This window comes from Vulpes vulpes, chromosome 15, assembly GCF_048418805.1.
Source record: "Vulpes vulpes isolate BD-2025 chromosome 15, VulVul3, whole genome shotgun sequence".
Lineage (NCBI taxonomy): Eukaryota > Metazoa > Chordata > Mammalia > Carnivora > Canidae > Vulpes > Vulpes vulpes.
Genome location: NC_132794.1, coordinates 88735052 through 89888484, shown reverse-complemented (window position 1 = coordinate 89888484; position 1153433 = coordinate 88735052). Strand labels below are relative to the sequence as shown.

At 40.1% G+C, this 1153433-nt stretch overlaps 8 protein-coding genes, 2 long non-coding RNA genes, 1 other non-coding gene and 3 pseudogenes across 81 annotated transcripts in view; 7 read left to right on the top strand and 7 right to left on the bottom strand.

Moving 5' to 3' along the window:
- Window positions 1-850: 850 nt before the first annotated feature.
- Window positions 851-1765, bottom strand: LOC112917678 (armadillo repeat-containing protein 10 pseudogene; annotated as a pseudogene).
- Window positions 1766-13780: 12015 nt separating this feature from the next.
- Window positions 13781-17137, bottom strand: NKX2-3 (NK2 homeobox 3). Its single transcript, XM_072738145.1, has 2 exons — window positions 16613-17137; window positions 13781-15081 (listed from the first exon to the last, which is right to left on the bottom strand). The coding sequence occupies exons 1-2, from the start codon at window positions 16968-16970 to the stop codon at window positions 14348-14350; spliced, it is 1092 nt and encodes a 363-aa protein (XP_072594246.1). The 5' UTR covers window positions 16971-17137; the 3' UTR covers window positions 13781-14347.
- An 87913-nt stretch (window positions 17138-105050) lies between these two features.
- On the top strand, window positions 105051-129874 carry GOT1 (glutamic-oxaloacetic transaminase 1). Its single transcript, XM_072739740.1, has 9 exons — window positions 105051-105322; window positions 113928-114109; window positions 121903-122026; window positions 122497-122609; window positions 122845-122949; window positions 124878-125028; window positions 125118-125283; window positions 126025-126167; window positions 129302-129874. The coding sequence occupies exons 1-9, from the start codon at window positions 105205-105207 to the stop codon at window positions 129439-129441; spliced, it is 1242 nt and encodes a 413-aa protein (XP_072595841.1). The 5' UTR covers window positions 105051-105204; the 3' UTR covers window positions 129442-129874.
- On the bottom strand, window positions 113954-127578 carry LOC140595709 (uncharacterized). The gene is made up of 2 exons (XR_011997531.1): window positions 127389-127578; window positions 113954-114312 (listed from the first exon to the last, which is right to left on the bottom strand). It is a non-coding gene; the product is annotated as an uncharacterized lncRNA (long non-coding RNA).
- Window positions 129875-133434: 3560 nt separating the features above from the next.
- CNNM1 (cyclin and CBS domain divalent metal cation transport mediator 1) lies at window positions 133435-192355 on the bottom strand. 4 transcript variants are annotated; one of them, XM_025991771.2, is made up of 12 exons: window positions 190397-192355; window positions 167333-167476; window positions 164220-164360; window positions 161779-161948; window positions 160982-161081; window positions 160550-160597; window positions 157395-157457; window positions 148989-149152; window positions 138731-138914; window positions 138430-138579; window positions 136930-137031; window positions 133435-135914 (listed from the first exon to the last, which is right to left on the bottom strand). In XM_025991771.2, the coding sequence occupies exons 1-12, from the start codon at window positions 191958-191960 to the stop codon at window positions 135835-135837; spliced, it is 2910 nt and encodes a 969-aa protein (XP_025847556.1). In that variant the 5' UTR covers window positions 191961-192355; the 3' UTR covers window positions 133435-135834. The 4 variants fall into 4 exon arrangements, with proteins under 4 accessions (XP_025847556.1, XP_025847572.1, XP_025847562.1 ...); XM_025991787.2 differs by lacking the exon at window positions 138430-138579; XM_025991777.2 differs by lacking the exon at window positions 157395-157457.
- Window positions 192356-264091: 71736 nt separating this feature from the next.
- On the bottom strand, window positions 264092-270483 carry LOC112914682 (uncharacterized). The gene is made up of 3 exons (XR_003233915.2): window positions 270214-270483; window positions 267157-267286; window positions 264092-266828 (listed from the first exon to the last, which is right to left on the bottom strand). It is a non-coding gene; the product is annotated as an uncharacterized lncRNA (long non-coding RNA).
- HPSE2 (heparanase 2 (inactive)) lies at window positions 267207-902911 on the top strand. 4 transcript variants are annotated; one of them, XR_011997530.1, is made up of 13 exons: window positions 267237-267740; window positions 270774-270931; window positions 331068-331229; window positions 652001-652174; window positions 661100-661271; window positions 678550-678597; window positions 746789-746882; window positions 764187-764293; window positions 769519-769633; window positions 869838-869983; window positions 877442-877588; window positions 897430-898849; window positions 900510-901328. XR_011997530.1 is itself a non-coding variant. In XM_025991733.2 (12 exons), the coding sequence occupies exons 1-12, from the start codon at window positions 267451-267453 to the stop codon at window positions 897593-897595; spliced, it is 1779 nt and encodes a 592-aa protein (XP_025847518.1). In that variant the 5' UTR covers window positions 267207-267450; the 3' UTR covers window positions 897596-902911. The 4 variants fall into 4 exon arrangements, 3 of the variants coding, with proteins under 3 accessions (XP_025847518.1, XP_072595840.1, XP_072595839.1); XM_025991733.2 differs by having other exon boundaries at window positions 267207-267740; window positions 897430-902911; XM_072739738.1 differs by lacking the exon at window positions 267237-267740 and adding an exon at window positions 269379-270209 and having other exon boundaries at window positions 897430-902911.
- LOC112914675 (large ribosomal subunit protein eL6 pseudogene) lies at window positions 384078-385012 on the top strand (annotated as a pseudogene).
- LOC112917003 (ATP synthase subunit O, mitochondrial-like) lies at window positions 633025-633803 on the top strand (annotated as a pseudogene).
- On the bottom strand, window positions 750966-751067 carry LOC112918430 (U6 spliceosomal RNA). The gene has a single exon (XR_003234687.1). It is a non-coding gene; the product is annotated as a U6 spliceosomal RNA (small nuclear RNA).
- Window positions 902912-910814: 7903 nt separating the features above from the next.
- On the top strand, window positions 910815-935312 carry HPS1 (HPS1 biogenesis of lysosomal organelles complex 3 subunit 1). Of its 14 annotated transcripts, XR_011997529.1 has the most exons (23): window positions 911199-911335; window positions 911529-911627; window positions 912221-912332; window positions 913720-913825; window positions 914142-914258; window positions 918714-918851; window positions 919061-919203; window positions 919548-919656; window positions 921968-922128; window positions 922569-922671; window positions 923226-923324; window positions 923432-923501; window positions 925586-925641; window positions 926702-926964; window positions 927060-927239; window positions 928278-928339; window positions 928813-928947; window positions 929048-929113; window positions 930163-930307; window positions 932392-932505; window positions 933059-933193; window positions 934078-934160; window positions 934601-935312. XR_011997529.1 is itself a non-coding variant. In XM_072739732.1 (21 exons), exons 4-21 carry the CDS (start codon window positions 914142-914144, stop codon window positions 934761-934763), a joined length of 2112 nt encoding a protein of 703 aa, XP_072595833.1. In that variant the 5' UTR covers window positions 910815-910885; window positions 911529-911627; window positions 912221-912332; the 3' UTR covers window positions 934764-935312. The 14 variants fall into 14 exon arrangements, 9 of the variants coding, with proteins under 9 accessions (XP_072595833.1, XP_072595835.1, XP_072595836.1 ...); XR_011997528.1 differs by lacking the exon at window positions 933059-933193; XM_072739732.1 differs by lacking the exons at window positions 911199-911335; window positions 913720-913825; window positions 933059-933193 and adding an exon at window positions 910815-910885 and having other exon boundaries at window positions 926797-926964.
- A 2080-nt stretch (window positions 935313-937392) lies between these two features.
- On the top strand, window positions 937393-964782 carry PYROXD2 (pyridine nucleotide-disulphide oxidoreductase domain 2). Of its 3 annotated transcripts, XM_025991672.2 has the most exons (16): window positions 937393-937602; window positions 941758-941777; window positions 944355-944448; window positions 944533-944606; window positions 949924-950079; window positions 952298-952451; window positions 954243-954304; window positions 954403-954500; window positions 956538-956679; window positions 957110-957244; window positions 958535-958607; window positions 958821-958977; window positions 961124-961278; window positions 961982-962088; window positions 963604-963724; window positions 964493-964782. In XM_025991672.2, exons 1-16 carry the CDS (start codon window positions 937476-937478, stop codon window positions 964561-964563), a joined length of 1746 nt encoding a protein of 581 aa, XP_025847457.2. In that variant the 5' UTR covers window positions 937393-937475; the 3' UTR covers window positions 964564-964782. The 3 variants fall into 3 exon arrangements, with proteins under 3 accessions (XP_025847457.2, XP_072595838.1, XP_025847464.2); XM_072739737.1 differs by lacking the exon at window positions 937393-937602 and having other exon boundaries at window positions 944289-944448; XM_025991679.2 differs by lacking the exon at window positions 937393-937602 and having other exon boundaries at window positions 944244-944448.
- A 76287-nt stretch (window positions 964783-1041069) lies between these two features.
- The window catches only part of R3HCC1L (R3H domain and coiled-coil containing 1 like), a 130863-nt gene continuing 18499 nt past the window's right edge, over window positions 1041070-1153433 (bottom strand). For 9 of the 50 annotated variants that reach the window (XM_072739708.1, XM_072739710.1, XM_072739721.1 and 6 more), the window contains 8 exons: window positions 1150721-1150766; window positions 1141705-1142279; window positions 1115913-1117726; window positions 1103034-1103209; window positions 1097937-1098007; window positions 1096945-1097040; window positions 1096313-1096453; window positions 1086029-1086817 (listed from right to left, as the gene is read on the bottom strand). In XM_072739708.1, the coding sequence (XP_072595809.1) occupies window positions 1086750-1086817; window positions 1096313-1096453; window positions 1096945-1097040; window positions 1097937-1098007; window positions 1103034-1103209; window positions 1115913-1117712 (2352 nt within the window). In that variant the 5' untranslated portion in view covers window positions 1117713-1117726; window positions 1141705-1142279; window positions 1150721-1150766 and the 3' untranslated portion in view covers window positions 1086029-1086749. Of the gene's footprint in view, window positions 1043409-1086028; window positions 1086818-1096312; window positions 1096454-1096944; window positions 1097041-1097936; window positions 1098008-1103033; window positions 1103210-1115912; window positions 1117727-1127313; window positions 1127446-1141704; window positions 1142280-1149559; window positions 1149647-1150720; window positions 1150767-1153433 lie in introns of those variants that run through there. The other 41 variants (XM_072739693.1, XM_072739722.1, XM_072739717.1 and 38 more) reach the window with 13 other exon arrangements.
- Window positions 1063042-1083048, top strand: LOXL4 (lysyl oxidase like 4). The gene is made up of 15 exons (XM_025991665.2): window positions 1063042-1063186; window positions 1067651-1067965; window positions 1068499-1068677; window positions 1069531-1069736; window positions 1070970-1071008; window positions 1071136-1071355; window positions 1072180-1072363; window positions 1072525-1072679; window positions 1073433-1073600; window positions 1074681-1074843; window positions 1077129-1077372; window positions 1078502-1078617; window positions 1079304-1079440; window positions 1079767-1079878; window positions 1082001-1083048. Exons 2-15 carry the CDS (start codon window positions 1067686-1067688, stop codon window positions 1082069-1082071), a joined length of 2274 nt encoding a protein of 757 aa, XP_025847450.1. The 5' UTR covers window positions 1063042-1063186; window positions 1067651-1067685; the 3' UTR covers window positions 1082072-1083048.

The following is a 1153433-nucleotide window of genomic DNA, read 5'->3' as shown; positions in this document are numbered from 1 at the left end:
GCACCTGGCAAAGCCATGTCCACTTGGAGGAAGCAGTGGCTTTTTCTTTTTTTTTTTTAACTTGTATTTTCCTTTTTATTTAAAAAATTATAAAATTCATGCTGATAGCTAAAAAATTCAAATGGTAGAAGGTGTACATAGGAAAGCCCCTTCCTCAGTCCCACTCCCAGGAATCAATCTCTCTGGATATAAGCATAGTTTTCATTAAAAAAAAAAATCCACATTTCAAGCATGCCATAACACATGAGCACATTCAGACTCCTTATTTAGGATGAGAGAACTGATTTAACCAGTTGCCTATGGTGGAGTCACATGCTGCATCTTCAAAGGCTGGCCTATGGAATGGGAGTAGTGAGGGCGAGGAGACAGTTTCATGGACTCAGAATAAACTCTCATGATGAGAAGTTGTGGACAGGGATGAGTTAGAGACTTACCCTTGTGGGCAAGTGAGACTTTTGGAAGCAGTATGGCTGGGCTGGCCTGCTGGCCTCAAAGACTCTGGAACCTCTCCCTGCCACAAGCATCAGGGCCTTTAGGCTGTGGCCCTGCAGCAACCAGCCAGTCATGCATGAAGGCAGGTGACAGCACAGCACTTCAAAGGATGCAAGGTTAGCTAACATGTAAATAAGGCAACTGTCATGTCACATTGAGGAAATAATTGAAGTAAACTCGGCAAACAGCAAAATGAAAAGAAAGAGTGTTAGAAAAAGCTCTTCAGTTCATCTGGTATCAATCAAATGGTTCAAAACTGGTTCAAAATAAGCCACAAGATCATGGCAGGTTCTAGCTGGGTTGATGATGAATGTGATATTTACTGTTTAAGATTCGGCAGCTGGAAGATTAAAACTAGTCAGAACCTGGGTATGACTGTTATCTTTTCCTTCACATCTGCATCATGGTGTTTGGCTGAAGCCCTCATTTGCTGGGCACATTATTTTCCATATAACAGGAAAAACAGGGAACCTTTAGGGAAAGTAGGCTGAACAGCTAAAGAACCTTTTTCGAGACAGTTGTTTATATTTTGAGATAGCGTCAGGACTTTCGAAGAAGAATCTCCTTTGCCACGTGGTGGTCATAAAGGGAAAGGAATGAGGAATCCATTTGGGAACCAAGTAGTACCTCTGTCATGGCTGGATTTTCAGACAAATTTACAGGGAGTTTCAAAACTTGAACCATGGTACTTCCATCCCCTGTAAGTAACAGGTCTGTGATGTAATCAGTAAGCATGTGCTGGTGGTTGTTAGTCACGGTCATGTTTGTTAACAGTCTCAGCCCAGCCAGCTGCACTGCAGAGTCCAGGGGACCAGAGAGGGGACGTCCTTACAGACTTGATTGATGTAAACCTTTATCTTGACTTGATTTTCAAGATTCACACTCAGGTTATTCAATGCATTTGAAGCTTTCTCTTCAATGCTGTGGTTGGGATTGTTGATTTTGCTTTCAATGATTGGAATACCACCCAATTCACATATAATGACTTGGTTAGCTGAAAAGCCTGCATTGTTACCCAGAGTGACCAAAGCTCTTTAAATAATTACAGAATCATCAGTTGACTCAAGCAGGTAGAGGATTTCTGGAGCTGGTCAACATTTAGGACATCATCATATGAACCATTGGTTAAGTCTTCTACAGAGTGTGAGGGGCGCAGCCGAAGCCCGTGGGTGCCTCACCATCAGCCCCGCATCAGCTTGTAAATGCAGTAGCAGGCACTGGCCCGGAGGACCAGGCCCTTGGCCACCCAGCCCACGTCCTGGGCACCGCCCATGCTGCAGCTGGCCCGAAGGCCTGGCCCGGGAGCAAGTGGATCCCACCACTACCCCAGCGCAGGCCCCGCAGTGGCTTTTTCTAATTGGCCCAAAAGCCCCAGTGGTCCTGTGTGATCCAGAATCCATCCAGGGCAAGTTTGTCATTTATCTGAAGAAATGCTGAGAGACTGTGAGTGCCTCTAGAGGCTGGATCTGCACACGGGTTCCAGGACTCCCAAGACGTCTGTAGGAGAAGAGGGGATCACCTCAAACCTCAACCCCATTTTACATTTGCTCTCTGGTTTGACCCTCATCACATATCCCTGTGGGGTTGATAAGGCACGTGTTCCCCATTGCCAGATGGGGCGTTGTTGCTCAGAAAGATTGGGACCTACTCAAGAGCACACAAGATAAGTACATTTGGGAAATATTTGGGAACTTAGCACACCAGGCATAGGGGTGTCAATGAACAAAGAACTGTGGACACTAAGAATAGACATCAATTATATAGTCTCTGAGTCAGCTGCTGTTGCTGACTCTCTGAAGAGGAATTTGGGGCTCATGCCAAGTCCTTCTCAATCTAATTTTGGCCACTATCAAACATGGGTGGGTCCTTCTTAAAGGACTAGTAGAAGTGGAGGACCCAGAGAATCCAGCTCCTTCCTTAGGCCAGGGAAGACTTATGCACCTCTGAAGTCTGACTCCAGAAGCCTTGGGTCCCTAGCCCACACCAGAGGGTGCTGAAAGGGGTCCTCAGAGTGCCTGAGAGGGTTGTGCATCTCCCTATGACCACTAGAGGGCACAGGCAGGGCACTGCTTCCTGGGGTCCAGAGACCTTGACACATTAGTGTTCAGATCAATGACAGAGCCAGGGTATGGAAGCAGTTCTTAGATGAGAGGCCTTACCAAGGCAGCTATGGAGAAAGAAGTGGGTACCCAAGTGAAACAGCCAACAGTTGGTCATTGTGTCTCAAAGAGTTTTCTGGAGAAGGCAAACAGATCAGTTCAATCCCCTGCTCTGATACTAGCTGAGTAACCTTAAGCAAGTTGTTTTTACATCACTGAACCTCACTCTACTCATCTGTAAAATGGATCTACCATGACTTGAAGTTGCAGAGGTGCTATGAGCCTTCTAGGCTGTCTAGTACACTGCCTGATATTTTACGCAGCTGGCCCATGGTTTATTATTATAAAGATTGCACTATGTATCTAGATTCATGGAAATTCTGAAAGGGTATATGAGCCCCAGAGAGAGGCCCTGAAGAGATTCTGAACTGTAACTTCCTGGTGGATGTTGGGTTCCTCCCAAATAGCCACATGTTATTAAACTGTGTGTTCTCCCAACCTCGGAGGTACTTTTTGTTTACATTCCCAAGAGACACTGTTGTACAGCATTAAACACAAATTGAGTGTGTGCAGAGTGCCGACCTGGGAGAAGGGATGTGGGAAAGGAAACTTGCCAGAGAGGAATAAGGGCTAGGGTTAGGTGTGGGGACTGAACATTGAAAAGAGGGAGTGAGGGAAATACAGTGGGGAAACACTGGCCACTAAGAAGAGGGGTGATCTGGGGACACTGTCAATCATCCTCTTCTCTGGGATCATTTTCTTATCCTTAAAATGGGTTGCTTGGGCTGATATCCTTCTAGCTCTGACATTGTCTCATGTCACATGGGAAATCAGGAAGAGTATCCCAAAGGAATTGGGAATATAGGACAACACCAGCATCTGCTCCAAGTCATATGTCCAGTTCATTGTTTTGTCAAATGTGTATCAAACATCCAGCATGTTCTGGGCATTGCATTAAGGCACTGAAAAAAAGAGAACTGAACAGACAAGTGTTCCTCATCCTTGAAGCCAATCATCTAGTGAACAATGTAAGTGCCTCTCCTTTCACACACCATGATGAGAGGGCATGGAGGAGTTGTTAAGGATTAAACAGGAGGAGGAAGAGACAATACTCTGAGTTTGACTTTTATTTATCAAATCCCTCAAGCTTCTGCTGACTATTTGCTGAACCTGTGTCCAATATCAAACAGGTAGCAAAATTTGCCAATGTCTATGACATTACTATTCTTTTTTTAAAAAAAGATTTTATCTATTTATTCACGAGAGACACACACACACAGAGAGAGAGAGAGAGAGAGAGAGAGAGAGAGGCAGAGACACAGGCAGAGAGAGAAGCAGGCTCCATGCAGAGAGCCTGACATGGGACTTGATCCTGGGTCTCCAGGATCACGCCCTGGGCTGAAGGCAGCACTAAACCACTGAGCCACCCAGGCTGCCCCGACATTACTATTCTTAAGAATAATAAACTTATGATACCCTTAATACTTTTCTGGGCATTTTCTCCTAATTGCATATATATTTATTTATTTCATTTATATTAATCTCTGTAGGCAATACCAAGAAAGCATAGAATATGATCCTTATCCTCAGGGAGCTTACGGTATAATTGAGGATAGAGATAATGAGACAATAAATAAAACTACTTGGATCAAAAACTAAGTTTTGCAGTGGAGGCCATTTAGTCTTTGTCAAGAGACTGGGATGTGTGATCATTGTGAGCCATGGTCGATAGAAAAGCCTTCATAGTCAGGAGACTGTGAACTTGGAGTTGAGAAGGTGAGATGCTCAGAGGGTCCCTGATAATAAGCACAGCAGATAAACGAGTCAGGGTGAGGGACTGTAAGAAGATTGTGTAGATCACTTATGAATAATAAGAAATTTGGTTTTAGGCACGGTAATAAGGGTTCACCAGTGGTCTTGAGAGTCCATTTGATGCTACACACAACGAGGAGCCATAGCACAGTTGAGAAAACATAGGTTACCTTTAAGAAGCATTTGAAGAAAAAGTATCTGGTGCTGGTGTTAGGATGAGTGTTATCAGCAATCTGCCCAAGCTAAGTTGACAAATTAGGAGGCCATTAGAGTATTTAGGCTGTAGAATCAGACTTTGATTTGAACTCTGGAGTGTGTCACTTGCAAGTCCTTGGGCAAGGTGTTTATATTCTCAAGTTTTGATTTCTGGCCCATAACATAGAGATGACAGTGTTTACTTTTCAGGATGGTTCCTGTATTAAGTGGGTCAGGATATGCAGAGCCCAGTGCCTGAAATGTATTGGGTTCCCCCACTCCTTCTGCTCTAAGTGAAGAGAATTTCTCTTGGGAAGGGAAGAGAACAAGGAAAGATGCTTCTGCCGTTGGCAGAAGCTGAGATGTGAGCAGTGTGGGGGAGTGATGATGAACTTGAGACGACAATGGTATAGGTACAAGTAGAATTATCCCCCAGGCATTTGAAAATAGAACATCAGAGGAAGACCAAGCTAAAGCTGTAGATTAAGGGCTCATTAGTATAAAAGTGATAGTTGACACTGTGTGAGTGGACAAGATTTAGGACAGCAAGAGTATAGAAGAGACCTGGAAGTTTCCACTAAGTGGGACTGGAGAGGGAAGAGGATTAATACAGAGTGTCAAAACCACAATAAGACTTTCCAGGAAAAAAGTCACTATTGAAGAGAGGTAATAAAGCACAACCCTGAGAAGAAGGGGAAAAGTCGTCTGATTTCAAAGAATGAGTCTCAGATAATTAAGGGGGAATGGCAGGACTTGAATGCCTAAAGAGCCTGGAAAAGGGAAGCAGGTATCAGGGGAAACAGTTGAATTAGCTGACCACAGAGGTAACTTCCAACTAAGCATCAACACTCACTACTTGGGAGGCAAGTATCATGCAGGCTGAAGGAAAGGGAAGGGAAGTAGCTGGTGAAGACACATATTCAAAAATCTGACCCCAAATGGGGAGGAAAGCTATTTAAGGAAGGGCACTAGGGTTAAGAGAAGATAATATGGCAAGATTGTGACATGTTTCAGGGTGAAAAGAAGGCAGAGATTACTGACTGAATTGTAGGGTGAGTGGAACTTCAGAACTCAAAATGTGCAGCACTGTTTCTAGAAGTAGGGAAGAAAATATACCAAGGGTTTAAGGGGTAGTGTTACTTTAGAGAGAATGGAAATCTCCCCTGAAGACTAAGGAATAAAAACTTAAGTTAAGGAAAATGAGATCCATGAGGAAAGCCTCCCAGTGGGCCTCAGCCTTCTCTGAAGGGTACAAGAAGATGAAGACAGAAGTATTCAAAGGCTGAAGAGGAGAGGACTACCTGTGAGGAATATACCAGATCATCCCAAGCACAGAATAAATGCATGAGCTAGAGAACATCCACTGAAAAATAGCCAGGAAGCAAAAAACAGTCAAAGAAACTGAGGCTATTTCACCCAGAGAAGCGTTGGAGTCAATGGCTGACTTCAAATATTTGAAGAACTGACATATAGAAGGAGTAGACATCTGTGGGAACAGGGGGAGCAGCTGAAAGGGGAGCCTGGTGGCTCAGTCTGTTAAGGGTTTGACTGGATACCAGTTCAACTCTTGATCTCAGGTCGTAAAAAAAAAAAAAAAAAAAAAAAAGGAGCAGTTGATGGAAGTCACAGGAGGAAGATTTCACTTGGATATAAGGCAGAGCTTTCTCACCCTTAGGGAGTGGAGGGGTGAGTGGTTCTCCCATGGGTGGTGTCCAGGAGACGTGCCCAGTTACTTGCCCAGGATGCTGCACATAGGATTCAGCATCAGAAAATAGTTATACTCCAGCAATTTCTAAGACTCTTCCCACTAGCACAGCTGAAATCTATGCTGGATCTACAGGTATGTAACAAATTTAAAGAATTTTGTTCTTGGCTGAAAGGGACCTTGAAGGTCATCTAATCTAATAACCCATTTGAGTCTTGAACCCCTTCTCTAAGAGGCTCACCAAATGATCAGGGACTGTAAAACCCACCCAATCTAAGCCTGAATCCACCAGTAGCCACCGGGAGGACTGGGTTTCTATTTACTTCTCATCTGGATAGAGAACTTACCTGCTGACCTCCCAGAGAACTTGAGATGTCAAGATGGTCCAGGTGAAACTTTCATGAGCCCCCTTCTCAATAAATGAGGAAATATGTGCAAAATGTTGATGAATCTTAAATATGATTTTGAGTTGCTCTTGTTTATTACTTGAGAACCCAAGCTTACAAAGCAAATGCTGTGCTATTACTCATATTTTAAAAGGATCCTTCATACAAAATAATTCATATTGTGATAGTTTTAGGCAACAAATTCTAAGGATGAACTTAAAATGTACTCAATCTTTCTCTCTTCTCTCAAGCAAAAGGCTCTTTGCACACAGCTTTTCAAGAACTTGCGTGTCACACAGTGAGTTTCGCTGTTGTTACAACATAACAAACCATTCCTCTGCTTATCTAGCCACACACAAGTGGTTAATGATCAGTTTGATTCTGTCCAAGGGGAGTCTTCACAGAGGACATCTAATTTGATCCAGAATTCCAAGATCTGCTCCAGCCAGGGCTCTGTTTACCCAGGGAAGGGAGATTTTTTAAAGTCAGAACAGTTCTCAGGGCCACAGGTGTTAAGTCCTATAAGGGTTACTACTATTTACTAGCTGTGTGCCCAAGAAGAGAGTGGTTCAGTGTCTCAAAGCATCAGTATCTGCATGTGTAAACAAGGAATACATAACTCACATGACTATTCTGAGGATTAGAAAGAATTTCTACAAAGTCTCACCCACCCACACCCACACCCACATCCTGACACATAGTAAATCATCCTCTGCTACTAGGGCTTACTTTGCTTCTCAGCAAACCAGAGAGGTAGCACACCCAGAGACTGTTACTGCCATTTTGTAGAAGGCAGAGCCAGGTTGCAAACTAAAACTGAGTCAGCACAAAATCTGGCTTCTCTCCCATGGCTATAGCCTGCCAGGCAATCTCATCATCTCCTCTAGTGGGATAGTCCAATATATAACATTAAAGGAAGAGGGGCACTGATTTTAAGAAGGCATAATGTAACAAGAGATATGAGAAACATATCACCTCCAAACATACGGCCCCTTCATAATGCCCTGTGAACCCAGGTCCAATTTCTAGGGGAGAAGGCCAATTGGGTGGAAGGCCTGACGCAGGGGTGGAGTGGTATAAAGGATAAAATTAAGACCCTATAACCCCCCAAGAACCCCTGCAACCATCATCATCACTTTTACTATGGTTAAGTGACAATTTTCACAATTGTACTTAAAAGTGAACAGAAGCCTCTTTTTAAGAACACATTCAGTAGAATGGCTAAAATTTAAAAAATGAAATGAAAATATTAAGAGTTGAGAGCATGTGGTGTTACTGCTGGTGGGAGTGAAAATAGATGTGCCGACTTGAGACAATTGCTCAGTACAATCTGGAAGCTGGTGTTCATTCCCTCTGACATAGTGACTGCACTCCTAGGTGTATACTGAATGGAAACATTTACTACAGTCCTCAAAAGACATATTAGAACTGTGCTGCCCAGCACACGTGGCTCTTTATATTTAAATTAATTACAATTTAGGAAAATTAAAAATCCAATTCCTCAGCCAACCACATTTCAAGTGCTCAAGAGCCAAAAGGGACCAGTAGCTACCTCACTGGCCAGCACAGATCGAGACCATTTCCATCACTGCAGAAAGTTCTGCGGGATGCTGTTCGAGAATGTCTGTGGCAGCACTGCTCACAGCAGCCAAACACTAGAAACCACCCAAACGCCCATCAGCAGCAGCGCGATAAATCATATGTGGCAGATTCGTACCATGTAATACTCTAAAGTAATGAGAGTGAACCTGCTGCAAGTGCTCTCCGCAAGATCAATAAAACTCACAAACGAAAGAAGCCAGGCACGTACGGGTACCCGCTACAGGATTCTGTGTATATAACGCTCCAAAGCAGGCAAAACTAATTTATGTGGTTCGAGGCCACGATCGTGGTTACCCTTGGCGGCAGGACAGTGAGGACACGGGACGCTGTGGGGACTTGGGGGCGGCTGCTGGTAATGTTCTGTCTTCAGCTGGGGGGGAGTTGGCCTCACAGCAGCGCTGGCCTTCTGAGGATCCAGACGGGGTACCCCGACGTCTTTTCTGCATGTCTTTCACATTTCCACACATTCCCTAGACGCCCCGTCAGAAAACCTTGCTGTTACCAATGCTCCCTGCAGTCTAGGCTGAGAAAACGCGCGACCTTCCAGAAAAGCAACTGTGGTTCTGGGGTCAGCGCCCCGGCCCGCAGAGGCGTCCCCGACCCCGCTCCCCCAGGCCCGCTGGGCCGCCACCCGCTCCCCGGCGCGTCCTACCTGGGCGCCCAGGCTGCGTCGCAGGACCGGGGGCCTCCGCGGCGGGCGGCCAGGCTCTCCCGGGGCTCGCGGGGGCGCTCCCGCGCCAGGCCGGTCGGGAGGCCTGCGCTGCCCCCGCGGGTCCGCGGACCCTCGCCCGCCGCGGCCCCCCGGGGCTCCGGCCCTTGGTCCGGGAGGAGGCGCCCCGGGAGTCGGCTCCGGGGCCCAGGAGCGTGAAGGCCGGAGGAGGAGGCTGCCAGGGCGGCGCGGAGCCGACCAGCCCCCGGCACGCGCCCTCCTCCGGGAGCGGCCCGCCCACCCGGCCCCACCCCCACCTCCACCCCCACCCCCACCCCGCGGGGGCGCGCGCCCCGGGGAAGCCCTGGCGGGAGCGGCTGGCTTTCCCCTCCCGACCCTTCTCTTCCACGCGGCGGCAAGCTCCGGGGGCCGCCGCTCCGCCCGCAACCTCCTTTCACCTTCCCCCTCGTTGAATTCCCGAGGCCCAGCCCAGGTCCCGGACTCCGCGAAGCCCTCCGAGCCCCGTCGGCCCCGCCGGGCTCCGCCTGCCGGTGGGGACGCGCGCCCGCGGCGGTGGGGTGGCGGGTCCTCGGGCCCTGGGAGTGCCGCGAAGACCGGGCGGCCCTGGGCTTCTCCGCAGGCGCCGCAGCTAGCGCCGGCCTGGCCGACACCGGCGGTGCAATGCCGGGCGCATACCAGACACTGCGCTAAGCCGCCTTTACAAGGATCACATCGTTTAATTTTCACAACCAAGGTGCTTGCTACATAAGAACTTACGTATATAAACACTCATTTAATTGCACACTTCTTATTTGTCCATTTTGCTTAGGTAAAAGAAAAAAGCCTATGAGAGAAGTGGTATACCCATTTTATAGAGGAGGAAACTGAGGTTCCAGGAGCTTCCAACTTAAAGTCTCTACCACTGGTTGTGCTGGTACTGAGATTAGAATGAAGGAAGCCTGAACGCCAGAACCTAGCCTCTTAACCCTCCTCAAGATTAGGCTCTGCAGGAAAAAACTGCTGGCCTTAATCTATTCCACCTCTCTCACCAGTAGTGTCTACCCACTTCACGAGCCCCGCATGGTACCAGTCACTGGGTAGGGGGGATTATCATGCATTCAGAGAAGTAAGGAGAATTTGAGCTAGAAGTGACTTGTGAAATCATAGGGTCTATCCTCTGCTTTAGAGCTCAGAAACCAGCACACACAAGGATGACTTACTTCACCTACTCAAAGTCTCATGGATCATTAGGAGGCATTTTACTCTTCCTCATGGCTTACAAAACTATTCAGTGAAGCAGCAATTTGGGCCTGGGGGGTGGGGTGTGTCTTTTCCCCTGCAGAGGGAGCTCAAAGAGAGGTAACTGTGCTGGTTAAGAGTTTTCACCCTTGATGGCCAGCAACTAGCAGTAAGGAAATCCTTTAGCCCTGAGATGGGAGCTATTTATACCCAGAGACTGCAAGCTCTGGGGAAGAGTAGTGAGCCATGAGGGAGCTGGTTCAGTCTGGCTTTAAGTATCTCAAGACACGCAAACTGTGTGGAAGCCAATCCCTAGAACCAGCTCTGTTTCCTCTACCATGGTCACACGCCTCTGTTTGAAATAGAAGAGGATGCAGAGTGGAGGAAGATTAATGTGGGCCAGGAGGAAACCTGGCCAAGGAAGGTGGGGATCTGGTCTTGGGAGCATCGACAGGCCATGGCCCACAGGACACAGACTAGGAGTTGCTTGCTTGGGAAAATCCCCAAGCAGAGCAAGTGTTTCTGGTCGCAGAGTCTTGGGTTCCTAGAGCACTGTGATGAAATCCAGCATTGGAAGTGAGCACTCCTGGAGTGCAGGGCAGCCTCCAGATCACCTACCATATCCCTCAGCTACAGAATGTGGGAAAGGTGGAAGTGAGTCCCGGTTCCAGGTCCTCAATTTATCATACACACCTCAGCTCTTCACCCCCTCCCAGCCTGAGTCCTCACTCTTGTCCCTATCTCTGTGTCCCTCCCATCCCCTAATCTTTGTGTCTTGGTATCAGGTCATTGCCAAATTCTCAACCTCCTTTCCTATGTTTTGAGCTGTAGGGTGAGGGGTAATAATCTCTTGCAGGAAGCTGTGTCCCTAGGCAACATCGCAGGGTACCAAAGACAGGACTTTTCTCTGTGATCTGCTTGGGTTGTGCATCTTCTGCAGGCCATTTCAGGTGCCTTGGCTCTACCCAGGTAGGCTAAGAGTCTAGTTTAGCATATCCCTTGAAGCCAGCACCCAATGTCGCAGCTCACCACTGGGGCCACTGCATGTGCTGAGGAGGGCAGCACTTATGGACTCTGGCCCCATGATCTCCTATTTACTGTGCTAATTGCCCCAGAGGAAAAAGATGTCAACCTGGTCCCCCATGACCTCACTAGGACCTCATGAGGAGGGAGAGAAACAAATAAATCTTTGCATGACACTATGTTGTGATATTGGAAAGTACCTAAGACTCTGGTGGCATATATGAGGGAGTGATTACCTCCACTTGGGTGGTTCAGGAAAGAAGCCTGGCTTTGAAGGGGGAGTAAGAGTTCACCAGAAAAATGGGGGGTGGAAGGGCATTCCATATCATGGGAAAGGCAAGTGAAGAGGCATGGGGTTGCAACAGCAAAGCCCTGTTTGGACTGGCTTCCCTTTTGTGATTCTGGTATCAACTTAAATGTAATCTCCTCAACGCGGCTTTCTCTGACCACCTACTCCAAAAGAACACTCCATTCAGCATTTGGTTCTATTTCCTTTTTAGAATTTATCTATAGTTTTTACATTTACTTGATTGTTGTCTAACTCCCTCCCCCCATGTACATTCCTTAAAACAAACTCCAGAAGCCTGTAGACAATTTTTTAAAAACCATTCCCAGCATCCAGAACAGTGCAAGTGAACATATATTAGCAGGTGCTCCGTAAAGGATGGATGGATGAATGGATGGATGGATGGATGGATGGGATGAATGGTTCAATCAGTGGTTCAAGGCTGCCGGCGGTGAGAAACGTGTTAGGAAGCGAGCACTCCCTCCCCAGCCCTTAGCCTAAGTAACTCTTGGGAATATAATAGCTTCAGAAGATGGCTCGCTGGGAAAGGGACTTGGGGCGTCAGAGCGGTGTTAGGGGTGGTAGGAGGAGTTGTTCCAGCTCCCGGGAGGCTCAGGAGAGGAAGGAACGGGCGGCAAGGAGCTGAGGGACCGGCAATCTGGTGCACTGTAACTCTTCGCTGGACTCTGGGTTTTTCTGCCTCGGAAGAGGCGAGGGGAGGGAGGGTCTTCGCCCCTAGGCGCCGCCTCTCCAGCCTCCCGCTAGGCCCTTTAGGACCCGTCCAAGGCTCCTCCTGGGCGGTCAGCGGGTTTTGGAGGATTCCCTCGCCTGCCTCCCTCCTTTCCTCTCCTTTTTCCCTCCTCCTCCTCCTCCTCCTCCTCCTCCTCCTCCTCCTCCTCCTCCTCCTCCTCCTCCTCCTCCTCCTCCTCAGGGTCTCTGCAGATCCCAGCCCGGCGGCCCCGCGGCAGCCTAGCGGCCCCCGCCCCCTCCTGTACGGGCGAAATTGCTAAACTTGTAGCAATAATGACCCTGCATTCAGGCCGCCGACTCCCGCTGAACGTCTCCGCGCCGCGGCTGGCCGGCCTAATCAGCGCGCCCCTCCCTGCTGCCCGCCCAGCCCCCGTCTCCCCTTGCCGCTCCCTCCCCCAGCGCACAAAAAGTGGGGAACAAAACCCCCGCGCATTTCTCCGTCCCTCTGTCGAGCAGACTGCTACACAAAGCCCCCGCTCTGGGAAGCAATGGGGAGCTGGGGGGGACGTCAATCCCGACGCGCTGGGGTTTTTGTTCGCGCAGGGGACTTCGCCTTCCTACCACACCTTTTGTTCGGGACTCCAATAAAAAGCCATTCTTTCCGCACCTTCCCGGCCCGGAGCCGTCTTTCAGCGAGGCCCGGCCCCACAATGGCGCGGCGCTCTGAGGCCTCCCCATTCACCCGCCTTGGCACGCTCACAATCGGCCGTGTGGCAGCACAGGCCTCGCACAGGCATTCTCCGCAAGTGACAAGGAGCCGCATAAAGCCGCGGCCGCCGGGGGAGAAGGGAGGGCGGCCGAGGGGGAGAATTCGGCCGCGGCGGGGCGCAGCGCCCCTGGGCGCGCAGGAGGCCCCGGCGGCCGCCGCTCAAGGCGCCTCCTTCGCCGCCCACGGCCGCGCCGGGGGGCGAGGTTTCCTTTTCCCGGGCGGCCTTCGAGGTGGGCCGGGGTCCAAGCCTGGGTCTAACGCTGGCACAAGCACTCGCCCAGGCATCTGCGTAGAACCTGTGGGGATTACGAAGCCGGGGACCTCACAAGGCCCACAGTCTCCGACCTGTTCTCCCGCAAGAGTAAAGAGAAATTAATGAACAAAACCCAAGAGGACGCCAGACTTTGCAGCCCCGGGGCCAGCTCAGGAGAGGCCCGGCCTGCGAACGCGCAGGGAAGGCTGCTTTCCCTCTTATACACCTTTTCCTTCCCTACAGGCCCTGTTTAAAGGATCCTGCTCCATTTGGGGTGGGGGTGGGGGAAACAAAGTCTGTAGCCAACGGTTGGGAAATATTGCACCTTGTTTATTGACTCCTGTAGTGTATGGCAGCGGGTGTGTACACGGCGTGTGGATACGGTTATAGATATATTATATGTGCTGAATACAGAATATGAAACAGAAAGGAAACCCGGTTAACACCTCCAGTGGGCCACCAGCTCCCAGATTCGTTCCGCTCCCCAGCCCCGTGTTTGGTCTTGCTTCGCTGGGGTCCCCCCCTGGGGTCCCCCCCCCCCCCCGCCCCCGCAGAGCTCTACTCCCTGACAATCCGGAGACCCAGGCCAGGTGTCTGCTGCGGAGGGCAGGCGGTAGGGAAAAAGGAAACTCGACTGTGGCGTGGCGCTCTGGGCCGCCAAAGGGGCAGAGGGGTCGGCAGGGCTTGGGGGTTTCTCCAGCCACGACGCCCAGTTTTCTCTCCTTCATGCTTTTCTTTCTTTCCTTTTTCTTTTGTCCTTGGATCTTCTGTCGACATTTCGAGGAGGCCGCGGGAAGGCCGAGGGGAAAGCCGGCCTTCTTGCTCTGGGAGAACCAAGAACCAAGCGGCAGCCCGAGTCCCAGCCTCTCGCACTGTCTTCGGGGCCAGGGTGCTCCCCGGCACTCAGCCTCAGAGGCAGTCCCCGCGACCGACCCCGGGCTACCTCCTCGCCCCTCAGCCCCCTTCCCCAGGCTCCGCGTGAGCTGCGCTCCGGGCCCCCCGGGGAGAGAGACCTGTGGGTTTTGTTCGTTTGTTTTTGCTTGTTTGTTTTTGCTTGTTTTTAACGAGAGGGCCTGGCCCTGGGATCCAGCCTTTCTCGCGCTTCAGTCCCGCGGTGCCAGGTTGCAGTGGGGCGCCCGCCGCGTCCCTACCAGGCCCGGATGCCCTGCAAGGTGCCCTGCGCGCACGCAGCCCCGGCCGCGGGGCCCTGGTGCAGCGGCTGTGCGCCGCCGCCGCCGCCGAAGCCGCCCAGGTTGCTCACGTTCACAAAGGGGCCGCCTCCGGCCGCGCTGCAGGCGGGCTGCATGGCCGCGGCCGCCGCTGAGGCCCCGCCGCCCCCGCCGCCGCCGCCGCCTGCCGGGTACGCACAGCCGTAGCTGCCGCTGTAGGCCGCGGCGGCGGCGGCGGCCGCGGCGGCGGCGGCGGCGGCCGAGTTCCCGTAGCCGTAGGCGGGGAAGCCGTTGTAGGAGTAGGCGCCCGCACCCACGCTGTAGGGCGCCCCGTAGGCTTGCGCGCCCGGCGTGACGCACGGCTTGCCGTCCCGCACCAGCACCGGCACCGCCACGCGGCGCGGCGGCGGCGGGGGCGCGTGTGCGCCCAGCTCCAGGGACTTGTCCTGCCGCTGCCTCTTGCACTTGTACCTGCGATTCTGGAACCAGATCTTGACCTGCGTGGACGTGAGCTTCAGGCTGCTGGCGAGGTGCTCGCGCTCGGGCGCCGACAGGTACCGCTGCTGCTTGAACCTGCGCTCCAGCTCGAAGACTTGGGCTTGCGAGAAGAGGACCCGGGGCTTCCGGCGGCTTCGCGGCTTAGGCCTCTCACTCTCCTCCGCCGCCTTGCAGTCTGCGGCCGCCTCCAGGGGCTTCTTCAGCTGGCAGCTTTCTGCGGAAGAAGCACAACAGCGTCCCTTAGCAGTTCCTATCCCCAGAGCACCGTGGCCCTTTTGGTGGCAGCGCGCAGCATGCGGTAGCGAATGCCTAGACTTTCTGGAAAGTTGGTGGGTCCTGGCGCCATGAGACCCTGCGACAGCCCGAGCACCCTCCGAACGCCCTTAGCGGGCAGAAGCACGGTCGGTGGGGAGGGGTAGTTAGTGCGGGTTTATTTAGAATGCGAACATCTGTGACAGATTTCTCTATGAACCTGCGGCTCGGCGTGCTAATGAGTTTTCAGGATGAAAGTCTGCAACTACATAATAACTAGAGTATTTGCAAACTCATTTGCCTACCACTCTGTTACGGATAGCTGAAGGTGTGAAGCGTATTGCTGTCTGGGGGGCCCGTGCGTAAGTTGCGTGGAAAAAAAATCCTTCTGTTGGAGATGCTTGAGTGTGACCCACACACCACCACCACCACCCCACCCCCGCATTGCCTAGGAACTTTTTTTTTTTTTTCTTTTAAAAGACAACATGTCTCCAGCTAAATGTCTGCGTGACGATGTCTATACTACCTTAAAGCGAAAAAGAAACTTGATTGACTGATTTAGACCGTTTCATGACGATTTTAGGCCCGGGGAAATGTCAGGAGTATAGGCCTTAGCTGCTGCCACATCAAACCTCCTCTTGGGAGAGAGATTCTTTGGCTCTTCTCTCACTCTTCTCTCAGAAACAAACACTTCCCTGGGGGCTTTATTCAGTTATCCGATTTCCCTACCCAATTCACCTCCCATCCGTTGTGAGCCGCTGGGATCTAGGACTAGGTTCGGCGCGTTTTTCAATCGGCCTGCAGTCCCACAGCCTGGGACACAAAGCATAACATTATGAATTTTCAAAAAGAAAAAAAAAGGGGGGGCCAGCACCTCAGGGGTGTTGATGCCTTGCAGGCCCGTAATGGACTGTGTTCCCAAGCACTCTCCGGCCATCCCCTCCCTCTCTGCCGGGTGCTGTGCGGGTGCCAGGACCCTGAACTTGAAGCAGAGAAGTGAGGAAACCACCCAGCAGGTCTCTACCAAAGTTCCTGCGCCCTGCCAACTCAACCTGCTTGGATCATCTTTTTGGAGAAGAGGGGACGGCTGTCCCAGCCTCAAAGACCTCATCTCACGCTAGGGGGGAACAGGAAGAGATTTGAGCTCTTGTCTCTCTAGCTCTCGGGAAGAACAAAAATGCTGTGAGTTGTCAGGATCCAGCCCCTGAACCCGCGTTGCTTATCAGCGTCAGGGCAGCAGTGACTACCTTCCCTTCCCTTGGGGGCTTGCATTGACTCTCCCCTCCTGGGAGGAGTAGTTGTCCTTCTCCCTCCGCCCCGGCTCCCTCGCAGGCACCTGTGCTTTGCGGAGCTGTCATTGACCAGGGTGAGGCATGACCCCAGCCAAAGGTTAAAGGGGCGGGAAGCAGTGTTGGCCCGGTTTGTGGGCTGTTTGCGGGCGCTCCGCCATTGCTCCAGATGTGCGGGTGCGTGTTCTTTCCCCCTCTACTCACTTTGGCTCCGGTCCCTCACGACCTCGGGCTCCTCTTCATGTTCCTTAGGCCCGCTACACGAGTCTCGCAGGACTGTGTGGACATAGCTCTGGGGACAGAGCCCCGAACCCCCGTGGCCGTCGGCTGTGGCTAGTGAGTTCAAATAGGACAGTTTCTCTCCCTCTTCCTCCTCGTCCTCCTCTCCTCCGTCAGAAAATTGCGTGCCCTCGGCGGCGGCCAGCATGCACGGCGCCGAGTGAAAGTGGTGCTCCAAGTCCGCCTGCAAGTGCGCGCCGTGGAAGTGCTGCTGCTGCTGCTCCAGATTCAAAATGTCTTTGACTGAGAAAGGGGTGGAGGTGACCGGGCTTGGTAACATCATCAGGGCCACTTAATTGTCCAGTCCAAATACTCAATAAATCCCGGCGGGGGCGGGGAAGCAGCGCTGCGGCTCCAGCTCTCCTGGACTCTGCCGCTGCTGCCGAGTCGGGCTTTTGACAGACGCGGTCCGGCTCCAGTCTAAATCGCCTCCATTGGCCCGGACCTGGGGGTCTGGGTTTTGTTACAGCCACTGCAGGGACTGGGGCCGGGGCTGCGAAGCCTGTGTCCGGGGGTCGTGCGTCACGTCGGGGGCGGGGCTCTCGCCTCGGCCTCCCTCCCCATTGGTTCTGGCTCATGCGGACCACGCCCCCCGCATCCGCGGAGTTGGGGTGCTGTGGCGCTACCAGAAATAAAGGACTCGTGTAGAGTCGCGAAGCCCAAGTCGTTGTGGGTGAGGCTGCACTGCCCTGGGTGCCCGAACTACCGATTCCCGTCCCGCCTGGCCCTACCTTTCCGGCCAGGGCCAGTTCTGGGAGGCCTCTTGTCCGCGAGCCAGCTGCCAGGAGCGTGGCTTTTCCAGCTGCTGCAGGGCAAGAAAACTTCCTGGCCTGTAAATACCGGCCTCTGGATTCCCAAGAAGATGGAATGTTTTGTGTACCTATGGATGCGCAACGTGTCTGTTCCCGACTTGTTGACTTTGCTCAAGCTGTGCCTTCCACTTGGAACGTCTTTCCTGCCCTTGTCTCCACGAGTGGAGAGCTCTTCTCCAAGGCTCTGCTCAAATACCACCTCCTCCAAGGAAGCGCTCCCTGATTATCTAGCCGGAAGTCATCTCTCCTGCATCTAAACTTGCAGCGCTTGTTAGTAAAGGACATTCGTGTCACTTAGCACTTCCCACCTAGCACTAGATACTGCTGGCCTGGTCGCCTGGGGGTAAACTGTGAGCCCCCCCACCCCCGGGGAGGGCAGGGTCCCGGTTGCATTTGTCCTTGTAGTTCTTGCAGCTGATGCACTAAGCAGGTAGGTGAGAGGCAGGAGGACAGAGTTGTTACTGAACTTGGTGACAGTTCTTGGTTCGAATCCTGAGCTAGTCGTTGTGTGAGCATTTCTAAGCCTCAGTTTCTTTGTCTACAAAAAGAATACTTCTTCAGGGGTTATTGCCAGGGATAAATGACAACATATGCCGGGAGCTTAGTGCAGGGTCCCACACATCTTAAAATGCTCAGGACACCTCAACTACCATTATTCTGCACCAGAGATCAAGCAGCGCTTGTTGACTGCATTGATGACGGCGTGGCCCGAGCGCTGCACACATTGGGTGGCCTCGTAGGGTCTAGAGAGCAGTATCTGTCAGGAGGGAGGTGACCCAGCCAGAGAGGTCTTTTTTCCTGCATATTGAAACCGGGGGCTAGGTCTCTACCCTCGGAGGTGTCTTTCTAATTTCTCCAACCTATACGCCTTCTGGCGCCCTCGTGCGGCCCCGGGTGTTTTCTGGACGAATCTGAGGGGTTCCCTGAGGTCCTGGAAATTCCACGCTGGTGGGGATCATCTTGCGCACAATAGGCATTCGCCGGCCGCCACGCCTCACCCAGTCAGGAGCAGGGAGCAGCGGTCGCTACTGTGAGGCCCACAGAAAGACCCAGGCGCAGCACTGGCCCTGAAAAATACAGAGGCCGGTTCCAGCCTAACCTGGGCGCCAAGCATCCGCCCCTGGCCGCCCCAAGCAATTTTTGGCGGCCAAGATGGTGGAGCAGGGAGAGACCGGCCTCAGCTGGAAGGGGCGGGTGGGAGGTGCAGGGACTGTGGACGACGCCCCCGGGCGGGCGAGGCACAGCGGGGATGGACTGTGGGGCCACAGGGGAGAGCAGCCCTTCGGGCCCCGCGACTTTAGGAGTTGTGGGTACCCAAAGGCAAGGAAAGAAGGGCGGGAGGGGAGAGAGGCGGGGCTGTTCAGGAGGGAGCGGAAATGGTGCGGGGAGTCAGCCCCTGAGGCCGCCCGGGGAGCTGGGATGCGGCGCGGGCCACGTGCACCCGGGAGTACTTAGGGTGGCGGCGACCGGCGGGTGGTGGGGGAGACCCTCTGTGGGCAGGGCCCTGCGCTGGTACACCCATTCTTCAGCCGCGGGGGCGCCCGGTGCCTGTCTTCTCGGAATTGAGACTCTTGACGTCCCAGGCGGGGCCGACGTCTCCCAAACCAGGCCAGGGGCTGCAGAGAGAAGAATGCGCCGGGTGTTGCTGCGGATCGCGACCCCTCGGGCGCAAAAGATCCGGAGAGAGGTGGGGGTGAGTGCGCGGCGCTGTGGGGTGGGGGTCCTAGTGGATGTGCGTCGCGTTGGCAGGCGAGCCTAAAAGAAGGAAGCTGAGCTCCAGCCCCACTCCACCCCATCCCCCCTGAGCTAACCATCTCGGGCGAAAGTTTCTGGTTCCCATTTTCCCCCACCTCTTTGGGTGGTGGTTTTTGTTTGTCTGTTGTTGTTTTGAGTGATTTTAAGAGGGGAAAGGAAAAAAAGGGAAAAAAGCAAAAGCTACCAAATATCTTTCTTTCCCCAGTTTCCAACCCAAGTTTGCATTTCTCTTTGCTACATTCTCTTGCTTCTCCGCAGCACGTCGTTCTTAGGCCTTCCCTAAGTTGGTCTCTAAGAAAGCCCATCTTAGACCCGTGGCCAGGGGCCCTGGGAACATGCCCACACAGGCACCGCTGCTGCTGCCGGGAGTCCACCAGGTTGCCTCCTCACTGAGCTCGAAGAAGGCTGTCTCCTCCTTACTCGCAGGTCCGCGGTCCGCTCTCCACCAAACCCACTGACACCACTATCCCGCCAGGTACCCTTGTACCAGGCAGGCCTCAGTGGATCTCCCCTGCAGCTTCTGACTGGGTCGCTCCTCGACAGGCCCCCCAGGGACATCGTTCAGGCCGGAGGGGCTGGAGGCGGTGAAGATCCAGAGCGTGGGCCCCACAGGGGCCTAGCTGCCCTGTACCCCCCTTCTCTTCTTATCCCTAACCCTGCGCAGGGCCCATCTAGCCGGCAGGAGACTTCTACCTAGAGCTGATCTTGGCCTCGCGACGGGAGCTGGGGCTTAGGACGTCCCCCGCTGCCTTCTTCCTGGTGGTTCAGGCTCCCTTTGGTCAGTCTGGTTCCCCTGCAGCCGAGCTTCCTACCGAGGATCCCCACCAGGTCAATTCCATCCGGGCAGCCTGCCGTTCCCGCGCCCGCAGCCTGGACGGCGGGCCGCGAGCTTGTGTGCCGCCCGCTGCGCGCCGGTGTCCGGGGGGACAATGAATGCCCGGGCGGTAGTTGCACTACGGCAGCCAGCCGGGTCTCGGGAGGCACTTATCAGAATGCGGAATCTGGTTCCAACGCGTGTATCCAGTTACGATCGCGTTCTGCGGCATTTGCATTCTCTTGCCTGAAAAAAGGATCTTTGAAATCCTGGAGTTGTGCTCGACTAATAGGTTTTCGTTCCAGTCAGTTTACCTAATTACTGTCAGATAAAGTAAATATCGCTGCAACCAAGGAAGCGTTTGATGTTATTTTAATCGAGTGTATCTGCCTACATTTTTAGGCTTTTGTCACATTACACATTTATGCAAATCCCCCTTCTCCCATATATGATCAAAGATCATAGTAAAATGATGGCAGATTCTATGAGGGGGGAAATGCTGTATAGATGCATAAGTGATATTTGTAAAATTATACCTTTTTTTGGAAAAAGCCGCGAGCTAACCATTACAATAAATATATTATCAAATAAAAATGTGATGATTCTTTGAAAACTATAGTGTTCCCATAAGTTACTATTCTTTATACAAAAGTTGCTTAATTAATATACATAGAAATACAGGCAGATACCAGTCATTTTAGTTATATGTCCCACTGCTTATGTTTTTACCTTCCAACTATTCAAATAACCATTTAATTTATGTAACCACAGTCACAAAGAAGTCGGAAATTATCATTGCTTCTAATCTAAATGTAGCACCACAGTCAGAGTAATTGTCTATTAAAGTATGAGAAATAATCCTGTGATGAACAGAGCTAGGCAAAACTATAGAACATTACAGGTAAATTTTTTTTTCACTAATGTTTAATTTTTTACTGCTCTTCTAGAAATTTCATTTTCAATGACATCTTACCAAAAAAAAAAAAAAAAAAGACATTTCTTCTTTGGCAGTAGCATCAAATAAGTTCTTGTTATTTCATTGTTGTTGATAGTATATGTTTTGGTTTAATTTTTAGTTGAAGGATATTGGAAAGCTCTCTGAATTTTTGAGCAATCTAGAGGCAATAGTATTTTGTGGAAGGGTAAACAATTTTTCTACTTTTAAAGAAATGTCAATTAGGTAGGTCAGTCCCAGAAGCATTAAAATCATCTAATTCCTTGAGAGGAAATTTTTTCCAAGCTTTGGTAATTTTGTAAGAGAGATTTTAAATTGGAGTTTTGAGCATTTTAGCTTTTTAAAAAATTATTTTGCATGTGTTTTTATTTTGCACCACTTCCCTTCCCTGGGAGAAAATCAGTCCAAGTTCAATAATGCAAATAGTTCTTTGTAAATTACAGGCTCTTTCTTACTGAGGAAGTGAGTTTCGATTTCTTAAGGAGAGGATCTTCTACATCTATGTTATGTGTATCTGCCCCACTCCAAAAAATTTTACGATAATATTAAACACAATGTAAAAGCACGGCTTTTGTCAATAAAACCAGCTCTATTCTGCTGATAAAACACACAAGAAAGCCTAACTTTGTCGAATGAAAATTCAATATTTTTTTAAAAAAAAGAGTACCTACATACAGATATTTATTTGTGCTATTTGCGCATGCTATTTGGGAGTGCAACGAACAGTTTTAACTTGGGGATTAAATTGGAATTCTAGATGCATTCCTTAACTTTTATTTATTTATTTTTTGAGTGAGTTTAACTTCCTGTAGTAAAGTTTCAATGTCTATAGACCTTTTAAAATATAATCTGACTTCAGAGGAGCTGCTGCAGTCTTTGGCAGATTAATTCTTTAAACCAGAGCGCCTGCTTGCTCTGTGAGGATCTCTGAGCAGTAAGGGTGGAAGGGTGGGGGAATGTAGTTATCACCTTCCAAGAAGCAGAGATTCTTGGTAACTCTTTCTAGCATGATCTTCCCAACCCTGTTAGCTCTCAACCACCAGCTTCTGGACCCTGGCTTCCTAGGACATAGAAATCTCTGCCCAAATCTCACGGTGGGGGTGGGGGTGGGTCACTAAGAGTGAATCACTTGAAATCGTTTGAGAACGAAAAAGAAAAAGACGTTCTCATTTGGGAAAAAAATTTTTTTTGCCATCTTCTTGTTGCTTAAGAAAAGTCTTATCCCACCCTCACTGCATCCAGCCCGGAGGTCCTGGTCTTTGGTCCTCACTGGGAAGAGCGATTCCCAAGATCTAGGGGTAACCTTTGCTCCGTCAGTGGGCGTCAGGGTCTGCTGGCCTAGTCGCCCCCTTGCTCTTGGTTTCTTGAAGCCCTGGGCATACCCAACAATTCCCACTGCTCTGGCGACAGTTCCAGCTTGTCAGACTCTGCAGGATGTTTCGGGGGTGGCAGACGGGTGCTGGCCTTGCTCGGAACCGGCCTAGGACCCGACCTGGAAAGGACCAGGGCCCAGGGGCCCGCGGCGCTCCAGGGCGCACAGCCGCAGGGACGGAAGGCACGACTTGCCGAGTCGCCGGAGGAGCCGGGCCCAGGTCCACAACTCTGGGCCTCGGGGTTTCACAGCCTTGCCCCATACAGACGCCGGTGTGTCAGGTCTGAGGCCAGGAGTTGAAGGCGCGGCATCTAGGCTGCGGGGGCTGTAAGTGTGCCAGGCCTCACCCCGCCATCCCAGCGTGGGCGCCGCATGGGGAGCCCGAGCACTTTGTCCACGCGGGTCCGGGCGGGAGGGAGTGCTGGGCTTTCTCCCGGGCGCGCTGCTCTCCGGATGCGGACCAGGAGCCCAGACCTTAGTGAGGAACCCCCCTGGGAGATGCTGCTGGGCCTTGCCTTCATCCTCAGACGTGCCTGTAGGTTCCCCTCTTGACGTCCCCACACTTCTGCCCACGGGAGAGAAATACCTTCTTACCTCTGGCTGCTGTGGCACACCGGAGACCGAGACCCCATGAGTCTGGGAGCCTGGGAGCCCAGAACTTCCGCAGTCTGCACCTTACCTCTTGCAGCCAACCCCTTTCCCCTTTGGACTCCTTCCTCTGGCACTAGGCCCAACACTTCTCTACTCCTTCCCTTCCTCACCCCCCCTTTCTCACCCCCCCATTCTCCCTCACCTCCTCCTCCTCCTGTCCCCAGCCCTCTTTCCCTCCTCTCCACTCCTCCTTGCCTTTTCCACTCTTATTTTTTCACTCTCTTCCTTTCCCCCATCTTATCTCATCACACCCCCACCACCCTGACCCCCTGGGAAGCTCTCCTGCATTTTTGTCCCTGGCCCCTGCAGGAGTTTCGTGTGTGCACCAGGTGGCTGCATAGGATTGGGTCAGACTAGTTGTGCATGGTCTCTCTCCTGAGCCCCAGACTTCCCTCTGCTGCAGTTCTACTCCTGGCTTGCTCACTGGCACTCTACCTCAGGGGCTGCTCCTAAAGATGCCCAAGCACTTTTGGATTTGTGATAGAGACACTCCTCTGCACCCTGCTTCCGCCTGGAGGACCCCTCCCACCCTCCAGCCCCACAACCCTGAGAAACCTCAAATGAGGGCCCTGATGGGTTTGTGGGGCTCCAGGTGGCAGGCTTGGCCATCCTCCCTGTGGAAATCCCCGCTCCAGGCAGATCCTGCGGGGCCTCCGTTTCCTACTATTGTGGCAGTCTGGAGAGGATCACAGCCGAGCTGAAGGCAACAGTAAGGCCTGGGCCACAGGCGTCCCTTGAGAGCACAGATCAGGGCTCCCAGATCAGGACCGGCCTCCTCCCTCACTACACAGGAGCGCTATCCAACTGAACTGATCTTTCCTTCTGTTTCTTTCTTGCCAGTCCTACATTAGATTAGGGGTCTTGAGATCATCTCAGCTGGGAAATGTTTCAGGGATTGTAGTAAAATGCAGGGGCCTGGGCACCTGGGTGGCTCAGTAGTTGAGCTCTGCCTTTGGCCTAGGTTGTGATCCTGGGGTCCTGGGATGGAGTCCTGCATCAGGATCCCCAAGGGGAGCCTGCTTCTTCCCTCTGCCTATGTCTCTGCCTCTCTTTCTGTCCCTCATGATAAATAAAATCTTTAAAAAATGCAGGGACCTAATCTAGGAGAAGAGAGTGGGGTCCTGTCTCCCACTAGCCAGCAGCGGCAGGGATTGAGCACTCTGTAACTATTCTCAGCCCACCTATAATCTCTTAGCCTCTTCCTACTTACTGGGTATGGGGCCACTGAGGACATTAAGTCGTCAGCCTCTGAATAGGAGACAGGGTTTATCTAGGGCCTTCCCCCCTGTAAGTCAGGCTCCCCAGTTGCATAGTGGCCACCCCTACCCTTTTCCATCCCATCTACAACCATGTTTCTGAGTTGTACACTCTGATAAATATGAGTTTCCAACAGATGGACACAGACCTGACATATATTTCTATGGACTTCTCTTTCTCTTTGGATGAAAAAGGTGCTTTCCTGTGTGAACACATCAGTGCATGCACATGTGGATAGGCATGGGAAAGAAGGCTCTCGGGACTGTGTCCATAAATGTAGACTCCATGTTAGGGCTCTTCTCTTTCAGACAGTGTGGTCAAAATGGATGGGGCTGGGCCAACACTCATTCTGAAATCTTCTCCCTTCTTTTTTTCCCACAATAATATGATTGCTGGTAGTGGCATGAGGTTTGGAGAGAAATGTTTATATGGTCCAAGAATAAAACTAGCTTCCATGACTATGAGATGCACTATTTCTATACAGGCAATTTGTGGGATCATTACAATTACACTTGTACACAGTGGTCCCATAGGGACCACTGCATTCAGAGAAGAGGGAATAGGTTTTATTACTAGAGTTGTAATGACTCTGGGTGTTCTTGAAAGTAATAAAACCACACTGAAGTCATTCTGTAATTTAGACTTTTAAAAACTTTACATGCTCCTCCCTCATTAGTATAGGATGCATGCAAACCCTACAAGCATGCATGTGTAGACGTGGTACCTATGACACCCTCTTCTGCAAGGAGGTCCCACGGAGTGAAGGAGGCTGGGTTTGGGGTGGGCCATAGGGGGAGATGTGGCTTTCTCTAAATCATGATCACACCTTCGATGTCTGTCTTGGGCCAAAGCAGTGACCCTGGAGTCCATCAGAAGGGGTTTGGAGCCCCGTCCTATCACTTTTTTGTCTTGTAACCTTGAACCAGTCCCTCAACCTTGCTAAGCAGACATATTCTCACCTACAAAAGGAGATAATAATGGTTTGGACTTTATAGGCCTGCAGTAGGATTAAAGAAATGATGGAAGGAAAGCACTGATGGAGCTCTAAGCACAGAGAGACATGTAGTAAATGTGAATGGGGACACACTGGGTGGTTGTTAAGCTCAAGGAGGGAGGCTCTGAACCTCTCCTCCACTGAGCAGAGATCAGGGAGCTGGATTCCTCACTGCTCCTTTTTCTTACTTGGGGGTGGGGAACATTATTAAACTATCAATCAAATTGTGTGTGTGTGTGTGTGTGTATAGGTTTTTTTTTGTTCCCAAACAAGAAGAATCCGTTTTCTTAATCATTGGAGTTTTAGGATATACTCTTGGAACCAATTGCCTCCTCTTGGCCACCCCCCACCCACTCCCCACCCTCTGGAGCTGTAGCAAACAAATCCCACACCCAGATTGAGCTTCCCGCTCCCACAAATGCATCATTTTTAGCAGCGGTAAACAAATCCCCAAAGACTCATGTCATTGTTATCATGTTTAGATAAAGATCTGGCCAATTGGTGTCCACACTGGAATGTAAATAAATCAGCTGCTCTGGACCTACCCCAGCGGGGGGTGGGTGGGGGTGGGCATGCCTCTCCCACCGGGGCTCAACCCAGTACCCTGCGTTCCTCCTTCTCGCCTTTCCCTTCTGGGATGGGAGAACATCTGGCCTTCAAAATCACTTGGTTTCTAATCTTTTCGCTCTGTCCCAGATCTGCTGTGTGACTTCAGGCAAGTCCTTTATCCTCTGTAATGATTACTACACCTCTCAGGATTGGGAGGGAGCAGCAGGAACTATAGAATAATACTGTTCTAACAGTAACAGCAATAATCCTCTCGTAAGCAATGGTCATACAGATAACATCGGCTACCATTCAGGGCTTTCCTACAAGCACACAGTAAGGCTCAGTGATTAAGAGCCTCTCCACTCACCAACTCGCACATAAGCTGTCAGACTGTGGGCTAGCTGCCTTGGTGGGGCGGGGAGAGTCATGGGTATGACGATGGGAGATGGGTACCAGGCCTGTTGTAAACTCTTCTGAGTGTCCATCCTGGTTATTGTTTCTGCTTCTGGCAACAGGTCTTATCTACAGCCCTGTTAATGTAACTCTTACATACAGTAGGAAACTGAGGCTCTCGAGAGGTAAGGTCGCTAACTTGCCCAAGCTTAAGTTCCTTGCCTTTCACACTGAGCTCTCTCTCTTTGCTCCTCTCCCTTCCCTGGGCAGCCCCAGCACTAACTACCAGGCTGTGCACCAGGTAGGGACTGCTTGCCCCGGCACTGTTCTATCTGCTTTTGTGAATTCCTGCTGGGTACTGGACAGCCCACCCCGCCACAAATCTTCCTATAAGGCCTAGGCAGTAGTCCACAGCCCCCAGGCCCTGGGACTGAATGGAAGCTCCCTTGAAGATAAGCTTGCCTTGGTGGTGGGCTGAACTGCATGGAACCTCCTTTCCTCTTCCCCCTATCAGCACCCCCTCAGAGCTGCTTCCTTTCTCCTCATTTCTGTCTTATTTTTTGCTTTCTCTTCAAAAAGAAGAGGAGCTGCCAGCCCTCTGCTCTGCCTTCTGAGGCACCTGCCATGAAGGTTATATTAATCATGATAATAAACCTCCTGCTGATGAACAAAGTGTTTCACATTTGTGATCTCTTCCTTATTGTTACAAGATCCCTATGGGACAGATACTACTGCTTCTTCCCCTCATTTTAGAGCCAAATTGAGGTTCAAAAAAATGAAATGACTTGCCCAAGGTCACAGAGCAGGTAAGAGGTGGATGCAAGACTTACAGGCCTGTGGGCCAGATGTCATTACAAGATGTCAAGGCTTGGGTGGGCTGGAGAGAATGCCCTACTCCAGCCCAACTCCAGGAACCTTGACTTGACGGCAGCCTGGCCTGTAGCAGAACGTCTGCTTGAGCTGACTCGGTAGCCTGGAGGCCCCAGTCTGGGAGCAGCTTTTTGGGCCTGGCCCCCAGGCATCCTTGCTCTCAGAGCTCAGTATGCAGCTGCAACACCAACACCCAGAGCTCCACCACCAACCCTCTGGGAGCCCTTTGAGCCGCCAACTCCCGGGCTCCCAGAACAGGCCACCGTGCTTTCCCAGGCGTCTCCCCTCCTTCTCTGTCCCGACATCTCAGGCCAGTCTACCCACGCCCTCCGCAGAAGTAGCAACTTCCCACTGGAAAATCACAGCAGGCGGGTGGCGCCAGGGACGCTGGAGCCAGGCACGTAGGAATCTGAGCAAGTGCCTGCCTTTGGGGTGTGCAAAGGGATGCTGCCTGGAGAAGAGCGGTGGGTTCGAATCCTGTCTCCACTCAGTCTCTGGGCGGAGTCCTTAGTGCCAAGCCGGGCTTTCCCAACTTGTAGAACTGGGAATACTAGACGTACCTACCTCCTAGGCCGCTCCGGGGGTTAGAGGAGATGACCTCTGTGAAGCACTTAGTGCGGTGCCCGGCTCAGTAAATGCTCGGTTATTATTATTGCCCCTGGGGCTAGTGGAGGCTGACTTTTCCCGTTCCTGGGTTCCTGGGTGTGAGCTCTGTGTCCCTGAGCACACCGAGGCCGCAGATGGGGCCCGGTCGCGCCCGGGGGCCGTGGCTGGACACTTAGGGGCGCGAATTTTTGGAGAAGAGCCCGGCCAGCCGCCCGCGCTGTGCTTTGGGCCGGGCGCAGGCCGCAGTGGGAACGAGCCCAGCGCCTCTGCGCTCCGGGCCTCGGGCTGTGCTTCTGTCCCGAGCCGCGTGCGTGTCGAGGCCTGTGCGTGTCAGGAGCCGGGTGGCCGGTGACGCGCCTGCGGGGACCTCACCTGCGCTGGATTTAGATTTCGGCGGGGACAAGGACCTCCGGTTTACCTGACAGATGCGCGGTGTCCGCGCTGTGTACACAAACCCGGGCGAGACGGAGTCCCGGGTGCTCGGCCGCCTGCTCATCGAACAATTTTGGCTATTAATGGTTATTTTATTTATATCGTTAGAATTGTCCCCCCCGGGTCTGTTTACACCAGCGTCTGGCCGTCCTGGCCGCAGTGTTTGGACAGCGGATTACACTAATGGATGGCGAGCCGGGAGGGGGGCAGAAGGCGGCTGGAAGCCGGCTCGGGCGCCCGCGGGGTGGGCCGCGGGGAAGAGGGAAGAGGAGCAGGCCCCTGCGGGGCTCGGCCTCTGACCCGAGGAGGGAAGGAAACGTGTCTGCTCGCGATAGGAAGCTTCGGCCTCCGGTGGGGTGGGGGCTGGAGGTGCCTGCTCCCGGGGTGTGTGGGCAGGAGGGGGAGCCTCCCTGCAGGCCGCTGCGAACCTCGAGGCCGTCCCGCTCGGGCGCACACTCACAAGTAAACAGGAGCCGGAGCTACCGGGACGGCGGCCGCTTTGATTCCCCCCGTCGGTGGCGGCCAGTTTAGGGCTTTGGCCTCCAAATCCGGATTATGGCTGAGCCCCGGGCGCCTGGCGGCCGGCGGGGTTGAGCTGCTTTCAAAGGGGGCCGCCCCACAAGCGCGCAGCTCCCCCAGCTGGGGAGGCCCGGCCGCTCGGGACCCTCGGTGCGCCCCCGCAGGCCCCGAGCGCGCCGCGGCCGAGCCAGGCCCGCGCCCCCCGCCCCCGCCCCCGCCCGCGCCCGCGCCCGCGCCGCCCGGAGGCCGCCTCCGACAGCCGCAAGGGGCAAGCTCGCTGGCGCCCGGGGCCAGGGAAGGTCTTGGAGATCCGTGGGCCCTTGGCTTGCCAAGACCTGGCTTCAGCCCGAATTCCTGGCTTTAGAGCCAAACGTCTTTGCTCCAGGAAGGGGGTTGATGCCTACAATGAGCTGACATTTAAGCTAGCATCTACTAGGTGCTGGACACCATGCTAAGCCTTTGTGTCCTCCCCCACAATGCCAGGAACTACCATCCCTCCCGTTTTACAGAGGAGGAGACGCGAGCTTTAGGTAATTTGGGCCCGGTCTCACAGCCAGTGTGGGAGCTGGAACCCTACCATGCAGGACAGCTGCAGAACTAGTGGGATAGTTAACATTTTGGGGTTGGAGCACCTGTTTGGGACCCGATGTAAGCTACGGACCCTCTCCTCCAAAGAGTGAGTGCTCAAGGGCACAAACAAGTCCTCTGTCAACAATTCCGGGGGCTTCTCGGAACTCCCTAGGCTCACCCATGGACATTTAATAACTTCGACTGTAATTGCAGGTTATACAAATTGCACTTAATGTAATTTCTTAATTCTGAACGTAGACTAGGAAGTTAGTACTTTTTATGTCCGTTTTATAACTGAAGACTCCCGGAGTTCAGAGAAGTGAAGTCATTTGCTCAGGATCACACAGCTGGGAAACGTGGAGCTGACCTCTCAGGTCTTTGGACCCTATAGAGTGTTGGGGTGCCCCACTTCTCCAGTCCTGAAGTTCTCCTTTTCCTTCCCTCTTGGCTCTCACGTTCTCTCCTCCGCAGGGGAGACGTGCGGCCAGCCCTTTGGAGGATCTGGCTTTTCTTGGGGGCCTCTGCAAGGCACTCTGCTGGCGGGGCGCAGCGCCAGGACCCGGTTGCCCTGTGCTCTGTGGGCCGCGCTGCCAGGACGCGCGCTCCGGTAAACGGTTTATCTAAAGAGAACTTCTGTTTCTCGTTCGCTGTCGGGAGTTGCCCTGCAGCCAGCAATGAAAAATGCTCCTTTTCCCGAGACTCTGGCGCTGGTGATTTATGTGGGAACCGTCCTCACCCGCGAGGCCTGGGCTGCTCAGCCGGGTCCAGGGGGTGGAGGGTGAGAGCCCGCCTGGAAGAGAAGCCGGTGCCTCGCCCCTCGCCGCTCCCGCTGCACGGCGCCCCCCTTCACCTCTACCTCCAGGACATTTTACAGCCGCTCCCCCAGGGAGCTGAGCGCTTTATCGTAGTAAAGTAAACACCATTATCCCAGGTCCATTAACACGGAGATTTTGGCGTTGTAAATAGACTGCGAGAGGGAGAGGAGGAGCCCCAGCAAACTCCCTTGTAAAACGGTGACGGTTCTCCAAGATTTATGGCCACTGATTGGCCTCCCAACCTTCTAAGAAATCCCAGTCTTGACCAGAGCCAGAAGGTAGGGCATTCCCCCAACCTAGAAATCCCGCCCCGGTGTTAGGACTTCAAGGGTAGGGAGTCCCCAGGACGGGTCTAGTTCAGTCATTAATTTTCTTCAAGTTACAAACCGGGGAATGCTGATTCCTTTCGGGCTGTGGATGCACAGATAAACCCCGCAGGTGCCCAGGAGCTCTCAGAGACCTACCAATGTAGATGGTGCCGGGGGCCAGAATGCTTGTATTTCAGGCTCCTTTCTCATTTGTAAACTTGGCTGTGCTTTCAGCAGCTACTTAGGAGTTTATAAAGCACAGGAGAATTATAACTGGTGGGCGCTCCCCAAACACCCTGTGACCTAGGGCACTCATTTTGCCAGCTTGTATGGTCTAGTTTTTGCTTCTCTTCCCAAAAGGAAATACCCTCCTTATTTATTCTCAGGCCAGCCTATATATGAAATCAAGTCAGGATGATGATGCTGGTACACAGCACAGTAGACAGTCCCCGTTCTCTGCCTGAGTCTCTCTTTCTGATGAGTATCTAGTGACCTGATCTAGGAAGTTTCTGCTCATCTAGAGTGTGGTTTTCTTCCCTCAACTCAGTATTTATACTGACAAAACAGAGGATTTTGAGGTAGGATAGGTGGCTCAGATTAATTGAGAAAACAAAGGGATGAACAAATTCTCCAGGCCAAGGGAAGCTGCAGCAGAACCCAGACTCTACTAACCTTTGTCAAGGTCACTTTCAGGACATAGTCCATGCCAGGAAACAGCTCCTTCTTTAGCCCTGAAAATTCAGTATTTCCGGTGAGATCCTCCACCTGGCTAATGAGTCGGCTTTTGGGAAGCGACAATAGAGAAAAAGCAGGGAGCAGAAGGGTGACAGAAATTATTTTGGTCCTTTAGTGTAACTGGATCTATCTAAAGCAGGGTCTTTTAGTAATTTTTGTTTTCTGGACCAAGGACCCCATTGACAACTTTGACAAAAGTTGGTCTGGTGAAGAGGTCCTCCTCTCAGAATAATTTTAAATGCTTAAAATAAAATATACACAATGATGTTAGAATATAGTTACCAAAATCTTTTTTAAGATTTGTTTATTTATTTACTTAAGAGAGAGAGAGACAGAGAGAGAGAGAGAGAGAAAGCATGGGGGGAAGGCCAGAGGAAAGAGAGAATCTGAAGCAGACTCCATACTGAGCATGGATCCCATTGAGGGCTCCATCACACCATCCTGAGATCATGACCCCAGCCAAAACCAAGAGTTGGATGTTTCAACAGACCACACCACCTAAGTGCTCCACTTATAAAAAAAAAATTTTTTTTTAAGATTTTATTTATTTCAGAAAAAGAGAGAGCACAAGCAGGTGGGCAGAGACACAGAGAGAAGCAGACTCCCTCCAGAGCAGGGAGCCTGGTGCAGGGCTCAATCCCAGGACCCTGAGATCATGACCTGAACTGAAGGCAGACGCTTAACCACCTGAGCCACCCAGGCTCCCCTGTCAAAATATTTTTTAAATAGTGATATAGTAATATATGTGCTTCTTTATTATTTGATTAAATAATAGAAGCTAGTGGCAGGTCTAATAACACCCATAATTCAAAATAGTGATGAATATAAGTGGAATTCAAGGTATCTGAAGCAACAGTGATGTGCTATGACAATATGAAGGACTTCTGTTGGTGACAAAGTCACAGGTTCTACTAATACTATTGAGTTTATTGCCTACATTCAAAAATAAAATGCTAAATTACAGTCAGTTGGAACTAATAAAAAATAAAGATGTACTTTTCCCCCTTCAGGTTCATGGATCCCCTGAATTCTCCTGTCCCTTGGGAATCCATAAGCTGCCAGGTTAAGAGCCACTAGTCTAAAGTTTAGACCACTTCATCTCAAGAAGTGGTCTTTGGGTCACCTGCAACAGAATCTTCTAGGGGTGCTAGAAAATTCTGGAGACCCTTCCGAGGTTTGGGCAAACCCAGAAAAGTGCATTTTAAACTTAATCATCACAAGGTTATTTTCTTGTGGAGTTTGAGAATTGCTGCACCAGGACTTCACTGATCAACATCAGCACTTTGCTTGGCTGCTTGGATAATGAAAGGAAGCAAGATCCGTGGGAAAGCTGAGGATGGGGCGGAAAAGTGGAGATACTGGGCAGAAGGTCTACCATGGAGACTACTTTGAGGTGGCACACATGAACTTGGTGGCCCCAGCAAGCTGGGGGTAGGAGAACACCAGAGAAAGAAGCTGGAGGAGAACATTTTTGTGAAGGGTTCCAACATGCTGGCAGAGGCTCTGGAAAAACTTTGGATATTAACAAGTCCCCATCTCCACCTTGATCCCATATTTTACATATCAGAATAGAAACTTGCCAAAAACCACATTTCTAGTGGCTAAGGTAGGTCCATAGTCCACTATACTGAAATGCCAAGTTTAGTCCTCACACTTGCTGGTGGTTAGTTCAGAGCATAACTCACGGTCAGTGGCAAGCCACAACCCCGTGGCACTATACTACATAAACTTCTCCATCAGCTCTCTGCATTAGCTTTTTTTTTTTTTTTTTTTTCATTCAGTTCTCCTGGTTCTGAGCTCCTTTACAGAATCTTACTATGTTGGCATTTTTGGAGCTTTCATTTATTCACTTACTCAATGAATGCTATGGACCAGGCCTGATCCTAGATACTATAAAAGATACACAAATGAGTAAAGAGATGATCACTACCCTTTATTCTTTTTTTCCCTTTATTCTTTTTAAGATTTTATTTATTTATTCATAAAACACACACACACACATACACACACACACATATAGAGGCAGAGACACAGGCAGAGGGAGAAGCAGGCTCCATGCAGGGAGCCCGAGTGGGACTCCATCCCGGGTCTCCAGGATCATGCCCTGGGCTGAAGGCAGCACTAAACTGCTGAGCCACCTGGGCTGCCCCGATCACTACCCTTTAAAGATTTTCACAGACACCTGCTTTTATCACCACCAATTTTAAATAACCCTGATAAGCATCAAACTTCTTTTGATCCAGGTCTGATCTGATGTTTTTGCAATCACCAGAGGCCGAAGAGGTTTTATTGGAAAGGAAGAAGAGCTTGCAGCATAATGATTAGTTGAGGACCTGTCTTTTCTATTGTAAAAGGTGACTAGTTAGACCATGAGATTTGATGAGCACCGTTATAATGTCATAGTGTTGAACAAAGTGGGGCTTGTTCCAAATGTAAGAAATGTGCAAGATATATCCACCATGACACTTCAAGATAGTTATGACATTGCTGGCTCCAGATCAAGCAAGTGATTATAATAGCGCAAGAGTAAACACAACTCTAAAGAGAAAAACGAACCAATTTTCACCAGATGTGAGCTTCAACTTTAGCATTACCATTTGCCTCATTCTGTGTTTTCACACATGCCTTCATCAGAGTCTCACATCACACTCTCATAGACAGCAGTGGGTCTGTGTGCAGAATTTAGAGTTTAATAAAAACAGGGAAGAGTGGAAAGGGAACAGGATCTAGAGTCAGAAGATTTGGGTTCAGTTCTGTTTCTGTCACTTAGGAACTTTCTGATTTGTGCAAATAAGTTGAGTTTGAGTTTTCTTTGGTAAAATGAGTGGAGTAATGCCTATTTCATTAACTTGTTGGAAGCAGTAAGATAATGTATAATAACGGTGCTTTGTAAACTGTAAGCCACTATGCAACGTGAATAGTTTATTACATGCTTTTGAAGCCAAATGGACCTGTCTTCCAAGCCTGGCATATACCATTTACTTGTCATTTGTAGAAGTTCTTTAACTTTGCAAGCTCACTGTCCCCATCCATAAAATGAGACTAATAATATCTATTTCTCTTAATCATTGTCTAAGATTTAAGTGAGATCATTGTGTGTGGAAGAGTATCTATCAGGGGCACCTCACTGGCTCATGGTGGATCATGTGACTCTTGATCTTGGAGTTGTTGAGTCTGAGCCCCATGTTGGGTGTAGAGATTACTTAAAAGTAAAATATTTTTAAGAAGAGTGTCCAGGGCAGCCCGGGTGGCTCAGCAGTTTAGCTCTGCCTTCAGCCCAGGACGTGATCCTGGAGACCCGAGATCGAGTCCCACGTCGGGCTCCCTGCATGGAGCCTGCTTCTCCCTCTGCCTGTGTCTCTGCCTCTCTCTCTCTCTCTCTCTCTCTCTCTGTCTGTCTCTCTCTCTGTCCCTCATGAATAAATAAATTAAAAGAATAAATTAGGGAATCAAGCAAGAAATGTTTATTGAGTTACTACTGTGTACCAAACACTGTTCTAGATGTTGGAGATTCTGCAATAGGTAAGACAGGATTTCTGTCATCAGTCCCTTTAGCCAGTGCAGAGAGTGACACCTAGAGTTGCTGTTTCTTTACTGATTTTCTTTTTGAGATGAATGGACTTGAGAATCTGAAGGTTGAAGTGCAGGGAAGTTGTTGTACGGGCTCCCCGCAGGGAGCCTGCTTCTCCCTCTGTCTATGTCTTTGCCTCTCTCTGTGTGTCTCTCATGAATACATAAATAAAATCTTAAAAAAAAAAAAAAAGAAGTTGTTGTAGTGACTGTCCCTGGGAAGGTGGTCTCTGAGGAATTCAAGGATATACAAAGGACCGGAGAATCAAGCATAGTCACACACACTAGTCAATAAGGACACAATTAATAGAGGGAGAAAGAGGAAGAAAGAGAGAGGGCAGGGGAAAAATAGAATGTTTTCTACTGCTTCTGTAACAAATTACCACAAACAATGATTTAAAACAGCATAAAAGTATTATTTTACAGTTCTATGGATTAAAAATTTGACATGGGTCTCACTGGGCTAAAAGTAGTGTTAGGCTTCCTAGAGGCTCTAGGGGAGAATCTATTTCCTTGCCTTTTCCAGCTTCTAGAGGCCACCCTCATTTCTTGGCTAATAGCTCCCTTCCTCTATTTTCAAAGCCAGCAATGACAGGTTATGGCCTTGTCAGCTGCCACCTCACTGGTTCTCTCTCTGACCCTTCTTCCGAAGTCAGGTCTCACTTTGACCACACTTGGCAAGATTTCTCTTCTACTAAGGATTCATGTGATTAGGTTGAGTTCATCTGGATAATCCAGGATAAAGTCCCCGTATCAAGGTCTGTATCCTTAATCACAGTGCAAATTTGCCATGTAAGGTAATGCATTCATAGATTCCAGGGATTAGGGTGAGGGCATCTTTAGAGACCATTGCTTTGCCTGCAAGACAGAGAGAGAGAGAGAGAGAGAGAGAGAGAGAGAGAACAGAGGGGAGAGGAGAGAAGAGTGGAGAGAGGAGAGAAAGAGGGGGACAAGAAATGTTTATCTAGTGTCTTTCCCAGAAAAATGAGACTTCCATTCCACTAGCTTAACAATTAAGAATACATCAAAAAGTCAAGAAATGGGGCAGCCCAGGTGGCTCAGCGGTTTAGCGCCGCCTTCAGCCCAGGGTGTGATCCTGAAGACCCAGAATCGAGTCCCGAGTCGGGCTTCCTGCATGGAGCCTGCTTCTCCCCTCCCTGTGTCTCTACCTCTCTCTCTCTCTGTATCTCCATGAATAAATAAAATCTTAAAAAAAAAAGTCAAGAAATAACGAGTGTTGGTGAGGATGTAGAGAAAAAGGAACCCTTGTGCACTATTGGTGAGAATGTAAATTGGTAGGGCCACTGTGGAAAATATTATGGAGGTTCCTCAAAAAATAAAAAATAGAGATATTATATGATCCAATAATTCCACTATTGAGTATGTACGCCAGGAAAACAAAACACTAATTCGAACAGATATGTACACCCCTATGTTTATTGCAGCATTATTTACAATAGCCAAGATATGGAAGCAACCCAACTGTCCATCAGTGGACAAATAAATTTAAAAAGATGTGGTGCACACACACACACACACACACACTCTCATACACAGGAACATTGTGTAGTCATACAAAAGGATGAGATCCTGTTATTTGCAACAACACGGATGGACCTAGAGAGTATTATGTCAAGTGAAATAAGTCAGACCAAGAAAGAAATGCCACATGATTTCAATTATTTATGGAATATAAAAAACAAAACAAACAAATAAATACTGAGAACAAACAGGTGATTGCCAGAAGGGAAGAGAGGGGAGAATGGACAGAATGAGTGAGGAGGAGTGGGAGATACAAGTTTCCAGGTATGAAATGAATAAGTCATGGAAATAAAAGGCTTAGCAAAAGGTGTATGGCCAATGATACTGTAATAGTGTATGGTAACATTTGTTCTGAGCATAGCTTAACGCAGAGAGAAGATGAATCAGTATGTTGTACAATTAAAACTAATATAGCATCGTGTGTCAATTCTACTCAAACTAAACACAATTTTTTAAAGAAATAAGAATGGAGCTAAAGTTCAGCATTTTTTTAGGAAATCATATTTTACTTTTTGCTACACATTCAGCAGCTGTAGACATAACATGTCATACTGAAAGCACAAGCCATGTCTTCTGCTCTCTCTTCTCATTCAGGAGCATCGTGCTACATGTTGGCTAGCCTTCAGTGTGCAGAAAATCAACTCCTTGTTAACTATACTCTGTCTGTGTCATATTCCCAGGTTTCCATCTGATGCAAGATGAGCCCCAGGCAAAGCTGCAGGAGAGCGGATGTTTGTCTTTGGTGCCACGCTTGTCTTTACCCCTAACCAGGCTCCTCTGCTTAAAGGCACATACAGAACTGGGGTGCCTGGATGGCACAGGCGACTGAGTGTCCGACTCTTGGTTTCCACTCAGGTTAGGATCTCAGGGTTGTGATCTCAAGATCTCCACGCTCAGTGGAATCTACTTGGGTTTCTCTCTACCTCTCCCTCTGCCTCTCCCCTGTTCTCTCTCTCATTCTGTCTAAGATAGATAGATAAATAAATAAATAAATCTTTAAAAAGCACACACACAACTGTCTGCGGATTCCCCCCTCCCCTTTTAAGGTATATATAGGGAAAAGGGCTGGAGAAGAGTACTCCAAAACAATAGTATTTGTAAGGTGTTAAAATTATGGATTTCCTTCTCATATCTCTTTTGAAAAAGCCATTATCTACCATTTTTTGGTGTCTATTGATATAAATGTATATTCACAAGTGTCAGCTGTTGGATGGAGAACTCATTTTGCAATATGGAAGTGAGAGTTGTAGATCAGGATTTAGATATTATAATACTTTTATTTCTGAAGAGACAGTTTTGCCTAAAAGAAAGGAGTATGGGAAGCAGGTAGGTCTGCATTAGAGTCCTAATTCTTCCATGTAGAACCTAATTGATCCTGCACAAGTGACTCTGTTTCTTCAGGTGTAAAATGAGGAAACTAAATAGCTTTTATCTCATGATGTTTCTGTGAAAATTAAATCACAAATGTATACAAACCATTTAGACTGCTGTCTGGCACATACTAGGCCTTCAATAAACATGAATTGTTATCTTTAGAGCTTGAAACATTCCTTAATCCAGCCCTCAAAGCAAATATCAAATCTAATATTAGAGACAGCAAGGGTGGTCATGTTCCCAATTTCTGAATGTGGCAATTATGGGTAAACAGAATGTGTTTCCATCTGAGAACCTTCAATTTGGGTGAAAGCCCATAAGTGACTTAATTATATAGACAAACACTATTGGTAATGCAGCATATTAAAGAATAAAAAAGTAGTCTTTCAAATTTATTCACTTGTTATTTATGGAGTACTCAGTATTTTCCAGGCCCTCTGGAGACAGGTCTCTGTCCCAAGAATTTATAGTGTATAAGGGGAGAAAAGAAATGAACACAAATGGCTATAAAAAGGGGCAGTAGAGATAACAAGTAGCCTGGAAGGTTAAAGAAGGTGGTTTCTTCGGAGAGTGGTGAGGCTTCCTGGAGGAGACAGATTTGAGTGGGGAACTATAGAAGGATATGTTTTGATAAGGTGCTTGGGTGGTGGGAAGACAGTCTGGATTATCCTGCGAGCATTTTCAGGGTACAAGCTTTCAGGGAACAAGCTTCCACTAGCACAAAGATTCAGAGCATGTGATTCTCGAGAGCTATGGTTTCTGAAACAAGGAAGAGTTTCAATATACAATCGATTACAATGATCCCTAAAATGATAAATATGCAAAGCATTTAAAAACATAAGATGCTTATCTTATACAGCCTCTCAGAAAAGGTATGTTTAAAAAATGTATGCACAATAGGAGCTCAATGAAATGCAAAGAAAAATGATGATAGGAAATACATATAAAGGTTAATATCATTTGTTGAATCTAGGTGTTGGGATTATGAATTTTCCCCCTTTTATACAGTTATTTGTATGTGTATGTATGTGTGTGTGTGTGTGTGTGTACTAAGTACCTAGAAAGGACAGTGTAAAACACGTATGTTGTTTAATAACCACAGTAATATAAACACTTATGAGCTTACCATCTTGTTACAAACAAACAAACAATTATTGGTACTTAAAAATCTCCTATGTTCTCTTGCCCAATTGCTTGCCATCCTTTTCCTCTAGATAGTGTTAACTATTTCCTTAGGCTTTTTCAACCTATGTATGTGTCCCTCAACATGATATTACTTAATCTGGAGAAAAAACTGAGTGTCAAACAAATTCAGCTGTGTGAGAAAAAGACAATGTTGCCACTATTATAAAGCCTCCAAGAGGGAGGGTGAACAGTGTCTGGGTCATAATCCTATAGCTTTCTTAAGAGTTTACCTGAACCACCTGGGAGAACTCAATGGACAAAATCATCAACAAGCCCTGAAGTCCAAGGGCTCTGGAACCAGGGAATCTAAAGGCTGTGTATGGGATAGAGAGAGGATGTCCAGTAGATAAACATGCTCTATATGTTTTGCTTCTAAGCACCTAAAGTCTCTCCCTAATGCTCTGGATTATAGAAAACTTCCACGAGGTGAAACGAATGTCTTCAGTTGGCCCCTATAACTAGCATGAAAGAGAGAAGTGGAATTTGATCCACATATGGCCAGTGCACAATCTGGACCATGCTTACCTGGGCACTCTGTCCTCAGATTAAAAAGATGATATAATGGCAGAGAAAATCCTGGTAATGACAGTGCTAAGAATGCCTGGTCCTTGGAACTTTTTTTTTTTTAAGATTTTATTTATTTATTCATGAGAGAGACAGAGAAAGAGAGAGGCAGAGACATAGGCAAAGGAAGAAGCAGACTCCCTGCAGGGAGCCTAATGTGGGACTCTATCCCAGGACTTCAGGATCATGACCTGAGCCAAAAGCAGACACTCAACCACTGAGCCACCCTAGGTATCCCTGGTCCTTGGATCTTAATGCTCCAGCCTGAACTGGCTGTTTCCTTCAATGGGAGAAAGCTGTTCTCTTGGGACCTCCATCACTGTCTTAGGAATCCTATTCACCACTCTCCTAGGTTGGTTTACTGGTTTCCTGTATCCCATGTTCTCTTCATGGTTTGTAGGAGTACTATAGTACTATTTCCAAGAGTTTTTTGAAAGAAGAAGGGTACAGGGAAGGAAGTTAACAAGTTCAGACCTTGAATATCTAAAAATGACTTTTACATTTATATTTGATTGATTGTTCATCTGAATCTAGAATTCTTCTTGGGAGATAAAGTTTTTTGTTTTTTGTTTTTTTTTTCAGAATTTGGAAAACAATCCTTCATCGTCTTCTAGCTTTCTTGTTAGTGTTGAGAAGTTCTATTCCTCCCTAATTACTTGGATTTTCTCTCTGGAACCTTGTAGAAACATTTCTGTTCACCCAATCTTATAAAATTTCACAATAACCACAATAACGTGGCTAATGTGGGTCTATCTTCACCCATTGTGTTAAGCAGTTGGTAGATCCTTCGAGTATATCAATTCATGTCCTTTGGTTTTGGAAATTTTCTTGGATTGTTTTAGTGATTATTATCCTTTCCAGGGTTTCTTTGTTTTTGTTTTTGTTTTGTTTTTTGCTTGTTTGTTTTTGCTATTTTTTATTATTTCTATATTGGATCTTTCAGACTAATCCTCTATTTAATTCTTCTTTTCATTCGTCTTTTTAATCTCTGACTTTTTCTCAACTTTTAAAGAGATTTTCTTTATGGTATTCTCCAGCTTAATAGCTTGCCTTTTCAGAGTTTTTATGTTTTTTGAATTTTTATGTTTTTAATTCTCAAGAGCTCCTTTTAAGTTTGTCCTCTAAATATTCTTTGTTGAAACACACATTCGTTCATGTTTCGTGTTTGCAATCTCTTCTCATTTCTCTGAAATTAATATTGATAATTTTGTTTTGTTGTGTTTTCTTCTGTCTGAATAACTGCTGTTTCTACAAAGTTACATATTTTATGCTTTGGGGTTTTTGTTTGTTTGGTTTATTTATTTATTTATTTATTTATTTATTTATTTATTTATTTATTTTTGTCTTTGCATTATACAACAATGACTTTCCTCAGATGTCTGGTCATACTTGAGTGGTGATGATTAAGAATGGGCACCTAAAATGCTGATTGGAGCTTTTGAGAGCAGGAGTGTAATTTTGGACATTGAGCTTCATTGTATGGTGATTGGGGTGAGCTGTTTGTTGCAGAGCCCCCATATCAGAATCTTGAGGTAGTTCCTCCTGGTCTTATCAATTTCTCACAGAGGAATTTTCCAGTCTCCTGCCTGATGCTTCCCATTCTGAGATTTTGAAGATTCTGTGGTATAAATTGAATTGGTTCTCAGCTTCTCCCACTGCTAGCTTGGGATTCAGTTTTCTTGACTCTGTCATCTGTTCCTACTCTCCCAATGGGAGGTGAAATACTAAAAGACAAACAAACAAAGGTAGTCCTATAGTGTGAGGTTAAATTCTGGATACTCACATCCAATTTTTATTTCAGGAAGGGGTCGGATGTGTATAAGAAGATGCAAAAAAAAAAAATCAAATCAAATTGTCTACGTCCTAGATGTTCAGCTAACTCTTTAATCACCTAAGGGTAATGAAGGGAATCTTGGCTTCTCACAACAGCAGAATGTCAAAAATGGAAGTCACTTTGGAACTGATTCAAGCCTGACATGTGACAAGCCAGTCACCTATATTTGCTCCAGAAAGCATTCTCTAAGCTGTGTTTGCCTGACCTAATGAACAGCTAGCTAAGATCCTTGAACATACATCTTCAGGGGGAAAAGAGGGTTCCCAGAAGTCTGGATCTTGAAGGATTCTGAGGTTATCAGTGCACCAAACAAACTGTACACAAGTTGCCTCATTAGGTTTTGCCCCTTGTGATAAAGTTCTGAACATTTGGGAAGGGCTTGGTCTTGGAGTTGCAGATGACAGCATGGTTACAAGAAAAAATGATGGAGGAACACCTCACTTCCCACTGCCTCACAGGGGCTATTAAAAGCTAGAACCCCAATTTTCAAACCCATCATTAAAACCCAAGCTGTGGTTCAGTGAAACGCTGGGATACCTGCACCCCAATGTTTATAGCAGCCATGTCCACAATAGCCAAACTGTGGAAGGAGCCTCGGTGTCCATCGAAAGATGAATGGATAAAGAAGATGTGGTTTATGTATACAATGGAATATTACTCAGCCATTAGAAACGACAAATGCCCACCATTTGCTTCGACATGGATGGAACTGGAGGGTATTGTGCTTAGTGAAATAAGTCAGTCAGAGAAGGACAAACATTATATGGTCTCATTCATTTGGGAAATATAAAAAATGGTGAAAGGGAATAAAGGGGAAAGGAGAGAAAATGAGTGGAAAATATCAGTGAGGGAGACAGAACATGAGAGACTCCTAACTCTGGGAAATGAACAAGGGGTGGTGGAAAGGGAGGTGGGGGGGGTTGGGGTGACTGGGTGAGGGGCACTGAAGGGGGCACTTGATGGGATGAGCACTGGGTGTTATGCTATATGTTGGCAAATTGAACTCCAATAAAAAGAAATTTAAAAAAATAAAAATAAATAAAAAAACAGAAAAAAAAACCCCCAAGCTGTGCTGTGCAATTCAGAACAGAGTATTGTTATTCTAAGTAGCCTCAATTTGTAGAGTCATAGTAAAAAATAGGAATCGGAGGCTTTTAAAATTATCTTTGATGTCATTCTGGTTGTTCTTTCTTTTATAATTTCCCTCACCTGGTAATGTGCTGACTTGGTGCCACATCCTCTCTTTTTTTGTTTCATTGCATTTTGTATTTAACTGTATTTACTAATTTAAGTGGGTATTAAATTCATGTTTTTCAAATTTCAAGATGTAGGAGTCTCTTATTTATATGTATAAATTTATATACATATATACACACATATACCAAAAACACAGATACACACACATATATAAATAATTATGTGATGTTATGCTATCTACCTATATGATTGAATTATAGGGCTTTGCTAAGGCAAAATGTAAACCCAAGTAAGCTCTTTGTCCAGCACCTTTGTCCTTCTAGGGACCCAACAAAACCATTCACACAAAGTTGATACAAACTTAAAAAAAAAAAACAAGTATTGTAGAGCATGTAAGTTTTTAATTTTTTTCTTTTTCAAGCTATTACAAAGCTGTATTCATCAAGATAGTATGGTCTTGGCACAAAAACAGACACATAGATCAATGGAACAGAAAGAGAATCCAGAAATGGACCCACAACTAAATGGTCAATTAATCTCTGACAAAGCAAGAAAGAATATCCAGTAGGAAAAAAGACAGTCTCTTCAACAAATGATGTTGGGAAAACTGGACAGCAACATGCAGAAGAATGAAACTGGACCAATTCCTTACACCATACACAAAAATAAATTCAAAATGGATGAAAGACCTAAATGTGAGACAGGAAACCATCAGAATCCTAGAGAAGAACACAGGCAGAAATCTTGTTGACCTCGGCTATAGCAACTTCTTACTAGACATGTCATTGGAAGCAAGGGAAACAAAAGCAAAAATGAACTATAGGGACTCCATCAAGATAAAAAGCTCCTGCAGTGAAGCAAACAATCACCAAAAGTAAAAGACAGCCTACAGAATGGGAGAAGATTCTTGCAAATGACATATCTGATGAAGGCCTAGTATCCAAAATCTATAAAGAACTTATCAAACTCAACACCCAAAAAACAAATAACCCAGTTAAGAAATGGGCAGAAAACATGAATAGACATTTTTCCAAAGAGGACATCCAGATGGCTAACAGACACATGAAAATATTCTCAGCACCACTCATCATCAGAGAAATAAAAATCAAAACCATGATGAGATTACCACCTCACACTTGTCGGAATGGCTAAAATTAACAACATAAGAAACAACAGGTGTTGGCAAGAATACAGAGAAAGGGGAACCCTTGTACGCTGTTGGTGGGAATGCAAACTGGTGTAGCCACTCTGGAGAACAGTTTGGAGGTTCCTCAAAAAGTTAAAAATAGAACTACCTGACAATCTAGCAATTGCACTACTAGGTATTTACCCAAAAGATACAAAAATACAGATTTGAAGGAGTACATGCACCCCAATGTTTATAGAAGCATTATCAACAATAGCCAAACTATGGAGAGAGCCCAAATGTCCTCAACTGATGAATGGATAAAGAAGACATGATATATTATTTGTATTACTCAGCCATAAAAAAACCCGAAATCTTGCCATTTGCAATAATGTGGATGGAGCTAGAGTATATTGTGCTAAGTGAAATAAGTCAGTCAGAGAAAGACAAATACCATATGATCTCACTCATATATTGAATTTAAGAAAGAAAACAGATAGACATTTGAGAAGTGGGAAAAGAAAAAAAAGGAGAGGGAAACAAGCCATTAGAGAGTCTTAATGATAGAGAACAAACTGAGGGTTGATGGTGGGAGGTGGGTGGGGGATGTGCTAGGTAGGTGATGGGTATTAAAGAGGGCACTTGATGTGATGAGCACTGGGTGTTATATGTAAGTGAGAAATCACTGGATTCTACTCCAGAAAGCAATATGTACTGTATGTTAACTAAAATTTAAATTAGAAAATTTTTTTCTTATAGCAACATTAGCTGTAAGGTAGCTAGGGAAGACATTAATATCTTCATTTCACAGACCAGAAAACCCAGGTTCCATGAAGTAAGAACTTGCTATAGGCTACACACTAATGAGCAGGAATTCTAACTAATCTTCTTACTTCAAAACCAAAAGACCTTCCTCCCAGGAGTTTTGTATCTAAAAAAGGACCACAGGAGGGAGTGATGCTTTATGTACAGTAATGGGTTGGTGGTGTGGGATTCTAGGCTTTGGAAGAAGATATTTTGGAAAGATCCCCCTTTCCAAAGACTATCTCTGCCTGCTCCATCTGGAGTGGGAGGCAAATGGATGAGGGTCTTTCTTAGGGGAAGAAGCAGTTTGGGGAGATTTTGCAAAGGGACAACTAAGTGAATTTGGAAATTTGCTGGATGCTGGGGAAGAAGAGGAATCAGAGAAGATGGTAAGGCTTGAGCTTGGATGAAAGGAAGAACTTGTGCTTGGAGCTGGTTTTGGAGAAAGGATGACAGTACCCATTGACTCTGACACATAGCATTTGGAAAACATCTAGATAAAGGTGTTGAGCGATCATTTGGAGATTCAGGGTTGCATCTCAGAAAAGGAAACTTTAAGCTGTAGAGTTAGGAGTCACTGAAGTAGAGGAAACAGCAGGTAGAGGCCTTGGCAGGAGATGGATGGAGACAATGGAGAGTGGAGTGGGTCAAGAATGAAGTCATATATAGTAAAGAGGAGAAGGAGGGAAAGAGAAAACCAAGAACGAATGAAGAAGACAGAGAAAAAGCATCCGAGAAGAGAATAGGAGGATGGTGTAATGTCATCAAAGTCTGATGAAGAGTCCCATTAAGGAAGGCAGGGCTTATCAACAGACGAAAGGTCACAAGACAGTCAAGGAGGATGAGAACTGAGAAAGAGCCATTGGATGTGTTGAGAGCTGAGAGTGTGTTATTGAATTGAGTAGTTTAGGAAAAGGAAACAGCAGTTTGAAGGGTTGTGAATGGGATGAAGTATGGATAAAATAAACATATATCGTTCTATCACCTTATGCTCCTTTGAGAGTGTAAGGGGTCACTGACTCCAAACAGGACAAAGTAACGGATCACTCCTTTCTGAATCCCTGCACCTCCAAGTCCTAGCTTCTGTTCTCCTGCAAGTACATATTATATTCAAATCTGCTGTTGTTCATTTAACCCACCTTCTTCCTAAACAAAAATACTGGCAAGAGGTTATAAAATGAGACTCCCCTCCACCACCATGTGTCCTACCTACATAGCTAGTGTGCTTCAAAATATTCATATTGCCATAGTTCTGGTAATAATGAGAGAGAGAGAGAGAGAGAGAGAGAGAGAGAGAGAGAGAGAGAGTAGGGGAGAGGAAAGGACAGGGAGAGGGGAGGGAGAGAGGATAAAGAAAAGAGAGGAGAGAGGAGAGAGAATGTCTGTATGTTTACATTAGGTATAACATGCATACAGGAAAGGCACAAATCTGAAGTGGGCAGCTTAATGAATTTTTATGCGCTACGTGCCTGGGTAGCCACTATCTGCATGCAAATACAGAACATTTTCAGAACTCTAGAAGATGGCCTGGATGCCCTTGGCTGTGAATGAGGAGAACTGGTCCAATGCCAGAGGGGAAACCATGGTAAGGAGAAGTCCTGACTTCAATGTTTAACTGCCCTGAAAAGCAGGATAGCATAATGTCGGAAATGTGGACATTGCGCTACTACCTGGTTTGAATCTCAGCTCCATGACTTAGCTCTGTGAGCTTTGGCAACTTACTCAACATTTCTGAGCCCTAATTTTCTCATCTGTAAAATGAGACAATAACGGTACCTATTTGCCAGGATGGTGGTGATAACTGAATGAGGTACTAAGTGTCTGGCACTTGGTAACCACTCAATAAATGTAAGCTCTTTTGAAGCCATTGGTGGGAATTCCAGGTGCACCGCCAGAGCCAATGGAGCAAATATTTGGGGGAGTGGTGGTCATGTTGACCCCTCAAATCCCCCACTTAGCCATTTCTACCTTGCTTACAAGCAGTAGTTCTTTTCCCTAGATCTCCCCAGCCTCTCCATAAAGTCTCTGTTCTATCCTATCCCTGGGCACTGCACACTCAGCTGAGGGAGTAGAGACGCCAAGCCTAGCTCTGGTGGTGACTTTATCAAGAATTTTCCATCAGACCCTCTGGGTCATCGGAAAGGCTTGCTCCCTGTGTGCCGGCTAGTCAGCTTCCAGAGAATTCCTCAGCAGGCTGGAACTAGGGTGTGTGTGACCCTCAGCTGCTCCCAGGGCTTTCCCCTTCCTTCTCCCCACCCTGGTTTCACCTCTGGAATTAGACCAGTTCTCCACAATCGCGGCCAGGGTGACAGCAAAGTGTGATGGATGAACAAGGAGCTGTGGAGTGGCAGGGTGCTTGGTCAGGAACCCAAGGCTGTGTTTATGAGAAGGAAGAGGCTGTTTCCTGGAGCAAGCATAATGCAGCTCTAAAAAAGGCAGGGGAAATACATCATGCGAGGGAGCGTAACCCTGGGAGGGCCGCTGGGAATGCGAGTACCAGAGAAGCCCTGGCAGGTCAAGGTGCCTCTGACAAGGCCTTTTTTATAGGCCATTTGCGTGAGGGTTTTCTGCTGTTCCCTACAGAGCTGACAGCCACTCAAGGTCTCAGTGGGGAGGTTGGAAGCTAATCTTAGCTGTCATTTTCCAGACCTTCTCCACTGGCCCTGCTGATACATTTAAAAAAGAAATAACAAACTCTATTGTTTTTTTTTTTTAACTCCAAAAATGACAATTTTGACCGTTGGCTCTCACAGCGCTACAAATAGATTAGGAGTATCAGCTCCTTTCCCTCTTTCCAAACCCAGGGCAAAAGAAAGTTTGGCTGGATACCCCTGATGGTCAAGAGCGGTATGAGAATGAGTTTTCTCCTAAGAGTGCTAATATCTCTGTTTATCTCTATGGATTCATATCCCTCTGATTTCCCTGAAGATCCTGCTAGGCTATAAAAGAGACTCAGGATAAAATGAGCACTCTGTATTAATTTCTGTAGCTATGGTAACAAACTACACATTTAGTGGCTTTAAATAACAGAAATTTAGTCTCTTACATTTCTGGAAACCAGAAGTCTGACCTGAGTTTTATGGGGCTAAGACCAAGATTCTGGTAGGACTGGTGCCTTCTGGAAGCTTCCATGGGGGTGGTAATCCAGGCCTCATCTCTTCCAGCTCTGGTGCTTGCAGGCAATCCTTGGCTTGCAGCCCCATCCTTCATCCTCAAAGCCAGCAGTGTAGCATCTTCTCTCTCTGCATCTGCTTGCCTCTGCTTCTGTGGTCAAATCTCCCTCTGCCTCCTTTCTTTTTTCCCTTCATTTTTTTTATTGTGGTAAGATATACATAATATAATTTGCCATCTTAACCATTTTAAGCCATACAGTTCAGTGGTATGAAATACATTTATAATGTTGTGCACCTATCACCACCATCCATCTCTGTATCTCTTTTCATTTCATAAAACTGAAACTCTATACTGATTAAACACTGATTCCTCATTCCCCACTTCTTCCAGCCCCTGGCAACCACCATTCTTTCTCTCTGTATGCATTTGACTACTTTAAGTATCTTATATAAGTGGAATCATACAGTATTTATCTTTCTATGCCTGGCTCATTTCACTTAGCATAATGTCCTCAAGTTTTATCTATGTTATACTGTGTGTCAAAACTTCCTTCCTTTTGGGGCACCTGGGTGGCTCAGTCAGTTAAGCATTCGCCTTCAGCTCAGGTCATGATCCCAGGGTCCTGGAATCGAGCCCCACATGGGGCTCCTTGCTCAGCGGAGAGTCTAATTCTCCCTCTGCCTCTGCGCCTCCCCCTGCTCATGTTCTCTCTCTCTAATAAATAAACAAAATCTTAAAAAAACATACCCAATATTTCCTTCCTTTTAAGGCTGAATGATATTCCATTGTATGTATAGACCACATTTTGTTTATCCATTCGTCTGTTGATGGACACTTGGGTAGCTTCCATGTTTTAGCTATTGTGAATAATGCTGCTATGAATATGGGTATACAGATATCTTTTTGAGACTCTGCTTTCAATTCTTTTGAGTATATACCCAGAAGTGGAACTGCCAGATCATATGGTAATTGTATTTTTATTTGTTTAAGGAACAATCATGCTGTTTTCTGCAGTAGCTATACCATTTTACATTCTCACCAGAAGTGTACAAGAGATTCAATTTTTCCACATCCTTTACCAACAGTTGTTTCTTTCCATTGTTTCGATAGTAGTCATGCTAATGGGTGTGAGTGTGGTGGTATCTCACTGTAGGAGTTTTGATTTGATTTCCCTAATGATGAATCTTATTGAGCAAGGTGCTTATGGGCCATTTAAGTATCTTCTTTGGAAAAATGTCTATTCGGGTCATTTCTTCATTTTTGAATTGGGTTCTTTTTTTAAAAAAAGATTTTATTTATTCAGAGAGAGAGGCAGAGACACAGGCAGAGGGAGAAGCAGGCACCATACAGATAGCCTGATGTGGGACTCCATCCAGGGTCTCCAGGATCATGCCCTGGGCTGCAGGTGGCGCTAAACCGCTGCGCCACTGGGGCTGCCCTTGAATTGGGTTCTTATGGGATACTTGTGATTACACTGAGGACCCACCTTGATAATCCAGAATAATCTCCACATTTCAAGGTCCTGCAAAGTCTCTTTTGTCATATAAGGTAACATTCACAGGTTTCAGAGATTAGGACCTGGATATTTTTGATGGCCATAATTCAGCCTATCACAACTTGTAATAGCCATAGGAATTTATTGAGCATTTACTGTATGCTAAGTACTCTGTTAGCTGTCTTAATGGAGGTACCCTTCTAATTCTTCAACTCTATAAAGTAGGCACTGCTCCCAGTTTGCAGATGATAATAGCTAAGGCTCATTGAATTCTTAGTATATGTCAAGCTTTCTTGGCTTTGGCTATACTAACTCTTTGAACTCTCACAGCAACATATGAAGTAGGTACTGCTATTATTTCCATCTTAGAGATGGGGGAAACTGAGGGATAGATAGGTTAAGTAATTTGCCCAAGATCTTCTAGTAAGAAGCAAAACTGGAATGTGAACCTAAGTAAATAGATGCTAAACCTTCTGCCAATTCACTTTTGTCCTTTATACTTCCTAGCACAGTTTCTTTGACTATCACTGTCTTTATTCCATTGACAAGGTGAAAGTGGTACTGTGATCTGAGAGTCATTTTGTAAGTCAACTGGCCAAATATCAGGTTTTTCTCATTGCTTGAGTATATTCCCTTGCATTCAGTATTGCCCTTATACCCCCTTTGAAACTAAACATTCTTACAGGAGTAACATATTGAGTCATTAAAATCTTTGTGTGACTAGGTCTAATGGGTAGTTTTTATAGTAGAAAGAGAAGCATGAACTTAGAATGCAGAAGAGAAAGTTAGGATACCAGGGTTAAAAATCACGGAGTGGATGAAGGAGTGGGGAATAAAATAATCCAGTTTCTGCTCTCAGAGAAAGAGGTCCTGGTGAGGAGGGAAAGAGGGAGAGAGAGAGAGAGGCATGACAGGTGAGAACTGGAGTGTTTTAAAGCTCACTTACAAGGCAACTAGGCTTTAAGTGTGGAGATGAGTAAACAGCCAGCACTGGAACAGGTGCTTTCCTGGGAAGCAAGGTGGAGAGAAGAGGTGTTAACTCAGTCGATCATATTGTTCAGCCTAATAAAGCCCAACCCGAATCTATCACTACAACTTAGTGCTTCCAAAAAGTGTTCATTCCATTCCTACTATATACAGGGCTTTTCAAAGAGTTGCCATTCAGAGGCTCCTGCCATCATAAGTATAGTCATGAAGTGACACTTGGTTTGCAAACTGACAACCCAGAAGCCTAATTCTGGAAACAATATTTTTGACAGCAAAACATTTAAAAAGTGAATTAGATTTTTTTTAAGTTTGAGCATGACCCTGTCCAGGTCACCACACTTACTTCTTTCATTCTGTGTTGGCGTAGTCATAGTCCTCACCCACTTCAGCCTGTATAAATCCAGCCTCTGAAGGCATTTGAGTTTGTAGCCTTTGGGATGAGGCCTTTTGCCATGTGACACAGGCTACCAAACTTTTAGAATGAAGGCTGTGAAGCCAAGGAAAACTATGCTTACAACCATCTTAACTCTGGAAAGTCTCACACTTGACCTTTCAGCCTCATTTGTCCACTAAGTGTACCCCATTAGAAGATCCGTATCTCATGAGTTTTACTACTACAAATTATAGGGTCAGATCTTTCCCCATTTTGTCCTCTACTTTTGGCTCTCCTGGGAGACTGGAGGCCACTTCTCCCTTTGAGTATGTGGGAAGTATTCGTCTCAGTGGCTTTTGATGGGTGGGCAAGATTAATCTTTAGTCTACATGTACCTGAGTTTTGTGGCAAAGAGGTAGTTTGGGCCAAGACTGGGGTTCAATTGCTATTGGGGGCTGGCAGGAGTTAAGGCACCAACACTGTATCAGATGATTCTGTCTGAAGTGGTAGGATATCAGAGCTAGAAAAGACCTTAGATTTTTCATTCATTCAATAAATATTTATCAAGTGCTAGTATTTTGCTTGGTGCTGGGGTCACCACAATGAAAGACAAAGTCCCTGCCTTCACGAAATTTACATCTAATAATAGCTGTTCAGAAATCATGTCTATAGTCTGATGCCTTAATTATACAGATGAGGAAACCAGGATTAGAGTAGACACATGAATTGCCTAAAGTTATGTTGCTCCTTTTTTTTTATTGTACTGATTTCATTACTTTTACTAAGCCATTTTATCTTTCTCACACTCAGTGCAAAGAAATAGAACAATATAAAGAAAAATATGTCCTCATTATTATTTATAATATAAAGTGGCTGCTTCATTCTCTAGGTCTGGCACATTATATAAGAGGGAGGACTTCATGGTGTAAGTGGACCAAAGTACCATTTTGATTCTGACTCACTGAATAGAAACCTCAAGCATATTTGGTGACTGGACTAAGTCCATGGGAGCTGTGAGGTACCGAACCATTTCTCTGGTATTCTCAGATCTCACTAAATTAAGGAAAGACTCTATACAAGAAAAGATAACAATCAAACTGTCTATAAATTATACTTACTTAGAGCTCTATCTTAAGCATAAGGTGGGGAAAGGGGACCATTCTTGAGTACATGGATACAAGTATCGTTGTGGTCTAAATATTGCTGTATTGATATTGTGCTTGTTATAATGAAAATAAGTGTACATCAAAACCACTGCCAAATGAAGAAACGTCCACAACTCCCGGCTATGAAACTCACCACCAAAAGTAAATGATTGAATTGAACCGCCTGGTGGGTGTTACCATAACAGATGATATTTTTATTTATTTTTTTAAGGCTTTATTTATTCATGAGAGAGAGAGAGAGAGAGAGAGAGAGAGGCAGAGATATAGGCAGAAGGAGAAGCAGGTTCCATGCAGGGCGCCTGACGTGGGACTCCATCCTGGGTCTCCAGGATCACGCCCTGGGCTGAAGGTGGCGCTAAACCACTGAGGCACCAGGCTGCCCTACTTTGATTTTTTGAAAGCCCAAGTTTGCTTCCTTGGTCTGTTGCAAGGTCAAAAGTAGATAAGAAACCAAGTCTCAAAGCATGCTCGGGGGCATTATCATCAGCCACTCCAATAATAGCAGGCACTCCATCTCTATCTGACACAACGACAGATGGAGCCCTTCTACACTTGGTAATTTTTTATACAGGAATCACTTTAGGTCATTCACCATAATGAACTTTCTCCTGCAGGATAAATCTCCACTCCGGGCTTTCTGGGCTTCCATGTTCTCAGAGCTGTAAACTCAGGGATGGCTTCAAATTCAGTCTTCAGTTATGTGGCTTGTTAGTGACAAAATCAGGACTGAATATAAGGTTTGACACTGATTACCAGGTGTTTTCTACTTCACCTCCTTCCTCCTTCTACATCCTTCTAAATGGATTTCATCTGCCTTCATGTTCCAGAAAGCTGCATCTCAAACCATCCTACTCCTGAAGTTGGTCTTATTGAGGTCCCCTGAGCTTATCAGTTGATTCTCCTATCTTAAAAGACCAGCAATTTGTCCCATATTTATAGAACAGCTTTTCCCTCCTTTATTGCCAGATTATGTTCCTTTTCCCTTTAGGTTACATTCAAAGACTTTACCATCTACAACAATCATTGTGTTTTTATGAGAACCAACAGAAAGGACCTGAGCTGCTGGGATCCGTTCCCAATGAATTCATGGCATAATGGTATTAAAAACAAAACAAAATAAACAAATTTTAACTATCTCATGGAAAAATCAACTTCATTTTTTTGTTCTCCCCATGTTTGTAGAGAACAGAAATTGAATTCTATGTCTATCACAGTCTAATCCTCCTGTCCCCTGGGATATTTGACAGAATATTTCCCTGGGGTCTTGAATAAGTTTTTCAACCTGATGTGTCCCTGAATATGAATGTTTATGTGCTTGTAACTGGTAGCCTTGTCTTTTATATCAACTTGGAATCCCCTCCAAACTCCTAGAAGTGAGAGGTTATCTTCATTTTTACAATAGTATGAGTATTTACAATGGTCTCTGTGTTGTTTGATAAATACCTGTGAACTATTTGTTTCCTTCCGTTTTTCTAACTTCAAGTTGTAACTGCAGTTTAATTTGATTTAAAAGGATTGTTAAACATGCTTCATGCCCAAAGCTCCCCCGTGAAACCACAACAGGACTGGTAAAACCATCCCAGAGGGGTCTGTGCAATAATTAGTTCACTAAAGTTACTAAGTCTTCTCTAGCCTTACCTCAGCTGCCTCTGGGTGATGAACATACTCTTTGGGGGAGTGATACAAATAGGGCTTAATCCTAATACCTTATATTTGCTGGGCACTTGATGCATTTCATGGAACTTTCACAGGTACTATCCTCCTAACCAGCCTGGGGGACAGACATCATGACATCATCCTCTTTTTATTGCTCAGAGAGAACATGAGATTTGCCTAAGGTCATATGGTGAATGAACAAAGTTGGAACAAGGACCAATAGGTATGGACAATTAACAAGACAAAGACAGAAAAGAAAACCTGTAGAGTCATGATAAAAGCATTCATCAGATAAATGGATGAGGAAAGCAGCTACAATTTATTGAACACCTACTATGTGCCAGGCATTACAAAACATGTTTTATATATATTACCACATCCAAGGTCATAGAAAATGTGGGGTCATAGATTGTGTGGGGGAATGAAGAGTATGTTTATTATCCCAGGATGAGTGATATGCTCAATGTACTCAAGTACTAAAGGAAATCCATTCACCATCCCTTTTTTATAAAAATATCCCAGAAGGTAGGGGCGACGCAGCCCCAGTCATTCCTCAGCCTCAGCCTCGGCCTCAGCCTCAGCCTCAGCCTCTACTTCCTTCTTAGCTTCCACCCCTTGTTTTTCTCCCTTTTCACTTCAACTTCATTTATTTTCAGTCACAAACTCATTTTCAGTCTTAACTTCATCTTCTCCTCATGGTCAGGGAGAATCAGTCTCAATGAATAGAAGTTGATGAGAAGGAATTTCATGTTTCCTGAGTAGCCCCACCTAATCTCCAACTTGCCAGCACGATTTCTGACAAGCCACCTTTCTCACGCTAGTCTGTAGGTAACTGTTCTCAAATATTTCTATTGAGTAAGCTTGTGTATTGTTTTCTCCATTAATTTGTAAGCTCCCTCAGGATAGGAATTATGGCTACTCTTTGCTCTCTAGACTAAAAGGATAGCATAGTTATTTTTCCATTGTGGGAAGTTAATAAATGTATGCTCCTGGTGATGATGTGATTGTACTTACATTGGGTACATGGAGTTTCTTCATGGATTGTTTTCATTTGCTTTTTGTATTGGACCCAAAAGTTCATCACTCTTTCTTATTTTCTTTATACGTTATCACTATTACCATTAGATTTTACTAAATGTCTTCATTTATTCATCCAACAAATACTTATTTGCTAGGTAACAGGAATAAAAAAAAGCAAGACAATCTCAGACTTCAAGTCCTGAGGCATCAACTAATAAACAATATGGCCAAATTTAGTTTTATAGTTGGCATCTCTGCATTTCTCCAGCATTCAACCAGGCTCCTCTAGCTATTTCCTTTCATGAGGAAAAAGCTTAGGTTAAAGCTGAGGATAAAAGGGGCTCCCCAAAAGTAGTAAATAGTAAGATGCCAAAGAAACGTTAGGAACAATTGTACCAAATGAGAGAGAGAGATCTTTTCATAATTAATTATCTTTAGTCTGTAAGGAGATTTATTTACTACCCTGAGATACCCCATCTACAAATAGTTGCAAGATGCCCATGGTCAGGGAATATGATAGACTGGAATTCTGGGATTCTAGCCAGATTGAATCTTGGTGAAGGACAGTGTAAGATCACGTGCTGATGTAATACTGGAGTAGGTCAGCATATGAGAGAAAAGAGAAGTACAGGTTTCCCTTTTCTAGAACTTTCTAATTAGGAAGATACATTGTTGTATCTTTTAGAAGATGTCCCACTTGATAAACATTATTCTGTTTCTGAGAGCATAAAAAATTTCCCCCCATATAGCATCCACTAATGTAACTGTTTGGTTATATTATCATTGTCATAGTTTTAACTATCCAACATAGTTCACTATGGTGGTTTTGCAGTATAGACCAGAGCAACAAATATTTCAGAATATTGGAATATTGGATATATTCTGGGGGATATGCAGGTAAGAAGTTGGTGAGCATCCTTCATCTTGTTTCTTTCCTCTCTCCTATCTCTTTGTTTTTCTAGATCCTTCATAATCAGAGGCTCCCTTATCTCCGTTAACTTATTTTCCATATGGTTCCTCAATCAAAACCCCTCTCACAGGTTAAGTCAAGTTTCCTTACTTTCATCCCTCCCCCACAGGATACAAATCCCTCCCTCAGTTCCCCTAGGGAGGAATGCCTTTTCTGCTTCCCAATCCTTTCCTTCCTCCAAGGTCCACTTTAGACCAATGTCCTCCATCAAAGTCCTCCCTGACAGCTCCTGCCCAGTTCCCTCTTCCTTCTCTGACCTCCTCATACACAATGGCAAGGGATAATAATAGCCCAGTGGTTGACAAAGTACTGTACTCACTTGTGATTTTCACAAGCCCCTGAGGTTGGTAAGGAGAATTCTCTTGACCCCTTAGAAGAATGAACGATCCCAAGACCATGTTGCAAGTGGCAAAACTGGGATGTCAGCTCAGGTTCTGGAAGTCCAAGTTTTTTTCCACTAAATCTTTTGTCTTTCTCTCACAGTGTTAAGCATCAACGGTACCTATTCAGAGCTGAGAAAAATTAGGCACTCTATAACTATTTGTAGATTGTTCTATTGATCTTGTCAAATCTTCATCTTTCTTCCTATAGTCCACCTGCCCCTGACCCAAAGTGACTGTTTCCATTTTTCATGAACCACGAGTCTACAAAGAACCAAAGGTGGAAGTTCTCTCCCCACACTTCATCTGTGATGGAAGCTATATCTGGGTAGTGGCGCTGGGGTCTCTTCCTCAGAGATGCCATTTGGGAGGGGCCTGGTGTCTCTGAAGAGCTACAGGTGGGGGGATATCTCTAAAGCATGGCAGAGTAAGGACATGATTTCACTTGTTTGTATGAGATTTTTTTTTTTGAACCTAAGAAAAGAGGTCTTTAAAAAATACTAGCAGAGAAAATCTCTCTCCTTTGGCTGAGTGACATTTCATGCCTGTTCATATCATTATGTCAGTCTTTGAAAAATGAAGAGCTAAAGCAGTCTCTTTCCTCACTAGACAAAAGGAAGAGCTGGGTGTTACCCTGGTGGGAGAGCCAAATGTGTTGAGTGAGGCATTAGGATTGAGGCTGAGTCACTGGCATCAGGAGGGTGGGGGTGGTGGACAGAGCCTTCTCCTGAGCTTTTAAAGCCAACAATTGTGCTTAGGGACATAGTTAAACACACCAATTTTTTGCAACCAGTGCTAGCATTGTCAGCATCTGGGACATGGCTCAGGAAAAACCTTCAGCTGTCTTTAGTTCTTTCAAAATGGACTTTTTCCAGATCATGTGGGCTAGTGTTTTAGTTTTTAATAGCTTAAAAAATAGCAATATAGGGGGTGCCTGGGTGGTGAAGTCACTTGAACATCTGACTCTTGGTTTTAGCTCAGGTAGTGATCGCAGCGTTGTGAGACTGAGCCCCGCTTTGGGCCCTGTGTTCAGCATGGAATCTGCTTGAGATGCTCTCTCCCTCTCCTTCTGCCCCTCCTACTCATGCTCTCTCTCTCTCAAACATAAATAAACAAACAAACAAATAAATAAATCTTTAAAAAAATAGTACTACAGGACTCACAATTTGTTGCAAAATGGTACTAAGAATTCCTGTGTACCCTTCACCCAGCTTCTACCAATGGTAATATCTTACTTAACCATAGTTGTTGGTTTTTTTTTAAAGATTTTATTTATTTATTCATGAGAGACCCAGAGAGCGAGAGAGACAGAGACACAGGCAGAGGGAGGAACAGGCTCCATGCAGGGAGCCCAACGTGGGTCTTGATCCCGGGACTCTAAGATTACGCCCTAGGCCAAAGGCAAGCGCTAAAGCACTGAGCCACCCAGGCATCCCAGCCATAGTTGTTTTTGATGTAGCATCTAAGAACAAATGATTTATTATTATTTATGAGCTCTGTTGGTGGTTTTCATGTGGGGTTCTTTCAGTTGCTATCAGCTGGCAGCTGAGGCTAGAGCCATGTGAAAATTTCTTATGTGAAGCTGGTAAGGCATCTCTTTCTATACATGGCTACTCCAAGTGAGTGGATAGTTCCAGCTTTTTAGCAATCTCAGGTAATCGGATTTTTATGGGGTATCTGGCTAGCTCCAGAACAACTGTTCCAGGAGGTCTGGGTGGAAGTTACAAGGCTTCTCAAGATGTGGTCTTGAAAGTCCCAGAACATCACTTCCCAGAATATCATTCTATTCATCAAGCAAATCACTCAGGCCAGCCAGATTCAAGGAAAGAGGGATTAGATTCCACATTACATCAGAAATACCAAAAATCAACAGCTATCTTTAGTCTTTAACTGCAGAGCAGTTGTGGTCCTCAAGTGGACAAGCATGCTAAGGAAGAACTTATTAGAAGTGTTATTTATGTCACTGGAAGGATAAATCCTTATGTCTGAGAGTATTCATCCTGTCATAGTATCTACAGCACCAGTAGGTAGTATATGCTCAACAAATGTTGTCTGATGAAGCAATCGAATCACCTTCTAAACCCATATATAGGAAGTAGAAAAAAATAGAGAAGTGGTGAATTTCTCTGTGGACTTCTGGGTAAACCTTGGAATTGACCTTGTCCTGGTATAGCTTCCATTCTCCAAATAAACTGGAATCCATCAGACATTTTTTGCTATATTTGTGTCTTTTACAAAGTGATCTGCCTGGACTAGTTAAGGCACTTTGCTAGGTCTGTGTGCGATGACTTAGGCTTGGCTCCTGCTCTCAGGAATGTTGATAACAAGTCCTCCCTACCTTTCTGTCGAGGGTCTTATTTTCCAGCCTAGGTGTTAAACACCACTGGAAAAATGGAAAGGCCCTGGTTGGCAAGGGGAAATGTTTAGGGGGTAGAACTGCCACAGTTGTTGTGATGGTTCGACAAGGTTATAGTGGTTATTTCGTGAAGGAGTTAGCAGGTTGCATCTGGGTGGCAGCCCTTATGTGACCCTTCTGGTTCTCTCTTAGAGAATAAGAATGGGGATTGGCAAATTGGATCTTGACTTTTTCCCTAAAATATTTACCCTCTTCTATACCTGGATGTCAAATTATCTGGAGGACAACTCTTTGAGTATGCATAGTCTGGGTGGAAAGAAATCTTCACCAAGGGGTGGGGAACACTCAGCTAAGGGTGGGGAAGTCCTTTAGGTAGGAGCACAATGGGCTTTAAACGGAAGCTGGTGAGGGAGGTGAGAGCTAAGAATGAACCCATGGATTGCTTGAATTGAGGAAAAGGCGCAAACTGAGCAGCTCAACTGGTTTGTGTTTTGAACATGCTTCCTGTGATCATCTTCCTCAGATTAAAGATGATTATAGTTCCAGTGAAGGAAATTCAGTGAAAAGGAAATTAGTTGGGAACCTAAAATGGGTGTGTCTGACAACAGCAGAAGACGTGAATGAAAGAGCTCCACCTGGTGGTAGCAGAAAAGAAAAACGGAGGTGTATCAGGGCAGTGGTCTTGGGGTCTTGAACAAGAGAGGAGGGTTCTTCTCCAGAGACCCTCTCATAAAGAGTGGCAGAATGGTGGAGCTTGGGGTTGATACAATGGGCTGGTAGAGAATTGTATATGTCTGATTGAATGACGAATTATTGTTATTAAGTTATTAAGTGCAAGGGGAAGGCTGCCCTCATGATGGGGGTGGAGGGAGAAGCCCTTAGACAAATGCCAAGGGTTGGACTATGAGAAGTCCCTCAGCGTGGTGTTGCCAGTTATCTGAGTGTTCCATGCTCTTTGAGACCTCCATACCTTTGCCCATGCTGCTCTTTCTGCCTGGAGTATCTCCCTTCTTCTTGGGCCTGCATTGATACGAGGTTTTAAGATTCAGTGGATGCTTCAAGCCCTTAGAAGGACGTCTTATGATCATTCATAATTTGGATTAAGGACCCCATTTCTATGTCCTACATGATTTGGGGTTGCCATTGGACATGAGCACCATGAAATTGAGATTGTGTCTGTCTTACTTATAGTAACATTCCTGGTGCCTAAGATTTATAAACTCTCAATAAATATCTATTTACTTAATGAAATATCTCTGTTGTAGCAGTTATCATATGTATGGAAAATGTATGTAGGCTTGTCTGACTCTCTTGCCAGAATATGAGCTTTCTGAAAGCAGGGACCTTGGCTTACTCATCTTTGTTTCCCAAGCTCATTAGCACAGAGTATGGGAAATAGATGATGGCTTATCAAAAAAAAATTGGAAGATGACTTATCAATATTTGTTGAATGAATATTAGAGGGGGAGGGGGGCAATCTGAGAGTACACATGAGGCTAGCCTGTGATTCTAAGCTCTGGTGCACATAAGATCACCAGAACTTTAAAAATACTGATGCCTACACCCCACACCAGACTAATTAAAACAGTCTCTTGGAGTGGATCCCAGGCATTGGTATCTTTTTTTTTTGACAGATTTTATTTCTTTATTTGAGATTGAGATTGCACAAGGAGGGTGAGTGGCAAAAAAGGGGGAAAATAGGCTCCCCTTAGGAACAGGGAGCCCAAGGTGGGGCTCAAACCCAGGACCCTGGGATCATGACCTGAGCCAAAGACAGATGCTTAACCAACTGAGCTACCCAGGCACCCATGTATTTTTTTAAATCTCCATAGGTGAATTTAATGTTGGAAACTTCTGGGCTAGGCTCTAAAGGAGTGTAGGAATCTAGGGCAATCAAGAGACATTCCAGAACAGAGTCCCTTTCTGCTGGAGAGGGAAGGGCTTCAGTTTCCTTGCAAAACTGTGTAAGTACTAGAGCAGAAGATTCCATATTAATACTCAATGGATTTCCTTTGAGAGAAGAACCGAGGTATCCAAGTGTGCTTTGCTTTTAAGAAGTTAGGATGTTTCTAAGAATGATCAATTCCCGGTACCAGCAGAATCAGTACCACCTGGAAGCTTATTAGAACTTCAGAATCTCAAGCCCCAACACTCCAGAACCTACCAAATGAGAATCTGGTAGTTCCCCCAGGTGATTCATATATTCATTGAAGTTTGAAAAAACATTGTTCTGAAGTAGTTTTTCTCAACGTGGGTATACTAGCATTATCTGGGATGAGAGGTTGTGGTTCTCAAACTTTAGTTTGCATCAGAATTACCTGTCTGGTTTCTGATCACAGACTGTTGGGACAATTCACAGTCCAAAGGAAAACTGGTGAACCCATTAACCACCTCATTCAGTAGGTCTGGGGTGGGGTAGGAGAACTTGCATTTCTAACAAGTTCCCCACTGATGCTGATGCTGCTGGTTCAGAGACCATACTTTTTGGTAATTCACCAAATAAGACCATTATAACCATTAATGTAAAAATCTCTGCAGATGTATGTTTTCATTTCTTTTAGGTAAATACTTCGGAGTGGAATTGCTACATCATGTGAATTCTATGTGCCATTTTTAAGAAACTGCCAAACTGTTTTCTGTTGTGGTTGGGCCATTTCACATTCCCACCAACAGTGGATGAGAGTTCTAGTTCCTTCACATCTTCACCAACCCTTGGTATGGTCTATATTTTTAAAAGATTATTTATTTATTTATTTATTTATTTATTTATTTATTTATTTATTTATTCATAAGATACACACAGAGAGAGGCAGAGACAGAGGCAGAGGGAGAAGCAGGCTCCCCATGGGGCGCCTGATGTAGGATTCGATCCCAGGACCCCAGGATCATGCCCTAAGCTGAAGGCAGATGCTCAACCACTGAGCCGCCCAGGAGTCCAGGTCTGTACTTTTCAGCCATTCTAACAGGTACACGGTGCTATTTTGTGATTTTAATTTGTATTTCCTTAATAGACATGAAGTTTGGCATCTTTTCATGAGCTTATTTGCCATCCATATGAACTCTTTGGTGAAGTATTCAAATCTTTTGCCATTTTCTTATTGGGTGGCTTAATTGCTTATTAATGAGGTTTTTCTTATTAAATTTGAGAGTTCTTTATTCTGGATATAAGTCCTTTATCACATATGTAATTAATAAATATTTCATTTCAATCATCCATAGTTTGCCTTTTCATTTTCTTAGCAGAGTTTTTCAAAGAGCAGTTTTAAATTCTGATGAAATCCTATCCATCATCTATCTGTCTATCTATCTATCTATCTATCTATCTATCTATCTATCTATCTATCTATCCATCTATTTAGAGGGAAGGGGGGAGAGAAGGAGGAAGAGGGAGAAAGAGACAATCTTAATCAGGCTCCACACCCAGCATGGGGCTTGATCTCTTGACCCTGATATCCTGACCTGAGTCAAAATCAAGAGTCAGGCTACTGACTGAGCCTCCCAGGTGACCTATTATCTCTCTCTCTATTATCTATAAAATATTTTATTTATTTATTTGAGACAGAGAGTGCACAAGTGGGCAGAGGAGCAGAGTGGGAAGGAGAGGAACAGGTAAAGAACCTTAAGGAGACTCTGTGCTGAGTGTCTAGCTGACCCTGAGATTGCAACCTGAGCTGAAACCGAGAGTTGGACACTTAACCAACTGAGCCATCCAGATGCCTCTATCAATTTATTTTATTTATTCATTTTTTAAAGATTTCATTTATTTATTCATGAGATACACAGAGAGGCAGAGTCATAGGCAGAGGGAGAAGCAGACTCCTCACAGGGAGCCCAATGTGGGACTCGATCATGGACCTGGGATCACACCCTGAGCCAAAGGCAGGCGCTCAACTGCTGAGCCACCCGGGTGTCCCTCAATTTATTTTTTAATGGCATGTGTTTTTGGGGTTGTGTCTAAGAACTCTTCACCTAACCCAGGGTCACAAATACTTTCTCCTATGTTTTCTTCTAGAAATGTTATGATTTTAGGTCTTGAGTTTAAATCTATAATTCATTTAAAAAAAGATTTTATTTATTTATTTGTGAGAGAAAGAACATGAGCAGGGTGAGGGGCAGAGGCAGCTCCTTGCTGAGCAGGGAGCCCTACAGGGTTCTATTCCAGCCTGACCTGAGATGAGCCAAAGGCAGATCCTTAACCAACTCTAAGCCACTTAGGTGCCCCTATAATTCATTTTTTTAATATATGGATATCTAATTTTTTCATGATCATATGTTGAAAAGACAATCTACTGAATTGCCTTCCACCTTTGTTGAAAATCAGTTATCTAAATGTGTGGTCTTTTCTGGACTCTATTCTGTTTCGTTGATCTAATTGTTTTACTCTCATTGTCTAATTACTGTAGCTTTATATCAAATAATGTTAGTCGTCCTACTTTTGTTCTTTTTTAAGTTTTTTTGACAATGGTAGGTCCTTTGTAATGCCACATGAATTTTCTTAAAAAGATTTTATTTTTTTATTCATGAGAGACACACAGAGAGAGGCAGAGACACAGGTAGAGGGAGAAGCAAGCTCCCCGTAGGGAGCCCGATGTGGGACTTGATCCCAGGACTCGGGATCATGCCCTGAGCTGAAGGCAGATGCTCAACTGCTGAGCCACCCAGGAGTCCCTGCCACATGAATTTTAGAAGCAACTTTTCAAATTCAGTTTTCATTTTCTTTCAGTTAAAAATATTTTCTAATATCCGTTTTGATTCCTCCTTTGATTCATGGGTTATTTAGAAGTTGTCATTTAATTTCCAAATACTTGGGGATTTTCCAGAGATCTTTTGGGTTTTATTTATATCATAATTCATGTGGTCAGAGAATATACTTTGTATAATTTGAGTTCTTTTAAATTTATTTAGACTGGTTTGTGGCTAAGTGTATGATTTATTTTGGTGAATGCTCTATTTACACATGACAAGAATGTGGATTCTGCTGCTGTTGGATGGAATGTTCTACAAATGTCAATTAGGTCAAGTTGATTGATAATGTTTAACTCTTCTCTATCCTGATCTTCTACTTTTGATAGAATTGATAAAATCAATTGTGAGAAAAGGGTACTTAAATATCAAACTGGAATTATGGATTTGTTCATTTCTTCCTACAGTTCTATCAGTTTTTGCTTCATATGTTTTGAAGCTCTGTTATTAGGTATATTGATCTTTAGGATTATTATATTTTGATGACTTGATGCTTTTATCCCTGGTAATGTTCTTTACTCTGAAATCTATCCTATCTTAAATTAACATAACGACCCCAGGTTTCTTTTGCTAAGTGTAGTGTGCTGTAACTTTCCCTATCTTTTTATTTTTAACCTATTTGTGGTTTTAGATTTGAAGTGCACTTCTTTTTTTTTTTTGAAGTGCACTTCTTATAAAGCATCTAATTGAATCTTGCTTTTTAAAAATGTAATCCAATCCAATCAATACTCTTAATTGAGGTATTTAGACCATGTAAATTTTTTTAGACCATGTACATTTTTTTTTTAAATTAAAACCTGCTACTTGTTTAACACACTTTAACCTTTTGCCACTGACCACCCTCACTCTGCCCTGAGGATAAAGCCATTTTACCCCCAGTCTCTTCATTCCCACTGTCTTCTTTTTTTTTTTTTTTTTAAGATTTTATTTATTTATTCATTATAGACATAGAGAGAGAGAGGCAGAGACACAGGCAGAGGGAGAAGCAGGCTCCATGCAGGGAGCCTGACGTGGGACTCGATCCCGGGTCTCCAGCATCACACCCTGGGCCAAAGGCAGGCGCCAAACCGCTGAGCCACCCAGGAATCCCTAGACCATGTACATTTAATGTTATTATTTATGTGACTAGGTTTAAGTCTGCCATCTTTCTATGTGTTTTCTACTTATTCCAGCTATTCTTATACACCTTACTCTTTTTCCACCTTCTTTGGGATTAAGCAAATTTTTAAATGACTCCATTTTGCCTTTGTTCTCTCATTCCTTATAACTCTGTTTTATTTTAGCATTTGCTTTAGGGTTTATATTATACATCTCTACTATATCACAATGTACCTTTAAATGATATTATACCACTTCATGAATAGTATAAGATCCTTACAGGAGTATACTTTTATTTCTCACCACCTAACCTTTGTACTATTGTTGCCACACATTTTACTGTTATTTACTGTCATTATTTTTGTTTAGACATTCAATTAGCTTTCAAAAAACTTAAAAAATAGAGAATTCATGTATTTAACCACGTAGTTACCATTTTCAGCTTTCTTTATTACATTGTTTAGATCTGTATTTCCATCTGTTCTCATTTTTCTTTTTTTCCCTCACTTTTCCTCTGTCTTAAGGACTTTCTTTAATAATTCACTTGTATTGATCTACTGATGATGAATTCTTTCAGTCTTTATTTTGTAAGAATATTTTCAACAGATACAAAATTCTTGGTTGACAGTATTTTTTAATACTTTAATGATGTTGCCCCATTGTCCCCTTATTTACATTATTTCTAAAAAGAAATCTTCTGTCAACTTATCTTTGTTCCTCTGCACAGCAGTGTCTTTTTTTTTTCTTTCTCTAGCTTCTTTCAATATATTCTCTTCATCATTGCTTTTGAGCAATTTGTTTATTTTGTGCCTTGGTATAATTTTTCATGTGTCTTGTGCTAAGAGTTCACTGATCTTCTTCAATCTATGGGGTTTCCTAATGTTCAGAAAAATTTGTTGTCATTATTTACTAAACATGTTTTCATTCCTTCTCTCCCTCCTTTCCTCAGATAATTCTGATGACATATATTTTAAACTGCTTGAAATTGTGGCAGAGGTCACTGATACTCCATTTTTTAAATTGCCATATTTTTTCTTTTTAAAAAAATTTTTAAATTTAAGTTCAATTTAGGGAGTGTCTGGCTGGCTCAGTCAGTTGAATGTCTCCTTTGGCTTGGGCCATGATCCCAGGGTCCTGGTACTGAGGCCTGCATCAGGCTCCCTGTTCAGTGGAGAGCCTGCTTCTCCCTCTCCCTCTGCCTTTACCACTCCCATCATGCTCACTCTCTCTCTCTCTCTCTCTCTCCCCTCTTCTGCTCTATCTCAAATAAATACAATCTTTTAAAAAATTAGATTTAGTTAACATACAGTGTATTATTAGTTTCAGGTGTTATATGCAACTGATGAATTTAGTAATTTAGGATTACTAATTTCTAAATTAGTAATTTTAGTAATTAGTAAATCTTAGTAATTTAGTAAATTTTAGTAATTTAGAATTTAGAATTTAGTGATTCATCAGTTGCATGTAACACCCAGTCCTCATTACATCAAGTGCCCTCCTTAATGCTCATTACCCAATTACCCCATCTCTCTACCCACCATCCCTCCAGCTTGTTTCCTATAGTTAAGTCGTTTATAGTTTGTCTCCCTCTCTGTTTTTATCTATTTTTCCTTCCCTTCCCCTATGTTCATCTGTTTTGTTCCTTAAATTCCACATATGAATGAAATCATATAGTATTTGTCTTTCTCTGACTGAATTATTTCACTTAGCATAATACTCTCTAGTTCCATCCATGTCATTGCAAATGGCAAGATTTCATTATTTTTGATGAATAATATATATCTATATCTATATGTATCACATCTTCTTTATTCATTCATCTGTCAATGACATCTGGGCTCTTTCCATATTTTGGCTCTTGTGGACATTGCTGCTATAAACATTGGGATGCATGTGCCCATTCAAATCATTATGTTTGTATCCTTTGGATCAATGCCTAGTAGTACAATTGCTGGATGATAGGGTAGTTCTATTTTTAACTCTTTGAGGAATCTCTGTACTGTTTTCCATATTACCATATTTTCTTTCTTTTTTATTTTGGATAGTTCTATTGCTCTATTTTTGTGGTCCCTAATCTTTACCCCATGTCTAACATGCTATTAATCTGATTGAATGTCTTTTTTCATCTCACACATTGCCATTTTCATGTCTAAAATGTGATTTGAATCTTTTTCTTTTCAAAATGTATGTTCCTCCTACAACTCAACAACAACAACAAAAAACAAACAACCCAATCAAAAAGTGGTCAAAGGACTTACATAAACATTTCTCCAGAGATGATGATATACAAATAGCCAAAAAGCATATGAAAATGCCCAACATCACTAATCATTGTGAGTTAAAACCACAATGAGACATCACCTCACATTCATTAGATTAGTTATTATAAAAAAGCAACAACAGAAAATAGTTGTTGGTAAAGATCTGTTGAAATTGGAATCCTCATGCACTGTTGGTGGGGATGTAAAATGATGTAGCTGCTATGGAAAATAGTGAGGCAGTTCTTTAAAAAATTAAAAATAGAATTAGCTTAGGATACAGCAATTGCATTTCTGGGTATATATTTAAAAGAATTGAAAGCAGGATCTCAAAGAGATATTTGCACACTCATGTTCATGGCAGCACTATTCATAATAGCCATGAGGGGGAAGAAACCCAAATGTCTATCTATGGATGAATGGATAAACAAAATGTAGTATATATGTAAGTGGAATATTATTCAACTTTAAAAAGGAAGGAAATTCTGACACATGCGACAACTACAACATGGATGAAACTTTTAGACATTATGCTCAGTAAAATAAATCACAAAAAGACAAATACTGTCTGATTCCACTTTTATGAGGTATCTTGAGTAGCCAGGTTTAAAGAAACATAAAGTAGAATGGTGGCTGCCAGGAACAGGAGGGAGGAAGAAATGGGGAATTGTTGTTTAATCAGCATAGAGTGTTAGTTTTGCAAGACAAAACCCCAAAGGGGTTCTGGATATTGATTCTAAAACAATGTGAATGTGTTTAACACTACTGAACTGGATCCTTAGAAATCATTAACATGGTAAATTTTATGTTATGCATTTTTGCCACAATAAAAAAATCCACAGCAAAACACAAAATAGATTATAGAGCAAAAAGATAATACACGAGGTCTATTAACATAATGTCAAAATATTTTTGGGAAAAGTAAAATATTGTTCATCCCTGTAGTCTATTTTGAAAACACGTTCTTTTTAAGCATATTAGAAATAAAACAAATGGTATTTGTTTCCTTAAAGAAATAGATCTTTCATGTCTTAATTTTTGAAATGTGTGTAACACAGCTCCAACTGTTTTAATGTCCTTCTCTGCTCAATCTAACATCTGTATCTGTCTTGTACCAGTTCCAATTGGCTGTCTCGTCTCCTCACTGTGGATTGTACTTTCTTTTGCTCTTTTGCTCTTTTGCATGGCTAGGAATTTTTTTATTGGGTTCTAGGCATTTGGATTTTATTTTTTTGGGAGCTGAATATTTCTGTATACCTATAAATATTCTGGAGCTTTGTTCTAGGATTTGGTTAAATCATCTGGAATAGTTTAATCCTTTGGGTATTGTTTTTAAGATTTGTTAGTCAGTACTGGAGTAGTGTTCAGGCTAGGACTAATTAGTCCTTACTACTGAGGCAATACCCTTCTGGATACTCTATGCCTCCCACCCTCAACTTTCCATCCCACCCCCCATGAATCTTGAGGTTTTCAAGTACAGTTGATGAGGAAAGACACAGTTCCCAGCCCTATGGGAGCACCAGTCAATTACCCCTAATCTTTTTGGATGGTTCTTCTCTGACCTCAAATAATTTCCTTCATGTATGTGCTGATTGGTTCTCAGCTGAATACCCAAGTGGGAACCCTCTGCAAACCTCCAGAACTTCTCTCTCCGTGTCGTTCTCTCCTTTCTTATATTCTGTGCTAGCTGCCTTGGTCTCCTCAGGCTCTCAGCTTTGTATTCTCAAGTCACTGAGTTTGCCTGGCTCTGCCTGGGCTCTCCCTCTCTGCACCATGACCTGGAAACTCAAGGCAGTAAGCTGGGGCAATTGTAGTGCTTACTTCATTTGTTTCACATCTGGCAGGGATCACTATTTTTTGCTTAATACCTGGTACCTTTCAAACTGTGTTTCAGATGTTTTGTCAACTTTTTGGGTTCAGATGGGAGAAACCAGTTCTGATTATCTTGGCCAGAATTTGAAGTCTGCATTTAAGTTTTTTTTTTTTTAAGATTTTATTTATTTATTTATTTATTTATTTGAGACACAGAGAGAGGCAGAGGCATAGGCAGAGGGAGAAGCAGGCTTCCCATAGGGAGCCCAATGCGGGACTAGATCCCTCGACTGGGAACATGCCCTGAGCCAAAGGCAGACGTTCAATCGCTGAGCCACCCAGGCATCCTTGCATTTGAGTTTTAAAGCATGCTTCTCTCCTAAAATTTCTTTATATGTTTAAAAGAATTAAAAAGAATTGATTTATGTATTTCTCAACCAAAACTACAGTTTTCTTCACCTGAAAACTATTCCTGACCAAGTGAATTGCCCTTTACTTTTATTGCAACCCCACTGCTCACTCCAAGATGTTAGACTAGAGCTGCCTCTGAATATAAACCAAGCTGCATTAAATCACTGTGTGTGTACTTCACGATGACTGGCAAAACACAACTGTAGTTCTAGGTACAGCCACTTGAACTAGAGCAGCAGCATTAAATCTTTGCCTCACTCAAGTCTGGCCATTCTGTGGTTTGCTTTACAGCTGACACGTCAAAGACATTATGAAGAAGAAGATGAAACTTAAAGGTAAGATTTATAAACACACGCTCCCTGCTCTTAGATTAAGTGTCCCTAAAGACTTCAACCTAAAGTGGATCTCTGTAAGTCAGACTCCTGCACATGCACACGCTGATGTCTTCTATTTGGATACCAGTGGGAATTGCTAAGTAACTATGTAAATCTGACGATAGTGAAGCACAAGCACTTATTTGACAGTGTTGAATGGGGGGAGGTGCAAAATTTGGAGGAGCAAATGAAAACTGCCTGTAGACATAGAGGAATGACAAGGACATTTCAGGCATGTACTGAAGTATGAAAGTGTAAGTGCACTATGGAAGTAAGGCAGATACTCTGGGGCCTGGATTCAAGTCCTAGCTGAGACGATGATAGTTGCATAAACTTGGGAAAGTCACTATCCTTCCTGTCTTAACTCACGCAGTACTGCTTTGCAGGGTTGTTATAAGAATTAAAATTATCTGTGCAAAGGACTTAGAAGAGTGTCTGCACATAATGAGCTCAATATAACATTAGTTATTGATATCATTATTGTTATTATTATTGTTTTGAGAATTGCATATGCCAGAGCAGGAAGGATTGTGGACTACAGAGCGTTAAGAGGGAAGGTCTCCTTGAGACAGTGGAAGATGAGCTGGGCTTTGAAGCAAAGAAAGAACTTAAAACAATGGAAAATGGGCAATGATTCTGGGTGTAGGAAAGAGAAGGTGCTGAAACCAAAGTCAAAAAAAAGTTTGCGATACGAGGAAGTCAGGTTGGTGTGTACAGTGTTGCTGGCAGTAGAGAGTGGTAAGCCTGGAAGGGAGAAGATCACCAGGTTTGGCAACTGTTTAGATGTGGCAAATGAGGAGGAAGGGGTGTTGTGTTGACCCCAGATAGAAGCTGAACATCCCTGTGACCCAGTCTCAGAGCAACAATGAACTGAAGAAATTCTAGCAAACAGATCTATTTTAAAACTAATTAAGAGTTTTGCTTGCCTTTCTCCCAGAAAATTAAGAGGCATACAATTCATAAGCTTTGGGAACAATTCTGAAGCATTGCTTTCTTCTTCTCAAAAATTCCTACATTTCATTAGCTTAGCCCTGGAGCGTCTCATTCTCTCACCCCTCACCTTCCATTTCTCCTGACCTGAAACTCTCAGTAGAGTCAGCCCCAGAGCCCCTGTCCTTTGTTCTCCTTTCCTCCTGGCTTGTCTCTGTGTATCCACTCTCCCAATTTTGAATCATGAGGCCTATGGGCCATCCTGAGAAAGGCAGGACCCCCCTTCCAGGGCCAGCTTTGCAAAGCCATCAAAGAATACTCTGGCACATCAGGCCACAGGGGCAGAGGAGAAGCCTTAGGGGGCTCTCTCATAGCCTTGTGAGCCCAGAGGGAAGGTAAACCTCTAGAAGAAAATTGAGGTGGGGGCCATCCTGTTTTCTGGTGCCGGAGGTGGAGAGGCCTGACTTTTAGCACAGCCCCCTCCTCAGGGCTTCCAGCAGCACCCTCAGTGCTGTTTATGAACTGGCGTCGACGTCTGGGGCTGTGGTGGTGAGCCTGCCAGAGCTGATGAGGACATAGCATTTGTGGGAATTCTGTGACTCCAGAAGGCAAAAGGTCAGTTTCTTTTCATTGACAGTGTTCTCGCTGCCCGAGGGTTTATCTCCGGGAATCTTGACTGGTTTCCAGGGTCAGGCTTCACCTCCATTGTTATCTGGAAACACAGGAACAGCGCTTTTGTCTGGCCAGACTGGGTTACACATTGGACCCCATTCCACACGGCTCTGTAACCATACCCCCCCCCCCCCCCCAGAGTACAGTTCTATACTCTTCCAAAACAGCTGCAAGAGGATTTTTTAAAATACTCAAATGTGCTCGTGTTCCTCTCAGGCACATACATTCGTACTTGGTTTATACTGCCCTCTGTATTTCCTTTTGTCTCTAGGCACCACAGAATTACCCACGAATGTGATCCAACATTGGAATCCAACTCTGGAGCTTGAGGACATGCCTGAAATCCCCTGCAAACACTTGTCTCTCACCCCTCCTCACACATAGAAAGGATGTACACATATGACCCCTGAACGCACACATGACTCCACCAGCCCACAGCCACACTAAAAGTGGGTTCGAGTTACATGGATACTTGCTTACACCTCAGCTTGCACACTCCCATCTGGAGGTCTGTGTACACAGGGCCCGTTCATTCCCAGCAAGAGTCAGCATCTATGCTCACAGCTACATCAAAAACACATCTGTGGGTTCCTAGAAACAAATGGCAAACAGAGAAGGAAAACAGGGCAACTAAGAGAATGGCCCTGATCCTTCCTCTTCTGTCCTGAAGCAGAGCAACCAGGATCTTCTGGGCTAATGTGGTGTGCTGGGCTGCAGTGTAGACTCTTACAACAGGCCCTGATCTGACTCCAAGGCTAAAAGCAGCAATCTCCTTCCCAGCCATGTCTGCTGGGTGCCTCCAGCTGTCCCAGGCAATTCTCCCTAAATGCAAACTATTAGCATTTCCTGTTAAAACATTTCTAATAAATAAATGAATACATCATCTTCCTAACGCAAGGCAGGTCTGAAAGCTAGTAGGAGCTCCTCTGAGCTAAGGACGGACATGGACCACCCAGCACCAGCCCACTGGCTCAGGGCCAATGCTGCTTTTGTTTGAATTCCTGTATGAGTAACTGCTCTAGCTGACGCCAGCCAAACTCAGTGAAATATTATTTTTAATATTAAATAAATAGATGGTGGGATGTGTTGATCTTTTTTTTTCCCAGTAAATTGCAGCATCACCACATAGAAGCCTGCTCTTGTATCCAGATCTCCTCAGATAGCAGAGGGAAGGTTGACATTGTCTTAGACCTTCCTTATGGAGCACTTTACCCCCAGGAGACAGAAAAGGCCCAGTTGGTGTTGACAGGAACCTATTTGGAGTCAGCTGGGATTTCAAATCATAGCAAAGCGTGTATAGGATCACTAACTAGTTTCATTCATTTTTCTAACTTACTGTTTCCTTCTAATAAACAAAAAGCATATGCTTTTTTATATAAAAATCAGAAAGCACAGATCAACAAGAAGCTGCTGAAATCCCACTATCCATTAAGAGATAATTACTGCTAAATTTTGGTGAATATCCTTTCCAGCTTTTACATATTTATATGTACATATCCCACTCATGAATGCTGATTTTACAAAAATGGGTTCACACTGCATATATATGTGTGTATCTATATTTTTTATGTGGAATTAATTTGGGGCATCTATTTTATACTCCCCTACAACTCTACTTGTAAGGGATACGTCATGCCCACCATTTGAATATGCCACAGTATGCTCAACCAGACTCCTGCTGTCAGATGTTAGGCTTACTTCCAAGTTTGTAAGATTACAAACAACACTCCAATAAACAAATCCGTGTAGCTAAATCTTTGCTTACATCCTTAATTATTTTCTTAGGATAGAGTCCCTAAAGTAGCATTTTGAGACTTTGGCTACATATTATCAAATTGCCCTCTGAAATGATTATACCAACTTACAGTGCGACCAGCAGGAAATCAAAACCTTATCTTGCTTGTTACTGCTGCCTATTATCCTTTAAAAACCATTTCTGACAATTGTTAGGCAAAAAACAAAAATGAATCAACTTCAACATTTAACATGAGAGCTGAGCTGTATGGAACTTCACGTCTAGGTGGTGGGTGGTGGTGAGTGACAGCAACATTGGGCAGTGAGGGAGACAGACAGGAAAGGACACCCTGGTTGTGATGGCCTTAAGGCTCTGACGGGTGAGAGGACTCTTTGACATCAGGCAAGGCTGGATGAGCTCAGTTCTCTGAAGCCTCAGGGTGAGTCAAGAAAAGAGGCTTGGGCAGCCGGGTGGCTCAGCAGTTTAGCACCTGCCTTCAGTCCAGGTGTGATCCTGGAGACCCGGGATTGGGTCCCATGTCGGGCTACCTGCATGGAGCCTGCTTCTCCCTCTGCCTGTGTCTCTGCCTCTCTCTCTCTCTCTCTCTCTGTGTCTCTCATGAATAAATAAAATCTTAAAAAAAAGAAAAGAAAAGAGGCTCAATACCATGGGAAGATTCCCAAATTGTATTCTCAGTGAAATTCATTTATTTGGAGGAAAAAGAGACCAGGGTCAAGGAGGCAAACCTCCTTGAAGAGCGGTATGAACCTGGTTAGACCAGTTTCTTCACAGCAGGATTTCTCCTTCAAAATGCTACTGAGGGGGATCCCTGTGTGGCGCAGCGTTTTGGCGCCTGCCTTTGGCCCAGGGCGCGATCCTGGAGACCCGGGATCGAATCCCACATCAGGCTCCCGGTGCATGGAGCCTGCTTCTCCCTCTGCCTATGTCTCTGCCTCTCTCTCTCTCTGTATGACTATCATAAATAAAAAATTAAAAAAAAAAAACAAAAACAAAAAACAAAATGCTACTGAGGGATGCTGAAGCTCCAAGGTATAGTGGTATGCAGTGGTTTCTGAGCTTACTTAAGCACAGATCCAGCCCCACTTCTCATCTTTCTTATTTTCCCCAGTACATCTCATGGATCTAGCTAGCCTTTGGTGGAAAACATTCTTTAGGAGCCACAGTCTGATGCCATAAGTGGAAAAGAGTTTTCACAGAAAGGGCAGAGAATGGGCTATAGGACAGTAAAGAAGGGATGGGGGAAGAGGAAAAGAAGAGGACAAGAGAGCAGGAGAATGGAAGGAAAATTAGAAAAAAGAGACAGAAGAGAAACATAAAGGGGAAAGGAAATGAGAACAGAATGCAAAGTGAAAAGGGAAAAATTTAAGAGAATGAGGAAAAGAGAGTGGAGCAGGGAAATACCAATAGAGAGGCCCCTTATTACTGGAACCACCTTACTCCTGCTTTTAGGAGACACCCAGGAGCCTGTAATCTCCTCCATGCTCAAGTCCCCTAAAGGCCACCCCAGCCCCACTTGTGTCACTCTCTATGGCAGATTTTCTCTGACATTGTTACCTGTCTTGTAGGCCCTTGCTCAATGGTTAGTACTTAAAATGTCAGAATTCAGTAGCAAGGGAAACTCAGAATATAGAAATAAATGGTGGGCCCTAAGGAAACCTACGAAAAATAAAACATAGAATAAGAAAATCCAAAAATACTTAATGACTACATCTTTTATTGATGTCATGTAGCTTCTTGTAGCACAATAGGACATGACCAAAACTAAACAAACATCCTCTACTCAGCCAGGAAGTCTAGTTGCCTAAAGAAATTGACAGCTTTTAAATGCCATCTGGGCCTTTCACCCAAGAGGGCCTGCTTTCAAGCAAACTGAAAGGACCAAAGTGGTAAAATAAATTCCTAAAAGCTTAAATGCAGTGCATGTACACAGTGTTGAACCCTTTAGAATTTCCCAACAAAAAGACATTTAATCATTTAATGAAAGCTATTTGCTATTAAAAAAAGAAACTCAAGTAACACCTACTAAGATAGAAGTAGGTATTCTGAAATAAACTCATGGAGTCATCTAAATCTGAAACCCCTAGAATTCTCAGCAATATGGAGTAGAATTTGAAGCAGTTACATTAAGATTGATGTCAGATTTCATTAGAACAGTGATTCCTAACCTCTTAATCACTAAGACCTTTTTTTTTTTTTTTTTTTTTTTTAAGCATTACTCCCTGCAATCACTCATCTTAGGCCTTTGCTGTCTTCATGTCCACAATTACTCATCGGTTCAATGCTGGACTGTCAGGTTGACCAATGATATTCCCGAAATTTCTGTGATTTTTATAAATTTAAGTCACAGTGACTAGTGTGATACACCTTGGGTCCATGAATTTGGGTACTATTCTATCCAAAAGAAAAGAAACTTGACATTTAGTTAAGCTAGTCAGCCCCCTCAGAGATGAGGAGTTAGCCCTCCATACTATTAAAAAATAAGACGTAAGTCATTTTTACTGATTTTATCAATGCCCCAGGGATCCAAGACCCCCAGGATGAAAACCCCCACATTTGAGATTTTTCTGGGAATCTTCCAACTTTTAATATTTGCTGTCTATTTAAGAATTGACTCATCTTAAACCTGTAAACCAAGGGTGGCCAGTGACAGCACATGTGCTGCTGTCCTCACTTTCTGTACTTGTGGCAGGCATCCCTAATCAATCACTACAATGTTTCCCATTGAGTGGCTTTTTTGTTTTTTACTTCTTAATACAGTTTTTTAAGCAACCAATGAATCAGAGCTGGTGTTGAAGGTAACAGACCCAATTCAAGGGGCTTAAACAATAAAATGTATTTGTTGGCCCAGATAACTGGAAGGAAATTAGGGTAAACCTCAGGATTAGGTGAGCCAGAGCCTGAGCCATGTCATCAAGGACTTTGATGTCCATAGTGTTGCCTTCATACTAAGACTCCTTATTCTCTCAATGTGGGATGTTTGAGATTTTGTGCTTCCAGGTTCACCTATGTGAGCATGTCTCATTAGCTGGAATTGTGGCATGGACCAATCACTGTGGCTAGTGTGAAGGACTTTACTGATTCACTTAAACCAATATTCATTCCAAGAGCTAAGGTAGATTCAGCCCTTCCAAATTCCACAGCTGCTTCATAATCTGAGAAGGAAAGAAGAAAAGATGGGAGATGACTATGGGTGCCCACTATCATTTCCACTTGAAAATTATCCACTTTAGGGAAGCCTGGGTGGTTTAGTGGTTGAGCATCTGCCTTCGGTTCAGGTCATGATCCCAGAATCCTGGGATCAAGTCCCGCATCAGGCTCCCCCCAGACTCCCCTGCTTCTCCCTCTGCTTATGTTTCTGCCTCTCTCTGTATATCTCTCATGAATAAATAAATAAAATCTTTTAAAATTCCCCACAACTATACACTTTAAACTGTTGGCTATGGCTGGTACATGGCAAGTTCTAAGTAAATATGATCTATTTAACTGACCATCTACCTGTTAATTACGAGCTAGAATGTACATGCTGGGAAGGGGTAATAATGAGACGGATCCTACAGGAAGCATAAAGGGAAATGTTATGAATATAAGGTCAACACCCCTCTGGACTCTTTTGTTGTGGCGACACACAGGAATTCAAGAAAGGGACAGACGTCTCTGGTTCCCAGAACTGCATTTGGGGTTTCACTGGGTCCATACTTCATCTGCATCCACTCCTTCCTCCAGGTCTGGGAAGAGCCATCTTCATTTTTCTTCCATACTCAAATTGGCATTGTATCATGCCAGCCTGGTAGGATCTGAGTTTTTAGTTTATTTATATCACTTTACAAATGATTTTTAGAATATACATAAACTATATATATATATATATATAGTTTAAGAGTTGGGAGCCCATTATACTAAGTGAAATAAGCCAGTCACAAAAGTACACATACTGTATGATTCCACCTATGAGGTAGCTGGTATGGTCAAATTCACAGAGTTGGAGAATAGTGAGATGGGTGCCAATGGCTGGGGGAGGACAGAAGGGGAATTAGTGTTTAATGGAGACAGAGTTTTAGTTTGGCAAGATGAAGAGTTTGGGAGATGGGCAGTGGCAATGGATACACGACAATGGGAAGGTACTTACCCACAATTGAACTGTATGCTTAAAAATGGTTAAGATGGAAAGTGTTATATGTATTTGACCACAGTTTAATAAAAAAAGAGTCACACGTGGGCTTTCCTTTCTTTAACCTTATTTTCACCATCATTCTTTAAAAGCCTTTTCTATTTCCATTACCAACATCTTACTTGAATGGCCAGCAAGATGGTTTCCCACCTCAGGCATCTGGACTGTTCTTTTATGGTTAAATTTAGAGTTTCTATTGAGGTACTCTAGAATTTTTTCTAGATTTACAATTTTTTTTCCTAAAATGTGCCTTTCCATTTTTCTCCTCTCCAACAACAGAGTTCTTTTGCAACTTTTTTTGTAGCTGTTAATTTCTGCCTAACCACATTTTGCATAGGATTCAGCAAAAACCAAATTCTACCACTTATTGGGGCTGTAGCCTGAATGTTGCATTTTTCCCTAGTCTCTCACTCAGGGATCACTTCCTCTGCTAGGCCCATTATGAACATAATTTCACAGGGTTGCCCAGCTCCCCTGAGAGGTGATACATCAACACCATTATACACAGGGGCACTCAGAGAGCTTAGGTGACTTAATCAAATCTTACAGGTGGTGTCTTTGGCTCCAAAGCTCTGGAATACCTTTCTTTTTTCTTCTTTTCTTTTCTTTCTTTTTTCTTTCTTTCTTTCTTTCTTTCTTTCTTTTTCTTTTTTTTTTTTTTTAAAGATTTTACTTATTTATTATGAGAAATACAGAGAGAGGAAGAGCCTGATGCAGGACTCAGTCCCAGGACCCCAGGATCATGACTTGAGCCAAAGACAGACGCTCAACCACTGAGGTATCCAGGTGCCCCTGGAATGTCTTTTTTTTCTATACTATACTTCCTGCAACCTGTCTTTTCCTTCTACTCCAAGACATTAGATATCTCTATTTCTCACCCTTGGAATACTGTCTTCACCCCAGTTCTCCAGCAGCCACCACCACACCTAACCCAAAAGATACTTCGATCCCCTCCTTGAGCCAGCCTGGGTAGACACACAAATCCCCTTCCTTGAGCAGAAACAAGGAGAGCACATTTACTGTGAATGTAAGATGAAACCAAACCAAATTGCAAGCAGGAAAGACAAAAGCATCAGCATAGATGTACTGACAAAAGGGGGACCTTTCTCATAATGTAACTGAGTCCTTCCAGAGTGGCTGGGGGTGGATCTGACCATAGTTCCATTCCCCATCTGCACTCCCAGATCTCCTCAAGGGGAAGGAAGTTGAATTCCCACTCCTTCATCTCTCCTGGGCCAACGGTGGGTCTGGGGGCCAAACAGACCATTGCTACCACAGCCAGAACCTTCACATCTATTTAACATTAAAGTGACATGATACCTGGAACCCACTGCCTTCTTCTAGGGGGGCGGTGGTGGCAAAGGAAACCAACATATTGAGTGCTGGTGTGAGAGGAGCATGTAGTATGAGGGCATGCCCACAGACAGGGAGTTGTAAGGAAGAGTTAAGAGTGTGTTCAGATTCCCGTGGTGTCCACCACTAGTGGTGAGACCTCAGGTTGGGCAAATCATTCATGTCCCATTTTCCTCTCACATTGGGTTTTGGGGAAGATTGAAGAAGTAAATGCACACAGCCCTCAATCACATCCCCAAATGTTCACTATTACCAATGACCCTGTGCACCAGGTGTCAGGGCTCCAGCTATACTGATGAAGCAGTTTAAAACACAGGTCTTCTGTGGTCAAGATCCACATTCTTTCCATTTCCCTATTGCAGTGGCCCTCATATGAGTACCTGTCCTTGTACTGTCTTGTACCATTACCAAGCTGCACATTTGTGGAGGCCATAACAGCCCTAAGTAAACAACTGTTTGAATTGAATGCATGAATGCCCATGTTAGTGAAAGGAGAGGAAATGATCTGAATTTTAGAGACAGAAAAAGCATTTATACCAAAAGCTAATAGATTAATTCATTTAGACAGTCAGTTGGTTAATATTTACTGAGTATTTATAGGATGCCTGGCCCTATTCATATAGGTTGTACAATTTTGGATGCCCGGAGGAAGTGGGGAAGGCAGGGAGGGGGGAATAGGAGGAATGAGGAGGTTGATCTAAAAAAAATAAAGTTTGAATTATAATACTTAATATTACTTTATTGTTTTCAGACGAGTGTAATCCTCAAACTGGGCTAAAAAAGTATTGGTTGAGAAGTAAAAACTAATAATGTGACTTATAATAACCATATTAATAGCTTTTATATGAAAACATTTCTGTCCTCTTCTATTCCCAAATCCTGGTTGCACGAATGCTTTGCAGATAATCTCTCAACTGGTGATTTCAAATTCAAAATTAGCATACAGCCCAGGAGAAGGTTTTTATTGGACTGTTGCTCTGGGCAGAAATGACTTGTAAAGAAGATACCATGCCTTGGACTGGTGGACAAGATTCTCTAGAGCAGGACTTCACGTCTTGAAGGAGCTTTACACCTCTTGATTCAGTCATTCATTTAATTTATGAAAAAGACAAGCAACAAGTAGAAGCCGCAAAGGTCAGAGGCATGTGCAGTGTTAAGGATAATACCACCACTACTGGGAAGGCTTGATGTAGTTAGGATTGTGAATGGATCGGTAGAGGGGGGGAAGAGAGAAGGGGAGCCTGGGCCAAGGATCCCTCAGTGTGGGCATCTGCAGGTTCAGACAAGTAAGAGAACAGACAGGTTAAAGCAGGTTGGATCACAGGTGACACAGTAAGAAAGGGCTCCCGGGAGTGGCTCTCAAGCATGAATCCTCGAAATGAGTGTTGAAATAGGCGTGAGATGAATCCGAGGACCTCAATCCTCTTGCAGTCAATCTTGAGTCACTAAATGGATTCTGGTTGATGCAGAAAGGGGACTCTCCAAATCAGTCTAGTAAAGTGCCTCCAAGCATATTCAAATCCCAGTCAGTCACAGGTTGAATGATCTTGGCGAGTCATTTGATCTTTAGGTTTCCACTTCCTCATCCATAGAGTGGGGATAACAGCAGCACCTGCCTCACTGGGATGTTCTGAGGATTAAATACCGTGATGGCTGTCACATGCTCAGTCTTGTACCCAGTACCTTGGTGCTCAATAACCAGGTGGTGATGATCACTATTGGGCTACCATTTCAAGTTTGTGAGCCTCTCAAAGGCAGGGTCTATGGTTTTACCTTAAAGTACTCCATTAAATTACTTAGTTCATCATTGTTATTGTTGTTAATAAAATAACAGCAGTTTGGAAACATGGCTTCTGCCTCTAGGGGTGACTAATACCTGATAACAAGCAACCTCTCTGGAATAAACTCTTCCAGGTTTTTCCACCAGAGAAAAAGAGCTGAGCAACAGCAATACAGCTAAGCTGTCATGTGAGTTGTCACTGCCCCCAGGCTTATCATCACTTTATTCCCTGAGCCCCAGATGCCAATAAAGAAGACAGCATTGATAGAAAGAAGAAAGAAATACAAGAACAAAAATAGAGAATTTTGAAAGGCATTACAGGTTCTTCAGATCAACCACCCTACAGTCAGCAAGGAGTGGTAACTGATGTCAAGAAGGGAACAGGAGTGGGGCACCTGGGTGGCTCAGCAGTTGAGCATCTGCCTTTGGCTCAGGTGAGCATCTGCCTTTGGCTCAGGTCGTGATCCCAGGATCCCAGGATCGAGTCCCACATCAAGTTCCCTGTGAGGAGTCTGCTCCTCCCTCTGCCTATGTCTCTACCTCTCTCTGTGTGTCTCTCATGAATGAATAAAATTAAAAAAAAAAAAAAAAGAAGGGAACAGGAGAGAGGTGAAATGAGGGAGGAAGAGAGCCCTCCAGAGAGAGGTGGAGTAAAGGCACTAAGGTGGTTCCACAGAAGCTTTGCCTCTTGGTACCATATCGACAATGGATTGATGTTGTGTTGGGTACGCTGAGATCCCTGGGGAGTAGACAGGCCATCTCTTCTCCCAATCCTAAGGTTTCTGGCTGAGAATCTCTTGCAAAGACAGTGATCATCTCCTTTGGATATTCTCACCAGATAACCTAGGTAAAATTACAATAGACTTCTTTATTTCTTTTTACTCTAATCACTTTCTCCTGCTTGGATTTCTTAGTACTTGATGCATATTACCATCTTTCTTTGCAATCCTTTTCCTTTTGAAATGTCTCTCTCCATCTCTTTTATTTTGAGTACAAACTTAAAAAAAAAAGTCCCTTCACTTCCTTACTTTCTCCCCCTCTGCCTCTCCAACTCTCTATCTCCTGCCCTTTTGCCCTTCTGTTCTGGTTATTTATTTCCTTTTCTGTCTTACTAGCCATTCATCTTGCTCTAATGCCACATAGGAGTTTTCATTCATCTTCAGCCCAGGACAACTCCATCTCTTCATAGAGAAGAAGAGCTATGAAAAATCCAGAGCTCTGGGTTCTGGCCCTTCTCTTACTGTGTGGCTCTGTTATTCCCTTAGTGCTTTCAGTTTTCAGTCTCAGCATTGACAAGAGAGAACACACTAGGATTTTGTTCAGTACTGTGTTCCACGAATCACATTTCAGCTAAGGGTTTAGAAGATGCAACTTCACTGTTTAAGATGCAAGATGTGCCAGGCCAATGTTATACCACTGATATTATGCTCTTATGGGATGAGGTGTTGTGGTTGAAACTCAGCCTCAGCTACTTTATAGCCCACAGGCATTGGGACACTTTGTAATTCTTGGTCGACTTTACTTTGGAATTATGGGGACTTCTGCAGAAAGTTCTTCAAAGTCAATGTGGTCCACCCTGTTGCCTAATATCTGCATCCCTGAATCCACGGAAGGGGTCCCTCACTACTTTCCAAGATAGCCTGATTTCCTTTCATGGCCAAGTAAGAAAGCTGAATTTTCAAAGAAAACGTTCTCATGTTTGGTCATGGTGGTGGTTTGCTTAGTAAACTATCCCTCCATGAGTGACAGTTATTCTTAATTTTCAGTAGCCACAGGTCATTCCCTTTCCATCGAGTTCTTTGCAAGAGAAAGGGCTTTCCAGTGTTATCAGAACACTGGATTATTTGTCTTTTTGAAATTTACCGATGTAGAGATAAAAATGTATTTGTAGTGGGTGGATTCACCCTCATTAGCCTCATCACTGGGCATAATAATAACAGCAGCTAGCACTTCTATAGACTTGCTACGTGCCAGGCATTATTCTAAGCATTTTGTATACATTAAATCAAGAAAATATGATTTCTCTAAATAACTTTTCCATTTGCTTTCCTAAAGGGGTCTAGAATATAATGCCACATCAACGAGAGAAGGAATCTACATGCCATCCTGTCTAAGCCCCAACTTTGCAGATAAATACCAGAGAGGGTAGGTGCCTTGCCTTAGGTCACACAGCTACGAGTAGTAGACGGGGATCTCAAATGTCTTAATAACAACAATCTCACCATTCAGAACCAGGATCAAGTAAGGTATTTTAGGAACCTGAGATGCTTTTGTTGAAAGACTCTGCCTCATTTTGCTCTCCATGTGGCTAGCACTCTGCCATAAGGTGCCAAAATCGCCTTTTTATTTTTCCTGCCTTCTTATCTTTTAAAATAAGCCTTTCTTTGAATTCCCTTCCAGCACTTGTATCATCTCATTTCCCAGTCTACTTAAAAACTTTTCTAATGTAGCCAAGTGAGTTTCTCCCCGAGTGAGAGTGAGATTTCTGGCTTGGGAACAAAACGGTCGTTTCAACCTCACTTCCATTGACTCTTACCAGAACAACTGACAAACAGAGTTCACTTGACCTGTTCAAGATCTGCTGGATCTTTTTCCTTTTGTGGCTTGTGCTGAAGGATACAAGAAGCAGTGGGAGAGTGGGTGTTAGGGAGAGGAGGCCTTTGGGTAGAAAAGGAAATGGATAGTGTCTCAGCTTGCTGCATGTTGAACAGAACACCTCTCAGGCAGGAGAGAAATAAGAGGATCCCTGGCTGTTTGCTTCCAGAGAAATCCATCTAGATTTTGCTTCTGGGATAGTCGAGGACCACAATATGGAAACTCCTGCCCAGTTCTGGTTGTGAACATTTCTTCCCAAGAACCTCTGTCTATGTCCAATCCACATTTGGAACCAGGTCTGGCAGCATTCATTGAGAGGAAAGATCTTGTCCTCTCAGGACACAGGAATATTCTATGTCAGCAGCTGCTTTTTTTTTTTTTTTCAGTGTGTTTGGTGCACCAATGTGTGGGCTACATAGAATATTTTAAGATAATATTTGCCTTCAAATAATGACAGCATGGGCATGGGCAGATGACCCAAATTTAACTTATAACTCCTGCTAAGGCTATTCCCAAATTATTTCATTGTACAGAATTATTGTTCAGAATGTTTATTGGGTTTGAGCTTCTTTTGTTTTTAATATAGATATAGTTGTATTTGTTGGGAAAATATACTGAAGAGAGACTGGTTGATTTTTTGTTAGGTTTTGGGCAAAAGTGTGTTTTCCTTAATTATCTGAACTTTTCTCCACTTCCTAACTAGAAATATGGGGTTTGTATTGATATGTGGGTCACATATGCCTGGGGCTGAATCTTCATTGTATCACTTCCAATTGTGGAAGCTTGTGTATGTGATTTAACTCTCTAGGTTTCCACTTCCTTCCATGCAATAGCACTTCTCTCACAAGCCAATGTGAATTTCAAATAAGATATTTGAAAAGCACATGGAATAGTTTTCATAGTGCTGAGTATATAGACATCCAGGAAATGTTAGTTTCCTTCTATCTACCTGTGTGTGTGTGTGTGTGTGTGTGTGTGTGTGTGTGCTTGGAGTGAAAAGGAGGAACTAACTTAATGAATATAAATTGGAGGGCCATTCTAGAAATAAATGATCTGTTAATAATCAAACTAACAAAAGAATAAAACACAAAACAGAAAGGAACAGAGGTGAGAAATAGAAAAACATTTAGAAAAATGCCATCAACAGGTATTGACTAAGCAGCTGCTATTTATATGTTCAGGTCCTCTACCAGGTGACCAACATGTGGGGCTCAAGGATACTTATTGTCTTCAAAGAGCATACACTAGTTTGAGGAGACAAGATTTATTCATTTGTAAAATAGATAATGAAAATGCAAAAAAAAAAAAAAAAAGAAAAGAAAATGCAAAGTAGTTGTTCTTCTTGGGAGTTGAGAGGAGAGAGGAATCTCTGTGTTTATGGTATCTTTGGAGGCCAGAGAGTTCAGTGGTGCTGAGGGTGAGAGATGAGGGCAGTTGAGAAAGCCTTGATATGAACAGCCATTTGAGTCTGATGACAAAGGCTTGGGAATGGCTTTACTAGGCGAGACTGTTGAGTTGTTGTTGCTGTTTTGTTTTGTTTTGTTTTAAATAGAAGTGATGAAAAATGATCTTGATATTCTTTGTAACAACAGAAAATCCCAAAACAAGCCTAAATGGGCCCGAGTAGTCTCTCTCCATTTACGCTAAGGGAGAGGGGGTGGGTGGACAAGCTGAAGCCATCCAGTGCATACTCCTGGTTTCCTTATTCGGCCTCAGAGACACCCATATCCTTTGTTGAGTTACTTATCCGGATCCTCCTTAAGCTCCCTTTCTTTCTTTTCCCAGCAGATCCCGGGAGAGATGCCCTTTCAACCCTGCATCTCTGCTAAATGCCTTTTGGATCCCAGCAGTGGAGCCCATTGGATGGTTGGACTATCTCAGAGACTTACTGAGGCCTATTAGGGTTGGCAAAAAGAATTCTAGCCAAATCTTCCAGGTTAGAAGAGAAATGACAGCTGCCCCCAATGGGATTCCCATGCTGGAGCACAGCAACCATCCTACAAAGGGTTAATACTCCCCCTCCCTCCCCTGCCCCCCAACTTGCTGCCAGAGATCAGCTAATCTGATAATTACAGCAACAAACACAGTTTAGACAAACAAGACCTGACCCTGAGGGTTTGGAATGAAAACATTTACTCTCTCCCTCCCCAGAGAGACGGTGCCTGGAGCATACACATAGAGACACTGGGAAAATACCCGTGTGCTGGAGCAGCAGGGTGAAAACATCTGTGTTCCTGAGCTGCTTGAGGAGATAGCGTTAATGGGAAGGGCGGGTAGGGTGGGGGAGGCAGAGGAATGGGCAATGGTGCGGTCGAAGGGTGTGCATGCCGGCAGCAGATGGAACATGTACCCATAACTGGAGATGTGAGCCAGGGGTAATTGATTTTACAGCAGAGGCGGAGTATAGGAGGGGTACATAAGAGACTCAGTGCTGCAGAATTCCAGGGAAAAACCTGACAGTGGCTAAGTGGGGAGAAACATCCTACAACACAAAGTGGGGCTGTCCTGAGAACTAAAGGGGAAAGGGATTCAAAGTAGCCCGTGATTCTAAGGGAAGTTGACATCAGCCCATCAGGGAGTGAGGGGCTCACCCTCTCACCCCCTCCCAGTTTGGCTTCCAAAGGGAACAACATGCCCCTTCCCCTTCTTGCCTGCCTCAAAACTCATCAAGCTACTTTTCCCCCTTTTACTTCTAAAATGCTGATTCTTAGAAAAAACCTTTCTGGGATGTTTAAGGTGGAGAGTCTGACTTGGCTTGCTTTAATCTGGAGCTCCAGCAGTTACTCCTTTCCCAAATCCACCCTCACCCTCCACCCTTCTGTGCCATGTACCTTCAGTCCTTGGGCCACACATCATTTCTTTCTTATACTTGGCTGATGGCCTGTCAGCTGGTGAACAACAGCCCCTGCCCCTTAGAGCTCTTGAAATGATCTCTAGGCCTCCAGATCCTTGGGGGATTGCAGATCACATATATGGATTACATCCAGCTAAAAGGAATAACTGTGATTGATGATAGGATCAGGTTTAAAATGAATTCCATAAGGTGAAAGATAGCCTAAAATCAATAAGATAGGATATGTCAGGAATGTGAAGCACTGCATTTAGGTTCAATAATCAATTGTGCAAGTATGAGATGGAGAGACCTACAAAACAACAGCTTATGTAAAAAAGAACAATAAAAATACATATTTTGGTCAGCAAGTGGTTCAATATGAGGTGACGAACCTATCTGCTTAAAAGGTAAATATAATCATTGTAGGTATTTTTTTCTTTTCTTTTTTTTAATCGTTGTAGGTATTAATAGAAGTATTGTAATCACATTAACATTTTACTGTATTCTTAACAAGGACTGAACAAATCTTTTTGTTTTTAAGTATAACTATTGGCTGATTAAGCACAGTGCAAAACAATCTTGGTTTGCTTGTGCTTTATTTATTTTTTTTAGAAGATTTTATTTATTTATTCATGAGAGACACACAGAAAGAGAGAGTGAAAGAGAGGCAGAGACACAGGCAGGGGGAGAAGCAGGCTCCATGCAGGGAGCCCGACATGGGACTCAATCCCAGGTCTCCAGGATCACTCCCTGGGCTGAAGGTGGCGCTAAACCGCTGAGCCACCCAGGCTACCCTTTGTGCTATAATTTGATTTCAGGTTCATGTCCCCTATTGCAATCTATACAGTCTTCTTTGGTGGTTGTCAATGGCTCCCATACTCTGTTCAGCTACCCTGTTCACTCGCCCCGTGGTTTGAATCTCACACAGACTCACTCAGTTGCCCCTCTGCTGGTCTGTTGGAGAGTCCCTCACTCCTTAAGGAGACACATTTCTTTCCAAATAGGCCAGTCTTCTCAGAGTTCCTCACACACCCCATGGTCATTTTTGCTCATTCATTCATTTGTTCTTGTAATCCATCAGCCATCCATGATGTGCCAGGCACTGTTGCAGGAAGCGGGGACTCAATATGAATAAGGCATGATCCTTGCCATCATCAAGCTAATGTTCTCATGTGGGTCGGCAAATCCTAAACAAAAGAGAAAAAAAGGTCAGATTAAACAAAAAGGTTAAACCAAGGACTTGAAAAGCCTTCCACCTTCTGCCTAGACTTCTCTGAATGTCACCTCCTGCCTCCTAGCCCAAGAGAGCTCAAGCACTCTCCCCTTGAAGGCAGAGAACTCTTCCCTGAACTTCTGGTACCCAGAGGTACCCATAATTGACACTCAACTGCTCTCTAATTGTTTCCCCAGCTAATTTGGCCTCCCAACAGACTGTAGGAGACATGAGCTCTTTGAAGTTATCGGATATACTTCCACTTTAGATGTATTCAGTCTATCTCTGTCCAGGGTGCTCTTTGAAAGGAAATGAAAAACGCAGTTCAAACATACGGAGGTTTAAGTCGATTCCCAGATAACAAGAGAACTCCTTCTGGTGGCTACAAAATCCTCTAGAACAAGAATGTAAAGTTAGGACAATAGTTTGTTTATTTGCTGAGCCTACCTCCTCCAAAGAGTCCTAGGCCCTGTAAGGAGATCTTTAAAGCAACAAACAAACATAGCTTACATGGAGTTGTAGTCTGATTAGAGGGAGCAGCAGAGGAGAGCATCCAGCAAGCCCAGAAAGCGAGAAAACACAATGACAAACAATGCCAAACTCAGAAAGGTGTTCAGTCCAAAGTTGAGGCCAAACAATATTCTTCTGGGGCCCTCATGCTCTATAGAATAAAAGCAAGGCCCACAAACTGCCAAGAAACAATACAGATGGCCACTAATGGAGGATTGGTTAAAGAACTACTGGAACCTTCATGTGGTGGGTGGGTCTGTGGAGAGAGTCAAGTCTGTACAGCTACATACCTTGACATGAGGAGATGGCCACTACTACTTGTTTTAAGGAGCAAGTCTCAGAACAATGCAGATAATGTGATCCTTTTCGTATATTGATATGTGTGTAGAAGAATGCACATAGAGATATATAAAATAAATTAACAATGGTATTTCTGGGAATGTGGTTATAGGCAATGGGGTGGAAGAGACAGGCAGGCAGGAGAATTTAAGAATCTATTTTCTTTCTTTTTTTTAAAGATTTTATTTATTCATGAGAGAGAGAGAGAAGAGACAGAGACACAGGCAGAGAGAGAAGCAGGCTCCATGCAGGAAGCCTAACGCAGGACTTGATCCTGGGACTCTAGGAGCACACCCTGAGCTGAGGGCAGGTGCCCAACCGCTGAACCACCCAGGCATCCCTAAGAATCTATTTTCACTTCATGGCTTCTGAAAGCAATGTCTATTGTATATTCTGCACTTAATTATATGTATATTTTTATTATGAGCATTTGTTGCTTTAATAAAGTAATAAACAGTTAATTAACAGCCAGAGTTTTCTTTAATCTGTCTTTTGGAGAAGACACAGATGTGGTAGGGAAAGAGATTATTGGTAATGTTTGGTTTGTGCCTTGGAGAATTATGGATGCTTGAGTGGTTCCTGGATTTGTACAGGTGCCCTGGTGCCACGTGGGAGGGCCTCTGAGGAGAAATCCTAAGCATTTCCCCAGGGGCCATACATGGCTACCCCCTAGGAAACACTCTAAGGTAGAAGAAAGCATATCCAAGCCAAAGATATGGTGGGGCACACAAGAGAATAGGAGGCAGTTAGAAGCCACTTCATGAATTTGCTTCCTTAATGCAATTCAAGGATCCAGTGAACCAATTTCTTGACAAGTTTTTTGGGGGGGAGGGGTTTGTATAAATAAGCTACTGGAAAAATATGTATAAATAAATCTTTTATATCAACCATAATTTTAGGTAGTAAGGAGAAACAATATTTAGGAGATGGAGAGGTCAAGAATGTGGCTTTAGAAAGATAGAGACTTTTTAAAAAAATTTTTAAAAGATTTTTATTTATTTACTCATAGAGACAGAGAGAGAGAGAGAGAGGCAGAGACACAGGCAGAGGGAGAAGCAGGCTCCATGCAGGGAGCCCGACATGGGACTCGATCCAGGGTCTCCAGGATCACGTCCCCGGCTGCAGGTGGTGCCAAACCGCTGCCACCGGGGCTGCCCAGATAGAGACATTTTGAATTCTGAGTTTGCCACTTAACTAGCTTTGTGATTTGGGGTATACTGAGTCACCTCTCATTGTTTTCCTCTTACATCTCCTAAGTCTCTTCTGGGGGCTCCGCCTCCCCTTTCCAGCCCTAGAATGTTGGTGGTCCAAAGGCCGCTGTCTTCTCCCTTCCTTGGGTGATATTATCTCCCTGTGAGATGCTAGTCAATGGATGAAGCCAAATCTTTCCCCTCAGCTACATGCTGTCACTGATACTTTTTCATGGATCCCCATTTCCCACATACTAACATCCTTTAACATGCTTTGTGTGGCACTACAAAATCTGGCTCTAGTTTCTCTCTCCAATCTCACTGTTCACACATTGCTCACATCCCTCCCTGCTCCAATTGTACCAAGCATTTTTACTTCCTTGACTCACTGTATTATGTGCTTTCTTAACACTGGGCTTTTACAAATACTCTCCTCAGTCCTGACTCTCTCCTTCTCTTTTCTTGGCCAATTCATACTTATCCTTTAGATTTTCACTCACACCTCACTTTTTGTGAGAAACTTTGCTTACTCCTCCAGGTCTAGGCTGTGTGTCTTCTCACCCAGTCCAGTGATTTCCTAGTACCCTGATGCTTACACTGCACTGAATAACTTGTTTACACATTTGGATTGTTCAACAGATCATGAGGACCACAAAAACAAGAGCCATATTTGCCTTATTTGTCACTGTCTACTTAGAACATAATCCCCGATAGTGGCACTTAATAGCCTTGTGATGGATATCAGTTGACTAAAGCACTATTATGATTAACATGAGCAAGCTGATAAAATGGTTAAGAATTGGCCTCTGGATTTAAATATAGCTCTACTGCTTCACAGCTGTGCCAGTAAATTACTTTGGTTGTGCCTCAGTTTCCTTATCTGTTACTCCATCTAAAATGCTTAGGTGAAATGATAGACTAAATGGAATAATCTTTTTCATTACAAAGCAAATGCTCAATAAATGTTCGTCATTTTAACATTTCAGTTTTTATTTACTCATTTAAGTAATCTCTACACCTAACATGGGGCTTGAACTAATGACCTTGAGATCAAAGGTTGCAGGTTCTTCTGACTGAGCCAGCTAGGCACCCTGTTATTTTAACATTTAAAAAAATGCTTAGAGCGGTACCTGGCACATAATAAGAACTTAATAAGTATTAGCATTATCACTATATTTTTGTAATTATAAAAATAATCTCTAATTAGTTGTAAAAGTTTAGATTTTTAAGTATAGATTTTCTTAAAGCCACAACATGTTGGTACTTAGCAAGTCTGATAGTCTGGTAGCTATTTTCCTCTAGGAAAGTATTTGAACACTTGAGTGGAAAATTATTAGGGACATTAAGAGAGCAAGGAAGGAGAACCAATTGTGTTCAGTGTTAATAATGTTTTAGATTTCCGGGCACATGGGTGACTTAGTTGGTTAGGCGGCCAACTCTTGGGTTGGTTCAGGTCATGTTCTCAGGTTTCTGGGACCAAGCCCTGCATTGGGCTCTGCACTCAGCAGGGAGTCTGCTTTGGGATTCTCTCTTCCTCCACCCCAGATCCCCTTTCTCTCTAAAATGAATAAGTATGGGCAGCTCAGCCCAGGTGGCTCAGCGGTTTAGCGTCGCCTTCGGCCCAGGGTGTGATCCTGGAGACCCAGGATTGAGTCTCACGTCAGGCTCCCTGCATGGAGCCTGCTTCTCCCCCTGCCTGTGTCTCTGCCTCTCTCTATGTGTGTTTCTCATGAATAAATAAAATCTTTTTTTTAAATAAAATGAATAAATACATCTTGAAAAATGTTTTAAATTTCAATTTTTGTAGTATAGTGGTTATTTTATGATGCTTTTGTTCTAGATGATGGTTCTAGAAACTTTGATGTGAATCTGTATCAACTGGTAGCTTGTTAAACTACCAATCAACCAGCTATATACCAGGGGTGGTTGGGATGGGGTCTGGGTCCATAGACTTTAACCAAGCTGCCCTGGTAATTCTGATGCATACTGAAGTTTAAGAGCCTGTGATCTAATAAAAATCAATTGGTTAAAATCAACCACTATGATCATGTGGCAGCAAGGGGCCCAACAAGTCTTTGTTGGGAGTTGCTTTCTACTGGGGCTCTGAATGATGGGGCTCTGGGAGATGCTTCTTTGCTGGGAGTGGCCTCTGGGGACTATGGTTACCAGAAGGAAAATCCTAGAGACAGCTGGCTCCACTTCCAATGGAAACAGCTGCTGAGAAGCTGCTCCAGGCTTTTTGGCCAAGGGGGAGAGGAGCTCCCGCCAAGAGGTGTGCCAGAAGCACCATTAAGAGGTCTGGCTGGGGGGATCCCTGGATGGCTCTGGGGTTTGGTGCCTGCCGTGGGCCCAGGGTGTGGCCCTGGAGTCTCAGGATTGAATCCCATGTTGGGCTCCCTGCATGGAGCCTGCTTCTCCCTCTGCCTGTGTCTCTGCCTCTCTCTCTCTCTCTCTTTCTCTCTCTCTCTGTGTGTGTGTGTCTCATGAATAATAAAATAAAAAAAAAAAGAGCTCTGGCTGGAGGTGGCTGGCACAGGTAGTAGCAGGTAGCAGCAGTGCTTCTTCAAGGGAGGCTCCAGGATTACCTGCTTCCAGAATTACTTAGAGAGTTTGTAAAACGCAAATTCCTTAGACCTATTCCAGACCTTTTGTGTTAGGATATGCATTTTAAATATACTTCACAGATTTTTCTGAAGCATGTTAGAGTCAGCCACTGACAGAAGGTTGGAGAGACTTTGAGATACCAGTGTGTTCACTCTCCGCCGTCTGGAGCAGAGCAGCATTTCATTTCATCATACATCCCTTCCTGGTAATTTGGCAAAGTTGGAGGCCCAGACATTCTGCTGGGAATTCCAGATGGACTTCTTAGATTTCAGATGGTCACCAGCCATCAAAGACCAAGTGGAGGGTATAACCTGGAAAAAACTTTTGTAAATCAAAGCATAACTTCCTTGGAGTTATGAGGTGTTACACACGTTTCTGAGGACTAGAGTGGACATTTGGTTTCCAGGAGCTGTCTGGTCATAATGATTTTCTTTCGAGAGAAATCTCAGTTGTGGTGGGTGGGTGTTGTCCAGATCCCTCCTGTAAGTCCCCTCCAAGGGCAGCAGGGCTGTCTTGGCACACTTGGCTCAGATGAGGGAAATGTTTTGTAGGTGACATCTGCTCTCCTTATTTGTCCAACACAGACAGATGAGCAGGGACTTGGTTGCCACAGGGGATATTACTGTCTTACTTTTCCCATCAAACTCTGTCAGGCTTTGTAACTTGAAGAAATTAAAGGGGGCTTGGGAGAGAGACAGTTTCTAACAAGCTGTCAGCAGGGCCCCACGATGGGCTGGAAGCCTTGTTCTTTGTCAGTCTGCTTCTTGGTTGACTTTATTCCAATGCTATTAGGGTAAAAATCCTTCAGTTTCTTTCAGAGAAAGAGAAGTGGCCTGGGGCTGAGAGAGACAGATTCGTAAGTAATTTCTCTCATTATACACTTCTAGTGCTTACTCACCATTTCAAAGAGAAAGAGCTATCACAGCTGACTTGGAGAATTTTTCCCCAGACAGGATGCACTCCCTTATCCTACAGCTTAATCAGCCTGCTTTCCCCAATTATCTAAAATGGAAGAGACCTGACCCTCAGCAAGGCTGAGCTGTAGGTGGCCTTCTGTCCTTAGTGATTTGTAGGGCTGGACAAGGGGGAATTTACAAAGTGCTAATATAGAGATCCTTCTAGGGATCCCTGGGTGGCGCAGGGGTTTGGCGCCTGCCTTTGGCCCAGGGCGCGATCCTGGAGACCCAGGATCGAATCCCACATCGGGCTCCCGGTGCATGGAGCCTGCTTCTCCCTCTGCCTGTGTCTCTGCCTCTCTCTCTCTCTCTGTGACTATCATAAATAAATAAAAATTAAAAAAAAATATTTAGAGATCCTTCTAGAAGTAGGATCTGCTTGCATGGGTGAGTTATCCAAGGAACTAGAGCAGTTGTTAGAGTCAGTGCCAAGTATAACATTGGATGGGATGGTGTCTAGAGAAGTCAGAACACCATAATTCCAGTAATCCCAGAGCTGAGAAGTGACAGGTTGAATAACAAAAATGCTTGTTACCCCAGCGGTTTTTGTGTTGTGTAGGTATTATAGATTTATTTTGTTTTTGTCAGCCATATTTATTATAAAATTATGCATTCAAGATTATAATATTAAAATAATAATTAGCTTAAATAGTCTATTATCCAAGATTACAGATGGTATGACAGCTCCTGGAATGTATTTTGACTACTTACACAAGTAGTGCATGGATACATTCTTGTTGTAAAATATTTAGAAGTTTATACAGTGAAAAGTCCCTTACTCACCCATTCTTCTTTCCAGAGGTAACCACTGTCAACAGTTTGGTTACTATCCTTCAGTGATCTTTCTAAACATTTACATACCAATGTATGTATATATGCACACTTGTCTTTTCAAATGAATGAGATCATTTGTCACATATTGTTAGGTAACTTTTAAAATTTTAATAATATATATCTTGGAGATATTCTCATGGCAGTAGATATGTCTTCCTCATTCACTTTAACATTAGCACAGTATAGCATTATATGGACATGGCCTGCTTATGTGATCATTCACTAACTGGAGGACATTAACATTGTTTCCCATGTTTGCTTTTACACATAAGGCTGCAAGGAGCTTCTGCACATACGTCTTTGTACACATACTCTTGTAGAATGAATTCCTAGAAATAGAATTGCAGTTGCAATTTCTGTATTTGCTTATTACACCATAGGTCTAACTCTCCTCATTTCTTATTTATTTCCATCAATTATTTTTAACCCTAGCGGTACATTAGATTTACCTGGGGAATTTTTAAAAAGTGCATATGCCCAAGCTGTGCCACAGACCCACTGAATCAGAATAGTCTTTGGGAGTAGGGCTCAGGCTTTGGATTTTCAGAAAAAAAAATCTGAAAATTCTCATGTGCAGCGAGGATTGAAACAATCATTGATCTATACATTAAACAAAATAAAACAGAATTCTAGGGTATTTTAATATAGTACAACCAATTATTATAGGAACAGAGTCGGTCAAATGGTCAGGAGTAATCTTTGTTTCCTCTGAAAACAGGCTTAGTAAATCAAGTTGTTTAGGTGAAAATAAATGATGTTAAAATTTTTAAAATATTTTATTTATTTATTCATGAGAGACACAGAGGTAGAGACATAGGCAGAGGGAGAAGCAGGTTCCCCGTGAGGAGCCTGATGTGGGACTCATCCCAGGATCCCAGGATCATGACCTGAGCCAAAGGCAGCTGGTAAACCGCTGAGCCACCCAAGTGCCCCAATAATGTTAAATCTGATGTTTAATAGTTACATAGCATTTTTGTTTCTTGAAAATACCTTTTGCTATTGTTTTGAAATCACAGGGCATCTTTAATTCAAAGCTATGAGCAAGGTGGGCTGGGCAGGAATGACCTTGTCCATTTTACATTCCTAGAAGCTGATAGAAGTAAAATGATGCTTCTCAATTTTAATGTGCTTAGAAAAAATCTAGGGACCTTCTTGATATGCAGATTCTGACTAAGTAGGCCTGGGATGGGGCCAGAGATTTTGCATTTCTAACAAGCACTTACATGACATTGATGCCACTGGTCTGAGGACCACACTCTGATCAATAAACACCTAGGTAAAGGGTAATGAGCTAAATACAATGGAGAATCCAATCCAAAAACAGACATAGGGTATCATCAAAATGATGAAGACTTGGGGCGCCTGGGTGGCTCAGTCAGTAAAGTGCCTTCAGCTCAGGTCATGATCTCAAGGTCCTGGGATAGAGCCCTGGATCAGGCTTCCTGCTCAATAGGTAGTCTGCTTCTCCCTCTCCCTCTCCTCCCACTTGTACGCACTCTCTGTCTGTCTCTCAAATAAATAAATAAATAAAATATCTAAAAGAAATGATAAATACTTGGTAAAACAAAGAAAAGGGTTAGGACACTTGGGTGGCTCAGCGGTTGAGCATCTGCCTTCGGCTCAGGGCGTGATCCCCATGTCCCCGGATGGAGTCCCACATTGGTCACCATGTGAGGAGCCTGCTTCTCCCTCTGCCTATGTTTCTGCCTCTCTCTGTGTTTCTCATGAATAAATAAATAAAATCTTAAAAAAAAAAAAAGACAAAGAAAAGAATGAAAGGAGAAGGGAATACAGGGTGGAGAAGGATGGAAGGCAACAAAGCCTGTCTTCTACATCAGCTAAACCAGGATGCCCTCATCCTAGAACCCCATGCTCTAAACAGGGGCACATTCATGAGTCATTTAATAAAAACAATTCAGTCTTTAAGTAAAAAAAAAAAGTGCATCTTACTAATAGAAATTAGATTTTTTAAAATGATGTTTTGGTATTTTTATCTTTTGGAACAAAAGAGTTAGAAGCAATAATAAAATAATAAAGGTATTATTATTTTTAAAATATTTTATTTATTCATGAGAGACACAGAGAGGGAGAGGCAGAGACACAGGCAGAGGGAAAAGCAGGCTCCCCACAGGGAGCCCAAGGTGGGACTCGAACCCAGGACTCCAGGATCATGCCCTGAGCCTAACGCAGATGCTCAACCACTGAGCCACCCAGAGGTTCCAATAAAAGTATTATTTTTAATGGGCTGTTTTCTCTTTAATATATTGGCTGCCAAAATGGATTCCAGAAATTGAAGATTAATATGTACAAGCTGTAGGATCTAAGAGGTGCGCCTCGGGCAGGAATTAGAAGAGGAATGCTATCTATGCTAGAGGGAACATTCTGAGAGAGAAAGAACTGGCTTCATTTAGATTCATTCCCCCTCTTATATATTCAGGTGCCTTTTCCATGAAGGTATGTAGCACTAACCATGGCTACAATGTTCATAATTTCATTTATGCGGCTTTTTTGTTATCTGTCTTTCCCATCAGATTAGAGTAACCATGAGGATGAGGACTTTTTTGTTCACCATGTTAGCCTTAATACCTAGTGCAGTGCCTGGTAGATAGTAAATGGTCAATAAATATTAATTGAATGAATTGAATAAATGAATTAATAAATCACAAAAAAAGAAACAGTGGTATGATGGTACGAGATGAAATTAAATTAGGTTAAAACTAAAACAAAGGAACAAAAAGCCCTCAAAGTCTACAAAGCCTAGCTCCAGGAGAAGGATTCCAAATTGGAAAAATTGGAGATCTAATGAGTTAATTACGCAGATGATTAAAACTCACACCACCTGGGGCACCTTGGTGGCTCAGTTGGTTAAGTGTCTGACTCTTGGTTTCAGCTCAGGTCATGATCTTAGGGTTGTGAGATCAAGCCCCATGTCGGGGTCAGTGCTCAGCATGGAGTCTGCCTGAGTTTCTCACTCTCTAAAATAAATAAATAAAATCTTAAAAAAAAAACCAAACTTATACTACCTTACCCCTTCCAGCAATTTTAATCTTATTATGTAATTTTCTCTGTAAACTCTTATGCCTCTTCCATTTATATGAAAATTCTATGACATCAGAAAGCAAATATAGTGACTTCATCACAGGAACAAGGATAAACCAGGGTCTTTTCAAACATAATTCATGAACTAATAATACGTTGTAAATGTTATAAAAATATGCTCTACTTCAAAGGGAAGTTGTAGGATTAACTTTCAGGTATGATTTAATATAAAATCCAAGCTCTCTAGATTATTTTTTTAAAAACAATCTTATTTATTTATTCATGAGAGACACACACAGAGAGAGGCAGAGACACAGGCAGAGGGAGAAGCAGGCTCCATGCAGGGAGCCCAATGCAGGACTCTATCCTGGACATGGGGATCACGCCCTGAGCCGAGGGCAGATGCTCAACCACTGAGCCACCCAGGCATCCCTAAGCTTTCTAGATTCAAAGCACAATATAATTTCCAAAAACAGTAACATCTCATTCATTCTCTCATTGGATAAATTTTTACCACATGACTGGCAATGTGGCGCAATGGAGCAGGGATCCTGAAGAAAGACTGGCTATGTTCATGTCCCCACCATTGTCCAGCCATGCTCAGTTGCTTTCTGCTTCAATTGCCTCATCTGTTAAATGGGATAAGGTTAGCTACTTCAGCTTATCGTAATCTGAATGAGTTAGTGTTTATAAAGCACTTAGAACAGTATCTGGCATATAGTAAGCACTATAGACATGATTTTAAATAAACAAATTCCTATTATGTGCCAGGCAGGTATTAAGCACCAACAGGCCTCCAGGAGAGTGGTGAACTAGTATCTACTAACCACTTGTTATGTATCAAGCACTAATCTTTAGGTAGTTTTGCTTCAAGGCTTAGGACAACCCTGATAGAAGTATCATTCTCATTCATTCAGCCAATATTTATTGTCTACTAGAAGTCAGAAACTGTTTAATTTAGGTCCTGGGATACAGAATCTGGGATTTATATTTAAAAAAATCACTATTTTGTTAACAAGTGATTTTTAATAGCTCTCTCAATTTCCAGATTAATTCTAAACCATAGCATACCACTTTATTAAAGGTAGTTTCTCCTAACTTCTGAAGTTTTAGTGGCTATTATCTGTAATGCTTTGGAGAACTATTTTTCTTCCTCTTCTACTTAATTATCATTGTTAGAAACTATCTTAATTTTGTATTCTTGTGAAATCTCTTTCAAATGTGTTATTTTTCAATAAAACTTGATTTTTTTCATTATAAAATGACACATTTGTTGGAAAGTATGTCATTCTTTACTATTTTTTTATATGAAAGCTATGCTGCAATGCACAGCCATATACTTCTGTCCCTACCGGTCTTGTCAAACTTGTATAAACTTCATTAGGATAGATTCCTAGAGGAGAAATTGCTTGGTAAAATGATATGTCCATTTTAATTTTGACTGATAGTGCCAAAATGCACTCTAAAAAACATTTCCTCATTCAACACTCTCACCTAAAGTGCATGAAAGTGCCTTTTCTTCTGCACTCTCAACACCATTTACCAATATTTTTAATTTTTATCAGTCTGATGGACAAAAATGGATGGATTGGTGTGGTTTCAATTTAATAATGATGATTTTGGCAATGTTTATTCACCATTTGTATTTATTCTTTCTTCATTGATTTTTTATATTATTAATTCATTTTTATATCAATACAATGAAGCTCTGAGCTTCATTCACATATAACAGATGTGATATGCGTTATAAGCATGCCCCAAATACTTTCCAAGTCATCATATTTCTGTTTATGCTGTCTATAACCATACAAAGTCAATTTTTTTCTTTATGGCTACTGAGATGGTGTCATGATTGGGATAGTCTCTTCTATTATTTTGCTTGTAGTTTAAAATGTTTAAATCTTAAATCCACCTAGAGTTTGTTTTTGTTTTTACTTGGTGTAAAAGAGAAAAGCAAATTTTTTATCTTAAATGAATTTGACATGATAATTGACAGTCACTTTAGATGAAGCTCTATGCTTGAAAAGATGAAGTTTCTAAAACCATATATTGAGAGTTCAATACTATCATGTTGTCCTGAGAGAGTCCTAGAAGCACATCGATCTATTGGCTAAGCAGGATGTTTTTGAAGGACAGTTCCCCTCTATACTCTAGTCCTCCTCATACCAGCTAAATAAAAGTGCTACTGTGATACTATGAACAATTTAAAATAATACTGTATTTTCAGTAGTTAACAAAAGTCAGATACTCTAAAAATCAAATAATTGGCAAGTATTTTAATTTTAATGTAATAGTTTCCTTCATATAAATGTTTAATTATATGTCAGATATAAATGACTCGTGAACACATTCTATAGAGGCATTTTATAGAGGCACTCCCTTTCTGGCATATGTTCCCAAGTATATAGAAAATGACTAATCTGTGGGTTAGAGAGATGAGGGCAGAACCTCCATGAAGGCAAGAAGGATTTAAAAGAGTGGAAGTCTTTTGATAACCGTGTTCCACACATCTCTAGCCACAGAGGGACTGTCTTATATATTTTCCCAATTAGTAATGAAGCACTTTGGATACCATGGGATGTGGAAGATAGTTATTAAGAATAACTAAGTTGAAATAGAAATAACTAAGATGAAAAAGTTCAAGAGATCTGTGGCTTGACAGTGTGCATATCATTAACACTACTATGTATACACTTTAAAATGTTAAGATTTAACATAAATTTTATGTTATGTGGGTTTTTTTAACCACGATTAAATAAAAAGAGTTAATTCTGCATTGTAGTTTTTGTTTTAATCAAGCAACACATATTGGAGTCCCTATTATGTATCAAATATATTCTCATAGAGATTACAAGGAAGTATAGCTGATGGTTTCAGTTCTCAAGGAACTAATGAGCCATCGAGTTAGAGGATAAAGCTAAGTAGCCATGAAAAGGAACCATCTCTGGTAATATAATGATACCATATGAGGAGAAAAGACAGTTATTTTTAGAAAATGCAGGAATCCCTTTGGGCCACAGTGATAGAAATATTTGTTAGCTACTTAAATGGCTTTCAATGCACTTTAATATATAGTTTCTAAATTGACCCTTTTACTAGATCTAGGAGGCATTATCTCTGTTTAACAGATGAGGAAACAGGCTCAGAGGTTGTAATTTTTCCAAGTTCACACAGAGAGCTGGGAACTAGACACTGTCTTCCAGCTCTTACTCCTGGTAGAATTTATTTAAATTGGCATTGAAGATTTGCTGCCAAAAAGGTTTTGAGGGTTAGAGCAGAACCCAAATGTGCTAGGGATATGATGGTTATGTATTTGCTAAAATTAAAATTATTCTCTCCTGTCATCCTGCCAAGGAGCATCAAGTAGCTTTTAGCACAAAATAACATTATTTTTTTCTTGCTACTTACTGGATAGAGAAACTCAAATCATAGTACAATAAAATGAGGACTAGCATACAAGCCTTCAGTCTCAATGCTATACATACATAGTCCATTAGCCAATGGCAGTCTCATGAAATACTCCATGATGGTAACATCATGTCTGACATCATTCTTTAAGGTCATAATACAAGGGGTATAATTGAGATAGGTCTGATCTGATCCAGGTCTGACAGAGAGGAAAGCTAACACAGACAGCAGAATAAAGTCAGTGAATTAGGATTTAAAACTAGTTATCAGGGCTAAGACCATATGAGTTATACACATTTTTAAAACCACATCCTGCTAGTTCAGTAGATTGACTTCTCCCCAGAAAGTGCAGAATTAGGTCTGTTCTTACAGTAACGCTATCTGATTGCCCAGGGTCAAGCTACTGTTTTGTTTATCTTTGCTAGACAGAACCCATATCCTGAGCATATTCTGTGTTTTTCACCATTTACTTCAAAGCAATACAGGCTCTGACGTTCTTTCTACCTAATCACCTAAACAATAAGAAAAAGACTCTAATTTCCCCCCCTCTAAAGCATTAGGTAAGAGTAAACACACAGACACTGCGGTCAAGAGTGTCTTTTATTTTCCTTCTTATGAGCGCTATTTTGTAAAAGAAGGGCAGTACTGCCCTCTACTGCTGGATGTTGAAATTTAGCAATACACTTCTATATCCTCACTAGCCGTGTGAAATAGATCAGGACAATGTATTGCATTGCTTCACAATATCCCTGTAGGAGCTGTTTAAAAGAAATTTGCTCTTGGCAAACCCATTGAATTTGTTTCCTTCAGTATCTCTTCATCTATCTTCATCTTCCATCAAAGCATGGGGCGTTAGGACACGACCCAAGATAAGGACAGCTTGTGCGCGGTGGTGGAGAAAAGCTTAAGACCATGCTTGAGAAGTAAGAGGCTGTATTTGTGATGCGTTTGGGGAGAAACGGGGCAAGGAGAGCAACTTGTCTTATGACTTAAGGGCTGCAGCCTTCCCATTCTTCTGTTATTTGTAGAGTTTTCATTTGCTTTTCGCTAAAGCTATTCATTTCGTGTTTTTTTTTTTTTTTTTTTTTTTGACAGGAGACAGCAGTGTCACCTTGAAATGTTGAGAGGAGTGGAATCACTCCCGTGTTTCTAAATAGTTTCTACTCTTCAGTAAGAGATAATATAGAAAAACAAGGAGTTATTATTAACATTGTTATATTTTAATTAAATATTTTTTTAAAGATTTATTTATTTATTTATTCATAGAGACAGAGAGAGAGGCAGAGACACAGGCAGAGGGAGAGGCAGGCTCCATGCAGAGAGCCCGACGTGGGACTTGATCCAGGGTCTCCAGGATCACACCCTGGGCTGCAGGCGGCGCTAAACCGCTGCGCCACCAGGGCTGCCCTTAATTAAATATTAAATATGTTGTCTTGTTACCTCTAAATTGCTTTGAGATTTTACATATCTCTACAAGGACTTTTTGGAGGACTCTAAACATCTAAGAACTTGTGTTCTCTGCTTTCTTTTCTATCTTTAAAAAATTTCAGAATAGGGACACCTGGTGGCTCCGTGGTTGAGCATCTGCCTTCAGCTCAGATTGTGATCCTGGGTCCTGGGATCAAGTCCTACAACAGGCTCCCCTCAAGGAGCCTGCTTCTTCCTGTGCCTATATCTCTGCTTCTCTGTGTGTCTCTCATGAATAAATATATAACATCTTTAAAAAATTTCAGAGTACATGCCTGTCAGAGGCCAGGGCAGAGAGATTTCAAAGCTAACCTATTACCCTATAGCTACCCAGGGACCAAAGTGTAATCTTAATAATAATAATAATAATAATAATAATAATAATAACAAATAGCAATACTTTCTACAACTGTGTTAAAGGTGTGTGTGTGTGAACACTAAGCAAAAATCTTTTTGTCCAATTTACACTCAGCCATGTTAAGTAGCTTACTCCAAGTTTCAAGATTAGTAAGAGGCAAAACTAGAATTTTATTGTAGGTGCAAAGCCTATGTATTGTTTTATTAGGCAGCTCCTCATTCAATGAATAAATAAATCTAAAGGTCAGGTGCTAGTAAACAACATCTGTGATGATGATGATGAAGATGGTGACTGCGAACATATTGAGTACTTACTAAGTGTCTTGTACAATTCAAAGTGTTTTACATTAAAGCATTTAATCCTGGGGCCACTAGGTGGCTCAGTAGGTTGAGTGTCCTACTCTTGATTTTGGCTCAGGTCATGATCCAGGGTTGTGAGATTGGGCTCTGCACTTGGTGGGGAGGCTGCTTCTCTTCTCTCTCCCCACTCTCCTGCTCACATGCTCTGTCTCTCAAGTAAATAAATAAATATTAAAAAAAATAAATACATCATTTAATCCTCACAGCAACTCCATAAGGTAAAACTATATTATCCTCACATTACAGATGAGGTAAAGAAACTGAGGCATACAGAGGAAACTAGTTTCAGGGGCCATGCTTTTAATCATAAGCTATATTGTTTCTGAAGTACAAAAACTATAAAGCACAACAATTTCTTTTTTAAGATTTTATTTATTTTTAATTATTATTATTTTTTAATAATAATGTGGGGCTTGAGATCAAGACCTTAAGCTCAAGACCTGAGTTGAGACCAAGAGTCAGATGCTTAACCTACTGAGCCACACAAGGTACCTCTTTAAAGATTTTATTTTTAAGTAACCTCTGCATCTAATGTGGGGCTTCAACTCAAAACCCCAAGATCGAGAGTCACATGCTCCACTAACTAAGCCAGCCAGGTGCACCAGTACAACAATTTCTTTTTTTTTTTAACTGTTTTTTCTTTTTTTAAGATTTTATTTATTTATTCATGAGAGACACACAGAGAGAGAGAGGCAGAGACACAGGCAGAGGGAGAAGCAGGCTCCATGCAGGGAGCCCGACGTGGGACTCGATCCTGGGTCTCCAGAATCACGCCCGGAGCTGAAGGCGGCATCAAACCGTTGAGCCACAGGAACTGCCCAGTACAACAATTTCTAATGGTGCCCTGGAACTTAATTATGTTAATCAAGGAGATAAGACAATCAGTAGTTGTCATCCTATTGCTATCTCTGTTATAAGAAGGTCTCAGCAGCTTAAAAAAAGTTCTGCTCATGTGGGTGCCTGGCTCCTGTCTGCTTCAGGCCTCACTGGACATACCCTTTTATGAATTAGTAAACAATAGACCCTCACTTGGTCCAATCCATGTGTGCAGGTGGAGAAAGGAAGGAAAGAAGGGACAGAAGAGAAGTAAAAGGAGATGCTGGTTCCACTAAGGCATGCCCAGGAAACAAGCCAGTTAATTGGAAGAAAGAGGTTGATAAGCAATTATTTTCCTCAGCAAGAGTAAACTCAATACAGCAAGAGAACAGCACTGCCTTAGGGGCTCTATGCTTATGTTACTGCCCACTATTTAGCCACACAGTGATTCTTGAACAGGTCTCCTCTTGCAGCTTTGGTTTTTAAAGAAATACTTGATTAGCACTCAAGTCAGCTTTTGAATAATATTCTACCTTTAGTGACAACATACACCTAAATGTAACTCTTCTAAAGCACTTTGCACATGACTTTGTACTTGAGGGCAAAGTGTGAAAAACTCCTCCCTCCCCCGACTTGTTCCTAAGTTTAGACCTGCTAAACTTAGGGGTGTCAGAGGGCAAAATTGAGTACAATCAGCAGGTTTGGATTTGCTTAGAGGTCCCTGCAGTGACTGTGGCTGACCTGGCCTGCTTCTTATGCTACGTGGCAGTGCCACTGAGCCCTGAAGGCTTCAGATTCCCAGCAGAGTATATTCTAGAGGCATTCATTCCAGATGAAGCTTTAGCTGTGTAGGTTCCCAGTTTCTCCCTCCCAATTCTTTTGAAGAAAAAAGGGAAAGAAAAAAGCCAAAAGGGAGATGGCGAGGAAGATGCTATGACAGTCACAGCAAAGTCATGCAGCAAGAATACTAGTCCTTCTTTCTTTTGACTCTATTGCCCTCTCCCCGCACACTCACTTTACCTGGCTGCCTATTTGTCTGGGCAATGCTAGCCTCTAAAGAGTCTTTTGCTTGTTCTATCCATTCAACAGGGAGTCAGTGTTGCTCAATTCTAAGTCAAAGTGTTAAAATTAGCAATGGCCTGGGAAGCATTTTGTTTATTTCAAGACTGGCATTTTGTGTAGAGGAGTAGCCTACAGGTCTCAAGACAGAAGGAACAAGAACCGAATAATACCAAGGAAAAAGTCTGAGACTTGGATCCCATGTCATATGTAGTTAGTTCCCTTCTCCACTACACCCAGTTAACTGTTTGCCCTTTCTTTCTTTCTTCTTTCTTTCTTTTTCTTTCTTTCTTCTTTCTTCTTTTTTCTTTCTTTTCTTTCTTTCTTTCTTTCTTTCTTTCTTTCTTTCTTTCTTTCTTTCTTCTTTCTTTTCTTTTCTTTCTTTCTTTCTTTCTTTCTTTCTTCCTTTCTTTCTTTCTTTTTAAGATTTTATTTATTTATGAAAAACAGAGAGAGGCAGAGACATAGGAGAGGGAGAAGCAGGATCCTAATGGGGAGCCCCATGCAGGACTCTATCCAGGCCCCTGGGGATCACAACCTGAGCCGAAGGCAGATGCTCAACCACTGAGCCACCCAGGAGTCCCTGTTTGCCCCTTTCTAAAATTTAGAATGGATATTGTGAAGTTATGAGGGAAAACTGCATATGTCACTTTCTTTGCCACTGTCAGCTTGACTTGGTTATGGAGCTGCTTAGATTGTCAATAAATATTTATTTGGACTTAGAGCTAAGTTGATAATGTTTAGGTAACCATGGGTTGTTTTTCCCCAAGGCAATGACGTAAGAAATGACCATGATATTGTTGGCCAATGCTGCGAAGATCATCCTTTTCAAACTCTGGAAAGGCTGGGCCGAAGAACAACCCTCTCAGCAGTTGCCCTTTGCCTCTGCTTTTGGAATCATGAAAAGTTCATTGTCATTTCACCTTCAGTGCTGAACTTGCAATCTTAGAGGAAAGCATTGTTAATGAAACACTGTGGGCAATTAGCTTTAAAAGCAGAGACAAAACTTCTGGGGAAAAAAAAAGCAGGCAATACAAAGATTGGCAGGTGTTGCACAAAGTTTCTTTGGCTTGTGTTCATTACTTTGAGTGGAAAATACGTTTTGAGATTTGTCATATTATCCAATAAACAGAGGCTGAGGTACTGTTTTCTCCTGAAACACCAAGAGAATGGATTGGTCCTTCCAGCATTTAATGAATACTTACTTACCAAGTGCAAAAAACTGGGGTTTACTTATGTAGGGTAAGGTATCTGGCCAAAAGAAGGTTACCTACCATCTACAAGGGGTGTGCAGATGTGCAGTGACAACAACGGCTGACATTTAGGGCCTGCTTACTATATGCGGCTAAAGGCTTTATATGTATTAACTCATATAATCCCCACAATAGCCCTAAGAAAACACTATTATCTCCACTTTACGGAGCAGGAACAGAGAGGTTGAGTCACTTGCCTAAACCTGCCTAAGTGAGTAAATGACAGAGCCAGAATCTAAACCTAGGTGGTCTGGCTGCAGAGCTGGGTTCTTAATCAGGGCATTTTCTGAGATGCTGATATTGCCCACAAGGTACAGCAGCACAGGACGGATTTTGACCCACTCCGGCCAAAAGCGGGCATTTATTTACTGTGCGTCTTGAAGGTCACCGGGTGGGCAGGAGGGCTGGGGAGGAGGCAGTCTGGGTACCAGCCAGCTGACGACCGCACGATCCGTGGAGTGCCCGCGAGGGAGGAAAGCTGGAGGGGGACGCGGTGCCCGGGTCCTGGAGGTGCTGGAGGTGCTGGAGGGCGCGGCTGCTTCTAAGGGGAGCGAAAATGTCACAGTCCAAGGGCGGCAGAAGGGAATTCCAGGCCACTCCCCCACTTTCAGCGGGGTGCCCCCGGCAGGCAGGCGGCAGGCAGGCGGCAGGCAGGCGGCAGGCAGGCGGCAGGCAGGCGGCCCACCCACGCCGCCTCCGGCGGAACCGCCGGCCGGGCCGGTCCAGGTCTCCCGCCGGGCCCGGGCCGCGGCCCCGCAGCCGACCTTCAGGCCGAGGACACCGGGGCTCTGGCCGCCAGCCCGGGGCAGGACGGCGCCCCCGCTCGCCGGGCCGCGGAAGGTCGAGGGGGCCGCCCCGCGCCGCCCCGCGCCGCGCCGCTCGGCTCCGGCCTCGGCCATAGGAGGCCGCTCTGCCACTCAGGCTGGCCCGGGCCGCGTCGCGGCCGGCCGGCCCGGCATTGGTTGCATCACACAGGCCTCCGATAAGATCCTCCGCGTGGATTGGCCAGCGGCATCCCCGCCCCGGGCCGTCTGCGTCAGAAGCTCGCGATTGGTGGGCCGCGTTGCCAGGGCCGGACGCAGCGAGGCCATTGGAGGCCGCGGGCCCGCCCCCCGGCGCGGTGAAGGTGAGAGTCTCCTCCAGCGCCGCGGCCGCGGGGACCGAGCGGCTCCAGACGCCGAGGGGGCCGGCCGCCCGAGCGCTCCGGCCATGGCGCCTCCGTCCGTGTTCGCCGAGGTGCCGCAGGCCCAGCCGGTGCTGGTCTTCAAGCTCACTGCCGACTTCCGGGAGGATCCGGACCCGCGCAAGGTCAACCTGGGAGTGGGAGGTAAAGATGCCGCGAGCCGGAGCAGCCGGGGGCGTGGGCGGACCCCACCCGGGCCGCGGGGGCCGGGGGCGAGGCCGAGGCCCGGCTTGGCGCCGGCTGGAGAGGGGAGCTCCGGGGAGGAGGCGACATTCACGAGCCTTTTTTCTGCTTGCCCATTTTACAGATGGGCACGTGGAGTCTGGATAAAAGGAGGCAAGGTGTGGAGTCCAGGGTCCACACACAGTACAGGGTTAACAGCCAGGACATAAACGCAGTTTTTCCAGTTCCCCATCCCGTGTTCTTCATACTACACCCTTTCGCCTGTTAATAAATGGGGAGGCCAGAGATCATAAGGAGAGGGGGGAAACCAGGAATGCTGGGAGCCTTGGCGTCCAGGTTGCTGGGGAGTGGGTGAAGGAGAACTCTAAGCTCAGGGAGCTCTGGTCTGGGTTAGTAAATATTTGATTGACTACCAGGTATCAATCAGTCCTTTACTAAGCCCTGTGGGGTAAAGACCAAGGCTTGTTTCGTCTCAAGGATTTTAAGATCAAGGTGTGATATAATAGAAATCTAAAATGCTCCTGAGACAGGCTAATACTGCCTGGGAGGATCTGGGAATCATATTCTGGCCCTCACAGCTGGGGCAGGAATGGGTAGAGATGGTTGGTGGGAAAGAGTGGAAAGGAAGTAAAGTTCACTTTTCACACATTCTTGTCTTCAGTTCTTGCTTGTATTTCTTGGACAGCTCAGAACATGGGCCTCAGTTTCCCCTTTTAGACTGGAGTGCCTCCACAAAGGTTCTAACCTTTGGTGAATTTGTTATTTCTGTCACCGTCCTGTGAACGTTTGAAGCCTCACAGTCAACCACAAAGACTAGCCAGGTTGAAGAAAATGAGTACAATGATGGTCTGTGCTAAGGAACAGATTTAGAGTAAAAAGATTAGAAATTTTGGAAAGAGACAATCGAACTATTTTGTAGTAGAGGGTGGTGAGAAGGAGGTTCAGAATCAGGCATCTAACAGTGGCTGTACATAGGACCTGTTGAAAATAAGTCTTCAGGGGCGCCTGGGTGGCTCAATGGGTTGGGTGTCTGCCTTCTGCTCAGGTTATAATTGCATGGCACTGGGACAGAGCGCCACGTCCACATCTGGCTCCCTGCTCAGTGGGGAGCCTGCTTCTCCCTCTCCCTCTGCTCACTCCCCACCCCATGCTCTCTTTTTCTCAAATAAATAAATAAAATCTAAAAAAAAAAGAAGCCTTCCCTAGGGAAGGAGTATGGGAGAGGGGTGAGAAAAAAAAGCCATTAAAAAGTATGTTTTGGTGAAACTAGGTAATGGCTAGGTGGGCATCCATTATATTATTCTTGTGACTTTTGTATATATTTGAAATTTTCCATAATAAAACATTTTTTAAAAAGTAAATACTACAAGTTTCACCCATGGAGAGTAAGTGATGTTTTTAACAGGCACATGAGTGGGAGAAGTATTGAAAGGTTGCCTTGAGTTGAATTGGAATTGGACACCATTCAACCTCTTAATTTAAATCCAATTTAAGTTTAAAATCCAATTTAAAACCCCCAAGTATTTATTTAGGGCCAGATATATATGTGTTGATGTTGACTTAACTACATCTTTTAAAAATGTTCAATTTTTTTTGGACTCAATTACCATTAAGTTATCTTACAGGGTTTTTGTGAGAATCAAACACATTTAAAGTACTCAGAATAGTATCTGGCAAATAAGTAGGGGTTATGTAAGAGTTGTTTGGGCATTTCTGTTACTATTATTGTTGCTTTTGGCATTTCTTTGGGTAGGTTGCTTAGAAGATGTTGAGTAAAACTTTTCAGCCTAAGAGCTGCAGAATGAAATCATTTCTGACATTGGTTCAGAAATAAACTGTCCGTGCAGAGAAAATGTGCCCTGCCAGCCCAGGCCAGAAGTGTAGTTTGCAGTTCGGGTGGTCACCTCACCTGAGACGGTGCCTTTTCCCAGGAACCTGTTTCCCAGGAACCCAGGAACTTCACCTCCTTCTTATGAACAAATGATTTATGCATTTAATCTTATTTGATGCTTATAACAACTCTGGAGGGTTGTTTCCGACAGAAGGAAGGCTGAAGCCCAGATAGATGAAGCAGATTGTCCCAGATCACATGGCTATTGGTGATGGAACTGTCCTCTATTTTGGGTCCTTCAGATGGTCCAGAGGCTGCCAGTGCACCCTGGTGGGAAGGACCAGGAGATCTGGGTACAGGCCAGCCCTGCAGCCCAGCAGCCCAGCAGCATGACCTTGGGAGGGCTATTTAACATCCTGGAACTCAGTCTGTTAAATGAGGAGCAGGGATGGGATGATGTCTCTCTAAAATTCTACTCGGAGGTTCACTAGCACATTACATGTAGGATAATGTAATCAACATCGGTTGGCTGAGGATTAAATGAATAATTATGTGTGAAATGTGAGATATAAGTGAAAAGTGTGGTATGAATATTTTTCTTTTTGTGATCTCTTTTGTGGATGATGGCAGGTGCTCGGATAAGCATCTGATTAGAGTAGAATAAGAGGTCTCCTTCCAGCTTCTGTATGGCGTAGCTCTAGTCGTACACATCCCCAAGGATTGGCGTAGCACTAGTCGTACACATCCCCAAGGATATCCTTTGTGAAGGAAATGTAATTAATCATCGACTTTGAGGAAGATACTTTTTTTCTCCCCATGTTAAGATAAAGCCCGGTGGAGATTATCCAGCTCAAGTTCTAGTGATGTTGGACATGTTTAAAATAAGCTGCAACTATTTATAATTTCACTACCTCATTCCTTCTTGTTGATAGTTTCTCCCAAGATATTCTTGCTGTGACCATTTCCATAATTTCTTATAGTTAAGCAAAGCAGAGCATCACATTTAAGTATGACGTGCTCTGAGCTGACCATTTTAGTGCTTCTCAGTTTGAGACAAGTCGCTTCAAGGAGGGGTGGTGGGGGGAGACATGGGGCCAGCCTCAGTACAGCATGAAGCAAGACATTTCTTCATAGACTCCAGTCTGTTCACATAAACTGAGCTTTCTTTTGTTCCAGATAAACTGCTCTTGTTTTAATATTTGTTGCGGTTTTAATATGGATTTCTAGCACTTTCCCATAAAATTGTTGGATGTATGGGCTGTATCAGGTGTTGCTGAATACTCCCAGCCCCTCTTCCCAGGACTCTAGTTAGAAAAGGGTCTTAAGAGCATGCCTGGGGCAACCTGGGTGGCTCAGCGGTTTAGCACCGCCTTCGGCCCACAGCCTGATCCGGGAGACCCAGGATCGAGTGCCACGTTGGGCTCCCTGCATGGGTCCTGCTTCTTCCTCTGCCTGTGTCTCTGCCTCGATCTCTCTCTGTGTCTCTCATGAATAAATAAATAAAATCTTAAAAAAAAAAAAAAAGTCATGCCTGTGTGCAGGGGCTCTTGGGTGGTGTGGATGAGGGAAGTGATGTTCTTTATCCTTGCTGCCACTACCTTAATCAAGACTTCATTCCACCTCTGTTCCCCTTTCCAGTTTATGTTTCATCATGTCACTCAGATGATCCTGTTAAAACGTACAGCTGTCCACATCGCCCTCTTGTTTAAATGTTTTCAGTGGTTTCCCCATTGAGACTACATCCTTTAAAAAGGATATCCTCCAAGATTCTTTGAGTCACTCCTTGCTATTGCTCCACAGATCCTATGTCTGAGCCATGAAAATGCAGATCCTCAAAAATTTCCTTTCTCCAAGCCTCTTGGGCCTTGCACAGGTGTTCCCTCAGTCTGGTGAAGGGAAGCAAAAGATACCACCCCAAAATATGCCCTAAGTTTTTAAGAAACTGCAAATACAGAGGCACCTGGATGGCTCAGTCAGTTGAGCATCTGCCTTCGGCTCAGGTCATGGTCGAGGGGTCCCTGCTCAGTGGGGAGGCTGCTTCTCTCTCCTGCTCCCCCTGCTTGTGCTTGGCTTTCTCTGTCAGATAAAAAAATAAAATCTTTTAAAAAACCCAAACTTCAAATACAGTTGAAGCTCTGAAAACCAAGTTGAGGTTACCGTTTTGTAAGAAACATTTACATTTATAGGGGAAATACCCATTAGTAGGAGTGTCTCTCGCATATGACTCTTAAGTCTCTAGGAACTTATCAGTGGAGAGGCTGGGCTTAAGTCTGCAGAATGTCACCTCCCAGAACTGACTCCCCACCCCCAACATCTTTTATCTTTAGCTGGAGGCGACAGTCAAGGTGATGGCTTTGGCCATTTTGGGGAGTTACTCAGTTTTTCTGGGTCTCTCCCATGTATGCAGGCAGTACAGGTTGTTAAATTTTTGTTTTTCTCCTTTTAACCTGTTCTGTCAATTTAATTATTTGACCGGCCAAACAACCTAGAAGGAGAACTCCCTTCTATGCTGGAATGCCCTTTCCTTGACTACCTTTAAAACTCTTACTGATTGTTCATCCTTCATTCTCTGTAAAATCTTCCCTGACTCATTACAAGAGAATTAAGAATTAAGAATATATTCTATGTTTCCTCCAGGGCAGACAGTATCTTATTTTATCTTACCCATTTCTGTGTAGCTACTTGTAGCCAGAGTCTGGTTCTTGGTTCAGTAAGTCCTTGTTAAATGAATGAGTGAATAAAAGCATGAATGAGAAACTCCTGAGTCTGACAAACAGGAATAAAAATCCCCTGGCAGAGCAGGAATCATAGTTGTTACTGCTGTTTGACCTCATTGCTCTAATTACCCAAGAGCCATCTGCTGTTCTGCTTCATTAGGGCAGTTAAACCAGGCATCAGGGATAAATCTGGAACTGAACCTGGGAGAAACTGGACGGTGAAGGAGGGCGGGGAAGCATAAGTTGGCCAATTTCTCTTTTGTCACAGTATGTACACAATGCCTCCTTGAGTCTAGTCATATTCCAGGATTTTTTTAGAGTAGAACAGAACATACAGTATAGGTAAAGAACAGTGGTACTATGGCTTTATCTTTCCTATTTTATTTATAATACATGGTTTACAAATGACATCTTATTATAAATATAATACATATGGAATGATTATGTAATATACATAACCTCCAAATACAGATGTAAAGCATAATAGAACTGGCTTTTCTATGAACACCGACATTGTACATCTAAATAGGATCTCTTCTGTGTGGTATAGTCAAAGATGTGTTTGCTCTTGCTACAAGTACCATTTCTGAAAATCAAATTTACTTCCAAAGGACAAAGATTTAGCACCATAAAGGTTATTCCAAATAATGAGACATCATGTCTAAAAATAATTCCAAAAGAAGAATTCCAAGAATATTATGAACAATGGTAGCATTGTGATCATAGATTTCATTCAGAGATAACTCTCAAAAATGGTTATGTTGCTATCTCTTTAAAAAAAAACCAGACCGGGGTCCCCTGGTGGCTCAGTTAATTAAACATCTACCTTTGGCTCAGGTCATGATCCAGAGGTCCTGGGGTCCTGGGATGGAGCCTCACATCGAGCTCCCTGTTCAGTGGTATGTCTGCCTCTCCCTGTCCCACTGTCCATCTTCCTGCTCGTGCACTTTCTCTCTTTTGCAAGCTCAAGTAAATAAGTAAAATCTTAAAAAACAAACAAAAACGGACCAAATCTCACCTGATAAAATAGGCTTTTGACTTGTTTGTAGGGAATCTGGTAGGCCAAGGTGTAGCATGTCAGTGTTGTAACAGTATTGTGAGTTATAGCCACCTACTCAGACTATGGTTGGTTAGTGGCTGTGTCAGTCTGGAGCTCTGTCCTCATTCTTATTACTAGTTTGATAATGCTTATCAGATTTGCAGATGACACATTCCTAGAGGGCAGAGTTAGTTGACAGAAGAAAGACCGCAAATCAAAATGATCTTATAAAATTTGGTTGTATACTTTTGACTGTAATTTTACATCTAGAAACTTTTTTCTAAGGGAACACTCAATGAATATGTGTAAAGACATAAGAATATCACAGTGTTTATATAATCAAATAATTGAAGGCAACACGAATAGTTAATAAGTTATGCCTGGAAAGGAATGTTGTCTAGTCACTAAAATTGTATTGTAAATGGATCATGAGCCTGAGTGGCTCAGTCAGCCTTCAACTCTTGATCTCAGCTCAGCACTTGATCTCAGGGTCATGAGTTCAAATTCCGTGTTGGGCTCCACGCTGGGCATGGAGCCTACTTAAATAAACAAACAAGTATGTAAGTAAATAAGAAAAATGCCCATTGCATTCATAATAAGAGAAATGTGAATTAAAACTACCCTGAGGTACCATTTGCATCCTCATACAAAAATTTACTCTGGATGAGGCTGTGGGAAGCAGACACTTGTACGTGGATGGTAGGAATGTTAACTGATAAAATCCCTATGGAGGCCAATTTGGATATACCTGTCAAAACTACAAATACACATACTTCTTAGCCAACTCTTCATTTTCAACCCTGCATCCTATGGATATAGTTACCTGTAAGATGACATGAATTAGGTTGTTCATTGAAATATTTTTTTGTAATAGCTAAAGACTGGAAACAACTCAAATGTCCATTAACAAGGGACTGGCAAAACAGTTACAATTTATGGTACATTCATCAGTTATTCAACTGTTAAAAAAAAAAAAAAAAAGAATGAAAAAGGGCACCTGGGTGGTTAAGCGTGCAACTCTTGATTTCAGCTTAGGTCATGATCTGATCTCAGGGTTGAGGGCTCCCTGCTCAGCCTACCATCTGCTTGAGATTCTCTCTCCCTCTGCCTCTGCTCCTCCCCAACTTGTACTCACTCACACATGCTCTCTCTCTCAAAATCTTAAAAAAAAAAAAAGAAAGTTACTCCATGCACAGATTAAAAAAAAAGATCTTTAAATAGAAAAGCAAGGAACAAAACATTGTATAGTATGCTACATGTTACCTTTTATGTAAAAAGGAGGACATAGGGCCTATATTTGCTTGTGTATGCATACGGAAATTATGGAAGGTTACAAAAGAAAATAAGAACAGCTGTTATTTATTGGAGGGTGGGATTTGGAGGGTGGGATTTGGAGGATTAGGATGGGGGGCGACATGTGAATATATCACCTAGTAGAAGAATAATTAATGACAACGAAAAATGCTCATTTTTTAAAAAGATTTATTTATTTATTTATTCATGAGAGGGAGAAGCAGAGGGAGAAGTAGGCTCCTTCTCCCAGGGAGCCAAATGCGGGACTCGATCCCTGATCCCGGAATCATGCCCTGAGGTAAAGGCAGACGCTCAACCACTGAGCCACCCAGGTGTCCCAAATGCTCATATTTAAGAGGAAAAAAAAATGTTGAAAATTTTATATACAATATGATGCATATTTTATAGAAGAACATACTCATGTAAAATAAAGCTTAGAAGGTTGTACACCAAAATGTTGATACTCTATCTCTGAGGCCTGGGATTATAATGTTTGTAACATTATAATTTATTAAATAAATAAATAAATAATAATAATTAAATAATTTATTATTTGTTCATAATGTTTATCATTTGCTTTCTGGGCTTTTAAAATTTTTCTACAGTCAACATATATTGTTCAGTAAACAATTTCAATCATCCTAAAAAGTGTTTTTTTTTTTTTTTTTAAGTCAAGGATTAATGTTGGGTTGAAATCAACAAGATAAAACAATCAGAATTACTCTTAAATTTTCAGTTTCAAAATCACTTGCAAAAGTGTGGGCCTGTTGGAGACCTAAATATTTCAGCAGAGTCAGATGACCCCTGTCAGGAATCTGCTCAAATGGTGCAAGCCACAGCAGCTGCCCTATAAAGCTATAATCCTAAGATAATCATATAGTATTAGACGGAGAAAATATCAGTGATAGGATAACTGGACTAAAAATACTTTAAGCATATAGGTGGCTTAGAAATTTGCTGTAGGCAAGACTAAATATTATGAAATGGATTACATTTAGATCAATAAAAGTGTGAAATATGAGGTAGGAGGAACAGTCAAGATGGTCAGCAGTGGTAGAGAGGAGACAAAGATGTGTGCAGATATTGGATAGGTTGTTGGGTGATTGTGTAACTATTTGCTGGAACCTTCAGCCATGGAGCCTTTGCTCGCCATTTGTCCCATTTCTGTTCTTATAGGACAAGGGGAGGAGGTCATCCTCCTCTCCACATTTTATGTTTGAAGGTCCTTAGCACTGTGAAGTAGCCCCTAGCACTCTTCTGGAAATTCCTTGGGGAGATGCAGAAGGAGGAAAACGAGGGTCCATGGCAAAACAGACCTCAGTGTGCCCCTACTATCAACATAGCAACTGGAAGGGGTTTCTCAGTGTGCAGAGCACTTTGACATGCACTCTTTTCGCCAATCAGGCTCCATGATGTCCCAGTTTTACTTCAGTGTTCTGTCTTATAGAGGTCACATACGTCAAAGCTCCAGTATCCATAAGGGTCGGAATGACATCTGTCCTGCCTGCGCCACACTTAGCCCGGTGCTTGGTTCCGAAGCAGGCAGGCAGTCTTTGACGGAGCTTTGCTTTCACTTCCCTTGCTCTTCTGTCCGATTGGAGGTAGAATGCGCCCCAGCCCCAGTGCCAACTCTTCCTCCAGTGAAGCCTGCCTCCTCCTCTTACATGACTCTCTGCTGTGTTCCAGCTTATCGCACAGACGATTGCCAGCCCTGGGTTTTGCCAGTTGTGAGGAAGGTGGAGCAGAAGATTGCCAATGACAATAGCCTAAACCACGAGTACCTGCCGATCCTTGGCCTAGCGGAGTTCCGGACCTGTGCTTCCCGCCTTGCCCTTGGGGATGACAGCCCAGCTCTCCAGGAGAAGCGGGTGAGTTTTGGGTAAGGATGCACAGTTGACCCTTGAACAATGTGGTGATTAGGGGTGTTGACCCCATGCTCAGCCGAAAATCCTTGTACCACTTTTGACTCCCGGAGAACTTAACTGCCGGTAATCTACTGGAAGCCTCATGAATAACATAAACAGTCAGTTAACACCTACTTTGTATGTTGCATGTAGTCTATATTGTATTCCTACAAAAAAGTAAGAGAAAAGAAAATGTTACTAAGAAAATCATAAGGAAGAGAAAATACATTTACAGTACTATACTGTATTAAAAAAAAATTCAGGTATATGTGGACCTGTGCACTTCAAACCTGTGTCATTCAAGGGTTGGCTGTATTTTCTTTAGAAACTGCAAAGGTAAAAAAAGATTTAAATCTTAATTTGGTTTAAAGTATTAGGTGTTACGTCTGTTGAACTGTCCACGAATAGGGGTTTTAAGTAGTGTGATCTTAGGATCTGATAGTGTACATTATGTGGCCATACACCAAGCATGGCTTCTTTGATTGTTCTGTTTTATGCAATAGGTGATCAGGTTGTGACTGCTGGGTCTGAAGTAGTCAGTGGAAATGCCAAGCCAAGGGAATTTTATGGAATGATCAAGAGGTCAGGGTATGGACCCAGATCTGCTCCTTCTTTGACCAGGGGCAAGTCATTTATCCTGACATCTCATCTACATGTTAGGAAAGAACCAGTTTGTGGTTCATGATCCCACAGGGAACAGTTGCATAGGGGAACATTTAAGGGGCCTCTGAAACTCTTGGAAAAAAAAAAAAAAGTTTGGTTTTCTTTTTTTTTTTTTTTTAAAGAGAGAGTGTGCACATAAGCAAGGTAGAGAGGGGCAGAGGGAGAGAGAGAATCCCAGGCAAGCTTCATGCCCAGCACAGAGCCCAGCACAGAGCATTGAGCCAGGGCTTAATCTCACAACCCTGTGATCATGACCTGAGCCAAAATCAAGAGTCGGATGCTTAACTGACTGGCCACTTAGGCACCCCCATCCCTGAAATTTTATGCTGAATTCTGTGTGTATGTGTATTTCTGGGGAGAAAGTTTATAGCTTTTATTTATTTTATTTTATTTATTTTATTTTATATTTTATTTTATTTTTATTTTATTTTATTTTATTTTATTATTTTATTTTATTTTTTATTTTATTTTATTTTAGGATTTTTAAGTAATCTCTACACTCATTGTGGGGCTGAAACTCAGAACCCTGAGGTCAGGAATGGCATCCTCCCCTGACTGAGCCAGCCAGGTGCCCTGCTCTTACAGGATTTTCGGGAGTCTGTGGCCCCAGAAGCTCAGGAGCCACTAGTCTAGATGCTCTGTGAAGTCCTGCCAGTTCTAGCATTCTTTAATTCTCCTAGCCTTGATCTTAGTTTCTCCCATTTAAGTGCTTCCTGGTATGTATTCTACGTAAACGAGAGACATGTGGAAAAACACATCTGGAAGCAGATACAGTGAGATGAAGGGCATATGTGGCAGGAATGGTTTTGTAGACCTTTTCAGTGTTGTAAGGATTCAGAGGACAGGGGTGGTCGTAGGGGTAGAACTGGGACATGAGCTGAACCTTGGGGAACGAGGCCAGGACTCTGTTCCCAATTCTGGCTATATATTAGTGCCACCTGGGGGTTCTACACACATACAGATGGGTGGACCCCAGTCTAGACCAGTTCAGTCAGAATCTTGGAGGTACCACCCTTACCTGCCCCTTCACTCCCAGTGCTCCCCTCTTCCCCTGTAGGTCCCTTCCCTGCGAGGGCATGATTTCAAAAGCTCAGTTGCCTGGGTGGCTCAGTTGGTTAAGTACCTGCCTTCTGCTCAGGTCATGTTCTTGGGGCCGGGATCGAACCCTGCATCATAGAGAGTCTGCTTCTCCTCCCTCTGCTCTCCCCATTGCTCATGCTCTCACTCTCTTTCTCTCTCGCATATTCTCTTGTCTCTCTCAAATAAATAAATAAAATCTTAAAAAATAAAATAAAAGCTCCCCTGTTGACTCCAAAGTCCTGCCAGCACTGGGAACCACAAAGTACAGTGGAAGGAAAAAGGAGGGGCATTTGTTTGGAGTAGTGGGAATGCAGGGACAGGAGGCAGGTGGGTCTAGGTTGAAGAGACATCTACCTGACTGGAGCTGGGAGCATGTCCAGCCTGATTTTGGCACCCTGACTAGGGGAAACCACCTGACGGCTTGAGCAGGAGAGTTACCCAGTTCAAGTGTTTGAAGAAGATAAAGCTGGCTGCAGGAGCAGGATGGAGATGGGCTTATTAAGCTTTTGCGATAGTCCTGTTAGGTGTTGTTCAATTGAAGCCAGCCGCCCTTGCTGCTCTTTTGGGCTTGTGCTGTAGTGCAAGCCTCATGTGTGGAAGGGACCGCATCTTGGAGCCATCTGGTTTATTCCCCACAGGCTGTTTCCCAGATGCCTCGATAAGCAGGCATTTGGCAGGGAGTGAAATGAGGGGCACATACGCACCATCTTTTATATCAGGAGGCAGGGAGGCTCTGGGTGAAGGTTCTGGAACTTGGGTCAGTGATTAGGCAAGTCATGAACCAGTTTTGCTGGCTGGCATCGGGACACTGAGGAGAGTCCCGATGAGTTTGAGCGTGGAGGACTTTAGCAGCTAGGGTTCTCTTGTGGGATGCCATGGATAGATTAGATGGAATTCTGTTGTTGAGAAAGAAAAACCATTTCTGTGTTGGGGACCTTCTTCCTCTGAAACTGTGCATTTCTTCTACACTTAACAACCGTCCTGGGCAGGTACTTGTCCCTTTTCCTGGTGCTCCCATTTTGATCATTTCATTCTGAAGGCTTGTGGGACCTGACCTTCCCTCCTAGCCTACTTTGTTCTCTGTTGTATTTTTGATCAGAGAACAGGTTTAGGTGGCAGTCTGTAAATATTTGAAGGCTTTTTTTTTTTTTTTTTTTCCCAGGATGGCAGGGGATGGTTTAGGATGCTCTCTTGGCATCTGTATCTCCCTAGGTCCTGGCTGGTTCTGAGCTCAGAGTCTTTTCTTTTTCCCTGGATGTCCTCACCATCCCCAAGCTGCTGTCTTAGTTCAGCCCACCATCCTCTTATTTGGATTCTTGTGATAACCTCCTGTTTCTAGTCTCCTCCCCATTCTATTAGATTTTCACAGTGCAGGGGCACCTGGGTGCTCAGTCAGGTGTTTGCCTTTGGCTCAGGTCATGATCTCAAGGTCTTGGGATCGAGCCCCCCATTGAGCTCTCTGCTCAGGAAGGAATGGGCTTCTCCCTCTCCCTCTGCTCCTTCCTACTGTTTTTTGTTCTCTCCCTCTCTCCTTCTCTTGCTCTCAAGTAAAAAAAAAAAGAAAAAGAAAAAAAGATTCTGCACAGTGCAGGTAGGATGATCTTCTGTAGCAAAAAAAAAAAAAAAAAAAAAAAAAAAAAAAAAAAAATTTGCTGATAATCATGTCACCTGCTCCCGACCTCACACACAAACACACAGTAGCCCCTCCATAATCTACAGGGCAAATCTAGACTTTGAACTGGACATGTGGTATATTTTGTAGCCAGCCTTCATCCTTTTCTAGTGACTCACAGCCTGCACTACCATTCCAGGAGCCTCTAAGTCCTGCGGGGCCTGACCAAGGGTCACTTCCATGATGAATCCTTAAGAGCCGAGTTTTCACAGGACTTAGTTCACAGTTTAGGAATAACCATACTAATGTGCTTACAATGTTGTATAATTTTGTAAGTCTGTGTCTCACACTTCCCTCAGGGCAGAGATTATGGCTTACTTATTTATCTCGTACATAATTAGTACATACTATGTCCTAGCCTGGCATTTCAGAGATTCTCAGATGTTTGAATTCACTCATTCAGTCAACAGGTGAGTGCTTACCGCTAACAGTAAGCACTGTTTTGGGGAAGCTAGAGCACAGTGGTGACTAAAAGACCCAAAATCTGCCCTGGCTTACAGATTTGTGTGGAGAAGCCAACTGCAAATGTCATAGATAAGAATATGACAGAGTATGTTAAAAGAATATAAATGTTGTTAGAAGAGGTGCATTAAGGGTGCTGAGGGTGGGAGTTGGGGTAGATGTGGTTTTCACAAGAGTGGTCATGATAGAAATAGAAATGACATTTCAACCAAAACTTTTAAAAAAGAATTATTTGAGAGAGAGAGAGCAAGGGCAGGGGCAAAGGTAGAAGGGGGAGAGAGTCTGAAGCAGACTCTGCGCTGAGTGTGGAGCCCAATGCGGGGCTTGATCTCACGACCCTGAGATCATGACCTAAGCTGAACCACGTCAGATGCTTAACCAACTGTGTCACCCAGGCGCCCCTCAGCCAAAACTTGAAGGAGATGAGGCATCAATGAATGAATGGACCAGAAAACAATTAGTAATCTTGTCTTCCCATAGATTTTTCTTCTCAAGATTTAACATTACCAGGTCCATCAACCATTTTGAGGAGCCCTGTTTTCTATACTTAACACTGCCGCTTACTGCTTTCTATTTTTAGACCTTAGGATCCAGACCATATGTCCAGGTTTCATCTTCTGCATTGTAATGCAGCTTTGGAAATTCCTGAGCTGCCGTTGGTAGGAGGACTTGTGGGTCATGTGATGCCATCCCAGTTCCTCACTTTGACTCTTGCCTCTCTGAGAGCCTCAGGGCTTTTGCTGTGGCTCATCCTTTCAACACCATCATCTTCTTCATCTGGTTTGCCCATGTTAGCACCCTGTGCCAGACACTGAACTGGTAGGGGTGCCCAGGTTTATGTGCCATGGCCTTGGCTATAAGCAGCTTCTGATCAGCTCTCCTGTTTCTTACCGTGAAGTCATCACATCAGTAAACTCTGATCTCAGACAAGTGTTCTTGAGTCCGGCAGGGATTTCTTCAGGCCATGTGGCTAAATTGAGAAAATAGATTCCCAACTGGCATCATTCACTCCATATGTTACTGGATTTTTCTTGTCCTGGACACCCCCAGTTTAGCCACCCAGGGCCAGTTGCCTGGCTCCTTTTGAACTTTACACTTGTTTTCTTCATTCCAAATGCAGGGCTTCCTTGGGCTTTAGAGCAGTTTGCCAAAATTCAATTCACAGAATGACCAAATTGATACATTATTGATTCATCCCAAATTTTTCTCTTTTAATTGCTGATACAGTTGTGTTTCGCTGAAGCCATCCAGTGTTCAATATATTTTTAGGTATTGATAATTTCTTGAGAATTCAATGTTAAGTGTCATATATCATATATATACATCATGAATGTTAAGGATCAGTTAATGTTACTGAAGTAGGTTTATTTCTTCTAAACATGTTTGCAATCCAATCTAGTCTACTGACCTTCTGACTCCTTTTAGTTAATGAATTTGTGTTTTAAAGTGGGAGAGAAATAAAAGATTATACCTGGGAATGTTTTCACTGATGTCCACATACACCTGTACATACCCATGCTAATTTAAAACCAGATTCAAGGAGAGTCTTGCTTATTTATATAGAAGCATCAACATTCCAGACTTGCTTAGGTGTTTGAAATGTGAAATAATGGATAAAGTTGACATTCAACTTCGCTGGTGACAAATCTATGAAAAAAAAATGTGCATTTAACATCACCTTGGTAGTGATTTGTATGAGGAATCCAGATAGATGACATGTGAAGGCAAGACCTTGAAAGTAATGAGAGGGGCCTGGTGCTCAGTGGGGGTCACTGTGAAGGACAGAGATGGTCAGCCTACCATGCGCTGACCGTTCTCAGCCAGTCCACTGTCCTGGCTCTCCTACAGTGCATGACTGTGCACAGCTCCTTCCCCCGAATGTCCACTTTGCTTCTGTTTCACATTTCAGACAGTATTCCTTTACAGATGCTCAGACCTCTGAATACAAACAGAACACTGGGGAGAAATAACAAATGGTGACAATTGGTATCACTGCCTTGTTCCTGGCTTAAGGAGGATGTCAGTGATTCACAGTTCATCATGAAGCTGATTTATTTGTCATGGCTGAATGAATTTTTCCTGTTATTTTCAAGAAGTATCCATTATCTCCTGTCGTACTAAGCATCAAAATCAGGAATGGCTCTGCTTTTAATCTGTTATGAAGATCATTTGGGTTTTCTCTACCTAGCAGCATGACATACTTTATTTTTTTAAGTTGGCTCCACGCATAGTATGGATCCCAGTGTAGGGCTTGAACTCATGACCCTGAGATCAAGGCCTGAGCGGAAATCTAGAGTCAGATGCTTAAATGACTGAGCCACCCAGGCGACCCAGCAGTACACACTTTATGTTACGTTTCTTTACAATCTTGAATTTGTGGGCTGTCACTTGAGCAATGGGATGTGCTTTTTTTAGTGTGCTGTTGGATTCATGCTGTTCATAAATGTTTGTTTGGAAAGTATCAATATTCATGAATGAGCTCAGTCTCCCTTTTCTCCATTTTTTTCCTCTTTGTTATCTTTCAGCTTCTGTGTTTTGTTAGTTTTAAAAAAAAAATTTAGAAGCTTTTCTTCTTTGTCTAGGAAGGGTTTTTTTTTTAACCTTTTTTATTGTGGACAAATTTCAAATATTTACAAAAATAGATAATGCAGTGTGATGAACAGATCCACGTGTCTATCACCTAGCTTCAACAATCACCCTCTGCCTTCATGCCAAAGGTGAATTATTTTACAGCAAATCCCAGACATCTAAATATATTTTAAAAATTATTTTAAAAATTTGCAAATAATGCATGAATACATTCTCCTTATTTAAAAAAAAAAATAGCTTCTAGAGTAGGACCACTATTCCCCCATCCTAGACCTCTCTTCGAGGTTGTCCCTGTTGTCAGATTGGTGTGCCCTTCCTTTTATAAAGAAAAGCCTATCTAAAGATAGACTTTCTCAGATGATCTTTTTCTTTCTTCCTCCTTTAGACGTATTGAGCAGTATTTGACATTTCTCTACGGAAAGGGTCATACCAAAGCCTACTAAGAATTATGAGAGGGCAGACTTGAAGGTGTGTAGGCCGAACAGCGTAACAGGGCAGGTGACTAGATTTCAAGCAAGAACGCCTCCTGGATTCATTTCCAGCTCTGCTGCCCACAGCTTTTCTGCCACTCGTAGCCTTTAACTTTTCTCAGACCACTTTGAATTGATTTCCTTGCGTGTGAGTTGGGGATCTAGGACTTACTTTATAGAGTTGTGTAAGGATCAAATGTGTATGAAGATCTTTTGTAAATGGGAAGACCAAGACTCTGTCTTTGCCCACGTGAGGCCATTTTGAGATGCAAGGAAGTTACGGAAAGTAATTCTCACACATCACCTTTGTTGGAACATATTTCTCCGGGTTAATAAGCCAGCTTTGTAGCGATGGGTATAGCATTGCAGATTGAGGTCACTGGCAAGCTAGAGACATTATTTCATAGGCTTCTGCTGGGAGGAATTTTGATCTTGGGATGGGTGCTGAAGGGGTGAGTTTGCCTTCCAGGTGGGCACAGTCTAATGTGGCCTGGGTATGTCCTCAACCTGTGTTCAGTAGGGAAATTCCCCTCAAGAGTCAGACTGTCAGACTTCCCAGGTGGAAGACCTGGCCTTAGTGCTCAGAGGCTGGTTACTGAGCAAAGTGCTTTACTTCTTATAGGCTCAGTTTCCTCATTCGTAAGCATGGACGAATAATAGTATCTCTGTCATGTGGTTGTGAGCTTTTGATAAGATAATACGTTTAAAGGGCATAGCACAGAGCAGGCACAGAGTAAGTGCTTGTTGTTACCATAGTTTTCCTAATAATCATCTGACTTCACCATTATCGACCAGTGACCCTGCTGCTGCTTCTCTTCCAGGTTGGAGGTGTGCAGTCTTTGGGGGGAACAGGTGCACTTCGAATCGGAGCTGAGTTCTTAGCACGATGGTACAATGGAACGAACAATAAGGACACGCCTGTCTATGTGTCCTCACCAACCTGGGGTGAGTCCTTCAGCTGTGGCAAGAGAAGAAACAGAGGAGCTGCAGGAATTAACCTCACTACTGTCACTGCTTATGCAGAAAATGTAACTCAGCGCTGGATCAACTGATACTTGGGGATGGTTTGAGCAGTGGGTGATGGCAGTACATGAGTAATCCGATGCTCCAGTTCAGATTAGGAATACTTGTTTTTAAGACTCCTGGTGGACTTGGGTTTTAGCGTATGTTGAAACTTCCCCAAGGAGGCATAAAATGTAGATACAGAGAGCCTCACCGGGGTAGAATGTAAGTGTAGCGTGACTGACTGGTTGAACTTGTTCTTGGGCGTTGCAATCTTCTAAGTTTTCACCCCTTGCCTTGATGTTGCCCATTGAATGCTGAGCCTGTGAGGGCCCTGGAGGCTGATGTGTGTCCTTTCCAGTTATGCCTCTGTGTTTGTCAAAGCGTTTAACTTTTTACTCCTCTGCTTACAGAGAATCATAATGGTGTGTTTTCCGCTGCTGGGTTTAAAGACATCCGGTCCTATCGCTATTGGGATGAAGCGAAAAGAGGACTTGATCTCCAGGGTTTCCTGAATGATCTGGAGGTGGGCGATTAGATAAAAAGTAAACAGAGCTCCATGATGTCAGGAGGAGCAGGGGCAGGTCTCTGGATCAGTTGATCAGGGAGAGTCTGAAACATTCCTACTCAAACCAAAATAGTGGTTTCTGAGTTAGCATGTAAGGAAGAAACACACTGCCCCTTGCCTAGTGTGTCACTGACTCTGACCCCCCCCAATATTCCTGCACACGTTGGGGCTGACATCACTTCCTTCCCTTCAGAATGCCCCCGAGTTCTCCATCTTTGTCCTCCATGCTTGTGCACACAACCCAACTGGGACTGACCCAACTCCGGAGCAGTGGAAGCAGATCGCCTCTGTCATGAAGGTAACTGCTCTTTCAGAGTATCTCTTGAAACATTAGCATGTATTACTGTTTTGTGTATTCAAATGCAATACCTGTTTATGGAAGAGTTTGGAAAAAGGAGAAAAGCCCAAAGAAGAAGATAAGTATGGGCCAAAAGCTACTGTTAATATATATATATTTTTTACTATTTTTGTAGATAGAGTACTGGGCCTTTCTTTTCTTTTGCTTTATTTATTTATTTATTTATTTATTTATTTATTTATTTATTTATTTATTTATTTATTTATTGGAGTTACATATGTAAATATTTTTCTTTCACAAAGATGGCATCATTTTATCTATACTGTTTTATAAGATCCTTTGTCTTTCATTTGAACTTTACACGCCATTTAAAGCTCCGTAGCACAGTTCTCATGCATGGCTATGTCACATTAGCTATTGATTAAATCAGTTGATGGACATTTAGACCTCAGGTTTCTTGTTCTTCTAAACAAATAGGTATAAGACTCCTTTTTATTATTTCTTGGGGATAACTTTCTAGATTGGAATTTCTAGCTCACATTTTATATTCTTCATTAATGTGTTTGAAGAATACTCACTGAGAAACTGTTATGTGCCAGGCACTGGGTGGGGGGTGGGTACAAGAGTAAACACAGTAGAGATGGTCCCTGCCCTCGGAGAGCATATGACCTGTCTGGGAAGACAGCCAAGTACTGTGGCTGTGCTGATGGGGTTATGTGAAGGCACGTGCCCAGACTTTGGGGAGAGAGAGAGAGAGAGAGTGTGTGAGTGTGTGTGTGCGCGCATGCGCGCGTGCGTGTGGGTGTGCACGCAAGCATGTTGGGAGGGCAGTGATGGCAGAAGAAGCCATGTTGAAACTTGAAGGATGAGGACAGGTGGGGGCTGGCAGGGAAGGAATGTTCCCTACAGAGGAAAGTGTGAGATCAAAGCCCAGGGCAGAAGTCATGGCCCATTTAAGGAACTGGAAGTAATTCTCAGTACAGACTAGAGTTCTAACGGGTTGTGAGTGACTTAGAGGTAAATGAGGGCCAGATCCTGTACTGAGGCATTGGACTTTATTTGGAGGCAGTGGGGGGAGCCACTGAAATACTTTGATGTCATGCCATGTCATGATCACAGGTATGCTGTCTTCAGACTACATAAACAGGGAGTGGATCAAAGGGAGGCAAGATTAGACAGCCAAGAGAACAGTTAGGACTGTGACATAGCCATGCATGGGAACTGTTGCCACAATCCGAATGGGAGCTGACGGGAATCTGAATGCAGTCTGTGGCAGGGGCAGACCTGAAAGGACTCTCAAGCTCCCAGGACATGGGGTGATAGGAACTGGGATGTGGTTGGATGTAGTTGGATGTGAGGGAGGAGCTGCCAGGGTAGGAGTAGAGGATGCACCCTGGCCTCTGGCTTGGACAGTCGGGGGCTCAGAAGTGGTGTCTTCTGGGAGGACGAGCCCAGTAGAAGGGGCAAGCTCGATTGTGGGAAGTTCTTTGAGTTGGTCAGAGGGGTGAGAATAGGGACTTGGCAGTCTCCTTTGTCTCGAGTGCTCAGTAGATGAGGCCCAAGGCTGTTGGGGAGCCCTGGGTGGACCAAGCTGATCAAGCTTATCACGAATTCAGAGGAAAGAATCCACCGACCTAGGACGCTACCTCCATGCCTCACAAATAAGTCTGGTTGGCAAAATGACATCGTGACACTCTAGGACAATAAACTTAAAAAAATAAAGTTTACTGAAATTATTAGATTTGTTGGTTGGCATTTAGTTGAACAGAAAGAAACAGATATAAAGCGGTGGTTGAATGCAAAAAGGGAGAGCTGGGAGAAATAGGTAGTTAGAAATCCTGTGCAGGCACCAGCTGGGAAAGGAAGGCTGGTGTCTGAGGTTGGTGTCAGAAGGATTTCCTGCCCTGACTCGCTTTCCTTCCTTGCAGCGCCGGTTTCTGTTCCCCTTCTTTGACTCAGCCTATCAGGGCTTTGCATCTGGAGACCTCGAGAAGGACGCCTGGGCTGTTCGCTATTTTGTGTCTGAAGGATTTGAGCTCTTCTGTGCTCAGTCCTTCTCCAAGAACTTTGGACTCTACAGTGAGTGCCTTCCCAGGTTCCAGCCCTGCCTTCCCCGCCCGCCCTGCGCCCCGTCAGCACCCTGAGCGGACTCTCATCCCTTCCTTTAGATGAGCGTGTGGGCAATCTGACCGTGGTTGCCAAAGATCCCGATAGCATCCTGCGGGTCCTTTCCCAGATGGAGAAGATTGTTCGAATTACTTGGTCCAACCCCCCTGCTCAGGGAGCGCGGATTGTGGCCTCTACCCTCTCTAACCCTGAGCTCTTTAAGGAATGGTAAGGGGTTCAAAGCCTGATGGGTGAGGTGTGGGGATGTAGAACAGTAGTTGTCCTATTACATTTAACTGCCTGTTCCTTTCATTTTGGCAGAGGCAGGACAAAATGACTTTAAACTGTTTGAGTCTCAGGTACTTCTGTAAAATGAAGCCAGCACCTACTCACATGAGTGTAACACAACACATGTGAGTAACATAGCACTGGGCACAGAGGAGGAAGCACTCAACGAACGGGCAGTTCTCCCCAACTCACCTACTACCTAGGCTTCCTCCCCTAAAAGTTGGGAAACAGGAAGGAATTCGTGATAGAATACAATATCCAAATGCAAGTCAGTGCGACAGTCTGGGGACTTCATTCGTATTCAATTTGCATATATTTTGCCCTATTTTGAAACAATAATTTTTATAGCTAAATCTACAGGCTACTTAATTAGGGCTGATAAAATACATGATCCTGTCTGGGTCAGTACCTAGGTGAATTATGGGTTAAAATCTGAGTGGTGTTACAGCCGGGAGATCCAAGACAAGTATTAAACTCCATCAGAAGCTCACTTACTTCCTTGGGCCTGGTAAGTGCCTCTCCGGTCTGCTCATCCACCCCATCCAGGCATCCACACATACCATAGCAGTGTCTAGTCTCGCTTTCAGCATGTAGATTAAATTCCATTTTTTTAAACCTACATGTTCTGTGAGTCATCTATCTGCCCTATCTGGATTGACATTTATATTGCTGTCCACTTAGGACAGGTAACGTGAAGACAATGGCTGACCGGATTCTGACCATGAGATCTAAACTTAGGGAACGCTTAGAAGCCCTCAAGACTCCTGGAACCTGGAACCACATCACGGAGCAAATTGGAATGTTCAGCTTCACCGGGTTGAACCGTAAGTGTCTCCCAACCACCTTGAATGCTGTTGGACACAGTCCTTCTCTCTGTGTTCTTGGGTTCCTTTAGCTGTCACCTCTTTAGTCAGCCATAACTTTGGGCCAGAACAAGTTAGGTTTTCTTACTGAAAACCTACTGACCCATCACTAGGATATTTTCATTTTTATGGGTCAGGAAATAATAGGATTTATAGCTTGGATCCTTGCTTTAGGCAAGGTCTCTTATCAATACTCAGGTACCTTTTGGCTTTTCCTTAATCCTAAGTATAATTATTATACCTGATTATTTAGGGACCTAATTTCTTAATAGGTCTTTCCTAGTCTCCAAGCATTGCCCTCAAAAAAAAGAGGTGATGAAATTATCTCTCCATTTCATAAATAGGAACTTAGATTGATAGTTGGAATTGAGAGCCAATTCAAAGTCTAGTGGGCAGTGTGTGATCTTGGTCAGCCGTCAGTCAGTAGGGCATATCAGTGACCCATTGTCCTTCTCACGATTGAAGATTCATTTATTTGATAAGTAGTTCCCGAGTACCTACTGGCCAAACCACAGGTCACATGGTGCAGATGTGACCACTTGACTGTGTGTGGAGCTTGTGTCTGAATGGCTCTGAGGACAGTTTTGTGCCTGACTTGGGTGAGTAAATGGAACACCAGAGGTGCTGGGAAGCATTGTAAACCAGGGTCATTAGGGCACCAGTGTGAAATGAGCTCAGAAAAAGCAGAAGGAAATATAAACAAGATAAGTGGTAGAGATTGTATATGGTAGACCCCTAGAAATACTTTGGGGTAAAATGAGGCTTCCCAAAAAGTGAAGGGATAGGATAGTTCAGTTGGCCATAGGTGTCCTCATGATTCTGAAATAGGGCATTAGTTCACTTAAGTAAAATCATATTTTGCAATTTTTAAAATATTAAGTGTAATAGAAATGATATTTAGTAGTAATATTCTGAAAGTTTACAAGATGGGGATTATCATCCCACAAAATATCCATATTATCCCACTCTTCAGAGTAGGAAATTAGTTTTAATATGAATTTAAAAATGGTGAGAACACACCTGTGCTTATAACATGTAAGTTCTATTTTTAGCACCTGGCACTATTTACCCTTTTTAAAAACATTTGTTTTTGTTTTTTTTTTTCCCTCCCAACATTTTATTAGGAAAAAATTTTAAAACAGAACAGGTGGAGGAATTGTACAGTGAGGCCCATATACTCACCACCCACCACCTTGGTTCTGCAGTGCTCCCTTTATGACATTTTATCCATCAGAACAGGGATTTGCAGCCTGTCGTCCATGTCATATTCTAGATCTGCGAAGCCCCTGAAATGATATTTGAAAAATTGTGTATGTGTGTATTGGCCTTTTCTAGGGAAAGAATCCATAGGTTTAGCTTCTCAGCTGTGATGCTCCCCTTACAAAAGTAGTTAAGTTTCATTTTTATTAAAACAAAAAACAAGGTTGGGGTGCCTGGCTAGCTTAGTGGTGGAGCATGCGACTCTTGATCTCAAGGTTGTGAGTTCGAGCTCCACACTGGGTGTAGAGATTACTTAATAATAAAATCTTAAAAACAAACAAAAACAGGGTTTGGAGCCCTGGAATCACAGCATCTGCCAGGGAGGCATAGGCTTTACAAACAGTGGTGTGCCTGTGGCTCTGATGGTGTCTCCTTGCAGGACTGTAATTCGTCTCCTTGCAGGACTGTAATTCACACAGTTCCAGCTGGTCAAGGTAACTTCCGAAGGTTGCTTTGTTTTGTTTGGAGGGATCCCTGGTAGCACTGAGTATGGGGTCCAGATTTTCCACTTGCATACATAGACTTGGGAGTTACATGCCTGCCTTAAAATCCCAGACCCACCACTGACTAGCTACATGATGTTGGGAAGGTCTTTTAGCTTCCCTCTACACCCTCTGTGCAATGGGAAAGATAAGGTTATTATCAAGATAAATTGAGTTAATATAAAGTACTTAGAACACAGCCTGGCACACAGTGTTTGCTCCTCTAGTTATTATGATTTTATTACCTTCTGAGTTTGGGCTGCTGTAACAAGGTACCATGGGCGAGGTGACTTAAACAACAATCATTTCCTTCTCAGGGTTCTGAAGACTGGGCAGTCTGAGATCAGGGTGCCAGCATGGTCACTTCTGGGGCAGGGGCTCTCTTGTAGCTTGCAGTTGGCTGCTTTCTTGCTGTGTCCTCAGATATTGGTTGTAAGGGAAAGAGAGAGAGAGGGACCACATGCACACACATACCATCTCTCTAGTCACTTATAAGGGCACTCTTGCCAACACAGGGGCTCTACTCTCAGGGTGTCCTCCAGACGTCATCACCTGCCAGAGGCCCCAGTTCTTCCTACCATCACATTAGAGGTTAGGGTTTCAACATAGGAATTTTGGAGGGACACAAACATTTAGTGGCAATTCATGATAATTACCCATTCCTGCTAATCAAGGGTGCTAATTATTCAGGCAGAAATCAAATAAAATTTTCTCATGGCTTTGTAATACACCAAAGATCTCTAGAGATGGTGGCATGAGGGAAGTATAGGCAGTCCCTTCCTATTCATGCGAAGCCCAGCTGCATGTGTGTAAGTGAGGGACCTGAGAATTGCTGGGTCACAGGGACCTTGGCAGTTTTTCAGCCTTTGGTTCAGGCACACAGCATTACTTCTAGCACGGGGCCTTCTACAATGAGCTGAGAAGAGGAAGCGTCAGTGGGAGTTTGCTGCTGTGTGCTCAGGGATAAGCAAATACAGGTTAAGGGGGGCGAGATAAAGGAAGCACTTCAAACCAGTTTTTCATATCAGTAGAATGTTCGTAAGTTTGAGGGTTGTTTTAATAGGGTGTCCTGGTGAATGTAACATGCAAGCTTCAGTTGAGAGGTAGTCCCAATTCAAATTCCCATTAGGAGGAGTCATGTTAAACTTCCTGGGGATTAGAAAGTTAGCTAAGTGGTTTCCAGAATCATTTGAGCATACTTCCCTATATTTTCTAATTGGACAAAATAGCTCCTTTTATTTTGCTTCTCTGTTGGGGGAAAGAAGGAACATGGCAATTGTCATGGAATCTCTGAACCTCCATCGCTGAGAGGATTCCTGCTACTCTCATTATATCGCTTTTGGTTTTCAACAGCCAAGCAGGTTGAATATCTGGTCAACGAAAAGCACATCTATCTGCTGCCAAGTGGCCGGATCAACATGTGTGGCTTGACCACTAAAAATCTAGAGTACGTGGCCACCTCCATCCATGAGGCTGTCACCAAGATCCAGTGAAGAAATACCACCCGAACCAGCACCACCAAAGCGGCCCTCTGTCATGTGTGTTCCCTGCCTGCACAAGCCTCGCTGTGTGTATCACGGAAAGAGACTACGGAGGACTAGAACGCTGCTCTGGTGAGGTGGCCTCTGTTCAAGCTGGCCCCCTATAAGAAGAACATCCCTCGTGAAGAAACGGGGGCCGGGGATCAGAGCCCCTTAGGAGGCCAGAGCAAATTAAGGTTTTTATTTAAGAATAAAAAGGACTTTGATCATGAGACCTAGATATCTTGCTCCCTCACTAGAAGCCGGAATGCTGCCTCTCTTGCTCATGTGCTTTTGTGTATTGCTTGACTCTGCACAAAATCTTGCCCCAAAGATCAAGTTGTCTGAAGAGCCAACTGTGATTGTGAGTGTTGGCTGTGTCATTAAAACTTGTCATCTCTACCCAGACTGTCTCCTGCTCTTTCTATGTGGTTGTGTACCTAGCCCTATGCTTTAGTTCTCTAGGGCAACCAAGGTAAGAAATAGATTTACATTTCTCTCTCTCTCTCTCTCTCTCTCTCTCTCTCTCTCTCACTCTTACCCATACACACACATAACTGAAACACAAGTTTAACACATTATTTACCCTTGCTGTGAGCAGTGTGTTCTGATATTTTCTATCCTTTTGTGTTCTGTTTCACTAAAGAAATGAAAGTTGATTGAGACCCATGGAATTGATTTTGAGATCCACTAATGGGTTGTAACCCATAGTTTAAAATGGATGCTCTAGGGCAGCCCAGGTGGCTCAGCGGTTAGCGCCGCCTTCAGTCCAGGGCATGATCCTGGAGACCTGGGATCGAGTCCCGTGTTGGGCTCCCTCCATGGAGCCTGCTTCTCCCTCTGCCTGTGTGTCTGCCTCTCTCTGTGTGTCTCTCATGAGTAAATAAAATTTAAAAAAATAAAAAAATAAAATGGATGCTCTAGAGGGATTTGCTAGTTGCTAAAGAAAAAGCTGAACTGTCTTGAAATATGCCTCCCTTCAGAGAACTCACTCACCCAACTCTGTTAGTTTTGTGGGCTTGTCCTTCAGTGGCCAGCTATCTTCTTCAGTACTTGAGAAACTGTACTTCATGGATTCATGGAAGGGTTGGCATCACTTGGAGTGATTCTAGAACATAGCCCCTCCCATTGTAGGCAGAGGACCTCCTGGTCTCTTGAAACAAGGAGAGCCACTTAAATACAGATCACCTTTTCCAGAGAGTCTGACTCTCCAAATGATAGTTTTGCAGTCTTTGAGTCTTACTTAAAACAAGAAGGCTACTACTTGGAGAGTTTTTAAATAATGAAAGATAACTCTTATTATAACAGGATCTGCTCCTTTCTGGGATGCCTTTGAGTGATTCTAAAATCCTGCAGTCCTGGGGGATGTTTGGGGTCTTATCAGCCCTACTTTGTCTCCCCCAGTACAATAGTATTTTGTACTGTCCTTGACTCCTGCTTTTCTTTCTTTTCTCTTTTCTTTCTTTCAAGATTTTATTTATTCATGGTAGACACACAGAGAGAGGTGCAGAGACACTGGCAGAGGGAGGAGCAGGCTCTCTGTGGGGAGCTCAATACAGGACTCAGTTCCAGGACCCCAAGATCACGACCTGAGCCAAAGGAAGATGCTCAACCACTGAGCCATCCAGGCACCCCTGACTCCAGCTTTTCAATGGGGTGGGGTGGGAAATGGATTCTTCCAGTACTTTGTGAAGCATCTCATTCCACTGGAGGAGCACCCTAATTATTATTCTTTTTTAAATATTTTTTTTACTTATTCATGAGAGAGAGAGAGAGAGAGGCAGGCTCCATGCAGGGATCCTGACGTGGGACTCGATTCCGGGTCTCCAGGATCAGGTCTTGGGCTGAAGGCGGCGCTCAACCGCTGAGCCACCTGGGCTGCCCCAGGTGTACCTTAATGTAAAGGTCTTAAAAGACCTTTACGTTATCCAGAATTTGATCTCCACCTGTCCTGCTCCCTGGTCTCCTCCTCCTGTCTTTGAAACCATGGGCATCAAATCCAGTGGCACTCAGGATTGACCTTTCAAATAGTTGGAAGTAGCAGTTTTCCTTATTTTTGCTTTTCCATGAAACTCCTACCCCCATTCTTTATTGTTTCTGCATGGAATCCGGTTTCCAGATGTCCTTAGGATCTGCATGGATCGCGGGTAGTCATTCAGAGAACACAGTGTGTGATTGGATCTAGCAGGTGTCAACGGATTTGAAAAGATGACCTGACACTCATCTCATGACCTCCCGACCTATTTTCCTTTTCATCAGTATTTGTTCTTCCTATTGAAAGATGCTGGCTATTAATGAAGACACAGAACCAGGGTCAGTGATCCTACCTGCAGTCACTCTAATGTCATCTTCTCTAAACACAGCTTTAAGCCAGGAATTCTCAATGGGGTGACAGTACCTCCCAGTGGGTGAAAGAAGTCTAAGATAGTAAAATGATGTGTGGCCCTCCAAAGTGCACGCCTACCCTATAAATTCTCAGTTCTCAGTATTTCATTTTTCTCATTAGGGAAAATTTAATTTTTCTCTTGAGGGAAGAAGACAGGATTAAAAACCAAAAAAGGTTAAAAACAGATCTTTAAGCCAGAATGCCCCCACCAAAGTGCTAAAATAATTTTTTCGTGTTTAAAACAAAAAAGCCCTGCGATGCCTGGGTGGCGCAGTGGTTGAACGTCTGCCTTTGGCTCAGGTTGTGATCCTGGGGCACTGGGTTCGAGTGTCACATCAGGCTCCCTGCAGGGAGCCTACTCCCTCTGCCTATGTCTTTGCCTCTCTCTCTCTCTCTCTCTCTCATGAGTAAATAAAATCTTAAAAAAAAAAAAAGCCCCAATCACTGGGAATTGGGCCCTCCTCTCCTGACATAGGCTGGCGTTCCCCACACTGTTCTGGTTTCCCCCGTGTGAAGAAAGGGTTTTGTGTTAGGTTTGGTAAAAGCTGGGCTTAGGGAATCCCATAGATTTCTTGACTGTAGCTGGCTTCTTGGGGCCTCTCAGGCATGTGCGCACTATGTGAATTTCAGAGGTAGGACTGTTTTCTACACGTTTTGTCTCAGGAGCAGGGGTGCTGCCATCTGCCACTTCCTGGCTGTGACCTTGAGCAAGCCACTTAATGACGCAGAGCCTGTTTCATAAACTAAAACCTTCATAGTGTGGTTTGGGACAGAAATGAGCAAATGTATATATACTTAGTACAACACTTGGCACATTAAAGCCTTCACCAAAACAGCTGTTCCTGTCATTTATAGTCATTGCTAGGAAGGGTAACAGACTCTCTCTGGAGGCTCCTGGGAAGAATCTTTAGTTGTCCATAGGCCACTAATGGACCTTGATCTTGGTGCTGGTTTGAAATTTATAGTAGGTGTCAAATCCCAACCTTCCTTCCACAAAGACGTCAAATGCCCAAACACACCTTACCTGTTTAGCTGTTGCCTCCCTCCGACACCGGTTGGCTTAAAATTGACCAATATATCTGGCCCACTCCCCTATGACTTTTCCCAGCCTTTGGAAACCACCAGAGTTGTACCACTTTGGTTCCTCTCCAAAGGGTCTGCAGAAGTGAGCCAGTGCGTCCAGCACATCATCTCGGGGGCTGGTCTGGAGCTGTCCCCCCAGACTCTGAACTTGGAAGGTGCCCAGCCCAGTGCCTTGCCCGGGCCTTGCCCAGGGCTCAACGAATGCCAGAACTTCTCATCACCGACGGAGTACTTGTCCTCATTCACATTCTGGCTTCTCATTTTGGTTTTAGTTTTCCTTGCTGGCATCCACTGCTGCAAAAACTTACCCATCTGGCGCCCAGAGAACACTAGTGCTCCCCTGTAACCTGAACTGTGGACTCCCACCTGGCCTCAAGAGCCTCGCCTCCTTAGGGAGGTGGGCCTCCGCTGAGACAATTCTGCATGTGCTCCACTCAACCTGTGTCTCTAATGTGAAGCCACTTTAGAACTGAGCTATTCCACGGGCAAGAAAAACATTCCAGGAAAAGCATTTTCATTTTATTTAAAAATTATTTACAATTTATTAATCTTCATAAATGCTTTATTTCAAAATCTTTGTTTTTAATTTTTTTTTTTTTAACCTGAAGAAAATATTAAGAGAACAGAGCAGGGACTAGTGAGGAGAGTGGTGACAGGCTCCTTTGGGATTTGGCAAAGGGATGGATGTAATGCAATAGCAGTAGCCTGAGCCCCGTGGCCTGAGGGTAATGAAAGGAAGACTAGCCAGGCTGGCCCCCTTGGGCCAGTGGCCAGTTGGGCAAGAAGACTCATATGACAGTGCTTGCTTGAAACTCACTGTTGGCTGATTATGGTCTCAGGTGCCCAGCACGGAGGGCTGACACTTTGCCTCTTCCTATTAGGCAGGATAGGTTTTGTGGGTGGGTGGCAGCTGTGGGGTCACCTAGGGGGTCATGCACCGCTGAGCCTCAGGCAGAGCCAGGCAAGGGGATAACTGATAATCATACACTGCTGGAAAGGGCATCTCCAGCTGGAAAGTCTTTCCTTCCACCTGCTGTGGCCCTCCAGTCTGCAACACCTGCTCTGGTTTGGTGGTGAAGAGAGGACAAAGTTACTGGGGGTATGGCAACAATACCCTGGGGTGTGCCAAGGATTTCTGAAGACTTCCACTTCTTGGCATGTGCCAACTTTCTCCATTTAATAAACATGAGAGAAGATGGCTTGTCTCTAAAAGTCTCTTGAATGGCCCCTTACTCACTTCACTCTGCATTGCAGAACCTTTGGGCTGACAGTTCCACTAGTTAAAATTTGTGGTTTTTAACCCTTGTGGATCTGAGACCTTTGAGAATCTCATGAAAGCTTTAGCCCTCTGGACAACACTCATTAGAACACACACACTAAGTTCTGACGGTATTAGGGGTTTCACAGACCCTCTGAAGTCCAATAATGGACCTTCTGGGGTGACTGACCCCCAAATTAAGAACCCCTGAGTTAAAGGTTCCTTTGGGTAAGCATTTTCTTTTGAGATGCAAATAACCCAGAGGAATTGTCAGTCTTCCCTTCTTCCCTTGTGGTTACGGACTGAATGCGCGTGAGGGTGTGAGAGTAATGGTTTTGGGGGAGGGCGCGGTAAGCTTGGATAGTAAATCCCACGGAAAGGTTTGGGAATGGTTTGGAGATTAAGTAGCAGAATGAGATTACTGGATCCCTGATAGAGGGAACTCAAGATATGGGAGATGGAAAGGGAGACAGGTGTCTCAAAGACAACCTTCACTTACTCCCACATTTACCCAAAGGTTGGTTGGCTGTATGGTTAGTGATCTCGATTTTATTCTCCAAGGACGTATGTGGAGTCATTCTGCCATCTGGTGGTCATACTTTGGATTGCATCTGCTGTAACATCCAGGTGAAAAAACATCTAGTTAAATTCTTGGAATAAACTACACTTAGCTGACCTGCTGGGGGAAGAAGGAGTAAGGAATGGGGTGGAGTGGAGGAAAGGGATGAAAAAGAAGAGCAGCTCTTCAATGTTCCTGTGTAATGCACACTGAAGTCCCACGAAAGCTTGCATCCTTCTTGGCTGACCTGGGCACTCTTTGGTTTGTCATGGCTATACTTGCTTTAACAGCTTAGAATTTCTCTACCTAAGTTTTTGTTTGTTTGCTTTGATTTCAACTTAAAACCTGAAGTTCCATCTCTAGCTCCCAATTGGGTCTCTGCTCTCTGCTTCTCCTCTTCCAGAGCAGATATACTGATGGATCGAGAATTGCTGATCGGGAGCCAAAAAAGATGTGTCCCTGGGAAAAAACGGTGACTTGGAGGTTCCATCTCGTGGTCTTTCCATTCCAGCCGAGACACACTTCCCTGGCTGCTAGAACCCTTATCTAACAGGAAACCGGTCACCAACAGTTTTCTGTTCTGTAACATCACATGCCAACACAGCTGAGTCCCACTGCTTTCAAGTCCTGGAGGAATTCTCAGTGCATCTCCTGACCTAACCTTCATACCTGCTACTCCAGCTGCCTATGTGCCTGTCTGCCAGTAGCACCTTCTGAGCTAAGCTAAGCATGAAATATGGCATCAGGGGATCCCAAAGAACAAAAAGGAAGTCAGGGGTCCCAGAGTGGCATTGTCATCTTGGGGTCATTTCTTCTCCAGTCCTAGACTGTACTGTGGAAAAGACCATTCTAGCATGTTCCACTGGAAGCACCTCTATCCATGGTGGCCACAGCAGGGATCTGAGTCAAACTGGAGGCAAAAAGGGAAAATCTGCCAAACTGACAGCTAGGGGTGAAGAGGTGGTAAGGAAAGCAGAATGCTCTGTCACCTGTGGGAGGCCTCGGGAGACGCAGAAGATGGGAGGGTGGGTTCTCCCTCGAAGCTGAATCTCACATACCCAGCAAACACTGTCTGCCCTGTCATGTGATCAGAGGCATTAGATTGGAGTTCTCCTCAGAGGCTCTCTCTCCATCAGATGACCTCTTCCTTTTTCCACCACCTGGAAAACAATTTGTAAGGATCAATCTCTGGCCGGGAGGACATTCCTTGATCCATTCTCTCTTGGTGGCCCAACTTCTCTTCAAAATAGAAGCAGAAATGTAAACAAAGCCCTGATAGTTTGGCAGGACTGCATCACATCCTGGCGCAGATATCAGCATATTTACATCTTGAAGGATTAGGACAACACCTTCTACCTGAGATGACATCTCTAAAAACCTAGACCAGTGTCAGTGGAATGGAGATTTCCCCAAATGATTGAGTAAAGCCCATGTAATACCTCAGGATCATGTTTGTCCATCCCCTGAAGGCCCTGGCCCACCTCACTGCCAGACACCTGAGAGAGGACTGATCTCACAGCCTCTGATGATCTGTGAGTCAGGGTTTCAGTGGGTGTAGCTGGGAGGCATGCTCACGGGTCTACACTCTTAGCTTGGAAACGACCTTCCTTCTGCATTAGGGCAGGTGGGGGTAATCACATAATTGTCTTTAAGGATGGAAGGGCAATCTGTTCCCAGCTCTGCTGATTTTAGGAAGGAGTATTTTTTACCTTGTCCTTTTTGCTATCAACTTCCTTCCATGAACGGTATTACTTTCTTTTCTACTAGGCCTCCTGGACACAAATTCTTTTTTTTAAAGGACCAGACAGTAAATCTTACAGGTTTTGCAGGCCATCTGGTCCCTGTTGCAACTGCTCACTGCTGCCATTGTGGCTATAAATCACAATGGGTCTAGGATCCAGTAAGTCTTTCTTTATAAAAACAGACAGAAGAGGGAGGTCAGGATTTGGCCATGGCCGTGGTTTGCAGACTCCTGTCCTAGACAACCACCAACTAAACGGGACACATCCCCCCATTATCAAGGGCACAGTACTGGCCTGAGCCCTGTTATGGATTTTCACAGTTGTACCTCATTAGGGTCCCACAAGGAGTCAACGGTTCTCCTTCCAGGAGTAATATCCTAACATGCTTTTTCTAGGTGGTGGGAGGCTTTCATCTGGGTGAAGAGCTACTTACTTAAAGTTCTCAGCAGCTTCTTGCCCACAGTTTCCTCAAAGTCGCTACTGCAGGGGCTGGTCTCTGTGTCGAGGTTGATATTACAACATTCGCTATCTGATGCTGAGAGAAAGGACAGAAGAAAGAACTCAAGAACTCTTCCCACCCTACAGACCTAGGGGTCTAGAAAGGGTGATTCTGACTGATATTCCTCAGTAGGTGAAAGTTCAAAGCCAGAGCCAAGTTATGACCGCAGTGGCAGCCATAACAGGGATGGGTGCCTAGGGAACTGTGGGCTCTCATTAGTTGGCAAGGGGCATCTTAGTGTCACAAAAAGAACGAAGAGGTCAGGAGTGAGAATCCAACTATCCAAACATTACTTGGCAGGAGAGAGATGAAGAGGTCAAGATGTTCTCTGATCAGTATCTTTGCCAGACAAAAAGCACCTTTGAGGACACTGACATGGGGATGTCTCCTTCCAGTACTTGCTAGATCAATACTAGATCAGACAAGTCCCTTCTCTGGGCTTCAGAGTCCTCATGCAAGGTACCCTGTGTCACACAAGGAGGATGGACTAGATGAACTCCAAAGACTATCTTCAACATTCTTATTCCTTTGATACAATTTCTTGCTTCATGCTTTAGCTACCAAACTCAGTGTGTGAGGGAGAAAAAAAACACCAGTTCTAAATTCAGGTCCTGGAAAGCTGACTATGTATGACTCAGATATTGAGTTAGCCACAAATTCAAATGTTGTCTTACTGACCACAAAAAATTGATGAACACCTATTAGGTCATTGCTCTGGCCTTGAGGGGTGTCAGACCATGGACTGAAGCAGGTCTAGGATGTCAGGTGGGGTAACTGCTGCCTTGTAGGGTGCATAGGCACTGCTGAAGGCTCGGAGAAGTATATCTTAGTGAGGAAAGTGCGGGAGGATCTCAGGATTGGTGGGACACGGGGAGCTTAGAGCAATACCACTGCCAGGATGGAAGTGTTGAAAGTCTCAGAGGGAGGTGATACGACCTCGGGGCTCAGGACAAGTCCTACAGATCACCTCTAGCCCAAAAGAAGGGAAGAGCCCTGCCAGTAAGAATGATGGCTGACTTCAGTGTTCTAATCTGTAAGGTAGGTCTAATGACAACTACCTCATATTCACAGAGCTGCGATGTGCCCTCTATATGTGCTATCTCATTTATGCCCAAAGCTTCTTTATGACCTAGCCAATGGGATTTGTATCTCTTAACCTATTAAGGAAACAGAATCTTAGATGAATGTAACTTGCTAAAAATTGCATAGCTCCTAAATGAAGGAGCCAGGACCCGAATTCAGGTGGAAACTGGCTCCTAACACCTCCTGACACGTTGTCCTCCTGGGAGAGTGGATTGTCGGGCCTGATGAGGGGCTGGTGCTCAGTAAGTGTGAGGAAGTGGTAAATAGTACAGGGAGGTTGGGGTCCCTCGTCCTGCTTTCCCTGGGCCATGCCAGTGCCTGATGGTGAGGACCCCGATTTCCCTCCCTGACCTGCTGTGGTGGGAACGGCTGCAGAAGACAGCGAGAGCTGCTGTGTGCTCTGCTCCTCGAGGTCCGTCATTTCCTCCTGGGTGAAGGCCATCTCCTCCATCCTCAGGTACACCACCTCGCTGGGGCTTCTCAGCCCATCTGAGCGGCTGCCTGGGGAGGACGGCAGGTGTGTGACTGATCTGCTCTGGAGAAAGCCTGAGACTCTGGCTGGCATAGGATGGCAGCTCTGGGCAGGGGTGAGGGAGGAAGGCGGGGCTGCCTTCACCCTGTGGCAGCCCACCCACCCACCCAACTGACTTACACGGCAGGCTGTTCCTGTTGCTGAGGAGGGCGATGGCAGGGTCATCCTTGGGGGTCTGGGGTGTACCCCGGGTCGTGGGGGCTTTGGTGGAGTCTCCATCAGCGAAGGCCTCCATGTCAGGGGACTGGGGTGAGCTGTCCATGTGGCAGGCAGTGAGTGCATTCTGGTACTGCTGCCGTGTGATCTAGAAAGAAGAGGCAGAGGCAGGAGGAAGCTCAGGAGGGCTGGGCAGAGCTCTCTCTGGATGCGGTCAGCTTCTCTGAGCTCAGAAGCAGCTCTACTAGGGTGTGCTGGAACCCCCGACCTCTGTGGTCTAGGATCCATGAGCTGGGTGCTTTCCCAAGCTGTACCAGCCTAGCAGTTGAGGGACAACGAGTCCCCATTCTCATTTTTATTGGCTCTGGATTCTTCAGTGCACCTGGAGGAGCCAGACTCGAGAGAGGATGGAGGGTACCTTCAGTTAGCAGGGTAGCTGGCCACAGAGAAGTTCTAAACGCAGCTACTATTGCCAAGGGCCCTCTTCCCAAGGGTGAGTTGGTGGGGACTGTGGGGAGGGAAGTTCTGCTCCTGGTCCTTCTGTCAGGAAGCTGGAAGCTGAGGCCTGAGAACATTGCTGATTTGATTTGGCCCATGGCTGGATGTGGGCTCCTACTCCTATGTGGGAAAATTCTAGAGCAGAGGTCTCCCAGTCGTCTCCTCAGATCATGGGAGTCTTACTCATGATTTTCCTGATATCTCAAGCCTCACTCACAAGGAAAAATATCTGGAGAGTCAGGCTTAGCAGACCAGAAGGGAGCTTCTAGAACTCCAGGTAGGAAAAGTAGGGATCAAGTATCTTTTCTGGAATATAGAAAGGTTTATCTGTCATCCCTGTTCTCTGTCTGCCTGATACCCTTGTTTTCAGTAAAAGTGGCCTGGTTTTGGCACTGTCCAGTATAGAAACATGATACAATTAATCATTAAAAGGCATTGGGTGAAAAGTTACAATGGCACACAGTGCTACATCCTTCCCAAGGACCATGGCCCCTACAATGTTTTCCTTCCTTCTTTCTTGCATTTAGTTAGACAAATAGCAAAACTACAAACTGCTCATATTCCTTCTTTCTTTAGGGCAGGTATCACATGTGGGAACAGGAAGGCTGTGTGGCTGGAAAAGAGGGGATGGTTACGTGTTTCACGTTGGAACAGAGGCGGCTTGAAGCTGATCTGGTATCTGGCAAGGGCTCTTTTGACAGTGGCCCCTCGACAACTGAGGATTCCTCAGCACCTGCTTTCCAGACCCTCCTTTCCTGGATGGCTGGGATGTGCCCCATGCCTGGCCTCCCTGGGAGCTGTCGATGATGGCTGAACCCAAGGCCTGGCGTCAAGCCTAGTCTGCTCAGTACTCACACTGGGTTGACTCACCATCACCTGTGGCTCATCCCACACTGCATTCCTCACACACCAGTGTTCCTCCTTTCAGTATGGGCTATTGCTCTGGACATTTTTTATTGAGTAGATGAGTTAATTTTTCCTGCTTTATTATCCTCTGATGTTCTTCCTACATTTTCTAGACCATATGGTCCTCCATTTACTCCAAAATGTTTTACAATTATTTAGTACTCACCCTGAATGTTAGGTCACAATCTTCATCAAAATACCTAACCTTAACAACCATTCAGGCAATGAATGTTTCCTCTTCGTAAACAGAAATCTTCTATCTTCCCTCAAGATGGGAACTCATTATTTTGTTGGACATTATCAATCCTTTCTTTTCTGACAGACTTTGAGATATCTTGTATGAGGATCAAGCAAATTCTAAGCACAACTAATCTAATCACAAACACCTATTAAGAATGCATGTCATTTTGCAATCCTTATGGGACACATGCATGCAGAGATCCCAAGCTTCTTGATAGTTTAAAACCGTGATTCTCAAACTCAGCATCAGAATCACCTGGAGGGCTTGTTAAGACAAGATTGCTATGCCCCACTCTCAAGTTTCTAATTCATTAGATCTGAAGTGGGCCCTGGAAGTTTGCATTTCTAACAAGTTCCCAGGTGATGCTGATGCTGCTGGTTTGGAGACCACACTCTGAGAATCACTGACTTAAGACGTAGTTAAAAATCAAACACAGTTAGGGGCACCTGGGTGGCTCAGTGGTTGAACATCTGCCTTGGGCTCAGGTCATGATCCCGGGGTCCTGGGATTGAGTCCTGCATCAGGCTCCCCACAGGGAAACTGCTTCTCCTTCTGCTTATGTCTGCCTCTCTCTCTTTTCTGTGTCTCTCATGAATAAATAAATAAAATCTTTAAAAAGAAAAATCAAACACAGTTCTCAGGTTTTTGTTTTTTTCCCCTTTTTTAAAGGATTCAAATGGATTAAGCAGCAAAGCATTAACTGGCATGGATACTTTTCAGGTCAAAATGATATGTTCTGTGCTTTATGGCGTGCAGCAATGGGGGTCTCCACTTAGCATCCGTCTAAAGTCTTCAATAGATTCAATGTTACTGTCGACCTTTGCAGCCCCTTTTTTGGGAAGTGAGAAGTCAGGTTCAGAAATTTCCCCAGGAGATCTCAACTCTAGAGCCTACCCTCAGTCTTAAGTCTTATCCTGAGTCAGTCACACAAAACATCAGGCATGTATTAGAGATCTCACAACCAGCCCAGTCTGTGATGCAGCCCAAGCTGATGGTTCAGGGACTTGAGTGCTTCAGAGAAAGGATCAAAGTGACATTCTAATTATTCATGCCTCCTGGGATGGTGCTTCTCAACCTTGGCAGCACATTAGAATCACTTGGGAAGCTTTAAAATATCCTGAGACTCAGGCAACACCCTTAAGCAATTATATCCAAATCTCTGAAAGTGGGGCACAGACATCAGGATTATTTGAAGCTCCCTAGGTGATCCAGAGTACACCACGGGTGAGAGGCACAGCTCTGGATTCTTCGAAGTGCCCCCTGTAATCAATTAGTATTTTTGCTCCCCCTTGATAATTGCCTTCACTGATGTTCAACTTTCATACTGGACCCCCAGCCTGGGGAGAGGGCTGAAATAAGAAACCTCCATATGAAGAACATAAACTCTGGCAAAACTACAGATGAAACCAATATTATTATTTTTTTCTGAATGCCTTCCATAGTCCCACAGAAATCTGTTTGATAAATCCTTCAAGAAATTACTGCCAGGAAAAAGCTCCTTTCTCTAGATAAATGATGTACTTCCTCACACCGGATGAGAATACAAATATCCCACTATATTTGCCCTCTTTGTTTTTATGTCCAGAAAGCTCACAGATAAATTTATTATTTACTTACAGTAACAAACTCATGCCTGTTAACTTTTTCACTGCATTTGTTTACAATTTCTTTTTAGTTTCTTATTTAAAATATCATTGGGTTAATTTTGGGAGGGAAATCATATATATTACTGGAAGTGCTATAACTATCCTAAAAAGATAGGACTGATACTAGGATTTCAGATGTTGGTGGAAGCCCTAGTGCTAGTGTCATCTGTAAGAGCTTGCTTTTGCAGGTAGAGGTTAGGAAATGATGATGGAATCTTCCATCCATAGAGCAGATGATGGCTTACAGAGCACTGGGATATGTGTTATCTCCTTTGCTGTTCATAATGACTGTGTGGGGTACATATGAGAGCCCTTGCGATCCGCACCTTACAAATTAGAAAACAAGGTCCTGAAATGTTGAGGGATTGTCTAAAGTTTGACAGTAAGCTTTCAGAATCTTAGCCAGTGCACTGTCTCCTAAGGTGTGCCCGGGAAAGTGCTATTCACTCTTTGGAGCCTGGAAGATGGAAGGGAAAGTGAGATGGTGGAACTCCGAGTTCCCATAGGAGAAACTCCAGAGTCTAATAATGGTACCCCTGCAGCCTGGATATTTTGGTTTAAAGGCCTTTATCTTGCTCTCCAGGGACAACTGATCTTAGCCTGGGCTCTGTACACTGTGAATGGATGTACCTGGTTGCACTGGGCTGTCTTTCACAATCCTTTAGGGGAGGTGCCCCAATAACTGCTTTGTATCTTGGGGTCTATAGGCATCTGATGATTGAAAAAGAGCTGGCACATGGCCTGAACTAGTGTTACCATCAAACCCAATTATCTAACATACCCACAGTGTTCCAGAAGGCAAAGGTTTCTTTGGAGTCTTGCAGGTTCTCCTGGCTTAAAGGATGGAGAATTTTCTTAATGCTACTTGATAAGCTCAACAAAGCACTTGACATTACTCTTTTTGGGTTAACTACTTAGTTTAGATTTGGCTTGTAGATTAGTGTCAGTTTTGCCACTTTCAAGCTGGGCAACCTTGGCCAAATCATTAACCTCTCTGAGATAATGAGAGAACATGAATTAACTTGTCATCCAACTGTTAGAAATGACTGTTTAAAACACATTCACACCCCATCTCTCACAAGTTAACTTTATAATGGGCATATACTTCAAAGAAAGGGGTCAAACCTACCATCTCATTATGTCTAAACTGTGGATGGCACATCATGAGGTGGGGCAGGAGAAGAGGTCCCTCTGCCTGAGAGTAAGAGTAGAGGTGCTGCCAAAGAACTAGGTCTTAGGAAAGTAAATCCTTAACTAGGAAAATAAAGCAAAAGTAGGGGAAGGAAGGAGAATCCAAGTGGGGACAATGAGAAAAGGAAGCTGGAGAGAGGAGACATGGTGAGTGAGAGAAGACATGAGGGAGGGGGAAGGAAAGGGGTGTGTGCTGGTTTGTGAAATGGCTTCAGGGGTTCAGGGCTCTGATCACTGGTACATTGACTATGGTCCCCAAACCAGAAGCCTCTTGGGAGTGTTGTGAAGTGCTGTTATTTAGTTTATTTTTGGAAAGGTTCTGTCCAGGCGGCATGCACAGTGAACTGTGCCATTCTCTCTTTGTTCTTAAGAAAAAGTGATATCATTCTCCAGTAAGCTGGAATGAAGGATCCAGGAATTCCAAGACTCTTTAAGCATTGTTCTAGAGTAAGACAACGAGTGGGAAATAAAGTATTCTTTCTGATATTCCTTCCTTATGAGGTACTGAGTTCCCTATTATGGAGGCATTCATACAGACACTAGGCAACCTCTAGTCAATGGTGTTAGAGGGAAGATTCAGATGGCCACAGCCAGGACTCAACAGAAGTGGGCAAAAGCATGGCTTTGTGTGGGGGGGTGGGGAGAGGTTACCCCATTCAGGGGTGAGGGCAGAGGTTGGGGAAGAACCTATACTGTCGGGTGGATGGTTGTGTAAAAGGAAAGGTACCATCCGCTGGTTGCTCTCTCTCTGTTTCACAGTCTTGCTTTCATAATGCTTCTTCTTTTTAAATTTAAAAAAGAAAAACAATCAACTACCACTATGTCCATGTGTCACCTTCAAAGAAATTGTTGACAAGGCATCACTCTAGAAAATGTGTTCAGGAAACAACCTCTCCCCAGCTGCATTTCTAGATTTACGTGTTACTTTTTTTCTCTTTCAGTTTTTTTTAAGCATTACTTAAATTCAAGCATTACTTTTTGTCAGTTTGCTCCCCCTGTTCAACTGTCCAAGAACTTCTTCCTATCTACAACAGTACTGTCCAATAGAAATATGAGTCCCATATGTAATTGAAAATTCTTTAGTAGTCACATTAAAAATAAGTAAAAACAAATAGGTGAAACTAATTTTAATAATATGTTTCATCTAACCCAACATATCCAAAAAAATTCATTTCAACATGGAATCAACATAAAATTATTAATGGGGAATTGTACATTCTTTTTTTTTATTAAGTCCTTGAAACCCAACATGTGTTTTACATGTATAGCGCATCAATTTGGATCAGCCACATCTGGTGTGCTTGGGGGCCACTGGTGGCTACTGGTTACCATGTGGACGGCAAAGGTCTAGCAGACAAACCTGAAGCTCCCTGCCCAGTTTTGGTAATGTGGCCTTGCATGGCCAGTGGTACTCCTACTGCCTGCACAGAAGCACGGGGCCAGTTCAGCTTCTTCACTTCCACTTGAATGCACTGTGCCTACTTGCCTTCCACACGCCTATTCATCGATGTCTCTCCTCCTAGTCTTTCCTAATTCTTAAAGGTCTCGTACATTCACCAGCAATATCATCCTTAAAGTAAGTGCCACACAGATTCATCAATTAGATACTACCCTGCATAGGTCACTACAGCTTCACCTACATTTCTTCTCCCTAACTAGCTTTTACTCTCCTCATATGGCAGAAGTTATGTTTTACATTTCTTTAGAGTAGACCGTGGGGTCTAGAACCATTATTAATGCTTAATAAATGTTTACCGACTGCTTCACTGAGGGAATCAAACCACTGCTCCAAAGACAGTTTTTATTCTCTCTTTATTACCATAGATACAACCATTTCTTAGCAATAGCTTGAGCTCAAGCTGTCTTACACGGTGACCAGTTAGGAACTCAAGCATCCTCTAAATTACGAAGAAAATGGAGATCTGTTTATCTTGAACCAGAAGTAAGTGTACTATTCTGGACATTTTGCTTTAGTGGCCAACACGTCCAGCAGCTAGCCTTTGGCCAGTGTGCTGTCTCCTATCTTATGATGTTCTTCCCTCAAAGCACCACCCTGCAATTTAGGGCTTCTGCCACCAGATGGTGATTGATGGGGCATCTTGGTCACGGTTACACAATCCAGACTCTAAGACATCTGCTGAATGGTCTGAGTTTAATAAAGACATTTACAAAATACATTCTTAGAAAATTCATAAGGATGCTTTGATACCTTCACTCATAATTCACTATGATTAATCACAGCTTTAATATCTCTCCCAGATAATCACTAGACACACCTTTCTATCTAATTTTGTAGCTTATCTTGGAGTCAGATTACTCCTGAACTTAATAAACACTGGAACTTCAGTCTGTTAGGCATGAAAAAACCCTTGCAAAAATCTTCCTGCAGCTGGTCACAGGGGCTTGGGCTGTGAGAACACCGCCCTTGCACAGTTTTCTCTTTAACTCCTCAAAAGCTCTCCCTCTGTTAAAAAGGCAGTGGGGGGTGGGTGGGCAGGTGGACCAGAGGAGTAAAAGGGCAGCCCAAACAATGGCCCTCACAAGTCTGTTACATTAGCAGAAAGGGATTTTTTTTTTTCCAGAAAGGGATTTTTAACTTTTGTCTAAGGCATCATCTTAATGTATATTAAAAAACAAATGGAAGAGAAAACCAGCACCAAAATGAAACACATGCTTGCATTCAAGCAAGAGCGTGAACCCCTAAAGTTTCCTTCTACAGAACTGTTAGAATTGAAGTTTTTAAGAGACAGGGTCACAATTTGAAGGAGTTTCTGAATAATACTTTCATTGGTTTCTAGCCTCCCCTCGACTTCTAACATTTAGTCTTCTCAATGTCAAAATGTCAAGGTGGGTAAAAGGACCATGTTCTGTAATGCTCGGCTGCCCGGGTCACAGCAAGGTCCTCTGTCTTGACCAAAGGATGACTGACCCCTGTGGCTGAGCTGACCCCGGGTTTGGGGTTCTTAACTCGCCTTCCATCTCACGTCGGGAAAGACACTTCCATTTTACATTCCTCATTAGCTGTGAATGTCCCTTCATTAGGTTCTGGCATGGATGTCTAGGAGCTCATCTGTGAGTTTTAAGAAGATCCTTATAAACTTCATGCTAGGTGTTCATCTTAACACATTCCTCTTTGAGGAACTGCCCAGTCCATCCCCTGAAAGTGCTCTCTAATGTATGCACACCTAAAGATGTTCCAGAAAACTCTGGGCTCACTGTGGTTGCTCATTAAATAGGATGCCACCCCAAAATCTCATTCACTTTCCTCCCCACCAGCAAGCCAAATCCTCATATTGATTTTCTAAATTTATTATATAAATAATGTTAGAGACTGAACGTTTGTGTCCTCCTAAGATTCATATGCTGAAATCCTACTCCTCAATGTACTGATGTGTGGAGGTGGGGCCTTTGGAAGTAGTTGGGCTGTGAGGGTGGAGCCCTCACAGATGGAATAAGTGTCCTGATAAGAAGAGAGCTTGCTTCCCTGTCCGCCTCTTCCCACCACGTGAAGATACAAGAAGATGGTTATTTGCAAACTAGAACGAGGGATCTCACTGGATCTACTGGTTCCTGGGACTTAGACTTCCAGCCTCCAGAACTGTTGAGAAATAAGTGTTTGCTGCTTAAGTCGCCCCGACTGCTTAGTTCAGCAGCCTGAACTAAGACAAATAAGAAAATCTGAGAAATAAACTTAACAAAAATTCCCAGTGCACGTACAGTAGAGTCCAAGTGGCTTCCGTCAGCCCGCATATGGCAGGCAACACTGCTGCTGACCCTCCACTGTCACTTCCCACCAGCCTTTGTCTTTGCACACCGTGTGCCAGCACTCAGGTCTGTGAACCACTAAGCTCTTTCTCACCTTTGTGCTCTCAAATGTTCTCTCCACCTCCCCTTTCAGGTCCCAGCAAAAATGTCATTTTCTTAGCCTGCTCTGATAACCATTTCTAAAGCAAGCAGCCCCCTTGCCAAGTCTGCCCAATCACTGTCTATCCCACCACCCTGTTTGTTTCCTTGGTAGCCTTTACCACTACCAGAAATTAAGTTCTTTACGATGTGGTTACTTGTTTATCCTCTCTGTCCCCCTCCTAGCATGGAAGCTCTAGAAAGACAGGAGCTTATGGTCTTGTTCTTCAGAGTATCTTGTCAATGTCCAGGCAATGCCAAGCACAGTGTAGGCATTCAGTCAATATTTGTCGAACCCTGTGCTCATACTGTGACTTTCGAGTTCTTTTCCCACAATCACAAGACCAGTACTACAAACCCAATAATAGCTGTCAGAGTAGATCTTCTCTGATCCCACTTTTTCCTACCCCCACTTCTGAGGAAGGCCTGCAACAAGAGGGCTTCAGGGCTGGAAGCAAGGAGGGGAATCATGGGCTTCAGTTTTCCTTAGGCTCTACTTGATTGTCACATAGGATTTGTGAAGTGTTTCCAGTCATATATACCCATGACTATTTGAGGGTTCATTCCCAAAGTCACTTCTCCCTGGGGCTCCTTCAACTCGGATTTCCTACAACTCTCCCTAGAGCCCAGGGATTTGAGGGCTTGGGCTCTGGGGACAGAGAGACCCAACTCCGAAGCTTGGCTCTGCCACTCACCAGCCCTGTGACCTTAGATGTAAGCTCCAATGTCTTCATCTCTAAAATGGGGATGGAAGTAGAACCTACCTCACTGGGTGGTGGTAGACTTAGTGGATCATTCAGGCAAAGGAGCTATAAAGCACATGCACAGAGTACCCCACAAACAGTTAGTACCCCACCTCACAGTCCAGGCTCAGCCCCTCCCTCTGGTAACTTTCCATCTTTACAGTTTCAGCTCAGAGTGTCTGCAGAGTTCTGGAACACAGAAAGCCAGCCAGCACACACTGCTCTCCAATTATTAGAGGTTGTGTTCTGGACAGAAGATGACCTCCTCCCACCTTTGTGATTAATATAGCTCTCATAATTCAGCCCACAACTGGGGCAAGATTTATCAAGTGAATTCATTGGGTGGTTTGTTGGACTTGGATAAATGGGGGCTCACTCCTGATCTTTGGCCCAAGCATGTAACAGTTTGCAGAATGCTAGCAAACAAAACAAAATAAAACCTATCAAAGCAAGAGAAAGGAGGCCATTCTAGAGGGTTTCTATGCAACCCCAATCCCAATTCCAATGAGGAATATGAAGAAACAGCTCCCCTCCTAACTACAAGGGAATGAGCATTGCTGCTTCTCTCTGCTGCATGTGCGAAGTGACGCTCCCCTGAGCTCCACACAGCCCAGGGACGGCTAAGGGTAGAACTGTTACATAAAGGGTTTTCAGTTAACATGCATGCCAAATTGCGTTTTAGACTTGAAACAGTAAGGTGTAAAAATATACTATCATACTTAAAATCATAGCATGGTTTCTTCTATACATTTGGTTTATTAATCACCTGCAAATTAATCTTGAAAAGACAAGGAACTTGGTGCCAATGGCAGGGGATCCAAAGCAAACAGTTCTGCTGGCAACTTGTCTCAGGCAAACTAATTCCCTATTGCTTTGTGCCTCAGTTTCCTCACACAAGAAACAGGGATCAGGAGATCCTAAAAGAATGACAAATAATGAGCAGGAATCAAGCTAACTGAAAATAGGGCCCTTCTAAAGCCAGGGAACAATGACCACGCAGCATTATCTTGGAGCACTGGGCATGGGGAGGCACACCCTGTCCTGCCTCCCCAGCTGGCTGGCCGGCGAGGGGATGGCCCTCCTGGGGGAGTTACCTTCACAAACTGCACATCACTGAGGATGTGCACCGAGTAGTCAGGAGTGTAGAGGTTGTTGCTGCTGCTGCACAGCTGGGTGTTGCTCCCCCCAAAGTCATTGCGCTCGCGGTTTGGAGACTCGGAGCGGTTCAGCCCGCTGCAGCGAGAAGGGGACCGGTTTACTGCAGATGGTGGGGGAGAGGCAAGGGAGAAAAGGCAAGGAAAGGTGGATAGGGAGAACAAAAAGGGGAATGGAAAGAGAGATCGGGGGGGGGGGGGGGCGGGGGGGGAAGAAAGAAAGGTGTCGTTTACTGAGGGCCTGCAGGACTTCTGGGCAGCAGTGGAACCGGGCCCTCACCCTTCCTGTCAGAAGGTGCCCAGCTGCCCAGCTGCTCAGTTGGGGGCAGGAACTCAAGGCTCTGCTGTGCTCAGGCTCCTCCTGCTCCCCACAACCTCTCCCAGGGAGGAGCTGGGCAGAGGTGGTCCACAGCCTTTCTCACTTCTGGTCCTTGGGTCAAGTGCAGAAGATGAGGACCATGCTGTGAGTGCGGTTAGCTACTCCAGAGCATGAGATCCTCTACCAGGATATAAACTCCCTTCACAAGCCTTATTTTGGAAAGGTGAAGGCCTTGGGTCTGACAGCACATATATCAGTCCTTGCCATGGTGAGGCATTTTAGTGGGAGTAGCTCAGGTCTGCCCTAAGTTTGGCAGGACCCTGGATAGGCGGTAGCCCACAAACATATGGGTACCTATTTGGAATAACCCACATGCCTTCTGTCAAAGGCATCCTACATGTTCAAAGTCAGTGGTTTTTTTTTGTTTGTTTGTTTGTTTTGGTTTGGTTTTCAAGAAACACTTCTAGGGAAAGTTCAATTAAGACCCATGTCACTTGGTTTCAAAACAGATATGTGAACTACCTTCCTTGAATCAATACAACAGAGGTTCTTTTTTTTTTTTGTATATATATATATATATATATATATATATATATTTTTTTTTTTTTTTTTATTGGAGTTTGACCTGTCAACATATAGTATAACACCCAGTGCTCATCAAGTGTCCCCTTCAGTGCCTGTCACCCAGTCACCCCATCCCCCTGCCCACTTCCCCTTCCACTACCCCTTGTTCGTTTACAAGAAAGGTTCTTTCTTTCTTTCTTTCTTTCTTTCTTTCTTTCTTTCTTTCTTTCTTTCTTTTTTTTTTTGTATATTTTTTTTATTGGAGTTCGATTTGCAAGAAAGGCTCTTAAAGTGACTCTAACATCATCTCAACCACAGAATAAACCTGAGGGAGAGACCATCAAGCCCCTTCCACTCCTCTGCTTCCCAACTAATGTCAGTCCGCATTTCTTCCCCAAAATGGGAAGGGCGTGTGCTGTCAGCCTCTCATAACACAGACTTAGTTCAGGGGCTTGAATACGGAGTCTGGTTCCTCAGAGATTCTGCTCCTTGTTCTTTAGAGGTAGAACCTCGGGAATTTAGTCTTGTCTCCTGAGATAATGGTGCCATCAATCAAGATAACTGATTAGCATGTATTTGGAGCAAATCCTGGAGGTTGATGGTCTGTTTAGCTGCAAGCTGTTATTGGAAACCAGGCAGTGGAAAGGGTAAAATAACAATAGGCTGAATCATTTTTCTCATTAGAACCATAACAATCGCTGCCTTGATAGGATTATAGAATTAAGGATTCTTTTTTTTTTAATAAATTAATTTTTATTGGTGTTCAATTTACCAACATACAGAAAAACACCCAGTGCTCATCCCGTCAAGTGTCCCCCTCAGTTTCCAGTGTTCCCTTCTCAGTAAGTGCATATGCTCCATTACTTAAGCCAGAAACCTGGAGGGGCGCACCCCTGACTCCTGCCACTCCCCCAGCTCACACCAGGCTGTCTCACCTCCACTTCCCAACTAATAAGCCGGTCGCCTCTATCTCTGACCCCACTCAAGTCCCAATTACCTGGACCCCGGTCCTGTGTCCCCTCTGATAATCTTACGATCTGTTCTCACCTCAGCTGCCAGAATCACATTTTTAAAAGCACAAATCAGCTTCCTTTGATTTAGTCTGAATAAAATTGAAACTCCTTGTTTTTGTCCCTGAAAACCCCCCCATGACTTGACTCCTGCTTTCCTGTCTGGTCTCATCCTGGGGACTCTCTTCCCCTCTCTTTTTCGCTCTGCTGCCCTCAATCATGCAAGTGTTCCCCAACTAACTCAGAAATAGTATTTCTCTTGCCCACACTTATCTGCTTGAGTCTCAGTCATTAGGTCTCAGCTGAAATCCACCTCCTCTGAAGACTATGGCTGTCCTAAGATTTCCCTGTGTTCTCCTATCACTGTCCCTTGTTCATTCCTTCCAAGTATTTTTCACAAGTTTTAATTCATTATGTGTTTGAACTTATGTCTATTCAACTCAATGCTAAATTCCATGAGGGCGGAGGCCTTATCTTTCCTGGTCATTGTGGTACACCCAGTACCTAGCATTGTGCCTGGCCTAGAGTAGGTGCTCAGGAAAAATGTATAGAATGATTGGATCAACACCTAAGGGATTCTTAAAGAGCTTTAATTTAAGATCTAAATTTTGTGGGGTGCCTGGGTGGCTCAGTCAGTGAAGTATCTGCCTTAAGCTTGGGTCATGGTCTCAGGGTTCTGGAATCGGGCCCCACATCAGGCTCTCTGCTCAGTGGAAAGTCTGCTTTTCCCTCTCCCTCTGATACCCCCTTCCCCACCACTGCTCATGCTCTCTCTCACTCTCAAGTAAATAAAATCTTAAAAAAAAAAAGAATCTAAATTTTGTTTAAAAAAAAGATTTCAGAGCTCTCAAATCATCCTGGATAGGAAATCCTTTCCTTTGCAATTTAAAATCATTCTGGGGAAGTTGACTTCTCCAAGAAGCTAGGGACAGGTAAAAGGACACTTCAGAACTGCAGCTGGAGAGAGTCAGAGAGTGTGCAATGAGAATCAAGGGCACCAGGAGGCCTCAGGCTTTGGGCCAGTAACCAGCAGGACACCAGCGCTTTAATAAAAGCATGTGAAACGGGATCCTGGGGTCAGGTCTCCTTGGCCCTACTTATCCCCTGGGTGATGGAGGGCCAGAACCTCTTCCACAGTGACCAGGGGCCAAGGAGGACAGTGATGGCACCGTGGACAAGAGTGAAGCACCCAGGTAATTGTAAATGGCAGTAGTACTGGGTAGGAAAATAAACATTTCATTTCTGGTTCTGGTCCCTTGAAAATAAACTGATGAGTTCTGCTTTGGCTAGATCCTTTGTGGTCTTCTGCAGGTGGTGGCTGCTAAGTTAGTCAATGGTGCTTCCTTGGGGTAATTGCTGTGGAAAAGGAAGGCAGGTAGTCCTGCAGGAGGGTGACTTCTTTGTTGTGTGAGTGGAGTCTGGAAAATCAGATCCTAACCTGGTGTGTCTTAGCCTCTACTCAGTTTGGAACAAGAGGAGAGAGTGTGAGCAGGGCCTGAGAAATAACCATATCTCCTTGACAACCCTCCACTTTGCCTGGTGGGACACATGCTTCACACACCTGATATGTGCTGTTCCATATCATCATCCCTTATGTCACAATTCTAGGCACATTTCAGGAGAATGGCAGGGAAACAGGCCTATCTTACCTACTAGACCACTCCCATCCATAGAAGGCTCTGCCTGAATCACTTCCACACTCTGTTGAAAATGAGGCCACAAGTGCACCCCTGTTCCTCCCAGAGCTCTCATCCTCAGTGGCACTCAGGACAGGCATGCCACTCTGCTGTCACTCACAGGGACCACATGTCAAATGCAAGCGACATCACTGTTGTGCTAGGAGGAGAAGCAGGTTTTGTTTCGTTTTGTAAAGTAAGAACAATGCTATTGAAAATCCCAAAGGATTTCCAACACCAAAAGATACAACTGTCTTATAAAGGTCGGGCCTATAAAAGCAATTTTTAAAAGGAAAAAAACCCTCACTTCATGACAAAGAAATCCCAGCTCATCTGAGTGTTGTGTAAGATCAATGTTTTCATGTCCCAGAGCCTGACATTCCTCAATAGGTAGGATGCTGATGACTTGGCATTTTGGTAATTGTGCACATACACTCAGAGGTTTCTGAGCAGGGAAATGGAAATGCTTTTAATAAAAAAAAAAGAGAGAAGAAATCAGTAACAGACGAGTGTCCCAGCAGCATGGCAAACTAGTTCAAGTTGCATAATTCCCCTTGGCATTTCCTAAGAGCAGAGGCCCAGTCTGGGGAAGTAAAGTGAAGAGGAAAATCCTAAACTATAGTCAAAGAGGTCTAAGAGGGACAGATCAAACAGTGATCAAACTGACCACAGAATCCCTCAGCAGGAGGTAGGCCAAGCAGCCAACATATCCCTTGCCTACTCTTGCTTACATCACACCCTCAAGCTGGCCCTGGACGTTGGCTGGTGGGGAGCAGGGTTTTCTGCTCCAGATCCCAAGCTCTGTGGAGAAGCATGATAGACTCCATTCCTGCAGCCTTTGCATGGTCATTCTGCAAGAGATATCTGTCCTACGGCAAGTTGGAGTTACTGAGATTGGGTGGAGAAGACCCTGGGGTAAAATCGGACATGGGATGGAGGAGGAGGTTGAAGAGGATTTTACACTGTAACTGGGGCTGAATGGAATATCCTCTGCCCTGATAGGTGGAGCCCCATGAACCTATACAAAGCTCTGGGATACTTGCCTCACTCATGACACCTATATCTAGAGCAAAACCCATGATATAGAAGAATGCCCCACTTCCCTTTTTAGTCTGGGGATTTGAAGGGAAAGAAGGGGTCAGTGGCTGTCTGTTTCTATCTTTTGGAGCATCAGTGAGAGACAAGGAGGAATAGCCCTTTTTGGTCTTGGTCCCTAAGCCATGGGCCATCTGTGTTCTCCAAACTAGATGGGGAGCTTAACTGGATAGGCCTACAAGAGTACAGACTAGGATTATTAAAATTCATCATTCTGGGGTAATATTCAACATCAGACAACCAAATGCCAAAAGCTCTCTGTCAAAGCTACAATGTGAACTCTGCAAATCAGCCCAAGTGAGGAGCCCAGATGAACTCGCTCACATTACATGGAACTTTAATGGTTCCCAAATGTTTACGACACAAAAGCCAACCCAAAGGAATATTGCCACTTACCACATTTTACAAAGTAAAAGGATTATTTTTAGAGACTCCGTGTATATTCTGGGAGGAAACGGTCCCCATCGATCTCAAAGCACATTACAGATGTCAATTGAACACTGAAAAAGAATCACTGCTCCTGACCCCTCTCCTGCCTCTGTGCTTTTGTGGATTTGGAAAGATTATCACGGAGAACTCGGAAATCATGTCCACTGGGAAAAGAAAAAAGGAATGAATCTGGGGAGAGGGAATGATAACTGCAATGGAGCTGTGTACTCTCAGTGGGTTGATCAGAAGTCTATTTTTTAAACGAAAGCACCTGCAAGGCTGGCTAATTACATCATTCTCTGCTCTGGAATCAATGCACAAAAGCACTCGGCTCTCCTTATTTCAAACTAAAGTTTCATATAGAAGGAAACTGCCTATGGAGAATGGTGGCAATATTTGGTGCAAGGACTGCTGGCCTCAATCCACTGTAAGCACCAGAATTCATTAGCAGGACAGCTTTCAAAATGCTAGTAAGTCACAGTCCTCTAGAGGGCACAAAAGGCCCATGTTCAGAGGGATAGCCAGGTCCAAGACAATAGAAGCAGGACCTGAGTCTTAGATCCAATACATCACCCAGTGCTCAGCAAGACAAGTGTACTCCTTAATCCCCATCACCTATTTTACCAATCCCCCCTCCCCTCCCCTTTGCTAACCATCAGTTTGAGTCTGTTTCTTGGTTTGTCTTTCCTTTTCTTTCGCTCATTTGTTTTGTTTCTAAAATGCCACATATCACTATATTGTATACCTGAAACTAATATAACACTGTATGTCAACTCTACTGGAATTTAAAACAACAAAAAACAATTTTGCAGTAGATGTGATATATACATATCAATTTATCCCATACATACAAACTTACATGATGTTATATGTCAATTATGTCTCAATAAAGCTGGAAACTTTTTTTTTTTTTTTTGAGGATGGTTAACACACAGTGTTACACTGGTTTCAGGTGTACAGCTTAGTGATTTGACAAGTTTACACATTATGCTGTGTCCACCACAAGTATAGCTCCATCTGTCCCATTATATCCCTATCACAGTATCACTGACTGTATTCCTTATGCTCTGCTTTGTATTCCTGTGACTTATTCATTTTAATTGGAAACTTTTTGTTAAAAATAAAAAAAGAATTAAAAAATTTAAAAAAATAAATGTAACATTAAAAAGAGAGAGAGAGAGATTAGGATTCCAATCCTCATCCTACTACCTTCTCCCTGTGATACTAATGGATGGCTTGATGTTTTTGGAGCATGTTTCCTTTACCTATTGTTTTCAAATGATAATTCTTTGGAGGGTTGTGGGGATCAAATAAAATGACTGGGCTCTTTTTAAACTTAAAGGCTCTATTAATTTCCAGGATTTCTTTTTTCCTCTGTGTAAGGTGGGGACAAGACATAATATATGCAAATAATTGTATTTGGATCATAAATTAAGTATGGGGCCAGACAAAAGGAGAGCAGATGAAAGAAGGTGGGAGGAAAGAGTCAAAGGAGAAGCAAGGCATTCACACCTTTCCTTTTTTCCTGCTGTGCTCCTCACTGCTCTACTCTGTAGAGGTAAACCAAGGGTCAGAAGAAGCTGGCCTTGCTCTCAGCTTTGTGGCTCACCTATTGGGTTGGACACCCACTCATGGAAAACGAGGGGAAGGTGAAAAGAGCTCTCAGGAGCAGGTGCTACCAACCAGGGTAGGATCAGAAGTGGCAGCACCTCCTGAGGGGGCGTGGAGTGCGTCACACAGCAGGAACAAGTCTCCTTCATTTTGGTCTCATAAGGGGTTACTATCAAGTTTTTCATGATAAATATCAATGAACTAAAATTAACCTTCCTTTAATTGGAAAGTTACAAAGAACTGGCTTGTCTGGTTAACTGAGGGTAATTTAAAAGGAAAATATACCCCTTCTTTGATCCTTTTGGTTGAATATCTTTTTAAAAATGTAAACCTTCTCTTTTGACTGAAGCCTTATAGCATACTCTTCATTCACCAAGACTCCCTGTGTGTGAAGGATCCTGAAGGTCCATGATGTGGTCATTTCTCATTTTGCCCACAGGCAGGAGTAGACCAGTTAGCTGATAGAAGGCACCAGGTTGGCATCCCACATCGACCATGCTGGTCTGTCGACATCATGAAGGCGTGAGCTCTCACAAAGCGAGAAAAATGTTATTTCTTGGTAGAAAATCATCATTAAATAAGAGAAAACTTTGGTGAAATTTGAGAAGATGATTAACTTGTCTTTTACAGATAAACATGGGATCCAGATGGTTTTTGATGGGAAAAATGTGATTTGGGAGAAAGCAGGAATCAATATAAATACTGCTCAAGTTGCAAACTTGGGGGTTTGAGGTCTCAGGACATAACCTTTATGAAAGTTGACGGTCTACTGTAGAGATAGCAAAACGTAACTGGATTCTTGATGGCTGAGGTTGTGGTGGGGCCTCAGAGTCCTACACTGGGACAAGGAGACAGATGTGGTGGGTGCAGGAAATTGGACTGTATTTTCACATTCTGACTTCAAGGCAATTTAACAAATAAATTCTTGGTTCGGTCATTACTTGTTTCATGAGCCTAAGAGAGCAACCTCTAGAGATGAAAACAATACAAACACTTCATTGATTATTTAGATTTATTACATTGTCCTCCATCCTCGAGTTACCATGTAGTTCTATGAAGAGCTGCCTGACCCAGTTAAAAAGAAACCCAGCAACTTTTATTTAATTAACAACAGAGGTTAAACCTAATGGAACACTGTCTTGAAATTTTTACACATTTTCTTTGTATGAGTAAAGCCAGAGAGAATATGGTCCCCAGGGTGTAACATTATGAGGAAGATGAGGATGGGTTAGTGGTCAGCTAAAGATAGAGGCCACATAGAATGAATGGTGGAGAGAAAATAGGTAGCAATAAAGAATAGTAGTCCATTGTTTCTATTTCTCTCCTGCTGCACTCCTCAGCCCTCCATTCTGAAGGGAGACAAATGATGAGGAAGAACCACACCATCCTTCACCCCATCATTTCTCCCTGTACATCCACAGAGACATCCCCAGGAGCTAAATTCCCAAGTGACACCATTGAACCAGCAATGCCTGGGCAGTTTGCGCAAATGAGTGTTTTCCATGTGGTGTGCTGTATACCTCCATCCTGGAGCACCTGCTGGAGGAGGCTAGTTCTTTCACAGGACAGTGACAGAAACCAAAGGCCTCTTGCAAACCCCGTTGGATCTACAGAGACCCGAGAAACACCCACGCATGTTTACCTGGGGAGCCTGCCAGGGAGTCCCCTCTGCTGAAGGCGAAGGTACGAGACACAGAGACGGGCACTAGAGAAGAGTCAAGGGCCAGGGATTTGTGAGTCGCAAAAGGTAAGATAAACATAAAAGGAGAAAGACAAAGAGCAAAGTGTGTGAGTCAGTCTGTTCTTGAATCTTCAAAATGTTACATTTCTCCGCAAAAAGGGAATCTTGCCTCTGAAAACAGGGAAACTGCCTACCCTCTCACAGAATCGCTCTCCAGAAACAGGAACATAAAATAGTCTTTGCTCAAAGTCTTCTGAAAAGATGCACAGTAATCTTAGAGGGCATTAGACCTGCTGATGACAAGAACGGGCAGGCTCCCTGGGAGGTAGGGGGTCGCGTGGACGCGGCATTCTCTCTGAGCCAGCAAAGATGCTGGGAGTCCAGCAAGGCCTCCCCTCGCCACCGGGCTCTCCCAACCTCCACGCACATCTGACTGCCTGCGGGATGGCTGGAAGCAGAGTGCGTGCTCCTGCGGTGGCGGGGGGTGGGGGTGGGGGGCCCTGAGGAAGCTGGACCCTGCTTCAGACTCCTCGGTGCTCCGGAGGAACGGTGCATTGCTAGATCAAAGGCTGTTTCCGTCTGGGAATCTGTCTTCCTCTCTCTCATCTAATTATCCTGGGAGCCCCTTCCTTAGGGACTAAATGAAGTCGGTCTGAGGTGACAGCACACTGAAACTGGCAACTTCTGTAGTCTTAGCCGCTGCACCAGGTGATTTTACTGAAATCACCCATACACTCAGGGGATTTGCAGAGCTTTGTTCCTACCTGATAATCATCTGGTCTGACACCAGATGTCAAAGAATATTGGAATGGACTCCTAATGTTGTGAGACATACCGGAATAAGAAACCCCAGTCTCAAGAAGCATCCTAGAGCTTCCTGGGCTGCAAATTAAATGTATACTCCAAACAGGTAGGAGGTGGTCTCTCCCTGCCTGCCTAGCCCTGTGCACATCTGTTTTTCCTACCCTGAGCTCAAGCCTGGTTCCTTCAGAGTTCCGGGCTCATCGTAATCTGCTTGGGTTCCCTGGCAACCAGATCCAAGAGAGAGAAGACTGATAACCTCAAATTTGACTCTGAGGCTAGGCTGCAGGGCCAGTGTTCTGGCAAACCTGCCATCTCATTTATCTCCCTCGAAGGCTAATAAGGCTACAGGCTGGCTTCGAGGACAGTGGTAGTTTGCTAGATCAAGACTCTACAAAAATGTACTGCCTTAAGCTCTCCTTTGACTGCAGGCTGACTTTCTCAGCCAGTGAGTTATGCTGGGTGGCTGGACCCTGGGCTGAGGGCACACCTGGCACAAGTGCAGGGTGTGGCAGCCTTGGCAGATATTTCACACTGTCCTCCACTAAGTGGGGGGGGGGGCTTATAGGGTACAATGGAAAATGTCTCCATACCCTACTACTGGCTAATTCGACTTCTTTCTCCTTCTGAAGATTTATAGAGATGCTTAAAAGTGAGGGGGCAGGGAAGAGCTTAATGATCCTTTTTAGTTAACCAGTTTTGAAGGAGAGATCAGTATTGCAAATTTACTCCTGTCTCACTGATAAGATTAAAGGAGAAATGTATAGAAAGAATGAGAGACAGGAAGGAAGCAGGGACAGAAACCAGGTAACGTGTTCCACAACTCTTAAAATAATTTTTTTTAAAGAAAAAAGGTCATCCATATCAGGTGGGCTGGGGAACCTCACTTGGCTCCTTGTTCCCACATCTTTTGGGCTTCTGAAAGAGCCAGAACAGGGCCCCATGTCTAGGTAACATTTAGAATCCTAGGAATTACTTCACTTTGAGTAATCCCTAATGTGATGGATGGAAATCTCCTTTAGAGAACCAAGATTTCCCTGGTCCTGTAGCCCATCCCTCACCCATTCCACAGTTCTTGTTCTAAGATGGTGATGCTTTCTTCATCAACCTTGTTTGAGATTTGTTGGCTTATGTTAGTGTAATAATGTACCAGGGCTTTTCTTTTCCATTTCTTCAGCTCATGCTGGGCCACACCTTGGGTGGGAAAGGTACTTCAACTTCATTTCAGCCTTCTTCTGGGCTAGGATATGAATTACACTGCAAACTCTTCCAATATTTCCACAGAGAAATTGCATTCCAGAACGTGATGGGTCTCAAATCTGTATTTGAGATTGTGTGAACCAGCCAGGACACTGGAATGCATCTGGGTAGTCATCAACTTGCTTGGTAATTTGGAGCAAGTCAATTCTTTAGTTTCTCTCTGTTAAAATGGTATCTACCTTTCATGTGCCAGGGATCATGATATCACAGCTTTGGGATCCTCTGATAAATCCCAATATAAAGCACTATGCAAAATCCTTTTTATGATGAGAGAAAACACCCCATTTGGCATTAAAATAGCCACCATTGTAAACACTAACAGCTGAAAGCAATGCAAAATTCAGACTCATGAATCAAAAAGAAATCTAGAGAAATCATTCTTTCTGGATCACACTTATATTCCAATAAATGCCATGCCTTCTAAACACAAGTATAATAACTCCACACAGGAAACAGCGAGAAGGTAGAGCACAGAAGGGACAGAACAAACCAGCCATCAGCCCTGTGGCAGCCCTTACCATCAGCATGCACAGCCACCTGGCAGCCGCTCTCCACTAGCTAAGATGTGGTGGCGAGGAAAGAGAAGCAGGTAAGCACTGTATTGCACCAGCCTGGGACTTGTGTCCTAAGACCTTGCAGTCATTTCCTCCTGATACCGTAATGACATACCAGGGTTTTCAAGTAAAGGCCAGTGAGTGAATTATATCATAGCAGAGAAGGAACGGCTGAACCAGAGCACACCAATCACCTGCCTGCATTCCCCGGCAGGTGACAATTTTAAATGGTGCCCCTCCCCTCACAACTTCCCTCCCTGTCATTCATCACTTGCCCATGAGCAGAGAAGCAGGAGAAAACATTCCAAACACAGAAACTAAGCACCTGCGGTCTGTGGGTACCTGGCAGGAGGCAGTGTTCCAGGCAGAGCATTACAAAGAGGCTGCCAACATTTGTGTTAGCCCCAGCCCAGGCTCAAAGTGCTCGGTCCAGGTCCCCAGAGTGGGCTGAGGCAGGACCACGATGGGGGCAGATGAGGGAGGGGTTTGAGAGATACATACGAAAGACAGAGGATCCAGCCAGACTTCCAACCTTCCGCACATCATTATCTAAGGAAAGAAGGATATGATGCGTTTCAGAGGCAGTTCAGAAAACACACCTTCTTAGGGGAATGCCTTTCATCCACCCCACCTCCCGCACCAACCCTGCAAAAACCAGGCAATCAATGTAAGTGTAAAAAGCAAAATAAACTTGTCTTTTCATATGGAAAAGTACCACCACCCACTCCTAACACTTGATAATGTTATAGTCTACCATGTACTTCTGTAAACAAACTCTCTGTATATGAAATGACTCTTACACTCATTTTACAGAGGAGGAAACTAAAGTCTAGGAAGTTAAATGGCTTGTACAGAGTCCCTAAGAGGAGTCAGGACTTGAACCCATATAACCCATTGCTTCCCCAAAAAGCTCTGGCTTGGGAACTGGAGTACCTGAGCAAGCAGTGGTCATGATGGCTGGGACCCCATAGTAGGTGAAGGCTCCATTCTCGAAGCGAAGGCCTTCCTTCCCAACCTCCACTTCCACTTTACCCTGGAGAAAGAAGGAAGTGTACTAAGGGTGTGCATGAGTCCTTCCAGTTCTCCTATTGACTACAACCCTAAAGTCTTCTGTCTGGATAACAGGTGGGCTGATGTTCTTATCACAGGGAAATGTGAAGTCTGTCTAGATCCATTTCAAAAATAGCACCTCCAACTTCAGTAGCCCTTTGTAGTAAATTAATTGCTTAGTTCATCAAAGAGCATCCAGTCCTGACTAATCAATTTGCTTCGTGATGGCCCTTCCATAACGAATGTCCCAGCACCAGCTAGTGTCAGGCTCCCTGCATGGGACCTGCTTCTCCCGCCTGTGTCTCTGCTTCTCTCTCTGTGTGTGTCTCTCATGAATAAATAAATAAAATCTTAAAGAAAAAAAAAAACCAGTGGGGCAGTGCACAAGGCCGGGGGCTAGCTAAACCCCTCTACTGGAGAAGTGCCCACCCTACTCCATCATCAACACTGCTGACTGGCCAGACTAACTGCCATCAAGATTCCACCACTCTTGGGACACTAGCCAGTCACAACAGACCCCTATGGTGAGTCATGGACAAATGCCCACCCCAACTGGCCTTGCCGCAAGGTAGCAGGCTGAGTCTTAGAACCTTGCACCAAGAAGGCACAGCCATTCCTCTCCAACCAGCCTGGATATGCCCTCATCTTGCCCTCAGAGGGTCCCTAACTTTCCCACTCACCTGCAGAAGCAGCACAAAGTAGTCCACAGGGCGGTTACGCTGGTAGAGGTAGTGTTCTGGGGCTTTCTTGTTCTTCTCATCAAACTTTAGTTCCTGGATCACATTCGGATGTTTCAAGAGCCGGAGCAGGATCTTCTCTGAGAGGTACAGAGATTTAAAGGGCTCCACTTCTAGAGGAGATAGGGAGGCAGGAAGAATCAGCAGCTGGAGGAGTCAGGATAGGCACGACCAGGCTATGTGTCTACAGCCACCTCCATTCATGCTCCTGGGCACCAAGCTGGCAGGGCTCTTGTGATTCTCTTAGGGAGAGAGAGGGGGGTCTTATACCCAAGTGTGCATCTCAGCTTTTCCCCATGGCCTCTGGGGATGTATGTCCCTATGCTGGCACACTGGAGAAAACAGATCACCGTTTTGGAAATGTCAGTTTTGCTATTCATTTTCTTCTTGATTTTATTTAAAGTTGTGCATAAACTTAAATAAAAAGGCAATTTTGCTAGTTGCAATAACATGGATGAACCTGGAGGACATCATGCTAAACGAAATTAGCCAGTCACATAAGGACAAATATGTCTGATGCCACTTTTTTTTAAAAAAAGATTTTATTTATTTATTCATGAGAGACAGAGAGAGAGAGGCAGAGACACAGGCAGAGGAGAAGCAGGCTCCATGGAGGAAGCACTGATGTGGGACTTGATCTTGGGACTCCAGGATCATGCCCTGAGCCAAAGGCAGAGGCTCAACCGCTGAGCCACCCACGCATCCCTCTGACACCATTTATATGATGAATCTAAAATAGTCAAATGTGGGGCACCTGGGTGGCTCAGAGTTGGTGGGCATCCAAATCTTGATTTTGGCTCAGATGGTGAGATCAAGCTCACTTTTGGGCTCTGTGCTGCGCCTGGAGCCTACTTAAGATTCTCTCTCTCTCTCTCTCTCCCACTGCCCCTCCCCTCACCTTATGCATATGCATGCTCTCTCAAAAATGTTTTTAAAAAATGTAATAAAACAAAATAAAATAGTCAAACTCATAGAAGCAGAAAGCACTCTGGTTGGCCAGGGTGAGTGGGAGGGGCGCATGGGAAAGATACTGGTCACAGGGTGCAAAGTTTCAGTTATGGAGGATGAATAAATCCTAGAGATCTTCTAGCTTAGTGCCTGTAATTAGGAATACTGTATTGTATACTTAAAATTTTGCTGAGAGAGATTTTATGTTAACATAGAACAAATAATAATAAATAATAAATAAATAAGGTGGGAGGAAACTCTTGGAGGTGATGGATATGTTCATGACACAGACTGCGGTAGTAGTTTCACAGGTGTATACTTAGCTCCAAACTCCTCAAGTTGTATACATTAATAACGTACCGCTTTGTGTATGTCAATCTTACCTCAATAAAGAGGTTTAAGGAGAAAAAGAGTAATGGTAAAAAGAGCACAGATAAGTAATCCATATGAATAACAAAAGCTTTAATACTATAATCAAATGAAATATGGAGAATTTAATCTGATTTGTTAGTATGACATGTATCTGTTGAATGAAAAGAAATTCCAAGTTAATACAGAGTTAATTACTTAAGGGATATGTTCTCAAAAATGTGAAGCCTTGCTGCATCACATTTTTATATTAACAGATATTATTTTATGTTATGTTATGAACAGATGCAGCTGTTTTGCTGTGACAGGCAGCCAGTAGTTAAAAGAAATCTGTAATTAGGACTAGAAAACATGTTGAAAACTACTTTCATGAAGCTCCAATTTAAAGTTTTCTGTTTTTTAGCACCTGGAACAGTACTAGGACTCCTAACACACCCAAGAAACCCATGTTGGATTAACTGATAATTGAACTTAGTCATGGGTGTGATTATCCTAAGTCAGCACCTTCATTAGGCCTGGATGAGAAGGATGGAAAGTTCAAAGACAAATACTATCTTCTTTATAAGAAGAAGTTTGTATTTGGAGCCTCATTTTTTTTTCTTCTAAAGATTACAAGTTTCACAATCAACTTATGTATTTTAAGAACTTGTAAGTCATAAGCCTATGTGGTCCTGGGAAGGTCCTGGGCCTCGGGCCTCGTCGCCCTCCTCAGCAAATCCTCAGGGGCACCTCAGCTCCAACAGGATGGAGCTCGGCCTCAGGCTCCTGCCAGGAAGCAAGGGGAGGAAGGCAAAAAGAGCAGCAGTGGTTTCTTTAGCTCCCTTCTTGAGAAGAAGAGAGAAAAAGCAGAGTTGAGGTGTACTTCCACCCTAGAAGATCAGGGCTGGGGCTGAAAATGATGATATGTGGCATTCTGCGGCCCAACCTACGGCACTCCCTCCCCTGGAACAGAGGTTCTGTGTCTGCTGTGCATGGGAATTAGGTTGTGAGGTGCTATAGATGTAACTGGTGCACGGGTTTCACCTTCTAGATCCTAAGGAGGGGATGTGGGGGTGGGGCGGTCATACCTGTGGCCATGAAGCGGTGTGTGGCCAGCAGGAGCTGCGGGGAGATCTTCACCCTCATCTCTGAGTCGGAGAGCTTAAACAGGGAGAAGTCGTGCCGCTTCCTCTCCCGGTGCGGGACCCTCTGCTTTTTCCGGTTGTCTGCTGTAGGGGCACAGGGGACAGATGGGGGCCATCTCAGAATCAGTTTTCCCACAGTCACATGGGACAGACAGATCCTTTGGGATCTCATGAGTGTCTGCAATGTATCAATTGTAAGTGACCTCACAGCTTCTCTTTCCCAGGGAGAAGGGTGCTGATAAGGGACAGACAGCAGGACATGCCTCCAGGTCTCAGTATCATGTACACGGAGGTGGTGTGGACTGGAATAGGGGAAAGGCTGGTCTGGTGCCTCCAAGGCTGGGGTTCCAGTGCCGGTTCCCCTCCTTACCAGCTGTGCAAAGTCTCTAAGCCTCGGTGTGTCTGTTTTCATCTACACAGTGAGGTTCCTAAGCAGCGATAATGCTTCTCCTCATCCTGTGCAGTTAGTATGAGACTCCGAGCAGGTTTGGCAGAGCCCAGCAAGTTTCTGCCTCTTGTCCTGTCCCCAGAGCTGGGCTCACCAGGTCTCTCTCTTCCTGCTGATTTAAACTCCGTGCTGAGCAGTACCCGGGGCATGTCACCCAAGGGATGTAGATGGTCGTCTCCTCTTCTCACTCACAATTCTCCTGCTTCAACCCTAGCCTCTTCCCAGGTAGAGAACAGGGAAAAATCAAGGGAAGAAGAAAGGGGAAGGAATGGGAACAGCCCTACAACTTACAAAGCTGGGTTCTCAGGCAAAGCCTTAGAGGGACTTTAGATGGCCTGTGATACTAATAGGGAAAATCTGCTTTTTCCAATTAAATTTTTTTCTCTCTTCTTTTTTTAAGCTTATCTTCAAGAAATATTTTCTTAGGAGTAGGGGGAATGGTCACATATTTTTTTGCTTTCCCTTAGTTTTGAGTAAAATTTTGAAGTGTCTCGCCTATTTCACAGTGCTAAGGAGAGCAGGGAGAACGATTTGGGTTTTCTCCAGACTTGGCCTGGAGACAGCCAGGGCTGCAGGGAACTTGTAGTGCAAGCCGAGCAGACGCAGTGGACATTAAATGGAATGAAGCCCAGGGACAAGGAACCAGGGCCCTAGAATCTGGCTCCCCGGTATTCTCCTCCTTTTGGAGCTCACTTCAGCCCCATTTTCTAGAAGTTTGGATTTCCTTCTAGAAGACAGAAAGTGCTCTTCTACCGTGCTGTCCTGTGGGCCTATCTTGGACTCACGGCTGCTGCTTTAACTTTCCTTTTGCTCCGATAGCAACAGTGGCAAGATGCAGACCTGGCTGTCCCGTGGGTCAGGGTCAAATGAGAAGAAACACAGTATTCCTGGTTCCGTGGCCTTCTCACAGCTCTTAAAGAATCCTGCCAGAAGCTTATTTATAAGGGCAGGAAAACCCTAACCTTCTCTAACTTTAGAAAGAGGATTACTCAGCAAGAAAGCAGCAAATAGATGTATCAGATCAATTCTTCTACTCTCACTGGTGAGCAATCTTCTGCTTTAATAGGACATGTTTGCTTAAATATCTCCTCTCCCTCCTCCAACAGAATGCCACTTAACATTTCACCATTGGAGAATCATTCCTCATCTCCCTCTTCATTTCTATTATTTTAAGAGTAAGTATTTGGAACATCAAGGTTGTTAAAACAAATGCTGGAGGAAGAGCATACTCATTTAGATTACCATCACTACTATCAGCCACTAACACTTTAGTGTGAATGCCTTCCCTAATAGATCTACTGAGATACTCGGGAATTCTAAATCAAGAGTGGTGGGCAGAGGAGCACCTGGGTGGCTCAGTCGGTTAAGCGTCTGCCTTCAGCTCAGGTTGTGATCTCAGGGTCCTGGGACTGAGGCCCACATTAGGTTCCCTGCTCAGTAGGGAGTCTGCTTCTCACTCTCCCTCTGCCCCTTCCCACCACTCATGCTCTCTCTCTCTAATAAATAAATAAAATCTTAAAAAAAAAAAAAAGAGTGGTGAGTAGAGGTGAAGGGAGAAGGGAATGGGGGAGGTAGAGGTTAACCCCTATTTGAAGAAGTTGGGTCTGGCTAGGGTATCACAGCAAAATCACTCTGACACTGTGACACTCTTACTTGTGTTTTGTCTGGGCCTGACCCATCTTTTGGGTTTGGTCTCTAAGAATAAAGGGAAGGCAGTCTTTATGCACCACTCACTGCCTTACAGCATTAAAGCTCTTTCTACAGGGAGCTGGTTTCAGAATGGCTGCTCCTAGCAAACTAAGGACAGGATTCTGGATGGAATGAGTTATCTGAGGTAGGGAAAAGAGACTGCTGTCTCATGAAGTAAAATTCAGAGGAGGAAACACTTCCTGGCTTAGGGACTCCGGTAGATTTAGATAACACTCTCCTCCCACAGACAAAGCAAGCCTTTGTAATGTTTGCAAGCAGAGCTTTGATAAGGCTCAGTAACCAAAAGCCCTCACCCTCTGCTTGGAGTCCCGATTGTTCCCAAGGAGAGGGCTGTGGGTGGAGGGCAGAGGTGGAGAGGGAGAATGAGACACCAGGCTGCAGGGCTGAAAAGGCATGAGGGAGAAGAGCGGTGTGGAAGAAGGGGTATTTATGGTTTGGGCTTAGGTTGCATGTGGGCAGTCTCCTGACAGTCTTGACTGTGCGCTGTTGCAGTTTTGTGGGCCAACTGTGAGTGCAACCCCAGGGAGTGCTAGATGGAGGAAGAGACAAAACCAAAACAATGCAGGGGAGGGACAAAAACGAGGGCAGAGAGGCCACCCAAGGCACACTTAGTTTCCATTAGTTCCTTTTCCATCCAAAGACCAGGAGGTCTCCTTTTTAGTGTTGGCTTAGTTCCCAAAGGTTCCCTCCTGATAAACATTTAGCTAGCATTTTCTCAGTGACTCAGGGTGACTCAAGCCAGGGTATCCTACCGTACCAGCACCTAACATTTGGGGGCTGACAGCAATGCATGGGCTTGTCCCAATACTCTTTCACACAGTATGTCAACCTAGGCCAGCCCTGAGAGTCTCACAAGAAATGGGATGACCCTGGAAAAAAGCCAAGGCCATGCACTTACTGTAGAGGTCAGTTTCATCCAGGATCTCCGACTTAATGATCTCCTCTATGATGTCCTCCAGTGTGACAATGCCCATCACCTCATAGAAGGGGTCCCCTTCACCCTCATTGTTCACCCGCTGGACAATGGCCAGGTGAGATTTTCCTAGAGAACAAATGAAGTCACAGTTAGGCATCTGGAACATTTTTAAAGAAATCTTTCCTTATGAGAAAATTATACAAAGTTGTTCTGTGACCAACTGTGGACTGAACTCATCATAGGACCTCCTTAAAATATGAAGCTTGTATATAAGCTCTTACAAATGCAAACATTATACTTTTTTGAAAAATATTTTATTTATTTATTTGGCAGAGAACAGCATGAGTGGTGGGAAGAGGTGGGTGGGGGGAGAAGCAGACTTCCCACTGAGCAGGGAGCCTGATGCAGGGCTCCATCCCAGGACCCTGGGATCATGACCTGAGCCAAATGCAAATGCTTAATCAACTGAGCCACCCAGGCACCCCAAAACCTTTTACTTTTATATCTGTCTCCTTTCTAGGAAAGTTACCTAGTATACACAAAGCCAGTTAACTTTTTTTTCTTTTAACTTTCACATATTAGCAAGTATATCTAAGCTGAAGGAGGATAAATAACCTAATTAAAAGAATGAGAATTTGGAATCAAAAGATTTAGGTTAGAAGTCTTTTTTCCTCCAAACTTCCCTCATAACTACCCCAAATACTCTCCGTGCAACTGCCCCTGGGCACATCATTTAACTTCTACTGAGTCTCTATTTTCTCATTTAGAATTAGGAAATAATACCAGTATGGTGATTTTAAAATATGGCCTCCGGGGGCACCCAGGTGGTTCAGCGGGTTATGCGTCTGCCTACAGCTCAGGTCATGATCCCAGGGTCCTGGGATTGAGCCCCATATTAGGCTCCCTATTCGGCTGTGAGCCTGCTTCTCCCTCTCCCTCTGCAGCTCCTCCTGCTTGTGCTCTCTCTCTCTCTCTCTCTCTGTGTCTCAAATAAATAAATAAAATATTTTAAAAATAAAATAAATAAATAAAAAATAAAACATGGACTCAAATTCTTTGATACACCTCCTATTGAAAGATGTGGTCTATATCTCTTTCTCTGGAATCTGGACAGGCCTGTGACTACTTTAAGCCACAGAGGACAGGAAAGTGGGATACTACAAGGATACTTCTGAGGCTAGGTCACAAAAGGCATGTGGCTTCTTCTGGAAAAATGTTCTAAGAAGTTTGAGGCTACCATGGTGGAGAGGGTACATAGAAGTCTAAGTGCTCAGGTGACATATTCAGATGAGCCTTGCCTTCCAGCCATCCCACCACGGTGCCAGGCAGGTTAGTGGAGAAGCTGTGTTGGCTGTGGATCTGCAATTTTCATGATCCAGCCCCACTTGCTAGAGTCCTCACCAGCCAATCTGGTCTTCTCTAGCTGCAGGCATAGACACTGTGAAGCAGAGATAAGTAAGTCCTGTTGCACCTCATCCAAATTCCCGACTCATAGAATCTGAGCATCATAAAATGGTGGTGTTTTATGCTCCTAAGTTTTGGAGTGGTTTGTTAGCAGTAATGACAGCTAGGATAGCCAATAGCCATATGGTCATTGGGGGCTCAGAGGACCTAGTGGGTGTGTAAGAGTGCTTTGTAAACTATAATGTGTCATAGGCAGGCAGTTAATTTTTATTGTCCAACAATTGAATGATAATAGTTAATGTATAGTGAACTCTCATCATATGTCAGGCACTATTTGGAGCACTTTTTATGTATTAACTCATGTAATCCTTCTAACAACTCCTGAGACAAGTACTAGTCTTATCTCCATTATAGATGAAAGGACTGAGGCACAGATGGGTTAAGTAACATGCCTAAGGTTACATAGCCTGGATGTGGGGCAGCTGGATTGCAAACTCAGGTAACTAGAGTCAGCCCTAAAGTAGAGACTGAGTCTTACCTAACAGTCCTACAATCCTGCTTTACCTTGATTTGTTTTTATCTGCTGATAAATACATTTCCTGGTCCTATTTCTAAAATGCAGATTCGGGTGGTTTTTTTTCCTTGGCAAAGAGACATTTAAGGAGAAAATCTAGGGTTGTGACTTAGATGTTATTCTTGCCCCCTCCCCCCCCCAATAAATTAATAAAAGGAAGGTCATGCTTTATCAGTATTACCCTTTCTAAGCTTGGCTCTTGCTAAAAATATCAGATAAATGGAGTAGTCAGTTTGCTGGAGGCATAATTAACCATTAAAATTATACATGTGAACTTCTGTATTGGATACCTCAAGTCACAAGATCATTACCTATTGGTAATTTTAATTGGAAAGATGGGATTTGTATCACTCAAGAATGGTCTCTGGGGGATCCCTGGATGGCTCAGTGGTTTAGCACCTGCCTTGGGCCTGGGACGTGATCCTGGAGTCCTGGGATCAAGTCCCACGTCAGGCTCCCTGCATGGAGCCTGCTTCTCCCTCTGCCTGTGTCTCTGTGTCTCTGCCTCTCTCTCTCTCTCTCTCTCCCTGTGTGTGTCTCTAATGAATAAAAAAATAAAATCTTAAAAAAAAAAAAAGAATTGTCTCTGATTTCTTCTCCAACTCCAACCTGTCCTTCAACTAACCCCAAACTGGTCTGATCATCCCACTGCCTTGCTCAAAAACCTTATAAGACTCCCTAGTATGCACAGGATCAAATCCAGATTCGTTGGTTTGGTAGTATCAAGACAGCAAAATGCCCTGCTATATCCCCTACCATTCTATACTCCAGATGCGCCTTGTTACCTTCACTTCCTCAACTTGGTCCATATGTACTTTCTAAGGCTTGGTGCACACTGTCTCCTCCCACTCCATTTGCACTCTTCAAGTTCCAGCTTAGGCACTAGTTCCTCAAGAAAGTCCTACCAGATCTGCTCCATTCTGAATCTGAACCAATCTCTCCTTGCTTGTGTTTTGAAATCCTTGACAACTCCACTAGAGCATCTGTCACAACTTCCTGCTTCTCGTAACTAGCAATGAGTGTGTCCTCTATTGGACCATGTTTCTTCCTCAGGCCATAAGCTCCTTCAGGATATAGACTAAGATAGGATACACTCCATATAACAGGAACCCAAATAAATGCCTGATGAACTGAACTAAATGGAATGAAAATCCATAGTTGACACAATAGATGATATTAAAACCAGACACCAAAACCTTGATTTTTTAATAAAATATAATGTGTTTAAATTAAAATTTAAACTCTACATCAGTGGTTCTAAAATTATCCTTCTTTGAAAAAACTGCTTAAATTAGATTATGTTAATTGTTAGAATGTGCTCAATTTAAAGGCCTTTTCCTCAACACATTGTTCTTAAACTTATGGCACCTGTTCTCACTTTCCTGCTAACATGTGCTAACAGATGACAAAACAAATGACTACTGTAACAGAAAACTTGGAAAAATGATTTCTTAAAATTATTTTCTATAGTTGGATAATTTTTGTAATGTGGATCTCAGAATATATATAAAAGAGCCATTTTCTGCCACTAAGAGATTAGTTCATATAATGGGATTAGTAAATTAACATTTTGGGACACCTGGGTGACTCAGTGGTTGAGCGTCTGTCTGCCTTCGGCTCAGGGCGTGATCCCGGGGTCCTGGGATCGAGTCCTGGATTGGGCTCCTTGTGGGGAGCCTGCTTCTTCCTCTGCCTATGTCTCTGCTTCTCATGAATAAATAAATAAAATCTTTTAAAATAATAAATTGATTAAGATTTTATGAAGTTTCATGGAGTGCCATAACTTCCACGTGAAAATCAACCACTGGTATACACTTCATAAGGTCAATCTGAGGACATACTATGTGATCACCAGGGAATAGAGATTTTAAGTCCTAATTTTATAATATTCAAGACAATACACTTATGTAATCTATTAGAAATATTTTATAATTCATAATCAGCCTCTCTGATCACATCAAATGCCTATAGAGATCTATAGACAAATGAACGAAGTCATTTTCTTGAGTACAGACTGAAATGGGAATCAGAAATCACATAGTCCTGTTCACATAACCTTTGTTCAGAAATCAGCTGTGCTCATGACACACATACCTGAGGTCCATCTTCTCTCAAAAAAGGTTGCCCTTTAAGAGACCTATCTCCCTCTACCCCTCTGCTTCCTAGGCCTCAGAAGGGTTGGGGGTGGCTCCCAGTGAAGCCAACCTTGAGACATGGAAAATGTAGTCACTCCTTCCCACTACAGCACTTTGTACAAACCTCTCTTTGGCACTTATAACAACAATATAGCTATCATTATTATTGTTATTATTATTATAGCAGCTACCATTTGCTATAACCACTCCAGGAGCTAGGCATAATTTCACCGTGCTGTTGTTCTAAGTGATTTCCCCTACTAGGATGATATGTTTTCTGAGGGGCAACAGCTATGTTCCACTTAATCTCCATTTCCCCAGAATCTAAGAATAGCACCTGGCACAGAATAGCTCCATAACTCTTGGGTGACAAATGGATATCTGTATGCAAAAGAACGAAGCTGGATGCCTACCTAACACTGTACACAACAGTTAATTCAAAATGGATCAAATGCCTAAACGTAAGAGTGAAAACTATAAAACTCTTAGAAGAAAATATAGGAGTAAATCTTTGTGACCTTGGAGTAGAAAAATATATTTTCAGATAAGACATCACAAAAACAAGCAACCAAGAAAAAATAGGTCAACTGGACTTGAGAATGCTTTTAGAATGTATTTAACGGACTACCAGCAAATCCTATATCTAATAGGGAGATTATACCCAGAATATATAAAGAAAATTTACAACTCATAAAAACATAACTCAGTTAAAAAGTGGGCAAAGGGGATGCCTGGGTGGCTCAGCAGTTGAGCATCTGCCTTTGGCTCAGGGCGTGATCCTGGGTCTGGGGATAGAGTCTCACAACGGGCTCCCAGCAGGGAGCCTGCTTCTCCCTCTGCCTATGTCTCTGCCTCTCTCTGTGTGTCTCTCATGAATAAGTAAATAAATTCTTTAAAAAAAAAGTTGGCAAAGGATGGAAAAAGACAGTTATCTGAGGAAGATAAACAACTAGCCAATAAGCACATGAAAAGTTGCTTAGCATCTTTATCATTTGAGAAAGGCAAATCCCTAATGAGATACCACGTCACACCCACTAGAATGGCTCTAATAAAAATGACGTTGGTATGGATGTGGATAAATTGGAACCCTTAGACATTGTTGGTGGAATTGTAAAATGAGTCACCTGCTTTGGAAAAGTCTGGTGGTTTCTCAAATTATTAAACATAACTTATCTTATGATTCAGCAATTCCACTAAATCCATATATGTTTACCCAAGTATGGATATACACCCAAGCAAACTGAAAACACAGGTCCTCACAAAAATGTGTTCCCAAAAGTTCATATTATTCTTGATAGCTAAACAGTAAAAACAATCCAAATGTGCATCAACTGATGAAAGGATGAATAATATGTGGTATACCCAGACAATGGAATATTATCTGACCATTAAAAGGGAATGGATTACTGGTACATGCTACAGCATGGACAAACTTTCAAAATATTATGCTGAATGAAAGAAGCTAGGCCCAAGAGGCCACAACTTGTATGATTCCAAATCTATGAAATGCCCAGAATAGGCTAACCTATACAGAAAGAAAGTAGTTTAGCGATTGCCAGGAGCTAGGGAAAGAAAGGGATGGGGAAAAACTCTGGGGTTTCTTTTGGAGTGATGAAATGTTCTAGAATTAGGTAGTCATGGTTGCACAATTGATGGTCCACTGAATTGTATACCTTAAAAGGGTGAATTTTATCTTAATAAAGCTGTTATTAAAGCCGATTGGAAAAAAAAAAGAATCAGTATTTAAATGAACTGGAAGTCAGTGGGTGAGTAAAAATAGCAACTGTTTCACAAAAAGAGAATAGAATGAAATATAAGAGCAATGCTGGTTTGGACAGAGGTGGCAATGCTGGTAACATGCTAGTTTAGAGTACTTGTCTTTTTGTGCTCTAGGATGTGGCAGAGACAAAAGCGGACACAGGCAAGGCCATCCATCAGGAGAACAGGAATGGAGGAGAGGGCACCATCTTATAAATTTCTGTGGCAATGGAGAAGGCAGGCAGGAATGAGAATTTGTCACAGCTGGGAGGAAAGAATCTAAGAACAAAATCTCATTAAGATATGAGGCAAAAGGTAATGTTTTACCTCAAAAACTAGTGAATGCTACAGCTTTATGAGGTATTATGTCCCTAGACCAAACCATTGCGGCACTGAACACCAAAGGATGGGAAATCTGTGAGCTGAGTTGAAAGATACAGACGCAGTGGATTTTATGGCAATGCACTTTCTAAAAATCAAGGCTACATTTGTCTCTGTTGTAAGGAGTATATTCTATTCCAGTTTACTGGTATTCTACTTCTGAACTGGTAACTACAGAAACTCTGGAATGTTCTACTCTGCCATGTTCCTAGTGTCCAGTTTCTGCAGAAGCTCCAGCTCTGTCCCGAGGGCATGGCTTGCCAACATGTCTTTCCTGGCTTCTAGCAGCTGGGAGCTCCTTAAGCCTCTTAACTTTGCTTCCCTCCAGCATGGGTTACTTTCTCTCAGCCTCTGATGTACAGTCTTTAGCTTCAATGTTGTCCACACCCAGATGAGATACAAAGTAGAGAATATATACCTATCGCCTGAGTCTTGCTTGGACCACAGTGTTAGGATGGATTTGGTTGGAACTCAATCCTCAATGGAACATAAGGGGTCAGTCACACCTTTCTGAGACTAAGTCATAGCCCTCCATTAAACATGAGACCCTCCAAGCCCAATGCTTTGGAGTGCATTTTACTGGTTCAATAGTTTCTAACACTGGCTGTGTGTTAGAATTATCTGAGAAGCTTTGATGGTCTAAAGATTGGATCCCACACCCAGAGATTCTGATTTCAATAGCTTGGAGTGGGGCCATGGCATCAATAGTTTAAAATATTCCCCAGGTGATGCTAATTCTCAGCCAAGGCTGAGAACTACTCTAGTTATTTATAGTCATGGTTCTCAAAGTGTGCTTCCTGGACGAGCAGCATCAGCATCACTAGAGAATGTAGTTAGAAATGTAAATTCTCAGGACCCACCCCACACTTAGTAAATCAGAATTTCAGGGGTTGTGCCCAGTGACCTGTGATTTTAATAAGTTCTACAACTAGTTTTGATGCAGTCTAAAGTTTGAGAAACTATATGGGTAGGCTCTGGCACTCTGGTTATTTATCTGATGACTTACTAATAAGGAAGAAAAATAAGCACTGAGATTTCTAATAAAATCCTGGTCCCTTTGGTGCACCTGGTTTAAGTTGCCAGATGCTAAGTACTTACTAAAAGAGAAGAACCTCCTGGAACGAAGGGTAGTTGTAGTAGCAAGCTGATGAGTGCTCTCATATGATATGGTGGTTATGGCATTTGGTTCACACCGAGCATACAGTGAGCACTGACTATTTAATGCTGAGCTTGAAAAGGAGTTTCTTAGAGTGCCTGGGTGGCTCAGTGGGTTAAGCGTCTGCCTTCAGCTCAGGTCATGATCCCAGGATCCTGGGATGGAGCCCTATGTCTGGGTCCCTGCTCAGCAGGGTACCTGCTTCTCCCTCTACCCCCTCCCCCATGCTCTCCCTCTCTCTCTCTCAAATAAATAAGTAAAATCTTGAAAAAAAATAAAAGAAAAGGGGTTTCTTATAGCTTTTGTACCAATCACCTCTGAGACAAGCTTGAGGTACTTGTACTATCTATTAAATTCTTGGTGTGTCTCAGGTCAATAAAATTTCCCACTATTGAAAGTCAAACTAGTCATTTCTCTTGTCCCTCAAATCCAAAGGGTTGTCCTAGTACTAGTTTCTAGAAGTAGCTTATCTCATCACCACGGGCATTGACACACCCAAACTACACGTCAAATTTCTTAGAACGGCAACTAGGTTTTCAGGCATTGCTTTTATTTTTTATTTATTTATTTATTTATTTATTTATTTATTTCTTCAGGCATTGCTTTTAAAGCAATGGTTCTCAACAGGGCTGAATTGATGCCCCCCACCCCCACCCCAAGGGGACATTTGGCGATGTCTGGAGACAAATTTGGGTTGTCACACTTGGGGCAGGGAATGCTACTGGAATGTAGTGAGTAGAGGCCAGTGATGCAGCGAAACATCCTCCGATGCCCAGGATAGCCCCATAACAAGGAATGTCAATAGTGCTGAGCTTGGAAACCTTACTTTAAAGAGACAGAATGTCAGTAAGCAGGCAACACCGCAACTCTATTTCAGTGTTTGAAGAAGTAGAAATATTCTCCAAGGGTTTTTAATAAATATAGCCTCTAATTGTTTAGGCACATCACAGAGAAGACCTCCTAAGGTCTCTGTTAGCATATGCCTTGAAAAAAATAGCAAATAATTGATTTGCTTTCTTTCTCTTTCAAAAATAGCTACGGCATTTTGCTAAGGTAACTGTTCCCAAGATAAAATTTAGAAGCTAAGGCAAAAGCATAATTGCTTAGAAATAGAGAACTAAGGAAAGCAGAAATCATTTTATGGCTTCTGCCTTACTTATGACCTTCACCTTGTAAAATACATTGATATTTGCTACCTTTTTATTCTCCCTGGTGTCCCTACCGCATCTTTTACTTATTGAGTGGACAGTATTGAGTGCCTCTTCTTCCTTACCTTGGTCTCAGTAACGCTTCCCCTTGGAGCGTGCACTGGACTCCAAGTGTGTTCCTGGGCACATCATCCGGGCACTTGTTCAAAACGCAGGTTCATAGGTGCCACCTCTGTGCCACATACAGAATCAAGATTTGGGTGGTGAGGTGCACCCCAGACAGCTGTTTCAATGGTATCCCAGGTGGTCCTCATGCACATTGAAGTCTGAGAAGCACTGCTTCTGACACCTGCTACTCAAAGTGTGGCCCTGGGACCAGAAGACTTGGCATTACTGGAAGGCTTGTGAGAGCCATGGCAGCTCAGCCCCATCCCTGCAGTCTGAGTCAGAATCTGCATGGCCTCAGGATTTCCCAGTGGTACTTATGTACATTTGAGTATGTACATTTGAGTATGAGAAGAACTGGTTAAGACCCTGGTATTCTTCCCATGCTTATGACTGATATTTTTCTGTTTCCACTGTGGATTCCTTTATCCTCACCTAAAGATAAATACATGTCACAGGCTCTAGCTCAGTGAGTCTCAACCCTGGCTGCAAGTGGGAGTTACCCAGGGAGCTGTAAAACCTATGTGCCTCTCATAGAGGTTCCAGTCTAACTGGCCTGGGATGCTGTCCTGGCATTAGGATGTTTAAAACTCCTTCAAGTGACTCTACTGGGCAATTGAGTTAAGAGCCTCTGCTCCAGTCCTTGATTCTCTGCCTCTCTCTTCTTGATTACAGATCCCAGAAGAGCCCATCACTTTAAATATCACCACTGTCTGTCTCCTGAGGACTAAATTTATATCTCAGCATCAGTGTCTACTTTGATCTTACATTCTGTTTTAAACATTTTGCCTGGGCTGTCTCCTTGTCTTGTCAAAATCACTTATCTCAATAGGAACTCATGATCTTTAAAGGGCCACTATCCTTGCTCTTCTTTCTGGCTCCTTCACTATCTAGAACGTAGCACTATCAACCTTCTAGTTACCCAGGGTCATCACTCAGGAGTTATTTTTTACTTTCTCTTCCTTTGTTCCTATTAGGAAACAAAATCCCCGCATTCTTGCAATTTGCCTTTTCTTTTTTCATTTTATCAATAAGTATTTATTAAATGCCTACTATGTACCAAGCACTAACCTAGGCACTAGAAATTCAGCAATAAACTCAATGGACAAAATCATTTCCCTTCTGTAGCTTACATTCTAATAACTAGGGGCGAGAGATAATAAGCCAGATAAATATGTAAAAGCTACATCACAGCTCTAAGGGGAAAAGGAAAGTGGGGTAGAGCAATGAGGAAGTGTGTGTGTGTTACAATTTTAGGTAAGAGAGGGCAGGGATGAACTCCCCAAGAAAGTGGAATTTGAGTAAAGATCTGAAGGCAATGAGGAGGGGAACCCTGTGGATATCTCAGGGACACCCTTGCAGTAGAACAAGAATCAAAGGTCCTTAGTTGGAAGTATAGCTGATGTGCTTAGAATAGCAAGGCTGCTAGTGGAGTGGCTGCTGATTTGGGGTGAGGACAGTAGTAGGAGCCAAGTTCAGGGAAGTAAGAGATGGTAGGTAAGCCTGTGATAAAGCCTGGAAGGCCTTTTAAGCACTTGGCTCTTTGAGCAAGATAAAGCCATTGTACAGTTTCGTGTTTGTGTGTGTGTTTATTGTTTTACAAAAGAGTGATATGATCTGACTTATGTTTTAAAAGCCTCTTTCTAGTTGCTGCGTTAAGAATGGACACAAAGTGGGTAGAAGTAGAAGCAGAGAGATCTCATATGAAGCTCTGGCAATCATCCACGTGAGAGATGGGTGGTGGCTTGGCTGGGAGCTAGCAGCGGAGGTGGTGAGATGTAAGCAGATTCTCTAGATATGCTGAAAGCAGAGCATACATGAGGGATTGGGAATGAGGCAAGAGCAAAAGAAGAGTTTGGATCTGAATAGCAATAACAATGGAACTGCAATTTACAGAGTTTGGGAATATTGTGCGAGGAGTTGCTTTGGCACAGACAGCCTAAGCTCAGATTTGGACAGTTTAAGTTTGGGATGCCTTTCAGACCTCCAAGTGGAATGTCAAGTGGTAGCTGGGAAATATAAGTCTAGAGTTGATAATATCTTTGGGAAAATGAATGAATGAATGAATGAATGAATGAATGAATGAAACAATCATGAGAGTGAGACTAGACAAAGAGATCCATTTCTGAGCCCTGGGGCGTTGCAACCGTTAGAGGTCATAGAAATGCAACATTCATGCAACAAATAAATACTGGAGCATTTGATATGGATAGGCCTTGCTCCAAATGCTGAGGATATATCAATAAAGATGATATAGGAGGAACCAGTAGAAGAGCCCAAGAAAGAATGTCCAGAAGGTAATGAAGTCTCAGAGGTTTTCTCCATTCTAATTGCAAGTGCACATTCCTGAATTTCCATGTCCTCATCATATCCTAGACAACTGAATTAATATTCTAACCAATCCAAAAAAAAAAAAATATTCTAACCAATCCTCCTTCTGGTTTCTCCAGCTCCAATCCAGTCTATCCACCAAACCAGACTGACTGCCCCAAACAGCATTTATGAGCTTATTCCCCACTTCAATAACATGTACCAGTTACCAAGAAGGATAATTTCTGAAGTCTTCTTGCTGCCATTAAAGGCCACTATGGGTTTTTTTTGGTATATATCTTGCCTTCTTTCCCACTACTCTATCAAAATGGATTGCATTTATTCCCCATTCAAACAACAACTGGTCCAAGGATATTCAGCTTATAAATAGTAGAGCCAATATTTGAACTTAGGGAACTGAATACGACCCACCTAGCTGGCATTTGTGGAAAGCTTCAAGAAAACTAAACGAGACTGGATAGTTTAACTTTAGGCCTCTCAGACTCAGAGTTTCTCTTAGAGGTAGCCTACAGGGCCAGTTTGTCTCTCTCTAGGTTCAGGCTAAACATAACCAGGATCCTCAGCTTAAAAATCACTATGATGACCCAGAGTGATCTGGCTAAGCTTTGACTGATGGTGACATTCGCAGGCCATGAACCAACCCCAGACATGAGGAAAGACACTGAAAGGCAAATAGTCCTGGCCTAAGTTGTTCAGAAATCATACAGTTCTGGGCTAGCCCAGAGGCTATGGGTCCCAGGGAGAAGAGAGGTAGGGTTCCCAGGGGCCCTATTTAAATAAGCTAGACTCTGGAGGTGACCTTAAAACCCATCATTTTGGAGGTTCTCATTGCAGGTAAAGATAGCCGACAGCTACTCCAACATTCTCCTCACTGTTTCTGAACTAAACCAAGTGGACTCCTGAGGGCACAGGTTCACATTCACTCCATTTTCCAGTTTTTGCCCTAGGGGTCATTGCTGTACCTATTGTTCAGAGGGTGCACACATTAACCCCTCATCTTCATCATATCTCTGCCAAATGGGGATTGTTATTACTAATATATGAATGGAGACTCAGAAATAGTGACTTGTCCAAAGTAAACAGCTCTCACTTCTATTCATTATGTCCAGTCACATTTATATGGGTTGGATCAGAGAAAGCACTTATTATACTAAATGACTAACTAGACACAATTCATGCAATTAGATCAGTGAGGTAGGAGGCAAATGATGCATTGTCTTAAATGTCTTATAGCACAGGTATTATCTTTAGCCTTTGCAGTAAACTTATAATAATATAGTATCATTATTCCCATTGTGGGAAGGAAGATAAGTCTCAGAGTGATAAAGTGTCCTGCCCTAGTACACAGCTAGTAAACAAAGAAGCCAGGATCTGAGCCCAGTTGTCTAGGACGCTGTGTCTGTAGCTCCATGGCCTGAGGCAGCAAATCATAGATGTAGCTTCGGATTCTGCCTTAGTCACTAACATTGAGCAGGACACTCCTGTCTCCAGATCACAGGTGCTTCATATGCAAAAAAGGGGAAAAAATGCTACTGACTTCATATGCATGGTGAGTGCAAAATGAGTTACTATTTGGGAATGATCTTTGCCAATGTAAAGATTAACTGTAAGGGATTATCATCTTTAATTTTATTATTTGTCTTTTCTGGGCCTCAGTTTCCTCCACTATAAAATTAAAGGATGGAACCAGGTGACCTCCAAGTTGCCTTTTCCAGCTCTAAAATTCTCTACTTTTTTTTTAGAGAGGGGTGCAGAGGGGGCGAGAAAGAATCTTCAGCAGACTCTACACCCTGCACAGAGCCTGACATGGGGGCTCAATCTCACAACCCTGAGATTATGACCTGAGCTAAAATGAAGAGTCAGACACTTAACCTACTGAGCCACCCAGGCGCCCCTTAAAAACTCCACTTTTATAAGTCTAAACGGTCCTGGGCTACAAAAACAGTTTGGCTTTACAGGATGCTTCTTCTGAATGATATAGGATATACTAGAATTTTAACAGTGCTGACAGCTATAGCTTCTTGTATTTACAAAGGGTGACTTCTAATGTTTGTATCTTAATATTGAAGAATCCCATTGGAATAAAATGAGAAAAAGATGTCTTGACACATGCTAGATTTCTAAAAAAAAAAATCTATACAATCGAATCAAATTACTTTTTATCAAAATCAGGAAGAGAAACACAAAAATGTTACCCTACCTACCAGTCCTGTAGCAACCACCTCAATTTGGAAAAATGAAACAGTCTCTTTCTCTAGTTTATTAAATAAAGGCTATACTTTGTAGTAATTATCTTGCTTTACTTTATCCCAAATAGAATAATCAATACACTTCTCACAAAAAAATTTCTTGAGCCACTGAAAGGCAATTATAAAAAGCTAACTGTGTCACCCAGAACACCATGGTAACCAGCATCACCAGGGCATGAAAAAATAGTTGTTAGTCACTAGGATCTAAGCCGGTTGGCAGTTTGGCTTGCTAAGCAACACTGCAAAAATAGCAGAGTAACGACCCATTATCTGGAGATCTGACTTTGCACTGCTTTAAATCTGGTCCCAGAAGGAACTATCCCAGGTCCATTACACCAACCTCATGCCCTAGGCTCCTGGTCAAAGCCTAATTAATCATTTATTCAACAAATATTTATTGAAGCTTATTGTATACCAGGCACACAATTTCCAACACGTATATTTACTTGATTCTCAGTTAAATAGAGGCTCTGAAAGAGACACAGAAAGAGTGGTTTTGTGAAGAGCGAGGTGGAGGGAGGGGTTAGCTTGAGGCCAGCTCAGAGAACTAGCAGCTGATAGCCAGAGGGCAGAGAAAAATAAAGAAGTAGACAGCGAATGGCTTTATAACACAGCATAAAATAACTACATTCTCATGACCACCATCCTGCGTCATCAAGAAAAGATTAAGTTATATTTAGGATCCTTTCCTAAGGAAGGCAGGAATGGGCATGAAACATTTTAGAAATATCACCACCAAAGATGGTTAAAATATACAGTTTTGGCCTTTGGAGAGAACAGAAATTATGTTTAACAAATATCTCATTCTGCCTAGTTCCCGCTTTTGCTGGAAGAAAAGCAGCACTGAGATCACCGCCTTTCCAGCATTCAAATGTGGTGTCGGCTTCCTTTCTGCCTTTATTTTTCTAGTTCAATCTCCTGCCTCAGCTGGAATGCCCTTTCCCTTCATAACTGCTTATCAGAATCGCTCTTTTCTTACTTCCTCAGAGAAGTTTTCCCAGATCCTTCCAGGGGATTTCTCCCTCCTGCCTTCCCCACAGATGTCTGGATGCCCTTGCCTGTTGGCTAGGCCAGGCTGCTTGGTATCCTTTCCATCAGAGGCCTTCCTCCTTTCACACTCCTGGAGGGCAAGCTCTTCCCCATATTTATATCCACATCCATCTTCCGAGCCCTGGTAGTCAGGCCCACAGGGAATGTTCCTGAACTCGGATGCCCACACAATCACTAGGGGTAGAGGGAAGTTTGGCTGGCAGGGGTGGCACTTTCTCTAAAGGATGTTCAATGGCCCAGGAACCCACGTGGCCCCCACACTTGCCCCCTTTCCTCAAAGCCTTTGCACGTCTGCTCCCTTCACCTCAAAAGCTCTTCCTCTGGTAAACTCCTTCTTGCCACCCTTCAGGATTCAGCTCAAATATCACTTAGGGAGGGGGAGGAATCTATCCTTACCCACAAGACTGGCTCAGGACCCCTATCATAGGCTCTTATGGCTCCCTCCACCTTTTCTTCAAATCACTGTTACCACTTGTAATTATTTCTTGGTTAATGTATATATTCCTACTGTATGGCAAGTACCAGGAGGGCAGGAGGCCTGGCACAGAAAAATGTCATTAGGAAGGAAGGAAGGGAGGAAGGGAGAGAGGAGAGAAGGAAGGAGAGAAGGAAAGAAAGATGGGGAGAAGGGAGGGAAGAAGAGAAGAAAGGAAGGAAGATAGGGAGAAAGAAAGAGAAGAGAGAAGAATGAATTGAGAAGAATCCCAATTTGGAAAGGAAGACAGCAGAATATAAAGAGAATGGAAGAGTTGTGATGGAAGGTCCAGGGGCCCCCAGATTGGGCCTAGAGATAAACCAGTTTAAGAAAGTATTAGGAACATCCACAAACACCACTCCCCTGAGATACCCAAATGCTTTAAAAGGTCCAGAAACACAACCAAATGTATTTTGATTGTTAAAAAATGGAAATGGAATTGAGGTGAGCTACTATAGTCTTCAAATAAGAGAGGACTCACCAAGGATGATAAAAGGAGAAAATGGAATTTAACTGCAGCCTGTGGGATTTAGATTAGATAAAAAGTCTGACATTGAAGGCTGTTTTTGTCTTGGAAAAGATAACTAAATCTAAAAATGAAAGTGTGAATTAGATTCTTTGTCAGGTTTTTCAGTGCCTCTTCCAGCTCAGATTCTATGGTTACCTTGTATTTCTTTTGCTAGGCTGAGAAAAAAAATTATTTCACAACAATATTACAACAATCATAATAAAAATTTCTAAGGAAAGAAATATAAATCAGTAATTTAACGCCTTGTATATTTAATTAGTTCTACTTTTCAATTTTTGTTTTGCCTCCCTGTACATGATGGGCTATGTTTTGTTTACTGTTTGTTCTAATTATTGTTTAGAAGGTAAACATTCTAAATTCTACTGATTATTATTTAGCAATGTTTAACATGTTGGGCTTTTTTTAAAAAAAGATTTTATTTATTATTCATTAGAGACACAGAAAGAGGTAGAGACACAGGCAGAGGGAAAAGCATGCTCCCTGCAGTGAGTCTGATGTGGGACTTGATCCCAGGACCCTGGGATCATGACCTGAGCCAAATGCAGACACTCAAACCACTGAGTCACCCACGCATCCCTAAACATATTACATGTAATTATGTCAGTGAAATAAAACTTTCAGTGAAAATATTTTTTTATTTTGTTTTATGAAAGACAAAAAAATGTAGTACTAATGTTTTGGCAGCTTTTTATGGAATTAAGCAATGGGATGATTATTCTCCCTGCTAAACTATCACACCAGAATTTGGAGTGATAAAGCAAAAACACTGACTTTTCAACCAGATTATTCCTCAGTGAAAATGTTACATTGTGTGTCTATGCCAGGAGCATTTAGTGGCTAGTTGGATGTCTTTTAAGCAACAGATCACATGCAGTAGAACCAAAGATTGAAGAGGATATCTTTCAGCTCCACAATGTCTGTCTCATTCACCACTGTATTCCCAGGGCCTAGTACAGTGCCTGGTCTAAAGCAGGAGTTCAATATTTACTGAATAAATGAGTGAATGAATCAACCTACGAATGAGCAAACACTGAGTATGAAAATTGCAATAATCTTACAGCCATGCTAGCCTATAGACAGAATAACCCAACATTATGTGCCTTATGCTATCTTTTGTTTAGGAAGATGGTGTTATTAACTAGGCAGAGCTAAGTTGTCTAACTATTAAATACTAGAGCGATGGTACTCAGAGGCCATGTAGGTTCTGACTTCAGAACAAAGCTTTATTCTTTCTCCCTATTGGCATAGGGTTGGTTTTCTCCTAAAGACAATCTAATAAACAGAGTAAACTGCAGAAATTAATTTCAACAAATCTTTAGGGCTCCATTTTATAAATTAGTCTTTTCAAATTATAGGACTCATTCCTAAGGAGACTACAGTGAAAATAATATCATCATATTTAAAAAATCACTCTTGGGATTAGCATTGGATATTTTATTAGTGGAAGAAGGTAAGACCATGGATTTTTCACTTTATTTTCCTTTCAGTAATTTGATTAAGGTTGTTACTATGGGTGCTATATTTTTAAAATGACAAAATATTAGAGGAGTTATTATCTCAGGATAGTGGGATGATTACCTTAGGAGATTTTCATGCTTTGTCTACTGTTTTATATTTTTCAGTTTTCTATATGAATATGGAGTATAGAAACTTACAAACTTCAGTAAAAATTTAATAAAAGACATAAAACCTAACCATAATCACTGTCTTCTCCATGCTCTCATTGAATTTTTATATTTCTATTGTATCACTTTTATTTTAATGACTTATATGCAGGTCTGTCTTATCCATATGCTTATATGCTGAAATATGACTTGTGAATTGCAATGCTATATATGTGAGGGGAAAGGTGAGTCCAGCCTGCTTCCTACCTTTCAAAGGGGAAGACTATTCTCCTATTAGGCTGTAGGCTCTTTTTTTAAAAAATTAATTAATTTATTATTTATGATAGACACAGAGAGAGAGAGAGAGAGAGAGAGAGAGAGAGAGGCAGAGACACAGGAGGAGGGAGAAGCAGGCTCCATGCAGGGAGCCCGATGCAGAACTTAATCCTGGGACTCCAGGATCACACCCTGGGCCGAAGGCTGGCCCCAAACCGCTGAGCCACCCAGTGATCCTCCCAGGCTGTAGGCTCTTTGAGGGCAGGGATTGTATGTCATACATCCAACTCTTAGCACAGTGCTTTGAACATGACAAGGGATGGATAATTGTTATAATAAATAGATATACCTAAAAAAGTGGAGAAACCATATATATGCAACACTTTTCTTCTAACACTTAAAATTTGCCTCTGTCCTGCATTGTCCAAAATGATTGGCTGGAGATCATTAATGATGCATTTCCTAGAGATCTGTGCAGATTGTGTCTGTTAAAGTTTAACTCCTTCAGTTATTCATTTAGTCATTCAGCAAACATTTACTGAAAACTTAGCATATGGCCTATCCATGGTTAAGACAGATAAGACAGTCTTTGCTGTTTATGTGGGTGAGCAGCACTAATAAGCAAAAACCAGTCATACAACCTGTTAATTCAATAAGAGAGATATGGGACAATTAAGTTGGCTCCCACTGGGGTTTACAGGAGAAGCTTCCCAGAAGAGGTGGCCTGGGTGCTAAGTATTAGAGGAAGAGGTGGAGTGAATGGAGGGAATGCATATTAATCAGGCAATGATATTCCTGACAAAGAGTGCAGCATGAGGAAAGAGACAAAGCAAGAAAGAATAAAGGAACAAAGGCAAGCAATAACATGGGTGGCCATGAAATTCAGCGTTGCTGGAGCACACAGCTGTGGTAGAGAGCAGTAAGGGATGAACCAGGAGGGGAGGGCAGGGAGCAGATCAGGAGAGTACAGCTTAGACTTTATCCTGCCTGCCCTGCAGGCAGTGGGGAGTGCAGAAGGGTTTTAAGCAGGGGATGATGTCACCAGAGATTATTTTAGTGGCAATGGAGAGGGCGGATTTGAGAGAGACAAAAATTGGAAGAAGTGACATTTCTTAGGAGGCCTTTGCACAAAAGAGTAATAGGTTTGTGTTTATATTTAAGAATCTTGGCTAACATTTATTTAGCATTTATAATGACAATTACTAAATAAGCAATAGAATACCATATTATCTTATTATTTCACACAACCCCGTGAGTAAATAAATACCATCCCTACCCTCATTTTACAGCTCACAAAACAGACAGCTACATAACTGGGCAGTCTGGCACCAAAGTTTATGCTCTTAATCACTACCTCATTTAATTTTGGTCTCTTGCACTGGAACGAAAGCTCTATGTAGACAGGGACTACTGTATGTTCTCCATGCCTAAACAGCAGAAACACAGGAATTATTTCTTGAATAAACTCAGTGAGTCAATTAAGTGAAAGAAATAGTGGACTATATTATATACAGATGCAAGAACTATTTTAGATGCAATTTTGGCAAATTTTTGGCAGACTTTGGTGATTGTTACAAACTGAATGTCCTTCTCCCCGCCACCCAAATTCATATGTTGAAGCACTAACCCCTCTCCCCAGTGGGGCCTCTGAGGAAATCATTTAAGTTAAATAAGATCATAAGGGTGGGGCCCTAAACCAATAGGATTGGTACCTTTATAAGAGGAAGAGAGACCAGAGCTCACGCTCTCTGTATACATGTACTGACGAAAGGCTGTGTGAAGACATAATGAGAAGCTAGCCATCTACGAGCCAGGAAGAAAGCTCTTGAACTTGGACTTCTGGCCTCCAGAACCATCAGAAAATAAATGGCTATTGTTTAAGCCACCCAGCCTATGGTATTTGGTTATGGCAGCCCAAGCAGACTAAGACAGTGATAAGTAGGATGAGGGTGAGTGGTGAAGGGCAAGTTTCTAGCCTGGGAGACTGGAAGGACAAGGTTGCCACTGACCGGGGTAGAGAATCTGGGAAGAGGAAAGGTTTGTTATGGTCAATGGAACAACACTTGTTACCCAATACTTTGGGTTCACCTCACTCAAACATAAAAAAATATAGTAGAAATTAGCTACTTAAAGCCATTCATTCAATAAATGTTGATTCATCCCCTTGCTGTGGGGGCTGCTGTGCTCCTCCTAAGAATACAAATAAATAAGATTCATTTTCTGCCCTTAAGGAATTCACAGTTCAATGGGGGAGAACTACTGTTTCTTTAGTAAAGCAAGCATGTTAGCTGGAAAGACCTTTTTCTTCTTCCTCATTTCTAAAGACCTGGAAGTGATACGAAGTATAGAAGTAAAACTTCATATGGACAAGAACTTTGGAGTCATATGACCTGGATTTGAATCTGGGCCTTGGAATAATAGCTTAATGATGGTCCTAGGTAGGCCAAGTAACCTGGGTCTTAGGGTACTCACCTGTAGCTGCAGAGTTGTTTTATGGATCAGATAAGAGAAGATAGGTAGAAATGTTTTGTAAAATGCGACATACATGCTAGCAATCACTCAGCTAATTATCAAAACTCCATTTCTAACCTATGAAAACTAAAGGTAAATCAGCCACTGGCAGCAAGTCAGAGGTCAAAGGTGAACTTTGAACCCTGTGGGTGGCAGGAATTCTAGGATGGAGGATTATGTAAGACTGGTGTAGTGGGAAAAAGAGCAGGCTTAGAGGTCCTACAGACCTAGTTCAAATCACAATTCAGTTATCAATTGTGAAGAGCTGAGTAAGTCCTGTAATGGATCCAAGCTTTAGTATCTTCACCTATAAAATGGGGTTGATAATGCCCACCCAGGAGGGTTGTGCTAAGTATGTAAAGGGCTTGGCAGGGTGCCCATCAGAACTGCCACTCAATTAATGGTGATTGTTGCTCCTATTTATCATTTTCCTCCCCTACCTCCAAAGGTGCTTGTTTAGTTAAGTTACTTGAGATGCAAAGAAGTGAGGGAAACAGAAGGGCTTTTATGATTTACTTTAAGAGTTATTTTTAAGGGTAAAGAAAACTAGTTCAATCTGGCTTTCCTTTCCTAACCTATAGTGCAAACACAATGTTTATAGAAAATGACCACTGTGTTATATGCCATGAAGCCAGAGAACACTCAATTGCCACTTATTCCTTGTATTTATTCTAAGTAAATCTACCAATCACTGTCAATAAGGGTGCTCTGAAGGCAATGCTTCTCAGACATTAATGTACACACGAGTCACCTGGGGGCTTGTTAAAATATAGATTTTCATTCAGTGGATTTAGAATGAAATATGAAATTATGCATTTCTCATATGTTCCCAGGTGAGGAGGCCCTTGCTGCTGGTTTCTGGAGTACACTTTGAGGAAGGAGCAAGGCTCTGAAGGGACATGGCAGGCTCTTCTTTGGCATGGTAATTCCCAGCTTCTCTTTAGCGATCCGCCTAATTACAGACTACTGATAGAACGCTGACAAGCCTTTTTCAAACCAGATTTAGAAATTCTGCAGCAGGACTCATTTCAGATCAGTATTGACTTTTTTTTGAGCAGCCTACTATATGAAAGGCACTGTGCAATGTGCTGGGAATACAAAGGTTAGTGAGACACAATTCCTGCTTCTAAAGACTGTCCTTATTCTGACACTGTATATCTTTGTAGACTGTTAACTTTCTAGGGGCAGTGTTCTGTCTCGCCTATTACTTACTACATAGGTGCTCAATAAATAGTGAATGAATGAATGAATGAATGAATGAACGAGTTTATAGGAGTTTCATGAAAAATGTCCTCCAGTAGCATGTGACAATGACACTATCTCAACTGCACTCTGTCTTAACTATCATATTTAAGGGATAATTAAGTTAGAACCAAGCTGATAGGGAGGCTCCTAATCCAATCTGACTGGTGTGTCTTTATAAGAAGAAATGATTAGAACCACAGAGATTCCAGGAATGAGCTCACACACACTGAAGAAGGACCATGAAAGGACCTAGAGAGAAGGAAGTCATCTGCAAAAGCCAAAGAGAGTCCTTAAAAGAAACCAAACCTGCCAACACCTTGATTTTGGATTTCCTGATTCCAGAATTATGAGGAAATAAATTTCTGTTGTTTAAGCCACTCAGTGTATGGTATTTTGTTATGGCAGTCCTTGCAACTAATATACATAGATTTTCACAGTTTTTATGCCCAGTCCAAGACTCCTTTCTGTAGGAGTCTTACAAAATGTAAGAATAATGCTAAGAGTGGTTGGATGAAAGTAGGGGTAAGGTGGGAACAAGTCATGCAAGGATTTGGGGGAAGATAGATGGAAGAGGGTGAAACAGTAGCCCAGATTGGGCTAAAACAGCTGTAATATACACACATGTCCCTCCCCTTCTCATGATACCAACATAAAGTCTACAAGCTGGGACTGAAAGTAGGTTTTCAACTTTTTTCCTCCCTTTCCAAGCCACACTTTGATACCTAACACAATTTTATTTGTCTAGAAAAATTGTGGCAGGAGGAAGACCCAGATTTCTCTTTGTATGAAAGACTCAAAGAGCACCTGTGATGATCAAGTAGTAAGATTGAGTGTTTGATAAACAAAAAGATGTGTCAAGATATGCCAAATGAGATTCCTGCTAGCCACAGGGAAGCTACATTTGAAGCTTGATTCTAAAGTCAGGGGATTGAATTTTTTGTTTTGTTTTTAATAAACATGCTAACTCATATGTACAGATGAATGCTTCTTTCAAAATGGTCATTCTAGAAGGTTCTACTCTTATTCTAACCATGTCACTATTCTCAACTCATTCCTGGAATTGTTTTTGGGGTTGTGAGATAGTCCTCTGCACTCAATGGTGACTCTTGAAGGTAGATTTGATCTTCAAAAACCATCGAGTGTCCTTCAAGTAGGAGAACCAGCCAAACTGTGTAACTCCAAGAAGATCAACCCTAAGAATCCAGGCTAATTTTTCTTGAGTGAATTGTACTTAACTCCAAAAGACAGTTTCTAAAGACAAACCCCAAAGAGTAGTAAACATGCAATAGACACGACAGGGGTGGGGTGTAACTGCTCTGAAGGAAACCCCATTCATTTGTATATGCAGATTTTCTAGTGGTTCCCTTTACCAGAATATTTCCTCACATCCAGATATACTGTCCCTCATGGGAACCCATGTCCCAGAAGTATAAGGACTTCACTGCCTTAGTCAACTTTTAATCCAACCTGGGTACTGATAAAGTTAAATAAGGAGAAAGAACTAGTAAACTATTTGGGGCTTCTGTGATTCAAAGGACAGAAAGGGGACCCAGAGAGAAGTTCCTGAGACAACTTTCTGCTCCAAGTTAAGAAAGACATTATCAGCAGCTGGAGCTGTCCAACAATGGAGTTAGTTTGCCTGGGAGACTGTGAGTTTCCAGCCCCGGGAAAAGTTTAAAAGGAAGACTCCTTGTTAGGGGGAGGCTATAGAGGATCCTCCTCTATTGGTTGGGGAGCTGTCCAATGACCTCCAAGGACCTTCCCGAGTCCAACCTGCACAATAACACCTGGCAATTGTTAGATCCTGAAAAAGACTGAAAGGGAATGAATGAGGGATATGGCACATCTTGTGAGCCAAGGCAAAGGTTAGAGGTTGGGGCTTGGTCAGCTGCAAGGAAGGTAGTGAAATGAAAATAGCCACCAAGAGGTGGGGCCTTCCTTCAGTTTCTGGGATCACAGAGAGTTGCTTTGCACATCTGAAAGCTCTCATGTTTACCAAAGAATCATACTTTTGGAGTGGGAAGTAGCTGGGAGAGGAGACAGACCACTGCTCACCCTTCTTAAACTCCTCCAGCACCGTGTCCAGCCGGGTGTCATTGAAGACGCAGTGCAGGGGCCGGTTGTAGAAGCGAGTGACCGTGAGCAGCGGCGTGCAATCGTCGGGGTCCACGAAGGCCAAGTCCTTGACAAACAGAATGTCCACTATGTTGTGCCGCTGATCGCCCTCGTACACGGGGATGCGAGTGTAGCCGCTGCGCAGGATCTCGGAGACCGTGGCGAAGTCGAGCACCGCGTCCGAGCGCAGCATGAAGCAGTCCCCGAGGGGGGTCAGCACCTCTTCCACCACCTTGGTGCGCAGCTCCAAGGCGCCCTGGATGATGTTGAGCTCCTCCTTCACCAGGTCGCTGTAGGGGTCCGCGGCCCGTAGCGTCTCCAGCAGCTTCTCCCGCGTGTAGAAGGTGCTGATCTCCTGACGCAGAGCCCAGTCCAGCAGGCGGCCCAGCGGGTAGCACACGGGGAAGGCGGCCGCCATCAGGAGTCGGGTCAGGCACACGCTGTGCGAGGCGATGGCCAGCCCGTGCCGCGAACACACCGAGTAGGGGCAGATCTCGGCGCCCAGAAACACGGCGCCGGTGCACACGAGCGCCGGCAGCCACGGGAAGTGAACCCCCGCCTCGCTGTAACCTTCTCCGGTGCCCCCGGCGCCCGGCGGCAGCGAGGCGTACAGCCAGCCGGCCAGCGCCGCGTTGGCTCCGGCCTGGCCCAGGAGCAGGGTGCAGAGCAGATGGGTCCCCCTGCCGCGCACGGCCTGCACGCGGCGCGCCTGCTCCTGCTCGGCCGCCGAGCCGCTGTTCCGCAGCACGCGTAGCTCCACCGGGTCCAGCGAGAGCAGGCTCAGGCGCAGGCCGCTGAACAGGGCAGACAGGGCGAGCAGCAGAAGCGCCCCGAGCGCCCGCAGCCACGCGGGGGGCAGCAGGTCCCCGCCAGGACCGTACAGCCGCGGGCGGACGCGCAGCAGGAAGCCGCCGGCGGCGCCGTGGTGGTGCCAGGCGCGCCCGTCCCAGGCGCACAGGGAGAAGAGCTTCCCGCCGCCGCCCGCGCCGCCCCTGTCTGCCTCGCCCTTGCGCAGCTCCCGCACCCGCACCTGGACCAGAGCCGAGCCCGCCACGCCTCCGGGGCGCAGGGGCCCCAGGACCTCCACGTCCGACGCCCAGTCGCTCTGCTCGCGGCAGCGCTGCGGCCCCGGGGGGCGCGTGGGGACAGCGCTGGGCGCCACGCCGCTGCCTCCCGGGGGCTCCTCGATAAACACGAGCCGCGGAGCCCAGTCGCTGGTGGCGTTCTCTCCCGCGGGAAGGGTGGGCGCGGGCACCGGCGCCGCGGGCGCCGCGGGCCCGGGCTGGAAGTAGACGCGCAGGAGGAAGCTGGTGCCTTCCGCCGCGCGCAGGGTGCCCCCCTCCAGGGACACGCGGCCTCCCGCGGTGTCCTCCGGCCGCAGGCCCAGCAGCCAGGCGGCGGCAGCCGGGGGCTGGGGGGACAGAGAGAAGAAGAGCAGGAGCACAGCGCCGTGGCTGCAGCAGTCCCGGAGCCTGACACCCACCGCGGTAGCCGCAGCCGCCATCCTGCACCCGGCGCGGCTGCACGTGATACTGCAGAGAACAGAGCGAGATCTGGAGGGAGGAGGAGCCGGAGCCGGGAACCCGGCCTCGGGCAGGTCACCACGGGGGCGCCCCCTGCGAGCGTGCGCTGGAGGCGATGGGGGTTCAGGCCGTGCCCCCGCGCAGAGTCTTCACAGGAGGCCGGAGGTGGCTGCGCATCCCTGCACCATGCAAAACCCCCTTAAACACTTCAGGCTATCCGAGGCCTGGCGTTGGAGCTCGGCCTCCCGTCCCAGCAGTAGGGGGCCCCTCCGCGAACTCCTACCCGGCAGTAATTCCCTGTCGGCCCCACCGCTTCCCTATTGGCCAGGGATATTTCCCAGCGTTTTGCCTCTCCTCCTGCCTCTTGCCTTCCCCCTTCTGGTCAAAAGATATTCCAGAGACAAGTCTTGAGTCTGTAAAAACTTTGCATTTGGTGTCAACTCGGCTGACCTTTTATGGCTTAAAATTTTTGGAATTGCTTCAGTTCAATTCCTTGTTAGGATCCAAATGTCCATGAATAAGAAACTGTTGAAATAAATTGTGGCACTGCTATGCGATGGAATACTATGCAGCAGGGAAAAAGAATGACGTGGATCCATTTGTTTGTGATGTGGAAATATCTCCAAAGTAATGGTTGAAAAATAGGGAGTGGCACCTGGGTGGTTGGTTGGTTAAGCCTGAGACTTGAGTTCCACTGAAGTCATGATCTCAGGGTCTTGAGATGGATTCCGTGCTTGGGAGTCTCTCCATCTCCATCAGTCTCCCAACTAGCACTTGCCTGCCCCCCGCTTAAAATAAATAAATATTAAAAAAAGAAAAACAGTGATATGCAGAACAATACGCGCAATATGCTAGGTCGTATTAAAAGTTAAATGTACAGGTGCATATATATAAATATATATATGTATATATAATAGTACATATATTCCTTTTTATGGTTGGGTAGTATTCTATTACTTGGATGTACCAAAGTTTGTTTATCTATTTACTAGTTAAAGAACACCTGAGAGGTGCCTGGGTGTCTCAGTGGTTGAGTGTCTGCCTTTGATTAAGGGGATGATCCTGGGGTGAGGGGATCGAGTCCGCATCAGACTTCCCTCTGGGAGCCTGCTTTTCCCTCTGCCTCTCTCTCTGTCACTCATGAATAAATAAATAAATAAATAAATAAATAAATAAATAAATAACTTTTTAAAGAAACCTTATATATAAGAAAAGAACATTTAAGTTATTTCCAGTTTTTGGCAATTATGAAGAAAGCAGCTATTAATGTTTGGGTGAAGGCTTTTGTGGGAACCTACGTTTTCATTTTTCTTGGGCAAATTACCATAGGTCTATATTTATTTTTATTTTTATTTTATTTTATTTTTTATTTTTTTATATTCCTTTTTAAAATATAAAAGTAACAATAATTTGCCATACTACCTCTAGGTACTTTGGCTAATGTAAGAAATCATTGGTGTGTGTGAGATCTTATTTTCCATAGAATTTGTAAGACCCCAATGATATTGATTGAGAAAGCCTCGCAAAGGTTACAGCTCAGTACAAGTGGTTCTAGTTAAAATTACCTTGTTTTCATTACAAAGTCTTATAATCCAGAGTGGAAGTAACCCCTTCCTAGTTTGGGACTGGACAGGCCTTAGTAGACCGCTGGTCATATTCCTACATAGGCTATCTTCCACAGGGAATGTGAAATAGGATGCAGGGATTGTGAAACAAACTTACCATTGCCTTAAAATGCTCAAAGCCTGTATTACAAGCTGCCTTTTGCCTGGACAGCTTGAGAGATAGAAGGAAGATGTAATCTTAAGAGGCAACATTGAAGCATGTATGGGAAGTATAGGGGAAAGAGAGCAAAGGGGTCAAGCATGTGATTGTTTCTCTTAAGTATTGACAAAAACTGCTCTCACTGTTTTCCTGACGCTTATATCTATCTCTCTCCTCTCCCAACCTAACTTCCTTAGCTCAGAGCTACATGCTATCCTAAGGGTTCTCTCACCTCTTTTAGGGCACAGGATTTTATTACCATTATAACTCCACTTAACAGCCGTATCAAACTTTAGTGTTACCAAGGAATGTTGTATTTATTATTTCACACACATACACAATAGCCCTGTGTAGTAGATGTAATTCTACCCATTTTGCAGATCAGGTTCAATGACTGGGTAAAACTTCTTTGGACTCTAGAGTGATGCTTCCTCACCTTGCAGTGTTGACTAATATCAAAGTAAAACCCTTCAGAAATACTAGATCAGGAGTTTAAAAACCTAAATTTCTGATTATAAAGTATTACATGCTCATTGAAAATAAAATTTTAAGGCATAAAAGCATTAATGAAAATAAACTATAACCCCACCATCCAAAGTTAAACTGTTAATATTTTGGCACATTTCCTTTTTTACTTTCTATATACAGATAACTGAGAAATACACACACACACACACACACATATGCCTTCATATATTTGTATATTTCATAATTGAATACATATTATACATACAATTCTACTCCGTCTCTTAATATAGTGAGAGCATTTTCCTGAATTAAAAACATTTTTTTTTGTAAACATACTTTTTAATGAATGGGACTATTACTATATCTATATCTATCTGTTATATTGGGAGAGAGAGAAAACTGTAAAAATGAAACTTTTTCCAGTCGCGTCAGCTCTATCATTCACAAGTGTTAGGCTTAGGAAAGTCAATCCACTTTTCTGGGCCCATTTCCTTATCTGTGAAATGAAAGACAGTTTCAAAATCCCTAACCTTTCATGAGTCAGTGAGTAAGGGCTAATGTACACTGGGTGAAGATAATCTAGAGAGAAAAACTTTTCCTTTACTGAACAGGAGGTTCTGGAAAAGTACTGGGTTTCCAGAGCTCTACTATAACTGAAAGGATACTCAGGGACAGGTTTAGGCAGTGTGATTCTAGTAAGGTAGAGTTGCCAAAAATAGCTCCCTGGAATCTGAATGTTGATGAGATCATCATATCTCTTATAAAATAGGCACTTTGTAGTTTATAAGATGAGCAGTTCCTCACTTCCCAGAGAGATGGTGGAAATTATACTTGCTTTTAATCTTAAGACTATGCTATTTCAGAATGTACATGTTAAAAATGCTTTTTATTTCATTACTTGTCATTCATTCAGTTAATTCTTATCTGTGAACAAAGTGCTAGACTCTGTGTTAGAGCCTATGCATAAACAGATATCATGGTTGCTATCACAGAGCTTAGATTCTATTGAAGATGACAGACATGAACTAGAAATTGCTTACCTCCCTAATGAATTAATAACTTCTATGAAGATGATGGTCAAAGTGCCACACAAGTATATAATCTGGGAACCCATCTAGAGAGGAAGATTTGGAAATTTCCGTTTTCCCCAAAACGGAATTAAATGAAAATGGAAGAATTTACATGTTAGGAAGAACATGAAAAGTCAACTTAAAACTATGATATATATATATATATATACTCAAAACTATGATAATGTATTAACAATATTCCTAATAGGAAATCAATTAACATTTACTGAGAGCATACTATGTACCAAGTACCTTCTCTGTTTTATTTTTATTTTTTATTTATTTTTATTTTTTTTAAATGCAGGCATTTTTTTTCACTTTTTTTTAATTTTTATTTATTTATGATAGTCACACAGAGAGAGAGAGGGGCAGAGACACAGGCAGAGGGAGAAGCAGGCTCCATGCACCAGGAGCCCGATGTGGGATTCGATCCCGGGTCTCCAGGATGGCGCCCTGGGCCAAAGGCAGGCGCCAAACCGCTGCGCCACCCAGGGATCCCTTTATTTTATTTTTTAAAGATTCCATTTATTTATTTATGAGAGACACAGAGAGAGAGGCAGAGACACAGGCAGAGGGAGAAGCAGGCTCCATGCAGGGAGCCCAATGTGGGATTCAATCCCAGGTCCCCAGGATCACGCTCTGGGCTGAAGGTGGCGCTAAACCACTGAGCCACCGGGGCTGCCCACATTCTCTGTTTTAATCTTGACAATAGATAAAAAACTGAGGGTCGGTTTGGGTAATTCTGTAAAAGTCGTGTCATCAGTGGTTAGTGGAGCCCAATTGGATACAGAGTCTGAGCCTAGAGTCTACAGTTTAAAAAGTTGGGAGAATAATAATCCCAAGTAACGTTTACATAAAGTTTATATATCAGGCATCAACTAACTCATTTAATTCCCATAAGAACCTTTGGAAGTAGATTTTTTATTATCATTTCCACTTTATATGACAAAGCTAAGCTATGGACAGATTAAGTACCTTGGTGGCCAAGATTATACATACAATCAGTGGCATAAGCCCTGCATTATTTTACTCTACACACACTACACCTGTCACATTTTTGGTTACATTGTTTTATATAGTTACACTTACAATGTTCCTACAATTATAATATTCTGTTTCTTTTCATTCACTGTCATGGCATATTTTCCCTCAATAAAACTATTTATAAGAATGTTTTTCCTTTTTCCCTCCCTCTTCTCATCTTCTGGTGTTACGGTCGTTGTTGTTGTTGTTGTTTATTTATTGGTTTTACCCAGCCCCAGAAGATTGAGTTAATCATCTTTCTCAGTTCATGGGCTTTGAAGAGGCCTCCTTTACCTCATCCTAATTCTCAATCCCATTCTCTCCCCTTTTAGGTAGCCACTCCAATATTTTGATGTGTCCTTAAATGCATATGTAACCTTGTACAATATATAGATAGTACTGGTTTTTGTGTGTGTGTTTTATTGAGATATGATTAACATATCATAAAATTTGCTCTTTTAAACCAAACAATTTGGTGGCTTTTCATGTATTTAAAAAGTTCTACAGGGATCCCTGGGTGGCGCAGCGGTTTGGCGCCAGCCTTTGGCCCAGGGCGCGATCCTGGGCCATCAAATCCCACGTCGGGCTCCCGGTGCATGGAGCCTGCTTCTCCCTCTGCCTATGTCTCTGCCTCTCTCTCTCTCTCTGTGTGACTATCATAAATAAATAAAAAAAATTAAAAAAAATTTAAAATAAAAAATAAATAAAAAGTTCTACAACCACCATCACTATCCAATTCCAAAATATTTTCATCTTCTCCAAGAGATCCCATACCCATCAGCAATCACCTCTCCCCTTGCCCCAGGCTCTAGCATCTGCTGATTTACGTTTGTCTATGTATGTACTTTTCATTTTCATTAAGTGGGCTATAGAACCTGTTGTGTTTCTTATATTGTCACTCAACACTGTTTGTAAAATAGGTCCATGTTGCTGAATGTGTGCCTGGTTTAATGTTCCTAAATGCTGAGTAGTCTTCCACAGTGGATAGCCACATTATTTTCATCTGTTCCCTTGGGGATGGACACTTAGATGACAGTCAACTTTCCACACACAAAGCCACATTGAAATCCTTGACCATTCCCTACTGGACTTATGGGGGATTCATCTGGGATATAAGGACTGTGGGACTGTTAGGTCACAGTGTATATATACACTTAATTTCACTCAGTATAGCCAGCTTACCCTCCACGAATAGTGTCTGTAATTTCCTATTCTCCTACATCTTAGCTAAAATTAGTATTATTCACTCTCCAGATTTGATGAAGCTGATGAGTGTGAAGTGCTATCTCATTTTTAAAATGTGAATGTCCTTGATTCCTAACAACTTTGAGCATCTCTTCATATATATTTGTTAGTCTTCAGTTGTGGAATTAGGTGGAATGGGGTTAAAGTTTTGGGTTGGCATTTAAAGTACACCTGCTCTTTTATGGGATATACTTTCAACAGTAGTTTATGTCTGAAAACACTAACCCAAGCTTTACATTGCTTGTAGCCCTGGACCCTACTAAGACAGAAGCACGAGTTGGAGCATCCCAGTAGAGTAGAGGTAAGGCTATCTGGACTTGTTTATGTATATAATAAACAATTAATTGTGTGGACAGCATTTCTGAGATACAGGAATTTCTATAGCTAATAAGAAAACTTTTGCATAAGGTAGGTAGGTTTAAAAAATTTTTTTCTTTCAAAAAAGGTCAAAGGTTTTTGGGGAAACCATTAATCCCCAGAATCTGGGCAGTCAGAAACTCAACTTCCCTTAATCACCAGCTAGTCAGTTTATTTAACACTGAAATCAGGTAATCAAGTATGAGGTACCAGACTAAGTCACAAAGAGATGGAAGCAGATGTAAACCTTTAGGCAAACAGAAAAAAATTGAAGATGTTTCTTTACTAAGAAGAAATGGGAAAAATGGAATGCTATTCAGGTGTGATCGGCTTGAGCACTGTTTTTTAGGATAATATGTTCTCAGATGGATAGGGGAAAAATAAATGGAATTAGTCTTTATTATAGCAAAACATTACTTTTTTCTTTATAGAGCAATGTTTCTCTAATTTTATTATGTATTATAATCATAAAAATCACATGAGAAGTTTGTTTTTGTTTAAACAGATTCTAAAAGAATACATAGAAACTGGTAACAGTGGTTGCCTCTGAAGAGAAACTGGTACCTGGGAAACAGACAGGAGAGAGACTTTTTTCCTTTGATCTTTTAAATTTTGTGCAATTAATATCCATTTTCTATTAAAAATAATTTACATTTAATTAAAAATGCACATTCTTATTTCCATTTTGATTCTGTGGGTCAAGAATCTGCATTTTAACAAACATCTCATGCGATTCCAATAGAGCTGATCCGTTGGCTCACTTTTGGAGAAAGAGCTATACAAAGGAATGGTTCTTAGTCTTTTTTTAGATTTATGCATGCCTGTGAATTTTTAATGAAAGCTATGGGCCTTTTTCCTAGAAAACTGCACATTTACTCAAGGACACAATAATGTGAATATATTGTGATTACAATTGTAGGGGGTTCATGGGAACCCCAGCAGCTGCATGGCCATGATCTTCATGTTAGGGACCCCAATATAGAGGTTTTGTTCTACATCATGGCAAAAAAACTGTTTTAAAAAAGAGAGGTTTAGAGACTTGAGAACACTGTTAAGTGTGTATGCACGTGTGTGTATGTCTGTGTGTACATATGTGAGACTGTGTGTGTGTATTAGAGCAGAAGTGATTCCTACTTTTGACAAACGGGTTCCTTCTCTGTTTCTAGAAGTAGTTCCTAAGTAATAAAGGAACAGAAGATGGATCCCTCAACAATTCCCTTCCAGCTACATCCTGTCCACAAACATGTTAATGAAATTTGCAGATGACCCCAAAAGAGGATATGCTGCAAACACCAGGAAAGCCAAAGAAATTATGTAAATCATTAGCAATATGGCAAAGAGAATGACACTCAACTTGGAAAAATTTCAAGTAGAGGCATCTGGGGAGAAGTAATTGGAAAGAAAATTTTTCATGGGGAGGGCAACACCTGGAAAATAGTAATAACTATAATAGGCCCAAGGGTGATGCTAAATGGCAAATTAGATACATGTCTGTTGTATAATATTGTGAGAAAAATATGATACTGGCCTCTGGTTACAAAGCAGGGAGATAATGGTTCTTTCTGTTTGGCCCTAGTGAGATAGCACCTGGGATGCTGTTTTTAGTTTTGGACACTTCATTAGTGGAAAATTGTTGGTTAACATTTGGGAATTTGGAGGCAAGAAACAGAAACAATTAAAAGCATTTATTTGACACAACACAACCATTCAAAACCAACATCACAGAGGGAAAGACAAATAATGAAACTCTATACTTAGATTGTGTTGCTGGGAAATCAAAGAAATCAAAGGTCTTTTCATTGTAATTTCAGCATGGACCCATTGTTAAAGCAGGGAGGGACTTTTCAGGTGAATTTTGATGATGTCTAAGTTCCTGGGCTATGCTAAAATTCTGTTAGCTGGGCATGTTGCTCTTGGACTATGCATTTCACAGAGCTCTAGGAAGGGTCCTCTTAAAACATAGATCTAATATGATTTCCCTGATTAAAGCCTTCCAGTGGATTCCCATGGCATTTAGAATAAACCTAACCTTGTAACAGGGCCCACATTGTTATGTTGAATCTGGCCTTTGCCTAGATCTTGACTTTTACCACTCTCCTCTGAGCTCACCAATCTTTAGCCATACTGGCCTCCTTGCTGTTTGTAGAGCTCTCCAAGATAGTAACAGGCTCATGGTCTTTGCATTTGCTGTTCATTCCTCCAGCTTCTTGCATTACTGATTCCTTCTCATATTTCCTCATTTCATAAACACGTCATGTGAAGTCTCCATCCCTAGGTCTCCTGGGTGGCTCTGTCTGTTAAGTGTCTGCCTTCAGATCAGGTTATGATCCCAGAGTCCTGGAATCAAGCTCCAAATGGGGCTCCCTGCTCAGTGGGGAGTCTGTTTCTCTCTCTCCCTCTGTTCCCCCCTCCACTTGTTCTCTCTCTCTCTCATTCAAATAAATAAATAAAATCTTAAAAAAATAGTCTCCATCTCCACACCACCATCCGTTTAAAGCACTATCATAATCTGAAAACATTTGTTTATTTATTATCTTTTCCTCCTGTTAGGACTACCTAGTAAATACTAAGAAGGACAATTGCTGGGTCATATGGTTAGAGAATGGTTATCTTTGTAAGAATCACCAAAACTGTCTTCTGAAGTGGCTATACCACTTTGCATTCTCCCCCAGCAGTAGATGAGATTTCCCGTCGCTCCACATCCTCACCAGCATTTGGTGTTGTCAGTGTTCTGGATTTTTTTTTTTTTTTTTTTTGCCATTTTGATAGGTAGGTGGTAGTGCCTCATTGTGGCTTTTTTTTTTTTAAGATTTTATTTATTTATTCATTAGACACACACACACACACACACACACACAGATTGAGAGAGGCAGAGACATAGGCAGAGGGAGAAGCAGGCTCCATGCGGGGAGCCCTACGTGGGACTCAATCCCAGGTCTCCAGGATCAGGTCCTGGGCTGAAGGCGGCGCTAAACCACTGAGCCACCCGGGCTGCCCTCATTGTGGCTTTAATTTGCATTTCCCTGAACAGGCATGATGTGGAGCATCTTTTCATATACTTATTTGCCAATTGTATATTTTCTGTGGCGAGGGATCCATTTAAATCTTTGGCACATTTTAAAAATCTGGTTGTTTTCTTACTGTTAACATTTAAGAGTTCCTTGTATATTTTTTCCAGTTTTATTGAGAATAATTGACATAAAACTGTATATATTTAAACTGCACAAGTGATGATTTGATATACATATACATTGTGAAATGATCATCAGGAACACGTTGATTGACATGTCTGTCATCTCACATAGTTAACTCTTTTATTTGTGTGTGTGATGAGAACACTGTGAATTTAGCTTCAGCCAATTTCAAGTATACACTATTATATTATTAACTATAGTAGCCATACTGTACATTAGATATTCAGAAATCGTTCATTTTATAATTGAGAGTTTGAGCTACATCTCCGCATTTCTTCTTTTCCCTAGCCCGTGGAAACCACAATTCTATTGTTTCTATGAGATTGACTTTTTAAAAAAATTTTCACATATAAGTGAGATCATACAGTATTTGTCTTTCTCTATATGATTTATTTTACTTAGCATAATGTACTCCAGGTTCGCTACGCTGTTGCAAATGGAAGAATTTCCTTTTTTTTTAAAGGTGTAATAATAAAGGTGCAAATCCAGTGTGTGTGTGTGTGTGTGTGTGTGTGTGTATTTATCACATTTTCTTTATCCATTCATCGGGATATTTAAGTTGTTTCTATATTTTGGCTATTGTGAATAATGCTGCAATGAGCATGGGGTGCATATATATTTTCAAATTAATATTTTTGTTTTCTTCAGATAAATACCTGGAAGTAGGATTGCTGGATATGGTTTGTTCTCTCTCTCTCTCTTTCTGAAAAACCTCCATACTGTTTTCCAGAATGACTATACTAATTTATATTTCCAATAACAGTGTGTAAAGGTTCCCCTTTCTCCACATCTTCTCCAAAACTTATCTCTTCCCTTTTTCTTCTGTTAAATTTTTATTTTTATTTTTTCCACTTTATTTATTTATTTATTTATTTATTTATTTATTTATTTATTACATATTTTTTTAATTGGGGTTCAATTTGCCAACATACAGCATAACACCCGGTGCTCATCCCATCAAGTGCCCCCCTCAGTGCCTGTCACCCAGTCACTCCCACCCCCCGCTCACCTCCCTTTCCACCACCCCTTGTCTGTTTCCCAGAGATAGGAGTCTCTCATGGTCTGTCTCCCTTTCTGGTATTTCCCACTCATTTTTTCTCCTTTCCCCTTTATTCCCTTTCACTAGTTTTTATATTCCCCAAATGAATGAGAACATATAATTTTTGTCCTTCTTCGATTGACTTATTTCACTCAGCATAATACCCTCCAGTTCCATCCACATCGAAGAAAATGGTGAGTATTTGTCGTTTCTACCATCTCTTTTCTTTTTGATAATTGTCATCTAACAGATATTAGGTGATATCTCATGGTTTTGATTTTTATTTCCCTGATGATTAGTGATGTTGAACACCTTCTCATGTACCTATTGGCTATTTGTACATCTTCTTTGGAAAAATGTCCATTCAGGTTCTTTGCCCATTTTTGAGCTGGATTGTTTTTCTACTACTGAGTTGTATGAATTCTGTATATGTTTTGAATATTAACTTTTTTTAATATTAACTTTTTATCAGATGTATAATTTATAAATATTTCCTCTCATGATGTAGGTGGCCTTTTCATTTTATTATTTCCTTTACAGTACAGAAACTTTCAGTTTGATGTAGTCTCACTTATTTATCTTAGCTTTTGTCGTCTATGCTTTTCGCATCATATCCAAAAAAATCATTGCCAATACAGTATCAAGAAGCTTTCCCCCTATGTTTTCTTCTAGAAAATTTATGGTTTCAGGTCTTTCTTAACTCTTTAATCCACGTTGAGCTTCTTCTTTTTTTTTTTTTTGTAAGTGTTGCAAGATAGAGAGATCCAGGTTCATTCTTTTGCATGTGGATATCCAGTTTCCTTAGCACCATTTATTGAAGAGACTGTCCTCTCCCCATTGTGCATTATTATTAAAGAATAGTTGACAATATATGTGTAGATTTATTTCTGGGCTTTCCATTCTGTTCCATTTGTGTATGGGCCTATTTTTATGCCAATACAATACTGTTTTAGTCACTGTGTTTTTGTAATATTCTTTGAAATCAGGGAGTATGATGCCTTCAGCTTTGTTTTCTTCAAGATAGTTCAGTTATTTGCAATCTCTTGTGGTTCCATATGAATTTTCAGATTGTTTTTTCTATTTCTGTGAAAAATATCATTGAAATTATTTTTCAAGGTTGTTTTTTTTTTTTTTTTTTTTTTTTTTTACAATTTTATTAAGATAAAATTGACAGGGATGCCTGGATGGCTCAGCAGTTGAGCATCTGCCTTTGGCTCAGGATGTGATACTGGAGTCCCAGGATGGAGTCCTGCATTGGGCTCTGCATGGAACCTGCTTTTCCTTTCTCTTCCTATGTCTCTGCCTCTCTCTCTGTGTCTCTCATGAATAAATAAATAGAATCTTTTTTTAAAAAAGATATAATTGAAATAAATCACTGTATAAGTCTAGAGCGTATAGTATAATGGTTTGACTTACGTATATTGTGAGATTATTACTGCAATAAGTTTAGTTAACATCCATCATCTCATATAGATTTATTAAAAAGAGAAATTAGAAAAAATAAGAAGGAAAAGAAAATATAATTCTTTTCTTTGTGATGAGCTCTCCTAGGATGTACTCTCAACAACTTTTATATATGTCATATAGCAGTGTTAACTACAATCATCATGCTGTACATTACATCTCTGGTACTTATCTTGTGACTGGAAATTTGTACTGTTTGACCACCTTTCTCCACTTCCTTCACCACTACCCCCTCCCCCCTCGCCCCTCCCCCTCCCCCCTCGCCCTCCCCCCTCGCCCTCCCCCTCCCCCCTCCTTTGTATAGCTACCCCTCCTCTCTTTTAGTTTCTGTTTGCATGGCATATATTTTTCTTTCTTTCTTTCTTTTTTTAAGATTTTATTTATTTATTCATGACACACACACACACACAGATTGGCAGGGACACAGGCAGAGGGAGAAGCAGGCTCCATGCAGGGAGCCGGATGTGAGACTCGATCCGGGGTCCCCAGGATCACACCTCGGGCTGAAGGCGGCGCTAAACCGCTGCGCCACCGGGGCTGCCCTGGCATATATTTTTCTACTCCTTCACCTTCAGCCTATATTTGTCCTTAAAACTAAAGTGAGTCTTTTGTAGGCAGCATACAGTTAGGTCTGTTTGTTTCACCCATTCAGCCTCTTTCTATGTCGTTTGATTGAAGAATTTAATCCCCTTACATTTAGAAAAATTATGGATAGATAAGGGCTTATTATTGCCATTTTGTCAGTTTCCTGCTTGTTTTGTAATTTCTTTGTTCCCTTTTTCCTCCCTTACTGTCTTCCTTTGTGATTGGTATTTTTTTTTGTAGTAGTAGTAGTGTGCTTTGATTCTTTTCTCTTTATTTTTAGTGTAGCTACTATAGGTTTTGCTTTATGCTTACTATGAGACTTTCATGATACATCTTATAATGGTCTATATTAAATGAATAACAATTTAAATTAAATTGCATAAAATAAGGGCTACATATTTACTTGCCCTCCCACACACATATTTTATATTGTGAATGTTGCAGTACAACTTTTCCTATTGGACAGCCACTAAAAGAATATTTAGCTATAGGTATTTTTCTTTTTAACACTTTTGTGTTTTAGTCTTTACATTAGCGTACAAAGCAATTTCCACACCATCATTCCAGTATTAGAGTATTGTAAATGTGACTATATATTTACCTTTACCATGAATTTTAAACTTTCATAAGTTTTCTGATTATTAATTTGTAAATCTTTGTTTCAGTTTAAAGAGCTCCCTTTAGCAGTTCTTAAAAGGAAGGTCCAGTGGTGATGAATTCTTTCAGATTTTGTCTGGGAAGAGATCAATATTTCTAAAACAGAAATTGTTTACACCAATCCCCTGCCTCCAATGGTTTTCTATTGGTTTTAGGATAAAGTAAAAATCCTTTAACATTGCTTATCAAAGTCCTTCGTGGGCAGCCTTCTCTCTGCTTCATCATCCTGCTTCTCCATGGTGCTAAATGACAGAGCTGAAATTTGAACCCAGATAATTGATTTCCAAGTAATAATATTCTTAATTGCTTCCCTGCATTGTCCCAGCAGTGAGCCATAATGAATATCTTTCATTGTCTCCCAGGAACTATGCTCTTATCTTTAGGTTTTGCTACATGCTCTCGCCTCTGCTTGGAACTTTCTCTGGTCATTGTTTAGGCTTGGAAAACTCCCTTATTTTATCTTTCAGATCTCAGCTTAGAAGTTTCGGTGTCTTACATACAGCTTTACATAATTCCCCCAAGTCTGGGTCAGAAGATCTTGCCTTATAGTCCTTTAAATTCCTTTTCTTCCCTTGACATATAACTTCTTCCTTATATTATAACGGCAAATTTATTTACTTCCTTGGCAGGAATTTAGATTCTGTGATTTCAAGAACTGTGATTATCTTACGGATAATTACATCTCCAAGGCTTACTGCAGAGTAGGCACTGGAAACATATTTGTTGTATAAACGAACAGAAGACTGACAATTCCTTAATAATGTATTCTCCTATTCTGGACATTGTTAGATATTTAATTCTGGGGGTTGGGAAGGTAATACTAGACTTATTTTCCTGTTTGGATCTCTTATGGGGGCGATTCAAAGCACAGCCTCGAAAGAACTGAAAGAAAGGCAGCAGAGATGCTCAGGAGAAACAGAGACAAGGCCAGAGCTGCAGTGGGAGGAGGCAGGTATGCTTTACTCTTAGAGCTTTTGCCTCAGTGGCCCTTTCGCGGGCAGAACGGTATTTTGGCTCAGTGGAGCCACACCTCCCCTAGGGGGCGTCTGTGAGCCCAGGGTGCGCGCGCGGGGGGGGGGGGGGTGCTACCTCTCCAGCCAGGACCCGCCTCACAGCGGGCAATATCGCGATACTTCGTCCCCTAAGAGGTTATCGCGATACCGCCTCCCCAGCCCAGAGTGATGGCGTTTGACAGCTTCCCAGGGCTCATCGAAAGTTCAGGACTTTTTTAGGTCTTCGAATGGGCACTGACCTTCCAACGCGTGTTCACCTCTGGGCTTGTCTTTCCGTGGGGCCCTAAACACCGGACTGGCCTGGACAGAGCCCGTGGGAGAATGGGGGCCGCCTGACTGGAGTTCCTGCGAGGAAAGATGCTCGCGAGGGGAAGAGCCCACCCGCGGCCCTCGGGAATCGTCGTGTGCTCGGGAGGGCCGAGGGCGGCACTTAGGCGGGAAAACCAGGATTGGCAAACGCGAGAAAGCTCTGCTTCCAGAAAAAGAGGGACCCAGGAGGGGATTATTTTTCGCGGCCAGCGATGGAGAAGAGCCCTCGGGTCCGGGGACAGAGGAGGCCGACGGACCTGACATCTGGCCGCCGCCTGAGGGGCCCTGCGTCGAGATCCGAGGGCAGCAGGTGGCAGCCAGGAGACAGGTGAGCACCCCCTGCTTTTGAAGACTCCTAGAGGGACTAATGGAGGGGGCGGGTATCCCGAGAAAATATGGACTCCTGTTATTTGGTGGCTCTGGAACTGAGGAGGAGATGGTGGATAGGACCCCGCTGACCAACCTAGTTACAAAGTGTGGATATAAAATCTCCTCAGAAATAGCGGTAGCACTGGAGTGAACATCCGAGTTTATTTGCTTAGCCTGAGTCTAGAGATTTAGGTATGTGTATTTCTTGTATTTCCTCTCCTCATTATTCCCTTCTTACTTCCATTAAGCCAGGGGTTCTTAACTCTAGGATTTTGGTGATTCATAAGCTAGGATGGAAGGACAATCACTTATTTATTTTGTTAAGCATCTAAATCAAGTTTTGCATTTTCATCAGTTATGAAACCAAACCATGGAAATATTAGCAGTACCTGTGACAATGTCATCAGTAGAAATCATGCAGTAGGGGCGCCTGGGTGGCTCAGTGGTTGAGCATCTGCCTCGTGATCCAGGCGCCGTGGGATTGAGTCCCACATCAGGTTCCCCGCAGGGAGCCTGCTTCTGTCTCTGCCTCTCTCTGTGTCTCTCATGAATAAATAAATAAAATCTTTACCAAAAAACAAAAACAAAAACAACCCCCCCCCCAAAAAAAAAGAAAAAAGAAAGAAATCATGTAATGGTAACAGTACTTGTACATTTGACCATAGAAATCTCAGATGTTGACGTTCACATCGTGAGTGTTTAGAAATAGTCGTGCTCACTACTGTGAAATTTTGATTTGCCACTTGATCTTTTATTCAATGCATTAACATTGATACATTTGATGCTATGTCACGAATTTAAAAAAATTATAACTATAATTCAATATAATAGGTTTCTTTTGCAAATTTCTCATCCATTCCTAATCTTACTATGGTGCATAGAAGGAAAATTGGTGCCAATCTTAAGAAAGTGAATGGCCCAAATCATTGTACCACAAATATTTTTACAATTTAGGTGTTTACCAGTTTTTTTTTTATTGTTTACCAGTTTTTTTCTACAAAACTGAAGGAACATCTACTATAGTTTTTAATTGATAGATAATTAAAAGTAATATTTAATAAGAGATCACTGGGATTTGGTATATAACTCTAGAGGAGATCAAAGAGGTCATATTGCCATAAGAAAATGATTACTATTCCCATTTACTTATTTATGTAAACAAACTTTCTCTGAGTTTATATTTCTCAGAGTATAAATTTAAAAAAGGGAAGTGATTGATTTTATACATTGACTAATACTATTACTAAGTGCATAAATATAAAATAAAAGCCACATTTCATCTCACTAAGATATGTGATGCCAAAATTTTTTCCTGTGTTTAACATCTATATAAATTATATTTATACTGTTTGGCTCAACTGGGTACTAATTGTCATGACAGTGTCATTCAAAAGAAATTTTTAAAAAAGATTTTATTTATGAGAGAGAGAGACTGTGTGAGCAGGGGTGAGGAGCAGAGGGAGATGGAGAAGCAGGGAGCCCAATGTGGGACTTGATCCCAGGACCCCGGGATCATGACTTGAGCCAAAAGCAGAAGCTTAACAGACTGAGCCACCCAGGTACTCCTCCAAATAAATTTTTTTAATACTTTGAGTCTTGGCTTCTGGCAAGATGCGGGAAGAGTAGAGGTCCTCAACTCACCTGGCCCCACAAACTTACCTAGATAACTTTCAAAAACATCCTGAACACCTGCAAATTCAAACTGAGATTTAAAGAGAGAACAGCTAGAATGCTACAGAGAGAAAAGTTTTTGCTTCTAACAAGATAGGAAGGCAAAAAAAAAAAAAAAAAAAAAAAAAAGTAAGTAAGTAAGTAGGGGAGGGGAACTGCGTGTAGCCAGGCTAAAGCAGAGCTGCGAAAGCCTCTGGGGTACAAAAGCCCAGCCCTGAAGAAGTGTGAACTTTAAAAATCCACAGCAGAGTTTTCTCTGATGGAAAAGTGCTTAGCAGGGAAATCGGGCAGAATTGCAGGAGGGGCAGTGAAGCCTCAAGATTCCCAGAGTCACTAAAAGAGGAGGGGTGCCTGGGGGAAAGCTCATCATAAACCGAGGTCCAATATCGGTAAAGGGCTGGAGCGCTGCAGCCCTCCAGGGCATTTGGGAGAAGCCAGTTGGTTAGGTGGGCCGGCTTCGGATGCAGGTGGCTCTACCCTGTTCCCTTTGGGAGAGGTGGTCCCCAGGAGCACAGGTCCAATGGCACAGGGTCACTGATCCCAGGGCGCCCAAGCAGACAAAGCCAGTGATCCTGTGTTTCCCCTGGGACAAGTGTAAGCGAGGAGGGCACAGGAAAGTAAGAACTCTCCTGCTACTGGGTGCCCTGCAAGCTGTGCAGATCAGTGTACCTGGGCCTGCCCCCAGAAGCATCTAGACCAGTGAGGACTGGGAGACTGTGGTTAGTTACTCACAGGGAGTTCACCTCCAGAGATGGAAATCTGGCTACTGCCATTGTTGTTTTTCCTCTTTTACCTTGTGCCTGGGAGAAGGAACAAAGTTCTCACAGGATAAACAGCTCACACAGAGCCCAGCACCTGGCAAGGGGTGGGGCATTTCTGCCCAGGCACAGACACCTGAGAATCAGCACAGCAGCCCCTCCCTACCCCCCACAGAAGAACTGCTGGAAGTACAAGGGAAAAGCAAGTTTATTGGCCAAGCAGTGCTGGAAAGCTCCAGGACTGAGGGAAAATAGTATATAGAACTAGAGGGTCCTCCCCCCCCCCCCCATTTCTATTCATTTTTATATCCGGCTAAAAATTTTCAATATTTTTTCTCTTTTCCCACCTTAACTACAGTATTTTATCAGCTCTTCATTTTTAGTTTTTTTTTTTCTTTTTGACTTTCATATTTCTACAATTACATGTCTTAGATATATTTTTAACTTCTGGATTCCCTTCAATGTATTCAATTTAATTTTGGTAGATATACAGAATATGGGTTTTTGTTTTTTTGTTTTTTTCTGCCTCATTTTGTTTTACAGTGGTGGAAGTTAGTACCTTCTAAAACATGACCAGTATTCACCCAGAACCAAGTGGAACACTGTGTTGGTTCATTCTGTAAGATTGTATTGTCTCTTCCTTCCCATTCTGCCCTCCTCATTTATCTTGTTTATGTTTTGGTGGTCAGTGTTGGGGCTTTATATAAGCCTTGCTGGTTTATATAAATTTGGGATTGAGCATCTTCTAACATACAGAACAAAATGCACTCAGAACCAAAAGAATCACCCTCTAGGACCCCCTCAGGTAGATTACATTCTTTCTCCACTATTGCTTCCTCACCGTCCCCACCCTTTTTTTCTCTTTTCCTCTTTTCTTTACTTTTTTCTTCTTCTTTGTTTTTGGCTTTTTATTTTTACTACTCTATTTTAAAATTTGTTTTCACTTTAGTGGTCCTTTTGTTTTATTTTGTTCTGTTCTTCTCTATATTTTTATTTTCTGGCCTCTGACCTCTTTGGAATCACCTAGGGTGTATTTTACTCAGGTCATGGTTGATATTTTTGACTCGGCCTACTCATACAGCCACTCTGCACTAGACAAAATGACTAGAAGGAAGAATTCACCACAAAAGAAAGAACCAGAAACAGTGCTCTCTGCCACAAAGTTATAGAATTTGGATTTCAATATGATATCAGAAATTCAATTCAGAAGCACAATTATAAAGCTACTGGTGGCTCTGGAAAAAAGCATGAAGGACTCAAGAGACTTTGTTACTGCAGAATTGAGATCTAATCAGGTCAAATTAATAGTAGATTAAATGAGATGCAATCAAAATTGGATGTTCTAACTGCTAGGGTTAATGAGGTGGAAGAGAGAGTGAGTGACATAGAAGACAAGTTGATGGTAAGGAAGGAAGCTGAGGAAAAAAAGAGAAAAACAAGAGACCATGATGAAAGGCTTAGGGAAATAAATGATAGCTTGAGAAGGAAGAATATACATCTAACTGGGATTCCAGAAGAGGCTGTGAGACAGAGATTGAGAGAAAGAGAGAGGACCACAAAGTGTATTTGAACAAATCATAGCTGAGAATTTCCCAAATCTGGGGAAGGAAACAGGCATTCAGATCCAAGAGATAGAAAGGACCCCCCCCCCCAAAAGAAATCAATAAAAATCATCAACACCTAGACATTTAATAGTGAAACTTGCAAATTTCAAAGATAAAGATAAAATTCTTAAAGCACTGCAAGACAAGAGATTCTTAACTCTTGGGGAGAAATATCAGATTAACAGCAGACTTCTCCACAGAGACCTGGCAGGCCAGAAAGGGCTACATGATATATACCGGTTACTAAATGAGAAAAACATGCAGCCAAGAATACTTTATCCAGCAAGGCTGTCATTCAAAATAGAAGGAGAGATAAAGAGCTTCCAGGATAGGCAGAAACTGAAAGAATATGTGACCACCAAACCAGCTCTGCAAGAAATATTAAGGGGAACCCTGTAAAAGAAAGAGGGAACCCAAAGAAATAATCCACAAAAACAGGAACTGAATAGGTAATATGATGACACTGATTCATATCTTTCAGTAGTTACTATGAATGTGAATGGGCTAAATGATCCCATCAAAACACGCAGGGTATCGGACTGGATAAAAAAGCAAGACCCATCTATATGCTGTCTATAAGAGACTCATTTTAGATCTGAGGACACCTCCAGCCTGAAAATGAAGGGGTGGAGAACCATTTATCATTCAAGTGGTCCTCAAAAGAAAGCTGGGGTAGCAATCCTCATATCAGATAAATTAGAGTTTATACCAAAGACTGTAGTAAGAGATGAAGAGGGACACTATATCATAATTAAAGGGCCTATCCAACAAGAAGACCTAACAATCATGAATATTTATGCCCGTAATGTGGGAGCTGCCAAGTATATCAATCAATTAATAACCAAAGTAAAGAGATACTTAGATATTAATACACTAATAGTAGGAGATTTCAACACAGCGCTTTATGCAAATGACAGATATTCTAAGCATAGCAACACCAAAGAAACAAGGGCTTTAAATGATACACTGGACCAAATAGATTTCACAGATATATACAGAACTTTCCATCCAAACACAACTGAATACACATTCTTCTCAAGTGCACATGAAACTTTCTCCAGAATAGACCACATATTGGGTCACAAATCAGGTCTCAACTCTTACCAAAAGATTGGGATAGTCCCCTACATATTTTCAGACCACAATCCTTTGAAACTAGAACTCAATCACAAGAATAAATTTGGAAAAAATTCAAACACGTGGGTGTTAAAGAGCATCCTACTAAAAGATGAATGGGTCAACCAGGAAATTAGATAAGAATTTAAAACATTCATGGAAACTAAAGAAAATTAAGATACAACCGTTCAAAAATCTTTGGGATACAGCAAAAGCAGTCCTTTTTTTTTTAAAAAAAAATTATTGGAATTCAATTTGCCAACATACAGCATAACACCCAGTGCTCATCCCACCAAGTGCCCCCCAGTGCCCATCACCCAGTCACCCCAACCCCCCACCCACCTCCCCTTCCACTACCCCTTGTTCATTTCCCAGAGTTAGGTGTCTCTCATGTTTTGTCACTCTCACTGGTATTTTCACTCATTTTCTCTCCTTTCCCTTTATTCCCTTTCACTAATTTTCACATTCCCCAAATGAATGAGACCATAGAATGTTTGTCCTTTTCCATTGACTTATTTCACTCAGCATAATACCTTCCAGGTCCCTCCATGTTGAAGCAAATGGTGGGTATTTGTCGTTTCTAATGGCTGAGTAATATTCTATTGTATACATATACCACATCTTCTTTATCCATTCATCTTTCGATGGACACTGAGGCTCCTTCCACAGTTTGGCTATTGTGGACATTGTTGCTAAAAACATTGGGGTGCAGGTGTCCCGGCATTTCACTGCATCTGTATCTTTGGGGTAAATCCCCAGCAGTGCAATTGCTGGGCCGTAGGGCAGATCTATTTTTAACTCTTTGAGGAACCTCCACACAGTTTTCCAGAGTAGCTGTACCAGTTCACATTCCCACCAACAGTGCAAGAGGGTTCGCCTTTCTACACATCCTCTCCAACGTTTGTTGTTTCCTGTCTTGTTAATTTCCCCCATTCTCACTGGTGTGAGGTGGTATCTCACTGTGGTTTTGATTTGTATTTCCCTGATGGGCAGTGATGCGAAGCATTTTCTCATGTGCTTGTTGGCCATGTCTATAACTTCCTCTGTGAAATTTATGTTCATGTCTTTTGCCCATTTCATGATTGGATTGTTTGTTTCTTCAGCAAAAGCAGTCCTAAGAGGGAAATACATTGCAATACAAGCCTCTCTCAAAAAATTGGAAAAAAAAATACACAAGCTAACCTCACACCCAAAGGAACTGGAGAAAGAACAGTAAATAAAACCTACACCAAGCAGAAGAAGAGAGATAATAAAGATTTGAGCAGAACTCAATGAAATAGAAACTAGAAGAACTGTAGAAAAGATCAACAAAACCAGGAGTTGGTTCTTTGAAAGAATGAATAAAAATAGATAAACCATTAGCCAGCTTTATTAAAAAGAAAAAAAACCTCAAATGGAGAGATCACAACCAACACTAAGGAAATACAAACGATTTTAAAAACATATTATGAGCAGCTATATGCCAACAAATTAGGCAATCTAGAAGAAATGGATGCATTTCTGAAAAACCACAAATTACCAAAACTGGAACAGGAAGAAACAGAAAACCTGAACAGGCCAATAACCAGTGAGGAAATTGAAGCAGTCATCAAAAACCTTCCAAGACACAAAAGTCCAGGGCCAGGTGGCTTCCCAGAATTCTATCAAATATTTAAAGAAGAAAAAATACCTATTCTACTAAAGCTGTTTTGAAGGATGAAAAGGGAAGGAATACTTCCATACTTTATGAGGCCAGCATTACCTTGATTTCAAAGCCAAAGAGCCCACCAAAAAAGAGAATTATAGACCAATATCCCTGATGAACACAGATGCAAAAATTCTCAACAAGATACTAGTCAATAGGATCCGACAGTACATTAAGAAGATTATTCACCATGACCAAGTGGGATTTATCCCCAGGATGCAAGGGTGGTTTAACACTTGTAAAACAATCAATGTGATAGATCACATCAACAAGAGAAAAAACAAGAACCATATGAACCTTTCAATAGATGCATATAAAGCATTTGACAAAATGCAGCATCCATTCCTGTATAAAGCACTTCAGAGTTTAAGGATAGAGGGAACATTCCTCATTTCTTAAAAGCCATTTATGAAAAGTCCACAGCAAATATCATTCTCAATGGGGAATAACTGAGAGCCTTTCCCCTAAGGCCAGGAACACAATAGGGATGTACAATCTCACAAGAAGAAATAAAAGGCGTTCAAATTGGCAAAGAAGTCAAACACTCCCTCTTCGCAGATGACATTAGAAAACCCAAAAGACACCACCCCAAGATTGCTAGAACTCATAAAGCAATTCAGCAATGTGGCAGGATACAAAATCAATGCCCAAAAACCAGGGGCATTTCTATACACTAACAATGAGACTGAAGAAAGAGAAATTAAGGAGTCAGTCCCATTTACAATTGTACCCAAAAGCATAAGATACCTAGGAATAAACCTAACCAAAGAGGCAAAGGATCTACACCCCAAAACCAAAGAATACTTCTGAAGGAAATTGAGGAAGACACAAAGAGATGGAAAAATATTCCATGCTCATGGATTGGAAGAATAAATATTGTGAAAATGTCTATGCTACCCAAGGCAATGCGGTCCCTACCAAAATACCATGGACTTTCTTTACAGAGTTGGAACAAATAATCTTAAGATTTGTACAGCATCAGAAAGACCCTGAAGCCAGAGGAATATTGAAAAAGAAACCAATGCTGAGGGTATCACAATGCTGGATTTCAAGCTGTACTACAAAACTGTGATCATCAGGATAGTGTGGTACACAAAAGCAGACACATAGATCAATGGAACAGAACAGAGAACCCAGAAATGGGCCTTCAACTCTATGGTCAAAGTAATATTCGACAAAGCAGGAAAGAATATCCACTGGAAAAAGGACAGTCTATTCAATAAATGGTTTGGGGAAATTGGACAGTCATGTGCAGAAGAAGGCAACTAGACCATTCCCTTACACCATACACTAAGATAAACTCAAAATGATTAAAATAGGGCAGCCCCAGTGGCTCAGCGGTTTGGCGCCGCCTGCAGCCCGGGGCGTGATCCTGGAGACCCGGGGTCGAGTCCCGCGTCGGGCTCCCTGCATGGAGCCTGCTTCTCCCTCTGCCTGTGTCTCTGCCTCTCTCTCTCTCTGACTCTCATTAATAAATTAATAAAATCTTTTTAAAAATTGTTAAAAAATGATTGAAACATCTAAATGTGAGACAAGAATCCATCAAAATCCTAGAAGAAAACACAGACAACTTTTTTGAACTTGCCCACTGTAATTTCTTGCAAGATACATCTTTGAAGGCAAAGGAAACAAAAGCAAAAATGAACTATTAGGACTTAGGTTAAAAATCTTCTGCACAGCAAAAGAAACAGTCAACAAAACTAAAAGACAACCTACAGAATGTGAAAAGATATCTGCAAATGACATATCAGATAAAGGGCTAGTATCCAAGATCTATAAAGAACTTATTAAACTCAACACCCAAGAAGTGAAAAATACAATCATGAAATGGGCAGAAGACATGAACAGAAATTTCACCAAAGAAGACCTACACATGGCCCACAAGCACATGGGAAAATGCTCCGCATCACTTGCCATCAGGGAAATACAAATCAAACCAAAATAAGATACCACCTCACACCAGTGAGAATAATGAAAATTAACAAGACATGAAACAAATATTGGAGAGGCTGTGGAGAGGGGGAGCCCCCTTGCACTTTTGGTGGGAATGCAAACTGGTGCAGCCACTCTGGAAAACAGTGTGGAGGTTCCTCGAAAAGTTAAAAATAGAGCCTATGACCCAGCATTTGCACTACTGGGTATTTACCTCAAAGATACAGATGTAGTGAAATGCTGGGACACCTGCACCCCAATGTTTATAGCAGCAATGTCCATAATGGCCAAAATATGGAAGGAGCCTCGGTGTCCTTTGACAGATGAATGGATAGAGAAGATGTGGTCTAAATATACAGTGGAATATTACTCAGCCATCAGAAGAGATGAATACCCACCATTTGCTTCAACATGAATGGAACTGGAGGGTATTATGCTGAGTGAGGTAAGTCAATTGGAGAAGGACAATCATCATATGGTTTCACTCATACGGGCAATATAAGAAATAGTGAAAGGGATTATGAGGGAAAGGAGGGGAACTGAGTGAGAAAAATTAGGGAGACAAACCATGAGAGACTCCTAACTCTGGGAAATGAACGAAGGGTTGCGGAAGGGGAAGTGGGGAAGGGGGATGAGGTAGCTGGGGGATGGGCACTGAGGAGGGCACTTGATGGGATGGGCACTGGGTGTTATATGTTGGCAAATCGAACTTCAATAAAAACAAATACATAAAAGTACTTTGAGTCTTATGGTTGTGATAAGTGACACCTTGATTTTGGAGTTCTGGCCTCCAGGACTGTGGGAGAATTAATTTCTGTTTAAACCATCAAGCTATAGTAACATGTAACAGCAGCCATAGGAAGATACAGAGGGTTTATAATGTAATGCAAATATTCAGTTTTGGTAGATAATGCCATATAGTTTTCTAGAGTGATTGCACTGATTTACACTCCCAGTGGCAATGTATGAGAGTTCTGGTTGCTCTGCATCAAAGGCTGGGGGCCAGATATGAGTCAGTCTAAATATTTTAGTCTTTATAGGCCAAATGGACTTGTGGCAAGTACTCAGCTCTGTCATTGTAGCATGAAAGAATCCATAGATGATACATAAATGAATGAGCGTCGCTGCTTTCAATAAAGCTTTATTTAGAAAAATAGGTGGTGGGTCCTGGTTTGCTGACCCTTCCTGTATATCCTTGTCAACACTTGGTATTTTCTGTTCTTTTCATTTTAGCCATTCCAGTCAATGTGTACTAGTATTTCTTTATGGTTTTAAATCACATGTTCTTGGTGACCGATGAAGTCACCTTTTCAGGTGTTTATTTAGATGTACTCTTGTGAAATGCTTTTTTGCTCCTTTTTATTTATTTATTTAAAATTTTTGTTTATTCATGAAAGACACACAGAAAGAGAGAGAGACAGATTCATAGGCAGAGGGAGAAGCAGACTCCCTACAGGGAGCACAATGCAGGACTTGATCCCAAGACCCTGGAATCACAACCTGGGTCAAAGGCAGATGCTCAACCACTGAGCCACCCATGTGCCCCTGCTCATTTTTATTTTTATTTATTTTATTTTTTTTCCTGCTCATTTTAAAAATAAGGTTGAGATGTAACCCATATACTATAAAACTCAGCAGTTTAGTGCCTGCCTTTGGCCCAGGGCACGATCCTGGAGCCCCGGGATCAAGTCCCACGTCAGGCTCCCTGCATGGAGCCTGCCTCTCCCTCTGCCTGTGTCTCTGCCTCTCTCTCTATGTCTATCATAAATAAATAAAATCTTTAAAAAACTCATTCTTTTAAAGTAATAATTCATTGGTCATTAGTATATTCAGAGTTGTGTAACCATCATCACTACCTAATTTTATTTTATTTAATTTTTAATTAATTATTTATTTATTTATGTATGATAGTCACAGAGAGAGAGAGAGAGAGAGAGAGAGGCAGAGACACAGGCAGAGGGAGAAGCAGGCTCCATGCACCGGGAGCCCGATGTGGGATTCCATCCCGGGTCTCCAGGATCGCACCCTGGGCCAAAGGCAGGCGCTAAACCGCTGCGCCACCCAGGGATTCCCCCACTACCTAATTTTAGAAAAAGAAAAAAACCAACCTATACCCATTAACAATTACTCTCCATTCCTTCTCCTAGCTCCTGGCAACCACTAATCTATTTTCTGTCTCTATGGATTTCTGAACATTTCATATAAGTGGAATCATACAATATGTGATCTTTTGTGTCTGGCTTCTTTCACTTAGCATGATGTTTTCAAAGTTTATCCATGTTGTAACATATTGTTACTTCATTCCTTTTTATGGCCAGATCACATTCCATTGTATTGGATACCACATATTTTGTTTACCCATTTGCCAGTGGATTGGGAGTTTGGATTGATTCCAATTTGGCTATTATGAATAATGATGCTATAAACATTCATGTACAAGTTTTTGTGTGGGTGTATGTTTTTTAAATTCTCTTGGGTATATACCTAGTAGTAGACTTGCTAGGTCACATGGTAACTTTATGTTTAACATTTTTGGGACTGCCAGACTGTTTCCAAAGCAGGTGAATCATTTTGCAATCCTACCAGGAACATCTAAGGGTTCCAATTTCTTCATATCCTCACTATTGTTTGTTATTGTCTGTCTTTTTTCATTATAGCCACCTCATGGGTGTGAATTGGTGTTTCATTGGGATTTTGATTTATATTTCCTTAATGACTAATGATGTTGAGCATCTTTTCATGGTTTAGTGACCAATTGTATGTATTCTTTGGAGAAATGTATATTTCAATTCTCTGGTCACTTTTTAATTGAGTTGTCCATTTTTTAATTTTGTCTGATTTCTTTATAGATTATGGATACAAATCTCTTATGTGATATATGATTTGCAATATTATCTCCCATTCTGTGGTTTATCTTTTTTACTTTCTTGATGGTGCCCTTGAAACACAAAGTATTGTATTTTGATGAAAACTGATTTATCTAATTTTTCTTTTGTCACTTGGGCTTTTAGTGTCATATCTAAGAAATCATTTCATAATTCAAATTACAATGATTTCCACTCATGTTTACTCCTGAGTTTTATAGTTTCAAAACTGCTCTTACATTTAAGCATTTGATCCTTTTTGAGATCATTTTTGTGTATAGCATTAGGAAAGGGCTCAACTTCATTCTTTTGCATGTGGATATCCAGTTATACCAACATATGTTGAAAAGACTTTCCTGCACTGAATGATCCTGGTAACACAGTTGAAAATCAGTTGACTATATATAAGAGGTTTATTTTGAACTTTCAGTTTTGTCTTGTTGGTCTGTATGTCTGCTTTATGCCAGTATTGATTACTGTAGCTTTGCATTAAATTTTGATGTCTGGAAGCATCATTCTTCCAACTTTGTTCTTTTTCTAGGTTGTTTTGGCCACTTCCGGTGGTCACCCTTGCTTATCAAGTACTGAAAAAAAAGCTGGGATTTTTGACATTTTTGACGTGTTGAATCTATAGATCAATTTTGGAGTATTACCAACTTAATAATAGGAAGTTTTTCACTCCATGAACATTGGAACAGGTGATGTTCTTCCATTTATTTAGGACTACTACAGTTTCCTTCAACAATGTTTTGTAGGTTTCAGTGTACAGGTTTTATACTTCTTTTGTTAAATTTATTACTAGGTATTTTATTCTTGTTAATGCTACTATAGATGGAGTTTTTTTCTTAATTACATTTTTAGGAGTTCATTGTAAAAGTGTATAGAAACACAATTTATTTTTGTATATGGGTCTTCTATCCTGCAACATTCTGAACTTGTTTATGAATTCTAATTGTTTTGTCATTGTGAATAGAGATCATTTTACTTCTTCCAATCTGGATGCTTTTAAATTCTTTTTCTTGCTTATATGCTCTGTTTAGGTTATAACCTTCAGGAAAATGTTGAATAGAAGGGATATGAGAAGATATTTTTGCCTTGTTTCTGATTTTAGGGAGAAAGCTTTTAGACTGTTATCATTAAATATTATGTTAGTGGTGGGTTTTATGTAGATGCCTTTTACCTACATAAGGTAATCCCCTTCTATTCCTAGTTTGTTGAGTGCTTTTAGTATGAAAAGGTGTTAAAATTTGTCTCATGCTTTCTCTGTATTTACTGAGATGGTCATGTGCTTGTTGTCCTTTATTCTGTAAATGTGGTTTATTATACTGACTGATTTTCATATGTTGATAGTCTTTTTATATGTTGCTTTTTGTTCATTGTAAAATTGGGTTTTTGTTTTTTATTTGTAGGAGTTTGTTATATCATCTCTTGGTGTCATTGTACTCTTAATGATGTCTATTCATGAGCAAAAGGTTTTACTCCTAATATGATCCAGTTTACCATTTTTTTCTTTTTCGTTAACATTTTTATGTCTTATTTAAGAAATCTTTGTTAGTCAGAGAAAGTTAGTCAGAGAAAGACCTCCAAGATTATGAAGATGTTTTCCTATGTTCTTTTTCCTGTAAGATTTATTGTTTTACTTTTCACAATTAGATCTGCAATCCATCTGGAATTGATTTTTAGGTGTTAGAGGTCAAGGTTACTTTTATTTTTATATGGATATCCAATTCACTTATCCTTACAGGACTGTCTTTTTTTTTTTTTCATGAATTAGGTGACCCCATATGTTTGGCTGTGTTTCTGGGCTCTATATTTTGTTCTAATAGGGTTGAAAAGAAAAAAAAATAAACTATGTATGCTGCTCAGTTTTTGATTTCATGGCTACTCTTGAAATGGTTTAAACCATTTATTAAAATTTTAAAATTATTTTTGTTTTTATGAGAGAGTGTGGATTTACATGTACTAGGTGGGTGAGGGGCAGAGGGAGAGGGAGAAGGACAATCTTAAGCTCGAGGTGGGACTTGATCTCACCATCCTGAGATCATGACCTGAGCCAAAATTAAGAGTCAGATGCTTAAATGACTGAGCCACTCAGCTGGCCCAATTTATCATAATTTTTAAAGTTAAGGTGGAATTCACATAATATAAAATTAGCCATTTTAAAGTGAGCAGTCCATTGTGCATTTACAATGTGCAGTCACCACCCCATGTTTAGTTCCAAAGCATTTTTCATCATTCCCTGTACCTAGTAAGCAGATACTCTCTATATTCTTTTTCCTCCTGCTCTTTGACAACCACCACTATGTTTTATGTCCTATGGATTTACTTTATGATTTCAGTCTGGATATTTTATATAAATTAAATTATAGACTGAGGTTACTTTTTGTGCCTGGCTTGTTTCACTTAGCATAATGTTTTCTGCTTTTATCCACATTTAGCATGTATTGTTACATTGATTTTTGTTTATCCTTGTACCAATGTCTTAATTCTTAGGGTTTTATACTAGGCCTTGTTATCCCATAGTTCAGTCATTTTCTTTTCTTTTCAATATTGCCTTGGCTGTTCACTCTGGAAAACAGTATGGAGGTTCCTCAAAAAGTTAAAAATATAATTATCCTACAACTGAGCAATTGCACTACTAGGTATTTATCCAAAGGATACAAACATAGTAAGGAGAGGGCACACGCACCCCAATATTTATAGCAGCAATGTCCACCTTAGTCAAATTATGGAAAGAGCCCAGATGTGCATTGACAGATGAATGGATAAAGAAATGGTATATGTACACAATGGAATATTACTGAGCCATCAAAAAGAATGAAGTCTTGCCATTTACAATGGTGTAAATGGAAGGAGAGAATATTATGCTAAATGAAATAAGTTAGAGAAAGACAAATACCATATGGTTTCACTCATATGTGGAATTTAAGAAATAAAACAACATAGGGTAAGGGAAGGAAAAATAAAATAAGATAAAAACAGAGAGGGAGGCAAACTATAAGAGACTCTTAACTATAAAGAGCAAACTGAGGGTTGCTGGAGGGGAGGTGGGTGGAGGAATGGGGTAACTGGGTGATGGGCATTAAGGAGGATGTTTCATGTAATGAGCACTGGATGTTGTATGCAACTGATGGATCACTAAATTCTACTCTTGTTAGTAATAATACACTATGTGTTATCTCAATTGAATTCAAATAAAATATTTTTTAAAAAGATTGCTTTGGCTGTTGTTGGTTCTTTGCATTTTCTTATACATTTTAGAATCAGTTTGTCTATTATATATTAAAAAAAAACTGGCTAGGATTTAAATTGGGATTATGAGCCTTTCTAGGGAGAGCACGGCTAGGTTCCCAATAGGTCCAAAAATGACTTACAAGAACTAGAATAGGTGACTGGCTTCGGCTTTTATTGTGACTAGGGATTGGGCCACAGTGAGGATTTTTATATGCTGACCAGGGCTTGTGTATTTTAAATTTCCATCTGTACCAAAGGAAGGAGTTCATATACATTATTATCAGCTTTCTCAGATATGGGGTTTGAAAGCCATCAGTAGTTAAACATCAAAAATGGGAGCCAGACTTTTTATTATAATTCAACTCTGATATTTGACCACTGAGATGTTCCATGTTTAATTTAATTTAATTTAATTTAATTTAATTTAATTTAATTTCAACTTGTTTAAGTCATGTGGCATTTTTTGAGGCCTGCAGCCTGCAGCTGGTAGGGAGTTACAGTTCAATTGAATACCGTGTTCAAGAGGCCAGTATTGTGTATTTTGATAATTGAAATGTGTGTCTGGGTCACTATAAATAATAGGAACACCAGAGGCAATTAGTAGTATCTTAGTGAACTCTTATAGTGTGGCATTAGTATGTGAAGAGATATGAGTGATTTTTGGTACATATTTTGGGTATCAGTAAGGCATGAGATTCTGAGAGTTCTTTACCTCAAATGGGGCAACTTTGAAGAAGACATCGTTTTTACCATTTGCAATGTCCCAGGAGTCTGCAAAAATGGATAAAAGGAGCAAATTGTGACCAGGGCATTCAGCGCTAAGACTGCCTGAAGTTTGGCTGATTTTGCTGATCTTTGGGTCCTATCCTTTTTATTAGAGATGTGCCATTAAGGATGAAAAGCAGTAGTTGTCTATTAAACTCCATCATGTATAATGGTGGTACTGCTATCTATAAAGTATATGAGCTCCCTTTGCTGCTCACTCAGTTGAGCCAAGGGGCTCCCAGGATATCTAGGAGATAAATGACCTTCCCTGGTAATTTGGTATTTGTCAAGGGACTGAGAACAGGAGAGACTACCCCTCAAGCAATTGGGGAATGCCAGAGGGCCTGAGGTTTGGTTCTAACTTGTAAGTACTGTTTCCATTTTAGTAAGGGGGCCTCAATGGCCATGCTGAATTTGTGAGTGCTGCTTCCATTACCCAAGGCACAATGAGCAGCTGCGTATAGGGAGTAACTGGGTCAGAGTATATGAGAGCCTCTGTTTACAGGAGAGCCCAGTAATGAGCTAATAACTGCCTCTTTAATAATAGGATGTAGTCTGGGGGCGAGGAGAGTATTTCTTGCATTGAAAACCCACAGATAATTTATGACCATCATGGGTGGTCCTGAGTTCTAGGATCCATGAGAGGAGGTTGTTAAAGACTCTTTGTGGTAGGCAGGATAGTGTTCTCAAAGATGTCCATGTCCTAATCTCTAGAATACTTTACATAGCAAAAGGGACTTTTGCAGATATAATTAAGATAACGCCGATTGATATAGAGAGATTATTTTGGGTTATCTGGCAGTATCCAGTCTAATCACAGGAGTCCTTAAAAGTAGAAGACCTTTCCTGGCTATAATCAGAGGGGAGATTTAATTGTAGAAGAATGGTCAAAAAGGTGCAACATTGCTGGCTTTGAAGACAGAGAAAGGTTCCATGAGCTAAGGACTGTAGGTAGCTTCCAGAAGCTGCAAAACACAAGTAGTGAATGCTTCCAGAGCTTCCAGAAAGGAATTAGCCATACTGGCAGCTTGATTTTAGCCTTGTAAGAACTGTATTGGGTTTCTGACTTACAGAATTATCAGGTAATAAATCTGTGTTATTTTAAGCCACCAAGTTTGTGGTAATTTGTTGCAGCAGCAGTAAAAACTAATACACCTCTACAGTGAACTAGGCTCTGTTGTGCTGGAATTTGGACAGATTCTAGAGCCTTTTGTTGTATGGAGCTGTAATCAAAGTGAGCCAATTTGTGATCATTAGCATAAGTGGGCTTAAGTAAAATTTGTTGGTGAGAAGTATGTTGCTTCTTGACACCCAAAGGCCTAAAAGATGTTGGACTTGTTTAATGTTGTAGGTGCTAAGAGGATAGACAGCTATGGCAGTATCAGGAAGGGAAGCATACTCGTTTGTCCCTTTGTCTTCTATTTTTCATAAGTCCTCTAGGAGTATCTTGTTATTTTATTTATTTATTTTAAATATTTTATTTATTTGAGAGAAAGAGAGCATAAGCAGGGGGAGCAGCAGAGGGAGAGGGAGAAGCAGACTCCCTGCTGAGCTGGGAGCCCCACACAAGGCTCTATCCCAGGACGCTGAGGTCATGACCTGAGTCAAAGGCAGACGTTGGTGGCCCATTTTTCAGGAGATTCTTAAATCTGTAATCATCTTGATTAGGGGCCTATTTCATGGCAATGGAATTTGAGTTTAAGGATATTTATTGGGTGTAGCTCAAGTATGAATTAATTCCTTGGCTGTGCCATGGATGTCCTATGAGTCTTCCATAAATCTGAGGATCAGGATCTTTTTATTTTGTTTTGTTTTGGAAACAGAGACCTACTAACAGCAGAAGTAGAGGTATTTAAAGTATAAGGTGCTAATGAGCCATATGCTCTTAGGAGAGTGGACCTTAGCATGCTACATGGTGATTACCTCTTCTCTGCACAAGTGATGATATTGACTGTGTATCAGTTTTTTCTCTGAGTGTTCTATAAAATAGTGACCAATATCTGTTTGAGATACACAACCATTGGTTTTAGGGTAAGAGTCATTTTCCTGAGTCTAGTGTTAATTATGGCTTATGCTGGAATTCAGACACAGAGTTCAGTGTGAGACCCAGTGATAGGTCCTGGTCAAGACACGTGACCCAGGGGTACTTTAAGGAGGGACCGACTCCCATACTCCTGTCTCTAGATGTCAATTATTAAAACTCCCAACTTAGGTCAGTTAAAACTCTTAACAGAAGCTTAGTAGGTATCAGAAGATGTAGTACAAAACAGCACAGCAGAGCTCTAAGTGCAACTTCTCCAGCAGGCAGCAGCTTGAAGTGCATGCTCAATAGTGAGCCACTTAGCAAGCAAGCTAAAGCAAGAGAAGAGCCCCCCTACCCCCCGCATTGGTCATCTTAATATCTTGCTCACAGCACTAATTTTGTTATGATTGCCCTGGAGGGGGCAATATCAACCCTCTCCACCGGAAATTTCATTCAGATGTTGAGACTGATTTTATGTGCAAGAACCATGAGGACAGAAAAGGATGCATTATTTACATAATGAGGCTTTCTAGGAGACAGCAGGGTAGGCAGGCTCTCAGGCAGGTCCAAGGTCTTAAGCTACCAGGCCTGAGATAACAAGGAAGAGACACTGGCTTTAGCTTTTATTATGGAAAGAGGGTAGAGATGAGGTGAGAGTAGTTACACATGGGCCAGGGCTAGTTTGGATTTCCTGCTAGTGCCAATGGAGGACTCTTACTGACTTGCCCATAAATGGGGTTTAGCTTAATAAATGCCCATAAATGAGGTAGAGCTTGAGAACTGCCCAAAACAGAGTTAAATGTTTTATTCCAGTGGATCTTTGGATCAGTTTTAGAAAACCCTCCATCATTATCTCTTCAGATATTGCTTCCTTTTCTCTCTCCTCTTCTTTTGGAACTCTGCATGTTAGTTAGATCTTTTGACTGTCCCCCACATGTCTCTGTGCTGTGTTTGTTCTTTTTCTCTTCACCTTCTCTCTCCTCTGCCACCCACCAGCAGACCGTATTTGTTTATTTCTGCTCCAGTTTGGATATTTTCTATTGATTTCTCTTTGAGTTCACTTCCTGTCTTCTGATATGGTAATTTATTTTTAGACACATGTATTGAATTCTTAATTTCATATATTTTATTTTCAGTTTTAGAATGTCCATTTGACTATATATATTTTGTTGAAATTTTATATCTTTTCATTTCTTTTGTCCATATTTTACACTATTTTTAAAAACATATCAATTATTTAAAGTCTTTGTCTGCTGAATCCTATACCTGGACCCCCTAGGGTTTTTTTTTTTTTTTAAGATGTATTCATTTCTTTGAAAGAGAGCAAGCACAAATGAGGGGTAGGGCAGAGAGAGAGAGGGAGATAAGCAGACTCCCTGCTGAGCAGAGAGCCCAACCTGAGGCTCTATTCCAGGACAGTGAGATCATGACTTGAGGTAAAACCAAGAGTCTACTGCTTAACGGACTGAACCACCCAGGCACCTGTGGGTCTGTTTTTATGGGTTATCAGTCAAGTGGTTCTGTCTTCATATGCTTAGTAATTTTTGTTTAAATGTTGGATGTTTTATATTAAAAACATACACATACACATCATACACACACTCCAACAACTGTAGAGGTTTCAGAAGATAATATTATTCACCAGAGAAGTGAGGTTCTTTTTTTTTTTTTTAAAGATTTTATTTTATTTATTCACACAGAGGCAGACACATAGGCAGAGGGAGAAACAGGCTCCTTGTGGGGAGCCTGATGCAGGACTTGATCCCAGGACCCTGGGATCACGACCTGAGCCAAAGGCAGATAGATGCTCAACCGCTGAGCCACCCCCAGAGAGGTGAGATTCTAAGAAGATAGAATGGGGTCTTATCAACTTAATACAGTTACAAACTTAATTAGGTCAAGACTGTTTGCAGTTTTGGTCAGATCTAGTCTACCTTTGTTTTCTTTGTTCCTACCACACGCTTTCCTGGATTTTCATTGAGAGTATGGGTGATCTAAGAACTTGCACTCTGCTTTTTGCAGTTTGGCTGAATTCAGAATCAGCAAATACCTTGAGGAAGAAATGAACCTTGTGTTTGAGGTTTTTCAAATCTTCACTTTTATCACTTCAGCCCAAGTAGGTGTCAGTAATTTTGCTCATTTCTCTGTCCTATAGCAGTATTTCTGTACTTGGGTCAATTCCAGATCTCAGCCACTAGTCTGTGCCCAGATATGGCAAATGCCCCCAAAACACCATGGACCTTTAGACCACTTCTGAATGGTTTTTTGCTTTCTGAAATTTTGATCATGATATTCTTTATTGCCTTCTCAGTTCTTTGATACCTTTAAATATGTGATTTTTGTACTTTATCCAAGTTTTAGTTGTTAAGTGTTAATTTTACCTGCTTCTGACTACTCCATCCTGCATGGAAACATAAATGTTAAAAAGTCCATATTTCTAAAAAGTCTTTTGGAGGGCTATGTGAGTAACCTTTGAAAGGCCTCTAAACTAGAAAGTGATTGAACAGGCAGTGTAATAAGTGTTATGACATGTTTAGGGGAGTAAGGGCTACCTAAGCCCTGGTTAAAGAAATTAGATTTGGAGAGTCAAAAGATACTTTCTAGAAGAAGTATTGTCTAAGATGATAACCTAAAGGTTAAGTAGGAGTTAGTCAGGCATAGTTGAGTATAGATTTCTTTTGGTGGAATTTTTCTTGGAATCTCTTACCTTAGCTAGCAGATTTCATCTGGCCTATATCTCAGACTTACCCGATAATCATGAGCATTTGGAAACTGTATACCATGCTTTCTGGTGTGCTGCAGTTTGCATGTGCTCACATCACACTTCCTATCTGCTGTTCACAGGTGACCCACCTTTCCTAAAATCTTTATTGTCCCCCATAAATTTAGGTGTTAGCTGCTTGGAAACAGAGCATTTTTAAAACAGATTTTATTTATTTATTCATGAAAGACAGAGAGAGAGAGAGAGAGAGAGAGAGAGAGAGAGGCAGAGACACAGGTAGAGGGAGAAGCAGGCTCCATGCAGGATCATGCCCTGGGCTGAAGGCGGCGCTATACCGCTGAGCCCCCGATGGAAACAGAACATTTTAAATTGGATCTGGATTCAGCTTTGGGTTTTAATTCCACTAGCCTAGGGTAGCATTATTTTAAATGAACTTTACTTCCCAGTGGAGTAATGAAGTTTTGTAGGACATCAGAGCAAAGGTTTGCTAAGGTTCTTTACCTGACCTATGTTATATCAGAGAGGATGTTGAGAGAGTGAAAAGTGTTTTCACAGTCCTTGAAGTGATGAAGTAGAATGTGGTACTTGGGAAGGTTTGACTGTAAATTGGACTTTTCTGTATCTTCAGACACCTGTGTTTATCTTCCCATTCTTAAAAGTTAACTGAGATGGCTATAAGTAAAGCTGTGAGGTCATTAGGAACTTTGGTGCTACAAACCTCCCTTCCATACTCTTTTCTCTTTTCAGTTTTACTCTTTCACCTTGAAGATGAAAGAAAGGAACAACATCAATCTTTATCATCAGCCTGCCAACACTTAGAAAGCATTTTCATGTATATTTTCTTACTTTATACTCATCTAGTGAGGTCAGCCTGGCATTTTACTGGTGCAAAACAGCTCAGAGAAAGTAAGGGACTGCTTTAGGGACAATGATGGGCTTTTCTTTATGTCCTTAGTGGACCCAAATGGTCTTCTGGAGTCCTGAATATATTAGACCCTAATGTGAAAGGGTTTACTCTCATTGTTTCTCTTATCCTGCCATTGTATGGCCCAGTGTTTTTAATGCATCTCTCAGTACTTTAGACCATGGTGTGATCTGCTATTAGTTATTTATGAGTTAGGTCTGCTATCAGTCATTTATGAGTTTGAATAGGCTGGCTCAGCCAGAATTAGTAGAGTTCAGTTCCCAGAACCTACTTGTTGAGAAGACTTTCTATAGATTTTTTTTTTTTTTTGACTTTCTATAGATTTAAACTGTCTTATATTTATTGGAGTTTCTACTGCAGTCATACACAATTTTAACAATGTGGATAAACTAGGAGTTAACTATCCATCTGCATTTCTGTAGAAAATGTATTTGACTCTAAAACAAACAAATGAATGCAGCTTACTTGTAAACTTTAAAGTGACCATATTTGAGGTTTTTTAGAATATGTATAAATATCTTCATCTTTTATCTAAGTCAGCCTGAATGCAGGGAATGCTAGGGGAGGTCTGGTCCTCTCAATACTATGTTGCTAGGGGTTAGGGTTGAGAAGAAAGAAGCAGGGGTGCTATTGTATACCCAAATACAGCCACGGGTTGGCTACTGTGTGGATCACTTTGTAGCATTTGTATGGTGGAGATTATCTGAATATGGGAGAGATAATCTGCTGGGCCTTGTGACCACTGGGCTAGAGAAGTAAAAACGGGCTCACATAAGGGGAGAGAAGAAAGGAGAGCCCAACTTACCTGGAGGGGAAGAAGGGTGTATGTTGGTCAAGGCTAAGTAATAATACCAAATTGATTTCCAATTTATTTTCACCTGATCAACTTATTTTATCTTCAGAGTAATCATAGGACTTATTTATATTTCTATTCTACAGATGAGGCAACTCTGCCTTAAAGCATCTCAGGTCAATTGGATTTTTTAGCCTGTCTTTCAGATCCAAAGCTGTCATCTTTATTTGCTCTATTTTGCTGCTTTATTGGTGGTGTTATTTTTATAAATATGATTTTGAAAACAAAGTGTATCATTGTGTTCTGTTCCCTCAGAGAAGTATGGCTGTACTTTCCAGTTGTACCTTGTTTTAAGTAAAAATTTAAGAAAATATTATAAAGAATTTGGAAAATATAGAAAATAAGGGAAAATAATCTTTAATCCAGTCTTTTTTCCTTGCTTTAAATTTTTTTCTTGCTTTTTTTTACATAGTTGAAATAATAACTGTGTGTCTATGTATAATTGTATTTTGCTTTTTCATTTAACATTACCACATAAGCATTTTTGAAGTTTTAATAAGTCATTCATAAACCTAATTTTAATGCCTATTTGATAATCTACTGTGCGGATATACCATAATTCCTTTCTGCTCAGGGGCAGTATAGTGTAAGAGTTAAGAACAAAGACTATGTTTTATTGAAGTATAGTTGACACACAATGTTACATTAGTTTCAGGTGTACAACATAGTGACTGGACAGCTGTATATTTTATACTATGCTTGCCACAAGTGTAGTTACTATCTGTCACCATTCAGTGCTATTACAGTACCATTGACTATATTCCCTATGCTATATCTTTTATCTCCATGACCATTTATTCCATAACTAGAAGTGTCTATTCCCCCACACTCTTTCACTCAATTTTTCCATCCCCCTTCGCCCCTCCATTCTGGAAACCATCAGTTTGCTCTCTTTATTTATGGGCTTATTTCTGCCTTTTGTTAGTTTATTCATTTGTTTTGTTTTTTAGATTCCATGTATAAGTGAAATCATATGGTATTTTTCTTTCTCTGACTTATTTTACTTAGCATGATATCATCTGGGTTCATCCATGTTATTGCCAATGGCCAGATCCCATTCTTTTTTATGGCTGAGTAATATTCCATTATCTCTCTCTCTCTCCCTCTCTCTTTCTCTCTCTATACACACACACATACACACACACACATATGTATATACACATATATATGTACCTATACATATATATATGTTTTTATCCATTCATCTATTGATGGACACTTGGGTTGCTTCCACATCTTGGATGTATCTTTTTGAATTAATGTTTTCATTTTCTTTGGGTAAATAGCCAGTAATGGAATTACTGGGTCATATGGTGTTTCTGTCTTAACTTTTTTGAGGAACGACCATACCGTTTTCCACAATGGCAGCACCAATTTACATTCCCACTAACAGTACATGAAGGTTCCTTTTTTCCCCCTCCACATCTTCATCAATGCTTATTTCTTGTCTTTTTGATTCTAGCCATTCTAATAGGTATAAGGTGATATCTCATTGTGGTTTTGATTTACATTTTCCTGGTGATTAGTGATGCTGAACATCTTTTCACGTGTCTGTTGGTCATCTTTATGTCCTCTTTAGAAAACTATCTATTCAAGTACTCTTCCCATTTAAAAATTGAGTTATTATTGTTATTGGTATGGAGTTATATAAGTTCTTTATATATTTTGGATATTAACCCCTTACTGAATATATAATTTGCAAATATCTTCTCTCATTCAGTAGGTTGCCTTTTCATTTTGTTGATGGTTTCCTTTGCTGTGCAAAAGCTTTTTATTTTGATGTCCCAATAATTTAATTTTGTTTTTGTTTCCCTTACCTGAAGACATATATCTAAAAAAATGTTGTGAAGGCAGATGTTTAATAAATTATTACCTGTTTTCTTCTAGGATTTTTATGGTTTCAGGTCTCACGTTTAAGTCTTTCATCAATTTTGAGGTTATTTTTTTTGTATGGCATAAGAAAGTGGTCCAGTTTCGTTCTTTTGGAGGTAGCTTCCCAGTTTTCCCAGCATCATTTATTGAAGAGACTGTCCTTTCCCCATTGTATATTTTTGCCTCTTTGTTATAGATTAATTGACCATATAATTGTGGGTTTATTTCTGGCTTCTCTATTCTGTTCAATTGATCTCTGTGTTTGTTTTTGTGCCAGTACTATAGTGTTTTGACTACTACAGCTTTGTAGTGTGTCTTGAAATTTGGGATTGTGATACTTCCAGCTTTATTGTTCTTTCTCAAAATTGCTTGGGCGGTATTCATGGTCTTTGGTAGTTTCTTTCTTTTTTTTTTTTTTAAGATTTTATTCATTTATTCATGAGGGAGACAGAGAGAGAGAGTGAGAGAGAGAAAAAGAAAGAGGCAGGGACACAGGCAGAGGGAGAAGCAGGCTCCATGCAAGGAGCCCAATGTGGGACTCAATCCCGGGACTCCAGGATCATGCCCTGCGCCGAAGGCAGGCGCCAAACTGCTGAGCCACCCAGGGATCGCCTCTTTGGTGGTTTCATACAAATTTTAGCATTATTTGTTCTAGTTCTGTGAAAAATGCTATTAGTATTTTGATAGGGATGGCACTGAATCCATAGATTATTTTGGGTAGTATGGACATCTTAATAATATTAATTCTTCCAATCCATGAACATGGAACAAACATCTTTTGACTTGTTTATGTCATCTTCAGTTTTTTTTTTTGTTAGTGTTTTATAGTTTTCACCTTTTTGGTTAAGTTTATTACTCTTTTTTTTTTTTTGAGGAGGTGCAATTGTAAATGGAGTATTGTTTTAATCCTGTTTTCACCACCATTTTGCTGTCCATATGGCCTTGGGCAACTTAATTTAGTACATCACTTTCTCCATTTTTAAGTTAAGAATATAGTACCCACCTTTTGAGAGGATTAAACGAGTCAACATGAAAAACTATTCAAATCCTGCCTAATACAGGGGCACCTGGGTGACTCAGTGGTTGAGTGTCTGCCTTTGGCTTAGGTCGTGATCTTAAAGCCCTGGGATCAAGTCCCACATCAGGTTCCCTGCGGGGAGCCTGCTTCTCCCTCTGCCTATATCTCTGCTTCTCTCTGTGTGTCTCCCATGAATAAAAAAATAAAATCTTTTTAAAAATTGCCTAATATAAAGTAAATGCTGTTAAATAAATACTGTTAATTGTCTACTGATAAATATTTCTGATAAATATTTAATTTATTTCATTTTTTAATTTTTTTAATTTATTTATGATAGTCACAGAGAGAGAGAGAGAGAGAGAGAGAGAGAGAGAGGCAGAGACACAGGCAGAGGGAGAAGCAGGCTCTATGCACCGGGAGCCCAACGTGGGATTCGATCCCGGGTCTCCAGGATCGCGCCCTGGGCCAAAGGCAGGCGCCAAACCGCTGCGCCACCCAGGGATCCCTATTTCATTTTTTAATCTGATAAATAATACTATCTCTGTTCATATAGATTTTGTGGGACTTTGATTACTTGCTTAAAGTAGATTTCCAGGTGTAGAGTTGCTGAGTCAAAATACATTTTTTGAAGCTCTTGAAACAGCTCACCAAATTGGTTTCTAAGTGTGTTGCTAATTTATAATCTACCCTCCCCACTTACAGTGGGGAGTAATTAGAGTTTTATCCTGTGAGTGTTCTAGGTAAGAATGTAATAAATGTATCACAGCCTTTTCTTAACATTATTTTAATTAGAAGATTTATCTTCAGTTAGAAATATGCTCTAAGAATTGTCATATATGTAAATGAAAACTCATTCTCTTATAGATGGTCTTAGTAGAAAGCCATGTTTTCTGAGTATAGATACAGAACAGAAAGAGTTGGTGGACATATCAAATGCTTTATGTCACTAGGTTGAGATTGCCTGGTAGATCTGTCTACACAGTGGAGGTTATCATGTCAATGGGAAAATAATGATAATACAATCAAATTGAGCACTTACTAGGTTCCAGCCCTAAAATAAGAAATTTACGCCTGTTGTATCACTTAAGGCATACAACAGCATATGAGAAAATATTATTAGCACTGTTTGCACATGGAAAACTGAAGCTCTGAGATACTAAGCAACTTGCCCAAGGTCATCAGAATGGGGGATTCCATAGTCTTTACCACTTCCCCATTTTGATTATTGAAAGAGGTTAGTTAAGGTATATTCATATTTGGTATAATTTCAAAAAGATAATCCATTGATTGGATCGTACTGTTACACTGACCTGAGAGAAATATCCCTAGAAAAGGATATTCTTGCCCTAAGAAGGTTTGCTAGAAAGGAAAGATAAAGGGGGAAACCTGGAACCACATTTGGAATTTAAAGTGTTAGTTAGCTTTGCCCATCAGTGGTAGACCTGGACAAGTATTTATCCAGTCCTATTGGCATGCATTTTGGATGATAGACTAGGAAAATCATAAGGATAGCCAGGGTTTGGATTGAGTGAGAGAGTAAGACATTTTTACCTTTCTCTGCCCATGTTTTCCTCTCCTTTTTGTCTCCTGTAATTGGCTATAATCTGGGGCTGAAGTTTAAAAAAAAATTATAGTTGCTATATTATTGATTAAAATCTAATGTTCTCTTGATCAGTTTTTCTTTTAGTCTTCTAAGACTATATACTGTTTTCAATTATTTAAAGATTAAAAAAACATTTTCCAGTGTCTGTATTTTATTTTAAAACTGGCAGCTGTAAGAAACGAAAGTTGTTTTTTACTTGAGCATGACCCTTAATTGACTCCTCCCTATCACCCCCCTGCCCCACCCCTGTTTTTATAGGAAGAATACAATGTTCCTATCCCCTTCCCTAAACTTACTCTGGGACTGGGTACACATCTATTCAAAAAAATTTTTTTAATGCATTTTAAGTCCTGGCTTAACCAGGTTTTCAAATTTTTATATGACAGAGTATTTTAAATTTTATTTCAACGTGCATTATTCATCTTTCAAGACACAGTTCAAGTCCCATTCCTTCAATAAAGCTTTGCCTGGCTGCTCTGCCTAGCCAATGTTCTCACTCCTAACTCAGCATTTGCTATATAATCATGCGCTTCCTTGTGAAATAGCTTACCTTTGCTTTTTTTCCTATTTACTTCCTGTAATAACGCTATTTTATATTTGTGTGCTCTTTAGATTTAATGGTGATTCTCAAATGGGTGTGTGTGTGTGTAGGGGTGGTAATGAGGTGTGGAGACAGGTAGCTGCTTATCAGACTTTACAGATAAAGAGGGTCATATGTATCTTGGAAAAGCATGGAACTTCTGGTCACCTGCCCTGGCCAGCATAGTAAAGACTACCGAGTGAGTAAGGATAGAAAGGGAGAGGAGAATGGAGGAGTTCCTCCTTGTTGGAGTAAGGTGGGTGCAGACAGGATACAGATCAGAAACTTCAGAGGTGTGTGAAATATTAGGTTTATCAAAAGAAGTTTGAGAAGTATTGCTCTAGAACTGTACACTTCAATAGGCTAGCTGTTTGCCACTTGTGGCTTTTGAGCACTTGAAATATGGCTTGATTGAGTTGAGATGGACTGTTAAGTATGGAAGAAACATTTTGGACTTTGTATAAAAAGCTATGTCAAGTGTAAAATATCCCATTAATTTTATATTAATTACATGTCAAAGTGATAATATTTTAGATATATTGAGCTAAACAAAACATTATTAAAATTAGTTTTACCTGTTTCTTTTTACTTTTTTTTTGGTATGACTGCTGGAGAATTTTAAATTCCATATGTGGTTCATATTTGTGGTCCTCATTATAGTTCTGTTGGGCAATACCACTCTAGGATGCAAATTATGAGTGCAGGGACTGCCTTTTCATCTCTGTAGTACCTAGCATCTAGCACTGCGCCAAGCACCTGGTAAGCACTCCCTAAATGCTTGTTTAATCATGTCTTCCAACTAGATTAAAACCTGACAACTCACCACTGCATTTTAATGTTTTGAGTACTTCCCCATAGACTTAGTAGAGTGTTAACACACATAGTAGGGATTGGGAACATGTTTATTAGATAAATGAATAAAATAATGCTTTCTAATGGAAAGTAAACTTCCCAGATGTTTATTTCCTTTGTTATTAGCCAGTTCCCAGCTGATTTTCAAACATTTCCAGTGTGATATGTCTGGCTACTTGCCCCTTTACTTTTCTCTCCTTTCTTTTTTCCCCCCTCCCTGTCTGTCTAAATTCTTTTTCTTGGTATTTTTAAACCAACATGGTATGTGGCTCTGACAGCCTTTTATTTATTCTTTCAAAAGCCATTTAGTTGGTCCCCTCTTGTTTCTAGTTTTTTGCTCATCCTTGCAAATTACAATTAAAGCTCACTAGAGGGGAATGGAGCTTGCCAAAGGCGAGAGAGGAAGATCTAGCTTTCCTCTCTCTCTGCCCAGACACCTGCAGAGGCCTTTCTCAGTGGGGCTCACTACAGTGCAATTTACTTCGCAGATTGGAACCCTTTACAGGCCATTATCTTTTACAACTAAATAACTGAATGAGAGTGAGAACAAGAGAGAAAAAAGAGAGAATGTGAGCCAAATAAGAAAAAGTACACAAAGCCAAAGACAGTCTGAAGATCTGGGTGATGGTGCCATTCCTAGTCCTTATTAGGAGTATATTTGGGGGAAATCTCTTGTAGTCTCAGATCTACATTAGCAAAAATCAAGGAGATAGGATGATTTCTAGGATCCTTTCTGGCACCAACACTCAGTGATTCTTTAACCATTAACAGGAGAGGGCAGGATGAGAAACAAATGAAGATTAGACCATTATGTATTCAGGATGGGAACTTGGTTGGTTGACTCACCCTTTGTGACCTTCTATGCTCTGTTATTCTACCATCAACATTCTAACATCAACAACTCTCTTACCCTTTAATCTTACTTGTTATTCTTTCTTTTCCAGTATTCTTTCTGGAAACAGAATATCCATAAGAGGGGGATTCCTCAAGAATTCACTTTAGCTCTAATTACTTTTGATTTTTCACCAGTTGCTTTTCTTTTATCTTTTTTTATTGTGTTAAAATACACATAACATAAAATTTACATCTTAACTATTTTTAAGTGTACAGTTCAGTGGTATTAAATACATTCACACTGTTGTGTAGCCATTACCACTATCGTTCTCCATAACTCTTTTCATTTGTAAATCTGAAACTGTACCTATTAAATAATAACACCTCATTCTCTTCTCTTCCTGCACCTGGAAACTACTGTTATACTTTCTGTCTTGATGATTTTGACTACTTTAAGTAACTCATACAGTAATTTGTCCTTTGGTGACTTGCTTATTTCACTTAACATACTGTGCTAAATATTCATCCATTTGAAGGATATTGTAGAATTTCTTCCCTTTTTAAGGCTCAGTAATATTCTACATTTTGCTTATCCATTCATCTATCAATGAATAGTTGGATTGCTTGCATATTTTGGCTATTGTGAATGATGCCGTGATGAACATAGTTGTACAAATATCTCTTTGAGATCTGGCTTTCAATTATTTTGGGTATATACCCAGAAGTGGAATTGTTGGGTCATATGAGAATTCTATTTTTTAATTTTTTGATGAAACTCCATACTGTTTTCCATAGCCAAACCACTTAAAATTCCCCATCCCATTTAAAATTCCCACCAACAGTACACAAGGGTTCCAGTTTCTCTACAGCTTCACCAACACTTTTCTGTTTTTTGATATTAGCCATTCTAATGGGTATGAGGTGGAAACTATCCCATCATACTTTTGGTTTGTATTTCCCTAATGATTAGTGATCCTGAGCATCTTTTCATGTGCTTATTGGCCATTTGTATATCTTCTTTGGAGAAGTGTCTGTTCAAGTATTTTGCCCATTTTTGAATTGGTTTTATTTTTGTTATTGAGCTTTAGATGTTTTCTATATATTCTGGATATTAATCCCTTATCAGATACAGATGATCCCCAGTTATTATGGTTTAGACTTATGACTTTCGGACTTTTATGATGGTGTGAAAATGATACATATTCAGAAAAAACATACTTCAAATTTAAAATTTTGATCTTTTCCCAGGCTAGTGGTATGTGGTATGATACTCTCTCATGAAGCTGAGCATTGACAGTGAACTGGGCTGTCAGTCTGCCATGCAGTCTTGAGGGTAAACACTTACAGCCATTCTGTATCCATATAACTATTCTGTTTTTCACCTTCAGTATAGAGTTCAACAAATTACATAAGATAGTCAACAATTAATTATAAAATAGACCTTGTGTTAGATGATTTTTCCCAACTGTAGGCAGTGTAAGTGTTATATGAGTATGTTTTAAGGAGGGATAGGCCAAGCTATGATGTGAGGCAGGTGAGGTGTATTAAATGCATTTTTGACTTAGGACATTTTAAATTTATGATGGGCTTATTGGGACATAACCCCATTGTAGGTTGAGGAAATCTGTATGTGATTTGCAAATATTTTCTCCCACTCTGTGCGTTGCTGTCTTATTCTGTGGATGGTGTCTCTTTTTTTCTTTTTTTTTTTTATTAAAGTAGCATTTATTTTTTATTTTTTTAATAATAAATTTTTTTTAAACTATTTTCTTTCTTTCTTTCTTTCTTTCTTTCTTTCTTCTTTCTTTCTTTCTTTCTTTCTTTCTTTCTTTATTATAGTCACAGAGAGAGAGAGAGAGAGAGAGAGAGGCAGAGACACAGGCAGAGGGAGAAGCAGGCTCCATGCACCGGGAGCCTGACGTGGGATTCGATCCCGGGTCTCCAGGATCGCGCCCTGGGCCAAAGGCAGGCGCCAAACCGCTGCGCCACCCAGGGATCCCATAAATTTATTTTTTATTGGTGTTCAATTTGCCAACATACAGAATAACACCCAGTGCCCATCCCGTCAAGTGCCCCCCTCAGTGCCTGTCACCCATTCACCCCCACCCCCCGCCCTCCTCCCCTTCCACCACCCCTAGTTTGTTTCCAGAGTTAGGAGTCTTCATGTTCTGTCTCCCTTTTTGATATTTCCTACCCATTTCTTCTCCCTTTCCTTCTATACCCTATCAGATAGTGTCTCTTGATGTACAAATTTAAAAATTTTCATAAAGTCCAATTTGCCTGTTTTTCTTTGGTTGGCTATGCCTTTGGTATCATATACGAGAAATTACCACCAAACTTGGTGTTGGGAAGCTTTCATACTATGTCTTCTTCTACGTTTTATTATTTTAGGTCTTTGATACATTTTGAGACATTCTCTTGTTCAGTTTTCCCAGCACTATTCAATGAAAAGACTGTCCTTTCACTATTGAGTGGTCTTGGCACCATTGTCAAAAATCATTTGACCATATATGTGAGGGTTTATTTCTGGGTTCTCTATTCTATCCTGTTGGTTTACATATCTGTCTATGCCAATACTATACTGTATGATTACTATAGTTTTATAGTTGGTTTTGAAATCAGGAAGTGTGAGTCCTCCAGGTTTGTTCTTTTTCAGTATTTTTTGGCTATTTGGAGTCCTTTGAGATTCCATAAAAATTTTATTTATTTATTTACTTATTTTCATAAAAATTTTAGAAAAAGATTATCTAGTTTTGCAAAAAAGTCATTGGTATTTCGAGAGGGATTGCATTGAATCTGTTGATCGCTGTGGGTAATATTGACATTTTAACAAGATTAAGTATTCCAATTCATGAACATGGGATGTGTTTCTATTTATTTATGTCTTCTTCTATTTAATTTCTCTTAGCAATGTTTTGTAGTTTTCATTGTCTTTCACCTCCTTGGATATGTTAATTCTTAAGTATTTTATTCTTTTTGATGCTATCATAAATGTAATTGCTTTTATAATTTCCTTTTCAGATTGTTCATCTCTTGCATATGGAGATGCAATTAATTTTTGTGTGTTGACTTTGTATCCTTCTAGTTTCCTGGGTTCATTTATTAATTCTAACAGTTTTTTGTGGAGTCTTTAGGACTTTCTACATAGTACTGTATTGAAGAGAAGTTGTGAAGATGGGCTTCCTTAATCTGTTCCTGACCTTATAGGAGAAGCTTTCAGTCTTTCACCATTGAGTGTTATGCTTGCTATGGGTTTTTCATATATGGCTTTTATTATGTGGAGATACCTTCCTTATGTCCTTGTTTTGCTGAAGGTTTTTTTTTTTATCATGAAAAGGTATTGGATTTTGTCATATGCTTTTATCTGCTTCAATTGGGATAATTTTGTGGGGAACCCCTTCATTTCATTGATCACATTACATGCCAACATTTATTATTTCTTGTGTTTCTGATTCTAGCCATTCTGACAGGTGTGAGGTGGTATATCATTGTAGGTCTGATTTGCTTTCTCCTGATGAGTTAAGTCATGTGTCTGTTGGCCATCTGCAGATCTTACTTGGAGGAATATCTGTCCATGTCTTCTGCCCATTTTTTAATTGGATTATTTGGGGTTTTTTTGGTGTTGAGTTGTTTAAATTCTTCATATATTTTGGATATTAACCCTTTATCAGATATATCATTTGCAAATATCTTCTCCCATCCAGTAGGTGGTCTTTAAGTTTTGTTGTTTCCTTTGCTATGTAGAAGCTTTTTATTTTGTTGCAGTCCCAATACTTTATTTTTGCTTTTGTTTTTCTTATCTCAAGAGACATATCTAGAAAAATATGCTGCAGCTGATGTCAGAGAAAAAACTGCCTGTTCTCTTTTCTAGGATTTTTTTGATTTCACATCTCACATTTAGATATCATTCAGGTCTCACTTTAATCCATTTTGAGTTTATTTTTGTGAATGGTATAGAAAAGTGGTCCAGTTTTATTCTTTTGCATGTAGCTGTCCAGTTTTCCCAGGATTGTTTGTTGAAGAGGCCTTTTCCCATTGCATATTCTTGGCTCCTTTGTTGAAGATTAATTGCCTGTTTAAGTGTGTTTTTTTTCCTGGGCTCTCTATTCTTTTCTATTGATCTATGTGTCTATTTTTGTGCCAGCATTGTTTTTATTATTAGCTTTATAAAGTAAACATTTGTAGCTATAAATGTATCCCTTAGTACTGTCTTTGCTGTATTCCCTAAGTGTTTTCATTTTTTTTTTTAAAAGGATTTCATTCATCTATTCATGAGAGACAGAGAGAGAGAAAGGCAGAGACACAGGCAAAGGGAGAGACAGGTTCCATGCAAGGAGCCTGATGTGGGACTTGATCCCCGCACTCTAGGATCACACACTGAGCCAAAGGCAGACACTCAACTGCTGATACTCAGCTGGTGGCTACCCGGGCATCCCAGTGTTTTCATTTTCATTCACTTCTAAGTATTTTCTAATTTCTCTAGTGATTTCTTCTTTGTTCTATCTATTGCTTATTTGTGTGTTAATTTTCAACATTTAGTGATTTTTCCAGTTTTCTTTATGTTAATGTTTTCTGATGTCATCTTTATAGTCAGAGAAGAAACTTTGTGTGACATTTATGTTTTTAAATCTACTGAAGCATAATTTATGGCCTGAGAGGCTATCTTAGAAAATGTTCCATGTGCACTTAGAAGAATGTATATGCTATTGTTGGGTGGAGTGTTTATATATGTTTGTTGTTGGCTTTGTACAATTTCAGTCCTCTATTTCTTTACTTCTGTCTGATTGTTCTATCCATTATTTGAAAGGGGTATTAAAGTCTCCAACTATTACTATGGAACTGTTCATTTCTCCCTTAATTCTACAGTTTTTTTCCTTTGTATATTTTGATCATCTGTCATCAGGTGCATAAAAGTTTATTATTATATCTTCTTTATTAACCTTTTATTAATATATAGTGTATTTCTTTGTCTTTTGTAACTTTATTTATTTATTTTTAACTTTTTTTATTTAAAATAAATTTTTATCTTATAGTATTGGAGTTACTTCTGTTCTCTTTTGGTTACTATTTGCATGGAATATAGTTTTCCATCCTTTTATTCAACGTTTTGTGTCTTTGTGTCAAAAATGAGTTAGTAATAGACAGTATATAAGTGGATCATGGTTTTTAATCCATTCTGCTAATCTCTGCCTTTTAATGGAAAAGTTTTAATCCATTTATATTTGTTTATTTTATTTTTTTAAAGATTTTATTTTTTTATTCATGAGAGACACACACAGAGAGAGGCAGAGACATAGGCGGAGGGAGAAGCAGGCTCCATGCAGGGAGCCCGACGTGGGACTCAATCCTGGGACCCCAGGATCACACCCTGGGCTGCGCCAAACCGCTGAGCCATCCAGGTGTCCCTCCATTTATACTTAAAGTAATTACTGATAAGGAGGGGCTACTTCTACCATTTAGCTGTTTGCTGTGTGTCATGTATGCTTTTCATTCCTTAGTTCCTTAGTTCTTCCAAAGGCCTCAAATTGTGGAGAAAATGAAATCATGATTTTTTTTTTTGAAATCATAGTTTTAATATTTAAATGTACTTTTTGAATTCTACACATTATATAATTCAGTACCAAGATGAGAGAGCTAAGTTACCAAATATTCAGTAGTCTTCAGGGAAAGTATATCATTCTTGAAAAAGGTAAAGTTTTTTAAGGGTTCATTTTTAAAAAATAATTATAAAGTACTTAATATTTACAAAGTACAATGCTTGGTTCTGTAGAGAAATAAAGTAAAATAATAATAATGGCAGCTATCATTTGTTAAGCCATTTAAAATGTGAGTTTAATCCTTACAACAACCCTATGAAGTTAAGTAGTGTTATTCTCTTGTTTTCTTACTCCATCAACCAGTATTCTTGGCTCTGCTTTCAAAATATATCCCATTTCAGTTCACTTCTTGGCATTTTTACTGCTGCTACTTTAGTCCAGGCCCAGTAATTTATCATGTGTCCTTCTCATCTCTGTTCTTGCATTCTTGTCTCCCTGCAGTCCTCTCTCCACACAATGGCCATCTTGAACTTCTTAAAAGTGTATATAAGATTATGTCATTCTTCTGTTAAAAACTTTCAATGACTGTCTGGTACATGTAGAATAAAATCCAAATTTTTTACCGTGATCTACAGGTTCTTACACAATCCCTTTGCTTATCAAGGGGTTAAAAGGGACTTTGAAGAACTTCTGATTTAAAAAGCTGAGGAGACTTGTCCAGGGTCACACAACAATTAATGGCAAAACTGGTTGAGAAACCAATTCTCCTGGACTTGTAGTCATAGGCTCTGTGCACAGTCCCACTCTATCTCTCTTTGATTTGCTAAAAGCAGTCTCTAAAGGATATGCTGCTGAGAGGGCCTCTGGGTCTCCTCTGACATCAATTTAAAAATATGTGCCAGTGTGAATTTTCATATATAGAGTATGGAATTTTTCAAGAAAGTCACGTCTGTTTTATTTACTCAGTGTAGTCCCTGACAGCAATATGCAAATATAGAATTTATTTAGTCTGCTTCTCCTGGTAATTTGCCAGTCTCCAAGGTGGAAGGAAGACATTTTATGTTTCCCATAGGTTTTGTTTGTCATAGCTTGATTTCCCATAATGAAAAGAGTCCTGGATAGCCCCATGTGGAACAAAGCTGGAGGTTATTAAATGCTCCTGTCTTATGTACATTGGGTGTTCATATTTACTTATGAAGCCCCTCCATGCATTGAATTTAGAACTTGCCAAAATCTATCACTTGAAAATTGTTTTTTCTTTTTTTTGGTGTTTTGATGAACTATAGTATTTGACAAAGGAAAGTAAGTCTTTTAGTTACAATGTAGGAAATTTAAACCTGGGTTTTATTTATAATTTAGGAATCTCTTTTAGCTAAGTTTACCATCCTCAAGGTAAAGAGTAAAAGCCATGATTTTTATTGAAAATTGTCATTCTTTCACCTCTGTTTTTCCAGTGCCAGCACGTTCTTTATCAGAGTGGATGTTCTTGGTCTAAAAATCCAGCATCATCCTGACTTTCTGTATGTAATTTGCTTGTAGCATTTCTCTGAGATAGCTCATTTACATGCCATCACTTTCTGTGATGTTGGTAAAGAACAATACAATCTTTTCATAAAAAAAGGCATTTCTTCCTTCTCCCTAATTAGTTCTGTCATCTAAAAAGAACAACAATTGCTAACTTTATTGTTCTGAAATGAGACTTCTTTCTGGTGGTAAATGAAGATCCAGGGAATTTGTATGAGTTCAATGATTAGGAGAGAAATAATGTTTTTTTTTAAACAAATATTTTGATAATGTAATCAGTTATATTTGGCATTATGAAGTCTAGAGTGGAAACAGGCATTTTTTAAAAAGGGGAAACATATGCCTACAACATAGTTTCCTTTAAACATTTTACTATTACTCTTGTCCTCCATTGCAGAATACCCACTTGATACTTTCAGAAAAGGAATGATCTGAACCTTTCTTTTACTTAACACTACTGTGAACAGCTCTCCTCTTTCTTATGAACAGAATCTCAGTTTTATTTTGAAACAGCAAAAGATAATTTCTCAGACTCCTTTTCAGCTAGGAGTGGCCATGAGATATAAGAGGAAATTGTTGGATGGGACTTCCAGGAATGACTCAGCTGGGCTCCTCTTCTCGTCTTCCTTGTTCCTGTCTAGAAATTAGGTTATCACATGAATTCTAGCAGTTGTTCTGTGAACATGAATGAACCTTGGAAATGGAAGCTACATGCCAATGCTAAGGATAGTGGAGTAGAAAAATGGGAGTCTCAGACCCTATGATAATATGGCGCCACCATAATAGCCCTGGACTGCCTACCTTCAGGCCTTATGTTAATGAGACAGGTGAAGAGAGAGAACCCATGTCTCAGAAGAACCTGAATTCAGGACCTATTTACAACAGACTTTAAGAACCATTCTACATTTATTATATTAGACCAGTATTGCTGGTCTGCCTGCCAATTTTTGAATAACTGAGTGACTAGGTTTTTAAGTTCCATATAATCCAGTGTCTTATTATTTAAAGTGTAGTGGGTAGACTAGCAGCATTAGCATTACCTGTAGTTTGTAAGAACTGCAACATCTCAGCACTTCATAGACCTATTGAATCAGAATCTGTATTTTAACAAGATCCCCAGGTGATTTGTATGCCTATTAATGTTTGAAAAACACTGGTTACCTTATAATCAGTCACATGAGGTTCTTACCTGAAAATGAATTCTACAAAGTATACTTAAATTATGCCTTGATTTATGCAGCAGATGTATTTATGGGAAATAGTAGGCCAATCAAAGTTTCATAATTAAATTATATTAAATATACTGGAACAGAGGGGCAATTCATTTTTTAATTCTTTGTGGCTAACATCTACTATGTGCCCAGTCATTGTGTTGAGCATTTTTTTGCATTGTTTCTTAAAACAGTCCTATGAATATAGATGTAATCCTCTTTGACTTCCTCCTCCTCATCATCATTGCCATTTACAAGTGAGGAAACTAGAGATCAGAGAGTTTAAGTAACTAGCACTCTCTCAAACATCTAGTTTGTAGCAAAACTGGGATTTGAATTTAAATCTGTCAGATTCCAGAAACTTCATTCTCAAGCATTTAAAAGTAACTTCATGATGTAATCATTTGTAATCTCTTTTTAAATAAAATGCCTTCTAATATTTTTCCTTATAGACTTTGATATACTGAAGCAAGTTATGTAATAAATATAAGAATATGATAATGCTCAGCTATTTATTAAACAACAGTTGTTATTGGCATTTACAATGTTATTTCTGCCAGACTTTTTATTTGAATTTACACAAAGTAATAATGCTAATGTTAACAGAATAAAATCTGCATTTTGGAAGTTCCTTAATTACCTTTCTTTGACTTTGTAGTTTAAATTTTATTTCTTAAACTACTTTTTTTTCTGATTACACAAGTAATATTTGTTTGTTATAGAATGTTTTGCAAGTACAGAAAAGCATAAAGAATAATATACAAATCACTTATAAACCCAAAAGTAGCCATGTATACCTTTCAAATTTTTTTCCCCTAACATACATATTACTTTATACATATTCATCATGAAAGTATTATGAGTTTTATTGTCCCTAATTTATTAAGTTTAGAGTTTTATATATCAGTTTTTCATAAAGTGGGGTGCATATATATTAAGTTGTATTATGTGATAGACATATTGAAGTTTCCATCCTCTTAGGAATTTGAGAATTTATATTTTATTACATTGTGCATATGACATTTATACTATCAAGAGTCAGCTAATTGTTCCAAAAAGTACCAGGATGCACAGATGCTAAAAGTTTCATTATCAAATGCTTTCTTATATGGAGAGCGGCATGGTGGCTTTCAAAGGTGAAAGGGCTTGTAGAGATCTCACTTGATGAAGACCAAACCCCTTCCATTATCCTGTCTTTTCAAAGTTTTATCCAGTGAGACTGAGCTCATTATTTCATAGAGCATCTATTACATTTTCGTTGAACAGCTGTCCTTGGTAGATGTTTCTTAAACTGAACCAAAATTTTATTTTCTTTCACTTTCTACCTGTTGGTTTTACCTTTGCTCTTCATAGCAAAACAGAACAAAATACTCTGGCCTCTTTTTGATTTTTCTTAAAGGGAGGTACAAGTGTCCCAGGAGAATGAATGAGATGATCTACCTCTTTGACTTATATTTTGTGTATTTATTTATTTAGTGCATTTTTAATGTATATTATTTGGTAAATTGGCAAATATATACACATATAATTCATAAATTAATAATATAATTTGATTTGTTAAAATATGGTCAGAAAGTTTGGAGACTACTTTTCTGTCATTTCAGTATCTTTTCAGTATCTGAAGCCTCTCATAGCCCCTTTCCCAGCTAGGAAGTCTCTTGGGGCCTTTCTTTGACTAACCTTCATGTTAGTCAAAAAAGTAATATTTCTTCAAGATGTTGTGTATAGACTTCTATCACCTGATTTTTCTCCCCAGAAGCTTTCTAACTTATCCTTGTCCCTTCAGATATGGCCTACCTGGGAAGAACTTTTGTGAGGATAGACTCTAATATTAGATTGCACCATGAGTTATTTATCTTTTTATTGTTAGATACTTATTTATTTTTCTTCTTAGAGGTAGGGCTAGGGTTAGGGTTTAGGATTTATGGCCAGAATTAGGGTTAGAGCCAGGGTGACGATATGTGCCTGGTATCCTGCAGTTTAGAGAAATCTCCAGAGGGTTTGATTTAGGGTTAGGGCTAGGGTTAAGGTTAGTGGGTTAGGGTGTTAGTGGATTTATATTAATGAGAGAAAATGTTACCTGAATGACAGTTTATATATAGTGTTAGACATTAGGTTCTTCCTTTCTTAAAATTTTGTGTGCTAATATTTGTACATGAATTCTTGAGTATCATTCTAATTATTTTCTTATGATGACTTCCTAATTGGAAATATTCTGTAAATAAATAACAGTATTTTTAAGGCATTTGATATATATTGCCAAATTGCTCCATAGAAAGATTATATCATTTTACTGTTCCACCAGAAATAGATGAAAGTATTCAAATATTATAGCTTTGGCAAAAATTAGTTACGTTTCTGGGCATCAATATTTTATTTTACTCTGTTTAGTTAGATGGACAAAATGAAATTGTTTTATTTTAAATTTCTTTGAATTTTAGTGTTCTAATTGTTTTCTGTAGTTATACTGAATGTTGTCTCTTCTGTACATTATTTGTTCTTAATTTACACACTCACAATTTGTTAAATATCATTTTCCATGTTAATTTTTGGGCCAACTGCAAATAAATGGAAAAATATTTATGAAGGCATCCCATAGAAGTAGATTTTGTCGCTGTAGGAATAAAGAAAAAGAATCCTAATATTTGCAGGTTTGGATTGGTACACCACGATTTTAAAAGGCAGGCCAGCAGATTATATGAAGAGAAATACAAAAAGGTTTTATTGGTGTAAAGTCAGGATTTGCTTTCTTCCAGAATCCTAGTAAAATTGTTTTTCTCTTAGTCACAATACATTCTTCTTATTTTTTTATTCAAGTTGCTTTCTAAGCCTTGTGTGCATGCATGTGTGTGAGTATCCATGTATGTGTGTACTTTATAATGCCATAACATAGTAGAAATGGTTGTTTTATGCTATGTCTCTTCCCACTCTCTGGGGAATATCTTGGTTGAATTGGAGGATAAATTTATTCCCAGCAGCTTTCCAGTATGTTTGCTGTAAATATTTTTCATTTAATTAGATAAAAACCTACCAGATGACAGTCACTATCCATTTTTTGCTTTTTGTCTTATGCTTTCAGAATTGACCTGATAACTTAAAGGTTATGACTTTAATATAGTACTATGACTTAATAATTCTATTCATACAACATAATCTTAAAATAATCAAAGCAAATGGTTGCAGTTGTCATTTTTTTGCTTTACTTTGGAGTTACAAATACTTCCTACTGTTATAATAGAATAATAGTTTTATATTACAGTGTTCTTTCTAGTACCCAAGTCATTTGCTGGCATCTGATTTGTTGTACTAGGGTACTTCTGTTGAACTAAATGGTACCCTTGTGGCTTGAAAAGAGTGAAGTTGCCTCTTTGTGTACATGTCACTGTCACTGATTTAATAATCCCTGGAGAGAATAGGGCTCAATATCATTTCTTGTCCGCTGTTACTAATAGCAGTTACACTACTTGCCAGTTATGGGTTTTTCAAGACTCTAAGCACAAATTAAAAAGAAACAGATTTTTAAAAAGTACTCTAGAATACATAAAAGAGTATTATAGATATAATTTGAATGAGGCTATGAATGCTCAGGTGAGAGCACAGGAGAAGAGAAGGGGATAATACATTCTTTGAAAATTATACATATTAAAGGGATTAATGTGTAGTGAAAAACCCTGGACTGGAAGTAAAATTCTTTTAAAAATTATTACTAGATAATCATGCTAAGCAAGTACCCAGCTATGACATTTTAACACTTTTCTGTGGGGTTTTATGTGCTAATGAAATAAAGACATGTAGTGGTACATAGAATAGTTCTTGGGCTGTAAGACAAAGAGGCTTTGGTAGAGAAAATGTATCTAAAGCCCAGTAGTGTCGGCCCAGTTTAGGTGTTAGTAAATGAAACTCATATCATTATTGTTATACGTAGTAATATTGTTGTATATATGTGATAAAATAGTTCAACCTTACTTTTACTCATTTTGCTACAGACATTTATTGGGTATTTACTATAGACAAAGTACCATGTGTGATAATAAGATGAATTAGATACCATTATTTTAGACATATAAACTATTATCAGGAAAGATTACAAGTAAAACCAAATTTTTAGTATCTCAGTTTTGCTGTTTTTTTCATATGTATTTTCATGGTACCATGTTCTTTTAATCATCATTAACATTACCAAGATGTCCATCACACACATACACATATACACTCTGCTATAATAATATCTTCCCTGCACTCCCAGTAGGGGGGTTTGTTCTCTTATAGTCCCATGTCCTAGATATTCTGGGTTAAGGAATCCAGTCTCGGCTTGATGGGGGAGAGGTCTTGTTGATGGGGAGAGGTCTGAAGAAGACCCAGGGAGGATGCTACAGCTGGAGAAAGGGATGATTCAAAGTGAATGGGCTTTACATATCCCCTGGGATGGACTCTTGGAGTTGTCGTGGGGAATGAAGGTCAGGAGCAGGGTGTATTCAGTAAGATGGGTCAAGATTAAATAAAAGAGGAAGGAAGGGAGAGGGCTGTCTCTGGGATCCTTTCTGACCTAGAGCGCCAAAGCAGGTATTACTTTTGTCAGGTGACCATTATATGTTCCAGAAGAGTTCAGTTTATATCTTGGTCCTTGTGTACTTATTAGTAATAACTCCTTAGCTCTCAGAAGTGTCCCATGGGTAATAAATTATAGGTCATCTTGCCCTTAGGGTACTATGGTGTAAGTGTCCAGAAAGTTCCCCTTGGCTCATGATATCTACATGACCACCTCTACAGAGAACAGGATACATTGAAGGGAAATGATAGCAAAAAGAGTTCACTGCAAACAGTAAGATAAACTTTAAAAATTTCACCTCAGTTTGTCTTCATCTTGATGGGAAAAATTAGAAGTTGAATGTAAAATTACTGCAGTTCTCCAAGATCCAAAATACTGGGTTTTAGAAGAACTAGATTCTAGATCTAACTCAGTTACAGACTTGCTGTATCACTTTTCTCCTTTGGCCCTGCAAGAGCCTAAGTTTCTATGTTTTTAAAAATTGAGGACTGTATTCAATGATTTCCAAAGTCCCTTACAGTTGTGATATTAAATGATTTTTTTTAAAAATGAGAAGTGGATTAGAAATGAGTACCCTTGCAGAATTTTGTTCTAATTTAAAAAGTTATATCCATGCAAGGGCTGTTGCTGAAGTATATTTCCCAGCTGAGAGTTATGTGGTTTGATTTTATATTACATAAAGGCTTGCTCCAGTTTGCTCTGTGGATATTGAGAAAAAATTATTTTTCAGACAGCTGTAGTACCATATCTGTTAGAGAATTTCATTACCTGCATTTAGCCTCCTGAGAAGTGATCTCAGACAGAATGAGCTCTGAAAACATGGAGCTGTCCCAGAGATGTTATCTCTTGCTAAAGCAGTTCTGATGCAGGAGCTGAAAGGTCCCTTTTTGTCTCACTGTCCATTGATTGAAGGATTACAGCTTAGGAGATCCAAGCTTAGTTGTTAGCTTCTGTTTTTGTCTCCTTGGACTTCTTGCCTCACACTGTTAACAGGCATTTAGCTATTTTTTATTTATACAAATGGTATCAGAGAAGTTGTGTATAAGATTCCAGATTGGTTAGTTATCTATTTGCCTTTATTTTCTAAATGGGCTTGCTTCAAATGGGATTTCAGAAGTCATGGCCCATGGCATCAGAGATCATGCACCTGTACATATTCTCACTGGCCAGAGTGTCATGGCTTCCTTTTCGTCACCACTGCTAATGGCCACTCCCTGTCTCTGGAGCATTCATTTTTTTTTTTTTCACAGTTTCCATCAGTTAGTGGATGTTTTGTTTATCTGTCACTCCCCCTGTTCGTCTCTCCATCTGTCCATCCATCCATCCATCCATCCATCCATCCATCCATGCACCTGTCTGTCCATTTGCCCATTTTATAGGTGCCCTGCTAAGGATCTATATCACATAACTCCAGGAGAGATTTGTGTCCTTTGTTTCTCTTGTATTTATCCCATGCTCATGGGGGGACTTTATGTCTTGGATCTGATTCTTCTAGATTTTAGTGCCTAGATTTAGATCCCTATTTTCTTAGGTTCTAGTTTCCTTGTCTATAATTTGTTAAATATTTATCTTTAACTTACTTGATAGTCATCACATTTGGTCCAAAGACAGAGGAAAAGGGAAAATTCTCAGGCCATATATATTTTTTAACTTAAAAAACCCTTTTATTATGGAGACTTTCCAAAAGACTCCAAAAATAGAATTATGTAATTATCCTCATGTATCTGTCATCTAAATTCAATAATTACAACATTTTGAGAATGTTTTTGAGCTATCTTCCCTCTCTCCCAGTTTTTCATTGAGTATTTTAAAACAAATCCCAATGTGTAATTTCACTTATAAATACTTTATTTTTTTTTTTCACTTATAAATACTTTAGGGTGCATGATTAACTCTGAGAACATTCTCTTTCTTTCTTTTTAAATATTACCATGACAGCCTCAGTTTTATTCCATCTTTGATGTTCTAGTTTTTGCTTAAAGGGAACTTTGATAATGGGAAGAGCATCAGGAAGGAATGAAGGGGAAGTCGGGATGTGACTATGGGGGTGTGGGAGCCTAGCAGTGAAAGTTAGAGTTGTTAAAGAGAATTTTAATTCCTCTTTTAAAACCAGATGATTCAAACCCTGACTGGTTACCCCTGATATCATCTTATTGCAGTTATTATTTATCTCACTTGTAAGAAGATACTTTTCTAGGGCTTCCCACATAGGTTCAGAGCTTGAGGACATTTTCATAAATATTTCAATATATATCTCCAAAAGATAAAGGCATTTGCAAAAACATAACATGACCATATAATTATATCACTTATAGAACCATATCACATAAAGAAATTAAATCCTTAATACCATCATATAACCAAATTTTCAATTCTCATAAATACTCTGAAGTTTTTCATTTTATTTGAATCATGTTGTGATTGGTTGCTATGTTTTTTAAGTCTCTCTTAATTTAAAGTGCTCCTCCTACTCCTTGCAGTTTAAAAAAATAAAAAAAATTTTTTTTATTGGAGTTCAATTTGCCAACATATAGCATAATACCCAGTGCTCATCCCCCCAAGTTCTCCCCTTATTGCCCATCACCCAGTCACCCCAACACCCTGCCCACTTCCCCTTCCACTACCCCTTGCTCATTTCCCAGAGTTAGTTGTCTCTCATGTTTTGTCTCTCACTGATATTTTCACTCATTTTCTCTCCTTTCCCTTTATTCCCTTTCACTAATTTTTATATTCCCCAAATGAATGAGACCATATAATGTTTGTCCTTTTCTGATTGACTTATTTCACTCAGCATAATACAGTCCAGTTCCATTCATGTTCAAATACCCACAAATGGTGGGTATTTGTCATTTCTAATGGCTGAGTAATATTCCATTGTATACATATACCATATCTTCTTTATCCATTCATCTTTCGATGGACACTGAGGCTCCTTCCACAGTTTGTCTATTGTGGACATTGCCCTTGCAGGTTTTTTATGGAAGAAAATGGATCATTTATCCTGTAGAGTTTTTCCGGGTTTGGATTTCCCTTCTTGCATTGCCTTGATGTTTAATATATTCCTTTGCTCTTTGTATTTTCCTGTAAACTGATAGTTGGGTTTCTTTTTCTCCCCCGCCCCACCCCACCCGAAGACTTCATAGATAATGCTGTGTTCTTCCATCAGGAGGCACATCATATGTGATTTTCTCTCTTTTTGTAGTGTTCTTTTCCCAAAGATATGTGATTTTTCATGGTAGGGAGACCTGTACATTAAGGGTGCTCATTGCTGGTGGGTTGATCATTGTTTCTAGGCTACTTCAGTGGGTGGAACTAGGAAATATGATTTTTGTAAGGATAAAATGAATTTTGAATTCTTAGTAATACTTCCAATTCAAATTCACTGCTATAGGATTTTAACTTCATCTTTTTTCATCTTATTTATGTGTTATTCTAATTCTCTTTCTAGCCTGAAAAGTCTGGGTCTCAAGAATGCTAGATGTGATAGTATAAAATTGAATATTACATTAGAGTGAAATTTGCTTTATATCACATTATACATATAACTATCTAAGAATAATAATGCCAACGCTACTACCAGCATTTATGACTATTAAGTATGTATAAGTTACTGGGCTTTAAAGTCACTTGAAATAGTTCCTTTGTGTATAATTATTCTCCCACGTGTGTACATTTAGGTTGATTTGTTTCTTTTTATTTTCCATTTTTAAAGGCTGCTTTAGACATTTTTTCTTTTATAGTTAAGTAAAATATCTATATGGTTCCAGGTTAGATCAGTTAAATAAGCAAGTTGTAAAAGTTTAATATCTCTACTTATTTTAGCCCACTTGTACTTTTTGTCTTTCTATATGAATCAGTATTAAAATTAGCCAGATAACTTCTTCCCTTCCCCCTTCTTTCTCCCACAGCATCTGACTTGAAGTAATAACTTTAACTCTCAGTTAATCAGCAAGCTTATTCCACTTTTTTCATACTTTCCTATGTTTTGGATAGTTTTACTGGATCTGCATTGTTAGATTGTACAACCTTTGCCTGCTATATTCTCTCCCTTACAGCTATCATTTTGTCTTAGTTCTGTAAGTAAATATATTGTTAATATGGTTTCTTTGTAGATGTCTATCTAGTTGTTTGAATTGTCTGAAATGTATTCTTTAATAGATTTCTCTTGAAGTCCTCAGGAGAACAATATTCCTTGGGTTCTTATGTGTTCGTAACAGTCTTTTTGTGGCTTACTTGAAAGTTAGTTTGGCTTGATATGGAATCTTTGGCTACTATTTTCTGTCCTTGGAGATTTTTTAAAAGATTTATTTATTTATTTATTTATTTATTTATTTATTTATTTATTTGAGAAAAAGAGTACAGTGGGGAGGAGGAGAGGGAGAGGAAGAGAGAGTCTTAAGCAGACTCCAAGCTGAGTGCGGAGCCTGATTCAGGGCTCTATCTCAGGACCCTGGGATCACAACCTGAGCTGAAACTGAGAGACAGATGCTTAACTCACTGCACCCTCCAGGAGCTCCAGTCCTTGAAGATCTTAGATATGCTGTTTTATTGTCTCCCAGCATAAAGAGTTGCTATCGAAAATTGATGATAAAATTGATTTCCTTTCCCTTATAAGTAACTTGGTCTTTTTGCTTATCACCAAAGGATATTATCTTTTTTTTTAAGCCTTATTGAGCCAAAATATTTTCTTTTCTTTTATTCAGTGTTTTACTAGAGTTTGTCTAGGTATTGGTCATTCTGTGATGTATTGTGTCATTTCAAAATGTAGGCTTTTTAAAGGAAAGTTTTATTGGATAATAGTTTTTCTATTTATTTTGTTCCATTGCTTTAGTTTTCTTTTTCAGGAACTCCTATTATATATTTGTTAGATCTTTTCCCCCCTATTTCTGTGTTTGTTATTTTCTCTTAAATTCTTTTTTAAAATTTTTATTCATTTTTTTCTTCTTTTTATCTTATTGTTTACATTTTTTTTAACTTATATAGTTAACAGGCAGTGTTATATTAGTTTCAGGTATACAGTGTAATAATTTAGCAATTCTGTACATTTCTTAGTGATACTCAAGATAAGTGTGCTCTTAATCCCCTTTATCTGTTTCACCTATTCCTCAACCCACTCCCCTCTCTAAGTCATTATCTTTTATGTTTATTTACTCTTTAGTTCTCTTGATATTCATTTATAAAACAATATTTTTCTTTTATTTTTAATTCTTTCCTGAGTTCTAGAATCTCACTTCATGGTTTTTCTAATTGTGATTTATGCTTATCTTTTGTATATTTTACAATTTTCTTTTTTTTAAATTTGAAATCAGTTAATTACATATAGTGTGTTATTAGTTTCAGAAGTAAAGTTCAGTGATTCATCAGTTGCATATGACACCCAGTACTCATTCCATCAAGTGCCCTCCTTAATGCCCATCACCCAGTTACCCCATCACTCTACCCGCTCTCCTCCAGCAACCTTCAGTTTGTTTTCTATAGTTTACAGTCTCCTATGGTTTGTTTCCCTCTCTGATTTAATCTTATTTTATTTTTCCTTCCTTTCTTCTATGTTCATCTGTTTTGTTTCTTAAATTCCACATATGAGTGAAATCCATATGGTATTTGTCTTTCTCTGACTTACTTTGCTTAGCATAATACCCTTTAGTTCCATCCACGTCATTGCAAGTGGTAAGATTTCATTTTTTTTGATGGCTGAGTAATATTCCATTGTGTATTTTTACCACATCTTCTTTATCCATTCATTTGTTGATGGGCATCTGGGCTCTTTCCATATTTTGGCTATTGTGGACATTGCTACATGTGCCCATTCAAATCACTATTTTTGTGTCCTTTGGATAAATACCAAGTAGTATAATTGCTGTGGGATAGTTCTATTTTTAACTTTTTGAGGAACCTCCATACTGTTTTCCAGAATTGCATTCCCACCAACAGTGTAAGAGGATTCTCCTTTCTCTGCATCCTTGCCAACATCTGTTAGTTCCTGAATTGTTCCTGAATTGTTAATTTAGCCATTCTGACTCGTGTGAGGTGGTATCTCATTGTGGTTTAGATTTATATTTTCCTGATGCTGAGTGATGTTGGACATTTTTTCATGTGTCTGTTGGCCATTTATATGTCTTCTTTGGAGAAGTGCCTTTTCATGTCTTCTACCCATTTCTTGACTGGATTATTTGTTTTTTGGCTGTTGAGTTTGATAAGTTCTTTATAGATTTTGGATACTAGCCTTTTATCTGATAAGACATCTGATACAACATTATCTGATAAAACAAATATCTTCTCCCATTCTGTAGGTTGTCTTTTAATTTTGTCAGCTATATCCTTTGCTATGTAAAACCTTTTTATCTTGATGAAGTCCAGTAGTTCATTTTGTTTTCATTTCCCCTGCCTTTGAAGACTAGCAAGAAGTTACTGTGGCTGACGTTGAAGAGGTTGCTGTCTGTGCTCTCCTCTAGGATTTTGATGGATTCCTGTTTCACATTTGGGTCTTTCAACCAGATAGTACAGTTTCATTCTTATGCATGTGGCTAGCCAATTTTTCCCAACGCCATTTATTGAAGAGATTGTCTTTTTTCTACTGGATATGCTTTCCTGCTTTGTTGAAGATTGGTTATATGATAGACTTGAGGGGTTTTCCATTCTGTTCAATTGATCTGTGTGTTTGTTTTTGTGCTGGTACCATACTGTCTTGATGATTACAGCTTTGTAATACAGCTTGAAGTCTGGAATTGTGATGCCAACAGCTTTTGTTTTCTTTTTTCAACATTCTTTTGGTTATTTAGGGTCTTTTCTGGTTCTGTACGAATTTTAGGATTATTTGTTCCAGTTCTGTGAAAAATGTTGATGGTATTTTGATAGAGATTACATTGAATATGTAGATTGCTTTGGGTAGCACAAACATTTTAACAATATTTGTTTTTCCAATCCATGAGCATGGAATGTTTCTTCCATTTTTCGTGTCTTTCTCACTTTCTTTCATAAGTTTTCTATAGTTTTTAAAGTACAGATCTTTTACCTCTTTGGTTAGGTTTACTCCTAGGTTTCTTATGGGTTTTGGTATAATTGTAAATGGGATTGATTCCTTGATTTCTCTTTCTTCTGCCTTGTTGGTGTATAGAAATGCAGCTGACTTCTGTGCATTGATTTTTATATCCTGCCACTTTGCTGAATTCCTATAGGAGTTCTAGCAATTTTGGGGTGGAGTCTTGGGTTTTCAACATAGAGTATCATGTCATATATGAAAAGTAAAAGTTTGACTTCTTCTTTGATGATTCAGATGCCTTTTATTTCTTTTTGTTGTCTGATTGCTGAGGCTAGGACTTCTAGTACTATGTTGAACAGCAGTGGTGAAAGTAAACATCCCTGTCATTATTCTACCATTTTCTTAATTCTCTTTACTGTATTTTGAAATAGTGATAGTTTTTATGGGTGTGTATTCTCTGGCATGATTTTATTATTTCTAAAGAGATTATTCAATCTCTGTTCTTTTTTCTTATAATGTTTTTGCATGAGGTTGATTGTGATTCTTTTTTGTTGCTCATTTTTAGGCAAAATTAGTTTTCCTGAACTTTTAGGAAGGAGACATGGATTAGGAGAGCTTTTCTAGTTTCACACCTTTAGGGTTCTCTTATGTGTGTGTGTGTGTGTGTAGCATTAAAAAGTATGGCTTATTGCTTTCTGAGATATCTTGGTTTCATTCTCCTTCATCTAATTTTAACTGAGTTTTCTGTTTCTTTACCTCAATAATCTATATACTATACCATGTGGATTCTTTTCCCAAATGTTTTGCCTTATTACAGGGTTTTTTTGTGGAAGGGAGTTTTGGCTGGTTGGTTTTGTGAGTTCACAGGGCCTAAAGTGCTTCAGGCCCGTCAGACTTTCCATGGATCCTTGAACCCACCCACAAGTTGGATTATACAAAATCTTCCTGGTTGTCTGCTACTGTTTTCAAATACGCCTGCTACTCTTTCCTGTAAATATGTGTGTGAGAGAGAGATGTATATAGACAGACAGAGAAAGAGAGAAAAATGAACATAAACCAGAAAGTGTACAAATGAGGGGGATTTCTAAGGCTTAAGGAGTTATATTCTCTATGCATTAGTCTCTAACCACCATATGCTCAGTAAAAGTACACCTAATCATGAGTATAGAATTAGTTTTTATGCATTAGTATATTTTGTATATCAAATTTAAAACCTATAGAGACAATCAAATGGTCAATATTGCTGAAAAAGAAAATAAAATTTGTTTTCTTCAGACTATATCATACAGAAGGGGATGCCATTTAGATTGAGGGGAGAAAGCTGATTAAAAAATTAAAAAGATAAGCTAGATTGATTAAAATGTTTATTGACTCTAAATATATGGGCCTAATTATATGTTATATATACTGGTTCAGAATATCTGAGTGATTAACAGTTTAGCTTCTGGAAGGACAGACCTAGATTTGATTCCCCAAGCTGCCTTACTAGTTATTTCCAGCAAGTTACTTAATCTCTCCAAGCTTCAGTTTTTTTCCTTCTTAAAATAAGGCTATGAGAACCTGTCTTTTAGTTGTATTGTAAAGATTAAATGAGGTGATGCATTAAAATGCTTTGCATAGTTCCTAGTATTTAATAAGTGCTCAAGAAAGTTGCTTATTTAAGTATTATTCTTTGTCTGCATGAGTGGGTAGATGGATTTCATACTTGAGATGATGAAGGGTTTACAATGACATTGGCTTTATTTTCAGATTGAGTCTCATCTGGTAGAAACAGTTTTTGCTTGTTTGCTTGCCTGCATGGTATTGTGTACCTGTTCTTTTTCTTTAATAGTATGACTTTGTTTTGATTCCATCATACCTTGTACAGAGTGGATACTAAACAAATATTTCATAACTGTTTTGTCTTCACAGGATAGAATAAGATATTACTTGTTTTTAGAGAATCTGGTTAAAAGCTCAGGTGGACCATGCCCAAGGTTTGTTTCATGAAGTTTATACCTTTTTACCACCTGGACTTTCAGATTTCCCAGCAACTGGGGGTTGTTTCCCTATGGTTTGAGAAAAGCATATTTAAATATGCCTTACAACACATCCTGCTAGGTTTGAGATTGCTGCTTCGTGTATCATTACTCTCACAAAGATGGATAGATAGATACATCTGTGGGCATTAATTTGCATGATTTTTGACTGATCTATTTCATATTTTACAATTGCTTCCTTACCATCAGTAACAGAAACCCTGCAGTTCCATATTCCTTGTAGTGTTTACCCAAGTCCATTTTTGTCTTATTTGGCTTTGGAACATCATTTTAGTTAATGTCATACTAACATTTTTCCTTCTTCCCTTCTTTCCATGGGCTGCATGTTAAGTGCTATATGTCATGCAAAAATTTGTTTTACTAAAATTTTAAAGAACTGGAGATGTTTCAGTACTTAATTGCTAAAACATAGATAAATTTAGCCAAGAGGAACAAAACAGCTAGTTCTGGAGACCTCTTCTGAAATAATGGAGCTCAGGTTCTATTTGCTGTCCCCTGAAATAATGCTTCTCAGACTTTAGATCAGAATTTTAATCATTTGGGGAATTTGTTAAAATGTAGATTCTAATTTGTTAGGTTGGGATGGAGTCTGAGATTGTGTATTTCTAACCACTCCCACATTATGTTGATGCTACTGGATCTGTGGACCACACTGTGAATAGCAAGACCTTAGAGCAGAAGTATGATCTGACCAGATGTACAATGAAATATTAAAACACATTTTACCTTCCATTTACATTTTTTAATGAAAATTAATTGTATGAAATTTCTTAGAGCTGGCAAATTATTTATATTAAATATAAGTATCCAGCATAAATGAGAGGAAGATCTAATGTCATTGAGGATGTGTTGTAAAGCATATTTAAATTTGTATTAGGGGTTTAGTTTAGCCATTAAATATTTTTGTGACATTGCTAGGCATTTTAGTTTTACATGTACCCCCACAAATTATTACAATAACTCTGTCAATTAGGTTACTATTATTATTCTTATTTTAGGTATAAAGAAATTGAGATTCAAGGAAGTTGTTTAACTTTATTAAAAAAAACTTCCTTAAGGCTTCTTAATAAATAGGAAAACTGAGATGGATTTAGGTCTGACATTGAAGCTCATTTGTTTGGCATTGTAGTAAGCTTCCTTCCTAAATTTGTTTTCCTGGGAAGTAAACTTATATAAATCTTTAAATATGTCTGCGGACTCCTCTAAAGGAGTTTATATTTATATCTACGAAAATTTAGATAGTTTAGCTTTGTGAATATTTACTATAGTGTTCTGTGAAGCTTACAGTGGTGATGGGAGACATGTGCGTGTGCATGCGTGCACATATGTACATTTCCCTGAAATTAGATGTACTCATGTAAGGAGATATTTACCCATCTCTAAAACCAGTCTCCTGATCTCTAAGATTCCTTGAAGCCCAGATATCCTAGATACATGTGTTAAGTTTTGTTTTTCAAAAATGATTGTGAGATAGATGGGGAATTTAAAATATTTCTACCAGCAGATGGCACTCCAGCATTTCTACAACTGGCAACCCTTAGCTGTTACCAAAGCAGAAACACAGGAGAAAACCTGGAGACAGGTTAAAAAGAAAAGGGAAAAAAAGCGCCCAACTCATTAGAGTATGATGTATTTGTCATCATTGTGATGGCAAATTACATATATATCAAGGTACAGACTCCTGTATATGTACAAAGTAATGTTACAACATAATACTTTACAGTGCTTCATAGCAGTTTTCACTAACTCTACTATAGCACTTACCAAATGGATTTTTGTTAACCTGTTCATTTTCCCAGGTAGACAATAAGGTTTCCAAGGGCAAAGATATTCTTTGGATCCCAAGGGTGGGGGGAAGGCACACTATCTAGCCTGTAGTCAGCCCTCAATATTTCTCCCTTTTGTTCCCCAGAAAATTAAGTATTACCTTGAATACAGGAGAATGTTTAACATTGGTCCATGCAGTCTTTTATTTTTTCCCTTTGCATGATTACCTTATGGGCATCAACTCTTATGTGTTTGATGGATGTCCTTTGATATTTTTTTATCCTTGTAAAATATATTGGTTCGTGTGTGTTTAATTTATACAATGTTTTTATGCTATAATATCCCATGTTTTTTGTTCCTCACATATCATTCCGTGTTCTTGTATTTACATTCAGTTCATTGCTTCTAACTGTTGCCCTCTTCATTTTACCTGTGCATTTCCCTTGTGATGGACATCTAGATGCCTCTAATTCCTCTGTATTAAAATCAGTGTTTTACTGATCATCCTTCTTCAAGTCCTTTTGTGAGTCTTTTGTGAGTTACTTGGATAATTTATGTCCATAGTGGGACTGTTGGATCTTAGGGAATACAAATATATAATTTCTTTTTTTTTTTTTTTACAAATATATGATTTCATTAAATATTGCCAGATAGTTCCTCAGAATGGCCCAACTCATTTACACTCCCATCAATGTGCAAGAAAGTGCATTCTCCCTGCAAAATCTCCCCAAATCTACAACTAGTGTTATTCAATATTTACATTTTGCCAATCAGATAGTGTAAAGGGGAAACATTTCAATCAGTTGAAACTCTGTTAAAGCTATTAGGATATATGGTATTTATTTGCATAATTTTCCTCCTCTGAGGATGGTCTCTCACTATCTGAACTTTCATTATCTAAACTTAGGAATAGAATAGATTCTGATAATTTTCTTGATATAGCTCTTAGTTTTTGGACTCTTGTTCCTCATTACCTGAAACCTAGAAATAAAAAAGATGGAAATAACATGGTATCCCTTGCCATCTAAATTTGCTTTCTGTAACTAGAAACCCAAATAGAGTTATATAGCAATGGATCTAGTATATGCTGAGGCCCCACTCCAAAATCAGTTCTCAGAAAATCTGCAGCTGGGCTGAGGCATATATTTTTTAAAGATTTTATTTATTAGAGAGAGAGTGTGCCTGCACACAAGTGGGGAGAGGAGCAGAGACACAAGCTGACTCCTCACTGAGTGCAGAGACTAACAGGGACTCCATCCCAGGGCCCTGAGAGATCATGACCTGAGCTGAAATCAAGAGTAGGTCACTTAACCGACTGAGCCACCAAGGCACCTTGAGGCATAATTATTTTTAAAAAGCTCCTAGTTGATTTTAATGTGCAGCCAGGGCTGAGTATCAGTGACCCTCGATTTTCAAATTATTTTTATTTCTTCCTGAAAGGGAAAGACATTTGAAAGTACTTAAACACAGTAGCATGCTGGCTAGGCTTCAGAAAATCAAAAGAGAAATGTAATGTTTAAGTGTCCAGTGGAAATGAAACATACTTTCTAAAAGTCACAGCATATCATTGTCTCTAGGTGACTAAAAGGACTAGAAGAATTGGAAAATATGGTGAGAGTTCAGGTTGGTAATGTTTAACATAATTGGTTTTGAACCAAGGAAGGACTTCGATATGCTTATGTGGCAACAAAACTATTCCAGAGAGTTAGGAATCTAGATGTTAATACCAGCAGAGGTAAAATATTCCATTGTATGCACAAGTAGTCTATCAGCTGATTTTGATTATGAGGAGTGGACTGAACCTGTGATAGGCTTTCTATTGTCAATATTTGTTTAACTCTCATTACTATGAACTAAACACATTAGGATATTTAAAAAGGTCCAAGTGTGCTGTTTGCCTAGGGAACAAAAGAAAATGCAATCATAGTTGGCACTCATTGGGGGTCAACAAACGCAACTATGTTCCCTGCAAAAGTTTTATTACAGGTTTCATATTTCAATGTAGATACTAAAATAGGAGATATACTGAGATAAATAGATAAGATTTATAAAGGGGTGCCTGGGTGGCTCAGTCAGTTGAATGTTTGACTCTTGGTTTCGTCTTAGATCATGGTCTCAGGGTCATGGGATTGAGGCCTGCATTGGACTCCATACACCACATGGGGTCTCCTTGTCCCTCTCCCTTTGCTCTTCCCCTGACTTGTGGTCTCTTCCCCCACTCTCTCTCAAATAAAAAAAAAATAAGTAAAATCTTAAAAATAATTTATATATATTTCATCTTCTTAGAAATTATCTTTAGCATCAATTAAATACTTAGAATTATCTGACTAGGAAAGCAGTATAATGGAAACTGCTGTATGTATAAATAACTTACAGTGAATGAACTTATAGAATATGTGAAAGGCAATCTGAATTTTTTAACTGGGACATTATATGTAAAAAGTTCTCAGGTATTTTTGGTAACAAAGATAGCAAGAGACTAGTCTGATTATCAGTCAGTAGAACTGGCTTTAGCCTTAGATTCTTTAAGAAACTGCATTTTGAACTTTATTTTTTTAGTGGTGGGGAGGGGCAGAGGGGGAGAGAGATATTGATCATCTTAAGCAAGATCCACACTCAGTATGGAGCCTGACAGTGGGCTTGATCTCACAACCCTGAGCCTAAACCTGAGGTGAAATCAAGAGTCAGACATTTAACCAACTGAGCCACCCAGGTGCTCCAGTATTTCGAACTTTTTGACTTTCTATTTCCTTACCAGAGTTATGAGGATAAAGCTTGTCCTATCTATGCTATAAGCATAAAACAGAATGTATACCTATAAGTTATTAGACTATTTCAAATTCTTAGGTTTCAGGTATATAAATTTCTTCCCACCTTATCTATGCAAATTATAATTGTTTCTACCATGAAACCCAACCAGTGAAAATGATGGTTGAATAATAGCTAAGTGCCAAGAACTAAAGACATTATCTCATTGAGTTCTCATAGCACATGTGGAGGGAAGTATTCTTAAGCCTATTTTGTAGATGGGGAAATTGCAGCTCAGCAAGAATAAATGACTTGTTCAACAAAGGTCACATGAACAGATAGTAAATTCTGAACTGAGTTTAAACAGTTCAAATCTATTGAACTCTAAAGCCCATGCAATTTCCAGTAAAACATGATGCTTTTCAGGACTAATCTGAATGTACAAAAGGCAAAATGGGCTAGGATGGTAAAATGACTCTTAATGAATGTGACTAAGGACATGAATAAATGTAATCCATTTTTCTGTTACTTAGTTTTCTACCTATAGCAGTTTCTCAAATAACTCTCATCCCTACCCCAAACATGCTAAGGGATTTTGAACTGAACTCTAATTAGAGTCAACTGCATTTATTATGGTTATGATCTTCCCCACATAAGTTTACTGCTTGATGGAAACAATGGGAAAAAAACCCCATCCAACTAGAGTTTTTTTATGTAACGAGGTAGAACAATCATAATTATAAATTCCTTTCCTCTTCAACTTTCCATATGGAGAAACTGTTGCCATCCCTTGTTCCCCTAAGCATGACAGAAACACAGTCTTTGTTATTCCCCAGCATTGTCCTTTGCCCACTCTTTTGCCTTCTCCTGTCTTAGTGGAAAACAGAAGGAGCCGTGTAAAACTTAATTAACTTTTTCTTCCTTTTTCAGATCCTAGGCACAGGCAGATGAGCATGCATCTTTTAACTATGTAGTACATACTTGCTTATTACTGCATTTATTGACTTTGTATTAGAATTGACCTTTTGTTTCAACTTTATAGTTTAAAGAACTTTATGAAGTTCTTTATATATAACTTAATTCTTGCCCCAGTCATCAGTTAAGGGGATGTATTTGTGGCAAGTGTAGAAGACAAGAAATAAGAGATAACAAGAAACCAGTAGCACAGTTGTATAATATTTTGGAATTCATAAAGCATTTTATCCATAGATAATCTTATTTGCTTCTCACTCTAGGATATTATATTAGTTTTACAGAGTAGGCAGCTGAGACAACAGTTATAAAATTTACCCAAGATCACAAAGCTAGGATCTGGCAAAATCAGTACTTAAACTCAGGTCTTCCAACTCCTAGTCTAAGGTTTTTTCCACTGTACAATGACAAACTGTTAAGGGGTATGCAGTATTTTAGCCACTTACAGTAGAGTGTGTTGGTTAAGAACACTGACATAGGCTTTGGAGTCAGGTCCTAGGTTTCAATCCTTGCTGCCACTTATTAGCAGTATATAATGAGGAAGTTGCTTAACATCTCTGAGTCACTTTTCTCATAAAGAAGCTAGGTATATAACTGAATTTATACCTACCTCTCAGATTTAATAAGATAATATAGGTGTAATTCTGAATATCATCATGGGACCACAAGGTCTCAATAAATAGTAGTCATTGTGGACAAGTACATACACAGTGATGAGACAGCAGGTTGGCTGCTATAGCTTCATGCTTCCCAGTTCCAATTATTGTGGCAAGAATTTTTTCTTGCTATTTGACATCTTGGTATAAATCTTCCAGAAGGGGAAAACAAGTATAGAAATGACTGTAGCTCTGAATGTTTAATAGAAAGAGAGCATGTAAAAAGCATGTATATCTTGCAGTAAGATGGCATAGAATCCTAGAGTGAGAAGCAAATAAGATACTGTATACTAAAAAGTAGAATTTGGCCATAAACACAGGATGTAGCATTAGCCCCAGTGATTAGCACTGGTACCCATATTGGTCACTGGCATATCTCTATTGGTCTGAGATGAAATGATAAAAAATATTATAGTGATTTTTCATGAAATTAAATTTATTGAAACACTTGGTTTTTATTTTTGACATACCATCTCAGCTTTTTTTTGTGCTATTTTTTTTTCTTTTGGGAAATAATAGTGATAAATAGTTGATAGATGTTTTTTAAGGTCCTTGCTAGACAAAATAAGTTGACAAATATATGTCAGCTCTTCCCCATTAATGTTTATTTTGAAATCCCATAGTCATAGTCTAGAAAACCATTGAATGAGTTAATCTTCAAGATTTCTTTTTTTTAAATTTTTATTTATTTATGATAGTCACACACACACACACACACACACACACACACACACACACAGAGGCAGAGACAAGGCAGAGGGAGAAGCAGGCTCCATGCACCGGGAGCCCGACATGGGATTCGATCCCGGATCTCCATGATCATGCCCTGGGCCAAAGGCAGGAGCCAAACCGCTGCACCACCCAGGGATCCCAATCTTCAAGATTTCTTACAGGTGTGAGAACCTAGACTCCTAGATATCAAAGGAATTTATCTATGAGGACTATTCGGTAACATCAGGAAGAGAATTTCTAAGGAGATGCAGCTAGTTCCCAGAAATTCACATTTTATACATAGGCCCCAGTTCTTATCTCTTAGGAAATTACAATTTAAGACAGAGATACAGGTCATTGCTATTCAGCACATAGAAACCAGGATAGAAACTAATCTAATATACAGATTAATAATGAGCTACTTATAACATATAATTTAGGATTAGATAGGAAGTAAGACAAAAACTGTGTTACAGGGAGAGGAGGCTATTTGGAAAGAATAGCCTTGTGAAGATCTTTATCCAAACTAGACCAAAGGAGCAAACAATCAGGTCATCTTGAAGTCAACCAGGGCTATCTGGAACTCCTTAAATGTTACTAAATGGCTTTCTTTGCCTCGGTGTCCTGAGGCTGTATGTGACTATAGAATTTCAATGGCTGGCCTAAAGAAGATGGTTTTCATCAGGAATTAAAAAACAAAACAAAACACTGTTTTGTTGGTTTTGATTTTTGTACCACTATACAGGTTCTGATGAGAATATTAAATACTGATTAAAGTAACTAGGACACCAAACAATTATAGAATAGTTGAGTAAGTAAGCAAAAATCATGGGTAAAATTAAGAACGAGGCAGATTTTCATCATACCCAAGTTCATCCTTAGTCCCAAGAGTAGGTATTTTTGAAAGGTACATTAATTATAGACATCTAGTTGGGTGAGTGACGTATTTCATTTATGTGGTTGTCCTCTGGTCCCAATTAATGTGGCTTCTAAAAGTACATTCAATTGTAAGCCAGTGGGTGTTTAGGCCTTTGGAAAACCTGACTCCTTGTTAAACATATATAATCGATTTTAATTCTGAATACAGCAAATGAACTAACTAATGGCTTCTGAATTTGTAAGATAAGTACTTCCTGAAGGAGGTAACCAGGAAAATGCTAATAGCTGGGAAAACAAATTACTGAACAGAAACCTAAAAAACAGTTCACCATGACAAAAAAAAAATCTTATTTTTTTCCATATTTTTCTTGAAAGCACTATATGATTTTAGTGTGTTAAGCATGCTTTGATTTACCATTAATTTATTTCATAGACATTTATTGAGTGCCTGCTAAGTGCCTGGGTCTGGAGATACAAAGATAAATAAGAATCTTTGCTCACCAGGCTATTCATGTTCAAGGAGGTGCTCAGTGCACATATTAAAATTATAGTTAATTTCTATGGGAACTTATACCATACCACACACCCACACACACATATTTTAAAGGACTTAGGCGTGTCAGAAACTTTCAGGAACGGAAAGAAGTGGGCAGGCCTTAAGGGCTGAAGCCCACATCTAATACTTCAGCATATAACATTCTGGTTTTTAAAATCATCTTTAAATAATATGCCTTGGATTTCTTTCTTCTGTGTCCTCATTTTATGCAGTCCTACTTCTAGAAGGTCTTAGTGGCACTTCTCAGTCTAACCTAACCTAACTTCCATATTACTTGCTTGCTTAGTTTGATAGAAGCTCCTCAGAGAACTTCAGTTGAAGGTCATGCATTCCAGCCCTTTTCAAATTCCTTCATCCTGTCTGGGGGTATAGAGGGGAGACAGGTTGCCATTTCAGTGTTTGTGGGCTCTGAGACTGCCATTGCATATCCACTTTTGGGGAAAACCTTTGCATTTTGCATGTTTGATATCCGGAGGCCCTGGGATGTTCATGCATACCCACAATACATAAAGTAGTTATCTTCGTCTGCCAAATAAAAGGCCCATTTTGTTCCAGAAAGAATCTCAATGTGGGGCCTCAACTTTGCTGAGCACAGGAAACTGGGCCCGACTTCTTTCCCTTGATTAAGTTTGGGATCCATGGCTCCGCTTGAGAGGTGGTGTGGGTGGGGCTCAGTGAGCCAGGGCGGGTGGTGCATCACGCGACTCCTGGCGGACACTGGCTGCGACTCCTGGCTGAGTTTGAAAACCCAACTGTGTTACTCTGTTCCTTTCTGGCACTATAAAGGCGCACTTCCCTCGCAAGAGGGATAACCTCAGGGTCGACCTCAAGGAGGGCCTGGAAGAGCAAGTCTGCTTGCACAGTGGAGTGGCCACGCCGTGGTTCAGATGGGCGCAGCACCGCGCCGCGCAGACTATTCAAGCACCGACCAGTTTGCTTTGACTTGTCCTGAGTCAGCATATATTGACATTTTTTCCGTGGTTGCAGGCAGAACAGAGCCACGTGCAACCAGCCTGAGCTCTTTTGCCCCTACCAGTGAATAAGCCCTTTGACCGGGTCACTCTGTATTCCTTCTCGCTACCGTTTCCCCTACTGAGGTCAGAGGATGCTCTGTGTGGCTGCTCTACGCATAGCAGAGGTCCATACTTGTGTCCATGAAGTCTCCATCTGCACTCTTATGCTTTGGCAGGAATCACAGTCGCCGCTGAGGACCCCCCTGCAACTTAACCACTCTTATTCCTGCTCCTTCAACTCCTAGGGAAGGGCCCAGAACGGAAGAAATGCCTGATGCTGTCAGGAGAAACCCGCGCACGGCGGGTGCGCACTCTACTCCAGCGCGCCCAGGGCTGGCGCTGGGGCTTTCGTGTCGGGATTGAAGCTAGAACGGCCCTCCCCAGAGCCTCGCTGGGAGGGAAGTAAAAACAAGACGTCCCGCCCCGTACCCAAAACGTTACAACCGTACAGTTTCGGTCCCTCTCTCTGCTTCCTGACCCTAGAGGGTTAAATCAGGAGGGTACAACGCCACCCCTTCCTCCTACTTCCCGCCTCTATCCTCCACCCCCCCCCCCCACAACCCCCTTACCTTTAAAAAGTTAAAAAATGTCTGCAGTCGAAATCTCTTAAAGGGGCGGTGCTGGTGAACGAGTACTCTTGGCACGAGTCACTGAGAAGGCTGGCTAGGGGCGTGAGTTCGCTCCACCAGCACCAAAACACTGAAAAAAAAAAGAGAGAGAGAGAGAGAGAGAGAAAGAGAGAGGGGGGAAAAAAGGAAAGGAAAAAAAAAGTGGGGGGAGGCAGACAGACACACACTTTAGATAAGGACAATTAGTCACCAGTGAGACCCTGTAGGAAGAGAGGTTTAAATCAGAGGGATTTAATGAGGGTGCTCTGTGCCTTCCCTGAAGCCATGCCCTCCAGCAACTCCCGCCCCCCTGCGTGCCTAGCCCCGGTGGCTCTCTTCTTGGCTCTGTTGTTCCATCTCTCCTTTTCCTCCCAAGTTGGAGACAGGAGACCCTTGCCTGTAGACAGAGCTCCAGGTTTGAAGGAAAAGACCCTGATTCTACTTGATGTGAGCACCAAGAACCCAGTCAGGACAGTCAATGAGAACTTCCTCTCTCTGCAGCTGGATCCGTCCATCATTCATGATGGCTGGCTCGATTTCTTAAGGTAAGGCAGGGGCTTCCATGGATCATTTTTTTTTTTTTAAGTAACAACCCCCACCCCTTCCTATCCCCCATTCCAAAGGGGGAAGAAGAAGAAGAAAATCAAGCGGATCTCACAAAGAGAAGAAAAGAGGTTTTCCTCCTCCTGGAATATTTGCTGTGAGGCTTTAACTGGTGATTGAGAAAAGCAATGTTTTCTATTAAGATGCACATGTTTGCAATGCAGAAGGCATTTCAGAAACTTATCAGTTATGACTGAAAAAATGTTGTGCTTACATATATCCACAATTAGCCTCCCTGTCTCCTTCTGAAAAAGAAACAAGAGGTTCAGGGCAGTTACAAAAGCGAAGAAAAAGTCTCGAGCAACAAAGACCCGAGAGGAATGGGTGTGTATGCGTGTGTGTGTGCCTGTGTGTGCATGTGAGTGTTTAAGCGGGCTCGCACGAAAGTGGAATTTTCCACGGAAAGATCGATTTGTCAGTTCTCTCCCACTCCAAGACAGAAAATGAATTTAAGCAGAGACTGAGCGGTTGGCAGGTTGGATCGGATTTTTGAAGTTTTCTTTTATATCCTCCGCTGTCCTCTCCAGACTGCAGGACTTTGTTAGACGTTTTTTATAGACCGAATGGCCCCCCAGTCCCTCCTCCTTAAATCTCCTGCGGTAACTGCATAGTTTAGTTTTTCTTTAAAGAAAAAAAATTCTCGCTCCAGTCATAGGGTATATAAGGAGAGCCGAAAGGGTACTAGAAATACTCCGGGGATTTTTCCGAGGTCTGAACCCGGCACCAGCGGATCACCAAACCGGGTGGTTTGTGATCGTGGACCCCCCCACCCCACCCCCTTATTCAAGGGCTTGTAATCTAATTGGGCTCACTCTCTTCCTGGGTTGTTGCTGGTTAGCAGTTAGGCAACTACGATCCCTTCCCATCAGGGACAGAGTTGCAGTGTAAAAAAAAAATAAATAAATCGTCTGCAATGTCGAATTCAAGTGTTGAGTTATTAAAAATTCCCTCCAAATTGGATCCTCAGCTGTGGGCTCTCCCGAAGAGCCCCGAGCGCTCTCTCAGTCCCGCTTTTCTGCTCGGAGGCCGCGTCCGCCGCGCGTCTTTCGTGAGTATCTTTCACTCCCGGAGAAATCCGTTTTGCTGCTGCCGTGCTCAGCGCCGCGGTCTGCCGGGGCCTCAGCCGGGTCACTGGACGCGGCAGGTAGCGGGAGGCGCCACGTGGAGCGCTCCTTCCACGTGGAGCCAGCATTGCGGGAGGACGGAGTGGCTGGTGGTGGTGCTGCTACTGCCGCTGCTACTGCCGCTGCGGCCGTTTCAGTTCCTGGCGGTGCCTCCGCTGGGAAGGCGGGAAGAGCTGCGCGCGGCCCGGCTTCCTCCTCGGAAGTCCTGTCGTGGAGCAGAGCGCGTCTCTGGGCTTGTCGGTTGGTTGGGGGCGACGGGGGTTTTCCGAAATACACGCCCCACTTGCCTAGCACTACTCCAGCTGCGCGGACTCCTACGGGCTTTTTCCCTTCCTTCTTTTTAAAACCGTCTTGTTAAATGCATGCTGCAAAAAAAAAAAAAAAAAAAAAAAGATTCTGGAAGGCAGCTTTTCGGGGAAGAAGCCGTGGCGGGGCGCATTTGCATTGGCTGTGCAGGCTTCCGGATGGACGGTTATTGGAAATGCCTTTTGTGCGGGCCGTACTGGCGCGGACGGCTCCTCTGCCAGCCACCGGCCCACGCGACGCCCTGACTGCACGCGTCCTGGAGCGCAGTCCTGCAGCCCTCGGCTGAACGATGTTCGCGGCCACTGGGCTCCCCCGGGTGGTCTCCACTGTGTCAGCGGCTCTCCGAAGCTGCAGCCCCGGCTTTTTTCTTTCATATCCACCTCCGATATGATCCCGTGTGTTTTCTACATTTGGATTTGGATTTTCAGAACCCGAACCAGCAAAGCGTTAAAAATAACCGATAGATCCAGAATTTAACAGTCGCTCGCCTTAGTACTGAGAGTATTTGCACTGCTCCTTCTTTACCCCGCCCTGAAGTAGCTTTTGGCTTTTAAAAATATTTATTTATGGAAATCCTGAACCTAAATAAATGTAAATGCTTTTCTTCTGGTGCTCCTCGAATATCCTCCGACAAGCAGGTTCCATGTTTCGGCAAACTTCACTTTTTCCCCAGAGCTTGCTTCCAAAGGGCCCCACGTTAGGAATGAAAAAGATGGGAATTGAACTCGGAGAGTTGGAGAGGAGTACGTTACCTTTCCTCAAATCAAGGCTGAGTTATTTAAGGGACCGAAGAGACACTGCTTTTTACCGCGCAAGGCAGGGAGGGGGAGAGTTCCCAGAAAAGCAAGGATTTACCCCGGGAATCTCTTGTCCAGGGTTTGGGAGGTGGACGCGGTTGTTACAAGATAATGTTAAAGGAAAATCACCTTTAGCATTAAGGGAAAGCAACCACCACCACCACCACCACAAACTAGACCTCAGGTACCTGGTCTGAGAGAGGAGGCAGGTTTCACCTTATCCACAGAGGCTGCGGGCTGCGGTGCCCCTGCGGCGGCGGAGGCTGGCCTCGGCTCTCAGCCTCCAGGTTTGGCAGAAGTCGGACCCCGCAGTCCGCGCGCCGCGCGTCTCCGCCAGGAGCGCTTTCCCGGCGGCGGCAGGAGCTGGGCAGCCGCGCCTTAGCCGCGCTCCTAGCAAAAGTGCCCCCCCGCACCCCCCCCCCCGCGCTGTGTTCACAAACAGACTAACGGTTTGGAAAGAAGTACCTTTGGCGAGCGGCGTCGGGTTGTCTGAGGGAGGGGGCCGTGGCCGCCCGGGCGCGGGAGGCGTAGCCCGGGGAGCCGGGCGCACGCGAGATGCCGGGCCCGCGCGGTGGCGGGTGGCGGGTGGCGGGTGGCGGGTGGCGGGTGGGGGGTGGCGGGTGGGGGGGACGCCGCCTCCAGCCTCGGCCAGGTCGCTCGCGGGGAGTGGGAAGAGGGCCTGGTCGGTGCCTCGCGCCCCCTCGCCTTCCCCCCGGATCCTTTCCTCTCTCTTTCTCTACCCTTGCAGCTCCAAGCGTCTGGTCACCCTGGCTCGGGGACTTTCGCCCGCCTTTCTGCGCTTCGGGGGCAAAAGGACCGACTTCCTGCAGTTCCAGAACCTGAGGAACCCGGCGAAAAGCCGTGGGGGCCCCGGTCCGGATTACTATCTCAAAAACTATGAGGATGGTGAGAAACTTGCTTCCAGTCTAGCGGGGTGGGGAAGTTTGAGGATAGGAGCGAGCCCTCGCTGTGTGTGCGGCGGGGTGGGTGGGGTGGGGGTGGTCGCAGGCCAGGAGGGGAGTCTGGTGGAAGCTCCTCTGTAAAGCTGGTGGCTGCGGGCGAGGGGGTACCGGAGTGGGGGACCCCGGGCGTGGTTACGCAGAGGGGGTCCCCAGCTTGTCCCCGTCCCGGCTGCCGGCCTTTCGCCGCGCGCCTTGCTCCGAGGCCGAGATCTGGCAGGCGGAACAGTTGCTGGCCAGTGCAATGGGGAGAAGATGCAGTGGGTTTCTTGAGAAATGTCAGACAGGTTCATAGGCTACTAATGGGTCGGGGTCACGTTTCATTGTAAAAATTCTAGAAAAAAGTGCCTTTCTGTTTTTCTTATTTCTTGCTTTCCTGAGATGAGGGTATGGATGATACAGTCTCTTGTGAAATCCACTTTAAAGTTTTCTGAATAATCCCTTTTAGATTGAACCTTTGTTGGCCAAGGTTTGAAAATCCCCACAGGAGGTTCTCCTTCAGGTTGCCTAATCTTAGAGTCGTCTTTTTTTTTTTTTTTTTTTTTTTTTTTTAATGGGGTTGTAAATGCCAGCCTTTATTCTTGTCAGGATCAAATGAGTTAAGTGTTGGAAGGGGTTTGAAAACTCCTAATCATATGCCAGTGCGAGAGCCCAATATTTTTAGGTTTGAACAGTCTCATTTTTACTAGGAAAAAAAATGAAAATGGTATTTAAAATTTTTGTTGAAGGGATGTAGTGTTAATATATATGAATCTTCTTTGTGGGTAAGGAGACCTATTTCTTTTAGATAGTCCAGGTGGTAATTGGTGGGTCCTCAGCTACCAAGACTGTTTAGATTGTATAAAAGAGGCTTTGGTGTCCATTCTTGGAGGGTTATCTCTGCCCTGCTGTCCCTTTTCATAAGTGAGCCTCAGTTTTATTTTTAAAGGGCTCAAGGACAGGTTCTTAGAGCTCCATAGAGTTTATTACATCTTGTCTTGTAAATCAGCAAAATGAGGAAATGCTGATGTATATTCTGGAGTTTCACTGAATGGAGATTCTGGAGAGATAGTGGGATCTATTTCAAGGATGACTGGGAAAAAAAAAATTTTTTTTTAAGTGCCAGAATGGAGAAAGAGAGCAAGGCTGAGGCTTCTTGAGTTTAAAGCGTGAATAAGACTTACTCTTACAACATTTGCCAAAGTGTATAGGAGTTTAAAGCTATGTCTTTTCAAAGGTAAATGTCATTGCCATAAAAATGTGGATTGCAATAGATTTTGCTGTCACTCAGCATAAAATGTTGAAAGGTAAAAGATAATCCTGAACAGCAGCTCTGATGGTAATTTGACCCAGGGCCTTATAGCTCCCAGGGTCACTGTCAGCTCTGTGATCAGACATGAGAAGAGAAGGGAGAATATTAATGGTTTTCCTGGTGAAACAGCTCTTCTTGGAATCCATGTGAACTACCACTTCTTTGGCTTGTGAAAAAAACTTGTAAGAGCCCCCAAGAACCACTGGGGGGGAAAAAGGACCATAATAAATGACAGGAATTGGCCTTTTTATCCCCCAACTTGTACCTAGGATTATATTACCAATTTATTGAGAACATGAGATCTGCTTAAAATGAAGCATACAATTTGTTTCCCTTTGTGAAAGGAGAAAGTGGGCATCATGGGGAGAAAGGAAATTGGCAGAAGGCTGTGCCCTATAAAACTTCATAGAATTAAACAAAAAAAAATCAGAAATGGAAAAGATCTAAGAGGTCATCTTCAATCCTCCCACCACTTCAGGGGCTAGTATAGGATCCTTCCATATGGAATCCTTTTCTTGTTTTGTCCAACCTGGTATTAGATATCTCTAGGAATGTAGTTTTTACCACACTTGTGGGAGAGAGGTCTCTGTCCCATAGGTTTTTGCCAGCATATTTATCCTGAATTTTCCTTTTATAAATATTCTTCAAATATTTACGGTTATTTCCTTTTTGCGTTTTTAAAAACATCTATCTTCAAAATAATTCTGTCTTTGGTGTGTCAGCTTCAAAAAATAGTTTCCTCAAAGCTGTTTTTTTTTTTTTTTTAAATCTAGACTACCTGGATTTAGTTCTTTTAAAACTTTCTTTAAAGTCTGTACTTCCAGACACTAATCTGTTTTATTACTCCTAGCTGAGCTCCTTTTGATTTATGTCTCCCTGGTAATAAGATGCTCTGAAATATATCAGTATTTGAGGCCTTGGTAGAATTAAAGAGTAGGAATGCCCTATTCTGCCCTTTGATCGTCACATATCTTTAAATCAACCCATATTGTCTTTGTTGTTGCATGTTGCACTATAGAATTTAAGGCAAAAATGTTTTTGGTATAGTCTTAGCAATTTTGCAAACATTATACTTTAGTTATCACTTTTCACCCAGTGACAATTATCATCATCATCATGAACATCTTAAACATAATTAGGTCTTCTTAGTAAATGGCCCCGTAATAGGCTCTTGGGCATAAGCCCCTTATTAAAAACAAGATGTATTGACTTAAATATAGTACAGAGTAATAACATACATTTTGGGAAATAAGATACACCTTTTGGCACATCATGAAGTTGAATGCTATAGTGAAGGGAATATGGAATTTGGACTTAGAAAGCCTGTGTTGCAGGCCTTGCTCTATCACTTATAATTGTGTGGCTCTGGACTTGCTTCTATATAGCATATGGATGATGATAATACTTATTGTGCATTGCTTCTGTGAGGCTTTTAAGAAGTAATGTGTGTAAAATATTTTGTCAGTTAGCACTACGTAAAGGCTAAGGATCTTACTTTTATTAAGAGCAATTTCAGAAAATTTCTAAATTTAATATTTTAAAGTGCAATTAAGGAGTGAATAAGATTCAGTGAGACAAATTTATATAGATGAAAAGAGAATTAGGGAATTGTCTGAGAGGATTAAGGGAATTGTCTTTAAGGAATGGAGATGGAGAGCATAGAGGGGCTTACTTTTTTTTGTGGTAATGAGAGAAGAGACCAAACTTTAGTTTTGTTACATGCTAACAGTGAAATGAACCAATAGTTCCAGTGTGGGTAAAAAATACACTTTTATGGTTAATTCATTCATATTGCCACTTTGATATGATTTGTTGTTGTTTCCCCCCTGAATTAAGAGTGCAATTAACAAGGCATGTGGCTTATATTTTCCAAATACTTTCTAAGCTTTAGTGCAATTGCATTTTCTCTACTTTCTAAAACCATTGTTTATGTATCACTTTGGGAGAGTCTTTGGTTACTCTTTTAATACAGTAATCTATTCTACTCTATGTTTAGGCAGCTTGAATTTCATACAAACATGGTAACAGTGAAAGAAAAATAGGATTGTTCTTCATACCTTGGAATCTTACCATTTGCCTTACCTTTTGTATACTGCTTATTATGCGTGTCAAAAACAAGGTTGATATTTCTAAAATATTATATTCATTATATCACTCTTTTACCCAGAAATTTTGTTTATTTACGGATTGCGTACAGAAAATGTTCAAGCTCCTCAAGTTGACATTCAAAGCCTTTCACATCTCAGTCTCGGCTTACGTTTTATATCCTGTGTTTTCATTTATTTTTTATTACAATCTTACTTGATTTTCACTCTCCCTAAAGCACCTTCATAATCTCATCCCCATACCTTTGTTCAGCCTCATATCTCTGCTCTGAATGCCTTCTCTTAGCTCTGTTTAAATCTCACCCACTACCCAATTCCTGAAGGCCCATTGTAAATGCCTATGCTCTTTATTTTTTCAGAGCCTTTCCTAAGCATATCATTGCATAGTGATCTCTTCTTTCTCTGGACTGTTGTAGCTTTTACTCTTTATGTTTTTTTTTCGGCTCCATCTGCCTTATTTTGCTCTTTAACTTTTCACATGTGTATGAAAAGTTTTCCTTTCCATTAAATGTTTTACCTTTACAATTGGAAAGCAATTTTTTTGTGGGAAGGGACCATATCTAATTATTGTATATTCTGAAATATCTAGCATTATATAGAACTTCAGCAACTATTTTTGAAATATATTGGGTTAAGAATACTGTTAAAGCCCTAGGAAAATGGAGGTGACTAATGAAGAATTGAGTGAATTTGTACATGAAGATTCTATTCATTTTTCACCTTCAATGCATAGTCTTACAAGTCCATTCTTAATGCTTATTTTTTTAAAAAAGATTTTATTTATTTATTCATGAGAGTCGGAGAGAGAGAGAGAGAGAGAGAGAGAGAGAGAAAGAAAGAGAGGCAGAGACACAGGCAAAGGGAGAAGCAGGCTCCATGCAGGGAGCTCCACGTGGGACTCGATCCTGGTCTGCAGAATCACGCCCCGGGCTGAAGGCAGGCGCTAAACTGCTGGGCCACCGCTTAATGCTTATTTTAATGACAGTTTTCATTATTTTAACCATGTACTATTATGTAGTCTAAATCGTCTTGATTTCATGCCATGTATTTAAATCAACTTTTTCCCCTGATTTAAAGTCTTGCACTGGACTCAGACTAGTTTTATATTGTATCTGTTTCTTCTTTGTCTTTACTTTTGCTTTTCCTTGTTAGCCTTACTTAGTTTCTATGTCTGATTTTTGAATTCCTGGTTTAATAGCACTTTTTCACAAACTTCAGAAGTTTTTTTAAATCTCCCTTATCTTGAAGATTTTCCCTTCAGAGAGCTTCTCAAATTCTAAATGATGAATGTGAGTGCATTTTTAAAACTCTGAGGTACTCTACAACTGTTGTTCACTTTTCTCCAGGAAGTTTTCCCAGTTTTAGTAGAGGTGAGGTAGTTAATTTTTTTCTATTACCATGCCATCAATCAAGACATAAGACATAAGAACAGCACAATTGCCAAAAAACATATTTGCCTTGAACTTACCTACCTTTTGCTATCTCATTTTATTTAAAATAAAGGTTTTATAAAGGTTTCTTGAACTTTGATTACATTTACAAGTATTTATTGGTTACCTACTCTGTTTAGTTTCACACTAGACAAAGAATGGTAAAATATCAAATAAATAAATGATAGTGTCCCAAATTACTGTTATAATACAACAGTAATAATTGCTGTAGGCAAGATCTACTAATCAGTGTTAAAATAAATAGATGAGGGATGCTTTGGTGGCTCAGTCGGTTGGACATCCAACTCTTGGTTTCAGCCCAGGTTGAGATCTCTGGGTCCTGGGATGGAACCCCACATCAGGGTCTGCTTTTGCTGAGGAGTCTGCTTGAGGACTCTCTCCCTCTTGAGGATTCTCTCTCTCTCTCACTCCCCTTGCTTGCCTTTTCTCTCTCTCAAATAAATAAATCTTAAAAAAAAAAATAAATAGATGAGACTTTAATGTACAACTGGGTATTTACATAGCCTCAAAGCATCTCTCCCAAATATTTATGAATTAATTGTTTTGGTGGTTTTAGTTTATGTCCATAAATTCTTTGATACTTTTCTCTCTAGGAGGTAGAACTTGACTTTTGTCCCTTTAAGTGTAGGCTGGATTTAATTATTTGTTTCTAAAGAAGAAAATTTGTAAAAGGAAAAATACTAACTTTATAGTGGAGAAACTGACAGACTGTTGTTTCAGCAAAGTGATCAAACATAACATAAGCAGATAAAACGTGGATAATCATGTATTCCTTGATATGATATGATATGATGAGAAGGTATATCACCTTTTTGATATTCTTTGCAAGAATCCCTAACTCTGTAATTATGAGAAAACACTAGCCATATGGAAAGACATTCTACAGAACAACTGACCTGTACCCTTCAAAAGACACTGTCCCTGCTGTCAGTAAACTAATAGCTTACTTAGTGAGATAACATTTATACTGATAAAATTTAAGAGTAATTCAGAGACAGTATAGAAAGAAGTGCTAAGTGAAACATAGTTTGCCAGGTGTACTATGAAAAGTAAAGGTGATTATGGGTCAGACTTAGGCAAGAGTTAGGTTGGGCCTTGTGAAAGATATGTAGACTTTAGAGAGGTAGCAACAAGAAGAGAGGACATTTAACTCAAGGGAAAGAGCATGAAGGCAAAGTCTAAACATGTGTTTGGATAGTAAGGAGACCATCTTGGTTGCATAGAAGGCACGTGTTAAGAATTGCCTTAGTTCATTTTGCTAGAGCTCTGTTTTTTTTTTTTTTAGAGGCCTATTTGCACATTTTGTTGTTAATTCAGAAATGTGATAATTTAAAAAATAGAATAAGTAAAGTACATGTTAGAAATTATTATTTAGGGGATCCCTGGGTGGCGCAGTGGCTTGGCGCCTGCCTTTGGCCCAGGGCGCGATCCTGGAGACCCGGGATTGAATCCCACATCGGGCTCCCGGTGCATGGAGCCTGCTTCTCCCTCTGCCTATGTCTCTGCCTCTCTCTCTCTCTCTCTGTGACTATCATAAATAAAAAAAAAATAAAAAAATTATTATTTATTTAGAGAGAGGAAACACAAGCAGGGGGAGGGGCAAAGAGAGAGGAAAAGTGAATCACAAGCAGACTCCTCGTGCTCCATCTCATGACCTTGAGATTAGGATCTGAGCTGAAATCAAGAGTTAGACACTCCACAGTCTCTGCCACCATGCACCTCATTAAAAATGATTCTAAGAAAAGCTCTGAGTGCTCACATTGTGTCTAAATTGAGTTTAAGAAGTTCTAATATATTTTTGTTAGCTCTAGAATATGTAATTGAAGAAGAAAGTATGTGTTTGAGGGAAAAGGTTGGTTGAGTAAATCCAGATTACATTATGAAAATCTTGAATTTTAGGCATAGTAAAATGGTATTGTTCCTATAGGAAACTAGAGGCTATTGTAAATTTTCTTGTTCCATTGGAAAAGGGAAGGATATGTTTTCAACATGGGCAGTGACCTTTGCCTTCTCCCATTCTTTTTTTTTTTTTTTTTTAAGATTTTATTTATTTATTCATGAGAGACAGAGAAAGAGAGAGAGGCAGAGATACAGGCAGAGGGAGAAGCAGGCTCCATGCAGGGAGCCCAATGCAGGACTCAGTCCTGGGACTCCAGGATCATGCCCTGGGCCAAAGGCAGGTGCTTAACCACGGAGCCACCCAGGCATCCCCCGTTCTTCTTTTCAAAATTACTGCACATGTTCACATACTTTAGCTAAAGTACTTGGTGATGTTTGAGCTATGAAGCATGATTGAAAGACAGATAATTTAAAATTTAATAATTAATTTAGTTCTTACATTATCGGTATATAAAAGAAAGGAAAAGGTTTAAAGTTTTTTTAATATATTAATGAGAGACAGAGAGAGAGAGACAGAGAGAGAGCAAGAGCGGCAGAGAGATTAAGCAGGCTCCACGCAGGGAGCCTGATGTGGGACTTGATCCCAGGTCTCCAGGATCAGGCCCTGGGCTGAAGGCGGTGGTAAACCGCTGAGCCACCTGGGCTGCCCAAAAGGTTTTAGAACTTACTTGATAAGTTTTATGTTACCCTTCATATAGAATAAAAATAGGCTAGTATTTTATAATACTCATTTACTCATGAATTGACTCGTTGAGCAGATATCTAGTTCCTGTTTGACACTGAGGCAGAGAAGACGAATAAGGCTAAGATATTAATGTCAAATTTCATACTACTGACCTCTTGTCATGTTAGCAGCATCAGTCAAAAGCAGTTTCTGGAGATTTTTAGGCTGAAGAAGAACTTTCAACTTCATCATTTGGCATTTCATGATTTGTCTGCTAGCAAGTTTAGAAGGATTTGATTTCATTTAATATTTTATTAAAGGGTATCAGAAATCACTTGAAGTTTTATATATGTTTTATTCTGCCGTTTAGAAACAGAATGGATGACTTTTCTGTAAAGTTTAAAATTTGGTACCCAAGTCCTGATGTTAGTTGCAGCTCACTGTATCTTGTGAATTTGAATATGCTATCTCAAAGATACAATCGTTCTGTCATTTAGTCATTGTGTAGAGTGCTGTAGAGTGTTGGAAGTGGTAGAGATCAGGAAACTCTGGGTCTATTATGGGTAGAGGGGGCTTAATTAATTTCAGTGAGTCAGAAGATCCAGTAAATAAACCTTAGATTCACAATCACATCTGTATAATCTATCACCTGGTCAATCCATAGATGTTGTGTATTCCTGTACAATATGATTATGCTGCTGTTGCCAATACCAAATATTACTTTCCTTGCCAAATGAGTTTAAATTCTCTCTCATTTTCTCCCAAGCCCTCCTGGTGGGATGAGTACCTCATAGAAGAAAAGAAATTTCTTTCATGGTTCCCTGGGCCTGATCAGGCTGCCAATTACTTGGAGTCAGGAGCGTTTTCTGAGAATCCTTCATCGAAATGGATTAGATGTTAAGGGTCTTAACTTTGGTGCTCCTTAATTCCTTACTCAAGTTTTTAGTTATCTTAGTCTGTGTGGCAGTGGATTAGGGACACTGAGAGTATGTGTGTGTGTGCGCATGCATGTGTGTTTGTGTAAGAGAGAATATATGAGCATGAATTTGGTGTGTTTTATTTCTTGCACTTGTCTGTGGATGGTGATATAGTCAGAATAAATACATATTTCTGGATTATTGGGTAGTGCTGTGTAAGGCATAGATACCTTGTTGAACTCTGATGTCCTTCGGTTTCATGATTTATTGAGTGATATTCAGTTCTGTCAGTTTTCTTCACTTTAGTATAGTGAAAAACAGTGTAATTTTGCTTAATTTAATCAAAATTTGATTATAAACTATATGCCAAGCTTAGTGCTAGATGTTGGGGATGCCAAGAGGAATAAAGCATGAAAATAAAGCAGTCTCAAGTGTTCTGGTCTTACACATTTGTAACATTTCATAGTAGTCTCCAATATTATCTTTCTACTTCAGTCAGATTAATCTTTTCTTAGTCTCTCCACTTTGCTTATATCATTCACCCTGAACATTCATCTTCCTTCTAAAATTCAAAATTTTATTTGTCCTTCAAAGTTGTACCCGTCTCCTCTCCCACTAAACCTCCTGCTAAACCCGTCTGCATTCGTCCCTCCTCATTCTCTGAATTTTTGTGAGATTCTTCTCTGAATACTCCATCTAATTTAGTCCAAGTGCCCCAGAATTTGTTTGATTGACTTAAGTGGACATCATTTTTGTCTTTAGGAATTTACAATTAAAACACACTAGCATTGACATCGATGAAAATCCATATAGAGATAACTATCAACACACTGCGTGGAACAGGTGCCTTAAGTCAAGCAAAATATTTATGTTATTTAGAAACTTTAATGCATGTGTTTTGCTTTCTTTATGGCAGAGAATAAAGAGTAAAAAATATAAGCTGCATAGAGAAAAGATGGTGTGCATATCTGTATCTATATGTTTGTATTGGGGATCTTTGTGTTGTTGGGGATTAAACCAGTACCTTATTTTCACTTGCTCTGGAAAGGCAAAAATGCCAAGAAGGTTGGAAGGTGAGATCGGAAATCTGGGAAAAGGTTAACTGCCCAGATATGGGGTATTATTTCTGAAATAAGAATGGCTGTTTTTCTGTAGCTTAATAATAGTAATAATATAATAATAATATTACTTAACATTATTGAGTGCTTATTATGTGCCAAGTACTATTTTAAACAATTTACATGCGCTAGGACATTTAATTCTTTATCAACCCATGAGAAAAGTACTGTTTTCCTCACTTGACAAATGGGGAAACCAAGGCACAGAATGGTTAAGTAACTTGCTCAAGACCACTCAGCTAATAACTTGTAGAGCAGAGACTCAATGACGTCAGTTATTAAACCTGCAGACTTAAAAATCTTTTCAGACACATAAGACATGCAAAAAATAATAACAACAAGAACAAGATAGGGTATATTCAAATGTAATATCATGTAGAACAAGCTGTAAGGACTCTAGGAGTTGAGAGAAGGAGATTGAGAGTTGGAGTAGTCAGGACAGGTGCCTAGGAGGAGGGCTCTTGACCGAGTCTTAAGGGTATATAATAATAATGCTAATAATAGCTACTGTTTGCTGACCTCTTACTATGCTTTACATGTTATCTCATTTAATTCCTAAATCAAGCTGATGAGAAACATTGTGTATGTGTATGAAGAACCCGAGACTCAGAAAAGACATGTGACTTGCTCAAGGTCATAAAGATGGGCAGTTGAAAGAATCAAGATTAGAACCCAGTTCTGTTCTCTCTTTACCATGCTTAGGTAGGAGAGGGATCCTGTCTTTGATTCATTCATTATTTTATTTATTCATCCGTTCACCTATCTGGCCCTCAGAAGCCGTATATTAAACATTGTAGAACATTAAAAATATGTGTGCTCCAGGCCTTCCCACAAGGATAATGAAAATCTTGTGAATTAGAACACAAGCTAGTTGTTAGGTAAAACCACAAAAGAATAATCACAGAAAGACACATGAAAAATGAAAGATGGTTGTCACATTTTTAGAATGTATTGAAGGAATAGAACAACAACTGATCTAATGGGGAGTAAAACTTACTAGTTTCTCTGGGAAGGAGGTATATTCAGAAGTGGATACATTGAAGAGATTAATAGAAATGGATCAGCAATGTTATTGATATAAGGGAAATAGCAGGATAAAAACCAGAAAATTAAGTATATTTTAAAAAGTTGTTGGAAAGTTATAAACTAATTGTTGGGCAATTTTAGAATTACCTTATTTTTTTTTAAAAAGATTTTTTTAAATCCATTTGAGAGAGAACAAGTGGGGTGGTGGGCGGTGAGGCAAAGGGAGAAGGAGAAGTAGACTCCCTGCTGAGCAGGTTGCCCAATGGACAAGGGTATGAGGCTTGATCTAGGACCTGGAGATCATGACCTGAGCTGAAGGCAGAGCTTTAACAATCTGAGCCACCCTGGCACCCCAGGATTACCTTATTTTATATTTACAAATGGACCCATACTCTGCCTTCAGTTCTAAGCCCAGTGAAACCCTGTGAATGGTAAAGAAAACTGATAGGGATGAGGTTTCAAGAAAATTCTTCCTTTCTAACCTCCTTCCCTGTCTTTCTCTTTGAATTGAGATTTTTAAATTCAAGTGGAGAACACTTTTATAGCCACTTAAAATGAAGAAACCAACAAACAAAGAGGTTTAAATATTCTGCACAAAGTCTCAGGGGTGATTTAAGTAACTCTGTTGTTAAGTGGCAGAGCTGTGATTGGAAGACATTCTCACTCTGAAGTTAGTCATTGTCACTGTCCCTCTTACAGCATAACAGCACCAGGTTCTTCATTCTTCTACCAAGACAGCTTCAAAGGTCTTTCCATTCCACTAGGGGTTTATATTAGCTTGAGTCTGATTTGGAAGTTTGAGAATAGGGCTACGTGAAAAGTATTATTTCCTTTGTGGCTGTTTCCATCTAGTTTTGTCATTTATTTCCTCCTTCTATCACCTCTCTCTGAGACCTGAGTTCCATGTCTCTGTCCTCTCTATCCTGCTGCCTGATTAATCTTTCTGAAGCTCTACTGTCTGCCCAGCTAGAAACCTTCAGAGATCTCTTTTGTCTGCTTATTCAAGTTTTCACTCTCCTTCAGCTTTCCAAGGCCCTTGAGGGTTCGCTTGTACTCTCTCTGCCAGCATTTCTAGCCCTTTGATCCCCCACTCCATCATGTGTTGGCCCATTTTCTACCCATTTCTCAAGTCTTTCTACCTTGCAAAACCCTGCTTACATTTGTCCTCCTTCTCTATGAATTCTTTACCATCTCAGCTCAAAGTGGTTTAATTAATGAATTTACTCATGAAACATTCATCAAGCCTGAATTTCTAAGGCATTTATTATCTAAAAATCACTTCTTTGCTATTTTCATATTTTGTGTTATCTTCTCATGTATCTTTTTGTGTATGTTCATGTAGACTTGGTTCTACCCTTAGATTATAGGTCATTGTAAGAGTAGTGATTGTATCATTTCTGTAGTCTCTATAATATCTAGTAGAGTGCCTTTGGCATAGTAGCTCTTCATCACATACTTGTTGGCTAATAATTTGCCATTTATTTGGTAGCTTAATACACTAAAGGGAATAAGCTTTCTTTCATTCATCGTTTCTGCTTTTTTTTGAAAATAGGATATTTCTAGTGAATGCTTAACTTCTTAATTCATATTTTTATTTTTAAAGATTATGCTTTTATTTATTTTATTAATTACCAATATAATGCAGGCTCACTAGTATAAATTCAATAATACATATATCAAATCACCCCCAATCCCACTTTATAGATATAATCACTCTTAATAGTTTGGCATGTATCTCTTCAGACCTTTGTTTTTTAAGATTTTATTTATTTATTCATGAGAAACAGAGAGAGAGAGAGAGAGAGAGGGGCAGAGACATAGGCAGAGGGAGAAGCAGACTCCATGCAGGGAGCCCGACATGGGACTAGATCCCAGGTCTCTAGGATCATGCCCTGGGCTGAAGGTGGTGCTAAACTACTGAGCCACCCAAGCTGCCCCAGACCTTTATCTATGTATACAGTTGTATATAAACTTTTAAATATATAATTGGGATCATACTGTACAACTTGCTTATCTAGATAATCTTTTAGTCAGTAATTATGGTCAGTTTTTTAGTGAGTAAATGATCCATACGTGGATGAGCTGAAATTTAACTATTCTCTTTAGTTCTTTCATTGGTACTTTTTTGCAAGAACTTCTGTTTGGTATTTGTCCATAATTTCAAACAAAGCAGTGCTGTAGTGTCATATTTCTTTCTCCATATTGGAACTTGATCTAAATTATTTATTTTCCACTAATGTCGTTTTAAATACCCTTATCCATTTTAATCCTTTTAGTTATAATACATTCTTTGAATAAATGTCAAGAAAACAGTCACAGCAAAACTAATTCCGCGAGTCAAAGTGTGGTTTCATTTAGTGAAATAAGTGCTTTGTGAGGTTTTGGATACAGATGGAAAGTGACACTCAAAATATTTTGAGCTTTTGTTCAAATATTATATCACTGTGTGATTTAAAAGAAATCCTAGCTGAGGATTTCTTGATTTTCTTTGAATGTCACTCATCTCATTAAAGTTGCTCTGTGAATTTGAATATTAGTTAGCCAAAGAAGTGAGATTTATGAAGACCTGGAATAATGTTTTGCTAGGAACAGGTAGCCATTTTTGAAGACCTCCCTAATCTCTTGTTTACAAGAGAAAAATCATTACATTTTACATCTGTAATTCTCTCTTTAAAGATTATTAAAACACCTCTGATCCTTAGTAAGGACTGTGTATAATAGGTTTATTTAAAATTTTGTCATTTCCATTTTATAAATAAGAAAACAGACTCAGGGAAGTTGTTCAAAGTTACATAGCTTTTAAGTAGAAGAGCTGGAATTAGAATTCAGCACCTCTACCTTCAAGCCTGATACTCTTAAATAAGGTATCACAGCTAATGATAGTCCCTCACTGCACTACAGTGAGCCACATGGGCACTAGTATTCTTCCATGATTGGGTCACTCTGCAGCAAATTCTCTGGGAGGCTAGAATGGGTCTATGACTTTTGTGAGAGGGTGTGTTTGCTTGAAGGTGTGCTGGGGTCCAGTTTAGTCCTGGGTTCTTGTGTCTTTTTGAACCGTTCTTCATTGACAACACGGTGGACAGGCCACAGAATGCTATTACTGGAGATACAGCACCTGAATCCTAGACTCCCTTTAGACCAGATCCAAACCCAGGGTAAGTTTAGAAATAATCCAGAGAATGGGACCAGGGGACTTTGAGAGCACTCTGTGGGATGCCCATATCTCTGAGGAGACTTCCAGCAAAAAATTGAAAAGCCTTTTCAATGTAGACATTCATTAGCTATTACAGTGCACTCAGTGAAAGGGTGGAGGAGTCTGTTTCATTTACCCTGAGGAGGCCCATAGTAAGTAGGCAGAGAAGTTAGAAATAGAACATGAGCTTTTTGGTGTTAATAGTTACCAAACCATGCACAATTAAAAAAAAAATCTTTGTAATCACTTTTGAAATAAATCTATATGTATCTCTCAGTGCCTTAACAGGTATGCTGTTTTCGTCTGGGTGTTTATTTCCTTGCAATTGTTGAAAAGACAGATTTTGAATTATTTGCCCGGCCATTGTGAATCCCTTTGGAAGAGTAGACTCAGGTTAAATCCAGTGAGATGTAAGATTCAAAAGGAACTCCAGGCCAGGCTGAGCCAAGTTAAAATCCACAGGTGAAACTAAACACGTAACCTAAAACCATTACACAAGTAAATGCTATTGTTTCATAGACCATTTGTAGAAGCAAATGAATGGCACCCCAGTCCAAAGGTCAGGATTTTCAACAACTCACAACAGAAAACTTACACTTATTAAATGTCTTCACTAGGGGTTTTTGTGTTAGTAGATGACTGAGGTCTTTTGTTTCTTCTGTTTTCCTCATGGCAATAAAGTTGAAATTTAGCAAGCTTTCAAAATGAAATTTCTCGTAGAAGTTATAACCACAGGTTTTAAGCTTTCATCACCTAAATGTGGAACAGAATGATTGAAAACTTGGGGGGAGGGAGAAAGAGAGTTGAGGACACATGTGGTGTGTATCAGGAATCCGTGTAAATCAGGGAGGTGTGGTAGGGGGATTTCCTGTCTTACAGAACTGCTGAAACAGTGCTCCCCCACCCTCCCGCAATACATTCCAAGTGAGGGTGCTGGCCTTTTCCGACACCTTGCAGAGATGGCTTACCCCTTCCCTGACACACTATAGTTTCCTTGAAGCTTCATTCAATCAACAGTTTGCTGCTAGGAAACACTCATCCTGGGGATAATGCATTCTTTGATTGTGTCCTTTCTTTGGAGCCTCTTGAGTTTGGCAGGTACCTTCCCTGTAGGATGGGGCCAGACATTTGAGCCTGTTCTTTTTTATTCTTTCTCCGGAACAATTCATTTTTCAAATTTCCAGGTATGATGATAATAACTACTGATTATTGAGTACTTACACATTCTAGGTACTGGGCCAAAAGCTTTTCAAAGATGATCAGATTTTTTTCTCTCACACCCCCTGATGCAGATACTCTTAACTGTCCCATTTAAATGAAACCTAGAGATGTTAGTCAGTGGTTCTCAATTCTGGCTGCACTATAGAATTAGTAGAGGAGCTTTAAAAATATCAGGTCCTAGACTAATTAAATCAATCCCTGGGGAGAGGCTAAGGCATTGTGATTTTTAAAAATCTCTTCAGGTACTTCTAAAGTGCACAACATGGTAAGAACCTCTGGGTGAAGTGATTTGCCTAAGGTACCCTTTCTGGTCTGTTGTGGAGTTCAAACCTAGGCAGTCTGACTCTAGAGCCCTGGCATAGCCAGCTCTACTGTAGTGATGCCTAAATTCTAACATGGAACGCAAGTCACCTGGGGATCTAGTTAAAAATGAGATTCTGCATTTCTAAAAGACTCCTAGGTCTTGCCCGTGCTGCTAGTTTGGGGACCATACTTAGAGTAGCAAGGCTTTTCTGCTAATTATTAATATTACTGCCTATGGTAGCCAGATGCAGAAAATGTTCACCGAAAGGCAGTAGCAGGATGAGGAGCTGGGAAGGCCTTCTCATCCATTTTACTTTAGTGATGATGGCAGAGATCATGGGCTGATTATATGAACTTTTCAGTGTTTTCCCAGGGCTAAATGACCTGTTTGAGAATATTTCCATGTTCTTGAGAGCCCTTGGAACTTCAGGTCTGTGACAAAACTAGTCGTTAAGGCATTTTCACATTTTAGGTAGGAATACTGGGTGTAATTGCTAAGTTGGTCAGCTTTCAAAACTCTTTTTGAAACAGGAGTTTAGATAGATGATAATTTACAAGAAATCCTTGAATTTTCAGTTAAATGTTCATTCAGTAAAGATTTATTAAGTACCTTCTATGTAGTAGTATTGCAATCTCCCAAAGGATACAAAAATGATTGGGATATATATAGTTTTTCTTCTGATAGAACTTAAGACTTAGTAGGAAAAAATAACATATACAATAGATAATGATAATATAAAGATGAATAGACAAATTACAGAGGAAGAAGCAGTAAAGTTTACCTGAAGTACCTGAGAACAACTTCATCGGTATCACCAGACAAATTTACTGTTGTTATTTCTGGTTGTTGTAAATGTTTATAAGAATTTAGGTTATTAGACCATGCTGAGATTTCTTAAGTTGTTTCTATATTACAGAATGGCTTTATAATTTTGAGATTAAGGGTCTAGGCAATTATCATCAATAGCATGCATAAAAAAATAGACAGTAAGTGTATTTTCCTCTGGAAACAGTAATCAGTAACGTTATCAACCTACACTACATTTATTGAGTTCTACCAAGGTACTATAGGCATTTCTCATTTAATCTTTTTATTTAATTTAATTTAATTTTATTTTATTTTCGTTTAATCTTTTAAAAAAACACTCTCATTGAGATACAGTTTGCATTCAGTATGATTCACATACCATTTATAGGATATACTTCAATGGCTTTTAGTATATTCACAGGGTTGTGCAATCATTACCACAATCAATTTTAGAGCATTTTAATCACTCTAATAGGAAACCTTGCACTGCTTAATTATCTCCCCCTGGCCCCCCTCCTCCTCTACTCGAGGCAACCACTAATATATCTTTATTATCTTTGTGTTTGCCTATTCTGGATATTTCATATGAACAGAATTATATAATATGTGGTTCTTTGGGACTGATTTATTTTTATTTATTAAAATATTTATTTATTTTTTAAAGATCTTATTTATTTATTCATGAGAGACACACAGAGAGAGAGAGGCAGAAACACAGTTAGAGGGAGAGGCAGGCTCCATGCAGAGAGCCCAATGCGGGACGATCCCGGGACTCGATCCCGGGATTCCGGGATCACGCCCTGGGTCCAAGGCAGGCGCCAAACCGCTGAGGTTTGGGGATCCCTTATTTATTTATTCATGGGAGGCACACAGAGAGAAGCAGAGACATAGAGAGAGAAACAGGCTCCTCACAGGGAGCCTGATGCTGGACTTGATGTGGCACTTGACCCCGGACCTGGGATCACACCCTGAGCAGAAGGCAGACGCCCAACTGCTGAGCCACCCAGGCGTCCCTGGGACTGATTTCTTTAGCTTAGCATAATGTTTCTTTTTTTTTTTTTAATAAATTTATTTTTTATTGGTGTTCAATTTACCAACATACAGAATAACACCCAGTGCTCATCCTGTCAAGTGCCCCCCCCAGTGCCCATCACCCATTCACCCCCACCCCCTGCCCTCCTCCCCTTCCACCACCCCTAGTTCGTTTCCCAGAGTTAGGAGTCTTTATGTTCTGTCTCCCTTTCTGATATTTGTGGGGAATAGCATAATGTTTCTAAGGCTTATCCTTATTGTAGCTATATTAGTACTTATAGCTTTGTATTGCTGAATAATATCCCACTGTATGGATATATCACATTTTGTTTGTTCCTAAAAGAATATTTCTTTTAGTTCATGTGTAAAATGAAGCCTTTTTGATGTAATGCCAACTGTCTTTTTTTGCATTTGGTATTTCTCACTTTCCCTTTGTTCTTATTGTCGATCTTACTCTTTTAGGCCTTTTACTAAAATGGTAACCTCTTAATTGGTGTCAGTGCCCTAATTTCTTTGAAAGAAAGAATAAACAGTTCTTGAGCACCTGCCCTCTGCAAGGTACTTTATATTACATCTCATTTATTCCTCAGAGATTTTCCAAATATCCTCATTTAAAGATGAGGAAAGTGAAGTTAATCTATGTTTTTTTTTCAACAATACATGGCTATTCCCAATCCTTTTTAGAATCTTATAATATCTAGTTCAATGATCCGTAGTGTATGGTCAAAAATGCTTACTTACTTGTATTGAATTCTTGTTTTAAACACACTCGTACAACATTTAAAAGCCAGAGAGGGACAAATGATCTTCTTACAATAAAATAATGATGCCTAAGGATGACTCACTCCACACTTCATGGTAGTCTGGACCTCTCCCTTGTATCTCTGCCCTTGAATGTATGGTGGTGTTTTAAAAATCACTGTATTAGGGACCCCTGGGTGGCGCAGCGGTTTGGTGCCTGCCTTTGGCCCAGGGCGCGATCCTGGAGACCCGGGATCGAATCCCACGTTGGGCTCCCGGTGCATGGAGCCTGCTTCTCCCTCTGCCTGTGTCTCTGCCTCTCTCTCTCTCTGTGTGTGTGACTATCATAAAAAAAAAAAATCACTGTATTATAGTGGGTCTGAATATAGTATGTGCTCAATAATATTTGTTGAAAGAATAATGAATAGGTTAGGTTATGGTGGTCTGGAATCCATTACAATGGAAAACAAGTCTTTAACTCCTGTAACTGGAGTGTAGTTGTCTTTCTAGGAGTTGTTTCTGTATCTGCATTTGCAATCAGCATTAACCAAGGGAGCCCTCTAGTCTGCAGAGAATGTTTAAGTTTAATATATTTAAATATTCACATGTAGAAAATAGAGGTCTTGAGGAGCTGCAGCTTGCATGTGAAGAAGGAGTCTTACAACTTGAGAGTCTTGCTGTCTTAGAGCTAGTTTGTTTATTCAAAAGGAAAGAAGTATGGGGAAAAACTGAAAACAGACAAAAGCTAAATGGACAATTTTTAGTAATTGGATATGACGAGAGAGTAGAATTCCTAGATTCTGTCCCCAGCCTGGCAGCTGATTTCCTCCACTATTTCCAGCCCCTGGCTTGCTCCCCCAGTGATCTCATTTGCTGTACATGAGGGGCTGTGGTAAAGGCATGGAAATGAGTGTTGTAAAATCTTGATGACGTTGGTAGGCTGATGAGTTACCACCATGGAGACCAATGTCATGGTCATCTTCTGACAGTTTTGATTTTTTGGAAGTCAAAGGTTTCTGAAAATAACTGTGAGCATAATCTGAGAAGTAAAATTTGGGGGGAATGAAGAAATACAGGGTAGATTTTGTTTTATGCATATATGAATCTTTGATCCCTTTTCTACAGTTTTTAGTTATAGGAGTATTTAGAAATGAAGGGATGCTCTTTATCTTTTGTTTGTTTCAAAAACTACTGAATGTTTGGGGATTGATGAACTAAAGATAATAATCATGTGCCATTGGGGCAGTCCCATTTCCAATATACGAAGGCCATTTGGGAACCAGTTGTAAAAGGCTTTCTTTGAGAGGTGAAGTTGGATTGGAGTTTAGGATCAAATTATGGAGGGCAATCTGATAGTAAACTTGAGAGTTAAGTTAAGGGGTTTGGATTTTATCCTTTAGGAAATAGAGAATCAAGGAATGATTGTAACTAGGAAAATTAGGTGTGATATTTTAGGGAGATTTATCTCATGGTTCCTCACAGGACAGAATATAAACAGTTGTAGATTTCTAACTGCAGAGGGACCAATGACAGGCTTAGTGAAGATATCCAGGAGTGAGATGAAAACAGATTACATTAATGAAGCAGCAGTGGGAAAGAAAAAAATATAGTTAGGGAGTCATTACAAAGAAAATTGACAGAACATGGTAATTGATTTGATATGGGTAGTATCCTTTGCAATTAATTTGTGTTCCAGTTCAAACATGAAAGAGAGAGGGGTGGGGGTTTCGTTTTTTTTTTTTTTTTTTTTTTTTTTGAGAGTAACTGGGATCAAAGAGTGCTATAAACTGAGGGATTAATAGCATTGGCATGAGTCAAACTTAATTTTTAAAAATTTAGTGAGTGCAGAGCAGGTTTTTGGCTCTGTGAGTTCAACTGGAAATAATCCCCCTTTCCACTATTTATGTATGTATGTATATCTTCATTTATTCATTCATTCATTTAACCTGATTTCTCTCCCTAAAGGCAAATAAAGCCAAATTGGATGAGGTTAAAAAAATGGATGAGGATGGGGTTAAAAAAATGTTTTCCAAGTATTATTAGTATATGGGCAGAAAACACTTTTGTATTTCAGCCTTTCTCAGACATTTATAAAATATCTATGTGACAGATAGGTATGAATCCAGTTAACCTGTAGGGGATATTTTCTTTCCTGTAGCTAATCTGCACTGTTAAATCTACTCTGTTGTGCTACAGTTATATGTTCTTGCTTAATAGAGACTAGATGTGTGAGTGGATGTCCCAGTTCTCCTATTCCTTCTCCCACTACCTCTTCTCCTCCTCTGTCTCCTTCTTTTTCTATGCCTGTTTATTACTAATGACTTTTATTAAACATTTAATATGAGTCAGATGTTTTATCCACATGATACCTACTATTTTACTTAATTTTCATAACCATTTTATGAGGTGTAAGAAACATTTTTATTATTGTACACATGAGGAAGCTCAGGCTTAGAAATGTTTAACTTGTTCAAGATTGTACAGCTAGTAAGTGACAGAACTAGGACAGGAATTCAGATCACTTTGATTCTAAAGCTCTGTTATATCTAGTAAAATATTTCAAGGTACATCTCCAGCAGATATGTGGGGAGCATCAGTATTCCAGCTAAAAATGAACAGTACAATATTTTTGAAACTCCTAAAGAAAAATGTGATTATATGGGTAGCCCCAGTGGAATAGTGGTTTAGTGCTGCCTTGGGCCCAGGGTGTGATTCTGGAGACCTGGGATCGAGTCCCACATCAGGCTCCCTGCATGGAGCCTGCTTCTTCCTCTGCCTGTGTCTCTGCCTCTCTCTCTCTGTGTTTGTCTCTCATGAATAAATAAATAAAATCTTAAAAAAAAGAAAAAAGAAAAATGTGATTATAGGGGCAAGGAATTATTTATAAAATGTTGGACACTAGTTTTCTAGGTGCCTATATTACTTTGCTACATACTGAACACATTTTAATAAGTCAGTGATTAATAGTAACGAGTCACTCTTTGCTCAGGTAGGATTTTTAAAAATTGTGGTAAAAAACACATAACATAAAATTTACCATCTTACAACTAATACATGAATTCAGTAAAGTTGCAGGATACAAAATCAACATACAAAAATCAGTTGCATTTCTATATACTAATAATGAACTATCCAAAAGGAAATCAAGAAAAATATCCCATTTACAAAGCATCAAAGAGAATAAAATACTTAGGAATAAAATTAACTAAAAAGATGAAAGACTGAAAAGTATAAAACATTGATGAAAGAAATTAAGACACAAATAAATGGGAAGACATCCTGTGTTCATGGATTGGAAAACTTAATTTTTTAAGTTTAAGTTTCAAACTTTAAGTTGCCCATACTACCCAAAGTGATCTAAAGATTGAATGTAATCCAATTAGAATGTAATCTCTATCAAATCCCAACGGTACTTTGACATCTATTTCTATAGTGAAATAGATAAAACAGTCCTAAAATTCATTTGGAACCACAAGAGATCCCAAATAGCCAAAATTATCTTGAGAAAGAAAAACAAAGCTGAAAGTATCACACCTCTTGACCTCAAAATATCTGTAATATAAATGTAACAAAATATATTACATTTCTTTTTTTAAAAGATTTTATTTATTCATGAGAGACACAGAGAGAGGCAGAGACATAGAGGGAGAAGTAGGCTCCCCACAGGGACCCCAATGAGGGACTCAGGACTCAGATCATGCTCTGAGCTAAAGGCAGATGCTCAACCACTGAGCCACCCAGGCATCCCAATATATTACATTTCTTTTAGGTTGTCTAATTTGTTGGCATATAGATTTTCATTATATTTTCTTACATTTGTTTGTATTTCTGTGGTGTTGGTTGTTATTTTTCCCCTTTCATTTGTGATTTTATTTGAGCTGTTTGTCTTTTTTTTTTTTTATGAATCAGCTAGAGCTTATCACTTTTGTTGATCTTTTCAAAGAATCAGCTTCTCATTTCATTGATTTGTTCTATTTTTTCTTTTTAAATTTCCATATCATTTACTTTTGCTCTAATTTTTATTATTTCCTTCTTTTTCCTGGTTTTGGTTTTTTTTTTTTTTTTTCCTAGCTCCTTTACGTGTAAGGTTAGGTTGTTTGAGATTTTTCTTGCTTCTTGAAGTAGTCCTGTGTTGCTATACAATTTCCTTTTAGAACTGTGTTTGCTGCATTCCAAAGTTTTGGTACTGTTGTGTTTTCGTTTTTGTTTGTTTCCATGTTCTTTTTGAGTTCTTTGACTTCTTGGTGGACCCACTCATTGTTTAGTAGCATGTTACTTACCTCCCTGTATTTGTGGTCTTTCCAGATTTTTTTCTTGTGGTTGATTTCTAGTTTCATATAATTGTGGTCAGAAATGGTACATGATATGACTTCAGAGGAGATAGGTGGGACAATAGGGGAAATAGGTGATGGGATTAAGGAGGGAACCTGTGATTGAGCACTGGATAATGTATGGAATTGTTGAATCACTCACTATATTGCAAACCTGAAACTAATAAAACACTATTTTAACTATACTGGAAATAAAATAAAACATATATCACAAAGCTACAGTTATTAGAGCAGTATGGTACTGACATAAAGACAGACACATAGAACAGTGGAACATATCAGGCTCCCCAGAGGGAGCCTGCTTCTCCCTCTGCCTATGTCTTGTGCCTCTCTCTCTCTGTATCTCTCATGAATAAATAAAATAAAAATCTTAAAAAAATTTCTAGACCAGTGGAACAGAATAGAGACCCCAGAAATAAATCCAAGTATATATAGTAAACTGATCTTCAGCAGGGATGCCAAGGATCCACAATGGGGAAAGGCCAATCTCTTCAACAAATGGTGTTGGGAAAACCAGATATCCACTAGATATCCATATGGGAAAGGGTAAAATTGGATCCTTATCTTACATCATGCACAAATCGACTCAAAATGGGTTAGAGATTTAAATATAAGACCTGAAACTGTAAAACTCCTAGAAGAAAATATAGGGGGAATGCTTCATGACATTGGTCTTGACAATGATTTCTTGGATAGGACACCAAAAGAAAAAAAAAAAGATGAGAGGGATTACATGAAACGACAAGTTTCTGCATAGCAAAGGAAACAACAGAGTAAAGAGACATCTTATAGAATGGAAGGAAATATTTGTAAAGCATATATCTGATAAGGGGTTTTTATCCAAAATGTATAAGGAACTACTTCAACTCAATAGCATAAACAAACAAAAAACCAAAACAAAATAACCTGATTAAAACTGAGCAGAGGACTTGAATAATTATTTTTCTACCAAAGACATTCAAGTGGTCAGAAGACAAACAGATGGCTAATTGGGTATGTGAAAAGATTCTTGACATTACTAATAAAAAGTGAAATGCAAATCAAAACCACAATGAGATATCACCTCATACCTTTTAGAATGGCTTTTATCAAATAAACAAAATATAACAAGTGTTAGTATGTAAAAAATTGAAACCCTTGCATACAGTTGGTGAAAATGTAAAATGCTGTAGCTACTATGGAAAACAATATAGAGATTCCTTAAAAAATAAAAAACAAATACCCTATGATCCAGCAGTACCACTTCTCAGTATTTTTTTTAAAAAGATTTATTTATTTATTCAGAGAGAGAGAGAGAGAGAGAGAGAGAGAGAGGCAGAGACACAGGCAGAGGGAGAAGCAGGCTCCATGCAGGAAGCCTGACGTGGGACTCGATCCCAGGTCTCCAGGATCACACCCTGGGCTGCAGGTGGTGCTAAACCGCTGGGCCACCAGGGCTGCCCCACTTATAAAAAAAATTTATAAGAAAAATTTAAAAAAAATTTAAAAAATTTATAAAAAAAATTAAAGTCAGGTCTCAAAAGATATTTGCATTCCTTTATTCATTGTAGCATCATTCACAGTAGCCAAGATAAAAAAAGAAAAAAATCCTGCTATATGTGATAACATGTATGATCCTTAAGGACATTATGCTAAGTGAAATAAGCCAGTGATAGAATGACAAATACTATATAATTCCACTTTTATGAAATATCTGAAATAGTCAAACACATAGAAGCAGAGTAGAATGGTGGTTGTCAGGGACTAAGGGGAAGGGGACTTAGTGAATTACTGTTCAGTGTGTATAAAGTTTGAGTTATGCAAGATGATTAAGTTCTAGATATCTGTTGTACAACATTGTGTAACATCCGCTGTAACAATACTGTATTATACACTCAAAATTTTAAGAGGGTTGATCTCATGTTGTGTTCTTACCACAAGAAAAAAAAGATTTCTACCATAACAATAGAATAAAAACCCTAAAGTTTATTATATGAATATAGTAGGGGTTTAAAGTGCTATCTGTGACTATTTTTGGCATCCTAACTTAATTGTAAACTCTGAAAATGGAATCCAATGGAATGGAATATTTTTTATTTATCCTTTTATTTCTTCCATACCTCATGCTTTTAAAATGGTGAAGAACCACACAATGTATAGCTAATACTTGATAAATGGATAGATTTACTAATTATGAGGAAAGTAAGGATTTCAAACTGATGGAAACTGATTTTTAAAATAAGATTATATATATTTTAAAAGATTTTATTTTATTTATTTTAGAGAGAGTATGTGTATATGTGAGTGGGGAGAGGCAAAAGGGGAGGGAGAGGAAGAGGGAAAGAATCCCAAGCAGATTTTGTGCTGAGCATGGAGTCCAGTGTGGGGATTAATCTCATGATCCTGAGATCATGACCTGAACTGAAGCCAAGAGTCAGGTACTTAACCAACTGAGGCACCCAGGCACCCCTATAAGATTATCTTTTTAAGTTTTATGTATTTAAGTAATCTCTACGCCCAATGTGGGGCTTGAACTCACAATCCCAAGATCAAGAGTCTCATGCTGTTTTGACTAAGCCATCCAGGTGCCCTGGAAACTGATTTTTAAAAACATTTGCTCTGTGCCAGACACTGTGCTAATGTTTATTATAGTTTGTTTTATTTAAATGTTTACAAAACCCTGAGAGAAAGTTACTACTCCCCTTTTAATGATGAGACATCTGAGATTCAAAAACAGTGAATTGTTTGAGATGGTATGGTTAGTAAGATTTGAACCAGGGCTTTGTTACGGTTTTTGATAGTTTTTTCTTACTCCAGAAACCTATCTCTTTAGCTACTAAAAATTATTGTGACCTAGGGAAAATATTACTATGTTAACCACTTTTAAGTATATAGTTCAGTAGTGTTATGCCCAGGTAGTTCTGAGTTTATGAAAAGGATTCGTCCTCTCTATCTACTTCACCTTAGGCAGATTCACATTTTATATTAGTAATTCTATGTTATATTTATCTGGTATGTTATTGTTTACTAAGGAAATGACACATAGATGTCATTTAATTTTCAGATAGCTGTGTCGGGGGCACTCTTACTCTTTTTCAAAAAAAGAAAAAATAGACTTAGAAATTAGTTGGGTCAGAGTTAGAACTTGAACTTGGTAGTTCGAACTCCATGTTTGGTACTCTTCCTACTGTAACCTATTAAAGTTAGTAGGGCATTCTCCCGAGTGTTGGAGAAAAGGCAATTTGCTAGTGCTGGTGATTCAGAGATGAATAATAATGCTTGCTTTTAAGGAGCTCTTCTGGTACAAAAGACAGATATGCATAAAATGCATATAAATTGAATGTTAATGTTAACCTGGAGAGATGTACAAATTCCAGTGTTAGTAAGGAAACATGAAAAACACAGTCATCCTTAGCCAGAATATAAATGTTCATCTCTCCTTATATATCTGTGGGACAGTATATCTCTAACTGGAATCCAAAGACATTTGGAGGTTCATGTGTATTGTCAGTGTCTTCTCAGGTGTCCAGGAATTCTTCACTAGAATTTAAAAATGTTATATCTCATCTTAATAGTAATCTTTTAAAAATAATAATAATAATCTAATAGATATGTGGATCTGGCTACATTCTAATTCGTCTGGATAAACGCTTCTGCCATAAGATTTTGCTATCTATTTATTGGTCTTTAATATTGTGTTGGTGTCAAGACATACTACTTTGTCTCAGATTTATGGGGAAAGAACAGGGGTTAGCTTAATATATAAGTAACGTGAACAGCTCAAAATCATGGCAGAAAGGGCTCTAGGAACAAAAATTTTGAAATAGTTCCAATAGGGAAAAGTTGTGGGAGAATTGAATGATCCATAGGGCATATGCCAGATTCAAGATGATGATGATGATGATGATGATGACGACGACGGCAATGACAAAGATGATGATACTGATAATGGTAATAGTTAATATTTTGTTTTTTTATAATAAATTTATTTTTTATTGGTGTTCAATTTGCCAACATAGAGAATAATTATTTTGGAGTGCTTATTATACACTAGATACTGTGCATTTTACAGGTATTAGCTCATTAACTTACCGTAACTGTGAGCTAATAAGTTACATTTTTATTTCTGTATTTTCTACATGAGGAAACTGAAGCATAACCTGTGCCATAAATCTTAGCTATAATCAGATCATGAATGTTGATTTGGTATTTCAATAAAGTGACACCATCCATCATGTTAAATTTAAATTTTAAGGATCTTTCTGGTTTGTTTCTATTTAATTTATAAATTTGTTTTTGACAGTTGCTTAAGAACTATAGAGAAAGACTGATTTTTATGCCATTAAATATTTACATAACATGATGATGAAATAATTTCTTTTAATTTTGGGATGGCCTTGAGAATTTTTTCTTCCCTATTTTGTCTTTAAAAGGAGAGCTATACTTGAAAGATACTGCCAGGGAACATTATAGATATTCTGTTGCTTTCTGTCACAGCAGCATATCATTCTCTAGGTGTAGAGATTGAAGTAGTGAACTCCCAACTTTTTGGTAGTGTAATTCCATTAGTAAAAGCTTTTGAGTAGTCCCACAAATTTTGTTTGTGAATGTGTTTACTTATAAATTATATACTTATATTATTGCATTAATTATTAGTCTTGATATTGCATATCCATAAAAATAGAAGGTATAAATTAAAACGATACATAGATGTTGCATTATTTTCTCCTCACATCTCTGGTGTAAACATAACCCATTTCAGAGATAGAAGACAGTAGGTATAGAAGACAGTTACATTCAGAAGACTGGGGTCTATTCCTGGCTCTGTTGCCTTAACCAAGTAATCTGTTATTTCTGGATCTCTCTTCTTAAAAGCTGAGCTTTATGGGTTAGTTTTTTTCTGTAAATAAGTCATAATTTTATTCTTTCTTATAATACAGTTAGTTTACACCTGTAGGTAATAATTGGTGTACATGCTAATTGTGGAAGTCAGGACATTTGAAATAATTCTTGCCAACATTACCCATATTTTATTTGTGATCAGTTAGCTCCTTAAGTTTTTAGCAAAGGATGTCCCAGTGATCCTGAATGTCTATGAAATATGATTTGTCAAATATGTTTGTGAAACATTAGGTTAAAGCAAAGTGTTTTTTTAAGGAGTTTTTAATATCTAACATGCAGTGTGAATCTCCGGAAGAGGGATAAGATATATATTTCATGAGATCAGTGTTCCACAAAGCATGCTTTGAGAAACTCTGGGTCTGAGTTGTGGGGTTTTTCTGTTTTGTTTTGTTTTGTTTTGTTTTTTTTGTTGTTTTTGCATCAGTGTGATATAGCAGTGAGGGATGTTGGCTTTTTTTTTTTTTAAGATTTTATTTATTCATGAGAGACATAGGGATTGTGTCTCTCATGAGAGAGAGAGAGAGGCAGAGACACAGGCAGAGGGAGAAGCAGGCTCCATGCAGGGAGCCCAATGTGGGACTTGATCCCGGGACTCCAAGGATCACACTGTGGGCTGAAGGCAGGCGCTAAACCACTGAGCCACCCAGGGATCGCCCCAGAACATTGGCTTTTGAGTCAGGCAGACCTACTTTGAACTCTAGCTGTATGATCTTGGACAAGTCATTTGGTCTTGCTAGGTCTTAGTTTTTAAATTTGTCACAGAAATAAAAATGGCTGACATTTATTGAGCACCTCATTTAATCTTCACAGAAATTCTGTGAAATAGATTCTCATTCTCTCTACAAATGTGGCAGCTAAAGGAATGAAGAAGTTACATAACTTCTCCAAGATTATTCAACTTATATGTGGTAAAGTAAAAAAATCTAACTCAGGTAGTTTGGCTCTAGAACGTGTACTTTTAATTATTATTCCATACTGCCACATTGGGTATTGTGCAATGAAGTGTGATACATATGTCATGACATGCTAGGTTAAATGACACAATATGTAAAGTATTAACACAATGCCCAAAGCTTAGTACTTAACAAATGATATTTATTCTCTTCATGTAGACGAGTCATTACATGATTGCTCTGTAAAGCTGACCTGTGGCAGGGAAAACTGTACCAAATGAAATTAGAAAGACTACACAGAGAGGCAGGCAGTGGGGGGGAGATTCATGTATGGTAACAGAAGCATCTGTCTAGACTATTACTCAGAAGATTGAAGAGACTCTACTTCCTATGCTGGCCAGAATATCTCTTGGATTCCCTGTGACTAAGAGAACACTAACTCCCCATCAGGCAGGGTGGTTGATTATTTCAGAGGGAGGCAAGACACTCTAGGATATTTCAGGGGTCTCTTATCTCAAAAAAGGACCCATATGAGTTGTGCTGTTCCCTTCTGCACTACAGTCAGAGCTCATTCAGGAGATTATGTTCTACATAGGCAAATATAAACAAACAGGCAAACAAAACAATAGAGAAAAACCGTGCTTGACATAGAATTGTACCATGTGGTCAAGTTCTTTCAGGACACGAATATTGGTATTTCCTAACTTAAGAGTTAAGCTGCAGTCTTCATGGGGGTCTGATGTCATTTTGTGTAGCCCCCACTATCCAATCATCAGACTTTGCAGCAGAGAGCACTTTGTTAAAATTTCCACACAATGACAAAATGACTTAGTGAATTCATGCTTTTTAATGAGGCCGTCTCCTCTCCTCCCAATCATGGGGTCCTTTTCTCCTCAATTGTCTACTCTGACGTGTAGAAAAGGAAAGAAAGGTAGGTATCTCTGCCTTTTGGGGAAATGTGAGATCTAACATTTAAACTTGCTCTTATGTGTGTTTTGCTTTCTTGGCCTGCTTATATAAATATAAGAAGCCAGAAGCCAGTGAAAATAAAAATCATGAAGCTATCCATGAGACATGGCAGAAGTAGCCTTGTTGAATGATAAACAAGCTCAGCTGCAGGAAGATCTCTGGTCTGATACTCATTACTGAAAACCTCCCATTGGATGGACAGTTTGTCCAGATGAGTTAATTAATTGTAAGAGCTCTCTGTCCTCTTAGAAATATACCATTCCAGATTGGCTGCAAACATGTTTACTTTGAACATTCATCAGTAATTCTGGGTCAGCCACCCCACAGCTTGGTTTGCTTTGGTGCCAGCTGCATGTGGCAGAAAAGTTAATTAAATGTCTCTTGTATTACAAGGGGGAAAAGTCATGTGGGAGAACAGGACTCTTGCAGAGAGAATGAAATGTTGAGTTTCCACTTCTCAGGACTGGGAAGCAGAGAGCACAGACTAGTCCATATGAGTCCTTAAGGAATTCAGAGGCCTTTCTCAAGAATAGCTTCTCATCTCTACAAATGAATTTTCCATTTTGATATTCTAGAAATACTTAAATTATTTCACTTGTCCAAAGGCTCTTTTTTTTTCAAATTCCAGATTTATCCTGCCTTTCAAGTCCTATTTGTGTGCTACCTTCCTTCACTCCCAATCTCTCTCTTATTGCAGTGACTTTATTAAGCCTTTCCTTATATGAAGTTCTAAAGCATAAGGGAGGTACTAATCTCGCTCTTTTCCATTATATTGTACTGTTTTCTGGTATTTTAAGTGTACTATAGCTCTCTCTATTAAATTTAGGTAAGGAATTACCTTGTGAGTAGATAGAACAAATGATCTTTGTAAATGATTTTGTAAAAAAGTTTCCTCTTCTTCCACTTCTTTTCCATAGCCCCTCCCTTTTGATCTGCATTACTTAGGTAAAATTTGCCAGTTTTTAAGTGTATAATTTGATGATGAGTTTTGACAAATGTATTCATTTAACTATTTCCACAATGTCCTATACATTTCTATATGATGATATAGAGCATTTCTCAAGTTTCTTCTTGCTCCTTTATAGTCAGCCCCCTACTCCTCTAGGAACTGCTGATGTGCTTTTTGTCATGAGAATTTTATACTTAGAATTTTATTTAAATGAAATCATGCAGGAACACCTTGGTTGCTCAATAGTTTGAGCATATGACTCTTGGTTTTGTCTTAGGTCATAATCTCAGGGTTGTGAGATTGAGCCCTGATTGGGCTTATGTGTTGTGTGTGGAGCCTGCTTAGGATTCTCTCTCTCTCTCTCTCTCTCTCTCTCTCTCTCTCCCTCTTCCCCCACTCCAGTTCCTTGTGTGCTCTGTCTCTCTCTAAAAAAATTTTTAAAAAATAAATAAATGAAACCATGCAATAGATAGCTCTTAAATTGGGCTTCTTTCAGTTAGTGTAACACTTTGGAGATTCGTTGGTGTTATTGCATGAATGGGTAGTTTTTGTTTCTTTGTATTGGTAGGTAGTTTTCATTGAACAAATGTACTATAATTTCCGTATCCATTTCCCACCTGATGGAAGATGGGTTCTTTTTAGTTTTTGGCTATTATGAATAAAACTGCTTTGAAAATTCCTGTCTTTGCATGGACGTATATTTTTATTTCTTTGAGATAAATACCTGGGAGTGGAATTGCAGGATTGCATGTAAGTGTATGCTTAACCTCCTAAGAAATTGATAGTAGTATTTATTGAGTGCTTACTACATGATGGGCAATGTGCTGGGCATTAAAGAAAGTTTTTAATTTTGATGAAGTCCAACTCATCACTTTAAAAAACATTTTGTGCTTTTGTGTTCTAGGGTTTTCAAAATATATTTTAAATGATCAAAATCTCCTTAATAACCATCACTCATTAAGGAGGGCACTTGTGATGAGCACTGGGTATTATATGTAAGTGATGAATCTCTAAATTCTACTCCTGAAACTAATATTATAGTATATATTAACCAATTAGAATTTGAAGAAAAACTTGAAACAAACAAAAAATAAATGATCAGAATCTACTTTTAATTAATATTATACAGTTTCATGCATAGTGTAAGTACCATGCTTCTCCTTTTGGTACCTCATGCCATTGATAAAATTTAAACATATGCTATGCACAAAGTTCATTATTCCTGTACTTGCTTGAATCATTCAGCTATCTTAGAGTAAATAAAGAAAAAGATTTTGTTTTTATCTTCATTTATTCCTTTTCTGACACTGTTCAGTTTTCTTTTTTAAGATTTTATTTATTTATTTATTAATGAGAGACACAGAGAGAGAGAGAGAGAGGCAGAGACACAGGCAGAGGAGAAGCAGGCTCCATGCAGGGAGCCCAACATGGGACTTGATCCCGGGTCTTCAGAATCAGGCCCTGGGCGGAAGGTAGCATTAAACTGCTGAGCCTCCCGGGCCACCCTCACTGTGTTTTTACATGCAAGTTTCTGACCTAGAATCCTTATGCCTGAAAACAAGACTTTATTTAAAAAAAAATTTTACTTATTTATTCCTGAGAGACACAGAAAGAGAGGCAGAGACATAGGCAGAGGGAGAAGCAGGCTCTCTGTAGGGAGCATGACATGGGACTTAATCCCAGGACCCAGGATCATGACCTGAGCCAAAGACAGACGCTCAACCACTAAGCCACCCAGTTGCCCCTGAAGACAAGACTTTCTTGAACATTTCTTAAGGAGAATGTATGCCAACAATGAAGTTGTTTGTCTGATAAGGTATTTCTCCTTTAGTTTTGGAGGATACTTTTACATAGTGCAGAATTCTGGGTTGACCTTTTTTTTTCCTTTGAACACTTTAAACATGTCACTCTGTTTTATTCCATGCTTTCTGATGAGAAGTTTGCTGTAGTTCTTATTCTTGTTCATTTACAGGCAGTGTATCTTTTTTTCTCTGATTGCTTTCAGGATTTTTATCTTTGGTATTTAGCATTTGGACTTTGATATGCCTGGCTCTGGGGGTGTGTGTGTGTGTGTGTGTGTGTGTGTGTGTGTGTGTGTGTTCATGCGTGTCTGGTGGTTGTTGGTATTTATCCTATAATGTATCTGAGTTTATTGGCTCTGGCCATGTTTTGTTGTCTGTCACTAATTTTGGAAAATTCTTAGCCACTATTATTTTAACGCTGTTGTTCTTTTCTTCCCCTTCTAGGATTCCAGTTTTGCATATATCATTTGATATTTCTCCTCTGCTCTTGGGCTCTCTTTCTCTTTTTCTTTTTCTCTCTTTTTTTTGTTCTCTTTTTCTAATCCTTTTTTACCTTTTTGCTTTTTCTTTAGATAATGTCTATTTGACCACTCCTATTGCTTACTTGTGTTGTCTCTGACAAAATGTTTGCTGTCATTATGTATGTGTGTGTGTGTATACACATACATATATGTGTGTGTGTGTGTGTGTGTGTGTATAATGCCCTACCTACCAAAATGTCTTTTGCTCTGTGTACTATTAGGATTTTTGCGGGGTGCCTGGGTGGCTTAGTTGGTTAAGTGGCTGCCTTCAGCTTGGGTCATGATCTTGGGGTTCTGGTATTAAGTCCTGTGTCAGGCTCTTTGCTCAGTGAGGAGTCTGCTTCTCACTTTCCCTCTATTCTCTCTGTCTCTCTCTCACTTTCTCTCTCAAAATAAAATAAAATCTTAAAAAAAGATTTTCTCTTCAATGTGGAGAAAGGGGAACCCTCTTACACTCTTGGTGGGCATGCAAACTGGTGCACCCACTCTGGAAAACAGTATGGAGGTTTCTCAGTAAGTTAAAAATAGAACTTACCCCATGACCCAGCAGTTGCACTACTAGGTATCTATCCAAAGAATACAGAAATACTGATTCAAAGGGGCACATGCACCCCAGTGTTTATAGCAGCACTATCAACAATAGCCAAATAGTGGAAAAAGTCCACATGTCCATCGAGATGAATGTATAAAAAGGATGTGGTGTGTATATGGTATATGTGAACATATGAACTCATATATATATGAATATTCCTCAGCCTTCAAAAAAGAATGAAATCTTGCCATTTGTAATAATGTGGGTGGAACTAGAGTATATTATGCTAAGTGAAATTAGTCAGTCAGAGAAGGACAAATACCATATGATTTCACTCATGTGGAATTTAAGAAACAAAACAGATGAACATAGGGAAAGGGAAGGAAAACTAAAATAAAATAAAAACAGAGAGGAAGGCAAACCCTGAGACTCTTAACATAGAGAACAAACTGAGTTTCCTAGAGGGGTGGTAGGTAGGAGATGGTTAAATAGATTATAGGCATTAAGGAGGACACTTGTAATGAGCACTGGGTGTCATATGTAAGTGATAATTCTCTAAATCCTACTCCTGAAACTAATACTACACTATATGTTAACTAATTTGACTTTAAATAAAATCTTGGATGAGAAAAAAGAAAGCAAATGTAAGCAAGGATGCAGGGCAACTGAAATGCTCATACATTGAATATGGGAACGTAAATTAGAACAATAAATTACAAAAAAGTTTGGTGGTGTCTTACAAAATTGAATATATGCCTATTATATGAACCAAATAATTCCAGTCCTAGGTATTTATCTAAGAGAAATAAAAATACATCTTTACAGAAAGTTTTGTCCAAGAATAGTTGTAGAAGCTTTGTTCAAAAATGGAAATAATTTAAATGCCCACCAGCAGGAGAATATATAAACAGATTGTGGTATATTCAGGACAAAAATTTAGGAAAGTAACTTGGCACGAAAGGGGAACAAGTAGGAAGGGGCCTGAGAAAAATGTTCTAAACTTGATAGGGGTGGGGATTACATGAATGTCTGCCTTTGGGAAAATGAATTGAATGCTTAAGATAAGTACTGGAATGTAATATATACGGATGACTAAAGCTAATACCGCTGTATAATATATAGGAAAGTTGTTAAGAGAGTAGAGCCTAAGAGTTCTCATCATGAAGAAAATTTTTTCTTTTTTTTCTTTTTCTTTTTAAAAATTTTTTATTGGAGTTCAATTTGCCAACATATAGCATAACACCCACTGCTCATCCCGCCAAGTGCCCCCCTCAGTGCTCATCACCCAGTCACCCCAACCCCCCACCCACCTCCCTTTCCACTACCCCTTGTTTGTTTCCCAGAGTTAGGCATCTCTCATGTTTTGTCACCCTCCCTGATATTTTTCACTCATTTTCTCTCCTTTCCCCATTATTCCCTTTCACTAATTTTTTTTTTTAATTTTTAAAATTTTTTATTGGTGTTCAATTTGCCAACATATAGAATAACACCCAGTGCTCATCCCATCTAGTGCCCCCCTCAGTGCCCGTCACTCAGTCACCCCCACCCCCCGCCCACCTCCCTTTGTACCACCCCTTGTTCGTTTCCCAGAGTTAGGAGTCTCTCATGTTCTGTCTCCCTTTCTGATATTTCCCACTCATTTTTTCCTCCTTTCCCCTTTATTCCCTTTCACTAATTTTTATATTCCCCAATGAATGAGACCATATAATGTTTGTCCTCTGATTGACTTATTTCACTCAGCATAATACCCTCCAGTTCCATCCACATTGAAGCAAATGGGGGTTATTTGTTGTCTCTAATGGCTGAGTAATATTCCATTGTATACATATCCCACATCTTCTTAATCCATTCATCTTTCGATGGACACAGAGGCTCCTTCCACAGTTTGGCTATTGTGGACATTGCTGCTATAAACATTGGGTGCTGGTGTTCTGGCGTTTCACTGCATCTGTATCTTTGGCTACTATTTATGGGTCATATCTTCATGTTTCTTTGTTTGCCTAGGAATTTATAATTGGAAGTCAGACATTTTCAATTTTACATTTTTGGATGTTGGATATTCTGATATTCCTTTAAATATTTTTTTCGTCTTTTTGCATGGTGAACTTAAGTTCTGTGGATCAGTTTGATATTTTTTTTCAAGGCTTTCTTTCAAGCTCAAAAACAGTCTTAGTCTGGGGCTAATTTGGCTTCTCTATTGAGGCAGAACCTTTCTGAGGCAATACCTTTCTACATCCATATGCTTCTTACTTGATGCCTTGTGTGTTGTGAGGCCTTTTTAGTCTGGCTTGCTTAACCATGAACTGGTCCTCTGTGAATTGTGGTAATTGTTCCACTCACTGCTTCTTGGTGGTGGTTCTTCTCCCGGTGTTGGTAGTTTTATCACATATGGTAGGTCATTACCCAACAGTGTCATGACAACTCCACTGTAGGCCTCTGAGCACTTTATGTAGCTCTTTCCTCTCCTGTAATCTGTTCTGTAAATTCTAGTTGCCTTGGGGTCTCCAAACTCTGAACTGTGTCTCTTCAAATCAGCAAGACTGCTGAGTTCTATTTGGGTTAGATCTCCTTGTACTACAGCTTGAAAGCTCTCTCTAAGTAGTAAGATGGTATGCCATCATAGGGCTAACTTTGTTTTTCCTTCCTCAGGGATCACTGTCTTATACTTTCTGTTTTCCTATGTCTGAAACCATTGTTTTGTGTATGTTGGTCTTTTAAGAAGTTATTTAAATAGGAGAGTTAACCCACTTCCTTTTTTTCCATCATGACTGGGTGCTGAAATTTATGATATGATTTTAAGTTTCCCAGAATTCTGTCCCCAGATATTTTCCTTACTGCCTTTCAAGGTCCTTATAATTTTACCATTAAGTAATCACTAATTTGGGTCTTTTGGTATTTGAATATCCTGTTAAGATGCAAAAGTGCCCCATAGGAAAGGGGCACTCACTGATACTCACTGGTACTTATGGGGCATCTGAAAGCACAGAAATGTTATAGAACTAGAACTCTGGGTATATGGATTTAGTCAGAGATCTACCACAGGCTACATATGAACCCCTAGCTAAGTTGTTTAACTTGTCTGGACCCTGTTTGTCATTTGTAAAATATGAGGGAGATGGAATGAGTGAGTAGTTGGAATAGGTAATTAGTTGGCCTCTGGCTGAGAGCAAAAATAGGCCTATGCCTCACTCCTTAAGGAACTTACGTGTAGTTGGAGAAACACAACTATATTTTTAATATAATAGAATATTATCTATGATAAGTGCTATGAAAGTCCATATATATTAACCTAATTAATAGATTTATTATTATGTATAATATTTTAAAATTATTAATATTTATATATTAATACATCCTGAAAGAATAAGATAAGGCTTTGTGGCAAAGATGGAATTCAAGGTATTCTTTGAAGGATGTGTATTTTTGGATAAGCCAAAGGGTACAAAAGTTAGAGAAATAAGATGTTCACCTTTGTTAAAATTTTTTTGTTATCTGATGGAAGTTTATTCTTCTGAGATGGGATCAATCAATTTCAGGATATTATTTATAAAATGGAAGCAATTGTTGCTTTTCATATACCACTAGGAGAGATAACACTATTTTATTTTATTTTATTTTATTTTGTTAATATTTTAATAGTGATTATAACTCTTGTGGTTATTCTGAGATGGTTATAATTTGTTCATAGTTAGAAGTTTTACAGATACTTTCTAGTGTTTCTTAAACCACAGATCCAGTTTGTTCTCTAAATAAAACTTACTGAATTTCCCCTTTATTATTCAGTCTCTTGACTTCTGTATTCCCTACTTTGATTTATGGCATCAGTGTCTACCTTGTCTCTTGAGGAAAACTTAGAACTATTTCTGATTCTTTTCTGAGCCTAATCTCCTATACTTACATGGCTGTTAGGTGTAATTGTCCTTAACTCTGGAATTTTCTTTTCTTGCTACTGCTGTGCTGCCATCCTTTCCTATCCCTCTCCTGAACTGTTATGACAGATTAATAGGTCTCTCTGCTCCCCAGCTCTCTTAATATAAATCTCATACTGCTATAAGAGTTATTTTCTGAATAATCTTCAGTAGTCACTTTTCTGATTCAGACACTCTGGTGTCTCTTCAGAGCCTGGAACATAAAGCTCCAATCATAAAGGCCCTCATAAATTTGCTCTCAGCCTGTTCTTCCCACCCTTCTGTACTCTAGTTTTAGTATTCTAAGTATGATGTGTGGAAAATGGAATATTTCAGATAGGAAGCAAAATTAGCAAAACATGAAAATATATAATGTACTTGGATTCACCCTCAGATAGACATACTTATCCTTTAATAAGGACTCGGCTAAGAAGTCAGCCTCCTTTAGTACAGACTCCTGACTTCATCCCTTTCTCTATTTATGCAGATTTTAAGTGCTTACTGCGTTGTTGCAGAGTTATTTCTGTTCTTACTTATTTGTATACTAGGTTGTGAATTCCACGAGGGTCACTAACATTTATTCATCTTTGCATTTCTAGTGTCCAAGATAGTGTATTGAGCACATTGTGGGAGTTCATGAGTTTGTTTGATCAGCATACTAACACTCTCTTTTTTTAATAATAAATTTATTTTTTATTGGTGTTCAGTTTGCCAACATACAGAATAACACCCAGTGCTCATCCCGTCAAGTGCCCCCCTCAGTGCCCGTCACCCATTCACCCCCCCCGCCCTCCTCCCCTTCCACCACCCCTAGTTCGTTTCCCAGAATTAGGAGTCTTTATGTTCTGTCTCCCTTTCTGATATTTCCCACACATTTCTTCTCCCTTCCCTTATATTCCCTTTCACTATTATTTATATTCCCCAAATGAATGAGAACATATAATGTTTGTCCTTCTCCGATTGACTTACTTCACTCAGCATAATACCCTCCAGTTCCATCCACGTTGAAGCAAATGGTGGGTATTTGTCATTTCTAATGGCTGAGTAATATTCCATTGTATACATAAACCACAACTTCTTTATCCATTTATCTTTCAGTGGACACCGAGGCTCCTTCCACAGTTTGGCTATTGTGGACATTGCTGCTATAAACATCGGGGTGCAGGTGTCCCGGCGTTTCATTGTATCTGAATCTTTGGGGTAAATCCCCAACAGTGCAATTGCTGGGTCGTAGGGCAGGTCTATTTTTAACTCTTTGAGGAACCTCCACACAGTTTTCCTGAGTGGCTGCACCAGTTCACATTCCCACCAACAGTGTAAGAGGGTTCCCTTTTCTCTGCATCCTCTCCAACATTTGTGGTTTCCTGCCTTGTTAATGTTCCCCATTCTCACTGGTGTGAGGTGGTATCTCATTGTGGTTTTGATTTGTATTTCCCTAATAGTGAAGTGATGTAGAGCATTTTCTCATGTGCATGTTGGCCATGTCTATGTCTTCCTCTGCGAGATTTCTCTTCATGTCTTTTGCCCATTTCATGATTGGATTGTTTGTTTCTTTGGTGTTGAGTTTAATAAGTTCTTTATAGATCTTGGAAACTCGCCCTTTATCTGATACGTCATTTGCAAATATCTTCTCCCATTCTGTAGGTTGTCTTTTAGTTTTGTTGACTGTATCCTTTGCTGTGCAAAAGCTACTAACACTCTCTCTTGAAAGTCTGGTCCTTTCCAGATCTCTTACTTCTGTAGGTCCCCTGAGGCTACCGCTAGGAGGCTCCAAAGCCATCCACATGGAAATTTGGTTTGCTTCCAAGTTAGGCAAGGAACTGATGATGCTTGACAATTCTTATCAAAAGCTCAGATGTCTAAATCTTTGTTGCAGTTTCTTTAGAATTCTGTTTTGTTTTCTGGTTGTCTTTGACATTTATCAACTCTGTGTTACATATTGCCCTTCAGAGAACTTACAATATACCTAAATGATAATAAGCCAAGGATATAAACATTCTAGGCAGATCCAGTCTACCCATATCATGGGAGGAAGTCAACTTTCCAAGAAGCTAAGTTAGTTTTTTAAGGCACAGAATGAATGTAAGTGCTAGTGATCTCTAATCCAATGCCTAAATATTTCTTCTCTTGTTCATTAAAAAGCATGAATTAACTATAACTGTTGCCTCTTGTCCTTACCTGGTCATTTATTTAGCTTCAAAAGATTTGAATATATCAGATTCCAGCAGAAATTGCCATTTAGGATTGTTGCTTCTCAGTGACCAAATATGCCAGGTCTTTGGCTCTAATTGGCATTTGTGACTGCTGCTTTGGTAGAGTAAATTCTAAACCATTTTGTAGAAGGTTGTCTCTTCAGGGGCTTCTTGAGCTTCTGAGTGGTTTTTACTGTTTGGATGTGAGAAGGAAGAGAGTAGCCATTGGTGCAGAGCTACATTGTTCTCTTCATGTACTTCAGTCTTCTCTTTGACATCTAAATTCTGTCTGTTCTTCATGCCTATAGCACATCTTCTATGAGAGTTTTACCAGAATGTAATATTATTTTATTTTATTTTTTTAGTGCAGGCTAACTAAATGTTAGAGTTGGAAGAACTTCAGTTCATGTAGTCTGGTCTTCTATCTAATTCCACCAAGTGTGGGTAGAGATGGCAAGTATGTACTGAGTAAACCAGCCAAAGTTTTGGTTTTGGCTAAGACCGGTTATGTAGTTGTCTGAGCCCATTCCTCTTCTAAGAACTGGTGGTGCGTTGCTTCAAGTTGTATGTATCACTGCTAATAGTTATTTATGATTACACAGCCCTTCCATAAGGCAATTTATTTAGTACTTTTGTGAAGAATCAGTCAGGCCAGAAACTAATATAACACTGTATGTTAATTAACCAGAATTAAATTAAAACTTAAAAAAAGGAATCAATCAGGCCAAATAAAATATCTTTGTGGATGGAATCTCAGCAATTGCAGATGACAGAAAAGAAGTAGATGTGATACATTCTGACACTTTGTATACATTAGTATTAGATCCAGTTCTACAGGGACTCTCACTTGAAAATAGACTTCAGGTTGATTGGGTGTGACACCTGGTGTACAGATGAAAAAGCAGGACTGTGGTCAATACTGTGAGGATGGCCTTAGAAATATATTCAGCAGATGAATGATTTATGCTGAGCTGTTCAAAAGTCTGCTTCTGAGTTCAGTGTACAACCCAGTTGTGTTGCGTGTTTTCATGAACATGCTTGAGATGGAACAATGGTGTCTTCATCTGGGAATGATGCGAAACTAGAGAAATACTGCAGACCACAGAGGAGGGAGCTGGAGCAGAGATTTGAATATTCATGGACATCTGCCAAATATCCATATATATTTGCATACATTTGTAGAAATGGATAAAAATACTTACTGAGGCAGATTCTGCTGTGGAGTCATTTATTCTGCTGGGTGATACAGTGGGAGGAACAGTGATAATCATAGGAGTCCTAGGTTCTAATCTTTGCTCTGTACAAAATGCTGTGCAGTCAAGATGCTAGCCAAATCATTTCATCCCTGATTCCAGTTCCCTTATCTGTGAAATTTGAAGATCTTTTACTCTGTACCATCCCTCTAGCACAGGAGTCAGCAAAGTACAGCTTGCAGGCCAAATCTTGCCACCACGTGTTTCTGGAATTTTTTTGGAACGCAGTCTTGCCCATTTATTTATGTATTGTCTATGGCTGCTTTTGCATAACAACAGCAAAGTTTAGTTGCAATAGGAGGCTGGATGGCTCACAAAACCTAGAATATTTACTGTTTGGCTTTTTATAGAAAATAATCTGGCAACCTCTGCTCTGGAAAACATTTGAAAAAATTAGAGGGTTTTAGTCATTGAGACTAGGGATGCTACTGGTATTTAGTTCGGTGGGGGAGCAAGAATGTCAAATGTACTTCAGGGCAGGACATAATGAAAAATCGTCTTAACCTGAAATTCCAATAACTCCCTCCAAGAAATTCCTTCTCGATTTTTAATTCTAAGAAGAACCATATTTGAAAGCCGTCTCTACTCTTTTAGGCCACTAAGGCATCAGTTTCCCAAATTAAATGGGTTAGGAATTTTTTTTTAACCACTCCCCATAACCTGAAAGGAGTATCCACTAAGAATCTGAATCCATTATTATGCTTATTGGTGAAATGTTAGAATCATTCCCCTTAAAATCAGGGTGAAGCCAACAATGCCCACAGGTCACCTTTGTACTGGAGGTTCTAGGTGGCAAAATAATGTCAAGAACTATGAGGGTCTGTGTTTTTAGCCTACTTGCAAGGTAAGAAGGTAGACTGCCAGAGTTTCATGATGCTGGCAGAAGATATGAAACCTCCTGTGTCAAACACAAACGAGTTTGTTTTTTGCAGCAATAGCAGTGGACAGAATATCAGCAACTTTTTGCACTGTTTTCCTGAGTCTCAATTCCCAAAAAACAAGAAGAATGCTAGGTGATACTTGCACATGCAGTGGGTTGTATAACAAGAGGGGAACCCTGAGGTTAAGGAACCTGAATCTTTTATGATGAGAAGTAAACAGACCTTCCCTTTCCTCTGGAAGGAGATACTATATTATATTAGACACTAAGCGTGCCTGCCCTTTGCTCTGGAAGGAGGGTACTACCTTTGTCTTCTAAGACTCTTTAGTATACAAACATTTTTGAAAAGATAATCTGGAACAAAGGCAGCCAGTATCTCTGATTGTAAGATAAGCATAAATCCAAGAAACCAGTGTCTTCCAATACATAAGAAAAGCAAATTAAAAAGTTTTGGAAGGATGCCTGGGTGGCTTATCGGTTGGTGCCTGCTTTTGGCCCAGGGCATGATCTTGGAGTCTTGGGATCGAATCCTGCATCGGGCTCCCTTCATGGGGCCTGCTTCTCTCTCTGTGTCTCTGCCTCTCTCTCTCGATCTCTTTGTGTCTGTGTCTCTCATGAATAAATAAATAAAATCTTAAAAAAAAAAGTTTTGGTAACTTTGTATGGTGACAGACAGTAACTACACTTACTGTGTTGATCATTTTGCAGTATACGCAAATGGTAATTGCTATGTTGTACACCTGAAACTAATATAATGTTGTATGTCAATTATACTTCAACAAAATAGTAAATAAATAAAATATGTAAGAATTAAGGAAGAAACAAATTTATTTTTACTAGCAGATATGATTGTTTACATAGTGAATTCATGAACATTGAGTCACAGATGTTTACAAAATAGAGTGTTTGCCAAGATTGTTAGATTCAAGCTCTGTATAACAAAACAAGCTACATTTTTATAAACTGGGAACAAAAATTTAGAACATATCATAAAATTGATATCATTTATAAAATTAGCAAAACTATAGAACGTTTGAATGAATCTAAGAAATGTTGCACTACATTTTAATAGAGGACATTGTAAAACTTGAAAAACATAAAAGAAGACCTCATGGAGATACATAATGTCATGGATAAGAAGACTAAATGTCTTGAAATTGTTTCCAAATTAATTTATAAGTTCAGTGCATTTCAAGTTTTTACAGGCTGTGTGTGTCTGTATGTGTGTGTATCTAATTTACTTAACAGGTTGGTCATCCCCATAGATGCAGAGAAAGCATTTGAAAAAATTTAACATCTATTCATGATAAAAGCTCTTGAAGGAACTTCCCTAACCACATAAAAAGAATCTACAAAAATGCTATCGTAACATTATTTTAAATAATGAAAAACTGAATACTAGCTAAGATTGAGAAGAAGGCAAGATTTTCATTTTCATCACTCTTATTCCACATCATTCTTGAAGTCTGAGCCAGTGTAAAAAGGGAAGAAAAAATGAATGAAAGGCATACAGATTAGAAAGGTCAGCATAAAACTGTATATATTTGCTGATAACATGATAATATACATTAGAAAATTCCAAAGACTCTAGGAAAGTTCCTAGTACTAATGATGAGTTTACCAAGGCTGCAGAATACTATGTTAATATACAAAATTAAATTGTATTTCTATATCTATACTTACAATGAACATTGGAATTGGAAATTTACACAAAGTAGTACCAACAGTATAAATTTATGATAGCACCAAAAATTATAAATATAACAAAATACATGCACAATATTTATGCTGTAAATTACAGAACAGTGGTGAAAGAAGTCAAATAAATGGATATATATATATATATATATATAATATAAGTTTATGGATTAGAAAATTCAGGGTTGTTAAGACAGCAGTTTCCCTAATATGTGATGTATAGATTCAATTCAGTCAGAATCAGAATCAGGAAACTTTTCTATAGATATGTTCGTCTATTAAAATATGTGAATATGTCTGTGTATACACAAGCACAAACACACACACAGGAACTAGAATAGGCAAAAAATTCTGAAAAAGAGGAATAAAGTTGGAATACTCACATCACCTGATTTTATTAATTACTGTAATGCTGTAGTAATAAAAAGCATATGGTATTGGTAAAGGAAAAACACATAGATCAGTGAAACAGAATAAGGAGCTTAGAAATACATGCACACAAATATCGTAAACTAAGTTTTGACAAAGGTGCAAGGGCAATTCAATGAAGAATGGAAGTCTTTTCAAAAAATGGTGCTGGAATGATTGGAAGATACTATGTGAAAAGTTGAACCTCGATACATACTTCACACTCTGCAAAAATTAACTCAAAATTGATCATACATACCTAAACATGAAATTTGTAAAACTTCTAGAAGAAATGATAGGAGAAATCTGTATGACCTTATAATTGGCAAAAACTTTTTAGATGTAATATCAAAAATATGATCCATAAAAGAAAAAATTGATTAACTTATCAAAGTTGGTATCTTTTGCTTGGCAGGTGGAAGACCCTTTAAAGAGAATAAAAAAGTGAAGCCACAGACTGGGAGCAAAATTTTAAAATTGCAAATCTGATAAAGTATTTGTGTTTAGGACTTACAAAAATTTTTTAAATTAAAAAAAATTAGAAACTGAATTTAAAAATGAGCAAAAGATATGAATAGACACTTTACCAAAGAAGAAATTTGGATGGAAAATAAGTATATGAAAATATGTTCAGTATCATTGTCCTTGGGGAATGAAAATTAAAACCACAATGAGATGCCAATTCAAATCAATTAGATAACAGACAAAACTGAAGTGCTGTTGAGCATGTGTAACAGCTAGAACTCTCATTCATTGTTGGTGAGAATGCAAATTTGTACAACCACTCTGGCAAAGAGGTTGGCTATCTCTTATTAAGCCAAACATACACTTATCATATGACCCTGCAGTCTTGCTCCTGGAAATTTACCCAAGTCAATTTTTTCTATGAAATTTATGTTCATAGAAAAACCTGAATGTGAATGTTTATAGGAGCCTTATTCATTGCCAAAAACTGGAAATGACCCAGATTTCCTTCAGTAGGTGAATGGGTAAACAAATGCTGGTGGATTCATCCAATAGAATAATATTCGGCAGTAAAAAGGAATGAACTATTGATGTACAGCAGGATGAATGAATCCTAAATGCATTTTGCTAAGTGAATGAAGCCATATTCCAAAGTCTACATGTTGTATGATTCCATTGATATGACATTCTGAAAAAAGATGAAGTTATAAAGTTATAGGGACAGAAACCCCAAACCAAAAAACAACAGATCATTATTTGCCAGGGTGAGAATGGAATGAGAGATTGATAAGGAAGGGGTAACAAGAGGGGTTTTCTTAGGTGATGAAACTGTTTTGTATGCATATGTGTAGTGGATTCTTAATTCTGTGCAGTTGTCAAAACTCACAGAACCTGTCATGCCATAGAGTGAATTCTGTTGTCTTCAAATTAAAAAAAAAATCAACCAGGATGTTAGGGAAACAATGATGGAATGTACATTTACAAATGAATATAACTGTATTACAAAGAATGAGAACCACATTGAAGGCTTAGAGAAGAAAAGAGATGACCTAGGTAGCTTTATTTTGACTGGGTTCTGTAAGGCTAACGAAAAAAGAACTGAAAAACAAAAAACCACTGTGCTTGATAAATTTGTCATAGGGGTATGGATTAGCAATCCTGAAACTGCATGTTACTACTGTTGAACAAATAAGTAAATATATTATAGTATAAAACAAGCAGATTTCTCACTGTCAGAGAAAGAAATTACAAATGAGAAAATGGGAATGCTAGAATAAACCCTTTGGTGTTGGATTGGAATTGGAGACATTAATATGAACTACTGTGTTTTTTTCCTTTTAATAGGTAGATAGATACAGTAAATATAGATTTATCTATATACATCAGTTAGTAGATACATATACATTTCCTAGGTCTATCTACTGAGAGGATCTAGAAGTAGTGCACCCCAGTAGCAATGAGCGCATGTTGTGCCCAGATCTTGGTTTTTAAATATCATTCTCAAACAAAAGGAACCAGAGTTCCTTGGCAAAGTATATGATTCAAAGACTGGGGCAAGGAAAATACAAGATGTTCCTGGAACATTTGTGGTGTTAGAAAATAAGGAAGTTGTTAAGAAAAAATGATGTGGGTATGTCAAAAGGACACAAAAGCTAACCTGGAAGAGTTCCAAATAGCTAAAGCTGGAACAACTTGTGCAACAAAATAGATAAATATGATGACTTAAAGAATAAAGTAAATACTTGTAAGTCCATACTAATATAAACAGCGATTGAATAAATAAGTGGAGAAGGGCCACTTAATTTCTTACAGAATTAATAAAAGTAAAAGGAATGGGGAAAATAGAAAATCACCATTGGAATACTGGAGAAATAATTGCTGTAGGCAAGATCCTCTAATGAATACTAAAATTAGTGGGTAGACATTCACAGGAAAGCACGGTATTGTATAGACTCAAAGTTTCTCCTATAAAATATTTATTAATTACAAAGGCAAAATAGTAACTTAACAGTGAAGAAACTTGTCAGACCACCTTAACAAGGTTATTGGGGTTAATATCATCATTAATAAGACCTAAGAATAACTCTCTGGTATCCTGGCCCCAAATCCATAATTTATTCCAGCTATGAAAAAAATTTCAGCCAACTCAAACTGCAGGACGCTTTATTTGAGCCTGATGACTACTCTTGACAAGTGACAAAGTCATGAAAGACAAGGAAAGACAGGAACTGTTACAGTTCAGAGGATATTAGGGAGACTTGGCAACTAATAATGTAGTGTGGGATCTTGAATCAGGTTCTGGAATCCAAAAGGGTACTCATAAACTGGTGAAATATATAGTAAAGTCTGTAGTTTAGTTAATCATATTTGTAGCAGTGTTGCTTTCTTATTGTCCCATGGTTGTAAAAATGTAAACTAATATATTTTTTATCTATGTAATAAAAGCATACATACATACATATATACAGTTTTGTAAGTGTATTATTTGGAGGATTTAGGTTGGTGGTTATCTTTGTAAAGGTGGAGAGAGGAAGAAGAATGTTATTGCTGACAGGTAAGCAGAGGGCTTCACATATTTCTGAACTATTTTCTTTAAACTGATCTGAAGCAAATATAAAAATGTCATGCAACCATGAGAAAATGCTCTGCATCACTTGCCATCAGGAAAATACAAATCAAAACCACAATGAGATACCACCTCACACCAGTGAGAATGGGGAACATTTAACAAGGCAGGAAACCACGAATGTTGGAGAGGATGCAGAGAAAAGGGAACCCTCTTACACTGTTGGTGGGAATGTGAACTGGTGCAGCCACTCGGGAAAACTGTGTGGAGGTTCCTCAAAGAGTTAAAAATAGACCTGCCCTACGACCCAGCAATTGCACTGTTGGGGATTTACCCCAAAGATTCAGATGCAATGAAACGCCGGGACACCTGCACCCCGATGTTTATAGCAGCAATGTCCACAATAGCCAAACTGTGGAAGGAGCCTTGGTGTCCATTGACAGATGAATGGATAAAGAAGTTGTGGTTTATGTATACAATGGAATATGACTCAGCCATTAGAAACGACAAATACCCACCATTTGCTTCAACGTGGATGGAACTGGAGGGTATTATGCTGAGTGAAGTAAGTCAATCGGAGAAGGACAAACATATGTTCTCATTCATTTGGGGAATATAAATAATAGTGAAAGGGAATATAAGGGAAGGGAGAAGAAATGTGTGGGAAGTATCAGAAAGGGAGACAGAACATGAAGACTCCTAACTCTCAGAAACGACCTAGGGGTGGTGGAAGGGGAGGAGGGGGGGGGTGGGGGTGAATGGGTGATGGGCACTGAGGGGGGCACTTGACAGGATGAGCACTGGGTGTTATTCTGTATGTTGGTAAATTGAACACCAATAAAAAATAAATTTATTATTAAAAAAATGTCATGCAAGGATAGAGCTGGGTGAGGATACATGGGTGTGGGTGGGTATTCTGTGTACATTTCTCTGTTCCAAACATTTTATATTTAAAGTAATAATGAAGGTTTTTTTTTTTTTTTTGAGGGGGGAGAGGGGCAGAGGCAGAGAGAGAATTCTACTCTGGGTGCAGAGCCTGACACAGGACTCCATCTCATGACCCTGAGATCCTAACCTGAGCTGAAATCAAGAGTTGGATGCTTAAAACTGACTGAGTCACCCAGGTGCCCCAAGAAGGACTTTTTTTTTTTTTCCTAAAAGCGATGTTAATGCCTTGGAGATCCATGAGACTGTATTTGTGGATTCCAGTGTACAGTTTTAGTTACCTGATATGAGTTGCATATTATTAATTGGAATTGAAAAGAAGGGGACAACTTCAAGAGACATTTTGAAACCAAAGTGGATTATTTTGGTGACTTGAGGAACAGGGAGAGAGAAAGAAGAATAAAAGATGAGGAGACCAGAGACTAGAAGGTTAGGAAAATATGTGGCTGACTAAATCAGGGAAATTAAAGAGCATAGGCAATGAGTGCTTTGACTTGGGGTTATAGGCTCTCAGCACAGAGACTCTCCTAGTTTCTGTGAACCTCTTTGAAGGGTTTGAAGATTAATCAGTCTTTCTTTTCTTATTGTTGTTTTAGTGGCTGCATTGAAGCCAGGAAGGAAGGGAGTGGTTCTAGCTAAATCCTCCGTCATTTGGGTGAGAATAGCCAAAGCATTCTGTCAAGCCTGTACCTTCTGGGTCTGGCAGTACAGTAGCAGCATACAAAATTATATCAAAGTTGTGTTGTATAATCTCATAATCCTCAGAGAAAACTATATATGGACTGTAACAATGGCATTGCAGCACCAAGATCCTAAGATGGTTCTTGTTTTAATTTTTGAAAAACTCTTATATTGCTGGTCATTTTGATTACTTAAAAAAATTTCAAATGGTCATAAAATACACATAATGAAATTTACCATCTTAACCATTTTTAAGTGTATGATAAATGGTTTTAAGTACATTCACATTATTGTGCAACCATCACTATCATCCATTTTCAGAACTTTTTTCTTCTTGCAAAACTAAAACTTTGTACCCATTTAATAACAACTCCTTTCTCTCTACCTTCTAGCCCTTGGCAACCAACGTTTTACTTTCTGTTTCTGTAAATTTGACCATCCTAGGTGCCTCATACAAATGGAATTATTCAGTATTTCTCTTTTAAAATTTTATCTGTGTATTACTACTGGCTTCTTTCACTTATCCTAAGGTTCATTCATGTTGTAGCATGTGTCAGAATTTCCTTCCTTTTTTTTTTTTTTTAAAGATTTTGTTATTTATTCATGAGAGACACAGAGAGAGTCAGAGACATAGGCAGAGGGAGAAGCAGTCTATCTGCAGGGAGCCTGATTCGGGGACTTGATCCTAGGACCTGAGCTGAAGGCAGATGCTCAACCACTAAGCCACCCAGGCCCCCCGGAATTTCCTTCCTTTTAAGGCTGAACAATATTTCCTTATATGTGTATACCACATTTCATTCATCTATCTGTCAAAGGACTCTTGGGCTGCTTTTACCTTTTTGCTATTGTGAATAATGCTGCCACGAACATGGGTGTATTATTTTTGTTACTTTCTAACAGACTTTTAAAGCTATAATTTGCATATGAAAAAGTTCATCCATTATAAGTATATTGTTATTTCTGTGAAATATATAGAGTTGTGCAACCATCATCCTAATCCAGTATTAGAACACTTGCATGCCTGTTTGCAGTCAGTTCTTCTCCCATACCAGCCTCTGGAAACCAGTGATAGCTTTCTATCAGATTGATTTGCCCTTTCTAGAAATTTTACTTAAGTAGATTCATACAATACATAGCCTTTTTGTGTCTTTTTTTTTTTCACTTTATGTTGTTGAGGTTTTCCAGGTCTAGCATTTATCAGTAGTTTGTGTCTCCTTTATTGCTGAATAGTATTTGTATGTATCTACCACTTTGTTTATCAGTTTACCAGTATATGGAATTTGGGTTGTTTCTAGTTCTTACTGTGCACAGTGCCGTTGTATTTAAGTACAAGTCTTTGTGTGAGGATACGCTTTTATTTGTTTTGGGTAGATTTCTAGGGGTGGATTTGTTGGGTCATACAGTAAGTTTATGTTTATCTTTTTAAGAAACTGCTGAAGTGTTTTACGAAGTGGCTGTATCATTTTACATTCCCACTAGCAGTGTGTGGGGGTTCTTGTTTCTTTACATACTTGTTAACACTTCATATTGTCAGTCTTTTGGATTATAGCCCTTCTGGGGTAGCGCCTCGTTGTGATTTTAGTTTGTGTTTCCTAATGACTAATGAATGATTTGAGCAAATTTTCATGTGCTTATTAGCCAATTGTATATATTCTTTCGTGAAATATCTGTTTGGATATTTTGTCCATTTTTTAAATTGGGTTGTTAGTCTTTTTATTAAGTTGTAAACATTTCCTTTATATATTTATCATATATGTGATTTTTAAATATTTTCTTTCAGTCTGCCTCTTAGCTTTTTATTTTCTTAATGATTTTTTAAAAAGCAAAATCTTTTACTTTTGGTAAAGTTCAATTCATTATTTTTCAATTTACTATTTTTTTCCACTGTGAATTGTACTGTTGATGTTATAACCAGGGAAATCTTTACCTAACCTAAGGAAACAAAGACATTTTCCTATATATTCTGGGAAATGTATGACTTTAGTTCTTCTCTTTAGGTCTGTGATCCATTTTGAGTTAATTTGTGTGTGTATGTATTATGTAAGGTGCAAAGGTCCAAGTTCTTTTTAAATTCTATTTTGACCCACCATTTGCTTCGATGTGGATGGAACTGGAGACTATTATGCTGAGTGAAATAAGTCAATCAGAGAAGGTCAAACATTATATGGTCTCATTCATTTGGGGAATATAAAAAATAGTGAAAGGGAATAGAGGAGAAGGGAGAGAAAATGAGTGGGAAATATCAAAGAGGGAGACAGAACATGAGAGACTCCTAACTCTGGGAAACGAACAAGGGGTGGTGGAAAGGGAGGTGGGTGGGGGGTGGGGGTGACTGGATGACAGGCATGGAGGGAGGCACTTGATGGGATGAGCACTGGGTGTTATGCTATATGTTGGCAAATTGAACTCCAATAAAAAAAATAAATTAAAAAAATAAATTCTATTTTGAAACAATTTTAGACTCCTAAAAACTTGCAAAAATAGTAAAGTTAACTAAACTATAAACCTTCCTTGTATTTTATCAGTTTTTAAATGTATTTATTTCTTCTTATTGGTGTGTGTAATTTTTTAGAAGAATTTATTTATTTGTTTGAGAGAGAGAGAACATGTGGGGGGACAGGGAGGGAGAAGCAGGCCTCACACTGAGCAGGGATTCCCAGGACCCTGGGATCATGACCTGAGGCAAAGGCATATGCTTAACAGACTGAGCCATCCAGACACCCCAGTGTATGTGTTATTCTGTGAAATTTTACACATATGTGAATTTTGTAACCAATATTACAGTCAGAATACAGAACTATTATACCACCCAAAATCAACAACCTCATACTACTTGTTTGTAATCTGTTACCTGTCTTTATGATTTTGTGATTTTGAAAATGTTGTATAAATGGAATCATACAGTATATAACCATTTGGGATTACCTTTCCTCCCCTATTTTTGGTAATTTGTGTTTCTTATTTTGCCATTTTCTTAAAAATTCTCAATTTTGTTGATCTTTTCAAAGGAACAATATTTTGTTTCTTTGATTTTCTCTGTTCCTCTGTTTTTTAATTTCAGAATAGACATCAAGAGAAGTGTCTGTTTTCTTCTTTCTACTTGCTTTGTGTTTAATTTTTTCTTATTTTTCTAGTTTCTAGGTGGAAACTTAGATTATTGATTTGAGGTCTTTCTTTTCTTTCTTTTTTTTTTTTTTAGGTCTTTCTTTTCTAATATATGTGTGTAATGCTATAGTTTTCTAAGTACAATTTAGGCTCTGTTCCATAAATTTCGATATCACGTGTTCCCATTTTCATTTAGTTCAAAATATTTTCTAATTTCCCTTGTGATTTCTTTGACTTGCATGTTATTTAGAAGTGCGTTGTGTAGTTTCTTAATACTTGGGAATTTTCTAGAAGTCTTTCTGTTATGGATTCCTAGTTTAATTCCAGTGTTGTCAGAGAACAAGCTTTGTATGATTTCCTTTTAAATTTCTGAGACTTATTTTATGGCCTAGCATAAGGTTATTCTGGTTATGTTTCATGTATGCTTAGAAAATATGTATATTCTGCTTTTATTTGGTATGTCCTATAAATGTCAGTTAAATATATTGATCTTTAAGTGATTTTCTACCTAGTTTCATCAAATACAGAGTAGGAGATTAAAATCTTGAACTATAATTATTGAATTTCCCTTTCAATTTAGTCAGATTTTGTTTCATGTATTTTAGAACTCACTTGTTATGTGAATATACATTTATGGTTGTTGTATCTTCCTGATATATTGACCCTTTTATCACCATGATTTGTTCCTGTTTGTATCTAGTAATATTTACTATCTTAAAAACGATTTTGCCTTGCACAGCAAAGGAAATCATCAACAAAATGAAAAGACAACCTACTGAATGAAAGAAAATGTTTGCGAATGTATCTGATAGGGTTAATATCCAAAATATAGAAGGAACTCTTACAACTCAATAGTAAACAATCTGATTAAAAAGGGGCAGAAGGTCTAGATATTTTTCCAAAGAAGACATCCAGATGACCAACAGGTACATGAAAAGATGTTCAGCATTACTAATCATCAGGGAAATGCAAACCAAAACCGCAATGCAATATCTCATTCTCATCCCTGCTTGAATGGCTATTATCAAAAAGGTAAGAAATAACAAGTGTTGATGAAGATATGGAGAGAAGGGAACCCTTATACGCTGTTGGTGGGAATGTAAATTGGTGTAGCTACTACAGAAAGCAGTATGGAGGTTCCTCAAAATATTAAAAATAGAACTACATATGATCCAGAAATTCTACTTCTGGGTATTTATTTGAAGAAAATCAAAATCTTAAAAGAAAAAATATATGTAGCTCCATTTTCATGTAGCATTATTTATGATAGCAAGATATGGAAACAACCTAAGTACCCATCAGTGGATGAATGGATAAAGAAATTATGAGACACACTGACACACACACACACACACACACACACACGCACACATACAATGGAATAAAAAAGAACAGAATTTTGCCATTTGTGATAACGTGCATGTATCTTGAATCCATCATGCTAAGTGAAGTATATCAATCAGAGAAAGACAAATACCATACAATCTTATTTATATGTGGAATCTGAAACAAAACAGAACATGCAAATTCATAGAGAACAGATTGGTGGTTGCCAGAGTCAGGAGGTGAGGATGAGGTAAAATGGGTCAAGGGGATAAAAATTTATAAGCCTCCAATTATAAAATAAATAATTCATGGAGATGTAATGTATAGCATGTGACTATAGTTAATAATACTGTACTGCATATTTGGAAGTTGCTTAAGGAGTAAATCTTAACAGTTAACTCATTACAAGAAAAAATATTACCATGTATGGTAATGGATGTTAACTAGACTTATTGTGGTAATCATTTCACAACATATACAAATATTGAATCAGTATGTTGTATACCTGAAATTAATATAATGTTATATATCAATTATACTTCAAAAAAAGCAGATTACACAAAACTTAAGAAAAAAAGTTAAGTGGGCTGTTTTTCTTAACTCACTCTTTGGGAGTGTTGGCTAGAAGGACTTGCCTATTATGTTAAGTAGTGTGAAAGAAGGGGCAACTGACAGTCAAAATCAGCAATCTTGTGAATATTAGCCATAGATTCTTTGCCTAAAGGGAATGAGAGAGGAACCAAGTTTTCACTCTCTCAATACTGAATGGAGAGCAATTGTTGATAGAAAAAGGAAAATCTTTTTCTTCCCCTCTCCAGAAAAAAAAAAACAACAACAACGTGATTAAATAACAACATAATAGGTGCAACACCAAACCTGTATAAATTTTTTTGTTATGAATTTAATCACTTCAGCTCTCTTATGGTTATTGTTTGCATGATATATCTTTTTCCATTCTTTTATTTTCAACCTGTATTTGTCTTTAAATCTAAAATATGTCTCTTTAACAGTGTATATTTGGATCTTCTATAAATTCAATCTGACTGTATCTTTTGATTATTTAGTTCATTTACATTTAGTGCAATTATTGGTATAGTCGGCCATTTTGGTATTTTCTATATTTCTTATGTTTACCGCCTTTCTGTTAAACCAATTTTCTAGGTTTTCAAAAAGATTGTTTTAGAATACTTATTTAATTGCTTTGTTAGGTGTTACCCTGTATTATTTTCCGTTATTTTCATAGTGGTTGCTCCAGGAATTACACTGTGTATCTTAGTTTATTACAGTCAAATTCAAGTTAATACTCACCTAATTTTGATAAATTATAGCAACTTTGCATCAATATACATTATTTTTCTATTCCTTCTACAGTATCATTTTTTTTATATATTACATATATAACTACAAAATAAATGTCCTCTGTATATAATCTTATGCATTTTAAAGACATTGAAAGTATAAAAATTCTAACACATTTATCTACATATATGTATTTCTAATGTATTTTCTTTCTGTGTATTTATCTGATACCATTTCCTTTCAGGCTGAAAGACGTCCTTTAATATTTCTTGTATTATAGATTTGCTAGAAAATTCAGTGTTTTTTATATGGAAGTGTCTATTTTGCTTCCATTTTCTGAATGATAGTTTTGCTGGATATAGAATTCATGGGTTTAAGGATTTTTTCTTTCAGCACTTTAATAGGTTGTACTGCTGCTTTCTGACTTCCATTGTTTCAGATTAGAAGTCAACCATTAATTGTATTGCTGGTTTCCTTTTTGAGATGATTTGTTTTCCTTTCTGCTTTTAAGATTTTCTTTTTATCTTGGGATTTCAAGACTTGTACTATGATGTTCTAGGTATACATTTCTTTGTAATTATTTTTTTGTTTGTTGCACTTCTTGGATCTGTGGTTTAATAATTTTCATCAAAGTTAGGAATTTTTTTTATTACTTTTTGAAATAATTTTATGTCTTCTCTCCTCTCATTTTATTCCATAGTACTCTGAGTATTTGTTCATTTTGCTTTGATCTTTTTCTCTCTGTTTTTCATGTTAGGTCATTTCAATTCATCTGTTCCCATACTGATTCTTTCTCTTGCCCTCTCAGACCTGCTGTTAAGCCCATTTACTGCATTTTTTATTTCAGTTATTTTACTTTTAAACCTTAGACTATCCTTTTATTCCTCTTTTTAAAATAAAAGTTTCTATTTGTTTCATTATTGTGTTCATTGAGTCATTATTAGATTTTTCTCAGTTATTTAAACGGGTTTTTAAAAAATTTTTAAAATATATTTACAATTTATTCTTTGAAGTCTTTGTCTGCTGGGCCATGATAGAGTTGGCTCTAATTGAATGCTTTTTTTTTTTTTTTTTTTTTTTTTAGTATAAGTCACACTTTCCTGTTTTTTTTTTTTTTTTTTTTTTTGCATCACTCATAATTTTCTGTTGGAAACTGGGCATTTTAGGTATATAAAAGCCAATCTGTAATTTAATTTTTTTTCTCTTGATAGTTGTTGCTTTGCCTTTTTAAAAATAAATTATTCAGACTTAATCTTTTTATCTTGTGCTGCCACTGATATTTCTTCTGTTTTTAAATTATTATTATTATTATTATTATTATTATTATTATTATTATTTTTAGCTTGGCTTCCTAAGGTTCATCTTTCAGTCCTAATAGTTTAGTGATCACCCAAAGATTGTTCAGTAGCTGTGTTTCAAACACTTTGAATCCCCAATCCCTAAGGCTTTTACTTGCTGTTGATGGATTTCTGTGAGGATTGGTAGAAATGTTCAGTTTTATGGTAATTTTTAAGTCTGCCTTACCATTTACTTTACTCCCAGCCTCTTGGCTCTCCCTTGAGTTTGTGTATGGTTTCCCAGTTAGCCAGTTTTGTGTGAAGAATCTTATGCTGAATATCCCCTGCATGTGCATATAGCCTCCCAGTCAGCCAGGGATGTGTGGAAAATTTATGTAGTTCATTTTTATGTTTTCCAAAGCTAGGATTTCCCTGTTAAAGCTTTTGGCTAGTCTACTAATCTGCCACTTGCACCAACCGGAACTATAGCCTTAGGCTAATAGAACTGTGGGTTACTAAGTGATTAAAGGATGGAGAAAGATATATCACAGAAAGAAGCAAAAACGAAAATACAAGCATGATTATGCTCACATGTTCAGAAATCATGATTGGCAATAACTTGATGTTAGGGTACCACCTTTGGTGGAGAATGCTTTCTCCCTTGTTGCCTCCCTCAGGGTATATGTTGGATCTTTGGCCTTCTTGAACTACATCAGAATAAAGACCATGGGGGAGAGATGAGAAGATGACATATGATAGCTTGTTATTTGGAACTACTTTAATCACATAGCAATTAAGAATATCAGCAAGAAGGAGAGAGCTAGTAGGAGGAGGGTAGAAGTTTAGGGATCATTCACCCCATCAACTTTTCAGTTTGGTAAACCAGAAAAGAGCCAAGGCATAAGGATCCTAAGTTTTTAGTCTATGGTTTCATGATTATTTGATAAATTATTTGAAATTCATGCTTAAATCTCCTGGCTTTGAATCTTTATTTTTTTTCTATTATGTTTGACAAAAGTAAAAGTAAAAGAGCCATAAAATTTTTGAGCTAAAAATGAGCTAAAGGTATAATAATATCCTCCAGTAACAACTTTATGATATTAATATAATTATTATCATCCACAAAAACAACCAGAACTTGTTGAATGTCTAATATGTCCCTATCAAGGGTCCTGGAATTGAGCCTGGAGGTTGGCTCCCTGCTCAGCAGGGAGCCTGCTTGTCCCTCTCCCCACCGCTCATGCTCTTTCTCACTATCTATTTCTCTCAAATAAGTAAATAAATAAAATCTTTTTAAAAATTCTCATTTTGAAAAACTAGGAGAGATTTAGTGATTTGTCTAAGAGCTCTCAGAAAGTGATAGAGATGGGATCTGAACTTGCATATATTTGAATTCTGCCTTTAATATCTGTCATATTGCCTCATATAATGTTGGTGAAAGTACCTTAACCCTTTACTTGGCAGGCTTTTAATGACTAAACTGAAATAATTTTATTGTGTCTGCGTCACCTATCTTAAATATCTCCAGAGATCAGGAACTCACTCCATCTTTAAGTAGTTCCTTATATGACAGCTTTTACATTTCTTTCATGTAGAACTAAGTAATATGTCTTTTGGCTACTCCTATAATATTTGGCTTTCTGTATTTATGCAGAATAAGTCAGTTTTCTTTTCTGTATGAAGCAAGCCATCTTTAGTGTTTTCTTTGCCAGGCTCAACACTTTTTTTCAGCTATTTTTTAAAAAATAAAATTATTTACCATCTTGACATTAGATGATTAGTGTCCTGAGAAACTATTACAGGCGGAAAACATATAATACTATGAATATTATAATAACAAAAATAGTAACAGCTACCCTTTGTAGAGTTCTTGTTATGTGGTATCTTATTATGTGGTATAGTGCTAAATCTTTTATGACTCTTTACAGTAACAGGATGAAGAAATAGCCTTCAGATGCATTGTTGTCTGTCATTTCTGCAGCTTATAAGGGACCACCAAGCTAGAATTTGAACCAAGGTCTGCTTTAACTCCAACTCTTTACTGTGCTGCCTTTGGCTAGCATGGAATTCAGGGTGGCTATGTTACCTCCTGTATTCTGGATGTTCTGGTTATATTAATTTAGTCTAAGAATTTTGTTAATCTTTTTGGCAGAAGTACTATATTTGGCAGCATTTTACTGACTTACATAAAGCTTGGATTCAACTAAAACCTGTAAAACTTAAAAAGATCTTAAATATTTAAGCTTCTGTTTGGTCTGGCCTTACTCTCTTATGTAATTAATTTTCAATATAATTGCAGGACTTTGTGTTCATGTCTACATCTTGGGGATTTCAGCTTAAGTTTCTAGGTTGTCAAGGCAATTTTGAATTGTGAATCTGTCATCTATAATATTAACTCTCCCTCCAGATATATATGACCATGTACATCTTTAATAAGTACCTTTTTTGCGTGTTTATCTAGTTTTTGATACAATTTCAAACAGATTATGGTTGAATAAAGAATTTGTACAGCATATCTATTTTTTTCCTCAAACATTATTTCAGTGTACATTTCTAAAGTCTCAGATAAATGTTTGGCCATGCCCATGGTTTTATTTTCTTACTATTATTAAAATAATATGGTCACTTTATTTTAAGTTCTAGTTGGAATGATATTGAAGCTATCAGTTATAATATTTGCTTTCTTTGCCTTCTGAGCAAGACATTTATTATATAGGAAATAAAGAGTTTGGTAGGTGTTCTACTTTTGTATTAGATTCCTGGTAGAGGTATCTGAATAATTTAAACTCCTTTTAACTCTATATAGTATGTTTTGGTACAAGTTTGGTAATGTTTTCTGAGCAAGTATCATACATTTTTCTTTTGTGGATAGACCATCTATGGTTTTGCTGCTGTAGAGATTTTTCTCTTTATTTCCTTACTTTTATTATTTACCATACTTTACTATTAAATTCATGAATTTCTATATAGGAGTAACTTTTGGAAAGATCACTGGACTTGACTTTGAAAATTTCTGGATTTAGGGACTGACCATGCACTGTGAACTTGGGGAAGTCATTTAAGCTTTGTGGACCTCAGTTTCCTCAAGTATACAATAGGGATAGTAATATTATTCTTTATCACTTATGATTACAACAACAGGTCAGGATTTCAAAAGTAAGAAACTGATATCTCACATAATAAGAAATCAAGAGGTGGGCAGTCTAGGTCAAGAATGGTAGCTATGGGAACTCCTTAAAAACATTAAAGACTTAGTCTCTCCCCGTCTTCCATTTCACCATCCTTAACGTGTAGTCCTTTGTCCTCTGGCTTCTTGACTCAAGACACAAAATGGCTACTTTAACTCTGAGCTTCATGTCTATGTTTTAGACATAAGGAACAGGAAAGACTAATATGCTAAAGGAAAAAGACCCTGGTTTTCTCTTAGTGAGGTTTTGTCACTAAGGTTAAGTCCTCCTAAGGATGCCTGCCTGTAGCTTGTTGAGCAGAACCATATTACATGGTCATCCCTTGCCTCAAGGAAAGCTGGGAAATTATTAATTTTTGTGTTTTAGTCTCTATAATATAGGAAAGAAAAGGAGAAGGGATTGTGTGTAGGGTTTGGGTCAGCTAGTCAACAAAATCTGCCACATTCATAGGATTATTGGAGGGATTTAGTGATACAATGTAATAAGATTGCTTGCTTTTCCTCTTGCTTTCTATTGATGGTCTTAAAAACTAGAATGTATCTTGAATTAATTTATTCTACTTTTGTATTCAAGCCTCAGAAAATCTATGAGAGTATTTACTTGAATGTTAAATGAGTTCACTTTATTGCCTACAGTCTAGAAATTGGCATAAATATGTTTAGGAATAAATACTGCATTGTTTCCAACCAGCTCCCCTGTTTTCATCCAAGATTAAGTAAGAACCATTCCCACATCTGGCTAATTGTTGTGTCAAATGCACATCCTAACTCTCATTGCCATGGGTTAGTGTTTATATCTGGACTTCTCTTTTAGGGCTATGTTGATGGGTTTAAAGATTTATTTGTCTAGAACGATGTCCATATTTCATGCCACATGCCCTATTTTCTCTTTGAGCATTGCTTAAAGAACCAAATATTTCCTGTTGGTATGGTTAATACAGGTATTACTTTTTCCCTTCCAAAGCCATTGGTATCAACAGTGGCAGAGCAGTTTGTTCTTTTTTCTTTTCTTTTCTTCCTTTCTTTTCTTTTTCGTTTCTCTTCTTTTCCTTCTTTCCTTCTAGCATTTTCTCCTAAAATCCTTCAATTTGCTACATAAAACTCGAAAGTTTCTGCTGCTATCCAGATTGCTGCTGATAAACATTATTTGTTTCTATGATAATCAGCTGAATTATATTTTAATTTGTAAAAATAAATAACTTAAGGGCATCAAAGCTCTATGGTAATTGGGAAACGTTCTAGGTGAATGTTTTTGAGGAAGACTATTTTCTGGACAATACTTCTGCTTTGAGTGAAAATCATATTGAAGTATAAAAAGCAGCCTGTCACTAATGGGAAAATAATTGGGAAAGAGACAAATCTGTAAAGGGACTCTAGCCCTACTTTTGCTTTCTTCACTGACCCACAAAATACTTTTAGATTTAAAGAGTTACTAGTGAGTCAGAATGCAGCCAGAGGCACATGAAAGATAGCAGGAGAAATCCTGAGCAGCTGACCCATAGAATGGCAGCCCTAATTTGAGCTGAATGAACTGGCTGGGAGATAAATTTGAAAACAGGTCACATGTTCTGAATATACATGCAGGAGCTATCACCTGGTCCTACAGCATGAGGTAGAGGAAATAATCATAGTCACTAGTATTCAGACAAGGTTGTATGACTTTTTCTCCATGGAGAATGGTAAGAGATGTTAAAAAAAGGCCCCAGGAAGTGCACAAGTCCTGGAAGTAGACTGAGAGGAGAATGGAGGAGTGAGAATCTTAAGCGAGGTCACAGTGAGGTAATAAAATGGAAATTGCCAAAGAGTTTGGAAATAAGAGGAGCCTGGGTGGCTCAGTTGGTTAAGTGTCTGCCTTTAGCTCAGGTCATAATCTCCAGGTCCTGGGATCAAGCCTCACGTCAGGCTCCCTGCTCAGTGGGGAGTCTGCTTCTCCCTCTGCTCTTCCCCTTGCTCATTTTCTCTCTCTCTCTCTCTCTCTCTCAAATAAAATCTTTTAAAAAAGTAAAAAAAAAAAATAAATAAATAAAAGAATTTGGAAATGACCAGAGAAACTTGCAGGATGTATCATGAAGTTGGAGACTCTTCAGGTTTATTACTTCTGGATCTCTTAATTCTGATGAAATCCTAGTAGGTTATAAATTCTGTCATTTTAGGTAAAACAAGATTTTGATGGGTATATGGTTTTCTGTTATATTGTTTTGTTTTGTTTTGTTTTTGCTGCCTGCCTTTATTTCTTTTTGTAGACATTGTTCGAAGTGATGTTGCCCTGGATAAACAGAAAGGCTGCAAGATTGCTCAGCACCCTGATGTTATGCTGGAGCTCCAACGGGAGAAGGCAGCTCAGATGCATCTTGTTCTCCTAAAGGAGCAATTCTCTAATACTTACAGTAATCTCATATTAACAGGTAAGCCTGTTGGAGTCATCTGAAATCTTAGAGCATTATAGATTGTTGGCCTCTATTAATTAATAACTTGATGCTTGGGAGACATTACAATGGACTCTAGATGAGCCCACATCTGTCTGTCTCCACCCACTATATTCCTTTTTAAATTGTGATGACTTTTGCCTTCCTATAAAAAATATTTCTTGTAGTTTGCAGTATTTTGGCTTGAGGTTATAGGCAGCTCAGCATGTGTGTTCTCAAAAGACAGAACCAATGAAAACCTAATGAAGCCTTATAAAAATATGACTTTTTAGATGTGTGCCAGTAGATTTGAAAGAATTACTAAATTTGGTGTCTAAGAAGCTGCTATTTTCCTCTTTCTGTGTATGCCCTTTCTATGAACCCAGTGAACATAAAGATGAAATGTAAAAGAGATAATGATCCACAGGCTGAGCTGAGAATGTTCTATTCCTGGTGGAGTCTGAAAATATCTGGAGAATTTGATTTCTTTTTAAGAGCAAAGAGGCTATGAGACAGCCATACTCCCTTACATCCTTGGTTCAAGGAGGAAAGTGAATTTGTATGAGAGCTCAAAGGAGACACAACTTTTTGCAGGGCTGCCTGCAAACTTGGCTGGTAAAGAGCATGTGAGTTGCATGCTTTTGTCAAGCTTTAGAGAAGATTCTTAGAGCAGAGCTAATGTGAGAATCATTGAGGACTTGAGATAATTAAGAGCAGTCTAAATTACATCCATTTTCTTGAGCAAGGCATACCTGCATTATATTGATCTAAATAAAGTTAAATAAATCAGAAGTGTCTGTTTTTCCTTGTTTGTGAACTTTAAAAATCAAAAAGATGGAATGTCTGATAGGCCATGAACATCTCACACTTATTTTTGTCAACCCCAAGTTAGGAAAATTTTAACTTTTTTTACAGGCTTCCTGGCATTTCACCAGGAATTGCTGAATGGCAACCAAATTGTTTTGCTCTTGAGAAAGCACAAGTCTTCTCTAACTTTTCATCTTCTACCTGGTGGAAAACCCAATAGAATGAGATGAAAGTCAGATTTAAATGTGGCTTTGGTGAACATTTGGTGATTTATGGTCAATGCTTGGTTAGTGAAACTGTTTAAGTTTAGATGTTTGGGAAGAACATAGATTTTTATCCAGATTTCTTTATTCTGTCTCAGGTGTACATGTATTTAGTATTTTTAAATTCCGTTATTAGAAATGAAATATTTTTATTTCATCCTTATTTTAATTATAGGTCCATATTAAAGGGGTCAAACCCCATGCTCTTTAATGTGGCATAGACAGGGCTTAAGGTAATTCTAACCCTAAACTGTGGATCCAGAGTGTGGCTTGAAGGCATATTATCTTTGAAAACACAAGTGTTCTATTGGGTTCAGTGGAATCTTTTCTAATTCTCAGTAACATAATCCCTTTGGATGTTTATTCGCAGTTCAAACTGTTGGAATCAACATTGTCAACTTTTACCCTGACAACTTGCTTACTTTCCACTAAACAAACTTACCCTAGAGAAGAGCCTCTTTCCTGCTCTCACTTCTCCCAAGCTGCTTCAAAGAGTCCTCAGGCCTTTTCCACATTTTTCACCCAAATGCGTGTACAGAGGTGGTACCTAGCCACAGACAGAGCACTTCGTGTGCACCAGTTTGTTTATATGAAAGTTCAGAAGGTTTTGGTCCAGGTGTTGGGAAGAGATGTACTCACTTCAATTTAGCACCAATGGTAAAGCTATTTTAATGTCCTTTAACTAAGTCTTTGATTTTACACAGTGTGGTTTCCTAATTGTTATGAAGTTTAATCCTTGATTTCTTGTATAAATTTTGAGAACATGGTCTCCAGACAGCTAAACATAATATTTAAACATAACTAAACTAACTTTTGTAAATATTTCCCTTTTCAGTGATGAATGTATATTGGTAAGGAGGGTGAGGTTGAAGGGGCAGAGACCTCTCAAATGAAGTGACTTTCTATACCAGCATGTTCAGAACACCTACTCCAGGATTTCTGCTTGGTGATGTTCCACTTATTTTGTATAACTCTGGCATAATCTTTGAAATGTCTGCAATGAAAGTATTTATGTGGAACAGTATGAGGAAACTGGGCCTCCACAATCTCAGAAAGAGATAATTTTCTTTACACTTCTGCCCTCCCCTCAACCCTTCTCTTCAATTGTTTACAGAATTTCATGTATATGGTTAGCAGTGTATCATAATTGTTTCCTGGTCAGTTAGTGGTATATTTTTTATTTTAACATTGGATTACTAAGATGGTAGTATGGGAAAAAATAAAGTCAGCATAGTAGGAAATTAATTAAGTGACTGAAATATCAGATAGCTAAAAGCCTTTTTAAAATGATGGGTGTTGTGCTTGCTTCGGTAGCACATATACTAAAATTGGTGGGTGTTGCCTCCACCTCACCAGCAAGCCCTCATTCTTAGTTATTCCATAGCTTAACTAACGTGACTGTCTGTGTTGAGGTGAGAGGTATGTCTTCACATTCTGCATTCCGGCTCATGATCTCTCTTAAACAAGCCACCCCTCAGATGCAGGCAAATGGTATTCTAGCTTTGAAGATCTTCTGACCATTCAATAAAAGGAAACAATCTGCGATCCTTAGTGACAGCCCAGTTACAGAAATTAATAATATTTCTTTAATGTGTATATCTTATTGAAGTATTCTTCCTTATAGTTTTGGAAAAGTAGATTGTATTTTTGCATGGTATTAAACATGTCTTAATATTTTCATGTGAATGATTTACATAGCAATGGAAATAATGTTAGCCTCATCTAATCTAGAGGGTTTTTGAAATAAACTCCAAGGCTTTCAGAAGATGATGGGGTAATACCAGTAGAATATCAGTGATAGAACTATTTTAAATGGTGATGAGTAACATGATGCACTTTTCACACTGACTCACAACACATGGATGTATGCTTGTCCTGTAGCTTCCAGTTTGTCCTGGAGCTTTTAAGAAAGAACAGGGACTGTTCCTCCATTTCTTTGTGTTCTTATGATTCTTAATGTAATAGTGTTCTGTATATTTGTTGGAAATATTCTGCTGTGTATATGATGAATGAATTCATTTGGGATAATTTTGACATCTAATTAATAACTTTCATAGGTTCAGATTCAGTTATTCATTTCTCCTCTCCTTTTGCCATCCCCGTACTTTTTTGAGATGTAAATAGAACTTTTGTGGTAGATACCTATAATCAAATGAAAAAGTCAGCCTTAAGGGGCAATGTATTTTCTAGGGTTCCATTTAGAACATAAGCTTCTGGAGGACAAGGGATATCATATTGTACAGCATTCTGCATAGTTATATAGAGCATAGTGAATGATCTTGAAATGAGGTCAAATTAAAATGTATTTGTGCTGTGAAGTCATTGTCAACCCTCTATAACCAGGCAGCCTGAACTGAAGCCATAATAAATAGATGGCTTTACCTAAGATGCTTTCCAATGAGGACTATTGTTATGTTAATTGCTGCCACTTTTTGTTTTGTACCTCCTCTTTCAGTCTTAGATTCCGAAGTGAATTGGAGTCCCTATAGTCAGCTTTACTGTGTTACTGTGGCAAATGAATTGAGCAAAAGAAGCTCGCAATTCTGTGTTGTGGCCCATTCTTCTAACTTTAGTTGAACCAAGAGCTCAAATCAGTGGAATGAGAACTGTTCTTTCAGTTCCCATAAGTCATAATGCTCAGAGGACAATTTGCAGGTCTTTTAATGTTACATTCTGTGGTATTGAAGATAAGATACTTTATTTAACCTTTTCCCTGTTAATGTACATTAATTTATATACATGTTGACACATTTATTTCTGTAGAATAGATTTCTCAAAGAGGGATGTCTGGGTCAAAAGGTTTGTATTTTTAAATTTTACAAAATAAGTTTTTTTGTGGTATAATTTATAAGAAAACATCAATTTTGACAAATGTGTATGTCATAGAGTCAAATAGCCACCACTACCATCAAGATACGGATTTCCCTCATCCTAGTTTTCTCATCTCCCTTTGCAATCTCCTTTCCCTTCCTCCAGTCCTTAGCTGTATCTGAACTGATATTTGTTCCCAAAAGTCAAAGAAATGGAATAATAAAGTGGTTGTGTGTCTGATTTCTTTCACTAAGCATAATTTTTTTGAGATTCATTCACTTGCTGCATATTTCAGCATTTCATTCCTTTTACTTGCTGAGTGATATTTCATGTTGTGAATATGCTGCAATTTATTTATCCATTTCTCTGTTGATGAACATTTGTTTGTTTCTAGTTTTTGGTGATTATGAATAAAGCCACTATAAACGTTTGCTCTCAGCTCTTTGTGTTGACATATTTTTTTCTTTTCTCTTAGGTAGTATGGTACCTAGGAGTGGGAATGCTTGATTTCATGGTGTCTGTTTGACTTAAAAAAAGCTGTCAGATTGTTTTCCAAAGTGGCTGAAACTATCTTATATCCTATCAGTATGTGAGAGTTCTAGTTCATCCACATTTTTGCCAACAATTAGTATTGTCTGACATTTAAATTTTAGCAACTCTAATAAATATATAGTATATCTCATGCTTTTATTTTGCAATTTACCTTATGACTAATCGTATTAGCAGCTCTTATGTGTTTATTTGCCATCTATATATATTCTTTGGTAAAGAAGCTTTTGCCCATTTAAAAAAATAATGAGTTTTGTGAGAGTTCTGTATATATTTTGTCTATAAGTCCTTTTTTCAGATATGTGATTTGCAAATATTTTTTTTCTGTGACTGTCTTCTTCCTTTTTCCTTTTTTTTTCTTTTGAGAGGAAGAGGGTTGAGGGAGAGGGAGAAAGAGAATCTTTTTTTTTTTTTTTTTTTTTTTTTTTTAGGCATAGGAAAGGAGAAGCAGAGTGAAAGAGAGAGAGAGAGAGAGAGAGAGAGAGAGAGTATCTTAAGCAGGCTCCACACCCAATGCAGAACCCAGTGCCAGGCTTGATCTCGAAATCCTGAGATCGTGACCTGAGCCATAATCTAGAGTCTGCTGCTTAGCCAACTGAGCCATCCAGACACCAGCGTCTTTTTATTTTCTTAACAGTTTCTTTTAGAGAGAAGGGTCTTAATTTTGATGAAGTCCAATTTAGGAATTTTTTATGGTTTGCATTTAAAATTGTGATGCACATTGCCAGATAATTTTTAGAAAAGATTATAGCAATTCCTATTCTCACTAGCAGTGTATGAGAGCAATTATTTCCTGACATTCTCATTAGCACTGGATATCAGCATTTTTTTCAAGCTTACTTGGCCTAACAGGTGAGAACTATTATCTTATTGTTGCAATTTTCTGGTGATAGCCAGAGAGAGTATATTTTCACATATTGTTGATTTGCAGTTTGTTTTGTGAGTATTCTTTGTGAATTAGGAATGTTAATCCTTTGTCATATGTATTGCAAATAATTTTCCTGGATATCATTCATTTTTTTTACTCTGTTTTTAATTTAGAGCTTTAATATCTTACTAAAACTGGAATTTATGTTTATATTAGCTTGATGTAAGTATATCACATTATTTTCTTCCATGCTGTGAGTGCACTGTTTTTAAAATAAAACATTCTTTTGCTGCTAAATTGAAACATCATATATGGTTATATGTTATATATTATACTCCCACATATATATATGTACATCTTTCTGAACCGTATTTTCTGTCATTTTTCTGTTTTTTATTTCTGTGCCAATACTATACTGTTTTGATATCTGGTAAGGTTTATTAACTACTCTCTCACTTTTTCCCACAAGGTTTTCATAGCTATTCTCATATAATCACTTTTTGAAATGAGTTTCTCATTTCTTCCAGTTCAAGAATACTCATCACTAGATTCCGATTGGAATTGTATTCAATTTATATCCTGATTTGGAGGGAATTGATATTTTTCTTAAGAATATGCTACATCTCTTTATTTGTTCGGTTGTTTTATGTCATTTGAAGATATTTCATAAATTTTTTCACGTGACTTTTTTAACTTCTTCTTTAATGTTTTATACCTTTGCTGATATGGAGAGTGAACTTCTTTCTTTTTATAACTTATTTCCAGTGTAAGAAAGAAGCTGTTGATCAAAGACAAAGGTAGATTTTGATTTCTTTTCTAAGTTTTTACCAAGTATTTTCCTTTTAGTTTCTAAAAACCTCACAAACAATATTGAAAAATCGTGGTGATAGTTGCTTTTTACATTTCAATGAAATGACTTCATTATTTCATGTGCATAAACATCTAGATATTTATCCATGACAACTAATAGTTTAAAAATATGATTTTCAAAATGAGAATAACTTTATTATTTTTCTGATTATAGTGATAAAAATCTTTTTATTAATATCATTTTGGACATTTCTCTATTCATATACACATATATATAAGTTATTAACATATAGGAAACACACATACTTTATACAAACCAAGTAACATGATACATGCCTGTTATTTTGTAATTTCTGTTAATATTTTGTGAACATCTTTCTATATCAGAGAATATGGGCTCATACTCTTTTTAATAGCTACATTAGAATTGTGTTTTATGGATATATTGTAATTATTTAACTGATCTTTTACTGATAGACATCATGGTTATCTTTAATGTTTCATGATTTTTTTTAAATTTATTTATGATAGAGAGAGAGAGGCAGAGACACAGGCAGAGGGAGAAGCAGGCTCCATGCACCGGGAGCCGACGTGGGATTCGATCCCGGGTCCCCAGGATCGCGCCCTGGGCCAAAGGCAGGAGCCAAACCACTGCGCCACCCAGGGATCCCAATTTTTCATGATTTTAAACAGTGTTGTGATGAACATCATTACATTTGTATGTTTGTATACTTCCTAGAAGTATGAGTGCTATGTCAAAGGAATGAACATTTAAACTATTTTTAGTAAATGGACTTTAAAAAAAATAGTAGGGATCCCTGGGTGGCGCAGCGGTTTAGCGCCTGCCTTTGGCCCAGGGCGCGATCCTGGAGACCCGGGATCGAATCCCACGTCGGGCTCCCGGTGCATGGAGCCTGCTTCTCCCTCTGCCTCTCTCTCTCTCTCTCTCTGTGTGACTATCATAAATAAATTAAAAAAAGAAAAACAAAAAAAATAATTTAAAAAAAATTAAAAAATAAAAATAAAATAGTAAATAGACTTTTAGGAAGGTCATGTCAGTTTATACTTATACCAACAATATGTAAGAGAAAACTAATTTATTTTACTTTTTGCTAATGCTGATTATTTTCCCTTTTTACATGTGTTAGTGTAATAGGTTATAATTGATACATTGTTTCTAATTATAGTTCATTTGATTACTAATGAGGTAATGATCTTTTTATGTTCTTTGTCATTATTTCTATGAATTGTCCATTTCTTTGGTCCATTTTTTTGGATTATCGGTCAATTTCTTATTGAATTATAAGATCCTTTTTATGTGTAAGTGATAGTAATCTTTTGTCATGTATACTGCAAAAAGATGTTTTTTTGCACTTTTAGTAGTCTTTACTTATTTTTTTTTCAATTTTAATTTTCTTTATTGTGTTTTCTTTAAAAAAATTTTTTTTATTGAAGTTCAATTTGCCAACATAAAGCATGACACCCACTGCTCATCCTGCCATGCCCCCCTCAGTGCCCATTACCCAGTCACCCCAACCCCCTACCCACCTCCCTTTCCATTACCCCTTTTTTGTTTCCCAGAGTTAGGTGTCTCTCATGTTTTGTCACCCCCACTGATATTTCCCACTCATTTTCTCTCCTTTCCCCTTTATTCCCTTTCACTAATTTTTATATTCCCCAAATGAATGAGACCATATAATGTTTGTCCTTTTCCGATTGACTTATTTCACTTAGCATAATACCCTCCAGTTCCATCCACATCGAAGCAAATGGTGGGTATTTGTCGTTTCTAATGACTGAGTAATATTCCATTGTATACATATCCCACATCTTCTTAATCCATTCATCTTTCGATGGACACAGAGGCTCCTTCCACAGTTTGGCTATTGTGGACATTGCTGCTATAAACATTGGGGTGCAGGTGTTCTGGCGTTTCACTGCATCTGTATCTTTGGGGTAAATCCCCAGCAGTGCAATTGTTCAAAGAGTTAAAAATAGAACTGCCCTATGACCCAGCAATTTTAGTAGTCTTTAAATTTTGTTTTTCTTTTCTGTATCTCTCTTCCTCTGTATTCTCCCCTAGCAGGCTAGCAGTTTGGCTGTCATTGCTATTGCTCTTGGTGTACCTAGCTCAGAACCAGGTTTTATAGTGGTGTGTGGCTCTGCTCTGTGGTGATATTTGGGGTCTTATTATATCCAGTCTCTGGCCCATGTGGCTTGCTGAATTCTAGGTATCTTGCAGCCCCTCTCACTTTTCCCTGGCTGCTTCCCATCGACTTTTGTCTCTGCGCAGCAAGTTAGCAGTGTTTTTTTTTGTTTGTTTGTTTTGTTTTTTGTTTTTGTTTTTTTTTTTTTAATTTTGTTTTTCCACTTAGTGAGTCTGGCTCTGGTCTTCCATCTCTCCCAGGGCACTTTTTATCTGCATTATCTCTTAACAGTCAAACTACTGTGACATCACTGTGACAGTGATGGGGTTGGCAGGTTTGGAGCGGAGACTACTTTAGATATGGCAGTCAGGGAAAGTCTCTCTTAGCTGAGACTTTCCAGCTGTGTAATCATTAGTATGTTTCAACCATCAATGTCCCTATCATTAATAGGTTGGTAGTAATATGTGCATTGCTTTTCTTTTTAGAGTTACTTTTGGGAATCATTGTCTCAGAGAGTGTTAAAACTAGAGAACTGGCATTCTGATCTGTGTTTGAATAATAAGATAATGAATGTGACAACACTTTATAAGTTAATCTGCTTCATGTCTTTATTAGTGAAGGAATCACAGTGGTCCCTTGGTGCAGAAATACACAAGTAGTTGGGCAGTTTTTAATTCTACCTAGTTGTGTTTGTTCAACATGTGAGTTTTGGAATCAGACAGTCTGACTCTAGAACAACCACACCAGCTTTCTTATCTTGGGAAAGTTTTTATCCTCTCTTTAGCTTTGAGTTCTTCAGGCATAAAATGGTGTTTGTATCTTACATATCTAAGAGAATTATTTGAGGATTAAATGAGACTGTGTGCATAATGCTTTAAGTACAGTACCTGGTATATAGTAAGTAATTATCCCGTATTTGTTAGATTTATTCTTTTTTTTTTAATTTTTATTTATTTATGATAGTCACACACACAGAGAGAGAGAGAGAGAGAGAGAGAGGCAGAGACACAGGCAGAGGGAGAAGCAGGCTCCATGCACCGGGAGCCCGACGTGGGATTCGATCCCGGGTCTCCAGGATCGCGCCCTGGGCCAAAGGCAGGCGCCAAACTGCTGCGCCACCCAGGGATCCCTGTTAGATTTATTCTTGTGATTAATTTTACTATTCTTTAAAATGCATATATTACTCTTGGTAGCTCAATTTCTTTTTGGGACTGAAATTTGTCTATTTTTAAATATCAGTTAACATAATATGGTAAGATAAAACTAATGAGAAACTATTATTTTCCCTTTTTACATGTGTTAGTGTAATAGGTATATATGAGCTCTGCTGTTAACTTGTAACTTCATGATAAATGTCCCTACCACTCTGAACCTTGGATTTTTTCAGTTATGTAGGATGTGTGTAAGCATTAGTAAAATAAAGCACAAAGAGTCACTCAGTATCCTAGATAAGAAAGGTCTGAAACATATGAGAAGTGTTGTTCATAATTTTTTGGTTAAGCATTTTGAGTTCCTTGAAGGCATGGCACACTAGATGAATATTACTTGGTATTAGACTTTTCCTGATTATCCTAAATGAAGCTCTGATGCTGAGCAGAACAGAAATTAGATGGTATTCTATATACTAGAATGAGTCTAATGCCATTATCAACGTAATGAAATGTCTACATAAAAGTCAGTGACCATATACAAGCGCACAGCCATGAGGTTAAATAAATGACTAGAAGTTTCCCTTTTCTCCAGCTGCTTTATGGTTTTAAGTATAAGGATACACTCAGTTGCTGAAAGATCCTCTTATAAACCATCACATGAGTGAAAAAAAAGTTATTTACAAACTCAATGTCTTACGTTAAATATCTTCTATATTTAACAGACATAAATTACATTTCAGTAAATATGATCAGAAAATACAAAACATAAAAAAGAATATAATTATACAAACTGTACATTTTGTTGTATTGACAATTAGAATAATCACTAAAGGATGTTTTTAAAAAGTGCTCGTGTTCTGCTTCTCTCAAAATTAGATTTGGGAGCATCAATTGATTTTCTCCCAAGGTGATGGAAGCTTTGTGTGAATCACAGAATGAACTTCCTTATTTCTAGGAGTATTTATGTTAGGAGACATGCAGAAATATGATTATTTCTTATTTTTCAGCCATTGTCTGTAAAGGTGATGTAGGAAGGAGTCCTTTGAATTCATTTTAACTTTAGTTCTCCTGTTCTCTTACTATGAGAGAGTTTCTCCTATGTTCCTTCAGTAGGCTGATGGCATCACATCAAATATAATTGAATAAAAGTGATTTTTTTGTGGAGTGAATTAAATGCTGACTGTTCTACACAGGTCTACCAGTGGTATCTTTTAGAGAATTTAGGTCAGTGATCTACAAGGACCAGGCAGGTGTGTGGGAAGGTGTATAGACATTCCAGGAGATGTGCAGATAAAACCCCATTGAGTGGAGGAGTTTTGCTAATTATTAATTACTGTCAGACAATTTTTAGTTTTATACATTTTTATTTATTCTGAGAATGGAGTGAGAATTTTCATAATTGGGAGGAATTGATAATGTATATTATCTGTTAGGTTATTTTCAGTATATTTCAGCATACTGCAGTTCACATGTGCCCAGTTCAGTAGATTTAAAGAGATTTTTTTTTATAAAAGTTGGATTAAATATGGTTCTAGTGATGCCAGCACAAAGGAACAAAAAGAAAATTGCAAAGCTGACAGTTTGTCTTTTTAAAAAAAGTTTTTATTTATATTCCACTTAGTTAACATACTATGTAATATTAGTTTCAGATGTACAATTTAGTGATTCAACAGTTACATACAATCTTAGTCAGCCACATGATTTGGTAAAAATAATCTGACAAGAAATCCAAAAAATTTCTGAATTATCAAGAATATTTGAAAATTGTAGGTAATCAAGTTTACATATTATTTTGAATAATATGTCTTATTGAAAGTTTAATAATACTCACATATTAATACTATTTTAAAAATAGGAGCAAAAAAGTTTTTAAACCATTATCAAAATAAAACAACTTTAAAATATTGCTTATTTAATTTTTAGCTGGTTAATTAAAAATTTCTATTTTGACCTATATTTCATAATGTAACTAAAATATAACTACAGTAAGTGCATGTGTAATATATATATATATATTACATCTATGGAAATATATATTTTATATATATTAATACTTATATATGGATCATTTGTGATAAAAATGTTTTTACTCATATGCAATCAAAAAATTTGGAGATCACCAACCTATGAAGTTCTTTATTTCTCAAAGCAGTGTAGGAGAGTAGATGTGAGCAGAAATTTGGGGGCTAAACAGACCCAGGTTTTGATCCTGTGCTGACCATGTACTAGTTGTATGGAGCCTGGACAAACTACTTAATCTCATTCTCATTTGTGAAATAGGGAAAATAATATCTTACATGGTTTGTGGGTTTAGATTAGCTAATATGAAGTGCTTAATACAAAGCCATACACTCAATGAATGTTAGCTATGTTGTATTATTATAATTATTATGTTGTTATTATTAATAAAGAGATTGTCCTTTAGGGAATCTTCCATAAATAAGCACATGTCTTGGGTACTATCACAATACAAAGTGAAAAAGAGCTAAATAGATTTCAAAAGAAGCAAATCTTTAAGTTTCATGATTGTTGTCAGGACTTAAGTTTTTCATGCACCTGGAGTGTGTTTGTGTGTGTGTGTGTGTGTGTGTGTGTATGTGTATGTGTGTGAGGGCTGAGGCTTTGAAGGAAATAGAGTGTTTATAGAGATTATAGGGGCATGGGAAAATGAACATGCTTGCCACACTTTTTCCCTAGAGCAGTTTTAGTCTCTGTTAGGCATCTGAACAGGAGAAATGCAACCATCCTACAATTTCTTTAGTTTTTGGCTTATTTCCTTTGAATGTAGTGGCTTCAGCTGTTACAGGTTAGTCATTCCTTTCCTTGGTATGAAGAAAATTTACAGATCTGTAGATAAAACTTCACAGATAATCTGGGTGAGTGAAAGTATGGTGGGAGTAAGAAGTGATTAATTGTACTATGCAGCAGGGAAAAATAACATTTTGTGCATCTGGAATAGCCAGTTGGTTCTCAGGTGATTCATGTTGTAAAATATATTATTGTTACAGTGATTGATTATTAATATATCAGGGAGACAGTTTTAGAGTTGAGAGACCTGGATTTCAGCTTTGCCATTTGCTTCAATGTACCCTGGGGCAATCCTCAGCTTCCTCGTTTATAAATTTGGTATTATAGTATCTGCCTTTTGTGAATATTCATACAACCCATATCTGAGCACCTATCATGTGCTAGTGCTGTGCTATCCACTGGGGATATGTAGGTAAGACTTGATTTGATCCCTGCTTTCCCTGAAAGTATAGTACGATAAGGAGACAAATGTGCAAACCATTGTAGCTCACTGTGATTAGGGCTATATTAGAAAATAGTCTGAGTTGGCCTACCGGAATCGAGGAGGTCTTCATGAAAGAAGTGGAGCTAATGATCTTTGAATTTTTACTCTTACATAAAAATTCTGGTTATCACTTGTTTCAGAAGTTAAGAACTGTTTGGCATATTAAAAGGGAAAAAAGCACAGGAGCAATTTTCTTCAAATTTGTTGGCAGTCTCTGGTGCCTTCAAATAATAAAAATAGTTTACAGGGAAGGAAGTACTATACCTTTATTTTGTACACTAGAATTAGAGATATATGTATGTGCCTGCAGATGTGGTTTGGAATTAGAATTGTTGAGCAACTTGGAGGATCTCAATCTTTCTTTTTCTGGTTCTTTTTCCTCATCTCTGTCTTTTGCTTGTGTGAGGATATACATCAGGGCCTCACCTTCTGTTGTCTTCCTCCACGTTTTAAATATTTTTTTAATTTTTTAATTTATTTATGATAGTCACAGAGAGAGAGAGAGAGAGAGAGAGAGAGGCAGAGACACAGGCAGAGGGAGAAGCAGGCTCCATGCACCGGGAACCCGACGTGGGATTCGATCCCGAGTCTCCAGGATCGCGCCCTGGGCCAAAGGCAGGCGCCAAACCGCTGCGCCACCCAGGGATCCCTCCACGTTTTAATCTACACTTGCAGCTTGAATTGTCACATAAAGGCACATTCTGGCTTTGTGGGATCTGTAGTTTGTAGAATTTTATTTGCTTTCTTTAAGACAAAGGATACAAAATTATTAACTCAAAATTAATTACACACCAGTGTTTATATGGAAAGGCAGAAGATCTAGAATAGCCAGCACAAGTCAGAGAACCCAGCTTTAAGACTTACTGTAAGGTGGCAGTAATCAAGATAATGTGATAATCAAGATAATGTAGTATTCCATCACAAGATACACTGCATTTTTTTGTGATGCAGAATAGAGATGGAATGGAGATGCTCAGGAGTAGACCCACACAAATACTTGATCTGGTCTTTGACAAGAGGAAAGGTAATTCAATGGAGAAAGGTTAGTCTTTTTAGCACATTCTACTGGAATAACTAGTCATCCATATTTAAAAAAAAAAAAGAATCTAGAAACAGACCCTCCACCTTTCACAGAGAATGAATGATAGATCCAAGAGTAAAACATTAAACTGTAAAACTTCTAGAAGATAACATGGAAGAAATTCTCGATGACCTTGAGTTTGGTCAATAGCATGAGTTTTGAAGTAAAAAGTTGAAAAATTGCACTTCCTTAAAATTAAGAACTTGTACTCTTCAAGAGATGCTATAAGAGAATGATCAAGTGGGTCCAGAAACATTCCTAATTTTTAATTTGGGATATTGTAAAATAATATTTTATCTTAAATTTGTCAAAAAATTACCTTCTTTCTCTCTACATACATTGTGATTTGTATTTCACAAGTAAATTTGTGATCCTTTACAAACTTGTCAGATATTGCTGTTTTATGAAAGGAAAAGTGATTAATATTGAAAAATTGAATGATGCTTTTATGAATCTTTTGGGTAATCTCAATAGAATGTTTGGGTTTCCTAATCCATTAATAAAAGACAAATGGAATAAAAATATTGTTTTTCTGCTAACATCAAGATTTAAATAAAATGTTATTTTAATGCAGTAAAAACTTTTTTTTTAAAGATTTTATTTATTTATTCATGAGAGACACACACAGAGAGAGAGAGAGAGAGAGAGAGAGAGAAAGAGAGAGGCAGAGACACAGGCAGAGGGAGAAGCAGGCTCCATGCAGGGAGCCCAACGTGGGACTCAATCCCGGGTCTCCAGGATCAGGCCCTGGGCTGAAGGCAGCGCTAAACCTCTGAGCTACCCAGGCTGCCCAGTAAAAACTTTTTCAATGGCCAATTTCCATATTTCCTGAAAACATTTGTGAAAGTACGACTCTATACATCATCATATAGATGAGTCTTCTTGATAAATCTTACTCTTCCTTGTGCATTGAAGTCATACGTCATTTTAGAAGAGGAAAGGATGCTTATTATCTTGTGTTCCTAAGGCAAGGAGTTATACCTGTCATGGTATACTTGTCAAGTATAGTGAGCTTCTGCACACACTTTGAGGAGCAGTTTCCACATTTGTTCTGTGGCTGCTGCTCCTTTCTCTTTAGAGGTAATTTTGAGCTGAAAAGCCAACCAGGAGCTGAAAACTAATCTCCTTTTCAAGTGAACCTACTCAAAAGAAGAGTGTATGCTAACTACAAGAAACTAATACTAAGGAGCACGCCTTTTTCTTCTAAAGTAGCTTCATGATAATATTTTCTTAGGAGAAGTAACCCCCAAATTAACATTCTTGTGTCTTTGAGTCAGATAATTCTATATATGGTGTTTTAGAGATATTTCCTCATGACACTAACTAGCTAGTATATGAATTTTTAGGGAATAAATTGTCCTGTTTTCCTTAAAGATTATTTATGCTCCTGAATCCATCAGATCTCTTTCTCCCAGGCTTGTATTTCTTGATTCTCCATATGAGTAGATTCAAGAATCTAATTTTCATGGTACCACACACAACCAGTCTCATATTCAACAGTGATGTTTAGTACTTTTATTTCTTTTTTTTTTTTTTTCAAGATTTAATTATTTATTTTAGAGAGTGAGAGGGAGCATGAGCAGGTGGGGCAGAGGGAGAGGGAGAGATAATCTTAAGCAGGCTCCAAGCTGAATGTAGAATGTGATGTGGGGCCCAATCTCATGACCCTGAGATCATAACTTGAGCTGAAACCAAGAGTCTGTGCCACTCAGGCGCCTCTACTTTTATTTCTTCCAAATTAATTGTATCTGTATGCGTTCTTTTTCCTTTTTTTTTCTTTTTTTCTTACTCATGTGCTAGCAATATCTAATCCAGTGTATGGAGAATTTTTCTTCATGTCGTTTTCAACCTCTGTTCGAGAGGCTAATGAAAGAGAAGAACAGGGCCCACATTTGTTGTGCAGCCAAAACACATTCTGGAGTGTTTGCGGGTCATTGAATGCTGCCACTTTGTTCCATTGTTTTACTTATAAGAAGAGCCAGTAAAGAGCTAGCCCCATAAGACACAAGAGCTTCCTGTTTAGCATTATCATTCCATCTTGGAGTCACCCCATTTTTGGCTGGGGAATAATCCATTCCACTCCATGCCAGTTGGGAATAACTTTTGTTTGCCTGGCTGAAATCATTTCGGCATTGAGTACTCTAGGCAAGAATTCCAAGAAACTCATAACCAGATAAAAAATTAACCAGATAAAAAAAATCCAAATTAAATATACATTTATAGCTGGGAGTGTTATAGGAATCAAGTCCAAGCCTGCCACATTACATGTAGATAAGCTGAGGCTACATATTCAAGGACACACAGTTGCCTAGATGAGACTAAAATGCCTAGGCTTTGGACTCTTGAGTTCATTGCTCCTACTAGTATCCTGCAAAATGCTGTCTCCTGGAAATGAAGTATCTTCTGTTCAGTTGAAAAAAATTATACAATTAAATAATATGTATACTCCAAAAAGTTTATTGAGGCCCCATTCTGTTTAGTACAGAGGTAGGCACTAACAGTGTGGAGGTGAACACATCAGTGTTTTAGTCCCAGATAAGTCTGCTGCCTGTGGATGTGACTGACAGGCAGATCTACAACAATACAAGAAGAGAATAAGTGCTCCACTCTCAGATGTGGGGACCTGGAGTAACTTTGTCTGGGAAATAGGGAAGTATCTGAGTTTTGAAGGAAGAATATGAATTGGAAAATGAATGAGAAGATACAGTTTAATTTTATTGAAAATGTGATACATCATTTAACACTTTAAGAACTAAAAGTGTCAATTACAGGAGTATCCAATTTAAGAAACCACTTCATGTTAGGATTAAGGCTGTAGGATAAATCCAAGAGGGATTTAAAAATTCTCTTTAGGTCTTTTAATTTTTGGTGGCTGAATGGTAGTTGCTAATATGGTCTCGCTTTAAGGTAATAATTAGATTTTAGGCATAGACAATGAAGAAAAACAATATTCCATTGCTATATGCTTATATTTTTAGTAGAATTATGATTGTTATCTATAAATTAGCCATGAAGTAATATATAGAGAGAAATTAGAAGAAACAGATTTCTAAATAGGATAGGTATACTGTGTTACTAAAGTAACTGATTTTTTTCTCTAAACGGTGTCTCCTCTTTCTCTTCCTTGTGGGTTGCAGCAGATCATTTTCAGTATGCCTTTTTAAAATTTGTGCTGGTTAGTATGAAGTTATGAAATAACTCCTTAGCACTTTCCTGCTAATCTCTGAACACAATAAGCTTTTTAACAGACTCTCAGATCCTCTCAGCACAAGTCTGTTCTCCAACTGCCTAGTTTTGTATCTCTATTTCTTTGTTCTTAGCTGTTTCCTGTCTTGTAGTTCACAATGACAGTGTCTTCTTTTAACTGTTCAGTAGCTTTGAAGCATCTCTCAAAGAAGAAACATGCAATGTCATCTGCTTCAGTTATTTATAATTTCTTCATTTAGAGAGGAATGTTATTTTACAGGAGTTAGAGAAAAATTGTTATGTCCTCTTTGAAAAAGCAAAACATATTTAAGCACTAAGAAAGTTTCTTTACAATTAGTCCTATCTTGCTTCTCTGTGGAATATTAGTATCTGCAAAAAGGCTAGTGGGATGCCTTCTTAGAAAGATGAATCCAGGAGATACTTAGTGTTCACTTTGTTCCCCTTCTTCATTCCAAGAAAACCTAGTATGTTCAGTGTGCAAGTCCCTGAGAGATACATGTTGAATGTTCATATACAGTTCCATGAAAATTCCAATGGGTATGTTCTTGGGATTTTGAGTAGTCTTTTATTAAACAACCATTTATTGACAAAAAATCAAATGTATACAAGGCACAATGCTAGAAGCCATGGAGAAAAAGAAGTTGAATATATGTTCTTGATTTCCAGAGTAACTAAAGCAAAATGTTAAATATTGATCTAAGAATAAATGCCAATCACTATAAAAATATTTAAAACTACTCATAATAACAAATGTGAAATTAAAAATATTAGTGTTGGTTGAGGTAGAGGAAGACATCATTCTTATAGGAAAGGAGTCTGTAGGGGCACCTGGGTGGCTTAGTGGTTGAGTGTGTACCTTTGGCTAAGGTCATGGTCTTGGGGTACTGGGATCGAGTCCTGCATCAGGTTTCCCATAGGGAGCCTGTTTCTCCCTCTGCCTATGTCTCTGCTTCTCTCTGTCTCTCATGTATAGATGAATTTAAAATTTTTTTTTTTAAAGAAAAGGAGTCTATGGAGAGAACACTAACTCATTTTCTGAATTAGCTAAGAAGTGATTAAAGGCTAGAAAACCAATGAGAAAATTTTTTTTTAAATTACATTGTCAGAGTAGAACGTGATTAACTTATAATGGTATAGTTAGCCTCTCAGAACTAATGTATCTGCTTAAGGGAAAGTTTGAATAGTCTATTTCAAAAGATGCCTAGACTATTATCAGATTAATGTCAGGGAAAAGAACATGAAACATGTTAAAAAATTAGCAAAGAGTAATAATTTCTTAAATGTAGGAGTCAGAAAAGCCAGCAAGACTAGAAAGAAATTCTGACTTTATTAGCTGGACTTTGGAATCAATTCTTTAAGCCTCAGCTATAAAATGGGGATAATAATAGTATCCATTTCATAGGATTGATGTGAGGATTAAGTAATATGTATGTTTAGAGTTTAGCACAGTGTCCAGTTTATTGTAAGTCCTCAAGTAAGTGGCAGCTATTGTAAGTATTATATAATTAAACCTTGGAAAAAGTAATAGGGGTTTAAACATATTATTTTTTAATTTTTAAATTTACATCACTTTTACATTAAAATTAGAATTGTTCTTCTTAAAGCAGTTCATGAGAACTCTAGCACTTAAAAAATGGTTGGTGAAATATTGATAAAATGTCATTAACTTGTGTGTATGTAACTTGCCCACAAACCCTGTTAATATCTACATCAATAAAATGGTTATCATAAGCTGATTCTAAGATTTTTATTCTGGCAGAGATTTCAGAATAGATTTTCTAAATGTGATAAATGGAGTGGTTTGCTATTTTAAACTTTTTAAAAACTAATTGTTTCTACAAACATCAATATCAATATAAGAGATGTTTTGCATTCTTTAATGATTCAGGTAATAAAGAGGAATTAAAAATAAAAGAGGCATGTAAGAAGCATTTATATATATATATTTTGTTATGTTATATTATATTATATTAAGGTAATCATAATAAGAGAGATTAAGCCCTGTGAAAGAAAGGATAAAAAAAAGCAATAGAATTGAAATCCAGCATATTTGCTAAGCATATAGGCTCTTTAAAAATATGAAGTGTGTATTTTTTTAAATTTAAATGTTGTTAGTTAACGTACAGCGCAATATTGGTTTCTTTAGTAGAATTCAGTGATTCATCACTTAACATTCAACACCCAGTGCCCATCACCAATGCCCTCTTTAATGCCCATCACCCATCTCGCCCATCCCCCACCCACTTCCCTCCATCAGCCCTGTTTGTTCTTTGTCGTTTACAGTCACTTATGATTTGAGGTGTGTATTTTTCAGTTACTTGTATCTTGCATCGGAATTTAATGATGAAGGGATAAGACTGGATCATATTTGAAAATGGAAAAGATGAAAAAGACAGGCTCCGTGGGAGGAATAGAGCCACCAACAGTTAAGTTACCGCTATAGAAGCTCCCGACTGCTACTTCAGTGTTTTGGCCGCTTTATGAGAAGACAGTGACTTTTCCTATCTGCCTTTTTTTAAAGGCAGAAGACCTGCCGTTCATTTCTAGTTCCTTTACTTACTTGTGTTTTGATTTAAGACATGCCACTTAATTCCTGTGAGCCCATTTTCTTCTCTGTAAAATGGGGATAATGATTTCTAGCTAGCTAAACCATAGGATTGTTTTCAAGTTAAATAAAATAATGTACATAGAAGTACTTTGCAAATTATAAAACCCTATTTAATTGTGAGGGAGTATTATAATAAAGGGATATCTCTATGTATTAGTTATGTTGTGTTTAAGGAAATATTTTATGGAGATTACTATTGCAAAGTACTGTAAAAAGAAATTTGAACCTTGTGGCAAAATAAAAATTTTTGAACTTGTAATTTTTGTAAATGGAGATAATTAGATTGTGAGAAGAGAAGGCTAGTTTACCATAGAACTAATTGGGATGGATCAGTTATTTTCCAGAATTTTTAGAGAAAACTAAAAACATATTAAAGACATGGAACTTCTAATATTATTGAAATAACCAAATGCCCCTAACAATGTAAAAGAGGCTGTACTTGTTACCTCTATAGGGATTCAGAGGATGTAAATGTTCTTTAATCAAAAGGATGTTTTTTTTCCCCTGTGGGGAAGAAAAACATTTATTCTTTATTCCAATTTTTACAGTTTAGGGAAAACACAATTCCTGGAAGATATTTCAGTGTCCCACAGTATGGATTGTCCCAGGTGCAAATGTTTCATCAGTCAATTCAGAGAGATAAACTAAGAAGTGTGTAAGACATAGACTATATAATGATGATTTAATAAAGTAGAAGAGTACCACATTGCTAAGGACATTCTTAGCTTCAATTGGCAAAGTTATTTAACAGCCCCAGATCTCATTTTCTCATCTCTAAAATTGGCAACAAATTAAACTCTGTAGTGTTGTTGTGAGAACTAAATAAGTAAAGCACGTTGAAAAGTACCTGACATGCATTAAGATTCAGTAAATTTTAGTTACAGAATTATTTTCATTGTTGATAAGATATACTAGAATGCTGGATAAAAGAACAAAATTTTAAATTATGTACTATTGTATGTTCAGTGGAATGTTATGGAGCTATTAAATTGTCTTTTTTATGAAAAGGAAAAATATTAATGACATGATATTGAGAGAAAAACCACCATATTGCAAAACCAACTGCTCAGTGATTTCAATTTTGTTTCAAAAAAGGAGATATATATATACATACATATATGTATATATATTATTTTTTATAATTTTATGAAGATCTGAAGAAGATAGGTAAAAGATACTGTTTATATCAGAGTGGTATATTATAGATTTTAATTTTCTTCTTAATCTGGTTTTGTATGGACTTTACTCATCTAGTAAAAATAATCTTTGGATTGCAGCATTAAGGCAAAACCATACTATGTTGTATATGAAAAAAGTACTTTAAAATGTGATTCAGCTAGACTTAAGACAAAAGCATATGAAAAGTGTATTAGAATGTCCACACAAAAACTAGTATACAAATATTCATAGCAGCATTTGTCATAATAGCCTGAAAGTAGAAAAACCCAAATACTCAAAAATGATGAGTGGATTAACAGATCCATGCTACAACATGGATCAATCTTGAAAACGTTATGCTAAGCTAGTCACAAATGCCACATTATTGTGTGATTCCATTTATATAATAAGTCCAGAATAGTCAAATCAGTGGAGACAGCAAGTAGATTGGTGGTCTTTTAGGGCTAGAGGCTTGGAAGGAAATGGGGAATGGCTGCTGATGAGTACAGAGTTTCTGTTTGAGGTGATGACAATGTTCTGTTTTTTTATAATAAATTTATTTTTTATTGGTGTTCAATTTGCCAACATACAGAATAACACCCAGTGCTCATCCCGTCAAGTGCCCCCCTCTGTGCCTGTCACCCATTCACCCCCATCCCCCTCTCTCCACCCCTTCCACCACCTCTAGTTCGTTTCCCAGAGTTAGGAGTCTTTATGTTCTGTCTCCCTTTCTGATATTTCCCACAATGGAATGTGGTGATGGTTGCACAGTTGTGTGAATATTCCAAAAACCATTGAATTGTACAGTTTAAATGGTTGAATTGTATGATATGTGAATTAAAACTGTTTAAAAGTATAGTAGGCAAATATCAAAAAGAGTAGGAGTCAAATAGAAATACCAGGAAAAGTGAATGGCTAAAAAGCATTAAGTAAGACAAAGCAGAATTTACCATGCTAATAAATACAAAGTGCAATAACAGCTGTAAATACCTACGTGCCAAATAACCCTAAAAATTTTCCTAAAGCAGAAATTTAAGAGCTAAAATGACAGGAGATTTAAGAGAGAAAAGGAAAATAATTAGAAACACTGGTATTCACTACTTCACCTCTCAGTTCAATAGAAATCAAGTAGACACCAAAAATACGTGTAAATTCAGAAATGTATATGTATATAAATATGTATATATGCTTTTACTTTGAAGTAGGGAATATACCATCTTTTTGATTGTTCCATGGAACATTCTCTGAACCTGATTGTAAAAAGTTCGCAAAGAAAATCTTAATATAATCCCTGAAGAATTAGTATATAATGTAAAAAAACTAGAAATTAATACAAAAAATACAATAGCAATGAAACCTGGAAAAAACCCAAGAAATAAAAACTCAAAAAATCGAAAATATCAGTGAGGATGACAGAACACGAGAGACTCCTAACTCTGGGAAACGAACAAGGGTGGTGGAAAGGGAGGTGGGTGGAGAGTTGGGGTGACTGGGTGACAGGCATTGAGGGGGGCACTTGATGGGATGAGCACTGGGTGATATGATATATATATATATATGTTGGCAAATTGAACTAAAAAAAAAAAAGATAAAACCCTCATAAGTGTCATTCAAAAAAAAAAAAAAAAAGAAGAAGAAGAAAAGAAAATGCTCCTTCTCAGGCTGCTGGAGAGTATCTGTGCTTCAGGGCAGGCTTCATGGATCTGGTTCATTTGGAGCTGTGCTCTCCTATTGGCTCCCTAGGGGACCTCTTGGGTTTAAATATCACAGAAACTGGGAAGGAAAGGAGAGGTGAGGGCATTTCTGTAGCTATCCTCGTGAATCTACATTCTGTTCACTTGTTTCCATTTTTGTGAGTGTTTCAAATACATATGACATGAAATATTCCATCCTAAAAAAAAACCCTCAAAAAAATCTCTCTTAAACAATTCCAGAGTCAAACAGAAAATTAAATAATCTTAAGTAAAATATTTCTAGAAAACAGTGGTAATGAAAATACAAGATGTCAATCTATGGCATAAGCTAAAGCAGTGCTCATAGAAAAATTTGGAGCCTTAAATAACTATCTCAGTCAAGAAAGAATGAAAATCAATCTACTAAACACTTAAATAATTCAAAAAAATGAAAAAATATATGCATTGATAATAGCATGCATTTACATAAATTCAAGAGGGAAACAAAAACAAAAGTGATGATCTAGGAATGGTTGCAGGCCGGAGAGTAGGATGGATAAAAGATTGAGAGGGAAACTTTATATGCCTACTTATGATTCATGTTTTGCTTCTTAAACTATGAGAATGTATAATTTATTCAGTTAAAAAAATTTAAAGTTATTAGGTTCTTTTCAGGAAAATATTATGCAGAAACTATAATAATTATGATAGATAGCTAGTTATATAGCTGAGAGAGGAATTTTTGGGAGGTTGAATGGGCTACACTTTTTAAGAAATGCCCGTCTTGGAGAATGAAGTGAGCTTGCATGGCCAAATCTATATTATCTAATTTTTTTAAAGATTTTATTTCTTTATTCATGAGAGACACAGGGAGAGAGAGAGAGGCAGAGACACAAGCAGAGAGAGAAGCAGGCTCCATGCTGGGAGCCCGACATGGGACTCGATCCTGGGTCTGCAGGATCATGCCCTGGGTTGAAGGTGGCACTAAACTGCTGAGCTACCTGGGCTGCCCTATGTTATATAATTTAAATTTCTCAGAAGTCAACAAGTCTAATTGGAATTACAAAAGTACTGAATCTATTTTTTTAGTGCCTTCTATGTCCTAGGTGTGTTATTTCTAATTCTTACAACAACTTAGCAGAAATTGATGGTGATATCCTTAATTTACATCTTCAGAAACTATGCATAGGATAGCTAAAGGACCAGGTTGATTTTGAATGCTTGACTCTAAAAGTCAGTTGGGCTCCTTACCTCACATTATGGTGTCTCTAAACCATCACTGATTATGCTTTAAGATATCCTGAAATTGTAGCATTTCAGAACTGTTGATGCTCAGGTTCCTGAGAATTTACTGAATTTTTCATTGAAAATATAAACTGACATTATTTCTGGGGTCAGTGGAGGTGCTTTGGACTGAACACATTTGACCACAGCTTGCCATCTTTAGAATAATGGGTTAGCTGAATCATGACATTTATTGACATTTATTTTATAGTAGGCATTATATACTTACTGGGTTTTCTAATTTTACCATATAGTAAATTCTGTGGGATATTATTAGGTGTTCATTGGAGAGAGGAAAGGTTACATGGTGAAGCTCGTTTGGGACATATTGAGTAAAACCATTTTTTCACTGAAGGACTTATTAGAGCTTTTAATATGCTGATATATATATGAATTTTAATGAAGTGAATATAAAGTGTGGTTTTATTTGACCACTAACCCTTTCTCTCTCCTCTTCCCACTTTTTCTACATGTCTTGATACTGAGATGATCTGAAGAACATACTTTCATAACACTGTCTGAAAGGGTTTGTTTGGAAACTTCAGGATTCTTAGCATTTGAGCTTATGCATGTAACAAAGATTAAAGCAACTTTTGAGTAGGTTAAAGAACTTTTAAAAGGAAAGTCCAGAGAATTCAAAACCTATAGTGAATTTTGTTTTAAGTTAATTAACAGAGTGACACGTCCTTTATTCAAAGAGAATATGGTAAAGAGACCAGAAAAAAAAAATGATACGGCACAACTGCAACATCAAGACATTTGGATTCGGGACATAATAATGACATTCATGCCCCCATAAAAGGGTAAATTAAAAGCAGCTGAGAAAGACAAATATGCTGGCTGAGCTATCAAGAAGCATCACAATAAGGAATGGAGCACAGAATACCAAAAAGAACATGTGTAGGAGACTTTGTGTCCTTCCTTTTTTTTTTTTTTTTTAAATATCAGAGCAACTCTACTTTTTAAGGAACAGCAAATTAGGCCAAAATCACACGAGGCAGTGGCTGTGGCTTTAAAGAATGCATTTATAGATTGAGTAAGCTGTGAGTATTCTAGAAATAATTGTGGACTGAGAGTCTCTGGAATCATTTGTTCAGTTTTTGTTCTGCAGGTGATTCTGGACAAGTAACAAGATTGTTTACCCTTATTTCACAACTGTTCAGGTGAAAGGAAGTGGTGAATGTGATTTTCTGTGCTACGTAGTAGGAGCTTATTAATAAGTTTAGTTGTAGCTCTGTGTCTCTTGGAATATATGAAAGAAGGTTAAGATACTCTAGAACTTCTATTTCATTTTCTGATTTTATGGGATACTATTACACGATGCTGCTAAGAACTAATAATTTAAAAAGATATTTTTTTATCACCGATAGCAATGTTGGTCTGTAAATAACATCTCTGAAGTCTTATTACTAGTACAAGGAGAAAATATGTTTTTTGAATCTCTAGTTAAGGCAAAATCCATTTGTTTGAATTGAAAGATTATCTGTACTCAGTGAGACTGAGGGCTGCATTGGGTTTTGCAGAGTGAGGGACTAAAGCAATAGTTTTCAAATGTAAGTAAGCATAAGGCTCCCCTGAGGAACTTGTTAGAAAAATGCAGACTTATAGGCCACAGCCCTGGAGCTCTTAAGGGGAGGCAGGAAATTCCATTTTTACCAGTAAGCACCTCAGATGTTTTTGATGCAGATAGATCTTTGATCACATTTTGATAATATTGAGATACAACCTATATAAAACTATCATCATCATCATGATTAAATAAGGTACAACAATGTACAGGTGAAAGAATGATTTTTAGAAAATTTATTAATATTTTTACATCTTTGATCTCCACATTAAATTTTTTGAAATATTTTTTCTAATCCTAGTCATCTATTTATTGGTTTGTGTCTTTCTCATTTAAACATGTATACTGAAATTTTATTTAGCATTTATAGATATTTAAATTCATGTGAGAAGAGAATATTCTGATAATGATTTACTGTTTTGGGGAGGTCTTGTTGCAGTAGAGCTTCCCAAATGCTCCAAGTTATTCCTGAGTGAGTTCTCTCATTCATCCAGAACACACTTCCTTGGGGATTCAGTATATATCAGGCACTGCTTTAATTGCTACAGAAAATTACAATGGCCATTTTAGAAAGGAAGAGAAAAACTAACTAAATAAAACATACACTTTGTTAGATGGTGATTGGTGCTGTGGAGAAAAATAAAAGCAGAAATTATTTGCAAGTTGATTTTGATAACAAACGCCAAAATTCAGTCAAAGTTTGATAATCAGTTCTTGATGTAAACTCCTGGTTCTTAGATATCTGAGTTAATTCAAGGCCTATACAATCACACACACACACACAAAACCATTCCTTTGGGATAAAAGTTATGTCTTTCCTTAGTAGCTCTTTGAAACAAATACGGTGTGTATATTTTCAGTTTTTAAATTATGCATTGCACCCATTCTACAAAATACCATGTTTGTTATCACTTAGAGTTTTACACAAATTGTAAAGAATTCAGAGCTTAATTCCAAGTTTCTAAATCTTACTGAACTTGATGGATGGGTTGGTAGAGGGGATCTAGATAACTACTGAATTTGCCATTTGGGAAGAGTTCAGATAATGGACTTCAGATATTGCCTGAAGCTAATGGAAAGCCATTGGATTATATTAATGAGAACATCATTCTTAGATTAGAAGTTTAAAAGGATCATTCTACCACCTGTGTAGAAAATGGATCATGTTCAAGATAGGGGAATAAGAGACCAGAACAATGAGACTATTATAATTGGGGGAAAAAATGAACAAGGCTAAAAGATAGTGGAGCTGAAGAAGGGAGAAACTCATGAGTTATTAAGGAGATAGAATTGAAAGGTCTTGGTGTCTAACTGTATATGTGTGGTTTTGTGTGTCTGTGTGTGGACAAGGTGGGGTGGAGATCAGACAAGGAAGAGTGACAACTATGGGATGAACCTCAGGCTTCCAGGTGGTTCCAGATTGCCACTTTGCTCATTTGTCTTTATTTGTATGCAAGTTCATAAATGTCCTGAAATTATTAGGCTTACACTTTAATTCAGTGAAAAACAACAAATGAAAAATATCACAATTTAGTGGCTAAAGACAAATTGTTTTGTTTTTGTTTTTTTAGGTGATGTCTATTTTTATTTATTTTTTTGTATATTTTTTAATTGGAGTTCGATTTGCCAATACCGAGTGCTCATCCCATCAAGTGCCCCCTCAGTGCCCATCACCCAGTCACCCCATCCCCCTGCCCACCTCCCCTTCCACTACCCCTTGTTCATTTCTCAGAGTTAGGAGTCTCATGTTTTGTCATCCTTACTGATATTTCCCACTCATTTTCTCTCCTTTTCCCTATAATCCCTTTCACTATTTTTCATTCCAATACTTTTAACAACTGTTTTAAAAATTAACATTAATTAGAATCTCAGTTTTATTTTTTCTTTAACTAGGAAATGGATCTGGAAATGAAAAACCTGGCTTTGGGCTGGTCGTCAGGGCAATAACAGACCACAGAACAAAGAGGACTTAAAATCTAGTTCTTTCCTTAGGTTAGAAGGCCACACAGGATCCAACCTGGCTGCGAAGTTCTTCATTTGTGCACAGCCTTCATGCATCACCTCTGGTATTATGTGCGCATTTAAGAGAAAGGAAGCCAAAGTCAAACCAATCTTCACGAAGAGAATTTCAGCAGTCACGTTAGGAGTATGGAGAGGACTATAGTCTGCCCTCAGATGCACACCCAGAATTTCCATTGACGTCAATATTTATTGCTCACACATATCCACGGGCAGAATCTGGCCCTTAAAAATTAAATTAAATAATTCCCTGTGTGGGACGCCAGAAAGTATCACAGATCTGCTGAGAGGGACAAACTACTAACCATGAAAGGGAAGTTTTTCTTTGGTAATCTCAACACTGATGGATTAAGATGGCCCTGGGATGCAAAATAAGGGCCCTACCCATTACCATTTAAGTTTACAAACATTTGGGCAGCCTAGGTGGCTCAGTGGTTTAGTGCTGCCTTCAGCCCAGGGCCTGACCCTGGAGACCCGGGATCGAGTCCCATGAGGGGGAGCCTGCTTCTCCCTCTGCCTGTGTCTCTGCCTCTCTCTGTGTCTCTTATGAATAAATAAATAAAATCTTAAAAAAAATAAGTTTACAAACATTTTTGATCTGCAAATGTTTTCAAGTACACATGATTTTTCAAACATCAGGACATGGCTCTTATTTTCATCCTTTCCCTGTTATATGTTTTTAAATGTGATGAAAATAAAATTCTAAACCCTAACATTCCAAAATCACTCTCATTCTATAATTTTAGACTTGGAATAATGCAGACAAAGCCAAATATTCTCCAAACTAGTCATCCATTCCATCCATAGGTAGATGTGTTTTTCTCAATGAAGGTGTCTAGAGTTTGAGAATTCCTGCGAGTCTTTTGGACTCAACAAATGGGAAAATGATTCTCTGCATGATCTTATTTAGAGGTTGGATGGAGTTGAACTCTTGTCAATCCTCGGAAGGAGAGAAATAGTTCTTTTTTTTGCATGGGAGTAAATAGAAAGGAGTCTTCATTTTGTGACTTTGCCACATTTGTTCTTTGAATGAAAGGTGAGATAGGATAATCTGTTTTCTATAAGAAATCCAATTCAAATATACAGAGATCATCATTTAAACTCTTCAGGTGAAAGTACTCTTGGGTATGTGGATTATTTAATGCTGATTAATAATACTTCCTTTTTTCTGAACCTGCAGTTCAATTAAAGAAATATTGGTTGTGTGGTTTCTTTTTTTTTTTTTTAAGATTTTATTTATTTATTCATAGAGATGCAGAGAGAGAGAGAGAGAGAGGCAGAGACACAGGCAGAGGAAGAAGCAGGCTCCATGCAGAGAGCCTGACGTGGGACTCGATTCCAGGTCTCCAGGATCACGCCCCGGGCTACAGGCGGTATTAAACCGCTGCACCACTGGGGCTGCCCCTGTGTGGTTTCTTTAGGCTAGTCTTAGGGCTAGCACTCTGGGCTGAGATCTCAGTCCCAGCTATCCAGATACTTAGTATGTGTTGATAGGAACAGCCATACTACACTATGCACAGAAGACAGAGTGTGCAAGTTCTTGAAACAGACATAGGAACAAGATTCTTGGAGAAAGGAAACTGGGAGAGAAAAAGTTCAAATTTACCTGTTGTTTTGGAAAGGCCTCAATTGCTCTGATTGTTTGTGATGTACTTTGTAAATGACCGGTTTTGTCTGGTGACAGAGGTGTGGATGGGAAAATGAAGACAGTATTTCAGATGGAGCAATAAACCTTTAAAAGGAATTAGATGTGTGCTTGATACAGATAGAGGAGCAATGAGATGTCTGATATGATTAGAACATAGAATGCCCTGAGTAGTAGTGGAGATAAAGAAGTTGGGACCAACCTTGGCCCTTGAATGCCAAACTGAGAAATTTGGATTTTGCTCTGAAAACACTTCACATTTTATAGTGTTCTTGTTTAATATCAGTTCATATCAGGATAAAATTCCAGTCATTCTCTTCATAAAAATAGTTTCACAGATATTATCTCTAAGCCCTTTATACTCACATTGTTTTTATTTTTTCACTTTCTTTCAGTGCTTTTAATAAATATCATTCTCTATCTTTCTCATCCAGGAAAGTTTTAATATTGCAAAAATGAACCAGTATGATGAATATCCTAGAGGGGATTCAAGGTGGAAAGGGGTAATGTGAAAATCTTTGTGTGAGAAAGAGACAGATGAGGAAAAAAACAGTTTTTAGCTCTTATCTTTTTATTGTAGTTTTCCGTTGCTTAGGGATGAGGTAGGTTGTGAAGCACAGGCATGAAGCTAGCCCTAGCCCAGTCAGCTGTTGTGCTGGGAAGTAATCTTGGACCTCTGTGTTAGCCCTGTTAGCCCTAGCACATTGACTTGGACAAATGACTCCATATCCCTTGGCCTCATGTTCCTTCTTTTGAAAATAAGAGTTGATCTAAATAAACTCCAGGCTCCCTTCCTCTTTCATTTTTTTAAAATCTTTTTTTATTTATTTATGATACACACACACACACACAGAGAAAGAGAGAGAGAGAGAGAGAGAGAGAGGCAGGCAGAGGAAGGCAGAGGAAGAAGCAGTCTCCATGCACCGGGAGCCCGACGTGGGACTTGATCCCGGGTCTTCAGGATCGTGCCCAGGGCCAAGGCAGGCGCCAAACCGCTGCGCCACCCAGGGATCCCCCTCTTTCATTTTTTAAAAAATATTTTATTTATTTATTCATGAGAGACACACACACAGAGAGGCAGAGACACAGGTAGAGGGGAAGCAGGCTCCATGCAGGGTAATGTGGGATTCGATCCCGGGACTCCAGGATTACTTCCTGAGCCGAAGGCAGAGGCTTAGCTGCTGATCCAACCAGGAGTCCCTCCCTTCCTCTTTCATAATTCATTATTGGGCAGTCATGACTGAACCTAGCAAGAGAATCCCCTCTTGGAATTTTCTTTGCTGCTGCTGGGCAGTGCTGAGGCACACAAGCATCTACTCTGGATATATTCAGAGATTCTTGCATCTGGCTTGCTCTGCAGGCCAAATGAAGGGTAGTACAGGGGATGAGAATAAGAGCAGTTGGTGGTCAAGGTGTACTTTGAGCTGGTGGTGTGAAGGATATAGACCAGAAGAGGGAGAACTATAAAATAAGCAAAGCTGATCTTTTTCACTACTGAGTTTGTTACTTTTTATGTACCCTCTGTGTGTTGAGCAGCATTGACTAAGGGGCCAGTTGGTTCATTGACTTCTTTTTGCAGGTTCTACTCTGTTAACTTCAGATATAATCACACTATTTTGCTGGCAACTGAAGGCATACATTTATAAGAGGTGCTATCTTGGTCTTACCAGGTTTTCCTATTTTTGTTTTTGTTTCTGCATTTTAGAATATTATCCCTGAGGGGATACAATTCAAATCATTGGCCTCCTTCAAATCAATTTCTAACCAGTGGAGCCACCCTGCCCAGCAAAATGGTTCCCAAGGGAGTTTAGTGTTGGCTTGTTTGCAGAAATATCTAACTTTAAAAATAATTCTCTGAGTATAAGGGGAAACACATGCCCTGAGAACATTTGGATCCCTCTGTGAGGACTTTTGACCTACCTGGGAGCTCATGTGCACTAAGTGGTTTCTTAGTGAAAGGGGCCAATATATATTTGCTAGAAAAAAGGCTATTTTACATCTTAATTTCCTCAAGCATTTTCTGTAGGGAGAAAAAGGCCTAAAATTGTCATTGCCCTTAGTTCTCTGGAATTGAAAATATGGACTTCAGTGCCCTTAAATGCACTGGTTACCAAGAAAAGCAAATGTTTCTCTGTGGCATTCAGTTGACATTCTGGGAACATGATTCTGCCTAGCATTTATTTCAGGATGGGGAGGAATGGAGTTTTATGATCCCCTCTGCAAAGGGCACAAGCCAAACAAATCTTGGGCTTTCTGACCTGGCTGTGAACAGCAGACTTTTTCCAATAGTTGTACCTTCTGTTTCAGATTGAAAATGGGGTAACTAGGGATCCCTGGGTGGCGCAGCGGTTTGGCGCCTGCCTTTGGCCCAGGGCGTGATCCTGGAGACCCGGGATCGAATCCCACGTCAGGCTCCCGGTGCATGGAGCCTGCTTCTCCCTCTGCCTGTATCTCTGCCTCTCTCTCTCTCTCTCTGTGACTATCATAAATAAATAAAAATTTAAAAAAAAAAAAAAAAAAAAAAAAAAAAAAAAAAAAGAAAATGGGGTAACTAGGCCTGAAATGACTCTTGGGAGAAAATCTTGAGCAGTTACTTAGAAAAAAAAAAAAAAAAGCTTTTTGCACATTCTCATAGTTTTGTAGGCCTTTAGTTCAGACTTGAAAAAGAACAATGCCTTCTAGCTCACAGATATTTTCAGTCTTTTGCAAAATTCTCAGGTCTTTGCCATTTGTTCTTTTTCCTTCAAGACATTTCTTTTCCATTATTGACACCAAAAGCATATTTGTTGGAGGGAAAAAGTCCCTCTAACAAACAAACACCTCTTTCCAAGAAAAAATAAATGACAAGATAGTTGAGAAGGGGTGGAGGAGTTTTCACTCCTCTACGGATTGTCCACAGGGCACCCAGGAATAGTGTTTTCTGGACTGAGAAAGAAAAGACCTTTACTGCTGGTTAGTGTTCTCTGTGACCTGGGTCTATCTTTGCAGTCTTCTCCCTTTGTTTCTTTTACTGCGAAACTACGTTGTCCAACGTATGAGGCCTTTTTGTAAATTTCTGTTCTAGGTTTGTTGTGCCCAAGATCGCAAATCTGAGAAACCACCGAGGAGCCGACACCGATGCAAACACACGAGGGTTTATTTACAAGCTCGAGCCTGGGTCCTCGAGCTTGGGTCCAAGTATACTCAACACAGCGGAGCAGGGACTTGTATCCAAGCTCGAGGACCCAGGCTCGAGCTTGTAAATAAACCCTCGTGTGTTTGCATCGGTGTCGGCTCCTCGGTGGTTTCTCGGATTTGCGATCTTGGGCACAACAGGTTTATTTAAAACCAAGACTTCTGATCCATTCTTCTTGTCCCCTTTATCCTTCAAGCTTGGGCAGGCAATCTGGGGTATTAAGTCATAATAAAAATAAAGAGGTTAAAAACCCAAAAACCCACTGTAAATTGTGAAATACTTTTTGAATGTAAGATCTTTTGAGAAACGAAATGGAGGGTTAACATTTTTTTCTAGACTAAGATGTGATTTACTTTAGGTACTTGGAAATGCCCTATTTTTCGCAGTTGCTTCTGATTCAAAAATTTAGAATAGTGACCTTAAAGCTATCTACTTCACACTTCCCTTTGGACAGAAATCCACTTAAATAATCTTAGAAAGATGAATACTCTGAAAAGAGTATCAGTCTGTAGAGTTGAAGAATTCATATCTCTTTTGGCAGCTTTTGGCAGTGTTTCTCATCCCTTGAGATGTGAATTCTAATTTTCAATATAAGAATCTCCTGCTATAATTGAGGCTGTTCCTTTTGTTCCATTACAATGGAAACTAAATAGCCATTCACCATTATTAATGTAATATTCCTTTAAATTCTTGAAGGCTCAGTTTCTCTGGATGAAATGTGTCTGATTTCTTTAGATTTTCTATATAGTTACTATTTCCGGAAGCTTTATTTTTCCAAGCATCTTTTTAATTTTCTAACTCTTGTTTTAGTTGTAGAACCCCAAAGTAGAGATTTTTTAATCGAAGGCATGCTCAGTGCTGGAAGATGAATCTGTTATTCTCTTCTTTTTATGTGTTTCTATAGATAGTACTCACATATTATTAGAATTTTTTATTCCTACCAAATGACATAATGTAGCTTTTGACATTCAGATATTTTTGTATTTTGCTTGTACTTTGCTTAGGACCTGGGTAAATATGAACTTTGAGGTTCCTTTGAAATAGGGTGGAAGTAATGGCAGGTGTTTATGTTCCCTGTAAATTTATTTTTTCATTCCTTCAACAAATAATGTGTATCTAGTATGAGTCCAGTACTAGAGATTTATTAGTAAACAAAGATTACAAAATCTCTACCCTTCTGGAACCAACATTCAAGAATGTTGTCAAGAATTTCTTACCCCACCCACGCCTCCTCCAACTTTTTCAGTTTAAGCATATGTGGCTTGAGAATGTAGTTGAGACTGGTTATAAAAGGTGGGTGATAGCAACTTACTTGCTTAGGTGTAACACAGAATATAACACGGAGTAGAAATTCCATTAATTTCTCAGGAAGCAATATCAGCTGACTGTGCAATATTCAGGAGCTTAGCCAGAGTGTTCAGCCTTAGCTAAGACATTGAACAGGCTGTATAGCAACTCTTTAGTTTGCAAAATGACAGGCCCTGTAATTGTCTCTAGCCATCTGAAAGACTGTGGAAGAAGGATTAACTCTTTCTTGTAGGGGTCTAGGGTCTCATGAAATATGACTGGTATAATTTAAAAAGAGACATCTTTTAGTTCACTGTATGGAAGGGTTCTGCAATAAAGCTGTCCCAAAATGAATCAGTAGCTTTAAAAAAATTGTGTCATTATCATCACTACCATGATTTTTCATAGTAGAGTAGTACTCTAGTAGCTACTTATTGAATAATATGTCCAGATAGTATGTTCTTTTTTTTTTAATTTTTATTTATTTATGATAGTCACATAGAGAGAGAGAGAGAGAGGCAGAGACACAGGCAGAGGGAGAAGCAGGCTCCATGCACCGGGAGCCCGACGTGGGATTTGATCCTGGGTCTCTAGGATCGTGCCCTCGGCCAAAGGCAGGCGCCAAACCGCTGCGCCACCGAGGGATCCCAAGATAGTATGTTCTAAGACCTTTAACAGCATTACTTTTTTAATCTTCAAACTATCCTGTGAAGTCTCATTATTCCTATTTCACAGATAAAGAACTTGAGACTTAGAGACTTTGTGAGTTCTCCATTTTGGATCTAGGTTACATGACAGATGGTGTTGTAAAGGGATCAAAGCAGTACATGGGAGGAGGTGGCCCATTATTCATTTTTATATTGTGCAATGTGAGTTTTAAATGGAAATATAAGAGCATTTAACTTGGGGACGCCTGAGTGGCTCAGTGGTTGAGCATCTGCCTTTGGCTCAGGGCGTGGTCCTGGAGTCCTGGGATCGAGTCCTACTTGGGCTCCCCTTGAGGAGCCTGCTTCTCCCTCTGCCTATGTCTCTGCCTCTCTCTGTGTATATCTAATGAATAAATAAATAAAATCTTTTTTAAAAAAAGATTGTATACAGGAACTTGTATACAGAATCACAGAAATTACATGGTTTGTATTTTGTAGCTCACACATGCATATGCATTTTGATCTTACCATAACGGTGGAAATGCTGTGAAGTCCATCTCAACAGATTTTACTTCACTCTTTGATAATGCACACATTCTACCAACATTCTGTACTTTTGGCTAACTGATTTTGGCTAACTGATTAGTTAGTTTTTGTTAGTTATTGATTAATAAGGAAGACTCAAAAGGACAAAGAACTATGGGTTGTTCTGTCTTTCCCTTAACTTTTCATGTCATCATTTACATTGTAAGTAGTTGGTTAGTACAGGGAAAGAACATGAATAAGAGAATACGATAGGCTTCCTGGTTGTTCTAGTTTATTAGGATACCACATCCTTTCTCCTGCATTCAAAGCAAGTTCTAGTTTGAATGAAAAGTGTGGCTTCTCCAGGCTGTGCGTGCCTCTGCTTATTCAATTGTAGATGTAAAACACACTTATCCTGGACCCAGTTTGAGTCTCCCTGAACTTACACATATTGTGGATCTGTCAGAATTCTGTGCTTCTAGAGCATCATGAAGGCTATATGTGTAAAAGTGGTGGCAGGATGGGGTGGGGTGGGGATATGCCTTTTGTACCTGTTGCCTCTACTTATGTGTGTATGCTGCATTGTCCCATGGACTTATACAATATAAATTCAAAGATACAATCATTAAGAATTTAAGATGGTGACATTTAAACTAAGTACCGAGCTCTTATGAGCACAGGACTTTGAGTATAAGGTAAGTATGTTGTAGAGACTGTAGTGAGCATCACAAAAGCTATATCCTAATGGGACAGCAAGGAACCATGGCAGATATGCATATTATGTGTATCTCCTCTGCTCACACTCATGTTTCATTGGACTTCACTTATAAAATACAAGCTCAAAGATAAAATTATTAAGAATTTTAAGATGGCAGCAACAGAGATTAGACCAAGGCTAATGCCTTTCTGAGTGTGGGACCCTGTGTGATAGTATAGGTTGCATGTCTGTGAAGCCAATCTTGGCTTCTTCACTCACATTTCTGATGTCTGGGATAGGAGGACTCAAAAGTTGGACTCAAGTAGGCCTATTGACTAGAGCACCTACATGTGGCCTCTTGATATGAATTGGGTTTCTGCCATTGTGGTATCAAGCTGTGGAGTCCTTAGAGGGACCTTTCAGAGAACAAACATTCTAAAAGAATCAGGTAGAAACTGGCCTTTAAAGACCTAATCTTGGATATCACATAGTGTTACATCTGCCATACTCTATTTGTAGAAGCAGTCAGAAGAGTATTCTGACTTAAGGGGAGGAGACATAGAGTCCACTTATTGATGGGAAGAGTGTCAAAGAATTTAAAACAAGACCATGTTTTAAAACTGCTTTATTTTATTTTTCATTTAAATTCAATTTAGTTAACATATAGTATATTATTAGTTTCAGGGATAGAACTGATTCATCAGTTGCATATAATACCTCGTACTCATTACATCAAGTGCCCTCCTTATTGCCCATCACCCAATTACCCCATCTCCTCACCCATCTCCCCTCCAGCAAAACAAACTGCTTTAGTGATAAAAGTGCTGAGGTGTTTTCATACTCTTTTTTCTCTCCTCTCCATTCTTATTTATTCCCATCTAGTACTTTCTCTCTCATCTCCCTTTCTCTTTTTCCTTTCCTCCTCCTCTTCCTTCTTTTTTTACTTTCATTGCACTACACTTTTTCTCATTGTTGCATAGGAGAAAAAATTTAGAGAATTGGAGAAATATGAAAGTAGGTGAGAAACGAAGAGCAAGGAAGAGAGAAAGTGGGATTAGCACATCTTTCTTTTTAGCTATGTGAATTTATGGCAATGTTTAAAAATTCCAGATACCTAGATTATCTCCATTCACTCCATCTCAGCCCCATCTTCATTTCAAGAAAGGTCTGTGATTATACACATTCCCATTTCTTTATATTTATTTCTCATCTATTTGCTTTTGAAAGTGAGCACATCTACTAGCCCTGGTCTTATCTTCTCTGTGCTTCATTTCCTTATCAATTCTGCTACATTTCTCGACTCTTCTAGAATTCAAGCAACAGGGCTTCAAATATTCCATAATCAGCATTAAAATAAAAGAGATAAAAACTTACTCCAAATAAACTGAAGCAAGATGTGGCTGCAAGAGGAATTTTGGCCTATAAATGTGAAGAAAAAAATCTCATTGTATATTCGAAGAGAATGCATTTGGCAAGAGCATAGACTTCAGTGGAAACTGATAGAGCTGGTTTGTATAAAGCATCTTTAATCCATCTGCCACTTAAATGATGGTTTCTGACTCAGTCTCCTTATTTCAAAGGATACCAGTGGAGTATTGCCTTAAATCTCAAACAGCACTCATAAAACAACACTTTGATTTACTAAGTGGAACTAAATCAGAAACACGTAGACTTGGCATCACTCAGATTTACAGAATGATTGAGCAGTGTCAAGATAATGCCAAGTAAAACAATGTGATGAGTTCTAAACATTATTTTCTCATATATCTCAGAGTACTTGGTTCCAGGCTCTTCATAGTCAATGTCAAAGATACCCTGACCCTGAAAAAAATCTATGGCTTAACAAAGAAACTGTATTGTGGTATTTGTCCATAAAGCCATTATTTCCCAAATGCCACAGACTTGATTTGTATTCTTTACTAAAAAGGTAAGAAGTGACAAAGGCATTTTATAAGTATTAATTTTTTTTGCCAAGATAGTTCAAGCTAATGTATATTAAAGCAGTATCCTACAAGGAACAGTAGGCTAATGACTTAAAACCCAAATGAGGTTATTTTACACTGAGAAATTATCTTTCTTTCCCTTTTTTAAAAAGATAATTACAATATCATGTCCAGACCATTTTGTATTCCACTTTTCCCATGGACTATAACAGTGTGAAGAACATGGGCTTTGGAGCCAGACAGATCTGGGTTTGAATCTAGATTCTATCATGTACAGTCTCTATGGGCTTGGTCAAGTTGTTTATCCACTTTGGTGTTCAGTTGAAATGAGAATGACAATTGACACTCAAAGATAACTTGGGTTCCACATGACTAGTCTTTGCTTAGTATCTTATTCACAGAAACAGCATTTAGCAGAAAAATGTAACTAAACATAATTAAGATATATAGTCTTTAAAATATAGGAATTTATAAAACAAAAATTTATTTCATTTAATTGACATACAATAAACTGCACATATTGAAGCATAAAATATAATCAATTTCAGCATTTATATACACCCATGAAATCATCACCATGATCAAAATAACGACATCTCTATACCGCAAAAGTTTCCTCAAACTCCTTTATTCATACCTTTTTTCTGCTCACTCTGGCTCCCCTATCCCTAGGCTACCACTGACCTGTTTTCTGTTATTATGAATTAGATTGCACTTAATTTTTTTATATAAATGGAATCAGACAGTGTGTACTGTTTTTTGTTGACATCTTTCACTTAGCATAATTGTTTTGAGATTCATCCATGTTGTTGCACATATCAATAATTCATTCTTTTTTATTTCTGAATAATTGTTGTATCAATACACCACAATTTGGCTATGCATTTACCTGTTGATGGATGTCTTTGTTTTTTTTCTTTCAGTTTTTAACTATCATCAATATAACCACTATTTATATTCTTGTGCAAACCTTTGTATATATACATTTATTTGGCAAGTGAGTTTAACTTTTTAAGAAACTACCAAACCATTTTTTTTATAGTGATTGTAACCACTTTACTTTCCACTAGTATTGTATGGAGGTTTTCACATCCTTGGTATGATCAGTCTTTGTAATTATAGCCATTCTAATTGAAAGGTAATGATATCGAGGTGCCTGGGTGGCTCAGAGGTTGAGTGTGTGCCTTGGCTCAGGTCGTGATTTGAGTGTCTGTCTTTGGCTCAGGTCGTGATTCCACGGCCTTGGGATCGGGTCCTGCATCAGGCTCTCCTCAGAGGGAGCCTGCTTCTCCCTTTGCCTATGTCTCTGTCTCTCTCATGAATAAATAAGTAAAATCTTAAAAAAAAAAAAAGAGAGACAATGGTATCTTTTGTGTGTGTGTGTATTTTTTTATTGGAGTTCAATTTGCCAACATATAGCATAACACCCACTGCTCATCCTGTCAAGTGCCCCCCTCAACACCCGTCACCCAGTCACCCCAACCCCCCACCCACCTCCCTTTCCACCATCCCTTGTTCGTTTCCCAGAGTTAGGTGTCTCTCATGTTCTGTCACCCTCTCTAATATTTCCCACTCATTTTCTCTCCTTTCCCCTTTATTCCCTTTCACTGTTTTTTTATATTCCCCAAATGAATGAGACCATATAATGTTTGTCCTCCAATTGACTTACTTCACTCAGCATAATACCCTCCAGTTCCATCCGTGTTGAAGCAAATGGTGGGTATCTGTCGTTTCTAATGGCTGAGTAATATCCCATTGTATACATATCCCACATCTTCTTTATCCATTCACCTTTCGATGGACACCGAGGCTCCTTCCACAGTTTGGCTATTGTGGACATTGCTGCTATAAACATTGGATGAAAGATCTAAATGTGAGATGAGAATCCATCAAAATCCTAGAGGACAACACAGGCAACACCTTTTTGAACTTGGTCACAGCAACTTCTTGCAAGATACATCTATGAAGGCAAGGGAAACAAAAGCAAAAATGAATTATTGGGACTTCATCAAGATAAAAAGCTTCTGCACAGCAAAAGAAACAGTCAGCAAAACTAAAAGACAAACTACAGAATGGGAGAAGATATTTGCAAATGACGTATCAGATAAAGGGCTAGCATCCATGACCTATAAAGAACTTATGAAACTCAACAGCAAAGAAAAAAACAATCCAATCATAAAATGGGCAAAAGACATGAACAGAAGTTTCACAGAGGAAGACATAGACATGGCCAACAAGCACATGAGAAAATGCTCCGCATCACTGGCCATCAGGGAAATACAAATTAAAACCACAATGAGATACCGCCTCACACCAGTGAGAATGGTGAAAATTAACAAGGCAGGAAACCACAGATGTTGGAGAGGATGTGGAGAAATGGGAACCCTCTTGCACTGTTGGTGGGACTGTGAACTGGTACAGCCACTCTGGAAAACTGTGTGGAGGTTCCTCAAAGAGTTAAAAATAGAACTGCCCTACAACCCAGCAATTACACTGGTGGGGATTTACTCCAAAGATACAGATGCAGTGAAATGGCAGGACACCTGCATCCCAATGTTTATAGCAGCAATGTCCACGGTAATGATATCTAATTGTGGTTTTAATATCCATTTCCCTAATGAAAAATGATGTTAGCATTATGTCCTGTGAATATTTGCCATCAGAATATAATCTTTAGATAAAAAATTTGGATCCAAATTTTCCAAAATTTGCTCATTAAAAAAATTACATTGTTCATTTGTATTTGAACTCTGAGAGTTCTTCATATATTCTAGATAAAAGTCCTTTATCAGATATGTGATTTACATATATTTTCTCCTGCTCTGGGGCTTGTCTTTTCATTCTCTGAACAGTGTTTTTCAAAGAGTAGAAATCCTAATTTTGATGAAATCCAACATCATTTTTCTTTTATGGATTATACTTTTGGTGTTATTACATTCTTGATGCACAGAAAAAACTTAAAAAAACATTAAATATCTTTTTTAATAAAGATTTTATTTATTTATTCATGAGAGACAAACAGAGATAAGCAGAAACATAGGCAGAGGGAGAAGTAGGCTCCTTACGGGGAGCCTGGTATGGGACTCGATCCCAGGACCCCAGAATCATGACATGAACTGAAGGCAGACACTTAACCAGTGAGCCACCCAGGCGTTCCTGGACATCGTTTTCTAAATTGCTCTGTACAACAGTCCTGGAAAACCTTGCTCTGTACTTTCCTTCAAATCTCAATACATAGACATGTAGGCTCTTATTTCTTTACCTTTACCCCAGTTTTATTATGGACCAAATATCCCAATCTGATTTGTCCAAGTGAGCATAGTTTTCTTTTTTCAGTGTATCAAGTAAGATTCAATTATAGTAGTTGCAGTGTCTACATAACCCTCTTTAGAGAACAAAACATGGACAATGTAAACTTTAGATGAGATGATACATGATAGCACTGTGTACTAAGTAAATGCTCTATATGGCTATCATATTAGTGCCATTTCATACTGATTTAGCTTACCACTTTTCATTGTCACTCAGAACTGTGAGGTTGAATATTTGTACTGTATAGATATAACTAGGGTATGCACATAATTAAGGATAGAAGAAGGAAGAAGAGAGGGAAAGAAAAGGTTTTTTTGTTTTGTTTTGTTTTTGTTTTTTTGCAACATACTCTTAAATATAAGGGTTTTTTTAAAACTGGAAAATCATTGGGCACATGGGTGGCTCAGTGGTTGAGTATCTGCCTTTGGCTCAGGTCATGATCCTGGGGTCCTGGGATCGAGTCCCACATCGGGCTCTCCACAAGGAGCCTACTTCTCCCTCTGCCTATGACTCTGCTTCTCTCTGTGTCTCTCATGAATAAATAAATAAAAACCAAAACCAACCAACCAAACAAACAAACAAAAAAACCCCAAATCCCAAACCTGGAAAATCACTTGTTTTTCATAGATGTAATAACTTCAAATATGAGATATCACCTAAACCAGTAAGGTTTTCTAGAAACTATAAAGTGATTTAGAACTGAGAAGCCTAGCTCTCATGGCTTGATCCTAATATTGCCCTGCAAGCCAAAATATTTCAGTTATTTGCTTCTTTGGGCAGAAATGGTGTGTATGTGTAGTTCCTTTATAGCTTTTAAAGGTAGCTATTCTCAATTTCTTCATGAGATAGTTTTAAAATTTTAAAGGACTTTTGAGATCCAGGTTGGTTCTAGAGCTTTCTTAACATGTATTTGGATAATATTTCTAGCTTCCTAGTTGTTCCTTAAGAATCCATCTGGAACCCAAAGATACCAGCATTAACTGAGTTCTGTGATCCTGGGTTTTGTTCAGACCAGGTTTAGAAAGCACTCTCACGGGAACATCGACCTTATATTATGAGTTGGGAAGTATTCCCTTCTCCATCTTCTGGAGGAGTCTATGAAGGATTGGTACTATTTCTTCCTAGATGCTTTAAATGATTTTATCAGTAAAGCCATCTGGATCTGGTGTTTTCTTTGAATAAATATTTAAAAATTTTAATTTAGTCTCTTTACTCATTATAGACTTATCCAAATTTTCTATTTCTTCTTGAATCCATTTTGTTTATTTGCTTCTTTCTAGGAGTTTGTTCATTTCATCTAAGTTGTCTAATTTATTGACATAAAATTGTTCGTAACACTCCCTTAGAATCTTTTAATTTCTACAGATTTTGTGGTTATGTGTCCTTATACATTACTGATTTTGCTAATCCATCTTCTCATTTTTTTTTCATAGTATATCTTGCTAAAATTTGAGTATTTTTTGTTTTTGTTTTTCCTTTTCTGAGAAGCATTTTTTGGTTTTATTTTTTACTTTTGCCTTTTTAACTTCTACTCAATTGATTTACAGTCTAATATTTATTATTTCCTTTCCTCTCTTTATTTACTGTGGGTTAAATTTACTCTTCATTTTGTACGTCCTTAAGGTGGAAGCTTGGGTTATTGATTTGATATTTTTTTCTAGCAGAGGCATTTAAAGTTGTAAATTCCCCTCTAAATATTGCTTAGCTGAAAATGGATAAATTTATTGCTGGCTATTTTTTATTTCAGAGTTTTTAATCTTGATTTGGCAGAGACTATCCAGATATTTGTTCTGTTTGGACATTGGGGTTGAATATTTACTGCCCTGCTAAAGCTACAATCTTTAGGAGCATATACACTGTTGCTGGGAATTTTGTTTTGTCCCAAACATTTGTCCTTCAGAGAAAATCTTACAAAACCATTTCCCCAGATGTCTGCCTGTATCTATTCACTTTATGTTCTGATTTGTGATTTTCTGTGACTTATTTTACTAGTTTGACTATTTTCCATGGCCACTTGAAGCTGAAGAGAGGTAAGGATGCCAGGGATATAGTGTTCCAAATGATGAAAGGAACTAGAAGTTAGAAAGTTTGAATTTTGTTCCCACTTCACTACTCTTCAGAGTCAGACATGTATTTTGGATGAATGAAGTGATGTGATTTCAGAGGTGTCAGGAAGGCATTCTTCAGAAACCTTGGTCCAGTTGGTGCTCACTCACTCTTAAGTCTTTGGCTTAGATATTTCTTTTAGAATTCTCTGACCCTTTGCACTTGGTTAGACCTCCCGTCTTTAACATTGTGTCTTAACTCAATCATAACCAACCACAGTGTAGTATAACTACTTGTTTGTTTATCTATTGTCCATGTTTTCTGAGGATAGGGTCCCTCAATTTGGTTCGCATTGTATACAGTACCTGAAAATATTGGGTAGTTATGTAAAAAATCAATTTCTGAAATTTAACAGTTATAGCTTTATTTCTTTGTATATTTTTTACTGATCAATTTGCTTTTCAGATTCCTTTCTGAAAGCAGGATTTATTGGAAGGGTGCTTGGTATAACTTGGGAGGCAGTACTGAAGAAGAACTGAGTACAGAAGGGGGCAAGGGGTACATTAAGTCTCCATTTGCCACTGAGGTTAACATGGTTTATTGGAATTCTTGTTTTTTGATGAACTTGTCATATTTTTATGTTACCTTGCATGATGAAATGGAGAGCATATGTGTTTAATTTGCTTATATCTCACAAAATTAAGCTGGTGATCTTGTTGTGAGAGAAATATGTTCAGATTTATTTTTTTTATTTTTTATTTATTTATTTTTTAATTAATTTTTATTGGTGTTCAATTTACCAACATACAGAAAAACACCCAGTGCTCATCCCGTCAAGTGTCCACCTCAGTGCCCGTCACCCATTCCCCTCCAACACCCGCCCTCCTCCCCTTCCACCACCCCTAGTTCATTTCCCCGAGTTAGGAGTCTTTACGTTCTGTCTCCCTTCCTGATATTTCCCAACATTTCTTTTCCCTTCCTTTATATTCCCTTTCACTATTATTCATATTCCCCAAATGAATGAGAACATACACTGTTTGTCCTTCTCCGATTGACTTATTTCACTCAGCATAATACCCTCCAGTTCCATCCACGTTGAAGCAAATGGTGGGTATTTGTCGTTTCTAATTGCTGAGTAATATTCCATTGTATACATAAACCACATCTTCTTTATCCAGTCATCTTTCGATGGACACCGAGGCTCCTTCCACAGTTTGGCTATTGTGGCCATTGCTGATAGAAACATCGGGGTGCAGGTGTCCCGACGTTTCATTGCATCTGAATCTTTGGGGTAAATCCCCAACAGTGCAATTGCTGGGTCATAGGGCAGGTCTATTTTTAACTCTTTGAGGAACCTCCACACAGTTTTCCAGAGTGGCTACACCAGTTCACATTCCCACCAGCAGTGTAAGAGGGTTCCCTTTTCTCCGCATCCTCTCCAATATTTGTTGTTTCCTGCCTTGTTAATTTTCCCCATTCTCACTGGTTTGAGGTGGTATCTCACATTGGCAAAGAAGAAGTCAAACTTTCCCTCTTCGCCGATGACATGATACTCTACATAGAAAACCCAAAAGCGTCCACCCCAAGATTGCTAGAACTCATACAGCAATTTGGTAGTGTGGCAGGATACAAAATCAATGCCCAGAAATCAATGGCATTTCTATACACTAACAATGAGACTGAAGAAAGAGAAATTAAGGAGTCAATCCCATTTACAATTGCACCCCAAAGCATAAGATACCTAGGAATAAACCTAACCAAAGAGGTAAAAGATCTATACCCTAAAAACTATAGAACACTTCTGAAAGAAATTGAGGAAGACACAAAGAGATGGAAAAATATTCCATGCTCATGGATTGGCAGAATTAATCTTGTAAAAATGTCAATGTTACCCAGGGCAATTTATACGTTTAATGCAATCCCTATCAAAATACCATGGACTTTCTTCAGAGAGTTAGAACAAATTATTTTAAGATTTGTGTGGAATCAGAAAAGACCCCGAATAGCCAGGGGAATTTTAAAAAAGAAAACCATATCTGGGGGCATCACAATGCCAGATTTCAGGTTGTACTACAAAGCTGTGGTCATCAAGACAGTGTGGTACTGGCACAAAAACAGACACATAGATCAATGGAACAGAATAGAGAACCCAGAAGTGGACCCTGAAATGTACGGTCATCTAATATTCGATAAAGGAGGAAAGACTATCCATTGGAAGAAAGACAGTCTCTTCAATAAATGGTGCTGGGAAAATTGGACATCCACATGCAGAAGAATGAAACTGGACCACTCTCTTTCACCATACACAAAGATAAACTCAAAATGGATGAGAGATCTAAATGTGAGACAAGATTCCATCAAAATCCTAGAGGAGAACACAGGCAACACCCTTTTTGAACTTGGCCACAGTAACTTCTTGCAAGATACATCCACAAAGGCAAAAGAAACAAAAGCAAAAATGAACTATTGGGACTTCATCAAGATAAGAAGCTTTTGCACAGCAAAGGATACAGTCAACAAAACTAAAAGACAACCTACAGAATGGGAGAAGATGTTTGCAAATGACATATCAGATAAAGGGCTAGTTTCCAAAATCTATAAAGAACTTATTAAACTCAACACCAAAGAAACAAACAATCCAATCATGAAATGGGCAAAAGACATGAAGAGAAATCTCACAGAGGAAGACATGGACATGGCCAACATGCACATGAGAAAATGCTCTGCATCACTTGCCATCAGGGAAATACAAATCAAAACCACAATGAGAAATATGTTCAGATTTAAAATGATTTAATAAACTGAGGAAAGGGGAAGATATAAAAAGAAGGAAATTTCAGTTTGATGTAATTACTTTAGAAGGCAACTAGGTCAGAGATGGAGTAAAGGTTAGTCACATTTTAAATGTTACAGACAAATTGCCTACCGAAAAGGTTTCTATTTCCTTCAACTGTATATATGAGTATCTTATTTCCCAAATCCTTGCCAGCATTCATATTATCAATCTCTTTAATTCTTGCCAAGCTGAAAGCTGGTACCTCCCTGTTTAGTTTGCAGTTTCCTGATCTTTGGTGTGGTTGAGCTTCTTGTATTTTTTCTGTGAATTGTCTCTGTATGCCTTGCCATCTTTTTCCTCGTGTTATTTGTAGAAGTTTTTGAAGTATTAGGGATAGTGATATTTTAAATATTTGTTAGAAGTATTTTCTCTCAGTTTAACATTTATCTTTTAACTTTGTTTATAGTGTGTCTTACCAAAAAATTCATTTGTGATATGTCAAATCTTTAAGATTTTCATATATATTCTCATACAATCTTTAAACCAAATTGATAAAGGTAAGAATTATTATTATCATTGTACAGATGAGCTAATTGAGATTCATAGAGTCTAAATTACTGGCCCAAGAAGGAAGGGATTCACATGGAAGCCTACATTGCTAGAAATGGCACACCAAAATAAGAGAAACTAGAATTAGCAAAGGAGCCACAGAACAAAGAATGTTTTTTTCCAAACTGACTGCTCCTTATGGCTCAGCCATCAGTTGTAGTCTTCAAGGAGACTGTGCCTAAAGCAGCAGTTACAGTTTGCAATGGCCTCTAGGTGGTTCTTGTAATATGAGGTGTTTGTAACTCCTTTGGCTTAACTTTGACACCCATTTCCCTTCCCTGCCTTTTCTTGCCAACTTTGTTTTATGACTCTTGGCTTAGGTTTTGGTTATTAATTTTGCTTCCTTCATGACTTCTGGCTCTGACCATTGGCTATGCCTATGGACAGATTATTGGCTACAATCTCAGTGGATCCCCCAGTTCCAGATTTAGGATTTTGGCCCTGGTTGAAGGCCCTGGTGATGATATTGGGATCCTAGGCCTTTATATCTGTGGATAACAGAGAAATGGAGAGCTGAGGAAAATCCAACAACAAAAAATACTTTATTTAGAAATGCCCTCAAAATGCTTAATGAGAAAATTCAGCTACTAGATACCAAATATCTTTGAGGAAGTAGGTTGGAAGAGTGGTACATTTCATTCTTCTTTCTGACTAGAAAGAACTAGTTATAGGTAGTTTAATTATGCACAAAAGATTTATGATAGGGATTTTGGTGGTAAATTGAAAGAGGTCTTGGAGAAGTTTCTGCCCGTTCTTCCCTCCCCATTATGATAAGCATATACAATCACTATTTCATACCCAACCATGGGGAAAAGCCAAATTTTTCTTTCATACTTCTCAGGAAATGGAAGTTTCTATAAGTTAAATCTTTTTATTGACAAATACTCCTTTTTTAAAAAAAACATTGTTATTTATTTATTTGAGAGGTGAGAGAGAGAGAGAAAGAAAGAGCACGAGCAGGGGGAGAGGCAGAGAGAGGGGGAGAAACTGACTTCCCACTGAGCAGGGAGCCCGACACAAGACTGGATCCCAGGACCCCAGGACCCAGAGAGAATGACCTGAGCCAAAGGCAGATGCTTAACCAAGGGCCACCAAGGTGCCCCATACATGCTTTTATTTTAAAGCATTTCTATTTTTTAAGATATTGCTTACATATAATATCTCATTTTATTCTAAAAATGACCCAAATTATGTATGGGAAATGGGAGACACAAAGAGTTTAAATAATTTGCCCATGCCCACACAGCTAGGAAGTGGTAGAGCAGGGTCATCCAGAATCTGTGCTCTTTATTGTTTCTCCTAACCACTATGCTGTGCTGCTCTTCATGGGCAGAAGTATGGGAGAGGGTGAATGTTTTCTTTAACAATAGCCAACACTTACTGTTTATTATATTCCAGGACATGTACTGCGTGCTTTATATGTAAAATGTCACTTAATCTTTACCATAGTCCTTTGTGGGAGGCACTATTATTATCTTTATTTTATAGATGTAAAACATGAATTTTAGAGGGATAGAGTAACTTGCTCAAGGCCACACAATTAGTAATGGCAATGCTATAATGGTTAAAAAGAAAAAAAAAAAAAAAACAAGCAACAATAAAACCCAGCTACATTTATTCTCCTAAGCATTGAACTTACAGACCTACAATTATAAGTTCAGATACTGAAAGTCAACTTTCAGAAATTTGTGAGGAAGTAACAGGAATGGACACCTCACTTGAGGACTTGGTGTGGAGGCATAGTGGTGCAATGGACAGCATACTAGGCCATACTGGACCACTGGAGATAGGGTACTATGATTAAAGCCTTTGACTGGCCCAACTCATTATGTAATTTTGTATAGATAGTTCACCTCTTTGGGTTGAACACTTATCTATAAAATTAATGCATAGGATTAGATAATCCGAAAATAACCTTCTGATTCAAATGTTCATGGATTATTGCCACAGGTGGTTGATATAGAGATGTTAGACCGTCTTGGAGTTTGGTTTTCACTGGTTGTCTTGTCTGACGTTATTTTGTCTTTTTTTTTTTTTGGCCTAATTTTCCAATGGATTGACTCCTTTTGCCACTGGCAGGCAGCTTTCCTTCCTGCCCAATTCCCTTCCATCATCGCCCACCCCCCCATCATCGCCCCTTCCTCAACATCTGCATTTCTTTCCTGTTGTGCTCTGTGTAACTGGGTTCTGTAAATCACTCCCCAGTCTCCTCAGAACCTTCTCTGAGTTCCTGGATTATTTGTCATCTATACCTATCACCAGATGCTTAGAACCTTTTAGTTCTTTCTTGTTGCCCATGTTTGCATTTTCTTTTGTTTCCCACTTTCAGAAACGTCTTTATTGTTTGTTTTAGACACTTCTCTGTGTGTATTTCAATATGGTTTGCATAGCCATTCATTTTATTTTATTATTATTTTTTTCATGATAAGTGTACTCCTTAATCCTCATCACCTACTTCACCCGTTACTCCTCCCACCCACCCACCTCCCATCTGGTAACCATCAGTTTGTTCTCTATAGTTAAGAGTCTATTTCTTGGTTTGTCTCTCTCCCCACCCCCTTTGCTCTGTCATTTTGTTTCTTAAATTACACATAGGAATGAAATTGTATGGTATTTATCTTTGTCTGACTGATTATTTCACTTAGCATAATACTCTTTAGCTCTGTCCACATCATTGTAAATGACAAAATTTCATTCTTTTTGATGGCTGAATAATATCTCATTGTGTGTGTGTGTGTGTGTGTGTGTGTGTGTATACACACATATATATGTGTATATAGGTACACACATATATATAATATATATATCTATTTCTACCTTATTGAAAAACCTCCATACTGTTTTCCACAGTGGCTGCACCAGTTTGCATTCCCCACATGTTTACATTTTCTCCAGAGTTTTAAACACTACTAGCTCAAACTTTTAAATTCACCATTGACTTTAAACCTGAAAAACATAACTCCAAATATATGCCACAAGGACATTCATCTATGTCCATATTATCATTTTATTATACCTTTTGTGCTTTACTTCTTATATTTTACCATGTTTGTAATTGTCTTCTTTTTCTCTTGGATCCTTTTTATGCATAGGTTTTTTTCGGCGTGGGGATAGGTAGGAGATTTACACTTTATTATTGCCTTTTGGGGCATTTTTCTAATTTTGTTTTTGTTAGGCAGAAAGTATTTTGTCAATATATTTTTGAGTTGTAATTTTTCTCATACAATTTCTTTAAGCTTTCATTTTTAGAGTAACTGTGTGGGATTCCAAATTGCTGTACATTCTAATATATATTGAAATATGTGAAGTGTTTGTGGTTCAACATATACTCTTCTTTGTGCCTCCCGATGTTCCCACAACTAGACTCTAAGTTTTTTGAGGACAGTACCATATCTGTAGCACCAGCTCCTGGCTTATACTTTTGGCTAGGAATGATCCTTTCAGTGAAAAGTCTTCTGAAAAGTACTGTGCCCAAACTTACAAGTTATAAACTGCTCTTCTTGCTTATCTTTTCATATCCAGCTCTTTTTCCCCTTTCAAAGTGACATAGGAGTTTGTTCCCAGCAAATAGTCTGCCAACATAGGATGCTAATTTGTGTGAGTGACCATTTTAGTGCTTTCATTTAAAAAAAAAAGAGGAAAAAAAGAGAAAAGAAATGTACTGCTATCTATATTAATCTTTTTTAAAAAATATTTTATTTATTTATTTGTGTGTGAGAGAGAGATCATAAGCAGGGGCGAGGGGAAGAGGGAGTGGGAGAAGCAGACTCCCTGCTGAACACGGAGCCCAACGTAAGGCTCGATCCTAGGACCTTGAGATCATAACCTGAGCCGAAGGCAAATGCTTAACCTACTGAGCCACTCAGGCACCCCTATATTAATCTTTACCATCACCAAAGTAAAGTACTAGTAGATACTTGAAAATGTTTATGATCATCAAGACACTACCCTATCTTGATTGCAAACAAGACTGAAGAAGATCTACAAAAAGAATAGGTAAAGTAGAAAATTTTTGTTAAGTTTAAAAGTGGAGAAGGAATTCATTTTAGATACACATTTATTTATACCTTTAGGCATCTGTGATCTAGAGAAGAAAAGTTTACCACAGTTCCTCATGATATGATAGAATGCTTCCATTTTGAACAACTCTACTCTGAGTAAGGAATCATGTGAGACTCTTGCTGAAGCCATTGTGTAGTTCTGGAATTGAACCTTGAGTAATGGTATTTATTGGCATTAAATAGGGATCAGCAACCTGTAGCCCAAGAGCCAAGTCCAGCCTGCTGACTGTTTTTTTGTATGATTTGAGAGCAAAGAATGGTTTTTACATTTTTAAGAGGTTTTAAAAAATCAGTAATATTATTTCATGACATGTTAGAAGTATTTGAAATCCAAATTTCATTATACATAAATTGAACAAAGCCATGCTCATTCATTTACGTACTGTCTATAGTTGTTTTTATGCTATAATGGTTGAGTTGAGTACTTGTGACATAACCTGCATGGTCCACAAGTCCTAAAATAGTTGCTAAGTTGCTATCCGGCCCTTTATAGAAAAGGTTTGAGAACACCAATAAAAATTAATTTAAAAAAAAAAAGGTTTGATTTATACTTCTGGTATAAAACAAAATAGGAGACCAAAAAAAAAAAAAAGTCAATTAAGGGCAGAAATGAGGATAGAAGATAGAGGCAGAATTGCTTTCCTGCTGCTTTTTATTCTTTCCCTTGCCCTCCTGTTCCCCAATAGGCTGTCTCTCTCCTTTTCTTGTATACTACTCCCCACTGCACCCCACCTCCTATTCACAAGCACATATATATTGTGAAAAAAGAAAACCAAAGGCTTTCATTTTTATGAGAGTTTGATTTGTGGTTACTCTTAATTTTTAAAATTATATTTTCCCTTATTGTTTTCAATCTGAAGTTTGGACCATCTGGGAAAGAAAACTGGGGACCTCAGTATGTAGGCTCTCCATTTGGCAACAGCTAAAAGTAGTGCTAAGACCAGTCAAAAGGAGTGAGACTGAAAATGAAGCTTTGTTGGACTGTGTTGGGAAATTTGGACCAGATCCGACAGTTGGAGCACCATTTTTGACCATCATGCTAGGAATCATGTTTTGTTCCATTGTACAGAAAACCTTTGGGGTTAAACTCCTACGATTCAGGTTGGTTTTTTTTTGTGTGTGTGTGGGGGATGGGGGGAGGAACAACAACACAAAACTAGGGGCTCAATTTGGAGGAGAAGCTGAAACTGATTCAAACAAGATTTCATTAACTAATTTAGGGAGCATTTGGAGCTGTTCTGAGCTGTACAATTACTTCTTTTCTCATCTCTACTGGCACTCTGAGAATCAGATCACCTGGGGAAAGCAGATTTAAAAAATTCCAGATGGTGTATGCGATACTCCAGCTGTGGAGAATCTCTCCCAGTCAGGCAATCTGCCTTTCTGCCGGAACCCTCTAAAACTGTGCTGCCCATTTGTCATGCTTCTCCAATTGCAGCCTTCTGGATAGCTTCTTTTTGCCTTGTCTGACTCTTCCTTTCCAGTTTTTATCATCCCCCTCCATGAGCTAATGTAGTAACATCTCTTCATTGGCTATAAATCCATAGAGGAACCCGATGTAAAATATGGTTTTGTGAAGGATAATTGGAAAACATCTGTTTTTTTACCCATAAGATTCAGTGTTCACTTGTCTCATATGACGACGTGACTGCTTGTGCATGTGTGAAAAAGAAAAGAAACAGGAAGATGGGAGGGAAAGGCTAGCATGAGGGTGAGCAAGAAAGAATTCATGCATTTGCTTTTGTAGCCAGCTGGACAAAATAAGTTCATCTCCATGTCATCTTGATTAGAATCCTGGGTTAATGTTGGGAAAGGTCAGTCTCGTTGACTTGAATGACCTTGATGAGGCTACCGAAGAAGCGATTGCTTTTGGGTTGGTCCTGACTATTGTTTTGATAAGTTTTGTCTGGAGTTATTCCTAGCTTATGGTGACAAGGCCTGAAAGCTTACGGACAACTTTTGGTCTTTAGAACAATCAGATGGGTTTTCCTTAGAAGTTCAACACTGTGGGGAGGTGAAGGGAAGAAGCAGATAACAGATGACACTTCATGATTGTTCTTCTATCTTTTCGTAGTGGATATGCCTCACCTAATCTGTAGAATACTAAGTGGGCAAACTTTGGAATATTTAATTTTAGCTGTATTAGAATTGGATTCACATAAAGCTTATGGGTCATTGAGTTTTATTTTACTTGATACTTGGTACATTTTGAAATCTGGATGGGAAATTATATAAATCAGCAGGAATTAAATTTTTTATATTGTCACTTGAACAATTGAGTAAAATTTATATATTATAAAATGCAAAGATCTGAAGTGTATAATTTGATTGCTTTTGATAAAAGTATGCACCTATGTAACTATCACCTTAAACAGGATTTAGAACATTTCTATCATCCATAAAGTCTGCTGTCCCTCTCTAGTCCATCCACATTTTACAAGGTAACTGCTATTCTGATTTCTGTCACCAGAAGTTCTTGAACTTCTTATATACTGTTTTATGTCTAGATTTTTAAGCTTAGCATAATGTTTTCAATAATCATCTTTGTTTTATTTTTTCTTAAGATTTATTTATTTATTTATTTATTTATTTATTTATTTATTTATTTATTTATAACACATGAGCAGGGAGAGGGGTAGAGGGAGAGAGAATTCCAAGCAGACTCCACGCTGAGTGCAGAACCCAACATGAGGCCCAATAGCATGACCCTGACATCACAACCTGAGCTGAAGGCTGATTTAGCTACCCAGGAATCCCCAAAATACTCACCTTTGTTGTGTGTATCAGTAGTTCATTTAGATTTTTTTTTTACTCTTTCCCATCTTACAAAATGGCAGATGAAAGAGCTGAGAATGCAGATGGTAAGGAGAAGAAACTTAAAGCCAAGAAAGCTGATGCTGGAGGCCAGATTAAGAATGGTAATCTCAAGGCTGAAATACCAAAGAAGGGGAAGCCCCACTGAAGCCAAAACTCTGACCTAGTCAGAGGAATTGGCACACATTCCCAATCAGCTATGTATTCCAAAAAGGTAACGTACATGAGGAAGTATTCAGCAGCTAAATCCAGGGTTGAAAAGAGAAAGAAGAAGGTATATATTTATACCAAAACCAGTTGGTCGTGACAGGAATGGTGATATCGAATTGGTTAAATTTCACAAATTGCCTACATATTATCCTACTGAAGATGTGACTTGAAAGCTATTGAGCCACAGCAAAAACCTTTTAGTCGGCATGTGAAAAAACTAGGAGCTAGCATCTCTCCTGGTATCATTTTGATCATCCTCACTGGGCACCACAGAGGCAAGAGAGTAGTTTTTCTGAAGCAATTGAGCAGTGGCTTGCTACTTGTGATTGGATCTCTGGCCCTCAGTCAAATTCCTCTGCATAGAACACACCAGAAATTTGTTATTGCCAACTCCATAAAAATTGACATCAGTAGTGCAAAATCCCAAAACATCTCACTGATGCTTACTTCAAGAAGAAGAAGCTGAATAAACCCAGACATAGGAAGGTGAGATTTTTGACACAGTGAAGGAGAAATACTAGAACAGTGCAAGGCTGATCAGAAAACTGTGGACTCACAAAATCTGCCAAATCAAAGCTGTTTCTCAGCTTCAGACCTATCTCTGGTTTGTGTTTTCTCTCATAAATGGACTTTATCCTCATAAATTGGTGTTATAAATCTCTTGCAAAGAACTTAATTAGACAACTGATCCAGTTTGAAAAATAAATAATAAATAAATAAAAATTAAAAAAATCTGAATTGTTTTCCAATGTATGACGATCTATATTTATGCTTTCTCCTGTTAGTGAACTTCTAACTCTTACTCGGTTTTATAAACTCTGTTCTACAGAGCAGAAAGTTTTAATTATGGTAAGTCCAATTTATCAAAATTTTCTTTTATGTTTAATGTTCTTGGTGTTCTATCTAAGAAATTCTTGTCAACTGTCAAGCCCACAAAAATTTTCTTTCATCTTTTCTTCTAGATATTTTATAATTTTGCTTTTATACTGAAGTCTGTGATCCACTTCACATTAATTAATTGTGTCAGGGGGAGATTAATATTCATTTTTTTCCATATTTTTATCCATTTATCCTGGCAGCATTTATTAAAAACACTGTCTTTTCCTCTTACAGTTGAGGATTGGATTATTTGGCTGTAAATTTCTTTTTTTGTAATGTCCTTGTCAGATTTTGGTATCAGGATTAAGCTGGCTTATAAAATAAAGTGGAAACATTCTTTTCTCTTTCATTTTCTGAAATTGTTAACGTAACATGATATTAAGTCTTCTTTAAAGGTTGATAGAACTTTCCAGGGAACTCAGAGGAGCATGGAGTTTTATTCATGCAAAATTCTTATTATAGTCTCTTTGATACATATAGGGCTATTCAGATTTTGTGTTTCTTCATAAAATTATGTCTTTTTAAAATAAGAATTGCCCATTTTATTCAAGTTGTTGAATTTATTGTCATGAAGTTGTTTGTAATATTACATTATTATCCTTTTAATGTCTGTGGGATCTGTAGTGATGCTTCTCTTTTATTCCTGATATTGTTAATTTGTGATTTTCGTGTTCTTTTCTTAATTATTATTGCTAGGTGTTTATTAATTTAATTAATCCTTTAAAAGAAAAAATGTTGGCTTTGTTGATTTTTTTCTATTTGCTGATTTCTTTTTTTATTATTATCATTTTTATTTGCTGATTTCTAATCTGATCTTTATTATTCCTTTCTTATGACTTACTTTGGATTTAATTTGCTCTTCTTTCTCTGGCTTCTTTTCTTTTTAAAAGAGTTTTAAAATTTATTTGAGAGAGTCAGAGCATGCACAAGTGGGCAAAGGGCAGAGAGAGAAGGAGAAGGGCTCCCTTCTCATCAGGGCTCCATCCCAGGACCCTGGGATCATGACCTGAGCAGAAGGCAGTGGCTTAACCAACTGAGCCACCCAGATGCTCCCTTTCTCCAGATTCTTAACGTGGAAATTTAGATAATTGATAGTAAATCTTGCTATTTTCTCTAATATGTGAATTTAAAACTAAATTCCTCCTTTAAACATTATTTGGTCTGTGTTCCACAAATTTTGGTAAGTTATTAATTTTTAGTTTGAAGTATTTTCTAATTTCTCCTGTGATTTTTTTCCTTGACTATGAGCTATTTAGAAAAGATTTAGTTCCCAGATACAAGGAGATTTTCTAGCTATCTCATTATTTTTTATTTGTAATTTAATTTAGTTTTTGCATATTTGTGGAAAGTTCAAGATGTTTCTCAAACTCCTCTAGCTTGTCAGGACTTAACTTTCAGACTCCATTTCCCTTCTGGATCTTATTAAAACTTGGCTTCATACTTTATTAGGGTGAATCTAGAGTACGTCTTAAACGAAAGTTTCATTGTTATTCCTATAGTGTGGCCTTCTGCTGTCTCAACCAAATGCCAACAATGTTATTACAGTATTAACAGGATCTCTCCACTCTGAAGGGGCCAGGAACTGTGCTTTTTTTCCTCCCTCACAGTACTTGTTCTCTAATATCTCTATTTCCCTCTCAACTCTATTTTAACTGCTATCTGGTAAACTTTCATAGTCTCATTCTGAGCCTCATCCTCATCCTCAGTTGGGATTTGTACAGGCCTTCCCAATGGGGCCTTCTCTGCACAGCCACTTTTTCTCTGTTACCGTGTATCATAGATTACAGCTACTTCAACCAACCCAAACTGATTTCTGCCTCTTCATACTAATTGGATCACCTAGAGCAGCTCAGGCTCTAGCTCTCTGCATTACAGTTGGAAAATTATATCTATTTAGAGAACTGGGTGATCATGGGCTCACTTCAAGAGGTTCCTTTCGCTCAAGAGTTACAGTCATGTGCTGTCTGTTGTTCTCTGCCTGAAAAAGTTGCCTCAGTTTTTTTTTTTTTTTCAGATTTATAGTTTATTTCAGGAGGGCTGATACAGTAACACTTATTTCAACATAGTTGGAAGTGGAATTCTATCATTTTGCTATTTGCTTTCTATTTGTCCTGCCTTTTTCCCTCTTCCTATTTTTTTCTTCTCTCCTGTTTTCTTTTAGGTTAATCACATTTTTATGTTTTGTTTTAATTATTTTAATGACTTTATAACTATAATTTTTGTATTATTTTTAATTAGTTGTACTAAATATTGCAGTATTGATCTTTAACTTAAGTTCTACATAGAGTTAATGTAGTACTAATTTCAATAAAACTTGTATAACTAGTTTCAATAAAACTGTGATCCCACTTAGACTCCCCATCCTTTGCGATATTGTTTTATGTATTCTGTATCTATGTATATTTTAATCCCATAAATACAATATTATATTTTTATTAAATAATAAGCTGTTTTTTAATTGTGTAAAAAACATACAAAATTTACCATCTTAGTTATTTTTAAGTGTATACTTAAGTAGTGTTAAATATATACTGTCAGTTGTTTTTTCAAGAAATGAGTAGAACATGCAAAATATCCACATATTTACCATGCCCAGTCTCCCCCCCCCCCTTTTTTTATGATAGTCACACACACACACACACACACACACACACACACACACACACAGAGGCAGAGACATAGGCAGAGGGAGAAGCAGGCTCCATGCACTGGGAGCCCGACGTGGGATTTGATCCCAGGTCTCCAGGATCACGCCCTGGGCCAAAGGCAGGTGCTAAACTGCTGCGCCACTCAGGGATCCCCCCACCCCCTTTTTTTTAAAGAGGGAGGGAGTTGGGGAGGGCAGAGGGAGAGAAAGAATCTTAAGTAGAGTCCATGCCTAGTGTAGAACCTGATGTGGGCTCCATCTTACAACCCTGAGATCATGACCTGAGTTGAAATCAAGAGTTGGATGCTTAATTGACTGAGCCAGGTGTCCCTTGTGTCCCCTTTATTTCTCCTTGTATGTGTGAAGTTCCATTTCATGTAGTTTCTCTTCAGCCAAGGAACTTTTCAACTTTGTGAGTTTTGGGAGGATGGCTCCAGTCTTTTCTTAAGCCTATATATTGAAATTTTTATTTCAGATATTACAGTTTTCATTTCTAGAGTTTTCATTTGGTTCTTTTGCATAGTTTCTATTTTTCTGCTTAGATGTTCCATCTTCTTATTCATTATGATCACCTTTTCCTTTAGAAGTTGATTAAATTTATGATAGCAGCTTTAAAGAACTCCTCTGGAAACAGTATGGAGTTTCCTCAAAAAATTAAAAATAGAATTACCATGTAATCCAGTAACTCTGCTACTGGTTATTTACCCAAAGAAGATAAAAACACTAACTTGAAAAGATATATGCACCTGTGTTTATTGCAGCATCACTTATAATAACCAAGATATGTAAGTTACCCAAGTGCCCCTGGATAGATGAATGGATTAAGAAGATGTGGTGTGTGTGTGTGTGTGTGTGTGTGTGTATCTTGTACGTATGTGTGTGTATCTATCTATCTATCTATCTATCTATCTATCTATCTAATCTTGCCATTTGCAACAACATGGATAGATCTAAAGGATATAATGCTAAGTGAAGTAAGTCAGAGAAAGACAAATACCATATGATTTCACTCATATGTGGAATTTAAGAAAACCAAACCTAGAAAAAGAGTGACAAAAAAATGGATTCTTGGGGCACCTGGTTGCTCAATAAGTTAAGCATCTGCTTTTGGCTCAGGTCATGATCTCAGGGTCCTGGGACTGAGCCCTACATTGGGCTCTCTGCTTAACAAGAGGGAGTATGCTTCTCCCTTTCCTTCTCCCCCTCTCCTCCCACCCCCAGCTCATGCTTTCTCTCTCTCTCTCTCAATTAAATAAATAAAATCTTTTTTAAAAATGGACTCTTGGGATGCCAGGTGGCTCAGCAGTTGGGTGCCTGCCTTTGGCCCAGGTCGTGATCCTGGGATCCGGGATGGAGTTCCACATTGGGCTTCCTGCAAGGAATCTGCTTCTCCCTCTGCCTCTGCTTCTGCCTCTCTCTCTCTGTGTCTCTTATGAATAAATAAATGAATCTTTAAAAAAAATGGACTCTTAAATATAGAGAACAAATTGTTTGTTGCCAGAGAGGAGATGGGTGGGGGAATGGGTGAAATAGGTGAAGGGGATGGGATTAAAAATACATTTATCCTATGAGCACTGAGTAATGTACAGAATTGTTGAATAATTACATTGTACACCTGAAACTAATATAACATGTATGTTAATTATACTGGAATTTAAAAATAAATAAAATTTAGAAAGTAGTTATCTGATAATTCCAACATCTGCATTATTTTGGAGTTTCTATTAACTGCTTTTTCTTTTAACTGTGGGTCACATTTTCTATTTCCATGTGTAGTAAGTTTTTAATTCTATCTGGACATTATGTTTGATACTGTAGAGAATCTGGAGTTTATTCTCTTTATCTGAAGAGTGCTTTTTTTTTGTTAAATTCAAGTAGACAGTTCATTTATTGGTTGGTCATCTTAAACTAATATAGGTTTCATTTTACATTTTGATAGAGCAGATCTGTTTTAGTTTTTCTTTTAGTCTTAGGATGAGACATAGTCTACTCCTTGGCATTACTCCTCTCTGCAATTTTACTGGAGAGCCCAGATATTTATCAAGCCTCTTTAATTTGGCATAATTCAAACTCAAAACACTCTTTCCCTGCATTGGGCAGCAGCTGAAATCTTTGCTCAGCCTTTTCAACTTTCCAGCTATTGCCTTCCAACAGTCTTTTTGGAGTGTCACAGTTCTGTGGTCAGTTTATACTTAGATTTTATACCTAGATTATAATTTTTGTATTCAAATTTATTCAGAGTTTTGGGAGCTCCCTCTTCTGTGTCTTTTCCTTTTTTGGATTTCCTATCTCAATTTCCAGCCTCCTTGCCAGCTCTAACCTTGTGCTCTGAGAGTTTCTGCACCATTCTGTACAGACTAGGGAATGCCCTAAATAGATTATTGGGTAAATTATTGTATATGGCTCTTTCATTTTCTATGGACTGAATCAATGTTGCATGAAAATTAAGAAGAATGTTTTTTAAAAAAAAACAAAAACAGGGATCCCTGGGTGGCTCAGCGGTTTAGCGCCTGCCTTTGGCCCAGGGCGCGATCCTGGAGTCCCAGGATCGAGTCCCACGTTGGGCTCCTTGCATGGAGCCTGCTTCTCCCTCCTCCTGTGTCTCTGCCTCTCTCTCTCTCCATGTCTATCATAAATAAATAAATCTTTAAAAAAATAAAAAAAGTTTTTTTAAAAAAGTTGTGACAATAGATGCTTTGTCATGTCAGAAAGCTTAGGTGCCTCTTCTGTGACTGGCCTGGGAAATGATTGGCAAGGATAGAATGACACACTGTATTTCACTAGTAGCCAAATTAGGACCTTTTACTACAGATCACTGAGCAACCTGTATCACTATGTTATTGTTGTTGTTGTTGTTGTTTTTAACAGGTTTCTCATGAAGAATATCCTTTCTGCATTTGCATTTATCCTTTCTGTTTGGTTGTAGTAAATGGGGAATGATAATTTTCTGATGAGCAGCCCAGATAAGTGTCTTTGTGAAACCTCATATACCTTGTGAAATAAAATTTATATGTCTTCTTTCTGATTTGTACTATTCATGGGAAAGGGTACTTCTGGTATGTTAAGCCAGCATATTCTGTTTTCTTCTTTCTGATTATGGTATTCCTTTACCATCCCACTTCTCCTTTGGAGAACCCTAATGTCATTTATGTGGGGCATGCAATCTTTATAATTGTATTCTTTGCCTATCTTTCTGATCCACAACCCCATCTTTCTCACCTTAGGGGTAGAAATGTGGTGCCAAATTACCACAATAATTAGTTCAAGTATAGGCCAGAATAAGACCAAATAAAATTTTCCTCAGGATATTTCTCTTCAGCTTAGACCCTGAGCTTCTAAGGCAAGAACCATGTTTTTGCTCAACATTGCACCCTCTGTACCAGGCACAGATGTGGAAAAATGTGAATGAATATTGAACAGAATGAGTGGCCCTTGGCAGAATCACGCATTGATTGACTTTGGCTTTCCAAGATTGGATTCTTCTTTTTTAACCTAGTAGCATCTATGAAATTTGAGTCAGAAATTGGCAAAGCTATTCATGAAATGGACCTGACCAACATATTGTTGGGGCATGACTGAAAGAAAGAAAATCCCAAAGAAAGTATTTTTGAGACTAGACCCTCATTTCCCCAGAGCAGTGTAATTTTGATTTTTGAAACAGGTGCATGCACATTTCCTTCAAGTCCTTGTCCCACTCTACTCCCAGGACCTCAAAGGACTCAGGAAGTTCTTTCACAAGAAATAATCTATTTCAAGTATATCAGTTCTCTATGTTGAGTTTTAGAGAAGTACCATTAGCATCATTGAAATAACATTTGTGAATTAGGAGACCTGGAAGGTGTCACAGACTGGTTAGAGGCAGAATGATTTAGGAAGTGGGAACAATGGTACCTGGTTAAGATGTATTTGTTACTTTTACAACCATCTCCATTTTCCTTTTCTTTCTGCTATTTTCAGGTACTCAGTGATCTCAGAGTTACAGCTTTCTTGGTAGGGATTTTGGAGAAATATCATTACTATACTATAGGTTAGATAAGAATAGGCTTTTTTGAAAATCTGGAAATTTAATTACCTTACATATCATTGTTTCATTGTGGAATTATTATTAAATTCTAAACATTCAACCTATACATGGATATTTATAAAATGACTGCTTGTAAGTTGGAGTGGTTCATTGTCAATAAATTTAGACTCAACAAATGGTTAAGTGCTTAAAGTAGCCACTGTATTAGGGGCTTTAGCTGTGTTATCTGGCATAATCATAAAATCCTGGGTGCATGTGTCATCCTTATTTTATGGAAAGGGATTTAAACAACAATTTTTTTTTAAAATTTTTTATTTATTTATGATAGTCAGAGAGAGAGAGAGAGAGAGAGAGAGAGAGAGAGAGAGGCAGAGACATAGGCAGAGGGAGAAGCAGGCTCCATGCACCGGGAGCCCGACGTGGGACTCGATCCTGGGTCTCCAGGATCGCGCCCCGGGCCAAAGGCAGGCGCTAAACCGCTGCGCCACCCAGGGATCCCTAAACAACAATTAGAATTAAAAATAAACATTGTGACTTTTGACTTCTGGTCTGGCATATAAGGAGCTTAGACATCTCTACTCCATCATAACAAGAAATAAAAAGCTGAAGAAATGAAAAATCCAACTCTTCTTAGATTCATAAGAGAAATGAGGTTACAGGGCAAGCCCTTATGCTGTATTCTTTATGGATCATCTAATTTGGAATACACTCAAGTTTAACTCAAAGAAATATGAGGTCCAAAAATGAGTAACAGTGTAAACGTTGCTTGGTCAGAAGACACCTAAAGCAAACCTTTTAACAAATGCCAGAACACTAAATAGCTTATTTAGCTTATTCACAATCAAAATTTCAATGATTCTAGAAAAATATAACTCAAAATCCATTAATGTTCTTGTCCCTGAGTAAGACTCAGAGCTCTCTCTCTCTCTCTCTCTCTCTCTCTCTTAGAAATGGATTGCCAGCCTCCCAGTAGAATATAAAGCTCCCATCACCTTCTGTTTTCCATCTTACTTTAAATCTTACTTCACAGATTTTGTTAAGGGTCAATTTGACATCCATTTCTTTTTTTTTTAATTTTTATTTATTTTTGATAGTCACAGAGAGAGAGAGAGAGGCAGAGACACAGGCAGAGGGAGAAGCAGGCTCCATGCACCGGGAGCCCGATGTGGGACTCGATCCCGGGTCTCCAGGATCGTGCCCTGGGCCAAAGGCAGGCGCCAAACCACTGCGCCACCCAGGGATCCCATTGACATCCATTTCTTAAATCAGATTTGATAGTGCTCTTTATGAGTCTTCAAAGCACAATCTGGAAGAAAGGCTACTAATTCAAGTTTGAAAAATGTACCCCCTGAATGATCTCAGAAGTGTTTGGCAACAACTGCATTATTAGACAAAACTGAAATAATCATGAAGCTGAGAAAGAGCTTATTTTATGTATGGTTGGGTAGAAAGCTAAATAATTCTACATATTCTAACATTGGTTGGTGTCCTGACCTTTGTAAACATTTAACCTGTAAAGACATTTGAGAAGCCTACGACTTACTCTGTCTGTCTTAAAAAAATGATAGATTTTATATTTGAATTTTTACAAATGGAGTCACAACTACCTGTATCTCCAAAGGAGCAGTTGTCTTACAAGGTACAGAACATGAGAAAATATTTTCTAGAGAGCTCTGGAAACTTTTAAGGTCTTAAAATTTGTGGAGAAAATGAAATTTTATGTTTTTAAATGAAGAATCTACATTATGATAGTGGGCTACATCTGTTTGGAAGCAGCCCTTTCCAGTTTTCACTTAGCATGCTGCTGCACGTATTTGCTTAATTCCTCACAGAAATGTGTCATCAAATAAGAAATTATCAAATTACCATTTAAAAATAAATAAGCAGTTGGCATTTTTAGGAGAATCATTTCCATGAAATTCCAGATCTTATGAACTAATGCTAAGCATTTTCAAACCAGTTGTTTCAAGGATTTGAAGAAAATTGATTACTATTAAATCTTGGCCAGATGACCAGTGATAGATTAAATAGTTTCCAAATTTTTGTTTTGGATCATCAGAGATGAAGTAAAATGGAGTATGTTTTGGGAAATGAGAAGTAGATCTAGGACAAGGAGTTCCCATCCCAAAAAGCTTGGTGTTTTGGAAGGCTCTCCTCAGAAATGGCAAGGAGAATATAGAATTCTACCAACAAGAATGTGGGGCACATAACCTACAAATGCCAATTGTAGGATTCTGCCTGATTCCTGACCATATTAATTCCCAAGTTATCTCTGGTCAACTAGCCTTTTGGGAATGAGTGACAATTTTTTTTTCACTTTTTTTTTTAAGTTTTATTTATGAGAGAGACAGAGGAGGCAGAGACATAGGCAGAGGGAGAAGCAGGCTCCTCACAGGGAGCCCAATGTGGGACTCAATCCCCAGACCCTGGGATCACGCCCTGACTTGAAGGCAAATGCTCAACTGCTGAGCCACCCAGGCGTCCCTGAGTGACAATATTTAAGGGAAGAGCCAAATATTTCAGGAAGTAGAGTTCTCAGCCTCTGATGAACCTTTGATGAGCCTCTCATAGTCTGATGGGGACTGGCCTATGGATTCTTGGAATTATATGGAGATTGAGCTATGCCTTTTACATTCCAATGTATGGAATTAGAGCAGCATGCTGAATTAGAAGTTTTTACTAAGGGATCAATGTACAATAAGTGTTATATACTAAAGCAGAGTAACAGTCCAAAGTGCAGAAGGATATACCTGGAAACTGGCCACATCATCTTAAAGACTCCTCATCTATTAGGAGGGTATTAAATTATGTATTGTTAGATAGATGAGGAGGATTTTAAAAAAGATTTTTATTTATTTGAGAAAGAAAGACAGCATGAGTGGGGTGAGGGCAGAGGGAGAGAGAATCTTGAGCAGACTCCCTGCTGAGCGCAGAGCCCGACACAGGGCTCAGTCTCGTGACCCATGAGATCATGACCTGAGCTGAAATCATGAGTTGGATCCTTAACTGACTAAGCCACTTAGGAGAATTTTTAAAGGAAGCTTTATTTGGAGAAAATGGTATTCTGAATCTTTTCCTGCATACCTGTCTCCCAGGAGTAGGGTGAGAGTGCTTCCATCTTCACCTAAGTTTAAGAGAGAGGGCTACCTGAGGCACTTGATATGGATTTCCTATCAGTGGTTTGGAAGAATGAAATGAACTCACTTCTTTCAAGGAAATCTAGAGGAAGAAAGAGATGGCCACCTTCTTTCATGGTGGGACATGGAGAATTGCTCCTGTTTTGGAATTGGCCTGCACTTCTCAGAGTATTTGGAGGGAAAAATTCATGAATGTATCTAGTGGGTCAGATGTGGTTATACCTACAAGGGCCAGTATGGGAGATGTCTTAGATCCAGGACAATAGAAGTTCATAGACAGGCAAACAGGCCTCAGCAAGGTGGACCCTACTGTTTCCATGGAGCCCAAGGAAGAAATAAATGACTGCCAGAATAGAGTACAATCATCCAAGTTGAGGGAAATAAATGTGACAGACTGCTAGCATTTGGGTGTGTGTGAGGTGCTTCAAAATATCTGTCATGGCACTCTCACCTTCAGAGAACATGATACCAAATTACAACAGTACCAATTAAATAAGAGTTTTATTGTTTTCCTTACCTTTCCTTACCCTTTTATGAAACTTTGAGCAGGAGATAGATATAATTTTGAATGAAATATAAAGGTTTGATAACCTGAGATTAGACATTTTGTGAACTTCGAGACTTATTGAGTCTTAAAGTTACTATAGAACATTTGCTACCTGAGAGTGAGAATTAAAAACCATGAAACTGCTCAAGTTTCTATCCAGGGCCATAGGAAATGCTTCCCCCACAAAATATATTTTAAAGGGATAATGAAGACAAAAGTAACTCTACTACCTGATGATCTCCTATGAGTCTGCTTGTTCAGTGTGTTGGTTTTATAAATGTTTTTTCACAGTTTGCAGATTATGGCACAGGATAAATTTAGAAGAGAATAGCATGATGGTTAAGAACATGAGTCTAGAATCGGACTAGTTCCAAGTCTTGGCTTTTCCATTTTTCAGTTATGTTACTTTGGATAACTTATTTAAATTATTTAGGATCAGATCCAGATTCCTTATTTGTAAAATGAGGATAATAGTGATAACTACCACAAAAGATTGTTAAGATTAGATGAGATAACGCAAGTAGAATGCACAGCTGGGTGCCTAGCTCAAAATGTTAGCTATATAATGGGTTTAGACTTTGAAGAGTTTAAATGGTAGGAACTTCTACTAGATTTGTTTCCTGAGGCAAGGGAAACAAAAGCAAAAATAAACTGTTGTGACTTCATCAAAATAAAAAGCTTTAAAAAAAAATAAAATAAAAAGCTTTGCACAGTAAAGAAACAAATCAACAAAACTAAAAGGCAACCTACAGAATGGGAGAAGATATTTTCAAATGACATATTAATAAAACTCACCCAAAATCCAAACAATCCAATTAAAAAATAGGCAGAAGACATGAATAGACTGTTCCCCAGAGAAAAAATACAGATGGCTAACAGATACATGAAAAGATGCTCAATATCACTCATCATCAGGGAAATTCAAATCAAAACTACAGTGAGACATCACCTCACATCAGTCAGAATGGCTAAAATTAACAACACAGAAAATAGCAGGTGTTGGCAAGCACGTGGGGGAAAGGAGAATGCTCTTACACTGTTGGTGGGAATGCAAACTGGTGCAGCTGCTCTGGAAAACAGTATGGAGGTTCCTCAATAAATTAAAAATAGAACTACCATAGCATCTAGAAATCACACTACTAGGTATTTACCCAAAGAATACAAAAATACTAACTCAAAGGGATACATGTAACCCAATGTTTATAGCAGCATTATGAACAATAGACAAACTATGGAAAGAGCCCAGATGTCCATCAGCTGATGAATGGCTAAAGAAAATGTCATACACACACACACACAGGAATATTACTCAGCCATCAAAAAGAATGAAATCTTGCCATTTGCAATGACGTTGATGGAACTAGGGACTATTATGCTAAGCAAAATAACTCAGAGAAAGACAGATACCATTTAATTTCACTCATATGTGGAGTTTTTAAAATATTTTTCTTTATTTATTCATAGAGACACACAGAGAGAGAGAGAGAGAGAGAGAGGCAGAGACACAGGCAGAGAGAGAGAGAGGCAGGCTCCATGCAGAGAGCCTGACATGGGACTCCATCGAGGGTCTCCAGGATCACACCCCGGGCTGCAGGCGGCGCTAAACCGCTGCGCCACATGTGGAATTTAAGAAACAAAACAAATGACCATAGGGAGAGAAAACGAGAGGAAAACCAAGAAATAGTCTCTTAACTATAGAGAACAAACTGATGGTTATCAGAGGGGAGGTGGGGGGGATGGGTGAAATAGGTGATGGGGATTAAGGAGTGCACTTGTTGTGATGAGTACTGGGTGTTGTATGTAAGTGTTGAATCACTAAGTAGTACACCTGAAACTAATATACTATATGTTAACTAACTGGAATTTAAGTAAAACCTTGAAAAAGAAAGAAAAAAAGTAGAATAACAATTTTTTTTTTTTGCAGTAAGGGAATTTAGTCATATGGATTTTAAAGTAATAGCCAATTGTGAGCTACATTGGTTTTAATGTTTTTGTTGTTTAAAATACTGTCAAAATATTTTAAAATATAAATTATCAATAATTATTATTTGAGTTTATTAAAAAGTTTACTACTACAAACCATGCCAGAATAAAAATGCATGTATATGCTCATTTACTGAGAATAGATTTATTTCAGTAGTGTAGATTTCTCAAAGTGGGATGTCTAGGTCAAAGTTCTATGTATTTTAAAATTTCATAAAGTCAAATTATTAAGATATAATTTATGTGCAGTAAAAATGATTTTAACAAATGACTATAGAATACAGTAATGAAGCCACCACAACCATCAAGATAGAGATTTCTATCATCCTGAAAAGTTTTCTTATGCATACTCTTTGCAGTCAATCTCCCTCAGTTTTTAGTTGTCTCTCATCTGATATCTGTTCCTAAAGTTTTCCCTTTGCAAAATGTCCTATGAATGGAATTAGCTTCTTTCACTTAGCATAATACTTTTTGAGATTCATCCATCTTGTTGAATGTATTAGCATTTCATTCCTTTTTATTGCTGAGCAGTATTCTGTTACATGAATGTTCTACAATTTGTTTACCCATTCATCTGTTGATGCACATTTGGTTTGTTTCTAGTTTCTTGATGTCATGAGTAAAGTCACTAGAAATATTCGTTGTCAGATCTTTGTATGGACATTTCTGTTGTGTGAATACCTAGGAGGAGTAGAATTGCTTGCACATATAAGTGTATGTTTGACTTTTTAGGAAATTACCAAATTTTTCCAAAGTGACTACCATTTCACATTTTCCAAAGTGACTACCATTTCACATTTTCACTAGCAATGTATAAGAGTTCCAGTTTCTCCATATCATTGCCAACAGTATTGTCAGTCTCTAATTATTGACAATCTAATGGGTGTAAAGTGGGATCTCATTGTGGTAATTTACATTTCCCTAATGACTAATGATGCTGCACATATTTTCATGTGCTTATTAGCCATTTGTATATGGTGAAATGTCTATGCAGATCCTCTACTTGTTCTTTTCATTGTGCTTTTATCTTATTATTGAGTTGTGAGAGTTATATATATATATATATATATATATATATATATATATATATATTCTGGATATAAGCCCTTTATCAGATAAGTGATTTTAAATTTAAAAAAAAATTTTTTTTAACTTTTTAAAATTTAAGTTAAAAAATTTTTAAAGATATCTTTTAAAGAATGTAAGTTTTTTATTTGATGAAACTCTTTTAATCATTTTTTTTCTTTTGTGCTGGTATATGGGCTTATCTTTATTTCACCCTTCACATTTATAATGTAGTTTTGCTGGATATGAAATCTTTGGTTGATAGTTTTTCCCTCCAGCATTTTGAATACATCATTCTACGACCTTCTGTCTTCCACTGTTTCTGATTAGAAGTCAGCTTTTAATGGTATTATTATTCTTCTGTAGGTGATGGATAGTTTTTCCCTTGATATTTTCAAAAATTTCTCTCTGCTTTTGTCTTCCAAAGTTGGATTATGATGTGTCTAAGTTGGGACATCTTTGAGTTTATCATACTTAAGAGTTCTTGACCTTTTTAAAAAAATATTTATATAGGGATCCCTGGGTGGCGCAGCAGTTTGGCGCCTGCCTTTGGCCCGGGGCGCGATCCTGGAGACCCGGGATCGAATCCCACGTCGGGCTCCCGGTGCATGGAGCCCGCTTCTCCCTCTGCCTATGTCTCTGCTTCTCTCTCTCTCACTGTGTGCCTATCATAAATAAATAAAAATTTAAAAAAATATTTATATAAATGTGTTTCATCATCCTGGGCTATTTTCAGCTCTTCTTCAAATACTCTTTCTGTCTTATAGGTCTCTGAGGTTTTGCTCACTGTTTTTTCAGTTTTTCCCCTTCTCCTTCATATTGGGTCATTTCTAGTGGTCAGTCTTATAGTTCACTGATTCTTCTGCCATGTTCAATTTGCTGTTGAGCCTACTTAATGAATTTTTCATTCTAGTTACACTTTTCAACTTTAATATTTCCATTTAGTTTTTAAAATTTTCTGTTTCTTTCTTGAGATTTCCTGTTTGTTGAGTCATTATCCTCATATTTCCCTTGAACTTTCTGAATAAACTTCTTAAAAGTTTTTGAACATATTTTTTTAAAAAAGATTTTATTTATTTATTCATGAGAAACACAGAGAGAGACAGAGGCAGAGACACAGGCAGAGGGAGAAGCAAGCTCAATGTAGGGAGCCCAATGTGGGATCTTGATCCCTGGTCTCCAGGATCAGGCCCTGGGCTGAAGGTGGCACTAAACCGCTGAGACACCCGGGGTGCCCTGAACATATTTTTAACAATTGCTTTGAGGTCTTTGTCTACTAAGTCTAATGTCTAGACTCACCCCGAGTTAGTTTCTTTTATCTCCTTTCTTTTCCCTGAGTGTTTCTTTGCATGCTTTATAATATATTGTTGTTGTTGAAATCTGGGTATTTTTTGGTTTGAAAATGAGATTTTTTTTTAACTGAAGTATAATTAACATACAGTGTTAAGTTAGTTTCAGGTATACAACATAGTGATTCAACAGTTCTATATATTACTCAGTGCTCATCCAGATAAGTATACTCTTAATCTCTTTTATTCATTTCACCTATACCATCACCATATCTCCTCTGGCAACCACCAATATGCCCTCTGGATTTAAGAGTCTTTTTGTTTGTTTGTTTTTCTCTTTTTCCCCCCTCTTCATTTATTTATTTTTCTTAAATACCACATGTAAGTGAAATCATATGGTATTTGTCTTTCTCTGACTAGTTTATTTCACATAGTATTATGCCCTCTAGGTCCATCCATGTTATTGCAAATGCAAGATTTCATTCGTTTTTATGGCTGAGTAATATTCTATTGTGTATATTTATGTATACATTGTGTGTATATGTATATATACACACAAACAACATCTTTATCCATTTATCTAGTGGTGGGCACTTGTAAATAATGCTACAATAATAAACATAATGCTACATATGTATTTTTGAATTAGTATTTTTATTTTCTTGGGGTAAATACCCAGTAGTGGAATTACTGGACCATATGGTATTTCTATTTTTAATTTTCTGAGGAGCCTCCATACTGTTTTTAATAGTGGCTGCACCAATTTGTAATTCTACCAGCAGTGCATGAGAGTTTCTTTTCCCCCCACATCCTTGCCAACAGTTGTTGTTTCTTGTGTTTTTGATTTTAGCCATTTTGGTAGGCATAAGATGATATCATGATTTTGATTTGCATTTCTCTGATGTTGAACATCTTTTCATATGTCAGTAGGTCATCTGTATGTCTTCTTTGGAAACGTGTCTATTCAGGTCTTTTGCCCATTTTTAATTGGATTGTTTGTTTGTTTGTTTGGTTTTGAGTTGTATAAGTTCTTTATGCATTTTAGATATTAACCCCTTATTGGATACATCATTTGCAAATATTTTCTCCCATTTGGTAGGTTCTCCCATTTTGTTTTGTTCATGGCTTCCTTTGCTGTGCAAAGCTTTTTTATTGTGGTGTAGTTCAAATAATTTAATTTTGCTTTTATTTCACTTACCTAAGGAGACATGTCTAGAAAAATGTTGGGAAGGCCAATGTCAAAGAAATTGCTGCCTAGGAGTTTTATGGTTTAAGATATTACATTTAGGTCTTTAATCCATTTGAGTTTGTTTTTGTGTAATGCATAAGGAGGTGGTTTTGTTTCATTCTTTGTATATAAGATGTCCAGTTTTCCCAACCATTTGTTGAAGAGACTGTTTTTTTTCCATTGTATATTTTTGCCTTCTTTGTCACAGATCATATAAGTGTGCATTTATTTTTGGGATCTCTGTTCTGTTCATCTATGTATCTGTTTTTGTGCCAGTACCATACTGTTTTGATTACTATAAAAGCTGGGCATTTTAGATTATATATTGTAGCAACTCTGGACTGTATTTTTTTTTCCCATTAACAGTTTGTGTGTTTTACATTTTGATTTTTTTCATTGTTTGTTTTTAATAACTTGCTTGTACTTACCCAGAAGAATGGTCTTCTCTGTGGTGTTCAGCTTCATTTTTTGTTCTTATTTTTATTTTTAAAATTTTAGTTTCCAAGGGATTGTCTTGTTCCTGTGTATGTGGTCACTAGTAGATTCAGAAGATACTGTCCCCAAGTTTCCGCAAGCCCCTAAAGTTTTCACCTTCTGTTGATGAATTTATATGTGGAAGAGTATATTAAAAGTTCAAACAGTTCATAAGCATCCTTTCACTCTCTGCCTGGCTCTTCCTGGTATCTTCTGTATATGCCTTTGCCAGGGATATGTGATGGTTTATGTAGTTCTATGCTTTGTTCATTTCCAGGCTTGCTCTGTTCAGTTTCTGCATAGTCTTTTACTTGCATGTGCTGAAACTACTTTTTTGGGGGGAGAGTATTTGCTGATGTCTTTACCAACTATTGCTGGAAGCCTTACTTGTCTTCATATTTTAAGATTCTTGATTGATATTACAAATCTCTTTCATTCTTCTGTCAGTCTATAGGCATATATATATCTGCAAGGTATTTCTGATGGTGGATAATTGAATATATCTGCAAGGTATTTCTGATGGCCCATGAATATCTTTGTTTTATTTACATATAAATGATAATTTGGCTTACAAAAAGTTGTGGTCATGGGACGCCTGGGTGGCTCAGTGGTTGAGCATCTGCCTTTGGCTCAGGGGGTGATCCCGGAGTCTTGGGATCGAGTCCCACATCAGGCTCCCTGCGAGGAACCTGCTTCTCCCTCTGCCTATGTCTCTACCTTCTCTCTGTGTCTCTCATGAATAAATAAATAAAATCTTAAAAAAAAAGTTGTAGTCACAATTATTTCCCTTTAATTAAATCTGTAATACATGGTTGTTTTTGCAATTGATGTAGAAGAGAAATATGACTTTTGTTCCTTCACATATAACTTTTTTCTTGCTTGAATGATTTTTAAGGATTTGTCTTTGTTGTTTCAATTTAAAACTAGAATATATCTAGGTATAAGCATTAAAAATTAATTTGGTCTAAAATTGAAATAAATTTAATAAAGAAGACATAAAATCTAAATTTGAAAACTGATAAAGTTTTACTGAAGTTTGTAAAACTAGATATGAATAAATAGAGAAGCATGCCACGTTCCTGGAGAGAAGAAATAAATGTTACTTCTTACCAAATACTGTGTCATCTTTCATAATATCAGGTGACACATAATCTGTTTGTCACACCATTAGTAATACAATTATAATCTGAATCCAAAAGGGTTTTGTGTGAATGGAATTTGATGAGTTGAGATTTTAAGGTTCATTTATAATAGTAAGTATGTGAAGATACCCAAGAAATTTTGGGAAATGAATATATTATACTGCTAAAATTTTAAGACATTGGGATGGGTGAAAGATCAATGGCATAGAAGAATGAGTCTAGAAAAAAGTAAGTATATATGGAAATTTAATATTTAAAAACAGTTGTGACATTTTAGATCAATGAGGAAAAATAGATTAAAAAATTGTGCTGAATAGTTGAATATGCAGCTTTAAGAAAGTAAATTTAGATTTTTCTACTTTATACTACATACAAAAATTAATTCTAGATGGATTAAAAGTTTAAATATGACTCCTTTTCTAACTATAGAAATCTTAAGGAAATGTGGAAGAATACTTTTATAATTTAAATGGTATAAACACACTACTTAAAACTTAATAATAAAAGAAATGAGGGATCCCTGGGTGGCGCAGCAGTTTAGCGCCTGCCCTTTGGCCCAGGGCGTGATCCTGGAGACCCGGGATCGAATCCCACGTCAGGCTCCCGGTGCATGGAGCCTGCTTCTCCCTCTGCCTATGTCTCTGCCTCTCTCTCTCTCTCTGTGTGTGTGACTATCGTAAATAAATAAAAATAAAAAAAATAAAAGAAATGAGTGGCAGATTTTAGTACATCAGAATACTCTTCTGTTTTACAAAATACTATATAAAGTTAAAAGATTAACAACAGACTGAAAAAATGGACATGAAATACAGAAGACAGAATGTTGGTGAAATGTGTGAAAGTGGACATTGCAGGTAGGAAAATGGTTTGGTATAAAAATTAAGAGGCTCATTCCTAACAATCTTAAATCTGGAACATATCTTATGAAAATAATTCCATGAATATGTTAATATGTTTTCCTTATATCATAATTAAAGAAGCAAAATGCTAGAAGTAACTATACATACATTAATAAGGGAATGATCAAATAAATTTGGTATATCTGTTCAGTTGGAATACAGACAGCTATTAAACAGAATGTAGTAGCACTGTGTGAGCTGGTACAGAAATATGCCTGTAATGTATTTTTAAGTGAAAACATAAATTTGAAGAACATCTGTATAGCATGATCCAATTTTTACAAAAAATATGCATGTGAAGGTATATGTGCGCATATATGCCTGTATATAAACTATAATCTTCCTGTATAATTATACAAAAAACTGTGGAAAGATATATATTTTACAATTAACAGCAGTTAGATCTAGTACATGGATTTTAACAGATGGAGGTATACGTTTATACTTAAAAATCATTTTTGAAGAATAATTAAGGATACATAAATATACTCAAGATATAATTAAAGCATAACAAGTATACCGCTGACTCTCATTATTTTAGTTTGGCTAAGTCAGAAATGAGACTTTTGGATCAAAGAGTCAACTTCTTCCTTTCCCTTTCTTCCTGCTACTCTTAGTATTAACTCTTCTTTTCTACTGTTTAATTCTAAGACTCCCAGAACTCATTTCCACTGAACTTGTTCTTTTTCTCTGTACTACTGTCCCTAGCTTGGACCTTCCATAACCCATTGCAATGTGATGATCTTGTTGAAGCTACGCTTGGAAAGACCAAACGCAGTATCACAGTGCAGAGTACCTACTGCTTCAGAAGAGAAATATATATATTTGAGGTTCTTAATTGAGTAGATTTTGTAAGTACTCTTTCTTGATTATTCCAGTAGTACTATGAATGGGGAAAGGCAAGTATTTCCATTTTAACAGAGGCTTGACATGGTTGGTGTCTTATTCAAGACAAGCATGAAAGGTAGTAAAACATAGATCTAGATATTTACTCTATTAGAACAAGAGCATAATCAAATTGAGGTGAAATAACTCCAAAGGGAGTAGTTAGAGCAGTGATGGGAATCAGAAGCCTATGGCTTTGAACATTTGATTTAGCCACTTTAGACCTCTGCTTCACGCTATTTTAAAAGATTAGTCAGATTGGCAAACTCAACTGCCTTTAAGGATTAGACAGGAATTTGAATGAATGGAGCACAGAGTATAAAATGATAAAGGAGTGGAAACTAATGAACTAGATCTCATAATCTCACTCCAAAGACTTTGAAATTAAAAAAAAAATGATGCTGTTAACACCAATTAAAGCAAGTCTGTTGTTCATATCCAGTGCATGGGCTTCCAGTTTGTAACTTCTAGATTAGTTGATTTCTTTTCAAGTCTAACATCCTTTTATCCTTTTTGTAACATAGAAAAATAATTGAATGAATGAAGGTGGCAATTGGTAGAAGGTATTGAATTTATAATGTGATTTGTTTTTTTAAAAACTTTTATTGAGACCATTTTAGTGATTAATGGTATACAGATTGTTAAAAAGATAGTATGGAGAGGTCCTGGATATCCTTCATCTAGTTTCCCACATTAGCTACCTAATTTGTATAACCACAGTACAACATCAAAATCAGGAAATCAACATTGGTGTGAAGTATGTATAAAGTTCAGTGTCATTTTATCACATTGGTAGATTTGTGTAACTCACCATAATCAAGTTACATAACTATTTATTTACCACAAAGATCTTCTTGTGTCAGCCCTTTATAGTCATACCCCCAACATGTATGTACCACAGTTTGGTTAATTATCTCTTACAGCATATTTTGGTCATTTCCAGTTTGGAGCTATTTGTAACTAACATATGAACAATTGTGTGCAGATTTTTATGTGGATAGTTTTCATTCTGGGTTAAATGCTCATGAGTGTAATTGCTGTGTCGTATGGTGAGTGTATATTTAATTTTTAAAGAAACTGCCAAACAACTTTTCAGAGTGATGGTTCCATTTTACATTCTTACTTGTGATGTTTCTTTGCATTCTTGCCAGCATATAGGATTGTCACTATTTTCATTTTAGTTGTTCTAATATGTATGTAGTAATATCATCATGGTCCTAATTTCCATTTCTAATAGCAAGTGATGTTGGACATCTTTTCATGTGCTTATTTGCCATCCATATATCTTTTTGCCTTTTGTTCATTTTCAATTTGGATTGCTTGTTTATTTTACTGCTGAATTCCCTTGGAATGTCACCTTATATGGCAAAGGGGAATTTAGGTTTTAGATGGAATTAAGGTTGCTAGTCAGGTAATTAGTCTGAATTATCTGGGTGGACTCACTGTAATTACACAGATCCTTAAAAATGGAAGACCAAAGCAGAACAGTAAGTTGTGGTATGAGAAGGACTCAACCTGTTGTTTGCTTTAAAGGTGGAGGAAGGGAATCATGAGCCAAGGAATGTGAGTAGTCTCCAGAAACTGGAAAAGGCAAGGAAATGATTCTCTTCTAGAATCTTCAGAAAGAATTGCAGCCCTCCCAACACCTTTATTTTATTTTATTTTATTTTATTTTTAAAAGATTTTATTTATTTATTCATGATATATGAATATATATATGTATATATATATATATATATATATATATATAGAGAGAGAGAGAGAGAGAGAGAGAAAGAGAGACGGAGGGGGGGGGAGAGAGAGAGGGAAAGACACAGGCAGAGGGAGAAGCAGGCTCCATGCAGGGACCCCGACACGGAACTAGATCCTGGGTCTCCAAGATCCCACCCTGGGCCGAAGGTGGCACTAAACCGCTGAGCCAGTGGGGCTGCCCTCAACACCTTAATTTTAGCTCAATGAGACCCAGTGATACCCAATGATATGTAATATAATATATATAAGTAATATATTTGTATTGTTTAAGCTACTTAATTTGTGGTAATTTGTTACAGTAGCACTAGAAAAATTAAATTACATAATATGATTATGCTACATCAAAAAGTGTTTATCCACTATAGGACTTCCAAAAAACTTTTAAAAAGTAGAGGAATAAATAAATGTTAAAATAGATAAATATAAATTTGAAAGAGACGGGGGTGGGAGTGTGTGTATTCTGAGGTACTTAAATCAAGTCCTTAGGGTTCCATGATATTTACCTTAAATATTATTTATTTTCTTATTCAAGTGTAGTTTACAAACAATATTATGTTAATTTCAAGTGTTCAACATAATGATTCAACATTTATATATATGAAATGATCATGATAAATCTAGCTACCACCTGTCATCACACAAAGTTGTTGCATATTATTAACTATATTCTAGGTGCTGCATATTGTGTCCCCATGTTTTATTTATTTTATAACTGGCAAATTTGTACCTTTTAATCCATTTCAACTAGATTATTAATTATTAATGATTGAATAGTGGTGTATATTCCTGCTTTTGTAAACCCAGTTTCTTATGTGCCAATGTTTTTTTCTCTCTACTTCTTTTCTCAAGCAGTGGGTAAACAGAAGGGAGACCTCATGATCTCAAAAGAGAATAGGTTGAAGACATTTTATAAACATTGCTCTATGTGCAAATATGTGTCTGTTGAATCTAGATACAACAGCTGTTTCTCACTTTCTTATGATGTGCTCCAAACATTCAGCAGTATCTATAAAAAACACCTTTAAAATGTCTTATTTATGAAGTGGCAAGTGGAGATTAAGATTATTGTGCTTATACTTGAGCCAGATATATGTGGTGTGATTGATGCAGACATTCAAACTAAGGCTAAAAGCCTAGGTTGATTCGTGCATATTCTGTGAATGTTGTGATTGCTCTCATACTTAATAAGGTAGTGGAAATCCCGGGAACAAAAATCACAGACTAATAGCTTGCCATATTTGAACTTCTGGCATTCTCCATAAGCCTAAAAAGTGCTCAGCCTATTCCCTTTTCATTGCTGATATGTCACATTTAACTTAGAGTTGGATCTATTAATTTAACTATAAACTGTTCATCCTTCTATTTGAGAACTTTCACAACCTTCCCTGTTTTGCATCTCCCAGGAGCACTCTATAAAAAAACAAAGTATTATAAAAATTATTGTCTTCTGATTCCTAAAACTAGTTGTATCTTTTCCTTTCTGTGCCTCACTCAGAATTCTCTCCTCTCCTTCCTCCATCCTAGACTACAGAAGTTTTAGGCATTTTTAAAATCCCAGTTCAAATGTATCTCCTTCCATGAAGTCTCCTCTTATGTCTTGTGAATGTGAAGGAAGGAATTTGTCTGTCAGAGAGAGCTTAATTAACTTTTCTGTGTAGTATGGAAATTTGAGTATTTATAAACTCTTCAAGATAGGGATTTCTGAATTATTTTTTCATTTCTTTAGGGTCTAGTGTAGAAATTTAGATTCTCAAGAGATACTGCATAAAGTTATATGAAATAACTGTTAGAGTAGAAAAACTAGGACAACTGACACGAGTCCACACACAGAGGAGATTCTTCACACTTTACAACCAGCTTTTGGTGACATGGTATTAATGTTCATATGTGTGCCTTTTATTTTGTATTAATATATTTTTATTCCTAACACATTGGTTTCAAGTATTTGATATGGAAATTTCAAAGAAGTAGACTACTTAAGAGTAAGTAATATATTAGTCTCCTTGGGAATGTGACTTTAGAACAACAAGGGGGAAATTTTGACTATATATTGCTGAGCTCATCTCATAATTGAAGAACACCCAAGAAATTATTATTCTTTCTTAAACCTTGGGAGGCTAAGATGGGTAAGGAATGAAGATTCTTCCAGGGTTTCTTGTTCTATTACAGGCAAATTCCTTCTTGTTAAGCATTCTTATTTCTTCCTCAGCTGCTCACATTGAGCACAAACTAGCTTTCAAGGGAAACCAGATAGATCTTCTGCACATAACTCTCATTCCCTCATTTTCATTTATTCAAGAAGAGAGAATGAAAGGTCAGATTCAACTGTATTAATTAATAAAATGCTTATTCAACATAGGTGTGTGTCTTTATAGACCTAGAAGGGTGTCTACCTCATAAATCAGTGACTAAGACAAATTCCCTGCCCTTATAGAGCAATCATTGTAGTGGGGGCATTTTCCAGGTCATTAATCCACATTTTCTCATGGAAAGCCCATGCTTTCTTATCTTCCTATTTTTCCAAGTCTTTGTTGATCTCAGCTACCATAATGTACTTACCTCTACCTCCCTTTGTGACTTCATCTTATTTTTGCTCTTATATAGTACTTGGGAATACATGTTATCTGGATGCCAACACTGTAACTTTAATTCACTGTCATTCTTGATCTTCATCTACAAATTACTGTTCTTCATGGTCAGAGCCTAGGGCTTGCTGTCAAAAGAGACTGGAAACCTCTGCTTCTGAGCAAGAAGGAGTAATGGGGACTAGATTTAACTTCCCACCTGAAACATCCTCAATACTGGGCAAAATAAAAGTTTTAAAAAGCATATCAGGCAACTCAGGACTGTGATCTCTGAGAAAGGGAAACAAATGAGATAAATTCTAGTTATGCCATTTTACTATTTGCAGAAAGTTTTTTTTTTCAAACTTCAGAGGAAGCAGCAGGAAACCAAAGCTAAGTCCACTGGTTTTCCTGAGATGAGATTGAACTGGGAGTCCAGGAAGGCCAATTTTTTCAAACTTCAGAGGAAGCAGCAGGAAACCAAAGCTAAGTCCACTGGTTTTCCTGAGATGAGATTGAACTGGGAGTCCAGGAAGGCCAAGGTAGTTAGAATTCACATCTTTGCACAGAGACAGCCTCAGAGATATTCAGAGTCACCAGTGAGTTTTCAGCTGACTACTGACCAGCATATGTATGAATTGACACTGTCAAAGGCCAGAGAATGTCTACCCAAAAAGAAGCAGGAGGAGTAATCTATGGGGTTACTTATGTCTGATAATAGTTGATATTCTCACCAGCCATAGAGAAAAACTTCATAAATAATGGGCATTGGATAAGTTACTCAGAGGGTATTATCTCATTGATGGGGTAAAATCAGTGTTAGGTCAAAGATTGCTCTGGTTCTGCTTAACAAAATTGAAAAGCAGGCATCAAAAGAATCAAAATGGTTCCAAGAGGGAGGAACTCAGGGGAGTGACTGAATTGTTTACGTATATCAACGCTTGTCCCTAAGCTGGGCATGCATGAATCTGATCCTACACACAATATTAAAAACCTTGAGAACTGAATTAAGAGCTAGACCACTGATCCAGTATGATATTGGTCACTGTGGAACACAAATGAAGAATATATTGAAATTGCACCGTAAAGGTTTTGAGAATAGAATTCTCATTGAAATCCTAACACAAGGGGGCAGCTGAGTGGCTCAGTCCTAAGGTGTCTATCTTTGGCATAGGTCCGGATACTGGTGTCCTGGGATTGAGCCCCAAATTGGACTCCCTGCTCTGCAGGGAGTCTGCTTCTCCTTCTCCCTCTGCCTACCATTCCCCCTGCTTGTGCTCTCTCTCTCTCTCTATCAAATAAATAAATAAAATCTGAGAAAGAAAGAAAGAAAGAAAGAAAGAAGAAAGAAAGAAAGAAAGAAAGAAAGAAAGAAAGAAAGAAAGAAAGAAAGAAAGAAAAGACCCAAGGAGGACTGGTTTGAACTTGTGGCCTTGAACTCATTGGTTTGATTGTCTACTAAAACAAAAATACCAATGTTCTTCATAGGACTGAACAAGACCCAAAGTCTTATATCATACAATTCAAAATGCCCAGGATATATCAAAAGTTACATGGCGTTCAAATAACCAGGAAAATTTCAACTTGCTTTGGAAAAAATAGTAGATGCAGATGACAAGATGACACAGACATTGAAATTACCTAACAAAGACTCTTAGGTAGTAGTATAATAATATTACAAGTAAAGTTGGACACACAACAATTGGAAACAAATGGAAATGTAGATTGTTACGGTAAAGAAATAGAAGCTACAAAGCAGAAGGAAATGGAAATTTTAGAACTGAAAATATAATCAATGAAATAAAAAATGCATTGCAGTGGCTTAATAGCAAGGATAGATGACAGATGAATGTGTCAGTGAATGATAGCTCAAGAAATGAAGATAGATCAAAAGAAACTAATCTGAACAAGAGAGACAAAAAATTGAAAAAATAAACAGATCCTCAGGGATCTGAGGATCAATACCAAAATGTCTAACATTTGTTTCTTATGAGGCTTAGAGGGAAAGGAAGAGAAGTGCAGTACAGAAAAATATCTAAAGAAATAATGTCTGAAATGTATCAATTTTTTTGAAAGACATAATCCTGCCAATTCAAGAAGCTTAGAGAATTCTAAATAGTATAAATTCAAGGAACCTACACTGGACACATAATCTGCTGAAAACTAAAAGCAAAGAAAAAATCTTCAAAACAGTCAGAGAAAAATGTATTTTTTATGGGATGTCTACAATTTAAATAATTATAGGTTTCTTACAGAAACCATGGTGGCCAGAAAGAAGTGGAACAGCATTTTTAAAAAAAGATTTTATTTTTAAGTAGTCTCTATAGTCAAAGTGGGGCTCAAACTCACAACCCTAAGATCAAGAGTCACATGGTCTTTCCAATGAGCCAGCCAGCATTTTTAAAGTCCTGAAAGAAAAGAACTGCCAACTACAAATTTTGTGTCAAGTGAAAATATCCTTCAGAACTAAGGTGAAATAAAGATTTTCTCAGACGAACTAAAATAATCTCTTCTAAAAGAATTTCTAAAATATTTTCTTCAGGCAAAAGGAAATTTGAAAGATCAGAAATGAAGGAAGAGCAATAGAAATGGTAAATTTTATATTATGTGTATTTTACCACAATAAAAAAGTAAAAGGGTGGAAGTAGTTATATTGTGAAAACACTAATAAAAAGAAAGTTGGAGAAGTTACATTAGTATTACACAAAATAGACTTCAGAGAAAATTACCAAGGATAAAGAAAGATACTACATAATGATAAAAGGAGCAATTTATCAAGAAATCATGATAATCCTAGATTTGTATACACCTAACAACAGAGCTTCAAAATACATGGAACAAAAAGTCACTAGATAAATTATTTAGGTAAGTTACATTTAAAATTATTGTACTTATGTAAAATTATACAAAATGTAGAATAATTTATAAGCAACAGAAATCAAAATACTGGTTGCCTGGGTAAAATAAGGTAAGATTACCAAGGGGCACAAGGAAACTTTCAAGAATGATGGATATACTCATTATCTTGATTGTTGTGATAGTTTCCTATGTATATACATATTTTAAAATTTATCAAATTTTATACTTTAAATATATATTGTTTATTGTATATTTGGCTTTCATAAATCTGTATAAAAATTTAAAAGGAAAGACTGTAACAGATTTAATATTTCACATTCATCTTAGATTATAGACTCCAAATTTCTCCCTATTCCTACTCTTCTTCCCTACCAAATCTGCTGTGTACCTTTTTTGGATCTCTGGCCTCTTGGCGACTTCTTTGCTTTTGGATAGCCCCTTTCTGGCCACACATGAAGGAAAGTCAAAGTATTGAGGCAAGTTCTCAAATGTCTGACTTTACCATTCCAGCTGGAAATTATAATCTAATCTAAAGGCGGAGAGTATGAAAAGGACAAATATTTTAAAAATTTGTTTAAGATCTTGAATCTTGAAATCACAAAGCTACCAGTAATTTATAAGCTTGGTCTACTGGAAGTTAAACCAACACTGCTGCCTCCCCACCTACAAACAAACATGAAAAGATGCTCAATATCATTAATCATTAGGAAATGCAAATAAAATCACGAAAGAAATGCTACTTCATACTCACTAGGATGGGCATAATAATACTGTTCAAAATGGAAAATAACAAGTTTTGGCAAAGATGTGGAGATACTGGAATGCTTATACAATGCTAGAAAATTGTATACTTATGGTCTGAATGTGATATCTTTGAGATGTGATTTGTGGTTGGTTTTGTTTGATGTCATATGTGTAAGTAAGTGTAAGTAAGTAAGTAAGTGCTGCCACTAGGACATTGTAAATTTGTGAGTAATGTAAAACAGAGAGTCCAGACAAGTGTTATGACTCTAGAAGAATCCTAGGAAGGAAAAAGTCCTTAGAAGATTACACAATGGACTCTTGTACAACATGGGTTTGAATTATGCGAGCCCACTTATATACATGGATTTTTCTGATAAATACTGTACAGTACTGTAAATGTATTTTCTCTTCCTTATGATTTTAATAGCATTTTCTTTTTTCTGGCTTACTTTAATGTACGACTATAGTATATAGCAAATAAAATACAAAATATATGTTAATTGTTTGTATTATTGGTAAGGCTTCTGGGTCAAGAGCAAGTGATTAATTAGTAGTTAAGTTTTGTGGGAACTTAACATATTTTTGACTGTGTAAGGCTAGACGGACGGTAGGTGCTCTTAATCTCCCAGGTGGTTCACAGGTCAACTGTAATTAATTGGAAGAATGACTTGTATTATTAATAACTAACATTTCTATTAATGTTCTGAATTTTGAAAAGGATTTTATACCAAATGCAGTCTCATTGATTCTTTACTATCTCAGTGATATAAGTGGCATTATCTTTTTTTCATGAGGGAGAGGACTACTTACATTTCAGTGCACTTAATGCTAACCTTCTGAATCTTTTGCTTGGTTAGAGATCACATCAATAGGAGATGATCCCTTTCCAACTGTGTCTTCTCCATTCTTCCTTGAAAGATAAGTTTCCTTCTAAGTCTTGCTTCTGGGATTGTAAAGCAATTGGAAAGTGTTAGTTTGAAGACTACTACTATTTCAGGGAGAAAACAATGCTGAAGCAAACACCTTGGGGCTCAGGGAGTTGGCCTTTTAGGATAGCATGTGTAGAGGTAATAGTCCAATGTGTGTCCATTATGATTTGTACTATGTAAGGTATAGTGAGAAAAAGGCTGCTAGGAAATGTGAACTTGCAGATATGGATGATTTGTTAGTGATCTTCACTCTATGTAAGCCTTGGATATGTTATTCTAAACTGATGTTTTCTCATCTATAAAATAGAGAAAATAGCATCTTTCTCAAAAGATTCTCTTGAGGATAAAAAAATTTATGCATTATGAATCACTTAATATCAGACCTGATGTGGAGCAAACAATTGATGCATATTATCTATTAATATTAATAAATCATTATGATGAAGGCAAAGATTACATACTCTAGTAGTAGCAAATCTGTTAGAGAACACTTAGAAGTGGGGGGAAGATAGTCACAGAGAACACTTTTAGGTAGACAGAAAAGACTTGGAGAGAGAAAAGACTTACACAGGAAAATTTCCATGAATGGATATTAGGACCACCAGATGTGCAGTCTTATCTGAACTAAAGGATAGGTTTTGGAAGAATAATAGAGTCTATTAGAAGTAGATCTCTACTTCTAAGTAATCATAAAAGCACTGAAGTATTCTCTGGACTTAGGGTTGAGGGTGGAAGGAAAACAAGGATGGTGTTAGGAAAGTAAGTGACAGCCTATAAGTCTTATCAGTGCACTCATCTTTATCAGGCTGCTTTAGATAGGGAGATTTTGTATTTGCAAATCTTTTATTCTAGAACACCAGACATTGTAATTAAATAGAATCAGAATTAATTAAATGGATATATATCAAGCATCTCTTACACTAAAGCAATGTCTAATGTAACTTTGTTAAATTTGATTATGTTCACATAAGACAAAGTTCATATTCTTCAGGAGCTTACTTGAATGAGCAAATGGATATGCAATGCAGATGGCCAGTTTTGGGTAAGAGAGAGTAAAAAGGAATTGATAAGGAAAGAATACATTGTCCCAGAGTCATGGTCTAAAAAGGAAAAATACCAGAAATTCTTGAATATTGTTGGTAATAGAAAGCTATTAGGATACAAATGTTAGGGGACCTTATTTTGTTTGCTTATTCACATGCTTTCTCTGCTGGAGATGGTTACACTTTGGGCACTGTATTGGTTTGCCATTGTTATGTAAGAGATGACTCCAAAGTTCAGTGGCTTTAAACAGAGCATATTTATTATTATTATTTATAAGTCTGAGGGTTAGCTTCCTGGAGGTTAGCTGATCTAGACTGCAGTTGGCCTAGAACATCTCTGCTCTTTGGTATAGTGAGCTAAGCTGAGCATGTTCTTAATGTGATGGTAAAATACAAGAGAGCAGGTGGAAACATGAAAGGCCTCTTAAAGCCTATGTCCAGAAACCGGTCACTGTCATTTCAGCCTCATTCAGTTGGCCACAGAAACTCACATGGCCAACCAAGCCTAGGGCCAAGAGGTACACTTGTCATGGTGGTGAAGGAGAGTGAGTGAAAATTTCTGACTACTTATCTAATCTATTAACCATAGGCTCTAATAACACTGAAAAAGGTTTGTCAAGAAGCCAGAGCTTGGGGTCCATGACATTGATTTCCACCATGTGAATTGGAACTTTGAGCAGGCCTTTCTATTTACATAGCAAATTCAAATTCACAGAAAACTTTCATATATATTATTTCAGAACTGTTTATTAATATAAGAAGAGATTATCATTCCTAAATTAAAGATCAGAGACATGATATGGCAATCCCAGGTTAACATTCTCTAGGAATGAATAAACAGGACTAGTTTCCATCTGATTTAATACAGAAGAAATTCTGAAACAATGTTAATACTCAGATGGCATTTTGGGCTCTCGAATCATCAAGTATTTCTTTGTCTTTAGATCAAGGACAAGGAGATTGGAAGAATGGCTTCTCTTTTTCTAAAGTCTGACTCTACACTAGGAAAGAGGCCATAGTTTTCTTTCTTTGACATCAGATGGATGGAAAACTGATTATTTTGGTTGCTTCTATAATTTTCTGTCATTCCAAAAGCGTAGAAGATTGGAATTGATTACAACTTTGCCTTCAAACATAACTAGATTTGAAAACATTTGACAACTAGTATTTAGCAGTGGTTAGAAGATGCTTCAGTTGACATAGCTACTAGTTTCACTTATGAATTGGTTTGGGTATATGGCAGTTATTATTAGTTTTCCACCTAACAGCCATTCCTGCTCTTCTTTCTTTCTAAAAAGGCCTCACTTTTGCTCAGGGACAGGCAGCTATAAAGCCTCAGAGGAAGCTGATTCTTCCCAACTTTACTTGTAGTTGGATTTTAATTACTTTAAGTAAATCATGGGAATTCTCAACTCTTTATCAGTGATTGGCTTGGGAATGACCAATGAAGTAAAAACAGAAGTCTACTGGGGACACTCAGAAAGATTTCTTCACTTTTAAAAGAAGTGCGCTGAGAAAAAATGGTTTTCTGCCTTTAGACACAACTGTGAAGAGGCGATGCTGGCAGCTAGTGCAGCCATTTTGCTACCTTTGAAGGGCAGACATGAGCACAAAAGCCAATACTCTCAGGTCATCAGAGCAGAAATTGGAAAGGGTTTGCATTATTAAAGATATCACTGAGCCACTGAATTAATCAACCCTAAAATCACCTTATTTCAAGACTTCTTTTCTTGTGTGAGATATTACATTTGTGTAGTGTTACACTACTTTTTTCCTTTTGTTTGCTGCTGAAAGTGCCCTAGTTAATTGAAAGTAGGACCCTGTAGTGAGATGCCCTACATCTTGCCCTGCCTTGACCCTCAAGGAGGCTATAAATATGGTGATCAGGAGCATGGCTTTGAAGTGTGCCAGACCTATGTTTAAACTCTGGCTCTTGCCTTTTATTAGCTGAGTAACGTTGGATAAGTTATTTAACCTCTTTAAGCTTCCTTTTTTCCCTTCATCTATGAAATGGGAATAATATTATTAGCTATCTTTAGAGTTATAGGATTAAGTAAGGTAAATACATTCCTAGCATTAACACAGTATCTATCACAAAGTATGCACTAAATTCTTATTATTTATTTATTAATGTTAGAAAATCCGCTGTCTACACCGTTTGTGCATTCAGCAAATGTTGATTAGACACATAGTTTGTAAATTGAGTGTTGGGGACAGCTTGCTTTTCTCTTGTGGAGACAGAAATCTAAGCTGTGAGAGGAGTTATATTTATGGGAGAAAGTTTTACAGTTTACAAGAAATTGTAAAGCTCTTAATGGAGGGATCAGATAGCTGAGAGTTCTTTATTCTGTGTCCTTTTTTCCTTCTCTAAGGGAGGAGGAGCTGGACTACCCAATCTGGCTGCCCTGACTTTTGAGATAATGCTTCAGAGGGCCCTGACTGCACTCTTCTAGCCAAGTAGCACACTTTCATGCCATAGTCGGTTATTCTTGTTTACCAAGTCATGTCCATGTTGTGTTCCCTAGCCCTTTAAACTGAACTGAGTCACCATTTTCAGCTAATATTTAAAGATTTTATTTATTTATTCATGAGAGACACACAGAGAGACGCAGAGACCCAGGTAGAGAGAGAAATAGGCTCCATGCAAGAAGCCCGGTGTGGGACTCGACCCCGTGACTCTGGGATCATGCCTTGAGCAAAGGCAGACACTCAACCACTGAGCCATCCAGGTGCCCCATCAGCCAATATTTAAGATAGAAGTTGGTTGTTATTTTAGAAAATCAACTTAGAATGTCACCCTTCACCTACCTCTTTTTCTTTGGAGGGGCAGGTTATCCCTAAGATAAAGCCAAGGGGCCACTGCCATCTTCTACTTTTACTAGAGTATTCATGTGTTCTTTACAAAAGCTTAGGACACCTTCATGATGGAGATGTTCCTCAGCCATGCCCCCTAAAGCACAAACAATACACTTACCCTTCCTGCCCTTCCCTCCCAGTATGTCTCAGTTAAAAAAAACCAGAACATTCTGTAGTTGTGGTAAGAGGTAAAAAGCTTGGAAAATCCTGCTCTAGAGCAGCTGCTGTGAGATTGCCTTGGATATAGAATGTCAGATCATCATTCAATCATAAAGAAGCACCCTGAAATACATTAGGGTACAGAATGAAAGAGAACTGAACTGGGAACCAGAAACTGTTATTTTATGAAAGACTCACTTCAGGATCTTAGGAAATCACTTTACCTTTCCATGTCTATTTATTCTTTCTCAGTCGATAACTATATATTAACTGAATAATAATTTATTTAATAATCGTACAAAATTTATGAATTATACATTTATTTGGACAATTGTTTAGTGTTTTACTATATAATTGCTTCCAAGAGATGACTATGTCTCATTCTACTAGATATTGTAACATTAGCAAAATTCCTAAATTACAGCAAGTGCTCAAAAAATAATTGTGACTAAAGAAATGAATCTATAATACAAGTAGGCTATAAAAGAGGGTCCCTAAGGTCCCTTCCTGTCCTATAAATAAAGGGAAAATTCTATTTCCTCATGCTCTCTTTAGTGTAAAACTGAAGAGTGGTTTCTTGAGGAATACAAATGCCATTATATTTCAGTCCTTGAAGCATTAAGATACTGGAGGCCTAGGAAAGAACTTTTGAAGAAAATGTGGCTATTTTAACTTGAGATGAGTGGATTTGGCAAAACTTGAAAGTATGTGCATATATGCACTTAAAGACCAAGGTAGGTTAAAGATAAGATCATTGCTTTGGACTATTTGGTCTCAATCAGGAATAAGAGAAAGTCCAATTCTTCATGTGTTGAAATAAATTTGGGAGCTTCCATAAAAGTGATTTGGAAACTGAAAAATTCTGTAGGAGAAATTGACTCCTACCTATATGAGATGCTTCTGATGCAGGGACATCTTGAAGTAATATGCAACTCTTGATGACACCTCTTCAACACTTAGTAAATCTGACCTTTCCTTTCATCTGTCATTATGCTGAATCACATGGACCAGCAAGCAGCTAACACATTGCAACCAAACTTCACAATTGCCAGCTGGGAACATGTGCTCTCTCAATTGATTAGTGATATTACCAGTGTTTAAACCCATTTCCTGTCACCTTGGAGGATGGAGGTTACTTGACAGGAAGTCATTCTGTTGTCATACAGCAGGGCTGCCAATGTAACTCTTTAAACTTACCAGTGAGTTGAGGCAGCCAGCTTTACTCTGGTCTAAAGCTTTTGCACATGTTGAGTAATGCAAGCATTTAGCATGTCATGGAAGTACCTAGTTTTGATACTTATGGAATGTGCATTTCCTTGAGATTTCTAAGTTCTCAAAGGTTTTGGCAAATGCTGACATGGAAACTGTTTTAGTTAAAAATGAGCTTATTTTGTGCTTAAAGGGTCATTTTGCATTAGCTGTGTCTTCAAGTTGATTTTGAAAAATCAGCTCTTTGGGAGTGGGCAAAAAAGAAGTCCCAAGAGGCAATACATTTCCTCTAATAAATTCAAGCAACTTTTTCTTTGTATTGAAGATATTATTTGTCATACATTTTCCTTGTCATACTGAGCATTCCCAGACTATCGTTTAAAACAGATTGGTAATTTGGCCCTTAATTTTGGCACCTGTGCATCTTTTAAAGCTCTGGTTTGTGTTTGGAGACTTAACTACTCTGTAAGTTAATACCCTTTTAGGGCCTAAACACCACCATTAACAGCAAATTGGCCTCTCAGGATGCTGGATAGAACCATTTTTTATATTTATTTGTTTAATCTTTATTAGCCAAAGGTTGTCCAACAGCTCTAAGGGAGTGAATTGCCCATGAGGCTTGGAGGCATGTTAAATTTTCCCCTATAACATCAGGGTTAGGACCACTGTAAGTACTTTGGGCTGCTTGTGGTTGCAGCCTCCATTTCTAGGCGCCCTTGAAAACCCAGCCACGAACTCCTTTCATTCCCTGGCTTGTTTGGCCCCATAAGTCCTAAATCTTCATAGCTGGAGGAGACCACAGACATCATCTGATTAAAACCAATTATTTCACAGGTAGGGAAACTCAAGTCCGAAGGAGGGAAATGATTATGTAGGTGCCTATTCCACCTACTTTTTCTCCTCACTAGTATTAACGCATCCTCTGCTAGGGAGGAAGACCCCTTAAAATTACAGAAGTTTCATTCCATGTAGTATCTGGATGTGTTTATTTTAGGACAGCACCTAAGCACAGTGCCTGGCATGAAGTTGGTACTTAAGAATGTGTATTGAAAGCATATTTTAAAATGGCTTTAACATAACATTCTATTGAATATTCTATTTTACATTAGGAGTCCAGATTTCCAACCCTAATAGGCTCATCCAAGCATGACTGATGATTATTGAATTGTCAGTATTCTGAAATTGTGCAGCCAGCATTCATCCTCATGAATATTTTGTGTTTGTTTTGAAGTATTTGATTAATTTTTTGCTGATTCTTGGCTAGTAGGGGTTGGGATAATTAAAGAATCCTAGATTCTTAGAGTTGGATAGCTTCTTAGAGGTCATCCATGCCAATCTGCTATCTAAGACTTGTTTGCTTTTCCCTTTGTAATGAACTTGCAAAATTGTTAAACAGGTTTTGCTTAACCTACTTACAGGTTAGGGCAACTCCTCATATCATGAGGTGGTCCATTGTCTTTGAACAGACTTAGAAAGCTATGCCTTTTTAAAAAAAGTTCTTATCTTTAGCAATATCTTGCATCTCTTAAAATTTCTGTCCAATGATGGTAGTTCTGATTTCTGGAATCAGAGGAGTTAAATCTGATTCCTTTTCTATATGATTGCAACTCATGAGTTGGCTTTTTCCCAAGTTTGGTGGGTATGTTGTTAACATTATTCCTGCTTCTAAGGGAAGATGAAGATTCCAAAACAGGCAGATTCCATAGTTATTTTTCTTCAAGAGTATGTTTTATTTATTTTTTATAATACTTGGTGCTTATGGATTTTCAAAGTAATAGTTAATAAACACATTTACTTTCCTTCCTAGTATTTTGGTTTTCCAAAATGATGGTTTCTTTATGCTTTTGTTTGTTACCTTCAGTGTTGACAAGTATCATTTGATGTCCTTTTCAAGATGAGTAAAGAATCTCATTCCCCCCAAAATCTCACTGAGTTTTGGATTATTTCTTAATGGGACAGTAGCCATGGTAATTACCGGAGAGGATTTTAAAGGTCTGCCATTAGTAATTGATCTTTGGTAATTTTTTTCTGTCCAAAATAAGTGAATAAAGAGACAATAATAGAGTGTATCACTCCACTGCTCAAAAAGTTTTAGGTGACCATGACTGTCTTTCACTTATGTCTAAATATTACAGTGCTATCCACAGGTGAGCAGCATCAATATTACCAAAGAGGTTGTTGGAAATGAATTCCTAGTCCCTACCCAGGTCTATATGATCAGAATCTCTGGTCCCCAAACTCTATTCTAATAACTCTTCAGGGGATTCCTATACACACTGATGTTTGAGATGCAGTGGTATAAAGTTCTTATAGACCTACATTTAACATCTACTGAAATGCCCAAACAACCTTTCTTCTTCTTTCCTTTTTATTACTCTTAAGCTTTGTCCAAATCAAATATGAGTTATTCCATCATGGAACCTTAACATACTTTCTTACTAATTTTTGCTCACACCATGCATTTGACTATGAAATATCCTTACTGCCTTCTTTTTCTCCCTTAAGGCCCAGTTCAAGTGTGGCATTTTGTTACTGTTTTTGAACAATTTTATTTATTTATTCAGTAGAGAGAGAGTGTGTACATGTGTGGAGTGAGGGAGAGAGCAGAGGGGGAGGGAGAGGGACAAGCCAACTTTGCAGCACTGAGTGCAGAGCCCAGTGCAGGGCTCCACGTCACCACCCTGAGATCACAACCAGAGCTGAAACCAAGAAGATGCCTAACTGACTGAGCCTCTCAGGTGTCCCCAAATGTGGCCATTTCTATGAAAACATCAGGAAGTCCCAAGTATAAGTGGCTTTTCCTATTTTTTTGAACTGTCATAGCAATTTGCATCTCCCTGCACATTGCATTCTTTTCTAAATTAGAGTTATTACTTATCATTTCTCCAGGATTCTATCCACCTCCCTATTCCAAAGGCAGATGCTTAACCCACTGAGCCATCTGGGGGCTCCACTAATTACTATCTTAAATGTCTTTATTTGCTAAAGCAAATGACTGTGACATAATGAGCAACCCTGTTTTGGAGCCCTCAGTAATTATTTTTTTGAAATGTTACTGGTCCATGGAATCCATACATATGTGAATCACTGGCTTAGATGCTTGCTCTCTAGATCTCCTCCCAGGGTTAACATTCTATAGCCTATAAATTGTAGTTGGATTGGCTTGAAAACAAAAACCTGATGGAGAACGCAGGTGCTACAGAACTGAAGTTTGGAATTCTACAAGAGACTGACTGCTTTGTCCCTGTGGTCCACTGTATAGTGGTGGCAAGGGTGATGGCAAGGATATGTGGCTGCCAGTAACCGTACTCTGAGAGGCAGATGAAAGCTGGCCCTGGTGCTCAGAACTCTAAAGATCCTTTAGATTATCTCTAAAAGCATCTGCACTGAAAAACATCATTGGACCAAAATGGAGATTTTCACAATTCCCTCAGTTCTCAAAAAGTTTTTGGTTCACATGTGATAGAGCAATAGAACTTTCAGGTATAAGCTAAGGCAGTGGTGTCAGTAGCAATTCTTCTAAAATGATGCATGTTTTCAGATACAGGACCAAATTCTATTGCAGTAATAAAGGGACCATTTAAGAAAAGCTTATTAAACTGTCCTCAGGACTGCTTCATTCTCTTTCCATTCCAGTCCCCAAGCACCGAGTCTTGCTGCTTTAGTGTTCAAGCAGACTGACTCAAGAGGCTTTCTGTATCTAATTTTACAGTAGCATATCTCTCGATTATTAACACATTAAGGGCAATATACTTCTAGCGTAGCAATCTGATACTAATTGGCTTTGGGATATTTTATTTAAAAACATTTTCCAAATGGGGCTGTGAATTGTTAAGTTTCTTTATTCAGGACTAAAGAAAACATTAATTCTGCCAGCAAAGTTGGACCAAAAGTTGGTCTAACAGGGCAGAAACATTAGAGTCTTGGAGTTTACCTGTCAATCTTGTATTTTCATGTCCTTTGCCTAGAAACAAGGCTACAAGCTAATTGACTTCTGTTCCTTTCCTCTTGGCCTCTCATTTTTCTGAACATGGAGACTCAAATTAAAACAAAGATAAAATTCCAGGGGAAGCTGGCATTGATCAAGGTTTGGATTAAATTAAATTAAGTGCTTTTTATTGAACTCAGCAGTATTAGTTATTAAAACCAGAAGGCTTTACCCTGGCTAGTGTAAAAAAAGAAAACAATGACTCATACTGCGGCACAGATTTTATTGGGAAATTAAAGCTCTCGTTTTCTCTTATTCCATTAAAACTTTTGCAGACAAACACATGTAAACAAGATCAGGAGATGGAAAGCAGTGAGGAGTCAGTCTTTCTGGGCCCTGGTGCTTCATGGACTCTAGCTTTAGTTGCGGGAATTAAGGAAAAAAATCTTATCGGGGAAGAAAACAGGAAGCATAGTAGGATTTTTTTCTTTGGAGGGCATAAGTCAGACGAATTGCTGAAATGCTCCTTTGTTTCTGTAGTGACCTGGAGTTATGTATGTAGGAAAAGGGGAGAGGGCAGCAGTATAGTGTAACATAAAGAGCCTTAGCCAGGAAATTAGGCCACCAAATCTCAGCTTTAGTTCTGTCACATACAGGCTGGTCAGCCTTGGGTAAGCACTTCACCTTTCTGATCCTGTTTTTTCATTTGTAAAATAAAGGGCCAGGTTGGGTAGTATCTAAAGGCCCTGTTGTCATTCTGTCATCTATTTCTGTGTTTTGTTTTGTGCCTCATATGAGAGAGCAATGTTCGCTATGATTTATAGTGAATGCAGCAATTAACCCAGACTGGTCCAGGACAAATCTGGCCAGCCACCTGGTATTATTATTATTATATTATTATTTTAAATTAACTAAAAAAATTATTCAGATTTCTTTAGTTTTTAAATAGGTTCTTTTTCTGTTCAAGATATCATCTGGGATGCCATATTACATTTAGTCGTCATGATTTTTTTAGGTTCATCTTGATTGTGACAGTTTCTCAGAGTTTCCTTTGTTTTTTATAACCTTGAGAGTTTTGAGGAGAGTGAGTCAGGTATTTTTTTTTTTTTTTTTTTTTTGTGAGTCAGGTATTTTATAGAATGTCTTCCTATTGGGCATTGCCTGATGGTTTTCTCATGATTAGGCTGGTGCTACAGGTTTTGGGAAGGAAAACCACAGAGATAAGGTGCCATTCTCATTGTATCATATCAACAATATGTATTATTAACATGACTAATCACTGTTGATGTCAGCTTGATCACCTGGCTGAGGTAGTGTTTGTCAGATTTCTCCACCATAAAGTTACTCTTTTCTCCCCTTTCCATACTATACTTTGTGGAAGAAAGTCCTTATGCATAGCCCATAGTTAAGGAGTTAGGGATTTATAAGAATGGAATATTCTTCTGCATGCTAAATTTGCCTGTTCTCTTCAATTTATTTATTTACTCAATCATTTATTAATATCAGTATGGACTTATGAATGTTTATTTTATTTTTTGGTATAATCCAGTGTTATTTTATCTGCTTAGAGTTGTTGTTGCCAAGCAGTTCCTTTTGCTACCTGTTTTTTAGATAAAGTTTTTTGAGACATAGCCACATTCATTCTTTTACATGTTCCTTATGGCTACTTTTACACTACAAAGACCATATAGCCTGAAAAGCCTAAAATATTTACTGACTCTTTACAGAAAAGTATTTGCTGACTCTTGGTTTAGCCCATTCTGCATGTATTTTAGTAATAAATTATAGCTGTAACTTTATGGAATGTAATTTCCAGGATTTTCAGATTTAACTTTATGTCATTTTCTTCATGATCTAGACCCTAGATCATAATCTAGAACATGATTTTGGTTCTGAAGTATAAATCACCAGTGGTACCATCAACAAGTCTTTGGTAAATACTCATAGGTTTGGGAGGTTATGTTTCCTTACCCAGGCACTTCAGAGTTGCAAAGTGTTCTTTTCTGTTAGTAGTTTTTCATTGAGAGGGAAAAATGCAAAGATCCAATCTATCATGTCTTTATTCCTTTTACTAACTTGGATTAAAATAATTCATATAACCAAGATCTAAGTTGCTTAAATGGTTATGTATTGATAAATTCCTTCTTGATAGCACTCAGTCTTCCCCATGGAAGCATATAGGTGGAGAACTTGATGTGAAATGAAGAATGTTGACTAGAATTTTGGATAAGGTGATCAAGCTTATTTCATTGGTAAATTTACTCAAATTAGAACTAAAGGTTCTAGTAGTGAAATATGAGTGCATTAGCCCACTTCTCTTAAGTGTTCTCTAAGCCATATGCTCTGACCTATAGTGGGAGAAAATAAATCATCAGTCTCCATAGTGGTTTAATATATCTAAACATCTGGATTTAAACATAAATCTTATTTCAATATGGTTTTCACAGTCCAACATCATCATCTCACCAAATTAGTAAAGTTGTCAATAGAGGGTGATTAGAGAAATGGGGTGATTTATTTCAAATAATAAGTGTATTAAAGTCCCAATGAAGCAACATTAGTGTTATAAATTCAAATTACAGTTCAACCTTGTAATAACACAGATAGGAGTAGAATGGATAAGGATAATACTCATATGCTTTCTCTGGTGTATCGAGACTGGTATCCTACATAACACTATGCACACAGGGAACAGGATTTGACCCATGGTATGGCCTGATTCAGATTATAGCATAGTGGTGCTTTAGCATAGAATTTTACTATAAAAATAAAAATTAAAATAATGGCCTGAGAAAGTTAAAGTTCTCTCTGGTACATTAAGCTTAGCACATAATATAAAGTACTATTTCTTTTTTCTTTCACTACCAATCTTTTCAAATGTTGTCTGTCCCACAGTCTCCACTTTCAACCCACACTCTCATTAATTCTCTGAGGTCTGCCCTTTTCTCTGATTACTTGCCTGAACCAGAACTGTTGAAGATCACCATGACCTTCCAATTGCTAAATCCAATTATCTTTTCCCAGCCATAGTTTCCTTGATTTGCATGCAACATTTGATAATGTTTTGCACCTCTGATTGTGTGTGTGTAAGTCTAGCTCTTAGTCCTTAGCTTTGGTCGCTATGGAATTTTCCTTAGTGATTTTGTTTCTTGCTTTGGCTCCACCTCTATGCAGATGATGGTCAAATCTGAATCTGAAGCCTGATCTCTCACCTGGGTAGACATTTTCCTGTGGTGTATTGAAGTCTCAGATTCGGTGCATTTTAACCTGTCATTTTTCTTTCTTAAATTTGGTTTCTTTCTCTTAAATTTCTACTAATTTCTACTAGAAATAAGAAATTTCTTATTTTTACTTTATAATTTCTTTCTAATTTCTACTACTACTACTTATACTACCATTCTCAGAGTTGTCTGGGCCTTACCTTAGAGTGACATTTGATACACCTTTTCCCTTGTTTTCCATAGCAGTGAGTTAACAAGTTCTCATAACTTTCTCCTTGCATTGCCTTTTCCCTCCTGCTCTGTCTTTCTATAAATATTTACTGGGTATGGTCCACCATGTGTCAGGAGTTGTTTTCATATTTCTCTTCCTTTCCCTTCTATCTTGGGTTACCACTCTATATCTGCACTATTACAATGACTACCTCAGTTTGACTCCTCTGCTTTATTCTTTCTCCACCAATCTATCTATCTTACCCCATCCCAGATGACAGTTCTTAAAAGTGACTTCCATAATGTCATTCAAAGAACTATAGTGGCTTCCCACTATAAAGAGAATAAGGTAAAACTCTTAAGATTTGTTGTATAATTTTTCCATGATTTGGCCCAGGCTTGTCTTTGGAGAGTCAGCCTCCTTCTTTTCTGTATAATCCTCTTTTTCAAAGCAAGTGTCCTCTTACCCTAATAAACTCACCTTTTTGGGGGGACTTTTCATGGCAGTCAGAGTCTGCTTACCTAAAATGCCCTCCTTACTCCATTCCTCAGTGAAATCTGAACATCTTTCAAATCCCAGCTCACATTTCATTTCCAATGAGATTACATCAGTACAGAGTGATAGCATGAAAAGGCAGTAATATAGATAGAGAACCAAGGGATTTGAACATAGAGGATTTACCTCTCTACTAGTCACCATCTGGGTGACTTTGGACAAATCACTTTATTTGCCCAGTCTTCCTTTCCTTATCTATAAAAGTTAGGGTATACTGTTACCTTTACTAAGATATTGAGAGGATTGAAGAAAGAAATATGCCGACTCTCCAGGCATAGTATCTGGCACCTAATCATTGCCCACAAATGTTTGTTGCATCTGAGTCTTCAAAGCCAAATTGTGATAGCATTGTTTGCACAAAGTCATTTTTCCTTCTGTGTATTTACTGCCCACTATAGTGAGTTATCTGAGTTATCTCTTTGAATTCTCTCTCTTCTCTCTCTTTCTCTTTTCTTCCCTTTCTCTCTTTTCCTCTCTTCCTTTCTCTCTCTCTCTCTCTCTGTCCATCTCCATCTACCACCTAGTAGAGTACTTTGGGCATAGCATGGGAACAGTGAATATTGATTTACATATTATTTCACCCGATGGTAGAGAATTTAACTGTAACCATCTCTCCCCTTTTCCTCTAAACTCGGGGATCCCCAAACACTACCCCCACCCCCTAATCCCCACATATAGATACCCATAATATTGAGATCCAAAGAAATAATAGATAAATCTAATCCTAGCCTCAGAATTCTGTCTTTGACCTGTCTTTCCCTTTGGGTAGAGTGGAAGGAGGAAAGAACTTGTCCTATGATAATGATGAATGAGTTTACAAGGTTGGAGTCTCTTTTGTATCCTCTGGTATCCAGGAGGTGTCACTACAGCCTTATATGCATCGTGAAAGGATCTAGAATGTACCTTTTGTATGAGTGGACCTCTTATTGTAGGATGGAGCTCTGGGCACTGGCTTATCTTCAACTGGCCTTTTGAATAGTAAGTGCATGATTTTCAAGGGGGAAGCATTGAAATCCAAGGCACAAATCCTTATGTAATCCTGAGAAGCGATGGGAAGTTGCTGGAAGGATGAGTGATTTGGTTCAGTTGTTGTGTATGGAAAAAATGATTTGAAGTCTAGTATCCAGAACAATTTGAAGTTAAATGAAGGAGGATGTGTTTCTAGAGAGCTGAGGCCAAGGTGTGATGATTATTTACAGGTGTGTTCATACCCCTCTTACAACAAGATTTCATAGGCACAGTCCTTGCTGAAAGCACATGGAGAGATCTTCATCTCTTTTGCATCTAGAATTCTCCTCCAGGCTCAACAAAAACTGAGCTTTCCATCAGGTAGACCCTTGAAGGCTATCACAGGGAGAAGAAAAATACTCAAAAATTTCTCCTTTAATATGGCAAAACAGAAGTATTCGAAAAGTTCCTAAAAGGGGAGTCTTTGGATGACAGTGTGTTTGTCTGTACTCTCAAAATCCCCATCACAGCTTTCTCTGTTCTCTCTGCTTGTGATGGAATATATCGAACTAAATGTTGGCTTGACCTTATGACATCAGGATAGAAAGATTTTGTAAGATTTCTACACATATTGCTCGTGTGCAATATTGTACCTGGAAAGGAGACTGTAGGATGGGATGGTTTGGGCATGGATAGTGGGAATGTTTTTTCTGTTGTATTAGAAATAAGCCAGTGCTCCTGATGGAAGGAAAAGGTACTGGTACTGTGGGACGTGCCCTCTGTGAGATGAGGCTCTGACCACTAATGACACTTGTGCTTTTCATTACGACAGAGGTGTTAACCACATCGTGCTGGCTGTGCTCCAGCACAAGCCATTGCAGCTTTCTGCTTCTGCAGCCTTCCTCGTCTTCACCTCAGTTGGCTGTAGAATTCTTTGCTTCCTGTCCTAAACTTTTGTGAGGTGTCATGGCTGTTAAACAGCTGCCATGTTGCAGGCCAGATGTCGCTGCACTTTAGTGTGCATGAAATGTTCCTCCTATAAAATATTAGATAGTTTAAAAATCTGTTCTGAAGGTTTGTAAAACGCTTAGGATTCCTTCAGATAAGAGGACTATTTGTATATTCTTAAATTGTAGTGGAAAATGTGCCAAAGTATAAAATACAAAGGATAGAAGTACTGTAGTTTCCTAGTCTTCTGATTGTGAAGATAAGTTGCCAACTCTTCTAAGGGGGAACAAGTGAATATGGTCCAATAAGATTTTCAAAAACCTATAACAGGATTTCTAACCAAAGGCCTTTAAAATATAGTCGTCTCATTGATTTTGGAGTGGGAGGAGTCTGACTGAAGTGGAGACTTTATTTAAGAACAAGAAACAAAAAGAAGGAATCCTTATGTTGTTTTAAAAATTGTTTTATTGAGGTGTAATTTACATAGAATGAAGTACAGATATCTTGCCTGTACAGTTTTACCAGTTTTCACAAATGCATGATAGCCCTATCCCTATCAGCACCCAGTATATTTTCATCACCCCCAGAAAGCTTCCTTATGCATTTCCAGTCTGTGTTATCCTGCTCCACCCTCAAATAACCACAGGCCTGCCTGATTTCTATCACCACAGATTGAATTTGACTATTCTAGGATTTCATACCAATAGAATTATGCAGCATGTACTTTTCTGTGTCTGGCTTCTTTCACTCAGTGCAATGTTTGTGAGATTTACCCATGTTATTTTTTGAATCAGTAATTTGCTCCTTTTTTGTTGCTGAGTACTATTCCATTATGTGAATATACCACAGTTTATTTATTGATTATCCTGTTGATGGACATCTGGATTGTTTCCAGTCTTTGGCTATTATGAATAAAGTTAATATGAACATTCTTGTGCAAGGCTTTTTTAGACATACATTTTTGTTTTTCTCATATAAATATTTAGGAGTAAAATTGCTGAGTTGTAGGGTAGATAGATGAATGTTTAATGTTTTAAAAACTATTATTGTTTTTCTTTTTTTAAAGATTTTATTTATTTATTAATGAGAGAGACACACACACACAGAGAGAGAGAGAGAGAGAGAGAGAGAGAGAGAGGCAGATACACAGGCAGAGGGAGATACTCCCTGCATGGAGCCTGACATGGGACTTGATCCTGGGTCTCCAGGATCAGGTCCTGGGCTGAAGGCAGCGCTAAACCGCTGAGCCACCCAGGCTGCCCTACATTGTTTTTCAAAGTGATTCTATCACTTTATACATCCACCAACAATATATAATGGGTTGTCTTACGTCCTCTCCAACATTAATTCTTTTTCATTTTACCAATTCTAGTGGATATGGAGTGGTATTTCATTTTTTTCAACTTTTTTTTTTTTCAAATAATCTTGGATTTACCAAAGCTTTAAAATGTATGTAGGTAGGTTCTTAGTTTTTATTTGGATTTCCTTAGTTTTTCACTACTGTCTTTTTGCTCCGGGAGTCAATCTAGGATACAACATTGCATTAATCTTATGATGGTTTTAATATGTACTTTTTTGGTGACCAATGATGATAATTTTTTTCATTGGTAATCTGTAGGTTTTATTTTTGTAAAGTGGCTGTCAAAGTGTCTTGCTTGTTTTTTCTGAGGGGGTTATTTGCCTTTTTATCACTGATTTTTAGGAACTCCTTATTTGCTCTAAATATGGGTCCACTGTTAGAGATATGTGTTGTGAATATATTTTTTTCAGTCTGTAGCTTGTCTGTTTTCTTTATCATGTTTGGATGAATAAAAGTGAATACCTCCTTAAAGGGAAGTGTAATATTAGAGTTTCTATGGATTAGAAAGAGGACCTAGATTTGATCATTTAAAAATTAATCTGTAAGGAAGAACATACAATGACTTTTTCAAAGAGGCAGGTTGAACTAAGTTTTCCTGGCATTGAAATATACACCTGAAGGAATATCAGAAATAGGCCTAATAATAATAGCAGTAGTAATTGCTAATACTTGCTGGATACATACTATGTAGCAGACCTTTTGTTTATTACTTTGTAGGCATTATTTTGTTATATTCTCACAACAATTTTATGAGGGTAGGATTAATAATCTCTACATTCAACAGCAAGGAACCCAGGGTTTAAAGAAGTTTAATAATTTGTTCAAATTACAACTAGAAAATGATGACTTCAGGGTTTTAATCCAAATAATCTGACTCTAGAGCCTGCAGGTTTAATTTCCGCAACATTCTGACAGAAAGAAAGAAAATCAGTTAACATCAGTGTCTGTGACTATAAACATGGAAATCAGGAACTATGGAATATTGTTGCCTGATGTCATTGCTATGGTAAAAGGTGCATATTGATAACTTTATAGAAAACACTATTTTATCCTTGGGTAAAACAGGTGCCCTTCTACCCAGAGTGCCATGTGTTCAATGAACCATGTTCAAAATCATGGAATCAGAAAGGTCAACTAAAATAATAGAGTGAGAGGAGGAGGTGGTGGTAATCAATATATTCAGGGACAAATATACAGGGTGTATCTTTGAAAAGTGAAGAAATCTTTCCCAGAATCCCCCAGTAGAATTCCATTTTTTACTTCAGTGGCTATTCCCAAACCAATCACTAGTGAAAAAAATTGGAATTACTATGATTAATTTAATCAAGAGCCACTTACCTAATATTGGGAAGAAATTGGTTTCCCTTAAAGCATAGCTACCTGTTACTGAACAAAACGGAAACCTTTTTATAAAGGAAGAACTGATATATGAAGCTGGGGGGAAACATAATGAAAATGTCAAAGTACCCAGAGTATGGACAAAAGGAGCATGGTTCTTAGTCACTGGATCCCGGAACTGTAGCATTGGAGGACTATCATTAAAACTTCTTCCATCGGTGGAAGCATGAGTATAATAAAAAGAACTCTTTTGTATAACTTATGGAACCTATTAACTGAAAAGGTAGTGAAGAGTAAAAATAGAAATATATTCAGAGGAAAGGTTGAAAGCTTTAATGAATGGCAGTTTTATGAGTTATTTAGGGGAGCTAGCCTGTGACAGGGAAGGGACAAGGACAGTCCTAAGCTTTGAATTGATGTCCAAGAGAACAACTATGTTCAATTTTAACAAATCTCACTGTAAAACTTTAATACATTCTATATGTCTGAATACCTTGTCTTTTCTAGAATACGACATTGCATTTTTATGTTATTGTATATACAGCTTTCTCTGGCTCTCTTCATCCTTAAAGACTCAGCTCAAAAGGCACATCATTTGTGAAGCTTTACCCAACATTTCTAGGCAGTTAGTCTCTGCTCTATGTTCCATGTAATTTCTTCTATTTTTCTATTTTAGCACCAATTTCAGTATTTAGTGTTATAGCCTAAATTTTCACTGGTGAATAACTGGATGGCAAATCTTGAGTTCAGAGCAATCAAAGAGGGGACAAGAATGTACAATCCTCCTGTGTACCCAGAACTAGAAAACTGGATATTGGTTAACTATAGTGATTTCTACTACAACTATTATCCCTGTTGTGAACTAAAACTCAGAGAAGTTAAGTAATTTGTCAAAGGTCAAGCAGCTGTAAAGAAATATAGCCAGGATTTTAACCAGTACGATATGAAGACTCTTTGACTCCTGTATCACATTTTAATTTACTCCACTCTTGGCTATCATTGAGAACACCTGTAAGGAAGAGGGATGTTACTCTCCTTTAGCATTTTGGCCCTCCTTTATAGGCATCATTCTATTCTTCCTTGTATGTCCTTTCTTGTATAATAAGTTTCTCAACTGCAGGGCTTTTCTTATTCGTTATTTCCTCCACAGATCTAACACACTGTTTTGCCATGTTAGGTGCGCATTAAAAATTGAATTAATTGAATTGTATCTTATTGTGCTTCAGTGATTCAACACAGAGCTGAGCTGTGGCTTGGAAATTAAACCCTCATTGCCTTAGCTTCTCCTTATATCTCCCCAGTAAATGATTGGCAGCAACATAATCTTATGCCTGTGTTCTGGGATGCATTAACATTTTCTATTTTAAAATGTCGTATTTTGGCCCTTCTAGAGAGTTATTACTAAAGAAGTAGTATTTTAAAAACAGAAATCAGTTACTATGAAAAAACAACTATTCAAATTATAGAATTGTTCTAAAGAAGATGGAAAGCAAAAGGGAAAAGGGGCTATTCTAGTTCTCTAAAACCCAAGGGAATAATAAAATATTTTACATAGTAAAATATATTGTCATTTTTCACATTTATTTTTTAAAAGTAACCTTGCTCACATATGAATTTATCTTTTATTTAGGTATAGGCTCTAAAATATTGTCTCTGTCTTTAAGGAAGTTAAAATCTGATTGAGGAGTTAAGATAAAGTTAAAAGAAGCAATTGATAAAAGATGCAATTGGTTTATTTACACATGAATGGAAAGGAGTCAGTGCTATATGTCTTTAGAGGAATAACTGTGGAACTGATGAAATTAGAGGTGACTGAAACTTAGAATGGTCAAGGGAGTTTTGGAGAGTGAAGATGTCTGCGTACAGCCTATTTCAGAACTGCTCCAAGCAGTTTTATGTGGGTAAAGAAAAACCTAACACCTTGCTAACAAGTCTTACCTTAATTTCATGACTTTCAAAAGCCTTAGTCATTTTCAGCAATCTTATTGTTTTTCTTGTCTACTTACTCTCCTATTCCCCTCATTTTCTCATCTTTCCTCAAAACCTACAATACTCACCACCCCCTCAACCCCCAACCCCTGCCCCCTGCCTATCCTTTACTTTCATTTGCATCCAGTCTCCATCCCAACTTGCACTGGTTGCCCCCTCTCTAACCTTTTTCCTACTCTCCCATTTGTTACCTTCACTGGCCTCTTTGCTCTTCCTTGAAAATATAGAGTATGCTCTGTGTAAAGACTTTTACATTAGCTATTTTTCTGCTTGGAAGAGACTTTTCCTGGCCACCTACATAGAAGAACAATCCCCACTCTGACCTCAACACTCTGTAGCTCCCTTCCTCTGCCTTGTGTCTCTCTACGTTTTATATTTCTTTGTTTATCCCCATAGAGCCTGCCATTTTCCATTTGAATGCAAGGGACTGTGTTTTGCTCTGTGTTGTATTTTTAGAGCCTACATGTTGTAAACACTAAATTTTGAATGAATGAATGAATGAACTAGACATTTGAAAAATGGACACACATTTGACAAATAAAGGCTAGGAAAGTAATTCCATTTTAGGGAAATGGTATGAGGAAAAAGCAGAGATGGAAGTATGGATGATCAATAGAGGTTGAAGAGGTAGTTGTGGACCAGTATGACTGGGGCATTGGGTTTGAGCTGGGAAATGGCAGGACAAAATTTAGAAAGTTATATGGGGGTATATTGTTATAAGTTCTGAAGAACCAGCTAAGATGTTTTATTTGTATGTATAGATGATGTGAAATGATTACAGTTTTTAGAAGATTAGAATATCTTTCCTGCCACCAAGACAGAATCCATTAGGTACATCTCATAGAAGCTTATGATCCCTCCAGTGTCCCTCTTGCTAGACTCCCAGAAGCTTGCTTTATTTTGGAATACAGATGAACAGATTTTAATTGTTTTGAGATGAGAGACACATTTGACGTGTCTAACTACTAGTTTAGTGCCTAAACTACTACCATGAAACACTTATAGTGCTTTCATGGCAAGTACTATTGTTTAGCACATTCTCTGGCATCTAGTAGGAGGCAGTAAATATTGGTTTTAGGAGTACTATTTGTTGAGTAGAAAGAAGTCTCAGAGAATTTGAGTGACTTACCTCAAGGTCACCCAACAGAGTGGTTCCCAATTCAAGTTTTTTGGCAACTGTTCTTCATGGTTTCTTTACAGCAAGTAATTCTAGTGATTAGCCACATAATCCAAACTCTATACTTAGATTTTTTTTCTCCTTAAATTATCAACTATTAAAATATAACAGTATTTGTTGTATTAGAGGTAAATAACTAAGTGAAATATATTTTTGATTAAAATGGAATGAAATAGAACTGTAATTACAAGTTACCTATTCCTAATTGATTTTTTATTAGGATTATAATCTTATCTGGAATGCATAGTGAACTTTTTTACTATGATTTTATCTTGGCTTTTGCTTGATTGGTTAGTTGCAACTCTGACTTTGGAAAGGCACATCTGTTTTTAGGAGTTTAGGAGCTTTCTCCTCCTAATTCTTGATTTTCTTTTATTCCTTCTTTTCAAGAACATTTATTTCCTTTACTTCTAGATATCAGGTGTTCAGTGACTTTACTTTTAGATATCAAGTGTTTAGCCTAAAAATTCCTTTACCCAGGAATTTATTTGTGTGTATGTGTGTGTATAAGTCCTGGGAATCTATTGAGTTCATTGAGAAAACTTTCTCCATAGGGCATCTTCCCAGGTTCCAGCTTTTTCATGTTTTTATTGTTGTTTTCTGATTAACTTAAAAATCTTGTAACTTGGCAACTTTAAATCCATCTCTCCTCATTGCCCCAGATTTCTTTCTTTCTTTCTTTCTTTCTTTCTTTCTTTCTTTCTTTCTTTCTTTCTTTCTTTCTTTCTTTCTTTCTTTTTTGCCCCAGATTTCTTATGAGACATTTTTGTGTCATCAGTTCCATCAGTTGAAAGAGAGTTTTAGATGACACTCTTCAGATCAATGGGGGATTTTCTTTCTTTCTTATTCTTCTTTTTAAAATATCAGATGACCTTTTATCTCTTCTATCTCTTATAACAGATGATCTTTTATCTCTGAATTTCTGATGGGGGCTTAACATTTTTCCTCTAAAAATATTTTGAAACATATCGATCAAGAGGAAACAAAACCTAATTTTTGAGGGAAAAAAAGGGTAGAAGCAAAATAAAAAGGACAGTTTAAATTTGGAAGCAGTGATTTAAGATTAGTACAGGGTTAATGAGGCCAGTAAAGAGGGTATTGTCTAACCTAGGACTCAGGTATTGGTTAAAGAGATATTAGAGAAAATAAGAAAGACTATATGAATGTAGGGAAAGGATTGACTTTTTTTAAAAGAATGGTAAGGGAGAAATAATAATAGCTGTAGACCTAAGGCATTCAGGAGGGCAAACTGGGTTTAGATATATTAGAAGAGAGGGGAGAAGAGTGTAGAAGTAGAAATAGTCATCAGGCGGTGACAGTACTGGACAAGAAGTTAGAATAGGTATCAGTATTGGAAATGGAGTTTTGAACTTTCAGTAGCCTAGAGTTCTTTTACCCAAAGACTGTTTGGATCTCCTTATGGAACCAGAGTGAGAGGGAACAGGAGCACATTTCTTGAACTCATCAGTAAATTGAATACTAAGCTAACCTTTCATAAATATTATTTCAAAGACTCTTGCACTGGGGGCATCTGGGTGGCTCAGCATTGACCATTTCCCTTTGGCTCAGATTAAGATCCCAGGGTCCAAGGATTGAGTCCCACATCAGGCTCCCCACAGGGAGCCTGTTTCTCCCTCTACCTGTGTCTCTCATGAATAAATAAATAAAATCTTAAAAAAAAAAGACTCTTGCACTAACGCTGTAAGGATATAAGCCTCATTTTTCAAATGAGGATATTAAAGGACTTACTAACATGTGGTAAATAAAGCCAGAGTTAAACTCAGTATTTTGTTTTCCAGGTTTATGTTCTTCCCATTTATATCACACTGATTCAGACATCTAAGAGGAGGAAAACTGGAAAGAAACTTTGGGAATAGGCATTAACAACTACACAAGGAAAGTATTTGGGGGATGAGAGGGCAGATGGAGGGCATGAAAGAGATAAACTGTTGAAGAAAATCAGGAGTAGCTTAGGCAGTGTGAGAATCTGATTATTTGACTAGTAATATTTTATCTAAAATCAGGCTATATAAATGTGGATCTGATTCTACACGAGACATCTGGTACCTGGTATACTTGACTGTCAGTATTTCACATACTCAATGCATTGGAACGTTGCCACCTAAAATAAACATACTGTCATCTTTGGCTAATGATTTCACAAGGCATAGCTACTGAAATTACCAGAATTGGGAAAGATTTGGAGTACTCTGTTGGTTAAGCATCTGCCTTCAGCTCAGGTCATGATCCCAGAGCCCCAAGATCGAGGCCCAGGTCTGGCTCCCTGCTTGGCAGGGAATCTGCTTCTCCCTCTGCCTCTCCTCCACTTATGCTCTCTCTCTTTCTCTCTCAAATAAATAAAATATTAAAAAAATAATTGGGAAAGGTTCTAGTTTAATATCCCACCATACTCCAAATTAGCAGTCAAATCATAGCACGGATTGAGTGATAGAGGGAAAACATTTTGATTTGTCAGCCAGAATATATGGTTACTTGACAAAAGTATTGTCTTCACTGTTTATTTATTTATTTATTATTAAAGATTTTATTTATTTATTCATGAGAGGCACAGAGAGAGAGAGGCAGAGACACAGGCAGAGGGAGAAGCAGGCTCCATGCAGGGAGCCTGACGTGGGACTCCATCCCAGGTCTCCAGGATCACGCCCTGGGCTGAAGGCGGCGCTAAACTGCTGAGCCACTGGGGCTGCCCTTCACTGTTTATTTAATACTAAACATTGGGCTGTACAATAATATTAGGTTCAGCCCTATGAATTCCAATATTCCATCAGTTTAACAACAGGAGTAAAAAAAATACTAAGAACAATAATTTATTGACATTACTGTTTGTGATATGCTAAATGCTTACTACTGATGATCTCATTTAATTCTTCAAGCAAACTGTGTGATACCATTCCCTCTTTTTAGAGATGAGGCTAAGAAATGTTGAATTTGGGATGCCTGGGTGGCTAATGTTGAGTGTCTGCCTTGGCTCAGGGTGTGGTCCCAGAGTTCTGAGATTGAGGCCCCCGACATTGGGCTCATCTTGAGGAGGCTGCTTCTCCCTCTGCCTGTGTCTCTGCCTCCCTTTGTGTGTCTCTTATGAATAAATAAATCAAATATTTAAAAAATGTTGAATTGTCCATTGGCATATAGTTGGAAGGTAGTAGTTATTTGAGTAGAGATCTCTCTGACTGTACATTCCTTGCCGTTCAGTATGGTGGGTTGATTTCTTATGGAGAAGCAGCAAAGTGAAGACACTTGTAGTAATAATTACACAGTTACATAACACATTCCATTTTAACTAAGCCATGCAAAAATGGATATCTTGTCTCTTTCTTCAAGTTTAGAGTGACTTTTTTCTGCTGTCAGTCCAGTGGGGCTTTCCATTTTTTCCTTTGCCTTGTAAATTCCTTCTGTAGACATTTCTCCTTTGGTGCCTAAATATTCTGTCAGAAAATAGAATGTTTGAAAGAGTCTATCAATTAAAAAAGATTTCTTTCCTATTTGTGTTTCTTTTAAAATGAAATACTGTAGTGGTTATATTCTACTAGCTGAAGAAGGTGTACCATCCTCCTGACCCTAGATAATGCACCTACAAATTTCTTTGAATTTCAGCCTCACAATGATGCTGTCTTCTATGCTTTTCTTCTTTTTTTTAAATTCCTCATAATATCATGAATCTTTTCCATAGCTTTACCACACATTATGGGTGTTATTTTAGCTCTATTTGGAGTGATCCCCTTTTCCTGGAAGTACTCTGTTATTGATTCATTGTCATTGAACTCAAGGCCAACAGCACTAGAACTCATGCCTGAAGGACGCTCATCTATTACATGTATTTCCTCTGAAAGTCACATCACAGTGTTCCTGCACTTGGGAACACTAGAGAGCCCTTCAGCATTACCAACAAAATGCACAAAAATGTGAAAATGTAACATAAAATAGGCTAGGAAAAGCAGACTTGTTTTATGGTTTAAAAGCTGAAACAGGAAGACATTACCTTGTTTGGCTTCAGTTGGGAACTTGTGAGTTGGATATCAATTTTTTGGCCATTTTATGCATATCTTGTGAATGACCAGGAGAGCAGCACCATGAGTATCAACTTTAGGGTTACAAATACAGTTTTTAGCAAATGAACAAATTTTCATATACAGAATCAGCAAAAATAAGGATTAGTTGTAATGGATTTATTAAAAAGCACAGTTTTTTTATGTATTGTAATTTTCATAGGTTCCATGGATTTAACATGAGTATTTTGAGGGGGCCATTTTTTAGCCTACCACAGATAGCAACCACTGTCATGTCCATTTCTTATGAGGGTATGAAGAGCTCCTTACTTCAGGTGTGAGGAATGATTATGTTGCCAACCATAGAGAGATGGCAATATGTACAAAACAGCTCAGCTATGCTTAAGGATTGTCTTTTTGAAATATATTAAGTTCTGAACATCTTTCCAGCCACACATGCTAAGCTGTTATTGAGAAATTTAATTTTCATTTAACCATCCGCCCCCCCCCCACCCCATCAAGGAAGATAGTAGAATACAGGCTCTATATTTTAAGTTGCTTGGCTACAAATCCCTCACCCCACTCCCATTATTTCTAGTCATGTGGCCTTGGGTAAGTCTTATCTGTAAAATAGGAATTATTATAATACTTACCTCATTGGGTTATTGTAAGGATTAAATGAATTAATACATGTAAATCATTTAGAACAATGCCTAGTGAATAGTATTTAATTAGTTAATGTAGGGATCCCTGGGTGGCGCAGCGGTTTGGCGCCTGCCTTTGGCCCGGGGCGCGATCCTGGAGACCCGGGATCGAATCCCACGTCGGGCTCCCGGTGCATGGAGCCTGCTTCTCCCTCTGCCTATATCTCTGCTTCTCTCTCTCTCACTGTGTGCCTATCATAAATAAATAAAATTAAAAAAAAAATTTAAAAAAAAAATAATAATTAGTTAATGTACGTTAACTTTTATTAGCTATTGGTGTACTTACTTTTGTTGGGGATACAGGAGAAATATAAGACATGGTCCCTTTCCTTGAGGAAGTACAGAAATTTGCATTTAGTGAAAATCTAGAAAATACAGAACTAACATAGTTGAGTTCTGGTTCAGGGATGGGAGACCAAAATCAAGAAGTTTGTCTTGCTATGGTAAATCACATGTGAGATAAGAGAGCCTGAACTGGAGCTATAGAACAGCGTAGTAGAAGGGTTGAGTAAGTGAAGAGTTTTAAAGATCAGTGGACCAAGACTTGGAAACTGTATTATACTGCATTATGGGGGAAAAACAATTTTTTCTTATTTTCACTGTTTCTAAAACCAGCATTGGTTAGCCTTTTTCCTCTAAAGTGAATTATGGTTAAGATTCCTTCCAGAGCTCGAGTGTTCTGAATCTGAACTCTTCTGAGTTTTGAAGAAATTCCAGAAGTCCAACAGTTTGTTCAGGTGAACCGAGTGCTAGAAGCCTAACCTAGTTCTAGCCTCTACATTCTCTGAATTATTCTCTGCTGCATGATCTATCCTATTCTCACTCACTCTTGCTCTTACAGTTCTTGAAACACATGGGCTGGATGGCTCTATATAAGAGAAGACTTACTGAATAAATTACATATGCTTACATTTTTATTTAAATACTTATTCTCCATCTAGTCCTTTCCTCTGAAAGAAATACGGACAAATAACCAGGGAGAAAGAAAAGCAAAAGTCTTGAGAAAAGAAGTGGCTGTCGTTTCTTTTCTTTGAACAGTTAGTGTAATCTCACAGTTGATTTTTACTTTGCAATTATGCAGCTGAGTACAACTGATTTCGCCTAATATAACATTATAATCTCAGCAACTGTTGCAGTTTCTCTATCAAATCTAATAAAATTTCATGAAAAGCAGTCACTCAAACACAAGTCAAAAAGGAATCCACTTATGAAATAAAGTTGAAGATAAAATTAAAACCAAGTTAGAAGAACATTCTTACTTTATTTTCATAATTCAGCATTGATGTAGTTGTTATTCATTCAAAGGAGATAAATCTAACATTTCATCTGCTCTGTTGAGTACCACAATAACAGAACTAATAGCATTAAGCTTTCCCACTATTAAAGGTTTGATGTTATCTTTCCTCAGCATCAGTTCCCTGCTTCCAAAATGGTGTATCTGTAGTCATCTGCAGTTAGTGGTGGTAGCTGGAGAGAGCAAAAGTTAATTAACAAGGCGGTAAGGTTTTTAGTTACTTTATAATGAACATGTTGGGCCTAAAGTTGAATTACCGTGCCTAACACGTAACTCTGAATTTTCCATGATCTCTCTATGACCATCAGGTAATTGTTTTCTCTATCAAGTTGCTTCAATCATTTAAAATCCCACATTAAAGATACAGATTTTCCCTGCTGTCTGAAAGTTCCCTTTAAGCCACTTTTCTTTTTACAAAAGATCTACACTAATACCTGTTTTTGCAAACCTGAAGAAATCCAAAGAGGATTTTCCCTTTTATAAAATGGTAATCACTTGTCATTTTGACTTACAAAAGGTTTCATGGAACACTGTACTTTCAGCTAGCAGGGGAAACCTGTATTTTATTTGGCATTATAAATTATTCTCTTTGCTCATTCAAGTTCCTCTGTATTTTGAACTTCTGTTTTGTCACTGTGTATGTGTGTGCTGGTGTTGGGAGTGGGGATATGGTGCATGGGGAAGATGAGTAGGTTTTTTTTGTTAAATGAATTTTTCCATTTTTGTCCATTTTGCTCATCATATGCAATTTGCAAAATACAGACAAGTTAAAAATATTACCCAAAAATACTTTTAGAAAATTCCAATGACAAACATAAGCATATTAACCAAGTGAAAAAGATGCTATATTCTTGCTCTTATAAGCTGTTCACATTTAGTAAACCAAATTTGGGATTTACTTTTTGTTATAAATCAGATGTGATCAAGACCATCTAGTTCAGAAGTACTATTTACATAGCATATGCTGTTTTAAATTTTGTGGGCCTGGATATTTTACTTTGGAAACAGCATCTTCATTATATGTGAGAAGTTACCACCAGAGACAAGTGTTTGTAGACAGGAAATTCTTTGAGCAGTCTTAGATAGAGATATGTTGGAGGAATATTCTGAAATTAGTGAATTGGCTTGGCCCTTTTATATGGGTAGCAGCTTTTTCTGAAAGATGTTTCTTTGTGGCAAAGTTGTGACTTGCAGTTAATCTAGACAGAAGCTTATTGCTTATTTTTTTTCCAGGTTATTTTGACATACTGGTAATCATGTTTATGTAGAAAATGCAAGCACTGTCATTTTTGTGTTACTACTTTGTTGAGGGCTTTCTTGGTAAGGGTTACTATGGCCTCTTATTGATGGAAATTACAATTAGCCTTAAATTTATAGTTCATTAGTGTAGTTTATTACCATTCCCACTTGATTTATACAGATCATTATAAAATTGTATAGTGGAAGCCACTGCAATCCTTATAAGAAAAAAACATTAACAGATTTTGGTTGCTTAGTAAAATCTAGAAAAATATACACACAATTCAACATGATGATGTTACTATTACATGACTCAGGAATCAATATATACAATTTATCATCTTAAGAAAGAAAAATCATCTCTAGGGGTACTTAGGTGGCTCAGTTGTTTAAGTGTCTGCCTTTGGCTCAGGTTATGCTCTCAGAGTGCCAGGAACAAGACTATGTGGAGCTCCATGCTCTGTGGGGAGTCTGCCTCTCTCTCTCCCTCTGCCCCTTCCCCTGCTCATATCTCTCTCTCTCTCTCTCTCTCTCTCTCTCTGTCTCAAATAAATAAATAAATAAATAAATAAATAACATCTTAAAAAATTTTTTTAAATACCATCTGTACCTAAAGTGCTTTTGTTGTCTAAACAAGAAACATACCCACATGAAGTTGTCCCCCAAAATACATATCTTATAAATACATTGAGAGATAACTACATCAAATGAGACTACGTTTCTAGGAACTAAAATGCTTTCTGCTTTGTTGATTCCCTAATCATCAAAGTAGGACTTGATATAATAAAAATAGCACTAGGATGATTGTCTTCCTTCTCTTGGCAATCTTACACTTTTGGGATGGGAGTTGATAGGGTGGTTTGAGCTAAGAGAGGAGAGGAAGACGGAAAGACAAAGTTGTTCTATTTATTGCATAAATGATGACACAATGTCAAATAAATAGCCTGGTGGAGCAGAGTAAAGATCTCAAAGAACAGTCGATGTATGTTTGTTATTTACATATGATTAGGTGGCACCACAAATCAGTGGACCTCTATGTGAAGGATAAGTGCATAAAGTTAATAGAAGAAAATAGAAGTGAATATATGTGTGATCCAAAGCCTCAATAAATGACTTTTTGATAAAATTTTAAGGCACAACTCATAAGGCAAACACTGATAAATTAAAATTAAGGATTTTTTTGTGCAATGAAGCATCTAGGGCCAAAGTTAAAGACATGACAGAAGAGGAGACTATATAGGCAATGTGTGTAACTAACAGGAGATTAGTATCTTGGGTATATATGAAACTCCTGGAATCAATGACAAAAGAAAAACAGGTAAAGGATAGGAATAAAAACTTTAGTTAGAAAATTTAGTTAGGAGAAAACCCTAAATGCTAGCAAGCATGTGCTCAAAATCATTAATAATTTTGAAGGCACACATTGTAAAAGCAATGGGATAATACCTGGCAAAATTAGAAAGTTTGATAAAGCCAAGTGTTTGCACACTTGAGGGATATGGAAACCCTTATGCACTGCTGGTGGGTTGTACACTAGTGTATCCATTCTGCAGGGCAAATAGAGTATCCTTACTTTCTGACTTTGAAATTCCACTCCTGTTTTTTTACTTCCATCGAAATTCTCATGTGGGCTTATAAAGGGACATGTACAGGGTTTTCATTGAGCTTTACTTGTGAGGGAGTTTGAACAATTTGGGTGTTTATTAATGGGGGAGTGCATAGAGAAAATGTGGTGATTACACAAATATTATACAATAATTAAAAGCAACCAATTTGTTGTTATGGATCATATGGGTGGATCATAAAAGCATTGTGAAAAACAGTAATATATAGTACAATACCAAATGCTCACAAAATAATGCACATTTATAAAAGCCCATGCAAAGGAAAATGCATTATACACATTTAAGTGGTTGTCTGTCTTAAGGATAGGGGGACTTGAATGTGGTATGGGCATAAAGAGAAATAAAATTAAATGCAATAAGAGTGAGGCTTTGCAAAGATTGATGATGGTGTGTCATAAACTGACCATAATTAATTCTACCCCCTGCACTTGAGATCACAAGCAAAAGAACACAAAACAAGGTTATAACAATAACAGAAATTAATAACAGAAATTAAAAATAAAACTTATCTATAATTCCTCTACAAATTAATATTGTTTGAAAGAATGAATTTTAGGGCACCTGGGTGGCTCAGTGGTTGAGCTTCTGCTTTTGGCTCAGGTCATGATCCTGGGATCCTGGGATCAAACTCTGCATCTCGCAACGCTCCCCGCAAGGAGGCTGCTTCTCCCTCTACCTATGTCTCTGCCTCTCTTTGTGTCTCTCATGAATAAAGAATTAAATAAAATCTTCTAAAAAATGAATTTTGTTGTTGCTAGTTTGTATAACTTGTGCCTGACATGTAGTGGTAAGTGCCAAGTTAATTATTATATTAATTAAATGAGTAAAATAAATGGAGGAAAGAATACAACTAATTATTTCTCAGTAACCCTGTGTTCTTTACAGTTGTTATCTCCAAGTTTTAAAATGCTCTGAATCAGGGAAATAAATATAGCCTCCATTTTGGTGGCTCTGCCCATCATATCAAGACTTTTAATAAGAGACATCTATATGAAATACAAATTTGATTACTTCCATGGTCAATTCTTTAGTGGCTCCACTTAAGGTTTTTTTTTTGGGGGGGGGGCTTTTTAAAATGTAACATGCACGCGACTTGGCTTATGACTACGTCTTTTGCTTCATCTTTTTCTTCAGGCACCCTGAGCTCCAAGTCATAGGGAACTTCTTTTATTTCACAAATGTGATATGTTGTTTGATCCCCCATTTGCCTCTACACATTCTGATTCTGGAATAATGCTCTTTCATTCAAGAAACTTACAAGATGGTTTCAGATACTTGAGACAATCAAAAAAGTCTGGTTTGGGCCAGTTATTTTTATTAAGCACTGTCCTGGTTCAAGGGATGCAAAGATAAGAGAAAAGGATACATCACTTAAATTAATGCGCTTTTTAGTCTCAACTCACTTGATTGAACAGGGTTGCCAAATCATTAATGTTCCACTAATTTAACTTTATCCTTGCCTTCATTGAGCTAGAGGAGTTTCTGTAATTATAAAATGTTGCAGTTGTAAGGGGTCTCTGAAGTTAGACCAGTGCAAATTCTTGGTCACTGGTTAGGAACTGAAGGCAGTAGGAGGAAGTTAACAGCTTAATGCCACAACACATTCTGTCTTTTTAATCAAGGATACTTTCTAGAAACCTCATCATGGTGCTTTTTAGTTAACCTCAAGTAAGGACCCAACAGGCACATTCTCCTAGAAAGATAAAAGCAGAAACATAAAGAAGAGAAGGTTAAGGTACAGACTTGTCCATTTGCCCCCTTGAGGCTTGTGGCATTTTCCCTTTCCTGTAGAATAGGGGAAGTCTGGGCAAAAACAGTTGGCACTGGGCTTCAGATCAGTGTAACTGTTAACTATCTGAAGTAGGAATGAACAGTGGACATTTCCTTTCTAATGCTGAAGAGCAGATGGAAAAAGGAGAGGTTAATATGAAAAGCTTTGGTTTGCTTAGACTTGACTTATGTAAACTTGGCTTTAATACTTAGTTTTCCATCAGCCAAGATAAATTTTTCCTGGTGCATAAACATATATGTTATGCTCAGCCTTGAGTAGTTTGTTGTGTGAGGAGTGAGAAGCCCTGACAGGAGTCTCATTGGGAAGTCATATTACTGCTTCCCCCCCTTTTTATTATAGATAGCTACTTAATTATCTAGTAATGTAAAGTGACTTTGATTTACAAAAATAAGTACTTTCATAAGACCTCTACATCAGATGGTCCCTGGCTTAAGATGGTTTGACTTAGGATTTTTTCACTTTACCATATTGCAAGAGTGATATACATTCAATTGAAACTGTACTGTGAGTTTTAAATTTTGATGTCTTCCTGGCTAGTAATATGTGGTATGATATTCTCTCCTGATGTTGGGGAGCAGCAGCAATGAGCTGCAGCTCCTGGTCAGGCATGGAATCACCAAGTGGGATGGGGCAAGGAGGTGGTAAACAACCCATACACTTAACAACCATTCTATATCCATACAAATGTGCTGTTTTTCCCTTTAGTACCATATTCAATAAATTACATTCAATATTATAAAATAGCTTTCATGTTAGATGATTTTGCCCAATTGTAGGCTAACATAGTGTTCTGAGCACATTTAAGTTCAGCTAGGCTAAGCTAGGGTATTTGGCAGGTTAGGTGTATTAAATGAATTTTTGACTTTGGATATTTTCAACTTATGATGGGTTTTTTAGGATGTAACCCCATTGTAAGTCAAGGAAGATCTGTAGTAACTTTATAGAAGTCAGAGAATATTAATGATAAGAAATCTGAACAATAGCTATGTGGATCCAGACAGTGATGATTACTCAAAAGACAAACTAAGAATATGTTTAGGGTGCTAGCAAAAAATCGTCAACAAGAAAAATAATATCTTTTTTAGAAAGTCATAAAAATGGCCACCATGGAGAAAATCAGAAATTTGTTGGGCTTCCTTACACTTTGTTTTTTCCTTTACAGGTTAATAATTGTTTTTATTTTGAATTACATGGTGAGAGATGTGTAGAACCAAGTTTTCAGTCCTATAAAGGTTTTAACCAGTCTCTGATCTAAAAAATTCATTATTTAAGCCAGAAGTAAATGAGTCATGTGTGCAATGGACATGTTTCTGGTATTCCCCAAGGCCTGAGCAGTTCAATCTTGAGTGGGTCAGACACTCCCTCTCTTCTTACTTCTAGCCTCTGGTCAGTTTGGAAAGACACCCACCATAATTGGGTCATTTCTAAACTTTCCCAAGTTAAAATCTTACCAGGCATCTATCCATAACAAGTGTCAGTTTGGGGTCACTAGTGGTTATTCAACTGAATCATCATCCAAATATTTTACTTTATTTGCTTTACTAGTTCATTATTTAAATTATTTTTTTCCCCAAACTTAGCTTAGAGTCGTCTGAGGCTTGACCACATGTGAAGTTTGACATTTTAAAGGTCAGCTGGTTTGAGTTATTTGTATGTAAGTCAACAGATTTGTTTTTTCTTTTAAACAGGGAAATGTCTATTGTTTTTTCCACTTGAAGAACTAAATAAAACATACAAATATCTCATGAGCTTTCCTCAGACTTTCCCAGAAAGTGTCTGTATTTGTGCCCAGACGAAGCAGAGGGAAGTTTCAAATTCAGATGGTTTGGAGACAGTTCACATTGCAATAGCTCAAGGGTTAGATAAGGGAAAACCTGTGAAAGGCAGACTTCCACTGGCTTAAATGGAGAAAAGAAAATGTGACTTCTTTATATCTGTTATAGCACTCTACAGTATCATATGCTCCACTACATTTGAGACATGGCTGGAGTGAAACTAATATAGTAGGATGTGTTTAGCTGTTTCTGGAATATTCTATCGCTTCTTAGTTAAAACCAGCTCCAGTATTCGTATCATCTTTTGAGCTTAAGCTTTCATGGAAACTGAAGGTAAAAGCTCAGAAGAAAACATTTTGGAGTCTACCACCTTCCTCTAACTGCTCTTTCCTCTAAAGCATCACCCATATGGCAGAGGATGGTCTTCTTAGAATGCAAATCAGATCATATACCCCCTTTCATAAAACCCTAACCATTTTTCATAGCTTGAAGGATGCATGATCTTCATGATCTGAACTCCAGTCTAGAAGGAGGTCTACACATACTCCAATAGAAAGTTATTTCAATTTGTAAAATGTTTATGGATAACAAAACAGTGTCAAGATTAGATTTAATGACTGTTCATAAAATAGGCACTTTGATCTGAAAGTAAAATATACCAATGAGACCAATGGAGGTAGAGAGATGCAGTGGCTAAGTTGGTTGAACATCCGACTCTTGATCTCACCTCCGGTCTTGATCTCAGGGTGATGATTGCAAGCCCCCCTCCACACAGGGCATGGAGCCTCCTTTAAAAAAAATCTGTCATTTGTGTATATGTAACATACCCTGCCTCCCTTCTCTTCTAAAGGTTAGTCCTTCATCATTAGCATGAAGATCAAAACATTGCTCTACTTTAAGTGATTGAAATCAAACCTGTATCAGCAAGTTAAAAAAGGTATCAACTGAGTTGATGGGGGACGTGCTAAAAAGGGCCATTGGTTGGTAGAAAAGCTAAATCTAAAAAAGCATCACCATTTAACAGCCTCCTTTTTTTTTGTCACTTTGGCAGCTTTCATATTTCTACCTCCTAAGTCTTTTCGTTATGGTATTAACAACTATAATTTAATGTATTACAGGCACCTTTAAACATATGTGGCACTTTGGTAGAATATTCTCAGGGGAAGGAGCTACTTCCTCTTCTCTCTTACCGTATTTCAGTCTGGTTCCTTTCTGCTTCTCTACCTCATCTGTTTTGTTTTGTTTTTTAAGTTACTTTGATTTGCCAAGCTGTTTCTGGTCCCAAGACCTTCACACTAGCTGTTCTTTCCACCTGGAAGCTCTTCCTCCCTCTATTTGTCTGGCCAACGTTTAGTAACCCGTTAGAACTCAGTAATTCAGTGCTCATCAACAAGGACTTCCTATAAAGGGTTGAATGAGAGATACAAAGAGGAAAAGTGCAGAATAGTAGCCCTCAAGGAACGTGTAATACTGTAAAGGTGATATGTTCTGAATACATGAAAAGTTCATGATATAGGACAGCCAGTGAGTTAAGAGAGTTGAGTGCTTCGAGGAGGCAATGACTGCTTTTAACTAAGGTTTTATTACAGGCTTTACAGAGTAGGGCAGGTTTTGAAGAGAACTTGAAGGTTGGTAATATTTGTGTAGGTGTAGAGGAGGGGCACAAGAAAGTGGAAGAATTTTCTCATTTGGGAGAAGTAAACATGAGAGCTGTATTGGAGTGGGGAGACTGATTGGGGAAGGGAAACCTTGAATTTTAGAGACAGAGAGACCTTATATTCAGATTCAACTGACTTCAACTTAATGCCTACCATGCATCAAGCATCTTAATTTTGCTTTTACTTAATTTATCTTTACTCCAACTACATGAAAACATTATTACTTATCTCTATATTATGGGTCAGGAAACAGATTCGTGGAGGTTAAGTTACTTGCCCAAGATCAGACAATTAACAAGCAGCAGAAACTGGTATTTTAGCCTCTTATCCCCTTACACAGAGTCCAGTATTCTTTCTACTTACTGTGCCATTTCTTATAGTCCTAAAATAAGAATATTTCATGGAAATAGATTGTAGAGGACCTGAATGTGAAATCTGAAGTTTGTTTTTTTAGCCAACAGTACCTATTAAAGATAGTTTGATAAGAGGAATTACATGATGAAAATAGTATTTTCAGATTATTCTGGTAGTCATGTACAGGATAGGTAAGAAGTGGGAGAATCTGTTGACAAACTAGGAAGAAAGATATTGAAGTAGTCAAAGCATGATATGGCCTTATCTGGAAATTGAAAACAATGGAAGCAAGTTATGGTATTAGGAAAAGGATCAAGGAGGAATCAACAGTACTTGGTAATGATTAAATATAATGGGCAGGAAAGGTAAGCGAAGAGTGATTTCAAGGTTTTGAGTCATCTAGGAGAATGGTTTACCTCTATTAAGAATGAAAAGGAAACCAGGGATTGACATTAATTTTGAGGAAAATGTAAAGAAAGTGGGTTATTCATATGATGCTAGCAGGACATATAATTAGAAATGTTTTGTAGGCATCTTAAGAATATGTGACTGGGAGGCATCTGGGTGGCTCAGTGGTTGAGTGTCTGTCTTTGGGTCAGATCATGATCCCAGTGTCCTGGAATCAAATCCCACATCAGGCTCCCCACAGGGAGCCTGCTTCTCCCTCTGCTTATGTCTCTGCCTCTCTCTCTCTGTGTGTCTCTTGTGAATAAATAAATATTTTTTTTTTAAAAAAGAGTATGTTACTGGAAGTTGAGAGAGAAGTCAGGGCTTGAGAGGTTTAATTAATAGTTGACTAATAAATGGGGTAGCAAATGTCATGTATGCAGATGCAATCTCTAGGAGTAGAGGATTTTGACAGAGATGAGAGCAGAGGCTTGGAAACAGATCCATGGGGGATACTAACATCTAGAGGATAAGGAGGGGGACATGGTACCTGAAAGCTAGACAGCAGAGTGATTAGAAGGTGGAAGAACCAGACTAGAGGTGAAAGAAGGCGCTTTAAGAAATCAAGTGTAATTAGCAATGTGACAGTGTCAGGTGCTTGATACTTGGAGTGAATATGGTGTTCACGTTATTATTTAAACAATAATTGAGCTATTAGCTGAGAAAAGGCCCAAAAGGAAAATAATGCCAAAGAATACCAATCCATGCAGGTATTCCTCATTTAGTAATAGACACACTCTTTTTAGGTTGTGTGAACATTCACCTGTCTTTCCCATTGAGTTACATTATAATGTGAAATATTTTATTTCCATCTGGCATTGAGTCTAGATAATGGGGCCTACTGTTCCTAATGAGTGTTCTTTACTAGGTCATTAACTTTATCTTGACCTTTGGTTCCTAGGCTATAAAGGCATTTCTGAAACTTTTTTCCAGCCTACACAGTCTATGGTTCTGTGACTAATCCTTAATTGGAAACTGCCATCGTTGCTGTTCTCCACCTAAATAAATATTTTAACATATCTTTTTTTTTTTAACTCCTTATGTTTCCTTTTAAGTCACAGAATGCCTCTACTCGGAAAAAGCTATCAGGGTCATTTATACCCATACTTCTGTATTTCTTGATGTTTCTACATTTCTAGTCATTCATGTGGGTGGTACCTAGAAACCAAGTACAAAACAAGGCAGCCCAAGAATGAATGTGAAGGTGATTAAGATGAAAGGGAGGGACACGATTTAATATACAAATGCATTATCAGTGCTCAAAACAAACCAGCAAAGAAAAGGGACTGGAAGAAAACACTCCATAATGTTAATAGTAGTTACCTGCAGATGTGGAAATTGTGGTTTACTTTTATATATTTTTAAACCTCTTTGCCTATGCCTTTTAGATAATCTAAATTGTCTTAACCTAGCATATTTAACTTTTATAATCATCAAAAAATTATAAAGATGTCTTGCTGGGTTTTTATGCATATCCCGAAGGGCTTTAAAATGTTGGAAGTTTAGTAAGTCTGTCTTGTTGTTTATTGCCTGCTCTTTAATGAAAGTAATGAAAATTGTGTGCTATAGTGAAATATTATGCTTTGTCAGTCCTGAGGATCCATAAAGTGACTACCAATATTCTACACCTGGGACTGAGGTGATTAGGTTCCCAATTCAACAAACATTCACAGAGAATGTACTCTGTGTAACACAGAGGGGATCCATAAAAATGGGCAAAATTTCCAGGAGCTAACTCCATTTAGGAAAATGAGAAATATATATATAGCTAACCATAACCCAAAGAAGATGAATTCATGCTGTATCACAGGTACAAACAGAACTGTGGGACTACAGATGAGGGAGGAATTAGTTTTACCTTGGGGTGGTAGAGGGATACATTTTGAAACATCCTGTTTTCCATTCTATAGTAACTAGTATCTCCCAAATTTAATCATTTCAACCCACCTTCATAATTTTCCCCTTATCTACATTCCAGTTTTATAGCTGATTCACCTTTTTAATTTTAATAATTCAAATAAATGAATTAAGAAAGTAAACTTTATCTTACTACTATAAATGGAAAGCTAATTCCCTTGCCATAAAAAGACAGTAACTAAAAATAAAGATGGTATAAACAAAATAGTGTTATTAAATTCTGTGTAGGTACTGTTGCCTATTCCTTGGCGCTGAGACTGAGTCCTTATAAAAAGAAAGCTTAGCAAGTGTTGGAGACATGCTAATGACATTATAATATGGCTCTGGGACTTGTTTCTTAATAAATCAGAAAATCAGAAAAAGAATTGAAACTGGAATGGCTTTCTCACCATGTGATTCAATGCTATATAATGACTTCTCTTACCACTTGTGGTACCAATGGTACCACTTTTTTTTAGAAATACTTAGGTAGATAAGCAGTCCAGACTTTGATATGATGGATATGATCTTAGTAGAAAAGAAGCAGATTTCATGGAAGAATTGGTGTCTGAGGCTTTTGGCTGGTAGAAATGAGGCAAGGGCATTCCCATGGAAAAGTACACAGAAGCATACTGGTTTCTATGGTGGTAGTGGAAAGAGAAGGAGGAAAACTGACTTCTATTTTACAGCCCTATTTTTCTGTCTCCAGAACTCATTTAGGATCTAGAAGTTAGGATGAGCTGAACAGCAGTTTTCCTGTGTTTCTAAGGACTTCTTAGTTGTTTCCATCTATGTGAAGGCCTCCACCCACAAGCCTCTGTGAGTCAGCTTTAGAGTATAAATGCCTCTGCAGATGTGAATAATGGGTGCTTTTTTTTGAATGCAGATGGCGTTTATATACTGAAAATGGACTTCCCTATAAGGTTTGCTTGAGTTTATCAGCTTCAGAAATACAACCTTTCAAATATAGATCATTGAACACATTAGTATCATTTCACAAGACATCTTGGGCACCAACAGAACTCTTTGATGCTTTGAAATCCAAGATAAATGCTGTCAGTCAAGACAGAAAGTGATAATTCTTTATGGTCTAGACCTTTGAAGAGATACGGGTGTTGGACTTGGCAGCACATCAGCAGCCACTGGGACTCCTTTTGCACTGGCTGTTTTTTTCAGAGATAATTTTGACAAAAGACTGGAGAGAATCCCTCTCAGTTCTCTGGGGAATGTGAAATTACTAGATTTATAAGATTTATCTTGTTTGCCTCAGCAGAGCACAACTTTAAGCTTGGTATGAATTGTAATTTGTTGCGGAATACAAAGCAATAATGAGAGGACTCCCTTAGGAAGTGTGAATTCACATCTCATGCTAATGTTCAGAAAGCATGATCAATATCTTAGTCATCCTCCTCCCAGAATAATAGTAATAAATATATTGGCTGTCATATTTTTAATGCTTTTTCTGTTTGCTATATTCCAGACACTGTTTTTTACTTCACACACATTATCTTCAATCTTCACATCAACTCTGTAAAGTAGATATTTATCTCACTTTCCCATGGAGAAAGTGAGGTTCTTATGGAGCTAGCCAAGGTCACAAGGCTAGAAGTGGTGGAAGCCAGTACCTCCTAACTCTGCAAGTCTATGTCTTTACATATTGTTCCTAATTTTTAAAAAGATTTTATTTACTTATTCATGAGACACACACACACAGAGAGGCAGAGACACAGGCAGAGGGAGAAGCAGGCTCCATGCAGGGAGCCTGACGTGGGACTCGATCCCGGGTCTCCAGGATCACGCCGGGGGCTGAAGGCAGCGCTTAACCGCTGAACCACCGAACCACCCAGGCTGCCCAATTTTGTTCCTAAATTTGACATGATACTCCAGGTGAGCTATTATAGGAATATAATCCAGTATAAATATTATAAACTTTTAATACTAATGCTTAATTTTACATTTTCCTCTCTCCTCTTTCCTAATTCCTGTGGCATAGGAGCATCACATAAGCATAAGAAGCTGTTAGAGCACAGGGTTTAGAGTTAGACAGATCTGGTTTGAATCCAGCCCCATCACTTATTAGTCCTCAGACTTGGCAAAATATTCAATCCCTCTGTACTCAGTTTCTTTAGCTATAAATAGGTATAATAACAGCACCTGTCTCTTGACATTATTATTTTAAGTAAGATAAGGTAATTTAAGCATTCAGCACATTGCTTAGAATGTAGTAAATGAATGCTCAATAGAGAGCACAAATAATAATCATTGTAATTTTTATTCATTTAATTGAAGTTAGATTTTTTCCTATTACATCAGCTTCTCTTTTGTTCCATAGTTCTTTGTGTGACCTCATTTTCCTTGTATGTTTTTTTAAAGCTCTATTATGTTTTGACTAATCCTTGACTTTAACTTGTTTTCTACAATGCCCAGCTAGTTTCTATAAATGCATTAAAATATATCACATACCAATTAATTAGCCTGGTTTAGTTTTTGTATATGTAATAAATGTATATAAGTATGTGTGTATGTATGAGTGTGTGAGTGAGTGACATTTATGGAGATAATTAAAGACTTTTAAGATACTAGCCTTATAGGGCATTATTTTATTAACAACCCTACTGATCTCCTCTTGGGAATCTAGATCCATCTTTAAACAGCTAAACTTTCTGGAAGATCTGTGACTCAGATTGTCAAAGCTTACAGAGAGCAAATGCTAGAAGATGAGACAGCCTCTCCAGCTGCTCCCTTTCTTCTCTCTGCAGATGTGAACACTTCCCACAAACCCCTATATGAAATGTAGGGAAAACAGAAGGGAAACTGTTGAGCTGTTTATTTTATTGCAAACAAAGGTTAAGAGAGTCTTTTCTGAATGTTTTTCTTGGATGCTGAGAAAGAAATCTTGTATTACTTGGCCAGTTGTTTATTTTGAGGGAATTTAAGATTTAACTACCTTGAATTGTATTTCTGTTCAGGACATGCCTGCACAATCTGCTTAAAGCCAAAACACTCCAATGTAACAATTGAGAAAAGCTGCTAAGGAAGTCAGGGGAAGGAGTGAGACACAAGAATCAGAAACCACTTTATTGATGGAGCATATAGAACAAGAAGACTGCTAAGTAGGCATGTAGTGACCACAAGGGAATTTAGATAAATCCGATGTTTGATGGTCTCCAACTAAGATGACCATATGTATCCTTATCACGATGAGGACAGCCCTTTGAAGAGGACTGAAAATACTTCAATTTAAATTCATCATTGTGACGAGGCACTTGGGTGGCTCAACGGTTGAGTGTCTGCCTTTGGCTCAGGTTGTGATCCCTGGGTCCTGGTATCGAGTCCCGTGTCAGACTCCCCACAGGGATCCTGCTTCTCCTTCTACCTATGTCTCTGTCTTTCTCTGTGTCTCTTGTGAATAAATACATAAAATATTTAAAAAAGTAAATTCATCACTGTGATCTATCATAAGGTCTAACACGCCAGTCCCCTGATTTCATGCTGTAGCACACTTTCCCTCATTTAATTTTTTCTAGCTTTCTTTTGATTCCAGAGTATGTAGAATTCATTCCCACTTTGGGGATTTTGCTTTTGTCCTTTTATCTGATTGAAATGTTCTACATCCACATCTTTTCATGGCTGTGTCCTTCTTGTCATTGAGGCTTCAGGCCATATGTTAGCTCCTTAGCAAGAATGCTAAACAAGAATGCTATGTGCTTCCAGTATATTTTCTCTCTTTATCCCCTTATTAGGCTGATTGCCACACAGCCAAACGGCCATATTATGCAGCTTCTCTCTATAGTTGAATATTGTCCTATAACTAGCCAATGAAATGTAAGACAAAGTGTAATGTCATGCCTTGAAAACAGTACCTAAAAGGAAAAAGATGTGTCCTTCTTTCTCTCCCTTTTCATCCTGTTCTGTGGAATATCAGATGTGGTGACTGGGCTCTAGTAGCTATCTTGGATCATGGGGAGAAAAGGGCTTTTACTAGGGATGGGAGTAGAGATATGGAAAGACTGAGTTTCTGATGAATTTGTGAGTCTCTCAAGAATCCGAGGGTTGTCTATTTCTAGGCTTCTTTTAAATGAGAGAAAAATAAATTTTATCTCATTTAAGCCACTGCTATTTTTTATTCCTTTGTATATTCATCCAAACCTATATCAAGCCAATTTAAATGTACCTCCCCTGCCTATACACACTGTGCTTTATCATACCATTATTCTCTGGTTTGTCTTCTTCATTGAACTTTTAACAATTAGAATGTATTTCTTTCTTTATTATTTGTTTCTTCCATTTAGAATGTAAGGTGGGAGCAGGACCTTATCTTCCTTTTTCACTATGGTATCCTCAGATCCAAAATAGTATTTAGTAGGTACTCAGTAAAAAATATTGATATCGTTGAAATTCTTTTTTTAAAATTTTATTTATTTATTCAAAGAAAAAAGGCAGAGACATAGGCAGAAGGAGAGGCAGGCTCTCTCCAGGGATCCTGATGCAGGACTCAGTCCCAGGACCCCAGGATCACGACCTGAGCCAAAGGCAGATACTCAACCACTGAGCCACCCAGGTGCCCCAATATTGTTGAAATTCTGTAGGCTAAAATTCCTCCTACTCACATCAGTATTTTTCTCTATGATTCTGCTCTTATAGTTAACCAATCTTCTTCTGATCATACTTTCTTTTTTTTTGGATATGATAAAAAATATTTAAATAGGTCTTTCTAGCCTTAAAGTTTTATATATCATTGATCATTTGCTCCATTGATATTTAATACTCAATTTAACCTTCATTTCTAATTTTATTTTGAGGGGAACATCCATTATCATCTCCAAGTACTTAATCAAATTTGAGTTATTTTCGGTTTCACTACAATATAACCTAAAGTATACATACATTACAAAAGTATAAGGTAGAAAATGCTTGGATTTATGTAGTACTCACCTTATACTGTTGCCTCAAAGAGAATGAAAGGTTTTAGTTTCATTTATTTCTTACTGATGTGCTAAATGGGACAAGGTTAGTGCTTTGTAGAGCTGTGCTCCCAGGATCCCAATGACTACATTTTGCTAATTGGTGTTCAGCTTGTCATCTCTTTGACTCCATGCAGAAAAACCCATGAGATTTCCCTAAGAGTGATTCAAAGGCAACCACAGTGATATGAGAAAATATTTGGATTACTTTGCAAAGAGTGGAAGGCCAAGGAACATTTATTAACTCTGAAATATTTCTAATGTTTTAAGTCAGGAAAATGAGGAACAATCCAGAACCAAATGCTATTAATGTCTATAGGGAATCTGTGAGAAGAGGTAATAAAATATACAACCTTGTGCTCATAGACATGAGAATGATACCTCTGGATCCCTAAGAGTCAGGGTGGATTGTGAGGGACAAGAGGTTTCAGGGTTTTGTTGGAGAGAAGATTGAAGAAGGATTATGAGAGTAGGAGGAAACGTAAAGAGACTGCAAGAGGATATTATGGCAAGTGCAGACTTGGAGAATACAGTTATCCCCAGAAGGACTTCTTTGACTCAGTGTCCTCAGCTTTCACACAGGGCTGGCACTTAGGGATGCTCAGAAAATGATAAATTGAGTAGAAATATAGCCTGTTACCTCTGTGTGGGCAACATCAATGCTATACCTTATTTCACATTTCAAAATTAAGGAAGCAGTCTCTTTCATTATGTTACTTCATAGAAATAAGTAGGCTTTCTTTTCTTTTCTTTTCTTTTTTAAAGTAGGCTTTCTACACCAAAGTTACCAAAGCCATAGAAAAATATTTATACTGAAATCAATCTGAAGATTTCCTTTCTATTACAGAAAAATAAAAGCATAGGAAATTAAGAAACTTTGGAAATGTCAGAAAGTAATTTCAACCAATTGATGACTTTTAAAACTTGAAGCTTACTATGTTCTACCTAATACTGTTAGTGTTGTCATTTTTGAAGAAATTTGGTATCTTGCTATCATGAGCATTTATTTATTTATTTTTAAAAGACTTTATTTATTTATTTATTTATTTATTTATTTATTTATTTAAGAGTAAGAGAAAGAGAGAGAGAGAGAGAGAGAGAGAACACAAGCCAGGGGAGCAGCAGAGGAAGTGGCAGAGGGAGACACAAACTTCCCACTGAGCAGGGAGACTGATGGAGGGCTCAATCCCAGGACCCCAAGATCATGAGCTCAGCTGAAGGCAGATGCTTAACTGACTGAACCACCAGGCACCCTGCTATCATGAGTGTTCAATCAAGAAGAATTTTAGTGATATATATGGTGCCTTTAGGGCTCCCAGTGAAGATTCTTAAGCCTACCCACTTTCTTGCACATAACTCTCCACAAAAACTTAGTGCTGTTTTCCTCCATCTTCATGAATCTTCTTAATAATACCGACTTCTATTTATAGAGTGCTAATTATAGATTATAGTCAGCATTTTGCTAATATTATATATTTAATCCTGGCAAAAGCCATGTGAATAAGTATCATCCAGATAATATCTTCTCTATCTCCCCCCAATTTCTCAAGCTTCAAAATAGTCTGTCCTTTCCACTCTGTCAATGTGGAGTTACATTCTTCTGCTCATAAGCAAGTAGGCCCATAAATCTTATCATAGACCTGGGTAGATAATATAGAATATCACAGTGCACAGATCTGGGTTGGGGGAGGGGGTAGAAGGGACCAGGATTAGGCAGTGTGAGCACAGTTTGGTGCAATATGATGGCTGAGTCCCTGATGTGTTGGATAGAAACAGGGTGAGGTAAAATGGCATTAATAAGGCCAAAGGGTGGCAGTCACAGTGACAGAGCTAGATTAAACATGTCCATGCAGCCATAAGGGTCAAGTCAGCAAGGTTCTAGTAACATGGAAAGACAGCTACCCCAAGGCCCCTACACCAAGGATAGCATCAAATGAATTCGAATTCTGACTGGCATCTTACAAATGAAGCCTTTTATTGAGTGTCTCAGAACTGCCAGCTCAATTCTGTTACATGCTATCAGCTCTTCTATGTAAGAAGCAACCCCCTGTCCACCAGACATCTTTTGGCAAGTAGGCAACAGTACTTTTTTGGAGCATCTTTTTTTCAACTATGTGGTAATTCTTTTGAGTTATAGGGAGCTGGGGCCGAAGTGGAGAGAAGAGAAAGTATGGGTTGGGTATTATAAGTCCATCTTCTTTCTCAGAACTTAACTGCTACTACTGCTTAGGACAGAATTATGTCTCCCCCAGATTTGTATGTGAAACTCTAACTCCCAGTATAATTGTATTTGGAGATAGGGCTTTTAGGAGGTAATTAAGGTTAAATGAGATAATAAGGATGGGGTCCTAATCCTACAGACTTTGTGACCTTATATGAAAATGAAGAGTCAAGAGGTCTCAATCTCCACACACCAGCACTGAGGAAAGGCCACATGAGGATACAGCAAAAAGGAGGCTGTCTGCAAGCCAAAAAGAGAGCTCTTACCAGAACCTGACTATACTGGCATCCTGATCTTGGACTTCAGTCTCCAGCACTGTGAGAAAATAAATTTCTATTGTGTAAGGCACCCAGTCTATGGTATTTTGTTATAAGCAATCTGAGTTGATGAATACAACTACTTTATTATCAGAGCCTTTATCCTTAGGTGCAAGTCATTTTCTTTGGCCAGAGCAGCAGTTCTTTCAGTCCTAAAACAAACTGATCACAGTAATTCATAGTTGTGAATGACTAATAAGTTTAACCTGAAGGAGGAAGGCTTTACCATTTAAAGTAAGGTTTATTACAGCCCATCTCTCTCTCTCTTTCCCTACTCACCTACCCCCAGTCTTGTCCCATTTTGCCAAACTACACACACACACACACACACACACACACACACACGTCCTTTAAAGCAAGGACTACTTCCTCAGTGGTCCTCTGCTTTCTTGATTACCCTTCTTTTCACCCATATGGTGGGTTGTGGGAATGGGAACAAGAGGTGACTTCCTTGGAAAAATATTCCATGCTCACGGATCGGCAGAATTAATATTGTGAAAATGTCAATGTTACCCAGGGCAGTTTACATGTTTAATGCAATCCCTATCAAAATACCATGGACTTTCTTCAGAGAGTTAGAACAAATTATTTTAAGATTTGTGTGGAATCAGAAAAGACCCCGAATAGCCAGGGGAATTTTAAAAAAGAAAACTATAGCTGGGGGCATCACAATGCCAGATTTCAGGTTGCACTACAAAGCCGTGGTCATCAAGACAGTGTGATACTGGCACAAAAACAGACACATAGATCAATGGAACAGAATAGAGAATCCAGAAGTGGACCCTCAACTTTATGGTCAACTAATATTCGATAAAGGAGGAAAGACTATCCACTGGAAGAAAGACAGTCTCTTCAATAAATGGTGCTGGGAAAATTGGACATCCACATGCAGAAGAGTGTAAGTAGACCACTCTCTTGCACCATACACAAAGATAAACTCAAAACGGATGAAAGATCTAAATGTGAGACAGGATTCCATCAAAATCCTAGAGGAGAACACAGGCAACACCCTTTTTGAACTCGGGCACAGTAACTTCTTGCAAGATACATCCATGAAGGCAAAAGAAACCAAACAAAAATGAACTATTGGGACTTCATCAAGATAAGAAGCTTTTGCACAGCAAAGGATACAGTCAACAAAACTAAAAGACAACCTACAGAATAGGAGAAGATATTTGCAAATGACGTATCAGATAAAGGGCTAGTTTCCAAGATCTATAAAGAACTTATTAAACTCAACACCAAAGAAACAAACAATCCAATCATGAAATGGGCAAAAGACATGAACAGAAATCTCACAGAGGAAGACATAGACATGGCCAACAAGCACATGAGAAAATGCTCTGCATCACTTGCCATCAGGGAAATACAAATCAAAACCACAATGAGATACCACCTCACACCAGTGAGAATGGGGAAAATTAACAAGGCAGGAAACAACAAATGTTGGAGAGGATGCGGAGAAAAGGGAACCCTCTTACACTGTTGGTGGGAATGTGAACTGGTGCAGCCACTCTGGAAAGCTGTGTGGAGGTTCCTCAAAGAGTTAAAAATAGACCTGCCCTATGACCCAGCAATTGCACTGTTGGGGATTTACCCCAAAGATACAGATGCAATGAAACACCGGGACATCTACACCCCGATGTTTATAGCAGCAATGTCCACAATAGCCAAACTGTGGAAGGAGCCTCAGTGTCCATCGAAAGATAAATGGATAAAGGAGATGTGGTTTATGTATACAATGGAATATTACTCAGCCATTAGAAATGACAAATACCCACCATTTGCTTCAACGTGGATGGAACTGGAGGGTATTATGCTGAGTGAAATAAGTCAATCGGAGAAGGACAAACATTATATGTTCTCATTCATTTGGGGAATATAAATAATAGTGAAAGGGAATAGAAGGGAAGGGAGAAGAAGTGGGTGGGAAATTTCAGAAGGGGAGACAGAACATAAAGACTCCTAACTCTGGGAAGCGAACTGGGGGTGGTGGAAGGGGAGGAGGGCGGGGGGTGGGGGTGTGTGGGTGGCGGACACTGAGGTGGGTACTTGACGGGATGAGCACTGGGTGTTGTTCTGTATGTTGGCAAATTGAACACCAATAAAAAATAAATTTATTATTAAAAAAAAAGGTGATCTCCTAAGTACCTCATTTGTGAAAGGAAGCCCACCTCTGCCAGTAAATTGTTCTTTTTTGTCTGTGATATGTGAGAAACAAAATCTTATAAAATAGAATCCAGAGGAAGTCACTCATCACACCTCTCTATAAGAATAGCAATTCAGGTTAGCAGTCATTTAGTGTAGGACTAAGAATATTTAAGGCTTTGGAATCAGCTACCTGGGCATGAATCTTGGCTCCACAGATTATAGCTATATGAACTTGGGCAAGTCATTTTGCCTCTCCAAGCCTTCATTGCCTCATCTGTAGGATGGGGTTATGATAATGGTTATTTAAAGTGGTACGGAAATTCAGTTGGATAATCTATGTTAAACTTGTAGAAGAGAATCTGGTCAATAAATGTTAGCTTTACTATTTATTTACTAATCATCCCCTATATAGGACACTATACTTGGAAGTAGACAGAGAAATAATGCTCTGTTCTTGCCCTCAGGGAGCTTACAAGTATGAAAAACAGCATGCAGCATTCCTATGAAATTAACAGACCCTCATAGACACCAAGTCTTTTAAAATATCTTCAAAATTCCTATTGTCTGGTAAAGCTGCTGTCATGTTTTTCTGCACACTCAGTTTATTTGTCTTCTTAAGTCTTTTGAAGTCAGCTACACTAGGCTTTTTTTTTTTTTTTTTGCATCTTTCCTTTTAGCCCTGCGCATAATATGGCCAAATATTATACCTAATGTATTATTTTTTTGTCACTTCCCTGGTGCTTCTCCAAAGTAGACCCCTTTCTTGCATGCAAAGGAAGGAGACTTTCTTGGAAGAACATCTAGTCCAGAGGCTCCATGTATCACATATGCCGACTCTGTCATTTCTTTTCAAAGACAGTATATTTTTTTGGAAAACAAAAACCCAGCTCTGTAAGAATTATCAGAATATTTTAGTGGTACCGACTAGGATAAAAATACTTTGCTTCTTTGCTCTGTTAGAGCTGGTGCTGCAGTGTTTCTGTAGTCATACTGTTGTCAGGATAGAGTTGTTGCAGAAGTCAGTGCGTGTGTAAACTGTGATGCCAATAGTTAGAACAAATAAAGGGGAAAAAAGTCTTATCACTTCTTAATGGCTAAAAATTGCCATGGTACTTCGTGGTTTTACCATATTATTAATTCATGATGTATCTTTTGAATTTATCTTCTTGGATGAGTTCTTTGAGATAGAAATGTTGATTTGTTTATTGAATGAGCCCATGTCAGTATTGCACTGAAGAACAACAAATGGTGCTGGTCATTCTACCATCATATGATATCATAATAAAACACCAGGTTGATTATAATGTTTCTCTCATCTGTGCTTTTAGAATGTAAATTTTAAGGAAGTTGGTACAACCATGGAGATGGTCAGAAATATTAGGAAATATTGATAACATGGAAGGAAAATTATAATTGATTTTGTGAAAAAGGACAGTTAACATTTTATCTTTTCATTTACTTTAATCATTCAACAAATATTTACTGAGTATCTCCTACTATATTTCAGTGAACCTAAGACTATCTAAGATCCACCATCATTTGAGGTAGGAATAGAATGGCAGGCAGGTTCTGATACAACTCACCACCTCCTAGTATTCATGCCCTTGGGTAATCATTGAGTGTGGGCAGGATCTAGTGACTTCTAAAGAATAGAATATGGGAAAACATGGTAACCTTCATGATTAGGTTACAAAAGACCATGACTTTAATCTTGCTAAGACTCTCTCTTTCTAGCACTTTCCTTTGCCTTCTTGTTTGCTTGTTCTGAAGCAAGCTGCCATGTTTGATATCCTCTATGGATAGGCCAATGCGAGCGACCCTGAGGCAGTGAGACCCAGTTAAACTTCTCCTGGATAAAGGAAGCACTAAAATGGAATCAGCTGTTATCAAAGTTTTGTTTCCTAACTTAATATAGAAATACTCATTTTTTTGTGTTTCAACTAGACATAAATTATGTTGCAATATAGACATATTTTATATATTTAAATATATATTTTTATTAATATTTTTACTGGAATTTTTACAGCATTTTTTCCATTTGCTGTACTTCTGCCTGTGTTTCATATTTTTCCCTTTTTATGCCTTTTTTTCCATTTAGCTGCTTTTTTTTTCTTTCCTAGGATACAACTTGTTTTTATAGAAAAGATTTGTATTTCAAGATAAAAGCTTACTGACTTGTAATCTTCCTTAATTTTTCTGAAACTTAAGTTTCCTATGTATAAATTGGGGATAATAAAATCTGCTATATTAGACATGACCTTTTTATTTCAACTGACAGAAACCCAACTCAAACTAACTTAGGCAACCGATAAAAGTAGAAATTCATCAATTTAGTTAACTTCAGAAAGGAGTGCAGTTGAGGCTTAGAGATTACTAACACCAGAGACTTCAATATCAAGAGAACTGTCCCTTTCCATCTATAAAATCTATTACTTTCTAGTCAGCTTCATTTTCTTAGACTGGCTGCTTTGACGTGGTTTGAAACCTGTTTACCACTAACTCCTATTTCTTACATCTCTGAGACACTTTTGCCACCAGAAAGGGACTATATTTCTTTCCCAAGCTCCAATTTAATAAATGCAAAAGAAAGACTGATTGTCCCATCTTGGTTTACATTGTTTGTGGGAAAAGGCCTATATTTGGCAACCCTCAAGAAAATTACCTGGTTAGAATGTGTATGAGGAGTATTATTCTTGTTGTTTTTCCTTGAGTGTGAAGGGCATAGTCTCATCTGTATATTTGTAAAATAGAGACTGTGGTACCAACCAATTTGGAGGACTGGGCAAAATGAAATATTACAGTGTAAACTATAAATGCAAAATAAGAGATTATTATTATCTAATTGTCTCTATTTTGATACTGTTAAATTTTCTCCAAAAAAGGTCTGAGATTAAAAAAATCAATATAAGATTAAAGAGGAACTTTGAAGAGGGAAAATAATTACCCACAATTCTATTTACTTCACAATTTTTAAAAAAGATTTTACTTATTTATTCATGAGAGACACAGAGAGAGAGAAAGAGGCAGAGACACAGGCAGAGGGAGAAGCAAGCTCCATGCAGGGAGCCCGATGTGGGATCCATCCTGAGATTCCAGGATCATGCCCTGAGCCGAAGGCAGGTGCTAAACCGCTGAACCACCCAGGTGTCCCAACAAATTTTTACATATTCCCTTCTAGGCCTCTTCCACATCCCCCAAAACATCTAAAGAGTTATGACTGTATTTACCTATACTTTCTATCTTGCTTCTAATATTATGTAACAAATATTTTCTTTCTTTCTAGGTAGCAATCAGAATAATAACATAATGGTTATATACTGTTTTATTATATTGATGTATATGATGTTTATGCTGTACTTCCTATTTATTGATTGAATTTCACAGTTTAATATAAATCATTTTTGGCTGTCATGCATTTTCATGATAGTTTCTTAGTAGTGTGCTGGATTAAAGATCGGTTGTACTAACATAAAATTGTTCACAAATAGGCAATTGCAATACTGTTTGGTAAGTGTTCAATAAATACTTGTTATATGAATGAATGTGTTAAAGAATGAGTTTCATGGAAGAAAGTACACTTTAATATGGAAAGAGCATTTGGCTGAGGATATAAAGAGAGGGAAAGGTGTGCATTTGAAACTGTGAGAGATCTTGTTTTGCGATATAAGATGCCTTTGGTGTCAAGAACTTTAACTTTTTGATCTGCCCAGCTCTATAACCTTGAATAAACCTTTTACTTTCCTGAGCCTCAGTTTCTGGAGGATTCCTAAAGTTTTCAAATAAAAATTCTTTGATGACTAACTGTGTACAGATTGTCTGACTGGAGAGAGGATATGGATAATACTTTCCTAATACAGATTACAATGCTGAAAAGAGCAAATTATAATAATTGTGAGAACTTAACTATCTTGATGGCTGCTGGAAACTAGTGTCTGCCAAAGGCAGTAAAGAACTTGTTTGATAGACAGTTTTAGACAGTAAAGACGATAAAGAAAGAAAGAGGCTAAAGAAGGAGTGTAAAGAAAGAAAGCTGTAAGAGAATCTTTCCATGTCATCTACAAATGTGATAAGTAGGGAAAGCTATTAGAAGATCAAATGTGAGCAAAAGGTCATTTTTAAAGAGAAAAGTAGTGGATTCTGGAAACAATAGAGTGATTTATATGTTCCCATATCTGTGAAAACAATGTAGAGAATTATAAAGCTTGTGCTTTGTAAACATTTAGAAGAAAGAGTGATTAGTAAGAGCCACTAAGAGGAAACCCTGCCAAAATAAATTTACTTCCTTTTTGGGTGGGGTTGGTGCCTTCATGTATGGGAGAATTCCATACACAAAGAGTATATTGATTTCAGCAAATCAATTTACAAAGGCTCCCATGTCATACATCTTGTAGCTAAAATGATGAATTTGCACCTAAGTGGATTTGCAGTTGATTGAACAACGATTGTGGTGTGACAGCAAAACAATCTAAGCAATCTTAGGCTCCATTAATAGATGTGTAGTGTCCATAAAAAGGGAAATAATGGTCTCCCTGGTTATTAAAATTAATAGTGCACAGGAAGGTCCTTGGCTCTCCAAGTGCCCTTTCCTTTCCAAAGTCAGCACTGTGAAGAAGACAGAAGAATAGATGTGTGAGCTTAAAAAGGTCAGGGATGAAGAAATTTGAAGCGAACTAGAGATTTCAGGGATGGATGAAGGAAAAAGGAAACTTTCCACTCAAGCCAAAAGGCAGGTATTGTGATAGGGTCAGACCAGGCAGAATGAGTGTATTATGGGTTTCCTGAGAAAGAGTATTATGTCTCATTGAACTTTTTTTTTTTTAATCTTTTTTTAAAATTTTTATTTATTTATGATAGTCACACAGAGAGAGAGAGGCAAAGACACAGGCAGAGGGAGAAGCAGGCTCCATGTACCGGGAGCCCGACGTGGGATTCGATCCTGGGTCTCCAGGATCGCGCCCTGGGCCCAAAGCAGGCGCCAAACCGCTGCGCCAAACCGCTGCGCCACCCAAGGATCCCCTCTCATTGAGTTTTTAAATCCATTCTTACCCTTAAAGCCTAGTGCATTATGCCTAGAACAGAGGAAATACCCAGTAAACAATTATTGAATAAGTGATAAATGCAAAAGCACGAATGGGTTGCCTTCCAAGTGGAGAAAGTACCCTGTCAGTACTTTTGTCCCTCAAGACCACTGAAACAGAATAAATTGTACTTCACCCAGGGCAGTGCTACTGCCTCTAGCATTGTGCAAAGAAAATATTCCAGTAATAAAGTTTATAAACATCCTATCCAAATCTTTTTTTTCATATACGTAAACTGAATCCCTAGAGAGACCAAGAGGCTTGTTTAGGATTCCATAGTTAATTAGGAACACAATCAATTTAGGAAATACTGATCTCTTGGCTCTTAGTCCAGCAAAGCTTTTTCTTTGCCCCCTGTCTAGTCTCCTGTTCTCTGCTTCAGCAAATTCATGGACAAGTCCCTTAATACATTTTCCACCTGAGCACTTGCTCAATTAAAATTTGTTAAAAAGCTATTATAATGGAGGAATACATTTATGCAGTCCAAAAGTAAAATATAAAAAGATATTCCTCCTCTTTTTCCCTTCATAGGTAACCATTTAAAAATGTTTCTTGTATATTAACTTAGAGCAGAGGTTAGAAAATTTTTTTATATAAAGGGTCACATAGTAAATATTTTAGGCTTTAGAGGTCATACTCTTAGTTGCAACTATTCAACTCTATTGTAGCATGAAAGTGCTCATAGACAATAGTAAACAAGAGAATATGGCTTTGTATCAATAAAACTTTCTGGACACTGAAATTTGAACTAAAAAAAATTGTGTCATGCAATATTATTCTTTTAATTTTTTTTCTGCCATTCATACTTGGCTTGTGGGTTGTATTAAAGTAGGCTGATTTTGCCCACTGGCAGTAGATTGACAACCTATTCTAGACTTTCTTTATGCAAATACAAGCAAATATTATAGTCTTATTTTTTCTCGTTAAGAACACTAAATAATCTGGGTCACTTCAGAGCAAGCCTCTTATCTGTAGTCAGTCAACTTTTGGTTATTGGAAATTCTGCTGGCAACTACTCTATATCTTCAGGAACCATTTAACGTCATACTTCTTCATGAAGCTGGGCTTTTCCTCCCTTTTTCCAGAATGAGGAAACTTTTAGTATCTGGGATCAATAGGGCCAAAGGAGATTTGGATATCATTTTGTCCACCTTCTTACTCATTTTTCCATTTTATAGACAAGGAATCTGGAAGTCTAGGGTTTTAAAATTTTTATTTTAGCAAGGAGAGAGCTAGTACTACAACTCTGGTCAAAGGAAAGCCTTCCTCTGCTATAGATTATAAACAGCAAGAAAATGGAAGATGATAGGATCTGCAGTGTCCATTGTCATTGAAGCTTCCAATTTCTGTTTCTTGGTCTGGCATGATGACGGTGATGTATGTTTCTGGAATTTTGTGTCTGTTGTATTTGTTGACAAGGGCACATTCAGTGTATGAAGCATATTAATAGTAGTGTATTAGGATGTTGATGGATGCTGGGGAGCATTAGGGGAGAAGGAAGACTAAAAAGGGGGTGAATTTGTGGCAGAAATGTGGGATTTGGAAGCAAATGGATAAATTAAAACTTGTTTGTCTGGTTGTGTTTTGGTTTGGTTTGGTTTGTGGGGTTTTGTTTTGTTTTTTGCTTGTTTGCTTTTGTTTTTAGAGTTTGAGGGTAGGGTTTCACTGTCCTGGAAAGAATAAGGATGAGCAAGGGAGAAGTTGTATTATAACTTTAATTTAATGTGTACTAATAACTGCCTTTTTTTCTCCCTTTACCTTGTGGGTTTGGTGCAAAAAGCACATGTCAAATTTAATGGTGCCTTAAAGGCATGTGAATGTTTTGTTGTTATGACCATTCTTGGCAGTGCTGATTAGGAGGGCAAGCATTACGATTAGAAGGTATTTAGGGAAATGGGTTGATGATAACTTAAACAGATCAAACTTTTCCCACTACCTAAAAAGCTAGTATGAAACATGCCTCCTTTTTCTCATGCATCATGCAGTGTTTGCTGATCATGGGGCACACTAACTTAGAGTTTGTCTCCATGAAAAAAAAAATTGGTCTCCATGAAGGAGTAATCTTAGCTGTATTATGCTATATTCTTCCTTTAGTTCAGCTGTATGTACTCTTATGTTTTACTACACTCTGGTCATATTTTAATTTTGCTTTCTACCTTTAATTCTTTTTTCTGCCTTTAATTCTTGTTAGACTTTTCTTCATTCCTCCTACTCACCTTCAAACTTCCTTCCACTGACAGAAAACTAATTTTAAAAATCAGAGTTCTTTTATTGTTTCTTTTCTGAGACCACTTATTTTATAGCTTCATAAATTCATTCAACAGGTTACTACTGTCAGGCAAAAAATCCTGATGTTTTGAGGCTTGTTTTCTAGCAGGGGAAGACAGACAATAAATCATAAACACTATCCCTGAATAAATGTGGTATTTTAAAAGGTAATGTAGCCTAATTCCACTTTCAGGAAAATAGAGTAGATGTACTTTCCTTTATTCTTCTTGCTAAATACAATTAAAACCCTTCATATATCCATATATCCATTTATATATGTGTATATACCAGTAAAGGAACAACCTAGGAAGACATAAAACTTTTAGACAATAACTACTCTACTAAGCCAAACAGCACAAAAGAATTGTGTCCCTCCCTACTATGTTAATTAACCAAGGCTGAGTGGGAATTCTATACTTCTACTCTTGTGAAGCTCTATTGCTGTTCCTCTTGCCAAATTGATGTCAGGTAAGTTCAAGTAGGGAACATGGACTTTCATTCCTAGTGACTGGTAATGATGTCACTTTTCCACTGTGGTGTCACTGAAACCGGAGAGCTGGAACTCACACACACTCTCCCAGCAGTAACAAAGAGCTCCCTAGGTGTCAGTAGAGGCTAAGTGAGTAACTTGGACTTTTACTTCCACCTGAAACCTTACTTCTACCAGAATGATGTCCAAAAAAGCCAGTTAAATAGAAGGTTCAAAGAAGACTCAGAGTCTCATAGCATAATATAAAAATGTCCATGTTTCATTTGAAAATTATTTGTCATAGCAAGAACCACATCTCAATTTGAATGAAAAAAGATAATAGGTGCTATCTTAGCCAATTTTTTATAAGGACACTAATACCATTTATGAGGGTTCTGCCTTCATAACATAATTACCTTCTAAAAACCTTAACTCCTAATATCAACACATTGGGGTTTAGAACTTAATTGTATGGATTTTGAGAGGACAGGAACATCCAGTCCATTGCAGATGCCAACACTGAGATAAAGGGGAAATTAGAATTATCTGACAAAGATTTTGAAGTAACTGTGAGAGAAATGCTTCAATGAGCAATTAGGAATGTAATTGAAAAAAATGGAAAATAGAAAATCTCTGTAAAGAAATAGAAAGTATAAGAAGAATCAAATGGGAATTTTAGAACTGAAAAATATAATAACCAAAATGAAAGAGCTCATTGGATAGGAAAGGATGGAGAGTACAGAAGAAAGAATCAGTGAGCTGGAAAATAGAACAATAGAAAAATAATAAATCTGAGCAAAAGGAAAAAAATAAACTCAAAAAAGAACAAAGCTCCAGAGACCTGTGGTATTGTAACAAATGAGCCAATAGTTCTGTTATTAAAGTTCTGGAAGGAAAGGAAAAGAGGGCTGATAAAGTACTCAAAGATGTAATGGCTGAAAACTTGGCACTAGATGTAAACCTACAAATTCAAGAGGCTAAGTAAACCCCGCATAGGATGATTGCAGAGAAATCCACACCAAGACACATCATAATTAAAACTTCTGAAAACTAAAAACAAATTTTGGAAGCAACCAGAGAAAAGAGACACCTTACCTATAGGCAAAAGCATTTCAAATGGAAGCAAATTTCTCATCAGAAAACATGTAGACCAGAAGAAAGTGGTACAATATTTTCAAGTACTGAAAAAAAGAACTGTCAACCCAGAATCCTACATCCAGTGAAAATACACTTCAGGATTAAGGGAGAAAACAAGACATTCACAGATAAAGGAAAATAAAGAGAATTTGTCACCAGCAGACCTATCCTAAAAGAATGGCTAGAGAAAATTTTCTAAATAGACAGGAAACACCAAAAGAAGAAACTTGGAACATTGGGAAATGAGAATACCATTAACAAAAATACATGTGAATACAATAGGCTTTTCTTCTCTCGAATTTCTAAATTATGTTTGACAGTTGAAACAAAATTTATAACACTGTCTAATGTGGTTCTAATGTAGGTAGATGAAATATTTTTAAAAATTATAAATGGGAGATGGTAAAGGGATGTAAAGAGAAGGTAAGGTTTTTATTTTTCACTTGACCTGGTAAAATGATAATACTAGTACTTTTGTATATGTAATGTAATACCTAGAGAAGCCACTGAAAGAACTATACAGAGATACAGTCAAAAACACTAGAAGATAAAATGGAATTCTAAAAATATCTTTAACTCCCAAGAGGGTAATAAGAAAATAGAGAAACAAAAACAGAACAAATGGAAAATAAAAAAAATGGAAGACTTAAGCCCTAACATAGCAATAAATATACTTATTAAAAGACAGAAATTGGGTAAGTAGATTCAAAATCACGATTTTTATTTACTATCCTCAGGAAACTCATTTCAAATGTAATGATAGAAGCAGGTTGAGAGTAAAAGGGTGTGGAAAAGTATACCATGCAATCATTAATCAAAGAAAACCAGGAGTAGCTATAATATCAGATGTTATGTGAGGTGATAAATATGTTCATTAACTCAATGGAGGGATCCTTTCATAATATATACACATATCAAATCACTTTAAATACTTAAAGTTTTGTCAATTGTACCTCAATAAATCTGAAAAATAGCAGATTAAATAGATTTCAAAGAAGCAGAGAGGGATATTACATGGTAATTAAAGGGTCAATATACCATGAAAACAACAATCCTCAGTGTGTATGGACCAGATAATATAGTTGCAAACATTTGAAGCAATAGAACTAAATAAAAAGAGAACTAAATAAATCCACAGTTGGAGACTTCACCTTTCTGTTAACAATTGATACAATGACTATACAGGAAATTAGCAGGATATAGAAGAACTCAAAAGTGCCATTGACAAGAAGATCTAATCAACATCAATAGAACATTCCACCCAATAACAGTAGAATACACATTCTTTTCAAGATCCCACAGAACATATGCCAAGATTGACCATATCCTGGGCCATAAAACGAACTTAACAAGTGTAAAAGAATTGAAACCTTACAGAGTGTATGTTATCCAACCACAAAAGAAACAAGATAGAAATCAGTGACTGAAGGATAGCAGGGAAATCTCTATACACTTGAAAACTAAATAATAAACCAAACACTAAACAGTTCATGGGCCAAAGAGGAAGTCTCAAGACAAATTTTAAAAATACATTGAACCGAGAAAATGAAAATAAGAATACAACATATCAAAATGTGTGGGACCCAGTTAAAGTAGTACTGAGAGGAAAACCTATAGCAATAAATGCATACGCTAGAAAAGAAGGAAAGTCTTCAATCAATAATCTAAGTTCCCATATTAAGAAGATAGAAGAAAAGCAAAATAAACCAAAAGCAGGGAGAAGAAAGTAAATACTAAAGAGCAGATATCCATGAAATCAGAAACGGAAAAACAATAGAAAAAAAATCAATGAAAGAAAAAGCTGATTCTTTGAAAAGAGCAGCAAAATTGATAGGCTTGCAAAACAAAAAAAGAGAAACACAAATCACCAATATCGGGAATAAAATAGGCCATTACTAGAGCCTTGCAGACATCAAAAGTATGATAAGGGAATATTACAAACAACTCTATACACATTAATATGACAACTAAACAAAACGGACCATTTCCTCAAAAAGCACAAGATTCCATAACTTACTCAATATGAAATAGGTAATTTGAATAGCTGTGTATTATGATAATTGAATTTGCAATTTAAAACCCCCAAGAAAGAATTTTCCAGGCTCAGATGGTTTTACTCTAGAATTCTATTGAATTAACAGCAATTCTTTGCAATTCCTTCAGAAAATAAAAGGGACCATTTCCCAATTTATTTTTTGAAGCTGGCATTGCCCTGATATAGAAACTAGAAAAACAGTACATATAAGAAAACAATAGAACAGCATTCCTTCCTAATGTGGATGCAAAATTCCTTAACAAAATGGCAAAATTACCAAATTCAGCAATATATAAGAAGAATTACACACCATGACCATGTGGGGTTTATTCTGGGATGTAAGGCTGTTTCAATATTCAAAGAGAAATCAATGTAAACCACCATATTAACAGACTAAAGAAATATGATATATATCAACTGATGAAGAAAAAGGCTTTGACAAAACTCAACATCCATTCATGCTAAAAACCCAGACTAATAGGAATAGAGGGGAATTTCCTGAAACTGAGAAAGCATATGTATATAAAGCCTACGACTAATATTCTGCTTAATGGTGAAAAACTAAATGCTTCCCCCTAAAGATTGAAAAGAAGGCAAGGATGTCTACTCTCACCACTCTTATTGAAGATGATGCTGAAAGTTCTAGCCACTGCAGTAAAGCAAGAGAAGGAAATAAAAGTTATACAGAAGAAAGAAAGAACAAAATTGTCCCTGTTTAAATATAATATGCTTGCCTATGTAGAAAATCTTAAGGAATTTACCAAAACTAAATACCTGTATTTCATGGCTCACACAATATTAACTCAGAAGGGATTATAGACTTAAAAATAAAGTAAAACTATGAACTTAAAAAAAATGGGAGAAAATCTTCAGGATACAGGCGAGGCCAAGCATTCTTATACTTGACACCAAAAGCATCATCCATAAAAAGAAAAAGTAATAAATTGGGGTTTGTAGAAATTAAAATTTTGCTCTGTGAAGGCTCTGTTAAGAAAATAAAAAGGCAAGCTATAGACTGAGGAAAATATTTGCAAATCATGTATCTGTCAAAGGACTAGTATCTAGAATATATAAAGAATTATCAAAACTCAACAGTAAAAAACCAAACAGTCCAGTTAGAAAACTAACAAAAGACAATAGATACTTCGTTGAAGAAGGTATATAGATTGCAATCAAGCACATGAAAATCTGTTCAATACCGTTAACTAGCAGGAAAATGCAAATTAAAACCATGAGATGTCATTACAGACCTATCAGATTGGCTAAAATTAAAAATAGTGACAGCACAGGTGGCAATGCTGGTGAGGATGCAAAGAAACATACCTTAATGATGAGTATACAAAATGGCACAGCCACTCTGGAAAACATTCTGGAAGTTTCTCAAAAACAAACAAACAAACAAACAAAAACAAAAAAAGAAAAAGAAAAAACCCCCCACAAAACCTAAACATGCCACCACCAGTTATTTGACCAGCAGTTGTACTACTGGACATTATCCCAGAGTAATGAAAACATATTCACACAAAAACCTGTATATCATGGTTCAGAGTAGCTTATTTGTAATAGCCCAAAACTTGAAGCAACCTAAATGTCCTTCAGTGGGTTGAACAAACAGTGGTACATCCAAACCATAGAATACTACTCAGCAATGGAAATGAATGGACTATTAATATACACATACTGTATGAATATTCAGGGAATTATTCTGAATGAAAAAAGCTAATACTCAAAGGTTATATATTTTATTTATGTAACCTTCTCGAAGTTACAAAATCGTAGAAATGGAGAACAGATTAGTGCTTGCCAGGGGTTGAGTTGAGAGTTGGGGGGTTGACAGAGAAGGGAAATGGGTGTGGCTATAAAAGGAGTAATAAAGGATCCTTGTGATGATGGAAATGGTCTGTATCTTGACTGTATCAATGGTAATATTCTAGTTGTGATAATGTATTATAGGTTTGAAAGATGTTACTATTGGACGAAACAGGGTACATGGGATCTCTGTATTATTTCTTACCACTGTGTGCAAATCAACAATTATCTCACTAAAAAGTTTAATGAAATTAATTAGTTAATTAATGCTATGGAAAAACAAAGTAGAACAGGGTACAGGAAAATGGAAATTCTAGATTTGCCTGGAAGGGGCATGATTTTAGAGTAGTCAGAGTATGCCTAATTGAGGCAGTGAAAGTGACATTTGAACAGGTTAGGGAGTTAACTACATGCCTGTCTAGGAGAAAAACGATTCAGCTAGAAGGAGCAGCCACTGTAATCAGTAGCTTTATTGAAGGATTTATAATTAACTGCCTATATGTTGTCTGCTTTTAGGATCTGAGACTCTTGAAGACTAAGCCTACGTCTTATTTGCATCTATGTATTTAGTACTTAGCTTGGCACATAAACATGGAGCAAATTCCTTACTTCTGTTCTTAAACACAACCTTATTTCTTATTATAGATCAAACTCTTCCAGTTTTCTTCATAGAAATGTATTTATAATATAACAAATAGAATTACCCTTATAGCTTTGTTGTTGTGCAGGCCTATTTCATCACAGAAACAAATATTCTTGCACTCAATCATAGATATATGTACCTAAGAGCAAAGGGGGCAAACCACTTCTGTTCCCTTTATTTTTCCTTTCATTTCACATAATATGATTTTGAAAGGTTCTGAGAAGTATTTTATTTGTACTTTCTCCTTTCCTTCTTTTTTCTTGTCCTCTTTTCATAGTGTGTCAGTTCATGTTGCTGCCATGTTTGCACTCAATGACTTTAAGCATCTTCTTCCTTTGTTGCCATTTATCCTGTATTTCAGAGTGGAACACCTCTAAGGCAAAGGCAAACACACCTCTTTTACTTAGACTGATGGCGTTTTGTAACCTAACTTTAAAATGTTGGGCTCTGGGCAGCCCCGGTGGCGCAGCGGTTTAGCGCCGCCTGCAGCCCAGGGCGTGATCCTGGAGACCCTGGATAGAGTCCCACGTCAGGCTTTCTACATGGAGCCTGCTTCTCCCTCTGCCTGTGTCTCTGCCTCTCTCTCTCTCTGTGTGTCTCTATGAATAAATAAATAAAATCTTTAAAAGAAATAAAAAATAAAATGTTAGGCTCTGAGATACCCTACCCTTCACTAAGGAGTGAGGATGGGTTACAAAGTAGACAGAATACAGTATCGTGTCATTCTTGATAATCTTAATAGTTGAGTACTTTATATTAGTAGGTACTATGTACCAACTGCTGTGATAAGAGCATGAAATATCGCTATTAATCCTCAAGTACTTCTACAAGGAATATACTATTATTATTCCTACATACACAGATGAGGAAATGGAGATCCAGAGAGACCATGTGGCTTGTTCAGAGTAATGGGGCCAGTAAATGGCAGAACTGGGACTTGAATCCTTGTCTGTATAATATAAAAATCCGGATAGGACATTATCTAGTTTTGTTTATCAGTTTGGATTCCTACTTGAAACTACAGAACCCACTCTAACTAGTTTAAGCATAAAAAAGAATTTATTGAAGGATATTAGGTAGCCGTGCATGCCAGAGAGGTCCTAGATTTAGCTCTTTCTTTATAGCTGGTCACTTGCATCCAGCACACAAATCTTTCCCCACAAGTTGTCACCTACTAATTAATAGTTACCAACCCATTAAAAGAGGAGCATGAGATGGGTGACAGAACATCATGGAAAATATTCCCTTAATATCGGTTCTCTTGCACAGATGGGAGGAGGTCTATGATTACACTAACTTCAGAAAATTTCCTCACAGGACACTGGCTCCAACTGCTGGGGAATGGACTTTGAAAAGTAAAGGTTTGTGCTGATAAGTGATGTCACAGTTGGGCGAAGGAGTATGTGCTAATGAACCATGCAAAGCCCCAGTCACTAAAATTGGGGTTTTACAGATGTGTTTTTATGGATCCTTATTTACCATGAATGTTCAGATGGTAATTGGAGCACAAATTGTCTGCTAAAATAGTTATTTCAGCTTTCCCTTGGCCATCGTAATCTTCTGGTAATCCCTCTTTTGGCCCTTTCCAGCTGTCTGCCCCCTATTCAGAAGGAGGCCAGCTTCCCCTTTGCTGCTGTGAGTGAAGACTGAGCCTTAATGTGTGGCCACTTACATAGCTTCTCAACTTTCTAGTTAAAAAAGAGGCCAGATCACTTTATATGGTCAATGACTTCTTCAACGTGGAGAACAACTCTGTCCACTCCCAGAGCAGATAGATGTTCCAACTAACAACAATGATGTAAATAATGGTAATTCCCAGATACTAAGTACTTGGTATGTGCCAGGAACTGTGCTAAATGCTCTATCTGCATTGGTTTATTTACTCCTTACAAGAAGGGCATAAGATATAGGTACTATTATTATAATCAGTTTACAAATGAAGGAACTGAGGATTAAAGAGGAAGAAAAAAACGTACTTAAGATCACCTAGTTTGAGCACCAGAGGAGCCAGGATTTAGACTCCAACGTGTAGTAGTACAAACCCTGTGTACTTAACTATCATGCCAGACTGCCTCCCTTGACTAGAATTCTTGTGTGTTGACTTTGAGGCAATGTCATCCAAATATTCTCCTGACAGCTGGATGTAGCTGCTTGCGGCAAGAAAGGCAAATTCTCCTGAGAAGTGGATGAACATTGTACTCCAGAGAAGACTCTTGTCTGCCTGAATTGCTTGTGCCCTTGGGGCTCAAAGAGGAGACTATGATTATTTAGGTTGAGAATTCACTTGGTTCAAAACAAAATTCTTATGGATAGAGTTTTCACTATTTTTAGTTCAATCCGGTTTTTATGGGAAGTTTAATCTAATTTAATTCAATTATATGAAATGTTAGTAAAAGATGTTCTGGAAGTTAGAATGGAACATATGACCCAAGGGAGGTGGGTATGTCATTAGGAATAAAATGTCTGACTATAAGGGTTGTTAAACACTGGGCCATTGTGTAATTTCTGGAAAATCCTGGGGACCAGCTAGCTACATTTCTCTCCCAGAGGTTGTTGAGGTGTGAGATTCTCTAAGGAGGGCTTCACATTTCCTTATAACGCTTATTCTTAATAACCTTACTTATAGTACTATGTCAGTTCAGGCCCCTGAGAAGCAGACACCAAAAGGGGAATTAGGCATGTATGAATTTTATTTGGAGAAACCCCATGAAGAATAAAAAAGAAAGGAGCAGGAGTGGGCAAGAGCCTTGAGATGGAGATGCAGGCCTGACACTTCTGAAGGTTGCAGGAGAGGAGAAGAAAATTGGGCAGGGAGAGCTTCAGACCACAATGCAGTTCTGAGAAAGTCTTGGCCAGGCTGATGGGGAGGCTTTAGGCAAAAATTCCCCTTTAGAGGGCAGCCCAGGTGGCTCAGTGGTTTAGTGCCGCCTTCAGCCCAGGGCATGATCCCGGGGCCCTGGGATTGAGTCCCACATCGGGCTCCCTGAATAGAGCCTGTTTCTCCCTCTGCCTGTGTCTCTGCCTCTCTCTCTGTGTCTCTCATGAATAAATGAAAATAAAAATCTTAAAAAAAATTCCCCTTTAGAGAAATCCTGTTTTGGGGGAATGGCCCAACTCTGCTGCACCTTCTGTGCTCAGTCATTGCCTGGGAGCAGCACAGGAAGCAGAAGTTGGGGGTGGTGTGGGTAGCATGGCCTCAGAGCTAAAGCTGCCACTGCAGTGGATCTAAAGGTACAGCCGCTGGAGGTTGTCAGGTATCTGTGCTTTTAACAGTGCGTTCTCTTGAAGGGAGAGCTGAATGGGGTATCTCCGTGTCTGCCACAGTTACATATTGCCTTGCCAAACTGAAGTACTTGCCTAAAATTTACTGCTAGTGTCAAGCAAACTGAGAAGACTTTCTGTTTCAGTGGTATTTTCTCCTAAAAGTAACCCCTGGCATCAAAGTGCATTGTTTATAAAAATCTCTGTCCCCTCCTTTCTAGACACCATAGCCAGCTATCTGACCTTTTATTTTTAGTTTTTTCTGGAATCTCTTAAAGCTTTGCCATTTTTGATATCTAATTTCTAAATGCTTTCAATGTCTATTCTGATGTGAACAGAAAGAACACTCCTGTATATATATTCTTCACTTTCATTTTCCATAAATATTATCTAAAATTATTACTAATTTTTCTCTTGAATATATTTAAATTTGTTCTTTTTCTCTATTCCCTATGTTTATAAGTTCAGTTCCCTCATCCTCATTTCCTTGGATTATTTTAGTAGCTTTCCATCTGTTCTCTTTGTCTCTCTTGTAGCTGTTCAGGTCACCTTCTGTCTAGGTACAAAAACAAATATGGCATTTTTAGAAACCTTTAATGGCTTACTAGCATTTAGAGGGGGAAAATAATCCAAGCTCCCTAGCATGGCAAGTGAGGCAGTTCATAACTTATCCTCTGCCCATCTTGCCAGCCCATTATCTCCTTCTGTTCTCCCCCATGTGCTTTCTATTCCAGTGCTATGGAACCAATTATAGTTCTGCACACTGCCTGCCTCCTTTGTCTAGACCGTACTCTTTTGTGTCCACTTGACACACTGCTACTAAAAATCTGATCAGGTATTGCACTCTCTTTGAAGTTTTTCCTGATTTCTGTTCAGAATTGATCACTTCATCTTTCATATTTCTATTGAGTTTCTTACCATTCTGTAATTGCAGGCTCCATGTATTGTGTTATAATTATTTTTACCTTTTCTTCAATTGCCAGGTTGTATCTTATTTTTCTTTACATCCCCTGTACCTAGCACAGTGTTTGGCCTGTGAGAGATGCTCCATGAATGTTGGGGAACTGAACCAAAATTGAGGTACATTCTTTGTATTGCCCACAATGTCTTGCACAGTCTCCTTGAACAAATATTTACGTAATGAGATGTAAATGAATACAATGAAAATGCATTTAGGGAACAGGAAATATCAATTTCAATATTCATTAACTGGACTTGATGATGTTTGCATCTTACTGGTTTCATTACTTGAGAGCAGTTGCCTCATATGCCTTACTGTGAGGTCAACACCATTCATACGTGTATCATGGATGTATACGTAACTGTGATGATGCAATAAGCAAAAACTGAGGGCCTGAATTATCTGACAGGTATGGCCCTGGCATGATATCACTTTTATTTCCATATAATCTGTACCTGGACAGATATTGGGTTGTGTCTGCAGAAAAATGTCACTAGGGATGTGTCACTACTCTTCATTAAAATTCCCAGTGTGAGCTGTCATCAGAAAGACTAACAAAAAAGGAAGTGAAATCTTCTTGCTAGATGCCTACCAGAGTCTCTCCTTTATGAGTATTGCTAGATAATTATGTTCTTTCCTTTCTTCCTTTCTTTATTCATTCATTCATTCATTTTTCATCTTACAGTGGTAAGCAATTTATTCCAACAGTGGTTACCAATTTATTGGTAAACAATCCATGAGAAAAAAAACTAGTACATGCCAGTTACTGATGCTCATTCAGGCACCAAAATGGGTGACTAATCCTCAAAACAGCTCTACGAGGTAGAAAATATTTTCATTTTAACAATGAAGACTTGCATGCTCAGAGAAGTTAAGTGGTAGAGGTAAGATCTGAACGCAGGAAATAGTGCTTTGCAACAGCCACATTACAGGATTGATTTCAGACTCATCTGTTTCAATATCACTGCCACATACTCATTTAAAGATTGCTCATGTAATCTGTTGTGCTGTTTTTTCCACTCAATCCAGGAATATGATGATATCAACTTCCAAATTAGATGGTGATGCATAAAGTTCTGAATCATCATCATATTTATTGAACAGCTTATGTATATAGTTAGATCATTTGCAGTTTAGTCCTTATTTGGCCCACAAGAATTGTTTCTATTAAAAATTCTGGTGATTCTTTTTCAAATTTCTCTGGTTTTCAACCAGCTAATGGTGAATTGGTGGTGGGGAGGGTGTCTACTTTTAAACTGACTGTGATAAAATTGTCTTGGGTGGATCTGTATTTATGTAATACTTATAAATGGCTTCCTCCTTCCCTACTTTCCCCACCAAAAAAGCAAGAATTGAAAAACCTGGCACAATCTGGAATAGTTGCCAGATCCTGATGTGAGGCTTTTATTTTGCTTTTAATAATGACAGACCACAATATAGCCCAAGGGGAGCTCCAATCAGCTCTATGGCAGCCTCATTTCCTCCCAGTAGGAGACATGGCTAGGAAGGTTTCTGAGGACAGATGCTCTAGAGCTCCTCCCAGGAGTGCTAATGTGGAAAGAGCTGACTAAGGAGAGGACCAGAGCTGAGCCTTGTGTAGAGGCACAGGCCAGGCCTATGTGTTAAGGCTAATCAGAATAGATGATCTGATTATCTCCCAGAATATAAACACCCCAAAACTTACTGGTCCTATTTATGTTGAAAGAAATCAAGAAACAAACTTCATTAAGTTATTTGGAATAAATCTGTGCAAATGGTAAGCAGAACCAGAAACTGTTTGAAGTTTCATGACAAGCCAGGGGCATACATGAATATGATAACTTTTCCTTTTTTGAAAACATTTGATTTTATCAGCTTGTTTACCTATCTGTCACAATAGAGCATAAAACCAAGAAATGCTTGCATAGACTGATATCTGAGAAATGTGTTCCTGGTAGCTGAGAAGTAACAAGAGAGTCATACATCAGTTTTCTGCTCTTTGTTAAATGCAGTAATAAACTAGTTCTTCAAAAATCACCTAACTGGTTGTCAAATAGAGTGTGACAGTGGGGAGATTTATAGCAAGGGGTAGGCATTGTCTGTGTAACAAATTGCTTTCTTGCACCAGTATTTCATGCCCTGTGCAGATAAATCAAAAGCAATTTGTCACATTTTTTAAAATTCCCTCCCATTAAGTTGTTAAACAAAGCAAGTAATTGTGGTACAGAGTTTTCTGTTCTTTAATCCTCAACCAAAGGACACCATGTCGGCCTCTGACAAACGTGGGTGGTTATCGCAGCCAGAGCAGAACTGGTTAAATCTTATTCTGCCTTCCAACAGGGAGCTAAAAGTAATTGCAAAATATTTCGTCCCCCTTGGCTCTGCGTGTAGATTTAAAATTAAATTGGTTCTGGTTAGCAAGCTAGAACAGGGCAACTAAATTGAATTTTCTGAGGAATGTTGTGAATCCTATGTGGAAAAAAAAACCCCACACATACAAAGTTTGTATGTTTCCCGCCATCCTTTCTTTTGTGCTCTGCTCTCTCCTGTCCATTGTAATCTTTCCATACTCTCCTCCCCATTGGTAAGGCCAGCTTCAGTCGTATCTCATTTGGGGTTTTAAATGCATTTGGACCCTGCATATTTATCTGAAAGTTGCAGTCACTACTTGTCATCCTTTCCAAACACTCTTCTCCCCAAGTGCAAATTGCTCCCTTTCTTTCTCTTCTCACACACTTCATGCAATGAGATTATTGTCAGCATTTTGTCGAGTTTGCACAAAGGAAAAACAAATACAGAAACACCAGAGACGGGCATGTGAAGTCTTAGCTTAGGCTGTTGATTATGTTTTCAAAGCACAATCACAGACTTTTGATTATACTAACTTCCAGAGTAAATGATATTCTAAAGAAGAATCTAGAATTATCTTAAAGCTCAGTTTCTCTCTCCCTCTCATTTTTCTTTTTTATCTTAAAATCTATTTTCTTACTGTAAAACTAGTGCTTCCTTGTTGTAGAAAATATGGAAAATTCAGAAAAGTATATAGAAAATGGAAAAATTATGTCAAAGTTTATAAAGGTAAATAGAAATAGATGAAAAAATAATCTTGCTATTAAAGGCAAAAACAGTGAATAATTTAACATACTGTAGTGCCTATTTCTGTATTGTTGAGAGTTTACTGTATATACATTTTTGAATATTGCTTCAACCTTGGAAAATTTTGTTTTTTATTAAATTGATATTTGATGTAGGGGCCTAACCTTGGGGTGAAGTCTACCTTATACCTTCTTTCCAATGTTCAGCTAGCAAGATATCTAGAATGTGATAAAACTGGCCTCAGCTTGGCAGCAGATGGATGTCCATCTATCTTTTAAGCACTTCTCCCTTCATTCTTAAGTGTAAAGGGCAGGTATCTTATTGCTGCCTCATTTCAGATTTCTTCGCTTCTATTATAGAGGGTACATTTTCTTTTGTAGAACCTGAGCAATTTTTCTTATTAAACATTATTCTGTAGTTAAGGAGATACTATGTCAGAAACACATCTGATGCAGCAGGTTACTAAATGGAGCTGCTCTGGATTCAAAGTATTTGCTATTTGGCCTTTAGGTACATATTAGAGCAATCTTTATTTTTATTTTATAGTTCCTTACAGAAAAATAAATGGCTCAACTGATACTAGTGTGTGTGAATTTGAGAAATTCATCGTGGTTTTTGTTTTATTCTTTTTTTTTTTTTTAAGATTTTTTTATTTGAAAGAGAAAGAGAGTGTGTGTGTGCAGTGGGAGAGGCAGGGGGAAAGAAGGAGGCTCCCTGCTGAGTGCGGAGCCTGATCCAGGGCTCTGAGATCATGACCTGAGCCAAAACCAAGAGTCACACTCTTGACTGACTGAGCCACCCAGGCACTCCCTGTTATTGCCTCTTATATTTGTTGAAGAAATAACACTAGGTCTCACAATGCTTAAATCTTCCATTTTCAGCTACTAAAATTTCATCACCCTCACTGATCTTATGAGAAAGAGAAATAGATTATCTCTTTGGTTTATTCCCCTCAATTATTTGTGGATTGGATGTTCTGCATGTCATTCAGTATGGTACTTACTTGCTTTTAGTAAAGAATTTAAGTTAAATTAAATCTAAGTATTTAAACTACCCTTTCAAGAAATCTGTTAAAATTTTTTGATGATCCATCTCGGATGCCTCCTGGGGGAGCTTTAATAGTATTTTATTTGCTGTGATTCAGGTATTTCCAAGCCATGCTAAGCAGTCAGTGGGTCACATCCCTGGGCACTGTAAGTGTTGTTTGAGTTTCTCATTTGGGAAACTTTTAGACCAGTTTTTCTCAAGAAATGAAGTGTCTTTAGGGTGATGTTTTCTAATATTTCAGAAGGAAACCAAAAGCCAGGCACATTTCAGTCTTTTCTGAGGCCAGTTCTTTTTCCAAGAATTGTTGGTTCCTGTTTCACCTCCACTATGCACAAACTGAAGATGCCAGAAGAGGTTAAAAAGATTTATACACAGTTTACTTCATTGCATGAGGATAGATTACGAATGATTTTGTCCTGCAGTTCATCTCAACAGTTCTCCCATTAAAGCAGATAAATAGGGCAGCCTGGGTGGCTCAGTGGTTTAGCGCCACCTTCAGCCCAGGGCATGATCCCGGGGCCCTGGGATTGATTCCCACATCTGGCTCCCTGAATGGAGCCTGTTTCTCCCTCTGCCTGTGTCTCTGCCTGTCTCTGCCTGTCTCTCATGAATAAATAAAATCTTAAAAAAAAAAATCTTAAAAAAATAAAGCATATAAATAATCTAAGATGGTGGTTGGCTTCCAATTTACACAATACTCCTGTTTCAGGGATAGTAACTTTGCTCATTTCAGTTTGGTTGTAGGACTTCTCAAGGTTTCACTATACAGAGATGGGGTTCTTTTAGCATTTTACAGCTGATAATTGTTGCTAATTAGATTAAAACTCTGCCTTGGAGATAAATCTCTTAATACAATTCTCTAATACATTTCTTTTGAATACCTGAAATCTTTGAATAGATAATCTTAACATTAGCCAATGAAGTAGAGGGCAATATGAGAAAGAAAAGATGACTAAACTCATACCAGTGGTGTTGCTAGAGGATTCTGTTGTACTAGACACGGTATCTAGCTGAGGCAGATGTTAGCAATTCAGTGGGTTGGTATTAGACATGTTTATTACAGAGAACAAAATAGTTGCTAAAAACAGGACTTTTCTCTCTCCTTGCATCTTCCTTACTCCATATCCACTTAGTGCTCTAATCCTGTTGGTGGTTATCTGTTTGCATATCCCCAGTATCTGCACTGCACTATCAATGTATTTGTCACTATCATTTATTACCTCATATGTAACCAGATACTACATTAGACACATGTTCATATTTAATTCTCACAATAACAATTCTGAAAAGGTAGGTATTATTATATGTATTTTACAGAAGAGGAAACAGAGGTTTGGAGAGATTATGTAATTTCTCAAGGTTGAACAACTTGTACATGATAAAGCCAGATTTGAAGCCCATATTCATCTTGCTCCAAAACTGCTTCATCCATCTGCTTTCTCTATTTGCAACAGCCTCTTGATTTTCTTGCCTCCACCTCTATCTCATTTCCAGCTCCCCCTAGTCCTTTTTTGCAGTACCTATACATTAGTGTTAAAGTAAGGAAACACCAATGTGCCTCCAACTGCCTTAACAATGAAATCTAAGCCTCTTGGCTAAACTTCTCTGAACCTCTGACCCCTGGATCCCTGCTTCATCTCTATTCTTCCACTTACTCCCTGTCAGCCTACCTTCCAGTTCCTCATGATTCAAACTAGCTGGCATTATCTGAATGTTCCCTACTCTTTAACATCTCTGTGCTATTTTAGTTGCCTACAATACACTCTGCCTGCCTCTTCTTAGTCTGTGAACTCCTATTCATCTTCCTAGCCCTGGCCCCCGTGTTACTTCCTTTGTGAGTCCTCCCAACTTTTCTTTTCTTTTTTTCTTTTGTTTCGTTTTCTTTTCTTTTCTTTTGTTTTGTTTTCTTTTCTCTTTTTAAATATTTTATTTATTTATTCATGAGAGAGAGAGAGAGAGAGGCAGAGACACAGGCAGAGGGAGAAGCAGGCTCCATGCAGGGAGCCCGATGGAGGACTCGATCCCAGGACTCCAGGATCACGTCCTGGGCCGAAGGCAGGTGCTAAACCTCTGAGCCCCACCCAGGGATCCCCACTCTCCCACCTTTTCTAGGCAGATTTTGTCACTCTGACCTCTGTACTTCTATTATACATGCAGAGAGCCTTAGTTGTTTATGTACCTGTTTCTCCCCCCTGCCAAGTCTGTGAACTCATTAAGAGCAAAAGCCAAGTCTTATTCTTTGTACTGTCTCCTGTAGCTCCTAGCAAAGAGTCTGGCAATGGGCACTAATTAACATGCTATTCCTAGAAAACTAGGAAAGACACAATCCAAAGACTAAAGCAACATTTGTTAAAGCCCTCTTTCCCCTCCAAACCACTTCTATTATCACTAGAATTTGGTTTAGTGGAAAGATCACTGGGTATGATCAGCTGATCTGGGTTCAAGGTCTCTGTTGTGGCACTGATTCTTAAATGTGGTGTGCTATGTATAAGCACTTTGCAAGCTCCCAAGCAGTACACTGACACTGAGTGATGAATTGCTCCTTTGGGCCTGTTCTTAGGCCTACGTTGAACATTGTCCCTTCCTGCCTCTAAAGTCTTCTATCTCATGTAGGAAGACACTGATGCTGGATTTTTTAACAGTAGATATTTTGTTATTAAATATAGCATACAAACTAAAAAGTAGCTAAAACATGTCTGTACAAGCTAACAAATAGTTATATATGAAACATCATATGCCTAGCAGGAAAGAGACCATTGCTGGCACTCCCTAAGATCCCTTCCCATCCCATCTTCCATGTGTTATTTTGCTGATTTTTCACACTTTTAGCACTGGTCTCTTTATCCCTTTTAGTTGAATTTTTTTTTTTCTCATGACTAAGAATCCTCCTTGGATCTGATGCTGTACTAAAGCTGATGTACTTGGCAATGGAAAGCTTTGTCTAAAAAAGCAGCCCCATCTCATTGCCCAAGGTCCTGTTTGGTCACTGTGACTACTATTCCCCTCTTAGAACTGTCAGCTTCTTTCCTTGATCCCTGGGAAGGTAAGCAGATGGTCCCTAACTGTCCTTCCTTGTAGTCACATTGCATCAATATAGATGTTTGCTCATGTTATTAAAATTCTTCATCAAAATCATCTTAATGGTTGCCTAATATTCTGTCACATGGATATAATTTACTAAATGATTCCTTTATGAATGGCATAAATTTTATAAGTTTTTAAAAATTTTATAAACCTTTCAGTAAATAAACTTTTGTATATAAACTTTTATCTATGTTTCAGTTCATTGACTTAGGCTAAAATCCCCAAAATGGAATTATTGAGTTGAAAGACATGAATTTCAAAATACAACTTTTTTTTTCTGATTATAGAAGTGTTATATCTTCCTTACTGGTATTTTGGAAAATATAGAAAAAAAATAAAGAATATTACAAAACTTAACTTGTATCAGTTACTAATGTAACAAATTAATTCTTAAATGTCAATTGTTTAGCTCATTACTAGTTAATTTCTGTCTCAGAGAATAATGGACTAGGTCTCTCCTATACCTCTACTATATGACTCTCTTCAAAGCATTAGGGACTAAGGGAAGTTTTTTGTGGTTCCATCGTTTTGTGGCTTCCAAGTTACCTTGATGTCACAGCTGATTGACAGGATAGAAAGGAAAGTCTGTAAGGTCACATACAGATTTAGGGCTGGAATTGACATATATCCTTCACATTCCATTGCCTGAACTCAGTTAAATGGCTAAATGAGCCACATGACAAGGGAATAGGTGTTTAGGAAAGAAAACTTGTCTTTTTATGCCATGAGGAAAATGAAATGGCTTGGAGGACATATAGCTTAGAGGCTATAGGATTATAACATATCATTCACAATCCTGTCTTCCAGGAGTAACCTGTAGTAACCTGTAGTAGTTCATATGGTATGAATATGTCCTCCCCCAAAGTCATATGTTGAAAACCTAATGTCCAATGTGGTAGAATTAGGAGGTAGGGTCTTTGGGAAATGACTGGGTTATGAAGACTTTGCCTCATGAAGGGGATTATTGCTCTTATAAAAGAGACCCCAGGGGAATCTCTTGCCCCTACCACCACGTGAGGATACAAAAAGATTTTGGTATTCTGTGATATAGAAGAGGGCCTTCACAGAACTTGACCATGCTGACACCCTGATCTTGGACTTCTAACTTCCAGAACTGTGAGAAGTAAATTGCTATTGTTTATAAGCCATCCAGTTTATGGTATTTTGTTATAGTAGTCTAAATGGACTAAGATGGTAGGCTTAGATATATTTTCTTTTAATATCTTTATATAAATATGCTGAATATTATATAAATAGCAATTATTTTACATATATATAACTTTTATCTGTTTCCTAACACCTTAGGAGCATTTTAATGTCATTAAATATTGTAGCTTTGAGTATTTTTAAAGCTCTTGATATATAATGATACATTGTTTTTTATAAAATGTGGCACCAGCATCAGTATGAGAGTGACTTGCATGGTTCTTTATTGATTCATATCTTGCTAATCTCTTTGGACCTTTGTGTTCTCATTTATCTACCTTATATGGTTGTTGTGAATGTTTAACAAATTCGTGCATGTGAATATCTTAAAAATAGTGCCTAGCACAGTGTAACTGCTCAGAAGATATTGTCTATTATTATTATTGTAAGAAGAGATTTGAATTCCCCAAATCAACTATCAATTTTATGCTTTAGCTTTGGTATCTTGGATACGTTTTGCTTTCCTTTGTGCTTGGTATTGAGTTTTCTAAGCACTTTTTAAAAACAATTTACTTGTTTGAGAGAGAGGGAGAGTGTACAAGTGGGGAGAGGAGCAGGGGGGAGGGAGAGAGAGAAAATCTCAAGCAAATACCCTGCTGAGTGTGGAACCTGATACGGGGCTCCATCTTAGCACCCTGAGATCATGATCTGAGCTGAAACCAAGAGTCAACACTTAACCGACTTAGCCACCCAGGTGCCCCACTTTTTTTAAACACTTTTTAAGTAATTTTTTTATTCACAAAATAAGGTGATCTCTGTCAAATAAGCCTAACTACAGTGGTGAGATTTTAAATAAACACTAAATTGTTGTTAGGGATACAGGAAAGGAAATTATTGTTTGTTGAACATCTTCCATATATTGGACACTATTTTTACTTTCATACTGGATCTCATGTAATTCTCCCAGCAACCCTTTAAAGCAGATATTATTCTCTAGATTGATTAGATAAGGAAAGTGATGTCCTCATAATTAATTCAAGATCACAAATGCTAGTAAGTAGTAGGATCAGAATTTAAACCTAAGTCTGTCTCCTATCAAAGTCTCCCTACTATTCCATGGTGCCTTCTATTTATAATGTTATCCCTGTTGCACTTGTGGTATGCTAATGTGAAATAGTGTGCAGTTCTGAGGCCAAACAGTGTCAGAGCAATTACAGTGACTATTGTTAAGCACCCAAAAAAGAAATCTGAAGCACATTTGAAAATCCTTTAAGTAAGGTTGAGAGTTTGCTTCTTGACCCTTCCATCATTTTTTTCTTTTACATTTTTCAATTAAGAATCAGAAAGAACTTTTCACTTTGGTTTACAAATATTCAAACAATGTACCAGCACTAAAAACAAGGGAGAACATTGTACCTTCTTATTTGGAGTATATTGGCTACATTGCCCTGATTCATGAGCTGTGAATGTGTATCAAATCACAAATCCAACTCCCCTTCAAAATTACATATGTTCATTACTTACCTTGCTGGTCATTTAAAACTCAGTCTGGACTGATGGGAGAAACTTGGGAAAGTTTGAAAACAATTTATCTCCTTTCCCACATTCATTCCCATCAGTTCTGCTCTCACTTTTACTCCTGCCACTCTGATTGAGGTCTCTATAAACTGACTCGTGCCTACAAAGACAGCCTTCTAATAGGCCTCCTTGCTTCTGGTCTTTGTTCTTTCTATTTCAGCTCCATCAGTTTGTGGACCAGATCTGGCCTCAGGCCTGTTTAATTGTCTTGAGAGCTAAGAATAGTTTTTACAGTTTTAAAGGGTTGGGAAAAAGCAGAAGGAGGAGGAGTGAGGGGAGGAGGAAGAGAAGGAGAAGAAGAAAATGTGACAGCTTCTGATGGTCAAAATATTTACTACTTGGCCTTTTATAGAAAAAAAGTTTGCTGACCCCCTTGATCTAGATTATCACTGGTGGATGAATCCAGGGAAAAACCCCTCACAGAGATAACAAGGTATGTGACATAATGGAATGAATACTAGCTCTTGACTGTGGCATCTTTGGTTCTAATTCCAGACAAATCTTCCTCTATTTGTATCCCTACTTAGAAAGGGAAGTGAAGTGATGTGATCCTTAAATTCTTCTTGTCTTGACATTCTAACATTTGGTTTCTAAAAAACCATGTTTTAATTATATAAGTAATTCATGTACAAAGCACTATAGAATATATGTATACGTGTTTGTGTATCTTAAAAAGTGTCTAGGTGAAACTTTCCAAGCCTTTTATACACACACAAATATGACATACACATAAATATGTATCTATATAATTTTTTCCAACTCAACAATACACTGTGGATATTTTAACCTATCAGTGCATAAAATATTTCATTTAAAAAAATAGCAATGCAATTATCTGTTAACCTCCTAGGTATGTGCCATGGCAAAGGGAAAATTTGCATTTGTGCCTTGAAATGAAAAACTTTGCAAAGCACTGATCTGGGCTATTCCCCAGCCTTCATAAAAAGATGGTGTTAAGTTATTCCATATGGATGAAAGTTACTCTTTCATTTTCAAAGACTTATCTTTCTCAAATGTGCCATGCTTATTTTTTATCTTGATCATGTTATTCTGTCTTGCTTGAATGACCTGCCTGCTGCATTACTTCACATCTATTCTGGTTCTATCAGCCCTTCAATGTTCATCTTTATCTCAAGGTGCCTTTCTTTCTGGGATCTTTCACATGCCATTGCCTAAGCCTAAGTTACTCTGTTTTCGGAATTCCTACTCTCTTGATCATCTTTATTTTCCAGAAGTATAAGACTTGCTTTTTAATAGAACTGCATAGAAGAACATTATTTCTATCCTCAATTTTTTCATCACTCACTCAGAGCAGCTCCTAGAAGTGAATATTCATTAGTTTCTCAAAAGGTTGTAACATTCTGAAAAATTTTATTCTATTCAACGAAAAGTGTAGAATCCTAGATTTTATTGATGAGGGGCCTCAGAAAATCATTTGTTTCTCTGAATGCCTTTTAGGCAAAAAAGGCATCATTATGTCTGTTTGACACAGATAGCCACAGAGGCACCAAAAGAGTCTATGATTTGTCAAAGTCTACATCAAATAGTCATTCTTCCCTCTGGATTAGTGAAAATTAAGCATCTCAGATTCTAACAGAGGACACAATGTATATATACACAAAGGGGCAGTTATTCAGAGCACGAATTTTAGAATCAGAAAGACCTGGGTTTGAGTCCTTACTTCATCCTTCTTAGCTGTGTAACTTTAGACAAGTTATTTTATTTTTTAAGCTTTATTTGTAAAATGGGTGTAATAATAGTAATTCCTCATAGCATTGTTGTGACAATTAAATATTTAAATATGCTATATGATATACTTGCTGGAGCTCCTAACATAAACTCAAATTATTATAAATGCTATTAAATGAATAAATTATTTCTATTAGCAAGTTGTTCTAATATTCTAGCACTTTTAGTTATTGGCAACATGTCTTTATGTTTAACCTGTATCCTTTATACTAAAATTTTACTGTCTATTCTTATACTATTGGTTTTCTCTCACTTGTCTCTAAAATAAATAATTCCATAGGTAGACCACCAAAATGCCTTGGGTGATATTTGTTACCTTCTTACATACAGGCTGCTGGATAGGAGTCACTACAGCCTGAATGTTTTCCAGGTTATTTAAATAAAATGTCTCCCTTTTCCTAAGTTTAGCTCTTTTTTTTTCCCTTCTAACCTATCAGTTGCTAGGCTCCAATCAGAAGTACTTGTGGTAACCATGATAGTATATTTCATGTTATATATGGTCTCTGATTTTCTCCTGTCTCTTACCATGTCCAGGTTAAGTGTAAACTGGCAACAATGTATTAAATGTTGAAAAATTTTTTGAAAATATATCTTACATTTATAGTCATTTAAATTGAAAAAAAAGGTACACAAGAGTTGGGACATTTGAAATGTTAAATATCAAATAATACTATAATATAATAACTCATATAATAGAGTATTATTTGAGATTATAATTTAAATCATTTGCCTAATATAGATAATCTGGAAAGCCAGCTTACTTTTACCATTGTAAAAATTTCTTTATTTTATATAGATTTATTGGTTAACTTGTTCTTTAGCTAAGGGAGGGATAGGAAACATGCAGAGAATCCACAATTTTTTTTTTATCAGAAGTCACCATTGTACAGATAAGCAAATATTAAATTAGCCAGAAAACACGTTGTTCTTATGTCTGTTGATGTACCTGCGTGGTCTTCATTTGTGGGGGATTGAACTACAGTAGAACTTTGTATTTAAATTATCATGAAAGGATATTATACTCACTGAGATAACTTCATTTTCACTTTTTAAAAGAAAATACATGCTGTTAATAATAACACTATCCAAGCTCATGACTCTCACTAAAATTCCTCTTTACTTTCATAGCCCTGCCTTCAACGGTGTGTTTTCTATCATACTTATGTTCTGTTCAAGCTTACTATCCAGTTAGCTTTTGTCTTTTCCAACCATGCTCTAACCCTTCTTCCATGTTATTCTCCATCTCCTCAGTCAGTCTTGAAATCATTATGTTTTAAGCTATTTCCTTTCTTCCAAAAACTATTAAAATTCCATCTGTTACTCTCAGTTATAGGGAAAATATTGTATTTATTATTTTTCCTCAAACCCTAAAGCACATTACTAACTTTATCCTTGCTAGTTTACAAAGAAAGTTAGATAAAACAACAATTATTTCTGAAATTTTGACATGTCACAGTGTACCATAATATATAGTTTACAGAATACTTTCATATCATATTTACATTTAATTATCATGATAATCCCATGAGGTGGGTGGTATTTTCTTCATTTTACAATTACAAAACTGGTAAACAGGGTAATTAAATGTCTTAAGATCACAAAGCTGTTAAGCCTCTTTCAATTTAACTGAAGGTTTCTGATTCTAAGGTAATGGCAAAGTCTATTCTCCCTGAATACTTCTACATGCTTCAGTTGTGACACATGTTGATTTATATCTTAATTATGTGTTTACATATCTGTCTCCTTTACTAAACTATAGACTTTTTGAGGGCAGGCAACACGTCTCTTTTGGCTTTTATTTTAGGTGCTTAACAAAATGTCTGACATAATAGAACTACTCTGTAATACAATCTACCAATTGAATGAATGAAATCAGGAAAACCTCAACAGGAATATTGTGGTCCAAGAACAAAGGTGAAATAAAACCCCAAAAGAAAATCTGAGGAGTTTCCCAGAAACATATAAGAAAATTTTAAGTACAGGATGTCTGGGTGGCTCAGTGGTTGAGCGTCTGCCTTCGGCTCAGGGCGTGATCCTGAAATCCAGGATGGAGTCCTGCTTCAGGCTCCCTGCATGGACCCGGCTTCTCCCTCTGCCTGTGTCTCTGCCTCTCTCTTTCTGTGTCTCTCATGGATAAATAAATAAATCTTTTTAAAAAAGAGAAAATTAAAAAAAATTTAAAAAGAGAAAATTTTAAGTACCTATAAAGCAAAAATCAAGACAGACAATGAGACCACTTCTTAATCATAGTGCTAAAGAGGCACAATGTAGAGAGAGACTAGATAAATTATTTGACTTAATTTTTGATTTTTTAAATAGCTTTATGAGGAACAATTCCCAGACCATATAATTCACTCATATAAACTATACTATTCAATGGCTTCTGGTATATTTACAAAGGTGTGCATCTATCACCACAGTCAATTTTAGAACATTGTCATTGCTCCAAAAAGAAAACCTCCATTCACTAGCCATCATCCCCCAAATCCACATCTCTTCCAGCCCTAGGGAGCCATGAACCTTTTTTCTGTCTCTACAGATTTACTTATTATGGACATTTCATATAAATGGAATCATATAATATGTCATCTTTTGCAATTGTTTTTCTTACTTAGTGTAATGTATTCAAGTTTTATCCATATTGTATCATGTATCAAAACTTCATTCCTTATGATGGCTGAATAATATTCTGTCATATGGATTTAACACATCTGTTTATCCATTCATTGGTTGATGAAGTGCATTGTTTATCCATTGTTTATCTGTTTATCCATTCATTGGTTGATGAAGAGCATTTAGGTTGTTTCCACATTTTACTATTATGAATAATGCTATTATGAACATTGTGTTCAAGTTTTTTAAGGCATATGTTTTTATTTCTCTTGGGTATATATCTAGGAGTAGAACTGTCAGACCATGTGGTTACTCTGTGTTTAAACATGAGGAACTATGAGACTGTGTTCCAAAGAGGCTTCACTGTTTTACAGTTCCACCAGCAGTGTGTGAGAGTTTCAGTTTCTTCATGTGCTTGCCAACTCGCGTTATTATTATCTTTTATTAGCCTTGTTTTCTGTACAAGGGGCTAAGAAACTATGTGGAAAAGATTAGGAAAGAGAACCTTACCATGTGTGAGGGGTTTATAGAGTATAAATACGTAAGATGAATCAAGACTATAGAGTATTTTTCTCTGGTGTTTAAATAATTATTTAACTGCTATTTATTTTCAATATTTTATTAGGAAAATTTCATACATAGAGCCAGCTTGACAGAATTTTACAGTGAACACACATATATTCACCATGTATATTCTGTCATTAACATTTTTGTATACTTGCTTTATTATCTCTCTCTTTCTTTCCTCTTCTCCCTCCCTCTATTCATCTTTTATGGGTGCATTTTAACATAAGTTGTAGAAATCTGTATACCTCGTCCCTAAATGTTTTAGCATTCATATCATTAATGAAAGTTTATTATTTGTGTAGAGGATTGTTTTCATTTCACACAGAATTTACATACAGTAAAGTGCACAAATAGTAAGTATATATATTCACTGAGTTTTAACAAATGTATACACATGATTAACCCAGGTTACAGGTTTTAAGTTAGAAAGGACCTTTGGAAGTCATTAGACTATCCCCTTCCAGCTTACAGATAGGAAAACTGATGTCTAGAGAGGGGAAGTAAGTTGTTCAAAATCCAAGGAGGAATAGAATATCAACTTAGCATGCTTTGACTCACATTGTCATCCAGATCTTAGGTATTGAGGTTGCTATGATCCACAGGCAGCCCCTTAACATGACAGTAATCTTAGGCTGCAATGTCATGCTTGCTGTACAAAGGTTTAAATGAGGCAGGATTTTCCATGTGAAGTAATAAAGTTCTTTTTCAGAGCACTTCATGATACAAAATAAATTAAGACACTGGAAAGTCTAGCCAAGGTCACGAGTTAATTTCTCACTTCAATCAAATACACCTTTATTCATATACTTTCTGGTTTGTAAAATCCTATTCAAGTCTTGCTTCCACTAAAACTTATTTCAAATCCCTCTTTTCTAATCCTCTCACTCTATTGTTTGTCCCACATAATTAATAACTCTTCAGTCACCATTTTGTGATTGTGGATTCAGATCCTGAGGCATCTTTAATGCTGAAAGAAATAATTGATAACTGCTTGAGTTGTGATTACATTAACATATTATAGCGTTTTCAGGCAACCTAGATGTGGAGGGCCCCTGAATTAAGGTCTTAGAGATTGAGGTACCTGGTGTTGATTAGCCTGGGTATGAAAGATAAGGAAAGCTGCTAACAAGTGAGGATATACCATACCAGCAGGTATTTTGTGAGGTGCTCTCCATGCATTATCTCCTTAATCCCCATAATCCGCATTGTGCTATTAATATGAATATTTAACAGCTGAGGAAACTGAGGCCTAGAGAGGTTAAATAACTTGCTCAAGATCACTCGTAAATAATATATATGGTAAGATTTAAATTCTAGGCCTGTCGGATCTCAGAGTTCATGTTATAATTCTACCATACTGTCTCCAAGATAGGTATTTTTGCATATTCAAGGGCTTTCAAGAAAGATCATATTAAGGCTACTGCAGAGGGCAGAATTTGGACCACATATGGTCATTAGAGGGAAGTATATTTAGACTCAGCATGGGAAGTTTTTCTGACAAAGCTGTAAAGAAGTGGACAAGGCAGCCGAATGTAACTCTAAACTTCAGATATGAGAAATATTCAGGCAGAAGTAGGTGACTATTGTAGAAAAGGTATTTGCATACAGTGGACATAAGCTTTGTTTGGAGATTTCTCCAATGCTGGAATCACTTACTGGAAATTTTTTTTCCCACCAGATTAACTATATGGAGGTAAAATTAACATACAATGAAATGTTCTCATTGTAATTGTACATTTTTAACAAATTTATACAACCATGTAACAACCACCAAAATGAAGATATAAAACATTTCAATAAGCCTCCAAAGTGCCCCTGTGCTCCTCCCAGTTAAGGCCTTCTATATCCCTATCTTCAAGCAAACAGTAATCTAGTTATTTCACCATAGAGTAGACTGGTCTTCTTTAGCATTTCGTATAAATAGAATCATACTGTGTAGGTAGCATAGTGTTTCTTAGATTCATTCATGTTGTTGTATGTACCAGTAGTTCATTCCTTTTATTGCCAAGTAATTTTCTATTATATGAATATAGCACAATTTATTTATTCACTTGTTGATGGACATTAGGGTTATTTCATATTTTTGGCTATTATGAATAAAACTGCTATGGATGTTTATGTGTATATTTTATATGGACTTTTTATTATTTATTTTTTTATTTAGGCATAATTGACACATAACTTTTTTTGGACATATGTTTTTATTTCTCTTCAGTAAACACCTAGGAGTGGAATGCATGGGTTGTATGGTAAGCATAAAAAGCTGCCAAACTGTCTTCACCAGTTTACATTCCCATAAGCAACGAATGAGAGTTCCAGTTGTTTTGCATCTTCACCAGCATTTAGTATTATAAATTTTAAAATTTTACCATTTTGATTAATATTTAGTAGTATCTCATTTTAGTGTTTTTTATAACAGTTTTATTGGGGGCAAATTGATGTACAATAACTGTACCTATTTAAAATATCCAAGTTGGTAAGTTTTGATATACTTTGGTATGATGGCCTATGAAACCATCACCACAACCCAAATAAAGAACATATGTATCTACTATCCTGAAAAATTTTCTTATCCCTTTTTGCAACTTTTGCTTCTTTCCCTGCTACCCTTTACTCTGTGCCCAGGTAAAGTTGATCTGCTTTGAATTACTATAGATTAGTTTGCATTTTCTAGAATTGCATATAAATGGAATATTATAGTTTGCACTTTTGTTTGGCATCTTTCTCTTAGCATATATTTTGATATGCATTCATATGGTAGTATACCTTTTTAAAAAAAAAAAAGATTTTTATTTATTTATTTATTCATGAGAGACACACAGAGAGAGGCAGAGGGAGAAGCAGGCTCCAGGGAGCCTAATGCGGGACTTGCTCCCCAGACTCCAGGATCATGCCCTGAGCCAAAGCAGATGCTCAACCACTGAGCCACCCCGGTGCCCCTGGTAGTATACCTTTTTACTGCTAGTGATACTCCATTGTATGGCTATACCACACCTTGTTTATCCATTCATCTGTTGATGGACATTTGGATTGTTTCCAGTTTTTTACTATTATAAATAAAACTACTAGGAACATTTTTATATGTTTTTATTTGTTCATAGGCTTTTATTTCTTTTGAATAAATACCCAGAAGTGGAATGGCTGATTTACATGGCTAGTATATGCTTAAGTTTTTAAGAAATTGCTAACATGTTTTCTAAATGATTGTACTACTTTACATTCCCACTAGCTGTATATGAGAGTTCCCTCTTCCTTTACATCTTCATCAAAACTTGGTATAAGCAGTCTTTTATTTTTAGCCATTCTAATGGTATGTAGTGGTACTTCATTATGGTTTTATTTTCCTAATGACTAATGAATGATGTTGAACATTTTTTCATGTGCTATTTTCCATCCATATATCTCCTTTGGTGAAGTATTTATTCAAATGTTTTAAAGTGTGGAGTTTAAAGTTTGTTTGTTTGTTTTTCTATTACTGAATTTTGAGAATTCTTTATGTATTCTAGATACAAGTCCTATATCAGTTAAATGGTTTGCAAATATTTTTCTCCCTGTATGTCACTTGTAATTTTATTATCTTGATGGTGTTTTTCAATAAGCAAAAGTTTTAAATTTAGATAAAGTCTAATTTATCAATTTTTTAATAGACTGTGCTTTTGGTGTTCTCTCTAGGGCTCATGGGCCAAGTCTGGTCTGTTACCTGCTTCTGGCTTTAAGCTTTTTTGGAGCACAGCTATGACTACTTGTCTATGTATTATCTATAACTGATTTGAGCTACAACAGCAGGTGTAAATAATTGGAACAAAAACCACATGGTCCACAAAGTTTGTTTAACTCAAGATACAGAGTTTTTCTCCCATGCTTTCTTGTACAAATTTTATAGTTTTAGATTTTACATTTAGGTGTATGATCCATGTGGAGCTTGATTTTTTTTCTATGGGTAGAGAATATAAATCAAAGTTTGTTGTTTTGCACATGGACCTATGTTTCAGCAAAATTTGTTGAGATAATTATCTTTTCTCCGCTAAATTCCCTTTACACTTTTGTAGAAATCAGTTTCCCCATATATGTTTTATTTTATTCCTGGGCTCTCTATTGTGTTTCATTTATCCATTTTTTGGATCTTTACATCAATGCCATACAGTCTTGATTACACTTAGCTTTATAGTAAGTCTTGAAATCAGGAGGTATTTGTCCTCTACTTCGTTTTTTTCTTTTTTTCTCTTTTTTTAGTTTAATTTAATTTTAATTCCTGTATAGTTAACTAACATACAGTGTTATATTAGTTTCAGGTGTATAATATAGTGATTCAAGAATTCCATACACAACCAGAGCATATCATGACAAGAGCACTCCTTAATCCCTGTCACCTATTTCATGCATTCTCCTCATCCACCTCCCCTCTGGTAACCATCTGTATGTTCTTTTAAAGATTGTTTAAGTATTCTAGGTCCTTTGAGTTTCCTCATTTCTATTTTTTTTAAGAAAGAAAGACTGTTGATATTTTGATTGGAATTGCATTGAATTTATTCATAAAGTTTTGGAGTATTTGTATTATAACAATGTTAAGTCTTCCAACCATAAACATGGTATATTCTCCAGATATTTAGGTCTTTAATAATTCCCAGTAATGTTTTATAGTTTTCAGTGTGCAAATCTTTTACTCGTTTGGAACAATTGTTCCTAATTGTATCAATATTTTGATGCTATTTTTATTTTATTTTTTTTTTAATTTTTATTTATTATTTATGTATTATAGTCACAGAGAGAGAGAGAGAGGCAGAGACACAGGCAGAGGGAGAAGCAGGCTCCATGCACCGGGAACCCGATGTGGGATTCCATCCCGAGTCTCCAGGATCGCGCCCTGGGCCAAAGGCAGGCGCCAAACCGCTGCGCCACCCAGGGATCCCTTGATGCTATTTTTAAAATTTTAATTTCCAATTTTACATTGCTAGTATATAGAAATAATATTTATTATTTTATATTTATCTAATATCCTACAACCTAGTACTTTTTTTGTAGTTTTAGTTAGATTTTCTATGTAAGCAATTATGTCATCTTAGAAAAAAAAGTTTTGTTCCTTCTTTTCCAATTTGAATGCCTTGTATTTCTTTTCTTGGTTTATTGCACTGACTAGGACCTCTTGTCTAAAGTTGAATAATGCTGTGAGAATGAGCAGCCTTTTTTTGTTGTGAATCCTATGAGGAAAGAATTCACACTTTCACCTTTAAGCACGTTATTAGCTGTAGATCACTTATTGATGGTGAATTTTTTCAAACTGAGAATTTTCCTCCTATTCCTATTTTGCTGAGAGTGTTTATCATAAATGGGTGTTGAATTTTGTCTTTTTTTTTTTGCACATATTGAGGTGACTTTATAGTTTTTCTCCTTGGTCTGTTGTTACGGTTAATTACATTGATTGATTTTTTTTCAAATGTTGAAATAACTATACTCCTGGAATAAACCTCATTGGATCATGATATATTATTGTTTTATATATTGCTGGAATTTTCCTTATGGGAAAATTTTAAGTTATAAATCATTCTTTAAAAGATATAGAGCTATGCAGATTTTCAATTTCTTCTTGAGTCAGTTTTGTGTTTTTCAAGGAATTTGTGTTTTTCAAGAAATCTTTCATTTAATCTAAATTGTCAAATTTATTGGCATATAATTGTTCATAATATTCCCTTATTACCTTTTTAACATATCTAAGCTCTCCAGTGATGCTTCCTTTATTTGCTCCTAGTTTTGGTAACATGTGTTTTCCTTCTTTTTTGTGATCAGTCTAATTTAAATTTTATTTATTTACTTTTTCAATGAACCAGATTTTGGCTTATTTAATGTTTTCTATTTTAAAATACTTTTAAAATTTTTATTTCTGCTCTTATTTTGACTTCTACCTATCAACGTATATAGTTTTTTGGGGCTATTTTTGTATATTTTTTATTGGAGTTCAATTTGCCAACATATAGCATAACACCCAGTGCTCATTCCGTCAAGTGCCCCCTCAGTGGGCACCCAGTCACCCCATGCCCCCCGCCCACCTCCCGTTTCACCCCTTCCACTATATCTACTTCTAGTTTAATTACTTTTTTCTGTTTATCATCTTAAGATAGAATCTTATATCACTGAAATAGTTCTTTTTTTTTCTTTTTTTAAGATTCTATTTATTTATTCATGAGAGACACACACACAGAGAGAGAGAGAGAGAGGCAGAGTCACAGGCAGAGGAAGAAGCAGGCTCCATGCAGGAAGCCCAACATGGGACTCGATCTTGGGGCTCCAGAATCAGGCCCTGGGCTGAAGGCGGCGCTAAACTGCTAAGCCACCAGGGCTGTCCGAAATATTCTTCTTTTCCTGATTAATGCATTTAAAGCTATAAATTTCAGTTAAGAACTACTTTATATGCATTCCGCAGATTTTGATAGGTTCTGTTTTCCTTTCCATTCAGTAAAATAAAAAAAAAAATGTAATTTCCTTGTCTTCTTTTACTCATGAATTATTTAGAAATGTGTTGTTTAATTTTTGGGAATTTCCCAGATATTATATTATTGTTTATATACAAGTTTAACATAAATTGCTATCAAAATCTCAGCAAGATTTTTGTAGATATAGACAAGATTATTTTCTAAAATTTCCATGGAAAGGCAAAAACAATTGCTGAAACAATTCTGAAAAGAAGAATAAAATGAGGAGAACAATCTATACAACTTCAAGGTTTGTTATATCACTATTAGTACTCAAAAGTGTATATTATTAACAGAAGGATAGACGCATAGATCAATGGGACATGATAGATAACCCAGAAATAGAGTCACATAAATATGCCCAACTGATTTTCCTTTTCCTTTTATTTTGAACAAAGTTTAGACTTACAAATAAAGCTACAAAAATAATACAGAGAATTTTCAATAACCCTCACCAACAACTTACATAACCATGTTAACATCTTACATAACCATGGTATAATTACTGAAACCAGGAAATGAACATTTGCACAATTTAAATTTTTCCACGGACTTTATGTTTTTGTTCCAGGATCTTATTCATGATCCAATATTGTATGTAATTTTTAATTTATCTTCATGTCCTCTACTATGTAAAATCTGAATCTGACTTTCATGGCCTGAACACTTAAGAAAAAAAATTTAAATTTTAGATCAGTTTTAGAATTACAGAAAAATTGCAGGGGCACCTGGGTGGCTCAGTGGTTGAGCGTCTGCCTTTGGCTCAGGTTGTGATCCCAGGGCCCTGGGATCGAGTCTCACATTGGGCTCCCCAGAGGGAGCCTACTTCATCCCTCTGCCTATGTCTCTGTCTCTGTCTCTCTCTGTGTCTCTCATGAATAAATAAACTCTTAAAAAAAGTAAAATTGCCAAGTATTATTGACAGCTCCCACCTCCACCTACTTTCCCTTATTAGTAGTGTGATCATGATCATCATCACCTTTTATATGGATCATTCTAGCCTTCTGTCCTTGTTTATTCCTTGCATTTGTATCATACATTTGTTACAATTAATGAATCAATACTGATAAATTAATTTTATATCAAGTCCATGCTTTATTCAGATTTCCTTAGTTTCTACCTAATGTCCTATTTTCTGTCCCAGAATCTTATCCAGAAAACTGTATGACATTTGGTTGTCATGTTTGCTTTGGCTATTGGCTATAAGTTTCTCAGATTTACCTTGTTTTGATGACTTTAAGAATGGTCAGGTGTTTTATAAAATGCTCCTCATTTGGATCTGTTTGATATTTTTCTCATGATTTGAGTAGGGTTGTGTTTTTGGCAGGAAGACCACAGAGATAAAGTGCCATTTTCATCACATAATGTCAAAGGTATATGTTATCAACATGACTTCTCACTTTTGTTGACCTTGATCACCTGGCTGAGGTAGTGTTTATCTGGTTTCTCCACTGTAGAGTTACTACATCTCACCACCAGCTCCCTTCTTCCTATAAAAGGAAGTCATTATTCACAATCCACATTTAAGGAATAAGGAGTTATCCTCTACCTCCTAGAGGATGGAATATCTATGTAAATTACTTGGAATCCTGAAAGAGAGATCTGTTTCTTTTTCCTGTTTATTTATTTATTTAGTCAAATCATTTATTTACATCAGTGTAGAATGTTGGATATTTATTTTAAACTTTGGGTTATAATCCAGTAGTACTCTATTTCATTGCTGAAACTTTTCAGCTTTGGCCAGTGGGAGCTCTTTCAGTTGGCTTTTGTATCCTTTGACATATCACTGTCAGTGTTTGTGCGTGCGTGTGTGTGTGTGTGTGTGTGTGTGTGTGTGTGTAGTACTTCCTTGCATTCTGGCACTATGATATCCCAGGCTTATCTTGTCTATTTTCTGCTCTGGCCTAGAATCAGTCATTTCTCTAAGAAGCTGTCATTCCTTTTATTGGAGAATGGAATTAGAAACCAAGATCTGGGTGCCAGGTGCACTCATTGCTACTGGGATGTGTTGCTTCTAGGACTTCTCAACAAGAGAATAAGGAAAAATATATGTGTGTGTATGCATATACACATATCTATAACTATGTTTATATAATACACCTTTATTTATATTAAGATGAACATAAATAATACTGATGTGTCCTACTCTAATCCATTACCATATGGGTTGTTCCAGCTTTCTCTCCCTGTTTATCTTTATCTGTAAACTTCCATTCTGACAGTGAGAAATCTGCCTCACACCATCCTCCATTCAGTTACTTACTGTTCAATTCTAGTATATATCTATAGTGGTATCAGAATTGTTAGCCCATATCCCCATGGGAACAACTTTACCACCTATAGTAGAGTGTGTATGTATAGTTTCTTTTACCTTCAGTCTTACAGACTCTACTCATTTTTGAAGTTACATAAACTAGTACCTTTTCTCCTACTCCCTTCAGTGTGATTGTCTCAGACATTTGTAATACAGTTATAGTCTCACATTATGCATTCCATTCCTGGATCTTCTGACCTCCTAAATAATTTTTTAAGATTTGCATAAGATTTTCTAACATTTGTGCTAAGTTCAATGGGTTTTGTTAAATGAATAAACTTGCACCCACCATTAAAGTATCATTTAGAGTAGTTTTGCTACCTTAAAAAAATCACCTGTGTCACACCTATTCAACCCTTCCTCCCTTTCCCTGAGCAATTAGCAACCACTGATCTTTTTACAATCTTGATAGTTTTGCCTTTTCCAGAATGTCATATATTTGGGATCATATGTACACAGCCTTTTTAGACTGACTACTTTCACTCAGCAATATGCATTTAAGATGCATCCATGATTTTGTGGCTTGATAACATTTCTTTTTATCACTGAATGATATTCCACTGTATGAATATACCGAATTTGTTTATACATTCACTTCTTGAAGGATATCTTGGTTGCTTCCAGTTTTTGGCAATTATGCCAATTAATTAATTAAGCTACTATAAACATTCATATTTTTTAGCCTGTTGAACTGGTGAATTACATTGATTTTCTTTTTTTAAAGTAATTTTTATTTTATTAAAGATTTTATTTATTTATTCATAGAGACAGAGAGAGAGAGAGAGGCAGAGACACAGGCAGAGGGAGGAGCAGGCACCATACAGAGAGCCTGATGTGGGACTGGATCCACAGTCTCCAGGATCACGCCCTGGGCTACAGGCGGCGCTAAACCGCTGCACCACCGGGGCTGCCCAGATTACATTGATTTTCAAGTGTTGAACTAGCCCTATTTACTTGGGATAAATCTTACTTTTCATGGTGTACATTTCTTTTTATTCAATGTTGCATGCATTTGTTTATATGTTTTTGAGAAGTTTTGCATCTACATTTATGAGAGATATTGGTCTATAGTTTTTCTTTTTGGTAATAAATTTATTAAATTTATCTGGTTTTGATATTAAAGTACTGTGGCCACACAGAATGAGGAAGTCTTTTCCACTGTTTTCTGGTAGAGATTGGAGAATTGGTATCATTTCTTTCTAGATGTTTGGTAAATTTAGCAGTGAAACCATGTGAGTCTGATGCTTTCCTTTTTTTAAAAGGTCATTAATAATTAATTCAGTTTATTTAACATATATTGGCATTTTCATATTATCTCTTTCTTTGTGTGAATTTTGGCAGTTTGTGTCCTCCAAGTAATTGGTCTATTTCATTTACGTTATCAAATTTGTGAGCATAGAGTTTTGCCTGGTATTATTATTCTATTAACTTTTCTATGTTCATTGGATTACTAGTGATTCCTCTTTTATTTTGCTATTTGTATTTTATATCTTGTCTTTTCTTCTTAGTTAATATGGCTAAAGCTTTGCTAGTTTATTGGTCTTTTCAAAGAACTAGCTTTTAGTTTCATTATTTTTCCCTTTTGTTTTCCTAATTTTAATTTCATTGAGTTTTGCTCTGATTTTTATTAATTATTTTCTTATGCTTGCTTTAGGCTTAAAGTGTTCTTCCAATTTCTTTTTTTTTAAGATTTTATTTATTTATTTGAGAAACAGAGCAACAGAGAGAACATGAGAGGGGGGAGGGGCAGAGGGAGAGGAAGAAGCAGGCTCCCCTCTGTGCAGAGAGCCAAGGCAGGCTCAATCCCAAGGTTCTGGGATCATGACCTGAGCCAAAGGCAGGCTGATGCTTAACTAACCAAGCCATCCAGGTACCCTTCCTCTAATTTCTAAAGGTTGAAGCTTAGGTTATTGATTTTAGGCCTTTTTCTCTTTCCTTCCTTTTTTTTTTTTTTTAAGATTTTATCCATTTGAGAGAGAGAGAGAGAGAGAGAGAGAGAGATAGGATGGGAGGGAGGCAGAGGGAAGAGCAGAGGAGAGGGACAAGCAGACTCTCAACTTACCGACCCACCCAGATGCCCTTTTTTTCTTTTCTAATACATGCAATTTAATGCTATAAATTTCCATCCAAACAGTGCTTTTCTTCTATCATCATTTTTCCAGGTTTTGGACAACCAACCAAACTTATGATTAGAACTAGTCTCAGCTGCTGTCTATTTCATTGAATATAGAGTGTCTGATAAATTTACCTATAGTTACAAATTAGCTATTTCTAAAATAGCTAATTTCTTTTTCCCTGATCTAGCACCCTCAGAATATTTTCCCCTATATAATTCTTACAAATGTAAAATAGCAGTTATTTTTGGTGTGCAAGCCTTCTTTTCCTGGATTTTATGTTGCAATTTACCACCTGGAAATATGCTGGGATCTGCCATGGGCGATGAGAGATATTTAGATGGAGCATGAGAAAAATTGTTACCCCTTGCAAGGGAACTACTTTAGAAGATATATATATATATATATATATATATATATATATATATATTAGTACTAGTCTTTCCAAACATGGAGCTGGAGCTTCTATTAACAGTATGGAGAGTGGGGTTTAGGATAGCTGGTTGCTTAGAATTATATGAATTTTCCTAAACTATTTAAAAAAAGATTTTATTTATTTATCATGAGAGACATAGAAACAGGTTCCCCACAGGGAGCCCAATGTGGGACTCAATCCCAGGACCCCAGAATCACGACCTAAGCCAAAGGCAGATGCTCAACCACTGAGCCACCCAGGTGCCTCTTCCTAAACTTTTAAAATCAATGTGTTAAAGTTTACACAGAGATCTGGTGAAGTAAGTTAATTAAAAAGCACACAGATTAGATTCTGCATCCAATTTTCAACTATGTGAACTCTGTGGTTACCAGAGTTTCTTACAGTGCGATCCTAGAAACTGGTTAACAAGTATCTCAGGAAATGAATTTAAAACATAGTGCCTGTTTTGATAAGCAGTATTTTTAAAATTATTGTTCAGTTCCCTTTGTTTTCTTTTTCATCTTTATTGAAGTATAATTGACAAAATTATCATATTTTTAAAGTGCACATCATGGTGATTTGATGTAGATTGTGAAAGGATCCCCCCATTTAGTTAATTACCACCAAATCCATCACCTCACATGTTTATCTAATTTTCTGTACCTTCTGTATGTTATTATAATTTCTTATTTGACTCAGCTAGTAAAAATGTGTTTTTAATTTCTATATGTGTGGTGCTTTTCTAATTAATTTTTTATTCTTAATATCAGTGTTTTACTGTCAGAGACTTTGCCTGTCTATGGATGGTAAACTCCTAATTCTTTTTTATCTTTAGATGTCTTTATTTCATCTTCATTTTTGAAAACAAAAGGCTTTGTTTTATATATAATTCTGGGTTGATAGTTATTTGTGTTTCCATTACTTTGAGGTATTATTTCGCTATCATTAGTTGTTTGAGAAGTCAGACATCAACATAATTATTATTCCTATGTCTTTATTTTCTCGCTGGCTGCTTTTAAGATAATCTCTTTGTCTTTGATGTTTTGTAGTTTTACTATGATATGTCTTAGTATAGATTTTTGTTTTGTCTTGTTTATATTATTTGGTACTGGTTCTATCCCTCAATCTGAAAATTCAAATTTTCATCAATTCTGAAAATTTTCCAACTTTTTATTTTTTTAAAGATTTCATTTATTTATTCATGAGAGACAGAGAGAAAGAGAGAGAGAGAGGCAGAGACACAGGAGAGGGAGATGCCGGCTCCATGCAAGGAGCCCCATGCAGGACTCAATCCCGGGTCCCCAGATCACTCTCTGGACTGAAGGCGGCGCTAAACTGCTGAGCCACTGGGGCTGCCCTTTTCTGATGTGTCCATTATTTCCTATGGAATTGTTTTGTACTCATGTTAGCCTTTTCTACCCTTCTTTTTTATATTTTTTATACCTTTGACGTTCCATGCATATCTCTAGGTAATTTCTTTAGCTTTGTCTTTTATTTCATTATTTTTTTTACTTATTCTTTTGCCTTATTATTCTGTTAACTTTTTTATTAAGTTTTAAATGGTAACATTTTTAATTTCTAGAAGTTCTGCTTCATTCTTTTTCAAATTTGCCCTACTCTTTCAGTTTTAAAAATATCCTATATTATATCTTTAAAGATAGAAAACATAATTTTGTCATATTCTATACCTGATAATTTTAATGCCTGATTTTTTTTTTTTTTAGTCTGATTCCAGTATCTGTTGTTCTTGCTTCTTTTTGCTCATGGTGACTTGTTTTCTATTGTTACGTATTATGAGAGATTTTTTTAGTCCTGAATTGAAGACTTTTTTTTCCTTCAATTCAGGAATGTGGTTTTACCAGGTACCTTTAGGCACCAGCAATCCATGACCACTTTAAAATAAATTGTAAGACTGAGAGGTTTTATTCAGCCATGTCACTAAATGTGAATTTAGGTTACTTATTTATGTGGAAGTTAATTTGTGGCATATATTTTTAGAAAATATTTTTTTCCTTCTATCTGTATTCTCTTGCCAAGATTAAGAAAAATAGTATTATCTACTGTCATCTTTTATGAGATTCTTTTGTTTGATGTTTTAAATTTTTTTCTAGTTTATCATTTTATTGTGGTAGAGCCTTTGGAGATCTCCGGCTTTATGCAGGGATCTTCTATGACTCCTTGCATTGAGAAACTCTGGACTTTCTCTTTTGTCCTTTTACTCAACAGTATCATAAAACCAGTACTCAAAGTCTCTAGGCATTGGTGGATGTTCCCAGGACTTTGGCTTCTGTGCTTGTTTTTCTCTCTGAATTCTCTAATTTCCCCCCTTTGATTTCTCTTGTTTTCTTACCAACTCAGTAAAGCATTTTTCAGATTTTTTTTATCTTTTATTCAGAACTTAATTTTTTGTGCAGGTCAAGTAATGCTCAGGATATCTAATTTGCTGTCTGACTAGAAATGGAGTTTAGGCATTTTCTTTTATTACTTGGTATCCTAGCTCATGACTTTCTTTTAATTTGACTCCATCAATGCAGATGTTTATATGGAATGCATACTCTTTCATCTTTAGGAGAAAGGGCTGTCTTTACTAGCTTTATGACTATGTACCAGTCACTCTTTTAAACCTCATTCTAAAAATGATGGTGATAATGATATCTACTTTATAGTACTATTTGCAAGAGTTAAATGAGATAATGTACATAAAGCACTAAGACTACTGTATGGCATCTGGTAAGTACCTGTTCCTCCCTGTTGCAGGAAAGAAGATGGCTCTACAAAGGTTTAACACCAAAAATAAAATAGAGCTAACGGCTTTTTCAACAATGTACTTCTCACTTCTGTCACAGAAGTTAGTCACAATTCTTGGCTACAGGGATAATTAAAATCATTCAGGGGAAACAAGAGACTTGTCATAAGGCAATTTATTTTAGTTGTCAGAGTTAACTGGTTGATGAATTAGTTTGTGGTTTTCGGAAGTTGGGACTGAAACTCAACTCAGCAGAAAAGACAGTGGCACAGTTGTAAATATCTTATTTCTTCCAAAAGAGACCTATAAAGGATAATAGAAAGTTATTTTGCTCAAGAAAAATCTGATAGTTCATTAATTGGGAGCTCAGGAGAGAAAGGTTCATATTTGTTCATTTCTGGTTGATTTCCTATACCTATTTTCATGCTTTCCACATTGTAAGCATTTAATAAATTTTTGCTGAATTATGAAGATGGACTTGTTGGTGGTGTCAGGGTAATATTAAAGAATTTTTACTCCAAGTTTATTCCAAAGCCCATTTAGAATCCTTGGGATTATCATGAGGCCTTGTTTCTTATAACTAGGTCAAAGTTTTTGACCTTTGACAGTTGAAGATTTGGATAATGCAACAGATATAGTGCACCTAATCCTGAGGTCCCTCTTATTTTCTTTTTTTTTTTTAAGTATTTCTTTTCTTTTTTTTTAAGACTTTATTTATTTATTCATGAGAGACACACACAGAGAGAGGCAGAGATATAGACAGAGGGAGAAGCAGGCTCCATGCAGGGAGCCCAATGTGGGACTTGATCCTGGGACTCCAGGATCATGCCCTGGGCCGCTTAACCGCTAAGCCACCCACGTATCCCCCCCTCTTATTTTCTGATAACATTTATTTTACTTAAGTTTTTCTTTTCCTTTCACTTAATTTTGACAAGAGTATTTTTCAAATTTTTGTTCACCTACCTCTTTTTATGTTCCCTATATCTAGTTTTGTGTTTGAAAGATTCATGACCACATGCTAAAAGTATAAATAATTCCTTTACACTCTTTTTTTTAAGGTTATTTATTTATTTATTTATTTGAGAGAGAGAGAGTGTGTGTGAGAGAGAAAGAAAGAGAGAGAAAGAGAGCATGAGCAGGGGGAGGGGCAGAGGGAGAAGGAGAAGCAGAGTCCCTGCTGAGCTGGGAGCCCAACAAGGGGCTCATGACTGGAGCTGAAGGTAGATGCTTAACCAACTGAGCCACCCAGGTGCCCCTCCTCCACACTCTTGATTTAAGAATATAACAACTGGGGGCAGTCCAGGTGGTTCAGCAGTTTAGCGCCACCTTCGGTCCAGGGTACAATCCTGGAGTCCCGGGATCGAGTCCCAAATCGGGGTCCCCGGATGGAGCCTGCTTCTTCTGCCTTTCTCTCTCTCTCTCTCTTTCTCTCTCTCTGTCTCTCATGAATAAATAAACAAATAATCTTTAAAAAAAAAAAGAATATAACAACTGTTAACTCTGTTACTTACATTTCATAAATCAGTTAGAAATAAATGTTCCACACCTATGGGCTTTCAGCTGCATTGATTCTATATGATTTGAATTATTGATTTAGTTTACTATTTTTTCCATGCTTATGGGATCATTTTGGAATTTTGATGACCCACTATTCAAATGGTTTTTGTTGACTATTGCTGCTAATTTGAATATGGTTCTTTTTTGTTGTTATTTACTGAGTTCAACTGATATTTGTAGTAAATAATTTGATGCAATTAACAGAAGAGTTTAAAATTTAATCCTGTCAGTAAAATAGCCATGTCAAAAGCATGTCCTCTTATTACCCTGTGCACACATCTTGGAGATGTGTAAGGTTCTAACTGTTAGGATGCCCTGGGCTTAGTGCTCCTTTTACCATCCCAATGAACCAGAAGTGTCATTTATTAATGTAATTCTTTATCTGGAAGGTTTTTCTTTTGTTTTGTTTTATGTGTTTGTTTTCATTTGCTGAATTAATATTTGAAATGCATTTTATAACAATACCACACTAATATTGAACAAAATTTTTAATCAATAATAGCCAAACTATGGAAAGAATCCAAATGTCCAATGACCAATGAATGGATAAAGATGTGGCATATATATATACACAATGGAATATTAGCCATCAAAAAGAATGAAATCTTGCCATTTGCAACAACATGGATGGAGTTAGAGTGTATTTTGCTAGGTGAAATAAGTTAGAGAAGGACAAATACCGTATGATCTCACTCATATCTGGAATTTAAGAAATAAAACAGATGAATGTATGGGAAGGGGAAAAAAAAGAGAGAGGGAAGAAAACCATAAGAAACTCTTAACTATAGAGAACAAATGGAGGGTTGATGGAAGGAGGTGGGTGGGAAAATTGGCTAAATGGGTGATGGCTATTAAGGAGGACACTTGTTATGATGATTACTGGGTATTATTTGTAAATGAGGAACCACTGAATTCCACTCCTGAAACCAATATTACACTATATGTTAACAAACTGAAATTTAAATCAAAATTAAAATAAAATAAAAATACATAGTTTATTTAAAGAAAATCTTTATACTCTCTAAAAGAAACTATAGACCATCATATTATTACCTAAGAAGTCCATTCTCAAATGCAATAGATTGGTAATTTTTACAAGGTTAATGTTATCATTTTTTATACATGTTACAACTATGCTGACTCCAGTTTTAATGACATTGGATTTTGGTGAAAGAATAAGAAGATGAAGGCCCCTTAGCAGTATAATTCATGAGCATTTGAAAAACAGTAATAAGTTACATTATTTGTCTTCTGAAAGTCAATAATCTAGTTTAAACTATCCTTACATATTTTTAAAGTTTTTAAAAAGAAAAATAAAATGATAACTCAGTTTACCCACATATATTCACTCATTTCACTTTTTTGTATTCTTTTCTAGCTCCTATATACAAACTTAAATACTTGAAATCATAATATAAAGCCAATTTGAATCATGCTTAATATCATTCTACACATATTTTCTCATAATGTTATCTACTCTTTATAATAATAATTTCAACAGATTCTTAATTCTGTTTTTTTTACTGCCTTTCAGTATTTTTCCCACATTTCAATTGTTGAACATTCGTATATTTTTAAAAGATTTTATTTATTTATTCATGAGAGACACGGGGCGGGGGAGAGAAAGAGAGAGGCAGAGACATAGGCAGAGGGAGAAGCAGGTTCCACGCAGGGACCCTGATGTGGGACTCGATCCTGGGACTCCAGGATCATGCCATGGGCCAAAGGCAGGCACTAAACTGCTGAGCCACCCAGGGATCCCTGAACATTCATATTTTTTGCAGTCTTTTTCCTACTATTTTCAATGATATCACAAATTATCTCATCAGATGCCTTGTTTCTTCTTTACAATTATTTCTTAAGTTTAAATCCCCGGGAATGAGTTTATTGGGTCAAAGCATAACAAAAAATAATAGCTTATATGTCTTTGGTATTTGCCATGTGCTGGGTTGTGAGTGGGGAAGGCCTTTAACCTGAATTTAATCTTCACAATACTTTCTTCAATAGCTACATTAGTATCTTTATTATAGACAAGATAACTGTGGTAAATAACTTAACTAAATGGGCATTGAAATCTTGCCACACTGAAAACCAGAGACTGCAATTTGCAACCACTGTGTGAGTCTCACTTTCTGGATGTATTTTACCAGATTGCTTTTCTAAAGGGTTATATTAATTTCTAGTAATTCTCCACCCTGTCTTGTCCATTCTAGCTATTAATGAGAGTACAGAATTTTAGGTTATGCATTCCCCTCTCCCCTTCCATTCAATTTTGTTAATTTAATAAAAGCAAAAATTACCCCATGGTTAGAGTAGAATTTTGGAGCTGGAAGGAACTCCTGGAATATCATCTTACTGATTAATAAATTGAAGTTTAGAGGAGTGAGGTAATTGTCCAAGACCAACCTGATATCACTTGATTCCCTGGGCCAGTGCCTTTTGTAGTGTACTTTGCTGCCATCCAGCTGTTTATGTCTTTCTTCTGTGTTTTCTTTCTTGTTCTTACTTGGTCCTTACCCCCAGATATCAAATACAAATTTTGCAGAGCCAAAATAAAAGTTTAAAACTAAAATAAATCCAGTCTATAAGATTGAATCAACCTTATCTTGTTATTTTTTATTGAGGAAGGGGCAAGAGAAAATCTAAAATAAAAGTCCATGTTATTTTAGAAGGGAAAGTGATTGATCTGACACTGGTATCACTGGTGAGATTACTAATTCTGAGAATATGGCTCCAAATTACTAGCTTTTACATATCTTTTAAGCAATTCCAGATTGAAAGAAGTATCAAATTTAACTGGCTTCCCACAATTCCTTGTTTTTGTTGGATAAATGCCTTGTTCACAGTTAACAAGAGATTTTCTAAGGCCTATGGACTATAGAGAAATATTTTTTATGTATATAAGTGAATTTTAAGTGTCTTAGTGTTTATGCCAGCCAGTTTGAGGAGGAAGAGAAAAGGAGACAGTAATTGAGCACTTTAATATGTACCAGATTTGTGTTGAACATACCTTTGCTTCCCCAAACCAAGGATATCATCACTCCCATTTTACAGATAACTGAAGCTCAGAGAAGTTAGCTGACTTACTCAAGTTCACAACAGATAATTAAGAAGTGAGATAGTATCGATTTGATTCCACTATGGTTTGTTTCTCATTGAAGCTCATTGGTATTCTTCCTTAATTTCTCAGTACCAAAATTGGGATAGTCGGTTAAATGTATCATTTTTTAATAGGTAGATAAACACTTTATCCTTTTCTGACTTTAGAAAAGGTGATTTCTGAATAATGACTCACTAGGAGTTATTCTGAGACAATTTCCTTAAGCATAAGGATGTAAGTGATCAGACTCCACCAACAGATTTCAATGGAAAATAAAAGTAGGGGCACTTAGGTGGCTTAGTTGGTTAAGCATCTGCCTTCAGCTCAGGTCATGATCCCAAGGTCCTAGGATCAAGCCCCACATTGGGCTTCCTGCTCCGTGAGGAGTCTGCTTCTCCCTTTCCCTCTGCAGTGGGGAATCTGCCTCTCCCTCTCCCTCTACCATTTCCCCCACTTGTAGTCTCTGGCTCTCTGTATCTCTTTGTCAAACAAATAAATAAAATCTTAAAAATAAAAGAGTAGGGATAACAGAGAGAAGACTGTATTTACTAAATTTACTTCAGGGCTGATTACAATATTCTTCTGGGCTTTCTTTAAAACTTATCCTGGTGTGTGTGTGTATATATGTGTGTGTGCGCGCACATATGTGTTTAAAGGCTTGTCTCTATTAATTTTTACATCTGGTCTTTTCATGTGTTCACATTTTCATTTCACAATTGCTATAATTATATTTTCCTGTATCATGTTGCTTTCACCAAAGTTTACATTTCCTGTTTTCTAAAGGGTACATTTGCACCAAATTTGGCAAAGAATTCGTCTCTCCTTTATGGAGCTTCCCTTACTGTCTTCTTGGTAGGTTCTCCCTTTTATGTCTTCAAGATTGCTTCATTTCTGCTCCTTCTCCTTTTGTGCTTTTTCTGTTAGTTTTTGGTCTGCCAAATTGTTTTTCTTCAAAGCTCATTCTCATAAATATATCTTGGATTAATCCTGTTTTACTTGTAAACTCCTGCCACACCTTGGATGCTTTCTTTCCTGACCCCTTGGCTTTCATAATGCCTCTTTGTCTGTTCTTCTTACATCTCATTTACTAGACTTGCTGATCCTGTGTTGTCCACATGGTTCAGATTTTTCAAACTAGAAACATCTGCATGGGGAGGAGATGCTAATAATAAATAATTAAACTTAGCACATTCCATGTCTTAGACTTCTTTACCAATGTTGTTTAGTTATTTCACACAACAACAGAGCTAGTAGGTAATATCACTTTTTTCCTCACTGAAGAAACAAAGGAGGCTAATGACTTGAAGAAATTGAGGTAAATTGAGTTCCAACCCTAGGATTTATGCAATAATTAGTTAATACTATGATTCCCAGTTTTGACCTGAAAAAATTAACTTACACTGTATGTTTATATTCTATTGGACATTAATCAGAGGTGATTATATAGATGTAGATTTTGTGATACAGGAAAACTCAATTGTTTGATATCATAATCATTTCAAATTTGTGACTGTTTTGACTGTCAGCATTGAAGAATTTCTTTGTCATATCTGTATAAATGTACAGAGGACCAAAACCATAAGTCTGTGCTTCGTTTTCTTCAGAAAGCAGAAAATTGAAAAAGATCTGACCATATTATCTTTATATGGATATGACAAATTGCAAATGAGACCAATAATTTGGAAACGTTTTAAGCAGTTATACTATTGTATCTTTCAAATTAATGATACATCCTATTACTCCCATGCTTAAAACAACAACAACAATGACAACAATGACATTTTTCTGGCTTGTTTCCCATTTCCTGCTGAATTAAGGAAGTACTCCAGGAGCTCTGGCTGCCTCTGCATTACATATTAAACTCTTTTTTTCTCCCTAATCTCCCTTTCTTATTCACTGAGAAGTTTACTCATCAAGCCATTCCAGATTCTAGCACTAAGCCTGGAACAGGTTAGCAACTCACGTTCTTTACCCCTGTTGAGTAGATGAACCAAAGTATTCCTTCTGGTCTCCTTTGAATCTCCCTAATTCTGCAGGAGCTTCCCTACAGTGCTCTTTTCTTAGTATTAGTGCTCTTTTCTTAGGCTTTGTATTAGAGTCATTAATATGCATCTCTTCTGTGCCCTAGTAGACCTTTAACTCCTTCTGACAAAAATTATGTGTTGCCATAGTGTTAAGGTATTACTCATAATAGATGTTCTGTAAATTTATGTGGGGTTTGGCATATGTGAAAATAATAAATATTTATTAAATATATTCTACTTGATTAGATTGGCATGACTTTTATTTAACCCAAGCAAATGTGGTTTTACCTTATGTGTTTTGTATGTATCTGTGTATATGATTCATATATAGCCTTTATATAGAATAGATGAATATTTATAATATCTCTTCTCCAGTGTTATTTTTGAAAAACCATGTGGCAGGAGATTAATGAATGAGGAATACAAGAACTCATGGCGAAAATAGTCTTAGGAGGACTAAGAATTCTTTTATAAACATCTTTATAAAATTCTTTATTTAATATACCTTAATATTGATGCCTGCCTCACAGGAAACTTTTCAAATTTTTTTCATCCTAAAGTTTTAACGAGATTCTCATAAACTGGTTATGCTTCTTTTGCAAATAATATGGGTATGAAGGATGTTTATTTTTCTATAGCTAGTCTTTTATCTAAACTTTCAACACCTTTCAGATTGTATGTTCTGTCTCAGGTTTCACCATGATTCCAAAGGTTAAAATCATTTGGATGCTTTGAATGGAAACACAAAACAAAAATTAAAAAAAAAAAAAAACTCTACAGATAGCCTTAATTTAATATACACTGCAGAAATGAGCAGACATTTTCCAGTTCTCCTAGGCCTTAGCTCTGTCTATGCCAAAGTGTGTTTTTTCAGCCCTTGTTCTTATTTTTGTCTAACAAATTAAGCATTCAGTTCTAAACACTGAATTTACTTTCTATAGTTTCCCTTATGCACTTCAAGATAACATAGAAAACATTTTTACTCCCGCTCTGCAAACATTTTTACTTTTTTAAACTTTCCAATACCATCCTTTTTTCACCATCCTTTTTTTCCATCGGAGTACCCCCAAATCAGCTATTCATCGTTTACTTTCTTTGAAGTTATGGTTATAGATTTTGGCACCTATTGGAACCTCCTAATCACCTCCGCTAAATTTACATGCTCTAGAGCACCAGCAAATAATGTAGATTTTAATGAAGATTTCCTGAAGGAGCAGAGGAGACAATTTATATCACTTGTTCCACAGCCAATACATTCAGAATCCCTATTAGATATCATTTTTCTTTAAAATTTCTCCTTAGGCTTGCTACCATCAAAGATCTTCTTCTGGGGATCCCTGGGTGGCGCAGCAATTTGGCGCCTGCCTTTGGCCCAGGGCGCGATCCTGGAGACCGGGGATCGAATCCCACGTCAGGCTCCCGGTGCATGGAGCCTGCTTCTCCCTCTGCCTGTGTCTCTGCCTCTCTCTCTCTCTCTCTGTGACTATCATAAATAAATAAGAATTTAAAAAAAAAATCTTCTTCTTTTATTTTCTCTCCTCAGCTTCCTTGGCTCCTTTCTTTGCCAGATTTCCCATATGAATTCTTAGTTCCTTATCACTTTATTATGCAATGTTTTGAGGTCAGTTCTATCTCCTATCTGCAAATTTATATTTAAGTCCATCACAGGGCTCAAATAACCAAAAAACCCTTAATAGTAGGATCAGTGTTGCTTAGGAGGCACGATCTTCTTTTATTACTTGAGCAGTCTTACTCCAAACTCTAAACATATAAAATATTTATTTAAATTATGTTCTGTGCTTTCCCCCCCAAAAGCTGTCTTACTAGATTAGAGAATGAACATCTATGTTGTTTATATGTCTATTTTGTTGTTACATCTGATTCTCTAGTAGGAGTGGCTTAAAATGAACATATTTTGGAATAAATGCATTGAAAAATGAAAGATACACAGAAATATTCTACACCAGAAGTTTGTCCAAAGGACGAGCTGTTGTGGAGGAATTACTGTTGGAAGTATTAAATAAGACAACATGTATTAAGTGCAGTGTCTGGTTATTCTTTTTTTTTTTTTCTCTTAAAGATTTTATTTATTTATTCATGAGAGAGAGAGAGAGAGAGAGACAGACAGACAGAGACACAGTCAGAGGGAGAAGCAGGCTCCATGCAGGGAGCCTGACGTGGGACTCGATCCCGGGACTCCAGGATCAGGCCCTGGGCGGAAGGCGGCGCTAAACCGCTGAGCCACCGGGCTGCCCGTGTCTGGTTATTCTTATTATTTCTTATTTTTGTTCATTGTTTTATTGTAAATTTTGTTACATAACAAACTAAAATGATATGCAAGAATCTTTTAAAAACAAACATATTAGAACTCTAATGTCCAAATGAGCTTTAATCCCTTTAAGGCACCTATTAGAGGTCAGATACACACTGTAACAATGTTGTTATCAAGCTAAACATTTTTGTCCAGGGAAATTAGCTTTCAGGCAGTTATTTTAAGGTCTCATCAGAAGAAAATCAATTTGACTGTAATGTAATTAAGATTGGTTTTTCTATTCCAAATGTAATTAGGTAGGTTAGTCACAAACTTTCTATGCTAACTTGGCTCCAGATTGCTTTAGATTTATCACCAGTGAGTGTTTGTTTCCAATAATATGCCACAGGCTCAGAAGACAGTACCCAAGGAGGACCAATAGTGGCAAATTTGGGATAAATATGCCATTTCCTCAATACTTGTGTGATCTTGGGCAAATAATTTGCAGGGCCTGTTTCCTTCTTTAGTATATTGAGGGGGGTACTGTCCAACTCTATCATTCAGTTATCACAGTAGAAAATCAAAGCATATAAAAGCAACAACCTAAGGCAATCTGACATGGAGCTTAAAGACAGAGAAGAGAGCATAAATGTTTATCAGAAGTAGGGTTTTTTTTTAATGCTATCATTTAAATTTTAACTCTCCAATTTGGAAAAAAAATAGTTCTTGCAACTGACTTTTTATTAGAAAGAACATGTCTAAAGTGTAGAGCTAAGATATGTATTGTATTATCTAGAAGGCTATCAGAAAGGAATGAGTTATCTGGTGATAAATAGGCTATTTGTGAATTTGAATGAAACTGAAGTAGAACCCAGGAATCCAAGTGTTATCTCTTTTTGTTGTATTGCCTTTCAGTGATCAGAATTCAAAGTTGGATGTATACTTTAATTGGCAACCAGAGCAGCTGAGATGCCCTCATTGTCAGAAGGATGTATGGCCCCAAAGATTAGGACCTGGCTTTCAGAATACCAGTTAAGCAGCAGCCAGGGCTAAAGCCACAGTGTTCCAGAGAAACCCTCTCAGAACAGCAAACCAGTGGAAAAAATAGAGGCTTTAGAATCTGATATGATCTAAATATACATCCTGCTCCTGCTACTTACAGTTCGGTGACCTTAGGAATGTGACCTCACTTCTTTCAATCTCAGCTTCCATATTAGTATAATGGGAATAATTCTACCTACTTTGCAGTGTTGTTGTCATGAGAAAGTGTACACAAAACATAGATACTCAATTAATGGGATTTTGATTTATACCTGGTATATTCTTTGAGATTCATGGAAATATAATTCTAATCTGTATGCCCCCACTAATGATCAAGGGCAGGTAAGACATAATCCTTTTGGCTACAGGAACTACACTGACAGGAGGTTTTTACCCTCCCTAGAGGAGGCCTATACAGAACCAGATATTTTTTGTCCCTATTTTCACAAAAGTGTTGGTATTACTAGGTCTTGGTCTTAAAAAAAAAAAACACCATATTTTTTTTAGCTAAAATAATTTAGATATTAGGCAGTTGGAATAATTTAATAGTATATAATGTTATTTATAATTTAATGACATTTAATAGCAAATGTTTTAAAGTTATGATAATACTGTTATAGAATTACATTCTTTAGTTTTTTTCCATTTTAGCCATTTTATTATTTTTATTTTTTTTTATTTTTTATTTTTTTATTTTATTTTATTTTTTAAAGATTTTATTTACTTATTCATGAGAGACAGAGAGAGAGGCAGAGACACAGGCAGAGGGAGAAGCAGGCTCCATGCAGGGAGCCCAACATGGGACTCGATCCCGGGTCTCCAGGATCACGCCCTGGGCCAAAGGCAGCGCCAAACCGCTGAGCCACCCGGGCTGCCCTATTATTTTCTTTTTAAATTAAAGTGTAGTTGATATACAATATTATATTGGTTTCTGCAACATAGTGATTCAACAGTTACACACATTACAAAATGCTTACCATATAAGTGTAATTATCATCTGTCACCATACCAAGTTGTTATAATATTATTGACTATATTCCTTATGTTGTACTTTTCATCCCTGGGACTGACTTATTCTATAACAGGAAGTTTGTACCTCTTAATTCTCTTCACCTATCAACCCACCTTCCTCCCCTCTGGCATTACCACTTTATTTTCTGTATTTATGAGTTTCTGTTTTCTGTTTGTTTGTTCATTTGTTTTGTTTTTTAGATTCTCCATATAAGTGAAATCATATGGTATTTATCTTTCTCTGTTTGACTTATTTTTCTTAGCATAATACCCTCTAGGTCCATCCATGTTGTTGCAAATGGCAAGATTTCATTATTTTTTATGACTTAGTAATATTTTATTGTATATGTATGCCACATCCTTTTATCCATTTATATACTGATAGACACTTGGATTGCTTCCATATCTTGGCTTTTATAAATAATATCTCAGTAAACATAAGGGCACATATATATTTTCAGGTTACTGTTTCCATTTTCTTGGATAAATACTCAGAAGTGGAATTACTAGATCATAGAGTATTTATAGTTTTAATTTTTTCATTTTAATTATTAAAGAGGTGATTGATTTTTAGTTTCAATTTTTATTTAAATTCCAATGAGTTAACATACAGTGCAATATTAGTTTCAGGTATTGAATTTAGTAATTTATCATTTACATACAACACCTAGTGCTCATCACAACCAGTGCCCATCACTCACTTAACCCGTCTCTCCACCCACCTCCCCTCTGTTTACCAGGAGTTTGTGCTCTACAGGTAAGAGTCTATTTCTTAGTTTCTCTATTTCCCTTTTCCTTTGCTTGTTTGTTTTGTTTCTTAAGTTCTACATATGAGTGAAATCATATGGTATTTCTTTTCTCTGACTTATCTCACTTAACATTACACTCAAGCTCTACCCATGTCATTGCAAATGGCAAGATTTCATTCTTTTTTATAATATTCCATACTATGTATATATATCACATCTTCTTTATCCATTCATCAATCCATGGATATTTGGGCTGCTCCCATATTTTCACTATTATAAATAACACTATTGTAAATAATGCTTCTATAGAGGTGGTTGCCTTTTAATTGTTGATGGTTTCCTTTGCTGTGCAGAAACTTTTTATTTTGATGTAGTTCCAATAGTTTATTTCTGTTTTTGTTTTCCTTATCTTAGGGGACATATCTAGAAAAAAAGTTGCTAAGGCTGATGTCAGAGAAGTGACAGCCTGTTCTCTCTTCTAGGATTTTTATGGCTTCAGGTCTCACATTTAGGCCTTTAATTCATTTTGAATTTATTTTGTATGTGGTGTGTTGTAAGATAAGATAGTGGTCCATTTTCTTTCTTTGGCATGTTGTGTTCAATTTTCCTAACACATTTGTTGAATAGACTGTCTTTTCCTGCTTTGGAAAAAATTGTACATTCTTTCCTGCTTTGTCAAAGATTAATTGACCATATAATTGTGGGTTCATTTCTGGGTTTTCTGTTCTGTTCCATTGATCTGTGTGTTTATTTATTTCTTTTTTTTTTGGCCAGTACCATATTGTTTTGATTACTACAGCTTTGTAGTATAACTTGAAGTCTGGAATTTTGGTTCCTCCAGCTTTTCTTTTCTTTTTCAAGATTGCTCTGGCTATTCAGGGTCTTTTGTGATTCCATACAAATTTTAGGATTGTTTCTTCTAGTCCTGTGAAAAAGACTTATTGGTATTTTGATAAGGATTGCATTAAATGTGTAGATTGCTTTGAATACTATGACTGTTAACAATATTTGTTCTTCCAATCCATGAGTTTGGAATGTCTTTCCATTTCTTTGTTTCATCTTTAATTGCTTTCATCTGTTTTTTTTTTTATAGTTTTCAGAGTAAGGTCTTTCATCTCTTTGGTTAGGTTGTATTCCTAGGTATCTTGTTGTTTTTGGTGCAGTTTGAATGGGGTTGACTCCTTAATTTCTCTTTCTGTTGCTTCATTATTGGTGTATGGAAATGCGACACATTTCTGTAGGTTGATTTAGTATCCTGCGACTTTACTGAATTCATTTATCAGTTCTAGCAAGTTTTTTGGTGGGGTTCTTAGAGTTTTCTCTATACAGTATCAAGTCATCTGCAAATAGTAAAAGTTTCACTTCTTTCTTACCAATTTGGATGCCTTTTATTTCCTTATGTTCTCTGATTGCTGTGGCTAGAAATTCCAGTATTATGTTGAATAAAAGTGATGAGACTGGACATTGCTGTCTTGTTCCTGACCTTAGGGGAAAGGCTCTGTTTTTTCTTATTTATGATTATGTTGACTGTGAGTTTTAAATAGATAGCCTTTATTATATTAAGCTCTGTTCTGCCTAAACCTACTTTGTTGAAGGCTTTTTTAAAAAATCATGAATGATGTTGTATTTTTTTGTCAAATGCTTTTTCTGTATCTATTGAAATGGTAATATGGTTCTTATCCTTTCTTTTATTGATGGTATATATCACATTGATGGATTTGTGAATATTGAACCACCCCTACATTCCAGGAGTAAATCCCACTTGATCATGGTGAATGATTTTTGTAATGTATTGTTGGATTTGATTTGCTAATATTTTGTTGAGGTTTTTGCATCTGTGTTCACCAGAGATATTGGCCTATAGTTTTCTTTTGCTGTAGGGTCTTTATCTGGTTTTGGTATCAGAGTAATTATGGCCTCATAGAATGAATTTGGAAGCTTTCCTTTCTTTTCTGTTTTTGTGAATAGTTTGAAAAGGATAAGTATTAACTCTTCTTTAAATTTTTGGTAGAATTTGCCTATGAAACCATGTGGTTCTGGACTTTTGATTTTTTGGGAGTTTTTTGGTTACTTATTCAATTTCCTTGCTGGTAATTGCTCTGTTGAAATTTTCTATTTCTTCCTGTTTCAGTTTTGGGAGGCTATATATTTCTAGGAATTTATCCATTTCTTCTAGGTAGTCCAATTTGTTGTCATGAGTTTTCATGATATTCTCTTACAGTTGTTTGTATTTCTGTGTTTGTTGTTGTTTCTCCTCTCTCATTTGTGATTTTATTTGCTTGGGTCCTTTCTCTATTTTTCTTGATAAGTCTAGTGAGAAGTGTATCAATTTTATTGATTTTTTTTTTCCAAGGAACCAGCCCCTAGTTTCATTGATTTGTTTTATTGTTTTTTTCCTTCTATCTCATTTATTTCTACTTTAATTTTTATTATTTCCTTCCTTTGCTGGCTTTAGGCTTTGTTTGTTGTTCTTTTTCTAGTTCCTTTAGGTGTAAGGTTAGGTTGCTTATTTGAGATTTTTCTTCCTTCTTGATTTAGGCCTGTATTGCTATAAACTTCTCTCTTACAACTGTTCTTGCTGCATCCTAAAGATTTTGGACTGTTGGGTTTACATTTTCATTTGTTTCCATGTACTCTTTAATTCTTATTTTATTTTCTGGTTAACCCATTCATTGTGTAGTAGCATGCTATTTAACCTCCATGTATTTGTGTTTTTTCCAGGTTTTTTCTTCTAATTGACTTCTAGGATTGTGGTCAGAAAAGATGCATGTTATGACTTCAGTCTTCCTGAATTTGTTGAAGCTTCTTTTGTGGCCTAATATGTGATCTATTCTGGAGAATGTTCTGTGTATCCTTGAGAAGAATGTGCATACTACTGTTTTAGGATGGAATGTTCTGAATGTATCTGTTAAACCCATCTGGTCCAAAGTGTCATTTAAAGCAACTGTTTCCTTGCTGATGGTCTATTTATATGATCTATCAACTGATGTAACTGGGGTGTTAAAGTGCTCTACTATTATTGTATTAGTATCCATTACTTGCTTTATGTTTGTTATTAACTGTTTTCTGTATATAGGTGCTCCCATGTTGGATGTGTAAATATTTATAATCATTATATCCTATTAGATTGTCCCCTTAATGATTATACAGTCTCCTTTTTTGTCTCTTGTTACAGTCTTTGTTTTATAGTCTAGTTTGTCCAATATAAGTAGTGCTGGTCTGGCTTTCTTTTGACATCCATTTGCATGATAAATGTTTCTTCATCTCCTTACTTTCAATCTGCAGGTGCCTTTAGCTTTAAATTATTTTTTTTGTAGTCAGCATATATTTGTCTTGTTTTTTTATTCATTTGACACCCTATTTCTCTTGATTGGAGCATTTATTTTATTTAAATGCCAAGCAATTATTGGTAGATATGTATCCACTGGTATTTTATTACTTGTTTTGTGGCTGTTTCCGGACATTTTCTCAGATCCTTTGTTGTTTCTTTCATGATTTGCTGGTTTTCTTCCATGATGTATTTTGATTTCTTTCCCTTTATTCTTTACATGTTTATTAGTGGTTTTTTGATTTGTTGTTACCATTAGATTTATATAATACATATTCTGCATTAGCAATCTATATTAAGTGGATGGCCAATCAAATTTGAAACCATTCTTTTCTCCCCTCCTCCCCATGTTTTAAGTATATGTTATTATATTTTATATCCTTTTTGTGTGAATTCCTTGACTGTTATTTTACAGAAATATTCATTTTAGCTGCTTTTGTGTTTGCTACCTTTTTATCTTTTGGTCTCTACACTCAGAGAGCCCCCTTCAATATTTCTTGTAGGGTTGGTTTAATAGTCCTGAACTTTTTAAATTTTTATCTGGGAAAGTCTATCTCTACTATTCTGAATGATAGTCTTGCTGGATAAAGCTGTCTTGGCTGCTTCCCTTTCAGCACTTTGAATATGTCATGCCACTCCTTTCTGGTTTGCAAAGTTTCTGTTGAAAAATATCTTGGTAGCCTTATGGGTTTTCTTTTGTAAGTTATTGACTTCTTTTGTCTTACTGCTATTAGCATTTTTTCTTTATGACTATATTTTACAAATTTATTTACAATGTGTCTTGGTGTGGGCCTGCTTTTGTTTATTTTGATGGAAGTTCTCCATGCCTCCCTGATATGGATGTCTGTTTCTTACCCCAGATTACAGAAGTTTTCAGCTATTATTTCTTCAAATAAATTTTCTGCTTGATTTTCTCTCTCTTCTTCTGGGACTCCAGAAGAAGTGTTATTATGCTTGATGAAGTCACGGAGTTCCCTAAGTCTACTCTCATTTTGCATAATTCTTCTTTCACTCTTTTGTTAAGCTTCATTACTTTCCAGTACTTTGTTTTCTAGGTCATTAATTCATTCCTCTGCTTCTTCCAGTCTGCTGTTGATTGCATCATGTTTCTTTCTAATCTTGTTTATTGCATTCTTCACCTCTGCTTCTTTTTTAACTCTTCTCTCTGTGGTAAGGGTCTCACTAATATCTTCCATGCTATTTTCAAGTCCAATGGGTTTCCTTGGACCAATAATCCTTATGATTATTGTTTTAAATTGTCCATCACACATATTACATATATCTGTTTCACTTAGACCTCTGGTTGTGGTCTTACCTTCTTTCATTTAGAATAAATTCCTCTCTCTTCTCATTTTATCTAATTTTCTACTTGCTTCTCTGTGTTAGAAAAGCCAATTATATCTGCTGTTCCTGAAAGTAATGGCTTTATGAAGAAGAGGTCATGTAGTGCCCAGAGCCCTGCATTTCAGGGAGTGTCTGTGGTGTGTGCAGTATGCATTCTGCTGGTGTGTTCTGGCCGATCTGTCCCTCAGGTCAGCCATCTGCAGAGGCTCTCCTTACTTGTTTTGGGCAGTTTTTGGTCCCTGGCCTGATTATAAGGGAGTTTTAACTAGGTAAACCCTGGTATGCTTGTGTAATGAGACCGATTACTACCTCCACCAGAACTGAGGCCCTGCAAAACTCTGTGGTTGAAAGACACGGTATGAGCAGGGATTTGTGCTTATCTTCTGGGGCAGGAGTCTGCTGTGCTAGGACTGAAGTAGGCATGACTGAAAAAGGCTGTTCTACCAGAGTGCAGGAAATGGGGCTTATTGTAAGCAAGTTTGGTAGTCAGTGTTTATGCTGTGCTGTTTTCTGCAGGTGGCTCTGTGTTTATGCTGAGGAGTATGGGAGGAAATGGTACCATCCAGCTCCTTTGTTCTTGGAGAGGCTTTTCCCTGAATGCCTTCAGGGGCATGCTCTGAGAAGAGCAAATAATCTCTCCACTGTGTGCTTTAGGGTCTCTTCAGATCATTTTTTCCTCACTGAATGCCCCACAGGCTGTTTTCCTGCCTTGTCTTCAAGAGCAGCATAGTGCCCGCCAGGCTCTCTCCCAGCCAAGCTTGCTGGCCTTTAAAACTCCAGGCTGTAAGCTCTGCTGGTTGCAAGAACTCATGAAATTCAGCCTGTCTCATTTTCCAAGCCAATATCTATGGGTAAATGTTCTTTTTTTAAGATTTTATTTATTTATTTATTCATGAGAGACACACAGAGAGAGGCAGAGACATAGGCAGAGGACCCTGGGATCATGCCCTGCGCTGAAGGCAGATGCACACCCACTGAGCCACCCAGGTGTTCCTATGGGTAAATGTTGTTGTGTGTTCCCCTATGCTCATCTCTTTCACCTTTTTCCATGCCCATGACTCCCTCACCTCCTCAGTAGCCAGGATCTGATTCTTCCCCAACCACATTCTCTCCCTTCTCTGATGTGGCCTCTTCTCTCCCTTTAGTTGTGGAGTTTCTTCTGTCAGTCTTCAGGTTAATTTCTGGAGTATTTAGGATGATTTGATAGTTACCTAGTTGTATTTGTGGGATGAGGCAAGCCTAGAGTCACCCTACTCTGCTGCTATCTTCCTTTTTGCTGTTATTTCTTCAAATAAAATTTCTTCCCCATTTTCTCTCTCTTCTTGTGGGATCCCTATAATGTGAATGTTATTATGCTCGATTGAGTTGCTGAGTTCCCTAAGTTTATTCTCAGTTTGCAGATTTTTTTTCTCTCTCACCTGCTTAGCTTTCCATTACTTTGTCCTCTATGTCACTGATTTGTTCTGCTTCCTCTAGTTTGCTGTTTATTCCAGCCAGTTTGGTTTTAATTTTGTTTACTGTGTTCTCCTCTCTGATTCTTTTTTATTTCTGTTAAGTGTCTCACTGATGTCCTCATCTGTTCTCAAGTTCAATGAATACCTTTATGAATCATTACTTATATTGTATATCAGATATATTACTTATTTCCATTTTGCTTAGGTCTCTTGCTGTGATTTTGTCCTATTCTTTCATTTGTGATACCTTCCTCTGTCTCCTCCTTTTGTCTACTCTCTGTGTCTGTTCTCTGTGTTAGGGAAGTCAGCTATGTCTCCTGCCCTTGAAAGTAGTGACCTTATGAAGGGAAGTCCTGTAGTGCCCTGCAATGTAATATCCTCTGTTTACCAGAGACCGGTACTTCAGGAGGGTCTCCTATGTATTACATGCAGTCTGCTGTTGTGGCGAAGCCACTTTTGCCTTCAGTCTAGTCATCTGTTGTGGCTCTTTTGCCTGTTGTTGGCAGTGTTTGGTCCCTTTGTGGTTAGTGGACCATTCTGGAGCTGCCTTGGGCTTCAGTTGAGTCAGAGCAGTATTGTCCACAAATCCAATGGTACCAAACTGCAGGGTACTTTCTGTGTTGTCCCCTGAGTAGCTTTTGTTGGTAGGCTGAGCCTGCAATCAGACCAGCTATCTGCCCCCAATCCACTCCAGGGCTGCATTCTGACTGATATATGTGGTTATCTTTCCCTCTTCCCAGGACAGGACTCACTTTAGAGAGGTGCTGGCCCTTGTTGGGGCTGCTTACACACTGTCAGGCTTATGGCCCAGGTTTGAGTGGGCTGTGGCCAAGAGAGTATTGGAGGGTCAGATCAGGGGTAAGTGATGCAGTGGTGTTAGCAAGGTTTGTGTGCCTCAGGTCTCTATGGGAGGGGACTTGCAGCACCAAGACAGAGGCAGGCCTTTCTGGAAGGAGCCAATCTACAGAAACCAGTGTGAGGGTAATAGCAGTGGGAGAAGATGAGGGGATGGGAAACAGTGTAAACAAGTTAGGTAGAGAATGTTGGCATTACACTGTTTACTGCAAGTGGCCCTGTGTTTATGCTGGGAGAGGGAGAGAGAAATGTGCCTACTGGCTCTTTTTTTCCTGAAGGAGTCTCCCAGTGACCTCTGTCCCTCTGGGATACACTCTGAGGTTAGTGTATAACTCTCACTTACATATGTCCCAGGCATTTTTCAAATTACTTCTTTTATGTTGTATCTCCATGAGTTATTTATTTTGCTGTCTCTTTAAGGGTGAGGACTCCGTTTCCTCTCACCCTCCCATCTCTCCCAGGGTCAAGCCTGCAGAGTTTTAAAATTCTAGGCTTTCAGTCCCTGTGGGTTGTAAGAACTCACAAAATTTCACCCCTCCAGTTTTCAAAGCCAAATATTATGGATACTCTTCTTCCCCATGTAGGCTTCCCAGTGTGATAGTCTGTTTTTCTCCCTTCTTTCCACTTGTGGGTCCCTTCCTAACACAGATAGTCCATGTTCTGTTTAGGTCCTCACTGCATCTCTACCCTTTCTATATTTTTCTTATGGCCTCTTCTCTACATTTAGTTGTAGAGCTTGTTCTGCTAGTCTTTGTGTTGTTTTCAGGGGGTATTTAGGATGATTTGATAGTTATCTAGTTGTATCCATGGGACACAGTGAGTTTAGGGGTCCTCCTGCTCTGTCATTTTCCCAGCAATCACATACTTAGATTTTAATAGTATTGTTTTGTTTTCTGTTTTTAAATGGTTTATGGAGTAGTATATTATAATAGTTAGGCAGACAGGCTTTGTAGTTACTTAGCCTGGCCTAAAAATACTAGGTCTGCTACCTACTGGGTATGAGATCCTAGATATGCTACTAAACTTCTTTGTGTCTCTTTGCTCTCAAATGTGTATGGATCAAATGATGGTGCTTGCTTCATGGGGTTCATGTGAAGATCAAAAGAGTTAATATATGTAAAGCACTAAATACCATGCACTATCAAATACTCAATAAATGTTAGCTATTATTTTCATTTTTGGCAAGGATAATAGTTTTCCATTATATTAGGAAATTAATTTTATGTTAAAATAAAAGTTGAAAAGTAAAAAAGTGGTCAGTATAGAGAAAATATTAAGTAAATACTAATGTAATTCATTGAAGGCTATAGCTAAAATCATGATGATAGATGCCTCAACTTTGGAAGGTAGTATGTTAGGGTATTAGTTATAAGTGAGTTAACCAGTTCTGGTAGAACCACCAAGAGGCAATGACTCCCAAATCATATGTTCTGTGGAACTACTCCAATGTTTGTGACCATTGGACTTAACATATAGCCTGGCACTTAACAAGGACTCTATAAATATTTGTTGAGCAATGAATAAGATAACTGGTACATAGATTAGTAGAATTTCCTTGGTTAAAATGCAACTTTTCTATTTTATTTATTTTATTTTTATTTTTTTTAGGTTGTAAAATGAAAAGCTTTATTTCCTGGACACAGATTAAATACTTAGCAGGTCTTTCCTTTCTTTTTTTTTTTTTAATTAATTTTTATTGGTGTTCAATTTACCAACATACAGAAAAACACCCAGTGCTCATCCCGTCAAGTGTCCACCTCAGTGCCCGTCACCCATTCCCCTCCAACACCCGCCCTCCTCCCCTTCCACCACCCCTAGTTCGTTTCCCTGAGTTAGGAGTCTTTATGTTCTGTCTCCCTTCCTGATATTTCCCAACATTTCTTTTCCCTTCCTTTATATTCCCTTTCACTATTATTCATATTCCCCAAATGAATGAGAACATACACTGTCCTTCTCCGATTGACTTATTTCACTCAGTATAATACCCTCCAGTTCCATCCACGTTGAAGCAAATGGTGGGTATTTGTCGTTTCTAATTGCTGAGTAATATTCCATTGTATACACAAAATCATAGAAGAGAACACAGGCGACACCCTCTTTGAACTCGGCCACAGTAACTTCTTGCAAGATACATCCACAAAGGCAAAAGAAACAAAAGCAAAAATGAACTATTGGGACTTCATCAAGATAAGAAGCTTTTGCACAGCAAAGGATACAGTCAACAAAACTAAAAGACAACCTACAGAATGGGAGAAGATATTTGCCAATGACATATCAGATAAAGGGCTAGTTTCCAAAATCTCTAAAGAACTTATTAAACTCAACACCAAAGAAACAAACAATCCAATCATGAAATGGGCAAAAGACATGAAGAGAAATCTCACAGAGGAAGACATGGACATGGCCAACATGCACATGAGAAAATGCTCTGCATCACTTGCCATCAGGGAAATACAAATCAAAACCACAATGAGATACCACCTCACACCAGTGAGAATGGGGAAAATTAACAAGGCAGGAAACAACAAATGTTGGAGAGGATGCGGAGAAAAGGGAACCCTCTTACACTGTTGGTGGGAATGTGAACTGGTGCAGCCACTCTGGAAAACTGTGTGGAGGTTCCTCAAAGAGTTAAAAATAGACCTGCCCTATGACCCAGCAATTGCACTGTTGGGGATTTACCCCAAAGATTCAGATGCAATGAAACGTCGGGACACCTGCACCCCGATGTTTCTATCAGCAATGGCCACAATAGCCAAACTGTGGAAGGAGCCTCGGTGTCCATCGAAAGATGAATGGATAAAGAAGACGTGGTCTATTTTATTTTTTAAGGGAAATATTGAACCTATTTTCAGCCACCTTGTAGCTCACCTCTAAGCAGACGGTGGATTTCTCTGGTTGTTTTTATAATAAAATGGCAACTTTGCCAGCTATACATTAATATTCAAAGCATATGAATTTTCTTGCAAGCAACAGCCAGAGAATATCTTTATTGCAGGCTTTCACAGGAGAACTTTGTCCTAAAATTGTTGCCATAATGTTAGCTGAAATCATTAAGATTTGAAGAAGATGGGCCAAAGAAAATGCTCTCTCTCTCTCTACCTTTCTTTGAATTCCAAGTTCTATTTTCAGACTGGATAAAAACAACAGATGAATATTTATCTGAATCTCATTACTTATTATCCTGAATATATACTTTTATTGAGGTTTTGTTGTTGTTGCTATACTTCTGGAGTTAATTGGACATGGCTTTATTATAGGGAATACTATTGAATATTTTATAAAACCATTCCCCAAAACACCATTTCATTATAAAATATCTATTACATAATAAGAATATATAGTATAAATTGCCTTTAGAAGATGAATTGGCACCCTTCCTTTTATTATAAAATAAAATTTATTTGGAGACTCATTGTGTTTCCCTTTTACTTTTAAGTAATGGGAAGCTTGGGATTAAAATTAATATTCTTTTGCAGAAACATGGATTACTCCAAATTTTTAAGGAACTACATGCTTCCTATCACTATGACTTTTATTTAAGAATTTTATTTTAATAAAATATTTCATAAGTGTTTTTATTATAAGCATACTATAATCCTATTTGGAAGTAGAAAGTACTAAGAGGCAGTTTAGGTAACAATAAAAAGTACACATGCTCAAATTGTCTGTTTAGATCCCTGCTCCATTGTGTTCCAGCTGTGTTATTTTGACAGTTCACTTAATCTTCCCGTGCCTCATTTTATCATCAGTTGAGTAGGAATAATAATAGACAACATCTCATAACTTTGCTGAGATGATTAAATCAATTAGTATAGTGCCAGGCAAATCATAACTGAAAACAAGTGCTAGATGTTTTTCATAAGCAGGAACTGTGATAAATTAAATAAGTAGTAGTTAATCATTATGAAAAGTAAACTGATAAAGAATTGAAATAGTAAAAAATCAAATGTACAATTTTTTTTCACTTCCAAAACCAGAGTACCAATTATTTATAGGATTGTGATTTGCCAAGGCAGATCTACAGTAAGTGAGGGTATTTGGGGGGTAATTTTCATTCAACTCTTAATTTATTCAATGTTCCACATGTTGTTCTGGGCCCTGGTGATTCAGAAATAGAATCCTAGCCCATTGGAAATTAACATCTAGGTTTAAGAAAGTATCAAGAGAAGAAGGCTAGTTTCAGGGGTGAAATAGAATCTAAACCACAGAGAATGATAATGTGTAGTAATTATAAAGGAAAGTATTTGCATTCTAACCTTTAAAATTGACCTGGAACATCCACTTGTAGCCAAGGTGAAATAATCAGGACCAGAATTTTGCTCTTGACTTAAACAGGTAAAAATCTGGACAAAATATAGATAAGTTTCAGATCTTAGATAACAGGCAGCACAAGACTGTAAACACTGAGGAAAAGGAAAGAAATGTCTCCAACTTACAGCCTGAAAGTAGTTTCTAGATCACAGCACATATATAATGCTACAGGATTGTATAGTAAAGGAATTTATTGGGGGGCGGGGAGGATAATAGAAGGTCTTCTTGAAGAAGTGATATTTATTCCAAGACCTAAAAGATTAATTTATTCATTCAACAAATATTTGCTAGACATCTATCACGTGCATGCATTTTTCCAGGTGTTAGGGTGGCAAGCTAAAAACAAAACAGACAAGGTACATAGCTTGCTGTCATGGACTTTATTTCCTGGTGGATGAATAAGAGATAAGCAGGTCAGGGTTGTTAAGGGTGATAAAATGTTCCAGACTAAAGAAAGAGAAGGTTCAATGATCCAGAAGTGAGAGGAATCCTAGTGTATCTAAGCAATTAAACGTTTAGTTTGATTATAATGGAATTAGAGGGAGTTGGCGGGTGTCAAGCTAAAATGATGCTAGAGAATGATGCAGGGATCAGAGAATGCAGAGGATTGTGGGTCATGTTAAGAATGATGCTTTATCCTAACAACAGTGGGAAACCACTGATTTTTTTTAAGCAGAGATTGAATCAATTTTATATTATTAAAAGATCATTCTGCTCTAATTCAAGAATGAATTGGAATGAGCAAGCAGCAGGGAGATCAGTTAGAAGGCTAATGCTGATGCCTCAGTGAATGGTTATGGAGTCTGATTACAGTATGGCAGTGGGAAGCAAAGAAGTAGATGAGCGAGATAGATGTCTTGAGAGATGTCTGGAGAGAGAGTGAAGGATAATTTTCCTGTTTCTGTCTTCAGCAACTGGAAGAATGACTCAGTCCTTTACTGAAGAGACAATTCTGAAGAAGAAATATATTTGGAGGAGGTCAAGATAAGTTCAACTTTGGACATATTGCATTTAAGATGCTTATGGAATATCCACGTGGAGTTGTCAAAGTAGTGAATACACTGATCCAGAGCTCAGGTCTAGCAAGATATGAGAGGCTCCCACAGGTAGATAGTAACAGAGGTCATAGATGTTGGTAAAAGTAGCCCTTTCCCCCACAATGTGCCTGAGCATCTTCTGTTTGTTTTTGTTCTTGTCTACTTCTCTCTATGCTTGGTAGTTGTTTTAAGGTACTACACACACATCTGTTTTCTTAGTCTTTGATTTCCTCTAGAGTACTTTTACATCTTCCTAGCTTCTGGTATAAACTTTTATACATAATACACGTACCATGAACATTTTAATTAGAGAAATCAGGATGAATTATTCCTGTTCCAACCAGTGACTGGTTAGAACCCACTTTTCTAACAGGTATATCATTCCACATTTGAGGCAATAGATTTCTTAGGAATTACAAGAATTTTGAAGGACTTTTTCTTCTACCATGATGTGTATCCTGGCAAAATAAATATGCATTCCCTTATTGATTCAGGCAGCCAGGAATGAAGAGCTCTGGGAAATCCCTGAAGTAATAAGCTCTGCTGTGTAAAGACCCATGTGAATCATTTTCAGGCACAAGTTGATTGAGCTTGTCCCCAAGTTGGCAATGGCTTCATGGAGCAAACATCTGTGGCCTGGTGGACCTCAAGAAAATAGACTTAGAGCTGACAGTTTTTGAGTTAATAGTGTAGAACAATTGTAGCTCCGTGTGTGTGTGTGTGTGTGTGTGTGTGTGTGTGTGTGTGTGTAAGATGCATTTCTGCAAAATTCTATTATTCTATTCCAACAGGGAACATGAGTTTTACATTATGGTTGTTTGCCTTTCTGTACATGATTTTCCCTTCAGTTTTTCTCTTGCTGAAGCTGCAGTGCTGGTCTACTCTGATGTTTCTTCAGTGCAGCTGGAGGCATGTCTTTTGGCAAGGTTCTGTGTTTATTATAATCTCTGTGATGTGCAAAAGTAAATTTCTTCTTTAACTTTCTCTTTAAATACTTAGAATTATGAATGTGGTTTTAATTAAGGATTTCAAATAGAAACATTTCCTTTTTCTTAGGACAGTTTTAAGTTAGAATATTTTAGAGGTTTGAGAAATACCAGATCCCCAATTCACAAAGTACAGGAAAAAAAAAACCCAATCATCAGTTGCTTTAAGCTGCTATGGTGTCGCTAAGGTTATAGGGCATGAATTTGGGTCATAGTCACAATGAAGTAACTCTTTTTTGCCCCTATAAATGTCTACAACCTACTGGCAGATTTGGAAAATCTTCCCCTACATAATATGGTGAGTGTTTTTCTTTTATATAAAGTCAAGCCTGTTAGGCTTATGTCTTACTCCAGGCCTGGCTTTTCAGATCAGACACTGACTTTTCTTCTTACAGGCTATGACCTTGACAAGTCAAATTAGGCTTTGTGAACCTCAGAAGCTTCATATGTATAACTTACATGTTCTGCTCTTACTAGGTACAAAATGAATATTCAAAATTAAATGACTCTATATGCTGTGCTTCCTTTTGATCATTAAATATCTATCTATCTATCTATCTATCTATCTATCTATCATCTATCTATCTATCTATCTATCTATCATCTATCATCTATCTATATATCTATAAATGTGCTTGTAATTCTATGGAAATAAGTCTGTGGAGCTAATATAGGACCTGAGTAAAAACTGTTGCCTCTAGGAGTTGGCTAGAGGTAAGAGGAAGACTTATCTTTTCACTATATATCCTTTTGTACCTTTGAATTTTTTTCCATGTTCAAGTATCACTTTTTATTTTATTTTATTTTTTTTTTAATTTTTTATTTATTTATGATAGTCACAGAGAGAGAGAGAGGCAGAGACACAGGTGGAGGGAGAAGCAGGCTCCATGCACCGGGAGCCTGATGTGGGATTCAATCCCGGGTCTCCAGGATCGCGCCCTGGGCCAAAGGCAGGCGCCAAACCGCTGCGCCACCCAGGGATCCCTCAAGTATCACTTTTTAAAAACAGCAAAGCAAAATAAGTATGAATACAAGACCCTACTTTGTGAATAGTGAGAAGTATTTTCTGTTCTTAGAGTTTGCCTTTTCAGATATTCTTAAGATTGCCTTGCCAGTCCTAAGTGGTCAATCCTATTTACTGTCATTAGAAAGTCTACCATGCCAGGAAAGGATTTGCACCCTACTGTTATTACTACTTTCATTATTCCATAGTGTTTCTCCTTTATTCAAGAATAGCTCCTAGGACTCACTAGTTCCTGCCCAGAAATACAGCTTTGTTTGCTTCCAGATTTGGGCCTCCACCCTTCTCTCCTCGCAGTCTCATGGCCTCAGCACAGGCTGTGAGCAGCTGCTCAGGAAGAACACAGAAAGAATGATGAAGTCATAGAATTGCTAGTGTTTTCAGGAGGTCTATTCTTGCGGGAAGCTGTCAGCTCTATTTTTATGGGTATGGATTCCACAGCTTCCCTGGGTAGATATGGTCCAGTTGAGTCCTTCTCTCTTATGTTGTCAGTGTAACATTTCTTTCAATGACTTCGATGAAGATAAAGTGTATATACGCCATGAAGGTGATAAAATCAGGATCCAAAAATATCAGAATACAGCAAGATAGTCTTAAATATGCATATAGCCAAATTATTTATCACTTAATAGGAAGAGATGTTTGAGCATCAGTCTGTATGAAAGAGAAGCAGGATTTTAGGTGAAAGTGATGGGCTACCAAAAATGTTAATGCTTAGGCTGGCTTAAAATAAGAAAACTACCTAGAATGAGAACTATCATAATCTCTTCTATCAGATCAAGTGCTTTCTACATCAGCACCTTATTTTTGAGGGATACAGTAACAAATTACATTTATAGCAGAGTAGCAAAAATGGAGAAGAACCTGAATCATTGTGATAATATTTAATTATAACTAGCATTTGTTTACCAGTTTCTATGTATCAAACATTCTGTTAAGAGCTTCTATTAGTTTTTGCTGCATAACTGTAGTAGATTAAATTGTTTCATGAATATTCATCCCTCTCTCAAATCCATTAGAAGAATAAATCTTCTTCCCCTCCTCTTGACTTTGGACTTGAGCACATGATTTTCTTTGACCAATGGTCAGCTAATTTATGTGACAGGTAAAAGCCCAGGTTTTTTGCATGTGTTTTCTTAGTTTGGTTTGCCCTGTTACATTCCTGCTTGTAACCATGAAATGAACATGCCTTGTGTAGGTGCTGGAGTAAGGAGGATAGGATTTATTTGGAGCAGATTCATATCCAATCTGCAGCTTTTGGAGCAAATCTTAGCCAATACCAGTATAGATCAGCTGAACTCCAACCTATAAAAAATAAGTTAGAAATAAATGCTTATTGTTATATGCTATTGAGTTTTGATGTGGTTTGTTATACAGCATCATTGTGGAAATAGGTGATCAGTATTGTAACAGACAACCTCAAGATCTTAGTAGCTTACACCAAAAAGCTTTCTCCCCGTTCCTCAAGTGTCTGTGAATAAGTTGTGGTTCTGCCAGACTTGGCTGAGATAGGTGAGTCTTGGCTTCTGGCTGCAGATTGGGTTCAAGTACGCTATGTGTGTTTTCTTCTTTTCCTTAGACCAGTGATTTCCTGGGAGCATATTCTTCATATGGAAGATGATCATAGCACAAGAAAGCAAGCAAACTATGCAAGCATGTTTTAAATTCTGATGATATATCACTTCTGCTAACATTACGTTAGCTAAAGCAAATCATTTGGCTAATAAACCCATTATCACTGGGACAAGGAAATATGCTCCACCACAGTGGTGGTCGCTCCATACATAGAAAAGAGCATGAATATATACTTCTAAGACAGGGAGAGAGAGTGTAAAATTTGGAGACAGTGATCATCCAATATACTCTACTGCTTAACGCATAATTTATTTTAATCTTTATGACAATACTGTGGAATCAATACCATTCCTATTTATCTTTCATAGATGGGGAAGCTGATATACAAAGATGGCATTTAGTATCCAAATATCACACAGTTGTGGTTATGGGATTTGAACCTTTGGAGTGTGATACCAAAGAATGTGTTCTTTACCACTATGATTCACCTCCTCCCAAACATGTCATATAAGCATCATCTAAAAAATTAGAGCTGCTTTGCTTGGAGAGGAGAAGCCATGTGTTCACCATCTTCCTAACTCTGAAGGGTTATCATATGGAAAAGAGAGATAAGATACATTTTATGTGTTGTCAAAATGTAGTATCCTTGGTAGGGATAGTGGATAGAGAGATCAAAAGGTTATAAATTTTGGCACAATTAAGTCCTTTTTATCAGTCAAAAGTTCTCAAAGATGGAATGTATCCAAGTGAATATCGAGCAGGCATGGATGTTATACAGAAGATTTCAGTATCATATGGAGAATCAGGTTAGCTTGAGAGATGATTGAAACTTTAGGGATGCTTTCAGCCAAAAAATTTTATAATCCTATAAAATATAAATTGTTCTAAAAATAGATACTCATTCTCAGTTAAAAACTTAATAGTGATAATAAAGCAGAGATTTCTGATATTTAAAATGGCTAGACATTTTTTAGAGATAGCTAATGATTAAGAATTTTGTGTCATGTTCTGGGTCAGCTATGCCCCATTCTATAATATTCCAGATGTGGGCAACAAATAATTTAGACGTGGGTTATTTATGACTATGAGATGTAAAGATAATTCATTAAACTCCAATTCATCAAAGTCACTAATTTACCTCCTCCCACTCTGGAGCTCAGTTTCCTCCTATATTATATAAAATAGGTGGTGTTCGGCTAGATACTCTCTAAAGACTTTCAACTTGTCTCTGATAGTTTGTGATTCTATATATTAAGTATGAAGAACTCAGGGATTATTATTAGCTTATTTTATTTTTAATTTGTCTATTAAAAAAAAGTAATTTGGTGCATCCAAAATTTACCCTGTTGTTCTTTTTAAAAAAGAATAACCCTATTTATACCCAGGCAGCTAGAAGAATACCAAGTGTGCAAAATAAAGTGTGGTTGTCTGTCTTTCTAGGTAATACACAACAATCTATCTTTTCTCCATTTATCCTCTTTTCTGCTCATTTGTCCATTGGATTTTGTGATATATTTTTTTATTCTAAAATTGATAATTAAAATTTAAAACTCATAATAAAGATAGCATTTAAAGGTTCCACCACCTAATTCAACTTTAAAAGAATATTTTTAACCCTAAAATATGCTAAGATGTGTCTGATAGCAGGTTACAAATTCTCATGGAATTCTTGTCTAGCAGAATGTTGTGTGATGTGGTGAACTATAGTTTGTTGACAAAGTTGCATGCTAATGTCCTCCTGGGTTGGTACCATATGACCTTTCCACTATTGCAGTCTCTTACATGTCCAGATAACAAAGGCTGTCAGCTGGAAGTCAGAGGATGTCAAAGACAAAAAAAAAAAAAAAAAAAAAAAAAGCTTTGTGGCAACAGAAGCACCACCTTACACTTTATATGTTTCAAGAGAGGGGTCAAGGGACCAGCCAATGTAATGACATTTGAACCTTCAGTTTCTAACTGAATATGTTGGTTAAAGTAGGAATATTAATTTTGTTGGGTAGATGTATCTTGCTATGGTAAGTGGCATGGTCTATCCCAAAAATGTTCTTGTTACAACAAATTATGAGAGGGATAGCTTCCTGAAGTCCTTATATATTTAAAATTATACAATTATTGATATAAGTCCCCCATAGAAATAAATGTGAAGCCTTGTAACCATTACAGTAAATTTTGGACTTTAATGATGCTTTTTGATCTCCTAATCTTACCTCAACATATTGGAAGTAACCTAGGATAAACTGCACTTTCTTAAATTAGCAGCGTGACATACTGTGGTAGTTCTCAAGCATTTTTCATGGCATTTTATCAGATCTAATTTTCTTGATTATAGTGTTAAACACAAAGTTCCAGTGTTGAGTATCTGACAGAATAGCATTATTGTAAATAAAAATTATCTTAAATTGCAGAGATGGCCACTGTGAAAATAACTACACAATAATTGCCAAAACCTCTTACCCAAATTTAATGCACATGAGCAGTATAGTTTTTACCTTACTGGTATCAGTGACCGGTTTGTTTGTCATTTTAAATGATACCACTATGAGGTAAATTTTATAATTCACTTGACCTGTTACCTTTGAAATTTCTTGACTTTTTTCCTCCAAATTTTGCACATAAACTGAGGCTCTATTTCAAATTTTTTTCCTTTTTAAGTAGGCTCCATGCTGGGCCTACTCGTGAACTTGTGACCCTAAGATCAAGACCTGAACTGAGAATGAGTCAGATACTTAAGCAATGGAAACATCCCTCTATTTTTATATCAAACTTTCCCCCCAGATTTTAATAATTCAAAATGCAATGACACTATACCTACATGCTGCTCATAAATCTATGTTTCTAGTAGTCAGGCTGGAATTCTTTGCTGGACATTGTTTTTAAGAGGTAGCACAGGACTTGAGGTTTCCCACCCTGTGTTTCACATCATGGGCTTCGGTTTCAGAAGGTGAGCAATTTATACTTGCAGAGAGAATAGCATAGAAATTGTATTCTTATAACAAATGGAATTCAATTGATCATCCAGCTCATACAGATGTACATACTAGTTCTTCTTGTTGAAATGGAATGGAATTCTTATGAATACTATCTTTCAAAAGAAGGTGTGAAGGCAGTGTTGTGGCATCTTTCACCTACTATAGAAAGCTAGAAGGAAGGTCACTCCTACTCTAACAACAACAAAAAAACCCAGATAATATAAAAAGTCATAAATTTTATTTGAACCTATAGTGAGCTAAGGTTGTAAGGAAGCCATCTAGTTTGAAATCTGAGTAAAGGCAGGTGTCTCCAAGAGAACACTGGGTTACATGTAACAAGGCATAGGAGGATGGGGTCATCGTTAAATGGATAAGATGAATCCAAGTGAAGTTTTTAACAAATTGTTAAGTACTGAATATGGGCTATCATAAAAGTGTGGACTATATGGGAGCTTCAGACACAAGGAGAGTTCAGACCCACTTGCCAGCTCTTCTCCATAGGCCTCTACTGGGTTCTCACAAGAAAGACTGGGAGTGTAACAAAAAAGAGACTGCAGGAGGGGATTTCCTGCCACTGCAGGAAAGGTAAAAATTCCCACTTGGACCCTTTTTCCATAAGTAACAGAAGCCATAAGTCCTGAGAGAAGGGCACCAACAGGCATAGGATAATTGTAGCTGGCAGATGAAAATAGGAAAAATATTTCCATTCCCAGAAACTATTATAGGCCCAGACCAACTAGGGAAAAGGAGGATCACTGAGAACCCTGTCTCTAAGATCCAGGAACACAGGGCTTGCCTAAGAATGAAGACAACAGAGAATCCTACTCCCAGCCTCCTATCATCAGGGTTGCTGCACTGAGTAAATAGAAATAACAATCTAATGATGGGGTGGAGTGGGGTGGAGTAAGGGAAAGTTGACTTCAGAGATTTAACAGAAACTCTCTCTAAGGTGTAAGAGCACAAGGAAAGCTTAAAGCTATGGATGGAGCAAGAACATTAAGAAAAATTCTCCAGCAGATCAGTACCATCCTAAACACAAGGTAGAGCTGGAATCATTTGAAAGTCACCACCACAGCAAAACCCTGATTCAACTCAGTTCCTTATTAGATTGATTCACACACCTCCACCCCATCCAATAACTTAGTAAAGAAAGGTATGCCAATTTCCAAGCATGCATACTGTGTATTTTGTCTCCACAATTCTATACACATTGGAATTCAGTAAAGTATTATGAGACACACATACAAGGGCCAAATAACTCTGTCAAAAAACAAATGAGTTAACAGACCCAGATTCAGAGATTACCCAGATAGTTGAATCATGAGGCAGGGAATTTAAAGTAACTATAATTAGTATGTTTAAGTCTTGATTGGAAATGGTAGGCAGTTTATTAAACATGTAGGGAATTTTAACAGAGATAGAAACTAAAGAGTTAAATGGAAATATTAGAAATTTTTAAAAACCATGGTAACAGAGATGAAGAATGCCTTTAATGGATTCCTCACAAAGGAATAAAGGGATTAGTGAACCTGAAGATATATCATTAGCAATTACTCAAACTGAAACATAAAAGAAAAAATTAAATGGAAATAAAGCAGAGCAAAGGCACATGGATGGCTCAGCTGGTTAAATGTCTGACTCTTGATTTCACTCAGGTCATGATCTCAGGGTCATAGGATCAAGCCCCATGTTGGGCTCCACTCTGAGTGTGGAGCCTCCTTGGGATTCTCTCTCTCTCTCCCTCCTTCTCTTCAAATGCCCCTCCTTCTCCATCATGCACACACACTTTTTAATAAATAAATAAATAAATAAATAAATAAATAAATAAATAGCACAGCAGGAAGATGACAGCATAGCAGAGTAGGAGGACACTAAGCTTACCTCATCCCAGCCACATCAATGTAAATAGCCCAGAAAGTGACCCGAGGGATGGCAGAAAAAGCTCTCTACAGCTAAATGTAGAGAAAAGACCACATTGAAGAAGGTAGAAAGGGTAGAGACAGGGTTGAGAGCTAAATGGACCTGTGGTACTTTTCATAAGAAGAAGACTGCTGTGGCCATGGAGAGAGGAGAGAAATAAATGTTTATACCAGGGAGCCCTCATGGGGTAAATTAATTCCCATAACATTTGGCTTTGAAAACCAGAGAGGCCCTTTCTCAAGTTCTTACAATCAGTGGGACTTAAAGCCTGAAACTTTAAAAACCAGCAGGATCGTGGGAGAGCTGGGAGCCTGAGAGGAAACTGAATCCCCACCCTTAAACTGTTGCACAGCAAACAGTCCTATGGAGATACAGCATAGAAAGCAATTTGAAAAATGCTAGAAGTATACAGGAAGGGGATTTGTTTACTAATCTCAAAGCATGTGCTGGAGGGACAGGGATCATTGGGAGACTTCTCCAGGAAATGCAGGTGGTCACTATTTCCCTCTCCCACACCAAAGCCTAAACACACAGACACGTGAGGGAATCAGCATTATGCCAACACTTGATACTGAACTTGCTAATAGCACACTTCACCCACATATTCTCCTGTGGACAATTCCCCCATCCAGTCAGGCATCACCTCCAAGTCTCTTCCTGCAGCAGACCCATGAAAATCTTGCTAATAGTACAACATATTTATGCAGATCCACCACCTTCAAATGAGCAGCAATAAGTTCTCTCCCAATGGCACTGCAAAATCTGCCCCTCTGTTCTCCTACAGTTCCGTGCTGCTGCATCTTTGGTAAACACCTCATCTGACTTGACTTAAGCTCAAGAGAGCTCTAGAGTGACCCACTAAAAAGAGAGGGACCAAATCCTGCCCACAAAATGCAAAGAGCATTGCAGATGACTGAACTGAAGGCAAAAGTGGCTCAGCCATAACAGAGCACATGCAGCACACACAGAAGACTCCACTAGAAGCACCAGGTTCTAGGGGACACTGCACTGCAGGGCATTACATGACCTCTACTTAATAAGGCCAATACTTTCAAGAGCAGGAGATGTAGCTAACTTTCCTGACACATGGATAGAGATGCAGAGAGTTAGACAAAATGAGGAGACAGAGGAATATGTCCCAAATTAAAAAAAAGAAAGACAAAATCACAGTAAGAGACCTAAACGAAATGGGGATAATAATATGCTGGATAGAGAATTTAAAGTAAATGTCGTAATGATACTCCCTGGACTTTTCTCAAGAGAGGGGGACCTCAGTGAGACCCTTAACAAAGAAATGGAAAACATAAAAAAGAACAAATCAGAGATGAAGAACTCAATAAAAAGATTAAAAATACATTAGGTGGAATAAGTAGTAGACCAGAGGAAACAGAAAATGGATCAGGGACCTGGAGGACAAAGGAAATGGAAAGTAATCAAGGTAAACAGGAGAGAGAAAAATAAAAAATGAAAATAGACTTAGGAAAAAAAAATAGACTTAGGAAAGTGAGCAACACAATCAAGCGTAATAAGTTTCACATTATAGGGATCCCAGAAGGAGGAGAGAGAAGGAAGCAGAAGATTCATCTTAATAAATAATAGCTGAAAACTTCCCAAATCTGGAGAAGGAAACAAATCCAGTTCTGGGAGACATAGCCCCCAACAATGGCAACCCAAAGAGGTCCACACTAAGACACATGGTCATTAAAATGGCAAAAAGTAGCGGTAAAGAGAATTTTTAAAGCACCAAGAGAAAACAGTTACATACGAGGGAAACCCCATGAGGCTATCAGATGATTTTTCAGCAGAAACTTTCTAGACCAGAGGAGAATGGCATGCATGATACATTCAAAGTGCTGAAAGGAAGAACCCTCCACCAAGAATACTCTATCCAGCAATGCTATCATTCAGAACAGAAGGAAAAATGAAAAGTTTCCTAGACAAACAAAAGTTTAAGGAATTCATGACCACTAAACCAGCCTTACAAAAAATATTAAAGGGGAATCTGAGTGGAAAGAAAAGACTATAAGTAGGAGTAAGAAAAGTAGAAAACACAAAAGCAGTAAAAATAAGTATATCTATAAAAATCACCCAACTGACTCATAAAATAAAAGGATGTAAAGTATGACACCGTATACCTAAACATGGGTGGAGAGGAGTATAAAGTGGGTTCAAACTTAAACAATCATTAACTTAATATATACTGCTATATGCATAATATTTTATATACAAACCTAATGGTAATCACAAATCAAAGCTCAGTAATAGATATGCAAAAAATAAACAGAAAGGATTCCAAGTATATCACTAATGAAAGCCAACTTACCATGGGAGAAGAGAGCAAGGGAAGAATGGAACAGAGCAGGACTACAACAACCATAAAATAAGAAACAAAGTAGCAATAAATATATACCTATCAGTAATTACTTTGAATGTAAATGGACTAAATACTCCAATTTAAAAAATACTCCAATTAAAAGACATAGGATGATGGCAGGGATAAATAAATAAGACCCATCTGTGTGTTGCCTACAAGAGACTCACTTAAGACCCAAAGACACATGCAGATTGAAAGTGAGGGGATGTTGTATGGAAGTATTGAATTACTATATTGTACACCTGAAACTAATATTATACTATATGTTAACTAACTCGAATTTAAATAAAAACTAAACAAAGAAAAAAAAAGAAAAGAAAGGGATGGAGACACATTTATCATGCAAATAGAAGTGAAAGGCACATGGGTAGCAATACTTAATATCAGACAAAACAGACTTTAAAACGATTGTCACAGTACACTATATAATCATTAAGGGAACAATCCAACAGGAAGATAAAACAATTGTAATTATTTATGCACCCAACATGGGAACACCCAATACATAAAACAGTTAATAACAAACACAAAGAAAGTAATCTACAATAATAGTAGAGTACTTTAACACCTCATTACATCAGTGGATAGATCATACAAACAAATTCAACAAGGAAACAGTAGCTTTGAACGATGTATGGCCCAGATGGACTTTGTTAGGTTTTTTGGTAACTAAATGGAAATGAGACCGCCAAGGCAAGCGAGGGTCCAAGAACAGATTTTATTGCAGGCACCCTCGGGCGAGGTTCCACGACTCACGGAGGGAAAGAGTGAGTCGGGGAAGTCGCACCAAGACAAGGTGGCAGGGGGTTTACATAACGTTGTAAGGCAGAACGGTTTCCTATTGGTTGGCTCATATGCAAAGGAAGGATTGCAATCCAACCAGTCAGAGTGACCCTCACTATGCAAAGGAAGGATTGCAATTCGGTCAGTCAAAGGTGACTTCCTCCTCTGGGGTTTGAAGGGCATTGGGTCCAGTTGGGGAAGTCCAAAGGAGAGGTCTAAGGGTCTGTGTCAAGCTGTCAGCAGGTCATTGGTCCATTGAGGTCCCAGGTGGAGGTGGTGACAGGAACCTCAGCCATTTGGGGTATCCGCCATCTTGAGGAGTTTCTCTTCCCGCCTGGCCCCAACAGACTTAACAAATATATTCAGAACATTACATCTAATGTTGTGTGGGATATACATTTTTCTCAGGGGCTTATGGAACATTCTCTAGAATAGGTCACATATTAGGCCACAAAACAAGTCAACAAATTTCAGAAGTGTTCTGTAGTTTTCAGGGTATAGATCCTTTACCTCTTTGGTTAGGTTTATTCCTAGGTATCTTATGCTTTTGGGTGCAATGTAAATGGGATTGACTCCTTAATTTCTCTTTCTTCAGTTTCATAGCACCTGCTTTCTTTACTAGTTGGTTTTGCTCATTTGCTTTCTTTTTTTTAATAATAAATTTATTTTTATTGGTGTTCAATTTGCCAACATACAGAATAACCCCAGTGTTCATCCTGTCAAGTGCCCCCCTCAGTGCCCGCCACCCAGTCACCCCCACCCCCTGCCCTCCTCCCCTTCCACCACCCCTAGTTCATTTCCCAGAGTTAAGAGTCTTCCATGTTCTGTCTCCCTTTCTGATATTTCCTACCCATTTCTTCTCCCTTCCCCTCTATTCCCTTTCACTATTATTTATATTCCCCAAGTGAATGAGACCATATAATGTTTGTCCTTCTCCAGTTGACTTATTTCACTCAGCATAATACCCTCCAGTTTCATCCACGTCGAAGCAAATGGTGGGTATTTGTCATTTCTAATGGCTGAGTAATACTCCATTGTATACACATTTGCTTTCTTAATCTTATTTCCTAGGCACACTGTATATTGGACAAGAAATAAGGTAATGTAGGTGTTATTAGCTGTGAGTTCTTACAGTCACAGAGTTTTTCACTTTGCAAAGCTTACTTCTCCTACATTGCTTCATTCAAGTTTCTCAGAACTCCTTTGAAATGAATATTACAGACGTTATTTTTCCCAGTAGGTAGATGAGAAAACACAAGTTCATCTGAGTTTATTAGAATTCAGCTAGTTAGTAATAGACCTGTGCCTCAAATTCAGTTTTTCTACTTTCAAATCTAATGTTCTTTTATTTTCCAGCTATATTCTATGAAAAGAAATGAGATTCCCTGATTTTTGTTTTACTATACAGTAATGTCCTGTTATTATGTGACCCACTTATAAGAATCTAATAGTGTCATTAGGTCTGACATTTTCTTGGCATCAAATCTCACATATATAAATTAAAAAACACCAGCAAAATTACATAAATCTTACATATCACTTAGGTCATAGTCTCCAAAACTGTGCATTGGGATAGTAGCCCTATGAAGTTCTCCACAGAAAGGGGTTCTTTGACCAACTAAACTTGAGACTGGCTGTAAATTATGTTCTTATTTCAGAAATTTTCAGGGCTTAAAGACTCTGAGAAGCCCTGTAGCAAGAAATTAACATTTTCTTTGTTATGTTTCTTTCAACTCCTTTTGACTAACACAATACCTTTAACATTCTGCAAAACCAGTAACCTGAGGAATACATTTTGGGAACCAGTGAACTAAGGCAAAACATTCTGAGATACAAAGGAATGTATGTAATAACCATGTGGTCCTATATCCACTGATCCACTGATGTGGTACTTGGTTAATGGCCCTCAAAGATATCCACTTCCTAGTCCCCAGAACCTGATTGTTAATTTATATGACAAAAGGGAGTTTGCAGATGTGACTAAAGTATCTTGAGATGGGCAGAGTAACCCAGATTATTCAGGTAGGTCCTAAATTGTAATCACAGGTGTCCTTAAAAAGAGAGGCAGAGGGAGATTTAACACAGAAGAGAAAATAGGGTATGTGACCATGGAAGCATGAGGTTGGACTGCAAGGAAGGGGTCATGAACCAAGGAGGGCAGGCAACCTCCAGAAGCTAGAAGAGGCAAGGGGACAGATTTTCCTCAGAGCCTCCAGGAGGAGCCAATTCTGCAAGCATCTTGACTGTGGCCCAGTAAAACTGACCTCCAGAACTATAGAAGAATACATTTGTATTGTTTTAAGCCCCTAAATTTGTGATAATTTGTTTTAGCAAAATTAGGAAACTAATATGGATCACTTGGAAAAGCAGGATATTAGAGAGGTAGTACTAGTCTTAGCCTAGAGGAGGACAGGCAGGAAAATATTGACCAAGCTTTGGGTCCAGATGTAATGCTTTAAATTGGGTTCTGGATATACCTCACCCCAATTCCACTTTATATCACCCCTTTATAGATTCTCTCATAAAAATGCCTGCCTTTTAGACTAGTGATCTTTCCCCCACATTGGATGATAAATGGAAAGCATTTTGCACAATTATCAATATTAACATAAGCAAAATAAGTAATTTTATAAGGATACTTATAGATTCATCTGAGACCTTAGTCACCCTATTACAAGGAATCCTTAAATCCATATGGCCATTGAATATTGTCTATGTATTAAATAAAGGATGTTCTCATATAAATGTGAGAATTAAGTTTTGAATATATGCATTCCTATGAACACACTGAATTCTGAGAGGCTTTTTATTATTATACATTTTCTCAAAGAACAGAACTAAAGGCTACTTGGGTTTATATCTTAGCTTGGCCTCTTGCTAGTTGCTTGACTTTGGCCAAGTTCTTTAACTTTTCCACACTGAGATAACTCATCAGTAAAATGAATAGATCAATATTACCTCATCGCCTTATTGACAGATTAAGTGTGTGTGTGTGTGTGTGTGTGTGTGTGTGTATACACTTGGTACAAAATATTGATCATGGAGCCTAGTTTATAGCTAGTCCTTAAACATGTCAGCTATTATTAATCACATAATTAATTCTTTTTTTAAAACAAGATTTTATTTATTTATTCATGAGAGACACAGAGAGAAGGAGAGGCAGAGACGCAGGCAGAGGGAGAAGCAGGCTCCATGCAGGGAGCCAGACGAGGGACTTGATCTGGGGGCTCCAGGATCAGGCCCTGAGCTGAAAGCCGTGCTAAACCGCTGAACCACCCAGGCTGCCCAATCACATAGTTAATTTTTTTTAAAAAGATTTTATTTATTTATTCATGAAAGCAGGGGGAGAGAGAGAGACTGAGAGGCAGAGACACAGGCAGAGGGAGAAGCAGGCTCTATGCAAGGAGCTCCATCCTAGGTCTCCAGGATCACGCCCTGGGAGCCCGATGTGGGATTCGATCCCGGGTCTCCAGGATCGTGCCCTGGGCCAAAGGCAGGTGCCAAACCGCTGGGCCACCCAGGGATCCCACACATAGTTAATTTTTAATAAACATCCACTGGTACCCATAGCTCTGTTGATATTCAACTTATAGTACTGGTTTCCTATTATGAAAACTCTTAAAAACCATAGACCTTTGCAGTGACCCAGTGGCTGTTTACCAAGAATTGGTCTGCAGTATCACTTTAGCTGCTTAGAAAGAACAAATTTCTCTTCTATGTAATTATTTTTATAAAACTTTGACCTTTTGCTTTTTAACAAAATATTAATTACAGTATGGCATAAATAACAAATATAATGAATAGTGTATTCCATATTTATTCCTCCTGTGCTTTTCAAATTAAAATTCCAGTTGGTTAAACTTTAGTATATAAAATTCAGTTTATAGAATTCCAATTTAAACATGGTGAAGTCTTCCAGATCCTTTACCCTTCATATATATATATATATTTTTTTTTTAATTTAAATTCAATTTGCCTTTACCCTTCTGAAATATATCCTAGAAATGACTCCTTTTTTGGGCCCCTTTTCTAGAAGAGAGGCCAGTTAAAAAAAAATAAGAGTAAGCAAATAAAAACTTTCTTGTTAATGACAATGTATTAAGTAAAATCGAATTTTTTAGGAAAAAGAATCTCATTCTAAAGGATCAGTGGAAAAAATAAATAAATAAATAAAGGATCAGTGGTCCTCAATATCAATAGATTTATAGAAAAAAAAATTTATTGGATGCCACACTTTTTGTCAGATTTAAGTCTATTTCCTACTTAAACATTACTTAACTGTTTTGTTTCTCACATTTCCTTTAACTGCTTTTATTAGAAAAACACATAGAAAACAAATGACTGCTACTTAACAAATGTCTATTAATGTTTTCAAACTAAGCAAGCCTTCCTAAGATAAATACTAAACTACATTACCACTCCTATTAGCAAATGGTTTATCCATTTCTTAAATTACTTATGTATTCTCCTTACCCAGATTCAGTTCTTATTCACATTTTTCTTTTTAAAAACAGATTTACTGAGATATGATTGATATAAAATAAACAGTATATACCTAAAGTATTTGATTTGATGACTTTTGACATATATGTACTATATATTATATATACACACACCCAAAAAACTATCACCACAATCAAGATAGTGAACATATTTAGCACGCCCAAAATGTGTCTTATGTCCCTTCATATCCCATTTGTTTGAATGGGCCATTCATTTTCTACTGCTTGGCCACTGCATTTTTGTCAAAAATCTGTTTTTCATATATGTCTAGGTTTATTTCTTCACTCCATTCTGTTCCATTTATGTTTTGTCTTTATGCCAATGCCGCTGTCCTGGTTACTACTGTCCTTGTTACTGTAGCTTTAAAATAATCCTTGAAATCAAATGGTGTTAGCCCTCCAACTTTGTTCTTCTCTTTCAGAGATGTTTGGCTAGTTTAGTTCCTTTGCATTTCCATATGAATTTTAGAATCAGCTTATATCTTTCTGCAAAGAAAAGATTGTTAGGATTTTGGCTGGGATTCTGTTGAGCATATAAATTGATTTGTGGAATAGTCACAGCTTAACAATATTGAACATCCCGATTCAATAACTATCTCTCTATTTATTAAGGTCTTCCTTAATTTCTCAGGGCAATATATTATAGTTCCAGTGCACAGATTGTTTGTATATTTTTGTCAGAGTTATCCTGTTGTGGACTGAATTCATATGTTGAAGCCCTAACCCCAATGTGACTGTACATAGAGGGCATTTAAGGTAATAATTTAGGTTAAATGAGGTCGTAAAAATACCCTAATCCACTGGGAAGAAATAACAGGAATGTGCACATACAGAGGAAATGCTATGTGAGAACATAGTGAGAAGGTGGCTGTCTGCAAGGCAGGAAAAGAGGTATCACCAGAAACCGACTCTGCTGCTGCCTTTACCTTAGACTTCCAGCTTTCAGAACTATGAGAAAATAAATGTCTGTTGTTTAAGCCACCCAATCTGTGGCATTTTGTTATGGCAGCCTGAGCATACCCATACATATCCCTAAATATTTCATATTTTGGTAATATTTTAAATGTTACTTAAAAATTTTTAATTTCCAGTTGTTCATTGTCAGCATGTTTAGAAATAACATAGTTTTTAAATATTGATTATGTATCCCATAAATCTGCTAAAGTCACTTGTTCTAGCAGGTTTTTTTTTTAATATCCTATTGAATTTTTTACACAGGTATATTATCTGTGAATAAAGACAGTTTTACTTATTCATTTCCAACCTAGATGCCTCTTATTTCTTTTTATTTGCTTAATCAACTGGTTAGAATCTCCAGTACTATGTTACATAGAAGTTATAAAAGCAGATATCCTAGTCTTGTTTCCGTTTATTTTTTTTTAAAGATTTTATTCATTCATGAGAGAGAGAGAGAGAGAGAGAGAGAGAGAGAGAGGAACACAGGCAGAGGGAGAAGCAGGCTCCATGCAAGGAGCCCGATGTGGGACTCGATCCCAGGACTCCAAGATCACGCCCTGGGCCAAAGGCAGGCGCCAAACCACTGAGCCACCCAGGGATCCCCTCTTGTTTTGGTTTAAAAGAAAAATATTCATTCCTTCATCATAAGTATATTGCCAGCTAGGTTTCTTATTAATGCTCTTTATCAAGTTGAGAAAGTTTCTATTCCTAGTTTGTTGAGAGTTTTTAACTGGAGTAGATGTCAAATGCTTGTTCTGTGTCTATTGAGATAGTATCATTTTTCTTTTTTAGTTTGTTAATGCAGTAAATTTTATCAATTCATCTTCAAATGTTAAACTAGCTCGGTATTCCTGGGCTAAACTCTCCTGGTTCATGATGTATTATCCATTAATTCACAATGATTTTGAATCAAATTTATTTTTTTTTGTTTTTGTTTTTTGTTTGTGTTTTTCTTCTTTTTTGAGTCAAATTTAATTCAAAAACTAATTTGCTAAAAATATGTTTGGAATTTTTGAATCATGTTCATGAGAAATATCATAAGGTCTGTATTTTTCTTATATTGTCTTTGTTTTGATATCAGGATAATTCAGGCAGGCCTCACAGGAAGAGTTGGGAAGTACTCTCTCCTTTTCTATTTTCTTGGATAGTTTGTCACAATTTCTTCCTTAAATGTGGGTAGAATTTGCTAATGAAGCCATCTGGATCTGGAATTTTCTAGGTAGAAAGGGTTTATTTTAGCTACAATTTTAATTTCTTTAACAGATATATAGCTATTTAGGTACTCTGAACGAGATGCCTTGATCTCTCCAGACTTTTCTCTTCATTTCCTCAAATAGAAAAGTCTATCAGGTTCCCTCTCACTTTTTCCTCTTTGTGCCCTTGTGTAGGATCTATTATTTGTAGAACTTGTAGTGACATTACCTATTTCTTAATACTAGCAATTAATGTCTTCTCTCTTTTCCTCTAATTTATCTGACTTGAGGTTTATCACTTTTATTGATATTCTCAAAATTAATTACTTTGATTTTTTTGTTTTATTAACTCTACTTTGATCTTTATTATTATCTTCTAGTTATTTTTCTTTAATTTTCTCTGATTTCTCTTGTTTCTTAAGGTAGCAGATGAGATCTAATCTAGGCATTTAATGCTATACATTTTCTCCTAAGCACTTCTTTTGTGTCGTTCCATAAGTTCTCATGTTCTGTTTTTATTTTCATTCAGTTGAAAATACTTTGTAATTTTTCTGTCTCTGCATACAGACTTTATTTATGTATGTATTTATTTATTTTTAAAGATTCTATTCATTTATTCATGAGGGACAGAGAGAGAAAGAGAGAGAGGCAGAGACACAGGCAGAGGGAGAAGCAGGCTCCACTCAGGGAGCCAAATGTGGGACTTGACCCAGGGACTCCAGGATCACACCCTGGGCGGAAGGTAGGTGCCAAACCTTTGAGCCACCCAGGGATCTCCCAGACTTCTTTTTTTTTTTTTCCCAGACTTCTTTTTTAAATATTTTATTTATTTATTCATGAGATACAGAGAGAGAGAGAGAGAGAGAGAGAGGGGCAGAGACACAGGCAGAGAGAGAAGGAGGCTCCACGCAGAGAGCCCAACGTGGGACTCTATCCCTGGTCTCCAGGATCACACCCAGGGGTGAAGGTGGCGCTAAACCGCTGAGACATCCGCGCTCCCCAGACTGTATTTTTTAAAGCAATTTAAGGTTCATAGCAAAATTAAGTTAAGTGGAAAATACAAAGTTCCCATATACTCCCAGCTCCCACACAGGCACAGCTTGCTTCACCATCAAAGTCCCATTTGTTATAATAGATCAATCAACATTGACACATCATTCTGAAACCAAACTCAGTAGTGTACATTAGACTTCACTCTTGATGTTGTAGTTCTATGGGTTGTGACAACTATATAGTAACATGGTCTGCTATTATAGTCTATAGAATAACATGGTCTGCTATATGTCCTATAGAATTATTTCACTGCCCTAAAAATCTGCTGTGCTCACCCATTCATCCTTCCCTGATCTTTTTATTGTCTCCATATTTCTACCTTTTCCAGAATGTCAATATTTGGAATAATACAGTACATATACTCTTTTTGGCTGGCTTAGTAATATGTATATAAGGTTTGCCTATGCCCTAGTGGTTTCATAGCTCATTTCTTTTTAGCACTGAATAATATTCCATTGTCTAAATGTACCACAGTTTATATATTTACCTATTGAAAGATATCTTGATTGTATCCAAATTTGAGCAATCATGAAAAAAACTGATATAAGCATCCATGTGCAGGTTTTTGTGTGAAAGTAAGCTTTAAGTTCATTTGGGTAAATACCAAGGAGTGAAATTGCTGGATTGTATGTTATTAAAATTTTTAATATTTGATTCCAAATGTTTATGATTTTTCTAAGGGTCTTTCTATTATTTATTTATTTATTTATTTATTTATTTATTTATTTAAAATCAATTAGCCAACATATACTACATTGTTAGTTTCAGGTACAGTGTTCAATAATTTATCAATTGTATATAACACCCAGTGCTCATCATATCACATGTTTTCCTTAATGCCCATCACCCAATTATCCATTGCAACCCCTCCAGCAACTCTCAGCTTTTTCCCAGAGTTAAGAGTCTATTGTGGTTTGTCTCTCTCTCTGATTTCTTCCCATTCAGTTTGCCCTCCCTTCCCCTATGATCTCCTGCATGGTTTCTTATATTCCACATATGAGTGAAACCATATGATAATTGTCTTTCCCCAAATAACTTATTTCTTTTTTAATTTAATTTAATTTATTTATTTTTTAAATTATTTTTTATTGGAGTTCAATTTGCGAACATATAGCCTATCACCCAGTGCTCATCCCATCAAGTCCCTCCCTCAGTGCCCATCACCCAGTCACCCCAACCCCCCACCCACCTTCCTTTCCATTACCCCTGTTCGTTTCCCAGAGTTAGTCTCTCATGTTCTGTCACCCTCACTGATATTTTCCACTCATTTTCTCTCCTTTCCCCTTTAATCCCTTTCACTATTTCCCAAATGACTTATTTCATTCAACATAATAACCTCCAGTTCCATCCCCATCAATGTAAATGATAAGTATTCATCCTTTCTGATGGCCGAGTAGTATTACATTATATATATATATATATATATATATATATATATATATATATACACATACACACAATATATATATATAATATACAGAGTTCCCATTATCACATCTTCTTTATACATTCATCTGTTGATGGACATCTTGGCTTTTCCCAAGATTTGGCTATTATGGACATTGCGGCTATAAACATTGGGGTGCAGGTGCTGCTTTGGATCACTACATTTTTGGAGTAAATACCCAGTAGTGCAATTACTGGGTCATAGGGTAGCTCTATTTTCAACTTTTTGAGGAACCTCCATACTGTTTTCCAGAGTGTCTTCACCAGCTTGCATTCCCACCAACAGTGTAAGAGGGTTTCCCTTTCTCCACATGCTTGCCAACTTCTACCATTTCCTGACTTGTTAATTTTAGCCATTCTGACTGGTGTGAGGTGGTATCTCATTGTAGTTTTGATTTGTATTTCCCTGATGCCGACTAATTTGAAGATTTTTTCATGTGCCTATTAGCTATCTGGATGTCTTCTTTGGAGAAATGTCTGTTCATGTCTTCTGCTCATTTCTTGACTGGATTATTTTGTTTTTGGGTGTTGAGTTTGATAAGTTCTTTATAGATCTTGGATACTAGTCAAGATATATCATTTGCAAATACCTTCTCCCATTCCTTAGGTTGCTTTTTATTGTGTTGACTGTTTCCTTTTCTGTGCAGAAGCTTTTAATCTTGATGAAACCCCAACAGTTCATTTTTGTTTTTGTTTCCCTTGCATTTGGAGACATGTCTAGCAAGAAGTTGCCACAGCCAAGGTGAAAGAGGTTGCTACCTGCGTTCTTCTCTAGGATTTTGATGGATTCCTGTCTCATATTTAGGTCTTTGATCTATTTTGAGTTTAGCTTTGTGAATGGTGTAAGAAAGTGGTCCAGTTTCATTCTTTTACATGTGGCTGTCCAATTTTCCAGCACCATTTATTGAAGAGACTATCCTTTTTCCACTGGATATTCTCTCCTGCTTTGTCAAAGATTCGTAGACCATAGAGTGTCTGAGTTCTTTGTTTTGTTCCATTGATATGTGTCTGTTTTTATACTGGTACCATACTGTCTTGATGATTACAGATTTGTACTATGGCTTGGAGTCTGGTATTATGATACCACCAACTTTGGTTTTCTTTTTCAACATTCCCCTGGCTCTTCAAGGTCTTTTGTGGTTCCATACAAATCTTAGGATTATTTGCTCCAGCTCTGTGAAAAATGTCAATGGCATTTTGATAGGGATTGCATTGAATGTATAGATTGCTCTGGGTAGCATAGACATTTTAACAACCAAAGTTGTTAAACACTTTTTCATAAATTATTGAGAGAATAGTATTGAAATCTCTGACTAAAATTATGCATTTAGGGATCCCTGGGTGGCGCAGCGGTTTGGCGCCTGCCTTTGGCCCAGGGCGCGATCCTGGAGAACCGGGATCGAATCCCACATCAGGCTCCCGGTGCATGGAGCCTGCTTCTCCCTCTGCCTGTGTCTCTGCCTCTCTCTCTCTGTGACTATCATAAATAAATAAAAAAAAAAATTATGCATTTATACATTTCTTGTCATTCTGTCAGTTTTTACTTCGTGCACCTTGAAGCTCTGTTATTAGATGCATAAATGTTTAGGATAATTCTTTTTTCTTGACTTATTTACTTCCTTATCACTATAAAATAACTATCCCTGTTAATATTCTTTGCTCTGAAATCTTTGTGTTTGTAAATATAACCACTCTTTTTTGACTACTGTTAGCATGGTGAAATTTTGCCCATTCTCTTGCTTTTAGTATATTTGTTTCTTTATATTTAAAATGCAGTTCTGGTAGACAATATATGGTTTATCCTGCTTTTTTATCCACTCTGATAATCTTTGCTTTTTAATCAAGGTGTTTAGAGAGTTTATATTGATTATTGATATGTTTAGGTTTGAGTCTGCCATTTTATTTGTTTTCTATGTGTCCCATCTTTGCTTTACCCTTTTTCACTACCTTTTGCATTAATTGATTTTTTATGATTCCATTTTGTTGTCCTTATTGGCTTATAAACTGTTATTCTGTTTTGTTATTTTAGTGATTGCTTTTAAGGTTTAAAGTATACATTTTAACTTCTCATAGAATACCTTCAAGTGACATCATACCATTTTATGTGTAGTATTAAGAAGCTTACAGTGGTATACACCCATTTGTCCTCTCTTAGCCTTTGTATCACTGTTGTCATGCATTTTACTTTTATAATGCACTTTACTTTTTAAGAAAAGATTATTTATTTATTTATTTATTTATTTATTTATTTATTTATTCATGAGAGACACAGAGAGAGAGAGGCAGAGACACAGGCAGAGGGAGAAGCAGGCTCCATACAGAGAGCCCGATGTGGGACTTGATCCCAGGACTCCAGAATCACCCCTAGGTCAAAGGCAGGCTCTAAACTGCTGAGCCACCCAGGCGTCCCTGCACTTTTCTTTCACATATCATAAACTCCACAATACATTGCTATTATTTTTGTATTAATAGCAAATTATTGTTTAAATATAGTTAAATCATTAAAAATATTACATATCTATTCCTATGTTCCTAATTTCTAGTACTCTTTATTCTTTTGTATAGATCCAAATTTCCATCTGCTATTATTTTTCTCTACCTTAAGAACATTATTTAACATTTCGTGTATTTTAGGTCTGCTGATAATGAATTATTTGACCTTTTACATATCTGTCTTTATTTCACTATTTTTTGAAAGTTATTTTGGCCAGCTATAAAATTCTATATTGACAGGGTTGTTGGTTTTTGAAAATTATTTTAAAAATAGTTTGAAGATGTTGTTCCCATCTTCTCACTTGCATTGCTTCCAATGAGAAATCTGAAGTCTTATCTTTGCTTCTCTGAATGGAACATGTATTTTTTCCTTCTGGCTGCTTTAAACATTTTCTCTTTAAAAAAATTTTTTTAAGTTTTTATTTAAATTCCAGTTAATTGGGGCACCTGGTTGGCTCAGTTGGTAAAACATGTAACTCTTGATCTTCAGGTTGTGAATTAAGGCCCACATTGGGTGTAGAGATTACTTAAAAATAAAATGAATTCCAATTAGTTAACATACGGTATTATATTAGTTTCAGGTGTACAATATAGTGATTGAGTATTTCCATACATCACCTGGTACTCATCACAATTGCACTCCTTAATCTCCATCACCTACTTAACCCATTTCCAACCTACCTCCTCTCTGGTAACCATCAGTTTGTTTCCTATTGTTAAGAGTCTATTTCTTGGTTTGCACACGCATTTTTTTTCTTTGCTTTTCTGCTTTGTTTCTTAAATTCCACATATGAGTGAAATCATGCTATTTGTGTTATCATTACTTTTGAGCAATTTGATTATGATGTGCCTTCATTTAGTTTTCTTTGTTTCTTATGCTTAGGGTTCTGCAAGACTCTTGGATCTGTGATTCTGTAGTTTTCATCAGATTTGGAAAGTTTTCATCCATAATTTCCCCCAAATAATTTTATACCCTTCTCTATTACTTTTGAGATTTGAATTATCTGTATATTAGGTTTCTTGGAATTGTCCTGCATCTCACTGAGTATCTTTTCATTTTTTTGGATCCTTCTTTTCTCTGTGTTTTACTTTGGGTCATTTTCAGTATTACCCCTTCAAATTCATTAATATTTTTTCCTGAGTTGTCTAATCAATTGTTAATCCCATCCATTATACTTTTAATCTCACACATTGTAGGTTTTATCTCTAGAACTTGATTTGGTTCTGTTTTGTATCTTCCATATCCCTATTAACTTTCTAAAGTATAGAATACAATTACAGTAATTGTTTTAAGGTTCTTTTTTTATTCTTCCAATTCTAATATACCTGTCAGTTTTGGTTTGGTTTTGCTTAACTGATTATTTTTCTTGTATTGAGTTGTGTTTTCTTGCCTCTTTGCATAACAGATAATCTTTAACTGCATGCCAGAGACTGTGAATCTTATCTTGTCAGGATCTATATGCTTTTTCATTCTTATATATTGTTTTGAGCTTTGTTTAGGGATAGAGTTAAATTACATGGAAACCATTTGATGTGCTGCTCATGGCTTGCTTTTATGATTTGGTAGGAGCAATGTTCAGTCTAGGGGTAATAATCTCCATAATTGAGGCACTTCAGACTCATCTGTGTACTCTATTTAATGTGCTGTGAATAATGACTCTTTCCAGTCTGGCTGGTGGAAATTAGCACCATTCTCAGTCTTGGTGAGCATCAAGCACTGTTCCCTGTAATTTTTTGTATGGTTCTTTCCATGGCCTCAGGTAGTTTCTTCATACAAATATGCTGAATACTTGAGGAAGACTTTCTCCAGATATCCAGGGCTAGGTCTCCCTGCATCTCTCTGCTCTCTGGCACTCTGAACTAGGTCTCTCCAGATTCTCATCTTCATCTCTTCAAATCAAGGAGTCTTCCACTCTGTGTCATAGCATATAAACCCTCTTAAGGCAGAAAGATGAGAAATTATAGTGCCCACCTTATTTGTTTCTTATCTGTCAGAGTTCACTATCCTTTTTGTCTGATATCCAGTGTCTTAAAAGTCATTATTTCATGTATTGAGACTGGTTCTTATACTTCATGTTGGCTGGAAGGAGAAATCTTTCACATTTTCTTTAAACTACAGTTAGTGACTTACTAATTTGGAAATATCTTAGGAATCAGCCAGCACACCTTCTGTTTTTTAAATCTTTAGTTTTATTTTCTTTTTGTGGCCACCTGGATTAAATTGATTCTTCCAATTGAGAAGAGAAAGTTCTCGACTACGATTCACATCTTAATTCTTGTCCTAACTAGGGATACAATTGTTGGGCGTCAGTTGAAATTATCTTTTATTAATCTTTTTAACATCAACATTTTATGCATCTGTTCTCCCATGACAATAGTCATAAATTGTTTTGGTAACAGTTTGTGAAGATAATAGTAGTAAAAAAATTAGTTTGACATAATTAAATATGATTGCTGCCTACTAAAATTACCCAATGGTGGAACCTGCTCTTACATATACTCTCAGTTGTTGAAGAAAGAAATGATCTGAGAACCATAATTTTTTAAATTCCTTGGATTATTAGGAAATGAAAATTATAAAACATTTATAAGTATTGTTAAATAATATGCATTTTATCAGTAGTGTTCAAAATTACTCTAAAACCAAGCCAACATGTTGCGCGCACTGTGGCAACACGATCAGGGTCCTGAGGATAAGGGGATGAGGAAAATAAAAGAAAAGTAAAGAGATGGGGACAGGAGGGACACAGTGGATGATGTCCAAGCAGTGCCAGCTTTATTCAAGGTTTTACAACATTTTATAGCATGAGCAAAACAAAGCCAAGAAGGTGTTTATTTTTTGCAGGTTTGTGAAACCCTCCAAAGTTCCCTTTTCTCAGCATGCAAGACAGACTTACAGGTGCCAGAAGACCTTGGTAAATAGATAAGTTTGTTGCTCCAGATGTGCATACTTCAAAGGAACATTAGGTATGGTAAACAGACCAGCAAGGACAGCACAGACCCTTATTTTCATTTATGACCAGGTCAGAATAAGTTGTATCTATTGTGTTATGTGGGCGATCACGTACAAGTGAGCCCTGAGAACCATTGCTCAAGCCCTTTCTCAAGCGTCTACCAACTATTCACCCTTTAGGCTCCCAAGCCTTTTGAGTGAATGAGGGACGCAAGTCCGGGCCTGGTTTGGTTCAGTTACTCCAGCTAGTTCGTGGTCGCCCACACCAACATTTTCCAGGCTTACTCAAATAATGAGTGTCAAAGGAGAAAAACCTGACCATTTATACAGCAGCTTTTCCTGATGCAGAATGCATGGTTTTGACATTGTTATTCTTTAGGGGCAACTTGTATTAGTGGGTATCCTATTGGCTGGCCTGGGAAATGTACCATATATAATGTTTTTACACAGTCCTCAAGTAGGTTTAGTGAGTCTGACAAACTGGGTAAATTTATTTAGTCTCTTATAGGTTTACTGTCTTTATAAAAATAATAATAATAATAATATCCATCTTAGTGTAGGGATTAAATAAAATAATTCCTTAGTCCATGCATCCTCAATAGTCGCAATATAGCCCCCAAGAAAAGTTAGTTTTTACCAGAATATGTTTAAAAAAACTTAGATATTACAATGGTTTGTGCTCCTCCAAAGGGCTACAGTGATAAAGCAGGTATAAAGTATATGTGTAGTATTAAAATTTCATGGAGGAGGGAGGGTGATTAAAAAAAACCAAATGTCCTAAAGGGCTCCTGGGGGAGATAATAAGAAGAAAAAGTTGAGAATCACTACCTTAGTCTAATGTTTAACCATTATCATTAATTTGGCTTGGTTGATTGATTAGAACCCAGGGTGCATTTTCTGTGTGAGATTAGTCTTATAAATCAGTGGTTCCTAACATGTGGACCTCTGGTTTCTAGGAACCTCAGAATTAGTAGAGGTTTTTTAATCCATTTACATACTAATTATTACCTGTAGGCTAAATAAATTTTATGTTTTGCATAGTGCATATAATTTCTCAATTATGTATGTATTTATTAATTATATATATCAAATATTTTTATTATGGCGATAAGAACTGAAATTCATTTAAAAGTTTTAAGTTCATAGCATCTTTTTTTCATTATGTATTTTCTCAACTTAATAGATTCTTAAAAATCCAACTACCATTTTTAAAAAAGTATTTATTTATTCATGAGATACACAGAGAGAGAGAGAGAGAGAGAGAGGCAGAGACATAGGCAGAGGGAGAAGCAGACTCCTCACATGAAGCCTGATGCAAGACTTGATCCCGGACCCCAGGATCACACCCTGAGCCCAAGACAGACACTCAACCACTGAGCCACCCAGGCATCCCCAACTACCATTATTTGAGAGCCCAGAAGATGTTCTTCTATTAGAAAAAACTCTTATAAGGTTAGTAAGCACATGAAGGAGAGTTAGGTTTTTTAGGCCTGCACTAAAGACCTATTTAACCCATAAGGTAGCTGAGCTGTCTTACCGATTGTAGGCTTGAATACCTCTGACACAGACCCCTTCTAAACTTGAAGCAGAAGGGTATTGAAGAAGAGGATGCTAGCTATAAGTTTCCTCTACTGGTTATCCTTTAGTGGCAGTGGGCAGGGTGAGTAAGAGGAGACAAGAAGCAGCAACTGTATATAACTGTATATGGTAATTTACAGGACAAATTTTCCTAAGTTGGGAAATAAATTTAAAAATTATATACATACATATATACACACATACACATACATACATTCATATAAACACAAGCACATCTGTGTGTGTGTGTGTGTGTGTATTTAATCAGGTTTATTCCTGTTTCCTAGCCTTTGGAATTACTGACGAGATCTCCCAGAAATAATGTCAGTGATTTGGGCATTGGAATTTCCTAGATCCTAACTGCCTTGTTATTTCCTCTCCCATAATTTTTTTCCCAAAGCTTAGGTCTCATTGCCTGTGACTTTTTGTGGGAACCAGTAGTCAACAAAGATTCTGTCTTTTCCTTCTCTTCAACTGCTGTCACATATTTCATTCCTTGGGGGAATCAAGGATTTTCCTTTCCACTTATATATTTTTAAAAGATTTTATTTATTTATTTGAGAGGAGAGAGAGAGCACGCGCAAAGTGAGGGGGTAGGCCACAGGGGAGGGAGAAGCAGACTCCCCGCTGAGCAGGGAGCCCAATGTGGGGCTCAGTCCTGGGACTTCAGGATCATGACCTGAGCCAAAGACAGGCATTTAACAGACTGAGCCACCCAGGTGCCCCTCCTTTCCACTTATAACAACATTGTTTCCACCTCTTGTCCCAAGAATCCTAATGAGGCCTTCTTGATAGTTATCTCTTGCTTGCTCTACTCTTTTGGGACTTGGTGCACAATGCAGGTGTCTTGTTTAAAAACTTTCTCTAGGGATTCTGCTCTATTTTGTAAGCAATAATGTATCTTTCCACAATCATTCTCCCATAGGCATAGGCAAGAATAACTGTACATTCTAAACTGACGATCTGATGATAGCATTAAGTAGCATTAAGTTGAATAATATGAAATTTGTCATCCACATATTAATAGGAGGTTAAACAACACCAAGAGATGGGACAAATATTATTAGCCCCATTGGACAGATCAGAGAAGTTAAATAACAAGTCATAGTTTTAGTAAGTGGAAGTAACAGGACTTCAAAGCAGACTTTCTGAATCCCAAGTAGAGATTTTTTTTTTTTAATTTCCAAGAATTGACATTTGGAATTATGAGACTTTTAGGTCTGACCAATTTGAAAATCATGAGTAAAGCCCCTTAAATTCCTACCTCTCTATTTTTTTCTCTCTGGAGGCCAGCTTGCTGCTTCTTCTCTTGGGCTTCCATGGTGTCAGCCTGATGTCCAGTACCCTTAGAGCTCTGGTTGCAGAGTGCTAAAAATGTCACTTGCTCCACCCTATGTTATAGCTATCTGAGCCTTGGATCCAGCCCAGCCAGTACCCCTGTTAAGGAGTCAAATGGAACACTTTCTTGATATGTCTGCTAACCAGTACTTAATTAGGAGTACATAATTATTTTTTTTTTCAGTTTAAGCATGGGTTTCTACCTTGATATCATACTGGACAATTCATTATCCTTGTCCACACTAGAGAGCCTGTATTTCAAAGGTTCACCCCTGTATATGATATTTAAATTATAGGACATCTTGTAGTCATAAGTAAAGTAGCCACATTGTTTACCAGTGGTGGCTCTAGCATCAACCTGCAATGTTGAAATATGGCCCTCTAAGTCCTCTTTCCAAAATCCCCCTCTTGATAGTGCCAGGATCATTATCTTTTCGTTGTCCAGTGATTCTCTGATATGATCACCCTCATAGGTCTGTCCTCTCCTGATTCCTCCAGATTTTTTCTTGGCCTTGTATCCATCAAAATTTATCTTCACATTATGTCAACAGGCAGATATTGAATGCTGATTGCTTCAAGGCCTATTTTGCTCTATGTATAGTTGATGAGCTAGTAAGTAATACAGTACTAATGTATGAAAATGCATGGATGAATTAGCATTTATTTCAGTATGGTCTCCCAAGCCAAATTGTACTCTGTGTCCTAGATGTTCTGTTGTCGTGTTCCAGAGGTCCTTTGGAAATGGAAGAATTCTAGATCTTTCTGTTTCTCACCTCTCCAACCCCCACTGCTTCAATCACAAGTTGCAGTTTTGTCTGTTTTATAATTGGGATCTCCATGAGGATTTAAATAAAATATTGAGTGAATAAAAAAGATTGAAAAAGGTCTTAACCCCAAAGAGATATGAATGCTGGGACTTCTGTTTTTCTGGCTAGATCTTATATGATGTAAGAGCTTATTTAAGCTCCCTCACAGCATCCCCTCATGTTGTATTGGCTATATTTAAGGCTTGGTTGAGATGATTATATGGGTCAGAGAATTTCTTGATTATCACTTTCCTAGAACAGCAAATGAAACCAAGCTTCCTACCTTTCATAATGAGAATATTTTAATATCTTTACCAGCTGATGAATTTTCTTCAGTAGAATATTTTGTTTAATATCAGAAGCCAGCTGCTCTACTTTAATCCATTCAATCAAAATGGATTTATAAAGTAACTATTGAGTATGATATAGTGAACTGTAGTTTTATGCCCTCAATGGGCCCAAAATTCACATTTTGTTTGTCTGTGCATGTGGGGGGTGGGGAATGGGGTCGTATAAATTAGAATACAGAGTAAAGAATACTTTCATAGATGGGCAAAGGGCTGATAAAACAATTAACGTAGTTATTTGAACTTCTGAGCATAGGGAATCTGTGAGAAAGGTTTCATGAAGATGCTAGCATTTAAATTAAATCTTAAATATTGGAAGACTTTCAAAAGTTAAAAAGGGGATATAGCTTGTGGTTTGTGGATAATAGCACAATATTCAAGATTGTGCTAGATTGCCAGGGTTTATATCCTGACTCTAACACCTACCAAAATTATTAGTTGGAGCCAATATTTAACTTCTTGTGGTCTCAATTTCCCCACTTGTAAATGGGCATATTCATAGTCACTATTTCATTGAGTTACTGTGAAGTGTAAATAAAGCAGTGCATGTGCAATACTTACCTTGAAAACGCTCGATTTTTAAGTCATAAATGTTAGCTGAATTTTTTAAAGTTTTTTAGTTGGGGGAAGGATATTCCAAGTTGTCTGAACAGCATAAGCAAAGTTAGGAAACTATGACTGAAAAGTTTGCTCTGATATTCAATGCTTCCATAGCTGGAATGCCACCAGGCAGGCATGGACTTGGGGAAGCTATTAACACCATAGCACAATCACATTTTAAATAATATCACTTTTTGCCAGCCAACTTGGGAATGTAATATTCATTTATAATGAGGACCAGCAATTTTTTCTGTAAAGGGCCAAATAAAGTGTAAGTGTATTGTTTTAGGTTTTGTGAGAGATAGAGTCTCTGTTGTAACTGCTGCTATAGATGAAAGCAGCCTTAGACAATACATAAACACATGACTGTGGCTATATTCTAATAAAACTTTTATCTATGGGCACTTAAATTTGAGTTACATGTAATTGTTATGTGTCATGAAATATTAGTCATCTTTTGATTTTTTTTCAACCATTTAAGAGTGTGAAAGCCATTTTTAGCTTGTAGGCCATACATAGCCAGGTTGTGGGCTCTATTTGGCTTGCAGGCCATAGTGCTAATTCCAGATTTGGAATGTTGTTTCCTGGTGAAATGAATTCTGTATTCTTCAACAATTAAGTTTGAAATGAACTTTTGTAGTACAACCTGTTGGTAAGGTAGGTGCTATGTAACTCCTATAGTCTTTTGGCAGCCCTCTCTGCTGGTTGATTTTATTCACAAAGAACATAACAAATTTCTTAGGAATGCATTTTCCTTACAAATAACTTGTAATTCCAGCTCACATATATTAATAACATTGAGTTTGACATCCTTCCACACAATTCCAAAGAGGTTTTTCAACAAGTTTCCACTCTGGTATGGACCACTGTTTCTTCTCTAAACTTACTTTTCCCTAATTCCTAATGATGAATAATGAAGATTGTGGCTTTAAGATCATAGAAGTCAACCTATCAAGTATAGAAATAAAATTCCTATGATAAAATTTGGTTTTCTATTATTTGACTGTAGAATATCCCAGATCTTTAAAGTTGCCAGGGAATCAAGACTTAATAACCATGCCTCAGGATTTTGTTGTTGTTGTCTTATAGGTATCTAATTGTCAGTACTTTATTCTAGATTAAGGTCAAGAGTGACAGAATCTACAATTTCTGGGTCAGTTCTTTTCTTGATATATGAAAAACCAAATTCAGTCTCTAGAGGTAGTGATGCTAATGATTCAAGACAGATTCATTCATGTAGGCATTCAACAACCTTTGTTGTACTGTTGGCCAAGCTACTTAAACTTTCTGAGCCTCAGCTTTACTGTAAATTGGAATAATGGCTATTTTGAACGATTATTAAGGATTGAACGAGATGATGTATGCTACCTGATAACTTGATATGTGTGATTATTTGATAGTTATTATTTTTCCCTAAGACCCATGTTTTTCCTTTATAAAACTATCTAAAAAATTTAGTCTTTACATTTTTTTCTTCTCATAGTGTTTTGTGAAATGAAATTATATTTTCTCCTTGTTTCTTTGACATCTTAAAATCTAGAAAACTTTCTGTACTCTGCAAATGTAAGGTTTTCACTCTGTGTTCCCTGTTTCTGATAATGCTTTAAAATGCTAAATAAAATTGTGTTGGATCAGATCTTGTGGTAACTTCATTATTAATACTTCTTCATTAGGATATAAAGAATGACATCATATACATAAGACATAGGGGGTAGTAAAAAATTAGGGCTTTTAGAATGGGTTCAAAATTAAGCAACCATCAACTTAATATAGACTGCTATATGCATAGGATATTATACATAAACCTTCGGTAACCACAAATCAAAAGCCTGTAATAGATATGCAAAAAAATAAAAAGAAAGGAATCCAGCATATCACTAAAGAAAGCCATCAAACCATAAGGAAATAGAGCAAGAGAAAAAAGGAACAGAGAACAACTACAAAAATAACCATAAAGAAGTGACAAAATGGCAATAAGTACATGTCTATCAATAAATATTTTGAAGGTGAATGAACTAAATACTCCAATCAAAAGACATAGGATGACTGAATGAATAAAAAAACAAGACCTATCTATATGCTGTATACAGGAAACTCACTTCTAGCCTAAGACACATGCATACCTCTATCAAAAATAGAGGTATGGAGAAACATTTATCATGCTTGGAAGTAAAAAGAAAACTAGAAACTGGGGAAGCAATACTTAATCCGATAAAATAGACTTTAAAACAAAGACTATAACAATAGACACGGACACTACATAATGATAAAGAGAACAATCCGACAAGAAGACATAACAAGTGTAAATATTTAAACTCAGCATGGGAACACCAAAATAAATAAAGCAAGTATTAACAGACATAAAGGAAAAAATTGATACTAGTACAATAATAAAAGAGGGCTTTAACACAACTTACATCAATAGATAGATGTTCCAGACAGGAAATCAACAAGGAAAGTGGCTTTGAATGACACATTGGACCAACTGGATCTAACAGGTATATTCAGAACCTTTTATCCTAAAACATCAGAATACACATTCTTTTCAAGGACATGTGAAATATTCCCCAGAATAGATCACATATTAGGTCACAAAACAAATCTTAACAAACTCAAACAGACTGCAATTATATCATGCATCTTTTTTGATCACGACAGTATGAAGCTAGAAGTCAATCACAAGAAAACAACTGGAAAGAACAGAAATACATGGAGCTGAAAAAAACATACTACCGAAAAATACATGGGTCCCAACTAAGAAATCAGAGGAATTAAAAAATGCTTGGAAACAAAAATGAAAACACAATGTTCAAAATTTTTGGGATGCAGCAAAAGCTGTTTTAAGAGGGAAGATAATAACAATACAGGTCTACCTTAAAGAAACAAGAAAAATCTCAAATAAATAACATAACTTTACACCTAAAGCACCTAGAAAAAGAATAAAAAACAAAGCCCAAAGCCAGTAGAAAGAAGGAAATTTAGAGCAGAAATAAATGAAATAGAGACTAAAAAACCCATAGTAGGGACCAATGAAATGAGAAACTGTTTGTCTTTTTTTAAAGATTTTATTTATTTATTCTTGAGACACACACACACACACACACACACCTAGAGGCAGAGACACAAGCAGAAGGAAAAGCAGGCTCCCTGCAGGGAGCCCAATGTGGGACTCCATCCCTGTCTCCAGGATCACTCCCCAGGCTGAAGGCGGTGCTAAACTGCTGAGCCACCGGGGCTGCCCAAGAAACTGTTTTTTTTTTAAAAGATCAACAAAATTTAGCCAGATTTATAACAAAAGGACTCAAATTTTTAAAAATCAGAAATTAGGATAAATAACACCACAGAAATACAAAGATTTAAAGAGAATATTACAAAAATATTATACATCAACAAATTGGACACCCTAGAAGAAATGGATAAATTCTAGAAACATATAACCTTCCAAAAGTGAATCAGGAAAAAATAAAAAATGTGAACAGACTGATTATGAGCAATGATACTGAATTAGTAATAAAAAACTCCCAATAAGCAAAAGTCCAGGACCAAATAATTTCATAGGTGAAGTCTACCAAACATTTAAAGAAGAGTTAATAACTATTATTCTTAAACTATTTCAAAGAATAGAAGAAGAAGAAAAGATTCCATATTCATTACTGGAGGCCAGAAAAGATTCCATATTCATCATTGGAGGCCAGCCATCAGATAAAGAAACTACAGCAAAAGAGTACTACAGACCAATATCTCTGATAAACATAGTTGCAAAAGTCCTCAACAAAATATTAATAAACCAAATCCAACATACATTTTAAAAAATGATTCACCACAATCAAGTGGATTTATTCCTGGGTTGTAGGGGTGGTTCGGTATTTGCAAATTAATCAATGTGATACATCACATCAATAAGAGGGGGAATAAAAACCATGCTATCATAAAAATAGAGGCAGAAAGAACACTTGACAAAGGACAATATCTATTCATGATAAAAACTCTCAACAAAGTAGGTTTTAGAGAGAACATACCTCAATATATTAAAGGCCATCTATAAAAAACCCACAGCTAAAATCATTACTCAATGGAAAAAAAAAAAAAAAACAAACAACTTGAAAGCCTTTCCTCTAAGATCGGGAACAAGACAAAGATGTCCACTCTTGCTACTTTTTTTTTTAATAATAAATTTTTTATTGATGTTCAATTTGCCAACATACAGAATAACACCCAGTGCTCATCCCATCAAGTGCCCCCCTCAGTGCCCGTCACCCATTCACCCCCAGCCCCCGCCCTCCTCCCCTTCCACCACCCCTAGTTCATTTCTCAGAGTTAGGAGTCTTTATGTTCTGTCTCCCTTTCTGATATTTCCTACCCATTTCTTCTCCCTCCCCTTCTATTCCCTTTCACTATTATTTATATTCCCCAAATGAATGAGAACATATAATGTTTGTCCTTCTCCGATTGACTCATTTCACTCAGCATAATACCCTCCAGTTCCATCCACGTTGAAGCAAATGGTGGGTATTTGTCATTTCTAATGGCTGAGTAATATTCCATTGTATACATAAACCACATCTTCTTTATCCATTCATCTTTCTAAAGATTTATTTATTTATTCATTCAGAGAGAGCGAGAGAGAGGCAGAGACACAGGCAGAGGGAGAAGCAGGCTCCATGCAGGAAGCCCGATGTGGGACTCCATCCTGGGTCTCCAGGATCACACCCCGGGCTGCAGGCGGCGCTAAACCGCTGCGCCACCGGGGCTCTCGCTACTTTTATCCAACATAGTGCTGGAAGTCGAAAAGGAACAAAGTCATCCAAATTGATAAAGAAGTCAAACTTTCACTATTGGCAGATAACATGATGCTATGTAGAGAAAATCCTGAAGACTCCACCAAAAAACTACTAGAATACTACTCCTGTATCAACAGGAGTTCAGTAACGTCTTGGTACACAATTCATGTACAGAAATTCGTTGCATTTCTATACACTCCTCATGAAGTAGCAGCTAGAGAAATTAATTAAACAATCCCATTTACAATTGTACCAAAAAGACTAGAATAGCTGGAAATAAACTTAATTAAGGAGGCAAAAGACCTATGCTCTAAAAACTATAAAACACTGATAAAAGAAATTGAAGATGGCACAAATAAATGGATATTCCTTGCTCATGGATTGGAACAACAAATATTGTTAATTGGTCATTCTACTCAAAGCAAACTATAGATTTAATGCAATCCCTATTAAAATACCAGCATCATTTTTCACAAAACTAGAACAAATAATTCTAAAATTTGTGTGGAACTACAAATGACCCTGAATAGCTGAAGCAATCTAGAAAAAGAGCAAAACTGGAGATACCACAATCCCAGATTTCAAAATATAGTACAAAGCTGTAGTAATCAAAACTATGTGGTATGGCACAAAAATAGACACAGAGATCAATGGAACAGAAGAGAGTCCAGAAATAAACCCATACTTTTAGAGCCAATTAATCTACAATAAAGGAAGCAAGAATATACAATGGGAAAAAGACAGTCTATTCAACAGATGGTGATGGGAAAACTGGATGGCTACATGCAGAAGAATGGAACTGAACCACATTATTATACCATGCACGAAAATAAACTCAAAATGGATGAAAGACCTAAATGTGAGACCTGAAACCATAATATTCCTAGAAGAAAACATAGACAGTAACCTGACATCAGCTATAGAAACATTTTTCTAGATAATGTCTTCTGAAGCAAGAGAAGAAAATGCAAATGAAGCTGTTGTTGGGACTACACCAAAATAAAAAGCTTTTACACAGTGAAAAAAGACAATGAGCAAATAAAAAGACAAAAAGAATGGGAGAAGGTATATGCAAATGATGTATCTAATAAGGGGTTAATATCCAAAATATATAAAGCACTTCTATAACTCAACAGTAAAAAATATGCAATAAAAAAGTGGGCGGATGAGATGAATAGAAATTTTTCCAAAGAAGGCATATCGATGGCCAACAGAAACATAAAAGACACTCAACATCATCAGGGAAATGCAAATCAAAACAACAATGAGATATCACATACCATCTGTCAGAATGGCTCTAATAAAAACACAAGAAATAAAAAGTGTTGGTGAGGATGTGGAGCTAAAGGAATACTTGTACACTAATGGTGGAATGTAAATTGGTGCAGTGACTGTAGAAAACAGTTTGGAAGTTCCTTAAAAATTAAAAATAGAATTATCATATGACCCAGTAATTCTACTACTTGGTATTTACCCAAAGGAAACAAAAATACTAATTCAAAAAGATACACGCACCCCCATGTTTATTGCAGCATTATTTACAATAGCTAAGATATGGGAGCAACCCAAGTATCCATCAATAGGTAAACAAAGAAGATGTGGCATATATATATATATATATATATATATATATATATATATATAGTATATGTAATGGAATATTATTCAACTATAAAAACAAAATCTGGCCATTTGCAACAATATGGATGGATCTAGAGAGTATAATGCTAGGTGAAACAAGTCAGTCAGAGAAAGACAAATACCATATGATTTCATTCATATGTGGAATTTAAGAAACAAAACACATAAAGAAAAAAAGACAAACAAAAAAACAGACCCTTAAATATAGAGAACAAACTGGTTGTTGCCAGAGGGGAGGTGGGTAAGGGAATGCCCGAAATAGATGAGGGAATTAAGAGTACAGTTATCATGATAAGCAGAGTCATGTATAGAATTCTTGAATCATTATATTATACACCCAAAACTAATATAACACTATATGTTAAATTATACTTGAATTTAAAAATACTTTTTTTAATAAATTAATTTTTTATTGGTGTTCAATTTACCAACATACAGAATAACACCCAGTGCTCATCCCGTCAAGTGTCCCCCTCAGTGCCCATAAATATATATATATATATATATATTTAACCCTTATATTTACTTCTGAGCATTAATATAATTCTGTCTAGTGTAAGAACTACAGAATAATATACACAGATATACACTCAGATATCACAGATATACACCCCTAAATCAAGTTCCAAAGACATGAAAAAATCTAGAGCAATAATATCACAGATATACACCCCCAAATCAAGTTCCAAAGACATGAAAAAATCTAGAGCAATCAACCTTAATGGAGTTCCTCATCTATTTCAACCATTCCCTTGTGGAATGATTTAAAAATTTATGGCATTCAGTGTTCTCAACCAATAAAGAGATACTTGTTGCTCCAAAAAGATAATATTGTTCCTATTGCAGCTAGCATTTGGAGGACTGAATTGCCTTCACATGGTAGTGAGCTATTATATAGCTTATATAGACATATAAATGTCTTTTGTTTCTTCTGTTACATATTTTTCTGGCTAAGAAGTGTAGATATTAAGTCCTCTCTTTGCTACTAAGTTTCTCAAGGGGACTCTAAGTAAAAGAGGCAATCTTGGGATAAGTAAGAAGGGCTGGCCAACATAATTAGGAGGAGAGAAGGTCTAAGAGTAAGAGGATGAATTAGTTCTAAGTCCCAGAAAGGGAGCTGACTGCACATGTTTGGTCTGATATCTCCTGAGAAGTGATATCTCTGGGCAACTCTACTAATTATCATGTTTTGTGATCAAGACTTGAGGGACATGGGCCTGGAGGTAAAAGTCAAATGAGGAGAAGCTGAGTGTGAAGAAGTGATGGAGGGGAAGGAGACATTATCTGTATTATGGAAAAGCTAGGATACCCACTGGATCACTGAGTCTTGGCCAAACTTCTGCTGATCATAGGCTTCCTTGAGTATGGAGAGTTCTCTTTGGGAATAATACTAAAACAGGGCCCATTACAATTACAATGTTTCTGATTCAGCTGGAGACAATTGATAGATACATGTGGGGTAAGTATGTGCCTGCTCGCTTAGCTGTGAAAAGCAAGAGGCAGGAGAGTTTTTCTGTGTTGTCATGGTTTAGCCTTAGTCTTAGGCACTGTGTACCTGGGTCTTAGAAGTAGAGCTTTCGGGGGATCCCTGGGTGGCTCAGCGGCTTGGCACCTGCCTTTGGCCCAGGGCACGATCCTGGAGTCCCGGAATCGAGTCCCCCATCAGGCTCTCGGCATGGAGCCTACTTCTCCCTCTTCCTGTCTCTCTCTCTCTCTCTATCATAAATAAATCTTAAAAAAAAAAAAAAAAAAAAGTAGAGCTTTCTTGTAATTGATTCTGCCTCACTCTGGGTGATAGATAATCTTGAATGGTCTGGGTCAAGGACTTTTCCTGAGCCACTCACAGTGGTAGTGGGCTTTTCCCTTTTCTGTCTCTCTCCCTCAATTGCAATGTGTTTTCAACTATGCCCTGATAATGATAGGGTGTGTTTCCAATTCCATAGCAGCTTAGAGCTTTTGTACCTTAGAAAAGACAGAAGAAAAGAACTAGAACATGGCTTTGTGTCTTTCCCTGAATGACTGTTATTCTCTTCTACCCTCACCCCATCCCTTCCAGGCTTGAAAAACCAAGGACTCTCTGGTCTCCTACCCTGCCCTCCTCCCTGCCTCCCTGACCAATCATGAGATTCAGAGAGAAGAGGCTGCAAGTGGATGAAAAACTCCCTTTGTATCTAGACTCCCAGGGGTTCTATACTCTCATGCTAGTCCACATTCTGCCTTTTTCAATTTGTTGTACTTTCTAGTTGAGTTCTTACCAGCTTATATGATGTCTGGCATCTCCTACTCCCATGCTCTGCCCTAGGTAAACACGTGCAGGCATCCCATCTCTGCTTGGAAGTGCATGTCTTTGCTTAGAATTGGGATTAGTTGCTTGCTCTGAGATTTCTGAACTGTTTCTGATGAGTTCAATAAATAATTTTGTAGATTACCTGGCTTTTTTTAAAAGATTTTATTTACTTATTCATGAGAGACACAAAGAGAGAGGTAGAGACATAGGCAGAGGCAGAAGCATACTCCTTCCAGGGAGCCTGATGCCAGACTCGATTCCAGGACCCCAGAATCATAACCTGAGCCAAAGGCAGATGCTCAACCACTGAGCCACCCAGACGCCCCCTGGCTTTTTGTTGTCATAAGGATGGGAGTGGGGATCCCTGGGTGGCGCAGCGGTTTAGCGCCTGCCTTTGGCCCAGGGCGTGATCCTGGAGACCCGGGATCGAATCCCACGTCGGGCTCCTGGTGCATGGAGCCTGCTTCTCCCTCTGCCTGTGTCTCTGCCCCTCTCTCTCTCTCTGTGACTATCATAAATAAATAAAAATTAAAAAAAAAAAAAAAAAAGGATGGGAGTGAAGCTTTCTGTATTCTAAGAAGACTTCAAAAGTCCAGTAGGTTAACATCAGAACTTTTAAAGATGTTGAATAGATTAATTTCTTTTGTTAGTTTTATTGGCTATTATAAGTGAATATTATAGATAAGGAGCTTGGTGATTTAGAATTATTTCCTATAAAACAAATATAAAAAGCTTGTCTTGCCTTTCACTAGTAGTGTCCGTAGATTCTGGTTTTCATGTTTCTCAGTATATACTCCATACATGTTGTATGTCATTCTCTTTTCTCCCTAGTAGACTTTTAGTTCCTTGAGGGCAGCAGTTATATCCATTTTTCATTTTTGTCCTTTCGCACTTCCCCCATCATACTTCCTATGTGTAGCTGTAGCAGTAGGTTAATAAATGTTTGCTAAATTCCAATTAAAGGAATTTACCCTCAATTATAGATCACTAGACTACTGGTTCTTTGGAGTCATTTCTTTCCCTGAATGGGAGGTAGAAATGCCATAAATTGGCCTTGATAAGCAAAGAAATGTTGACATTAATCCCTAATAATACGTTTTAAAAACAAAGAACAAAAAACAGATTTCAATCTTCTCTGTGTAAGTAGTACATTTAGCAATTCATAATTGGATTTCTCCTAAGTGAACCTTGAGACAATTCTCTCTCTGCTTGATTACACAGTAAACCACTTCTCATAAAAGAATCATCAACTCATAAAATAGTCATTATGATATAAAGTGTGCATGAAATGTGCAATATAAGGAAAGCAGTCTAGAGGAAATTAAGAGAAAGAGCAGAGGACATTCAGGAAATCTTTACTTTTAAATTTTCATTCTTGCCTTTATGATCTTTAATTCTCAAGGTAAAGGAAAGGGGGAAACTTTTTCTTGTTATATTGCTTTTCTTAATATACTTTAAAAAATTACTAAGATACACAAATAATGCTTATTGTCTGGATTCTTCTGATTAGCCTACTTAGAGAAAAGAATAGAGAGAAAATAAAGAAAACAATTCCCTTCCACTTGTCTAGCACTTTACAGTTTACAAAACAATTGCACACATCTCATATGTGAGGAGGTTAGGACCTTTAGTCTCATTTTACAGATAAAGTAACTGAAGCTCAGAGCAGATATATCAGTGGCTCAAAGTCATGCGGTTAGTAAGAAGTAGAGTTGGACCATCTCTTCTGGCTTAGCATCATAAACTGCCTCTAACTGCTCTAGATTTTGTTTGGATTCTTTTATAAATATACATTCAAGTTCCAAATGTATGGGATAGTTTGTGCTAAGGAAGCTATTACTATGGGAAGGTGAGATTCATGAGGGAGACAGCAATTTAACTATTTCTTGGCCATTTTACTCTAAACCATGCCATCTCCCTGTGCCAAAACATTTTTCCTAATGATACATGTGTAAAGGAGAGGATATGAAAAGAAAGAAGAGGTAATAAGGAGATGAGACTCCCCTTCAAAAAAAAGAGAGAGAGAAAGATAAAGATAGGTAACCTCTATTTTCTTTATGTCTACTGTCAACACCAAAGGCAGTATCATTGACTGAGAGAACACTGAGTTAGAACAGAAATCTCAGGGAGTTTTGTTTGGTGAAGCACCTTGCTTCTCTGAAGAGGAATGGAACAACTTGCTTTGATGCCTTACTTGGCTTTATGACAAACATAAGAAGGAAAGCATCTCTCCTTTGTCTTTGTTTTATTTAGAAGTCCTCCAAAAATACTCAGAACTTTTAGGGGAAGTTTTTCTGCTTCTTCTCATTTAGCTATGAGAATAAAATTATTTAGTCTTTCATAAATTGCCTATTGCATAAGAATTTTCCAAAGATTAATGACAAAGACATTTATGCAAATGTCTCTGTGACTCTCACTTGTAATTATTCAGATATGAGATATGTGGGTTTTGCCATTTGTATTTAATTTACATTTTAAACTTCTTTTTTTGATCTCAGCCAGACAACATAGAGCCCAGCAGAGGGCTTTGAAACTGTAAACAAGTAAATAAATGATCCAATGAATGTTATATACCTATAAAAAACTTCTCAGTTCTTGTTCAAGGAAGTCAGCAACTCTCTAGTGGCAGGTGGGTAGAAAGTCTCATCTTACTCTTCTCAATTTCTTTGGTTTCTTCCTTTAATTTGTAGGTTACTAGTAAAGATGCAGGGTAATAATGTTTGTGAAGTCTTCATCTGGAGAGGGTTAGTTCTTTCAATGTAAATGAAATGGGGGCTACCATAGCTGGACACCAGTCTTGTTGACATAGAGGATTCATTATAAACCCTAAATTTTTAGACTTATTTTTTTTCCATTTCCTGGTTTACCTCCTAATTATAGCATCTATTTTTTATAGTTCTCTTAGAAGACAAAGCAAGAGAGAAGCCTTACCAAACTAGCTTACCAAACTGGCTTTGACTAGGTCATTTGGTTGTAGAGAAGAGGACTCCAGAAATAATTGGTCTGATCCCATATAGAAACTTTCTTGGAGATGGAAGTGACCACAATTAAAATAAAAGCTAGTTTAGTCTTTGTCTTAATGACCTCCCAAGCTGGCTAAGGAGCCAACATTCTAGCTAGGCTTTAAAGGAGATGAATGTAGGATTAGAGAACTTTTTAAAGAAAGACCTTTCAAAATGTGAAGAAGAAATGTGAAACCCTTCAAAATGTGAAGACACATAGGAAAGAAGGTCTGAGTGGTGAAAAGCCAAGGAGAAACTACAGAGAAAGTGTTGTTTCATGTGAGAGATACTTCCTTTTTTCAAAAAGGAGAAAAACAGAAGGATCTAGGAGGATGCTAAAAGAGAGGCATGAATCGGTTATGGGACATATTTTCTTGAGGAACACTTTTTCTGGCTTTGTACCCACAAAAATACAAAAAAACTTTCCACTTTGTAAAAATCTTTGCAGCAGGAGTTGCACCTGTAAGGACAGGTGGAGAGAAAAGGAGTGCGCATTGAGACATTCCAGAGAGAAACAGCAGCAACCACAGCATCACTAAAATTCAAGGCTTCCTCTGTTCAGCAAGGCTCCCTAAGTCTCAGGTAACTCTCTGCCTCTGTCATCAAGATCCTTTCAAACTTCACTTCCAAAGATTATATAAGGTCCAGATCATATGGATATCTCTCCTGAGGTACATTTTCCCTTCCAAATTTACCTCTACTCAAACATGTATGGTTGGCTGTTGAAATCATGTTATCATTATGTATAACAATCTCAAAGTACAGACTATAGTAGCTTCTGATATTTAGTTTTAGTCACATTGCCAACTCAGTTTGACATGGATTTACAACAAATACTAAATTTTAGAGTCATTTCTAGTCTAGCTTTCTGGTTCATCTGCTGAATTAGTATCTATTTCTTTCAGCTCTCTTGGAAGACAAGATGAGGGCAAAAGATACCTGGTTTTATTGAGCAAATTTATTCAACTTTTCTGAGATTTCTTACCTATATAAAATGGCAATGATAATAGCCCAGGCTTATTGGGAGAATTAAAGTCATAATTCTAACTCATTTAGCATGATATCTACATCCCAGTAAGTATTAGAGTCTACCAATTTGTTTCAGATAATTACTTCTACAATTGCCAGAACTCTTTTTATTAATTCTTTCCTCATCACTTTTAAGCTGTATTTGTCACTTATATAAGGGCTTGGGGCAACTGTTGAACAAAGTCAAATAGATGTAGAATATGCAGTCCACACCATATGAGATGATTTGTGTAGTACATACAGGTCTTTTCTATCAGGAAACTTCTCTATCATCAGCTTGTATGAAACTAGACCTTCTTACAAAAGGGATGTCATTGGTATATTTGAATTCACTTCTTTATATATCGAAGAAAAATATTTTTGAATTCAATTTTCTTATTATTTTTTATTACCTATAATTCAACTAATAGTGAATTATTAAATCTTTATATTTATTCATATATTGAGAAAGAAGAATGAGTCGGCCTACTTTTCTAGTTCTCATTTTTTCCCCCTTTAGAAGATCCTATAGTCATATCAAAGTCTTGACTTCAATTTCCAAAGCCTTTGGTAAATCTGTTCCTTAACTTCCGGGTGATGAATCCAGTACTTTCCTACCTTGGAAGACTTTATTCATTCATTCATTCATTCATTCATTTATTATTTTTTAGAACTCATCATCCCATCTAGATATCCTGAACCTGGAAATGTATTATCTTTTGGAAGCAGAAGAATGATTACCAGATATTTCAAATCTTAGCTTACTCTTTTGCTTATTTTATTCTGATTCTGTGTAATAATGGTGCAAAATTTTTACTTTCTTAGTCTTTTGCAGGGTGCAGGGTGCTTTCACATATATCTAGTGTTATCCTTTACACACATGTGTTTATAGGTATGTATGTGTATGTGTGTGTATACACATATGTCAAAGTCTATACATATTAATTATGTAGCCTGTATAGAACTTAATTATCTGGAAGGGAAAGAGGGTATATCCTTCACTTTCTTTTCAGTCATTTGTTCCTTTTCTACCTCTTCTTTATTGACCATATTCTATAATATAGAGAGTTGATATTGGACAATTCACTTGGACTTCATTTTCTTCTTCTATTTGTAAAAGGGAGATAGTAATTCCTTGCCCTGTCTAAGAAAGTGCTTTGTAAAGTGTTGTGAAATTATACTGTATTATTGTTCTTCTCCCCTACTGGACTGTGAGCATTGGAATGGCAGAGAGTGAATCTGATTCACTTGTATAAACCCAAGGTTCTTAGAACATAGTAGGTCCTCAATAATGTCTTGTAAGAGGAAGGTGAGAGCAAAGAGGGGAGGGAAAGGCAATGAAGGGAAGGACAGAAGGGAACACAGAGTTAGGAGGAAGAGGAGAGGGTACAGAAAGAATCTTCAGTGCATCTGGTACTTTCTCATCTTGGTAGAGGTTAGCAGGTAAGACTGTGTTGCAGCTAAAGGAATGTGTTGGAACAAAAGGAATGCTAATGGCCTGACTTCCCTGCCCTTGTCTCAGGACTTGGATACTCTCACCCATTTCCAAGGCCTGTGAAATGCATGTTCTATTCCTTGTACCCACAAGACTAACTCTGACCCATCTGCGTTGGTACAGTGATAAAAATTGCCAGAATATAAGTGGTGAGTAAATAATCCGTTCTGTAGAGTAAGATATGGCTTTTATGAGTTTCACCTTTGATCTGATTCTCTTTTTCTTTGACCTTGCTGCTCTTTTTACCCTTTCCTAGTTTTTAATTCCTTTGCTTACGTCCTGCTCAGTTTTCATTTTTAGTTTCAAAACTTGGGTTGACTCTTTTACTGCGGACAATTCTGCTTCTTCTTAGTCTTAATCTTTTTGAGACTGTTTTTTCACCCTGATTATTTTATAAACGATATGCACAGAAAAGATCTAGCTAGTGCATAAAGGTTTGTTAATATTTTAAAAACTGCTGGTCCTGTTGTTCTCCTACCTCGAGTGAACTATCACATATTTATAGAGAAATCAAGGCCAGTTCCTCATTCCTTCAAATTATACAGCAATCATACAGCCTGGATAACCTAACAAAATAACCAATTAAGGAAATTCTGTTAAGCTAACAAACCACATATTCTCATAATCATCTGGCAAAATGTGGTCACATAGACGTGACATAAACTGGTCTACAGGGTTGATCACATACCATACTTAGAGAGTAATACTTCATAGAGGAAGCATTACCTGGGCAGAGTTGGCACATACCTGATTTGTATGTCACTGCTACCACTTATCACCCGTTACAGCAGACATCAATAAATGATCACAATTCTTTTTCTAATTGAGGTCACACTTTGCCTAAGAATCTAAGAATGTATTCCCAGTGCAAGGAAATTGGCACATAAAATGAAATCCAGTAATAGTACCTGGAGTAGCAGTTAAAACCACAGGCTTTAGTGTTTAGTCAAATTTGGGTTTAATTTCAGCTCAACTATTTATTAGCTGTGTAAACTTTCTTAGTCTTAATTCCCTTAGCTATAAAATAGGGATAACAATAAATACATCCTAGAGTTGTTGTATTATATGAGATAATATGAGGCACTCAGCAAGTGCCTGACATCTAACAAGTGTTCAATAAATGGTTGTTCTTATTGTGACTAGAAATAAAGGAGCTACCCAATGCATTTTGGGAGGCAGTATGACCCATGCCTGACTGAAAGGCAAGGGGATATAGATTCTACTCTTAATTCCACATCCACATCACTCTGGGAAATCTCTTAATAATCTGGAGTTTGTATTTCTTATCAAATGTTGTTATTGAATCTGAAGGTGGATGATAAATTAAAGAGGCAACTGTGCCAGATTGTTAAGAATATGTTTGGGCTAACTTCAGCCATCAGTATTCTTCCTCTGTATTTTATTACTTGCTTGAAATTTCTCTAGGTCGTTTTGCATCTCTAGATACAAATTCTCTGGCTTACACATGACATTATGGAATTCATCTCTTGCACTAATCAACGTGAACCCTGTCATTGAAAACAATGTGTCATTACAGCTGTTTGGCAGCTACCTTAGGGAACTAGGGAACCTCATTTTTAAAAAGCATTTGTTTATTTGTTTTTTTAAAATTTGTTTGTTGGGCACGTGGGTGGCTCAGTGGTTGAAAGTATGCCTTTGGCTCAGGTCATGATCCCAGGGTCCTGGGATTGAGTTCCACATCGGGCTCCCTGCAGGGACCCTGCTTCTCAATCTGTTTATGCCTGTGCCTCTCTGTGTGTGTGTCTCTCATGAATAAATAAATAAAATCTTAAAAAGAAAATCTGTTTTTTGACTTGAGTTTCAGTAACTTTTGATTTTTTGGGTTTTACTGGAAGTTTTCTCCTTAATGATGAAGATGTTTGAATTGTAGATTGGTTATTCCAGGTATGTCTCTAACAGATGCTACCCCATTCCTGGGTTTCCTAGACAACAAGACAACACAATGTGTGTGAGAGATATATAGCAAGGGGAGTCTCCATGCTCAGCATATTCACATACAGCCTTGTGTTGGATTTTCAGGTTTCTTTTCATCTGAACTTCAAAGCTCAGGTCATGATAAAAAATATATATATATCAAGTGTAAGAAGTAGCATAACAAAACTAAAAGATCCAGTAGCCTTGGATCCTAGTCCAAGATCTGATACAAACTAGTTGTTTGACCTCTTGTTCAAATCACATAACTACCCTGGGCCCTAATACTTTTGTCTCCTAAATGAAAACATTGGTCCATAGTACTTATTCTTGGTGACTTAGGGGAGCCTCTAGGACACTTAAATGCTTTTTTAAAATAAATGTTTTTGTCATATGACCAGTCTGAAAAGTTATATTCAATATTGTAATGTTATATTTGAAAAGCAAAAAACATATTCTCATAAATAAAACAACAGAAACTAAAACTCAAAAAGTTCTTCTTGGTTAGTAGGACATGTATGTAAAAAGGTTAAGAAACAGGGATGGCCTGAGTGGCTCAGCAGTTGAGTGTCTGAACTTCGGCTCAAGGTGTGATCCCGGGTCCTGGGATCAAGTCCTCCAGCAGAAACCCCCACAGGGAGCCTGCTTTTCCCTCTGCCTATGTCTCTGCCTCTCTCTGTGTCTCTCATGAATAAATTTTTCTTTTTAAAAAAGACTAAGAAACAAAACTTTGCAGGTATTTCACACCTCTGCTACATGTATTTGCCATATAAGAGATGTAGGAATTCTATGCCACAAAGGCAAAAGAAACAAAAGCAAAAATGAACTATTGGGACTTCATCAAGATAAGAAGCTTTTGCACAGCAAAGGATACAGTCAACAAAACTAAAAGACAACCTACAGAATGGGAGAAGATATTTGCCAATGACATATCAGATAAAGGGCTAGTTTCCAAAATCTATAAAGAACTTATTAAACTCAACACCAAAGAAACAAACAATCCGATCATGAAATGGGCAAAAGACATGAAGAGAAATCTCACAGAGGAAGACATGGACATGGCCAACATGCACATGAGAAAATGCTCTGCATCACTTGCCATCAGGGAAATACAAATCAAAACCACAATGAGATACCACCTCACACCAGTGAGAATGGGGAAAATTAACAAGGCAGGAAACAACAAATGTTGGAGAGGATGCGGAGAAAAGGGAACCCTCTTACACTGTTGGTGGGAATGTGAACTGGTGCAGCCACTCTGGAAAGCTGTGTGGAGGTTCCTCAAAGAGTTAAAAATAGACCTGCCCTATGACCCAGCAATTGCACTGTTGGGGATTTACCCCAAAGATTCAAATGCAATGAAACGTCGGGACACCTGCACCCCAATGTTTCTATCAGCGATGGCCACAATAGCCAAACTGTGGAAGGAGCCTCGGTGTCCATCGAAAGATGAATGGATAAAGAAGATGTGGTTTATGTATACAATGGAATATTACTCAGCAATTAGAAACGACAAATACCCACCATTTGCTTCAACGTGGATGGAACTGGAGGGTATTATGCTGAGTGAAATAAGTCAATCGGAGAAGGACAAACAGTGTATGTTCTCATTCATTTGGGGAATATAAATAATAGTGAAAGGGAATATAAAGGAAGGGAAAAGAAATGTTGGGAAATATCAGGAAGGGAGACAGAACATAAAGACTCCTAACTCGGGGAAACGAACTAGGGGTGGTGGAAGGGGAGGAGGGCGGGGTGTTGGAGGGGAATGGGTGACGGGCACTGAGGTGGACACTTGAGGGATGAGCACTGGGTGTTTTTCTGTATGTTGGTAAATTGAACACCAATAAAAATTAATTTAAAAAAATAGAATTGGCATGTTCAAACGTAAATATAACACAATTTCTGGCCTGTAGGAGCTAGTAATTGGACAGTAATACCCTTGTACCTTTACTATCCAGTCTCTGCTCCTGGAACTCTTAAATTTTTAAAAATTATTTCTTGTTAATTTTAAGCCATCATTTCTGGGTAATATAACAAGTGCTATATCAACTGCTTTATGTTTTCTGTTTCAAAAATCCAAAACATGAAATCTGAAAATAAAATAGCAGCCATGCGTTTTAAGCTCTAACACTAAGGAATGTTCTACTTGAAAGAGGTGGAACTTTTAATTCAATATATTTTTTTAAAGATTTATTCATCCAGGGCAGCCCTGGTGGCGCAGCAGTTTAGCGCCGCCTGCAGCCCAGGGCGTCATCCTGGAGATCTGAGATCGAGTCCCACATAGGGCTCCCTGCATGGAGCCTGCTTCTCCCTCTGCCTGTGTCTCTGCCTCTCTCTCTCTCTCTCTCTCTGCATCTCTATGAATGAATAAATAAATAATCTTAAAAAAATTAAAGATTTATTCATCCATTTATTTTGAGATAGCAAAAGCATGAGAGGAAAGAGGGGCAAAGGGAGAGGAAGAAGAGAAGCAGACTTCCCACTGAGCGTGTAGCCTGACACTGGGCTTGATCCCACAGCACAGAGGTCATGGCCTGACCCAAAATCAAGAATTGGAAGCCCAACCAAACACCAAGCCACCCAGGTACCCTTCAATATTTCTTAATATAACTATCAAAAGAGAACTTAAAATAATTCATATATGAACATGGTCAAACTCTGGGAAATGAACTAGGGGTGGTGGAAGGGGAGGAGGGTGGGGGTTGGGGGGGAATGGGTGACAGGCACTGAGGGGGACACTTGACGGGATGAGCACTGGGTGTTTTTCTGTATGTTGGTAAATTGAACACCAATAAAAATTAATTTATTTAAAAAAAGAACATGGTCAATAAAGTCATTAGGTTTAATTTTCTTCCTTGTCAAGAAATTATATGTTAGACCTAAACAGAACATTTTGCTTATCAAAGTATTTTTCAGATAAATATACCTGTAGTGATCCCAGAAGCTAGGCAGGTAAGATATTACATAGATATTAAAACTTCAATTTTGATTCATTCTTTTTTTAAATTCTCAAAAGCCAGTATCAGCTTTTTACCCGGCTATTTTTCTTCTTAAGCTTTATATAGACAAAATAAACATTTTCTATCAGTAAGTTTATAATAATATATTTCTCTGCAGAATCAGCTATGACAAAAGCACATCTGATAGTGAATAATTTCTAGCCTAAAGAGAATCTGTAAAGTTATCTTGCTTGAAAGGAAACAGAAATCCCACACCACATGCCAGGCCCAAGGCCCCTTTTTCTGCATCTGTTAAGCGGGAAATACACAGAATGGAAAAGAATTCCTCTTAGTTGGGAAATACAACTACTGGTAATTACAAGCTCTGATTGCTTTACTGAGCAGTCCCAAGACAATCAGTAGGAGCTTGTGCTCTAAAGACTCCAGCTGCCTTCAGCCTGCAAATGACCCAGTTCCCAACCGTATGTTAGTCCATGACACACCTGTGCATTGGTCCTGACCACTGGAGAGTAGACGGGAAGTCCCTCATTCAGCCTGCTCACAGCCACATCAGAGACACATACCAGGTGTGACTGGAATATAATGAGGCTACTCAGAAACAAAACAAGACAACTGGACCAAGACAGGATTTATGCATCCAAGTGAGAATTGTTCCTCAAAGTGGTCACTGTGGAAAACATAAAATGCTGCCATTGCTCATAACAATTTTAGAATGTCTCCTTGAGAGTGGCCTTTAGAGATTATGATCTTCTTGAGAAAATTTGTCCATTTCTTTATACTCACATGTTGGTCTTTTAACCCAAAACTTTGTGATTTGCTAAATAAATGTGGTGGTGCTCTGAGGAAAGAGGTTTACAGGAGATAGATAACATCAGAGATGCCATCATTGCCACCACTCACCTATTAGAAACAGTAAAAGGAGATGAGAAACTGACGTTGAAAGTCATTTTAAGGCTGTTCACCCAATCTCCAGCACTGCAGCATTTACTTGAGTGGGCTGACAGGAGTAAAGTAATGAGCTCTCCTGCCTTGACCTCATGCTCTTAACTTAGTTTGACAGATTGCTTTCTATTTCCTTTTCTCCACATCTTCCTTAGCCCCATCTGGTTACAAGGCCGCTCCCTGTTTCCTAGCCATCCATTACCACCTCTCCCTCCTAGGTGCAACTTTAGGAATTACCTCCATTTCATTTGTGTCACACTTGGCAATGTCTTCTGCCAAGAAGTTAGAATCTTAACGGCATTTAACATTTGCCTTACCTTGCATATAATAGAAATAAATTTTCTTAATTTGATATAATTTGCTGAAGGAGAAATGCCCAGGAAAGAAGTTGGAGTTTTCAATCACAAGTCTAGAATAAGAATCTTGAGGTTCTCAAGTAATGTCACTTCTCTAAGTTTCAGATTTCTCACCTGTACCATGGGAATAGCAGTACCTACTTTTCAGGATTTGTGGTAAAGATTAAATATTAGAAATATATATGTAATGTAAATCTATCTAATGCCTAGTACATAGTATATATTTAATATGTGGTAACTATTATTGAAAGTAACTGCTGAGGTGGCTTCATGGCTTGGTTGGTTAAGCATTTGACTATGGATTTTGGCTCAGGTCATCAACTCAGGGTTGTGAGATAGAGCCCCATGTCCAGCTCTGTACTCAGTGTGAAGTTGGCTTGAGATTCTCTCTCCCTTCCTCTGCCCTTCCCTGATCACTCTCTTTTTCTCAAATAAATAAATAAAATCTAAAAAAAGAAAAAAAGAAAGAAAGAAAGAAAGTAAATGCTGAAGTTCTCAGAGGCTAAGTGACCTTCCCAAGAAGGTCATGGCTAATTGATACCCTGGTACAAACTGAGTTCAAGTATGTTGAATCTGTGATTACTGGTATTCCATGGTGCTTTTTCATTCCATTAATATTCCTCTATTTTTTGTCTCTAAAACTTTCTGTGTACAGGTCAAAACTTGATAAAGGTCTAAATTCTTCAATCTCCTGTCTATTTCTAAGGAAATTATTGTTGAATGTACCCTATCATTTAAATAATTATTATAACCACATAAGAAAATGAACAGCTTAATATCGTAAACTCAAACATAGCCCCAAACCCCAAAACATAAACAGTTCTAAATGAAGATTCTTGCAATCTAGAGACTGACCACTCCATAACCCTCAGTTGTTTTTCATGGAGGCTTTAATTTTACAGATGCCTTCTGCGGAAGCTCATCTGCCCCCCCCCCCCCAGCCTCTCCCCCCCCCTTTTTTTTGTACTTATGAAACCAGATAATATCAAAGTTGGAAGACATCTCATAAATCATATGGTCTGCTTCTGGTTTACAGATGAAGAACCTTAGGCCCAGAGAGGTAAAGTGACTTGTTTAAGGTCACATAACTTAGAAATAGAACTAGGTCAATTAATACCTTATTTAAATGAGCCTTACTATTGGTAATTCCTTACAAGCACCAAGGAATTTCTTTCTTCCAATGAAACTACCATCCTAGAAATGAAATAAAATTCATCTTTAGCCAGAATTAGAATTGAGGTAATAATATTTTCTAAAAATAGAGGAAATATATGTATCTAAAATTGAGTCAGATGACTCAGGATTTTATTTACTTTTCTGCAACAGGCAGTAAAGTCATCGTGTGGAGGCTTTAGAACCAAGGTATTTGAATATCCTTTTCCCACCATAGGGGAGGTGTAGTGCATAGACAGAGACGTTTAGAGAGAAAAGAAGTTGGTTATTTGTAGATTTCTTGTAGAATTCTAGTTTTTTACAAGAGATGTTATGTTTAGTTTACAGAGTGGGGGCAGGAATAGCTGTTAGCAGGAAGTAGGTTAGGGATTTGAAGAACTTTTCATTTTTTATTAGTCTTTACGTTATGGTTTAATTTAATTACTGAAATTTTATGTAGTTTAAAAACCTCTCCATATTCCAACATAAGTGCCCAAATCCTAAAGCCAAATACATATAACTTTTGAATTAGTTATATCATTGTTTCACTTCAGTTCCATTATAACTAAGAATGTATTGTATTCTGTATCATATTGTTCTTTCTAGTATCAACCATTTCCTTTATATCTCAATATAAAGTTTTATATGAGAAAGGATATTAATTCTTAATGACTCCGACTTCATGTCATTGACGTATCTATAAAACAATGAAGTAAATAGTTTGGCAGACTCAACCAGAACCAGCTCATCCAAGTGTATATTGTCCCGTATAAGAGTAAACTTGTGGAGGTAGCAACCATAGCTATGGTCTCTGGAGTGTGCACTGGGTTGTAGCTGTTAGGTAAGCACATAAAAAGAGAGTATCTTCTGTGACCTACTCTGTCCTGTTTCACTGATGTTTCTATATACTAGTTCCCATTGCTTCAATGTATATGAATAAATATTTCTTGAGTGTCTATTATAAGCCAGGCAAGGAGATTCTGCAGTAAATAAGAAAGACTAACCCCTGCCAAAAATCATGAATCTTCATTCTACTGGGGAAGACAATGTACTTTTTTCCCATCACTTTAATAACTCTCAAGTTTGCCTATTACATGAGAATTACTGAAAAAAGAGTCCTTATGAATAATATGCTCAGAAGGAGTAATTGTAGCCCATTTTTTACTCACAGATACAATTCTGGGGGCAAGACTGAATGTGATTTCACAGATGCATTATAGCTACACAGAAGTAAGAATGAATCTTAGCAATACTATTGAGTGAAAAAAGTAAGTTTCAGAAGATTACCTAAGCATGAGTATAAAAAGTCATGATATCTTTTTTATGAAACCAAATATAACTAAAAATAAGAAATATACTTCTTACAAATATGTCTAATCAACCTATATTCTTTAGAAAGCTAAGGGAATCATTAACAAAATCATATCAAAAAACCTTAGAATAGCTACTCTCAGAGAGGTGCAGGGAAGAATTGAGAAGGAGCATACAGGCAAATGTATGTTATTACCAGTATTACATTTCTAGTGTTGGGTGTCCAGCTCGAAGTGTTAACTAGTTAACTAAACAATAATTAAAGTGTGTGATGAATTAATAATTATGATTAATCCAGTGCTGTGTACTGTAGGTTATAAAAATTTTTCCCCTGAACATGAAAGATCTTTAAGTAAACATGGCTGTCATGACTTCCTTTCATTTTCTTAGTTCTGGGTTAACCATGCTAATTTCTTTAACCATTCTCATGTATGGTCTCAGTAAACATTGAATTATCATCTTCTTCCAAACAATTTTTTCTTCTGCATTTCATGTTTTAGTCGATGACACCATCTTCCTCCAAGCCACTCAGGCTTGAAAATTTGGAGTTATCTGTGAAGGTTACTTTTTCTTTTTTCTTCTCCCAAATTTAGTCAGTTTTCAGGGCCTGTAGGGTCCCCCTCTTCTCTGTTGCCACTGTCATCACCCTAGCCCAACCCCTAATTATCTCTCTTCTACAAGATTGAAATAGCTCTCAACTTCTGTCCCTGCTTCTATCCTGTCTCCCCTCCGATCCATTTTCACTATGCTGTTGTATTTATTCTCCCTTCATACTTTCACATTTCATGGCATATCTCTACTCAGAGCTTTTTAACATCTCAGGATACAATCCAAGCTCAATACCTTGTCATCTAGACCTTTCATCTGCCCCTGCCTGCTTTCAATCATATTTTCTTCCCTTCTCCTTTACCTTTTATATAATTCAGCCCAGCTGAACTATTAATTCACTTTTCCTTATAAATGACTCCCTACTCTATCCTGACAGGAGGTTTTCTTACTTAAAGGATTATTTGTTTACTGGAATGAAAAATAGACATGAAATAAGACAGCTTGACTTTAAGTTCAACAGCTATAGGATCTTGAAAAAAATCACTGAATTTTTCAAGCCCTGATGTCTTTATTTGCAAACAAATGAAATTGAACTGAAGACTGTCCTAAACACTAAATAAGAATGTATATCTAATGGAAAAAAGTCTCTTCAGCAAAGTGTTAGAAAAACTGGACAGTAAAATACAGAAGAATGAAACTGGCACTGTCCTACACCATACACAAAAATAAATTTAAAAAGGATGAAAGACCTAAATGTGAGGCAAGAATCCATCAAAATCTTAAAGAAGAACACAGGCAGAAACCACTTTGACCTCAGCTATAGCAACTTCTTATTAGACATCACTAGAGGCAAGGGAAACAAAAGCAAAAATGAACTATTGGGGCTTCAACATAAAAAGCTTCTGCACAGCGAGGGGAACAATCAACAAAACTAAAAGGCAGCCTATGGAATGGGAGAAGAAATTTATAACAACATATCTGATAAAGGGTTAGTATCCAAAATCTATAAAGAACTTACCAAACTCAACACCCAAAAAAACAAATAATTTGGTTAAGAAATGAACATAAGACATGAATAGACATTTTTCCAAAGAAGACATCCATATGGCTAATAGACACATGAAAAGATACTCGACATTACTCATCATCAGGGAAATACAAGTCAAAATCACAAGGATATACCACCTCACACCTGTCAGAATGATAAAATTAACAACACAAGAAACAACAGGTGTTGACAAAGATGCTGAGAAAGAAGAACCCTCTTGCACTCTTGGTGGGAATGCAGACCACTCTGGAGAACAATTTGAAGGTTCCTAAAAGTTAAAAATAGAACTACCCTATGATCCAGCAATTGCACTACTAGGTATTTACCCAAAGGATACAAAAATACAGATTTGAAGGGGTACTTGCACCCTGATGTTTATAGAAGCATTATCAACAAATAACCAAACTATGGGGAGAGCCCAAGTGTCCATTGACTGATGAATGGATAAAAAAGATGTGATGTGATATATATATATATATATATATATATATATATATATATATATACATACATATATATGGCTCATATGATATATATAATGGGATATTACTCATCCATCAAAAAGAATGAAATCTTGCCATTTGCAATGATATGTGTGGAGAGAGCTAAAGTGTTTTCTAAGTGAAATAAGTCAGAGAAAGACAAATACCTATGATCTCACTCATATGTGAAATTGAAGAAAGAAAACAGATGATCATATGGGAAGAGGGAAAGAAAAAAAGAGAGAGGGAAACAAGCCATAAATGACTCTTAAGGTTAGAGAACAAACTGAGGGTTGATTGTGGAAGGTGGGTGGGGGATGGGCTAGATGGGTGATGGGTATTAAAGAGGGCATTTGTGATCAGCACTGAGTGCTGTATGTAAGTGATGAATCACTAAATTCTACTCCAGCAACCAATATTGCACTGTATATTAACTTAAAAAATTGAATAAAAAGCATATCTTTAAATATATATATATATATATATATATATTTAAATGCTTTGTAAAATATATTTCAGGGTGATCGCTTATTTATGTGTATGTCCTAGCTCTCCTACTTAATTATAAGGATCTGTAGGATTAGGTACCAGATCACTTCATCTTTAAATCTGCCTTCCGGAACTTAGGATGCTGTCTTAAACATTGCATATATGTAACATATATTGTATAATTTTGTATATGTAAGTTCTATTATACTTAATGGGTGAATGATGAATTTGAATTTGATTACAAAAGTATCATTTACCTTTTTTAATTTATTTTTATTTTTTAAAAAGATTTTATTTATTTATTCATGAGAGACAGAGACAGAGGCAGAGACACAGGAAGAGGGAGAAGCAGGCTCCATGCAGGGGGCCCAATATGGGACTCGATCCTGGGACTCCAGGATCAAACCCTGGGCTGAAGGCAGACGTTCAACCACTGAGACACCCAGGCATCCCAATTTATTATTTTTCTAATCTCAATTTTATCTTTCAATAACAGACTACTGGTGAGGTTTTAGGATTGGTTTGAATCTGATAAGAATTTAAAGTTTCAAAACTGATATCAAATGCAGTAGCAGAGCTATGTGAGTTGAGTAAGTAGACATCAATAACATGAGAAAATTACCTCTCTTAAGTTCTGCATTCAAAGTTTCAGTCTTAATGTTGCATGGCTCTGATTTTGGCCTTTAATTTATAAAGTTTCTGTATTTTAATTATGTCTAGATGAATGAAGTGAATGTTCTTTATATGGCTCATTACCTACATTAGTAAAGACATACTGTAGTAAAATATGAATCACATATTTTTCAAGGGCCTATTTCTAGAACTGATCTATCTATTGCAATTTTATATTAACTGTCTAGATGGTTTATGAATTTTAAATATAAAGTAGATCATAAATTTCTAAACTCCCCTAGCCAGGTGAAGACTATATATGGGATCCACAGATGTGCCCCTATGTGTGTTGTCAAGAGAGCTCTGCTCATTGGGGTTAGCCGAGGGCTTAGGAAGCCAGTAGGCTGTATAAAATAGGGGAATGGGCATCTTCCCATATTCTTTTATAATCATTTGAACACCTAGAACTGTGCTCAGTGCTGTGAAGAGTACAAAAATGAATAAGGCCTGAATCCTTCTCTAAAGGAGAGGATAAAAATTTTAAAATATAATTATACCACAAGGTAGACAGAAACAATACAGTGCATTCAGCTCTTCTGTATCAGGCTGTATGTACATTACTGTTATATTTTAATGTAGTTACTCTTTACAATGAAAAGGTTAGATACACACTCTTGTCTCTACAGATTGGGAAACTGAGGCTCAAAGGAATAAAGTTATTTGTCTATGGTCATTGAACTAGTAAATTATAGAGCTGGAATTTAAATCCAGGTGTGACTTGAAAGTCAATTACAGCAGGATTTGAACCATAGGTGAGATGTACAAACTACTGTGGGAGACTAAAAAGAAAAAATACTTCCAACGTGCAGTTTCAGGGACAATTTCAACTATGTTTTAAGAGGAACTTGTCTGAAATATGCAATATATTTTCCGGATGGCTTTTAAAATATTCTGAAATGGTTCAAACATACAGAATAATATAGAGAATAATACTGAGAATAATTAATATACATGTGCCTACTACCCAGATTTGTCAAATATTAGTATTTTTTCAAATTTGCTTTAGGTATTTTTTAAACAAAACTTTACCTATACTGTAAGCTTTCTTTATACCCCTCCCAGATCTGATTTATTCTCTCTCATGAGGTAATTACCATCCTGATTTTTATATTTGTTCTGAATTTATTATTCCTATGCATAGAAAATAGGAAGTGGTAGTAGTGCCAAGGAAATAGTAGTATTGTCAACTAGATAACACTGAATATGAATAGCAGCCTTAGGACCTCCCATCATTTTCTGGTACCTATCCCATTCATTGAAATGAATAGACAGTTGTCATTTCTCTCTGTAGAGTGCAAATCCTGTTGAAGCTCCCAGCTTACTGCCTCTAAACCTCTCCAACACAAAAGTTCTTGTCACCACTGAATGACAATAATGCTTACATTTCTTAATGTTTTGAGTCAATCTATGAGTATTAATAATAATGCTATCTTATACTGTGATATTTTGATGTATTTGGAAGACTAAAGTCCTTAGCTGTTCAATCAAATGCTGATATAGGTGCTGCTTTAAGGTACTTTATAGATGTGATTTAAGTTTGTGGTCAGTTGACTTTATTTAAGGGAAATAATCCTAGATAATCTGGGTGGGCTTGATACAATCAGTTGAAAGGTCTTAGAAAGCAAGTTTGGGACTTCTGAGGGAAGAAGTTCTGCCTATAGACAATACCTGATGGCCTGTCCTATGCATTTCAGACTTGCTGGCCAGACCACATAATTGAATAAAGCTTGTAATAAGCCTCTTTATCTTCTATTGGTTCTGTTTCTTCTGTTTGAACTCTGACTGATACATATACTTTATTGAAAAAAAAATTCTGGTAGAGTGTCTGTTTTCTGCTTCTTTGTCCCTCCTTCCTTTCCTTCCTTCCTTCCTTCCTTCCTTCCTTCCTTCCTTCCTTCCCTCCCTCCATCACCCCCTCTCTTCCTCCTGTTCCTCTTTTTGTAAATATTAGGTATGTTTTTATTATTATCTATTATTCAAAAGTTATCATTTTAAGTTGTTTCTCTATCTCCTCCCTCATGTATTTTTATCTTCCAATATTTAACAGTGTATTGCACATAATACACAGTACACATTTGCTGAATTGGCTATCTGTAGTCATCCTTCTCCCTTTCTAATTTGCCAGGTCTAACACATTTTAAGCTTATAAATCAGACAAGCAAGTATTTAAGAGAAGTACATGAAGTAAGAATAGATAGGCTCTAATAAGTATTGGAGGAACAGAATAAGTGGCATGGATTTTTATGCATCTGACTCAGGAATTTGTGACTTTTTATCAGAAACCATCTTAAAGTTTGTCAGATCATTATGGAACTGGTTTCCTGAGAATCTACTTTGTGCTAGTTTACTGCAAAGAGGCAGGTGGATTATGAGTGAATGAAGATAGCAAAGAATTCCAGGTTCTGTGCTAGAAATTTGCCTGGAATACTTGAAGGGTCTGAAGGAAGCAGAAGCTTCCTTTATAACTCAGCATTAAATTAAAATGATTTTACTGATTAAATACGTGAAACATTACTTAATTTTCAAAGGTGGTTTTAGATTCCAAAGAAAAGATGTTGAGAACCCATGTTACAAACATAAGAATTTGAGAGGCATATAGCTAGTATCCCACCTTCTTTTAAATATGGCATTCAAGGGTGGTCTTTTTAAGTTGTAACACATCCATCAGTGTAACATAATGGGTAAGCAGACAGATTCTGCACTCATTCTTGTCGTGGAAAGTGTTGAGTGGCACAGGAACTTGCCCTATTTTATTGATTTGATTCTAAGATGAATTCTTCAGGGCTTGATGAATTATTATAAGGTAGACACCTTTATAACAACTACCAAGGTCAAGAAGTAAAACCTTTTTAGCCACCTTGAATCCTCAATGTACCCTACCCTAGTTGAGCCTCTCCTTCCCAAATAATTAACTTTAGCAATCATTTCCTTATATTTCTTTATACTTTTATCATTCAAGTCTATATCCCTAAACACTACAGTCTTGCCCATTAAAAAAATTCATGTTTTGAAGTCTCTTTTAATATGTTCTCCCTTTATCCTTTTCTGTTTCTTATACTTTGTCTGTGGAAGAATCCAGGGCATGTGACCTGTGGAGTTTCCCACAGTCTGAATTGTGTTGATTGCATACTTATGTTGCAGTTCAACATGTTTCTCTGTCCTCTGTATTTCCTGAAAATTGACAGCTGGATCCAAAGTCTTGATCAGACTCAGGTTCAATATCTTTGGCAAAACCAACAGTTCTCAAACATTTTAATTTCAGGATTCTTTTATTAAAATTTTTTGAAGACCTCTCCAAAGGCTTTTGTTTATGTGAGTCATATTTATCAATATTTTCCATATTCAAAATTAAAACTGAGAAATTTAAAATGTTTATGTAATAATTCATTTAAAAATAACAATAATAAACCCATTACAAGTTAACATAAATAAAATTTTTTACATTATAAATAACTGTATTTTACAGAATGAAAAAATGTCTGGTGAGAAGAATGACATTGTTTTACATTTTTTGCAAATCCCTTTAATGTCTGGCTTAATAGAAGACAGCTGGATTATCATATCTGCTTTTGCATGCAATCTGTTGCATTATGTTGTTTTATTTGAAGTGTATGAAGAAAACCTGGCCTCACACAGATATGTAGTTGGAAATGTAAGGACCTCACAAATCCCCTGAAAGGATTTCAGGGTTTTTAGGCTACACTTTGAGAACCTCTGAACAAGTCTATTGGTGGTTTTTAGTTTTTTTATTAAGAAGGGCACGATGACTGGGTTGCCCTTCTTCTTTGTGGTAACAGCAGCTATTAATGCTCAGTGTCCAAATGAATTAAATAATTGGAAGTTGGAAAATGGTGATATTCTATAATTTATTTTTAATTTATTGGCTGTAATGCTTTTATAAAAATTTGTTTCCCACATTTACCGGTACTCAGTGGTAAAGTTAATGTAGGAAAGGTGGGATAAATGATTCTTTTCCCTTATTTACCATTTTTTCACGATAATTAATTGGTTCTCTATCATCCTTCAAAGATAATCAGTTGGCTTTTAAATATCACTACGGATTAATGGACTTAAATATATTTTGTGAGTTCCAATCAATCACAATTTATGTCCTTCTTGAAGCTTCTATTGCTCCCTCTTTAACTTCTTAGAACCTCTTGAAATTGCCACCTGAGTCCTGATAGTGAAGAAGTTAAGTCCTGTCCTTTTTTCCACAATCAACATCTGTGAAATAAGGGGAGATGTCTTATAATTTGGCAACATTGTTTATTTGGCAACATTTTTTTTGTCACTTAGTGATACTAAAATAATCAGTGAGATCTAAAATTTGCAGGAATACTTTCATACAATTAAAATTTATTTCTTGCTTAAAGACTGTAAAAGTATCGCTTAAAGAACGTAAAAGTAGGGGATCCCTGGGTGGCGCAGCGGTTTAGCCCCTGCCTTTGGCCCAGGGCGCGATCCTGGAGACCCGGGATCGAATCCCACATCGGGCTCCCGGTGCATGGAGCCTGCTTCTCCCTCTGCCTGTGTCTCTGCCTCTCTCTCTCACTGTGTGCCTATCATAAAAAAAAGAATGTAAAAGTATCACTTTTACTCTCATTTTTTATTGGCTAACTTTAATCATGTGATTGCAACTCAGTTGCGAGGGATGCTGGGAAGTGTAGTCTTAAGCAATGCCTCTGTAATATTCATTCGGTAACTTGCTTAGCATCTGTGTCTTCCTTTCCTTATCTATGAGGATAATAACAAGACGTACTTTATAGGATTATATTAAGCATTAAATAAGTTAGTACATATAAAATATTTCATACAGTACCTGATATATAAGTGCTCAATAAATGTTACCTATTAGTAATAATATTATTTCAATAGCAGTGTGTTAAAACAAACACCTAATATGTTCCAGAATTCTGAAGCATGGTTATTCCTTAAAAGGTATTCTTCAGAACATGCTCAGATTCAAGAAGCACAGAAGGTTTTGGCAGAGATATCCATGCTTTAAACCAGTTCCCTAATGAAGCCATCTTTTTAAAAATCACCTTGAATTGTCAGGTCAAAGAATAAAGATGTCCAGGAAGAAATAGTTGGTAGTAGTGGTTGATTTTTGCTTCTTCCCTAAGGGATCATTTCCATTTTTGTCTCTTGAAGAGCCTCATGGATTATTAAAGGTATTTGGAGAGCTGTCTGCTTCTTGACTATTTGAGTATGCTTTTAAAAGTTTCCAGAAACTGCTATTTGTTGATAAATCAGAATAATAAGAAAGAAGAGTATTAGTGAAACTGTAAAAGTAGGAACAAGATTTTATGCAGTGGTGCCAGCTGTCATCCCACATAGAAACACACATCATAGATTTCAATGCTTTTCAGACGTCTGCTCTTGTAGCCATATAAAACAGTCGTTCTGTCAGCAAAAGTCCTGGCAAAAGAGTTCCATTATTTCAAGAATCACATTCCCAGGCCTGGTGCCTGTATCTACATAGTTATGGATGGAGAAGTCCCATAATATTCTTTTACAAAATTAGCCCATGACCTAGTACTTGTATACAGATTTTCTTACCCCATGGCTGGAATTCAAGCTTCTTGCTTCATTAGCTGAATGTATAGCCCAGGATCAATGTATCTGGGCACCCTCTCTATCTCATAATTTGAAAAGTGTAGCCACTGTCTAAATCTTTTCCCACATGGATCATGACCACAAGTTTTCCCTAATCATCTGGTGCAGATTCTTAGCTACCTCACCTAGACTTTAGAATCCTCCAAGCTGAACTCATTCCTCATGACAATTATCTAAACCCTTAACATTTTGAGATTGAACCCAGATCTTGCAGTTTATTTCAAGCTGTTTGTCAGCTTTCACTTGAACCTAGAAACCATTGTTGTCATTTGAACTCTTTACCATCTGACGATTGAAACCAGACCCCAAGCTGGTCTTCCAAGCATTTTAATGACAAGAGATTGAACCCAGACCTCATTCCTGACATCCAAAACTCTTACCATTTGAGGATTAAATTCATTCCCAAATATTGTCCAAGCTCCATGCCATTTGGGGACCAAAAGTTTAGGTCTTAGAACTTTTATCTAAGTACTTTACAGTTTCTGTATTTAACCCGTGCTGCTCATATGTTATCAAAGCATTATATCAATTGGAGATTGACTGCAAACTACAAGGCGGACAGCCAAGCTCTTTAGCAGTTAGATATTGAACCCAGACCTCACTGAGCATTGTCTTCCAAGTTTTGTGCCAGCTGGATTTCCAGCCCAGTCTGTGGCTGTCTTCCAATCCCCTTATTGGTGGGGTAGAAACAGAGGTCCCCAAACCACTTTAGGCATTCTATCCCGAGGGATAAAACCTATCTCTGGTCATTATCCAACCTCTTTACCAGCTGTGGATTGGACTCAGCTGTTAAAAGCCAAGCGGAAAGATTGGTTGAAAGCCTATTTATCTTTTTCAGCTGCTAAAGATCTTGAATGATGATATTAGTAGCTCTGAGGAACAGTATTTCTCAAAATGTGGTTTCCCGCCACCTGCATCAGAATCACCTGAGGCTGCTTATTAAAAAGGCAGATTTCTGGGCTATGTCCAAGTTCTTCTGGCTCAGAATTCTTAGGCCTGTGACCATGGAATCTGCATTTTTAGCAAGCACTCTAGTGATTTCCATGCACACTAAATTTGAGAACCAGTTCCCTTGAGCAAGGTCACCCTTATCTGTTGATGAACAATCCCAGATCTCCCAGCTGCCATCCAGCTGCTCACCAGCTGGGTTTAAAATGCAGGTTCTTATTAATATATTCTATCAGTACACTACTTTATTAGCTTGGATATATAAGCCAATTTTTTCCTGTTACTCAGTTGTGCTAGTTTATAGGAGGGGACTCATTTCCCTAGTTCCCCTCCTTTAAAGGGAGGGGAGTAAGTTGGGTTGTGGTACAGCACAGCCAACTCTGCCACAGGGATTTTATTTCCCACTCAAAGAGGACCACCAATACAATACTTGCCTTAGGGAAAGCACACCAGCAGCCATGAATGCATGTTCCTTAGAATCATATCATCCTGCAAATACAGGCCAGTATGATTTCTGTGAAGGTAAAACTGGCCTTTACAGCTTCTCACCAGCAGACAAACTGGTCAAATTGGCATAGCAGGTGAGATCTTAAAACTCCTCCCCACCTAACTTCTTCCTGATTTCTTGCACTCCTCCACATATAAAAAATCAGAACAGTTAAAAATGTACTGTTTTATAGGGAAATGCAGAGGGGTGGAGAATGAAAAACAAACAATCTAGATGTTAACATCTGGAGCAGACCAAATTAAGACATAAGAGCTCATTACTGCCGCAATTACTTACTAAGTCTGGGAAACTTAAGCTTAAATCTGGATTGAAATTTTTGAAGCATGCCTTAATATAAAAATAACTTGGGAAAAATCTGCATGGACTATTGTGAATCAAATTGAATTTCATGTTCACTATTGAAAATGCATGGCTCTGCTTTCCCATTGATTCTGAGGGGAGAATCATGCTCTCTAGGGTTGAATATGTGTGTTTGCTTTTAACCAAGGGATATTAAGCTAAAGAATATTTTAAAACATCAAGTCTTTTCCCCACATATGATAGCTGTTTATTTTTTTAACTTCCTGGTTAAGTGAAGCAAAAATTCTCATTATGTTAGAAATTTTGTTTATAAGGCTTGCTTGTGTCCACTTGAACATTTTTATTGTAAGATCAGCTTCAGGAAGTGTCAAGCATAATTCGTGTAAATTCTTCTTACCAGGAAGTGTAACCCCTGAGTCTCAGGATTCTGCCATTGAACCAACTATTTTCAGACTGAAGCCTTTTGTTTCTAAGTCATAGATGTCTTTTGCCCATTAAATGGAGGAAGGCATGATGCTGAATAAAAAGGAGAGAAGGATGGAGGGAATTCCTACGCTTAAGAAGTATATAGACTAGGGACGCCTGGGGGGCTCAGTGGTTGAGCGTCTGTCTGCCTTTGGCTCAGGGCATGATCCTGGATTCCTGGGATTGAGTCCCACATAGGGCTCCTTACATGGAGCCTGCTTCTCCTCCCTCTACCTATGTCTCTGCCTCTCTTTCTGTATCTCTCATGAATAAATAAATACAATCTTTTAAAAAAAGAAGTATGCAGACTACTAAAGAAGATAGAGAAATAAGCAATTTCAATGCATACTGCTAAGAGCTACAGTAGAAATAAGGTCTTAAAAGAGTTTTAAGAATAAAAACAGCAACAACTAATGCTGCCCAAAGGGGTTTCTTAAAAACCAAGCCCACTCATGAAGTGGTTTTGATATCTAAGGCAATTTCCATCGCTCAGTTTAGTCTGCAGATGGCCTGAGTAGCTTAAGGGAATAAAATAATAAATATGAGAATCAGAATATAACTAAATCTTTCTCCCAGGTTATAGAATAATAAAAGATTAGAAATGAGATGGACATCTGAAGTCATCTAAAGATTAGCTCCTTCATTTTAAAGATAAGGTAAATGAAGTTACATTTTGTTAACCTAGTTAGCTCTCTGATGATAAGGGATATTAGTTCACCCAAAAAATCTACAAGTACTACATGAAGGAAAAATGAAGGAATATATTCTGAGTTATTATTAATAAAATTTTATTGCATAAAAACATACATGCAGAAAAATGCATATGGGATTAGTGAAAAGTAAAATGCATTTTTACAGTGAGCACAACTGTGTAACAGTCATCCAGGTTAGGAAGTAGATCATTACTATATATTTTTTAAATGTTATGTATTTTTTATTTGACAGAGAGAGGGATGTGGGGGAGGGGCAGAAGGAGAGGGAGAGAGAGAATCTCAAGTAGACTCCACACTGAGCACAAAGCTTGACACGGGGCTCAGTCTTATGACTCTGAGGTCATGACCTGAGCAGAAATCAAGGTTTGGATATTCAAATAACTGAGCCACTCAGGTGCCCCAGATCATTACTGGGTTTTGACAGGGTCTTGCCATGACCACTTTCTCTTACTAAACTTCATCTTCTTTTTGAAGATAACCAATTGTTCTTACTTGAAACTCTATAAATTAGTTCTGCCTTGTTTTGAACTTAATATATATGGAAAGAGATACATTTTTTTTATGTTTGGCTTCTTTTACTCAATATTTTTGTGAGATTCATGTTGCATATAGCTATAGTTTATTCATTATTGTTACTGTATACTATTCTAATATTTGAATATATCAAACTTATTTACTGTCTATTGTTGATGAACATTTGGGTTTTCTCAGTTTGAGGCTATTAATAATAGTACTTCTATACAGTTTTAGATTTTGGTGAACATATATTCACATTTTTATTGGATACATGCCTAGGAGTGAAGCTGGTAGCAGCTTTATATGCTGTCCAACAGTTTCCTGAAGTGGTTATAAAATTACAAACCCATTAGCTATTCTAGTTTTTCCATGTTCTATCCAACATGGTATCAATAGTCTTTTTCATTTTAGCCATTTTGGTGGGTACATAGTGTTATTTAATTGCATTTTCCTCATGACTAATGAAATTAAGCATCTTTTCAAATATTTATTAACCATTGGGTATCCTTTACGAAGTGCCTTTTGATGTCTACTTTTCTATTACCTACCTTTTTCTTATTGAATATGTGTGTGGTCTTTATATGTTCTGAATATAATCTTTCTGTTGATTATAGTATTACAAATATCTTTACCTACTCTTTGTTCTATTCACTGGCTTAGTGATGTATTTATGAAAAGAAGTTCTGGACAGTACTGTAGTTTAATTTATCAATATTTTTCCTTTTTGTTAGTGCTTTTATATTCAGGAAATTATTGCCTACCCCATGTAATGAATATATACTTCTGTATTGTTTTGTTTTACTGTTTTACCCTTTACATTTAGACCTATAATACCAATTAAATTACTCTGTATATGAGGTGGTAAGGTGGGGTAGGTTAATTTTTTCTGTTTGCATACCAAGCACCATTTTTTTAAAAAAGATCATTCTTTCCCTGCTTGTCCACAGGGTAGCCTTTATCATAAAACAAGTATATAGATAAATTTAGGTATGCTTCTGGACATCTGTTCTGCCTATGCTTATACCAATATCATATTATCTTAATTATTATAGATTTATCAATCTTGATTTCTATTAGAATAGATTCTCCAACTTTGTTCTTTTTTATGGTTGCCTTGACAATTCTTGACCTTCACATTACCATATGAATTTAGCATTAGCTAATCAACTTCTACAAAAAGCCTACTTATGATTTGATTGGGAAAGCATTCAATCCATAAATCAGTTGAAGAGAATTAAGCTTTCTAGCCAATGAACATGATATATCCATTCATTAATTTATCTTTTATTTTTAGCAGTATTTTATAGTTTTCTCTATAGATGTCTTGAACAGCTTTAAATTTATTCAGAGCAATCTGGTTTCATATGTTTATGCTGTTGGAAATAGTCTCCTGCTTTTCTAATTTTATTTTCTCATTATTTGTCAATAGAATGTAGAATACAATTGATTTTTGTATGTTGACATATATCCAGTGACCCTGCTTAATATACTTATTCATTCTAAAATTTTATCTGCAGAATTTTTGAATTTTTATGTACACAATCATATCATTATGAATTATGAAAGTTTCATTACTAAAAGGCAGAAGTTTATTAATTATGTATTTTAAAAGTATTCAAAGAAAAAAGGAGGGAAAATTTGAGGTGACTGTCATCATCAAAGATGTTCAGAAGCATTGCTTCAATATCTGTGCTGTTGCATACAGTATTCACTAGCCACATGGGGCTATTGAGTGCTTGAAATGTGGCCAGTACCATATGTCAAAGTGAAATTTGGATATATTGGGCTAAAGAAAATGTATAATTAAAATTAATTTCATCTACTTTTTCTTTTTTACTTTTTTTTTCTTAAAGATTTTATTTCTTTATCTGAGAGAGAGAGAGAGAGTTCATGAACAAACAGGGTCAGGGGTAGAAGTAGGGGGAGAAGGAGAGGGAGAAACTCCATCCCAGGACCCTGAGATCATGACCTAAGCTGCAGGCAAATATTTAACTGACTGAGCCACCCAGGTGCCCCTCTTTTTTACTTTTTTAATGGTCCTACCAAAGACTTAAAATTACATGCGTGGGTTACATGACATTTGTTTTTCTGGACAGTGCTGCTTTAAAGGGCACAGGATACATTGGCATTTGTCAACTATGGTTCATGGAATACCTGCATCAGATTCACCTGGAGTGACTTGTTAAAATGGCAGATTCCTGGGGTGTATGGGTGGCTCAGTCAGTTAAGCATAGATGCCTTTGGCTTAGGTCATGATCTCAGGGTCCTGGGATCAAGCCCTGAATCAGGATCCTTGCTCAGTGGGGAGTCTGCTTCTCCCTCTGCTACTACCCCCTTCTCCATCCACCCTCTCCCCTGTTTATGCTCTATGTCTCAAGCTAATAAATAAAATCGTTTAAAAAATTAAAAAATAAAAATATAAAATGGCAGGTTTATAGTCTTAGCACCAGAATTCCTGAGAGTCAACCTCAGAAATCTGTAATTTTTAAAGATTTTTTTTTTTTAAGTAATCTGTTCACCCAACACGGGGCTTGAACTTACAACCCTGAGATCAAAGATCACATGGCTCTACTGAATGAGCCAGCCAGAAATCTGTATTTTTAACAGGTATTCACAGGTGATTCCTGTGCATAGTAAAGTTTGAGAATTCCTAGGGAAGTCTTTTATTCCTGTCTTTCCCATTTTCAAATCAGTTGGAGTTAGGACACTTCAGGTCAATTTAAGATTCCTACAAAGACTCCTATTGATAACTCTTGGTACATTCATAATCCTCTCTGAACAATATTCCTTGTGAATTGAAGATGGAGCAAGAGTTACCCATTAGAAGATTAATTATGATTGAAACCTATCTGGTAGTAATGTAGCATTTTCTTTGGCTAGTGCTGGATAGGTATATGAGAAAGAAACACACTAATCAAATGAAAGCTGTAGTGGCTTTACTAAAATGAGATATAATAGAGTTCAGAATAAGGAATATTGCTATAGGTAAACAGGAACATTATATAATAATAAAAGGTTTGAGGGATCCCTGGGTGGCGCAGCGGTTTGGCGCCTGCCTTTGGCCCAGGGCGCGATCCTGGAGACCCGGGATCGAGTCCCGCGTCGGGCTCCCAGTGCATGGAGCCTGCTTCTCCCTCTGCCTGTGTCTATGCCTCTCTCTCTCTCTGCGTGTGACTGTCATAAATCAATAAAAAAATAAAAATAAAATAAAAGGTTTGAGTCACCAAAAAGATATAACAATCTTAAATGTGTATGCAAACAGAGACTCAAAATATGTGAAGCAAAACCAGATAAAATTCAAAGGAGAAATAGACAAATTGACATTTCTACTTGTTAACTTCAATACTCCTTTCACAATAATGAACAGGATAAATGTACAGAAAATCATAAAGGTATGAAGGACCTGAAAACATTGTCACTCAGCTTTACTTGATTAATATTTATAGAACTTTCATTCCGATAAAATACACACTCTTTTCAAGTGCACAGAAATATTCACAAAGATAAACCATATTTTGGCCATAAATTCAGGCCAACATTAATAAAATTAAAAGGGCTAAAATAAAATGATGTCCTCTATTTATAGAAATGGAATTAAACTAGAAACTAATAACATAAAGATACCTGGAAGATCCCTCAAATATTTTTAATTTCTTCAAATACTTGTATGTTAAACCATACATATCTAAATAACCTACGGGTCAAAGAAGAAGTCACAAAGCAAACTTAATATTTTAAATAGAATATATATGATAATACACTATATTAATATTTGTGGCTGCAGCTACAGCAGTGCTTTGAGGGAAATTTCTGGCATTAAATGATCTAAGCTTCAACATTATGGGACTATAAAAAGAAGAGAATTTTAAAACCAAAGAAAGGGGATCCCTGGGTGGCGCAGCGGTTTGGTGCCTGCCTTTGGCCCAGGGCGTGATCCTGGAGACCCAGGATCGAATCCCACATCGGGCTCCCGGTGCATGGAGCCTGCTTCTCCCTCTGCCTATGTCTCTGCCTCTCTCCCTCTCTCTCTGTGACTATCATAAATTTAAAAAAAAAAAAAGATTTATTAAAACCAAAGAAAGAAAAATGAAGGAAATAGTGAAGATAAGAACAGATATAAGTGAAATTTCAAACCAAATAACAATAGACAAAATTAATGAAACAAACTAAGTCCTTTGAAATCAATAAAATTGACAGATTTATAGCCAGAATGATCAATAAAAAAAGAGATAAGACAAAAATTATATGCTCCAAGTATCAAGAACTTAGATGAAATAGACCAAGTCTTTAAAAGACCTAAGCTACCAATATTCAGTCAATGAGAGATTACTTGAATAGTAATGTATTAAGCAGAGAAATTGAATTTCTAAAAGCCTTTCAATAAGGAAAACTCTGGGACCATATTACTTCTTTGGCAAATTTTGCCAAACATGTAAGGAAGAAAAAAATACCAATTATAAACGAACTCTTTAATAAAACGAAACAGGAGAAAGTACTTCCCAATTCATTTTATGAAACTAGTATTATCCTGATACAAAAATCAGACAAAGCCATTACAAATAAACTACAGACCAATATACCTTGTAAACACAGAGTCAGAATCCTTTACAAAATATTAGCAGATTGAAGCTAACAATATGTAAAAAGAATCAAATAGCATTTATCTTGAGAATGCAAAACCAGTTCTACATTCAAAAATCAGTGTTCTAGGGGATCCCTGGGTGGCGCAGCGGTTTGGCGCCTGCCTTTGGCCCAGGGCGCGATCCTGGAGACCCGGGATCGAATCCCACGTCAGGCTCCCGGTGCATGGAGCCTGCTTCTCCCTCTGCCTGTATCTCTGCCTCTCTCTCTGTGTGTGTGACTAACATAAATAAATAAAAATTAAAAAAAAAATCAGTGTTCTACAGACTAAATAAGAAAGACCAAGGGAATATTATGAGGAATTTGGTGGAATAGGAGGACCCTGCACTCACATTGTCCCTTGCATACAACTAGTTAATAGCCACACGAGTGTGAATAACCCAGGAAACCATCCAAAGACTGACACAACAAACTCCACAGCTAAATATAGACAAGAGGACACATTAAAGGGGATAAGAAGGCTGAGACTTGGTCAGGAGCTAAATGGACCTGGGGGAATGTCTGAGGGAGAGAGAATGCCATGGGCTTGGAGAGGGGAGAGAAACAGATTATCACACCAGGGAGCCCATATGGGGAAGACAAATCCCCATAATATTTGGCTTTGAAAAAAAGAGTGGACTCTTTTGTGAGTTCTTACAACCAACAGTATTTAAAGCCTGGAACTTTAAAAACCAGCAAGATAATGGGAGAGCTGAGAGGCTGAGAGGAAACTGAGTTCCTGCCCTTAAAGAGACAGTACAACAAATAGTCCTATGGATATACAGCATAGAAGCAACAGTTTGAAAAATTCTGGGGGTATACAGGAGGGGGATGCGTTTACTAATCTCAAAGCATGTGCTGGAGGGACAGAGATTATTGGGAGACTTCTCTGGGAACAAAGGAACTGGTAGGCACCATTTTCCTCCCCCACAGATAAACACACAATTACCTGAGTAAATCAGTGCTATGCCAACACTTGACACCAAACTTGCTAATAGCACATATCACCCATGTATTCTCCTACAGACACTCTCCCTCCATCCAGGCCATAGCTCCAGATCCCTTCCCACAGCAGACCTGTATGCAAACCCTAATACCACAACATATTTCGCAGATAAACCCCCATCACCCAGCAGCAGAAAATCCTATCCTGATGGCACTGCACTCCATGCTCTTCTGTAGCTCAGTGCTGCTGCATCTCTGGCCAACACCTAATCTGACTCAACTTAAACACACAACATCCCCAGACTCATTAACAATACAGGGACCAAACTCTGCCCACAGAGGCAAAGAGAGCCATTGCAGATGACTGAACTAAAGGCAAAAGTGGTTCAGCCATAACAGGGCACATGCAGCATACATACGAGACAACACTGAAGCATCAGGTTCCAGTGAGGAGGGGACATTGCACTGTAGGGAAGTACTGGACCTTGTCTTTGTAAGGCCACTACTTTCAATAGCAAGAGATGTAGCTGACTTTCCTGACACATAGATAGAGATGCAGAGAGTTAGACAAAATGAGGAGACAGAGGAATATGTCCTCCCCAAAAGGCAAAATCACAGTAAGAGACATAAACAAAATGGAGGTAGTATACCTGATAGAAAACTTAAAGTAAAGGTCTCAATGATACTCCTTGGACTTTTCTCAAGAGTGGAGGACCTCAGTGAGACCCTTAACAAAGAAATGGAAAACATAAAAAAGAACAAATCAGAGATGAAGAACTCAATGAAAAGATTAAAAATACATTAGGTGGAATAAGTAGTAGACCAGAGGAAACAGAAAATGGATCAGGGACCTGGAGGACAAAGGAAATGGAAAGTAATCAAGGTAAACAGGAGAGAGAAAAATAAAAATGAAAGTAGACTTAGGAAAAAAAAATAGACTTAGGAAAGTGAGCAACACAATCAAGCGTAATAAGTTTCACATTATAGGGATCCCAGAAGAAGGAGAGAGAAGGAAGCAGAAGATTCATTTGAATACAATACAAACTTCTGGGGGTATACAGGAGGGGGATGCGTTTACTAATCTCAAAGCATGTGCTGGAGGGACAGAGATTATTGGGAGACTTCTCTGGGAACAAAGGAACTGGTAGGCACCATTTTCCTCCCCCACAGATAAACACACAATTACCTGAGTAAATCAGGTACTTGATTTACAGAGAACTTCCCAAATCTGGAGAAGGAAACATAAATCCAGTTCTGGGAGACATAGCCCCCAACAATGGCAACCCAAAGAGGTCCACACTAAGACACATGGTCATTAAAATGGCAAAAAGTAGTGGTAAAGAGAATTTTTAAAGCACCAAGAGAAAACAGTTACATACGAGGGAAACCCCATGAGGCTATCAGATGATTTTTCAGCAGAAACTTTCTAGACCAGAGGAGAATGGCATGCATGATACATTCAAAGTGCTGAAAGGAAGAACCTTCCACCAAGAATACTCTATCCAGCAATGCTATCATTCAGAACAGAAGGAAAAATGAAAAGTTTCCCAGACAAACAAAAGTTTAAGGAATTCATGACCACTAAACCAGCCTTACAAAAAATGTTAAAGGGGAATCTGAGTGGAAAGAAAAGACTATAAGTAGGAGTAAGAAAAGTAGAAAACACAAAAGCAGTAAAAATAAGTATATCTATAAAAATCACCCAACTGACTCATAAAATAAAAGGATGTAAAGTATGACACCATATATCTAAACATGGGTGGAGAGTAGTAAAGAGTGAGCTCAAACGTAAGCAACCATCAACTTAATACAGACTCTATATGCATAACATGTTATACACAAACTTAATGGTAACCATAATCAAAAATCAGTTATATACATGCAAAAAATAAACAGAAAGCAATCCAAGTATATCACCAAGGAAAGCCAATTTATCATGTGAGAAGAGAAAAAGGGAAAATAAAACAGAGCAGAATTACAAAAACAACCATAAAATATGTTAGAAAGTAGCAATATGTACATACCTATCAGTAATCACTTTTAATTACTTTGAATGTAAATAAACTAAATGCTCCCATTAAAAGACATAGAATGATGGAATGGATTAAAAACAAACAAACAAAAAAACAGACCCATCTATGTGCTGCCTACAAGAAACTCACTTGAAACCTAACAATACATGCAGATTGAAAGTGAGGGGATGGAGAAACTTTTACCATAAAAATGTTAGTGAAAGGAAAGCAATACTTATATCAGGCAAAACAGACATCAAAACAATGACTGTAACAAGACCCAAAGAAGGACACTATATAATCATTAAGGGAACAATCTAATAAGAAGATATAATAATGGTAAATACTTAGGCACCCAACATGGGAACACCCAAATACCCAAATAGAACAGTTAATAACAAACATAAAGGAAGTAATTGCTAGTAATACAATAATAGTAGAACACTTTAACACCCCACTTACATCAGTGGTTAGATCATACAAACAGAAAATCAATAGGGAAACTGGCTTTGAATGACACATTGGATCAGATGGATTAAAAACAATCCATCCTAAATGGCAGTACATGAAGAACATTTTCCAGAATGGTTCACATATTAGGCCACAAAATAAGTCTTAACAGATTCAAAAAGATCAAAGTCTTACCATGCATCTTTTCTGATCATAATTGTTTGAAACTATAAATTGATCACAAGAAAAAGTCACAAATATATAGAGGTTAAAAAACATGCTATCACACAATGAATGGTTAAAGGAAGAAACCAAAGAGGAAATTAAAAAAAAAAACCATGGAGACAAATGAAAATGAAAACAGAACAATCCAAAATCTTTGAGATGCAGCAAAAAATGTTCTTAAGAGGGAAATTTATATCAATTCAGCCTAACTCAAGAAGCAAGAAAAATCTTAAATAAACAACTTGCCATTATACCTAATGGAGCTAGAAAAAGAAAAAAGAAACCCCAAAACCAGTAGAAGGAAGGAAATAATAAGGATCTGATTCTTGGGAAAGATCAACAAAATTGATAAACCTTTAGTTAGAGTCATTGTGAAAGAGAACTCATTTATAAATGAAATCAGAAATGAAAGAAGAGAAATAACAAGCGACAAGAGAGAAATACAAAGGATTATAAGAAAATTTTGTGGAAAATTATGTCACCCATTGGACAACATACAGGAAATGGATAAATTTCTAGAAATATTTAACCTCCCAAAACTTAATCATGAAGGAATAGAAATTTTGAACAGATTGATTACCAGCCATGAAATTGAGTCTATAATTTAAAAAACTACCAATAAACAAAAGTTCAGGACCAGAGGGCTTCACAGGCAAACATTGCCAAAAATTTCAAGAAAATTTAGTACTTATTCTTCTCAAAGCTTTCTAAAAATTGGAAGAGAAAGGACAGCTTCCAAATGCATTCTATGAGGCCAGCATTACTCTGATACCAAAATCAGATAGAGACACTACAACAAAAAAATACTACAGGACAGTATTTCTTTTTTTAAAAAAATAAATTTATTTTTTATTGGTGTTCAATTTACCAACATACAGAATAACACCCAGTGCTCATCCCGTCAAGTGCCCCCCTCAGTGCCTGTCACCCATTCACCCCCACCCCCCGCCCTCCTCCCCTTCCACCACCCCTAGTTCGTTTCCCAGAGTTAGGAGTCTTTATGTTCTGTCTCCCTTTCTGATATTTCCCACACATTTCTTCTCCCTTCCCTTATATTCCCTTTCACTATTATTTATATTCCCCAAATGCAGGACAATATTTCTGATGAACATAGATGCAAAAAATCCTTAAACAAAATATTAGCAAACCAAATACAATAATACATTAAAAAAACATTCACCACAATCAAGTGGGATTTATTCTTGGGATGTAAAAGTGGCTCAATATTCATAAATCAATCAATGTGGTATATCAGTCAATAAGAGAAAGGCTAAAAATCATATAATCATTTCAATAGATGCAGAAAAAGCATTTGACAAAGTACAACATCCATTAATGATAAAAATCCTCAACAGATTAGGTATAGAGAAAACACACCTCAAAATAATGAAGGCTGCATATTAAAAACCACAGCTAACATTGTACTCAATGGTGAAAACTGAGAGCTTTTCCCCTAACATCAGAACAAGAAAAGGATGTTCACTCTCATCACCTTTATTCAAATAGTGCTGGAAGTCCTAGCCATAGCAGTTACACACACACAAAAGAAACAAAAGGCATCCAAAAGAAAAAAAAGACACAAACTATAGAGAACAAACTATTGATTATGAAAAGGGAGATAAGGTGTATGGTTGGGTAAAATAGGTAAAGGGAATTAAGAGTACACTTATCAAGATGATCACTATGTAATGTATAGAATTTTTGAATCACTATATTTTACTGTTGAAACCAATACAATACTGTTTGTTAACTATACTAGAATTAATATTTAAAAAGAAAAGAAGTACCATGTGATTATCTCAAAAGATACAGAAGAATCATTCAACATATTCCACATCATTAATGATGAAAACTTCCAGCAAACTAGGAATACAAGAGAATTTCCTCAATTTGATAAAGAACATGTTCAAAAAACACTAATAATTCGTGGCAGAAGACTAAATGTTTTCCCCTTGCATACAGAACAAAGCTAGGATGTTCATTTTAAACACTTCTATTCGGGAGAGAAATAAGCAAGGAAAATAAATAAAGGCATACAGATTGATAAAGAATAAGTAAAATTGTCTGTATTCACAAAGAACATGATTGTATAGAAAATTCCAAAGAATCCATAAAAATACCACAGGAAGTGATAAGTGTGTCTTACAAGATTACAGAATACAGGTTAATTTAAAAAACTGTATTTCTATATCCCAATAATGAACAATTGGCAATTGAAAATTTAAAAATAGTATTATTTACAGCAGCACCCCAAACTATGTAACAATTAGGTGTAACTCTAACATATGTGTAGGATTTTCATGCTGAAAACTACAAAACAGAGATAAAATAGATCAAAGAATCCTGAATAAATTAAGATACTTGCTGTGTTCATGGTTTATAATACTCGTTGTTAAAATGTTAGTCTGCTCTCTAGAGTGATCTGTTGAGTGAATGCAATTATAGTCAAAATCCAGCAGGATTTTTGTGGAAATTAACAAGCTGATTCTAATATCTACTTGCCTATGAAGTTGTTCCGAGGATCAAATGAGACAACTACATTTAAAGAGTTTACTGAAAAACCTAGCATAGAGCGAGCAAAAATTATTAACCCTATAACACAATTTTCATTGTTCCTTTTGGCCAGTGGATATCTTTGAACTTAGACACTTCATGCCCTTCAATAAATACTAAGAATTGTATCCTCTTAGGCACTCATTCTCATTCATTTCTTCATTAATTCTACAAATATTTTTTGAGCTCCTACTCTGTACCCTGCATTGTGTTAAACTAGAGGGAAGATAAACAAACACCGTGACCTCTATCATCATAAAGTTTATATTCCAGTAGCAAAAATAGATACTAAACTGCTTTTTACACAACTCTGTAATTGCAATCATGAAAAATGTTTTGAGAAATACTAACAAAGTAGCATTTGAAATGAGGTAGAGGATAAGATGAGTGTCTAGACAGAAGGAACTACCTATGGACAGGTTCTGAGGCTAGGAAAGAAGATTAGTGCAGCTGGGTATATAAAGAAGAGTTCAAGAGGCTATTGGAGAGGAAGGAAAGAGCTAGATTATGCAGTAGTCTTGATATTATCAAGAATAATGAGAGTCCATTGAAGGGTTTGTATCAAGGATTTGGTAAAAGGAGGATTAATCCTAATCCATGCTTGTTCTCATGTATTGCAACTTTATTTTGAAGACTAATATGTGTAAGTCATTAGGCTGATTCAGAATTGCTGAGAATTCAGCATGAAGAAGCCAGACATAGGTTTATCGTGAAGCTAATGAAGCTTAGATTTTGGGATGCATCATTTACAGAGACCCTTGTGAGTGCTTGTAATGGGACGGGAAAGCCAGGCTGCAATCAAGATGTTTCCATGTGAGGTTATCTAGTGAATTGTCTAAAGAAGTTTCAGAAGAGAGAGATCTTAATCTCTAAAGCTTCAATAATCTGTTGTGATTTCTCTTTTCATTTTAAATAGACATTTATACATAATTTTGTATTTATAATTTATATTTTTAAAGAAAGCTTCCAATGTTGTACTAGTTTCAGGTCCCACAAAACCTGGATCCACACCCCTGGTTGACTTCATCTTGCAGTTTTATGGGGGAGGCAGATTAGTAAACAGCTTTAGTATAATATGGCAAGTGTTATGATAAAGGAAGGCACAAGACCCACGTATAGGTGGGGAAGTAGAGAAAGTCAGAGAAGATAGTACCTGAAGTTTATAAGAATTAGTAGGTACAAAATCAGTGAGAGAAACAGATCCCTTAGCAAAAATAGGGAAGTAGTAGGAGTATTTTTGGTTCAAGCTGAAAGGTAGTAGCTACTGGTTGCCATGGAAACACAAATTTACTTCAATCAGGATTTTGAAGAAAATTATGAATTTGGACCCAACTAAGGGACAAAAAAAAATCTTTTATGGTTTTCCTCCATCTGTTCTGCCTATAACAAAAAAAGATCAAAGAATTAAGTAAAACCTTGCCAAGAAGTAACAGAAGGCAGTCCCAGATAAGGTTAGTAGGAAAAGCTCTTAATTAAAGTCAATGCCTTGAGAGAGTAGGTCACATAAATGGATTTTACCTTTAGCATGTAGCATGCTTTGAAGTATAGTCATATACCTCTAGTATTTCTTAGTATTCAGTACTCCTAAGAATATGTCTCCAAGTCCCTGTGGCACTAAAGATTTTAGATATTAATATAATTATTATTTTCTATATTTTTATATTCCTAGATGCTGATAAAAATTCAAACCTTATTGCAACATATAGAGTAAGATATGATCATCCAATTCTATCCGAACCTAATTACCAGGGTTAGCTGTCAGTATGGTAGGTCTCTGTCCAGGCCTTTATCTGTGGATATGCAAATTTATATACCCATAAATGCACAGAGAGCTTTAAAAACCTCAGAATGGAGCTATATCATACTTATTGTTTATTAACTTGCTCTTTTTCACTTAGCACATATCATAGCTCTATTTCTGTGAGTACAGATTGATCAGTGTTGTTTCTATTGTTACATCATATTCACAACAGATATATAACTTAATTTTTTTAATTTATGGAAAAAATTTTAAACATGCAAAGAAACCAGAGAGGATTATATAATGAACCCATCATTCAGTTTTAGCAATTAACAATTTACGGCAATTTTGTTTTATCTATACACTCACCCACTCTACTACCCATTTACATAGAGGCATTAAGATTATGTCTAAGATTTTATTAAACAAATGTGATCATCGTAGATATATTTATAAATGTATCTGTGCATGTATGTTATCAAAACTTTGAGCCCCAGAGCACCGGAGTGAGTATCAATTGGGGTATTCTCTGATAGAAGAGTCACCTGGGAAGGTAGATATCTGGATTATACTGGAATGCAAAAAGAAAAACTAAGCAGAAAACTACAATCTGGAAGTTAGCTGTTTTGTATAGCTGGGGGCTGGGAATGGAAACCAGTCATTAGAGATAAATGTTCTCAGTTAAGATAAGCTCTAACTTGCATGTTAAGCTAGTAAACTGGAATTTAGAGTCATGTAGCTAGGACACTAATTGGAGATTATCAAGACTGGAACTTTATGGCACCTTTGAAGGGCTCTCTAAATGTAATAATGGGAATACAAGTTTTTATAAAGAGACTGTAAAATTAGGGAAATGTGAGCTATATTTGAGAGGGCCCAGATTGCACTCAGACTTTCTTCGGTGTGATTTCTCTGAAGATTATCAGATGTTTGCATTATTCAGACCTAGTTATAACATGCTTTACCAATAAAGAAAACTTTGTTTTTCTCTGGCTAAAACAAAGGATTTGTGTCTTTTTAAGCTTAAAAAAAAGTGTTATTTGAAGGGCTGCCTGACTCTCACTTAATTTCTAGAAGAGTTTAGAGTTCTTGCCTCTTGGTTAAGCATTATATGCTAGAAATTATATTTGATTGACCATATGAGCTGTTGCATTAATTAGATTGTGTAATTGTAATGTCCCCAATTAGTGGAGTTGGGAAAAGTGTGGAGCAAATGAAAGAGATATTTTGAAGGAAGAATCACTCTTCTGTGGACTTGAATTTGGTATAGGGGTTAAGGGATTTAAAAAGTTAAGAATGAGGCTCTAGTTTTTTGTTTTTTTGTTTTTGTTTTTGTTTTTTGAGGCTCTAGTTTTAGATAGAATGACCAAAAGGGTGATAGCTCCATAAATAGAAACAGAATTTCTGGAAGGGAGAAATATTTTGGGGTTATGATGGCAAGTTCATAAGATTCTTGAGGTCAGAGAACTGTTGACTAAAGATGTTAACTTCACAGCAGTTCATAGGGACATATAGACCAAAACCATATAAATGAATTATCTATTGGAGATAGTAAAGAAACTCAAGACTGAGGAATAGGTATTAAAATATTTCCGCACTTAGTATGCAGAAGGATAAAGTGAAGCTAAGAAGAATCTATGAGAGACCAGAGAGTGTAGTCAGAGTAATGACCCAGAAGGAGAGTCCACGCTTTCCCATGTCCTCCATAGTAATTCATCCATTAAAGGGAAGTCAAAGGTGTTTTTGATTTGCCTGCCAATACACTAGAATAAGGGGCTGCAATAAATTGAGAAATTCCTCACTTAGTCTACTGGAGCTTGTTTTATTACTGTTATAATTAAATACTATCACTAAGCTATAAAGAACTTTTGTTACTTTTCTACAAAGATCATTATCATATTGGAAACTTAATTAGGTTCGTAGGTCCCACCTAGATAAGGTACAAAGGAATAATGAAGAAATGTCAAGAAAATACAAATAAAATTGAGAGTCATCACATCAGTGAAATGGAATCCATTGTGTTATCAGCACAGCTCCTTTGGGAACAGTATTACCATATGAATGGGTGGGTGAATGAACTAACAGTTACTTAGTGCCTATTATGTGATACTGCAGTGCATTCTTTAAACTCTACAACTTTGAGAGAGATGTTATGACGTTCATGGAAAAGGAACTGAAGATTAGAACAAAAAAGTCATGTGAATTTGGATGAAAACTGAGGTGTTAGATATCTGATTTAAAAAGTGAAATTCTCGGGATCCCTGGGTGGCTCAGCGGTTAAGTGCCTGCCTTCAGCCCAGGGCGTGATCCTGGAGACCCAGGATCAAATCCCACATCAGGCTCACTGCATGGAGCCTGCTTCTCCCTCTGCCTGTGTCTCTGCCTCTCTCTCTCTCTCTCTCTCCTTCACACATGAATAAATAAATAAAATCTTTAAAAAAAAAAAGTGAAATTCTCATAATCATGGAGGGATAGGTGAGGAGTGGGTGGAGATTTAGCTGATATGAGAATGGCAGACACAACATGTGAATGTACTAAAAGCCACTGATCTGTACTAAATATATGTACTAAACACTGATCTAAATGTGGTTAACATGGTAATTTTATGTCATGTGTATTTTACTACGATAAAGAAGAATGGCAGAATTTTGAATATATTAAAGCTAGATTATAGGTACATGGGGATTCATTATATTCTATTTAATTTGTATACATTTGACATTTTCCAAAATCAAAAGCTTTTCAAAAATTAAGATTCCTTAAAGGTAAATTTGAATGTATGCAACTTCTTTTCTAAAGCATGAGAAATAGGGAAACAAACTACATGTCATATGATAGTCACATGACAGCCTACTTATTTGAAAAATAAGTGATATTGTATTAATAGTGATATTTGAATGTCTCCTTTGCCAGCAGTTTGGGGTTCTAAGCCTGAACTGTTTGCCCTCTTGTAGTATCACTGTTGGGTAACTTTTGGCAAGTCAATTAACTTTAATCACTTAATTTTTCTCATTTGAAAAGAGAGAACTGAACGAAATTACTGTCTTGGTTCTTCTTCATCTCTAAAATTCTACAGATTAGATATGTTAACTTTAGCACTAATAGAAGTATAGAAATAAAAAAAGAAGTAGCGGTCATTTTGTATGTGCGAGGTCATAGACAGAATTTGATTTCTAGATATGATATTTTAAGACAGACATTGATAAAGAAAACTAAAACCAGAGAACGACCATGCCCCATGCCTTTAAGGCCCTTAGGATCTAGTGGTCTAGTTAAATTCACATTATGGAACTTCTTGCTTAATCTATACCCACTCTCATTCTTTATATTTTCTATATAGGTTTTGTATTTGCTGGTCTTTTTTTTTCTCCATTTTTCCTAGTGACAACATTTCAAACCACACCGTTCTTACTTGTTTGCTTTTGGCTAGTATTTATGGTAAACAAGATATACTATACTATACTATACTATACTATACTATACTATACTATACTACAATCAAAGGGAAGCTATACTACAGTGGAGACCCTTGTGATTGCCACTGGGTGTGTACTCATTTCAGTTTCTTCAATGCTCAACTACTCCTTTTCACATTGCCTATGTAAAAGCAACTTACTTATTTATCTAAATATTCAGTTTATTTTATTTAAGCTGTATAAATTTATATTCAAAATCACAGTTATTCGGGATCCCTGGGTGGCGCAGTGGTTTGGCTCCTGCCTTTGGCCCAGGGCGCGATCCTGGAGACCCGGGATCGAATCCCACGTCGGGCTCCCGGTGCATGGAGCCTGCTTCTCCCTCTGCCTGTGTCTCTGCTTCTCTCTCTCTCTCTCTGTGTGACTATCAAAAATAAATAAATAAATAAAAATTTAAAAATCACAGTTATTCTTATTTGTTGAAAGTTTGCTAACATACCTTTGTCCTTATTAATAACTCACATTGTGTTTTCCATCTCATTCTTCTTTAATGTTTTAGAGATTCCTGAGGTTTTCTTCAAGCTCTGTATTCAGGATTTGAGCAAGTGAGAAAAGCTTTCTTGCATTTGCATTTAATTCAGAATTTGTCTACATTATACTTCTATTTTTAGAATTGACATTATTTTTTTGCTACCATCTAAAGCATAAACATACATTGATCTCCCCCTAGCAAAACTGCATTTTTTCCATCATATTCCTCTTGCATACTAGTAATGGAACAAACTGATTGATGTTGTGTGCTTCCTGGTATATTTAAATAAAAAGCATAAGCTTCATAACCTGAAAAACCAGAATCTAATTTCAAGGAAATATCAAACAAACCTAAATTTAAGGGCATATTGTGAAATAAATGGCTGGTACTTTAAAAAATATATTCGTGAAAGACAAGGAAAGAATAAGGAAAGTTCCAGGTTAGAGAAGACTAAAGGGGCATGAAAATTAAATGAAATGTGTGATCGTGGGTCAGATGAATAAAATTTCTAAAAAAAAAAACACTTTTGGGACCAATAGTAAAATTTAAGTAGGGCAAATTAGATAATAATATTATATCAATGTTATTTTCTGATTTTGATAATTGGATATGTTAGTGAAATTTTCTTGATTTTGATAATTGTACTTTCACAGTTGTCCTTGACTTTAGGAAACACACACTAAAATACTTAGGACTTTTTTTAAAAAAAAAACACTTCACAGTTTTTGAGATCTCCCATGTATAACTTAGACTTAACAGTACCAGTGTGCCTCTTGGATCTCTCAGAACTCATGTCCTACCTTTCATAGCATTCAACAACCTTAGCCCTATTTTGTTCTTCAAACATTTCAAGCTTATTCTGTCTCAGAACTTTTGTACCTGTCATTTTTTCTGCCTACAACATTCTCTTCCTAGATCTGTGTAAGGTTGGCCCTGGCTCAAATGTGATACTTCCTAACCCCACCTGAGGGCAGAGCTTCTGACTACTCAAACAAAAGTCATTCTCTACAGTTTCAATTACATTAACCTGATTTCTTGTCTTCATAAAACTTCCCACTACATGAATTTATGTTTATTTATTACCTGTCATCTCCCTCACTCCCACTCTTTGTTTCCTACCTATTTAGAATTTAGGGCCATGAAAGCAAGGACTTTGTCTTAGACTGCTATAAACCCGTTGCCTAGAACAATACCTGATAGATAGCAGGTGCTTGGTAATATTTGTCAAATGGATGAATATACTTATATGTAAAAAGACTAGAGATGAATAGCAGCAGAAAAAGAAATAGATTGCAGGGAGTGATGTTATGTGTAACTGCAAAATTTGTTCAACATCACTCGCCCAGTTGATTTTATACTAGAAAGTGTCCATTACTCCAAAAGAGTTAACACCTAAGGTGCTTTCTGCTATAGTGGTAGCAGTGATTGTTTGCTTTCTACCTATAGCAAAGGTGTGAAGAGCTAGGACATGATATGAGGATTAGGGAGAATAGTTTCCAATCTTAACTGGTATGACAGGGGAGAATATCTAAAATCCAAACTATCCTGGAGTGTTCGTGAAATAGTATATGTCCCTGAGAGAAGGCAAGACTCCAGGCTGGTGGAAATATGGCATTCCCACATTCTAAGAACAATCCATTGGCCTGAGGGCTCATTCTGATGAAAAATTTCACATTCCAAATAACTTTTTTGTCTGTGAAGTGGGCATGTCATTATTGCTTTTCCACATTTTGAGATGTGCTGGAGAAGAGCTACGGCAGGCATTTGTTTAATAAAGGCACTAAGTAACAACATTCCTCATTTCATCTTCTTCCGACCTTTTCAAAGCCCTTCTTCAAAGCTATTCTCTTTGACGCTGTATTTACTCCATATTAAATGTCTCTCTGAGTAAATTCTTTGGGTAAGGGCCAGTCTTCATGGTGTTCTTGCTAATGCAAGACTGTGAAGCTATCTATACATGACAGGTCTCCTTTGTACAATTGGTTGGAGCAATAACCACCACTCTGACCCCTGGGTGGCAGGAACCATGTCCCATTCTTCTTTTTTTTTTTTTTTTTTTTGAATTTGTAAGGACCTGGGCTTCATTAGACTCTTTTAAATACATAAAAATGCCAACCGCACTTTACAGACATGATGTTTTCAGACACTTGTAAGTTCAAAAATACCCTTTATTCTTTCCAACTCAGTATGAAGGCTGTTCTCCCATGGAGGCCTAGCCACAAAACAAGTTCGAAGTTTTCCTTTTTTTTTTTTTTAAGCTTATATGGAGTTATTGGTGAATTAGCTATAGAAGCCCCTCTGCCCTTTTTTCTGTTTGGGGTGAAGGAGGAGGTAAATGGGAGAAACAAAGCCAAAATTGTCTTCATTTCACTCTTCTTTATGTTTAAAGGGATCAAACAGATTTTTACGTAAATATAGATATTGATAATGTTTTAACCTTGATAATAAACAAAGAGAAAAAGAAATCGCTAATGATTACTTATTGGCTGAAAAGAAAACTGTTTTGGATTGTGTGGTGAGACTGTATTTTAGTGGAAATCCCTATACACCCAAAACAACAGGCACAGGGGTTTACCTCTTCAGTGGTATGGTACATCAATTTATAAGTTCTTTTATGTTCAGCTCAGAGTTATACTTAGTTTTGTAGAAAGCAGAGATGATAATGAGCATATTTCTTCCCATACTTTTCTGGAGACAGATAGGTTTTAACTATTAGAGATATGAGATAGCATAGAAACTAATCAAAACAGGGTAATTTCAAAGAACCATTCTCATTTTATGCATGGCAGGAAAAATAAAATTAGATATGTGGAAAACTTGAACTAGAAATCAAATGACAAAAGAATAATTCAGTAGAAGGGATATGGAATTAGGCATCAGAAAACTGGTCCATGGATCTGTTTCTATCTAGCTGTGCAAAGTGAGGCAAATCTTGTCATCTCTGTAGGCCTCTATTCAAATATTCACACTATGAGCAATATAATATGAAAAATAGGAAATTATTTTGAAAAGAATAAGTGCTATAATATTGGGGGACTAATGGAGTAATTTAGTTAAGTCGAAGTATCTCTGCAGCACAGATGCATTTGTGCAGAGATATTGTGAGGTCAACTGCCATTGAACAGGTATCTTGGTAGAATATTTGAATCTTATGAATAAGGCAAACAAATCCATATTTGAGAAGTTCCTTAAAAAGTTGCCCTGGCTCCCCTCCAATCTTTCACAGCAGATGTGCTAAACACATAGTCTGTCTACTTTCAAAGCACATTGTGAGTCCTCAACACCAGACAATCCGATTTCCATCTTCAAAAGTATTATTTTTCTTGAAGCTCAATCGTTATCTGTTGACCAAATCCAACAGCCTTCTGTTAAAGCTTTATACTGAGTATCTGCAATAGCATTACATTTGCTCTCTCCTCCAGGTCTTAATGCTGCCCCTGCCCACCCCTGCCAATCAATTCTGATATTCTTTATGTCTTTATATTCTAAAGGGAAAACAATGACAAGCTGTGGGAAAATGATAGACCATGAAACATAAACTATATGTAAAGTTGTGAAACATAAGATATTCTCTTTGTTCTAGGACAATAAAAAATTTGCAGAATGTTTGATAGAAACTCTGAAAAAGTGGAACTATGAGTGCCATCTTGTGGCAAGGCATGCCCTGCCACATCTAATTTGATATACCTCATGGTCTGAGGTCCTTCCAACCCCAAATCTTTTAGCTGTGTTCTGCTTTTCAGTGTCATTTGACATTGGATTCCATTATTTTTTGAGACTTTATTATCCCTAGTTTCTAAATAACTGAAGTAATTCTCAGTCTTTATCTTCTTTTATCTACCTTCTCCACTTTTCAAGGTTCTCTATTCTATCATCATCTTATTATTTTAAAAAATCACCTCCTTCCTTAGATCTCATTACTATTACTTCATTTTGGTTCTTGGATCATTCTGTGACTCCCTCTTATCTCTTTATAACAATTCTACTTAACTTTTTTTCTGACAACTGTGGCTTTACTCTAAGATTCAATCCTTAGAAGAGTTGCCAGATAAAATACAGGACACCCAGCTAAATTTGAATTTCATATAAACAGCGAATAATTTTTAGTATAAGTATATACCAAATACTACATGGGACAGGTGTGTATTAATGAAATAACATTATTTGTGTTCATATTTATTAAATCTGGCAACCCTAACCATTAGCCTTTTCTTCTTTTTCATTTGTGGTAGATATGTAGATATATTGCTCAGATTTTACTTCAGAGAAGTGCTTAGCACCTAGCTTTGGAGAGTGAGGTCAGCTGTTGTCTCATTTAGGATTCTCCTCATTCAAGGTCAGTCCTTCTCAGGGCACACACATCAGTGATTGAATGAGTGGGGGGTATTAGGCCCAACCATTCTGGTCTGATGCAGGACAACACTGACAGGCAATATTTGCTTCAGAGCTCCCCATCAGGTTGGCTGAGGCATATTCAGCTTGCACTGCAGTTTAACTTTTTCTCTGTCCAATGCACTTACTTCCCTTTCTTTGAAAGGTATTGATCCTTAATAAACACTCAGACTTTGTCTCAGCTTTTGCTCTTGAAAAACCCAACCTGCAACACTCATCTCTGAGTAAACTCATTTCTATGACTTCAACTATGACCCCTCCAACTATGCTGATGTGTCCCAAATATGTGTCTATGGATGGGTCTCTCATACTTGAATTCACAGATATATCTTAGTACCTCTCTATTCAAAAGTCTCACTGTTTTTCAGACACAACTAAACTTATCTTTCTATTCATTCACCCAACAAATATCTCTTGAGTGCCTACCATGTTCCAAGCACTGTATCACTGGGCTTATAACAGTGAAGCAAACATACATAAACAGACCCAGCCCCCATGGAAGGCATTCTGGGAGAAATAATAAGTAAGATAAATACATAAAGTGCATTATAAATTATAGAGTGATAAGTGCTAAAAGAGGAAAAAAGTAGGGATGGTAAGTGTGTATGTGTGTGTTTGGGTTTTTGTGTGGAGAGAGGGTCAGAGGAAATTTTAGATAGAGTGGCCAGAGAAGATATATATTCAAAATAAACACTGCTCTACGACCCAGCAATTGCACTGCTGGAAATTTACCCCAAAGATACAGATGCAATGAAACGCCGGGACACCTGCATCCCGATGTTTATAGCAGCAATGTCCACAATAGCCAAACTGTGGAAGGAGCCTCGGTGTCCATCGAAAGGTGAATGGATAAAGAAGATGTGGGATATGTATACAATGGGATATTACTCAGCCATTAGAAACGACAGATACCCACCATTTGCTTCGATGTGAATGGAACTGGAGGGTATTATGCTGAGTGAAATAAGTCAGTCAGAGAAGGACAACATTATATGGTCTCATTCATTGGGGAATATAAAAATTAGTGAAAGGGAATAAAGGGGAAAGGAGAAAAAATGAGTGGGAAATATCAGAGAGGGTGACAGAACATGAGAGACTCCTAACTCTGGGAAACGAACAAGGGGTGGTGGAAAGGGAGGTGGGCAGGGGGTGGGGGTGGGGGTGACTGGGTGACAGGCACTGAGGGGGGCACTTGATGGAATGAGTGCTGGGTGTTATGCTATATGTTGGCAAATTGAACTCCAATAAAATAAAATAAAATAAAATAATTAAATTAAATTTAAAAAAATAGGCAATGCTGTGCTGTAGTAATAAATCTAAATACCAGTGGTTTTAGCCCAACAAAAGTTTACTTTTTGCTCAGGGGAAGTCTGATATAGGTGATTCATTACTCCATTCAGCAATTCAGGATTCCAGGCTTCCTCCATAATTTGATGCTACCACATTGCCATATAGTTTCTTTTTTTTTCCAAGATTTTATTTATTTATTAATGAGAGAGAGAGAGGCATAAACATAGGCAGAGGGAGAAGCAGGCTCCCTGTGGGGAGCCCACTGCAGGACTTGACTCCAGGACTTCAGGATCATGCCCTGAGCCAAAGGCAGATGCTCAACTTCTGAGCCACCCAGGCATCCCTGCAATATAGTTTCTAAGGGTAGAGACAAATAGAGGTAGACCAATAGCCAATAGATATTTGACCTGTAAGTAACACATATCTCCTGCTTATGTTCTCATTTGCAAAACTAAGTCATGTCTTCCCACCCTTAACTACAATACAAGGGAAGCTAAGAAATACCTTCCTATCTGCCCAGAAAAAGGAAATAGTTGAACACCAATAAAAATTAATTAAAAAAAAAAAAAAAAGAAAAAGGAAATAGTGTGGTTATCATGCCATTTTTTGTTTTCCCTTACAGAAGGCTTCACTGAAAAAGTAACATTTGAATAGACCTGAAAGAATTTTCCCAGAATTTTTTCTCTATTTTAAGATTTGTCAAATGTATTTTTAGATTTCACAAATCTCACAACTCCTTTTCTGTTGAAAACATGCATTTAACTTATGTTTTTCTTTCATCTTCTCTATCTAAACAATCAAAACCTAACTCTTGTCAATGTATTATAATAATCTCCTGTTTTCTATTTCTAACCCTAACCCTAACCCACTTTCCAGTCCTCAGTCCATCTTTCATGTCACAGCTAGGGTGAAAGTTCTAAAGCAAAAAATCCTGTTGATGTATGCTTTACTTAAAAATATATTTTTATTTATATAAGAAACCCAATAGTAACCATGTTTCTGTGATTTTCCCACCAATTACTGTTATTTACACAACTCAAAAGTTATAACAAGGAGCAAGACTGAAAAAAAAAGCATAAATATTTCAGTACAAATGAAATGTCTTCCTAATAAAAATTTAGCTATTTATTAATCATTTCCAGCAGTTATTGATAAGCACAACTTTTTCTAAGAATTAGAGATTTTCGATGCTTTGTGCTTGACTATGGTTTCATTTCCCATATCAGCTCTTTGCACACTTTCTTCAGCTGTTAAATTATCTGCTTCTAATTTATTTATTTATTTATTTATTTATTTATTTATTTATTTATTTATTATTTTTAAAAGATTTTATTTATTTATTCATGAGACACACACACACACACACACACACAGAGGCAGAGACACACGCAGAGGGAGAAGCAGGCTCCATGCAGGGAGCCTGACAGGGGACCGACCCCTGGGGCTCCAGGATCCCGCCCTGGGCTGAAGGTGGCGCTAAACCGCTGAGCCACCCAGGCTGCCCTCTGCTTCTAATTTATGAGAAAGAATTATCACCTGTTTTCTGAGTACTTTGTAAACAGTTCTCAGAACCTCTTTTCTAAATTGGCCTTCCTGCATATACTGTTTCTCCCTCTTTCCCTCCCCTCTCTTCCTTACTTTTGTTCTTATGAAGGAAACAATTTTAATTTTATGTAATTAAAAAAAATCTGCTCAGAGAGTTTCAGCTTAAAGTAAGGTAAAACATGTATTATGGGAGATCCTCCATGCTTGCAACCAAGGTTTGGCTGTCTAGTAAGTCTCTCCCAAATCAAGCAACTCCCTACCCTTTGATGTCAGCTTCTTGATAAAAACTTTGTAAGTTAACTGCAATGGTTTGGACTTCAAAATTAATGTTTTTCTAGTATTTTTACAGAAGTAGTACTAGTAGGATTACTAACTGACTGAAGTCTTCCCTCAATAAAATAATGGAACTGCATAAAACAGTACCATTCCCTAATTTGTGTTCCCACTTTCCATGTTGAGTGAGTTGAATAATATGGGAGCACTTCTTCCTTCAGCTTTATTACAAGTGATTCCACCTCTCTCAAATATCAATTTCAATGTGCGGAAGTAGCTCTGTTTTTTGGAAGAGAGAGAGAGAGGGAGAGATTGAATAATTTCAAGGTATTTCTGTGTCAGTGACTTCAGACACTGATCTTTCTCAGAGCTTTCAATAATTTATCTCTGCATCTATCGGATGACGGAAAATGAGACACTAAGAAATGAATTTTTCTCCTTCATGGGCTATATTCATATCAGTGCATTTACTCACTGCCCCTGAATCCATTTTCTACCCAGTAACCAAAATTGAGCTAAATCTCATCCTGCAGCTTAAAACTAATCTCTCACTTAACATCTGTTTCACCATATTATTTAGATTTTCATATGTAATTTGATATAAATCTCAAAGATGACATATTTTGGATTTCTGCTATATCATCAGTGACAATGATATAACAAGTGACTTATCATCATTAAACTTGACTGTGACTTGGAACTTTATCTTTTTTTGACTTTCACAACTTCTTTGAGATGATTTCTCTTAAGAGGAAAACCTCTTTTATACCAGAGTGTATTACACAAATTCTCTTGTGCTTTCTCTATGCCACTTCTTAGATTCATGGACAGTGAGGGCAGAGAGCAGATGGACATTGGATATAATCTGATCAACCACTGCCTTTTATAGATGAACTATGATAAGGACTTGCCATAGTAGTCATCCTGGAAGCAGAATCCTGACAACCCGACTTCCTATATGCATAGATTTGGTCTTGGGTGTTTTTGTATCTAATATGTTTATGTTAGGCAAACCTGTGGCATTAAGGGCTACATCATATTTCTCTTGATTTAGACCACTCGTCAGGAAAGGCTGGTGAAATGAGAGGACCTATGCCTCAAAGAAATACAAGTAGTTAAGTAATACCCCCCGAAGGAGTAAAAAGTGGATATGACAAGGAAAGAGAAAAGATAGGGAGACAGGGATTCCCTCATAAGTCACTTTCAGGTTGTTATCCCAACTGCAACAAGGATTTTACTGGGGCTTGACATAGAGTTTAAAAATTTGTTTTATTTTGTTGTGAGGCTGAATGAAATTATGATATAGAGAATAAACAAAAAACTAATGATGTTATTAGAAGACAAAGCTTCAACTATCTTGTTTGTAAAAGGTTTACATGTTTACTCTGCAAACTTCCTGTGTCATGTAATAATGCACTTTATTGGTCTGACAGCTATAAAAATTCTGGGACATAATTCAGTTAGATTTTCTCTTATTTATTTACCATTTTTCTGATTGCTAAAATGAAACTAAGTATCTCATTTAGTTGTTATGAGGATTCAATGAAAATTTGCTTGTAATTGTTTTCATATTCTTTTGTATGAAAGAAAATGGCAGGTAAGGCAGCCATGGTGGCTCAGTGGTTTGGCGCCACCTTCAGCCCAGGGCCTGATCCTGGAGACCTGGGATTGAGTCCCATGTTGGGCTCCCTGCATGGAGCCTGCTTCTCCCTCTGCCTGTGTCTCTGCATCTCTCTCTCTCTCTCTCTCTCTTTCTGTGTGTGTGTGTCTCTCATGAATAAATAAATAAAATCTTTAAAAAAAAGAAAGAAAGAAAATGGCAGGCTTAAATCAAATTTATCTGTTGAACTACCTAGTCACTTCCATTTATAGCTTTTAAGTCTTGCATTAACTTGTGATATGGTACTTGGGAAATAAGCCTGCCAGAGGTGTTGGGGATGAAAGTACATGGCTTTGGTAGGTCAACCTTAATGACCTCCCTACCATTTTTTTAAATCTCTAAGAAATTCAAGTTGTTTTTGCAAGATGGAAGATGTCTACTGGAAGAACATTTAGCAATGGTGATTGGCTCCTCTCTTTCTCTTTTTTCCTACAACTTTTATTTTGAAAAATTTAAAACCATAGGGAAAATTGAAAGATTATATCCATCAGTTGTTTACATTTTGCCACATTTGATTTCTTTCTATCACCTAGCCATCTACCTATGTAATTTTTTGCTGAATTGTTTGAGAGTAAATTGCAGACATCATGATATTTCATCTCTAAATACCTTAGCATGCATCTCCTAGGATTAAGAATTTTCTGGGACGCCTGGGTGGCTCAGCGGTTGGGTGCCTGCCTTTGGCTCAGGTCATGATCCCGGGATCCAGGATCGAGTCCTGCATCAGGCTCCTTGCAAGTAACCTGCTTCTCCCTCTTCCTATGTCTCTGCCTCCCTCAGTTTGTATCTCTCATGAATAAATAAATAAATCTTTAAAAATAAAAAAAAGAACTTTCTCCTGTATAAACACAATACCATTCCAACACCTATGAAACTCAACATTTATTGATTCAATATTATATAATAAATAGTTCATATCGTAGTTTTCCCTAATTATCCTAATAATGTCCACAGTAGCTATTCCCACTCCCTCCCCATCAATTTTGGATGGAAAGAAGAATCATGTTTATATTTAGTTTTCTTTAGTCTTTCTTTAGAACAATCCCTTCAGTTATATTTTTGGGTTTTTTTTGTGACATTGGTATTTTTGAAAAGTCTAAACGAGTTGTCTTATAGAATGCACCTAAATCTGGATTTGTCTGATTGTTTCCTTATGGTTAGATTCTGTTTAAATATGTTTGGCAAGACTGCTACATAGATGATGTGTAGATCTCCTTTTTAGAAAGCTCTCTGTGTTATAGTATGGAGACAAGATTGAAGGGTGCTAAATGGGAAGGCTGTGTTCTCAGTTTTTTGGGTGAATGATATGGTGGTGTGAATTAGGATAGAAGTGGTGGGGACTTTGGAAGGAAAAATCTATGAAAGGTTTAGAAGATAGACTTGATGACCAGCTTTGGTTGGTCCCAAAGGGAAGAGGGAAGAACCTGGAATAAATCCCACAATTTCTGATAAATGATTATATAATTTATCAATTCAGAGAATATAAAAAATATTTATTGGGGTGGAAAAATAAAGGAGTTTATTTTTTCACAGGTGCCATTTGAAATGCCTGTGGATTATTCATAGAGATGATTGATAAGACCGGTATGGATGGTGTTCAGGAGACAAACCTTGGACTAGAGATTTAAATTTGGGAATAAAATACTAACATGTATAGGTAGGTATAAAGCCATAGAGATGGATCAGATTGCCTAGAGAAAGTATTAAGTGAAGAGGGATGAGGTGATGAAGCATTCTTAGTTAAGATTTGACCAGAGCTCATAGTCCAGTGCTCTTTCCTTAGTTCTTGCTTAGTCTCTCTGTGCTTTAATTTCTGAGGTTGTTTCACTCATTTGATTGTTAGTCTCAACTAAACTCAGAGTTGTTGGGACTCATCACAGACTTCATTTACCCCAACTAGACTAGAGAATCACTGGCACTGACCCCACACTCATAGTGATCCATATTTCATCTAAGTACCCTTAAGTCAGTGTGGGCTTTATCCCAGAAAGGAGCCACATCCTATTTAAGACAGAACTACCAAACATTCCCCACTATTACTTAGTTTAATCTTCGAATGTACAGAGGCACATTATGCAAATAAACCAAGCACAATAAAGATGATCATACATCAGCTGTGTACGTGCACATGTGTGTTTCTGCAATCTGGATTGCAATTCTGTGATGGAATGGTTCCAGACCTAGCAGAAGAAAAAAGAAAGGAAACCTGAAGAATGTTCTCTCAGTTCCATTTAATGCCTTGACTTTATCAAACTTGTGTGCTATGTTTCTGCCTGTAGCTCTCAGCATATGGAGAAAAGAGCCAGGAACCAATCATTCTTTCCCACTCCACCAAGAAATCTTTTATACTTCCTCCACAGGTAAGATTCTAGGTCACCAACAACACTAGGGAGTGTTTTATTGAGACTTGTGGCATTATATCATCAAAACCTTCTCATTCCCAACACTCTTAGAATCATGTCTAATGAAGATCTACAAAGTGGAAATTCTTACTTAATGACCTCTAAAGAGGAGCTGAAGGAGATTGAGGTGATATAAAAGAAAAAGGGAAATCTGCTTGTGAGGGAAGGGAATGCTGGAGCTGGTGGGGAAGGCCGACTGTTCAGCTGCCAATACCTGTTACTTAAGAACTGACATTTTCCAGATCTCACTTCAGGGAAGGCAACATCTGATCTCACTTAAAACTGCAGCATCTGCCCTGCTGCTTTCCCCCTGACCAGGCCCACACCTCACCAGCCAGAGTAATGATGACTAAAAGAAAGAAGGATGCAATTAACTGGTGAGTGGAGGATGGAATGAGTGGGAACCTCTTGAGAGTTTTGATCTGATTGTGCAGCTGACTTAGGAGGTTTCTCCCACACACTAACACACATTAATAATATAGTCAAGTGCCAAGAAACAAGAGAGAGACCTGATGCCATCATTTAAGCATAATGCTGCATTTTGTTTGGGTGGTTGTTGGTGATACTGGCTTAGTAACTGTGGCTCTCTAGCTTCTGCTTTCTTGCATCACTTAGCATTGAGGAACCAGATAGAAATATGTGGAGCAGATAAGAATTCTTCTCTTAAATATTACATTAGCCTCTCCAAGGAGAACTGTGAAAGTTGATCAGGGCACTAACATTTAATTATATTATTTTCTATTCTGGTTTTTAATATCTTCTCTATCTTCATTATTTTTGTGTGTACACAAATACATATAGCGATGGCAGAGGAGACATTAAGGACCAGAATAGGTACGTATATGGATGGCTGGATGGATATACAAATGAAAAAAAAATTCAAATATATATGTACATATGTATATCATCAAAAGATGATTAAAATTTCCTGTTAGTTTTAATTTGAAAGATCTCCATTAAGGCTGAAATAAGAAAGAAAGCTCAGAACAATAGCCAAGGCAGAAAGCTTTAAAAGCACATAAATATTTATTTAGCAATTTTTTTAAACAAAAGAATTATATTTATTGTTTTGCAATCTATTTTTCACTTAGTAATATTAATATTTTCCTATGTCAAAAATGTTTCTCTGTAGTGCATTTATTGAATCCATCCTATGGATTTATTTTCCATTTCCCCTATTCTTAGAAATTTAGCCAGTCTTTTACTCTCTCTTTCCCTACCATTAAACAAAGCTGTGATGAACATTCTTTTTTTTATTGTAATGAACATTCTTATGTACTTGGAATTCAGTTCTGTAAATTCCACAGAGAAAATATTTAGAAGTGGAGTTTTTTAGTCAAAGGGTATATGCATTTTTAAAGCTTTTGATACATATTGCCAAAATATCTTTTTCCAGAGGAGGTGTTAAGTCTTATGAGGATTATTTGATCTGAAATTTCCATAAACAAATTGGAATTTAGAGCAGGGGATTACAAATTACAAGGGAGGTTGTTACTGTATATCCTAAAAGTGTCAGGACCAGTGTAATTAGTATAATTGTCTGTGAATATTGTGCCAGAGTAAGTCTTTTCTACTCCTATGGACTAGAGAAAGAGAGCTAATCTAAGAAGTGGGTCTCTTATTCTTTATTAATGGAGTTCTGGGGGATGCATCGGTAGTTCTGGTATCTAAATGAACCCACAGGTTCTGAGTTGCAGAATACTAAAAGCCTAGAGTCTAATTTTTTAAAAAAATCCAAGAAAATATAAGGAAATAATATTATGCTAGAAAAGTAGTTAAGCTGTAAAGGAATAGATTCTTGCTGTGTCTACTGATTTATTATAATACTTCTTACATGCAGAATAGCCTTGACTCTGGGTGAAGGTTCATATACCTTTGGCTAGAATCTCAGGAACAGGCCACCAAAAGTAAGCTTTTAAATAGGGAGCAGCAAAGTAGAAGCTAATGGCCTTTACAAGAAGAGGAAATAGATTTTCCTTAATCAGTCATAATTCTTTGCTGTTCTCATTAGGTTACTGAGGCCTAATGGAAGGACTGTCCTTGCAGTTTTCATTTTCCCTAGAAATCTCTGGTATCTAATAAATTTCTACTCAGTATTCCAACCTTCCAGCAGTAATTCTCATACTCAACACTTTTTGTTAATGATGTTTTTGCCTCTAGAATTTATACATGGAAGACTACCTTCTGTAGCCATGTCCAAGGAATGAACGTTTTTCCTTATTTTCCATACTCGTTCTTGGAGTAAATCAAATCAATCAATCAGTAATAGGGGCCCTATTGACACTTTGAGTCTCCAGGTATCACTGTCCACTCAGCCCCTATACTAAATATTCCTCAAAATGTCTGAGTTCTTTCTTTTTTTCAGTGTAAATTATCTGACTAAATGGCTCTAGTACTTTTATGGGAGAAGGAGAATCATTATATGATGCTACAGTATTCCCCCTAAATATCTGGCCATGTCTTTAGTCAGTGGGTTCTGGACCTAAAATTGACTCAGGATCAAGAACTAGTAAGAGATTAGGACCTTTTTATTGGGGCAAACATCCTCAACTTCCTGCCCATCCATTTCTGTGGTTGTAGATATTAAATAGCACTCTTGTTGGCTGCCCATCTTTTTGCCTCTAGGGATGTCATGCTTTATTAACTACCTTCACAATTCCCTGCTGGTTTGGCCCTCTTGGCTGCCCCTCTCACCTTGCTGGCCATTATCGTAATTGTAACCTTTTGGCTTCTTATAGTTAAATACCACCACCTGGGCTCTATTTCTTTGGCCCCCATCATCCCATCTTTATGGTTATTGACAAGCCCAAACCTGACCTGTGGCTAAGAGCCACCACTGAACCTTATTAGTGATGCTGTGCCCCTCTCACCAGCACATTTCTTATGATCTTTGTGGAATGGTGTCATTTGGCTTCTCCCATGGGGCCTACTCCTCTGGTGGGTCTTCTGGCCTTATTAGTATATCCATTCTACCATGTCCACTTCTCTCAGTCTCTTGTTCCTCTCTCTACCATCTGCCAGGGCAACTCAGGCATTTCTGCACTAAATGTCAGCTTAGCAGTGAGTTTGCCCCATCCCCTGGGATCCTTGTCAGATGTTAAATCCCCTGTCCTAAGAAAACATCCCCAAGTCAATGAATCCTTGATTATCCAATCTTGTCCTGGCCCTCTTGATTCAACATCTTCAGGAGTATATCCCTGGCTTCTGTTGATACATGCTAGGTAATTCTCCCAGACACTTGACTGTATAGTCTCTTCCTTTCCTTAACTGGTAATGCTGGGCTTTAGTTCTAGTAATGAGCCTGGCAGCTAGAAGAGGAGATGGGGCAGCTTCTGAGGAGGAAAATTGCTGTCTTGCAGGGAGAGGCTTCTGCAGTGTCTTGCAACACAGGATGGGTGCAACCTCTTACTTGGGAAGAGTGGGCCACCTTGTAAGCTCTAGGGCATCTTCAGCTCCAACATCTGGGACATCAATCCAGATGTCCCTAACCCATACTTCAAGGTACTGGGTTTTTCCACACAGAGCCCTGATATTATGATAATAGACATGTCTTGATTAAGCATTCAAATGTCTCTGAAGCTGTGTAACTCTTAGATCTTCAGTTTTCTACTTAGCTGTCTGCTCTTCTACCACAGAATATAAGGGTGCCTTATAAACAACCAGTGAAGTCCTCTGGCTCTCACACTTAGCCATTAGTTATTTGTTAATGGCTCTCAATTTCTCATTATTTTTCTTCAGAACCTGAATGCAATATAGCAGTAATCTGCAACTCTGCTGTCCTTGTAGACATCTTCCCCTAACCCATTTCTTTTGCAGCTGCATCTCTATATACCTGACTCTTGTGTCATGTTACTACCAGTGAAATCTTTAGCACCCATGTTCCACACTCAAGATGGTATTTTTTTCCCACAAGATGGTGAGTAAGCCAGTCCCAAATTCCTATCTTACTTAGACCATTCTCATTATTATTTGTAGTAGTTTATGTCAAGAAGCAGACACAAAGATAGGATTAGTCTATGTCAGAGATTAGGGGCAGGGGAACTGTCAAAGGGGAAGAAAGCCTTCAGACCAGTTGAACATCTGTGGAGAAAAAAAGGAAAAATAGAGTAGAAGGAATCTTAGACTATAGCACAGTTCCAGAAAAGGTTCTGTCAGGCTGATGGGAAGTCCTCAAGCCAAATTTGTAGAAGTCTTGCAACTTGCTGGAATGGGCATGCCTTAGGAACTTTGCCCACCATTTTTAGTCACTGACTGGGAAAAACAGCTCGAGGGAGATAGAAGTTCATCATGAACACAGTTGTGGATGCAGAGGGGCAGCAGCTAGAGCAGATCATCAGTTACACTCCCTGTAGCAGGATTTCTGAGTGGTATATTTCATGGCACACACATACACACTCAGTCATTGCTTAAGATCAGAAAATCTTCATGTTCAGTACTAGTAGATGAAAGTGTGAGGGGCTGTATCAAAAGAAAGGGGACCTTGGCATCTCCAATTCAAATTTGAAATACACAAACACACACATACAGATAGTACACATAGGAGTCAGACTCTACCATGCTATTAGTATTACAATTTTTTATTTATAGTGGATTTGTACAAACTTTCTTGGGCCAGTCTAAAAAATGACCCCCATTTGTGGTTTTGTTTCTATGTGAAAATATGTGCCAAATTTCCCACAGCCAAATGCTAAATGAGTCTTTGGAACACAATAAACTATAAACTGAGAATATCCTGTAGAGAGGCCACTTGGGCTTCTCCTGGGCACTTGAGATAGAAACAACCAAGTGTGCACTGTCACTATTTTAGTGGCTTTGGCAAAGGGACTTGTCTGTCCATGCTGTTTCTGGACAAAGACTCTTCAAGCTTAGCAACAACATTCCATCTTCACATCCATAAGAAAAATAATACAATCTAAAAGTGTGGCTTTTGTATGTGACCAACATGACTAGTGCATGTGTTTTTGCCTCATTATTCTATTCCATGTTGATAATCTGCTGGTTGTATCCAAGTCACTATATCACAGCCTATAAATTCCTTGAAAGCAAGGACCATGTCTCATCATTGATTACATTCAATACCCAAATGACTAAATCAGTGCCAACAAGTACTTGGTGACCTTTTTCCTTAACCCTCTCCCTCCTTCCCTGGACCAGCTCTTTATAGTTCCCCATTAGAATCATAGTCTTTGGAGAGATGCCCCATATCTTTGTATAATCATTTCTCTTCTCTGAATTATTTAGCATCCCCACCTCTCCCTCATGGGAGAGCTGGGTCTGCCCTAGAGCCAAAATGGTTTTAAGTCAAGTAAGAAGTGTACTTTTTACTGCCATATAGTAAGATTTATCACTGGCTTAATGGGACCTTTGCCAAAAAAACTGGCTAATGTGTCATCATGGCATCTTAAGAAATTTCTTCCTAAGAAAATATTTTTCATGACTAAAGAAGCCAATTTTCATAATGTTGCTAACCCACATATCACAACTGCTACCTCTATCCCACCAGACAACAAATCATAGTTAGAGGCTTCAAGACACATATACAGAAGTAAGATTTTTTTTTATTTTTTTATTTTTTTATTTATTTTTTTTTTTTAGTAACTAACATGTTCTAGAAGAGTTTGGACTATGGATGTTAACTATGAGCCCTTGAGAATTCTTCCCAGCCTTTCAGTGATCTGCTATATTTCTTCAACTCAAATATGCTTTATACTATTCAAGAAAATTGATATCCATTTTCTTGCTTGACATTTAAAATAACCTTGCAAAACAGGTTTTATTATTGACACCTGAAAAATAAGGAATCTGAAGTACCATAGAGTTAAATGATATATCTAAGGAGTAAATTTGTGACCAGTGATTAGAACACAGAGACCAGGGTGGACTATAATCTTTAGGAAATGAAATACAACAATCAATCAATATGTACTTACTATACTCTGTGTGTTGGGCACTGCAGCTAGACTCAAGAACACAAAGACAAGTAAGATTGAGGCATCAAAATGTTTAGAATCTGTGAAGTGGTCCTCAAACTTTTCCAGTTTCATAAAAGACCATTTTCATTAAAGCAAATAAAAATCTTTTAATTGTAGTTGTTAATCAACAAGGTTACAAATCAAATGCTGCAGAATTGGTTATGATGAAAAGCAATAGTCTCCTTCTCCTTTCTGCCACTACCTATCTTAGCCCCTCTCCAGAAGTTACCTTTTTCATTAAAATAACCATGTTAAAACTTTTTTATTTTTAGCATTTTTAAAAAGACTTTAGCCTTTCACACAGAGAAGCAGAGACATAGGCAGAGGGAGAAGCAGGCTCCCTGCAGGGATCCCGATGTGCGACTCAATCCCAAAACCCTGGGATCATGACCTGAGCCAAAGGGAGACACTCAGCCGCTAAGCCACCCAGGTGCCCATTTTTAGTAATTTTATTAGGAAAAAACAAACTAAATAAAAGGTGTATAGAGAATAATGAAATAAATACCATCTACTCACCAATAATTAACTTTATTAAGGCTAAGAAATCTTTACATATAGATATATTTACCTCAGATCTTTTTTTTAAGACATCTCAGATATAGTTAAAACCACCTGAGTGTTCCTTTCCAACCCCACTGCCCTCCATCTCAACACATAGGTAACCATCAAGCAGTGAATTTTTTACTTACATTTGTCCTCACTTTTATTTTATTTATACTATATACATAATACACACAGATGTATATATACAATATGCTGTATATATACATACAATGTACTTCTAAAATGAATATATGATATTATTTGTATATTTTGACAACATATATCATTCTGCAACTATTTTTATTCTGCTTAGTTTTTGAGATCTCTTCTAATACATATAGCTCTAGTTCATTATCTTTAAATTACTTATCAGTTCTCATTGATGGACATTTAAGTTGTTTCTTATTATTACTGCAAACAACATAGCATTCAGTCTTTCACCAATAAGTATAACATTTGCAGGGGATTTTATTAAGCCACTCATGTTGAGGTAGAATGACAAAAAGCTGTAGATAATTAGTGTATACAACTAGATGTATTTAGAGATTAGATACCCATGAAACCATCATCACTATCAATGCCATGATCTCATTTATTAATTATCTCAAAAAGTTTTCTCCACCCCCTTGTTTTTTTGGGGGGGAGGGGTTGTTTATTTGTCTTTCAGTGGTAAGAGCACTTAACCTAAGATCCCCCCTCTTAGCAAAATTTTAAGGATACAGTGTTGATATGTGGCTCTATGTCATACAGTAGATCTCCAAAATTTATTTATTTTGCATAACTGAAACTTTGTACTCTTTGACCAACACTTCCCTACTTATCTCCCCTTAAAGCCTCTGGCAACCATCATTATACCTCTCTGTTTCTGTTCAACTATTTTAGATTGCAAATGAGATAATGTAATATTTGTCTTTCTGTTCCTGGTCTATTTCATTTAGCATAATGTCCTCCAGATTCATCTATTCTAGCAACCTAAATATCCATCAATGGTTAATGGGCTAAAGAAAATGTATATGGACCTACAGCTACCCAGGGAAGATGGCCACTCCAGTAGTTTCTGGGCTCTCCCAGCAGGTGTGTTTCCTTAGTACATGTGTGGTCAGGGTGTTTGCCAAGCACATGAGACCACTTCTTCAGGTATATGGTATTTAAAGTTGCTATGCCACAGCTCTTTCTGCTGCATCTAAACAGAATAAACTGGAACAAGTAGAAAAGGAATTGCTGAGAGTAGCACAAATATTGAAGGAACCCAAAATGGCTGCTTCCATTATGAATCCCTGTGTAAGCAAACAGTGAAAGTGAAAAGACTAAATGACATGACAGCAATAGAGGTTCTCTCTCCTCATGTCCAGCCTGATCAGTTTGCTTGCTGAAAATTGTTGCTTGAACAATATCCCTGGAGTCATTTCTGCCTTTCAACCATGATGATCATGCACCATGGAGAAGTCCCTTGCACAGTTACCACTGTATCATCTTTATTTTTTTTTAAGATTTTATTTATTTATTCATGAAAGACACACAGAGAGAGGCAGAGACATAGGCAGAGGGAGAAGCAGGCTCCCTGCAGGAAGCCTGATACAGGACTTGATCCCAGGACCCCGGGATCATGACCTGAGCCAAAGGCAGACACTCAACCACTGAGCCACCCAGGTGCCCCCTCTATCTCCTTTAGATGAAGCCACTCTTTCTGAAATAAAAACAGTCCTGAGGAGCTATCAAGCATAGTGGCAAGGATTGTCCATATTGGAGAAAAATATACTGATATTATGAAAACCCAGATTCAGAAGCTGATCAGGGCTTTGTGGGAGATTTTCTGAAAGTGCTGATTTTCTGTCAGTGAAAATTCCTAAACTTGGAGCAATGATAAAATGCTTCCTGAACGATAAAAAAAGAAAATGTGCTCTATACATACAGTGGAATATTATTCAGCCTTACAATGGCAGAATTTTCTTCTTTTTAAAGGCTGAATAATATTCCATTATATTTATATACCACATATACTTTGTCCATTTAGCTGTTGATGGATTTTTAGGTTTTTTTACAGATCTAGGCTATTATGCAAAATGCTGCAATAAAGGTGGGAGTACAAATACCTCTTTAAGACAAAGATTTCAATTCCTTTGGCTATATATTCAAAAGTGAGATTATTAAATCAAATGATAATTCTATTTTTAATTTTAAAGGAACCTCCATATTGTTTTCTGTCGTGGCTACACTGATTTACATTCCCACCAACAGTCACAAGGGTTCCCTTTTCTTCACATCCTCACCAACATTTCTCCTTTGTTTTTTGAATAATAGTTATCCTAACAGGTGTGAGGTGATAGCTCATTGTGGTTTTGATTTGCATTTCCCTGATGACTAGCGATGTCGCACACCTTTTCATATACCGGTTGGCCATTTGTTTGTTTTCTTTGGAGAAATATGTATTCAGGTCATCCTTTGCCCATTTTTAAATTGACTTACTTGTGGGGTTTTTTTCCTATTGAGTTGTAAGACTGCCTTATATATTTTGGATATTAACTTCTTATAAGATATATGATCTGAAAATATTTTTTCCATTGCAGGTTGTCTTTTCATTTTGTAAATTGTTTCCTTTGCTATGTGGAAGCTTTTTAGTTTGAGATGTCTAGTTTTGCTTTTGACATTTCCAGGAAATCATTGCCCAGTCCAATATCTAGAAACATTTTTCCTATGCTTTTTTCTAAGAGTTTTATGGTTTCAGGTTTTTCATTTAAGTATTTAATTCATTTTTATTTGAGTTTTGTATAAAGTGTGAGATAACGGTCCAGTTTCATTCTTTTGTATATGGATATCCAATTTTCCCAACACAATTTATTGAATAGATTATCTTTTCCCCATTGTATATTCTTGGCAACTTTTTTTTAAAAAAAGATTTTATTTATTTAGAGAGAGAGCATAAATGGACAGAGGGAGAGGGCTCTGTCCCAGGACCCTGAGATCATGACCTTAGCAGAAGGCAGACACTGACACAGACAACTGACTGAGTCACCAGGCACCACTCTTGGCACCCTAGTTGAAGATCAGTTGACTGTATGTTTATGACCCTGTTTCTGGATTGTCTATTCTGTTCTACTGGTCTGTCTGCTTTTATACCAGTACATAGTGTTTTACTATAGCTTTGTAATGTGTTTTGAAATCAGAAAGTGTGATACTGGGATCTCTGGGTGGTGCAGTGGTTTAGCGCCTGCCTTTGGCCCAGGGCGCGATCCTGGAGACCCGGGATCGAATCCCACGTCGGGCTCCCGGTGCATGGAGCCTGCTTCTCCCTCTGCCTGTGTCTCTCTCTCTCTGTGACTATCATAAAAATAAATAAATAAAAAGAAAGTGTGATACTTCTAGCTTTATTCTTTCCCAAAACTGCTTTGACTATTTGAAGTCTTTTGTGCTTTCAAATGTACTTTAGGATTGTTTTTATATTTCTGTAAAAAAATTCCACTGGAATTCGGATAGAGATTGCATTGAATCTATAGATTATTTAGGGGAGTATGAACATTTTAACAATATTAATTCTTCTGGCCCAAGAACACAGAATGTCCTATTTATTTGTATCTTTTAACATTTATATCATCCTTGTTTTGCAGTTTTCAGTGCACAAGTCTTTTACCTGGTTAAATTTATTCCTAAGTATCTTATTGTTTTTCATGCTAATGTAAATGGAATTGTTTTCTTAATTTCTGTTTTGAGTAAGTTGTAAATGTACAGATATATAATTGAGTTTTGTGTGTTGATTTTGCATTCTGGGACTTTACTAAATTTTTTATTAGTTGTAACTTTTTGTGTGTGGAGAATTTAGGATTTCTACATTTAAGATCATGCCATCTGCAAACACAGACAATTTTACTTTCTAATTTAGATGCTTTTTTTCTTGCCTAATTACTCTGACTAGGAAAAAGCCTATAGTTAATATGATATTCCACAGTGAAAAGTTGAATAGTAAAAAGCTTCAGCCCCTTCCAAGAGTTGGAAATTTTTTGTAGATACCCTTTATCAAGTAAAGAAACGTTCTTCTCTTCATAGTTTTCTAAGAGTTTTTATCATAAATGGAGGTTGAATTCATTAAAAGCTTTATCTGTATCTATTGAAGTGAATGTAATTTTTCTTCTTTAGTTTGTTGATTTGGTGAATTACATTGATTGAATTTTGAATGTTGAATCAGGTTTCCATTACTGGGATAAACTTTACTTGATCATATTATTCTATTATAATTTATATTTCGGGATTAAATTTGTTAATATTTTCTTGGGCAGTTTAAGGATATTTCTTAAGGGACATTAGCATTTTTTTAAATTTCTTGTAATGGCTGTTTCATTTTGGCATCAGGGTAATGCTCGTCTACTAAAATGAGTTGAGAACTGTTCTCTTCTATTTTCCCGTAGATATAGTGTTGAGATGGTATTATTTTTTCCTTAGTGTTCATTGATACAGAATTGGCTTCACTGGTGAGAATTTTTTGGGCCTGTTTTATTTTTTGGAAAGTCTTGAACTATGAATTCAATTTCTTTAGATGTATGCCTATTCCTATCATCTACTTTATCTGATAGAATTTTGGTAATTTCTGTCTTTCAAAGCATAGTTCTACTTTATGTAAATTCTTAAATTTATGGACACAAAGTTGTTCATAATATTTTATTCTCCTTTTAATGTTTATATTGGTTTATATTAATTCCTCTCTTTTACTCTTAATACTGGTAATTTGTGTCTTTCCCCATAGTTTCTTGGTCTGTTTGTGAGTTTTGTCAATTTTATTGATTTTTTTTCAAAGAACTAACTTTTGGTTTGATTTTATTCAATTTTACTCATTTTTATTCTTTTTTAAAAATAATCTGGGTACTTTATTCTAGGTGTTTATTTTGAATCTTTTTAATTTTTATAAATTTATTTTTTATTGGTGTTCAATTTGCCAACATATAGAATAACACCCAGTGCTCATCCCATCAAGTGCCCCCTCAGATGGAACTGGAGGGTATTATGCTGAGTGAAATAAGTCAATCGGAGAAGGACAAACATTATATGGTCTCATTCATTTGGGGAATATAAAAAATAGTGAAAGGGAATAAAGGGGAAAGGAGAAAAATGAGTGGGAAATATCAGAAAGGGAGAAAGAACATGGGAGACTCCTAACTCTGGGAAACGAACTAGGGGTGGTGGAAGGGGAGGTGGGCAGGGGTGACTGGGTGACAGGCACTGAGGGGGGCACTTGATAGGATGAGCACTGGGTATTATTCTATATGTTATTCTTTATTATTTTTCTCTTACTCTTAGCTTTGGGTTTTGATTTTCTTTTTGTAGCTTAGAATAATGATATAAAATCTTTCTTTTATGTGAAAGAATTAAAACTAACAATTTCTCTCCAAACAGTATTTTGTTTGTATCCCACAAATTTTGATATATTCTATTTTCATTTTTACTCTGCTCAATATATTTATTCATTTCTCCTTGACTTCTTGTTTTACCGAAAAATTATTTACAGTGAGGTATAATTTCCAAATATTTAGAGGCATTTTCCAGATGTTTCTATAATTAATTTTCAGGTTTTATTCCCCCATATATTCATGCAATTCTGTGAGACTAGGGTCACCTGAGAGGCAAAGTGATGAGAGAGAAGAAGGTGAAAGACGTACCAAGGAATACCTCATTATTTGGGCAGTGGGAGCCCATTTAAAAAAATTTTTGCCCAGAAATATGAATCTTTTCTCAGAGCTGTAGGTGCCTGTGCCATCAATGTTACAGCCATAAAATTCCCAACTGGCCAGACCTACTGGTAGGGATGAGAGAGAAAAGAGAAAGAAGGAAAAGGCTGAAAGAAGGTATTTCTCTACACACTGTCTAGCATGCAGGAGCCTCTTTTCCTGGTTTCATGGCTAGCGGTAATATTTTGTTTCTGAGAATTTTTGTTTTCAACACCCATAGCACAGTTCTGCCATTTGGGCCTTCCCTCAGCCAAAGGTAGTAGTTAAAGAAAGAAAATAAGATCGTGAAACTTGCCCATTACAGACCATTGCCCATATTTTGAGTTTAGTTTACAGTCTGCTTGCTAATGTTTACTTTTCAGAGTACTTAGGTGGTTGTCTTCTTCTGTCCAGAGATTTTAGTTATTATCAGTGTGAGTGATATGCTGTAATTGGCTTATTCCATCTTGGTTGACACCGATGGAGTATTAGAAGTCCTGTTTTCATTTTTGGAGGATATTTTCTTTTGGGTAAATGATTCTATGCTGAAAGTTTGCACTCTGAGAAGTTTCAGTTTCCATTAACTTGCAGAGTTTCTATTGAAAAGTGAGCTGTCAGTTTTATTGTTGATATGGTAAAACTAATATGCCTTTCCTTCACTGTGATTGCTTTTAAGATATTCTCTTGGCTTTGAGTTTTCACAATGTGGCCATGATTTTTCTAGATTCCCTTTGTATTTTTCCTACTCAGAGATTACTGAGCTTCTTAAATCTCTGAATTGATTTATTATTTATATTTTGGAAAATTATTGGCTATTGTTTCTTCAAATATTATTTACCCCATTCTCTTTCTCCACTCATCTAGGACTCAATTACACATATGTTAGAACTTTCATTCATCATCCTACTCCAGAATTGGCAAATGTCAGCATAGAATAAAATGGGTAGCAATCATTAGCTAACATCAGGAGGGATCTCCTCCTATGAGGTGCTTTGCTTTTTACTCTTCAATATTAATTTTAAGATCACTTTGTCAAATTCCATGATAATCTCTGATGGAGCTTTTATTGGATTTACATTATACTCATATGTTAATATAGGGAGAATTGGCATTTTAAGAAATATCAACACTTCTTATCCCCAAATAAGGCATAATTTTCTATTACTCAAACCTTTTCATAACAATAAGGTTTTGTAATTTTCTCCATAAGTGTAATATACATTTTTCTTGGGCATATGCCTTGTTATTTTACAGATCTCTCTCTATATATTATAATATATCCATCATATGTTATCATGAATGGTATTTTTTTATGTTTTGTATTTTTCTAATTGGTTATTGCTGATGTGTAAGATTTTCCATCTCAATTTTAGTGGCATAATGCTTTTTATATGTATTATTATCATGTAAAAATACTTTAACACTATTTCCTTTTTCTTTGCTAAAATTATTGTTATATGCCTTTTCTTCATTTTTTCTTTCTCTTCCTTCTCTCTCATCGAACTTGCTAGAGATTTTACCTTTTTTACTATTTTACTAGTTTTTCAAAGAATTACCTTATGGTATTGTGGGATTTTCTACTATTTTTTAATCTTCCAATATCTTCCAATATTTAATCTCCCTGTGATCAAATAATATGCTCATACATCCTTTTATTTATTTAGTTATGCTATCAAAAGTATTCAAATATTGAAAAGCAATAAAGACGGTCTACGGAATTATTGCATAAAAGTCTTTTATTGCTGGGACAAGTTCTATACTAGATTGACATTTTCTTTTTTTTTTTTTAGATTGACATTTTCTACTTTGATATTCTAATGTCACAATTCCCGAGCCACTCAAAGAACTTCCCTATAATCAAGGTCAAACAATCTTTCTTTCCTTTGTACTCCTTTAACTCCTTTAAGATCATATCACATTTTAGATTATTTCATATTTGGACATAAGTTTCTTATTCAGCTTTTTTGTTCCCAGTTTTTAAATTGCCCCTTTTCCCTTACAAAATGTGTCTTTGTCACATCTACACATTTTTTCTATTCCTCTCATTCAATGTAAACTCATCCCCTTCTAAGTCTTCTGTGTAAGTGTCATTCTTGGGCTTTTCATTATTACACTCTGAATTTATCTACTGCCTCTGAATCTCATGGCTTCTTTTCTTGTTTGACTGAATTGCACCCTTAAGTAATTCCTCTAAGGAAGTGTGTGGAAGTTACATTTTCTGAGTCCTTGTGTGAGGAGTCCTTTTTAATATGAAGACATCTAATGAACTGTCCACATAAGACCAGTTACACTTTTGCTATTCACTGATTAAGAAAATTAATGAGAATGGGAAGTTTATGTGAATCCAGTAATGCTTTTTAAAATAATTTTATTGCAACCCCTATCAAAATACCATGGACTTTCTTCAGAGAGTTGGAACAAATTATTTTAAGATTTGTGTGGAATCAGAAAAGACCCCGAATAGCCAGGGGAATTTTAAAAAAGAAAACCATAGCTGGGGGCATCACAATGCCAGATTTCAGGTTGTACTACAAAGCTGTGGTCATCAAGACAGTGTGGTACTGGCACAAAAACAGACACATAGATCAATGGAACAGAATAGAAAATCCAGAAGTGGACCCTCAACTTTATGGTGAACTAATATTCGACAAAGGAGGAAAGGCTATCCACTGGAAAAAAGACAGTCTCTTCAATAAATGGTGCTGGGAAAATTGGACATCCACATGCAGAAGAATGAAACTGGACCACTCTCTTTCACCATACACAAAGATAAACTCAAAATGGATGAGAGATCTAAATGTGAGACAAGATTCCATCAAAATCCTAGAGGAGAACACAGGCAACACCCTTTTTGAACTCGACCACAGTAACTTCTTGCAAGATACATCCACGAAGGAAAGAGAAACAAAAGCAAAAATGAACTGTTGGGACTTCATCAAGATAAGAAGCTTTTGCACAGCAAAGGATACAGTCAACAAAACTGAAAGACAACCTACAGAATGGGAGAAGATATTTGCAAATGACGTATCAGATAAAGGGCTAGTTTCCAAGATCTATAAAGAACTTATTAAACTCAACAGCAAAGAAACAAACAATCCAATCATGAAATGGGCAAAAGACATGAACAGAAATCTCACAGAGGAAGACATAGACATGGCCAACAAGCACATGAGAAAATGCTCTGCATCACTTGCCATCAGGGAAATACAAATCAAAACCACAATGAGATACCACCTCACACCAGTGAGAACGGCGAAAATTAGCAAGGCAGGAAACCACAAATGTTGGAGAGGATGTGGAGAAAAGGGAACCCTCTTGCACTGTTGGTAGGAATGTGAACTGGTGCAGCCACTCTGGAAAGCTGTGTGGAGGTTCCTCAAAGAGTTAAAAATAGATCTGCCCTATGACCCAGCAATTGCACTGCTGGGGATTTACCCTAAAGATACAGATGCAATGAAACGTCGGGACACCTGCACCCCGATGTTTATAGCAGCAATGTCCACAATAGCCAAACTGTGGAAGGAGCCTCGGTGTCCATCGAAAGGTGAATGGATAAAGAAGATGTGGGATATGTATACAATGGGATATTACTCAGCCATTAGAAACGACAGATACCCACCATTTGCTTCGACGTGGATGGAACTGGAGGGTATTATGCTGAGTGAAATAAGTCAATCGGAGGACAAACATTATGTGGTCTCATTCATTTGGGGAATATAAAATATAGTGAAAGGGAATAAAGGGGAAAGGAGAAAAAATGAGTGGGAAATATCAGAAAGGGAGACAGAATATGAAAGACTCCTAACTCTGGGAAACCAACTAGGGGTGGTGGAAGGGGAGGTGGGTGGGGGCTGGCGGTGACTGGATGGCAGGCACTGAGGTGGGCACTTGACGGGATGAGCACTGGGTGTTATTCTGTATGTTGACAAATTTAACACCAATAAAAAATAAATTTATTAAAAAATAAATAAAATAAAATAATTTTTGTGTTAATCCTAGAAGTATCTATAGCTATTCAAGAAATATCATTACATAAGTGTTTGACATATGTTATTTATTCAGCCTAGAGGTAGAATAATGTCTGGAATTCTGCAGTAAGTTGTCCATATCCCTCAGGTTGGGAACCCAGTATAAGCTAAGAATGGTTTTTATATTTTTAAATAGCTATTTAGAAAAAAAGAAGAAAAAAAAAAAAAAGAAGAATATGTGACAGAGATGATATGTGGCCCACAAAACATAAAATATTTACTATGTGGTCCTCCACAGAAAAAGTGATGTGATTCTTTGCTAAACTTTCATAATATATAAGAATAATCTACATGTTCTTTGTTTCACTACAACAAAATACTAGGTTGTATTGTTTGCTGTAGTGAGTGGGAAATTTTTTCATTTCAGAACTCATGTGAATCAGAATCATAGAATACTGGAGATTATATACAAAAGAACATAGTTTATTTAGAATATTTAAGCAATAGCACTGAAGACTTAATTATTTTTTTCACAAAAGCAAACCCTTAAATTATATGATAAATATTATAGATTAAATATTTTCACTTTTTATTCCTTTATTTTAATATAGAGAGATATAGAAAAGAAACTGAGAAAAGGACCATAATTTCTTGCCTATAATCCTTTTTTTGGTAGAAATTCAGACTTGTTCTGTCTCCCTTTCTGATATTTCCCATTCATTTTTTTTCCTCTGGGAAACGAACAAGGGGTGGTGCAAAGGGAGGTGGGCGGGGGATGGGGGTGACTGGGTGACAGGCACTGAGGGGGGCACTTGATGGGATGAGCACTGGGTGTCATGCTATATGTTGGCAAATTGAACTCCAATAAATAATAAATAAATAAATGATTAATTAATTAATTAATTAATTCAGAATTGTTGAAACTGAAAAATAAAACTGTCACTTGCTTTTCTTACCTTCACTTCCTGTCCTCCCAAATTATGAGGGTTTTTTTTATATTTTATTTGTTTATTCATGAGAACACAGAGAGAGAGAGAGAGAGAGAGAGAGAGAGAGAGAAGCAGAAACACAGGTAGAGGGAGATGCAGGCTTGATGGAATGCAGGCTCCCTCCACATGCAGCCCAACGTGGGACTCGATCCGGGGTCTCCAGGATCATGCCCTGGGCTGAAGGCGGCGCTAAACCACTGAGCCACCTGAGCTGCCCCAAATTATGTTTTAACAGTTTTATTTCCTTGCAAAAAACGGTTGTTTATATACCCATTTTGTATATACATATATGATTGTATATAGCTCTGTGTATATGTGTACATGAATATATCACTTAGAAGAGATCATATTATACCAGTCTGGTCATTGCTTTTTTCTTTTTCATTTTTTAAAAATGGTAATAAATCTTGATTTTTTTCATATAAATCTATACAGATCTCATTTTTTTTCACGTTTTATATTAAATTATTTTTAGTCTTATAAAAGCATTCATCAAATTTTGTGAAATCACAATTCATGTGTAGTTCATACAGATCTCCTACATTCTTTATCCAACTTCCCCTAATATTAACATTTGATATAACTAGTACAATTATAGAAATAAGGAAATTTAACATTGATATAATACTGTTAACTAACCTATAGGCCTTTTTCAGGTTTGGCCAATTTTCCCACCATTGTCCTTTTTCTGTTCTAGAATTCTGTCTAGGACACTACATTGCATTTAGTTGTCATTTCTCTTTCAATCTGTGATCATTCTTTAGTCTTTTGTTTTCTTTCACTTTTGAAGAGTCCAGGCCATATATTTTGTAGAATGTCCCTTAAATTGGTTTTGTCTGATGTTTCCTAATGATTGAACTCAGCTTTTACATTTTTTAAGATCTATCTAACTACTGCTAAAGTGATGTTCTACCTGTGTCAGGGCTTCATATCAGGGTTCCTTTTGTCAATATATCTACTAAGGTTAATTTTTTTAAAATATTTAATTTATTTATTTCTGAGAGACACAGAGAGAAACTTAGACATAGACAGGGGGAGAAGCAGGCTCTTAAAAGGGAGCAAAATGCGGGACTCCATCCCTGGACTGGGATCATGCCCTGAGCCAAAGGCAGACATCAACCACTAGCTACCCAGGCGTCCCTACTAAGATTAATTTTGATCACAAGGTTAATTAAGATAGTGTCTGTCAGGTTACCCTGTATAGAGTTACTATTTCTATCTTTTTATCTTGAGGGAGATACTTTGAGACAATCCAAATCTTTTTTTGTCATCATTCTCTAACATACTAATTTTAGCATCCATCAATGGTCCTTGACTGTAGCAATTACTATGAGGTTTTGCCTAATGGCAGTTTTCTATGTCCATTCTTCTACATTTATTAATTGGTATTCTGTGAAGAAGAGCTGTTCTTCCTCTCTCTTTTATTTGTTTAGTCATTATTTATACAAGATGACTCTGGGGTCTTTATTTTTATTCTGAGGGTTATAATCAAATGTCATCATTATTCATTTTGTTGTTCAAATTCTTTTAGCTTTAGCCATCGGGGAGCTTATTCAGGTTAGCTCCTATGTCCTCGTGACATGCCTTCACTTTTTTTTATCACTCTCTTAATTTCTGGTACCACAAAATATTCTAAACTTATATCTTCTCTTACCTAGCTCTGGCATCAACCATTTGTTTAAGGATCCTGGTTCCTTTTATGAGAGACTGGTATTTAGAAACAAAGATCTGGGTCCTAAGAGTGCTCATTGATTCTGTAATGTCATTGCTTTCAGGTTTGCTCAGTGGAGAGGAAATTATAAACATAGATATAGATATAAATAGATCTAGATATCTCACCTGTATATACATCTCTATTTCTGTTTCTATCCATATGTACATATATTAAAAACCATAAATTATATTGATAGCACCAATTCCAATCTAACTCCACATGGTTTATTCATGCCTTCTTTTCCTTATATGGAATCTCTTTCTGTAACATAGATTATTTATAATTTATTCAACAGTCCCCATTACATAGGCATTTGGATTATTTTCAGCTACTGGCTATTAAAAAGAGAGGTGCAATGATAATCTTTGTATATCTTGGGGAAATTATGAAAGTATATGTATATGTAGGAAAAATGTCTAGTGGTGGACTTGCTTGATCTAAGGGAATGCACACTTAAATTTTGTTAGGTATTTCCAACTATCTTCTAGAAATTTTATTTTCATATTTTAAAATCATTTACTTAAGGGCACATTTCTTAAAAACAATCCTAGCCTCTTTAATAATGTCAATGTCTTTTTTTTACTTCCCCTGTCATGATTTATATGGACTTCTGATAGGATCCAGAAGACCCATTATACTCACTGGCATTTAGTTTTCCCTTTAAATCTAGTTAAATTGATTAATACAATAATTAGTCTCTGTCCTACAGTCTTGGAGAGTGTTGTAATTTTTATTCACAGACATTTCCCAAATCTCATTCTCCTTCAATAGCTTCAGTCAAATTATAGACTTTTAAGCTGATTTCTTTATAACCTTGTTAAGATTTCATTGCCCTGACAAAACTGGAGATACTTCTCTTCGTATTAAAATTAGCTCTTAGCTTAAAAGGATATCTTCACTCTTTGTGAAATGGCTGTGTTTTCCTCCCAGGCAATTTTCAAACTGTTCTCTCTTAATAGCTACAATTAAAATGCTCCCCTTTTTATTGGTTGTACTCACTAATTCAAATGGTTCCCCATTAACTGATGGTTTCTCTCTGAATTACAAGAGACAGAATTGGTAGAGTTCACCTCACTTTGCTTTCACTCTCACATTTCTTTCTGGCTTCTGTTAGAAATTTCTCTGTTCTTCCAGCCTCTAGTGGATAGTCTCCTATACCTCCCCGATATTATTCACTCCAAATTGAACACTTAAAGCAATGAGTATATTATGTGAGTGCATTTAAAAGCATGGAGTAACAGATGTAATCTAGAGTGAATTTCCTACAGTGAATAATGATTACTGAGATTGGGTGTTTATGGTACAGCCAGATTATAAGTGGCATTGAATGGGTCTAAATAACACTTGCATGAGTTAGATATTTATTAAGACTTATTGTGTATCAGACACTGAAAAGGATGCTAAAAAGGCAGACATGGTACCTTCTTTTTGGTAAATGGTCCAGTATAACTTTAGAGGGTGGGGGCAAAGTTGAACAATAACGACATAGCTGGCTTTTGCTGTAATGGAAGCTACTAACTTTTCCTCTCTTTTCTTCTCCTAATCTTCCACACTTCCTTCTTCATTGCTGAGATTATCTGTCTGTTACTCAAACCAAATACTTTGGAGTTTTCCTTGACCTCTTTTTTTCTGCATACTCCACATCTAATCCTCCAGCAAATATTATCAACTCTACCTTTAAAATATCCCAGGAATTCAGCCATTTCAACCATTCTGCTGCTACCACTCTAGTCCAAGCCACTGTTATCCCTTGCCTGAATTATTACCATAAACTCCTAACTACTGTCTGTGCTTTCACTTTTTCCCTCTCCTCCCCCTCTAGTCTCTTTTTAGCTCAATAGCCAGACTGATACTTTTAAAATGTGAATTGGGTCATATTCAAAACCATCCGGGGTTTTCCTGTCATTCAGGGTAAAAAGCAAAGTCCTTACAGTGGTCTTTAAGGCCCTACACAGTCTGGCCTTTCTACTGCGCTGACCTCATCTCCTGCTGCTTTCCCTTCCATTCATTCTGGAGTAGCCACACTGGCTTCTTTGCTGTTCTTCACATTCATCAGTCTCATGCCTGTCTCGAGCCTTTGCCTTTAAGTCTACTTGATTTACTCTCTTACTTCTATAGGGTCTTTGCTTAAATGTTACCTTATCAGTGAGGCTTTTTAAAAATAGCATACCTCTTCCATTGGTTCTACAATCCCCTACCCTGGTTTACCTCCACTACTGAACCCCAGGACAACCACTCTAAGTGTAAACTCCATGGGGCTAGGGCCTGTTTTCTGTTTGATTCATCACTATAATTTTTAAGTATATGATATTACCTGGCCTATAGTTGGTGCTCGGGCAATATTTATCAAATGAATGAATTCTATTAGCAATTTTAGCTACCAGTTCCTTAGATTAATAAAAGCCCTACTTTTTTTGTCTGTTGGTTTATTATTATTTGTCTACTTTGTTTTTATTTACTTTGTTTTAAAAGTGCCAAATCTTGAGGAAACTACTGAAAATAACCATCATTCATATATTAATGTGAATTCATTGATTTTATGTGTTTATAGTATAAGTTAAGATTAGCCTTATTGAAGAAATGGCTTTTTGACAAAACAAGGTGTTGGATCTTGATTTTTCTTAAACCTATCTTTGGTGCTTCTCTAGTAACTTTTTTGTTTTTTTTTCTTCCTGTTACTGCCACAGAACTTCAACAAATAAGTTGAATGTACCAGAGTCTATTCCTTACTCTTTACCACTCATTCTTTAAGTCTATACCCTAATCTCAATTTAGTTTCTAACCTCACTGTTTGATTATTTGTAATGACATTTTTTTCTCAGTCCATTTGCTTCTCAATTTCTCACTAACATGTACTGTCATTGACTAGCACATCCTTGAAACTATCTTCTTTAGGATTCCTTAAGATAACATTTTTGTGTTCTCCTTCTCTGCCCTTTTTCCTGATCTTCATACATAGATATTTCTTAAGGTTTCATCCTCAATCATTGTTTTCTTCAGAAGCCTCAAGAACTTTTGCAGCATCAACTACCAGTATTATATAGATGACTCCCAAGCCTATTCTCTTTTTCATCTCAAGCCCCAGATCCTCATCTTCATCTTCCAGTCAGATAAGTTTGCTTAGAATTCTGTTCATATAAGATGCCAGGGAACTTGTCTAGGAGACATAGAGGCACTGGCACCCTCTGGTGGAGAGAGTAGAAAGTCATATTTAAGTATCTGCTTGCTTGGATGGAACCTGACAGCAGATATTCCAAGGAAGATTACATTCGTTGAACATCTACTGAATGCTCTATATTCAAATATATGTAATATTCTAATAAACTATAGAGCACATATATGAGCTAGCAATAATAATTATTAGACAGATCTTTCTTTGGGTCCTTTCAATTTTTTAATAGATCACTTATATGCATCAAAAAAGATTTGGGTTTTAAGAATACTTCAGCATGATTTTAAGGCAGGAAATTATTCTCAGATAGATGTGATGAAGGATAGAATGAGATAAATAATAATCATTAAGGAACTTAGCATGTTAACTGGAAAAACAAGCCATTCATTCTGGAAAAGTGCCTAAATCAAGAGGTAAATCCCAAGATAAGATAATCCCATAGATGTCACAGAGCACTCAGATGCTAACAAATGATATAAAACCTGTGTTTAGAGAAAGTTGTGATCACTGTAGAGAGATTAATATGCTCAGGAATGGCTTAATAAAGAGGCAGGACTTAAATTTATCCATAAGGAGGTATTTCTCAAACTTCTAGCACTCTAGTTCTCAATTTTTCCCATGTTATCAAACCATCTATATTTTTATTTCTCCATACTTTTTATATATTGACATATTTTGGGGGGTAAATCCCTTTGCCTTGTCTTAAATCATCAAAGCAATGAAATCATAGGTTTGATGTGCTTTTATGTTTGACATATATTTGTTTTTCTAATATACATGAAAACTACACAGGAAATATTCATTATTATAAAGATAATTAATTCTAGAAAAAGGCCACTTAAAGGAAATCAGTCTAACTAAAAAGTGTTAGTCATTCATATTCAATTTTGATGCAAAAGTTTGATTTATAAATGACACCTAAATTAAGAAAATAAGTGTAATAGATTATAAGTTGTTATTGCAACTATGAACAATTTCAATGAACAAAACATTTAATTGAACATTGAGTATTATTCTGAGAAAATAATTTAACTTTTGTGGCAGGAGCATAAATATTAAAAGACTTCAAAATAGATCTCTCTTATCTTTTAATATTCAAATTATTTTTTCTTTTCTTCTTTTCTTTTTTTTAAAGATTTTATCTATTTATTCATAAAGAGAGGCGGAGACACAGGCAGAGGGAGAAGCAGGCTCCCCAAAGGAGCCTGATGTGGGACCAGTCCCAGGACTCTGGGATCATGACCTGAGCAAAAAGCAGATGCCTAATCACTGAGCTACCTAGGTGTCCCTCAAATTGTTTTTGGGCAACCTATTGTGTTATCTTGTGAGTTTTCTCTCATTCAGTTAACTGATTTAATTCTTCTAGATCTTTATTTATTAGTGGATTTGCATGTGGTTTGAGCAGCTATCAGATATTATTTTCATTGATTTCATGAAATCCTGCCTCTTTTGCTCAGACTTGTAACTTGGCTTTCCAATAGATTTGATTAGTGAGGATTTTGCCAAGTGGAAAGAATGCTTAAGTCAGTTCTCAGTTCAACAGTGAATATTTTGGTGTTCAGATGACTTGATTTCCTATGCATTCTTTAACTCTAGGAGAACTTTCTCAAATTTTTTATACCAGAGGAACACTTAAAATAATTCTCAAGTTTCAGGGAACCTCTGGATAAAAATATCTAAATCTCATGGTATGTCAATGAGATCATTTAATTATAGATATTATAATCCAATAATATTTGCCAATGTTCACTTAAATAAACAATGATAGTTTCTTGAGAATCTGTGCAACCAACTTCTTTTTTTTTTTAATTAATTTTTATTGGTGTTCAATTTACCAACCTACAGAAAAACACCCAGTGCTCATCCCGTCAAGTGTCCACCTCAGTGCCCGTCACCCATTCTCCTCCAACACCCACCCTCCTCCCCTTCCAGCACCCCTAGTTCGTTTCCCCGAGTTAGGAGTCTTTATGTTCTGTCTCCCTTCCTGATATTTCCCAACATTTCTTTTCCCTTCCTTTATATTCCCTTTCACTATTATTCATATTCCCCAAATGAATGAGAACATACACTGTTTGTCCTTCTCCGATTGACTTATTTCACTCAGCATAATACCCTCCAGTTCCATCCACGTTGAAGCAAATGGTGGGTATTTGTCGTTTCTAATTGCTGAGTAATATTCCATTGTATACATAAACCACATCTTCTTTATCCATTCATCTTTCGATGGACACCGAGGCTCCTTCAACTTCTTAACCTATTCCTTTGTAGGTTCCCTCTTCTCCACAAAGGATACCAACTCCAATGAAGGTTAGTGGTATAGATAGAAGATACTTTAGTTTTTCCTTTTTAAAATTTCCTACTTGATTTCTTTATATCTTACCCAAGTAGGGGTTAAAAGTCTTACCACAAATTTCTATCATACTATTGAGTATGCAGGGCTATTATGATATGTGATATATAGTAGGTACAAGGATAGGTTTTTTTCTCCCTATTTAAAACTAAAAATGACTTTTTAGACAACCTTACTTAGAAAGAAAAAGAAAGTAATTTACTTTCTTGAAATTAATCTTTCTTTCCTTTACACGAATTTGAAAACTTATAGGCAAATATAATATGTTTTTGGTAAATAACTGGTTTAAGCCAAAATGGGATGTAATTGTTCTAAAGGTAAACTTGTTAGACTTACTTAAATAAAGTTTATGAATTTAATTAATGTTCTCAATATGAACATAAATGAACAATGTTGAATAGTAAAGTTAATAAAACTGCATGTCAAAGCAATATAAATAAAATTATAGCCTAAGACACAATTTTATATAAGACTTTGAAAGAAGGCATTTTTCTTAATGAGTGGCATGATCAGGCTTGAAAAAGATAATTGTAAAATTAATATATACATGTATTGGTTTCATGATCACTTTAATAGGCTTATGAATGAGTTTTAATTTTAATTAGTATTTTGGAGCTAAAAATAAATAAGTGTATTCCTTTTTGTTTGTTTATTTCTTTAATGTGAAACCTATGCCTTTTGTTGTTGCATAGTTACTAGACTCTGGGTTGAGTGTGAGATAAATTCCTATGGATTTTATTTTCAACTGAAATTAGACAATTTCTGTTCTTTTCCTTCATGCTTCTTAAAAAAATATTAAGGCCAAAGGCAGATGCCTAATCACTGAGCTACCATTTTTGCCATTTTTGTGGCAGCCTCCCTATACTCCACTTCAAAAACTGATAACGGACTCAACCAAATGATTGTGGTTCTGCTTTACAAGACTAAAAGAACAATTGCTAATGGGACATGTTGGTCACTCTGCATCATCTTTTGTTGAACCCCCTAGTGTTCTACAGAACTCCATTTGAGAAACCCTGCTCTACACACTTGGATAATGAATACTAGGCTGATGTGAACCTCTGTACATAATTATTAACTTAAATTTTTTTCAGTCTATCACTTAAGTCATATCATGCATATTTTGTAAAACACTGCCTAAAAGGACAAGATCTGGATATGTTTAAAAGAGGGAAAAGGGCATGCCAAATGAGGAGAATAATTACTAATGGAGCAGGAGATTCTGTAATAAATAGAACTGGGTGACAACAACAAAGAACTCATAGATGACAATAGAAAGGCTTGAAGTTGGGGGGAAATTATGTTTGAATTGTAGAGTCCTTGAACTAAAGAAGAAAACAGTCTTAAAAATCCACTAAATTTTGAGAAGTGAATGAAACTGATGAAAGAGGTTAGAAAGAAGATGAGTCTGGACAGGCAAGCACAGATATTGTTGTGATAATACATGCAAGTAGAAATGAGAGCCAGAACCAGAATAGTGACAATAGATATGAAGGAATGGGATGGGTATGAGACACATGATGAGTAGAATTGATGGTATCAGGGATCAAAATGACAATAAATGTATTTACATTAATGGTGTTTCCATTCTCAGAAATATTAGAAATGTAGAATCAGGTGAATTTTTTTTTTTTTGAAGTGCTGCTAGGGTGAGCTATTTTCCAATGCCTATCAGCCATTGTCTCGGCCTCGCAGAGACCAATCATTTGTCTCGGCCTCGCCTCCCAACACTATTCCTATCATTTTATAAAACAATACAGACCCAGCAGTGTCAGATCCTCAGACTTTTCAAGAGAAGCTAGAAATCTAGCTACTTTGTGATACCTTCCCATTTTTAAATTAGCAATTCCATTTTTTTGTTGTCGTTAACAAATAAAACATACTATGGACTAGACTTGGTTGCTAATTTGCAACCTGTGTCTAGAATTCTATGTGCTGCTGTCTAAAATCACTTCAAAATGCACACTGAACCAAGAGGTAATATAATCCTTTTGAAGCCTCTCTGCATAATTCCTAGCAGGAATTAATTAGCAGGAAGCTTGTAGAAAGGCTTTTTGTAGTGGCTAATACTTTCCTTTTGTTGAAATGTTGATTTTAAAGTTACAAGCCTTTTTCTGCTTCTTCCCAGCCAGGTCTCTAGACAAACTTTATAACTTTGCTGACTGTTCTGGACTCCACCTGATATTTGCTCTAAATGCACTGCGTCGGAATCCCAACAACTCCTGGAACAGTTCTAGTGCCCTGAGTCTGTTGAAGTACAGTGCCAGCAAAAAGTATAACATTTCTTGGGAACTGGGTAATGGTAAGTAAGGATGTTATTTCCTCTGAATTGACAATATTAAAAATAAATTGGCCTGGGATATAGCCTCAGTCAGACCATCTGTAGTGTACTGGCCCAGAAAACACTTGGGAAGTTTGGCCACTGAATTGACCTTCTAAATAAGAAAAGACCACATAGTGAAGTACAGTGGATTTAGTGAATCTACACCTGCTTCTTGGAACTGTGGATATAATTTGCTGTGTTGTTTCACTTCATATTAAGGATGACATAAGAATCATTTAAAAGAATACTATTCGCCAAAGGATCTGAATAGACATTTCTCCAAAGAAAAATTCTAAGAGGCCAAAAAAACCACATAAAAAGATGCTCAACATCATTAGCCACCAGGGAAAAGCAAATCAAAACCACAATAAGATAGTACTTCACATCCACTAGGATACCCATAATAAAATAAGGATAATCACAACTATTGGCAGAGATGTGGAGAAATTGGCACCCTCATACACTGCTGGTGGGAATGTAATATGCTGCAGCCACTTTAGAAGACAGTCTGTGAGTTCCTCAAAAAGTTAAGCATAGAGTTGCTATATGACCTAATAATTCCACTCCCAGGTATATATTTAAGAGAAATGAAATATATGTCCACAGAAAAACTTATATACAATATTCTCAGTAGCATTATCCATAATAGCCAAAAAGTGGAAATAACCCAAATGTCCATCAACTGATAAATGAATAGGGATGACTGGGTGGCTGAGGGGTTGAGCATCTGCCTTCAGCTTGGGGAGTGGTCCTGGAGTCCCAGATCGAGTCCCACCTCAGGCTCCCCATGGGAGCTTGTTTCTCCCTCTGCCTAAGTCTCTGCCTCTCCCTCTGTGTCTCTCATGAATAAGTAAATAAAATCTTTTTTTTAAAAAAAACCCAATGAATGATGGATAAATAAAATGTGGTATAGCCACATGGTGGAATATTATTTGGCCATAAAAATGAAATGAAGCACTGACACATACTACAACATGGATGAACCTTGAGAAGATTATGTTAAATGAAAAAACCTAGTCACCTATGTCCAAAATAGGTAAATCTCAAGAGACAGTAGATTAATGATGGCCTAGGGCTAGGAGTGGCAGAGATGAGAGGGAACTGCTAAAGGGCCTGAAATTTATTTTGAGGGTGATAAAAATGTTCTAGAATTTGTTGTGCTGATGATTGCACAACTGTGTAAATATATTTAAAACCATTGGATTAGACATTAATTTGGTGTATTGTATAGATATGAACATCTGGATTATTTCTTTTTTGGGCTTTGATAAATAATGCTGCTATAAAGATTCACATATAAGTCTTTGTGTGGATATGTGTTTTTATTTCTCCTAGGAAGATACTTGGGAAGGGAGTAAATTTGCTAATTCATATAGTAAGTTTATGTTTATTTTTTGACAACTGCAAAACTATTTTCCTAAGTAGCTGTACCATTTTACATTTTCACTAGCAATGTATAGGGGTTCTATTTTTTCTACATCTTTGGAAACACTTGTTAATGGCTGTCTGATTATAACCATTCTAGTGAGTTTGAAGGAATATCTTAATATGGCTTTAATTAGTACTTCCATAATGACAAATTATGTCGAGGGTATTTTCATGTGCTTATCAGCCATTCTTACATCTTATTTGGTTAAATGTCTACTCAAATCTTCTGCCCTTTTAATTGAAGTACTTTATTATCAAGTTGTAAACATTTTAAATATACTCTGGATATCTCCAAAAAAAAATATAAATAAATATACTCTGGATATCAGTTCTTTTTCAAATATATGATTTGCATATATTTTCCCCAGTCTATAAATTTTCTTTGTACTTTCTTTATGGCATTTTTTGAAGTCCAGAAGTTTTGAAAATTGATAAAGTTCAATTTATCAGCTTTTCAGTTTATGGATCATACTTTTTGGTCTCATTTCTTTGCCTAACCTCAAACTATGCAATATTTTCTATATTTTTCTAAAAGTTTTATAGTTTTTGCTCTTACATTTGGGTATAAGATCCATTACAAGTTAATTTTGGTGTATGTTATGAAGCTAGAGTCTAAATTCATCTTTTTGCATATGGATATCAAGTTTTTGCAGCCCTACTTAAGATTATCCTTTCCTATTAGATCCTCTTAACACTTTTGTAAAAAAAAATGATAATGGATTTATTTCTGGACTCCTAATTCTGTTCCACTGATCAGTATATCTATCCTTGTACTAGGATTCCATTGTCTTGATTACAGTAGCTTTGTAATAAGTTTTGAATTTGGGAAGTATGAATCCTTCAACTTTTTTCTTTTTTAAAATTGTTTTTGCTATCAGAGGTGTTTGCATTTCCACACAAATTTAAAGGTCGCTTTTTAAATTTCCTCAACAAAACCTGATGGAATTTTAATAGAGATAGCATTAAATCTATAGATCATTTTGGGGAGAATTGCCAGCTTAACAATATTGAGTCTTCTTGTCTGCAAACATACAATATCTCCCCATTTATTCAAATTTTAATTTCAGCAATGTTTTGTAGTTTAGTGTACAAATTTTGCACTTATTTTGTCAAATTGAATCTTGAGTATTTTTTTTCTTTTTCATGCAACTGTGAATGGAATTATTTTCTTAATTTTATTTACAACTTGTACATTGCTGGTATTTAGAAATATGAATGATTTTATATATTGATCTTTTATCCTCCAACCTTGCTGAATTTTTAGATCTTGTGTTTTCCTCCTGCACATGTGTGTGAGCTGTTTAGGATTTTCTATATACAGGATATGTTGTCTGAGAATAAAGAGAGTTTAATTGCTTTCTATCCAATTTGGATGCTTTTTATTTCTTTCCTTGCCTGACTACACTGGCTAGAACCTCTAATACAAGTGCTGAAGATAAGTGGCGAGAGTACACATTCCGTCTTAGGAGGAAAACATTAAATATTTCACCATTAAGTATGATGTTTTACCATTAAGCATTCAGTATTTCATCATCAAATATGTAGGTTTTTCTAACATACTATTTATCAAATTGAGGAATTTCCCTTCTATTCTTAGTTGTTGAGAATATTTATCAGGAGTGAATGTTGGATTTTGTCAAATGCCTCTTTTTGCACTTATTGAGATGATAATGTGTTTTTGGTTATCGTTTAATATGATATTTTACATTAGGTTTTTAAAAATTTTTTTTTATTTATTTATGATAGTCACACAGAGAGAGCGAGAGAGGCAGAGACCCAGGCAGAGGGAGAAGCAGGCTCCATGCACCGGGAGCCCGACGTGGGATTCGATCCCAGGTCTCCAGGATCGCGCCCTGGGCCAAAGGCAGGCGCTAAACCGCTGCGCCACCCAGGGATCCCCATTAGTTAGGTTTTTTATATTAAATCAGTCTAGCATTCCTGGTATATATCCCACTTAGTTGTTGTAATGTAATGCTTCTGAAACATTGCTGGATTCAGTTTGTAACTATTTTGTTGGGGATTTTTAAATCTATATTTATGAGGAATATTCATCTGTAATTTTCTTTTCTTGTGATATCTTTGTCTGACCTTGGGATCAGGGGAATATTACCCTCATAAAGTGAGTTGAGAAGTGTTTCCTCTTCCTCCATTTTCTGGAAGAGTTTATGAAGGATTGGTATTATTTCTTCCTCACATATTTGGTAGAATTCACCAGTTAATCCATCTAGATCTGTGCTTTCTTTGTGGAAATATTTTTAATGACCAATTCAATGTCTTTTGTTGTTATGGGCCAATGCAAATTTTCTATTTCTTTTTTAGTTGGTTTTAGTAATTTATATTTTTCTTTAAAATCTTTCATTTTATCTAAGTTGTCTAAATTAATGGCATAAAGTTGTTCATAGTCCCTTATCCTCTAAGTTACTGTGAGGTCTTAGTTACTTCCATGTCTTAGTGGTGTTCCTTCTTTCATTTCTAATTTTGGTAATCTGTGACTTTTCTCTCTTGTTTTTTGGTCAGTCTAGCTAATGGTATGTCAGGGTTTTTTTTTTTTTTTTAATTTTATTTATTTATTTGAGAGAGAGTGTGGGCACGCACGTGTGAAACAGAGAGCAGGGGGGAGAGGGAGAGAGAGAGAGAGAGAGAGAATGAGTGAGGGAGAGAGAGGGAGAAGCAGATTCCAGGCTAAGTAGGAAGCCTGACTTGGGCCTGTATCCAGGACCCTGGGATTGTGACCTGAGCTGAAAGCAGATGGTAACTGACTGAGCCACCCAGGGGCCTCCTGGTATGTCAGTTTTGTTGATCTTTTCAAAGAACCAACTTTCACTTTTAAGATTTTCTCTATTTTTTTTTAATGTCATTGATTTCCACTCAAATTTTTATTATTTCATTCCTTCTTGCTTTGGATTTTCTCTTCTTTATCTGCTTTCTTAAGATAGAAACTTAGATAATTAATTTGAAATCTTTCTTTCCTAATATAGGAGTCTTTTTTCCTCCTAAACAACAAAAATATATTTTCCCATTGTTCTGGAAGCCTAAAGCCTAGGATCTAGGAATTAGCAGATCAGGTTTTCTTCTGAGGCTTCTCTTCTTGGTTTGCAGATGGCCAACTTCTCACTATTTTCTCACATGATCTTCTCTCTGCGCATCCCTAGTGTCTCTACATTTTTTTTAACACATTTTGGGGGAGAGTTTTAGGTTTATAGCAAAATTGAAAGAAAGTATATATTTCTCATATATTCCCTTGTTTTCCCTAGAGTGTCAAATGGTTGGAATTATACAGTATGTAGCCTTTCACATTGGCTTCTTTCACTTAATGTTATGCACTTAAAGTTCTTCCATGTCTTTTTCATGTTACCTCTTTTTTTTTTTAGTGCTGAATAATATTCCATCGTGTAGATGTACTAGAGTTCAAAAATCCATTCACCCACAGAAGGACATCTTCATTCTTTCAAGTCACAACAATCATTAATATAGCTGCTATAAATTCATGTGTAAACAAAAGTGAAGACATAAAATTTCAACTCCTTTGAGTAAATAAGAGGGAGCATGATTGCTGCATTATATAGTAAGGATATGTTTTATTTTATAAGAAACCACCAAACTCTCCCAAAGTGACCATATCATTTTTCATTCCTGTTGCTCTACATTCTACTTAGTTTTTGGTGCTGTCAGTGATAACAAATTCTGGCTGTTCTAATAGGCATGTAGTGGTATTTAGTTGTTTTAATTTACATTTCCCTGATGACGTATGTGGAACATCTTTTCTAAATTTTTTCATATTTTCATATTTTTATTTGTTACCTGTATATCTCTTTTGGTGAGGTGTCTTTTGAAGTCTTTGTCCCATTTTTAAATCAGGTTGTTTCTTTATTACTAAATTTTAAGATTTCTTTGTATACTTTTTTCTTTGTATATTTTGGATAACAGTCCTTTATCAGATGGGTCTTTTACAAGTATTTTCTCTCAGTTTGTGGCTTGTCTTCTCGTTCTTATACTATTGTCTTTTGCAGAGCAAATGTTTCTAATTTTAATGAAGTCCAGCTCATCAATTATGGCTTTCACGGATTGTGCCTTTGGTGTCATCCCATATGCTTTTGTATATTATATTTTCATTTTCATTTCATTAAAAATATTTTCTAATTCCCCTTGTAATTTCTTTTATGGATCATGGATTACTTGTTTAACTTCCAAATATTTATAGATTTCTCAAATTTCTTTCTGTGGTTGAATTCTAGTTTAAATCTGTTGTGATCAGGGCACTTACAGTCATTATATGATTTAATCCTCTTAAATAGATGAGACTTGTTTTATGACTTATCATATGGTCTATCCTGAAGGATGTTCTATATGCACGAAAAAAATAATGGGTAATCTACTGTTGTTGAATGGAGTGCTCTATAGATATCAATCAGGTAAAGTTGGCTGATAGTGTTATTCATGTTTTTTATGTCAATGCTAATTTTCTGTCTAGTTGTTCTATTTATTATTGAGATTTTGGTATTGAAGTCTCCTATTATTGTTGGATTTTCTATTTTTCTCTTCAGTTTTGTTTCATGTATTTTGCTGTTCTACTGTTGTTTATATATGTTTAAAATTGTTATATCTTCCCAACAAATTGACCCTTTTATCATTATAAAGTGCCCCACGTTATCTCTAGTAACATTGTTGTCTTAAGTCTATTTTGTCTGATATTAGAGTAGTCATTCCAGGTCTCTTATGGTTACTCTTTGCATGGTATATCTTTCTTCATCCTTTTACTTTCAACCTATTTGTTGAAATTTTACTTTGAAGTATGTCTCAAAGTAAAGTTGGATCTTAGTTTTTATTCAACCTGACAATTCCTCCTTTTAATTGGAATGTTCAATCCATTTACATTTAATGTGATTGTTGATATGGTTGAATTGACATCTGCCATCTTGCTGTTTTCCATTTATTTCATTTTTTTTGTTCCTCTGTTTCTCCTGTACTACCTTTTTATGCAGAAGAGGTAATATCTAAGATATTACTTTAATTTCTTTGTTTTTATTTTGTTTTACTTATTTTCATAGTAGTTTCTTATTGCAATACATTTTAACTCGTTACAATCTATTTTAGAGTAATACTAACTTAATTCCAGTTAGCTATAGAAACTTTGCTCTAGTAGAACTCCATTTCCCCCTCCTTTGTGCCATTATTATTCCAAATATTACATTTTCATATGTCATAAGCCCAACAACACAGGCTGATAATTTTTGTTTTATGTAAGTTAGTTAAGCTAGTTAAGAAAAGAGTAATGGATATTTTCAACTGTCTTTTATATTTACCTATGTAATTGCCATTACCGGTGTTCTCTATTTTTTTGTGTGGTTTTGAGTCACCATCTGGTGTCATTTCCTTTCAACCTAAAAGACTTCCTTTCTCATTTCTTATAAGGTAGATTTTCTCACAACAAATCCTTTCCTTTGTTTTTCTGGTTAAGGTCTAAATTTTGCTTTCAGTTTTGAAGGATAGTTTGCTACATATAGAATTCATGGCTAACATTTTTTTCATTCAGCATTTTGAATACGTCCGGCTACAATCTTCTGGCCTCCATTATTTCTGATAAAAATTCAGCTGATAATTTCCTTGTGTTCCTCTGTATGTGAAAAGTCATTTCAGTTCCAAGATTTCCATTTGATCATCTTTATAATTTCTATCTCTTCATTTATATTTGATTGGCCAAAACAGTCATACTTTCCTTTAATTTTTTATTGTTCCTGGTAGTTCTTTGAACATATTTATAGTAGTAGTTTTGAATTCCTTGCACATGAAGTCTAACATTTGGGTCCCTTAGGAACAGTTTCTATTGACTGCTTTTTTGTTGTTGTTTATAGGTCACACTATCCTATTTCTTTGCATGCTGTGATTTTTGTTGTTGTTGAAAACTATACATTTTAAATACTATGTTGGAAAAACTCTGGATTCTGAATCCTCTATCCTAGAGGTTGTTTTTGTTGTTTCTTTTTTCTTTGTTTAGTGACTTACATGGAATAATTCTGTAGAGTCTATTTCCCTTGAATTGTGTAGCTGCTGATATAGCTTATGTTTTTCTATTTTTTAATAATTTCTTAAGGCCAACTTCCTAGAGGTTGTCCCTGAGTCAGCATAGCTTAATGGTAAGACAATGATTCATTAGAGGTCGTGCTTACCTTGCACCAGTAAGGCTTCCATCCTTTGCCAGTGGATCTGTGTGTAAGTTGGAGGACACATTCCAAATTTAAACAGTTTATAATTCTCACTGGCTTTTCCTTTCTGGCATGCCTTCTCATGTCTCCTTTATAAATGTGCTAGGTTTCACATTTATCTGTGAGTACATGGATTCTTAGTGCCCTCTCCAGTCTCTCTTGAGTATGCACAGCCTTCTAGACTATAAGGGGTATGTGTGAGCTTATCAAGGCCCACTGTGACTGTCTTATTCCCCCAAATCTCCCTGATAAATTCCTTGCAAGTCTGCTGGTCAATTTCTTGACCCTACCAGTATCAAAACCTCAAGGTAGCCACAGTACTGGCCTTACCTGGGGCATTTGCTTAATTCCAAATCAAGTTAACTCTCTCCAGCAGTGTATTTGCTGGTTTTTAGGACTTTCCTTCCCCTTTAAGAACTACTAAGTTAATGGAAACTAAAGGAGGATGTGGTGTTCTAAATTTTTTCACCCAGCTACTTTGTTATTGAACATTAAGATTTTTCTTTGGCTACAATGGCCATCTTTATAAAGCCTTCTTTTCTTATTATTTGTATCAGTTTCCTAATTAGCCTGTTCATAACAAATTACCACAAACTCTGTGGTGTAAAACAACAAATGTATTCTCTCACGGTTCAGGGAACCAGAAATCCAAAGTCAGCATTGACAATGTTGATTCCTTCTGGGGGCTCTGAGGGAGAATCTATTCCATGCCTATTTCTCAGATTTCTGTAGCTGCCAGCAACCCTTGACATACATAGCAGCATCCCTCCAATCTTTGCCTCTGTTGACACATGGCCCTCTTCTCAGTGTATCTGTGTACCTGAATCTCCCTCTCCGTTTGTTCTTTTATAAAGACACCAGTCACTGGATTTAGGGCACACCCTAATCCCATATGGCCTCATCTTAATTACATCTTCAAAGACCCTATTTCCAAATAAAGTCACATTCTGAACTTACAGGTAGACATGAACTTTGGGGGACACTATTCAACCCAGTAGACCATTCATTATAGAGTTTCACCCAAAATCAGCATGGCCTCTCTGTTGTGGATTAGGTGAATTTATGTGAAGATTAGTTTGAAAATAGTAGAATGGTAAAATGGCACTTGACTTTTTGTTATGATGTTCCTCAAGCTCTTAACTAGCTTACACTCTCTTTTTGGTTATTTTATTCACACTGTTGAGGAAAAAAGGCAGAGAGATCTGTGGACAGGAAAGGGTTGGCAGAGCCTTACCCTTCTCAACTCTGACTTGCATGTCTGCTTTTAATCTAGAGCCAAATAACTATCGAATCATGCATGGCCGGGCAGTAAATGGCAGCCAGTTGGGAAAGGATTACATCCAGCTGAAGAGCCTGTTGCAACCCATCCGGATATACTCCAGAGCCAGCTTGTATGGCCCTAATATTGGGCGGCCCAGGAAAAACGTCATCGCCCTCTTAGATGGGTAGGTCATATTTTTTAGCAGTTCTTATAACACTATTCATAAATGTACTGAATTAATGTATTTGTATTTTTTCTGGTTATTTATGGTCTTAGGAAAGATGGAAAGACTTTTTCCATAGTGACTTCTCCAACTCTAAATCAGTGATTCTCCATCAAACAGCAGAAGAGCTTTGCATCTCTCCAGGCCTTCCATAGTCAGCAGAAGGTGGTGGGATTGGGGATGGATATTACAATCTCCTGGGCAGGTTGGAAGAGATAACATTGTTTTAAAATCACATTTAATATTGCAGCATTTCATATTATTTTATATTTTTAAACAGCCAAAATATTTTTAGTCTATTCTTGTGACCACTTATAGAAAATAACGCTTGACAATCCAGTATAGCTGGATTAAAAAGTGGAGAAACACCACTGCTACTTGTAGATTAAAGCATTGCTTAACTGACAGATTCATTAGCCGGTATTCTAGAGAATTGCTACCATGTGATTAACTTGACTGAATCTAATAATCATTAAGCATTGGTTGTGGATGAGGCACTATGTTAATGCTCCCTGCCTGGTCATGTTGGTGGGGCAGGCACAGATTGAATCCATGCAGCTTAGATTCAGTTATATAGGGTCAGAGGGAATGTCTGAGGGAATGGTATGAGAAAGGCTGAAGCTATGTGTTGAGTCCAAGACCCAAAATGGAGATATTATTAGAGCAGGAAGGGTGAGAACTATAAAGTTGGGAGAGTCAGGAGTTCCCCTAGAGCTCAGAGTATGCACCAAGACACACCTATTATGGTGCGATCCTGTCATACTCTGGAATAGGTATGGTTATTCCTGAAAATTGAAAGATGAGTAAGATATTTTCCAGTGAAGTGCACATTCCAAATGAGGTTAGATAAATGTTATACAAGTACAAACAGAGATTATCTGAGGAAAGAAACCTTTGGCCAACCTCCAGGATGACCCTTGTAGCTTGATGTCTCTTATAATTCTCTCCTTCCTTTTGTGATGGCTTAGTTTTGATCTAAGGTAATGAACATAGCAGACATCACTGAAGGTTTGGGAAGGCACAGGGACTTACACTGTAATAGCATTAACAACCTGAAATTTAAGTTTAGGCATTTTCTTTTTTTACAAAGAATCCCTAAGCCCTTAGTTCAGTTCCTATTCTTTCCCTACCCTTTTCTTTTTTCCTCTTCTCTCTCAGGAGCAGCTTCCCCATTTTTTTACACAGCAATTTCATGACCTTGGCCCCTACCCACAAATATAGTCCTTGGTTTCTTTTTTCATACTTTCACTGAACTTTAAAATTACTATGTGTGTGTGATGGAGATGAAGAGGTTGCTTTCATTTTATGTGTTACAATTCAGGGATAAGAACCACAGATTTAGGACTTTATTCATAGTTCATAATACATAATAAAGTAAGGCCAGTAAATATCATTTTAACCCATGTAGTTATTCTTTTGGATTGTCCTTTTTCTTTAATGATTTGATCAGTGTATTTTCATGGAACTGACAATGTCCTCTCAGTAACATGACCTTACAAGGTCAATCATTCATTCATCCTGCAAATATTTCTTGAGTAACTGCTATGTCCTGGTATTACATTAGGCACTAGGAATGTAATAATAAACAAAACAGATACTTTCTCTGCCCTCATATAGGATACAATATGGCAGGGGAGACATAGAAATTAATTAAATGATCATAAAACTAAGACAATACCAAGGAAAGGTACATGGTGTTATGAATGACTGTAAGGGATGGGATTTGATTGAGTTAGGAGGTCATGGAATATGGATGGCCCACTTCCCCATACATCCAAAAACTAATAGGACTCAAGAGACTAGAGAAAATCACGTAGGGAAAGGAAAGGTACTGATAAGCACTTTTAAAATGTTTATATGCCAAGAGAAAAATGGAGATTTATCTTTCTCAATGTGTATGTACTAAATATACAGTGAATTATAACTTGAAACACGTAAATATTCCCAGCAACTCAACCAACAATAACAAAAATGTCAGCACTCTAAACTACCAGCTCTGTAGTCTTTTCTAGTACTCTTGGTTATGCAGATATAATTTCACATAGTTATGATCATCCTATATGCATCATTTTGAGTACTGATTTTTTACTCATTGCTGTATATTGCTGTTTTCTTATTTCTACATAGTTCTCATATTTTTCATTCTTAATAGCAATAAAATACCCCATTGCATTAATGTACCAAAATCTGCTTAAACATTCCCTCACTGTTGGGCATTTGGGCTGTTTCCAGTTTTTGTCTGTAATATATAGCATAGCTATAAACATCTTTATACAAATAGGTTTTTTATTTCTTTTGAATTATATCCTTGGGCTATATTCCAAAAAGTTGTGTTTCTGGGTCAAAGTACATGATAATTTTTATGGCTTTTATATTTGTTGCCAAATTTCTTTTCAGAACGACTTCACCAGGTTGTAGGGCAGCAATGTATTAGTATATCTTTTCCCCCCCAGGACCCCACAGCAGTGATTATAGTCATTTTTATTAATTTACTCTACTTTAATTAATGCAAGCCTGTGCCTCATGGCTGTTTAAATTCGAATTCTGTTAACTATGAAAGGAACTGAACATTTTCCAAAACCTTATGTTACCTCCTTTCCCCCATCCCAGGTTTGGTTAATGACACTATAACCATATGGCCTGAGGTGCAGACCAGGAGGCCATTTTACATTCATTCCTCTCCTTTGTCCACATAGTCCATTAGATAGTTATTAAATTCTGTTTTTTCTGACTTCTTAATAACTCATATTCTATCTTCTTTTCATTTTTATTTTAAACCTTATCCTTCTTCCTCCTTAGTAGTTTCTCTATATCTAGTCTCAGATTCTATATATATCCATAGATTTTCCAAGTAGATTTTTAAAAAATAAAACATGTGGTCAAATCACTCTTGCTTGAAATCCAACACTTTCACCCTGGCCTGTAGGGTCCAGTGCCTGCCTCACTTTGCAGCTAGTAATCAGCTATGCCTCTGTGCACAACCTGCCCTTATCTAAATCAATGTATATGTATGTTTTGGAAGATGCTATACACTTTTTACTTTTGCCCCTTTTTAGTTTGTGTCATTTTCTTTGGAATACCACCCTCTCCTCTCATTTTTACTCTTTCTAACAGGTCTTTTCTGACACGCTCAGGCAGGATTTTTCACTTCCTCAGGACCTAGTCTATCTTTTCTACATCTAGCCTCAGAACCTATGAATACAGTAGATAGCTGGTGAATGACTACTGTCTTATTCAACAGATGGCTCTAAATTAATCTGATCTGAAAACACTATGTACAAATGTGATTGTGAAGCACTGTAAATCATTGTATAGTGATTTAAATAAATTATGGTGATTTATATAAATCATAATCATTAGCTTTAGTTTTAGAGAACCAGTTTTAAGTTTTTTTACTTAGGTAGTTTCAGGACTAAACAGAATTATCTTCCTAGTTAGGATATAACTCCACTAGGACAGAAATAGAACCTTCACATTTGTTTCTTTAGGGCTAGCATAGGGAGGTATTTAATAAAATACTCGTTTTATTATTTTCATTTCCTCACTTGTGAACTGGCCATTTTTAGTCAGTGATTTTTTTTAAATTTTATTTATTTATTTATTTATTTATTTATTTATTTATTTATTATCTAAAAGGGTAAGAATTGTTCTTTAGGGTTATATCAGTTTCCTGCTTTTCTTTTGTAAACCTGTATGCACCATCTATATAATGACAATTTTTTCTTAATCTGTTGCTTTTCTTATTACTTTGAAACGTTTTTATTGTTTCAGAAGTTCATTTTTATTGTAATTGTTGTTATCTGCTTTTTTACCGATAGTCTTTTCTTCCCTTACACATTTAGGATAAAGTTACTATTTTATTTCCATCCAGGCTTCCTAATGTTTTAATTTTCAGTGTTAGGCTCTCTTAACTTATTTGGAGTTTGTTGCTGTATCTGCTATTGAGTAAGAATCTAATCTATTTTTGCTGATGTGGCAGTGTCAAGAAAAGCATGTATTCACTGAAAGCGTGTTTGTTGGGGCTTTTTTTTTTTGAGATATTTACATCATAGTGAGATGACTACTAAATTTCCTCTCAATAAATATTTATTGAACACTACTTTGTATTTGAGTAGAGAGAACAAAGTTCTAGGTAGAGGTTCTAGGTCATGTTTGTCAATGTCCTAATCAGAAGTAAAGGTAAGGAATTTGAGGAATAGAAAGATGGGCAGAGTATAGTGAGCAAAAGGAGAGTGGTAGAAGGTAAGAACACACAGATTAGTCAGGACAGGATCATAACTGGACTATGCATACCATGGTAAAGAAATTGTGTATTTTATTCCATGAACAATGGAAAACCATTAAAGTTTTTGTAAGGGTAGTGATATTCACTAGAGTCTATTCTATTCTTTATGCCAAATAGAAGCACAAAAGTAAGGGATCAAAAGAAGTCAGAAAGAATACCACTTTATTACAAGATGGTAGATAGAGTTAAGGTAATGGCAGAAGAGATAGAGATAAATTAGGATAGATATGATTTATTGATAGATATCTTGGCAAAGTGGAGGTGAGAGAACTAACGAAGGATGACTTCCTCCTTTTGGACAGTTACCAGCTCTCTTTCAAGGGCCATCACATGCAGAACGCAAGCTTTTCCAAACGAAGTTACACCAAGACAAACATACATTCATATTCAGGGAATACTAACCCTGGAGCAACAAAAGAAGGCTTTAAAAATATTGAGTGAGCTTCAAGTTCGGAATAGTGATCTGAGCACAAGCTCCATTTCCTCCTGGAACCACTATCCCAACTCCTATTAAAAATTGATTTAAAAAATCCATAATAACACACAAAAGAGGGATCATAAGCAGATGAGAGATTTTTGACAGATTTCTATAAGACAGTAAACAGATGGAAGCCTGCTGACAGATTAAGCAGAGTGAGGAAGTGGCAACCAGAGAACATAGGCTCTGAGAAAAGATAGCCAGTCCACCTAACAGGTAGCCTCAGAGTCAGGAGGGGTTAGGATAAGAAAGGGGTACCAAGCCAAGGGGTTTACATAAAAGTTTGCCTGCCATGGAACTACACTTATAGCTCAGGTCCTCTCTCCATCATTTTAAGTTCTCTACACTGCCCAGATAGAACAAAGACAGCTCAATGTATTATCTCTGAGTAAATCCCAAACCAAGGTTTTTAGAAGCCTTCACTAAAGAAATGGAAGGAATTGCTTAGGGATGAGCTAGTATTGCTAAAATGGAGTTGTTTCTGCATAGTAAAACACTGAGATAAAGCACTGTCATATACTCTAGCCCAGAGGCTGTCTATGCCCTCCGTAGTACTTTACTCCTTCTCTAAAGTGAGGTGTATTGGTGAACAAGCTCTGCCGACAAAATAGAGATTCCAGTGAAAGGAAAGCCATATCTAAAAAGCCTAAATATTAAACAGCTAATAAAAATCTGTACCTACTACCTAGAAGAATCTACTTAGTCCCCAGTTTTTGAAGATGAATAAATAGCCAAAGATCAAAAGACACAAGAAGGAAATCAGTAGCATGAAGGAGAAAACCCAATATAAATAAATTTAAAAAGTGACCTAGGAAGAATTATAATTTAAGAGTAGAATTTAAAAAATAAAAATATGTAATTAGTATCCTTATAAAGATATAGGAAGATACTGTACTTGCAGAATAAAGACACATTTCTATGGAAAAAAAGGTACAAACAGAACAAACAGATATTTTTTTAAACTAAACTTATAATTGCTGAAATTAAGTCCAGGAAAGGTTAGACAGTAATTTCTTAGGTACAACACTAAAAACATAAGTGTTAAAAGAAAACACTGATTAATTCGACCTCATCAAAATTAAGAAGTTGTATGTGTCAAATGACACTATCAAGAATGTGATGACACAGAATGGGAGAAAATATTTGCAACTCATGTAACTGATAAGTGACTTGTATCCAAGATGTATATAAAGAACTCTTACAAATTAACAATAAAGACACACATAGCCTATTTTATAAATTAGCCAAGGGAACTTGAATAGACATTTTTCCAGCGAAGATATGCAAATGACCAGTAAGCACAAGAATGGATGCTTAGTATCATTAATTAGGGAAATGCAAATCAAAATCACAATGAGATACTACTTCATACCCACTGGGATGGTCAAAATAAAAAAGACAGAAATAAATATTGGAGAAAAGAAAAAGAATACACATTGGAGAAGATGTGGAAAAACTGGAACCTTCATACACTGTTGGTGGGAATGTAATATGGTACAACTGCTTCCGAAAACAATCTGGCAATTACTCAAAAGGTAAACAGAGTTACCATTATGACTCAGCAATTCCATTCCTAGGCATATACCCCAGAAATTAAAATGTATGTCCATAAAAACATGTGTACAAATATTCACAGTGGCATTATTCTTAATAGCCATAAAGTAGAAACAACCCAAATATCCATAACTGATAAATAAGAAGTGGTATATCCATACATTGTGATATTATTTGACAATAAAAAGAAATGAGATACCTATACAGGTTACAACATGGATGAACCTTGAAAACATTATGCTGAGAGAAGCCAATTACAGAAGGCTCCACATTGTATCATTTCCTTTATATGAAATGAACAGAATAGGTAATCTATAGAAACAAAAAGTAGAGTAGTGGTTGGTTAGGGCTGGTGGAGATTGTGGGGAAATGGAGAGTGACTGCTCATAGGCACAGGGTTTCTTTTTGAAATTAAATATTCTAGAATTAGATTGTATTGGTGCTTGCCACTTCTGTAAATAACTATTGAGTTGTACACTTAAAGTGTACATTTAAATAAATTTATATTGAATCATATCTCCAAAAAGTTCTTAAAAGAAAGAGTCCAATAAAATAATTGAAAGAGAAAATCTCCCATATACAGAACTTTAGGTGCAGATAGAAAATTTGAGATAAAATATTACTGATATAGAGGATCATTTCAGGATACACAACAGCTGTTAGGAGATCCAGATCTAGGGGATCCCTGGGTGGCTCAGCGGTTTGGCACCTGCTTTTGGCCCAGGGCTTGATCTTGGAGTCCCGGGGATCAAGTCCTGCGTCGGGCTCCCTGCGTGGAGCCTGCTTCTCCCTCTGCCTAGTCTCTGCCTCTCCCTCTCTCTGTGTCTCTCATGCATAAATAAATAAAATCTTTTAAAAATATATATAGAAGATCCAGATCTAGAAACAAGGAAGAAAATTATGGTTACAGAAAAGAAGGAAAAACGTATCAACTTTTACAATGTAAAAAGTAAAGAGACAAGTGACAGAAAATAGATGGTAGAAATGGAGAAAAGAAATAAGCTGTATAAGGGCTGATATCCTTGTGTGTGTGTGTGTGTGTGTGTGTGTGTGTGTGTGTGTGTGTTGAGTCAGAAAATATTGTCTAAACTATTGAAATAATCGATAGGAAGGGGAGAAATGGAGTCTCAGTAAACCAAGAACAATGAGTTAACTCTTGGTTAGAAAGACTTATGGTAGCATTTCCTTAAATGTGGTCTGGAGAATATCATTTTTGCAGGATATTAACATTATGTTGGGGGAGGGGGATTAAAACATTCCATGGTCCAGTAATTTGGAGAAATACCGGGATACACAAATGTTCTGAGACACTTCCTGGCACCTTTAATATAACAGTTTACATTCTGAATCTCCAAGAAGGGGATTTAGCAGAATTTCTTAAGTTTATTTGACCAGAATCTTACTTTCAGAGACCATCTTGAAAGACTAGTGTTCTACAAATATGTCTGGACAATTTGAAATGTGAACCCTGCTTTGGGGGCGGGGTGGCAGTGAAGCAGATAATAACAAAATACCACTTGGAGAATTCAGAATCTAGACCACGTTAATAGTCTTATCAGTGCACTTGCTTATATTTTCCCCCCCTTTGATCTATTTACCAATCAGCTGGCAGAAAATTTTCTGCAAACATAATTCACATGACATGTCTCTTGCTAAAGACTCTTAACTACTTTTCATTGCTCTTAGAATAAAATTCAATCTCCTTACCACATCTACAAGGCTCTACCATGAATAATCTGACTGCTGCCTAGCTCTTCATTCTTATATTCTTCAGCTTTTCCCTTTTTTTTCATTTCACTTACACCTCACTGGGTTGGTATGTGCTAAGCTTCTCTTTACTTGGGGGCCTTCACATATGTTCTTCCTTCTAGAATATTCTCTCTGCTTGCCACATAGGTAGTTTTTCCTCATCTATCAGAAACCTTCCTTGAGTAACTGAGCTAAATAATTCTCTATCAACACACTCTGTTGGTTCTCTTTGTGGCATTCATCACAGTTTAAAACTACATATTTATTGTATGTTTATTTGTTGGTTAAAAATTACAAACTCCATGAGGGTGGGAAGTTTATCTGTTGTATTTACCAACATGTATGCAGTGCTGGCAAAAGGCCTAATGCATAGCAGGTGCTCAAATGTGTTGAATGAGTGAAAAATGGAAGTTATCCTAACATTCTACAGAGCTGTTAGTAGAATATTCCAACCTGAACTCGTGTTGGAACAGAAAGCTAGACAGGGCCTTTAGCTCCCATGGCGGCCCAAAGAGCTGTGTAAAACATTCTATTTGGGACAATGAAGGTAAAAGCAGAAGGGAATTAGGCAGAAAATAATGGCCTCTACCATCACAGCAGACCACATGATGTATGTTACATGCTCAGTGGTCTACAAACCAGAAACAGAAAATTTTTTCTTTTTATATCCAGAATTTCTCTTTAGTTGTGTCTAATTCTCCTACTAAGCCTAATGCTGATTTATAGACTCTACTTGTACTTGAAGCATAGATAGTAATGAAGGTTATATGGGTGGATAAGGATGGAAACTTTTCTATGTTCCTATTACTGGGCTCCCATTATGACTTTTATGGGCTGTATGTATTTTTTACTTTATGGGTTCCTTCCTCCATAAAGACATTATAACAACAACCTGTTTCCAATGTAGTGAGTAGGATTGGGGGAAAAATAGTAGGATAGTGAAGAGCATGCACTTTGCAACTAGATGAGACCCAGGTTAGTGACTCACTTGGTCATCTTAAGAAGTTATTTAATGTCTGTAAAACCTCAGGCTTTTTATCTGTAAAATGGGACTAATTACCTGTTTCTTAGACTTACTGTAGAATTAAATGAAATAATGAATTTAAAGTGCTCAGCACAGTTCCTGGCACAGTTGACACCTAAAGGAATATCAGCCACAATTGTTAAGAAGAATAACTATATTTCAAAGATGAAAAGGCAAGTTTTCTCCTTTTTTTTTTTGCACATAACTTTATGCAGCTTTCCAAGTAGTTTAGAGGATCCAGTGGATATAGAAACTAGAAAGATTAACTATAACATGGATATAAGGGTGATCACAACTCTACCTCCTGTGTAGAAACCACCACATTCTCATTTGGAGTAGAAAGATGCACAGCTGGGGACAATTTGTTGTGCAGAGTAATTATTACAATGCTATTCCTAGTAATTGTTCTGTTTTATTTCAACTGTGAAAGAGTTATATAACTTGACCAAACTACAGGAGAAGAGAACAATTTATTCCTCTTAATTCATAAGAAGAGAGTTACCATCTCTGCCTCTAGAGAAGCAAGGCCCCCAGCAGCTGTTCAGTGCTCATTAACAAGGAAGCATTGGCTACTGCAAGGGTCTGCTCCCTAGCTAAGCATTGTGATAGTGACTACTACTTCTAAAGTTGCTTTATTTTCTTTTATTTTTTTCTGGAAAGGACTTCTTTCCTGATTAGAGGAACAACCTAATTCTTCCCCAAACCTAAGGTCATCAATTATTGTCATTATGATGAAATGGTTTTCTCTTCCTTCAATATCAGAGAAGTCAGATGGGGGTTAGGAAGAACATTGGAAAAGGAAGCTGGAGTCCCGGGACATAGACTTAGATTTGACACAGATGGTCTTAGGAAATATTCCTCCTCACTTTCTTTTTTTCCATTTATTTTCTCGTTTTTTTCTTCTACTATCACTTAGAATCCTACCCTCTCTTCCAAGAATGGCCTACCCGAATAGGCACTGCTAAGATATGGTCTACTTGAACAGGCACTACTAAGATCAGAATCTGTCAAAGGTGTGGCCCATGGTCCTCCTGCATTAGAAGTGCCTGGAGAGTTCTTAAAAATGCAGCATGATTCTTAGGCTCCAGCCCAGACCTACCAAACCAGAATGTGGGGGATGGGACCTCGATATTGGATTTTGAACAGCAACTCCGAGGCATTCTTTGCACACCAAAGCATGAGAACCACTGCCCTGTAATATAAGCAGAGTGGACTTTATTATCTTTGTTTTACAGATCAAGGAATGGAGGTGCACAGATGTTAAATTTTTATCAAACTCATATTTATTGAGTGCCAACAGTATGCCAGACAGTCCCCTTATTCCGTCATGTGTGTTATTTTGTTAATCTTCACAAGGCCTTTGAGAAATAGGTGCTGTTCCCTCCATTGGAAATGGTTTAGAGAAATTAAACAATGTAGCCAAGGGCACATGACTAATAAGCTGTGGAACCAAGTCTTAAATCAAGTATCTTTCTGACTCCTGGGCCTATGGTCTTACTACTATTTTCTTGAATCTTCATTTTTTTTTAACAAAGTCACATGGTCTAGCATACCAGGAAAAATATAATCCTTTTCTACTTTAGTTCCACAGTGTTCACTCTCCTAAACTCAGCTTAATACGAAGGCTTGAGCTTTTGGAAAGTTTAGCTTTACATGTGAAATTTGTCATGACATCTTGATACATTTTTTTCTCCTTTCCATCAGGCTCCACAGCCAGGGCAAATCATATCAGATCAGTTATAGCCTTCTTTGTTTGAATCCAAATCTTTATGACTTCCTTAGCAGCATTTTAGACTGTCAAGACATGTCTATAATAATATTCCCCTAACAAGTGCCTTCCAGCTCTAGCCATAGACTTCCAGGTCTGTTTCAACATCTTTTCTCATCATCCCCCACCCCTTTGCCATTTGCCTTCAATTTAATCAAGCAAACTTATTTTGTCCTTTATGTATTATTACCTCACATCTGCCTCCACTTTGTTCCAAACATGGTCCTATAGGCTCCCTCCTTTTAACTCCCCACTAGCAGCAAATAGCCTCCATTGCAGGTAATAGTGCCTGGTACCCTGTCTTTAGAAGGATTCACAGGTCAATTATGAGATTAATGAGACAATATTGAGATCTATTACCAATATCTACTATGGGCTCAGAAAAAGGAGACTGCACTACACACATCACAAATTTGCTATCTCTGCATGGCTAAAACAAGGGCTTTAGACTCAAAATGAATCTCAGCTCTGCAACTTATTACCTGGGTGATCTTGAACACAGTTTCTTCATCTATAAAATAAAACCTTACAGGGTTGTGCATTATGTAAATCACTTACCAAATGCCTGTCAATCTGTAAATGGTAGCTAACTTATTTTTTCCTTTCTTCACTCAAGATTTCCCTTAAATTAAACCTCATGGACATAACTTTTATTGGCAAGAAAGATTGGTTGAAGAGTCTCATCCATTTCAAGTTCCAGTACATTAAAATCTCTATCAGTCTGTGAAATTGAGGGAATAGTAAGCTAGAAGGGAAACCCAAACAGAGAGCTGCACTAGCTTTTAAAGTTGATGAATACATAGCCATGCTGTTTATCAGCTTACTGCCAATGTAATATTAAATATTAATAGGAGTGGGGAGAAAAAAGGAAAGGAGGGAGCAAGAGGGAGAGGAAAGGAGAGAGGAAAGAGAAAGAAAGAGAGAGAGATGTATCAGTATATCATTTGTTCTATGCAACATCTAATATATAGAGTTCAATATATAACTAGCCATGGAAACACAAGTGGCTTTGGACCAAATGGAAGATGCCTGGTTTGCTGTAACTTAAGATGAGTAATTTCCTTGAGGGTTTTTCCTAGGCTTTGTGTAGAATGGCTGTCACATCTTATCCATGCTAGTTACACAACCAAAGTTCCCTTTGTGGAGAAGGGAAAAAAAAAGATCAGACTACCTCTCTCTTATTTAAGTTTATACTCATTTAAACATCCAGTTCCCTGTGAAGGATTTATCCTCCTTCCTGGGAGCAAAATTCAGAATCCAGTTTTCAGGGTTGCATTATGTGGTCCAGAAGTAGAAATCAAACCCCAAAGACCATGAATAAAGATGTGCCTTATTATATGAGAGAGCTGTGATATGCCCTGGGAGAGAAGGCTCAACAATATTTCAGATACGTCATATGTGCAGGTGGATAACAAAGGAAAGAAATTCTCCCAGATTTGGGATCTCTTGGGGGAGGAAAAGGAACTCTCACAGTGAAAGGGGATATTTTGTTCTTTTCCTTAGCAGCAGATTGGCTCCAATGGGAAAGATCCCCCAATACTGAAAGGTCTGCCTGGCACTGGCCAATTTCTTTTGATACAATCCCTGCCCTTTTCTGTCTTATCCTTCTCTGCATGACTGGATGTCAGCATGAGGGCATATATCTTCTGTTCTCTGGGATAATACTCTAGGATTTCTGTCTTCATAATTCAGGTATGGAGACATCCCACCTTAGAAAACCAGGATTGTGCCCTTTTGTTATTCACATCCTGGGTCATCTTTTACTTGTGCATTCATAGACCTAAATCTAGGGATTAGAATGGAAGTGGATGGCTGAAAATCCTTGGATAATACCAGATACTAAATGGAATTTCACTTTCCCAGTGGTATTTCACTCCTGACAGCACTAGTCTGTGTGCATGTTATTCCACCTCTAATATTACTGTTGTGGAGCATTCTGCAGCTGTGTTGAAGTTATTCATTTATGTGGTTTGGGCCAGTTTCTGAGAAACAGGGAGAGCTAGAGAGCAGAAGAATCCATCAGTGTTAGATTTGAACAAAGAAAATTATGATCTTTATGGACTTGCTGTCTTCGAGAGTGCCAATATAGATATAAAAATAAAGGATAGAAATGGTAAAGATACAGGGTAGTTATAGAGAGCCCTAATTTTCAGGAAAGGAGCATGGAAGTGGGGAGAATTCCCCAAACTCATTGACTATAATAATGTCTATCCTTGGAGTTTTGTCTCATCAGTTTCCTTTATGCGTTATTTCTGTAGGGTATTTTTTTCTTTTTCTAGTTTTAAAAAATATATATCAAATATTTCTGAGAACAGAATATTTCCCTCATTTGAGATGGGTTTTTTACACTTCTCAAAAAACAAGAGTATGTTTGGTCATCTTGGTAGTATTTGGAAATGCATATTTTGTTTGACATTATTTATATATTAGATTTTTTCCTCCTCAGAATAAGTGTAGAAATGCTTCCATATGTTTGAAGTTGGTTTCATCATTTTGCTAAGAAGAAAAAAGGAAGAATGTAGTTTATAGCAATTTTCATGTGAATATATGTTTAATAATGGTGTTTCCTCAAAGTTAGCTAAAACAGCTTTTCTACTGCTTCAATATGGTACTAAAGTTAAGAAGTTAATAATATTTGTTCCAAATTTTCAATTGTAACTGAGATATTCTTTAAATACGATGAAACTAAATTATATTACTATTTTGAATTCTTATACAAAATACAATCTTAGGTGAGGATATGACTTTAATTTTTTCCCCAAATAGCCACAAATCACATAGCATCATTAAAGAAATGATTCATTTTTTCATATATGAAATTCTTCTCCATATAATAAATTCTTACATATAACTTTTAAAAAAATCTTCTTTGTTCCATAGATACCATTACTAATTCCTAATCTTTTTGTCAGTTCCTAAGATCTCCTTTCTAATTCCTAGAAATGTTTTAATTAATTGTGGGTTTATGGTATATTTTAATATATGGTAGTTCTAAATAAATGTCCCTTCATTTTCCAATTTTAAAGAATATTTTTGCCTTCTAGATGAATATTAGAATGATTTTGTAAAGTTTCAAAAATATTTGCTGGGATTTTTAAAATTAGAATTTCATTAAACCCATAAATTAGTTTAGGAAGAATAACTGAATTTCCTATGCAGGATCATGGTAGGTCTTTTCCTTTATTCAGTTTTAAAATATTTCTTTGTAAACTATAATATCCTATATAAGAATCTAGTATATTTTGGGCAGCCCAGGTGGCTCTGTGGTTTAGCGCCACCTTTAGTCCAGGGTGTGATCCTGGGGACCTGGGGTCGAGTCCCACCTCGGGCTCCCTGCATGGAGCCTGCTTCTCCCTCTGCCTGTGTCTCTGCCTTTCTCTTTCTCCCTCTGTGTCTCTCATTAATAAATAAATAAAATCTTAAAAAAAAAGAATCTAGTATGTTTTATATTTGATTAAAGATTTTATAAATTTTCTTTGGGGATGTGGGGTAGGATGTGAGGGGAGAAAATATTAGCCTTACTTTAAATGTTCCTAATTTTAGTTTTCCTATTCTTTTTATAATGCTACTTTAATAATGGAAAAGTACTTAAGAACTTAATTATCAACCTATAGCAGAACAGACTATCTAATGCATACAAGGATCTCCAGATTATAGTACCATGAAGAACCAGTTTTCAACTTTTAAGACACCAAATTAGAAATGTTCTTAATTGCCTATCCAGAGCCTTTTAGCCAAGCAGGGCATTAGTGATTTTTTTCCTCCTTATTTTTTGTAAATGTATAGCTGTTATCATCAGTGACTATTTAACTTAAAGTTCTTTGAGGCATATTCAAGAGGATTGGAATACATTCACTAACATCAGCACCAAAAGTCTGTTCCAGGGTTGCCCATCTTGGGCAATGGCATTACTACAGTTAAAAGTTTGGGGTCCTCTCTTTTGCCCCCTGCCCAACTCAGATTCACTCACCAAGTCCCCATGAGTGCTCTACCAGTGTTACTAAATGGGTCTTTTTTCATTCTCATATTTCCAAGCCTCTCATCAATTTTACAGTCATCTCCTGCCAGTTTGTCCACACCAGTACCATTCACCTTTACCACAGTTAGAGTGATCTTCCTGACACTCAGATCTGATCCCCCTCATTTGTTTAAACATGGGATAAATCCAACAAATATACATGAAAAGAGCCAGCTGTATTTTGCAATATTATGTTGGGTGCTAGACTTGTACCTAGTTGTTAAGGGGTAAAGGCCAGACTTAGCATCACAGCCTAGCAGCTAGTGACCTGATGTCTCCTGACATCCATTCAAGATAAACTACTGAGAACACACTCACCTTGACTCTACCTTGCATTGCCTGCTCTTCATGGAAAAATCTCATCCTTCTTTCACTGCTAGATTCAGTGTCATGTGTGACGTGAAGCTTTTCTCAATGCTTTTCTCTCTTCTAACACTACAGAGGGTAGAGCTAACTGCTCCCTTGACTGCTGCCCCACAGCAGTTAGTTTGTACCAGTAGTACAGCACATAGAAACTCTGATAGCTGATTGTCTCCAGATCTGTCTTCTTGGCTTTATCGTGGTTGTCTTATAGCAGAGGCCCTGATTTATTGTTTTGCTTGGTCATGCCCTGCTTCCCCAGGAGTGCTATTAGGAGGGGTGGCATGACTCCATAAAAATGGGCTGTTTGGGATGTCTGGAGCCTCTAGCCATTAGGAAGGTTAATAATCTGTATAATGGAATCAACAATATCCACCTTACTAAACAAACCAGTTTTGAGAATTATAAGAAATAACATTGTAAATGGCTATAAATGGTACTAAATAAGTCCTCAATATGTGTTATATTCCCTCCAATCTCCATTTACATTTTGGCCTTGCCCATCAAACCTTGATCACCCCTATGTTCCATTTCCCATATTCTTGTTCCTGGACTCCTGAATGGTATAGGAGAAAAAGAGGCAAGACATAGACAAGAGCCAAGCTGTCTTCTCCTGCTATGTCCTTCTCCTGTCTTCCACATTTCTTCTTCCTCTTCCTTGTCCTCCTCCCCTTCTCTTCATCCTCTCCCATTGTCTTTCCCCCACCCCACCCCCATTTCCCTCCTCTCCTTCTTGTTCATCTTCTTTTATAAACTTCACTGATGCTAAGCAGCAATCCTGGCATCCTCTCTCTTACTTCCAATCTTGCAAAAATTAAGTACTCTTCCACATCATGGCAAAGCAGATCCTCTGTTTGGGCAGCACATGGCAACCCCTTTGCCATGTGTCTGCCTGCAAGATTATTCTAGGATAGGGTGTGTTAAGACCTAATTGACAAATAGTATCTCCCTTCCTAATGGAAGAGTTCTTTGGTTATGAAGTACTGATGGAAGATTTTTTTTCTGTCTGAAGAAAAGTTCCCGTCCATGGTCTCAAGGTTGAAAGGAATGTCTTAAATAACTGAGATATTCCTTTTGATTTCCTGTTTCTGGGTGATAACTCTCAAATACTAGTCATGATAGCCCTGGCCTCAGAACATGCGGATAGGGAGAAAGGAGGCAAGTAAGTGGTTGAATTATTCAAAGACTTGCAATTTATGATCTCTTGCAGCATATATGGGGCCTTGGATGCTTCCTCCCAGCTCTTTGGTTCTTGTAGAACCTCTAGGAGTACAGGAAGCTGGGGAATTAGTAACAAGGCTTTGCTGTGTGCTTTGAAAGGAAACAGGTCTGGTTTCTCTTTGAGCTGAGCAAATGTCAGACAACACTCGGTTCTCTAATTAACTGCTTCAGAAATAGATTTCTCTGCTATATGTAAGTGATGAATTTTAAATTCTTCTTCTGAAACAAATATCACACTATATTTTAACTAACTAGAATTTAAATAAAAACTTGACACATTAAAAAAAGATTTCTCTGTTGGTACTCAGGTTTCTACATTCAGGTATGGCAGCCCATCACTGGGGCACATTTGAAAGTGCTTTATACCTATATAATGAAATTGGATTTTCTCATGCTTTCTTCAGAAAGAGAGGCCTGAGGTTATTCAAAGGGATCTATTGAGTTGCCATCCTTGGGAAATGTTATAGTTTGTTTCCTAGCAGATTTCAGAGTCCTTAGAGGATAGAAAATGAGAGAAAAAGTTTTATGCATGGGGAAAGTAATGTGGGAACCTTCAGGCATGGGCTTGGGAAGACAGACATAGATAACATGCTGTATTGGGGTCTTGATTTCCAGATGGTAAGGTTGTGTGAAGAGCTGAAAGTATCCTTACCTTCACATTCTGTATAGTTTACTTTCCAGTAGCTCTGGATAGGCCATAATTATGGCTATGGAATCTTAGCCCAAGGATTGGCCTAATCTATGCCTCAGCTTATTTTACTTGTTTTTTCTGTTCTATACAGATTCATGAAGGTAGCAGGAAGCACAGTGGATGCAGTTACCTGGCAACAGTAGGTATTCACCATTTTTGCTTTTATTATAGCTACTGTGAAATGAAAGAGAATTGTTCCAAACTTTATAGCTGACATCTAAGAGAAAAAGCTAAAACTAACTCCAAAGCTGTTCTTGTGATGCATAATAACTCATATAATTTTGTTTTGTTGTTTAAAAACAAAAAACAAAACAGAAAACAATGGAAACTCAGCTATTATGTATACTTTGAAATTATTCTGTCATCAGTGAACAGGTAATGGGAATCTGAGCATTCCACCACTTACTCATAAGCTTTTCCTTGGGAATAAATTTCTCTACGAGAGGAAATAGTTTTAATTACTCAATATATCATGTGAAAATAACAGCACTTCATTAAAGTAATAGGAGTGGTCTTAATTAGTGCCAAGATTATAACTAATATGAAGCAATTTAAAAAAATGGAATATGAAGAGAATGAAGCATCCTCAAGAGAAGATAAACCCCGGTATTGTTGGAAGAAGCTTATAGTGGCAAAGACCTGTTACCCTGAGAGTAGCTTAATTTGTAAAGGTAATGATCTGATACATAAATAAATTTTCTTAAAGTTTCCTTATGGTATTGGTGCTGGAATGTCAGCATCTCACAATGTCTTACCAATTTAATACCGAAATCTTGCCCTTCCTTTTTGTAAGAAATCTATCCCATAGAATCTTCCAAGTCATCTTTCATCTAATGTGGTCCACACAGCTCAGTCATGTGCTCTTATTATGGGCCCCCATAGTTATCAACTATGACCACCTCTCTAAACTACTCTCACCCTGTCTGCCTATCTCACTTCTCTTTTCTAGCCTCCATTTTAAGTGGGTCATAGTATCTCTTGGGATTCATGACAGTTGTGAAAGAAGCAAGAGCAGTAGATGAAACCTTTATTAACTATCCCAAAAGGATTTTTAATTCTTGGCAATCAAAAACTTCAATCATAATGGAAAATATTTTATTATGCATTTATACTTAGTTTCTCTAAACATCAAGTTATAATGTTTCCAGAAATTCTTATCCTCCTTCAGTTTGTTTTGTGAGTCATGGATGGAGTAGGTCTAGAGATCTTATCATTCCCATGCTTACAACCCCTTGGTGCCTTCCCTTTGCTCTTAGACAAAAGGCCAAACTTTCTACTCTGGCCTATAAGGAAGGTACTTTGTGTTTGGCCTCTGCTACTTTATGATCACTTCTAGTGCCACCCTGACCTTACTCATTGTGTCCCACACTAGTGGTCTTTCACTTTTCAGAAAGTTCACATGCATGTCTGCCTCATGATCTCATTTTTTGTGTGGCTAATTCCTTCTCCTCTCTAAAGATTCAATTTACATGTTATCTCCTTTGAGAGGCCTTCCCTAATGATCCTATCTAAAACACCCTCCCTTCAATTCTTTCTTAGCTCTGTTCTTTCCATGGTACTTCACGTAGCTTAAAATTACTTTACATAAATTATAATTTTTTTTCTCCTAACTTGTCTTTGTAATTTGTGTTTTTCTATTCCACCACAATAGCACTTAGTTCAACAAGTGTTTATTTAAGCAATTGTTTACCGAGCCTTTACTATGGGGGAAAATAACAATGATGATAATAACGTGACAAGAACTGTTCCAAACCTTCTATGCGTTACCATATCTGATTCTTACAACAACCAAAATGAGTTTAAGACTAGTTTCATCTCTTGCATAGCTTAAAGAAAGTTGTAGAGAATCCAAACGTTACACAGAAAGTGGTAGATTTTGGACTTAAAGTTGAGCCTATCACACTCCAAAGGCTATTCTCTTGTTACTACTTTGATAATAAGACACTGATTTTTTGCTGAAAATATTACATTCTACTGGAGCAAATCACATCCTCTTCAGTGTCTTTCATCAAAGGCTGTCTGGATAATGTAACATAAAGGCTGAAGCTTGAAGAATATAAAGTGTTTGTAAGGAGAAATAAAGAAATCAGCGTATGAAAATTATTGGGTAAGAATGTAAGGCTTGCTCAGTTATAATGACTGACAGGGAGGGATCAGAAAAAGGTTTTCTTCCATATTCAAACACTCTCCAAAGCACAAACGGAATAAAGTGAGCCCAGTTTTTTTTTTATAATGGAGAAATTCGATTTTTATAAATACATTTTTATTAGCTATTTTTAAAACATTGGCCACTTCTCAAGATAAATGTCATGTGTTTGCAAATACTCTAAAAATACCCCCCAAATCAGGCAAAGAGTTGTGTTTCTTTTGGCTCCAGGGTCAGCACTCATTTGGGGACAAACAGTAGCACCTGGAATCTACCATTTATTCCTTCCAGCTACATTTTTCAATCAAGACTTGGAATAGTCATGGAACAATTCCAGGAAATCCTGGCCAGGAGGATTCAGTGAATATTAAAGCCAAATACCATGTTTCTCTAACCCTGAGAAATGCTGAGGTGAATTTCTTAATAATGTAAAGAAATCAAGAGTCATAGTCATAGTCAGAAAAAAAGAACACAGAATTTGTCAGTATATATCTATATATAGGTAGCCAAAATAATCAATTCAGTGCTGGAATATTGAACTTGGAGCTTGAACAACAAGAACTCTGAGTCTGAAGTAATATATAGTTAGACTATTTTGATTTGAAAGTTCATACTCTTCTATTTTAAGGACCAAGATACATGACTTAATGATTGCTCCTGCCCAATCCATGCAGAAAACCCAGCAAGAGTTAGTGAGATGAGGTCCCAATTATAAAAGTAAGTAGTGCAGTAGTTTGTATCAGTTATCAATGATAAATCTGGACGAAAAAATATTACACACACACACACACACACACACACACAAGAATGACCAAAAGGTAGCAAAAGCTAGAGAAAGTTATTCAATCCTTGAAAGAAGTGAATGATGCTAGTGAGATCTGTGGTTACTTAAGAATCTATCCAGTATGATATGGCTAGAACTCAAACAAAATACATGGCTGTATATTAGTTTGAGGTCTCAGGATTCAGAAGGTAGAACTCTCAGAAAGAAGGAACTATGGGCAAAACACCAAATATGCAGATAAACTTCCTTCAAATTCTTGCCTGATCCCTGAAATGTGTATATTCAAGGGAGACCCCAAGGAGTCTGGTAGAAAATAACAGCTGGAAATCTGAAAAAGTTGAACAGCAATTTCAGCTGCTGTCTGTCACATGAGGGACAGAGATTGGAAAGTGAATTTCACAAATTTAGAGGGACTTCATAAACACCTTGTGCTTTCCATTGAAAACTGAGAGTTATGCCACAGGAATAAAGTCTTGTCCTGGGACTAAGGATTTGCCCTAAATCTAATGTATAACCGAAACAGATTCACTATAACAAAGTATAAACTGAAGCTCCACAAGAACGAGATGATCAGTCATTCATCCAACTTCCTGCTATATCCAAAACCTACATTCTTCTGTTTCTATAAAATATCATCCATTTACTTTGTGGTTTACAATTAAAAATTATTAGATAGGTAGAGAAACAGGAAAATGTGACCATGGACAAAAGAATGAGCAATAAATAGAAGCCCTGAAATGACCTAGGTAATACAATTAGCTGACAAGAATTTTAAACAAGCTATTGTAAATATAATCAAATAATTAGGGTAAAATGTTTGTATTGAGTGGATACATAGAGAAAGATCAGCAGGTAAATGAAAACAATGTATATGTATATAAAAGAACTGAATGAAATTTTTAAAGAAAAAAGAAACAAACAAAAAACTCACTGGGTGTACTTAACAAGAAATTGGAAACTACAGAAAAAAAGGGTTAGTGAACTTGCATATAGATCATTAGAAATTATACAATTAAAGAACAGAGCAAAAATTTTGGGAAGAAAATGTTCAAAGTTTCAGCAACCTTGACAATATCAAGATGTCTAATATGTGTGTAATTAGAGACCAGAAGGCAAGAAAGAGATAATAAAGCAGAAAATTTTTTTGAAGAAAGCAAGAGCTCCTCTCAAATTTGGTGAACCACATTAATTTATAGAACCAAGAACCTAAGAAAATACTAAAAAGGATAGGGGCTCCTGGGTGGCACAGTCAGTTAAGCGTCTGACTCTTGGTTTCAGTTCAGGTCATGATCTCAGGGTCCTGAGCTTGAGCCCAGGGTCCTGAGATTGAGCCCTCTTGCTCAGCACAGAATCTGCTTGAGATTTTCTCTCTCTCCCTCTGGCCCTCCTGCTCATGTGTGCTTCTCTTTCTCTCTAAAAATCAATCAATCTGAGAAAAAGAAAGAAAGAAGAAAGAAGAAAGAAAGAAAGAAAGAAAGAAAGAAAGAAAGAAAGAAAGAAAGAAAAAGAAAGAAAGAAGAAAGAAAACCCTAAGAAGAATAAATACAAGAATAAATACCTTGGCATGGCATAGTCAAACTGCTGAGAACAAAGGGTAAGGAAAAAAATCTTCAAAATATTCAGATAAAAAATCATCCTTTATATACAGACAACAAAGACACAAATTATGGCTAATTTGACATCAGAATCAATGGAGAATAGAAGACAATGGAACAACATCTTTAAAGTGCTAAAGGAAAAAAAAAGTCAAGCCCGGATTCTATATCTAGCAAAAATATTCTTTAAGAATGAAAGTGAAATAAAGATGTTTTTGATAAATGAAAGCCAGTAGACTTGTGCTATAAGAAATTCTAAAACAAGTTCTTCATATAGAAAAATAGTAGTAACATCTAAAGGGAAACCTAGATTTCAAAAAATAATGAAACACATTAGAAATGGTAAATTTGTAGATAAACATAAAAGACTATTCCTCCTCTTTACTTCCTAAAAAACCAACTGTCTAATGCAAAAACACAACATTGTATCATGGGGTTTATAACATACGTAGATATAAAACCATATGGGAATCATACCACAAAGGAGAAGGAAAGGAGGAGGACCAAATGGAATTACACTGTTGTGAGGTTCTTTTACATGAAGTAATATAGTATTCATTCTAAGAAGACTGCAATAAAAGTAAAGGTTCAAATTTTATTCCTAAAATTAAGATTTCACATGGAACTAAGGTTGCTGATCTAAAGTAAAGTAAATCCAAGTTGTCCTGAATTATCCAGATGAATCCAATGTAATCATAACACAGAAGAGGGAGGAAGATTTAACTACAGAAGAGAAGGTTATGGTAATGTGACATGAGAAGGACTTGACCCATCATTGCTGGATTTGAAAATGGAAGAAGAGGTCCATGAAACAAGGAATGTAGGTAGCCTTTAGAAGCTGGAAAAGCTAAGGAAATGATGGATTCTTCCCTAGCACTCCTGAAATGAATACAGCCCTCCCAATACTTGATTTTAACCCAGTGAGATCTATGATAATGTCTAAACTACAGAACTTAAGTTTGGATTGTTTTAAGCCACTATTTGTTAATTTGTTTAGAGCAGCAGTAGAAAAGTAATGCAGTACCTAAAAACAGAGATCCAAATACACAAAAGAAAAACTAACAGAACCACATGGGTAAAAAATAGACAAATCCACTGTCATAGATGGATATTTAAAAACACCTCTTTCAATAATTAATAGGAAAATTAGATTAAAGGAAGGATATATGGAGGCACCTGGGTGGCTCAGTCAGCTAAGCATCTGCCTTTGGCTCAGGTCATGGTCCCAGCGTCCTGGGATTGAGCCCTGCATCAGGCTTCCTGCTTAGCAAGGAAGTCTGCCTCTCCCTCTCCATCTGCCTCTCTCCCTGCTCATGGTCTCTCTTGCTCACTGTCTAAAAAAGTAAATAAATAAAAATTTAAAAATAAAGGAAGTATATAGAAGATTTGAGTAATACTATGAATCAGTTTGACCTAATGGACATTTGTAGACTACAACTAAACACACATTCCTTTCAAATTCACATGGAACATTCACCAAGATAACCATGTGATCAGCTGTAAAACAATTTGCAATAAATTTGAAAGCATTGAAATCACACAGAATGTTTTTTGATGACAAAGAAATTAAGTTAGATATTAGTAACAAAAATATCTATCAAACACATAAGTATTTGGACATTAAATTATACATTTTAAAATAACCTATGGATCAAAGAAAATATCCTGAAAGAAAGTAAGAATTATTTTGAAATATATATGAGGATATTTTATCAGGATTTCTGGGATTCAGCAAGAACAGAACTTAGAGGGAAATTTACATCTAGTATGTGTAATTAGAAAAGGAGAAACACTTACATAAACAGACAAATAGGAGAGAAAATTTACAAAGCCAAAAGTGTTTCTTTGAGTAGATCAACAAACTTGAAAACTAGAGAGAGAGAGAGAGAGAGAGAGAGAGAGAGAGAGAGAATGAGGAAATAAATTATCAGTATCAGGAAAGAAAAGGATTCTTACTGTAGATCCCACAGACATTAAAAGTATAATAAGAGTGGAGAGCGGGGCAAGATGGCAGAAGAGTAGGGCCCTCAACTCACCTGTCCCCACCAACTTACCCAGATAACTTTCAAATCATCCTGAACACCTACGAATTCGACCTGGGATTTAAAGAGAGAACAGCTGGAATGCTACAGAAGAAGGGTTTTCGCAAGGTAGGAGGCAGAAAAAAATAAAATAAGAAAGAACCAAGTGGGGGAGGGGCCCGGCAAGGAGCCGGGCTAACGGGGCGAGAGCCTCCGGGACAGGAAAGCCCAGCCCTGGAGAAGCGGGAATTTTATTTTTTTAAATATATATTTATTTATTATTTATGATAGACATAGAGAGAGAGAGAGAAGCAGAGACACAGGAGGAGGGAGAAGCAGGCTCCATGCCAGGAGCCTGACGCAGGACTCGATCCTGGGACTCCAGGATCGCGCCCTGGGCCAAAGGCAGGCGCCAAACCACTGAGCCACCCAGGGACCCCGGAAGCGGGAACTTTAAAACTCCGCACGGGATTCTTCCCAGACAGAAAAGTGCTCAGCAGGGAAACCCGACAGAACCGCAGGAGGGGCCGTGGGGCCTCCAGGGTCCCGGGGTCACTAACAGGAGGGGCGCCTGGGGAGAGCGCCCCACACACCCAGGCCCATCTCGGTAAAGGGCTGGAGCGCCCGGCGGGGGCTTGGGGAGAAGCCAGGGGGCAGGCGGGGGCTCCCAGGGAGGGGGCTGCGTCCTGCTGCTTTCGGGAGCCTGGCCCCGGGAGCGCGATTCCAGCAGCGCAGGCCCGGGAACCCAGGGCTCGGGGGACACTGCCCAGGACCCTGCACTCCCCCGGGACAAGGCGGAGGCGGGGGGGGCCCAGGAAAGCGAGGACGCTCTTGCCCTGGGCGCCCCCCGAGCGACGTAGGCCCCTGCAGACTGGGAGCTGCAGGAGTTACTGCGGGAGCTGACTCCAGGGCTGGAGGGCTGGCCGCCACCAGTGGTGGTGTTCCTCCTTGTTGCACCTTGTGCCTGGGAGAGGCGGGGCTGCCAGGGAACAGAGGCCTCCCGGGGTCAACAGCTCCCACAGAGCCTGGCACCTGCCAGGGGGTGGGGCAGCTCCCCCAGGTGCACACACCTGAGAATCAGCACAGTGGGGCCCCTCCCCTAGAAAACCAGCTGGAAGGACAGAGGAAGAGCAAGTTGTTGACCAAGCAGCACTGGAAAGATCCAGGGAAGTCAAGGGATTTACGGTACATAGAACTAGAGGGTACCCCTCCTTTGCTCCCCTCCTTTTCCAATACAACTTGTTTTTTTAGCAGTCTAAAATTTTCCAATATTTTTTCTCTTTTCCCACCTTAACTACAATATTTTACCACCTCTTCATTTTTAAGTTTCTTCCTTTTTGACTTTCATATTTCTACAATTACATGTCTTAGATATATTTTCCGCTTCCAGATTCCCTTCAATATACTCAATTCAATTTTGGGAGATATCCAAGATATATTTTGTTGTTGTTGTTGTTTTGTGCTTTTTGTTTTCTCTGCCTCATTTTGTTCTACAATGGCAAAAGTTAATACCTTCTAAAACATGACCAGCATGCACCCAGAACCAAGTGGTATACCATGCTGGTTCATTCTGTGAGATTATATTCTCTCTTCAATCCCATTCTGCCCCCCTCTTTTATCTCATTTATGTTTTGGTGGTCGATGTTGGGGCTTTCTCTCTCTCTCTCTCTTTTTAAAAAGATTTTATTTATTTATTTATTTATTTATTTATTTATTTATTCATTCATTCATTCATTCATTCATTCATTCATTTATGAGAGACGCAGAGAGAGGGAGAGGCAGAGACACAGGCAGAGGGAGAAGCAGGCTCCATGCAGGGAGTCCGACGTTGGACTTGATCTTAGGTCTCCAGGATCACACCTTGGGCTGAAGGTGGCACTAAACTGCTGAGCCACCCAGGCATCCCTATGTTGAGGCTTTTTGCTGTTTGTGTTGCTGGTTTATATAAGTTTGGGACTGAGCATCTTCTAACATGCAGAACTTAATACACTCAGAACCAAGAGGATCACCCTCTAAGACCCCTCAGGTAGACTACATTCTCCCTCCACTACAACTTCTTCACCACCACCATCTCTCAGATTACCCCCCCCCTTTTTTCTTTCTTCTCTCTTTTTTTTTCTTTTTTTATCTTTATTTTTGCTTTTCTCTCTTCTTTTTTTCTTTTTTTTCCTTCTTTGGTATTCTTGGCTTTTTAAAAATGTCTTAATTTTTTTTTTATTGTAACCATTTAAAAAGGTATGATTCAGTAGCATTAAGTACATTTACAGTGTTGTGCAGTGGTCACATATAATTCCAGACATCAAATTGAAACCCCACACTCATTAAGCAGTTCATTTCCCTTTCTCCCCTCCCTCACAACCATCACTCTGAATTAATTCTGTCTCTGTAAATTTGTTTATTCTTATCCACCTTGCCAAAAGGTGGAAGTAACTCAAATGTTCATCAATGGATGAATCCATAAATGATATGTAATGTATCCATACAATAGGATAGTATTCATAAAAAGAATGAAGCTCTGTATTTGCTACAGAATGGATGGACTTTGAAAGCATTACTCTCAAGTGGAAACAGCCAGACACAAAAGAGCACACAGTGTATGGTGCCACAGGATTTTTAAAAACCCCAGATGACCATGATGTGGAGCAAAGCTTGGAAACACTGCCTTATTGAGTTTCAATCAATCCAGGTGTAGGTTGATATGGTTCATAATCACAGTAGACAATGACATCCCAGACCCGAAATGGACTTATTTCACAGGCAGATGTGGATGAGGTGCTCAGTCCCCATGTTGCTCAGTCTTTTGGACTGCTTTGCAGAAAAATGAGGTGAGATACTTCACTGAACGTGCACATACTTCTTGGAGATCATTTTCCTGTAAGTTCACAGGGAAGTAGCAACATTCTACCTCTATACTATAGTCGGAGAATGGCCATGTATCCAAAGACTGTTCACCCTTGGGCACATGTATCAATCCATCTTTGTAGCAATAGAGCCCTTTCCTTATTTGGGGTCTTTATTGTTTTTTTTTCCCCCTTGTGTCTTTTATTTTTATTTTAAATTTTATTTATTTTTTAAAATTTTTAAATTTTATTTATTTATTTATTTAGAGTATGGGGGGGCAGAGCAGGAGGGAGAGAACATCTCAAGCAGACTCCCTACTGAGCACAGAGACCTTCTGGGGGCTCAATCTCAAGACCCCAAGATCATGACCTGAGCCAAAACCAAGAGTTGGATGCTTAGACATTGGAGCCATTGTTTCTTTTTTTTTCAATTGGAGTTCAATTTGCCAATATATAGCATATCACCTTTTACTTTTTACTACTTTGTTTTAAAATTTGTTTTTCACTTTAGTGGTCCTTTTGTTTTTGTTATTTTGTCCTTTTTTATTTTGTTGTGATCTTTGTTTCCGTTTTCTGGTCTCTGACCTCATCAGAATCATCTAGGGTGAAATTACTTAGGTCGTGGTTGATACTCTTGACTCAGCCCACTCATATGGCTACTCTGCACTGAGCAAAATGACTAGAAGGAAGAATTCACTACAAAAGAAAGAATCAGAAACAGTACTCTCTTCCACAGAGTTACAGAATATGGATTACAATTCGATGTCAGAAAGCCAATTCAGAAGCACAATTATAAAGCTACTGGTGGCTCTGGAAAAAAGCATAAAAGATTCAAGAAACTTCATGACTGCAGAATTTAGATCTAATCAGGCCAAAATTAAAAGTCAATTAAATGAGATGCAATCCAAACTGGAGATCCTGATGATGAGGGTTAATAAGGTGGAAGAAAGAGTGAGCGACATAGAAGACAAGTTGATGGCAAGGAAGGAAGCTGAGGAAAAAAGAGAAAAACAATTAAAAGACCATGAGGAAATGTTAAGGGAAATAAATGATAGCCTCAGAAGGAAGAATCTACATGTAATTGAGGTTCCAGAAAGCACCAAAAGGGACAGAGGACCAGAAAGCATATTTGAACAAATCATAGCTGAGAACCTCCCTAATTTGGGAGATCCAGGAGATAGAGAGGCCCCCCCAAAATCAATAAAAAATGTTCAACACCTCGACATTTAATAGTGAAACTTGCAAATTCAACAGATAAAGAGAAAATCCTTAAAGCAGCAAGAGGCAAGAGATCCCTAACTTATATGGGGAGAAATATTAGATTAACAGCAGACCTCTCCACAGAGACCTGGCAGGCCAGGAATGCCTGGCAGTATATATTCAGGATACTAAATGAGAAGAACATGTAGCCAAGAATACTATATCCAGCAAGGCTCTCATTAAGAATGGAAGCAGAGATAAAGAGCTTCCAAGATAGGCAGAAACTGAAAGAATATGTGACCACCAAACCAGCTCTGCCAGAAATATTAAGGGGGACTGTGTAAAAGAAAGAGAAAGCACAAAGGAATAATCCACAAAAACAGGGACTGAATAGGTATTGCAATGACACTAAATTCATATCTTCCAATAGTTACTCTGAATGTGAATGGGCTAAATGATCCCATCAAAAGATGCAGGGTCTCAGACTGGATAAAAAAGCAAGACCCACCTATTTGCTGTCTACAAGAGATTCATTTTAGACCTATGGACAATTCCAGCCTGAAAATGAAAGGTTGGAGAACAATTTACCATTCAAATGGTCCTCAAAAGAAAGCTGGGGTAGCAATCCTCATATCAGATAAATTAAAGTTTATCCCAAAGACTGTAGTAAGAGATGAAGAGGGACACTATATCATACTTAAAGGATCTATCCAACAAGAGGACCTAACAATCATGAATATTTATGCCCCTAATGTGGGAGTTGCCAAGTATATCAATCAATTTATAACCAAAGTAAAGACATACTTAGATAATAATACACTAATAATAGGAGACTTCAACATGGCACTTTATGCAAATGACAGATATTCTAAGCACAACATCACCAAAGAAACAAGGGCTTTAAATTATACACTGGACCAGATGGATTTTACAGATATATACAGAACTTTCCATCCAAACGCAACTGAATACACATTCTTCTGAAGCGCATGTGGAACTTTCTCCAGAATAGACCACATATTGGGTCACAAATAAGGTCTCAACTGATACCAAAAGATTGGAATTGTCCCCTGCATATTTTCAGACCACAATGCTTCACAAGAAGAAATTTGGAAGAAACTGAATCCCATGGAGATTAAAGAGCATCCTACTAAAAGATGAATGGGTCAACCAGGAAATTAGAGAAGAATTAAAAAGATTCATGGAAACTAATAAAAATGAAGATACAACTGTTGAAAATCTTTGGGATACAGCAAAAACAGTCCTGAGAGGGAAATACATCACAATACAAGCCTCCCTCAAATAATTGGGAAAAACTCAAATACTTAAGCTAACCTCACACCTAAAGGAACTGGAGAAAGAACAGCAAATAAAACCTCACCAAACAGAAGAAGAGAGATAAAGATTCAAGCAGAACTCAGTGAAATAGAGACTAGAAGAACTGTAGAACAGATCAACAAAACCAGGAGTTGATTCTTTGAAAGAATGAATTAGATAAACCATTAGCCAGCCTTATTAAAAAGAAAAAAACTCAAATTGTAAAATCATGAATGAAAGAGGAAAGATCACAACCAATACCAAGGAAATACAAATGATTTTAAAAACGTATTATGAGCTGCTATACACCAATAAATTAGGCAATTTAGAAGAAATGGATGCATTTCTGGAAAACCACAAATTACCAAAACTGGAACAGGAAGAAATAGAAAACCTGAACAGGCCAATAACCAGAGAAGAAATTGAAGCAGTTATCAAAAACCTCCCAAGACACAAAAGTCCAGGGCCAGATGGCTTCTCAGGAGAATTCTACCAAACGTTTAAAGAAGAAATAATACCTATTCTACTAAAGTTGTTCCAAAGGATAGAAAGGGATGGAGTACTTCCAAACTCATTTTATGAGGCCAGCATCACCTTAATTCCAAAACCAGACAAAGACCCCACCAAAAAGGAGAATTATAGACCAATATCCCTGATGAACACAGATGCAAAAATTCTCAATGAGATACTAGCCAATAGGATCCAACAGTACATTAAGAAGATTATTCACTATGACTAAGTGGGATTTATCCCCAGGATGCAAGGCTGGTTCAATACTCGTTAAAAAAAAAAAATCATCGTGGGCAGCCTGCGTGACTCAGCGGTTTAACGCAGCCTTTGGCCCAGGATCTGATCCTGGAGACCCAGGATCGAGTCCCATGTTGGGCTCCCTGAATGGAGCCTGCTTCTCCCTCTGCCTGTGTCTCTGCCTCTCTCTCTCTCTCCTCTGTCTCTCATGAATAAATAAAACCTTCTTTAAAAAATCAACGTGATAGATCACATCAACAAGAGAAAAAACAAGAACCATATGATCCTCTCAATAGATGCAGAGAAAGCATTTGACAAAATACAGCATCCATTCCTGATCAAAACTCTTCAGAGTGTAGGGATAGAGGGAACATTCCTCAGCATCTAAAAAGCCATCTACAAAAAGCCCACAGCAAATATCATTCTCAATGGGGAAACACTGGGAGCCTTTCCCCTAAGATCAGGAACAAGACAGGGATGTCTACTCTCACCACTGCTATTCAACATAGTATAGAAGTCCTAGCCTCAGCAATCTGGCAACAAGAAGAAATAGAAGGTGTTCAAATTGGCAAAGAAGAAGACAAACTCTCCCTCTTCACAGATGACATGATACTGTACATAGAAAACCCAAAAGACTCCACCCCAAGATTGCCAGAACTCATACAGCAATTTGGCAGTGTGGCAGGATACAAAATCAATGCCCAGAAATCAGTGGCGTTTCTAGACACTAACAATGAGACTGAAGAAAGAGAAATTAAGGAGTCAATCCCATTTACAATTGCATACAAAAGCACAAGATACCTAGGAATAAACCTAACCAAAGAGGTAAAGGATATATACCCTAAAAACTATAGAACACTTCTGAAAGAAATTGAGGAAGATACAAAGAGATGGAAAAATATTCCATTCTCATGGATTGGAAGAATATATACTGTGAAAATGGCAATTTACACGTTCAATGCAATTCCTATCAAAATACCATGGACTTTCTCCAGAGAGTTGGAACAAATCATCTTAAGATTTGTGTGGAATCAGAAAAGATCCTGAATAGCCAGGGGAATATTAAAAAGGAAAACCAGAACAGGGGCCATCACAATGCCGGATATCAAGTTGTACTACAAAGCTATGATCATCAAGACAGTGTGGTACTGGCACAAAAACAGACAAAGATCAATGGAACAGAATAGAGAACCCAGAAATGGGCCCTCAACTCTATGGTCAACTAATATTCAACAAAGCAGGAAAGACTCTCCACTGGAAAAAGGACAGTCTCTTCAATAAATGGTGCTGGGAAAATTGGACAGCCACATGCTGAAGAATGAAACTAGGCCATTCTCTTACACCATACACAAAGATAAACTCAAAATGGATGAAAGATCTAAATGTGAGACAAGATTCCATCAAAACCCTAGAGGAGAACACAGGCAACACCCTTTTTGAACTTGGTCACGGCAACTTCTTGCAAGATACATCTATGAAGGCAAGGGAAACAAAAGCAAAAATTAACTATTGGGACTTAATAAAGATAAAAAGCTTCTGCACAGCGAAAGATACAGTCAACAAAACTAAAAGACAACCTACAGAATGAGAGAAGATATTTGCAAATGACATATCAGATAAAGGGCTAGTACCCAAGATCTATAAAGAACTTATGAAACTCAACAGCAAAGAAACAAACAATCCAATCATGAAATGAGCAAAAGACATGAACAGAAATTTCACCAAAGAAGACCTATACATGGCCAACAAGCACATGAGAAAATGCTCTGCATCACTTGCCATCAGGGAAATACACCTCAAAACCACAATGAGATACCACCTCACACCAATGAGAATGGTGAAAATTAACAAAACAGGAAACAACAAATGTTGGAGAGGATGTGGAGAAAAGGGAACCCTCCTGCACTGTTGGTGGGAATGTGGACTGGTGCAGCCACTCTGGAAAACTGTGTGGAGGTTTCTCAAAGAGTTGAAAACAGATCTGCCCTATGACCCAGTAATTGTACTGCTGGGGGTGGTTTACCCCAAAGATACAGATGCAGTGAAACACCGGGATACCTGCAGCCCAAGGTTTATAGCAGTAGTGTCTACAATAGCCAAACTGTGGAAGGAGCCTTGGTGTCCATTGAAAGATAAATGGATAAAGAAGATGTGGTCTATATATATGCGATGGAATATTACTCAGCATTTAGAAATGACAAATACCCACCATTTGCTTCGACATGGATGGAACTGGAGGGTATTATGCTGAGTGAAGTAAGTCAATCGGAGAAGGACAATCATTGTATGGTTTCACTCATATGGGGAATATACAAAATAGTGAAAGGGATCATAGGGGAAAGGAGAGAAAATTAGTGGGAAAAATCAGAGAGGGTGACAAAACATGAGAGAATTCTAACTCTGGGAAATGAACAAGGGGCAGTGGAAGGGGAGGTGGGCGGGGGGAATGGGGTGACAAGGTGATGGGCACTGAGTGGGAAATTTGACAGGATGAGCACTAGGTGTTATACTATATGTTGGCAAATCGAACTTCAATAAAAAATATACACAAAAAAAGAAATATAAGGGAATATTATGAATAACTGTATGCCAATTAATTTGACAATTGAAATGGACATGTTTCTTGAAAAATATAATTTACCAAAATTGACACAGATTAAAAATTCTTAATATCCCTATATATAATGGTTCATTTTGGAGAATCTGGCAATTTCTTATATAACTAAAGGTATACCTATCCTATGACAAAGCAATTCCATTGCTAGGTGTATACCCAAAAGAAATGAAGACAAATGCCACACAAAAACTTTTCTGAGAATGCTCATAGCAGGCAAGGACTAGAAGCAGTGCAGGTGTCCATTGACAGGAGAATACATGAAGCAAACTATTGTATATTCATACAAAGGAATGTTACTCAGCAAGATAAAAGAACAAACTTATGATACACTCCACAACATGGATATTGTCTTAGAATCATTATGCTAAGTGGAAAAAGGCTTATGTAAAAAATTGCACGTATTGCAATTATATGAAGTTTTAAAAGTTATAGCATTGCCTTTGCAGTTGTAGAGGGCAGGAATATGGATTGAGAGGGGAAGGCACATGAAAGAACTTCTGGGGTTATTGTAATATTCTACATCTTGATAGGGGTTTGGGGTTACAAAGGAGTATGCATTTGTTAAAATTCATCAAATGATACACTTAAGATTTGTGCATATTATTATATATGTAAAATTTACTTAAGAAAAATAAATAAACAGATGAAGAAAAACCATAAATGTTGAGATGTTGAACTCTAGCTAGCAATATTCCTAATAAAGTGTTTAGGATGGAGTGTAAAGTCTGCAACTTACTTTGAAAGGCTTCAAAATATAAAACGGATCAATGGGTGGATACAGTGATAGATTTGTAAGTGTGAGATAGAGCGAGTATATTAAAATGTTAATTGCAGAACCTAGGTAGTAGCTTTACTGTTCTCATTACGTAGTTTTTTCTACTTGTTTTTCTGTTTAAACTTTTTTATAGTAACATATTTGAAAAAACTCTAAATTGTTACACCTAAATAATGTTGTCTATTATATAATATAATTTATTGCTATGAAAATATTTATGAAAAATATAATAAATGAGGGAAATGCTTTTGTGAATAAAGTAAAATATAAAAAAATATATAAATTGTACTTCAATAGTATAAAAATGCACCTAAGAGGCACTAATAGGTCAAAAGTGTTAATATTTAGATATAGGGAATAATGGGACTCTTTCATTCTCATTTTTACTAAGTAAAATTTTTGCCTTTTCTGTAATAAGCATGTATTGTATTTTTGTTTATAATATAAACCATCAGTACCCAGCTCTACCCTTCTCACCCCCTTATCCACCTCTCCAGAACCAATCATCACGATTTGAGACACTTCTTCTGTTTCCATATTTCTAAACAAATTTGATGCTGCCATTTCTTTATATTTTCCACAATTCAAATGTTATCTATTAATTTCCTACTATGGAAAAAGAGAATTTAGCTCTAATACCTCTCTAACTCTTCACATACTAAAACATATTTACCTTTCCCCATCCCCCAATATTTTATATCTAAGCATTTGTTAGATCAGAATTCAGTATTCACATTTTTATTACTGTGTAAATACAACTCAAAGAGAGAATGTGTTGTGCTATGGTTATATTTTCTTTCTCTCTCTCACAACTTGTTTTCCCTGAGTTAAATACTATCTCTTTTTCATTTGCCTATATTGTTTCTATTAATCTAGCTCTAATTCATCCCTAAACTCTGTATCAGAGGGGTAAATCTCCCCTCTCTCTGCAAACACCCCAGGTAGTCATCAGTTTCATCTTGTCCTTGTCCTGCTCTCCTGAAGCCATCCCTTCTCTGGTCCCATCTGGACTGGTTGATCTCCGTGCTTCCTGCGCAGCTGTTGTCCTGGGATCTTCCTTCACCATCATCTTAAGGATTCTTTTGACTCTCTTATTTATTGGATCCATGCCTTTTTTTTGAGGTTTACTCCCTCATTTTGGTGGAACATTCTTTTTCTAGGAACTTCCTGAGAAAAGATTAATGAGAGGTAAACATGTTGAGACCTTGTATTAGAGTTTGATTTATATTTTGGATGCATACAGATTTCGCTCAGATTTTGATGCTTTGGTTCCATTTTATTCTAGCTTTCCTGTAACTATTGAGCAGTCCAATGCCTTTTTAATCTCCAGTCGTTTTATTTGCTCTGTTTTTTCTCTCTTGGTACATTTAAGATCTTTCCTTTGTCCCCAGGGATCCTTTATGTGACTCTCTATTCTGCTCACGAGGTATACAATAGATTCTCTCAATCTGAAATTCATACCCTTTGGTTTGGGAAATTTTCTTGGATTTCTTTTCCTTGATAATTTCCTTCTTTTTATTTATTTATTTTTTGTGCTTTCTCTTTCTGGAACTTCTGCTAGTTAGATATAAGGATTCTTCAAATAGTACTCTAATTGTTATATATTTTCTCTCCCTTACTTTTTCTTCTGTTTCTGATAAATCTCCTTAATTGTCTAAATATTCTATTGAAATTTTCATTTCTATTATCATATTTCTGATTTCCAAAAGTTCTTTTTGTTCCTCAAATTTTCCTTTTAATGATGTCTTATAGCTCCTTTACTTGTTTTTGGTTGTAATAACATCTGTTTTCTCTGAGAATATCAACTTTAGTTGTTTGTTTCTTTTGTTCCGTTTCCTCTTTTTTCTTGTCTCCTTCTCTTTCTTCTTCCCTCCTTTCCTTCTTTCCTTTCTTCCTTGCTCCAATAATCTTTTTATATTTTTTGCATTAAATTTTTTTGCTCTTTGATCTTCCCCACTTCTGCCATTTTAAAAAATTTTGGTTTATGTCTTTCACATTAAAAATTTTCCTCAAATGTCAGATGATCCTTAGAATTCTACTCCTATTAAGAGATGCAGCTGAAAAGCTGATCAGATGTTTTTTGTTTGTGGATATTTCTTTTTAACTAATGGGGGTCTCTGTTGAGTGATCTGCCTGGGTTATTGCATTAGGGGACTCCTCGCTGTCCATATCTGTTGGTCTTTTCTCTTATGTAATTTAGTTTTCCCTTGAGAAGATTTCTCTCTTCTCTCATCTTAGATGTATAAATCAGCAGGTATTCTCACATTTAAGGAAAGGGACTAGATATTTTATTTTTCACTATGTAACCTTTCACTTAATCCTCTTGTTTGCAATGTGGTTGGCCCCACCTCAACTGTGCTTAGTGACATAGACTCTGGCTCAACTTTGAGTGTTCCACTTTATCCGAAATGGGGCAGTTTCTTAAATGTGTAAGGCAGTGATCATTCTAACTTTTCGTTTCAGGACTCTTTCATCTTGAAAAATATTGAGTGCCCCAGTAATTTTTTAAATTTTTTTTTATTTATTTATGATAGTCACAGAGAGAGAGAGAGAGAGAGAGAGGCAGAGACATAGGCAGAGGGAGAAGCAGGCTCCATGCACCGGGAGCCTGACATGGGATTCGATCCCCGGTCTCCAGGATCGCGCCCTGGGCCAAAGGCAGGCGCTAAACCGCTGCACCACCCAGGGATCCCTGCCCCAGTAATTTTTATGCAGATCATATTTATAAGTATTATAACTAAAACATAATTTTTAAAACATACTTATTTTAAAATAGTAAAAAAATGTAAGCCTTTTACATTTTACCATAAATAATGTATTTAATGAGAAGAGTGGCATTATTTTATATTCATGCATATCTCTTTAATACTTAGCTTAATTGAAGATAGGACTCATATCTTCGTACATGTTCTATGACAGTATGTTGTTTTGGTTTAAGAATTTGAAGAAAACTTGCAGTCCAAGAGATATGTATCTAGAAAAGGTAGCAGTATTTAAATAGCCTTTTTCAGATTATCATGGCTATTTTTTTCAGATACTATACCAAGTTCAATAAGTGATAGGTTTCTAAAGGTTAGTTGAAATGTGAAATACAAGCCATATCAGTGACGTGGCTTCATATGCTCTGATGCATAAAAATCTATTGCTGTTATGTTTTGAATATATCTTTTACCCATGCATGATTGTGTAACATCATACATCAGTCATTTGGAAAATACTGTTTTATTGAGTTATGAGTTATACAGATTTCATGTGAATGTTAACACTTTTTATGAAACATCAAAAAAGCACATTTATTAATATCACCACTGACCTAATCAGAAAAATCTTTTGGGAAGCTGACATGCTAATAGTAATTATGAGCTTTCTAAAATTCTAAAATTCTAATGTTCACCTAACAGTTCAAAGTGTATAATCAGCAATAAGTTCTGATTGTTTTCCTTGAAGTGAAAGGCTTACTTTGTTCATTTTTGAAAAAAAAAAAAAAGTCTTCCAAATACCCAACACTGAATAACTATAATTTGTCCATCATTTTAAGTAAAAATATTGTTCACAAAAAAATGACCAATTCAGTTTGCAGCTCATACATGTGCTTGTCTTTGGGATAGACATCATATTTTACTGTGGAGATGAAGTCTTTTATGTATATTTCTCATTTAGTCATAGAATATTTTTAAAAATGTGTACTCAGGGGTTAAATTTAATAAAATTAAAAATTTTATTATTTTATCAAGGAAATTTTTAAGTGAAACTGGCATTTTTGTTTTATTGCAAGTATGTGACAGTAATCACCAACATTTTGATGCTCCTGACTTGATTTGTGTGAACTTGCCAGTAGTTTTAGCACTGTTGCTTTTGTACCATCAGTCCAAACATCCCTATAGTTTTTCCAATACAAATGAGATAACACTTTATCTCATCTATTTGTATTTAGTGCTAATACAACCAGTATATTTTAGTGTCATTCACATAAAAGAAGATCTTACCAATGATTAGTTGGTGTTGACATTAGATAGATACAAGAAAAAAAGCTTCATCTGTAGACCTATCTATATTAATATTCTGAGATATTAACTTTGTCTTCATGTTTGCAGCTAAATCTTTAACAAGTTGCTGTATTGTTGAGAAGTGGCACTGAGGTGATTTCTTTTATCAACTTACTGACTTTTCATTTGGCAGGCATTTAGTAATATCGATTGTACAGGTTCTATCAGTCCCTCAGCTATTTTGTGTACCTTTCTAGCCAGTGAAATATGATAACCTGCTCTTTAAGATGCTTTCCAAATTTAAAATTTAGAAAAGTCTTCAAAATAATTTTAAGATATTATTGCAAAACAAGACAACAAAGTGTTTTTATTTCCATATTGGCAAAAGTAAGATATCAGAATTTCGAAATAACTTACTGAATGATTATGGGGTTACACAGGTTATAGCAGGTATGATGGGGAATAGATTGTAAAAACACAGTAGAAGTATTGAGAACAAACTGAGTTAACTTTTGAAAACATACATACTTATACCCCAAAACTATACTTTAGAAAAGTCTAGAAAACAAGAAAATAAGAGTTATATGTTTCATTAATTGTCAGAGAAGTGACATTGTCATGTCATATGGACCATGGAAAACTCCCCTATACACTTGTGAGACAATGAGAGTGAAAATGGCAAGTAATTGTTTTAGTGTAATTATGAAAATAGTTTTGATTTCATGGACCCCTGAAAGGGTCTTGGGGCTCCCTAGGAGTCCCTGGACCACATTCCAATAACCATTGTTATAACAAAGGGTAGGGATCTGAGGATCTAGTTATTTCTCAGTTGTCCTGTTTCAGTGCATCCTCCTATTCTCAATGGCACCTGCTGCTTCCAGCTTCTGAGACTGATGTGGAATCCAGTGTCCTCTGGTCAGCTAAAATACCACTCTTCCTACAGTTTGCTTATAATATCTTTGTGGTGTTTTCCTGTCCTATTCTCTGGTACCATGTAGGTGAACACCTCCTTCTTTTTTTTTTTTTTTTTTTTTTTGGTCCCATTTCTGTTGTTTTAGGAGACAGCTTAGTAAATACCTGTTTTTAAACCTCCATATTTAACCCAAAATTCTGCTGTCTGCTTTTTTGTTTCTCTCACATTTTTTTAAGGGAAGCTTTATTAGCAGTCATGAAGAGTGTGCTGAACCACAAAGGAAAAACATTACTAAATAATGTCACATACCATTGTTCACACTGTGTCAAGGTTTCTTATGTATTTTATCTTGTTTCATTCTCACAATTATCTTGGGAAAAAAGATAATATTCTCACTTTACAAGTAAGTAATCCCTCAGATTATCTTAATAAGATAAAATTTGAAAATTAATTTCTAAAAAGATATGAAATCCTTTTTTAATATTTGTCGATTTAGGCAAGCCCCAGTGTTCTCGATGTCTGAACCCTGCCAGAGACCAACAGGATAAAATTCTATGGCTGTGTTGCCCAATCATCAGTACTTTTAAGAAGTTCATTAGTTGATTCTGACATTTAGTGAGAATTGAGAACTACTACCCTGGAGCTTTCTGATTGAGCATCAGTAGGCCCTGAGCACTTAAACTGCAGTGAGTACACTCTGTTTATAGTTTCTAGATCAGCAGCAGTAGCAATACTCGAGAACTTGTTAGACATGCAGATTCCCAAGCCCCATCCCAGATCCACTGAGCCAGGACCAAGCAATCTGTGCCTTGACACACCCTCCAGGCAATGCTGGTCACACTCTAGAGCTGGAGATCACTGCCATAGAAGATGACTGCCTGGATCTGATTTCTAAGGATACATTTATCACTTGAGGTTTTGGCATAAAGCTTTCTCCAGTAGCTTCTTTTCTAATATGTGGATAGGAGAAAAGGTGTAAGAAAAATCGTCCTGGGAATTGGCCTTCAGAAAATTCCTGCCCCTGTAGTTAGAATCAGAACTTCAAGTCATCTAATTTTCAGTAAGTTTTTCTTGTATACAGAAGTCAGCACTTTGGTGCTAACTAAGATCTCTTTGGTCTTAGTCTACACTTATATACATCGCTCCTCTCTTCTGCTGTTGCAGAAAAACAAATGTGATGTGTCTCCTACAGTTGTAGGCTTAAAGAGATCAATTTTAATAGATCAATTCTATAATTTAGATTTTCAACTACATGTAAAAGCATAAAAATGAACATTTTAAAAAGGAAGTCATTGCAAGTGCAACTATGGATTTTCCTACAACATATGTGTGAGGAAAATGACTGAGAATAGCAGCTATTGGAAGTTCACAGGCATTTCCAGGAGTAATGGGACATAGAATGACTTATTAAGCAATGATTCTGCTTAAAAGAAAAAGCTGAGGAAATTAATCAAATCAATACCCAATTTTAGAGAAAACAGTGCTGTTGAAATGTGGACCTTATTTAGAAAAAAAAAATAGAAGCAAGATTTAACAATGTAAGTGTATTATAAGAGTGTAAAAACTTGTTTAAGAGACTATTTTGGAAGCCAAGAACCTATGGAGCTGTGCATTTTGGTTTGTTAGAAAGAACAAGGGCTTTGAAGTCAAACAGGCCTTGACAGAATCCCTCTGACCCTTACTAGACTTGTGGCCTTGAGGAAGAAGTAAATCCTGCAGAAGGATCCTTTAGTTTTCCCATCTATTAAGTACAGTTAAAGCCCATTGCACAGGACTATCTAGAAGGCTAAGTAGGGTGAGACATGAAAAGCTCTTTGCACAGCACACACAATATGTTAAGCCCTCACAAAATGTGAGTTCCCTTGTTCTTTTCCCTTCTGTCTTTCTGTGATCCCCCCATCTCTGTGTTTATGAAAGTGTGTCACTATTGAATATACAGATGCTTAGCACATATTCTGTTACTGAACATTTTTATAGCATTCTGCAGATGCTTCAAGATTTTTGCTTATGGTCTTTTCAGCCAAAAGAGGAAATTGGGCAGTACTGGGGGGTAACCCTGTTGTGTTTTATTGATTAATCCATTCAAAAGATATTTATTAAACACCTGCTAGGTATAGGCACTGTGCTAAATGTCATGAATAGACTAGGGATTAAAAACGACAAGATCCTGCCCTCTGGGGAGCTTAATAGGGTTCTAGTTAACAAGGAATTTGTCCTTCTAGTGATCACTTTTGGAAACCATGCTTATTCTCCTTCCAGAAGAGGAGGTAGAAAGGGAGAGGTGCTCCTGGTGGAGGAAGTAAGGATGACAATAGATCCTTGTGGGAAGGATCCTGTGAAGAAGATCCTTGTGGGCTCCAGAGATAGTTGTGCTAAACAAATATCTGCTGCAGAGGACTTAAAAAGGAAAAGATAAGGAGGGAAGGGAGCCATAAATGACATAAGGAGCTGGGCTACAAAAAAAAAAAAAAAAAATTAGAGAAAAAGGAAGAGAGAGAAAGAGAACTTTCTAGAAGTGAATTAAAGAATCAAAGAGCTCTTTGTGTTTAAAAACACTGTATACACACACCTGTGTGTGTTTATGTGTGTGTGTTTATTTAATTTTTTAAATATTTAATTTATTTATTCATGAGAGACAGAGAGAGAGAGGCAGAGACACAGGCAGAGGGAGAAGCAGGCTAATCACAGGGAACCTGATTTGGGACTCGGTCCTTGGATTAAGGATCACACACTGAGCCAAAGGCAGAAGCTCAATCACTGAGCCACCCAGGCATCCCTGTTTATTTAATTTTAATTGATCATTTTCTGGGGTTAAGCTTTGTGCTTTATAGAAGTAACCCAGAGCATGAATTTTGCTGTCTAGTAGACTGAATTCATATCCTTAGCACCTACTGTCTGTGTGAACTTAGGCAAGTTGGTGAGTACTTCACTGAGCCCCAATGCCTTCTTTTATAAATTAGGCATAATTCCTATGACCCATGTAGTAGGCTCCCTATCATCAGCTGAAAGGGTGCTTGTAGCTTTTCTCTCAGTCTAATTCTGGAAGGCTGTGTAGTCTCCATTCATGGCTGCTTTTACCCCAGTCACTCCCAGGGAAGTTGTCCCAAGTGGCTTACTGTTGCTTTGCACTATTCCTTTCTTATCAGAGTATACACATATACACAAAACCCCAAAGAAGACTTGATCTGGCATTATCTCCAGGTTCCCATGATATCTCCTTTGCCTAAGAAGGAAGAGTTTGAGAAACACTGGTCCAGAGCCTTGGGTATAGCTAATAACATCTGCCATTCATTAAAGCTGCCCCAGCACATTTTATGCATTAAATCAAGGGCATCTGCTAAATGTATGGGTATTAAGTGGGCTGCTTTTAGAGACTTACTAGGCTTGAAATTCCAAGATCATCCCTTCTATCTTTGTGCCAGGTCCTAACCATCCTTGTCTCAATCACCCTAGAGCCTACCCTAGGGAAGTGCTCATTGGTAACTTCATGGGAAATGGAAGGATGTGAATGCCAGCTTATTAGACTTAGAAATTCCTGACCCTTACTGTCTTTACTCCTCTGTTAAACAAGTTTTAGACTAGCCTGGAGTTATATTCTCTGGTTTTAAATTTGGGCTCTAACACTTATTTCTCATGTGACTGTACTGAGTCTTAAACAGGTTTAAAGGAATAAAAGAAGTGCTGGAGGGAGGAGGGCAGACCACAGTATTAAATAGGGTGATCTTTGAAAAGGGCATTAGAGCAAAGATGTGAAAGAAGTAAGGGAGTCAGCTAAGCAGATATCCTGAGGAAGTGTGTTCCAGGTAGAGGGAACAGCTAGACCAATGTCTCCAAGATGGGAGTGGGTCTGAGGTTTCATATAATTCCCCACCAATAAATGATTGCTACGAGGAAAATGTGATACTGCATGTAAAGCATTTAGCATAATACTTACAATCATGAATGTTTAGTGAGTTTTTGATCATGGCTATTACTTATTATTTTTATAGAAGTCACATTTATAAATGTACAATACATTATAGAATCTTTCAAAATGTTTCATCCACATAGCACATGAGTAATATGGCGCCTTTTTGAAATTGCTATTTCCCTCCATCCATATTCTTGACTTTTATATATATATATACTTTGAGATGAGAAAATATATACATTATCTCTGAAGAAGTTCCTTTCTTGGCAAGAAGCATGAAAGAGCTTTAAAGTGTGTTATATTAAACATGTTTTGAAGCTAAATGGGTCATTCCCACGACTTCCAGTGTCTCCTCATTCACTCAGTGTCTAATGTCAAAAAGACTACTATGACCTAAAGTGCAGCCACCTTCTGGGGGGGTACTTTCCAGGATTCCCAGCCTGCCCAACCATTTTTGCTTTCTATATGTCTTTTCAATTTAGAAGAAAAGAATGAAAGATTTTGTGTTATTAGAATTCTGTTTTGCTATCTCAAACTGGAAATCCTCAGAGAAACTGAAGCTCTGGATACATGGTGTTTTATATGATATATTGTGTGGGGGTGAGGATGATGAAAATGAAAAGGAAGAGCACTAACTGAAAGCCTTCCATCTGCCAAATATTGTTTTAGCTGCTTTATATAAAATTCAATCCCTGAAAGACCTGACTACCTTGCTACTCAAGGTGTGGTCCAGATCAGCAGCGTTAGCATCTTCTGGGAGTTATTAGACATACAGACTCTTGGGCCTCAACACAGGCCAGTTACTGAATGGGAATATGCATCCTAATAAAGACCCAGGTATTTCATATGCACATTAAAGTCTGGAAAGTATTACCCTGACAAGACAGAGTAGGTAATTTGTCTAAGTACACACAGCTAATGCTAATAAGTGATGATCCAGGATCTAACTGAGGTCTGTTCACAGAAAAAAGTTCTTACTGACTAGTTCCCTCACTAGTTCTTTTAATAGGTGTATTTCTTAATCTTTTTTTTTTTTAATTTTTATTTATGATAGTCACAGAGAGAGAGAGAGAGGCAGAGACACAGGCGGAGGGAGAAGCAGGCTCCATGCACCGGGAGCCTGATGTGGGATTCGATCCCGGGTCTCCAGGATCGCGCCCTGGGCCAAAGGCAGGCGCCAAACCACTGCGCCACCCAGGGATCCCTCTTAATCTATTTTATAGAGAAAAATATAAGTCAGCTTCCCCTTGAATGTACTTTGAAAGCATTTGCCTAGACAGGATGAGTGTAAACACCTGATTCAAAGAAGTGGGCCTAGAAGATGAGAATGGCGTTTGTGTGTGGCTGTGGATGGATGAGTCACATGGTCCCTTGTTCTTCTGAGGTAACTGGCCTTTCTATTGAATTAGGGAACCCAAGTGTAATTGTTGGCAGGATTCACCCCAAATCCTACACTGATGAACAGAAGAATGGGGAAAGGCAGACCATGGCCTGAGGAGATGAACAATCTGGCGTACAAGTCAGAGAATGTCTTTTTTTATGAGCAAGGAGGTATTTTTATGGTTTGCCTGAGTGAATAGTCTCTGATGTTGGGAAAACAGACTGGGAACAGCTGGACCACACTTTGGATCAGTTGCCACAACAACTTGATACATTTGTCTCTGGTGTCATTTGATCCCTTTGAGAGCTGTATTACCTCAGTGTGGATGTTTGACTTTCAGGCTTACTTTGTGCAGTAAGCACGTCTGTTTGATTGTATTCCTCAGATTACATGGAGTGTTGATTATATTCCTTTGGGAGTTTGGATTCTAGAATTACAGAACATGGTAACCTCACAGGTGACTGGATCCCAGAATCTTATAGAACCATCATTATATTTACCATCTTCAGATCTCTGATTTCCAGGGGGCAAACTCTACCTGAACAGCACCTAGGAAAATCATGGAGATATATTCTATGTCATCCCTAATTTTCAATTTCTGGTAATATATTTTACGTTCTCATCTCAGATGATCTTTGTGAGCAACACTCTTAAAACAATGTCAGTACAAAAGTTATTGTTATTATCATTATTTAGTATTTACCTTTTTCTTGGAAAAATTAAGCAAGGGATACTCGTCATTTTAAGGTTTGCAAAGTAGAATTGAATGCACTTACGTGATTCCAAGAGCAGCTTAAACCTTTTCTCTTAAGAGGTTTAGAAATTACTGGTCTCTTGATGACACATTGAGAGTGAGCCCAGCTACTGTCACACTGGAAAAGGCTGTGTTCTGCATGAATCATTTATCCTGACAGACATTTGTTCTCCCTAAGAAAAGTGGCTGCTTTCTCCTCTCTTTGATAAGAAATAGTCAGGCACGTCTATCTCAGTTCCCAATTAATAGCAACTGAAACTGGAGGTCCTGATAAGCTTATATTACCACAATTGTGTCCACCATCTTCACCATCACCACCACCTCTGAAAGCCACAGTTAGGCTCTTTATAAAAAAAAATCTCCTCAGAGAATTCAAGAAAGCAAAGAACATCAACAAAGAAATTTATGTCCTTAGAAGCTATAGAGGATGGTTTTGAGCATGTGCAGGATGTAATTTCATTATTGTCTAGAGTTACATGACTGTTTCTGGGATCAGGGAGTTTCTTAAACAGAATCTATTGTTAGATGGCAGCATAACTGTGGTTTTCTGCTGGTATTTTGGTGCGGAGGTGGAGGGCTGTTTCCTGTCATTTTCCTTTTCTCCCCCCCACCCCCCCGCCTCTATTCCCACTTTGTTTCATATAAATAAAAGGAAACAAAGGGTAGTAAAAGCACCACCACCAACAAACGCTTCTGTAAAAGTTCCAAACTTGGCCAAAGAAGTCAAGGAATTCACATTTTCCATAATTCTTAAAAATTCATTTACATTGTAAATAGTATACTTGTTTCAATGCTTGTTCAACTTTTACATAAGATGCTTTAATGTGAATCACATGAAAAATGTGGCCAAACATTATGAGCACTTTAACATTTGCATTTCCTGTTCTGTGTAGGTAATTTTGTAAACTTGGGGTTAACCTAACAGGGTAAGAGGGGAGTGAAGAGGAAGTTGGCCAGCCAGGCTTGGAAAATGCCCTTCTGGATATCTGGTATGCCCTGAATGAAGAGATGGTAATTTCCCAGGGTGGGGGGTGGGGGGCATTTTTATTTCATGAAGAGCTGAACTTTGCCATAAGGAGAGCATAAAACCTCTACTCCAGACAGGGCAAAATCAGTAGCATCACCAGCAGCGGCAACCTTTCTTTATGTAAGAAAACTAACCTAGAGACTGGGCAGTTGATGGACTGGTGGAACTTGAAATCCCAGGAAGGACCTCCAGATCTTAAGAGATTTCCTAGATCCTTATCCACTTAATCACAGGCACCAAATCTCTAGTACTATTTTTTGTGGTTTAAGATTCCTTTTAAAGTAATCAATCCTTTACAATTCGATGAAAACTATTGATTTTCTTTGAAAAATGTATGTGTATATGCAGAAACACACACAAAGTTTTACATAAGATTTCAAGGTTTTTTATAGATCCCTTGAAACCCATTCATGGGCCTCATAGGGAATCCAAAGACCCTATGTTAAGAACTAGGTTTGGGCATTACTTCCTCCACACTACTGACTCTCCTGTCCCCAAGTCCTCAATTAAAATGCTTCTGAAGTAGAACATGTAAAGGCCTAATAATCATAATGTAAATTAACTTATTCTTTTTTTTGGGGGGGGGGGCATTTTTCAGGTGTTAGTTTATTTTTTTTCGTTTTTTTATTGGAGTTCAATTTGCCAACATATAGCATAACACCCAGTGCTCATCCCATCAAGTGCCTCCCTCAGTGCCTGTCACCCAGTCATCAAAAACCTCCGATGACACAAAAGTCCAGGGCCAGATGGCTTCCCAGGGGAATTCTATCAAACGTTTAAAGAAGAAACCATACCTATTCTACTAAAGCTGTTCGGAAAGATAGAAAGAGATGGAATACTTCCAAACTCATTCTATGAGGCCAGTATCACCTTAATTCCAAAACCAGACAAAGACCCCACCAAAAAGGAGAATTATAGACCAATATCCCTGATGAACATGGATGCAAAAATTCTCAACAAGATACTAGCCAATAGGATCCAACAATACATTAACAAGATTATTCACCATGACCAAGTGGGATTTATCCCCAGAATGCAAGGCTGGTTCAACACTCATAAAGCAATCGGTATGATTGATCATATCAGCAAGAGATAAAACAAGAACCATATGATCCTCTCAATAGATGTGGAGAAAGCATTTGACAAAATACAGCATCCATTCCTGATCAAAACTCTTCAGAGTGTAGGGATAGAGGGAACATTCCTCAGCATCTTAAAAGCCATCTACAAAAAGCCCACAGCAAATATCATTCTCAATGGGGAAACACTGGGAGCCTTTCCCCTAAGATCAGGAACAAGACAGGGATGTCCACTCTCACCACTGCTATTCAACATAGTACTAGAAGTCCTAGCCTCAGCAATCAGGCAACAAAAAGAAATAAAAGGCATTCAAATTGGCAAAGAAGAAGTCAAACTCTCCCTCTTCAGAGATGACATGATAGAAAACTCAAAAGACTCCACCCCAAGTTTGCTAGAACTCATACAGCAATTTGGCAGTGTGGCAGGATACAAAATCAATGCCCAGAAGTTAGTGGCATTTCTATAAATTAACTTATTCTTGTGTAACGAGACAGAAAGGGGGTGTGGGTACCAGAAAAGAGCAGTCTTTCTTAGACACCCCTCCATCATTTCACATAATGTTTTGTATGTGATTAGTGATCATTAAATCACTATAGAGAGAAATGGAGATGATACACAAAAAAGACGCACATCACTGCCTGATGACATTTTATTTTATCTTATTTTATTTTTCCTGGACTGATATTTGCCAGGGTCTGAGTGTGAGAGAAAAAAAGGCAGTGAAATGTTTGTAGAAGATCATGATCCATACAGTTTTATGAACTTCTCCCTCATAGATTCAAGGGATATTTCTGGCCAGCACATTCTTCTTCTAACACTTCTGGGAACATCTGTAAGGACAAAGCATTTTTACTACAATCATACTAAGAATTTTAATTGACAGAAAATAATGCACAACCCATTTATCAGACATGTAGTGGACAGATTGTGAAAAGCTGCTGATTAATGTGGCACAGCCTCATTTTGCAGAGTCTATTCAATTAATAATTGGTTTCTACTCAGTTGCTTCTATGTTCAACTTCAGCTTTCCAAGAGCTGCACTGTAAGTGAGTTAGCAGATAGAGAGGAAAAAGCTCTTGACTCTAGCCCGGCCTTATCACTTCCTCTCCTCTCCCATCAGTTCTGTCTCTACATCCATTTAGTCAGATTCTAACTACTTACTGCCTCCAGGAACCATCAAGTCACAGGGTAGATGTTGTTTGCTTCCTTATGCTCTCTGCCCAGCGCACACACATTATTGAAGCTACAATTCCATTGTCTCCAGGAGGAAGGGAACTAATACATTTTTTGGTAATTATTATTTTACTTCACTTCTCTACTTCTCAACTTCTTTGGGGACTCTTAGAGCTTCTCAACTCACGGAGTCTTCCCAATGGCCTACCCACTTTTATTACATTGCTGAATCACTGTCTTTTAAATTTAGGTATTCTTTTGTACTATGGAAGAAATAGCATCCTACCTGAAATCCAAAGATCTGAGGTTTCTATGATCAGCTATTCACAAGCTGTAGAGCCTTAGGCAAATATATTTAAGTTTCTTGAGGCTTCATTTCTTCATCTATAAAACGAAGGTAACATCGTCTACCTCGTAGAATAATTGTCAGAGAAAAGAGAGTAACATGTTAAAGTATTATGTGGAGCCATATGAAATTGTCAAGGTTCACTGTTCTTGACCCATAAGAAAGACAATTTTAGGTGCGGTTCAACCTAATACCAAACACATTGTAAATTAAAGACATTTGATAAATGTTGAATGTGAATCTGTCTCAACTAGGGGGAAAGTGGCACAATGATAACACAGGACTGTTTTTCAGAGACCTTCCCTGATCACACCATAAAACACATGCTTTATTCCTGAAGCACACCCCTAACAAAGTACTATGGGGAGACAGTTCAGGTCTGTTCTATATCACAACTCACCCCTGAGGATAAAATACAAAATTTCAAGGCCACAGTTTTAGGTACCAAGATGGTTTTCAGACTCTGGAAAAGAATAACCTTAAATATAATACTTAAAATTTTTTCAACAATCTGGCCTAAAATTGTTATGTAATTAATAGAAATTATGTTATAGCATATGTATTAAAAGTATTGTTCCTGGAACTATGTTTTTGGTCAAAACAGTATTATTCTATTTTGTAGATGATGAAAAAGAGGTTGTAAAACGTTAAATCATTTAATCAATTTATCTTTACTATAATCAACTTATTTATATTATTATATATAATTATCTTTTTATCTCTGTTATCTTTATTATAATTATAATTTCTCTTTATATCTTTATTATAATACATCTCTATTATTTACTATAATTTGTATTTATTATTAGTTATAATAATTAATTCATATATTTAGTTAATAGTAGAGCCTTTATGAGAACCTAGATTTCTAAAATTTCATGTCATCCTGCATTTCTTTACTCAGTTGGACACATACTTATTGAGTCCCTGCTAGTTGACAGCTCTGTGCCCTTTCTGTTTAGTCCAATGGTACAGTTTCCTGGTTTATACTGTGAATCCTGCTTTCCATCTACACCTGGGTTTACCCTGGACTGGTCTGTCTCTCTGAAGTTGTTTTTAACCTGTGAAATTAAGTGCTTAAACAGAGTCAACTCTGGACTCCATTTTGGTTCTAGATACAATTCTGAGTAGAAACAAGGCAGTCATTGTCAAATGTCATTATAATAATGATGCAGCTTTTTCATATTCCCCCCAAAGGGCTGAAATAAGCATCTGTAGGTGGATTGGAAACAAGATTGGCCCACTGTCTAGTCAATTTTGTCGTGACACAAAGAGGCACTTAATAATCAGGTATTACATTTACACTGGATCAAAGTAAATAAAGGAGATGAAGCAGAAGAAGAGAAAGGAACAGAAGAACAAGAACAGGAAAAATATAGGAAAATGGAAACCATAGGGAAATAACAATGTCCAAATGTGCTTGTTGTCTGTATCATTTGTCTCTAAAAGATTTAAACTCTTGAAACCATGATGTATTTTCTAAAAGGACTTTTCTTTTTGTTAGCATTCACAAGGAGGACAGTGAAAGGGAGATGAAAAGTGGGAATGCTAAAAATAAATTTACCCCTTAAAATGTGACCAGTTTTCTTTCCCAAGGCTAAGCCTGCCTTTAGATGTTGGAATGTTGGATTTGGGGAGAAATGGCAACTCCCTCACATTAGCTAGAAATACACCCACCTCGGGTGGTCCAGAATGAAAGTTTTACATGCCCTAGAATAGTTTTTTAAAAATTCAATCAGTGGCTTTCTGTCTTCAAGTAGTAACTTAATTAACTAACATGTGAAAAATCAAGGAGTCAGGAAATGATTACATTTCATGCAGGTCTCAAAAGTGGTTAGTTCCAACTCTTCTAATGTCAGTTGGCCATCAACCAGCATCTCTCCAAAGCCAGCTGGCATTGTGACTGGTGCCTGTATGCCATGTATCTCAAGACCCTAGAAACTTCATAGTTGATTGATACATTTCTTGATTACTCATTGCCAAAGACCCCATGGTTGTGCTTTTAGAGCCTTAGATGTAAACTTTACCACCTGAATGCCAGCATGGTTTATTCCTTGGAGAGCTGGCTTCATGGCTTTGTGACTTATGCGTCACACAGGGCTCTGTGCTCAGAGGGCCTTGCGTTTGGTTTAATCCTCTGTATCACTGATGAAATACTTAATGATTTTTAAACAAAGTGCCTTTTCATTTTGTACTAGACTCCACAAATCATGTAGACAGTTCTAATTCCTTATAACACTTTTAGCCCCCTTTCATTGGCTCTGTTTTAAAATTTTCATTAAAATGCTTGACTTTGTTGGAAAGATCATCAAATATCTATACAGCTTGGTGCAGGAAGGGGCAGGAAGGAATAAGAAGTAAAAAGCATAATTCAGTGTGGGCCTGTTCAGCTTCAAAAATTTCAAATGCTAAAATTCTCTTTTCTGACTATTAGTTCAGGTTTAGTCAGAAAACCTTTCCTAAGTTTTGTTTTGTTTTGGAGAGAGAGAGAAAGAGAGAAAGAGAAAGAGAGAGAAGGCATCTGTGGATGAGAGCAGAGGGAGAGAATCTTAAGCAGGCTGTATGCCCAGCTGGCACCCAGCATGGAGTTCGATGTCACAACCCTGAGATCATGACCTGAGCAGAAATTAAGAGTCAGATGCCTAACTGACTGAGACACCCAGGTGCCCCCTAAGTTGTTTTAACTTGCAGAATCAGCCTTTTGCCTTCTTCCTGGTGGAATTAATAGCTATATTGTCACATACTTTATTATGTGCCTTGTACTTCATGTTTATCTCATTTAATCGTTATAACCACATGGAAGGTTAGTACTGTTATCCGATTTTTACTAATGAGGAAGGCAAGGCTCAGGACTTAAAATTAGATCTAATTGTTTGTTTGTTTGCATCCCCAGCACCCCCTGTTGCTTGAACATCCTTTTTTATGTAAGACCAATATTTAGTTCCATTTGAGTCCTCGCTGAATGTCTCTCAACCCTGACCTCTTGCACTTTCTTGGTCTTGTCTCCTACCTTCTTTTATTCTTGTTAATTTTCATTCCTCAGTTCTTACTCCTTCTAGACCTGGACCATCCTTTCTCACTTGTTCTCTAGTCTTTATTGAAAATTCTGTTTATTGTAAAGAATCCCTCTGAATCCTTAATTTTTTCACAAATAATCCCTCTGCCTTCTTGCCTTTTGCAATGCTATGACTTTGATATCATCCCATAAAGAATTATGTAAACCAGTTATCACTGCAAGAAAGGAATAGCTATTTTGTGTACATCACAGAGAATAGTATTCTCCAAAGTGAATCAGTTACAGCAGTTTTGGTATCAGAATCATTGCATATTGATTGATCGCTCAACCAACAAAGCAGATTAGGTCATGTAGATTTAATGGCTTTTCTGCATTAAATTTATAAATATTTTAAAAATTATAAATATTTATTGAGTACCCCTGCATACTAATATTTTTGAAGAAAATGTAGTTGTTATTAGCATTCAATTATTTAAATTATATTCAACAAAGTTCCTGTTGATTACAATTAAGAACATTGTATACCTGGCCTATTAAGGTTAATCTAGACTGTCAATAATCTACTAACTAGGTGGTCTCTCTACCTCTTTTCTATCTCACTTCCCAGACTTCTCATCTCCGTTACCAGCTATTTTTCTAAAACACAGTCTGATCATATTGTTCTTCTGTTTAAAAACAGTGATTCACTCAGCAGCTATTTATTGAACCCCTACTGGGCCAGACATGTGACAGACACTAGGAATACAATGGAGAGCAAGATAGGTGGAAGGCCTTGCTGTTATGGTGATTACATTTTAAAGATAACCTCCCAGATTCTCCTTGGTAATGTGAACACTTTAGAAACATGCAGAATTTATCATAATTTGGATACCACTTACCTCTCCAGATTTACTCTTCTCCATTTTGCTACCTTTCTCATCCTGGGCATGCCATGCTCCAGTTGCAGCAATGGTTCTTTTTCCACAGAATGCACTTTCATGTAGTGCTATTTCTTCTCCCTGGGATGCCTTTCTTTCCCTTCTCTTACAAAATTTCACCTCTCCTTTAAAGTTGAGTTCCCAGGGCACCTGGGTGGCCAGTAGGTTAAGCATCTGTGTTCGGCTCAGATCATTGATCCCAGGGTCCTGGGATGGAGCCCTGCATGGGGAGAGGGGGGCCGTGGTTCCTGCTTATTGGGGAGTCTGCTCCTCCCTCTCCCTCTGCCGTTGACTCCCCCCTGCTTATACTCTTTCTCTCTCTCTCATAAATAAATAAAATCTTAAAAACTAATAAAATAGAGTTCCCATGTCAAACTTTCAACTTCTTTACTAAGCCTTTCTTAACTAATCCACCTACCTCAACATAGTAACTATTGATTTGGAACTTCCTTCCTGTTTCCCTTCCCTTCCTTGCTCTTTGAAACTGGAGCTTGTTTTTAAGCACTAACTTTAAAGATTCACAGGAAAATAAAAGAAGTAGTGGACAGCACTATGTTTATTATCTGAGGATTGTTTATTCTCAATCAGTTGATAAACACTGGATGATACATAAGGGTATTAGACAAGGTTCCAGCTTCCAAGAAATATACAATGTAGTAGAGAAGATACAATTCTTTACATGATATTATAGTGATCAATACAAAAAAGTAAATAATAGAGTGCTAATTTTGAGGCACAGTCTAAATTAAATGTATAGATCTTACAACTGAAATTACTTCATGAGACCCTTTGACTTTGTCTGCTAATTCCAAGCAAGAAATTAATGACCCCTTCATAAGTGGCGTAGGCAAGGCCCAAAGAGAATTATGTGGGCTGTTCAAAGTCACAGAACCAAATAGTAACAAGAGAGACCAGAAGCCTGGATTTTTCCCTTCTTGTACGGAACACTTTGTCCTACACTACCATCACCAAATCTTCTTAGTTGTCCATTCAAAATATGTCTAGATTCCAAACACTTATATTTCCACTACTACCATCAAATTTCAAAAGATTTTTTATTATTTCTCCAGATTATAGCAAGATCTCCTTGTTCTAGCTATGGCCTATTTTCAATAAGCAGCTAGGGGGATCCTATCATTTCTTTGTACAAAATCTTTCGGTCTCTTCATCTGACTTAGACTAAGAACTCAAACCCTTAAGTTGGTCTATAAGGCCAAAGTTAACCAGCTCCTTGAATTCATCTCCTTCTACTAGCATCCTACCTTCTGCCTGGCCCTACTCCCATTTGCTTACTGTTCATTGAACATGAACATCATGCTCTCATCTTTGGTAGTTGCATTGCTTTTCCCTTTGCTGAGAATGCTCTTCCTTCAGAAATTTGCATGGCTCTCATTTCTTTCAGGGCTCTGCTTCAATGTCACCTAAGTAAAGTGACCTTCCTGGCACCTTTTGTAAGAGAGTAATTTCCCCTCAGCCCAATACTCCTTGTAACCTCTTTATTCTGCTTTAATTTTTTTCTTCATAACATTTATTCCCAATATGGCACATTTATTATTTTTATTTTTTATCTGCCCCTTCTACAATGTAAGTTCCATGAGAGCAAAAGCATTATTCACCTGACTCACTGCTGTTTCCCCAGCACCTAAAATGGTCCCTGGTAAATGAATGATGCTCAATAATAAGTTAAATGAGAGAACTAAAAGATTATTGGTGAAGACTAGTAGCCTGGTCAAGCTGGTTTCCATTATGCCCAGAACATGACTTGTGTTTTCTTGAGTCTTCAAATGTTTAACTTTCAGACCTTTGCCATTGAGTTTGCTCATCCTTTGGGCCTATATTAATTCTGACTTTCTTTATAATGACCTCTTTCTATCTCTAATCCTGTAGTTAACATGGAGTAATTTATTTCATAATTCATCATATCTTATTCTTAGTCTCTTCAATTTTTTCTTTAGAGTTCTTTGAATCTTTTAAAATTTATTTTACAAGTTTGTATTATCTTCCTAGACAGATTACTGTTTAAAGCAAGTAAACAATTATTGAGCTATACTGCTCAAGCATGTGATAGACGCTGAACATACAAAACCTTGAGACTGATTCCCTAGCTGTAAAATAAGAGGAAACTGGACTAGATTCCCTTTTCTCAAAGTGTATTCTAAGAAACATTAATTCTATAGCATGTTAACAGTTGGTTCCTGAATCAATCAGCATTCTTCAGAGAAACAGAACCAATAAGATATGTGTATATTCAGAAAGATATTCATTATAAGGAATTGCTTCATGTAATTTTGGAGACTGTCACATTTATAGTGTGGTACAGTAGGTTCAAGACCCAGGAGAGCTGATGATGCAGATGAAGTCCAAAGGCATCCACTGGACTGCCTCTTGTTTTCTCTTACTTGGGAAAGCCAGTCGTTTTTTTTTTTTTTTTTTCCTAAGGTCTTCAACTGATTGGATAAGGCCCACCCACATTATGGAAGATAATCTGCTAACTCAAAATTCACCGATTTAAATGTTAGTCTCATCCAAAAATACTCAAGTTAATACATAAAATTAACCATCAGTTTCTGGAAAGACTACCCCATTATTAAATAAATTTATGAAACGCTGGATTAATTAATTTGTGTTCAATGTGATCTTCTCAGAATCTAGTTTGTATTATCAGTTTCCAGGGTATGTACCCTTTGGGACTAGTGTTTCATGGACATGCTTTGGGAAAGTGCTAGACCAAATGGTCATTAAGATTCTTTCCATTTTTAAAAGGTCAAAATACTAATTGATTGTTCAAGGCCATCATGGCTGCATAGTATTAGAGCTTAGATCAAAACTCAGTTCTCATAGACCTAGACATCCATTACACAAGGCTATTCATTGCAGCTTTGTCATAACAAAAGATTTGAAACAACTTGATGGTTTTTAAAGAAGGAATCAGTTAAATGAAAATCATGGTATATCCATGGTACAATACTATATAGCTTAAAAAAGAAAGAGGAAGTTCTTTGTACTATAATATGATACAGTTCCCAAAAAATATTATTTAGGTGAGAAAAAGAAAGGCAACAACAATCTACAATACTACCTTATGTATAAAAATGTATGTGGAGAGGGGAGGTAAATATATGCTTTGTTTAACATTATTGATAACATTTTTTTGCCTCCTGCAGAGAGAATAGGGTCACTAGGACATAGAAGTAGGAGGGAGACTTTTCATTATATACCCTTTGTTCCTTTGGATTTCTGAACCCCATGAATCTAGTGCCTACTTAAATCTTTTTTTTTTTTTAATTTATGATAGTCACAGACAGAGAGAGAGAGAGGCAGAGACACAGGCAGAGGGAGAAGCAGGCTCCATGCACCGGGAGCCCGACGTGGGATTCGATCCTGGGTCTCCAGGATCGCGCCCTGGGCGAAAGGCAGGCGCCAAACCGCTGCGCCACCCAGGGATCCCTCTAGTGCCTACTTAAAAACAAAAATTGAATAAATAAAAAGTAATTTCAGGTGATTATAACAAAGCATGGATGTGGATACCAACTGGACTATATGTTTTCTTCCTGGACCAGAATCCCTTGAGACGTCATTAGTTGAAGTTTTATCATGCTACCTCTGGTGACTCTCCTTATGCATCCTTTGAAAAATATAATTATGCCCCCCCCCCACTCATTCTTCCACCTTTCCCCTTTCACACAGGCTTATGATTTCCAGGGGAGCACTAATGCTGGTTATTCTGCATGTCTCAGGCCTGATACAACCTGGGAGGAAGGCTGTATTAGGGCAAGGAGAACCCAATGGCTAGCAACCAGAATTCAAAGTGGGCATCCCAAGGTGATCCCTGGTCTCTAGTGCCAATTTAGTGTACTCTTTCTTTGCGTTCAGCTTTCTTCTCTGGAAAGTTGGACAATAGGGCCTGACTTAATTATATCAGGAAAGTTTTGAGGCTCAAATTAGATTATAGACGAAAATATACTTGGCAAACACAATGTCCCGTATATATGGAAGAGAGAGATTTTTTGTGGAGAGTAAACTGCTCCAGGTACATCTACTAACATGACAATAAAGCAGCATTGTTCCAGGTGGCTGCACCACTATCCCTCATAAAGGAAGCAGGAAGTGGCTATATATTTTTCAAGGTCTGGAACTTGAGAGTATAAGGGATATTTGGAGAAGCTGAAGCAAGTCCAGAGACACAGCCAATGCCAGGAATTACCTACTCTGTTCAAATGAGCTCACTTGCCACCCCATTGCCAAAGTCTTTCCTCTGGCCAAGAGAGGTTATGGTGTGACAAGGGTGTCTTTTAAAAGCTGCCTTTTTAATAGGGGTGGAATAATTTTAGAAGTAGAGCACAGAATTATTTTCAGAGGGATTGGAAAGAGGCCCAGTAATGACTTGTATGACCTTGGACCAATAATTTACCCTCTCTAGGTCTCAGTTTCCAAGTCTGTAAATGAGAAGATCCTTAGGACCATGTAGCCTTTCCCAATTCTAAAGTGAGAAAATTACCCAACACAACAGGAAAAAGGAAAACAGAAACCCTAGGTATTTGTGCAATTTTGCACTCAGACTGTCATCAAATTTAGAAAATAAATTTGCAGTAAGAAGATTGTGCTGAGAACCTCTGCAGGATCAGCTCTCTCTTGTTCGTGAACACATGACCATTCTTTTCTCATGTGTACTTCAACTTGATCTGCCTCACCAGCAGTACTTCCTCTCTTCATTGAGACAAAAAAAAAAAAAAAAAAAAAAAGTAACCAGCCTAGTGGCCAAGAATGAAATTAGTAGCAGGCAGAACAGCTTAAGTTTAATGATGCTGCAATCAAAATTTTTTTTTAAGATTTTATTTATTTATTCATGAGAGACACAGGCAGAGGGAGAAGCAGGCTCCATGCAGGGAGCCTGACATGGGACTTGATCCCAGGTCTCCAGGATCACACCCTGGGCTGAAGACAGCACTAAACCACTGAGCCACCCCGGCTGCCCTACAATTGAATTCTAATTGAACTCATGACTTTCCTGTTCTTAGCCCATAATGCCTTGCAAGCACTCAGTGAAGTTGGCTACACCTAGCTCCCAGGGAGGAAGATGTTGACACTGGGCATCTATTGTCAGTCTTCCTTTCCACCTTTAGAAAAGAACCCATTTCCCTGTAAAATATCTATTTCACTTTGGCCTAGGTTTTGTTTGCTTGTTTTCTTTATCTTTAAAATTTTTGTGAAGAAATTTGTTTAGAGGATACTCTTTACTGATTCTTTTTCTGAGGTGAGAGGGTGGTTGGTTACATTTAATGAACTATCCATAGGGTCTTCCTCCTGTCTTGTTTTTTAAGTGATCAGAAATGGCAGAAGAAATAATTATATGAAAACAGTGTATCCACACTTATAATATTAGTATGTTTTGAAGTTTTATTTATGATATTTTTATATAAGACAAAACATCACAGACATAAAGTTGAAGTCTACCTGTTATATTAATTAGTCTCATTAATTCCAAGAGAACAACTTACTTAACTTTATATCGCATGCTGCCGGTTTATATTTATATTTTTACTAAAGCCAGGAGAATCTATAAACTATCTGTTGTATTACTTTGTATGCACTAAATGTTCACATAAATTACATAGTTGAAAATTATATAAAATTACATAAATTTATATAAGAGTACCCGGGTGGTACATTTAGTTAAGCATCTGACTCTTGGTTTTGGCTCAGGTTGTGATCTCAGGGTCATGAGATCCAGTCCCATGTTGGGCTCTGCACTCAGCGAGGAGTGTGCTTAAGACTCTCTCTTCCTGGGCAGCCCTGGTGGCTTAGCATTTTAACGCGACCTTTAGCCCAGGGTGTAATCCTGGAAACCCAGGATCGAGTACCATGTCGGGCTCCCTGCATGGAGCATGCTTCTCCCTCTGCCTGTGTCTCTGCCTCTCTCTCTCTCTCTCTCTCTGTCTCTCTCTCTTTCTCTCTCTGTCTCTCATGAATAAAATCTTTAAAAGAAAAAGACTCTGTCTTCCTCTCCGTACCCTGCCCCCCTGCAATCTCTCTCTCTCTCAAATAAAGTATTTTTTTAATTACATAAATATAAAGTGCAAAGACTGCTTATTCTGCAAATTGCTTTCTTTGCTCAACATGTTAAGATCTATGTATACTGTTACATATAAATTTTTTATTTATTTTCTCTGCTGCATAGTATAATGAAAAACATTTCCTAATATAAGATAATAATAATTGGTTTTTTTCTTAGATATTTTAAGCTTTTTTTTTTTTTATTTTAAGCTTTTTAATACTTAGGTCTAATTCTGTCTCAAATATATTTTTATTTATGAATATGAATTAGAAATCTGATTTCATAAATTTCTTCATATAGTTCCTGTACATTTAGATAGATTTATTCCTAAGGATCTTACAGTTTTGCTACTATTGTGACTGTCATTTTTAATATATTTTCTAATTAGTTATGTTTAGTATTTCAGAACACAGTAGATTTCTTATGTTCATCTTTTAAGTAGCTACCATGATAAATTTTCCCACTAGGTCCCCAAATTTTCCTATGATTGCTTTTTGATTTTCTGTTGCAAATAACGATATATTTATGTTTTTCTTTCCAATAGTTATGTGCCTCCCTTTTTAATTTTGATTTTTTGAACTGGTTAGGACATTCTGCATTGAAGATAAATGGTCAGGGTGATAGAGGACATCCTTGTCTGTTCTTGACTTGAATGAGAATGACTTACTTTTCACCGTAAAATATGTTTTCTCTGGATATTAGCAGTTGGCCTTTATCAGGTTAAGGAGATCTTATCTTCCTAGTTCATTAAAGAGTGGTTTTATTTTAATTTTTTAGGTAATGAAAGTGTCATATTTTATCCAACTTATTTTTTTCTGTATCTATCAAGATGATCCTGTGGGTTTTATACTTTAATATGTTAAGATAGTATATTATATGGACAGTTTTTGATATTTAACTATTCTTCTATTTATGGGATAAATCCTATTTAGACTGGAGTATTTTTTTACTACATTGCTGTATTCTGTTTGCTAATATTTTATTTTAAAATTTTTGTTTCTGTATTCATAACTAGATGATTCTACAATTTTGTTTTCTTGTACTATTTTTTACTGCCTTTAGAATCAGAGTCTACTATTATAAAGTGGTTTGAGTAGTTTTCCTTCTTTGTCTATTTTTTGTAGCAATGTATTTAATATAGGGATTATTTGTTCCCTCAATATTTTGTTAACTTGTTTGTTGAGAGATTCTAATCTGGCCATGTTGGTGTAGTTTGTATTGGACCAACCCTCCTACCGAAAACAACTCTAAAAGGTTTAAGCACTGAAGTATAACCAATAGTAGGAGACTTAAGTGGCTAGCATCCTTAAAAGAAAGGAAATTCATGAAGTAAACCCCATATCACCATCATCCTTAGATTTTTTCACTAAGGATGTTTTCCAGATTACACGCTAGGAAAATAGAATTTAAGCAGAAATGTTATTCTTATTGGGCTGAGGGTTCAGAATCAGAATTTGGGGACATCAGAGTGGCTATATATTAAAGGGCAAAATTCCAGAGAAAAGCAAAACACAGAGAAGGAACCCAATAATAAGAATACAAATTCCCATAAGTCATGGCCACCTCTTCAGCTACACGTAAAAATGAGACCCGCCTAGAAACCAAGCAAAAACCAACAGCTGAGAGGCTAAAGTGCTGCATAAAGATTTCAACAACCACAAGATGATAAAAAGACAGATTGGAGTGCAAATCTTCCCAATGTGTAGGGGCTTTAAAAAAGCCTCCTGATTTTTAGTTGTGACTCTACAAGGCTTATGCCTAGAAGTAATGATTATGGCTTAGAAGTAAAGACAGTATCATAGGAGTAAGGGCAAATGTGAAAGACCAAACCTACTAAAGCCTTAAATAGAATCAAGGTAATCTTCTGGTATTCTATATTCTTTCCAGAAGAAAACATAACTGTCTTTGAAGAATGGCAAATTATCTATACCCTTTAAAATTTTTCATTCACAACCTCCAAGATCCACTTGAAAATAATGAAGCATGCTAAAAAAAATAAAACTAAATGGCACGTGCACACTCAGATGAGCCTGGCACTGAAGTTATCAGACAAGGAACTTTAAATAACTCTGATCAGTATATTCAGGAAAATGTAAATAAAAGATAAAAAGGAGAGAATTTTAACAGAGAATTGAAATCCATTTTACAGAAGTGCCTTGCTGGCCCAGTTTGGTTAAGTGTTGATTTTGGTTCAGGTCATGATCTCAGGGTTATGAGGTTAAGCTCCACACTGGGTGTGGAGCCTGCTTAAGATTCTCTCTCTCCCTCTCCTCCTCCCACCCCTCTCTTAAAAAAAGAAAGAAGAAAAAAGAAATCCTTTTTCACAAAAATCAAATGGACAGTCTAGAAGTGCAAAAATATCTGAAACTAAGAACCCTTTGGATATATTTAACAGCAGGTAAGTTATAGCAAAACAAAAGAAAACAAAAAAGAGAATTAATTGTCACCAGGTTAATAGGAAATATCCAAAATGAAACGTGGGGAATTTTTAAAAATGGTGAAAAATGAATATAAGGAACCTGTGGGATACAGTCAACTTTTATTATACCTAGACTTGGAGTATCAGAAAAAGAGGAGGGAATGTATCAGAGACAATTTTTGAAGACAATGACCAAGGAAATTCCACAAATTCAAGAAGCTCACATCCTCAAAAAGTTAAACATAAAATTACTATATGACTCAGCAGTTACACTCCTAATTATATACTCCAACAAACTGAAAACAGATATTATCCAAATTGTATTTATATAATTTTTTAAAATTTTGTTTAAATTCCACTAATTAACATATAATGCATTATTAGTTTCAGAGATAAAAGTCAGTGATTCATCAGTTTTATAAAACACCCAATACTCATTACATCACCTGTCCTCCTTTATGTCCATCACCCACTCTATCTCCCCATCCCCCTCTCCTCCAGCAACCCTCAGTTTGTTTCCTATGATTAAGAGTTTCTTATGGTTTGTCTCCCTGATTTCATCTTGTTTTATTTTTTCCTATCTTCCATCTAAAATCCTTTACTTTGTTTCCTAAATTCCACGTATGAGTAAGATCATATGATAATTGTCTTTCTCTGATTGACTTATTTTACTTAGCCTAATACCCTCTAGTTCCATCCACATCATTGCAAATGGCAAGATTTCAATTTTTTTGATAGCTGAGTAGTATTCCATTGTGTGTGTGTGTGTGTGTATCTTCTTTATCCATTTATCTGTCAGTGGACATCTGGGCTCTTTCCATAGTTTGGCTATTGTGAACATTGCTGCTAGAAACATTGGGGTACAGGTGCCCCTTCGGATCACTACATTTGTATCTTTGGGGTAAATTGCTGGGTTGTGGGATAGCTCTATTTTCAGCTTTTTGAGGAGCCTCCATACTGTTTTCCAGAGTGGCTACACCAGCTTGTATTCCTACCAACAGTGTAGGAGAGATCCCCTTTCTCTGCATCTTCATGAACATCTGTCCTTTCCTGACTTGTTAATTTTAGCCATTCTGACTGGTGTGAGGTGGTCTCATTGTGGTTTGGATTTGTATTTCCCTGATGCTGAGTGATGTTGAGCATTTTTTCATGTGTCTGTTGGCCATTTGTATGTCCTCTTTGGAGAAATGTCTGTTCATGTTTCTGCCCCTTTCTTGACTGGATTATTTGTTCTCTGAGTGTTGAGTTTGATAAGTTCTTCATAGATTTTGGATACTAGCCTTTTATCTGATGGACATTTGCAAATATGTTCTCCCACTCTGCTGGCTGTCTTTTGGTTTTATTGACTGTTTCCTTTGCTATGCAAAAGCTTTTTATCTTGATAAGAAGATAGTCCTAATAGTTCATTTTTGCCTTTGTTTCCCTTTCCTTTGGAGACGTGTCTAGCAAAAAAGTTGCTGCAGCCAAGGTCACAGAAGTTGTTCCCAGTGTTCTTCTCTAGGATTTTGATGGATTTCTGTCTCACATTTAGGTCTTTCATCTATTGTAGTCTATTGTTGTGTATGGTGTAAGGAAATGGTCCAGTTTCATTCTTCTGCATGTGACTGTCCAATTTTCCTAACACCATTTGTTGAAGAGATTGTCTTTTTCCCATTAGATATTTTTTCCTGCTTTGTCAAAGGTTAGTGGACCATAGAGTTGAGGGTTCATTTCTGGGTTCTCTATTCTGTTTCATTAGTCTATGTGTCTGTTCTTGTGCCAGTACCATACTGTCCTGATTATTACAGCTTTGTAATAGAGCTTGAAGTCTGGAATTGTGAAAAAGTTGATGGCATTTTGATAGGAATTGCACTGAATGTATATATTGCTACAGGTAGCATAGACATTTTAACAATATTTGTTCTTCTAATCCATGAGCATGGAACATTTTCCCCTTTCATTGTGTCTTCCACAATTTCTTCCATGAGTGTTCAATAGTTTTTTGAGTACAGATCTTTTACCTCTTTGGTTATGTTTATTCCTAGGTATCTTATGGTTTATGGTACAATCATAAATGGGATCGACTCTTTAATTTCTCTTTCTTCTAATTGTTAGTATATAGAAATGCAACTGATTTCTGCTAAAATTCAACTCTGCTGAATTCCTGTATGAGTTCTAGCAATTTGGGGGAAAAGTTTTTCTGGTTTTCCACATAGAGTATTCTGTCATCTATGAAGAGTGAGAGTTTGACTTCCTCTTTGCTGATTCGGATGCCTCTGATTTCTTTTTGTTGTCTGATTGCTGAAGCTGGAACTTTTTTTTTTTTAAGATTTTATTTATTTATTTATTTATTTATTTATTTATTTATTTATGAGAGACACAGAGAGACAGAGACATAGGCTGAGGGAGGAGCAGGCTCCCTATGGGGAAGCCCCATGCGGGACTCAATCCCAGAACCTGGGATCACATTCATCCGAAGGCAGATGCTCAACCACAGCCACCTAAGCATCCCAAGGAGTTTTAGTACTATGTTGTACAGCAGTGGTGAAAGTGGATATGATATTCCTGCTATGTTCTTAACCTAAGGGGAAAAAAACTGAGAGGTTTTTTTTGTCCATTGAGAAGGATATTCACTGTGAGCTTTTCGCAGACAGCTTTTATGATATTGAGATATGTTCCCTCTATCACTACACTGTGAAGATGTAAAGAGGTATTCTTAAAAACAAATACTTGTATGAAGGTGTTCAGAGCCACACTATTGACAATAGCCATAAGGTGGAAGCAGCCCAAATGTGTATGAATGGATGAATTATGTAAATAAAATGTGATATATCTGTATGATGGAATAAGTACTGATACATGACACAACATGGATAAACTTTGAAAACATTATGCTAAGTAAAAGAAGCCAGTCACAATGGACCATATATTATATGGTTCCATTTATATGGAATGCCAGAATAGGTAAATCCTAGGGACAGAAAGATTAGTGGGTTTTGGGAGAGAGGGAAATGGGGAATAACTATTGAATGCATATGAGGTTTCTTTTTGGGGTGAAAATGTTCTGGAACTAGATAGCGATGATGGTTGCACAACATTGTGAATGTACTAAATGCCACTGAATTGTAAACTTTAAAATGACTGATTTTATGTTATGCAGTTTTGCCTCAGTTGAAAAACATTTAGAGAAAAAGCTCATTAAATTACAATAAGGACTCATTCATACCAAGAAAATCATGCCTCAATAAATAACAGTCATACTGGTAGAAAACAAAGTTGAAAAAAATGTCATTTCATTATCTTCTAATTTCCATAGTTTGCATTGATAAGTCAAATGTAAGTAATATGGTCACTCTTTTGAAGTTAAAGTCTTTTTTTTTGTTTATTTGGCTGCTTTTAATATTTTTACTTGATCCATATTTCACACCATGAAGAAAAATGTTCATTCAAGAGAGATCATAGGCCTAAATGTGTAAGGTAAAATAATAAAGCTTCAGAAGAAAATAGCATACATTCATGATTTGAAATAGGCAAAGATGTTGTAAATAGGGCATAAAAATCATTAACCCTGAAAAACGATTGATTAATTGGACTTCATGTCAATCAACAATGTTCACTAAATCAAAGAGAGAGAGAGAGAAAGAGAGATGCCATACAAGAGTAGAAAGTCAAGTCACAAACTGAGAGAAGATATTGGCTATATATATATTATATATATGTATATACAATACATATATATTTATTGGCTATATATATACACACATATATATACTATATATATATATAGTATATATATAGCCAATATCTATCTATCTATCTATCTATCTATCTATCTATCTATCTAATCTATCTATCATTACATATATATGTATATATGTAATATATAATACATATAAATACATAATTTAATACATACATATATTATGGTAAAAGAGAGTGGTCTAGTTTCATTCTTCTGCATGTGGATGTCCAATTTTCCCAGCACCATTTATTGAAGAGACTGTCTTTCTTCCAATGGATAGTCTTTCCTCCTTTATCGAATATTAGTTGACCATAAAGTTCAGGGTCCACTTCTGGGTTCTCTATTCTGTTCCATTGATCTATGTGCCTGTTTTTGTGCCAGTACCACATTGTCTTGATGACCACAGCTTTGTAGTACAACCTGAAATCTGGCATTGTGATGCCCCCAGATATGGTTTTCTTTTTTAAAATTCCCCTGGCTATTCGGGGTCTTTTCTGATTCCATACAAATCTTAAAATAATTTGTTCTAACTCTCTGAAGAAAGTCCATGGTATTTTGATAGGGATTGCATTAAACGTGTAAATTGCCCTGAGTAACATTGACATTTTCACAATATTAATTCTGCCAATCCATGAGCATGGAATATTTTTTCCATCTCTTTGTGTCTTCCTCAATTTCTTTCAGAAGTGTTCTATAGTTTTTAGGGGATAGATCCTTTACTTCTTTGGTTAAGTTTATTCCTAGGTATCTTATGCTTTTGGGTGCAATTGTAAATGGGATTGACTCCTTAATATCTCTTTCTTCAGTCTAATTGTTAGTGTATAGAAATGCTACTGATTTCTGGGCATTGATTTTGTATCCTGCCACGCTACCAAATTGCTGTATGAGTTCTAGCAATCTTGGGGTGGAGGCTTTTGGGTTTTCTATGTAGAGTATCATGTCATCGGCGAAGAGGGAGAGTTTGACTTCTTCTTTGCTAATTTGAATGCCTTTAATGTCTTTTTGTTGTCTGATTGCTGAGGCTAGGACTTCCAGTACTATGTTGAGTAGCAGTGGTGAGAGTGGACAACCCTGTCTTGTTCCTGATCTTAGGGGAAAGGCTCCCAGTGCTTCCCCATTGAGAATGATATTTGCTGTGGGCTTTTCGTAGATGGCTTTTAAGAATGTGTATATATATACATATATATATATATATATACACACATTATATATATACATTATATATATAATGTATATATATAAGAATGTATATATAAGAATGTATATATATAAGAATGTATATATATATACATTTCGTATATATATATATACTTTTCGTAGATGGCTTTTAAGAATGTATATATATATAGATTATATATACATTACATATATGTATATATATGTATATATATACATTATATATAATATATATATTATATATGTATATAATGTATATATATAAGAAAATATATATTAGAATGTATATTTATATATAAGAATGTATATATATATATAAGAATGTGTATATATATATATATATATAACAAAAAGGTTTGCATGCAGAATATATAAAATATTCCTGCTAATCAGTAAGATAAAAGAGGGAATTTGATCTTTAAAAAAAAGGAAAAGACATGAACAAGTGCTTCACAAAGTTTCCTATTTCAGGTATGGAGCAGCCCTCTGAGATTTCTGGTACAAAATGTAGCCCCCAGTTCCCACCCTTCAGGTCAATCCCTGATCCAGGTTCTTTTGATTCAATTAAATTACCATTATGATTTTCAATCCTTATTTATTGCTACTATTCGGGGATTTCCCTTTATTTCAAGTTTAGCTAATATTCTTTGTTTTATTTGTGCAGTATTTTTACATGTTTAAGATTGGAGCAGGGATTCCTAGCATCCACTTAGACATGGGCATTTACTTAGAAGTCCAAGTGACATTTTTATGAAGTCAGTTTTGATTATAGTGAGTGATATTGTCCTGACTTGTTTCTGGATTCAAGACTTTATATTAATATAAAGTATAGTGGACACAGTAGATTAGAAGAGTTCACAGAGAAGAAAGCTGTTTAGATAGGCAGAGTAAAAGAGACATCTGGAGCTTTATACAGCTTTAGGAAACCAATGTTGGAAGACCAGATGTATTTTTAGCACTTTATTTTCTGCTTGCCCTTACTTTGAGCACTTGCTGTTTGTCACTAGGGACCAGGTCGATTTTTGTTTGTTTTATTTATTTTTTTTAAGATTTATTTATTTATTTTGGGGGAGGGAGAGAGCAAGAACATGTGAGTGGGGGAAGAGGCAGAGGAGAGGGAGAGAGAATTCTCAAGCAGATTCCCCGCTGAGCACAGAGTCCCATGGGGGGACTCCACCTCAGGACCCCAAGATCATGAAATGAACCAAAATCAAGAATCAGATGCTTAACTGAGAACCAAGGCATCCCTATTTGTTTTATATAAACAAAGTAATAACTTATAGTGATCCAATGATTTGTAAAGTTTGTAAAATCATATTACCTGGGATGATGATTAAATTACATATACAAGGGCTTTACCCAGGGCCACAGAATCTATATTTAACATACTTTCTATAATGGTGATTTATATACTTAAGTGTGAAAATCATTACAGATAAGTATCAGAGATATGTATGTTAGCCCTACCAATAGTGATTGTAAATCAACTGTGGGAAATCTGGCAGATATGCTTAGTCCATGGGGATAACTGGTAGTTTTCTAGTGTCAGAGAATTTAAATTGTTTAGAGGGGCAAGGACTAGCAACCTATTGCCTGCAGGCCAAATCCATCCCATCATGGATTATTGTATGGCCAGCAAGCCTTACAAAATGCTATTTGCATTTATAAATGGTTGAAAAAATATCAAAACAAGAATAATATTTTGTGATATGTGGACATTTTATGAAATCCAAATTTTAGTGTCCATAAGTTCTATTGGAACATAGTTATACTTATCAATTCATGAATTGTCTGTTGCTTTTGCATTACAAAAGTAGAGCTCAGAAGTTGCAACAAGACCATATTGCCTACAAAACCCAAATAACTAATTACCTGTCTCTTTACAGAAAAAAATTTGCAGGTTCCTTGGCAAGACTATATGCCTTCACATACTATGCAGGACTGTCAATCTCCCCATAATCCTAAATCTGTTCCACTTCTCTACCAACCTCTAACCCTCTAACACCACCCACACCCCCTACCCTGACACATACATTCCACACACACCCTGACTGAATGTCCTATAGTGAAGCTCTGGACTGCCTTCTTTATTATGAAAGAAGATAGCAAAACTTCCCTGTTCACATTCAGAAAGATCCTTTAAATTTACCTGTGAAGTACTCTGTGATCTTTGGGGAAAAAAATATCTGGAAATATCTTATTATATTGATTCAATCTTTGCCAACTCTGACATCCAGGTCTAGCCCCAGGAAAACACAAAAATGTCTAAAAATTCTTAGAAAGGGAAATCCATTTACAACAAATTAAAGGTTAATGGATTCATAATTCAACCTCAAACTATATTATATCAAATAAAACAGTTGACCTGACAAAGAGTCTTTAAACTTGATAAGAGACTAGGACTTCCTGAAGCTTTACCAAATATTTGACAAAAGATGGATTTTGTATAAAAGAAAGAAAGCATGAAATAGGACAAAGGCTTTTTGTTTTGCTTTGCTTTGTGTAAATAGAGGGCTAAATATTTAGTTTGTGAATTACTGAGTGGCTTTTATTTAGTCACAGCTTCTTTCAACACTACTTCTGGTCGCTTTTCTGTCCAAAAGTGAAATGATAAAAAAAATAAATAAATGAGGAAATAATAATAAAGAGAAAATAGAGTGAGAAGGGTAATAAATCAGTGGGAAAGATTAGCACTCTAAAATGTATATCAGCTGGTTTTATTCTCCTGTTAGTGATGGACTACAGATTTGATTTTATGCTTCCAAGTAGATAGCCAAAGCAAAGTAGAAAACAAAATCTAGTGGCTACAAGTCAAAAACTAAACTAATTTTTCATGAGAAACATCATTTTCCTATTACTAAGCTTTGAGATAAATTTTGGAAGGTCCTCATAATAAGTCTACCATGTGAAGACAAGGATGCTGTTTTATACATACATACAGTATAGACACTTTTTGCATATCCTATTCTTTCAAAGGCATGGATGCAAAACCCACATTAAGGAAAGGCATAGTATAGGGACTGAGGCAGTGCAAAACAACAATAATTTCTCAATCTCAGACATAAACGAGGGTGTGGAAAATCAAATTCAAATAGAAAACTCACATGAGACCTTTGGCCAAGTCATTTTGTTTTGGTTTACTCATATACTGGTTATATCCCTGTGTACATCTGTTGGACAACTTCATAAGCAAATGCAATTTCATTAATATTAATGGAAATAGTAGTCTCATATGTGTTATGAGAGGGAACACCAGTGTTATTCCACTCTTTGCCAAAGAGAAGACCTTGATCCTTGAATCTGGAAAGGGCCTTAGAAATCATTTTGGTAAAAAATGGCAAATATGTAGCATATGTGGCTTTATTCCTTACTGTCATTACCACAACAAACATTACTAATTGATCACAATACACTGATTGACAATACAAAGTAGAGAGAAGGCTATTTCTCAACACCATCCTTCATGCTAATACTGCTGATAGATCAGCATTGGCCTATAAAATAAGAATGTGTTTAGTAGACTTCTGATTTTAGCCTCAGCATGTAAAGAGCTTGGAAGTTTTTACTTTCATCCATTCAGCAAGGAAAAGCTGAGCAATTTGAAAGTGAATGACTTTCTTGGGCCCATCAGAGAATTAAGATTGTAAGACAAACCATACCACCCTGAAATCTAGAAAAACAGGTGAATCCAGGGAGTCACCAAAATTTACTTAGCTGGAACAGAATATACTAAAGCCATAAACCCGTAGGAACACTTTGGTGATAATTTCAATGAATTGCTAGAGACTTAGTATGGACTAGCTGAGAGTGAAGGCTGCAGTCTCAGCCCCGCCCCCCTTCCACCATCCCCCCCCCCCACACACACACACACTTTTGTGGAATCCAAAATTTATAGTAGTTCTGGTAGAGAAAGGGAAAAAGTAATCATTGTCAAATATGACCAGAGCATTCTCTGTGTAACAAAAGCCAAATCTCCAAGGGGAAAGACATAACCAGAGCCTTCTCCCATCTGGGGAAGGGATTCCTTTCATTCTAACCTCCTTTAGACTTTCTGTCTCACCTGAAGGTGAAAAAGCTATACCACTGGGAAAAAATTATGAGGTTTATGGTCCAGAGATATGGATCCACTAAAATATTGAGATTTACTCATAAAGTTAGGGAATACTTCCTTTCCTCTGTATCCAGCTGCCTCACCAATAGGGTTCCAGTATGATAACAGTGAATTATAGTTGAAAGAGCTGCAAGACACAAACTCTCTCTAAGGAAGGGTAATTAGGGAAGACTGAAGTCAAGAGAGGATGCATAAACAAAACATTTTTTTCCTTTAAAAAAATAAAGGAATTTGAAGCCTCTGGCACCACAGCTATAGCATACATGAAACATAGTCCAACTTCTAACACAAATCCTCACACTAATGATCTGTTTATCTCAGTTCCTATTACCCATTTCAGCATGGTGACTTTTAACAAAAAACTACAAAGTATACCAAAGGACATGAAAAAAAACCATAATCTGAGCAAACAAAGCAAGCATCAGAATTAGACTCAGATATGAGTTGGAGTATTATACAGGAATTTTAAAGTAACTATGAATAACATATTAAGGGCTTTAATGGAAAAAAAGTATACAACATTAAAAACAGATGGGTAATGTAAGCAGAAAGATGTAAACTCTACAAAAGAATCAAAAGGAAATACTGGAAATCAAAAACTCTGTAAGAGAAATGAATGCCTTTGATATGCTCATCAGCAGACTGGACATGTCTGAAGAATCAGTGGGTATAAAGATAGGTCAACAGAAATTTCCCTAACTAAAAGAAGAATGGAAGAAAAACCAAAACAGAACAGAATATCTAAGAACTGCAGGACAATTTCAAAGGGTATAATATACACATACTTGTGATACCTAAAGAAGAAGAAAGATATAACAGAATAGTAGAATAATGAAATAATAATGGCTTGAGATCATTCAAATATTGAAATAATAATTCAAATATTGAAGTATTGCCAAAATTAATGACAGACACAAAACCACAGATCCAAGAACCTTAGAGAATATCAAATATGATAAATACCAAGAAAGCTACACCTAGGAATATCATATTCAAACTGCAGGAAGCCAAAAAAAAAAAAAAGAGAAAACCTTGAAAGAAGCCAGGAGAAACCCACACTTTACCTATGGAGGACAAGGATATGAAGTACAGTGATATGAAGCAATATGAACAAAGACATGAAGTCTCAGTTGGAAACCATGCAAGCATGAAAGAATTGAGTGAAATAATTAAAGTTGAAAGAAAAAAACCCTCAGCAACATGGAGTTTTATATCCAGCAAAATTATCCTTGAAATGCAAAGAGGAGGGACACCTGGGTGGCTCAGCGGTTGAGCATCTGCCTTTGGCTCAGGGCATGATCCCAGAGTCCTAGGATCAAGTCCCTCATCAGGCTTCCTGCATGGAGTCTGCTTCTCCCTTCACCTGTCTCTGCCTCTCTCTCTTTCTCTGTCTCTCATGAATGAATATAGAAAATCTTTTAAAAAAATAAATGTGAAGGGGAAATAAAGGCTTTCTCAGACAAACAAAAACAAAGGAAATTCATCACCAGCAGATTTGCCCTACAAGAAGGATTGAAAGTAGTATTTTAGGGAGAATAAACATAACATAGGTCAGGAATTCAAATCTACATAAAGGAAAGTGTCAAGGAAGGAATAAATTAAAATAAATAAAATATTTTTATTTTTCTTTATTTTTGATTGATCTAAAAGATATCTGTTTAAAGTAATAATAGCAACAATGTATTAGGTAATTATAGCATGTGGATAAGTGAAATGAATGACAGCAGTATCATATGAAAGAGGAAAGAAAAATTGAGGATAATGTTATAAGGTACTTACACTACATGTAAAGTGACATATTTTTATTTGAAGGTACACTTAGATTAGTTTAAAATATATATTGAAAACTCTAGAGCAACTAATTAAAAATTTTTAAAAATAAGTTCATTGTATCCTAGGAGAGGAGATAAAATGTAGTGATATATATTATTAAAACCAGAAAAAGAAGGAACCAAAAAAAAAAAACAAAAACAAAGAACAAACTCAAGGAATTAGAAAATACTTACATAGTAAATATTAATCCAGATTAGAGCAATGATCACTTTAAGTGTGAAATAAAAGACAACAATTAAAAGATAGATGTCTGGAAGGGTGTTTGCAGGGTTAGTTATTGAGTGGTGAGGCTTGGTGGGCTGTGCAGAGGTAAAGTAAAACACAGAGGCCAGGAGGGTGATTTGAGTTTTGGGAATACCAAAACATCCCTGAAAGGGAAATGCCCTCTTTCCCCCTATCTTCCTGTTCTTCTCTTCTTTATATATTTCCTTCTACTCTAATTGCCCAAAGCATGTAACCAGAATATATTAAATGACATTTTACCATTCTGTTCTTAATTTAGAAGTCAAACTATCATTGTTTCTCTCAAGGAAAAAAGTAACAGAATGTATTTGCTTCTTATTTCTGCCTTGATTAACTTTTGATTGGTTAACTCTTTAAAATAGAAAAAACTCTTTTAAAGGGGACTGCTCTAAAGGAGAAAAAATGAGTGGGAAATATCAGAAAGGGAGACAGAACATAAAAGACTCCTAACTCTGGGAAATGAACTAGGGGTGGTGGAAGGGGAGGTGGGCGGGGGGTAGGGGTGACTGGGTGACGGGCACTGAGGTGGGCACGACGGGATGAGCACTGGGTGTTGTTCTATATGTTGGCATATTGAACACCAATAAAAAATAAATTTATAATAAAAAGGGGGACTGTTCTACCTAAAAATCTTTGTAGTCAGCTTGCTTTTTCTTCCTATTCAAACAAAAGCTTTAATCACAGAGAAGACAATATGTTAATGCTTTCCCTGATCCCCAGCCCCTTTTTTTGGTTTAATAACCAAAGTGACTTTGTAGGAGATTTGAGAGAAAAAGGACCGTTAGGGATAGTATCCAAATTTTCTGAAACTTTTTAAAAGGAAGGGCGGTAAGGAATCATTTATTTGTAGAAAGGTGTATGACATTTTACCTTGAAATTATGACATTAAAACTCCTATTTGATAAATAAAATCTAATCTAATCAAACCATCCATCAGTTACAAATCATATGATTATGTATTCTGAGTAGTAGCCCAAGGATTTGAATTTTATTTCATGGTACTGATGTGATTTATAATATTTACTCAGCTAGAAAACAAATATATGTTGTGATTAAACATTGATACGGATCTGACTTCAAACTGGCCTGTGCCATTTACTAGCAAGGTATTCAAATTTTCGGAGACTCAGTTTATCCATATGTAAAACATGAATCTGATAGATTCTACCTAGAATCTAGAACATAGCTAGCATATAGTATAAATTCCATAAGTGTTTATTGAACAAATAATCTCATAATATTGTGTGAGTTATTATAAATGTGTGTGATGCAGGACACATACTCAGCACAATTGTTAGTTTTATACTGTCATCAGCATCCTTATCATTAATTTCCCGATTTGATTGGGGAGCATTCAGCTAAAATGAAAGAGGATGTTTTATTGTTTCTAGGAGAGTTATGTCTAAGTATTTCTCCTAAACAATCAGAACTAACTATCTTCTGGTTATAACCTTTAATGTAGTTAGAGATCCTTGAAATTGAAAATTTGATATAAAACTGTCTCATTTATTATAAAAAACTCATATCAGCCAATTATATGTACCCAACTTGTCTTTCATATATAGAGGCAGCAGAATGGAGTTTTCAAACATACAGAAACTTAGGGAAAATTTAGTTATGCACAAGATTTTGTTGAAAAATCTGCTTGAAGGTGAAGCAGGCAAACAAAAATGGAATCATGATGGAGAAATAGTGGTAAATGGGATTGGTTGTAAATATATAAAATAAATTTAATTATTTTTATATTTAAGGATTAAGATTAAAAATTAAAATTAAAATTTCTGGGATAAGAGTTAAAAATAAATATGGAAATTTTAGTTCCCAAAAGATGCAGTATATATATATTTGCCTGTTCCTCTATTTAGGTAGAACTAAAAGCTCTAGCTATTATTTATAAAACAAGTATGAAAAATATCTGAAAGGTGAAGAGAAGAAGACAGACTGAGAATCAAGGAACAACACAGTGGTAAACATCCTTGTTTGTATGTGTGTGTGTTCTGCATAGATCCCAGGCTTGGTTCTAGAGAATCTGGGAACCCAGATACAAACAAAAAATGCTCTAACAAAGGCCAGCTCTCCCTTTCCTAAAGGCCGGGAATGGAACAGCCTAGCAAAAAAGAAAAATCTTAGACAATAATCACTGTATTCTAGTCAAACACCACAGAAAAACTGGTACAATCCCCACTCCAAAACCTGCCAGTAAAGGCCAAACAGGGAGCGGAGACTTTTACCCTGACCAGACTATGATAAAGCAAATCAATGCCCCCACTGGGGTGCCATCAGTGAAGACCTAATGAGGAGTCCTGAGACTTTCACTTATGCTAGTCTATAATGAAGACCCTCTCTACCATCCCCACTCAGGGGAAACAAAAGGGGGATCCTGGATTCCTACCTCCAGTTGTCAGGAATGACACATACCTTCTCTCTGGGATGCTGTCAGAAGATACCTACTGGAAAGCCAAAACTTTCACCACCACCTAGCAGTAGTGATACTATTCTCCCATTTATGTCAGTGGAAGCCATGTGAGGAGCAGTAATGAGGCACTCCTACCCCTTGAAGTTAGGGTAGTATATCAGTGGATACCTAATGGGGAGTTGGAACTCTTGTACCCAATTACCAGTAATGAATTCCCCTATTCCCTGAGTGTCAATGGAGGTCAAGTGGGGAACCTGGACTTCTCCCCCCCATATGTGGCAGTAATGAGGCAGTGTTCCTCTTACCCTTCCAGAGTGGTTTCTAAGGAAGCCAATCAAACAGAAGACTTAATTAAGATCCAAAGTCTTATAACACAATACCCCAAATGTCTAGATATCATGTAAAAAATCACTTGTCTACTAAACACCAGAAAAATGTCAACTTCAATGAAAAAAGATAAGCAATAGATGCCAGCATTGAGACAACAGAGATGTTCAGATTATATGAGGATTTTAAATTAGCCATCAAAAAAATATTTCAATGAGCAATTTCAAAAACTCTTGAAACAAATGAAGAAATAAACTCCACAAAGAAGTATGAAGTCCTAAGAATGAAATAAAAGATATGAAGACTAGCCAAGTGGAAATGAAAATATGAAAAATGAAATAAAAGTTCAGTGGATGTGTTTGACAACAGAAAGAGGGAGGGATATTTTTAAAAATCAGTGAACTTGAAGATAGAATAATAGAAATTACCCAATCTGAACAATACAGAGAACATAGACTGGAAAAAATAAAATGAAATAATGAACAGAGTCTTAGGGATCTGCAGGATCAAAACAAAAGACCTAACACTTACGTAAAGAATTGTCTACCCAGCATTCTATATCCAGAAGAAAAGTCCTTCAGGAATAAGAGGGAAATCAAGACATTTTTAGATGAAGAAAAAATAAGAAACTTTCTTGACAGAAGACCTACCTAAAAGAATGGCTAAAGCAAGTTTTCTAAAAAGAAAAGAACTAATAAAATATGGAAACGTGGAACATCAAGTAGGAAGAAAGAAAAACAGAAAGGTAAAAGATGAATACATGCAATAGACTTTACTTCTCCTCTTGAGTTTCCTAAGTTATGTTTGATGGTTGAAGCCAAAGTTGTAACACTGGCTGCTGTGGTTGTTAATGTTATAGAGACAGAGTAATATCCTTCTCTTTTTAAATTTTTCATAAAACATTTTAAGGGAGTAGAATCCGATATTCATAATTACTTATTTTACTTTAACTTCTTTCTCTTCTAATACATTCATATACCATTAAATTTTGCCTATTTTGTTAACAAAACAGAATATATAACATGATAACATTGCTCTAAAATTATTGATATCAGTATTTTTATTATACATATATATACACATACATATGTACATATATACAGACCTGTCTGCAATGATTTTCTCTGAATGTTGATTGATTAAAATGGCATATTGGGATTTGGTATGATTATTAAACTTCTTTGTGCTTTTTATTATCATGTTTAAGTTTTAAAATGAGTATGCATTTTATTACAGAATTATTATGTTTAAGAATTATGAATCAAAATAATACAGCAATTGAAAATAAACTGTTTAAAGGAAAATTACAATTTTATTTTTAAATATTACTGACACTCAAATTGCACAATAATGCAAATACTAAAATTTAAAATATCCTAACAGAAATGCTTTCCTTGGGGCCTCAATTCACATTCTATGCACACAAAAACTGATTTTATGTTAACCACAGTCTTGAAATCTAATAGATTTCTCTCTCCCTCTCAACCTCTTTGTCCCTCTTAACACATATACACACATGCATGTGTGTACAAAGACATATATTCATGGTAAATAGTCTCTTTAAAGGCTTTATATGGCAAGAGCCTTTCCAGCCTTTCTTTTTAAATAAAGAAGTGGCAACTGTCATGAAAAGAATTATATTGATACAAGATTTTTATATAGGTATAGTCTACACAGTGAATATACTTCAAGGAGGTATAGCTCTCTGACACTGAATTTGCTGAGAATAAAAGTTAGGTACAGGAATTAAGATATATAAGATGATGGCAGATGTAGCTAGAGAAGCAGCTTGGTGTGTGTGTCTGCATTTATGAACACTGGGTGTCTGGAAATAAGCAACCTCATGCAAAGTAGAGTTGAACCTCTGGTTTGCCTGTGTATGAGATGTGTTTAAGTGAGGATGCGTGATTTCATTCACAGTAAGAATGCTTAAATAATCTAACTCAAACTAGCTGTCCCTCAAAACGAAAACTCAGATTTTCCCCAGAAACCTAAGGGAAAATGCTGAATATAGAGTTAAAAGGCTGCCACCTACTGATTTATGACAATTGACTCCCCTTCCAAAGAGCTCTCTTCCAAAGAGATTCCATGTCCTCCTTGGTTATAAATAATTGCCCTGATCACTATTTTCATCCTGGGCTCAATTTGCCTAGATACAGAAAAATATGAATGATCTCTTTCCTTCATCTACTGTACTCACATGGCATTAGAATTCAGCCCCTTGTTGACAGTCATCCAGTCAATTCAAACTAAAATTAACTAGAGTTCTCCAGGTTATTCTTTTTGATTTCATACCAGGGACCATTTATTTTCAAGGGACACCTTTTTATTATGAACAGCTCTTCAAGATTTACTGGTGTAATGGAGTTTTGTTGTAACAAATACCTCTGCACTAATAAATATAACTCTAATTGCTTTAATAAACAAAACCCCAAATCTCAATTGTCTTAAACAATAGAAGTTTGTTTCTCACTAATGTCATGTCCAATGCTGATATACCTGATAGATGGCCTTATATGTGATCATTTCAGGACCCAGGCTTTTACCATCTTGTGACTTCTCCTTGGAGACTTTCCATTCATTTGGCAATGGGGAAAGAGACTATGTGAAAGATATGGCTTCATAATTTCTGCCCCAAAGTGATACACATCTCCATCAACTTCAGCCCTGAAGTGATGTATTACATCTGCTCACATTGCTTTGGCCCGATTAGTCTTTTAGGCCCCTCTCCTGTGACAATGGCAGAGTAATAAGAGGTTTTGGCTAGGTAGCTGCTTCTTGACAAATAGCTCCCACTATATAGCTTGTGCTATAGAAGAAAAGCACAAAATTTTGGTGGTCAGTAAACTATCTCCACTCTACCCAGGGCGCAAGCCCAGGTGAATGTGAGGCTCAACTCATGTGTCCCCCCCCCCCCCGCCCCGCCCCATTCTCTCAAAGATCACAGCCTGAGTTGGTTGCTGTCTAACGACTTCAAACAGTTGTTTTATATATTTTGTCTTGGATTTTGAGTTGTCTATGACAAAAGGGTAATTCTTATACCAGCTATTCCATGGTGGCAGGAAGTAGAACTTGGTTTTAACCCAGCATTTCTTAAACCTATTTGACCATGGAGCCACTTTTCTTCGTATAACAGTTACTAAATGACTTTGAAAAACATTTTTGCAGAGTAAAGCTATACGACCTCCATTTCTTTACTTATAGCCCCAGGTTTTTGCTTTTGTTATTGTTTTGGTTTTGTTGCAATGTTTTGTTTTCTAGAAAAATTTGAGTTTATCTCAGTATTGTTTACCTGGTCAGGATGGCTGAAGGAAGCAAGACTAAAGACGGCTGGAAAGCAATTGTACTGGATTACAGGGCAGATGAAGTAAACACAGTATTCTATAGCTCCAACACTGGCAGACCAGAGAGGGAAGAGTGTTTGGTAATTATCACTTAGTACATAGAAGATCTTTTGGGATGCCTGGATGGCTCAGTGGTTGGGTGCCTGCCCTTGGCTCAGGGCATGATCCTGGGATCGGGGATCCAGTCCCTCCCGCATCAGGCTCCCTGTGAGGAACCTGCCTCTCCCTCTGCCTGTGTCTTTGCCCCTCTCTCTCAGTCTGTGTCTCTCATGAATAAATAAATCTTAAAAAAAAAAAAAAAGATCTCTGGCTTTCTAGTTACTCTCTTTCTGTGAGCCACAGTTTGTAACCTGTAAAACAGGGAGTATTCTTGAGGATTAAATGAGACACCATATGTAAAATATCTAGCAAATAAGGAACTTAATACATATAAGGCTCCTTCTTCCTCATTCTTTTTTTTTTTCCTTTAAAAATTTTATTTATTTATTCATGAGAGACACAGAGAGAGAGAGGCAGAGACATAGGCAGAGGGAAAAGCAGGCTTGCTGTGGGGAGCCTGATGTGGGACTCCACCCAGGACCCCAGGATCACAACCTGAACCAAAGGCAGATGCTCACCCACTGAGCCACTCAGGTGCCCCCTCTTTCTTCTTTCTATGTTCTAATTAATAATATACTAACTTAATTATAGTTAAATTGGTTGTACTATTCTGCTACAATGACAATTATGTGAAAAGAGGCCAGGGAAAAGATGAGATAACTGTATAGACAGCTCCCAATATACAAACATTGAGTTAAAAAGCACTGCACATTGAAGGTTAGGTTCTGATAACTTAGACCCTGCCATTCTTACTATCAATGCCCCACAGTTAATTGGCCATGAAGCTAATGACTGAAGCTTTGAGCCCCTCACGTGTCTTGGCTCCTAGGAGTGCTGGGAGATGGTGAGAGTTGTGGGATGTTCTAGGTGGAAAGGGGTAGGGCAGGTTGCTATCAGGAAGCATTACTATGTAAACATTTCTGGCAAATTGCTGAAAGAGCTCTCAGGAAAAAAAAAAAGGGGTTTGATTCTCAAAGTTTCTGGATGTTTGTTTCAATTTCTTTTATCACTCTAAATGAGTATTTGCTTTTGTACCTAATTCTCTACTTTTGATTTCTTTTTCTTAAAGATGGTCCCACAAATTGTTTGAGAACTTAAACACATGGATCTGCTCCTGCCCACACTTTTGGTTCCATCACCTGCTACTATTCCGAAAAGTCCCAGAGGTGCTCTCCTCAGAGCCCACTCTGAAGGATGGAGCTGCAGATGGCTTTCCTACACCTCTCCTCTACCTGGCTTTCCTTAGAGCTCACCTCAACACTGCTAAGGTCAAGGCCCAGCTGTTTGAGCCTCTGCCAAAACATTGTATCTCCGCATATCCTGGGTTTATGAGGGAGAATGACCTGGGCTCAAGGCTTAGGACCCAAAGTGTGCGAGGAATTAGGAGAGAGAAAAGGTCACATAAATGAGGCCCTTAGGACAGCAGTTGCACCTCAGGGCCCGTCTTTTGGCTTATTGTGGGTTAGCTTATTCAGGCACACATGCTTTTATTAAATATATTTTTTGAGTATTCATTATGTGTCTGTGGGATTGCCTGCAACCTTGACCTTTACTTGTACCATTTTTCAATGATAACGTTTTCCCAGAGTACAAAACTTTATAATTCCTGAAGACTTTAGTCAGCTGGATGACTCCTGTATGGATTTATAGGAACTTGTTTAAGAAAGCTAAAGCACATCTTTATTCTGTAGAATCTTTATTTAATTGGTAACAGTGTTCATTTCATCGAAGCTTTACCTGCCCAACATTGTTCAGAACAGGAGATAAGAAGATTGACCCATTACAAAGAAGATCAAGAATAAGGTAGCCTCAGAAAGAAAACCTAAAGGCAAGTGTGAAGTACAATGTGCTCAGCAGGAGCCCAGTGTGAGAGCCTTTGGAGGAGGGGCAAATACAAGGTATAAAGCTTTAGAGAGACTCAAGTTGGCCTCTCCAGAGTTTGGCTTCAAGGTGTCAGAATAGGTTTTATAGGTCAACAGAGTTGTTCTAATGATTATCCAAGTTTCTCCCCCTTCAGTTGGGAAGGCCCCAGTTTTATGGAATTACCTGCCCAGTCAGCAGGCTGGGTGTTAGAATTCTGAGCAGACTGCCCCTCCTCCCTGAAAGCAGCAGGCAGCAAAATAAGTCCGGAAATTCCTGTGCATTGGGAAGCCAGCACTAATGCAATTACCTGAAATAAAAGAAGGGGTCAGATAATAAGGGGCAAAGGTTTTTCCTTTTAACGTACAGCCAGGTAAACAAAACCAGCTGTCCCTGGAGCCAACAAATTCTCCTCATTAAATGTTTTAAGAAGCTAATGGGCATAAGTAGCTACTTGTAGTACAATCCTGAAGACTGAATCTAGGGGCCTGGAGAAGGCAGAGTAGAAGGATCAGGGTTAAAACCTGGCGGACAGAGACTGAAAGGAGATGAGACCTGCCTCTGGCAGATGATCCTAAATGGACAAAATGGAATTAAAATAAGAGTAAGATGTTTTGACCTGGAGTCTTTAATGTCTCTTGTCAATATCCTTGTGGGATGGGCTTGAGAGTTAGCTGGTACAGTTTTAAGCTTAAAATAGGATCTCGAATGAGTTTTTTTAAAATAACCAATTATGGGAAATTTTATGTGCATTTACTATGAAAAATCTCTGAGAGGATATACAGCAAAATGTTAACAGTAGGTTTCTCTAAGTGTTGAGCTTATTGGTATGATTTTTCATTTTCATATTTAAATTTTGCTTATGTACATTTTCTAATTTGTCTATAATGAACATTTATTTCTTTTATAATAAATAAATAAAGGGCAAAATTTTAAATAAGATGAAAAGTCTTAAACCAGAAATAAACATTAAGGAGGGCAAGAAAGTTTGTGAAGGAATTGGTAAGAGGTTTTAGTAACTTTGTATAGTCTGCTATGTTTGCCACCTCCCCAGATGTGTGCTTGATATGACCTGCCAATCTAGAGGCCAGCAGAGGAAGGAATAATGGTTGTTGGTAGTAAGCCAAACAGGCTATTTGTCCACACACAAAGGTTTCGACCTCATTGCATTTGTAATAGTTCCCAGAAATGTTATTTCTACACAGCCTCTCTTGGCTTCAGCTGTACGTTAAACAACACAGCCACTTGTGGTTTGATCCTAAGAGATGCTGAAAATTCAAGAGAGCTTGGAGGAGGATTATGATTTATATAAAAGCGTCAGTCTTAGTGTTTGGAGAACCAACTATTCTGCCAAGGTTTATGTAAAATATGCCGAAGCACCACTAATTGATGGATTTGCCTTCTCTCTCTTCTTACTTTTTTTCTTTCTCAATCCTTACTTTCTTTTCTCATTTATTTGGTCTTCTGACACTTTTGTAGCCATTACTAAATTAACTAACTCTTTGAAAAGATTGCTTAATGTCTGAAAATCATCTTTATCCTCCCAATGAGAAAGACGAAAGAGCGTTGCCCCCAGGTCACTGGACAGTTAACTGGAATATAGTACTGTTTCCTTTTACCCAACCTTGGTTAGAAATCACCATCTTTATCATTTTTAATGATATATTCTTTCCAAATGGTTATGGTAGACCATTCCACCTCCATGTCCAAATCTGTACAATATAGCTGGCCACAGGCAGTCACTACCAGAGGAATTTTTCAAATAACTACTGATTATCAACACTGAATGTTTTTCTGAAATGTGTCACATTTATTAAAGGTAAATGTAGCAAGCTAATTATCCAAGGGTACCAAAGAAAAAGGCTTAGGTATTATCAGACTTACATATGGTTAAATTGGCCCCTCTCTTAAAAGTGATACTAAATTCTGAGGTGCCAAAGTTCGTATTTCCATAGTACAATATATATGTGGATTTAAGGTTGCAGATTAAAGTTGCTGAAACCTCTCAGTATGATATGGGGATTCCTTTGACATCCAAATGTGAATTTGACTCAGATTGAGGTTATTAAAATGAGTGAGGAAAGAAAGGATTCTTAGCTGGGTCATATGTAGAGGTAATGCCCATGGCCATATTTGGCAGGCATTTTAGAAGGTTTCTGACATCTCTGTTAAGTTCTCCTATCTTCTTGGAGAAGTCATCTATAGCTGTAGATTCATCTATTACTTATAAGCTGATAACCCAGCTATTTTCCTATCTCAACTTTTATCTGTACTTCCTTCTCATTTCTCCAACTATCTGTTATATATTTCCTCTTTGATGTTCTCTGTGTCCTTGATATCTCAAATAGAATTGTTCATCTCCTTTGACAAATTAAAGCCTAGTCTAACTAACCCACATGCTCATCCACTGAACCACCCAAGTGCCCCCCTCTTTCTACATCTTCTGGGCATCAGTATTTTCCAAGATATTCTCTCTCACAAGCTCTTGGTCATCACAGATTCCCTTCCTCTTTCTCTTACAGTCTATAGAAGCCTTATTTTATTAGTTCTTCCTTCACAGGCTCTCACTTTTACTTCATGACCCTGATCCCTTCCTGCATGCACTATTGAGATAAGATAACCTTGTCACACTGGTTTCCTGCCCAGAGCTCTCCTCTGCTCCATTCTAATTCATAATCCACAGAAATAGCCTGAGACCAACTGAGAATGATAGAATACAGCTTGTTAGGTAAAAAGTGGGGCCAAAAATAGGCTCTAAAAAGCTTAAGCCAAAGTTTTTATTGGAATTCCTCTCCCATATGTCACATGAAAGAGGAATTGGATGATTTCTTGGTCCAAGAAAACAACCATTGAGTGGACAGTAAGAGGGAGCAAATTTTAGACTCATTAGAAGAGCTTTCCATGGATTCAAGCTGTAGTACAGTGGAACAGTACAAGTAATATATGAGAATGGGTTCTTTGTCTTAGATAATCACTTCTCAGTCATGTTGTAACAAGCTTACATGCTTTAGACTACGTGGCCCTTCAGCTGTTTTCAAATTCCAAATTTTTGCAACAGAAACACAGCTCTTTCCATCTGTCCATCTGCCTCCCACTTATTGGGAATCCAGAGTCTATTCTTGCTGTCCCATACTTCCCTCATTCCAAATCTTACAGTGAATGAATGAACATGCTCTCCTTCAGGATGTTCCCCTGCTGACATCATCCCATGGCTTTTTCAGTCTAGGTTGTTGCTACTTTGGGCCCTTTATATAACCCGAAGGGTAAATTTGCTTATTGGATATCTTTTATGTGCCCGGATCTATCTCCAGCATTTTTCCTAATTTGACCAGTACAGTGTACCCTGAATACTGTGGGTTTGAGGTTGTTTTTTAACGAACCTCAAAGCTGGGGAAACCTAATATCTTATAAGTGGTAGGTGACAAAGCTGAAACTGAACCAGGGTTTTCTAACTCCAAGTTCTGAGTTCTGGAGAAAAAAGACAAAAGGAAGGAATGGAGGAATAAAAGGCCCCTCAACTAAGGAGAGTGCAGGATAGGAAGGGTGTTCACAAGGAACCCTACATATTGAAAAAGTACATCTGGCATTTTATCTCAGTAAGTATTAAAGTATACATGTTGCCAGCAAAACTTAAAAATTCTGATGTTTAAAGTAGCTATTGGGAGCTAACAAAGAGAAAAGAGGTAACTATAATATCTTTGATTAAAACATAAAAGAACACTAATTATAGTGCATTTGTATTATGTGCCTAGTAATCATGTAATATAGTAACAAGTATTTATGTCCTTTGGTGTGTATTAGATTAGCATTGCATAAATTATTAATTTTATCATTATTATGTTTTGGTATACCTAGCTTCTATATAGCAAGCTATCTAATCACATTTTTTAAAAAATCAGAAATGCTAATAGTGAAGTACAAATAGGATGAGTTTGGAGTGGTAAGTAAAAGGCACAGACATGCCCAGCACCGTGTGTTGCCATAATAAATGTTTATTGGATCTGAGTCTAGCATCTATACCAGGAATGAAATGAAAAATCATGTCATTAATTTTTTTTATTCCCTAATATAAGTAACCACCAAAACTTTCAAAATCACATACCCTTTGATATAGTAATTCCACTTTTAGGATTCTAGACTCACACGTAATTTAATCAACCATCCTCTATTGTCTATGATTCCATATTTGTGAACTGAAAATGAAATTAGAAGAGAACTGAGAGTTGTTGAATGCGCAACACTTTAGATTTACTTGCTTAATCATCAGTTAATCCTGGGAAGTAGATGTGACCTCTTTTAAGAATAAGAAAACTGTGGTTCCTGGGTGGTTCAGTTAGTTGAGCTTCCAACTCTTGATTTCAGCCCAAAGCCATAGTCTCAGGGTTGTGAGATCAAGCCCTGCATCACACTCCACACTTAGTGCAGAGTCTGCTGGAGATTCTGTCTCTCCCTCTCCCTTTGCTGCTCCCCCCGCCCATCTCTTTGTCTCTGCTTTCTCTCTCTTTCTCAAATAAATAAATGAATCTTTAAAAAAAAGAATAAGACAAGGGGCTCCTGGGTAGTTCAGTCGATAAAGTGGCTGACTTGATTTCAGCTCAGGTCATGATCTCAGGGTTGTGAGATCAAGTCCAATGTCAGGCTCCTCACTCAGTGTGAAGTCTGCTTGAGATTCTCTCCCTCTCCCTCTCCCTCTAATGTGCTCTCTCTCTCTCTCTCTCTTAAATAAATAAATAAATAAAATCTTTTAAAAAAATTTTTAGCCATTCTACTACATCACATATTGGTATGGGGATTTGACATTAAAAAGAATTTTCACATAGTTCTTTTTTAATTTTTATTTATTTATGATAGTCACACACAGAGAGAGAGAGGCAGAGACAGGCAGAGGGAGAAGCAGGCTCCATGCACCGGGAGCCTGACGTGGGATTCGATCCCGGGTCTCCAGGATCGCGCCCCGGGCCAAAGGCAGGCGCTAAACCGCAGCACCACCCAGGGATCCGCATAGTTCTTTTTTTAAAAAGATTTTATTTATTCATCAGAGACACACAGAGAAAGAGTCAGAGACATAGGCAGAGGGAGAAGAAGGCTCCATGCAGGGAGCCCGAGCCCATTGTGGGACTTGATCCCAGAATTCCTGGATCATGCCCTGAGCCGAAGGCTCAACCACTGAGCCACCCAGGCGTTCCCACATAGTTCTATAATATGTACTGATAGGTTGGTGTCTTATTAAAAATGAAATAGTCTATCATTAGCCATCAGCTGAGGAGACTTGAGTGGGTTAGTAAAGGCACCCGGGAGTCATAGGCATTTATTTTAATTCAACTGATTTAATCAGAAAGTTTGTAAAGATGGGAGAGGATTTGAGATGATAAAGGTCACCTAAACCTGGAAAGAGTCTCAGCTTAGTCTTAGAGTAAGGATTCACAAAGAGGGGCCTCACAAAGCTGGATGGACCTGTTTTGGTCAAATGTTCACAGCATTGTATCAGCACAACTTGATGTTACACTTAAGCAACCTAACAAAACCCACACCACCACAGCCAGTAAATGCTGAACTTGTTATTATTTTTAGGAGAGAGCTTCTAGACTTAATCTGTCTAATTTTTTGTTTGTTCATTTATTCATCCATTCATTTATTCTGGAGGTGGTAGGAGAAGATTGACTGTAAGGTGAACTGTAAATGAAACCTTTGAGACCTACTCACTACACTAACTCAGATTTTTGTGGTTATTATTTGTTTTCTCATTGAAAGGTGTGGAAACCTATAAAAATACTTGAATATTCTTTCTAAATCTCTCAAATACCTTCATTACTTTAAGGTTGGGGTAGGGGTGGTATGGGATGGGTGTTAAATAACTCTTCCTAAGGGAAAAAAAGTAAGCTTTTCCCCATTACTTACTTTGTATTACAGATTCCTGTCAGCTCCTATAGAGCAAGCAATGCAGTTTCATGTGACAATGGTTGAAAAAAATCACAATATAGGCCATAAATGGAGGTAGAAATGAAGAAGATACAAAAGCATATTACTTGTTTGAAAAGCACCCAGGATCAAAACTTTTTAAGATGTAAAAGCCCAGGTGAACTCTGAGCTGTTTCTTCAGGCAACAGAGACCTCTGGCTAGCAAAGTATATTGGTAGTCTCCTCAAGATTTTACCTGATTCTTATTTTATTTTTATTCCAGTTGCTACATTGATGGCCGAGTGGTCAAGGTGATGGACTTCCTGAAAACTCGCCTGTTAGACACACTCTCTGACCAGATTAGGAAAATTCAGAAAGTGAGTAAAAGTCCCCTGGGATGAAGGAATGAGTTTGGGGATAAGGCAAGGAAAAGGTCTCTGGTCCCCGCTGGATGTCAGCCCTTTGGGAACCAGGGTAGAAAAAGAAAAAGTCCAAAGCTCCCTTTCACAGCTGATGGTTGTTGTTTATTGTTTTTCAAATTGAGAACCATTTCAATGGGCTATTTCCAGGTTTAAAAGCTTCTATATTTTAATAGCAACTATCTTGTGCTGGTTTGCTTCTAAATTGTGAGTTTCTTAAGGGAAGGGTAGGTTTACTTTGTTTTCTTTTTGCAAGGGTTTATTTGGAGCTAGTTTAAGGAAGGAATGATTATATTTCTTCAGTGAAATTCTGATCTGGGGCATCAGCCATGTTTAAACTATTCTAAAAAAAAAAAAACTATTTTAAAAAGTGTTAAATAGCTACACCATATTTATACTATTCCTAGGTGTCTTAGAATCTGTCAACTAACATCTTACTTTTGTAGAAATGTGGGAGAAACTATATTATATTAAGCAGCTGCATGTAGGTCCCATTAGCAAAACACCTTTGGTCAACAATTCTCAAACTTGAGTGCAATCAAAATCATCAGATGTCGCTCATAAAGTTTGCAAAATCACTCCTGATGTTCTGATTTAGTATGTCTAGAGTGGATCCCAGACAGCTCTATCTTTAGAAGTCATGTGTCAAGTGATTCTACTGAATGCAAATCACATTTTGAAATACAATGGATTAGTTAATTTTGAATTGTGATGATCTTATGTCTGTAATTTCCACCTGCCTCTACAAAATGATATCCCATCTTTTGTTGCTTAGTCAGGACAGTTTTCTAGGAAAGGGGGACCTTTTGAACACTCACCTATGTCTTGAGCAATTTAAACAAGTCTTTGCAGAAAAATTGCAAAGGGTAGATCCCCATTAATATGGAATTAATGAATAAATGAATGGACAAGTGAATAAATGGATCATGTGTAAAATGAGCTGTGAAGGAAAATCATATTTGGAGTAATCATAAAAAAGCACTCTTGACTGGTAAAGTGGTACCTTTTTGTATTCAAACCAATGTCCTGCTCAGATTACAAAAGCTTTTTTAGTCCCCATGTTCTCAAAGAGTATTAGCAGCTGGGAAGCCTTAGGACTTCTGGACTCCTGCATCCCAGTTTGATCCCTCTGGGGATCAGGTGCATTGGTCAGCATCCTTATCTGTCACTGCCTCCTACCAGGCAAAGTCTAGGAGAACTAAATAATTTGAAATATCTCTGCCAGTTTCTGTTTGACATTCATTTAGTTTTTAATATTTAAATATTTCATATATACTGAGCACTTAGCAAGTACCAGGCAAAGTGCCAGGTGCTGGGGATACAAAATAGAATAAGGCATGGTCTCTGCCCTCAAGGAGTTCACAGTTTTAAAGTTTAACAGTTGCTTTAAGCAGGCTGAAAAACATTACTTATGGTAGTTGAATATCAACCTATTGAACAATGTAAAGCACTTTATGCTAATCTGATATTTAGGTATCATTTTCTAGAAGGAGGGAGGAAATTTCTTTCATTCATCATTCATTTGTTTTTCCAACCAACAGATATTTACTGAAATAAAAAATTACTAGGTTCCAGGCACTATGCTAAATGCTTGTATTACAACAGTGTAGAAGATAGACAAGTCCCTGTATTTTTGACTTTTCTGATTTCAAGTTGAATGATCTGATCAAGGGCTGCCATTGGAAATAAAATGATTTAGTGGTATCATGGCACTGAGAGTAAAAGTTCTAGCTGTGCTCATTAGTTATTTAAGTAAAACATATAATTCTAGGTCAGAACTAGACAGAGGTGTTGGGAGTCAGGTTCTTCCCTTTCTCCACACTACCCACCTCCCTCCACCACTGAATACTTCTTAACCACCACAGAATATTCAAAGACTGAAATAAGTGGCTAAGCTCATCTTCTAATTTGTCCAGGCAGAGCCAAAGAACCTTAAAGAAAATGGCTCAAACCCCATGCACAACTGAGGTTCAGATTCAGACCTTTTAACATGTCTACTGGACTTGGAATGGAGGGCCAAGTGCAATTGCAGGGAGGAATAGTGAGTCTTTTTTTTTTTTTAAGGTTTTATTTATTTATTCACGAAAGACACACAGAGAGAGGCAGAGACATAGGCAGAGGGAGAAGCAGGCTCCCTGCCTGGAGCCTGATGTGGGACTCAGTCCCTGAATCCCAGGATCACACCTTGAGCCAAAGGCTCAAGCGCTGAGCCACCCAGGCATCCTAGGAACAGTGAGTCTTTAAGAGAAATGACCTTTATGAAGAAGTACCCGGCAGGAGACAGTTAGAATTAGCAGTAGGATCTGATCTTACCTTTGGCTGTTGCAGATAGAACATGCCAGAGGTCTCCTCAGGCCTAGGTTTCTGTTCTGGTTACAACTTCCTATACAACAAATTACCCCAAAACTTAGTGACATTAAACAACTATTTACCACGCCCTTGGATTGTATGTGTCAGGAATCCCCACTGGGAGCTATGGGGATGGCTCATCTTTGCTCCTTGATGTCTGAAGCTTCAGTTGGAAGACTTAAAGGCTGGGTTGACTCAAAGGCTGGTGACTGGAATCACAAGACTTGTTCATTCACAGGTCTGGCAGTTGATGTCAGCTGTCAGCTTGCACCGTTATTGGGCTGATAACTGGAATACCAACACATGAACTTTCTACGTAGCCTGGGTTTCCTTACAAGGTTCAAAAGTCAGATGCCCAAGGACAAGAGTCAGGTGGAAGCTGTACCACCTTTTCTAACCTACCTTCAAAAGTCCAGGGACACCTGGGTGGCTCAGTGGTTGAGCATTTGTTTTTGGCTCAGGTTGTGATACTGGGGTCCTGAGATCGAGTCCCACATCAAGCTCCCCTCAGTGAGTCTGCTTCTTCCTCTGCCTATGTCTCTGCCTCTCTCTGTGTGTCTCTCATGAATAAATAAATAAAAACCTTAAAAAAAAGTCAGAGGGCTTCACTTCACCCGCAGTCTAGTCCTTGAGATAGTCATCAAGACCAACGGAGAGTCAAGGAGAGAAGAAATAAACTCCTTTTGATTAGCAAGATTCTGGAAGAGCATTTAGGACCAGAATGATTTTTACAGTCATCTTTGAAAATACTGTCTGCCACAGTTTCATCCTCCCTATATCATTTAGTAGTCCTTCCATCATTTTCCTGTCTAGTTTTCTTTTTTCAACTCTCCTTTACAAAGCTCTTGCCAGATATTGCCTTAAATGGGTATCTGCTGGAGTTGTTGCTGGATTATAGGTTCCCTGGGATTTGATTTATGGGTAGGCTTTCCATTGGCTGCACAGCCTGGACACCCAGTTGCTAAGGCCTCCAGGATGAGAATCTCTCTTACCACAGCCAGGATGTGCTAGGCACCAGTCTGTTCTGGGGAGATGGGGACTGGGAAACGAGAGAAAGTTCGCCATGTTTTGCCAGTTAAAAAATTACTTTGACTATTTCTGAGGTCCTCTGTGGGTGAGAGGATGGTCCGGGGAATTAGAGTCCCAGGTATATACTGGGATAGACTGGCCAAACTTCTTTTCTACAAGCTTCCAAACCAGTTTAGAGATGGACCAAATAAGATTTTAATATGTATATATCTAGAAACCTCATCCAAAAGCTAAAAGTAGAATCTTTGTTTCTACTCTATTTTGAAAAGCTCACAGAAATTATGATGATCCCCCTTAGACCTACAGTGATAGAAAAAGTACAGATTTCCTACCAAAATCAATTCATGAAGAAGTGGTTAGATAAATCAGTGTTAAGACTGTTTTTTATTAAGAGATAGAATACAGGATTTGAAGTCTGATGGCTTGGGTTGGAGCTCAGGCTTAGCTGTGTAACCTTCAGTTATTCACTTAACCTCTCTAACTTTGTTTCTTTATCTGTAAAATGAGGGTGCTACGAATACTATCATCTTTCTCTTTTACAGAGATTAGAAAAGTCACATGAGCCCCTGTCTTGTTAATTGCTATTGAATGCTAGTACTTATTGCTATTATTATTTTTTCAATTATTATAGTTTATTTCTTTTCTTTTCATTTTTATTCCAGTATAAATATGGAACACTTTACAAATTTGCATGTCATCCTTTTGCAGGAGCCATGCTGCTTTGTTTCATTCCAATTTTAGTGTATGTGCTGCTGAAGCAAGCACTGTTATAGTTATTTTTAATAATAATTTATATGACTGGAAAAGCTTCCTGCTACCTTTATCCTCAACTTGTTCTTTGCTTTTTTCCTCTTTCCTCTTTCTTTGAACCCTGGGGAATATGGTAGGTGATATTTTTGGCATCTGAAAGGCAGTGACTCAATTGCTAAAAACAGCTGCGGTTTTCGAATTTGGACTGCCACGTAAAGAAGAATTCTGAGATTTCTGAGCAGTGGGCAAATTCTGGTCATATGAAAATCTACATTATGTGTTTGAAAGCCAGAAAGAGACAATGTTTAAACAAGCCACCCCTTTGGATGATCTACACATTCTCTCCCTTCCGTTAGAATAAGGATAATCATCTGTACTTTGGGAGATGAGTCAGGGGAAAGAGTTGAGAGTCTAACAATGTAAGCAAGAGTCAGATGGGAAAGTGAGAGATGTTTAGGATGCAGTGCAGATGGTATAGTGTGGATACCTGGGATGACTCCAAAACAATGACATAAGAACCAAGAGGAACCCCTTTGGCTTAAGTCACTTGGACTCTATGATTTGTGTCTTCATCTCCTAGAGGAATCAGAGGAGGAAATAACACTTTTTGATATTATTTTCAGCTATTCAATAAGCATAGGAAGGAGTTGGTGAAATCCTAGTCATAAGGAAAGTAGTTCCAAAAGTACTATCCATACGATTGCATTTTGAATACTAAATAAACTGAACAATTGGCTTCCCCAATATTTGAAAAATTTGTTCCTTCTCTCTTCCTTTCTTTCCTTCACTTATCAACTGTTTATAACATTCTTAGTATTTTCCAGACCCCTGAGGATAAAATGGTGAGCAAGACTTGCATGATGGTGGTCCTCATAGATCTTGTGGTCTAGTGGAAAAACAGTTAATGAAGCAAGCCATGATAAAAGTGATGACTTTTATAATAGGGATGTATAGGGAGATCTATGAAGGCTCACATCCACTCCATGTGAGCCCATGGTGGAAATATCTACCTTCATGTATAAAAGAAGGGAAAGCAGGGAGAGCCTTCCAGAGGAAGTGACATTTAGATCAATACCTAAAGGACAGACACCTTCTAATTTATTCAGTTTCGAGGATGAGAACAGAGGACTAGCAGTGTTAAATATATATGGTGGAGAGAATGGTTTATATGATTCATATTAGGACCATGATTGTTCTTTTGTTAATATCATCATTGCTTACGATTTTTTAAAAAATATTTTATTACTTTGAGAGAGAGAAAGCACAAGCAAGAGAAATCACAGGCAGGGAGGGGGCAGAGGGAGAAGCAGACTGCCCTGGGCTCGATCCCAGGACCCTGAGACCATGACTGAGCCAAAGGCAGATGCTTAACTTACTGAGCCACCCAGGCACCCCTATTGCTTACGATTGATTACAATATTTAATAAAGATGAACTCTTTTGAGGCCTCTTTTTCCAGTATATGTTAGTTACAGGATCAAGGAGGTAGGTAAGGCAGAAGAATTTTTAATCCTTTTGAAGTAATTAATAGGTCAAAAAAGACCTATTTGGTCTCAACCAACCTTCTGGTTTGAGCCTCTTAGGACATTAAAGGGGAAGGGGATAAAAAATAGCAGCTATTCTTGAGGATCATAGAATAGCTAGCAGCCCAACTAAGGAAAAATGGGGACAATGATAACGTTAATCTTCTCTGAATGAAGAAAACTGGAAAATGAGAATGACATTACTAGGGTAAGAACAGTAGCATCACCACAAAAATCAGTGTTTGGTTCTTCTATTCATTGAGCAATGTTAAAGGCTCGTTTCTGTGTGCCAGTACCTATTTACCATAATGCCTATCATTTGGCAGGGTCTTAATAAATGTTAGTGGGAGGAGAACAGACAGGAAAGGGAAGGTAAATGAGCAGAGTAAAATAGTGGAAGTGTAAGAGAAGTAGTGTCTTTGTCTCATTCACATTTGGATCTGCTATCTTAGCTGTTCTCATGCAGAAGAACCTAATCTGCTGCTAACTGTATAGCATAGTGCTGAATAGTTGGAAATTGATTTAGGCAGCCATAAATGGGCTGTGCCTACATTAGGCAGAGTAGGAGAGTGTCTTCTGGGTATGTGTTTAGGGGCGAATGAAGAAGAGTTTCTTTGTGGTTCAAAATAACATTTCAGTCTGTTTGCTAATGCCAGATATTTCATTTGAAAAAAAAAAACAAAACCTCTCATTCTATATTAGGAGGAGGATGCAAAATATAAAAAACCCCAGAAGAGTTAAATCACACTGGTTCAAAGTCACACTAAGGTGTTAATATCAAACAGAAATCCTTTCCCAAGAGCAGCTTTTGATGGAGAGGAGGAGAAACAGGGGACAAGGATGTACTCAGAAGAGGCAGAGTACCAAACACAAACAGTGCCACAGGAACACCTGTGATGACATCTCTGAGTATTCTAAGTTTTATGGAGATAGAAGCTCTTACAATGGAGACCTCTTTAATAAAAACAAAATAAATTTGCACGTTTTAGAAACTTATCTGACCACATGAACACAATACTAGGGCCCTTCCCAGGACACCAGCAAAGGCTTGTGAGAATGGGAAGCTGAAAGTTTGAGCTTCATGAGCTTCCCAGTAAATTAGCTTCTGTGACACCACTTGGCTGTGTATCTGCAAATGGGACAGTATGACCCAAGGGATCTTCAGCTCTTTTCTTTCATATAGAAGACACTAATAATAAATAGGGGAATCTAGCTAGAAAGGTACATTTACCACAAAAGAGCTTCAAAGTTTTAGTTGTTGGGATCTTAGGAACAGTATCTCCTTGATTGTTAAACACAAATAATTTTTAAATGTACCATAAATTTAATAGCAGCTTAGTGGGGGAAATAGGAGATAGGGTAAAGAGCTGACAAATTTCTTTTGATATGGACCATGAAAAACATTCTGATTTCAAAACAATTAAAATGTGGAAAATGCATCATTAACTTACAGAAATATAGTAACCATATTATCTTTTAGGTTACAAATGCCATTTATTGAGTGCATCAGATTTTGCTAACGCATTGAAGAAACCAGTTATTTGCTCAAGGCCACCAGTAGGTAAAATCAGAATTCCAGACCCACTGAACTCCAGAGCCCACACTCTCACCCCATACACTCTTCTGCATCTGCCATACTTATTAGCCATTTGTTTTATAGCCCATATAATATCTATATTCCTAATCACTGAAAATAAGGAAGACTTTTAAAGAATATTGAATGTCCATGGTGAAAGAACATCAATTTGACCCCATGATCAGTTCATATCATCTGGGGTGGGTGCCCTAGATGAATTAAAAGAAAGCCGTATACCCCAATGTTGGGTAATGTCTAATATTAGCACAGTATTAGACACCGGAAGAGGACAGGGCTTTTCAGGGAGTGATTTGCATCCATTCACTGGGCTACATTCTTATATCTCATGTGCACAGGCTTTTGGTCAATGCACAGTGAAGTCTAGCTATGTGCAAGACAATGACAATATGAGGATATGTGCTGCCTATGGACACTTAGAGAAATGGCCCTGGGAATAAATTGTGGTTTGGGGCAAAAGCTCCTTCAGGAGGAAGAGGCAACTTGGGTGACCTTCCAATTTTCCACATGGAAGTGGGAGGATTATAGGGTTTGTCCTGAGTGAGAGGAAATTATTTCTGAGGCTGATAAAGCCTATAACTTGTCAGTGGGGAGACTGTCCAGTTAAGCCTGGGGATTGGTTCTTCATGGAAAAGAACTGGGAAGGAAGAGTCATTCTTTTGTGTCCAGTCTCTCCCTCTACTAGCACTTATCCTTGAACATAGTCTTTGCTTTGGGATTCTGTGAAATCTACTTCATCTTCTTGCATATGCTAACACTTTCCTTGCCTCCCCTATGACTTTATCTTTTTAGTGTATGCTCTTATTTTAATTTTATGTTTGTTGCAATTACATACAGCTGCTTTTCTGTGGTTGGAGATAACAAGAATAGAATGCAATTTTAAATCCTAAAAATGTCACAGAAACAGAAACCACAAATTAAAAATTGATCTGATACCAAAAGAAAATGGGTAAATATGGCATTCCGGAATAGGGAGATGATAAAAAGAAATTATACAGAAAAAAAAAAACTAATGAAACTGACAGGAAGTACATCAGACAGAAGAAATAAATCAGGAAGAATGTGATGAGATATTAGAATGGCTGAGCTCAGAATAGCCCAGTTTGTCTAACCTGAGAAGGACATACTAAATACGGAGGCAGGTTAGTCACCCAGAAGCTTCTAGGTCTCTTCAAATGAGAAAATTCGATTAGAAAGTAGATTGAACCCTGAACTGGAATTGTAACAATTTGGTATTTGCTCTTATGGTTTTGAGGTTATTAGTTATCTTTACTGAAACTCGGCCTTTTCATCAGTAAAATATCATCCCCCTCATTTATTAACAAATATTTAATAAGCAAAGTAACTGTCAAGTGACATGTCAGATTCTTAGATATTTCTACAAGGCAGGTAAAAAGAGAAAAAAATGTGGCATTCTCAAGCTATTTATAGTATAGCATGGAAGACAGATAGATAGGCAAGCAGAAAATTACAATTTAGTTTAATAAGGTCAAGGTCAGAGATAAGTTTGAAGAACTTTGGAACCCAGAGGAGAGATGAATTAATTTTCTAAAGATTTGAGGAAAGTTTCACAGAGGAGATAACATTTTAAATAAGCCAGAAAAAAAAATCAGACAATGTGGATAAGGCGTGGGTAGGAGGGGAGGCAATCAGTTAAAACCTAAAGGAAGGTCTATAGTTGGAAAATAGTAAGTCCACTCTGTGTGGTGAACCATAGGTCTTGTGGGGAGGGAGGAAGAAGAGGCTGCTCAGGGGTCCTTGTGAAAGATCTAAGATACCAAGTTAAATGAAGGCAGCTGGCATGTATTCTGAGGGCTGGTGGTTCTCATCGTCATTCCACCACATCTAACATACTCCCATGAACAAATCAGTAAAACAGACTAGGGATTGTGTGTATTTACTGACTCCTTAGCCTTTTTTCCCAATTAGGGAAACATTTCATAATTTGGTGAATTAAAAGAATGTTATTGTAACATCTTAGGATCCATTTTTTTTTCTTTTTTTAAGTAAATCATTCCTTAGACCACTGCTTTCAATATGATCATAGCACATATCCCAGTTAACAGCACAGACCTCTGTGAGCACGTGATTGAGTGCCTCTGCCAGTAATGGGGAGCCAGTGAAGGTTCTGAAGCTGAGGAGGGACCTGGCAAGTTAACAAATGGCAGCATGAAGGATGAATTTATGGATGAAGAGATCAGAGGTGGGAGACCAAGGGAGGAATGATAAGATCCAGGACTCAGTGAGGTAGGAGGTGGCAAAATGGAATTACCCCTTCCTCTTCTAATATAGTAGGTAGGCTAGAGTCAAAAATACATAAGAAGGATGGACAGAAACACAGAACATTACTGAACTCTGACCTGGACCTCTAGTAAATACAATAAGAAACAAAGAGGCAGGGGCACCCTGGAGAAGAGCCCTGTGCATAGGCGAGGTTTAAGAAGCTTCCTGAAGCTATTTGCCTTTCTCTAACAGGTGATCAGGGGACCAGTTCTGGTTACTCAGAAAGCTACTGCTCTTCCCGAAGTCATGAGGAAGGTTGATTTCCAAGTAGATGAGATGCTGGAATTAATGGACTCCAGGTTCTTTTGGAAGTTGGGCCTCCTGCCAGGGCTGATTAGCCCAGCTGGCCTGTCCACTATTCCTGTTTTATTGCTTCCTTTCTCATTAAGGAAGGTGTTGGGTTTGGATAACCATAAACAACATGTCTACTGCTACAAGGCTACCATCTCTTGCACAGCCAGTGGCTAAAACCAGGCTCTCAGGAGTCTTCGAAAGACTTAGGTCACAGTTTTGGAGAAACAGGAAAAGGAAGCCCAGATTTGAAAATGTGCCACAAAATGGTTATTTTCTTTTTTGTTTTCTTATTCTATGCCAAAAAAATTTCACAGTGGCAAGGAAAAGAAAACTTTAAAAAATAAAATAAAGTAAAATCAGAGCTGTTTTTCCTCATTCTCTCTTCTGTCTCACCCCTGCTCTCTCAACACAGACACATGGAACAATCCTGATGTCCTCAACCCCCGAGATGGGAGAAAAGGGAGTTGGAGGCTTCCTTTTACATCAGCCTGCCCCCAGCAGGGCCAAGTAGTCTGAGCAGCCACTGGCCACTTGTTGAGCTGTTCTGTGGGTTCCTTACTACTTCCCTTGTCCACGTGAGCCCAAGGGCTGAAATCTTGTGGGACAACAGAACCCTTGAAAGGGAGCCAGTCACCTAGCCCTTCTATATCCTCACCCTAGTAATCTCAGTGCTTAGATTTCTTCTCTCTCCCCAGGCAACATGTTCTTTAAAAGGACCTTCACTGGCACATCATTTCTCACCAGGAACTGTACCTTTGTTCTTTCCAGTCCTGCAATTTTCTCTCTTCCAGCACAGGGAGAATCATATTTACTCAGAAAACCACAGTGTTGAACTATAGCCCTCAGTTTCTTAGAGTTTCACTTTCTAAGGGAATTTTGCAGCTGGTTCCATCTGCTTTTCCTGATTTTTTTCTCTCCTCTTCTGCCCATGCTGATTTCTTCCCCAGTCCCAATCAGCCCCAGCCTCAGGACATCCCCAACATGTCACCATGATGGTCTTTTCTGCTCATGGTAGACACACAACTCATCAAACCTCTCACCATGTCCCAAACAGCAAACGCTCAGAAACTCCTTGTTGATTTGTACCAACTACTGCCAGAGCCTTTAGTATTAATACTTTCTAGGAAACTATCCCTTGCAGAACATCTCATAAAGCTGGTTTTGGTTGTACATAAAAGTCCTATCTCACCATATTTTTTGTTCACCTGGCTTGTCTAGAAAAGGACGGGAATTACTCCTGTGCTGAGGATTGATAAATGAGCTACTCTAAATGCTAATTATGTTAATGTGAATTATCCATGTGTGTTTTAAACATTTATTATTATTTTTTTTTATTTTTTTGTTTTAATTTTTTATTTATTTATGATAGTCACAGAGAGAGAGAGAGAGAGAAGCAGAGACACAGGCAGAGGGAGAAGCAGGCTCCATGCACCGGGAGCCCGACGTGGGATTCGATCCAGGGTCTCCCGGATCGCGCCCTGGGCCAAAGGCAGGCGCCAAACCGCTGCGCCACCCAGGGATCCCATCCATGTGTGTTTTAAATTTTAAGCAGACCTTTCCCTGCTAGTTAATATACATCTGGGCTATTATCTACCTCCACAAACATGTCCGAAAGAAAAGCAACCAACTCTAATGTTAGATTGATCCAAATCCAACTCAATGTGCTTTAGACAAGTAGCATGGTCTAGGTTAACATTTGGCTGATTTTAGGAACTTACCAATAAGCCAGATACCTTTCCCAGGGCTTTACAAATATTTGATCATTTAAATATAAAATGTTCCGAGGTGGATATTATTACTATTCTGATTTTACAACGGAGGAAAGTAAAGCACAGAGAAGTCACACAATAAGTAAACAATAGAATCAGGATTCAAACACAGGCAATCTGTGTGCAAAGCCCATTCCCCTAGCCACTACTTCAGGCTACCTCACCAATAATAGCATCTTGCAAATCATGTACTTACAAATCCCCCTGTGAGACAGAAGAGAATTCAGATGAACTTCTATTTATATGGTGTCTATGTCCCTGCAAAGTCTTATGCATACAGTATTCTATGAATCCAACCATTTTCTGGATTCAAGTCCTCATTTAAAAGAGCTAGACTTGGGATCCCTGGGTGGCGCAGTGGTTTAGCGCCTGCCTTTGGCCCAGGGCCCGATCCTGGAGACCCGGGATTGAATCCCACATCGGGCTCCCGGTGCATGGAGCCTGCTTCTCCCTCTGCCTATGTCTCTGTGTGTGTGTGTGTGTGTGTGACTATCATAAATTTAAAAAAAAAAGAGCTAGACTTTCAACTCCTTTTGGAATATAACCATCTTATACAAATTGATGCCACCTTCTGATTAAATACTTATGACAAATGTCCTCACAGGATAGGTGGTAGGAACATGATTGTCTCCTTATCTTCAATATCAGAACTTTATAATAAGCTCAATACATCATAAAATCCTCTGGTCTCCAAATCTCATTAGATGGTGATTTGCCTTTACCACTTCTGGGATTGTTGGATTCTGTATATAAATTACCTGGTAATCAAGGCATAATTCCCTTTCCTTCTCTGAAATTTCCATCTTTCAAAAGTCAAGAGAGAGGAGACCCCAGGCCTCATATCCTGAGCTTTAGCAAATTGACATGTATTGGTCCTACCTAGATCTTTAGTGCCATTGTAAGTTTTCATGGCATGCTTTTATTTTTCCTGATCTACAAAGTTGTTTTTGTATTCAAGGTACTGCTTCCAGTTCTTAGCCCAGTTCAGTTGCCCTGTGTTAGGTCATATAACTTCTTTAAAGAGTGGCAGTTTCCTGTGAGCTTGTACATGGTCAGGTTTGGAATCATATTGACTTCTTTGTGCAATTAGAGCACCACAGCCCCCAATTAAACACTCACTCTGTGCTGGGCACTCTGCTAGGAAGTACATACAAATGATACAAATGATATAGGATCCCTGCCTTCACAGGGAGGGACTTTTAGTAAATACAATAATAAATAAGAACTAATAGTTCAGAGTTTCTGAGAGTAGTCCATAGATTCCTGGACTCCTTTGTTGGGTCATAAATGATAGTTCAGAATCCTACCACCAAACTATAACTATGAATTATCAGTCTATTTAGCATTAGTTCATTTGAATTCATGCATCACCTTAGGTGGACCCACATAAATGTTCATCTGCTATGTCTATGCCACTTTCTGTAGCTCTCAGGATCTTCCTGTGATTGGCCTAATTTATCATTTGACTAGTAGTCAGGATCCTTGACACAACTTTGCCAAGTATTATTCCAGCTCATGGATGAGGAAATTGAAGCTCGCAGTGATCACAGAAATAACAGAACTTCAACATGTCTGTCACTTCAGTTTTATTTTTTATGTATATATGATCTCATAATATGAAATCTTGTCATAAATCACTTCATATTACTTTCTTGTATAAATACCTCCAATAGCTTTCCATCACTCTCAGCATAAGAAACATCCATCCTTTCTTCTCTGACCTTTTTTTTTCCTATTTTGTTTTATTTTATTTTCATAATGATAAGTGTGCTCTTTAATCCCATCCTCTATTTCCCGTATGCCCCCACCCACCTCCCCTCTGGTAACCATCAGTTTTTTTCTCTATAGTCAAGAGTCTGTTTCCTGGCTTGCCTCTCTCTCTTTTTCTTTTTCCTTTGCTCATTTGTTTTGTTTCTTAAATGCCACATATTCCACATTCCCTTACTATACTCCAGATGGTCTTCTCTTGGTTCTTCAAACCTGTCTGTATATCTTGTCCTTTTTCTGTGCTCCCTCTTCACTCAAGTCTAGGCTCAGATACCACCTTTCGAGGGGTGACCTGAGCATAACTAAAGTATCTACCCCCACCCCTCCTGCCAAGTCACTTTCTATCAGATTATTCTGTTTCATTTTCTTCCTAGCTCTTATTATTTCTAAATTTCTTTTCCTTGTTCACTTTTTATTGTTAATATTTTTCCCCTTAACTAAAATATAAGCCAAAGAGACCAGAGCCGTGTTCTGTTTAACTCGCTGCTGTATTTCTACCCCTAGAATCCATTTGGCATATAGCAGGTATGTAAGTATTGCTTGAGTGAATGAATAAATGCATTTGATAATACCTTAATGTTTTGTGATGGAAACCCTTAGCCCCTTGCTAGACTCATTTTTAGATATTCTCCTTAGGTAATTTCATCTACTCCAATGGCTTTTTCTATCCCTCTCACTATTTACCTCTAGCTTGACTCTTTTTTCTATCTCTCATATTTGTTGTTTATGTAATTTTAACTTCCATAATCAGAGATACTCTTGACTGTTGAGAAGTAGGAGCGAAGGAGGTTGGTATTAATATCACAAAATGCTAATACATTTTAACATTTTATATTTTAGAAGGAGCTTAGTTTTCATCTATTCTCAATTCATGGCTTTGCATGTAGATGAAGAAAGTTCAAGATAATAACAAGCCCAAAATGTCACAGCCAGTGTGTGCCAGAATCCAGAACTTCCAGGGTACATTACTGTTTCCACTGTAGTTATCTGCCTATTAGATGCTACCTCTCCTTTTGCTAGTGACACCACATACATGCACACATAGAGTTTTATTTTTGGAGATAAAATTCACATACCCTGAAATTGTGCGTACCCTTTAAAAGTGTGGAATCCTATAGTTTTTAAGGTATTTACAGAATTGTGAAGCTATCTATTTAATTTTAGAACATGTTGATCACCCTTAAGAGAAACCTCATATCTGTTTGCAGTCATTCTCCCCTCCCCCAGCTCCCCTACATTCCCCCTCCCCTTCTCCAGCTCTTGGAAACCACTAATCTACTTTCTGTCTCTGCAGACTTGCCTGCTCTGGACATTTCACGTAACAGAATCATACAACATGTGGCCTTTTGTGTCTGGCTTCTTTCACTTAGCTTAATGACTTCAAGGTTCATCATGCTGTAATTTTACCTTTTTGTTTTGCTTAAGCCCTTTTCTCTAACTGCCTTATTTTAATATCTGTCTTTGAGCAAAAATTAAACTCTGAATATCCTGGAAGCCAAAGGCAAAAAAGAAAAACAGAAATATGTTCCTCTACTCCAGTTAACCATAAAGGAAGCCCACAGTTTATCATGAGCACAGAGTTTTTGTAGCACTACATTTTGAAGGGAGCCATCAGTGCAGTCCAGTTTCCCATACAGCTCTGTCTTTTGATCATTTAAGGTGTTTTTCTCATTTTCTTAGTCATCCTATCCTTCCAAAGGGAAGTGGGCACCATAAACCGTATGGAGAAGGGAGAGAGAACTACCTTGTGGTGTCCTCAGTGACTCTTCATTTTCTGAGTACAAAGGGGGCATTCTTATTTAATTTTTAATAACATTGTAATTTGACCTCCACTTTTAATTCTCAGGATCTTTCTTCCATTCTTGATCACAATCCTTTCTTCCAACTCAAATTTGTGAAATATTTTTACAACTTACTTCTGAAAGAGTCAAGCACTTTGCCAACCCTGATTCTAAAACAGGTCTCGAATAATGCAAATACTCTCGTAGATGGGGGAAGAGTACAAGCAGTTATACTTAGGGAAGGATGAAAAGAGGAATATGATTGTTTGCTGATGCCTGCCTCTGGATTTGGTAAATGGCAAGTTCTAGCATTTATGCTGCAACTCACATTATTTTTTTCTTTTTAGGGATCTGAGATGCAGAGAATTAAATTAAAATCATGCTTCTCAAAGACAGCAAACTATCATCAGTTCATGCAGAGCCCTGCTTTTGTTTTAATTTTCACCTTGATCTCTAATCTCTGCTGACATCTACCTCTCTTTTATACATGCCTCTTTCTGCGTTTGATACATATCCTTAAGAGACATGTGTCTTTATAAACTAGTTAGTGTTATTAGATGTGAATGAGTAATTACATAAATAATATTGTGACATAAATCTCATTCTGTTGCTATTTTTTTAACTCCCCACTAAATCTTTAAAGCTAATTCATGTTGCTGGATTTACATTGACTCTCTTACTCTAACTGCTGCGTGTTTTATGGTATGTATCCAATACTTTTTACTTTTCCATTCCTTTAGCAACAGAAACCTGTCTCAAACAAGAACATAGTGAACATCCTCATACTTGACTCCTTAGAAGCCAGAGGATTCAAATACACTATTGTCTTTATACAGCTCCTCTTGTGCATGACTGGCATACTCTCAGCCCTACCTCCTGTACTGACTATTGCTGCAGGGCCCAGAGGTGGGCAGGTGCACAGGCTGTCACCAGCTTGGTGCTCATGTGATGCGGTACAACCTCACTTCTTATTTCTTGCTCTGGGACTTCACCAAGGCAGAGATACAGAACTTGGGGAACCTGCTCAACACCCATGCCTACAGAATTAAGTGGGGCAATGGGGAGGGGCAGGGGTTCAGCCCCAAGACCATTCTTGACCTTTTCAAGGGTAGGAGCCAAGGGATAAATATGCTTCTTCTTGAATTCCCTTGGGAGAAGTTATGAGACGTAGTTCATAAGACTCTTAACAAATTTCCTGTGAGGTTGGGTACAAGTTTCCAATAGTGGTTGCCAACTTGAAAACACATCCGGGTACTGGTTTTGCCTTTACCCTGATTTAGACCTCTAGTTCCTCATTCCAGCTCCCTGTTATTACTTCCCAAATGAACTACCTTTAGATAAGCCTTTGTCTCAGGCTCTGCTTCCAGGGGCTATCCAGAGTACAACATTATCCCTAAGTATTGACACACTGCTGTCTAGGAGATCTGGGCCCTAGTCTGGATAGTCTGCCCATCTCCAACTTGAAGACCAGAGACTGGGCCATTTCAAAACTAACAAGAAGCTTTTCCTCTGCTGGAAAAGCTCCTGAGGTAGGATCTTTCACCTGTGGATCAGTGGGTTTTTTTTAGTACTTACTGCAGTTATTTTTAAAATGTGGTTGTAATATACATACATGCCCTGGTGATTATACTATATTTCTCCCAAATATTGACCTCTGCCCTCATGATTTATGACTTCTGATGCGTGGTCAGTAGACTCATCCTAGTATGTGCCATAACAGAGTATTAAGAAAATTTCCTTCTCGATACTTGTTAATATGGAAACATCATATGATTTATACTTTCCAGTGAAGGGTATTGCAGTCAGCTTAGGTCCTAGAAGATGCACTTGTTCTCATTGTCATATTTTCACTTGGGTTTACTTAGGGAAAAAGGGTCATTTTTTGAATAGATATACGTCAATGTTAATGCCTGTGTGTGTGTGTGTTAATGCCTGTGCGCGCACACTCATTTGCACACATGCCAGCTCACTGTGTGGGGTGAATCATCATGAAGAAACACAGACTGTGACTACCCACCTGGGAGCAGGGTATCAGCAGAACTCCCTCAAGAAATATGTCTTCCTTCTCTTTGAGAACAACTTTTAACAATTTCTTATCCCCTTCTGCTTTTGTTGTATGAACAGGTGGTTAATACATACACCCCAGGAAAGAAGATTTGGCTTGAAGGTGTGGTGACCACCTCAGCTGGAGGCACAAACAATCTATCAGATTCCTATGCTGCAGGATTCTTGTGAGTAACATGTGCAGTTTCACTCCCAGGGACTTGGTAGAAAGAAGGATAGTGAAGTGGTACTGCTCATTATTCTGCCTCCTGGAGGGGGGAGGTTCATTTCCCATTAAAAGTTCCTTATCTGTTCCTTTGTGAATGGCTGTAACCCATTCAACCAACAGTGATGAGTGACTTCTCTAGACACTAAGATGACACAACAGACATCAGAGCAAAGATAGTAGTAATAAGAGTAGTAGTAGTGACCATGACAGTCATAAGACTTTTATTTAATATCTATAGTTCATAGTGCAGACAACATATAATTTCTCATCCAGTTTTCACCATAGTTCTAGGAGATAGGTAAGAGTAAGATTGGAGGAACAGAGACAGGAGATAAGAAAAGGTATAGGAGATTACTGCCATAATAATAACAATTTTAACTGTATGTGCCACATGCTTCTGAAGTACTCTCCCTATATCTAATAATTCAACAACCAGTGATATGGATACTATTATTTTACAACCACCCAATGAGATGGGTATGAGAGCTTGGACTCAAGCCCAGGCAGTCTGCTTCATGGTCTAGCCACTTTATCACTACCTTAGACCATCTTTCTTTGTGCTTCACATGGTCTGTTCAAGAAAAGAAGTGATAGGCAAAGAGATCAGGAATTTCTCTGACTGGGAGAATCAGGAAGGGCTTCATGGAGGAAGCAGCATTTGAGGGGAACATAGAAAAATTAATTTCTATAGGTAGAAAATGGTGGTGATGGTGGAGGAGAGCATGAGAGGCAGAAGGAACATTATGGGCAGAAGCACAGGGAGGGGAAATAAGTCATGTGATAAAAGCCTCAAGAGCTGCAGGGATGTAGTGAGGGCTGCAATGAGGTGGGGGGCAGGGTGCTTCTCCACCAGTCATGAGGCCTTGTTCTACACTCAGTGGCAAGCCACTGAAGACTTTGGTGGAAGAGAGAAACACCATCTGACTTGTGTTTACACATTGGCTTTGGGAATAGTATGCACAAGAATGTGGAGAGGCAGGAGATAGGACAATGGATTTGAAGGCTTCTGCAGTTATCTGGACAATGACTTATGCCAGAAGCATAAAGGACTCCACTTGGCCAGCCAGCATTATGTGGCAGGGACAAACCTCTCAGGACCATAGACTAACCAAGTGACCTGGTCCTGTGCCACTCTGGTCCTGTGGCCCTGACTTTTGCCTAGGGAAGGTCCTCCTAAGAACTGAGCTCTGCCCTCAGCTTTGTGTTTCCTTACTAACAGCTGTTTGTAATTATACACATGAAGTTTCCTTCCATTAAGGCAGCTTCTTGAATACATTTGTAGAGGACAAATCAGGGCAGTCAAGCAGATTGTTTCTGCAGATGGAATCCTGGAACATGCAGATGAAGATAATAAGTCAAAAGAATATCAATATACGTTGGGTCTTCCATGCCCGTGTTCTCAGCACCTAGCCTTGAGTGAAACAGAGCAGTTGTTCCATGAGCATGGTTCAAGTGGATGAAATGGGATGAATCAGCATTTGATACAGTGGTTCTGAGAGTCTTCTTTCAAAAATACAGTCCTCACCAGGTTTTACTGTGAGCTGTGGAGCAAGGGCGAAAAGCTAGTGGCAGAGGCCTCTCAGAACCAGCAGAGGAATGGCTGTTGCTCAGCTGTCAGAGACAGACTCTGCTGCTGAGACAATGAGCAGCACCATTGTTCTGAGTGTTTTCATGAGCATTCCTCCCTTCAGAGAATGATGTGAATTGAGAAACACTACAGCCCTTCATAGAGGGAGCTGGAAAGAAACCTGCCTTTTCACGAGCACTAGCCAAATATCCATGGATCAGTGACTTTGTAAACCTAGATTAACCTAGCTGTTCAGGGTTGGGTTGTAGACTAGGTATCTGATGTGTGGTGGACACAGATCAGATGAGAACTAGCTCACTGGGCTCCTGGTCTTCTCTCTTACCTCTTTATCACCCATTTGCTCTCCCCTCTGCTGGCAGCACCCAGCAAAGTGTCCTTTGAGTCTAGTTCTCCAGAGAGCATAAATTGCTTTCTAGGGGGGAGAAATAAAGCACTCTAAGAAGCTCCAGAAAACTAGTACGACTTCTTGGAAAGAAGGCATCTTCAGGCTTTTTTTCAATACATGGTATAATGATGAGCCTACTAGGACACTTGCACATTCATGCAAGAATCAGAATTTTCTGATTCCAGGCAGGGCTTTGAGACTCTCTGATGCACTACAGATATACCCTTGGCATACTGCTGTGTCTCCAGTATCAGTAGTGTCTGCCACCCAGCCAATAGTCAATACATTTTTGTGGAATGGAAACTACTGGCTGCAGTAGCATCCTTGGTGGGATGTATCAGTTGTCTTGCGACTTTTCACTGCTTATGCATGAAAGGGACACTTGAAACATCATTTATTTCCCCCTCTGAGAGAGCTTATTATTTACAAGAGGAAGAGGAAGACAACTTCCTCTAACTGTTCCACTCTGAAAAGCATGGGGAAGCAGGGATTCTGGTCATAGTCATTTTGAATGCTCTAGATCCCAGATGTGCATGTAGGATGTGGGTTTAGAAAGGAGGGTACATATTTTTCCCTCTCACATTAGAGTTCCTTCAAAAACTCCCTATAGTAGCAGGAAAAAACCCTCCAGATTTATGAGTTAACATATTATTTGTTGAGTATATATTCTTTTTGGATCACTGTTATAAGGTCTACAGAGATCATAAGTAGAAATTTGATACCATTCCTATAGATGAGTACAGGTATTTACGTACACAGTGCTTTACAAATGACTCACATGTCATTTGTATATCTATCCTCAATACTGAGAAGCATTTTTATATCTCCTCAATACTGAAAAACAAGGCCTGGCATTTACAGCTGACTAATTAGTGTTGTTGAATGAGTGATGAATGAATGGCAAATGGGATATTTTAAATACCAAAATACAGTCCTGTATGGATATTCAGCTGCTGCTGCTGGATGTGATTATGTATTTACTCATCATTTTGTTTCTTCATTCAGCAAGTGTAGGTATAGAAGGGTGAATAAGACATACTTGTTTTTATAGATAAATACTTGCTAGATATAGATCCTAGTTTTTAAAAGATTTTATTTATTTATTCATGAGAGACACACAGAGAGAGGCAGAGACATAGGCAGAGGGAGAAGCAGCTCCCTGTGGGGAGCCTGATGTAGGACTTGATCTCAGGACTCCAGGATTCTGTGCCAAAGGCAGATGCTAAACCACTGAGCCACCCAGGCACCCCATATAGACCCTATTGAATAGTGCTACATTGGTGGAGAGACCATTGATTTAGTGCATCAACTCAGAATTCATGTTATAGTTCTACCCCAGGATATTTTATACTGTGTCTCTGTGGTTAAAGGAAAAACTAAATCAGCTATCCTGATTTCACGGGGTTGGTAAATTAATAAAAATAATAAAGGCAAGTAGCTTAGCCATGTGGTATTCCAAAAGTAATTTTAGTTCCTAGGTTGCAATGTTGCAGTCTGAACAACAACAACAACAACAAAAGTTCTGTTATATAATTGTCAGATTTTCTTTTTTTATTTAAAACTTTTGTTTTTACATTTTGCTTTGTTTTGTTTCTATAATCTAATTGTCAGTAAATATTTTTTAGTTTTAATATAATTGTTGATGTGAAAAAGATTGTTAATAATATTCATTTATAATATAGAAATTAGCAATGCTCTTTATTCCAGTAAAGAAAAAGTTTAATTCTACAAATCACTGGTTTGGAGTTCCATATGGTTTCAAATTCGGAAAATCATGGCTATGCATAATTTGTTCTTAGGATGCTGAATAGTGATTCTCAAAGTTCCTTGAATCTAATTTTATCCAGATCAATCTAACATAGAGTCTGAAGCACCTACAGTGTGCTGGGAACTGATATAGATGTTTGGGTACAAAACTAAAACATTGTGTCTGTTCTCAGTGAGCTCCTAACCAACTGGGGACAGCAGAGAAGTAAGGCTGGCAGAGGGTGTAAATGAGTTCTGTGAAGGTACAGAGGAGGAAGGTACTACTGTTGGCTGGGCTAGCAGGATTTAGAAGATGACACTTGACTTGAAGATGAATAGATGGCAAGAAATTTGCCAGATGAGGTGGGTTAGAGGAAGGGGAAGGGAATTCTAAGCAGAAGTTAAAAAACGCATGAATACTTAGGTGAATATGCAAAAGCATGGTGAGTTTGGGTAGCCTCGAGTAGTTATATGTGGCTTAGAGCTAGGAAATGGAGTTTAGGGTGAGAGAAGGGAAAAGAAGTACAGATGAGGACTCACATGTACACTCAGGAAAGATTGTGAATGCCTTATCTTTTATACTATTTAAGACTGAAGCTCTCAGTCACATTTATTATTATATATTATGTATTATTACAATTAGAAATTTCCCAAAGTTTCAGAAGTAGGAATACAAAGAGAAAATTAAATGAATGAGTGAATGAGTGAATGGATTGAATGCATAAATAATAAAGGCAGAGTTAGCAGTGGGTGTTGGAAGAACCAAGAAGGAAGTATTTTGGAAGGATTGCACACCCTGGAAAGTGGGTATTTGGCATAGTGGAGTATGTGATAATGTGTGAGCAATGCAGGTCCTCCATTATGATGTGTAGCATAGTTGAAGTTCTGCATTGTTAATTACAGTGCCAAGGAAATTATTATTGCATTGACTGCTGACAGTGATATATGAGGGATGTAAATGGCTGGACCTTTCTTGCATAGGTCATAGGAATATGTGAGTTAGAGTCACATGAAAGGTACATATACATTGACAGGGTGCAAGCACGGAAGTTTGAATGATGGAGAGTGTAGTGTGTTTTCTCCTGTGATTGTGTGTCCTATAGCCAGGGGGCAAGGGAGATGATAATTGGGCTTATAAGCGGCTAGGATATTCATTTTATTTGTTAGTATTACAGGGGTAAGATAATTCATTTGCAACAAAATATTTTATCATCTTATTTCCCGGGACCTCTGTTTCTTTTCCTATAAAATGAAGAGGTTGGACTTGATAATCCCTAAAATGTCTTCCAACTGTGTACTCAATGCTTAAAATAATCTTCTCCTTTAAAGTACTATGTAAATTTCATGGTGGGGGTTGGTGTACGTGTGTGTGTGTGTGTGTGTGTTAGCCAATCGCTATAGAGCTTGTTATATTGCCATTTTTAAGATGTATTGATAAGGCATTTTTTTTCCTGCTTTTTTTTAGATGGTTGAACACTTTAGGAATGCTCGCTAACCAGGGCATTGATGTTGTGATACGACATTCATTTTTTGACCATGGATACAATCACCTTGTGGACCAGAATTTCAACCCATTACCTGTAAGTGTATGATAAAGATTCCCAACTCCTCTTCTATGTCATTCAGTTATTTTGACCACATCTTGTTCCATACTGGGAGAATCCCCCCTCCCCCCGTAACGAGGTAATTTCATAAATTGGACAGAAGCATTCATGTCTTTGTTCTCTTGACCCATTTTACAGACTTTGGCTTCACTACACACACACACACACACACACACACACATATCTATATATACAGACATATATACATACGTATGCATGCATATGCATTTATACAGTTAATATATTTATATACATTTATATATTTATTTACTACAAATTATTTTAACAAACCTTGTACAGTTGAGATTCCACATTTATTTGTGGCCTTTTTGAACTCTGCTTGAGAGTGAATTTTTCCAGATTGTTTTTAATGCTAATAGGACACATTAGTTAACGTCAGATGCAACATGTTGAAAGCAGATGGGAGCGTGTTGGCCAAGATCATATACAGTAGGAACCCATCTCTTAGGGAGTGGCTGAAGTGCACTTGCAGTTACGTGTTGATCCCTATATGACAATGAGGGGATTCACCCTCATATAGTTGGTGAACTTCTCTAGGAGAGAGAAAGGAAAGGAAAGCTAAAGAAGATTGGCAAGAGCAGAGATCTTGATTTGTCAGGGGACTGTATTGACCAATCAGAGAAATCCCACTTAGTCCAGAGAAGCTGCACTCATCAGAAATACTACATGGGTCATCCTTTTCATAGACATCATGGTCATGGAGAAAGATCAGGCTCCTCTCATTAGCTCAGAGACTGTCAGAGCTGGGATTCTCCTTTGAGGAGATGAAGTTGCACCTCCTATAACAGAAGAAGATATAGAACCAGCTCTAGAACCCTTCCCTCTGCCCTAGTCCAGTACTATTCCTACAAAGTTACACCTGCTCTTGGGTCCACAGTAAGCAAACTCAGCTGGAATCAGTGAGTGTTCCTGCCATTTGCTTCCCTCTGCCTGTTCCTGCCCTCCATTCCCCTTATTTTCACCCTTACCCTGAGCCAGGAGGCTTCTAAGCCCAGAACAGAGAACAGCTTGGCACCCAATGGTACCATTTCCATGTTTTGAAAGAACCCCTGTAGGTAAGAGGACTAAGTAGTTATTGTATCACTGATTGTACATGACTCCAATTAAGTCACAAATACTAGAACTGACTGGAACAGTTGTTTCTATTCACAGGGCCAGGTTACCTTTCTCAAAGTCTGGTTGTGGGGAGGAGAGTGACTAATGTACACTGGAGAGGGAACTTTCAAGTTGGAACCAAATGGTTTTTTGTTTGTTTGTCTGAGCTCATAAACCTGTAGAAATAAAACAAAATAATAATTAGAAAAGTTTCTATGAAGTGTCAGCATTAAACAAACACAATGTCACACAAAAATAAATTCTTACTGACCATCAGGCACTGGAGAGGAGACCAGTAATAAATAAATGAATAAACAAATAGTAGAGTACTATAACAAGGAATCAGTGAGGGCTTCTTTAGAGGGAGTGTATAGGAAGTCTTCTCTGAGAAGGTGACTTTTAAGCCAAGAGCCCAACGACGAGAAGGAGCCAGCCATGCAGACTTTGCAGAGGAACTTTCAAGCAGAGGAAGGGGCTAGCACAAAGGCGCCAAAGTAGGAATGGGCTTGGCATGTTTGAGGAAACACAAGGACACCAGAGTGATGGGGGCCTGGCAGAGAAGGGGAGACTGGTTGGACATGAGGCCGCCAAGGGGTCAGATCCCATAGGGCTTTGAAAGCTAACAGGAGTTTGACTTTATTATACATAGTATGAAAAGCCAGCAGAAGGTTTTAGGCAGGAGAATAATACGATCTAGCTTATATTTTTAAAAGATTCACCCTGGTATAACTAATGCATCAACTGCTACTTATTATTTTAAAATGTGGGTAATACTTAATAATTCACAGGTCACTTTCATATATGGTACCTCACTAATGCTATATCCACTCTGACCTTCCTTTTCTCTGTCCTTCCTTCTCACCTCACTCAAATCTCATTTACTCCTCTTGATCATGTACTACATGTTGGTCACCATTCCTGGCAGTGGGCCTCTTTGATGCACCAGAAAGACAAGGTCCCTGATCTCTTGGAGCTTATAAGTTAATAAAGCATAGTGATAAATAGAACATAAATAAACATATAAACAAGATAATTGCACTTTGTCATAACTGCTCTGAAGAGAGGCTGGTGAGAGATGTAGGACTATTTATACTTACCTTGCTGAAGAACAAGGGTTCTGTGAAGATATTAAGTCCAAGGTCCCACAAATACTGGGACAAAGTTTTACAGTTCTAAATCTGATTTTCTTTTCTCTTTCTGTGGTACTCTTTGGTGTCTGTCCCATGGTCTGAAGCCAAAATTTGTGTCATTTGGGTCTGGACATGGAAATGGGCATTTTATGGAACTGGAGAACAGAAAACTCTAGGCTAGAAAAAGATATTCTTCGGGTGACTAGACAGGCTGAATTTCCAGAGGTGGACAAACCTGGGTTTCATATCAACTCTGTGTGCCTTTGCTGGCCACATATAGGTTAAAGATGCACGTGTTCATGGCTTTGTTCTCCTCAAATGAGAGTGGCACAAGAGTCCTCGGTGGATAGGTAGTGCTGCAGAGCTCCCACAAGACCATGGGAAGCTAAAACACCTCCCACTGATTCAGCACAAAGGCTCAAATGAGCTGGGCAGCTGTATTTCTGGAAACAACAAACTCTAATAATAAGGAAACCGAATGTAAAAACACTTAAGGTGGCAGCCTTTCTTTTTATTTTCTTTGCGCTAATAAATTCTGCACCTTATAAGTAAAGAACTCGACAGACTGAAAGTGTGTGTCCTAAATCTCCCCTGGAAAGAATTTACTAGGCTAGACCAGGGCATCAGTCAGGAAGACCTTGCCAGCAGGCCCTTGGAATAGGCAGTGGATGCGAATCTGGGAGTTGTACTGGGTGCCACTTCAGAGGGCTGTACAGTCGATAACCAGACATTGCCGATGAAAACTTGTGGACTTTACATTGTGATTAAACCTTCAAGAGAGTTTGTTAAGAGCTTTGGGGATTGGTGAGGTGTGTTTTGTCTCCCAGAAAAATCAGTAATTTCTATTTCAGTTTCTTCCAACTCAGCTCAGTGTATTTAAGGAAAGGATCTTATTAGCAAACATGGTTTTGTTTTTGTTTTTGTTACTGCTCTTAGATAAACTTAGAAAAAGTGAGGATCTTGGCCTAATGGCTCCTCACTCCATATCCCATATGACCCCTCCACCTGCCGAGTTGACTTTGATCCCAACTTGTGGGATTCTAGCAGCTTTGGCAAAGTCATTCCAATAGCAGTCTAGGTAAGAGAGAAGAGGAGAGTGGCCCTTTAAAAAAGAAAACTTGTCTTCAGAAAAGATCATTTCCAACTACATCTCATGTTCTTTATGGTTGTTCTTCTAGAAAAATGCCAACACTCCTACTGTTGGAGATTTTCCCTCCTGGGAAGAGGAGAACATTTAGTTCAGCAGTGCTTCATCATCAACTCCCACCCCTTTCCCCTGACCCTCCTGCCATTGGGAAAGAGGGAACGTGTGAGTCTCCACAGCCAGTGAGCCAGTCAGGGACTCCCTTGGGAACAAGTGATGTTTGTGCAGAAGAGATCTGCACATTTGGTGGACATAGTCCAGACCCCACCAGCCGTGGGCATTTCTCCTAAGAGAGGGTTTTGGAATTTAGCTTGCTGCTTTTTTTAAGAGCTTGATTTACAGAGCTTCCAGGGAAAGGAATGGTGAATTACTAGTCAACATCTTTTTAACTCCCACGCCAGCCAAGCAAATATAATTCAATTCAAAAAACATTGACACTTCAAATGTGTCTGCCTCTGTGCTAGGTATTCTGGGGACACACAGATAAATAAGATATGGTTCCCTCATCTGCAGAGCTAACAGTCTGGCATGTGTTTGTGTTTGGTGGATTACAGTTTAGTCCTCTATTTAGAATAAAGCAGAAATCTAGTTCACACTGGACTGCATTTTCTATAGTGGGTATAGTGCTGGCGATATTTATATTTGCTGTCACCTTTTATGCTGTCACTGCTGAATAATAATATATATTCAGTTCAGCCTGATGCACATTTATTGAGCACTTACTGTGTACATGGTTCTAGAATTTAGTCAGTGGACTGGAGTACTACCCACTAGTTTATGGTAGGATTGAACCTATGGCTGTGGTTCCCACAGCAACATGCTCTCAGCCAAGCCCTCACTGTTCAGATGCCATTTGCCTACTGAAAGGAAACTCTGAATCTTAATGGTGCCTGCCTAACTCTGCTGGTCACAGGGATGAGATCCTAAATGCTCCATCCTTGTTTCCCTTAGAAATGTTAGACAGTGCCCCTATGCACTGCACAGGTATGATGCAGATATAGGATCGCTTAAATCTGTCCCTTTCCTGAGAAAGAGCATCTAGTTACAAATCCATGTGCCATTGATTGTAGGTTAATGCACAATTTCTTCTTGTGAGAATAATGCCACTTAAGTAGGAGGCCTATGAGGAGTAGAGGAGCCTGGGACTATGATGAGATTCAAGGCTACTATTCCTGACTCTGCCATTAATTAGATGTGTATCTTGCATACCAGTTTTCCCATCACTTAAATTGCAATCAAAATGCCTTCTCTATCTGCTTCCAAAAGATCTTGTTGTAATCCTTGAGAAAATTAGGTAGGGCAATAGGATTCCAATTTCATATATATTCATACACACAAATTACTGGAATCTCTTCATACATCTAAATGTTAAAAGTGGTTTTCTTTGGGTAGTGCGATTACAGACAGTTGTAATTTTCTTCATTGTGGATTTTTTTTTTTTGGTATGTAAAATTGCTGTAGTCAGCATTATTGCTTTTTTAATCTGAAAAAAAGGCGATTTTTAAAAAGAAAAAATAAAGTATTTTGAAAGACTCAAGTGCTTTAAATAGTTAAGCAAATATTTTCCCACATTATTTCATTTATCATTCATGATTCATTCATTCAGAAATACTTATTACATTTACACTGTATGTTAGATACTGTGCTGGGCCCCAGGGAGACCGTCCCTGCCCTGAAGGAGCTTATAGGGTGGAAGGGAGACAGGGACTGTGGCAGAAGTGCTTTAGCAGGACAGAAGAGGAACAGAAATCAGCCAGGTGGAGCGAAGGTATAAGACATCAAGGAGGGCTTTCTGGAGGAGACAATGCCTGAACTGGATCTTAAGGGAGGACAAGTTAGCCATAGGAAGAGGAGTTTGGTGTCTAGGGAGGATCTTTCAAACAGAGGCAGTAGCAGATGCAAAGGGACAGGGGCAGTAATTTTCTAGAGTCATGTGGATGGATTATGAAAACTTTCTTAGGAAAGCTTTTCCCATTGCTGTCCAAGGGCCACACAGGGTGTGTGAAAATTCAAGAATTTCAAAGATACCCATCTGGAGGTAGTGGGGCGGGGGAGGTACAAAACCCCGCCAAACCAGCCTGTGACCTGTTTCTTGGTGTAGCTTCCTTTCTTTTTCTTTTCATTCCCGTGGGAGCCATCCAGAAGATGAAAGAAGCAGAGTGTACCTGTTTAGGGGTAGCTGTGATGTGAAACCCAATCCTCTCATTAGAGGCCCTGACAAAGACTTCTCCATGAGCAGCCTTTCTTTGTGGGGCCCTGTGGCTGCTGAGGGAAGAACATCCCCTGCTGCACGATCAATCACTGGGATCCAGGCCGGTTCATGTCAGTGGCCGCTGCTCCTGGGCTGCGTGCCCAGTGGGCATGACTTGCCTCATTCCTTCTCTCTGCCTCTAAACCCTGGTCTCCCAGCTCGGAGCTCATGCCTCACCATCAGACCAGGCAGGCAGCTCTTTTACCTCTAATGCTTTGAATAGAAGCTCCTCTGATTTTTAACTACCAGCCTTCATCCTTTGCTTATTTATCAACCTGAGTGGTGCGCATGGGGCATCAGCACTTATAATAGCTCACCCTGACGGAGGCCATCTAGAGGAGAAGGAGCTCTGTGTCTGAGGTCTGAAGATGCAGCATTCCAGTGTTGCTGTTGCTGGACTCTTCATTTCCTGGTTTGGAAAAGGGGCCTGACTATGCCGGGGTTGGGGTGGGGAATATTTGAGGGACCACTTAAAACTATTGGCTTTGGAGTCAGACCAACCTGCGTTTCAAATCCAGCTCTACCGCTTACTGGCTTACTAAGCCTCCATAAACATCAATTTCCCCTCATAAAATGGAGGCAACAATAATGTCTAGCTCACAATGTTGTTGGAAAGAATTGAATAAGCCAATACCTATGTACCTTTTACCACATAATAAATATTCAATAAATAGTAGCTGTTGTTATTATTTATAATGTCACTTTGTAAGTATAAAATTCTCTAAGTTTCAGAAATAATTATCATTAATAATGTGAACTATGGTGAGAAAATAAACATTTGAATACCTGTACAGATAATCTAGAAATCAATTCCAGTAATAATAACTAAAATATGAAGAGTAGATATTTTTTGCAAAAATTAAATTACTAGAAAACTAGAAAAACAAAAAAACAAAAAAAAAGCTGTGATTCTTGCCCTTGAAAGGAATTGACTGCAAATGGTTAAAGACAAACTAAAAATTACAATTTATTTTCCTCCCTAGAAGATGTTGCCAACTTTTCCCAGTGAAGGCAATTAAGGCAGTAACCACACTGCAATACCAGCTCTAACACCTTCATTTGGTATTTATAAATGGCCCAATAAGCCCTGGAAACCATGATATGTCACATCGAAGTGCTAATGACAGTACATTATGTGAATCACTGAGAAGCAACAATTGAATATCTCTCTCTGCCATCAACCATTTATATTGTTCCCAGATTGCAGTACTGAGGGATTATAGCTATGGCGAGGCGTGCCGGCAGCAACCTAAATAAATTAAGGAGAAGAAAAAGTTAAAGCCCCACAGAATTTGAGCTCAGGAGCAGGGTGCCATCCTCGAAGCAACCTTCACATGATGGAAGAGCAAGGCAAGCTCTGAAAATGAGAAAAGTTGCACCTCACCTAACCTCATCAGTTCACCTAAAACACTAGAAAGAACATATCTAAAAATAATCTGACAAGGAAGAGAGGAAGGGAGGAGGGAGGAAGAGGAAAGAGAAGAGAGATAAAATGGAATGCTCTTTGGTGGGTTGGAAAGATCTTTTGCAAGTGCCACAACATGACAAACTTAAAGTTATTTCGTTCGCATTTTGTTGCAAACTCTATGGCACAATGTGGTCTGCTTATGACATTTAGGAAGCAACAAGTAGAACTCTGATAGAAGTGACCTGAGAGCCAAAGATAATCTATTCTTTCAAACTCAATTATGCTTGTGTTGTTTGTGTAAATAAAAGCAGAAGTCTTTTAAAATAGAAATAGAACACATACACATAAATTTTGTTTTTAATTCTTAGTTAAATACACTACACTATTTGTAAATTTTAAAAATCTATCCATCATTAGGTACTTCGATTTCAACTAATGTCAATATGTTTATTTCATCTCTGATTTGTTTTTTAAGATTATTTATTTATTTGAGAAAGCATACGCGCCAAACAAGTAGGGGGAGGGGCAGAGGGAGAGGATCTGAGGCAGACTCAGAGCTGAGTGCAGAGCCCAATGCAGGGCTCTATCCCACGACCCACGATCATGACCTGAGCCAAAACCAAGAGTTGGATGCTCAACCGACTGAGACACCCAGGTGCCCCCCAATTTGGTTTTAGGCATTGAAAGGATTGAATAAAACACATCATTTTGACTCACTCTAAACTTGAGCAGACTGTCTTCTACTCCAGAACTCACTGCTCTCATCTTGATGTCAAAATCCTTATAGCCTTTCTTCATTCGAACAGTGATTCTCGGGGAACCCAGATGGCTCAACTGGTTAAAAGCCTTCAGCTCATGATCCAGAGTCCCAAGTGGAGCCCTGAGTCAGGCTCCCTGCTCAGCAGGGAGTCTGTTTCTCCTTCTGCCCCTCCCCCGGCTTGTGCTATCTCCTACTCTCTCTCTCACTCTCAAATAAACAAATAAAGCCTTTAAAAAATAATAAAAAGGGGAATCCCTGGGTGGCTCAGCGGTTTAGCACCTGCCTTCAGCCCAGAGCATGATCCTGGGGTCCCGGGATGGAGTCCCACATCAGGCTCCCTACATGGAGCCTGCTTGTGTCTCTGCCTCTTTCTCTGTCTCTCATAAATAAACAAAATCTTTAATAATAATAATAATAATAAGAGGAAGAAGAAGGAGAAGAGAAGGAGAAGGAGAAGGAGAAGGAGAAGGAGAAGAAGAAGAAAAGAAGAAGAAGTGATTCTCAAGCTTATGCACATTACAATCACCTAGGGGGCTTTTAAAAAATACTTCTGTGTTCGTACCACCTCTGAGGATTCTGATTCAGCTGGTCTGTAGAGGATACCAGGTGTTGGTATTTTTTAAAGCTCCCCCAGGTAATTCTAATGTGCAGCCAGATTTGAGCACCGCTGGGTTAGAGGTTTCCATTTACCCTGATTAAATCAGAAATTACCTTTCCCCTTTTCTCTATTCGTTTGTACTCAACCTTTGTTCACCTTCCAAATATTAACAAAATTTTAATAGTCTATCATTAATTCATTGGGCAAATATTTATTGACTATTGTTTTCCAGACACTTGTTCTAGTTTGTTGAGGAAATAGAGGTGAAGGAAAAAGACAAACCCCTCTCCCACTGGAGGTTACAGTCTAGTAGTGGAGACTAAAAATAAGTAAACTAACAAATAATTAATTACAAAATTCAGAATGGTGTGTAGGTAGCAAGCAGCCTACTTAATTGAAGAATAATGAATAGAAGATAGTGCTTTAGAAAGTTTGGTCAGGTCAGTAGTCAAGGAAGAGGCAGCAGCCGTTGGAAGAGCTGGTAGGAGAATGCATCATTCTCTAGGAGGAAGTAGCATCTGCAAAGCTGCTGGGGGGAGAGGCTCAACTGCACATCAGAGGTCATGCAGTTCCTCTAAGACCACCCTGAGGCCTGGCCCACCCACAGCCTGACACAGCCAGCCAGTGAACTGCCTGGTTCAGTTTATCTCAGGCTCTCCCTTATACCTGCCTGATTCCTACTCTACACCAAGCAAACTGATTTTCTCCCTGTCTCCTGCTGAGAATGATTGTGCTATATCCCATTGCCTGCCCCTATGTCTGGAATCCTCAACTGAGCCTAATGCCCATTGTGTCCCCCTGCCACTGGCCTGGCCATCTCCACGTACACATTTAGTCACCTCTCTAGGCTTTGAAACAAGAATGGCAGCGTAATGACACTTGTGGAAGCTGGCAGTAAACATTTGGGAATTTGTCATACTATTCTATTTTTGTGTATGTTTAAAAATTTCAATGACAATTTTTTAATGTCCTCATGATACGATGTTGTGACATAAACTAAAACAAAGCACCATTTTAGTTGTTCTGGGACATAAAGAATAAAGTTGGGTTCTTTCTCTCCATGTTTACAATCTGTTTGGAGTGAGAAAACCTAGAGCTTTGGAGAGAAAGCTAATAGATGATGTATGTGAAAATCTGTCTTGTTTACTCAGTATCTCCAGAGCCAGACCTCTGAGTAGGAGACATTACTACTGGCTGGAGGGAAGTGGCTAGAAGGGAGAATTGGGGAAGGCCTGTGCAACATGTCCTGAGTGGACATTTGTGATATTAATTACCCAAAGAATACATGCTCCTAAGAAAGCTCCTTGCCCTGTGGTACTGAGACCATAGGAGGGAAGGAGTACCTTAGGAGTTCTAGATCCGATATCAGGCTCTGCCACCAACTCATTCACCCCGGGGCACTGAGTACTCTGGTTCCCATGTGGATGTTGAAAGAGACCATCTGAGGCCCCCTTCAGCTCTGACGATTTCTGATTCATCTTTAAGACTTCCATACCAGTATCTTCAGACAGACTTCCCAGCTGAACTTATATTAATAAAACCTTTAAAGTAAAATTGAAAGGGCACCTTGTGGCTCAGTTAAGTGTTTGACTCTTGGTTTCAGCTCAGGTCACAATCTTGGGGTCCTTGGATTGAGCCCAGCATCAGGCTCTGCACTCAGCATAGAGTCTGCTTAAGACTTTTTCCTTCTGCCCCTCCCTCCCTTTGTCTCTCTCTCTTTTTCTCTTTCTCTGTCTCAAATAAATAAATAAATAAATAAATCCTTTAAAAATTAAATTAAATATCACTATTTCACTTTTTTTTAAGATTGATTGATTGATTGATTGATTGATTTATGATAGAGAGAGAGAGAGAGAGAGAGAGGCAGAGACACAGGAGGAAGGAGAAGCAGGCTCCCTGACGTGGGACTGGATCCCGGACTCCAGGATTGCGCCCTGGGCCAAAGGCAGGCGCCAAACCGCTGAGCCACCCAGGGATCGCCACTATTTCACTTTTAAATCATTCAAGGAGGAATCCCTATTTTCTTAAGGCTCTTATAGCCCTGTTACAGCAGCTAACACTTTCTTTTGTTGTTAGAGTTGTTTGGGTACATCTAACTTCCTCTCTTTGATTGTAAGTGCCTTGAAAACAGAAGCCACCTCTCCTATCTTTATTTCCCCCCTAATGCCCACTCACAGGCAATCCGTACTGAGCTCTAAAGATGCTCAGTGACTGGGGTTCTAGGGGTTTACAGTGCACTGCTTGGTAATGGAAATATGGAAGGCAAGCTTTTTACTGCCAGGTGTTGTGTACATGCTGGGAAGTAGTAGAACATGGTGCTTAAGAGACTGGGCTCTGGAGTCAAATCTGGATGTGAATTTCAACTCTACTGTCTACCATGATGCGTCATGTTTGGCAGATTCCTCATCTTCCATCATCTTTATGATGGGGATGCTAATAATCTGTGCCTCATGGGCTTACAATAGTTCCTGACACTTAGTAAGTACATAATAATGTGACCATTATTATTGTTCTAAATACATGAAAATTATTCCTTGGAATTGGATGAAATTCTAATATCTTGGGAAAGATAAGAACATGTGGGAAACAGCCATCCCACAAAGTAGGTGCTACTTACAAATTGTAAGTAACAGGAAATATTTTAATTATAATAATGTTAGTTGGCACATATAGATTGTTTTAGAATCTTCAAAATCCTTTAAATATCATTTCATACTCCATAAACCTATCTAATAATAGTTTTCTTCTTTGGGTTCTTTGACTTTGTTCTTTATATCCTGCTTTAAGTTTCCATAGCTTATTTCCATCCATTAAATCATCTGGCCTTTCCAACTTCCTGATAAGGCAGGTAGGATAGATATGCCCAACCTGTTTGGCAGAGAAAAAACTGAGGCCATGAGATGCCCAGCAACTTATTCAAGGGAACACAGCAAGGTAGAGCAATGGTTATGAGTTCTGTGATTCTTCATTACTACTTCATTTTCTCTCCTGTCATTCTCCTACAGCTTTGTCAAGTCAAGAATTCAGGTTAGCTGTCTCTGCTAGCAGCCAAAGCAGATAGGAATGGCCATGAGGAATCAGAGAAGGTGGTTTCAAGGTAAAATAAAATGATCCAGGAGATAAAACCTGGGATTTAACAGTGGCTGATTCTTATAGATTTACATTTTTACTGAATAATGAATATAAAAAAGAAGGGAACAAATTTTCAATTTCATGCAGCAGTAAGTTAGTTTCACTGCCTCTATTGAATGGATTAAAAAAGCAGTATAGAAGGTCTACCTCTCTTAAGGTAGTTATCATTTTGCCCCATTATTATATATATATACATATATACACCTACCTCCATTTTAAAACCTTTCAAACCTTAGGACCATGAACAGTGCAGGAGCTGGACCATCCTCTAATGTTCAGCCATCTGATACAGATAGCAGATGCAGATCCAGAAGTCAAGCACATTGTTGAGAGAGCCACACCAGGGCATTTGCATTCTTGAAGAAAGTTCCAGGATGATTCTAAAGGACAAAAGATCAGTAATATTCCTTCATTAATCTTACCTCCTGGGAAGTACTGCAAACATGTATTAGAAGCTTTGCCATGAATAAAGACTGATCTGGACCCTTGCCCTTGAGGTCAAAATAGAATAGGAAAGAAGCTGTTGGCAGCGTCCAACACAGCATACCAAGTGCCATCTGTCTGTGCAGCAGATTCAGTTATGGTTATGGTGTCTGCAATAGCTGGGGCTGTAGGAATAACAACTGAATTCAGTTGGTGATAATCTACCATAAGTCTCTAGTTCCCATTCCTCTGGACATACAGGGCTGTAGTATTGAGATATTACATCTCTTACCGCGCTGCCTTTTAGACCTTAATCAAGGTTGTGATTTCCCTTTCTCCTCATGAGACCACTCAAGATAGAATTTGGAGATTGGTTGGGGAGTGATTTACATGGTCTATTACATGTGAATATTCCCACTACATGTCCCACTACTTCTCTACATGTGACTCTCCTCAATCAGGACAATCCCCTCTGGACATTATGAGCATTCACAGCACAAGCATGTAAAACATCAATGCCAATATACATTCGTAGGGAATGTATGTTGGAAGTCACAACAGGACATTGAATTGGTCCCACAGGCCTCACCCACAAGGTCACTTTAGATTTATTTTCCCTACTGGGAAACTTGCCCAAACCTTATTAGTTGAATTCAAGAGCCCTCCTCCCCAGCGAAATTGATAGGATAGTGACTTGGGAACTTGTATCTAACAGAGCCATGAGAGTTTGAGTTCCTTCCTCCCCAATGTTTCTCACATACTTGAATGTATGCATATGGGTTTTGGTCCCCATGGAGATAGGGAGGCCTCAGTTCCACCTCTAGGCATTTTTCTTCTTAAAACAGCTAAAGCTAGGATGGGAGGAAGTGCAGGATTGGGGCACTAAGGAAGAGAGCAGCTCCCTACAGTAAGAAAGCTTTGTACTTAAAATAATTTAAGGTTTTTAAAAATAACAGCTTTATTGAGATAACTCACCTACCGTAAAATACTCTTTAAAAGTGTACAGTTTGGGACACCTGGGTGGTGCAGTGGTTTAGTGCCTGCCTTTGGCCCAGGGCATGATCCTGGAATCCCAGGGATCAAGTCCCACATTGCCTGCATGGAGCCTGCTTCTCCCTCTGCCTGTGTCTCTGCATCTCTCTCTCTCTCTCTCTCTCTCTCTCTCTCTCTCTGTCTCTCATGAATAAATAAAATCTTTTAAAAACTTAAAATAAAAAAAACAAAAGTGTACAGTTCAACTGTTTTCAGTATATTCATGGAGCTGTGCAACCATCACCACAATCTGTTTTCAAATGTCACCAGAAAAGGAAACCCATACCTATTAGTAGCTATTCCCCATTCTCTTCCCCTCTGCCACCAGCCCCTGGCAACCACTAACCCATGTTCTATTTTGTTATATTTGCCTGTTCTAGATATTTCATGTAAATGGAATCACCCAATATATGGCCTTTGTGACTGACTTCTTTCACTTGGCCAGTTGTCATGTTGTCACGGGACATCCTTGATTGTAGTGTGTGTTACTACTTCATTCCCTTCCATTACTGAATAGTATTGCACTGTGTGAATGCACCACATTGTATTTCTCTATCAGTTGATAGACCAATGATGTTTAGCATCTTTTCATGTGCCTATTGCCATTTATGAATCTTCTTAAAGAAATGTCTATTCAAATTCCTTGCCATTTTTAAGGGAGGGTGCTGTTTGTCTGTGGCCAGTTTGACCCACTTAGTCACCTATGTGAGTAGCTATAAATTACTCTTTATCAGAAGTTAGATAAGCTTTGTTGTATAGCATACTCATCAAGAACATGTAGCAGTTGATTATCAAGGCTGGTGGCCAACTGCCTCTCCCTGTAATCTACTCCTTGGCATTACATGTTCTTGGCTTAACTCAACTTTATACTTGAGTGTGCCATTCTGTCAGCCACTCTGATTAATCTGACTGACAGAGGCTGGGGTGAAATTTGTTCCATTTGTCTCACACAGTATGATGACTAAAGTTACATATCAAGCTGGCTAGGCCATGGTATCTAAATATTTAGTCAAACATTATTCTAGATATTTCAATAAAAGTACTTTTTAGGTGCAATAACATTTATATCAATAGACTTTGAATGAAACAGATTATCTTCCATAATGTGGGTGGGCCTTGTGCAGTCAGTTGAAGGCTTTGATAGACACAAAACTGACCTTTTCTGAACAAGAAATAATTCTGCCAGCAGACTGCCTTCAAACTCTAATTGCAGCAGAACTCTTCCCTGTGTCTTCAGCCTGCTGGCCTACCCTACAGATTTTGGACTTACAAGATTCCACAGTCATGTGAGTCAATTACTTAAAATCAAGCTCTTAGATAGATAGACAGATAAACACACATGCATATTCTATTGGTTATTGGTTCTTTTTTCTCTAGAAAACCCTAATATATATAGCCTTTAATTAAAATTACCATCAGCAGGACCTTTATAAAATAATGATCATATTGTATTGTAACTTACCTGTTCACTTTTCTTTCTTCTCTCCTATAAAGGAGAGAAACATTTGACTTGAAAGAGACTGTGAAATGTTGGGTGCACAAACTTTATTTTAGTCATTTCCATTTTCCTCAAATGTAGTAGACACTCAATAAAGGTTTGTTGGATGAAAGAGGGACTGCGTGTGTTTGAGTGCATGATTAGAGTTCTATCAACCATAGTTGCCTTCCCCAACATATTGATCTAGCAAAAAAGTGCAGCCATCTTTCAAGGTCCATCTCCAAGATCAACTCTTTTCCAAGATTTTCTTTGATTCTTCTAAGTGAGTGTTTTCTGTTCTTAAACTTCACTAACATTTTATCTATATCAATTTATGCATTTATTAGGCATGCTATTAACTACAAATGCTTAGTCTTTTGCAAACTTGTCATATTTTCCTTCCTAAAATATAAGTTCCTTAAGAGTAGGAACTTGGTACACTGATCCTTCTGCCTCTTCTAGCAACCAATACACCATCAGTATTTAATAGACACTCAAAAATTTCTGCTGAATTGGATTGTCTCAAATCAGGGTAGGGAATCACTGGTGCCAACGTGCTAATTACCCACAGCTGGTCTTAAAGGTGTTTCTGATTATTACTTAGCAGTTCAGCTCCGCTTTAGGAAACATGGCCTTTTTGCTAATGATCACTTTAACTACCACACATCTCAGTAATGGCTGGTTGCCTTTAAAATGAGCCAATAACTAGAAGTTTATAGAGAGCATATATGTGAAAGACCTGTGAATACAATCCACAAAAGGTTCAGAGTCCCAGTAGCATGGGTGTTGAATTGTTCTAGAAATCTTGGTTCATTTTCCTCATTATCATTTTCATATTTGAGCTACCATGAAGTGGGAGCCTGCTCTATGCCCAAAAATAGATCATTTCATACCTTGTTTTTTAATCCTTAAAACAAATGGAGACACTATCTTTCATCTATTCTTCAAGAAAGAGGGGTGCAGAGAGTTTTGGTAATTTATTGAGAGATCACTCACAGCCCATCTAATTTTGATATTTTGCTCATCTCTAAGTCATTTGGAATCTCTCTCAGCAATGTGTTTCAAAGTCAAGCCATTCACTGTTGTTAGTCTCTGTCATCATTTGGCACCTCTTTAGCTCTTATCTGGATCACCACAGTGGCCTCCTCATGTTTCTCCTGCCTGTAGTTTCTCCCACTTCCAATATGTCTTCCACAGTGTCAGTCAAAGTCAATGTCATCCCCTTCTTCAAAATCCATGTTGAATCCTTATTGCCTACATACTGCCCTAAATTATTAAGCATGGCATTCAAGGCTTCCCATAATTTGGACTTTCCCTACTTTTCTCATCCTGTTTCTAACCGGTTACTCCCAGATGGCATGTCTTTCCTGGAATCACTTGCCCATTTTCATCAACACCTTCTCTAATGTCCCCAGTAGGAGTCTCCTACTCTTATTCTCTTGCAGCGTTTTTATTGTGTGTTACACTTGACCCTCACTATACAATGCTATCTATCATAGTTATAAATATACAAGCCAGTCTCTTCTTTTAGACAATAAACAAACTGAAGGCAGGGAATATTATGACTTATTGTGCCTAGCATATAATAGGAAAGATTATTAAATTGGCCAAATTACATTGAAATGGGCTTGAATTTGGGGTGAATAAGCAATTAGAAGCTATGCCCAATTACAGCTGAGGCACAATTACAGCTGCTGCCTAAAAAGATACTAATTATAAATTCTTTAATCATTCTCTGTAGTGTAAGACATCAACCATTCAGGCAGCTGTGTATCAACTACAGTATGAACAGAATGGAATCTCAGGTATATTCAGGGCTTTTCCAGTGCTGAGAAGCACCTGGTTGTGGTGGTTCCATACCAACTTGAATAAGACCTGAGAGGGGATTTGAAGGGTGAAAGAGAGGTAGCTTGCCAAATGAAATGTCTTAGAAACACCAATTTAATGACTTACATATAAATTAATCATAAACATGTGGATTAAATTTCCCCAGAAAAGGCATGTTTTGGCTCTCTGTGGACCACAAATGATTGAAAAATGATTGGAGATATTTCCTGAGCCCAAAGACGAAGAAGGAACAGGTCTATACTTCTTTAAATGCAAATATTAGTGCAATAGATAAATTGCCAAGGGGGTCTGGGAAAGTTAGAAATATGGACAGGAAATAAGAAAATGAGATTCAGCTTGAAAGTATGCTTCCAGGTACACCTGGGGCAAAATAATCAGAAACAGAGAGATTTTGTTTGAGTGAGAACCCAATAAAGTTATGAAGACTATATAAGATATTCAGAGTGATTTCTAGTTGGCATGGCTCATGTGATATAAAGCAGGTCATTCTTATTCCTGAGGATGCAATAGTCCTGGACTATGGGATATGAGATGGTATTCATTACCCATAGAGTGTAAACAAAGCCTTTGCTTTGGGTTATATCAAGATTTATTGGTATAAAAAAAGATTTGGCTAAAATTAAGCTGACTTTTGCAGACAGCTCAAGGAAATAAGTGACCAAAGTTAAGACTGTGGTCTTTGAGCAGAGTCCAGAGGCAAAGTGGAGTCTGAGATCTGAAGCAAAAGAAATTGAAGCTCAAGTTCCTTCCCTAGGAAGAGACACAGTCTTTGTTTGAAGGCATAAATGCATTATAGGCCTTCCGCAGAGGCCTTCCTAGAAGTGTTTTATTCTCCCTTGCCATTTGAAAACACCTCTTAAAGAGATTAGACATTTGAATAGACCAAACTAAAGTAGTCATTATAGGCAAGTTCTGACCTTGGCCATTGGGCCACGTGGTGTTTTACAAGTACATTGAAGTAAATACCAAATGCTCTTTGCCAAGGAAATGCAAAGAAGTTAATCCTTGAGTCTAGAAAAAGAGTTGAAGAAAGTAATCTATTGTTTTCTAGGAGGCAGAATATTTTACAGAAGTCTCACATTTCACTAAAAAATGTGAGAAAAATAATAACAATAATGATAGCGGTATTTTGCATTTGTACAATGCTTTGCTATTTACGTGGTGCTCCTTATAAACTGTCCTATAATCTTCTCAATAACTGCCAGGTAATATTATTGTCTCATGTTTACAGATGAAGAAACAGAAGCACAGAAATGGCAAATAATTTACTAGACAGTGGCAGTGTCAGGGACTGAAGTCTGGTTCTCCTGACCCCTAATTCAGTATTCTTCTTGTATCTAAATAATTTAGTAGCTTATTAGTGTGATTTTATAGGGAAGAAGATTACTATAGCTTATTGAGAGTCTGTCTACATATTTCAAATTCTTTGTTGATGATTAGATGATCTAAGCACTTTATTAACTCATTTAATGCTCACAACAATACTATAAAGTAACTTTATTATTATTATTATTTTGAAGATAGAAACAGTTACAGAGGGATTAAGTGACTTGCCCACTGGTTATTAAGTGGAGGAGCTGGAATTCAAATCCAGGCATTCTGACTCCAGGACTCATTCTCTAACCTACTGCACTGAACTGATTTTAGAAATGTTTTTATCATAAACGCCATATTCCATGGTTAGGGAAAAGCTATATCAGGATGAAGTTGGTATCTAATTCTGGAAGTATCTACTCCTGGCATACAGATTTCAATGAATTGCGAAGAGAATTCCAAAAGTGAAAAAAATGGAGAGTGTTATTTAAGTAGTGTAGCATTTAAATGATATGACCCCTGGAAGTATAACCAGAGTCCTATTAGCAGCATGGTTGCTTCTTTCTTCTAAATGGGAAATAAAGAGAATAGAAAGTCATTTGATATTGGAACTTTATCTCCAATTTTTTTTCCTCTTGCTTTATAGAAAAGTAGTGACCAGGGGACTTGGACTGGTCCTCCTAATTCAGCTCATTTCTTTGTTTAAAATCTACCAGCCTAATGGAGACAAGGCAGGGAAAATGGTGAGCATCCGGATAGTTGAGTTGTAGTTGCCAGAGGCCTTTTCCTGACCAGCCCAGCTAAATTCTGCAGTCATTCCATAGGGGTTTGAGTCAAAGATGAGGATTCAAGGGGCATGAAAAGAACCATCTCAATAAAAACTGAGGGTAAGAGAGAAGTCATGTGACGCAGTGATGTGCACCAGGGTGGAATAAGTGTTGTGTGAAGGGACCATAGACAACTTGTGAAAGCTTCTACAGAGAGCAGTTTGGGACAGTGGAGGGATTGTGAATCTGTTGATATGAGCAGGGGGGAATGTTCTGGGAAAAGTAGAAGGAAGAGCAGACTTGCAGGTGATGTGAGGTTGTCTTCTGACATCTGAAAGGCTGTCATGTTCAAGAGAGTTTAGATTCTTCTATAAAGCACAGATTTCTTTTTTTTTTTTAAGATTTTATTTACTTGTTCATGAGAGACACAGAGGGAGAAGTGGGTTCCCTGTAGGGAGCCTGATGTGGGGACTCCATCCCGGAACTCTAGAATCATGACCTGAGCTTTGCAAAAGCAGATGCTCAACTATTGAGCCACTCAGGTGCCCCTAAAGCATAGATTTCTTGTAAGACACAGAGCTGCACCCCTGGCTGGAAACCAAAAGGAAAGGGATTTTAATTCCTGCTAAAAGTGAGCTAGGATTTGAAGCCCAAACCTGACCCCAGATCACTTTGTCTTAAACCCTATGCTATTTTAATAGGAGGGCTTGAATGTATATTCTACAACTCAGATGGTTAAAAAAAACCAAAACTTTATTTCACTAACTAATCACTCCTGACCCCTAACCGTGCTTGGGAGTAACAGAACAAAAAAAGAAATCAACTTGCCAGTTAAAGGCTTCTCTTCCTGGTAATTTCAGACTTGTCAGAGTTTTTATGTTTTTTTCCTTCTTTTCTTTCTCCTAGTTGCTATCTGGGTACAAAGGAGTGCTGACATTATATGCTGGTAATGAGGGGGGGCTGCATGGGTCCTGTGCTGTCATTGGATTACTTGGTGACTTTCACTCAATCATCCCCCCATAATTACTTGACACACTACCTACTATTTACTGAGGCATGGTGGCTGCTGCCAGGTCTTCTTGGCTTCATGTTGGCAGCGGCTGTTGAGCATTGGCATTACCATTGCACTATGCTTAGCTTCCCATATTCTGGGACATACTATCACCAAGATTATTCCAGAACACCAGTCCCCTCAGCAGTTCTCTGTGGCCTCACAGAGTCCATGGTAACTCCTGGATCCCCTATAGCCAGATGGAGGCCATGGCAGGTAGAAAGCACTGACTCGGGCCCTTCCTTTGCAGAATCACACCAGGCCACGATTTCCATGCCACTCTTGCTGCCGTAGGTATTGATATGTGAGGCTTCCCCCAACTCTGGAGTTCCATGTGGAAATGGAACACATGTATGCTCTTCTTTCAGTCTCCCCTTTTTCCTGGCATGAGAACTGGAGGGATGAACTGGGTCTCTTTTCTGTGATCCTGGCAAATTCCTAACCCTGGTCTTATTCCCTCAGAACCTCCTCTGTCATGTCCTCAATCTTCTCTATAGTAAGGCCTCCAGTAAAAACTTATGTTCACATTTCTGCACATTGCTAGTTAAGAAAAGCTTTAAAGGTCACCTGGGTGGCTCAGTTGGTTAAGCGCCTGCCTTCAGCTCAGGCCATGATCCCAGGGTCCTAGGATCTATCCCCACATAGAGCTCCTTGCTCAGTGGGGATCTGCTTCTCCCTGTTCCCTTGCTTTCTCTCTCTCTTTCTTTCTCTCTCTCTCTCTCTCTCTCTCTCATGCATGCACTTGCTCAAATAAATAAATAAGATTTTTAAAAAATCAAAACTAGGTTCTTCTGCTTCCAGGAAGATGGTATAGAAATGCTTTTAAAAAAAAATAAATAAATAAAAGCTTTAAGAATTTGGAGGAGGGGAGTGGGCTACTTAACAAAATTTGTTTTCCAAGACTTTGCCTCACTAAAGATTTTTAGGCTAATTTGAAACTCAAAACTGAACACTGACCCTTCTGGTCTAGGTGGCTTCTAACTTTCTAAAGAAGCTTGAATGTCCTGGATTCAATACAAAAGGAGCTGAAGGGCAACAGGATTTACAGAGAATGAAAGCTAAAATTGGTTACAGAGAATAAAAACTAAATTGATTATTTCATGTATTCTGTTTCAGTGAAATATTTCATAATAAAAAATTTTAAATACATTGGTTTAAGATTTTAAAATATCATTTTCATTATACTTTACTGCCTTCTGTAGTAAAGAAAACCAACCAGGGCATGTTAGCATTAGCCTGTATTCAAAAATGCCAGGCAAGAAAAGGTTCTGAAGAAGTGTTCTAACTTGGGGAAGCAGGGCAGAAGTTTTTAATAGGGCTTTTAGCCGAAGGGGTTAGCTGAAGTTCAGCTGGTTTCGGGAATAGTTGGATCAAGACAGTTCTCAGAAGAGGGAGGAATTGTACGTGTGAGTTAGCAGCCGTTGTTTGGGCAATTTGATTTTATTAAGAGTAGAGAAGAACAGCTGTGGAAGACAAGGACATGCTAGGGCCATAGTGGAAAATTCTCTGGCTTTGAATGTCTCTTAATTTACAAAGTGGAAAAATAAACCAGTTGCTCTGTTCAGTATGTGAAAGGCTGTTTTCTGAGCAACTGTTCTAATGATGTGGCCATAACCCACCTTGAGTATTCTGTGTCTTGATAACTGAATTTGCAAATTTTTTCTGAAATAATGAGATGGTTCAAAAGGCTTTGAACATAGCGGGATTTTAATCAATATCTGCTTTGCTGGCTTGAGAAGAGGCTCTGTCTTAGAACTCACCAAACAACAAGTGAGACAGATTTGAAACAAATTAAATTATCCTATCAAAATGATAGTATGTTCAGAGTGTTCTGAAATTTCAGGGAAGAAAGTGGCATTTCTACAAGATGGGATGACATTTGATTTATACTTTGAAGGATGATAATGATGATAAAAATAATAATATTAATATAAGCTATGGTTCACTTAGCCCTATCATGTGCTCTCTATAGACAGTATTTCAGTTTTTCAAAATCTCCCACCCTTCATCCCTCAGGCTACTAAAACAAAAATACCATAGACTGACTAGCCTTTAAACAACATACATTAATTTCTGAAACTTCTAGAGGCTAAAAAGCCCACTTTAAGGTATCAACTTTGGTGAGGCCTGCTTGCTGGTTCATAGATGGCTGCCTTTTCTCTGTGTCCTCTAGAGGAAGGGGTGAGGGGTCTCTTGAGATTTCTTTCATAAGGGCACTGATCCCATTCATAAGGGCTCCACCCTCATGACCAAATCACCTCCCAGAGGCCCACATCCAAATACTATCACCTTTGGTGATTAGGATTCAACACATGAATTTTGAGGATGGACAGAAACATTCAGTCTATAGCACCCACTGAGATAGATCTTATTTACCTAAGGAGTAGAAAGTGAAGTTTACAGAGATTAAGTGACTTGTCCAAAGCCAAATTTGCAAATAACAGAGCTCCAATTTGAGCCAAGCCTAATCCGGCTCCAAAGCCTACTACTGTTCTCCTGTACCAGTGTATCCCAAAGCATGGGGCAGGCACCAGTGATGAGAAGGGAGAGGAATCTGGGCGCCTTGTGAAAAAGATTAGGAAAATCATGACATAACATTACATAACACTGAATCCCACAGGGGGGATTTATTCTCATGTCATTGTTCTGTTAACGTCTAAGAGAAAGTTTCAGTTTGATGGAATATGTCCACACCCCTCCTTAATCTTTCCGATCTCCCATTTTACAAAGAGCCTTGGGATCATTGCATTTGGCAGCTTTCTAGCTAGAATTTAATAAACTTTTCATAGTACTTATTTTTATGGTTACTTTCCAACTAGAAAATGATGCTTTTTAAAAATTTACATAATTTGAGATGAAGTTTCCAATTTATAGTTATTTAAGTTAAAACGTATGTAGTATTTTTTAAATATTGGAAACATACTGGTGGAGACAGATGATGAATATGTGACAGTGGCCTGCATGAGTGGTGTTGGGACTCAGACACCATACCTTACTGACCATGTTTTCACTAGATAAATGTGACCATGAGAAATAGCTGCTGGTGGTGAAGGGAAGAGAGCACTCCAAAGAGAGGAAATGACTCCTAAAATGAGGAGCATATAAAAATATGATGCATTTGGGGGTGCCTGGGTGGCTCAGTTGGTTAAGTGTCTGCCTTGGGCTCAGGTCATGATTCCAGGGTCCTAGATTGAGTTTCACGTGGGGCTCCCTGCTGAGTTTCTGCCTCTGCCCTTCCTCCTCACTAATTCTCTCTCTTTCTCTCTCTATCTCTCTCAAATAAATAAAATAAAATTTAAAAATATAAATGATGCATTTGGAAACAGTGACCAGTTAGGGAGCTAAAGTGCGCATGATGGATGGAGCTGGCAATGTTATTATATACAAATCCTTTACCTCACTATTCCATAATGGAGATGTGACTGATAGTAAATAGCATTCATGTCTTTTTTGTTATCTATTGTGGGCTCCCTCTTTTTTTTTTTTTTACAAGAAGCTGCCATAACCTTTATTAAAAATTAGAAAAGCTTTATTCTTTGTAAGTAGGTAAGAAATGAGGATGAAGGGAATCAGAATATACCACCCCAAAATATGCCACTTTTGCAGAGCTGTAAGAAGTCTGCCTCCCCATTGGCCTAAAAGCAGAACATAAATTTCCCTTTGTGAAGGTTTTCCTCCCTCCCCTCTTCTATACCAGGGGGAAGAAAAACTATGATTATCACCGGAGACAGAAAGTCAGCAACCAAGATGGGTTGGCACAAACAAACTTTACTAAAATAACCTTTATCTTCTGTTAGGTATACTAGTTTCCCCTATGTATTTAGTTCCCCACAGTTTACCACTCCTAGAAGCCCAGTATCCTTTTCCTTAGTATTGCCACTTCTCCACAAATCTATCACTCTTTGTTAAAATGGTAAATAACCTCTGAATCACCCTGCTTCTTTGGGTCTTTTCTTCTTTTCTATGAATACCTCTATGTGTGTGAAAATTAAAATATCAACATCAAATAAAATTTGTATGCCTTTTCAACTGGCAATCTGTCTCTTGTCAGTCTAATTCAGAGGCTGCAGATACAGAACCTAAGAGGGTAGAGGAAAAGTTTTTTTCTTCCCCTACAAAGGTCTTTTAAACAAATGAGCCTCATCACAAGTTTCTCAGAAGGGAAGTGGGAGAAGAATGTTGTTTTGAGTTTGAAAAATATGCTCCCATATTGAGATGTGCCTGTCTCATTTGAGAAATGTATTTTAAGGAGTACCTGGGTGGCTCAGTTGGTTAAACATCTGCCTTTAACTCAGGTCATGAACCCGGGATCCTGGAATCCAGTCAGGCTTCCTGCTCAGTCGGAAGTCTGCTTCTCCTTCTCCTTCTGCCCACCACCCCCCAACCCTGCTCATGCTCTCTCTCAAATAAATAAAATCTTTAAAAAAAAAGAAATATATTTTTGGGAAAATTTCTGCTTTTTCCAGTCCTTTATCTCTGGTTATTTCAAGTCAAATAATAGTAAGAAAAATAGGTGAGAACTTATATATGAAGTAAGTTATACTCATTACCAACTACATAAGTTAAATGATTTCAGTGAGGGACAAAAAAAAAAGTGTGGTGACAGTTAAACCTTCTTATGCAGAAAGCAAAGCCTAAGAGACTGTTCTGCTCCCTGGAGCACACCCCCCTCTTTTGCTTTGTTTCCTCCTCTCATCTATGATTTGTACAGAAAAGAAGGAGGATCTTTGAAACAGGGGAGGCAGGAAAGAGAATTGAGGCCCTCTTATGATCTAAGACAAACACCGTGGGTAAGGTAAATAGTGGAATCTAACAAAACCATAAATAACAATGCTACTTCATGCTATGTCACTGAGCTGGCCTTCCAGGGTAAGGGGGTGGGGGGAAAGGAGAAGTAAAGCTGAAGGCAGATATATGTCCTTTGCCCAGGATGAGGGCAGCTTCTGCCCTCCTCATTTAATTATTAACAAATTGTCACTTACCAAAAATATACCTATAATATAAAACATTCTACATCAAATAAACATCAGGCAATCATTCTCAAAGAAACTACTTTAGAACAACTTTTAAAACAAAGAAGCGCTTGTGGTATAATTTGGCACCTTTCTTGCTGATGATAACTTTCCATGAAGCAACCCAAGATTCAGGGCAAACCATGTGACTTAAGGCATTCTAGTCATGGCTTTGTCACACTACCATCATCTGGTAGCAATAGAACAAACTGCAGGAGTTTTCTTAAGTGACTAAATCATTAGAAACTTCTAAAAGAATTTGTATTCTTATAGAATATTTAAATTTTATTTTCTGTCTTTGCCTTTCTCATTTTGCAATCACAGTATTGTATGACTTTTTTCCTTCACTCTCCTTTGTAACACAGGAACCTTTTACTCTCATCCCTATGCAGCTTTGGCCTTTTAGACAGGAAGGCAAGACACCTGTCTATATAAGTACTTAGGGCTGCTAGCTTCCTTTCACAAATATCCACTGTTGGATGCTAACTTTCCAGAATATCGCCAAAGCAACCTGTTGGTTGATAAGACAAAAATGTTTGGTTTTGCTGGTTAAAAAACAAAACAAAACAAAAACAAAACAAACAAAAAACACTGCTACATATAGTGTGTGAGCTTGGTTAGAATTGGGTAGGAATCATGATAAAATAGGTTAGTATTGCTGAACAGCCAGGTGAGGATTTTAAGGTGAGGAGTTCAAAGGAGTCTTGGGGTTATTATAAAGTGTTCTTTGCTGTGAAGGATTGATGGGTCTTTCAGGAAGTCCCTGAAATGCACAATTAAATTATTTCCATATCTATCACTCCTGGGCAAGAATTTCCTGAAGTAGTAAACTTATATTGATGAAGACAGTTAGGATAGGAAAGTCAAGTTACTGTGGACAGTGAACTGTGTAGGTACAGATAGTTTGGGTTCTTACTACCCAACCACCAAACTCCTTATGTCTGCCCTCACATGGCTGAAGAATCATTCCCATAAAGGCTTTCTGGTCCTTCAGGGTAGCACAATGAAAATTGCCCAGGTTTTGAAGTTATTAGATTTTGCATAGCCTGGTACTCAGTAAGTGCTCATTCTCTCCAATTCCTTTTCCTCTCTCTGCTTTCTAAGCCTTCTGTTAAAATGTGAGAAATTGGAACCCTCATACATTGCTGGTGGGAATGTAATATGGTGCAGCCACTTTAGAAAGCAGTTTTGGAAAATGTTAAACATAGAGTTACCATATGCCCCAGCATTTCCACTCCTAGATATACACCCAAGAGAATTGAAAACATATGTCCACACAAAAGCTTGTGTACATGGACGTTCATAGCAGTATTACTCACAATAGCTAAAAAGGGGAAACAACTCAAATGTCTATCAACTGATGAATGAATAAATAAAGTGTGATATGTCCATGTGATGGAATATTGTTTGGCCACAAAAGGAACAAAGTATTGTACGTGCTACAACATGGATAACACTTGAAAACATGAAGCTAAGTGAAAGGAGCCAGTCACAAAAGACCACATATCATATGATTGCACTTATATGAAACGTCCAAAATAAATAAATATACAGAGACAGAAAGATAAGTGGATGCCTGGAGCTGACTGGTGGGAGGGAGGGGATAAGTGAGGGGAATGAGGAGTAACAACTAATTGGGGTTCCTTTTTGGGGTTTTGAAAATGTTCTAAAATTGTGGTGATGATAGCACAGCTGTGTGAACATACTAAAAACCATTGGAAGGTACACTTTAAAAGGGTGAGTTGTGTGCTATGTAAACTAGATCTCGATGAAACTGAACTGTTTTTTTTTTAAAAAAAAAAGGTTCCCATAAAATTTAAATACTCCCTTTGCTAAGAGTCATACTATAAAAGAATATAGTGCTGAAAAAAGAACTAATGGCTGAGAGCAAAATTGTAGAAAAGGCATTTTGGGTTGGTGAAGAACGAGATGGGGAGCAAGAAGGAACTTGGCTGGAAAAAGGAAGCGCCCTTGGAGCTGATGAACCGGCAGCTCTGACCTTGCCTGGTTCAGACCCCGCCTGGGCTTGCCCTCACAGAGGCCAAGTCACGCAGGCGCATGCTCAGTGCATTTGGCACCCAGAAGGAGATCATTTTTTAACATTCCCATTCCTCAACGTGACAGTTTTTTGCAGTGATAATCAGTAATAGCATTATTTTCTTGACTTCTTTTTTAGTATTAAAGCAGTTGACAATTTAAGAGTGCATACATTTCTATTTTAAAGATGTTTCTATTTAAAGAGAGTGCTCAATTTCAGTAACAGATTTTAGTATGAGCTAAACTTTGCATTTGTCAAACAAGAATAATATACCTCATAACTGGCATTCTGTGTTCACATTTAACTTAAACACAAAATCTCTAAGTGGTCACATAAAGTGACAGAATTGAAATAACTCTAGTTCTGTTTTATCATCTTAAGGTCACAGAGCAATCTCTGTTTACTTAGAGCCTGTGGTTTAAATGTAGGTGTATTCACTAACCCTGGGGTGGAAGATGTGAAGGGAACTCGCACAGTTCAGAACAGCTTGAATCGTTACAAAATTATTCTGGAAAGGAACATGTGTAATCAACACTGTAGAGGACCCACTGAATAACTGGGAGTTCTCAGAATTAACTTCTATGTAGAATATAGTTTTTACTAACGGATACATTGTGAAAATGTGCTAATTTAAAGCTTACATATATATTATTAAAACTTACCAGTAACCACTGTCGTTGTTTGGAGGTTAGATCAACAAAAGACCTTTTCAGGGAGGAGTATTTTATCACTGCAATGTTTAGAATTGTTGGCACATGGTGATAATAAAAAGCAGACTGACTTTTAGTCGGTTTTATTATTGTTTTTAAAAACTCTACACATAATGCAACCTCTTGATGCCTGTGTCCAAGAAGGCCCCCCACCCTACACGTGGAACACTGCTGAGGTTAAGTCACAAATTCTGTGTAGATTTAAGTGCATCCATGGTAAATGATTATACCATTTATTATTATCTAACAACTATAGTTACTGTGAATAAAATAGGTTAATTTAAGAGTAAAAAAATCTATCATTTAGATCTAAATTTGCTGTAAGCCTGTTATATAATCCTAGCACTAGAATTAAAAGGTTAATTTTTATTATACCTCTGAGCTCATGAAGGCTCTAAAGCCCACACTAATTTATAATAAGTTAAAACGGATTTCTCAAGGTAAAAATTGGTTTTGTTTGTTGCAAGAGAAAGACTTACTTACAGCCAGATGGTGAATTCCTGGGGCATCTAACACACATATTGTTTTTAAATGTTGAAAATCTTTTAAAATAAAAAATAGGGCACGACAGATGAATAGTAATAACAAGCAAATAATTATAACAGTACTCTATGAAAGCATTTGAAACCACAACTCGTAATGGTGTATTGTCTGAGTTCACCTCTGTTTTAACAGAAAGGTGGCATGAAATATAAGAGAAATATATACAAGGAAAATAAGACCAATTGACACTATAATCTGAATCATTAGGAATTCTAGAGACTTCTTATATAATTTCCTCATATGTTAGAGATCTAACATCTATTTGAAAAACTGAAATACCCCATCAAACGATCCACTCATTCTCTTTCCTTCCTGCCTGCCTGCTTTTCTGACCTCTTTACCCCCTTTATTCTCATTCTTCATTAATTTTCTCTTATATTCCAGGCACTATGCTAAGTAGTGGGTTACAAATATGGATAAATTACCATTTTTGCCCTCAAAGATCTCTTAGTCTGGTGGCAAAGACAGACACATAAGCAGCTTAGTATAACTCATGTGGCTAGTGCCATACTATAAGAATGCACAGATAGGGATCCCTGGGTGGCGTAGCGGTTTGGCGCCTGCCTTTGGCCTGGGGCGCGATCCTGGAGACCCAGGATCGAATCCCACATTGGGCTCCTGGTGCATGGAGCCTGCTTCTCCCTCTGCCTGTGTCTCTGCCTCTCTCTCTCTCTCTGTGACTATCATAAATTAAAAAAAAAAAAAAAAAAGAATGCACAGATAGATGTCTGAACACCAGGGAGCAGGCAACTAGCTCTGTATGGGCAGGGAGAAACTCTACAGAGGTGACATCAAACTGAGTTTGAAGAGCTTCAGGATTTCTCCAGGCAGTGATTCACATAGGCAATGTGGGAAGCAGGGTGGAGCAGAGGGAAGACATTCTACAGTGAGAGCCCAAGACTTGATTTACTTTTTTCTCCTTATGTTCCTCAGTTTTATATTGAGGTAAATTAAAACTCATTCATTCTCAATATTTTATTGAGCATTTCATATGTACTACATGCAACTAATGAGAAATTCCAGAATCACTGACTGCTTACAAATCATGAATTGCTTTTTAGAACTGGTTGTCAAGTTCACTTAAGTAGAATCTGCGCATATTTAAATTCTAACCCTAAAATCTTTTCTTTCTGCTTAGCTCTACTCAATAGTTAAGTTTTGGACAAGCAGTGCTTTATAACTTTTCCTCACCTCCATCTTTCAAGTTTGAGAGGTCCTGTTAATTCTAATAGTCCATAACGTGGTTTACAAAACCTGCTTACCCTGGTTGATTCCCTTGAGGGGCAAGGTCAGGGAAGCCAATAGCCCATTGGGGCATGTCTTCTCCTCAGAAAGCTGTCTCAGTGAGGGGCATGCTCAGTCTCATTGGAAGAAGCACCATCCAAGGGCTACCTTCCCCAGGCCCTGAAATTCCCAACCATAAACAAATTTAGTTGAGAAAAGAAGAGCTGCTCTCAAAAACAGAGCTGCTCCTACATGGTCTTAGAGCAATAAAAATTCACTCAACCCAATACCTGGAAGTATTCTTGCACCTTGTTTTCCAGACTACCAGAGCAATGTCTCCCATCCCACATGTTCTTATGTTGTGACCTTGACATTCCCGCTTTAGAGAGAGGGCTCTATGTTCCTTCTCTTTGAATTTGGGCATGCCATTGTGACAGCCTCTGCAAATAGAATTCAGGAGGAGATGCTATGTGATTTCTAAGACTAGTTATTAAAATAGAGGCACTCTGGATGCTTACTCTTACATCCTAGCCTCCATGCTGTGAGGAAACCCAAACTAGTCTACACAGAGAGGCCACATATAAGTGTTCTAATCAATAGCCCATCTGAGGTCCCAACCAGGAGCCAACATCAGCCACCAAATATGTGAGTAAAAATGCCTCCAGATGATTCTAGTCCCCAGCCTTTGAGTCCCTGTAATTATTTTATTAACATTTTATTTTTCTAGATTGATCTGATACTTTTAACCTATAAATCCCTATGACCTACTATGCTACAATAGCCTTAGCATATGGATCTACCATGACAAATGTTTTACTTCTAGGCTTGTATTGAGCTAATTTAAGTAGGATACACTATAATAGGAAATGTCACCTAAACTCTTTTCTTCATGGCTTCCTATTCATATCTAATGAAAAAAATAAGTTGGTCAAGTTCTTCCGCCTCCCCGCTGAGACTATAACACTTTCATCATGGCTGGGAGTCTGAGAGCTATAAATGGAATCCAATGTGAATGATTTAAGGTAACCCTGCCTGTCAGACCATCAGACAGAATTTGACTTGGACGTTCTTCTCTTCCTCTCGCTTCCCAATTCTACTCAGCAGGACATCACCTCATTGTCCACCTGGCTTCAACATAACCACACAGTATTCCTATCTTTCTGTTTATCCTGTTGGTCAGCCTAGGAGAATGGGCCCAATACATAGAAGTTTCAGGAGCTTTGGAAAGAAAGAATTGGCATTTCTGTAGTTCTGGCAATAATAACAACCTACCTCAGATTTGTCTACCTTTTACAGTTTCAAGTGCTTTATACTGCTGATGACAATGCAGAGAAACTTAATCTGTCACACTTTGCTGTGAAATAGTATAGCTACTCTGGAAAAACATTTGGTCATTTCTTAAAAACTAAATTCACACTTATCATATAACTCAGCAATTGTATCCCTAGGCATTTATTCCAGAGAAATAATGTTTTTATGTGTTCACATAAAAACATATACACTATTATTCATAGCATCTTTATTAATAATAGTTAACAGTCTGTTAATAACCAAAATATCTCTTAATAGGTGAATGGTTAAACTGTGGTATATCTGTAGCATGGAATACTACTTAGGAATAAAAAGTCAACTGTGGACACGTAAGAACTTGATTGGATTTCAAAGGCAGTATGCTAGGTGAAAAAAGCCAATATCAAAAGGTTAAATAATGTATTATTCATTGGTATAGCATTCTTGAAATAACAAAAACATAGAGGTGGAGAACAAATTTCTTGCCAGGGATTAGAGAATGGGGGAGAGGAGAGAGGGGTGAGAATGATATAAATGGGTAGCATAATGGAGACCTCTGTGGTGGAACAGCTCTATGTTTTTGACTGTTCTGGTGGTACACAGATGTACACATGGGATAAAATGGCATATAGCTACACACATACTATACCTATGTCAGATTTCTTATTTTGATATTGTACTGTAATTACCTTAAGATGTAATCATTAGGGGAAACTGGGTAAGGGTACAAGAGACCTCAACACTATCTTGGAAACTTCCTAAAAATCTCTAATAATTTCAGAATTAAAATTTTTTTAATACATTTTTTCCTCACTCTCAAAAATCCTTTCAGACATATAAGCATTTGATATTTGTGTCCATTTTTTAAAACTAAGTTTCAAAAGGGTTTTGACTAGCTTAATGCCACACAGCTAAAATTATTTTGAAACTGGTTCTTCTGACTTCAAGGCCAGTTCTCTTTCATTCAGTGATAGCAGAACCACCTCAGGTCTGGGGGTCAGAAACTTAATATGTCTGTTTTAGTTTCACTAATGTTTCATTGGGTTAGTTTCACATGGTTTATTCAATTGATTTTTTTTAACCACTTGGACTTAATAGTGTATCATTTCATGGCATAATATTTGTAGCTCTATAAAATTAATTCTTTATTTATATGAGTGGAAATGTTATAGGACCAAAATAGCATAAAGTATGTATTTGAGTACTAAGGTTGAACTCAAGTTCTTTTAAAAAATCTGTATAGTAAATATATTTGGGACTTTAGGGATTTAAAAATTTCAAGCCTCAAAATATTTGGGGGTTTTCTTCTGAAAAATGGCAGGTCAAAATAATCTCATTTTGTAGTCTCAGGATTTGTAAAACTGAAAAAAGAATACAAAAATTTTTAATCCAAAATGTATTTAGCTCCTTTTGCCTTTTTCCAATTTCTTTTTTTTTTTTAAGATTTTATTTATTTATTCATGAGAGACACACAGAGAGAGGCAGAGACACAGGCAGGGGGAGAAGCAGGCTCCTCACAGGGAGCCCAATGTGGGACCCGATCCTGGACCCCAGTATCATGTCCTGAGCCAAAGGCAGATGCTCAACTGCTGAGCCACCCAGGTGTGCCCAATTTCTTTTTTTTTTTAAAGCAGAGCCAGATATTAAAGATACTTGAGAAAAATCTGTGACTAGAATCTTTATACAGTTTTATGATATTTTCCTCTGTTTTTGTCCACACCTAAATTGTCAGCAATTTTCTTTTTGATAGGTCTCTCATGTACCAAGTCTTTCCAAAATATTCAACTTAGTTTTCATGAAAGTAACAAGTCTCTTCATATTTTATTGGTTTACATCATAAATTATATATATATGAAAAACAATCATCATTGGCATTACTAAATTTGAGGGAAAAAAACACAACTCTTCTTGATAGGTATTCATCTCAGCTGATGGAAGTAGGAATGTGGGCAAACCTGTGAGTGGCCTGTTAGTCATGAGCATGCTGTGAGTTATTATACTTCTCAGATGGACAGGAAAGTATGCATTAATCCAATAAGCTAACTAATGGAAGTCAACTAAGAGGGCCTCTAGTGTATTACATTCAAAAATTAGAACAGCAGGCTATCTTATATACTAAAAAGGGGAATAATTAAAAAATAAAGACCTCTTAGAAATTAAAAATATGGTTTTCAAAATAATAATAATAATAACAGTAATAATAGAAAATGAAGTAGAGAAGAGTCCCCATGTATGGAGCAAAAAGAAAGTCAAAGAGACAGAAAAAAATGAGATAAGATTTATGAAGTGGAGAGGACTAGAAGGCCTCAATTTCACTAGTAGGGTTCTAATAAGAGAGAACAAAGCAAATGGAAGAGAGGAAGTGGTCAAGGAAATAACATAAGAAAATATCCTAGAAGTGAATATGTCCCAGAACAGAAGGGAAGTAAAAGTCTTGACATTTTAAAGGCCTAGAAAATTCTGAGCAGAATGAAAGAAAAATGATCTACATATATACACATCACTTAAAATGTTCATAAAACCAAGAATAAGGAGAAAATACTAAAAGCTTCCAGAGGGAAAAGGGAATAAAGCATAGACGGCATTACATTTCTCATCAACAACATGGGAGGCCAAAATTCAATAGAGCAGTTCTTTTAAAGTTCTAAGAAAAGATAGTTTTTAACTCAGAAATCTGTACCTCATCTAACTTTGAATCAAATGTGAGGTCAAAATAGAGAAATTTTCAGACATGAAAGTCCACAAAGCACCAGCTGGGTAACAAATCTACAGAGCCGAAGATCAAGATTGAGGCAGGAAGATGGAGGACTCCCAGAGGAGGGTTTCTGGGGAGAAAATGGCAATTTGATGAAGCAGGCAGTATGTTGGAGATTTTAGGAAAAAAACTGAAACATGATAAAGCAATAGAGTTCAAGAATAACAGAAAGGCCTTTCAGACATTCTGAGATGGAAGGAGAGGAGAGAATTAAACCAGAAAGTAGCAATTCAAATATAAGCAAACTAAAAGTTGATATGATGTTCAGTTTTTAATATTTAGAATACACCATTAGACAAATAATGAGAAATAACCGTGGTTATAGAATAGTTCATAAATATTACCAAAGCCTTGGAAAATTATACAAGTAAAGATAGCGCTGATAGAAGTTGGATGGTGGAAGGTGAGAGGAGAGATGGAGGGAAAAACAGGAAAATTGATGACCTTATTTTACAAAATGGAACAATAATCTGTTATTATGGCAGAAAAACAGAAAAATAACCTATTGATATGGAAACGCTGAGTATATTGCCTACCACAGTTATGGAGACCACTACTGTAGCAAATGTTATTCTATTTTTTTTGTTCTAAGAATCTTTGAAAATATACAGTGAAGTATTAATGGTCTGGCAATAGGATTCATTCCCATTTCAGATTTCACTTGCATATTAAATCTGCTATTTCTGGTTAAAAGCCATTCACAAAAGGTGAGAGGAGCCAAGAGTCACCTCTACTTCAGGATCTGCCCTGAATGCTGTCTCTAAGTGTTAAAGAGCTTATCCTTGAAGTCTCAGGTGCACTTACCCTTTCTTTTCTTACGAGACCAAACTGGAGCTTCCAGTGTAATTCTAAGTCTTTTAAGACAGCTTCAGGGTCTTCCCATTCTGCTTTCTCCATCCGAGTTTCTGCATTGAAGATTCCCATTAACATATGAACAAATGGGTATAGACTACTCTGGGAGCCCTGAATCATACACAACTAAAACTTTTCTAAATTCCTCTGCAAATTTCAATCTATCTTTTGGAAAGTCTTTTTTTCCATGACTTCTCTCAGCTCAGATCAAGACCAGGAATCAGCACAGGGTATTATACTATATGTTGGCAAATTGAATTTAAATAAAATATATTTTTTAAAAAAGGAAAGAAAACAAAAACTATAATTCAAAAAGAAAAAGAAAGACCAGGAATCAAAAGCCAGAGGATTTCCCTGTTCTGAAAGGGGTTTAACTTTAAGGGGTAATTGAGCTTTAGGGTGTCTGCCCATCCAGGAGAGAAGGCAAGAGGGTGAAGGAGAGAAGCAGAGGGACATGAAAGAGCATGGGATGAAGAAAGAGGAAGAGTAAGATGAGGGCCATTTGTTTCAAGTTGTGAGTTGTGGGGGTTATCTAAAAAGAAAGTTTTAAATGTTTCACATGTTTCCTTTTCCTTGGCCAAAGACTCTCTTACGGAAACGATTTTGGAATTTAAATTTCTTTTGTATGATTCTTCGTGCCAGTCAAAAACTGGAGACCATTTGATATTTACAAGCTTTTCATTCTAAGGTATTTCTCAATTGAGCATTTTTATTCTATGTGAAAAACTCCATAATTCTAAATTATCCTTTGTGAAATTATGTTACTTAGAAAGTAAGTTCATGAATTTGGACTTTGCATGAGTCCTTAATAAGAAGGAGTATGGCCTAGAAATTTGAATCAGATTTAGATTTAGACTGGGTCACACCCACAAGAGGCTGTGGAACTGGTTAAAAGTGTCACTATGCACCTCTTGACTTGGGTCCCATCCAAATGGCTAGCCATCTCTGTTAGAAAATTTGATGGATTTCCAGCTCCCATAGGACAGAAGGTTTGGAGAGAAGATCTCTCCCAGAATCACAGTCTCACATACAAAACAGCAAGAGTAATCAAAGTCCTCAGAAGGGCAAAGACAAAGTTGGGGTATTAATGAGGCTTTTTTTTTTTTTTTTTTTTTGAGATGTAGTTTAGAGTAAGTCTTACACTGTGTGGACTTGATTAGGATTGGTTAAGTATCATGACAATATAGTTTAGGATTGGTAGACACAGCAAAGGAAGTGTTTTGAGGTGAGCGTTTCTCTTTTTTATCTTTAAAGATTTTATTTATTAATCTGAGAGACAGAGAGAGAGAGGCAGAGACAAAGGCAGAGGGAGAAGTAGGCTCCGTGAGGGAGCCCGATATGCAGAAGGTGGACAGTAGAGAAAGCAAGAATATAATTTAGTTCTTTTGGGAGAAGAAAAGAAGGAAAAAGTGGGGGCTAAGTCCCCATCTTTCATCTCAGAAAATCAGGGATTTTTCTAAAACTAATAATTAAGAAATAGTATATTTGTTGGGAGAGGTGACACTCTTCATTATAAGCCTTTGTTGTTCTTTTTTTTAACCATGTGAATATATATTTCTTTGGTAATTTTTTAAAAAGAAGAAGGAAAGGCTGATTATCAACTGAAAGTTCCAGAGGAAGGCCAGAGAGAACAAGGGCTGTGTGAGAGAACGGGTCATTGATAATCTTCTCCAAGTTTCCTCAGAGCAGGGTGGGGAGGAAGGTGGGGTTGGAGGGGGAGCTGGGGAGTAAAGGGAACGCCTGGGAAGTTTAGGCAGCAAGGAAACAAAGAAATAGGATAGTCCTGAGGCAGGCACTCCATGAGAGGGAGCAGCCTGACAGAGACAGATGCAGAGGTGTCTGGGACCCTGCTGAGAGCCCTCTTTTCTCTCCCCTGCACTCCCTCTTTCTCTGCTTCTCCTTTTCCTCTTTCACTGACTGTAACATGGGTCTGGAGTAGTTTTTATTACAATTTTTGGTGTATTTATTGACTATAGTTTTATGTTTCCTGTTCATAATTGAAAAAGCAGATGAGTTAAACATTTCATGTTCCTCACAAAAAAAAAAATATATTAAACCAAATTGAGTTGCTTTTTATATCTCAGTTGTCTTCAGTTGACTTATTCTGTGGGTGAGTGGTCTTCAAAGACTCGTGCCTTCCCCCTCATCCCAGCCTACACTATTCCCTTTGGTAAATGTAATCCACCTTCTCAAATGCCAGAATTTTATTGTTTCCCTGGTGATTTGTGCTCTTCTACAACACCTTTGATTATTTTAACCTACTCTTATCTCTGATCAAAAGTTCATCACTTTGTAGCTTAATATATATAATATCCAAATTATTTCTGAACTCATTTTTGACCTTTACATATATTTCTTCCAATAAAAAGTAAAGCAGAGCTTTCACTCCACTTGGAAACTCAGGAGTCAATGTCGATTTTAAACAGTGACAATTAACTCCCGAGGTTATAAGTGTCATCGTGTCAACTAGAGGTTCACACAGGATGAACAAAATTCTAGCAGAAAATTATTTACTAAAATAACCTCTTGTCTTTATCAGATGAATATACTTCAAATATACAATTAAAAATGACAAGAAAGGATTAAGAAGCCTGTCTTCAATTTGGAAGCTATGAGGAATTAAAGATTTCAGTTGTTGTAGGAAGCCTGAGACAAGAAAGTCAAGAATTGGCATCTTGACAATAATAGCAGACTAAAATCCATAAACATGAGGAATCATTCTAGTCTCTTACTAGCTGTTAGACTTTAAGCAAATTAGTTAATCTCTCTGAGTTATTTCTTTATCTGTAAAATGGGGATAATGGTAACATCTGCATCATAATGCTGTTGTGAGGATTAATAGAAATAATGAATATGAAATGCTTAGCACAGTGCTTGACACATAATGAGCACTTAATAAAATATTAACTATTTTATCATCTATGTTTCTACGATGCTTGCCACTACAAATTCACCACTGGACTTCAGGCAAGTGACGTTACATATTTGGGCATCTGTTAGAAGAGATGAGTTCCATCTTAACTCTATTTTTGTGACCTTCCAGCTCTGCTCTCTTCTACCTGAGATCTACCATGGAGCTCCACAGCTATGTGGAGACCTGGCTTCTATCCCTAGATAGGTAGATGGCACACATCCCTTCTAAGGTGATTATTATATGTGCAACTTCAGTCATGCTTAGGTCTTAAGCAACAACACAGTCTGTTGAAAACAAACCTAAGTTCTTCTCATAATCCTTAATTAGCTGCTTAAAAACTTAAGACCCTATCTGATGCCTTTTCCTTTTCAAGGATCCTCAAGGGATCGTCCCCTATAATGACTGGCTGCAGATTTAGTTTGCCCAGCTTCTCTTCCCTATTATCTCAGAAAATAGTAAAAAGGAAAAAAAAAAAAAAAAAAAAGGAAAGAAAGAAATAAAGAAGAAGACAAGAAAGTTCCCTTTTCTCTTGTTTTAAGAGCTATACCACTATTCTCTGTGTGGACACTAATCTCTGTGGAGGCTCCTGAAGTTAGGGTAGTTCCCAAGTTTCTAGAAATTGAATCTTGCTCTTTGTGTAGCCATCCTGGATAATGCAGTTCCTGGTTCCCTTCTCTATCCTGGATCCTGGCAGTCTTTCTTCTTGCTCAGTTCCAGTCTCCCACTTCCCTTGAAATCAGTAGTAAACAGCACAATTTGGGGTGATCCTGTGGTTGAAGTAGACCTTGTTTGTGACTCCAGAACACAGAGGGCCTCATTCATCCCTGGGCTTTGCTCTGCACCTAAATTTTATCCAAGGAGTTGTCTGCACACTGGGTCAATTGGAGAGGTCTGTGATATCTGAATGGTCCCAAGTTCTTTGGGAGCTCTCAGTGCACTGGGACTCCCTGTCCACTTTCCCTCTGGGGACTTTTCAAGGAAGCCTGCTTCTTTCTCTCTCTCTCTATCTCTCTCTCTCTCTCTCTCTCTCATTTCTGATGTTCTCTTTTTCTGTCTTTGTTCTCTTCCATTTCCGGTTTCCGAGGATTCTGTGGAATGACCCCATTGAGTGAAGGCCAGCAGTACCAGTGGTGAAAGAATTCCTCTGAGGCAGAACAAAGGAGATAGAAGTTTACTGAATATGACACAAAGGAGCAGCAGGCAGGACAGTGAAGGAGAGACTGCTTGCCAGGAGGCAGTGATGAGGGGCTGTAGCTAAGGGGGAGAGAGGAGGTATGAGAATGTATGCAATTTTCCTTTTTGGTACCTGTGTCTGATTGTAAGTAGCCCACTGGTCAGCTAGGGCTTATGGATTTTCTGAGGTGGGTCACCTAATGGGCCTTTGTTCAGCCCAGTGGTGACTGTGACCCTTTTATCTCACTTGGGTTGCCAGTGCTCAAGCCTGTGGCCTAAAAGCAGGCCTCTACAGATTCTACTGATATATCCTCTAGCTCAGAGATTTTTTTTTTCTCCTCAGCTGTGTCCAGTCTACTCATAAGGCCATCAGAGGTGTTCTATTTTTCTGCTACAGTTTTTATCTCCAGCATTTGTTTCTTTCTTAGGATTTCCATTACTCTGCTGTCTGTCTGTTCTTGTACTCTGACTATTTTATCCATTATAGCTCTTTGTATATTAATACTAGCTGTTTTAAATTTCCAGCCTGATAATTCCAATATCCCTGCCATGTATGGTTCTGATGCTTGCTCTGTCTCTTCAAATTGTGCTTATTTTACTTTAGGTATGTCTTATAATTTTTTCTTGCTAGCTGGACATGATATGCTGGGTAAAAAAGAACTGCTATAAATAGGACTTTAGTAAGGTGGTGCTGAGGTGTGGGGGAGGGGAAACATTCTGTAGTCCTATGATTAGGTCTCCCTGAACCTGTGTCGCTGAACTAGGAATCTCACAAATATTTCTCTCCCTTTTTTAAAAACCCCCTTAAGTGAGACAGGATAGCTAGAGTGGTCTGGAGTTGGGTAATTTCCTTCCCCACATCACTTAGATTCTGAGAAAACCCCAGCAGGTTAGGCTCTGGTTAACTAGTTGTGAAGAACAGTGCTCTGTTGGATTTTAAAGTAGTTCCTTCTCTGTGTCCTCTGCCAATGGCCCAAGGAAATTTTTCTCTGATATTTACTGTGGGAACCTGATCAAGCTCCAGGAGGCAACTCTCACAGAATTGTGGGGCCCCTCTATGACTGGGTCCCCCTAGAGTTTTTAAATCTTAGGGTCAAATACAGTTCAGTTCTCCCTGTGGGGCACTTATTCCCACAACAGTTTCTGCTCCCAAGTCTTTGTTCCCCTTAGCAATGGTGACCCATACTCACCTGTCTTCTGTCTTGAGGGCAGTGGTGTTCACTGCACCCTCCCCTCTCTTACAGATCCAAAAGAGTTGTTGATTTTTTAATCTGTTTAGCTTTTTACTTATTATTAGGACAGAGTGTCTACTTCCAAGCTCCTTACATGTGAAACCAGAAATCTGAAATCTAATGTTCTCTTTTTTAATCAATTTTTAATTTTAAAGTAATATATGAATAAATTGTCCTTGAAAAAAATTAATATATTGCAAATAAGGAGAATTTTCTTTATATTCCATCCTCAGTCTTATTCTTCTTCCCCCTCCCTCAGTTCTGTACTTTTATCATTTTAGTGTGCATTTTTTAATATTTTGTATTTGTATGCATAGATTGGAGACCTTTATCAACATATGTAGACTTAGCTCATTATTTTTAAAGTGCTACAGTGATCCACAGTATGGCTATACCCTGCTATTTTTAGCAACTTCCCCTTTGACAAACATTAAGGATACCTCTGTCTTCAGGAAATATAATAGTGCTAAGTGAAAGAAGCCAGTCACAGAGGACCACATATTGTATGATTCCATTTATATGAAATGTCTCCACTAAGCAATTCTGTAGAGACAGAAAGTAAATTAGCGCTCTCCTGGGCTGGGGACAGGGGTGGGGGGAGAGCAGTGTTGAGGAGTGATGGTTGAGGGGCACAAGGTTTCTTTTTTAAAAATATTCTAAAATTGTGGTGATGGGTGCAGTGCACAATACCGTGAATATACTAAAAGCCATTGAATTTTATACATGAATCAATGAATTATATGGTACATGAACTATATCTCAAGCTGTATAAAAGAGAAAGAAATATAGTAGTCATCCCATTAGGTATGCTTCATCAGGACTAATTAAATTAGATGCAGTCTCCAGGGACTGCCTAATTGTGCTGGTGATTTTTAACCTCAGCCCCTCATCTACACAGGTGGCATACTCTGTGACAAGCTTATTCTCTTCAGCAATTAAAGTTTTTTTAGGTTTGATCCATGACATTAAACTTAAGTAAATGGTCCAAGGTCATGCAGATCTGCTGCCCCAAAGTCAGTGTCCTTCCTACTGTATCACACTATCTCCTATGTATTTTAGCCTTGGGGACTCTCAAGGACTCAAGGGCTCTTTGAGGTCAGAGGCCTTACTCACTTAATCTCTGTCTTATATGCCACCCCACTCAGTGTGCTTAGCAAAAGTTGGTTCCTAGTGCATGTTGGAAGAAATGCATTCTTAGGACGCTCTACTCTATCTGTGCAGATCTTGCCTGAATGTGGCCATGTACCACCTAAGGCACCTGAGTTCCTGCAGGGAGTTCACACAGGAGACCATGTGGAGCCTCTGACTAACTCCCAAGAAGGGGATTTTCTTTTTAAAGAGGATGTTAGGAAAAGTCTACAGGGAAATGTTAGGAAATTAAAATCTGTGGAATCAGCATGAAGGCTGCTTACAGATTACATTAGTCATGGAAGGTGAATTCATTCTCAAGAAAACAGAAAAGGGGAGAAATGGAGAGCATGCGGTTGGCAGGATACAAATGATAGGTACAAAGTACCTTCAGAAGGAGGAAGCCCAACCCAAGTCATTCCTAAGGCATATAAACATGTGCAGATCAGATGAAAAAGGAGAGAAAATTAGCATCATGGCCAAAGCAGAAAGAGACACATTGAGATGTGGTTATATGTTTATAGAAACAAATAAAACTGACCTCTGGAACACATAGATGCTACCTCTGGACAACAAATAAGTCAACTATAGCATCTTGCCTCAATAGAAGGGAGATTCTATATTTGGAAATCAGCTTGTTTTGGAATTAGAAGTAAAGCCAGATAAGAACAGAAAAAGAATAAAGAAATTCTCTTCTACTTGGAGTCCAGAGTAGACAGACCAAAATCCTAGTGACATGGACAGTTATGAAAATAAGCCTGGCCTAATTGCCAATCCCTGAAATGAATCAGGTGGACCTAAAGATCTTCCATTGCCCAACAATTATTTTATGGGAGATTTTATGGAGTCATCTTTGAGTGTCCTCAATTCTTTTTTTTTTTTAAGGTTTTATTTATTTATTTGAGAGAGAGACAGAGAGAGAAAGAGGGAGAGAGTGCTGAGTGGGGAGTGGCAGAGGGAGAAGGAATCTTTTAATTTTTTTTTAATTTTTATTTATTTATGATAGTCACAGAGAGAGAGAGAGAGAGGCAGAGACATAGGCAGAGGGAGAAGCAGGCTCCATGCACCGGGAGCCTGATGTGGGATTCGATCCCGGGTCTCCAGGATCGCGCCCTGGGCCAAAGGCAAGCGCCAAACCACTGCGCCACCCAGGGATCCCAGGGAGAAGGAATCTTAAGCAAACTCAACCCTGAGCATGGAGCATGGAGCTGGACGCAGGGTTCAATGGGGGGATAGAGTAGGGCTGGATCTCAGGATCCTAAGATTACGACTTGAGCTGAAACCAAGAGTTGGAGGGTTAACCAACTGTACCACTCAGGCACCCCTGAATGTCCACGATTCTGCCCACAGTTTCTTCATCTCATGAAATTAAGTCAGCTGCCCATGAATATTGTCACCTCAAAATTGGAGTCCAGTCTCGAGTAAATCTTGAATTCAGTCCTCGGTCCACTATGGACATGTTAGGGGACACTAGGGGCACTAGTCAGTTACTACATTTTTCTCTTCCTACATTTCTCTCTTTATAACAGAGATAATGTAGTTTTCTTAGTTACCTCAGGATAAATGCTTTTAAAAATGTGAAATTATTTTACTCCTTTGAAATCTATTCAACAATCACTCATTAAATATTGGTCTCCTTTGTGCAAGGTACAGGGCTTGAGTCTATGCAACATGATCCCCATGCTTACTTAATCCAGAGGATTATTGTACCAGGCAGCAAATGAACCAAGTACTGACATGCATTAGGTCTTTTCTACTTTCTTTTCTAGAAATATCTCTCCTGGAATCTGACTCTGGAATTTCCTGACTTTTCCAAGTTTAGATAATAAATCTTCCATTGCACTAGTATAACTTAATGCCTTTATTTGCCTGAATTATATTTTAAAAAGAAATTTATACAGTCTCACTGCCCTCAGCAAGCCACAACATATTCAAGCATATTTCATTAGATTTATACTCTTGAGATTTTACACTGTACAGTACTAAGAACTTTAAACATACAATAATTAATACTATACAGTTGAAAACAGAACCTGGGAAGGAATATTTTTTAAATTGGACAGGATTTATTTCAAGCCTCATACTTAGAGTCAGAAGATGTAGGGTGCCATTTGAAAGAAGGGGCTCCAGTTGACCTATCCTAGTTAGTGGCCCATCCTGGATCCCCAGCCCCATCTGTGGCCATAAGGTCACATTGTACAAAGGGCTGCTTCTGTGGTAACCATCTGATGGCTCTGCATTACATGAAAAGTTAAGGGAATCGGTAGATGAGGGCTGAGCAGACAAAACAATTAATCCAACCACCCAGGTCACCACTGACTGCTGGTTTTCCCATTCTAATGGCCAAGTTCAGAAAAAAAAAAAGAAAAGAAAAGAAAAGAAAAGAAAGCTCCCAAAGTGCCTAACGCAAAAACAATTGAGAGTTAATTAATTACTTAATTAACAGTAATTAACTGTGTATTATTAAAAACAAAACAGTGGTGCCTGGTTGGCTCAGTTGGTTAAGCATCTGACTCTTGATTTTAGCTCAGGCCATGATCTTAGAGTCATGAGATCAAGCCCCATGTAGGGGTTTGCACATAGTGCAGTATCTGCTTGTCCCTCTCCCTCTGCTGCTCCCTTTCTCCTCCTACCCCACTGCTCTCACTCCCAAATAAGATAGATAGATAGATAGATAGATAGATAGATAGATAGATAGATAGATAGATAGATAGATAAATAAAATCTTTCTTAAAAAAAGAAGAAAATTCACTTTAGCAGATATTCACCTGAGTACCTGCTGGGTACAGTGTATCAAACTATGTGGTGAGGCCATAAAAGCAACAGAAGCCATGCCATGTAGATATTACCAGTAAGGACAAAATCCTGGACCATAAACTGAACAAGGAAAGATCAGGTAAGTGTGGCAAGGCTACCTAGAAAAAGAATTCCTTCAAGGATAAGGAATGTTCAGATCTGGCTCTGGGATGTGATGAGGGACAAGGAAAAAGCAGATTCAAGAGAGAATTCCATCTGCCAGGAAGAACCCTTGCAAAGACAGCAAGTGGGCATGTTGAGAAGAGGCAGGAGATGCCAGTGAGATTCAAAAGAGCTAGTCCAGAGAAGGCCTCTTAGCACTTAGGTGGACTCAATAAGCAACTAGGATCATGTTGGGTCCTTAATTAGGAAGGGAAAGTAAACAGAAATGTATCAGGAAGTTTCTTTTGTAGCAGCTCTTTGGGAGTCAGTGGAGTAGGAGGATCCAGGAGGCAGAAGACCAGATCCAGCCCTAGTCTGAGACAGAGACTGGGAAGCTATCCTGGAAGAGATGAATGAGAAAGACTCCTAGGTAGATGAGTACCCATGTGGTCCTGTTATTATCCTCCTTTACCCCTTCATTTCTCCACCTGAAGCCTTCCCATGCAGAACAGATAGGTGTAAAAAAGCACAGGTTTGATAAGTGATTAGATAGAGGACTCTTGCTGGTGGAGACCTGGAAAGCCTTTATGGGATAAATCTGGAAAGATTAATTGGATTTTGATGGGCACAATGGTACTCGAGGAGGGAAAGAGAGAATGAGAAGGAATGTAGATCTGCAGGAGTAGAGGTAGTGTTTCATCTTGGTTCACAATACTATGTGATATGTTATGGCTCATTATAGTTTAATTAAATTTATACTTTGTAATTTAAATGTGTAATTTAAAATTATAATTAAATTATAATTTATATTTCAATTAAAACTACGGAAGGACAGAAGAATGGAAAACTAGATAGTCTCACTTATTTTATTTGTAACAACTTTATTGAGATATAACTCACATACCATAAAACTCACCCTCTCTTAAAAAAATATTTTATTTATTTATTCATGAGAGACACACACACAGAGGCAGAGACACAGGCAGAGGGAGAAGCAGGTTCCATGCAGGAAGCCCAATGCGGGACTCGATTCTGGGACTCAAGGATCACACCCTGAGCCAAAGGCAGACGCTCAACCGCTGAGGCACCCAGGTGTCCCTTCACCCTTTTAAAGTATACAATTCAGTGGTTTCTAATGTATTCAGAGTTGTGCAAACATCATCACTGTCTAATTTTAGAACATTTTCATCACCCCAGAAAGAAACCGCATCCATACCCATTGGCAATAGTCTAACCTATTTTTAATCTAAAACTCACAAACGCAATGAGAGTAGAGACTGGCTGTCAGGAACTCTCTTGTCTTTCCTAGCTGGGGAGGAGCTTTCAATAATTCTCATTAATCTTCGAGTCCCGTGTCCCTGCTGCTCTACAGAAAAACTTCCTGATGTGGCTAGGCTGTAAGGATGAGAGGAAAGGACCTGGAGACCAGAATGGAAGGATGTGTATGAGAACCTCAAGGGATGGAAAGGGAGCAGTTGGGCCTCAGGGAAGGAGAAGCCAACCAGAGTGAGTAAAGCAGATAAGGCAGCACTTCTCCCAGCAGCCCCAGGAACGTGAGAACCTCACAGGACAATCACGTAACAGCTCTATCCCCATTCACCTCTGGGGCTTCACTGAGCAGGAAATAATTTCCCTTTTTCCACCCATCCTCCCTGGAGCAGTGGAGCCTTCTCATCTCCGCCTTTCTGCCATGTGGCTAGGAACTTTCTCTGTGTTGACTCACAGAGATAATTTAATCCCCACACAAATCCTAATGAGGTAGATATGGTTATCCCTGTTCATTTGGAGATCAACAAGTGTAGCTCATAGAGTTGAAGTACCTTGCTCACGATCATTTGCCTGGTAACTGGTAGAATCAATTTCAAACCCAGGACTCCAACCAAGATTCATTTAGCTTCTAGATCTTTACTGTCACTGCCTCAAAGGGTTCCACATCCTTCTGAATCCCTCCTGACTCCCCAGGACAAAGAACCAAGGTATAAGAAAGTCTACTCTTCAAGTCTGATAAAAGCACTGTGGTGACTAAGGTTATAAAAATTTTTGAAGCCTTCACTAATGTTTTTGAAAGTGATGTGGTCTTCCCAGCAGTGTCTTTTCTGTGTTAGCCCTTTGCACATCTGGCATGCTAGATCCCAGATGTGTGATTTTCATCCCATGCGGTTGGGGCCACAGTACTGGGGATCCTGCCGGTTCAGCTGTTCTCAAGAAGGCCTGTTTCTTTGACAGGGCCTGCAGGAGGTGGCTAGTGGTGGTTTTGTAGCCCCTGATTTATTACTGTCTCCAGCCAGAGACAAGTGCTATGCAATCGGTACACACACAAACACACGCACGTACACACACACACATGCACACACACGGACACACCCCATCCATTTGGAGAGGAACACGAAGAAGGAAACATTCACAAGGCATCACCACTGATTTCTCTTTTCTCCCAGATCAACTGGTCTGACTTCTCCCTGTTGCCTCCTTTGCCTGTGGTCTGTCAGCTGGAGGTGATGACAAGGAATATTTCAGACTCTTTCCCCATCTGCTCCAAACACCAGGAAGCTGCAGGCCTGCTTCCCTCCAGGCCAGCTTAGAAATCCTGGTGTCAGGATAGAACAGGCTTCCAAAAGCCAACCACAGAACATTTAATACCTGTGCAAACCCCACGTAGAATTCATATGCCATAGGGTCATGGCTTTATGAGTGTTTCCATGACATGGTATTATTACACCCCAGATCTCTCACCTCATATGTCACTCAAGCATTCTCTGTCAGGAAACCAAGGATAAACATCCAAAAAGAAGATTAATATTAGACTAAAAGAGTAAAGTTCACCTAAACCATATGGTTCAGCTCAGAAGGGATGTGTGTCAGCCCTTTTCTCTATCCCTTCACCCCTGCCTTCCACCTCATCTTGCCTCACACTCCAAACAGGAATCCCTTTACAGCAAGTCTGCGTGGGCTACCTGTGTCAGAGTCAGGAAAGTTTTTTAAAAGGCAGATTCCTGGGAATCATCATTTTTGGGACATGACCTGAGAATCTACATTTCACAAGCTCCCCAAGAGATGTTTGTAAATGGCAAGTCCCCAGGTAACCTCCCCAAGAAGCAAACCACCTACCCCTGTTTGGGTACATTTTGTCATGCAGAACTCACTACTTCCTTGGGCAGCTGAGGCTAGTGTAAGATGATTGTAATGAGAGGAAAGATCTCTTTTCTTGTGCTGAATTTGACCTTCTAGAATTTTCATCCACTTTTCTTTCCATTTTTCCTCTTCCCCTTGGAGCCACAGGGACTGCAACCACCCTTCCACAGAAGAGCCTCTAGCTCAGACCTCCCTTTGTTCTATCTCAAAAAGCAGAAAACTGAGTCCACCCACTGGCCTGGCACAGCCAGTCGGAGCAGGGCATTGAATAACAGAGTTTTCACCTGCCATGGTCTTGCAGAAGGCCTGGAGCTGAGTTAAAGGTTAAAGGCCCAGCCCCTGGATTCCTATCATTGGTGGATCCTGACTATATACCCATGGGCAAGATGCTCCTTCTCTCTGTGACCCAGTTCCTCATCTGCGAAACAATATAAGTTTTTGTGAAGATTAAATAAAATAATACACCTAAAGCGCTCATGAGAGTGCTCGTTACATATTAAGTGCTCTGTAAGTATCATCATCATCTCTGAGTGGGAAAAAGGCAAGGAAACAAATTCTTCAAGTTTTGCCTGCTTTGACTTCTGCTTCTTTTTTTCTGGTCCACACATTGACAAAAAAGTAAAAGTTTAAGGATATAAGGCTGTTACACAGACCATGAGAGCCAGTTGTTCTTCTCTGTTGACTACTAAGTAAAATAATGTGGGCGGCACTCAAAACAGCACTCCCAACTAATTGCCATTCATGGGGTGACTATACGTCCCAGCACTTTGCCCAGCATTGCCTCACTTTGTTTCTGTGGTCATTATTCATACTCTTAAAGATATCTGTTTAGATGACAAACTGTTAAGTTGCTCCAGACATTAGATATTCGGAAGACTTTCAATATGGGTTGGAAGCATTAAGACAGGTTACTAAAAGAGTTTGTGAAATCTCTTCCTCAGAAATATTTAAAACATGCCCATCTGGCTGGGATGATTTAGAACAACTGCAAATAAGTACGCATTTATAAACCCCTAAAACGCTTTGTTTGGTTTGGTTTAACTAAACTGCCTTTCCCTGCCTCCAGGAGGCACGTAGGTAGTAAAATTAATGGAAACAACATTCTTAACTATTCAATTCGCCCAACAAAAATTGACTTGTCCTGTGGGCTCGTGGATGTGGGTGAGCAACCATTATGAGCTTAGTCAGTAACATCCTGCCTCAGATTATAGGAAAGAGATACCACAGGCTAGCAAGCTAACAAATGCTTGGATAGCTTAGAGTTTGAAAGCAGAATGTAGTCTTTTACTTGAGTAAGAATATCATAAGAATGGTTAACAATGTGCCGGGTATTGTATAGATATTAATGCATTTTATCCTCAAAAACCCCTATGAACTTACTGCTGTTATTATACATAATTACAGATAAGAAAACTGAGTCACAGAGAGTTAAGGAACTTGCTCAAGTGAATGGCAGATCACAGTTTGTCCCTGGTGGTTTGCATCCAGAGCGCATGCTCTCCACCACCCTGCCGCATGCTCTCTAGAAGAGAGAACACTTTAGTGTAAATGAGGTGGGGACAGGAGCTCCAGCTAGTCTGATCTGAGCTGGCTACTGCTGAGAGCAGACTGCTGAAGGAAAAAACTGGTCCTCACTGAGGGATGAATGAAGAAAAATAGTATTTCTAGGACTTTACATGTAATCCTCACAACATCCATGGAAGATGGGTATCACCGTTTTCATTTCACAGTTCAGAAAAGTGAGGGCCTAGAGAGGTGGAGGAGTGTCCCCAGGACCCATCGTAAGTTGGGACCAGAAGCAGGATTCTGACTCAGGAATCCTACCTGACTGGGAACCCCTGCTCTTTGTATCTCTGGGAAATGCCTGCCATCACCACTAAGCCAAATACATGGGCTACAAACTTGGATAGAGAAAACGACCCCGGGTTTGTGTGTGTGTGTGTGTGTGTGTGTGTACACAGAAAAAGGAGAAAAAGAAAGTATAGCAGAAATGTCAACAGTGGGTAGCTCTGGATAGTGGAATAATAGGTAATATGTTTCTTCTGTATGTATTGATTTTCTAAGTTTTGCTTAATGAACATGTATCTTTTTTAACAGTTTTATTGAGATATAATTTAGATTCCAAATACTTTGCCCAGTTAAAGTGTTCAATCCAATGGCTTTTAGTACCTTCACAAAATTGTGCAACCATCACTGCAGTCACATTTAGAACATTTTCATCACCCAAAAATGATACCCACAATCAGTAGCATCACTCCCTGTTTGCCACCAGCCCCTCCAGCCCTAAGGAACCACTCCTCTACTTCCTGTCACAATAGAATTACTTATTCTGGACATTTCATATAAATCAAATCATGTAACATATGGTCTTCTGTTAATTGCTTCTTTCATTTAGCATGTTTTCAAGGCTCATCCAGGTTGTCACATGTATTAGTACTTTATTTCTTTTTATTGCCAAATAATATTCTATTACATAAATATACCACATTGTATTTATCCACTCATCCGTTGATGAGCATTTGAGTTGTATCCATTTTTTAGCTATTATGAATAATCATGCACCAGTTTTTGTGCGCATATGTTTTCGTTTCTCTTAGGTACTTAAGATTAGAATTGCTGAGTCATGTAGTAACTCTATGTAACCTTTTGAGGAACACATGTATCTTTTTAAAAGTAATTTGTTTTAAAGCCTGGACCCAAGGAACCACTTATATGATAGTTGGAGGAGAAAAAAAAAATCTTAAAATTAGATGTTCCATGTCAAGCCTCTTATAAAATCAAATCATCCAAACAACAAAAAGAAAAATAGAATAAAAAATAAGAAACATAATCCTCAACAGATATTAATATGCATATTGAGTCATTTGTCTATTCATACTACAAATATTTTTAAAGTATCTATTATATATAAGAAAGGACCAGTGGATTTGAAGTCAAAAGATCTAAACACTGCCTTTTCAGGCACTCTCTCTCTCTCAAAGGGTGAATGTGAGGTTCCAATAGGATCAAGTGTTTTACACTGTAAATGTCTGTTCACTGTGAAGGAGTTGCAGTAAAAGGGATCTCAGAGAAGCAAAGTCCTCCTGAGGTATACTGAGAAAATGTGCTCAGTGGAGAAGAAAAGACCCGAGAGGCAGAGAGGGAAGTGGTGCCTGTATGGGTACAGGACCAGGCTTTGGTCTCAGGCTGCTCAGGGTTTATCAGGAGACCCCAAAGGGAGGACAGGGCCCAGGACCATCTGTGGCGTGCATCTCAGGGCAAAGACAAGTCCTGTGTGGCTTTGCTCCTTTGTCTAGCTACTCTTTATCCTGATCAGATTTGGTTGGTTGGGAGAAGAAGGCAGCACATGCAATCACACTTGAAGGAGACTTCAGGCTCACCAGCAAAGGAACAGGGAGAAAGAAGTAGGTTGTGATGTCACTCCCAGTACCTAGACTGCTGTGGTAGTTGGGCAAGGAGATTTTCAAAAAGATTTGGGAATATGATTGACAGTAATGGTAAGTAGAGTGTAAGGGGGTGAGGAAGGCCAAGGGATTTAGAATTGGTGAGGTGAAGTGAATAAAATGGGATTGTTTCCAGCTCTGCACTCCATTTTTCAAAACCTTTCAATAGTCTGTACTACCTATAAAGTGAGGCCATTAGTGAGGCATCCAAGACCTTCCATGGTCCGACCCCAGCTTAATTCTCCATCCTTACTTCCCACTGCTTCCCTTCAGTATATTCAGCCACCCTGAAGTATTTACTTTTTTCACAAATGAAACCAGAATCCAGCCTTTGTCTGGAATTACCTCCTCTACTCTCTGAGTATCCAAAGTACTGCTCCTTCTTCAAAGCCCAGCTTCCAAACTATGTCTTCCACAAGGATTACCCAGAACCCCCACACCCTCCTTCCCAGACAGAATTAGTCCCAGGGGTGCCTGGGTGGCTCAGTTGGTTAAACATCCAACTCTTGAACTCAGTTCAGGTGTTGATCTCAGGGTTGTGAGTTCAAGCCCCCCATTGGGCTCCATATTGGGTGTGGAGCCTACTTAACAAAAAATTAGTCTCAAACTTCACAGGATACATATAATGTTTTATCAATATAATGACTCTCACAGGTTGTCTTTACTTCTCATTAGAGAGTAGGTCTCTCAAATTCACCTGCCCCTGATATAAAGTCTGACGTATAATAGATATTCAATAAATATTTGTTGAATCAGTGAGTGTAGGAATTAGTGGAATAAAGGTATAGATAAGGGAAGAGAAAGGGAGATTTGGGGGATGTGAAGATAGGTATATTCAGGTAAGTGCCAGGGCAGCCAGAAGAGAAGTCTTCATGGAGAGATGACTGGAGGTGTGCTGAGTAAGGTACAATCAGATGTGAGTGGAGATTGATGGTGGGGTGCTAGAGCAGACAGAGAGGAAGGGAATATACAGGGCAAAGAGTAAATTCTACCCTAGGGACTCAGACTTGAGCTAGAACCAATAGACAGAATGGGTTTTATTCCTGGGAATGAACTCAGAGGCCTACAAAGGCTAGACATAGGGCACCAATGTGTCTTGTCTGACAGTATAGCTGTGGCTCAACTCCAGTGAGCCTCTTGGAGGGAAGGCACCATGGACAGGTCTTGAAATGTTTTTAGGAGAAGCCAGAAGTATGTTTTTTGATGAGATTTCCCCTTTGTGAAATATTACAAACTAATTTGGACTTTAAAAACCTTATTGAATATGCAGAAACGAACTCATGTCCTAAGTGAATTTTCAATGAATTTTCACAAACTGAGCATGGTCATGTAACCAGTACTGATCAACTATCAGAATATCACCAGAAATTCAGAAGCACACCTCCCCCACCCATATGCTCCCTTCCAGTCCTTACTGTCTCAGTAGTAATCACTCTTGGCTGCTTAGATCATAGAATAATTTTGCCACTTTTATATTCTATATAAATGCAATCATGTAGTACTTAGTTTTTGGATGTCTGGGTTTTTTCACTCAACATTACGTTTGTGAGAAGCATCCATATTGCTGGATATAGTCATGGGATTGTGCATTTCATTGCTGTATAGTATCCCACTGTGTGAATATACACAACTTATATGTTCATTCTACTGCTAGAGGACATTTTAACTATAACACATAGTGCTGCTAGGGACGTCTAGTAGGTGTCTTGGTGAATATATGAATATATGTGCCCATTTTTACTGAGGATACCTAGGAATAAAGTAGCAGAATCCTAAAATATGTATATGTTCAGGTTTGGTAGATACTGCCAAAATGTACAGATTTGCATGCCTATTAGCGGTATATGAAAGTTCTGGTTTCTCTACATTGTCTACAATGATTTTTTTTTTCATTTCAGCCATTCTTGCGCATGTGTACTTGTACTGCATTGTTGTTTTGATTCATATTGCTCTGATGAATAATGAAACTGAGCACCTATCCCTTTGTTCATTGGCCATTTGGGTAGCTTCTTTTATGAGGTGACTGACTATTCAAGTTATTTGCTCATTTTTCCATTGAGTTGTCCATCCTTTCCTTTATATATTCTGGATATGATGCTTTTGACAGATACATGTACTATGAATACCTTCTGCTACTCAGTCACCTGCGTTTTCGCTCTGTTGGTGGCACCTTTTGATAAACACAAGGTCTTAACTTAATTGTTCAATTTAATCATCATTCTTTGTGTTTTAAAAAATATTTGCATACTCCACTGTCATAAAGGTGTACTCTTATGTTTTCTCTAGAAGCTTTATTGTTTTATCTTTCATATTTAGCTCTGCAATCCATCTGGGATTGCTTTATTATATAGTATAAGGTATGGTCAATAAACATCTTTCCATATGGATATCCAATTGTCTCAACACCATTTATTGAAAAAGATCATCCTTTTCCCAATGCTCTGCAATGTTGCCTTTGTCATAAAACAGATTATCATAGATGTGAGGGTATGTTTCTGGATTCTGTATTACATTTCATTTGTAAGTTTGTCTATTTTTGCACCAAAACCTCAATGTCTTAATTATTCTAGCTTTATAATAAATCACCAGATCTGGTGATATTAGTCTCTTCCAGCTTTGTTTTCTTCTTCAAAATTATATTAGATATTTTTGGCCTTTCGCATTTCCACATAAATTTTAGAACAAGCTTGTTAATTTCTGCAAAAGAACCCCCCTGAAATTTTGATAGAGATTGCATTAAATCTACACTTTAATTTAGAGAAAATTAACATCTTTATAACAGTGAGTATTCTATTCCATGAATATGCTAAATCTCTTCATCTATTTAGATTTCTCATTTCCTCTCAATAATGTTGTGGTTTTCAGGGTAGAGGTTAGGTCTTACCCACTTTTTATTAGATATATTTGATATTTGTTGAAGTTATATCTTTTTTAAAATTTTATTTTCTATGTAGTTGTTGCTAATACATAGCAATGAAATTGATTTTGTGTGTTGACCTTATTATAACCAGTGATCTTGCTAAATTCACTTATTTCTAATAGTTTGTAGATGCATGTGGATTTTCTACATACACAATAATATTGTCAGCAAATAATTACAATTTTATTTCTCCTATGCTGATTATTACTCATCTTTGATTAGGGCCATCTATTTGCTGAGGAAATATGTTTATAGAGGTGACCTACTATTTCTGTTGGGATTTATTGTTCATACCTCCTTCTACCATGATCTTATTCCTTTTGCTCTGGAACTATATATACTCCTTCTTCTGTTCTCTGAATTCCAAGGATCAGTGTAGCTCACAGTAAATTTCTTTAGACTGTTACTACTGATGAGCTCACCTTTCCTTTTATCACCACTGCACTGTTTTTGCTAGAAGTGTATGTGATAAACAATAAAAGTGAGAAGTCAACATGGTTTCTTGTTCAGTTTGGTCTTTTCTGTGGTATGGAGCTAAGTCTCTGCTAGGAACACTCTCCATTTCTCTGGTGGCCCACCTATGCCTAGATTTCTTAGTGCCAACAAGAGTATGCTTTTAAGACTGTCTTTATTCTACCTAAAACAAACAGGCCTAGCATTTGGTAAGGATGCTAATTATGGTGTATGGTGCTAATTATGGTATACTGTGGTGGTTTCTGTGATAATGGTCCTTCTTCTTACTGCTATTTCATTACTTTTGTTTTTGTCAGTGGGTTTTGAAGGAGATAAAGTTAAAATGCCTTTGTTCCATCATCTGCAGCCAGATGTTCCCTTTCACATTCCCCTCCCCTTCACATTTTAAAAAACTAAAATGTATAGTTCTTTATTATAAACATTATACATGGTCATTGTAGAAAGTATAGAAAATAAATGGAAATACACAGAAGAATCATTAAGAATAGAATAGTATGGACTTATTTGCTTGAGGCAAGAGCAGCAGAGACTTTGGTGTAACTGCAAGACAAGAGGTGTTAATGGACAAAAGAATCCCTTAGAGAGCCAGACTGTGCCAAAATATACAGCCCTCAAAGGGGAATTTAGTTAGACAAATCCACAGGACAAGCCGAGTGTGCAAACATAAACAGCCCTCAGAGGGGAGATCTGGTCAGGCAAACCCAGACAAGGCCCTGCAGGAAAGCAGAGGCTACAGAAAAAGCAGAATGTGCAAACAGCACCTCTCAGAGGGGAGGCATAAAGAGGGTGGAATCCCAGGCATTAGAGGTGCTGGTAGGCTTATTAAGTTACATTTCATTCCCTAGGGCCAATGCTGAATCATTTCCAGCTAAAGATTAATTGAATGCATTTTGCTAAATGACTCAGAGGGGGCATGGCATCCCCAGAGAAGAGAGAGCTATTATTGTTGGAAAGGATCTCAGGTACAGTCTAGGCCAATACCTCCCAAAGCATGGTCCATGGGCCACAACTGGCATAAGAAGTTACTTAAATGGTACAGAGACTTTCTTTTTACTTGAATAGTCATATTTATTTTAATTTGTGTTTGAAAAAAATTATAAACAACAAAATGAAACCACAGTTTCATAGATATCCTTATTTAGGATGAGGCTATTAAATTTGATGGTAATGTTAGACCTGGGCTAATTTAAAGAAAACTATTAAGCAAATATAGTACAGGATTATGCAAGTATCGCAAAATCAAGGTTTGGGAATTCTGTTCTAGGGCAGTCCTCTTACCTTAACTATGGATAATGGTGAAGTCTCATCTGGCTGGAGGCCTAGATAGAGGAAGCGGCGTGTAGGATGTTCTGAGAGGTACGACTTTAAGGACAGATGAGTCTGAATCTTGGCAAGCATTGGAAGCATTGCCAAGAAATTTTAATTTTACTCTCTAGATGATGACAAAAGGTAAATGGGTCTGAGGAGTCCCATATTTCCATAGTAACCATGACATGCCTATATTTAAAACTAAGATTACTAAATTTCCTGAATTCTTAGTGAGTTCTGAGAAGGAAAGAGCACTAATGAACCACATCATGATGCCAGATTGTACTATAAAAAGAAACAGGGACTAGAGGACCAGCAAGACAGAGACACAGTTGGCTGTCCACCTGCAATGAAGAAATCTCAAAGAGGATGAAAAGCAACTTCTCAACCAGCATAGGAAGACCCATAGAGAGAAAAGAATGACAATCAAGTTCCTCTTTCCTATTGTGACATTGGAGAGGCTTCAGCAACCCACAGTCTTGGAAAAGAATGAAGGCTGATGACTTCATGTGATCTGAGGATCCAGAGATGAGAGGCGAAAACAGAGCTTCAGCAATGGGATGCCAAGGCTAGAAGTGGTGGAGAGAAGGGTGGTAGAAAGATAATCTAGGGCAGACCGGAAAATTTACCTGGCCATTGCCAGGTGTGAAGTATGCTGCGGGCATAGTGTATGCTTGGGTAGGAGGTGAGCCCTTTACTTCAATAAAGATGCATGTCTAAGCATGTAGTTGGTCCCTGAAGATCCTGGGAAACTGAAAACACAGAGAAGGGCCACCCAAAGCCTCACATGTCATCAGGGAAATGAATAAAGCTTCATTAACTTTAACATTAATATGTGTGAACATTGTTCTCTCTTCTCACAGAGAACTTTGTAGTAAGATTTCTGGTACTATCTTTTCAATATTCTCTCTCAGAATGCCTGGAGTATGTTTTCTTGAAATAGTTCATATAATCAACTGTTTTGAATCAGATGTGATGATAACAATCTGAAAACAAGTATGTGTTTAAGCATGTCAAATTAACTGTGGATTAGGAACAATGATGAGGCTAATTGCAAAATATCAGAAATTCTAAAAATAATTGATATCTTCCTTTGGAATCCAGTTTAATTCAAGCAATTTTTATTGATGTCCTTCTGCAGGCAGAACCATTTACTATATCCTTAGAGAAACAAAAGGAAGAATCAGGGCCTTTCTTGACCCCTGGATCAAGAAAGTCTAGTAGTTGATAGTCTAGTAGTTGCAGTCTAGTAGTTGATAGACATCTCTTTATAGACAGACTGAAATCCATGTTATAAGGAAAGCTCATCTGAGGTGTCTCGGTGGTTCAAAGAAGTGGTTCACACTTGTCATGTCTCATTAAATCTAAGATACTGTCAGTTGAATAACATACTATTATATTATGCATCACTAAGGAAAAAAGAACTCTGAGAGTAAACTATGATATGTCATTGATTATAAGAGGCATCCTTTTCCCAGAGATGTTAAAAAAGTGAAAAAAATCCATCTTAAAATTAATGAAATATGGTAACTGAAGAATTTTGATAGGTGGAAATAAGAGGAAAAGCCCACCACACAGGGGTCCTTCTGCTTTTTATATACTACATACTTCCTTTAATCATTCACATGACTTCAATCACTGCCTCTACAGTAACTCATAAATCTTCAGCTCCTGCCAGAATTTCTCCCCTTAAATGCAGACCTTTATGTCTAACTTTATTTCACTCATTTATTTTACACTTATGTAGTACCCGTCATGTGCCAGCCAGTATTGTTTTGTATTAAGTGTCATAAAAACTCTATGAATAAGTATTATTATTATTCCCATTGTACATAGAGATTAAGTCACTTGCCCAAATCACAGAGCTCATAAGTGACAGAACTAGAAAAGATGGGCATAAGAGAAATTGCAAATCACAGGACTTGAATCTATAGTACTTGTCAACTGAGTGGGGATAGAGGCTAAGAGAGAAGGTTTTAAAAGGAAATGACAGGAAGAATCACTGTCTTAACTCAGGCTGCTATAACAAAATATCAGAGACTAAATACCACTGGCTTAAACAACAGATTTATTTCTCACAGTTCTGGAGGCTGAGAAGTCCAAGTGCCAGTAGCTTCAGTTCTTGGTTGAGAGCCCTCTTCCTGGCTTGTAGATGGCTACCTTCTCACTGTGTTTTTACATGGTGGAGATAGAATGAGCTCTGATATCTCTTCTTCTACTTATAAGGACACTTATCCCATCATGGGGCCCCACCCTCATGACCCCATCTAAACCCAACAGCTCCCAAGAGTCCCACCTCTAGATACTATCACACTAGGGTTTAGGGCTCAACATATGAATTTGAGGGAGACACAAACATTCAGTCCGTACCAATCACCAATAGGGGTAAGGGAATCAAATAAGAAAATTTCTTTGGAAGGAAAATATTTAAAGTTGGGCAAGTTGTGTTTTTAAGTGCTGCAAGAAATGTAGGCATAAATATCCTCTACTCAGTTGGAAACACTAGTGTGCAAATTTGGGCAGATATCAGGATAGGGATATTGATTAGGTAGTGAGGTGCAGAGCTCAACTGTGGGAGTGGATGATATTCTGAGGAAGAGATCTGGTACAAACAAGCTAAGGACAACTGGAGAAAAATCCATGTCTAAGAGAGATAGAAGAAAAGGCTCAGTCTGACGTAGGAAGAGTCCAAACTATGGAGGGTCACAGAAGGCGAAGAAGAGAGTTTCAAAAAGGATAAGGTTGTTGGTCAATGTTAAACTACTACAGTTAAATGCAGAGGTGAAGAATGACTTATGTAAGGTAAGGAGAAGCTCACTGGAGATGGGAAAAAGCGCTAGCATCTGATTGATCGGATAGAAACTAGTGGGTAGGTGACTTTAAAAGAAGGCAGGAGTTGCAAATATTGTTTTCAAGAAGTTTTATCTATGCTGTGAGGAAAGCTATAATCCTGTAGCAGGAATGAGGAAATAGGTTTTTAAAATGGAATTTTGAAGTAGTGAGGGAGTGGATTCAATGCAAAGTCAAGATGTAAGAGGCAGATAATTAGAGAGTCAACTTTTGAAGGAGGCCAAAGAAAGGGGGGTCTTAACAAGTAGGGCACTTCATTCTCTGCATCGATGGGATAATAATAATAATAACAATAACAATATCATTATTTTGGACTTTTGCAAGGTATCAGGAACTATTCTAAGTAGTTTATAAGTAATTTATCTTATCAAAAATTCTGTAAGATAAAGCTCTTGTTCTTCTTATTTTATAAGATTTTTAAAAAGTGAGGCTCAGAGCTTTAAACAACTCATTTGAGGTCTCAATGCCAGTAAGTGGTATAAGCAAGATTTAATCCCAAGAATTAAATTATTGATTCCAGAATCCCCACTCTAAACCAGTATACTGTAAAATAAAAAAGATATTGAGAGTGCTAAAATGGAACTTTAGAATTAGATGGCTTAAAACTTTGTAGTAAAATAGAACTTGAGGTTTTCTGCTGTAAGTGGGCAAAAAAAGGGAAGGTTGGGGGATGATTTGAGAATCTACTGTAAGAAATTCAATGGATTTGAATTAATAAGATTGAATTAATGAGAATTAATAAGGATGAATCAAAAGATCCATATCCCTCTTACCTGCCACAGTGAGAGAAATATGAATATTATGGTAAGATTACTGTGCTTTTTTTTCTTGACCTTTCCAAGGTGTATCCAGATGCTGAAGTACTTGATTGTAGAATTAAAGGTGGAGGGATGGACCTAATGTCTCAGCTTCTCAGTGTGCTGAATGGGATTCCTACAGTGGTATGCATATGGCACCATTCGAAGGAGCTCTTATTAAAAATTATAAGCATACATCTGTGAATCTCTGAAATTATATAGGAAGATACTGGGTAAGGGAATTTGTCCACTCTTTGTCAACATTATTATTTTTTTTTGACATTCATTCACTAAGTCAGAGAATCATGATTACAATCTAAGTTTTATAAGAACTATTAGATCTGAATAATATATACTTTTTCTCTGTGACCTTAATGCTTGTCTTCTTATGAAATCTATAACTTTCATTATATTATAGTTATTTGTGGGCATTTTTTTTGTCCCCCTGTAAGACCATCAGCTTTGGAAGGCAAGGACTTTGTACTGTCCATATCTATTTTTCCAGTGCCTGAATTCTCCTCAATGCATAATATGTCTTTACATTGAATTATTGTAGGGGAGAAAGACCTCTTGCCTAACTTTTTGGGAATTGTGTCTAGTTCAGTAATCCTGAATTAATTTTTTTTTTGTAATTCTGAATTTAAATTAATTCCTGGACATGGACAAGTCATTTTCAATATCCTACTTTAGTTTTTATTTAAGTGATTTGCAGAGACAATGGCAGTGTCTCAATAAATATAATGCTTCTGTGTGGTTTGAAATTTGACATATGCAGCACATTTAAGGGTAGTAGAGTTCAACTCTGAAAAATTAAATTTTAATAATTAAACCCTGATGTAGCACTATAAAGTTACCCTAATGTTCAAGCCCTTTTAATTATAATTGAAAAGTAAAAAACTAATTTTTCCAACTACAATGACTCTAAAAAACATTATTCCATACCAAATCATTACATGAAAACCCTTTTTAAAAAATTATATGAATGTGATTAATGAAAACTGTTCTATTGAGTCACCCAAATCCTAAATAAGAATTATTTCTAAGAGAATAGCTATTCTTCTCCTTCACATTGTTCTTACTTCTCCTTTATAATTTGATACAGTTTATATCACAGTCCTCAAGTCTATACAACCTTAAATTTAATTATCCTGATATTTCCTTTTTACATCTAAAATCCAATTATATCATAGTGTATGCATTTGAAATGGCTGTGCATTTCAAACTTGCTGTTTCCTAACTGGATTATAAGTCTTAATGTGCTATGGTTTAGTTGCTTTTGTTTACTTAATTTTCTTGCTGTTTAACTTACCCTCTATCTTGCAAACTGCATTTTCAGAGAGAAAACATTATCTATTTAAGTTATTTATGTGCTTTTGAAGGAGTTTATGTTTTATATCTTTGGTTTATTGCTCTAAGACCCCTTGGACTCTTTTTTATTCATATAGTCTATTTTTTAAATGCTTCTTTTGCTATCTTCATATGCTCTTGATTTCCTCAAAAATGTGTTTAAAACACACTTGTAAATGATTTTAGAGAATGGTCAAGCCAACCATAATTGCATTTGGCCCACTACACCTTCATGATCCAGTAATGGTCAAGGTCGCAAGTCCTTTACCATATGGGCCCGTTTATGTCACACTGCTTTACAGATCACAGACCTTGCTCATGACCTTATTCAAAATTCACACAAATGTATATTTTTAGGCACAAGAGAAACTAGGAAAAAAAATGTATGCATAAATCCACATCCAACCCCACTACTAAAAAAATGGTTTAATTTATGTGCCTTCCCATTGATGGCTTCTTCAATGAACACGTGTTTTCATTACTCAACAAAAAATTGACTTCTTCCTATGTTCCATGTACTCTTTTAGTTACTGGAGGCAGCAAACAAAAGAGACTATTCTAGCCCTCATGAAATTTTCATTATTATAGACTCCCACCCTAAGCATAGATAATAAATATAATAACTAAGATACATAATACATTGCATAGAGATAATGCCAAAGATTTTCTGAAAAGCAAATAAAATAGGAAATATCAGAGAGAAAGGTAAAAATTTTAAATAGAGTGGCATCTCTGCAAAAATCTGTTGGGCACCTGCTGTGTTCCACGTATATGGTAAAAAGGCAGACACCGTTCTTTGCCTTCAGGGAGCTCACACTCCTATAGGTAAGACAGATATTGAACAAGCAAATACCAGGCTGATGAGTGATCCATAAAAGGGAAAGTAGAGTACAACCAGGTATTATAAGGGGTGCCAATCTGAGGGCAAGGGAGAACCTCCTTGAAGAAATGGCATTTAAATGAGACCTATCAGATGAAGAGTTAGCCAGGTGACAATGAGGAAACCCAAAGTTACAGATTTGGGGAGGGGCCCTTAGACATCACTCTTCCCAAATTTATCATTTCGTATTTAGGAAAACTAAACCCCCAAAAGATAAAATTACTTACCCAAATTACACAATGAGTTAGGGATAGAGTTAGGACCATAATCCAGAATCACCGGAATGAAAGCTTCACAGGAAAGGGGTATTCATCTGTTTTCTTCACTACTGCATTCTTAGTGCCTAGAGCAGTAAACATTTGTTGATCAAAGAATAAATAAGTTGCATGATTGGCTTGTCAGTGGTTTTTCCCCCCACTCCATAATAAAGCTCATACATAATACTGTATGAGGCCAAAAGGGCTGTGTGTGATGTGAAGTAAAAGAGACACATTCCCTGTCCTCCAATAGCTTGTCATATTAGACCAGCAGGTCTCAAACTTTGTGGTCTCAGGTTCTCTTTACACTCTTAGAAAAAAAATTTTTGAAGATTTTATTTCCTTATTCATGAGAGACACAGAGAGAGAGAGAGAGAGAGAGAGAGAGGCAAGGACATAGGCAGAGGGAGAAGCAGGCTCCATGCAGGGAGCCCGACGTGGGACTCGATCCTGAGCCAAAGGCAGATGCTCAACCACTGAGCCACCCAGGCATCCCTATACTCTTAGAAATTATTGAAGAACACAAGTATGTGTGAGATATATATATCAATATTTACCTTAAAGAAATTAAAGCTAAACAAATTAAATATGTAGTCATTCAAAAATAACAACAAATCTCATTATATGTTAACACAAATAAGTTTCATACGTCTTAGGAAAATAGTTATATTATCCAAAACAAAAAGGTAGTTAGTGAGAAGAAGAGCATTGATTTTTATATTTTTGCAAATTTCTTTGTCTGGTCTCACAGAAGACAGCAAAATTTTCATCTACTTCTTGCATTCGATTGTTGCAATATGTTGTTTTGTTTAAACTATATGAAAAAAAATCTGTACATATACAGACATGCAGTTGGGGAAAAGAGAAGGGTATTTAATAGCTTTTTCAGATATTCAGATATTGCTTTTGATACTACACCAAAACTCAGTAGTAGTGATTTTTCAAAGGTTAATTGCAATGTGGAATCCAAAACTCTACCAGTGAACTTTTCATATTGTGTTGCATGAAAATCTAGGATCTGCATTATAATCTTTTACTCATCATGATTTTGTAACATCATTCACTGGTCATCCGGAAAATACTGTTTCACTGAGCTATGTGAATCTCCCAAAGTTATAGAATTTCATTATACAATATTTAAAAATAACCTTACTGATATCACTAGCAATCTCATGAGAAAAGTCGTTTATTATTGGGAAGCTGTCAGGCTCACAGGGGTATATCCAAGTTTTCCAAAATTCTAATTTTTCACTTGAAAGTTTAAATTTTTATTATTGTCAACAAATACTGTCAGTTTCCTTGAAGTGGCAGACTCACTTCGTTTTGGAGAAAATGTCTGTGGCAGTATCCAAGTCCAGATAATCATGGTTTGTTACTCACTCAAGCAACAGTTATGTTCTAAGGAAAAAAGCAGTTAGTTTAGCTCATAACTCAAACACGTAAGTGCTTCTCTTGAGATAATCATTGTACTTCAGTATGCACAAGAAGTGTGTTTTATGCATGCTTCTCATTTTGTCACATGGAATATTAAAAAGATATGTATTCAAGGGTCAAGAGTTAATAAATACTTTCTTTTTTACTCCTTCATCAAGAATATCTTAAAGGGAACTTAGTTGTGGCTATTGTTTACTGCAAGTTTGTGGTAGTGCCAGGAAACTGAAGGAGACAGATGAGTGGGAGACTGAAGAGGAAAGAGAAGGATGTGGAGACAAAGAGTGAAGATGGAAGGTGTGGGGGCAGAGAACAAAGAAAAGAGATACAGATGTGACAAGAAAGAGGTGGCTGGAAAAATTGCTGAAGTGGAATGGCACCTACACTCTTCTAATAATATGAGTAAAATATTTTTGGAAGAAAGAAAGAAAGAAAAAAAAGAAAGAGGAGTGAAAAAAAAGGATCATACAAACAGCTTTCTTAACATGCCTTTTAAGGAAGGGTAGGCATCATGCCTTCACTTACCAGACTGTTAAGTATTATGGAGTTGATTTGTTGGTGAAATGGCTTGACAAGAGAGGACCAGAAATAGATTTCAATCTCTCTACCACTTTCTTGAACCTAATATTAAGCAATCACCTATTTTTTTTTTCTCCATGTAATGAGTCAGTAATGCTGGAGAATGGTATCCTGGCTCTCTACTTGGTACTGCTACCACAGACTCAGTCTATGTCACTGGCCAACTGTGGACAATTTAGACAAGATATTTCAAAGTACAATATTTGGCAATACATAAGAAATCATCTGCTATGTCCCCACCAGTGTCTTCACTATCCCCATAAATAGGCATGCTCACTCCATTCACTTACATTCCTCAAGAGCCTGCTCAAGTTTTTCACTTCTTCCATTAAGCTAAACCAACCAGTTCTCTAGAGATAAATATATGCCGTTTATTAGGAAACACTAATGCAAGATCAGAAGCCATCTTAATTAAGGTCAATTGTTCTCAATCTTGGCTACACATTTAAGATCACCTGGGGAGCTTTTAAAAATTCCAATTCCCAGACAACATTCTAGACCAATTAAATCAGAGTTTTGGAGGGTAGGACCCATTTATCAGTATATTTTAAAGCTCCCCAGATGATTCCAGTGTTCAGCCAAAGTTCAGAACCATTGACCTGAGCCTTCTTAATGAGATATACTGGGGGACATTACAGAGGCCCAGAGAATTAATAATCTGCCTGTTTGCTCTCAGCTGCCCCAAGAAATTGATGTAAAACAGTAACAAATACATTTCAAAACCTACTGGTAATATTAGGTAAACCAGGTTTCAGAAAAGTTCACAACTGTCAGGACCCATAGAAAGATGAAGAAATCCCAGTGGAGGAGAAAGTTGATAGATGCTTGAGTTTGAGACAGCATTCTTCATGGCTTCCCACCTACCCTTCCTGCTAGACTTCATTTCTCTTTGCAAGCTTTTCTTCCTCTACCCATCCCCTAAATATCAATATTCTCTAGGGTTCTTTCATAGTCTTACTTCTTTTCTTATTCTAAATATATTCTAAATATGTAAGCTCATCCACTTGCACAGCTCCAATTACCTTCTATTCATCAGTCATTCAAAAATGTACATGTGTAGCCAATTCCCCCATCCTGACTTTGAGCTTGCTACTAGATATATCTCATTGGATACTTCACAGGCATGTCTAAATGTAAACTGGACACCTCAGTTCCCCTACCCTCTTACTCCTGTGCCATAAATGTGGAAGTCCTTTTATGCCATATTTAAATGAATGGCACTGCCATCCACCCAAGCTAGAAACCTTAACTTATCCCTTCACCTCATTCCCTAAATCTCCTTAGCCTGTCTTGGCTCTTCTGTGCTTCTCTTCAGTGTATTTTCTATATTGCAGCCAAAGTGATTTTCTAAAACACAATGCCTACTAATACCTGCTATAAAACAAACAAAAAACACCTTTAACCCATTGTCTCTGAAATAAATTCAAATGTATTAAAATGATGCACAGAGTCCCACATGATTTGGTCTCTATACCCACATCTCCAACCCTGTCTCCCGCCAAATTGAATTTCTTTTAGTTCCTTAAATGTGGTTTGTTTCTTTTTCATCTCTGAGTAAACTCTATTGTGTTCTTTGCTGCAATCCCAGTGCCTGCCACAGTACCTAGTACAGAGTAAGCACCCAAGGAGCAGTTGGAGTGTGTGTGTGTGTGTGTGTGCGCGCGCACGCACACACACATCCACATGAGAGACCAAATGTGTTTTCAGGCACTTAAAGCCTTAGATGTTCTCCTTTCCTATAATGAGCTAATTCACCAGCACTAATCTATTGATTCAGAATAATTCTTATCTTACATTACCTGACTCTGTTTTTCTTGGCCCTGGCTTAGCAAACCTGACTCTGGCCTCTTATGCCATTGACCTTACTTCTTAATGCTTTTCCACTAACCCTGACTTGCTCCTTTCTTCCTCCTCTCTGATAACCAATTCTGTCTCCACGTAATTCTGACTAGTTTAGTAGGAAGGACAGCAATATTTGCTGTTCACATCAGAAACACTGTCTTTCCAGCATTACCTCAATGGCCTCTACGAGACCTTCTTCAGCAGTTTTCTTTGGGTTCTCTACTCACCCAAAATATAGCTAAAGAAATAGTCATGTCTGAAATGGTTTTTTATTTTTTTAACATTTTATTTATTTATTTGACAGAGAAAGAGAGAAAGTGAGCAAGAGAGAACACAAGCAGGGGAGGGGCAGAGGGAGAGAGAGAGAAGCAGACTCCCCACTACACAGGGAGCCTGACATGGGGCTCAATCCCAGGACCCTATGATCATGATCTCAGCCGAAGGCAGATGCTTAATTGCACCACCCATGCACCCCTGAAATGACTTTTCTAATGATAAACTGAGACTATCCATTCAGCTTTTCTGTGGCTTTGATTCTTATTGAGCCTTTGGTTTTGTAACATATGGAACTTTTCTGTTGCCCATTTTAACTCAGGAGTCAAAGCTAAGGTCAATGGGTGTAAAGTGCCCTACATCACAAAGAGAGGCTAGAGTTAGACCATCCATGCAGGATCTCCTACAAGGTGGTGCCAGACCAGATGGTATCTATTGCCCATTTCCTGTCTACATGTAAGAAAGGCTAGAAGGCTAATGAGAGAGAAGATTATGTCTGTATCTGAAGAGAGATTTATCAGCCTAGAAATAGGGGAACAGGAAAGGTTCTTTCTCTCTACCCCAAGCCTCAGCATTAGAAGTGTTCTAGAAGAGTATAAGGAGAGTTTTTAGGAGGACTTGATGTGTGTTCCCTGTAGCTTGGCAGACACAGAGTCCAGAGCCTGGTCCTCACCTGGAAAGGTCTAATGAAAAGGCTGGCTGGAGCTGTCCTTAACAATTCAATGAAGTGAGAGAACTGGCCTAGAGTAGATACCACAGAAAATAACCAAGCTTCAGTTGTCTTAAAAGAATCTCATCCCAGCAGAAAGAGGCTGTGAGAGATATATCATCAGGGTAGAAGCTCAAAGGAGTTCTAAGTAGTCAACTATAAAGCCTGTTGTCTGCATAAGGTAATAGTATTACATGGAGGGTCCTAGCAGGAAAGTATTAGAAGAAGCCACAAAAATGTCCCACAAGAGAAGGGTCCATGATTTGGGCATCTCCCTCAGAGGGTACACCAAAGCCACATTGCAGTACCATCAGTCAAAAAGGCATTTTTGCCCCCGTCTTACGTTTTTTTCTTCCCATCTAGTCCTTTAGGAATTGGTAAAGAATAGGATTAAATAAAAAAAACAGCAAACAAACAAAAGTATGTATCCCCTCCATCCCCTGCAGTTTTCTGATTTATTCCAAGCTGAAACTGGTCAAGAAATGAATCAAACTGGATTAAAAAAAACTAAAGTTTTTGATACAAGATTGGGCTGGACTTGTTAATACCCAAAAATGAAATTATTGATTAATATTCAAAATCTAAGAAATAAGCTTTGAGATGACATTCAGAAATAGAAAATTGAGTTTGAATGGCATAATTTTAAAAAGTAGCATAAAGCTGTTTTCTGTGGGTACCCCCACCAAATTGAGCCCTTTCAATAAACCACTACACTTGTACTCCTAACATCTAATGAGGTGGTAGAGAGCAGGGAAAATGAAGTGCCCTACATATGAAGTAAGCTTAGGGGGTAACACGCTAACTTTTTCTCAAGCACACCAGAACTAATTTATCCAAATGAAAGGACTTCTCTTCAAAAAGAGTCATTTCAGAAAGCTCTACAGTTCTTTTTACTGATACTGCCTTTGCTGAAGATATCTGTGAAACATCTCTTTAGGAATTGCATCCTGCATTTATGGCACATTCTTTAGTGTCTTATCTATGGTTAATCTTTATCCTGTAGTGGTGGGTTGCATTTTTTGAAGTAGCTAAATGTTATTTGGAGCCAGGAAGACTGAACAGAGTGGATAATTTAACTGAGAAATTTCACTTGGGGTGAAAAAATATCCCAGATTGTGACTATGGAGTGGATTTCTTCCATGACTTTTACTGGCTTAAAAGGCAATTCCAATTTAAATATCCAAATGGTTATGAGTCATGGCAGTGTTATTTGAAGCACCAAGTTACTGAGTTGGTGTCCAGCTTTAAGAATCAAATTGTCCTCAATTTCTCAGTAGTACAAAACAGGTGGTACTTGTCAGGTCTTCAGAGCAGATGCCACTCATGCCCCTCAGTATCATGGTTTTGGCCAGTTCTTCCAATTGTGATGTCCTGGCATTTAAAGGCTCATATCTAACTCGTATTTCTGTTATTTTTTAAACTATGAATTTCTTCTTGTCCTGAAAAGCTAAGTCATCCCCCAGCCTCCTTTTCTTCAGACAAAACAACAACCACAGTTGTTGGACACCAACAGAGTCTAGTTAATTGCTCTCTGAGGACCAAGTGAAACTGTTTCACATCATTAGAAAAAAATGAAAATGGTCATTTTGAAATTCAGGATGACTATTAATGACCAACAAAATCAGTATGTTCTCCATCTGCATTTAAAGTCCCCACAAAAGAGTTCTATTGGCTTTCATTGTTCTGTCCAATTTTGAAATTTCCAGAGCCTACCAAAGTCTGCCGGACAGCTTCCTAACTCCCTCCATTCCTTGGAGTGAGCAGTATTCACTGAGCTATCCCAGGCCTTCATACTTTGCTTCAGGAAAGTGCCTTTCCAATTCCTCTGCTGACCCCATTGCCAGAATGTCTAAGGATTTCTCCCCATCTTGAATACCAATCAGAACCATCTCTGAAAAAAATCAGACCCTAATTTCATCAAAGAGTTAACTGGTGTTTGGAACCATACAGGTCTCTTCACTATAAAAAACATATGTTTAAAATTGACATTTGGACCAATTTTTGCATCCATTAGATCCCAGATTTAGAAGAATTGCATGTGATTAACATTACGAAACATAAACACTGTTCCAGTGACTCGAAAGAAAGCCAGGAAATTTTGTATTAAGGCATTATTATATCTTTAGAATGCCCAATTGTGAATCCTCCAAATACCTCCCCAAACCTACCTTCTTTTATAAAATTCTACTTTAGTTTGTTTAAGCCTCTAATTACTGTGATACTAAGAAGTACTAGACATCACAGCTGCTTCATTTGCAGTCTAGCCCATTGGTTGCAATCTTTATTGCCCACACTGCCCTTGAATACATCCAGCTTTGTTACAGTCTCAGCCAAACACCAGCGGGAAAAGGGTACCGGTTGAGATCTACAGACTCACAGAATATTGAAATTAGAAGGGACTTAAGAGATCCTCCTAATACCTAAAACAGAATCTTGAGGTCCCAAAGAAGGGGCATACGTGGTCCCAGGTCCTCAGAGAGTATGATGGTACCAAGGGAGTATCTGCAGAGATGGAAATGAATGCAGACCCCTGGAAGAGAAAGAGCTAGATCAGCACACATCCCTGAGAATCAATAATGCCAGCAACAATAATGGTCAAAGGAGACAAAGAGAAGCTTTTTCAGGGTCTGTAGTTTGTTCTCTAAATCCTAAAGAGTGAGAAGGCTATTGTTCCACACTCTGAAAGGTAAGATGAGGCTAGAATCAGCTGACTAGACTTGAGAAGAATCTTTTCAGATCATTTTCTCCTGATCCTTTATTCTATAAAGAAGAAATCTATTACTAGAAATCTATTATTTCAACTTCCAATCTGATTTTCTTTCCATTATGCTACAAGACCTAATATTACTGAGTGCTTGTTAAGTGTCAGGCACTATACTAACAATGCTTTACCAAAATCTCTTGATTGTCTCAACAGCCTCTTGAGGTACATACTTTTATCGCTTCCATTTTTTCATGTAAGTAAGGAGAAGCAAAGAGTGGTTAAGGTGCATGCTTAGGATCACAAAGCAGAGGCAGCATCCAGACTCATGTGACCTAAGAGTCCATGAATGTAACCATTACTCATGCTTTAGAAGAAGTGGCTCAAGATTTCCATGTTGGTCATTTGCATTATTAACTGTCCCCTAGGATCTGATGTGCCTTCTCTATTCTTTATGACTTTGTACCTCATAAACAATTTCAAGGAAGTATAGAAGATGTACTAGAGACTCCCAACATACAGGAAAGAAGAGAATTTTCTTCCGGCAAGCTCTCAAATATCTGAAGAACTGCTCAGCCATAGGATTTAATTAGGGGTCTTCCATGTTGAAGGAGCAAATACTGCACATGGCCCTTATGAAACCCAGACAGAGTTCTGAATTAAAGCTATGAAAAAAGTGGAAATATGTGGGCATTTTGGGCCTATTCACCTAAAAATACATTTGCTTAGCTTAAATGTCAATAGAAAAAAAAACAGCTAGTAGTTATTGGGAGCTTACAGGTATTATTTCATTTCATTCCCACAACAACCCTATGAGTGTAGATATTATGATCCCCATTTATGGGTGAGGAAAACTGAGGCACAGAGAGATAAAGTAACTTGCTAAGGGTTACATAATTAGGAGTTAGATGTGGAATAGAAGTTCAAAGTCAGTAGAAGGCTTCCTATGTTGCATTTTCAATCAGGTATCTGGGAAAATCACTGTTCCTATATCACAGGCTATAGATAAAGAAAGGCCAACTTTCTGAAATGTTGGTACATATTTGAAAATGAGATGTAGGGATCCCTGGGTGGCGCAGCGGTTTGGCGCCTGCCTTTGGCCCAGGGCGCGATCCTGGAGACCCGGGATCGAATCCCACATCGGGCTCCCGGTGCATGGAGCCTGCTTCTTCCTCCGCCTGTGTCTCTGCCTCTCTCTCTCTCTCTGTGACTATCATAAATAAATAAAAATTTTTAAAAAAAATAAGTAAAATCTTTAAAAAAAAAATGAGATGTAGAAAACTGAGTTTATTGTCTTACATTTGAAAAACTGGACATCTTTCCCTAAAAGGACCCTCTTTGAGGTTTTAAACTATGAATATTAGTTAGTAATCAGTAATCAAATCAGTAATTTTGCCTGCATCTGCATGAAGTTTGTTAGGCCCAGAGTAAAACAGATCATGGCAACAGCTGGAAATTCAGGAAGCTGACAAATATCCCTGGTGGGCAGAGCTGCAATTGGAAACACCCAATGTTCTTGATGGCACTAAGTAAAAGCTTAGAAATACACTGCTTCCCCGTCTCCTCCTCCCCAACTCCAATAGCACAGAAGTGCACTCTATTGTGGAGAGATTCTAGTACTCATTCTGTTCCCCAAAGCATAGACTCCCTGCTCTTCTCTTTCTCCTCCTATGGCCAGCTGGAATGACACCCCCTCTTCAGAGTCTAATTTCTTCAGTCAAAAGTAATGATCCTTTTTTCCCGGGCTCTCTGTACTTCCAGAATTTGCATTTTAGCACTAAATGCTTTTGATCTCCTGTGGTAACCACTAAGGTGTCTGTCTCCTCCAGTGGGGTCTAAACTGTTCGAGGGTGGGGACCAAGTTTTCTACATTTGTTGCCTCTGAAGTCCACAGTACTGTGCCTGGCACAGAGCATACATTGTCTGTGTTGGAGCAGAGTTAACATTGGGGCAGAAAGGAAAGAAGAAAATATGTTTTGGGTAGAGGGAGAATGACACGATAGAGAGAAGGAATGAGTGGCTAATATATCAGGTCCTTCTCCCCAGGATCCAGAGCCCTTCCTGTGACAATGGACTCCCTGAACAGTCTGTTGGCTCGCTCCCCACTTGGCTGCAGAAGGCCCCTTCCCCGGGAGGATGGGAGGCAACACAATGCTGGTGGGGAGGGGGGGGAGAACACAGGATGCATCGTCTCCCATACCCAACACTCCAGAGTCCTGCTAATGGTTATGTATGTAATGCCATGTACACACTGCAGGGTGAGAGGCTGCAACCCTAAAGCCAGACAGAATAGAGACATTCCAAAGGGCTGTGTGCTGCCCGTCCAGAGCAGAAATTACCAGAAGTTGTTCAAACAGCAAAGTCAAGGCTCTGGACTGTGACCAATAAAAGGGATGGCTGCTCTCCCGAATGACCACATGGCACTTGCCTAAGGATCCCCACGCATGAGAAAAGGAGAGTAGGCTTACTCCATTAAAGTGGTGATTCTCCAATGAGATACCACCTCACACCAGTGAGAATGGGGAAAATTAACAAGGCAGGAAACAACAAATGTTGGAGAGGATGCGGAGAAAAGGGAACCCTCTTACACTGTTGGTGGGAATGTGAACTGGTGTAGCCACTCTGGAAAACTGTGTGGAGGTTCCTCAAAGAGTTAAAAATAGACCTGCCCTACGACCCAGCAATTGCACTGTTAGGGATTTACCCCAAAGATTCAGATGCAATGAAACGTCGGGACACCTGCACCCCGATGTTTCTATCAGCAATGGCCACAATAGCCAAACTGTGGAAGGAGCCTCGGTGTCCATCGAAAGATGAATGGATAAAGAAGATGTGGTTTATGTATACAATGGAGTATTACTCAGCAATTAGAAACGACAAATACCCACCATTTGCTTCAACGTGGATGGAACTGGAGGGTATTATGCTGAGTGAAGTAAGTCAATCGGAGAAGGACAAACAGTGTATGTTCTCATTCATTTGGGGAATATAAATAATAGTGAAAGGTAATATAAAGGAAGGGAGAAGAAATGTTGGGAAATATCAGGAAGGGAGACAGAACATAAAGACTCCTAACTCGGGGAAACGAACTAGGGGTGGTGGAAGGGGGGAGGAGGGCGGGTGTTGGAGGGGAATGGGTGACAGGCACTGAGGTGGACACTTGACAGGATGAGCACTGGGTGTTTTTCTGTATGTTGGTAAATTGAACACCAATAAAAATTAATTAAAAAAAAAAAAAAGAAAGGACTCAAAACTAAAAAAAAAAAAAAAATGAAGTGGAATAAAAAAAGGAAAAAAAAAAAATAAAGTGGTGATTCTCAAAGTCCAGTCCCCAGACGATGTGCATCATCTGGGAATTTGTTAGAAATGCAAATGCTCAGGCCCACCCTGGTTTACTGAATCAGAATCTCTGGGGATGGGGCACAGGAATCTAAGTTTTAACAAGCCCTTGAGGTGATTCTTTTTGCACTATAAGATTTGAGAACTACCAAAATATTTAAAAGGCCTCCAAGTGAGGGATGGAACCCTCTTTTCCCTCACTTGAGGGAACTGAAGTAAGTCTGGCTGGGCTTAGTATCTTTGAGTAGGAGAGACCATCTACTCCACCCTATCCCATCTGCACATATACACCCCCTCCATTATGTCTGTCCATAAATACAAATGAGGCAACCAGAAGGAAACCAAAAGAAGCCAGCGGGCACCAATGTGGTCTGCAGGTTCTTTACATCAGACAAAGCCCTGGCAATTGGTGAGTCAAGGAGGTCTGTGCCAGTAGCACCAGGGATGATTCTAATCTAAGTACTTCCTAACTAAAGGAAACTGTCTTATTACTGTTAGCAGAGGAGTAATGAGAGTGTTACCTGTTTCGTGGTTTCTAAATTATAAGATGTTATAAAGAGGTAAAATTTACTCTGGAAGATTAATCTTCCTAGCTGGCCAGATTGAACTTTTTAAAGCACAAAGTCTTTTAAGACCCTCCAGTTCCCATCCAGTAAATGCAGACTACTCGCTCTCCATACAAGATGCTTCCTGGTCTGGTTACAAATCTACTTTTTTAATTGTCGCATTCAACACAGTTTTTCGTAGCCACCTCAAGTTAATCTTTTGGGAAAAGGCACAGCAGGTCTCCATTAATTAATGAAAATGGTTACTTACATATGTGTCCTTTACCCCCTAGCTTCTAATAAACAGGGCCTAGTATCTCTTGGAACAGAAATGCAATATATGGCTACGTTTTTGTTAATTAATATGTGTTTGTATTTTAATTTTAAGAAGATTTTTTTTTTAATTTTACTTATGATAGGCACACAGTGAGAGAGAGAGAGAGAGAGAGAGAGAGAGAGAGAGGCAGAGACACAGGCAGAGGGAGAAGCAGGCTCCATGCACTGGGAGCCCAATGTGGGATTCGATTCCGGGGCTCTAGGATCGCGCCTTGGGCCAAAGGCAGGCGCCAAACCGCTGCGCCACCCAGGGATCCCCAATTTTAAGAAGATTTTAAATTATAAAAGTAATCCATAATTATGTTAAGAAATTCAAGCTGTACATGGAGACAAAAAAGATTCCCTCTAAACAGGAGTACCAGCTATCACAGTTTCTTGTAGGTTTAGGAACTTTCCATGCATATGCTATAATATATTTAGGTGTGGCATAAGACTTTTTAAATACCATGCTCTACAGTTTTGTTTGTTTGTTTGTTTTGTTTTGTTTTGTTTTTACCTAATATATCTTGGACAGTTTTTTATCCCTGTAAAAATAGTTCTACCTTTTAGTATTCTAAGGATATGCCATCATTTATATAACCCTTCACTTATTAGGAGACATTAAAGCTGTTTTTTATTTTTTGGTATTATAACAATGCTATACCTAACATTCATTCTTGTAACATTTACTCAAATATTCATCAGTATTTATCGATCTCTTTCTATGTATGACATATTGTGTGAAGGGTTAGGTAAACATATCTGAATAATATTCCCTGCCTTGCAGAGTTTACAATCTAGCACCCAAAATATATAGAATAAATGAGGAAGTAAATAGGCAATCACAAATTGTGATAAATGCTATGAGGGAAATGTAGTGTGCTAATGTAAAGTTAACTGGGAACACTTACCTGGAGGACTTTTTGAGAAGTTGGTATTTAAAATGGAACCCAAAGGTGATAAAGCATTCCAGGCATATGGAATAGCACTTGGAAAGCCCTAGATAGAAATGAACTTAGTGCTTTTAAGGAATTGAAAAGAGGCTGTGGCTAAAAGGTGGTAGATAAGAGAGAGCAGCATGAAATAACATTGCAGAGGTAGAGAGAGACCAGTTATAAAATACTTTGCAAGCTGTGGTAAGAAGTTTGGGTCTGAAATGTTACAGGAAGCCACTGGAGAATTTTATTCATTTAATGTGATTAGATACAGATATGGATATAAAGATAGATGATAGATAGATAGATAGATAGATAGATAGATAGATAGATAGATATCAATACAGGTATAGAGATACATATATAGAAAACCACTCACATACTCTGGAGAACAGATTGTAATAGTTAGGTTTAGGCCAGGAAGGAAGCTTTTTCATTAGTACAGGCAAGATGATGATGGCTAGTTTGGGCCAGGCTAGTGGCTATAAGATACACAGATTCAACATATCTTTAAACAGTAGAATTGACATGCATAACAGGGATGGATGTGGGAATCAAAGAATAGAGGCTTGGATAACTACTGAGTGGTGCAACCATTCACTGTGTGAGGAAGACTAGGGGAATAATAAATTTGTGGGGAAGGATGGGTCCTTTGAACATGTTAATTTTGAGATGCTTGGGAGACATCCAAGTAGAGTATCAAGTATGCAGATTAATCATATGTGGTCTATGTATACAATGGAATATTACTCAGCCATTAGAAACGACAAATACCCACCATTTGCTTCGACATGGATGGAACTGGAGGGTATTATGCTGAGTGAAATAAATCAATCAGAAAAGGACAAACATTATATGGTCTCATTCATTTGGGGAATATAAAAATTAGTGAAAGGGAATAAAGGGGAAAGGAGAGAAAATGAGTGAAAATATCACTGAGGGTGACAAAACATGAGAGACACCTAACTCTGGGAAACGAACAAGGGGTAGTGCAAAGGGAGGTGGGCAGGGGGTTGGGGTGACTGGGTGATGGGCACTGAGGGAGGCACTTGGTGGGATGAGCACTGGGTGTTATGCTATATGTTGGCAAATTGAACTCCAATAAAAAATATTAAAAAAATAAGTCTGGAGTTCAATGATATTTGTACTGGAGATACAAATTTGCCAGCATATTTTAAGCCAGGCAAAAGTATGAGGATTGACAGTGCAAAAAAAGAAGGTGGATTTGAGGTGGTAGACAAAGCCTAGCCTTCTTTGGGAGAGACAGCACTTCCAACTTGTATAGGAAGAGAGTAGGATATAGCAGCAACTGTGCATGGACTAGGTGACAGAAGAAAAGGAACTCCCAGATCACAGTTCCTTGTATTGTTTGAAACAAAGGGCAAAATGATTGAGTGGAAGGCATATGAGCAAAGAAAAGGATTTAAGCAGAAAAGAAATGTATGAAATAGTCACTTCAGAGAGTAGAAAGGCCAGTTTGATGAAGAAACTAAAAAAATTGTCATAAGATTACCAGTAGCACTGAAAGCGCATGTGAGATGTGGGATCATATTCAAAATGAAACCTGTCTGCCTGAGTGTGTGGTTTTCTACAACTACATTCAGCTCCTTGGTTACAAAAACGGAGAAGATGGGTGCTTAAGGATGTCTTTGTGTAGTGTAGTAAGTCTGCATAAAGATACCTAGAAATAAAATTACTAAGTAAAAGGGTATGTGCATTTAAATGTTGATAGGTATCACTACCAATCTATATATTTGCAGATTTACCTGGAAAAAAATTTAAGAACCTCTCTTCATCCTTGTTAGTCTATTTCGACACAACAACAAAAAAGCACTAAATGGATAATAGTACTGTTGTGACTAATAATTTAGATATTTCAAAACAGGAAAGTATAGTGCAATTTAAGGAGAAAAATTTAAAAATTACTTGCATAATTCATCTTATATGTATGAGGCTATTACTACATATGTGTTGGTTAAGTGTGTGTGTGTGTGTGTGTGCGTGTGTTTGAAAATGGAAGGTGACCCACCTTATCCTGAATGGACCCAGAGACATTACTTGAGCCCAAAGGGTACCAAAGCAGTTGTTACCACTGATTTTTCGTGTCTTCCCACTGTGCAAGTCTCTGTCAGGAAAACAAAGTGGTTTGGCTGGATATAGTTGGGATTTGCTATGACAGGGGTAAAACTGTCAGATTTATATGGCTTTTTCTTCTAAAAATATATGGCCTTCCTCTTTCATTCACAATAACTGTGAAGCTCATTTAGGGCTGTTGTATCCCAATCACTTGGCTCCCGAATCCTAAAGAATGCATAGCACATGGCTCAGAGGGACTGTACTTCCAGTTGACACATCAGATAGGAAATTCCCAGTGATTTGGTCCCAAAATGCCTTTCTGGGTGTCCACATTTACATAGTTCTCTCCTTTCACCTGCCAGTCAAAGGTTATTATAACTAATTGGGTATCTGTCCTGCACTGGCCTTCCTGGGTCGATCGGCACGCACTTAGTTCCACTGATGGAATCACCATGTGATCTGAGGAATGAGTGTTGATCAGTGTACTGGCCATCCTCTTGCTTTCTTGACTTTTTTTAAAAATTCCAGCAGCTCTGCCTTAGGAAATGTCCTCTAAACCTCACATCATATGCTTTTTTGGGTAAAATGACATGACTCAGAGAATGCGTCTAGAATTATATCTCCTAAAGCTCAGCTTTCAAAACTTAAGTATGTTGAATGAAAGCCAGTCAAATAAACTAAAAGCTGGCCGGGGGAAGACAAACACAGGAGAGTGATGAGTGACTCTGGGCTGCACAGAGGGATGCCTGCTGGGAGTCTGTTGAGAGGAGGAGTCGCTTCTTTGTCCTTGTCTCTCACCATCATTCCTCATCTAGGAAGGCGGATGTTAAGGCTACCTTAATGAAAATGCAGGTGATGCTAAATTTAGAGGCATTCTCCAAGGCATAGAAATGTAGGTGAAAAGTCCACAAAAGAAAAAGTGTTCTTGCCGAAGCTGCCACTGCTGTGATTGAGGGTTCAAAGATCACCTGACCATGTGCTATAACACCTGCCCTATCCCTGAAGGGCCTCTGCTAAGCGACTTGGGAGCTTGAAGATATGTTTTATTTTATTGTCCAGGTACATTCATCAGCTCTGGAGCCAGAGATTACTTCCCCAGAAATGACTACAGGATTAAGAGGTCCAGTTTTAAAATATGCTGATCACTACAGTGGCCTTGTGACAGGAGATGGGTTTAGTTATTCACACATTCTTACAGAGTGCCAGCTCTGTACTAACACTGTGCTAGGTTCTGGCAATATAGCTATGATGGAAATAGACATGGCTTCTTGTTCTCAAGAAGCTCAGAGTCTATCTTGGGCAGAGAAAAATAAGAAATAAGTAACCAGAAAATAAGATAATTACTACAGATTGTGACAATAACAATAAAGGTTTGGAGAAATCTGGTGAAGGTTTGGTGAAGAGGCTACTTTATTATTTTTAAGATTTTTAAATTTATTTTAAGAGAGAGAGACAGAGAGAGCATGAGTAGGGTGGAGGAAGCAGAGGGAGACAGACAAACAAATTCTGTACTGAGCACAGAGACCGATGAGGGGCTTAATCCCACGACCCTGAGATCATGACCTGAGCTGAAATCAAGAGTCAGATGCTTAACCAACTGAGCAACCCAGATGCCTGAAGAGGCTTTTTTTAAAGGATTTTTTATTTATTCATTTGATTCAGAGAAAGACAGAGAGAGAATGAGCATGAGGGAGGGATCGGAGGGGGGAAGCAGACTCCCTGCTGAGCCCGGACCCCAATGTGGGGCTCAATCCTATGACCCCAAGATCATGACCTGAGCCGAAGGCAGATGCATGGAAGTGGCTATTTGAGATGAAGTGACACAGATAGGTCCCTGAGCAGGAAGTTGAGCAGGGAGCTGAAGGATGAGAATGAGGTGGCCTCAAGAAGAGCTGGGGGAGCCCTCTTGTGCTGGGGCCTTCAGAAGGGAGCAGGTCCAGAGGATTCATAGGGTGGAGAAGAAAGCTGAGTGAAGTAGGGAGGTAGAAGAGGTATATAAAGAAGCTAGAGAGCTAGGCTGGAGCCAGATCATGTAGAGCATAAGGACCACCATGAGGAGCTCAGGTGCTAGTCCAAGAGCAATGAGCAGCCACTGAAGGGAACTGCTCTGATCTGACATAAGTCTTGGGAGAATGACTTGAACTGCTCTGTGGAGAACAGATAGCAGAGAGTCCAGAGTTGGGGCAGAGAGCCTAGGGAGACACTGTCCTGTCATGGACCCAGTGAGAAACTGTGAAGGCTCACACAAGGGCATTGGCAGTGGCAATGAAGAGGGCAGAAGGGGACTGATGACAGAATATAGTAGGAGGTAGAAATGATAGGCCATGTGGATGGATTGGATGGGAAGGAGTAAAGATAAGAGAGGAACATTTTTTTTTTTTTTTGCCTTCCACTCCTTTTATGCAAACCCCAGGATAGCACTATCCTAAATCATCACATCAACACTGTACAAACCCCAGAATGGGTTGGAGCTCTCCTGAAAACATGTTTCCACCCCTCCCCCAGCAAGAGTGGACTGGCTGAACATCTTTGCAAGGTACTTGAGATAATATTAGCACAGTTGGACACTGGGCCCTCTTCCTGAGTGCTAGGCCCCAGAAATTTTTTTTATTTTTGTATTTTTTATTATTTTATTTATTTATTTATTTATTTATTTATTTATTTATTTATTCATGAGAGACACAGAGGGAGAGAAAGAGAGGCAGAGACACAGGCAGAGGGAGAAGCAGGTTCCATGCAGGGAGCCCAATGTGGGACCCGATCCCGGTACTCCAGGATCATGCCCTGAGCCAAAGGCAGGCACTAAACCACTGAGCCACCCAGGGATCCCCAGCCTCAGAAATTTATACCACTTTCATTTCCCCCAACCCCAATGAGCCCCCATCCTAATCTAGACATGACCACACAAAGGTAGTCCTTTGCCATCATTCACTTTTATGGTTAAGACTCTCTCCAGGCCTCTACCCTGCATTTGTTCCTGTTTAGAATTCCCAGCCTGCCCTTCTTCTCATTAGTGTCATCTATAAACTTAATGATGACCATGTTCTGTATTTTAGCCCCCAGGTCCTTTAGAAACTATGTTCTCTGTATTTGTTTTTGAAGTCATAAGCAGATGGCCATGCTGTTTGAACACAGGCATTGAAATTTGAATCAAGGAAATATGATTTTGGAATGAGACTGGCCCCATGACTAGTGCTAGACTTTATACTATAGAGTTTAATTTAATATTGTAGTTAGTGTTGTAATCAAAATAAAATTTACAGCAGAGCTGATCTGGTATATCTAATAATGTGATTGTTATTATGCTGAAAGAAATGACATTTGTATAAATGACTTAATACACATTACTATTTCACAGCCCCACCAAAGCCGTAGTTTTCGTGTAAGAATTGTCAATAATTTTCCTTGTCACCCATGTGAATACAAACTCACAATGAAAGACAAATATTCTATCTAGATCTTACTTCTAATCATTGTACTCACAGGGCTAAGATTTCCCTTCCTACACTCAGTCCTCTCCCATAGCTTGCTCTATACCCAGGTCCTGAAGCAGCACACATTCTTGTTCCCACATCTAACCATACTAGAAGGCTAGATAGCAGAAACTCTAGCTGCTGAGGCTATGGATCGAGGTTATGATGGCAATCATCATATCCCTGTTCTGTGAGGTGATTAAGGGCTGTGTGATGTTGGAAATTACATTGTAGGCAGTGCATTCTTAGACAACTCTGCATGTGATTTTGCCTCACACTCATGGAAGTATCCAACCCACAGAAGAGTTAGATCAAAAATTTTAAGTTGAAACATTATTCATGATCGGTATTGAAAGATGCCAAACACCACTTCCCTTGTGCTGCCAAATTCAGAAATCCTTTTATGGAGGTAAAATATTGAAGAACCTTTCTACCAGTCTCGTCCTTCCATGTTTACATGCTCCTCACCCCAACCCACCTGCATGTGTCACTTCCTGCCCTCTGTGGTCCAGAGGCCACAGTGGGAGATGCAGGGCACTACAGCAGCTCACAGGCCCACTTTACTTTCTCTGAATCATGTGGGTCTCACCCATCAAACTCAGTTTTCACCAAGGCAAGATCCTTGTAGCCCCATCTCCTCTTTTTCTATGGCTATTCCTTTTATAGCCAGCAATCAGTTTGAATCTCCCCTTAGACCTGTCTTCCCAGCAGTATCTCTCCAGTTTTTGGACTCCCACCCTGTTTGCTGGTGAAATATACAGGAAGGGGATATTACAGTGCTGCAGAGTTGTTAGGAAAAGTAAGGATGGATCCTGCCACCTTACATAATCTGCGGGACCCCATGCAAAAAGAAAATGTGGAACCTCAGTTTTTGAAAAGTGCCATTAAACATATACCAAACTGCAAAGCTTTTTTCCTTTCTGCCAGTCTCTTTTCTGACTTACAGTATTTTTTATTTGGTATTAAAGTTTTTCTAAGTAAAGAACAATTAAAAATTTAAATAATTAACATGACTTTTGCCATTCATCTTTCTATTGTGAATGCGAGACATAAGTGCTAATAGAAGAGCCTTTAAACTCCATGCAAATTACCAAAATTATACAATTTGTATTTCATAGCTTGTACATGTATATGTATTTTGTTCTTTTAGAACAATGAAAACATTGCATAAAACACACACTCACCTTGCACTCACTTTGTCTCGTTGAACTCTCATGCATCATGAATCCACTGGAATTCTGTGCTCATTGGTCATTATCAACGTTATGTGTCACTTGGGTAGCAAAGAACTACAGACACGCATATTGTGCATATCTCCTCTGCTCATGCTCATGTGCATGTGGGTTGGATGCTTCCATGAGTCTGCAAAATCACATGCAGAGTTGTCTAAGAATGCACTGCCGACAGTGTAATTTCCAACATCACACAGCCCTAATCACCCCACAGAATAGGTATATGCCAAAGGAAATCCCTTATTATGTTAAGAAAGTCCCCGAACCTATTGGGTTCTGGGCTCAGTTTCTGTCAGTAACACCTGAAATTTGTATTTATATCTTTGACTATGGGGGTAGAGAAGATAGGAGGGAGTTCTGCCAATTTTTTCATTTATAGTTGACACGGAAACTTCATTGAGGTGGAAGAGAGAGACCAGAGAGTGAAACTCTATGACACAGTCTTTATTTCCTAATTGTAAGGGAAACTTTTAAATGCATTTTCACTGTCCCACTTACATTTTTAAAACAACTGTGGTCATTTAAAACTAAGGAATGGTAATCAGAGCAAAATAGAATAAAATTTTCCATCAAGCTTAATTTGTGTGGAGAATTTGTGCAATTCAAGACTTAAGTCAGCAGGCTTTTGCAAATGTCAGAATTATCAAATTATGTAATGAGATTTATAATAATGTCTTCATTCAGGGTTCAAGAAGCTGTTTTCCAGCTGGCAATTTTCTGGCGTTGGACTTCCCTTTGAACTGTGAAAATCTTGCACATTTCAGAGAGTCCATATTCTATTTTCTTAGTGGGTTTCTGTGCCAGGGTTGCTATTCTTTCCAGCTTCTCCATCAACTAATATTTCTTTATGCAAAGTCTGTAAAACTCCATAATTGAAGCTTTTCGGGTTTATAATGATTGATTTCCAATATGTAGGAGTTATGTATGAAAACATCAAAGGTAGTTACTGAGTTGGTAGTGTGGCTTCCCGTTTGTACTTATTAAGAATAGTAGTATATAACTGGCAAAGTACCTGCTCCAAAGTGTTCCTGTCACTAACCCACAATTGTTCCCTGAACAGTAAGGATGAGGTAATGGCTAAAGATAGAAACCTCTGGTGGTTCTGTGCTATGCCCAGCCAAGAGAACTGCTTCTTGCCCCTGGTCATAGGGGAGCATCCATATAGGAAACATTGAGCCAGAATGCTATATGGGTGATCACTTTGGTCAATTTTGTTTCTAGTGTATTTTCTGTTGAGAATGATATAGTTTGGCAACATGGGTTTGCCAGTTAATTATCAGTCCTCACCTTTAACTTGATATCAGCAAAATGGTCACCGAAATGAGAAGTATACTCAAGGCACAGAATAGAGACAGATCTCCTACCTTTTCTCTCTAATGCTTCTGTCTCCCCTTCTCTAGATTCCTGATGGAGATGGGCTTTATTCCACAAGACCTATTTTTTCACATCCTGGAATTGCCCCACACACTTCATACACTGCCTTTCATAAATAGCAAAGTACCTACTAGCTTCCATTATAGGATATGGAGTACAACAAAGATTCTCTGTCCCTCCCCAGCTTGACTCTTTATCTTATTTCATATTTCTACACATATGCCCTGGCTTTAGGGTATAGTAAATGCACTTTGGTGATTACAAGGTTAACTATTCTTTTAAAATCACATAAACCCAGATATCAATGGAGATATCTTAAAAGCCAACAAATATATAGTTTCTTCTTAAAGGATAGATCTTACCCTGATCCGTGAAGCTCACTTCTTTGGCTCCACTCAAATTATGGGCCTTTTAGAGCAGGGTCTGGAGTCTAGACAACCTTAGTGGACCCTATAAAAGCACAGATAGCATATTCTACACTTAAAAAAGTCAAGCGTGAGGTCATTTGGGACTATTTCCTGAAAATCAGTTCTTAAATTTCCTTGTAGATGGCCTGAGGGTCTAAAACCTGTGGCTAGCCTAGCAATTTAACTTTGCCCAGGAACAAGGGGAGAGATGAAGAGACTAACCTAGTTATCTGAGGCAGTGTTTCTTTTCTCAGGAAAGATCCTGAATTTAGAAGTGCCTCAGGCATAGAAAACCCTTCTCCAGTGTTCAGAAAAACTGAAGGGGGGAGCTAGCCCCTTCTCCTTATGCCAGTTGAGTTCTGGGTGTATTTGTCCTGCAGACCGTGGATTGATAGAACCACTTTGGTCATGCTTTCCCACCAGTTACACATTGTAGCCATTTCAGGTTCAGCCATGCGTGCCAGATTGAATTAAATGCTTTTTAAAAAGTCTCCAAAGCAGGAAAACATCTTTCTCTGATTGGTTTTTTTTTTTTTTTACATATTTGTTAATGAGTGTCTGCACAATAAAGATGTGGTCTGTAGCTTGTTTTCCAAGGAGAAATCCAATTTGGCTCTCATGGATGTTGCTGCTACTCAGATATAGTTTAATTCTGTAATTGAAGCAGCTGTGGAATAGCTTGTGGACAATGCAGTGTTCCTCCACAGGCTTTCCTGGAGCTGTCTGGTTGGAGATCACCTTTACTTTTGTGTTCCAAATCCCCTGAGCTTGTCAGAGTGGCTGTCAAAAGAATGTCTCCCCTGGGGCTGGTTGACCCTGCCATTGGCCTGTGAAAGCTGTGGTCAGATCTGTGGCTGACTTCACAGACTTGATTCTTCTCCTTGTAGTCAGAAAGGTGCTAGAGCATGCCACCCAGCACAAAGGAGCAAACCAACTTTTCTCCAAATGCTCTTCCAGAAATCTCTCCACTGGCTCAGCATCTGTAGCCTGCCTAAAAGGCAGTGTATTCTTCTGAAGTCTTTTCAATAAGCACCTCAATGCACTTAACTTTCCTGACTTGTACAAATATATTGGGCACAGAAAAACATTGGTGGTAAAAGAGCACAAGTTGGGGAGAGAGAATCTGTTCAAGGCTTGACTCCTTCTGCCTACCAACATTCACAGACAAGGCTATTTAGAGAGAGTAGGACCTCTGAGTTAGATGAAAAAGTTTACTTAGGGACCAGGTAAACCATGAGCTCTTCAAGGTGTGACATTGCCTTATTATTTGTTTGTCCAATGCATCATAGGAACTCAGTGAATATTGCCCAATGATAATGATAGCAAAACCAAAGCCTCTTCTACTACCTGTCCATTCATTTTTAGTGAAGGTAGGACCTTGTCTCTGGCCTGACTCTCTAAGCCTTTAATGCACACAGGTACCTGACCCCCAGCTTTTACATAAGAGTACCACTATGCACTTTTAACCTTTGTCTTTTTTTCCCACTTTTTCTATCTTATTCCTGCATTTTCTCCCATATATATCTTATCCTCTACTTCTTCTCTTGTGATTGGTTAGTTATTTGACTTCTGTCTTATCTACCTTGGGCCTTGTTTTCCCCACCATTCATCCTTTCTAGAGTACATTCAATACAATAAATATAAGCACAGGTATTCACAGAAGACAATTATTCATAGTACAATCAGCTAATATTGTTCAGTGTCTACCACTCACCAGGCACTGGGCTGATCCCTTTACATACATTAGCCTTATTAATTCTCACAACATCCTTATGAACTGGGTACTTGCCCAAGATTGTGGTCTTACCTAGAAAGTAGTGAAGTTGAACTAGAACCCAAGTCTGACTTCAGTTGCTGCCATGCACATTATGGCTTACAAAATGACATTGAAGAGGCCTCCTGAGTGAAACACAACTTCTGTAGCAGCAGCCTTCTTACCCTGTGAGGACATCTTTCCCGATAAAGCCCTATTCACTTAAGCCCCATCTTCACTTACTGTCTCCCGAGCTGTTTCCAAGCAGTCCAGGTCAAAGCTCTCAATCACATTCAAGAACCTTCCCTGATTATCCCAGCATGACTTTGCCACCTGCCTGTACTATGCTTTGAGAAAAGCTGAAGGAATATTCGGGGGCACTAAAGTCTGTGATGGAATCTTTCTCTTATTCCTATTTCCTGGGTAGTAATCCAAGACCAAGGGAAGAAAACATTTATGAGCAGAAACTGGTTCAGCCTGCTGAGACTGGGCCAGACACTGTCCAAGGCCTCATCTCATCCTGAATTTTCACCATGATCAAGCAAGGAAGGTTCTCATGGTTGAGGAAATTACAGCTCAGAACAGTTGAGTGAGTTAACAGTGAACACAGATAAATGAGTTTTAACTGAAAAAAAAAAATGAGTTTTAACTGGAATTCCAGTCCAGGGTGCCTGACTCCAAAACCCAGGCTTTTCTGCCCCTGCGAGGAACAAACACAAGTGTCCAGAAATCCAGAGTAGTCTAGGAATTCAGCTCTGTTGTCCAGGCAAAGATTGGAGCACAAGCTTTCCATGCTTGGAAACATCATTTGACTGGGGTGAATGGAAAGAATGTTCTTAAATGATCACTAACAAGCTATTAGACATTCTTACATACCACCATCATATATAAAACATAAGGTTAATGCGATGCTACATACTTCCACATCACATACATAAACAAGAAACATGAGTGTGTCCACAATACATTTATGAGATAGCCTGTGAAATGTAGGGATGCACTAATGTTTTCCACTTGCCACAGTCTAGGTCAGTGGTTTGTCAAACGAGGGAAGGTGACTTGAATGCTGAGGGGAGACTCGGCAGTGTCTGGAGGCATTTTTGTTTGTCACAACTGGAGGAAGGGAATGCTACTGGCATCTAGTAGTTGCAGGCTTGGGATGCTGCTAAATAACCTACACAACGCAGGGCACTCTGTCCCAGTAGAATTATCAGGCCCAAGCTACCACTAGTGGTAAGGCTGGAAGACCCTACTCTCAAGTTTATGGTCTGAGTTTCTCTCAGGTCCTTAGGATCCTACAGAAGGGATTATTCCTAGTATATTCCACTGCACCTTGGATAAAAAGTAACTGCCTGGAACCAAGAATCTGTCTGAGAAGACTCACTGTTTTGTTTTGTTTTTTTCCTTTACTCTCACATTCTGCCACACTCACACTTCTAACCCCAGATGTGGAGGTTTTTTTTCCCAAAACAATCAATTATCCGATCCAGCTGAGTGTCCTGTGATTCAATTTAGTTCTGAAACTATCTACCTGGAGTAGCATCAGGTCCCATCAGAGCTGTCTCACAGTACTGCCCCCACTTCAGACACCAATCACAAATTCCAGGCTGTCCCTTGTACTTCTGACCAACAAAGCCAGGGTTCCCATGACTCCCTCCTCAGGTCTGATAATTTACTAGAATGGCTCACAGAACTCAGGGAAACACTTAATTAATCTTACTGGTTATTATGTAATAAAGAATATGATAAAGGATACTGATGAACAGCCAGATGAAGCGAGAAATAGAGCATGGTTCAGAAGAGTCCTGAACATAGGAACTGTGTCCCTGTGGAACTGGAGTATACCACCCTCCTGGCACGTGGATGTATTTACCAACCCAGAAGTTCTCCGAACCCTGTGTTATGGAGGCTACATCACATAGGTATGATCAATTATTAATTCAATTTCTAGCCCCTCGCCCCTCTCTAGAGAATGGGGGAGGGGATACTGAGAGTTTTAAGCTTCTAATCATGCTTTGTCTTTCTAATGATCAGCCCCAACCCAGGACCCCAACAAAAGCAACCTCATTAGAACAAAAGATGCTCCTATCATCTAGGAAATTACAAGGGATTTAGGAGCTCTGTGTCAGGAAATGGAGTCAAAAACCAAATATTAGCAGGAACTGAGGGTAGAGACAAATATATGTGTATGTATTTTTTTTCATAGAATGTCTGAAAGAACCCAGTGAATTTAGGAGATTAAACAATCCTACTGAAAATCAGGAGAGTTATTATCACTTACTTTTCTGTTTGCTGGATCCCAACTTAAAATTCAGATTTTGGCAGTCTGCTCGTTTCTGCTTCAGTGCAGCACTCAATTGATTATCACATTTGTCCCAGGTTAGTTCTTCATATTCCTGGAATATTTCTCCATGTGAAGATCTGGAAAATGACATTCACATCTGGGCTCAAGCTTTGTTCAGGTCTTCTAGTGCAGCAGGAGCAGTACAGGGCATTTTGGTGGCCAGTTTAGGTGAGAAGCGTGCTTTCTTCTTGCCTTGTCCTATACCTAGTTTAGACAGTGAAGTATGGCTGCTATTTAACTAATTCTCACAGAAGCATTCGTAGGAGGAGAAAAGATGGGACAGATTTTTATCTCTATGCAAAAGTGGCTCTGAATTTTTTAGGGATCTTTACAGTGAATTCACTAATCAATGAAGATAAGATGTTGTTTCCCCCTTTAGCTGTATACTGACATCTTACTCATTTGATCAGGCTGGCACTTTATTTTTTTTCAAGATTTTATATGTTTATTTGTGAAAAAAGAGAGAGAATGAGCAGAGGGGAAAGGCAAAGGAAGAGGGAGAAGTAGGCTCCCCACTGATCAGGGAGCTTGACATGGGGCTCCATCCCAGGGTCCCAGGATCATGACTTGAGCCAAAGGCAGATGCTTAAATGATGGAGCCACCCAGGTGCTCCCAAGCTGGCATTTTAAATTCTAGTAACACTCTTTAATTATAGATTCAGAGAACTGCAATAATTAGATTTATTGACATAATTTTAGTATATTCATTCATTAATTCAACAAATATTTATTAAGCACTTACTATATACCTAAAACATGGTGCTAGATGCTGGAGGTACAACTCCAGCACTTAGGTACATTGCTTTATATCTCTAAGCTCCAGATCCTTACCTATAAAAAGGAAAAATAATAGTGTTATTTTGACAAATTCAGTGAGATAATACATGTGAAACACTTATTAAGCACCCAAGGGATGTTCATTGACTTTATTATGAAAAACATGGACACTGATCTCCCTGAAAGGTCTAATAGACAAACACATACAAGTCAGTAGGCAATTACCACACATTGTGAAAACTGCTATAAAGGGAAACTACAGGATTTGCCAGATCACATACAAGAGAAAACCTAACCTGGACTCAGGGTTTCAGAGGGTATTCCAAGAGGAAATTTCATTTAGATGGAAATCCAAAAAATATGAAACAGTTAGCCAGACAGGACATGGGAGGAAGGAGTACTCCAGACAGTGAACAGTGTTTCTAAAGGCCCAGAGATGAGAGAGAATGGGCCTTTTAAGGACCTGGATGAAGAAAGATAGTACTACTCAGAGATAGGTACTGTTTCCATTTTGGTGTATATATTTAAAGTTTAACTCCAGAGAAATGTTTAATTCTCCTCAAAAATAGGATGACCCTACTTTAGAGCCTGTTCTTTTTTTTTTCAAGTTTATATTTAAATTTCAGCTAGTGAACATACAGTGTAATATTAGTTTCAGGTGTAGAATTTAGTGATTCAATACTTACATACATCCAGACAGCCAAGAGACATGTGGAAAAATGCTCAACATCACTCATCATTAGGGAAATGCAAATCGAAACTACAATGAGATATCCCCTCATACCAGTCAAAATAGCTAAAATCAACAACACAGGAAGCAATGGGTGTTGATGAGGATATGGAGAAAGGAGAACCTTCTTATGCTGTTGGTGGGAATGCAAACTGATGCAGCCACTCTGGAAAATAGTATGGAGGTTCCTCAGAAAGTTAAAAATAAAACTACGTGGGCAGCCCGGGTGGCTCAAAGGTTTAGCGCGGCCTTCAGCTCAGGGTCTGATCCTGGAGACCCCAGATCGAGTCCCACGTCAGGCTCCCTGCATGGAGCCTGCTTCTCCCTCTACCTGTGTCTCTGCCTCTCTCTCTCTCTCTGTCTGTCATGAATAAATAAATAAAATATTTTTTTTAAAAAGGGAGCACTTGCACCCCAATGTTTATAGCAGCAATGTCCACCATAGCCAAACTGTGGAAAGAGCCCAGATGTCCATCAACAGATGAATGGATAAAGAAGATGTGACACACACACACACACACACACACACACACACAGGAATATTACTCAGCCATCAAAAAGAATGAAATCTTGCCATTTGCAATGACGTGGATGGAACTAGGGTGTATTTTAAGTGTAAGAAGTCAGTCAGCAAAAGACAAATACCATGTGATTTCACTCATATGTGGAATTTAAGAAACAAATGAACATGGGTGGGGGAGAAGAAAACCAAGAAACAGACTCTTTACTGTAGAGAACAAACTGATGGTTACCAAAGGGAAGGTGTTTGGGAGGATGGATAAAATAGGTGAAAGGGATTAAGGAGTACACTTGTCATGATGAGCACAGCACTAGGTGTTGTATGAAGTGTTGAGCCTGATTTTTTTCTCTACACCATAATGAACATGTTTTGACATCATTAATTATTATTCTAAAATATAATTTTTAGGGACTGTAAAATATCCATAGTTTGATCTACTATAATTTGTTTATCCAGTAATTTATTTATTGAACTTGTAATTGTTTTCAGATTTTTTTCCCCATTAAAAATAATGCTGTGATGACCATTGAACCAATTAAGATTCTTTGGCCATAGCAAAAAGAGGGAAGGAAGAAATCTAGGGATCTTAAGCAGAGAAGAAATGGGGTAGTTGAAAAGCTGAAGCACACAGCCTAGAAAGGATAGAATCCAGGGAAACATGGGACCCAGGTGGCAGCACCAGTGACAGTCTGCTCAAAGTGCCACTCCATAGAATAAATCTATTCCAGCCACTCTTAATGTGCTTGGCTATACCATTCGGTTTCCAGATTTCCTTGGAGAGAAAGTCCAGCTGGGCTAATAAGATCACTTAGTCTCCTCAGTGGAGATCAGGGAACCTTGATAAACAGTATACAACCATGGCTGAATCACTTCCTAGTAGATCCACATGCTGTTATCAGGAGAAGGAATTTAGGGCACAAAACCAACAATACCTACTGCAGCCATCTTGCAGACAAATCTTTGCACATATTATGATTATTTCTTTGAGATAAATTATGAGAGGTGGAATTGTTGGGTCAAAGGGTATGCAGCAATTTGAGGCTGAGATGCATATTTCCAAGTCATTCTCAAGAAAGATTATTTCTGACAATTCCTTTTTTCTTTTCATTCTGATAAAGTATATAGAACATAAAATTTGCTAATTTAACCATTTTTAAGTGTACAATTCAGTGGCATTAAGTATATTCTCAATATTGTGCAACCATCTCTGCTATTTCCAAAATTTTTCATCACTCTGAATAGAAAGCTATACCCATTAAGCAATAACTATAACGTCCTATTCTCACCTACCCCCCTTATGCCCTCTGGTAACCTCTATTCTACTTTCTGTGTCTCTGAATTTACTTACTCTAGATGTTAATATAAGTGGAATCATACAATATTTGTCCTTTGTGTCTGGCTTGTTTCACTTAGCATGTTTTCAAAGTTCAGCCATGTTGTAGCATGTGTCAGAACTTCATTCCTTTTGATGACTGAATAAGATACCACTGTGTGGATAGACCACATTAAATTCATCTAGTGATGGACACTTGGGTTCTTTTCACCTTTTGTATGTTGTGAACAATGCTATAATGAACATTCATGTACAAGTGTCTGTTTGCCTCCCTGATTTCAGTTCTTTGGGGTATATTCCTAGAAGTGAAATTGCTGTGTTGGGGGTAATTCTATGTTTAATTTTTTGAGGAACTACCAAACTGTTTTCCACAGTGGCTGTGCCATTTGGCAATTTATTCTTGATATTAAACACCAAGAAGTGTTTCAATGACATGCTAGACTTTCATGATCTGACTATCAAAGTTGTTGAAATAAGGATAGAATAATGCATATTTGCCAAAAATAACTCTCACTGAAAGCGTATAATTTGGCTTCATTTTAAAGCAAAATTCTCAGTTCTGCCCCTGGCATTTTGAAGCCAGACAACATCACTTGCCTTGTCTCAGATCAGATTCAAGATGGGCCCTTATAACCCTTTGTGCAAGCTTGTGATTGCTTCCACGTATTCCTGGAATCTTGATTTCATACCCCAGTACTTCTGGTGACCCTTGAGTGATGACTCTCTGGGCTGCCTTTATAGGCTGAAAGCTTCCTAGGTCTTGAGTCTGCTCAATTCTCTGGTTTGGGCATCATCCCCATTGTACTGAGCTAGATGTTCCTCACTGCTGCCACGGACTGCATCACAGAGCCCCACTGAGCCAGTGCTTCCTCCCACCCTTACTTAAGTCTGGGATTGATGAAGCTGAGTACAGAAAAACTCTGTAACTTGTTTCAAAGTAGATTACCCAAAGTCCAGCTGTAGATAAGACTGAGGAAGAAGAGCAAGGAGCAGGAGGCCAGAACAAGGGGTAAATGGGTATCTCTAAGCCCCTTTAGTATCCCCTCTTTAACAAGCACCTTTATGTTCCAGGTACTGTGTTAGGCTCAGGCACACAGCTGTGAGAAAACACAGCACCACCATCATGGAAGTCATAGTGTAGAAGAGAAGAGATATATGAACCATAAAATCCTACCCATAAATGTGTAAATACAAACTGATTCAGGTATCCTAAGATAAACCATTTCTATAGTTCTATGAGAACATATAACACAGAAATGTGACTTAGCCCAGGCAGGGAATGCGGGTGGTCCAGGAAGACTTTCCTAGGAAAGTGACCCTAAAGCTAATATCTGAATTAAGAGTTAACAAAGCATATATGTATGCACTAGTGATCGTGCATACTGGGGAGGGATGTGTGGGATGAGATGGGGAGGTAATTAGAGAAACTGGAAGGCCTTGTCCAAGGTGGGAGGAAGAAAAAAATCAATGTCCTCGAGCATAAAAGGCCAGGTAGAGAAAGACAGGATGGTAAGAGGCCAATTCATGTTTGAAAACCACCAGTTTAGCCACTGGTCTCTAGACTGTGAGCATCAGGAAGCCATTTGATAGTCGTGAGTAAGGTGTTAAAAAAAAATTGATTGGAGGGATTTCATCCCCTCCAGGGAGGGTAGCAGGGAAAACTGTAGCTTTTAGTATTTCTAAAGATGCCTTAGTCACATGGAAACTTTCTGGATGTGAATCTTCCCTGCAGCTCCCTCTCTGTGGAGGAAGTTGGAGCAGCAGGGTTCTTTCCCTTACACGTGAGCTCTGGCACACTGCCATGTCCAGCGCCAAAATCCACAGTGATGTTCCACTTCATTTCTTCTTGGCTCTCTAAGGTCAGATGCTAGATGAAGGTGGCTATTGGTGTAGTATTTATGCCCACTAAAACGTAAGGTTAGGTTTTTTGTGACTTTGCAAGTCAGACAAGAAACTCCGTGAAGGAAAAATATTTGTCATTTTGCTGTCCACTTCAGTGCATCTATATTATTCACAAGAAGAAAATATTGAGATTAAACAAGTTTAGGCAGCTGCAGCAAGGCCTGCCAGTGCTCAGGAAAACCATAACCTTTGAATCTTGCAAAGTTATCATTTCACTCCCATTCATCCCTCCATCAGCTTCAGGAAGAGAATCTTCATTTGATCATTTATTCAATCAAACATTTATTGAGTGCCAATATCTATGTTCATAGGCATTGGGGATGCAAAGGTAAGCTCTGACCTCAAGGAGGCCTCTTCCAACAATCCCTAATCTTCTAAAACATGCACACATGTATACACACACACCCAAGCACACACACATACCCCAACCCCCTCCACACACATACCAGTTATGTTTATGTTTTCAGGGAAAATTGTGATTTTCCTGTGATACAACTATGTAAATACTGGAATATAACTATTTTCACGAGGCTAAAGAAGTCTTTCAAGGAATAAAGAGAAGAATAAGCAGCATGTATTAAATATTTTATTTACCAGGCACAATGACAAATGTTTCCAGATATATTATCTCATTAAACCCCTATAAGGAGACTGGGGTTTAGAGATAATAAATCACTGTCCAGGATTTAAATGTGTATCTTTCAACTCTAAGCACATTATTTCTCCACTTTTGTTTCTCTGTGAAGCTTTCCCTGAATCTCCTGGTCATAAGTAATTGCTTCCTCTCTAAATTCCCAAAGTACTACAAGTGGTTTCTGCTCATGTGGAGTTTACTTTGGTCAGCCTCGTTTTACAGAGAATTATTTACATGTATCTTGATCACTAAGTTCCTAGAGGACAGGAAGATGTCTTGTTCATCTTTGTGTCACCCAGACTCAATGGAAAAGTTTGTGTGCCACTAATATATGTTCAGAAAATGCTTGTAGAAGTCAAGAATGTATTCACAGCTCTCACTTAGTTGGTAAGCACATAGGGCCATAGCTCAGCACCCCGACCTCTAGTGTATCATCAAGGGCGTCATAGTCATGCATTGTAGCTAACCCAGTCTAAAGCCCAAGCCTTGATCACATCTCCATAACCAGCTGACCTTTTCCACCTTTTCAGCCTAGTAGTGCATACCTCTAAACTATTGTCTACTCTTAGGAAGCCAGATTCCAGGTTGAGGTCTATGATACGAAGTCCTGGCTATAAAATAGGGAATTCTGGGGCTCAGAACATGGTCTGGAAAGAGGCATAGGCCCTTGGCTCTGTGGACTTGTTACCCCATGGAGAGGGGTGCTGCCAAAGGAAGACCAGAGCTTGGCTCTCTAAAGCAAGGGTCCCCTTGCCCAGCTAGATCTATATCAATGGATATAGTAAATGTGAGAAGTAGTGGATGAAGTAAGTAAATAAAGACAAAACATAAACATTTCAAAAATATGCATTGGATTTAGTATGCACTAAAAATAAAAAGAAACTTCAGAACTAAATTTCAGGGACACATTAGGAAATATTCATCCATTGTAATTTGTTGGATATCACTATCACTCTGATTTCTCTTAGGTATGTTCTGTGCTTGTCTCTGTCAAAACCTGATCACACTAAGCTTTTGTGGGCTAGGATTGTGTTAGGAGGAGGTGAGTTGAGGATTGAAGGGATATACTGTACTTGTCTTGCTGTAGTCATCCCATCCTCTAGAATTAAGGATTGGAGCACTTAAAAAGCTCCAAATCCAGGTTTCATGCTCATTCTCTGTATCTAATCAATCACCATGTCCAATCAATTTTATCTCCTAAGTATTTCTCAAAATCCCCTTCTAATTTAACTTCCTCACCTTAATCAAATGATCATTTTTCTTCTAAACTAATCTCCTAAATGGTTTTCTCCAGTCTGTTTTTTTCCCAGCTGTGAAAGTCAACTTGCTAAATGTAAATTGAATAGTATCTGTTTTTCTGTTAAAATTTTACAGTGGCTTCCCATTTATTTTAAGACAAATTCTAGAATCCTGAGGTCTACAAGAACTGGCCCTGCCATCCTCATTTTGTATTTACTGCTGAGTTCCAAGCTCAGTTGGTCTGCTTTCAGATTCTCAAACATTCCAAACAAACGCTTCCCCTTCTCAGAGACTCTTCCTAAGCTCTTTCTCTTGACTAAAACACTTTCTATCCTCTCCCCTCTTTTCTTCAAATCTTAAATGAAGTCTTTTACTCCATGAGAGATTTCTTTCCTCACCACAAGGAAGTGACCCTAGATTGGGTCACAAGTTCTATTATATATTGCAGACTCACAGAGTCCTCCATTACCATTATACAATTAAAATTAATTAATTACTTAACGCTTTCTTCTTGCTAAATATAAGCTTCATGATAGCAAGAACTGCGTGTGTCTTATCACCACTATATACTTAATACCTAGCATGGAGCCATAAACATAAGATTCCATAATTCCACATTCCATAATTTAGTTCTAGCACCTCCTGCAAGGCAGGTACTCTACTAGGCGTGAGCTATAGCAATGGGTAACTAGTCTTAGACCTCAAGGAACACACAGTTCAGTGATTAATCCAGTAAATTCTGCAAAATTCTGTCAGTTTCTTTCTCTTTTCCCATTTATTTTGGTTCAACTTACTCTATATACTGCATTGTCTAGCTTTCAGACAGCAATTGACTTTTTGATAAATAGTAAAGGAAAAGAAAAGATTTAAAACCTCTGTCTTTTTAGTGTCATCTGTTATCAGTTTTCCCTCTCTAGCTAATAAATGAACACTATTTTTCTTCCACCTTTCCTTTGTCTGATACACTTAAAGAATGTGTGTTTGTTTCTCCCTCTGTCCCTTGAAAATTGCAGTGCATTCTTTGCTTTAGATTTTTTTATTGACAAAAAAGCCATTATATTAGCCCTCCTTCTTGATGACTCTTACTGTCTGAAAACTTCTATTTATACTCCATCTTTCTTTCATATAATGTCTTGTTGTTATTGTTTTCTTTTTAAAGATTTTAGTTATTTATTTATTCATAAGAGACACAGAGAGAGAGGCAGAGACATAAGCAGAGGGAGAAGCAGGCTCCAGTTGGAGAGCCTGATGCAGGAATCGATCTCAGGATCCCAGGATCATGACCTGGGCCAAAGGCAGAAGCTCAACCACAGAGCCACCCAGGTGCTCCTTGTTGTTGTTATAAGATATGTATGAGCATTCTTCATTTTTCCTATCTACTCTATACATAGAGGTCATTTCTTCTACTTTTTCATATCATTTCCTTAACAGATATTCAGGAATCATTTCATTTGCTTAGTTTTACTTGTGATTATATAAATGGCACATATCTATAGTCAAATAAAAGAAAGAAAGAGGAGAAACGGAGGGACTATCAAAATGAGGCCCATAGAAAATATAATTTGATTCTGTTGAGAGCTGGTGTACATGAGGGAGAGATAAGGACAGAAAAACAGGGATGGTGGAATTTTAAAAAAGAGGTAGGATAAATAGGGAACTGAGAAGAATGAAGGTAAGAGAGGAGTCAGAAAATTGTACATGGAACTAAGTAAAGGTGAAATTTTCACATTCAACTTGACTTTTAACCTACCATCAACTCCCACCAACCCAAATCTTCTATTTCCCTGAAGGAAGAGATGATGAACTAGCAGCATATTACCATAAACTCATCTGTCTTTGGGCAAAACAATTAAGGGATACCAGCTTATGGGTGGATTGACAATGTCATCTTCAGAAGGGAAGCTCTGGTAAACAAATGCATACACAATTTTCTTTTATTATCTTTTTAATATCTTATTTGACATGTTCAAAAGATTATCTATGCCTACATGTTACTTTTAAAGCAGAACAAAAACAGCACCATGACTCCACCACCCAACCCCAAAACTAAGCTACTACCATCAACCTCTACGTTCTCCCATTATGCAATTCCCAATTCCTCCCACCCCACCCCATTATCCTAAGTTTCATGTTTATCAACCTATTGCTTATATACCTATATACATAATGTTACCACAAATATATGTTCACTTAAACACTCATATATGTATGAGCCAAATGTAAGTATTTTTTTAAAAAGCAAATATTTGCCTACAGCATCTGAGAAACACACAGATATTGCCTAGATCACATACTTTACCTGAGCACACTATCCTTGAATTCCAGGAGGTTGGGTGGGGTGGGGTGGGGTGGGAGGTAGGGAAATAAAGGCTTTTGTCCATCCATGTGTGCTTTTAGAAATGAAAGTGGAAGTAAAGAGATCATTGCAAATAGATTGCATAGAATACCAAAAGGATAAGCAGAGAAAAAAGGGGAAAAGGAATACAGAAACACTTTGAAAGTGCTTTCTCTAGAAATGGAAAATCAGTGAATCTGCCAATAGAGCAAATTTGAGGCTTAACACCAGATTCTCCTTATTGCCATACTTACTACTAAATGGTTAACAGAAAACTCCTAAAAATAAAATGTTTCCTGATTTCAGTCTCTGAACAGAAAATATTTCCATGTTTTCTTCTCCTTTCAAGATTAGTTTTCATTGTGAAACATCTAGGATACTTTCTGAATAGAAAAAAAAATAGATGATTGTGAACTTTGAAAGAAAGAAAAGAAACAAACAAACAAAAAGAAACAAAGAAAGAGAAAAGATTCCTTGACTGAAAGGAATTTACTTTTCACTGCCTTTTGTATTTATGGATGAGAAGACTCAATAATATAAGAATGTAAACTTTTCTCATTTGAGCTGTAAATTCACTGAAATTCCAAAGTCCCAGAAGATTTTGTTTAGATACTTAATAATCTAATTCTGAAATGTCTGTAGCTGAGCAAAGGTCCAAGATTAGCAAAATCATTCCTGAAGAATAAGATAGGAGGGTTTGCTCTACCAGATTTCAAGACTTATGTAAAACAATGGTAATTAAAACAGTGTGGCAGTGATGCAGGACAACACAATGGGACAGAATAGAGAACCCTGAAACAAACCTATGAATATATGAAAGTTTGATATATAACACAGAGGACATTACAGATCACTAAAGAAAAAGAGACTATTTAATAAACAATGCTGGTATAACTGACTATCCACATAGAAAATATGAAGTTAGGCACCTACCTCACACACCATACCAGCAGATCAATTCTAAATTGATTAAAGATGTAATGATTAGAGGGAAAAAAACCTTCAAAAGTTATAAAAGAAAATATAAAATATCTATGAACTGGACATGAGGAAGGACTTCTTAACACACAAAAAGAAGTAGACATTTTGTGCCCACTAGATTGGCAAAAATTCAGTCAGAAAAGAACAGATGTTGGCAAGAATGTGGATCAAAGGGAACTTATACAGACAATGCTGGAGGAAGTACAAGTTGGAATAATTGAAATCACTTTGGAAAACAGTTTGGCATTATCCTGTAAAGTTGAATATTTGTATATTTTTGTATGACATAGCAATTCCACCCTTAGATAGGTGCTCTTGAACAGTGCTTCTCTAACTTTAATGAGCATCAGAATCACCTAGAAAGCCACACAATTTTGGGGCCCCACCCCTGGAGATTCAAATTCCTGGGTCTGTGAGTGTGTATTTCTGAGAAGCACGCAAGTGTTGAGGCTGCTGCTGCTGCTGGCTTCCCATCACAGTGGAGCAATGCTTCTCCAGATTTCCTCACTTGTGTCTTGAGAAACAGGAATAAGAATATTCAGAGCCACATCGTTCAGTAACAGCAAAAACCTGGGCACAACCCCAATATCCATCAGCAGGAGAATGGAGAAACAAACTGTAGTATGTTCACACAATAATGTATCATATAACATTGAGAATGAATGAACAAAAGTACAGGCAGTAACCTGGATGAATCTTAGAAGCATAATGTTAAGTGAAAAAAAATGAGTTGCGGAAAATTACATTCAGCATGAGACCATCTTTACAAAACTAAAAAAGTAAATAATATATTGCTTAGGAGCAAATGTATGGATAAAACAAAATATGAAGCAAGTGAATGAAAAACACAAAAATGGGAAAGGGAAGAGTCACATATGGGACACCTGAGTGGCTCAGCAGTTGAGCGTCTGCCTTTGGCTCAGGGCATGATCCTGGATTCCAGGGATTGAGTCCCGCATCAGGTTCCTTGCATGGAGCCTGCTTCTCTCTCTGCCTGTGTCTCTGCCTCTCTTTCTGTGTCTCTCATGAATAAATAAATAAAAATCTTAAAAAAAAAAAGGAGCCACATAACTAGATGCCACCACAGAGCTGTTAAAGTAGCTTTTCGGGTGGGTGGCAGGTTCTTATATGCTTCAGAACTCTCATATAAATTATAGGTACACAAAAATTTGTTATAAATATTTGTCATATATATACATATATATATATGGAAAACATATACATAGTATGGAAAACAATTTTTAAATGAGTACCAGACAATCAGGTAAGCTAAATGAGACAATGTTATAGGGAAAGTAAAATTGTAATAACAATTAAAATACTCATTGGACTTAGTAAGTGACAGAAATTATCCTGAAGGAAATGTAAAGGACAAATTTGAGCTATCCTCTTGCAGAGGGAAAACAAAAAGATTGAAAAGTGATGAGAAAGGAGATGATAGATGTGCAGGATTGAGGATGGAGGGTTCACAATCAGACTCCTGAAACAAAGAGTGAAGCAAAGAGAAAGAAAAAGAAGTCAAACCTATATTTAAGGAAAATTTTCATTGGTAAAAAAAAAAAAAAAGACCTTAGTCTTTCTGATCAAAAGTATTCCTCAAATATCAGCAAATTGATGCAGAAACCCACATTGACATGTTTCCAATAAAAGTTCAAATACCAAGGATAAAGCATGCCTTCATAAGCATTCTGGCAGAACACAAAAGATAGAAAATAAACAGGCTAACCAAACATAGACTAGAATTCAGACTGGCCTCAAGTTTCTCTGAACAACAAACGCTACAAAAAATTATTTCAAAGTTGGTTTGTAAAAATAAATTGATATGACTAATTAAAGAAAGTTTGATCAAAGAAAAATCAAAAATGAACTTGAATCTCTAGATATTAAAATGTAAACTACAATAATGAAGTGATATAAAACTGTATAATACAATGTGTTATATTACATATTACAATGTTATATATTTATATATTTTTACATGTGTATATAAAACTTGGTGATTAAGATGGATTTAAAAATACATTATCAACTGTATGATGCTACAACTAATTCTTGTAGAATAATTTAGAAAATAATAGTACCATATCACAAAATAATTTTCAGTGAATTAAGAGGTTATACTTTTAACTGATGAACAAGAAGAAATATCTGTGAAGATTGATCTGATCCTTGTGTGAGGAAGGACTTTCTAAGAATAAAAGAGGTGAAAGAAATCAAAAGGAAAAAAATAGATATTTCCCTATATTTTTTTTTAATTCTCCATGTCAAAAAATCATAAACAGTGATAACAAGTGAACTACACACTTGGATGGAATATTTGTTCAATATACATTCCAAAGATTCTTAACAATAATATGAAGAGATGTATTACAAATCAATAAGAAAAGGATAGTGTCCCATTGGAAACAGGTGTGACTGTGATAATCATTTAACAAAGTTTACTTCAGATCAAAAATACAGAAATTGTAGTCAAATAAGAACAAATGAAACAATGAGATTTTTTTCATTTATATGATTGATGATGATATTTGGCATTTTAAGTATTAGGAGACCAAATTTAATGGCCATTTTGAAGATACTTAATTAAGGTTAATTAAGGTAGACAGTTGGGCAAGTCTTAGAGCTCACTATTCAGGGCAGATTTAGAGCTGGTCTGGTGGCAAAAGGGCTTGGAGACTTTGTTCTGTTTATGCAATTCAACAGATACTTTTAAGCAGCTGATGTTATAGATAAACACACAAGGAGAAAAAAAAATCATTAAAAGATTTCTGCCTAGAAAGATGAAAGCTGAGAAGACATGCATGATGTCTTTTAGACTTTGAGAAGCATGCCCACATTGAGTAGCATGATTATGGAATTCCAGAACTGGGGGGGAGGGAAAAAGCCCCCAAACAAATTAGGAAGCCCTTTATTACATGGAGAGTTATAACCACTAAAGTCATTACCCCATGATTGGATATAACAGCAAATACAAAATAAATACAAAATACAAAATATGTCTTGTATCAAGTATAAAAACAAAATATGGTAATAGCAAATACTATAGAAATTAAGGTGCCAGTGAATAGACTTTTGTAAGGTCAGATACACGTATGGGTCACAAATTGAATATTTATTCATCAGTTACAAATGGATGCCAGAATGGTTGAAAGTATCATATTCCTTTAGTTTAAAATTATTCATTTTATTTTAGAATTATTGAGGATGACCAAGAATTAGCACCAGGGTTTGCAAACATTCTTCTGTTTGTGTTTCTGACTCTGGAATTCAGAAGTCTGGTCTCTTGCCTAGAGTACCTTCCTCTCCCTCCCACCACACAATTAGTCCTTAATGATAATATTTGAAGGATGACGTGTGGATTCTTATATTGATGGCAATCCTAAAGATTGGAAATCTTCTATCCTACAGTTAAACACAAGTGATAAATCAGTATGAAAGTAAAGTTAAAGAAAGTAAAAAATTTAAGGCCCTGACAGGTTATTATTTCATATGTGAAAAACTTTGATTCATTTGTTTTGTATGCTGGTCTGACTCCACCCCACTTAAATTTCCCCATTTGGTCAGTTGAAAAGGTCACTTTAGATAGTGCCCATTTCATTATCAACCCAAGGTGAGCACTTCATCGTGTTGATAGGCTTAACTGAATTAGGGTCTCTAGTCACGATTCACTGTACCCCTGGTAAGAAGTAGTTTCTGGCCTGTGTGTTGGTATATTTACCTTTGACACTCAATGTGCATCTTTCTCTGACTCTCCACCTCTCTATTCTCCTCAGGACTACTGGCTCTCTCTCCTTTACAAGCGCCTGATTGGCCCCAAAGTCTTGGCTGTGCATGTGGCCGGGCTCCAACGGAAGCCACGGCCAGGCCGAGTGATCCGGGACAAACTAAGGATTTATGCTCACTGCACAAACCACCACAAGTAAGTCTTCAGAGAGATGTTACTTTGGGCTACTCCCAAAGGGCCTCAGGCTTCAAATCCCCTCTTAGAATTCCATACCATTTGGGACCCCTGTAAGACTTACTGTAAACTGCTTCTGGAATTATTTTACTTGCTCTTTACAGGTTTTAAAGGATCTCTTTAAAAGGATCTTTAGGGATCCCTGGGTGGCGCAGCGGTTTGGCGCCTGCCTTTGGCCCAGGGCGTGATCCTGGAGACCCGGGATCGAATCCCACATCAGGCTCCCGGTGCATGGAGCCTGCTTCTCCCTCCGCCTGTGTCTCTGCCTCTCTCTCTCTCTCTCTCTCTGTGACTATCATAAATAAATAAAAAATTAAAAAAAATAAATAAATAAAAAATAAAAAAAATAAAAGGATCTTTAAAGGATCTTTAAAGCTATTTAAAGGATAAATAGCTTTTTCTCCAAGTAAAACCATTTTCTCACTCTCAGAAGATTGATGCACAACCAGTTCAGAAAAACACATGCCATTTTTTCATTTACTTCATCCAACAAATTTTTATTGAGCATTTTCTCTGTGCCAGGTGATGTAATGTGCATGAGGCTTTTGTATGTACCTACGCCTGAACCAAGTCTAGAGATATAAAATTTGTTCTTATGATCCACCAGCAGAGCTTGAGGAAATAAGTCTACATTTCTAAGGTGTATGCTGAAGAGCTCTACCACTAGAAACCTAGCCCTAGATCTGTTGTGTCCCAAGCTGGAAAGCCCAAAGGCAGTCACGCCAGCTTTAGAATCATTTTCAGAATTTCAGAAATCTTTCCAGCTATTTTAAATGTTAAGAGGTTAAATAAAATCTGGGCTTCCTTTTTTACAGGGCTGGACTTAGAACAATCAGTGTGGTAATGTGCGGCTATCCTTCTCTTTTTGATCTGAAGCACTGGTTGTCATTGAAGTCTGTAAACAAACAGGAAAAGTAATTATCATTAAACTGATAAAGTTTAGCAGATGCCATTTTAAAACATGAGAATCATAAGGTAAAAACTGTAAACAGCCTAAAGCGAATCCCATCTGACCAAATATGGCTTTCTTACATCACTTCCTGTTTAAGGAGCAGCGTAGGCAGCTCTGGAAAAGAACTCTTTCTCTTAATGCAGGTGGGGGAGGGGGAGGAGGAAGCTAATGCCTCCAGCCAGACCTTCATTCCCGTGGGCCTATCAGGGGCAGATCGTGGTCAGTGGATAGCACAAAGAGCTCCAGTGGTCAGGTTACAACAGAGGCTCTTTCCCCTTCCTTGATGAGAGAGGAGCCAAGTCAATTAATTTATCATGATAAGATTTTTCAAAGAATCACTCTGAACATAGTGGGGCCAGGGGCCAGTTGTCTTGTCTGTAGATACAAGTGCCTATTGTGGATGAGAGGAGGCTGGTTTGGGCAGAGGCCAGAGGTTTTCAACGTCCCTTTTGCTCAACAGGAAGTTCAATCCAATACCTGACAGAGAGTGACTGCTTTATGGCTTTGGCTGGAGTTATCTGATCCCCACACAAGGATACATTGTACTCCTTGTCTCCACCCTAGCCCTGAGGTAACCACTCAAAAGGAGGACCCCCAGCTTCAAGAGAGAAATATTACCCTTAGCACCTTTTGTCTCTGTTGGGAAGCACTTCAGTTGTGCCCTTTTATACTATCAGTCTGAGGAACCAGGGGGAAAATGTCAGTAGCCATGGGCTTTGCTGACCTTTGGTGTCCTCACAGAGGGCTCCTCACATAGTCTCATCTCAGTGCTCATCCTGACATTCTTTGACATTCTTGTGGAGAGTTGTCACTAATAGTCTGAATATACCATGAACTCAGGGCCAGTGTCTCGTTCATTTTTGTACTCTTGGTGTCTAATATAGTGACTGGCATGAAGAAGATCTCAGCAAATGTTTAATGAAGGAAGGAATGAGTGAATGAATACAGAAATAGGACATCAAGACATCATGGAGGATTTACAGTTCTGGCTCTCTTCCCCTTTGATGTCAGCACATCATCCAGAAAGAGGTGGTGTGGTAGAGTGGCTACAAATTCTACCATTCACTAACATCATCTGGATCTAATATTCTCTCTACATCACCAGCACCCCTCTACTTTCCATGGGAATTCACTTCAGAACCTCTCTGGGGAAATGGTGCCACTGTTCTGTCAGTACCATCCCTCTTCCCCATTACAAAAGAGAGACAAGACTAGACTGATGCACATATGACCTTCATGATAATAATAGGGGTGAAGGTCTTGTTGTTCCTATTAGAAAAGTAGGCCCACAATGAATGCATGGAACTGGCTGGGGTTGCAGATCTCCTACATGTCTATTGGTGTCAAGTGCCCCAGATTGGTAGGCACAAAGATAGGACAAGTGTCTCTGCTCCTTCTCCCTGGAAAGCCATGTGTCTTGTCTGTGTCTGCTCATCCCCCACAACAGTCATGAGGAAGCACTACTGATTCACTTAGTTGATTTATGGTCAACAAGCTCAAGGTCACAGAAATGTCCCAGAGTGGACATCTTGGACTATTCACTCTTGACCAATACTCTGAAAATATATATCCTGGATCAAAACAGGGATTGGGTGAGAAAGTATAAACTTACCAGTAGAACAACCCAAAGAGAATATCTATTGAAACAACTCCTGAACTTCAGTGTATATTGAGCACTTGCTGTATGCCAAGCATCTTGCCAGATATCTACACTTATATTATCATATTGAATTCCAAAAGTTTTATGGTATCACTCCTGTATGCAAATAATAACAACATTAATAATGCAAAGAATTTTACACTTGGGAAGAAACCTTAGAGATCTTTTGGCCCAATATCCTATACAACAGAAATTCCTTTTACAACCTCCTTGACAGTTATGCAACCTCTATTTGAATATCTTACTGAAAAAAAAATTAATATCTTACTGCCTTTCATGGCAGCCTCTTACATTATGGTTTGTTTCTGACCTAGGAGAGTGTTGTGTTTTACAATCGATTTAGGATAAAAAGTGTGATATGTATACCAACACCAGCAGGTGTTCTACTGCCTTCTGTTCTAGAGTCAACAAATTACGAGCCCGGTGGCATGGCAGTTCTCACCTTAGATCATCTTGTTCAGAGAACAAATAAGTTTTGACTGGGAAACCTTGTTTTATAAATCATTCTGCTGAAACAATGTATGTTTCTGGGGAGGAGCTGAGGTCTTAAGCCAAGTTCAGAACCAATTGGAACCTGGTGGATACTGAAGCAAAATTGAGCCGAGCCTTTTGGGGTTCAAGTTTGTTTATTATTGGCAAAACATGACTTCCTGTTTTTTAGAAGAAATTTTTTTAAAGGCTCATAAAAAAGGTTCCTGAGGCTTCTTGGACATCAAATGGCTCTTACAAAACAATATTTTGATGAGTTAAGTGTAAATGAATCAGAAACATGTGGATTAAATTTCCCTTAAAATACACAGGGGCTTTGAAATTAGGGGAAAAAATGTTTGGCAAAACATGGCCTGACTTTTACCGAACCCAAAAACTTTGAGTTAGATTTGGAGACAATGGACCAACCCAGTTCTCAAACACACGGACTTTCACTGGAAATGACCATGGATTCCAAAGCACCGTCTTGTCTTCCCTTTTCTCATCTCCCAGCTTCACTGGAGACATTCCTAGAACAGTGACTATTTTTTATCTGGAAGTCAAGATGCAGCTCTCCATATGATGTCCCCCACCTCTTAAATCCAGGATACTCCACTTTGAGCCTCCCTTCCCTGACTCACTTCCTCCTACCCCCATGGCATCACAGAGATGTCAGGCAGCAAAAGAACAGCCAGAAAGATGAACTCCAGATGCATGGATTCTCTGCTGGGGAAAAAGTCTGACTGTGAGTGAGACATGGAGTAAGATAGATGTTCTACCAGACAGAAAGAGACATTCGCTAAGAGAACCAAAAGCCACCTGGACTTGACCTCAGAAGACGATCGATTGCCTGTGAGCCATTCTTTCAGTCAGATCCCTAACTTCTTAGGGAACAACATTCTTCCAAGATTATTTTTCTGTGGGCAGAGAATATATATTCTTCAGGAATCTGGATTCTCGACACAGTACTTTCAGGTTGGTGCTGCACTCCCTCGCCAAGAATGTGTCTTCGCAGCCACAGGACCTCTGCTTAATATCCTTGCCCATCAGCCAAGCAGAAAAAGGGATGGGTGAGGCAGTCTTCAATGCCAGTTCCTACCTGAAGAGGCTCCATGAATTCTGTGAGAGCCTCTGCACAAGGGTCTCTGAGCTGGCTTGCTGTATGGTTTGTCTCCCCCAGGGGAACTATGTAAATAAAAATCAGACCATTGCCAAGCAGCTTGAAAAGACAGCTTTCCCTGTAGCAATGCTGTGCTGTCAGGTCTCCCTCCCACCCACCACTTCCCTACATCCCACCCTTCTCCTCTATAGTCTCCCAGGGCTCATTCTGCCCCAGCTTTGCAGAGGAGAAACTCGTAAATGCAAGTGTGCAGCTCTCCCTCCTCCACTGCTGGACTTGAGAAGGTTGTCTGATGGTAGTTAGCACAAGAGTTTACTACAGTCTGGCAAAATTGGTACCCGTGCATGCCTACTTTTGCTCATACTGAAGCCCAGAGTATCTGTAGTTAATGTTTCCCTCAATTTCCTCAGCTAAACTAAGCTTAAAGCCCATTAATAGCATATAGTTAGTGTTCTTTTAATGATGGTAAGTGATTACACAGTCTAGCATCCTTCTTCTGAGCTCTGGTGATATAAGTCTGTTCAGTAAATGGGCATTCTCTTCTGACCTAACTCAGTTGGCTACAAAAACAACTTCACATGCTTTAGAAGACTAAGAAGGACCAGAGGAGGAGGAACCAGAGAGAAAAGTCATTTAATAATTTATCAGAATATCAATGCAGGCATTCAGAAAGCTTGAATACAATGAAGTACCCTTCTACAGATGCAAGAAAAATCTTCTGACACAGTCAGTGGAATGAATACACATTAAGAATTCTTCTAATCTTAATGGATTGCTCTAGGCAAGTGGTTCCCAAACCCACCTCATCTGCCAAATATCCTAGAAGATTTAGACACACACACATACCTACACATACACACACAACAGCTCCCTAGTTCCCATCACAAATGGATGGAATCAAAATCTCCAGGATGAGCCCTGGTAACTGTTTTATTAAAAAACAAAAACAACCCAAGTTATCAAGTTGACCTGCCCTCAGTCACTCAACTCTTAATTAGCACCTTTAGAAGTAGAGGTGAGTGACCCAGAGGCTAAGGGATGCTGTTTCTGCAAGGAATGATATTTTCCTCTGGGCAAAGTTGACTTAGAGTTTCTCTGAACTCCTTTGAAGGCAGGACTGGGTCATTTCTTCTGTTTCCTCTCATTAACCCATCCAGATGGGGCCCTAGGGGACCCCTTAGAAACAAAGTCTTTTTTCCTACAAGAAAGAAGGAAATCATTATAGTTTTGTTGATACATGCTGAAAGGCTCTTGCATGTAGGCATATAGTTCTCCCAGGCTTCTGAACATCCTGTGCTGGTTTAAAAGGATTCCAAAATGTGAATAGGTTTATAATCTTGGTGTAGATAAAACAGCAAAAGCAGAAATGAAAAAGATCAATAAATTTGACTACCTAAAAGTTTTTAACTTTTATACATCAGAATACAATATAAACAAACTGAATTGGTCAAAGAAATCCCAGGGGAAATTTTGCAACATACATGCAAAGGATAACTATTTTTAATAAATTGTTTATTTATTTATTTATTTATTTATTTATTTATTTATTAAAGATTTTATTTATTTATTCACAAGAGATGCAGAGAGAGAGAGAGGCAGAGACACAGGCAGAGGGAGAAGCAGGCTCCATGCAGGGTGAAGTGGGACTCGATCCCGAGACCCCAGGATCATTCCCTGGGCAGAAGGCAGCGCTAAACCACTGAGCCACCCAGACTGCCCAAATAGTTTTTTTAAATCAATAGAAAAATGGACAAAGGACATGAATAGTCAGTTTATAAAAGAAGAGATGAAATGGCAAACAGGCGAATGAAAACAATGCTACACCTCAACATAAATTTTTTAAAAATACGTATTAGTACAACATCAAAATCCCACTATCACCTCTTAGGTTAAGAAAGATATTTTAAAAGGTTAATATCAAAAAAATAAATAAATAAATAAATAAATAAATAAATAAATAAATAAATAAAAGGTTAATATCCATTGATCTTAAGGGTATGAGGAAATGAGTGCTCTTATAGATAGCTGAACAGAGCAAATTGGTACAAGCTTTCTAGAGAGTTGACATCAGTGTTAGCAGTCAGGATAGGTGAGGTTATGCTATGATAATAAAGGACCAACAAATCTCCATGGCTTTCAATAAGAAAGTGTATTTCTCATTCATACTACTTGTCTGTCATGGCTCAGCCGTAGCTCTGCTCCACATCATCTTTGTTCCAGGACACAAGTCAATAAAATAGCCTCTGTCAAGAACATTGTTGGTCTTCTGGCACAGGGAAAAGAGACATGGCAAAACATAGGCAGCCTCTTAAAACTTCCATGCAAAGATTTTAACATGTCCACCCATGTTTCATTGGCCAAAGGCAATCATATGATCCTTAGGGTTCAACACATCAGGGCAGAAAATCTTCCCACAGGGAGGAGCATCACTGGGAATGAACCAGAAGATTTGGTTAGGAATCATGCAATGTGCATTCCCCTTGACCTAATGTGTCCAACTTCCAGGACTTTATTAGAAATGATGATATGCAAAAAGTTTATATAATGGCATATGTAATTTGTAATGGCAAAAATTTGAAAAGATGTAAGTCCCCAAAGGTAGAGGATTAACTAAATAAATTATATTACATTTCTATAATGAGGAATTTAGCATTCTTCTGTAAGTAGAAGAAAATACAATAACTTAATAACATAGAAATATGTCTGAGATGGTCACGAACTGAAAAAACAATGTGGTCCCAATTAGATGAAAACTGAGAAATATATATGTATGTGTCAAACTACTCAGTAAATATTTGAATTAATATTGAATTAATAAACAAAAAATACTGGAAGGATATTTACCAAAATTGTATCATATCACAAGATACTTGGACTATGGGAGAATTTTCTTTTTCTTTTTGTATTTCTCTGTATTTTTCCTTTTTATTCTCTGCAGTCTGCATGTTTTTTTCACACTCAGAAAAAGATATTTTGTTTTCTAAAATCATTGTAATACATTTAAACAAAAACAAAAAGAGTGTGGTGGGAAGTTGGTATCTTCTTTGCAAGAAACCACAATAACAAGGCCTTCCTGCCTTTGAAGGTCAAGAGTGACCAAGAACCATAAAATAAGTGTCCTTTCCTGGGGCAGTCCTGTTTGGTGCAGTCTATAAATTATTTAGCAGCATCTAACTGACCACTTTATTTCCATTTTCCCCTTCTCTCTCTCCATCTCAGCCACAACTATGTTCGAGGGTCCATTACGCTTTTTATCATCAACCTGCACCGATCAAGAAAGAAAATCAAACTGGCTGGAACTCTCAGAGATAAGCTTGTGCACCAGTATCTGCTGCAGCCCTATGGACAGGAGGGCCTGAAGTCCAAGTAAGTGCAGACCTAGAAATGGCTTAAGAGCAAGTGCAGCAGGAGCTGGATGGGGGAGTTGGGGCGGGGGGGTAGGGAGCTAGAGCTGCCTCTTTCCTGCTGCTAATTCACTTGGGGGCTCAGTGGGATGGAGTCCATGGACTGCTGACTCCCTTTGGGACTCTGGTCAAGCCCTACCTGGTCTTTAGGCTCAACTGTAAAGTCAAGTGGTAGATAAGGTATTTCTCAACAAGGGCATTTTTGGTATCTGGACAAGACAATTCATTATGAAGGATGATCTCATTTCAAGCTACTTATTTGCACCCTGGGTCCCTGCCCACTAAATGCCAATAGCACCCCCTAGTCATGTGACAACCAAAAACCCTGGTAGTTGAGAACCATGCCCCTTTCAGCTGTAATATTCTGTGATGCTGTATCTCCCTGTTTGTCAGCATCTACAAACCTCACGGGACTAAAAGGGAGGAGCACTGAGCAAAGAGTCAAAAGTTCAGAGGTCAAGCGTCTGTTCTGCCCCAAAATTTTATAACTTTGGGCACATCACCTCTTGGATTTCAGTTTCCTTATCTGAGCATTTATTAAAAGAGACATTATATTCTGGGGGCTCTGCAATTCCCTCAAACTCTATGAATATATGCTTCTGTAATGCTCCATATTTCCCTCAGTCTCTCCCAGAGACTATTGACAACACTGACATCTACCAAGAGGAAGCAGTTCTAGGCCACAGTGAGAAGAGCTTGGTCAAAGGCAAGGTCACCTCAGCTCCCCAAGTAAGGCCTCCCAGGAAGGGTATGGGATGCTGCACAAACTGGGAGCATTCCTAGTCCATTTTTAATGTTTACCAAGTTTAACAAAGCTGTAAACTTGGAGCAGGTGGCTTGCACTCCCACAGCTGCCCACAACTATTTGTGCTATAATTGTTCACTGTTTCACTGCAACCTTGGTGGCTTGCATTTGGCTTCCAACTGTATGTGCAATGGGAACAAAACACAATCTGGGAAGTCACTTACTGAGTTGCTTTAGCCCACCCGAGATCTGTGTTTTCAGTCTTGGTTCACATACCGGCTCTTTTCTCTGGCTATGTGTACATTGCATCTACTTGTCTTTCCTCTCAATCCTATCTGTATTGGGAGACTTTCTTGAGTATTTCATCCTCTCTTTCTTTTCCCCAGTAATTCACGACTAGTGTGCTGAATTTTCAGCCTTCATTCTAGGAAAGAGAACCAGTTCTGGTCCCAGCTTCACTAAATAATCACTTGACCTGGGCAGATCCTTGAATCCTGATCCCTTGGCTTCAGTGTTCTCATCTGCAAAATTCAAGAGTTGCTGTATATTTGGTAAGGTCCCTCTGGCTCTAAAATCCTCATCCTGGGTCTGATTTTCTGAGGATCATGGGTATGTTCCAGTTTCCCACTGCCATTCATTAATGACCTGAAAAGGCATTTCTGGCACAATCTGGTGTCAGCAGTGATTGTGATAGTTCAAGATCCTCTGGAGCCAGAGAGATTAGGAACTGAGCCTGCCCAACATTGGGAAGACCACATGTACCATGTGGAAGGAATGGGCCGAATACCTTAATTCCAACAAGCCACTTGCTGGCTCTGTGTCCTTGAGCAAGTTCTATAATCTCTACAAAACAGTCTCCATTTCTTCATCTCATAGGGAGAGGAGTAAAGAAGGTAATCTATGTAAAGTTCCTGACATATAGTCCGTGTGCAGTACATGTCCATTGCCTTCCTTTTCCGCAGCTCATGACTCCAGCTGGCTGGGGAAGAAGAGGGAAACAATTGCTCTCTTTCTAACACCTCTTAGATGTTCTTCCAAAGCAGAATCTTCTCCAACTTTTTAAGATAATGTGTTGCTAAGACATTTGGTAAGATTATAATAAGAGGGCAGCCCGGGTGGCTTGGCAGTTTAGCGCCGCCTTCAGCCCAGGGCCTGATCCTGGAGACCCGGGATCGAGTCCCACATCAGGCTCCCTGCATGGAGCCTGCTTTTACTTCTGCCTCTCTCTCTCTCTCTCTCTCTCTCTCTCATAAATAAATAAAATATTTTTTAAAAAGATTATAATGAGAATGGGATAAATGCAAAACCAAAAACAAGAGGAGATGTAGTCAGAGGATGACATCATTTTATGAGCTTTTCCCCCCACAACCAAGGTGTACAGGCCTAGTTTACTCCACTCTATGTCCTGCCTCCGGGATTATTCCCCTAACATTTGAACCTGGCCACACCTCAGTCCCTCTTGCCTGTACCTGTCCTTTAGAGTGACTAAAGCAACTCCCACTGGCTACTGATATGCTCTATGTCCCAATTATGCTGTCTTGCACCTCACCTTGTCCCCATCTCAGTGAGAAGCTGTGTTACGGCTTTGTTGAAAATGTGGGAGACAGGGAAAATGAGAATTTCATTCCAGAGGGGTCCTGAAGAGGGATTTGGTAATGGCCACCGAGATCAAATAACAATGTCATGCAATTAAAAGAAGGGGGAGCTGGAATCACAAGCCCTGTGAATCCAGTTGCTGCCATTTACTCCTGTGGGCAAACCTCAGCTCCCTTACCTGTCAGATGGGGTTATCGTGAGAATCACACTAGAGCATGTGGGTGAAATACAGCTTTTTACAAATGAAAATTTCATACACCCAAGTATATGCCTATGTATATAAGTAGAAATATAGACAGGCACATATGAGTTTACATATATCATATTAAAGAGAATTTTGGATTGGAAGTCAAGAGAACTGGATTCCAGCCCTAATCCTACCATTACTTCACTGCGGAGCTTTGGGCTCTTCATTTAATTCTCTAAGCCTGTTTCTGTCCTGTAAACTACTGCTAATTTGACACCTCTCCTACTAGACCTCAGTGGTCTGTGCCACCTTGGACTGTTAGCTGCTGGCAGGGGCTGTCACGTATATGTTCAGTGCCCCCCAGTGCTCTGCTCAGTAACTATTAATGAGTGCAAGAGCCCTCAGTGGTTCTGAGATGGGGGTCTCACAGGAAGGGTGTGGTTTTGGTGAAGCAGACTCTGCAGGAAAGGATGAAAGGAAATGCAAGGAAGTGATTTCAGCCTTTAGTGTCTCCTTCTCTGTTTTATAAGCCTCTGGGGCCAGATTCTGTGTTCTGTGTCTGCTAATTCCTTGCTGCAGCCTGGAGCCGTATTAGCTCAGAAGAGGATGGAAAGCATTGGGAGCAGAGGAACCTGTAATTGCTCTTGTCTGGAGGAACCAGAAAGAGGATATAGAGCAAGTCAGTGTGCCATTCAAGCCACCAGTTAGACCAATTTGGCCTGGCGGTTCAGGAGTAAAGAGATGCCAGTAAACCTTTATGACCAGTTGAGAACATGGAGTAACTGATTCTCTTGGAGCTGCCAGCAGGACTGGGTATATTTGAAATCTTTGCAAAGGTATCTCCACGAGATCTCAGGGCTCAAGAATGTCAGGTATTGCACATGAAGCACCCTTAGGGCCACTAATCAGGCACAGTCTAGGGATCCAAGTCCACAGGTGAAGGTTCCTGTTTCTCATTTCTCATTTCTCATTGTGAGTGAACCAATCTTAAGACCTACCACTCAAGTCTCAACTCTTTATGCAAGAAATAGTTCTCATTCTTGCAATCAGACCAAAGGTGGGTGACCAATACCCTATAGGATAGGAGAAGAGAAGCTCAGAAAACTGCAGTATGTACACAAAAGGAGGGGGTTCTGTGTCTGGAATACATATTATGTAAGGCTGTCTGAAGGAAATAGGGAGATTTCATTCAGACAAGAAAAATAAGTCATGAGGACTTTCTTCAGATACTTCAGGAACTGAGAAGTGAAAGAAAACAGATTTAGTCTAGAATCCTCCAAAGTGACAGCAAACCAGGGAGCATAATCTAAAAGAGAAAGATTTCACCACAAAAAAAAAAAAGAGCTCATTTTCCTTCAAAGGCTTGCCTGGTCTGACTGAGGACAGGGTTTGTTGGGAGGTAGCCTGTTGCACAGAGTGAGCAGCCATGGCCAGCCCAGAGGGGCTCCAAGATTCCAACTCAGTGGGAGGGTGAGCTCAAAAGAGTTCTGCCTCCCATTGAATTCTAAAATGTGATTCTTCTTTTCCATTCTCATTCTCCCACTCCCACTTCACTTTTGGAGCCTGTTGTCTCCACGGTCACCAGCCAAGTAGCTTCTTCAGGCCACTAAAAGGCCACACAGAGAGGCTGTGCTGTAAGAGGAAGTGACAGTAACATCAGGCTAGTTTTTCTCCAGAAAATCTCCAGCTGCAAGTCCATCCTCTGTCCTGTTTCCTATGTTCTCATCTTTCTGGGAGGAAGACTGATCATTTACACCCAAGACAATAATAGTTCCCATTCTGGATAAGTCAAAAAGAACCTTTGGAACATTTCTGTCATCCATGAAGAAAGGAATCTGCCCAATGCCTGATGTGATCACAAATCAGTGAACATTGTCCTCTAGGGAATCAGTTCTCCCCAAGACATAAATATCTCCAGTGTCTTTTGACAAACAGGGAAAGCAGCATGAAGTGAGGCCAAAGAAGTCAACTTACATCAAAATACAGGACTCAGATTTTTAGGGAAAAGTCAAACCAAGAGCAGGGGTTTGGTCACATCCCAGCGTCCTACCCTATGGGTCTCATTCAATTCCATTTGAAAGGAAAACTATCCAAAAAATAGAAAAGAAGGAAAGAATTTTCACCACATTGACTGTTCTATTCTGACACCAGAACCTGAGGGAATCAGATGCTAAGAATCCTGGGGCAGAATGACATTTTGAAGTGATCTGCTCTATTCTCCCTACCCTTACTCATTTGCAGCAAAGCCATCTGGACTAGAAGATGCTCAAGGTTTAAGACCTCTGGGGAAGGAGTGTCCACAACTTCAATCCTGTCTGAACACTTAATTTTATAAGAACACTGTGGCCCAATGTGGTTAGGACTTTATAGATAATAAAGAGCTTTAATAGCCATTATCTCATTTGACCCTCTAAATAGCACCATGAAGAAAGTAGAACAATCCCTGCCTCCCTCACACTTTAGAGTTGGAGAAACTGAATCTCAGAGAAGTAAATGACTTATTCGAGTCACCCAACTATTAAGTGATAGAGCTAGAAAGTATCTAGCACCCAATTTTCCTGGCCCCAAATCCAATGCACTTTCCTCAACACTGTGCTACCCCAACTGACATTCATACAGTATAGATCACTGAACCCTATCACCATAGTGTCTGCTTTCATTTCATCATAGGCTTTTCACAGAATGAATGTGAAGAGCATCAGATTACTCAGCAATGTTCTCTCCTCTAGGCTAACTCACCCTTGTTTCATTAACTTTTCTTCACAAGTCCTAATTTCAGATCCTTCTTAAAAGTTATTCTCTGAGCTTCTTCAAAGCTTCTTTTTCCCAGTCATATAGAATTTTAATAAAAGCTTTTGTTTTCTCAGCAAAAGTGGGGACTTCCTTTCTGTTTCCTCTATGCTTTTCTCAAACAAAAGGATTATTACATTCTAGCAGTGACTATAAGCTGGTTTAATTTGAAGCCTCTAAAAATCAATTTTGACATACTATATTCTAACCCCATACATATAGGCACTGCCAGCTAGTTCCCATTCCCCTACTGGAGCACAAGCCCAGAGGCACATCTCTGAGGGAAAGATGCTGGCACATGAGCCTTCTCATGTCTTCATCCATCCATCACCTTTTATTGAGATCCTACTTTGTGCCAGACATGACTTGTTTCCCTTCAGCACTCTAATGTCAGTGGCAACTAATGTAGCCAAAGTTTTAAATGAATTGTAGTCCCATAACTATAGAGCTCAGGAATCCCAAATACACAAATTAGGGGAAAACATCTGAACCTGAAGTTCAGTGTGAATACTTCATCTCAGAATGTCTCCTGATCCTCCAAATGCCAGCCCCACATCATCAATGGCCTTCAAAAGCTATCCAATGTGGGATATTAGGGGGGAGGGGGGAGGGAATTCTGAAGTCCTTATCCTCAAGTTGTTGTTCATCTCTGTTATTAGAAACAAACAACTAACAGGAAGCAGCTTGTGGGTGGTGCATGAGAGGTGTGGAATATTTCTGCTTCAGGGCTAATCAGTTCCATACTAAATATTTGCATTTCATATCTGTATTAAGCCTCTCCTTCAGCTGCCATGATTAGCTGAAACTTGAGGCTTCTATTAACCCAGAATCTTATTGACTATTCTGTGAAGAAATGAACATATTTTTTTCTTTTCTGCATACTGCTTATTTTTTTCATCTCTCCGGGATATGACTTTTGCTTTGATTTCACCCTCATTAAATCCTATATCAAAGAAAAACACTGGCATCTAACTGCATGCCTTTAGAAGGGTGTCATTTGATGTTAGCCAAACAGAATAGTACTGAAAATACTCAAGTTAACTCCCAGGTGCTAAGACTTTAAAACTATCTTCGTGTCCCTGTTGGAACAGACCACATTATGATACTTCATCTCCAGATTCAGAGCTTGGTGAGTGTGAGGCTGAACTGGCCACCACCTGACCTACCACAGTCTCTCTCTAAAGATGACTAGAAGTACCACGTTTATTTTTGAACATGGACAAATCTGGGAAAAGAAGCTTGGGGAAAAGTCTTAACCCTAAGAATTCTATACCAAGACTTCTCACTTACACACTTACAAACAAAAACTGAAAACCTGCTTTCTAGAACCAAAGGGCCATTATTCCACTTACCTCAGCAGACTCAAGACAAGTAAGTGTGTAAGTTCTCCCCTGCTGATATTAGTTGGTACCTGGAGTTTTTTTAACTCTGACCAGACATACTCCCTGCAGGTTTCCATTTTCTCTACTTGTCTGGGATCATTTAAATTAGTTTCTTCTTAAAATAAGCCACTTTATGAAAGTTCTGAAGTTATTAAAAGGGGACTTTATAGAGGAAAAATTTGGGAGTACTCTTAGGGATCAAGAAGTTTCCTCTGTAACATCCCCGACAGAAAGCCGGCAGCTTCTGTTTGCTGAGACTACTCATGTCATGAGTCAGCCCACTCTGGGACTCGACAGCTCTGATTGTAGGAAAGATCCTCCTTGTATGTGGCCAAAGTGTGTTTTCTTCCATCTATCCCCTTCCTTAGAAAAATTAAGCAGAGTAAATCTATGCCTTCTTCATAATAATTTTTTAGTGTCTCCCCATAGAGTTGTAGTCTCCAAACTAAACAGTCAATTCCTTGAACCATTCCTCAAATGGCCTGGTTTCCAGATTTCTCACTATTCCATTCATGTTGGACTCCATTGAACTATATAGAACCTTATCGCCTATGATTAACTGTTCAATTTTCTTACCTCAGACAGGCTTAGTTGTGGCGGCCTGAGGAGTAGGAAGTGTGAACATTTTGTTATTCCAACTACCTCACCAACACAGAATAGGAATATTTTTAAATCTTTGCCAACTTTATAATGAAAAATAATACTTTCATCTTAATTTGTATTTTTTGAGTATTAGGGAGGTTGAAAAATTTTCATGCCTATTAGTATTGCTTTTAGGCATTTTCTATCTCTTCTGCTTATTTTTCAGTTGAGTTGTTATATTTTATTAATGATTTCTAAATTTTTCTAACATGAGGCAATTTCAAAAAAAAAAAAAGAGGCAATTTCCCCTTTGCTACCTATCAGATGTGTTAAAATATTTTCCCCAGTATTTTTTTTTGCTGTTGTTACAACTATTTCATTTTTAGTGTATTATCTTGACATACAGAAGTATTTCCTTTTTATATAGCTAGATCTATATATCTTTTGCTTTGTGGTTCCTTCCATTCCACTTATATGTCTATGTATTTATATTCCTGATATCAGATAAATATGTATCTTTGTTTTATTCTAGTTTCTTTTTTGTTTCATTTTTTATATTTATTTCTTTAATGCCTCTGGAATTTATTTTGATATTCTGTAGGAGGTAAGGACCATCAGTAGTGCTATTGGAGCTGAAGTGTGTGCAGAAGCTGTTCACCCACACAGAGCATCTGGTGCTGGTTTTTAAAAGTCAGAAAAAAAAGGGGCGGCTGGGTGGCTCAGTTGGTTAAGCATTTGCCTTCAGCTCAGATCATGATCTCAGGGTCCTGGGATGGAGCCCTGCGTTGTGCTCCCTGCTCAGCCAGGAGTCTGCTTCTCCCTCTCTCTCTTCAGCTCCCCCTGCTCATGCTCGCTCTCGCTCTCTGTCAAATAAATAAAATCTTTTTTAAAAAAGTAAAAAAAAAAAAAAAAAAGGATCCTTTTCTTAAAAGTAGGCATTAGAAAAGAGGCCTCTTTTACCTGGAGGAAGAAGCCCTGCTGGGCAGATGCAACCACATTATCTGCAGCCCCTTTAAAAGGGCACTAAGTGCCCCTCAGGAGGAAAGATAAGCCACTGATGCTGAAGCGCTGAGTGGGCAAGAAAGGTTCATGGGACAGGGAGATTTGCAAGCTGGCCTCAAGGGAACAGGAAGGTAGTACTTAATCTAACCAGCAACATTGAAGCTAGTGTTCCAGTTCAGAAAGTCTGAAGTGGACACTGTGAAAGTAGAAATGTAAATATATAGGAGTATGTATATTTGTAAAAATACTTACACACAAAGCTTTGAGTTGTCTGTAGAAAAACTAAAGAGAAGTAAGGACATAGAGAAATGAGACTTACAAATCTTCAGTTAATGTAAGCCTACTACTACTCATTGAAACCTAGAGAATTTGGATTCTTTTAACCCTTGTGCTCATTTCAGGGTGTTCTGTGGTTCAAAAAGACATAGTAGCCATAACCAACATATACTCTGCGTTATCGGAGTAATTACATACATATCTGGAAACCACAGTGAAAATACTGGATGATATATTTAATCCCCTTCGGTTCCTCTTGCCTGGAAAGAGCTTGACCCACCTTCTGTCTGTAGGGAACTCTCTGTGCCACAGCTCAGAACCTCAGAGAAACCTAAATGCCTTTGAAAACTTGCCCTTCAAAAAGAAGCAGAAGTTTTCTCCTGAATGTTAAAGAAATGCAGAGTTTGTTATCTGTGCAAATGCTTCATCTGATTAGGTTCTTAATTCATCCTGGGAAGTGCTACACACTCGCCTCCCTGGTAGTAAGGAGCATGTTCATCTCACTAGTGGACACACTGGAGGGAGAAATGAAATGAAGCAGTTCTCTTGAAAAAGCAAAAATGCTTGCTTCAGACAATTCAAAAAAACTTGCCTTTGAGAAGCTCACATCTGGGGTGCCTGGGTGGATCAGTCAGTTAAGCATCTGCCTTCAACTGAGGTCATGATCCTAGATCAAGCCCTGTGTTGGACTCCTCGCTGAGCGGGGAGCCTGCTTCTCCCTCTACTCCCTGCCTGTGCTCTCTCGCGCGATCTCTATCACTGTCTCTCAAATAAATAAAATCTTAAAAAAAAAAAAAGAAAAGTTCACATCTTACTTTTAGGTTAAAAATAATGTGGCCTCTTGACATGGTACTCCAAAACAGTAAGAAAAGCTCTTTTTATTGGAAATAAATGAAGAATGGTATGATTGGAAAGCTGTTTGAGTCCCTTCCACCCCCAGCTGCAAACATATTCCCACTCTCTCTTCTACCTCTGGTGCTCAACTGTGGCTGTGCTCTGAATCACCTGGGAGCTTTAAAAAAAAAAAAACCCATGCCCAAGCCACACCCCAGACCAATTAAACCAAAAGCTCTGGGCTGGGGCCCAGGCAACAGTATTTTTAAAGGTCCCCAGGTGATTCAAATATGTGGTCAAGGTTGCGAACCATTGTCGCTCCAGAAAACGCTGGAGCAACATCCCGGCTGATTTCCATCTTTGATTTCACCCAGATTCTAGTCTTCATTTAGGCACGAAGCCATTTTGCCAAAGGTGTGAACATGCCATGAGCCCCTGGGAGTTCTCTATGACTAAGTGGAAGGATGTGTACGGCTCCCCATAGGTTTTATTGTTTGTTTTGTTTTAACTCCCATATTAGTAATGTACAGATCGCTGTGCAGATTAGAGGATTATAAAATGCTTTTATATTTTACAGTAACTTGACATCTTAAACCAAGATGTTTAGGAATTCAGGGTTTTCACTTTGCACTTGGGGTTGTTTTCTGAGAGTTTTTCATTTGTTCTCGGCTCCAGAATGCATTTTCTTGCAGCTCACTCCCAGCAGCTGGAATCTCTCTGCACAGCTGTCCATCAAGGCTAGGGCCTCCCCTCCCCACCTTCACTCACCTGGGGACTCTCACTGCAAGCAGAGACTTCTATTCTGTTCCAGATAACCCAGATGAAACACTGGTGAATGAGCACTTTAGGCTAACACTCACATGTTTCTGAGCAGTTGACTCCAAACTGAGGGGCAAGGAAGCAGACTATGTAGGCAGTTCTGCTAGACTGAGAAGAAATGGCCCTTGTCTTCTCCTTTCTCCACATCCTCCAGAGGCTGTGGTTTGGGTGACAGACAAATGTAAGCCACAGGGAACTGAAAAATCTTAATCCAACTCATCCCTACGGCAGGGCCTGGGCCCTGAATCAGTAGATCTTTGGCTGCCAAGCACCGGGAAGCCCGAGATGACATGTGGCTTATTCCAGATGAGGGGCCTAGAGCACCAAACTGGGGGACCAGCTGCCCAACACCAATAATCACTTGGCAGACTACTTCTTCTCTGCTCACCTTTGCAGGAATGATTCTGAATCACTGCACACTATGCATTTTGACATCTGTGGGCTCTGGAACAGAGCCTGTGCCACCTGGGATGTCTTACTTTTTGCTTTTGAGGGTGCACCTGATACTATAGGGAGCATCTTATCAAAATCCCATAAAACCGAGATATTTATCCCTTTAACATATTTGAATAGGTATTCATGACTTTAGAATGATGGAACTAATTTTGGGTGTGGCTTATAGACTTTATCTCATACTTTTACATATGGAAAACCCATCTGTGCACATGTGCACACACATACACCTGCCCTCTTGCCTGACTCTCTTCATCTCACCTGCAGACTGCCCATAAAGGAGACACTTCTCATCCCCACACTTGCCTCTTCCAGCTTCACACAATTAGAGCTGGGGGAACCTGGTCTCTGGCCACAGAGGATATTTTAAGACAAGAAAACAAGACAGACCACAAGAGGGTAAATATAGGAAAGGGGAGTATAAGGAAGGAAGAGATGAATTCTAACTTGGCAACCTAGGAAGTCCTCAGGGCTGAGGGCCACTGAGAAGGAGCTGGAAGGATGAGTGATATACCTAGGAAATGCTGGACAGAAGGAGATTCCAGGCAGTGGGATGAGCTTACTAATGTTCAGAAGTACAAAAGTTCAAGCAAACTTCATTTTGTTTGAAGGGAGTGGGTGAAGGCAAATCATTTTACATGATTGGAATATAAGATGCTTTGTATGGGTGAGAGGAAAGGCCACAGAAATATACTAGAGCCAGAACACAGAAGACCTCAAAATCCAGGCTGAGAAGTGTGATTTTCCTTGTCTCTCTCCCTGTGTAATGTGTTAATTATAGTGTGTCTGACCACACATTTGCATGTTTCTGAGTTTCTGTCTTCACGGGTAAGGGCTCCATCTGCTACAATTGAATTTGTACAACACAGAGAACAGTAGAGAGATGAGTAATGCCCCTTATATACTCATGAATGCCGGAGATCATGGCACCGATTCTTTATAATGGGAAGGGAACAGAGTTAACCACATGTTAAAGCCTCTCCATGGTTTTTATAGCTGGTTCTTATTGTGTCCTGTGGTTTGAGTGTGATAGGCCTATGACATGGAGCTTTGAGATGGTCGCAGAATCAAATTTTCTTTCCAAACTGCCCCCAGATGATTTCGCCATCTGTTGGGAATTAACAATATCAGTATAAACCCAGGTTCCTTAGCTGGGCTCTCATCTTGTCTGCCAAATGTGCTAAGTTACTCTAAGCCATTAGAAGCACATGGTAAAATCCCAGTATGGCGTGGACCATTATTACACAGCCTGGGATAGATCACAGATCAAGTCATGACCCCCAAACAGGAAAAGCCTAGATCTCTGACAACTTGCCGATAAAATCCCCCAGCTCTGTCCGCATCAAGGAGTCCTAGTGTTAGCTCAGTGATACAGAAGCTAGATCAAAACTCCTCATTGTTTCAACACACCCCTCAAAGAATAGGATGAAGGGCAAATGATCTTATCAGCCTCAAAGGGTCTGAGTGGCCAGGAGCCTCACACACAATGTGGGGCTACTTGAGGGGTGCGGGGAACAGGAGATCCATTTGATGTCTCTGGTACAGTCTCCTCTCCTTAACAATAGGGGAAGGGGTTAGTGTCCAACCAGGAGAACTCCTAGAGAGGCTGACTTAGTGGAACGCAACAAACATTAAGTAGAATTACTCTCCTAAGCAAGAAGGCACTGAACCACATGCTACCGAAAACGAGGAAATGAAAACAGTCGCGTGTAGCCGGCGAAGTGACCCCAGCACACAGGTAAAGTAAAGCCGGCAGGACGGGTGCTAGAGGGAGCTGCAGACGCCGGGCCTCTCCTCCGCTGCCAGAGGAGGCCTTGAAGGAGGCCGCGGCCAGTGGGGCCTGGAGGGAGGGGGACCTTCTGACAGTCCCTACCAGGTTCCAGGGGAGGCCAAGAGACGGGGAAAGCTTCAGGGCGCACTCGGACGCCATCCTCCCCATGGCCCCTGAGGCAGGAGCACCCCAGAGAGGGGAGTGAGCATCCTGCAGCCCCTGCTCCAGCTGGGCTAGTGAGGCCGGCGACACCGGCTGCGGCCCTCCGCGGCCCTCCGCGGCCCTCCGCGGCCCCGTGGCCATCACTCGCGGCCCTTTCAAAGGAACTTCCCCTCTAGGCTACCCCAGATGCACGGCCTCCCCGGGAGCACGGGGACGAGCAAGGCCCCTCTGTCCTCGAGCCCCCCGGGCTCTAACCTGGCCCTGGCCCTGGCCCGGAGAAGGGCAGGGCAGCCGCACAGCCCAGCGTCCTGCCTCAGCGAGGGGCCGCGGGGGCCGCCGGCCCGGGGAGCCTGTAAAGCGCACACAGGTGCGCGGCCGGCGCGGAGGCCCGGGGCTCCGGGGCGCACCTGCGCCCCCTCCCTGCACGCCGGCCGAACCGCTTCCTGAGTATTGGCGACCTTCAGGTGGGCCCCCCGCCAAGGGGACCGCGACGCGCTCTCGGCTGGGATCCGACCGACCCTGCGGTGCGCTCCTCGGGGAGGCCGAGCGCGGGCGGGGGCGGCGGGCGAGGCGGTGCTGCGGCGCCCTTGTGTGGGACAAGAGTGCCCTCTAGTGGCGCAGGGGGCGGCACTCTGGCGCGAGAGGCCGCCTGGGAGCACGGGGAGCACGCGCGGCGCGGGCGCCCGCAGATTCCTATGCATTATCCTCCCTCTCCTCTGCCTCCCTTCTTCTTTCCCCTCCAACGGTTTAACGATCCAGGAACAAAGACCAGACAGACTGGTGACATGTCCAGGCCGACATAGTTCATGCTGGAAGTCTACACTAAAACTCAGGTCTCTGGCCTTCCAGTCCAGGGTCTTTTCCTTCTAGGTTCATCTCCCTGCAAATATATATAATCAGTCCTTCTTTTCTTGATCACCTGCTATGTGAATTGGTATAGGGAGACTGCAGGAATGGACAAGACACACACATGGTCTTCCTGCCTGGGGGAGAGACTGACAAGCTGTCAGCAATGCCAGTGCCCTGTGAAGATGCCTCTAAAGGGCTGGAGACGTAGGTAAAAGGCTTTGGACAGTGTTCTAAGATCAGCAGGGAGCTACTGAACATTAGGCGGGCGAATATCGTGATCAGATTTCTAGTTGGGCAGGATCACTCTGAGTTTGGCAAATGCCTCAAGCTAGTTGTTAGGCTTTGGACAACCCACCTAAAAAATGTTCAAGACAGAGGAATCTTAGGTTTCCATCTAGTCTATCTTATACATAGAGAGACCCAAGCTCAGAGAAGGCAAATCCCTTCCTCGAAATAGCTGAGTCCCTTCACCTAAGTCCCTTCACCTCCCACTCAAGGTCCCAAATATGCCAGCCTGGAGCAGACACAGCTCCCACGGCTGCTCCCTATAATACAAAGACTTCCCTAGCCTCTGCCCCCACAAAAGTTCACCCGGGGCCAGACCAGAGTCAAGCAAATTATCTTCAAGACTGACAAAAAAGCATGCTCACTAGACCTGCTACCCTGAGACCTCAGGGTAGTTGAGAGCTTGCTTCAGTATCCATGGCTAGCAAGAACCAGGGTAAGACATGAAACCCAGAGACTGTAGACAGGTGTTGGGGGAAGGAGGGTGACCTTGGCAAGGGGCTCCCACAGAGACCTGGGGAGCAGAAGGCTTGACTCACACTGACACATTGAATTCCATTTCAAATAGCATGCAAAATAAAGAAAACAAGTTTAGGAATTGAAAAGTAACTCAGACTTTGTAAAAACAGATGGTGATAAAATGCAGTTGTCCTAATATTTGGATAATTTAAATGCCCTCAGCAGCTAGGGAATTAAGAGAAAAAGTTCAACATAAGCTGGATCATTTAGCATTTGGTTTGAAAAGTCATGGGCAGTAAAGAGGTCCCAAAACATGATGGAAACATGATAAGGAATGGTTTTGAAATAAAGAAACATGATCGGGGTGAGTGCCATCTGGAATTGGAGAACACCGTGAAATAGTAGAAAGAGAGGTCGGAAGGATTGAATTCAAGACCTAGCTTAGCACCTATTAGCTATGTGACCTTGCCCAGACCACTTAACCTCTCTGACTTCATCTCAATAGTAAAGTTACAATAATAATAATAATAATAATAATAATAATAATAATAGCCCCATGTACCTCATAGGGCTCTTTAGCAATCACAAGGGAGGCCAGATAGGACCATGATAAAGAACAGCATTGCAGATCTCACCCCTACCACTTATTGGCTTTGTGACTTAGGTGAGGCCCCTCTAAACTCTGAGGGGTCTCACCATAATATAGGGATGTTAACCCCTGTTTCAGCTGGTTGTTGGAAGAACTAAATACAATAGTCAAATTAAATCATAGCTAAATGACTTTGTCTACAAAATAGTGTGTACTACTCGATTTTTATCATCAGTGTGACTGTTTTCAAACCTATAAATTGTTTATAAAAATGAAATATTATTGTAATATTTAGCATGCTATGACTTCACTGGGTAACAGGATAAATATTAGAAGAAAAATATAAGCAGAAAAAATTGGATGGAGGTGGTAAAGCATGTGGTCCGTCTTTATAAGGGAGGGACTTCATAGATAAGGATGGATGGGGACTCAGGGTCTCACCAAATTAACTCATTTTAACTTAGTTAAGAGATGGTCATATGGATATTTTTTAAGGATGAAAAATACTGTCCATGATCAATGGCCTTGTGTCAGGTTGGGATAAGGTATCTGGTGAGTGACTGAGAATCAGGGATAATTCAGGTCTTATCTAACATCTCCAGAGCCATTGAGAGCAAGAGTAATTGGTAGGTTAATGAAATCTGTAAAGACAGCAAACCTCCAGGGAGCCAATCTCAAGCTGAAGAAACTCCTCCCTCCTCCCCACAGAAGATAAAAAGTAATGCAGAAGAGCACCAAAGTTCATTCACTCCAAAAATACTTCATCCCTACTCTATACTGAGAACCTTGTTAAGCACCAAGGATTTAGGTTTGAAAGACATGATCCCCTTCCTCACCAAGCTCACAGCCCAGTGAGGGGGAGTGTAAGTCACTACAATTCAGTAGGTAGTTATAGAGAAGTTTAGGGTACAGGAGTGTCCAGAGTTGGGGCTTCTAGCCCAGCCCAGAGATTAGAGAAGGTTTCCCAGAGGGACAACACCTGAGCAGGTTCTGCAAGGACCCAATGTAGCTAGTCTGACAGGGGAGGAGGGTGGTTGTATTCTAGGAGGAAGATGCACCACAGAAGTGGAACCACAGGTTGTTCAATTTGGTCCTTCAGGGTAAGGGAGTCAGCCCTGCAAAAGAACTAGGGTTCCTTTTTAACATCGGCTAATGTCATGGCCTTGCCACATTATAGTGATTGTCCTTTTAAAATCTCTTGCTTGAGGGGCACCGCAGGGGCTTAGTCAGTTAAGCGTCTGACTCTTGGTTTAAGCTCAGGTCATGGTCTCCAGGTCCTGAGATCCAGAGCCCTGCCCTGCATCAGGCTCCATGCTCAACAGGGAGTCTGCTTGTCCCTCCACTCCTCTTTCTCTACCACCCTCCCTCTGTCTCTAAAATAAATAAATAAAACCTTAAATCTCTTGTTTGAGAAAAGCACATGATGCCCCCCCCCAAAAAAAAATTCCATTAGAAATCTTATAACAGTATTCAATGAACTTGTGTCTTACTAATCCCAACAGTGCCTGCTGGTACTTACACTTGAAAAATATTTATTATACCTTTGAAGGAACTTGTGTACTTTATTCCCAACAGCATCTACTGACATTGTCATTTGAAAAATATTTATGTGCAAGACTTAGCTAGCTTTTCATTGTGAAACACTCTTTGTTCATGCATAATTGTTCATGTTCATGACCTTACAAGGACTGCCAACTCAGCTCATGCCCCACTCCCCACCCCCAGAAGTTGGTGAGCCAGTTAGCATTGGAGTAAAGGGTACTGGCAGGATCTGAGACTGGAGAGCTAGCCAGAGCTAGGCTTCATTGTCCCTGTGAAAGTAGAAGGCATGGGGAGATGCTGAAGGGTTTAAAGGAGTGACAGCAATTGATGCTCTGCTGGCAATGTGGCAAGCAGCAGGAGAAAGGCAAGGCAGGAGACAAAGAGATGAGTTACATGGCAAGCTCTGAACTAAAGAATGGAAAGAAAGGAGCAGATATGAAAAATATTAAAAGGTAGAATTGATTGGACTCCCTGATGTAAGAATTGGGGGCAAAGTCCCAGATGACCAGCTTTCTGGCTTAGGTAATTGGGTAGATGATGGTATCAACACAAAAAAAGGCAGAGAAAAGGACAGGGTTTGAGGAGAAAATTTTGACTTTGGACATAGTGACTTTGTAGTTCCTATGGGACAGCCAAGTGGGGATATATTAGAAGAAGGACCTAGGCTAGGTTTGGGAAGTATTGACATGGATAATAAAGTCCTGGGTGTGGGTAATAGCACTCAGCCATGGTATAGAGTGTGGGAGAAGAGGTCCAAGGACAAAACACCAAGAACCCTACCATCTAAGAGGCAGATAGAAGTGAACAATTCCCCTCAGGAGGCAACCACATGCAGAAATGAAGGAGAAGGAGAGTAGCAGCAAGAGAGAGACAGAAAGAGACAGAGGTACCACGGAGCCAAGGGAAGAGAGGATTTTAAGAAGAAGCCATGAAATTTGTCAGTCCCAAGAGCAGTCAAGTACAAGGACCAATAAGTTTACTAGTAGCTATGGTGAAAAGAATTAATAACAAAACACCATCTCCTACTTATGGGGCTCATTATGCTGACAGAGCACCTCATACTTTGTATTTCATGTGTCTGGCCCTACAGCCTATAGCAACTGTCCAGAGGAAAAAGCCCCTAGAATGGAGGTGACTGTCTAGCAAGTTAGTGACTGGGCTCCTGGAACTGGAGATCAGTCCAGAATCTCAACCATGCTCCCTGGTTCCACCCACACTTGGGTTAGTATTTTATATTTATATAACCAACAAGGAAATCAGAATGCGCCCTGTTCCAGAATAATGATATAGACATTCAAAGGCTTGCTTATCACACTTTCTTTTGCACTTCCCAGAATCCAGAGATATCAATGCTGTGCTGGGATCATGTGACTCCTAAAAGGCATTACCTAATTCCTTACAGGAAGGGCTTGCACCCAGTTCCATATGTAAGAGGGGTCATTGAAGGTCTTCAAGTAGAGCAGTGATATCAACTGAGGAGTCATTGGAAAGATTTATTAATTTTATTGAACTTGTATTTGACGGTCCGTATTGTCTGGTTGTTGGATATTCACACTACCAGAAACAAAATAATGACAGTACACTGTGAAGACCTGCTCTGGATTTTTTTTGCAACTGGACCCCTTCTCCTCACCATACCTCCCACTCCAATGAGTAGTCTATCTTCACCAGAGAGAGTCACTCAAATTTGGAGCAAAAGCTCCTTGCAGATTTGATGAGGTCAATACTTCATCAGATCTCAGTTCTCCTCCTTCTGTGCTTTTCCAGGGGGCAGGTCTGGCTCTCCCTACGGGAGTCCCCTGCTCACTCTTTCATCCCTGAATCACACCAATAAGAAGAGGGCAGCTGCCCTTCTGGTCTGTCAGATCTGGACCAGGCCCAGACTTTTCCATGCGGGACCAGGCTTGGACCTGCCTCCCTGCCTTGCTCTCTGTTGGGAGCATACTTATCTCTGGGAATTCACTGCTCTGCTGGGCATAGGTCTGAGTATCTCTCTCTAAACCTATCATTCATAGCACAGAAGTAATATGAAAAAAAGACCTCTGGGGGATCCCTGGGTGGCTCAGCGGTTTGGCGCCTGCCTTTGGCCCAGGGCGTGATCCTGGAGTCCGGGGATCGAGTCCCGCGTCGGTCTCCTGGCATGGAGCCTGCTTCTCCCTCCTCCTGTGTCTCTGCCCCTGCCCCTCTCTCTCTCTCTTTCTCTCTCTCTCTATGTCTATCATAAGTAAATAAATAAATATTTTTTAAAAAGACCTCTGTATCAGTGTCTAACATTACATTCTCTACATCTCTCTATGGTCCAGATAGTATCACTGCACTGTTATCACATTGGAGGTTGGGCAAGGCCCCAAAACAGTCACCACTATGCAATGTTGATTTTCTGAGGGTGACTCATAGCCTTAGTTCCAGCTGGTGGCCTGGCTCTGGCCTTTTCTTCTGACCCAGAAAACTGAGCTTCAATCTGGGTACATGACTGCACAAGTCATTCTGGGTCAGGAACAGCTGAGAAGTTCTCTGGATTCTGTACCACTGGCCAAGGATGAGTGATGAGCTACTTCCTTTCCTCCTAAGTGTACTCTGTCTGTGGCCCTCTTCTCATGATTGAAGATGGCTGGTACACAGGAAGAATAAAAGCAAGCAGGATGGGTGAATTGGAATTTTAAAATGCCTGCTTTATCGCCTACTCCATTGTGTTGCTAAAACAGAAACATCCGTTAAATATTAGATATGAGGGGCACCTGGGTGGCTTAGTCAGTTGAGTGTCCAACCTTTGATCGTGATCTCAAGGTCATGAGATCGAGCCCCACTTAAGCTTCTATCTCTCCCTCTCCCTCTGCCCTCTGTCCCTGCTCGCATTCTCTCTCTCTAAAATAAATAGTTATGAAAACTCATTCTCAGAAAAAGGAGAGTCATTAAATGTCTGTCTCCTCCTTCAGAACAAGCCTAGACAAGTAACATGATGTTAATTCTCTCATCTCTCAACTAAATTAAAGAGATCAGTTAACTAGGAGACTTCTGAAATCATCTTAAGCCTATGCAACATTCCACTGGAAAAAAATTCTCTCTGTGTAAAGTCAAATTGAACTGCTATTATGATTTTTAAAAAATAGGTGTGATACACTTTTTAGCTTCTGCATCACAGACTTTTTGCTTGTCTAAATGACGTGTCTCTGCAACTAGACAACCTGTGTTCAAATCCTGGCTCCCAGACCAACAAGCTGGATGACCTTGGACAAGCCACTTAGCCATCCTGGGTAAAATGGGATAATGGCATTTCTTTCTTGGAGCATTGCTGGAGTATTTTTAATACATTTTAAAAAGTAAAACACCGAGGTGAGAGCCTGGGCATACCAAGTGTCAGTACAGGAGAGCCCGGGCAGTTTCAGACTGACTGATACTAGGTGGCAGGCAATCATGGGCTGCCCAGGCTCTGCTGTGATGATGCAATAACAAGCTCCCTGCTGTTTTTCTTCACTGTAGGTCAGTGCAGCTGAATGGCCAGCCCCTAGTGATGGTGGATGATGGGACCCTTCCAGAACTGAAGCCCCGCCCCCTGCGGCCCGGCAGGACTTTGGTCATCCCTCCAGTCACCATGGGCTTTTATGTGGTCAAGAATGTCAACGCTTTGGCCTGCCGCTACCGATAAGCCACCCTCATACCCACAAGTTACCAGCTGGTCTGCTGGACCACTTTCCACTCTCCCACCCTGATAGTATCCTGATTTTTCAGACATCTTCTTAGCAACAAATCAATCTCTGCTGCCCCATCCTGCTGGAATCAGCAGACTTGCTCTCCAAAGAGACTAATGCCATAGCATGAGCTTAGCCTAGGTAGGCCACATCCACCCCAAAGGAACATGTAGACATCACCCATCACTGTACCTATGTAAGGAGGAAGGTACATGTATAGAGCTGTATGTATCCATGTATACACCATGTAAATGAGCTGATGGCACATGCCAAGGACAGATGAAACAGCTCTCCATGATCCGGGTCACACAGCTATACGACTGTGGACCATAGTGTGTGACTGCTGCCCTCAGCACAAAATGGGGAAGGAAACCACCAGGTGGGCCCTCAGGAGCCCAGTCCTCTGATTCCTCTCCTTGTCTGTTCCCTGCTGTTGCCCTGGGTTTCCCATCACCTCTCTTCCTACAGGGGAGCAGGCAGGTGGGTCAGCGCCGGCCTGCTGGGTGAGCTGTTTCTGTCATTTCCTGGTTGATGCATGATTGTGTGCATCTGGGCTTCTGACAGTGGCATCCATCACTGACTATTCCTCTGAGAAGCGGGTGCTTCAAAAGTAAAATTGCAATCATACTCCAGATTTTGTAAGAGGGTTCTATTCCTCTGTGCATCCAGATTCCCCTGGGGTTGGAATGGGAGTCAGGTAACAATATTCATGGAGTGGAGAACAATGTATTAGGCACCACAGAAAGCAATCATCATCCGTCATGTGGCTGAGAGGAAGAGAGCTTCAGCACAAAGAGAAAGCATACTGAACCAGCAAATGCACATGCACACGTGCACACACGCACGTGCACACACACCCCAACTGAACAAGCAAATAATTAGACCTGTATCAAATCTGAAGGAATTTTAAGGGCATGTAGATCAAGCTCTTAATAGTTTGACCAAAACCATAAAAAAAAAAAAAAGGTGTAAATCGAAAGTCATCACTGTAAGATACAAGGGAATCTAACCTTTCTGCCTCTTCCCAAGGAGTGGTGAGCCTGCCAGTGGCATTTCCTAGGCAGAAAGCTAGTCCAGTCCTGAAAGATGACCAGGTCTCTGCTCTCCCAGACCAGCCCCCAGGCAACAGAACAAAGCTTTCAAAGCTTTCAGTTCACCACCTGGGGAAGAGGGAATCTGGAAACTGAGGTCTGCTGGGGAACTGTGGAGTGGTGAGTGGGATCCCCCTCCCCCAAACTGGGCAGGGGACGTGGACTGATTTAAAGTTTATGATAAACCTTCCATATGATTTAAGAGGTAAGATGCAAATAAGCTGCCACTGAAACGACTCTTTCCTATGGGTTTGATTTTCTTTCTCAGGGTAAATGGCATGAATGACAGGGGCTAAGGACAGGGCCACGTCTGAGGTGACACAAGGGAGGAAGTCTGGAAGACTCAGCATGGAGAACGGAGATGGGGGGTGTTTGGGGGGAGGGAAGCCAACAGGCCACTCTTTGCGTGAGGAAGAGTGGACTTGGGTTTTGTCAAGTGTGTCAGCAGTTCCAGGAGGATGAGTACACCCGGGGTGGGGGACCAAATACTGAGCTGGACCTGGTCAGTGGGCATGCTCAGCCCAGAAGAGGATGGAGAGAGGGGAGCAGACCCTGGCACTGTCAGGTGCAAGGTTATCCTAGGGGGCCTCCTCCTCAGGAAGCAGGCAGCTCCTGCTGCAGCCTCAGCTCTGGTGGGGAGCGAAGGAAGAGAAGCGCCAAGGCTGGGATAGAACAGCCCAAATGAGGACAGCCCAAGTAAGGAAGACAGAGGAAAGGAGACACCAAGAAGTTGTCTCCCCAAACTTTAAAAAATTTGTGCAGATACGAAAATCTCCTCTATATACGGGCACAGCTATAGGCCTCCAATGATAACATAAATGAGCAGCAGTCCCAGTGGGTCTGGGCCTGGCCAGTTTGCTTTACATATATAGTAGCCCCATGAAGGAGTCCCTGGTTTTACCCCCACCTTCCCATGAGGTGTGGAGAGAGGTCGTAGCTGGCCCAGGGCCACCCAGGGCAGTGGGTTGCTGAGTGGAGAATAATCCAGTGCTTGTTCATTTAACCACCAAGCCCAGTGGTTGCCCACCTCACAGCCTCACCCCCTCACTTCGAATTCAATGCAGTCAAACCTCCAGAGCTCCGTGCAAAGCACACTTTGTGTAAATAAGTGTTGATTCTTCACTAAGCTTCTAAGCCTGCAGAAGATAGGCAGTTTCTGCTTCTTTTTTCTTTCTCTGTGTATTAAATGCTCCCAAGAGGTTTAAATTTTGCTTTTTGGGGTTTTTTTTTTTTTTTTAGTTAATAAAAAGGGAAGAGGGAATCATTGAAATTTATCTTTGGGATCCTGAAATTCTAATTTTGTGACTGTCTCCTGGAAGTATTTGCGTTATTCAAAGGAAACTGATAACATCATATTCTTTAGGGATTTCCCTATAGAGCATCTGTCCTGGCTTTTGCATTTGGGATGGGGGATAATTACTAAATCAGTAGGGCTCACTTCCTATAAGGGATTCCCCTATAACACTCCCCCAAAAGACAGCCTGTGGCAAAACTCAGCATCACAATGCATACCAGGGGAGCAGTTTGCAAGGCTGGGCCCTGGGACAAAAGAGTTCATCCACTAGCTTCCCAGATCAGATTTTTTCCTCCTAAGATAAGACATGGCTGAGATCATCCAAGACTTTAGAGCCACTTTATTTGAAACTGAAGAATGGGCTTGCAGAGATGCTTATTTGAAAGCATAATAAGGTATAATGAGAAGTCTTTGCCTTTTGTTGAGATGATCGTCTGTTCTCCCTGCCTCTAGGAATGATTTTCTTTCTCTTTTCTTATCACAAAGGTTCAGAACAAATTCTCATTGTTGTCTGAAGAAAAAGTCTCAATTCTTCTAGTTACCTGAAAAAGCTGCAACTGTGGGATATTAGCTTATCTCTGGATGGAGAAAAGCTTGAAAATTCCAGAACAGGTCTACAATGAGGCTAAGGCCTGGGACCCCCCAGAACAATTCCCAATGGCCCAGGGGCCCTCATAGCCCCAGCCCCTCCCCAGCAGTTGGGCCCAAGCCCTGCATCCTCCAAATGGTAGAAGCTTTTGGTGGATTTCACCTGAAAGTTCTCCTGCTGGCCTGGAGCAACAGAAGCTGCTGAGGCTTTGGGGGTGGAGGGGGGTCAGGGGGATGGAGGGGGTGTGCAGGGAAGGGATCCAGCCTGACTGTGAACCTGGCTGTGAACTGCTGAGCTGCTGGAGGGGTTCTGGCCATGCCCCACATCTGCAGGTGTGGTCCACAAGTACATTCCAGGCCCATGTTTGGGAGGGATGCAGCTGCTGGATTCACCTTGGAAATCCACTGAGAGAGGCTTTATTTCTGAAAACAAAAGGGCAGTATTTAAACTCTGCAGAAGCAAAGATGATGCAGGTAGATATCACTGGCAATAAAAAACACTAGGACAGAGAAAGACTTTAAAAATTTGAAGCATCAGGGGATCCCTGGGTGACTCAGCGGTTTAGCGCCTGCCTTTGGCCCAGGATGTGGTCCTGGAGTCCCGGGATCGAGTCCCACATCAGGCTCCCTGCATGGAGCCTGCTTCTCCCTCTGCCTCTGTCTCTGCCTCTCTCTGTGTGTCTCTCATGAATAAATGAATAAAATCTTTTTAAAAAATGTTTTTGAAGCATTAATAGAATATCTAAAAATAATAGAGATGTGTCTTGGAGAAGGCAAGGGAAGAAGGGGCATAAAACATTTATGCACAAGGGTTCCTCCACTACCCTTCTCTCTCCAACCTCAGTACTCCTGCCCCAGCCTGGACACTGCCCACTGCTTTCCCACTAACTTCTCTCCAGTTTCATTGCCTTCCCTCTGCCTCAGGCTCCCAACCTGGAGGCCAGGGAAATCTGTACTGACCAGGAATTAAGTCTTATTGTAGAATTGTTTGCAATCTTTTCTTAGGATATACCAGAATTGCAAATAAGGTAGTAAGGGGCACTCAAAGATAAACAGTTTTTATAAGACTCAAAAAAAATATATTTTTTTAGAGCTTTAGAATCATTGCTTTAGAATCACATGGACACAAAAACTTCTATAACTGCCTTCTTATGCCCAGTCCTGGGTGGCGACTGTTTGGGGAAGACCAGAGAAGTGATTTGTCCAAGACAATCCAGATAAGCAGAGCGGCAGAACCAGGAGTCAAACCCAGATCTGTTGGATTCCAAAGCCTGCTCTCATTGAACCATGCTCTCATTGGACTGGCGGTGGCCAACTTTTTCTCACCTCCAAATTGTCCACAGCTAGCTTTCTTAACAGCCTGTGCATGTCTACGGAAACCCCTACTAGTGCTTTCACCCAGGACAGCTGTCAAGTAGGGGGAAGCCTGTGAGCAGGCCTAATGAGTAGTGAGTAGGGCTGTAACCTACCAACCTTGGCTGTAACATTTGGAATCCACCCTCCCCTCAGGCCCACCAGTGGTCCTCTGGTCACTCCTCCCCTGTGTTTTTCTGTAGAATAATTTAAAGGACCACTCCTACCATCACCACCCACCACAGGTGATGATTCCTGATATTTCTAAGTCCTGGAGAGCCAGGCAGCACCCACACATGCATTATCCCTTAAAGCACTGCTCCTCCTGTCCCCATCACTAAGAGGTTTGGAAGTTTCTCTTTGTCTTCCAGACTAAATAATAAATCCATTAACTACTGCCAGAGGGGTTGTATTTGTATAGACCACTCTAAAATAAGAAAGCTAAAACACAACAAACCAACTGCTTTGGCACCCACTTCCTACTAAACAGCAGAGCAGCTCCCCCAGGAGCCCTGGAGCATTTGGAAGGAGCTGACCAAATTCCAAATGACTGGCTCATGAGTAAACCCCCCTGTCCTATGCACCCAGCTGAGAAAAGGGGCCCTTCTTTACAGCCCACAGCATGAACTTTACTCTTCTAATTATTCATGAAAATATTCTAGGATTCTTTTTCAAGTTGTAAATGTTATATAATAAATTATATTTTTGGAAGAAGCAAAAAAGAAACCTAAGTTTTATTCATCTGGAAGTTGGCAAAATGAGTAAAGGAACACCTCCCAGGGAAAGTTTCTTCTCTGCAGGGGATTTTACCAGGTGTTAATATTTGCTTCCAAAAACAGATTATATTAAGGTTTATATGAGCTTGGTGATTGCAGGGAGTCTGGGTCCATGAGGTAGTTTATATTTTGAGGTGACATTCTGTAAGTAATAAAATGTGAATGCTCTAACTTTCTGTTCTCAGGGTGTTCTGTGGGGAGAAGGGGGAGGCGGGGCACAGTTGTCCACACTACATTTCCACCCAACGAACTAACACACGGTGGGATCATTGGTTTCGTGATGTGCTGCCGTCTCCCTATTTCCTCTTCTCCACAGGCTTTGCTTCCAGTATTAGGGCTCTAAATGCAAATGAAATGTTACTGTTCAAGTTAGGTGACATGCACTATGTCAAAGTAACTGTTAACTGCAATATCAGATAAACCCCAGAATCTCAATGACCTAACATAATCGACATTTATTTCTTGCTAATAGATCATGCAAAGTTCAACTGGTGGCAGTGGGGTAAGTAGTGGTTCCATTCCCCACAGCCCTTCAGGGACCCAGATGGAAGGCAGTCTGCCATCTCAGCACTTGGCCTCCAAGGTTGCTATGGGCATCCACCTGTAGTTGGCAGACGAGAAGAGAGAGTGTGCAGAACCACCTATGCTAGCTTAGGGGCCTAACCTGGAATTCACATAAATTCCTTCCACTCAATTCCATTGACCATCAGTCACATAGTCCCATCTAGATGTGAAGGTTTCAGAAATGAAGTTCCTGGCTGGACAGTCACTTCTCAACAATTGTATTCCATTGCTATAAATGGAATGTCTTTGATCCCCCGCCCCCCAAACTCATATTGAAACCTTATCCTATGTGATGGTCTCCCAATGAGATAGTATTTGGATGTGGGGGCCTTTGGGAGTGATTAGATCATGAGGGTGCAGTTTTCATGAATGGGATTATAAAAGAGACTGCAGAGGGCTCCTTTGCTCCTTCGACCATGTGAGAACACATCCGAAAGGTTCTTATGAACCAGAAAGGGCCTCTCATCAGATACTGAAGCTGCTGGAACCTTGATCTTGAACCTCTCTGCCTCCAGAACTGTGAGGAATAAACCTCTGTTGTTTATAAGCCATCCTGTCTATGGTATTTTTATTATAGAAGCCTGAACAGACTAGGACATTCATGAAAAAGGAGCATAAAACTTTGATGGACAGCTAGGAGATGATAAAATGTATCAATGATATCGGGTCTCTCTGGTTAATTTGCCATCAAGTGAGTGTTACAAGTGAGTGGTGATATCTAAATTCAGAGGATTCTTTTACATATTTCAGATTGACCTAGAGGAGCTTTCTTCTCCCTCTTTCCCTTCCCTTAAGTCATGCCACGCCTAGTACTTGGCCTAATTTTAACAGAAAACAATCTTTGTGTTGTCTCACTGCTATCCAGTTAGGATGCATCTAGTATGGATGCTGTGCCCTCTACCAGACATATCAGAAATATAATTTAAAACCTCCAAATAAAATAATAAAAAGTAAAACCTCAAATAGCAAAGCGGAATCAAAGAGGCCATAGCTACAGACCAAATGGGAACCCACCCCTGGAGATGACACAGTTTTCACTGGTTGAATCCACCTGAGGAGAGCGGGAATCTATATCTTCAGGCAAGTTAAGGAGGCTATTCTGGTCTCGGGTCCTGACTGCCCGTCTACTGTGTGATGTTAAACAAGTCACTGGCCTCTGGTGCTTAGAGCCCTCATCTGTAAAATGAGGACCTCAGATTAAGTGAACCCTAGGGTCACCCAAAACTCCCTACTGCCCGAGTTCATAAATATATGCATACACACACACACACACACACACACACACATACACACATATATATTGTATATATATACATATATATGTATAAATATATACATATATATTTAGATATACCTTTCTGAGAGGTCTCAAAGTTAGCCTTACATTTTTTGTCGCTGCTTCTATATAAATACAATGTGCCTTCAGGATCCATGCACGTGAAATTTAACAGACCACACCATTTGACGATTTTTGTTTCTAGAGGTAAGGTCATGATTTTTCTTTGAGTTAATTACTTGACTCCTCCCATCCAAATTTCTTCCAAGCAGCGACTTAGTGCAAATTTACTGTAAATGAATCACGCCCCAAGGCAAACTCGCCTTGTTATTAGGTATTTAAAAGAAAAAAACAGTTGACCTCACTTTTGAGAAATTAAATTGCACTATAAGACATGAACAAGGGATGCCACAGCAACATTTGAAATGTAACACAGTAGATTTTTTTCATGTGTACACCTAATGTCCTGGAATTCAACTATTTGGGGGGGGGGGGGTGAGCAGTGGAGGAGTGAGGAAGTGGGAGGGGCAATGAAAGATGCAGGGTGGACAGCAAAAAGAATGAATAATTAAAATAATGCTAAGGGAGATGCAGGGAAGAACAAAGAGCAACATAAATGGTAAATATATGGGGAATTCTAAATAAATATAATAATAATGGTATTTCATAGAATTGAAAATGCGTTAAAATAGCATACATTTTAAAGGCAGACAGGCAAGTATTCTAACATCCTTTCATTTTCAAGGAAGAGGTAAAAGTACCAATTTATATTAAACTTTGATAAGTCAAGGATGCATGTTTTACTCCCTAGGGTAACCACTAAAAGAATATTAAAAGAAGGAATTATTTCTAAGTGAATAGAGGCAGGGAGAAGAGTGGAATCAAAATAAGAAATAATTGATCTAAAAGAAAGCAAGAAAAGAAATAACAAAGAACAGGTGGGACAAATAGAAAATGAATAGTAAGATGATAGATTTGAACACAAATTTGTAATGTTATTAAATGTAAGTAGAATGCTCCAATTAAAAGACAAAGATTGTCGGAGAAGATAAAAAGAAACAAAGCCCAACTAAATGCCATTTAAAAAGAAACATCTAAAATATAAGAAGGTAAAAGGATTAAAAAAAGATATGCCATGCAACAAGAGGTTATGTTGATATAAGACAATAAATACTTTTGTAAAACAAAAAGCACTGTTAATAATGGAGAGGGACATTTCATAAAGAATTTTTAACCATAAAAATTCTAAATTTGTATGCACTTAAATAACAAACCTTATCTGTAAGAAAAGCCTCACAGAAATATAAGGGGAAAAGACAAATTCACATGTATAATAGGAAATTCTTTTTTTTTTTTTTTTAAGATTTTATTTATTTATTCATGAGAGACACACAGAGAGAGAGGCAGAGACACAGGCAGAGGGAGAAGCAGGCTCCATGCAGGGAGCCCAACATGGGACTTGATTCTGGGTCTCCAGGATCACACCCCAGGCTGATGGCGGTGCTAAACTGCTAAACCACAGGGTCTGCCCTGTAATAGGAAATTCTAAACACATTTCTCTCAAAAAATGAGAGAAAAGGCAGACAAACTCAGAAAGGATAGAAAATTCAGACAATTATGAAATTTGATGCATAAATTTTAAAATGAAATTAAATCATATATACAGGGATACCTGGGTGGCTCAGGGGTTGAGAATCTGCCTTTGGTTCAGGTTGTGATCCTGGAATCCCAGGATCGAGTCCCGCATCGGGCTCCTTGCGTGGAGCCTGCTTCTCCCTCTGCCTATGTTTCTGCCTCTCTCTGTGTCTCTCATGAATAAATGAATAAATAATTTTTTAAAAATTAAAAAAAATCATATATATATACATATCTATGTGTGTGCACATATATGAAGCAAAAACTGACCCACGGTCAGTAAAAATGTTTTTGTTTGTTTGTTTGTTTGTTTTAGTAAAAATGTTAATGCCAAGCTATACTAAAGCCTGAGGCAAATAGGTAAATCAGAAATACTGATCATATTTATATTCAAAATTTTGATATTTTGTTCATCATGGATTTTTTGCATTAGTTTTGACTTTTGAAAACATTAATTAGAATAGTATTATATTGATTACCAAATTTTTTGATATCCCTTTAAAATCTTCAGAGTATCTCATTCTCCCCACCCCCATCCTGGTCCTGAAGCCAATATAGGAGGTAAAATGGAATCCTAGAAGGACTCAATAAATGTTTTTAAAGGCATAAAAAGAGGAAAAAAGAAACAAAAGGTGGGACAAATGCAAAACAAATAGCAAGATAATGACTGATAGGCTTTAAACCACAGTACTAATCCCATTAATGTGAGTTGTTCTTTACACACAATCTGACAAATCTGTCTGGCAGAGATGGTCAGTCTGGAAAAAAAATCAGACCCAAGTATAACGTGCCTACAAAAAAAACTGTGTTTTACATATGAAGACACAAGTAGATTAAGATTAAAGGATGGAAGATTACATATGCAGGGGAGGTAAAATGTCTCCTCTACCCTCTCAGGGTTTCTGGCTGAGGCTGACACAAAACAGAGTCCCAGGAGAGAAGCACAGATATTTTATTTAGTAATTTTTAACACCTATGTGGGAGCCCCCACAAGAACGAAGACCCGAAGAACTGGCAAGGCCTAAGTAGATACGAGACTGAAGAAAGAGTGGCAATTGTGGAGAAGTAACTAGAGTATATGAAGAGACTACAGAAAGATAAGAGTTATTTTAACCTAGTCTATTTGTACAGATTTCTCTCTGCCTAGATTGCCCTTCTCTGGTGCAAAGAAATTTCCTTTCCTCCCGGAAAGAGGAGGGCATCTTTCCCATAGAAGTTTCATCTCCTGCTTACTGAAAGAAAAGGGAAGGTCAGTGTGCCCTTCTTGCACCTGCTATGTTTCAAGTGCCTTTAGCTCACAATAATCAACACACCAAAGTAGCATATTTTGGGGTTACATGTCTTGAACGCTTCCATATGCCATATTAACTAATCAAAATAAAGCTGTCATGGTGACACTATTCTCAAAGTCGATTTAGTGCAATGAATAGTGTTAAGGATGAAAAGGCAATTTTATAATGGTATGGGGGCTCATTCATTAAGAGAACATAATAATCATACTGTTAATGTATCAAATAACAGAGCTTCAAAATACATGAAGCAAAACCTGACAGAATCATGAGGAGAAATAGACAAATCCACAATTGTAGTTAGAGAATTCAATATCACTATCTCAATATTTGATAGAAAAGGTACACAGAAAATCATTAAGGAGATAGAAGACTTAAGTGTCAGTATCAACCAGCTTGGCCTAATTGACATTTGTAGATCACTCAACCCAACAAAAGAATGATATATATTATTCTCAAGTACACCTGAAACATTTACCAAGATTTACCATATCCTAAGCCATCAATACATTTAAGAGGACTCAAGTCTCACAAAGCATATTCTCTGGCCAAATGGAATTGAAATAGAAAACAATTACAGAAAGATACCTGGAAAATAGTTGGAAATAACTATTCAAATAGTTGGAAATTAATACCACACTTCTAAATAATCCACGAGCCAAAAATAATCAAAGGAAAAATTAGAAAGCATTTTGAACTCATTGAAAATGAAAATATGACATATCAAAAGCTGTGGGTGCTGATAAACAGTACCTCGGGGAAAATTTATAGGAGCAAACTGCCTTGTTGGAAAAAAAGACAAAAGGTCTCAAATAAAATGGGTCAGTTTCTACCCTAAGAAACTAAAAAATAATAATAATAAATAAGAACAAATTAAATCCAAAGTAAACAGAGGAAAGGAAATAGTAAATAGTGCAAAAATTGATGAAATAAACAGAAAAACCAATGAAAATTGTTGAAACCAAAAGCTGTTTGAAAAAAATCAATAAAATCCTTAGTGTGATCTGAATCCTTCTAAATTTATTGAACAGAATAGAGAATCCAGAAATAGAGCCACATATTTATATTCAACTTATTTGAGACAAATGTGTCAATGTAATTCGATGAAGAAAGGATATTTTTTTTTCAACAAATGGTGTTAGAAAAATTGTGTATCTATATGCAGAAAAATGAACCTGAATATTTCTCTCATGCTTTCTACAAAAAATCAACTTGAAATGGATCATAGACTTAAGTGCAAAACAAACTATGAAACTTCTGGAAGAAAACAGAAGGAAATCTTTGTGACCCTGGTTTAAGCAAAGATGTTTTAGGCAGTGGCTCAAAAAGCACAAAAATTTCTGTTCCTCAAAAGTCACTGTAAAAGAAAATGAAAAGACAAAGCCACAGGCAGGCAAAAGAAGGAAAGAAAGAAAAAGAAAGAAAGAAAGAAAGAAAGAAAGAAAGAAAGAAAGAAAGAAAGAAAGAAAGAAAACATATCTGGTAACGAATTCATTCTAAATATATAAAGGAATCATATAAGTAACAAGAAAAAAATTCTAATTTTAAAATGGGCAAATGATTTGAACATTTAACACATGGCATTTAACACATGAAAAGAAGTTCAACGTCATTAGTCATTAGGAAAATGGAAATTCAGACCCCAGTGGGATACTACAACATACCTACTAGAATGGCTAAAATTACAGGACAATGTCAAATGCTAAGGAGGCTACAGAGCAGCAAACTCTTTCAGAGCTGCCAGGGTGGGTGTAAAATGGTGCATTCACTTTGCTGTACAGCCTGTACCATACAGTTACTTACTATACAGCCCCACCATCCTACTCCTAAGAATTTACCCAAGTAAAATAGAAACTTATGTTGACACAGAAGCTTGGATATAATCACAAATGGGTATAGTGGATTAAATCAAAATTGAAAACGCTTGTGCCACAAATGATACCATTTAGAAAGCAAAAAACCAAACCACATAAAGGGGGGAAAACTATAAATCATAGATCTACTAGGGGACTTGTATCCAGGATATATAGAGAACTCCTACAATTTGATAATAAAAAGACAAGTAATTTTTAAATGGGCAAAGGAATTGAACAACGTACATTTCTTGAAAGAAGATCCACAAATGGCCAAAAAGCACACGAAAGATGCTGAACACCGTTAGTCATTAGGAAAATGCAAATCAAAATCAGGAGATACCACTTTACACCCACCAGGATGGCTAAATAAAAACAGACAATAACAAGTGTTGACACAGATGTGGAGAATTGGGACCCTCCCACATTGCTGGTGAGAAATGGAAACTTCTAGCAGTGGCAGGGAAGAATGGCAGCATGTCCACTTGACGGAATTAATTCAAGCCCTGAAATCCACGCTTATGGAGAGTCTTAGAGAGGAGAGAAACAAGGGGAGCGAAAACGGGGTGAAGAGCGCCCCGCCACCGGATCTCAAGAGACTCGCCTGCAGCAGGTGCGAGCCTCGGAGGCGCTGCTGCAAGGTGGGGGCGCCACGGCGCGCGAGGAGGCGGGAGCAGCGGCGGGGCCCGCTCGGTCTGCCCGCGGTGCAGGCGTTAGTCCCGGCCGCGGCCTTCCGGGATGGGCACCGCTGGGCCTGGCCGCGGCCCACGACTCCTCCCCCGCCGGGCTGCGCCCAGCGCCCCCAGGGAGCCCCGAGGCACGGGGGGGGGGGGTCGGGAGGGGATTTGCTCCCTTCCAGGGATCTTCAGCAGCAACCCTCACTTCAGCCGCTCCGTGTACACAATTTATACCGAAAACACGGGCTCTAAGCCAAGCCCCTACGGTGCCCCTGGCCTCCCAGACGGGCTGGGAGCTTTCATCATTAGTCCCGGCGGCGCGGGCGGTCTTCTCCGCGGGGCGCGGGGACCGCGGCGGGGGCAGCCCTCGCTCGGAAGGCCGGAGGGTGCGAAGGGGCGGGCGGGAGCCCGGAGGCCTGGGCTCCGACCCCAACTCGGGCCCTCTGCGAATGATTTCTTCTTTCTGGGCCTTGCTCGCCCCGCTGTGCCAGCGGGGTGAAGGCGGACAGGTCCCCGGGGCCTAGGCGGGGAACCGCGTGCGCTACGAGCCAGCGGGGGTAAGCCCAGGGGCGCGCGCGCAGGTGCCCTGGCCGGGCGGGCAGCGGCCCCCGACGCCGCAGGGCTCCGCGCGCTGCTGGACGACAGGGGGCCTGCGGGCCCGGAACGGGAGCAACCCCGGATCGCGCGGCCGCCAGGGTTCAAGGGAGTGGCGGCGCGGGCCAGGCTCGAACCCGCGGAACCGCCCTCCGCTCCCAGCCCCTCCCGCGGCGGGGCGGGGCGGGGCGGGGCGGGGCCGCGGGCGGTCACGTGACCACACCCGGAAGCGCGCCCGCACGGCCGGGCGTGAGCCGGTACGCGGTCCCCGCCCTCCGTCCGCGCGCCGCCCCCCGCGGCCCCTCCGTGGGCGGCCGGGCTCCTGGGCGCCCCCTGGGACCCCGCGGCCTCCCGGAAGCGGGCGCCGGCCCCGCCCGGGCTGCACGTCCGCCCGCCCGGCCAGGGGCCCGCCGCTTCTCCGGACCCTGCGTCTCCTCGGCCGCGGAGTGTGGCGGGCGCCCCCCGCCGGGCCCTCCGCGCGGTCGCCGTGAGCTTCGTGGGGTGCGGGGCGCCCCGCGGGCGGGGCCGGGGCGGGGCCGGGGCGAGGCGGGGGCCTGGCCGGGCGGAGCGGCCTGACGCCGCGGCTGCGGGCCCGCCGGCTGGGGAGGCGCTGACGGGGGGGCTGGGCCTCCCCAGCGGGCCCGGCGCCGCCTGCGTAGAGCGGGACGGAGAGGAGAGCGGGGAAGGCGCAAAGGGACGCGGGCGAGGTGCGCTTGGCAGCGGCCCTTGGGAATCAAACAGTGGGGCCTCGTGTCCGCGGAAAAGCATTTCCCTTTTTCTGGGAATAAGTCATCAGGGCTGGTCCCGCGGGCGATGCCGCAGGTCTCATGCTGCAAAAGATGCAGAGCCCCGAACTACCCTTTCTTGCCTCTTACTTACTACGTTTGGTTTCCTAATTAGGTTACAGCTTCATGTTGTTCCTGCCTTTGATCCTCAAAATGTAAATGATTCTGGAGCCGGCGTGGTTCACCCTGTTATTTGACAAAGGGCAGCTGGAAAGTAAGAACGGAAAATAAGCCCGCTTCTGCGTAAGAAAGAGTTTGCTTCCCGCCCGGTTACTCTTCCGCCGTAGCCCTAGGAGGTGGGGCAGGGGTTGGAGACTCAGAGGTCTCAGTGCCTCGGCCGAGCCGAAACTAGACCCGGGTCTCCCACGCCTTTTATTTGGGGTATTTCATGGTCCCAGGATTCCACCTCCTCCTCCCAGGAGGGCTTCCCTATGGGGCTGGGATGTGCTGCGCCGTTTCCAGTCTCTCCTAGCAAGATCCTTAGGGCTGCTTAGGGCAAGGTTGCTGACCACACCATGGTTCTGAGTGACCCACGGTAAAATGAGTGCCCGGAAGGAAACAGGAGGTGGAAATTAATGTTTGTGGGCCCCTGCTGTGTCCAAAAGACTGTGCTGGCCTGGTGTGTGTTGTGTGTTGTGGGAAGGCAGGGTGGGTGGGATACAGGGCACCAGGCAGGCGCCTCCTGGCTGTGGGGTGTGTGTTCTAGAGAGACGTTTGACCACTGAGCCCTTCGCCAGCTTGTCCTCCCAGAGATGATCAGCAGTCAGATGAGAGGCTCAGCTTGTCCTCATGACCTCTCTGTTTTAGGCATTTGCAGGACCCTGGATGCTGTGCCGCCCTCCATGAGCTGGTCATCGAATCTGTCTACTGCAGCCCTTTCTGAAACTGGCTGTCTGGAGGCTCTGCTGTTCATCTCAAGGTAGATGATCCTGCCTGGCCTGGGGGCAGAACCCAGGCATGCGCCACCCACTCCGGGGCTGGTCTGGGGGAATGAGTGGTACATGGGCAGGGCAAGAGGCAGGCAGTGGACTGAGCCTACCCTGGCTCTGCAGAGCCCTGTCCTCCCCAACCCCTGCGGCAGCTCTGCCTCCTGATGTCACCTTGCCTATTTTCTCCTTCCCTGCATCCAGGCCCTCACCAAGACCTAGGACTCTAAGCTACATCTCTTAAATCGGCCCCTTCCTCTACTGGCCTCTGACAAGAAGTGGGCCCTAATTACCTCCCACCAGGATCCTTAACCTCACCCACCTGTGCCCAGCATGTCACTCCTCACACCCTTCCCAGCCTCCAGGGGGTGTTGCTGCTGACCACAGCCTCCATTCTGTAGCCCACCATTGCCCAGCACACACACTCCTTCCCCATCAGGCTGGCCCCTGTAGCCCCCCCTCTTTTCCTCCCCCGCTTTGTCACACTCACCTGGGTGTCCCAGAGCCACCTCTTCCTGGTCCACCTGCCCTCAGCCAGCAACCTTGACTTCACACTCCGTTGTTCTCCCAGTCTCTGCCTTGTGTTTAGCAATTCCAGGGGAATAGGCTGCATTCTTTTCCACTGTGAAGGAACCACCCTGAGGCCAGGTGCTCTGAGCTAATTAGAGTTGATAAACCAACTGGAGATTTGGGAGGAATTCACTAAGTGCCACTAAGCTGGCTGGACCTATCAAGGATCCTGAAGAGGATAACTGAGACTGAAACCTCAAGATACAATGATCCTATTGAAACTGGACGTCCATTCAGGGGGCAGAGCAGAGTTTTCTGGTCATCGTCACGTCTCAGCACACGCACAATGTGATCTCATCTGTGTGGCACACTGAGGGACAGAAGACGTGAAGCCCCTGCCTGGGGTTTTCTCAGCTGCAAGTAGCTGGCCTGAGAACCCTGGCCTCCCCTGGCTTGGGTGGGCTGTCCCAGGAGTTGAGAAGATCAATGTCTTGCTGCACACCAGGAGTGAAAGGCACGGTGTGGGAAGCTCTGGATTAAGAGTCTCCCCATTGATGAATAATGAAACACATTTTGTATAATCAGGCATTAAAACATGTAGCACAGAAGGTGTGGGTGGTGGGGAAAGTGGTTTGGGAGGGCCACGATCCTGGTGGATGCAGCAGAGGAAGCCGCAGTTAAACAGATGTGAGTGAACTGTGGACAAGGTTAGGCAGCCTCTGTTTCCACCCAGAGCAGAAGGAGCTTGGGAATGAAGTTCCGTCACACTGAACCCACCACTGGGGGGGGGGGGGGGGTTGGAACTTCCTCAAGGAGGAAGACATTTCTGAAGTGTCCAGAGGGAGGTGCCTTGGCCTCCCTCCATTCTAGACCAGGTGCTGACCGCTCTGAGCCACACACGATACTCGCTGCCTCTCCTGTGCAGTTGATTCCATGTCCAGATCAGGAGCGGGGTCCTTCTGTCTATTTGGTGCAGGTAGGCCCATGAAGAGCCTGACACTCTGGTGAGAAGTGCTGGAAGATGCGGAAGCAAGAGCCCCAGCCTTAGGCCCGGATTTAGATCCCAGTGGCTCTGCTACTCCAAGCTGTGCTAAGTCTTGCACCAGGAAGTGGGAGTAACTCAAGATTCCTGCCTCCTCAGGGGCCTGGGAGCGTATGACAGAATAACAGCAGGAAGGCCCCTGTCGTGGTGCCTGGTGCCCAGTGAGGGCTCAGTAGGTGATTGCAGGGGCAGGCTGAGCTTATGGGTGAAGGGGCTGGGAGGTGACCTTGGCCTTGCTTCTTCCTGCCAGATGAAGTGCGTCTTGGTGGCCACAGAAGGTGCAGAGGTCCTCTTCTATTGGACAGATGAGGAGTTTGAGGCGAGTCTGCGGCTGAAGTTTGGGCAGTCGGAGAATGAGGACGAAGAGGTGAGTGCAGGGTAGGGAGGGAAGAGCACAGAACTAGCAGGAAGTGGGAGAATCTGCCCGCCCACCCCGAGGAACTGAGACGGTGGTGCCTGTGGCCCAGAGTCCTGCACACCCAGCTGCTCATCCTCTGAGGTTGGCCCCTTGATGCTCTCAACTTAGTGACCTCACCCCTACTCCACCAGGGCTCATCAGGCTAGATGAGAGCAGGAGAAGGAGGTAGAATTTTAATCACACAACAGGGACATTTGGTGTCCTTAACTTTCTTTACCTGAAAAGTTTGTTAAGGTATAACTGACATACTGTACACTGAACATTCTCAACATTCTCAAAGGGTACAATTTGACACACACACCTGTGATTCTGTCACAGTCAATAAAATAAACATATTTTCGTCCCAAAACCTGTGACCCCTCCCTCACCTCCCCCAATCTGAGCAGCTACCAATCTGCTTTCTATCATAACAGAGGAGTTTGTATTTCTTAGGCTTTTATGTAAACGAAATCACACATTATATACACAAGGTTTGGGTTTGGTTTTGGTCTGGCTTCTTTCTCGCAGCATAATTTTGAGATTTATCCACGTTATAGCACGTATCAGTAGTTATTCCTTCTCGTTGCTGAGGGGAGGCAGTCTGTTGTGTAGGCACACCACTGTGTGTCCATGTACCTGTTGGTGGTAACTGTGTTCAGCGTTTGACTCTTCCGAATAAAGCAAGTGTGAACATTCACTCTCAGGTCTTTATGTGGACATCGCCTTTCACTTTTCTTGAATAAATACCTAGGATAGAATGGCTAGATCGTGTAGGTATATGTTAAACTTTGTGAGAAACGGCCAGATTTTGCCAGAGGGGTTGTATCATATGAAAGCCCGCTACTCGTGTATGAGAATTCCACTTCTTCCGTTCCCTCCCTAACACTTGGGCTGTGGTCTTTTTAATTTTAGCCGTTCTAACAGGTGTCTCTTGGAATCTCATTGCCTTAATTTTCATGTCCTATTGGCTGATGATTTTGACATCATTTCACGAGCTTATTTGCCCTCTATCTTTTTTAATTGCAGTCGGTTCAAATTTCACCCATCTTTTTATTGGGTAGGTTATTTCTTACTGTTCTTACTGAGTTTTGAGAGTGTTACATATGTAGTTTGGAGCAAGTCCTTTATTAGGTAAGTGTTTTGCGAATATTTTCTTCCAGTCTGTGTTTTATCTTCACATCCATTAACCTGTATTTTGTGAAAAGCAGAAGTTTTTCATTTTGATAACTCCTGTGAATCCATGTTTTGCTTTTAGGGAATCACACCTTTGGTGTCATATCTGAGAAATCTTTGCCCAACACAAGATCACAGAGTTTTCCATGTATTGTCTTCTGGAAGTTTTATCTTTGTAGCTTTTATATTAGATCTAATGATCCATTTTGAATTTTTATATATGATGTAAAGTATGGATTAAAATTTATGTTTTGTATGTAGATGTCCAGGGTAGCTTTGAAATATTTCAGCTCAGAGATAGTTGTAATTTTCACTTATAATTTCTATTCTACATTTTAAAGGAGTATTGTATTTTGGAAATTTTTTCCAGATGAATTTTGGATTAAAAATTTTTGCAGGGAAAGCAGCAGAGAGAGTTCTCACATTTCTGCAGCAGCACAGACTGGTGGCCTGCCAGTCCCCTTCTCGCTCTGCTGGGCTTAATCACCAGCTGAGCCAGTTCCGCTTCAGCAGGTTAATCCACCTCAACATCACCAATATTCTTGTCACAGACTTTAGGAATAAAGATATCAGAGATCGTGACATTTTAGTGGTTTTATTTAAGCTAAAAAACAAGTCTGTATCTTAGGTTCTTTTATTTTTAGCAGTCAATACATACATTTTTTAAAGATTATTTATCATAGAGAGAGAAAGTATGAGTGGGCAGAGGGAGACAGAAAGAATCTCAGACTCCCCTACTGAGTGTTGAGTTAGATGTGGGGCTCGATCCCAGGACCCTGAGATCACAACCTGAGCCAAAATCAAGAGTCTGATGCTTAACCAACTGAGCCACCCAGGCGCCCTGATACTTAGAGTTTTTTAAAGAATTTTTAAATATTTTCGTTCTTAAACTATTTTAATCAAGTCAATTGAAGAAGCAAACTATCAGCAGACCTCTGTATCTCCAGAACCTGTCATAATATTGACATAAAGTCACTTAATATATAGGTGAATGAATGAATAAAACAAAAACAAGTTATGTGATAGTGTTTATCTTCCTCATTATTAAAAATCTTGTAAAGGAAAAAATTCCTGATTTTTCAGTTCCTAAATGACTAATGTAAAGAAAAAAATGCCTTCAAAATTTTATTTTTTATGTACCTAACGTTTCTTTTTTTTCTGATTCTATAAATAACATGAATTAATTGTAAGAAATTTGGAAATACAGAGAAATCGTTTTTAAATGACCCATAATTCTAGTACCAGAGCCATTAGCTCTTCTACATATTTCCTTTGGGTATTTATCTTTTATGCGTAGTTGGGATCATACCACATTTACAGTTTTATTTCCTGTTTTTCCCACTTGCCATTATATCAAAAGCAGTATTCCTTTTTGTTACATATTCTCAAAAACATAAATCTTAATGGAAGCATTATATTCCAGTGTACAAATAAATGTATCATTTATCTGACCGTGTTTCCCATACTAGACGTGTATATTGCTTCTAGTTTGCTAAAACTATTGCTGTAGGGAACATTTATGCTTGAATTTGATCCCACATCCCATTATTTCCTTAGGATAATTTCCTATAAATAGAAACATTGATTCAAAAGCCATTCAGAGATAATGTACCACTTTATAATTCCAAGTAATAGTTATTCCTTTACACTCCATCTACGCCAAATATTTTCATCTTCCCTAGCCTTTTAAAAAAATTCTTGCTACACCTGCAGAAAAAGCAACTACTTTAAAAATGGAGTTGCTGTACACAATCTAGATTTTTTAAGTGACTTTCTGTTAACCAAATTCATTCATGACAGCTCAAGAAAATTGTGGTGCATGAATAATTCAACAAATGTTTGCCTATGTGGAGGGATATTCATTCAATGCATGTTAATTGAGAACATACTGTGTACCAGCCTTCCGGGGGTGAATCAGTGAAATAGCAACACGAGCCTGCTCTCGCAGAACTTAGGGCTGGGAAGGGATGATAGACGGTGACCCGGGTGCCCATAAACACAGGAGAGAGGCCAGCAGAGCTGAGACCCAGGTGGGGGACAGGAACCACTGCTAAACCTTGCCAAGCAGACCCCGGAGCAGCAGGACCCAGCTCGGTTGCCAATCAGTTCCTGAGCACTGAGAAGGTTGGAAGGAAATTCGCACTACTGTGCTGCTGATGGAGTTTCTGTGGTAAATGCTGCCATTGCCCCAGCAGGCTGCCTGTTTTTCTTTTCAAGGCAGGGTCTTCCTTCTCTCCTTCCAGATTTCGCAAGCTCAGGATTTGGCTTTCTCTGTATTTCAGTCAAGACTCCCAAGGTGACATGGGGAAGGTCAGCTATCCCCGGTCTTCCCCTTGCAGTGAGGCAGGTTTGAGTGGTGACCATTCTGCTGGCTTTATGCCAGTTGTATTCCCAGATTTTTCAACAGATTTGTCCAGTTTCTCTTGGTTTTGTTTGTTGTGTTCCTTATTTTGGGGGGCAGAGAGAACAGTTGGAAGAAGAGCTTGTACAAGGGAAGGTTGGCTTGTTAGGGAGATCAGGACAGTCCAGAAGCATAACAAGGAGGGGTGGTCCCTCATACTCTCTCTGCTAGAAGGAATAACTAACAGCGTAGCATTGACTTTCTTAATTTTTTTTTCAATACTTTGTTTTTTTATGCATTTTTAAATACAGACCATTCACAACTTTTTTTTTTAACATAGTATCAGGAATTTCCCATGTCATCAAAACACTCCAATATTTTAGATGGCTATATATCCTTCCATCATTTAGGTGAGCACTGGGTGCTGGGCATTTCTGTTTTTTACAGCTGCTTGCTGCTGTAAATTATACTGTAGTGAACATCATTGTATGTGGGTCTTTGCCCTATCCCTGCTCATTTTTTTTAGGATATGTTCCCCCAAAGTAGACTTAACTCCAACAAAAAGCATGGACTTTGGGACACATAGAGAACTTCCTTAGAGTTCGTCTATTCTCCATTAAATGCCCCCCAGACATTCCAGTGTGGAGAGGTGGCCTCAGTCCTTACTGTTTCTTTCTAGATTCAGAGATAGAAGGGCACAGGAATCTGGCTGAGCCTTCCCAGCCTTTTCTAACTGCCACTTATGGTGTAGGGGGCAGTGTCCTCTTGCCCTCTTCTCTGTCAGGACCGTGGTGCCTTCCAGGCAGGTCTAAAACTGTGAAGACCCTCGCTGGGGAGGCCTGGGTCCTGTCCATTCCTCTGTCGCTGGGGTCTGGCACTGTGAGCAGCGTTCTTTCCTTCCCATCCTGCAGCTTCCTGCCCTGGAGGACCAGCTCAGCACCCTCCTGGCTCCAGTTATCATCTCCTCCATGACTATGCTGGAGAAGCTCTCAGATACGTACACCTGCTTCTCCACAGAAAACGGCAGCTCTCTGTACGTTCTTCACCTGGTGAGTGTGTAGCCCAAGCCCATGTCCCTCTTCCCTATGCTCCATGGGCTGTCCACACACCTCTCCCTTACCTCAAATTTTAGACTCCTTTAGAAGGCAAAAGCCACTCCTTCCCTGAACCCCTGGGGCTCTAAGGCTCCCCTCGCCATCCCCAAGGATCAGGACCGGTGCAGGGTCCCTGGGGCTAGCTGACACCCCTCTGCTTACAGTTTGGAGAATGCCTGTTCATTGCCATTAATGGAGACCACAGTGAGGGTGAGGGGGACCTGCGGCAGAAGCTGTGCGTGCTCAAGTACCTGTTTGAGGTCCACTTTGGGCTGGTCACCGTGGATGGCCAGCTCATCCGGAAGGAGTAAGTCCTCCTGTGGTCCCCTCTGAGTCCTATGCTAAGCACCTTCTCGAGGCCGTGCTATGTGTGCCTGGCCTCTGTGAAGCTGTTCACCTACTCCCTGTCCCTGGCTCCTTCCTGGGTCTTTCTACCTGGCTTCATATTGTAGGTCTGGGGGGGGCAGGGGCAGCCGGAGAAGTGAAATGGTCTGTTCAAGCATCCCGCTCCATGCCCTTCCGTGCTTGGCGGCCTCTGCCGCTCCTTTGCCCACGTCACAGGAGCTCGCCCAGCCCCAAAGAGAGCTATGCTCCTGTGGTTGAAGGTGAGGACAAGCAGCTTTCTCAGGGTCTTCTTTACTCTGCCCCCAGGCTGCGTCCCCCAGACCTGGAGCAGCGTGTCCAAGTGTGGGAGCATTTCCAGAGCCTGCTGTGGACCTATGGCCGCCTGCGGGAGCAGGAGCAGTGCTTCGCTGTGGAGGTGACTGCAGGGTGTGGGAGTGCTCAGGGCCCAGGAGAGTCAGGTCGGAGGGCTCAGGAACTTTTGGGCCATGTTTTGACTCGCACACCCCTATTGTGAGTGCCTTGTCATAGGCAGACCACCAAACTGTTGCATTTCAAAGGTTGCCCTTTGTGGCCACCTGGTAGGTTAGATGCTCTGCTGTGTTCCCTATGATAAAACAGTGAGATCCTAGGTAAAATAGGCTTTTAAGTGCAATTTTGGGCTCACAGTAAATTACAGAAATTCTGAAGATAACCCTCAATTCTGACCTCCCCGCCCCAAAATTATATTGAGCTGAAACTAGTGTGGAAAAGTAGTGAAAACTAAGCAACACTGAAGGCAAGATTGCCTGAGTGCAGATGGTGATAACACACCATTACAACATCTGATTGTAACCAGAACACTAATTTTGGTCCTCAGCTGTGGGGGGAGCTGAGCCTGAGACTCCCTGCATCAAGCCCAGACCTACCATTCCCTGGCTCCCTGTGTAGACAAACACGGATTTTCTCCAGAGTGGTGGTTCTCACCCTTACTGTACATCCGAATCATCTAGTCTTGTTAGGTAAAGGTTGCCAGGCCTCACTTTTCTCGTAGTGGGGTGGTATGAGGATCTTTTTTAAAAGATTTTATTTGTTTATTTGAGAGAGAGAGAGCACAAGCCAGGGGAAGAGGGAGAAGCAGCCTCCCCACTGAAGAGGGAACCTGATGCGGGGCTCAAATCCCAGGACCCTGGGATCATGACCTGAGCCGAAGGCAGCAGCCCAACTGACTAAGCCACCCAGACACCCTAAAATTTGCATTTCTGACAACTTTGCTAGTGAAGCTGGTATGCTGGTGCAGGAACTGCACTTTGAAAGCTACTACTTTAGAGGACAGGTCCGGAGCAAATAAATATGAGCTCACAATTAACAGATGCACAAGGACATGAGCCACCACAAGTGAGAGGAAAATCAGTCAGCAATAGATTTAGATCCCAGGGAGCTTGAGATACTGGAATTATTAGGTACAGAATATAAAATAACTTTGAAATATTTAAACATGTAAAAACTAGAGGAGAACTTATGTAGATATTTTAGAAATAAAAACATAATTGTTAAAAACCTCAAGGGATGGGTTAAATAGTAGATGAGACATAACTAGAAAGAGAATAAGTGAACTGGAAAATAAATCTGAAGGATTCATTTTCACGCCCCACTCACTCCTCTGATAAATGTATAGTACCTACTGTATGCTAAGAGGTGTGCCAGGCCCTGGGAACAGAGATGAATAAAGACACAATCCATGCCCTTGAGAGGAAATCAGCCATACAAATACACCTGAAAATACAATAAAGCATGCTGGGCGCTGCCACATTGGGTTTCCCATCCATATCTACAGTGGCACAAAGGATGGCATGGTCAGCTCTTTCTGAGACATCTAGAAAAGCTTCTTGTAAGAGATGGCCTAATGCACTTAGAATAAAATCCAGAACCTACCAGGCCCTGTATAATAAGCTGCTGCTGCAGGACTCACCCCACCATCATCTCATGTCCCTCAGCCCTTGCTCATTGTGTACTGGCCACCCAGGACTTCTTTGCATTTCAGGAGTACTTGACATTAATTCTGTCCAATTTGGATATTTAGCTACATCTGGCTATTGAACATTTGAAATATAGTTTGTCCAAATTGAGTTACATCATCCATGTAGAATATATACTGGATTTTGATGACTTAGTATAGAAAAGGAGTGTAAAACATTCCATTGATAATGCTTTTATAATATATGTTGAGGTGATAAGATTTTAGATACATTGAGTAAATAAATTATTAAAATTAACTTCACCTATTTCTTTTTACTTTTTAAATGTAGTTACTAGCAAATTTTAAGTTATACATAGGGCTTGCCTTATATATCAGTTGGAAAGTACTGCTCCAAACTCTCTTCCTACCTCAGGGCCTTTGCATATGCTCTTTTCTCGGCCTGCAGCATTCTCCCCCTCCACTCTCTCTGACAGGATTTCCTGTTCTTTAGATATCAGTTTAGAGGTCACTTCCTCAAGGACATTTTCCTTGGACACCTACCCAAGCAGGCGCTATTCCATACCAGGTGTTTTTTGCATATTGTCTGTCTCACCCAGTAAAGTCTAGTGACCAGACCATAAGCCCCAGGAAGGCTGCCCCAAGTCACCCTGTTCCCAAGTGTCTGGCAAATAGCATCCATTCAGCATGAACCAAGCGAATATACCCAGCACCCAGGACCTGGCACAGGGGAGGGTGGCAGGTGACCTGGCTTCCTTTCCCTGCCCGCCAGGCTGTGGAGCGGCTGATTCACCCACAGCTCTGTGAGCTGTGCATAGAAGCCCTGGAGCGGCACGTCATCCAGGCTGTCAACTCCAGCCCCGAGAGGGCCGGCGAGGAGGCCCTGCATGCCTTCCTGCTCGTGCACTCCAAGCTGCTGGCCTTCTACTCCAGGTGAGCTCTGGTCCTGGCAGGCGGGGTGGCCCAGACTCCTACCCCTTATTCCCTCTGCCTGGAAAGCACCACTTCCCCAGCCAAGAAGACCTTCGGGACCCGTCTCTTCCCTGCAACTTATTTAACTCTTCAGTTCTTGACACTCTCTGCTCTTTCTCTTCTCTGAATTAGGTCTTCCTGGAACGCTGTCTCCAAATCTGAATCTTAGAACTTCCCCACTGGTCCCCAGTGCTTTCACATTGGTCCAGATTTTTTTTTCTTTCACACACCAAGTTTTATTTTAAAAATTAATGAACTAGTTAATTTTATTTGTACCTTGCCTTTCTCCAAGAAAGATGAAGCTAGCCAACACGTTCATAAATTCCGAGAGCAGGGGTGATGCTCCAGATTCCCTCAGCCTGCCTACCCTGGGTGTTGACAGCTGTACATTCTCTCTGCAGCCACAATGCCAGCCCCCTGCGCCCAGCCGACCTCCTCGCCCTCATTCTCCTGGTCCAGGATCTCTACCCCAGTGAGAGCACAGTGGACGATGATGACCCTCAGGTCTGGGGCTGGCTCCATGGGCAGCTCTGAAACCCAGTCTGGCAGGTTGCTGGGGAGGCTGTATTTCTGCATCACAGTTCTGGGCATGTGGTTGGCCTAGACTTCCCGTTGTTTTCAGATGCAACAGATTCTAGAATGTATGAGATTTAATCAGTGAAAAGTACAGATTTTCAGAGTACTTCCCTCTCTAAGCTTTGATTCCCTTATCTGTGCAATGGGATAAAGGTTGTTTGGAGGAGTAAAGGGCACAGTTTAACTAGGGCCCAACCAATGCCTGGGGTGCTTGTAGGTGCTAGCCAACCATCGCCAACATTGGCCCCATTATTGGTGGTGGTTTGGTTGCCAGTGTGTTGGAATTTGGGGAATTTTGGTGGTTCTTGAGAAAGACTAGGCCACCTGGAATGGAAACATCTGTGGAAAGTGAGGATGCCCACCCAGGGCTGCATGGTGACAGTGGGAGGCACAGGGGTTATAGAGCTCCTCCGTGGGGAGAAGGGATGGAAGGGAGGAGCCATTCAAAGGAGCTCTAACTGGGTCTCCCTTGCCCATGGCAGCCTTCTCCACGGAAGCCCCGGTCCAGCCAGAGCATCCCTGTGCAGCAGACCTGGAGCCCTGGTTCCACAGCCCAGCCCAGGAGGAGTTCGGCAACAACTGTGTGTGCTCTGTGCCCACCATGTGGAGGGGAGAGGAGCCCAAGGTTGAGCCCATTAGGAGAGGCTCTCCCGGCCCTCAGCTCAAGGTGCGCTCTTCTCCCTCCCAGGAGACTGACAGCTTCTCCCTCCCTGAGGAGTACTTCACACCAGCTCCTTCTCCTGGGGAGCAGAGTTCAGGTGAGGCCTAGGCAGGAACAGGAGGGGGCCCAGGCACAGACACCCAGATTCCTAGAGCACAGGATGCCGCCTGTAGGTCCCCTTCTGCCCACCCTGCCAGCTCCAGTGTGAATGAAAGTGCAGCCACTCAAATGAGACCTAAAGCTGTGTGACAAGCTGATTTCATTTAAAAATTCATCTCCCCTAGGTGTATTCTCTGGTTTTTTGGGGGTAATCAATAAGAAACTAAAAGTAAGTAATAATAGTTTGTTTTCAAGTTTATAATGACTTTCAAGTATAATTGAATACAAATATTCAATTTATATACCTGTTTTTCCAGATTATGTGGGTGAGTGAACAATAAAAAGAGATACAAAATATTCAAAATGTTGCTAACAAAACAATAGATAACATTGCCGAGAAAAAAGCCAAAATCTGTCCTGTTGTAGCCTCTCTGAAGTTCTTGGGAAGAAGGAATGATTGTATCGTTTGTGTGACCTAATAGAAGAAGGCCAGGGTTTCGGAAGACATTTCTCAGGGACTGAGTTTTGTTTTTAGTTTAGGTGTTTTTTTTTTTTTAAGATTTTTAAAAGTTGTTTATTCATGAGAGACAGAAAGAGGGGAAGAGACACAGATAGAGAAGCAAGTTCCCTGTGGGGAACCCGATGCAGGACTCAATCCCAGGACCCCAGGACTACAACCTGAGCCAAAGGCAAATGCTCAACCACTAAGCCACCCAGGCACCCTCTGGGGACTAAGTTTTGAAATGAATTTGCTCTGTGGTGTCCTTAAACCACTGGTTCTCAACCCTGGCTGCATATTAGAATCACCCAGGCCACTTCAGCCAAACCGGTTAAGCTATAGTCTGAGGGCTGGGACCCAGATGTGAATACTTCTAGAAACTTGCCCCGTGTGGCTTGTGAGCCTCAGAGTAGGACCCAGCACTGCACAGATGTAGGTTAGATAGTGGTTCTCAGCCCTGCCAGCCCTCCCCCATGTTCTCACCTAGGGATCTTTAAAAACCACTGAAACTGGGCTTGCCTGTGCCAGAGATTCAAATTTAATTGGTCTGGGACATGGCCTAGCATCCAGATTTTTAAAAGCTCTCATGTGCAGCCACAGTTGAAAACCAGCAGGTTAGATGTTCTTAACTTTGAGTCTTTGGATGGGCTACCAGGATCCTGGAACCAGGGACCTCTGAGATTGTGCATCAACTCCTGTGGGCTTGCACATCTCTCCAGGGCTGGGTTCTGTAGCTACCCTCGAGTCTGTAAGCTCTCCAGGAGCCCAGAACACATCAAAAAACACCACTCTGTGGTGATCACCAAGGCTCCTTTTTCTTCTTACTACTCCCTTCCCTCATTCATCACAGTCCTCCTCCTGGCCTCTTTCTCCGGTTAGTTTTTATGCCTCAGAGCTGTAAATAATGCCATTTCACAGTGCCTGGAACTCACCGCTTACAAAAGGCTTTAAGTTGTACTCATTCATTTGTAAATCAGGTGTTCAAAACGTAGAAACAGGCTTCCCAAGAGAAATATGATTATAAATGGTAGTTATTTGCAATGAAATATAAGGGAGAAGAGTATTATTACAAACATGTAATATTTCAAATACGTAGTAGGTTCAGTAAGCTTTTGTGAGCTCTACTGGGAAGAGAGATGTGCTCAATTCTGGGCATAGTAGGTGCTCAGTAAAAGTTTGCTGATTGAATAAGTGTGCTGCCTCCTGGGGAAGAGGCCCTTTGGTAGACAGGGAGAAACCTGAAGGAGTGAGAGGGTGGAATCAAGGAGGGGGTTCGGGGGGCCAAGGAGGGGCTGAGGAGAACATGCCTCACCTCCTCCCTGCCATCCTCAGGAGCCTGCACCCAACAGCAGGCCCTGGGGGGAGCAACTCTTCCCCAGGCCACTTTAGCTATGAGACTGTACAGTGCACCTGCACTGCTGGCCTGGGGTCAGATGAGATGAGCAGCGCAGTACTGCTCCAGCCCCCACTTGGTACCCTTGTACCTGCCAGGTCCTCTGCCCCTCCCCCCCATTCTGACATGCCACTGGGCTGTTATTTCACGTTTTCATTATCTATGTTACCTTATTTCTTGTGTCCTGTAGGTAGCACCGTCTGGCTGGATGAAGGCACCCCCCCAACTGATGCTCCTCAGGTCCAGGTGAGTTTCTCCCAGGAAAGGGAGGGTACCCTGAGCACAGGGGGCTCTGAGGTGTCTCTTCCCCAGGACTCCGCACGAGTCTGGCCCTCCTCCTGTCACCTCAGGGCTGGTCAGCATGGGGACAGAGCTCGTGCCAGGGGCCAGGGCCAGGCAGGTAGTGGACGAAGGGTGGCCTCATCTCCTGAGAGATCTCACCCTCCTCACTATTGTTGAGACTAAACATCCACTTTGATTTTTAATGATTTTTTCAAATGAGGAAATAAACATATTTGCTGTAGAAAAACTGGGGAGTATAAAAGTTTGGAAAAGGAATAAAAATAATGCTCAGTCCTTCCCTCAGATGTACTATTAAGATCTTTGGGTGTTTCTTTCTGGTCTTCCCTTTGATTTTATATACATATAGGTACATATACGTGTGTGTGTGTGTGTACTGACACATATGGTGTATATATTTTTCCTCTTTTACCAAATTTGAATCCTAATGTACTTCATTACATTTCCTTAAGCATTTTTCCATTTATTCCGCACTGACTTTAAGAGTCCATCACATGCCTCTATTACTGATTTAGCAAATCTGCATAGCAACTAGTACATTGTTGCCAGCTTTTGGCTGTTACAACTAAGACTGTGACACCTCCCCGATGGACAAGGTCTTGGGGCATCTCTGGTGATTGAATTCTCTACTTTTTCCCACTAAAGCCTTTCTTATTTAGTAAGGCTGGAGTCTTGCTCATTTAGTCCTTCTACGCCTCAGTTTTCCCCATGGGACCTGCGGTCCGGATGCTATGAGGTTGTGTAGAATGACCCTGTTATTGGAATGCTTTGGTCTCAGTGAAGGCCTGGGAGGGAGCTGCCCCCAGCCCTGACCTTTTCTGCCCCTTTATCCTCTTTTCTACCACCTTCCCCAGTTCTGTTCTCCGTGGGCCCTGCTTGCCATCCAGTCCTGACTCCAGGTGGAAGGGTTCAAGAGATGAGACGAACAGCAGGGCCATCACAACAGCGCAGGGATTTAAGAACTGGATTTTCTTGGAGCTAAAGTGTCTACCCCCTTGGTTCACAGGGAGACCATGAATGGGCAACCGTGGGTGGGCACATGAGGCAGAGGCCCAGCAGCTCCCCCACCCCAGCCCTCCCAGCGGCAGCTCTTCTCCACAGATCACTGAAGACAGCCTCCGGACACTGGTCCCTCACTCCCCAGTCGCTTCCCGCCCCAGAAGGATTTTCCTGGATGCCAACGTGAAAGAGAACCACTGCCCCATGGTGCCCCACACTGTGTACTGCCTGCCCTTGTGGCCAGGCATCAACATGGTGCTCCTGACCAAGGTGGGAGCAACCCCCATCAACCTCAGCCATGCCCCAGCCCTGACACCTTCCCACAAGGTACCCCTGTTCTTCCTGCCCTGTACTTCTTCCCCTAGGGCCCCAGCACCCCCCTGGCTCTTGTTCTATACCAGCTGCTGGAGGGGTTTTCTCTCCTGGAGAAGAAGCTGAAGGAGGGGCAGGAGGCCGGGAACACCCTGCGCTCCCACCCTCTCATGGGAGACCTGCGTCAGAGGATGGACAAGTTTGTCAAGAATCGTGGTGGGCAAGAGATTCAGGTAAGATCTGATTTCCGAATATGCCGGCCTCCAGGAGAGGAGGCAGGGCTGGGGGAGGGGGGGTCTGTTCTGTCCATGCTGGGTGAGGGGCCGAAGCTCTGGTTCCTGCTGCTGCCCCACTGTAGGCCTGTGACCCTCATCATGAAATGATAACAGAAACTCAGTATTTTCAGAGCATGTTGGTGTGAGTTTCGCAGGATATGAATTCTAATTCCTGTATTTTATGTGAGGAAACCAGGGCTCAGATTACTCAGTGAGGGCCAGCGGCCGGGGTCCGGCACCCCTCACAGTCTGGCAGCTCACACACAAGTGCAGGACACAGCCAACACCCCACCTCAGGGGCCCAGAGTCCAGGTCAGAGATGCGGCCTGGTGAGGCATAAACAGTAGAAACACATAGTCTCTGTGGGGAGCCTGGAAGGAGTTTGGGAGGGGTAGATCACCCAGGGGAAGCAGCTGGTCGTGCTTGGGTCTGTCTGAGGACCCAAGATTCACTGTGGTTGCCATACATGTGCATCTGAAAATGAGAAGGATTGGAGGAGACTGAGCAAGTGAGTGAAGCTCAGACTCAGACCTAGATGCTGCTCTGAGGAGTGCTCCCAGCGTCTCTGGTGCGCCAGGCCACCACAGTGAACACTGGGGGTAGAATGCAAGGTCCCCCTTTAAGGAGCTTGCCAGGGCCCCACCTTAGCACCCCAGTGCCTACCCCATGGCCGCACCTCTTTGGGATGTCCCTCTGACAGCATTAGTCCAGCAAGGCAGTGAGCCCAGTGCTTGCTACATGGACACTGCTCTTTAAAGGATGCCTGCTGACGGAAGAGAATGGTGGGTATGGTGAGATGCAGGGAACTGGGGGGGGGGGTACCCCAGAAAGCTGCCAGAAAGCTGCCAGAAAGCCAGCTTTCGACTGTGTGTTGAGCCTAAATATTTGAAGCAGTCGGGGGGTGTGGGTCCCTCTTAGAGCCCAACGTCACAAGGGGCTCCGCTGACATCACTGTGGGGCCATCGTCAGGAAGCCACCCTGTCCCTCATTCTACAGAGCACCTGGCTGGAGTTCAAGAGCAAGGCTTTCTCCAGAAGCGAACCTGGATCGTCCTGGGAGTGAGTGGTCGGCTCTGAGGATGGGGAGAGTCATCTGGACAGAGGGGCAGTTTCCTCCAGGCCAAGAGGGAGAGGAGGATGCTCAGGAAGGAGGGGCTTCCCAGAGAGAGGAGTCCATCTGGGCCGCAGATGCTGGAGGGAGACTGGGAGTTAGAAGGGCTGCAGGTGGAGCAGAGGCCAAGTTCCCACCCAGCTTCAGCCCTGAAGGGTACACCTCCCCTCATTTCTGCATAAACCATGGGATGGGGTGAGATTCCAGGAGCTTCAACCACATTGGGGGAAACCAGGGGAGGACGGGCTCCTTCCTGTCCCTCTGAGGACAAGGGTGTGCTTCAGCAGCTGCGTCTGTCACTGGTCTGGAACAGGGGCGCCCATGGGATGAGTGCGGCCCTGAGTGTGTGTCCTCCGCTCGCATGCGGATGGCCCACCCTCCGGGCTCTTCCTGTGGTCATGCTCCCCTCTCCGGGCACCAGGCTGCTCCAGGCGTGTGCGAAGGTGAAGCGGCAGCTTTGTGCCATCTACCGGCTCAGCTTCCTGACCACGGCTCCCGGCCGGGGGGGCCCGCACCTGCCCCAGCAGCTGCAGCACCAGGTCCAGGCCACCATGCAGTAAGTGCGGGTGGGGCCCTGGGGAGCCAGAGTGGCGGGGGGGGGGGGGGGGGGGGCGGGGGACACCGCACCACAACCCGCCTCCCCGCTTCCTCGGCAGAGAAAAGCTGATGGATTGGAGGGAATTCTTGTTGGTGAAGAGTAGGAGGAACGTCACCATGGTGTCATATCCTCACGCCGAGCCCCTCACATCCCCTCACCTGCCTGCTCGGTAGGACTGCGGGCTTCTGGGAAAGAGCGGGTGTACTCCACTGCCTCAGCTCCTTTACTCCAAAGGAGAATAGGAAATATCGTCATGGGTGGCTTGTACGTAGGAAGGCTCCAAGACGGAAATTTCACAAATCCCTGCTGTCCCATGGTTACGTCATAAAAGCTTTGGCAATTGTTGATGTTGACGTCCAGCCAGCAAAGTGGTAACAGGTGTTCCAGGACGGACAGGAGTCCTGGGGTCAGGTAGGTAGGCAGGCCATGCCCTCCTTAGAAGTTACAGTACACAGTGGAACATGAAGGCTCTGAGAAGGCCTGCACCAAATATGCTTATCCCTGTTTAAAAAACCTTGTCCAAGACCTATTTGGCCCTTTTATTATGGAATACTAAGTTTATCAGATACTGATTTCTCCTAGAACTTCACATAAAGCAGCTTTTCCTATAGTAAGACCTCAGAATGCATGTGAAAGGGATGACAGAGGCCCTCTTCAGCCACCAGCCACCACCCTGCCATGTTTGTTGGCTCTTCCCTGTCTAGTAGGAACCGTCTAGCTTCACAAGGTGAAGTGTGGAGACATGAATAAAACCACGCCGAGGGGTGTGGGTTAGGCAGTCAGCCAGGCTCGTGCATTAGCTAGGTAGCTCTGCTCTACGCCGGCCTCACCGTGTATGTGATTTCAACTCCTCTCTCATGAAAATGATAAAGTATGAGCATACACTATTCCTGTTGGGTCGAGAATCCCCGGATTAGATGGGCTAATGTCAAGGGATCCGCTGTATGTGCATCGTAGCATTTCACAGGGTTGGAGGGTTCAGAGGTGAAACGCTCCCGGAAGACAGGGATCCTTGGGGGGGGCTGACATGGCAGCTGTGGGGAGAAGGGGGTATATGGCAGGCCTGGCCTCTGGACTCCGCTGCTGAGCCATGCCGGAAGCCTAGGTGGAGGCTGGAGTAGCACCCCCCCCCCCCTTTCCCTAGCTTTTTGAGCACCTTAACTCAACCTTCACCTACCTAGAAGACTTCCCAGGCTTGGTGCATTTTATCTACGTGGACCGTACAACTGGCCAGATGGTGGCCCCTTCCCTCAGCAACAGTAAGAGGATTTCATCAGAGTTGGGCAGGGGCCCTCTGGCCGCCTTCGTCAGAACCAAGGTAACCATCACCTGGCCCGGGTACCCTTCACCCCCTCTCCCCCGTCAGATGAGACCTGCCAGCCTGACCCCTGTCCAGGAAGGGCTGATGCCTCCCAGCCTTGGGACCTTTGTGAAGCCTGGAGCACACCTGCCTTAACCCTTACTGTACTCTTCTGTCAGCGTCTGCACCCAGCTGGTCCACAGGCTCCTAAGGATAGCAGCTGGTCCTCCTCTCTCTAGGGTCCTGGCACCCAGGGCCACATGGGGCCTTCCTGGGTATATTCTAATGTACCTGAATGAGCTCGTCTGGGCAATAAGGTCAGAGGGGGAAATAGCCAGGACCTAACTCTGTGCCTGGCATAAATAAGTCCCAGGAAGTATTTGTTGAATTAACTCAAATGGAAAGAAGAGACCCCAGGTCAATCAGTTCGAATATGGGATTTAACACCAGGTGGTTTGTACTAAAGAATCATTCTCTGAGGGTTCTTGTATTCTCTTTAATGGACTCATGGCAAACTAGTATGTGCATGTTTATATATTAGTATGTGTCGTAGGTGGTATAGCATAGACTTAGATTTGTCTCGATAAAGTATACACTAATGGTTAAAATCAAGAGAGTGACAGAAGGCAGTCCAGCCCTGTCTTTTCCTGGCCATGTGGCCTGGGGCTGTACTTAGTCTGAGTGGCCATGTGCTTATCTGTAAAGGAGGCTAGTGATACCATTGATGTCCTCAAGTGGCAATGATTACAGACACCTCAGATGCCATTTGTTAAATACTTAGCGTGGTATGTGGCACAAAGATAGACGGAATTCATGGAGCATTCCCTGGTATCAGCCTCTCCAGCCATCTTTCTGGAGGTCGTTGGGGTTCTCTGACTGCATTTCTTTGCATTTTTCTGTGTAGTTTGTTGCCGTTGGTCATTATCACAGATCATTCCGTAGATGCAGTTGTGTTTACCCACTTTTTCACTCTCTATCTGATGCATTTCCTCATGTCATTAATTCTTTATAAACAGGATTCTTAACAAGTCCACAATAGTCCATCATGTGGATGTAACATAATTTCCTTAGCCATTTCCCCAATGTTGAACAGTTAGATTGTTTCCAGGCTCTCGCGGTCATAAATAATTCTGCAGGACACACCTTTGTGCATCCATCTTTGTCCTCGTCTCTGATTATTTTCTCAATATGGATTCCCAGAAATGGAATTACTAAGTCAAATGGGAGGAATGTTTTTAAGGTTATTGATACAGGTTGTCAAATTGCTTTCTTGAAAATACAGCAAATCCATGTATTTGTTTGCAGATGTAATTAGACATTATGCTGTAGTCAGGCTTGCCGTGAATCATGCATGCCTTCCCCTGAGCTTTTCCAGCCCCAGGAAATGGAGGAGTCAGGCTGTCTCTGCCTGTCCTCCCTCGGGCAGGTCACAGGCAGCATCAGAAAGTCCTTGGATTAGGCCAGAGACTATCACCCAGGGGATATAAGGCATATTGTCCCTTGGTTACTGTGTTTGTGTTGGACCTCTTGGTGAGCCCTAGTTGGGACTTTACCCCTGGAGCAGAGGACAGGCCTGGCTCAGGGTACTCTGTGTGTCCAAACACTTGACAGCACCTCCCTGGCATAGAACCTATAGCAGAGACACCTGGCCCTGGAGGGGACTGGGTGAGTGGGTGGCCCTGGACAGCAGGAGGGGTTTCCAGGTGACCACACACTTACCTCCCCTTGTGTTAACTAACGGTGTCCTTGGCTATTTTCTGGGCTGAATGATAAGTTTACTAATTTATGGCTTCTCTGCATAGTAAAAGTCACTTGAGGTGTTTCTACGTATATTTTATTGTCATGGTAATGGTGGAGGGTAGTCCGCCCACCCATCCAATAATGATTTCTTTTTGAGCTCCCACTCTGATCCAGGCCATGCCCTGGCACTAAGAAAACGGGTGAGCAGAAGCAGCCCCTGGCCTTCTGAGAGCTCCTCCTCTGGGCGCTGTTCTTACAGAGGCGAGAGCCTGAGCCCGGGGCCTGCTGTGGGGAGAGGGCCGACCCCGCAGGCCCTGGTGAGGCCTAGGAAGGCCACTAGCACTCTCTCTCCCCGCCCCCAGGTCTGGTCTCTGATCCGGCTGGCACGCAGATACCTGCAGAAGGGCTACACCACGCTGCTGTTCCGGGAGGGGGACTTCTGCTTCTCCTACTTCCTGTGGTTCGAGAACGAGATGGTGGGTATGGCCAGGTCCTGGAGCAGGACAGTCCCGAAGTGCTTTCCTGTCTGCTCGCTCTGAGGTCCCTCCCTTCTGCGCTGTGTTCAGTCTTCTGTCTCTTCACCTCTTCTTGTCCCTGGCAGAGCTGACAGGGAAGCGTGGCCATTGGGCCCCAGACATCAGAGGTCCCACTGTCATGTCTGCTTTGTGACTCTTCTAGCAGCTCTCTGAAAACTCGTGCTGTCATCCAAGGCAGAGCCCAGGTCACCCACGAGCAGATGGACACAGACCCCGTGAGAAAGGCCGCTAGTGTGTGCTTCCATGTCATCAGCCACACTTAGGGAGCATGGCACGTTGTCGTTCCCATTGTAGAGGCAGATAAACTGATATTCAAAGCAGTTAGGCAGCCTGCCAAGGTGAAGATGACAGTATGGCCTCCTGGCCCGGTTCTTGTCTCTAGACCTCATACTACAGTGTAAGCATAGGTCATGGGAACTCACTGGCTGTTTCTCTCTCTCCCTCTCTTCCATTTCCTGTTTCTCTGTTTTCTCCTCACTTGTCACTAAGTCAGTGTTCCGGCTCTCTGCGTTGCTTCTGCCCCTCAAGTTCCCGCCAGCACCCACCAGGCCCTGCCCTCTCCTGCTCCTGGCAGCAACCCGCCTTCACTCTGCCCTGAGGGCGATAGCCAGCATCTTCCAGAGTGCAGGTGCTTACGGGCTCTCTCCCAGCCTCCCAGCCTGTGCCGTGGTTGGGGCAGGTAACACTGGCCCCATTGTATAGATAGAAACACTGATGCCTTGACATCAGATGCCTTGGCCATGGCCACTGGGGTCATAAATGATGAGGCCAGACCCCAGGCTCAGGTCTCCTGGCCCGCAGGCTCCCGTCTGCACTCCGTGCCCAGGATGTGTGTACAACCTTTACCTGAGCTTCTAGGTGGTGGCAGGGCCTTGTGTGCATGACTGGCCCTGATGGAGTGATAGACCAATGGAGGGCTGTGGGGGCAGAGCCAGCTGTGGAGACTGGCACCTGTGCTGTCTTGGGCAGCCACTCAGCACACTGAGTGCACCTCCTTGCCTGCAGGGCGGGCCCCAGAGTGCCCATGCGAGTGTGGAGAGGAACCCACATGACTGAGCCCGAAATAGTCAGGGGACTGCCCTGCAAATCTTAATTCCATTCTCCTCCTTTTTGTACCCTGGGTATTTCAATGGCTTTCAAAGCAAAGACTTGGGCCTTTTGACAATGCCTTGCCCTTGGAGACCCTGCATGAAACCTCCCAGCGTCACCCTCCCGGCAGCCCTCCTGAGCTTGTACTTGTCACTGGTCTAGGTCCGTGCACTGATAGATGTGAGCTACCACATGTGTACCAGGCAGGACATGCAGAACTTTATATGCATCACCTCCAGTGTTCACTGGGAGCTTACTGTTATTCCCACTTCAGAGATGAGAGAACGAAGTAAAAAGAGGTTCAAGCAGCAAGCATTCACCAGGCGGGGCTGAGCCAGGCTTGAACTTGGTGTCTGACTCCTGCTCGTATTCTTTCCGCCATACCATCACCTCCCCATTTACGACCTTCTTCCTCTTCCTCAGGGGTACAAACTCCAGATAATAGAGGTTCCTGTCCTCTCAGATGACTCGGCCTCCATCGGCGTGCTGGGAGGAGACTACTACAGGTGACCCTGATGCACAAGGCTGCTGGGAACAGTGGGTGCCCAGCTAAGTGCCTGTCCCCCATAGGGGAGCAGCTCCTCCTTTGGGAGTACCTCCCAAGAAGCCCTCAGTGGAAGCTCCTTCCTTCCCAGCCCCGTGTTCAGTGAGAGAGGGGTGCGTGGGGGAACACACCTGGGTTTCTGCCCATCTCTGGTTGCCTCACTCTTGGCAGCACCTATCAGTATGTGTGGTGGGGCCCTCAGGCTTCCCTGCTGGCTCTGTGGCATCCCTCAGCCTGGACACTGCCAGACCCCATGTGGAGTGGGAGCCCAGAGGGGTGGACCATTCAGCCCAGGGCTGAGCCTCATGCAGTTAGGTCCACAAGGGATGGGAGGGCTTTGCTGGCCAGGTGCTGGGCTGCTCTGACTGCGTTCCTGAATCCTGCCCCCCCCTCTTTTTCCAGGAAGCTCCTTCGCTACTATAGCAAGGGCCACCCCGCTGAGGCTGTCAAGTGCCATGAGCTGCTGGCCCTCCACCTGTCTGTCATCCCCACGGATGTGCTAGTGCAGCAGGCCAGCGAGCTGGCCCGGCGCCTGTGGGAGACCTCCCGTATCCCCTTGCTCTAGGCCAGGGCGCACTGCCCTGGTGCAGTCTGTGCCCAGCCCTGGTACCCACGCATAGCAGCCACCTAGGAATAGGACAACCCTCCCCCCAGGTCTCTTAAAGAAATCACCTAGACTGGTCTCCCTTTCAGGTACCAAACCCCCAAATCCTCTTTGGGGAAGGAGGGAGGCCAAGGTGGAGTTCCCTGGGTCTCCATAAAACAATGGTGGCTGTGAGGTTAGAACGGATTCAGCTGCTTTCAGAGCTGCCTCTCCATTTATCACCGGGAGACAGGAAGTCCCCAGTGCCTGCAGGTGCCTGAAGATACCTCCTTTATGCTTCTCATAGAGTAGAGAAAGAGCGCCCTCAGGAACACATTCCTCTCCAAATGAAAGGTGCTGCCTTGGCTGGGTGGGAATTCCATCTGTGCCACTTCCTCTCTGCAGTCTGGGCAGGTTTCCTACACTCCAAACCTGTTTGCCCACGTTTAGAGGGATGGCACCCACCTCTTAGGGTGGTTGTGAGGACTGCCCGACACACAGCAAGTGCTAAATAAATGCTGGTTGTGGTTATTGTTGTTCAAGCCAAACGTGCCTGGGCTCTAGGGCCCTTTGTGGTGCCTGGAAGTCCTGGCCCCTTCAGACCCTGCTCTGTCTTGACTCCTGCCCCAGCTCCACCTCAGAGATTCCTGTCACTTAGTCGTAGGGATCCAAGGCATGGGTTTGTTTGTTTGTTTGTTTTTAGTTTCTTTGTTTTGTTTTTAATTTTATTTATTTAGTTTTTTATATGTATATTTTTATTGGATTTCGATTTGCCAACATATAATATAAAACCCAGTGCCCACCCGTCAAGTGCCCACCTCAGTGCCTGTCACCCAGTCACCCCATCTTCCCTGCCCCCCTCCCCTTCCACTACCCCTTGTTTCCCAGAGTTAGGAGTCTCTCATGTTTTGTCACCCTCTCTAATTTTTCCCACTTGTTTTCTCTCCTTTCCGCTTATAATCCCTTTCTTAAATTCCCTGTATAAGTGAACCCATGAGTTTTTAAAAACTTCTCAGCTGGTTCCCATGTGCCTGGGTTGAAAACCACTGCCCAAGGGGTACAGCCCCTCTCCTATAACCTAGAAGCTCCCACCCCAGGACAAGAGAGCACCAAGCCTACCCGAGAGAAGTGCCGTGGCAGAAGGAGGCACCCAAGCAGTGTTTCTGACTTGCTGAGAGCGGCCAGGCCTTTGTGTCTTCAGGCTTGAGCCAAAATTCACTCAAAGACTCTTCTGTTAAGGAAACAGCTGGTGGGGGCAAAGAAGAGGCAAAGGTACTGAAAGAGCTAGAACACACCCCACGCTAACATCCTCAGGTGGCAGTGAGGAACAGTGTCACCTGGGGTGACTGGGACTGCATTCCTCCTCGATATCTTGACTTCACAAATGGAAATTTAAAACATCAATTGTGAAAAACACAGAAGAGCAGAAAGGGGGAAAAGTAAGGTCTAGAAGCCCACTGCTGCTTAGGGTACCCACTCCTGTCACCTAATATTTTTCCTTAATTTGTAGCAGCAGCATGATGTGACATGTCTAGTTGAGCCAATCCCCTGAATTTTTCTATATTGTGGCACAGGTGAACATCCTGCATCAGATTCCAGCATAGATTCACACAGCGTGAACCTGGCGTGGGGAGGGGTGTCTGAGTTGTGAGTAGAAAGATCTTCAGAAGGCCCTCCTGCTAGATGCGCCTTCTCTGCATACTCTCCCTATGTTAAGATGCATTTCTAACAGCAGGTCTCTAGAACATGGACAGATGTCACAGCAGTACAGAAACTCAACTCGTGGGTGCTTTTTTCCCTACAACAGAAGGAATGGCCTGCAAGCTAATGGGCAGAGAACAAAGGAGCTCCTAATTCATCGCAGGCCAAAGAATAGCAAGAAAGTGTGTGAGCTCAAGATATTCGCAGATGTGATCTTTACTCCTCGAGGATTCTGGGGAAGTGGGAAAGGTGCCAAGAGACAGATGAGGGATGTCCAAGCCTTCAAAAGAAAAAGGCAAACCCCAAGCCCTTGCAAGCTCCCTGCAGTGGCCTGCTGAGTGCAAGGTGCTTCGGTGTCTGAGAGAGCGCGCTCGCTCACCAGGGGCCGCGGCGACATGTGTGGCCCTCCCTATAGATTTGCTGAGGCCCTGGTCAGTCATGGCGACCCTAGGGGTGTCGGTCGAGCCGCTCACTGTCCTGCAGGCAGAGGGACGGGGAGCTAGAGCAGCTTCTGGAGGTGTCTCCTCGGGAGTCACCCCCAGCACAGCTTGGACACTAAGCTCCTTAGTGAGAAGCAGGACAGTGCCTGGGAGGGAACCCCACCGACACACCCCCTGGCGGCATGACCTCCCCCAACCCTTCTCCCAGCCTCAGTGCCCCTCTTCCGTGAAATGAAATGCGAGTTCTGGGGCCTCCGTGAGAGGTGGGGACTGTGGACAGCCCAGCACCCAGCACGTGGGAGCCCTGGAGTTGCCAGCACAGTGGCTGCTCTCTGGCCTGGAGGTGACAGCACCTCTGGTGAGCAGGCGACTCCCGAGACTCTGCCCTAGGTGGACTCTGGGAGCTGCATGTCCTCGGCTTAGGGCCCAAAGCCAAGTTCGGCAGCTGGCCTGCAGCTCCTCCTCTCTTCCGGTTTGCTCCCTGCCCCTCCCCCTGCCTGGGCAGCACAAAAAGCTGATTGTAAGCAAATTCCTGGCCTCGGACTGGGCAGAAATGGCTGCGAATGGCCTAGGTCTCGGCAGGGCCTTGGCCGCCTCTCCCTGCCCCCCTTGGAGACGAGCTCACTGGGAAGCCAGGGGACGCCTAAAGCCTCAGTACGATGCCGTGGTGATAGGAGCAGGTACAGGAGCTGTGCCAGGGCTGAGGGGGAGGGCAGCCCTGCTCAGAGCCTGGGGGGCTGGGGGTGGTATTTGTGGGGCTGGCTCGGCCATCACCTTGTTGTGTGGTCTGGGGCAGATTCTTGCCTGCCCTAGGCTTGGGTCTTCCGTTCTAGAATGACCAGGGAGGAATAGGTGAGCTCAGGAGTTTCCGTGTATCCCCTGCAGAATTAGCTAGTTGCCACCACATTCTTGGAAAGCATATGGTAGGGTTAGAAAGACCCATGAGATCCAGCCACCCCAAGTGCTCTGAGTTCTGGTCACCACAACTGAGACCCACCCCCGCAGAGGAAACTGGAAGGTTCCTTAAAGGGGAGCTAGGAAAAAATAGAACCGAGTCACAGGGATCCTACTGCATTCCTGTGGAGGGTGACAGCCCCCGTTGTCCTGCATATCTGGGGCACGCAGGGACCTGCTGCACTTTGCTGACCCCCTGGCGGCACAGCGTCCGATTCCACCACGTGATTGTGGGAGGCCGCAGGCCCTGGACGGGGTTTTCTGCTTAGAGCCTTCCATTGACACTTCTGAAGGGGCCCGAATTTCAACTTCTGGCATTCTCTCTCACTGGGCTCAGGCAGACAATGGCAGGATTGAAAGAAGATGCTCATCACGGTTTTAAAGCTGCGTTCTTTTCTGCCACCTTTCATTTTTGTGTGCTCTAAGAGCAGTTGTGGCCAGTAAATGTTCCACAGTCACCCCTCCAGGGAAAAATGTGTGCAAACATATATACATAGGCTTATGATAAATACTGAAACAAAAGAAGTGTAGCACACAATTTTACAAATAAGACACATAATCCTATTTGGCTAAATTCCGGGTAGCCAGTTGGCTCTCCCCAGATTTCTGTGATTTTTTGCTAAACTTGGCAGCAAACCTGTGGTTACTGTTGACCAATAAGGCTAGCTCTGACGGGAACATGATTTGCTGTTTGCATGGATTTTAAAGCGTAGAACTGAGGTGAGGTAACAGAGTCATGTCTGAACTTCGCTCCTTCAGTGATGGGAGAAACTGTGCTCAGATTGTGTTTCTCCCATCCTAGGAGAATATTCTCTCCAGGTTTTGTGCAGTTTGCCGCAAAACAGCTGCAGACAGCGTATTGTCAGGTTTCATCTGCATCGTTAGCATTTTATCCATCGCTTTCTTATATCGAACCGTCAACAAAGTAATACCATCAAGCCCTGAGGTGTACTATTCGCTGCCTTCCGTGGTGCCCTTCGTGCGAGCTGTGGCCTTTATCAAGTTGCCAGCGTGGGGTGGCTGCACGTGCACTAGGGAGAGAGGCACAGGCCCTGACAGGTGCTCGGAGGTAAAGAACCGCAAGAGCATAGGTCATTGTAAATTGTGGAAAAACGATGAGGAAGTGACAAGTTTTGAGTATTTATTACCTTTGTTTTTAATGCAATTTATTTATTTCACTGTAAGTTTATAGACTCTAAATTTATTAATGGCTGCGTTAGACGACAGTCACAAACCTCCTGGCCAGGGTGGAGGGATGCCATCTCCACACCTCGCTGATTGGGCTCAGTAAATGGAAGCTCCCCACCACCGCCCCTGCTTTTCTCCCCTTGGTGACAGCGCATCCCTGCTGTCTCCTGGAAGGGAGGGTTGACTCTGGGTCACCAGGGGCCTGGGTGATGCCCACACGTGTCTGAGTCTCAGGTGTTTTTCCTTGATGTAGTTTAATTGCTAAGCATTAAGGGAAGCCCATTAAGGGCATTTGGGGACCAAGTAAGGAACAGTGGCATTTTCTGAGAGCCACCATGAAGATGACCCTGATTAGTCACTTGACCATGCCTAAGAATGACCCAAGAAGCTTGTTAAAATGAAGTTTCTGGGCCCTAGCCCAGGAATTAGGATTCAGGGAAAGTCGGCACATCCAACCAGAATTTGGAGTGGGTCTAATGCAGGTGGCTGCAGGCCCCACTTGAGAAGCCAGGTTCAGAGCAGCTTCTCTTGGGATCCCCACATGCCTGGCTGTAAGGATCTCTGGAGTGAGGCTGGAGATGATCAGAACCTGCAGCTTAAGACCCCCACAGGGGAAAAGGAGAGATCGCCAGAAGCCCCAAGAGGGCTCCGGCAGGAGTGGGGATGGAGTGGTGGAGGGATGAGGGGCGTGGGTTGTTGGAATATTGACCTTTGTCATTTGAGATCTACATGTGCATCTGTGGGCTCAGGTGTGATGGTTGAACTGGACCCAGTTGCCAGGAAGCCTTTATTAGTTTTTCAAGATTTATGATCAGCACTATTTAAGAAACAAATAGTTACCATTTATCGTGGGTCTGCTGAGAGTCAGGTGCTTTACATATATTATTGGTTATTCTTGCTCCATCACTGCAAGAAGCATGAAGTTCGAGGCTGGCCAGAATGACTCTCTGAGGGCCACATCCTGTAAATAGCAGGAGCCAGGTTGAGCCTGGGACAGTTGGCCTTTAATTTAATGTATATATTTGAGACCAGGCCTTTCCAAACTGCGGGCTGCAACCCACTCATGAATCCCATCCAGCAAAGCTTTTAAACCTTAATTAAGAAACTTTTCAAAAGTATATAAAAATAGTAGATCAACCAGTCTTTTTAAATGAAATATAATCAAATATATCATCATATGCTTATTGCATGGTGAGTTAATATGAGTTCATGAAACTTTCATTTCTGTGAAATACATTTATATGTGGGATGTGTGCCAGGTCATAGTGTAAAACACACTTCTTCCTGTGGCTCATGGTCAAAGAGGGTTGAAGAACTCTATTTCAGAGATTCTTTTAATGGAAGAGATGTTGGCTCAGTGACCTCTAAAATTCTGGGTGTCTCTATGTGGAAAATATAAAACAAAGTCAGCTCAGCCATGAAGAAATCCGTCATGTGGGTCATTGCTGCCTCCTATTTATGGATGTTTGTCAAATTAATGGCTGAACATTTTATTTGAGCGAACACTGGGTTCAGATTGGTGCTCAGAGAACATAGTCTTCTGCTGACATCTTTGAAGACTCAGAGTGACCTTCTGTCACCAAGGAGAAACACGTGCCAAGTGTTCCAGACAAGACCTGTCCCCACTACCTGAAAACAACCAGGGCCTGTCCTCTTCCCAACAAGGGATTCTCCACAAGCAGCTGCATTGTATCCTGAGAGTGAGGCCAGAGGAGACACTCCCAGCCCACTGGCCATGCTTGACCACCTGCATCCGAATCACCTGGGGGCTTGGGAGAAATCCATCCCAGGTCCCTGCCTGCCCGCTGCTGAGCAGACTCCAGGGAGGGGTTATGAATCATTGTTCATAGGAGTTCTCAGGTGATCCTGAAGCTTCTCAAAGCAGGAGAAGCACTTACTAGCAGTAGACCTGGTGTGGAATAGGGAATCCCAAGCTGAATTTAGGGCACCTAACCCAGGGGCAAAAATCCTGAGATTTTTGACAAGAAACTTAATATAGAAGATAGATAAATTCACCCAATCAGCTGGCACTCCGTTAGCACACGTTGAAGCTGTATGTGTTTAATTACTTCATTTTGAATTGTTCCTATTTTATTTGGAGAACATTGGTGATTGACAAAGACAAAACCATGTGACTAAAGCCTTCTGGGTGCTAACGTGCACCACATTTGGGGAGAACAAGCCGTGTTTGTCAGCAGCTGTCCACATGCCCAGCATGCACCTGGATGGTGATTTCATGCCAGACAAGGAGGTCCAGCACCAGCCTTCCAGCCATGCTTCCCTTCTGTTCCCACCAAGTAAACTGTGATGCTCCCTCCCCCAGCCACTTGCTCGTCCCCAAGCTATGGAAGCCCAGCAATGCTTCATGGGATGGATAGCTTTGTCTGATGATTGTGGATTTCTCCTCACCCCTCACTCCAGATGGAACCACAGGCCAGGGCAGGGTGACAGGACTTTTTTCAAGCTGGAGCAGGAACAGGGTTTTCTGAATCCCTAGAGACCAGGTGTTTTATGGCATCAAGCTAGATGCTGTTGCAACATCCAGGTATAGGTGGGGAGTCCCATGCCCAACTTTCTGATACCTCCCCAGGATCTTCAGGGGCATGGGGACAGGGATGGGTGACATATTCCCCAAGGAGTGTGTCTGCTCATTGACCACTGGTGCTTTCCTCCTCTGCCTTGTCTCATTGCAGGACACAACGGGCTGGTGGCTGTGAGTACCTTCCCCTCTGTCCCGCTTCACTGGCCCCTGGATATGTGGTGTTAGCCAGAATGGGAGGAAGTGGGCAGGGTGCAGCCCCAAGAGAGACGGGGAGGCGGCTCGTCTCCTCTCCCTGGCGCTGACCCGTCGCTATCAAATGGGGATCAGCAGTAGTCAAGGAGGAGAGCAGGAGCTCCCTTTCCTCTCTTTTTCTTACTCTATGTGCATTTCCCCGTGACTTTGGGAGAGTCAGGGGGCTTTCAGAAGCAAGATGATCAAGAGGTGGGAAAGTATGTAACTGGCAAAGCCGGGGACATGTGTTAGAGCCTGGGAATCTGGGGCTGGTTGGGGCCCCCATGCCCCCAGCTAGGTCCAGACCATGTGCCAACCTGAAGCACCCAGCAGCTACACAGCCCCAGGTGTACCCCAGAGACGACCACGAAGCCAGTCTATCGGAGGGAGGGCCCTGCCTCCAACACCACGGGCTCCTACGTCCAAAGCTGAGCCAGGCAGGGTTACCCTAAGGCTGTGCTTCTCAAACTCTGGTCCCTACCCCTATGAGGCCATAGTATGTGCTAGACAGTGTTCACAAAACAAACATGGAACATTTCCCTGAGGCAGTGGCGGCTCTAGAATATCAATAACAGGAGGAGTCGGCAAGGTCGGGGAAGGCAGGCTCTGAGACGTGTGTTAAATCTTGCTTCTCTCCCTGACATGATAGTTTTACCTGAACATTTTATGGGGAGCATCATGTAACTCAACTGATCAGTAATTTAAAACATTGATTTTATGTTAATATAAACATGGGTTCGTCCCCCAGCTCTGCCACTTTCTATGTGTGAGTCACTTTAGGCTCCTGAGCCAGGGTGAGATGAGAACAAAACACCCCCTCTCACAGAGCTGCTGTGAGGCGAACAGACGATGTGCTCCAAGGACCTGCCACCCAAAGCCTCACAGATGGGGACTCTTATTACTGGAGGTCCCCATCCCAAAGGAGGCTGGTGTCAGTGCCCTTCAGCCACAGACCCCGACCCCCCAGGGGAACAGCCTGAAGTTCAGGAGGCAGGAGGCAGGAGGCAGACAATGACTGGCAGTGGGCTGGGCGGGGGTTGGGAGGCAGGGAGGGCGAACAGTGCACACCTTGGAGGACCTCGAGGATGCTCAGGAAGCGAGGTTAGGAAAAACCTGCTCTAGGATGTGAGCTCTGGTTGGATGATTTGGGGGACAGTCTAGGGAAGCAGAGTTTTGCTCTAGGTTGGATACCATCAGAAAGCAGGAAACCCCCCTGTAACTGGGCATCTCGATAAATCTTATTTGGGAGGGGTCCCAGTAAGAGGAGGGTTAACTGGTGAGGAAGTAGCAGCCACTTAACTCTGGCTGAGCCAGGAGGCAGGGAGTATTTTGTGGGTGACTCAGAGCCCTTGTTTTTGTACTCAGACAAAATTATGAAGTGGCCTTGCTCTGTCCTGTTTTACCATGGTCTCAGACTATCCTCGTCTGAGGCAGTCATTCCGTGAGGCCGTTTGCATTGATGGGAGAACAACACGGTGTTCCTCAGAGGGCCAGGCCACTTCCCAGTGCCAGGGCTGCTGTTTTTTCCCTCTCTCTGGGTTGGGTCAGGAGCATCAGTCATCATGCCCAGACCACTGGGTTCCATTCCCAACACCTGTACTCATGAGCTCGGTGAGCCTGAGGCAAGCTGTTAACCTCCCTGGGCCTCTGTTTCCTCATCTGTGAGACAGGGAGAACCACAGCACCCACCTCAAGGGTTGTGAGATGCATTAAACAGGGTGATTCACTCACAGTGTCTGCCAAGTGAGCTTGTAAAAGGAGCATGGCTTCTGAGCATCGCCATCTCTGTTGTTACCCTGGTGGGGGTGGTAGTGGGGGGACCAGCATGGCAGGTCTGTAGACCCAGGGCCAGTTCGATTCAACACATACTTCTTGACTTCCCATGAAGTGCTAGGGGAAAATTCAAAAAAACCCCTGCAGTATCTTTCACCCCCCAAAGGAAGCTGTCATCATAGCTTCATCTATGAAGCAAGTCCTGTGTTCTGGGGACAGCAAGTCCCATTCAGGGGGCAGCTGAGTGAATCCTCCCAGCAGCCCCGAGAAGCAGGCCTAACCGGTGTTGCCATCATGAGCCCGGTGTTGGTACACAAGGGGATGGAGGCCAGACGGTTCAGGAACTGAGGCTGCCTGCCAGAAAGAGGAAGAGCAGCAGAACCTGGGCCAGCTGGTTCAGCGCTCACAGGCCAAGCTCACGTGCTGCCCCCTGGTGCTTGGGGAGGCATGAGGCTCACCCCCACCTGGAAGAGATGGGCACACCAGGCAGGGCTGGGCAGGGTGCAGTATGACTTCACACAGCCACCCAGGCCACACAGGAGGGAAGGTCAGCTTCTGCTGGGACGTGGAGGGGCAGGAGCAGTCCAGGAAAGTGGGAATTTACAGAGGAGGCAAGGGGGATGGCCTTCCCAGAGGCAGGAACAGCGTGAGCCAAGGGGCAGCATGCTAACCCCGTAGCAAGGACCCTGAGCTGGCAGATCGGTCCCAGGGATGAAAGGAGGGCCCCGTGTGCCCAACCCCCAGGCCGCGTACCTGCAGAGATTGGGGGTGAACACAGCAGTCTTCGAGAGACGTCCTGTGACAGGGGGTGCAGCTGTCACAGAGGAGATCATCCCAGGTGAGCCCTGACAGGTGGTGTGAGGGTGGCAGAGGGCGACTGCTGGTGACCGCTGGTGACTGTCTTCATCGGATTCTGTTTCAGGGTTTAAGTTCTCCCGAGCATCCTACCTCCTCAGCCTGCTGAGGCCACAGATTTACACCGACCTGGAACTGAAGGTAGAGCATCCGTGGTCCAGGGGGGTGGCGGGGGCAGTCCCAGCTTCCTGACCTGGGGGAAGACTCCCTATTTTGCACCCACGTGGTTCCTGCACCTGGAGACTCTCTTCCATCCAAGGGTTTGTCTATCCCACATCCTCTCCTCGGTGCATTCCCACAGATGAGTTTTATGTAGTCTACCTAGGGTCTTTAAAATGGGAAACTGGACATCTTTTGAAGAACAAGCCTTGTCAACGCGAGGCTCACATTCCCGCATGCAACACCAGCTGGTGCCTTGCTGGGGACTGGGGTTCCAGTTCTGCCTGGCCCCGTCACTTTCTGGCGTCTTGTCTGGCCCTCGCTGGGCACCTGCCTAACCCTTGGGCCTCTGACAAAAGCCTGATTTCTGCCTTCATCAAACCTTAGGTCCTAATACCTTAGGTGGCGGCCTGAGCAGAAAGTTGGACCCCAGGGACTTTCACCTCCTCTGACCCCTGGGCTGCTTTGCGGGGGTCCCGTGGTCCAACTCTGCCCATCCTTTCAGATTCCTGTCACCCCCTCTGCCTCTTCTATAAGCTTGGTGACCACATTCCCAGAGCCCACCTAGCTTCTCCCTGCTTGGTGCCTCTGCCACCTCCACTCAGAAAAAAGGGTCCTATGTGTCATCTGTATAAGAAGCTGTGAGCACTTTTTTTGCATTTTATTATTTTTATTTTTAATTTCATTTTATTTATATTCAATTAATTAACATATAGAGTGTTATTAGTTTCAGAGGCAGAGGTCAGTGATTCCTCAGTCTTCCATAACGCCCAGTGCTCATTACATCACCTGCCCTCCTTAATGCCCGTCACCCAGTTACTCCCTCCCTTCCTCCCCTCCAGTGACCCTCAGTTTGTTTCCTATGATTAAGTCTCTAATGGTTTGTCTCTCTGATTTCATCTTGTTTTATTTTTCCCTCCCTTCCTCTATGATCCTCTGTTTTGTTTCTTAAATTCCACATATGAGTGAGATCATAGAATTGTCTTTCTCTGATTAATTTATGTTGCTTGAAGCTGTGAGCATTTTAGTATTAACTTTGCTCTAAATTGAAAGTTTAAAATTAATAAGACGTTCAACCACTGTTGCCTACTGAGAGAGAGAGACAGAGACAGAGAGAGAGAGTGAATGAGCCACCAGCCAGGCGGAAACTGATAAGGTCTAGCCAAAGTCTGGGAAAGCATCTCTGGCCTTCAGTCCATACCAAACTATCGCTGAAGGCAACTTGCAGACGTGCCAGTGACACATAGTGGCAGACGTGGCTGGACGTGAGGGCTGTGGGTAGACCTTCCTTTTGAAAAATCTGACGAAAACTCAGGATCACAGAATAGAAATTTTCATGTAAATATTATCTTTATTTTTTTAAAAAAAGTTTTCTTATTTGAAAATGGTTTGTTATTGGATTCCTTTAACTAGGACCTCCCCCCTGCCCCCACTGAATTGAGTATATGACTTGGCCTTTGACCCTGGGCTGCATTAATAGGAGCATGGTGCTCAGATGGAGGGAGGAAACAGTCCTGCTTCATGCTACACAGAACTAACCATCCCACATGGCATATGGAGCGTCTTATTTAACAAGACACTGATGAGCCGGTTGGCATCTATAGGAGGGCAGCTGAACTCTTTCTGGGAATGTTCTATTTCCAAACAACAGTAAAGAACAGTTCTTTTACCAGTGTCACCACTTGGACTACAAGCTCTAAAGCTCTATCCATTGGTCTTCACCTGTGAGACTAGTTAATGTTCCCGTTTTCTGACAACAGAACCATGGTTCTGGGAGGTTAAGTTCACACACTATGAAATAACAGCCTGAACCAGGTCCACTGCCTTCTGCTCCTTGTCCTGGAGTTACCGTGTGCTGCCACGGGCATTGTGACCACAGTCCTGCTCAGCCTTACACATTCTGGCGCATTGTAGTTTGCCCAGGATGAGGTCACACACAGAAGCTGTCCACGCAGCCCACCTGGGCAGAGGACAGGGCCGAGCTGACAGGCTCTGGGACCCAACGGGCTCATCTTGAATCCTTGCTTGACGGTCTTATCAGCTGCCTCGCGGTGCCTCATCTGCAAGATGGGGATGGGAGTAGTACCCACCTCATAAGGCTGTTGTTGTGATTAATATGTTTGCTAACCATCAGGGCAGCGTCTGGGCATGGTCAGTCCCCTGTAGTTGTCAGCCAGCATTATTACTTCCGTGTGGCAGTTGAGAAACTGAGGTTCCAGAGAGACAGAGCAGCTCCCTAGGCACCCGGGGCTGGCTGTTGCCCCTCAGACCTAGCCACTACGGGCCTGTCCCCAGTTAGCTGGGGGATGGTACCCCTACCCACATGGGGCCTCCAAAGGTCTGTCTTCTGGGCCTCCGTTTCCAGCTGCCAACAAAAGCATCAGATGGGATCACCCCCTGGTTCTGTCTGCTAGATAATAGGTTTGCTTAGCAGTGGCCCCAGCACACTAAGTGCTGGAATCCAGGCTGGGCTGGCAGAGTTCCACGCTGGTGGGATCTCTCCTCCTCCATCAGTCAGCAGCCACCTTGTCCAGCTCTCCCTGGGCCAGCCTTGACCACACACAGGTGGCAACCCTTTGTCCTCCCTCCCCACTCTCACTAATAATCTTCTGGGTCCCAACCAGATCATTATGCTCCTGCTTTGCTTCCAGAAACCTAAGGCAAGGCTCTCAAACTCTCAGGTCTATCAGAACAGCCTGGGAAATGAATGGGACCCTAAGGAACCTTGAACCAAAGGCTGATTCTACAGGACTGCAGTGGGGCCTGGGCACCACACCTTTCACATCTCCCTTACCCCCGGTCCCTCATATGCACCTTGTCCCCTCCTAGCAGTTTGCACCCAGAGTGGCTGTGCATGCTGAGAACTCTCATGTGGGAATCAGAGGAAGAGTTTTATTTTTATAAGAGGAGAACTGCATGATCTTAACAAATCTAATGGTGATTTAACATCCCTCTTCTTATTCTGACACCACATGATTAAAACCATCAAGAATGACAAAGGTTCCATTTATAAGAAAGTCCTGGAATCATACAAAAAATTATTCATATTCAATTAGTTATACTTGAACAACTCATGGGTCCCTTATTCGGGTGGAGTATTGATTCATTCATTCAGTAATTGCTTCTGAGTCCCTGCCCTGTGTCCCACACTGGGAGAAGCCTGTGGGGATACCATGGTGAGGGAGGGAGGCCAGGCTTCTGCTTTTAGTAAGAGGACTTCGGATAGAGGAATGTGTTACCTGAAGAAAGAAAGACAAGGCAATATGATAGGGACCAGAGATCTAGCTTAGACTGACCGAGGACAACTTTCCTGAGGAGGTGACATTTGAGCTGACACGCAAGTGCTAAGAAGTTACCAGCCTTGTGGTCACCTTAGCAGAGTGTTTCCATCAGAGGGAAGTAGAGATGGACAGGTCCAAGGTGGAAGAAAGTAGGTAAGGGATGGGCAGAGGGACAGTAGAGGTGTGGGAGAGGGACTAGGGCCAGCCAAGACAGGACCTTGTAGGCTGCAAAGGGAAGACTTCATTTTATCCTGAGTGCCAGGGGCAGAGGAAGTAGAGGGATGGAGTTTGTGACTTCACAAACAGGTCAGTCCACCTGTTGGGTGGTGTGGAATGTGGTAGAAGCAGCTGTGGTCTCAAGGAGACCAGTGAGGCAGCAGCTGCGGTGGTTTACAAGATGGCGACTTGGGCTGAGGGGCAGTGGTGATAGAGAGGAGCGCACACAACTTCTGGAGGCTGGTCAGTGAGACTGGTGACGGATGGGATGAGAGGAAAGAAGAAAGAGGAACCAAGGATACTTCTTGGGTGAGTAAGAGTTTACTAACCTGAGAGAAACCAACGCTTGGATCAAAGACATTTCCACGTCTTAGTGTAAGAAAGGATCCTGGAGGTCTCCCAGCCCAAACCCCTACCAATGTTTGGATTCACCTCCACAGCATGCTCCACCCATAGTGATCCCGCCATCTGGAATATCTCTGACTTGGGGAAATTTTGGTTGTAATTGTTGGAGAGGGCTCTTTTTGTTTCCTTGTGTTTTCTAGAACTTCTACTCACAGATCTTGTTTGTCTCTGGACATGTACCCGGTTTGCAACATGGCATTCATTTATTCAATCAACAGAATGCATATTAACTGCAGTACATCTAGGTGCTGGAGATAATAGCGCTGAGCAAAGGGACTGTGCCCCTGCGCTCACAGAACGGACATTCTACCTGAGAGAGACAGGAAGACTAAGCATGCAGTTAACCAGGTGGCAGTGAGTGCTTCAGAGACAAAGAAAGCAGGCCGAGGGGGCGGGAAGTGCTGGGTGGTAAGGGAAGCCTTGCTGCTCAGGTGATATGCGAGCAGAGCAGTCACAGAGGGCAGGGAGCTGGCCATGTGTCTGGGAAAGAAGTCTCTAGATGCCAGATTCATCAGGTTAAACACATTAAATCTACACAGCTTTTGGTATGTCGATCATACCTCAATAGAGAGGTTTCAGAAAAAAAAGATGTCTCTAGTGGGAACAGTAAGTCTTATTTGTGAGGATAACCCAGGCCCCTTTTTGTTTTATCTGTACTTCTGTTGAAGAAGTAGATGTACTCTTGGAAAGTTCTGTTTGCCAGTCAAATATTTGTAAATCGAATCATATTTTAAATACATCGAGGGAACTTCCATTTAAAGTGACCCTGGAGTAAATGAGTCTGCAAAGTAAATAAAATTTTTTGATGTGAATAATTTATCTACCTTATAAGTATGGATTTTCACATAACCATTACTTTATTGTGTCTTTCTACATTTTAATTATTTATTTCTGAAGTGGGAGCAGTTATAGACTAGTGCTGAGAGCCAGAGCTTTGGAGTCACAGGGATGTGGTTTCGAAACCTAGATCCACCTCCCAAGGTGACCTTGGACAAATTATTTCCCGGCTCTGAGACTCTGTTGTTGTATTTGTACAATGAGGATAGTATACTTACAGTTGCTGTAAGGTGATCATTATAAATCCCAGTACAGTCCTTGGCACAGGGTAGCATGGTATGGTATGGTGTAATGTGATGTAGTGTAGTGTGGTGTGGCATGGTGTAACGTGGCATAGTGTGGTGTGGTATGGCATGGCATAGCATGGTGTGGTGTAGTGTGGTATGATATAGCCTGCCAAAGGATGCCTAGGCAAGAATGCTTTTTATACACTTACATTAAAAAATAAGAAGCAGCACCACTGCCTTGGGGAACTGTATGCAGGTACCTAAATGGCTACAAACACAATCAGAGAAGTGTCAACAGACCCCTTAAAATGCTATGCTATGTGTGTTCTGTAGAAACACGGGCTGAGGCTTCATCTTCGAAACCCCTACTCCTTCACCCCAATGCTGGAAGAGAGCATGGGGAGCAAGGTGCCCAGGTCCCTTCTTCTGGGCACAGACATGGCGGAAAACCAGAAGCAGATTGCCCAGTTTTCACGGAAGGATGCCCAGGTAGGAAAAGGGACTGGCAACAGATCTCTTCCTCCCTCATCAGCCTGTAGGTGGCTCTTGAAAGGAATTGGGCCTGGTTGGAGTTATCCCAGAACATGTTGTCCAAAGACCATGAGAGCTTGGACGGGTTGTCCCACCTGCCCTAGGAAAGCTCCAGTCTGTGCTAGCCATGATCTTAGGTACTTTGAAGAGAAGGGGATGGAGAATAGTGATTAAAACTGGTGGCAGACACTGGGGGCATCTGGGTGGCCCAGTGTGTTAAGTGGCTGCATTCAGCTCAAGTAATGATATCAGGGTCCTGGGACTAAGCCCCCAATCAGGCTCCCTGCTCAGCAGGGAGTCTGCTTCTCCCTCTGCCTCTCCCCCTCCACTCATGCTCTGTCTCTCTCTCTCTCAAATAAATAAATACAATCTTTTTAAAAAGATGGGTAGACAATGGAGCCTCTCAAGCCTGTGTGTTCAGTATGAGGTCACTGTTCAGGCAGTCTCCACCAGCTGTATTTCAAAAGGGAATCCACTGGTGTGTACTTACACTGTATGTGTTTTCCATCTCTCCTGCTTTTGGAAAGAATTCCAGGTGGTTATCAATATTAAAGCCCATGGAAGCCATAAAGAAGGATGAAGGGAGGATCAGAGACAATTAAGGATAGAATGAACTGGATCAGTTATTTAGGACAGGAGAGTTGTAATAAATATTCATTTGATTTGGCATCAATCCCCTGGCAGCTCAAGGCAAGAAATTGTCCATGATGGCATGCAGGTCTGATAGAAAGAAGTACATATGTCTGATGGAGAAGGCACATTTTTTCCTCGGGATTGAAGTATCAGGAATTTGTTGGGTGACCTTGTGTACATGGACCACTGAAGAGTGTTACAGGCCTGGTGTGACCGATTTTGCAAATACAGATTCTTTGCATGGACATACTTTTGTACCAGGCCTAGGTACAAGCTGAAGGCACAGCATGAACCCATATCTCAGCGAGGACATTTTCTTAAGAAGACCTAGGTTAATACAATCAATGTGAAGACCTAGGTTAATTGCTTTTTGTAACCTAGTGTTGGGTAAAGCCAAGAGAACCTCGGACACACAGTATGTCTCTTCAACCAGTGGCTTCTAAACCTGGCTGCTGACCAGAACCACCTTGGGAGCTTGCTTTTTTAAAGTGCTTCTTTTCTGTGCAGCTGGTGGGGGACTAGAGCCTCTACCCTCCCCTCCAAACCCTGACCATCTCAGATGCACCAGAGAGGATTCAGGACCAGGCCACATCCCCGGGCCGAGGAGAGTAGCTGTGACCTTGCATGCTAGTGACCACAGGAGGAGAAGGCAGGGGCCACATCCTGTTGTGGAAAATAAGGAAACCCATTTCTGGCTTTGTCTTCTCACATTGTCACATTGAAGGCCTACTGTATGTAGAGAAAGCTGCTTGAGGTCGTTTTTATCAAGACTTCTCAAACATACTTCAATGCAGAACTTTTCTTTATGTAATCTTATTAAAATTCCACAGATATATTCATGAGTATAAATGAACCAAAAATTGAAAGCTGGGGGCTGAGGATTGAGGTAGGGCCCCCGGTGGCACAGGCATCCATCCCTGCTCCTGTCACCCACCCAGTGAAGAAAAGGTGGGTGTCCTAACCACACTGTTGAAATGGATTCTGGAAAAAAAAAGAGAGAGAGAAAGAAATAGATTCTGTTACTTGCACTTGTGGGGCAAAGGGATGTGGGCTTCTGTTTCTGCTTATGTCAAGAGGACAGAGGAGATTTGCAGACCAGGAAAAAACAGTCATCATGCTGGAATACAGGGGAAGAGATGTTACTTTTACCAATAATATATGGAAAGACGACACAGAGAGAAAAAACTTTAAAGTGGTTTTATGGTTTATCACAGAGACCACACCCTAGAATACTTGCCAGTTTTCTGTGGCTGACAACTGGTCTTGGCCGGCATAAGCCCTTGTCCCTACCACCATCCTGGTGGCTCATCTGCTCAGGATCTCTCTAACCACCCCTAGTGCTGACAACAGCTCACAGACCTGGATCTGGGAGTAATTTACCACAGCCAAACTGGGCCCAGGCTGGGTGTGAGGCCTGAGAAGCCACAAAGGCTCCAGTAGGAGCAGCAGGCCACGTGAGGGCAGCCTGGAGGACAGAGTGTGGGGGTGATATGCTTGTGGGATTCTAAGCAACAGGGCCTTGACTCAGAGCTCTCTGTTCCAGGCCTTTCCCAAATATGAGGCATTCATGAATCGGTTGGCTTTAGCCATAGATCCTCTGCTGGATGCAGCCCCCGTGGACATGGAGGCCTTCCAGAGGGGTTCCCTGTGGCAAAGGCTCCAGTCGCTCTCCACACTCAAACCCCTGCTGCAGGCAGGTGAGTCCCAAGTGCAGGCATCGGGGCATGATGAGTGACCTTCAAGGAGCTGAACCCATTTTCTGGATGATAGAACATGAGCTTGAACCTTCATAAGCCTGCCAGCTGCCATCCACAAATAGGGATTGCCCGGAGCACTCTAGTGAGTGGGTATTAGCCTGGCTACCCTAAAAGTAGAACCTGAGACGAAGGCTTGTGTGCAGGAGTTCATCTTGAAGGGTGGCCCCAAAGAAAGGAGTAGTGAAACTGGAAAGAGAGAGAGTCAGTCCCACGGTGTGCTACTGTGCTGGCCACCACTGCAGGTGACAGGTGCTGGTCCTGGGAGGGCCACCTGAGTAGTGCTATGAAGTGCACGTGAGGACCACTCCCAAGAGAAAAAGAGGAAATGTTTATACATCAGGTTCTGTCCCCTGCTGGTCAGAAATTGCCCCATGGGGCTTAACTCCCACCTGGGGCATTAACTTCTGGGCTGTGCACCCATGGGTGTCAAGTGGGTTGACCCACCATGGTGTCCTGTCATGGTGCCAGGCATGCCTCAGAGAAGAAATGAAAAGGTTCATCTCACAGATCTGAGGTGAGATGCTGTCGGGTTTTATCATGCAAAGCTGATTGAAGCCTGCTTGGTGAAGTCTTGTCACCATAGTCATGGCTAGAACAAGAAAGAGTGGCCAAGAGAGTGAAGCATCCTTCCAGGAAGGATGCTAGATTTGGGCTCAGCAAGAACAAACTCTATGATGAATTAGTGACGTTTGCCACAGGTATGGGAAAGGACATTTCACCAAGCATGCTACTTTTTTCTACCATTCCTCCAGGTTTTGAAAACCAAGTCAGCTTCTGTATTCTGGAAAAGTGCTGATGAGTTGGTACTCATTCAAAACTGCTGCATAACAGACAACTACAAAACCCAAGTAGCGTGTAAAAATAAACATCTATTTCTCACGTGTCTGCACAGTTCAGTCTGGTCTGGCCTCACACGTGTGTTTACAGCTGGGGCACATCAGTCAGACTAGCTTTGTTCCAGGTGCTTCCCATCCTCCTCCTGGAAGCAGCAGGCTGGTCTAGGCATGGCCTTCTTCTGTCAATGGCAGAAGCATAGAGGGCAAGCACCGATGTGCAGGCCGGCTTCAAGGGACTATTTGCATCCCATCTGTAAAGATTCCATTGGCCAAAGCAAATCATGTGGGCGAGCCCTGAATCAAGGAACAGGGCAGGTCAACCCAGCTACAGTGGGAGGCACTGCAGAGTTGCATGGAAAAAGTGTGTGGATATGGGGAGGGGTGAAGGATCAGAGCCAGCAGCATCTACCACAAATGCCAAAAGTAGATATTGCCTCTGAGATGACCAGTCCAAGAAGCTTATGCAAAAAATTTATTAAGCAAGTGCTATATGCTAGACACTAAGCCAGGCACTGGGACTCCAATAGCTAGAGATCACTATCCATGTCCTCAGGGATGTCCTCACTGCCCAGTTCTTTTCTGAGATAGTGTGAATCAGCATCAGGGCAGTGGACTAGCCAACCAGGCCACCTCCTGGGGGATGGGCCTTCCAGAGTTCAGAGTAAGGGAATAAGGTACAAGTTAACATTTTTCCAAAAATTATTCCAACAACCAAAATTTATTCAGTGCCCATGAGCTTGCAAATGCTATAATATGCCATTTAATCCTTACAGGAGCTCTTGGGGATATGACATATGACTCCCATTTTACAGATAAAGAAATAGAAACAGTTATCGAAGATTGGAATGGCTACGTCTTGCCTGACTCATTTTGTTTTATGCGTCTCCTCTTTTAGGTCGCATACTGGGAGCCCAGCTGCCCCAGTATTACCAGGTCCTCACAGCTCCAATTATAAAGGTGAGGGGCTCCCCAGCCTCAGTCTGGACCCCACAAGTGAGGGGGCCTCTCCCCGCCAAAGCGTCTATGCCTTGCTCGCTGCTGTTTCGCTGTCCCAGGTGCTGGATCAGTGGTTTGAGTCTGAGCCTCTAAAAGCCACTTTGGCCACGGATGCTGTGATTGGAGCCATGACAAGTCCCCACACTCCGGGGAGTGGGTGAGTGCAGGGGTGGGGTGCATTGGGAGTGGAGTGAATCCCCCAATGAGAGTGCTGACGGCTGTTGCTCACCAAGCTCTCCCAGTGAGCCAGGCACGAAGCCAAGCACCCATCAGATCCTCAAAGCAACATCTGAGAGCCACGGTTCAGAGAAGGGGCAGGTCTTGCCCAAAGTCACACAGCTAGTGGTGGCAGAGCTGATTTCCAGCTGACCCTCCAAAATCCTCCTTCTCAGTCACTACTCCCTACTGCTTCAGGGAGAAAAGCCTCTCTCCCACTGTGATATCTCAACATGAACAGCTTTCTGCTCTCTTTCTCCTACTTGTCTTCCTCCTTTTTCTCTCTCTCTCCCTCTTATCTTTCTCTCCTCTTTCTATCTCTTCTCCTCCCACAAAATTCCATTGCCCCCTCCATCTGCCACAGATCCTTTCTCTGGGCTCTAGGACATGCACGCACAGACACCTTCATAAGGGACACCGCCTTTCCCCTTGTGAGGGCGTGTGTTGACAGCCCAATCCAAGAAGGGGCAGCCAGACACAGTGAAGTCTGTTCCTGTGGTACGACTACCAAACCCCTTGTAGGAGCAGGAATGGAAGGGGTGCGTGTGTGTATGTGGGTGTGGGGATAGAGGATGATGCCAAGTGTTGGTCCATTTCCAGTGCATCAGAAGATGCAGTTAGAAGCTGTCAACATGGCTTTTCTCTCAAAGGATGAGAACCACCCTTGGAAGTGGTTTTTCAGCACACATTAAGCCAGTTCCAAATTCCCAAGGGCCATGGAAAAGGGGCGAGGGAAGCGTTGGCAGTGGTTGCCATATCTTGGCCAACTCTATGATCCACCAGCCAATTTGGATCTTCCACTGGGGCCTCCTGTCCTTTTTTCTGTGGCTCTCCGAGAGTCATAGCTACTGCCCAGTTTGTGAAGTGGGCCTTTAAGTAATTTGTTTCACCATTAATTCCTCCAGTGAATATTGATGGAACCCTTACCTGTGCCAGGTCCAGGGCTAGATTGTGAGAATGGCGCTGAGATCCTCATAGGAGAGGTAGACACAGAGCAAGTGACAATAGTGGAGTTCTGTGAGGGTTGGGAAGGGAGTAGAGCAGGAAAGTAATGCTGTTCAGGATCAGAGGAGACCTCCATGAGGAAGAGATGTTTAATATGAGATTCTCAGGACAAGAAGAATTAGCTAAGTAGACACAAGGGAGGAAGGGGCTTCCAGGCTGCAGGAACAGCATGTGCAAACGCTGGGGGCTAAACATGGATCATGTGGAGGTTTACTTTGGCAGGAATGTGGGCTGTGAGGGGGAGCATGGTGAGGGATGAGGCTAGAGCCCTGGGGCCATTTCCAAAGACTAGCTATGACCCTGAGAGCAATGCTGAGCTGGCAAAGGCATCAAAGAAGAGAATTGACAGTACTTGGCTGGGTTTTGCAATCGGGCTCCAGGTCTTCAGGGAAGAAAGAGTGGGAGGAGGTGGTCCAACTAGGAGGACGCCACTGCAGAAGTTTAAGGAAGGGAGGAGAGTCCTGGACCAGGGAAGAGGCCTCAGGGAGCCAGAATTGAAAAGTTCTTTGGGAGGCAGGGTTGATGCATGGAGGAGGCACTGCTGCGAGTCGAGACTGGGCCTCAGCTTTCTATGGGAAACAGAAGCTGCCATCAGTAGGATGGGGAGAACAAAGGGAAAACAGATTGGGGAATGGGGAAAGAAATGGGTTTAAGCCGCCTGCCAAAAACACACTCAAATGGGGGATATCTGGGGTAGCTGGCACTCAGGAGAGAGTTAGAACTGCGGGTTTGGGCCTCGCCACCTCAGTTGGTGTTTAAGCTCTGCCTGCAGGCATGTTTGCACGGGGAGAGAATGTAGGGCATGGGGCAAAAAGCCCTCACAGGGGCCTAGAGCCCATTTAAAGGCTGACGGGAAAGGCAGTATGGGGGCAGGAGAGGCTAAAGGTACCAGAAAGAAAGGACTGTTTGTGCTTAGAACTCTAGGGACGTTAAATCCCACCTCCAACCAGTGATCCCAGTGATCTGTCCTCAGGTATGTGCTGCTACATCACGTGATGGGGGGTCTGGAGGGGATGCAGGGGGCCTGGGGCTATGTCCAGGGTGGCATGGGTGCTCTCTCTGATGCCATCACAAGCTCAGCCACCGCACATGGAGCAAGCATCTTCACTGAAAAGGTGAGTGACCTCCCCCCACATATACCCCTTACCCTGACTATTTGCAAGGATCCCAGTGTAGAACAAAATGTCAAATTCGAAAGTTTCCTCATTTTACTGATGCACAAAATGGGGCTTTGGAATCAAGAGGCTAAGTTTATGGAGCCTGTTAATGGCTGAGCATCTGTCAACCAGGTCCCAGTTCTTCTGACCACCCCCCTTTGAGCACTCTGGCCCCTAGCCCCCATTAGAGTTAGCCGCTGCATGGGAGCAGGTGGGCTGAGGCTTTGCCACATTGTCACAGAGCCCAGCAGGTGGATTCAGGCTGGGGAAGCTGTGAGCCCCAGGAGCAGCCCAGACAGTAGAAATCCCCCAAGATCCAACCTGTATTTTCCATCGTGGGTGGGTGGGTGGAGGGGAGTTCCCAGGGCCTCACTCCAGTGAGCTCTAGGCAGTGGCTAAAGTGCTGGTGAGCAGTGAAGGACGTGTCCAAGGAGTTGTGCTGCAAGATGGCTCGGAGGTGAGGAGCAAAGTGGTGCTGTCCAACGCATCCCCACAGGTCACCTTCCTGAAGCTGACACCACAGGTGAGGCCTGGGGGCTGGAGGCAAGATGTCTGCCAAGACGGCAGGGGGCAGTGGGGAGGAGTGTTGGTCAGGGGCCCCAGGACTACATGGGGATGGGAGGTGCAAGTGCCAGGTCTCTGCACTGGGGGAGGCCAGTCCTCTCCCTTTTCTAACAGGCAGGTAGCAGACAGGGAAGAAGCCTCACTGGTGGGGAGAAAGGTCCAAGGGAATGAGGTGACCTAGGCCATGCAGCTGGCAATTAGCAGAGCCAGAGCTAGAACCCAGGTCTGACTTTTAATCCAGAGTTATCCTACTACCCTGATCTCTTGCTCTAACCAACTCTAATTCCACCATCTGTGTCAATTATCTATGGCCATATCGATGCCATATGAAACAACCACACAGCATCTGGGCATTTAATAAGAAATACTGAACTGGAGAATTCAGTGGAACTTGGCTGAGTTCAGCTGACCTGGGCTTGCTCGTGCACCTTCCATCAGCTGTGGGTCAACTAGTGGGCCCTGCTCTTCGTGGCTGGCCTCGCTCATGTGCCCAGGTTGGCTGGCCGTGGCTAGACCAAGACAGTTTCTGCTGGAATGAACAGGCTGACTAGCTCTGCTCTGTGTGTCTTTCATCCTGAGGTATGATAAGTCCAGGCATGTTTTCAGGGTCTGGCAAGGGCAAAAGTGAGCAAACTCACTTAGGCAGGTGGTTTTTGGGATTCTTTTTGCATCCTACTTGCTAACGTTCCCCTGTCCCAAGCCCAGAGCCACTGTGAGAGGATGTTATGAAGGTGTGTGCATACAGGGAGGGATGAGGATTAGGGGCAGTTTTTACAACCATTCATACCTTCCATGTCACCAAAAGATACGATATGTGTATGGAGCTCCCAAACATTCTTCGAACTGTTCTGGGGGACAAGGCACCATTTTTTTCCTAGTGATTCCACTAAGAAAATTCAACAAACATCAGTTCAAAAGTATCTTGTCAAGACAATTCTGAGATAATCAAGATCTCCAAGAGTTTACAGACCAGAGGAGAAAAGGGGCCTTCAGTCCACTGGCCATAGCCAAAGTAAGAGTTGGTCTGGGCCATTTACATTTGCTCTGGCAGAGTTCAAAGGAAAAAAATGGTTAGTGATGAGCTGGAGGGGATCCAGGAGGGCTTCACAGAGGGGGTGCTTTGGCTGAGCTCTGAAGAGTGGAAAGGATTCTGGCAGTAGGGATTGAAGGACCATCCTGAACAAAAGAAGAAGGCAGGCCCCTTCAGGCCTCCACCATTCCCAGGCCTTTTCATGGAAACTTCTTCCAGGAATGGCTTCCTAAGGAGTTCGTGGAGAGAATCTCCGGGCTAGACACCAAGTCACCTGTTACCAAGATCAATGGTAAGAGGCACACACATTGCAGAGCTATCTCTTTTGACATTATCTGAGTGAGAAATCTCCCAGTTTGGGAGAAACTCCGTAAGGGCGCCCACCCACCCCCACCATACTTTTTCTTTCTAATCCACCACTTGAGTGAGCAGGGTGATAGGTAGAGAAGGAGGATCCTGGAGGCTGAGGGCCTTTGGGCCCTCACCCTCCTCTTTGCTCCCTCAGTGGCTGTCGACAGGCTGCCTGACTTCCTGGCGGCCCCCAATGCTCCAGGGGGCCAGCCACTGCCCCATCACCAGTGCTCCATCCACCTGAACTGTGAAGACACACTCCTCCTCCACCAGGCTTTTGAAGATGCCATGGATGGCCTGCCTTCCCACAGGTGGGTGGGCCCTAGGGTTTGCACCCCCCCCCCCCGAGACACTCTTACATACTTGGGCTTGAGGGGAAGGGGTAACTGTCTAGACACAGGAAAGATGGCCTCTTCCTCCTGGTGTTAAGCCTTCAGTGTCTTAGATTTGCCTAAATCCACACTTAAGTTCTGAGGATAGGAAGTACATCCCAGATGATAAATCTGTGCGTCAGTGCAGGTAAGGAGTAAAGAATAGGGCACAGTGCAGCCAAGTGTCACAGATTAGCAGAGGGGTCAAAGAATTACAGAGAGAACATCCCTGGCATTTGGGAGGAATTGAAGGAAATGCTTTCTGGAAGAAAAAGGGTTTCTCTGACTCAGCAGCCCATCAGAGGGCACTCCGATGCCCCTGCTCTATATTCTGTCTCTGATAAGCCGCCTTTGTGCAAAGCTTCTAAAAACATCTCCTACCTCCCATCCCAGCTGTACCTCCTTCTGGGAACAGGCAGGGGTGTTTCAGAAGCAAGTATCTCTCCATGCTGTCAATTGTCCACCAAAGCTTGTTGAAAATCTGTTCTGTGTGGGCCTCTTTATTGAGTATGGGTTAGGGGATTTGGGGGTCGGGCAGGGGCATGAAACAGACACAAAGCTTACCACAGGGCAGGCACACAGACATTTATAGCACGAGGTGAAGAGGATGTGTGCCTGGGAGAAGGGTAGAAGGCAATGTCCATTCTTTATTTATAAATATTTTGGAGCCGCTACTCTGTGGGGCTTAGTCCCTCAGGCTTAGTACAGGGATCTGGGCACAGAGCAGCAAGCAAAGTCACATGTCCTGCCCTCCGTTCATGGTAGACCTTCTATGGTAGAAGGCAAGACAATGAAAAAACATGCACTGATAGTACGGAGAAAGATAGATCGGGGTGATGGTTCACTAGTCTTTATAAGAAGGTCAGGAAAGAAAGGCATCTCTGACAGCAAGGTGTTTGAGCTGAGACCCAAGGGAAGTGAGAATACAGGCCTTATAAATTTCTGAGGAAGAACATCCAGGCAGAAGAGAAGTCAGGTGCAAAGGCCCTAGGGTACGAGTGAGCTGCTGTGTTGCAGGTACAGGGATATAGCCAGAGAGGCTGGAGAAAGAACCTGGGAGGGGGGAGTTGTGGCAGGGGGTCCTCAGAGCTGCAGCTGGGCCCTGTCAGCCACTCCTGGCTTTTACTCCTGGAAAGTCTGTGCTAAGCCTAACTTAGATTTTGGAAAGACCACTCTGGCCACTGTTTGGAAACAAAAAAAAAAAAAAAAGGCACTTGTTGCGATTGGTTACTATTGTAGAATCCAAGGATCAGAAGATGGTGGCCTGGACCAGGGTCGGGATGGTGGAAGTGACGAGAAGTGGCCAGATACTGGGTATTTTAAGATGAAGCTGGCAGCATTTGCTATTGGACAGGAAGTGGGGTGTGAGCAAAAGAGGTGCCACCGGAAGATGGTGTTTGTCTTTATAATAAAGGGGAACCTGGTGTGTGGGGGGGGTGGAGGAGCAGGCTTTAGGCATTCGGGTTTGGACAAGTTGCTTTAGAGATGCCTGCAGAACATCCAAGTTCAGAGGGTACATTGCAAGTGAGGGATGCAGGGAGAAAGGGCATTTCATGTGGCCTTGAAGGTGCTCATATTTAGAGATTAGAGGGAAAATGTGCTCCAAGCGGACAGAGCATTGTAAGCAGGGGAAGGGTAGGAAACAGATTGGGGTTCTGTAGGGTAGCTGCAGCCTCAGCAGCTCTGTGTTGCCCAGGCTGCTCCGGGAAAGGTAGGCAGATAGGGGCAGCCTGGGTTGACATTTGGCCACCTGAGCTCCTGCTGCCCTGGGCCTGGCCCCTTCCCTCATGTGTGCTGTCTGCTGGGCCCTGAGACCTGTCAGAGTACAGGCTGTGGTGGGGGTTATGGGGACAGGCATGCATTTAGAGGGAGGCTAAGTGGGACCTGAGATCCTGCGGCAATGGCAACAAAGGGTGTGTCGAGGGGCTGGGAGCTCCTTTAGGGTAGTACCATCCACCAGGCGAGCAACTGCCACAGCCTCCCAGACACCCCATCATTTCACCTTAGGCCTTCCTTCATTTTGCCCCTGTCACTTTGGAGGGGCTCCCATCCCCTGACACCCAACCCTCTCTCCTCCCCCGTGCAGGCCTATGATTGAGCTCTGCATCCCTTCCTCGCTGGACCCCACCCTGGCTCCCCCCGGCTGCCATGTGGTCTCCCTCTTCACTCAGTACACTCCCTACTCGCTGGCCAGAGGCAAGGTGTGGGATGAGCAGGAGAGAAACGCTTATGCAGACAAAGGTAAAGAGGACAGACTGTCCTGTCTCCACAGTGACAGCTGGCCACGCTCCCCCACCCCGTGGGCCCCTCCCTCCTGAGTGCCCTATTCAGGATTAAGGCTGGTTAAGTCCTGTGCCAGAGGGAGAGAAGTACCCCCACGGAACCTAGGTCAGCACAGCGAATGCCTGCTGGGGCCAGGCACTGGGCTAAGAAAGCCTAAAAGGCACAGTTCCTGTCCTTAAGCTGCTCACTGTCCAGTTGGGATTTGGGGGATCTTACGATACAGCATACTACGTGAACCAAAGGAGGAAGCCATTTGCCAGAGAGACAAGGAGAGCTTTCCAAAGGAAGGGACATTTGAGCTGGGTTTTAAAGGATGAAGAGGAGTTGGCCAGGCAGCAGTGGGCATTCTAAGCAAAGAAACAACTTGAGCAAAACAACAAGGTGCAGAAAGCTCTGCATATTCATGGAATACAAGTAACTGTATTTAGGGTTGGGGTGAGCAGGTGGGAAAGAGGGTGGACCCATAGGCCTTTGTGATGAATTATTTACTTGCCCATAGACTGTTTTTATGTATTGCTTATTGAGATATGATTTACATTTGGTAAAATAAATAGATTTTAAGTGTGTAGTTTAATGAATTTTTGTGTTTGCCAAGTTGTACAATCAGAGCACCTCCTCATCTTCCTCACGGCATCTTGTTTTTCCACTGTTTGGTGCACAGTGTCCGACTGCATCGAGGCCTACGCCCCTGGCTTCAAGGGCTCCGTGGTGGGCAGGGACATCCTCACACCACCTGATTTAGAGAGAATCTTTGGGCTTCCCGGAGGCGTGAGTATAAGACCAGGGGTTCCTCATCACATCCTTCTCCCTGCGACCCCAACCCCTTGGAATGCCCCCCTGGCATTCTCTTGCCCCTCCACACTCAGCCTGTACCAGGAAGGGAGCATGGTGCAGAGACAACGGTAGAGAGGGGACAGAAAAGTGGTCTGACCTAGGGAGCACGGAGGAATGAGATCAGATAGGAGAGCTGGTGCCTGCTGAGCGGGTCACCAGGGCTGTGGCACCCCTGTCTGGACATGCATTGCTACCTCTCCCAGCTGGCTTTCTTCAGAGGGAGCTCCCCTCTTAAGGCAGCATGTCCTTGGACTTGCCTCTCTGATTTATCAAAACCTCACTGAGACTGGAGGCAGAGGGACCAGTTAGGAGGCCAGGCTCATACACCTGGCATCAGCTTCATGTGGCTCTTGGTGGCTTCAGTGGGATGAGGCCAAACTGCATGTGCAAAATGCCCCCCAGCCGGCAGAGGCTTAGGATGAAAAAAAAAAAAATGTAACCACATCTCATTAATAATTTCTATATTGATTGCATGTTAAAATGATAGCATTTCAGATCTATTAGGTTAAATAAAATATTATTTTATACATTATTGACGTTCATTTCACCAGTTTCTTTTTAAATTTTAATGTAGCTCCTAGAAAATAAAAATTGCATATGTGGCTCATGTGATGTTTTTATTGGACAGCGCTAGCCCCGAAATAGAGGGCAAGAGACCAGGCAGTGGGGAGGGAACGGAGTGGGGGATATGGGAAGGTGGGGCAGGCAAAACTGAGAGGTCTCGGTACAAGGTGCAAGCAGAGGTCAGGGCAGAGGTGAAGGGAAGAGTCCCTCCAGCCCAGGTGGGAAGCTGCACACTGAGGTGGGGAAGGCGGGAGAGAGCAGCTCAGCTTGGGACACCCTGAGAGGGTTAGCTGGAAGGTTGTCCCTGTGGTGATGTCCAGGAGGTGTTGGTCTCCTTGTCCAGACCTACATCATAAGTCTGACCTTCCCCCTGGCCCTTGTCCCCCACTTTCTGGCTGCTCAGACCCAGGCCAGGGGAGCAGAACCCACCTCGAGTCCCTTGCACCTTGCCTCCTGCCATCTCCTGTGACTCTGCTAGGGCATGGACCCTCCCCCCCAATCCCCACCTCGGGGCCCAGGCTCGAGTGGGTGTCTTGGCCAAGGAAATGTGAGCTGGCTGCCAAGATAAGTCAAATCCTCCATTTTTCAACCACAGTGAAGAGGATTTATTGTCCTCGGCAAAATCCTCAAAATCTCCCTTTTCCTCACACTCTGAAGGTTTTCCTCACCTTTCCTTTTTCCTGAAAACTGCCTCTGGAAAATTCTCTTCCCCACCCAAGGACATGTACCTGTTCTCTCTCTTCCTCTCCCTTTCCTGCTTCTTAAGAGTGCAAGAAAACATGCTGGAAGAAGAACCTTCCTGGGAGAGGGGGAGGGGAAGGAATGCACAGAGGCGGTAAGACCCTGGCACTCCTATGTTAACCACTGCGGCCCTGCCTCCCGCAGAACATCTTCCACTGTGCCATGACCCTGGACCAGCTCTACTTCGCCCGCCCCACGCCCCTGCACTCCGGCTACCGCTGTCCTCTCCAGGGCTTGTACCTCTGTGGAAGCGGCACCCACCCGGGTGAGTGCCCAGGGCCCCTTCCCAGGTGCAGCTGTGGGGAGGGCTGGGCCCAGCAGTGAGGGAGGTGGGGAGAGAGGGAGGGGAGCAGGGAACTCCCAGGAGAACGGGCCATCCCCCACATTCTGGCTTCTGAGCATGCGGGGAAGGAGCAGAGCAGCGGGGTCCTCTGCCAGCTGGCCGCCCCCTCCACCCTGGGGGAGCTCACACCTCCCCCTCGCCAGGTCTGAGAATAGGTCCCAGAGGCGGCTCTCCAAATGCCAACTCTGGGCTCAGAGGGACCTACGTCCCTGAATCCCCGCTCCAGATTTTAGACCAGTAAGAGTTGGTATAATGTTACATTTCTCAATTTAAAAATTCTTCCTGGCATCTATTCCAAGCCTAACTGACCTCGCCAAGGCTGCCGTTCCCTGTGGACACGTCCCAGAGAGGTCTGTACTTCCACAGCTTCTCCCTCAAACCCTGAGTCTGGTGCTTTAGTTTCACAGTTGAGTTTCGCCATCTAGCACCTTGACTTCCAGACTGAGGGGAGCACTTGCTTGGACTGTGCCCCGGGCCCCCTGCCCAGAGCTCTGAGGGAAGAAGCCTGGGGGCGAGCTCAGAAATTGTCTCAATGGTCATCCCAGGGGCTTCTGATGCCCATGGTCCAAGCACCACCCTGCAGGCACCCATGCTCTGCTTCGTTGCTGACTTCTCCATCAGCCCTGGCCCTGTCTGCTCCCTGGGGAGGGTTGTGAGCACAGCTTAGATTCATGGGCAGTTCCCTTCCAGGAGGAGGCGTCATGGGAGCCCCTGGACGCAATGCAGCTCACGTTGTCTTCAGAGACCTCAAGAGCATGTGACCCTGAGCCAACTCTGACCCAGGAATAAGAATCCATCCTGGAGATTTTAAGTCCCCTTTGGGTCAGCTTCCCAGGATATGGCTGGAGGCAGACAAGCCCTCGTGCTCAAGCCACTGTTTTAGAAGAACCATACAGGTTACATTTGATACTTGTTAACCTTGCACCCATGACTTGGATGAATTGGTTTTGTTTTATTAAAAACAGTGTTTTGTATAGATAGTCTGTGTTTTTTTCTATATATTTTCTATGCATTAATAGATTTTGCTTTTTTTTTCCTATATGGTAGCTTTTTCTATGTATTAGTGCATATTACTATGTAATAATAGGTGAGATAAGCTTGTCTAGGATACTCAGCCTTCTCACCTTGGCTCCAAACAGTCCATTTGACCAGTAGCAGTCTTTAATGCGAGCACCCCTACTCACTGCTGGGCCCCACTACCAACTAGACTGGGGACTGTCCTGGGGAGGCCTAATCTACTGCGGTCACATTCCTGGCAAACTGTAAGAAAAGACCCAATTCCCCAGTGAGCCAAAAGCCATCCATTAGGGCCAGGGGTCTGAATGAAGTTTGGCATCTCAAGCCATAAAAACCACCAGTCAGGCAATAATAGTCAAGGGTAAGGGCAAAGTGGATGCAGCTGGAGGGCCACCTGGGAGCTCACATTCCTGATTCGAGAGCATTCAACCTCCTACCTTCCACAAGCTACACCTGTCACATCACTGAAACCTTTAGGTGTAAACCTGTGTTATTTTAAAGTGAGCTGGGCCATCACTCTTGATCAGAAAGATTCATATAGATACCCCATATGTAATGCAGCTCTCCTAGCCTGCTTCCCCAAATCCAGCAGCCAAGGCTGTGGTCCAGAGGGCCTCATCAGCAGGGGAAGCAGAGAGTTCTGGGGCATCTCTTCTCTCCCCTACCTTGGAAAATTTATACAGATTAAGATAGAGCCGTCTCATTACTCAATCTTGCTTAACTCCAGTGTTTCATTTGTAAAGGAGTTGTTTAAAGATCAAATAAAACAATAGGTCATGCTTTGGTCCAGCATCTGGCACACCATAAACATTCAGTACATGGTGGTGGTCTGGCTGCTAATACCATTTTTGTGCTCTGCAGAAGGCAATCTCTCCAATATTCTTTTTTTAACTTGGCACCCAGAACTGACACCAGCCTGCTAGAAGCAGCATGACTAGGACAGAACAGAGTGATCTTTGAGTCTACTAAGCTTTTTCCATTAGAATGGCTGCCAGACTAAGGTTCCTGGTCAGCGCTGGCACAAGTGACCTTCTGAGCTTGTTGCAAATTTGGTTCTGGTCTGGATTCTGAGATTTACTGCTTCTTTCCAGGGCCCAAAGAGGGAAAACATTTGGAAGACAGGGAAAAAGGAAGGGAGGGAGGAAGAGGAGTGTGGAGTTGACGGCAAGTGCTGGTTGAAATCTCTAGTGAGACACAGTCTTCATACTCTGCAAAGTCAGTTGCCTTGTTTACATCTCCCCTGGTCTCAGCAACCCCCATTCCCAACACTGGCGTAACAAGAGCAGAACTGAATCACAAATAGGAACCCACCAGATCCCTGGAGCCCTGAGGCACATCACGTCTGATCTGGTGTTTCAAAATGTCAATGACTGGTGGTCGTGGTGGGTAGGGATTGGTGAATAAATGTCACAAAAGCTTGTAGGAATGTAGGGAGAAATTTAAATATAATAAGACAGAACATAAAATACAAACATAATCTTGCCTGCAGAGAAATCACCATTACCATTTACACAATTTCCAAATAGTCTTTTAGATAATTTGGATCATATTCTATATTCTGTCTGTGGGTTTTACATCTCTATTTCAATTCATGTCATGAGCATCTTGCTGTCATTGAAATTCATTGAAAACATTATTTTAAACAGCTGCCTAATATTCTCTTGTAAGGATATACCATAATTTATTATGGAACATTGAGTTCAGCTTTGACCTTGATTGCTAATTAGCACCAGCCAAAGGCCAGGAAGCTACTCATTTATTGCGTCTACTTCCACGTGAATGACTCGCCATGATGCCTGCCAGGGTGCAGCTGCCATCCAGGCAAACATTCCCTCGCGGAGGAACTCAGAGGACAAGTGGAAGGAGTGAAAGAGCACTCTTAGCACAGAGAGGGAAAGTTTCCCACTGTTTGGTGACTTCCTGTCTCTGCCTCATGTCTGTGGATGATAACACTTGGCCCAGGCCAAGGTATGCGATCGATGGATCAGGCTGGGCACTACGGGGTGCCCAGGCCCTCCGGCTGAGCAAGGGGGACTGAGCTTCCCTAAGTGCTGACTGCACATTGGCCGTGGATCGGGCAATGGCTCCCTTGTTGCCTTCAGAATGTAAAACTCTTACAAGGATAAATAAGTCAGTGCCATATTGTTACCTGATTTACAGTTGCCCATTTCCCCAGAACAGCAGGGAGCACTTCCTCTGAGGCACAATTGTGTAAAAACCCAAAGTGCACGTGAACCTCACCTGGTTAAGTCATTAGGAAACGTGGCCGGCCCCTCCTGCTCTGATGGCCCCTGGGTGGTGTCCAGAGTCCGGGTGACAAGAGAGGTTTATAGCCCTGAGAGGAATTGGGGCGTCCTCATTGGAGGAAATGACAGATGTGGCTGGCCGAACCACCTGTGGGCCTTGGGAAGGTGCATTTTTCTGACACATGTTCTGTTTGCAAAGTATTTGACAATGCTGACTTTTCTGCGAGACACTGCTATCACCTCCATAACAAAAGCAGAGATGAGACTTGCCCAAGTACAGGGCAGCATTCTGTAGGGGAATGAGAAAACGTGAAATAAAAAGGAATATGAAATGGAAGTGTGGAGAAACTCAGCAAATCTGAACAAATATTTTACCTCACCAGGAATCAATGAAATGCAGTTGAAACTAAATTATCACATTTCACCTATAAAACTGAGAAAAAATTATTGTAATAGAAAATTGCCAAAGTGGGCAGAGAAGATGTTCTCGTATGTTGTTGGCAGTGGCATAAATTTGTATTTGGTGAGACACAAAAACTAACGTCCAAAAGTCACCCCATTTGGTGGGCTGCTCAACATCTTGTCACTTAGCCTAAGGAAAATATCAGGGATGTCTGCAAGAATTTAGGTAGAAGTGTATACATGCTGTGTGACTTGCAATGGCAAAATATTGAAAACAGCTTAAATGTCCCCAAATAGAGAATGAGTTAAAAGAATCATAATAATCGCAAGTGAAAAAAAAATAATAATTGCATGTGATGGGTATACCTAATATGTATGTATATGTATTAGAGCTATCTGTATGATGTAATGACATGTATATCACACAGAGACACAGAGAGACTGGCAGAGAGAGATGAAGAAGAACAGAACCAGAGAGACAAGTGAGAAAGAACCAAATACACCCAAATGTCAGCAATAGCCTGAAGTCTATCTCCCCACTCGGTGGCAGTTTGGAAAATGTTCCTTACTACCTTTATACAGTCTATCTTAGCTTAAGAACAAGCCCAAAGTAAATGGATGGGGCTTTGAAACTTTGTTTAAAGTGTTGATCCAGACCTGGTCTAAATGGTGTGAATTACTTGTGCATTGATGCATGTTTATTGATCATAAACCTAAGGATTTCAGACATGGTCAGGGTCTTAGTTTCTCTTAGTGGGAGGGTGAGGATTTTCCTCACTTAAAGTTCCCTTAATATCATCAAGGGAAAGGGCAGCATATTGTAAATGTTTCAACAGCCTAATAGAAACCCTGTGTTCTTGTAAGAAGACTAAGAGGTGAACCCAAACCTGGACTTTCTTTGGTTTTATCTGAAATTACATCAGTTCTGCTAGGCAGGATGTCGGATCAGCAGCTATGTCGCTCGTTAGATATGTTCTTGACTAATAAGAGAAATGGAAGATGAATTAAATGATACTGAGCCAACATTTGCTTAGTAGCTTGGTATGCAGAAATCTTCCAAAACAATGGGTCTCTTAAGAAAAAGTAATAAAGCGTTGTCAATAGTGAAAAAGCACTGGAGCCAGACCTACACATTCTCCACTGTGCCAGTTGGCCTTTCCTCGTGTTTGATCTTCCAGGACCTCTGCAGGAAGTGTAGGTCTGGCTCAAACACTGCCATGCATAAGGGGCTGAAGATGCCTTCCTCACACAGGGGATGTGAGAATTCTATATATAAACCTAGCTCACCAAAATATGTATGCCCTACAACCCACCAATCCAGTCCTAGGCATATATCCAGCAGAAGTGCTTATGTGTGTTCACTAAAGACACATACTAAGCCACTCATAGCAGCACTATTTGTAACACCTCCAAACTAGAAACTAGCCACATGCCCATCAACAGTAGAATGGATAAGTAAATTGTAGTATATCCACACAATGGAATCCTATTCAGCGATGAGAACTGAACAACCTAGAACTACGTATGCCACAATACCATGTTAAGAAAACCAGACACAAAATAATACAGCTGTTGGAGTCTACTTATAAAATTTTCAAAAAACAAGTAAAAAGTAACCTTTGCTGTTAGAGATTCACCTTCAAGGGTGTTAGGGACTGGAAGCAAGACTGAGGGGGTCTCTGGGATGCTGGTAATATTCTGCTGTTTGATTTATGTAATGGTTACATGCCTGGTTACATGCCTGTGTTCACTCTCCAAAAAATTCATGGAGCTCTGCATTTAGGATGTTGCAGTGTTCTGTATGTATGTTATACTTGAAGAGAAAGTTAAAAAGAAAACTAGCTTGGTGCCTGGCACAAAATGGTATTACTTATTAGCCTCATTACCATAAAGCTCTTACTTAATGGCAAAGACCTAACTCTGAGTCTATACTAGGATGGGAAATGAAGAGGAGGGTAAAAAGGAAAAAAAAAAGAGGGGAAAGGACAGGAAGGATGTGCTGGACAGACCCTCAAGGTGCCCCCACCTATGATCTCTGCTTCCTGCTGTTCGTGGACTGGTGTAATCCCTCCCTTTGAGTGTGGGTAGAACCTGTGACTTGTTTCTAACCAATAGAATATGACAATGGTGATGAGATGTATGTGACTGTGTCACAAAAGGTAATAGTGCCATCTGGCAGGAAGCTATCTCTCCCTGGCAGGCTGTGAGGAAGAAGGGGCCACATTGGGAATCCCCACATGGCAAGTCCCTGATGTGGTCTCTAGGTGCTAAGAGCAACCTCCAGCCAACAGCCAGCAAAAAAGCCTGAAGTCCTCAGTCCTACAGTCTGAAGCAACTGAATGCTGCCAACAGCCATGTGAGCAGGGAAATGGGCCCTTCCCCAGTTGAGTCTCCAGATGACAGTGTAGCCCTGGCCAACACCTGGATTGCAGCCCCATGAGACCATAAGCAGAGGATCTAGCTAAACCTGCCTGGAGTCCTGACCTATAAAAACTGTGAGTTAATACATGAGGGTTGTTTTAAGTTTTCAGTAATTTGTTACACAGCAACAGATAATTCAAGAGAGGCCAAACAGCCAGATCTGGGTACAAAATGTATCTGATGAAATAAATTTAATTTGTGGCCCTAGATTTCAAAATTTTTCCATTTAAAATAACCCTGTGATATGGAAGTCTCTCAGTGGGGCAAAGCTGGTGTTGGCCATTACTGAAGTCAACAATCAGACACACCTGGGTTTGGATTCTGACTCTACTGACATTTGACCTTGGGTATACATTTCTTTACTCTTCTGAGTCTCAGTTTCTTCTGACTAATGGGGAGCATGATATTTTGCATGGCAAGAGGCACACAACAAAGACTGGTTTTCTTTCTTCCTTATAAAATGACATGTTGCCATACTCAAAAGCAAAGTGTTTAGACAGAATGAGAGATACTCTGGAACATTCTGTGCCCAGCTGAAGCAAAGGAATAAAATTAAAGCTACTGTATGAAGAACTGGAGCAAGATTTCCTTTGGTTTCTGGTTTAGAGCTCCCTCAGAAAGAAGGCCCCCAAGTTAAGAGCTTCCATTTTGAGATAGCAGCACACACACACACACACACACACACACACACACACACACAAACATACTAAACTACACCAACTCACACACACAGATCAATATGTCAGGGCGAGAGAGAAAGAAGCAGTCAGGGCAGTTTGCCAAAGACAGAATCGTTGTGTGGGCTGTTGAGCTGTATTTCTGGTCCAATAAATCAATCTGCCTTGAAAGAGTTCCTCCGACTCCATGACTGTAATTGGAACTCCCTTCCTCAGGGGCTGTTTGTTACGTTCAAGGTCAGGTGACAAGTACAGGTTTTCAGAATCAGGCACAGTCAATCTTCACCTGCCTCCGGGAAGAGCTCTACAATATCTGGAGTATTAGCTAAAAGCTAGTCCATCCGCAAGCTGTTGAAAACTTGGTAGGAATAGAATTGAGTTAACCTCTGATTTCTTTCCTTGTTAGATTTCTAAACTCACTTCAACATTCACTCTAGGATGCCTCCCCTAACCAATGTCTCCATTAATTTGGAATTTGTTGTGTCTTACTGTAACAGAAGTAGCTGGACACCAGCCCCCCAAAAAGCCAGAAAATATTAACCACTGCTTTTTATTGGGTCCCAATTCTATGTCAGGTACTAGACCATCCATGTATTTCACCTGCATTACTTCACTTAAAGCCACAACACTAGCTGTGTGTGTTCATAATTGAGGAAAATGAGCCAATGACGTTAAACAGCTTACCTAAGGTCACAAAGCTGAGAGTTAATACAGTCAAGATTTGGACTGAGGTCTTTCTCACATCAAAGGCCATGCATTAAGCAAGAACAAGTAGACAACTGGATCCAACAAGTAGACAACTGGTTATATCATAATCAAGGCGCACTAATCGTTTACTGATTTATGTGTAGGGCTGTACACGAACGTGAAGCCATGATCCCTAGTCTCAAGGCATCTAAACTCTAGCGGGGGGAGACAAAAAAACATGCATATAAAGGGTCACTAACATCTTAGGGCCATGTGACCGCACAGAGCACACCAGTGACATGTGATAGGGAGACAGCTGCCAGTGAATAGGTAGGGTCAGAGAGTATTTCCTCCAGCAGACAGACTTGAGCCAGAGTGATTTTGCCCTAGACTTCATTGAGAAGAAAAGATTCTTTGAGTAAAAAGGATGAAGACGGCATCCTGCTTCCTCCAGGCGTAGGGGTGTGGCAAAGGCATAGGGGTGAGAATGGGAAGATAGAGAGGGCTGGATTTCCACTGGAGAAACCATATAAACAAACTCAGGAACACACAGTTGGCTGGGAAGAGGATTTGTGAAAAACAGTGATGGGAAATAGGTGGGACAAAAGGCTCAAGGGGAAGGAACATCATGTCTGGCTGAAGGTGGGCTTTGTTCTACAAGCAACATGGAGTTTGTCTGAGAAGATACTACCCCAGAAGATTTTACACAAGTTAAGGATGGCCAATCCCTTAACTTGTCTAAGTGGCCACATTCACAGTGTTGGCAGAGACCATCCGAGGCAAGCTTTTGGGCTGCCCTCATCCCCTCTCTTGGCTCTCTCCCAAAGCACTCAAATGAGCTCTTCAGAGGTAAAGTGAGCTAGAATGGGATGTTGTCTCCAGGAACCAGTTTTTCAGACCATCACACCCAGCTGTGTGCCCTGGCCAGGAGCTGGGTGTCAGTAGGAAGGCTATGGGGCTTCTTCTGGTCTCCATAGAAAACCCTGTCACCAGCAGCCTCAATGCCAAAGGCTCTTTGGTCACCCCTGCTACAAGACAGACTCTGGCTGTGGGGCCTGAATTTGGGGAGATCCAGTTGGCAGCCTCCACTTTTTCATTAGAGATGTTTGTAAAACCTTGTAAATGTAACAACCCCTAGAGCCTTTCATTCCAAGAGTAGTCTGGACAACTGTGCCGTGAGCACCTGCTCTAGGACTGTGTAGCTGACCTATATTTCATCAAGGATCAGGACAGGATCCAGGGGCTGGGTTTCCCCCTGGAGAAGGTGGAAATCTGCTCACTGTATAAACTGGAGCCCATATTTGGAATTGGGAAGAAGGTTAATAATAGTAAACAAACTTCCTTGAAGGGATGGCCTAAAGGGAAACTGGTTATTAAGAGGGGAAAAAAAAAAAACCCAACACCACTGCTTTTACAGTAACTCTCCTCAGTCTATAATGAGAAAACCTCTCTTCTGTATAAACGACCTCCTAATGTGAGTCACCCCAAGACCCAGCTCCCAGCCCTTAGTCCAGGAGGCAGGGGCATAATGGAGCAGTCAGGTGTAAATTATAGGAGCCCGCCAGGACAGGAAGCAGGGTGAGTTATAATAGTAGAGTAAATTAATTTCACATAAGTGGGATTAGCAGTTAAATAAATAGCAGCCCCACCACTAACCCTGTCTGGAATGCTGAGTGTCTGTCCCCTGCCAGGGGACAGAAAAACCTTATGGCTGAGCAGGAATTCGGTCACAACACGGTCACCTACCCGCTTTTAAGGACAACTCCTCTAGAGAAGTAAGGCAGAAAAATGTTTGTGTTAGAAAAGACATTCCAAGTTTAAAAAAAAAAAAAAAAAGATGAGATGTGAACTGCCTGCTGTTGATGGTTCGGCTACAGTTCATGGTGGCTGCGATGCCCCATGAGTCAACAGAGCCCCAGATGCAAGCCGAGCAGTGGGGGAGGGGTCATTGGGGGCAATGCCCCAGGATTGGGGGCAATGAGTTCTACAGATGGACCCCTGGAGTTTCCATTCCAGGCTGAGAACGTGTTGGTTTTCTTTTTAAATTGTCAACCTCTTGATTCCTTGTTTGGTCTTTTTAAGGCTTCTGCCTTTTCACAATTTGACAGAGACCTCTGTTCAGGTGAGTGGAGTACTTGGGTTTGGGGGACCTCAGAGGCTATGGGATGTGGTGGGGAGGCCAGGGTTTGAACTAAGCCAGGAAAGGGCAGGCTGGACTGGAATTTCAGCGTTGGCTCCAAAGTAGGGTCAGTCATACTTCATGCAGTTGTTGTGAGGGTCTAAATTATACTAAGTCAAAAGCAAAAAGCCTCTAATTCTAGTTGTGACATGCTGAAGATGAACGTGTAAATAAATGGCAGCTCTCTTTCCCCCTCTTTGACCTTCCCATGAAACAGTGGAACCAAATAAGAGGATCCATACTAGACACCAAAGAAGATTATATCAATGCCAAAATCTTAAGGTGGGGAGAATTAACTACCCTTTAGGTAATTCTCAGTAAGGACCTCCAGAGATGCTTCCTGAAGCTGTGATTCTTTCTCTCCATTTGTTTAGAACATTAAGCCAAGTCAAATGGACTTGTAGACTTGGCAACAGCGGGGAGGGCATTACCATCAGCCCTTTACGGAACCATTTGTATGGGGCCAAAGACCACCAACACCCTACCTATTCTATATCTCCTCTGAGTTTGGTAAATTAAGGGGCTGAGGTATAGGGGAAGAAGATGAGAATGCAGAGGAACCAGATGAATTTGTGGTACTGAACCTGTTGAATATTCAATATTTGTGACTCACTTCCTGTGTATCTTAAAAGAGAAGAACCTGACATTATCCACTTGATTATAAATGAATGCCCTCTGGTCTCAGAAATAACCCTACTAATTTTATTCTGCTAACCTTGAGTGTAAGATGAAAGTTATTAGAATAGCACAAATCCAGAAAAACAGGGAAGCAAGCCACCAATTAAGGTTCCATAAATAATAGGGTGACCAATCGGGCCAGCTTGCCCAGATTTTCTTGGTTTTAGCATTGAAAGTTCTGCATGCCGGCTAAACTCTCTGTCCTGGGCAAACTGGCATGACTGGTCACTCTACCATACAAGTAAACTGTACGGGATTAAGTCCATCTCTCCCTTAGCAATAGGGATCTATGAGCCATTGCTTACTGAGCTGCAATTCATTTCTATATAATGTCCAGATAGTGGACAATTACATAGGCCAAAAATACCCACTCAGGACAAACAAAAACCTGTCATGGCCTAAAATGGATAATGAGGGCACAACCCAATAGTAATTTATAAATAAAGAGTCTGAATAACAACAACTGAAAACCACAACATAACAACTGCTAAAACACCAAGTAAAAAGAATCCTTCCAAAAATCGGAGAAATTCTGCGCATGTAAAGTAGAGGAGGAAAAACAAATTGAATCCTCAGTAAACTGTGTGAACACTAATTTTAGTTTATGAATACCAAATTTTTGTGGGTTACTGGCAAATAGCCTTTAATTGCATGTGAGGAGGAAAGGCCATGAAACGTGTCCGCGAGTCATCTGGAGAAACCACAGAAGAGACTTGCATTTTGGGGTCAGTTCATCATCATCACAATGACATTTAATTCCTACCAGGATAGCACAGGCAACACCATGAAAGTTGCTGCTTTAGCTCACTTCATAAATGAGAAAAACAAGGCCCAGACAAGTTAAATGACTTTTCCAAAGCTCTAACGTCAGAGAGATACCACAAAGATCTTCTTCATGCTATAGAGCTGTGTCAGGAAGGCAGATTTTTAGATACTGAATCTGTCCTCTTTGGTTGTCCCTCTAGATGTATCTGAAATAGTGAAAGGATGAATTCAGTTGGCCACGAAGATATGCTTGAAGTTCTAACCCCACTATCAGCGACTGCGACCTCACTGGGATAGAGGGTCTTTGCAGACACATCAAGCTAAGAGGAGGTCATTAGGGTGGGCCCTAATCCAATATGACAGCCCTCCTTCCTTTCCTAGAAGAGGAAAATTCACACACATGCATGTACACACATAAGCACACAGGCACACAAACGTGCAAGCACACATGCATGCACCTAAGTGGGCACACACACGCACACACACACACACATGTGACTGTGCTCTAAGAAGATACAGATGCAAGAGGGAGGTGGAGCTCTGAATCCAACAGCCACAAGCCAAGAAATGCCTAGGTCTACTAGAGTTAGGAAAAAATCCTGGAAGTATCCTCCCCTAGAAGCTTCTGAGTGCACCTGGCCCTACTGACACTTTGATTTCAAACTTTGAGCCTCTAGGCCACAAGAGAATAAATTTCTGTTGTTTTCAGCCACCTAGTTTGTAGTACTTTGTGACAGCAGCCTGGAAACTAACACAGGACCCCAAAGTAGCTCCCAGCCTCCAGGGCCTGGGTATCTTCCCTCTGACACCTCTCCTAGCAGCTGGTTGGGATCAAAAGATGAGGCAGTTCTTCATCAGCCTCTTTTTTGTGAATTTCCTATCTGCTCTAGCAGCATTAGTGAGCTTTGGGGCCTTCTCCCGCTGGGTGGGCACACATCTCAATCAGAGAGAGTGGCATGATGTCAGGGCCTGTATCTGGGTACCAGGAGGGTGGGGGAACCCTGGTGGGCACCCTTCCCCTTCTCCGTGAGGGTGCTGTGCTTGGCCACATGCTTCCAGCGTGACCACTTGACATTTTCCTGTCCACACACCATTTGGCAAGGGCAAGAGATTCGATGAGCCGTCCTGCCCTTCGCTGTTTGTTCTAGGACAAAAGCAAAGAGCTCATCAGATTACCGAGGGACAGCTGCCACTTCAGAAACTGAGAAGTTTGCACACTATCTTGCTTTTATGTCTAACATCTTCTCAATGCAACATATAGAGTCGGTTGGGTTACAAACTACTCTGCCTGTAAAATTCTACCCAGAGTTAACCCATAAACTTCCATGGGAAGGCACCATCCCATGGAAAGTTGATAGCTAGAAATATTCACCAGATGCAGAGTTTGATCCTAATTTTATAAAATAAAGGTACTTACATGTCTATTTGTATATCAAGATATCTGGGAAGAAAGCACCAAAATGTTATTTATCCGAGGTAGAAGTATGAATGTTTTTATTTTATTTAGCTTTTATTTCTAATAATTTTTTTAAAGATTTTCTTTATTTACTCATGACAGAGAGAGAGAGAGAGGCAGAGACACAGGCAGGGGGAGAAGCAGGCTCCATGTAGGGAGCCCGACGCGGGACCCGATCCTGGGTCCCCAGGATCAGGCCCTGGGCTGAAGACGACGCTATACCGCTGGGCCACCCTTAACTTTTATTTCTCTTCTAATATTGCTACATTAAACAAGCAGGAATGATGTAATAAAGCTAACCAAATAAAAATTCTCCCCTGATTACAGCTCTTGACCACAAATACCGTTACAATTCTGATGTTTGATAGCTGAAAACACCAAGAGCTTAATAACATAAAAATACGTAATACAGAACATTAACACTTTCTTACTCTAGCAAGGAATAAAGAGAACTTTTTCCAGTGAAGCACTTTTTTTTCCTAGTTGGGATCGTTCTGTGTTTATAAAACTGTGGTTTCACTTAAAGTCATAACAAGCACTTTCCCATGGTGTTCTAAATCCTCCCATTCATAATAGTCATAATATCCAATAGGTGCAGAACAGTCACATCGGGTATATAAACTTTCATTTACCTGCATTTTTAATGAACCTCCATCCAGTTTGATTTGCCCTCATGGAATGGCAACTTTCCCTTCTGCTAAAGTTGTGAGAGAATTTGCAAAAATCAATTTAGAGCCAAGATGCTTTTAAGTGTTGTCTGGCCCATAACGTTGGCTGCACCTGGTCCAAGGGAAGAGAAGGCTGGTGGACTCCCGCCCCCCTGCTCCTGCCAATGCTCACAAGATGATCAGCTGAGTTGCACCTCTTTGTCCAACATTTGAATTTAAGCTTCTTTTGCCCCATGCCAGCCAGCTTGTAACCAAGCACTCATGCTACTGTTTTTCACTTTGCTACTGGCCTTGTGGGACTGAAAGTGATTTTGAATATCAATTGAAATTGAGTAAATGAACACAATTTTTGCTCCCAGGTCTCCATTTTCCTAAAATACCAATGATATTTTCAGCTTGAATCCTGCCCTCCTTTCACTCATGTGACATCCTTGTCTTTCTGCAAGGAGGCAAATATGCGGCATATGTCACATCATTCCTCATTCCTTTCCTGTGGCCAAATCACCAAATGGTCACTACATTCTTTCGGCAATGCCTGGCCACAGCACTGATTGGCGTGGTGCTGGAGACCGAAAACTATGTCATGCCAGGACCTGATCATGTTTAGTGCCTCTTCTAGCGCTGGTATTCTGTGAACCCTACACATATCTCTCCGCTTTTACCTTTTTAATTTAAAATCTGAACTGTGTAATATCATAAACAGAACATAAAGTCTGCAATCACACAGATCTTGACCTGAGAAATCATGGTAGAAGGAAGAGAGTCTCCCAGGACCCACCAGTGTGGGGCAGGAACAGCCTAGAAGCTGAATAAGAGGATCAGAGGCACAGAGTTGATAAATCCAAACCAGGTGAAAAATGGAAACACTTCCTTAACCACCCTGGGCTGAGGATTTTCACCAATCCTTGGTGAGGAGTGATCGGAAATTAGTAGCAGAAGCCCGCTGTGTATCTGTAGTTCACAGCATATAATTAATTATACTTAAGTTTACTTTACAGTAAACTGTCTATAATTCTCATTCCATAGTGTAGGTTCAGACAGCCTCAAACAATTCTTTTGTTGTCTTTAGAAATTCTACACTAAAAATCTTACTGGATACCTTTATAATTATAAATCTGTACTGGAGGGTCCCCCCTGAGTGACTGGCAAACAAGTTTGCAGGTACCAAAGAAAGGAGACCAGGCTAACAGAATCTTTTCCAGAATGTTGCTTTAATAAAGCTGAGTTGGGGGGGGGGGGGGGGGTTACTACATGGGCCTGCAGCCCTCAGGGCCCTGTGCTCGTGGGCCATCATTCACCTCTCCAGCGTGTGCTGAGCACTTGGGGCCGAGCACACACTGTGCTGCGTGCTGGCAGCGCAGCACAAAATCAGTCCGTGACCTCAGAATGCCTCCAGGAAATAAATAAGCAATAATACACAGATGAGTGGGAATAGCGTTTTAAGAAGAGAAGGTCCGGAATAACCACTAAGGGACAAGGATGAGGAAGACAGTGAGAAATTAGCAAAGGGCTGCTGTAAGACTAGGCCCATATTGGGCAAGCCCATGCTCCCTGGAATCTGTAGGTAACACTTAGAATAAAGAGAAGAGAGGGATTTCTGTTTCAAGCTCCGGGGGTGTAAACAGCGTAAACAGTGAGGTTCCGGAGGATTTGGATGGTTGTGAACATCAAGATGTCAGGTGGCGCACGCCCTGGAGTGCACGCAGATGGCTTCAAGTGGGCCTGTGAGCGAGGAGAGGAATTGGTGTCCTCCGGGGGCAGGGGAGGTGGGGCTATTAGCGGCGGCAGCGGCGACTGAAATGCCCATCGTGGAGCGCAGCTGCAGGAAGGACAGCCAACAAGACACAGGCAGGCGACAGAAGAGGGAGCGTTTCATCGGGTCCCATCCTTGTGCGATGCCAACCCGAGAAGGCAAAGACGGGAAGTTTGGAGGGACCCCACCTTTGTTGGTGCTCAGCCTCAGGAGCCTGATTACCAGGAGGAGGTTAGCATTTGGGTTCTCAGGAAAGGAGACGGAGCTTAAACCAGAGCTGTAAAAATGCTGGTGGAAGTTACCACCCCACCTGGAGGCCGTTTGGCCTTGGGGTGTGTGTCAGAATGTAGCGGAGAGCCTTAGCTCTTGGCAATGCTTGAAGTTGGGAGCAACTTGAAAGGTCACATGACTGCATCCTCCAGACTCTCATCTGCCTCCCTCAAGCCTCCACTCCCGTACTGTGGTTTGTAGCTGCTGTTCTGGGCATCAGCCACTTACCCCAAGCAGCCTGGCCTCACTTGATAATAATGAAAATTATAACAACGCCTCCTCATAGGTGTATATAGCTCACAGTTTACAAACTTCTGACAATTTTTGGTTCATTTGATGGAACAACAGTGGAGACAAAGTACACTTTATTTTACCCCCATTTTAGAGCAGAACGAACTGAGGCACAGAGAATAGGTGGACCTTTTCTCAGCATCTCATAACTGGTGAAGGGCACTAAGACTCCCAGCTCAAGTTGCTTGACTGTAAAGACCACTCTAATACGTGGTCTACACAGCCAGTTATAAGTTATTGATTGGTCTTCAACCTTACAATTGAATCTTGTAAGTTTTTTTGCAGAGAAGGAGATATGCTCCTTCCCAGTAGCCAGGTTTGGAGGATGTGAGAGCCCAGCCCATCTCTGCTAGAGAGCAGGAGATTGTGGCCATCCCAATAGCATGAGTAAGACTCAAACTGCAGGGCCCTGACCTAGCCCTAACTCGGTTTGGGGTGGCCAGAATCTTAGTTCCCAATACCTAGAATGTTCTAGTACAGTAGTCATCTGCTGTTTGGGCACTCTGCATCCATTTCTTCTTCATTTGCTAATAGCATCTTGAGTTAGATGTCTCTTCCCCAAGTGTGCCATCTCTGGGCTTGTCTCCCTGGCTTACAGGTACACACGAGGTCCCAGGACAACCAATCAGGCTCTTTCCTGGGACTTGGACAATTGCAGAGTGAAAGAGAAGCAAGGAAAGCAAATCTATTCCAGGGGCAGGACCCCAAGGAGGCTCAGACACTAGATCACTCTGGTTCTTGTCCTTTCGGAACCGTGGCTCTCCTACATCCCACTGGATTCTGAGCCATCTGTTGGCCCTCCAATAAAAACCTTTCCCACCAAAAGTAGTTAGAACCAGTCTCTGTGGCTTGCACCCAGAGAAGGGTTGATAATCGCCATCTCCCTTCCACTCCCCATGCCCCCATTCTCTCCTATCTCCTTTGTGGGGGAAGCAGAATTGTATAAAAGAAAGAGCCCTAGAATCAAAGTCATGAATTGAGTTTGAATCTAGTCTCTGCCAAGACTTTGACCTACCAGCCAGTTAACAGTGAGTTACAGGCGCACAGGACAGTTTCAGTGGTGCTTTTGTCAATAGATCATGAGACATCAGGTCCATTAAAAATAGCTTCTAAGATAAGTAAGAATAAGGAAGGAATTCATAAAAGCTGAGGGTAAAGCTGTTTATCCTGGGGGAAGAAGATCCGTCTTCTTCCCTAGAGCAGGACCCACAATCCTGCCTTGATCTCTAAGGGGAGCTTTGTCCCAGATACTTTGTAAGAAAAAGAGGGCAGGCCCAGAAATATTCTCTATGGAGAAGAGTAAACATGCTGGCACCCTGGACACCAAGTAAGACAACCGCCCTTTTTCACGCGGGGACAAAGAGGACACTGAGTGTGAGAACACGGTGAGGGTGGGTGTAGGGAACGTCGGGCTGGCTCTGAGTCAGGTGCTGTGTTTGGGGCCGGACATCCTTTTCCTGTTGTGCATTTGTCTCCCACCTCACGCCGTGTGGGGAAAGAGGGGTCGCCAGGGCTATGTGTGGGCCTCTGTGCGTGACCTATTGGTCCCTGGGCAGTAATTAGCCTTCAGAAAGGCAGCAGGCAGCTGAAAGGTCAGGGCCCGACTCAGGTGGAGACGGAGCCCCAGGCTGCATTGGACTTGGCTCTGCCAGCACCATCGTGCTCTATGCTCTTCACTGCCTTCTTCCATCTGAGCTCCTTTCCATTGAACTTGTAAGAAGTATTTTAAAAATATTTTCTTTTTTTGGTCTTAGATGATAATGAACTATTGACTCAGCCCCATGCAGCTTCCAACAGCCTTCAGAGCCAGAGCCTCTCAGGCCAGAAGGGCAGAAGTTCCAGTGGCATGGCCCCACCAACTTGTCTTTTGTCCCCTGATCTGTTACTGGTCAGATGCATGTGCCCAAGTGAGCGCTACAGCCTGGGCCACATCACTAGGCTTTCTGAGATGTTCTAGCAGGTGAGAACTATCTGAATGTGGCCACATGCGTGGCCCATCTCAAATCATGTCTTTACCCCCCAGCACTTTCAAAATTATTAAAACTCTGTGTGAAAATGTGGCATTCTGGGTGAACAGTGAACCCTCAGAAGGCAAAGCCTGACATTGAACAGGGCAAGAAAGAAGAGCTATTCTTCAGATGCCCCCATTGCTGAGGCCCTCAGCCCCACGACGCTGGTCCCAAAGAACACATTGCTTCCCTTCTCCCTCCTTTGTCTCCTCATCTCCAGTCATGAGGGAAGGAGGACCATGTGCACCGGTGGATGTCATTGCTAAGTGACTAGTGTCTGCCCAGAGACAGATGCTAGTCACTGAGGTAAGGAGCTAGTCCTCTTAGGTAAGGAGCAGGATTTACCTGGCTGCTCCACTGAGATGTTGGATTCAGGTAGACTTGTGTTGTGTCCTGCGTGTTCTCACTGTAAGTGTATGTTTCTCTCAGAGGGGCAGCTTCCAGCCAGCTGCCCGGCTCCCCAAGTTTGGTTCGGTGCTCCATCATTTGCTAACTATGTGGGCAAGTGACTTAGAGTTTCTGAGTGATACTTCCTTGTCCCCAAATCAGGCTGCTAGGGCTTCAGAGAGCTATGATGGTTAAATAAAATCAAGAGAAAAGCATCTGGCACAATCTGTGGCATACAGGAGATGCCTAATAAATGTTAGTTCCCTTCCTGTGTTTGGTGGATGGTAGTAACAACTATAGTTTGCTCCCTGACTCCACTCCCTCTCACTCTCATTCTGGATGTGGCCATGCAACTCTCCTTGGCCAATAAGATGTTAGTAAATGTGACATAGAGATTTGAAAAGTGCCTGCATAGTGGGCCTTGCCCCCTGTTGCTCCCGGAACCCTGCCACTCTGTGACCAAGCCTGTGCTAGCCCCATGGAGGAGGAGAGACCACCGGGTGGGGACAGAGGTGGCCCAATCACCAGCTGCCAGCTTCAGCTGGCAGAAACGAAAGTCTTTAGAGCATTTACTTCAAATTACCATTGATCCCTCAAATGCACAGTGTTTTAGGGCCAGTCTCTTATTGGTCCCACAGCTTTATCTCATGTTAGAATTTGTTGAAACAACAAGATGATTGACTTCATATTTGAATTTTTATCCAGCTGTCTTGCATCAGATTTGCTTCTCAGAGGCCTAAAAATCATGGCAAAAATTAAAGTTTTGAGAAAAAAACTTCCGGGAAATTAAGCTAAATTCACTTTCTAAACAACTAAATGGACCACGGAGAGGAAAGTGCCCCGATGTCCAGTTTGCCAGGCAAACTCAGAAGGGGCCCAACCCCCAAAAATCAGGCTGGGCCAAGAGAGGCAGCTGCCCAGGGCAGACAGGACAGCCCTAGCCAGAGGCAGGTTCAGGGCATGCATCCCAGTCACAGTGGCCATGCCAGTGCTGATGGGGCAAGGTAGGCCAAGAGCAGGCAAGTGGGCCATAAAGTCAGTCTGAGAAAATCGGGAATATTTGGGAAATAAAGGGCCAAGTAGATCATAGTAAATGGCTTTTAGGATAAAACTATGGATACTGTGAATGAATTAGAGTCTCTTCCAATTGCATGGGCCTGGAGCGGTTGACCTTTGGCTTTCAAATCAACCTCAAGGCTTGGCTGAACATAATCTCAGCAGATCAGTCAATGAGTGGGTACTAATGAAGCACCAACTATATACCCATGGTTAGGCTAGGCTCTCAAAGGAATATAAGAGCAGGCTAAGGCCCCTGCTTCATGCCAACCGGATCCAGGAAAGTATGTTCAGAGCAATAAGTGCAGAAATGAGTGGGAGTTGAATTGTTTTGTACAGATCTTTGGAAGAGAAGGCTTGAGTTAGACTATGAGGAATGGCTATAATTTAACAACAAACAAACTTTTTGGCTTTGGATCCAGACAGAACAGTGTGAAAGAATGCCATGATTGATTAGTGATGTCTGCATGAGCATATGTCTATTTACCACCTCTGGCCTAGATGATATTTAAACTGAGGGGGACACTTGACGGGATGAGCACTGGGTGTTATTCTGTATGTTGGTAAATTGAACACCAATAAAAATTAATTTATTAAAAAAATAAATAAATAAAATAAAATCCCTTTGATTATCTTTGATAGCCATGACTAATGGACTAAACCAATTTGTTTTAAGATATAGCCATGGCACCCAGGATCCCTGTTAGTTAGGGTAGTCATGGGAGGATGAAGACAGATATTTTCCTTGTCTGAGGAGTTGGTTAGTCTGGTCTAGAATCATCCCTGCTGCAAACATGCTGGTCATTAAAACAAACAAACAAACAAACAGGTAGAAACCTCAGAAAACAATGGATGGAAAGAAAAGTAAGGGAATGATTAACATAAAATTCAGAATTACTATTGAGAGGAGAGAGGGGGCTACACTGGGCAAGCAAGAGTAATATTCTTTGTAATATTTTATTTTTAAAGCTGGCTGGTAAGTACTTGGGTGAATGGTAAGTGAATATTTGTTATATATTCACAGAATTGTGCAACCATCACCACAATCAATTTTAAGACATTTCATCACCTCATAACCCCATAACCATGAGCAGTCCCTCCCCGTTTCTCCCGGAACCCCTCAGCTTTAGATAACCAGTTATCTACTTTCTGCCATGTGCGTTTGCCTGTTCTGGACGTTCCATATAAATGCTATCATGCAATCTGTGTTCTTTTGTGATTGGCTTCTTTCACTTGGTGTAACATTTTCAAAGATCATCCTGTGGTAGCATAACAGGACTTGGTTCCTTTTGATTGCTGAATAACATTCCATTATATAGATATACCACATCTTATTTGCCTATTTATCAATCAATAGACATTTGGGTTGTTTCCACTTTTGGGCTGTAATGAAAAACTCTGGATATTAGAAAAAGGAGATTTTTATACCTATTTATTGATTAAAAAAAAAAAAAACCTAAGGAGAGGTTAAGTGCCATGTCGAAGGTCACCTAGCCAGGAAGGGGTAGTCAAGTTCTAAAACCTTGGTTCATCAGACTTTAGAGTCTTTCCTTTCCCCTCCCCAACCACTGTCCAAAAAACACCTGGGTGGGCACATCAGGGCTGGGCCCCTCCTACTTCTCTGCTCTCTCCATGCACAACATGGTCATTTTTTTAAAATTTTATTTATTTATTTGACAGAAAGAGAGAGAGAGAGAGAGAGCACGTAGGCAGAGCAGCAGGCAGAGGGAGAGGGAGAAGCAGGTTCCCCACTGAGCAGGGAGCCTGATGAGCGGCTTGATCCCAGAACCCCAGGATTATGACCTGAGCCAGAGGCAGATGCTTAAACAACCAAGCCACCCAGGCGTCCCCAACCTGGTTATCCTTAAAATCAGCCTCCTTAAAACACTCAGAAATGGACACTGAGGAGCCATAAGCATCAGTTTGCAGTAGCTTGAACTGCAGGATTTGGGGAATGGGTGCCAGGGTGGGTGCCAGGCCATGTGGGGTCTGCTCTGTTAAGCTGCCATTCTTGTTGCAAAAACAGAACTCTAAGGTGTGGTGCCAAAATTCAAAATATTATCGAAGTAAATTTTTATTTGCATTTTATAATTTATTCTGAATAGCTGAACTCCTTAATAGTTATCCAAAGTGTGTTCCCCTTTATTTTTTTTGTGTGTGTGTTCCCCTTTAAAAGCACACTTTAAAATGTTTCACAGCATCCAATATGATTTTATTACATCTTGGAATCAAAATGTTTTCTAAAATTAATGTCTGGTTTTATGACTCAAGACTATCAGAAAATAAGCCTAGTTACATTCAAAAATTACATTACTGGAATCTGTTATGTGTTTCCATTCCAAAAGGAGGTGTGACATGCTTCTCTCCCTCCTCCCTCCCTCCCTTCTCTCTCCCTCCTTCCCTCCCTGCCCCTCTCCTCCTTCTCCCTTGCTCTCCTGCATTTCAAAGAGAGTCAGAGACTAACTGGTGGGCCTCCAGACAACAGAATATTTTTGGCCCCCATAGAAATTTAAAACCACTTTCAAACATTAAGTTCCTTGTACCTTTTTGGAAAGATGAGATATTGCAATCTGGGGCTTTTTCACTGTTTAAGCATTTGCCATTAAAAACCAGCTGCTGTTTTTCTCCTTTAAAGCACACACACCAAACCACACAGGCAGGGGGTTCCCCTTTTGCTCCAGTCACTTCCATCCCACCTCCTAAACCCTGGGGATTTTATGTTTCTGGGGAGGGGCAACACACTGGAAATCTAATTCACCTCACAAACTTCAGGCAGACACAGAGAAAGCAAACATAGCCATAAAAGTGGCTCATTTATTTTGCTGTATTTAGTTGCTTCGTGGCCTTCAGGTGGCTCTCAAGTCCCTCCAGGTCACAAAAACAAGCCAGCAGCTCCAGCAGGCTGCCTAAATGCAAACACAAAGGCCCGCTTGTTTGTAGGAGATGATCTGTGAGGCTGGAATGGCATCGGCTGGTTTAGGAGACTCCTAACTGGCCTCCCTGCCTCCAGTCCCCCTATCTCTGCCCAGGCTGCACTCCACAGGAGACCTCTCTGAAATGCCTAGCACTTCTCTTCCCAGCTTAAAATCTCACAGGTGGCAGGAAAGGAGACAAACAGGCATCCCGAACCTCCTGAAGTAGTTTCGGAAAAGAAAAACAAAAACAAAAACAAAAAACCGCGGAAAGAATTGAACCTACATCTGATACCATCTCTAGCTCTAATTCCCAATTTACAGGAAGCACACAGATAGAGGTACATGTTTATGTTTCATGACACCGTAGGCTCGCAGCCCACAAAATCCAGATTATGGTAGACTCTACAGGACATATGACCAGGTTTCTTCCACAAAAGTTTGCAAGGGGGGGGGGCGGGAAAGAGAGATGAAAGGGGAGCCTATGAATTCAAGGACTTTAACAAGCAATCTACAAATTTTATATTAATTAAGTAAACTGGTAAATAAAAGGAAGGGGGTGGGGAGAAATGTGAACACCTGACTGGATACTTGATGATATGAAGGAAATATTGTTAGACATTTTCGATGACTTAAGGGTATTGTGGTCATGGCTTATTTTCTTTAAGAGTCTCTACTGTTTAGAGACACATACTAAATGTTTACAATCGAAACCATGTGATGTCTGAGATTCATGTCGAATTAATTCAGGAAGGTGGGCAGAGGTGGAGGTACAGCCACCAGCTGGGCATTGTTGAAGGTGGGACAGAGTCCCTTACATTGTTCCCTCTACTATGGGAATGTTTGGAAAACTTCTATAATTAATAATATTTTCAAATGGAAGCAATGTTCTGATGGGTCCCCAGGGTCTGTATTAGCAGTGATGGATCTCATTGAGACTCAAGATGAAATATCTAGTCTCCACTGGAAAAATGCATGCACACTCAGATACTTCCATACAGTTTGGGAGATCACAGACCCCTATGATGCCCTTTTCACTTCTGGCCCTCGGGTTCAAGTATATTTGCCAATGCCCTTTGTGATCTGGCCTCAGCCACCTCTCCAGCCTCTCTCTACCACCTGCCACAGGCTTTGCCCATACTCGCTCCTCTTGACCTCTACTCCTGAGGTCCCCTCTGTCTGAAGACCCTTTCCTAAGAAGGCCCCTATCAAATCTCCCCTCCTCTGGAGCTGTCCCTGATCAGCAGCACACTCCCTGTCCTGGCCCCTGCCCCCTCCAGAAGGCTGCTTGCTCACCAGTCAAGTGTCCCGCCCTGTACTGGAAGCCTGGGCTTACAGGTTCGTTCCTGTCATGCCAGGAGCTTCCCCAGGGCCATTTCACCATTTTCTTTTCTACGCTGAGCCCAGAGCTTTGCAAAGCCAATAAATGTTGGTTAAAATGAATTCAGTGGAAAATTTAAAGCCCCAGGGTCAGGGGAGAACTAATGGGATCTCACAGCTCCAATACTATATGTCAGAGCAGAGGAAATAAAATGCTGAGCTCATTGCTAGCAGGTCTTGGTCACATTTGTTAGGTGAGGAGTCTTGCCCCAAGGTGGTAGGGGCGGAACGGGGACTTGGCCCAGTCTGGTGGCCGGCACCGCCTCAGCCCACAGGGACTCTGCCCTTGATCTCAGCTAAAAGGTGAAGCTGCCAAGAGAGCTCATGTGAGTCCCACATCTAGCGCTTCATTCTTTCCCCGAACAGCCTGGGGAAAATGTGTCTGCAGGGTGAGGAGGGAGTCCTCTTGGACAAGGGTTCATTCACCCTGCTGCTACTGAACCTGTGTGTCAGCCTGCAAGCCTGCTGCCTGCACACCCACCACCGCATGCCACCTGCCACCCTCCATCTCTCACACCTTCTCCGCTCCTGGGCTGCAGGTATATTCCAGAGTGAGGCTTCATTCACCCCTCTGTGTACATTAGTGCAATCTCTCAGCTGAGGGAGGTCGGGGACTTTGCGCGTTGGACACATAGCTGAGACTCAAGCCTTCTGGAACTGCGAAAGCGGGATACTACAGAGGAACGAGTTCAGAAGGGGGCAGGCAACCAGAAGACGTGGGCAAATACTGAGTCTAGGGCAGACAGAGTGGCCAAAGCCAGGAAAGCCAGTGGACCTTGTAGGAGAGAATGTGGGGCTCAGTCAAGAGCAGACAGGGCCAACGACAAAGTCAGAAGGCCAACCCCAGGGGCTAAGCCCCCACTGGCCCTCCACGGCATCAGCCTGGAGCTTGATATTTCTTTTCAGAGGTTTAGCCTTTCCCATTTTCTAAAAGAAACCCCTGGGCTTGGAAAGATGGGAGAGGGCCAAGGGAGAAACCCCTTGACTTTTCTGAGCCTGCATCGATGTCTAAATACCGGTGTCAGGTGCAGTCTGAGCGGCTGCAAACTAAGACTCTATTTGACCTTCCAGGCACCTTGGCTTCCCTTCCTCCTCTGGGAAGGGAGGGCTGTCTTGAGTGCAGTACTGAGGGTACTGAGGTATAACCCTGGGCACCCGTTGTCTCCGGTGACCTTCCCTGTCATCCTCTGAGGCAGGTCATTCCCCTCTGAGAGTTGGGGAGACATGGCAAGGTGATCAAGTCCCTTTCCAAGGAAACTCCTTGAGCAGGGAGTGGTGCTGGGATCAGAAGCTGAGTCTGACATGCTTAGAAGCCCTGGGCCTCTAGGAGGAGGAAGAGGAGGAGGAGGAGGAGGAGGAGGAGGAGGAGGCTCCCCTGTTCCCTGCAGATCGTGCCTGTGCCTGAGTCCCTTCCGTTAGCCATGGCTGCCCCAATGGCAGCCCTGGTACGGGCGTGCAGGGGCGTGCAGGGACGTGCAGGTGTGACACAGTATGGAGTGAGAAGTGACTTCCCGGCTGTGGGGGGAGCAGGAGAGGGTGCCGGCCCCAGGGGATGAGTGTGGGCCTGGCCAGCCTTGGCTCTCTCTCCAGCTCCCCTCCCTTTGGATGCTGAGGCAGCAGCTGCCAGGAGAAAGTTCCAGAGATGGTCCTTCCTCTCCGGGGCTCCTGTGTCCCTGGGCAAGGTTTCTGATTCTAAAATCCCCTACTTCCCCTTCTGTCGGTAGCATCTTATGGGGGACCCCCAAGCTGTGTTCCAGCCTCAGGCCCGCCCACATTCTCTGACAGATCTGGAAATTGCTCTTACCACCCTCTCATTATCTCATTAGTGACGGCGGGGCTGGGACTTGCCCAGGGTGGGCCTTCAAAGCTCCCGCCGGGCGACGAAGGAAGCCGCCCGCGGGGAGAGCACAGGCCTTTCCCCCTCCCCGCTTGTCTGCTGAACCTTAATTCTCGCTATTTGTTCTTTCGTTTCTGCTTTAATCGCAGATGTGCATACTTCCCATTTTCCCCACTTTGCTCTTTGAAGCTGTTTGTGGGCACTTCCTGAGTCTCCCGGAGCTGTTCTGTCCGGAGCGCATCCTGGGTGCGGTTCAGCTCTTCCCTTTGCTGCGATTTTAACTCCTCGACCGCAGTCCCAGGCCCCCAGAGCTCTGCTGCCCCCTCCTCCCCGGGAACACGCCCTGCGGGCCAGCTTGGCTCCTTCATCCATGAACTGGCCTGGGAGGCGGCAGGGTTATCCCAGCCCATTCCGGCCCCAGCTGACCCTCCCAGCTACCCCAGGCCTATTTCACAGCTGGGGAAACAGGCTCAGAGACTCTCCCGGGCTGCTGTGCCACGTGAGCCATCGGGGTGCCTGCATTTTTTTAAATTTATTTTTTATTGGTGTTCATTTTGCCAACATATAGCATAACACCCAGTGCTCATCCCATCAAGTGCCCCCCTTGGCGCCCGTCACCCAGTCACCCCCACCGCCGCCCACCTCCCTTTCCACCACCCCTTGTTCGTTTCCCAGAGTTAGGAGTCTCTCATCTTGACCGAGTTTGCTCCTTTCCCCTCATTAGCTGCGATCAGCAGCAGCCGGAGTGTGAGATACGATCTTATTCCGGGAGGACCTAGCTGTGGACGTGTGCGGATTTCTCAAACTGAATTCCAAAAGCATCGTTCCGTGCCCCCCCCCCAAGCACCGTGTGGGTGTTTCTGCGGGTGCTCAGCAACCATCCCGGGGGAGAATTGCGACTCCTACAAAGGCTGGGTGGTATCCGCCCTTCTTTGTCCAAGTTTCTAGGCTCCAGGCCTCTTCTGCTTTGTGGGAGACAAGGAGAGCAAAAAAATGGAGGTGAGAGCCCCTCCATAGGCTTGTCCCCCTCCTGCGGGCCTCGTCTGGCAGCTCTCCCACATCCCCACCCCGTCTCCAAATCTGGAGCTGTCTTCTCTGCTGAATGCATCAACCCCTGCATTTTATAAGTTGTCCAGAGTTTATCTGTTCCTTTCTGAACATTTTAAAACACTTTATACCAGGTGTGACTCGCAAACGAACGTCCTCAATAACCTCGCCCCTGCCTGTCTACCCCCTCTCCCCTCCTGGGCTCATACAGTCCTCCCGATTGCCTTCAATTTCTGGACTTTAGCCCCAGCTCTTAACACCTTATCAACTTTAAATTCAATGGGGACCTATCAATGTTTTAATCAACGTTTTAAATTCTTCATAATTGATGCTTTCCTTCTTCATTGGAACAGGCGTGGGACGTTTTCTCATCCTTGCTGTAACAGAATCCCCTGGTCTGAGCTACCGTGTCCTCAGAGACAGGACTTTCATCTGGGCTTGTACTCACAGCTTGGCCTGTGCCCATGATCCAAAGCCTGTGGCCACCACCACCAACACCTGCCTTAGTTTACTCGAGCTGCTAGAACAAATTACCACAGAGTGGGTGGCTTAAGCAACAAACATTAATCCCTCACCAATCTGGAGGCTGGGAAGTCCAACATCAAGATTCAGTGGCCAGTGAGGACCCGCTTCCTGGTGCATAAAAGGCCATCTTTTCACTGTATCATCACATGATGGACGGGGAGGGGAGATCTCCAGGAGTCTCTTTTATAAGGGCACTGATTCCGTTCATGGAGGCTCCTCATGACCTAACCACCTCCCAAAGGCTCCAGGTCCAAATATCATTACACTGGGGATTAGGTTTCAACATATGCACTTGGGGGTGACCCGAACATTCAACGCTCAGCAATACCTACTATCTACACATGCTGCCCTCTGAGGCCCTCTGTGCTACCCTCTGTGGGACTGGGGAGAGTCCTGTTTACATGGTGAGATCGTCCTTCCAGCATGGGATTCTCCCTGTGTAGCCTTTCCTCTGGTCTGGGAACCTCCCTGAGAAATCATAACACATGGAGTGTGTGTCTTGTGGGCATGGGGCAGGGGTGGGGGAGCTGCCTGTAGGAGTGTTGCCGTTACCCTGCAGGATGAAGGCAAAACTCTGAGAGACAGCCTTGTGCCCTAAACCAAGGGTCATGGTGCTCACCAGCAAAAAAGAAAGATCAGGGTCAGCAAACAGAGCTCTGGAATCATAGAGCAGGGTAGTTCAGGAAATTAAATCTCAGAATCTGATTCTCACTGGGGAAAAAAAAAAGAAGAAAAAAGGAAACTTTGTGAAGTGATGGATGTGTTAATTAACTTGACAGGGAGATCCTTTCATAATGCATATGCATACCAAATCATCACATTGTACACTTCAATTATCTTACAATTGTATTTGTCAATTATACCTCAGGAGAGCTGGGAAAAAATAAAACAAACAAACAAATAAATAATAAAACCCTATTCGTAGCTATTCCCACCCTATCTCTTTTTTACCTTTCTGGCTTGGTATTTTTTATCTTGAAATAATTCAGATTCCCAAGGAAGTTGCAAAATAGTACAAAAATATAGAAAACTTCATTTTGCAGATCTTCATTTCAAAAGATAGCACAGACCCTTACCCAGTTTCCCCAAATTCTTCCGTAATTATAGCCCAATCTCAGAACCAGGAAACCGACACTGGGGCAACGTATGTCTATGGTTATGAAAAATACAGCTTCCCTTTTTATAGGGTCCTACCAATGTTTTAGGTGCTATGCTAAGTAGGATCACCTTTACTTCCTATAATACCCTACATACCCAGCGAGAGTCTATAATTGCCTCTTGAATTATTAATTGTAATAATTAAGTCTGAAGCCCAACATGAATATGTTTCTGACTGAGTCTCTCACAGGTAGTGACAGAGAGAAAGAACTCAAGCCGGGATCTTCAGGTCTCTGTGGCGTAACTAACTGTGTTGTGCTGCCCCAGGGCATGGGTCAGGAGCCCCCCCTTTGGCCTGTATCTGTTGAGGATAAGGCTGGGCTTTACATTTGGAACACAGAGACTGAGGAGAACATCATCCCAGCATCTGCCTTGTCTGATTTCATCACCAGAACTTGATACTCTTCAGGTGAGAGTCAGCAAACATTTAGTGTGGACAGTTTGTGGCAGAAAATAGAAAAACAACATAATTTAAGGAGAAGCCAACCCTAAATGGGAGAATGGATTCATAAGAACACAAAATTGAGCAAGAAGAATGTTTTCTCCCCTTAGCGAGGAAGGACAAGCCTAAGCAGAGGTGTGAGGCAGAGGCTTATACAGAAGAAGGGTGAGCCATGCGGCATCGGGGCTGGAAGGATATTGCCAAAGATCTCTGGGGGGCGATGGAAGAGCCGAAGCACCTGGAACATGTGGTCAGGCAAGGGGCTAGGGATACAGGTTGTCCTGCAAATCTCAGTCTTTTCCTCACCACCACAGTAGTGATGTTGTTCAGAGCAGGCTCTGGGCTATTTGCCTCAATTCCCACTTCATTCATACTCCATTCTGTAAAAGATCTTTCCACTTGCAGCATCATTTGCTCTAGAGATATCAAAACTGGATGCTGTGTTTCACTCCTACTGCTTCTAACCATACAAAACCAAGAGAACACCACGGACTGTGAGCTGTGCCGGAAGCAAGACCCTCCCAACCCATGAAAAGTGATTTGTTTTAACTCATCATGCACAGACTAATGGATTCATGTATATTGGCTAGTGTGGACTCGTAGAGTCATCACATATGGACTCCGGGATTCACATCACATGTAGACTCATGGATTTACTCCACCGTCCCCAGGCTGTCCGCTTCCATCTTTCCTTAGCACATCTACGATGAAACTCCCTTTTCTAGAACATAAACTTCCCAGGCCATTTGCCATCCCGGAGCCCCTCGGGGATGCCTCCTCGTGTGTGAGTTCCTCCGTGGAGCAAGCACTGAGGCGGTCACTGTGTGGTCTCTGTTTCTCCTGCAACAATTTTTCCCTCTCACTCAGGCAGTCGCTTCAAACTACAAAGGGGGATGATGATGACGAGTGTTACAGAGAAATCTCCAATATGTTTTGCTTCTTTCTTCTTCCGGCATAATTTCTTCACCTCTGAAAGAAACGAGTTGCAACATAACACGCCTGATCGTGACAGCGTAGTTGAGAACGAGTCAGCCCCCATCATTTTTCCTGCAAGATGCGTTCTGTTTTGTCAAGTCTAACGCGAGGATGTCTGAGCCTCTAGCAAGCGGACTCTGGTGAGTCTCTGTGTAGTCACTCAGGGCGGCTGTTGGCAGAAAGTCACTCATTTTGAAATACCTTAAGGCTGTTTCCACTTGGCAAGCGCGATCACTGCTGCTCAGTAAGGTGGTGCTTTTGGAAGTGGCTTGATGGGGCCATTCACGCAGCCATTACTTACACGTAGCCTCTTTCCCTCCCCCCTTCTTTTTTTTTTTTTTTTTATGGCTGCAACATTTTATAGTTACATGTTAATCACATTTTCTACTTCCTTCTCCACCAAGTTCAGACCAGGCAGTGATATGTTTAAGAGCCTCCTCTCAGCACGAAGCAAGGATGCCTGAATTCTTAGTTGACAGCAGCTTGCGCACTTGGAAGCTTTCCTTCTGTCATCCTGTAGAATGTGGGCTTGTTTGAGGTCAGGATGCGGGAAGTATCTGTGTTGGCCAGACCCGCTGGGTCCCCGGGGAGCCATACTTCAACAGCAAGAAAAATGTATAGTTCTTGCTTAGTTGCGAGTCCAGATGTGCACGCTGAGGAGACGGCACGCTGAGAAGTGTTCAAGGTGAACACTCAGGGCAGCTGCTCTTCAGAAGCAAGGCCTGTAATTTGGCACCAAGTACCCTCTCCTGCCGTTTGTCTGGAATTGACATTGCCGGTCAGGGTGCTTTGAGAAAGGCTATAAATCTCTTCTTGCCTCTGATTGGATCTAGCAAGCTGCCAACCCTCATGGGACAAGCGGGTAGGTTGGCTCTTCAGTGGGCTAACCCCAGCTGTCCTTCAGCCACGGGGATGGGGGGCAGCCTCAGGGAATGAATTATGGCCCCAGGGCCATGATCATTACTTGGAAATTCTGCACATGGAATTGTTACCTACGTCCGCAGGTCCCAGGAGGGCAGAACTTAAATGTTCTGGCAGATTGGCTGATTCACTTAGCTGTGACCCAGAAATTCTATGGAGAAGAACGTGAGAAGGAGTTCTTAGATGGGAATATCAGAGACCTAGGAGAGGCTGATGTTGATAGAGGATGAACACTCCTCCACCGATCCAAGAGGCAATTGATAAACCAGTGGGAACCTCAAGTTCAAAGACCAGAGGAGGTAGGCTTGCTGGGGGCAGGTGGTTTATATTATGGCTGTTGTTTTTTTGCTTCCATGTGATACACCAAGAGATATTCTTAAGAGTGTCTTCTTTCAAATCTAACATCTTCTAAAGTAAAGTTTTGCTGTGTCTCAGATACCCTGCATCAGACTCCTCAATCCTCATAGTACTCCTCTGCTACAGGTGTTGGGATCTACCTTTCACCAATGACTACAGTAAGGCTCAGAGAGAATAAAAAAATGTGCCCAAGGCCCCTCAGTTAGGAAGTAGCAGGACAGAGGTTCATGTCATCCCTCTTTCTTGAAGTTACTTAACCTCTGAAAAGATGTATTAATTCACTTGGTCTGCTATCACAAAACATCATAGACTGAATGGCTTAAACAACAGAAATTTGTTTCCTTGTAGTTCTGGAAAGTGGGGAATGAAATATCAAGGTACTAGCCCATTCAGTTTCTGGTGGAGGCTCTCTTCCTAGCTTGCAGATCACTACCTTCCTGCTGTGCCCTCATACCACAGAGACAGAGACAGAGAGAACAGGACGGGGGAGAAGGGAAGAGAGAAAGCAAGAGAGAGAGAGAGAGAGAGCACACTCTGGTGTCTCTTCTTATAAGGGCACTGTAATCCTACTGGATCAGAGCCCCACTCCATGACTTCATTTAACCTCAGCCACATCCTTAGAGGTCCCATCTCCAAATACAGCCAACTGGGAGTTAGGGCTTTGCATTATGAATAGGGTGGGGGGGCACAATTCACAACAGACAGCTACCAGTTCCAACTTGGCATGAGTAGGTTGAAGGCATGCCCCCAAAAGGCCCTGTATCCAGCTCAGCATGAAGCAAATAGTTATCTTGCTTACACCTGTTCTCCTTAAAGGAGAGCTGCACCTGGGTGGGTCTGATGAGAGGGGTGCAAAGAACTGGGGCTACTGGGGTTGAGGGCTAGACCCAGGCCACGTGTCCCAGTGAGATGCATACGTCTGGCTGGAGAAAGGGCGTGTGAACCATAGGTTACTCTTGAGAAGGGTGTGGGTGGTGTCTGAGGTTTTCCAAGAGGGACCTGGGATTTTGGATAGAAGGATTCTCAAACAAGCAAAATAGCAGAGGTCCCCTCTTCCCCCCTTCTTTCCCTTTTCTCTATTATTTTTATCATTTATTGATTTTGATCTTTGCCTCAAGAGCCCTATAGGCAGAAATAAATGGGACCAGGGAGGCCATCTTCTATCTCATCTAGTATCATGGTAACTCATTCACCTACAACACTAATGCCACAAATTCATTCAACCTCTTCTTGAATATGTCCCACTTCCTAAACCAGCCTTTTTTCAAATATCTTTAACTGACACTACCTGCACATCCTGGTTCTACCTTCTGGAGCAGCACAAATGGAGTCAGCCCTTTAGAAGACATTTAAAACAAATCTTTTCTCTCTGCTTGAAATTTATGGTTCCCTTAACTGTTCTTCATGCCCAGTGTTTCTGCCCATATCTCCATCTCTGAGATGAACTGGCCAGTTCTTAAAATATGTTTTATTTCTACATCAAGCAGCAAGTTCTAGAATTCATAAATCAATATGTATTCACCAGAATTAAGCTTATTTTAACTACTCCCTCCATCACTTCCTTCTGAGCCAGGAAGCTGCCATTCATACACTCAAAAACTACTTAGTGAACATTATCTATGTGCCAAGACCACCCAAGGCATCAGGATGACAGCTGAGTAAGACAGTCAGAATCCCCACTCTCCTAGAGCTTTGAGCATAATGGAGGAGACAGGCAAACAAATAAGAATGTCAGGTAGGAAATGCCATAAAATAATATTTTCTCTTACAATCAAACTATAGTTTGCAAATCTAGTGAGCACTTATTTTGAACAAGGCTCTTAGCTAATTATGGAACAAATAATCTTGTGTGCAAGTACAGGGTTTGTTTTGTTGTATAGGTTTCATAGAGCTTTATGCTTTTTGATCGTCGGAAGAATCTGGTAAACACGATGGGCATTATTTTAAGATTTTATTTATTTATTTGAGAGAAAGAGAGACAGCATGAGTCGGGGGAATGTGCAGAGGGAGAGGGACAAGCAGACTTCCCGCTGAGCAGGGGGCCCCAGACAGGACTCTAGGACTTGGGGCTCACATGGGGCTCTCAAGGTTGGGCTTGATGTGGAGCTCAATCCCAGGGCCCCAAGATCATGACCTGAGTCAAAGGCAAATGCTTAACCGACTTAGCCACCCAGATGCCCCCAGGATGGACATTATTTTGATCATGAAGCCCATTTTGCAAATGAGAAAACTGAGACTTATTTTTGCAGCAACACAGCCAGTGAGGGTTTCCCAAGCCAGCTCTAATTCGGGCATGAGCAGTATTGCATGCCAGTTTTTGTCAAATGTATGCATTCATATGTTTATTTGATGCTTTTGATATATCTTGTATCTCCCCATCATCATCAGCCTTCATAGGGAGGATCTTGATGTGGGGAACCAGGGAAGAGGCTTGCTGGGAGGAAGGGACATCATCACAGAGCAGGGAGGCAGCTGTCTGAGTCAGGAAGCACAGGGTGAGACATCTGGGGAGGTCAACTGGCCACTCATTCCACAGCCAGGACTCAGGGGCAGCCCAGGAGCCCCGAGCGGGTCACTCTGCACAGCTGCAGGGAGGCAACTGAGCTGTGAGGGCTGCGGGGATGGACGAGCAGAATGAAACGTCTCCTAACAATTGAGGAGGCGGCTGCGTTTGGCAGTCTGCTAAATGAGGTGACAAAAAATGCTTCTGGCTCCCTTGCTGAGTCTCCGCCTTAGCGAGGACGCTTAGCTCAGCTTTCCCTCCTCCTTCCACCCACTAAGAGGGGACAACTCAGAACACAACGCACCCATCTTTCTCCAGATTTCTCATTGCTAGCCTTTCAGTCTAAAACAAAAAACAAAAACAAAACCCACAAAACCCACATAGGACATGTTTTGTTCACCCTCTGATTGGTTCTTTAACCATTCTGCTGTGTAACCTCTCTGAGGTCCACCTGCATATGGACCCATATCAATCCCTCATGCTTGCAAGGTGTCGTTGGCAGCTGGACCAGGGCCCAAACAGGGAATCTGGTGGGCACTGGGCACTGAGATGGTGCAGGGCTCTGTCAAAGACATCAGATAGGGTGACTCAACTGTTGAGTGTCTGCCTTTGGTTCAGGTCATGATCCGGGGGTCCTGGGATCGAGTCCCACATCGGGCTCCCCACAGGGAACCTGCTTCTCCCTCTGCCTATGTCTCTGCCTCCCTCTGTGTCTCTCATGAATAAATAAATAAAATCTTAAAAAAAAAAAGACATCAGATAGAACAGGGGTGGCAGGAAGTGGGCTCTGCTCAAGAAACGAGACAGGATGGAAGGAAACCCTAACTTGGGAAAGAGGGAGTGTAATGATGCTGAACACAGGAGACCAGAGGCTTTACATCTTTTTCTACCTGTCTTGGCAGTGGGATCCTGACTCCACAGAGGGTCATCATTTCCGAAACAGCCTGCCCATCACCACAGAGAATCAAAGGTAATTCATACTTTTCGGAAGACAATAGGGCCTGGGCGCCGCTGAGTGAGCAACTCTGCCCCACTGAACAATTAGAACTCAGTTTCTATGGTGAGCAGCATGAGTTGTCCTTAGAATGACATGTGTATTGAAAGTAAAATGTAAGCTAGGAGAGTAAAGAACAAAATAAAAATTTAAATCAGAAGAGCTGGATTCAGACAACCTGTGATTGGTTCGATGGTATTTGATTTGTTCTACAGTTAGGCACGTGTGACTGAATCTGAGTGCATTTTTCCTAGTCTGAAACGTGACAGGAATGGGTCAAATAAACCCCAAGATCCTTCCAAACTCAGACACACAGGATTCCCCTGACAAAACTATAAGACGAATGAGAAGGCAGAGGCATACTAGTAAAGAATTCTTCAAAGACACTCGAGGTTTCCAAATCTTGCTAATTCTCCTGCTCTCAGCATCACATTCCCAGCTTATAGTGTTTCACTTAGATGAGCACCCTCATAAAATCCTCATGGGGACCACATGCCACCTCGTTTGACTGGCGAGGGTACGACTCCATGGGTGGAATTAGGTGAGTTGTCGGAGGTGACGTGCAGCTTGGGACCAGCACGGAAACTGGGCCGTCTGACCCAGACGTTCTCCTGGTTCCTTGTCTGGTCTTTTTTTTTTTTCCTTGTCTGGTCTTGAACCTGCCACAACATCTGGCTCTGTTCTCCACTCCTTCATCTGTTCCTCATCTCTTGAACTCCTACCTTGATCCCAGCCTGTGGCTCATATTCATCCCCTGCCCCCATGGAGGACTGGACTTATGCTCCTCTTACCACTGCTGGACTCCCTTCCCCACCACAAACCATCTTCAGCCTTGGGTTGCATTTGTTTTCATTAATCCAGGCAACACTCAGCTCAGACCTCGACTTACTCTGGTGTAAGACGGCGTGACCGGCATCTGCGAGAAAGGAGTTCAAAGATACCGCACAAAAGAATCAGGCACATAAACCAAGAGGGTCTTTTTGCCACATCTCTGAACAGGAAAATCAATTCCACAAATATTTATTGAGCACTTACTCTGCGTGAGGCATGGTCTGTATATTAAAAAGAAAAATGGTATGGCCTTGAGGTGGTGGAAAAAATAAAAACATGGTTCAACCAATTTGTAAATGTCGGAGAGACTACAGGGAACAAGGTAGGCTCCATAAAGCCCGTGTCCAATCAGACTAATATCTCTATTTATTCCAAAATAAGAATAATGACATCTCAAAGGATATGTCATCCCTCTGGACAGCAGTATGACTTCTATTCCAGAAACCAAACAATGAGCTACATCAAGAAGCAGCGCTGTGCCTGAGGGAATGAGGAGGCCACCCAGGGGGGCAGCTGCAGGCAGGCACACGCCCAAGCACAGTCCCCAGGGAGGTGGCTGCCAGGGGTGAAGACAAAGCTGAGCTGGGAAAACTCGTGCTGTTTGCTTCTCCTTTGGTCCCATTTCCAGGAGATTTTTCCTCTTTTTATTTGACGAATGTGTCTCTATGTGCATCCTATGTGTTTCTTTCTTTCTTTCTTTCTTTCTTTCTTTCTTTCTTTCTTTCTTTCTTTCTTTTTTTTTCAGAAGGACCATTGTCCAGAACTTCATGGCATGTGGAACTCAGAGATTAACTCAAAGCTTCTAGGGATGTACTTAACCGATTGAGGTTGGAGATAGAAATGAAAGAAAGCCGACTGAGGCAAAGCCCCTAGGAGACTCCCCCGCCTCAGCGGTCAGGCTCCAGAAAATGTGCCTTCTGGGGCATCACAGGAAGTCACAGAACTGCAGAGACCTGTGACACTGAAGTCCCTGACACCACTTCCAGAGAGGGCACCCAGCCTCAGCTCAAAAATCAGCCCTGGTCACCATTACCTGTGCTGGCTGACCAGCAGGTGGAGGGGATGCTGTGCTGATTAGCACGCTCTATCTCAAAGTTCATTTCCAAAATGACTTCCAATCCATGATTATGGCTTCTGCCTCTTGGGGCCATAATGAGCAAGCATAATTTCTCAAATTTTCAATGTCTGGGAATCTAATGCAAGATTAAGAGCTTCTAGCGTAGGGACCAAATTAATCATTTGAGATCCTTTTGCAATTATGAAAGAAATACAGCTCCCTGTATAAAATTCAAACCATATAGTCAAGACATTCAGGTCTCCCTTCACCTCTTCCCCTACGATACCTGGCATGAATAATTTGGCAGGTACATCCAGACCTTTTATTATGCATTTCCATTCATCAGGGGTATGATTTCCACTTTTAAAAAACTGTTTTAAAAAAAATAAAATAAAATAAAAATAAAAAAACTCTGTTTAGCTGCAGGGAGGAGCCAGGAGCAAAAACAGGAAGTCCACTAAATCGAGGTGAAAAAATACTGGCCGCCTGGGCAAACATGGTGCAGGGAGGTAAAGTCAAGTGGGCAGATGCAATGTATTTTGGGTAGGTAGAACCAGTAAATAATTGTTCAGTGACTCACTGAACCAACGCTTGAGGTGATCTTCCTTTTCCGGTGCTCCACTTTTGTCTACCTTCTCCTTGGCAACAGTCAGAAAACCAAAGAGCTTTAAAAATACATCTAAGCTTCCCTCACCTGCCATCTAAACACCGTCCCTGGATAGCAAAGAAAACGATAGCATAGGGAGCTGCGTCTGCTAGCTGCAGAGGAAACTTTTCCTTTCAAATCTCTATTTCTAAACACTGAGCACTTACTACAAAGTGACCCTCCAACGTGCACGTATATTTAGCTCCTGACGATTTCCAACCCAAGGCCGGATATTTGGGAAAATAACCAACTCATGCCACCTTTTGAATTGCCCCAGATTTATTCCTGGGGTGTAAGCCTATTTGCAGATTTCTTTTCTCTTCCCACTTGTTTTTAAGCTGCTGAGTCGTCCCTATACATAGTCAAGGAAGAGGCTGGCTTTGCCCCGAAAATAGCTACTTAGAGAAACAGAGCAATTTGGAATAAGCAAAAATAGCTCTTTGCGGTAAACTGGAATGTCTCATTTTTGATATTGATTTCAGTGCCCTCTTGAGTGTGGTTTTCTAGAATCGCAGGTGGAGGCAGGTCTTGACACCACTCTTGTTTATTTCCTGGAGCACACAACACACGGCGGCCCTCTGGTCACTCCTGTTTAGAATGTGGAAGTAAGAGAGCAGACTTATTTTCACGTGTGGTCACAAAACCTGTAGGTGCCACATTCATGATGGTACACAAATGTCTTAATGTCTTACAATGTATTTCAGACACCATAGAACATCCCATTTTTTTCTACAAAATGTGATTCCTTCCACTAGGTGCTGCCTGAATTCCTTTTCCTTCACTTTAGTGCTCATTGCCTGAGTGACTTTTGGAAATTAGTGGCATTACTTCAGATCAGTGGTTTTCAACCTGCCACACCTCAGACCTCTGAACCATTGCAAATGGGGTCTGGGCACATGTCATGTGAACAGGCATGGTTTGAGCCCTTTCAGTCCTACTGCTTTGGAACCATCTGTATGTGCCTGCTACTAGGACACAGGGAACATCTGAGTAATCAAAATGCAAAGTGGTAGAAATCCTAGGCCACTGCAAGTCTATGCCGGGTAAACCCAGCCAAGACTTTGAAGAAGCATTCCACGGGCTTGTGTCTCTCCCTAGAAAATACTTTGCCCACTATGTGTGAGAGAAAAGAACATCCCCCCAAAACAAATCAATAACAGATAGGATATCTCAAAATAATTACGCTGAATAAAAGAAGCCAGACAAAATAGACGCATAGGGAAGGATTCCACTTATAACAATTCTAGAAAATGCAACTAATCTATAGTGATAGAAAGCAGACCTTCATTTGCTGGGGGACAAGGAGAGAGGAGGATAGGGATTATAAAAAGGTATAAGGAAACTTTTTGGGGCAATGGACAGGTTCATTATCTTGATCGTGGTGATGATTTCATGAGCAGATACATACGTCAGAGTTCATCAGATTGCACCCTCGAAGTATGTACAGTTTATTGTACATTGGTTATACTTCAAAAAAAGGTGGGGAAAATAAGACAACTCCAAAAGAACTGGATAGGCAGTGCTGTTCATTACTCTTGAGCCATAGGAAGAACATCAGACTATAGCTCATCTTCAGCACCATGCATAGCCCATGCCAACCTTGATGTGCATTATCTCATTTAATCCTCATAACAGTCTTGGGAGGAAAGGCACGTGTAGACATAATGAGGAGTTTGCTCAAATTCCTCCAGTGTGTAAGTGGTAGAGCTGGAATTGTACCCATGTCAAAATGGCTTCATGGTCTAATCTCTTATGTCCAAAGAAATATTTAGTCCTGGCTTTGTCACTAAACAGCCAAGTGACTGAGTTGGGAGGGTCCCCAAGCAAACATCCTTTTGAGGGCCTGAACACCCCTCAAGCAACATCTCTTTATAATAAGACTTTCCCCTTTTTGGGAGGGGGGTGGTTTTCACCAAATTGTTTCTAAAATTGGTCAAAGCCTGTAAGTCTTAAATAAAAAGCTGACTGATGTCATTCAGCTATAATGTGGCAATTTGAAAGTAGGAGTCACTATATTTGAAACATAAAAGTGCATTTAACTTTCCACTCCATACTTTTAATGAGGTGTGGGTTTTTAAAGATTATTTATTTATTTACTTATTTGAGAGAGAGAGAGGGAGAGAAAGTGACAGAGCATGAGCAAGGAGAGGGGCAGAGGCAGATTCCCCCACTGAGCAGGGAGCCTGACTCAATCCCAGGACCCTGGGATATGACCCGAGCTGAGGGCAGACATTTAACCAACTAAGCCACCCAGGCACCCCAGCCACTCCATACTTTGAAAGAATGAGTGGGTCAATGGGATCCCTTGTTGAGAGTCCTTCATGGCCACCTCTTTGGGCAGCCAAGGCAACAGGCTATCTACATGAACATGCTGTTGATGCAAATTTCTGAGCCACCCAGATGGAAAGGCTGTTCCTTTTCCTACTAGAGGAGAAAGAACCAGAATCTTAGAGCTCTTAGCTCTTCTTCATATCCCAGTGCTCCATCCTGCCTGGAGGAGGGGTAAGGAGCTTTTCTTTCTCTCTTGCTGGGTCTTGGGCTTGTTGTACCCACATCTCATAAGCCTGCAAATGTTCTAGTCTCAGTTTTCCCCAGTTGGTAGGAAAAGAACCTGCTGCTAACTTCTCCCTAAAACCAAAAAAGTATCCCTTCATCAGACTAATGCCATGACCTTGAGAAAGTCGTTTCAGTCTTCCTCACACCAATTCCTTCAGGTACAATAAAAATAACAAGTCATTAGTTAAATGACACCGAGCAAGACATCTAACCTCTCTGTGCCTCATTTCTCTCATCTGTGAAATGGGACTAAAAATAGTCATTTTATGTCATATGGTCCGTCATATGATTTATGTAAGCATTAAATGAAATAATATGAGTAAAGTATAATTGTTAGCTGCGGCTGATCATTCCTGTGCCACTTACAAAGAGCTTTAGGCATTCATTTTGTACCCGTGTTACAGAGGAGGGGCCTGATGTCCAAGAAAGCTAAGTAACTTGCTTAGTTAGTGAAGGCAAGCTAGAACTTGAGCCAGGATTGACTTCATGATGGAAAAGGCCCTTCCCACTCTAGCTGTAGGTGGTTTTTCTCCTTTTTGACCAACAATGTCAATTCCCTTGCAGTTGCAATTCCCCTCCTACAAGGTCTCCCAAATCCTGCTTACAACTCTTGAACTGTCACAGAGATGACAAGAGCGGGCAGAGGAATCCCCACTACAGGACACTGGCCTCTGTTGGCAAGGACACGGAGGTGGGAATGGCAGGAGTGACCCCCACTGGAGTCCACTGTCCCATGTTGGCAAGTCCTCTAAACCTCAGTAGCTGCCCTAATTAGCAGCTCATTTCTCATCTGGCATCCACTGCCCCCTGCAAAACAGATTAATTTTCCACTTCCAAAAGTATCTTTTGCTAGTGAGTCTGTAAACTTTTATTTGATTTGAACTCTGAAGCTATTTGGAACTGGATGTAAAGCATCCCCTGTAATCTTGAATCAATGGCAATCCTGAAGGACACTCAGACTTGATTTAGCAGCATCTTTGTGAACCAGACTAAAAATCTAGGATAGCAATGCCAAAACTATAACTTCTGAATCTTCTTTATTTACTGCTGCAAAATCCCAAACCTTATCTGTCAATTCAGTGGTCTAGTTAAGAGGAACATTTCTCAGGGACAAAATGTTGAAATGTGTTTGCCTTCAAAATTGAAGGAAACAAAAAACGGCTAGCGTTTGCTCGTTATCAGTGCCTTAATACTCCGAGTTCTGGCTTCTTGGTCCGAGAAACAGAAAGCCACTTGGGCTAATTCAAGTAAAACAGTTATGGAAGGAGCGAGGGGCATCTAGAGGTCACAGAGTTATCTACTCATATCCATATTCTTTTTTTTAAAGAGTATATTTTTAAAGCTGCATAAGCTTTGGGCCCCACTCAAGCTGGACTATTCCTGTGTTCCATGCTTCCATTGTCTGCAGAATGGCCTTCTCTGCTGGCCTGTCCATCTGTGTGCCCTGTCTGAAGTGCTATCTGAGGACAGACTCTGTCCCATTCAGCACAGGACTTCAGTACTTTGCCTGGAGTCACTGCTACCTTCAGCTCAGATCCTGGATAGAAGGGATCTCACCAATTGTTGGCCATCCAATGCCTTGCCTATCTCCCATCCAATCATTTGGAAGAATGTAGGGGAAGGGACTCCATTGGTTTAAAAATGCAACTCTTGGGATCCCTGGGTGGCGCAGCGGTTTGGCACCTGCCTTTGGCCCAGGGCACGATCCTGGAGACCCGGGATCGAATCCCACATCAGGCTCCCGGTGCATGGAGCCTGCTTCTCCCTCCGCCTGTGTCTCTGCCTCTCTCTCTCTCTCTCTGTGACTATCATAAATAAATAAAAAATTTAAAAAAAAATTTTTAAAAATGCAACTCTTTTTAGCATAGCCTTTGAGGGAGATTCTCAATAAAGGTAGCCCCAGAATGGGAAGCAACCTACAGGGAAAGACCCTGAAGAAAATGACCAAGTCCTCAAATTCCTCTTCTTCCTCTTCCTTCTCTTTCTTTCCCTTGGAGGTGGCAGTTACGGCCAGGGGCTGAGAGGCAGCCCGGCAAAGGAGGTGGTGCAGGCCCATGGCCCAGGAAGCTGCTATGGGCGGAGATGGTGGAGGCAAGGCTGGAAATTCAGAGGCTGCCGGCCTTGTTGGGAGATGAAGACATAAGGGGGAGTGAGTAGAGAAGTAAATATATTGAGGCTGATTGGAACTAAGTTGCTCATTGCTGGAGAATGCATTTTCAAATAGGGAACAGAGAAAGGGAGAATCCTGAAGTGATGGGCTATAGTTGGAAGTTTTGGTGTAAACCTGTTGTCAGACAGAGAGAGACAGAGACAGAGACAGGGACAGAGAGATGACAGACAGAGTTAGGTAGCAGGCAAGTCAATCAGAAGACGTAGCTCTTCTTTACCTTAAGATATCAATAAACAAATGTAGAAGGAATAATAGCAATCAATTATTGCTGTTTGGCAACCATCGTAGAGGTTGTTGATAAAGGTACGAACTAATATTGAGACAGGTGGAGGTCGGCTAAGGAATAAGATATCTGCATAGTCTTAGAATATCTCCCCAACTATATTTTGTAGTTGGAAAATACTTGTCAATCACAGAGGGGAAAGCAATAAGTCGGCAGTAGAGAAGTCTGGCAGACAGCACCTTGACCAGATGGATGAGTATGGATCCATCACAGCGGTGTGAAGAGTTGACCATGAGACCCCTGACAAAATGCACCCCAACCTCATTTCTGTTCTTTCCCAATTTAAAGTTATGGCCTGAGCTTAGCATGAGGAAACACTGGAAAACCCCAATGAGAGATCTTTACTCCATAAATGGTCAAGATCAAGAAAGAGAGGAAAAAACTGAGGAACTGTCCCACACTGAAAACAAATCAATGTGATAACCAGGAGCAGCATGTGGTCTTGGATTGGTCTTGAACCAGATGAGAGAAGGAAACATTGTGGGAAGAGCTGGCAAATTCTGGATGAGATCTATGAATGGGCTGGCCCGTCACAGCAGTATTTCCTGATTCTCAGGATTTGTGACTGCCACAGAGGAGGGTGCCCTTGATTTAGGGAAGTACACGCTAAAGTATTTAGAAGTATGAGGGATCATGTCTGCATCTTGTCCTCAAATAGCTCAGGAAAAGAATAATGATAATGGGTAGATCCATGGAGACAAGAGACGGTAGTGGAGCAAATGCATTATCACTTTAACACATGGGGAATCTGGGTTGATATAAGATATAAGATATAAGAAAGGAAGCAGATGTATCCAGGTATATAATGTATATAGAGTAGGTACCTAAAGGAAGTTCTTGGCATTCTTCTTGCAATGTTTCTGTAAGTACAAAAGTACTTCAAATTATAAAAATTTGTTTAAAAATCAACCAATTTTTAAAATATCTATCCATGCCCCCAGTCTCTTGATAAAAAGCAAGAAGTGTTTCTTCACTGTGCTGAGCAGAGCCTCTTAAACATTCTAGCCATTATCTACTTCAGTGAAGCTAGTACATCCCCCTCTTCTGCTGACCGCTGCAAAAACAAAACAAACAAAATCAGAACAAAACAACAACTAAAAAAAAAAAGTAAAATAAAATACATTTTTAAATCTCTCAAGAGAATAAACAAGAAACTGGTCCTGCTTTGGTAAGACGGTATGAAGTAAACCCTTTGTTTCTCAAAAGCAAACAATCGATTCACACCAGAAATAGAAAGCATTTAAATTTTAAAAGTAAGTGCCTCTGGCAACAGTTGAAGTTGATCAATGCCGAGGCAAAATCGTTGTCCATAATATTTTCACTTACTCCAGTCCTGTTACAAATATTGACACTGAAGAAGGTAGCCTGGCAAAGCCTAAGGAGCCCATGCTTGGGAGTCAGATGTGGCTGGTCGAATTCAGACTCCTCCACTTTCCAGTTGTGTGTCTTCAGGCAAATTACTCAATCCTTCTGTGCTTTGGTCCCTTGGCCTGTAGGGTGTGGATAAGAACAGCTACTTCCTACAGTTGTGGTGAGGCTTGAGGAGATATCATAGGTCAAGAGTCCTGCATTTAGGACCCTCAATAAACACCTGTCTCCTTACTTTCTGTGAAACTTGGAAAAACTTCAAGGGCCACCTTGATCCCTAGGCCATACTTTGAGAACCATCTCAACTGACACCAAAGCACTTTGCCAGCTTCATTTGCATCTCTCCAAGCCCAGGAGTCCTGTAGGCTGTGATTTCTTGTCTTCACCTGAATGACATTTTTTCTGTCTTTATTTCAACCAGACATCCCTTCATCTCACAGCACAAAGTCCAGGCCACACTTCTGACATGCTCAGATTTATACTTTTCCCTTGAAGACATTTCCCTTCACTTCTCATGGCTTATAAGCTAGGGAGACCAAGAGGAAAAATGTTCATCTGTCGCAGCCTGTCTGCAAAGAAGAGCAACACGGTAAGAAATTGGACTGAGATGAATTTTCAGAGGGCTGAGCTTAATAGCAAAAAGCCAAGTAAATCTCAAGGAGTGTATACACAAGACCCAGGGGCAGCGCTTTGGGGTCCTTGTCTCTTAGAGGCTGGTTTATCTGGAGAAGAATGTTTTATCTTTTAAAAACCAGCCCGACGTCAGGGCCAGCAATTGGTTTTGGTCTGTCCTCCCATCATTTGTCACGAGGTAGGGAGATGGCCGAGAAGCTGCTCTGTCAGGACAGGCCTCATGATCCTCTCGTAGCCAATCCTTCACCATCACATCAGCTGGGATGGGAGAGGGAGGAGAGATGGATGGACCCTCAGGGGTTTCAGGCTCTCACAAGAGTTGCTTCAAACCCGGGGGGACAGAGAGGAAAGGACAGTACAGACAAATGGCCTGAAGATGCTCTGATTCTATTCAGAACCAACTTACTCTCCTGAAGTCAGGGAGCTTGTTCCAAATGTGCTTCCTAAAGAGCATCCTGACACTCGGGAGATGCCTCTCGTTTGCCTCCAAAATACAGAACTATAAAATAATACTGCTTTTTAAAAGTACTTCTTCCTCCTTTTTTTTTCATTACCAAAGACATACATAGTATTCTAGTAAATACAGATAAGCCCAAAACAGGGATAGAGGAAAGAAAGCAAAATAGCCTATAATCCTACCGATAAATACATTTTTCCTTTTTCCAAAACTAGAATGGTCCCATGCCTGATCTTTTGCAACCTCCATTCTTCATTGAACAGACAACTGCAAAGCATCATTCCTTGTCAATAAGAATCCTTCCGAGCCATTCTTTGTGATAGTTGTACTATGTTCCTTAGGAATGCAATGTGTTTTTTAACTACATCTCTAATGGTGAATATTTAGGTTGTTTCCACACTGTACGACATAGATAATGCTGTAGGGAATACTTTTATGGCATTATCAGTCTTCACATGCAGCCGTGATTATTTCCTTAGAATAATTTCCCACAGGCAAAATGAGTGTAGCCAGAGTATGCACATTTTTAAAACTTTTGCCATAGGACGCCAGTTTCCTGCCCGAGAAGTTGTCCAGTATAACATGTTATACAAATAACACGTTCTTACTTGCAGTAGGTGGAAGCTGCCAGTATCTTCCATCATCTTCTTTCCCTGTTGTGAAATTAATGCATGTGACTTATTTATACAACTCGGAGAAGTAAGGTCAGGTTTAGTAACTGGTAAGCGAAGCAGAAACAGGAATGAAGAGCATGGCGTAGTCCTAAAAGTGTAGACACCCACTTGCTTGGAAAAGCACCTGTTCAAACAAACATGGGCTGTTGCCGGCGATTCCCCTCCACCACACAGACCTCCAGAATCAGGATTCAGAAAAGCAAGATTTCTTTCTCTTTCTTCTCTATTTCCAGAAGTTACACCAGCTAAGTCCAGAAGATTTGGGAAGTGAAGCAAATTATGAACAAAATAATCCTCCAAATCTCTACCACCCAATAGTTAGTACCATGAACATTCCAGCAGATTTCCTTCCAGTCATTCATCTTTGCATGTACGTTTTGTTCATGTAAATGAAAGAACACTGGTTTCATTCCATGTTGTGGTCTGTTATATTATGTCCTTTACCAAGGACTTGCTTCCCTTTCCTCCACTTAGGACATTACCTTGTGCTTTCAGGGGGAAAGGGCAAGACGGCGTCAGTGGGGTAGTACTTTCTCAGCCTGGCTACCAGGGGGAAAGCCACACATCTCCCCCAAGACTTTGACCTCTGGCTTTAACCCTAGTCTTCTAAAAATGCCTACCTAGGCCTGCCTCTACAACAACAGTTGACAAGCCATTAGCTGGGGCTGCATGAAGTCTAGAAGGGTTCATCCTTAAGACCTCAGCTTTTATCCAGGGTTCATGTAATGAACGACCATTTGAAGAATGTTTCTGCATTTCCTGCAGAGGTCTTTGAAGAGAGCATGTATTATGTGCCTCTGTGTCCTTATACTGAGATCCTCGTGATAAATTTGTGCTCACATTGAGTGCCAGGGAAAAGTTTTCCTCTCCTGACAAATGGCTCTACTTCCTTTCATCCAATAACTCATCATATCTCCCCTTTTGCTTTAGCTCAATTTAATGCACAATTGCAATAACTATCTTCTGCTAGGTTTCTGCTTTAATCATTTCCTCCCTTCATCCATGTGACTCTGGATATTTCATCCCTAATCTCGTTGTCCTGGGCCTATATTTTTAATTGTCAGTCATTTCAAATTTGTTTGAAAGTTGGTAGGAATACCAGTCATAAAGAAATAAACAACAATCTTGACCCATAGGTCATCTCTTGAAGGTCATATCTGCCTTAGTAATTAATAATCCCTTTCATTAACTCCAAGTTCTTTCCTGGCATTTCCAGGCAACTGCACTCAGAGCTATTATAAGATGCAGTTGGGTACATTAGGCCTGAATGAGAAGAATTGGATTTTTTAGGAATAAATTCTAATATATTAGTGTCGCTTAGTTATTTTCTCACAGAACTGAAGTCCTGGTAAGCCTCTCTGATCAAATATACTTCTTACTGTTGTGACAGTAGGTTTATTTCCCTGTAAGGATGGTAGCCAAGCCACTTTTGTGCTAGGCCATTTGGTGACTGATAAAACAAAATGCAGAAGGGCTTCTTGGCAGTGCCCTGGGACCCATGGAAGGGAACACTACTGTTTCTGCCTGACCTCGTACTGTCACTTAACATCTCCTTTCCCCTGATGCTGCACCATGGACTTTCTCTGGTGTGTGTGTTTCTCACTTTGGTGTATGTCACCTTGGTGATCTCTTTATCACCTAAACCTGCTTCCCCCTTTTAGGGTCCACTCTTTATGTGGTAGATTAAATTAGAGACCACAATTCTTCACCTCTTCCCTGCAAATATACCCTTACTCTGGCCTCAACATGGGCAAGTGCATTTCCCCATTCCTTGACTTCACGCTTGTCCCTGTGGCTTGCTTTAGCCAATAGAATAGGGGCAGAAGTGCCAGTGTGCCAGTTGAACCAAGGTCTTAAGAGGCCTGTCAGGCTTCCACTTGTTCCTTGTGCTTTTGCCATGGCCACTAGAAGAGCTTTGAGAAAACTGCTGTTTCTTCAGCCTGGGGTCCATACAAAGCAGAGCTTCCCCAGGTACTTGTAAATATGGGAGCAAATGAAGCACTTGTTGTGTAAGCCACTGAGATGCTATCATAGTTTGTTACACAGCAAAAGCTGATCAACGCACTCTGTGATGGATCCTTCTGGGAAGATCTGGTTCTTTTCTTGACATTAATCCTTTGGCCTTGATTCTGCAGACCATTCAGTTGATCCCCAGGTCCCCTGGAAATTCGACGTCACTCCTGTGTGCAGTCCCAACCTGCCCCAAGCATCCCAGCTGAGGTCAGAGTCCTGAATCTTCTGCTTGTCCCATGGTTAGAATCTCTAACTAGGAAGCTATAGAATGTATGCATCTCTGTCCCTGGAATTTGGGTCCTTGACACTGCAAATAGTTAAGTGCTCCCGAGTGCATGCCAACAATAGGTTGGGCCCTGACGTAAGCGCCTTCATGTGCTAGTTCAGACACTCCTCAGATTTACGTGGCAGGTGTCATTATTACGTTTGCTGTGCATGGGAGTAGACAGATGCCCTCAAAGGAAAGTAAGTTGCCCAAATGCCCTGGCCATGGGGAAGGGGAACTCAAGCCCACCCATGTGCTATTGCAGAGTCACCCTCTTAGCTGCCTAAATTGTGTGAATTGCTGCATTCACGCAATGAATTGCCTGGGTGAAGGGCCATGTCCTGGGATGGGGAGCTGGCATCTCACCATTGCTCCCTCCCCACACTCCAACCCCTCTGCCCTGCAAGTGGCCTTCTAGATGGAAATTGTGACAGGAGCCTGTGTAGATCCTGCATAGGACCTCTTTGCTGTGTCCTGCTCACCAAGGCCTTTGGGGAGTGGGAGGTGCTGCTGGTGAACCCAGGGGCAAGGGAATGATGGATCATTGGGAAGGTTTTCCAGAACTTCAGAGAGGAGCTCCATGTGGCTTGTGCAAAGGATCACACTTGCTTTTCCAAGTCCATGCCAAAGCCTTCACTACTGCCCCACACTAAAGAACTATAGCAAGGCAGAGCTGGATAGGGCCCTGGAGAACTTTGGTTACAGAGGGGGAAACTGAGGCCCATTTATTTATACTGCAGGATCCCAAGCAGCATCAGCAAGAATTACATTGCCAGAGCAGCATGGAGGTCCTCTTAGTAAGGCTTTTTTTTTTTTAGATTTTTATTTATTTATTCATGAGAGAGACACAGACAGAGGCAGAGACCAGGCAGAGGGGGAAGCAGGCTCCCTTTGGGGAGCTGGATGAGGGACTTGATCCCAGGAGCCTTGGATCATGACCTGAGCCAAAGGCATATGTTCAACCACCAAGCTACCCAGGTGTCCCTTAGTAAGGCTTATTATAAGCCTTTGTCTTTAATTCAGTTTGAGATTGCATCCCTTAATCCTAATTCTGCATCTGGCACATTACTGTTAGTGCGCTAATTCATCCAGCTGAGACTTGAATGTGCCAGACTATCACAAACCAGACACCCTCTGGGCCCTGCATGATAGAAGCTACACATTTTCCTCTAGACACTCATCCAGATCTTTTGTTTAGGTGTGTAGATTTATATTGTGTGTAGATTTATATCATGAAAACCTGTCCCTTCCCCACTCCACAGGCCCCAGGGACAGTTGAAATTGCTCCCCCCAGAAGTCTCTTGGGATGGGAATATGTTTCCGAGCAGACACGTGCCAATGTCATCCTGGAGAGAAGGGGCTCCTCCCCTTCCGCTTATTTTCCACGCCCTCACGACTCTGCTTCCCATCTCACAGTGAGGTGTCTCATCCAAGAGACGAAGTTTACTTCCTAGGAGACTAAGCCCTTGGAGTGGAGACCAAAGGTGGGCTCTATTTGTGGTTAAGAAAGCTTCATCTATCATTTATCGATTCCCGTGTAACTCCATTCACCTCTTTACCCCCACACCTGCCCACAGTGATCTTATGTACCCCCGATTCCTCTCAGAGAGAGTCCTGAGATCCACTCAGAAAGGTCCCCAGAGGCCACCACCCACCTGTCTCTCAGCTGAGAATGCATGTCCCCACTGTCCTTCGACAGGTCTGCGGGAGGTGACAGCCTCGCGGTCCTCTGGCTTTCGGAGCCGTCCGGTGCCTCCCTCACCGCACCCCTGACAGGTGTAAATTGGCTCACAAATCCTGCAATTCGTTTAGCCCATGCTCTGCTGAGTTTCCTAGGCGATTTTCTGGTTTATTGCCCGTTGCCTGGTTGCTAAGATTCCTTGTAAATTGCATTGCCCTCTGCTCTGCTCTGCCGTTTGTCCAGGCTCAACATGGAAGCTGCTGTCCTGGCATTTGCCACGTGCTGCCTGTGAATCGCTCTAAAGGCAAAGCTCTGCTGCAGGCAGGCCGCCACCTGAATGGCAAGGAGGCTGCACGGTGAGACAAAACCCCAAGGGCACAGAGCTAATTTATGCCACCAAGCAGAACTCATCCTTCTTGCCTGTCTCATTCCGGAGGAGGAATCAATATCTAGAGGTGGTGGGATCGCTCAGCGCTCTTGAAATGTTTCTTGATGCCATCACACTCTTGGGACTGCAGATGACTGACAGACAGACAGATGGCCCTCCATCAGCGCTACAGAGACAGACAGACATGATGGGACTCAGAGGAGGCTGACAGTGCAGGCTCTGGTCAGATGATCTAGGTTCAAATGCAAGCCCTGTCACTCCCTGGCTGTGTGACCTTGAGTTCGTTGCTTCAGCTCTCTGTGCTTTAATTGCTCTTCTATAAGGTAGAAGCAACAGGAGCACTTACTGCATTGGATTGCTGTGAGGTTTAAATGAGATAATGTTTATAAACTCAAACTCCCTGGCATATAGTAAGTGCTCAGTGAATGCTAACTGTTATTGCTAGTATCATCAACAACATCATTGTCCCAAAACAGCATGCCAGAAGCCGGGGAACCACGCACCCTTCGCGTCCCTTCACCCAGCTGAAGGCAGCACTGTTATCCTGACCACTCCTCTTGCTCAGTGTGTCTGGTTAGTTCCCTCCCTTGTCTGCCTTCCTCTTCAGCTCCCTCCTCTTGACTCTGTGGCTTCACATTTTCTTGTACCCTTTAATTGGGAGAGACAAGCCACTTGTCCTAATGAAAAGAAGGGCCTAGGCTCTTGCTCCCACTTCTGCAGAGCAGAATTGTAAATTACCCATCACATTTCTGTAGATGCCCTATAGTTCCATAAATTACAGGAAATGTTTTTATAGTATGTACATATGAACCTTTATATAGATAAACTATTTATACAGGTCCCTCTAAGAAGGCTAATGTACATTCTCCTGGCACAGACCAGTTCTCAAATGTTCTCAGCAGCCACCAGACACCAACGGGCTGATGGAAGCCTTCTTCCACGTTAACCTTCCTTGTAGCTGCCTTTACACAGAAAGTTACAGAACCCTGGGGGCTTAGCAGCCGCTTTGGAGGAGCTGTCTCAGGAACTCAGAGCTGAAAGGAACCTCAGGAGTTACTGAACCCAGACTCTTGCCATGCCCACAAGTCCCGTTTCCAGAAGAGAATGCCGCAGAGAGAGAGAGCTTGTTCGTTGCTGGGTGGCTCAAGATGTCAGATAGTTACTTCTTAAGTTGAACTAAAATCTATCCTTTTACAATTCCTTGACCTGAATCTTCTTGGACAATGTTGAAAAAAAAAACTGGACCTTTTAAATACAACAGGCTTTTCAAACGTTTGATTCCACCCTCCCATCTTTCCTTTGTCCTCTCTTTGCCAGGCTAAAAAGCCTAAATTCCCTCAAGTATTCCAGGCCCAGTTTCTCCATCTCAGCCACTTCCTGTGACCACACCCTGGGGCCGACACACCAGCTGTCATATACTCCTCACAATGTACAGCCTGGCCTGGAACGCCTCCACCTAGATATGGCCTGACCAGCCCTGTGGCTCTCACGCCCCTTCACCCTGATACCACAAGGAATTCAGATTTGTTCTGTAACCTGAAATTTGAAGTGACTTTTCAGTTGTAGCTTTGACAGTTGAAACCTCTTCAGGTCTTGCTCACCAGGACTGATACTCAGCCATGGCTCCCCTAACCTGCATTTGCAAAATCGATTCTTTAACCTAAAAGTGTAACTATACACATTTATTCCTTGCAGCCTTTGGCTCCGCATCACCCTTTCCTCAACTAAGCAGGGCCACATGCATCTAGGGGGTGGCCTCAATCACTCTGACACTTAGAGAAGCAGGCATCTTTACAGTGACCCTACATCATTGATTTCTCCTTCCCCAGCCTCCACCACGTGCTGCGTATGCAGTAGGTGCTCAGTAATAGCTATTTCTGCATCTCACCTGCCGCGTTACACCCAAGCCGCAAGCTCAAATGTGTGATATATATGAAAGCCCTTTGTATAGTGCCAGGTGCTTTAAACATATCACCTATTGTGAATGTTGCCAGGGCGACCAAATGCCTATGGAAGGCAGGAACCATAGGCTGTTTTTTCTCCCCCTACGGTGGCCAGAATGATGCCGTTCATACAGCAGGTGCTCCATGAAGGTTGTCAGTTGAATTTAACTGCAGTGGCTTGTCCAGCATCTTAGACACAGACTTAGAAGAAAAAAGTCCCAACATGGGGTTGAAGGTTCTGTGGCCAGGCCATGACAGGAGATGAGGGCATAGGACTAAACAGGGAAGTAAAAAGAGAAGTGGGGACAATTCTGAATGCAAAGGGGTTCATTTCCCCGGTGTCTGCGCCTGATCAGCTATCACTGCACAGCCAACCAGTCCGTGGCTAAATGGCTTCAACACATCAAGCATTTATTATTGCTCATGAGCCTGTGGGTCAGCAGGCTTGGCTGGCCCCGACTGGCTCCATCTTGCATCTGTGATCAACTGGTGGGTCGGCTGGCGTCCCCTCACATGCATGTCTGGCAATTGGCCACCTGCAGCCTGGGGTGATGGGGTGACCAGGTCATGAGTCTCTCATCATGCATCAAGCTAGCTCCTGCTTATTCACTTGGCCACTCAACAGGGTTCTAAAGAAAAAGCAGAAGTGCACAAGATGTCTTGAGACCTTGGCGTGGACCTGGTCACTGTCACTTCCACTGTATTCCACTGGCCAAAAGCAAGTCACAAGGCCACCCCAAATTTAAGGGGTGAAGGTGGGGGAACCTTCACCTCTTCATGTGAGGAGTTCAGAAGTTACATTGCAAAAGGTCATTGAGAGAGGCATGAAGAATTGGGGCCATTTTAATAATCAATTTACCCCTTCCTTGCTTCCTTGCTTCTCACCTTCAATCCATTCTTGCATCCATCCATCCATCCATCCATCCTTCCACCCATACTTCTATCCATTCACACTGCTTGTATATTGACTATAGGATAGGACCATGCTCAGTGTTGGAGGCATGGCTGGAGAATGTGCACGTTGGTGACATAAGCCCTAGACTTTAAAAGAGGGTTCCAGTGTGAAGAAAACCACCATTGAGGCAAATTCAAAGGAGGGCTGCCCATAGCCAGAGTTGCTTCCATGGGCACGAGTAGTTTCTATCTTGCTGTGACCACAGGAAAATGATCCCTGTGCAGATGCTTTATTCACAGCCACTTGCTCTTGTGACCAGGCCAAACCCTGATGCCCACCCAGCATTGCTTGCTGCCGCTGCTGCCAACATGCTGAACAATTTATGAATTCAGTCAGTTGCTGTGCACCTTGCCACAGCGCATGTCAATCTAGCCCTGGCAAGGACATAAACAACCTGATGGGCCTCTTGAGGACTCAAGGAGCCTGGCAGTGAAGTCGGCTGTAGAGCTCTCACAGGGTGACTTGGGACAAGGCAAGGACCGCCGGGCTGGGCGCAGCCTGGGATAGAAAGTGCTCTTGGCAGGGTACTGTTATAGCTCAGTTTTATGAGCTCTTAAATCTCAACATTTACTAAAATGAGGGAGCCCGGCAGGAAGATTAAGCACTGTTGGGCCCTTTAAATCATCAGCACCAGCCATCCTGGGGGCTAGATTTGTTTTAGCCCCTGGCATGATCTCTGTGTCAAAGACCCAGGGAAATGAGCAGTAGCTAAGTGCTCAGGTTCCCTTGCCAAGTCCTGCCACATACTAGCTTGAGCTAGTATGACCTTGAGCAGGTGACAGAACATTGATGTGCCTCAGTTTCCTCTTCTGTAGGTGGGGCTGTAAGCACTTGAAAGAGGATGCCTAGGAAGTTCAAGGGTGCTATTATAGGCTACAGTGACTCTGGGGGCTCTTGGGAGCTTCCAGCCCCAGGAAGAACCCCTCTCCACGGTGGGAGGGGTTCCCCTCTCACTCCACCATGACCTGGAAGGCAAAAGGCCCAGGACTCACGTTCCTGAAGAAGCCTTCAACTCTTAATCAGCCAGAGCCAGAAAGAGATGCTCTGACCCAGCCTGAGATGGCTCAGACCCTGGAATACTCTGTAATCACTCGGAATTGCACTGGGGCCCAGGGTAGAGATGAGCCATGCTACTTCATGCTGCAAACTTGCTGAATGACTCTGGACAAGTCACCTAACCTCGCTGAGCCTCATAATGCTCCCAGGGACTTTGAAATAGTACATCAAGATGAAAGTCCTTTAGAAATTGTAAATCTCTGCATAATTCACTCATCTGTTCAACAAACATTCACTGAACACCACGAACCAAGCACTCTGCCAAGTCCTGGAGATGGAAAGAAGAACAAGCCTCCATCCTTGCCAGATGCTCATGGCTGTGTGGACAAGTAGGCAGTTAGAAAGCTCCTGTCATCAGGACAGGGTCTGGGGGAGCCCAGGGGAGAGTAGCAGGTGTGCCCCAGTGTCCGGGAGGCTTTGCAGAAGAGGCAAGAACAGATAAAGCATGACAACCCAAGGGCTTAGCCAGGTCAAAGAGGCTGAGAGAGAGCAGGAGAGGAAGGTGAAGGAGGATGCGATGACCATGTGGCCATGTGGCCATGAAGGGCAACTGCAAGCTGACTGGCTGGGGCCTGGGGCCTGTACCAACAGTAGGAGGTCAGGATGGAGAAGAGGAGAAGATGAGCTCATGGAGGACCTTGTAGGCCATGCTGAGGGAGCTGGATCTAGCCTGAGGTCACAGGGTGTCAATTAGCAGTAGCAGCATGGACTCTTGGAGGAGCTAACCTGTGCTCATGTGTGTCCTGAGCCAGCATGTCCCGAGTACTTAGTACGAGCAGAGCACCGTGCTGCATACCGATCTTCTCCCAAGAAGTCACTCTAAAGGTAGGGTGCATTTTCCAAGTGAGGCAACTGCTCTCCTCACCTGAGGCCACCCAGCAAATCAGAAGCAGAGTGGGCTCCAGACCCATGCAGCAATGCCTTACCACCTCTCTGGGACCTCGGTGAAGTGCAGCCTCCCCGACTTTCCCCAGGATCCTCAGAAAGGGGATCTCCTCAGGCCCCCCAGCATGGACTGGTTCATCTACACCTGCTGCGTTTCTCACTCCTGCTTGCCCATCTCTGGTGCTGAGAACAGGCATCACTCGATCTGAATTGAATCTTCCCCCAGGACCTAGCAGGGAACCTGCCAGTAAACTCTGTCCCCAGAGAGGGGGCATTTTGAAATCCTCTTCATTAGACTCCTAATGTGGGAAATTAAAACTATGAGCTTGAAGCTTTTCAGGGCAGCAAATAATATTTACGGTAATACCGTTTTAGAAGATCAAATATTTATAACAGGGTAGACTCCATCACGTTGCCTGTTGTCTGAGCCTCTGGAGCTGCTGCAAGTGCATTATAGATGGATCCAGGCATTAAAACACTTTCAAAACCATTTGTGCTCCTGAGATCCCCCTTTCCAGGGAGCAGGCTCCCGCTCTGTGTGAGAAAAGCTACCCAGGGCTCCATGAGTCAGGGTTCCAGGGGCTGCTTCACCCCTCCCATCCCCTCTCTCTTGGGCCAGAGAAGTGCCCTTCCTTTGTTCAGGTGCTGGGGTTCCCATCAGGATCTTTCCCATCATCCATCTTTATAGCTGTAATTACCACCTTTCTTTCTGGATTCCCACCTGAGAATTCATTTCTTAAAGGGCAGACAGTGTCTGCCTTCGGCATGCTGTTTCCTTTGGGCCCAGCATAGAGCCTGACACATGGTAAAGGCTGAATAAATTATGACCATGCCTCCAAAATCATAATTTTCTTCAAGAGCCTACCGTGGATCCATCAGAGAGGGATTTTGCTAAATCTTTTTTTTTTTTTTTTTTATCTAGCTATCTTTTCTGCATATCTTGCTTGTAAGAAACTCCATTTTATAAGGAAGTATTTTTTTTTTTTTGTCTGATTTAAAGTCATTTCTTCCAGGTCCAGAGTATATTCCTTGTTTACTTGCTCCCTCTTAACTATTTTCTTCCTTCTCAACCTTGTCTCATATTATTCTCAAAAGGATTTTATTGTTATTTGTATGGTCGAGTTATTCTTTTTATTTCTCTGTATTCTTCTCCCAAACCATCACCCCCTTGATCTTCTGGAAACTTCTCTGAACTGCCTCTGATTTGGGGGTATCCAGTAGCCAAGAAGCATCCCATTTCCACTGTAGCAAGCTCATTGCTGAGTTCAGAGGTAGGCAATGTTTTCCAGCAAGAGGCCAATCAGCTTCCTGGTCTTTGCAGAACTCCCTATAAATTCCTGCAGAGACTCCACAGGGACACTGGGTCCTTTTTCCAGGTTTTATTGGATAGCTCAGTAGGATGCAATTTAGGCCAGGGAGATGGTGGCCCTGATCCCAGGATAGGCCCTTCCTCCAGAGGGTGTTTCCCAAGGCAACTGATTGAGAAGTGCCAGGTATGGACTCTGGAGCCTAGGGCCAATATCTGTGATGCGGCCTGGACACAGACAGCATCCTTTTGCATGGACAGGTGTAGACAGATGAATCAAAGTGTGGCCAGGAAGTAATGAGGTTATGTTTGGCTAATGAAATGAAGCTGATTTTCTGGTTTCACTCGAAGGCCAAAAAGGTCTTCAAGAGTGTTTTCTATCAACTCTATTAGACATGGAGTCTAATGAGATACTGCTTGAAAATTTTAAATGCCTTACATTTATCAGTTTGCCTGTACCTGTTACAGTTTCCACCTCCCCAAATACTGATGAATTAGTGACAGATGGCTTCTTTCAAACATCCTCCTTACTTACGTGTTCAATGATTTTACCCTTTATTATAGATCAGTGGTTCTCAAACTTGTCCATGTGGCTGAGCACCTGGAAGTTAAGGGCTTTTTGCGGAACACCATGAAATACTGATATATTTAATCCCATTATGTGAGCCAGGAACAATTTTACTAGCAGAAAATATGACTATATTAATGTGTGCAATATAATATCGTGACCACAAACACACGTGTCCTAAAAGAAAAAAAATAAGCTGCCAAGCTGAGATTGGCTGTATGCACAGTTTCTCTTTGGTGTGTTTATTGCTTGTTCTTTCATGCTGTTTTCTTCCGAGGCGGCCCAGTGGTCAAGGAACAATAGGTACCAAAGCCTTAAGAAAGAACTCGAGAGTGGGGGTGAGCAGACTGAGCAGGTGCGAGCAGGAATCCAGTCCATGAGGGTCAGAAAGCCTCTTCCAGCTGCCTAGACAAGGTGCTCCGTTGTCCACAACGCCCCAGGGACTAGGGCAGCCCCCGCTCCCGACACTATCCCCAGGCCCTTCAGCTGCTAAGACCCGCAGCCAACGCCCTCCGAGGCTGATCTCTGTTCTCTCATGTTCTCACACCACCTTACGTCACCTGGGCCAGTCTATCCCTTGTGACCATGACAAACTAGATGGGTAAAACCAGAAGGATGGAGAAGCAGGAAGTCACCATCTGACAATCCATGTCACCCAGGAGAGGCCCCACCCAGATAACCCAGGATGATGTCACCTGTGGCCAGAGCGCCTGCCGCCCGAGGAAGAGGTTAAGAGGCTCTTGATTTGTGTTCCCTTCCTTCTGGCAACAGCCCCACCCTGTGCTCTTTATGAGAACCACAGTCTTCATGCATTCCAGTCTTCCACCAGGGTTTTCACCACTTAGTTCTGTACCCCTCATATCAGTTTCCTAGGGCTGCCAGAACAGATGGCCACAAACTTGGGCTCTGAAAATGACAGAAATTTATTTTTGTGTAGTTCTGGAGGCCAGAAGTCCAAAATCAGTATCACTGGGTCAAAATCAAGCGGGGCTGCACTCCTTCATAGGCTATAGGAAAGATTCCTTGCTTCTGGTGGCTCCAAGTGTTCTTTGGCTTGTGGTTGCTTGACTCCAACCTCTGCCTCTGCTTTCATATGGTCGTACTGTTTTCTGTCTCTTATAAGGGTCCACCCAGATAATCCGGGGTGATCTCACCTCAAGATCCTTAATGTGATCACAACTACAAAGAATCTTTTTCCAAATAATGTCACATTCATAAATTCTGGGGATTAAGACATGGACATATCTTGGCGGGGGTGGTTGGAGGGGACACTGCTCAACCCACTACACCCAAGATAGGATCACTCTAGTGAAAAATCTTATCAGCAAGGATGATGCTAGCCCAGCTATATATCCCTCCTCTGCGGGTTCCCTTTGCCCTTCCCCATCCCACTCTTGCCCACAGTCTTGGCTTAGGTTATTGTAGGATCTAGATCATGCCTGAATGCTTTAGTAGCCACCCCAGGGAATGAACAGTCCCACCAACAGGTGGACCTAAGAATTGCACTCAGCTTCACTCCCATCTCATCCTAAGACCAGTACACCTGACCTAGAAGGAAGTAGATTTTCCATATAGACTGGCTTACTCCAAAATGATAAATTCTTTTTTATTTTATCTTTTTAGAGCTCGCTCCCAGAGATGGTTTTTTGGGTACAACGTTGACAATAGTAAAGAAAACAATTGAAGTAGTTTATTTTCTACAATTAGGACCAGAAAGTAAGATTATCACAGCCTGATTAAAGCTGAGAATTTCTGGGGCCACTGGAAAGTCTCATCCCCTCTGCCTCTGGGGAAATATTATCCTTAAGACTGTTAATATAATGAAGCAGGTGACACTTGATAACAGAGTTCCACCTCTGGCTGATTCTTCTGGGTGCAGGAAAATGGAAAGATGAAGCCCCTGCCAAGTTTAGACAGACCCCCACCTCCAGAGGAATTCCACGAGGCCAGTGAGGGTCCCCAACTTCACCCCACTAATCCCTTTCTGCTTTGTTGCCTCCAAAATACTTATCATCTGCCAGAGGATAATCCTTTCATGTGCTGCTTGTCATCAGGCTGTTAAACTTCTTGCTCTTATATATTCATTTTGGCCATTTGGATTTTCCATCTCATTGTCTCTTATCTGCAGTGCAGAATGGTAAAGAAGCCTCAACGGCTTTTTCCAATCCCAACACAGTTCTTTCTCCTTTCAGAAGGTGCCACAGAATGGGAGCAAGGTGGTAAAGGCTCCTGGCCTGGACCCCTCACACCCTGCAGGATCAAGGCAGAGGGAGTGCTGGTACACAGACCCAGCTCTAGCTCCAAGCACAGAACATGACCTGAGTACGTTGTACAGAGAGCAGTGAGCAGGATCTTCTGACACCACTCCTGGGCGTACCTCAGCATCATTTCCTGGCCAAGTCGTTAGAAAACTTTTTTTTTTTTTTAATGTCTTGTGTCTCACCAGACTGTGAACTCCCAAGGACAGAGATAATAATAGCACTAATAGCCACCATTTATTCAGCTCTTACTATGCACCTTGCACTGTTCTAAGCATTTAATATACATGACCTCAGCTAATCCTCATTAGAGCCCAGCGAGTTGGCCGCTGCCACGGGCTTCATTTTAAAGATGAGGATGCTGATACGCAGGGAGGTGACATGGCCCAGGGACAGAGTTGGAGTTTGGATCTGGTCCGACCAACTCCAGAGTTTCTGTCTTACCTCCAGCACGAACCACAGTGCCTATCACACAGTTAACATGTAATAAAATGCTGTGAAAGGAGCAAATGGAAAACCAGATGCCTTCTCTCTGCCTCCCTGCTTTGCACATGCTCAGCAGCCTCCACCCCATCAGCTCTTCCCAGCATGGAGACCACAACCTGGCCCTTCCAACCAGGCCTCCCACCCAAGGACCTTGGCCTGGTGACCTCTGTGTTGCTGCAATGTGATTCCAAGGGGGAAGAGCTGCTCATGGTTCAGCACCATGAAAATCCGGAAAACGAGATAAAACCAAAATTGTCTGCTGAGACCTTTGTGGGTGTGGCTCTCACAGGTGTAAGACAAGTGATTTGGTTCACCTCATCCTCACATTTCCCCTTTCACGGCTCCCTCTGTATGCCACCTGTCCCTGTCTAGGCTGCTGAGGAAAGAAGCATAAAGTAGAGGCCTGGCCTCAGGGATGCCCACTGAGAAGGACATAGTGTGCCTGGATCTTTCCAGGAATTGGAGTCTCAGAAAGCAGAGGGCTCCTAAGGGCGACCAAGCTGTAGGGGGACAAGATGGCCTTTGGAGCAGACAGACCTGGTGCTCCTGCCCAGTAGGGTGGCCTCAGAGAAGTCTCAGCCCTCAAAGACCACATTTCTTCATCTGTAAACACAGGATGGTAAGACTTGTAATTATGGGGATTAATAAAATAGTAGTATGTAAAGGGCCTAGCCAGGTCTGTCCTAGTCTTTCCCCTCTGGCCCTGCAGTGGGTCTGAAACACAGCATTACACAGAAGGGTGGTTAAATGCACAGGCTCTAGAGCCAGATGTCCTGGCTTGGAGTCTCAGCTCTGAAGCTTCCTGATGCCACTTCATGATTTGCCTGTATGTCTCAGTTTCTCCAGCCATAAAGGAGGTGTTCACTTGCCCTCCTTCACAGCTGTGAGGATGAAATGAAGCAAAGGGACAGACAAATGTCCCTGTGACTAGTAATATCATGCCAGCAGCAGGGGCAGCATTTTTATGACTCCCACCTCATCGCCAGATACAGGGAAGCATCACCTCCTACAAGTACTAGCGTGAGAAGGCCTCAGTCCCTACTCCTCACGCTGCAGCACCTGACATCAAAGACTCCAGAAAAGAATCTGAAACCCTTAGAACCCTGTGCCCTATCTCAGAATATTCAAAGCCCCCCCCCCCCCCAACACACACACCCACACACACACCCTCCAGAGAACACTTCTGCCTGAGCAAAGATTCAGGAACTCAGGTCTGGAGCTCTGTAGAGAGAGACCAAGGTGGAAACCCCAGTTCCACTACATGTAACCATTCCCTAGGTACTCAGCCTCTCTGGGTCTCAGTTTCCTCATCTGTAAAGTGTGTGTGTTGGGGGGGGGATCATAGTATCCAATCTCTTAGGGTAGAGGCTTAAATGAGATATTGCAGGTAATTCATTTAAAACAGACTCTGGCAAATTGTGAGCACTCAGTAGAGTTTGGCTATAGCCCTTTCTATTTGTACCATGCTTTACACAGTTTATAAAGTGTTCTCACATGTAGCCTCTCCTTTTGAGGATCCAATCATAATGGTAGACCCCAGGAGGCCTTCAAATTTCACTGAGTGCTAGACATTCCAAAGTAAGGATTATCCCTGTTTGACAGAACTCAAGGCTCAGAAAGAACATGTGACAGGCCCAAGGCAGGGCCAAGCCTTATGACACTGGAGAGCATGCTCTTAATCACCGTGCCAGGCTATTTCCCAACCGAGGAAAAAAATGTCACCACACCCATGGAGATATTCAATTTTGTTACAGCCCTGGGGATCCAAGTCACTTCTTTGCCCTGGCTCTGCTGGGTAAACAGCTTTGCTACATGTCACCTCTGAGAAGAGGCCACTGTTATAAGGCCGAGGCTTGGATGTTGACATGCTGGAAACAGTTGCCCACCCATTTTCATCCTGCAAATAAATGCCTGACATCTGGCCTGGGGCAGGATGACCTTAGTACAGATTAAAGCAGGGCCCTGTTGACAACCCCCCTCAAGCTGGAGGCAAATGGCCCCTCCTCTGTTGTTTTCCAGTATCTTCTCCCTATTAAAATGCAGGCTGTGTCAATCCCCTGCTGGAAATTGTGCTTTTGCATATGTTATGAAGGCTGTGACCATACTCATGTTTCCCAAACACTCATTTGCTGACCCAAGGGATCCCTTTGGCTAAAAGTCTCAAAGGCCTGAATAATCCCTCCATTTCAAAAGACACCCCTATAAGAAAGCAGTCAAATCTCAACCCAAGTATCAGCAGATACATCTTCAATGGAAGAGAGCAAAGAGTGAGAAATGCCAGTCATCCCAAACAGAGATCCTTCTATTTTATTCTAAACGAAGAGAATGAGTTCATTACCCCCCTAGCCCCACTGTGGAGCTGCCGCCAGACCACTGTGTCTCAACATGTTCTCCATGGGATATTCCATGGATTAAATAATCCACCAGGGACAAGAAGGCATTGGAAGGTGGGGAGGGTGCCATTGTCAAATAAGTTTGAGAAACTCTGGACTAAGGAAAGTTAAATGAGTGTCTTTCCTCCTCAAGCCTTTGAAAATGCTATTGGAGATGAGCTACAAGAGAAGGACCCAGAACACAGTGCTTTCCAAACATGTTGGACAACCATCACCACGTGGCACGTGGCACAGAGCCACACTTTGAGGCCATTCCAGAAATGCCCTGTCCCCATCCTGAGAACTCTGTAAAGGCAAAGCCCACCTTCTTTGTCGTGGCTTCCCTAAGGCACCTGGCACAACACCTGTCTTGCAGTAGACAGCAATAAAAGTGTGTTGACTTTAATTGAATTCTAAAGCCCCTTTAATTCTAAAGCTGTTTGTCAGCAGCTTTGCAAGGTCTTTGTCCTTGGAATTCTAGCAACAGATTTTAATGCTCCCAAGTGTTCCTGAACACTTGGAGCAGTTTCTACTTTAGCCTCAATTAAATGTAGCTTAAATTCCTGCCCAGGATGCTAGTAGCTTCTGTGAACTCTTCTCTGGGATACCTAGCTCTTACCCTCAAATACAAGAGAAAAGCAATTGGCCATAAGAGTTCACAAGCCAGCACCTCCCTTCCCTAGTGGGTGGCTTTGAGCAGGGCCTTTTCTCATTGGAAACCTGAATGTGGTTCCTGCCTAGGCTCACCTTGGGGATTTAACCAGAGAATGGAAGTGACAGAGCTGGCACACAGCAGGCCCTTTTTCAACATTAGCACCTTCCTTTGTCACACTTCCAAAAATCTGAGTAAGTTACAGAGACAGGTGTATCTGCAGACAGGTGTAGCCTAAGAGCTTGGGCAAGACCCTCGCAGAGGGAAATGCAAACCTTTAACTGACAATTAGTATGAATGCCAAGAAAGGGCTCACAAATGGTGAAGCTGTACATCCCCCAGAGCCCCAGAAGCGAGTTCCGGGCTGAGCTAGCCCAGCTTCAGAGGTCCTTTGCTGGAGGGAAGGCATTTACACTTAGTCAAAACCACAGAATGCCTGGTAGTTGGTCTGAGGTTTTAGCAAATAATTCATAAGCCGCATCACCAAATTCAGCTTCCCTCTCAGAGCACTTAAGCTGAGGCTGAGCAGTCAGCTGCTCGGGGCCAGCAAAGAGGGACAGACACATCTGCCCCAGGGTCCCCACTCGGCCACATAGTAGTTGTATGATTTGGGATATGCTAGTGTCTTCAAGCCTCATTTTCCTTGCCTATAAAATGGGAATCACGATGCCTACCTCCTCAGAATGTTATTATAAACATCAAATGAGCTAGAGCAAAATGAAAAGAATTTGTAAACTGTAGAGCATCTTGCCATTCAAAGAGAAGCTGTTTTGATGCTATTTCTTGGGAAAAGCCCTGACATGCCCAAGGCATCCAGTGTGTCACATGGGCTGCCCAGTGTAAGGAGGCTCTTCTCTCTGGATCCTGCAAAAAACGCAGTGCCACCCTTCGGGGACAGCAAGCCTGTGACCTCCTCCCTGGAGATTTTGCTGACTTTCAGCCCAGCACTCCTACAACCTGGCTATGTTCCCTTCTTTCTTTAAATAAAAGTGACCTTTACTGAGCACATACTACGAGCTGACTGTGGCACCGAGTGCTATACATCATCGAGTCCTCACATAGCCCAGTGGTTTGTGAAAGAGTATCTTCATTTCACAATTAGGGAGATGAAGACTTGGAGGCCACACTGGGGAGAGGGAAAGAGGCAAATAAAGAGAAATGATCTGTTTTCGAGGGAGGTGTCAGTTACTACCTGGTCAATGAATGGAAATGATGAATCATCAGCCACTAAATACTGTTAGAAGCATTAGGTAGCAACAAAAGAAAATGATTGTATAATGATGAAAAAACCAAGAGCAAAATGCCAGGTGCACCATGGCTACAGCTGAGGGGTTACACTCCTAGGTGTGGGTGGTGGGCTTTTAGGCTGATTTCAACATGAATTAATTGCATCTTGTAAGTGGAGGAGAGAGGGCACAGGTGTCCATGCTAGGGGAGCACAAGGAAGGTAAGATTTCCCAGGTGAGACTGGAGGTGCTGGTGGCAGGAACCAGCATTTACAGGTAAAGGGACTGACAGAACAGGGATCTGGAGGTGGCCAGGTCCAGAGATTTAATGAAGCCCAGAGCACCAAGGGGGAGACTGAGAGGATTGACACAGAGAAACCAGAGCATAGAAGTGCTTCCCCATCACTGGGTGTTTTCTTTGGTTTCCAGGTAGCAGAGAGCTGTGTTTCTGTACAGGGTGTGCCACTGTCTCTGTTCCCTGGTATAAAGACGGTCCACGAATTGCCCCGAAGGGGGTGGTGGTGTTCCCTTGAAGAAGAAACTCCTAGGCTCCCTCTCTGAGGGTGGATTTGAGCCCTCTGTGTCTCCTTAGGAGCCAGGACCCAGGAGATCCTTGCCCGGGTCACTGGAAAGCCCCGCAGAGCCTGCCCAAGCCCTGACTTTTCTAGGCTGGACTCCTAGGCCCCAGAGGCCCCAGGGCGTCTTGTAGCAGACGCTGGTTCAGGGGCGGCCATAAGAGGGCAGGAGAGCGCTGGTAATGGGCCCTGCAGCCTCTGCAGTGCGGAGCTGGCCCTACTGGCAGGAGGAGCCCCTAGGGGCCCTGCAGGCTGGCTGGCAGGAGTTCTGAGTCCGTGTGATGGGGTGGCATGCGGTGGGTATGGGAAAGAGAGATTGAGGGAGGGGCAAGGTTAACACTGCCCCTTGGGGCAAATGCCATGATGAACACTGGACTATATCGGACAAACCTGGGTTGGATTCCCAGCTGAACCACTTCCTGGCTGTGTGAGATTGGATGAGTTAACTGACCTCTCTGAGCCTCATTTCCTCTTGGGCAAACTAGGAGATGTTAATAGCAAAGTTATTGAGGTGTTCACACAAAAGAACGTGGGGGGACAGGCCTTCATTGATCCTAAGGCACTGGTCTTACACAGGTGCATAGATGGAGGTTTGAATGTGGTCAAGGATGCGGGCCCCTCTCACTTTTACTGAAAGAAAAGCCACTGGAGTCACTCCCCTACAGCCTCCCTAAAGCTCTCTCTGCTGCTGAACCACATTCCTCAACCTCTTCCCTCAGCCCCACCCCTATCACTTTCCCAAGTAACACCAGGAAACTTGCCCACCCAACCCCGGACTGCTAGGACCTGTTGGAATGTGCCTCCAGGTGTGAGGGTTGGGGTCCCCACCTGTGACCTAAGAACCCTGCATGGGCCACTTCCTCAGGGTAGACTGAGTCCAGAGTCTATGGGACACAGTCTCAGAGTGCAGACTCCAGAAAAAGGCTTGTCCAGGGAGCTGCCTGGGGCAATCAGGGTCTAGTCCATTCCTCTTCTCCCCCTACACTTCCCCACTTTTGCTCCCCAAACTATAGGGTTAAGGAGAAGAATGCTAGATCCCCTTCACTGACGACCCTGAGGGATGCACAGAGTGGCAGTGGGGGAGGCAGGTGAAGACCACACCCCTATCACTCTCCTTTGGGTTCCAGCAGGGGGCCTCTCAGTTCACCTTAATACATACTTGTGGACCACAGGTCATCAGATTATGTTATTATTACCTGGTGACAACTGGGGACCACAAGCTCTCCTGCCCTCACCCCAGACCATGCAAACAGAAACAGCTCGCCCCGGGTCACCTCCTCAATAGGGGAAGTCACAAGACCCCTTTGAGAATCAGATAAAAGCAACAGACCTGAAACTAATGTAACATGTCGACTATACTCAAAAAAAAAAAAAAAAAAAAAAAAAAAAGGACCCTTTTTTTCCCCCCAGAAAAAAAAAGCCACCTTCATATTCTTTTCTGCATACATTTTTAGAGAATTTATGGGTTCCCCAGCCAAGGGCCACTCCTGGGCCCTCCTGGGCAAGATTACCCTGTACCAGCTCCTAGGAGAGCTGCTCACCCTGAGAATCAGGAGATCAGGACTGGAATGGACTCCGAGAACTAGAACAGACCCTGCAACCTGAAGCAAATCACTTTGCTTCTATGGGCCTCAGTTTCTCTATCTGTAAAATCAGGGCGATGATAACAGCACTGCATAGTTTAAGGACCAGATGCGCTGGTGAGCAGATCAGAAGCACAGTGGCTTGTTCTTTTGAGGGCAGCCTCCCTTCCAGGCCCTGAGAGGGGTGTACAGCCTCTACTCTTGCAGAGCTAATGTTAGAGGTCCCAGCATCGCATCTAGAACATAAAAGAAAGGACTGTATCCTCAGCCCCAATTCTCTCATCCCTCAACCTCTGTCTCCAGGAAGACCATGGGCGACCCAGGCTAGAAGCTGGGGCCTCTCCCTTTCCCCAGGCCCCTGTGGCCAGTCTATCACCCCTTAGACATCTCTCAGTTCTGTCCTCTCTTGCTCACTTTCTCATCTGGGTGACTCCAATGGCACCCTGTCCACAGTCTCACCCTTCCCATCCCTTCCCAAAAGAGTATCACAGGATCTTCCTAAAACACCAGTAAGATCGTGTCACTCCCCTGTCTAACGTCCATGGCTCACCATGGCCTCCAAGATAAAAACCAGGCAGCTCAACATGACCCAAGAGGTCTAGCCCACACCTCTGCCTGTCTCTCATACTCCCCAATGACTTGAGGCTCCTGGATGTGTGCTGCTCTTCCTAGAATGCTCATCCCCAGCCCTTCCTTCTCTTCCCCATCCCCTCCCTGCCCTTCTCTGGCTCTCACGTGCCCATCACCTCTCCACCCAAACCTCACATGCTCTGCAAGCCCTTCCTGTCCTCTCTCACCAGGGCCAGGTGAGGAACCCCTGTCCAGTGCCTCTCCACCCCATCCATCCCCCTGTCAAAGCACCGACCACTCTGGGCTTTAGTCACTCACTGCTTCAGTCAGCCACAAGCTCCACAAGGACAGGGGCCAAGCCTGAATCCCGGCAGCCCCAACCCTCAGCATTACCTGGCCTGTGGTAGACAGCTGCTCCAGAAAAGTGTATTGGCTGGATATGTGGATGGTTTATATGGGAACAGAAGTCATGGCCTTTGAGGCCTACACTCACCCTGGAATGCTCAAAGATAGCAGCATTCTTCTCTGTCCCTTCTCTGCTCGTCTCTCTGTGTCCCATCCCTTTTCTTGTAGAAAACCCTTATCCTAGCACTGAGCATCAAAGAACCTTGGAACCCAATTAACTGACCAAATAAAAATAGAGTGAATATTTGGATGCCCCAGGTGCTCTGCTAAGCTCTTTACATGGGGACACTTGATTTAACTCTCAATGACAGGCCTATGAGGCTATTGTCCCATTTCACAGACTAGGAAGCCAAGGCATGGAGAAGTTCAGGGGTTTTCCCAGGCCCTCCCAGCTGGCTTCCACATCCAGGCTGTCTGATCCGAGAGCCCACAACTCACTCTCCCCACCACTCACTGGTAGGTCGTACCCAACCACCCCCAGCTCACGCAGCGGACTTGTAGGGATCTAGGACTGCAGCTCAGACCTCCACTCTGGGCCCCGGGGCCTCATCCTTGCTACCCTGCCTCGTCTGGGGAGCCCCATGCCCATAGGTTGTCACTCTTTACCTCTCCCCTAACACCCTGCTGCCTGCACACCCTGAGGTGCTTCCTGACAGCTGAGCTCTCTCTGGAGCCTGCCAGACCCCACAGGCGGGCACGTGAGCACCCCCCACACACCCCCTGCTGCCACCAGCTCCTGCCCCCGAGCCTGTAGCAGCGGTGAGCGAGGACGGCTCACCATGGCAGGAACCCAGTTCCTCAGCGGCTCAACTGGGACTGTTCCACAACCACCAGGATCCCATCCCAAACCTCTCTCCACCCAGCCACCCCATTCTGAGCTGCATCCCACCCCCTCTCTTGGTGTGTGCCCTCTCCCGGAGCTAAGAAGGCTTCGGAGTCCCCAGCATAGAGGTTTCCCAACAAAGCCCCAGGGGGCAGAGGGGAGGAGGTGCCTGGGTGGGTGCCTCCAGGGTGGGAGGCAGAGAGGGGCTCTGGGCACCGTCTCCACTTCTACCAGAGAGGCCCAGCTGTCAGTCTGTTTCATGTAACAGGATCCTATGTATGCTTTTGCTTGAACAAAGGGTTCTTTCTGAGAAAGCCTTCTAGCGCCTAGAGTGGGATCAAACCCTTGGCAGGTTCTGCGTTCCTCCAAGTCTCGGCCTGAACATCCGTGCCCAGCCAGACAGATTCCATCCCCTCTCCTGTTGTCACCTTGCAGATATTTATAGCATCACCATGGCCACCAGAGAGCATAATGGGCTTTTTAGGCTAAACCAATTAAACTCTCCGCCTGTAAGTCATGTCTTCAGGATGGCTTCTGCTGCCCTTCTCTGAACTTGTACTATCTTCATTATCTCGGCTCTTTGTGTGTGTGTGGGGGGGGGGGCAGGGCACAGCCCGGCGTTCACACATGGGTTACTGGGGGATGTCGGCCTCTCTTCCCAGCCCCATCTGCATCTTTCTGTCCAACAGCACTTCTTGATCCTTGTGTGAACTTGCTGCGGACCTGGGCAACGCTGTCTGCCCCTTGTAAACTGGGAAGCAGAATATACTCAAGAAGGGAACAATGGTCTTTTCCTCCTTTTTCCCTTTGCTCCCTCCGATCTACAAATATCAAGCATCTACTTGGCGGGGAATACACCTGGCTGGCACCTCGAGACTGCAACACACAGTGATTGAGTTCCAGGATGGGCTGCCCAGCCCTACAGTTTGGTGGAAGCCGGTGTAGGCGTTTCCCAAGGGTTGACTGTAAGCCCAAGGACTCATGAAGATAGAACAAGAGATCTAAGAGCTTAAACGCAATGATACAATGTTCCCATTTCTTGTCTAAGTCAAAAACAAAATATTTACCTTTCTAAATGGGATGGTGTGAGCGCTCCGAAGGCATGACAGGAGAGCACACCCACCAGTCGGCTGAGATCGGGAAAGCTTGCCTGTGAGTCAGGCCCCAGCCCACTGGCTCATCACATAACCGACCACCGAGAACCACCCTCGTAGTTTTTACCAACAGGCAGTATTAAATTCTTTTTATGTTTAGTCATACTCAGTTTAATCTACACCCAGTATGGACCATTGGTTTAAGACAAGAAACTTAAGGAACACTGAGATGGAAATATGATATCAAGTTAATGAACATAAAATACAGTAATTCTCAAAATTTTCCCGATACTCCATAAACGATTGCGAAAAAAGGGCAAACACACAGTGGCAATTATAGCCAATTTGGCTTTTTTATTTATTAAGAATAAAGATGACCCGCTCTTGTAGTGTGTTTTTGAAAAGTGCTTATAAAAAGCAGTTTCAAGCTTTCTCTTTAGTCTCGATATACAATGGAAGAAAACCCTTTATGTCTAAAAAAACAAGCTGATCTTTCAAAACACAAAAATTTCAATAACTCCAAATAAAATGTCCTAAAAAAAACTGCTTTTGATGCTGTAACTTATAATTGCAACTTGCATTTTAAAATATATTTGGTCTCCAAATGAAACATCAAATTACAATTTTGTCAACAAATCACCTTTTTGCATAATTTACTTAAAGCAAATTAAACATTATTTATCATTTATTCAATGGGAAAGGTGCCCAAATTCATCTTTAAACATTATGGATATAATTAAAGAGTGATTAAAATAAACTTTATAATCTTTAATAATACCCTGATCTAAATTATATTATTACATTTAAAATTTAATCTCTTACATACCACAGAAAAATTACATAAGTGATTTTTAAAAATTCATTAGTGTGGCTCTCTAAATTTTTCCAGTCTTTTTCTTTCTGGGTCCCATGACAGATTTGTATTTGTGGGGCCCCTGTAGTTAAAGTTGCTGGCCAATGAGTTAGGAAGTGGGAGTGTCTAGATCTTCCAAAGTTCCTTTTCTCTCTGGCACAGGGACTGGAGACATTTGAGGTGGTGCCTATTCCAACAGTTGCCTGTTCCAATCAGTTGCCCTGGATCCATCCAGCCTTGTCTGATGCCAGCAAATACCTCTTTATTCCTGGTTATATGAGTCAATAAATTCGTCATGGGTTAAGCTAGTTTGTGCTGAGTTCTGTTGTTTGTAACCAAAAGCATCTTGATGAGTTCAGACACGCACACCTATAAGACATGCACAACCGTGGCACCATCTAGGCGGAATGTGATAAGCACCACAGGAGACATACCAAAGGTGAGCAAAAATACAGGGGAGTGCGCAGTCCGGTCTGACTGGCTAAAGTGGGTGGCGATCAGGAAGGGCTTCCTGATGGAGGTGGCACTTCAAAGCAAAGCCCTGAAGAAGGGTAACCTGTCAATGGATGGTGTTGTATTTATTTATTTTACCTTTTTAAGTACTGAGAACCTGCATCCTCTCCCCCACCTTACCCTTTCAGACCTGGACAATAAATCTAGCAGGTGATGTGAATTTTCCCTACTTTCCTCTGACTAAAGTTTAAATTAGTGTTAAAGAAAACATTTAGAAAGTTTCCAGACAGATTTTTCTTAAGCCCTGTAGTGTCCTCACATCTCCCACTACCCCAAATTCTAATCGTCTATTGACAAAGTGACAGGTACAGGGGACATATCTCTGAACTTTATGGAGCTGACAGCTTCCCTGGGAGGGGGTGGGGGGTGAGAGATCATGAATATCGATGAGAGCCACCAGGGAAAGCAACAAGGAGCAAGATGGAAGATAACCAGGGGGTAGAGGGTGAGGCATCCATACCGCATAGGATGTCCAAAGCCTTTCTAAGGCTTCAGAAGACAAGCTTTATTTTCCTTCAGAAGAGAGGGAGGCAGTCATCAATGAGAGGAAGTTCATTGGGGCAAAGGGATCAGGGTGTTCAGAGGCTCAGAGGTGGAGGAGCAGAATGTTAGAGGAACTGAAGGAAAAGCAATGTGGATACAGCACAGTAAGGACAAGAGGCTGGAGGGGATGGAGCCTGAGAGATAGCCAAGGACCCAAGCATGCTGTCTTGACAGCCGTGGAAGGAGCTGGGGTTTATCTTACAGGTGTAGAAAAATCCCTATAAAGTTTCAAGCTGGGGAATGACAAGATCTCTCCCATCTCCCTCACTTTAAGCCCAGATCCTACCTTTTACCCCACCCAACGCCATTGGAGGGATTTAAGGACCTCACTCACCTGACTGCTTCCTCCAGCTTCCTCCTGGAGACCTAGTGTCTCTGTCCTGGTGGCTGGCCCTGTTGTCCTGTTGCTTAAGCTCCAGACTTGATTACTTGCCCTGCAGCTCATGTCCTCTGAGATTGGGGCCTCTCTGTTCTCATTACTTCTCCTGGGCTAGAGTATTTCAAAGTATCATAACAGGGCATCTGAATCAGAATCACCCAAGGAGCTCCAACTCCCAAGGGAGGCTGAGTGGGCAGGCCTGGTTGGTGGAAGTTTCTGAAGGCTCAAAAGAACTTCCTCGTATGAAGTGGGACTTCTTTCTCCGGGCATCCCTCACCAGGAATGACCCTCTCCCTCTTGATTCACCTGCTTTGCCTTCCTGCTGGCACCAAATGTAGACCACTTGCCCAGGGTTTCCAGACTCTGAGTGGCCAAGGCCCATCTGCCAGACCCATACCCCCAGTAATTCTGGCAAGACATCCTCCCGAGTGCCAGACATCTGTCTGAATACTTGTCTATCACTGTGTCCTCCTCCCCAGAGCCCCTGGCTGGTCAACTTCTCGTCCCTTGCAGCTTGGGATCCACAAGGCTTCTAGGCAGATCTACTTCCCACACTGCCCCATGGCTAAACATGTGGGCTTTATGGTTGAACAGGCCTGAGTCTGAATCCTGGCATTGCTATGGACCAGCTGGGTGGCTTTAGGCAAGTTACTCTCTTCAAGTTTCAGTCTCCTGTTTGGGAAATGAAGCTAATAGTGACTATCTTATCCCTTTGCCAAGAAGATTAAATGAAATAATACATTTAGCAGTTCACAGTATATAGCCAGTACTCAAAAAATGTTAGCTACTATTGCTATTATTACCACGATTACTATTATTATTCCTGGCCAGGTATGATTAGCTTGCCAACCAAGCTCCCATTCTTTTAAGTGATGATAGAAGCTTCCTCCTGACATGAACATCTTCTCCCTGCTGTCACTTCCTGAATGAGGACACTGGTTCAGGTGCTGTCGAATGGTATTTCAGGACATAGGAAATGGTAAGAAATGATTCCCTCCGGGAACCAGCTATCCTCTCCCACAAGGTAGACCACATGGCCTGTGCTGATTTAGGGAGATGAAGAGAGTTTGAGCCCCTGGCCCCTCCTCTCATTTCTGCTGCCCTGGCTAAAATCTATTTTTGTCAGCTTTGTACTCCCCTGAGCTGAGATATTTGGCTTCAGGGAACAGCTTCTCCAGGGGGGAGTAAAACCCCATAACCTCTAAGCCTCTCTCTAAAATCAATTGCAAGAGTGGTTCTGCTGCTCTGGCACCTTTGTGTGCTCCAGCTGGGAGACCAGCTGTCGAGATGCTGGGGCCGAGGTGCTGGGCTGAGACATGCATAAACACCCCCCCCCCCACCTCCGGATGGGGAGAGGAACACATTTTCTCCCAATCCAACTGCCTGGGGGTGGCCTGAGAGCTCTAGGGACAGGGCCAATGTGGATACAAACCCACATGTGAGCCATCCTCCTACCTGGTACCTACAGGCCATGTCAGGAAGTGAGCTGCTCAGAACTGCCCCTATTAGAGTCAGCCAGGCCACAGAAATCCTTTCGTGCTGCCTCTCCAGTGAACAGCTGGGGAGCTAAGGCCAGAGAGGAAGGCAGTCTCTGAGCCCTGAATAAGGCAAAGCCACAGCTCCTGGCCTCATATTGACCTCCCTGGGGGACTCACTGCCTGGGCTGCTCAGCCAGGTCATCTGTTGCCTAGAGTAACAGCCACATCTGGCTGCACCAGCACCCCTCTCCAGCTGTCTGGTTGGTCCCTGGTCCCACTCTGTTTACTGCCAGCATTGCCTTCCTGTTTGTTTTCTTACGGGAAGAGCCAGAGGGGCCAGGCAGGGCCATAGCGATTGAATAGCCCTTCTGAAGAGCGGACTGTTATTCCAACAGCTCTGGAATGTCTAGAAGGATGAAATGGAACTGCTGTTTGCAGAAATGGGGAGTGATCTGGACCTGGCTTTAGCCCTGTGTATATTATGAGGTCAGAATTCTTAAACAGTACCACATCCCAGATTTCAAAGCATGTGTGCATCATTTTCATGCTTGCTTCTCCCCATGCTCCTGAGAGGTTAAGGCTGAAGGATTTCACAGCTACCACAGCCCATAGATGATCAGCTAAGGATCAACCAATCAACTGAGCAGCCTGGTCACTAGTTCCCACTCTTCCATCTTGAATCAAAGTTTTGAAAACTGCTTTAGTTCCATGTTCCTGGGCCAGATACAACTGACAGAATGAGATTTACTGTATGTATGATGCATAAAGTACCTCAACATTTATGGGGCTTCCAAATAGAAGGTCACATAAGTCTACACACATCTTTGTACAAAGCAGACAAAGGTTCCCGTTGCATAACTCATTTTGCTTCCAATGTTAAAAAAATTGTTGTGATATCTTGGTTTTGCTAGCACAAGATATCTGATTGCTGGGAAACTATGGTAATTCGTTTACAAAAATCTGCAATGTGCACAACATGAAGGGAACTGCTAGAGTGGTACAATGCATCACCTGTACAACAGTAGGTGGTGGCCTGGGGCGATGGCACAGCACCACCTCCTATCTCAGACCCTTCCCAAATGGCCCTGTCCATGCCTTTGATTCTCCTTTTCCATTCTCTGAATAGCTGGCTCAGCCAAGGATGGAGAGCTTGTGGTGACCCACAAACTCGGGGAGCAGATTGAAGGGGCCCTTTGCTAGGCCCTAAGTGCCTCCTTCACCTTCCCCAGGACAAAGAAATGGAGAGCAGCCCCAGGGTAGAGATAGGAGCTCAGGCTGACATCTGCTTGGAACAGGAATAGTAGGGCAGGAGGCCGGGAGCTGTTCCTAGCAGTGTAGGTGGGCAGTGTTGAAGGAGTGGTAGGGTGTAGAGTGCCAGCCAGTGTGGAAGAATGTAGGGAGAGCAATAAATGGGGCACAAAGCCAAATGTGTCCAGAGAGCATTGAGACTCTACTCCCAGGGTCTTTCTCTAAGCAAGGAAAGTGATATCCTAACTAACTTCTCTAGATGGAGAACATGACAGTGGAGAATAGACTCCTGGATATAATTCCCCTCCACAGGCTGAAGACAGAACTATCAAACTGCTGGATACTCCTCACCAGAATCTCTCCACATAAAAGAAAACAGAGAGAAGACCCTGGGGGTTTAAAATTTATTTCCACCTTCCTTTAGGAACCAGAAAGCTTTGCTCCCCCTTCTCCTCACTCACCCCACCATCCCTCCCTCCATCCATCTGGGCCTTCACCCTTGTCACTGCCTCTGGGCTCATTATCTGCCCACTGATATTCAGAATGATTTCATTAACGTCATCGCAAATGTAGTCATGAAGAACTTATTAAGGAAGTTTGAACTGGCCAGGGCTTCCCACAAAGAGCCAACTTAAATACCAAGCAAAATACCCATTTCCAGTGTCAAAGAAAACCCCAAATGCACAGGGTCGAAGAAATATTGTTGCTCCTGGTTGATGCGGAGGGCGCTGCCAGAGAAGCTGCAAGAAAATTATTAATATCTATTTTTGGGAAACATAGATTAAAAATAAACAGCCATAGTTGAGGGCAGACATGTGACGATGGAGCAAATGTGAAAAGCAAGTGCAAGGATGTTCAGTCACAAATTTTGAGCCTGAATGATCAAGCTTTATTTGTTCTCTGTATGGCTCATAATTTTAACCTTTTATTATGCAAAACAACCAGTTTGGTTTTACATTGCCAAAGGAAGCTTGGATGATTAACAGTTCACATTTGTCAATCATTTCATCTATGAAAAGGTGGGCTAGCCTGAAAGATTTTTTTTATTTTCAACATTTTGGATGTGGAGAGATGGGCACCCAAAGTCAGCATTCTCTCCCAAAAGCTGATGCAGAGAAAAACTTATGATGGGGGAAGGAAGATATGGAGGATGACCTAAGATAACAGGGAAGAAACCTTCCCTGAATGTCGCTGCACAGCCTTCAGCTTCCAGAGGTGCAGGGTGGGGGCTGAGCTGCCAAGCAGAAGGGTTTCGTCCATCTTGCTCCTTGGGAGCTCTCCAGGGTCCTGGACGGCCTCTGCCTGAAAGTGTCCGACCTACTGGACCCTCGGGCCATCAGCTGGGCTGTAGCCTCTGCCTTCCTGGCTTTTATACTCCAGATACCAGGTACACCTCACATGAACAGCCTGCCAGTATCTGCATCCTCTGCAGTCTTACACAACGTGTGAAAGCAGCATGGTGTCGTTGAAAAGAAGTTAGATTTTCAAATGAGACATGGGTTTGAATCTCTGTTCTACCACTCATTATGTGAGTTGAGAAAGCTATCTCTTCTCCTTGAGCTTCAACTCTCTTTCTGTAAAATTAGATAACAGCATTTACCTTTTGGGGCTATAAAATTTTTTAAAGTTGGTGAATATAAAATACTTATCTGTGTCTGACGTAAAGCCGGTCTCAATAACAAATGCATGACATTATTATGCTCATTAGCTTCAATGCTGCCCCTGGGCTGCTTTAGCAACCTGGACTGGTGACCTCATTCCCTGTTCACGAGTTAGGGCTCAGTGGTTGCAAGCAACAGAAAATGGTCATGGACTTATGTAAAAAAGGGGGGGGAGGGAGGGTTACATTACAAGGACATGGTGGTATCTAATGGAAGCCAAGAGTCTGAGTGTACCACACCTTCGTAGGGTGGTAAACTGAGAGTGGTGAGGTCACCAGGATCCTTCACCATCTCCCATCTCTGTTCCTCTCTGGTATCTCCTTCTTCCATCTCTGGGCAATTGTCTCTGTTCTTGGCAGAAAATGCCTCCAGTGTTCATGAGTATTCAGTTTATAGGTCTAAATAGATACTGGCTCCATTTTCTCAGTTCTTATTCTTGTTTATTGGAAGAGAAAATAAGATTGGGTCTGTTTGGAATGACCCCTGATTAAAACAAGCCAGGATTGGGGCAGGTCACCCAACAGGAACATGGCTACTGGTCCTTGCCAGGAGAGACAGGGTGGACACACATCCACAATGGTCACCTGGGTTTCCAGTGCAAACCACATTCAGGTACTGGTTGATGTAGAAAAGCTGCTAAATTTTTTGATAGATAGATAGATAGATAGATAGATAGATAGATAGATAGATAATAGATAGGATTTTGGAAGTGATAGAGGCAAAGGTGTGTCAGTCACATATTTTCAAAATGTGTTTTTCTTGTCATCAGACTCACAGGGAATAAAAAGCTAATGGTCTTGTCAGAGTGAGACTTACCAACACTATTCAATAACTTTCACTGTGTGGGGCCATGGTAGGAAACATTGAAGACATCGATCGGCTTTGCTCAGAAGCCCCAGAGGCCTGCCATCCTATGTGCCTGGGAGCGCAGGAGGTTAGAGTGACCAGGGCCCAGTGGTTTCCCAGCCTGTGTGTTAGAGATAATGTGACCCTGAAGAAGATACTCTTGACCAAGAAGGACTGCCATATATAGAGCAGAACCTAGAATCTGTCTCCATATAGCCTGTTCTAGAATATATGTCCAGCCTCAAAGGGCTTAACTGTATGACCTCATTCTCCATGCTCTTCGGACCCTTCTCTGCATCCTTTTCCCTACCAACATGTCCTAACAGCCTCACCGCAGCCTCTGTTACCTGTCTAGGCAGTGCTTCTCAATTTAGCCAACCATCAGAATCATGTAGAGACTTTAAAATATGAAGTTCCTTAGACCACCCACCCTGCCCCCGACAAACACACTCTGCTCTCAGGGACTGTTCTGAAAGCTGGGGGTGGGGAGATGCGGAGGAACTTATTTTTAAACAGCTTCCCTGGGTGATTTGGATTTACATCAGCCTTGAGAGCTCTGAACCAGGGTAAATAGTCTCTTAGCAAAATGTAAGTTAAGGTTCTATTATGCTAAGCCTGGGGGTAAAGGCTTTAGATATGATTTCTGTGAACTGCCTCTGCTTCACTCCTCAAAGAGAAAAGAATGGCTTTCTTGTCTGCTGCACTGGCAAGCTTGCCAGAGTGCAATGCCTTGGGGATTGCCAGGTTGATCAACAGAAGGATTGCTTCTGTACCATAAGGGGTGATGCTCCATCCTCCCAAGAGCCCTCAGAAGAATGTTACCCACAAGCCCGCAATCAGAGAAGAACAGTGTTTTAGTACAAGACAGCTACACAAATGCCCATGGGACAGTGGTGCAGGGACTGGCCTGTGATTACAGGGCCATACTCCACATTGAGCCACTGTTTACATAATCCAACAGTCAGGACTAATTGCTAAGGGCCAGCTGGTAATGGGAAAGTGAGAGCCGCCAGGCTGGCTAAGAGGGGCAGAGAGGCTTTGGAGCTGGGTGGGAGAGGGCAGCTGGACCAGAAGCAGAGAATACGGAAGAGCTTGACAGGACAGGGAAGCTCGGAGGAAACGGAGGGCTAAATCAGAGGGAGCAGGGAACTAGACAGAAAACACTAACTTCTCAGGAAGTCTAGGAGAGAAGGATACTGGGCAGAAACAAGCTGACCCCAGCTGGCCTACAGAAGCCTGTAGACTTGAGTAATTTCAGGGGAAATTTCAGGAGAAGAGCTCAGAGCTCTCCAGCAATAGAGAATTTGGCCTTAGCTGCAAACTTGCCTCTAACAAGCTGTGCAACCTTGGACAAGCTGCCAAGTCTCTCTGGGTCTTGGTTTCTCCATTAATAAAATGACAGACCAGGGGTCTGCTCAGAGCAGTGGGTCTCTAGATTCTGTTTCAGCTCTGAGACTGGGTGATGTTGCTCAGATCTCCCACACTGACGGGACCACCCCTAACGACTGACTAGGAGGAGGGAAGATGGTGGCAGCCTGGGAGGAGCCATGGAGGTGGGAGCCCCGAGGGGCGTCATGGCCATTTGGAGAGCAGAGGGGACTAAAGCATTAAGGAGACCTGAGGCCAGGCCAGCGCTCCCATTGTGGGCTTCTCCACACAAGCCCCACCCCGAAGATCTCAAGGAACCCCACAGAGAGGGATCACTACTTCTAGTGGCAGAAGGGAAACCCTAACTCTGCACATGATCAGGTTACACAGGCCAACCGGGGCATCGGGCTTTTTGCTCTGGGCTGGAATGGCCCCATGGCAGTGTGGTGACTGGTGACACTGGCAGCCACCCATGCCTTTGATGGATGAAGAGCAGGTGTTGAATTACAACTTCCTCGTGCCGTCGGCTTGGTAGCTGTGGGGTCTGTGTCCATGTGTGGTGGGGAAACAGGAACCACAACAGTTATTTTATCAGGGACAATTTAATCTAGAGAATTGCTTAAAGCCATACTGGATGGGAAAGAGAGTGAATAACTACAAACGCAGCCCCCCCTCCCCCAGGCAGGAGCACAGGAAGAGCGGGGGGCACCAGAATGTGCGCGCTTGGAAGCGGGGCTGCAGTGGAGGAGCGGGCAGCCGGGCATCTGCTGCCCAGCTGATGTAGCTGAGCAGGTGCAGGGAGGCTGATTCTAGGAGCATGCCGGAAAGGCTAGAAACTGGAACCAACTTCTGCTGCTGGGATGCAGGACCTTTGTTAGGGCGAGACTGACAGGAACAAGAAACAAATTAGGAAGGAGCAAGCGCCAGTTCCTTCCTCCTCTTGCCTTCTTGTCTCTTTCCAGCCTCCCCAGCCAGGGCACCAGAGTTGAATGTACAAGAATGGGTTTGGGCCGGGTGACCCTATGGGGCCGTCTGTTTGGCAGCCTTGAGGCCACGGCAGTGGGGGAGAATTCAGGGGGCCCGGAGGGGGCAGTGTGAAAACTCAGCTAAAGCTTGCTGTGGTGTGATGCCACAGCCTGTGTGCCACAGCCCCCCAGGCTTTACCACTCGGCCCAACCTCCTGCCACCAGCACCGCAGCCTCCTCCTCCCACCTCCCGAGTGTGAGCAGTGGTGGGATTGGCACCCCTGTTGCCTTGCTCCCAGGTACGCTGATGCTGAGGTGCCTGTCTACACCATTTCTACACCAGCAGAGCTGGTCCCCCCTCCTGTCTTCCAGCCTCCCTTGCCCATCCTCACAGCAGTGTTGCCTGGGATCCTCTCCTGAGCCTCATCACCCTCATCTGAGGGATTGAGGCCCCCCAGAAATGGTGAAAAGGAGACGAGCCTCACATTCAGACAGGAGCTGGCCCCACTAGAGGACCCAGCCAAGGACGATGTGTGGGCACTGGCCTCACCCTCTGCAGGCGGCCCCAGAGGCCCCACGGGAGGCGCCCACAGCCAGGCTGCCCTTTGGAGTCTGGCCTGACGCTCAGGCTTGAGGTTTCTCTGAGCGGGGCTGCGGCTGTGCTCTGGTTGGTATGTTTTCCCCAGACTCCGTCACACCCATATCTACATGACACCCGGCCCTTTGAGCTCCTAGCATACTTCTGAAAAGGGGAAAATCTAGGTCAGACAGTCACCATCCAAGCAAGGTTTCAAAGGACTTTCCATTCCCCAAGCCCTTCCCTTTGAACCTGGCCAAAACTTTCCTCCTAGGCTGATATTTCTTCCTCGGAATGATAGCCCGAAGGTGAAAAATGCAGGGCAGCATTCACCGCAAGTGGGTGGAGTTGTTTTTTCGTCTGATGAGTAAGCGAGGAAAAGTACTGGCGGCCCAGGCTGGCAGCCCAGTCCTGCCTGGGACCGCTCGGCTCTGTGCCAAGGCCTCGCCAGTCGCTCATGCCATGAGCTGCCACTCGGAGAACTTCCCTCGTGGAACCACAAACTGGTTAAAGTCACCACCCTGGTCTTTCCTCCTCATGCCTCCTGATGTGGCCCTCCACAGAGCTCAGGTTCAGTGATGTGTCCTGGCCGCACAGGGCTGGAGGCCAGTGCCAACACTTGTGTCACCACCCTGGGTCTCTTCCCTGTACCTTCAGGTCATTCAGGTCCACATGCCTCGGGGCCCTGGCTCAGTTGGCCAATTCAGGCTAATTCCTTTCTGGGGGACTTGCCCCAGTAGCAGATGGAGTGACCACACATTGTTCTCTCTGGGTGTATGATGCGGGGGATGGGAGTGAAGGGAGGCTTTCTTCCTCTGGGACCTTAGGAAGTGGAGCGCAACTCAAAGGAATAACCGCATGGACGTCACACCTCTGCCCCCGCAGCCATCAGCTGCTCCTCAGCATCCAGAAGAAACAGGGCTTTGGAGCCTCTTGGCCAGTCCCAAAGGAGACCAGAGAAAGCCCTGGAGCCTGCTGTCCCCACCAGCCCAACTCCATGGAGAAAGGAGGCAGATAGTTGGCGGTGTGGACACTTCTTCAAGAGCTGAGAGCAGCACTGCTGTAGACAGACCCACTGCCCATCTGGATTCTGAAGCAGGGCTGTCCTACCAGTTTGGAGAGTTAAAGGGAAGATCCACAGAACGGGCCCCAGAACCACCCTCCTCCACGTGAAGTCCCTCTTCCTGGTACTGTCAGAGTTTGATGTGTTCCAACAGAGGAAGATCCTTTGCTTTCTAGTTTTTCTTTCATTCTTGGTGTACAGTAACAAATGTATAGATTCACATACCCGTCATGGCAGTCAGGATACGGGACAGTTCCATCGCCCCCAGGACTCGTAGACATACCCTCCTTTCACCATAAAACTCGGCAACTGCTGACCTCCTGCCAATGAACAGAAATAAAAACAAAGTCCGGGAATGAATTATATGGCAAGTCAGAGTGATTGTGAGCTTCCTCCCAAAGCACCAGGTGTGTGTAAGGTTGAGAACACTTCAAGCTGAGGCTTCAGGTAGACCTGGGAACATGAACACCTGTGGGGAGAGATTGGGCTTTGTCACAGGAGAAGTGGGTCTTAGCATGGACTGAGCTGTGTGCCTGTTGGCAGGTTGCTTGGCTTTTCTGAACCGTGGTTTACTGGGACTGATGCTTCCAGGTTGGATAAGGGTGTTTCGATTGTGGTGAGTATCCAAAGAAGGTCTAACTAAAGGCTTAGGTCCCAAGTGTAGCCTACCTGCAGGCCATCCTGGAGGAAAGAACTCCTCTTGAGGTATTGAGGAAAAGTTACTTTGTAGCCATGTGCAATCCGTGTTTCCCAGATGACAAGTCTCTGGTGGTGTGAGAACAATTCCTGGACATAAGAGCCAAGGAACAGATCTGATCCAGAGGAGAGAGCTCCACTCTGGCAAAAGTGGTGAATAAATTTGAACTTTCTCTCTGGACCACCATGCCTCAGCTCTTCCTCACCTCTCTAGGTTTGGACTCTTGGAATCTAAGCCTCCACTCCCCCACTCAGCAGCAGAGAGGTCCCCAGAGCAGATGATCAGAAGACCATAGTCCCCTGAGCCACTTTCTGGGACAAACCCCTTAACTTTACCAGCTTCACTTTCATCATCTGTAAATGGGGGTGACAACAGCCTCAATCATGGGGCTGCCCTAAGCATCAAATGAGCCAATACCTGTAAAGCCCTTATCATGGGCCTGGTACACACCAAGTTTTCAGGAAAGGTCATTTTGTTTGTTGCTCTGTTGTTCTTTATAGTTTTTTAAATTCAAGGAAGGATGCTGGACCTCAGTTCCCAAAACTTTCTCCCAGTTCTGGTGTTGGTTAAAAAAAAGTAGGTCCTACTTGAGCATTCTGGAAATCTAAAGTGAGGCAAAACTGATTTCCTGGAAACAAGGTCTACCCTGGAAAAAGGGCCAGTGCTGGCCTCATTTTTTCCACTGGACCCGAAATGATGTTAGCATCAGTTTTGTTGATTGTAGACCAGAAATTCTCAAGCTCCTCCTCACAGGTGGAAGGAGTCAAGTCAAGGGCTTCTGAAGCTGTACAGAGAGCCAGAGAAGCCTGGGTCCTCATCCCGCCTGCAGATCTGTCACTCATACCCTCTCAGGCCCACAGTCAATCTCCAAATTCATATTTTAAGTCATGGAGGTTTTTTCCTGGTCTTGGCCACATGCAGCGAGGGGACGCTCGATCCCCTCCAACTCGTAAATGTACAAGCAGACTCCATTTTGCCTCAACAGGTACCTGAAAACTGCATAATAAAATGGATTGTTGTAAAGCAGCCCACATTTTCCCAGAGGCCCGGGGTTGTAATTGGTGGTTACTGGTCTGATCAGCGGTGACTTAACAGCAAATTTATACCAACAACAACGTCATAAAAGCAAATACTGTATGTCTCTGTAATCGCTTACAATACTCCAGCTCTGCTCCAAGTCCTATAAAATGGGCATAAATATACTGAACACTTTATTACATGAAGGGAACCAATGGCCTATATGCAATATATGTGCAGCTATAAAAAACACAACCATGTCATAAATTTGAACTAAAACCAATATTCCAAACTTAATGGACATCAATTAAATATTTAATTAATGCCCATTTTCCCCACTCGCTTTGAATTCCAAATGAATTTGGGAAGGATGATTTGGGGAGTTCAGGTCTCTTTTAAAAACCACCCAGGGAAATCTGCATGGTTACTTTTGTCCCTTAATATATGAAGGTCCTAGAGGAGACAGCAGCAGCAAACTTCACGAGTGAGTGAGTGAGTGAGAGGCAGTTGTTAAGAATGGTGTTAACCCCACAGAAGAGCCAAAGGGCTCCCCCCACCACATGCCCCCGGCCTCCTCCACTTCTGAAGAAGAAGCTGATCCGCCTAGTCACCCTGCGGGGCCCGTGGCCCAGCCACCTGACCACCCAGCTAAGGGAAGAAAGTGGTTTTATGGAGTTGCCACAGGAGTGCTGCAAGGGACCACTGGTGTCAGAATGGTGTCGAATGCAGAAGTCTGGGCCTCACCCTGAAGGCCCACTACACCGTGTCTGGGACAGGGCCTAGGAACCTGCATCTCAACCCGCCCTTTGGCAACTCCGCTGCACACCAGTGTTTGAGAATCCCTCCACAGGGGTCACTCTCATCTCACCCCACTCCTGGCCACACAGACCCCCACTGCCGCCCCCTCGACAGCAAACCTGGGTGTGAGGGCCCTCCTCATGGCCATTCCGTCACTACTCTGCCTTCCCTGCAGGCCACTGCTGTCATTCATTGGGGGTGCATCTTTCTCGACCTTTTTAAAAATGCATTTGCATGCCCACCTACCATTTGAAGTTCTTCTCATTTACACAAATGGCATCATGCTACCGTATTGATATAGAACTTGCTTTTTTCACTTTTCAAAATGCCAGGCAACCACTTCATGTCAGTGCCTACAGAGCTGCCTCATTCTCTCTCTCTCTCTCTCTCTCTCTCTCTCTCCTCACATTGCATAACAAGGCTCTGCCACGGGCTATTTCGTTACTCTCCTGCTGAGGAACGTGTAAGTGGCCCCCCTCCCTCCTTCTGGTCACTAGCCAGGTTTCTTTGCACAAGCCTTGGGTTCATTCATACTCTTTCTATTGATGGGCACTTGCAGGTCTAGGAAAGGAAGGAAGCCAAGGCTCTGAGGATCGCTCCCGGCAAGGAGCGCAGCACTTCAATGAAAATCTTCCAACGACAACCAGGACCTTACTTAGCTCATACATTAGCTTTTCTCACTAACTTGCCTACGCCTTAATGGAGGGTCCTTATCACTTGAGACCAGGAATAACCCCCAGGTGTGCTCCCATTTGTGCTACCACATTGCTCTTCCTAGCTGGCCATTTGATGGTGCCATTCCCCTACTAAGCCTGTGGGATGGGCTGCAGCGTCTGGTCCTCACCTTCCCAGCATTATCCCCTTATGGGGCCCTTCCACTGACCTGTTCCAACCCACCCGGAGTCTCCCCTCTCTCAGTCCCATGCGGGAGATTGTTGGGGGATGCCTTCCCACCCAGTGTGCATCCCCCTGGATAACCTACCTGCTCCTCACATCCTACGCGCGGCTCCCTCTTCCAGAAGACCCCCTCACATTACTCCCTCCAGCCTTCGCACTCCCCCTAAACACTTGCACATGTCCCCTCCTGTTGGGTTCCTGGCTCTAAGTAGTGCTACAGCCAGCAGCCTGCACACCTCCCCTGCCCAGCTGGATCGTCAGCTCCTGAGGCCCGTGGTTGCCCCTGCGCTGTGGACATTAGAGGCCCTAATCCAAGGCTCCTCGGCCAGCGAGCGTGGACTACAAGGATGCAGGTGCCTACCCCCTTCTTGCCTTCACGTGCTCCCTGCATGATGTAGAGCTTGCTGCGTTTTCTCCACAAGTCAACATGACACTCCTAGCTGACTGCTAGAACTAGCTGTGCCGAGGCCTCGGAATGTCTGAAACAGGACATAAAACCTGTCCTGGTCCCAGAGTCTGTGTTCTCTGATTCAGCCTCTCTCAGCTGTGGGATCTGCGGGCTCTCAGCCTGCTGGGTCAGCCTCCCCCAGGTACTGGGCTAGCCCAGAACGCATTCATCAATGAATGAGGAGGCCCTCACTCCCTGAGGGCAGTATTCCCACCTTGGGGTACCCAGGCTTTTGCTCAGATGGAATGGCGGCCCCACCAGAGTTTCTGATTCAGAAGGTCTGGGGTGGAGCCTGATAACTGGTACTTCTAGTAAGTACCAAAAAAGTGTTGAAGCTGCTGCTCTGGGGAACACACTTTTAGAACCACTGCCTTAAACAGTGTTGGAACCAGTTCCTGCTGCCCTGATTTTGGGAGAGATGAGTCTGAGGGGAATCCCAGTTTACTTTATGTCCATCACCAAATTTGTTCTCTTTTTGCAGCTGTTTATATACAGCTGACAGGGAAGGTTCCTGTCAGGGCTGGTGGCCGGCAGCCTGGCTAAGGGTAGGAGGGCAGCTTTGCAGGATTGTGACAGGAGGTGCTACAATTGACCACCAGCAGCAGAATCACCTTAGCTTGAATCTCCCTCCTCCTCCCTGGCACAGGCTATATATCCCCTTTATTTCTGTGCTTTGTGTCCTTGGGAGGGTCACAGGCCACTTTGCAAATCTGATGAAAGCAATGGGTGCCTGCCCCTAGAAAAGCATATATACAGACAATTTTGCATTTGGGGGAGACATCATAGATGCTTCCCAGAGCCCACCATGGATCTCAGGTCAATGACTCTGCTCTAACTCAGTGATTCCTAACTTTAATAAGATGTCACCTGGGAACTTAAAAAATATAGATGCCCAGAAACACCATAGCCACCACCACCACCACCACCACCACCACCACCACCACCGCCGCCACCACAGAGATTCTGATGCAATCTGTCTGGAGTAGGATGGAGGCTCAAGTGTTTTTTCAGGTGTGGCCAAGTTGAAAACACTGCAATTTGCCTCCTTGCCTTCGACCAGCCCTTCCTCCCCTTTCCATTCTGCCTATACCCTTCTTAAGGCCCTTCTGCTTAGTGAGGCCCTGGGGCCAGTCCTGAGCCCCTGTTGTTTGCTATGATGATTATGGGTTGGATGAGATGGCTTGGTGTCTGCGCAGGGTCACCTCTCTTCAATTATCATCCTTACAAGGGTTCATGGTCAATCTCTAGGCTGTAACCGTATCTTCTCTGAGAGGGCATCTGGAGCAGTCAACCCCATCCTTCCCACCTGGGAACAGCCGTATGGCCCATTAACCGGGCAGCTCCTTCCCACTTAGATTCAAATCAGCACTAGAAGGAGCTGCTATTCTATCCTGTCTTCAGAAACAATTAAGATGAAAAAGTATCTCAAGCAACCACATGGAAAGGTCGGCTCAGCGCAGGGTGTTCACGTGCCTATGAGAATCACAGTGGCAGGGGTAGCATCCCAGGAGGGTACTTTAAGACTTCCAAGATGCAGGACTCCATAATCAATACTTGGAGACAGCATAGGCGATTGTAAATTGATTAACTGAAGCGCTTAAATAGAACAATCACAGTCTAATTATCGCTTATCACTGACTCGAGGTATACTCTGAAGTTATTAAAAAAAAAATCTGTGGTTTCTCTCTCCTCCTTCTGAGGAACCGAGCAGGAAGAAGTAGAGATTGGGGATGGGGAATCAGGGGGAGAAGAGGAACAGTGAGCCAGCTTTTGTCCCTTGCCTAGGCAGCTGGGGTTTCTGTCTGCCCAGAATCCTTTCCCCTTTGTGGTACCAGCACTTCAACATTCCTTTTGAGGAATTAATCCTCCCATTCTGGGATGCCTTGGTTCCACTTCCAAACTTCCTACTTCTCACCCCCACCTCCTCATCCCTTAGCATCATCTGCCCCAGTCAGACCTTCACTGGTTGAATTTCAACTTGATGGGATATGACCTGAGGCCACTTTACTGGCAGAAACTTGAATCCCCTGTCCTTTAGTTCTGGCTACTAACCAGGTCCCCTGCACTGTTAGCCTGCTATCAGCCTGGATTATTCAGCTTTTCCTGTATCCTTGCAATAAATTCTCTTTTTCTGTTTTTTGTTTTTGTTTTTGTTTAAATTAGCCAAAGTTGGTATCCATTGTTTCTAGGTAACACACACTAACTAACTTATCCACGTCACCCCAAAGGGTCCTACTAGGAGAGATCTGAAGTGTGATGGATAAAAAGCCATATCCTGTGTCTTCTATGAGGGCAGGGTGGGGGCACACAAGCCACTCCAGGGCTATCCTGAGTGTAGGCACCGTGCAGGTCAGGGCCAAATTGAACGGGTACAAATACTGTAGGTATGGCCAAGTTCAGTCATATCAGGGGTGAGGGTCATGAAGTCAACAAACTGTGGAATGGCTGCTTTCCAGCAATCAGAGGTGACAACAGCAATGGGACAGCTGCTCCATCTTTGCAGAGCTTGGTCCTCTCACAGCAAAAATTTCCATCTGTGCTACTCTTATGGTTTCCTGCAGTTGCCGCAACAAATTACTATAAAACATGGCTTAAAACAACAGAAATGTATTACCTCAAAATCTGGAGACCAGAGGTCTGATATCAAGGTGTTGGTAGGGCCATGCTCCCTCTGAAGGCTTCAGGGGAGAGTCCTTTCTCAATTTTTCCAGTTTCTGGTAGTTTCAGGAGTTTCCTAACTTCTAGCAATATAACTCCAGTCTCCAATTTCATTTTTAGGTGGTCTTTTTTCCTGTGTTCATGTGTCTCAACTCTCCCTCTCCTTTCCTTTATAAAGACATTAGTCATTGGATTTGGGAGCCACCCTAAATCTAAGATGATCTCATTTCTATGTCCTAAATTGCATTTGCAAAGACCCTTCTTCCAGACAAGGTCACCTTCATAGATCCTGGGAGTTAGAACTTGGACATATTGCATTTGGGGCCACTATTCAACGTACCATAGCTGGTATCTAAGAATGGCATCCAGCCCTGCCTACCCCTACCCTCCATCAGAAAGCAGTCTGAATCCGATGGGACAGTCAACACTGGGGGAAGTCTGGTTGATGAAGAGGCCAGCAAAGTTAGAATCAGTCAGGAGCAACCTAGACATAATGGTTAGGAGTATGCCATAGGTCAGAATATACCGTAGGCCAAAGATTATAGGATTAGCTGTCAATACACCTAGATTCCATATTCACAGCATGGTAATATAGCAGATGCTTCTTATGCACCATGCCACATCCCCACAAGGTGGTTAATGCCCCAAAGGTAACCTCCACAATTGAGGACACAATTGGAGAAAGAGTAAGAGTTGATAAATAAATGCCCTAAATGTGAGAAGACTCCAGAAAGTAGAGAGAAGAAGGCAAGCCAGCTAGGGACTTTGGAAACCAAGGAATGACATGACATTGAGTTCCTTGAGTTTTCTTTTTGCCTCATATATCCCAGACTTGTTACTGAAGAAGCCAACAGCTTGGCAGCACCAACAGACACAGACCACAAAAGCCCCAGCAAAAGCCAACTCTCTCAGCCAAAGGATCAGGAAGCCTATCTAGACAGAAAACTTAGACAATGACTGCTCTACTTCAGGAAATACCATAGAAAAAACCTCACTGTGGCACCATTCCCCCACAACCTGAGAAACACACACATGCACCCACATCAGCAAAAGCCAAGTAAAGAGTCCAGATTTCTACCCTTACCAGGCTGTAACAAATACCTAATCCCCAGCCAGACACAGGGTGGTATAATAACAGAAGGTTGAGCAGGGAGCTGAGACTTGCATCTCTACTGAGTGGAGGTGTGTTAGGAAATCTTCAGGGAAAAAAAAAGAAAGAAAATATAAAGAAAAGCCAAAAAAAATTTAGAACAGAAAAATACAATAATATTTTCAGCCATTACTTCTTCAAGTATTTTTTCAATCCTGCCTTCATTTTCCTCTGCTTCTAGGACTCCAATGACATGAATGATGAATATTAGATCTTTCATTATTGTCCTACAGTTCCCTGAGGCTTCATTAACTCTTCTTCTTCTTTCTTTAATTCAATTTTTCTTTATGTTGTTCAGATTAGGTCATTTCTATTTTTCTATCTTGAATCCACGGATTCTTTCCTCTGTCGTCTCCATTTTGTTCTTGAGTTCACTCACTGAGATTTTCAATTGAAGAAGTAATGGCTGAAAATGTTCCAGATTTAGCAGAATGAGTAAACCTATAAATTCAAGAAGATGAACAAACTCCAAACAGGATAAACCCAAACAAATTCATACTGAGATACATCATAGTCAGACTTCTGAAAACCAAAGGCAGAAAAATCTTGAAAGCAGAGAAAGAAAAATGTCCTTACCTATAGGGGAAAAACAGTTTGAATGACAACGGATTCATCATCAGAAACTAAGGAAGCCCAAAATAAATGACACATTTTCAAAAAAGAAAAGAAATGAAAGAAAAGAACTGTCAAGACAGAATTTTATATCCAGCAAGAAAAATTCTTCATGAATGAAAGGGTAATCAAGCCCTTCTCAGATGAAAAAAAAAAAAAAACTAAGAATTTGTTGTTAGGAAGTCTATCCTAAAAGAATGGCCAGCAATTCTCTAAAAAGCAGAGAGAAATGATCAAAAGAAAGCATTTTGAAATATCAGGAGGGAAGAAAGAAAAACAGAAAAATAAAAGATGGCTAAATACCTACTTTCTTCTGTTTTTGATTTTCTAAGCTATGTTTGACAGTTGAAGCAAAATCTATTAACACTGACTTGTATGGTTATAAATTTATGTAAAGGGAATATTTAAGACAAGTATATTATAATTGGGAGAGGATAAAAAGACAAAGGGAGATAAGGTTGCTACTGGGAAAATAGTAATAACAGTAGACTTAAAAATTATATGTTTAATGTAATACCTAAAGCAATCACTAAAAAATGGTACACAAAGAGATATTCCCTAAAACATCATATAGATTAGGGGTGCCTGGGTGACTCAGTTGGTTAAGCCATCTGCCTTCTGCTCAGGTCATGATCTTGGGATGCTGGCATCAAGCCCCGAGTCTGGCCTCTTCTCCCTCTCCCTCTGCCCCTACTCTCAGATTGAGCTCTCTTGCTGTCTCTCAAATGAATAAATAAAATCTTTTTTAAAACCACTATAGATTAATCAAAATGGAATTCTAAAAAAATGTTGTAGTAGCCCACAGCAAGGCAGGGAAAAGAAAGGGAGAAACAAACAAATGAAAAAAATTCCAGACCAAACAGAAAAGAAAAAACAAAATGACAGACTTAAGTACTTAATTGCATTAAATGGGAATGGTCTAAATACACCAATTAAAAGGTAGAGATTGATAGAGTGGATTTAAAAACATGACCCAACCACATTCTGTCTATAAGAAACTCATTTCAAATATAATGACATAGGCAGTTGGAAGGAAAGGATAGGGAAAAAAAGATACCACTCAAGAATTAACCAAAAGAAGGCAGGGGACACCTGGGTGATTCAGTCTGTTGAGCATCCGCCTTTGGCTTGGGTCATGATCCCAAGGTCCTGGGATAGAGTCCCACATCGGGATCCCTGCTTAGTGGGAAGTCTGCTGCTCCTTCTGTCTCTGCCTCTCTATCTCTCATGAATAAATTAATAAAACCTAAAAAAAAAAAAAAAAAGAAGGCAGGAGTGGTGGCTATATTAATATCAGATAAAGTATAAGTGTTGAACAAAGATAATGACCAGAAACAGAGATAGGGGTTATATAATAATAAAAGGACCAATCCACCCAAAAAAGGAATCCTTAAATAAGCGTGTACAAACAACAGAGCTGTAGATGTGTGAAACAAAAACCGAAAGAAAAAATATTATTTTTATAATCTACAATTATAGTTGTTGACTTCGACATTTCTCTTTTGACAACTGATGGAACAATCAGAAAATCAGTAGGATATAAAATTCAACACCACCATCAGTCAACAGAATCTCACTGACATTTATAAAATACTGTACCCAATAACAACAGGATATACATTCTTTTCAAGTGTCCCTGGAACATATACCAAGATAGATCATATCCTGGACCACAAAACAAACCTCAACAAATTTTTAAAAATTTAAATCATACAGAGTGTGTTATCTGACCATAATAGAATCAAATAGAAACTAATAATAGAAATAAAACTGGAAAATCACCAAATACTTGGAAAACTGAACAACACACTTCTAACTAACTCATAGGTCACAAAGTCTCAAGGGAAACAAACAAACAAAAAATACACTGACCTAAGTGAAAATGAAAATATAACATATCAAAACTTGTGAGACAGAATTAAAGCAGTGCTAAGAGGAAAACTTATAGCATTGATGCTTATATTAGAAAAGAGTAAAGCCTCAAATCAAAAATCTAATTTCCTACCTCAAGAAACTAGGAAAAGAACAAGATAAACACAAATCAGAAGAAGGAAATAATATGGATAAGAGCAGAAACTGAAAACAGAAAAACAATGGAGAAAATTGATGAAACAAAAAGTTGGTTCTTTCAAAAGACTAGTAAAATTGATAATCTTCTAGCAAGAAAATGACAAGTAAAAAGAGATTTTTTATTACAAATTACCGATATCAGGAATAATCAGGGAATATAACACCTATAGACATACATCCTGTCAGATATCAAAAGAATAATAAGAGAATACTGTGAACAACTCTACACAAATAACTTTGACAACATAGGTGAATTGGACCTCCAGGTAACATCTTATTTAATGATGAAAGGTTGAATGCTTTTCCCTTAATATTGGAAACAATCCAAGACAAAAATATCCAATATTGGGGGTACCATAAAATGCAATAGGACAAGAAAAAGAAACAAAAGCATCCAAACTGTAAAGGGTGAAATAAAACTGTCCCTATTCACAGATGACTTACTTTTCTATGAAGAAAATCCCAAGGAGGGGATCCCTGGGTGGCGCAGCGGTTTAGCGCCTGCCTTTGGCCCAGGGCGCGATCCTGGAGACCCGGGATCGAATCCCACATCAGGCTCCCGGTGCATGGAGCCTGCTTCTCCCTCTGCCTGTGTCTCTGCCTCTCTCTCTCTCTCTCACTGTGTGCCTATCATAAATAAATAAAAAAATTTAAAAAAAAAAAAGAAAATCCCAAGGAGTATATAAACTACAGAAGTGAGTTTAGCAACTTCTCAGGACACAAAGTCAATGAGTAAAAAATTATTGTATTTTTATTTACTAGTGATGATCAATTGAAAATTTAAAATGTTTAAGTGCCATTATAATATTAGCAAAATGTGAAATACTTAGGCATAAATCCAACATATATGTCATATTTGAGAACTTTAGGTCAAAAATTACAAATCATCAATTAAAGAAATCAATGAGAAATGGAAAACCATATTGTGTTTGTGTATTAGAAGGCACAGTTATCTTAAAATATCACTTCTCAAACAAATGTAGAAATTTAGTGCAATTCCAATCAAAATTCTGGTGGGCTCTTTGGTAGACAAGCTGATTCTAAAATGCACATAGAAAGACGAAGTAACTAGAATAAAACAAAACAATTTTGAAAAAGAACAAAGTTGGAGGACTCATACTATTGATATAAGACTTAATATAAAGCTATAACAACATAGGTGAAAAGGTAGGCTGTAGGCCAGTGAAACAGACCAGACTTCAGGTGACACAGCACGGAACCATGGGGAGGGGGTGTCTTGGGGTGGGGAAAGGCATTCTCCTCACTTTGGAGGGAAGGTGGCACCGTTCTATGCCATGAGAGGTGGCCGCTTTAGAAGCATCAAGAGCTAGCCCCTCTGGCTTGGATCTCAGCTTTTTTCTCAGTGAGCACTAGCCAAGAGTACTTGAAAATTTTTCAAGAAGCTTCTCAGGTAATGAACATCAACGGTGGGGGAGGGGAGGGTGCAAAGCTGGGAAAGAAGATTAAGGAAGACACTACAATTTAACCCTAGTTTATAGCCTCAATTATGAGTCCATGTTGACCATCTGCTGAAAACTCCTAGATGTGAACTGGGTGAGAATTTGGTTGAAGGCAGGGGCAGAGGGTGCTGGAAGTGCTCCCTAAATAATAGAGACAAGAACCTAGAAAATGTGACCTTTCCCATTAGTATGACTCCAGTAGCACAAAGAGCCTGGGAAACTTGGATTATATTTACTTTTCTAGATTTCTTTAAGTGGCTACATAAATAGTAGGTGCTCAATAAACATCTGTGGAATGAACAAGTAAATGAATGATCTTATCTACACAGATTCCACGGGTTGATGTAATTCATGTAATTTGTATAATGATATAAATATAATCCATGACTTAGGTGACTTACACTGAGGGTAGGAACTGGGTCTTTATCTCTTTGTGTCTCCACCAATTGTAGCAAAGTGTTCTCTGTACAAATATGACGGATCCCTGCCCAATATTTAGGACAAGATATCACCTTGACTTGAATGAGATGAATTCACCCTTTAGCTCTGGTTTACAAATCCCTGCCAAAGGCACAAGGCACTGCACCAAGTTCCTGTCACACCACCTCACCATAGTGACAGTAATTCAGAGCGCTGGTGGGCAGAAGCGTATGCTCATTAATTGCTAATGAGGAGAGGAAATTATTTCCCCTAAGAAGTTAAGTTTCTGCTGATATCTTGGTGGAATTCCTTTTCTCCTACTTTGTTTACTAGCTCTCAATGCTAAAAGGAGACATCGTTTATCTACATTTTTTTCTGGATAGTTCAGTCACACTTTAGAGGTCAGGCTGTCCTAAGAAAAGTGGTTTTCAGTTAATGGCTAGGAAATGAAGCTTTTCTTGTCCTTTCTGGGCAGTTTCCTTTGTGAACAAATTAACAACCTTGTATCTATTTAACTCTTCTTGGGCTGCTGGTATGTCCAGAATGGTCCAGGATGAAAAATTATCCTGCAACTCAAGATGTACTGTGAATTATGAAAGCCAGGACCAGCTCCAGGAAGAAGAGGCCTTTGGAACCAGCTCTGGGCCCCTTCTGCCTGTCCAGAGCTGGTGGGCATCAATGACACCTGTTGGCCAACTGGTCTCCCGGAAGATCTCAGACTTCAGGCTGATGTTCACAATGGCATAGATTTTGTGGTATTGAATAGATGGTGAAATTCCTGTCACGCAGGAAGATCCTGTCAGAATCTCGATGTTGACCTGACTTCCACTCCTGGCCCAATAGTGAGGAATCCCTCCACCACCACCTTGATAATGTTCCTTAAGGATGCAGAGGTCCTTGTAGAACTCTACATAGGACAGAAGATATGGCATGAAGGGATTGTAAATCCATTTGAGAATAACTGGGATGTAGAAGACTGTGATCCCCCAAAACTTGGCCCATCATATTTGGAGGAGCTTCCTTATAACACAAGAGGACCCCAAGAGGGCTGAGCCCACCAGGCATGTCTGGGACTCTAAGGAAAAAGGCATCCATAAAAAGGCTCTAGACTCTGTCAGTGCAAACATTTTCCAAGAGTATTATCTAGAGAATTGGTTCTCAAATGTTAGCAGGCATAAGAATTATCTGGAGAATGTGTTAAAATACAGATGCTAGGGCCCATCCCCAGAGTTTCTGGAGGTAAGGCCTGATAACTGGCATTTCTAATGGGTTCCCAGAGGATGCCGATGCGGCTGGTCTGGGACCACAATCCAAGAACTGCTGGGCTGAAGTGTGAGATTGCCAGGCCAGCCTCCTGCTCTGTCTGCTGTCATCTGAGTCAGCCCATCAATCAGCCTTGCCTTCTGGTGGGGCTTGTCTTTCTTCCCTGCACCCCCGACCCTCACTCCTGGTGTGGCTTTTAATGCCAATGGCTCCTCACCTCACCTTCAGGATTCTGGCCTTGGTCTTGACTCAGCCCCTGCTTCATCCAGGGACTTACCCTGACCTCTGTCCCTGCGGGTTTCCACCCCCACCCTCTGGGGGCAGGCCAGGTCCTGGGAGTGCTCCACCCAGGCAGTTCCTTGCTGCCCCCTCCTGGTTCCTGGAAGTGGAGCACTGGTTACAGGAAAATTAACCCTTTGGAGCTTGTCAGTCCTAGCTTTCGAGAAAACTAATTCCTCACAAGGAACCTTGACAATATTTGCAAAGTTCTAGATCAACAAACTCAGATGCAAGAGAATACAGAACTGGCTTTAGTCACATGTCCTTAATTGACAGCTCTGTTCCCGGAACTCGTATTTCCCACTGACTGCCATAATTAAGCCCAGAGGTCATTCAAAAACGTTGACCCTGTTGATCAGAGGCAAGGAGTGGCCCCTAACCCTTAGGCCTGCAGTTTGGCTCTGCCCCCAAATTGGCTAACAATATTCCTGAAGAGGCTAAGAGAAGGTGAGACCCTGGGCTAGGGGAGGTGTTGCATGGGCTTCAAGGTTCCCAGGATAGCCCACTGAGGCCTACTGCCCTCAGCCAGCACAAGAAACTGGGAAAAGCAATGCAGTTACTTTATTTGTTGTTTTTTAAAAATCCAGGAGAGCAGCGTGGAATAAGAAATGTTTTTTAATTTAACTTGTCTGGTGTTGCCTGGGGACAAAGGGGTTCAATTATAGGCGGGTGAGAAGGGCAGCACAGACTTCTGGGAGCTTCCGAGGGGGCCTGGGAGGCTTCTGGGCTGTGGCACTGAGTCTTCATCCTGTCTCATTTCCTCCAGAACTTATGAATTTAATTTACCTGAATAGAAGTGTGTCCCAGCATCACCAGTGTTAGTTACTGGGACAGGGAGAGTAGGGGTTTGCAGGTGGCACTGAGGGGGAAGAGAGGATGGAAGATATTCTCAGGAGACTAGAGGAGGCCTGGGTAGGGGAAGTTTGGGCAGGGGCCTGTGACTGAGAGTGGGAGGCAGGGAGAGAAAGGAAGGGAGTGAGCCCGGCGGGAGGCCCTGGAGGGCGGGGAGGGGGGAACTGATGATGGGGAGAATGCTGGTTGATGACCGTCCTCAGGCGAGGACTTCAATGTGACAAGCAGGGTAATGAGGTGCGAGCTTGTGTCTGGGGGAGCGGGGGCTGGAACAGGCTGAGGGCAGAGGCGCATGTTAAGCTATTGGTATCCAATCAAACTGAACGTTCAAACGTCTGTGGGAACTCAAGGCCTTTGAGCTGGGGATCCCAGGGGCAGAGGTGGACATGGGGGAGTTTAAGTCAGGTTCTCTGGCTTTCAGCAGCTTATGGGTTACTAAAATCCTCCCTATCTACCTCCAGAACACCCCTTCCCAGCACCCCCACCCCCCACCAAAGGTATAAATCTGTGAAGAGTTAAATACTGGCTCAAGACAGCACCAGCAAAGATAAAAAAAATTCCTAAAAGCTTCAGTGCCCCCCACCTGCCAAAGTGAGGTGAGGCCCTACCTGGCTCTGGGGCTGCCTGGCCCACAGTGCCTCTAAACACCACTCCAGTGACTCGGCTCCCCACCTCTCCCCCACCTGTAAGCCACATTCCCATCTCCATGTGGTGCCTCCTGGCCCCCCCACCCATACACCTGGGTGGCCATCTTCAGACCTTGGCATTGCTCCCTGCTCTGGCCATCCACGCATCAGAGGGCATCCCTGGGGCCCTTGGCCAACTGCACCCTCCCCCACAGGGCACAGAGTTCACAGGGCCAAGGGGATGTGCCCACTGGAGCCCCCATCCCACCTCCAAAAGAAGCTCAAGGAGTGCCTTGCCCAAGAAGCCAAGCCTGCTTCCAGCCCTTCCTCCCGAATGCAGACTGCACCTCCAGGCTGTGCACCCAGGGCCCAGGGCGGCCAAAGGGCAGCTGCTGGGGGGATCTGGACAGAGCCTCCTGTGCACGTGTTCCTGTCACAGCAGAAGGTCCCTCGCTGTGTGGGATGGAGCAGAAGGTGGGAGAGGAAGGGGATGGGTCACATTGGGCTCAGGGTCAGAGGTAGATACCTCCCATAATAACATGTTTCATACAGAACTCTAAGGAGTAGAAAGTTCTGGATTCAAATCTGGTCTTCTAGGTCTTTCCAAAGGTGTTACTTGTCAAGGCAGGAAGATAGACCATGTTTTATTTAACAATGACTTAGGTTTGATTTTTAACTCTTAGATGTATGACATGAGGCCCTCTGACGCATGCCAGGCTCTGCCAAGGTTGAGGTGAGCCTGTCCAACTCCAAACACTTCGAGGGCAAGTTTTCTGAAGCTTTCAGAAGAATAGGGGGGAAGTTGACATCGCATATTGCAAAACAAAACTTCCTAAAATTTCTCTTTAACAGCTCTGTCTTCCCCAAAAATGTCCTCTCCATACTGTAGCCAGCTCATTTCTCTCTCTCCCCAGGAACCATCTCCCAAGCCAGCCTCTCCCTGGCGGTCCATCCCTGCTAGATCCACCTCCTCGCCTCCCCACCCCAAGACTTCTCAAAATCCCCTCTGCTCCCACCCCTCCCATTGGAACAAAAGCCTTGTACGCTGGTTAAACAGCTCTCAGCAAAGGAAAAGCCTGTCCTGCGTGGAACCAGTCAGTTCCCTTCCCTAAGTCCTGCCACCTGTCATCCCAGTCAACTGTCCCATCACCGCCACATCTGTGAGTCAGCTCCCATCAGGCTGGTGCATAACCGAGGGCAGCGATTGTGTCTGCTTTAGCTCTGTGACTCCTCTGGGACCTGATACTTTGAGAGCATTCATGTAAGCTTTCATGGGCAAATTAGTAGAGGAGCTGGGATCAGACTGAGGCCTCAAGGACAGATAGAATAGAAGAAATGAAGTCAGAAGTGGAAAGAAGGACAGGGAACAGGAGGAACAGCAGTGGATTCTCCGTATCCTACAGGCAACAGTGAGCCACTGAGGATTCTAGAGCTAAGGCATGACAAGTCAATCTGCTCACTGAAGTCAGCAACAGGCAGGATGTAGGAAGAGAGGAGAGCAGTTTGGCCCTTGGATGTCAAAGGGCAGGCGTACAAAGGCAGGACAAGAAGATGCAGGGGGCTGTACCTACCCTGGGCTAGGCCAAAGGACTTGCCTGGCCACACAGTTCAGACAGTCAGAACAAGAACTCAGATCCCCCGATTCCTAAACTGTACAGTTGCCTCCCTAATGAGTCTCAAAAGAGGTGGGTCTGGACTGAGCCCTGGAGGCCATCGAAGAGGAAAGCTTGCCCAGCAGCCCTGGAACCGTGTACTCTAGCCAGGTCCCTGTCCCACTCCCTACCAACATCCCGGGACACAGCTTTCTGCAGGAGAGCTTGGCCTTTCCATTTGGAAAGGAAAGCACAGGCCCTGATTTAGGTGGGTTTCCCCATGGGAAAGAGACTCGTCTTAGCTACTTTTCAACCTCTCGGCTCCTCACCATGGGAGGGGTGGGCAAGATGGTAATACATATGCCCTGGTCCTGGGGGACTGGAGGAAAGAGATGGGACAACTCGACACCTGCCCAGCACTCCAGGGCTTCCAAGCACTATACATGACCACCCCACTTTCCCATCTCTCTACTTAGTGAATTTGCAGAGTAGTGGGAGAGACAGACCCACAATCAGCCAACAGATGAGGCATTGTCATCATTATAACAGCTAGCAGGTCAAGCCATCCTTCAAGGCACTTCTTTCTTGAAGCCTTCAATCCTCAGACTCTACCTGCACCCCCAAACTCCCCGCCCCTGCTCTGTAACGGGGAGCGCAGAGCACAGAGCAAACTATGCTTCAGTTCACCACTTGCTACTCTCTGCAGATAATGGCTGTGTGGTTCTGACCAAATCACTTAACCTCTCTGTGCCCCAGTTTCATCATCTGTAAAGGAGAGTGATGACAGTGTTGTCCATGGGGATTTTAAGAGGATTACATGAGATGATACAGAGAGCAACTGCTCCACACCTGCTGGCTGTTATGATGATGATGAGAATGAATGCCTTGTCTGTTGGCTGATTGTGAGTCTGTCTCCCCCACCACCCTGCAGGCTCCTTGAGGACAGGGATCACTTCTGGCTTGTTTGTGTCCCCCCTTGTGTGAAGCCCAGCCCTATGTCTTACTAGTGGTGGGATTTTCTCCACTGCTCCGCTGAGTGGCCATCTCCTCACCCTTAAATTTGATTGCTGTGGGGGTCAAATGGGACAGTTCAGTTCATCTCAATAAGCTCTGACTTGATGGAGACGGCCTGCTACCTCCTTCGTGCCTGCGCTCACAGCCACAGCCAGAGCCAAGGACCTCTCGATATACAGGTCGGTGTCCTCCTCGACTCTAGGGGTCCCTGGAACTTCTATTTACTCTAAACGCAGATTCTATCACAGGGCTTGGTGTATGGCAAGTGCTCAGTATATGCCAGCAGATTGAATAAATGGGCCTGCTTCGCGTGGGTCCTTGAGCTAGCTTCACTTCTAAGAAAGAGCCTTACAGTGACCCCCCACCTCTGCCCCCGGGAGATTCCTCCTTCCACTGCTCCCTGGCCTCAGCCTCTGCCCAGAGTCTTGTAGGTCAACGGACTTCCGGGCAACACATCCATTCATTCCCTGGGCTCTAGCCCGGCCAGCCGCTAGCCTCCGGGGTATTTTTAGTTCTGGGTGGGTGATTGGCAGCAGGTGGAGCCCAGGTTTTCCGGGCCCTCCGTGTTGTTCCTGGCTCAGCATAAGAAGTGGCTGGGAATGGGGAGGGGGCTGAGGCATACCTGGCACCCTAGCCCACAGCTGCCTCATTGTCCCCTGGGGTGGGGCCAGGCTGCTGCGCTGCCACTGACCCAAGGCTGGGAGCATTCTTTCCTGTTGATTCATGCAGGGAATGCTTTGGGCCCTGATGGGGCGGGGCGGGGGCACTGGGGGGACATCTGGGACATGAGCGGCCAGGGGTGGACAGTAGTCCTCCCACAGCCGGGTCACTGTGACCTGGCTATCACCCAAGGGTCAGAAAGGTCCACCTTGCCATCCTAGCTAGCCCTTATCACCTTCTGCCTTGTGCTTTGTGCTAGTGTTTGCTTACACATCTGCCTCGGCCACCAGACTGGGAAACCCCCCTCCCGCCCCCGCAGCGTCTAGCACTCCAGCACCCTGTCTAGCAAGGAGAAAATCAATAAAGATTTGCTGAATGAATGAGCCTTTGGAAGGACATTCAGGCAAGGCTGGGGAAAGAGGAGGAACCAGGCTGTACTGATCTGGACCTAGGGAGGAAGCTGGAAGGCTGGAACTCTATCCATTTTACAGATGGGGACACCGAGGCCCTGGGAGGAACCAGGACTATGGGGAAGAATTTGGTAGAATGGGGCTGGGATTCGGGTGCCTAGGAGTTCAGCTGCGCTGATGGGTCTCCCCTCTTTCAAGGTTTTCTACTTTTGTTTTATTACACAGTCCCCCACCCCACCCCACCCTCTACGCATACCCTCCCCCCATGGGCCTGTCAAGGGCCAGGTCTGCCTCATTCAACTCCGTAAGGAGTTGTAGAGAAGGATTTAAGTTCATCCATTTACGGTTTATTACTTGGGGAGCGGGGGAGCAAGTCGCATCCCTTGGGGCTCAATGTTCCCAACTGTGCAATGGGCAGACCAGAGATCTCGCGCCCACCAAGTGCTCAATACATTTCCAGGGACCAGGGCAACGTCGAGGGCCGCCTGTTGCCGCAAACAGCGCACCTGCACCACCATCCCGACCTCGACCGGTTTGAAGCGAGCCCCCACGGCCCTCTGGCCCCCGCCGCCAAGGGAGCCTGATGGCCCCGTGACCGTGACCGTGACCGTGGGGCGCTCCCGCTCCCGCTCATACCGTGCGCTGGGCACTGACACCTCCCGGGGCTCGCTGAATGGGAGGACCCCGGGGGCGAGGGTGGGCATGGCCCCGGCTTCGGCTTCGCAGGACGGACGCTGCGCGAGGGACGGGACCCCCGAGGCCGCGGGCACCGCAGGCAGACGCCGCCCCCCGCGGGACTCCGGTCCTGCCCCAGCGCCCCCGCCCAGCGCGCCCCGCTCCCCTGGGCCCTGGCAAACGGCTGCCCCCGCGGCCCCAGGGCTCCCGCGGGGGGAGGGGGGGGCGGGACGGGCACCGGCCGGCGGGGGCGGGGGCGCAGGGCCGAGGGGGCCGAGCGCGGCCCGGCGCCCGCCTCGACCGGGTCCGCCCGGGGGCGGGGCCTGCGGGGCCTCCTCCGCGGGCGGCGGGGTGGGGGGCGCCCGCGGGCCGCCGCGGGATAAAAGGGCCCCAGGGCGCCCCGGGAGGCCCGCCAGCGCTGCTCGCCCAGGCGTCCGGCCCTGCGCCCCCGCCACCGCCAGCGCCAGCGCCACCGCCACCGCCCGTCCGCGCTCCCGCTGGTGAGCCCCCGCCGGCCGGCCCGGTCTTCCCCGCTGTCCTGTCCGCCTCACTGCTGTCTCTCCCCAGGGCCCTGAAGGCAGGGGGGCGGGCTGGGGGCGCTGGGGTCCCCGGACAGCTGGCCTCGCCTCCGGGTCGCTCACCAACCTGCTTCCAGTGGAAGTGACCAAATTAGGGAGCTTGGCCCAAGGCCCGCCCGGGGTGGCCGGCCCTGGCCTGGGGAGCCTGCGTGTCTTGTTTGTGAACACGCTGCGTGTAACCGTTTCTCTGCGCTCCCACCCAGGCAGGAGGCAAGGGCAAGGGCAAGGGCAAGGTGGGTTCACATGTCACTCTTGGGACTTGAGGGGCCAAGAGGCAGGGTGGAGCCAGGCTCTCCAACTAAAGAAACCGGAGCTGATTATGCTGGGGGGTGGGGGTGGGGTGGCAGAGGAACAGGGGTGGGCAGAGGGCTTCCACCTGGACAGGTCCTGTGCCCGGCCAGGTAGGGCTCAGAGCCACTTGCTGGCACCATTTCAGGTCACCATAATTAGTGGTTCCAGGGAGGGACCCCATCACCCAAAGAGCTAGAAAGAAGGGGCTGATGCCGGGGCTGGTGCCCACGAGGGCAGTACCCCCCACCCCCATGCTCTCTCCTGAATACCCTCGGGCATTTCCAGCCCTCCCAAGGGGGGGCGGGCAGGTCAGGCCAGGTGCCAGAGTCCCCTGGTAGCACCTGAACAGGTGACTCTCTGCGTCAAGCTGGCAGGGTCCTGGATCTGTCACTTGGTTGCACTCAGTGCTGGCACCAGCCCCAGTGCCCTCACACCATGGCTGGGTCATCCATCAGCCAGCAACAGGGTGGAATTTCATTCATCCCCCTGCCTCTCCCTTCATCCTTCCCCTCCTCCTCCAGCGTTCATCTCTCCCATGGCTCAGAGCCTGGCTTGTAGAGCAGGGCTACCTGGCTTTGAATCCTGGCTGGGCCGGTTATCTAGCTCCTCTGGGCCTCAGCTTCTCACCTATAAAGTGGAGATAAGTACTCTGTAAGTAGTTTTAAATGTATTATAATAAGTATTATTATTAAAAACCCCTCCCCCACCTTCCTTCCATACCCTGTCCCCTTCTCCTTCACTTGGAAAGAGAACTGCCACTTTTGAGGCTGCTTCCTTCTCTAAGGGAGGCTTCTCAGCCAGTGGGCTTGCCCATGCTGGGCACTGGTGGAACAGTTCCAGGGAGACGCTGTGGAGGCTGGATGTGGAGACAGCGAGCAAACACCAAGTGCTACAGAGGTGGGACCCCCGGAGGACTTGGTGGCAGGGTAGATCTAAGCTCGGTGTTAGAAGACCTGTAGGAATTTACCAACCTGAGACAGGGGGAAAGGGTACTCCAGATAGAAGGAGGAGTGAGAGCAAAGGCTTGGGATGTGGAAGGAGAGAATGGACAGATACATTTGGGGAATGGTGGGAAGGCAAGTGTGGGGTGAGCAGAAGCTACAGAGGGCCCTTTAGTGGCAGGCAGGCTGGGAAGAGGCCTCCCCACATCGACTCTCCACTTCTGCTGCCGCCCATCCACTCCTTGGGCAGCTCTCACAGCAAGGAGCTGTCCTCAGCCAGGTCCCAGGGTCCTGCAGTGGAAGCCCACCCCAGCCTCCAGGCAGGCCCAGGACTATGCACAGCCTCTAATGAGAGCTCTGTGGTCCTATGGGACATCAGCCACGGGCCATACGGCAGACCTGTCCAGGCCACCCTACAGCCCATCACAGCATGTCATAGATAGCTGGACCCCTAGGGCCACCCCCTCATTTTATAGGTGTTGCACCTGAGTCTGAGAGAGAGGAAAGCCCCTGACTCAAGTCACATAACAATTTGGTGGCAGAGCGAAGAGCATCCTGACTGACAGGGGCAAGGGCGGGGGCACAGAGTCATCTCTCAGGGCTGACTCAATGTGACCACTGGGTCCTAACAGCTGGAGGGCCCTGAACCCAGTCCTTCCTACCTCTCTTGTCATCTGGGGAAGGTCCCTACCAATAGTGACTTCGATTTGGCTCAGTCCCCAGCTGTCCAGCTCATCCTTCAGGGGGCACAGAGCAGGGAATGGCACATCCGGACAGCAGAGAACACACTGCTCACAGTGACAGCCAGGCAGGAGCCCCCACAGGCTCCAGAGCCGAGAGTCACATAAAGAAAACAGTGTTTAAGTCTGGAAAGGAAGTGCAGGAGGGATCACGATGGGAAAAGACTTAGCGGTGAGGATGGGGGAAGGCAGCACTCGGCCCCAGGGAGGAGAAGGAGGAGAACCTGGCTCAGAGGGAAAAGCGGCAAATCTGGAGGATGTCACAAAGAAGGGTGCTGGGGACTTGTGGCTGAGTTCGGATGTAGCCTCCGTTCCTTCTTTATGCAAGAGTGGCTGTTCCAGCTGCCGTTAGTAGTGGTTAACTCAGTGGAGAGCTGCTCTTCTCGAGCTCAGCATGCGTCCGTTCATCTAAGCTCCACAAGAATCCTATGGGGTAGGTGCTATTTATTATCCCCATTTCACAGAGGCTCAATGGTGGCGCTGAGCTATGAAATCACCTGCCCAAGGCTACCCAGAAACTCATTGTTGGAAGTGGGTTGTGGACCAGGCAGTCTGACTCCCAGTCTGTACCCTTAAGTACGTGCAGTGCCACCTTGCAGCCATGCAACCTTGAGTATTTACAGGGCACCCCTGTACCTGTCTGGCACTATTCTGGGCACTGGGGACATGACACAGAGCCACTGTCCCTGTGGAGCACCCATTCTGAGGCCATCTAGTGTACTTCTAGGAGCACACTCCACCCAGCCCTGGGCTCACCAAAGCGGGAGGATTGGTGGCCAGAGGGAATGGGGCTGTGTGCAGGAAGGAGTAAGGACTGACTCCCAGCCAAGTACCAGTCTGTGGGAAAGGGCATAGCAGGAGGCCCTGGGAGACCCTCCCTCTGGAGACTAACCAGCTATGCAATCCCCCAGGGCCAGCTTTGGCCATGGAAGAGGGTGTCTCCCCAGAATGAGCTCTCTTAAGACTCAGGCATGGAGCAGGAAGTCAGGGACTCAACTTTCTCCACCATGTCCCAGGCGGGCCTCGACTCCTGGTGCAGGGCCTGGTGCCAGAGGAGCTTCAGCATTGGTGGCTGCAGACGCTCTGGCAGCCCTCTCCCTCACTGGCCATGACACTCTCCCCCATCCTGTTCCCAGAGCCAAGGCTGCAAATGTACGAGGGGGAAAAGACCAACGCTTAACCTCATCCCCTCTGAGGACCCAAGGTGCATGTGATTACAGCCTCCTGGAGACAAGAGCCCTCTGTCTGGTGTATGGTCACTGCCTAAAGCCCCCGATGACCCCTTACCTCCTATAGGATAGGAGGTACTCTTTATCCTATCCTATAGGATAAAGAGTAAACCCTGTGCATGGTGCACAAGGCCCTTGATTGGCCCCTGCCCGTGCCTCCACTACTACAGTCCAGGGGAAAGAGAGGATATTTGCTGCTCTTGCATAGACTCACCTCTTTCCCCCTCTCCTCCTTTACCCATCCCATTCTCTCTACCTGGAATCCCCCTTTGCCCACCCAAGAGAACTCTTACTCACCCAGCGAGGCCCAGGTTAAGTGTCCCTCCTCTAAAATCCTTCCTTTCTTCCCCTTCTCTGAGCTTCATGAGAGCAGGGAGTAGCATTTGATGTATTCACTTCTGTGTCCTGGCACCTGGCCTAATAATTGGCCTGAAGCATGTATTCCAAAAATGTTGGATCAATGAATCACACACCTAGATGGAGCCAGAGCCTGAGGATATCATAGACTATCTGAGCTGGATCCAGAATTTTTGGTTCAGTTTCCTCACTTTAGAAATAAGGAATTAGGACCTGGAGAGTTGAAGAGACTTGCCTGAGCCACATAGCAAATGAGTGGTAGAGGCTTAGACCCCCCTCAAATGGCTTTATCCACCCCAGCATTCCATGTGCCTTCTATGGTGAGGGTGGTCAGGGTGCTGGGGACATTGCAAAAAAGGCAAGAGCAATGTCCCTGGGATAGCTGTTCTGGACCTGAGGGCACTAGGGGGGCTCTCCTGTGACTCAGAGAGTAGGCCACCCCTTTTCCCCCTTTTGATATAAGACTATATCAGGATTAGCTATTTATTGAGTGCTAACTGTGCAGTAGGCTGATGCTAAGCATTTTATATACCATGTTTTAACACTAATACTGCTGAGATGAGGATTATTATCCCCATTTTACAGATGAGGAAGTTGAGACTCAGTAAGGTCAAACCTAAGCTTCCTCAAGGTCACACGGACAATGAATGGTAGGTTTAAACCAACTGACTAATCCCAGAGCCCAGACTCAGTCAATGCCACCACGCACACCTACACCTGTGCATGCACACACTTGGAGGGACCCTGCCGTCTTTTGTCTCTGCCAGCAGAAGAGGCTGAGGTCAGGGGGTGAGGTGGTGATCGTTGTCATGTTTCCTCATTCCCCAGGTGCTTCGGCCCCAACTGTGCTGGAAGTCCCCACGATGCGGTCCCTACCAGCAGCCCTCTCCCAGCTCCTGCTGCTCCTACTGCTGCTCCAGGCCCCTCCTTGCAGGCTCCAGGCACTGAGCACCATGAAGCTGCGGCTGGTGGGCCCAGAGAGCAGGCCAGAGGAGGGCCGCCTGGAGGTGCTGTACCAGGGCCAGTGGGGGACTGTGTGTGACGATGACTTCGCCCTCCAGGAGGCCATGGTGGCCTGCCGCCAACTGGGCTTTGAAACAGCCTTGACCTGGGCACACAGTGCCAAGTATGGCCAAGGGGAGGGTGAGTGCCTGGTGCCCCCCAGTGTGATGACAAGGAGATGATCATGGGTTTCTCTCAGAGGCTGGGCTCACTGAAGCTTCCACAGCCTCCTGCCCATCCTTTCATACCCAGCTCAAATGACCTTTATGAGGCATTTCCTGAGCGCCCCAGCTACAAGTGACCCTCTGCCCTGACCCTCTCATTCTTGCTTGCAGCAAGGCCACCACCATCACCACCACCACCCCACTCTGCTCTTACAGAGTGACTGGCACATAATAGGTGCTCAGCAAATGTTGTTGAGTGAATGATGGATGTACAGGTAGATCTAGTATCTGGCATTTTCCAAAAACAGATTCTACAGGACCTACTGCCAAGAGGAGGTGGTAGGTAGGGTTATAGATACCAAAATCCAGGGAGAAACAGCTTCTCTCCCTCACCCCTCTTTCTACTCAGGCTCTGGAAAAAGACAGTTGATAAGTTTGGAGTCTTGTAGAGGAGGCACAGCCCATGACTTGCCTCTCTTTCCCTCAGCATCACCCTTCCTCTGCCCACAGGGCCCATCTGGCTGGACAACGTGCGCTGTGTGGGCACAGAGAGCTCTCTGGACCAATGCATGTCCAATGGCTGGGGTGTCAGTGACTGCAGCCACTCAGAAGACATCGGGGTGGTGTGCCACCCCCAGCGCCAGCGTGGCTATCTTTCTGAGAGGGTTTCCAATGCCCTTGGGCCCCAGGTAAGGAGGCTGTTCAGGCCTTGGCCTGAGCCAAGGGTTGAGTCATGGACCAAGAGGCTCCTGGGTGATGAACCTGAAGAAGACGGAAGATAAAGGGCACAGAGTAGGCTAAGAAACATCCCCCAGGGCCCTGCCTCCTGTCAGTGGCCTGGAGCAGGTGCATGGACAGAGGCCCCACTTGTAGCAGGGGATCACTTCCCATAAGGGAGGCAGTGTGGGGTGAGGGGCTGCCTCACCCACAAGGCCCGGCCACAATTGCTGCCTCTTCCCGGCACAACCAACCTCGAGCTAAAAACAGCCCAAGCCAAACAACAGGAGCAGGCAGGGCCAGTTCTGGCTCTCACTCTCCACCTCTAGACAGCCCCAGCCCGAGGACAGCTAGCCCTGGCCCACGAATGCAGCAGACCAGGGTGGGGTGGTCTTCATCGTCCAAGTCACTGCAGAGCTAGGGTCCCATGGGCCAAGGATCCTGCTGGTCATCTCAAACAGTTGGTCTGTGCCCAGCCTCAGCTTTCCCCAGGGTGGCATAAAGAAGGTCCCTCTGTGCCCAGTGGAAGGCTCTCAAACTCCAAAGGGCCTGAGCCTGATCCCAGGGAGGGCACAGATCTGCCTGCTTCTCTCTGGAGTTGAGGAGAGGAACACAGACACACCAGGGCTCTGCCTCCTGCTTGCTGTGTGGCTTTGGTAAATGCCCTCATCTCTGGGCCTCTGCTTCCTGCCCATCCAGTGAGGGCCTGCAGGGGGGGCGGGGGTAATCTAAGTTTCCTGAGCCCCAGCTCTCCCATGTGAAGGCGTGCAGCAGGCCTAGTGGGCACAGGAATCTCGGGGGTCATGGTGACCATGCACCCTGCAGGGCCGGCGGCTGGAGGAGGTGCGGCTCAAGCCCATACTCGCCAGCGCCAAGCGGCACAGCCTGGTGACGGAGGGAGCAGTGGAGGTGAAGTACGAGGGCCACTGGCGGCAGGTGTGTGACCAGGACTGGACCAGAAACAACAGCAAGGTGGTGTGTGGGATGCTGGGCTTCCCCAGTGAGGCACCTGTCAACAGCCTGTACTACAGGTAGAGGGGATGCTTGGGTGGAGGGCCTTGGTGGGGGCGTGGGGTTGTGGGGCAGTGGCCAAGTGTGTGCCTGCATGCGTGAGCATACATGTGTGTTCGAGAGATACATGTGTGAGGGTGCATGCGTGTGACGGAGGGGTCCTTCCAGAGTTCAGGCAGGGTGGTGAGATGGGCAGGGGTGTCTGTGGCAGGACTTTTGGTGGGTTTGGGACTGGGGGGGAAACAGGCCCAAGGGACTGCCTGAGTTGTGGGTCTCTCAGAATAATGAGGAGGAGAATGAGGACGAACTCGGAGACCCTGTGAAATACCTAGAAACAGGTACTTGCTAGTCACGTGAAAAGAGCTGAGAACAACTGAACACAAACCGTGTCCCAGATTAAAAAAAGCTGGACTTGACTACAGATGCCTCTGGTGGTGCCCCCCAGGGACAGAGGACCTGAGTTCTGGTCTCAGCTCTGCCAATAATGGGCTGTGGGTGGCTAGTGGGGCCCCCGGGCCTCCATCAGCCAGTGCTCAGGGAATTTCCTCCACTCTGATCCAAGCCAGGCTTCGACTGCCTTGCATGTGAGCAAGGCGTGGGGTGGGGCAGCACTTGGGAGAGACATAAAAATACTCCATCAAAAATGTGACAACTGTCACAAGATTGCATCAGCCTCTAAACAGTACAAGCTCTGTGCCAGTGAAAACTGTGTGTGTTTCTCATCAAGGGAGAAGGGCCCCATGCTACGTGTGAGTGGTCTCCCCTTGCCCACCCCAGTCAGTTTAGTGGCTCTGATGTGGAGGGGCCTGTTCCTGAAGACCAGCCACGTGGCTCCATCCCTGGGGATGACTGGGACGTGGGCCCCTGACTCCCGACTGCTTGGTAATTGCACCTGTGGGCCTGGCTGACTCGCCCACTGCCCCTGAGGAGGGCAGACCTGATTATAGCCTCTGGGTGGGCAGCCCCCAGCAGCAAGGCCTTCAGCTCTCACCTGTGCCCAGAGGACTTTCCCCTGGGTCCCTTTTCTCAGGGCACTTCCTAAAGTCTCCCCTTCATCTGCATGGGGAGAGGGTGAGCTGGGGTAGACAGTCCAGCACAGAAGAGCCCCCAGTTCTCCCTGTGAAATGGAGACCATGGGTGTCTGCAAGGAGACCACCCTGCCAGGGCTGCTGTGAGGCTCGGCATGAGAATGATGTGACTGAGTTTACAGCCGGACAGCACCCACTCTATCCCTACCGTTTTCTCCCACCTAGGAAGGTCTGGAATTTGAAGATGAAGGACCCCAAGTCTAGGTGAGGAGCAGCATCCAGAGAGGAGGGTGCAGAGGGGGGTGGCACAAAGGGGAGGGCATGTCCCTTGCCTCCCTGACCACCGAGCTCCCTCAACCCCTCCCCACCTTTAGTGTCCCTTGTCTTCCAGGCTGAAGAGCCTGACACAGAAGAATTCCTTCTGGATCCACCGAGTCAACTGCCTGGGCACAGAGCCCCACCTGGCCAACTGCCAGGTGCAGGTGGCACCGGCACGGGGCAAGCAGCGGCCGGCCTGCCCAGGCGGCATGCACGCCGTGGCCAGCTGTGTGCCCGGGCCCCGCTTCCGCCCCGGGAAGGCAAAGCCGGGGCGCAAGGAGTCCCGGGCAGAGGTGGGTCCGGCCAGTGTCAGCGGGAGCAGGTGGGAGGGACTGGCAGGGAGGCGCGCTCCAGGATGGGCAGGAGTGGGGGGACGAGTCACCCCCATCGAGGAGGCATTGGTGTAGACTGGGAGGAGGAGAACAAAGCATAGCGTGGTAGAAACTTGGAATTTATTTAAAAGGAACCGTTTATAACCCGACCATAAATGGAAAGCTGACATCACCGGCCACGAATAGAAGGGAGCCATAAAAACAGTAATTACATCGTAGCTAACACCCGGTTGAGGCCAAAGGTACTGAACCTGAGACTGGCGCTTTGTTATAAAAAGCATCAAGCTAGTGCAGGCGAGCTGCTTGGGACGCGGCAGCCCCACGGCGGGGTGGCGCCCCCCGGGGAACTAGGAAGGGCAGGACAAGAGTTAACGCGGAAGTCACCTCCCCACTGCGAGTCAGGAGTCAGCCCGATTCACACCGGGCGCTGCCCCGCTCTAAAATCGTCTCCCGGATCCCTCGGGGAAGCACTGATCTAGTTCAGCCCCAGAGCGCCAGGAAGAAGCCAGGGCTGGAGGAGAGGAAGGGACCCCCTAGGGACCAGGGCCAGGGTGGTGAAGCCCAAGAACCCAGCTCCTCAGGCTCCCTTGTTACCACTGGCTGGTGTGGTGGTACTTAGAAAACCGGCCTAGTGGAGTATTCGAGGTGATAGCTATGAGCCCCGAGAGGTGCGACCGGCACTGGCTGGCCCAGCCAGAGGGGGCCCGGCCCACGCTCCCCCAGCGGCTGGGCGGCGCCTGCTGCCTCCTCCTCAGCCCACTCTGAAGCCACTTTTCTACCAGCAGGAGCTGAAGGTACGCCTCCGTTCTGGGGCCCAGGTGGGTGAGGGCCGGGTGGAGGTGCTCATGAACCGCCAGTGGGGTACAGTCTGTGATCATGGATGGAACCTCATCTCCGCCACCATCGTGTGTCGTCAGCTGGGTTTTGGCTCTGCTCGGGAGGCCCTCTTTGGGGCCCAGCTGGGCCAAGGTAAGTGAAGAGGCCCAGGGGGGTGGGGGTGGGGACCCGGATGTGCCACTCTCCATCCCTAGGTGGCTCTGATGCCAAGGCCCAGGAAATTCTCCCCACCTGTGGAGGTGTGAGATTACAGAGGTGGAGCCTTATAGGGCACCTCTCCCTCTCTCTGCTAGGCCTGGGGCCCATCCACCTGAGTGAGGTGCGCTGCAGGGGATATGAGCGGACCCTCAGCGACTGCCCCTCCCTGGAAGGGTCCCAGAATGGTTGTCAACATGAGAATGATGCTGCCGTAAGGTGCAACGTCCCTAACATGGGCTTCCAGAATCAGGTGAGCTCAGATTCGGGAATGGCCTCAGGCTGGGGACGGGGGTGTTGGGAAGCCCTGAGAGAGCCCCAGGACCCCACATCAAGCCAGTGGAGAAGAGGTTCTCAGAGACAGTCTGGAATGTCCTCTCTTCTAGGCCTCCCCTGGCCTGACCCACATCTCACAGCCGGATTCTGGCTTTCAGAAATGTCCCATGGTGATGGGGACTCTTGGGTGGATGCACTGTCCCACTATACCCTCTCTGGGCCCTGTGGGGCTGAGACACAAGGTGGCTAGGACCACAGGGCCATCAGTGCTGGGGAGTGTCAGTGGCAAGGCTGCATGGGATGGTCAGAGTTCACATGTCACACATAATGTGGACAGTGGGCAAGTCACCCATGTCTCCAAGCTTGGTTCTCTCTTCCTTCAACTGGGGTGAATTGTCTCATAGGGTTATCTTGAATGCGACCATAGATACGAAAGCCCTTTGCAATTGGCAAGTCATCGTTAATGGTAGAATTTCAGGCTAGAGGAGTACAAGTACCAGAGCAGGAGACCCAGGTGCAGGCACCCCGAGTAGGATTTCTCTAGTGGGCAGGGGCAGCAGAGACTAGCTAGCAAAATGTCGTCGAGTAACAGAGGAAGGCCAGTCCCGGGACGGGGAGAGTTGCGCCCAGGGCTGCACAGCGTGCTGACCTGGGCACGTCTCCCGGCCAGCGGTCCTGAGCCCTCCCCTCAGGGGGCACCGTGCTCCTCACACACCTCTGACCACTGCAGGTGCGCTTGGCCGGTGGGCGCAGCCCTGAGGAAGGTGTGGTGGAAGTGCAGGTGGAGGTGAATGGAGTCCGACGCTGGGGGGCCGTTTGTAGTGACCACTGGGGGCTCACCGAAGCCAGGGTGGCCTGCCGACAGCTCGGCCTGGGCTTTGCCAACCATGCAATCAAGGTGAGTCCTGCCTTGCTTCCAGACTTTCTGTACCAAAAGTACCAACCCTTCATTCGTTCATCCGTTTGTTCATTTGCTTAGTGATGAGTTATTGAGTGAAACTGTGAGCCGACGTAATGCTGGAAGCTGGGGACAGGGTGGTGAACGAGACATAGCTCCTGCCTCATGGAACAGTGATGTGAGGAAGGAAGTCGCTAATAAAACATTCGCACGACAGGCACATGCTTTTTTCTGTGGGAAGGATAACTAGAAAGAAGCTCACCAGGTGAGGTGGGGTGGGGAGAAGCAGCCCATGCAGAGGCCCCGTGGCCCACGGAAGCTTGACTCTGTTGGGTAAATCAGGGACCGGAGCCTGAGTGGGGCTGCCAAGGGTGAGTGGTCTGATGTGTGAGGGAGGGAGGAAGAGGTAGGCACCCCGTTCAAAGCCTGCAATGCAGATTTTTCCAAAATTTCTTCAGTGCGGGTTGGCTCGCTATTGGGGTAGAGATGAACGTGAATATGGGAAACATAATATCGCAGGAGCCCAGCTGAGAAAGGATGCTGGCGTGGCCCAGACTAGTGGCTGTCCAGGGGGAATGAGGATCAATTCAAGGAGGATCCAGGAACAAGAATCACGAGGCCATGGTGTGACTGGAATGACAAAACATCCTCTGCTGGACCTGCATTGGCCAGCAGGGCAATGCCAGCCCCACTTCATGAACCGCCAGTGGGGTACAGTCTGTGATCATGGATGGAACCTCATCTCCGCCACCATCGTTAGAAAACTGGGCCCAATCCTGAGCACAGCCGACCACCCAGGGCTATACTAAACACAGCTGGAAAGACAGGGCAGGCCACCCGAGGCTGCAGCAAGAGTGCAGGACCTCCTCTTCAGCAGCTGAGGGTGGGGGCAAGGCCAGTGGGGGAAGAAACATCTGATTTTGGAGGGATGCAAAGTAGCAGGGACTCTCCTGTCGCTGAGATTTTCAAGTGAGGCTGGACATAGCCTGGTGGGGGTGGCCGGATGGGGTTCAAACATCAGAAGAGATGACTCCAAAGCATCCCTCAGCCTTGACTGGGTGCTGCTGGTTGTTTTCTCAGGACACCTGGTACTGGCAGGGGACGCCGGGGGCCGGAGAAGTGGTGATGAGTGGCGTGCGCTGCTCAGGCACAGAGCTAGCCCTGCAGCAGTGTCAGAGGCACGGGCCGGTGCACTGCTCCCATGGCGCGGGGCGCTTCTCAGCTGGAGTTTCCTGCACAGACAGTGAGTAACACCCACAGTGCAGGTGGGACAGATCGGCCTGGGCCCCCCCAGTTTGGCAAGCCCATACGTCCCATTTTCAGGGAGGGCCTGAGAGCTGGCCCCAGCTCCAAGCCTGGAAGGGTGGGGTGTGGAAGGGAGGCTGGACTCAGAGCAATGGCTCTGCCATTTACCGGCTGTGGGTGACCAAGTCACCCTTCACCTGGGGATCCAACCCTGTCCTGCCCATCTCATAGAGTTATTGCAGGGACTAAAGAGGAGAATATGAGAAAACTCGAGGATACACCACAGTGTTTTTAATTTTCATGTCGTGACAGGTAGTTGAAAAAAAAAACAGTATGGAAAACAAGAAAATGTGTTAGACTTAGTAAGGGCAGTCCTTTCTTCTGGAAATTATGTACCTGTGCACGAGGCTGCAGCATAAAATGTATTTCTTTGTGATGTCAGTAGTAAGGAGTTTGAAAGCAATTGTACATGTATGTAACCATGAGGAGCATGAGGGGCCCAAGGTTCTGCCCTGTGTCCTCTTCCTGAGCGGTGGGATTTGCCCAGCAAGCTATAGGACAGGATTGTTTTGAGGCATTGGTCTGCTCTACACACCCAGATTCTTGGGGCAGCAGCATCTGTTTGACATCTGCCAACCAGGTCTACGCCAAGATAACTATATCCAGTCCAAAGGCTGCAGGCTGGCACCAAACCAAGTGGCCGCTTGACCTTCTTCCCAGCCAAGCTTCCATGCCAAGACATCCTTAATCTTTGTCAGTGAGCTTTAGGGCTGCCTCTCTGTCATTAGGAGAACCTTAAAAGAACATTAGGTCCTCGCAGCACACCCGCACCAGCAGGCTGATGTGGCACCACAGTGGGCCTTCCCAGCACCAAGGCTCACAGCGTGTTGGGGGCCTGCTCCCCAGTTTCTCCCCCTCCTGAGAACCTTGTACCCCTGTCCTGTCCTACTGCCTGGAATGGCAGCTCTCCCCCTAATGCTTTTGACATTTTGCAATGGCTGAGCACAGACAGGTGACCTGCCACCTGAGTGACCATCCCTATTTCTCTTCTGTGATTTTTCTCATTCCTTTTTTTCCTTTACCCTCTCTCCTTCTCGGTCTCTCTGGAAAATCTTCCTTCCCTCAGAAACTCTAGGGTTTGCCAGTGGGTACAGCCTAGGAATAACCACAGGGATCTCAGGAGCAATTGGTGATGGTCCAGGCATTCCAAGCCCCACTGCCACCCTCGATGCGCACCCACTGAAATAAACCAGTAGTCCCATCTCACCATCCTTAGCTCATAGGCTCTTACCCAGGTGATGCCGCTACCAAAAATCTAAACTGTAACCCTGCTTTTGCAAGAGCAGGCCTTGAGAATGGGCAACTTTTCTCTCTGGATGTCACATGATAACAGCTGAAGATCTCCACATCTCTGTACTGGCACGTGGCCGGGGAGACCTGTGGCTTCCGAGATGGGTGAGAGGCCCTGTGACAGGAAGGGAACAGGAGATCTACTGAGCGGCATTTCCAGCATGGGGCTTCTATGCACAGGGAAGCACCGGAAACGTCCTCAGAGGAGAGCTCACAGGACAGCCTCATGCTTACCCAGCATAGCAGTCGGGTTAGAACAGGAACCCTGGGGGAGGCCCAGGCTGAGAACTGCGGCAGAATGGACCAGAATGGTGGAGCTCAGGAGCAGGCTCAGAGATGATCTCTTCTGACTCTCCTGGCCAGTCCTCTCCCCTCCACTCCCTACCTTAAAGGAACTGAGCCCCAGGGAGTGTGATGAGCTGAGGAAACTGAGCGGGCTTAGGAGGCTGCATGAGCCAGGGTACACAGAGGCACGTGTAAGCTGAGGAGCATTTTACAAATGAAATACTAGCTTATATCAACCACAGGCTCGCCATACAGTGACCTGAGCGCGATACGGGTATTGGCATTATTGGCATTATTACGATCCCCAGCTTAGTGATGAGGAAAATGAGAAGCAGAAGGTGAAGCAAGTCACAGAGCTAGTTAAAGGTGTGGCCAGAAACTAAGCAAGACTTGAACCCAGGCAGCCTGACTCCAAAGCCGTCATGCCTAACAGGGACACTGTCGCTGCTCCCCAGGTTAGGGCGATAGCTCATTCCTATCTAGCGGTTCTAGTGGTGACTAGAACTCACCGCTCCTGACTCCTACACCACCCTCCTCTTCTGGGTAGAGCCTGCTCTTCTGGCAGGTCCCCCAGAAGAGTTTGGTTTGCGGGCAAGCCTGCCCCCCTTGCCCGAGAGCAAACGGGCCCTGTGTCTTCTGTGGCCCCAGGCGCCCCAGACCTGGTGATGAATGCCCAGCTGGTGCAGGAGACGGCCTACCTGGAGGACCGCCCACTCAGCCAGCTGTACTGTGCCCATGAAGAGAACTGCCTCTCCCAGTCTGCTGACCACATGGACTGGCCCTATGGGCACCGGCGCCTCTTGCGCTTCTCCTCTCAGATCTACAATCTGGGCCGGGCCGACTTTCGTCCCAAGACAGGTCGCCACAGCTGGATTTGGCACCAGTGCCACAGGTTAGTGCCTGCTCATGCCCTGGCTCTACGGGGACAAAAAGCAGAGTCCCAGAATCAAACCAATCTGGTCCTTCCCTGACCCTGGGCGCTTTCCTGGGAGGGGTGCACACTCCTAGTGAGAACCTTCCCTCCTACATGCCTTACTGGCTTTGCCTCTGGGAGCCAGGAAGGGAATCCCAGGAGCACCGGTTTGCCCTGTCACTCCCTTGCCTGTTCCAGGTGCACCGTGGTCGATGGTGCTCACAGGGTGCGTTTCCCCAGCAACGGCACGGGGCAGTCATTGCGGGCGGAGCTGGTTTGTTAGAATGATACTGGACAATTACTTTCTCTATGTTGGACCTTAGGCCTTGTCTTTAAAAGCCACATAAAGTGGGGACTCCTAGAAACCTGGAAACCCAGAATAGACATTCTACCCAGGATGCTGGCTCTGTAAAAAAAGCTTGCTGGTTCCTGCCGCAGCAGAGCAAGGCCCCCAAAGAAAAGCATGAACGCTGGTACTAAAAGGAAACTGGGCATTCTTTCCTATCAGGAGTCTCCAGCCCAGACAGGAGAGACAACGCCTGTGACAAAGGCAGAATGGGAAAATGGTGGTTTTTTTTCCTTCAGGACACAGCATGGGTGGGGAAGACTGAGTGGAAGGGGCAGTGACTTTGAGACTTGGCCTCACTGAGATAATGAGCACCTTCCCCTGGAGCAGGAACAGGGTTGTCATTAGACCTGGATGGGAGACAATGGTAGCAATTTGATCGCAGGCTCACAGGCTGCAGAGTAAGCACCCCTCCTCAGCAGCTCAGCCCAGAGGCTGGTTCCCAGAGGTGTCCCTTCCTTCTGCCTCCAATCAGGCCTGGCGGCCAGGCACCCGCCCCCTGCAGGCTGCCAGGGCAGTGCTTTTCCCTCCTCACCTGGGTTATTGCCCTAGGTGGTGGGGGCGGCTGCACCTTGCCGCCTGGCGGGGCTGCCAGGAAAGTAGACTGTGGGTCACATGAATCCTGGGTTGGAGAGGGAGAAGGCACTGCCCTGCCTGGGTAATGATGGGACCTAGCGTGACGGCCTCCATCTGCCCTGCTGACACCTCCAGAGTGGACCCTCTGCTGTTGCTGCCAGGCTGACAGCTCTTCCCCTCCTGCAGGCACTACCACAGCATCGAGGTCTTCACCCACTATGACCTACTCACTCTCAATGGCTCCAAGGTGGCAGAGGGGCACAAGGCCAGCTTCTGCCTGGAGGACACAAACTGCCCCGCAGGTATGTGGTTACGGGCCAGCAAAGCCTCCTCAGCCCCTGCAGGGTGAGCTTCCCTTCGGCCCTCAGGTAGAACCGCCTCAGGCACCTGCAAATTCTGTCCTGGCAAGTCCATGCTTGAGGCAATTCAGAGGGGTGTTTCTTACCTTCTGACATCTTAGGTGGAGGGCCTCCCTGCCTCTGCCTACCTTAGCATACTTTGTACCACTTCTAAATGCTTAGTACTTTCTATTTGGGATAATAGCTGCAGGCCTATTTCATTTTGGCTAAGTTCTCTGAGGGCACAGATCGTCTGATTCCTACTAGCATACCCATAGTTCCTAGTCCTTAAGAATGGCATGGCAAACGCTCGCTCCTCAAAGGGTTGGAAAGATGGACAAATTATTAGCATGTAGGACTGGAACCTTCCACCCATACTTCCTAGGCCAGTACAAGCCAATAGAAATTGCCACTGGAGTGTCCAAGAAGTCGTCTCTGTCACAGTTGGGGCTTGCTACAGTGCTGGATTCATGGTTAGTAGGAATTCCAGCTGATTCTCAGGCAAGCTATCTAAAGGACCCACAGGTCCCTCACCTGATTGCACTCAAGGGTATGACCCATGTAAAGATTCAATGTGAAGGGCTTCATGAAGTGCTTGGTCCTGAGCATCCATTCACTCCTTTGGTAACCGTCAGTGCCCTTCCTTACAGGACTGCAGAAGCGCTATGCATGTGCCAACTTTGGGGAACAAGGAGTGACTGTCGGCTGCTGGGATACCTATCGGCATGACATTGATTGCCAGTGGGTGGATATCACAGATGTGGGCCCTGGGAATTATATTTTCCAGGTAAGGGGGCTTGGGGATCCCCCACAGGAATTCCATTTCCTGCAGATATTCCAGGTCTCCCTGAGGTCAAATGAAGTTTCACAAATAAGGTCTCCAACAGGTGTGGCACTTGAACACTGAATGAAGACCCAGAGGATCTAGGTCTGACTCTTGATTCAATGGACAGTGTTAATTAATGCCTACCCTCTGGGTGATTAAAAGGTTTAACGAAGTGAAGAATATAAACATTCTTTGTGAGACTACATGAAACGTAGAGGATGATTACAGCCATTATCAATGGAAAAGCCACACCACCTGCTTTCACTTGTCCCCTTGTCTCACTCCAGGTGGTTGTGAACCCCAAATACGAGGTGGCGGAGTCCGATTTCTCTAACAACATGATGCGGTGCCGCTGCAAGTATGACGGGCACCGGGTCTGGCTGCACAACTGCCACACAGGTAACTGCAAGCCCTTGTGCGGCCAGCTCTGTATGGGCTTGGCAAGTCAGAAAACACTACGTGTACCCCCTAGTATGGCTGGAATGTGGACGTGGAAGGCCAGGGATAGGACAGATGCATTCCCTCTGTACATCTTCATCGGCAAATTTCTAACCCAACTGGTCACACGAGCAGTCTCACCCAGTAACCACTTACTTCTACATCTCTTTGTCCTTAAGGCTGTTTGGATTGTAAACTCAGTCTCTCATCTATCTTAGTCTTTTCTACTCACTTCAAGCCAAGTTCAGATTTCTCTTTCTCAGTCCTGTTGTTTGCCCCCCACCCTTTCATATGGTCTTTCTAGTCATGCCAGTCCAAAGTTGACTGCCTACAGGCAAAAGTAGAAGTCTGCCAGCTGTGTGTTGCTATCTCCAGTTGCGATGTCTGCGTACAAGGTGGCAGCAGCAGAGAACAGGGCTCAGGACATTTGCAGGATTGGTTGTATTGGAACATGGAAGAAGCAATGATTCAGTGGGGGGCAGAGTATGGAGGTCGTTGCTCTACTTGTCTGTAAAGAAAGGTAGCAAATCCCTCTATCTTCAAGTTATGGAATGCTTGTACTTGCTATGGGGTGTGTGCCTTCACACCCACACTTTGCACATATGGGGTAGAGTGCAGCAGGACTGCTTTATTCAGTGAACAAACATTTAAAACCTACTTTTGTGCTGAATACTGTACCAGGCACTAGGAAAATAAATAGGAGTAAAGTGCGGAACTCAAATTGGATAAGCAAATAGATAACCCCAATACTACTGAGTACTCCAGACCAATATGAACTAATGCTGAGCAAACATAGAAAGCAACAACCTAGGGATAGCAAGGTTTCCCGGAGGAAACATTTGAGTGGGGTTTCAAAGAAGAGGCAGAAGTCAGGAAAGAAAGGAAGGAGAAAGAGCATAGGATTTGGCCTCAGGCTTCACTGGGTTCCAAATCCAAGTCCACCACTTTCTAGCTAAAAGATTGAGGAAAATCTCAACCTCAAAGAAGTCTTTTTTTAAATGGGGGGCTATATACTTCAAACCCAGTAAAGTGTTTTGCAGGGAGGGTTATGATGGTTCTTGCTAAAGGAATGACTATCCTGTGGGCTTTCTGGAAACCACTGACCAATTTCAGTCAAGAGGGGGCACAAAGATCAGATTGATGTTTTCAAAAGGTAACTCTAGCAACTGGTGAAAGACAACAAAAAGGAATTAGTCCAAGGATTTGAAATTGTTTGAGTAGATTTTGTTGCCATTAAATGAGACAGAAACATCAGGGATATCAGGAATTGGAACCTAATGCTGCACAATAGAGAGAGCCGCCATAATGCCAGTGGCAGGCTGCAAGGGATCCAGGGCAGTAAGGGAAGAAAGAAAAACAGTGCACCTCAGACCACTGATCCAGGGCAGTAAGGGAGGAAAGAAAAACAGTGCACCTCAGACCACTGTAGGGGCCCTTGTAGAAAATAGAGGGTGTACCAGGTGAGAATAGTTATTTAATCAAAGGACTATTTATAGAGGTGTGAATAGGACTAAGGAAATGAGGGGTTGTTGAGGCATCTGGGGATAAGCAGGAGTGGGAAACTGTAAATGCCTTTCGGCATGAAGGGGCACAGGGTGTCCTGGAAACAAGCAGAAGCTCTACTTTGGAAAGAGAACCTGCCCGGAGCAAGGCATAGGAGAGACTATCACCACAGGACCAGGGGAGAAATACCCCAACCTCTCCCTCCTTCCATTGCTTCCCACTGACCTAAATCAATCAGAAACCAGAGGATGAGGAAGTCAGGGTGAGGCCGTTTCTAGGGGTCAGTTCTCTAGGGCACAGAAAAAATAAAGAAGGGTAGAGAATGAAATCGGATGGGGTGGGGGGCAAAGAATAACCAGCAGGACCCTTTCCACTCAATGCCTCTTCTTCCTGATGTCCTTGAGACTACAACTACACATCAGGGTCACTTCTACAGAATGGATTGGTATTTGTGCCCATGACAGACCTAATATGAAGGGTGAGTGGTGCAGAATGTATCCGTGTGTGTGCGTGCAGTTGTCAGGGAGGGGATGAGAGCATGGCAGGGTTGGCTACTTATCCATTCTCCTTTGGTCCACAGGGGATTCCTACCGAGCTAATGAAGAGCTCTCCCTGGAGCAAGAGCAGCGTCTCAGGAACAATCTCATCTGAAGCCACGACTGCAAACTTCCAGCTGCTGCCCACACACCAGATACCTCAGCTTATTGGAGCCATGCCCTTCAGAGAGCCCTAACTCAGAGGGAGAGGGGCCAGTGCTAAGGGGCAACAAGAACTGCTCAGGAAGCCTATTAATGGCAGGATCACCAAACCAAAATGGTACTGCTCCCTCAGGACTCTGGGCCTATCTTTTAAGGGCCTTTGGTCTGTGGTCTATGGTCTGTGGCCTCCAGGCTTTGTTCAGCTGAGTTCCTCTTCCACAAGGAGACCCAATCCTTCCTGGATTTTGCCCCGACGTTCCTGGTTCAGGAACGATCAGTTCCTAAGAGATGGGACTGTTGCCTAGCCCCCCATTTAAATGGTGCTTTGCAAATGTCTTGGAGGAGTAGAGGACAAAAGGACAAAAATATACAGGAGGTGGGATTAACTCTGCTAGAAGCTCAAAGTCACAACTGGCAGAGATATTGATGAATCCAGTCCCTCATTTGGTCTGTGTTCATTTAGAACTCACTCATTCTAGGAGTCTGCTCTAGTGCCTTTACCTTTATCCTACTGCACATATGGATGTTTCTAATATCCTGGAAGTGTAGGCCTCAGGCATCCCCTTTTCTCCCAATGGGCCACCACCACCAGTTACTGGGTGCTTGAGAAGGGGCAGGATTTGCAGAGGTGGCCAGATAGGGCTTTCCTACAGAGCAGCAAGAGAAGGCCAAGCAGAGACTACTGCAGTAGTATGGACCCCAGCCCCTGCCAGGGCTTCTGCCAAGGGAAAAAATATATGCCATTCACCTGGCAGCAATCCAGTCTCCCTCAAGATTACCGTGCATCTCAGGACTGGCCTAAATTTCAAGTCTCAACCAAGTTTCTGGAGTGAACTTTGCATGGACTAAATTAGACACATATAAGAGATGATTCTTACAGGTCTGACACCCTAATGCCAATAAAGGTTGCTCACTATGGACAGATACAAAGGCAAGACTGGCTGTGATTCTTTGTTCCCAGCACACAAAGTCTAACCTTTTCCACTCCTCCTGAGCTGGTGACTAGGATATGTGCAGTACACGTACTACTCACAACAGTCCCACTACATTTCTCTTGATATTATAATGCCTATAGTCTGCTTTCCCCGTTCCCTCCCCAGGCTCAGGGCTGAAACACGGGTTGGAAAGGTTAAGGGATGAAAGGGAGGCAGCAAGAAGAAAAGTCCAAGGAATGTAAACTTTTATAACTGGGGCTGCAAAACCAAAATGAATGGTAGCAGATGGGGCAGATTTACAGTAGCACTCGCTCCCCTCTCCACATCATGAGAGCCACCCCCTCCTCAGGGAGTACAAAGAGACACGATCTTGAGCTACCCTCTATGAAGACAAAGAAGTGCTTTCTTCCTTCTTCCCCTCTGCCTTCTCTCTTCTCTGCTCCTTCATCTCCTTCATTAGGCAAAGGACAGCATTCGATCTTGGCATGGCCATTTAGGTAAACAAGGGAAGGACTAATTTCCTGTTGGTGCCGGCAAACATCGCCTGAACAGTGACAACATTATCCTAGCACATGCAGCTAATGGTCTGTGAAAGAACGTGCAGCCCGCGGGGAAGCGTGTGGCAACGGGTGACTACATTCAGGCAGGGAGGTCACCCACTGCTTCTTCTTGGATCCCAGTTCCCAGGGGGCCAGAAAAAGCTGGCCAGGCAGCCGGCCTCCGGCTCTGGTCTCAGGCTTGCTGCCCACATCACACATTTGATAGGTGCGGCCGGTTCCAATTCTTGGAAAAAGCTGTACAAGGGCTGTGCTGTTACACCACTGAGTTGAAAGGGAAGGACATGGGAAGATTGGTAGCTGGCATGACTTGTGACTGTATGAGGAATGTTAACAGAACACCAACCACCAAATTCCAGACAGAACCAAAAATGTCAGATCTTCACTTCAGCATTCTTTAGCCTCACAGAAGCTGAAGTACTGGGAACCTCAGCTTACTAATTAGAAGCCTAATTTATTTCTATTCCACCAAGACCTTCACTCTATAGGGAGCATATCAGAGCTCAAGGGAAATGTACCTTTCTCCTACAAATTCCGGGTGCCGCTGGGATTTAGTCATGTTAACATATATGAACCAACAAAAACACCTAGCAGAGTGCATTCACAGTCTTCTGGAATATCTAATAAAGGAGCTAGTGGCAGCTCCAGAATGCTCTCCAGTTAGCTCAGCTTGTGAAGATATGGTTTAGATGTGGCCAAGGACTGGGTTCCTAGGAGGACAAGCTCAATGTTATCCATGGTGGGCCATGGCAGGTCCTCTTACCTCTACCTAGTATACATGAATTCTAACAACTGGAAAAGTAGAACTAAAAAGCACATTTTCTACTAATGGTGGAAGCAGCAACACTCCACAGCTTTTAGTATTAGCTAAAAATAAATCCCTTTTCTGGGTCCAATTGTAAGAATAAATCTGAAAGTTAGAAGTAGTTGACCACTAGCTGAAAAAAAGCATATGCTATTAGCCACCTAATACATACTGCACTAGAATAATAGTACCTTATTGAAGTTAAGAGTAATACAAGAAAACTGGGTAATAAACGTGGCTCTATTAACAATGCCCTGGGGGCAGCCCAGGTGGCTCAGAGGTTTAGGGCTGCCTTCAGCCCAGGACCTAATCCTGGAGACCCGGGATTGAGTCCCACGTCAGGTCCCTGTATGCGAGCCTGCTTCTCCCTCTGCCTGTGTCTCTGCCCCCCTTCCTCTCTCTGTGTCTCTCATGAATAAATAAAATCTTTAAAAAACAAAACAAAAAAAACAATGCCCTGAAAAGCCACAATGGTATCAGAAAGGGGAAGCATCTCAAGGATAAGTGATAGGAAGAGTTATCTTTTTTACTGCCCAAGGTCACTCCTAGCCTTAAAAAATCAAAACAGAGCAAAGGTATCCCTCTGAAATAGACCATTCAGTTTGAAGCCTGGCTACAACTCCCTACCTTTCCTTTCCACTGCAGCCATATTATTCACAGATCTGCCTATCTTAGAGTTCTGCTCTGTGAAGAGCACATGTCCTGCAGCTACAAGCCAAAGTGATATGCACTGGTCTGGGTAGTACTAAGAGGGTCAAGAGAAGGATTTATTTAATCCTCCAAACTTGAAAAGGAAGCACTGGATAGCAACAAGGGGCAGTTCCAGAATTGACCAAGAATGAGAAAAACAATGCTGAGGAACTACAAGAAAGCTCCAAGATCAGAAGAGCAGTAGGGACAGTTGGATCGCACCAAGACCCAAGGCCAGTGTCATCTGAGGAACATTGGAACAGAGCCCCCACTTCACCGTGTTCTAGGCAGTGTTAATATTCCATCTGTGTCATGGGCACTAAATCATACAAATATGAGGCTATTGCCCTCAGTGAAAGCACAATGGGACACTATTATTATGCTACCGCAGCCTCTTAAGGTCTAGCACTACCATTTCTACAGTGTAAAACTTTTTTCCAAAGTCAATGAGAATGCAAGTATGAGATGGTTGGATGGCTCAGAGTTGCCAGTGTCCTTTAGGAAATTTCTCACTGCCCAGAGGTGTTTGTTTTATTCTGGCAACTCTTCACTGTAATGGATGGTTTGGTGTTGCTTGCCAAGTGCCTCTGGCATGGGCTAGGAAGAGGATACCAAGAACATGCTGAGTGCCGGATGCCTTCTGCAGAATGTCAGGTTTGACAGATACGGGAGAAGGCAAGAAACTGGGGTTGGGGTATACAGGCAAGGCAAGAAGGGGAGGGAGCTACACATACCAATCCCAAGGGATACATTTTTGTTGGATATTCTGGGGCAGAGAGATGACTAGCACTCTACCCAGTGGGGCTCAATAAAGCCAACAAACCCACTGAGCCCACATATAGCACTACAGGGAAGAAGACATGAGGAGAGCTATTCTCTAATTTTTTTTGTGGGAATGACAAAACTGATAAATAGCAGAGTGGTACGTGCCATAAAATGAGCTTTAATGTCTCCCTCTCACATGACAGTACTGTTTCAACTGGAACCAGCTCCCAAGGCTGGCTTTCCATGAGGAATGAGGCTGGCAGGCCCCTGGCTGCTGTGCAGCTGGAGCAACCCCAGGCTCTCGGCTCAGTAAAAACTCTGGAGTCCAAACACCTACATCTGCTACAGCTCTCCAGCCCTGGAGTTCAGGACGTGACAGTGTAGATTCTGTGAGGACCAAGTACTTCAGACACTGTTGCATCTCTCTGCACTAACTGCTTCCTCCATCCCCCCTCAGTTTTATGAGGTCGGAAGGAACACCCCAACTTTGCGGGGCTTAAATCTCCCAACATCGCAGGTTTGAATCCTCTGTTTTCTAACTTCTTCAGACATCTTAGACGTGTGAGCCATGCTAACAATGGGACTTGCCACACTCAGAGGACTCCTGGAAGTCATATCCAAGCTGTCACAAGTCAGCTTCCTAGCTGATGGCTCCCTTCTATGCCCAACACAGTAAGGCAGTTCCAAAGAACTGCAGTTAGAAGAGAAGATAGACAGGAATCCACCTTTCTATACCCAGTTGGTGCTCATCTTGATGGTTTTCTCTCTTTCTTTAACACGCACGTCTGCATGTACACAGAACTCTAGAAGGATCCTCCAACTGAAGACTATGGAAATATTTTCTGAATTCATAGAACTATCCCTTTTGTTGAGTGATATTCAAACCGCCGACTGATCTCTGCCTTCCCAGATATCTTCCCGTTGCTTGGCTTCCAGTCGTTTTCTCTCTGTAAGTAAGGACAGTATTAAAGGTGGTGGTGAATCGAACTCCAATTTAAAAATAAACAAAAATTAAAAAAAGTGGTAGTACACTTAATGTAACCAGTGACTTTCCTTTAATCCAAATTATAAGCAAACTTCAATCATGAGACAGGAGGATTTCCTGGTCTTCTCCTTCCTGATTCCAAGAGTCAATATCTTTAACTTGCCAAGCAAGGATGCCATGTATTCAAGTGGAAACAATGTTACTAGTACTCTATAATAAAGAGAAAGATCTGGGGCTAACAGAAATAAAAAGTATAAAGTGGAGCACCTGGGTGGTTCAGTCGGCCAAGTGTCCGACTCCTGATCTCAGCTCAGGTCTTGAGATCTCAGTGTTGTGAGTTCTAGCCCAACATTGGGCTCCACACTTAAGTATGAAGCTTACTTAAAAAGAAAGAAAAGTATATGGAGTAAGTCAGAATCTAGGAGGACCTAGAATCTAGTCTTGCTGATAATGTATTTATTTTAATTCTATTTTTCAACTGTGTTAGTGGTTTAATATAATTGCCTTTTATTCCCACTTCACTGATCTTTCAAAATACTTCAATAAGAATGGAGAATATGTTTCAATATTCTTCTGCCTTCTTGCTCAAATGGAAATGGTAGCCACTGGGCATTAGTCATATCTCCCTAGTACAGTCTCAGAGAAAAAATATTTCAGAGGCAAATCAAATTTCAGTATTTTCAGAGCACTTTCAGAAGCCACAAATCTGGAAAATATAAATCCAACATGGGAAAACGACCACCTATAATGAAGGGAAACAAAGAACTATTTCTGAAAACAAAACAAAATAAAAAGCACAAATCTGGGCAATCCATCTTGAATTTTTAAGAGAAGCTTGGTTTCCATTTAATACTTTCACCAAGACTTGAGATAATAGAGACCATACATGATCTGGTGATCCAAGCACTTCATTAGGTGCCAAAATATTAGCCCTAATTTTATGGCTAGTCATTTTACCTTTTCACCATAAAACATACATGATAAGCTTAAGTGCTTCCTCTCAAGGACTATTATTTCAGATGATGTCTGTAAAAGATTTTGTTAAGTCATGAAACCAGGGAAATCAAGGTGGGTTTAGAGTTAACATTTGCTATGTTGACATATCTTTCCAAATCAGCAGAATCCCTTACAAAATTCCTTTACTAAATATTTGACTGACTTTAAAGGCAAAGAACTTGGGTCAGGAAGTTGACTGGCACTTGGAAATGTGAGAAAGAGAAATTCACTGCTATTTGGGCACCACCTTGTGGCATTATCTGAATATAGCAGCAAAGTTATAACTGGCCAAAAAAAGGGGAGTAGGGGGTCAGCAAATTCCAAACTGAAGGCTAATTAATTCAGTGTCTTGTGACCTGGCTTTAAAGCAGGCTTGAATTGGGATTGGGATTCCTTAGGTAGACTGCACTAGGGAAAACTGGCTTGTCTAAAACATTCCAGGGTTTCTTAGGAAGGCACTGCGGTTTTCATTCTTTCAAACTGGGTAAAGTTAGAAGAGGATCTATCTATAGGCAAAAACAACATTGGATGAAAGCAATCAAAAACTGGTTCTGGATTCCTAGAAAAAGTGAGGAAATCAGGAAAGTGAATTACTAGAACTCAAATTTTTCAATATGCTCAGAAATTTAAATCAGAAAGGCTATCTGGGAAGTTCTAAGAAAAAAGATCCAGGTGCAGTAAAAAAAAAAGATTAAAAAAATATATATATATATAAAATCATTGCCCATAATCCTCAAGTCCAAAATCAAAGCAGTTCAGAAAACAAAGCTTTGGCTTTCTTTCTTTCTTTCTTTCTTTCTTTCTTTCTTTCTTTCTTTCTTTCTTTTCTTTCTTTTCTCTCTCTCTCTCTCTCTCTCTCTCTTTCTTTCTTTCTTTTTTTGTTTAGGGCCCAAATTCATTCAATGGTAAATATAACCTGAAAATATGAGAGGCTGCTTATAATCTTATATATGCCATTTTATGGCATAGTCATACCGTTTGTGGCAGAAATATTAAAATTAGTGTGTTTGATTCTGGTGTTATGAAATATATATTAAGATAACCATATTATTTTTCTAAAATTGAAAAAGTTTAGAATACTGAAGCATTTCCTACTCTAAAACTTCTTAATAAATCTCTAGTGCAATATATATGTAAATATGAGAGGCAACTCTGGTGGTAAGCCATTTGAGAAACCAGTGAAGGCCAGGGCACAAACTGAGCACAAGGAAATAGTGGCAATGTGAGGCACACATTTAGAAATTCAGAACATGAGTAGAGAAGGACTTTTTAAAGAGACTGAAATGGAAGCATGGAGAAGCTAAGTGACTCGCCTAAGGTTACATAACCAGCAACAAACTAAGGCTGGAACACAGGTCCTTAATTTTTTTTTAATTTTTATTTTATTTTATTTATTTATGATAGGCACACAGTGAGAGAGAGAGAGAGGCAGAGACATAGGCAGAGGGAGAAGCAGGCTCCATGCACCGGGAGCCCAACGTGGGATTTGATCCCGGGTCTCCAGGATCGCGCCCTGGGCCAAAGGCAGGCGCCAAACTGCTGCGCCACCCAGGGATCCCCACAGGTCCTTAATTTTTAAAACAGCATCCTTTCCCCTGTACTGACATCTGAAAATGTCTACAAAGAAAAATGAAAAAAAAAACATAGAAAGATAAGAAAACATGTCATCCCTTTACTAAAAGGGAAAGGAATGTAGATAATAGCTGACAGACTGCATGAAAAGAGCTCCTTATTAACTTTACCTCCAACAATTAAAAAAAGTAAACTAAGTAAAGAGAAAGCCGAACAGCAGCCATAAGGGTAAGGAGCTAAAGGAAGAAGAGAAGAATTCATATGAAAGGATTAACCTACAGTGCACATGAGCTGGCCCTGCAGACTTTCATTTCCCAGGAAGAGAAATCAACTGGCAGAAATGACTCTACTGAATGAGGTGACTGAATCACCACTTTTCACTTAGGGAATGGAAGGGGGCTGACAATGAAAACAAAGGGCCAATTTGGTGTCATTTCAAAAGAAAATAAAGGGGGATCCCTGGGTGAAAACAAAGGGCCAATTTGGTGTCATTTCAAAAGAAAATAAAGGGGGGATCCCTGGGTGGCGCAGCGGTTTGGCGCCTGCCTTTGGCCCAGGGCGCGATCCTGGAGACCAGGGATTGAGTCCCACGTCAGGCTCCCAGTGCATGGAGCCTGCTTCTCCCTCTGCCTGTGTCTCTGCCTCTCTCTCTCTCTCTCTATCATAAATAAATAAATAAACTTAAAAAAAAATAAAGAAAAGGGATGTAAATCAAAACTTTCAAAATCTACTTCTACACCTAAGAAAATAATGGAGAAAAATCATCACAAAATTCCTGGGCAGTTGCCTACAGAGTAGTAATCAACATGAAGACTGGAAGTACAAGTCTGGTCAAACTGATCTAATTGTCTTCTTTTATGGATTGACAGACCTGGTAAATTAAAGAGAAATAATAAAAGTAACCTCTTAATTTTAGCAAGGTTTTAGGTTTTAGGCTTATAATCATTAATATACCGAGAAATATATAGTCTGGATCACACAAGTATTAAGGTGGCATTTAACTGGAAAGTGGAATGTTCATCAATGTATTAAGTGTCAACACAAAGAACTGTGTGCTACTTATTTAGCAATAGCCAGTAAACTGGTCAGTTAATTTGAGGGTTAACATTTTCATCTCTGATGTAGGTCAGGGATATAAGTTTACCAAATAGAAGATGAAGGCAAAAATATGGATAAATATTGCATCTTGGAAAAAAAGATCACATTAAGATAAAAAGAGAAACATGGTTAGAAATAAGGGGGGAAATTTCACATTAGGGAAAAAAGACACCAAGAAAATGCCACACCAACCTAGATTATGAATCAGCAATGCAGAAGAGTCCTTAAAGGCAGAATAATGGGATGCCTAAAGAATTTCAAAAGGTAGCAGTTGTGATTAAATTTTTTTATTACAGTTGACTAAGTATTCTATAGGGATGATTTCATTTTTAAGCTCTTAGTGATTTAATTAAGCAAACTAGGGGATCAAATCATTACTTACCTACTTTGCCTTTCAGGCCTGTGACCCAAAAGATGCCTTTTAGAACCAGCCAATTAATCATCTACCCCCAAGAGTAAAATGGAAATAAGTTATAAAATAAAATTTTGGCAGGCTCTGAAAAATGAGAGAGCATCTTATTCTGAGAAATAATGATTATCTTCTACTTGTAATTTTAGGTGGGAATCAAGTGTTTTAATAAGTAAAACATGGGGAAATTTTACACATACTCCTGAATCTGGTCTTTAAAATGTAGTTTCATTGTTATGTGTGAATCATTGCTTTAAAACATGATTCAGTCAAATACAAAGGATCAAGGATGATCTATGCTTTGATTTCCCACTCTTAGTGCAGCTCTGATCTATTATGCACTCTGCTGGACTAATCACTTCCCCTGTGTTCTAAGACTTAGAAACTAAAGTTCTTATCCTCCAGATATACACATTAAGATTTGCTTAAAATGATTTCGGTACTTTTTTTTCTCGATTCTTCTCAATACTTTCTGAATCTTGTTTAAAATAAATAAATAAACTAATTAATTTTAAGTAGGTGGAGCCCAACACTGGTCTTGAACTCACAACCCTAAGGTCAAGACCTGAGTTGAGATGGTGTTGGATCCTTAACCAACTAAACCACCCAGGTACCCCCGAATCTCCTTTTTAATTAAGGACAAAGACACAGACTTCTCATTTTAAAATGGTAAGAAGACCAAAGCAGGGTGAGGGAACTTAGCAGGAAGTATTTAAACCTCAAAATCCCAAATCCCAAATTCATTAATTAGAAGGTTTTCATATGCAGTGTCCAACTCTGGGTCTTATAAAGAAAAACATAGAGGACTTAAAAGAGTTCAGAGTATAATCTGAACGAAATCAAATAAAGAGTTATGAAGAAAAAGTAACCACTGTCAGTCATATATTCTTCAGTCAATGAACATACACACTGAGTATCTTTTTATGAACCAGACACTATGCCAGACAGCAGAACCCCTCAAGGGGGGCAACTAGCTATTTAACAGCACTATTTATGGATGGCACATAGATTTCAATTTCCAAGCTAATTCTGACCAATTGGCAGTGATCAAGTCAAAACTCACAAAAAAGTGTCATAACTGATTAGCATTGTTTGTCATAGATAACAGATGGGAAGCAGAAGTACATAATACATATTTGTCTTTACTGTCTCATATTATAATGAGCACTAATTTTCTAAGAGCCGCATAAATAATAGTATGCTTAATTTGTAAAGCACCTTTCTAAATAAATGTTTTTACACATTAACTTAGGTTGTGCTAAAAAAAATTCTCCAGGGTACATCAGGCATTAGTTTTGCTTTGTTAGAAACTAGAGCAAAAAGGTATAAGAGACGTGCCTATAGCAACACAGCTAAAGTTAATGACAAAAACTCTATTACGGATCAGACTTCTTTATTCCTAAATAATTGGCCCCTGATCTCTAAAGATTAGAACAGGATGGTGTCCACATGTTCCCTATTTCTAGAAAGGAAAAAAAGAGGAAACTAGCCTAAACTACTCTACAAATTTAAGTTAGACCTAGGGAAGAATTTTTTGACAGCAAAAGCTGCTAACCATTGGAAGAGATAACTAAAAAAAAAGCCTGCTATCTTTCACTTTCGGAAGACCTTAAAAAAAATTTTTCCCCCTGGAAAAATTATTAATTACTCCAAAAGTCCCTTAAAAGGGATTACAGTATTGTAAAAAGAGCATGGGTTTTAATTAGAGAGGCCTTGGTTCAAATGCCTCCTCTCAATTTACCAATTAGGTAATTTTAGGCCAGTTACTTAACTTTCCAGCACCAGCTCTAAACTGGAGATAATATCTTCCATCACAGAATCATCATAACATATTACATTGCCTGGAGTTGCCTTCCCATCATTTTAATCACAAAAACTCATTATGCTTTTAATCTTAAAATCTTCAGAACTAAAAACAAATAATCCCATTAAAAATGGGCAAAATATTTGAACAGATATTTCTCCAAAGAAGACATAACAGATGGCCAAAGACACATAAAAAGATGCTCAACATCATTCATCCTCAGGGAAATGCATATAAAAATCACAATAAGATATCACTTCACACATTGCCAGAATGGCTAAAATCAAAAACATAAGAAACAAGTGTTGGCAAGGATGTGGAGAAATAGGAACTCTTGTGCACTGGTGCACTGGTGGAGGGAATGCACACTGGTACAGTCACTGTGGAAGACAGTATGGAGGTTCCTCAAAATATCAAAAATAGCTACCACAGGATCCAGTAATTGCACAACTGGGTACTTTATCCAAAGACTAAAAAACACTAATTTGAAAGGATACATGCGCCCCTATGTTTATTGCAGCATTATTTACAAGAGCCAAATTATGGAAGCAGCCTAAGAGTTCATCAATAGATGAATGGAGAAGAGGTGGTATATAAATACAATGGAGTATTATTAAGCCAAAAGAATAAACCTTGCCATCTGCAACACCATGGATGGAGCTAGAGAGTGTAATGCTAAGCAAAAGAATACCATATGATTTTTCACTCATATGTGGGATTTAAGAAACAAAACAAAGGAACAGGGGGGGAAAAAAGAGACAAACCAAAAACAGACTCTTAACTACACAGAACAAACTGATGGTTACCAGAGCGGCAGTGCGTGGGGGGATGGGTGAAATAGGTGATGGGAATTAAGAGTATACTTATCTTGATGAGGGCTGAGTAATATATAGAATTGTTGAATCACTATATTGTACACCCAAAACTAATTTAACACTGTACATTAACTATACTGGAATTAAAAAAATTCTTCAGAACTGAAGTGAGAAGAAAAACAACTGCTTAAAATCATATTTTCTTCCTTACTCAAGGCAGATACCCTCACTTGATTATAAGTCTTAAGCAGAAAAACAAAGTTTTTCCATCTCTCTAATTTTCTCATATAAGAGCACAATGCTTTACACAGGGCAAGTGCCTAGCTGAAATGCTAAATGTTGTTGATAGAGCATTAAAGGAGACTTAAAATAAAAAGGGTACGGCTAAAAAATATGCATTGAAATCTGTGCTAGACTCACCATATAATATTACCACTATTAGTAAAAACAGCAGCAGCTAACATTTATCATATACTTATTACAGGCCCATAGAAACAGGAGAGCGCACATTCCGATGGGTTCCAAAGATGACTAAGCATCTTTTGTGGATTATCTCACTTTAATTTTTTTTTTTTTTTTATTTATGATAGTCACACAGAGAGAGAGAGAGGCAGAGACACAGGCAGAGGGAGAAGCAGGCTCCATGCACCGGGAGCCTGACGTGGGATTCGATCCCGGGTCTCCAGGATCGCGCCCCGGGCCAAAGGCAGGCGCCAAACCGCTGCGCCACCCAGGGATCCCGATTATCTCACTTTATTTCCACTTTATGGATGAGGAAACAGAGGCCTCCAGAGAATACATAATCCATCCAACGTCACATAGCCAGTAAATGGTAGAACTTAGAGGTAGATCTAGCCAGCATGATTGTACAATCTATTATGTTATCCACTATGCTGTACTGATCCCTCCCCTTCCAGTGGAAGAAGATCTGGAACAAAAATATCTATTCTGTTTAATACCTAAATGGTACGTTTAATTTCCATAGGAAAAAAAAATCTTTTTTTTTTTTTTTTTAAGAAAAAAATCTTTAAGTGAGAGGTCTTGGGCTCCATGCAGGCAGCTACAAGATTATCTATCCTAATGCATAAAGAAGTCAAAAAGAGATATATCAGGAATTTTCCACATGCGTTTTCTCAGAGATGAAGAATGGGAGAGCTCCGAAGCATTATAAAGAATCTTCTATAACCTGTACAGCCTCAGCACCAATGGATAAGAGGAACTTATCACAGTGAGTCTCCATTCACAAATAAAGGCCTTCTTTAGAAAAGTAATAGGGTACTCACTGAGCCAACAGTCTCATTTTTAATTGCATCATTGAAATGTCCTCTGTATAAGTGGCATTTAAAACAAATACTTCAAATGAAGCTGCATGCTAATGTGCTTACAGGAAAATAGAGGGCAATACTTAAGACGGTATCTGTGCAAAACTATTGCTGCAGTACACGTAGAGTTCCAGTTAATATTACATGCATATAGTAGGGAAGCATGAGACACTGCAAAGAGTACTATCTCTCCCTCTAGTTATCTTCTGAAAGATCACAGAGAAAGCACTTTCCTCAGAGATAATTAAAAGAGGGTTAAGGATATTATACATTCTCCCTTACTCTAGTTCTATTATTAACATGTATAAAAACAAAAACAAAAAACCCCGAAAACAGAAAAATTCTCCCTTGTTTCTATATAGTCTGTAAAAGGCCTTTGAGTGAACATGCATTGGAAAAAATCAAAACTGCCTCATTAAAATCATTAAGGTTTCAAAAATTAGTTGGGTTCAACTCTAAAACTCTAGCACCTGCCATGACACACTCTGTCACTGGTTATCTGGCCAGTGCAGCTGAGAGTCCGCAAGCTGCCTGCTATCACCAAAGCAGAGTGGACAGGAAGTATTAATGGCCTTGTTAGAACCGGCAATAAACAAGGAGTCTGAAACTTCCATTCGTTTTAATGGAAAAATGAAGTTACTTTTTGGTAAGTGGAATTTTCAGAATAAATTGCCTTCACAGGTTCCACAGATCGTGGGCTAAGGCAATGAGACTGTCTAAAGCCTGGAGGTTGATAAAAAGTACTTAAGTGTAAGGCCAGAGTCCCAGGCCTTTACATGTAAGTCAACAGCCTAGAAAAAGGGAAGAGAGATTTTAACCTCAATTCCAAACTACAAGGAAAGAAAAACCCTGCTGTGGATCAGTGGAAATACTTTCTAAGGACATGGAGGTACCGCAAAATAATCAGAAGATAGGTTAATCTAGATGTACACTAATGGAGCCACTCAAGACTGTCTTTAAAGAAAAAAAATACCTCCTACAGTTACTATCATCCATGTCAGTAGCTGGCTTTTCCTTAATTTGTTTTTTACTTTTAATCTAAACCATTAGATAATATCACAGCAATTGTGGCCCTGTAAAACCACAGCAAATGTTTTCTGCTTGGGAGACTACTATGTCTTCACAGGAAAATTTTGCTCAGACTTTGGAGCAGGAACTACAGAAAAAGCCACGGCTGATAAGCTGAGAAGACCGAACCTATCTCCTGGAAAACAACAGTTAAGAGCATGGATTCGGATGCCGTGGTATGTGGAACAGAAGGACAAATCCTACAATGTCTTCCCCCTAAATATAAGGCATGAAAACAATTTCAACACACTTGGAAGGCTCCTAGGAAATGGAAAACAAAATGGAATGGGCTTCATTTTTTTTTTTTTTTTTTTAACACATGCCTATTGTGAGCTCTAGAGAATGAGAGAGGAATGCCATCACTTCAACTCACCTCGGGCTTCCTGCAGTTTCTTGAGCTCTGCTTGTCTTTCTGTTTTATTCTGCTTACTTCGAACCCCAAGGGCACTGATGACTAACCTTCTGGCAAGGGCTGCTGAAGTCTCAGGACGCTCCTTTGCTGGCTGGAGGAACTCTGAATGGGAGAAAGGGAGGGAGCAAGAGGAAGTAAGGAAGAGAAAGCACTCTAGCACCAAATGATTTAACTCTGTAATTAACATATAAAATAGACTAACAAGGGCTGCCTCAGCAGTAATTAATACAGGCCAACAGATGATGATCAGAGAAAACTAACATGGCAAAGCACAAACAACCCTGGCTTCCTCATCTGTATTAACACAACTTCTACAGTAACACTTTCAAACAGTTCAACACTGAGGTAAGGTGGAATCAGATGTCATCAGAAAACCGCAGCCACATTGCTTGGCTGTAACTCCCACCCTCTCTCCAAGTGGCTGCTCAGATGCCATATTTCCAACATAGCCTTTGTCTTTTCTTTAAAAACACACTTCCTTTAACACTAAAAATAAAAGTGATATGTCTTTAGAATGCTAGATGAGGTACAAGTGCTGGAAAAACAGTAACACAATCATCAACAAGAAAAAGCCCCTGAGATTATAGGCTCACCGGCATAAGCTCTAGCTTTGGCCTTGGCTGCTCTTGTGGCCTGTGACAAGGGCCGGATTTTCACCATGGTATGTTTACTACCCAGAGCATCACGAGCTGCAAAGAGGAATAAATATAAGGAAGTAGAAGTATGAAGAAGAGTGATACAAAAGAAAATTTAAGGCTAACCCTCAAAGTATTTCCTAGATGTCTAGATGTTAGTTTTATTTTTCATGGCAAGTTAAAGAGGTGGTCAGCTCTAGAAAATCCATAAACAACCTGGCAAGTGATTATTTTAGATCAGGGATCAGCAAACTATGATTTTGTGACCAAATCCTGCCAAACACCTGTTTTTGTAACATTTTATTGAAATAGAGCCATTTCTATTCATTTGAATACTGTTTAAGGATGCTTTCTTATTACAACAGCAGAATTGAGTAGTGACAGAGATCTTATACCCTAAAATATTTACTATCTGATCCTTTACAGTTGCAGACCTCTATTCCAGGTGGTTCAGACAGAAACCAACATCTCTAATTTCTTTGAATGCCTCTGTATCACATCGATCATGAGGCTAATGATATAAGTAAAAAAGGCCCAATCATATATTCAGAAAGTAGGTATTATAATCTCTCACTAGAAAGGTTCAAGGGCTACTTCAAATTCATTTGCCTAGGTGGTCACAAAAAAAGTCACAAAATTTTTAAGATTTAGTAACACTGGCTTCTTAAATTTCTACCTATAATCTATTTATGTATGATCATAACTGACAGTTATACAGCATGTAACACTGGAAGGAGCTGGCTCTCTCTCCAAATTGCTACTGGATTAAGGTGAAAAGGGAGAGGGAGAGCACATGGGTACAAAGTACTATGCCTCAAAAACCTGTATGTGCCATTTATCTACACCGGCTGAATAAAATGCCAACGGGCTAGAACACAAGGGAAGTAAGAACAAGTAGCAGGAGAAAATAGACAATAAGGGAAGAACACTGCAATCCACTGGGTGAATACCTGTAATTGGACTGGAGAATACTCCTAGGGCATGTGTGTCATCCACCCATTTAATATCAAATCCTTTCTTTCTGTAACAAAACAACACAATTTTATTTCTTAAAATAAAATTTAGTTTTATAAAACATCTTTCAAATAGAGTCTCATAAAGCATTTCATGATGAGATAAACACTCAACGAGCGCACAGGTGGAATGGGGATAATGACACAAAAAACAGCTTGGAGGACAGAAGAAGCCACTGAATTTTAAAAGCAATTATACCATCATAAAGAACTACCTGGGACTATTTTACGTTCCCAGCCATTTTATAGACACCAACTAATTAATCCTCACATGTCCCTTGGGGAGGTAATGTATTTATCATGCTATTTACAAGAGATGTTCTTATGGGCACAGAACAAGAAGAGGTGAAAAGAGGAAGCAGAGGAGAGGTAGAAGAATAGTGCAAGAGGAGGTAGGCAGGGAAGGTCACCTGGATTTAATGCAAATGAAAGCTCATAGACAGACGGAGAGGGAGAGGGAGATATGTCATTCAGAGCAAGAAACTGGGATGCCTGGGTGGCTCAGTGTTGAGCATCTGCCTTCAGCTCAGGACGTGATCCCGGAATCCTGCGATCACGTCCCACACTGGGCTCCCCTCAAGGAGCCTGCTACTCCCTCTGCCTGTGTCTCAGCCTCTCTCTCTGTGTCTCTCATGAATAAATAAATAAAATCTTAAAAAAAAAAAAAAAAAAAAAAAAACAGAGCAAGAAACAAACCCTCAAAACAAAACAAAAAAATCAAGGAATTGAGAAAAACTGACCTGTTCTTTCTAGTTGGAGAAAGTAAGAAAGGGAAAACAGGAAAGAACTGCGGCAAAGTCAGAAAAATTCAGGATAAAAGATAATCAAGATTAGAGAAACATCAGACAAAATTAGAAAAGAATGACTGTTAAAAATACGTTTATTGTGGAACAGAGCTACATTGCAGTGAGCACAATGACTATCAAAATGATGATATTTTTTCAGCTAGGAACTTAAAAACTGTTCATAGATTCAACATAGCTCTTCTGTAGAAAGGGCATGGGGTTGAGGGTCAGATACTATAGGAGTCAACATTCTGCCACCTTGAGATCTTGGGCAGATTTAACTTCTCTTGAAGCTAGGTCTGCTCATCTATAGAAATGGGCATAGCACTTTCCAAACAGAGTTATTATGAAAATGGAAATGAGATCCTCTGTGACAAGGCAAAGAGCACAGTGTTGAACACTTATGGGCATTTAATAAATGAATGGTGCTCATTATTTTTTACAACTAATAGCAATATTCATCAGAAATATTATTAATATTGATAAAGATAGTGACTAAAATATAAAGTTGACTCAGGTATTTGACCCTCACATTATTATAGACTTCTGCACTGTGACCTTGACTTTATTTTTATAAAGCACTATAAAGAAAGAAAAAGAGACAACAGCTAAAATATCTTCCTTCAGTCAAGAAAAAAATTCCTTTAAGGAAAAAAGGAATGAAGAAGGCTTTGAAGGTTAGTTAAAGAATTTCCTGAATGTAAGAGTAAGTCTGACCATGGCATAAAATGACCACAGGGGTTGGAGACTGAAAAAGTTCAATAGCAGAAGAGCCTATATAATAAGAGTCTACAAAAAGGTTAGAAAAAGACCTTAGATGAGATCTGGAGCGCCTTTTAGACTTTGGAATTTCATAATCCTTTAAAATGCTTCTCCTTTTTTAGGAATGTTTTTGGGTTTGATAGAAAAATGGTCTATTAAAGGTAAAATTAGGAAGAAACAAAGCAAAGGGAAATTAATAATTCATAAGAATTAATTAGCCTTTAGGAAATTCCAGACATCAACAAAGCTAATCTTTGCTTTTAAAAATCATCATTACCAATAACAATCTAAAATAGTTCTACTTTGAAATTAAAACTCACTGCTTTTTCAAATCTATTAGGCACTTTATATGGAACAGGTGCTGATACAAGGTCTTAACATGTTAATGAATTCGACTAACTGACCAACCCTATACAATTAGCATAAGGTCTATGGAAAGATTAGCCATCCTCCAGGATCCAGTCACCCCCTTACTTTTTTTAGTTATAGAACTGATACCCTCCCCTCATCCAAATTGAAGTGAGGTGCGTGGCTGCTAGCTAGTTTTGCCTGTTCTAGAACTTTATAGAAAAACAGGGTGCTTGTTTTTGTACATAAAATTTCACTGAATACAGCTATGCTCATTTGTTTACATACTGTCAGTGGCTGCTTTTGTGCAATGATGGCAGAAGTGCCTAAAATATTTCTTATCTGGCCCTTTAAGTAGGGGGTTAAACCCTAACAGAATTTTACAAATTCAAGATCTACATGAGTTGAATTTTAAATTAAAATTTGTAATATCAGATAACAGACCTACGTATTTTTAATATCAGGATTAGAGTGTTAAAGTATAATCCTTCTTGCTATTGACTTCTTCCAGATCCTGAAGATCTCTTTCTTAGTAATTTTCTTTCTGGATGGTTTCTTGATTCCTGAAGCTTATTTTCTTCTTATAAGTTAAAGATACAGAGGTATACTTCTGATTCTCTTAGCTTGTCCTATACATGTATGAACTATGTACATAAGAAGAATCAGTGCAATTGTTTTCAAACCCACTTATGTCAGTTTTGATTTATATGTTCATTACATAATTTAGTAAAATTAAAACAATGAAATATGAGTGTGAAAAAGAAAGATGTTCGGTCTATAAAATCAACTGAATGCTTTGCAAGAATAGAGAGAATGGTGAAGTCACTAAAAAATCCAAAAATGAGGGGGTGCCTGGTGGCTCAGTTGGTTGAGCATCTGCCTTTGGCTCACTCAGGTCATGGTCCCAGGGTCTTGGGATCAAGCCCCATGTTGGGCTCCCAGCTTGGTGGACAGCCTGCTTCTCCCTCTCCTGCTACTCCCCTTGCTTGTATGCTCATGCACTCTCTGTTGAATAAATAAATTTTTAAAATCTTAAGAAAATAATCCAAAAATGATTATCAATTATGTTTGACCAAAACAGCTCTAAAAGAGAAAACATTTTAACCTATAAGGAGTAAGCACTCAGATGACTCTAAAGGTTTATTAAAGTTCTCACTCCACTTTAGTTGATGTATTATGAGGATAATCTAAAAGAACTCTTCTACCAATAGGCCAGTAACTTAAAAAAAAAAAAAGGCCTTGGCACCACATCAAAGACTGCCAAGTGACTAGACATTTATATGTGTTGTTAAACTAGTTGAGACACACAACGATCATTTTTTACCATTCTCCACTTGACTATTTCTATCTCAGTGGTCAGAATAACCTCAAATCAATAATTTAATTTACAGTGCTGCTGAACTTTTAGGGCCCTTGGTGCTTGGCAGAAGAAAACACGTAACCTCTCAGGAGAAATCTTCTACTGTAGACTTCAATTCCCATAAATAAAATTCCAAGGAAACTAGTTGGCTCACAGTAAAAAAAAATAAATAAATAAGTAAACCTCTAAAAAAGCAAGGTACCAAGAGTGAGAATTTGCAGAAACAGAACTAAAAGACTTCAAGTAAAGGGATTACCAGACAGACCACAGAATGTCTACATTTAATACTTAAGAAATTGTTTAAATCTTGAAAATATTTTAGAAAAGAAACAAGAAACTATAAAATGCCCATATAGATTTTAAAGAGAGAGAACTTAGAAAAATGAAAAACACAGATGAAATTTAAACATTCAACAGACAGATTTAACAGCAAATTAAACACAGCTGAAGAAAAAATTAGTGAACTGGAAATTAAAGCTCTTTACCTCTAACTATTCAGAATGTAAAAGAGACAAACATGGAAAACAAAAAAGAGAGGTAAAATGAGGATTAAATGAGAAGATCTAATATATATTTTCTTGGCATCTTAGAGAAGGTAAAAGAGAAAAAAAAAAAAAAGCACTACCTAAAGAGATAATGTATATATTCTCCAAAATCAATGAAAAATAAAAACTCACTGATTTAAGAAGCTCAAGTAATCTCGAGAAGAATAACTTTTTAAAGAAGCAAAGCCACATCATACTAAAATACACAATACAAGAAAAAGAGAAACCTAAGAGCAACCAAAGAGAAAAGACAGATTACATTCAAAAGCAACAGTTGTGAACTTACAGCTGGCTTATACTCCATAAAGCCAGTAAACTAAATCTGCACATTTCTGAGAGAAAAATAACTGCCTACCTAGAATTCAATACCTCGCAAACATCTTTGAAAAATGAGGCTGAAATAACACCATTAAAGAAACAACAAAAAACCAAATGGGTTTGTTAACAGCAGATTGTTACTAAACTAAATGGTAAAAGAATATATTCCATGCAGGAAGAAAAAGATTTCAGATGGAAGATATAAGATGCAAGAAGTATAAATGAAAAACACAGGAAGTAGATAAATCAGAATGCTATGTAAAATACTAACAGAAAATGGAGTTTAAAAAGAAAAAAAATTAAAAAGAAAATAGTCACAAGAGCATATTAGTTGGGGGTGGTGGAAAGGGAGGGAATTGGATTGGGAAATGGAGTTCAAAGCCCTTATAGTATTTGGAAAGAATATAAAAATATTAACTTTAGCCATTGATAAGTTAAGCATGCAGTTTGTAATTTCTAAAGTAACCACCAAAGAATAGAAACACAGTATCATTTCCAAATAAAATAGAATGAGAAAAAAATACCTCATCAATCCAAAAGAAGGCAAGAAAGAAGAGAAAAAGACGAAACAAGTAAACACAAAAAAAGATGGCAGGCATACATCTAAATATATCAATAATTGTAACAACTATAAACAGACTAAATGCACCATGAAGACATCCAGAAGTCATCACTGAAGATATTCTTCTTAAATGCCTAAAATGAGGTCTAAAAAGACTATTTGGCATTTTTAAAGAACTTTAGAAGACAGGCTTGATACAGGAGATTTCCAACGGATTTGGAGAAGACAATAAACAAAACTGATGCTAAAGTAAACAACAGGGAATATGCAAACAAGAGATGATTTTTCAGAAGACATTTTAAGAAAACTTCATCCCACCTTCCCAAGTATGCCCAACCAATTGTAAATACTTACTGATAACTGCAGAAAACCCGCAGGAGGTCTTCAGTACGAAATTCTTGGGGGAAGTCATAAATTTCAATGACATGTGGAAATTCACAATCACTGAGGTCAATATCAGGAACTTCATGGTTGTAATAATCAAATCTAGGTTCCTGGATACTTTCTCTATTCTTCATATTCCCTGATAACTAGGGAAGAAGCAGCATGTAAGTGACTGTCATATCTAGCCAGAGCATTCTAAAATATCCTACCATGTGTAAATAATTCTTGTCTCCATATTCCAATTCCTTAACCTTTAGCGCTGTCTCTGTATTAATGTTTTTTGTGAATACAATAATGACCTGGGGTCTATCATTCAGTTTATATTAACATGTGGAATACAGGGGGTGCCTGGGTAGCTCAGCTCAGATCATAAGCCCAAGGTTCTGGGATAGAGACCCACGTCAGGCTCCCTGCTCAACAGGGAATCTGCTTCTCCCTCTCCCTCTGTACCCTCCTCCCCCACTCATGCTCGCTCTCTCTCTCTCTCTCTCAAATAAATCTTTTTTAAAAAATGTAGAATACTTAAAAAGGTGTCGAAATTCCAACAAAGATAGGCAATGCATGAAACTTAACTTGCATCTATCAACTAGAATGTGAGAAAATGTAGAATGATTAATGTGGTGAGTTACAAATGGTACATCTTAGAAAATGAATTTCAGAAAATAGCTGGAGATGAATTAATAACATTTGTTTTATTTGAGCTTATTGATCAGGCTCATCTCAGTTTCTTTTCTGGAAGTAAACAAAAACAACACAAATTTTAAAAATGAAAACACTGTTAGCCTACTTTTTGGTGCAAGTAGTTTACAAAGGAATTTGTTAAGACAAATATAAATGATAAAAGCAATTATATTTAAGGTCTCTAGCATAACAGCTACCTATAGGAATTCTCACATAGCAGATTAGTAAAAAAAAAAAAAAAAACTAACAGTAATGAAAAATACTTAAAATTCTACTATCCTATGAAAAAACTAAAGGCTATTAACTATTTCACATTTCCGGAAGCAGAAAGGAAGGGGGAAAATGGAAAGGTAGGTAGCAAAGCCAAAACAGTCATTTTGTCATTCACCTGTTAAAAAAACCTAGCTCCTGCTACTGACCACCCAAAGCCCTCAGACCTGAGAATGTCTTCTCCCTGTTAAATCAAAAGTCCAACTAGGTCTCTTCCAGATCAGATTTTCCCTCATTTATATTCTGCCTCACTGCCCATCAAATGAGGAAATGAGAACTTACAATGCCAAAGATATATCTCCTTTTCTTGCAGAAGTAAAAAATGGATTCAAGAATTTTATTTGGGAGGAAGAAGAAAGGGAAGATGATAATAGGTAAAGTCAACAAAAATGTTCCTTTATTGTTGTACCTCTAGTTCCTTTTCTCCATTAACCTTTAGTTTACATCTAAAAAATATAAGAATAAATATAGCACCTATACCCACAGATAGGTGTGTGGATTAAATGATTTGTAAGTGCTCAGCACACTAAGTATAATACTTATATATTACCTAAGTATTCAATGAATTCAACCCACTTAATTAAATTTTAACTGAGTGCCGAATCTATTACAGGCCAAGTGCCATGTTATTTCCACTCTGCTTAGGATGTAGAAAGCAGGAAGAGAATATTCCTTCCATCATAATAATGAAAACAGATTAGGTGATCCATAAAATCGTTAACTCTTCTCAAATTTACCACATGGCTGAGTATGCAAGACAACAACAACAAAAAAAAAACCCTGAAATCCCAAGAGTGACAAGTCCCTCCAAAGAGAGACAGAACACAGAAACTGTTTTGCCACTGACAGATCATGATCAAAAAAAGCGGACACTACAAAAGTGGGCAAGGAGGAATCAGCTCAACTTAAATTCTTAAAAGCCTAAAGAGGGCTGGTCTATCAGTTTAGAATAACCCAGAGCCCCAGAGACAAGGAAGGTATGCAGTCATTTCTAAGTCTATCCATATGCCAGTGCCACACTGTCTTGATTACTGTAGTTTTATAACAGCTTTTGAAATCAGAAAGTTTGAGTCTTCCTACTTTTCCCTGCTTTTTCAAAATCATCTTGGCTATTATGGTCCCTTGGATTTCCATATAAATTTAAGGATCAGCTTGTCAATTTCTGCCCAAAAGGGGGGAGGGGAGCTGGAATTTGTTATATATGTAAATCAATTTGAGAAGTATCTCAACATTTTAAGATTTTATTTATTTATTTGACAGAGAGAGAGTGCAGGTGTGCAAGCACAAGCAGGGGCAGCAGCAGCAGAGGGACAGGGAAAAAAAGCAGGCTCCCCAAACGAGCAGGGAGCCCAACTTAGGGCTCGATCCCACAGCTGAAGGCAGACACCTAACTGACTGAGCCACCTGGGTGCCCCAAGAAGTATCTCAACAATATTAAGAAAAGATAAACATGGGATATCTTTCCATTTATTTAGGTCTTAATTTCTTCCAACAATGTTTTGTAGTTTCTGAAGTACAAGTTTCATACTTCTTTTGTGAAATTACTAAATAGTTTTTAAATGCAATTGTAAATGGAACTGTTTTCTTAATTTCAATTTTGGATTTCTGGCTTTGCCTCTTTAAGTTACTCTGCAAAAACCAAAACAAATCACCGCATGTCTGTGCATTTATAAATTGGGGCTAAATACTGCATTGTGAGAGGTAAACAATGCATGACTACAATACCTTGGAATTATAAATCCTAAGAACTGATTATAAAGAGGAAGGAAAAGAGGCACAATGGTCTGGCAGGAACATTTGATTATGGTCCTTTGTTCTAACCCAGTCAGTAAAATTGAACTTATATACTTCTATCCCATTTCTAAGGAAATTATTCAGTGTTTTGGCTTCTGGGACTGGTTAAATACAAAGTGTTAATAATAGAAAAACAGACAATTCTTATTCTACATTTCAAAATAATGGATATAAAGCCTGCAAATTACATACTCCTGACCAGTTTTTCCTATCACACATCACTGTTATCAGGGATTCCTAACTTTTCCAAGGAGGAGGAAGAACTTCATTTTATTTTCCCATGGTACTGATATTGGTGAGATCAGTTTACATTTCTACTGGTAACACATTTTTTGTGCAGGTAGAGTGATAGGTAGGAGGCCATACTGTTAATGGCACTTTCCCTACTGAGAATCTCAGCCAAACATGACAGGGAGCCTTGACAGAGTAAAGAGAGAGTTTGTGACAGTGAAGAGAGAAATGCCTGAGAACAATATGGAATGAAGTGAGGATGAGAGCAAGACTGTGAAGGGAAGTGAGGGGGTGGGGCCTATGTCACAGAGGGATTAGACAAGGCAATAGACACAGCTTTAAGGAGAGGTGCTAAAATACCATGCACCAATTATGTAGATATACCTGCAGCACACCTGTACTGTCCAACACCGTAGCTGTCAGCCACATGTGGCTACTGAGTACTTGAAAACCGTGACTAATCTAAATTGAGATGTTTTATGTATAAAATACACATCAGATTTCAAAAATTCCATAGAAAAAAATAAAATCTCATTAATTTCTTATATTGATTACATGTTGAAATGATATTCTGGATATATTATTAATTTCACCTGTTTCTTTTTACTTTTCTTAATGTAGTTGCTAGAAAAATTTTAATTATATACATGGTTCCTATTTGTAGTTTGCATCATAATTCTATTACAGGCCACTGAAACATTTACTCTAAGAGTCACACGTACTGAAGTAGTACCTGCTATACTGTCCATGTGAAACCTTCATATATTAAGACCTACATACGGATTTTTCTTTTTTGATGACTAAGAAGTGTTTGATAGATCAATAAAGGGAATAGTTCTGAATTTGATTCATTCTGATATCTCTATTAAAACAAGGGAAAGTTTGCAAATAACTCAGCAAATAATTTTAAGAATCATAAACTTTTTAGAATCTTTTAACAGTGGTCTGTCGTGTTTGTTTAAAAAGCATAAGGGAAATCTGAGTATTCCTTCATATGTATAACTAGCTTCCACAAAAACCATTCAACTAAATTAAAATTCTCTTCCCCAAAGCGAGGGTTTTAAGAATCTCACAGCCTGGTAGTCTGGTCTTGAAAACAAGTCTGTAAAATAGTACCTGACCTTGCTATGACTTAATTGCCTCGATCCCTATTTGTAGTGGAAAAAAAGAGTGGGCAGAGTAGGTCAATTAGGCATGGATCACTGAGCTTTTTATTTTTTGTTAGATCCTTGGTTCTTTGAGATACAGAAAGAAACATAAAAAGTTATGAAGTTACCAGCTATTTACTCTCTACAGACAAAAAACAAAAATATGCTACATTATTTTGGAATAAAGTCATATTTATATCTCTGTCAGATGAGCATGTCAGATGGCTGTTATTATTATCCTGATTATAAAGATGGAGGATTGCATCACTGAGAGACTAAAGGATAGCCTTAAGATTACAAATCAAATTACTGACAGAGTTTGAATCGTTAACTCAGGTCTCCTGACTGCTAGTCTAATATTCCTTCCATAACATGATGAAAAGGTCTTTCAGTGAACACAATCAGAAACAGTGCTGTATTAATGTTCAGGACATTAGTATTCTCTCTGATTAAGGATTTATGGATATAAGGAAGAAGGAAGGGAAGGAGAAAAGGAAGGAGGGAGAGAGGGTCTATGGCAAAACTAAAAAGATAATACAAGGTTGCTGATTTCTTTCTAGCCATATATTCTAGATAACATACAAAGCATAAATTAGACTTCACTGTTGTGACCATGTCACTCAAAGATCTTCAGTGGTTACACTTAAAGCTCTCATAATTTGGCCCTGCTTCTCAAAGATATCCAGTGGTTACACTTAAAGCTCTCATAATTTGGCCCTGCTTCTCAAAGATATCCGTGTACTAATTCCCTTAATCTGTGATTACAGTACACGACAAAGGAGAACTGAGGTAGGAGATGGAATAAAGGTTGCTAATCGGCTGACTTTAAATTAGGAAGATTATCCTAGATTTTCGGGGTGGACCCAGTTATAATCCTAAGGGTCCTTAAAAACAGAAGAACTCAGAGGAGAGGAGACAGTGAGTCAGACTGATGATATTGGAAAGACTCAACTGATCATTGCTGGCTTTGAAAATGGAAGGGCCATGAGCCAAAGAATGTAGGCAGCCTCTAGAAGCTGAAAAAGACAAGAGAATAGGTTCTTCCCAAGAGCCTGTAGAAAGGAATACAGCCCTGCCAACACTAATTAATTAGCCCAGTGAGACCCATTTTAGACTTCTGACCTCCAGAACTGTAAGATAATAAATTTGTGTTGCTTTAAGACACTGGTTTGTGGTAATTTACTACATCAGCAATAGTATACTAATATACCTTTCTAGCCTTATCTCTCATGTTATCCCTCAAAATATGCTACACTCCAACCAAAGAATAATACTCACTATGTCTAAACATATCTTATTTCCTCCTGCTTATTGCTTTGGTCTTATCATTTTGCAAGTGCTAACATCGGTTTGCACATCTCAAAATATCATACCACCTCTTCTATGATTCCTTCTCTATATACCCCAAATCATATATAATTTGACTCTTCCTCTACCCTTTTACAGCATTTACCTCATCTGCACTACTTTTGAAATACTCATTACACAACACCTTATATTACAGCTGGGCCTGTCTCTTCCTTCAACGTCATTCTGATCACCTAGCCACCCACCCAACAGACATTTAATGTATGTTCAGCATAGATTTTACAAAAGGAACTTGAATTTCAATATGTAATAGAGTTGTATTAAACTTAGTTATGTCTGTAACAAATTTAAACACAGGGGCATCAAGTCACAGGGACAAGAACAACAAAGACTCAACCACAAGCTGATGATGTAACATGTTAACATTACAGAAATAACCCACGCAATCAATTCTCAATTAACACAAGTTAGGTTACTCAAGTTCTTTGTTTCTATTTTTCTCTTCCACTTACATCTTGTGGCTACTAAATAACTGATTAACTCACTTTCTGTTGAAGAAAAGCAATTTAAAGTGTCATTATTTACTGTAAACCTTGATAAATTAAAAGATTTGGTTGGAGAACAGGCTAAAGCTATAAACAACAACAAAATAATAATAAGGTTTTTGGACTATCTGGATATAATTCTAAGGTGTGCTAGTATCACAGAAAGTTGAGAGCAACAGCCAAGAATTTTTCATGTTGGTCTACAGTACTGTGAATAAACCAAAAGCGTGTATTAAAATGTTTTACCCATTTAACTTCTCATATTTGGTAGATAGGGAAATAGCAGTGTTTATTTATTTTTAAAGATTTTATTTATTATTCATGAGACAGAGAGAGAGGCAGACACAGGCATAGGGAGAAGCAGGCTCCCTGCAGGGAGCCCGATGCAGGACTCAATCCCAGGATCCCAGGATCACGCCCTCAGCCAAAGGCAGACACTCAACTGCTGAGCTACCCAGGCATCCCAACACTATTTATTTTTAAAAAAGAAAAAATTATTTCAAGTTTTTTCAAATTTCTCATTACCCAAGTTCAAAAACATCCAAAAGGAGTTCCCTAAAAAGCTATCAGTAAAGTATTACAGCATAAATATTTATATGCTATATAGCAAAAATGATAGATTCTAGCCCTCTTTTACACTATTTTGGGCCTAAGTCCTTTTCAACAGAAGGATAAATTTAGACTTTTAAACTCTAACATTTTATATAGTAGGTATAAGAGTAGATAATGTCTCCAATGGAATTCCCTACCCACAAATAAAATTATCAACTATATCTAGGCTATACCCCCACTGACCTTACCAGGAAACCAAAGCCGGAAAGGATAACTTTGGCTTCATAAAATTTGTAACAAGAATGAGTAGAATGCCCCTTAAAGTGTCATCTACAGATTTCTCTAGCATAGATATAAGCAATATCTCAATACTTCTGCTTATCATCAGTGAAAGATGGTTTAAGGGATTTAAAAAGGGAAGAAAGTAAGGGAGTGAACAGAAAGCAGAAAAGGAAAAGGGCAAAGGAAGAAAAAAGCTATAACAATGAGACATGTTTGGTGCCCCAACAATTGGTTCAGATGATCATTTACTGGCCCCAGTGCCAGGGTATAAATTTGACAACTCTAGTTCTCTCTATTGTATGGTAATATATGACACATGAATATGTGTCATGACCAAGTAAACATCCTGAACCAACACGGACCCGGTTCCTAATCAAACAATACAAAGGTTAACATGGCAGACTGATGTTGGCATTCTTGACAAGATGCTAAAAGATCCACCGAAGAGATCTAATTTATAGTCAAGAAAGGACTGTGAAGGCAGGGAAACATCTGTATTTCCTCCTCTTCCCAGCGTGACTGGAAAGACTAGTTGGAGAGATGCCAATGATGCAGTAGAAAGATCTAAAACCAGAGTACCCAAAAATAGATTGCTAGAGGTTCAAATCCTCCCAAACTATAACTTAGGTACTGCTATGATAATCATGGAGAATGGCTGTCCAAAAGAAACATTGCAAAACAGATAAACTTAGCATTTACTGCTATTCTACTTCTTGATTTCTCTAGTCCCTGATTATGCTCTGTTTAGCTATCTAAGATCCTAAATCCTATCCATGCCAATTCTCCCAACTAAAATTTGTTTCCTTGGTTTATTACTTTAGAGAGTATTAGCCCTTGCCTATCTGTCCCCATCAGGTAATACATCTGTACTTCTGACCTTCAAACTGCAGACTCAGACCCACGGCTTTAAGAAATGAGTCAGTCTTGTTCCAGACAGGCAATACAAAAGCACGACTCATCATCTGAAGGATCAGAAACATTGTTTTCATGCATTAAGCCTAGTATTTAGTATGCCTGGGCATCCTCTTGGCTTTTCCTTGGCAATCTCAGTTTTTGGTCAATTCACACAAAATATCTTCTGTACAAGGTTGCTGACTAGCACTTAAATTCCCTTTGTCCCAAATCTAGGCATTATTGCAAATTTATATTCCAAATTCATAACACAAAACAGTCTGAATTTAAAGATATTGTGACTGTTGGCTACCCACTTCAGCAGTCAGGCCTATAGTTGGGCCCCTCTTTTCCTCTTTTACACTTCCTCCCAGAGCCCGGCCACTGAGTGTCCAATGTGCCCTACATGCAATTTCTGATACAAATGATTACGTTAATTCAAATCAGTGTAGATAAGTTTAATTCTCCTAAAGGTATGTTTCTATCTTTAACTAAACTTTTAACACAAATGAATTTTTAATTTAAGAGTATAGCTCTTAAGTTCATTTTTCTCCTGAGGTAGAGTGCACACTCGGGTGTTCTTTGCCAATTCCACCATTTTGCCTCCCTGCTATTGTCACTAAACAGGGAATGAATTAAATGGAATAAACATTATGAGTCATATCACTACTCCTACTCCATCTGCCCCAACTATACCCCACATACCACATGGTGCTCACTAAAGCAAAAGCACTGCCAGGGACAGAGTAGGGCACACCAAGAATTTCTGAAGCTTGAGATAAGAATACCTCCTTGTACCAACAGAGACCTAGAGCTGTTTACTTCTCTTTAGTTATAAAAAAGCATCAGAAATTAAAATGCTATTGGTGTGAACAGTATCTCTTTAATGTCCCCTCTTTGTGTGTGAACCAGAGATCTAGTCATCATCCACTAGCAGACTGAACAACAGAGTACATAATTCAATTAGATTCTTCACTGGATGTCCCAAGTGATTGCATTCAAATATATGGCATCTGGAATACTCACTTAGGCAGTCAATAACATATTAATTCAGAAATTTTAATAAAAATATTAAATATAAATCTGTTAAAATGAGTTGCAACTAACAATAAGAGATGCTGTGAAAATAAAAATCAAAATAGTAATAAAACAGTGAGGGAGTATATGGAAACCCAGAACTTTTCACTCAATTTTTTTTTTTGTAAACCTAAAACTGCTCAAAAAAAGAAAATCTATCAACTTTAAAAAACAGAAAAAGTAAACAGAAATTGGGAACAGAGAACAATCTCTGAAGTGGGGCTTCAAATCTTGTTTAATCTTAAGGCCTCAGCAACAAGCAACAGTGTCAACCAGTTTAGCCGTCAGGGATCTCATCCTTGGTTGAAGCCACTGTCTAGATCACCCAACAGGCAATCGAATTTAGGACATCTCTTAGACAGTGGTTTTATATTAATTTTCCTTCAGATTGTTATGTGACTATCTAATCACATGGTTACATCCTGCCGCTCCAAATAAAATATAAGGAACTTTAGATGAAGCTGAGAAAAAAGCTGCCATGTAACACAGTGCCTTTAAAATGGTAGTATTAGGGCAGCCTGGGTGGCTCAGTGGCTTAGCGCCTGCCTTCGGCCCAGGGCATGATCCTGGAGACCCAGAATCGAGTCCCACATAGGGCTCCCTGCATGGAGCCTGCTTCTCCCTCTACCTGTGTCTCTGCCTCTCTGTCTCTCTGTTTCTCATGAGTAAATAAATAAAATCTTTTAAAAATAAATAAATAAAAATAAATAAAAAATAAAATGGTAGTGTTAATAATTATATATATCCAGGTATTTACAATTTACAGTTTATCAAAACTCTAAGTACACACCTTTCCATTTAAATGCAAAACGACGAGGTATCAACTTTAACAAAGTCCCTAGAAGATGGCTTATGGACTTTCCTCCCTTCATAGTACTTCATATAATTTGCTTTTAGTGGTTGGATTATGAATTTTCCCTTTCACTTTTGGGTTTCCTACTTAAAAACAGAGAGCATTTTTACAGAAGTCTATAGGACGTTGAGTCAGTACACATAAAGGGAGACAGTTGGGGATGGGTGGCATTTCTTTATTCTTCTCTTTTCCATGGTTATAAACATTGCTAGTAGTCTTCTGTAACAAAACCAGACTCCTACCTAAATCAAGGCCAGAAATGACCAGTGTCAAATTAAAGCCAGAAGTGGCCAGTAAAGGGACCAGATGCCACAGTCTATCAAAACAAAGTTATGTTACTCTATCTTACTAGCTCTACTACCAATCAAAACAGATTTGCAGATCACTACAAGAGGCAGCAGGGACTATGGAAGTTTTATTTAGATAACAATAATTCCTGCATTCTTGTACTAAGATTTCAGAGGGTTAGAAGTCATGCCAACATCTTTTTCTTTATCAGTTACCAACTTAAATGTCTGGGCATCCCAAACGATGGCTTTAGAAGATTAAGTGTGATCTTTAGAGATTCATCAAGAACTGCAGTTCCAGGAGATCAGTAATGTCCTATCTAGGCTCTATGTCCACTCAGGTAGTTGTAGAAGTTCAAATGTTGCAGGAAAATTGCTTCACATGCCAATGGCCGTCACACCCTGCTCTATAGCATACCTCCCTGCCTATTAGAAGTATTAGACATACCTTAATGTGTAGCCATTGTCAACAAAGAAACAGGCCCACTGGGAAAAAAGCCAAAAATCATTGGCTGGCAAGTTTTCAAAGATAGGCAGACGTTCTGGTTTAGCCTTTAATAAAGTATGTTTGGAACAATATAAATAATAAATTAAGAATAATAGTCACCAGAGGGCTATTAATGTTACTGGATTTGTGACATCTTTTAATAACATTATTATAGCTCCTAAAACTCAGCACAGGAGATCATAGTTTGGAGCTGATCTGCTACCTGCATTTCTCAATCCATTTCCTTCCTTCCTTGCTCTCATCACTCATTATCCCTAAACTACAGATCCCACTCCCTGACAAGCACCAACCCAGTACGTGATATCCAAACACAACACCCAGGCACTGGCTGTCTTCAGCTTAAAACATTACATACTTCATTTCCTAGCCATTCCCAGCTTTAGGTCACACAAGTGTCCTCTTTGGTTACATTACTATGCTCCTCAAAACACTGAGTGGTTGCCTACATTCTTCTGCACCTATTCTACAGCGTTCAGACCTAAAAAACAGAGTGCACACTTGAACCCTCTTCCCCGATTATAGGAGCTGTATCCCTAAGCTACCACCATACAGAATCCAAGTTCTAGCAATAATGAAGTATTATTGAAAGCCCGTGGAGTCCACCCTAAAAAAGCACAAGACTCCAACTCTGCCCTATCATCTACATCCATTCAATAAATATTTACTGAGTCTCACCATGTATAAAAGGCTCTGTGTGCCATGCCTTTCTTTTGTAGGAAGCTCTTTCTTTTCTCCTATGCATATCTGTGCTCCCTACCCTTCAGGTAATCTCTTTGCCAACTCATATAAACACTGAAACTTTCTTCCAATGATTGGATCCTTAATAACTTCTTTATATTCACCTAACTTACCACATTCCTAGTATTTAATCTAATTTGGGTCTAAAACCTCTGCTGAACAGTGTTTTTCTTTCTAGTTATGATTGGACAGCCATCTCTAGTTACCACACTCACATATTACCTTTTGAGCAATGGTTCTCACTTTATGTGCATCAGAGTCACCTGCAAAACACCTAAATATACAGACTGTTGAGCCAAAAAGTTTGCATTTCTAACAAGTTCCCAGGTGATGCTCATGCTGCTGGTCTAGGGACCATACTTTGGGAAGCACTATCTTTGAGAATCCGATGAAAGCTATAAAAAACTGCACACACATATAAAATTTTACGTGCAATTTCAAAGGGTTCATGGATGCCCATTCCTAGATGCCTCCTGTTCTATATTTCTGTCTAAGGAATGTTTAGGACACGGTGTTTCCCGGCTTGACCATAAAAAGTGCTAACTGTGGTACAAGTGAACGTACAAACACCTAAGCATGACAAGGAATAGCTTGGTACTGAAAAGTCAGTCTGTCCAATGGGCTGCCCCCTCTTCAATCTCACATGTCTCTTCACATACATGTGATCATTTTTCTGTACTTCTGGTTCAGTTCTCAGAAACAAAAGTATTAGTCCTTTCATATTTAATAGGCTCTCTGGAATCACTTAAACAAAACTATTTTATAGGTAAAGATGTGGTCGGGTAGAAAGAACATAAACATTGGAATGAGGGAACTAGACTGAAAACCTGATTCTGCCTTTCTTAAAGATATGACTGCTAAGCTTCAATTTCCTCATTTAAAAAATTGGAGACTTCAAAGGGAAATTATTTTTTCCCCTTCCAGACAAAAGTTATGTGAACCCACTACAAGAAATGAAGAGGGAAGTGGTTCTATTTAAAACCAAAGATTCTTATTTATGGTAAGGATCTTAAATACTACAAAGTGAACACCCAAATTAAGAAAATGAAAGATTAAATAATTTCTAAAATGCGTTCAGACCCAACATTTTGTATTTATGAACTCTAACTAACCAGCATGTCATTATTCACTCCTATTTTCTATATGTACTCAGCAACCATTGGTGATATAACTCAACATAAACTAAACTACATAAACAATCATACCTTCCCTTATTTTACCCTTCCCTTCTGTATTTCCTTCCATCTAGTGTCCAGCAACATTCCAAAATCTCCAGAAAAGACAAAATATATATGAATACTCAGTTATTATTCCCTCAGGCCTGTGTAAAATACATCTTGTCAATGCAGAAAATCCCTCTGCATGGAGAAGTTCCCTCTGTATTTCTTCAATAGATAGCCAGAATCCATTAAATTCATATTTAATCTATTCAATAAGATCTTTCAGGCTTTGGCTAAAATAGATACAGCTCAATTTGGTATGTTTTACTTTTTAAAGATCTGCCAGGCATTCTTTTCTCAATCTACAATACTGTTTTCTTTTTCATCGCAGGAACCCTTATACTGGATGTAATATGTGTGAATGTATGAGTGTGCACAAATGTCTGTTAAAATTACCCCCAAAATACCAGGCTCTACCAATCTATACATTATGTTAAGCATCAAGCAACTTCTACCAAACAGACCTCTTGTAGAAGACGTGGATCCAAGCAGTCCCCATCATCATTAAACAAAGACTCCCAGCTCTCCTCAGTAGCAGCACTTCCCTCCATGTGAGACATTTCCGTTGCTTTTGGTTCCATGGATGTTTCCATAGATACAGATTCTATATCAGGAAAGGATACACCAAATTCTACATTTTCTGAGTCATCTTCCTCTTTTGTTTTGAACTCTTCAGCAGTTTTTAGTTCATGCAATGCCTCTGTTATATCACCACTACAATCTAGATCATTGCCGAAGGCACTGTCTGAAAGTACTTTTGTCCCATTTAACATACTGAGTTCAGAGTCCAAAAAAGTGTTACAATTACTACCAGCAATCTTCTTTATAGGTAAGGAAGAAGCACAATCTGACAAGCTCTCTATCAACTTTCCTGTTGACTCTGTGAAACTAGATGAAATACTCTCAGCATAAATATCTGAGCAAGCAGTCAGGTTGCTGAAATTTCCTGTGTCATTCCCACTTCTAGCTACATGAAGAGGGGCTGTATCTGCATTCATTTCTAAATACTTTGAGAAACTATCTGTGCTGCTACAGGCCTCATCAGCTGTTCTAACTGCAATTACACAAGGGCTGCCCATAGTTATATGATCAGACGGGACATTTGTAACGTCCATCTTACATGCCTTATTGGTAATGTCACCTACACTCTTCAACCCATTATCTGTATCTGTTTCATGAACAAGGAGAGCTGTATCAGAAGGTTCATACTTTATACATAAGTCATCTATAGTGCTGTCATTCTCCTCACACTCTTTAATCACTGTTGGATCAAAAATGCCATTTACATTTTCTAATTTGCTGCCCATAGTCATTTTATAAGAGAGGTGATCCACAATCTCAGGAATGGAATCTACACCTCTCTGACTCAAGATGAAATCTGTACTGTTGGCTACATCACTAACATTCTCAGCTTCAAAGTCTATGGAAGTTTGGTCAGTGATACCATCTGGGCTTCCAGAAACAGAAATAGCAGTGATGCCTCCACTGCTGAGAGTCAACATTCCACACGATTTTTGCATGCTTTGTTGTACAATTCCAGAATCAGAACTGAGTTTTACAGGTACAATCACACTCTCAGGGTTCAACACAGAACTAAAAACTCCAGGAAACTGGGATAGTATCTCCACAACCTTGGCATCAGTTTCAATTCTGCTTTCTAAACGTCTGCCTTCAAATGTTTTGCCACTTAATTCCTGTCTATTGACATCACATAATTCCACATTTTGGAATGGTTTGTTTAGAACTTGGGCCTCACTTATTTCTGAACAAGACTGAGACAGAAGCAACTTCCCAGGTCCTGCCACATCTGTGGTTTCAACTTCCAAACACTCCACCTCTTTTGGTTTAAAATGTCTTTGTAAAGATATAGTAGGTATCATCCCAGGATCTGGGATGCTTTGCTGATGTCCCTGGGATAATGTTTCTTTAGATTCTATACTTTCCCTCTTAACACAAATCCTATCTTTCTTTCTTTCTTGAAGGCACGTGTCTTTTCTGAATTTTGTTGAAATTTTCTTTCCTTCTCTACAGTTGTGCTGCTTTTTATCAGGATTAATGCTTAGTCTTTGAATCTCAGATTTGTCTCTAAAGATCTCCTTTTGAAAGAAACCATCTTCTTTTTTCACCACGGAGTTAGATGAACCACAGCTTTTTTCCTCATCACCTGACTTGAGCAACACTACATTCCTTCGAGCTTTAGGTACATAAAGTGCCATGTCAGGCCTTCTGGCTCGAACTCTGCATCTCTCTGTTGCTTGCTGCATGGTATCACCTCAATCTGCAAGAGAGAATAATTCAATTACCAAAAACTAATTACAATGTATTGAATTAAGAGATTTTTAAAGACTCGGTAGAAGGCCTACTTACTAATCCATCCTACAGAAACCCTCATGTTAAAAGAAAATAAAACCTGCCATAAAATAATTAAAGCAATCAGGTAAGGAACTAAGGAAAGTAAATTCCAAAGTAACTCATGAGCTCATGAATTTTATCCGTATACCCTCTTTCTTCATATTCCCAAAACTCTTTATCTCTATGTCCCAAGTCCTCTCTACCTTTTTAACAAGCAGCCTTATCTTCACTGAATTAAAAGTATTAGAAAAGTGAGTGCCAGGTTTTAAGTACTCATAAAATACTACTATCTCCCTATTACTGGAGCTCAGAATTTACACTGAAAAGTATATTCAAGGAGGATCCCTAAAAACACGTTTGTTCAACATAAGTATACACATAAATAAGATTTTAAAAAATAACTTGAATGTGGGCTAGAAAATGAGACAACTAATCTAGGGCTGCCTTCTATAAGATGTTTACTATTTAATCAAGTGAACTACTATAAATTTTCTTCCAGCAGCAATAAAAAACAGCAATAAAGCAGAATGAAGAAGAGTGGAGACCAAGAAATGTGGTGAGACAACTCACATTAGTAATTTCTTGATACCCTCCACCATGGTTGGTCAAAGGAAATTAACAAAGGGAAAAAAATTAACAAATGTTTAAATAAACCTTTGCTATCAGAAAAATACAAGAAAATGTGCTAGACAACTTCAGTTCTTTTAATGTTCAAAATCATACTATGAAGTATTAGGGTATCCACAGCAAAGAGAATAAAGAAGTGTAATACATAGCAAAGAAACACCCTTTCACACACTCAGAAGTACTCATTGTTAAGATTTCACTACATACATTTCAAAGGAAATAGATAGTAAGAGAGAAACTACTTCCAGATCCCTAAATTCTCACCTGATCCAGAATACCTTCTCAGTAAAGAACCTGGGCTCTCATGGCACAGGCTGTTTTCTTTTCAGCCCAGTTATATACCATGGCCCTGATCATCAAGTGTTCCTAGGAATTCTCAGTCCCTTTCTCTTTTAATGTTTTTATTATTATCTAACCCACAAATTATTATGATGGATTTTCTAATTGTGGGTGAATATGACTTTAACATTTAGACGTGCCAGGATTTTTCAAAAATGCCTACTTTTCAAAGACAGAAGTACTAAAGTGTATTTCACTGGAGGGGATCCACAGACATCATGTATCTTGATCTGAGGAAAGCATCTGACAATATACATCATGATGAATTTCTGAATATAAGATGGAAAATGTGAGCTATTTAACAGAACTAGTAGCACCCACAGAAAAAATATAATAGGTAATAGTGAATTTAGGATTATTTTAAAGTGATCTGTGTCCCTATAGCCCTTTGAAATTCAACATTTTAAACAATAATTTGAATATAAACAATAACTACTCAGTGCTTATCAAATCTGCTAGTGACATAAAATCAGTAGGATTAAGAAATTCCAAAAATGATAAAATTTTGATTTAATGTCATTTCTACAATCTGGAATGCTGTGCTAAAAATGTAAATACAAACATCTACTTTAAGAAAATAAGTTAAACAACCCAACATTTGACTTGTGTATAATTTGCACAAAAAAAATTTAAAGGCTTTTACTTCATCTACAAAGTCAATAAACCCCAAAGGGTAGAGATGTGGATGTTTAAAAAGGCAACACAGTTTCAGATTACAGAGCTCAGAAAATGCACACAAAATAGAGTTGAAAGAACTAAATAAAGGTGTATTTCTTTCCCAAAGAGCTCTAAATGGAAAACATCCAAACTACCTTTATACCTGAAGGGTTGGTTGCTCTACAGAAGAGATAAATGTTCTCTTCTATGTTTCTCCAGAGGTCAGTACCAGAACCAATTGGTAGAAATGAAAGGAAAACATGGTTGAGTTTTCCCAGTCTATAGAACTCTAAGAGCTCTCCAACACTATTACCAGGTAATGAGCTCTGTCTCTACGTCTAGATGACTGACTGATACACTAAAGAAAGAATTTCTATCTGTAGATTGGTCTGGATTTATTTTAAGCACTCTTTGAGCTTACAATTCTATGATTCTATTTCTCTTCCACAAGAAACATATATCAAAGGCTTCAAATTTAAAATTATTTGTGTCACAGCTTAAGACTCTTAACACTCAACCTTTCTTTTTTCTTAGTTAATGCTTATATATATATGTCATGATAGGATTTCCTAAAGCTGAAAAACAGTCTAACGAATTTATATTATCCACTTCTTACCAAAACACTGAACTCAATTATGCCATGATCAGAATGTGCCGGTAAATGTTTAGCAACCGGTTTTCCACATGTAATTCAGAGTGCTGGTTGATATTTTTGCTCACATCAATGATGTCAGCAATATGAGTAACATCTTTGCTGAAGTGGATAATCATTTTTGGATTGCAAAATGTATTCTCAAATTTTTGAGCTATGTACAATGTAATAGCTAAAGACATGACACTTTTAAGTTTGCATTATTAGCATTTTCTCCATCACCTTACATCTAGACAAGCAATAAACAATAAATCAAGCCCTGATTTATGGCATTTGCCTAACTGTATGACATAAATATTCCCACCATAGCTAATTTCAAGCTATCACTGTATCATCACTGAAATCAGAGCTGGGAAAAGACACAGTAGTATTCCATGACACAGTATTTCAACCTAAAGGTCCAATATTCATAAATAACTTCAAGAACATAAATTATAGTAAAATATAGTGAAATAATTAGGAAGTGATGAAGTTTAAGTATTACCTTTTTATAAATACTATTTAATAATAAGCTGTGTAATTTTTAATGATGGCTATGTTTAACAATCAGTTTGCATAATTTCTAAAATTTTAATAATCAGCTCTCAGGCCACCAGGAGATGCTCCATTACACCACTGGCTAGAACAATTCTTTTATAGTAACTCACAGGCATACAAAAAAAGAAAAGCATCCCCATCTTGTGGACTTTCAAGATCATGCCAATTCAGTTTAAAGCCTTGTTGTATTTTTGTGAACTTCTTTTGCAACTGTAGGCACAGAAGGCCTTTAACAAGGGGAGAAGGGATGCCTTTCATATACAATTTTTTAAATGTACCTCAGATTAAAATTTTCCTATCCATATATTTACTAATAGTACTTGATGCTTTCTTTCTCTCTTTTAACATAGTTTTAACTTTTTAAAAACATTCCAGGGATCCCTGGGTGGCGCAGAGGTTTAGCGCCTGCCTTTGGCCCAGGGCGCGATCCTGGAGACCCAGGATCGAATCCCACGTTGGACTCCCGGTGCATGGAGCCTGCTTCTCCCTCTGCCTATGTCTCTGCCTCTCTCTCTCTCTGTGTGACTATCATAAATAAATAAAAATTAAAAAAAAAAAAAAAAACATTCCACATGCTTTTATTGGTCCAGTTTGCTTTTTAATTGGAAGGGAGAATCAGTTATTTGGGGTATATTTTGCAGCCAACTTATCCTAGAATGGCCATGAATATGAAATTCTGTTCAAAATTATATTTTATAAAGGAGATGAAAATTGATTCCTTTATGAATTAATTGCTAACATACACCTTTAAAATACTTTAGGTCAAATCATCTTTTTTATACAACACTTCTGAACACAAGGATCATATCTGAGAATCTGTCCAATTGCTTCTACAGTTTCAAATATTCCTTGAGAGAAAATAATCAGTAACTTCCTCTGCGTACCTCTCTGCCCCATCTTCATGAGTAAGTGAACTAGCACAAAACGAATCAAGCTTTTACATCTTTATAACAGAATTTTAATGTCATTTGTCTATGTTTGGTATATAAAACATATGGATCTCTCTTCAATCAACAATAGAGAATACTGACACTTAAGGCATTCATTGGATAATTCAACCATGAACTGATTTGATCTAGTGCTTACCAATGGCTCACTTGAGACACCTGATATCTGAGAGAAACTGCCTAAACAGGCATGTTAACTATCCATTCTTCAAGAATAAATTAAGCACTATCACGTTGTTAGCTCATTAGAATGCATCATAACAGCATATATCTTGCCTTTTTACTTAAAATAAAATAATTTTAAATACATAGGTAAGTTACAAAAGTAAAAATACTACAAAGAGTACCAGTACATCTTTTACCCATATTTATCTACTAGTAATGCTTTTAGTTGCAAGGGAAAAAATGCACAGTAATTTATTCAGTACAGAAATTGGACAATACCTTGATAAAAGCAATCCATAGGGTAACATTGCAAGAGCCTGTTCCTCATCAAAATATCCCCCTAGATTTAGCATCCACTAATGATTCTAATCTGATTCAATCTTTATTATGATGGTTGCAAAATGGTTTTCCAACTCCTAAAGTCCCTTCACATTTGCCAGTCAATCTAATATTTTTTTCTGAAAGCAGAAGTAAACCATCAAAGTAAGCTACAATTTCCTAGGTTAAAATTCAATGTTAAAATTTCACTTTTCAGTTATTAGATACAGGAAATGCCCATCTGAAAAACATTTTTTAACTTTTGCGCACCAAAGTTGAAAGGAACTATCATCTTACCCCATCTCGCATGTATGAAAAAGAAGGGGAAAAAAAAGCATGTCTCTCAAAGTTACATAATCCCTTTATCAGGTAGAGCAAATGTGTCCCTTTCTACTCTTTTCCAGTAAACACAGATTTAAGTTGGGTGTATAAATACAATGATTAATCCATCCCAGATGTCTGGTAATATTTATTTCTCTGTCCCTTTTTAAAATCATGTCAAATTCCTTTGGGAAGGACACAAGGCAAAATTCATGTATGTTAATAAACAGAAAAAGGATCTTCCCTTTTTGATATGAAAAGTATCATTTTCATATCATTAATTTCTTCTCCACCTTTAATTTTTCTTCCTTCAATTTTCTTTAGGATAACACTCTATTCCTATTTAACTTCTGAGTTAGTGACTTAATTAGCTATATTATAACTTTTGTATTACAAAATTTTCAAACATATATAAAAAAAAGAAAACATTTATAACTCTCAAATGCCCATCACTCAGCTTCAAATCATGGCCAGTGTTTCCTCATTTTATCTGTGCACATTCTCAAATATCACTTCATTTTATCCTTAAGTACCCTCAGTATCTATCTTTAAAAGATTCAGATTTTTTTTTAACAAAACCATAATACACACCTTAAAAAAAAAAAAGTAAATAATTCCTTTATCATCACATATCCAGTGCCAAAATTTTGCCAACTGTCTCCTTTTATGTGAACACTTGGTTTGTTAAAATCAGGATCCAAAAAGATCTACATGCTTGTCTTTTAATTTATATGTACCTGTCGAACTTTTTGTTTTCCTGTCTTGCCATTCATTTGTTAAAGAAACTGGGTTATTTGTCCTATAGAGTTTCCCACATTCTGAACTTTGCTGATTGCATTCTTGTAGTATTGTTCAATAAATTCTTATATAGTCTCTGTACATCCTAAAAAGTAGTGGTTGTTCTAAAGGCTTGATAGGGGGATCCCTGGGTGGCGCAGCGGTTTGGCGCCTGCCTTTGGCCCAGGGCGCGATCCTGGAGACCTGGGATCGAATCCCACGTCGGGCTCCCGGTGCATGGAGCCTGCTTCTCCCTCTGCCTGTGTCTCTGCCTCTCTCTCTCTCTCTCTCTCTCTCTCTGTGTGACTATCATAAATAAATTTAAAAAAAAAAATTTTTTTTAAGGCTTGATAGGATTTGGGTTTAATAAAAAAATTTTAAAAAATAAAATATTTTTTATTTGCAATAAAAAAATTGCAAAAATATGTCTTAAATGATGCTTTGAACTCCCTACTGCATCACATCGGAAAGCTAAAATGTCTGATTGTCTCCTTTTTGTACTGTTAATATTCATTGATCAGTGGGTTCATGTACTGTCAGCCTGTACCATTCACTATAGAGCTTAGAATGAGTTTGCCACTCAATGGTTTTAGCAGCCTCTGATGAATACTGCCAAGACATACTATTTCATCAGGGTTTGCAGAACGATGACATTCTAATTGTTCTTTTTGCATTTATTAGCTGAAATTATTTTAAAATGAACTTTCTCTCACCAACTATTTTGTGACTCAGAGATACAGTTTATATGCCTAAAACAGAATACTTGATTATTTATTTACCAGTTTCTGAATAAACTGGTTTCATGGCATCTTCCAAAGGTGACCAACATTTTGTTGATTTTAACTTTGTGTTTCAATCCACTGCACTAATTATTCCTCTTGAAGCTCAACCCATCTTTGGCCAGTGACTGTCCTGTCTGAGGGTCCTTTTGACAGAACCCCAAGTTGTCCCTGACAGTTTCTTCTTTTCCTTTTTTTCATGACAAGATGTCCTACTATGCCCTACCCGGTGCTGGAATCAGCCACATTTTTCAAGAAGTTCTGGTTCACTTTAATGAAAACAGTATTTTAAAAACCACAATCTGGGCACTAACATGAGTATACTGCTATTGCATTGGTCATTGTGTCTAAGCCCTTTTAGATCTCACAAGGTTTTTGATTCTTGGAAAGCATGATAATGAAAATACCTATTTCCATGTTTTTTCATCGCATAAGTTATTCAGAAGTACCTAAAGCCTATATATTTTTTTAAGGTTTTACTTATTTGTTCATGAGAGACAGAGAGAAAGAGGCAGAGACAGGCAGAGGGAGAGGCAGGCTCCATGCAGGGAGCCTGACATGGGACTCGATCCCGGGTCTCCAGGATCACACCCTGGGCCAAAGGCAGCACTAAACTGCTGAGCCACCCAGACTGCCCTATATATTACTTTTAAATTGATTTCCAACTTAATTACCTGTGGTCAAAATGAGATCAATTCTTCAAAATTTGTTGATTTGGTTTTATGGTCTAATAAATGGTCAATTTTGGTAAATGTCTCATCTGTGCCTAAAAGTAATGTATACCAATCAAATTTTGGGGTGCCGTACCTGTGTGTAATCATTAATCAAGTTTATTGAAGTATTATTCAAATGATATCCTTACCTGTTATGTTTAATCATGGGTGGTGCACGTGTGTTCATTAAATCATGTTTATTAAAGCGCTGTTCAAATCACAGCCTTACTATCTGTTAGCTTAATTAATCATGAAGATGTATATGTAAAATACCTATGTATGTGGATTTATTGATTTATCTGACTTTATATATCAATTCTATATTTTTATGTAATTTTTGATGTTAACAGATAAAATTTAGAATTGTTCTATTTTCCTTGTAAACTGTTACTTTTACCATTATGCAGCAATCCCTTCTATTGTTGAACTGATGGAGTACAAAGTCTTTTTTGTCTAAAAGTAATATAACTATGGTAACTTTCACTGGTATCATTAGGTATCTTGTCCTTTTCCTTTCAACCTGTGTTATAGGTCTCTTGCAAAAAGTATACAACTAAAGAGTGTATTCTTTACCCATTCTGTCAGTGTCAGTCTTTTGTCAAATTTAGTCCATTTACATTTATTGCAATTATGGATGCATTTGGAAGTATTTTCTACCTTTTTATTTTGTGCTTCCTTTCCATTTATCCTACTTTTTGTAATTTTATTTTCCTGTTTTCTTTCAGGCTGATCAAGTTTTTTTCTTCTATTGCTCAAAAAGCTCTATGCTCTTATTTCTAGTCTGTTAGTTTTAACTTAAGTGCTTATCTAAATATCTAAAGCTAACTATTATTTGTATCTGTCTCCTAAACAACTGTACAATACTTTTATTTCACAATGCTTTCCATATGTACTCTTAGGTTTTGTCTGAAAATATCTTTACACTGCTCTCATCCTTTAAAGGATTTTGACTTTCATTGTTACTGTTAAGCAATCTGTTGTCAATCTATCATTGCTTTGTAGGTAATCTCTCTTTCTCAAGATATTCTCTTAGGCATTTGGTGTTCAAGTGTCTACTATGTGTTTAAGTGTGTGTTTATTATTTTTCAACTAGAACAACACTATGCTTCTTGATTATTTTAGCTTTGAGGCTTTTACCAATTCTATTCATTCAAGGCAATACCTTCAGATCCACCTTTCCTATCACTAGTTTTCTCTCCAGGTTTGCCTATCCTGCATTTTATCCTATCCAGTCATTTTTAAATTTTAATGACTAAGGTTTTGTCACAAAAGTCCTATTACCTTCCACCCTCCCCCTGATTTCCCAGGTCTTATGTTTCCTTTAATAGCTGTGTTGATGTTGTCCTGATATTTGTTTTCTTCTTTTATCTTTAATCACTTTTAACATTTCCATTTTACTTTTTAATGTTTATTATTATAATCCAATCTTTTTTTTCAGAAGTGTGTGTGTGCATACATGAATGAGCAGTCAACATAAGCTGTTTCCTGGGTTAGAATCCCAGTCTCACACTTGATTAGCCTTATCTTAGACAAATTACTTAAGTTTATTGGGGCAAAATGTACCACTCTAAGCCTTAGCTTACTCAAAACATAAAATGAGGATAATAACAGGCTTATTTCATAGGCACACTGAACAAATTAAATAAAATATGTATACAAATTTGCCAGTCATGGTAAAGTCTCAATAAAAGTTAGCTATTACTTAAATAAGTAGTTGAGTTTCTTAATTACAAGTTTTCAGAGAATCAAAAGCCCTTTTGATACAATATTCAAAATGTGCCTTGATCACTTATAAAATCCATTTCTACCTAACACAAATATCTACTGTAACTATGTATCCTGGTTTTGCCTATCATTCTCTTACTAACAGTCTAATATTGTAAACATCTAATAATTCAAAGTAAACACAATGTAACTCAGTTGCAAAGTAAAAATACAAATCTTGAAAATAACGTAGGATTTCCTGAAGTCTATGAAGATAATGTTGAAGGAAGTGTTCATCTCACAGCAAAACCCTTGGGGAATGAATATCTGACTGAATCAAACCAGTAACAACTGAAGGAGGGAAAAATGTAACAAGGATGATGACAGAATAGGAAACAAGAAAGAAAATGTCAAGGGATTAAGAAAAATCCCTTGAGAAACTGCTAAAGCTCTCAATAGTTTTCCTAAGACTGATGCACTAGGTCTAGTCTGTATGATAATACTAAGAAAATCAAAGTGAAGGATGCTATCAGACTATCACACACTTTTTGTGGAAAAATCATACCTAGAAAATATATTATTTTTTGTTATGGAGAATTAGCACAGCCATAATTAAAACCTAAATTTTATTAAATATGTGGTAAAATAAATGTTTTTATTGCAGAAAACAAATTTTTTTTTCACTACTAAGAAACACTTTAAGAGGTATTTTCAAAGTAGCAATTTTCTTAAGAATTTCTCAGGGCACCTGGGTGGCTCAGTGGTTGAGCATCTGCCCTCAGCTCAGGTCATGATCCCAGAGTCCTGGGATCAAGTCCCACATCAGGCTCCCTATAGGGAGCCTGCTTCTCCCTCTGCCTATGTCTCTGCCTCTCTCTGGGTCTCTCATGAATAAATAAAATCTTAAAAAAAATAATTTCTCATAAATGTATTTTCTAAGAGAAGAAAGACTATCATCTAAACTGTTAACAGGGTACCTGGGTGGCTCAGTTGTTGAGTGTCTGCCTTTGGCACAGGTCGCGATCCTGGGGTCCTGGGATTGAGTCCCTCATTAGGCTCCCCACAGGAAGCCTGCTTCTCCCTCTGCCTATGTCTCTGTCTCTCTGTGGCTCTCATGAATAAATAAATAAAATAGTTAAAAGTTAAAAAAAATAAACTGTTAACAGTGGCTATACACCTTGGAGTAGAAAATGAGAGATGAAAAAGAATTAAGGATTAATTATCTTTTTATACACATACCTCAGTAGTGTTTGAATTTGTTACAATAAATGTAGTATTTTTTGTAATTAAAAACAAGATTCCTAAAATTTAAAGATATGCTATTGTTTTTGTACGAGGCCATTACCATGAACTGCTGTAGGAGAAAGCAAAGGCAATGAAAACTGATAAACAGATCTTTATTGGACAAAAGGACTCCAAATAGGAAAATGATGATTGGAGAAAAGAGTGACCTCTTTAATATACTTGACAGTATAATAAAACAAGTAGCATATACATTACTTGATGTTGAAAAGATACCCTCAAATGTTGCAGAATGCTGAGAACTTTTACTTTAGGTCTAAGAATGGTCTAGAATAACACTGTCCAATACATAACCATTAGCCACATGTTGCTATTGAGCATTTGAAAAGTGGCCAGCCTAAACTGAGATGTGCTATGCACGTAAAAAAAAACCCTGGATTTCAAAGGCCCAGTACACCAAAAAAATAAAATAAGAATAAAAGGAAAATGTCTCATTAACATTTTTAAATTTATATATGTTGAAGGGATACTATTTTGAAAATATGGGTTAAATAAAACACATTAAAATTAATTGTTTATGTTTTTTTAAATGTGACTACTAGAGAATTTTAAATTACATATGTGGCCCATGTTTGGGTCTGTGTTATATATCTAACATGATAGCACTGGGCTAATATTAATAACTTGCCATATCTAATATCACAAGAACAAAGAGTCTGCTTGTCCTCTTGTGTATTACCTGTTTCAGAATTTCCACTTTTAACAACAAGGCAATATACCAAACCAAGAAATCAATTAAAACATAAATGTGTAGGTAAGCTTATCTCTGCATAGACAAAACACTTTAAATGTTCCATAAGTTCACAAGAATCAAAACAATAAAGCATCAAAAGAAGTCTACTTATATTTCACAAATTAGAAAATAAGACTGATTAAACAACATAACTTTGTGGTAAAAGTTATCCTCAACTCAAATTTATGGCATTTTTTTCAGATATATTTAAAACTGTGAAGGGCCCTAGATTTAGAATCATTTCTTTGCATATAATAAATTACTCTATTAAGAACATTCTTATTCTCACTGGTCTACTTACAAACTGGCAAAACTAAGAGATGCCAGAATCTTTCAGTTCAGCATCATATATGTCCATTTGGAAGGAATAAAAATATCTTGAAAGTAAATTTAGGGCAGCCCAGGTAGCTCAGTGGTTTAGCACTGCCTTCAGCCCAGGGCATGATCCTGGAGTCCCAAGACCGAGTCTCACGTCAGGCTCCCTGCATGGAGCCTGCTTCTCCCTCTGCCTGTGTGTCTCTGCCCCCCCCCCCCACTCTTTTTCTCTCTCTCTCTCTCTCTCATGAATAAAATCTCAAAAAAAAAAAAAAAAACCTAAATTTAATGATGTTTTTAATTAAATGTAATATACAAAATATGTTAAGTGACACAAGTAAACTAACAGATTTCTGAGAACATAATTATATACTTTTAAATTCTAGCCATCCCCTCAGAAAGATTCTCTGCTCTTCCCTCCCCAATTTCATAGTTAGCGGAATGGAATCACTGTCAACCCAGCTGTTCACACCAGCAACCTGGAAGTCATTATCCCTGACATTTCAATCAATTACCAAGCCCTGTTCATTCTACTTCTACATTGCTTCCAGTAATTTTCTAAAATACAAATTAGATTTGGCCATTTCCTTGTTCAAAATTCTTCAGTGGTCCTTATCACATAAAACCTTTAAAGTATCTTGCATAGTGTATTTGGCTCTATATGATCTAACACTGCCACCCCTAAAATTATCTATCTACCTAGTTTCATTTCCAGCCACTCCTAATTTCAGACTTCATATTCCATCAATTCCAACTCCTGGTACTACTAGAAACATGACCAGCTGCCTTCTCACACCTCTTTGGTTTAAGACTTACCACCTTTTCTGTTGGATGCTTGCCTAATGATCTCCTACCTGTCCTTCAACTTTCACTTTAAAGATTACCTCGTCTGTAACTTCATCACTGACTCTTCCTCATCTGTTCTTGTACTACCAGTAAGTTCCCACTATATACCTTTACATATACCTTCACTAAAGCAATTATCATATTGCTTTACAGTTACGTGTTTGCATGTCTGGTTCTCTTCTAAACAGTAAGTTCCTTCAGAGTAGGGTTAGTGTCTTTTTATCTACAATGCCACAGCACTACATTTGACACTAAATAAATACCTGTCTGATCATGACAAGTGAGACTTCTCAACAGATGATACTTCCCTAACCTCCAGCTGTGATTCAGGGCCCATACATTTATTCATTCCACAAACATTTACCGAACACCTATTATGTGCCAAGTCCCGTCTTAGGCACTAGGAACACAAAACAAAACAAGTCTCTGGCCTCATACAGCTACCCTATAGTAGTAGAGACAAAAAATAAACACTGAAACATATAAAGTCTGATAGTGATAAATGCGATGGAGTAAAATAACACAGGGAAAAAGATATAGAGTGATAAGACATATGGCTATTTTAGAAGGGAAAACCATAGAGCAAAGCAGGGAAGACCACTCTGAGGAGTTGATACCTGAGCTGATACTTGAACTGAGCCGGAGAGTCACACAAATTATCCAGGGAAAAGAGAATTCTAGGAAAAAAGAACAAGTGCAAAAGCTCTGAGGCAAGACAACAGAGTAAAAAGGGGCACTAGAAGATAACTAACGGCCAGAACAAGTAGGGGCCCACAGGCCAAGGCAAGAGCTTTGAAATTTATTTTGAATGTGTTGAAAAATCACTAGAAGGTTTCAGTAAGACAATGACATGATCTGACTCACCTTTGCTAAAGATCATTCTGGCAGAGATGTAAGGAACTGACTACAAAGAGTAAGAGTAGAAGGAGGAAAATCTGTAAAAAAAAAAAAAAAAAAAGTCTAAAAACTAACAGGCATGCAATCATGTCTCCTTCAACAGAGGAGGTCACAAGAAGTAGCCAGAGTAATGAAATATACTGAAGGGTAAGCTAACAAAAACTTGGTGGAATGACTGTATGGGACCTGAAAAGAAAAAAGGAGTCATTTTGAGAGTTTGGTCTGATCAACCTGGTTGAAGACAGTTACATTTACTAAGTACAGAAGACTAGGGGAAGGAAATAGGAAAAGAGAAATCAAGAGTTGTGATCTGTACATTTTAAATTTGAATGCTTTTTGGACACCCTATACAGTTGCTAAGCAAGCAATTGGAAACGTAAGTCTAAAGCTCAAGGGAGGTGCAAGAATTGGAAGATTAAATTTTGGGAGTCATCATCATAAGGATTCAAGTCAAGAAACAATATTAGGCTACTACTAGGGAGTGACACAGAAAGAAGGCCAGGGGAACTGAACCAAAGGGAAAATTACAACCTTTAGATGTCAGGAACAGAAGATGTGGGCCAGTAAAGAATGAAGAAGAAAACAGGAGGGAACAGAAGCATGTAGTATCCCAGAAGCCAAGTGAAGAAAACATTTTTTTAAAAAAACATTTTTAAAAGGCAAGAGTAGTTATTTGTATTAAATGCAGAAAGGTCAAGTAGGAAGAACTGAGAATCTTCTCCTGGATTTGGCAGGATGGAGGTTATTGGTGACACTGGAATGGTTTCAGTTGAGCTGAAGAGATAAATACCTCACTGGAACGAGTTAGAGAGCAAGTACAAGGTATTAAGAAAGATCCAACAAAAAGTTAGCAACTATAAGATTCGAAAATCTATCAATGCTTGCTCTGTTATATCTTTATTAGAAACTTAAGGGTAGTGTTAGGTAGGATATAATGTTCAGAAGTGCTCAATTATTCACCTCAGGAGTTAAAGCACCTTGAGCCTCATATTCATATATAAATCAGGCTCATATATTCAACATCTTTCTTAAAACTTATTTGTACCTTAGCAAAATTCAGGATTCATTAAAGCCTGTACAAAATCAGTTTTTCAGTCACTTGAATTCAGTCACAAATGCTTAAGTTCTGATTTTTCAGCAATGGGCATATATAACTTTGTGGAGTACTGGGTGATGAACTTGGGAATGTAGCAGTTACTATTCATTTACAAACTTTTACAGAATATTCAGTGTTCTGATCACAATAGATTACAAAGTTCTTCTATTTGGTCACTATGGTCTACTACCTGAGGAATGACATCTCCAAGTTAGAAAGAGAGAGGTCAAACAGGTTACCTCTTTAAAAGATAATAGATGACTCAAAGGTCTGTAACAGAAAATCATTTTAAGAAAAAATTTAGTAAGGTATAAAACTAGCTAAAAAGGTTAAGTTTTAGGGGTATTTTGCTTAATGCAAAAGCATCATACAACAAACCTAAAACTTAAAAAGCTGCATTCTCTCCTTATAAAAATAATCACTACAAACATATTACTACATATTACTCTACTTTTTGTATTTTTTAAAAAAGCTTTGTAAGACTTATCTGCTATGAGCATAGATTCCTGTTAGACTTTCTAAGCTAGTTTTTTTCAAAATTTTTCCTGCACTCCTGTTAAAGACATTTCACATGACACAGTATGAAATCATACACACAGATGAGACTGAAAAAAATTCCATAAAATACCCTTACTATTTGCCCTGGTCTTGTTTTTTAATCTTGTTTTTTAATTATTTTAGTTTAATTAAAAAATTTTAGATTTGTATCATAATTTAAAATCAATTTATTCACTAAGTTGTCTTACTTGATTGACTTTAAAAAATACTAAACAGCATATTCATATCAGAGATTTTCACAGCAGGCGCAGAAAACATTATTTCAAATGATTTACAATTTTTGTTGTAGAGCAAGACAAAAGGGAAAGTAAAACATGAGTAAGACATCTTAAGATTTAAAAAAATAGAAGACATCTGAAGATTATACCACCTTACCAGGAGTCTTTGGCAAAATAATAAAATTTGGAATAAACCTATACCTACCTAAACTTTCCACACTTGTAAGGTTCTATACTCCCACAGTTCAGCATATTTTTGCAAATAAAAAAACTAAAAATGTCCTTCCTCTGCAAAAGAGCTTCACTTTAAAATACACTTGACCTAAACACAACACAGAGGCACTTGTGTGTGATATAATAACATAAAAAATTATACTTGGACAGCAGAGAAATGGCTTCACATTTAAAAACTATAAAATCTGCTAATGAACCACGACTGATTCTGCTGTAGTTTTCTTAATGCATCCTTCCGTAAATGCACTTGCACTAGTTAATACAATGACATATTTTATACTTGAAAACACAAAATAATTCCTACATCCACTTGAAGGTTTATTCTTAACTTCTATTCAAACCAGGTTCCCAAAATATAGCTTATATTTCAAATAAACAGAATATAGACAGTAACTTATAACATTACTATCTACAGTTGAGGAGATGATTCCTAAGGCTTTCTTTTAACACCTGGACTGAAAAAATAAGTTTTAGACACTCATTTTGAGGACCTTACATAATCCTCACTCAAAGGTATGGAAGAAACAGATTCATTAATGGGAAGCATTATCCAAACTGCTAAACTGGTCATGTACAAAGTAACATATCAGGGCCTTACTCATTGTGAAAGGCTGCTCTCAGCCCACATACAACACAACTATATTATGACCTCCAGATTACTATTTTTTTAGTAGAGAACTATTTTTATTGTTTCTGCTCCTCCATTACCTGTCATATCTTGCCACTCTAAGCATTTTCATTTCTCTCAGAGTGCTATAAATTCCATTGTTCAAAGTATCTATAAAATAAGAATAATAGGCTTCTAAGTAAGGATCAGAAATGCCTTTTACTTGAGCAGAGTGTATGAACTTTAATATATGAACTTTATGATGCCTATCTTGAACCCTTATCAGTTATTATTTGCTTATTTGATGATATTCAAATAGTATCATCCTCATTCAAGTCTCCCAAAACCCTACAAAGCGGTATTATTACCAGTCCAATTTACAGATGAGAAAACTAAGCCATGGGGATGTTAACACACTAAAGGCCAAAGAACTGGAATGTGGCTGATTCTAATCCAGATTATCTGACTCCAGTGTGTGTGCTCCTAACTCTCCTTTTGGCAATATGCTTTGATGCTTTATGACAATACAAATATCCCAGTGTGTTCAGAACCTTCAGCTTTAATATCTGACAATCTTTTGGGGGGAAAAATAGTTAGGAAAACCATATCACTTAGCTGATGTCTAGGAGATGAGAAGATCTAACTACTTCCTTTTGCTTCTTCAAAAGCTGTTCCAAAAATAATTGAGCCATGGAGCCATGGAAGTAAAGAAAAGCCAGAGGAAGACCACTGGGTCAAGAAAGCTGATCAGCAACTGTTCCGAGATCTAGTCTTGCCTAAGATTACACCATGCCTGTTCTATAGTGAATCCAAATCCAAGATTCTCCATTACTATTTGAAGATCTACTTGCCAAGAATGATGTAGGACTGTTCCTTTTGAGATGCAGCCCTAAATGATCTCTTTGAATGCCTGCTGCATGTTGTAGATTTCAATAAATATTTCCTGAGTAAATGTGGGGGAGGTATTTTCTGCTCCTTGCTGCCATACCAAACTACTAGCTCACCCAACTCTCAATTATACTCTGAGCTCCTTGAAAGCAAGAAATGCCTTATCACAATCTATATTCTCAGTGCCTAGCTCCATTCCTGGCAATGGATGGTGTTCAATAAATGTTTGGTAAATAAATGAGTATAAAAGCAAATGTTCCTAACACAAAGCAATATGAATCCAGATGTTTCTCCTTAATTTGAGACTCTGAATAGGTGAAAGTATTCTCAATGAAATTTAAGGATTCTTTATCATTGTGCTATTATCGTTGTCCCTATTATCCCACAAGTAGACCTTTCTTAATGTACCATATGTGACACATAGTACATATCTATTTACAGAAAGAGACTTAATGTGCAAACTAATGGTGAGAGAAAAATTAAACCGGAGCCAGGTTAAATCCCTGTCCTCCCTACCTGGTTCATTCCTGAATACCACAATGTACTACCACCATCAAAGAAATGATACTCTATATTTTTAAAGTATTACCCACTTTTGGTCAGTACTGAAAAGTGCTGAGACTATGAATGTTTCCAAGATTATTAAAAAAAAAAAAAAAAAAAAACCTTATAGTCTGTTGGATTTAAAGAACTGTACATGGCAACATAATTTAAATCTGAACTGCACTAAAATTGATGAATAAAGCACTACACTAAATGCTCATATATATTATCTCATTTAACCATCAAAAACAAGTCTTCGAGATATGTACAACTATTACCATTTTAAAGACAAGGTCACTAAGAATCAATGTCATACATCTAGCTAGTAAGCACTGGGAATAGAATTGAAACCCAGCTTTGACTGATGATATTTAAGCTTATAACTGCTCAGAACTCTGCACTCCACAGTATATCCTCAACAAACAACTCTTGAATTTTCTGAATCACACTAACTTTAACATTGTGTTAACATACCATATTTAAACTTTATCATTCTGAGAAGTAAAATAAAGGAAAATTGTTTACCTTCATGAGCTCTACACATACTTTTACACCTTAACCACTGAAATCTTGAATCATATAGAGGTGTCTATCACTAACTTTCCCTTCTCTGAAAATTAAAACTTTGCTCCTCCAATCCTAGGAAAACACTGTTGCCATCCACCACTGTGTTCTGTATAACACGTGCCACAGCTACTGGTGGCGGTGGTCACTACCTTGGTGACACTGTGGAGTCTTAGAACACTTGTTCTCCCCAATGCTTGCTCTAAAGGTTTTTACATCTACCACATGAAATGTTGACTAAAAACATCTGGGAAAAACAAGGAAATTAAGTGATTAAATATAGTAAATTTCTCTCTGCATGGAACAGCTCTTTCAGAAGATCGATTGTATGCTATTTTTGTTCCAAAATAACAAGGAAGCCAGTTTGCAGATTTTATTTGTTTATATGCCAACAGGCTAAATATCAACACTGAAGGAATCAAACACTCTTCTGTATTTCTCAGGACTCAAAAACAATCAGGGAAAAGAACCAACTTTATTCAGTATGGCTTACCTATTACTTAGATTTTTTTTCCTTGTCTCCTTTTCTGACTTACTTCTACTCAAAACCTCAATGAATTTTGAAACATGGGCCATGAATGGTGGTATAATTAAAGTGAACCAAATATATTTCCTTTCTACTCTCTTAGGGAAAAAAGGAAATTTGGAGGTTCTGCAGACACATTCTCAAATAGGCAGGACTTCTGGACACTGTTGAGGATGTAGAAAGCTGGAGAATATCATTTCCACCCTTAACACATACAAAATAAAAGGTAGAAAATGTGCATAATCACAGATTTTCTTGAACTCACAGAGAAGGTCATAGGAATAGCAACTAACATAAAATCTAAGGAAAGAAGCCAGGGTCTTCAAAGACCTTCACTGGATATACTTCAAAAATCTTCTTTTCTCTCCATACTCAATCACAAGTACCACTCATCTTTATACCTAAGTACCTCTTCAATCTGTATAATTTTCTCCATCTTTAAAGATACCCCAAGTTAAACTCACACAAATGCCCAGAATATTATAAAAACCCATCTATATGGTCTCTCTGTGTTGCTTACTTTCTATTCATTCTTTACCTTGCATCAAGAATGATCCTTTTAAAACAATTAGCTACTTAGGTATCCCCCTCCCTAAAATCTTACAACTTCCCATCATCCTTATGATAAAATCAACTTTTTACACATGGCTTACAAGACTCTTTATAACCTGGTTCCAACCAATTTCTCTTAGCTTTTGTCACTTCTGTCTTCATATGCCACACAGCCACATCAAACTTATTTCAGATTCTTGAACTCTCCATGTTACTGGTTTTCTCATCTTAGTTTCTACACAACCTCTTCCCTCTATCTAGTCTTACTCCCCCTGCAGCCTCCTAACCAACTTAACCTAATTTCTACTTAAGCTTTAGAGGTCTCTATCATTATTCTTTTTTGGAGAGCCTTACCTAATGATTTTAGGTTAGGCGAGGTATCATTGCCATATACCTCTCCTGTTATAGCTCTTATATTTGATTATAATTACTTCTTTAATTCTCTGGTCTTCACCACTGTACTATACGTTCATTAGAGAAGGAATTATGTTTTCCTGCCCATCACTGCATCCCCCCGCACTTAACACAGTGCCTGACATAATTACATAGAATCAAAATATTTTTTTCTTTTTGTAGAATAAATGAAAGAACAAACAAAAATAACAATTTGGGAATAGAAATTAAGAATGACAAATTTAAATGGTATTCCAACCAACAAAAATCCCATATCTAAATCATATCCTCAAGTAAGCAGAACTTCTGGACACTGTTTATGGTGTAGAAAGATGGAGAATGTCATTTCCACCCTTAACACAAACCAAATAAAAGGTGGAAAATGTGCAAAATCACAAATTTTCTTGAATTCATCAGAGAAGCAAAGTCAGAAGACAAGCAACTAACCCAAAATCTAAGGAAAGAAGACATAGTACTCAAAGGAGAGAAGGGACATGAACACTTCCTTACCTGTAGTGAATACTAGACACCATAAAAGCCAGTATGAAGAACTCAGTTAAAATGTTTTAAAAGTTGCTTAAGGCCAAATTGGACTATCAGCAGAAGACAGAACCAAACGCAAACACAGAAACAAAGGGAATTCTCACCCCCTCACAGAATCTTTTCCACAGACCTCACTGGAGGCTCAAAAGACTAAGAACTAGGCAAGAGACAGTGAAATCAAAGTCTAGCCTTGTGGTATAAACTTGGAAGAAAGAAATAGCATCCCATGTGGGCAAAGTAGCAAGCCCCACCTGGATCCTTCTCGCCTACCTCTCCTACAGGAAAGAAAAGGGGGGGGGGGGAAAGCTTTAAGTGGCTGGGGAAAGGCAGCAAATCCTGTTACCCTCAGCAGCAAGTGAAGGCCCACTGCAGCTAGGCAAAGTAAAAAAAAAAAGAAGAAGAAGAAGAAGAAGAAGAAGAAGAAGAAGAAGAAGAAGAAGAAGAAGAAAAAATAACACCTCTACCCCTAAAGAAGGGGCAAGATTGCTGAAAAAGCCCCACCCTGAGATTCAGGGGGAAAGCATCTACCTTAAAACTGGGACTGAACCAAACCAGCAAAAATGCCATGCCCCACTCCTCTTCCCCCAACAACAGCCTAGTAAGACACAACAGCAATTTACTGCTTGGGGAAGAACAAAGAACAGAGACCTCTCTCAATGCAAGTTCAAAGGGAAGACCTAAAGCTGAGGGGAGAGCAGACTAGAAGAGAAACTCTTCAGCAAACCAAACCACACCCTAAACACAAGCTAACATAAGAAAAAGCTGAAGACCATGGTAAATGGAAAGTAACCTAACAATAAAACCCAAATTCAGCTCAAAATCCTGACCAGAATGTTCTGGCTCAAACCCCTCTCCCCTCAACATACACACAAACATCACAGCAAAAGATAAAGCAAGTTCATCTCCAGGCATAAATAGTATTTACTACTCTAACACAATGTGCAGATTTTAACCAAAAAACATAAAAAAAGAACAAACTCACAAAAATCAAAAATGAAACAAACATAACCTGGATTGTTAAGAAACAACCAACAGAGCCAGACTCAGATATGATCCTGATGTTCAAACTAATGTAAATGGAATTTAAAATAGTTCTGATGTTAGGGGCACCATGGTGGCTCAGTAGTTGAGCATCTGCCTTTGGCTCAGGTCATGATTCTGGGGTCCTGGGATTGAGTCCCACATCAGACTCCCTGCAGGGAGCCTGCTTCTCCCTCTGCCTATGTCTCTGCCTCTGTCTCTCATAAATAAATAAAATCTTTAAAAAATAATAAAAACTATGATGTTAAAAGTTCTAAAGGCAAATGTGGACAACATGTACAGCAGACGGGCAATTTAAGCAGAGAGGCAGAAACTAGAAGAACCAAATGGAAATGCTAGAAATAAAAACACTAAGTAACAGAGATAAAAACCTTCAATGACCTTATCAATGGAGTCGACACACCCATGGAAAGAATTGGTAAAGATGGGTCAACAGAAATTACTAAAACTGAAACAAACAAGAAAAGAGAATTGGAAAAAAAAAAAAAAAACAGAAGACAGTATCCAAGTACTACAGGAAAATAGCAAATAATCTAACATATGTGTACTTGAAATCCCAGGAAATAAGAGAGAGAGAATATGTGACATAGCAATGCATAAAAAGATAAATCCAAGAATTTTCTATAATAAAGTATGTCTAACCACGTATCTAAAAAGCTCAACATTATCAAACAAACAACTTGAGAATCTATGCTGAAATCAACACCTCGACAGATCATATTCAAACTGCAAGAAGAAAGAATAAAAGATAAAGCTTAAAAGCAGCTATAATGAAAAAGGCCAATTATATACAGAGGAACAGCATAAGAACTTTTAGGAATTATAAAGTCAGATATCATTAAAGTGCTGACAGAAAAAACTGTCAACCCAGAATTCTATACCCAGCAAGGATATCTTTTAAAACTGAAGAAGAAACAAAAACTTTCTCGGCTGGACAAAATATAATTCGCCATAGCAAAAGACCAAAGAAGATAAAATATATAACCATCTCAACAGATGCACAAAAAGTATGATAAAATTCAACATTCATCCATAACAAAAAATTTTCAGCAAGCTTGAGAACAAAAGGGAATTTCTTCACTTTGATAAAGGTTATCTACAAAAAAAACAAAAAACAAAAATGAAACAGTTATAAAAACATACAGCTTACATCACACTTGATAGTGAAAAATCAATTGCTTTCCTCCTAAAATCAAAAACAAGGTAAGGATGATCACTCTCACCACTTCCACTCAATAGTGAAATGAAGGTTCCAGCCAATGCAATTAAAAAAAAAAAAAAAATATCCAGATTGTAAAGAAAGAAATTATCTTTGCTGAATTACTTTCTACATATAAAATCCCATAGACTTTACAACAAAGTTAGCAGAACTAATAAGTGAATTTAGCAAGGTAGCTAAATACAAGTAGTGTTCTATATGCTATCAATGAACAAATAAAAATAGAAAATGTAATGAGTATCACTTACAACATCACTCAAAAACATGAAATAACTTATGTATAAATCTAACAAAATATATGTAGAATCTATGCTGAAAACTGTAAGACACTGAATAAAAGAAATCAAAGAATATCTAAATTAAGTTCACGAATCGGAAGACTCAATATCAAGATGTGAATTCTCCCCAAATTGTCTTCATATTTTAATCAGAATCCCAGAAGGAATTTTATAGAAACAAGCTCATTCTGAAACAAATAGAGTGAAGCAAAGAAACTAGAAAAGCCAAAACAACTCTGATAAAGAACAACAAAGTGAAGACAACTTACTCTACCTTATACTACCTTATCTGTTTACTACAAAGTATAGTAATCAAATCAGTGTGGCATTGGAGAAAAGATAAATATATAGATCAACAGAATGGGGGGGAAAAGTCCAGAAACAGACCCACACATATATGATCAACTAATTTTCAGCAAAGGAACAACAAAAATTCAATGGTAAAAGGAAAATCTTAAATAAAAATTAAAAAAAAAAAAAAAAAAAAGGGATCCCTGGGTGGCGCAGAGGTTTGGCGCTTGCCTTTGGCCCAGGGCACGATCCTGGAGACCCGGGATCGAATCCCACATCGGGCTCCCGGTGCATGGAGCCTGCTTCTCCCTCTGCCTGTGTCTCTGCCTCTCTCTCTCTCTTTGACTATCATAAATAAATAAAAATTTAAAAAAAATAAAAAATAAAAGGAAAATCTTTCCAATAAATGGTGCTGAAAAAATTAAAAATTTATAATGATAACAAAAAGATAAATTCTATTCATACCTCACACCATATACAAAAACTAACTCAAAATGAATCACAGCCTTAAATATAAAACCTAAAACTATTAACGCTACCAGAAGAAAATATAGGCAGAAATCTTTTTGACTTTGGGTTAAGCAAAAATTTATTAGGTACAATACCAAAAGCATTATCCATAAAATAAGAAAAAAATGTTTAAATCAATAAACTGGACTTCAGCAAAATTAAGAACTGTTTTTCAAAGACACATTTAAGAGAATGAAAAGACAAATCACAAAACAGAGGAAAATATTTCCAAAATGCATATCTAATAACGAATCCAGAATATATAATGGCCTCTCAAAACTCAATATCCAAAAACAAACAGCAATTTGAACAATACTTCACCCAAAAAGATATAAAGATGGCAAATAAGCACACCACAAAATGCTCAATATCATTTACCACTAGGGAAATACAATTCCACTTATGAGACATTCTACAAAAAGCAAAAATTGAGGGGCAGAAAATATATCAGTAGTTATATGTAACTATAACTCAAGCTCAGGTGAGGGGCTGATTACAAAGGGGCAGAGAGGAATTTTCTGCATTGACGGAACTGTTCTTATATGAATTGTGTGAGATTTATAGGACTGCATGCTTTTACCAAAATTCACACAATATACTCTAAGAAAAGCAAATTTTACTGCATGTAAATTATACATTAATTTTTTAATGAAAAAAATCACTTTCCCTAGAAATTCCTATCAAAATATAGATGACAGCACTGATTCCTTAATTTCTGATTCTTGGCTTTGAGAAGCCAGTGAGTAATTAGCACAACCTTAATGAAGTTACATTAGTTAAGACCAAAGATCAATTTGTTTCTTAAAACTTAAGGTTATAGTCTTTCCTAATTTAATTCTGTAGTCATTACTTAAAAGTTCCACTGACTTACTCAACTTAGATGTGTAAAGATTGTAAAACTTTATTACCTATTCTACATATAACCAAACCACACAATCTTTGCATTGTACTCAGGGACATATATTGATCTATATTTTTAATCTGTTTTTTGTAATATTTTTATATTTTATTTATATTTTTAATCTGTTTAATAGTTTTGTTTGGAACAACCTTAGAAAAGAAGACAGTGAGAGTATTCTAAGATACTCTAGTAATTCCAAATAACATCAGGCACATCAATATATAATACTTTAACACACACCTTTTTTTCATAATCGCTTGCTCAAAACCTTGGTGACTCTACCAGAGTCTATAAGATATAAATTAAATCTTACCCAAGATTCAAGGTTCTCAATAATTTGGTGTCACTCTAGTATTTCAATCATATTTCTATCACTCTCAGACACAAATCCTCCATTCTGCATTGGATGGCCTCATGATCTTTTCACTCCAACTTTTAAAATGCTCTCCTTGAATTGTCTCAGTTTAAATGCTCTTCCTAGTCACTATTCCTTCAAAAACCTTATCTCATATCCAGCTTTTCCCTTTTAACTGTTTGAAGACACACTGACTTCACGCTTCTGTGAATTCATGTGCATTCATATCTACAGTATTTGTTTCATTATATACTAACATATTCTTCTTTAAGTGTCTCACTTATGAATGTCACCTCATATTCTGTAATACGGTTTCTTAAGAGCAAAAACTATTTCCCACATGTTTCTTGTATCTTCAGGAACATAACAAGTACTCAGTAGATGTCCCAAGAAAAAAATTAATGTGAAAGTTAATATTAAAATAATTTTAGGGGTGCCTGGGTGGCTCAGTCAAGTGTCTTGGATCTCAGCTCAGGTCTTGATCTCAGGGTCAGTTCAAGCCCTGCTGCAGTAGCCGCACAGCATGGAGCCTACTTTAAAAAAAAAAAAAAGTTAATTGTGTAAATCACTTTAAATTTTAAACTAATTTAAAATACTTAACTTCCGGGATCCCTGGGTGGCGCAGCGGTTTGGCGCCTGCCTTTGGCCCAGGGCGCGATCCTGGAGACCCGGGATCGAATCCCACATCAGGCTCCCGGTGCATGGAGCCTGCTTCTCCCTCCGCCTGTGTCTCTGCCTCTCTCTCTCTCTCTGTGACTATCATAAATAAATAAATAAAAAAATACTTAACTTCCTAGAAAAGCTTATTTTAAAGCTTGAGAGACTGAAGCCAAGGGCACTAGGCTTTGCTTACCGAGGTATGTGCTGCATCACATTCATCTTTATAGTTCCAGGGTTGAATAGAGTGCTTGACATGTAGAAAATACTTAATATTCAAATATTTTACTAAATTTCATTTTCTAAAGCCAAAGTAAGAACTGAAAGCCTGGAGTTCTATTCCAATTCTCCCAAGATTATATTAGTGCCTTGAAATGTTCTCTAATTTCTCATACGTGTTCATAGATTCTCCCTGAATAGAGATTAAAAAAAAAAAATCACAAAAACAAAAATTGTACTTTCTCCTCTATTTCAAGCTCACAGAGCAACTACCATAGTGCTGAATACATGCAGAGTAGGTAGGCAATACTTCCACCAGATTTCTTAAAAGCAACATAAAGGCAGCTCATATATACTTTTCTGCCCCATGTAAAAACATACTAGTTACTCTTCCTACTAAGAAGATTTATTTTTCATCATCTTTGGCAAAAATTCTAGAATGCTATCTGCCAGGTCCACTGCCCCAATAAATATGCATCCACCAGCAATTATGGAGATAGATAGCTTATGGGGAGGGGGCACTCTTTGGTCAGGTCCCAATGCTGGCCTGTGGTTAGGGGGAAGGGAAAGTGGGGGGAGGGGTGTGGCCCCATGATTAATCACTGCCCACTCTGCTTAGGGGTATTTATCACAGCCCGCTGTCAGGTAAATCACTGGAAAAACACCTCTTCAGTAATTAATGTGAAGTGACGGATGGACAGCCCCTGGGCCCATTAATCAGGAACATCAGCAGCCTACTGAGATTATGAATGTCAGGATGCATAAACTGCCGGTGGATCAATAGGCCCAGGAATTCATCCAAGGCTCTCATTTCCGAGGCATCTCCGGTACATTAGGCTCCCCTGACCCCTCCCCCAATCTGAAATGAAAAGCAAGGCTTCAGAACAAAGAGCAGGAGCTGAGGTCTGAAGTGACCACTTCAAGAAAGCAGTCAAGGAAGCTGGCCATGGTAGGAAACATACCAGAATAGGCAACATGAGCACAGAACTATACTCACAGTCCCTGCCTTAGCAATGATTTGACTTAACAATTTTACAACTTGGGGATCCCTGGGTGGCTCAGCGGTTCATCGCCTGCCTTTGGCTCAGGGCGTGATCCCAGGATCCTGGGACTGAGTCCCACGTGGGGCTCCCAGCATGACGCCTGCTTCTCCCTCCTCCTGTGTCTCTGCCTCTCTCTCTCTCTATCATGAATAAATAAATAAATAAATCTTAAAAAAATTTAAAAAAAAAACAATTTTACAACTTTACAACAATGTGAATTGCATATATATTAAGTTAAAACCATACTTTGAATTTTGACCTTTTCCTGGGCTAGCAATATGCGGTACAATACTTTCTAGTGATGCTGGGCAGTAGCAGTGAACCACACCTCCCAATCAGCCACACCATCACAAGGATAGACAACCAATACACTTAGAACCACCCTACACCCAAACAACCACGCTGTTTTTCCCTTTCAGCACAGTACTCAATATATTACATGAGATATTCAACGCTTTATTATAAAATAGGCTTTGTGTTAGATGATTTTGCACAACTACAGGCTAATGTAAATAAGAACATTTAGGTTAGGCCACGCTAAGCTATGATGCTAAGTTAGGTATATTAAACGTATTTTCAACCTACAATGGGTTTCTCAGGACATAACCCCATTGTAAGTCAAGGAAGATGTGTAACTGACCAAGAGGTCCTTAGAGGGCTCAGCACCTGGAAAAGCAGGGAAGCAGGAAGATGACAGTTAACATTTAATCACTCAGAGCCTGATTATCTGTTTTAGGAGTAATCTAGCTTCTTGCTTCTAGTCTTTCTTTTCTTTCTTTCTTTCTTTCTCTATCCATACTTTCTTTCCTTCATATCGACACCACTAATATTAAGTAGAGAAAAATAAGAGAAAGAAAATTCAATTTCTGCTACCTAACAACCTAGGTACAATTTTCAATTTAATAGGAAAAATAATTCGTATAAAATAACTAAATTATTTTCAAATTTAATTTAGCCTTATCCCTCAATACTACAACAAACTGGGAATTGCCAAAAGTACCCAGTGTTTTCAATTGAGAAAAAGTGGTTATCCTGATTCATTAGCACTTACCAATTACCATTCCACCAATATAGGATGCAAATTCAAGGGTATACTGTGGTGAGATTCCAGCAAAATGAAATCAGGTCTTAATACTATTTCTTCTCCAAGTCAAACAAAAAACTTTCCTTTTTTTTTAAAATTTTTTTTAATTTTTATTTATTTATGATAGTCACAGAGAGAGAGAGAGAGAGGCAGAGACACAGGCAGAGGGAGAAGCAGGCTCCATGCACCGGGAGCCTGATGTGGGATTCGATCCTGGGTCTCCAGGATCGCGCCCTGGGCCAAAGGCAGGCGCCAAACCGCTGCACCACCCAGGGATCCCCAACAAAAAACTTTCCATCAAAAGGATCTGTTCAACTTGTAAAACAATATGGAGCTGAAAGAACATTACTATTTGCTGGTCACCCCAAGTTTATCAAATTTTATATGGGAAGTATAGCTGTGCTCTGGTCTCATACGGAACACATTCTAGGCTTGCACTGACGGGAATGAGACTGCACTTGCTGCCACATCCCGCCAAACCCCAGTGCTGTGCTTTGTGGTCAGACTCAGGCCAGGGCTACAATTGTTGGTCAGAAAGTGTCTCAGAGTTACGGCTGCCTGTTCCGCTAAATCTCATTTCATCCTACTGATGGATGGATGGACAGATGGCTGCTTGGTGAAAGCAGCATTATCAGGCAGCTTCTATGGAGCTTCTGAATGATGGATAGCCCTCTTTCTACTTTCTCCAAACCACCATCGATCCAAGCCATATTTCAGCGGTCAGAAGCCCAGTAATATTAAGACACACAATCAGGTTAAGTTACTTGTAGTGTAAACCTCTAGAATAGAAATTTTAACACCTCTGCTTTGCTGTCATGAACTAGGCTGAAAATGTTAGTTTCATTCTTTCTAGCTGCTATCCCAATGAATTCCAACAGCTCAAAGCCCAAAGGGAACAGCTGGGCTCCATTCCGAGGAGCACTCAGAAAGCTACCTTGCTTGCCAAATTTTTTACTAGCCAGTTCTGTGAAACGAACTCTGCAGTATTAGTGCACAGATCTGTGACTATGTGTATCCAGTGGAGTGTGAAGCCATCAGAGCCATACAAATCATGTAGAGTTTGTCAGTGATATAATCACTAGCTTCAAATGTGTGGAGCCTTGGATTTACTAAGCAGACCCTGCCTACCAACACCAAGGATGGTGCTTAATTAAAGCCAGGACAGGTTAAAATTTTGTCTTTTGCTCATAATCCTAAATTCTATCCAGTCTGCCTGGCTGGCTTCTACTCTCTTATGTACGTATCAAATTCTAAGTACTAATCCTTGCCTGTGTTCACAAGCACACTTCTGCAACCATTTGCTCTGTCGCCTTCTAGACACTCAGCTTGTCTATTTGGACTCTGTGCCCTCTTTGTTCCTTCCACATTATCCAGTGCTCTCAGACAGCAACTCAGACTCATATAACTGGACTCTGGTTCAAAAGTTATTTCCACTTATGTAGCTGGAAGAAACAGATTCTGACTCCAGCTTTTTTATATAGATTCCCTTTGTGATATAGATACCCTCTTTTCAAAGCTCACTCATCCCCAAATGACTTCCCCTATGAATGTTTCATTATCAGCTATACCCCACATCAGCTTAACCTACCTACCTATTAATGGCCCCTCTTGATTGATTTGGTGCACCCTGAGCCTATGGTCCAGAGAATTTGTAGGGTTAGAAAAATCTCAGTGGAGTGTTCTTCTTCTTGCTCTTGTGTAGTTTAATACTTTAATGTTTATGCCTTAACAACATCTATAGTTCTGTTCCTTGTCCAAAAAAAAAAAAATTATGTACTATTTTTACAAGATACTACTTAATTATAAGGTTGTATCAAGACTATCACTGCCCTTCACATAAACATTAAAGAATTTTTACAGAATCTTAGAATTACGTTACTGAAAGGGACTGCATAGGTCAGAATTCAACACCTTAATTTTCCAAATAAGGAAACTGGGGATCTGAGCTTGTGATGTCCATGGTTAAATAGATATTAAGTGACAAAGAAAGGCTAGAACCTAGGTTTTAATTATAAGTGCTGTGTTCGTTCTATTGTTTTCTCAGACATTTCATTTTCATCCTTCGGATTTCAAAGACAGTGGAGATAATTAGGGTTGAGTGTCATTTGTGTGTGTGCCTGTGTATTTGGGGGGAAGAAGGTGACCACAAATAATTGAATTTGGTCACCCACACTATTGTGTCTCCCATCAAAGTTGCCCACTGGTCATCTGAGAGCCATTCATTATCTTGGAGAACAAAATTAAATGAATCCCTGCCAACTAGAAACCTCTACTCTTCTCCCTTATTATTCGTCACACTCCTATCTAGAAAGTTGAACATAGGAAAAGCAGAAATATATTTAATTCAAGTAGAATCAGAAAAGCAAGAAACTCCATAATTTATTTAAACTAAATGGATATAAGAGCAATGTGACCTCCTCATTTCCAAGGACACTATCTTCTTGTCAAAACACTGCACATGCTGACTGACTGGACTTTTACCCTCTTGTGGCGAAAATGTGTCACTGCTGCATTTCCAGAAAGGCCAAGCTACCTCCATATGTATCTTAAAAGCTTCTAGCTGAAAAAGATCTTTAAAAACCAAATGGTATTACCTCATTTTAAAGATGAGGAAAGTAGTTGAGGAATTTATCTAAGACTTACAGCTATGTGAGTAGGAACTGAGATCAGAACCGAGGTCTCGTACCAACTGAAACTAGTAGGTTTGTCCTCCTCCTAGTTGCCTTACCCAGGTCTTCACCCAGCAAGTACCCTGGATATAGCAGCCAAACAAAGTCTAATCAGGAAGTTAATTGTGCTGTAAAAATAATCGCATGATGCAGACCATAACCAAATATAGTATCCACACTAATGCTCATCTCCATTAGTATAAATCATTAGGAAGATTTTCCATCCCATTTCCACAAAATAGTGCCTCATACACTGGACAAGAACTCTACTATGACTATTCTTAACACCAGACAAAACATTTCTCTAAGAATTTTTTAAAAGGCACTACTTCAGGAAAAAAACAGCTTGTGTTATGTGAGCAATAAGAAATGGCAATACTTTGAACTTTTATTTCTGTAAACTCCCTAAGTTCACAAAAAGGCTGTTTTATTTGCATTAACCAAATACACTATAAAATAATTTTTTAATATTCATTTGCAAGGCTATCTTACGTCAATGTAACAATCCTTTCATGAAAAAAGTCTTTTTTATGGAGTTTCTATTTGGTTAAGATCTATTAAGCCATGTCTAAGAGAATAATGATATATTTTTCAAAATCTGTGGCTGTGAACCATATCTAATTATGTTTTCTGTTTCATTAAGGTTCTGGCCCTACAAGCAAGATGGAAGAAGTGATAGAGTAGTACCAAGAGTAGTAGCAAAGGAAGAAAAAGAAGAAAAAATAACCAGCTACCATTTAATGAGTATTTACCACATGACAGGAACTATGCTAAATGTTTTATTTATATACATAAACACATGTATAAAAAAGATCTCATTTGATTCCAACTATAATACTATAAGGTGGCTATTATTATCCCAATTTTACAGATGAGAAATCTGAAGCTGAAGTAACTCAAGATGACACAGTTTTGAGTGCCAGTCAGGATTTCAAAGTCCCTGCATTTACCTGCTACAATATACTTCTTGATATTCAGCAGGATGGTCTCTCACAATAATGTATTAATTTCATAAATATTCACAATTTGCTTAGAATCTGTATGAATACAAAAGCAACTAGAGTTCAAAGACTGCTGCAGTGAAACAAGAAAACCAGCAAAGGTAAGAATGAAAGAACTTTAATGCTTTCACGGCATGTCTATTTCCAATAACCTTCCAGCCTTAAAAGTGCTGACAATAATAATTCACTATTGCCTCTGAAACTTCCTCATTCACCTTGCCTCACCCTCAAAGCCATATGGTGAAGAACTTCACCAGGTGTCAGAAGAGGAACTCCCTCTCTTCTATTCCCCATAAGAATAATCTCTATACTTCTTCCTACCAACTCCCCAACCATTTGAAAATATATCCTTTTCTACATACTTCCCTTTCTCCAGAGGCACATGTGAACATGGGAACAGCAACCAGTGAAACTGGTAACACAATTCTTAGACTGGAAAAAGCTTCAAAGCAGAATGTAAAGTGCACTTTCAAATCTGAGTCTAAAAACTGAAGAAACTTGTATATCAAATACCTACTGAAGATGTTCTTTTCAGATGTTATCTTAAACAGGATATAATAGTTACAGTATTTTGGTATTAAGTCTCTTTTGGAGATTTATAGCCTTTGCCACTCTGCATGCAGTTGCACAAGAATACAGTTTGCATAACTGGAAGAAGTACTTCATGAAAAATCTGAGTATCAAGACAATGAAACTGTATACAGGATACAGGATTCCAGTAGGATCGTAGGGACACCAAAATATATAAACAAACTATGGCATGAAAAGGTTTTTCTCACAACTAAACACAATTCATGTCCTCAAGTTATTTTACACTCCAGTGACTAGAGTCGCCATGCATCGGCACCAACTGATTTCACGCTTTATAGGCTGGGAAACGGTCTGAAGCTTAGTCTCTTTCACACTCCACTGACATGGTAGCCCCATAGTTCACAATTTAACTGTTCGAAGTTTAATGTTAGTACACCTATTACTGACCACCTCAAAAGGCAGTCAGACCAAAACTTTAATATAACTGAACAAAAGCAATATAACATGTAGGAGAAAGGTGGAGAGAAAACTCTGCTTCTTACTCTGCATATATACCTGGTGATGGGAAAAGAGAAAAAAAAAACTCCCTCCTAACACTTCTTTTCCTACCAGACATTGGAGGTTGATCTGTATTTCTGGACTTATTAGAAATTAGTTCCTCTCCTGAGTCTATCCCGGGTTCCAGTCACTGATATCCTAGAATTGACAAGAGAGTTAAAACAGACAAGACTTTAGGGCTGCACGTCAAATGTGACATGCATTAAAACTTGATCTTTCTTTCCTTTAGGAATCACAGACTAATGCTAATAAACCACACAATAAACTCTGAAAGTAGAAGCTACCAGGCTTAACCTGTGCTGTTGTATACATTACCTCATTTGATGCCAATTACAAACTAAGAGTAGCTAGGATTATCCCAATTTTACAGATAAGAAATCTGAAATTTAAGTTACTTAAAATCACACAGCTTCCAAGCATTGGCTAGGATTCCAAAGTCCCTGCACTTAACTACTATAGTAGACTAGAATATATGCCTTCTAAAAATTGGGGTATGGGCACCTGGGTGGCTAAGTCAGTTAAACATCTGGTTTTGGCTCAGGTCATGATCCTGGGGTTCTGGGACTGAGCCCCATGTTCGGGCTCCCCACTCATTGGAGCATCTGCTTGTCTCCCTTTCCCTCCACCCCTCCCCCTGTTCATGGGTACTTTCTCTAAAGTAAATAAATCCCCTCCAAAAGATGGGTAAAACAACAGATAGCAGAGAAGAGCTTTAAAAACAAAACAAAACAAAAAGTGCAGTAGCAGTAAGAGAAGAATTGCAAAGGGGATGGAATCCCTATGTTAGAAATAGCTATAACTCTGTCTCTCCTCCCTCCTTGTAGCTATACTAACAAGTGTGAAGGCCAAATGTAGCTGATAAGAATCTGAGAAACCAAGAGAAGCAAGTTTCACTTCAAGGCAGACATAGAAAAAATTAGAAAATTAACAAATAAGAGCTTCTCCTAAATGCAGACTGAAGGTTTGGGTTTTTTGTGTTTTTTTTTTTTTAGATTTTATTTATTTATGAGAGACAGACAGACAGAGACAGAGACAGAGACACAGGCAGAGGGAGAAGCAGGCTCCATGCAGGGAGCCTGACATGGACTTGATCCCAGGTCTCCAGGATCACGCCCTGGGCTGAAGGCGGTACTAAACCACTGAGCCACCCGGGCTGCCCCAGACTGAAGGTTTATTAATTAGAGATTCAAGAATAACAAATACTGTAATTACCTTAGAATATATCTTCAGAGCAATGCTCTTTTAAAAATCAGGAAGCCTAAAAAAAAAAAAAAAAAAAAAATCAGGAAGCCTGTATACAGCCCTACAGAAGGCATTCCAAGTACAGTGTACTGAACAAACATGAATCAGGTACTTAAACTGCATTCTAATATCTATTATTTTTATGATACAAAAAGAAAAATAAATGTTAAAGACTTGAAAAGCTAACAATAGGTAACAGCATCTTCTCAGAGCCAAATATTTATTAAGTGCAGATAATGTATTGAGATCTATGCTGGGATGGTGAAGATTATAAAGTAAGACTACAAATAATATAACATGATTTGAACCACATGAATAATGTAACCTCCCCTTTAAGTTGTCCCCACCTAATGGGGAAGGTAAAAAAAATTTTTTTTCAAAAAAATATGAAGGTAATATATCACAGGCAAAGAGAAAAGCAGTAAATGATAAAAACCCAGAAAGAGAAGTATCACTAAGGGCCTGGAATGGCTGACGATGTCATAAAGTAGGCAGAATTGGAGCCAGGCCTGTATAAGCTGGTACAGAGAAGAGAATCAGGGGGAGACATTCCAAGGAAAAGGAATACCCTCAACAATATGAAGAGGCAGTAAGTCAAACAATGCTATTTTGGAGACAGTTACAGAAACTAGTCTAGCTAGAGGCAAAGGCTGAACCATACTGAACCATAATCTGCCCCATATTAAATTCTATTTCCACAATCCAGAAATACTCAGAAACCCATGCCTTGATGTCCGATGAAGACTGCTCTAGCTGGCCAAATGTTTCTGAAATAACATCAGTTGGTGGTATGTGTATATAAAATCTAATATGTAAATAAATAACAGGATATACAGTTGTCTGAGATAAAGGCCCAGTCATTCTGGATCTAGATATGGTAACTGGCCTTACTACCATTATAATAATTCCTGGAAAAGATAAGTCCCATCCCTACCACCCTGACTTTTATAAGTCTCATTTCCTGGCATGAAGTAGTATTTCTAGTGTCTTCAAAAATTTAAATCTATCCAATCCATACTTTCATCAACAGACCATCTAGCCTTATAGTTTTGATGACAGAATGAAACAATAACACTCTGAAAGGAAAAGTGAAACGCACAATTTTCTATTCTACCAACCTCCCCACACACACTCTGGATATTCATTTCAGAGTCATTTTAGCAGAGCTAACAATAGCTTCCATTCAAGCTACTTACAAAACCCAAGTTACTCCGCTCTTTTCTCATTTGTTCCCCTCCCCATCTTCTCTGTAACTTACACACGACCACTCCACTCTGCTGGCCAACAATTCACAGGCCATCACAGATTGTCAGCACTGCGTTCAGGGACTTGAGAAGTACTCTTGTGGGACAACGCAGTGTGTTAGTACAGCATTTTCTCGGACACAATGTCACTCTTTATAGCCAGCTGCAAATTAGTTTCTTCTTAAAAAAAATAATACTCCTAATAAGACAGGTACAAGGAGATTTTAAATAACCAAGATTAAAACTCACTTTGGTATGCTCTAAGATCAGAGCCATTTCAGACTCATGCACAATGAAATCCCATGCCTCTACTCACACAAACCATACACACAACTCTAGAAAAATCAGAAGTCAGCTTTCTGATGCTAATATAGCAAAGAAACTACCAAAAAAGATATGAAAGGAGAATATTATTTCCCTTTCTGTAGCTGTGGCTCCTCATCCTTAGATTCTATTTGAGAATACTTAAGCTCAGCTCTCAACATCAATATTTACTTTTCATTATATGCTGCTGTGTAAAACCATTTAATAGAAAATTCTGCAAATCACCAGTATCATTCCATTATAGTTTCCAATTTTTTGCCAAATGCTTTAGCAGCACCTAAGTAAAATTATCTTCCGACATTTGCTATGACTTACTCTCTTGTTACCACTAAAGCCTTCACCCTACATATCAGTTTCCCAGTTAACACTGGTGACACATAAGAATGAGAAGCTGAAACAGAAGGGATCCCTGAGTGGTTCAGAGTTTTAGCGCCTGCCTTTCGCCCAGGGTGTGATCCCGTCCCGGGATCGAGTCCCACATTGGGCTCCCTACATGGAGACTGCTTCTCCCTCTGCCTGTGTCTCTGCCTCTGTGTGTGTGTGTGTGTGTGTGTGTGTCTTTCGTGAATAAATAAATAAATAAAATCTTTAAAAAAAAAAAGCGGAAATAGATTGAGATCATTTAAGAGGACATGGGTAAGAAGAAGAACCTCTTACAAAACAGTGGTCATATCAACTTACTGGTCTTCCAGGAAAAAAACCATATATATATATATATATATATATATATATATATATATATATATATATATGAATGACAAAAAAAAAAAAAAAAACACCTACAGCATAATATTAAACAAAATCAGGGACACCTGGGTGGCTGAGCAGTTGAGCGTCTGCCTTCAGCTCAGGTCATGATCCCACAGTCCCAGGATCAAGTCCCACATCAGGCTCCCTGCATGGAGCTTGATTCTCCCTCTGCCTCTGTCTCTGTCTCTCTTGAATAAATTTTTTTTTAAATCTTTTAAAAAATAAACAAAATCAGTTTCACTAAATATCTCATTATTTTTCATTTCTAATTTGATAGTATTATTCATTCTGCTTCATTATGCTTTACTGAAGATAAAATTGACCATCTATTCTTCCTGAATCAACTCTTCAAAGCTCCACAATAA

Bases quoted from the DNA above. Each gene is read 5' to 3' on its own strand.
- NKX2-3 (XM_072738145.1), bottom strand. From the start codon at position 16,970: ATGATGTTACCAAGCCCGGTCACCTCCACCCCTTTCTCAGTCAAAGAC. The intron at 15,082-16,612 runs GTGAGTAGAGGG...CTTCTTCCGCAG, and splicing joins CGTGAGGGACCGGAGCCAAA to AAAGCTGCCAGCTGAAGAAG.
- GOT1 (XM_072739740.1), top strand. From the start codon at position 105,205: ATGGCGCCTCCGTCCGTGTTCGCCGAGGTGCCGCAGGCCCAGCCGGTG. The intron at 125,029-125,117 runs GTGAGTGCCTTC...CCCTTCCTTTAG, and splicing joins CAAGAACTTTGGACTCTACA to ATGAGCGTGTGGGCAATCTG. The intron at 126,168-129,301 runs GTAAGTGTCTCC...GGTTTTCAACAG, and splicing joins CAGCTTCACCGGGTTGAACC to CCAAGCAGGTTGAATATCTG.
- CNNM1 (XM_025991771.2), bottom strand. From the start codon at position 191,960: ATGGCGGCTGCGGCTACCGCGGTGGGTGTCAGGCTCCGGGACTGCTGC. The intron at 160,598-160,981 runs GTACTCCAGTTC...TTCTTTCCTTAG, and splicing joins CATGACCACTGCTTGCTCAG to ATAATGATGTGCGGAAGGTT. The intron at 149,153-157,394 runs GTAAACATGCGT...CACCATCTGCAG, and splicing joins CTCCCTGGCAGGCTCCCCAG to TAAACCGGTCCCCTTCTCGC.
- HPSE2 (XM_072739738.1), top strand. From the start codon at position 269,824: ATGCTTTTCTTCTGGTGCTCCTCGAATATCCTCCGACAAGCAGGTTCC. The intron at 270,210-270,773 runs GTACCTGGTCTG...CTACCCTTGCAG, and splicing joins CACCACAAACTAGACCTCAG to CTCCAAGCGTCTGGTCACCC. The intron at 331,230-652,000 runs GTAAGCCTGTTG...GCTTCTTCCCAG, and splicing joins CAGTAATCTCATATTAACAG to CCAGGTCTCTAGACAAACTT.
- HPS1 (XM_072739732.1), top strand. From the start codon at position 914,142: ATGAAGTGCGTCTTGGTGGCCACAGAAGGTGCAGAGGTCCTCTTCTAT. The intron at 922,672-923,225 runs GTCTGGGGCTGG...TGCCCATGGCAG, and splicing joins TGGACGATGATGACCCTCAG to CCTTCTCCACGGAAGCCCCG. The intron at 928,948-929,047 runs GTAAGTGCGGGT...CTTCCTCGGCAG, and splicing joins CAGGTCCAGGCCACCATGCA to AGAAAAGCTGATGGATTGGA.
- PYROXD2 (XM_025991672.2), top strand. From the start codon at position 937,476: ATGGCTGCGAATGGCCTAGGTCTCGGCAGGGCCTTGGCCGCCTCTCCC. The intron at 944,449-944,532 runs GTGAGCCCTGAC...ATTCTGTTTCAG, and splicing joins CACAGAGGAGATCATCCCAG to GGTTTAAGTTCTCCCGAGCA. The intron at 950,080-952,297 runs GTAGGAAAAGGG...TCTCTGTTCCAG, and splicing joins TTTCACGGAAGGATGCCCAG to GCCTTTCCCAAATATGAGGC.
- LOXL4 (XM_025991665.2), top strand. From the start codon at position 1,067,686: ATGCGGTCCCTACCAGCAGCCCTCTCCCAGCTCCTGCTGCTCCTACTG. The intron at 1,067,966-1,068,498 runs GTGAGTGCCTGG...CTCTGCCCACAG, and splicing joins CAAGTATGGCCAAGGGGAGG to GGCCCATCTGGCTGGACAAC. The intron at 1,071,356-1,072,179 runs GTGGGTCCGGCC...TTCTACCAGCAG, and splicing joins GCAAGGAGTCCCGGGCAGAG to GAGCTGAAGGTACGCCTCCG.